Source organism: Microcaecilia unicolor, chromosome 2 (assembly GCF_901765095.1).
Source record: "Microcaecilia unicolor chromosome 2, aMicUni1.1, whole genome shotgun sequence".
Lineage (NCBI taxonomy): Eukaryota > Metazoa > Chordata > Amphibia > Gymnophiona > Siphonopidae > Microcaecilia > Microcaecilia unicolor.
Window position 1 is genome coordinate 572,146,140 of NC_044032.1, and position 1,010,533 is coordinate 573,156,672.

At 43.3% G+C, this 1,010,533-nt stretch overlaps 2 protein-coding genes across 4 annotated transcripts; both read left to right on the plus strand.

Moving 5' to 3' along the window:
* The first annotated feature begins 166,010 nt into the window (after positions 1-166,010).
* SORBS2 (sorbin and SH3 domain containing 2) lies at positions 166,011-776,075 on the plus strand. 2 transcript variants are annotated; one of them, XM_030191487.1, is made up of 23 exons: positions 166,011-166,506; positions 240,418-240,542; positions 443,150-443,199; positions 452,333-452,425; positions 472,305-472,331; positions 477,036-477,163; positions 489,397-489,532; positions 507,180-507,352; positions 542,586-542,652; positions 547,153-547,197; positions 552,327-552,525; positions 579,838-579,952; positions 674,179-674,228; positions 681,761-681,960; positions 690,534-692,102; positions 703,071-703,162; positions 710,109-710,155; positions 714,724-714,838; positions 714,992-715,120; positions 715,491-715,694; positions 748,927-748,976; positions 766,221-766,327; positions 774,045-776,075. In XM_030191487.1, exons 3-23 carry the CDS (start codon positions 443,190-443,192, stop codon positions 774,104-774,106), a joined length of 3,618 nt encoding a protein of 1,205 aa, XP_030047347.1. In that variant the 5' UTR covers positions 166,011-166,506; positions 240,418-240,542; positions 443,150-443,189; the 3' UTR covers positions 774,107-776,075. The 2 variants fall into 2 exon arrangements, with proteins under 2 accessions (XP_030047347.1, XP_030047348.1); XM_030191488.1 differs by lacking the exon at positions 690,534-692,102 and having other exon boundaries at positions 681,782-681,960.
* A 95,263-nt stretch (positions 776,076-871,338) lies between these two features.
* PDLIM3 (PDZ and LIM domain 3) lies at positions 871,339-969,617 on the plus strand. 2 transcript variants are annotated; one of them, XM_030191489.1, is made up of 8 exons: positions 871,339-871,639; positions 918,145-918,296; positions 921,427-921,511; positions 928,038-928,105; positions 938,076-938,342; positions 951,107-951,237; positions 957,458-957,566; positions 968,149-969,617. In XM_030191489.1, exons 1-8 carry the CDS (start codon positions 871,547-871,549, stop codon positions 968,336-968,338), a joined length of 1,095 nt encoding a protein of 364 aa, XP_030047349.1. In that variant the 5' UTR covers positions 871,339-871,546; the 3' UTR covers positions 968,339-969,617. The 2 variants fall into 2 exon arrangements, with proteins under 2 accessions (XP_030047349.1, XP_030047350.1); XM_030191490.1 differs by lacking the exons at positions 928,038-928,105; positions 938,076-938,342 and adding an exon at positions 926,593-926,780.
* The last annotated feature ends 40,916 nt before the right edge of the window (positions 969,618-1,010,533 follow it).

Here is a 1,010,533-nt window from a genome sequence, read left to right on the forward strand (position 1 = left end):
ACTTATTACAAGAAAACATCTTGTTTAGGAAAGTATCCGTTTATCAATAACATATTCAGACCTAATATCAAGAAAAAGAAAAGGTGAAAAAGAAAATTCTTCACATTTTCAAAAGAAAACAATACTCAAGTCCATAAATTCGGATCCAAGATTTCGGAAATCTATGGGAGAAAAACATTACAAAGGAAAAAAAAAAAGATATCACAAGATAATGCAAATTCTACTAAGCGGAGTTAGTTCTTATAATTAGCGCTTTTACACTTTCACTGAGGCTATAAGCGCCGACACGTGGGCAGGTTCTGTAAATACATATTTTTTATCCCTAAACCTTATTATGCACTTGCAGGGGTATATTAAAAAAAAGGTGCCCCCCAAGTGCAGAATTTCAGGTCTAAGGAGCAGAAATTGTTTTCTCCTTCGTCTTGTCTCCTTAGAGACATCCAGAAATAATAGTACTTTAAAACCAAAAAAAGGTTTGTCCTTGTTACGGAAAAACAGGCGAAAGATCCAACTCTTGTCTGGTATTAGTGCGACTGTCGCCACTAATGTGGCTGCAGTCGTTAAGTCGGTGTCCAAGGTCTCCAACAAAAGAGAAACATCTATCAGAGCTTCAGGTTGATTCAGGTCTTTCCCAGGAATATAATAAGCCATAGTCATTGGTGGTATATGTTGTTCAGGAATTAATAATATTTCGCGCATATAGCGCTTCAACATTTCCAAGGGAGCAACATTTTGAAGTTTAGGAAAATTGACAAATCTAAGGTTATGATTTTTAGTATAATTATCAAAAATTTCCATTTTAACCCTTAGGTTCGTCACGTCTTTAATCATAGTAGGTTGTACTGTTTCAAACTTCATAATTCTTTGGTCCATTTAACAACTTTGTCATTTAAATCCTTAATCTGCTCTTCTTTCTTTTATAAGTCATTTTCCGAGGTTTTTAATTTAGGCAGTACCTCATTAGTTTGTTTTAAGAATATTTGTCCAAGGTTAGAAACTAAATCCCACAAAGCTTCTAATGTAACCTCTTTTGGTTTGACCATGAATTCTATGGGAATTTCAAACCTTACAGTCTGCTCACGGGTCGCACTCTGTTCCTCAGGTCCTCTCTCCTCAATCCGCGGCGTTTCCATGGGCGAACTGCCTTCCAGTCCGACCTCTGGTGTAGTAACAGCTTCCATTCAACGCTCTTCTGGGCCCCTACCCTCTTCCGGGGTGGACCCTGTCGAATCCTTGAGGTAGGAACTGGCGCCTAGCGGTTGGGGAGGGGGAGTATGCTCAGCGGGGCTCAAGGTGACGTCGAGGCCAGGGAACGCCGAAATCTCCAGTTCGCCGGCGTCTCCCACTGGCAGCATTCCGCCTTCATGAAGAACTCCCTGCGGCCTCAGATAGCGATCTAAAGGACCAGGTAAGAAGGGAGTTAGCAGGGAAGCTCTAACCGCTAATCTCCCTCTCCATTTAGGCATTTTTTTTGAGCAAGGAGATCGAGACTCGCAGCTACTTAGTGAGTTGCAGCCATCTTGGATCCCTGCTAATCATTTCTATAGCACTACTAGATGTACACAGTGCTGTACACGTTATATGCAGGTATTTTCTCTGTCCCTAGAGGGCTCACAATCTAAGCTTTTTTTTTTAGTACCTTGAGGCTAGAGTAGCAGTCTTGGAGGAACTGAGGGAGACAGAGAGGTATATAGAGGAGACCTACATGGACATTGTAGAGAAATCCCACCTCCATTCTGGCAGTCCCTGTGCTGCCTTGGAAGATGGCGGTCTCCTAAAAGGAGAGCATCACTCTGGTGAAGTAGAAAGTTCTTCTGTAGTCAGGACCTGCTCACCAGGAGATGTACAATCTCTCGCTCATAGGATATGTGTCCAAGAACTTTTGCCCAGGTGGGAAGGGTTAGGATAGCTGTTGTAGTTGGTGATTTGATCATTAGGCATGTAGATAGCTGGGTAGCTGGTGGACGTGAGGATCGCCTGATCACTTGCCTGCCTGGTGCAAAGATGGTGGACTTCCCTTTCACCTAGATAGGATCTTACATAGTACTGGGAAGGAGCCAGCTGTGTTGGTACATGTGAATACCAATGACATAGGAAAATGTGGGAGGGAGGTTCTAGAAGCCAAATTTACGCACCTAGGTAGAAAGCTGAAGTCCAGATCCTCCAGTGTAGCATTTTCAGAAATCCTCCTTGTTCCACGCACAGGACTCAGAGGCATTTGTTAAGAACTGGACAACATTCTGTACTGAAAGAATAGACTCCACCTCAACTGGGATGGAACTAGACTGCTGCAACTAAGTTTTAAAAAGGAGACAGAGCAGCTTTTAAACTAGAATGGGGGGGGGGGGGGCAACAGTTGCCCATCAGCGTATGGTTCAGTATCCCAGTAGAGAGGTTTCAACAATGCTGAAAGAAATCCAGGTGTGTTTAAGAAGAAAGCAGGATAAAGGATGCACATTATCTCCGTCTACTTTTAAGCAGCTTGTAGATGCAAGGAAAACACAGTTTGAAGTGCCTGTATGCAATGCTACAAGCCTAAAAATAAGATTTTTATTTATTTATTTACTGCATTTGTACCCCACATTTTCCAATCAAATTGTCGGTTTGATGTGGCTTACAGATTACATCAATTAAAGCATTTTATATTGTCATCAAAAGTCAAAGTGTGCTTTGTTCAGTTTCTGTTAGTGATTTGAATTTCGTGTTCAGTTTCGCTGTGCGGGATCATCTAGTATAGATTTTCTGAAGAAGTGGGCTTTCAGATGTTTTCGGAAAGTTAGATGGGAGAGTTAGAGGTAGATATAATAGGCATCTCAGAGACTTGGTAGAAAGAGGACAATCAATGGAACTCTGTGTTAACAGGGTATAAATTCTATCGCACTATATGTTTGAGGGAATTGAGTCAAATAAGATAAACATTCTACATAAAACAGTAGCATGGAATCATTATGGATTGAAATTCTATGTGTGAAGGGAAGGAGTATACTTATAGGGCTGTATTACAGTCCGCCGGGACAGAATAAACAGACAGATGAAGAAATGTTTACAGAAATTAGGGAAGTTGGCAAATTGGGCAACACTATAATAATGGGTGATTTCAATTACACCTGCAAAACAATAACTTCTACAATAATATTCTGTATCAGAAGAATTGCCAGAAGACATTCAAAATAAAGTGGAGAAAAAAGACCTTGGTAAAAAAGGAGAAACACCTAATTGTAAGACAAACCTACATTATATAGGTGGTTCACAATAATCAGTCATAAAAAAAACTCCACTTGCGTGTAAATGCTCATTCAACAACTTAAGAGGAAGAAAAATCAGCAAATCCACTTACTGATCCAGAAAAAGGCTGAAAATTATGTCAAAAAGAATTAATTCAGTTGCCACATCAATCATTTCACATCATACTTATCTTGGAAACAAAAGTGTCAGTATGATCCTGGTCACGATCCAGTCTGACCGTTCAAATCCCAACAGGGGTTCCCTGTTTCGTCATTCCAGGCTGCTTCAGGGGAAAGAATATAATTCCAATCTGAATTAGTAATCAAAGATAGCAATCCAAAAAATAGCAATTTACAAACAGCTATTCCAGCATCCGGTGCTATCAATATAGCGGAAAACAGCTAAAGGACGCTGAGATTTAAAAGAGCCAGCGTCCCACTTCAAAAAAATGTCATGACATCACCAAGCTTAGGGGCCCTTTTACTAAGTCGCGTAGGTGCCTACCTGTGCCCAATGCGCGCCAAATTGGAGTTACCACCCGGTTACCACGTGGCCCTTGCGGTAATTTCAATGTTGGTGCGCGTCCATTACACGCATCTGAAAAAGATTTTTTATTTTCTGACGCACAGCAGCTATGCGCATAGACCATTACCGTCCGGTTACTGTGTGAGACATTACCACTAGGTCAATGGCTTGTGGTAGGTCTCAGACCCAAAATGGACGAGCAGCAATTTTCATTTTGCCGCATGTCCATTTTCGGCAAAAATTTTAAAAAGGCATTTTTTGTAGGTGTACTAAAAAATAATTCTGCGCGCGCCCAAAACATGTGTCTACACTACCGTAGGCCATTTTTAAGCACACCTTAGTAAAAGGACCTCTTACTTATCACAAAAACGCTTTCCATTCTATCGCCAAATTTAACCCTTTTGGGGTCAGAGATTGCAGGGAGAAAATCCAGTGCTGTTCACGCAGTCGGAGCCAATGTCTAATGTCTCCACTGCACTCCGTGACATTTAACTGTTCCAACACTACACATTGAATGTCAGCAAATACATGCTGGTTTTCAACAAAATGGCCCACTAAAGATTCATTTATCTTGTGTATGTGAATGCAATGTCTATGTTCGATCAGCCGTGTCTTTAGTTGTCTAGAAGTCTGACCTACATAGTACAAATTGCATGGACATTTAACAGGTACATCACATTACAAGAGGTATAATTGGTCTTAGCATGCAAAGAAAAAATTCTGCCTGTGTGAATATCTACAAATTGGGTAGAATCCCATATCACCCTGCATACAGAACAAGACCCACGTGCCCTTTGATAACCATCATTGTTGCTTACCCTTTTCTCACGATTCCACACTTCTGCCTTGCATAGCATATCATTCAATTTTCTGTTCCTTTGATATGAAAACATTCCTTTCAAGTTTTGAAAACAAGAATGTGCCCTAAGTACAGAAATGTGCTTTTTAACTGCTTTTACCAGTCCCCTAGTATGAACATTATAATGTATAACAAATGTCACTGTTTCATCTCTTCTTGTATCTCGCATCTTTGGCAACAAATCTCCCAATCTCCTTTCCTTTTGCCTATCCTATCTTTGTTTACCTTCCCATATCCAATTCATATATTCTTAAAACCTTACTATTATTATGTTTATTACATAAGTACATAAGTAATGCCACACTGGGAAAAGACCAAGGGTTCATCGAGCCCAGCATCCTGTCCATGACAGCAGCCAATCCAGGCCAAGGGCACCTGGCAAGCTTCCCAAACGTACAAACATTCTATACATATTATTCCCAGAATTGTGGATTTTTCCCAAGTCCATTTAGTAGCAGTTTATGGACTTGTCCTTTAGGAAACCGTCTAACCCCCTTTTAAACTCTGCCAAGCTAACTGCCTTCACCACGTTCTCCGTCAACAAATTCCAGAGTTTAATTATGCATTGGGTGAAGAAAAATTTTCTCCGATTTGTTTTAAATTTACTACACTGTAGTTTCATCGCATGTTTGTAATATTCTCCTTACAAGACTCTGTAATTTTATTTACTATGTAAGCCGCATTGAACCTGCTGTGTGTGGGAAAGCGCGGGGTACAAATGTAATAAATAAATAAATAAACAAAAGCAGCTCTCTATGGTTAAACAGCACTCTTTTACTTGCTTTTCTTACCAACGAGGCAGGACAACCCCTAGAAATAAATTTCTCCGATAACTGAGGCAACCGTTGTATAAACTCATATGTAGTAGAACAAATTTTACAATACCTCAGAAATTGGGGAAAAAGGAATGTTGGATTTGCATGAATGAAGAGGGTGCATGCTGGAATACTGAAGCAAAGTATTGTGATCTGTCCAAAACAAAGGTATGGCAGAAATGCTGCAATGCATATCAAATGTTATCGTGTCATGACACCCATTAAAATATTGAACAAATTGCTGTAGATCATCCTGTGTACCCTTCCACAGCATAAAAATGTCATCTATGTAACACCACCAACAGATAGCGTATTTAAACCAGTCAGCAGTGTAAACCCATTTTATCTCAAACCAAGCCATAAACAAATTTGCAATGGCTGGTGAAAATGCTGCTCCCATGGAAGTCCCTGATTTTTGAACATAAAATTGATGGTTACAAGTAAAATAATTCTGTGAAAGAGCTACTTCTGTTAATGACAGGATAAACTCCGCTGGTACCAAATGAGGACGTTCCCTCTCTTCTAAAGCTAACTTCACTACAGACAACGCCTGAGCTTGTGGGATGCTAGTGTGTAAAGACTGAACGTCTAGAGTGACCATTATGGGAAACTGGAATGCCTCAGTGAAAGAATTCAATAAGTGTAAAAAAATAAGAACTATCTGGTACATAAGATTTCACTTTCTTTAAACAGGGTTGCAAAAACGTATCAATATGTTTTGCAGTACGTTCTAACAGGGAACCTCTGGCAGAAACAATAGGGTGGCCTGGAAGACAATCCATACTTTTATGAATTTTTGGTAAGGTATAAAAAACCCAGAACTTTAAAGAATCTATAATTCAAATTGGTGGGAAAATGTGGGATACAAATGCAACAAATAAATAAAAAAGGAAATTCTGCTTTAGATAAGAAACCCAATTGTCTGCCTTCCATGGTTATAGCTGCAATCATAGAGGCCACCTCTTCAGAGGGATCACTATCAATCTTTAAATATGTCTTGTCATCCAACAATTGACTCTTAAACATCCACATCATTGGCTCTAAAAAAAACCTCCAAAAAAGCATATTATTCATTGCTCACTAACAGATATGAATAATTTAAGAAAATAGTTGTAGTGACATAGTAACATAGTAGATGACGGCAGAAAAAGACCTGCATGGTCCATCCAGTCTGCCCAAGACAAATTCATATGTGTATACCTTACCTTGAATTTGTACCTGTCCTTTTCAGGGCACAGACCATATAAGTCTGCCCAGCAGTATTTCCCGCCTCCCAACCACCAGTCCCGCCTCCCATCACCGGCTCTGGTACAGACCGTATAAGTCTGCCCTCCCCTATCCTCGCCTCCCAACCACCACCCCCTCTTCCCCCCAACTGCTCCGCCACCCAATTTCAGCTAAGCTTCTGAGGATCCATTCCTTCTGCACAGGATTCCTCTATGCATATCCCACGCATGTTTGATCTCCGTTACCGTTTTCATCTCCACCACCTCCCGTGGGAGGGCATTCCAAGCGTCCACCACCCTCTCCGTGAAAAAATACTTCCTGATATCTTTCCTGAGTCTGCCCCCCTTCAATCTCATTTCATGTCCTCTCGTTCTACCACCTTCTCATCTCCGGAAAAGATTTGTTTGCGGATTAATACCTTTAAAATATTTGAACGTCTGTATCATATCACCCCTGTTCCTCCTTTCCTCCAGGGTGTACATGTTCAGGTCAGCAAGCCTCTCTTCATACGTCTTGGAACGTAAATCCCATACCATCCTCGTAGCTTTTCTTTGCACCGCTTCCATTTTTTTAACATCCTTCGCAAGATACGGCCTCCAAAACTGAACACAATACTCCAGGTGGGGCCTCACCAATGTCTTATACAGGGGCATTAAAACCTCCTTTCTTCTGCTGGTCACTCCTCTCTCTATACAGCCTAGCAACCTTCTAGCTACTGCCACCGCCTTGTCGCACTGTTTCGTCGCCTTCAGGTCCTCAGATACTATCACCCCAAGATCCCTCTCCCCGTCCGTGCCTATCAGACTCTCCCCGCCTAACACATACGTCTCCCTTGGATTTCTACTCCCTAAGTGCATCACTTTGCATTTCTTCGCATTGAATTTTAATTGCCAAACGTTAGACCATTCTTCTAGCTTCTTCAGATCTTTTTTCATGTTTTCCACACCCTCCGGGGTGTCCACTCTGTTGGAAATCTTGGTGTCATCCGCAAAAAGGCAAACTTTACCTTGTAACCCTTCGGCAATGTCACTCACAAATATATTGAACAGAATCGGCCCCAGCACCGATCCCTGAGGCACTCCACTACTCACCTTTCCCTCCTCCGAGCGAACTCCATTCACCACCACCCTCTGGCGTCTGTCCGTCAACCAGTTCCTAATCCAGTTCACCACTTCGGGTCCTATCTTCAGGCCATCTAGTGTATTTAAGAGCCTCCTGTGGGGAATTGTGTCGAAAGCCTTGCTGAAATCTAAGTAGATGACGTCCATAGCACAAAAGTAATAGTTCCATAGAATTGTTGCTTCGCAATATATTAGAACTTAATGCGAAATGAGCACTTATCTTTTACGCTAGAGGACTTCAAACACAATTCTTGAGACGCTCCAAGCCAACGGTGGCCAGCGTTTCGAAAAAACTGCTTCAGGACTTAGGTAGCGCTAGTCTTTTGAAAACCGCTCTAGCGATGGTCTCCTATGCTCTTCTAGAACCAACAAGTTACTATTTCCTATAAACTAACCAGTTCAATTTTGACAGGTTAAGAGCGACCAAGTACCGTCTGGTAAAGTTGAGTGAGGATTAACCACCAATAGGCTGAGAACCAAGAAAGCCAGGGTTTAAATCTCACTTCTCCCAATAACAATCCTTGTGATCTTGGGCAAATTAGTTCATCCTCCATTGCCTCAGCAACAAAAGTTCAGGCCCTGTTTACTAAGCAGCATTATAGGCACATTAACATTTTTAACGTGCGTTAACCATATACGTGCCTACAATATCCCTATAGGTGCCTACACGGTTAGCGTAGGCGTGCTAAAAACACTAACACACCTCAGTAAACAGGGCCCTTCATTTGTACGTCCTCTTAGGGCAGATACATACCTATTTCTTTTGAATGCTAATCACCTTGAGTTGGATTTGGAAAGTTCACATGAAGTGAGAGTCTGGCTCAGTCTTTATGTTCTTGCCAATGCAGAACCTAGAGGGGATTGTGGTAGAAAAACAGGAGACAAGGAACCCCCACCCTCATCCATCAAAGAGTCTCTTTCAGTGTTTGTCTTCAATCCTTTCATGTCATCAGTTATGTAATCTGCCTAGGCCCAGATCAGGCCTGAGATCCCTTATGTCTTGGGCCCCGTAATTATAACCTGTAGGATAAAAAGAAATAAAATGTATTTCTGAGAGGGTGAGGGATGGATGCCTGTATTGTTTGGTTACTTTAAAGTTTCTCAGGCAGGTTAGGTCTAGCCAAAGGGGCTGGGAGGCAGATTTTTTGCTTTTTTCTCTCTGTCTCTCTGAACATGTATACCCTGGAGGAAAGGAGAAACATGGTTCATATGATACAGAAGTTCAATCCGCAAACAAACCTTTTCCGGAGATGGGAAGGCGGTAGAACTAGAGGACATGAAATGAGGTTAAAGGGGGGGCAGACTCAAGAAAAATGTCAGGAAGTATTTTTTCATGGAGAGAGTGGTGGATACTTGGAATGCCCTCCCGCAGGAGGTGGTGGAGATGAAAACGGTAACAGAATTCAAAAATGCGTAGGATAAACATAGAGGAATTCTGCTCAGAAGGAATGGATCCTCAGAAGCTTAGTGGAGATTGGGTGGCAGAGCCAGTGGTGGGAGGCGGGGCTAGTGGTTGGGAGGTGGGGCTAGTGCCGGGCAGACTTCTACAGTCTGTGCCCTGAAAATGGCAGATACGAATCAAGGTCAGGTATACACATGAAGTTGCACATATGAGTTTATCTTGATAGGCAGACTGGATGGACTGTACAGGTCTTTCCCTGCCATCATCTACTATGTTAATATGTCTTTCTTTTTGTTGAGGGGTAGAGTAGGGCTCTATGGAGGTTGTTTATTTTCTATTAGGAGGAAGGGGATCAGATTGAGTGGGGGGGGGGGGTGCGGGAGAGGGGTATCAGACTTTCAAGGGGGGGTGGCAGGAATGTGTTTGAGTGTGGGGTGCACTGCCTTGGCATGGCTATATTTACATTTTTATTTATGGAATAGGGCCCTACGTTACCTGCAGTGGCAGATTGGACAGGAGCATGCTATCTGTCACTGCATGAAATGCTGTGCCTTTGTGATAACTATGTGGTAAATGTGGGGAAGATGCAGGGAATGCCCCCTGCATTCACCACGCAAGCATTGCATGTTAAGTTTTGCTGTTATTGTGTGGTAAGTGCAGAACTTACTGCACTTTAGTAAAAGGGCCCCATTGTGTCTTTACAAAATAGACTTAAAATAGGCTTCTATTTTCCTTCACTCATAGGCAATCTGTTATATCATCCATGAGATCATGTTTATAGGCAGATATTGGTAACTGCTACTTCAGAATTCTTCAAGCACTCTCAGCTAATAATGTATTAAACATAAAATTTACCCAGGAGAATAAGTTTATATGACATATGCTGGAGGAAGACTTCCAAGAGAAATCAATTTATGTTCATGTTCTATATTTGCCAAATTATTGTATCATGTTGTCATCACAATCCTTGTGAATTTTACATCAAACATACAGAGAAGTGCTGCACATGAAAACTGGCATGAGAGTGCTGATAACACTGTATTTATCTTCACTTATAAAAGGTGACCTTGTCATCATCCACTCATGGCTTTTGTTATGAATTATGAGGTAAGTTGTGACTCATGGAGATAAATGCAGAATTGCCAGCAATGGCATGCCATATGACCTACGAACTACAATTTCTGTTTATCATTTCCAGAAAGCTTTCCAAATATGAACATTTTTTTTTATTAACATTATCTGGTCTGTTTGACCTTTTAATTATCACAATCAAAGATATTCTGAAAAGCCTGAACCATACAAAAACATGGGCTCACACAAAAAATTTCAGAACCGAAGACCACAATTTATTCACACTTCACTTGAACTGAAAACAAATGTGAAAACATCAAAAGATAATATCAAATAATCTAAATGGATCAGAAAATGTCAATAAAACAACTATTAGTAGCACTGCAGAAATAATAAGTAGTAGTTAGTAGTAGTAGGTAGTAGAAGGGACCTTCAAAAACTTATGCAAAACCCATATGCAATAATGAAATAAATTCTGTGAAGGGCTGCTACCTCCAGACATTTGTGAAATGTGAAATCATGTATTCAATATATCATTATCCCTTTAACATATTTAGGGGTATGTTTACTAAGGCGCAATAGCTAATGCGCCAATACATTCCTATAGGCGTGTTAGCATTTGATGAGCATTAGCATTCAAAGGGCGTTAAAACCGCTAATGTGCCTATAGTGCGCCTTTGTAAACACAGGTGTTAGTTCCAAAGAGTTCTAATATGAAAAATATAAGGGCCCTTTTGCTAAGCCGCGTAGGTGCCTATGTGCGGCCAACACACATCAATTTTGAGTTACCGCTCAGCTACTGCATGGCCCTTGCAGTAATTTTATTTTTGATGTATGTCCGCTACGCGTGCCTGAAAATATTTTTATTTTTTGGCGCACAGGTGGCAATAGGCATTTTACATGTGTAGACCACTACTGCCCAGTTACCACATGAGACCTTACCACTAGGTCAATGGCTGGCGGTAAGGTCTCAGACCCAAAATGGACGCGCAGCATTTTTCATTTTGCCGCATGTCCATTTTCGGCAAAATGTTTTAAAAAGGTATTTTTTTACAGGTGTGCTGAAAATTATTCTGTGCACACCCAAAACACGCATCTACACTACCGCAGGCAATTTTTCAGCGAGCCTTAGTAAAAGGGCCCCATAGCACGGCAGAGCTTCTTCCACCAAATCCATACCAACCAACACTACAGTGCAGCATAAACAATACAAATTATTTTATTTACCTCAAGCAGCCCCAATAATTCATGGCCTTGTACACAACCAACCAAAATCCTTCTGTCAACTAAACCACATGGGTTTCAATATTCTACTTCAGGGATTTGAGTTGAATGCATGACAAAATGGAGTGGAGGAGTGGCCTAGTGGTTAGAACACTGGTCTTGCAATGCAGAGGTGGCCAGTTCAAATCTCACTGCTGCTCCTTGTGGTTTTGGGCAAGTCACTTAATCCTCCATTGCCTCAGGTACAAACTTAGATTGTGAGGCTTCCTGGGACAGAGAAATATCCAGAGTCCCTGAATGTCACTCACCTTGAGCTACTACTGAAAAAGGTGTGAGCAAAATCTAAATAAATGATTAGTTCAATTCCAGACTTGTTAATTTTTGAAATGTAGCATAGTGGTGCTCTGGCACTCCATTTTGCATCCTTTTCTGGTTTTAATGTGATATCATCTGAAACAAATTTATATATATGTCACAATGAGCAGTTCACAGCCCAAACACAAAATTGATTATAGCAGATCAAATTATAGTATCTGACACAACTCTTATTCTTTCGTTCCTGCAAGATGAAATGAATACCATTTAGTCTTGCAGGAACGAAAGAACGAGAATGAAAAATTGAAAATATTTCCTTTCAGATGAGTTTGTTCTCACGATTACCATGCACAGAAAGTGAGAGAATTGATCAATAATCCACCATCTTAAATCTGAAAGACTAGCTGTTAAAGTCCTAGTAGTCAGATGGCTCTTATGCTCCATTAGACATGTCTTCTTCATTGCAGTATGTCCCACATATATCCCGGAACAAAGACTTTGAATAATATAAACTACAAAAGTACACGTACAGGTTGTAGATGACTTAATAGTTTGATATCTGTCAATTATAGGATTATATCATGAAACATGTCTCTGTCAACTCACAAAAACTGCAGTACATACATGCTTGATGTCCCTGAAACTGACTAGTGGACTTATTAGATGTTATAAAATTGGAATGAACCAAATTATCATGCAAACAAGAACTAATCTGAAAATCTAGATGTACTGGCAGCACTTGCCAATGCTCAAAATCCTGGCAAATTGAAGAGTCCAAGTCAAAGTGCAAACAAATATATCCATATCTTCCCTCATCCTATCTTCTAAAAAGAGAAGCCTCTGTGTGAACTGTGCTCTCAGATAAGCATGTTTGATCACTCTAAGAGGGCAACCCCTCAATAAATCATGAAAAAAAAAACCAATTCTGCTTGTTGTTTAAAATAATCTGTAGCAGAATAAATTCTCCAAAGTTGCAAAAATTGTTGTGTGGGCACAGCTGTGCATAATTATCTAGGATGAAGACTGTCAAACAAAAGAAGAGCATTATGCTCAACTGATTTTCTAAAACCTGTAGTACATAATTCAGATCCCTTTTTGTAAACAAAGGCATCAATAAAATACATCCCATAAAAATTACTCATAGTTGTACATTTCAAGTGAGGATTCAAAGAGTTGAGCCAAATCACAAACTCATCCAGGAACTGTTGGGAAGCATCTAAAAAAAATATCAATAAATCATTGCCATATTATTACATGACGAAACCAGAGTGAAAAAGAAGACCATGTTAAAAATAGTAACACATATATTTGCCATGCTGGAGGTCATGGCAGTCCCCATGAACATATAAATAAAACTGATCATTAAACCAAGAATACATTACAGCCCAATACTAAACGTAACAGAGACATAAAAAAAAATCTGCAGTACACAGACCAGTTAGGATCCCAAATCCAATACATGATGAATAATAGTTAATGCTGACATTTGAGAATATGGTCTGCTTATATAGAAAATATGAAAGTGAGGTACTTGAAATGTCTTCTTCCTCATTACGCAGGAAAAATTGTTGGAAGCATTTAGACATGTTCTGTAACTCCTATTTGTTGGATCTGAGATAAACAATTGTACATTCATGATTATTCTGGATTGTTGTATGTTTCTTGTTACTTTGCAGTTTGTTGAAAGTTTAATAAAGATATTGAAAATTAAGAAAAATATACTGACATTTGGGGAATACTGGTTTAGAGTGATTCCAAGTCAAGTGTGACTAACAACATAGCTGAGGAAATCCCCTGAATACCTTGCAATATCCTCAGAAAATGTGCTGTAGTCTTAAGGTAAGATTTAGCTCATGAGACTCAAGGTTGCAAAAGTAAGTGCACAAACTTAGGAATACTTTTAAGATGTGGAGAATATAAGGTTTTATGAACTTTGGGAGTATGAGACTTTTTAATTAAACATTAATTGAGGAGTGGCCTAGTGGTTAGGGTGGTGGACTTTGGTCCTGAGGAACTGAGTTTGATTCCCACTGCACGCACAGGCAGCTCCTTGTGACTCTGGGCAAGTCACTTAACCCTCCATTGCCCCAGGTACAAATAAGTACCTAAGCTGCATTGAGCCTGCCATGAGTGGGAAAGTGCGGGGTACAAAAGTAACAAAATAAATAAATACTTTCAGTATGATTAAGGATCCTATCCACTAACGGTCTGTGTGACAAAAATAAAAGCAGGCATGCTATGCATTAAGGTCCACTGGGAATATCTTCTGATCTTAGCATAGCGTGAACATGTATGTACCTGCATGTAAATAAGGAAATGTTTCATGCAAATTAACCTTTGGAGATCAATTCTATGACTGTGTACCATAGGGCTAGTGCAAATGCTCGCACTTAGTTTTAGGAAATGTGTATCTAACTTACCCCTCCCCTTTTCAAAGCTGTGCTAGTGGTTGCCATGCGGCAATGTCGACATAGCCCATTTTCTTTGAATGGGCTATCAGCAATACTGCACTGGCAGCTACTAGAACAGCTTTGTAAAAGAGGGGGGTAATAGTGTTCTATAAGTTACATGCATAACTTTGTGCCCCATCCACCCTGCCTATGTGTACACCTGCCTTGAAACTACATGTTATGGAGGATATAAATGTAGTTACAGAATAGCACTTAGGTGGCATCCTGACATATATTTATTTATTTTATTTATTTGTAGCTTTTGTATCCCACATTTTCCCACCAATTTGCAGGCTCAATGGAGCTTACATTATGCCGTAATGGCAATCGCCATTTCCGGGTAGAGAATTACAACTGATTTTACATTAAGGTACATACATGGTAAAGTATAGTATAGTATGGTATTGCATAGAGGTTCCTGAGTGATAGAGTAAATTATAGAGTAAGTTAGATAGTCAACTATAGCAAGTTCATTTCTGACATGAGAAATAAAGTGGTAGTGCGTATTGCGGATTTTCATTAGTAGTCATTGGGTTATCAGTCAGGTGTAGGGTATGGTTTGTCTAGTTCATGAAAATTCTGTGGTTAGGATGGAGCGTTGTGGTATGCCTTCTTGAATAGGTCAGTTTTCAGTAGATATATACATGCACATACGCACAAGTAAGCACAACTAGCATGTAAATGTTACCGCTTACTCATCTTATCTTTGACCTGGTTCAGACACATTCACCGTCTTTGGTCTGCCTCACTGAGTCTTGACTTCAACTGGGAGAGGAAGCCTTTCTCTCACAGTGCCTCCCCCCCCCCCCCACCCCAGATTATTCCATAGTTCTGATATGCCATACCTCTAAGAAAGAAAATGGTGTAGCTTTACTGGCCCCCATCTTCTCTCCCCATTGCTGAACTTAGTCCTTCTCTTCTTTCTTATCCTGAAACACTTTTTCTCCATCTCAGCTCTTTCTTGCCTGTCCATATACTTGCGAAGTACTTTTCTTCTGTCTATGTTGCAAAATTGTTTGACTCCCTTTTGCAGATTCTATCAGACATAAGCACTCGCTTTTCTAATCTCATTATCTTAGGACACTTTAATTTTCATGTTAACAGCCCTATCTGATCCCAGAATAAGTCTTTCCAGGAAGCGGTCCTGGACCTAGACCTTTGCCAACTTGTACAGTTTTCCACTCATATCGCCAGTATTATGTTAGATCTTGTTCTTTCTCAACTCTCTGATGCATTCGTCTTTCTGACTTCACTTCTCTTCTGGTCCAATGGACTGACCATTACTTAGTTTCCTTCTCACTCTTCCTCCCAAACCCTCCTCTATCTTTGTCTAACCCCCCACATCCCCACTCCTGTTCTTCATTCAAATCACATACTGCCACCATGCTTCATTTTTTCCTTCTTGCTATACTGATCTGCCTCTACCTGATCAAATTTCTACTTGAATTCCTCTCTTCACACAGCAGTCTCACAAAACTCTTCTTCTTGGCCTTACCCATCTACTTTCTCAAGGCAGCCTTGGTATCAAGGTGATTTATGTCTCCTCCGTTGAGAATTACGCAGAAAGAATCCAGTGTAAATCATAAATTTCCATTAATTTACAATCTTTTTTACTCTTCACTGCTCCTACTGTTCTTCAGTTAAACAACAAAGATGGTGTAGGGATGGAGCTGGCCAGCTCAGCACAGCAGGGTGAGGCTGTTCTCAGTTGCTCCCCCAGCTGAGAGTTTAAAAACAGGAGCTGCAATAGAATCTTCAGTGGACGATTTATTTGGGGTTACTTTGACATCTATTTGGAGGGTGATCACAGATCTGACTAAAACTGAGATACTTTTAAAATATCCAGCAAGTAGGTTTTAAAAAGTTCTCTTTGGTGACAATAAAACTTAGGAAAGTTCAAAAATCTAAGGTTGCAGGCTCTCAGCCTGTTGTCAACTTGCTCCAACTTATATTGAGTATCATGTTCTTAACTAGTTTAACTTGTATCTTTCCTTGTTCTTTAACAACCTTCTCCAAACTCTGAGCACCCTCTGAGGCCTCCCTTCTAGAGGTCTCCCTTCTAGAGGTCTCAGTACCCACGCTGCTACCTCTGCAGTGGATTTTTCCATCTGGTCCATTCTACTACTCAGTTTTAGTCAGATCTGTGATCACCCTCCAAATAGGCATCAAAGTAACCCCAAATAAATCGTCTACTGAAGATTCTATTGCATGTTTCTTTTAATGCACCAATAAATAGTTTGCTGAAAAGCTATGGGGTCAATTTTCAAAAAACTTATTCTGTGGATATGATAACCAGTTATATTCATCCAGACAGTCAGGTAATTAGTTCCACAGAAGATGTGTGTTCTTCCTGACACAGCAAGATTTACCAGTGAAACAAGGCACTCTTGTTGAAGAAGAACAGTCTTGTTGGATAGGCAGTGCGCTGCGGGATACAGAACGAATGAGAAAGCCCTATAAGTGACGTTGGCAGGAAAGCAGCGGGATTCATTTTGGGCAGTGCTGGTGTCTTTGAGATAAGTGTGGGCTGGAATATTCAACATGGCTTGATAATTACGTGTTTTGTTACATCAGATTTCTGTATTATCCTTAGCAGGCAGGTTAGCCTTTTCGATTATATTTAGGTGGGAATGTAGAATCCCTGATTGTATATCATAAAGCATACTGATTCACTCTATGCTAGTGTAGATGATAGAGGGATTTTGTTTTGTACTGGTGGGTTTTTCTCCATTAAGAAGGAGTTTTTTCATACTGGCCCTTTTTTTCCGCTTTAAGGAACCAATGATATGAATGGACTCCCAAGAGTGATAGTGAGTATTAAATTAGTTGCAATTGTTGCAGTTTCCCCTATCGGGAGATTTGAGGTTCCTGAGGTTCCAGTTATTTAAATTTTTATAACACAGCAAAAGTGGTGAAGTTATAGGTTTATTTGATAATTATCAAACTATTTCATTTTGGCATTTGAATGGACCTGCTTTCATAATAATAGTATAAAAATTGTACAAATAAATACTGTTTATTTGAAATAAAATCTATGGTTCAATACTGCAATACTGTGATGTTTTGATTTAGGTCCGGCACACAGGCGCTTTTTAGTGTAATGTGCTGCTTCCATTCAAGTTCAATACTGGCAACATAGAAATGAGCAGAGGGAATGAAATCATCTATTCCTTAATGTCAATGTATGACTAACACTGCATTAATCATGAGGCAGACTGTACGCTGTCTGCGAAATTAATTTAGAATAATATCTAATGCCTGCAATGTACCACCTACAGCGAGACTGTGAGATACTGCAGAAGCATGAGAAAATCCACAGCGGAAACTGTAAGACACAGGTTTTAAGTTAATTTATGAGAATAGTTTTAGCAATTGAAAGCACTATACTGGAATGCAAAATGTCCCAGTCATATTTCTTACTTTAATGCCATCTGGGGGGAAAGTAATGCTCTGATGTTTTTAAACATCTGAAAATATGATCAACTGTACAAAAATAATATTGGATAATATTGGATAAGGTCTTCCATACATCATTTCCATTGCATTCAGTGCAGAATCTACAGCCTGGATATTATTCAATCTAATAGACTTTATTAAAGTTAGATATAAAGGCAGATTTTAGATATTACTTGTAGAGGGTAATTCACACATTCAGGTCAAGACGTCAAGAATTCCTATAGCATTTTACAAGAAGCCCTACTAAACATAGGGCCCCTTTTACCAAGTGGTAAACATATTCATATGGTGTGTAGCCCCGCCCAGCGCATCCCAGGACACACTGGGCAGGGCTGGGCGCTGCCATTTTGCAGCGTCGAAGGAAGAGGAGGGAGGCAGGCTACCTCCCTCCTCCAACCCACAAGGTAGGGGGGTGGGTAGGGGGGTAGGTAGGGAGGACAGGGGTGGATTGATCACTGGACCACCAGGGGGGGGGACCGGAGGTCCAGTGGACCTCCGGCCCCCCCTGTTGCTCAGGGTGGGGGGTTGGTCACCCACTGGGCCACCAGGGACTGTTGAGGGGAGTTAGGGGGGGCTGGAGACCCACCAGATCTCCAGCCCTCCCTGAACCTGGGGGGGGGGATCGTCAGTGGGGCCGGAGGTCCGCCGGACCTCCAGCCCCCATTGCTCGGGGCAGGGGTAGTTAGGGCCTGGTGATCCCATGGACCTCCAGTCCTTGTGTTTGACAGGTTTGGGCTTTTGACAGCCCAGACCTATCAAACAAGTACGGGAAGATTGTGCTGAGCGCATGCTCAGGTACAATTCTCCCGCACTGCTACCCCATGATCAGAGATAATTGCGTGCTTAAATTTGCATGGAATTATCTCTGATCATAGGTCTAATAACGCCCCGCGCTGTTTCAGCGCTATTTTTGGAGCGCTGTTTGGAACAACGTGGGGTTTTGATCATCTGCTTATGTGAGAGAGAGAGTGCCTTCATATGTGTGTAACACATTCCTAATGAGCGAGACTTGACAAGTTTTCAGTGGGTTACTTGACCTTTGGATTTTGCAGTCCAGGTTCCTTGGTTCTCTGTGTTCATGTTTCTGTTAGCTTAGCACCAGGTTTCCCTTACTTGTATACAGTAATCTACTTACTTTGCTTCTCTAGCTTCTAGTAGCTCTGGTTTCTCTTGCTTACTCCCTCGTTGGCAACTCTCTGTTCAGTGGTATCAGGATCTGACTCTGGTAGCTTGTAAGCCATGTTTTTTAACATTCTATCTCTGCACTAGGCCATGATATAGACAGCTGCCTCTAGTATCAAAATGTGATAGGTGCCAGAATGTTGCCATTGTATCTATACCCTTTATCTGGACCTGTCCTTGCCACCACAGTAAGCTAGGAACAGCAGCAGGCAGCAACTGTACAAACTTCCTGTAAGTTTGCTCTGAGGTTTTATATACTTAAAAAACGTATATCCCACTCTATCCACAATTTTGGGTGGCTTTCTTTCTTTTCTTTTTTTATTTCTGTTGAGGCCTTCACATAGGCATACAGTGATTAACAAGTACAATTCACTATACAGGCACTAGTACTGTCCCTAATGGGCTCTCAATCTAAGTATATATTGTACCTGTGACAATGGAAGGCTAAGTGACTTGCCCAGGATCACAAGAAGCTACAGAGGGAATTGAACCAGGTTCCCCAGGATCTCAATCCACTGCCCACCATTAGGCAGCAGCAGGAATCAAACACTGCTCCCAGGTCCTCAACCCACTGCACTTACCATTAAACCACTCCTCTACAACTTAGTTTACAAATAAATATACAAAATTAAAATCACATAAATATATAAAAACAAAAATCTTAACAAAACATTGACCAACAACATTTAACTGTATATATTTGACTGTTACAGGACATGAACAATTCAGACTATTACCATCTGAATAGGCTAGTTATAGGTTTACCAGGTGATATATTAATACATCTATTACAAAATGCCTTCTGAAATAGGTACACTTTTAGCTATTTTCTAAATCTTTTGGTGTGCTCATCTGTTCAATTAATCTTAAACTGTGTTACAGATCCATAATACTGGTCCTCCTGTCCCAAAAAATAGATGAATGGTGATCATCTAATCTAACCTTATGAAACGTAGCAACATCAAATAAACATTTATTCACTGACTGCAGTGTTCTGGGTGACTGTTAAACTTCTTTTTTTCAAATTTTATTGTATTCATTAAAAAAAATAAAACAGTAACACATCATAAATGATGACAACACATGAAAACAACACAGTCTATTATAAACAGTACAACATCAAATTGTTGAGCCAACTATAAGAATATGAAAATTTACATAGCAGATAAATTTAAATATAACTCATACATTTGAATCTACCTTATCTCTATCTAAAAGACCAATATTTTGTAGAATCATACTTCATATATAGGAAAACCCAATCCCACCACATTACAACCGAAAGTTGAAAATTATCCTTCCAATGATTTATTATTAATTTAAAAGCATTAGAAATTACAAAAATCAAATAAGGCTTTGTCTTTTCGGTTAGTGAATTTGTAAGTGCGAAAGATTTCCAAATTAGATGTTTGAAGGCAAGATTTTCATGGATCTGTAAAACTGAGGAAATTTTGCTCCAAATATCAGACCAAAAAACTTGGATATTATTACATTTGAAAATCATATATCCAAGAGTACCTATTTGTTTTTGGCAAGACCAGCAAAGATCGGAAGAGGTTGATCCAGAAGCTTTGGCCTTTCTTGGGGTCCAGTAGGTGATGGTAAGCTTTCAAAGTGGAAGCTATACACAGATGGGCCTCATAAGATCCATGTGCCAATATAAGGGTAGCCAATGTAAAGATTTCAAAATTAAATGTGCAGCTGCATTTTGGGCCACTTGCATTGCCCCTTGAATGGAATAGTTTGCCAGCTGGACTAAAACATGAAAAAGCATAACTTAAAGCGTCATTTCATGTGACTGGCTTTTTTTTTTTCTTTTGCTCCTACTGTGTAAATAGCTTGCTGGTATTTCTGTCGGATGTGGAGGAATGGATAGTAAAATTGTAACTAAATTGGAAAGTTAAGTTTTGCTTCTGTCGTTTTCTACATTTTCCAGTGCTTAGTGTCATATCTATCATTTGTGAACTTTGAAGAGAGATTGAATTAAAGCTCTGGGAGGGAGATTAATCCTCCAGGGGCAAAGGGTCTTGTTTGTACACAGATACCTTTGAGCAAAAAGCATTATTATTTTAAAAGATGGGTTTATTATAGATAGTTATGGGATATCACAAAATTTAATTTTTATTCACTGGAAAAATACTGGGGGGCTTGAGTTTAGAGAGTATTATATGATGCATAGAGCTTAAAAGTGAGCTGCTAGGGTGATTAGACTCATTGAAAGACATGCTCGACTGTAGGTACAGCCTATAATGAACTCTCTCTTTCATGCCCTTATATATTTCAAAAAATAATTTGGAGCTATTTTGTCTAAGGCATCCGATACAATTATTTCAGGATTGACTATTTTTGGATTCTGAAGGGGTATTGTCTCTCCATTGGGGATTTTCATTAGTATGTAATTCAAGCTAGCAGTGACTTCCTGATAGAACTTTTAATCTCTGTTTTCATAGGTGATGTCTTGCATGTGACCCATTTCCTTCAGTCACCGAGAATCCTGCCAGGTTCAGACTTCAGCCCACAGCAGGGGAGTAGCTAGGTGGGGCACGGGGGCATGGGCTCCTGCAGATTTAGCCCTGGCCCCCCTGCTTTCACCCCCCCCACCACTTACCCTCCCCACCACATTCGACCCCCCTCCCGCCGCCACCAACCCTCCCCCACCACCGCCGTCAGGTACGTTTGCTGGCGGGGGTCCCCAAGTCCTCTTCAGCGCCAGTCTCCGAGTCCGGTGCGTTGCTGATCTGGATTCTGTTTCTGACGCGAGTCCTGATGTCCTGCACATATGTGCAGGATGTCAGGACTCATGTCAGAAACAGAATCCAGATCAGCGAATGCGCCGGATTCAGAGACTGGCGCTGAAGGGGACTTCGGCTGGTGGGGGTTTGGGACCCCCGCCAGCAAAGGTACCTGGTGGTGGCGGGGGAGGGTTGGCGTCAGAGGGAGGGGGGTCATAAGGGACGGGGAGGGGGTGGTGGTGCCAGGGGGGGTGGTTAAAATGTGCCCCCTCACTTCGGGCTCTGGACCCCCCCTCCCGCCGAAGTCTGACTACGCCTCTGGCCCACAGCAAATGCTTTGACACTTTTGGTGATTTTCTCAGCCACTAGTCTTATGGGTATTTTATGCACCCTCCCTGGAAAGTAGCATTCCCCATCTTGTTATTGTTTAGCCTATTCCTAAGGAAGGGAATGTTGATAAGGAATGCCTTGGCTCTTATCATCCAGTTTTCTAACTACCATTTATTAGTAAGTTTATCAAAAATGTGTTATCAACAGTTATTAGACTATATTTCATGGTAGTACTATTATTAGGTTTCAATTTACTGTTTTCAAGTTTACCTCATTTAGGGCCCTGTTTACTAAGGTACACTACCTAATTTAGCGTGCACTAAAATTAGCACACACTAATGCTAGAGACACCCATAGAATGTCTCTAGCGTTAGCGCATGCTAAAAATGCTAGCACATCTACAGAGCAGCTTAGTAAATAGGGCCCTTATTATATTTATGTTTATTCTTGGTTATTTTACTAGTGTTATACTGTTAACAAAATTGTAAGTTTTATGTTAAACTGTACTTGCTGTGCACTGTCTTGATTGAACCTCTTCATAAAGGCGGTTAATAAATCCCAATAAATAAATAAATATGTGGAATAATTTGGAGCTTTAAGTGATAAATAACCTGTTTTTTGTAAAAAATCACGGGACTCAACAGTATTAGATTTATTATAGATAGGAAAAATAATGTTTTACTTCTACTTGATCTTACAGTAGCCTTTGATACTTTGATGAAAAGATGAACTGATTTGGGATTCCAGAAAATGCCTGCAGGAACTTTCCCAATGGTTTAGGAAGAATGAGTTGAAACTGAATTTAGAGAAAACACATTCCCCATGTGGTTTTCTAGACAACAAAGACCCCCCCCCCCCCTCTTTATGCTGCCTGTATTTGATATTTGTCCAGCTGATGTACTTACAATTAAAAATTTGGGGGTCTGATCTGATAGGGAACTTAGTTTTTCTTTTTTTGTCTTTCACTTACTTCATAGACTAGGTGCATTCTTAGATTAAAAAGTTCTAGCTGCCCTGATACATGCTTTTGTGATCTTCAGAATAAATTATTGTAATGCCCTATATTGTGGGTTTCCAAAATATAAGTTAAAAAGCCTGTAGCTAATTAAAAAAAACAGGAATTTACTATGACAAATACATGTATGGTAGTTGTCATGACATTCAGCTGTATGAACTCTTTTGCTGAGGGTAGACTTACGCTACAGAAGACTTGCATCTTCTCCAGCTTCAGCCCACCTTCATAGGAGTTCATACTCGGGCTGAGTGCCATGACAGTTACTGTCTTTATCATAGCAAATCCCAGGTGAAGTAGCTGATGAGGTGAGATGTCCTTAGAGTATGTGGTTGCTAAGGGGCTAGGAAGAACTCAGAGCCATTCATTTTGTCCTTGACTCATCCTCCAACCTCCTAATTTATTGGCTCTTCCTTGTGTTGCACTGAAATGAACTGCTTTCCCAGTAGGATCTTTTCATTGCCTGCACAACATGAGTGGTGAGTGGGACTGCAAACTCTGCATAATTTTAGTAAAATCATTGTATTATGTATCAAAGTATGTGTTTGCATCTTTATGTTCACCCACACAAAAGTACTTCGTATTTTACCTAGCTATGCATTTTGCATTTATTTGGCACAAAATAACAAAATTATTTCTTAAATACTTAAACAAATTAAGCACAAATCAGATAAATAATCATAAGGCTTTGCCCAAATAAATAGGTATGAGATATTGGGATGAAACTGGCAAGATTTTAACAGCAGAATAAAAATGACAGTTATGTGGTTTTCAAAATTGCCCCCCCCCCTTATGTGAAATAATAAAAAAAAACCTTAATGCTGCATACATTTGCATCTATAATTGTCAGCTGTCTCCATACAGTGTTAATACGATGCATTTATTAAGGATTGCTTTTCTAAATTTCTCTCACACAGAGTAAAACAGAGAAACTGAAAAATGCTGAAGGGAATTCCCCCTTTGCAAAAATGAAAGAAAATATATGCACATAATTTCAAAGGAAATATAAAGTAAAAAAGGAAATGTAACCTTGCCTTGAAATTTATTTAAGATTTATATTGTAAGAAAAAAGAAAGTGGAAAATAGCCACTTAGTTCAACAGTTCCAAACAGGTTTTATTTAGGTAGAGTTAGCACAGATATCCACAGTTCTGGTTTACCACTGACAGACTTTTCAACATAAGCTAGAATTCAGGGGGAGAGGCAGAATATAATTAGAAATGTCTTATTGGTGTTCTTAAATTATGCATATCCATCGCTATCCATTTAGGAATTCATAGTAGATGTTTCATGTACACCTGATTTTTGTGTGGCCTATTTAGATGTGTAATTTATATGCTTATTGACTGAATATTGCCATTTTCAAGTATGTTTTATTGTTTATGGTTTATTGGATACTTTTAGTATACAATAGAACTAAGTGGTGAACAATCATCTACAATTTAACAGCGATAGAAAGAAGCACCATATTTCAATAAGAATGGAAAGATCACAGCCAAGGACAGGGAGAAGAATATACACAGAAAAAGACCAAGAGAACAGAAGAGTGTCAGGCATAGTTTCTGATCAAATAAACACAGCTACTGTTAACTCATAGATGATTTAGTACATAGATCTGTCTTAAGTGCCACTTCAACCTCCGCTCTTAGATCCTGTGGTAGAGAGTTCCACATATGTGAGGCTAAATAGAAGAATGCTGATTGATGGATGGAATCTAGTCGAGCTCGGTATAACGAAGGCAATCAGAGGAGTAACACATTGGAAGAATGTGAGTGACAAAAAGGCCTTATAAAGGCAAAGAGGAGAAGATAAATAAAGTGGAACTCCTGAGTGAAGTGCTTTGTGGACTAAGATTTAGGATTTTGTATTGAAAATGGTACTGTACAGGGAGCTAGCGGTACTGAAAAAGTGAAGTGGAGACGAATCATTTTGTGTGCTTGACCAAAAATTCTATTTACTGTATTTTGAATTGTTTGTTACCTTTCTACAACTATAGCATTTGTTCATATATCTGGTGCCAACCCAGGAATATCCCAAATCCTACTGCCATTTCAGCCATGCTTGTTGTGGAATATGAGTATATAACACATTAATACCAAGACTAGTTAATATGACTACCTGATCTTCTGCAATAGTTGTTTGATCTAAAATGTTCAACATATGAGATGAGTCTTTCACATAAGACAAAATGTTATACACTTCTGAATGGAAATGGTAGTCCAAATATTGAAAAAATGGCTCCCATAAAGAGCCTCTACCATTCACTATAGGGCATCCTAGTGGAGCCCTAATATCCTTATGCACCTTAGATATAATATATATATATGGCATAGAAGGATATGGTCTATTAAGACATGTATACTCACTTTTAATTATACCTACATGACTAGCTTTCTTTAATAAAATTTGTGTACTTTCCTGATATTCTTGTGTAGGGTCGTTCTCTAATAATAAAAAGAAAGAGTTATCTCCCAACTGTCACTCTACCTCCATTATATTTTATCCTAATCCTATTCCTCCCCCTTTATCAGCATGAGACATCACTATGGACTCATCATTCTGCAGCTCTTTCAACGCTGTACTTAAATGTTTTGACAGATTACCATATACAAACATCCCATCCTGTTCCATCTTTTCCATATCTTTTAACACCCACTGTTGAAATGTATTCAGAACCAAGTCCATGGAACCCGGTGGAACCCAAGTGGAAGGCAAATTATATTCCTGTGCAAAAGAATGCACTGCCTTACTCTCATCTTCCTCTTGGGAATCCTTATCAAAATGCAACCGTAATCTCAATTTTCTAAAAAAACTTTATCGATGCATATCAAACGGGTCATAATACTGTTTAGACATAGAAGATAAGCCCACAGATAACATCTCCTACTGATTCCTTTTCAGAACTTTAGAAGATATATTAAAAATATTCAGGGGTCCTTTTACTAAGGTGTGCTGGAAAAATAGCCTGTGTGTGTATTGGACGTGCAGAAGTCCATTTTTCAGTGTACCTGCAAAAAAGGCCTTTTTTTGTCTGAAAATGGACATGCAGCAAAATAAAAATTGGTTCATGTCCATTTTGAGTCTGAGACCTTACCACTACCCATTGACTTAGCGATAAGATCTCACGCGTTAACCGGGCGGTAATCATCAGTGCACGTACACTGCTGATTAGAGCCCAGTTAGCGCTGCATGCCAAAAAATATATATAGTGGATGCACCTAAAAAATGTAATTACTGCCCGGGCTATGCGGTAGCCAGGTGGTAGTTTTGAATTGGCGTGCATTGGGCGCACATAGGTGCCTACGCAGCTTAATAAAAGGGCCCCTCAATGTTGTTTTCTCATTTGTCTTTTGGGCCTGGTCGCCATCACTTGGGGATTCTCTATGACTCCTTGCACACTGCTGGGTTCCTCCAAAGAAACCTGAGGCATTGACATTGATTGTAATTCAGCTTGCCTCATTATTTTCTGACTATCTTCTTCCCCTGAGGAATCGCTGGAAGAATTAATAACATTGACTTTCTTTGTTTTTCTATTTCTTCTAGATTTTTGATTGTGATCCATTGAGGGGAAGACATACCCATGAGTGTAATCTTGCTTGTCCCTTTTAAATTTAGCTATTTTCTGTCCTTGTATTTCTATTTTGTATTTTTCCATATTCAGCAATTGCTCAGTATACTGTTGTGCAAAGTTATCCTCCAGGCCTCTTTGTTTCATAATCTGTATTTTTTAAATTTAATTTTTCCTGAATGTTCTTAATAATCTTGTTAAGATTGTCTATTATAATTAACATTAAATCTAAGGAGCATTGAGAAATCAGTTCATTCCACTGTTTTACATATTCAATGTCATCTTAAAATCCGGGCTCCTTAAAGAGCTTAAGAACCTAAGAATATGTTTCACATGACAGTATTCATCCAGCATTCTTGAATAATATTCCGTTCTAATTAAATATTTATGTAACTTTTGAATATCTGCCTATTCTAACTGTGGGCCATCCATATTAGCTCCAAATAATCTATTCCCTTCTAACAATTGTGTTATCTGTTTCCCCTTCATGCCAACTCCCATCTCCTTAGTCACTCCAACTGTTTTGCAGCAAACCCAAATTCCCAGCTTCATCTCCAACTCATGTTTCCATAATCACTCCAACTGACACAGTCACCATGTTTCGCCCTAGGCGTCTTCAGGGGTTTAACTCTTATATTTCAAACCTCTATATCGGCTGAATAAATGGAGCGGACCTCAAACTGGTCCAGGTGTAATGGCACCTGCTCACAACCATGCCAGAGGAGGACACGGTCACCATGTTTCGCTCTGCGCGCCTTCAGGAGTTTAACTATCGCATGCAAAATAATATTGAAGAGGAACTGCTCTGGCATGGTTGTGAGCAGGACCGTTTTGAGGAATTTGGTGGTTTTTACGATACCAGGAACAAGACAGATTTTTTTCTACAGATGAAGGACATGTTTTTTGCTGGATATGAATAATATTGATAATAGACTGGTGGTATACACAAAGATATGATTTTTATTATAGGATCTAAATAGGCTTGATTCTTATTAAAAAGATCAAGAGGAGAGTATATGAATAGATGGTGTTTGTTAGCAGTTGAGATTCTTAATATGTTATTGATGTATCATTATTAATGATGTAGAAGTGGATAAATTGGTTCATTAGAGGAAATGCAGCCTTCAACAGGGAAATGAAGATTTTATAGAAAGAATGAGTGGGTATGAGTGGTATGGAAGTTGGGCTTGTAAGAATAATGTTGTGAGGTGAACAAAGATATGCAAAATTTGTATAATGTTCAATGGACATTTCCTTCAGGTTTGGACAGATTCCTGAAGGAAAAGTCCATTGAACATTATTAATTTTTTTTTTTTTTTGGGGGGGGGGGGGGTTGCCGGGTTCTTGAAGCCTGGATTGGCCACTGTCGAAGACAGGATGCTGGGCTTGATGGACCCTTGGTCTTTTCCCAGTATGGTGGTGCTTATGTATTATTTTTAAAGATATTTTTGAAATAAAGGTAATTGAGTTTATTAAATTTGTAGTTACTTGTAATAGGATAGTAGTATGTGTAACTAGATTGAACACAAGATACTCAAAGGAATAAAATGTATATTCATTAGGGATATCCTGAAAATCCAACTAGCCTGTGGACCCCTTCGAGTACTCCTGGTCTAGAACATTTCACCTCATAAACACTGAAAACATGAAACAATATTCACAGGTCTCTTCCAACGTTAGCCTCCTAGCCCTCAAATTGTCAGAATGCGTTGCTGCTATCTCACTACCAGTTTAGAATCTCTGAGGGCAAATCTGGTCTGTGAGGAAGGAAGGGCAAATCTAGGAGTTGGATTATCAGCAAACTATAGGTTTGTTTGCTATTTGTTCATTAAGGGTGTTCAGAACAAACATTTTTGTTTTGTTTAGTTTCCTGTGCCATTTATAGGTCTTTTTTTGTTTTATTCTGGTTTTAATTCATGGCTAGTGTAGTCAATAGTATGTCCCACTGCTCAATATTACACATTGTTCTTCAATAGTGTACCCATTGATAACTAGCGTATACTACTGATTTGTGTTTAGAACATTTTTAAAATGTGCATTGTTTGCTAAGGCATTTATAAATACAACTTAATGGCTTATAAATGATTGAACTTTAATTTCGTCAGTACCAGTAGGAGCATTATTGTTTGTGTTTTATTTATCATGCTGTTTTACATCATTTTTTAAAGTTTTATTGTACCATTGTTTTACTTATGTTGTGCATGTTGTGATCCATTTCCTTTGCCTAAAGCATGTGTATCATCATATGCCTATTACACAAGTTTGCCATGCTGAAGGAAAACAGATACACACAATTATAGAATAAGGCATTGTGGTATTTATCTGCTGTCAATGTAGTCCGCTTTTTTCACTAATGATTCCACATATGGGAGCTTGCATCCAGCTGCTTGGCGCCCCTTCTGATGACCCTGGTAAATGGCATGCATTAACGGCATTAACCCTTGAAAGCTTTAAGAATACACTGGTAATCTGTAACTTTGTATTTCTCCATTTTCATGATATGTGGCTTAATACATACACTAAAAATGATTTATAGCAGCAGTAATAGAACTTTTACATAGCTCAGTAGAACGTTTCAGTTCTGTTTGTTATTTCATTCCTAAATAAATACTTCAGTCCTAAAGAAAAACTTCTCTTCCAATGTAGTCTGTGCAACAATTATCAGTCTAGATTTAATAAGAACTTTTCTCCCATTGCAGGTCCATAGTAAAAAAAAACCCATAAAGAATTCTGATTAGGATCAATACAGCAACACAGGGTATGGTTTACTATCTAGACATCACGTGGTACCTGTAAACAAGAACATAGCATAGTCTTTGAGTGAGTTTTCAAAAAAATTGGAATACGTATGCCAAATATACTAACATAAATATCCTTGAAATTAAAATGAAGTGATTCCAAACAATGTGTTAGTACTGAAAAGTGGAAGGAGACAGTGGCTTGATAAGAACTGCTGCCAAAGCAATGCAACACCTCCAAGCACACATGTTGCTACATGTTTCCTCAAGGGCTGGCATAGAAACAATCCACCAAATGCATTGTATGTCTCCATCAGGTCCATGTAACTTAAAATATAGTTTCTAAGGAGGGCAGGAGTTTTAATGATTTAATATTCAATAAATATCTTCTTACAACTGCAAGAGAATTCATTAAGAGGAAATCTGTTTATGTCTCTTAACTCTAACTCTTTTGCACCAGATGCCTGTTTACGGAATGATTTCCTATCATTTTTTTTAGACAGCTCAACATAATCTGGCTGTTATTGTAGGCTTTTAACTGAATTTTTGTAGGCATTTTTGCTGCATATTCTTTTAGCATATTTTTATCTTGCTGTCTTCTTTGGATTATATACATGTCTTGGTTATATATCTCTGTTGTTCTGCATGAGTTTTGTTGGCACTTTATTGCACTTTATTTCAATCTGATTGCATTCTCAATTTTCATGTTTGAATTCTGTTGCATATTGCTTATTGTTCCCCACCTTGAGCACTTTCCTAAAGCTCAATGAATCTGGTATACTATCTGATGAAGCTGAATTAAATAGTGTCATTTTGCAGATTAGTAACTCTTCCTCTGCACTAGATATGACTCTGTTGGTTATTGTCTTGGGAATAAGCAGGCTGCTTATCCTTTCTTGTTTGTAGATATAGAAGCTTCATTTGATACTATTCGTTCTCAGATCTTATTACAAAGGCTTGCTGATTTACAGAAAGGAGGTGTTCTCTTAAAATGGTTTGTGTCGGGGGGCTTGTCAAGATGGCAGCATAGTCGAATGGTGAGAGAAACGCTCTGGCTCTCCTGGAAAGATTTTCCTAAAAGCTATGCTGTACTCCAAGCAAAAAGGGACAGTGAGAATGGTGCCCCCGCCCGCCTCAACCTCCTCGCCGATCCAGCTGACCTTAGACTGATTTCTCACCATGGCATCTCAAACAATTAGGGAAGCGGATCCCATAGTGGGGATATCCAGAGGAGGGGAATCCTCACGGGGAGAGGAAATCTCCCTTTCACCACCAGCATTGTTGTTTCCTCCATGTCCGTCGTCAACGGCAGCTCTAGAGGTGTCCTAACAGACCGCCGGAAATCCGTCAGAAGGGTCACTGTGCGAGGGACTAGCGCCGCAAAAAAACGCAGAGAGCCGAGATAAGAACCTCGGAGAAAGTACCAAAGATTAATTTAGAGAGAATATGGCTGATGCTGAGTAAAATGGACTTAACATTACAAAAATCATCTGGTGAAATTGCAGCCTTTAAGCTTAAATTTGAAGAATTGAATTCCACAATAAATTCATTAAAACAAGAGTTATCAACTAAAGTTAAAAATCTTCAACAAGAGGTTGATTAATTGCAACAATTTAAAGTTATGAATGTTAAGGATAATTTGGATTTGCGTCGAAAAATTGAACAAATAGAAAACTATAATAGACATTTGAATTTGCGACTCTTGAACTTCCCTAAGCTCTCTGGGATTACTCCAATTGAATTATTTAAAAGATTTCTGAATAAAAACTTGAAATTTCCTCTTGAAGCGATGCCCCCAATAAATAAAGTGTATTATATTTCAAATATCAGGAGAAAGGAAGGAGGATTGGGAGAAGCAATAAAAACAAATACTGACTTGAATAACACTTCACTTTTCCTGGAACAATCTATATATAAGATGCTTTCTTTTACTATGTAAGCCGCACTGGACCTGCTGTATGTGGGAAAGAGTGGGGTACAAATGTAATAAATAAATAGATAATACAACAAAAAGATCAACACTTATTGTTTCATTTGTATTTGAACAGGACCTTAATTTGGTAATGAGAATGTATTTTAAGAATGCTAATGCTCCTTTTGGTGGAGAAAAGGTTTGGATATTCCCAGATGTAACAAAACAAACCCAACAAAAAAGAAAAGTTTTCTTGGCTTTGAAGAAGGAGACAGTGGAGCTGGGAGCCTCCTTTTTTCTAGCCTATCTATGTAAATGCATAGTAAAATTGGGTATGACGAAATATGTTTTTTACTCACCAGAACAGCTAAGATCTTTTCTAGATGCAAAATGACTGAAATAAACATCTTTATAAATAAGTTTGAGATTATGCCGTGAGGTTTACAGAAAATGCTATGTAATAAAACTTCTCTATTCATTTCGCCCCCCTCCCCCCCCCCCCCCCCCCCCCGGGATATAGTGGTCTGAGAACGCGTAATATGTTACCTGGCTTAAATTTAAATAAAAATTTTGTTTTTGTAATTCAAATATGTTTATGATGTTTTGTAAACGTAAGCTTATTTAAAGGAGACATTCTCCTATTCCTTTTCTTTATTTGTAAATTTGGGCTGTATTTCAAACAAGTTGTATTCTTGTTAATAACTTGGAAATAATAAATAAATTATATTAAGAGTAAAATGGTTTGTGTCGTATTCAGGGAGCAGGTGAAAGCTTGGCTCTTCACCCAAGCCTTTAATGGTAGAAGCAACTAACTTGCTAGTCACACACACACACACACACACACAAGGACTAACATCGGTCTGCATATATTGTAGCAGGACTTGCTTATCCAACTTCTGTCCTAGCTGAGATTATATTCATGCAACTTTCTTTAAATTAGCCCCTTGTTTTCTAACTCCTGTTACCTTATTTTATCTGTGTATTCTTCCTTCTCTTACACCCTTTGCAGTCTATTAAGATGATTTATTGCATTGACATTGTAAGTAGCATATTATACCGTACTATTTGAATATTTTTACTGCTGTAATTATCCATTGCTTATGTTTGACTTATTCTTGCTGTACATCACTTTGGGTGAATTTCTTCAAAAAGGTGGTAAATAAACCCTAACTAATACATAAATGAAATAAAATAAAATGTATCAGGTAGACAGCAACAGGTTTAAATTATTGATGTATCTGAATAGTATGAGGTGCATAAAGCTCATCCCTGTGGTGCACCGTTATCTGTTCCTTTGTGTAATAATGACATGATTTCACAATTTGAATAGCATGTTTGATTTATATGCTGATGACACTGTGGAGCCCTTTTACTAAGCCGCGCAGACGCATATGCGTGCCCAACATACGCCAATTCGGAGTTACCACCCAGTTACTGCCTGGCCCGTGCAGTAATTGACGTACATAGGTGATTACCGCACGGTTAAAGCGAGAGACCTTACCGCTAAGTCAGTGGCTGGCGGTAAGGTCTCAGACCCAAAATGGATGCACGGCAATTTTTATTTTGCCGCATGTCCATTTTCAGCAAAAATTGTTAAAAAAAAGGCATTTTTTGCAGGCGCACTGAAAAATGGATCTGCTTGCACCCAAAACCCATGCCTACACTACCGCAGGCCATTTTTCAGCACACTTTAGTAAAAGGACCCCCGTATTTTATTATTTGACCATTCTCTTTGAGTTCTGGTGTACAGTCACTGAGTTTAGTTACACATTTTCAGCACATCCTGGATTGGTGTTCTGAGGATGGTCTTTCCATTAATTAAAAAAAAGGTTGTGGTGTTGAGTATCTCACTGGATAAGACTTTTTTTTTAACGGAATTTGATATACTGCCTTTGTGTGGTACAATCAAAGTGGTTTACATTTATTGTATGCAGGTATTTTCTCTGTCCCTAGTGAGCTTACAATCTAAATATTGTACCTGGGTCAATGGAGGGCTAAGGGGCCCTTTTACTAAGGCACGCAGAAAATAGCCTGCACTGGTGTAGGCACGTGTTTTGGACGCTTACAGGTCCATTTTTCAGCGTGCCTACAAAAAAGGCCTTTTTCTTTTGGACGAAAATGGACATGCAGCAAAATAAAAATTGGTGCATGTCCATTTTGGGCCTGAGACCTTACCTCCACTCATTGACTTAGCAGTAAGGTCTCATGCATTAACTGGGTGGTCTGAAGTTTGCAGTACCTATGTGGTAGCCTTGCACCCTGTTGGGGTACAGTGTGGCAACCAATCGGTACTGTGTATATAGAAGTACCCTTTAGCTATCAAATTTTATTATACTAATCCTCTGAGGAGCAAATGCCAACGACTAAATAGCAAGCAAAATTACTTGACATGCTATTATCTTTAGTGTTAAAATTAATAATAATTGAAAAAAGTTAATATTAAATGTCATAATGTGGTGGAATTATGTTTAAGTATCTCATTATGAGAGACTAGAAGCAGAGTGAAGAGGGTCATTGAAAAGTGGTCTCTAGTAAGAGAATTTGTCTCTCAACAGTGATTAATTATGACAGTGCTTTTTTACACCTGCTTGCTGTTGTTACTGTTCATTGCAAAGTTATTTATAGAAATCAAACAAAATAAAACATGGAAAAGAAAATAAGATGATACCTTTTTTATTGGACATAACTTAATACATTTCTTGATTAGCTTTCGAAGGTTGCCCTTCTTCCTCAGATCGGAAATCTGAAAAGTTATTTAGAAACCTATACAATTATTTGAACTAAAAAAAAAAGGCTAGATAGAGAATAAAGGGGTCCTTTTACTAAGCTGTGGTAAGCACTAATGCATCCTGCAATAGTTTTTGCATGTCAGCGAGCTATGCACGTGCTAAAATATAAGGCCCCTTTTACTAAGCCGCATAAGCATCTACGCATGCCCAACGCGCGCCAAAATGGACTTACCGCCCAACTACCGCATGGCTTTGTGGTAATTTAATTTTTGGCATGTGTGAGCTACGCACGTCTGAAAATATTCTTTATTTTCTGGCGCACATAGCGGACGCACGCCAAGTGGCATCTGATGCACATAGGTCATTACCGCACAAATTCTTTACTGCTAGGTCTATGGCTGGCGGTAAATGGATGTGTGGCAATTTTGATTTTGCCGCACGTCCATTTTTGCAGGCGCACTAAAAAATAATTCTGCACATGCCCAAAACCCATGCCTACACTATCACAGGCCACTTTTTACCACAGCTTAGTAAAAGGACACCATAGTTTTTATTTTTTAGCACTGGGGCGTGTCTGTGAGTGGAGAGTAGGCGTGTTCTGTGCTTATCGGTAGCACAGCTACATTGTCATATGCTAACCGATTAGTGCGTGGTTAGGGAATGAGCTCTTACCACCTATAAAATAAGTGTCGGTAAGTGCTCACATGGTAATGGCCACGTGCTCATGGGAAGCTTTTGGACCAGTTTTTATATTTGATTGCTAAATGATACAACACATTGATGTGGGTTTTGCCTTCACAGAGTCGATATCCCTGATGCAGCTAGGAAGTTTAAGTTCAAGTTCAAACCCTATTGTCATGGGATATGAAGAAGATAAGTAATATTTTTGTGGAATATATACTAAAGAATTGACAACTGTTAATTTTATTAAGGAAATTATAGAAAAAATTAATTATAAACAAGTACATAATAAATATGAACTGAGACTGTTGACCATTAAGGAACTGAAATGAGATAAGATTACACCAAGTTGGTGAAGGTCAAAATACTCATATAATATCTGATGGTCCTATGTATTAAGTAGTTTAAACAGTAGAGAGCAGATACAAACAACATAGAACACAAGAGGCAAAATAGACCCGGAAACATTCTGGCACCAAATGAACAACAATAATTGGACAGCACAAATGGACTCTATATATTACCTCTCAGATTGGGACAAAAGATGCAAAAACATATTAGACTAAATAGCACCGTTACATACAAGAACATCACATAGGCAAAATTCAATACCATGGTACGAAGAACTAAAAAAAACTAAAAACACAATCCAGGAAGCTTGAACGAGCATGGAAAAAATTAAAAGATGAACAATCACTCAACTCGTGAACAAAGTACTAGACACTACGCAACATGCTACCTCAGACCACCACCGACTTCGATAATTTCTTTGAGTGTATGGACCCAATCCCTGGTGAATACCCAGCAGACAGACTCTGGACAACCTTCGCTCCCCTTACTACTGAAACAGTTAACCAAGCGATTAATAGGTTCTCCAAGACTCACTGTAAACTAGATGCCTGCCTCAGTTACTTACTAAAATCCGTTCCCCACCGCTTCATAGTAGACCTCTCATCCCACTTAAATGACAGGCTCCAACATGGTCTCTTCCCAAAGGAAAACGGCAACATCCTACTTACCCCAATACCAAAAGATACCAAGATTAAAAACAGATGATATCACCAACTACCGACCAGTAGCATTGATTCCACTGGTAGTCAAATTGATGGAAAGCTTATTAACCAAACACCTTACTGACTACATAAACAAATTCACCATATTACACGAATCACAATCAGGATTCCACTCCAACCACAGTACTGAAACAGTACTAATCACTCTACTAGCCAAATTCAAACAACAAATAGCAACAGGCAAAAGCATACTTCTCCTACAATTCGACATGTCTAGTGCATTCGACATGGTAAACCACAATATATTACTAAGCATACTAGTATACTTCGAGATTGGTGGAAGTGTACTTTGTTGGATCAAGGGCTTCCTAACAACTAGAACTTATCAAGTGAAATCGAACTCGAATATATCATCACCATGGAAAACAGACTGCAGAGTACCTCAAGGATCACCACTCTCACCGCTCCTTTTCAACTTAATGATGATCCCACTAGCCAAATGCTTATCCAATCAAGGTCTTAACCCCTTCATATATGCAGATGATGTCACACTATACATCCCTTACAAACATGACCTAACAGAAATCACCAAAGAACTCACACTCAGCTTGAACATCATGAACTCATGGGCGAACACATTTCAACTAAAACTAAACACCGAAAAAACACACTGTCTAATCCTCTCATCCCAATATAACACAAACATACCCTCCAACATATCCACCCCAGACTACACCCTCCCTATCTCAGCCTAAAAATACTCGGAGTTATAATCAATCGAAATCTCACACTTGAAAGCCAAGCGAAAGCCACAACAAAGAAAATGTTCCACCCTATGTGGAAACTCAGAAGAGTGAAACCATCAGGGGCGTAGCTATGGGTGGGCCTGGGTGGGCCCAGGCCCACCCAATCACAGCTCAGGCTCACCCAATTTGTCCTGCTCCTTCAATCCGGTGCTGTCTTCTAGGTGCCGGTTAGGCTGCAGTGAGAGTGCTGCACAGCCTTTCAGTTCTGCCCTGTCAGTGGCGTAGGCGGCGTAGCTAGGGGGGATGGAAAAAACGGCGCCTATGCGCATTCATCGCCAGATTAGTTCCTGCAGCGCATGCGGTGCCAGTTGGCTGGATCGGATTCGTGCCTTGCTTTGCTGCAGATGGTTGGCGGCGCCGGCGGCGCCGGCTTGCCGCTTTCAACCCACTCAGCCGCCTGCTGTCCACGCACTCCCAGTCTCCTGTTCCCCCCCCCCCTGTGCTGCCGGTGCCTGCACTGCTTGAAGCCAAGAGAAGGAGCAGAACGTCGTCCAGAGAGCTCAGCCGCAGCCATTGTAGTAGTAAAGTAGCTTACCACACAAGGCCGCTGCGGCTGGGATGAGATCTCTCAATGACGTTCTGCTCCTTCTCTTGGCTTCAAGCAGTGCAGGCACTGGCAGCACGGGTGGGGGCGGGAGGTCCGGTGTATGTTGCAGGCTGCACTCGCTGCTGTAGCCCAGCTGTTCAGCGGCAGCAGCGCTTCACCTTGGTTGGTTGTGGAAAGCTGACTCCTGTGACCTGTTCTTCTTTGACTGCTGGGCTGGCGCCATGGCTGTAGTAGAGGTAAGGTAAGGGACCGTTCCCACAGTACATGTTGTGTGTGCCCTGGCCCGCTGACTTTGTGGGTTGCTGGGTTCCACCTCCGCGGCACTTGTAGGAGCTATCACCCGACCCGTCCCCAACACAGGACAGGACAAGGAGGTTGAAGAAAACAGAAGATGGGGTGTTCCTATCTAGTCCATTATACGGACTTTAGCAAAAGAATTTTCAAAATAAATGTGTAGTCCATCTGTAAAAAGCCTAAAACAGTTCCAGTTGGATAGGCATTGGACAGTGCCTTAAAAGGTGGAGGTGGGATTTTGTTTTCTTTTTTTACTTATTTAACAGCTTTTTAATTTATTTGAAACCTTCCTATATCTAGATTTAAATATAAAATAAAAATTGAACATCAGTAAAACAGCTTAAAAATTATTATAGCTGGTAGAAATAGCAGTGATAATCTTTGTATTTTGTGCTCATTTATCTACAAGTTTCAGTGAGAATATTCTATTTCTTGATCTTAACTGTTCATCTTAATTGTTTCTGTAGTCTGCCTTTGGGAAGCCTGGTGTTATAACATAGTTAATGACGACAGATAAAAACCTGTATGGTCCATCCAGTCTGCCCAGCAAGATAAACTCATTTTACATGGTATGTGATACTTTACTTGTATACCCAAGTTTGATTTCTCCCTTTCTTTCTCAGCCCAGCCCAGTACTGCAGGTAATACAATTTGTAAATGCTTTTTTTTAACATCATAATGGTGGGATGAGAAGGGGGTAGGACAGGGCTGACAATAGGCTACAGGGAGGGGTGGGGGTAGGGTGGGGCTGATGCCAGGTTATAGGGATAGATGGGGGGTAGTGTAGAGAAAGGAAGGGCTGATGCAAGGCTACGGGGATGGATGGATGGGGGGGGGGGGGGTAGGAAAGGAAGGGTAGGGCTAATGCCAGGTTATAGGGATGGATGAGGTGAGTAGGGAAGGGTAGGACTGATGTCGGGCTACAGGGAGGAATGGAGGGGTAGGGAAGGACAGAGCTGATGCTGGGCAATTGATGAGGGTTGGTCTGTGTTCTGCATGTGACCAAAGTGATTCTTCTGGCATGTGGTTTGTGTTGAGATCTATATCAGTCTAAGTAGTCTGACTTTTCCAGTGAGACGCGTATTGCTGTTGTGTATATTCACTGCTGCCTTTTTAAAGGTACTGTTATTAGTATTTGTGTGTTCAGAATTGGTGGTGTTAAAGTTTGCTACATAGGCTTTGAGTATGTTTGTGGTTTATATTGATGCTGGACAGCTGTTGGGCAGACTGTTTATTAGAAATCCTTCATCAAGTGCACTTTAAGGCATTATTTAGAAGTATCTCAAGAAATGCTACTCTCACTTATATATATAGTTATATATGTAATGCCCACCCATATTAGCTCTGGGCCCACCCAAAATGTCAGGTCTGGCTACGCCACTGGAAACCATTCTTCCTGAAACACTTTGCAAATTGGTACAATCAATGGTACTAAGACTCTTATTTTCGAAAGAGAAAGACGCCCATATTTCGACCCAAATCGAGAGATGGGCGTCTTTCTCCCATGGGCGCCCAAATCGGTATAATTGAAAGCCGATTTTGGGTGTCTTCAACTGCAATCTGTCATGGAAACGGGCAAAGTTGATGGGGGCGTGTCGGAGGCGTAGTGAAGGTGGGACTGGGTGTGTTTATCGGCCGAAGAGAAAGGCATTTTTAGCGCGAATTTGGGTCACTTTTTTTGGACCTTTTTTTCACGAATAAGTCCCAAAAAAGTGCCCTAAATGACCAGATGACCACTGGAGGGAATCGGGGATGACCACCCCTGATTCCCCCAGTGATCAATAACTCCCTCCCACCAAAAAACCCCCCAACTTTAACAACTTTTTTCCAGCCTGTATGCCAGCCTCAAATGCCATATCCAGCTCCATCACAGCAGTATGCCGGTCCCTGGAGCAGTTGTTAGTGGGTGCAGTGGACATCAACCAGGTGGACCCAGGCCCATCCCCCCCTACCTGTTACACTTGAGGTGGAAAATGGGAGCCCTCCAAACTGCCCCTAAAACCCACTGTACCCACATCTAGGTGCCCCTCTTCAGCCATAAGTGCTATGGTAATGGTGTAGAGTTGTGGGGAGTGGGTTTTGGGGGGAAGGGAAGGGAGCTATGGACTTGGGAGGTATATTACTTTTTTTTTTTAATTGTTACAAGTGCCCCCTAGGGTGCCCGGTTGGTGTCCTGGCCTGTGAGGGGGACCAGTGCACTACACATCCTGGCCCCTCCCACAACCCAATGCCTTGGATTTGTTCATTTTTGAGCTGGGCGCCTACGGTTTCCATTATCGCTGAAAAACGAAACCGCCCAGCTCAAATCCGCACAAATCCGATGCATTTGCCCGGCACAAACCGTATTATAAAAAAAAAAAGATAGACACCCATTTTTTTTCGAAAATATGGTCTGTCCCACCCCTTCACGTACCCATTCTCGGAGATAGATGCCCATGGAGATGGGCGTTCGAGTTCGATTATGCCCCTCCACACCACCTAGACTACTGCAATGGAATTTATGTGGGATGCAAAGAAACTCCAAACTGCCCAAAACACAGCAGCCAGACTCATATATGGAAAAACAAGATTCGAAAGCGCAAAACCTCTATGAGAAAACTACACTGGCTCCCAATCAAAGAACATATTGCATTCAAAATCTGCGCCCTCGTTTACAAAATCATCAATGCTGAATCCCCGGGATACATGTCAGACCTTATAGACCTCCCAATCAGAAATACAAGATCAACACGAACATACCTAAATCTCCACTACCTAAGCTGCAAAGGACTCAAATACAAATCAACCTACGCATCCGGCTTCTCCTATATAAGCACACAATTATGGAACGCACTACCAAATGCCGTGAAAGCAACATATGACCACATAAACTTCCGGAAACTACTAAAAACTTACCTGTTCAAAAAGGCATACCCGAACAACCCAACTTAAATGCCTCAACTCTGCAACACAGCAAAATTAAAACTTGATTGGTCATAAATGACCTCTTCTCCTTATGATTCCTAAATCTGACTGTCATGCAACTTCATACAACTTCACTGTCATACAACTTCACTTTGTATTTGTTCATACCGTTACTGGCGATCACCTCTATGGTACTATGTAAGCCACATTGAGCCTGCAAGTAGGTGGGAAAATGTGGGGTACAAGTGTTACCAATAAATAAATAAATAAATACTTGTGAATTGATTAATTAGTTCCTAATGATTGAATATTGTGACCAAGGTTTTACTTCATTATGGGGTCCTTTTATTAAGGTGCGTTGAAAAATGGCTTGTGTAGGCGTGGGTTTTGGGTGCACGCCAATCCATTTTCCAGCATGCCTGTAAAAAAGGCCTTTTTAAAATTTTTGCCGAAAATGGATGTGCAGCAAAATCAAAATTGCCGCATGTCCATCTTGGGTCTGGGACCTTACCGCCAGTCATTGACCTAGCAGTAAAGTCTCACGTGGTAACTGGGCAGTAATGACCTATGTGTGCCAAATGCCACTTGGCGTGCGTCCGATATGCGCATCAAAAATAATTATTTTTGGTCGCGCGTATCGGACACACTGCAAAAATGAAATTACAGCAAGAGTAATGTGGTAGCCATGTGGTAACTCCATATTGGTACACATTGGGTGCGTGTAGATGCTTACATGGCTAAGTAAAAGGGCCCCTATAATGGGAAAATTAGCGCATTTCCATTATTGTAGAAATAGCAAAGTGGCCTTAGCGCAAGGGAAAGACCCGTGCTGGGGATGGCAAAGGGCCACTTTAGTGCTGCTTAGTAAAAGGGCATCAGAATCTCTTCTTTTAAGATCTTTAGTTGCACCTCTGTGAATTTCCTGTTCTCTGAGGACTTGAGTATTCACACGATCATCTGACTCTCATAACTACACATGCTAACTATCCGGATATGGTAAGATAGATCAGGATGGGCTGGAGAGGGTTTAGATGACAACTTCAGGAGCTGGGAAGTAGGGCCAATGCAGGGCAGATTTTTTTTATGGTCTGAGCCCAGAAAATGGCAAGGACGGATCAGGAGCAAATATGCATATTTTATACCACACAGGTCAGTGGGGGAGGGGAAAACATCATATAGTGGAATGTTGTAATAATAGTATTGGACTGTTGGTTCAATAATGCTTTGTTATTGACTGTTGGGCAGACTGGATGGATCATGCAGGTCCTTATGTGCACGATTGTTCACAGAATCATTTACGGAGATACCCCGACCTACATGCTAGACCTCGTGGACCTACCACCCAGAAATGCTAAAAGATCTTCCCGTACCTTTCTTAACCTACACTTCCCCAGTTGTAAAGGTCTAAAATACAAACTAACACACGCGACCAGTTTTTCTTATATGAGTACGCAGCTGTGGAATGCACTTCCATCTCTCTTGAAATCAATCAACGAATTAAGTAACTTCCACAAATCTCTGAAAACCTATCTATCTCTTTAACAAAGCCTACCACAAAAACCCATAACCAACTATAATACAACACCTATCCACCTTTATTAAGAATGTATCCTTCTATTACTGCTTGACCAAATCCTCCTGTTTTCCTTGACTTTTTGTAACACCAATTGTATTCTTTACCCTGGTATGGCGATACCATAACAGGTCTTTGTAAGCCACATTGAGCCTGCAAATAGGTGGGAAGATATGGTATACATATATATATATATATATATATATATACAGTGGGGGAAATAAGTATTTGATCCCTTGCTGATTTTGTAAGTTTGCCCACTGACAAAGACATGAGCAGCCCATAATTGAAGGGTAGGTTATTGGTAACAGTGAGAGATAGCACATCACAAATTAAATCCGGAAAATCACATTGTGGAAACTATATGAATTTATTTGCATTCTGCAGAGGGAAATAAGTATTTGATCCCCCACCAACCAGTAAGAGATCTGGCCCCTACAGACCAGGTAGATGCTCCAAATCAACTCGTTACCTGCATGACAGACAGCTGTCGGCAATGGTCACCTGTATGAAAGACACCTGTCCACAGACTCAGTGAATCAGTCAGACTCTAACCTCTACAAAATGGCCAAGAGCAAGGAGCTGTCTAAGGATGTCAGGGACAAGATCATACACCTGCACAAGGCTGGAATGGGCTACAAAACCATCAGTAAGACGCTGGGCGAGAAGGAGACAACTGTTGGTGCCATAGTAAGAAAATGGAAGAAGTACAAAATGACTGTCAATCGACAAAGATCTGGGGCTCCACGCAAAATCTCACCTCGTGGGGTATCCTTGATCATGAGGAAGGTTAGAAATCAGCCTACAACTACAAGGGGGGAACTTGTCAATGATCTCAAGGCAGCTGGGACCACTGTCACCACGAAAACCATTGATAACACATTACGACATAACGGATTGCAATCCTGCAGTGCCCGCAAGGTCCCCCTGCTCCGGAAGGCACATGTGACGGCCCGTCTGAAGTTTGCCAGTGAACACCTGGATGATGCCGAGAGTGATTGGGAGAAGGTGCTGTGGTCAGATGAGACAAAAATTGAGCTCTTTGGCATGAACTCAACTCGCCGTGTTTGGAGGAAGAGAAATGCTGCCTATGACCCAAAGAACACCGTCCCCACTGTCAAGCATGGAGGTGGAAATGTTATGTTTTGGGGGTGTTTCTCTGCTAAGGGCACAGGACTACTTCACCGCATCAATGGGAGAATGGATGGGGCCATGTACCGTACAATTCTGAGTGACAACCTCCTTCCCTCTGCCAGGGCCTTAAAAATGGGTCGTGGCTGGGTCTTCCAAAACGACAATGACCCAAAACATACAGCCAAGGCAACAAAGGAGTGGCTCAGGAAGAAGCACATTAGGGTCATGGAGTGGCCTAGCCAGTCACCAGACCTTAATCCCATTGAAAACTTATGGAGGGAGCTGAAGCTGCGAGTTGCCAAGCGACAGCCCAGAACTCTTAATGATTTAGAGATGATCTGCAAAGAGGAGTGGACCAAAATTCCTCCTGACATGTGTGCAAACCTCATCATCAACTACAGAAGACGTCTGACCGCTGTGCTTGCCAACAAGGGTTTTGCCACCAAGTATTAGGTCTTGTTTGCCAGAGGGATCAAATACTTATTTCCCTCTGCAGAATGCAAATAAATTCATATACTTTCCACAATGTGATTTTCCGGATTTAATTTGTGATGTGCTATCTCTCACTGTTACCAATAACCTACCCTTCAATTATGGGCTGCTCATGTCTTTGTCAGTGGGCAAACTTACAAAATCAGCAAGGGATCAAATACTTATTTCCCCCACTGTATATATATATATATATATATATATATATATATATATGTATGTATATGTATGAATGTATAATAAAACGCACCTCCAACGTTCTGAAGCCGAGAAAGTGAAGCCTTCAAGCCTTGAAGCATTCCTGCAATGTTCCGGAACTACGTATCGTCAATTGAGAAGATGGAGCCTTACAGAGCGCACGAATGCTTCAAGGCTTGAAGGCTTCACTTTCTCGGCTTCAGAACGTTGGAGGTGCGTTTTATTATATAGCATGTGCTCAGTGCTTTTCTGTAGCACATGGGGGGAATTTAATCTATGCTGATTAAACTGGAGGAGTGGCTGCAGGGGGGCAGGGGAGATAGGAGAATTGCTGGGTGGCTGGGGGGGCAAGGGAAAAAGGAGAATCGCTGGGTGTCTGGAGGGGGGCAGGGGAGATAGGACAATCACTGGGTGGTTGGAGGGGGGCAGGGGAGAGAGGAGAATCACTGGGTGGCTGGAGGGGGGGCAGGGAACAGAGGAGACTCGCTGGGTGGCTGGAGGGTGGGCAGGGGAGAGAAGAGCATCGCTGGGTGGCTGGAAGGGGGACAGAGGAGACACACTCGCACCCAGCAGTCTCACTCTCTGTCACACACACACACTTGCACATTCACTCTCTCTCTCTCACACACAGTCAATCTCACACATACTCTCTCAAACATACATACTCCGAGGAAAACCTTGCTAGTGCCTGTTTCATTTGTGTCAGAAACGGGCCTGTTTTACTAGTATATATATATAGGATCCCTTCTACGGGATATAAAATGCAGTACATAGTAAATGACGGCACATAAGGACCTGCATGATCCACTTTAGCCCATCCTGCTCTGTCTTACCATATCCAGGACACAGACCGTAGAAGTCCATCCGGCACTGGCTTCACTTCCCCACTGCTGGAGCTGCCATTTAAGCACCACTCCTGTGCATCATAAATGAACTTATAATTGTTGATGTGCTAAGTGTTCTTTTGATACTATCCTCTTTCTATTTAGGGGAGGCATATTTTCAAAGCACTTAGCCTTCCAAAGTTCCATAGTTACTTAAAATTTTGTGTCTATCCCACACACTTTTGAATTCCTTCACTGTTTTTGTCTCCACCACTTCCACCGGGAGGGCATTCCAGGCATCCACCATCCTCTCTGTGAAAAAAGTATTTCCTGACGTTACTCCTAAGCCTACCACCCCCAAAGCTCAAATTATGTCCACTAGTATTACCACCTCTCTGTCTCTGGAAAAAGATTTGTTTGTAGATTTTTAGCATTCAAGTTTTTAAGTGTTTAATTTGATGTCATGAAGAATGTGGAAAAAAATGAACAGATATTAAGAAGCGAATGCCAAACTATGCAAATAATTTAGTCAGAGCCTTTAAGAGAAATCTAAAAAAAAGTTTACTGGAAATTGAAAATAGCGGATGCATAAATCACATAAAATATGGGAAAGGAATTCATTTACATTTTAAGAACAGAGGCAAGACTGAGGGATGGAGTCAAGAGGATATAAGTTTGACAAATGAAGAGGAAGAGGTGAGTAATGAGGTCAGAGAGGCATGTATGTAAAAGCCAATTCCATGATGGACCCTAGAAAATAGTTGTGGAGTGGGAGCCAAGAAAGTGGCTTGTTAACATCACCATAAGCAGAACTCTGAGTCTGGTCCATTTTTTTTGTGCGTTGCACAGAAGATCCCTATGTAGCAAGAAGATGGAATCCAAGCAAAAAAAAAATTACTTTCACACTTCAAATAAGATATACAGGGCACATAACACCATTTTTGAATACACTTCACTGGCTACCAGTACGATACAGAGCCAAATTTTAAAAAATCTCTGTTTGACCTTCAAAGCCCATAAAGGAAATGACCTAGAGTACTTGAAGAACATGATCTCCTTCTACACGCCTCCGAGGTCACTAAGGTCATCCCAAGGAGTATCCCTAACCACACCTTCTCCAAAGGACATCACACGATGTGATACCCGCAAGCGAGCCTTCTCTGTAGTAGCCCCTATGCTCTGGAATGCACTCACTCAAAGGCTTCACTTAACACAAAACTATCTCTACTTCAGGAAGCAGATGAAAGCTTGGCTCTTCAACAAGGCCTTTATAATGGAAGAAGTAAATGACACTGGCTGCACATATTACAGCAGGACATGTTTATCCACTCCTACCCTAACCAAGATAATGTTCAAGCACCTTTCTGACCTCATTCACAACTCTCTTTAGCTAGTCCCTTATTTTCTTACTCAATCTTAGTTATCTATATGCAGAGTGATGTATTTGAGAAAAAGGAACCCGAACTATAGATACGTAATGCAAGGTTTCACATTAGGAGTCACCGACCAAGAAAGGGCGTCATCATTGGTGATATGTTAAAACCCTCTGTTCAGTGTGCGGCGGCAGCTAAGAAAGCAAACAGAATGTTAGGTATTATTAGGAAAGGAATGGAAAACACAAATGAAGATGTTATAATGCCTGTGTATCACTCCATGGTGCGACCGCACCTCAAATATTGTGTTCAGTTCTGGTCACCGCATCTCAAAAGAGATATAGTGGAATTAGAAAAGGTACAGAGAAATGCGTTGAAAATGATAAAAGGGATGGGACGACTTCCCTATGAGGAAAGGCAAAAGCTAGGGCTCTTCAGCTTGGAGAAAAGATGGCTGAAGGAGATATGATAGAGGTCTATCTAATAATGAGTGGAGTGGAACAGATAGAAGTGAATCGCTTATTTACTCTTTCCAAAAATACTAGGACTAGGGGACATGCAATGAAGCTACAAAGTAGTAAATTTAAAATGAATCAGAGAAAATATTTCTACTTGTTTGGATTTTCAGTGGCATCGTCCAGATAGTGCTGCTGAAAATATGGGTATGGGCCCAGTGAACGTGACTTACTTGGGTAGCACTAGAAGCAGGGGAGACCCAAGACAGTCTGCGAGGAGACGATCTTTCACTCCAGCTCCGCTCCGTCCACAGCTCTGCTCTACTCCGGCCCATCCCACGGCTCCGCTCTGCTCCTCCCTGCCCCGCCCCCTGGCTCTGATCCGCTTCACCCCGCCCCATCCTGAGTCCGTTCTGCCCCCTCCTAGTCTGACATCTCTCTCCTTCCTTCCTTTCTCCCCCCCCCCCCCCCCCCCCCAGTCTGATATCTCCTCTTCCTTCTTTCCCTGAATTTACATTCTTTTCTGGCTTTCCAAAAGTCATGGCAGCAGTGGTTCCCATACGCTGCCCTGCCACCAGTCCCGGCCCCTTCTCTCTACTGCAGCCCACCCCACCTCAGAGGAAACAGGAAGTATGTCAGAGAAGCGGTCTGTAAGAGAGAAGGGGTCGGCGACAGGGCAGCATATGGGAACTTCTGCCACCCTGACTTTTGGAAAGCAAGAAAAGAAGGTAAATTCAGGGAAGGGCAAAGAGAGATACAAGAGGGTGATAGGCGTGGGAGTGGATGCTGCTCCAAAAGAGTGCCGCCTGAGGCCCCCGCCTCAGGTGGCCTAATGGTAGGGCCGCCACTGACTAGAAGCCTTTACCACATGAATAAGTCCATATGTGGATCAATATTCAAAGCAATATAACCAGCCAGGAGGGGCTCCTGACTGGTTAAATCCCTTGTGTAGGGTTATATGCTGATATTGAACGGCACTTAACTGGTTAGTGCCATTAAATTTCAACACTAACCACCAAACTGAAATCTGGCTATTTTATGGGCGGTCCAGGGGCAGAGTTGACACATGCAGTTAAGTGACGATATTTAGCCTACATTAACTGGACAAATCAGTCTGCATTAAACACAGTTCTATCTTTATGCTGAATATCACACTTAGCTGGATAAGAAATAGCCGGCCTGCATACACCGGATATTCAATGCCAGTGTCCAGATATGGCCCAGCATTGAACATCCAGGGATAATGCTGGCAGTGGCCAAAAAAAAAAAATATGCAGAGCCTGTTGGCTGAATATCTACCCCATAGTTTTTAGATGTGACAGCTTTTTATAATTGCTAAAACTGGAATTAGATGCAGGTATTTGTATGGCTAAAAAGAAAGGAACACCCACGTGAGGTGGAGGTACACTCAATCCCTATGCAAGTCAATTAAACAAAGGAAGAGCAGAGGAGGCTGGCTCTTTCCAAACGCGAGGAAGACGTATATGCAATTATAGGTCTTTATTACAAAGCATCAAACGACTTGACACAGCAGCTGTGTTTCGGCGCCTAAACGCCTGCTTCAGGAGTCATGGTGTAATAAATGCTGCTTTGAAGATAAAGTGCAGAGAAAGCAAATGCCGTTGTTTTCTGGTTCTAATACAAAAAACAAAACTAACCGTAATCCAAAGTCACAGGAAATACTTCTAAAGGCCACCGAAGTGGTCCAAGTGAAATGTTGAAAACTTCACACGAATCACTTTAGTTTGGAGAAAAGATGGCTGAGGGGAGATATGATAGAGGTCTATAAAATAATGTGTGGAGTGGAACAGGTAGACGTAAAGCGTTTGTTTACTCTTTCCAAACATACTAGGACTAAGGGGCATGCGATGAAGCTACAAAGTAGTAAATTTAAAAAGAATCAGAGAAATTTTTCTTCACTCAACGTGTAATTAAACTCTGGAATTCATTGCCCTAGGGCGTCTTCTAGGGGAAGGCAATTGGATATTTTCTCGTTGTGACTCAGCAAGCCCAAAGCATTTGGACTATAAGATAAGTGCATGTGAATTTAGCCACAGTGTTATCATCAATATTGGCTATTGGTTATATATTGATATCACCTTAAGCACAGGCGTAGAGGGTGAATTTGTGAAGTGAGAATTAATATCACATGAATCCAAGCACATAAAAAATGTAAAAAGAGTTACCCGATGAACGAAGTGCTGGACCACCAGGCAGTTATATTATTGCCTGCCATATTGAGTGGGAACTCTGAGGGTACACTCAAAAAATTGAAAATACATATATAAAAAAATCTTTGTAGCCAACACTGTGACTTTTTGATTTTGGATTTGGTAACTCTTAGTCCTGGTTTGGATAGCAGTTGGATCCATATCCGGCATCCCCTGCAGGAACACAACAATACATTGCTATCAGCACCTAACAGTATGCAAGACAGAGGCCCTTCACAGCTGTCTAGTGCCACTTTTAAAACAGGTGTCATGTGCATCCCCTTCGGCACCACTGCCACATCTGTTAAAACACAAAAACTCACCAAGTAGCCACCCTTGTCCGAATTCCCCCTCAGCAAATTTCTTCCCCAGCGCACTGTTTGACAAGATTTAAGAGTCATGGCATCTCCCCGGATAATGTGACACAGCATCGAAGATCCTCAGATTTGCATCGCACACCACTTGGACATTCAGCGAGTATCCCATCTTGCGGTTACGGTACTGTATTTCTTGATCCATAGGCGGGGTGAAAGCAACATGTGTGCAGTCAATAGCCCCCAGGCCACTGGGCATGCCAGCAATCTTGTAAAAGTCCTGCTTGATCCTCCTCTACTCCTCTTCTCCTACAGGGTATCTAATGTGCTTGCGAACACATCTTTTCAGGGCGCACAGAACCTGCAATATAGAGCAAAGGGAGTGTGTGTGTGTGTGTGTGGGGGGGGGGGTCATAGTGTATGTGGTGTATTTGGTAATGCACTTTCTAAACTCATCATGGCTCAGGAATGTGAGCAGTCCTAAAATCGTTATATCGCTCCATGGTGCGACCGCACCTTGAGTATTGTGTTCAATTCTGGTCGCCGCATCTCAAGAAAGATATAGTGGAATTGAAAAAGGTGCAGCGAAGGGCAACTAAAATGATAGCGGGGATGGGACAATTTCCCTATGAAGAAAGACTAAGGAGGCTAGGGCTTTTCAACGTGGAGAAGAGACGGCTGAGGGGAGACATGATAGAGGTATATAAAATAATGAGTGGAGTGGAGTGGAACAGGTGGATGTGAAGCGTCTGTTCACGCTTTCCAAAAATACTAGGACTAAGGGGCATGCGATGAAACTACAGTGTAGTAAATTAAAACAAATCCGAGAAAATTTTTCTTCACATAACGCGTAATTAAACTCTGGAATTCGTTGCCGGAGAACGTGGTGAAGGCGGTTAGCTTGGCAGAGTTTAAAAAAGGGTTAGACCGTTTCCTAAAGGACAAGTCCATAAACCGCTACTAACTGGACTTGGGAAAAATCCACAATTCCAGGAATAACATGTATAGAATGTTTGTACGTTTGGGAAGCTTGCCAGGTGCCCTTGGCCTGGATTGGCCGCTGTCGTGGACAGGATGCTGGGCTCGATGGACCCTTGGTCTTTTCCCAGTGTGGCATTACTTATGTACTTATGTACTTAAAATGAATACAAGTGGATAGCGCTGTAAGAAAGATATGAGAAGGAGATGTAACAAAGGGGGAAGAGGGCAGACACCATGGAGGCAAGACGGGGAGGGAAGAGGGTGAAATTCAGAGTAGTACCTGTGTTAGATGTCTTGAAACACTAGACTGGTCCATGCCACTGTTACCCCCTAACACATACTGGAATGTCCCTGTGGCAAGGAACTGCAGAACAATCAGCAGCTTCACCAGCCCAGGTACTGCATGAGATCTTGCACTGGGTGGGTCAATATCAGCTTGTATTTCCTCGTACAGCTCATATATAGCTGGTCGGGACAAGTCATCTACTATTTTCCTGTCTAACATGTCTTCCAATACCACCCGTGGATGGGACACACGTGGGCGGGGGTGAGGGCAAACGTGGGCAGGGGATTGATGAATGGGTCACCTTGGCTCCTGCCCTGGCCTGCCAGCTTCTTGCCTCTCACCAAAAAAGTCCAACTGTGCCAAGAAGAATCCACCATCCATTTCCAGGTTGCAGCAAGGCATGTGTGAGACAAATGTACTGATAGCATGCAGATTTGTGTGTTGCTTGTTATTGACGTACAACATCCGTGATGCTACTTCCACATCATATATATGAACCCACACAGCCAATGGAGACGCGATGACCTGAAAAGTAGAAGCCGATTGGTTTGTCTGTGTTTTCCCTCCTGCTCACCGGAAGTCAGGAAAACCACGTTGCGTCATTTCTGATCACAGGCTGACTTTGAACCCCCCCCACCCCCGGTTTGGATCAACATGTTTCTGTTTTGTTTTTACTACAGTTTGAATCTATTTCTTGCTAATATGTCTGTCTGCTGGCTGTCTTATAAACCTCCCCCCCCCCCCCCCTCCAAACTTTCAACCTTTTGGAAAATAACATCACAAGAAGAGCACACATAATTGTCTTACCAAAAAGAAATTTTATAAGTTTTCAAAGGGAGGGGGTAAAATATAAAAGGGTCATGTGGAAAAATGCAACAAGGGAGGGGATGTATAGTATATACAAGGTGGGGATCAGTACACAGATGGGGGAAATATATAAAACTTTACACAGGGGGGTACATACAGGGATGGAAATAGTTACAATGTATAGGGGATATATATATATATATATATATATATATGGTGGAAAATATTCACACTATATACAGGGAGGAGGTGGAGTATGTGTATGGGGGGTTGAAATATTTAAAAAGGCAATGTGGATAAATGCTGAAAGGGAAGGGGGAGGATTTATTATACATGGGGGAAAATATACAATTTATACCGGGGTTATATAAGGGGGAAATATTCATAATATATACAGGGGCAGGTGGAATATATGTGGGGTTGGATAGGGGGAGAGGAGGGGGAGAGGAGGAGGAGAGGAGGTCATGGATGTGGCACAGCGGGCCATACTTAGGAGGAGAGATACTGGAGCACCTGGGAAAGGCCCTCCAGTGCCGCCCCTCCCATATGCAACAGCTCTGCCACCTTCATGAGCTCCTCTGCAGAGAGGTTCTTATGGGCGAGAGGGATGGGGGACGAAGCGCAGTCAACAAGAATAGGAGTGGGAGGGATCGCGGTCAACAAGGGTAGGAGTGGGAAGGATAGGGGTGGTGGATCTGTCAATAAGGGGGAATGGGGGAGGTACGGTGGTCAACAAGGGTAGCGGGGGGTGAGAGGGTGGGTGAGAGGGGGATGTCCTCCCCTGTGAGGTCTACTGCGGCACCTGCAAGTAAAGACAAAAGAAGGCCTGTTAAAAAGCTTCCTCACAGACACCTTTAACACGCACACACCGGTGTTGGCAGTACCTGTGCAACTCACCATGGACAACTCTCTCCTCGAACCGCTCCAGTAGGGGGGTGACTACCTTAGTGGTGGGGGGGCTGGCAGGATGGGGAAGAGGATGGATGACAGACTGGGGGAGAGGAGGGCTGGTGGGACTGTGTGGCTCTGGGGGGGGGGAGGCAGTGGGGGCTCAACTCTGGGTGGAGAGGAGGAGAGGTTAAAGGGACGTGCCTTGGGGCGGGCAAGTGCATCACTGGGTTTTACAGGATCTTTTGGAGGTGGAGGGGACCAGAAGGGCGGGGAGGAGCAACACCTGCCAGTGACCCCTCATCATCATCATCTTCCTCCTCCCCCTCTGAAGAAGACATTTTTTTTCTAACTTTTGATTTTATTTGATTTTGTAAACTGCTCAGAAATTATCCTAACCAGGCAGTATATCAAGTTTTTAATAAGCATAGAAACATTTCTGTATGTACACACTGGGGGAAAGTCCTTTTTGAGTAAAACCCTAACAGGCTTATTTTCGAAAGAGAAGAGCGCCCATCTTTCGACTCAAATCGGGAGATGGGCGTACTTCTCCCAGGGTAGCCCAAATCGGCATAATCAAAAGCCGATTTTGGGCATCCTCAACTGCTTTCCTTCGTGGGGACAACTAAAGTTCACGGGGACGTGTCGGAAGCATAGCAAAGGCGGGACTGGGGCTTGCCTAACACATGGGTGTCCTCAACCGATAATGGAAAAAAGAAGGGCGTCCCTGACGAGCACTTGGGAGACTTTACTTGGTCCATTTTTTGTTACGACCAAGCCTCAAAAAGGTGCCCAAACTGACCAGATGACCACCGAAGGGAACCGGGGATGACCTCTCCTTACTCCCCCAGTGGTCACCAACCCCCTCCCATACTAAAAAAAACCTTTTTAAATATTTTTTGCCAGCCTCAAATGTCATACCCAGCTCCATGACAGCAGTATGCAGGTCCTTGGAGCAGTTTTAGTGGTGCAGTGCACTTCAGGCATGTGGACCCAGGCCCATTCCCCCCTACCTGTTACACTTGTGGTGGTAAATGTGAGCCCTTCAAAACCCACAAGAAACCCACTGTACCCACATGTAGGTGCCCCCTTCACCCATAAGGACTATGGTAGTGGCTTACAGTTGTGGGGAGTGGGTTTGGGGGGGGGGGTTGGGGGGCTCAGCACACAAGGTAAGGGAGCTATGCACCTGGGAGCAATTTCTGAATTCCACTGCAGTGCCCCCTAGGGTGCCAGGTTGGTGTCCTGGCATGTCAGGGGGACTAGTGCACTACGAATGATGGCTCCTCCCACAACCAAATGGCTTGGATTTGGTCGTTTCTGAGATGGGCGTCCTCAGTTTCCATTATCAGCGAAAATCAGGGACGGCCATCTCTAAGGTCGACCTAAATTTTGTGATTTGGGCGTCCCTGACCATATTATCAAAACGAAAGATGGATGCCCATCTTGTTTCGATAATACGGGTTTCCCCGCCCCTTCGCCGGGACGTCCTGCGAGGACGTCCTCAGGAAAACTTGGGCGTCCCTTTCAATTATGCCCCTCTGTTTATCCCAGACTGTTCTGTCATTTATAGTTGGAGTGACAGATAATTAGGTCTTCTAAACAATAAGCAAACTGGAGTTCTCACAACACCTCTGCTGATCCAAGCTGTGCAAACAGCACCATTTATTTCAAAATAGCATATACACACAGATTTTCTTAAGCTGTTCCATGTCCGATTGATTCCATTAACCAAACCCGCCAACAACGTATTATTTATTTCAATGGAATTAACACATCCTGAACAGAACTTGTAAACCTTCTGTAGAACTAACACTGCTGTCACAGTGTTGTATTTCCAAAATTGTAAAACTGTTACCAAATTATGCCAGTCACTCTCAGCTTAAATTGTTTTGTACTGTTTTGCCTCAAAGATTTAGAGTTCCCTTCATGCTTTCCTACATTCATCCTCAATTGACACAACATCATTGGAGCACTGCCTCCTCAAACAATAGCAAAATGGCATATTGGCATATCAGTTAAATTTTTAAAAGAGCCAAGGGTTCTGGTACAAAGAATCAGGATCATGGTCTTGTTGCTTTAGATGTCTACTGGTTACTGCTGACCATTTGATTTTAGCCATTAACTAAAGCTTGAGACCCCTTGCCTGGACCGCTCTAAAATTAAGATTAAGAGTACTTTCAGGATGCTTTATTGTGGTGCATCATAATTGCTGTTTATTAAAATATTCAGAAGAGTGTAAGCATAATAAGCTACCCAAGCCAATATGTCAACCTTCTTTTCTTGGCCACCTATGTCAGTGACAACTAGGCGACATAATCTAATTGTATAAGTGTCCTGCCTTTTGATGGTTATCTAAGATACTGCTTACATTTGCTACCTCTGACCTTATCCTGAAAGCTGACTTTTCTATGTGAGCAACATGGTAGCTGGCAATGTGAATATTCATCCTATGAACCCACCTTACAAAGCCAGCTAATGTACTTGTAACAGTCTCTGCTGCAGGAGATGCTATGTTGTTTGACTCAACTGCTTCTGCTACATAATGGGGCTCATTTTCAAAACAGCAAAACATCCAAAAAGCAGCACATACGGGCTCATTTTCAAAAGAGGATGTCTATCTTTCGACATAAATCGGAAGATGGACATCCTTCTCCCAGTGATGTCCAACTTGGACGTCCCTTTCGAAAATGCCCCTCCACGTGGCAGAGGGATGTTTTGTTTGCCAAAACATCCAGGCCTACCTGTCTCCCTGGTGGTCCAGCAGGGGTCTTTAGGGGCAGGAGCACAGTTATTTTGAAAGGCAGCCACAAGAGGGCTCTTGCCTCAAAAGACCCCCAGGAAAACAGATAGGCTATGGGGGGCCTACCTAGACATCAGGAGGGGTGGGGGCTCTTTTGGGGAGATAGGAGGAACTTAGGAATCGTAGTGGTGGTGGGTTGAGGTAGGTGAATGGGAGGGGGTATTAGAAAGGCTGGGAAGGGGATCAGGAGGGTTTTACATTTTTTAAAAAAATGAAAGTTATGTGGGTCACGGCCGATATTCAGCCTGGGCCAGCATAACTCTCTTATGTGGGCCTGGCTGAATATCAGCCAGACCTGCCTAAGCTCCAGCCTGCCCGCACTTAATGTTCAGTACCAGTGCCCAGATATGACCCAGCATTGAATACTGGGGGCTAATTCAGCCAGCGATGGTAATCATTTAAAAAAAACTGCTGACCATTGCCAACTGACTATCAGGGAGACTGTACCCACATTTAGGTGACACTTGTAGACATCAGGGCTATTGTAGTGGGGTACAGTAGGTTTTTGGTGGGTTTTGGAGGGTTTTCCATACAATATAAGGGGGTAGCAGTGAGATGTGCACCTGGGACCTTTTATGTGAATTCCACTGCAATGACCCTTAATGAAATATAAGGAAAGAAATTAAAAGAAAAAAAAATAATACTTACCTGGTGGGCTCTGGATCCGGGAGGCTGCTGTCTGGGGCCCATTGTTGGGAGAAGCAAGCGGCGAGGTTTTTTTTTTTAAAAAAAAACAAAAGGAAAAAAAAAAAGAAGAATTCCCGGCGGTGTGGGGCCGTGGGGGACGCTGCTTGAGGCAGGATCGCCATGTTCTTGACGCCCGGGGACGGTTGGGCATGTCCCCGGGTGCAGAAGGAAGCAGCTGGGTTTCTTCGCCCCGTTTCGGGGCCGAATGGGGCCGGTTTTGGCTTTGGCGCTAGGCGCCAAAGCAAAGAGGAGCGCCGAGAAGAAGAAAAAATGTGCGGGCGTGCTCCCATAGGGGGCGCGCTACATGCACGAATCGGGATCGCGAGTTTCCCGGTTAGGCCGAAGCCGGGGCCTAAATTTTGGGCCCGGGCTCGGAAGTTTTTTTATTTTGTTTCCGATTTCGTGAGGAGGACGTCGGCACCGGAGCAGATGGAGGTCTTTGAGAGTGGGAAAAATCTACGTTCAGGTAAGGGGTTTTTTTAATCTAAAATTTTAATTTATTTATTTTTAAATTGTAGAAATAGCGTTTTTTTATTTTTAAAAAATCAGGATTTTTTTAAATTTAAATTCTGTTTTCAGTTTTGGGGTCGGGGGATTTTTTGGGATTTTTTGGGTGATTTAGTTTTTGAATTTTAATATTTTTAGGGGGTCTTTTGGGAAGGGTGCTATTTTATGAGGTTAGGAAAGGGTTAATTTTTAAATTTCGACGTGGTGTGTCCAGGAAGTGGTTTTAGAATTTTTGAGGGTGGTTTTAAATTTTTTGGGAATTTTTCCGGGATTTTAGGAAGTTTTTTTCCGGACGGATATTACATTTTGGGATTTTTAAATTTTAAAGATATAGGTTAATAGAGAATGGGAGGTTTAATTAGCATGGGAAATTTGGGGTAATTTGAGTAAAATTTTCAGGGGTTTTAAATTAATTGAAGTTTTCTCATTGATCCCTATGGGAAATCTTTAATTAAAATGGGGCTTGAGTAGTGCTGCTCAACATTCTGCTGGTCAGCAGAAGGATACGGAATGTTGGGCAGGACTCAGGATTGGCTGGATGGGTTGCGGAACCCCAAGCCAAGGGTCCGTCTCCCAGGTAACGGGCAGGCTGGCAGTTGGCAGAGCATTTCTGGCTGAGGTGAGGAGAGGAAGTGTTTTTGGTGGTTTGGCTGAGATAAAGGTTTGGGAGTGAGTTTGTGGAGATTGGAAGTGGTTGAGGTTTGGATTTGGGTGATAAGCAGTGTGTTGTGAGAGGTTGGAGGTGGGAGAGAGAATTTTTGGAGGTGTGCTGTGATTTTTGGGTGTAAAGTGTATGGTGAAAAGGGGTGTATATATGTTAATGCTCTTTAGTTTAGGGATCATTTAAGTAAGATTAGGGGGTTTTAGTGAGGGTATTGTTATTTTAATTTTGTTAGTTAGTGGTGGCCAGTGTATAAAATTTAAGTTTTGATTAATGTCATTAGTGGGGTGGGGTGATTAATAGGTAGATAGGTTTTTCTTCCTTTTGGTTTGTTTAAGTGTGAGGTGTAGGTGACGGTCACAAGGGATCCTGAAATCATCTGAAAACATTCATCTTGGGCCCCTACGCAAGACAGATCCTGAGGACAACCGGCCGGTGGTGGTACAACCAGTGTGGTGACTATATTTCACAAACATAAATTTGCATACTTACCTGAGTTGATCACGGTGCTGAGCTCCTACAAGAGATAAAAAAATGCACACAAAGTATCATTTTCTTTTAATGACTAAAGATTAAAATTAGAAATTATTAAAGAATTCATTGTATGTTTAGAAAGTAAAAGAAGAAAAGAAAGAATACTTATCTGATCTGTTCCTTTAGTAGTGTTCAGAGTTGGCTTCTGTAATAAAAGAAAGAAAAAGAAATTAGTTCACTGTTAGAAGAATATTCTGTTTAAAATTGTATCTATTGTATATAAAATAAATGTTAATTGCATTGTAACATTTGAATTGAGTTTGGGTAATTTAGGTAGAATCCAATTTTAGTTTTCTTTCCCTGTACACTCTTTGAGGGTATACAGCGGGGTTAGTGAGCTTGTATCACCCCCCTGTGTTCTCAGGTGTAAACCCCTACCTGGCACGACTACATTCAACAGGGTTGGGGTGACACATATCAAACAGAACACAGAGGGGGGATAGTAAGATTTGGCGTAGTCGGCAGGATTCCTTCCTGAATTTTGTGAGAGATAGAGGGAGGAGAGTGAGAGACTGCTTCTTTATTCAACAGATTGTTTCCGGTTGCAGAGGAGTGCTGCCTTAATTAAAAGAAAAGTGTCTTGTGTGTGTCTTTTGTGGGGGTTTCCTTGTTCCTGGGGCAACATCCACTTGAAGATGGAAGGTGAAGCAGCCGGGAGCCGCACTGCTCCGCAAATACTGACCCATACCGTCATTATTCCACAAGATCAGACAATGCCGGATTTTTATGGATTTCCGAGGAGTGCCAAAGATTTGGGAGTTGAGGAATGGGTCGACAAAATGAAAACCAGGATGAGAATAATGCGGGTGCCACAGGAGGATCAGGTGGATGTAGTGCGAGACCACCTTAGGGGAATCGCACTGGACACAGTAAAATACTCTCTGCCCAGGGATTGCTCGGTTGAAGAAATTTTTGATTTACTCCGTCAAGTGTATGGTGACAAAGTTGCCCTGGGACTCAGAATTCAAGAGTTCTATAATCTCAGGCAAGGGGAAAAAGAACAGATTCGTGTCTTCGCTTACAAGCTCCAAGAGAAGCTCGATGCCATCATGAAGAGGGACCGAAGAAGGATGGGCCACCCTGATGACACATTGAAAGAGCAGTTTGTGATCGGTCTAAGGGATGAAGGGTTAAAGCGAGAGGTGATGAGGAGAAATGAAGATAATCCAGCAATGTCATTCGCGGACTTAATGCAGGCTGCGATTCGGTGGGCCGGGGAGGAAAGAGGTTTGGCCCTGGGAGACACTCATCCAAGAAAAATATTACAGAGAAGCAGAGAAGATGCGGGAGACTGTCGTAGGACGAAGGATTCGGTTGCAGAGGTAATGATGCAACAGATGACAAGAATGTTTTCACGGATGTGTGAACGTCAAGAGGAGGAATGGAGAAGACAATGGAGCGAAAGAAGTAGTATGGGACCTTCCAGTTGGGTTATATGGGATTCACCCAACAAAGACTGTCAAGAAATAGTACTGGGGAGATAATATGCTACAGATGTCATGAGCCGGGACATTTCGCCCGGAATTGTTATAGTGAAAGGATCAATCGTTCCTATTCGGGTGGAAATCAGTCAGATGCGGAGAGACCTGGTCCTAGTGGAGTTCCTAGAGGAGAAAGAGCTCGAGAGGAGCCGACTCAGAAAACGGAAACTGAAAAACCAATGGTCAGAATGCAAAAATACTTGGAAGGTGAAAAGGAACGGGAAGAGAAGCTGTTTGGAGAAAAAGCGATTGGAGCAAGCCCATTATTGAAGATCAAAATTGGGGATGTCGAGGTACTGTGTACCGTGGGTACGAGCTCAAATGTCTCAACGATCCTGGCAAGTTTTTTTTACAAGAACTTCCCAAATACTGATCAGCTGAAGGATGCAAGTCAATTAACATTAGTTGCTGTAAATGGGACTGAACTCCCGGTTTTGGGATACATTGAGGCGGATGTACAATGCTTAGGCCAAGTGGTCCCACAAAGGTGCATTTTTATAGTGAAGGACAACTTCCGAGAAGGGCATATCGAAGATAGCCAGGTGCAAGGTATTATTGGAATGAATGTTCTACAGCACCTGGAAGGTTTGTTTAAGGACCTTTCGTGCTTTGTATTAGAACCGGCAGGAATTTCAGGCATTTTAACAAAAATATCCCAGAAGAGAAGTACCAGAATGAGAGATGTGGATGGTCTGGTAAAATTGCAAGGGCGAGTTGGGCAGATAATACCTGCAATGTCGGAACGAATACTGGTGGGAAAATGTCAGCAGATTCGAGGAACTTCTGGAGGGTTGCTGGTGACGGCTTCTAGTAGAATAAACTTACCAGAGAAGATTATGGTGGCGAATACTTTAGTCACACAATCTCGTGGAAATGTTATGGTGAGGATGATTAACACAGGAGTGAAGGATGTAATCATCCCAGGAAGGGCCCAAATTGCAGAGATTCACAAACCTGCACAAATCATTCCGGAGTTGGATGTGGATGAATTGGACGATATGGAGGATGTTTGGGAAGGAAAAATACCTAATGTAAAAGTTGATTGGGACAAGTTATCCTCAGAACAAGCCATTCAGTTGAAAAATCTTCTGTGGAAACACCGGTCTGTATTTTCATCAAGTGATACAGACATAGGCTATTCCAGTTTGGTGACGCACCAGATTAATACCGGGAGTGCCAATCCTATTAAACAACCTTACCGGAGAGTGTCCCCTCATATTTATGAGCAATTTAGGAGTCATGTGAATGACCTGGTCCATCAGGGAATCCTTCGGAAAAGCCAAAGTCCGTGGGCCTCGCCGGCCATAGTTATAAAGAAAAAAGATGGAAGTATTCGGTTCTGCTGCGACTATCGAAAGCTGAATGCTGTAACCATACGAGACGCTTACCCTCTTCCCCGATTTGACGAGTCACTAGATGCCCTGGGAACTGCGAGTTGGTTTTCTTCATTGGACATGACGTCTGGATACTTTCAGATGGGAATGCATCAGAAGGACATGGAAAAAACAGCGGTTACCACTCCTATGGGATTATTCGAGTGGACAAGGATGCCATTCGGTCTGTGTAATGCTCCGGCTAGTTTTCAGCGTTTGATGGAAACAGTCCTGAACGAATACATTTTCGATATTCTCCTACTGTACTTGGATGACATCTTAGTCTTTGCGCCAACCTTCGAGAGGCATTTGGAGAGATTGGAACAAGTCTTTATAAGAATGAAGAAGCATGGATTGAAACTTAAGCCATCAAAATGTAAGATAGTATGCCGGGAAGTAAAATTTTTGGGGTATATTGTATCCAACCGTGGGGTGTCTATGGATCCTGAAAAAGTGAAAACTCTACAGGACTGGAAAATTCCCACCAACAAAACAGAAGTCCGTACTTTTATGGGCTTTGCCAGCTTTTACAGGCGGTTCGTGCAAAACTTTGCCCAAGTAGCCGCGCCACTACATGCCTTAACGGGGAAAAATCTTCAGGAGGGATCCAAGATCATCTGGACAGAGGATTGTCAAGTAGCTTTTGAGATTTTGAAACAGAAGATGATGTCAGCACCTGTATTGTCTTACCCAATCTTCACTGAACCTTTTATCCTAACAACTGATGCCAGCAATAGAGGATTGGGAGCAGTTTTAAGCCAAATGCAGAATGGAGAGGAAAAGGTGATTGCGTTTGCAAGCCATGGCCTAAGGAAATCGGAGAGGAATGCAAATAATTATTCCGCATTCAAATTAGAATTATTGGCGCTTAAGTGGGCGGCCACGGAAAAATTTAGAGAATATCTGATATATCAAAAATTCATTCTGCGAACCGATCATAACCCCCTTAAGTATCTCAATACAGCAAAAGTACAAGCGGTTGAACAGCGCTGGTTAGCCCAGTTAGCTGAGCTGGATTTTTCGGTCGAGTATAGACCTGGAAGATCCAATGTGGTGGCAGATGTGCTTTCCCGCCTGCCTGATTCGGAGGAGCCGGAATTAATCGAAGAAGACTCTGAGAAAGATTTCCTGAGACTGACTTGTGCATTTGTCTCAGTTAAGCAAAATAAAAAGAGAAAGAATTGGAAGGCTGGTAAAGATGCTTGCAGAGGTATCTTTTCGGAGGTGCAGAATTCAGAAATTATAACCGCCCAGAGAGAAGATGAAATGTTAAGAAATGTGATTTCCTGGTTGGAGGAAAATCGTACCCCAGAGTGTGAAGAGCTGGATACCAGTGAGAAGAAGTCTTTATGGAAACATAGAGAAAGATTACTCATGAAAAAGGGAATTTTATTTAGGAAATTTGAAGATTGTCGTACAGGAAGTGATGAACTACAAGTGGTGATTCCAGACATATTAAAGAAACAACTGTTGGAGATATATCATGATCGTATGGGACATTACGCTACAGAAACAACTTTCAAAAATCTAAGAAAGAGTCATTTTTGGGTGAATATGAAGAAGGAAGTGGACGAATGGATAAAGAACTGCCAAAAATGCTGCTAGTCTAAAGACTTGTTCCCAAGGGAAAGGGCGGAAATGGGATGTTTTAATGTAATCAGGCCTCAAGAAGTGTTGGCCATTGATTATACGGTGTTAGACAGGGACAGTGGAGGATATGAAAGTGTATTGGTGATGACGGACATGTTTTCTCGCTTCGCTGTAGCAGTGCCAACACAGAACCAGACGGCGAAGACCACGGCAAAAATGCTGATTAACAAATGGTTTGCAGCATATGGTGTGCCAGAGCGATTACATTCTGACCAGGGGGCAGCTTTCGAGTCTCGGATAATTAAGGAACTGTGCCATTTGTATGGAATAAAGAAGACACGCACCACCCCGTACCATCCTCAAGGGAACGGAAGGTGCGAAAGATATAATAGGACGTTACATCAGATTCTCCGTACTTTTCCCCCTGAGAAGAAGAGATGCTGGTCTAAGTTTTTGCCGGAGGTGAACCAAATATATAACAGTTCAGTTCATCAGGCAACCGGGTACACACCAGCTTTCCTGTTCCTGGGCAGAGAGAATCTTTTACCTCATCCTGTGTTGGTAAATGAAGATGAGGAAGGAATGGAGCAAATTGAAACTTTGGAAGACTGGATAAACATGCATCGTTCAAAGCTGGAGTTTGCACAGGAACTGGCTGTAAAAACATCAGAAATCCAACAGGATAGAATGAAGAGACTATATGATAGAAAATGTGGAGCGGAGCGACTTCAAGAAGGAGAGTGGGTGTTGCTCCGGGAGCGGGGATTCCGCGGGAGACACAAGATACAAGACCTATGGGAGAAACAACCTTATAAAGTGGTGCAAATTTTAGGTGAATCTGGCAATGTTGTAAAAATTCAAAATATGGAACAAGAGGTGAAAATTGTTCACCGCGATGCGGTAAAAAAGTATACTTTGGAGGGGGTGGATTTTGAACTGATGCAACCACAGAGAGAAAAAAGTTTTAGAAAGGTTAAGTCATCAATTCCTGAAAGGGAACCTGCTGGAAATGCTTGTGACTACTTAGTTTATACGGAAGTAATTGTTAATCCTGTTAATGAACTGGGGCGGGAAAGTGGTGAGAAAGTAAGAAGTTCGACTAGGTATAATAAAGGGGTGTGTTCTTCTTATCTGAAGGAGAATTTCATTTTAAAGTAAATAAAAAGTATGACGTAGAGAATGATGAGGGGGAATTTGTTTGAAGAGAGTTCAACTGACATATAAAGACTGTGACCAAAGGAATCTAATGTTAGATATTTAGGCTAAAATTGTTTCATTCAGACGTACAAGTCCTTCTTAATTAGAATAGGGTTTTTTTTTTATTATGTATTTAAATAGTGGGTAGGTCAAAGGTGGGTAGTAAATTGTGTTGGATGTAGTTTTTGATTATGGGGGTTAGTAAGGGGATTGTTATGATAGGCTTGTTTGGGAGGTATTTGAGTTATGAATGTTGGGAGGTATGTGTAGGGAATACTTACCTGGGGGGCTCTGGATCCGGGAGGCTGCTATCTGGGGCCCATTGTTGGGAGAAGCAAGCGGTGAGGTTTTTTAAAAAAAAAAAAAAAACAAAAGGAAAAAAAAAAAGAAGAATTCCCGGCGGTGTGGGGCCGTGGGGGACGCTGCTTGAGGCAGGATCGCCATGTTCTTGACGCCCGGGGACGGTTGGGCACGTCCCCGGGTGCAGAAGGAAGCAGCTGGGTTTCTTCGCCCCGTTTCCGGGCCGAATGGGGCCGGTTTTGGCTTTGGCGCTAGGCGCCAAAGCGAAGAGGAGCGCCGAGAAGAAGAGAAAACGTGCGGGCGCGCTCCCGTAGGGGGCGCGCTACATGCACGAATCGGGATCGCGAGTTTCCCGGTTAGGCCGAAGCCGGGGCCTAAATTTTGGGCCCGGGCTCGGAAGTTTTTTTATTTTGTTTCCGATTTCGTGAGGAGGACATCGGCACCGGAACAGATGGAGGTCTTTGAGAGTGGGAAAAATCTACGTTCAGGTAAGGGGTTTTTTTAATCTAAATTTTTAATTTATTTATTTTTAAATTGTAGAAATAGCGTTTTTTATTTTTAAAAAATCAGGATTTTTTAAAATTTAAATTCTGTTTTCAGTTTTGGGGTCGGGGGATTTTTTGGGATTTTTTGGGTGATTTAGTTTTTTAATTTTAATATTTTTAGGGGGTCTTTTGGGAAGGGTGCTATTTTATGAGGTTAGGAAAGGGTTAATTTTTAAATTTCGACGTGGTGTGTCCGGGAGGTGGTTTTAGAATTTTTGAGGGGGGTTTTAAATTTTTTGGGAATTTTTCCGGGATTTTAGGAAGTTTTTTTCCGGACGGATATTAAATTTTGGGATTTTTAAATTTTAAAGATATAGGTTAATAGAGAATGGGAGGTTTAATTAGCATGGGAAATTTGGGGTAATTTGAGTAAAATTTTCAGGGGTTTTAAATTAATTGAAGTTTTTCTCATTGATCCCTATGGGAAATCTTTAATTAAAATGGGGCTTGAGTAGTGCTGCTCAACATTCCGCTGGTCAGCAGAAGGATACGGAATGTTGGGCAGGACTCAGGATTGGCTGGATGGGTTGCGGAACCCCAAGCCAAGGGTCCGTCTCCCAGGTAACGGGCAGGCTGGCAGTTGGCAGAGCATTTCTGGCTGAGGTGAGTAGAGGAAGTGTTTTTGGTGGTGTGGCTGAGATAAAGGTTTGGGAGTGAGTTTGTGGAGATTGGAAGTGGTTGAGGTTTGGAGTTGGGTGATAAGCAGTGTGTTGTGAGAGGTTGGAGGTGGGAGAGAGAATTTTTGGAGGTGTGCTGTGATTTTTGGGTGTAAAGTGTATGGTGAAAAGGGGTGTATAAGGGTGCCCCACTGCTCTGCTGGGATGTCTGAGTGGCCAGTCTACTAAAAATGCTGCCTCCCCCATACATCCCAATGGCTTGTTTTTATGCGTTTTTCCGCTTGGATGGTTCCCCCCCCCCCCCCCCCAAAAAAAAAAATGGTCCAAAAAAATAGAAGCACTGAGCACCAAAACATCTAGCAAATGACCATTTTCGAAACAAAGAGTTGGAAGTTTTTCTGATTTGAAAATGACCATGTTCACTACTGGATTTTTGGGTGTTTTCAGCAAAACGTCCAAAATTGGATTTAGACATCATATCAAAAATGCCCCTTAATATACTCCAAACACAGACGAAAGATAGCTTTATTCATGTGTATTTCTTTTCAGACTCCTGAGGCAGGCGCTTTAGTGCCGGAATACAGGTACTGTGTCCTGTCTTATTGGTGTTATTTTTAAAATACTTTACATATAGACATCTGGACATCTCCCTTGTGCTTGTTTTGGATGAGCCTATCCACCCTACTCCTTGGTTCACCTCAATATACTCCAACACTTAACATGGGTATGCAAAAAATACAATATATGTGAGCCCAAAAAAAGACTTTCATTATTATATCCTTATTATTTTTTCTCTATTTATAAACCATTGCCAAACAGCATTGTTGCATGACCACAATACAACAATATAACATAATATAACCTACACTAATATTTTTATTTTTTGTTACATTTGTACCCCGCGCTTTCCCACTCATGGCAGGCTCAATGCGGCTTACATGGGGCAATGGAGGGTTAAGTGACTTGCCCAGAGTCACAAGGAGCTGCCTGTGCCGGGAATCGAACTCAGTTCCTCAGTTCCCCAGGACCAAAGTCCACCACCCTAACCACTAGGCCACTCCTCCACTCCTCCACATACATAGTGGTAATTATAGTTAAGATTAAATTTCCACACAGTGGCTCATTTTGTACATTTATACCCATATATAAACCCCTTATATCCTTATTTTTGTTAAACATCACATCAATGTTAGATAGCTTACATGACTGTAAATCTTGTAACTTAACAAGGATGGGCTGGTGTGCAAGTGTAGTCCAGAGTACAACCTAATTTTAAATGGCTGTAACTGAGCATGTGTGTGACTAAGCTATTGCTGTGGACCTACTCTTGACTCATCTTCAAAGCTGCAAATAGTTCTCAGCTCTTGTGGGGATGAGGGATACATAGTTATGAGATGCAAATGCATGCAAAATATTTCATTACTATGTAAATTCTATAACATGGTTTATAGGGAACACCGCAAGCCGTTATAGCTGAAAAAATACAAGTACCGAGAGACTCCTGCTGGGGGGGGGGTCGCAGTGGCCATTTTGAGGTCAGAGCCACAATGGGCAAGAGCAAGTGTGAGCAGATGAGGAAGGTAGGCCTGGGGGCAGGGGGTCCATACAGGGGTTGGGGTTGTGGGGGCTCGGTTTCTAAGTTTATTTATACTTGATATGCTACCTTAGGGAATTCCATCAAGGTGGTTTACAAACACAAAATAATAAGGAGGGCAGAAAGGAACTACAGTTTGAAGAGAAAGTCAGAGGAAGAGTAAAGCAGAAGGCTAGGGAAGGTGGTGGGTTCTCATTCTCTTGGGGGGGGGGGGGATTGGAATCTGAGGAAGAGAAGGGGAAGAGGGGATGAGGGCACCTGCATCACCTTATGTAGGTCCTGCCCGATATTCAGCTGAGGCTAGCATAAGTATCTCATGTGGGTCCTGGCTGAATATCAGCTGGGACCTGCATAAGCTCTGGAGGCCAGCACATATTGGCATAGCCTTGCATATTCAATGCCAGTGCCCGGACATAGCCCGGCATTGAATATCCAGGGCTAATTCTGCCCATGGCGATCATTTAAAAACATGCTGACTGCTGCAGGCTAAATACTGAACGGCAAGTCCCCAATGCTCAGAAGCAAATGCAGGCGCTAGAGGCCATGAGTGCTGGACTAATGCCCACATTTGCTCCCGCTGAGTGCTCGAAGGGCTCTGACGTGGGGAACAACCACCGTGCTAGAGGATACCGCAAGTAGCATTCAAAACATGCAAATCACATTTAAATTATGGTCATTACAAATTCCTCCGGATACCTGAAGAAGAGCGCCATGAACAAGGGCACTGTTACCACTGGGAACCGTTAGGTAACCTGGCAAGCAATGAAGCAACCTGGCAAGCCAGTCCAGCCAGGGAGAAGAGGCTTGTCCTCAAATAATGATCTCTTCTTTGTTAAGCCAAGCATCAAAAGGTCTTTTATTTATTTGTAACAAATAGAAATAAAAAAAAAAAAAAAGGAAAATACTACACTTTTTTAAATTGGACTACACTTGACCAAGCCAGAACCCTTTTCATCAGGTTAGTTTCCAATGCTGCTATTTTTGAAGCACTTGTGGATTGGCTTCTGCACATTTCAATCAATACCTTTTTCCAAAATACCTTTACAAGAAGCACTGTAGCCTGCACATCTTTCTCCTCCTTCCCTCCTCCCCTCTGGCATGAAGAGCTGTGCTTGACACACAATTCTTCTCTGCATGCACTAGGCAGGCACCATCCTCCTGCTTTACTTCCTCATGCTTGAAGCTAATAGCGTGCATATCATTTGCATACTATTAGCGTTGAGCACGAGGAAGTAATTCCTTGGCGCTCTTATGGCGGTAAAACTCTGCCACTGTTTCATACAGTGCTGGAGTTTTGAGCATCTGACTGCAAGTGCAGTAACATATATAAAGGAATGTACAGCTCGTGTTGCTCTCTAAATTAACTACCCATAATAATTAAAGCACTAGAAACAGAGGTACTGCCTACCACTATAATGGTGATGTTAATGAAGTTAAGTGAAAAGCGTATTAATTACCATAACAAAGCATGGAGTACTACTATGAAACTCTGCGGATGTAAGTGTTCATTTTTCACATTATCTCTGATTAAGTGTCAGGAAATAGAATGAAATACCTGTAATTCATTTTCATTTCCCGTTTAAAAGCTAATGGATAGGCTGTAAAATACTGCTGTATGTGCTATAGGAAACCATTAGTGTAGCAATTGATTATCAAGGCGATAATTCTCAGTAGCTGCTTTGGTGCAAAATGTGTGGACACTATCATACCCACAGGTCTTGTAAGCAATTTTCAGCAATTAACTAGCTGTGCACAAGGACACAAGAAGGAGGACGGGAAAGGGCCTGGCTTCTGAGAGATCTTTTTATAAATAATTAAAGAGTCCAGAGGGAAGAAGATGCCTTCAGGAAGGGAGTTAATGTCACAGGATAAGGAGGGATAAAGGGAAGGGGACCACTGCCATTTCCCTTTTTAAATATTTCTACATTTGGGAGGGAGGAGGGATGGCTGTGGGGACGTTTTTGACATTTGCAAATCAGCAGGAAGGGTGATTGGACAAACTGAGGCAGCAACTATATTTTGCAAGCCAAGTTAGGTGGAAATGGCTGAAAATCAATCTTAGCTTATTAATTGTCTCCCCTCAATTTAACCCTGCTCCTGGACCCCAGAATTTGACTAATTAACCCAGTCCAATTTAAAGTCTTTTTTTCTAGTCAGCTATATCCTTACTTCACCCCTGGGCATGCCAGCATGTACTTTTATGCCAGTTAGTATTTTATGATTAAAGTGTCTGAACTGTATCTGGGTCTAGGGCGTCCGCTTGAAGTTATCTGGATACCATCCATATTTGGAATCATTGCACAGATAGTTATTGCCATTGGGGGAAGAAGGATTACCTTTGAAATCTAATCAAAAGATGTATTGTTAGTCCAATAAAAAAGGTATCATATTTTCTTTTCAGTTTTTTTTTTTATTTCTATTTATTACCTTTAAAAGTGGACTAACATGGCTACCACACCACTTTACTAAGTATTTAGTAAAACCAAAAGCTGTAGGGATGGGCAAACAGAATCAACCAAGAGGGTGGTAGACGCTTGGAATGCCCTCCCGCAGGCAGTGGTGGAGATGAAAACGGTAACGGAGTTCAAACATGCGTGGGATATGCATAGAGGAATCCTGTGCAGAAGGAATGGATCCTCAGAAGCTTAGCTGAAATTGGGTGGCAGAGCAGGTGGGGGGAAGAGGGGGTGGTGGTTGGGAGGCGAGGATAGGGGAGGGCAGACTTATACGGTCTGTACCACAGCCGGTGATGGGAGGCGGGACTGGTGGTTGGGAGGCGGGAAATACTGCTGCGCAGACTTATATGGTCTGTGCCCTGAAAAGGACAGGTACAAATTCAAAGTAAGGTATACACATATGAGTTTGTCTTGGGCAGACTGAATGGACCATGCAGGTCTTTTTCTGCCGTCATCGAATATGTAACTATGTATCCATAACACTGTGAGGGGAAGTGAAGGCAGGATGCTGTACAAGCGTTCTACGAGTTAGTCAGAAGCAAATGTTGCTAAGAAACAGGCAAGTTAATATCTTAAGAGATTTAGCTGCTCCTGTTAGTGTTTTAGTCTTCTGAGCTTCCATTTGTATTGAATTTTTATTGTCATTAAAACATTATTATTTTTCTTAAAATTACATCTAAAAAGTTGAGAGTTTTTCTCCATTCCCATAAAGCTTTCAGGATGGAATAAATCCCACCTGATCAATCTGCCAAGATATGTAATTTGCAAGCGCCTTAAGCAAGATTTATTGAATGCAAAAGAACATTAGTTTAACACAGTTTGGGACAGTTTCCTGTTTTTTTTTCTTTTTAAAATGATGTTCACAACATTTAAAAAAAAAAAAAAAAGCTCCCTAAATTATGCACAACTTGTTATTAGATATAAATGATTGTTTAAGTTCAGACTGATTATTGGGAAGAAGTAGACTTTCCTGCTTATGTTTGAAAGAGAAGGGCGCCCATCTTTTGACACAAATCGGGAGATGGCCGCCCTTCTCTCAGGGGTGCCCAAATCAGCATAATGGAAAACCGATTTTGGGCGCACTCAACTGCTTTCCATCGCGGGGACGACCAAAGTTCAAGGGGGCGTGTCGGCAGCGTACCAAAGGTGGGACGGGGGCGTGGTTAAGAGATGGCCATCCTTGGCCGTTAATGGGAAAAAGAAGGGCAAAGCATTTGGCTGACTTTACTTGGTCCCTTTTTGTTCACAACCAAGCCTCAAAAAGGTGCTCGAACTGACCAGATGACCACCGGAAGGAATCGGGGATGACCTCCCCTTACTCCCCCAGTGGTCACCAACCCCATCCCACCCAAAAAACACATTAAAAACATTTTTCCCAGCCTCTATGCCGGCCTCAAATGTCATACCCTTTAAGGGCTATGGTAGTGGTGTACAGTTGTGGGGAGTGGGTTTTGGGGGGCTCAGCACCCAAGGTAAGGGAGCTATGTACCTGGGATCAATTTGTGAAGTCCACTGCAGTGCCCCCTAGGGTGACCGGTTGGTGTCCTGGCATGTGAGAGTGGACCAGTGCACTACAAATGCTGGCTCCTCCCATGACCAAATGGCTTGGATTTGTTCATTTTTGAGATGGCCGTCCTCGGTTTCCATTATTGGCAAAAACCGAGGTCGGCCATCTCCAAAACGTACAATCTGAAATATTCCACAGATTGTAACAGTACTAATGTGGTGTGTGTACTACAATGCCCTTGCCCTAAACTTTATGTAGGGAAGACTTCTAGGGCACTTAAGCATAGACTGTGAGATCATAAGTTTAATATAGTGCACCAAAAGAGACAAGCCCCTCTAGTGGTACATAGTTTAGACAAATTGCACACATTTTCTGATTATAGATGCATAGCTATAGATCAAATTCAGAAATCGACCAGAGGTGGCGACTGTGACCGGGCCTTGATCCAAAGGAAAGAGACCCTTATTCCCAAGGAGTTAAACAGTCGTATAGAATGGAAGGCGTTCCTGTAATTTCTCATTGGCCTGTTTAAGAATTAGAAATAGAGTCCTAGCTCTTTAATTTTTCAGGTCTCTGTTGATTGGTAGTCGACGTTAGCATCCTTTTAAAACCGGGCGCCATGTTGAGTGCTGGCTGTGTTGCTGAAAATACCAGTTAGACACATGAAGGTAGGAAATAATTGTGAAAAAATGTTTTATGTCTGTTTCCACAATATACATTCTCGTGTATATTTAATCATCTACGTTTTAGGGCATCACTGGCGACTGAGGGAATAGCTCCCGATGAAGCATGTGGGAAACAGAAGCTTTATGTCGAGCACACCCTCCAGACGATGCTACAGCCCAGATAGGTGTATTTAAATCCTTTTATAAATCGGGGATAATAGAGTATAAGAAAGAAACTATAAAGAGGAATCTCTAACATGCTTAGAATGGAGGTTTTTTGACTAATGAGGAACCTGTATCGTAGACTCATATATTAAGAATGTTTATGTAATAAGATCTATGACAGCCTGTTATTCACGATATCTACATAGTGAATACAGAGTATCTGAAGTCTTTTCCTCCAGAGATTCAACGTTCAGAGAACTTTATCTTGCCTTATTCTGTATAGTAGTACTCCTCAGTGGCAGGTATCAGCTGTTAGATAAGATAAGAAGCAATCTCCTGTAAGCAGTCAAGCTTATATGATTGACAGCTGAGAGATCACATTTGCACAGAAGGTGATGGTAAAAGCAAAGATAGGTTGTCAGTTGAAACAGAGTAGCGTAAGTTGAGCCAAGTTAGTGGGCCAAAATGGTCCTTGCCTATTGATATTCACTGTTATCAACAAGCTGTTACGCAGATCATTCATCAAAACTTATATCCAATCTTCTTATGACAGAGTTAATCATATACACATATTGCATAATACTTACATACTACAGAGTTCCTAGATTTTGATACCATTTAAAGACTCAATGAAAAATATAACTACAAAATATGGAAATCAACTTTTTTTGAAGTTCCAGAAGAAAGGGGAATGTAGGGATGTGTATTTTTGCTTTGTTCTGTTTTAGTACATGCTAAAATAGCATTGTGCATGCTGATATGGAATGAAGTTGAACAAAGCAAGAAATGAAATTAAAAAAATGAAATGAAAACATTTTCACCCTTCTCTAGGGCAGGGGTTCTCAACCCAGTCCTTGGGACACCAGTTAGGTTTTTAGGATATCCACAATGAGAAAACATTTGCACACAATACCTCCACAGTATGTAAATCTGGGGGGATCCTGAATACATGGTTAGGTGTGTCCCGAGGACTGGGTTGAGAATAACTGCTCTAGGGAAAAAGAATATAAAAGCTGAAATACTTTCAGGGATTGTCCATCCATAATGGGGTAGAGAGCTGGTCAGGTTGCACTGTAACTGCTCTGTGGATAAACAAAGGACACTTTGTTTTCTGTGAAATTATTTCAGTAACTTTTGTGAGCATTGAATTCACTGAAAAAATGTTTAAAATTTTAAATAAGAACAAAATAGCCATACTGGATCAGACCAATGGTCCATCTAGCCCAATATCCTGTTTCCAACAGTGGCCAATCCAGGTCACAAGTACCTGGCAGAAACCCATATAGTAGCAATATTCCATGCTACCAATCCCAGGGCAAGCAATGGCTTTCCCATGTCTGTCTCAATAGCAGATTATGGGGTTTTGCTCCAGAAACTTGTCCAAACCTTTCTAAACTGCTATTACCACATCCTCTGGCAGTGAGTTCTAGAGTTTAACTATTCGTTGAGTGAATCAAACCCACCAAAAACCTACTGTACCCAACTGTACACCACTCTTGTCTACAGGTGTCACTTATATGTGATACAGTAGGTTTTGGTGTGCTTTGGAGGGCTCACACTTTCCACCATAAGTGTAACAGTTAGAGTGGGATATAGGTCTGGGTTCCCTTCTCTATAGTGCATTGCACTGACCACTAGGCTACTCCAGGGACCTGCTTGCTGCTCTAATAGGACTGGCTATACATCTGAAGCTGTCATAGAGGCTGGTATGTACAGTTTCTTTCACATCTTTGGGGGTGGGTTGGAGGGGGGTCAGTGACCACTGGGAGAGGAAAAGGAGAGGGTGGTGGTCATGCCCTAATCCCTCTAGTGGTCAATTAGAGCACGACTTAGTTAGGATCTAAAGAGGTCTAGACCCAAATGTCTAAATTTTGGCCGTGGACATTTTTGATTTGTTCTATTATGGCAAAAAAACTTCCAAGTTTTGGGAATGCCCAAATCCCACTGCAATATGCCCCCCCCCCCCCCCCCGACACCCAAAAATAGTGATTTGCTGCTTTTTGGATGTTTTGATGTTTCGAAAATGAGCCCCTATTTGTGACTTTTATCAAGAGGGGGAAAAGCTGCATAATATAGGGAAGTAAAATACAAAATAATGAGGAGCTGAAGGTAATGAATATCAAACACAGTAATGGCTCAGAAACAAATTAGGAACATACAACTTTGAACAATAGTGTCCTATAATGACATCTGTATAATAATATTGCTTCTTGCCTTGGAATGCCTTCATAAAAGTTTTTAATATTATTCTACAATACAATTGAAATCTTTTATAGTTCATGAAAGAACACATTCCATGCTCGGTAAATTCTTCAGAGGTCGTACTGTGCTTGTCAGAACAGAGCGATGATTGGTACATTTACCCAGAGCAGTCCTGGAACAGGGTAATTGACAAACTTCACTTTATATGAAGCCCCGCTGGGCATCAGGAGTTGACAGAATATCCAGGTCTTGATAAAGTACATATAAGAATTTAACAGCACAAATAATCTTTTTAGGCACTGAACAACTGTGCTGAATAAAGATGATCCTTTACTCAGTGGTCCTTTTGCAAAGGTGCACTGAAAATGGCTTGCGATAGTGTAGGCATGGGTTTTGGGCACACTCAGAATCATTTTTCAGCGCACCTGTAAAAAAGCCCTCTTTTTTTCCCCAAAAATGCAGTGCGTCCATTTTGGGTCTGAAACCTTAGCCATAGACCTAGCGGTAAAGAATTTGGAAGGTAATGACCTACGCACGTCAGATGCCACTTGGTGCATGTCCACTATTGGGCTCATTTTCGAAAAAGGACGTCCATCTTTCAACACAAATTGGAAGATGGATGTCCTTCTCCCAAGGACGTCCAAATTGGTATAATTGAAACCCAACTTAGGACATCTCCAACTGCAGTCCGTCGCAAGGATGGCCAAAGTTCAAGGGGGTGTGTCAGAGGCATAGCAAAGGCGGGACTTTGGCATGCCTAACACTTGGACATCCTTGACTCAATCGAAAAAACAAGGACGTCCCTGATGAACACTTGGACGTTTTCACCCGAACCTGTTTTTATTACGACTAAGGCACAGAAAGGTACCCGAAATGACCAGATGACCACCGGAGATAATCGGGGATGACATCCCGTTACTCCCCCAGTGATCACTAACCCCCTCCCACCTTCAAAAAACATCTTTAAAAATATGTTGTGCCAGCCTCAGATGCCATTCTCAGGTCCGTGATAGTGCATGCAGGTCCCAGGAGCAGTTTTAGTGGGTACTGCAGTGTACTTCAGACAGGCGGACCCAGGCCCATACCCCCCCCCCCCCCACCTGTTACATTTGTGGAGGAAACAGCGAGCCCTCCAGAACTCACCAGGACCAGTGCACTACAAATGCTGCCTCTTCCCACGCCCAAATGGCTTGCATTAGGATGTTTTTGACATGGACGTCTTTGGTTTCGAAAATCGCCGAAAGTCAGAAACATCCATGTCTAGGGACGTCCAAATTTAAGGATTTGGAGTCCCTGACGGTATTTTCAAAACGAAAGATGGACGTCCATCTTGTTTCGAAAATACAGGTTTCCCCACCCCTGGATTTCACTGTTTTGCAAAGACATCCAAATCGCAACTTGGACGTCCCTTTTGAAAATGCCCCTCCACGAATGCCAGAAAATAAATTTTCCAGATGTGCGTAGTTGATGCACACTAAAATTGAAATTACTGCAAGGGCCACTTGGTAACTGAGTGGTAACTCCAATTTGGCGCATGTTGGGCGCATGTAGGCACCTATCCTGCTCATTTTTGAAGGAGATAGCCGGCCATCTTCCGACACAAATCGGTAGATGGCCGGCCATCTCCTAAACCCGGCCAAATCGATATAATCGAAAGCCGATTTTGGCCGACTCCAACTGCTTTCCGTCGCAGGGACGGCCAAAGTTAAAGGGGGCATTTCGGCAGGGTACAGAAGGCGGGACGGGGGCGTGGTTACGAGATGGCCGACTTTGGACGATAATGGAAAAAGGAAGGCCGGCTCTGACAAGCACTTGGCCGGCTTCACTTGGTCCATTTATTTTTAGGAGGAGTGGCCTAGTGGTTAGGGTGGTGGACTTTGGTCCTGGGGAACTGAGGAACTGAGTTCAATTCCCACTTCAGGCACAGGCAGCTCCTTGTGACTCTGGGCAAGTCACTTAACCCTCCATTGCCCCATGTAAGCCGCATTGAGCCTGCCATGAGTGGGAAAGCGCGGGGTACAAATGTAACAAAAAAAAGCCTCCAAAAAATGCCCCAACTGACCAGATGACCACCGAAGGGAATCAGGGATCACCTCCCCTTACTCCCCCAGTGGTCACCAACCCCCTCCCACCCAAAAGAAAATTAAAAATCATCTTTTTGCCAGCCTCTATGCCAGCCTCAAATGTCATACCCTGCTCCATGACAGCAGTATGCAGGTCCCTGGAGCAGTTTTTAGTGGGTGCAGTGCACTTCATGCAGTTCCACCCCCCCCCCCCCAACTGTTACACTTGTGGTGGTAAATGGGAGCCCTCCAACCCCCCCCCAAAACCCACTGTACCCACATGTAGGTGCCCCCTTCATCCCTAAGGGCTATGGTAGTGGTGTACAGTTGTGGGGAGTGGGTTTTGTGGGGGACTTGGGGGGCTCAGCACACAAGGTAAGGGAGGTATGCACCTGGGAGCAATTTTTGAAGTCCACTGCAGTGCCCCCTAGGTTGCCCGGTTGATGTCCTGTCATGTGAGGGGGACCAGTGCACTACAAATGCTGGCTCCTTCCACAACCAAATGCCTTGGATTTGGCCAGGTTTGAGATCGCCGCAATTAGTTTCCATTATCGCTGAAAACCAATGCTGGCCATCTCTAAAGCCGGGCCAAATGTTGAGATTTGGCTGGCTCAGACCATATTATCAAAACGAAACATGGCCGGCCATCTTGTTTCGATAATACTGTCATGACGCCGCTTTACGGGGCCGGCCATATAGATGGCCGGCCCCGTTCGATTATGCCCCTCCACGTGGCTTAGTGAAAGGGGCCCTCAGTCTTTCAAAGCATGTTGATAATCCAGTGTATGAAAATCATAGAGGGGCATATTTACTTAACTACACTGGCTGTAAACACGGCACTTAGTGCTCACTGACAATTAATGCAACACTTTAGCAATTAGTGTATGCTAATTTTCACATTAATAGGGCAAATCTATAACCTAGGCGCTATTATTTATAAACATATTAGACGTGTGTATGGTAAGAATTTATGTTACTTTGTGTGCACTTCAGCACATAAATAGTGGATACTACAAAGATTGGGAATGAAGAAGATAATGCTGATGTTTTACCAGATAGTCTGGACATCTGTAGGTTTTTGGAATCTTTCAGGAGGTAATTACAAAAAGAGCTAAGCTCTTAGGGCCCTGTTTACTAAGATGCGCTAGTGTTTTTAGTTCATGCCTAAAATTAGCATACGCTTAACACTAGAGAAACCCATACATTCCTATGGGTGCCTTTAGTGTTTAGCACATGCTAAAAACATTAGCACAGCTTAGTAAACTGTGTTTTTCAAAGAAATATGAGACGGCTGAGGGGAGACATGATAGAGGTGTATAAAATAACGAGTGGAGTGGAACAGGTGGATGTGAAGCGTCTGTTCACGCTTTCCAAAAATACTAGGACTAGGGGGCATGCGATGAAACTACAGTGTAGTAAATTTAAAACAAATCGGAGAAAATTCTTCTTCACCCAACGCGTAATTAAACTCTGGAATTCGTTGCCAGAGAACGTGGTGAAGGCGGTTAGCTTGTCAGAGTTTAAAAAGGGGTTAGACGGTTTCCTAAAGGACAAGTCCATAAACCGCTACTAAATGGACTTGGGAAAAATCCACAATTCCGGGAATAACATGTATAGAATGTTTGTACATTTGGGAAGCTTGCCAGGTGCCCTTGGCCTGGATTGGCCGCTGTCGTGGACAGGATGCTGGGCTCGATGGACCCTTGGTCTTTTCCCAGTGTGGCATTACTTATGTACTTATGTACTCTTTTGGGCAGACAATAGCTATGTTTCCTGATGTATCTAGGCCAACCCAAAAGAGAAGAAAGTCCTTCCTTCCGCTAAAATCTAAGGTTTTGGCTATGGGAGGTTATATTGCTATGGATTTACAGCCTGTCTCACTGACACAGACTACTCAATAATTACTGTGGATTCTTTTGGATTTGTATTAGGTAAATGAGACCTTTAGTAGAGGCTCTAAAATCTACAATTATTAAGATATATACAATGATTAAATCATCTAACTAAAAGAAAGATATAAGACAGATATATACATATTGTACATACAAGATCACTGATCAGGAATTTCAGGCCCGTATCTCATCAGCCGAGAGGCCCGTTGAAGCGAAAGCCCAAAGTCTCTTTATGACCAGGAACAGTCTTTTCTGCACGATGCATCCACCCACAGATGAGCCTCAGAGCTCTGCTGCAACAAGCCCCCCTTTTTATTAAGCTAAAGCTTATTTTCAGAGCCAAGGAAAATTACGGAATGTTTGAGAATAGGTAAACAAGCCATATTGTGGGAATGTGGTCACATGTTTCCCAGTCCAGGTGGCCAATCTGAACTCGAAAACAAAAGTTCCATCTTTCCCTTCACATAACAAATTAATTAGAGCTGTGTCTTATCTTCTACATTCCAACTTATTTTCACACAATCAAAGTTAAACAATCATTTTTAAACAGAATTACTTCTAATCACGAATACAGACCCCAAGTGCACTTGTTGGTCAAGGCAGATAAAGTTGAAAAGCAATCTCTATAATCCTTTTTATTACAGAGGTACCTGGCTATATGTTTTGGGATTCTTCTCAGCTAGAGGAATTTCTTTCAGGTAAAACTTTATAGGGGTCCTTTAATGTGTGCTTACCGCAGCACAAAGGCCTTACCACAGGGCATGTTCCAGTGTCCCTCAGTAATTTTGTGATCGTACATGCTTTTCATGTGCTAAAAAACAGATTTTATTTTTAGCTCTGGGATGGGTCAGTGGTAGAGAGTAGGCATGTTCTATGATAATCAGTTGGTGCAATACATTGCCATGTGCTAATCTATTAGTGTTGTTACCAGTTCATTCTCCACCAATTAATATGTTAGACTTGCTGCCCACATTCTCCACGAATTAATATGTTACAAGAAATTCTACCCACTTCTCCAGCAAATAATATGTTGGAAGAAATGAGTTATTTTGGGGAAAATAGCTCGAGAGCAACTCGCTACTGTTTATAATTTAAGAGCAAGCGCTGTATTTATAAGTTTTAGGATATTAATTTCTCCACCAATCACCAAAGGTGATAATTGCAATAAATTAAATATATTAAGTATATATATATTCAGAACACAAAGAGACCATATTTTTAGCTTCAAAAAGATTGATTTAATATACAATTGCACACGAGAGGTAGGTATTAAGAGGAATCTTTACAGGTAATCTGTGCATAAAAATAGAACAAAGTAGCAGCTAGATCAACTTACAAGTCCTTGTTACAAGCATGCTGTGGTCCAGCTGATTGATGAGCACATGTTTCAGGAGCAAGGCCTCAGCAGACCCCAAAGAGAGCAACAGTTTCCAAGAGAGGCAGGTTTCCAGAGGAGGCAGGTCCCAAGAGGAGGCAGGTCCCAAGAGGAGCAGGTTCCAAGAGAGCGAGCTGGGCTGTTTCCAGGCCTTTTATAATGTTAGCAGAGAAGCATGGTGTGTGCATGTCTTGGATATTTTGCAAGGCATTATGGTTAATGTAGTCTCATGTCTGCACACGACCCCTGAGTTGGTCTCATGTGTTATGACATCACGAGACTTACAGTCTGGACTTTGCTGGCAAATGTCTTTTGATGTCCTGTTCAGTCTCTGGGGCAGATATACATTACAAGTCCTTCCTTTCTGCACATGTCTGGAAGCTGATGGGAGGGGCAGGTATACCTTTGACAAGCAAATGTCCTGTTTATGCTTCCTCTGAGTATTCAGGTGTCCACCTTAGTCCATCTTTTGTTAGGTGGGAGGGCAGAGGAAGCTCTTTTGTGTTTGTTAAGTGTTTGTAGTTAACTTATTCCTGCTCTCAGAAGCTCCCAGAAAAAGGAATGGAGAGAGAGAGGCTTGAAATGAAACTATTCTCCAAAAGCTGCACAAACATATATCTTCAAAAGATACACAAATATATTGGTGTATATATAGTCCAGCAAACATGCTACATATTTCAGTAATAAACTGATACCATTACAGTGTGTGATTAGTACATGAGCCTTTACTGCCTACAAAATAGGTGGTGATAGAGGCTCACGCGATAAAATGTTTTGTATGCGCAACGGGCATGGATACATGATCTTAATAAAATTTATGAGGACATGTTTGAGGTTCTGGCCAGCTAATAATGAATGTGTGGAGGTGTGTGGAGATACTAGACTTGGGTGGTATATATTTTAAATAGCAGAATTACTGCAGGACACCTGAGCGTGTCCCATGGTACTGCCTTTATAGCACGTGGTAAGCTTTTGTTAGCACTTACTGCCACTTTGTAAAAGGGCCCTTTTGAGTTTTAAAAAATTGGATTTTTACAGAAAACTCTTATGGAAAGTATTGAGTTTGAGAGTGAGGCACCAGAGGACATCCCCTGAAGAAGTGAGGATGAAACGGGTCTCCATTGGGACTGTCCACTAAAGAGATAAGTGCTTCTTCTCTTCCTTGCATTTACATAGATGGTTGAGTTCATTGAGGAATCTTTACAAGCAGATGAAGATTAAGTGATAAACATTGCAGTAAAAAAATAAAAACAAAACATATATACATTTATGAAGAAAAATGTTGGAATGGATAAGAAAGGGCATGTTTCGGAGGTTTTTTGAGCCAATGATTGAAATAAGCTGGAAGGAGTATTCTGTTGTTCACCGCTTTTAAGAAAGAATTTGTCCAGCATTGACTGATTTTCCTCTAATTTATTAAATTCATGAATAACATTAATAAACTGTCCACTATTGTTGGTATTTGATGAGAACTATTTTTAAGTGGATTGAATTCTCCATTTGATTGAATATATTAGCAGCTAGTGCCAACATTCAGTGGCAGTAACCAGTTAAGTGCCACTGAATATCAGTGGATAGCTCCACACAAGCAATTTTACAATGCAGGAGCCTCTCCTGCCTGGTTAAATCACTTTGAATATTAACCCCAACATTTCCAAGCATTCAGTTATCCAAGTGATGACCTTCAGTCAGAGGGGACCAAGTTTCTTTAGAGCTGTAAAACCTTGTATCCTGGGAGCATATGAAAAATATTCCTAAACATTATTGCTCAGAAAAGTGCGCACATATACATCAGATGCATGCTGATAGGCGCACGAAGGGTTTAATTTGCAAAGTTGCAATCTTGTGAACTGTAGCAGCTTTCATGAAGGCTACAGCCTTAGCACATCTTTCATAAGCACTCCATTGTTTTAACAATATGCAAATGAAAATATCAAGATACTGCAGTAGCAAAGGCTGAAGCTCTGACAATTGGCACTGCTACTCACAGGTTTCACATTTCTCTTCATTCATCCCCTTTGTATGCACACTACGCAAGCATGCATTTTTCTATTAGATACCTAGAAATTGTTGTGTTTTCCTGACTAATCCTATAACATTACTTGCCACTCTTCTGGCTGTGCTGGTTCACTCCTAATCCTTAGAAAGCAATTTACAGAGACCAAAAATATCCCCTATCCAAGGGGAACTGTTCCTAATTCACTCAGTGTTAGGGATCCATTGCTCTTTATCCACCTGTCTGTCAATCTGCCTCTCTCTCCTGCTCAGGCTTTCATTTATGCCTCTTTCCTGCCACATTCCATTCCTCTCTCCTTTTTCTCTCTCTTAGAACATTAGACTATAATGTTGCACAGATGGCAGCCTATGTTGTGCTTCTGATTCTCTCTCTCATTCCCAGTCTTCCTCCCCCACACCTCCCACTCACTCCCTTGCCATAATCCTGTATATACACTGCATACTCTGTAGAGCTTGCTTTCCACCTTCTTTAACTGCAGCTGGCTCTAGGTTCCTCCTTCATATCTGCTGTTTCTTTACTATTGGCTACCTACATCTCTCTGAGTCCAGGGTTCTGCAGGGTACATGGCATGTGAGTTCAGTGCATCTTCTTTGCTGTGCTGCATGCCCTGGGTGGCTCCACTGTTGCTCATGATTTTAATTGGCAGAAATTCTGTTACCAAGTCTGTGTGCCAAATCCTCTTGCAACTAACTTGCTTCCAAACAGGTATGCTAATAAATTACACTGGTAACCATTGAACTTTAAAGTTGCTCAAAGTTTACCACCGAGGGCTCTTTCCTTTTTATGTTTGACGGTATATTAATGTAGAAGGAAGATGATGCAAAGAGGGTTGTTTTATAATGAGCATAAGTATTTATATTTTGGATGGAATAGTCTAAACCTCTTTACACTTTATTTCATGAGCACTCACTACCATGTCACTACCTCCCCCCCTTTTTTTTTTAGGTCCTATCAGTCTCTTTTCTCTTGAGACCGTGTTAGATAAATGAGTGGAGTGTGGGGGGGCAGGTAGTATAATGTTACAGCAGTGGGCTGAAAACCAGGCTCAATTCCCAGGTACAAAACTTAGATTGTGAGCCCACTGGGGTCATAGAAAGAATGGGGTTTTTCCCCATAGTTTCTAAAACTTGAACCACAGCATACAGCATTAACAGATAGCCTCTAGAAGGCACAGCAGAGTCTAGTTCAGCTTTTAAATTAAAGGGGAGGGGAGCCAAAGGGTACTATTGAAATAAGACATTTAGGGAATCCCAATAGAGAGGTTTCAATAATGTTGAAAGAAAGCCAGGAGGGTTTAATGGGAGAACAGAGGAAAGGATGCAAATTATCCCTGTCAACTTCAAAACAGCTTGTGGATGCTAGAAAAACAAAAACACAGTTTGAAGTGTCTATATTGGAGAGTGGAGTAGCCTAGTGGTTAGTGCAGTGGATGCGCGTATTGGACACGCACCAAGTGGCATTTGACGCATATAGGTCATTACCGCCCAGTTACCGCATGAGACTTTACCGCTAGGTCGATGGCTGGCAGTAAGGTTGCAGACCCAAAATGGACACAAAGCAATTTTGATTTTGCCGATTGTCCATTTTCGGCAAAAATTTTAAAAAGGCCTTTTTTTATAGGTGTGCTGAAAAATGGATCGGCGTGTGCCCAAAACCCATGCCTACACTACCGCAAGCCATTTTCAGCGCACCTTAGTAAAAGGACCCCTTAGTTCTTTATATGCTTTCAAATTGGCACTCAATGATGTAAATGGCATCATTATGCCGATGAAGAAAACATACCTGATATATTCCTACAATATATTCTTCTGCAATCTAGAAGTAGAGGAAGGGTTCTGAGGCTTTTTCCCCTATGAGTATTTTGTACTCCAATGAATCTGTGATATTTATACATTTTGCAAGCTGTGCTATAGAAAGAGTTTGGTGTAGAAATTAGTATTTTGTCTCTTTCTTCCTCTACTGTGAGAATTAACTCTGAGTTCCTTTAAATCATTGACATGTGATATCTGCAGAATACCTGTTCAGATTCTCAGCTATCCAGTGAGCTGTCATGCCCAAGTAGCTTTTCCTATTAGTGAACCAGATGTCAGCAGTTGTGCATAATGAGGGATCCTTTTACTAAGGTGCGCTAACAAATTTAGGGGTCTTTTACTAAAGATTAGCTTGAGTTATCTGCAGCTGTGCCCATTTTATTCCTATAGGCACTGCTGCAGATAACTTGAGCTAATCTTTAGTAAAAGACCCCCTTAGCATGCACTAAATGATAAGATGCCCATAGGAAACGGGTATCTTATCATTTAGTGTATGCTAATCATTAGCAAGTGCTAAATTTGTTAGTCCACCTTAGAAAAAGGACCCCAGAATGAGCATCTGCTGCTTAAGCTTACTAATCATCCTATATAATAAAACGCACCTCCAACATTCTGAAGCTGACTGCATGGCTGAGGCATTCCTGCTCTCTGTATCCATCTCCTGAATTGACATCATGTACTTCCGGGTTCATCACAAGCAGAATTGACCAACCACACGAGGTTTCTCGGCTTCAGAATGTTGGAGGTGTATTCTACTAAATAGGATTGGTCAGTTCCTTGAAGCACAGCCAGAGCTCAGCGTCCTGCACATTAACGCTCAGACACCAGAGAGAGGTGGGGGCCTGACACCAGAGAGAGGGAAGGAGGGAGGGGCTGACACCAAAGGGGGGGGAGGTATCTCTGTCACACACACACTCTCTTACACACTCATGCACTCAGTCTCACAGAGAGTCTGTGTCTCACACACACACTCTCTCTCGCACACACTGTATCTGTGTGAAACACACACTCTCTCTCTCTTAACCTGTCTCACATACGCACTTGCACACACTCTCATTCTCACATACACACTCTGTCTCTCACAGACACACTCGCACCCAGACTCACTCTCTCTCTCACACACACACACACACTCGCACATTCACTCTCTCTCTCACACACAGTCACTCTCACATACACTCTCTCAAACATACACACTCTGAGGAAAACCTTGCTAGCGCCTGTTTCATTTGTGTCAGAAACGGGCCTTTTTTACTAGTCTACTATAATAATTTTCACCTCCAATGTTCTGAAGCTGACTCCGTGGCAGAATGCAGTGAAGGGTTCGTAACTCTGTAACCATCTCTTTCTGTCCCGCCCTCACATCAAAATGTGATGACATCGAGGGCGGAACAGTGAGAGGGAAGGGAACACTGCAGAGTTGCCAGGCAAAGGAACGCGACGTCACACGCATGAGGGTGTCGTCGTCCCTCCCTTCCTCCCTCCCTTCCAGTTCCAGGCCCCCTCCCTCCGAATTTTAAAAGTCATCTTCACTTACCAAGTCGGGTTTACGGTGGCCAGCAACAACGGTAAAAGGCGTGCAGGCTCGGCCCTTCTCTCTCTATCAGCTCTGGTCCCGCCCTTCTGGAAACAGGAAATGAGGGTAAATGTGATTTCAAATTAAAACAAAAAATCATACAAAATGATTTTAAATCATGATTTCAATTCACTTGATTTGAAATCATACCCAGCTCTGCATATCTGCAGAATTTAGGTGCTCATACACCAACTCTAACTTTGGCATCTAACTTTTAAGCACCCATTTAAGCAGTTATGCTAGTATTCAATAAAGGAAAGGGAGTGCCTATGTTCCTTTATAGAATGGGCTGCTACCAGTTGCCCTCTAGGTGTCAGTTATAGAATTACCCCTTTTGTCCCCTTTAGTACCTTGGAGGTAGTTGGTGTATTGAACATTAACACTTTTATCTCCGTTCCCTGTCCTTTGACCAAAAACATAAAATAGTGGCTAGCACATACTTTTGGAGTCAGTGATGCATGGACAGAGAAGATAGCAAATGGACACGGGTACAGAGGCATAGAATTAAGTGACAGAGATTTTGGTGGAGAGACTGGAGCATGACAGAGGATGTGTGACATTGGTATGAGTAGGACAACTGAAGAATTAGGTACACCACAGCCGGATCAAGATGTGACGATGCTTTTCTAAGATGAATGTTGCTATATCATCTAAGGGGAAGGCCACCAGCAAAGGGTTTTTCCTCCCCATTTTCACCAATGTGAAGTGTCCAATCCCTTGCACAGGATGAGGGAAGTGGCATGAGAAATAGAATAACATGTTGCACCTACTGCTTTCTCACAATGGTGGTTTTGCTGTATTTTGAACTGAATGTTACACACACAATGGAGTGGGGGGGTGAGGTATTTGGAGTACAGGTGAGGGATATCAGACATTTTGGGCAGGGGTGGGGTGTATTTCGTGAGGGTGTTCACCCTGGGAAGGAGGAACCCCTCTTGGGATTTTTGTCTGGAGACCCTGTGCTTGATTTGGGAAGGGCTGAGGGCCTAAGCCTTCTGACCATATGTTAACATGACTCACCTAACAGTGACAAGATAATTATACCTCAAATGCTCTAGTTAATTTTCTAGTATTACATGGACCATATTAACATGCACAAGTATTAACACTGCATAGTGCATGCATTGCTAATTGCAAATGAGGACCTTATAATACTCGTGATTATGATGCCATCATTTGCTCTTACCTTAGCATCAGTGTTCATACACATTGGATTAATACTAATGTCTTCAGGGTTCTAATGCTTACATTAGGGCCTTAGTGAATGGCAGTCACTAATAACACACTAAATCTGGTATAACACACATATTATTAATATACCCATTTATACACTGCCCTCAATGGAGCTGACATTGATATCATGCATTTCTCTCACTGGTTAACAAGAAAGGTCTCCAACAGGGCTTTAAATATTTGAGTGTTAAATAACCCAGTTTCTCAGATGTATCAGAAACAATGGCCATGATGTAGGCTGTGCACATCACATTGATGCCTTCTGGAAGACAGCCAAGCAAGCAGTAAGCACTACACAGTCAGCATCCATCACTTGAAGATCCTTAAACCGATGCTGCAATTCAACAAGGTCTGAAAGAGTCTGTGGTACAGACATGTGTGAAACACTTGACAAATGCTACACGCCTATCAGATCTGGTTTGATTCACTCTACTGCCCCTCCCCCTCTCTCTGAGAGCTGCCATGTGTTAGGCACATTTCTGTGGTCCACATCACTTGCCTTATTAATTATATTGGACCACTTTCTTACCATTAGGTTTGCCTGAGCACAGACAGCAGTTGTGCAATTAGTGTCTCCTGTCTCTCAAATGATTTCTGTTTGGTGCAGATAAAGCTAAAAAGAAATGTTGCAAATCTGAGAAAATAATGTCCTTGCTGTTTTAATCTACTTTAAAGGTTAATAAATAAAAATAAAACGATATTTTTTTTATTGGACTAACTTGGCCAGAATCTTCTAACCAGTGCAAAATACATCACTATTTTTCTTTAGGATCCTTTTACAAAGCGGCGGTACTGATTCCCTTCTTGTCAAATGCGACGAAGCCTACAGTGGCTTTGTAAAAGGAGCCCTTTATGTTTTGTTTCTAATTATTACATCTGAGAAAATAAGCAAAAATCAGATGAGCCTCTATGGTATATGTACAGTCAGGCTGAGGAATCATTCACTTCCCACCATTCCAACATCTCCCACATAAGCCACCCCAAATGCCTTTTTTCAGCATGAGGGAAATGTTCTGGGCCAATTATTTGCAGGTGTTCTGGCATTCAAAAAGCTCTGAAACTGAGAAATAGAAACCTTGGAACTAGATTTAACAATTAGGCATCTGTTTATCTTTATGTAGAATTTTGAATAAAATAACATGGTCATCCTCTTAGTCCACTTCAATATTTATAAATTAAGGTCAGCAAACAAGTTTTAGGTGATGCTGTACCAGATGGCTAGTGTCCAGAGGGCTGTATGAATGAAAAATAAGAAAATCTTCTTCTTCTCAAGGCTCATGTGGAAAGGGGAGAAAAGAGAAAGAGGATTTTCAGGGTCCAATATTCAGTGAATATATTCTCTCTCTTAGCAGTGCCCCTGAGAGGCTTTCAGGGAGAAAAAGGCCATAGCAGAGAGACTGAATGAATTCTTTGCTTTGGTTTTTATGTAAGAAGATGTAAGGGAACTCCTGTACTGGAAATGGTTTTCAAGGGTGACACTGCGGAGGAACAGAAGGAAATCTCAGTGAACCTGGAAGATGTACTGAGCCAAACTGACAAGTTAAAGGGTGATAAATCACCTAGACTGCATGGCATACTCCCCACGGTTCCTCATGAGAGACTCCTGAGAAAATTAGAAAGTCATGGGATAGGAAGTAATATCCTTCTGTGGATTAGGAATTGGTTTTGGACTGAAAACAGAGGGCAGGGTTAAATGGATAACATCACAACACTGAAGCCGGTCCACCCAAGGAGGTTTTCATTTTCCCCAATGAAGCCACCACCATCTTGGTACACCCAAAGCAATGTAATTGATAGGGTGACAAGCTCTGCCTACTGGCTTCAGCCCAGATAATGGGCCAAGCAAGCTCCTGCCTTCTCCTGTTCATCAGGATCATCTCCTGCCCACTTAAGTCATTTTGAAAAATAATGTCAATTCATATTAAAACTGTAGCTCCATCTTCTTCTTTTTTTCTTGAGCACTGAACCTCCTAGGAAGATTCACAAGCATTTACACACCCCTGGTACACATAAATGTATAGAATGCTAGCAGTTACATGTGTAAGTATTGTAAGAAGGAAGAGGCTGTCCTACCCTGGTTAGGCCCCTAGAGGGCGTAGATCCCCTAAAATGTCCAGGGAAAAGGGCTGGGTGAGTTGCTGAAGGGAGCCAGAAAGGGGAGGTATAGCTGGAGGTCGCTAGGACCGGAGCGAGTCCTGGAGGATAGCTGGAGGTCGTTAGGACCGGGGAGAGTCCTGGGGATAGAAACAGGTGCAGCAGGTTATGGGCTGGGTCCTGTTTGGCTATTAACTACTTATACTCCTCCTGAGTTGTGAAGGGAGGAAGGAGAGCTGGCAGCTGGAAAAGAGAGCTGGTAACTAAAGCAAAGAGGAATCCCCATGAGAAGTACTGGCTGTGCCCTTTGGACTGGTGGTAGAACTGTGTGTTCCCAAGAAGGAAGCTGGCTGGGGGAAGAAGGCCCTAGAGTGCCAGGTAGAAGAACTATGGGTTCAAAGAGGTACTGTGTGTCCCAGCTGAAAAGCCTGTGTGTCTAGAACAGTGAAGAGGGACTGTGTGTCCGGGGACTGCGTGTCCGGGGACTGTATGTCCGGGGACTGAGTTAGTACTGAGCCCAAAGGCCTGTGTGAGAGGGCTCAGGGGGAAGAAATCTATGGATATTGAACTGTGCAAGAAGAAATGTTTGAAAGGGAAGATTGCACTGAGTATAAAGAAATGAAATGTTTAAGCTGGAAGAACGGTTTAAGCTTGTGAAAGTGTTTTAAGCTAAAAGAAGTGTGCCCCAGAGGCTGGAATAAAGTTGTGTATGAAAAGAGCCTGATTGGTGAAACCTGACTATGTTTGCTTTTTGAGAAGCAGGTCACCCTGAGCAGAAAAGGGTGGTAGATTAATTTGCATAAATCTGCATACTGAGAACCAGCTCACCCTGAGTGAAAGAGGGACCTGGGAGCCTGAGGTGGGAGCTTCATCATCATCACAGTAGCCTCATCATTTTTCACAGTATACATGTACCAGCGAATGTGTCAGTGGGACGCCTTTGTGTTATTTTCATGTTCTATGTATTTTATTTATTTTGGAAGAATGTGTTCTTTGTGACTTAGTTATTTTCTGTCTTTTATGGATTTCCATTCTGGCTCTTTGAATTATTAGAGATTGTATACTGCTTTGAGCTATAAACTTCTGATCATTGCATCTAAAAAAGATATAGTGGAATTAGAAAAGGTAAAGAGAGGAGCATCAAAAATGATAGAGGATGGGATGACTTCCCTATGAGTCAAGACTAAAGCGGCTAGGGCTCTTCAGTTTGGAGAAGAGACAGCTGAGGGGAGATATGATAGAGGTCTATAAAATTCTGAGTGGAGTGGAACGGGTAGAGGTGAGTCGCTTGTTTACTCTTTCCAAAAATACAAGAACTAGGGGGCACACAATGAAACTACTTAGTGAATTTAAAATGAATTGGAGAAAATATTTTTTCACTCTGAGTAATTTAACTCTGGAATTCATTGCCAGAGAATGTGGTAAAAACAGTTAGCTTAGCAGGGTTTAAAAAAGGTTTGGATACTTTCCTAAGAGAAGTCCATAAGCCATTATTATGATGAACTTGGCAAAATCCACTGCATATTCTAGGATAAGCAACATAAACATTTTTTTACTGTTCTGGGGTCTTGCCAAGTACTTGTGACCTGGATTGTCCACTGTTGGAAACAGGATATTGAGCTTGATGGACCTTCGGTCTGTCTCAGTATGGCAATGCTTATGTTCTTATGTAAAGGTGATATATCAAGTTTTAATTAAACTTAAACCTATTTTGTAAAAGCGTGCATAAGTAGCATAGTCCATAAATGCAACAGGATGTATACATGGTAGAGAATGACAAGGGTATGGGCGGGGCTCCAATTACATGCATAACTTACAGAATACCCTATATTACATGCATCCTTGCCACATTTAAATAGTTGCAGTTATACCAGGTCTGTAGCTGGTTTAACTGCGGGTGCATAAATGTAAGGTGTACCAATCCCAGTTTGTGCTGAAATTCTATAATGAAATCTGGGTGCCCAGATGCCTACTGCATGTTCTCAGGGTGCTTCAATGGAGGTGCTTGACTGTAGAAATATCTCCAGTAGCTAAAGGAAGAAAATTCCCCCAAAGTCTTGCATCAGTAGCAGTAAGAGCCATACAGGCCACATGGCACAAACATTATGGCAAACAGAAGCCCCCGGTGCCCATGCTACATTGCAGCAATTTTACAGTGAGCTTCGGGGCCCTTTTACTAAGGCGCATAGACACCTACGCACGTCCAACACATGTCAAATTGGCACTATCGCCCAGCTACCAGATGCCCTGAGCACCCAAAACATGCATAGAAAATATTTTCTATTTTGTACTGCAGGACACTTACCCACAGTAATCAGCAGTTGGCATGTGCTGGACACTTACCGCCAGTTAGCACGCGAGACCTTACCACTAAGTCAATGGGTGTTGTTAAGGTCTTAGAATGAAAATAGACTCATGCTGGTTTTCATTTTGCCGCACGTCCATTTTCCGGCACAATAAAAAAATCCCTATTTTCCAGGCTCACTTAGGAAATGGACCAACACATGTTCAAAACATGTGCCTACACCAGCACACACCACTTTTGGGCATGCCTTAGTAAAAGGGCCCCTTAGTGACATAACATATTCCAACTGAGCTCATAGACCTCCAAAAATATATAGAAATGTTTATTTGAAAACTCATTAAGAGAGTTTTTCCTCACTGACACTTTGTGTCATTTGAAATTAATATATTCCATCCGAGAGTTATGTTAGAGAACAGACCAACTATATTCTCTTGGCTCTAAAATTTCAAGCCTGATACTTTTCCACTTTGACTTTGTCATTAAGAACTAGCAGAACTAGGGAGCTCTGAACAGCAGCTCTTCTGGTCCAAGAATGATCTGATTCACCGGATTCCTATGTGACCTTCATGTGGCCTCGACTTCATTAGTGAAATTTTGTTCAGCTCTTTGAGCTGTTGACCAGTGACCCATGAGAAATTTTACACATGTTACTTCAATCAACCAGAAGTCTGATAGCTACATTAAGACTCCCCCCCCCCTCAAAAATAAAAACCAGAATCAGAATGTTCTTGGCGTTCTACAATCAGTTTTACAAATAACTCACAGAAGCAGGCTGTGTAGAAATGTCATGTCCTGTTGCTAGCAAAGGGCAATTGTGCATGTATGTGTCTCTATGTTCGCAGTGAAGTGTGTATGTGTGCTCAGCTGAGGGATTGATGCAGACAGCCACGTGGTAGACCTGCACGCTGATGGCTGAACATGCGGCTTCTAACATAAAACTAGCAAGAAAGTATTCCAAAATACTGAGTGGTGTAGAACGAGTAGAAGTAAATCAATTTTTTACTCGTTCCAAAAGTACAAAGACTAGGGGACACTCGGGGAAGTTACATGGAAATACTTTTAAAACAAATAGGAGGAAATATAATGAATAGTTAAGCTCTGGAACTTTGCCAGAAGAGGTGATAACAGCGGTTAGCGTTTCTGGGTTTAAAAAAGGTTTGGACAAATTCCTAGAGGAAAAGTCCATAGTCTGCTATTGAGGCAGACATGGGAAGCAACTGCTTGCCCTGGGATTTATAGTATGGAGTGTTGCCAAAATTTGGGTTTCTGCCAGGTATTTGTGACCTGGCTTGGTCACTGTTTGGAAAACAGGATACTGGGCTAGATGGGCCATTGGTCTGACCCAGTATGGCTACTCTTATGGTCTTATGTAGACGCATGCACACAAAGATAGGGCACCTTCACTACGCACATGTCCAAACGAAATAAAAGTACCAGCACACATCTGCACATGAATCAGAATGTTGTTCTGTGCACAAATTTTACACTTACTAAAATTTCTGGACCATAAAATTTGGTGAGGCAGATATTCATGCCCAAGACAACAGTTTGGTTCATTTGCAGATGTGTGCTGGTACATTCGTTTTCACTGGATAAGCATGCAGAACTGTTACCTCCTATTCTGTCTTTTAAAGTTGCAGGTACTTGCTATGGTTACAGACATTTTAAACATATTTAATGTTTTGGGGGGATTGCCTAGGAAGTTGTGAACTATAGTTCTGGGATGTTGCTAGGAATTTGGGTAGGGGGGGACTAGGAGATATGGGAAGGGATGGGAAGGAAGTTTTAAGGGGGAATGAATGAGCTGGATTACTATATAATTTATATAAGAGCACAGGCCCTTTCAGAGTTTGAGGTGGGGGTGGTTAGTTAAAAGAGGGAATACACAATGGTTTGAGGGAATTGGGAGAAAGATTAGAAGATGGTTATATAGTAAATACAAATTGTTGATGTTATGCTTGATGAGACTGACAGCTGACTATTTTGGAAATTCATTTCAATCATGGTTTGTTGTTTTCGTTCAAAAATACAATATGCACAGAGGGAACAGGGCCAACTACAAAATAATTCAAAATAACCTTCTCAGCTTGCTGGCATTTATGTGACTACTACACAAAAAAACTAATGCAAAAACACACAGCACAAACGTGAGAAAAAGAAAAAGGCAAGGAGTTAAGCCTCAAAGCTAAATGCCCCCTCTAAGACAAAGTCTCAGCAACAGGGACTACAGAAGAAACTATCACAGGCCCACTCTGTCACTAGCACAAAATGTAATACAGGTGGAGAAAAAAGCCAAACGGCATTAAAAAAAAAAAAGTACCACAAACATGTGAACAGTCACAATATGTCAACAGAGTCACTACAAGCCAGTGTGAGTGAGAAACAATGGTACCAGAAGGAATGGTCTGGAACACAAACATCTAATATAATAATTTGCTCCTCCAGCATTCCAATGTGTCTCACTTGGATCGTAAAGACCTGCTGACGTCACTCCTCCAATGTTCTCCGTCCCCCTCCCTCCCATGGGAGACCCTGGAACTGGGAGGGAGGGAAGGAGGGACAGAGGGAGGGGGGACCCTGGAACTCGGAGGGGGGAGGGAGGGGGGCCTGGAACTCGGAGGGAGGTGGAGGGGGCAGGGGAGAGATGCTGCACATGGATGGATGGAGGGGGCAGGACACAGAGGACGTTGCCTGCATATGGATGAATGCAGGGGAGAAAGCATAATGCAGGGGAGAAAGCATAATGCAGGGGAGGGAGAGGACCCTGAAACTTGGAGGGAGGCAGGGAGGGGACGACCCTGGAACTCAGAGGAAGGGAGGGGGACAACAGCCCTGGAACTCGGAGGGAGGGAGGGGGGACGACCCTGGAACTCAGAGGGTGGGAGGGAGGGGGGACCCTGGCACACACTCTCATGCTCACACACACACTCTCTCTCTCTCTCACAGACACACTCGCACCCAGTCTCACTCTCTCTCTCTCTCTCTGTCACACACACACACTCTCACATACACACTCCGAGGAAAACCTTGCTAGCGCCCGTTTCATTTGTGTCAGAAACGGGCCTTTTTTACTAATATCATATACAGCAAACAAATATAACTGAAAAGTCTTCAATGCATGCATGCAGTCCCACTGACACCAGATGAAAAATCCAACAAGGGACCCTTCATTTCACCAAAGCTGCGTCAGGGGCCCCTTGTTGGATTTTTCATCAAGATGTCGATGTCCACTGTAGCCCTGACGAGCATCCTGCTCTTTCCCCTGCCCTTTTGGAACTATCCTCCAGAGAAAAATGTTTCTGTCACGAGGCTCACGCCCTTTGCACATCATGGACCAAATTCTAAAAATCAGAGAAAAATCAGCACCGAAAATATGAGCAGTAAGCATTATTCTATAAATGGCACTCTGAGTTGGGAACTGTTTCTAGATTTGCGCCTCATGCCAGGATCTGTGCCTAACTTTTAGGCATGAGGATTTATACCAACTGAAACATGATATAGATCCTTGCCTAGGTGCAGATCTGCTGTATTCTCTAACACTGCGTGCAAATCCTTGGAACTCCCATGACCCGCCCATGTGCCTTCCATGGCCATGCCCCCTTTTTGGATCCATGCACAAGAATTTACGTGCGCATCTTTATAGAATAGTGCCTTGCAAGATGCACAGATAAATTCTCATTTGTTTTGCCAATTGGTGCCAATAATTGATTATTGGCACCAAATTATTGGTGCTAATTGGTTCATTACTCAATTAAATTGTACGTGCAAATTGAGCACACACCACATATAGAATTCAGGGGCATATGTATTTTGTTTTTCCTATAAATATATTATTAAATATGCTAATACCAGATATGTCTTGTATGAAATAGATTAGTTAAAAGCTCTTCTTGAGAATAAAAAGTTATTCAGTGTTGTGGTATAGGGGGAATGAGTAATTGGAGCATTTAATTGTTTAAGATGTAATAAATGTGTGTCAAGCCTTGTTTTGCTCACTTTTTCTTTACTGTTCTTTCTCCATATTAATTATCTTTATTTCTGGTAATCTGCCTCCCTCTATTGTGAACTAATTTGTGTGGAATGATTCTTATTATTTCCTAATTACGGTTGCTTATTTATTTGAATGGTAAGCTTTCTATGCTTTTGTTTACAAGGCACTCTTAAGTAGTCTTTATTCTACACATTTATAAAAATGAACATTTTGGGCCTCAATAAGGAACAAGAGTTTGTTGCATATGGGAGTTCAAAGCATTTGCTACACACAATTCTGATTAGAATTACACTTAAGTTCAACTAAGCAATTCTATAGAAAGGTACAATCACTGCCCCCAGTTTTGCTTGACAAAGCTAAGGTAAAATTATCTTACCTGATAATTTGCTTTAGTCTTATCAGACCAGTCCAGACTAATGGGTTACTTATGTCCATCCACCAGCAGAAAGAGACAGAAAACAAAATAGTACTTCGCCCTTAAGGGTATTATACAGCCTGGAATGCTCAATATTTCGATTTGCCAAACAATAGTGCCTTCAATATGCAATTCCCACATAACAGGCAGACAATAGATACAACTGAATAGCAGGAAGCAAAACTCAACTGAAACCAGGTGATACCCAGAATCATGAGACGAGGGATGTCCAAGATAGAAGAGAAGCTATATCCATGAAACCTAAAAGAAAACATGAGAGGGAGGGCCACTGGACTGGTCTGGTATGACTAAAGGAAAGAAAATTATCAGGTAAGACAATTTCAACTTCCTTGTCATCAATACTAGACCAGTCCAGACTAATGGGATGTAGCAAAGCAGTGCCCAACGTTGGGTGGGACCAAAAAGAAAGAAAGCAAAGAACAGCAAAGTGGGCTGCATATGGCAGAATGCTCACAGGAGTTCCAAACCCAGGAGCTTAAAGGAAAGGACTTCTAAATGCCACTCAACAGAGTAAATGAAATAAGGCCCGTCAGCTGGGAGCGCCCCCCCCCCCCCCCAAAAGCTCAGGGGCCAAAAACTGATTTTATAAGGTTGCCAAATCAGAATAGAACCCAGGCCACAGAGGAGCAAGAGAACCATGGTACCACCCAAAGAAAGCCAGGCAATGTAGAACAGAGCCCCCACTAGATAATCCAGGAAAACATGAGAACTCAATAGTATGATGACAAGAGTGAACACTGAGTCAAAAGGGGAAAGCCTCAAATGCCCCATAGCAGGGATCAGGAGCAGGTGACCAATGTGCCCTCGGAACGCACTACTGCACCTCGCCAACATTCCCTGTAAGGCACACTGCTGATGAAAATACAGAGTAGGTGAAGGAGCCCAAGGCTGCTGGAGAAATGTATCTGTACCTCTGGCCCATCACCGCAGAGCAAAACAAAAGAAGCTATAACAAGGAGCGCCCGCCAGCAACTGAGGGCACCAAGAGAACCTGAAGCCCCAGGTACTTCCAAAGAGCTCACTTCTTCAACCAGGACTACAGCTAATGCTCCTGACAAAACATTGGTTGCAGCCCCATTGACCTTTGCTCCATAAAAGGGGAACCCCAGACTTGCAGTCAAGGAGTTGAGCCTCGGAGGCTGAAGAGGAGGATGCAGCCCCCAAAGAGCGCTAGGGGTAGATAAAATACCAAAGGAATGGAAACCCCCAAAGGACAACTGCCATACAAGAGAATCCATCCAAAGGAAAATGGATAGACACCCAAAGAGACCCAAAACAACCCCATACACCAAGATGGAGCTATGGAGAATCTCAAAAACTGGGGGCGTGTTGAGAAGCCCCAGATGGAGCCGGGCTGCCTACCCTGAGCCAGAGAGCCAGAGCAGGCGCTATAGCCCAAAGGTGGATCTGTGCCCACAAATGCAGAGATGGAGCATCTGGCCATCCATGCAGAGCCTCTGGGCCCTCGGGCACTGCCCAGCTGCCCGAACGGTCAGCCCACGCCTGGATGGAGCTACTGCCCATGGTACTATAGGCTTAGAGAAATAGACATGTCCTATCCACAAGCAATGTAGAAAGCTCTACCTGCAGAGAAAAGGAAGGTGTACAACGGAGGAGGGTGAACAGTGGAGTACCACAGGGATCTTTACTGGGACCGGTGCTATTTATCATATTTATAAACGACTAGTAAAAAAAAGCCCCGTTTCTGATGCAAATGAAACGGGGGCTAGCAAGGTTTTCTTCTGTGTGCATATGGGAGTGTGCTGTCGGTCCCCTCAGCTCTCTGTCCCCTCCCCCCTCGGAGTCGAGTCCTTCAGTGTTAAGTTTCCTGCTGTGTTTGTGTCACAGAGATAGTGAGGGCTTCTGCCATCTCTCCCCTCCCCCCTCTGAGTCCTTCACTGTTACAGAGAGAGCGATTTGAGATTTGATTTCGTGCTTTGCTGTGTTTTCCTTCACTGTTTGTGTTACAGAGAGAGCGAGGGTGGGGCAGACACTCATGGGGAAACCGGATATCTCTCCCCCTTCACACTTCCGGCTGGAGGCTTCATTTAGAACATTGGTGGTGCCTTTTATATATAGAGATATGGAAATCAGAACGAGTGAGATTATCAAATTTGCAGATGATACAAAACTATTAAAGGTTGTTAAAACACATGCAGACTGAAATATTGCAGGGAGACTTTAGGAAATTGGAAGACTAGGCATCCAAATGGCAGATGAAATTTAATGTGGACAAATGCAAGATGCTGAACATTGGAAAGAATAACCCAAATCATAGTTACCTGATGCTAGGGTCCACTTTGGGGGTCAGCACTCAAGAAAAACATCTGGGTGTCATTGTAGATAATACGCTGAAATCTTCTGTTCAGTGTGTGGTGGCAAACAGGATGCTAGGAATTATTAGGAAATGGGTGGTGAATAAGACCGAAAATACTATAATGCCTTTTTATCACTCCATGGTGCATCCACACCTTGAGTATTGCATTCAGTTCTGGTCGTCGTATCTCAAAAAAGATATAGAAGAATTAGAAAAGGTTCAAAGAAGAGCAACCAAAATGATAAGTACATAAGTAATGCCACACTGGGAAAAGACCAAAGGTCCATCGAGCCCAGTATCCTGTCCACGACAGCGGCCAATCCAGGCCAAGGGCACCTGGCAAGCTTCCCAAACGTACAAACATTCTATACATTTTTCCCAAGTCCATTTAGTAGTGGTTTATGGACTTGTCCTTTAGGAAACCGTCTAACCCCTTTTTAAACTCTGCTAAGCTAACCGCCTTCACCACGTTCTCCGGCAACGAATTCCAGAGTTTAATTATGCGTTGGGTGAAGAAAAATTTTCTCCGATTTGTTTTAAATTTACTACACTGTAGTTTCATCACATGCCCCCTAGTCCTAGTATTTTTGGAAAGCTTGAACAGACGCTTCACGTCCACTTGTTCCACTCCACTCAATATTTTATATACCTCTATCATGTCTCCCCTCAGTCGTCTCTTCTCCAAGCTGAAAATCCCTAGCCTCCTTAGTCTTTCTTCATAGGGAAGTCGTCCCATCCCCGCTATCATTTTAGTCGCCCTTCGCTGCACTTTTTCCAATTCTACTATTGGTGATGTCATCTGTGTAGAGAAATGGGTTGAGGCCTTGTTTGGATAGAGATTTAGCCAGTAGTGTCATCATTAGGTTGAACAATATAGGTGAGACCGGTGATCCTTGATAAAGGGGATGGATCTCCTCTCGTATGAGGAAATGCTAAAAAGGTTAGGGCTGTTCAGCTTGCAAAAGAGATGGATGAGGGGAGAAATGATTGAGGTTTACAAAATCCTGAATGGTGTAGAATGAGTAGAAGTAAACTGATTTTTTTACTCATTGCAAAGACTAGGGGACGCTTGAGGAAGTTACATGGAAATACTTTTAACAAATCGGAGGAAATATTTTTTCACTCAACGGATAGGTAAGCTCTGGAAATCTTTGCCAGAGGAAGTGGTAACAGTGGTTAGTGTATCTGGGTTTAAAAAAAGGTTTGGACAAATTCCTGGAGGAAAAGTGCATAGTCTGCAGTTGAGACAGATATGGGAAGCAACTGCTTGCCCTGTGATTTGTAGTATGGAGTGTTGCCATGATTTGAGTCTCTGCCAGGTACTTGTGACCTGGCTTGGCCACTGTTTGGAAAACAGGATACTGGGCTAGAAGGACCATTGGTCTGATGCAGTATGGCTACTCTTATGTTCTAGACAGGGCCACTGCCTGCTCACCTCAGAAGGCAACATTACCCAGTGGAAACCGCACGCAGGCTGTGCCCCACTGTAAAGAAGGGTGCTAGAAAACAAGAAGGTAGACAATCTGCAAAATCTAATGTGGGAACAAACCAGAGCAGATTAAACAAACTTTATTGATAAGGTAAACACCTCAATAAAAAGTGCCCGTCAGGCTGTGTTTTGCCCAAAAAGGGCTGCGTCAGGGGCTCTAAAACAATAAATAATACAATCATATACTTGAAAATGTATATAAGACCATAAAAAATAATAATTAAAAAGTACCAGGACAACATGACAAATATAGATCAAAACATGTGATAAGCATTTTAAAGTAATACAAAAACAGAGATATAATTAATACAAATAATAACTAATACAATATGTAAAAAATATAAAGAATAGGTATAAATAAATATATATATATATATATATATATATATATATATATATATATATATATTAAAGCAGAGAAAGTGGTATAACATGGAAAAACAACAAATATAAAATATAAATGGCAAAAATAGCATTAACATACAAAATGAGAACTGTTTGGACACATACCTATAAGAGTGTGTACAAACACAACACTAGGGAAATTAAATATCTTAGTTGCCACCAAGCATAACTGCAAAACAAAAAATGGAGAAACACTGACGCCTATGTTTATTAAGGTGCGCTATGGGCGCATTAGCATTTAATACACGTAAATGGTTTATGCGCATTACACGTTAATGTGCCCATAGAAATGTATAGCCGCATTAGCATTAATGTGCCTTAACTTTACAGGTGCGTTAGAAATGCTAAAACACCTTAGTAAACACGGAGGGGCATAATCGAAAGGGACGCCCAAGTTTTGCTGAGGACGTCCACGCAAAACATCCCAATGGAGGGGCGGGGGAAACCCGTATTATTGAAACAAGATGGACGTCCATCTTTCGTTTCGATAATACGGTCGGGGACGCCCAAATCTTGAAATTTTGGTCGTCCTTAGAGATGGTCGTCCCTAGACTTGGTCGCTTCTGATTTTCGGCGATAATGGAAACCAAGGACACCCATCTCAGAAACGACCAAATGCAAGCCCTTTGGCCGTAGAAGGAGCCAGCATTTGCAGTGCACTGGTCTCCCTGACATGCCAGGACACCAACTGGGCATCCTAGGGGGCACTGCAATGGACTTCATAAATTGCTCCCAGGTACATAGCTCCCTTACCTTGTGTGCTGAGCCCCCCCAAAGCCCCCAAAACCCACTACCCACAACTGTACACCACTACCATAGCCCTTAGGGGTGAAGGGGGGCACCTAGATATGGGTACAGTGGGTTTGTGGTGGGGTTTGGAGGGCTCACATTTACCACCACAAGTGCAACAGGTAGGGGAGGGTGGACCTGGATCTACCTGCCTGAAGTGCACTGTACCCACTAAAACTGCTCCAGGGATTTGCATACTGCTGTGATGGACCCGAGTATGACATTTGAGGCTGGCATAAAATATTCTTAAAGATTTTTTTCAGGGTGGAAGGGGGTTAGTGACCACTGGGAGAGTAAGGGGAGGTCATCCCCAATGCTCTCTGGTGGTCATCTGGTCAGTTTGGGCACCTTTTTGTGCCTTGGTCGTAAGAAAAACAGGACCAGGTAAATTCGTCCAAGTGCTCGTCAGGGACGCCCTTTTTTTCCATTATGGGTTGAGGACATCCATGTGTTAGGCATGCCCAAGTCCCGCCTTTTCTACGCCTCTGACACGCCCCTGTGAACTTTGGTCATTTCCGCGACGGAAAGCAGTTGGGGACACCCAAAATCTGCTTTCAATTATACCGATTTGAGTGACCCTGAAAGAAGGACGTCCATCTTACGATTTGTGTTGAAAGATGGGCGTCCTTCTCTTTCAAAAATGAGCCTGATATTGATAAGTATGTGTTCATAAAAAATAAATACCAAAAAGTAAACAAGTAAAAAAAGAAGAATAGATAAGAGAAAAATAACACTTACTAAATGAACAAAAAACTAAGACACAATTGTAGGCAAAAAAAACCTGCATACAGGCAACGTTAGGGACAAAACCTGGATGGCAAAATAAAAAAAGCAATGAGCACTGTGCATCGAGTATAAAAATGGTCAACTGCCTGAACCTGAAAAATAAAAGTAAAACCACGGAAGCAAAGAACTTACCACATTCCAGTAAATGACAGCATATAGCCACTCCATTCAATATCACTGGAAAAAATGATGCTGCTATTATTTAAAGCAGTGCGGGAGTCAAAAGTCAGAAGGTTGCCTCCAAAGGTAAAAGTGAGTACTACATCATATATCCACTGTAAAATGTATAACACTCTTAGCAGAAGTATATAATTCTGAAGCATTATCCCACAACAAGTAATAAAAAAAATAAAAACATAAATTAAATATATAATAAATATATAAACAGATCGCTGTAAAACAATTATTATTTCTTGTTGTGGGATAATCCATGCCGCTCTCAGATCTATGCCCCCCCTAGCAGTTGCATACATGGATTTTGCATGTGCATTTTACAGAATCTCAACTAATGGCAATTACACCTGCAACTGCTGATTAGTGCCAGTTAGCATCAATTAATACCAAATATAACCAATAATTGTCCATGGATTCCAATTAGGAGCTAATTATTATATTAAGTTACATGCAACTTTGAGGCATATTTTCAAAGCACTTAGCCTTCCAAAGTTCCATAGGTTTCTATGGAACTTTGGAAGGCTAAGTGCTTTGAAAATAAGCCTCTTAGTGCGCTAACCCCCTAATTCTATAAAAGTTGCCAAAAATTGCTGTGCAAATTTGGGCACACACCCAATTTGCATGTGCAATTTAATTAAATAAAGAGCTAATTAGCACCAATAATTGACCTTTTAAAAAGTAATTCCATAAGGGCATAAGAACATATGAGTAGCCATACCGGGTCAGACCAATGGTCCATCTAGCCCAGTATCCTGTTTCCAACAGTGGCCAATCCAGGTCACAAGTATCTGGCAGAAACCCAAAAATTATTGGTACTAATTAGATTTCATTGGAATTTAAGTGTGTAAATTTAGGCATGGGATCTGCACCTAAATTTTACACGTGAGTAAAAAAAAAAGGGGGGTGCAGAAATGGGAGGGTCATGAGCGGAACAGGGATGTTCCTAGCATTTATGCGCATTGTTATAGAATACTAGTAAAAAAGCCCCGTTTCTGATGCAAATGAAACGGGGGCTAGCAATGTTTTCTTCTGTGTGCATGTGGGAGTGTGTGTGTCCCTGCCCTCTGGCCTCTCTCCCCTCCCCCCTCTGAGTCCTTCACTGTTACAGAGCCAGCGATTTCGTGCTCTGCTGTTTTCCTTCACTGACTGTGTTACAGAGAGGGCGGGGCAGACACTCATAGGGAAACCGGATATCTCGCCCCCTTCACACTTCCGGCTGGAGGCTTCATAGAACGTTGGTTTTGCCTTTTATATAGAGAGATGTTGTAGATATGTGCCTAATTTAGGCATGTACATTTGCACCATGTTTCAGCTGGTACAAATGGCTGCGCCTAAAGTTAGTCGTGATTCCCAGGCATAAGCGCTGTTCTATAAATCGCACTTAAAATTAAGTGCAGCTTATAGAATAGCGCTTTTTTCTGCACCAATTTTTTTCAGCGATATAGAATTCACCCTCATGTGTAGAACTGTGCATGCAAGTTTATGTAAATCAAATCTCAAAAATGGAAACAAAACACTAGATACTCTTATTTATTCAAAATGTGTTTACCAAGGGCCAGTTGGAGAAAGTTTTAATATCATCAGTATGACCTAATTAAACAAAATGAGCCTCAATTGTCCAGGTTAAGATTATAAACAACAACCCTTAATGGACCTCTCCTCATTGGCTCCCCAGAGTCTGGGAAAAAAGCAGTGTAAAAACTCCAAAAAAAATTGAGAAAACCACTGCTTCAAAAACCGGGTTCTGACATTATCCTGCTTATTTTCGAAGGAGAAGACCATCTCCTAAACCCGGCCAAATCGGTATAATTGAAAGCCGATTTTGGCCGGCTTCAACTGCTTTCCGTCGCAGGGCCAGCCAAAGTTCAAGGGAGCGTGTTGGTAGGGTAAGGAAGGCGGGACGGGGCATGGTTACGAAATAGCCGGCTTCGGCCGATAATGGGAAAAAAGAAGACCAGCTCTGACGAGCACTTGGCTGGCTTTACTTGGACAAAGCCTCAAAAAAGTGCCCCAACTGACCAAATGACCACTGGAGGGAATCAGGGATCACCTCCCCTTACTCCCCCAGTGGTCACCAACCCCCTCGCACCCAAAAAGAGATATTTTTAACATTTTGTGCCAGCCTCTATGCCAGCCTCAAATGTCATACCCAGCTCCATCACAGCACTATGCAGGTCCCTGGAGCAGTTTTTAGTGGGTACTGCGGTGCTCTTCAGACAGGCAGACCCAGGCCCACCCCCCCCCCCCTCTACCTGTTACACTTGTGGTGGTAAATGGGAGCACTTCAAAACCCACTGTACCCACATGTAGGTGACCCCCTTTACCCTTTAAGGGCTATGGTAGTGGTGTACAGTTGTGGGTAGTGGGTTTTGGGAGGGGGTTGGGGGCACAAGGTAAGGGAGCTATGCACCTGGGATCAATTTATGAAGTCCACTGCAGTGCCCCCTAGGGTGCCCGGTTGGTGTCCTGGCATGTGAGGTGGACTAGTGCACTATAAATGCTGGCTCCTCCCATGACCAAAGGGCTTGGATTTGGCTGGGTTTGAGATGGCTGCCATTAGTTTCCATTATCGGCAAAAACCAATGGCGGCCATCTCTAATGCCGGTGATCTCTAACGCCGGCCCAAATGTTGAGATTTGGCCGGCCCCGACCGTATTATCGAAACGAAAGATGGCCGGCCATCTTTTCTCAATAATACGGTCGGGTATGGCGCTTTACGGGGCCGGCCGTAGAGATGGCCACCCATATAGATGGCCGGCCCCGTTCTATTATGCCCCTCTATATTATCAAAACACACAATGAGGCATATTTTCAAAGCACTTAGCCTTCCAAAGTTCCATAGGTTTCTATGGAACTTTGGAAGGCTAAGTACTTTGAAAATATGCCTCAATATGACCCAGCACCAAATTGGATCAAAAATAAAGAACAGAATCAAAAATCCACTTTAATGAGTCCCAGTAACACACGTAGAAAAAGATTTTTAAAAACAGTCAATCCGTATCTGTGCTGTAAACTTTTCCTAGCCAAGCTGTTCTGCAGCTTTGGATTGAAACTCCAGTTCACAGTTCCAATAAATCACAATTTTGACACCAGCAAGGAACTCCAGGAACACTCTCCACCTTAACAAGAGACACGGGCCCTCCTTGTTTCGATACTCTGCTTCAGGAGGAGGAAGGAAACTCATATTTTTTAAACTCTGGCGCCATGTTGAAAATATGAGTTTCCTTCCTCCTCCTGAAGCAGGGTTGTTGATTAATGTTTATAATCTTACCCCAGACAGTTGAGCCTCATTTTGTTTAATTAGTTTTAATATCACCAGTATGACTTTTCTCCAACTGGACCTTGGTAAACACATATTTTGAATAAATAAGGGCATGTAAGTTTATGAAATGTATGCTCCTACAGAATAGCACTCAGTGGCTCTGCTGTCACTTTTGTGGGCGTGACAGCTTTCTGTACATGTATGCGCTCAAGTGACACATAAATGTGGGTATCAAAACAATGAAGGTAAGCAGGTAAACATACAATAACTCAATAGAATGCTTGCTAGCTATCACTAGATAAGTAACCACAATACTCACAAATAACTGCAAAAAGTGGAAGGCAGTGCCTCAGTGCTAAACACTCCAAAGAGGACTAATGTCCAAACACAGCTGCTACAGCAATTTTAATCACTGGCAACCTAACAAAAAACAGTGCAGAAAAAGCACAAGGCAGAAAAAGCTCCACTATCTTGTGAAAAACAAATCCAACGGACAAAAAATGACCAGCACCAAACAATCAAAACACATACAAATGCAGTAATACCTTGGTTTTCGTTGACTTCGGTTATCGTCGGTTTCGGTTTTCGTTGATTTTTTCTGCGAAAAATTTGTCTCGGATTTTGTCGGTTGCCTCGGATTTCATCGGCGTGCCCACGTGACTTTGCTGCTAATTTTGTGAAAACGCGTTCTCCTGCTCAGTGTGGCGTTGTTTCTCGCGTCTAGCCAAACAATTCCATTGCTTTCCAGTGTTTTTGTGCTTTTTTTATTCATATGGAAATAATTGCCTCAGTTTTCGTCGGTTTTGGATTTTGCCGATTGTTTTCGGACGGATTATCGACGAAAACCGAAGTATCACTGTATATCTACACTTCCATGGGAATCCCACAGGAGTCCTGCAGGAACTGCAGGAGTCCTGCTAACCCCATCCCCATGCAGCTCTCTATTTTAGCAGATTTCTGATCAGTCAAATTTCGTCTGGTGCTTGTGCATTGTTTGGAAAGGTGGACAAAAATCCAAATGCTCATTTAGGCAGGTACTACCCTGTGAGTTATTTATAAAATTTATACTCCGCCTGTACACTAAGCGGCTTACAATAAAAACACTCACAAAGTACAAACATCAAACAAAAAACAGTATTCTAGCAAAAACCTTTTTTAAAGAGAAAATGTTTTCCTCAAACAAATCCCATAGGAAAAAATATGTGTTCCTTAGACAAAAATAATAATAATCACAAGTTTCTATAAAACATGAATCAGTCTCAAGGGGAAAAAACAACTGCAGTCACAGATGTAATCAGATTTAGCTTCAAGTACATATAACATAAGAATAGCCATACTGGGTCAGACCAATGGTCCATCTAGCCCAGAATAATGTTTCCAACAGTGGCCAATCCAGGTCATAAGTACCTGTGGCAGAAACCCAAATAGTAACATGTGACCAATCCTAGGGTAATCCCTATTGATGGCTGTTGAAACCTGGGTATCCCCTTGCCCTGACCTCGGCTCTTAGTTTTCAGAGCCCAAGGTGTGTTTGAGGAAATAAACACAACTCAGGTTACAGGTATAAAGCATCAGCTAAAGTCAGCTTTAGGAAAGACTGTCATTCTGGCTGAAGCACATCCTTCTTTGGCTAAGCTTTACTCAGTTTGCTCAGTTTCTTTCATGCCTAGGTTTCAAGGCCTTGCTATTTGGTTCAACAGATAATTATTTGCAGCCAAATATTTACAGCACATATTCTTCAAGGCTACAGTTTTCAGCCTCAGAGAAACTTAAGAATTCTTCTTCATTATATGACTGACACAGGCTTTCCATTTCTCCCCTATCCCCTACTAGACCCCAACTCTCCAGTTCTCCTAGGTCCCTTCCAACACTATCTCAATAGCAGACTATGGACTTTTCCTCCAGGAACTTGTCCAAACCATTTTTTTAAACCCAGATATGCTCACCATTGTTACCATATCCTCTGGCAATGAATTCCAGCGCTTAACTATTCATTGAGTGAAAAAATATTTCCTCCTATTTGTTTTAAAAGTACATGTAAAGTAGACATAGCTCACAGGAAAGCACAGCCAAGCAGAAAATCTGTGTACTTCCAGCTCCTCAAGGTAATTCTTTCTCTCCTAGTGAGGCACATATCTGTCCTCCAGTGCTTTTTATTTGTGTTATTTATTTCTGCTTTCATAAATATTCAAACCTAGCATGGTCAGAAAAAAAACATTGTAACTTGAATATTTAAGTTTCATTTCAATAGAGTTATAGTGAAACTAAATTGGGTGCTTCATGCTTCCAGTGGAACCTGGAGCAATTTTGTTAAGCAAGCAGTTTTAGTTGATTTAAGGATAATTGTGCAGAATCTTGAGCACAATAATACATTTTAAGGCAGTCAGCGAGATACTACTTTTTAACAAGGGGTTTTTGAACTCAAAGTGCCCCTTGAATTGTAACTATAACTATGGTATTTTAAAATGTATATAGAAGGCATCACAGCCACTGACAGCGATCGTGAACAGATTTTCATGTTATAATGTATAAGAAATGTACATTTCAATAACAATGCGTGGGGCTGACCTTTTCAAATAGATTACCAACTGTGTCATTGCAAGCAAGCCTGATTACGGTTTTTTCGAATTGCTCTTTTAATATTACTTGATTGAAGTGTTGCTTTAGAATTGTTGCACTTTATGGAACAAAAACAACTCGATGACCTCGTCAACAAAAGAATGCTGTAGATAAGAGACTCTTCTTTAAATCAACATTCAAGTATTGCAGTAATGGCAGGCAGATATGCTGGCATTGTCTAGACATGAGGTATAGTATTTATATTTAGAAGGTGGCTTTTCAATGGCATAATGATCTCAACCACTATACCTCTATTCAAGATATCTAGACTGCACCAACTTGACATTTCCCCCTTTAGATTGTAAGCTCCTTTGAGCAGGGACTGTCCTTTTTGTTAAATTGTACAGCGCTGCGTAACCCTAGTAGCGCTCTAGAAATGTTAAGTAGTAAAAGAAACATTCTTACTGTAATTTGGGATGGTCAATAAATACACGAGGCACATAAGACTATTGAAGGAAACCTAGTTCCTATTTGGGATACTGTGATAGGTGCCAAGAACATTGCCATTTAAATGGGAGTGAGGAAAGCGGTGGGCAAAAACAGGGGATTAATTTAATTCATAGTGAAATGAATTATGTTGCAGAATGGGCTCTCAACCTAGTTCTCAGGACGAACCCAGCCAGTCAGGCTTTCCACAATTAATATGCACAAGATAAATTTGTGTGAAATACCTCCATTGTATTCAAATCTCTCTCATGTATACTCGTTTGTGGATGTCCTGAACACCTGACTGGGTGTGTCCCAAGGACTGGGTTGAGAACCTCTGTGCTACAGGAATTTCAAGGAGTGAAAAAACTTGGGGTAAAATGGTAACAAATCTATTTATATTGGAGGAGATCAAACCTAAGCTTTCCTTGGAAGCTCAAATGGCAAGACTTTGACTTTCATACTTCAGATACATCATGATAGTGAATTTCTTGGAAGCAAATAAGTTGCAAGATCCATGACAACATGGTTTTATCAAAGAGAAATCATGCCAAATGAATCTCATTGAATTCTTTGACTGGATGACCGGAGAATTAAATCAAGGACATGCTATGGACGTAATCTACTTAGATTTAAGTATAGCTTTTGACACGGTTCCCCACAGGAGGCTCTTGAATAAACTAGATGGGCTGAAGATAGGACCCGAAGTTGTGAACTGGATTAGGAACTGGTTGACGGGCAGACGCCAGAGGGTGGTGGTAAATGGAGTTCGCTCGGAGGAGATAAAGGTGAGTAGTGGAGTGCTACTACTACTACTACTTAACATTTCTAAAGCGCTACTAGGGTTACGCAGCGCTGTACAATTTACATAGAGGGACAGTCCCTGCTCAAAGAGCTTACAATCTAGAAGACAAGTGAACGGTCAGTCCGATAAGGGCAGTCAAATTGGGGCAGTCTGGATTTACTGAATGGTAAGAGTTAGGTGCCGAACGCAGCAATGAAGAGGTGGGTTTTAAGCAAAGACTTGAAGAGTGCCTCAGGGATCGGTGACTCAGGGATAGGTGCTGGGGCCGATTCTATTCAATATATTTGTGAGTGATATTGCCGAAGGCTTACAAGGTAAAGTTTTGCCTTTTTGCGGATGACACCAAGGTTTGCAACAGAGTGGACACTCCGGAAGGAGTGGAAAGCATGAAAAAAGATCTGCAGAAGCTAGAAGAATGGTCTAACATTTGGCAATTAAAATTCAATGCGAAGAAATGCAAAGTGATGCACTTAGGAAGTAGAAATCCACGGGAGACGTATGTGTTAGGCGGTGAGAGTATGATAGGTACAGACGGGGAGAGGGATCTTGGGGGTGATAGTATCTGAGGACCTGAAGGCGACGAAACAGTGTGATAAAGCGGTGGCCATAGCTAGAAGATTGCTAGGCTGTATAGAGAGAGGTGTGACCAGCAGAAGAAAAGAGGTTTTAATACCCCTGTATAAGACGTTGGTGAGGCCCCACCTGGAGTATTGTGTTCAGTTTTGGAGGTCATATCTTGTGAAGGATGTTAAAAAAATGGAAGTGGTGCAAAGCTACAAGAATGGTATGGGATTTGCGTTACAAGACGTATGAGGAGAGACTTGTTGACCTGAACATGTATACCCTGGAGGAAAGGAGGAACAGGGGTGATATGATACAGACGTTCAAATATTTGAAAGGTATGAATCCGCAAACGAACCTTTTCTAGAGATGGGAAGGTGGTAAAACGAGAGGACATGAAATGAGATTGAAGGGGGGCAGAGTCAAGAAAAATGTCAGGAAGTATTTTTTCACGGAGAGAGTGGTGGAAGCTTGGAATGCCCTCCTGCGGGAGGTGGTGGAGAGGAAAACGGTAACGGAATTCAAACATGCGTGGGATAAACATAAAGGAATCCTGCTCAGAAGGAAGGGATCCCCAGAAGCTTAGCCGGTGGTAGGAGGCAGGGCTGGTGGTTGGGAGGTGGGGATAGTGCTGGGCAGACTTATACGGTCTGTGCCATGAAAAAGACAGGTACAAATCAAGGTAAGGTATACACAAAAAATGGCACATGTGAGTTTATCTTGTTGGGCAGACTGGGTGGACTGTGCAGGTCATTTTCTGCCGTCATCTACTATGTTACTATCCAGCTTATTTTCAAAAGTGATAGCCGGCCATCTTCTGACACAAATCGGGAGATGGCCGGCCATCTCCTAAAACCGGCCAAATCGGTATAATCGAAAGCCGATTTTTGGACACACTCGCCGGCATTCCGTTGCGGAGGCGGCTAAACTTCAAGGGGGCGTGTCGGCAGGGTAGTGAAGGCGGGATGTGGGCATGCTTACGAGATGGCCGGCTTCAGCTGATAATGGAAAAAAGAAAACCGGCGATGATGAGCATTTGGCCGGTTTTACTTGGTCTATTTATTTTCACAACCAAGTCTCAAAAAGATGCCCAAACTGACCAGATGACCACCGGAAGGAATCAGGGATGACCTCCCCATACTCCTCCAGTGGTCACCAACCCCCTCCCACCCAAAAAAAAAAAACTTTAAAACATTTCCTTCCTAGGAGGGGAAGCCAGTCGGCCAGCTCGTAAAAAAAAAAAAAAAAAAAGATCTTGCTGATCAGTTATGTTATGACTTACTTGTTCTGGAGTGCTGTATTTTGTGGTACTGTTTTGAGAAATGTTCAAGAAAGACTTCATACAAATGAAAAAAGTCCATGCCGTTCATTTTCCTTTGATGGCCGTCCCTGACGTGCACTTCCCTTAATAGCCGTCTTTCTCTCCGAAAGTGCACTTCTCTTAATGGCCGGCTTTCTCCCCAAACAGGGAAATCAAAACAGTTTTTGCTCACAGTTTTTTTTAAGTAGTAACAGTGGGATTTGAACCAGCCACCTCCGTATTACAAGAGCCATGATGTAACCACTTGGCCACAGCTCCACTTACTTGGCTGCCCCTCCCTTTTGATTATACCCCTTCAGGTCTCTCTTAGCCAATCACAGTGTGTTAAGCTGTCTGTGAGTGGCTGAGAGAGACCTGAAGGGGTATAATCAAAAGGGAGGGACACCCAAGTAAGTGGAGCTGTGGCCAAGTGGTTACATCACGGGTCTTATAATGCTGAGGTGGCTGGTTCAAATCCCAATGTTACTACAAAAAAGCAGTGTGCAAAAGCTTTTGATTTCCCTGTTCAGGGAGAAAGACAATCATTAAGAGAAGTGCACTTTCGGAGAGAAAGACGGCTATTAAGGGAAGTGCACCTCAGGGACAGCCATCAAGGAGAATGAACGGCAGGGACTTTTTTCATTTGTTTGAAGTCTTTCTTGAACATTTCTCAAAACAGTATCACAAAATACAGCACTCCTGAACAAGTAAGTCATAACATAACTGATCAGCAAGATCTAAACATCCAGAAGTACCAGTGCACTACGAATGCTGGCCCCTCCCATGGCCAAATGCCTTGGATCTGGCCGGGTTTGAGATGGCCGGTTCCAGTTTCCATTATCGCTGAAAAACAAAGTCGACCTTCTCAAACCCGGCGATCTGTGGCATTTGGCCGGCCCCAACCATATTATCGAAACAAAAGTTGGCCGGCCATCTTTTTCGATAATACGGTTCCGGCCAGCTGTTGCGGCGGCGCCGCCAAAATAGATCGCCGTTTGATTATGCCCCTCTATGTTACTATGAGAAGAAAGAGGTCATTAGAGAAAGACATCATACTTGGCAAGGTTGAAGGTCAATGCAAAAGAGGAAGATCAGTAATGTGATGGATCAGTACAATAACAAAAGCTATAGATGGCACTCTATCAAATACCGGTTACCTGACTGAAGACCAAATGCAATTCAGGGCAACTGTCCAGAGCAGCAATTCCCGACCCAATCTTCAGAGCACACCTAGTCTCATCAAGTTTTCAGGATATCCACAATGAATATGCATGAGATAGATTTGCGTGCACTTCCTCAGTTGCATGCAAATCTAACTCATGCATATTCATTGTGGATATCCAGAAAACCTGATGGGACTAGGTATGCCCAAGGACTGAGTTTGGAATGGCTGATCCAGAGGGTTGCCATGAGTTGACACTGACTTGATGGCACTGAAACAACAGTTAGCTAAATCAGTCTTCCATCTAAATTGAGAGTGTTTGCAGCCTGTAATTCTGTGTAAATGCAGATGCCATGATAAATACTACTTTTATTGCAACTCACTTATTTTCCATTCATATCCATCCTTCAGATAAGTAAAATTACTTTTCATGGCATAGCAATCTTGTCAAATATTTTACTGACATCTATGCCTGACACATCTTGCATATTTTGAATGCTGGTTAAATCTAAAGGGATCGATATTCAAAGTGATTCATCTAGCCTGGAGAGGCTCCTGGCCAGTTAAATCAAATCACTTGTGTGGGGCTATGAGCTGATATTGAACAGCATTTAACTGGTTAGTGCCGCTGCTAACAAGTTGCAAATAAAGTGTTATGCATCATCTCATCCATATAATAATTTCAATTTGTGAAAGCTGTAAATAGTATTATTGCAGGTTGTATCTAAAAAGTCTTTCAAAGTCTATATCTCTGCTAAGGCCCCTTTGGGCCAGATGATTGTTGTTTTATCAATTTTAATGTTAGGATTGATCCAAATTGGAGTGAGTAAAGTCTTTAATGGTAATGTTAAAGTTTCATCAAATAAATGTATTGTTTTCAATGTTTCCAGTAGTACAGGCCAGTGTTGTAAAAATGTTAGGTACGTCAACCCAATAATTGATGTCAGAGAGTATGGCGAAATTAGGTCTTGTTCTATTGAAAGCCAATATGGAGTACCATCCGTTATCAGGTTCCTGCGTCCACCAGCAGGCAGATCTCAAAATTGCTAATTTAGTATATGAGACAAAATCTGGAAATCCAACACCTCCTGATTCCTTGGGTGTCTTGAGTTTTGCTAAGGATATCCTAGACCATAAATACGCAGTTCGCATCTTATCAAGTAGGTTTAAATTTGATACCTAAATATTTTATTTCAAAATTACACCATTTTAAACCATAAGCTGAGATTGTACCAAACGTGCAGTAAGCATTAAGGGGCATAACCTCTGTCTTATCTCAGTTTACAGAATACCCTGACAGTTGCCCAAAGGCTTTCAAAAGGGATAAAACAGAGGGAATTGACGTTTCAGGATGTGAGTACACCATCACCAAAGGCATTTACTTTAACAACTTTTGGGGCCCTTTTACCAAGCGGTGGTAAAAAGTGGCCCATGGTGGCATCAGCGCATGGGATTTTTGTGTGCCGAGGCCACCTGTTACCGCAGCAGGTAAAAGGGTTTTTCTAAAAAAGGAGTAGTAAATGGCCATGCGGTACACAAAAAATTGTCATGCGGCCATTTACTGCTGGAGCCCGGAGAGGGCTCTGGTGGTTACCCAGCGGTAATCGCTACCCACTCCCCACTCACTGGCACTGGAGAATAAAAAATATTTTCTAGTGCTGGAAATGGCATGCGTTAGACCTGGAACTACTGCTGGGCTCCTAGGAGAGCCCTGCGGTAGGGCCAATTTGCTGCGCCCAAACCTGGCGGTAGTCCTATTGCATCTTTGTTAAAGGGCCCCTTAGTTTTTAATGTAATGCCAAGTATTTTTTTTGTGTTGCCTAATTGTTAGTAATAAAGGTTCTAGAGCTATATTGAAGCGTAAAGGGGACAAGGGGCACCTGAAGAGTAAAGGGGACAAGGGGCACCCTTGACGGCTTCCTCTTGTCAAATTAAAAGATGATACAAATTCCCCCTCTACCCGCAATATAGCCCCAGAGTTAAAATACAAGAATTTCACCATTTTTATAAAAAAAAGAGTCTCCAAGACCCAACCATTGTAAAGTAGTAAATAAATATTTCCAGTCCAGAAAAATCAAATGCCTTTTCTGTATCGAGTGACATTACACACAAAGATTCACTACTATATGCAGTTTTTTGTTGAATATGACAGAATAATCTAGTATTATTTATTTATTTATTTATTTATTTATTTAATTTATTTGTTGCATTTGTATCCCACCTTATCCCACCTCTTTGCAGGCTCAAAATGGCTTACAATACATCATGAGTAGTGGAAGAATGCTAGTAGTTAAACATTTAGTATTAACTATTAGATGTCATCCTCCCTTTTACAAAGCAACTTTGGGCTGGAAGTATGTTGTATGGCATCAATTTGGCAAGTCGATCAGCTAGAATCTTAGAGAAAAATCTTACAGACATAGTTGAGTAAAGAGATGGGTCTATAGTACTTGACTAACAATGGGTGTTTCTTGGAAAAACAGTAATTATTGCCTCCGTAAAGGATCTTCACTTGACTGATTTTCAATAAATGATTTATATAATCATAGTAGTTTAGGTATCAATAAAGATTTCAAAGTGCAGTAAAACTCAATACTGATACCATCTCCAGGGGCCTTATTTAGTTTGAGAGTTTTAATTGCATTTTGTATTTCTAGATAAGTTAGTGGACCATTTAAAAGGTTAAGTTGATTCTGTGTTAACTCTTGAGGATGTAGTGGAGCTAAACTTGTATTTGAGAATATATGGGATGAGCAGGTGTAGAGTTGTTCATAAAATTCTTGAACTTTAGATACAATATCGGAGGGCGTAGTAGATAAATACAGGCAATATGATCTTTAAATCATATAGCCTGTATTTTGGTTGCATTGCTCTTTTTTCTCAAATAATTAGCCAATAGGTGACCCACCTTATTGCGATGTTCATCTAAAATTAACACACCAGCTTGTTCAGCTAATATGGAATTGTATTGAAATTTCAATTTACATAACTGGCATTTAAGAGAGGCATTTGAATTATGAAGTACTTGCTGCTCAATACCTTTAACTGCAGATTCTAATTGAAACAGCTGTCCTTTTCGAACTTTATTCTTTTTAGCGGTATATGCTATAATTCACCACAAATATAGGCTTTAAATGCATCCCATATAAGAGAATACTAGTTCTGTTGTCTCATTAAATACGAAATATTCCTGTATCCATTGCTCAGTGGATTCAATGAATAGTTTGTCATTTAAAAGGGTTGTGTTAAATATCCAAGTATTAACTTTATTCTTTGGTGAGACCAAAATCAGTTCCATAGTAGTTACTTGTACTGTGTAAGATAACGTATTAGATATTAAAAATTTGATTTAGATGTCAACTATCTTTCGAAGATCTCTGAAGACATTCCTCTTCAGCAAAGCCTACAATGAGAACCTACAGCCTCACTAAGTCACCTCGCCAACCCACTCAATTATTAACAACCAACCCCTATATCTACCCTAACCAATCTCTTCCTTCTTCTTTTTCCCTTCTTTAATAGCTACACATTATTAACTGTATCTGATATCCTAAATGACAATATTAACAAATCTATGTAAGCCACATTGAGCCTGCAAATAGGTGGGGGAATGTGGGATACAAATGCAATAAATAAATATCGAAAATGCCCCTCATTGTATGCCTTTGTATCTTGGCTCATCTGTTTCAACAATTACTGTCATATCTGATTTTGTTGCTTTTTTCTGCTTCCATTTCTAGCTGTTAACCACTTTGACTTGCAAGTTCAGAAAGGGCAGGCTATTACAAACTGTTCTTCTCTGTTCTGCCAGGCTACTCTTCTCTTCCTTCCCTTTCCCAGCTCCTCTTGTTCTAGCATCCTGGCGTCCTTCTCTCAGGGTCGCCCAAATCGGCATAATCGAAAGCCGATTTTGGGCACCCTCAACTGCTTTCTGTCGCGGGGACAACCAAAGTTCACGGGGGCCTGTCGGCACCGTAGCAAAGGCGGGACTGGGGCATGCTTAAGAGATGGGTGTCCTCGGCCAATAATGGAAAAAAGAAGGGCGTCCCTGATGAGCACTTGGCCGACTTTACTTGGTCCATTTTTTCTTACGACCAAGCTTCAAAAAGGTGCCTGAACTGACCAGATGACCACCGGAGGGAATCAGGGATGACCTCCCCTTACTCCCCCAGTGGTCACCAACCCCCTCCCACCCTAAAAAAAAGAGTTTAAAAATTTTTATTGCCAGCCTCTAATGTCATACCCAGCTCCTTGACAGCAGTATGCAGGTCCCTGGAGCAGTTTTAGTGGGTGCAGTGCACTTCGGGCAGGCGGACCCAGGCCTATCCCCCCCTACCTGTTACACTTGTTGTGGTAAATGTGAGTCCTTCAAAACCCACCAGAAACCCACTGTACCCCTTAGGGCTATGGTAGTGGTGTACAGTTGTGGGGAGTGGGTTTATTGGGGGGGGGGGGGGTTGGGGGTTTAGTACACAAGGTAAAGGAGCTATGCATCTGGGTGCGATTTGTGAAGTCCACTGCAGAGCCCCCTAGGGTGCCCGGTTGGTGTCCTGGCATGTGAGGGGGACCAGTGCACTACGAATGCTGGCTCCTCCCATGACCAAAGGGCTTGGATTTGGTTGTTTCTGAGATGGGGGTCCTTGGTTTCCAGTATGGCCGAAAACCGGGGACGACCATCTCTAAGGTCGACCTAAATGTTGAGATTTGGGCGTCCCTGACCGTATTATCAAAACGAAAGATGGACGCCCAACTTGTTTCGATAATACTGGTTTCCCTGCCCCTTCACGGAGCCATCCTGTGAGGATGGCCCCAGGAAAACTTGAGCGCCCCTTTCGATTATGCCCCTCCACGTGTCTTCATCAATCCATCATATTTGTTTACTTATTTTTTTCTATTTTTCTTATAATAAATATGCATCAAAGTCCTTTAATCAACTCATATGTTATAACATTTGTACTACCGCTTTTGCATTACTTCAAAGTGTAGTATGTATCTTAATTATATTCCAAGGGGAAAAAAGTGCAGACATCTGAAGCTTTCTCAATGCATCCCCCTTAATTTTTCTGCAGTGTATATCCAGCCTGCTATTCTTTGGAATATAATAAGTACTACTCTTTGAAGTAATGCAAAAGCAGTAGTACAAATATTGCAACATATGAGTTGATTAAAGGATTTTGATGCATATTTATTATAAGTAAAAAAATAAGAAAAATAGAAAAAAATAAGTAAACAAACTGAAGACACAAGGTGAAACACCTACTTCCATATATTCAAAGCTGTTGGCTTAAGTGGAAGGTCACCTCTGAAGATACAATATTTTGAAAATAATGAAGTATTGTGTTTAGACCTAAGATAACAACAGTGGTTAATTATAATATAGAGGGAGTAGAAGAGGATATTTACCTTTTAAGAAAGAGGGCCCAATTAGGAAACCTCTATAGCCCCATTTTAGAAGTAAGGGGAGTGTTTGGAAAAGGTAGGGTTTGGTTCCAACAGCCCCATAAAAGCTGTCCCCAAAAAGCACATTAATTCACATTAATTGGTTTGATTTGCTTACTTTATTTATTTTTTGTCTATTAGATTGTAAGCGCTTTGAGCATGGACTGTCTTTCTTCTATGTTTGTGCAGCGCTGCGTATGCCTTGTAGCGCTATAGAAATGCTAAATAGTAGTAGTAGTAGTAGAGAGAGAAAGAGAGAGAGAGAGAGAGAGAGAGAGAAGAGTCCCTGGGAGAGAAGCTGGGGAGAAGGAAGGAGCCCTACCTGTGGCCAGAAATGGAGGAGACAGGCTGATATTCTCAGAGACTGGACCCTAAAGGAAGAAGGGGGTACCTACCTTAGCAGATTACCGAAGAGAAGTTTTGCAATGTTGTTGAGACTGCAGTGTGAAGTGAACACTGTGTTGTTTTGGAATTAGGACTAACAGCTGGGAGTGGAGGACAGGACCATAAGGTGTTGGTGAAATATTGTCATGTCCAAGGGAGTGGAGACTGTTAGACTGAGTTCCTGGTACTTCAGTGAAAGGGCACAGTTCAACATTGTTACTTGAAAGAGAACTGTATTAAAGGGTGAATCACCCCCACAGTGTTGGTTGGAGGAGGCTACATATGGGCCTGATTTGCATAAGGCCAGGCCTTGAAGAGATCCTAACTTGCATATTGCCTAAAACCTGCTAACCATGTATGTTTTGTCACCCGGGGAAGATTGAATGCTTAAGAAGTACCAAAGCCATAATTGGTCTCTGGAAAGGGCAGGTGCTGGGCAGAATGAATACTTGAACCTTGGTATCTGGAAAAGTCACCCTGAGTGTAAAGAAGCCTAGCAAGGACTACTAGACTTGTAATCCATGCTGCAATTGACTGTCTCTAAGCTCTTTACTTAGAGGCAAATTTCTCAGTGTGCTCTGTAGGATTACTGACTGAGTTCCTGGCCATAACAAGAGGGCCAAGGTCACTGTTGAATATAAAACCTCATTTTTGCTCATGCAAAAAATACAAAGACCAGGGGACACTCAATGAAATGCATAGAAATACTTTGAAAACAAATAGGAGGAAATATTTTTTCACTCAAAGAATAGTTAAGGTCTGGGACTCATTGCTGTAAAATGTGGTAATGGCAGTTAGTGTATCTGGGTTTAAAAAAGGTTTGGACAAGTTCCTAGAGGAAACGTCCATAGTCTATTATTGAGATGGACATGGGGGAAGCCAATGCTTGCTCTGGGATTTGTAGCATAGAAAGGTACTACTAATTGGGTTTCTGCCTGGTACTTGTGACCTGGCTTGGCCACTGTTGGAGACAGGATACTGGGCTAGATGGACCCAGTATGGCTATTCTTATGTTCTTATATTGACCCCACACAGGAGAATTTGTTAAATGCTACTGTTGATTATAATGGCAATCTTATGTGGTAGCTGAAACTAAATGGGGGGGGGGGGGGGGTTCTTTCAGCAAAGAATGTTCTGGTGTCTTATATTGCTAATTTAAAGTGTATGTTTGAGGGAGGGGATGTGGTGAATGATGTGCAGAAGTGTCACTTTGGCTTATCCCCCTGTTGCCACCCCAAATATTTCTGACTAGAGACTCCACTGCTGTACCTCCCCTCCAGGCCCGTCACCTCACAGCAGTACAGCGCTGCGTAACCCTAGTAGCGCTCTAGAAATGTTAAGTAGTAGTAAGTAGCAACCAAAGCACTAAATATGTGCAGGACAGCCTTCCAGCATATATGCTCACAGCTTGTGAAGACCCTGATAGTCCCGCCCCCTGGCAATGGGAAATATGCATCAGAGGGGAGTTGCAGGCCTTTGCAAGCTGTGAGCACATGGGCTAGAACAACATTTCCCAACTTTTTAAAGCCGTTACTCCCCCCCCCCCCGCCAAGTTGAACAAATTTCAACTGAATACCCCTGAGCTCTGAGCAGCAGAGATTTTGAAATAGACATGTTATTGTTAAACAGTTAACTAACTTGGAAACATGTAAAATACATACAGGTCACTGCAGCTGGCATACAGACCAAGACACAGTTGGCATGATCTGTTATTGTTCACTCTCATATACTGTTTGGCCTCTTGACAGGTGGTGTGTTATTCTCACAAACTGTTCTCCACAAATGTTGTCCATAGCAACCAATCCAGTTTCATCTTTTCTCTGGGAAAATGAAAATAGTAATCTAATTAGTCACTGTGGGCAAGTTCTCCACTTTTGTGAAGTCCTTTTTTTGTTTGTTTGTTTTTGTTTTATAAATAGACACCAATGAACAAAGGCACCTTTCTGTGTACACACCAAATGAAAATTAAAAATAAATAGCACATAGTAGAAATGACACAGAAGTGGAAACAGTCTTCAGAAAATACAAGAATTACACCCTCAGCCACTAAAACTGAAAGTGTGGACGGTCTCAAAATGTGGTGAAATATAGGTACACATGTTTCCTTTTATAGTTTTAATGGGAGATCTAGGCTTTTTGGATAAAACAAGCATTCTGAATCTCAGTTTCAGCGAACTGATTTCCACAATCAGGTCACTTTCTGGACACATGTGCGTTCTCATTTTATTTTTGAGAACACCACTAACATTACCCACACTTAATTTACAAACCTAATCCACACCACTAACATTACCCACATCTCAATCCTCCCCCCACATCCTCTTCCTCTTGTCCTACGGTATTCAATTGTGTTATCTCTGTGATACTTTGTAACCCATACATTGTAAGCTGCACTGAACCTGCTATCGAGCGGGAAAGAGCGGGGTATAAATGCTACAAATAAATAAATTAGATGAGAAAAGTGGATTTCATATTGCAGTATTTCAGTGTGCAAAGGAAAGACCATAGAGTGGCTGGAGGCAGTAACAGAATTAAAGTGGATTGAAAAAAGCCTTTGTAGGTGATGTCAGTTCATCCATAAAGGCCTGCAGTCAGTCTGCCTCCTTCTCTCACAAACATCCCACCTGCCCTCAACCAGTCTCACCCCCCCCCCCTCTCTCTCTCTCACACACACACACATCCCACCTGCTCCCAGCCAATCTCCCTTTCTCTTATACACATCCTACCTGCCCTCAGCCAATCTGTGTGTGTGTCTCTCTCTCTTACATACACTCCCACACACATACATCCCACCTGCCCTCAGCCAATCTGCCCCCTCTCTCTCTCTTACATATCCCACCTGTCCTCAGCCAGTCTGCCCCCTTTCTCTCTCTCTCTCACATCCCACCTACCCTCAGCCAGTCTTCCCCCTCTCTCATACACACACACGTCCTACTTGCCCTCAGTCACTCTGCCTCTCTCTCTTTCTCTCTCTCACATCCCGCCTGCCCTTAGCCAGTCTGTCGCTCTCTCTCTCTCTCATATCCTCAGCCGCTCTTCCTCTTCTCTCTACACATCCCACCTGCTCTCAGCCACTCTGCTCCTCTCTCATTCACACTTTCTCTCTCTCTCTCTCTCTTTCACTCATCCTACCTGCCCTCAGCCTGTCTGCCCACTGTCTCTCTCATCCCACCTGTCCTTAGTCTGTTTGCCCCCACCCTCTCTCTCTCTCTCTCAGAGAGCTTGCTGATTTTGCTGTCTCATGAGATTGGGAGTTGCAAGATCAACAGTGGTGCTTGTTGCTTGTCTTGAGTGTGCTCTGCCTATCTGCCATGTCTGGTAGCCTGTTTGTATTCAGTGCCTGGTTCACCTCTGGACTGCGCATCCCCAGAGGACTCGTCTGCTGCAGCCTGGCTGCAGCCCAAGGGCTCACCATCCTGGGTTCTGTGACAATTCTATAAGGGCAATTGCATGCAATAGTCATTATAGAATCATCCGAGCACCCAACTTTAGAAGACCTTTTGAGAATCACCTTCTTACAGTCCAGTGGCTCATTGAAGGTGAAAAACACCATCATTGTATACAGGAGAGATAAGTGGTGGTGTGTTTTTGTCATTTTGAATAAGCCAATTTGAATAACAGTTTTGTTGGAATCTTTTCCAATTTGGGGCACAGGATTTGCATTGAGTAATTTCTCATTGGGACTCTTCTGGTGGCAGACCTGTAATATTTATGCATATACCCCAGGATTCTATATACTGTGCCTTAATTTCCGTGTATTCTATCCGTGCAGAAATTGAAGCGTATTCTATAACAATGCGCATAACTTAATTAGTGAACTAGCTATTCAGCACTGTTAATTGGATGTTAACAAGCAATTATCAGCACTAATTGACATTAATTAAGATTTACATGCACAACTCTCTAAGTGTATTCTGTAATGTGGTGCACCTAAATTCTAAGTTGCATAGTTGAAAAGGGGGCGTGGTCATATGCAGGGCATGGGTTTTTCTAAAATCTATGCACTTTGTTATAGAATGCACCCGCTCTGTGCCTAATTTAGGTGTCAGGATTAACGCCAAGTAAAACACAGGGTAAATGGACATGACTAAATTTGGTCATGTGGAAAGGCGCTCAGCGTATTCTATATACCGCATGGAAATTTAAACCTATTCTATAAAACATAGATGTACTTTATATAATACGCCTAGGTGTATTTTTTTTCCAGGCAGAATTTTCAGGCGCCATATATAGAATCTAGCCATTGGCAACAGAGGTAAGATAAAACTAAGATTTACCTGTGGGGCTCCAGCAGTTCTCAAGTATACATGGACCCCCAAAATCTATATATGGCGCTCAAAACTGTGCATCGAAATTTGGGTGCATGCCCAGTTTGTGCATACAATTTAATCATACAAGTCAATTATCACCAGTAATTCGGTGCTAACAATCAATTATTTGCTCTAACTGACAATAATTAGAATCTTATGCACGCATCTTCCTAGTCAGAATTATGTAAAGATGCAAGTGTAAATTTTTCTGCATGGATCCAAAAAGGGGTCATAGCCATGGGAGGGGTATGAGCATTCCTAGAATTTGCACACAGTGTTATAGAATATGATAGATCCATGCCTAATTTAGGTGTGAGGATTTACACCAGGTTTTAGTTGGTACCTTATGTAATGTGTGTGTAAGTGTATACATAGCAAAAGGATACTGCCAGCGGAGGGCAGTTCCATCAAAGAATAGCGAGATTCAAAGGCACACATTACATAAGGTACCATACACAGAAAGCAGTTGGGGATGCCCAAAATCGGCTTTCGATTATACCGATTTGGACAACCTGTGAGAAGGACGCCCATCTTCCGATTTGTGTCGAAAGATGGGCGTCCTCTTTCGAAGATGAGCTAGAAAGTGTACCTAATTTATAGAATAGTTATGAATGGTGTCAGTGATTGACAGTTATGTACAGAACAGTTGCTCAACCAAGTCTTGTGACCCCTGAGGCAGGTGGCAAGTCCACCAAAACACGGACCCATGTTGGGTCTTACTTTGGTGCCTTAATAAATACTGTTCATCTACTACTCTGGTCTTGAGAGTCTTGAGTCATCCTCTACTTTGTGTTGCATCTTGTGGTCTTCATAGAGGTTTTCTCCTGTTTTCTTTGTGGATGTTGTTATAGTATTCTATCAGTTGCATGAATCGCTTGGTGACATGTCCATGCTCCACCTACATGTATGCTCCCTGACAGTTGTGTGCTATGGAGGAAATTCAATAAACGGCACTGAAACTTAGGCACTGAAAAAATTCAGCTCTAAGCGCTATTCTATAAAGGGCACCGGACTTATACCCCCTGAAACCTGGTGTAAGTGCCAGCACCCAAGTTAGACGTGGTTAGGCAGTATTCTGTAATTTTATGCACAACTTTTTGGAATGATCCTGACATGCCCATGACTATGCCCCCTTTTCAGATATGCACCATGGGAGTTAGGCGCTATATGTCTTATAGATGTGGGCACAAATTTTAATGAGTGTCAATTAACATCATGATAGAGGTCTATAAAATAAAGAGTGGAGTGGAATGGGTAGTCATGAATCGTTTGTTTACTCTTTCCAAAAATACTAGGACTATGGGGCATGCGATGAAGCTACAAAGTAGTAAATTTAATACGAATCTGAGAAAAGTTTTCTTCATTCAACGTGTAATTAAACTCTGGAATTCATTGCCAGAGAATGTGGTGAAGGTGGTTAGCTTAGCGGGGTTTTAAAAAGGTCTGGACGGCTTCCTAAAGGAAAAGTCCATAGACCATTATTAGATTGACTTGGGGAAAATCCACTGCTATTTCTGGGATAAGCAGCATAAATTGTATTGAACGTTTTGGGGGATCTTGCCATGTATTTGTGACCTGGATTGGCCACCGTTGGAAACAGGACACTGTGCTTGATGGACCTTTGATCTGTCCCAGTGTGGCAATACTTATGTACTTATCAACAATTGGTTGTTAGCACCCAATTGTTGATGGCTCAGCACTTATTATCAAATTTATTTACACGTGCATCTCAGAAGTGCACCCAAAGTTGACTGCGCAACTGCGGGAGCCATATAAAAAATCCAGGGGCATGTGAGTTTGGTGCACTGTTTATAGAATATTACCTTGAACTTATGTACATAACTGTCAATCACTGACACCATCCATGACTATTCTATAAATTAGGTACACTTTCTACCTCATTTTCGAAAGCGGAAGATGGGTGTCCTTCACACAGGGTCGTCCAAATCAGTATAATTGAAAGCCGATTTTTGGCATCCTCAACTGCTTTCTGTCGCAGAGATGGCCAAAGTTCAAGGGGGCATATCAGAGGCATAGCGAAGGCGGGACTTGGGCGTGCCTAACACATGGATGTCCTCGACCCATAATGGGAAAAAAGGGCTTCCCTGATGAGCACTTGGACAACTTTACCTGGTCGTGTTTTTCTTATGACCAAGCCACAAAAAGGTGCTCAAACTGACCAGATTACCACCGGAGAGAATCAGGGATGACCTCCCCTTACTCCCCCAGTGGTCACTAACCCCCTCCCACCCTCCTAAAACCCTTTTTAAATATTTTTTGCCAGCCTCTATGCCAGCCTCAAATATAATACCCAGCTCCATGACAGCAGTATGCAGGTCCCTGGAGCAGTTTTAGTGTGTATGGAGTGCACTTCAGGCAGGCGGACCCAGGCCATCCCCCCACCTGTTACACTTGTGATGGTAAGTGTGAGCCCTTCAAAACCCACCAGAAATCCACTGTACCCACATCTAGGTGCCCCCCCTTCACCCATAAGGGCTATGGTAGTGGTGTACAGTTGTGGGTAGTGGGTTTTGGGGGCGGGGGAGTTGAGGGGCTCAGCACACAAGGTAAGGGAGCTTTGTACCTGGGAGCAATTTATTAAGTCCACTGCAGTGCCCCCTAAGATGCCCAGTTGGTGTCCTGGCATGTGAGGGGGACCAGTGCACTACGAATGCTGGCTCCTCCCACGACCAAAGGGCTTGCATTTGGTAGTTTCTGAGATGGGCGTCCTTAGTTTCCATTATCGCCGAAAATCAGAAACGACCAAGTCTAAGGACGACCATCTCTAGGGACGACCTAAATGCCAAGATTTAGGCGTCCCCGACCATATTATCGAAACAAAAGATGGACACCCATCTTGTTTCGATAATACGGGTTTCCCCACCCCTTCACCTGGACGTCCCGCAAGGACGTCCTCAGGAAAACTTGGGCGCCCCTTTCGATTATGCCCCTCAGTATGTTGCTTCTATGGCTAGCCACACCTGTTTTTTTTTAATATAGTGGATTGTATTTAGATGTATGACATTATTGGAATGCATGCGTTTTCCAAGCCCAATTTTAGGTATCTTTTTTAACAAGATTCAGCACTATCCCATGTTTTTCAATTAGTGAGAGCTTTTAATATGTATTTATTTTGAAATTTAAATTGAATGATCATGCTTAGTATTTATAATTTTAAGTTTGGTGATTTTGGAATTGTATCATTGAATGTCCCGCAGGGTGATATTATTGAGCCTGAATTTATGGCATCTTTAGCGGTAAAAAAAAATGTTTAGAGCACATTATTTACAATTTTTGTATGATTCTACTGTTCTACAATGCCCTTTAAACTGTATTTATTTTAATCTTTCTTTTTGTTGATTTGGATTAAATTTCCCATATTAAAATTAAACCAGGAAGTGCTAGATTTATTTGTCCCATCATGCATAGTTCTCAAACGCTGTTGTAGCAAGAGGAGTCAGTGAGAATGATGCTGTCAGCACTGGCAAGTTGGATACTGGCCTGATTGATAGTTTTTTTATTCTCTAAGGAGATCTCTTATGTTATAATTACTATTAATAGAAACAAGTATTGGTTGGGTATACCTGTTTGCTTTTAGAGGATAGTGAGTTTTGACATTTTTTAAATTAATTTTGTTGTCCATTGTGTTTGAAATATGGTTCAATATATTTTTATCTGGCTTTTCCTAGTGTTGTCAAACAATTTTCTTAGCTAAATTTGGTTTTCTTAGCTAAATTGGGATTGTGAGCCCTCTGGCACTCACAATTTGGTATGTAACGGTAATATTTTAAAGCACCTTGTTTGTAGTTTTCACTACACTTTTTTTTTTTACTTATCTTTGGCATGTATCGCACATGTTGCACTGTAGATATCTGTTTTCCTATAATTATGAGTTGCTGGTAAATATTACTTCATTTCATGTGCACAAGTGTATACAATAGTATGTTGATGTTTTGCAGACTTGTCCACCCTCAAAAAATATCTTTCAAAATATTTTTTGCCAGCCTCAGGTGTCATACTCAGGTCCATCACAGCAGTATGCAGGTCCCTGGAGCAGTTTTACTGGGTGCAGTGCACTTCAGACAGGTGGACCAAGGCCCATCCTCCTCCCTACCTGTTACGTTTGTGGAGGAAACAGCGAGCCCTCCAAAACCTACCAGAAACCCACTGTACCCACATCTAGGTGCCCCCTTCACCCATAAGGGTTATGGTAGTAGTGTACAGTTGTGGGGAGTGGGTTTTACGGGGGGGTTTGGGGGGGCTGAGCAGACAAGGTAAGTGAGCTATGTTCCTGGTAGCATTTTATGAAGTGCACTGCAGTGCCCCCTAGGGTGCCCGGTTGGTGTCCTGGCATGTGAGGGGGACCAGTGCAGTACAAATGCTGGCTCCTCTCACGACCAAAGGGCTTGCATTTGGTCGTTTCTGAGATAGACATCCTTGGTTTCTATTATTGCCGAAAGTCAGAAACGACCAAGTCTAGGGACGACCATCTCTAAGGACGACAACATTTCAAGATTTGGGCGTTCCCAACCGTATTATCGAAACAAAAGATGGATGTCCAACTTTTTCGATAATATGGGTTTCCCCGCCCCTCCATCAGGACATTTTGCGAGAATGTCCTCAACAAACCTTGGGCGTCCCTTTCGATTATGCCCCACCATGGTGCCTAAATTTAGATTAAAAAATCAGCAGAGATTACTAAAGGCCAGTGCAAAGCCAAAGCAGTCTCTTAGAAAAACTTTAATTGACAAAGGTTAGCATAAACACACTTGGAGAAGTACACAACCACTACATGCAATCGATTCGGGCCGTATTTTGGCTATAGTGCCTGCATCAGGAGTCCACAGTACATAAGTCTGAACAAGAACAGAAGTTCAAACTAAAATCACAAAGATATCATTATAAAAACATAGGAAAACAATATATAAAAGATTGAAACACATATATAAATATGAGTATAAATATCAATAAAAAAGACATAAAAGACAATTATCCTAATCGGTATTTCTATTAGCCATGGTGTTCTTTTGCACTTCTCCTTTACTTCTATATCCTGCTTCCTTTCATCAAGTTTTTTTATCAGTTGAAACTGGGATGTCCCAAGTGATCTCAAGTTCTTCATTTTTCCATAATTCTCTTAGGGTCATGATTCCAATGTTTTTCTGGTGTAGCAATTATATTGTGCTTACACAGTTTCCAGTGGATGATCCATGTTACTTTACTGTGCCTAACTCTAAACAGGTCTTCTGACATCAGTACATCACATTCAGCAACAAGATATGTCATGTCACTATTTCCAGTTCTGCCTTACTCATGCTACGCTTGTCTGTTTTGCCATTTTTTCTATGCTGAGGTGAACCATCTCGTCTATAGTCCGTTGTCCTTTACTGCAACTAATTTCATCTTGCCTTTTTGATTAGCAATTCAAACTGTATAGGATCATTGGAGATTGTGAGAGAAACCAAAGACATATTTTACACCAGCATTTGCATTAACCTTTCTGTGGTTTCATTCAAAGCAGTTTACATATTTTATCCAGGTACTTTTTTTTTGTACCTGGGGCAATAGAGGGTTAGGGGGGGGTCTTTTACTAAAGCTTAGCTTGACTTACCTGCAGCAGGGCTTATAGGAATAAAATGGGCTCTGCTGCAAAATCACAAGCAGCTGCATTGGGAATTAAACCCAGTTCACCAGGAACCAAGCCTGCTGCACTAACCACTAGACCACTTCTCCAAGCTCACTAACATGGGCCCCATTTTATTCCTTTGTGCCCTACAGCAGATAGTTCTCGCTATTAGTAAATGAACCCCCTTTATATTTTATGTATTTGTCTATTGTACTGTATTATTCATTGTGGGGGTCTTTTACAAAGCAGCGGTATGCCAAACGTGGGCTTACCACATGCTAAAGCTGAACTAGTGCTGGCCCAATGCAGGCACCAGCGGAAGTTCCAGGTCAAGTGCACGCTGCTTCCGGTGCTCTGGAAATTTGTTATTTTTTTTCTAGTGTGGTGGTAGCCCAGTGGTAATTAGGTCACTGTGGGTTACTTCCAGGGCTTTTTTTGAGGGGGTACTCGGGGGTACTGAGTACCGGCACCTTTTCTAGTGTCTTCTAAAATTAACCCATGGACCACAAGTTTTAATGAAAGAGTTCAGGCTCAAGACACCAATTCTGCCTTGTCATAGATTCTGTGACTGGTTGCAGGGGGCTTGGCTATTGTGGAGTGAGTCCCTCAGTGATCACCCCACCCCTGAAGGATGGCCTGGCATTTGAGTACCGGCACCTTTTTTGCTAGAAAAATTGCACTGGTTACTTCAATGGGTGGCAGTAAGTGCTCCCTGCTGCACGGCTATGCGGTAAGACTTATCTTACTGCATGAATATTTTTTTTGGGGGGGGGGGAATTTTACGACTGCGGTAAAAAGGGTCTTGGCACATAGGGAAAATGGCCCCCACTGGCCATTTTTTCCAGTGGCTTAGTAAAAGGACCCCTGAATATGTTTAGCTGCAATCCCCTCCAAACTAGGTATTGTAGGAGGGAACAGAATATATAGTAAGTCTTACTGAAAAACAAATAAATGTATTTTTGCTGCTTGCTTTTCTTTGTTTGCTGATATGATTCCTTAAAGTGTTTTTTTTTCTTGTACTTTGCAAATTCTGTGGCTTGCGTCCCCAAGTGTGCTAGTGAATTCTCACCCATTCCTTCTACTCATCAGAATGCTTATCGCTGTTTAAGCTGGTGATGTTTTAAGTGCATTGATGCTCTTCCCCATTCCCTAAAGAATTGATTTGAATTTTCTCTAAATGTTTTATTTTGATGAACATCTTTCTTGTTTTCCTTGTAGCTCTGTATTTTTGTGCTTCCTCTTTCAGTTTGTTTTTGGAACATACAAAAGTAATATCTTCCGTAAGTGCCATGTTGCAGCTTGATGTTCTGCTTTTTTTTGTCTTTGCTGATCTTGATCCTTTGAGATACTCATTTATCAGTGAAACCTCTGCACAAATTCTTGTTCTTATTGATAGGATTCTCTCAGTAATGATTTTTCCTGACAATAGTTTATTACTTATAATCTGCCTTTTTCCATAACGGAGGACAGAAGAAACATACATAATCATAAAACTATAATACAATAAAAAGACATAATACATAAAACAACGTCATCCAAAACATTACTATACAAATAAAAACACTCAACAGGTCATTTTCACAAATCGTTCACTGCAAACTAAGCCCCATAGGCTAACCAAAATAGATACACGTAACTCTTCAATAGTTTTTTTTAAAACAAAAGTATCTTTTTGGTTTCTAAGTGCTAATGGCAGTTGATTCCATTCTATAGGCCCAGCTACAGAAAAGGTATGTTTTCTTGTTTCATCAAGTATAAAACTGCAGAGATTAAGAACAACCAAACTACATGTCCCTGCAGGTCACAATGCTCTAGCGGGGACACATGGCCGCAGTACTTGCTTCAAATACTGTGATGAAGCATGATGCAACCCCTGATGTATCAACAAAATGTACACTTGGTCAGTACTTATAGGTTGAAAAAAAGACCATTGATCATCAAGAACCAAAAGGCAGTTTAATTCAGCTGGCAATGATTGGCTCTCAAATTGTTGAGAAATGTTAGTTACTTGGTCCGCAAATCCATAAGCAAAATCTTGACTAGACAAAGAAGAACGAGTCACGTTATTGTCCGTGCTGGGATCAGCCATTAAGGGGGGCATTCTATATGGCGCCTAAAAAAATCCACGCGAAAAACATTTCCACCTAAGTGTATTCTATAAGCGACACCTAGATTTAGGCATGGAATATAGAATACACTTAGTTGATATCCCAGTGCCTAAAATTACACATATCCATTTACACCAAAGAAAACATAGCTTAATTCACAGCCCGTAGACGGCACACTGGGCTATAGTCTATAAATACACTTTTGGTTTGGCACCCTCCCATTGGCACGCCTCCCATTGGCACGCCCCCCCCCCCCCCCCCCCCCCACGGCCTACATTTAAAGGCAGTTTTCCCCTCCTGAATACCGACAGCATTTCACCTCAGCCCCTGTGTCTTACCTCTGACATGCCCCTTGTGGAAACAGGAAGTTATATCAAAAGACGGGTCAGGGCATAGGAGAAGGAAGATGCTGGGGCTGATATGGGTAGCATTATGTGAAACGCTGTCTGTGTTTGGGAGGGGAAAACTGCCTTTAAAGATAGATAGAGGGAGGTAGCCTGAGACAGAGAGAGGAAGGGGATTGCCAGCTCTTCTTTTTTCCCTGAACATGCAATGCTATCAGGTAAGCTCTGGGCCAGCTTAACGTATAGGGCCAGTGACATCACAGGCTTAGGCATTTGGCGCCCTTTATCTCTGGTACCTTGGGTCAGAGCCTCACCTGGTCCATAGGCTAAAGCTGGCCCTGCTGAAGAAAGAGGTATTAGCTCCTGTAAGCTATTCAAAAAATGTACTGTTAATCCAATTAAAGTATTTTTGCCTTAATGTTTGCTTTTTGTTTTTATTTATTAACCTTTATTTCCTAGAGACAGTGTCTCTAAGAGGCAAGTCTACTTTTCTTTATAACATACTAGTGTAATCATGCACATTTGCACTTAGTATTTAAGCTGAAGTATTGCAGATAAGTGATTGGGTTATTTTAACTGTTGAAGTGCATGACCAATGTGTCTGAAAGTTGTTATGCTCCACTATATATACATATTTAGAAGGTTGGAGGGTTTTTTATGCCTATGATTGTGCTTATGACAGAGAGGAAATTGTGCCCCTGTCTATTACTGTCATGTAAGTCTGAGGTTTTTTCCTCCACCTTTGAATTGTGATAGTGTAAATAGGCATTGGATGCATTGTGGCTGTATTAAGCCGTAGTGATATAAGCTTTGCAATTAATTTTCAGTATACCATGACAGTAATGAACCTCTCTCCTAAGCTAGGTACATTGGTCAATATCATCATCTTTCAAGTTCACTGCTTGTGTTCATTTTAATACTTGCATTGTATCAAAGAAAGCTTTCTTCTAGAGTTTATAGAATATGTGCACTTGGAAATTCTTTTATGTGGAGACATCAAATGATTTTCATGAAATACTCAAAATACCTCATGCTAAAATCTAAGAATTCATATTTAACAAATTAACCTTATTATGAACACTACAATATCTTGGAGTAAAACCAAAGAAAGACACACATAAAAGGAGTTTTTGCAAATAGAAGATTTAAAACCTGGCATGAATTAAAATAAACAAATAACGAGAGAACATATATAACATCCATATGTCTCATATCTACAAGATTGACAGAGTACAATAAAACAGATGTTTAACTTTTAAATAAAGCTCGACAGAATCAGCTCGGGATCCATACAGCATGTGAAAATCAAAAGAGTAACTTGGCTTCCAAGTGCAGATACAAAGCATCAAGTGGGTCATTGGTTCAACACACCGACTTCGGCCAAGGTTTCGCAAATAATGCTGTGTCAAGGCGTGAGTAACCATAAAAGTTCACAATATGAGCATGTTTCCTAGTTGCTTCCTGCTTACTAGTCCCAAGTGTACATATTCTATGAACTCTAGAAGAAAGCCTTCTTTGATATAATGCAAGCATTAAAATGAACATAAGCAGTGAACTTGAAAGATGATGATATTGCCCAATGTTCCTAGCTTAGGAGAGAGGTTCATTACTGTCATGGTATACTGTATCTGCACTTGGAAGCTAAGTTTCTCTTTTAACTTTTAAATAAAAACATGTCAGGGTTAATGTCTTCTATTTTATTTGTAATAAAACTATGTATATTGTTGGTCTTACTCTGTTTTTACTGTATTGTCTCTTGTCAGACCAAGCTTCTCTTTTTTTGTCACTACTGAAATATCTTATACAATATACCCTCAGTTCCTTGTTCTCTATGTGGTGGGTCTCCTATCATAGGGTGAGTGTAGCCCCAGAGGTATACATAAAACGTGGAGGAAAACTTGACAAAAATAAAACCAAAAAGGTTCCAGTGGACGGGAGAGAAAAATGTCTTCACTGGAATGACATACAGGGTAGGCCTAACTATTAGATAAGATCAAGCAGCTGCCTAGGGAAACAGCTCCTGGTGAGTAAAAAAAAAACAACTTCAGTCCTGACAATAGGTCCTGATAAACAACAGACACACACAGAAAATAAATAAATAAACAACAGGAGGTACTTTTACTAATAGGGATGGAGGAAAAGTTCAAATGAGAATTTCCTAGAGGTCTTAGACTATCTCCATGTGGATGAAAAGACAGCTAGTGTCAGAGCAGGTTGATATTTGGAATACATACTTACCTAAATTGATATTTGGAATACATACTTAGCTACTGACATCGCTCCTGCTCATGCCATTTCCAATTTCAAAATGGTGGCTGTAACCTCTTTTGCAAGAATGACATGGGAAGTCAGAGCTGCCATTTTCAGAATGCAGCCAGCAGGGGCAGGAGCAACTCAGAATGCTCCTTTCCCAAAAGGGCCACTAGACCACCAGGGCCTTTAAAAAGTAGACCCGGGAGGGTTTATGGAGGGGGGGGGGGCAGAGTTGGTTTGTGGCTAGCAGAGGGAAAAGGCTCAGGGGGATGGGCTTGCAGTGGTGGCAGGAGGCAGGGTCTTATTCCGGTTCTGGACGAAACCGAGTGGTGGATTTCAGCCGTGAATTCGGTTTCAGCTGGCACCAAAACCACTGCTTTTGGTTGGCCTCTAGCTCTTATGGCCCTCTCAAAAACAATTACCTTGGTTCTCTTTAGAACTCTGTACCCTTAAGTGCTAAGGATGGAAACTGGAAAGAGATAGCATAAATTTTCCCTGAATGAGGAAAGGCTAAACTGTAAGAAATATATGATAAAACACTGCTGTGCCCTAACAGCCAAAAATCAATATTTCTCTCAATATATTGAACAAGCTGCCAGTTCAACAAAGCACCTATTCAGCATAGTAAGATGCTTACTGTAAGCCCCACAACAGAACCAGCCTGCCTAGTTGGAACTGAACTGCAACAATTTTGCTACATACTTTGCCAACAAAATTAAAAATCTTCATCAGGACCCACAGGCAGTTTCACCCAATCTCCTGTCAGTTAACCAGGAGTTCAAAATCTTTTCCTCTTCTTACAGATATGTGGTATACTTTTAACCAGTAGCAGAGGAGGATTTTGACAAACCACTTGCTCCTTTGACCCCAGTCCATCAAAACAAGCAAGCAGGGGCCTCATAGAAGGAGACCACAAAACACATGAGCGCCTCCCTTTCAAATGGGTAACTACCAATAGCATTTTAAAATGGGTACATAAGTACATAAGTACATAAGTAGTGCCATACTGGAAAAGACCAAAGGTCCATCTAGCCCAGCATCCTGTCACCGACAGTGGCCAATCCAGGTCAAGGGCACCTGGCACGCTCCCCAAACGTAAAAACATTCCAGACAAGTTATACCTAAAAATGCGGAATTTTTCCAAGTCCATTTAATAGCGGTCTATGGACTTGTCCTTTAGGAATCTATCTAACCCCTTTTTAAACTCCGTCAAGCTAACCGCCCGTACCACGTTCTCCGGCAACGAATTCCAGAGTCTAATTACACGTTGGGTGAAGAAAAATTTTCTCCGATTCGTTTTAAATTTACCACACTGTAGCTTCAACTCATGCCCTCTAGTCCTAGTATTTTTGGATAGCGTGAACAGTCGCTTCACATCCACCCGATCCATTCCACTCATTATTTTATACACTTCTATCATATCTCCCCTCAGCCGTCTCTTCTCCAAGCTGAAAAGCCCTAGCCTTCTCAGCCTCTCTTCATAGGAAAGTCGTCCCATCCCCACTATCATTTTCGTCGCCCTTCGCTGTACCTTTTCCAATTCTACTATATCTTTTTTGAGATACGGAGACCAGTACTGAACACAATACTCCAGGTGCGGTCGCACCATGGAGCGATACAACGGCATTATAACATCCGCACACCTGGACTCCATACCCTTCCTAATAACACCCAACATTCTATTCGCTTTCCTAGCCGCAGCAGCACACTGAGCAGAAGGTTTCAGCGTATCATCGACGACGACACCCAGATCCCTTTCTTGATCCGTAACTCCTAACGCGGAACCTTGCAAGACGTAGCTATAATTCAGGTTCCTCTTACCCACATGCATCACTTTGCACTTGTCAACATTGAACTTCATCTGCCACTTGCACGCCCATTCTCCCAGTCTCGCAAGGTCCTCCTGTAATCGTTCACATTCCTCCTGCGACTTGACGACCCTGAATAATTTTGTGTCATCGGCGAATTTAATTACCTCACTAGTTATTCCCATCTCTAGGTCATTTATAAATACATTAAAAAGCAACGGACCCAGCACAGACCCCTGCGGGACCCCACTAACTACCCTCCTCCACTGAGAATACTGGCCACGCAATCCTACTCTCTGCTTCCTATCTTTCAACCAGTTCTTAATCCATAATAATACCCTACGTCCGATTCCATGACTCTGCAATTTCTTCAGGAGTCTTTCGTGCGGCACTTTGTCAAACGCCTTCTGAAAATCCAGATATACAATATCAACCGGCTCCCCATTGTCCACATGTTTGCTTACCCCCTCAAAAAAATGCATTAGATTGGTGAGGCAAGACTTCCCTTCACTAAATCCGTGCTGACTTTGTCTCATCAGTCCATGTTTTTGTATATGCTCTGCAATTTTATTCTTAATAATAGCCTCCACCATCTTGCCCGGCACCGACGTCAGACTCACTGGTCTATAATTTCCCGGATCTCCTCTGGAACCCTTCTTAAAAATCGGAGTAACATTGGCTACCCTCCAGTCTTCCGGTACTACACTCGATTTTAGGGACAGATTGCATATTTCTAACAGTAGCTCCGCAAGTTCATTTTTTAGTTCTATTAATACTCTGGGATGAATACCATCAGGTCCCGGTGATTTACTACTCTTCAGCTTGCTGAACTGACCCATTACATCCTCCAAGGTTACAGAGAATTTGTTTAGTTTCTCCGACTCCCCCGCTTCAAATATTCTTTCCGGCACCGGTGTCCCCCCCAAATCCTCCTCGGGTAGTAGTATGCCTTCTGCTAAAGGATAACAACCTTGACCAGGACAAACTCAAAATTTACCAGTCAGTATCTAACATCCCATTTCTCAGTAAACTTATAGATAACAAGTCTGCATTCAATTCAGTGTTGGCTAGAAAAAAAGAAACTGGCTAGATCCATGCCAATCTGGATTCAGACCTCATTATGGAATGGAAACAGTCCTTGTACACTTATTAGCTGATCTTCACAGAAACAGTAAGAGGGGATTTGCCTCAGTGTTAGTACTGCTGGATTTCTTAGATTCTTTTGACACTGTGGTCCACAATATCATGCTAGCTCGACTGACAGACACAAATATCAGTGGCACAGTACTTGTCTGGTTGAGATCCTATCTATCAGATAGATAAAAGTTCATATTGTTCAGCAGCACCTTATTGCTGCCTTGGGATTGGCCTGTGGGGTACCACAAAGATCCATACTGTTGCCTATTTTGTTTAATATCTACTTCAAGCCTCTAGCCAAACTAATTTAATCATTGATACTCAGTTCTACATCTACACGGATGGTGTGCAGCTTTCTATTGAACCAGACTTACCTACAGCCCTGAAAAAACTGATTACCCGTTTAACAGCAATTCAAGAATGGACTAAAATCAATAAACTTTGCCTAAATCCAAGTAAAACTGAGCTCCTCTGGGTCCCAACACAAGTGGTCACATACCTGACATCAAAATCCTTTTTGAGAACTACAAATCATAAGTCAGGAATGTTAGGATACAGCTGATATAGGCACTTACTTGGATCCTCCAAATCCAAGCAACCTTCAGGAGCTACCTCTATCATCTGTGACTACACTGCTTCTCACCATATATCAAAAGGACAAGTCTTCTCACAGTGGTCCTCACTATGATAACATCAAGGTTGGATTACTGTAATACACTGTACATTGGCCCAGGGCCGCCAAGAGACAGAGCCGGGCCCGGGGCACGGCAGCTACAGCTGCCCCCCCCCCCACCCCACTTGGGCTGCCGCCACTGCCCTCTTACCTTCCTCGGTCTGTCACTCTCCTGCTCCTATGTGCCAAGACCCGGGTTACCTCGTTAACGCAATCACACAGGTCTCAACACAGGAGCAGGAGAGAGACAGACTGAGGGAGCAGAACCTTTTGCATGCCTCCAGAAGCCTAGCTGGCGCTGGGCCTCACTTGCAGGTTGGGCCCAGGGGGAACCTTGCCAACCTTGCCCCCCTGTCGCCCCCCCCCCTCGGTTGCCCTGCATTGGCCTGACTACAAAGGGTTTGCACTAGCTCTAATTGATTCAGAGTGCTGCAGCACAAAGGTCACATCACACCATTCCAAAAACGTCACTATCTACCAGTAGGGCTAAATTTAAAACTCTGTGTCTGATCTTCAAGTCCTTTAAGGAAATGGGACAGAGCGCTTGATCTCCCTCTTTACACACCTTCAATGTCGTTAAGGTCCTCCCAAGGATCATTTCTAATCAATACCCTCTCCAAAGGAAACTGCGATGTGACACCCTCCAATGAACTTTCTTGGGAGTAGCCCTCACACTCTAGAATGCATGCCCAGAAAGGCTTCGCTTAATTGAAGGCTTATTTCTACTTCAAGAATCAGGTGAGAAAGTTTGGCTCTCCTTCCAAACCTTTAATGGAAGGAGCAACTAACTAGCTATTCACATACAAAAGGACTAACAACAGCTGAACATATTGTAGCTGGACTTGCTTATCCACTCTTACTCCAGCTGAGATCATTTTCACACACCTTTTCTGACTCCACATGCCATTTGTTTCTTAAATTAGTTACCTTTAATTTCTAACTCTCTCATTACTCTGTCTTATCTCTCTATATGTTCCACCTCAATTTACACCCTATGTTGACTATTAAGGTGATTTAGGGAGGTAGTTATCAAACTGCTATACCACATGCTATTTGCCCCTTAATGTGTGTTAAAGGGCTCAAACCCAAATTTTGGTGCCATTAACACAGTGCTTTGTAGGTCACCATGGGGTGCATAGTAATAAGATGCAAAGCATACAAATGCATACAAACACTTCATTACTATATAAATTCCTTAACACAGCTTGTGGTGAACTTGTGTTATAGCTGGAAAAATAACCCCAGCAAAAAGCTGAGGTTATTTTACCATCCTAAGAACATCGGGCCGCAAAGCTGCAGCCTGACGCTACTGGATCACATTGTAAAGGGGCCCGGCAAAGGTAAAATATGCTGCAAACCCTCCTCCAGAAGGACAAGTCATGACCTTCCATATGGAAGTTACCCCCATCTGGGAGACCCTTCTGAGGTCAGGCCTCCCCTGGAAAATACCCCTGGTCCTATCTTTCTATTTCCCTGGGGTCTAGTAGGGTTCAGACAGGAGCTATCCTCAGTCTCTGCTGGCTTTTTGGTGCTGGTGACCCCTAACAGTAGTCTTGCGATACTACAGCTAGGGGAGGGGTCAGATTTCCTTATAAGGGCAAAAGGTTTTGTCTTGTGTGAAGACACCCTTGACTCTTTTAGTCTGTGTTCAGTGTGAAGTGAATGTGACAGGTCAGAGGTTTTTATCCACCCCTCTACCTTCTGTTAATTGAGAAGCAGAACAGCATATTGGCCCTTAATCTAATGGGACTAAGACTGAGAAGCCCCACTTTACAGCTGGACTGCAAAGGAGGTACAGTATATGAGATTGTTTCTAATTAGAAGCATCTGTGTGTAGAAGTGGATCCTGGGAAAGAGAGAGAGAGAGAGTGTGTGACGAAGGGGAACAGGTTAACCTCAGACCCAGGGAGACCTTTTACTCTGAAAGACTATATTCTGAATACAGTTGGTTTGCTCCAAAATCCAGAAAGCCAAATATCCTATTAATTGATTAATTTAAAGGGATCAGATACACAGATACAGAGGAAGAGTGAAGCTTACAGTATTACCCAATGCTGTACAACCTAAGGATTGAAAGACTACCTCAGAACTGTAACCGTTTTATACCTAACTTTAGAGTTAGAGCACCCCAACGGCTGTGTCTTTTGGAAGGATGACTGTGCCAGAGCCTTGGGTTCTGGTGAAAAAGAGAGAAAAGTATTCTGACAGCCTAAGATGGCAAGTCTGTTCTGAGGTTGACAGTACTCCACAATGTCTAATGTCTACAAAACTTAGTTTATTTAGCCAAACTAAACATCGTACAAAAACAAGACTCACAGGCTCAATAAAATAGTTTAATTGTGACAACTCTTTCTGGTGCACAGTACAAGTGCAGTACTCACAGTCATATCAAAACATATCAAATCTTATATACCATATTTTACCTAATGGCTTAGAATGGTTTATAACAAAATTAAAAACTACAATATACATAATTCAAATGAAAGAATACAGTATCATATCTAAAATATAATTATGAATAATATAAAACAAAATCATAACCAAAATGCAGTTAAGAGTAACATTAGGGGTACTTTTACTACTACTACTACTACTACTACTACTTAACATTTCTAGAGCGCTACTAGGGTTACGCAGCGCTGTACAATTTAACAAAGAGAGACAGTCCCTGCTCAAAGAGCTTACAATCTAATAGACAAGTGAACGGTTACTAAGGTGCACTAACGATTTAGCACATGCTAAGACACCCATTATATTCCTATGGGTGCTTATCATTTAATTTTTTTTTTTACCCTGTGCTTTCCCACTCATGGCAGGTTCAATGTGGCTTACATGGGGCAATGGAGGGTTAAGTGACTTGCCCAGAGTCACAAGGAGTCGCCTGTGCCTGAAGTAGGAATTGAACTTAGTTCCTGAACTCCCCAGGACCAAAGTCCACCACCCTAACCACTAGGCCACTCTTCCACCTAATGCACCCTAATCTGGAACTCACTAAATTCATTAGCGTGCCTTAGTAAAAGGACCCCTTTTAGAGAGGAACCAGGTTTTAAGTAGTTTCGTAAACTGCAGATCATTTGCTTCAGTTCAAATTTCAATAGGCAAAGCATTCCAAACAGAGACCATGACAAATGAAAATAGTCTCTTAGAAGTAGAAGCTAGTCCAGGATTGAAAAAAGAAGGAAACTGTAACTTGTTAACATGTATAAGCCTAGTAGTACAATTAGAATGTTGGACAGATATTAAGGACGATAGATAGTCTGGACAGAGCCCATTTCTTTTATTTTCTTTAGTTTGAGTTTCTTTATTGAAATTTTTACAATGTAATATGAACAATACAGCAACAAAAAAGAATAACAAGAAAGTTAACCAGATGTAGTGACAGCATGAGTATTACAGTCAACTTATGCAAAGGAGGATATAGGAGCCCATTTAGATGTAAATGCGGGTAAGCGGTTTGTTTTTCTAGCAATGTGTGCCTCATACTTGTATGTAATATGTACAGAATTCAACCAGGCAGTATGGTTAACTTGCATTACAATTTTCCAGGCATTAAGTAGTACTTGGCAATAGCAATTAGAGTATCTAACAAAGCGAGTTCAGGCTGATCTAAAACATCCTTAAAACATATGGATCTAAGAATAACATATTTATATTGAATTTGACATTGGATAGGAAGAAGTTTGCACATGGTGGACCATATGGAGCTCCTGTAATTAGAAGTGAGCCACGCTCTACTCAACAGGACCAACAATTGGGAGACATGATTGTGTTTGATACAGTGCGATTTAGTAGGGGTTCAATAGGTCTTGTGTACTTGGAAGTATAGGGATTGAGTAACATTAGCAGATCTGGAAGAAGAAAATATTATGGACCAAAAAGAGTGTTTTTATTGTCTTGAAAAGTATAGTTTAAATCTTCCTGCCAAACACTACGTAGGCCACGTAGAGGTTTATGTGTATTTGCTTGAGTAATTTGTATAAATTATTTGGAGGGTGACCTAAGGCATGAAATTGTCTACTTAATATTAATAGTGAAGGGGTTATAAATCAGTGGTTACATTGAATATCTGATTCTTAATGGCTCTGGTCAGCTGAAGCCATAGATAGAATTGGGAGTCAGGAATGTTAAATTGTGTTTTCAATTGTGCTTATGTTTTTAGAGAGGAAGGAAAGTTACCTGAGGGAGTTACATTACTGTTTGAGGTGTTAGTGTATGAACAAATATTACTAACATTCCAACTATTATTAGCTTGCCACAAGGGCCAAGAAATCTGATTTTTGTTTATTAATAAGTTGGGATTATTCCATAAAGAGAAGTATTTAGATTGTTTCCAAGTACTGTCAAGCGTGCTGTCTAGTTCTTCAAGGAGAGTGTATGTGTGTTTGGTTATGGGATTACAAACAAGGTTAGGAGGTAGATACATACCTGACAATCTGGGTAAAAAAAAATAGAAGGGTAACAGTGACAATTTTAACTGTAACCATCTCTGAGATAAAAATCACCGATTAACGAAGTTGCACCATACCTAAGGATATATGATTTATGATATAATTTTAAATCTGGGAAGTTAACCCCGCCCATAGATTTAGGGGCTTACAGTTTGTACAACACAATTCTTGGTTTCCTATTTGCCCAGAGAAATCTGACCAGCACCTTATCTATGGCGGTATAAAATGTAGAGGGGAAAAAGAATGGGATCATGCTAAAATCATATCTTTAAGGTATCAAGTCTCCCCCACTATGAAAGGTGAAGGGGAGATCAGGTGGACAGATATTACTTAATTGTTTTAGTGAGTTTTTCTATGTTCAATTTGAGAGATAATTGTAGGTCTGAGGTAAAAATTATACCCAAGTACTTAATAAATGAAGAGTTCCAACTAAGGGGGTACCCTGGTATATAAAAGATGGTACATGCTGAATTTAAGGGTATCAGCTCTGTCTTGTCCCAGTTGACCCTATATTGACTAAAGAGGTGAACAGCGCTGCGTACGTCTAGTAGAGCTATAGAAATGATAAGTAGTAGTAGTAATAGCCATAGTAACTCCAATAATGATGATTGGGGGTTGGACATAAATAGTAAAATGTCATCTGCATATGCTGATGACTTTAAACTCTTAGATGCTAGTGATAAGGGTATTTTGTCTGATTTTTGCAAATAAGGGCTCAAGAACCAAATTGAATAGTAGGGGTGGCATGGGACATCCCTGTCGGGTGCCTCTTTTTAAAATAAATGGATCAAAGAGGTCACCATTATCCATAATCCTGGCTGATGGCTTAGCATACAGCAGTTTGACCATATTAATAAAAAAAGTCATGTAAGCCAAAATGGTGCAGCACACAGAATAGATAGGTTCACTCCACCTGGTCAAAGGCTTTTTCTGCATCTATAGATATAGCAAGCAAGGGGTCAGCCCGTGACTGGGCAGAGTGGATATGGTGACATGATAAAGCCTAGAGCTATCTGATCCATATTGACCTTTCAGGAATCCCACTTGATCAGAATGAATAAGAGTTGATATCACTTTCTCTAATCTAGTGACCATAACTTTGGTGAAGATTTTATAGTCCAAATTCAGGAGAGAAATTTGGTGATAGTTTTTAATCAATTGTGGGTCATGATTAGGTTTGGGTAGTATAATTATGTTTGCCTCTAAGAAGCATCCTGTTAAGTCTGGGTGTTGTAGCAGGTCCTGAAAACAGGAGTTTTAGCTTCGGAGCAAGGAATGAAGACAACATTTTGAAGAATTCTGCTGGGAGACCATCAGGTCCTGGAGCCTTGGATGATGCTAGGGCTTTTATTGCTACCTTAATTTCCTCAGTTGATATATCTTGAGCCAGGAGTTCAGAGGCTGATGAGTTGAGGTTGGGAAGTTGAATAGAAGAGAGGAAGTTTAACGTTTCCTGTTCTGTCCCTTGAAATTCTGAGCTATAAAGATCATCATAAAATGTTTTGAATTCTTGGAGAATGTCTTTTGTGGAAGTAAGAATATTGCCTGACGCATTCTTATTTGCAGCTATTCTCTGTTTAGTTCTTCGTTCTTTTAAGTAGGATTCTAGAAGTTTGCCTGCTTTGTTTGCAGCTTCATAGAACACAGAACTTTGTTTGAAATGATTTGCATTAGCAATCTGGTGAGTATATGGTTGTATTTAAATTTCAAAGATTGCAGTTGAGACAATATAGCATAATCCCAGCGATGAGAAAGTTTTGATTCAAGTGAGTGAATTTCTGCTTCCAAGGCTTGTTTACATTTTTGTTTTGATATACATTGCAGTATTCGACAGATTTTGCAGCATTAGACCTTTTAATAATTTTATATCCTCAGCCATGCTATGGTGCATGTTAGGTATGTCAAGCAGCAGTAGAGTTCTTTCCAGAGTGGATGGATCGTGCTTCAGGCATTTGGAGGTGGATTGCATTGCAAATGCTGATTCATTTTTTAGCTGTTTAGAAGCCATTGTAAATAAATCGCATTAAATGTAAGTATAAAACTTATCAAAGAAAGCTGTAACAATGTTGACAAATGGATTAATATCAACTTGCTGACGGAAGCCGAGTAATCATGCAGCCATTCCTGAGCAAGTCTTGTGATGTTCCCAACAGAGCCCATTTATGATCTTAAAAACTAAACAGAGGGATTTGAAATGAATTCTGGCTTGAACAGGTAACCAATGAATAACTTGAAAGGAGTAACATGAATCATATTTAGTTTTAGAAAAAAGTTAAAGAGTAGCGGTATTCTGAGGTCCTCTTTCCATCTTATCCTCTTTTAGTGGTTTCTTTCCTTATCTGGTCCCTAGAGGAGTCCTTTCCTCCTTCCTTCATCTCAGTCACTTCTCCTACTCCACTCCTAACCTGGGTTTTTGCAAAGTGCCTCTTTTCCATCCTCCAATAGTACCACTCTAAGCAAGTGCAATAGTGATCACAGTGCCCGGTGGCCTTCCCAGAACATCCCCCACCCTTTACACATTTTTCCTAAAACCAATTGCCAGTTAAGCCAAATATGTTCAGTAGAGGGTTCCCTGTAGTGATCCCCTTCGCTAACAATCCAGGACATCGTCCCAAGCCAAAGCCCTATGCCCAAGGATCCGAAAGCTCCAATCCTTCACTCCCCAGCCCTTGTCCCCTTCTCACATGGCCTTTTTTTTTTTTAAGTTCCCTCCAAAACCACAGGGAAATACTTACTCCAAGGGGATAGCTAGCATAGTTCAATCTACCTCATGTCTTAAGAGAAACTTTTCTGAAGCAGTGACCTAGGAGGTTCTTTAATTGGAAAAAAGGAGTATATTCAAGCATCTTGCTATACTTATGTCTTACATATTTCATATTATTCTATTTTGGAATTCACAATTCTCAATTTGCACTCAATGTGACACATTAGAATTTAATATGTCACATTAGCAGTAAAATTAGCTTCATTAAGAATATAATGAATTTGATTAACCATAATACATTTCTATAGCCTCAGTGTAAATCAGTGACCTTTATAAAACCAAGTAGGGTACAATGACAATACATTTTACATTAAAAGCTGTGAGGCATGTGGGACTGCAGAGGCGCCACAGAAATCAATGGCATTAATTGAAATATTTTCAGTTCCTTCAATTAAATATATTAGCCTACTAAGCATGCTTTTTTATTTCATTACATTCATTTTTCATTTATAGAAAAAAAAAGTATTTATATTGGACAGGTGGGGGCTAATTTTATAATTTGCAGTCTATAAAAATATCTAAAAACATACCTATATCAGGCCTATTTTATAAACCTCACAGTTTTTAAGAAAAGAAGTTGATTTGAACCAGGGGCGTAGCCAGACACCCAATTTTGGGTGGGCCTGGGCCCAAGATGGGTGGGCAGAAGAACCTCGCCCCGTCCCACAGGTGATTTGGTCTCTCCTCTTGCCTGCATGCCATATGGTCTCTCAAACATCCCCCCTCTCCCGTATACCTTTTAAATAGTAGATTTTCACCAGCAGCAAGCAGCAACTAATACACACTGCTCATGTTGGCCTCACACCCTTCCCTCTGATGCAGCTTCATGTTTCCGCCTAGGCAGAAATACATCAGAGGGAAGGCTGTGGGGCCGGTGCGAGCAGTATGTATGTCGCTGCTCACTGCAGGCGAAGATCTGCTACTTACAATGTATGCAGGAGGGACACTTGTTGGGAGTTTTCGGCTGGTGGGGCTTGGGAATCCCTGCCAGCCACATCATAGGTATGCTACTGGGTGGGCCTGAACCCAAAGTGGCTGGGCCTGGGCTCACCCAAACCCACCCTTGGCTACGCCACTGATTTGAACTCAGATTAAGTTTGTTGAAAATGCAAGACTATACTGTGGAGCATTTGATCCAGCTCTTTCATTTACCATTCACTGCTTCATTTTTTGGGTCCAGCATTCAACAGATGTAGAAGGGCATTTTCGATATGATGTCTAAATCCAATTTTGGATGTTTTGTGAAAAAGTCCAAAAATCCATTAGTGAACTTAAGAACATAAGAATAGCTATACTGGGTCAGACAAATTGTCCATCTAGCCCAGTATCCTGCTTCTAACAGTGGCCAATCCAGGTCACAAGTACCTGGCAGAAACCCAATTAGTAGCAACATTCCATTCTACCAATCCTGGGGCAAGCAGTGGCTTCTCCCATGTCCATCTCAATAATAGACTGTGGACTTTTCCTCTAGGAACCTGTCCAAACATTTTTAAACCCAGATACAATAACTGCTGTTACCACATCCTCCAGCTGCGAATTCCAGAGTTTATTCTTTGAGTGGTGCGACCTCACCTTGAGCACTGCGTTCAGTTCTGATCACCATATCTCATAAAAGATATAGCAGAATTAGAAAAGGTTCAAAGAAGAGCAAGCAAAATGATAGAGGGGATGGAACTCCTCCCATATGAGGAGAGGCTAAAGAGGTTAGGGCTCTTCAGTATGGAAAAGAGATGGCTGAGGGGGAGGGATATGATTGAGGTCTATAAAATCCTGAGTGGTGTAGAAAGGGAAGAAGTGAATCGATTTTTCACTCTTTCAAAAAGTACAAAGACCAGGGGACAGTCAAAATTATATGAAAATACTTCTAAAACAAGAGGAAAAATTTTTCACTCAAAGAATAGTTAAGCTCTGGAACTCACTACTGGGTCTTCATAAAGACCCAGTATGGTGCCGGTGGCCTACAGAAAGTGCCGTTGACTGCCAGGCTGCTGGAGGAGGACATCTTCGACTGGCAGGGCTTGGGGATCCCCACCAGAGGCTTCAGGCATTTGAGGTTGCAGTGAGGGGGAGGCAGCAAGAACAGCAGGACTAGGTGGAAAGTGGGGGGGAGAGGACATTTTATGTCATCTCACCCCCCCCCCCCCACACACACACATACACACACTTTTGGCTCAGGTCCCTGCAAATTTGACAGTCTGGCTATGCGGCTGGGTGGTGTCAATCGTCTTCCAGGGTAAGACTCCAATGAAAGCTTGAATCAGAGCCAGCCAGAGCCCACACCAACCAACCTTCAGACCATCTAATGACCTAGACTAAACCAAGGCCCTATAAGAAAGTATTGTACCACATGGGCTTGAAGGCCTCACCCCTAGATATCAGTAATTGTCTGAGGCTCAGTTAAGAGGTGTTGCTGAGAAGCAGGAAGCCATTTGCAACAACCTAAAGACCAACCAGCTGGTTTACTCTAAAGCCTTCCATATATGGTATCCTTGTTTCTAAGACCCTATGTTCTAGGCTTATCTGTGTTTTCTTACTCCATTCCCAGGCCTGAAGTTTCAATGTGTAGTCCTCGCATGCCTGGTAGGCATCAGGGTGGGTTACTTTTAGTTATTTTAGTGTTTGTTTCTGGGGTTAGGGCTGGGACTAGTAAGAGCTGTGAGTGAGGCCAAAGGCACAACATTCCACCAACTCAGCATTCTCTATTCATTCAGTAAGTTAGTCCAGGCCAAAAGTCACAGTTCTGAGCCAAAGGGTTTACTTAAACTTGGATGATGTAGGCAAAAAAACTTAAGCAACTTCAGCATAAACTATATGTATAAGCAATATTAGAACAAAGCAATCATCATTCACTTAATGTCTTTAGTTAATTTTCTTAATCCCCTGCCTTAGTAGATGTTCTTGTAAAAGCCCTTTACAGCTGTACTCTCTTTCTTTCTTTCTTTCTTTCTTTCTTTCTTTCTTTCTTTCTTTCTTTCTCTCTCTCTCTGAACCCCAGAAGAGAGCTGCTATGCAAGTCTCTATCCAGTAGGGCTCTCTGAACCTTTTAAGAGCTCCCTCCCAAATGGGCCCATTGCTACTGAGGTTCTCTGTTCTATAACTTCTCCTGGGACCCTCTTTTGTCTCCCTGCTCTTTCTTCAGGCTACCCTTTCTCCCTTTCTTCAGGTTACCCTTTCTCCCTTTGTCCCTTATTAGGATTTCTGGTAAAGGGCTGGTTTCCCATTCCAGCCTTTCTTTATGCAAATTCAGCCGCTTTGTTAGCTCTGTTAAGTGCACCCCACTCCTTATCTTTCCTCTTAGTCAGATGGACAGTTGCTGGGGAGGAAAGAACCAGGCCTCTTCTCTTTGCAGTAAAGGTGCAATGGCTGACAAAGCTGGAGCCACAGACAAGGAAACTCTCACTGGGCTTGGTATTTATATTAATACAATTTCCATTCAAGGGTGTTGCCTCCTAACAATGTCAATCATAGGTAGGCTAGCCAGCCTCTTGTTCCAGAAGCTGTGAGAGTATTCTGAGTTAAGAATCCTCTTGTGACTGGTAGACTCACTAGAGGATTCTGCTGTGCATGTTTAGAAAGCAGAACCTGAATACCTCTACATATGCACTTTCAGTACTATTTCTAGCACTGTTACCTCCTTGCAGACCGTACTTTCAGGCCCACATCCCTGGTTCATATGCGACCCTGATATATGCCCCAGTGCAAGCTCTGATCCCAAGTCCACTACAGCTCTTGTTCCAGATCTGGGTTTCTAAATATTTGACTATAATTCCTGATTTCTGGATGCTCATCAGTCCATTCCTGGCCCAGTATGAGCACTTATGCCTGAAGCGCAGGGCATGGATGGGCCCCATAGATACCTTAGGGGCAATAATCTGTATTGTCAAGGTTTCTACTGTAGCAACTATCCATTCACATATATTTTATATATATATATATATATATATATATATATATGTAGTGTTGTGGTAGTTACTCTTCAAAAGTAATTAAATACAGGTATTGGGATAGTGAATAAGTAGTTAACTACTTTTAATTACAAGAGAGTAATTAACTACAGTAATTAATTACTAATAACTCAATATCACACAACACTATCAGGCTTATTTTTGAAAGAGAAGAGCGCCCATCTTCCGACACAAATCGGGAGATGGGCGTCCTTCTCTCAGGGTTGCCCAAATTGGCATAATCAAAAGCCAATTTTGGGCGCCCTCAACTGCTTTCTGTTGCGGGGACGACCAAAGTTCATGGGGGCATGTCTGCAGCATAGCGAAGGCGGGACTGGGGTGTGCTTAAGAGATGGGTGTCCTCGGCTGATAATGGAAAAAAGAAGGGTGTCCCTGACGAGCACTTGGCTAACTTTACTTGGTCCATTTTTTCTTGCCACCAAGCCTCAAAAAGGTACCTGAACTGACCAGATGACCACCGGAGGGAATCGGGGATGGCCTCCCCTTACTCCCCCAGTGGTCACCAACCCTCTCCCACCCTAAAAAAACCCATAAAAAATGTTTTTTGCCAGTCTCTATGCCAGCCTCAAATGTCATACCCAGCTCCATGACAGCAGTATGCAGGTCCCTGGAGCAGTTTTAGTGGGTGCAGTGCACTTCAGGCAGGTAGACCCAGGCCCATCCCCCCTACTTGTTACACTTGTGGTGGTAGATGTGAGCCCTTCAAAACCCACCAGAATCCCACTGTACCCACATGTAGGTGCCCCCCTTCACCCCTTAGGGCTATGGTAGTAGTGTACAGTTGTGGGGAGTGGGTTTTAGGGGGAGTGGGGGGCTCAGTACACAAGGTAAGGGAGCTATGTTCCTGGGAGCAATTTCTGAAGTCCACTGCAGTGCCCCCTAGGGTGCCCAGTTGGGGTCCTGGCATGTCAGGGGGACCAGTGCACTACGAATGCTGGCTCCTCCCACGACCAAAGGGCTTGGATTTGGTCGTTTCTGAGATGGGTGTCCTCGGTTTCCATTATGGCCGAAAGCCGGGGACGACCATCTCTAAGGATGACCATCTCTAAGGTCGACCTAAATGTTGAGATTTGGGCGTCCCCGACCGTATTATTGAAACAAAAGATGGACGCCCATCTTGTTTCGATAATACGGGTTTCCACGCCCCTTCACAGAGCCTTCCTGTGAGGACAGCCCCAGGAAAACTTGGGCGCCCTGTTTGATTATGCCCCACCACATATATCCATATAATTCATACTACTAATTTTCCTATGTTAAATGTTTCCAGTATGGCACAAAGTCTTAGAGACTTTAGTGATTGCCTATGGAGTTTGAGTAAATTTAAAATGCCACTGCTGGTGTTCAAAGTTAGCTTTGAACTGGGGCCAAAATATTTGGCCAATTATATCCTGCCTTATCATCCACTGCATAGTTTGCGTTCCTCTCAGGATGATTTGCTGCATGCCCTGGCCTTTAGAGAAGTTTACATGTAGAGTTTTAGAAGATGAGCATTATCTGCCATTGCTCCGGTAATTTGGAATAGCTTCCCCTTAGAAATTCAATGTCTGAATTTTGATCTTCCTTCCATAAAGAGGTTAAAGCATGTTTTTTTCACCAGGCTTATGGAGATGGATAGACTAAATAATCATGGAGAACACCTTTTCCGCTTCGTGCTGAACAGTTGTTCTCTAAATGTATAGCTTCTTTAGGGCCCTTTTACTAAGCCACGTAGGCGCCTACGTATGCCCAATGTGTGTCAATTTTGAGTTACCATTCGGCTACCGCATGGCCCCTGCGGTAATTTCATTTTTGATGCGCATCTGATATGCGTGCCGGAAAATATTTTTATTTTCTAGTGCACGGGCGGTAATCGGCATTTTACATAGGTAGACCATTACCGCCTGGTTACCACGTGAGACCTTACCACTAGGTCAATGGCTGGTGGTAAGGTCTCAGATCCGAAATGGACGTGCAGCAATTTTCATTTTGCTGCATGTCCATTTTTGGCAAAAATTTAAAAAGGCATTTTTTACAGGTGCACTGAAAAAATAATTCTGCGCGCACCCAAAACACACATCTACACCACCGCAGGCCATTTTTTAGTGCACTTTAGTAAAAGGGCCCTTCAAAGACTTAGGGGCCCTTTTACCAAGTCATGTTTATTTATTTATTTATTACATTTGTACCCCGCGCTTTCCCACACATGGCAGGCTCAATGCGGCTTACATAGTAACAATATAAAGAATTACAAAGTCGTAAGAAGAATATACAGTTTGTGGTAAGCACAAAATTAATGGGGTTAACGGATAAGTAAGTTGAACATAGGAGGAACTGGGTTCAGAAGGAAATGAGCGTTGGGAGGTAGGTGTAGGAAGATGGAGAGGAATGGATATGGATATGGGGTAGCAAAAAGGATAATGGGAAACATGTTCAATGTATAACTATTGTCAATAAGAATCATGTGGGCAAGTTTTGGTTAGGTTGAATCGTTAGGGTAGGCTATCTTGAAGAGATGGGTCTTCAGTGCTTTTCTGAAGGGCAAAAGGCCGTTAATGATATGGATAGGTCTTGGTAGAGCATTCCAAAGCTGGCTACCTAAAAAGGAAAAATTGGATGCGTAGAAGGATTTGTACTTAATACCTTTGCAGTTGGGGAGGTGTGGATTAAGGTAATGTTAAAAAGTGGCCTGCACTATCTCCCAGCACAGGTCTTTCCTGTGCCCTAAGGCCACTTTTACTGTAGCAGTAAAATGGCCCCATTTTCCATTTTTCCTATTAGTGGCCACATGCTAATTTCCCCATTAGTGTATGGCTATTTGCGTGTAAGCTCTTACTGATTCCTATTTTGTAGGCGGTAAGGGCTCAAACACTATCTCTGTGCTAATCAGTTAGTGTGCGGCGATGTGGCTGTGCTGATTAGCACGGAACATGCCTACTCTCTGCCCCAGCACTAAAAAATAAGTTCTATTTTTTAGCTTGTGGGTAACGCAGCAATCCCAGAACTACCACAAGATGCCTGAGTGCGCCCTGTGGTAGTGCTTTTTAACCTGCAGTAAGCCCATCCCTATTTGTAAATAGCTTTATTATACCCTTAATAAGATTGAAAGGAGGTTTATTGACTGATAAACCAGTCATTTATTTTTTTGTAATGTTAACCAATCATACATATGTTTAGTTCTATAAGCGATGGGGAACGAATTGCAGGATGAGATCATGGGGTTATGTTGCATGTACTCTTCATTGCAGGGGTTGTTAAGCTTTTTTAAAAAGTTGCTGTAAATCATCTTTAGTGGTTTAGCAGAGATGGTCTAATAAGTGAAATTAAATAAGTAATTGCATTGAATCAATATTTTAAGAGTAAACTAGGCCCTGAAAAGCTGACCAATATTCTCCCAATATTATTGAAATTTTACTGACTAAACCATTAGTGTCATTAGTATCTGGAAGCTGTTTGGTGGCATGCATAAAATGAGTTGGTGGCCTTGGCTCCATTTTTAGTGGTGTTGATGTCCATATCATTAAAAGGGGCCTTCATAATTCTTGAGAAAGTCAAAGATTGAACAAGCATGAAAACTGGATTACTTCATCTTTCCTAGAGATAATCCCTCATCAATAAGACATATCAGCCGGTTTGTGTGAAGCTTGTAGTGCCAGTGCTTGTACTGTGCCTTTCCTGTGGATACCCAAAGAATTTTAGTTTTGGTTTCCAATTCAATTCAATCTGGCAAATTCAAATAAAAATGAATAAACACAGTCCCATGATACAGTGTGACTAGGTGCTCTCAGGCCCTTATGAGGACATATCTAATACCAGAGCATGTATATCTTTAAGCCCCTGATCAACAGTCCATGGCAATATACAGGTACTGTGTAAATCCTCTGGAGGGTTTTTGTCTATTGTTCTATATGAATCTACAGCTAAAATCTCAAGGTTCTATATTTAAACACCGCAGTCAGTAGTTCTTTTAAATACTGGCAGCACTGATCAATACTCAGATATCAGCAATGAATATTCGGAAATAGCGATGACCCAGATTCAGCACCATTATTTGGATAACTATCCAGATAATTTATGACAGCTTTTTGACTTTCCTAATCAATGCAAATAATTATCAAAATATTGGCATTAAATATTTCTACTGTCTAGTTAATCTGCTGCTCCACCTAGGCTCTGGCCTGGACCATGCCAGCCCTATCCAGATAGTGCCAGAGTGCATTGTAATGATTTTCACTGGCATTATCTAGAAAATCTAAACACCCATCCAGAACTTATAGAATATCACTTTTATGTCACTTCAACCAGAAAAAAGATATCTATATTATAGTCATAACAGTGGTGTAATGTTCTTTTAAGGAGGAAAAGCCTCAAATAATGATAGGATACTCCATTGTTGATTGCTCTTTCAACATTAGGGAGTTCCCTCTATTCATCATAGACTCAAAAACTTCCCTCCTCCACACAAGGTACCCCGAAAAACTCAATTCTGCTTTCTGCTAATGTTATGGGGTTCACTTATCTCTCCAGCTGTACAGTCTCATATTGCTGTCCACGGCCCAACTTCGGCCCGAGTTTTGAGCCTATGATGAATAGAGGGACCTCCCTAATGTTGAAAGAGCAATCAACAAAGGAGTATTCTATCATTATTTGAGGCTTTTCCCTCCTTAAAAGAACATTACACCACTGTTATGACTATTATATAGATATATTTTTTCTGGTTGAAGTGACATTATCCAGATAATGCCACTGAAAATCACTGACTGGCCCTGGCTAGCAAGTGGAAGAGTAGGCGTATCCTCATGGTTAAAGCAGGGAGTATCAATGAAATCAGGTTAACCAAGGTTCAACTCCCACTGCTGCTCCTTATGATCTTAGACCAGTCATTTAAACCTCTATTGCCTCAGGTACAAACTTCCATAGCAGGCTGCAAAAATGCACTTTCCTATGTAGATGCAGGAAGAACATTCTGGGCTCCTGCTCCAGAAAAGTGCTAATTATGGTCTGTTCCAGGAAAGCATCCCAGTAGAATTGAAGCTGTGGCTTTTAGAGGGAAGTATGAAACTCTGAGTTCAGGAAGGAGCTGGATTTCCTCTTCCACTCTGGAGCTCCACTGAGCCTTGCTTCCTTGCTCTAAGGCAATGGTTCCCAACACTGTCCTGGAGGAATCCAAGCAGTCAGGTTTTCGGGATACCCACACTGAATATTATTGCATGTAAATATAACTTATGAATATTCATAGCAGGAATTCTGAAAACCTGACAGGCTGGGATTCCCCTCAGGACAGCCTTGGGAACCACTGCTCTAAGGGCTAAGGGGAAAGGAAAGGTTGCCAATCTGATCCACAGCTGTTCCCTTGGTGCATACGGAAAGCAGAGAGGCCAGACTAAATAATTGAGGGTTATCAGTGAGATCTATGGCTGTCCCCTAAGGTGCAGAGTACCAAAGAGAAGAGGAGTGATGGATCATTGGGGAGATTAGATCCTGATCCACAGATGACAGAGAAAGAGTAATGCTGCTGCTAGCAAACAGTCCTTATCAGGGAAAGGATTGGACACTGGAGAGTAGTGGAGTTGTTGACTGCTGAGACCCTGAAAGAGAAGGGAGGTAGGGCCTAATCTAAGAGAAAGGGACTACACAGAGCCCCATGAAAAGAGGAGCAGAAAATGCGAGTGAGACATAGAAGGTCTGTTTACATACAAAAGAGAGTGAAAGAAGAGAAGTTCTGGGCTTAACCTATGCCTGTAAGATACTACTACTACTACTACTATTTAGCATTTCTATAGCGCTACAAGGCATACGCAGCGCTGTACAAACATAGAAGAAAGACAGTCCCTGCTCAAAGAGCTTACAAAGATAACAGTGAAAGACTGATAAAGAGAACCACCTTGTATGTGATATACAGCACAATATCTAGTCAGTCAAGAATATGAAAGACTAGTAAAAAAAGGCCCATTTCTGACACAATTGAAACGGGCGCTAGCAAGGTTTTCCTCAGAGTGTGTATGTTTGAGAGAGTGTGTGTGAGAGTGACTGTGTGAGAGAGAAAGAGTGAATCTGCGAATGTGTGTGTGTGACAGAGAGAGTGAGACTGGCTGTGAGTGTGTCTGTGAGATAGAGTGTGTGTGCCTGGGGCCCATCCCTCTCACCCAGTTCCAGTGTCCCCCCTTCCTCCCTCCTCCCCTCTTGTCCCCTCCTCCAAGTTCCAGACCCCCCTCCCTCCCTCCCCAGTTCCAGACCCTCCTCCCTCCCCCCTCCAAATTCCAGACCCCCCCTCCGAGTTCCAGACCCCTCCCGCTCTCCGAGTTCCAGACCTCACCTCCCTCTCTCCGATTTGCAGACCCCCTCCCTCTCTCCGAGTTCCAGACCTCACCTCCCTGCCTCCCTTCCTCCGATTTGCAGACCCCCTTTCCTCAGATTTCCCGACCCCCTCGGAGTTCCTGACCCCTGGACTCCCTGCCGCGACCCTCTCGAGCCCCCTTCCCACCGCCAATCCTCGGGGCTTCTGAGCCCATCTGTGAAGAAAGTTACGGACACAGGCAGGCAGACGCATGGAATGTTGGTGGTGAGAATTATTATTTAGGATGTATGATCTAGAAGGAGCCAACAATGTTCAGAGGAGACCAAGAGTTAAACACCTTTTGAAACTTTTTGATACCTTTTGCAACAATTTTACTTTATTCTTATGGACTAGTTGCCTTATTGTTTTTCTAGTCCTTCTTTTACATTTCTGGAGTGCCCAATGATATTTCAGAACAGTCTCGGTGCAGCGTTTTTCTCTGACTGTATTGTACCCGCCTATTTGATTTCAGGCTCCAGTGGACTTGATTTCTGTATTGCTTTTTGACTGTTTTATGTACTTACAGTATGTTCTTGCTTAGATGTATTTTCATTATGTGTGTTGTTTTGTACTTCGCTCTGGATAAGTGCAGAATATACAGTTTAATAAATGAAAAAAGAAAAAAATGAATACTAATAATAACACCTGCCATTAGGGGATTCTTTCATAGTTTCTACATTGGGAAAGAAGGTTTATGGGAGATTTGATGTGATTTAGACACAGACCTTAACTAACTTGTTTGTGCATTGGCCTCCAGGGTATCCCTCAGCCCCATTATCTGAGAGTTCTGCTTCACTTTGATTATAAGGCCTCATGGGACAGAGAAATACTGTACCTGAATGCAAATTGCCTTGAACTACTACTGAAAAAGCATGAGCTAAATACAATGCCTTTATTTTTCTTCATAGCAGGTGCTGCTACATGGATAAATGCTTTTAAACACTGGGCCATTTGCAAACTCCCATACAACTTGGAAGATTGCAGTTGTCCCACTTTCTTGTAGGATTAAGAATATGATGACTCTGAGCACATAATTCATTATTCCAACCCAAGGTACTAGAAGTGTCAGACCCTGAATGCTGGAAGTTCCTGGCCATTTTGAGAACTTGTATCAAATTCTAGTGCTACCAGTTAGTTCATATAAACAGCAACTTGACAGCTGCCTGAAGTGGACTGGGAAATGCTTACTGTAGGGCCGATGTAATAAGTTGTTCATTTTCAATTTACTCCCGATGTACAGAAAAATCTGCAGCAAAACCCATTGCACTATAGTGTGGTCAGCGTGCAGATTGTGTACAAACCCAACAAACTGGGAATTGCTCCTGATGTAAACAAGTGCACTAAATTTTGGTGCAGTGTTTTGTTTTTTACTTTCCCTTTGGTGCAGAATCTTTACCTCAAAAAGATCAATGTGGGAGTGGCAGGGTCATATGAGATGAAGGTCAACACTTTACCTCAGAGGACTCGACATAGGTTATCTGACCCAGTACACTAATGGCTTAGGAATCCTGGACCCAGGCACCCAGCACAGGGAGGCCTTCGAGCAGAGATCCTCCATGCTACTGGGCCCCCTGGACCAATAATTCTTACCCAGTCTAGGGAGGTGTAAGGCAGCATCTTTCTCATCCCTTCATGATCGTGGAAAACGGGGGCACCTGATCCCTAGTGGTACCTCTGTGTTTTCTGTCAGCGTACACTTTATTACATTATGGTCATTGGCATGCCATTAGTTTAACTGCATTGAGAGCATAAGATGTTTTAGTGATTGTTTTAGAATTCTGTGCACTGAAGCTTAGCTCACAATAATACATGGCTTATTACATTAGCCCTGGAATGAGTCTGTAAAGTTTAAACTGGTTCAGGCAGCTCAGAAAGAAGGAATAATAATTGCTGCTAATCTTATTGTAGTTCAAGAACTATCTACATCTCTGTGTGATTTGCCCATGGATGTGATTGTTGCAATTATTCCCGTCTTGTATGCAAATGGACTTTATTTTGAAACTATGAGTTCTGGAGTGGTTTGGGTTCATTATATCAGTTTTCAGCTCCTTTATATGTAGGAATGAAATGGTACTCTAGAGATGCAGGTACCTCAGAGAAAAATCTTCCTGATTCACAGAGTGGACTGGTCAGCTCAACCAGCAGATTGATTCCCCTCACCAGTCCACTAGAACCTGGGCTGGATCTGCGGCAGGTGGCATCCTGGGAGGGGTTGGTAATGGCACTCCTCAGAGAGCAGGAACACATGATTGCACCTCTACCCCCCCCCCCAAGAGAGAGGTAATTGGTGGTACCTCCCCACCATGGAGACAGGGAATAGGTTATGCTAGTGGAAGAGATGAAAGTGTAGTGAGGTCCAACAAAACAGAGTCCAATAGATGTGAAGTTATTACTTCAATTTGTTCACCAAAAAATCCATATATAGAGGAACGGTCCATGCTTCCAATATACTCTGAAATGAGACTCACAACTGAGGAAACAAGACTCAACATGGTCATGTTTCAGCACAAGGCCCTTCATCAGAAGTGCACACATCTGATGTAACTGAGTAAAAATAGTAAAAATTGGTGAAATTATTAATTTGGTAAAAGTAAAAGTAACAAATGTTAAGGGGGCAGTTCCATAAATGGCATTTCCTTTTAGCCACTCCGATGTTGTGAAGTGAAAGCCTATTCTATAATGGCACCTGAGTGCCCTGATTTCATTATAGAATACTAATGTAACCCAGCATCAGCGCACCTTACATGCACACACCTGCAGTTACACCAGCCATAGACCTGGCATAACTGTGGGTACCTTGATGCGGCAAAGATGCACATAACTTACAGTATTCTGAAAACTGCATGTGTAAATAGCAGTACCTCTCATGCCCCTCCCACGCTCCACCATTATGAATGCCCCCTTGCATTTATATGCTATGACACTTACATACACCATTACAGAATAGCGCTTAGTCGCTTTGCTGCTATTGCACATGTACGGTGTACACTTACCCACGACATTTACACGCATTAGTGGCAAGGATATGTGGACACCCAGTTATAGAATTGCCCTTCATATATACAAGTGCCCTATCTGAGAATTTTCAGCAGCACTATCTCCCAGAGTCTATATATGGTGCCCAAAGTTAGGTTCAGATTTCCGTGTGTGGTTTCCATTTCTACGAATAACTTAATAGGTTTAATGACTCTTAATTGGTGCTAAGGCTCAGTCAATTGACCTCAAGAAGTGCTAATTGGCACCTATTAGTAGTTACATGCAAAAATGTCTTCAACCCTATGCCATAACTCCCATGTCTAATTTCCATTGAATTCAATTCCAAAGTAGGCATGGCCATAGTAGGGGCATGGGTGTGTGCCTGGAAATTAGGTGCAAGGTTATAGAATACCTACTTTTCATGCCTGCCATTAGTTGGGCACAATCCTTTACACCGGCCTCTGGCAGGCATTATTGACTATGCCCACAGTTAAACAACAAAGAAGTAGAGGGTCTGACGGAGCTTCCAACGCTGGTGCAAAGGTCTGTTACATTCAGTATTTAAAGACTGTTCAATGCCGGGACTCACTTTCTCACTACCTCTGGTAGATGTTTTGGCTGCACTCCATACGTTTTGCTGCCAAGGTATGTATCCTTGTCCTCTTTGCACAGATCTCTGTAATATTTTATGACCGCACCGTGTTTAATCACCGTCAGCACTCAAGCCTTTTCAGCACAGCTCATGTGTTTATGCTGTTCCAAAATTGAGCTCACTCCACTTTACCTCATTTAGTCAATTTTCTTCAATTCTTGTGTGTCTCGGTTTTCATTTTCTACATCATTTCCATTTTCTCCATTTTTGGAACCATATTGTTCCTCTTTTTTTACTTCAGCACCACTCACTTCGTTTTAGCTTTTTACAACAGCGTTGTTCACTATCCATTTTTTCTGTGTCACTAACTCTGCCTCTTTAATATTAATATTTTTAGGTTTATACTTATTTTTGTACACATTATTTGTTATTTCGTTTTTTACACATCTTTGCTATTCTGTTTTACAGCACTGTGACCTTGCCTTTTGTTTGAATGTTTTACAGTCATCACAACCCCTGATTTACATTCCCAAGGATAGTCATTTTACTCGCAATTTCCTGTGTCCCTTAATGACCACTTTGCCAAAATCATTTTAGTTTTCCATCAGTTCCTAAGCCACATATGGGATTTTTGTTTCATAACAGCTTTTATGATATACTAGCCCTTAAGCCCGTTAAAACAGGCGAGATTTGTGTTTTGCAAAATGTAATAATTCTCAACTCCATCCATCCATGTCCAGCAAACCTCCTCTCTCCCCTGCCCTCCCCTCCCCCGATCCATGTCCAGCAACCTTGCTCTCTCCCCTGCCCTCCCCCCCCATGTCCAGCAGCCTTCCTGTATTCCCTGGCCTCCCCCCCGTCCACCAACCATCCCCTCTCCCCTGCCCTCCCCCCACATCCAGCAACCCTCCTCTTTCCCTTGGCCTCCCCCCCCCCCCGCCGTTCACCAACCCTGCTCCCTCCCATGCCCTCCCCCCATGTCCAGCAACCCTGCTCTCTCCCCTACCCTCCCCCCATGTCCAGCAGCCCTCCTGTCTCCCCTGGCCTCACCCGTCCACCGACCCTCCCCTCTCCCCTGCCCTCCCCCCAAATCCAGCAACCTTCCTCTTTCCCTTGGCCTCCCCCCCTGCTCTCTCCCCTGCCCTCCCCCCATGTCCAGCAACCCTCCTCTCTGCCCTGCTCTCTCCCCATGTCCAGCAACCTTCCTCTCTCCCCCCTGCCCTCCCCCCATGTCCAGCTACCCTCCTCGCCGCCGCTTCCTCCCCCCTCCGTGCCGGGCCCCCTGCACTGACATGAGAGCACTTCTCACCTCTGTGTGAAAGCGCTGCAGGCAGCAGCAGATCGCTCTGCTGCTACCTGCAGCGCTTCCACACGGAGGTGACAAGCGCTGTCATGTCAGTGCAGGGGGCCCGATACGGAGGAGGGCGGGAGAGGCGGCGGCGACGATGTTGGGGATGGGAGGGAGGTAGAGGTTGGTGCGCCAGCGATGTTGCTTTGTCTCCAGGCTCCAGCGGCAGCAGCAGCGTCTGTTTCCCTCTCTGTTCCGCCCTCTGATGTCATCATGTCTTGACGCGAGGGCGGAACAGAGAGGGAAGTCTTTACTGCACATTTGCAGGTGAGTCGGTCACTTGTCATTTATATGTTTGATGTTGTGTAATGTAATAAGACATATATATTTTTTCCAGATAGTTCTTATCTTTTTAATGTTGTTTTTTACAGTGTGTTATATATTTTATTAAGTCTATCACCTTCTATATAGAGATGTATATTTATCACCTCTTCATGTTTGTAAAACGTCTAAGTGCAGATGTTTACTTTTAATCTGTTGTTGTATTCATGCATTTTATTCTTTACTAGTAAAAAAAGGCCCATTACTGTATGCAATGAAACGGGCGCTAGCAAGGTTATCCCCCCCTCGCTCTCTCCCTCTGTCCCCTCCCACGGCCCCCTTTCCTCCCCTCCAATTTCCATGCCATCCTCCCTCCGCTCTCCCATTCCCCTGCAACTCACCACTTTGTCCATAAGTTTCCAGGTGTTCTGTACGGGCCTGATTGTGTTTTTTTTTTAACAGGTGGTGCATTCCCCTCCCCCTCTGAGTTCCAGACCCCCCTCCCCTCTCCTCTGAGTTCCAGGGCCCCTCTCCCTCTCTCCCTCCCTCTGTCGCTCTCCTTCCCTCTGTCCATCCTCTGAGTTCCAGTCCCCCCTCCCTCCCCCCATCCCCATCCCCCCTCTTTCCATCCCCCCTCCCTCCCTTCCTCCGAGTTCCAGTCCCCCATCCCCCCTCCGAGTTCCAGACCCCCTCCCTTCCCCCTCCGAGTTCCAGACCCCCTCCCTCACTCCCTTCCTTCCCCCTCCGAGTTCCAGACCCCCCTCCCTCCCTTCCCCCTCTGAGTTCCAGACCCCCCTCCCTCCCTTCCCCTCCCTTCCCCCTCTGAGTTCCAGACCCCCCTCCCTCCCTCCCTTCCCCCTCCGAGTTCCAGGCCCCCCCTCCTTCCTTCCCCGAGTTCCAGACCCCCTCTTTCAGTCTCACACACATCCTTGCGATGCCTCCACCCGCACCCCTCCCCGACACTGGCCCCGCCCATCTCCCTACATGTACGTCACCCCCCTCCAAAATCGCCAACCCCCCTCTGCTACTCTCCCCTCCCTCCCTCTTACCGGGGTCCCGGCGGCAGCAGTGAAGAGGGAGCAGGCTCGGCGAGTCTGCTGCCTTCCCTTCTCTTCGCTGTCAACTCTGACTCTGGTCCCGTCCTCATTTCCTGTTTCCGCAAGGGCGGGACCAGAGTCAGAGCTGACAGCGAAGAGAAGGGAAGGCAGCAGACTCGGCGAGCCTGCTCGCCTTTCACTGGTGCCACCAGGACCCCGGTAAGAGGATGAAGGAGAAAGGAGGAGGGGGGTAGGGAGGTTGGCGATTTCGGGAGGGCAGTTTGGGAGGGCGGCAGTCTCGGTAGTCCTTTCTTTTTCTTTTCCATGAAGCTGCCTGGCACAGCCAATCAGAAGCGAGGCACGGTCACAGGCAGCTGCATGGAATGTTCATAGAGCAAATTATTATATAGGATTTTATTTTGTAACCTTTAAAGATACATTACCCTTGTCCTATGATTGAAACTATGTGCCTAATATTGCTGTACATGTAATTTCATAGACTCCTGATGCAGCCAGAAATGCCGAACTATGGCACAATGTCGAGTCAAGTACAGTCAAGCCTTTGTGATTGTTTAGCTACAATAAAAGACTTTTCCATCATCAGCCATGGTTGGAAGCTCCATCAGACCCTCTACTTTTTTCTTGTTTGTTTGTTAGTCGACATAATGGTGTTCTTGTTCCTCCACCTTGTGTGGTTTCTATGGATTTCATGCCCATAGTTAGGCACGAAATGAGCACTAAGCTAATATTCTATAAAGGCTGTTCTGTGTGGAACTGCTGTTATAGAATTCTCACTTAGTGCACATCATCCCGGTGCCTAACTTTGGGCAACCTTTATTGAATTCGCCTCTATCCCCCGGATTCTATATATCACACCCAAAGTTGTGTGTCAAAATTTGGGCATGCTCCCAAGACGCTCACTCAGTTTATTTGCTGCACTTGTATCCCACATTTTCCCACCTATTTGCAGGCTCAATGTGGCTCACAAAATGTTACAGCAACATGTACACATTATAGGATAAGAATTTCAAAATATAGATACAGATGGGTACATAGAATATCAAAGCAATCATAATAACGGAAGAATATTTTTACAGTTATTACAAATAAGAGTGCATTAGAATAGTCTAATGGTTAGTGCAACAGACTGCAATCCTGGGGAACTGGGTTCAATTCCCACTGCAGCTCCCTGTGAGCCTGGGCAAGCCACTTAACCCTCTATCACCCCAGATATAAAAACAAAGCTTAGATTGCAAGCCACTAGCAACAGAGAAAGCACCTGTGTATAATGTGTACAGCATTGTGTACATCTAGTAGTGCTATAGAAATGATTAGTAGTTGTGGTAGGAGCAGCAGCAACTAAATTTGGGGGAAGCCACTGCTTGCCTGGGATTGGTAGCATTGATTGTTGCTACTAATTGGGTTTCTGCCAGGTACTTGTGACCTGGATTGGCCACTGTTGGAAGAAGGATACTGGGCTAGATGGACCATTGGTGACCCAGTATGGCTGTTGTTATCATTAACAAGTCCTTAACTAGCAGTACTTGGGCACTAATAACTAATTATTGCAGTTCATTGGCTTTGATTAAAAGTTGCACATGCATCTAGCTGTCCAACTTTTCTAGCATGTATCTGAAAAGGGGAGTGGCCAGGGGCATGTCAGGGGGGGTTCCAAAACTTTGCACGTGGAATTTCAGAATTTGGCCAGTTTGCCTAACTTGGGTGCCAACATTAGTCCAGCACCCAAACGTTAGGCATGGAATCCGTACCTAAGCATTATTCTATATAAGGTATGCCCCATTTATAGAATAGCATTTAGAGCTGAATTTTTTTCAGCACCCAAGTTTTGGCGCCATTTATAAATTCCACCCCCCCCCCCCCCCATGTGTATAGTAGCACTGGAAAGTCTTGTATTTCATCCTGGTGCTATCTGTATTGTTCCAAGAGTGCAGGGTAAGTGTACAGGTAGTGGCAATTTTCAGCTACTATCCATATAGGTTAGTAGTTTAATTTAGGACATCAAATTAAACATCATAGCCATATGGACAGTGGCCAAAAATGTCATCAATCTACAAACAGCTCAGTGCCAAAACATATATTCAGTGCTGCTGACTATATGTACAGCAGTGCTGAATATATTTGGATGATTTAAACACTGCGACAGGGGTTTTAAAAAATGCAAACGGCGATGTTTAAACATTAACTCAATAGATTACATCCACTAAAGAAGAATACTAACAAAATATAAACACTGAAAACAATCACACTGGATGTGTTCCTACATATCTCTTCACCCACACTTTGAGAATAGCCATGCCTTTAACTTCTGGAAGCCCAGGTAACTTTGCTCCATTCCTATGTCTACAGGCAATCCATTTCACCATACAGGAGCCATCACTGTTCCCTCCTCCAACTGCATTACTGCCCAGTGGTGTAGGAAGGGGGGCAGTGGGGCAGTCCGCCCCGGTTGCACGCCACTGGGGGGGGTGTCACCTCCGCTGGTTCCCTGCTCCCTCTGCCCCGGAACAGGTTACTTCCTGTTCCGGGGCAGAGAGAGCAGGGAACCAGCGGAGCCGACGCAGCACCCAGCGACGTGCACTCGGGGGCGGATCGGCCCTCTTGCCCGCCCCTCGCTTCCTAATTCAAGTAAGAATGTGCTCCAGGGGGGAGGGTACGCTCCGGAGGGGGGCGCCGTGCTGCACCCGGGGGGGGGTGCGCAGCGGCGACCCGCCCCGGGTGTCAGCCGCCCTCGCTACGGCATTGTTGCTGCCAGTGGGGGGAGATGCATCAAAATTGTGTTTTCTATCACTAGGTACAGACAGGCTGTCTGGAGTCCTGCAGAGTTTGCCTGGCCCTCACTATTGAAAATGGGATAGTGAAACAGTATCCCCCACTGGCGGGACTATAGGTGGAGGGCTCCTGCTCAGCTTAGGGGGAACAGTGGCTGAGCCATCACACTCTTGATCAGTGGTTCTCAAGCTAATCTTGGAGCACTCTCTAGCGCTATCTGGTTTTCAGGATATCCACAATGAATATGCATGAGGTAGATTTGCATGCACTGCTTCAGAAAGAATGCCCAGTATCTTGCCCAGCCATGTTTCACAAATGCACAAGAGGGAATTGATAATAACCAGTTTGAGTAGACTTCAATTGGCATCCAGGTATGTACCTATCCGGATTTTGTTGCAAGTACCTTGCCTCCTCACCCTTTAATAGTTGCGTACAGGACAAAGTTTGGTAACAGAAAAGGACCTTGATTTGGGCTTGTCAGAGGTTGTCAGAGGAGAGTGGAAAGAAAAGATGAGGCAGAAGAATCATTTTAATTTGGAATGGATTTGGGAACTACGCCTATTATGAGGGCAATTCTATAACAACACACCTATCTTTAGGTGCCTGGAGGGTGCCTATGAGGTCCCAGTTTTATAAAGGAAAGTAGGTGCCTTCATTCCATTATACAATATCAGCATGACAAGTAAAACATCCTATATAATAATTCTCACCACCAACGTTCTAATGTGGGACTGCCTGTGTCCGTGGCTCCTGGAGTTGCTGAGCTAGGCTCCATAGCCAGGATGACGTCACTAACAGCTGGTTCCCAGGCAGGGGGAGGAGTAGGGAAACAGCGCATCAAAAACCTACAAGCGCGGCACCACAGAACCCCCCCCCCCACCGGCACATCAAACACCCCCCCAGGCACATCAAACATGCCCCTCTCCCACCCGAAGTACATCTACACCCCCCCCCCCCCCCCCCGGTGCATCAAACCCCATCGCCACCCGCAGATGCCAGTAGTAATGCTGTCCGGACGCTGCTGCTTCTCCTGTTGAGCAGCAGTGGCCGCTACAAAAAGAAAAGAAGCGATAAATGTTTTTAAACCCAGCCCAAATCATTCGCAAATGCCCGAGTCTTACAACGCAGTCTCTGCAGCCGCTCCTTCTCTCACCTCCACGTCACTGCCCCACTGATATTATGTATCTATAATTTAGAAGCAAACACTTATACCAGCCATAGTGCTAGTGTAAGTGATCAAACTTAAATTACAGTATTCTATAATTTGCACACATGACTATGCACCCCACCCATGCTCTGTCCAGACTCCGTCCATGTGTATGCGTACCTTCAAACTATGCACCACTACATTTATGTGCCTTTTTATAGAGTAGCACTTAGGTGGATTTTGACATTTGTGTGCAAATGCGTGCATATGTGCATGTGTATGCCAGAGTTCTACTCATTTACACATAAATGTTAGCACCCACTTTATAGAATGGTGTTACAGCTTAAACAAATGTAAAGTATTAACAAATCTATTTTCATTGATTAGTAGTGGAAAGTGCAGGCTCATATATTATTCACAGAAGAATTATTTCATTGAAATGGCTTTATGTTCAACTTCACATTTCATAATTCCACTATATCAGACAAGAAACCAACTTGCTTATTATCATTTATCTATATTTCCCCATGCTGCATTACCTCTCCATCTTTGCATAAACAAACAATATATTTCCAATGAACTTCAAATGTTCAGTTCAGATGGTAATTTGCATAGCATTAGAAAGTGTCTCCATTTTCGAATAATATTCTGCATGTATTCTTGTCTCCTAGAATTGACAAGCTCGAGAGCCTGTCTCAAGGGCAATATTAATGGTAGGCTGGGCCCACTCACCTGGGTTTGTAGGCTAGGCACTGAAGGCTTGATAAGGTAGCGATATGGGCAGCAGGATCAGGAAGGACAGAGGGGAAAGGGGATGAACAATAGGTTAGGCAACACATGGTCTAGGCTATTTGACTAATCAAAGGTATACAGGGCCAACTAGAAGGTGGGACTGGTCAGGCGGGCTGGGCAGTCAGGGGTAGGTGAGGTGAAGAGTCAGACTATTTAAAGCACCTCGGAGGTAACTTTGGCTTCATAATGGATCCAGTGCTGGAGGCAGCAAGTGAGGATATGGAGGAGGTGTGCATCTGTGCTGGGAATTTGATGATGAACAAAGCCTGGTTCAGGTTGGTGATGACTTTCCTCCTCCGCTCATCCCCCAACCCTGTAAAGGCTAATCCAAGGGAGCTGGTTTTGAGATGTTTCAACTTAACCTGGTTATTAGGGTGTGACATGTTCCAAGATCAGTGAACACAATCGTCGATACCTTAACTCATTTGCAGTTCAACTGTTTCTGGGCATTGGGACAAGATGCAGAAAAAGAGAAAACTCAGGTGCTAGTACACCTGTGGAATCTTGGCCAGATCCAATTGAAATGATATTGAAGAATTAGGTGGCGTGATCTACATGGGCTTCTTACCTGTCTGGCTATTCTGCTGTCACTGCATTCTTGCAGGGTAAGGGCTGGAATGGAAGGGCAGTTGGGGATAGGCTTATGACTGAGTATGTGCTTTTTAGTAAGCAACAAGGGGTAAGCTAAAGGTGTGGTGATGCACCAAGGATTTGCATTCTTCAGTAGATGTACTCCAAAAATAGATCCGATTCACAGTTACCTCCGTTCAACAACTAAACACAATGTGAATCACTTATACACACTTACAAACCACTGCGGCTATGCGCATATATCTTATTCAAGAATTGAGAGGAAAAACCTCATACTACTGTGGCTAATCTCGGTTGCATTCACCGGAAAAACTGCCAAAAAAGCTATTAGCTCACAGTGAAAAAGTAATCATTGGCAAAAATCTTTGAGCGATGCAATAAGAATCAAAACCACTTATCTGTGTTCGTGCTGTGCTCTGCTGCTTCGTGAATATTCTTGCAATATTCTTCAGTAGAGCCAAAGGGTGGGGAAACCCAATGTTGTATTTTTTGGGCTGGGAGCACATCCAGCCTATGATCCAGAATATTTGCTGACCGATAACTCATGCTATCTTGGTCTCCTTACTGCGAGCCTTGTCGCAAGTGGTATACTCAGATTATGAGGCTTCCTTATTCAAGGTTGCCTACTCTTTGGCATTTTTCGGAGCCTTGAGGGTGGGTGGGATAGTATCTCAAACTAAGGAAGCTGCCAGGAGTGGAGGCCTGAGGTGTGAGCATGTGGTTTTTGCATGATGCCACTTTGTGAGTGCGCATTGCATGATCTAAGATGGACCACACAGGATGAGGTCAGACAGTGGTGTTGAAAAAGGTAGTAAGCATAGAAACATGCTTGGTATCGCTGGTTGCCCACTATTTGTGAATCTGTCCTCCTGGTGGGACGTTGTTTCTGGTGCATTTGGATGGTTCAGCTTTGACCAATTTTCAGCAGTTCTCAAGAAGGCCCTAGTTGCTATCGGGGAGAGGATTGTGCACTTTGTACAACGAGACTCAAGCCTGAACTAGATAAAACCTAACTCTGTATACTCGACTACCAAGGTCAATCCTACCACGAATGAACTTTAATGCAATACCACTCTATCCCCAACTGCGAATACGATCTCTTTATACTTGACTGCCTAATCTACTACATCAATCATGATCTTTAATGTTATACCACTTGTACCTCTCACTCCAGAAATGGCGATCGCCATGACGGAACAATGTAAGCCACATTGAGCCTGCAAATTGGTGGGAAAATGTGGGATACAAATGCAACAAATAATAATAATAATTTCTTTTATATTGGGATGAATGCTAGTGCTGATGCGGCCGGCCTGGGAGAGGAGGCTGTCAAGCATATAGGGTGATGGTCTTCTAGTGCACACACAGGATACATTTATCAAGAACAGAACTAAAAAAAAAAAAAGGAAACTGGTGTACCTTAGAATCAATGCTGACTTACAGGGTGAGAGTGGTCCTTCATTTTTTGTTTTGTTTTCTATGAGCCTGTTGCTCAATTCCAAGTTGGGTGGCATGTTGGTGTTTGGCTTTCTCTATTTCTTCTATTATGTGATGTCTCCCTGACCTTGGCTAGATCGTCGTTTTGCAGATGTGGCTTGCCAGGTCTTCTCTGTTTGGATAATTGATCACTTTTGGCCATCAAGCTGTTCTCCAACCGGGTGGATTACATCTTGGCTTGGCAGGGAGTGAGGATTTCCTGGCTGGGGGAGCGAGGCATATGTTGGTGCCAACTATTGTCACTTCTATATAATCTCAGTTCCAGACTGTGCCATCCTGACCTCCTATCCTTCACCTTGGTGGGAATGATTTGGATCTCTGGTCTGGCAAGATATTTATTGATACCTTCAAAGATTATTTGAGGCTGGTTCTGGCCTGGTACCCTGCAACCCAGGTGGGTGGTTGGATATTATTCCCAGACCATGGTGCTTGGACATAAAGATATGGACTTGAGGATTGTCCAAGGTGAATAGACAGATTCGTGTTTGGTTGGCAGTGAGGGGTGACCATCAACTGAGGAACAACTGGGTGGATCACAGATGTGCAGGATTATTTGAGCAGGATGGGGTTCACCTACTACTACCTACTACTACTTAACATTTCTAAAGCGCTACTACACCTATCAGATATTGGTTGGGACTTGTTTCTCATTGATCTATAGGATGCCATCGAGCATTGTTTGCTTGTGAGTGTCCCAGGTAGGCCACAGCTTTGAGTTCTTTGTGGGGGTGGGGACAGCAGAAATTGATGTTGGTCCCCGGTGGCAGTCACCCAAGCTACAGGGACTTGTGCTCATAAGAGATGAGCTATGAGATTAACTATTGGGTCTGGTGACCATGGTAAATAGGCATGGAGGTCCATGCCTGCTCCATTGGTTCTTCCTGTCTAGGGCAGGGCTGAGTGCTTCTGTGTGACATCATGGAAGAATTTGGCTGCTCTGCTGACAAGATGAGTGGATTGGGGGAGAGGGGAACAGAGTTGTCAAGAAGATATTATATGTAGCTTGGGTTGACTTGTTTATTGCCATATTTGTATTAATAAATGAAGCTGCGACCTTTTGTTATTCCAAGTTGGTGTGCTGTTCTTTTGTTTAAGACAATAGAGTAATGCGATAGTGTGGGGATAGGCATGGAAGAGAGGGGGAGGGGACCTAGGGTGGAATGGGTTCCAGCTCTCAGTGTTATTGACAAATCTGAGAGCCTGTCTCAAGGTCGATATTAATGGGATTCTGGGCCCACTCACCTCAGGTCTCTAGATTAGGCATTGAAGGTTTGAGAGGGTGGCAGTGCAGGCAGCAGGATCAGAAGGATGGAGGGGGAGGGAGTAAGTAATAGGTTAGGCAACACATGGTCTAGGCTCACGCCCTCCCAATCCTCAGCTGCTGATGCTCTGTGTCCTAGTTGAGTTGTCAGAGACTTTGTAGCACTGGGTGGTCACCTGAGCTACAGGGACTCAAGTTATAAGGGATTAGAAGAATATGGCTGCTCTGCTGAGTGCTGACAAGGCAAGTGGCTGGAGGGGGGTGGGGGACAGAGTTTTCAATAAGTTACTATGTGTAGGTTTTGTTACTCCAAGTTGATGTGATGTTATTTTGTTTAAGACAATAAGGGAGTAGTGCTGTAGTGTGGGGATATGCATAGAAGGGAGGGGGGAGGTTGTTTGGACCTAGGGTAGAGTAGGTCCCAGCTCTGAGTGTTATATTACTATATTGTGTGGTAACATTCATGAAACATTCAGAATTAACACCTGAATCGGTTACTGCCTCTGTAGAACTGAACAACTGAGTGGTTTTATGGACAGAAATTAACATTCTGCCTTGGTGACCTGCACATGGTCAGCCATGCTTGTTGTACATGTCTGTCTGTTGGTTGTTGCCATGGCTACAAAAAGCTAGTGAAACCCAATGAGCTGTCTGCAGTACTGTTGAAAGGACCAGCCATTTTGCTTATGGAAAACAGTGTGACATATTATGCTGGGCTTTCTCTGGAATAAAGAAAAAAAAGTCTATTCAGAAGAAACAGAAGAAGCAGGCATACAAGTGGATAATTATTGGAGCCGGGAATGCCTTTAAGCTTCCATTCTGGCACGCTGGTGACTGCCGTTCTCCCAGGCGCTGAGCTGAGGAGGTGGAATGCAGAGCGATAGGGCTTGTGTATCTGCTATCAGGCGCTGGAGCAGGTTTTTTTTTTTTTTTGTCTGGCAAAGGCAAGGTTTGCCCGCAATGTTATCTCAACAGCTTACTAGCTGCTCACAGTGAAAGTTAGTGACCCAAAAGGAGGGTGTTGCCCTCGGCTGACATTGCTCCTTTGTCCTGCTCTTTTCTTTGAGCAAGCACTGCTGAAGAAGCAGGTGTACGGTTCAGATGAGCTCCGTACAGTAGTAGCCTACAAACCACTGTGGCCAGTCGGCTTGGTGGACTGGATCACAGAACTGGGGTCTCTGTGCATCTCACTTGAACAAAGGTAAGGCAGATAAATAGATATGTATGTCTATTTTTGCAAAGATTTGTCTCCTTCTTGGACTAGTGCCTGATGTAAGTAACGAAGCAAGCCATGCATGTTTTTATGAAACTAAAAGCCTTGTCTATTAAATGGTGGCAACTGTATTAGGTTGTTGGAAATCTTTTTTTTAAATGTATTGTTTAATAGTAGCTTCACTATTTATTTTTTTGTAATGGGTAATAAAAAGAAATACTATTTTGCGCTTATTTGGAACCATGATCACTGCATTCACACAGCAATAGGGATGTATTTTTCTTAAAAGAAAAATGTGCTTCGTTTAATTTGAGCATATCATAACAAATGTATATAACATAATTAGATTCACACTGCTAATGAATTTCACTGTTGCGATCTAGGGATCGCAGAACCACGGAGCCTTTGTGGTGCAGAGCTTGTGGTGAAGGTATATATATATATTAAAAAAAAAAAAAAGGCAGCTCACACCTCCTATGCCAAGCTGTCATACTTACCATACCAGCGCAGCGCACAGCACAACACACCCATTGTGTCTCTCTTCAGTTTGACTCCAGGAACAGAATGGAAGCCAGCCCTCCACATGGAGCACAAACACTGCTTTAGTATAAAGCAGTTAAATTTCAGTTATTGCACAATGCTGCAAGGAATTATACGGGTGGGGGGAGGGGGCAAATAAAAATGCACAGAAAGCAAATGCACTGAAATAGTTCTGCAGGTCAGTGCTTGTTAACTGCTGCATGCAAATGCTGTAGATTTGGCTTTACAAGTCAATTATTCCTATACGATTAATACATCTGCTGATTTATAGTCGTTATGCCAAGTTATGTGGATTTCAGTGGGTGAATAAAACCACAGTCGCTTGGCACAGACAGTAATCAGATAATGTTAAAAATGATGTCAAACGGATAGAATTTCAGCCCTGGACTTCTCGCTACACTCCAGTGCAGAGAGATCTGAGGCTCAGGGTCATTCTGCTAACGTGAGCGGCAGTACAGCTTCTGACTGATCGACTACCAGAAATTCTGAACCTTTTAACAGAAAATCTATGTCACGGATGTTAATAGTGTGGCCCTTGTTGAGTTGCATTGTCATATCGTGTTTGACGTTGAACTCCTCCCAGTTCAGGCATCTTGACAGACAAAGACAATAGACAGTGTTTCAACCTCACCTGAAATACTTATTCTAAGTCATCTGTTGTTTGTACTTGTTACTAAACTGGATGCTAATTACAGGCAGATATTGACTCTGGACTCCTGTACTCACTCTAAATCAACAGATATGAAAGAAAAATGAATAAATGGAGGTGTGGGATATTTTTAGCACAGCTAGTGTTCATAATTTAGTGAAAAAAAAAAAGACGTGTACAATCTATTGCTTGCTTTCTCCACAGTAATAGTGTTCAGTGTTTTTGTCTGGCTTGAGTGTTTCACTTGGGGTTTTTTTTTTTCTACTAATCTTTGCGGTACAGTTATGGAATTTGTCTCCCATCCGATCTCCAGCCCTCCTCCCTCCACATTTAGCCACTCCTGATTGCTGCCTGTTTAGAGGAATTTCTTCATTTCTCCTGTTTGTTTACCAAACCGAATGTTGTTCTCAGAGAAGGATTTAGAAGCAGATACATACTCACTTCTTTTGGCTAAAGGTGATTAGTCAAAGAAAACTGTTCAGCAATTCATTATCCTTAAAACTAGATTAACATTTTTGATCTGCATTACTACAGTGCGTTTATTGAACTATTAGAACCACTCAGGTTTTGTGCAAGAAATACCAACCCATAATAAGAAGTGTTAAGAAAGTGATTTTAGGACCTTTTGTCTAATTCAATTACATTTGGCATATAAGATCCAAAAATAACCTATGATATAAAAGTATAATTGTATTATAAGCCATACCTGGGTGCATAAAACACCCAAACTAAGGGGAACATACAGTAAGCTTGCATTAGAGCTGTGCACTGATGACTTAGCATATGACTTCCTAACAAAAGTATCATGCCAAATTGTTGCTCACTGATGCAGTAAACAAATTATATGCAAATAGGGCCTGCGTTTGTGTGCTAATCAGGGAGAGCACAATAGATGCATTCACATGAGGTTCTGCGCTAAGGCAGTTAGTGCTGTGTGCATGTCTGGGCAGAAAAGCATGCATCGGCGCATATCTGCATATATGCTGAAATGATATACTGCACATAAAATTTTGTAATGTCAATATGTGCAGAACAGCATTCCAGCACATGCACAGATGTGTGCCGATACAGGATTTTTCTGCTCAGATCTGTGCACAGCTTTGGCTGCCCTTGGCATGTATTCTCAGTAGCCTAGCTCTTACAGTAAGATAGTAACATAGTAGATGACTGCAGATAAAGACCTGTATGGTCCATCCAGTCTGCCCAACAAGATAAATTCATTGTATGTGATACTTTATATGTATACTAGTCCTTGATTTATCCTTGCCATTTTCAGGGCACAGACCATAGAAGTCCGCCCAGCACTGGCTTTGCTTCCAAATTTGTTCCGGGGCAGAGGGAGCTGCAGCGAACGAGCGAAGTTAGTGAAGTCGGAGCCCACAGGCGTGCGCCGTGGCACCCCCCCAGCAGCGTGCACCCGGGGGGTGTCATTTCGCCGGGGGAGAAGATGTCATTTGGCAGGCGGGGGGCACTGCACCCGGGGGGGGGGGGCGCATCCGCGATCCGCCCCGGGTGCCATCCAGGCTAGGAACGCCACTGGATTATACCTCTCTCTGTGCAGCCTAGCATCCTTCTGGCCACGACCATTGCCTTGTCACATTGTTTCTTCACTGTCAGATTCTCAGACACCATCACCCCAAGGTCCCTCTCCTGAGTCAAGCTTACCAATCTCTCACCTCCTATCTGGTGTCTCTCTTTTGCGTTTCTGCACCCTGAGCACCTCACTCTGCACTTCTTGGCATTAAATTTTAACTTCCAGACCCTTGACCATTTTTCTAACGCTTCTTCTAATCCTTTCTCATGCTTTCTACTCCCTCCAGGGTATCCACTGTATTGGCTATCTTTGTGTCATAAACAAAAAGGCAAACTTTTCCTTCTAACCCTTCACCAATATCTCTCACAAATATATTAAACAATATCAGCCTCAGCACCGACCCCTGAGACACTCCACTACTCATCTTCATTTCCTCTGGCAGATTCCATTTATCACCACCCTCTGTCGCCTGTCGGTCAACCAGTTTCCTCTCCAGTTCACCACTTTGGGTCCTAAGTTCAGCCCTCTCAGCTTATTCATGAGTCTTCTGTGGGGAACAATATCAAAGACTTTGCTGAAATCCAAGTAGATTACATTTAGTGCATGTCCTTCATCCAGTTCTTTAGTCACCCAGTCAAAGAAGTCAATGAGATTCGTTTGGCAGGATTTTCCTTTGGTAAAGCCATGTTGCCTCAGATCCTGTAATCCGTTGGTTTCTATAAAGTTAACTATCCTTTCTTTCAGCAGTAACCCATTAATTTTCCTACCACCGACGTGAGACTTACCTGCCTGTAGTTTTCCACTTCTTCCCTGTCTCCACTTTTGTGAAGAGGGACTACATTCGCTCATCTCCAATCCTGCAGAACCTCTCCCATTTCTAAAGATCTATTAAAAAAAATCTTGAAGAGGTCCCACCAGTACTTCTCTGAGCTCCCTCAGTTTCCTGGGATGTATCCCATCGGACCTCATAGCTTTGTCTATCTTCAGATTCTCAAACCGTTTGTAAATGTTTTACTCCACGAACAGCGCAATATCCACTCCATTCGCAGATATTCCTTCTCCAGGATTTTCTTCTGTGAACACCAAAGAGAAGTATTTGTTTAGCATGTTCGCTTTATCCTCTTCACTCTCCACATAACCATTCTCAGTATCTTTTAGTCTTGCAGTTCCATTCCTATCATTTCTCCTTTCCCCAATATTTCTGAAAATGGTCTTGTCACCTCTCTTAACATCTTTAGCCATTTTTCTTCCACACATGCTTTCACTAGCTGTATTTCCCTCTTCGTTGCTTACAGCTCCCCATTGTCTTTCTTTTTACCCATTCTCTTCATGGAGGCCACACAAAAAAAGTTGCAGGTCTTGTATCCTCACAGCAAAAACTAAATAGATATTAAATCCTCATAGATGCTACTGCAGGAGAATGAGCTAACCTTTTATGCCTCCTTAGATTTGGTTTTAAAACTCTGGTGTTTTGCTCAGCCTTTAAGTCTTCTGTGTACTTTTCTGCATTTGCACAAAATAGCTAGTATCCTCATTACCATTAATATGCTGTGTGTTGGTGTGTAACGCAAGGCTTTACATCTGTGCATCCACAAAATTGTGCTAGCCCTGCACAATGCCTTGCACACTGTACTGCATCAGCCCCTAAATCATTCCATTAGCCTGGCAGATTCTGACTTTAGCCCTGAATCAGGCCGCCAGTGGCTTTGCTTTTTTTTTTTTTTCTCTGGTCCAATAATCTTAAGAGCTTGGAATATGCATTGATAAAATTGTAAAGTGCATTTGTTTGTTATTTCATCCAGATGTTTTGGCTTTCCTATCATTGATAAACTGCTTCTTCTATCTCCTCAGAGAGATGTAGTTGCTGTGAGGGAATGCCTTTGATAGTTTGGCACATTCTTGCAGGCTCTTGCTTCTGAAGATGGTCATGCTGTATAGAAATCTTCCAGCTCATTCCAAATTTTGACAGAATAATTCTTCACTCATTTAAACCAGTGACTTCTGCTCCGTTAGACCCCCTTCGTAGTTATCCTGTGGGAGTGGGGAATTATCCATGTTTAACTCCCTCCCATCTCATAAGAACATAAGCAAAGCCGTACTGAGCCAGACCGAGATCCATCAAGCCCAGCATCCTGTCTCTGACAGTGCCTAGTCTGGGTTACAAGTATTTGTTGGGATCAAAATAGTAGCCCCCCCCCCCCCATATTCAGCGGTATTTAACTGGCCAGCAATGACTCCTGGCTGGCTGGTTAAATAGCACTTAACCGGCTATCTGTGAATATTCAGCGGGAGATAGCCAGTTATCTGCAGCTGAATATTCGTGGTCAGCACGTAGCGGCTATCTGTTTTTTTTGCACAATATAACTGGCCATCCACGAATATTAAATGTATCGCCAGCTAACTATTCTGCTTATTTTTGAAGGAGAAGGGTGCCCATCTTCCGACACAAATCGGGAGATGGGCATCCTTCTAAGGTCGCCCAAATCGGCATAATCGAAAGCCGATTTTGGGTGTCCTCAACTGTTTTCGTGAATGACCAAAATTCAAGGGGGGGTGTTGGCAGTGTACCGAAGGCGGGATGGGGGTGTGGTTAACAGATGGGCGTTTTCGGCCGATAATGGAAAAAAGAAGGGTGTCCCTCACGAGCATTTGGCTGACTTTCTTGGTCCATTTTTTTTCATGACCAAGCATCAAAAGGTGCCCGAACTGACCAGATGACCACCGGAGGGAATCAGGGATGACCTCCCCTGACTTCCCCAGTGGTCACTAACCACCTCCCACCCTGAAAAAAACAACTTCAAAAACTTTTGTCTTTTTTTTAGAGTATGTCCTTTGCTATGCCTCTTTCCTTTCGATGGCAGTTGAGGATGTCCAAAATGTGGATGTTTTTGTGAGAAGGGCATCCATGCCTTTACTATGCCTCTGACAACCTTTTTATTTGTTTATTTGGATCACAACTAGCAGGAGTGGAATTTGAACTGGCTACCTCTGGATTGCAAGACCAGTGTTCTAACCACTAGGCCAGTCCACCACTCCTCCTCTTTACTCCACACCCTGGTCATTGGGGGGAGGGGGAGGTATGTGTGTGTCCGCGGAGGCATAACAAAGGCATGGACGTCCTTCTTTCATACATTTTGGATGTCTTCAACTGCCCCCCACAGGGATGGCCAAATTTAAGGGAGTGGAGTAGAGTGGCCAAGTGGCTTAGTGGCTAGAGCACTGGTCTTGCAATCTAGAGATGGCTGGTTCAAATCCCATTGCTACTACTTGTGATCCAAAATCCAAATAAATAAAGATGGTGTTGGAGGCATGGATGTTGTTCTCACAGAAACATCCACATTTTGGATGTCCGGAAATCGTGTGCAAATGAGCTAACAGCGAGCAGCTCATTTGCATGCAATTTCCTTCATGCATGCCCGTTACTTTCTGGATCGGTATGGGAAGGGCTTTTTCCATTCAGTTAGTGGGACCAGTGCACTACGAATGCTGGCTACTCCCGTGACCAAATGGCTTGGATTTGGTCATTTCTGAGATGGGCATCCTCGCTTTCCATTATTGCCGAAAACTGGGGACGACCATCTCTAAGGTCGACCTAAATTTCATGATTTGGGTGTCCCCGATAATACGGGTTGCCCCGCCCCTTTACGGGGCCGTCCTTAGAGATGGGCACCCTTAGAGATGGGCCCCCCCCGTTTGATTATCCCCCTCTATGTTGCCCAAATCTGGCCACCCAAATAGCAGGTTTGTCTTTGGCTGCTATAAACTTAAACTGCCAGCACTGAATATTGGCTTGGCTGGTTATGTTTAAATCAGCCAAAAATAAACCGGATGTTCAATGCCGGTCACTGGAAACGACCTGGCATCAAATATCCAGGTTTACCACCAGCAACAGTAGTTAGCCAAGCTGCCTCCTGTGGTCTGACTATCAGCCCCTAGATCTATTTTTTACAGCCCTCAAATATACTTGACTAATAATTTGCTAAGGACCTTTCCTCCAGGAACTTGTCCAAACTTCTAATCCTGCTATGTTAGCTGCCTTGACCACAACCTCCAACAGCAAATTCCACAGTTCAATTATGTGCCTAGCCATCCTGGACACAGTCCTTTGACAGAGAAGCACAGACCATAATCCCCTCTTGCATGCAAATTTATCTTATGCATATTCATTGTGGATATCCCAAAAAACTCAACTAAATGCATGATCCCCAAGAAAGGTTGCCATATTTCAAAAAAGATATAGCAGAAATAGAGAAGGTTCAAAGAAGGGCAACCAAAATGATTAAGGGGATGGAATTCCTCCAATATAAGGAAAGGCTTAAGAGATAGAGCTCTTCAGCTTGGAAAAGAGATGGCTGAGGGAGGTTATTATCGAGGACTACAAAATTCTGAGTGGACTAGAATGGGTAAACATAAATTGATTGTTTATTCTTTCAAAAAGTACAAAGACTGGGGGACATTTCATGAAGTTACATGGTAATGCCTTTAAAACAAATAGGAGGAAACATTTTTTTCACTCAATGAATAGTTAAGCTCTGGAACTCATTGCCAGAGAATGTGGTAACAGCAGCTAGCATATCTGGGTTTTAAAAAGGTTTAGACAAGTTCCTGGCGGAAACTTCCATTATCTGCTATTAAGATAGATATGGGGGAAGCCACTACTTATCCCTGGCATTGGGAGCATGGAATCTTGCTACAGTTTGGGATTCTATATCTCAAGCAAAAAAGTAGTATAAATGTGGCAACAAAAATAGTAAATTACTAATGATTAGTTTTTAAACAAAGTTTATTTTATGTTTAATTCATAAAGAGACAAAGAGGCATCAGATAGTCATAAAAGTGAGCTATCTGATCTCTTATAGTGTACAGCTATTTCAAATCCAAGCTCCTTAAAGATTCATCACTTGCCTCATATGTACAATTTCATATGGATTCTATATATCTCGCTGAGATTTCCTTGTGGAAATCGAAACGTATTCCATAACAATGCGCATAACCAGGGCCGGTGTTAGCAACTGCAGGGCCCTGGGCAGACCAGTTCGGGCCCCCCCCCCCCCCCCCCCCGTCCCACGAGCCCCGTCCCTTGCTGACAAGATATGTTTTAAACATTTTCTTTTATTGCAAATTAAGACAAATCAAGCAAAACTTGTATACAAAAACTAATTCAAACATGAAAAATGCTATACTAGGAAACCTTTGGGTTTAAAAAGCAAAACCATGTGCAAGTAAGGACTAGATAAATGAATTAAAACAAATCCCCTTAATGAGTAATACTTGGTAGCAATAATGAAACAGTGATTGAATATTCAGATAGCAAGCAGCCTGAGCCAACAGATTTATTTTCCACTGAACATAATTAACTTTGTATGAACTTGGCTGCTAATAGTGTGCTGAACTGGACAATGTTGGCACATTTAGCCACACCTGTTTACCAGCCATGGAGCATATAAACAGTAATCATTGAAAATACTACACCAGTACAGGAGAAGAAAAATAACTTGTTTTTTTTTTTTAATTATAAATAATTTCTGTAATCTGTTACAGCTCCAGTATACCCAAAATGACACAAACCAAATTAGCATACAGATTCTGCATGCAGCACAATACCAGAAAAACAGAACATTGCTATACATTGCAAAATAAGACAGCAGATGTAAATTCTCAAATTGGACATATTCCAAACACTAAAATGAAAATAAAATGATTTTTTCTACCTTTGTTGTCCTGTGACTTTGTTTTTCTGATCATGTTGGTCCCAGTCTCTGGTTCTGCTACTCTCTATCTGCTCCCTTAACTCCACTTCCAGGGCTTCCTTTCCATTTATTTCTTTACTTTCCTCCTTTCTTCTTCATTTCTTGCCCTACATCCATAGGAAAAGCTGGGTCCTCCGCTGACTTGATTGGAGGAGGTATAGAGTGGATCCAGCTTTTGCCTATTTTCTCCAGCCATGTGCAGTTTTTCTCCTCTTTACCCTTTCCCTCACCTCCATCAGTATGCATCTCCTTCCTCTCTCTCTTCCCTCTCCTCCATCCATGTCCAGCATTTCTCCTCTCTCTTCTCCCTTCCATCCATGTTCATCTCACTTCATCTCACGTCCTCTCTCTTTCCTACCCTCATCCATATCCAGCATTTCAACTCTCCTGTCTCCTCCATCCGTGTCCAGAACCTCTCCTCTCCCCTCCATCCATGTGCATCTCCTTCCTGTCTTCCCTCACTTCCATCCATATCCAGCATTTCTCCTGCCCTCCCTCCCCTCCATCCATCCATAGCAACTCTCCTCTCTCCCCTGCCCTCCCTACCCATCCATGTCCAGCAATTCTCCTCTGCCCTGCCCTCCCATCTATGTCCAGTGATTCTCCTTTGCCCCCTGTCTTCCCCTCTCATCCACATCCAGTGATTTTCCTCTGTCCACTGCCCTCCCCTCCCATCCATGTCCAGCATTTTTCCCCTCTACCCTCCCCTCCATCCATGTGCATCTCCTTCCTGTCTTCCCTCACCTCCATCCATGTCCAGCATTTCTCCTGCCCTCCCTTCCATCCATCCATGTCCAGCAACTCTCCTCTCTCCCCTGCCCTCCCCACCCATCCATGCCCAGAGATTCTCCTTTGCCCCCTGTCCTCCCCTCTCATCCATATCCAGTGATTCTCCTCTGTCCCCTGCCCTCCCATCCCATCACCAGGTTTTACTTGGCCTAACTGCCTATGACTAAATTTAGTCACGTGGACCGGCACTCAGTGTATTCTATAAACCATGCATAAATCTAGGCTTATTCTATAAAGTATGCCTAAATTAAGGTATACTTTATAGAATGTGCTTAGGCGAATTTCATTTCAGTGCCAAATGTTTGGGCGTGATATATAGAATCTAGTCCTTTATGCCTATATTTCTTTTATTTAGTCTAAAATAAAAATACTAACATACCAAAAAAGCAAAAATGCTATTACAAAATAGTGTTTTTAAAACTACCAAGCAGCAGTCGCTGGGAATAATTAAATATATTGGCAGAGTAACGCTATCACGGCTCAGCCAATATATTTATTTATTCCCAGCGACTGCTCACAATCCCCCAAAGCAGGTCATGAGGACTGAAACGCCATTTGCCCTATATAGATGTCGGGACGTTTTGAATGAGCTGTACAGCACTGTTTTTATACATTCTAATCTAATCTAATCTAATCATGTTCTATTTGGAATGATTGCCCCTGCTTGGTAGTTTTAAAAACACTGTTTTGTAATAGCATTTTTGCTTTTTTTGGTACGTTGGTATTTTTATTTTAGACAAAAGTGGACATATGAGGCAAGTAATTGATGAATGTTTAAGGAGCTTGGATTTGAAATAGCTGTGCACTATAGAAGATCCGATAGCTCAGTTTTACAACCATCTGATGCCTCTTTGTCTCTTTATGAGTTAAACATAAAATCAACTTTAAGAATTAATCATTCATAATTTACAATTTTTGTTGCCATGTTTATACTACTTCTCTTTTGCTTGTGATATCGTTCCTTCTGGAGTGGTTTTCCTCTTTCTCCCTTTTATATTTTGTCTGTGTGGGATTCTATCAGGTATTAGTGATTTGGATTGGTCACTGTTGAAAGCAGGATACTGGGCTAGATGGACCATCAATCTGAGTCAATATGGCAGTGCTTATGTACTTTTGTTCTTAGGTTTAGGAAGCCCTGCTCTAAAATCTGACTTAAATACACCTTTGAGCCAGCTGGTAGCTACTGCCGTTGCATGATAACTGGGGTTCTCTGCCTCACTAAGCTAACCGCCTTTACCACATTCTCTGGCAATGAATTCCAGAATTTAATTACACGTTGAGTGACGAAAAAGTTTCTTCGATTCGTTCTAAATTTACTACATTGTAGCTTCATCGCATGTTCCCTAGTCCTAATATTTTTGGAAAGCGTAAACAGACACTTAACATCTACCCGTTCATCTCCACCCATTATTTTATAGACCTCTATCATATCTTCCCCCAGCTGTTTTTTTTCCAAGCTAAAGAGCCCTAGCTGCTTTAGCCTTTCCTCATAGGGAAGTCGTCCCATCCCCTTTATCATTTTTGTCGCCCTTCTCTGTACCTTTTCTAATTCCACTATTTCTTTTTTGAGATGCGGCGACCAGAATTGAACACAATATTCGAGGTGCAGTCGCACCATGGAGCGATACAAAGACATTATAACATCCTCATTTTTGTTTTCCATTTCTTTCCTAATAATACTTAACATTCTATTTGCTTTCTTAGCTGCAGCAGCACACTGAGCAGAAGGTTTCAATATATCATCAACGACGACACTTAGATCCCTTTCTTGGCCTGTGACTCCTAATGTGGAACCTTGCATGACGTAGCTATAATTCGGGTTTCTCTTTCCCATATGCATCACTTTGCACTTGCTTACATTAAATGTCATCTGCCAATTAGACGCCCAGTCTCGTAAGGTCCTCTTGTAATTTTTCACAATCCTCCCGCGATTTAACGACTTTGAATACTACTACTACTACTTAACATTTCTAAAGCGCTAAGGGTTACGCAGCGCTGTACAATTTCACAAAACTTTCTATCATCAGCAAATTTAATTACCTCACTAGTTATTCCCATCTCTAGGTCATTTATAAATATGTTAAAAAGCAGCAGTCCCAGCACAGACCCCTGGGGAACCCCACTAACTACCCTTCTCCATTGAGAATACTGACCATTTAACCCTACTCTCTGTTTTCTTTTAACCAGTTTTTTTATCCACATTGTACCATCCAGCGGTGGATCCTAGCCTAATAGAGCACACAGCAGTATGTTGCAGACCAAATTAAGCTTCAACAGTGGGCAAATGTAAAGTGATTTGTCACAGGCTAACAGTGGCATGGATGAGGTCAAAACCCGGGACAGTCCCCCTCTTGTACGGAGGCGGTGCCAGTGCCAGAATAACAGAAAAACGGTAGTGCCCACTCAGACTTGGATGGATTGGGGAGGTGGAAAGCATCAAGAAAGAGAGTCAACAGTTAAGAGTCAACGATTACAGGGGCGGCCTGACCATTAGGCCATCTGATGCAGGGGCCTCAGGTGGCATCTTGGGGAGCAGCATTTCCACCACTGTGTTTTACCTAGTCGTGGTTATGTTCTAAGCCTAGCAGTAGCAGCGATTCCCATATGCTGCCCTGCTGCCACCAGCACCCGCCTCTTCTCTTTACTGTGTCTGCCTCTCTGATATAACTTCCTGTTTCGTCAGAGGCTCAGGCAGCCGCAGTAGAGGAAAGAGGTGGGTCCCGGCGGCAGGGCAGTGTATGAGAATCGCTGCCACTGCTAGGTTTGGAACATGATGAGGTAAATGCCAACGGGGAGGGGGGGGGGTGACATCTCGGCCCAAGGGGGGGCAGCATGTTAGCGCTGCCTCAGGTGGCATCTTGCCTTGGACCAGCCCTGAAGGATTAAGTAAGGGGATGTGCTTTTACAGCAACTCCTCATCAAGGAAGTGATGGTAGCGCTTTGGCATTTCTATGGTATATGCCACAAGCGGAGCAGTAAATGTGCTCCGCGGACTAAGACAGAAGTAGTTGGTGCTGTGTGACTCAAGAGGCTAGGCACCCTGCCCCAAAATGCTCTAGTTAGAGTCATGTATTTATTGGTTTGATATTGTAAACTGCATGCTTGAATGTAAATGTACGGTACTGTATATGTATTTAAATATGTAAATTTCAGAATGATGCGACCATGATAAATTCCACACTTCTTCTTCGGATAAGGTGGCATATGTTGATTATTGGAGTGTGTGGTGTGGGATGAAAAGAGAGGGCGAAGGTGCTGCCTGCCCTGTTTGAGTCTCAAAGTACTAGAGTAGTTCTGAGGGACTGATGAAACCTGGGGCTAAATAAGGAGAAAAAACACATACTATGTAGTTCCAAACCTGTCCCGAGGATCCCACAACCAAGCTGGTTTTCAGAATATCCACCATGAATATTCATGGAATATAGCTATGTGCATTGGAGAATTAGTGTATGCAAATTTATTTTATACATATTCACCATGGATGTCCTGAAAATTTAATTGGCTGTGGGATCCCCAGGACATGCTTGGAAAGACTTGCTACACAGCCTAACAAGATGATTGTATGTGAAGCAGGAGTATGTCATGCAGAACTAGAAACATGTCTCTGTGTGGTCAGGAAGTGACAGCTTTGATAGTCTAAACCTCCAGCTATACTGTTTACAGTTTAATGTATTCAGACAGCCAAGCTATTTCCACAACACAAGGTCCTTTTCCTTAAGGGTCAGTTTACAGTTATAGTGCACTCACTGTAACATCCGTGCTAATAAACATTGGAGTCACAATATAGGGTTACACACCTGTCTTTGTAGAATTTTAAGTGGAACTCGATTAATGAAGAATCTACTTATTTGCAGACCTTTCCAGTTTTTGCAGCTTCTAACAAGTAAATTAAATCTGCCAGTTAAATCGGTCAATATTACTTCAAAGGTATTAAGAGTCGTATTAGATTCATCATTAACTTTTGAATCACAAATAATGTGGTTAAGAAATGCTTCTTTAAGATGAAACAATTAAGATCTACCTGTTCTTTTTTTTCATGAAAAACATTTTGCATTGTTAATCCAAGCTACTATCTTAGCTCAACTTGTCTATTGTAACTCCCTATTCGGTGGAATTATGGATCTTGTATTGAAAAAAATTACAACATACAAAATATGGCTGCAAGATTAATGCACTTCATTGGCTTCCCCTCTAGGCAGAAATAGATTTTAAACTGGCCTGTTTCAGTTTTAAAATCTTAAATGATATGGTTCCTGAGGATTTTCTTCTATTAGAAACCATTCCTTGCTGTAGTAAGACTGACAGGCTAAAGGACCGTTGTGCTCTTTTCTTTCCATCTTTTAAATCTGTTTGCTTCAAAAATAATGTTGGAAAAGTCATTTTCCCATACAGCAGTCCAGGTATGGAATGATCTTCCAACTCAAAAAACATTTCTTTATATCCAGGATTTCATAAGCATTTGAAAACTTCACTATTTCAAATGTTTTAATTAAGTCTCAATCTAAGATGTATATTGAAAAGGTTTTCTTTGATCATTTTTGTAAACCAATTTGGGTTCAACTTTGTTCAACTAGAGAATATGAATTGAAGTTGCAGGGGGGGGCGACTCAGTAATAATGTCAGGCAGTAATTTTTTAATGGAGAGGATGGAAGGCCCTCCCACAGGAGGTGGTAGAGATGAAAATGGTAACGGAATTCAAAAACACAAAGGAATCCTGTTTAGAAGGCGTGGAACCAAATAAGCTTAGTGGTGATTAGATGGCAACAACAGTAATTGGGAAGAGAAGCCAGTGCTGGGCAGACCTCTACGTTCTGTGCCCTGATCGTGGCTGGACAGATTCAGCTTCCATAACTGGAGAACAAGGCCAGTGCCAGGCAAACTTCTACAAATCAGGATCAAGTATACAGTACCTCACAATCATACCTGAACTAGCACTACCCAGACTGTAATGGCCTTAAATACAAGTCAATTTACGCCTCCAACTTTACATACATAGGCACTCAACTGTGGAATGCTCTACCTAAATTGGGGCAAAGAGGGTAATTTTGGCAGGATTTCTTGCATGTTGTCCTAGCTGGGATTGGAGCCAGTATAGGCAGGAGCAATTTGCTGATGTCACAGTCTGGATCAGCAAACTTCGCCACACTGACCTGAGGTTGTTTCCCTGATGCTTAAGCATGCTAACCAGTCCTCTTCTACTGAAATACATAAGTACATAAATATTGCCATACTGGGACAGACCGAAGGCCATCAAGCCCAGCATCCTGTTTTCAACAGTGGCCAATCCAGGTCACAAATACCTGGCAAAATCCCAGAACAGTACAATACATTTTATGCTACTTATTCTAGAAATAAGCAGTGGATTTTCCCCAAGTCCATTTTAATAACGGGCTATGGACTTTTCCTTTAGGAAGCCATCCAAACCTTTTTTAGAACCCACAAAGCTAACTTTTACTTTTACTACATTCTCTGACAACAAATTCCAGAGTTTAATTACACGTTGAAGGACAGTTCGTGCAAGGGTATAAGAATCAACTCGGTTCTCTCTTAGGTGAGAACCAGTAGCCCTTGCAGAAAGAATTACAACCTGAGGCAAGGAAGATAGCTGAAGATGTTATTGGAGCTGAAGCTGCTGTTTCTCCTGTTGAGACTTCTATTCCTATGTCAAGCAGTAAAGATCAGTTACTTGGAGTCTCTACTGTGACTAAATTTTCCCCTAAAAGACCTGTACAAATTACGTTGGTCTCAATCTGTCATGTGGTCACTGAACTGGCTCAGGCTATATGCCTACAAATCAAGGCCCTTCAGTGAACAAGATAAGAAGATTAAAAATATTGAGGTAGAATTGGTGACTATGAAAGACTCTTTGGCAGAGATTAAAATTTCTGTCTTAGCAGTACAAGTTAAAGATGAAGCTTTAATTTAAAAAAAATGTTCTAAATTTGAAAGTGGAAGCTTTGGAGAATCAAAAAAGAGCTGTTAGATTAAGACTATTGAATTTTCCTAAACTTCCTATGAGATCACTGAAAGAGGTTTTTTTCAGTGTATGATGGATATCTTGAAAACATCTCTTCAATTATTACCTCCTTTAGTTCAAGCATATTATTTACCACTTGAGAAGATAAAATCTAGTGAGACCATATCTACAAATCAGAATCCTTGGAGTTATCAGATATCTTAGAGACTTCTGATTCTGGTTTAGTGAAACCCAGTGACTCTTTTGGCTATATTTGCATTAAAGTCTGATAGGAATTGGTTACTGTTCCTTTATTTTAAAGATAGAGAGCAAATATTAGGATTTTTCCTGATGTGACAAAAGAAACACAGACGTGCAGGAGAGAATTTCTGTTGTTAACATCAGGGATGCTACAGTTAGGTGCCCCCCCCTTCTTTAAAAAAATTCCCCTGCAAGTGTATTGTTAAATGTAAATCAACAAAATACATCTTCTATCAACCAAAGCAATTAAAATCTTTTTTGGCTGTGCATCAGTCAGTTGTTCCTACAATGTCAGCTGATTTGTGGACAAATATAGAGTAGTGTATCATCATTGCCTCTAAAGTATAATTCAAGATAGGGAAGTCACTTAACTGTTTATTTTTTCCTTGTTTGATTTAAAAAATCATTTTTGTGAATGATACTATTGGATCTCCGCCCCCCCCCCCCCCCATTTTGGGGGACTTTTGTAAGTGATTATAATATTTTCTTTTGTTTATGTTCTTTATTGTAATTTCTAGCCTTCTTACTTTTCTGTACAAGTATTGGCTTGGTTATGTTTATACTTATGTTGCAATTTCTAAAATAAAAATAAAATAATTTTTCTACCCGTGTTGTCTAGCCATTTAAATGTTCTAATTGTGTTGGTCCCAGGCTCTGGTTTCAGCTTTCCTGGTTGGTTTTTTTTTTTTCTTAACTCTCTTTCCAGGGTCTCCTGTCCATTTCTCATTTTTCTCTCTCCTCCTGTCTTCTTCATTTATTCAACTACTTCCCTTTCTGACATTGGTCTTTTCCTTTTAGCTTTCTTCCATTTATTTTCTGCCTCTCTATCCACTCAGATTTCATTCATTCTTACTATCCATTTTTCAATCATTCTCTTTTAACTGCACCTACCTACAGATTTTCATCTTTTTCCCTCATCCAACTCTTCTATTCCCCTTCCTCCTGTACCCTAGTCTTTCACAAACTCTCCTTCTTCCATCCAGCATCTCCTCTCTCTCTCTCTCTCTCTCTCTCTCTCTCTCTCTCTCTCTCTGTCATTGTTCCTCTAGCATCTCCCCCTCTTTATCTCTGCCACATTCCATCCAGCATTTCTTCTACCCTTCCATATAGCACCTCCCCCCTCTCTTTCTTGGTCTGCCTTGTTCCATCCAGTATCTCTTGTCTTTTCTCTCTTCCTCTCTTTCTTTCTTTCTCTCTCTCTCTGTATCATATCACCCCTGTTTCTCCTTTCCTCCAGAGTATACATGTTCAGGTCAAGCCTCTCCTCGTACGCCTTGCTATGCAAACCCCTTACTACTTTTGTTTCTTTTCTTTGAACTTCTTCAAGCCTTTTTACATTCTTAGCAAGATATGGCCTCCAAAACTGAACACAATACTCCAAGTGGGGCATCACCAACAACTAGTACAGAGATATCAACACCTCTTTTCTTCTGCTACTTATACCCCTCTCTATGCAGCCTAGCATCCTTCTGGCCATGGCCACCACCTTCTTATATTGTTTCTTCACTTTGAGATCCTCAGACACCATCACCCCAAGGTCACCAAGTCAAAGAAGTCAATCAGATTTGTTTGACAGGATTTTCCTTTGGTAAAGCCTCTCTCTCTCTCTCTCTCTCTCTCTGCCCCATTCTGTCCAGTATCTCCTCTCCCCTCCATCCATCACCACTCCTCTGTCTCCCTAACTCCTCCATGTGTCCAGCAACAGCCCTCTGTCTCTCTACTTCCCCCCATGTCCAGCACCAACTCTCTGTCTTCCTATCCACCTGTGTCCATTATCTCCCCTCTTTTTCTACTCTCTACCTGTGCCCAACATTGCCACTTTGTCTTCTTATTCCCTTTGTGCCAAACCTTTCACCATATTATGTCCAGCATCTCTCCTGTTGCCATATTTACCCCATCCCCACATCCAACATCTCCCCTTTATGTTCCTAGCCTTTCTTTTCCACCACTGAGCTAGTATATTCCCTCTGCCATCTTACTCTCGCTCCTTTGCCAACACCCACCTAAAGCCACCATATCCCTTTTCTTTCTCCTCTTCCCCAATTCCCACCCCTCAGAATAGGAAGTCTGCATCAGAGGAAGTGAGACAAGCAAAGTCAGTAGTGGTACACATAACTGCCCCACACCTCTTTTCTGTTTTAAGCAGGTGAATGGGGAAGGAAGAAGAAGATGCTGGTTGACTTGGAGTTGTGACCATTGGAGCTGGCAAAGCTTAGCATCCCCAAGCTCTCATACAGAGTATCTATGCCCCTGAGGTAGCCCTCAAGAACCCACTCAGGGATCAGAAAACCCCTGACCCTATCTTAACTTATCAAGAGTTTTCCTGTATCTCATAATCAGATTCTGAATCCCTAAACCAGTGATGGCAAGCCCCAGTCCCACAAAGAGGACTGATTTTCAGGATTTCCATAATGAGTACTCCTGAGATATATTTGCTCTAGGAACTGGGCTGATTTACATAATTTTGCTATTCTTGAAACTAGATGGTTTCAACACTCAAGGCTCAAAGTTCCTCATTCCCAGTTGAAGACATATTTTATTTATTTATTTGGATTTTGCTCACACCTTTTTCAGTAGTAGCTCAAGGTGAGTTACATTCAGGTACACAGGATATTTCTCTGTCCCAAGAGGGCTCACAATCAAAATTTGTACCTGAGGCAATGGAGGGTTAAGTGACTTGCCCAAGATCACAAGGAGCAGTAGTGGGATTTGAACTGGCCACCTCTGGATTACAAGACTGGTGCTCTAACCACTAGGCCACTCTGTATATTATATTACATTATATTACATACTTTATTAATTAGAGCAATGGTTCCTTGCAAGGTCCCTATTACACTGCAGTTCCATGTAATGATATTGAAATATATATTTAATTTATGTTCCAAATGCATTGGAGTAAATGTGTTTGAAACTCACGTGGAATGCATTTAAAAAATTAATCTGTGGATTAGCTAAATGAGGGCAAAAGAGACAAAGATAATTGTATTACATTAATTAATCTTTTTATTATGCACAGTAAGAGGCCTGCAAATGAAAACTGCAGATCCGCTGACAGGTAGCAATCTGCAAAGTAATTAAAGTGCTAGCCACACAGTCCATTCATTATTTGCAATGAAAAGAAATATACAGCATTTTCCATTACCTGATTCAATCAAGCAGCATTTATTTTTTTTTTTTTTAAATGACTGTAAAAATGATCTTCAAACTAATGGCACCTGCTAAAGCCAAAAGTATTAAAATGTGAAAAATAAACAGTTAAGCAGCTAGAATATAAATATTTGTGTGAGGTAGTTAAGTCCTACTGACCCAATGAAAATAACTCTGCCTGTTGTATAATCTCCTGCACAGAGGGGATTTGTGTGCTGCTAAAAACCAGTCAATCTGATAAAGCCAAATCAGATTTAGGTGTGTAAATCCTCTCACTATAGCAGATACATTGTGGGCAGAAGCACTGAAAAATATATAGGGCCCTGTTTACTAAGCTACGTTAAGGGTGTGCTAGCGTTGGAAGCATGCGCTAAATGCTAAAACACCCATATATTCCTATGGGTGTCTCTAGCGTTTAGCATGCACTAAAAATGCTGGCGCACCTTAAACAAAATGTCCAAAGCACAGAACCTTGTTCAAAACAATATTTAAAAAAAAAAAAAAAAAAGATAGGCATTTTTCTCTTTCGAAAATGACCTTCTTTCCTATTTGGATTTTGAATGTTTTGTACAAAACATCCAAAGTCGGACTTAGACGTCATATCGAAAATGCCCCTCAATATTATTATTAAATCAAATTTTATCATGTTATGATCACTGCTATCAAGTGGCCCAGCACTGATACTTCTTGCACCAAATCATGTGTCCACTAAGGACTAGATTTAGAATTGCTCCCTCTCTTGTTGGTTCCTGATCCAGCTGCTCCATGAAGCAGTCATTTATTACAGCTAGGAACTTTACCTCCCTAACAGGCCTAGGTGTTACTTAGTAGATGACGGCAGAAAAAGACCTGCACGGTCCATCCAGTCTGCCCAACAAGATACATTTGTGTAATTGAAATCACCCAGTATCACTGTGTTACCTGATTTGTTTGTTTCCCTAATTTCTAACATTTCAACACCTGTCTGTTCATTCTGACCAGGAAGAAAATGCTATACACCATTACTATTCTTTTCTCCTTAACATATGGAATTTCTATACATACCACCAGCTGATATTCAAAGCAATTTAACTGGGCAGGAGCCTCTCCTGCCCGGTTAAATCGCTTATCACTGACTAAGTGGTGATATTTAGCAGCACTTAAGCGGTCAGTGCTGCTGAATATCACCAAAGACTGCCCAACAAAAAAGTAGGCGGGGCAGGGGCAGCACAGGAGGCGGTTTTAGGGAGGAGCCAGGGGTTATGTGGGTGCCAACAATATTCAGTGTCGGGACCCGCATAACTAAGCTGCTCTGGAATTGAATATCGGCCAGGATACACATAACTAGGTTGTCATTGTGGGAGAGGGATGGAAGGGTCATTTCAGGGAGAAGGTGGGTTTACAGTCTTGTGGACTGTGGGGAGGGGGTAGGAAGGAGGGGACTTTTTCAGGGTCAAGGAGGGGAATCAGGGGGACTTTGAGCTAGAAATCTTAATTATGCGGGTCCTAGCCTATATTCAACCGGGTACAAATAACTATCGTGTGGGCTATGGCTGAATATTAGCTGGGACCCGCATAGGCTTCGGCAGCCATCCCTACCAAATTTAGCCCCCAATATTCAGTGCTGGTACCCAGACATGGCCCGACACGGAATATCTGGGGCTAATCTTGCTGGCAACGATCAGCATTTAAAAAAAACGCTGACTGCCCCTGGCTGAACATTGGCCAGATAGATTCCAAGGTGTATTTTGTTTCCTGAAGAAATGTTATTCTATTTTATTCAAGGCCCTCTTTAACATGCAGTGCTACCCCTCCGCCAATTTGATCCACCCTATCACTGCAATATAATTTGTACCTTGGTATGACAGGGTCCCATTGGTTATCCTCCTTCCACCAGGTCTCAGAGTTGCCTATTGATATAAACAGGATGGAGTCAGTCCAGAGGGTGGCTACAAAGCTGGTCAGTAGTCTTTGCCATAAAGCATATGGGAACAGACTTATAGACCTCAACATGTATACTCTGGAAGTAAGGCGGAAGAGAATGGATAAGATAAAGAAATTTAAATACCTCCGTGACATTAATGTACAGGAAGTGAGCCTTTTTCAAATGAAGGAAAACTATGAGAGGGCATAGGATGAAGTTAAGAGGTTACAGACTCAGGAGTAATCTAAGAAAATACTTTTTCACAGAATGGATGGTGGACATGTAGAATAGCATTCCGGTGGAAGTCGTGGACACAAGGCTTATGTCTGAATTTAATAAAGCATGGGATAGGCATGTGGAATCTCTTAGGAAAAAGGGGAGATAGTAGTTACTGAGGATGGGCAGACTGGACGGACCATTTGGCCCTTAACTGCCATCATGTTTCTATGTTTCTCTGTTTCTACTGTAATGTGGACATCCCAGGACAGAGAGAAACTAGGAAGGTACATAATGAAAACTTCCTCTCTACCTTAAAAAAACAGACCAGCCCAGTTGGTCAGTTCCACCTTTAGGCCTGGGTAGCTATAGGAAATAAGATTTTCCTGGAGGAATTATATCTCCCAGCAGACAGTATTGGGTGGAGCTGTAGTCAAGACAAATGCAGTCATTAACATTGCCCAGCATGAGTTTTAAAAGAGGGAGAAATAGAGCTCTCTGGTGAAAGAAAGTATTTTCCACTAATGATGGAGCTGAGACCCAGAATGCCAACCCACCAAGGAACTGAAATGATGGCCCATACTGCTAGTGATGAGCCTGATGGAGAAGAGAAGGCAACACGTGGACTGATAAGGGGAGATGTAGATGTCCCTGCCAGGCAGATAGAGAAAAGGTTATGTGTACGGGCATAATCGAACGGGGCGCCCAAGTTTTCCTGAGGATGTCTTTGCAGGATGTCCTGCTAAGGGGCAGGGAAACCCATATTATCGAAACAAGATGGGTGTCCATCTTTCATTTTGATAATACGGTCAGGGATGCCCAAATCTCAACATTTAGGTCGACCTTAGAGATGGTTGTCCTTAGAGATGGTTGTCCCCAGTTTTGGGCGATAATGGAAACCGAGGACGCGCATCTCAGAAACAACCAAATCCAAGCCATTTGGTTATGGGAGGAGCCAGCATTCGTAGTGCACTGATCCCCCTGACATGCCAGAACACCAACCGGGCACCTTAGGGTGCATTGCAGTGGACTTCAGAAATTGCTCCCAGCTGTTTAGCTCCCTTACCTTGTGTGTTGAGCCCCCAACCCCCCCCCCAAACCCACTCCCCACAACTGTATACTACTACCATAGCCCTTAGGGATGAAGGGGCACCTAGATGTGGGTACAGTGGGGTTGTGGTGGGTTTTGGAGGGCTCACATTTACCACCACATTTACCCCTCAAGAATGGGGCTGGGTCCGCCTGCTTGAAGTGCACTGCAGTACCCACTAAAACTGCTCCAGGGACCTGCATACTGCTGTTATGGAGCTGGTTATGATATTTGAGGCTGGCATAGAGGCTGGAAAAAATATTTGAAATTTTCTTTTAGGATGGGAGGGTATTCGTTACCACTGGACGAGTAAGCAAAGGCCATCTCTGATTCCCTCCGGTGGTCATCTGATCATTTAGGGCACATTTTTGTGGCTTGGTTGTAAAAAAAAAGGACCAAGTAAAGTCGGCCACGTGCTCGTCAGGGACGCCCTTCTTTTTTCCATTATCGGCTGAGGACGCCCATGTGTTAAGCATGCCCAGTCCCACCTTCGCTATGCTTCCGACACTCCCCTGTGAACTTCGGTCGTCCCTGTGATGGAAAGCAGTTGAGGACGCCCAAATTCGGCTTTTGAATATGCTGATTTGGGTGACCCTGCGAGAAGGACGCCCATCTTCCGATTTGTGTCAAAAGATGGGCGCCCTTCTCTTTTGAAAATAAGCCTGATAAACACCTTGTGTTCTGCATGTTAGATACCGAGAGCTGAGGTATTAAATTAAACTTGAGGGTTTAGCCTCAGAAAGGGGGAAAGGTAAGGAATCAAGCTGCAGAGCTAATTAGCCTGGAGTTCCTAGTTGAGAGGCTGGGGTTAGAGCAGCTTGAACAGGGCCTGGAAAGTCCTGCTGGAGCCAATGCAGGGAAAATGTACCAATCCCTGCTTAAGTGTAAAAGCAGGAGAAAGTGTCAAGGCCACATGGGTTTAAAAGCAGGGGTTAAAGATTTAATACTGTTTCTGTTTAGAAAAACAGGGAGAAAGGGGAGCGGAGCAAGATGGCCGACTGTGAAAACGCACGAGAAAGAGCTTGCTGCTATTTTCTGTTTCTTCAGTGAATATTTCTTTGAAACATAAGGGAAAATAAGGGTCTTTCCCCCCAAGACCACTTGTATCTCATTTCAAGAGCATAAACTCGACTCATTTGTCCTTCCTAAGTGGGATGGATTGGAAGAGGGGAAGAAAGTCCCTGCACTGGGTGAGACGCAGGGAGAGTCTCGTCCATCGGGAGAATTATCTCTTTCCCTTTCAGACCAGATTCCCCCTGCGCTCTGGCAAATGCAAACTACGGTGAGGACAGTGGAGAGGCCGGAAGGAGAAGCGACACCTTCCACAGCCAAAGAGAGCTGCTGTGAGTTCTGCCTTGTCCTGTGAGAGACGCCAGGGTGATACAGAGGGAATCTCCCCTGGAACTGGGAGAGCTGGAACATGAAGCCATCTTTGGAGGGAGCTCTCTGTCTCTCCAGGTATGGAGTCCCCTGTTCTAATGTCTTCCAAACCTTTTACTTTAGATTTGTTGGGAGAAGCTTTGACCCGATTGGAAGCTTCTAGTTCGAAATGTTCTTTAGAACTTTCAGCTTTGGTTCAGTCTGTTTCAATTCTGACTTTGTCACATCAAGGTAGTGTGAAGGAATTTCAGGAAGAAGTTAGTACGATGAAGACAGAGACTGGGAAAATAAAAGAAGTTCAAGTTGCCATAATTAAAGATAAGGAAGTGCTGCAAAGAAGAATGGAAAACTTGGAAAATCAAGTGAGACATCTTAATATATGTTTACTAAATTTTCCAATGATAAGAGCAGTTTCTCCTTTAGAGACTTTAAAGTGATTTTTTGTGGAGGTACTGGACTGTCCTTAGAAGCAATACCACCAATAGGAAAAATGTACTTTGTGCCTAAAAAGAAGGAACTAATGTCTACATGAGAATCTGGGAATGAACTGAATGTTTTATATGATAGCTTGGATACATCTAGAGTTTTGCAAACAGCAACTGCTGCAAGGTGGAGAGAGTTGCTTTGTTAGTTACCCTTGTATTTGAACAAGATCCAGGGCGTTTTTTCAGAGGATACTTGGGGGTACTGAGTACCAGCACCTTTTCCATTGTCTGCTAAAATTGACCCATGGTCCCCAAGTTTTAATGAAAGAGCTCAGGCTCTACACACGAATTCTGGCCTGTCATAGATTCTGTGACTCGTTTCAGGGGGCTTGGGTATTGTGGGATGGGTCCCTCAGTGATCACCCCCACTTCTGAAGGGTGGTCTGGCATTTGAGTACCAGCACCTTTTTTGCTAGAAAAACGCACTGACAAGATCTGAAATCATTGACTTGTTTGTATTTTCAGAAGGCTCCAAATATGTTCGAGGGACAGAAAGTATGGATTTTTCCTGATCTCTCTAGGGCTACCCAAGAGAGGTGAAAATTGTTTTTGGCAATGTGCCAAGAGACATTAGCTCTAAGTATGATGTTTCAGTTAAGATCTCCTTGTATGTGTTTAGTAAAATATAAAAATGTACAGTATGTTTTCTTTATCCCTCAACAGCTTAGATCTTTTCTGAATATTAAGAAATTTGCCTCTGAGGGAATAGCTTCTATACCTCAAGCTTCTGTAATATAGGTTGGAAGATTCTGTGTCTGATAGTAAGTGATGCCTTCTAACAGTTGGATTTCCTTTTCCTTTTTAGCTCCCTGATTACTACGTTCTCTGTGCCCCCCCCCATATCTTGTGGGCTAAATTGTGTTAAGTACTTAGTATTAGCTTTTTGGATAGTAATATTGCTTTATTTTATTTTTTCATATGTCCTTTTTTCACTTTATTTCTTGTACAAGAGTTGTCTTGTAAGCATTTTGAAAAATAATTAAAAACAAAAAAAGAAAAACAGGGAGAAAGTATTATTGCCGTTTCTGTTTAAAAACAGAAAGAAAGTACCACTGCTGTTCTGGTTTAAATGTTAAAGCTGGTTGGGTGTAAAAGCAGGAAGAAAGCATTAATGTTGCCTAGGCTTAAAAGCAGGAGGGAAAGTAGCATAGTAAATGATCACAGATAAAGAACTGCAAGGTCCATCCAGTCTGCCCACGAGGTTGCCAGAGCCACACCCAACACTCAATACAGGTTACACTCCAACATGATTGAATTCTGGCATCACAAATAGAGCAGTGGGCAATTCGCCACTTTGCCGACCACATATAGGCAATTATATATGGTGCAATCTTGGAACACAATACCACAACAACATGCCGATAGTCTGAAGAATGGTTTTATTATTATGGCTGCAGTGTAGTCATATTTATTATTAATACATGATTAAACCAATAAACCAACAATCCAACAATATTGTTACTAATAACATTTTACTTTCAATCTTAAGATGTGTTCCCCTCTTCCATTAAGATAGAAGCATTCACACTCATAGTATATGATATGAATGTGATATCAGATAGACATATTTGATCTATCTGTGCCAGCTTTGGCACACAGACCATAGAAACCTGTTTGGAAATGACCTCAATTGTTGGAGTTGCCGTCTAAGCACTACTCCTGTCCATCATGACACATCAACAGCCATTAGGTCATTTAATTTTTGTTTTGATTCAAACTTCTTTCTATTTAGGCATCTCATTGTTAATCCCACACATTTTTGAATTCTGTCACTGTTTTTGTCTCAGCTACATCCACCGGGAGGGTACTGACGGCATCCACCACCATCTCCATGAAATAGAATTTCCTGATGCTACTCTTAAGTCTATCACCTGCAACCCCAATTCATGAATTTTAGTTGTACTGCTTCCCTATCTCTGGAAAAGATTTGTTTGTATAATACCTTTCAACTATTTAAACATTTATATCATATCTCCCCTATTCCTCTTTCCAGTCTAGGGTACACATATTCAAGTCTTCAAGTCTCTCCTCATACATCTTTTGGTGCAAATCCTATACTATTTTTGTCACCTTGCTCTGAACCGCTTCAAGTCTTTTTACATCCTTAGTGAGAAACGGCCTCCAAAACTGAACACAGTACCCAAGTGGAGCCTCACTGATGACTTGTACAGGTGAATTTACCTGTCCTTTCTTTTTCTGGTTATGCCTCTCTCTAAACATTCTAGCATACTTCTGGCTATGGTCACAGCCTTGTCACATTGTTTCACCACCTTGAGATCCTCAGACACTATCATCCCAAGGTCTCTCTCCTGGTCCATACATGTTAGCCTCTCGCCACCTAGCACATCCAGTTCTTTTGGATTTCTGCTCCCCAAGTGTATTACGCTGCACTTCTTTGCATTAAACTTTAATTGCTGAACATTAGACCATTCTTCTTATCTTTGTAAATCAATTCTCATGTTGTCTACTCCCTCTGGGGTATGCAGCCTGTTACAAATCTTTGTGTTGTCTGCAAAAATGAGTCATCTGCACAAAGACAAACTTTTCCTTCTAACCCTTCAGTAGTGTCACTGACAAATATATCGAACAGAATTCATCCCAGTACTGATCCCTGAGGAACTCGCCTTTCTTTCTCCTGAGCAAATTCCATTTACCACCACCCTCTGTCGTCTGTCAGTCAACCAGTTTCTAATCCAGTTCACCACTTTGGGTCTTAATGTCAGCCTGCTGAGTTTATTTATGAACTTCCTATGAGGAACCATGTCAATGGCTTTACTGAAAGCCAAGTAGACTACATTTAGCATATGCCCTCAATCAAATTCTCTGGCCACCCTGTCAAAGAAATCAATCAGATCCATGTGGCACAATTTTCTTTAGTAAAACCACATTGCCTCTGATCTTGCAACCCACTGCATTCTAGGAAGTCCACTATCCTTTATTTTAGCAGTGTCTTCATGAATTTTCCATCCACTGAAATGAACCTTACAGGCCTATAGTGTCCCACATCTTCTCTATCACAAGTTTTCTAAAGAGGGACCATATCCCTCTTCTCCAGTCCTGCAGAACCTCTCTTGTCTCCAAGATTTTATTAAACAAATCTTTAAGAGGATGTGTCAGAACCTCCCACTGCAGCTGCTTGTGACCCTGGGTAAGTCACTTAACCCTCTATTGCGCCAGGTACTGTCACGTCCCTTACCTGTGCCGCTCTGCCTACTGGGATGCCTCGCTCCACGAGCAGGAGAGAGCGGGGTATCGCCGGCTACGGGCGGCATGGTGGGGGAGTCTCGTCTGCCTCTTGGACGGCTCCGGTCCGCCGCTATGGAGCTGTAGCGGCTGGAGAGCACCGGCACTGCCAAAATGGCCGGCGCTCACTAGCTGGAGAGTCTCTTCCGGGTGCGGGACCCAGGAGCATGAGGAACGCCTCTTCTGGGCTTGGATTGGCTGGTCGCGGCTAGACTCCGCCCGCTCTTTGTGACCAGCCTATCCAGAGCTCTTGGGCTGGTTGTTGGCCACGCCTTCCGGACAGCTGATGTTTGTTTCCCTGATGGAGGGGGCTACTTAAGTCAGACTCTGGCAGAACTCTTTGCTTCGGCTTCTGCTAGTGTGGATTCCTGAGTTCTGTGTTTTTGGATTAAGTACCTGCCTCGAACCCTGACTGGACCTGGACTTCGCTTCTGCTTGCCGCCTGCCTTGAACCTCTGTTTGGACCTGGACTTTGCTTTTGCCTGCCGCCTGCCTTGAACCTCTGTTTGGACCTGGACTTTGCTTTTGCCTGCCGCCTGCCTAGAACCTCTGTTTGGACCTGGACTTTGCTTTTGCCTGCCGCCTGCCTTGAACCTCTGTTTGGACCTGGACTTTGCTTTTGCCTGCCGCCTGCCTAGAACCTCTGTTTGGACCTGGACTTTGCTTTTGCCTGCCGCCTGCCTAGAACCTCTGTTTGGACCTGGACTTTGCTTTTGCCTGCCGCCTGCCTTGAACCTCTGTTTGGACCTGGACTTTGCTTTTGCCTGCCGCCTGCCTTGAACCTCCGTTTGGACCTGGACTTTGCTTTTGCCTACCACCTGCCTTGAACCTCTGTTTGGACCTGGACTTTGCTTTTGCCTGCCGCCCGCCTTGAACCTCTGTTTTTGGACCTGGACTTTGCTACCTGCCGCGAGCCTTTGGTTGGCCCTGGGATTTGCCGGTTGTCATCTGCCTGCTGCACATTCTGCATCCAGCCCTGTCCTCCTTGGAGGTTCCAGTCCTGATTCTTCAGGTAAGATCAGAACTGTCTGGCTGCCAGACGTTGTTTGGCACAGGGGCTCACAGATCGTGGTATAAGCCTGATAGAAAGCCGAAGCCATGAGCTCGCCAGATAAGCCGGATCTGACTGACTTGGCCCAAGCCCTGCAACAACAGCAGGCTCAGCTTAACAGATTGTCTGGGGTACTACAGGACGTATGCTCACAGATGTCAGCGCAGCGAGGACCATCTTCCGGGGCAAGTAGGTCATCTCCCTCTCAACCTGCCTTTCGTCTGCCCGAACCTCCCCGGTTTGACGGGACACCTTCCGCATGCCGCGGATTCTTGAACCAATGTCAAATGCTCTTTGACATGCAACCTGCTTCTTTCCCTACGGACAAATTAAAGATTACCTACATCATCTCGTTACTCTCTGGTCCTGCCCTGGCATGGGCGTCACCACTCTGGGAACAACAGGATCCTCTCCTCTCAGATCTTGGAGAATTCCTGCGCCGGTTCCGCATGGTATTTGATGTTCCGGGACGCCCCTCCTCTGCTGCAGGGGAGCTACTACGGATTCAGCAAGGTAACAGCTCGGTAGGAGCCTACACTATTCGATTCCGCACCTTGGCTGCAGAACTTAAATGGAATCAAGAGGCTCTTACGGCCATTTTCTGGCAAGGCTTGAGTGGGCGTATTAAGGACGAGTTAGCCGGCCGTGAAATTCCTAGTACTCTGGATGCTCTAATCTCTCTATGTATCCGGATTGATGTCCGGTTCCAGGAACGGGCACGAGAACTGGGTGCCTCTCGTCCGTCTCGAAGGATCTCCCCTCAGAGGCAACGTACTGTCTCTCCTCAGGGAGTTGCGGGTCCGGCTGCGGAGGGATCTGAGGAACCTATGGTGATTGGCAGGCACCGACTATCAGCCGTTGAGCGGGCCCACCGGAGGGACAATAAATTATGCATGTATTGTGGCAAACCTGGTCATTTTGTGAAGGGGTGTCCCAACAAGCCGGGAAATGCTTAGACCCTAGCCTTGTGGAGGGGGTGGTTTTGGGTCAGTCAGGAGCCCTTCCGGATAATTTAATGACAGTACCGATTATCTTACTTTGGCGAGAATTCAGAATAAATACCCTAGCCTTGCTGGATTCAGGAGCGGGGGGCAACTTTATTGATGCTAGCTTACTTCAGGGACTAGGAAGGCCGGTTATTCCCTGTAGACCAGCTCTGCAGGTGACTTCCATTCATGGTTCTACTCTTCCCCAGCCGATTACTCATCTCACCCTTCCGCTTCAAATGCAGGTGGGCCTTCTTCATCATGAGGAGATACAGTTTCTTATATTACCTCAAGCCATTCATCCTGTAATTTTAGGTATACCCTGGTTGCGGCTGCATGCTCCCTGCATAGACTGGCCTTTGGGTGAGATCAGTCAATGGAGTACGCGTTGTTTTGAGACCTGTCTGACACCAGTGCACCCTCCTCCTACTAAAGTGCCAGCTCTACCTGGAGTCCTTCATCCCTGTGAGGCCTGTCTTCCGAAGGAGTATGAGGATTTTTCTGATGTCTTTGATGCCCGGGAGGCGGATTCCCTCCCACCCCATCGCCCTTTTGATTGTCCCATTGATTTGTTGCCAGACACGATGCCTCCTAGAGGAAGATTATATGCCCTGTCCCGGGACGAATCGGCAGCCATGCGGGACTACATTCGGGAGAACCTTCGTAAAGGGTTCATTCGACCTTCTTCTTCTCCTGCCGGAGCAGGTTTTTTTTTTGTCTCCAAAAAGGATGGGTCCTTGCGACCCTGCATTGACTATCGAGGGCTTAACAACATCACAGTCAAGAACCGTTACCCTCTTCCGCTTATCCCGGAGCTTTTTGATCGGCTCCAAGGAGCTGTGATTTTTACTAAACTGGATCTCCGAGGGGCCTACAACTTGATTCGTATCCGCCAGGGGGACGAGTGGAAGACTGCGTTCAATACTCATGAAGGCCATTTTGAGTATCGTGTCATGCCTTTTGGTCTGTGTAACGCTCCTGCGGTGTTTCAAGATTTTATCAACTTCATTTTTCGAGATCTCCTTTATGCTTCCGTCATTGTTTACTTGGACGATATTCTGATCTTCTCTGCTTCTCCTCAGGATCATCCCAGACATGTGCGCACAGTCCTTCAACGACTCCGGGATCACCGACTGTTTGCCAAATTGGAAAAATGTGCTTTTCATCAATCCACTATTCCTTTTTTGGGACATATTATCTCTGCTGTTGGATTACAAATGGATCCTGCTAAACTACAGGCTATCCGTGACTGGCCTCGTCCTCAAGGTCTCCGGGCTCTGCAGCGTTTCCTTGGATTTGCTAATTACTACAGACAATTCATTCCCCATTATTCTCTCATCACGGCTCCTTTGACAGCCCTTACTCGGAAGGGTGCGGATGTTCGGCACTGGTCTCCAGCTGCTCTGGAGGCTTTTTCTACCTTGAAGGCGGCTTTCCTGTCTGCTTCTGTACTCCGTAGTCCTGATGTCACGAAGCCTTTCATTGTGGAAGTGGATGCCTCTGCTTTGGGGGTTGGGGCTGTGCTGTCTCAGACGACTCCTTCTGGTAAGAGACATCCGTGTTTTTTTTTTTCTAAGAAGTTTTCTCCGGCAGAGCGTAATTATACCATTGGTGACAGAGAGCTGCTGGCTCTGAAGCTCGCCTTTCAGGAGTGGCGATATCTGCTGGAGGGGGCTGCTCATCCTATTACTGTCATCACTGATCACAAGAACCTGCTTTATTTGGAAGATGCCAAACGCCTGAATCCCCGGCAGGCCCGATGGTCACTGTTTTTTGCTCGTTTTACCTTTCACTTGGTGTTCCGTCCCGCGGAGAAGAATGTTCAGGCGGATGCTCTCTCCCGAGCTTTTGATGTACCAGAGGAGCCTGAGGAGCTCTATCCTATGCTCAATCCTGCTTGCCTTTCCCCTACTGTGGGGGTGTCCGCCTGCCTTAAGACTCCTGTTCCTACCCGGTCTCGTCGCAAGGTTCTTCAGTGGGGTCATTCTGCTGCTTTTTCGGGACATTTTGGGTTTCGTAAGACTTATCATCTGATTTCCCGCTATTTTTGGTGGCCGCACATGGCTCAGGAGATTCGGCAGTTTGTCTCTACATGTCCTACTTGTGCCCGCACCAAGTCTTTGCCAGGCAAGCCGTGGGGTCTTCTTCAACCGTTGCCTGTACCCCAGCTACCTTGGCAGGAGGTCTCCATGGACTTTATAACTGATCTTCCTTGCTCCAAGGGCAACACGATCATCTGGGTGGTGGTGGATCGTTTTTCCCGCATGGCGCACTTCGTCCCCATGCGGTCTCTGCCATCTGCGGCGGCGCTTGCCTCCCAGTTTATCCAGCACATTTTTCGGTTACATGGACTACCGCAACGCATCATCAGTGATAGAGGTTCTCAATTCACCTCTAGATTTTGGAGATCTTTATGCTCAGCCTTTGGGGTTGCCACACATTTTTCTTCAGCTTATCATCCACAGACCAACGGCATGGCAGAACGTACGAACCAGACCCTTAAAGCCTTTCTCAGGGCCTTCACTAATACGCGTCAAGATAATTGGACTGATCTTCTGCCCTGGGCTGAGTTTGCCTACAACAATAGCTTTCATTCTGCTTCTCGGACATCACCCTTCTTTACTGTTTTTGGACGTCATCCTCGTCTTCCGCCTCCGATTCCTGTGACTGAGGTCTCTCCACTGATCCGGTCTACCCTCACCACCATTCATGCCACTTGGAGAGTGGTTCGTCAGCAGTTGGGAAGGGCTGCTGCACGGTATAAACAGTTTGCTGACGTCAGTGCCGGGCAAGATGGTGGAGGCTATTATTAAGAATAAAATTGCAGAGCATATACAAAAACATGGACTGATGAGACAAAGTCAGCACGGATTTAGTGAAGGGAAGTCTTGCCTCACCAATCTAATGCATTTTTTTGAGGGGGTAAGCAAACATGTGGACAATGGGGAGCCGGTTGATATTGTATATCTGGATTTTCAGAAGGCGTTTGACAAAGTGCCGCACGAAAGACTCCTGAAGAAATTGCAGAGTCATGGAATCGGAGGTAGGGTATTATTATGGATTAAGAACTGGTTGAAAGATAGGAAGCAGAGAGTAGGATTGCGTGGCCAGTATTCTCAGTGGAGGAGGGTAGTTAGTGGGGTCCCGCAGGGGTCTGTGCTGGGTCCGTTGCTTTTTAATGTATTTATAAATGACCTAGAGATGGGAATAACTAGTGAGGTAATTAAATTCGCCGATGACACAAAATTATTCAGGGTCGTCAAGTCGCAGGAGGAATGTGAACGATTACAGGAGGACCTTGCGAGACTGGGAGAATGGGCGTGCAAGTGGCAGATGAAGTTCAATGTTGACAAGTGCAAAGTGATGCATGTGGGTAAGAGGAACCCGAATTATAGCTACGTCTTGCAAGGTTCCGCGTTAGGAGTTACGGATCAAGAAAGGGATCTGGGTGTCGTCGTCGATGATACGCTGAAACCTTCTGCTCAGTGTGCTGCTGCGGCTAGGAAAGCGAATAGAATGTTGGGTGTTATTAGGAAGGGTATGGAGTCCAGGTGTGCGGATGTTATAATGCTGTTGTATCGCTCCATGGTGCGACCGCACCTGGAGTATTGTGTTCAGTACTGGTCTCCGTATCTCAAAAAAGATATAGTAGAATTGGAAAAGGTACAGCGAAGGGCGACGAAAATGATAGTGGGGATGGGACGACTTTCCTATGAAGAGAGGCTGAGAAGGCTAGGGCTTTTCAGCTTGGAGAAGAGACGGCTGAGGGGAGATATGATAGAAGTGTATAAAATAATGAGTGGAATGGATCGGGTGGATGTGAAGCGACTGTTCACGCTATCCAAAAATACTAGGACTAGAGGGCATGAGTTGAAGCTACAGTGTGGTAAACTTAAAACGAATCGGAGAAAATGTTTCTTCACCCAACGTGTAATTAGACTCTGGAATTCGTTGCCGGAGAACGTGGTACGGGCGGTTAGCTTGACGGAGTTTAAAAAGGGGTTAGATAGATTCCTAAAGGACAAGTCCATAGACCGCTATTAAATGGACTTGGAAAAATTCCGCATTTTTAGGTATAACTTGTCTGGAATGTTTTTACGTTTGGGGAGCGTGCCAGGTGCCCTTGACCTGGATTGGCCACTGTCGGTGACAGGATGCTGGGCTAGATGGACCTTTGGTCTTTCCCAGTATGGCACTACTTATGTACTTATGTACTTATGACCGGCTTCGATGTGCCGCTCCCGTATTCCAGCCGGGACAGAAAGTATGGCTCAGCACCAAGTATCTCAAACTGCGTCTTCCCTCTCTTAAGTTTGCTCCTCGCTTCATTGGTCCATTTTCTGTGCAATCTAGAGTGGGGACGGTGGTCTATCGTCTTCACTTACCTGGTAATCTTCGCATTCACAATGCTTTCCATGTATCTCTGCTTAAGCCTTTTCGGACTTCCCGCTGGCATCCTGCACCAAAGAAGATTCTGGTTCCAGACTCTGACCCGGACCCTGAGTTTGAGGTAAAGGAGATTCTTGATTCTAGACTCCAGAGAGGACGATTGTTTTACTTGATCTCATGGAAGAACTTTGGTCCTGAGGATAACTCCTGGGAGCCAGTTGGTAATATCCATGCCCCTGAGTTATTGCACGAGTTCCACTCTCGTTACCCTACTAAACCAGGGCCGAGACGGAGGAGGGGGGCTTACGGGGGGGGGTACTGTCACGTCCCTTACCTGTGCCGCTCTGCCTACTGGGATGCCTCGCTCCACGAGCAGGAGAGAGCGGGGTATCGCCGGCTACGGGCGGCATGGTGGGGGAGTCTCGTCTGCCTCTTGGACGGCTCCGGTCCGCCGCTATGGAGCTGTAGCGGCTGGAGAGCGCCGGCGCTGCCAAAATGGCCAGCGCTCACTAGCTGGAGAGTCTCTTCCGGGTGCGGGACCCAGGAGCATGAGGAACGCCTCTTCTGGGCTCGGATTGGCTGGTCGCGGCTAGACTCCGCCCGCTCTTTGTGACCAGCCTATCCAGAGCTCTTGGGCTGGTTGTTGGCCACGCCTTCCGGACAGCTGATGTTTGTTTCCCTGATGGAGGGGGCTACTTAAGTCAGACTCTGGCAGAACTCTTTGCTTCGGCTTCTGCTAGTGTGGATTCCTGAGTTCTGTGTTTTTGGATTAAGTACCTGCCTCGAACCCTGACTGGACCTGGACTTCGCTTCTGCCTGCCGCCTGCCTTGAACCTCTGTTTGGACCTGGACTTTGCTTTTGCCTGCCGCCTGCCTAGAACCTCTGTTTGGACCTGGACTTTGCTTTTGCCTGCCGCCTGCCTTGAACCTCTGTTTGGACCTGGACTTTGCTTTTGCCTGCCGCCTGCCTAGAACCTCTGTTTGGACCTGGACTTTGCTTTTGCCTGCCGCCTGCCTTGAACCTCTGTTTGGACCTGGACTTTGCTTTTGCCTGCCGCCTGCCTTGAACCTCCGTTTGGACCTGGACTTTGCTTTTGCCTACCACCTGCCTTGAACCTCTGTTTGGACCTGGACTTTGCTTTTGCCTGCCGCCCGCCTTGAACCTCTGTTTTTGGACCTGGACTTTGCTACCTGCCGCGAGCCTTTGGTTGGCCCTGGGATTTGCCGGTTGTCATCTGCCTGCTGCACATTCTGCGTCCAGCCCTGTCCTCCTTGGAGGTTCCAGTCCTGATACTTCAGGTAAGATCAGAACTGTCTGGCTGCCAGACGTTGTTTGGCACAGGGGCTCACAGATCGTGGTATAAGCCTGATAGGTACAAAATAAGTACCTACATATAATATGTAAATTGCTTTGAATCTAACCACAGAAAGGTGATATATAAGATCCTATCCTCTTTCCATTTTCCTAAATACTTTCTTCTGTAAATAGTGCAATATCTACTGCACCTTTGAAACTGACCAAGGTCAGGCATAAAGGAATCCTGTGCAGAAGGAATGGATCCACAAAAGCTTAGCTGAAATTGGGTGGCGGGGGGAAGAGGGGTTGGTGGTTGAGAGGCTAGGATGGGGGAGGGCAGACTTATACGGGGTCTGTGCCAGAGCCAGTGATGGGAGGCGGGACTGGTGGTTGGGAGGCGGGAAATACTGCTGCACAGACTTATACGGTCTGTGCCCTGAAAAAGACAGGTACAAATCAAGGTAAGGTATACACATATGAGTTTATCGTGGGCAGACTAGATGGACCGTGCAGGTCTTTTTCTGCCGTCATCTACTATGTGACTATGTTACTTCTCTGGGATTTTCTTCTGTTGAATGTTTTTAGGTTGTATTTATCTCTCCCAATATAGTGGTCCACCCACCAATACCTAGGAAGAAATTAATAACCTAAGGCTGCAAGTTTGCTCTTTATTAGATACCTTATTTCTTATCAAGTATTTCTACAATTAGCAGATCAGTGCTATCTCACTGAGAGTACAGAACATTGCTACACACAATTACTTCTATATCTGAGACTCCAAAGAATATATAAGCAACATGTACAATCAATTGCTTTTGGGAATGCAGTACCACAGCTACACATAGGTGTTCTCTGTGTCTGAGTTTATAATGCTTTATTTTATGTTTTTTTTCCATCCTCACCCCAAATTACCAGCTAAAGCCAATTTACAGATATAAAAGACTCAAGGATACTTATGAGAAAGCAATAGGATTACTTGCCAATTCAGATACAACAGGATTACTTCCCAATTGATTGGTTTCTCATGGGGGAGCAGCCCTGCTTGCACAAAGGTGCTGGCTGTGACTGTCTCACTCCAAAGAAATAGGAAGTACAATCACTTATATAAGCTCATTAACATAACAGGTCATTCTGACAATAATCCCATTTATTGGATATATGCTAATGTAATGGTTAACACTGATTGGCTATGGTAATGAGTTGATTAGTATTTATTGGAAAAGCTTAATAATAGACTAGCTTTCATCTTCCTGAGGAGTTATCTTGTTCTGTTTTTCACCAAAACATCTGTGACCGCCATGTTGCTAAACAATGTTACTCTGTTTTTCCACCTACACCCATTCCTCTTTCTGCTGCATGAATGTCACAACAGATCATGAGTTCTGCAATCACACTTGAAGTTCAGGTTAAAGTCATGGGCCTGTAAGATTGCTTTCTCATTTTAGATCCTGAACCAAAGTCAGCTGTAATGATAATAGACAATGTGAACACCAAAACATTTTGTTAAGCAGTCTGCTTTTACCTCATCACACGCCACATAGCAGTTCTCAGTATCTTTCAATTTTACAATTTCATTCCAAATCTTCCTCCTATCTCTAATGTACCTGAAAACAGTGTTGTCACTTCTATTAAATCTCTAGCCATTTTTTTCTGCCTGTACTTTTCCCAGCTGTATTTCTCTCTTTGCTTATTTGAGTTTTATCCTGTATTCTTTTCTGTGTTCCTCTTCATGCATTCTTCAGTATTTCATGAATGCCACCTCTTTGCCTTAATATTTTCAGCCACTTGTATGGAGAACCATATTGGTTTCCCTTTTCTTTTGTTTACTTTCCTTATATAAAGACCTTTTGCCATTTTTGCAGCTCCTTTCATCTTGGACCACTCTCTTTCCACTTCTCTTATGTCCTCCAATCCTGACAACTCTTTCTGCAGGTACTCCCCCATTTTATTAAAGTCAGCAGATGGGGTGGGGTAGGGACAGAGCCACAGAGAGGAGACACTGGACATTATGGATAGGGATGCAGAGAAAAGGTGGATGTTCGACAGAGAGAGAAAAGAAATAGCAAAAGAACAGGAGACCCTGGGACAAGAGTTAAAAAGGCAGAAAAGAGACACTGGGACCAAAGCAATGCTGAGACAACAAAGGTAGGGAAAAAGAACTTTTTGTTTCTAAAATAAATTGTTGTTCTGCCCCCATACTCATTTAGGCAGGGTATATTGTGATGTATATTTAATGAGTATTATCTGTATTCAATGTCTGTGTACTGGGGCTCTCTCCCCCCCCCCCCCCCCCCATAGTTTACAGTTCCTGTGATTGACTCCTTGTGAGTTTTCCCTATTGGCTGTTAACTCTGAGCTAGGGCTAGCCTTCCCTTTCTGCCCCTGCGAGCTGTGTGAGACAGCCCAGTCTTGCTAGCAAGCTTTGTGATCAGCAGCTGTTCTAAGGCTAATCCCTCATTAGTCTACTGTAATTCCATCAAGATTTTTCACCATCTCCCCAAATCATTACCCTTTTATTTACCCTCAGTTTCTCCCCCTTATTTTCTTTGAGAGCCATAGCTTTTCCTCTCAGCTGGGTTGAGGTTCTGGCCATTTCCTTGTCCCTGGGGTGGCTAGATACAGACTCTATGTGCAGAAGACAACAATTTTCTTCTAAGTAACTGAACTGTATGTTGGATTCTCTGTGTTTGTTATGAATGCTACAATAAAGAAGATTTGCTTAAGAATTGAGAGTCTACTGGTAAAGCTTCTACTTAGGGATGGTTTAAGCTGGTTGTTTAGCTACACTATATTTGCCTACAACAGTACAGTTGTATTATGTCAGTTTTGGGAAATGTGTATCTCTGATATCTTGCACTTAATTTTTTATTTCAATTACCATGACAGATTTTCTAAGTAGGTCTGGAATGTGCTTATTTTTTGAAGGTTTTGTTTACTGGAGCTCTGAAAGGGTGTCTCATCTCACCCCTCACCCCTCTCCTACCCCAAGTCCCCACCACCTTGGATGAGAAGATGTTTTAGGGGGCCCATCTCAGTGTTTCTGCCATGGCTAATTCAGTCCTTGCTACACCACTGATTATCCTCCTTTATCAACCCCCCCTCCCACCACAAACACACACATACGTACACACTTGTCTTGGGTCAACTGGTGGCAAAGGAACAAATGGGTCATGGGCAAGCATCAGGTAAATGTACTACAGCTGGACCCTGTGTCTGTGTGCAATGGGAGGAAGTGCCAGGGTTCCAGTTTCTGCCTCATAAACAAAGATGGTGAGACCTGAGAGAAATGGAGGAGGGCTATTAGCTAGGACTGATATTTATTCTAAAGTGAAGAACCATATTCTGTAATAGCAAGCAGCACTCACAGGGAAACGTAACTGATAATTTTCACACATGACAAAAAGGTTTTGATCACAGTGACCTGGACCTTAGAGAGAACCATGAAGTGAAGGCATCCATTTCAAATTATTCAGGGGTCTCCTTTATGGCCCTGGATACAAAATCAGATGCAACAAAAGGCATATCATGGCCCGCTCAATAATTAACGTCTTTAAGAATTAGCATTATTGGGGTCGATGGTAGAGACAGAAGCTTGTTCTCGAGGTCTTTTGCAGCTTAGGCTATTAAAGAAACAAGCCATTTGGAAGGTATTCTATAACAGTAAATCTATTTTTACATACTGTACCAAGAAAGCTCCTATTTGGAGCCTATTCTATAAAGGAAAATAGGTACCTTCTTTTCTTTATGAAATACTACATAAAAACATCAGTATAGCCAAAGGTCCATCTAGCCCAGTATCCTACTTCCAGCAGTGGCCAGTCTAGGTCACAAGTACCTGGCAGAAACACAAGAGGTCTTTTAATAAAGATTACATAAGTACATAAGTATTGCCATACTGGGAAAGACCAAAGGTCCATCGAGCCCAGCATCCTGTTTCCAACAGTGGCCAATCCAGGCCACAAATACTTGGCAAGATCCCAAAAATGTATAAAACATTTTATACTGCTTATCCCAGAAATAGTGGATTTTCCCCAGTCCATTTAATAACAGTCTATGGACTTTTCCTTTAGGAAGCCGTCCAAACCTTTTTAAAACTCTGTTAAGCTAACCGCCTTTACCACATTCTCTGGCAATGAATTCCAGAGTTTAATTACACGTTGAGTGAAGAAAAAATTTCTCCGATTTGGTTTAGCTTGAGTTATCTGCAACAGGGCCTATAGGAATAAAATGGGCCCTGCTGCAGATAACTTGAACTAGTCTTAAGTAAAAGACCCCCCAACCCCCCAAGTTAGTAGCAGCATTCCATGCTACCAATCCTAGGGCAAACAATGGCTTCCCCTGTGTCCATCTCAATAACAGACTATGAACTTTTCCTCCAGGAACTTGTCCAAACCTTTTTTAAACCCAGTTACGCTAACTGCTGATACCACATCCTCTGGCAACAAGTTTCAGAGCTTAACTATTCTTTAGTGAAAAAATATCTCCTATTTGTTTTAAAAGTATTTCCATGCAATTTCATTGAGTGCCCCCTAGTCTTTCTACTTTTTGAATGAGTGAAAAGTCAATTCACCTCCACCTGCTCCACACTACTCAGGATTTTGTAGACCTTAATCATACCCTCCCTCACCTGTCTCTTTTCCAAGCTGAAGAGCCTGAACCTCTTTAGCCTTTCTTCATATGGGAGCAGTTCCATCCCCTCTATCATTTTGATCGCTCTTCTTTGAACCGTTTCTACCAGGGCAAACAGGTGTATATTTTAGGCCCAGCTACTTACACTAACCATAGTATATGTGTGCATGCATGTGTGTTTAATATTCATTCCTTTCCCCCGCCACAGTCTTCAGCTATTTCTCATCCCACCTACTTCATCATCTCTCTGCAATGTCAGTATCATCCTCCTCAGTGCTTCTGTCCATCAGTCCTACTCTCGGCATCAGTATTCCTTTCATCCTACCAGCAACCCTATTCTTAAGATCAGTACCCTCTTAAGCAACCCTGGCATGAATCTCCTTCCCTTCAAAACCCATCTCCCTGGCATCAGTCTTGACCTCCCCCCCCCCCCTCCCCAGAATGCTATCATGAAGCATTCATTAAGCCACCCACCTAATTTTGTTTGCCATCAGTCACTCACAGTACTTCAGTTCTGCCTCTTTAACCTTCCTGAGCTACACACACAACATACACATGCAAACAAACAAAATACAGATAAACACACAAACATATAGATGCACAAATATACCCACAGACATACATGCTCAAATATAGAAGAGTTGGAAATAATTCCAAGAAGCATCCCTTCCCTACCATACCCTTACCCCTACTTCCAAGCTGCCGTACCTGTATCCTTGCTATGCTGTCTCTTGCCCCCCTGTTTACAAAGCCGCGCTAGCAGCTGCCAGTGCAGTAATGCCAACATAGTGGCTTTGTAACAGGGGGATTAGTGATTCAGATTTGTATTGTCTTTTCTTTATTGTAAATTCAAGTGTTAAACCCAGTGAATCTATAGATTATTTAATAGTTAATATGTATGGTGGCATCTTGTGGCAGTACCATGTAGTTTGCTACAGTTTGCTACACGTACTGTCTACTAGTGGTGGAGAAGCATGACGATTTCTGTTGCCTTGGGGACAGTGCCACCCTGTAGTTAAACTGTAATTACAGCTTTTGAAACTTGTTGACAGTGAAATTGAATTGTTAGAAATATTATACAAATTTTCATTTCTTTATTCGTTCCAAACAATGGAATGCTCCATTCTAACTGCCCTCCTCTTTCCCCACCACATATGCTCCATATGCTTTCTGATTTGCTATTTATGTTATATACTGTATCTTCTTTGGGGGGGGGGGAATCCTCCCTCTGGGATATTCTTAAATTCAACACTGACTAAGAAAGGAAGGAACTGCAGATTTATTGTCTAAAATGTAGCTTGAATGTTCGATGATAGATGTTGGTTAAAAGGTCAAGGCCTTTCTCCTATTCAGTTTGTGGACGTATGACCAAAGACTTGCTGACCTGAACATGTATACCCTGGAGGAAAGGAGGAACAGGGGTGATATGATACAGACGTTCAAATACTTGAAAGGTATTAATCCGCAAAAAAATCTTTTCCTGAGATGGGAAGGCGGTAGAACGAGAGGACATGAAATGAGATTGAAGGGGGGCAGACTCAAAAAAGATGTCAGGAAGTATTTTTTCATGGAGAGAGTGGTGGATGCTTGGAATGCCCTCCCGCGGGAGGTGGTGGAGATGAAAACGGTAACGGAATTCAAACATGCGTGGGATATGCATAAAGGAATCCTGTGCAGCAGGAATGGATCCTCAGAAGCTTAGCTGAAATTGGGTGGCGGAGCAGGTGGGGGGAAGAGGGGTTGGTGGTTGGGAGGCTAGGATAGGGGAGGGCAGACTTATACGGTCTGTACCAGAGCCGGTGATGGGAGACGGGACTGGTGGTTGGGAGGCGGGAAATACTGCTGGGCAGACTTATACGGTCTGTGCCCTGAAAAAGACAGGTACAAATTCAAGATATGAGTTTATCTTGGGCAGACTAGATGGACCATGCAGGTCTTTTTCTGCCGTCATCTACTATGTTACTATGTTAATATTTGTTAAATAAAAGGCTACTAGTAGAAATGCCTAAGAATGTCTCATCACGTCACAGAATTTTAATTTTGCATTTGCAGTTGGCATTAGCATATCCCACAATCTGTTCTGCTTAATCAGTCTTACATACTGAACTGTAGTGATAGTCATCGCCAGCCACCAAACCACAAATAATATACCTTACTCACCCTGTATATATAATACAGCTATTTTAATATTTAAGCATTGTTTACAGAGACTAGAAACAACAAAAGCCTTAGTTGCTTGGTGGGAGTTGTCTTCAAAATGAATGCTTGTTTTAGCCACTTGAGAGAAGGCCAGCTCATCTGAGAAAACTGCATCAGTAGATCACCTCACAAGAATAGAACCTCAAGCTACAATATTCTCAATCACCGCAGCTCTATTAAGTGTGTACTTCAACAGATTTCAAAGGCAGCAGAAAGCTTGACATAATTATGCTGTAAAATACAGCATCAATTTGTGTTGGACCTGCACCAAATAACTCAGTATCTAAAATACAGTATATAGATGACTCCAAGCATATTCCTGCAGTCCAGCTTCCAGACAGGATATTGTTGATTGTCTACAATGGATAGACTTGTGCAGAGTTATATTTTGATCATAGATTTGTTGTGATGTGAGAGTGGCCTTTTTTCAGCTCTTTTCTTCAAAACTGTAGGGCCAGGACTGAACAACTGTAGAAAAAGAGTTGATGGACAGGAATTGCTGTGATAGAAGATTGTGCTTTGTTTCTGTATCAGCTAGATACACCCCAAAGGGTTTGTTGGCTTTTTGTATACAATAGAAGTTGTATTCTATAGAACATTCAGTAAGATTCCAGCAACCTGATCTGAACAAATACATTATCCCCAGAAGTACCCAGTTTCAAATAAAGTACATAACTGCTTGGAATGTTCATGTCATAAATGTGTTTTATGTCTTGCAACTTCAACTTTATGGAGAACTGTGATATTTCCTTACTGGTTTTGTTGTAACGAGCTGCACTGCAGAAATAATTTGGGTGATCTCCAAATATTTCAGCACATCTCATTACACACTCACATCTCACAAGAGTTTAGTTTCGTGCTGTACTGCTACAATACTGTGGGGTAATTCTACAACTGGACACTTCCATTTAAGTGCCCCGAAGATGGGCAGTGGGATCCTATTCTATAATGATAAACCATTGTCATGTTAATGTGTTAGGGACACATGTAACTTACGCATATATACTAATAAACAAACTCCCTTTCTTTTGGAAAGAATGGATTGATAAAGGAATATGGACTCTTTCAGATATAATCCATGATAATAAGTCTTTTTGATCTTTCTCTGAACTAACAGAAAGATTTTCCTTACCATCTTCCGCCTATTTCAAATAGCTACAGTTAACTCATTGTATTGCTGCTGCTCCTGTTTTTTTCCCAGTTGTCACCTCAACAGCCTTCTCTCTACAGCACTGCACAGTCTCTACTTATAGAAGGCCACACTGCATCAAGGATATACAAAATGTTAACAAAATCAAAATCAACATATAGTTTTAATGTGGTGCTCCAAAGCAATTGGCAAACAGATACAGGACAAATTCTCGATGAAGAACAGTGGTCTTATTTTTGGTCGAAGATGTTGAAACCATTGTCCTCTGCATCAATTCTCCAATCTATATATATTTTTGCATCACAGAGTCAATTGGACATCTCACAAATTAGCAAGAGCTAATCTTCTCCCTTCAGATAAATGCTGGCACTGTTCTCAAAAAAGAGGAACTTTACTTCACATGCTATATGAATGTGAGCATGTGCTCACGTTTTGGCAATCAATTTGGTTTATAATACAGAGAATCTTTTCACTGGATTGTGCTTTATCATCTTCGATAGTAATTTTCTAATTGTGCTCACAGCAACTAAATCTCACAACTTCTCAAGCAAAGTTATTGAATATCTTACTTACTGTAGCCCAAATGCATATTCTACTCAATTGGAAATCTGCTCATCTGCTCAATCTTCATTTCTGATGGAATTCAGTTCTACAGTATCAAAAGTTGGAATTTTCTATAGCAGAGAAGCAGCATACAATACTTTCTAAAAAGAAAATATGAGATCCATTGGAACATTATTTACAAACTCTTTAAATCATACGTTGTCCAATAATTGTTGGAAAATATTATTTTCTCATTGAATGATTGAATCACATGATACTGCACATGATACTGCATACTAACAATATTATTCTTCATCTCTTTCTCTCTCTTTTTTGTAATGCATATTTGTGTTATTTTTCTTGTTAAGTGTTTTTCAAAAACTCAATAAAATGTTTTGAAAAAAAAATTTCTTATAGCAATATAATTGCTGTTGTTCTACAGAAAGATCATTCCACATTTTAGGGCCCAATGACCCAAATAATTCCTGAGACATAAGTCCTCTTAATACAATGAGGTAACCTTGTTGAGAGGAACATAGTTGTCCAGATGGTTCATACATTCTTAGAAGTTTCCATAAGTACTTAAAGCCTTCTAAGCATAGTATGTTGAAGACTAGACATAGCCATTTAAAGTAAATTCGATGTTCAGTGGTAACCAGTGTAATTTTCCTATATGATTGGACATTTCCTTCAGTCCAGGATGATAGGTTGTGTTCATCTACCAGCAGATGGAGACAGAGAAAAAAATAGTTCCAAGTAATTCGGCCCTCAGTTGTATCATGCAGCCTGAAATGTGCAGCATTTTTCTGTGTCTCCAAGCAGATAGTAGTGGGTCATGTAGCAACTCTGTGGTGCTGCTCTGGCAGCTCCTGCCCTGGTTCATCCAGGTGTCAGTTGAGCAAGAGGTTATTGCTGATTGGACTGGCTCTATTACTGACTAAACTTGGATGGTACTCAGTGATCCTGAGTCTCTCATCCTCCAGCCTGGGTAACATCCGGTGTTGCTGGTTCCTTTGCACATTTTTTAAGTTCAGCAGTTTTGGAACCCTCTGATGGGCTGTCTCACTGAATGATGTCATTGGAACACATACACATTCCAGGCCAAATTTGAGGCATTTTTCTTGCTTACAAGATTCAGTGCTACAATATGTGGTTTATTTAATGAGGGCTTGTGATATGCAAGTTTTAATGAAAAAATTGTGTTTGGCACATACTTTTTATGGTTGGTGATTTTGGAGCCTTGTAATTGTTTATTTAGATTTATAATCAAACAGTCTACAGAATTCACATACTAAAAAATGGCAAGCACACTCTTATATTGAAGAGAAGGAAAAGCCTCAAAGAGCTCAAAGTCCCATAAAAAGACTTGAAGAGCTAAAAAAAATAAATATGATTATTTCAGTTCATCATTGGCAAAAACCTTCCCATGGTAACTTTCATTATAGTTTAATGTGAATGCATTTATAACGTAATATGACACAAAATGACAAATACACTTATCTTTTATAGCACTACTGTGGTGTGGTGATTCAGAGTCAAAACGCCATCATTAGGACTGTAAACGATGGCCATTGTTTCGTTTAGGCTGCTTCAGGGTCCTGGTGGCTGAGTGTTTTAAACAAGGCACACATTCATGCTTATTTTCAAAAGAGAAGGACGCCCATCTTTCGACACAAATTGCAAGATGGGCGTCCTTCTCACAAGGTCGCCCAAATCGGCATAATGGAAAGCCGATTTTGGGCGTCCTCAACTGCTTTCCGTCACGGGGACGACCAAAGCTCCCAGGGGCATGTCGGAGGCGTAGCGAAGGCGGGACCTGAGTGTGCCTAACACATGGGCGTCCTCGACCCATAATGGAAAAAAAAGGGCATCCCTGACGAACACTTGGACGACTTTACCTGGTCCTTTTTTTCTTATGACCAAGCCACAAAAAGGTGCTCGAACTGACCAGATGACCACCGGAGGGAATCGGGGATGACCTCCCCTTACTCCCCCAGTGGTCACTAACCCCCTCCCACCCTCAAAAAAACTTTTTAAATATTTTTTGCAAGCCTCTATGCCAGCCTCAAATATCATACCCTGCTCCATGACAGCAGTATGCAGGTCCCTGGAGCAGTTTTAGTGGGTGCAGTGCACTTCAGGCAGGTGGACTCAGGCCCATCCCCCCCACCTGTTACACTTGTGGTGGTAAATGTGAGCCCTTCAAAACCCACCAGAAATCCACTGTACCCACATCTAGGTGCTCCCCTTCACCCATAAGTGCTATGGTAGTGGTGTACAGTTGTGGGTAGTGGGTTTTGGGGGGCTCAGCACACAAGGTAAGGGAGCTATGTACCTGGGAGCTTTTTCTGAAGTCCACTGCAGTGCCCCCTAGTTTGCCCAGCTGGTGTCCTGGCATGTGAGTGCACTACGAATGCTGGCTCCTCCCACGACCAAAGGGCTTGCATTTGGTAGTTTCTGAGATGGGCGTCCTTAGTTTCCATTATCGCCGAAAATCAGAAACGACCGTATTATCGAAACGAAAGATGGGCACCCATCTTGTTTCGATATTACGGGTTTCCCCGCCCCTTCACCTGGACGTCCTGCGAGGACGTCCTCAGGAAAACTTGGGCGCCCCTTTCGATTATGCCCCTCAGTATGTCACTTCTATGGCTATCCACACCTGTTTTTTTTTTTTAATATAGTGGATTGTATTTAGATGTATGACATTATTGGAATGCATGCGTTTTCCAAGCCCAATTTTAGGTATCTTTTTTAACCAGATTCAGCACTATCCCATGTTTTTCAATTAGTGAGAGCTTTTAATATGTATTTATTTTGAACTTTAAATTGAATGATCATGCTTAGTATTTATAATTTTAAGTTTGGTGATTTTGGAATTGTATCATTGAATGTCCCGCAGGGTGATATTATTGAGCCTGAATTTATGGCATCTTTAGCGGTTAAAAAAAAAATGTTTAGAGCACATTATTTACAATTTTTGTATGATTCTACTGCTCTACAATGCCCTTTAAACAGTATTTATTTTAATCTTTCTTTTTATTGATTTGGATTAAATTTCCCATATTAAAATTAAACCAGGAAGTGCTAGATTTATTTTTCCCATCATGCATAGTTCTCAAACGCTGTTGTAGCAAGAGGAGTCTGTGAGAATGATGCTGTCAGCACTGGCAAGTTGGATACTGGCCTGATTGATAGTTTTTTATTCTCTAAGAAGGAGATCTCTTATGTTATAATTACTATTAATAGAAACAAGTATTGGTTAGGTATGCCTGTTTGCTTTTAGAGGATAATGAGTTCTGACATTTTTTAAAGTAATTTTGTTATCCATTGTGTTTGAAATCTGGTTCAATATATTTTTATCTGGCTTTTCCTAGTGTTGTCAAACAATTTTCTTAGCTAAATTGGGATTGTGAGCCCTCTGGCACTCCCATTTTTGGTATGTAACAGTAATATTTTAAAGCATCTTGTTTGTAGTTTTCACTACACTTTTTTACTTATCTTTGGCATGTATCGCACATGTTGCACTGTAGATACCTGTTTTCCTATAATTATGAGTTGCTGGTAAATATTACTTCATTTCATGTGCACAAGTGTATACAATAGTATGTTGATGTTTTGCAGACTTGTCCATAATTTTAACTTTAATGATATATTTATTATATTGTTGTGTTATTTATCATGCATGACCACATTTTTGTTATAACTGCAAGTAATTTTTGATTTATATGGTCTTGTTTGTACACATATATTTTCCTGGATCCCTCACATTTTTGTGTTCTCTTTTACATATTATATTGTGTTTTATGGATGTTGTATTGTTTTATTATTGTTTTTAGTATTGTACCCTGAGGCAGTCCATGAGTGAGTGAAACATGGACCTTGTCTGATGACATTTTCTAATGAAGATGTTTGCATTTTAACTACTTCTGGACCCGTTGTGTTGCATCTACTTCTGGTGTGGATCTGAAGAGCCTCATTGTTCTTTGCTATTCTATAACTAGGCACACCATTTATAGATTTAGAGGGATAATGGACTTTTCTCTGACGACAAGCAGGCTGCTTGTTCTCACGACTGGGTGACGTCCACGGCAGCCCCGATCAACGGAAATCTTCCTAGCAACAAAAGTTTGCTAGAGCCTTCAAATGCGTGCGGGCGTGCACGGCCATCAGCTTCACGCCTGTCATTCGAGAGTCCCGTTGGTTCTTTTCTATTTGCGGTTAGGCTCGTGGGAGGAGGAGGAGGATCCCAGATATTTCTCTTCTGAGGAGTCTTGTGGTCTTCCTTCTGATCCCACTCCTTTGCCTGAAAGAAAGCTTTCTCCCCCGGAGTGTCTTTCTTTCTCTTCCTTTGTGCGGGAAATGTCTGTGGCTATTCCCTTCCCTGTGGTATCTGAGGTTGAGCCCAGGGCCGAGATGTTCGAGGTCCTTGACTATCCTTCTCCACCTAAGGAGTCGTCCACTGTTCCTCTGCATAATGTCCTTAAGCAGACATTGCTGAAGAACTGGATGAAACCACTCTCTAATCCCACCATTCCCAAGAAGGTTGAGTCCCAGTATCGAATCCATGGAGAACCTGAGTTGATGAAGTTGCAGTTACCTCACGACTCTATGGTTGGGGATTCCGCTCTCAGGAGAGCCAAAAGTTCTAGAGATTTTGCCTCGGCGCCTCCGGGGTGAGAATCTAGAACTCTGGACTCTTTTGAGAGGAAGGCCTAACAGTTCTTTATGCTCGTGTCCAAAATTCAGTCGTACCAGCTCTACACGAGCATCCACTTGCGGAACAATGTTAAGCAACTGGTGGACTTGGTCGATAAGCTCCCTTCGGAGCAGGCCAGGCCTTTTCAGGAGGTGGTCAGGCAGCTGAAGGCGTGTCATAAATTCCTGTCCAGGGGTGCTTACGACTCTTTTGATGTTGCATCCAGATCCACTGCTCAAGGTATAGTGATGCACAGACTGTCATGGCTGCGTGCCTCTGACCTGGATAATCGTGTCCAGCAGCGGCCTGCAGATGTCCCTTGCCGGGGGGATAATATTTTTGGTGAGAGAGTCGAGCATGTGGTAGAGCAGCTCCACCAGCGTGAAAATGCCCTCGACAAACTCTCCCACCAGGCGCCTTCAGCATCTACCTCATCAGGTAGACGTTTTTTCCGGGGAAGGAGGACTGCTCCCTATGCTTACTATAAGCGTAGGTACAATCCACCTTCCCGACAGCCTTCTCAGGCTCAGCCCCAGCGCATTCGTTCACGTCAACAGCGTGCGCCTAGGCAGGCCCCTGCAGCTTTCCTGCAAAAGCAAGGGACGGGCTTTTGACTGGCTCCAGTTGAGCATAGCTGCTATAAAAGTGTCTGTGCTGGATGATCTGCCGGTTGGAGGGAGGTTAAAATGTTTTCACCAAAGGTGGCCTCTCATAACCTCCGATCGGTGGGTTCTCCAAATAGTCCAGCTAGGATACTCCCTCAATTTGATCTCCAAACGTCCAAATTGCCCACCGGGAGCTCAGTCCTTCAGCTTCCAGCACAAGCAGGTACTTACAGAGGAACTCTCCACCCTTCTCAGGGCCAATGCGGTCGAGCCCATTCCACCGGGGCAAGAAGGGCTGGGATTCTATTCCAGGTACTTCCTTGTGCAAAAGAAAACGGGGGATGCGTGCCATCCTAGACCTAAGGGCCCTGAACAAATATCTGGTCCGAGAGAAGTTCAGGATGCTTTCCCTGGGCACCCTTCTTCCATTGATTCAGAAAAACAATTGGCTATGCTCTCTGGACTTAAAGGATGCTTATACACACATCCCGATACTGCCAGCTCACAGGCAGTATCTTCGATTCCGTCTGGGAGCACAGCACTTTCAGTATTGTGTGCTGCCCTTTGGTCTCGCGTCTGCACCCAGGGTGTTTACAAAATGCCTGGCGGTAGTTGCAGCGTCGCTACGCAGACTGGGGGTGCATGTGTTCCCTTATCTCGACGATTGGCTGGTGAAGAACACTTCAGAGGCAGGAGCTCTACAGTCCATGCAGATGACTATTCAACTCCTGGAGCTACTGGGGTTTGCCATAAATTATCCAAAGTCTCATCTTCTTGCAGTTCAGAAACTAGAATTCATAGGAGCTCTGCTGGATTCACATACGGCTCATGCCTATCTTCCAGATGCGAGGGCGGACAACTTTCTGTTTCTTGTTTCCTTGGCCACAGCATCTCAGCAGATCACAGCTTAGCAGATGTTGAGACTGCTAGGCCATATGGCCTCCACAGTTCATGTGACTCCCATGGCCCGTCTTCACATGAGATCAGCTCAATGGACCCTAGCTTCCCAGTGGTATCAGGCTGCAGGGGATCTAGAGGATGCTATCCAGCTATCCACTGATTTTCACAATTTCCTGCAGTGGTGAATGATTCGATCCAATTTGACCTTGGGATGTCTCTTCCAAATTCCTCAGCCGCAAAAAGTGCTGACAACGGATGCATCTCTCCTGGGGAGGGGAGCACATAGAGATGGGCTTCACACTCAAGGAGCTTGGTCCCTTCAGGAATCAGGTCTTCAGATCAATCTCCTGGAGTTACGAGCAGTCTGGAACGCTCTAAAGGCTTTCAGAGATCAACTGTCCAATCAAATTATTCAAATTCAGACAGACAATCAGGTTGCCATGTACTATGCCAACAAGCAGGGGGGCACCGGATCTCGCCCCCTGTGTCGGGAGGCCATCCAGATGTGGCTATGGGCTCGCACTCATGGCATGCTTCTCCAAGCCACGTATCTGGCAGGTGTAAACAACAGTCTGGCCGACAGGTTGAGCAGGATAATGCAGCTTCACGAGTGGTTGCTCAACTCAGGCGTGGTGCGCAAGCTCTTCCGAGCATGGGGCATCCCCTTGGTGGATGTTTTTGCCACTCAGACCAATCACAAGGTCCCTCAGTTCTGTTCCAGACTTCAGGCCCACGACAGACTAGCATCGGATGCTTTTCTCCTTCATTGGGGGAAGGGTCATCTGTATGTATATCCTCCCATACCTTTGGTGGGGAAGACTTTGTTGAAACTCAAGCAAGACTGCGGAACCATGATTCTGATAGCTCCTTTTTGGCCGCGTCAAATCTGGTTCCCTCTTCTTCTGGAGTTGTCCTCCGAAGAACCGTGGAGATTGGAGTGTTTTCTAACCCTCATTACTCAGAACGAGGGGGCGCTTCTGCATCCCAACCTCCATGCTCTGGCTCTCACAGCCTGGATGTTGAGGGCATAGAGTTCGCTTCCTTGGGTCTTTCTGAGGGTGTCTCCCGAGTCTTGCTTGCTTCCAGTTACTCTTTCAAATGGAGGAGGTTTGCCATCTGGTGTGACAGCAAGGCCCTAGATCCTCGCTCTTGTCCTACATAAACCCTGCTTGAATACCTTCTACATTTATCAGATTCTGGTCTCAAGACCAACTCTGTAAGAATTCAACATGTAGAGGGTAAGCCTATCTCTGGACAGCCTTTAGTTGTTCGCTTCATGAGAGGTTTGCTTTTGTCAAAGCCCCCTGTCAAACCTCCACCAGTGTCATGGGATCTCAACATTGTTCTCACCCAGCTGATGAAGCCTCCTTTTGAGCCACTGAATTCCTGCCATCTGAAGTATTTGGCCTGGAAGGTCATTTTCTTGGTAGCTGTTACTTCAGCTCGTAGAGTCAGTGAGCTTCAAGCCTTGGTAGCCCATGCTCCCTATACTAAATTTCATCATAACAGAGTAGTCCTCCGCACTCACCCTAAGTTCCTGCCGAAGGTGGTGTCGGAGTTCCATCTGAACCAGTCAATTGTCTTTCCAACATTTTTTCCCCATCCTCATACCCGCCCTGCTGAACATCAGTTGCATACATTGGACTGCAAGAGAGCATTGGCCTTCTATGTGGAGCGGACAAGCCCCTTTAGACAGTCTGTCCAAATGTTTGTTTCTTTCGACCCCAACAGAAAGGGAGTTGCTATTGGGAAACGCACCATTTCAAATTGGCTAGCAGATTGCATTTCCTTCATTTACGCCCAAGCTGGACTGACTCTTGAGGGTCATGTCACGGCTCATAGTGTTCGAGCCATGGCAGCGTCAGTGGCCCACTTGAAGTCAGCCACTGTAGAACAGATTTGCAAGGCTGCGATGTGGTCTTCAGTCCACACATTCACATCTCACTACTGCCTTCAGCAGGATACCCGACGCGACAGTCGGTTTGAGCAGTCGGTGCTGCAGAATCAGTTCGGGGTTTAGAATCTGTATCCAACTCCACCCCCCTAGGCCCATTTTTGTTCTGTTCCAGGCTGCACTCTCAGTTAGATGTTTCTTCATAGGTCAATCCTTGTTATGTCCTCGACATTGCGAGGACCAATTGACCTTTCTTTGAGTGAGCCTGGGGGCTAGGGATACCCCATTCGTGAGAACAAGCAGCCTGCTTGTGCTCGGAGAAAATGAAGATACATACCTGTAGCAGGTATTCTCCGAGGACAGCAGGCTGATTGTTCTCACTTACCCGCCCGCCTCCCCTTTGGAGTTGTCTTTTCCTTCTTTGCTTTGTTATCGAACTAACGGGACTCTCGCGCGACGGGTGGGAAGCTGATGGCTGCGAATGTGCGGTGCATGCGCCCCCGTGCGTTTGAAGGCTCTAGCAAACTTTTGTTGCTAGGAAGATTTCCGTTGATTGGGGCTGCCGTGGACCTCAGCCAGTCGTGAGAACAATCAGCCTGCTGTCCTCGGAGAATACCTGCTACAGGTATGTATCTTCATTTTTTCTTCCTTAATGGAACAAAGCAAAGACATCCAGGGCTATAAGTTGGATATTTTGATGTAGACCTGTTTTATTAACAAATAAGCCACAAAAAAGTATCCTAAATGACCACTGTAGAAGTAAAGGAATGACACCTCTTTACTCTTTCAGTGGTCACTACATAAGAACATAAGAGTAGCCATACTAGGTCAGACCTCTTGCTAGTCCATCCATATAGTGATGTTTTGCATTATATATACTGGGCACAATTATTATTTTTCTGAGCATATCTAATTTAAACTTTGACAAGCAAGTGTATTTTTGATTATGATTGAACTTGTTTTTTGCTATTATCTCCTGATTTTGTTGTTTGTAAAGCACATAAATCTCACAGGCACTTCTAATCTGGTCAGCATACCCAACTACGTTAGGGCAAACTTGTTACTCAGAAGCAGTTGGCACATACAATACGTAATGTAACAGGCAGGCAGGTAAGTATCCGCATATTTGGAGACCCTTGAAACCACTCTAATATACCCAAAATATATATCAGCCACTAACTGACAGCAACAGATAAACGCCTCTGAATAGTCAGCAGGCTGTCTTCGTGTCACTGCATATAGTTAGAGCAGAAAAACTGAAACCTGGCTGAACAAACATTGCATTGCCCAACTAAGCAACTGGTTTCGGTTTCTGCAACAAGAATAAGATTCCTATGTATTGTGAAACAATAATCAAAACATTGAACCGACATTGTCAGTTTCATGGAACCTTGAAGCTATAACAGGTGCTGCCAAAAGGTACAGATGCTAAATATTAGCTTTGTTTAGCTGGCAGCACATGACTGTCTGCTCATGAAGTACAAATGAGGTGTGTATCTTGTATAGACCCTTCTAAATATTTTATGAATCTTTGTCTATTCTCTTTTCAAGGTGTCTTCACCTGGGTTGGGCAGCTCCAGTCCATGACAGTGGCAAACAAGTGGGTTTTCAGGATGTTTTCAAATATTCATGCATTGGTCCAAGAACCTTGTAAATTTGCATATTGTGATCCTGAAAACTAGACCCATTTGTGACTCTAAGGACAGTAGTTCCCTACCTCCGAACTGTATATAATATTTATACTAGTCAGGATTGGAGTAAGAAAATGATACACAGGGTCTGTATCTCTTAGGAACCCTATAAACAATTCAAAGTGATTTAGGGGCACATTTTCAAAGCACTTAGACTTACAAAGTTCCACAGGTTACTATGGAGCTCATTTTCAAAAGATAAAAACATTAAAAAAGTGTATAAATCAGCATTTGGATGAAAATCTTCTCAAAACGTGCAAATCAGTATTTTCAAAACCTGTTTTGTAAATGTCTATCTATGTAATTTGTCTGCAGTGCATCCAAATCACAAGGGCATTTGGTGTTTTACAGCCGTAAATGGAGCAAAACAAAAAACATCCAGGGTGAAAATCTAAATGCTTTGATCTAGACCTGTTGTTAAAATCAAAAAGGCACAAAAAGGTGCCCTAAATGACCAGATGACCACTGGAGGGAATCAGGGATGGCCCCCTTACTCCGCCAGTGGTCACTGATCCCCCCCCCCAAAAAAAAAATATCAATAAAAATAGTACTCACCAGCTTCTAAGACAGCCTCAGATGTTATAGCCAGATCTATTAGAGCAGCATGCAGGTCCCTGGAGTAGTCTAGTGGTCGTGCAGTGCCTACGCCCATCCCTCCCCCTACCTGTTACACTTGTAGTGGAAACTGTGAGCCCTCCAAAACTCACCAGAAACCCACTGTACCCACATATAGGTGCCCCCTTCACCTATAAGGTCTATTGTAGTAGTGTACAGTTGAGGGTAAAGGGTTTGGGGTGGGATTTGGATGGGTTTTGGAGGGTTCAGCAGACAAGATAAGGGAGCAACGGTGAGATGAGTACCAGTGAGCATTTATATGAAATCCACAGCAGTGCCCCCTAGAGTGCCCCATTGCTCTCCTGGGATGTCTGGGGGACCAGTATACTAAAAATGCTGGCCCTTCCTACATCCCAGTGGCTTGATTGTCTACATTTTTTTTAATGACCTGAAAGGATAAATGCACAGAGCACAAAACTTGTTACAAGCAGTATTTTTGAAAAAATAAAAAGATAGACATTTTATGGTTTCAAAAATGGTCATGTTTTCTATTTGGATTTGGGATGTTTAGCACAAAAAGTCTGACTTGGACATCATATCGAAAATGCCCCTCCACGTAACTTTGTAATTCTAAGTACTTTGAAAATATGCCTCCACACTAGCCAAGAAATGGCTCCTGACCTGTAAAATCGCTTGTTCAGGATTAACTGGTCATATTTGATGGTACTTAACCGGATAGCGCCGCTGAAAATGTCCAGTTAGCACCCAGTGCAAAACTGGCTATTTTGGGGCATTTCAGGGTGGAGTCAGAACTTGGCTGGTTAATTGTCAATATTCCTCACTTAACTGGCCAAAGTTAGCACATAAATAGGACTTCATAAAAGTCAGTCTTAACCGCACTTAACCTCCTATGTTTTTGCTAGCTCTGCATACCTGAAAATTCAATGCTGGAACCTGGACATGACCTAGTATTGAATTTCTGGGGATAATGCGGTGGCGGTCAGCAAAATGCAAATCATTGCTGGCTGAAAGTCAGACCCAGTGATTATGAAGGATTTTTAAAATTCTTCCTTTGTTTATATCGTATTTTTGATCATATAATAGTATCTGTAAATATAAGATATAAAAATCATTGAAGTAGGCGTGAGCAGCAAAAATAACAGAAACCGACATGGACAGGTGGCAAACGTTTCTATGTACTGGGGTATATTCTATAAGTAGCACCTAAAAATCGGTGATGAAAATTTAACCCGCTTAGGGGTCCTTTTACCAAGCTGCAGTAAGAAGAGCCCTGCAATAGCTGCAGGGGCCGTTTCTCCCGCATACTAGGTCCCTTTTTACTACAATGGGTAAAAGTCCCTAAAAATAAAATGGCCATGTGATAAGATTACTCTTACCGCATGGCCATGTGGTGGGGAGCACTTACCGAGCAAATACCTACAGAAGGTGATCTCTCCACAGGAGAAATGAGAGTCAAATAAACGAACAGTGGATCCAAAAAGAAGTCCTCTCACAAATGGTGTTTCCTAAACAAGGTCTTTATTCAAATCAATAAAAACGACCCGATACGAATTGTGTTTTGGTTGTAGCGGCCTGCTTCAGGGGTCTAGAAGTAAGCATAAACATAATAATCAAAAAAATATAATAATAATAAAAAAAACATACATTGATTTAATTATGTACATATATAAATATATAAAATGATCAGACTTAAAAATTGTAAAAGATACACACACAAATTACATGATCTGTGTATGTTGAAAAGAAACGTACCTATTAATCTTTGATGCAAAAAAACTGGTAAAACAGATGGATCACAATCAATTGTATTCAAACAAAGATATCTACAACAAAAAACATTAGAAATATATAAAATCATATAAAATTATAACCAAAATAAATTTGTTGATTAGTAAAATTATAAATATCAAAATAAAAGGATATCACATATAAAATTTGTAAAGAAAGATATCAAATATTGTAAACATAGATAGAGAATACAAAATGAAATATAAGATGTTCCATATAAAAATTGAATCTGAAAACTTTTTAACATATAAAATCTTTGCACATGTACGTCACATAATTAAGAAATCATAATACTGTATCATTTCGATGACAAATATCAATATCAAATAAAAGCCACTGAGGTGGCGGTAAGGGCACCCGCAGTAAACCAGCAGTAACCGGGCAGATTACTGCTGGGTTAGCACTGCAGTAAAGATAAATATTTTCCAGCAAAATGGCACATTTTTGAGGCAGATCTACCACTGGTGGACACGTTGGACTAGCAGTAGTTCAGGGTTGCCACACAGCAACCCTTTCGTAAAAGGGCCCCTTAGTTTGATTCTATATATTATGCATCCTTTATAGAATCACACAGGCATAAACTGCGAATAACTTTAGGCACTTGCAATTAGGCTATGAGCAGGCTTAAATGCAGACGCCTACAATTAGGCGCAATTTGGCCATATTCTGTATCAATGCACATAACATTTGGGAACACCCTCAGAAATGCCCCTATCCATACCCCCAAATATGTACATGTATTAGGATTTACATGCACATCGTTATAGAATGTAATGCGCATGTAATTTGCCAATTAGTGCTGATAATTGGTTGTCTCCAATTATCAGCACTGATTGGCTTGTTACTTGATTAAGTTCCGCGCATTAAATTGGGTGCATGCCCAATTTAACTTGCATAACCCTTAGCGCCTTATGTAGGATTTGGCCCAATGTGCTGGTGACAAAAGCAGTATAAAAGGTTTTGTCTTGTTTCTTTGCTTGTGTTTCAGTTATTTTGCAGTAGATTTGGAGGAGATCTGGTGTCAATTTGCAATCACCAAAGCAGACACAACTTCTTGGTAGTGTTATTAATCAGTGCTTGACGTTTTAACACAGTGTTTCTCACCTCATTAGGACAAGCATAATATGGCTTTCTGCCAAAGATGTGCAGATGGCATAAGTACGGGAGATAGATTGCTACAGGCTGTCTGTAAAAGTCAGAACTATACAACCATATTGGTTTTTATTAGTTATTTCTTTACAGCCATCAAAATAACTTTCTTAAGTATCTTTGGCCTTTATTTTAGAAATATATCCATGGGTGAATAGTGACATTTGCATATGTAGCTTGTATATGTATGTAAGTGTCGATTTTAGAGAGCCACAATTTACAGATAAAAATCCACCAGGCAGAGATTTCAAGGGGATAAGGGGATGGGGGCTAGGTCATTGCCTGGGCATGATTTGGGTGGTACCAAAATGTACATATTCCTCATTTTACAAAGGGAGAATATGTTTATGGGGGGAACGTTTTCTTGTTGGGTTTACACTAGCTCAGAGGCATACAGAGATTTTTTAAAAGTGCTCATTTAAGGGAGTAATTGTCCTTTATCTCCTGTTGTTTATTTCCTCATCCAAAATGAAGAAAAATAAAGATTGCAGACTCACTACTTAATTGGCAGCACTTATACAAAATAAAATGGGGCAGCTATAAAAAGAAGTGGTGCTACTTACTCATAGAAGTAGCAAAATTGCTGCTTCTACCTGAGAGTGCTGGCATTTCATTGTGGAAGCTGCCGAGTTCATGCCATTCATTTTTTCCAGCATGTATATTTGTAAGATGGCTACTCCCACTGGGTGTGCAACCAAAAACACATGCTCAGCCTTTCCTAAGATACCGCTGGAATTGAGCACATCCTGACCTGAACATTTCAGTTCTGATCTCTGCATCCTATGTGTAAGGACAAACAAAAAACAGAAAGGAAAAAGACCTTTCCACAGTCAGCAGTCAAACAAAAAAAGTGGAAGGCCCTAAGTCAAAGAGGACACCACTCAGTTTTTACTGGCACTCTCGCCTTCTACAAGCCTAATAGTGGTGTACTCTTTGCCCACACTCTCTGTTCTCAGGGCACTGCTTTCAGCAGGACTCTCAAGCCAATTGCACCATTGACAGGACCCCTGATGAAGGCATATTTGCCAAAACACAGCCAGTGTTGGGTGTTTGATGTCAAGTGAATCCTGTATACTGCATTTGAAGACTGTATTTTGCATATGCCTTTTGGATCCTACAAATAAATTAAGCCTTTGGCCTGCCTGGTACTTTGCCTTGGTGCCTTCTATTTTTTTTGGTTGATTTCTATGCATGAAGGGCAAGTGGGCATCTATTTTGGGGTACCCATATGTCTTTATAAAATACCAGCACAAAACTTGCAGAAATCATGGCTAAAATTAAGCCACATCCATTTACTTGTGCTCAGGCGTAGGTGAAAATGTATAAACATTAAGTAAGTGTGTATGCACACATTTTATAAATTACCTATATAAACTTTGATTCAAACTGTGCTCCACTCAAGCTCCATCCCCAAGCACACCTACATCCGATCATGGAAAAGTATGAAACTACTTGCCATCAAGAATACTTTTATATGGGGAAAACCTTATGAGAGGCCTCTCATACATATATACTGGCATTTTACATGTGTAAAACATGTTTTATAAGAGGAAAAGAGCTCATAAAACTATGTGACTGAATACATGTTGTAAGTACACATGTTGACAAGATTGTGTGTGTCTATATGTGCACCATACATAGGCGTTCCTGAGAAAGCTGAGTGGAGCCAGGATGGAGTTGCTATGTACTTATGTACAGTACAATCTCGATTATTCAACCTTCGTTAATCCGATCATCTGGCATATCTGACAGACCCCCCTCGTCATCTTGTCTTTCTGTTTTCCGGTGTATCACAGAGGGAAGTTTCATAGCTTGGGACAATTTGTTTCATACTCAGGACCCTGCTTTTACAGCCTTTATTTATTCATTGTTTGAGGGGTTATCATTGTTTTCCGTATTATCCGACTTTTCACTTATCCGACAACAGTTCGGTCCCGTTTATGTCAGATAATCGAGACTTTACTGTATTTTATAAAATATGTGTGCACATTCTGTTATAAATTTTGTGCATGAGAACTTATTTGTGCACTATTGAGGATGACTTTGGGTACCTATTTTATAAAAGAAACATATGTGTCTAGATGTGGTTGGCATGATGGCAAATTGCCAACCAGTGTTTAAGCATGAATAACTATAACCTGCACAGAATGGCAGGTGCGGCCCTGGCCACATGTTGGGCAGACTGGATGGACCACACATCTGCCATCATTTACTGTGTTACTGTGTTATTGTATGTGCCTTTATAAAACTACCACAGGGAAGGTAGGTACACATTTATACCAGCTCCAAGGTAGGTATAACTGAGGATCTTTCAGCAATATTATAGTTGATTATGGATTTTATAAAGTTTAGGCAATTTTAGAAGTTTATTATTCAGTCATACCACTGTGAATGGTCAATGCTGTACTTATATTTGAAGAAGTATTTTAGTAGAATTTGTATGGTATTACGTTTTGTATGATGCATGTTTACGTGTATTGTGGTATATCGAACCAATAAATGCAATCCAATCCAATCCACAATCTACTTGTCTTTATAAAATAGGCTTAACATAGGCACCTTAAAAGGCACTTTACCCCCTTATAAAATTACCTCCTTTATATTTATTTATTTTATTTATTTGTAGCATTTGTATCCCACATTTTCCCACCAATTTGCAGGCTCAATGTGGCTTACATTTGCCGTAATGGCGATTGCCATTTCCGGGTAACAGAATTACAAATGGTATTGCATTAAGGTACAAATTATAAATGGTATTGCAATCAGGTGCAGACATACATGGTAGAGAAGAATACATTACGGTATTGCATATAGGTTCCTGAGTGATATTGGTGATATTGGTGTGCCAACTTTGTATGTATGTAATCCCCCATGCAATTTTATATGAGCCCACCTGAGTATGTAAATCACTGATCTACACTTTAAAGTCCCTTATAAAATAATCACCAAAATGGTAGAGGAAGAACAACAAAGACCAAGTAAGGCTTGTTGCAGCACAGTAGGCAGGCACAGATGGGCAGGCTGCATGAACCAAGTGCTCCTTATCTGCCAACATCTTCCCTGTTTCTCTTTTAGCCCAACACATGTGTTTTGGTTATTTTTAAGCCTTGTGAATTAGATTTGCCTTTAGGACAGTTGTTCCCAAACCTGGTCCTGGAGGCATCCCAGCCAGTCAGATTTTTAGGATATCCACAAATGAATATTCATGATAGAGATTTGTATGCACTGCCTCCACTGCATTCTAATCTGTCTTATGAATATTCATTGTATATATCCTGAAAACCTGACTGGCTGGAGTGCCTCCAGGACCAGGTTTGGGAACCAGTGCTATAGGTTGACTGACACGCATTTGGCTCTATCAGAAACCAGAGTTGTAGATTACAAAAAAAAAAAAGACAGACAGACAGTCTAAGTGTCCCAAGAATGCTTGTAAACAGTATGACCCTAGAAGGACAACAGTGGTGAAACATTTTTTTTCTGCCTGAGAGAGAGAGAGGGGGGGGGGGTGTATTTGGCTTTTTGTCTACTCCTTTATCCCACCAATCTCTCATCAAAAGGGAGGGAGGGAAAGTCTGTACTGAGGTTTCTTATACTCTGATATAAAAAGAAAGCAAAGTACATGCTGAGCTTATAAAAAAAAGCAGTAGAAAGCAACTCAACACATTATTACTCTAATATATCTCCAGATCTAATTACTAGCAAAACAGCTCCTACGATGCTATGCAGCCTTGGAAAGATAAACAAACTCCTTCCAATTATAATCCACACTAGAAAACAAAAATACATCATGACTGACTGATCCGGATAACAGTATCATGTTAGAAATAATATTCAAGCATAGCGAATTTAGTCCATAACAAGACAAGCTAAAAACAAACCTGCAGGCAGAAGTCCAAATAGCTTGAGTTACCCTATTCCAGGACTTAGAGAATTTTACTTATTTTTGGTAAATAAAAATGATCATATTATGTTGAAAATGCAGTTCAGTTACCATGTATCTTATAAGACAACCAATAAACCTATTAAATGTAGATGAGGGTTTTTTTTTTTTTCTGACTTAGCAGACTCTTTCTGCGCCTTTGGGACTCTAGCTCAAATGGAACAAGGGCTGAGATCAGGCACCGTGAGTCTTCATGCCCAACTAGCCAGGGATTTTTTCCCTTGTTTTATTTCCTTTCCCAATTTATTTGTAGGCCAGTCATTGCATTAACATTCTATGACTGAGGGCTGTGTACCAAGGGATCTTGCTAGAATCTTAAATCTAGACACTACATGAGGCATGCACAATTCTCCCATTATTTATACCTAGAGAGCAAGCCCAAGGGCATCTGATGCCCCAGGGGAACCTTTAGCTCTGTTCCCCACCTCCAGGGTCAGCTCAAGGCCCCTCACTCCTATGTTCAGCATTCCCCCTGCCCTACTCCCTCAGCATTCCCTTTCCCTACCTCTCCATAGTCCAGCATCACCCCTTTCCTTTGCTTCCCTTCCCCACCTCATAGTTGCCAGTATCAACCCTTTCTTACTCCCCTCCACAAGTGTCCAGCATCTCCCCTTCCCTAGACCCACCTACTTTCTAGCATCTTTCCTTCCCTTATCCTCTGTAGTCCAGCATTTCCCCTTCAGTTCACTACCTATTCCCCAGATGTCCAGTAACTCCCCTTCCCTTCTTTCCCCCATCCATGTATCTAGCATTGTCCCATCCCTATTCCCTAGCATCTCCCCTTTCCTTCCCCCATACCAAGTCTTTACGCTTCACTGTTCCTCTCAAGTGTTCAGCACTACCCCTTTGCATCTCTACCCTCCCTCATCCAGTGTCTTGCATCTCCCTTCTTCTGTTCCTACCTATGCCATCACTGCTGCTGGAGCTGTGTTGTTTCTGCCACCACTGTCCTCCATAAAGCAAAGTGAAAACAGCTGTATGGAGGCAGGTGGGATGTGTCAGGCCTTGGGCATGCATCTGCTCAAGGCACTGCACTGGCTGCCCTCACTTTACTTTAGGCCTGTGCTGCCCCCAGATTTGTGCCATCCTGTTCTGTGAAGTGGTAGTGCAGGCCCTGAATATACATGTATTTGCCAGCACATATGGAAGAGCAGTGATTTCACTATCCTACCCATGTACAAAAAGAGCAGCATCACTCAGCATCTTCAACGTATAGATGCTAGAAATTTTGGGGCAGGTTCAATAAAGGGCACCTAAATTTAAGCGGTGGGATACAAGGTGCTCAGCGCAAATTTTATATCGGCAGTTTCATGTGAAACTACAATTATAGAACACCAGCTTAAGTGCCCATTTTTGCTCCCAACTTTAGGTGTGAACGTTGACTGGTGTAAATGCTTGTGCCTAACTACTGGCATTGCAAGTATTCTATAAAACCATACCTAAATGCAAGGCATGCTCCTGACCCACTCATGCCCATCCCTTAGCCCTGCCCCCTTGGAAATGCACACTATAGAAATTAGGCACACTATTTGTAGAATAGGGGCGCAGAACATCACAACTAATTAATGTCAATTAATGTCTGTTAAGGCCAATTACTGACAGTTATCACCAGTTAAGCACCAATTAGTTTATGAGCATAAACAACCCTATTCTGTAACCTTGATCCCAATTGTGCACTTATCTTTGGGCACCATTTATAGAATAGTGACTTATCCCCTTAATTCTATTAAAAAAAACGTTAAAAATTGTGCATGCAAATTTGGGCGCCTACTCAAATTGTGCATGCCAATTTAGTTGAATAATGAGTCAATTAGCACCAATAATTGACTTTTTCACAAGCAATTATTGGCGCTAATTGAAATCAATTAAAATGTACGCACATAAATTTAGGCACGTGATCTGCATCTAAATTTTATGCAGGTCCTGGAAAAGAGGGCACGGAAATGGGAGGGTCATAGGCATTTCAGGGTAGAGCATGGGGTGGATTCCAGTTACACTCACAATTCTAGAATAAGGGGGTTCTGCGCATAAATTTAGACATTGGCATTTGCACCATGTTTTCATTGGTAGAATTCTACGTGCCTAAATTTACATTAGATCCCTGTACTTAAGCATTATTCTATAAACAGTGCCTAGGTGCAGCTTATAGAATAGGGATTAAGTATTTTTTCAGCACCAATTTGTCAGGTGCCATTTATAGAATTCGCCCCTATATGTGGAGGTGCGAATTTTTGACACCTCCAGGCAGAGTGCCAACAACTATAGAGTCTCCATTATAGACAATTTTTTGTATAAGTGCAGCCAATTAAGCAGTGAAGATCCAAAGGTGATTTGTGACAAATTGAAGGCCAAAAAACTGTGGGCTACGCCCAATTGGCTCCTTGAGCACTCATTTCAAGCCTTGTCCATAGGTTTCATCAGGGACCCTGATTAAACCTATGCATGCTGCATAGCTCATGCAAAGTCAACATGGAAATTTTTCAAAATACACTTGTATTCTCATTGTAAAGTGGGAAATACATGTATACATTTTTGGTTTGCCAAACCATATCCACCGCATGCTCTCTTAGTATCTGTTCGTGTTGAGCTTCTGCATGTGGAAGTAGTGGCATTCTGCCAATTTACAGGTTTACATGCCACTATTTCCACATGTAGATGCTTCTAATGGCTCCTCAGTGTCTTTCTATTTCTGTTGTAACATTTGCATATTTTAAGTTCCAGTGTAACCAATTGATTTCAAAAGTACACACCAAATGAACTGACCCTACCGATATTAAACTGTACTGATTCACATAATGCAGAATCAATTCATCAGTGTTTGATGGTTCCCTGTGCTGGCAGTGTACTCTTATGTGGCAGCTTAACTCCTAGCAGAAGTACTGCAAGACTACAGCTAGGGGGAGGGGATCAAACGGTGCTATTTTGAATTCAGCACCAAATGGGGCAGGAGCAACTAAGAATCATTCTTGCAGCAGTAAGTCCTAAGGGGGGTCAGGTGTGTCTTCAGGGGATAAGCTAGTCTTCTGATGGGAGGGGGGGGGGGGGATGGAGAGGGAGTCCTAGCTTAGTTCTGGCATCCAGGAGCTTTGGGCCACATGTTAGGGCCTGATGCTCCTGGGAAGAAGAATAATGCAGTTTATGAGGTAGATTTCAAATTGCGTTATTCTTTTACCATGGGAATTACTAACCTTCAAGTAATAAGTTACCACAGGTTTGGGACTCTTGTGCTAAATTAAGCTGCAGTAAAATATGATATTTTACTACAGCTTAGTAACTTCCCCTCTAAAAAGTGGATGATGTATGTTACCAGGGTCAAAAATTTATGCTGATCAAAAATACCATCCTGGAAGCCCAGGTCAAATATATTCCATGTATTAAAAAAGGATGGAGGAAGACCAAACAACAGCCAGCACGATTTAAAAAAGTGAGGTGAAGGAAGCTATTAGAGCTAAAAGAAAATCCTTCAGAAAATGGAAGAAGGAACTGACTGAAAATAATAAGAAACAGCCTAAGGAATGTCAAGTCAAATGCAAAACCCTGATAAGGAAGGCAAAGAGGGACTTTGAAAAAAAGGTTGTGTTGGAGGCAAAAACATATAGCAAAAATTTTTATAGGCAAGAAGCCGGCAAAAGAATCGGTTGGACTGCAAGATGACTGAGGGATAAAAGGGGCAATCAGGGAAGACGTGCAGAGATGAAATGAATACTTTGCTTCGGTCTTCACCGAGGAAGATTTGGGAGAGATACCAGTGCTAGAAATGGTATTCAAAGCTGGCGAATCAGAGAAACTGAATGAAATCTCTATAAACCTGGAGGATGTAATGGGGCAGTTTCACAAATTGAAACCAACTGAAAGTAACAGGATAGATCATAAGGAATGCCAAGCCAAATGCAAAGCGGAGATAAGGAGGGCAAAAAAGGACTTTGAGAAGAAATTAGCGTTGGAAGCAAAAATACATAGTAAAAACTTTTTTAGATACATTAAAAGCAGGAAACCGGCCAAAGAGTCGGTTGGGCCGCTGGACGAAAATGGTGTTAAAGGGGCGATCAAGGAGGACAAAGCCGTAGCGGAGAAATTAAATGAATTCTTTGCTTCGGTCTTCACCGAGGAGGATTTGGGGGGGACACCGGTGCCGGAAAGAATATTTGAAGCGGGGGAGTCGGAGAAACTAAACAAATTCTCTGTAACCTTGGAGGATGTAATGGGTCAGTTCAGCAAGCTGAAGAGTAGTAAATCACCGGGACCTGATGGTATTCATCCCAGAGTATTAATAGAACTAAAAAATGAACTTGCGGAGCTACTGTTAGAAATATGCAATCTGTCCCTAAAATCGAGTGTAATACCGGAAGACTGGAGGGTAGCCAATGTTACTCCGATTTTTAAGAAAGGTTCCAGAGGAGATCCGGGAAATTATAGACCGGTGAGTCTGACGTCAGTGCCGGGCAAGATGGTGGAGGCTATTATTAAGAATAAAATTGCAGAGCATATACAAAAACATGGACTGATGAGACAAAGTCAGCACGGATTTAGTGAAGGGAAGTCTTGCCTCACCAATCTAATGCATTTTTTTGAGGGGGTAAGCAAACATGTGGACAATGGGGAGCCGGTTGATATTGTATATCTGGATTTTCAGAAGGCGTTTGACAAAGTGCCGCACGAAAGACTCCTGAAGAAATTGCAGAGTCATGGAATCGGAGGTAGGGTATTATTATGGATTAAGAACTGGTTGAAAGATAGGAAGCAGAGAGTAGGATTGCGTGGCCAGTATTCTCAGTGGAGGAGGGTAGTTAGTGGGGTCCCGCAGGGGTCTGTGCTGGGTCCGTTGCTTTTTAATGTATTTATAAATGACCTAGAGATGGGAATAACTAGTGAGGTAATTAAATTCGCCGATGACACAAAATTATTCAGGGTCGTCAAGTCACAGGAGGAATGTGAACGATTACAGGAGGACCTTGCGAGACTGGGAGAATGGGCGTGCAAGTGGCAGATGAAGTTCAATGTTGACAAGTGCAAAGTGATGCATGTGGGTAAGAGGAACCCGAATTATAGCTACGTCTTGCAAGGTTCCGCGTTAGGAGTTACGGATCAAGAAAGGGATCTGGGTGTCGTCGTCGATGATACGCTGAAACCTTCTGCTCAGTGTGCTGCTGCGGCTAGGAAAGCGAATAGAATGTTGGGTGTTATTAAGAAGGGTATGGAGTCCAGGTGTGCGGATGTTATAATGCCGTTGTATCGCTCCATGGTGCGACCGCACCTGGAGTATTGTGTTCAGTACTGGTCTCCGTATCTCAAAAAAGATATAGTAGAATTGGAAAAGGTACAGCGAAGGGCGACGAAAATGATAGTGGGGATGGGACGACTTTCCTATGAAGAGAGGCTGAGAAGGCTAGGGCTTTTCAGCTTGGAGAAGAGACGGCTGAGGGGAGATATGATAGAAGTGTATAAAATAATGAGTGGAATGGATCGGGTGGATGTGAAGCGACTGTTCACGCTATCCAAAAATACTAGGACTAGAGGGCATGAGTTGAAGCTACAGTGTGGTAAATTTAAAACGAATCGGAGAAAATTTTTCTTCACCCAACGTGTAATTAGACTCTGGAATTCATTGCCGGAGAACGTGGTACGGGCGGTTAGCTTGACGGAGTTTAAAAAGGGGTTAGATAGATTCCTAAAGGACAAGTCCATAGACCGCTATTAAATGGACTGGAAAAATTCCTCATTTTTAGGTATAACTTGTCTGGAATGTTTTTACGTTTGGGGAGCGTGCCAGGTGCCCTTGACCTGGATTGGCCACTGTCGGTGACAGGATGCTGGGCTAGATGGACCTTTGGTCTTTCCCAGTATGGCACTACTTATGTACTTATGTACTTATGTAAATCTCCTGGACTGGATGATATTCATCCCAGAGTACTGATAGGATTGAAAAATGAACTTTCAGAACTATTGTTTGCAATATGTAATTCATCTTTAAAATTGAGCATGGTACCGGAAGATTGCAGGGTGGCCAACGTAATGCCGATATTTCAAAATGTTTTCAGAGGGGATCCAGGAAATTATAGACCGGTGAGCCTGACATCGGTGCCAGGCAAAATGGTAGAAACTATTATAAAGAACAAAATTACAAAGCATATTCAAAAGCATGGATTAATGAGACAAAGCCAACATGAATTTAGTGAAGGGAACAAACATGTGGATAAAGGTGAGTCAGCTGATATTGTGTTTCTGGATTTTCAAAAGGCGTTTGACAAAGTACCTCATGAAAGACTCCAGAACAAATTGGAGAGTCATGGGATAGGAGGTAGTGTCCTATTGTGTATTGAAAACTGGTTAAAAGATAGAAAACAGAGTAGGGTTAAATGGTCAGTATTCTCAATGGAGAAGGGTAGTTAGTGGGGTTCCCCAGGGGTCTGTACTGGGACCGCTGCTTTTTAACATATTTATAAATGATCTAGAGATGGGAGTAACTAGTGAGGTAGTTAAATTTGCTGACAACACAAAGTTATTCAAAGTTGTTAAATCACAAGAGGATTGTGAAAAATTACAAGAGGACGTTACCAGATGATGTTTAATGTGAGCAAGTGCAAAGTGATGCATGTGGGAAAGAGGAACCCAAATTATAGCTACGTAATGCAAGGTTCCACGTTAGGAGTCACCGACCAAAAAAGGGATCTTGGCGTCATCATTGATGATATGTTGAAACCCTGTGCTCAGTGTGCTACGGCAGCTAGAAAAGCAAATAGAATGTTAGGTATTATTAGGAAAGGAATGAAAAACAAAGATGAGGACATTATAATGCCTTTGCCGCACCTCGAATATTGTGTTCAATTCTGGTCACTGCATCTCAAAAAAGATATAGTGGAAGTAGAAAGGGTACAGAGAAAGGCGATGAAAATGATAAAGGGGATGGGACGACTTCCCTATGAGGAAAGGCTGAAGTGGCTAGGGCTCTTCAGCTTGGAGAAAAGATGGCTGAGGGGAGATATGATAGAGGTCTATAAAATAATGAGTGGAGTGGAATGGGTAGACGTGAATCATTTGTTTACTGTTTCCAAAAATACTAGGACTATGGGGACATGCGATGAAGCTACAAAGTAGTAAATTTAAAATGAATCAGAGAAAGTTTTTCTTCACTGAACATGTAATTAAACTCTGGAATTCGTTGCCAGAGAATATGGTAAAGACGATTAGCTTAGCGGGGTTTAAAAAAGGTTTGGACGGCTTCCTAAAGGAAAAGTCCATAGACCATTATGACTTGAGGAAAATCCACTGCTTATTTCTGGGATAAGCAGTATAAAATGTAATGAACTCTTTTTTGGGATCTTGCCAGGTATTTGTGACCTGGATTGGCCACTGTTGGTAATAGGATGCTGGGCTTGATGGACTTTTGGTCTGTCTCAGTGTGGCAAAACTTATGTACTTACGTCTCACAAAGGGATTTTGTTTCTATATATTTGGTTTATAGCTAGACTTTCAGAGCTTATTCTCGTTACTACAGATTTGAATTCTTGGCTTTTGATAACTCTGTTAGTTTAGTAAGAATGGCATATCTATGCATATCTAGATTCTTCTTTTTCATTTACATTACCCTGTGCCTAGATACTGATATAGAAATCATTGTGGCATTCTCATTTTACTTCTACATAACTGGATCAGGTAAGAGAGTAGAGGTGAGAAGCTTCTTTTGAATGTGTTAGTGGTTGCTTTGTTGAAATGTGTAAACAGCATATACAGGTACAAATTTTGTAAATATATGTCTAAAGCAATAAATCAGATAGATATCTTGTTTAATATCTATGTTTTATCTGTTAAATTTTCTGTAAGTGTACGGTAACTCCCCCCACCCACCCCAATGACCACCATTTCTTCCTCCATACCCCTCCCCCTACCACCACAGGTACCGACATTTCTTCCTCCGTACCCCTCCATCTCCTCCCCCCCCCCCGCCCCCCATGGTTACCAGCATTTTACTGGCAGTTCCTTCCTACCTTCCTTTGGCTGATGCGGACAAAGTAAGTTAGGCGCAGGGTCAGTGCAGCTAGTTATACGCTGGGCTGGTACAGGGTCAGTCAGGGCCTTAAGCATCTATCTGTGCATGCTCAAGGCCTTGCACCGACTCTGTACCAACCCAGCGCATAACTTACTTTGTCCACGTCAGCCGAAGGAAGGTAGGAAGAAACTGCCAGTAAAATGCTTATAACTGCAGGGTCGGGGGGGGGGGGGGTAGGGGTATAAAGGAACAAATGGCAGGCTCAAATTTAAAACAAGACCCCATTTTGGGGCCTTTTTTTGGCCCAAAAATCTCTGTTATTATTTGAGTTTATATGAAATAAAGTCTGCAATGGACCAGTGTGCCAAAGAACAAGTGTAGTGGCCCTCAGGTAGAACAAGAGGTAGAGACCAAGGTCAGAGAAACCAAGTTTATTGGAGGACCCATGTTTCGGGGTGTTGCCTGCATCAGTCCAGGGGTCAAATGGTGGTCTCACAAATGTAGGGCTTCCAGTAATAGTTCCACAGTGAATGTATTGTAAATAAAATCAGCAAACTCTAGCATTCATTGTGGACCTATTACTGGAAGCCCTACATTTGAGAGACCACCATTTGACCCTTGATGCAGGCAACACGCCGAAACACAGGCCGTGTTGGGTCCTCCAGTAAACTTGGTTTCTCTGATCTTGGACTTTGCCTCTTTTTCCATCTGAGGGCCTTCACTGTTTCTTCGGCACATTCCTTTTGTGTTGTTGATTTCCTTTGGTCTGCTTGTTCTGCAATAGACCAATGACTGTATAATGTAAATATACCACATGCACACAATTGAACCTGTTACTAGAACCAACGACAATTCAACTGAGAAAAACAATAAGTGAAAGCATATATTAAAAGGTACATTGACATTCCTGCTGGGTTTTTTTAACACAATAGGATTGGAAATGTGGAATGGCATTTTAGAAAGGATGTCAAACTCAGAATATGGACGTCCAAGTCAGGATGTCACAAATGGATGGCCGTCTCACATGTATTTTAAAACAGGATACAGCCTGTTCTAAAATACATGAGAGATGGATGTCCATGTACTGGAAACATCCAGCATGAACATCCATTTTACAAACATAAACATCTGAATTATGAACGGGGAGTGTGTGTGTGTTGGGGGGGGGGGGGGGGGGGTATATCTGTGTGGTAGCATAGGAACATCCATCTTATAAAATGGCCATAGAGATGTCCATGCAGAGCAGAGGATTGAGAATCAGGGGACCCAGTTTCAAATCTCCCTTCAGCTGTTTGTGGGTTGTTTTTTTAATTGTGAGCCCTCCAGGAACATAAAATTACCGCCTGTATCTGAATGTACACCACTTCAATAGCCTTCAAGCTTGTGGGTGTCTTATATATTCAGGTACCACAGGTATTTTTCTGTGCCTATCGAGCTCACAATTTAAAAAAAGTTGATCTAAGTCCCTTGGCTCTCGGTCCACTGCACTAACTATTAGGCTGCTCTGTATGCTATGCTGTTAAGAATATCCATAATCCCCTGGTTTCTATATATGGCAGTCAAAATTGTGTTTGCTAATTTAGGTATGAGACTTATTTCTGTGTACAATTTGAGTAACAAGCCAATTAGTGCCAATAATTGAGTACTAACAATCAATTATTGGTAATAATTGGCGACAATTTGGATTTGTGCATGCATCTTGCTAAGCAATATTCTATCAAGATGCACACCCAAATCTTTTAGCATGCAGCTAAAAAGGGGGCATGGCCATGGGAGGGACATGGGTGCACAGGCGGCCCAAGACGATCTGCCACCTAAGGTGAGAAATGAGCTGCCTTCCCGGCTCCTCCTCTGCCACCCACCGCCATGATCTGACATCCGTTCCTTCTCCAACCCCCTTCCCTGAACTTATGTTGTTTTTTTTTAAAGGTTACAACAGAGGCAGCAGCAATTCCCATAGGCTGCCCTGCCACCGGTCCCGGCCCCTTTTCTCTACTGCAGCTCTCCACTCTGAAGTAACTTCCTGTTTCCTTGGAGGTGGGCTGTAGTAGAGGGACAGGCGGCAGGGCAGCCTATGGGAATCACTGCTGCCGCTGTCGCTGCCGCCTTTTAAAAAACAAAAAAAGGTAAGTTCAAGGAAGGGGGTTGGGGAAGGAACAGAAGAGAGGAGATGCCGCCTCAGAAGAGTGCTGCCTGAGGCCCCCGCCTTAGGTGGCCTAATGGTAGGGCCACCACTACATGGGTAGGTCAGGGTATTCACTAAAGATATGTGCAGTATTATAGAATTGAGGGGATCTGTGCCTAATTTACATGTGAGGATTTACACCAGGTTTCAGTAAATCCTGGCACCCAAAGTTGGATGTGGATCCCGGCGCTGCATACTATTCTATAAACAGTGCCCAACTCAGAGCATCATTTATAGAATAGTGCTCAGCGCGCTTTTTTTTCAGCACCGAAATGTGGGCACTATTTACTGAATTTAGTTCAATACCTGAAACTGTCATAGAGCCTGGTTTCCCCTGCCAGTTTCATATTCAGGGGAGAGGGAGAGGGAGAGGAACAGAGACAGCAACCATCGGGTGATTAAGGAAGTGTCCTGTCTTAATCCCTCCAGCTGACAGCTGCTTTCTGTAACCTGGACATGACAAGCTCCAGGTCTAAATAACAGCATCCATCTTTTCAGACATGGATGTCTCTTCCCCTTCTGTGTTCAGAGATGGATGTCCATATGTTGGCCCTCCTTTGTCCCATCTAAAACAAATGCAGACCATGCCCCCTTGCCATATGGACATATTGCAGTGCTAGACATCCATCTCCTACCTTTGTAAAATTGGATTTAGATGTCCATGCAATATGAACATCTAAATGCCAGTTTTTAGACATCCAAAATAAGAATAGAGTATCTAAAATAACCACTGTGGCATTATATGTTATCTCCAATATACCTAGCCTGAGTCATGCACTAGAATTCCTTGTGGAACCCTGCAATCATGGGTCTTCAATCTAGCCACTAGGAATTGAGCAATGGCCATGACTCCTCCCCCTTTCCCTGCCCCTCCCTCTTGGACTTTATTGTCCCAGCTGACTCATGGTAGTGGAAGACTCTGTCGAACTGGGGGGCCTTCTCTATGGTAGTGCTAGTCTTTTAAACTGCAGAAGGTTTGTGGTATAAATGGTTGAAATAGCATTTGAAGTCTTATTGAATCAACTGTCCAGAGTTATTCTAGGTTTATAATCAAAAGGCAAAATGAGCATGCACAATATAAACTGCTATGTTTCTTTCAGTAAAGAGAAAACATTTTCAAATACATTTGAGAATAATTTGGAACTGCAAGGTCCCAGGCTTGGAAATGACCTTTAATCTTTTCGTCTATGATTCAAGTCCATCTTGTGGTTTTAAAGGAAACTAACTTTGCAAAAACACATAATCCCAAGTAAGGTATTCATTAACATCATCTCAGATCAGAGTTAGTGCACTGTGGAGCTGCAGACTAAATCAAAATCCAAAAAAGAACTTAGGGGAGGTCAGTTTCTAATTTTTGAAGCACACTGCTGCTACAATGTCTATCGTTTGAAACAGAACACGAATGAAATAATAACATCATATGAGCCAGATTTCATATTCCAGGGCTATCAAAAGCTTAGTAAAGGCTATGCATTTCTTCCATCAGTGGTACAAGATTAAAAGCTTCCCACTTGTATAACTCAACAATAGTGATTGACTTACAGGTTAGGAAGTTAATGATTACATACTTAGTTAACCATTACCATCACGCCACTTTCCTATTGCAGCAGATGCTCATGGGTAATGTTAGGAGAGTTATGGGCATCGTAAAGCATAAATAATAGGTTTTTTATTTTCCCACCTCAATACTTTCGTGTCTAAGATTTGCAGTGAAGCGTAGCTGGCGATCACATTACTGTGAAAGAGGACAGGTGTAAGCGACTTATTTGCAGTAGGTTTTTTATGTCGCACACTAAATTACTTCGTTGAGATACTACAGCTTTTATTTATGGTCCTTTGACCCAGAAACCATTACCAAAATTCCTTCAAAATGTTCATCTTCCAGAAGAAAGGACCGATGCGAAGCGGCCACTGTCCCATGACAGCCATGATATGCAGAGAAACGCCTTTGAGAAGTGTTACTCTAAATTAGGGAAAACCAAAACTCCATCAAGCCGAATCTCATGCTTTGCTTCAAAGTCATCCCATTCACCGGAACTAACAGAGATGTAAGGGCAGCTTATGTACAATAAAAAAAAAAATTGGCCGGCTACCAGAAGTCACCTCTGCCAGTCACAACTGCTTGGAGAAAGATTTATAGTTGTTACAGCTGAAAATATTTTCTCACATGGCACAAGCTGTGAAAGGTTAAGTGACTACAACTATTTTTCACCGATTTGCATTGGCGCTTGTCATTTTTATTCGCCAAGTACGCGGTATTTGCGTTTCAAAGGTCTACCTTATTTATAACTCACTTTTTCACAGATAATGACCAAAATCAAACATTTAGCTTATACAGACATGCGCATTTTTTTGTAAACAGGTAGTACAGTAACTTCTTAATCTAACTGAATGATCCCTGGTTCAGGCTGACAGTTGAGTAATGTCAACAGCCACAGATGGGCAAAAATAGCGCACCAGATAAAACTGGAAGTAATCTGGAGGCAGTAGCTTTAGGTGGCTTGAGCTGTGGTTGAATACTGGAGTAGCATGATGTGCTCGATTTACTGAGATCGATGCATAAAGGTGGAAGCAGGAGGAGGTATATCGCAAGTGATGAAACACACAAAGCAGTCATGGCACGCAAGTTTCTGAAAGCTGCATGAAAACAAACAGTACTCTATCGTAACTAGCAGAGCAATTGCCCCGGGATATTTATCAAAGAATGATTCTATACACAGGTTATAAAAGAGAGCTCCGTAATCAAATACTCAGGTATGCATTTTCAAAACCGAGGTTGACAGCAGACCAAGCCTACACAAAATATTGCCCCAGACCATTTCTGGAATAACTTGGAACCTCTTCGCTTTTGAAAGCAGGGTGCGCGCTTAACATTTTTGGGATTTTGAAAATAAAAACAGAAATAAGCATTAATAAGCATAACAGCGCTGGTTTAGAATTCTGTAATATCCCAGGTGCAGTCTGTTCTTTAAAAGCCTCAGGACTTGTTTCATAAAATGTTTCCTAAACATCACCAGCAGTTCTTGATTCTTTTTTTTCCCCTTATACTGAGGAGTTGGAAAACGAACAAAGTTTTTTAGTTTCCTGATTTATAAATACAGTATGTATTTGGCGGTGGGGGTGGGGGGGGGGGGGAGAACAGAGACGCGGGGTGGTGTTCAGCCTTGGATTTTTATCTCGATTGTGGGCAAAGCCGTCTGTTGCTGAAAATAGCTCAAATGCTGCTGGAACGGTAGCAGCAGCTGAAATTCTTTCAGTCTCTTATGCTGCCTCTGTCTCCCACTCTCTCTACTGCAGGCACTTGGATTTGGCTTCAGCCTAACATTCTGCAATTTCAACTTTCTTGCAAGGGCTAAGCAAGGAGGATTTGCATGCACCGAGACGAGGACGCCTGAGAAGCCGTGGTGGAACACTTCTGTTTGGTAGGTAGCAGTCTAACTATAAGAGAGTGTGTTTTGCTTTCTGTTGCACTCAGCACCGACAAGCTGTTCTTCAGTCAAAAAGCAAACTTGACAGATGAGCTGAAGGTGTTTGCGATTGAATTGTGCCTGTCGAAAGTATAACGGGTCACATAACTGATTATGTACGGATTCTGTTGTTTCTAAGGCAGAATTCGGATGCTCAGTTTGGCTTTCTATGTCATTCCTGCTTAATAATTCTCATATACTGTTTGCATTTTAAGGAGGATTTTCAGGCTGAAAGATTACCTCTCCCCTACCTAGACAGAGAGTGTGCATGCACAAATGAGGGATATTCACTAGGGGGTCCTTTTACTAAGCCGCTGTAAAACGTGGCCTGTGGAAGTGTAGGCGCGTGTATTGGGCGCGCACCGGGCCAGTTTTTACCGCATCTACAAAAAGTTGTTTTTTTTTAAATGGGACGGGAAAAGGGCCTGTGGTAAAAATGAAACCAGCGCATGCCCAAACCAGCCTAAGCCCTTAACACCACACATTGATCTAGCGGTAAAGGCTCACGCGCTACACGCGTGGTGACCAGTTGGCATGCACCAAGTGATGATTACCACCGCAACTGGTGCAAGTAGGAGTAAATAAATAAATAATTCATCCAGGCATTATGGACGCGTGCAAAATCTGAAATTACCGCCAGGAGGGTGCGCTGGCCGGGTGGTAGTCTCATTTTGGCGCTTCCTGCATACATGTAGAGCCTACCGCAGCTTAGTTAAAGGGCCCCTAGGTTTTCTGGGATATGTTTAAAATGAAATGTAAAAGAAAGCACAAATCCCCCCAAAAAGAAGAGTGAAGTAAATACATACCCTACCAACCCAACAAATGCCTGATCTCTGCAACACAATAACACTAGAATTCAAAATGCACAAAACACAACTCTCCCACTGTTCAACGACCTTATGTGGTTGTCCCACATGAACTTTATCTCATCTCAACATCACTCTGTATTTGTAAACACCAGAGACTGCAAACGTACCTCCGGTACGATGTAAGCCACATTGAGCCTGCAAATAGGTGGGAAAATGTGGGATACAAATGCAACAAATAAATAAATAACCCATACATACAAACTTCACAAATAACTCTTGAAGGCTGTGAGTGCAAATCTTCTTAACCACTGAACTGTATTCAGTTCACTTTTACAGAATATATATATATATATATATATATATATATATATATATATATATATATATATAGTTTTCATACAATTCTCCAAAATTATATATGTTTTCATTACATCGGGAGGAAAAAGCCTCAGGCATTAGGGGCCCTGTTTACAAAGGTGCACTAATGTTGTTAGCACGCGCTAACCATGTAGATACCCATAGTATTCCTATGGGCATCTACATGGTTAGCACGCGCCTTTGTAAACAGGGCCCTGTTTCCTAAGCAGCGTTATAGGTGTGTTAATGTTTCTAATGCAAGTTAACCATGTACATGCCTACAATATCCCTATAGGTGCCTACTTGTTTAGCACGTGTGCTAAGCGTAGGCGCATCTTAGTAAACAGGGCCCTAGGTATCTTGTTTGATTTTACACCTTATATTCATCAATCATAGGCTTTAAAAAAACTCCTAGAAAACTTTAATATATTATTATTATTATTATTATCAGAACAATCAAAATACTTAGCTTTTTTAAAAAGGCTCTGTTCAGGTCACCCTGATGCTGGCCACCGTTTCACTCAGGTTGGAACTGAACTGAAACACTCTTTTTGATAAGGTCTAGACCCCTCGAAGCAGTGGGCGTGGCGCTGCAAAATGGTGGGCAACGTCGGGGTGACCTGAGCAGAGCCTTTTAAAAAAAGCTACATATTTCGATTGTCCTTATAATAATATATTAAAGTTTTCTGGGAGGTTCTTTAAGCCTATGATTAATGAATATAAGGAGTAAAATCAAACAAGACACTATGTTGTCTGAGGTTTTTCCTCCCGATGTGACTAAAACACATATGATTTTGGAAAATGTATGAAAACTCAAAAAAATATATTCTGTAAAACTGAGCTGAATGCAGCTCAGCAGATGAGAAGATTTGCACTCATAGTCTTCAATAGTTATTTGTGAAGCTTTTGTGTGTGGAATGTAAAAAGAAAGCATGCATTTGTTTGAATGCTTGTGTCCATATTCCAGGCCTCTGGAAGCAAAATAGCAAGGACCAGGTATCTGGGATCAGGGATACAGGGAGAATTGCATTTAGCAAATCTCTGAAGACTGCTTAGAGTTTAGTAAAGGTTTGACTAAAAATCTTTTTTTTTTTTCCTATTGAAGCACTAACTTCATTAGGTTTGTTTTAGTATAGAATATAATTTAGTTGGCATGTGAATGATTACATTGACATTTGTGGTTAAAGTTTGATGGGGCTTTTTCTGAAAAAGCCGGTATGAACTTAAATAACTTGTTTGCCTGTACCAGCTGGGATGTATCCCAACATATTTCTTTCATTTTGTAGCATAATATTTTTGAAATTGCCTTCTTACCACCAGCCTTCCCTCCTTTTCTTCTAGTTTAGGAAGACGCTCCACAGGTTTCACGTTTTCCTGAAAAGATTAGGAACAAAGGAGCCCTTTTACTAAGCTGTGGTAAAAAGGGCCCTGCACTAACGGCGGGGCCATTTTTGCTGCGGCCTGAGGCCCTTTTTACTGCAGCAGGTAAAAAGACTGAAAAATGACATGGCCATGGGGTACGATTGCTCTTACTACGTGGCCATGCAGGGGGAAGCACTTACCGTCACCCCTGCATGAAGTGACGGTAAAGGACTCCTGTGCTAACCTGGCAGTAACCAGGTGGCATGTGGCGCTGCCTGATTACTGCCATTTAACTGCCGTACTAGAAAATAGGCAGCTAGTTTCCCTACTGCAGAAAATGGCTCATGCTAGGGCTGGAACTACCTCTGGTGTCCGTGTGGGCCAGCGATAGCTCTAGATTTGCAAATGGTAAGCCCTTACCCCCCCCCCCCCCCAGGGCATACGTAGATGGCCAATTTTGGGTGGGCCAGAGCCCAAGGTGGGTGGGCATGGAATTCACCACCCCTCCCCCCGGTCCTCCTCCGGTTTGCTCCTCTCTCCACCCCTCCCTGCCCCAAAACCCCAAATATTAAATACTTGAGCTGGCGGGGATCCCCAAACCCTGTCAGCTGAAGATTTCCTCCTCCTCGTCAAGCAGCCAGTACTCTTCCAAACGACCAGCCGGCAGCACTTGCCTCAAACTGATGCTGCTGGCAGGCCGTGCATGCTCGGTGCTTTTGCATGTGCGAAAACTGAGCATGTGCAGAAGGGCCAGTCTGTGTCAGCTCAAGGCAAGTGCTGCTGGCTGACATTTGGAAGAGCGCTGGCTGCCCAAGGAGAGAAAATTTTCAGCTGGCAAGGTTTGGGGATCCCCACCAGCCACAGCAAGTATCACAATTTTGGGTGGGCCTGAGTCCAAAGCGGGTGGGCCCTGGCCTGCCTGGACATTGCCTGCCTGGACATAATTTAAAAGTTTCTTTACTACTACTACTACTAATAATAAGCAAGACTATCTATTCAAAGAGGCAGTGTGGTAAAATGAGGACAGGGTCTGTTTTGTGTGGTAAACTGAGAGCCATGTGATCTGCTGAGTTAAGTTGTGCAATTTAGCACCAGATAGGATATTACATTTTGATTGCAGCTGTCACCAGTCCTTGGTGGGGAAACAAAAATGTATCCGTTGCCATAATCACCTCAGGTATAGCCATATGGATTACGAGTTTTCATCGTATGCTCTTTCCTTCATGTGACAGAGAGGTTCTCAACTTCAGCGATAGCACAGGACACCCCCTCTTTTTCTAGACTTAGTTGCCGTTGCAGCATTGATCAGTCCCTTATTGTCCTGTGCAATGACTTTGTAAAGCAGTGAAGTGGGATTAAATGACAGTTTCTAATGTCTACTGACTCTGGACCCGCGAGCTTGCCACAATTGCTATGTTCATCTCCACAAAAGTAAAGCTAGTTTCTCAAACACCAGTGCCAGAGCCGTGAAATGAAGGGTTTGCATGGAACGATTTTCCAGTACTAGGGACCAAACAGTGTAAAGAAAACAGAATTATTTAAAGCACATCTTACATGCTAGAAGGATTCTGCAGTCTAGGATTATGTTTAAAAAATATCTCTGGAGAGTGGTGAGGGAATGTTGGGGGTAAGGGGGAGGAGTGCTTTGGGAAAGTAGCTTTTCAGAGTTTGCCATATTCAGTCAAAGAGAAAGAAGTCTTGGGAGAGTTCTGGAATGCCTTTCTTTGCTTAAATACACCTCTGTGTTCAGCGAACAAGTAACATTCTGTGCAGGTTTTTTCAGTCCAATAGTGTGTCTTTGTTAACCCTCCAAAGGTGGTGTCAAATATATTCCTAAAAGAATAATAAACTTCCAATGTGTTCCTCTCCATGCTGTACCCCCCCCCCCCCCCCGCAAACTCTACCCTTTAACTGATACACTTCCCAGAAACATTGTGAGCCTTGAATATTCTGCCACACTCACATGCCATGGAGCCAGAGAAAAGGAAATCACTCAGAGCCATTACTGAATTACTTTCTGTTCAGTAAGCTGATCTTACCTGTAATCAGCCTCTCCATCAACATTTAAGCAAGGGGAGAGTGATAAACTTTATCTCAGTAATCCTGCAAGCCAGAATTTTAAAAAAGCAACCATAAAATGTTTGGAATTTTCCCCAAACTATAACTATCAGGCAAGAGGAGTTCTTATCTCTTTTTAAGGGACAGCTGAAGGCTTTCAGCAGCTTTTGGCCTCTGAGTTTTGGCTTGTCTTCTTGGCCTGCTGTCTTTGGCACTGTCTGCCAGGATCCCCAGGATCTGCTATATATGTTTATATGTTCATGTTTGGAGGTGAAGAGCAGATCCAAGAAGACAGGAGGAGCCTCCACCGAAAGTCAAAGCAAAACAGCAAAAGTAGAGGCTGACAAATGCGCAAACCAATAGGGAGATAATATCAAAAACCAGTTTATTCTGAATATTCATATCAAGGACCCAACACGGTCCGTGTTTCGGCGCCAAAGGGCCTGCCTCAGAGGTCACAATCAACTTTCTCTGAGAAGAAGCTGATAGGCTTGAATAATTTCTTTATGTATGCAAGTTAATCCACAGAGAGAACAAAAGAACAGCAAACACCAAGTGGCTGTTCTTTTGTTCTCTCTGTGGATTAACTTGCATGCATAAAGGAATTATTCAAGCCTATCAGCGTCTTCTCAGAGAAAGTTGATTGTGACCCTGAGGCAGGTGCTTTGGCGCCGAAACATGGACCGTGATGGGTCCTTGATATGAATATTCAGAATAAACTGGTTTTTGATATTATCTCCCTATTGGTTTGCGCATTTGTCAGCCTCTACTTTTGCTGTTTTGCTTTATATGTTCATGTTTGCATGTATTGTTGTGAGGATGTACCTGCTTTTAACTTTTCTTTCCTATGACTGATTGGCATTCTTTTCTTATTTTATGGATTTTGATTTTAACCACCAAAGTATTTTTGAGCAGTATACTAAGCTTTAGTAAACAAGAAATAAGCCACATTTGCTTCCAGTCCCAAAAGCTGTGCATCAGCTGGCATAATCCCTCTCCTCCTTGTAGGATAAACAGCCTCAAAAGACACAATGATACCTATGTATAGATAGGTAGGATCTGTGTGCAAAGAAAGGGGAACGTCAACTACTCATATGGAAATGGAAAATACTAAAAATAAAAAAGGCAATATGGGGTAATTTCATAAGGAGCCCCCTAGATCTAGACAGCAAGAAGTTGTGTAAATGGTGATAAGTAGCCACTTACATGTGTAAATGACCTCTTACAGAATACCATGAAGTGGAAGTGTCATGATTTGGTACTACATACTTTGGCCAGTGGGTATGCTCATAGTGGAACACACAGGCACATACAGAAATTACAGAATGTGCTTGACTGAGTTTAAAAAGGGGTTAGATAGATTCCTAAAGGACAAGTCCATAGACCGCTATTAAATGGACTTGGAAAAATTCCGCATTTTTAGGTATAACTTGTCTGGAATGTTTTTACGTTTGGGGAGCGTGCCAGGTGCCCTTGACCTGGATTGGCCACTGTCGGCGACAGGATGCTGGGCTAGATGGACCTTTGGTCTTTCCCAGTATGGCACTACTTATGTACTTATGTACTTATGCTGACATTTAGATTGGCAGAGGCTGTTTGGTTCCAGCCAATCACTGCTGTGTTTGTCTAATCAGCTGGTTGCTATTTTAGCCCATGGTTGCTGTGTCTGTCTATCAGCTATTTGCTAACCTGATTGGCTACGGCTGTTTGGTTCCAGCCTATCATTATTATGTTTATCTAATCAGCTGTTTGCTAGATCAGCCAATCACTGCTGTGTCTGTCGCCACCGCTGTCTTCCCTGATACTTAGTATGGAGTGAGAAGAATTGAATGTGAGATGCTGCTGTATATGTTGCTTTGCGACATTAGATGTTGGCATTTGCATCAGCTATAGGGCTGCTGTCAGTGATTGTGCCTTAACGTGTGTGTTTTTTCAGTTATTTGTACTAGTATTCAATAAAGTAAGCACTTATTTTTCTTTATATAATAGTCTTAAAATACATGCCATAGCCAGTACCTAAAATGGGAGCCTTTTTATACAATTACCTGCTCTCTCTCTCTCTATCTATCTATATATATATATATATATATATATATATATAGCACCATAAAAAGCACTATTATATAAGTCATGCTTAAATTTAGGTGCAGTTTGTAGAATAGCGCTTATGCCTGGGAATCACGCCTAACTTTAGGCATGGTCATTTGCACCAACTGAAATGGTGCAACGTCCTCATTCTATAACAACATGCGTAAATGTAAGGATTGCCCCCATTCTGCCCATGGCCCTCCCATTTCCATGCCCCCCTTTTCAGCTCGTGCATTAAGCGCAGATCCCATGCCTAAATTTACAGATGTATATTCCAATTAAATCTAATTTGTGCTAATAATTGCTTGTTAAAAAGTCAATTACTGATCCTGATTAGCTCATTATATAATTAAATTGCACAAATGCAAATTGCACACACACCCAAATTTACAGGCACTATTTTTGGTGACTTTTTTAGAATTAGGGGGTATGCGGACAATTTTATAAAGACATTTTCACATATATGTGACCACAAAAATGTGTAAATGGCATCTTAAAATACTGACTGGCATAAAAGTATGTACTTTTACATAATGGCATGTACTTTGCAGCAAGGCATGTGCAGGATGGAGTTTGGGCGGAGCGCACATGTACATGTCAAATACACAAATATGCATACTTAAAAATTATAGGCACCTGGCCTAGGGCAGGTACAAATGTCTTTGTCTGCAAAGTAGGCACTATTTCTTCCACTTATGCAAGAGTTTTATAAAGACTTGCGGGTGCCTACTCATCTCTATAAAACTGACATAAAATAGGCATCAGAAAATGTGCTTACACTAAACACCTTTTTACAAAATTACCCTCCGTAAGCATGCATGGCTTTAAGACAGGTCAGAGCACTGCAGAGAGACAGAAGCACCCTTGCACAGTATGCAACTTGCTTATCTGTCTTATTTCATTCTCTGCAAGTTAAACATTAAGCCCTGGCAGGTCAGAATCCCTGTAGGGACAGAGCGCAGCCTGCTCTCAATGCTTTTTCCCCACTGATAAATAATACAGAAATGTAAATAACATGTGACTTGCAACAGATTAAGATGACGCGTATTTCCACTGTAGTTCTATGAACTCAACTACTTACTACTAGAATCCAAGAGCTGTATTGCCTAGGGGCTGAGAAGCTGATAAGCACAGACTGAGAGAGGGACCTTGGGATGATAGTGTTGGAGGATCTTAAGGCAGCAAAACAATGTGGCAAGGTGGTGGCATTAGCCGGAAGGATGGTAGGCTGCATAGAGAGGCATATCCAGTAGAAGAAAGAGATGTTAGTTAGAAAATGACACGGGGACAAAGTTGTCCCCGTCCTTACCCCATCCCCGTGGGTTCTGTCTCCGTCCCCACCCCATCCCCGCAAGCTCTGTCTCTGTTCCCGCCCCATCCCCATGGGCTGTGTCCTCATCTGCAGAAGCCTTGAACAATTATGATTTTATATTTAAATCTTTTTATTAAAGTATAAAAAGGAACAATAAGCTGTGCAACTATTGTGTATAAATTACAGCGAGTAGCTATAATTGCCCTCCTCACCGCCACCCTCTAACCCCAACAATAGCTGATGTCTACTACTCCAAGGAATCCAAATCCACCCTATTAAAATGTCCATGGGTACAAAATTCAACCCGTTCTGTATGCCCTAGAGGAGAGAAATATGCCCTATGAAATACTGTTATGATTTTGTAATCTGTGGATGAATAAGAAGTCATCAACAATCTCAGGATTCAGTCTAGCTGTCCTGTCTTCCATAGTCCCTCCTGCAATAGAAGATATCTTCTTAGAAGATGTGCTGGTAGCAGAATGTACAGGATCCTCCATGAAAAGTTTGCTAGTTGTGGCCAGCATGTTTGCTTGTTTTTCTAAAATATCAAAATATCGTTGTCTGCATCACTCAAAAATAAATAACAGTCCAGTTCATTAACAGGCTTCAAAGTAGAAAATGACATGGGACCAAAGTTTGTCCCTGTCCCAGTGGGATCTGTTCCCATCCCCACCCCATCCCCGCAAGCTCTGTCCCCATCCCCGCAGTTACTGCGGGTCCCCATCCCTGTGTCATTCTCTAGTGTTAGTGCCCCTGTAGAAGCCATTGGTGAGATCCCATTTGGAGTGTTGTGTTCAGTTTTGGAGGCCGTATCTTGCAAAGGACATCAAAAGACTGAGGTGATTCAGATAATGATTTGGGGCATGTACAAAAAGACATGAGAAGCAACTTGAAACATGCCTTAGAGAAAAGGAAGGATAGGGAGGATATGATACAGATGTTTATATATTCAAAAAGTATTAATATACAAACCAATCTATTTCAGAGATGGGGAAGCAGTAGAACTAGAGGCCATGAGTTGAGGTTGCAGGATAAGATACTTAGGAACAACATCAGTAAATACTTTTTCACAGAAAGGGTGGTGAATGCCTGGAATGCCCTCCCGGGGGAGGTTGTGAAGACAAAAACAGTGATGGAATTCAAGAATGTGAGGGATAAACACAGAGGATCTCTATATAGAAAATGGATGGAATCCAATCAAAGCAAACCTTAAATGACCTCATAGCTGGAGTGAGCTTTGATGGTAGCTCTTGAGGTTGGAAAGTAAGACCAACACTGGGCAGACTTCTACAGCCTAGGACCCGTAAATGGCAAAGACGAGGACTAAGGCTGGAATGGGCCTCAATGGCAACTCTAGTAGTCGGGAAATAGGATCAGTGCCAGGCAGGCTTCTACAAGCTGTTCCCCAAGAGAGATAGAGATTAGCAGGTGAATTTTCGAAAGAGAAGGGCGCCCAACTTCCGACACAAATCCGGAGATGGGCGTCCTTCTCTCAGGGTTGCCCAAATCGGCATAATCGAAAGCCAATTTTGGGCGTCCTCAACTGCTTTCCGTCGCAGGGACGACCAAAGTTTACAGGGGCGTGTCAGCAGTGTACTGAAGGCAGGACGGGGGCGTGGTTAAGAGATGGGCATCCTAGGCCGATAATGGAAAAAAGAAGGGTGTCCCTGATGAGCAGTTGGCCGATTTTACTTGGTCCCATTTTTTTCATGACCAAGCCTCAAAAAGGTGCCCGAACTCACCAGATGACCACTGGAGGGAATTGGGGATCACCACCCCTTACTCCCCCAGTGGTCACCAACCCCCTCTCACCCCAAAAAAATAAAAAACATTTTTTCCAGCCTCTATGCCAGCCTCAGATGTCATACCCAACTCCATCACAGCAGTATGCAGGTCCCTGGAGCAGTTTTTAGTGGGTACAGTGCACTTCAGGCAGGTGGACCCAGGCCCATTCCCCCCTACCTCTTACACTTGTGGTGGTAAATGTTGAGCCCTCCAACCACCCCCCCCAAAACCCACTGTACCCACATTTAGATGCCCCCCTTCACCCATAAGGGCTATGGTAGTGGTGTACAGTTGTGGGGAGTGGGTTTGGGGGTTTTGTGGGGGGCTCAACACAGAAGGGAAAGGAGCTATGGACTTGGGAGCAATTTAGGAAGTCCATTGCAGTGCCCCCTAGGGTGCCCAGTTGGTGTTCTGACATGTGAGGGGGACCAGTGCACTATGAATGCTGGCTCCTCCCACGACCAGATGCCTTGGATTTGGTCATTTTTGAGATGGGCGTCCTCAGTTTCCATTATCGGCGAAAACCGAGGTCGCCCATCCCTAAGGTCAGCGATCTCAACATTTAGGTCAACCATCTCTAAGGTCGACCTAAATGTTGAGATTTGGGCGTCCCCGACCGTGTAATCGAAATGAAAGATGGACGCCCATCTTTTTTCGATAATACAAGTTTCCCCGCCGCTTCGTGACGACGCCCTTAGAGATGGTTGTCCCCATTTGATTATGCCCCTCCATGTATGCCAGTGTTTAATCATTAAGAGGTGAAACCTATGCAGAGTGACAGATACAACTCTGGCCACATTGTTCGGCTGCTGACATTTACTGTTACTATGTAACTATGATGAAACATAAATCAAAGTCTGCTGACTACCACATTGCTAGGACCTAAAGGTGTTTATCTTTTGCACTCTAGAGGGTGGAAGGGACATTGCCCTTCATAGGCTTGGATGGGACATTGACAATGGCAGCATGTTCATCCAATCTTGAGGGGTCACTCAAGCCCTGGTGCTTCTAACTCAGGCATGTAGATCAGAGTTGGCCTGTATTTCCAAAGTAATGGACTTGGTTGTTTCTGTGTGGTTTTGAGTGATGGCTGTTTTTCTGTGGGTATTGGTGTTGATGTTAACCTTGGGCATTGATTATGTAACCAAGCTATAGCTTGCTGACCCATGACTAATTGGGCTAAAGAAACATAGGACATACTGGTTAAGAAGAGAACTACTTTATTATAACACCACAGGATCCATTACACAAAAGCAATACAGAAGCAATGTAAATTCTTCTCTTGCATCTCAGAAGGCTCTCTGCTTTCTCCTGGAGCCTGAGTGTCATGTGAATGGTATAGTGATGTTACCTTTTGCTTTTGCTATAACAAAATGAACCTACCTGCAACACAAAAGCAGGAGAGAAGAGGCAGTAGGAAATCCTGCTGTTGCAACTTAGAAGAATGAAATAGAGCAAACCAGTGATTAATCTCCTACCCTCCATGCTGTGTTACAGCTGTCTTTTGTTTCAAACTGAATAACACATTTCACTATCAACCCAAGTTCCCCGCAAAACAACATAAAACTGTATGTTGCATAACATTTTACATTAAAAGGACTATCTATATTTGTGCAGCGCTGCATACGCCTTGTAGCGCTATAGAAATGCTAAATAGTAGTAGTAGTAGTAATCTAGAGATACAGAGAAAATGCAAACACTGCTTACCTCTTTACATACGCCTGGAGTATGAGCTCCATTGCAGGAAATGTTCATATTAAAGAGAAAAGAACCATTGAAACTAACTTCCTGTCACCACTATCTGGGAGAAAAAAAAAAATCAGGACCCAATCCCCACTGCCCCGCATGAAGTTCAAGCAGATAATTGCACAGTGCAATCAGTAAAATTTGGTGGAATTGTATTTCACTGTTTTTCTTGATGCACTCACTGGTGAGATACCAGTGGGTCATGGGAGAGAGCTTTCCAGAATTGCTACTTGCTTATAAAAGCCTGCACAGAACTGAGCAAAAACAGAATTGTTGGAAATCTTGGACTCTCTTGATAAGATTACCTTGGGAGTGTTGTTAAGAACAAGGACGTATATTAAACAAGTGCTGTTTGTTAACATGAATTCAATAGTAGCCAAATTGAAATCTAGAGTCTCTAAACAAAATTCTCTGCGAAAACTAGCAAAGAAAGTAGTAGTTTATGAACATTAGGCTGGGTTTTTAGATATTGTGAATGCAGCATTTAATTAAAGATAATATTTTGCTGAGGCCAAAGCCTACAAATGTGGAGAATGCCCTTAAGTTTAAACATTTACAAGCAATGAACTTCCCCAAAAGGGCTAGATTCTATGTAGGGCGCCTAAAATAAGTGGTGTCAACCCCCCCCCCCCCCCCACACACACACACTTAAGTGGTATTCTATAAACTGCCCCTAAAATTCAGCACGGTTTATAGAATTAACGCTTAAGTGGAGAGGTCACGTGTAAATTTAGGTGCTGCTATTTATTTATTTATGTATTTATGTCAGTGGTTCCCAAAGTTTTTCAGTTCATGGCACCCTTCGTGTCCGAGCAATTTTCCACAGCACCCCCCAACCTCCCTCCCCCCCTGGCTACATAGGTCTCTGCTCCCCCCCCCCCCCCCCCGCCCCCGGCCACACAGGTCTCCATCTTTTTATCTGCACAAATATATCGGTGCTAGGGTGTCCCTTTAACCAGCCCCTCCAAATAACACAATGATTACAATTTATAACAAATTACTATTCTACTTATGAAAAGTCATTCCATTATTATACTTCCTCTTTGTACATCTGTATGCTGCACAAACCAACATATTTAAAAATATAAGTGAGATTAAATTTTAAAAATGCTACCAACAAAAAAGAATGACAACTTGGATGCAGCAGCTCATAGGTCTGTGCATCTCTTTCCTGTCTTCCCTTCCCTCCATCCATGTCCAACATTTCTGCCCTCCCCTCCACCCATCCATGTCCAGCAACTCTCCTCTCTCCCCTGCCCTCCCCTCCATCCGTCCATGTCCAACAACTCTTCTCCTGCCCCTGCCCTCCATCCATCCCCAGCAACTCTCCTCTCTCCCCTGCCCTCTCCGCCATCTATCCATGTCCAGCAGCAACTCTCCTCTCCTCCATCCATCCATATCTAGCAATTCTCCCCTCTCCCCTGCCCTCTTCTCCATCCATCCATATCCATCATTCTCCTCTCTCCCCTGCCATCTCCATCCATGTCCAGCAATTCTCCTTTCTCCCCTGCCCTCCCCTCCATGTCTAGTGATTTCTCCTCTCCCCTGCCATCCCCTCCCATCCATGTCCAGTGATTCTCCTTTGCCTGTATCCTCCCCTCCCATCCATGTCCAGCAATTTCTCATCTCTCCCCTGTCCTCCTCTCCCATCCATGTCCAGTGATTATCCTTTGCCCCCCCATCCTTCCCTCCCATCCCATCCATGTCCAGTGACTCACCCTAGCCCTCACCTGACCTGAGTTCCAGTTCAAACCCAAGCCATCACCTGCCCACCGTCTTCTCCCACAACATCCCCCTTTTATTCCTGCCACCCTGCATTTTTAAAATCTTTTATTTTACCTCAAAATCAAAGTGGCGGCAGCAACAAAAGAAACAGGCTCACCTCGAGCCTTCCCTTCCCTCTCAGTGTCCCGCCTTCGTGGAAACAGGAAAGTACGTCAGAGGAAGGCGGGACACTAAGAGGGAAGGGAAGGCTCGAGGCGAGCCTGTTTCTGTCGCTGATGCTGGCACTTTGATTTTGAGGTAAAATAAAAGATTTTAAAAAACGCAGGGTGGCAGGAACGAAAAGAGGGCTATGGGGGAGCTGAAGCCCGGCAGCTGGAGCTGGAACTGTGACGGTGGTAAGCATGGCTTGTGGCATTTCCCTGCCATGCTTACCAGGTTGCGCCAGCACCGATTTGCCACGGCACCCCAGAGAAGTCGCTGCGGCGCACCAAGGTGTCGTGGCGCACAGTTTGGGAAATGCTAATTTATGAGGATTTATTAACATTTGCACCAATGAAAATGTGCAAATTCCTGCACCTAAATTTATGTGCAGAGCACCATTACTCTGTAATTACCTGCATAACTCAAAACCGCGCCCCTGATCTGCCCCAAAATGCACATAACCTTCCTATTTCCATGTCCCTTTTTTCTCTCTGCACACATTTATACATGTGAGTCCCAATTAAATCTAATTAGTGCCAATAATTGCTTGTTAAAAAGCTAATTATTGGCACTAATTGGCTTATTATTCTATTAAATTGCGTGCACTAATCAGGAAGATGCTTAAATTTGCATGTGCAATTTTTGGAGAAAATGTGTTTGGAATTGAACATCCCCGTATTCACTGACACTTAACCGCCATAGGAGCAGCTCCCACTGAATAAGTGCTGCTTACCAAGGCGATACCATGTGTAATGCTACTGAAAATCTTCTCTGGCCACCTTAGCACTATCCAGGTATTGGTGGGGTGGTCTGGGGGCACAACAAACATGCAGCTGAGAGTTATCCAAGTAGGGTCAAAATTTAGTGTTGGTACCGAAATAACTATCCTTGTTAGGAAAGCAAAATAGGAAAATAGCTGTCCTAACTTACCCAGATAGTTGTATGGGTACAGGCACAGAATATTGATGGTACCCAAGTAACTTATACTGCCAGTCTATATCTGGATATTCAATGCTGATATCTGGGTATTGACCAGCACTGAATATCCAGTTATAAACACCATAGTCAGTGCTTGAATCCAGCGCTGACCACAGTGTTTAAATTTGAAGGGTAAGTTTTTATTGACTTTGATATAGATTTTATATAATATTATGTTTTTCTTGTTTTATGTATTGTAATTTTATGTTCTATGTGTTGTGCTGTATTAGATAGGTGACTAATAAGTTAGACAAATAGACAAAAGCATTGGGCTGTGGTTAGGGGAACAAAGGAGCACGATCCCTCTGCCTTCCCAGAAACCACAGCATTTGAGGTACCACAAAGGTGAGTACTATCAGTGCTGTGTGGCTTCTGTGGAGGAGGTAATCCAGAGGTATGAGGTGGACTGTGGGCTGTTCACAAATGATGTAGAGCTATTGGTAACTTTGCATAATGACTGGAAGTTGCATTATGCACTCTTAGTTTGTATCGAAATCCCTTTATAAAGAGGTTTTCAGTGAGACATGGATTGTGTGTGTTAAACAGGCTGGCATTTTTGTTTATGAGATTTCTATGTCAGATTTGATGTGACATGAGGTGTGCGCTGTCAGTGAAATGTATCTTTTCTCATCTCCATAGCAACCTGTGCCTGGGCGTGAAGAGATTCCTAAGGAGAAAGTAAATTCAGAGGGATTTCTTTGCTCAGGGAGAGATCTGTGAAGTCTGTCAGGAGTGAAGGTCACAGATAAGAAATGAGTAGGAACGCTTAAGAGAGTTAAATTTAGAGAAGTGTTTTATTGTAGTTTCCAGGAGAAAGGGGATGGAAATCCTACAGGGCTGATTCAGGGGGCTCCTTCCAGGTCCCATCCTCCCCCTCCCTCCACTATGAATTCAGGGACACTCCTGAGGGGGTATTACACAAACAAGCAGTAGCTGCCTGATTAGAGCAGTAGGAACTCAAGCTTACTCCTGCTAAGACCAATTTACTATGGGTCAGTAAGTGAAAAAAGGTGTTTGACAGTTTCCCTTGTTTTAAAACTGATATGTTATTGTAATATAAGCTTTTCTGTTCTCACTGTGCTCTGCTACAGCAAATATTAATAAACCATATTCAACAGACAGTTAAACCACTCCAACATCCACAGAAGACTCAAACTCTTAGTTATCAACAGTTGTTTAATGCATAAATAAACCATCTAGTGTAGTTGAAACAGAGATGAGTTCTGCCCAAGTGCAGATGAGTCTGTCTGAAACAGTTCAGTTCAACACCCTTAGATCAAAGGGCTGTTGAGATAACTGCTAAACAGTGGCAAATGTTGGATGAGGTGGAAAGGCAATCAAACTGCCAGGGGGATGGAAAGGCAGAAAACCTTGTCTTTTTCCTTCTCTTCAGCAAATGAAGGGAGGAGGGAGCAGGTCTATCTAGAAGGCAGGCAGGCAGAGGCCTGACCAATCAGGAAAAGGCACGTGACAGTGACTAATGAAGGACCCAGACTCTCTGCTGAGGGAGAAGATAGTTACAGGTAAGGGGATGACCAGTCAGAGTAAAGATTACAGCACTAAGCAAGAAGCAATTTACAGTTACATGCTGGAAGGAACTACAATATACTACTACTACTACTACTTGACATTTCTATAGCGCTACTAGGGTTACGCAGCGCTGTACAATTTAACAAAAAGGGGGCAGTCCCTGCTCAAAGGAGCTTACAATCTAAAGGACGAAATGACAAGTTGGGGTAGTCTAGATTTCTTGAATAATGGTTAGGTGCTAAAGGCAACATTGAAGAGATGGGCTTTTAGTAGGGATTTGAAGATGGGCAGGGAAGGGGCCTGGCGTATGGGCTCAGGGAGATTATTCCACGCATGGGGTGAGGCGAGGCAGAAACATAAGCCATTGTACAAATTACTAACTCCTCAAATAAGGGGAACAGGTCTCAGGCAATCCAAAGAAGCAAGCAATTTTACTCCCCCTCCCACTTTCCATGCTCCCAGGACAAAAACACTCAAGAGATCATCATAGCTCTCCCAACCTCCCTCTCCTTCCACCCACCCATTAGAAACAGAACCAATTTTTTACCCCTAACCACACTTTCCTTCTAATCAGCACAGTCAGTCTGCCACACAACATATAGTCTGTGACCACTCCTTTTCCCACATCCTCTTTGAAGATGGTCCTATGCTTGCTTCCATATTCCCGAATCACCTAATAAATCCACTACACCTGCCTTTTAAACATGGAAGATTGCAGCACCACATTCTCCAACTGGTTAGGAGCCCATGAGGGACAATCTATCAATTTAGGATTTGTGGCAATATGCATCAATCGAAAAAATGCAAACAGGAACTCCTCTAAGTCAACCTTTCCCAGAACTTTTCCCAAGAGCAGAACCTTCACCCTGAAAACAGCTGCAAAAAAATCTCCAGTCTTGACCCTTTTGATCCTCTACCAAATAGAGGCTGGCCAAACCTCCCGCACCTCTGGATAATCCAGAATAAGCATTTGGAGCAAAATTCCACCCATTACTTCTCTCTCCAAGCAACTTTTCCCACAGCTTGGAATCTAATCCTAAAGCTATGTTCCCCTCCCCTCTGACCTTTGTCCATGGATAGGGAACTCCCCCATCCAAGCTACCCCATCAATTGCTACCCAATTCTAATTCTACTGAAGAGGAGACCCACTGCACCAGCAAATGGAATGCAGCTGCCACATGTTACCTATGAAAATTGGCAAAGATACCCCATCATCCTTTTTAGACCTCTGCAACATCTTTAGGCAAATCTGTAGCCACTTATTCACCCAGATGAATCGCATCTTGAGCCTGTCCAACTTTCTAAAGTATGTTGCAGGGAGGAGGATAACCAGTGGGACACTGTCATACCGGGGTACAAATTATATCGTAGTGATAGGGTGAATCGGATTGGTGGAGGGGTAGCATTGTATATTAACGAGAGCCTTGAATCAAATAGATTGAAAATTCTGCAGGAAACAAAACACTCCTTGGAATCACTGTGGATTGAAATTCCATGTGCAAAGGGGAAAAGGATAGTGATAGGAGTGTACTACCGTCCGCCTGGCCAGGACGAACAGACGGATGCGGAAATGTTAAAGGAAATCAGGGACGCAAACAAACTGGGCAACACAATAATAATGGGGGATTTCAATTACCCGCATATAGACTGGGTTAATGTAACATCTGTACACGCAAGGGACATAAGATTTCTTGATGAAATCAAGGACAGCTTCATGGAACAGCTAGTTCAGGAGCCGACAAGAGAAGGAAAAATACTAGACTTAGTCCTTAGTGGTGCTCATGATCTAGTGCAGGGGGTAACGATACGAGGGCCGCTTGATAACAGTGATCATAATATGATCGGTTTTGATATTGGCATTGAAGGAAGTGAAACTAGGAAATCAAGTACGCTAGCGTTTAACTATAGAAAAGGTGATTACGACAAAATGAGAAAAATGGTGAAAAAAAGACTGAAAGGACCAGCTCGCAGAGTAAAAAACTTGCATCAGGCGTGGATGCTGTTTAAAAACACCATCCTGGAGGTTCAGGACAAATATATTCCACGTATTAGAAAAAAGGGAAAAAAGACTAAACGTCAGCCGGCGTGGCTAAACAGTAAGATAAAGGAAATCATTAGAGCCAAAAAACAATCCTTCAGAAAGTGGAGAAGAGAACCAACTGAAAGTAACAGGATAGATCATAAGGAATGCCAAGCCAAATGCAAAGCGGAGATAAGGAGGGCAAAAAAGGACTTTGAGAAGAAATTAGCGTTGGAAGCAAAAATACATAGTAAAAACTTTTTTAGATACATTAAAAGCAGGAAACCGGCCAAAGAGTCGGTTGGGCCGCTGGACGAAAATGGTGTTAAAGGGGCGATCAAGGAGGACAAAGCCGTAGCGGAGAAATTAAATGAATTCTTTGGTTCGGTCTTCACCGAGGAGGATTTGGGGGGGACACCGGTGCCGGAAAGAATATTTGAAGCGGGGGAGTCGGAGAAACTAAACAAATTCTCTGTAACCTTGGAGGATGTAATGGGTCAGTTCAGCAAGCTGAAGAGTAGTAAATCACCGGGACCTGATGGTATTCATCCCAGAGTATTAATAGAACTAAAAAATGAACTTGCGGAGCTACTGTTAGAAATATGCAATCTGTCCCTAAAATCGAGTGTAGTACCGGAAGACTGGAGGGTAGCCAATGTTACTCCGATTTTTAAGAAGGGTTCCAGAGGAGATCCGGGAAATTATAGACCGGTGAGTCTGACGTCGGTGCCGGGCAAGATGGTGGAGGCTATTATTAAGAATAAAATTGCAGAGCATATACAAAAACATGGACTGATGAGACAAAGTCAGCACGGATTTAGTGAAGGGAAGTCTTGCCTCACCAATCTAATGCATTTTTTTGAGGGGGTAAGCAAACATGTGGACAATGGGGAGCCGGTTGATATTGTATATCTGGATTTTCAGAAGGCGTTTGACAAAGTGCCGCACGAAAGACTCCTGAAGAAATTGCAGAGTCATGGAATCGGAGGTAGGGTATTATTATGGATTAAGAACTGGTTGAAAGATAGGAAGCAGAGAGTAGGATTGCGTGGCCAGTATTCTCAGTGGAGGAGGGTAGTTAGTGGGGTCCCGCAGGGGTCTGTGCTGGGTCTGTTGCTTTTTAATGTATTTATAAATGACCTAGAGATGGGAATAACTAGTGAGGTAATTAAATTCGCCGATGACACAAAATTATTCAGGGTCGTCAAGTCGCAGGAGGAATGTGAATGATTACAGGAGGACCTTGCGAGACTGGGAGAATGGGCGTGCAAGTGGCAGATGAAGTTCAATGTTGACATGTGCAAAGTGATGCATGTGGGTAAGAGGAACCCAAATTATAGCTACGTCTTGCAAGGTTCCGCGTTAGGAGTTACGGATCAAGAAAGGGATCTGGGTGTCGTCGTCGATGATACGCTGAAACCTTCTGCTCAGTGTGCTGCTGCGGCTAGGAAAGCGAATAGAATGTTGTGTGTTATTAGGAAGGGTATGGAGTCCAGGTGTGCGGATGTTATAATGCCGTTGTATCGCTCCATGGTGCGACCGCACCTGGAGTACTGTGTTCAGTACTGGTCTCCGTATCTCAAAAAAGATATAGTAGAATTGGAAAAGGTACAGCGAAGGGCGACGAAAATGATAGTGGGGATGGGACGACTTTCCTATGAAGAGAGGCTGAGAAGGCTAGGGCTTTTCAGCTTGGAGAAGAGACGGCTGAGGGGAGATATGATAGAAGTGTATAAAATAATGAGTGGAATGGATCGGGTGGATGTGAAGCGACTGTTCACGCTATCCAAAAATACTAGGACTAGAGGGCATGAGTTGAAGCTACAGTGTGGTAAATTTAAAACAAATCGGAGAAAATTTTTCTTCACCCAACGTGTAATTAGACTCTGGAATTCGTTGCCGGAGAACGTGGTACGGGCGGTTAGCTTGACGGAGTTTAAAAAGGGGTTAGATAGATTCCTAAAGGACAAGTCCATAGACCGCTATTAAATGGACTTGGAAAAATTCCGCATTTTTAGGTATAACTTGTCTGGAATGTTGTTACGTTTGGGGAGCGTGCCAGGTGCCCTTGACCTGGATTGGCCACTGTCGGTGACAGGATGCTGGGCTAGATGGACCTTTGGTCTTTCCCAGTATGGCACTACTTATGTACTTATGTACTTTAGGAATAGCACAGATAAAAGACACAAAGCCCAAGGAAACCAATATTCATTCTTATCACATTTGCACCCACCCAACAAACTACCATTCAGTTCACCCCATTTGCTACTCTCCCTCTTAAAAGCCTGCAACAGCGGAAAATAATTTAATCAATACCATTCCCTTGGATTTATTGAGAAATACATCCCCAGATGTTTAATTTGTCATCCATACCCTCTTCAGCCTATCTCTTTGTGAGTGAGGGGCATGATCTTCCATTTATATTTATATTCTGACAACATCCTAAACAGTCTTTGTCTTTAGCAAAAGAGAATAAGATTGTATCTTAATTCAAGAAAGCTTGGGACAAGTTCATTGGATCTCTAAGGGAGAGGAAGGGATAGTAGATGGCAGGGAAGGGCAGATTGGATAGTCCATATGTATTTATCTTCCTTCATTTTTCTCTGTTCTATGTTTGTACTAAACACTTCAACTCACAAATTTTGAGATGTCTGTCCCCTTTCTTAACTTTCCCCTCCATGTTCCATGCCTAATAATCAAATCACCAACTACAACAGCCATCCTAACCCTTCCCTCCTGGGCAATAGGTCCTGGACAATACATCCTCAGTGTGAGAGAATATTGCATCCCCCGGTGTGCTGGTCCTGGTCTTCTGTTTCTCCTATTTGGATTTGATTTGATTTTCCTAACCTCAACTTCATTTCCAGCCCTGCTTGTCGTCAGCTCTAGTCCCAGCCTTACTTGCTCCAGTCCTGCCTGTCTTCATCTCTAGTTTCAGTCCTCCTGCCTCCAGCTCCAGCTTTGCTTGTCTCCAACCCTAGTTCTTCTTGTCTACTGCTCCAGTGTCCCGTTCCCCGGTCCTACCTGGGCTCCCTGCCTATGGACTATAGAGACTTCGCAGATGTGTTTAGTCCAGTGGAGGCGGAGGTTCTACCGCCTCATCGGTCTTTCGACTGTGCCATTAATTTGATGGCAGATACCATGCCACCTCGGGGCCGACTGTATACCCTGTCCCGGGGAGAGTCCAAGGTAATGCAGGAATACATCCGGGAGAATCTGCGGAAAGGGTTCATCCGGCCCTCTACGTCCCCTGCCGGGGCCGGATTCTTTTTTGTTACCAAGAAGGATGGCTCCTTGAGGCCCTGTATTGATTATCGGGGGTTAAATGCCATCACGGTAAAGGATCGCTTTCCTCTACCGCTCATTCCCGAACTCTTTGACAGGCTGCAAGGAGCCCAGATGTTTACTAAGTTGGACTTGCGGGGGGCCTACAATTTAGTTCGAATCCGGCAAGGGGACGAATGGAAGACGGCCTTTAACACTCACGAGGGACATTTCGAGTATCGGGTGATGCCGTTTGGCCTATGTAATGCCCCTGCGGTGTTTCAGCGACTTATCAACTTTGTGCTTGAGGATTTATTGAACTCCACGGTGATTGTATACCTGGACGACATCTTGGTTTTTTCCAAGGACCCCGCTGAGCATGTAAGTCACGTTCACGCAGTGCTGCAACGGTTACGGCAATCCCGCCTATTCGCTAAGCTCAGTAAGTGCGCTTTTCATCAGCGGTCGCTACCTTTTTTGGGACACATTGAGGCTCATTTTCAAAGCACTTAGCCTCCCAAAGTTCCATAGAAACCTATGGAACTTAGCCTCCCAAAGTGCTTTGAAAATATGCCTCATTCTGTTACCCGGGGGGCTGCAGATGGAGCCGGACAAACTCCGCGCGATTCGGGAATGGCCACAACCGCTGGGATTGAAAGCGCTTCAACGTTTTCTGGGATTCGCGAACTATTATCGCCAGTTTATTCCTCAGTATTCCCAACTGACAGCACCGCTGACGGCGCTCACCAAGAAAAACGTGAAAGTCCGGGATTGGCCGCTAGAGGCACAAGCGGCCTTTCGTCAGGTAAAAGAGGCGTTCAATTCAGCGTCCATCTTGTTGGCTCCAGATCCAGAGAAACCCTTTATTGTGGAAGTGGACGCGTCCGCTTTGGGGGCCGGGGCGGTCCTCTCTCAAGTCAACCCCGAAGGCCGGCGTCAACCTTGCTCCTTCTTCTCTCGTAAGTTCTCCCCGGCAGAACGTAACTATACGGTAGGGGATAGAGAACTCTTGGCATTAAAACTAGCCCTGCAGGAATGGAGGCATCTGCTGGAGGGAGCCGAACACCGATTTACGGTGATCACTGATCACAAGAATCTTCTGTATCTTCAAGAGGCCCAACGGTTAAATCCCCGACAGGCCCGATGGTCATTGTTTTTTGCCAGATTTCACTTTCAGTTAGTGTTTCGGGCGGCTACTCAGAATACCCCAGCAGACTCTCTCTCCTGAGCATTTGAGGTTCCAGAGGAGACCAAGGAGGTCCACCCTATGTTGAACCCGGCATGTGTCAGTGCGGCCGCAGGGGGAGTCGCTCCGACAAAGGAGTTAGTGCCGGCCGCCGATCGAGAAAGAGTAATGCAATGGGGACATTCGTCTAGATGGGCCGGGCATTTCGGGTATCAAAAGACCCTCCGGTTCATTGCAAGACAGTATCAGTGGCCTCATATGAGGCGGGACATTCTCCAATTCGTCACTACTTGCCCTGTGTACGCCCGGACTAAGCCAGTAGTTGGGCCTCCCATAGGGGACCTGCAACCGCTGTCCGTACCGACAGCCCCCTGGACGGAGTTATCCATGGATTTCATCACCGACCTCCCCAGCTCCCGGGGTCACACGGTGATTTGGGTGGTGGTGGACCGTTTCTCCAAGATGGCTCATTTTGTTCCATTACCGAGCCTTCCATCGCTGGCCTCTTTAGCCCAGTACTTCATTCAACACATTTTTCGGTTACATGGACTGCCCATTCGGATCATCAGTGACCGAGGACCCCAATTCACCTCACGCTTCTGGAGAGCCTTGTGCACAGCTTTGGGGGTGGAAACCCACTTTTCATCCGCCTACCACCCCCAAACCAATGGCATGGTCGAAAGGATTAACCAAACATTGAAAGGATTCTTGCGGGCATTTGTCAACAAACGTCAAGATAACTGGGCCTCTTTGCTTCCATGGGCCGAGTTTGCATATAATCAGAGTGACCACTCATCCTCAGGAAACTCTCCGTTCTTCTTGGTATATGGACGACATCCTCGGCTTCCAGCACCGTTCCCTACTACAGCTCCAACCCCCGTGGGTAATCAAACTCTGGCAGATCTGCAGAAGGTCTGGGAGATGGCCCGGGAACAATTGCAGAAAACAGCTGCCAAATATAAGGTCTTTGCAGATCGCCGCCGGCGACCCGCTCCAGTATTACAGCCGGGGCAGAAGGTATGGTTAAGCACAAGATACCTAAGACTCCGGGTGCCCTCCCGGAGGTTGGGACCCCGGTACATTGGACCATTTGCAATCCAAGCGCGAATTGGAACAGTGACGTATCGGTTGCGGTTACCGAGGACCCTACGGGTGCACAACGCCTTCCACATTTCCCTGTTGAAGAAGTTTCGTGGGTCCCGATGGCACCCTCAACAACACGAGGATGAAGCTCTCGAGGTCACTCCCGATCCGGAGTATGAAGTGGAGGATGTGCTGGATTCAAAGAAGCGGCGGGGAAGGCTATATTATTTATTATCCTGGAAGCATTTTGGTCCCGAAGACAACTCCTGGGAGCCCCCGGCGAACGTACATGCACCGGATCTGATCAGAGCCTTCCACGCCCGGTTTCCGTCTAAACCCGGCCCCGGGGGAGAGGGGGCATCCGGGGAGGATACTGTCCCGTTCCCCGGTCCTACCTGCGCTCCGGTTGTGGGGGGCGATGGTCGGCGGCCCTCGCGATGCCCGGGGCTGCGAGGGTGGACCTCCGGAGATGCCGACGCTGCCGCGGGTCGGGCAGAGACCGGCGACCCGCTGGAGCGAGCGCCGGCCTCGGAGAGCGGGGCGTTGCGCCGGCCAAGATGGCGGCGCCGGCATCGACGCCTCCCGGGGCGGACCAGCGTGGAGGCTCCGCCCACCTCACGCCGGATTGGCGCGCCGGGCCTAAAACCCCGCCTGGAGGGCGGGCCGGCCAATCCCGAGGCTCCATCGCCTCCTGGGGCCGGGTTGGTTGGTTCCTCTCCCGGGGAGGGGGCGGGACGGCGCGATATTTAAACCCGAGGACAAGGGAAACTCACTGCTTCCGTTTCTATGTATGCTGAAGCCGGCACAGTGGTTTTCCCGGTGCTATTTGCTAGCCGCCCTTGGCAGCCACCGTTCAGAGATTGTGCTACTGGCTAGCCGCCCTTGCTAGCCATCGTTCAGAGACTGTGCTATTTGCTGGCCGCCCTTGGCAGCCACCGTTCAGAGATTGTGCTACTGGCTAGCCGCCCTTGCTAGCCATCGTTCAGAGACTGTGCTATTTGCTGGCCGCCCTTGGCAGCCACCGTTCAGAGATTGTGCTACTGGCTAGCCGCCCTTGCTAGCCATCATTCAGAGACTGTGCTACTTGCTAGCCGTCCTGCTAGCCATCATTCAGAGACTGTGCTATTTGCTGGCCGCCCTTGCCAGCCATCATTCAGAGACTGTGCTATTTGCTGGCCGCCCTTGCCAGCCACCGTTCAGAGATTGTGCTACTGGCTAGCCGCCCTTGCTAGCCATCATTCAGAGACTGTGCTACTTGCTAGCCGTCCTGCTAGCCATCATTCAGAGACTGTGCTGTTTGCTGGCCGCCATTGCTAGCATCATCCAGAGACAGTGCTTCTTACCCTTTCGGAGTGCTAGTCGCCCTCGCTAGCCGCCCTTTAGAGACTGCATTACTGACTACCAGCCAGGTCAGCCGTCACCCCGCGGTTCCAGCAGTCCTGCTGGCCGCCTGCAGCTGGGGGCTCAACCCTTGGTGAACGGCGGCCGCCGCGGGTGAAGATTCGGGGTGCTCGGCTGTCCTCTGAGGCCTTGCGGGGCCTTAGGGAACCTAAGGGCTCACCACTAGAAACAGGACATCCAGCCCTTTCTCGCCTGGTTTCTGCCTTAGTGCTCTGTCTTGCCCTGGGTGGTTTGCCTGCCACTAGCCAGTATCTGGTGGTGGTCCAAGGGCTCACCTTCCCTGAGATTGTAACAGGTGGGGCTTAACCTATGTGCATAACTTATAGAATACTATAAGTTACACACATATCTGCAGCATGTAGGTGCTAATACTTACACTACCTCTATGGCTGATGTAAGTACTTGCACCTAAATGTTAAGTGCCGTTATACACAGTTAGGCTAGAATTCTATAAAGAAAAGTAGGCACCTACTTTCCTGTATAGAATAGGCTCCTACCAGGTGCCCTGTTATACAATTGCCCTTCTGGGTGATCATTTCCAGTGTACTGTCCTCCCACTGTCCTATGCACTTGCTCCACACTTAAGTCCATCTCAGGCACTGCTGGACCCAGTACATCTTTAAGCAAGGTTGTAATGAAAGCACACGTGTAAGTCCTTCTGGTGTATCCATCAGTTCAACAATATACATCTGTTCAACCTGTTTTTCAAGATTGATCACTTTGTTTCTACTGCACTCTCAGCTCCTTTAAAGCAGCCTCAATCTTCCTGGCAAAGTTTGACTTCCAGTCTCAAACATTGGACATGTACTACTCCAGGGCCTCCAGATAGGGAAAAAGAGTGCCAGCTTGCTATTCACCTTCATCATTGTGGTTCAGATCTTAAAGTCCTTGTTCACCTATCCTCACAACAATCATGTCCCGTTCAGCACCAGTTCCAAGCTGCCAGCTGCTTCCTCCTTGCTTTAGCTTTCTGGGCCTTCCACCTGCTTCTCCACCATAGCCACATGGTTTCCAGGCTCCACCAACTTGCAGTAGAAGTCAGTGATCTGTGCCATATTTTTGACCAATGTTTTGGCTTTCTGTGTCAACATTGTACCCTGTCTCTAATTAGGGAGTTCTTCTCAGAATACAGCTGGCCTTGGAAAGCTGATAGAACATGGTATAGGCTTAGTTATGCCCCCTCCCTACAATTTTAGTGTGTACATTAAAATCAGAAGGAATGGTTGTTAGTCTAGGGGTTCATTTAGACTTTTAGTTAACCATCCAGCTTATAATCGAAAGTGATCGCCGGCCATTTCCCGACATAAATCGGGAGATGGCCGGCGATCTCGTAAAAGCGGTGAAATCGGTATAATCGAAAGCTGCGTTTTTGACAGCATCGCCGCTTTCCCGTTGTCTCGCCGGCGAAAGTTCAAAGGGGCATGTCGCTGGCTAAGCGAAGGCGGGACATGGGCGGGCGTGGGCGTGGCTACCAGATGGCCGGCTTTCGCCAATAATGGAAAAAAACCCTGTGATAAGCAGTATTTCGCCGGGTTTACTTGGTCCTTTTATTTTCACGACCAAGCCTCAAAAAGGTGCCCCAACTGACCAGATGACCACCGGAGGGAATGGGAGATGACCTCCCCATACTCTCCCAGTGGTCACCAACCCCCTCCCACACTAAAAAATATAAAATTAAAAACCTTGTTTGCCAGCCTGTATGCCAGCCTCAAATGATGTACCCACCTCCATGACAGCAGAATGTGTTCTTTCCTCCGACAGCCTTTCCCTGGTTGTGATGTGGCTCACATCAGCAATGCATTGTGGTGGGTGTAGGGTACTGGGCTGTACTCCCATGGTGCTTTTCCCCCTGCTAACTGGGTCAGAGTGTGTCCTGTTTTACTTCCGTTAGTCCATGAGATAGTGGCCATGTTTGTAAGTCACTTTTAGATCCCTTTCGTGTGTTAGCCACGTTAGAGAACTTAGTTCTTACCTTGAATGTGGCTGAAAGAGGGCATTGTACAGCATTCTGCCAGCTCTGACCTACTGCTAATCTCAGTACCAGGAAGACTCTTTGCCAGTGGGGCACAACCTCTGATCTGCAGTTAACTGTGAGTAAACGTGCTTATTCAAATAAAGGACGTTTTCAAAGAGATTAGTCTTCAGGTGTCAACTGGTGTGCCAAGCTTATACAGCAGCAACAACTCCTGTCCCTGGAGCACTTTTAGTGGGTACCGCAGTGCACTTAAGGCAGGCGGACCCAGACCCACCCCCACCCCTACCTGTAACACTTGTGCTGGTAATGGGAGCCCTCCAAAACCCACTGTACCCACATATCTAGGGTGTCCAGTTGGTGTCCTGGCATGTCAGGGGGACCAGTGCGCTACAAATGCTGGCTCCTCCCACGACCAAATGGCTTAGATTTCGCTGGGTTGGAGATCGCCGGTATTTTTTTCCATTATCGTTGAAAAACAAACCCAGCCATCTCAAACCTGGCGAAATCCAAGCCATTTGGCCGGGCTAAACCGTATTATAAAAAAAAAATGGCCGGCCATCTTTTTCGATAATATGGTTCCGGCCAGCTGTAGCACCGCCACCACAATAGATCGCCGGTGTCCTATTTGGCCGGCGATGTTCGATTATGCCCCTCCATGGATGCTAAAATAGTCCACGCAGTTAGAACCTTGTTTATGTCCCTACAATAATTTTCTAAGGTGCACACATTTTTGTTGATGGTTGTCCCTACACTTCTGACTATGACAATAGACTACTGTTATTTTCTTATCCAGGGCCTCCCAGCAATAAGACTGAAGTGGCTTCAGTTGCTGAAAAATACAGCTGTATATCTTATAGACATTAAAAATCTCAAACCACATTACTATAGTATTTTTCAGTTTCCTTGTGGAAAAGATGTTCCATTTTAGATTTCCTGAATGTTTTTCAAGTGTCTCTATAGAGCTATTCTGAGGGTTTACCAAATTTGCTGTTGTTATGATCTATAAGCAATCTTCAAGATCATCCCAGAAGTGTTAATAATCTCGTCCTCCTTTCCAAGTGTACCTGGAGTTTAAAAAAATAAGGGAAAAAATTGCTCACCTGGGTGAAGGGCTTTAAGAGCCCCACAGCTGCTGGCAGGCTTCTGGGGTCAGTAGTGCCAATGTTTTGGGAACCTGCAGTTTTGAGCCTCATTGTATTGTGGACAGGGGCTGTGGATCCTAGCTGTCTCTGGAGCTCTCAGGTAGGCAAGCTGAGTTGGTCGCATTTGTGTGCCACTTGAGTGGGCTCGGCCAGGTGCAGGGGAGTCCAGAGCTGTGTTGGGCCTCCAGAGTTGCTTTCCATACATCTGCTAAGATCAGAAAGTCCTGGAACATGCACAAAGACAGCACTGAGGCCATGGCCTGCATGATTTTCAGCGTTGGGTGACCAGGAGAGGAGCCAGGAGAAGAAAAGAAGGCTCAGGGAGGATGACAGAAGTGGGGGCCCAGGAAGTCTCCCCAGTGGTTCTGGAACTATGAAGTCAGTAAATGTGTCCACATGGGAGCAGTGCACACGCTCGAGCCTTGAGGGACACAGGCTGTCGACTCAGGGGGCAGAGCCATGCAGTGGAAAGCAGTGCTAGGAACAGGATGCAGAAAGAGAGGAAAGAGAAAGTAATGGATGGCTGCAGTGGGGTATAGGAGATTTTGGATTGGTTGTGTTCAGTGTTGTGTGTGTGCCACATTTGACTGCAGCTCAGTCTCGTTGTGCCTGTGACAAGTGCTAAGGAGAGAACTTAACAATTCTAAACAGCAGTTCATCAGGTGGGATGGAACTGTGAAGTTGTGAGGATGTGTGTGAGTGTATGAATGAGTTGGTAAAGGAACTATAAGAAAATTTTAGGGAAGATGAATAGAAGCAATTTTGAGTGGGAAAGGGTAATGATTTAAAGGGTTATTGAGCCCTGCGAGTTTTATGGCTCTGATTTTGGTGGAAAATGATGAGTGAACAGGATGTATGAGAATCAGTGAGACTGAGAAATGTTAAAGTCAGGATTTAGACATAAACTATGTGGAAATTTGTGCTGAGGATGTATGTGTGAGAGGTGTTTGTAAGGATCAACTAACTTAAACAGCCCTGCAAGTTTTACTGGCTCAAAGGTGAATTGATTGCTGTGTGGACATTAAGGGTACAGAGCTCAGATACATAGATCAGAGGCTGTCTGACTTCTGATTGGCTACTTCATGTATAAAAGGAGAATACAGTCAGTGCTGCTAACTGAACTGTAGACTGACTGTTGGAAATTGAAGTTTACAGAATCTGAATGAGGAAGAGTGTGGGAGACAATGTGTGAAGGGAAAACATGCAGTTTCAGGTGGGAGACAGGGAAACCTTGCTTTAAAATTTATTTTCTTGGGTTAGTCAGCATTAAAGGTTTATCTTGAGTAGTATACACAGGAATAAAGAAACTTTGTAATTCAGACTGCATAGACACATAAAGAGTTACACACATTGGAAAGATAGGTTTCTTTGAGTTGTTAAAGTCAGGAAAGTAGGTGTGCTGTGAGCATCTGGATGACGCTGGAGGTTCCTGGTCCATCGAAGCAAGAAGAGGGTAGGGACCCAACATAAAAGAAAGCACTTGGAAAAGGAGTAAAGCTAAGGGGTCCTTTTACTAAGAAGCGCTGAAAATTGGCCTGCGGTAGTATAGATGTGTGTTTTGGGTGCACGCAGAATTATTTTTTAGCATACCTACAAAAAATGCCTTTTCTTTCTCGAAAACGGACGTGCAGCAAAATGAAAACTGCCAGGCGTCCATTTTGGGTCTGAGCCATCCACCTAGCAGTAAGGTCTCTTGTGGTAACCGGGCAGTAATGGTCCATGCGCATCAAGTGCCACTTGAAGCACGTAACTGCCACGAGCCAGAAAAAAAAAATTGGCCTGCCTCCTCGGCTCCGGCCCCCCTGCATTTGAAGCAGCAGTCACAGATGGCCTCCCTTCGGGCCTTCCCTCCCTGTGTCTCACCCTCGCAGAATCCGGAAGTTACATTAGAAAAGGGCGGGACACAGGGAGGGAAGGCCAGAAGAGAGGTGATCTGCGACTGCCGCCTTGAATGCAGGGAGCCCGGAGCCGTGGTGGCAGGCAGGTGAGACTGCAGACTGCAGCGGCGGGGGGAGCAATGGGGGGGGGGGGCGACAGGGGGAGCTACGGGAGGCAGCAGCGGTGGGGGGGGGGGGCGGAGGCGGGGTGGCCTTGCCCGGGCCCGGCCTAGTCTCTCGACGGCCCTAGGCACTGCACATTTTGTCCCAGTGCTGTGGACTCTGGTTCATTTTGAGCTTTTACCTTATGTTCCACACTTGAATTGACTCTTTTGATCAGGTTCTGTTGCTGCAATATTTGTTTGTTTTTGTTGTATTGCTTTATTTTATGTCAAATATTTACATGTGACCGTCTTAGAAATTGTATTGGGTGGGCTATATGCCCATTAAATAAATAAGCCATGGTATTAATAGATAGCTAAGAGTAAGGAGTAACTCCTATTTAAAAGTTAGTGATCACTCTAGTTTGGCAGGTAACAATTTAGTAGGATTTGGGGTTTGCTGGGTAAGCCTTTTATGAGACCCAGCATGGAAGGAACCTCAGATTCTCCTTAGCAATGTTTGAGGTACTTTTGCATTCCACTGTGTAGGGTAAGAGAAGAAGGAAATAACCTGTTTCACAGATAGCAGGAGATTCAATTGCCTCCTCATTTGGGGATAGTACCAAACTGGTGTCCCTTAATTTCTAGGATTATGTTCCAGGTAGCTTTCGAATGGGCTATGGAAGACAAGAAGCTGTCAGGGAATCCTATAGTCTGGGGTGGTTTTAGGTCACTCTCTCTGTCTTTCTCCTTACTCTTTCCTGCCCCTGCCCTCCCACAAGTACTTCAGGGTTCAATTGGTGATAGAATCTCCTCTGGCTGAGCTGCCTGATTCTAGCCTTATGTGACCAAGGCCAAAGGTTTTTAAATCCCTTCCTGGTAAACAGAAGGGTACAATTTGGGGCACCTGGGTCCGGGGTGTTCTTATTTTATAACGCCATAATAAGAAGGGAGCTCAGCATTCAGGGACCTCGGTACTACATTATTTTATAGAATATTAGTACAACAGCTGAAATATATGACTATAATTTAGGCATGAACACTTATACCAGCCATAGAGTTGTTGTACATGCTCACACTTAAATGCTACAGATACAAGCATAACTTGTAGTAGTCTATAAGTTATGCTGTGTGCATCACATGCATGCTCTGCCCAACTCTACCTATGTATAGATATCCATCTGTCAAATACATGCTGTGTAAGGGACAGTAGTCAAAATGGTGGCAGTAGCACTCTGTTGACTCCTGAGTTTCCTTACCTTCTCCAATAGTGAAGAGGAAAAGAAAGTTGAGGGTTGTGCTAGGCTGTTGATTGCTATTCTCCGTCGCGGGAACGCATAAAGTTGATGGGGGCGTGTCGGAGGCGTGGTGAAGGCGGGACTGAGGCGTGGTTATCGGCTGAGCAGAGATGTGCGTGCTCGGCCGATAATGGAAAAAAGAAAGGCGTTTTCAGAGAGAATTTAGGTCACTTTTGTTGGACCCGTTTTTTTCACGAACAGGTCCCAAAAAAGTGCCCTAAATGACCAGATGACCACCGGAGGGAACCGGGGATGACCTCCCCTGACTCCCCCAGTGGTCACTAACCCCCTCCCACCAAAAAAAAATGAATGTTAAACACTTTTTTTCCAACTTGTAAGCCAGCCTCAAATGTCATCCCCCAGCTCCATGACAGCAGTATGCAGGTCCCCGAAGTAATTTTAGTTTAGTTAGTGCTGTGCGGGACCCATGCAGAGAGGAAAAATCGGAAGAAAAAAAAAAAAACAAGCAAGTGCAGTCAGGGACGTCTAAATTACCAGGATAGTAAAAGGGGGGAATCGAACCAGCAACCTTCTGATTACAAGCTCAGTGCTGTAGTGAGTGAGCCACATTATTCAGGTGCTTAGATGTCCTTCCCTTTCCATTAAGTCTCTCCAAGTTTCTGTCAGCCAATCACCGCTGTTTAGCTGACACAGATGTCAGCTAAATGAGCTGTGATTGGCTGACAGAAACTTGGAGAGACTTAATGGAAAGGGAAGGATGTCTAATCAGTGGTGCACTGGCTAGAGCACTGAGCTTTTAATTTGGATGTCCCTGACTGCACTTGCTTGCTTGTTTTTTTTTTCTTCCGATTTTTCCTCTCTGCATGGGGCCCGCGCAGCACCAACTAAAGTAAAATTGCTCTGGGGACCTGCATACTACTGTCATGGAGCTAGGTATGATATTTGAGGCTGGCATAGAGGCATCTCAGGGGGACCAGTGCACTACGAATGCTGGCCCCTCCCACAACCAAATGCCTTAGATTTGGTCGTTTTTGAGCTGGGACGCTTCGGTTTCGATTATCGCTAAAAAACAAAAACACCCAGCTCAAAAAACGCCCTAATCCAATGTATTTTCGAAAAAAAAGATGGACGTCCATTTTTTTCGAAAATACAGTTCGGCCCTCCCCTTCATGGACCCGTTCTCGGAGATGGACGTTTTTACAAATGGGCGTTCGCGTTCGATTATGCCCCTCTATATATCTCTCTTTTGTCTTTGTTAAGTGTTCCCAAAAGTTTCTCAGGAAAAGGGAGGGAGAGAGAGTTTGAAAACTCCTTGCAGGCAGTACCTTTTGTCTTTTAAATGTTCCCAAAGGGAGGGGGAGAGGAGCCAGTTTCTGCTGCAGTTTCAATATGTTTTTAAAGCTGTACAAATATATTGGTGTATATATATGTATCTGATCCAACACAACATCATGCTACACATTTAATTCTGATGATTAAACTCATATCACGCTACACTTATAAAAAACTCAGGCTAAGTTAGACAGTGGCGTACCAAGGGGGGCGGTCCGCCCTGGGTGCACGCCACTGGGGGGGTGCCGTGCGCCTGTCGGCTCTTCGTTTTCATGCTCCCTTTGCCCCGGAACAGGTTACTTCCTGTTCCGGGGCAGAGGGAGCATGAAAACAAAGAGCCGGCAGGCGCGCAGGACCCCTCCCCCCCAGCGGCGTGCACCCGGGGGAGGGGGGTTCTTTCACCGGGGGATCGGGGGTTCTTTCACCGGGGGGGGGGGGCGTTGCGCTTTTCCGGGAGGGGGCGCTGCACCCGGGGGGCGGGGCGCATCGGTGAAGTTAGAAAACCAAGAGGAATCTTTATTTCTCACTGCAACAGCACAAGAAATATCATTGGCTCTTGGCATTAGTAGTTTTACAGAACAGAGTCTAACAATAGGAAGGAAAGTTTTATTCCTCACTGTGATACAGAACAGAGAGAAAGAAGAAAGGAAGAAAGATTCTTAGCTATAGAGAATTAGTTTGTATGGGGGGGGGGGGGAGTACCCCCCCTGGAAACAGGCTGTGGCAACATATGAAACTCTCCTGCCATCAGGACTATTTTCAGTCTCTTTAGATGAGCAGTTACTTATATATTCTTCCCATCACAAAGGACCACCTCATATATCACCCAATCAGCAATCCTGCAACTTCATAGGAGATCTGTGATAGGGCCGTAGAGGGGCATAATCGAACGCAAACGCCCATCTCCATGGGCGTCTATCTCCGAGAACGGGTACGTGAAGGGACGGGGCAGACCGTATTTTCGATAATACGGTTTGTGCCTGGCAAATGCACCAGATTTGTGCGGATTTGAGCTGGGCGGTATCGTTTTTCAGCGATAATGGAAACCAAAGGCGCCCAACTCAAAAACGACCAAATCCAAGGCATTGGGTTGTGGGGGGGGGGGGGGCAGGATTCGTAGTGCACTGGTCCCCCCTGACATGCTAGGACACCAACCGAGCACCCTAGGGGGCACTTGTAACAATTAAAAAAACAAAGCAAACTACCTCTGACGTCCAAAGCTCCCTTCCCTTGGGTGCTGAGCCCCCCAAATCCCCCCCAAAACCCACTCCCCACAACTCTACACCATTACCATAGCACTTATGGCTGAAGGGGGGCACCTAGATGTGGGTACAGTGGGTTTTGGGGGCAGTTTGGAGGGCTTTCATTTACCACCACAAGTGTAACAGGTAGGGGGGGATGGGCCTGGGTCCACCTGCCTGAAGTCCACTGCACCCACTAACAACTGCTCCAGGGACCTGCATACTGCTGTGATGGAGCTGGGTATGACATTTGAGGCTAGGATACAAGCTGGAAAAAAAATGTTAATTTGTTTTTTTGGGTGGGAGGGGGTTAGTGACCACTGGGGGAGTCAGGGGTGGTCATCCCCGATTCTCTCTGGTGGTCATCTGGTCATTTAGGGCACTTTTTGGGACTTGTTCTTGAAAAAAAGGGTAAAAAAAAGTGACCCAAATTGGCGCTAAAACACCTTTCATTTTTCAATTATCGGCCGAGGACGCCCATCTCTCCTTGGCCGATAAACATGCCCCAGTCCCGCCTTCACCACACCTCCAATATGCCCCCGTCAACTTTGGCCATTTCCGCGACAGATTGCAGTTGAAGACGCCCAAAATCGGCTTTCGATTATACCGATTTGGACGCCCACGGGAGAAAGACGCCCGTCTCCTGATTTGGGTTGAAATATGGGCGTCTTTCTCTTTCGAAAATAAGCTGGTTAGTGTCCTTGCCACACTGCTGCTCAGTAACGAACAGTTGGGATGTCATGACAATAGGGGGGGGGGGGGCGGATCTTGTTGGTTTGTTTGTAACAAGACAGTTGGTTGGGATGTCATGGCAATGGTCTTGTCAGTTTATGGTCAGCCAGAAATTCCTGCCTTGCCACTATCAGTGGAAACAAACAGAAATAAGCATAGCCAAAAGAAAAGGCCAGAAAATTCCAGAACAGGGTCTACCCCTCTGCTGTGTTGGGCAACTCACTTTGTAAAAATAATATATTAAAGTTGCAGTAAGTAATATATTATAGTTACTAGTTACTTGTTTAATGAAAGTAAAATGAAAAGTTTCTGTGAAAGCAATATGTTACTTTTAGCTACTTTTTAGTTCTTGTATATAAATAGTTGTTTTGACATTATATAAAATGAATTCTAGGTATTGGAAATCCAACCATTATCCATCCAGAAAAACACTCAGGTCCTCAAATATAAGGATCCAATACAGCTAGAGAGATATTTAAATCAAATGGGGGGGGGGGGGGGCAAGAAAATAATTAGCTAAGTGCCTGCATATCTTCTACAACAAAATTCATGATGAGGTCATCAATTTGGGTCTGCAAAATTTGATGTCAGGATTGAATTTGATGTCATGATTTTATTTCTTTGCTAACATTTACTCCACTTAATCAATCTCAGGAATATGACTTACCAAACACAACTTGCACTGAGCATAAATATTGTTATCTTTTTTGCTTAATTATTCAAAACATTTGACATAAACAGAGCACTTAAATGTCAAAGACCCAGACATCTTTGTAATTACCTCTTGCTGCACACTTGAACAATTTCATTCAAAAGGAAGCTTGCCGGAAACCAGAAGCAATAATGGGCCTAGTGATGCAAAGAAAATCAGATTCTTTATATATAACTATATAAAATAACTAGACATTATTCTCAAAATTCTATAAAAAATGTGCACAGAAATCACTGTATCTGGCCCTATGGATAACTTTTTTTCAGCAAGTGGGCTCTGTCAAAGGATGGGGTGATTATGGCTGTGTCAGTGCTGCTGCCAGGTGGCTCAGTATTGGACTTCAGACCCAAGACATCTTTAAGCTTCAATATGTAAAGCCCTCCTCTGCAGCCATTTTGGTGAGCTCACCAGCTAATGAAACTTAGCACGAGGAGCTGCAGTTGGGAGAGGCACAAAGAGCCGATTCTAGTTTAGGAGGTGACTTGGTGGTTTCTCCTCTGGGTCATCTTCAGTGAGTGAGTGAGTTGGAAGAGCTACATTGGGTCTCAGAGTTTTGAAGCAGTCTACTAGAATTGGAAAGACAGTGAGAGAGGTTGGTTCCAATGTTTCTCAGTCTTATTTTGAATTCTCTTTGGAATGCACAGCTACTTTTATACTAGAATTGTTTTGGATGGCTGTTTCTGACTTGGGAAAAGCCTTGACTTTGCAAATTTCTGCAATGAATTCAGTAGATCAAGCAAATGTGGTGTCTATTCAGTGGCTTAACAAGCTAATTCTTGCCAGTTGGCTTTTTAACAAATAATTATTAGCTCTAATTAGATTTAATTGGAATATATGCACATAAATTTAGGCACGGGATCCACATCTAAATTTTACATGTGAGTAAAAGGAAATGGGAGTGAAAATGGAATGGTCATGGACAGAACAGGGGCATTCCTAGCATTTACTTGCATTATTATAGAATAAGGGGGGAGGGATAATGAATACAAATTGTCACTCCTAAAGCTAGGCATGATTCCAGGTCATAAGTGCTATTCTATAAAATGTGCCTAACTTTAAGCGCAGCTTATAGAAAAGAGCTTTTTCAGTACCTATTTTTTATGCCATATATAGAATTCACCCTTATCCCATGGATTCTATGCAGTGTGACATAAGTACATATATAAGTACATAAGTAGTGCCATACTGAGACAGCCCGAAGGTGCATCAAGCCCAGCATCCTGTTTCCAACAGTGGCCAATCTAGGTCACAAGTACCTGGCAAGATCCCCAAAAAAGTACAATACGTTTTATGCTGCTTATTCTAGAAACAAGCAGTGGATTTTTCTCAAGTCCATTTTAATAATGGTTTATGGACTTTTCTTTTAGGAAGCCATCTAAACCTTTTTTTTTCCACAAATAATTTCTTTTATTGGTTTTCAATACAAACATAAGCAAGAGCTCACAACATAACAACAAGCAATATTTTACAAAGTATGGCAACACTGGAACTCACATTTAAGAAGTAGCAATCTATATCTAGAATCAAATTAAGTGAAAACAAGACAGAGGGAGGAAAGAGGAAAAGAAGGGGGAAAGGGGAGGAGGCTAAACTAACTGCTTTTACTACATTCTCTGGCAACAAATTCCAGAGTTTAATTACACATTAAGTGAAGAAATATTTTCTCCAATTTGTTTTAAATGTACTACTTTCTAGCTTCATTATGTGCCCCCTAGTCCTAGTATTTTTAGAAAGAGTAAACAAGTAATTCACATCTACCCGTTCAACTCCACTCATTATTTTATAGACCTCTATCATAGCTCCCCTAAGCCATCTTTTCTCCAAGCCGGAGAGCCCTAGCTGCTTTAGCCTTTCCTCATAGGGAAGTCATCCCATCTCCTTAAGTTGCATGCACAAATCCACTCGCATTCTGTATTTGCACCTGCGACTTAGTTAACAAGGCAATCAGTGCCGATAGTTGCCAATTAATTATTGACACTCATTGGCATTAATTAGAATTTCCACACACAACTGTCTAAGTGTATTCTGTAACATGATGCACATAAATTCTAATTTGCATAGTTGAAAAGGGGTGTGGAATGGGAGAGTAATAGGCATTCCTAAAATCTATGCCGTTTTTATAGAATATACCTGGTCCGTGTCTAATTTAGGTGTCAGCATTTACACCAAGTTTTACTTGGCATAGCTTCCCACGACTAAATATAGTCATACAGATGGGTGCTCAGCGTATTCTATAAACCATGCCAAAATTTAGGCATATTCTATAAAGTACGCATAAACTTAGACATACTTTATAGAATACACCTATGCATATTTTTATGCCGTTTTTTTAGGCATCATATAGAATCTAGTCCTATATGTGTGAAGTTCTTCAAGTTCTAGTTCCTTATCTAAAGTTTATTATTTACTATCAGGAAAGAAGAACTCATCTGGTTCTCGAATGGAAGGGGGCTGCTTAATTATAGATAGTTTGAATATTTCGTCTATATTGGAATCGTCAAATATACAGTTAGATTCACAGTTGATGACTCTGGCTACTTTAATTGTAGTCCTGACTTGCTTGCTAACCATGACTGGTTATTGCGTATGTTTTTTAAGTGGTGTGATATTTCATTTTTGGGCGGTATAATCAGCATATTCTCTGATGTGACTAAGAAAAAAAAGAAAAACTTTCTTTTGTTGAGGCCTGGTGTGCTCCAGTTAGGGGTACTTTTCTTGCTTTGTAAATTGTTGTTAAATATAGAGCAGTTAAATATTTTTTCTTTCAGCCACTTCAATTGTCAGCCTTTATTAACAGCAAGAAATTTATATCTGCTCCCCCCAGTTGAGGCCTTCAGTTGAGAACTTGCAGAAATAGGATTGGTTGCTGATATGAATGCATAATATTTGTCTTGTTATTTATTTATTTATTTTTTGTTGAGAACTGCATTCTCGTGCATTTTCCTTTTGAGCTTCTGATAGATAGATAGATAGATAGATATTGTATGCATTTTCTGTTGTATTTTCAAGAAACATAATAAACATAATTCTTTGGCTATATTTTTATTTATTAGGATTTTATTTGTTTATTAGGAGTTATTTACCGCCTTTTTGAAGGAATTCACCCAAGGCAGTGTACAGCAAGAAAAATTCAAACATAAGCTATAGACAATTACAGCAGTAAAAATATTCAAACAACAATACAAAGCATGGCTTAATATGCTACATTACAATGTCAACACAATACACAATAAAACATTTTAATAGCATAGGGTGTAAGCAAAGTTGAAACATAAGATAGATAAGACTGAGTAACAGGAGTATGAAAATAAGGGACTAATTTAAAGAAAGTTGCAAATGAGGTCAGAAAGGTGCTTGAACATTATCTTAGCTATGGTAAGAGTGGATAAACATGTCCTGCTATAGTATGTGCAGCCGGTATCACTCCTTTTGTTACGTTTTTCAGGGAGTGCATTCCAGAGCATAGGGGCTACTCCGGAGAAGACTTGCTTGTGGGTATCGCATCGTCTGATGTTCTTTGGATAGGGTGTGGATAGGAATACTCCTTGGGAACACCTTAGTGACCTTGGAAGTGTATGTGTTTCCTGCTTGGCTAGTACTTTAAAATTCAATAAAAATTAAATTTAAAAAATGCCCACTACATAAGGTATGCACATATAGGTGTAATTTCAGCATTTATGCACATATGTGCCACAAACATGTGTATATGCCAGTATTCAAAGCATTTAAACATATAATCAGGGTGTAAATGTTTTGCACCTATTTTATAGAATTAGCCACATTGGAGGAGATTCTATATATGGCATCTAAAAAAATGGCGCTGGGGCATGACCAAGATGGAGTCTAGGCTAGATTCACTATGCTGAGCTCTGGAAGATTAGTTTCCTATTTACTTATTATCCTGGTTTCTACGATGCCGAAGAGAAACGGGAAAATTAGGGGAATTCCCTGCTTACCCTCTACGTCCCTAGCTCTTCATCAGGCTCCGATTACAACATATGCAACATCTATTGCACCCCAGGGCGTTCCTTTGACCGACAGAGAGGATTCCTGGTCAGGAAACTGAGAGTTCACTCAGCCCATAAAGTCCAGTACAGCAAGCTCAAGGAGTGGGGAGTATGTCAGGAAGAGCGTTCATCGGGACCTAGTAAGTTGGGGTTTCTGAATCGACCAGGAAGGGGCTTCCTCCTGATACAGCTGTGCTCTAGGATGGGGTTTTCCCTGAAGAGCTGAGCCTTCCAGTTACCCTCGTGGCTGTTGGACTGAATTTGCCAGGAGTAGAGAAGCCATTGGAACTGGCGATGATGGGTGGAGAACAGCCTAATCCTGAACCAGCTCTACCGCAGGTGAGACCTTCAAAGGTAACATTGGAGTCCTTATGGTCGGCTATGGAGTCCTTGCACAAGGTCTGTCTTACTTTTGTTTCCAATTCTAAGACTAATGCTTCATGATTGAAATAGGCCAATCTCGACTAGCCCATCAGGATAAAAAATTTAAAAACTATGAATCATCTTTATCCCAAGTAACAGAGGTAGAATATAAATTGTTACAAGGTGCAAACGTAATACATCGAAAATTGGAAATCTTAGAAAACGGAATTAGATCATTAAATTTGAGACTGTTACAAATGGAGCTAGATCATTAAGGGGCATTACTAAGCTGCGTTAGGCTCTACACGCATGCAGCGCACAACAAAATGAGACTACTGCCAAGCCAGCGTGCCATCCTAGCAGTAATTTCAGATTTTGCACACGCAGATAATGCCTGGATGAATTATTTATTTACTTCCTCCTACATGTGCCGGTTCCAGCACATGGCGCACGCCAACTGGTCACCGCGCATGTAGTGTGAGAGCCTTTACAGCTAGATCAATGGGTGGCTTTAAGGGCTCAGGCTGCTTTTCGGCGTGCACTGGTTTCATTTTTACCGCAGGCCCTTTTCCCATCACATTAAAAAAAAAAACATTTTTTGTAGATGCAGTAAAGACTGGCCTGGCGCACACCCAATGCGCCTACACTACCGCAGGCCACTTTTGTACCGCAGCTTAGTAAAAGGACCCCTAAGGGCACTATTTAATAAGGCGCATTAACATTTTTAATGTGCCTATAATTAGCGCATGTGCTAACCTAGTAGGCGCCTATAGGGATGCAGGCGCATACACGGTTAACCTGCGTACAAGGTTAATGTATTAAAAATGCTAACATGCCTATAATGCGGTTTAGTAAACAGGGCCCTAAATTTGAGTCTCTTAAATTTTCCATTTGTTAAATTTAGCTCATATGTTTCATAAGTTTCTAAAAGAAGTATTCCAATATTCTGAAACAGGGTTTCCACCAGTTCAAAAGCTGTATTATTTGCCTGTACTTTCTAATCAGGAAGTTAGACTAGAATGTCAAGTGGGCGCCAAGTTATCCTTGGACAGCTTGAATGTTTCAGCTCTTTTGGAGAGTTAACAAGAATAGGTGAATTTTCGTGCCACCCTCGTGGTCTCATTCATGTTTCTTCAAGAAAAGGACGCTTTGCTTAGTCTTTATTTGACACAATCTACTTCAGTAACTTTGATGGGAGGAAAGATTCAGATTTTCACTGACATTTCCAGATGGACACAGGAGAGAAGGAAGAAGTTTCTCTCTAAGCTGTGACAAGGCAAGCCCCAGAGACTCTCCAGTAAAGCAGTTGAGCCCCAAACTACGGGTCCCAGAAGTCCTTGCAAGAATGAGTGAGGAGAGTAGCCCTAAAAAGATGGAATGGATTCCCAGTCCCAGCAGGGGGAGCAATGGCTCGAGGCATGGTGAGCCTGTTACTCGAGGGAAGGATGAAGCTCAGTTTCCCTGGCTTCACCATCAGTATATAATTCCCCCCAGCTGTGAGAAGGGGGGAGCAGATTTCCTGGAGGCTGTCGGTCACCAGAGAGGAGGAGAGACAAAGGGAGAGAGAGATTCCATGGAGTATGTGGAGGAAGGAAGTAGCCTGCCACTAGAGCTGCCCAAGGGAGAGGAGCCAGCTACCATGGAGTGGGAGAATTCCTGCCCAGCACATGAAGGCAGTGGAGGAGGCCACACCAGGCGTGGTGCTGAGAGGTGGGAGAAACTGCCAACCCTGCTTCTGACAGGGTTCCCTCTGTGCTGTGTAAAAAAGCAGGTGGTTTAGGGTATTGATTTGATGTGCAAAGACTGGCAACGAAAAGTTTTTCTGAACTATGGTGCCCTATGGGAAGTGGGCCGGACTCTTACTGAACCCTTCCGAAGGGGGGGGGGGGGGGGGGGGAGAAGGAAAACTAAGGCCTAGTAGAGGGCCTGAACTCGTGAGGAGCTGAACATTTGCGGAGGGATTTGGGACCTGGACTGTACCTTTTTCTTTTGAAGATTATCTTATGAGAACTGTACCTTTTTCTTTAAGGATTACCTTATGAGGACTGTACCTTTTTCTTTTGAAGATTATCTCATGAGGACTGTACCTTTTGTTTTGAGGACTATATTATGATTTTTGGTATGAAATTGCCTTGATAATAAAATACTTTGGCCCAAGTCCCAGTATCAGCAGTATTCTGTCCTGAAACCCGGGGAGCCTGCAGGCTTGCCATCTCCACCCAAGAGAAGGAAGCGGACCCTCATTACAATGCGGCAGGAAGCTTTGAATGTGGGAGCTAAATTCCAGTTAAGGTTCCCATGTAAATGTGTATTACAGATTGATAATGTTAATTTTCATTTCTTTGAACCTTCACAGCTTCGTTCCTTTTTGGATGTAAGAACTCCTAAACAAGATCCATAATGGCCACTGGACCTTTTAAGAGTTTAGGTGCAGTTAAAGTAGAATTATGAATAATCTTTTTTCTTTTTTCTATACACCTCCTCTTAGGTTATGGTGTATTGGTCAGGCCCCTCCTTTTGTGGACTAATGCCTGTAATGTTTGTTTAAAAGGGAATTCTCCCTAATTATTTTCTTTTGTAATTCTTGGCAATTTGCTTGACAAAGTTGTCTTTGGTATATTTTGTAATTTCCATAAATAAATAATTGTAAAAAATTGGCGCTGAAATCAGTGCCGACTAAGTGTGTTCTATAATCAGCACCTAGATTTAGTCACCAATTATAGAATATGCTTAGTTGATATTTCAACACCGATATCTATACACATCTATTTGTGCCACCAAAAACCTGGTGTAAACCTCAGCACTGGGCCATATTTTGGTGCACTGGGCCATATTCTATAACTAGGCGCCTAAATTTTGGAACACCCATTTCCCCACCCATAATAATGCCCCTTTATATCTCCATGTGTTAAAAATTCAGCTCACATCGTTACAGAATACATATCGCTGTGCACCTAAATTCTAATCAGAGTCAATTAGTGCTCATTATTGCTTGTTAAGTACTGATATCGATGCTCAACTTACACGTGGTGTTATAGAATCTGCACCAATTTTGGTGCCTAAATCTAAGGCCACTATATACAATCCATTGGATTGGGAGAAATTCTACAATGAGGCACCTTCTATTAGGCAACCGAAGGATGGGCGATAGGGGTCTATTCTATAGGGAATGTACCTACTTTTCTTTATTGAATAGGTGCCACATAGGCATCATCTGGGCGCCTAAATATAAACATACTGTTATATAATTACTCCCTAATTGTGGGTTGGTTAGCTTGAGATTGGACCATGGTGTGGAGGGAGTAGTTGGAGGGTATTTTGGGGAATTGTTACATTGACCTTGGAGAGTATGTTTTCTTGAAATGATATGTATTGTGTGTATTATGACCTGGGGTAAAAAGGAAGGATAGATATTATTTTGCGGAAAGAAAGGGTAATATTATATTTTTATCAATAGAAATTCTATGGATGTAGGGAAAGGGTGCATTGGTTTTTAGAATGTGATACAGATGTATGGAGACCATATACTAAGCGGTGGTAAAAGGAGCCCTGCGGTGGCGTCAGCACAAGGGTTTGCCATGTGCCAAGGCTCCCTTTTACTGCCACCAGTAAAAGGTTTTTAGAAAAAGGAAATGACCATGCTGAAAGTTAAACATGTGCCACATGGCCATTTCCTAGGGGAGCCCTTACTGCCTCATAGGGTCTCCTGCGGTAGCCCAGCAGTAACCGGGTAGAGCCACCACCCAGTGGCGTTCCTAGGCTGGCTGACACCCGGGGCAGATCGCCAATGCGCCCCCCCCCCCGGCGAAATTACCCCCCCGGGTGCATTTTTACCTGCTAGGGTGGGGGGGGGGGGGTGCCACATGCTTGTTGGCTCTGATTCCGCTCGTTCCCTGGCTGCTGCTCCCTCTGCCCTGGAACAGGAAGTAACCTGTTCCGCACAGAGGGCGCAGCAGGGAGGAAATGAGCGGACTCAGAGCCAACAGGTGCACGGCACCCCCCCCCCAGCGGCGTGCACCCGGGGCTGACCACCCCCACCGCCCCCCCTTGGTACGCCACTGCCACCACCGGGCACACTCGCTGTGCTAGAAAATACAAAAGTATTTTCTAGCACCCTAATCGCTGCTCGCCAGAAGCCGGAACTACCGTCAGGCTCTTAAGCGAGCCCGGCAGTAGGAACAATTTGGCACACGGTGGTATAGCTACCATTGCTTAGTAAAAGGGCCCCTAAATTATAATACTGGGACAGATATGCTTTTTCTAATGGAAAGCTTTGCAAGGATTTAATAATTTATTTATTGAGTATGACATTTCTATCCCGCATTTTCCCAAAAAAGCTCAGGCTCAATGCTGCTTACATAACATACATACATAGTAACATAGTAGATGACGGCAGAAAAAGACCTGCACAAAGAATTATTACAATACAATTAATATTAATACAAGAATACAACTATTTAAAAAATATTAATGTTAATGTGAATATGTATTCGAGAAATATATTTGCAGAAAATATGTTCATTTTGTGTGTGCGTGTTTGTGTGTGTGTGCACATGCATGCACGTGTTTGTTTTGCATTATCTTTTTATTTCTTGGTTTGAGAAAGATTGCCTCAAAGAAATCAATAAAGTAAAAAAAAAAAAAGAAAGTGATTACAATGAGGTTTTGTTGTAAGTTGCTTTGAGATCCACCGGTGAGAAGCAGGCTATTAAATGTAAATAATAAATAAAATTCAAAGCTATCAATTTTCACCTGGACTTTAATTTACCTTTTTAAGGGCCTTTTACTAAAGCTTAGCATTCACTAATGGACATTAGTGTGGGCAAAGTGCCATGTGGCTCTAGTGCTTGCTAAGCTTTAATAAAAGGGGAAAGGGAAATGGGACTTGATATACTGCCTTTCTGAGGTTTTTGCAACTACATTCAAAGCGGTTTACATATATTCAGGTATTTATTTTGTACCAGGGGCAATGGAGGGTTAAGTGATGTCAATATTAAGGGCCCTTAATATTGACATCATGTTTTGCAATACTTGATATCTTTGTTTGAGTACCCTGGTACACTTACCAATGAGAAACACATTTGAATCAGCAAGAACATAACAAAACCTTCACTTCCCAAGATGTAAAGGACTGAAGTACAAATCAACATACGTGTCCAGTTTTTCCTACATTTTTTTTGTTACATTTGTACCCCGCGCTTTCCCACTCATGGCAGGCTCAATGTGGCTTACATGGGGCAATGGAGGGTTAAGTGACTTGCCCAGAGTCACAAGGAGCTGCCTGTGCCTGAAATGGAAATCGAACTCAGTAAGCCACATTGAGCCTACAAATAGGTGGGAAAATGTGGGATACAAATGTAACAAGTAAATAAATAAATAAATAAATAAATAAATAAATAAACATATTAATGACTGGGTATCATCTCTGAATATTATGTTGTTATTTTTAAATTGCACTGAATATGTGTATGGAGTGCAGTGTAAGGTCTATGTGTCAAGTCATAAAGTACAAGTCATACAGTAATAATAGAATAAAATAGTATGGTTTCTATGTTAGTCTGGATAGATAGAGGTAAAAGTACATAAGTAATGCCACACTGGGAAAAGACCAAGGGTCCATCGAGCCCAGCATCCTGTCCACGACAGCGGCCAATCCAGGCCAAGGGCACCTGGCAAGCTTCCCAAACGTACAAACATTCTATACATGTTATTCCTAGAATTGTGTATTTTACCCAAGTCCATTTAGTAGCGGTTTATGGACTTGTCCTTTAGGAAACCATCTAGCCCCTTTTTAAACTCTGCTAAGCTAACTGCCTTCATCACGTTCTCCAGCAACGAATTCCAGAGTTTAATTACGCGTTGTGTAAGGTCAATAAATATTTTGTAGTTTATACCTTTTTCTTGGATTAGCAATATATTTGTGACTAGTTTTCCTCTTTCTCCCACTTCTCCACCATTGTCTTCATTTGGGCTTGACGCAGTGGTAAAATGACCTCTGATTTTAGAAGCCTGGCATATACATGTCTAAAATGCAAAAATGTGCATATGGCAAGGGACTGTGGCCTGGGCATGTTTTGGACAGGATTAGCCTAAAAATAACCGTGTATTCTCCCTTTCAGAAAAGGAATGCAAGTCTATGTCCAAACAGATCAATGCACCTAATAGCCGGGATGACTATGGAGCCGATGCACAAAGCTTACCATGCTGTTAATGTTTGCTTTAGATGGATGTAGCCAGTCTAAAGTAAATGTTATGTAGTCAGTAATGTACAAATGGGTTTTCTGTTGCTCTAACCTATGCCGTTAGCAGCCACTGAGAACCTCATGCAAATGTATTGCAATCAGCTCATTAGTATTCTAATGAGCATTCCGAGCAATGCACAGCTCCAAAGAGCCTAGCTTTATTGAGCAAATTTTACAACTGCTCTGGAGCTGTCAAAGAGGAGGGAAGTCAAGCAGGCAACTGCAAATGCTGCCTACTTGTGCTCCCTACCTCTCCCCCCCCCTCCCCAGAAACCCTCCTGAAGCAATTTCCTGGTGGTCCGGTGGACCTCGCACACCTACGCCTCCTGACCACACCCACATCCCCAACATAATTCCCTGGTGGTTCAGTGGACCTCACACCCTCCCGTGCCTCCCAACTACTGCCTCCTGAACCCATCCCCCGAAGCAACCCTGGTGCTGGGCCACTCTCTCCTAAGCAGAGATTTATCCTGATGGTCTAGTGACTCACTGGCCCTCCCCTCCCCTGCTTATACCTTTAAAAAGTTGAAGAAAGGAGGGCAAGTGCAACATCTCCTTACTCCTGCTTTGGGCGTCGCCTCTTCCAAGGTTCCTCTTCCAAATGGCAGTGCCCAGCTCCTGCCCGGTGCATTCTGGGATGCACCGAGCAGGGCTAAGCACCATATAAGTAATTTTTCTACTTATATGGTGCTTAGCCCCACCCAGTGCATCCCAGAATGCAACGGGCAGGGGCTGGATATCAACATTTTGGAAGAGGTGGTGCCCAAGGCAACTTGGAAAAGAGGCAGATGAGGGGAGATATGATTGAGGTCTACAAAATCCTGAATGGTGTAGAATGAGTAGAAGTAAATTGATTTTGTACTCATTCCAAAAGTGCAGAGACTAGGGGATACTCAAGGAAGTTACAGGGAAATACTTTTAAAACAAATAGGAGGAAATATTTTTCATTCAATGAATAGTTAAGCTCTGGAACTCTTTGCCGGAGGATGTAGTAACTGCAGTTAGCATATCTGCGTTTAAAAAAGGTTTGGACAAGTTCCTGGAGGAAAAGTCCATAGTCTGCTGTTGAGACAGACATATGGAAGCTGCCACTTCCACTGGGATTGGTAGCATGGAATGTTGCCACTCTTTGGGTGTCTAACCAAAAAGAACAAAGAAAAGCACTAAGAGCCTCCAAAAACGGAACAAATCCTTTAATTCAACAGCAAAGATCCAAGTAGTATGTCAATCTCCTGTAGCTTTACACTTGCGGAATTTTGGTTTCATTCAGCTTCAGTCACGCAGGGACAAATTCTTCATTAGTGTTGAAGCCAAGCTTTTCAGCTGGTTCATTATTATTAGATACGACTTAACTATCAACCCTTGAGGCAGGCACTGTGCACTGAAACACGGCCCGTGTCGGGTCCATGCTACAGGAGATTGATGTATTACTTGGATCTTTGCTATTGAATTAAAAGATTTGTCCCAATTTTGGAGGCTTTTAGTGCTTTTCTTTGTTCTTTCTGGTTTGTGCCTTGTGCTTTGAACCCTCTCTGTGCTGCTTCGTGGACTCTTTGGGTTTCTGCCAGGTACTTGTGACCTGGCTCAGCCACTGTTGGAAACTGGGCTAGATGGACCATTGGTCTGACCCAGTATAGCTATTCTTATTTTCATATGACATACATAAAGGACTCCACATATACTGCTATTTTCCTAGCTCCATTCCTTGGACCCCTAGTGAAGGCAATAGTCCTGAAATATGGCCCACATCAAGTCCAAACCTTGAATATCTGGAAGCTGTTTTACAATGCAGGATTGTTTTATCTAGATCACCTGCTTCATCCTTTTGGTCATTCCGACTGTGCTTTGTTGTTCTATTTGTGCTTTATGGGATTTGTTTGGCTTTCTTCTAACACAAAGTAGCTGTCTAGTTTTCTTAAAGCCTGTACACCTTAGTAAAGCATTCCTGTCTGACTAGTTTAGTCAGTTTTGAAATGTTTACCATATTTGGCATTTATGCTGTGATGATCTTATTTTATCTCTGTAGTACCATGCAAAGTTATGTCAGGGATCATAATTGCATGCTTGCCATCTGCTGAAAGCAATCAGCTTTCCTGGGATTTTTTAATTAACAGTTATAGTTATGTAGCTCTGTTGTGCAAGTGAAGTTATTATGCCTGTAGAAAAATAAGACATTTACAAATGAATCCCCGTGAGTGATGGAGAGTAACTGGCTTAATGCTATGCATCCCACATGTAGTGAGAACATACTCTCGTGTTTCTGATTTGTACTACAACATGACTGTGACTTCATTAAAATTAGTGAGCACTGATTTTGTGAAAAAAGTGTCTAGTGATATAATTATGTAATACTGTGACTCTTTTACTAAAGTGCAATAAGGTTTGCATGTACTGGTCCCAATTCTATATATAGCACCTAAAATTAGCATGCGCTAGGCAATTACGCCTAAACGTACTCTAAATATTGCGTATCAGTTTAGTTGGAAGTAGCAGATAAATGGAACTAGATTTTTTGAACTACTAGTGTGTATGATATATTTACATACACTTTTGATAGTTTATACCCCTGACGCAGCCTGAGGGCGAAACGTGGCCACGTCGGGTATTGTTCCAATAAATGCATTTGATTCCACATCTCATCTATGATACAGAAATCTATTTTTAACTGCAAGTGAAGTCATTAGTTGTCAATAAGAGTAGCCAACAAGCCTTCCTCAGGGCCTCAGTCCCTTCACCACTGTGCCAAATTTATAACGCGAATGTACCAGCTTCCTTGCGTCCACCCCCTGCCAGAAGGGGTGAGAGCAGCAGAGCCATCTGTGGTATGGTCTAGACCAGGGGTAGGCAACTCCGGTCCTCAAGAGCCGCAGGCAGGTCAGGTTTTCAGGATATCCACAATGAATATGCAGGAGATAGATTTGCAAGCACTGCCTCCTTGTGGATATCCTGAAAACCTGACCTGCCTGTGGCTCTCGAGGGCCCGAGTTACCTATCCCTGGTCTAGACAGCAGCTCTGCTTCAGCTTTTATTTTTTGCTGGAAGCAGCAAAGCTGGCGGGGGTGGAGGCAAGAAACTCAAGGACCAGGGAAAGGGAGGGGAGGGGAAGGAAGGAATATGCTTCACCAGAGTGCAGAGATGTCAAGGGTGGCTCATCAATAACAAAGAGTGAGATGGAAGACCAATGAGTGAGATTTTTCTCATGGTACATTTGAGGTATAAAAGGCTATTTCTGCACACATGAAGCTGTTTTCCATGTGGAAATGCCTTTTCAAATTACCCTCAGTGGGGGTAATTCCATGACAATGGCCCTGATATTCAGACAGTGACAATCATTGTTTTGCTGACCACCGCCAGTTTTGTCCCCAGAAATTCAGTGCTGGGTCATGTCTGGGCTCCGGCATTGAATTTTCAGTTATACAGAGCCAGCTAAGTGCGATATTCAGCACTTAACTGGCTATGGTGAACCACATAAAGATAGGACTGACTTTTATGTGGTCCTATTTATGCAGTTACCTTGGCCGGTTAAGTGCCAAATATTGACACTTAACTAGCAAAGTGCCAAATTCACCCCTGGAAAGCCTCCAAAATAGCCACTTTCGCTTTGGGTGCTAACTAGGCATTCTCAGTGGCACTATCCAGATAAGAGATGTTGACTGTGACTGGTTAGCCCCGAACACGTGATTTAACTGGCCAGTAGCCATTTCTGGCCGGTTAAATTGCTTTGAATATTGACCCCAGTGTGTGTATATTTAGGCGCCTAGAGGACACCTTTATGGCACACATTCTGTAAGGGAAAGTAGGCACCTATTTTCCTTTAGAGAATACTGGCATAACTGGTGAAATATGCATTTGTAATTTAGACATGAGCACTTAGTTAGCCAACAAGTTGGCCTAAAAGCCAGAGATAACACATGTAATTTATAGCATTCTATAAGTTACACATGTAAGTGTGAGTTCCACTCACATTCTGGCTATGTGTACTCCTACCTGTGAGATATGCACTATATAAGAAGTGTGTGTGTTTACTTACAAAGAGCCTGCTAGATTGCTGGACCATATGAATGGAATAAATTGCAATTGGATCTCTGGAAACAGGGAAACTAGAGGGTATTCAAACATCAATTGAAGGACTACCTGTTTCGTTTGGTTTACCATCTGCCTTTATGTAGTTGCGACCTTGGAATTGCTGTTTTTGTGAGATGTTTTTTGTTAGTTTGAATGTTATTGTTGTATACTGGTATTTTTTTTATATGTATACTTTTGTTGTCCACCTTTGATAAAGGCAGATTATAAATTATAATAAATCTAATTTAATCTACCCTATATATATATATATATATGCCTGTATATGCTGTTATTCTAATCATTTACATGTGTAATTGGCATGTAGATGTTAACGCCCACTTTATAGTATTAACCTCATAATGAAGCCAAAGGACAGAAAGAGGAATGAAATAAGTATTTGGATTTAAGGTTTACGCCTTTTCAATAATAACTGACACATTAGGTATTGCATGTATATTAAATAAAAATTGACTCATTTGCTTAAACCCAAGGGGGTTTTAAGCTAAAATGGCTTCTGCTTTCTGCTTTTTTACTGATGAGTTGGAAAATGGTTTTGAAACAGCATAATACTGTAAAATGAACTGTCCTCAGTTACTGTAGAGTGGATTTAAATATGGCCTGAAATATATTGATGGAAAAAGTTAAATGGGAACTATACCGTAAGTATCTCATTTATCATTTATTAGGTCGAAATTCCATTCTCTGGGTCATTACCTCACACACTCTAGGAGAACTGAAACAGTGCAGAAAATGTGGATTTTATATTAGAAGTTATGTTACTAAAAAGGCAATATCAGTAAAAAAAATGCTCTTCCACTTTAAGCTTTATGATGGCAAAGTTTTTTCTCTAATCTTCTGGATTTTATAGTTACTCAAAGCACTGAGTAATTTGCAAAGTCAAGGGTTTGATGTAATCAGATGTTCTCCGAGGACAAGCAGGCTGCTTGTTCTCACGACTGGGTGACGTCCGCGGCAGCCCCCACCAACCGGAAAAAGCTTCGCGGGCGTTCCGCACGCAGGGCACGCCCACCGCGCATGCGCGGCCGTCTTCCCGCCCGTGCGCGACCGTTCCCGCCAGTCTTGTTTTTTCCGCGCTGGAGAGAGTCGTGCGTCGCCGCTCTCTCTTGTCAGCCCCGGAAAACCGTCGCATTTTCGCGAATTTCTTATTTTTTTGTTTGTTTCTGGTTCCCGCGCGTTCCGGACCCTTTTCTTTTCTTGTGTTAAAAAAAAAAAAAAAAGGTGAACGCGCTTGTTTTTCCCTCGTTTTCTAGCGGGGGCATCGCGTTGCGGCCTTGTGGCCGCGCGGTCGATTTATTTTTCGAGGTGTGATTTACCGCCACCATCGACGACTTTAATTTCGCCGACGCGATTTTTCCGTCGATGTCCTCGAAGGTCCCGAGTGGATTTAAGAAGTGTGGTCGGTGCGGCCGGCCTATCTCGCAGACCGACACCCACGCTTGGTGCCTCCAGTGCCTCGGGCCGGAGCACAATATCAAGTCGTGTTCTTTGTGTCTTGGTCTCCGGAAACAGACTCAGGTTGCGAGGCAAGTTCTACGGGACCATCTTTTTGGAACTTGCGCCAGCCCCTCGACGTCGACCTCGACGGCATCGGTATCGACGGCCGGTTCTTCGGTACCGGTATCGATGTCCGCGAAATCGGCACCGATGGCATCGACCCCAGGAGCACAGGTCCCGTCGGGTGAGAGGCCGCGTGGGCAATCGGCCCCGGTCACTCCCTCTGCCCATGGCCCTCGGGACCAAACCCTGTCTGACCCGGTTCATCGGGACCGAGGGGGATCGACCTCCTCCTCCTCCATTCCACCTGGCGCCGATGACGGGCACCGCAAAAAATCAAAGAAGCACCGTCATCGGTCGCCTTCGATACATCCGGCTCTCGGTGCCGGCGAGGAGTCGACGCTGAAGCGTCAGCGTCGAGAGGAGAGGTCCCCTTCGATAGTGGAGGTACCGACGCGTCAGGGTCCCGGCACTTCGGTGCAGTCTCCTGGACCCGACCAGCTTCCGGCACCGACACCTCTACTGGCCCCCCCGTCTTTCCCGACAGCGGGCCTGGACGAGTGCCTCCGAGCCATCCTTCCTGGGATCCTGGAAGGGCTGATGCGCCAGGCTGTGCCGGCACCGGGGGTGCTTGCGCCCTCGGCGCCGTTGACTGTGGCGCCGGCGAGCTCTAGCCCGGTGCTGAGGCCTTCGACACCGCCGCCGCTTGCGGCGCCGGTCTCGACTGCCACGCAGGTGGAGTCCCCGTCGACGTCGATGGAGGGAGCTTCGTCCCCGCCGGCGCGGGAGTCCACCGCTCGACGACACCGAGGCCTCAGTGCCTCGACGTCGAGCCGGGCCCGGTTAAGGACTCAGCTACATGAGCTTATGTCCGATACCGAGGAAGAGGCCTCGTGGGGGGAAGAGGAGGACCCCAGATATTTCTCCTCAGAGGAGTCTGTGGGCCTTCCCTCTGACCCCACGCCTTCACCAGAGAGGAAGCTCTCGCCTCCTGAGAGCCTCTCCTTTGCCTCCTTTCTAAGGGACATGTCCATTTGCATTCCCTTCCCCGTGGTCTCTGTGGATGAGCCGAGGGCTGAGATGCTCGAGGTCCTCGACTATCCATCACCACCTAGAGAGTCCTCCACGGTGCCGTTGCACAATGTCCTCAAAGAGACACTGCTTCGGAACTGGATGAGACCATTATCTAATCCCACCATTCCCAAGAAAGCAGAGTCCCAGTACAGAATCCACTCGGACCCAGAGTTAATGCGGCCCCAATTGCCCCATGACTCGGCGGTCGTGGATTCTGCTCTCAAGAGGGCACGGAGTTCGAGGGATACCGCCTCGGTGCCCCCGGGGCGGGAGTCTCGCACTCTGGACTCGTTTGGGAGGAAGGCCTACCAATCTTCCATGCTCGTGACCCGCATCCAATCTTACCAGCTCTACACGAGCATACACATGCGGAATAATGTGAAGCAACTGGCGCACCTGGTCGACAAGCTCCCCCCGGAGCAGTCCAGGCCTTTTCAGGAGGTGGTCAGGCAGCTGAAGGCGTGCAGAAAGTTCCTGTCCAGGGGTATCTATGACACCTGTGACGTGGCATCTCGTGCTGCGGCCCAAGGTATAGTGATGCGCAGGCTCTCATGGCTGCGTGCCTCTGACCTGGACAACCGCACCCGGCAGAGACTGGCCGACGTCCCTTGCCGGGGGGATAATATTTTTGGCGAGAAGGTCGAGCAGCTGGTGGACCAACTGCATCAGCGGGAAACTGCCCTCGACAAGCTCTCCCACCGGGCGCCTTCAGCATCCACCTCAGCAGGTGGACGTTTTTCCCAGGCCTGGCAGGCTGCGCCCTATGCTTTTGCCAAGCGTAGGTACACCCAGCCGGCCCGAAGGCCTCGACAGGCACAGGGACAGCCCCAGCGCGCTCGTTCTCGTCAACAGCGTGCGCCTAAGCAGCCCCCTGCGCCTCCACAGCAAAAGCCGGGGACGGGCTTTTGACTGGATCCACGGGAACATAGCCGCCCTCAAAGTGTCCGTGCCGGACGATCTGCCGGTCGGAGGGAGGTTAAAATTTTTTCACCAAAGGTGGCCTCTCATAACCTCCGACCAGTGGGTTCTCCAAATAGTGCGGTGCGGATACGCCCTAAATTTGGCCTCCCTTCCACCAAATTGTCCTCCGGGAGCTCAATCCTTCAGCTCCCATCACAAGCAGGTACTTGCAGAGGAACTCTCCGCCCTTCTCAGCGCCAATGCGGTCGAGCCCGTACCACCCGGGCAGGAAGGGCAGGGATTCTATTCCAGGTACTTCCTTGTGGAAAAGAAAACGGGGGATGCGCCCCATCCTAGACCTGAGAGGCCTGAACAAATTCCTGGTCAAAGAAAAGTTCAGGATGCTTTCCTTGGGCACCCTTCTGCCAATGATTCAGAAAAACGATTGGCTATGTTCCCTGGATTTAAAGGACGCATACACTCACATCCCGATACTGCCAGCTCACAGTCAGTATCTCAGATTCCGCCTGGGCGCACGGCACTTTCAGTATTGTGTGCTGCCCTTTGGGCTCGCCTCTGCCCCACGGGTGTTTACAAAGTGCCTCGTGGTGGTGGCGGCGTATCTACGCAAGCTGGGAGTGCACGTGTTCCCATATCTCGACGATTGGCTGGTCAAGAACACCTCGGAGGCAGGAGCCCTCCAGTCCATGCAGTGCACTATTCAACTCCTGGAGCTGCTGGGGTTTGTGATAAATTACCCAAAGTCCCATCTCCAGCCAACCCAGTCTCTGGAATTCATAGGAGCTCTGCTGAATACCCAGACGGCTCAGGCCTTCCTTCCCGAAGTGAGGGCCAGCAACCTCCTGTCCCTGGCTTCGCGGACCAGAGCGTCTCAGCAGATCACAGCTCGGCAGATGTTGAGACTTCTGGGTCATATGGCCTCCACAGTCCATGTGACTCCCATGGCTCGTCTTCACATGAGATCTGCTCAATGGACCCTAGCTTCCCAGTGGTTCCAAGCCACCGAGAATCTAGAGGATGTCATCCGCCTCTCCACCAGTTGCCGCACTTCACTGCTCTGGTGGACCATTCGGACCAATTTGACCCTGGGACGTCCATTCCAAATTCCACAGCCCACGAAAGTGCTGACGACGGATGCATCTCGCCTGGGGTGGGGAGCTCATGTCGATGGGCTTCACACCCAGGGTCTGTGGTCCCTCCAGGAAAAGGATCTGCAGATCAACCTCCTGGAGCTCCGAGCGCTCTGGAACGCACTGAAGGCTTTCAGAGATCGGCTGTCCTGCCAAATTATCCAAATTCGGACAGACAATCAGGTTGCAATGTATTACACCAACAAGCAGGGGGGCACCGGATCTCGCCCCTTGTGTCAGGAAGCCATTGGGATGTGGCGTTGGGCTTGCCGGTTCGGCATGCTCCTCCAAGCCACATACCTGGCAGGTGTAAACAACAGTCTGGCCGACAGGCTGAGCAGAGTCATGCAACCGCACGAGTGGTCGCTTCATTCCAGAGTGGTACGCAAGATCTTCCGAGAGTGGGGCACCCCCTCGGTGGACCTTTTCGCCTCTCAGACCAACCACAAGCTGCCTCTGTTCTGTTCCAGACTTCAGGCACACGGCAGGCTAGCGTCGGACGCCTTTCTCCTGCATTGGGGGACCGGCCTCCTGTATGCTTATCCTCCCATACCTTTGGTGGGGAAGACCTTACTGAAGCTCAAGCAAGACCACGGCACCATGATTCTGATAGCGCCCTTTTGGCCCCGTCAGATCTGGTTCCCTCTTCTTCTGGAGTTGTCCTCCGAAGAATCGTGGAGATTGGAGTGTTTTCCGACTCTCATTTCGCAGAACGACGGAGCGTTGCTGCACCCCAACCTTCAGTCCCTGGCTCTTACGGCCTGGATGTTGAGGGCGTAGACTTCACTGCGTTGGGTCTGTCTGAGGGTGTCTCCCGTGTCTTGCTTGCCTCTAGGAAGGATTCCACTAAAAAGAGTTACTTTTTCAAGTGGAGGAGGTTTGTTATTTGGTGTGAGAGCAAGGCCCTAGAACCTCGTTCTTGCCCTGCACAGAACCTTGTTGAATACCTTCTGCACTTATCAGAGTCTGGCCTCAAGACCAACTCAGTAAGGAATCACCTTAGTGCGATTAGTGCTTACCATTATCGTGTGGAAGGTAAAGCCATCTCTGGAGAGCCTTTAGTCGTTCGATTCATGAGAGGCTTGCTTTTGTCAAAGCCCCCTATCAAGCCTCCTACAGTGTCATGGGATCTCAACGTCGTCCTCACCCAGCTGATGAAACCTCCTTTTGAGCCACTGAATACCTGCCATCTGAAGTACTTGACCTGGAAGGTCATTTTCTTGGTGGCAGTTACTTCAGCTCGTAGGGTCAGTGAGCTTCAGGCCCTGGTAGCTCATGCTCCATATACCAAATTTCATCACAACAGAGTAGTGCTCCGCACCCACCCAAAGTTCCTGCTGAAGGTGGTGTCGGAGTTCCATCTTAACCAGTCAATTGTCTTGCCAACATTCTTCCCCAGGCCTCATACCCGCCCTGCTGAATGTCAGTTGCACACATTGGACTGCAAGAGAGCATTGGCCTTCTATTTGGAGCGGACACAGCCCCACAGACAGTCCGCCCAATTGTTTGTTTCTTTCGACCCTAACAGGCTAGGGGTCGCTGTCGGGAAACGCACCATCTCCAATTGGCTAGCAGATTGCATTTCCTTCACTTACGCCCAGGCTGGGCTGGCTCTTGAGGGTCATGTCACGGCTCATAGTGTTAGAGCCATGGCAGCGTCAGTGGCCCACTTGAAGTCAGCCACTATTGAAGAGATTTGCAAGGCTGCGACGTGGTCATCTGTCCACACATTCACATCACATTACTGCCTCCAGCAGGATACCTGACGCGACAGTCGGTTCGGGCAGTCGGTGCTGCAGAATCTGTTTGGGGTGTAAATCCAACTCCACCCTCCAGGACCCGCTTTGATTCTGGTCAGGCTGCACTCTCAGTTAGTTGTTCTTCATAGGTCAATTTTCTGTTGTATCCTCGCCGTTGCGAGGTTCCATTGACCTGGGTTCTTGTTTTGAGTGAGCCTGAGAGCTAGGGATTCCCCAGTCGTGAGAACAAGCAGCCTGCTTGTCCTCGGAGAAAGTGAATGATACATACCTGTAGCAGGTGTTCTCCGAGGACAGCAGGCTGATTGTTCTCACCTACCCTCCCGCCTCCCCTTTGGAGTTGCGTTTTCATCATTTTTTGCTTGTCATTCAACTGGCGGGAACGGTCGCGCACGGGCGGGAAGACGGCCGCGCATGCGCGGTGGGCGTGCCCTGCGTGCGGACCGCCCGCAAAGCTTTTTCCGGTTAGTGGGGGCTGCCGCGGACGTCACCCAGTCGTGAGAACAATCAGCCTGCTGTCCTCAGAGAACACCTGCTACAGGTATGTATCATTCACTATCATTCCCAATGTAACAATTCATTTAAATGAAAAAGATCGGACACTGTCCCCCTGCTAGTTTTCCTCATTTAAGGCCCCTTTTACTAAGCCGCGTAAGCGTCTACCCACGCCCAATGCACGCCAAAATGGACTTACCGCACGACTACTGCATGGCGGTAAATTCAGTTTTGGTGCACATCTGCCATGTGCGACTGGAAAATATTTTTTATTTTCTGGCGCGTGTAGCGGACACACACCAAGTGGCATCTGACGTGCGTAGGTCATTACTGTCCAAATTCTTTACTGCTAGGTCTGTGGCTGGCAGTAAGGTCTGAGACCCAAAATGGACGCGCGACAATTTTGATTTTGCTGCACGTCCATTTTTTGGGGGAAAAGAGGCTTTTTTACAGGCTGAAAAATAATTCTGCGCACGCCCAAAACCCACACCTACACTACTGGAGGCCACTCTTTACCGCGGCTTAGTAAAAGGACCCCTTACTTAATACACATGGTCCTTACATGCATCAACCCCAGCCCAATACACAAAGAACCTCAATGCCTTGTGTCTCCCCTCCCCATTTAAACCCAGTCTCTCATCTTTACCCCTCATCCTCCACATCTAATATTTCAGGCATGCCCAATGTCTTTCATGTATCACAGATCAAACCCCTACCTCTCGTGTCCCCCACACATAATGTCCATGCCTCTCTTGCCCCTTCATATGGTCCTTTGCCTCTCATGCCCCTAACTTGCTTCTCTGCTCTAGCCATGCCATTCCTCTCCTCTAAACAGCAGTTTCAGTCCCCTCTCTCCCTCACCAGTCATGGCCTATTTTTTCAGTCTCATGTTTCTGTTATTCTATCTCTATTTAAAAATTTCCCTCATGTCCTTTTTCTACACTACCCCTGACGTTTCTCCCTGTCTTCTTTTCCCTTTCCCAATGATTGGATTATTTCCTTCCCCACAGTTTCCAACATTTCGTGTTTGTCCTTCAGCTCTACATGTAAGAATGTCAGCTTTGTCAGTATTTTTAAACTTGGTGGACACAATTACCACAGATTTTATGATGCAAAATTACCTCAGCTCAGCCATCAGATAAAAAAATGCTCACAGAACTTTTACATATAGAGTTAATCAATTAAACTCTGGAATTCATTGCCAGAGAATGTGGTAAAAATGGTTAACAGCGGGGTTTAAAAAAGGTCTGGATGGCTTCCTAAAGGAAAAGCCCATAGACCATTATTAAATTGACTTGTGAGAAATCCACTGCTTATTTCTAGGATAAGCAGCATAAAATGTATTGAACTTTTTTGGGATCTTGCCAGGTATTTGTGAACTGGATTGGCCACTGTTGGAAACAGAATGCTGGGCTTGATGGACCTTTCGTCATTCCCGGTGTGGCAATACTTATGTACTTAGGTAGGCCCTCCTTAGTGCAACTGGGGCAATGTTCTTGCCCGTCATCTCTACTGTCGAGAGTTTTCCACTCTGTTTTTATTTCTCTGTTTCACTGGTTCACAGTCAGGGCTGTTGATGTACAGATTCGTAGCTCAATGTGTAAGCTATGTTGACCCTGTCTCTTTAGTGGCTCTCAGCTGACTCTTACAGAAGCTCTCAGTTCTCTCTGTCATTTATAGAACTCTGTCTTATATAGAGGTTCTCAGTTCTGTCTGTCTCCTATGCAGGTATTCAGTTCAGTCTCGCCTATGGAAGATGTCAGGTCCCTCTATTCCCGGTGGAAATTCTTTGCTGAATCTATCACTTATGGAGGTTCTCAGTTCACTCTTTCATTTATTTATTTGTAGTATTTATACCCCGCTCTTTCCCGCTCGATAGCAGGTTCAGTGCGGCTTACAAAGTATGACACAAGTTATCTCAAGATAATACAAAGTATGGTTATGGCAGTTCGAAGCTGAATCTGTCTCCTACAGAGCTTCTCAATTTGCTCTGATGCCTAGGGAGTTCTCTCTGTCTCCTATAAAGGTTCACAGCTCACTGTCAGCTATGGAGATTCCTTTCTCATCTGCCATCCTAGCTTGTGTGACCTCTCACTTTTCTCTCTACTGTGCAGGTTATTCCTGCCACTGTCAACCTTACCTTCTCTTGGGCAGCAACAGACATTCTCAACTGAACCTTCAACTGTGGAAATTGTCAGCAGTGTCAAACCACTTTGTGTTTTTTCAACTGCACCCGCTATCTGAAGCGTTTCTCAGATGTTTTTTTTCTCAGCTGTGGGGCTTAATGGTGGGCAGTGTCAGCTATGTGCACTATTTCTTCTGAAGCTCTTAGCTATAGACCTTCCATCTGAGGCTGGCAGCTTTGAGGCTTTAATTGACATCTAACTATTAGTTTTCTGAGCTACATTTAATCTTCCTGGAGTTCTGCACTGCTGCTGACGGCTGTAGGTGTTATGACATTGATCTGTCTTCTGAGCCGGAGGTGGCACCTATCAGTTTTTTAGGCTTGGATCTCTTACCTGTAGGTCTTCCAATGCTGGCATTCACCTACACCTATTTGGATCTAAGGCCCTTTGGGCTACCTCCCTTGATGCAGGGGTCTGCTATTTACATCTGGATTTTTATCCAGGGTGGAATGGCTTAGCTCTCTGTTACATGTGAGGTACTGTTTGATTGTCTCAGTGTTGGCAGAATGCTGAACCTCATTGCTGGGGAATCTCTTTTCCCTTATGTGGCTAAAGGGATCATATAATTTCTGGACTAAACAGTCATTTTCAGTGCAGAACTGAGAGCTTCACCTAGTTTTGCAGCCAGGGGTGTGCTGGTAAATTTTTAACAACAGGCTCTTTCTCCGGACGTAGCCAGCTCTGCAGTTGGAAGGGCCACGGGTGGCCGGGTGGGGGGGGGGGGGGAGCAACACTTGCCTCTCTCTCCTCCCTCCCTTTGTGCGAGCACGCTAGGCATACCTTTGCTGGCAGCCACTAAATGGACTGCCACCACTCCCAACGTCTTGCTCTGAGCAGCATGCTGGAACTTCTCTCACATGCTCGAGAAGTCCCAGCCTGCTGCCCAGAGCTGGAAACAAGGAGCGGGGAGCAGCAGTAGTCTATTTACTTGGCTGACAGGGCTCAGCATCCCCACCAGCAAAGTAAAAGATAATTCAGCAGGGGGCCCAAGCCCACATTTTGGGAGCCAGTTGTTAAAGTAGCCATGGAGGGCCCTGCTTTAATAACCAGCTCCCCAAATTCTTAAAAACTTAACAACCGGCTCTTGCGAGCCTGTGCGAGTCTGCTCCAGCACACCACTGTTTGCAGCTGACAATTCATCTTTAGCGCTGAGAGCTTCAGCTCTGTTCCTTAATTGTTCTGGCACATGGTCAGATCAGCTGGTGGCTACATTAGGGCTGGGCATCATCGGGCTGTCAAGGTATTGCAAAACAAAAGAAAAAAGAAATCATGCCCACGGTTCAGTTTTTGACATCTTTGCATTGCTATTGGTCCTACCTTGTTCCAGTAGTGAAGCTCATCCTTGGAAGAGACGAGATGTATGCGCTGGCTATGAGCAACACTAGTCAGGGCAACCCTGTTGCTCATCTCATGGTTCAGCTATGTATCACGGCTATAGCACCCATCTCTATTACAGAGGCACCGGAGTTAGGTTAGTACCTCGCTTGCACCCGACTGTTTCAGCAGAGTAGCTTACTGATTGCACCCATGGACCTGCAGTCCAAGGGTCGGGATATTACTCTGTCTTAGCCTTTCTTCCATAAGTCTGTTCTTGGACAGTACAGTTCGGTGCACTCTAATCAAATCAAATCTGTGGCTTATATACCTCTCTCAAACTAGCGAGAGGTTCTGGGCAGTTTACATTGTGGGATGGGAACACGTGAGCCGTAATGAAGAAGTGGGAACGGGGGAGGGGGGGGGGGATGATTCGCTGTGAAGCATGTAAAAATGATCTTCTAAAGACGTTTTCAGTTTGCACTCTGGGTTAGTCTGTTTAGCATGGTTGCTGTCCCTTGTTTACATGTGTGTGTCACCGGGATGTTCTTAAGGCAACACCCAACTGTGTAGCATGTAAGCGCTAACCAGATGTTCAGCTAGCCTTCTTCAGCAGGCTGTATAGCATAGCTGCAGCAGCTGGCTGTTTCCAGTGGCTGTAGCTGCTAGCTGCATCACAGGGCTAGCAGCCTGCTTCATTTTCAGCTGCAGAGCCTGGCTGTCTTGCTCGACCTCAGTGACTGCCTTTGACCCAGCTCCTTGAGTGTCAAACAGCAGCGGCCACCTGAGAGACATCTCACCTCCACCCCTTGGTTGGCAAACAGCAGTGGCCACCTGAGAGACACATAGACTCAGCTCCTTGGCTGACTAGCAGCAGTAGCATCTGTCTGGGAGTCCTAGGGGCTCAGTTCCTTGGCTGACTAGCAGCAGTAGCATCTGTCTGGGAGTCGTAGGAGCTCAGCTCCTTGGCTGGCATGCAGCACCAGATGCCGGGGAGGCATATCAGTTCAGCTCCTGGCTGACAACCAGCACCTGGGAGACATGGCTCATTATTCAATTACATTGTCCGTGCAAATTTGCACATGCAGTTTTTAGTGCTTTATATAGAATTTGGGGATAGTGAACACATTATTTTATAAAAATGCACTCTCCTTGTGCAAATTGCACACTTTCAACAAAATTAACTTAGGAGCATATATGTAGAGGCTCAGGGATTCATATTCAAAGTGATTTATCCAGTCAGAAACTGATCCTGGCTGGTTAAATCACCTATTGGAGGCTAAGTGCTAATTTTTAGCAGCACTTACCTGGTTAGTGCCACTGAAAATAACCGGTTAGTGCCAAACTAAAAACTGGCGATTTTGGGGGTATTCCAGGGCTGAGTTGCTATTTGGCCGGTTAAGTGCCGATATTCAGGTTAACTGCATAAATAGTTCTGCATACAAGCCAGTCCTATCATTATGTGGTAGCCCATAGCCGATTCAGCTCTGAATATAGCACTAACCAGCTATAAGTTAGTCAACTCCACAAACCAAGGAATTCAATGCCAGTGCCCAGACATGGCCTGGCATTGAATTTTCAGGTTTAACACCTGTGGTGGTCAGCAAAACACTAAGCACCACTGATTGAATATCGAACCCTTAGTTATTTTAAAATATCAGGCACACAGAGTTCTGTGTTTCTAAAAAGGTTCCCCTGACTCTCACGTGGTTGTTACCGAAGCACTTGCACACACACGCACAAATTTTCCTCAGTCCTCTTTCCACTTTCACTTAGTTCATGCACTGTCACCTCTAGGGGCAAATTCTCTGATGGGTGGACGGGACAAAGATAGTGACAGAATTCAAAAAGGAGTGGGATACAGACAGAAGATGTAAAGGAGTGGCCTAGTGGTTAGGGTGGTGGACTTTGGTCCTGGGGAACTGAGGAACTGAGTTTGATTCCCACTTCAGGCACAGGCAGCTCCTTGTGACTCTGGGCAAGTCACTTAACCCTCCATTGCCCCATGTAAGCCACATTGAGCCTGCCATGAGTGGGAAAGCGCAGGGTACAAATGTAACAAAAAAAAAAGCAAGAGGATAAGTTCAAAAGAAAACAAAGCAGTGGCATAGCTACGTGGGGTTACGGGGGCCTGGGCCCACCCAAATTTCCTTTGGGCCCCTGGTTTTGGTGTCGGAGGTCCCCAACCCCACCAACTGAAGCCTTGTCCAGAGCCCGTCTCTGGCGCCGCCGCATTGCCTGCCCTATTCTATCCCCCTCACGTCCTGCATGCTCCTTTTAGTGAAACTGAGCATGCTCTATTTCACTAAAAGGAGCGTGCAGACCATGAGGGGGAAGAGAGAACACTGAGCAGGGCAGGCAACGCAGCAGCACTGGAGACCGGCGCTGGAGAAGACTTCAGCTGACGTGGGTTGGGGACTCCCGCCAGCCATGGTATTTGCTGCAGCAATGGGTGGGGAGTGGCAGGGCAGTGAGGTGGCGGGGAGGCGGCAGACCAAAATGTGTCCCCCAACCTCAGGCTCTGGCCCCCTATCACCGTGAGGTCTGGCAATGCCCCTGAAACAAAGATATGATCGAAAACTTGGTCATTGCCCCTGTGTTTTTCTGTTGCTTGTTTTAATAAAGGGATTTCATGTACCATAAAGTAATAGGTTGGGAGGGTTGGGGAATGGGTGGGGGTGGGGGGAAGAGGTTTTAAAGTTTGTTGACGGACTATATCATTTTGTCTTTACCATGTACACTTTGACAATTGAAACTTTGTATACCCTGATCATTGGATGTATTTATTTTACTTTGTCATCAATAAAATGTTGAACACGTAAACAAACATGGTTTAATGGGACAGAGTCAGCATGGGTTCAGCCGAGGGAAGACTTACCTCACCAATTTGTTTCATTTCTTTGAAGGTGTGAATAAACATGTGGATAAAGGTGAGCTGGTTGATGTAGTGTATCTAGATTTTCAGAAAGTTTTTGATAAAGTTCCTCAAGAGAGACTCCTGAGAGAATTAGAGTCATGGGATAGGAGGCAAGGTTCTGGTGTGGATTAGGAATTGGTTGTTGGATGGAAAACAGAGGGTAGGGCTAAATAGTCATTTCTCTCAAGGGAGGAGGGTGAACAGTGGAGTGCCACAGGGATCTGTACTGGGACCGGTACTATTATTATTATTTGTTACATTTGTATCCCACATTTTCCCACCTTTTGCAGGCTCAATGTGGCTTACATATAACCTTTAATGGCATTAGCCGATTACGGTGTGAACAAATACATGGTATGAATAAATACAAAGTGATATTGTGGTAGAATGAGGTACATGTAAGGTAGGTACAGTTGGGGAAACTTAGAGAGGAAAAAGGGGAAGAAGAGTCAGGTAATGTTCGTTACAGTCTTTGGTTGCAGTGAACAGTCATTTTTATGTTGGGTTGGTGGAGTATGCTCTTCTGAAAAGGTCTGTCTTTAGTGCTTTCCGAAAATTTAGGTGGTCGAGCGTAGTTTTTACTGCTTTTGGCAATGCGTTCCATAGTTGTGTGCTTTGGTAGGAAAAGCTGGTTGCATAGGTGGATTTGTATTTGAGTCCTTTGCTGTTTGGGTAGTGGAGGTTGGGCCGCTGGACGAAAATGGTGTTAAAGGGGCGATCAAGGAGGACAAAGCCGTAGCGGAGAAATTAAATGAATTCTTTGCTTCGGTCTTCACCGAGGAGGATTTGGGGGGGACACCGGTGCCGGAAAGAATATTTGAAGCGGGGGAGTCGGAGAAACTAAACAAATTCTCTGTAACCTTGGAGGATGTAATGGGTCAGTTCAGCAAGCTGAAGAGTAGTAAATCACCGGGACCTGATGGTATTCATCCCAGAGTATTAATAGAACTAAAAATGAACTTGCGGAGCTACTGTTAGAAATATGCAATCTGTCCCTAAAATCGAGTGTAGTACCGGAAGACTGGAGGGTAGCCAATGTTACTCCGATTTTTAAGAAGGGTTCCAGAGGAGATCCGGGAAATTATAGACCGGTGAGTCTGACGTCGGTGCCGGGCAAGATGGTGGAGGCTATTATTAAGAATAAAATTGCAGAGCATATACAAAAACATGGACTGATGAGACAAAGTCAGCACGGATTTAGTGAAGGGAAGTCTTGCCTCACCAATCTAATGCATTTTTTTGAGGGGGTAAGCAAACATGTGGACAATGGGGAGCCGGTTGATATTGTATATCTAGATTTTCAGAAGGCGTTTGACAAAGTGCCGCACGAAAGACTCCTGAAGAAATTGCAGAGTCATGTAATCGGAGGTAGAGTATTATTATGGATTAAGAACTGGTTGAAAGATAGGAAGCAGAGAGTAGGATTGCGTGGCCAGTATTCTCAGTGGAGGAGGGTAGTTAGTGGGGTCCCGCAGGGGTCTGTGCTGGGTCCGTTGCTTTTTAATGTATTTATAAATGACCTAGAGATGGGAATAACTAGTGAGGTAATTAAATTCGCCGATGACACAAAATTATTCAGGGTCGTCAAGTCGCAGGAGGAATGTGAACGATTACAGGAGGACCTTGCGAGACTGGGAGAATGGGCGTGCAAGTGGCAGATGAAGTTCAATGTTGACAAGTGCAAAGTGATGCATGTGGGTAAGAGGAACCCGAATTATAGCTACGTCTTGCAAGGTTCCGCGTTAGGAGTTACGGATCAAGAAAGGGATCTGGGTGTCGTCGTCGATGATACGCTGAAACCTTCTGCTCAGTGTGCTGCTGCGGCTAGGAAAGCGAATAGAATGTTGGGTGTTATTAGGAAGGGTATGGAGTCCAGGTGTGCGGATGTTATAATGCCGTTGTATCGCTCCATGGTGCGACCGCACCTGGAGTATTGTGTTCAGTACTGGTCTCCGTATCTCAAAAAAGATATAGTAGAATTGGAAAAGGTACAGCGAAGGGCGACGAAAATGATAGTGGGGATGGGACGACTTTCCTACGAAGAGAGGCTGAGAAGGCTAGGGCTTTTCAGCTTGGAGAAGAGACGGCTGAGGGGAGATATGATAGAAGTGTATAAAATAATGAGTGGAATGGATCGGGTGGATGTGAAGCGACTGTTCACGCTATCCAAAAATACTAGGACTAGAGGGCATGAGTTGAAGCTACAGTGTGGTAAATTTAAAACGAATCGGAGAAAATGTTTCTTCACCCAACGTGTAATTAGACTCTGGAATTCGTTGCCGGAGAACGTGGTACGGGCGGTTAGCTTGACGGAGTTTAAAAAGGGGTTAGATAGATTCCTAAAGGACAAGTCCATAGACCGCTATTAAATGGACTTGGAAAATTCCGCATTTTTAGGTATAACTTGTCTGGAATGTTTTTACGTTTGGGGAGCGTGCCAGGTGCCCTTGACCTGGATTGGCCACTGTCGGTGACAGGATGCTGGGCTAGATGGACCTTTGATCTTTCCCAGTATGGCACTACTTATGTACTTATGTACTTATGAGGTTTAGGTATGATCATGCAGATTTTGTAGTGTTTCTGGTTGGCAGGTCGATGAGGTCTGTCATGTATCCCGGTGCCTCGATAATTTTATGAACTGTCATGCAGATTTTGAAAGTGATATGTTCTTTGATTGGTAGCCAGTGCAATTTTTCTCTGAGATTTTTGACGCTGTCAAAGCGTGTTTTTCCAAATATAAGCCTGGCTGCTGGGTTTTGGGCGGTCTGAAGTTTCTTTATGATTTGATCCTTGCATCCCGCATAGATTCCATTACAATAATCTGCGTGGCTTAGTACCATGGACTGTACCAGGTTACGAAATATTTCCCTCGGGAAGAATGATTTTATGCGTTTGAGTTTCCACATTAAGAGAAACATTTTCTTTATGGTGGATTTCTCTTGGGGTACGGTCGATTGTTACTCTGAGAATTTTCTGGCTGTCGGAGACAGGGAGGGTGTATCCTGGGGTGTTAATGTTTGTGGGTTTGTAAGTATTGTATTGGGATGAGATGATGAGACAGTGTGTTTTTTTCTGTATTGAGTTTTAGTTGGAATGCATTTGCCCATGAGTTCATGATGTTTAAGCATAGCTTGATTTCGTTGGTGATTTCCGCCAGATCATGTTTGTATGAGATGTATAATGTAACATCATCAGCGTAGATAAATGGGTTGAGGCCTTGGGTGGATAGGGTCTTGGCTAGTGGAGTCATCATGAGGTTGAAAAGTATCGGTGATAGTGGTGATCCATGTGGTACTCCGCAGCCTAGTTTCTACAGTGACGATATGTTTGTTTTTTATTTCACTTGATATGTTCTAGTGATTAGAAAACCCTTAATCCAATTGAGAGTGCAACCACTGATTCCGAAGTATTCTAGGATTCTTAGCAATATGTTATGGTTAACCATGTCGAATGCACTTGACAAGTCAAATTGGAGGAGGAGAATGCTCTTGCCTATTGCTATTTCCTGCTTGAATTTGGTTAGGAGAGTGAGTAGTACTGTTTCAGTGCTGTGTAGGGGTCGAAATCCTGATTGTGACTCTTGTAGTAGAGTGAATTTGTTTATGTAATCATAGAGTTGTTGGTCACCAGTCCTTCCATTAGTTTGACTACTAATGGGATAGATGCTACTGGGCGGTAGTTGGTGATGCCATTTGTTTTTTTTTCTTAGTGTCTTTTGGTATTGAGGTGAGCAGGATGATGCCTTTTTCTTGAGTATAGATACCCTGTTGAAGCATGAAGTTTAAGTGGGATGTGAGATCTATTATGAAGCGGTGTGAGGCAGATTGTATTAGGTGGCTGGGGCAGGTGTCCAGTTGACAATGGCTGTTTGAGTATTTTTTAATCGCCTGAGTAACTGTCAACGCTGAGTAGAGCAAAATTTGACCATATTCGGTCAGCAGGGTATTTATCAGGGCTTGGGTCTAGAACATTAATTAAGTTTTCTGTGCCCATATTGTTCTGAGGTTGGGTTTTGCGTAGGTTTATGATTTTTTCATTGAAATATTTTAGCAAGGTTGTCCGCAGATGGGATGTCAGTGTTGGTTGTGGTGACCAGTGTTGTGTCTAGTGGGTTTATTCACGAGATGGTATAGTTTCTTCGTGTTTTTGTAGTCTGGTCCAATTTTGGTTTTGTAGTACGACCTTTTGGTCTGTCTAATTGCGTATTTGTATCTCCCTTGTAGTTGTTTCCATGCGTTGAGTGTGTGTTCGTCTTTTTTTTTCCAAGCGCGTTCCAGTTTCCTAGATTATGTTTTTAGTTTTTTCAGTTCTTCATTGAACCACGGTGTCGAGTTTAACATATTTATAAATGATCTGGAAATCGGAACGACGAGTGAGGTGATCAAATTTGCAGATGATACAAAACTATTCAAGGTTGTTAAAACATGCGTGGACTGTGAAATATTGCAGGATGACTTTAGGAAATTGGAAAACTTGGTGTCCAAATGGCAGATGAAATTTAATATGGACAAATGCAAGGTGATGCACATTGGGAAGAATAATCTGAATCATAGTTACCCGATACTAGGGTCTCCTTGGAGGTCAGTGCTCAGAAAAAGATCTGGGTGTCATTGTAGATAATACGCAGAAATCTTCTGCTCAGTGTGCAGCAGCAGTCAAAAAACAAATAGGATGCTAGGAATTATTAGGAAAGGGATGGTGAATAAGACCGAAAACACTATAATACCTTTCAATCGTTCCATGGTGCGTCCTCACCTTGAGTATTGCATTCAGTTCTGGTCGCCGTAACTCAAAAAAGATATAACGGAATTAGAAAAGATTCAAAGAAGAGTGACCAAAATGATAGAGGGGATGGAACTCCTCTCGTATTAGGAAAGGCTGAAGAGGTTAGGGCTCTTCTGCTTGGAAAAGAGATGGATGAAGGGAGATATAATTGAGGTCTACAAAATCCTGAGTGATGTAGAAGTAAATCGATTTTTTACTCATTCTAAAAGTACAAAGACTAGGGGACACTCAAGGAAGTTACATGGAAATACTTTTAAAACAAATAGGAGGAAATATTTTTTTCACTCAACGAATAGCTAAGCTTTAGAACTCTTTGCCGGAGAATGTGGTAACAGCGGTTAGAGTATCTAGGTTTAAAAAAGGTTTGGACAAATTCCCAGAGGAAACATCCATAGTCTACTATTGAGGCAGACATGGGAAGCAACTGCTTGCCCTGGGATTTGTAGTATGGAGTGTTGTCACAATTTGGGTTTCTGCCAGGTACTTGTGAACTGGCTTGGCCACTGTTCAAAAAACAGGATACTGGGCTAGATGGACCACTGGTCTGACCCAGTATGTTCTTATGTTCAGGGCAGTGCCTCCCTGGCTGATGCTGGCTCCAATACAGGGAATTGGAGTGAACTTGGGAACGGACACCAGGGCTTCTTTTACAAAGCCACACTACTGATTCTCAGTGTGGCAAATGAGAGAAAGCCCATTCAATTCCTGGGGGCTTCCTCTCATATGCCACACGGGAATCGCTAGCACAGCTTTGTAAAAGAAGCCCTAAATTTAACAGGGTAACTCCTCTATTAAAATCCCTGCATTGGCTCCCTGTTGCTGCTAGGATAGAGTTCAAAATGTTATGTTTAGTTTTTAAAATTGCATGGATGTAGTCATGAGTACTTAGCCTCTTAATTTCCTTTAAGACTGGTTAAGGTTCTCGCAGGTTGACTCACAGGAACAAGCTTTCTGTTCCTGTGCCGTCCTCTCTGAAGCTTAATTCCTTTTTTAAGAAGCTATTTGGCTTTCCAATGGTTGTATTATAGAATTCTATTCTAATGGATCTTAGTTTGGAACAAGATTATCTGAAATTTCATAAACAACTGAAATTTTGGTTGTTTCAGAAGCATTTTAATTCTTAGATTGATTTCTGTTAGCTAGGTTCCTACTTTTTAAATGATATGTAAACCATTTAGAGCTACTGGTGAATACAAAAAAATGTATGCTTTGTATACACATACTTACAGAATAATGCTTAGGTGGAATTTGGCATTTATGTACATATGAACAAATATGCTATTATTCTAATCCTTTATGTACAAAATCATTACATAACTGTTAAAACCTAAAATTACCTCCATGTCTATATCATGCAGTCTTTATTGGATACCATTGTTTAGAGAGTCAAATTCCAATAATGACAATGGTGTACAGAGTTTTAAGAGAAAATACACCACGATATCTTAGAGACATCTTCATTCTTGTTCGTTACGCTCTTTCGGCAAATTTTTGCTTTCTCTTTCTTCATTGGATACAGCATATTTAGTCAAGATGTGTTTTAGGTCTTTTCCCATTACTGCTGTCACAGCTGTAGAGTTTTGACAGAATGCATGCTATCTCATTCCATGAACATTTAAAAACTTTTTATTTTTTGCAAGGTTTTAGAGATGATTAATTCACAATTTGTATTGTTGCTGACTATGTAATTTATTTGTCAAAGTGTTTTCATATTCATTTTGTTTTTTTAATATACAATATCTCATTATTCAAAACAATTTAAGTGGGCAGGAGACATCATGCTGTGCGGGCCGGCCGCTGATATTCAGTGGTACTTCATTGGGCATTGCTGCTTAATATCGAAACTAATTTTTCAAAATATAAATCCCATCTTAAAATCTTGTATTATGAATTGGCTTATAATCAGTCAGGTTGCTGATGGCTGACTGGTGTCCAGGTTGCTTGGGAATTGAGCACTTGCCCTTATTTCTTTTCCCTTCCCATGAGTTTTAGATTGCCAGTGTGAGTGTTTACTCTCCTATTTTTAATGGTGTTCTTTTAATCTCTTTTGGAATGTTAGTTATGTAAACAGTAGTGACCTGGCAACAGAAACTGTGGTATAATAAACGTGTTTTATAAACAATAAATAGACCAAAAAGGGACATTCTGGAGGCGGAGTTGATGAAGAGCTGGCTGCTCTGTGGATACTGGCAATATTCAGTACCGGTGACCAAATAGGATCAAATAAATAGTCCTAACTTTGGTTATTTAGCTATCCTTGTGCTGATATTGAATATTGGCCAATACCCGCATAATTCCCAGGTCCCGGCTTGAAATATGCTGATTCTCCTCCAACCCCTCTTGAACATCCCAATCCCATATTCTGATCCCACCCCTCCAGAAGAATATGAACCCCTTCCTTAGGATCCCTCCTCCTTCTCTCCCACCCCGAAAATATCAAGACCCTCCCCCCAAGGTCCTCTTCCCTCTCTCCCCCCTCCAAAACTTCAAGACCCCCTCCAGGATCACAATTGGCCTGCTTGTCAGATCCCTGGTGATTTAATGGAAAATGGGCAGAAATGATGCCCAGCGTGGCTGCCTCTTTAAAATGGCTGTTTCCGTCTCTAGTAGCTTCCTCATGGTAGTTTGGATCACCAGATATTGGGCAGGTAGGCCCACTGTGATCCTGGGTGTGGGGGATATTGAAGTTCATAGGGAGTGGGAGGGCAAGCCATACTGGGTCAGACCAATGGTCCATCTAGCCCAGTATCCTGCATCTAGCAGTGGTCAAACAAGGTCAAAAATACCTGGCAGAAATCCAATTAGTAGCACCATTCCATACTACCAATCCCAGGGCAAACAGTGACTTTTCCCATGTCCATCCCCATAACACACTACGAACGTTTCCTCAAGGAACTTGTTCAAATGTTTTTTAAACCCAGATACACTAAAACCTGTTACCACATTCTCTGGCAACGAGTTCCATAACTGAACAATTTTTTGAGCGAAAAAATATTTCTTCCTGTTTGTTTTAAAAGTATTCCCATGTATTTTCATTGAATGTCCCCTGGTCTTTGTACTTTTTGAATGAGTGAAAAATCGATTCACCTCCACCCACTCCATACCACTCAGGATTTTGTACACCTCAATCATATCCTCCCTCAGCAATCTCTTTTCCAAGCTAAAAAGCCCTAACTTCCATCCCCTCTATCATTTTGGTCGCTCTTCTTTGAAACCTTTTTCTAATTCCGCTATATATTTTATGAGATACGACAACCATAATTGAACACAATACTCAAGGTGAAGTTCCACCATGGAGCGATACAGAGGCATTATAATATTTTTGGTCTTCTTTTGCATCCCTCATTTAATAATTTCTAGCATCCTGTTTGCTTTTTTGGTCACCGCCAAACACTGGGCAGAAGCAGGGGCGTATCTGAACTTCAACGGTAGGGGGGGCCAGAGCCGAGGTGAGGGGGCACATTTTAGTCCCCCCTGGCGCCGCTGAGCCCCCCCCCCGCTGAAGACGACGACGACACTACCACCCCCCCACCCGCCCGCCAACACCACCACCACCTCCAACTACTTTAAACCCCCCCTCTCGCCAAAGACGACGACACCACCACCCGCCCGCCCAACGATGACACCACCACCTGGCTTCAGCAACTTTGAACCCCCCCTCCCGCCGTCACTCCACCGTCGCGCCTCACCTCTCTTTGCTGGCGGGGGACCCCAACCCCCGCCATCCGAAGTCTCCTTCCTTCCTTCCTTCCTTCCTTCCTTCCTTTGGGTTTGGTTTCTGACGTCCTGCACGCACTTACAACGTGCAGGACGTCAGACTCACAGAAACAGTGTGCGTGCAGGACATCAGAAACCACCAAACCCAAACGAAGGAAGGAAGGAAGGAAGGAGACTTCAGCCCCCTGCAAAGGGAGGTGAGGCGCGACGACGGAGTGACGGCGGGAGGGGGAGTGGTTGAGAGGGTCATCAGTAGGGGGGTCCAGGGGCAAATCTACATGGCCCCATAGCAGATACGCCCCTGGGCAGAAGACTTCAGCATATTGTCTAAAATGAAACCTAGGTCTTTTTCTTGAGTATTGACTCCTAAAATGGATCCCAGCATCATATAACTATGATTCAGATTATTCTTCCCAATGTGCATCACTTTGCATTTGTTTACATTAAATTTCTTCTGCCATTTGGTCGCCCAAATCTTCCAGTTTCCTAAGGTCTTCCTGCAATTTTTTACAATTCGCATGTGTTTTGACAACTTTCCTACTCTTATAGACATTTTGGGATTCATTTTCAAAAGAGAAAAACAATACGGCATAAAGTGGCATTTGGATGTTTTGTCTCTGAAAAACTTTCAAATCGCAATTTATGAAGCTAGGATTTGAGACTTTTTCTCTGCAGTGCATGCAGATCACAAGGGGGCATGTTGGGGACTATATCCTGTCATAATGCAACAAAGCAAAAACATCTAGGGCTGTCACAAAAGGTGCCCTAAAAGACCACTGGAGAGATTAAGGCATGACCCCCCCCCTTACTCTCCCAGTGGTCACTGACCCCCTCCTACCCCCCAAAGATGTGAAAGAAACAACACATACCAGTCTTTATGGCAGTTCCAGATATTATGACCAGTCCTATTAAAGCAGCAAGCAGATCCCTGCAGTAGCCTAGTGGTTGGTGCAGTGCACTGTAGAGAAAGGAACCCAGGCCTATATCCCATTCTAACTGGTACACTTGTGCAAGAATGTGTGAGCCCTCCAAAACACACCAACTGTGGTGATGGTGGGGCTCTATTGTGCAGGATAGGGGCGGCGGTGCAGTGGTGGGGCGGTGGGCAGTGGCCAGGGGGCCCCATTGACCTTCACTGCTCAGGGGCCCCAACCACTGTCAGTCTGCCCCTGGTGTGGTCACACCATGGAGAGATACAGAGGCATTATAATATTCTTTGTCTTATTTTCTATCCCTTTTTCTAATAATTCCTAGTATTCTGTTTGCTTTTTTGGCTGCCGCCACACACTGAGCAGAAGATTTCAGCATATACTACTACTACTACTATTTAGCATTTCTATAGCGCTACAAGGCATACGCAGCGCTGCCTTGATCTTTTTCTTGAGTGCTGACTCCTAAGGTGGATCTTAGTTTCAAGCAGCTATGATTTGGATTATTCTTCCCAATGTGCATCACTTTGCATTTGTCCACATTAAATTTCATCACCTCCTTTTTTCCCTTGGACTTCTTTTTTAATTGTCCTAAATTGTAGACATACTGAGCACAAAAACATCTAGCAAATGACCATTTTTGAAACAAAAAGTTGGACCGTTTTCTGGTTTGAAAACGGTCATGTTCACCACTGGATTTTTTGGACATTTCCCAAAACATCCAAAATCAGGTTTAGACATCATATCAAGAATGCCCCACTTTATCATTTCCTCTACACCTACTCCTGGCTATTGTGTTTGTTCAACTTTAATCCGTTTCTTTCATAGTAATATACTTGTTTTCCCATTGCTTAAACCTGATCTAAAATGGACTAGACTCAAGACAGTGAAAGGGAAGGCTTTAACATTGCACATGAAATAACAAAAAGTCTTCTTTGCCCCTGGAGAATGTTGTGTTTTGTCTTTCTCTCTGTCACTGTGATGTGGTAGTCAGACACAACAAAGCCATTAAGTATAATTAGGATCAAATATTGATTGGGGACTGCTAGCTGAGCTGAATGTGATGCCTTTGATATCAAAATTGTTAGGGGGTAATGTGCGCACTAAAAGGCTATACATGTATAGCCTAATAAAGCAGCATATAATATTTAAAAAAATGTCTCCGGTGGAATGCTTCTCATCTAAGTAGCTTCTTTACTTGTGTAGATACATAAATTCTGTGACAGAGATCAGTAAACTATGGCTTGCGAGTCAAAACTGGACTACAAGACTTTCATCCAGCCCCTCATCTCTTTTAAATGTGCATTCCTACAAGATTGTTGATGCTGGAGCTCAGACAGAAAAATACAAAGGAGGAAGGTGAAAAAAAATTGTGCTGGGTAGGAATAACTGCATATACAGGATAATCTTTTTCTGTTATTCTCTACTATGTTAATTTTAGAGTGGCTAATGCAGGGCACAAATAGTGATGTTTTCATTCAAGACAGTAAAGGGTCCTTTTACCAAGCTGCAGTAGAAGGACCCCTGCGATGGCAGGTTGGCTGCACGTCGAGACCCCCTTTTACTCCAGTGGGTAAGAGGTCTTTTAAAAAAAAAAAAGGAAATGGTCATGCAGTAAGTTAACCACTTATTGTGCGGCCATTTCCCCGGGGGAACCCTTACCACTACCTATTTAGGAGGCAGTAAGGGCGCCCACGCTAACCTCCCCCCCCCCCCAAAAAAAATTCCAATACGACGGAAATGGTACATAGTGGGTCTCCGTTACAAGTGTTTGTGGTTGCACATAGCAGTGCTTGTATGAAAGGTTATATAGTGGAGTTTTTTTTTGTGAAGACATATGATTGCAACGGTTCCCTCATTATACCAAAGGCGTGTCCTTTAAGAACGAGGAGTTTCCGAATTTTCTGAAGTCTTTTTTTCTCCACTTTTTTCATGTGTTGCCTGCCATAGTAGCCCCCAAACAGGATGTATATGAGGTAGAATTTTTGAATGCTGTTGATTTCAATTACCCCAATATAGACTGGGTAAATGTAACATCAGGACATGCTAGGGAGGTAAAATTCCTTGACGAAATCAAGGACTGCTTTATGGAGCAGCTGGTACAGGAGCCGACGAGAGAAGGAAAACTTCTACACCTAGTTCTTAGTGGAGCATATGATCTGGTGCGGGAGGTAATGATGCTGGGGCCGCTTGATAACAGTGATCATAATATGATCGGATTTGATAATAGCTTTGAAGAAAGTATACATAGAAAATCAAATATGTTAGCGTTTAACTTTAAAAACGGAGACTATGATAAAATGAGAAGAACGGTGAAAAAAAAACTTAGAGGAGCGACTGCGAGGGTCAAAAATTTACATCAGGCATGGATGCTGTTCAAAAACACCATCCTGGAAGCCCAGGCCAAATATATTCCACGTATTAAAAAAGGAGGACGGAAGATCAAATGACAGCCAGCATGGTTAAAAAGTGAGGTGAAGGAAGCTATTAGAGCTAAAAGAAAATCCTTCAGAAAATGGAAGAAGTAACTGACTGAAAATATTAAGAAACAGCATAAGGAATGCAAAGTGCTGATAAGGAAGGCTAAGAGGGACTTCAAAAAAAAGATTGCGTTATAGGCAAAAACACATAGTAAAAGTTTTTTTAGGTATATTAAAAGCAGGAAGCCGGCAAAAGAATCAGTTGGACCGCTAGATGACCGAGGGGTAAGAGGGGTGATCAGAGAAGACAAAGCCATAGCAGAGAGATTAAATGAATTCTTTGCTTCGGTCTTCACTGAGGAAAATTTGGGAGAGATACCGGTGCCAGAAATGGTATTTGAAGCTGATGAGTTGGAGAAACTGAATGAATTCTTTATAAAACTGGAGGATGTAATGGGGCAGTTCTACAAATTGAAGAGTAGCAAATCTCCTGGACCGGATGGCATTCATCCCAGAGTACTGATAGAACTGAAAAATGAACTTGCGGAGCTATTGTTAGTAATATGTAATTTATCCTTAAAATCGAGCGTGGTACTGGAAGATTGGAGGGTGGCCAAAGTAATGCCGATTTTTTAAAAAGGTTCCAGAGGAGATCCGGGAAATTGTAGACTGGTGATTCTGACGTCGGTGCTGGGCAAAATGGTAGAGACTATTATAAAGAACAAAATTACAGAGCGTATTCAAAAGCATGGATAATGAGACAAAGAGGGGCATATTTGAAAGAAACGTGGAAGTTGAGATTTGGACGTCTTTCTAAAACTTCCAAATCCGGGGGCAGGGAAAACCGTATTTTTGAAAAAAGATGGGCATCCATTTGTTTCAAAAATACCAAGTACGTCCTTAGAGATGGACGTCCTTAGACATGGACGTCTTTGACTTTTGGCGATTTTCGAAACCAAAGACGTCCATGTCAAAAATGCAAGCCATTTGGACGTGGGAGGAGCCAGCATTTATAGTGCACTGGTCCCCTTGACATGCCAGGACACCAACCAGGCACCCTAGGGGGCACTGCAGTGGACTTCATAAATTGCTCCAAGGTACATAGCTCCCTTACCGTGTGTGCTGAGGCCCCCCAAACCCCCTCAAAACCCACTACTTCCAACTGTACACCACTACCATAGCCCTTACGGGTGAAGGGGGCACCTAGATGTGGGTACAGTGGGTTTGTGGTGGGTTTTGGAGGGCTCACTGTTTCATCCACAAATGTAACAGGTAGGGGGGGTATGGGCCTGAGTCCGCCTGTCTGAAGTGCACTTCACCCACTAAAACTGCTCCAGGGAGCTGCATGCTCTGTCATGGACCTGAGAATGACATCTGAAGCTGGCATAGAGGCTGGTACAAAATATTTTTAAAGATGTTTTTTGAGGGTGGGAGGGGTTAGTGACTTCTGGGGAAATAACGGGAGGTCATCCCCAATTTCCTCCAGTGGTCATCTGGTCATTTTAGGCTCCTTTTTGTGCCTTATTTGTAAAGAAAACACGTCCTTGTGAAAAAGTCCAAGTTTTACTTTAGGACGTCGCTGCTTTTTTCGATTATGGCTCAAAGTCGTCTAAGTGTTAGGCATGCCCAAGTCCCACCTTCACCATGCCTCTGACACACCCCCTTGAAATTTGGATGTCCTTGCAACGGACTGCAGTTGGAGACGTCCAAAGTCGGGTTTCGATTATACCAATTTGGACATCTCTGGGAGATGGACGTCCATGTTCCGATTTTTGTCGAAAGATGGACGTCCATCTCTTTCGAAAATGAGCCTGAAAGTCAACATGGATTTAGTGAAGGGAAATCTTGCCTCACCAATCTATTGCATTTCTTTGAAAGGGTGAACAAACATGTGGATAAAGGTGAGCCGGTTGATATTGTGTATCCGGATTTTCAGAAGGTGTTTGACAAAATACCTCATGAAAGACTCCAGAGGAAATTGGAGAGTCATGGGATAGGAGGTAGTGTTCTATTGTGGATTAAAAACTGTTTAAAAGATAGAAAACAGAGAGTAGGGTTAAATGATCAGTATTCTCAATAGAGAAGGGTAGTTAGTGGGGTTCCCCAGGGGTCTGTGCTGGGATTGCTGCTCTTTAACATATTTATAAATGACGTAGAGATGGGAGTAACTAGTGAGGTAATTAAATTTGCTGACGATACAAAGTTATTCAAAATCATTAAATCGTGGGAGGATTGTGAAAAATTACAAGAGGACCTTACGAGACTGGCGTCTAAATGGCAGATGACATTTAATGTGAGCAAGTGCAAAGTGATGCATGTGAGAAACAGGAACCCAAATTATAGCTACGTCATGCAAGGTTCCACGTTAAGAGTCACAGACCAAGAAAGCGATCTAGGTGTTGTCGTTGATGATATGTTGAAACCTTCTGCTCAATGTGCTGCTGCGGCTAAGAAAGCAAATAGAATGTTAGATATTATTAGGAAAGGAAGGGAAAACAAAAATGAGGATGTTATAATGCCTTTGTATCGCTACATAGTGCGACCGCACCTCGAATATTGTGTTCAATTCTAGTCACCGCTTCTCAAAAAAGATATAGTGGAATTAGAAAAGGTGCAGAGAATGGTGATGAAAATGATAAAGGGGATGGGACGACTTCCCTATGAGGAAAGGCTAAAGTGGCTAGGGCTCTTCAGCTTGGAGAAAAGGCAGCTGAGGGGAGATATGATAGAGTTCTATAAAATAATGAATGGAGTTGAACGGGTAGACGTGAAGCGTCTGTTTACGCTTTCCAAAAATACTAAGAGGCATATTTTCAAAGCACTTAGGGAGGCTAAGTTCCATAGGTTTCTATGGAACTTTGGGAGGCTAAGTGCTTTGAAAATGAGCCTCTAGGTCTAGGGGGCATGCGATGAAGCTACAAAATAGTAAATTTAAAACAAATTGGAGAAAATACTTCTTCACTCAACAAGTAATTAAACTCTGGAATTCGTTGCCAGAGAATGTGGTAAAGGCGGTTATCTTAGCAGAGTTTAAAAAAGGTTTGGACGGCTTCCTAAAGGAAAAGTCCATAGACCATTATTAAAATGACTTGGGGAAAATCCACTATTTCTGGGATAAGCAGTATAAAATGTTTTGTACTTTTTTGGGCTCTTGCCAGGTATTTGTGACCTGGATTGTTCACTGTTGGAAACAGAATGCTGGGCTTGATGGACCTTTGGTCTGTCCCAGTATGGCAATACTTATGTACTTATGCTTCTAGGTGAAGAGAAATGAATGAGTACCTTTAGGAATAACTTGGGGAGTTGGGTTGATAAAGAACTGTAGAAGTTTGTTCTCAGTGTTTTTCTTTAAATCTAAGTACTGTATGTCTTGCCACAAATTGGCAGGGTAAGTGTGGTGCTCTTCCAAGATAACTAGGGTATAAGATGCTTGGTATTTTGAGTGTATGAATCCAGGAACCACAATAACCAAACCATCATGCTAATCTGGGATCATGGTCTTGATCAAAGAATGCTGTACAGATATCCAAGTACAAAATGTATATATAGCTCTATCAAAATATTTTTGTGTTTCTATCCAGAGTCTTCAGTATTAACAGAAGAAGTAAGCTTGTTTTTGTCTTCCAAACTTTGAAGTGCCGTGAAAGTAAATTGTATGTAGAAGGTCATCCACCAAATGTCATTGAATAGAATGTAAATAATCTGTTTATTTTATGAAGTTCATCCTCTGCTTGAGCTTGGAGTTAACGTCCTTGGGAACACAACTCGTATGTTGACACGTTTATAAAGAGAACTTAGGGCCCTGTTTACTAAGCTGTGCTAAAGGCACGTTAGCATTTTTAGCACGCACTAAGCATTAGTGTGCACCAAGCATGCACTAACCGTGTAGATGACAATAATATTCCTATGGGCGTCTACATGGTTAGCGCACTCATTTTTAGCACATTGTGCAACTTGGTAAGCAGGGCCCTTAGAATGTAGTGCTCCCACCAGTAAGGTCCTAGAGTGGAGGAGCATCAGTGGGTTAATAACCAGGGAAGTCAGGGTTCAAATCCTGTGACCCCCAGCAAGTCACTTAGGGCTCCTTTTAAAGAGCCGCAGTAGTGATTCCCAGCCCAGCAAATGCAACAAAGCCCATTCAATTCCTATGAGCTTTGTTGCATTTGCCATATGGGAATCACTACTGCGGCTTTGTTAAAGGAGCCCTTAAACCGCACATTGTCTCTGGGACAAGCTCAAATTTGGAAAAAGGTGTGTAATAAATCTTTTTTTTTAATGTGTTCTGTTGCATCCACGCCTTCTTGAGTAGGTTAATGCTGCATGTAATGAATTCCTCCATAGGACTGACACTGGCCTTTTTTCCTTTTCTTGCTAGTAATCTGAATTGGTTCCTTCACATTTGGGACTTTAGTGGAGAAATATTATTTACTTTTCCTTATTTTTTTGATCATTTCTTATATATATCTTCACTGTACATTGTTCCTTACAAGCAGTATTTGCATGGTTATATAATGTTGAACTTTAAATTTAAAAAAAGGTATGTTCTGTCTCCATTCTCCTAAAGAAAAGAACTCTGCATAGCATATCCTTTGTCCATGAGAGTGAGTGGGATATCTCTATATATAAAACACACCGCGAACATTCTAATGAAGCCTCAACCGGAAACTTGAGGTGGCATAGATATCCGTTTGGCCATGTGTGTCAGCCCCACCCTCACGTCACAACGTGATGATGTTGAGGGCGGAGCACTGACACTCGAGGGCCGAAATGGACAAGGCACAGGCACGGAGGCGGAGCAACAAAAACAAAACCAGCGTCCCTAAAAAAACAGCGTTGCGAAAAAAAAGTTTCATCCGTTTCACGGACAAAGCCAGCCACAACGTGCGAGATAAGGAGGGAGGCAGGCAGGCATGCAGCCAGCCTGAACCTCAGAGGGTGGGAGAGAGGGACACAACTAGCCAGCCAGCCAGCCTCTTGAGTGCCGAAACACACAAGGCACAGGCGCGGAGGCGGAGGCGGACCAACAAACACAGACCGTCCCCACACAAACAAGCGTCGCCAAATACATAACACACGACCCTGGAACAACGTGCGAGGGAGGGAGGGAGGCAGGCAGCCAGACAGCCTCAACATCGGACAGTGGGAGGGAGGGAGACAGGTAGCCAGTGAGCCAGCCAGCCAGCCTGAACATGGCAGCCAGGGAGCCAGCATGAACGACGGTGGGACGGCAGCCTTCCTGACCGTGGCAGTGGGAGGGAGGCAAGGACGGTGGGAACGAACCTGAACGTCGGTGGCAGGGAGGGAGGAAGGAAGGAAGGAAGGTGGGGCACGGCCATGACAGCAGGGAGGGAGGAAGGAAGGAAGGTGGGGCACGGCCATGACAGCTGCAGGTAGGGGAGCCAACCACCCTGAAGCTGGGAGGGGGGGCACCCTCTCAGTCTTTCTCACACACACACTCTCCTTCTCAGACACACACTCTCACTCTCACACACACACACACTCGCACATTCACTCTGTCTCTCACTCTCTCACACACACTCGCACACACACTCTCTCAAACAAACACACTCAGAGGCACCCCTTGCTAGCGCCAGTTTCATTTCTGTCAGAAACAGGCTTTTTTTACTAGTATATTTTATTTTATTTATTTATTTTTTTTAGTTACATTTGTACCCCGCACTTTCCCACTCATGGCAGGCTCAATGCGGCAGGCAATGGAGGGTTAAGCGACTTGCCCAGAGTCACAAGGAGCTGCCTGTGCCGGGAATCGAACTCAGTTCCTCAGTTCCCCAGGACCAAAGTCCACCACCCTAATAACCACTAGGCCACTCCTCCCCTTGCATATATATATATATATATATATATATATTAGGTTAAATTGAAAAACTGGAGTAAAGCAATGTAAGCAGAAGCTTACTGAAAATGTAGTATTGCATTGTTAATATACTGTTTCAAGTCTTTTTTTACACCATCAAGAATATCAAACAGTACCTGGAAAGAAATTTACTCATAAAATGAAGTATAAGATCTCCAGAGAAAAAAATCTAATGAATGAAGAACAACTCATCTAAAGCCTGCATAATTGATGTTCCTCCAAATATAATAAAAGCTAACTCAGATCAGCGCATTTGAGACTCAGCAGCATACCTTGTGTTCTAAGCACTCTAGCAAAACTGCATCTTCCCGTGTGTTGGCCCAAAGCAAAATGATATTATCCAGACATATGTGAGCCTCCTGATAATGCTGAAGGTTAACAGCCACTACATGCTTCAGATTTTTGGATGACAGTTATGGGTCAACAGTTTGTTAACTGGGTGTGTTTAATTATAGCTTTATCACAGTGGGCGATGGGCTATGTACAGTAGAAGAGCACATTCAAGTACACTCAGCAAATGGCTAACATCAGTATATGACACCAGGTCACTTGATGCTATTATAATTTACAACAATTAAACCAAAAGCCTGTCATTTTCTAGAGAAAACAGTTGTGAGAGTAATAATAGCTATATATCCCTTTTTCATGAGGTGCCAGAGGAGTCAACTTTTCAAAATGATTGGGGGTGCGGTGCTAAACCCAATAGAAATTACCTCTCCCTGGACACAGTCAAGGATTTTGCTCAATATTGGGGGTGCTCAAGCATTCACAGAGCTGGCTTCTATGTTAGGGTCATCCACATTGATCAGGCTTAGAATAATGTGGTAGGGAACTTGTCTGCGTGGAAACTGCAAGGGGAATGTTGGACATGCCCAAGAAGTTACAAGATGTCCTTTGCACTACTGCATGTTAATTTTGTCTTTTAACACACAGTAAGTACAAACACCTGCCATACTTAAGTAAACAGGCCCCTGTGAGTTTTATAGGGGTTGTCTTGGATGGCAACACAGAGATGGTTTACCCTGTAGTGACTTGGACATAAGCCTGTGGAAAAGAAAAAAATGTGGTTAAAAGCAAAGTCTTTAACTCTGAAAACAATTAGTAGTTTCCATCAGTGCTGCATGCAGATACCCAAACACTGGAAGCAGTGCCTCTGATTGGATGTTAGCAGAGCAAAGCAGACATTTGCTATCACATGCAAGTCAGATGTTCAGTATCTTCAGTGATAAGAAACAGAATGCAACTGAGGAATGTAGGGGTACCGAGGCTGGCCGAAGATGGTGGTAACACTGTTGTGTCTTCAAGGTCTTCACAAGTCTCATGCACCTACTTCACTGCACATACATAGCAGGAAAACAAAGAACAATGTCTCTTTCATAGTTCATGCTCAGGCAGCTTGGTAGTTTTGTAATGTCACAAGCCCAGATTGCTTTGCTGTACAGAATCCATGATAGTAACGTGGAGGGGCATAATCGAATGGTGCCGGCCATCTATATGGCCAGCTGTTACGTCTGTGCTCACCTCGCTCTCTGGTGGTTAGAACCGGTGGCTGCTATGGACTTTCACCCGTTCCAGACTTTAGCCCAGTCCAGTCCGGATCTTCCAGGCTGCCAGATTTGTCTGTCTTGTTTGACCCTGCACAGCTCCCATAGTGGTCTGGTGATTGCTGCAACTGAGCCTCAGCTGCTGCTGGGCTTATTAGTCAGTTGGAAACTCTCTGCTGTGCCTTTGCATCGCCTAAGGCCCTGGTATGTTGGGGTGCTGTTGCACTTCTGCTCAGTCTGGTTCCTTGCCTTGCTCCTTGTCTGTTTTAGTTAGTCAGTGGGTAGTTAGATTAGGTTGTTTGTTTGCTATTCCTGTCTCTGGGTTAGTCTTGTGTTTAGTCTTTGTCTGTTTGTGTCTAGTGGCTGTTCTGCAGCTTTCAGTCCTGGGTCTTGATTGTTCAGTGTTTTGTTCCCTGTTTTAGTGGCTGCTTGCAGCTCTCAGTCCTCTCCTTTAGCTTATTCCTTCCCTGCCTTGCTGTCCCTGTATATTTCCTTTCCCCTCTGACTCTCAGGGCCAGATGCACTAAACCTAACGAGCCCACAACTTGCGTTTTAAACTGGTTCCAGCCAGTTTAAAACGCAAGTAGTTTACCGGGGGCATGCACTAAGGGCATTTTCCCTGCCACGGTAGCAGGCAACGAAAACGGAATGCAAATTATTCAAAAGCTATTATAATGAGCTGCACTACCGTTGTAGCCCATTATAATGAGATGCACTACAGTTTTTCCGATTCCCTTACTGTAGGAACTCTAACGGGAGGTCTGCACCTCTCGTTAGGGCTCCTGTGAGGGAATCGGAAAGGAAAAGGGCCCCCCAAAAAAGGTAAAAAAGAAAAAAGCAAGGAGCGCATCTGAGGGGCGTCCTTTATGGAAGTACTCTCCCTGCGCTTGTGAGAGACGTCTTTTTCTTTCGCCGTTTTTCACTCTGCCGCTTTTTTCCCCCTTCTATTTTGTCTTCGCAGCGCCACTTACCCCTCCACAGCAAAATCTTTCTATTTTCCTGGTTGCCGGAGAATCAGGATGTCCCTTTCGATTATGCACCTCTTCCTGGTCTCTTCAGCCAATCAGAGCGCGTTTTGCTGACAACAGCCAGCTAAATCCGCTTTGATTGGCTGAAGAGACCAGGAAGAGGTGCATAATCGAAAGGGATGTCCTGATTCTCCGTCTGGCAACCGAGGAAAATAGTGAATGCAACTGAGCTACAACGAGTAGCTCATTTGCATTCCCTATCGTTGATGCATTCCCGTTCCCTACCGATTCGCTATGAAATCGGTAGGGAACGGGAATTACCGACGACTTTAGTGAATCTGGCTCTCAGTCCTGGTTCAGCCTAGTGGGTATCCAGTCCTGCCTTGCCCAGTAAGTCCTGCCGGCCACCTGCAGCCAGGGGCTCAACTCCTGGTGAAAAGCGGCCAAGCGCAGGTGAAGTTTAAGTGTGCCTGCTCTGCTTATTCCTGCTTGTTTGCCTCTGCTGCAACTCCAGTCCGGGGGTCCAGTCTTGTTCTGCCTAATCTCCGGTGTGGGGTGGTTTTGCCTGCCACTGCCGCTATTCGGCAGTGGCCCAGGGGCTCACAAACCTAGTTCCAGCTTTGAAAACCTAACACCGGCGCCGCAAACAGCAGTCCCGGACCGTGTTATCGAAAAAGATGGCCGGCCATAATTTTGTTTCGATAATACGGTTCGGGCCGGCCAAATGTCAGAGATGGCCGGGTTTGAGATGGCCAGCATCGGTTTTCGCCAATAATGGAAACCGATGCTGCCCATCTCAAACCCGGCCAAATCCAAGGCATTTGGTCGTGGGAGGAGCCAGCATTTGTAGTGCACTGTTCCCCCTCACATGCCAGGACACCAACCGGGCACCCTAGGGGGCACTGCAATGAACTTCAGAAATTGCTCCCAGGTGCATACCTCCCTTACCTTGTGTGCTGAGCCCCCCAAATCCCCCCCGAAACCCACTACCCACAACTATACAACACTACCATAGCCCTGAGGGGTGAAGTGGGGCACCTACATGTGGGTACAGTGGGTTTTGGGGGGAGGGGGTTGGAGGGCTCCCATTTACCACCACAAATGTAACAGGTAGGGGGGATGGGCCTGGGTCCACCTGCCTGAAGTGCATTGCACCCACTAAAAACTGCTCCAGGGACCTGCATATTGCTGTCATGGAGCTGGGTATGACATTTCAGGCAGGCATAGAGGCTGGCAAAAAAATGACTTTTAATTTTTTTTTTGGATGGGAGGGGGTTGGTGACCACTGGGGGAGTAAGGGGAGGTGATCCCCGATTCCCTCCGGTGGTCATCTGCTCAGTTGGAGCACTTTTTTGAGGCTTGGTCCTAAAAATAAATGGACCAAGTGAAGCCGGCGAAGCGCTCGTCAGAGCCGGCCTTCTTTTTTCCATTATCGTCCGAAGCCGGCCATCTCATAACTACACCCCCATCTCGCCTTCCATACCCTACGGAAACGCCCCCTTTAACTTTGGCCGGCTCTGCGACGGAAAGCAGTTGGAGCCGGCCAAAATCGGCTTTCGATTATGCCAATTTGGCCGGGTTCAGGAGATGGCCGGCCATCTCCCGATTTGTGTCGGAAGATGGCTGGCGATTTCCTTCGAAAATAAGCAGGATAGTAACATAGTAGATGACGGCAGAGAAAGACCTGCACGGTCCATCCAGTCTGCCCAACAAGATAAACTCATATGTGCTACTTTATGTGTATACCTGACCTTGATTTGTATCTGCCATTTCAGGGTACAGACCGTAGAAGTCTGCCCAGAACTAGCCCCGCCTCCCAACCACTAGCCCCACCTCCCACCACCAGCTCTGCCACCCAATCTCCACTAAGCTTCTGAGGATCCATTCCTTCTGAACAGGATTCCTTTATGTTTATCCCATGCATTTTTTAATTCTGTTACCGTTTTCATCTCCACCACCTCCTGCGGGAGGGCATTCCAAGCATCTACCACGCTCTCCGTGAACAAATACGTCCTGACATTTTTCTTGAGTCTGCCCCCCTTCAATCTCATTTCATGTCCTCTAGTTCTACCGCTTTCCCATCTACGGAAAAGGTTCATTTGCGGATTAAGAAAAGGTTCGTGTGCGGATTAAGTAAATAATAATTTGCAATATGCTGATCAGCCTCAAATATTATGGGATACAGCGAAAGCAGTACTCAGGGGGGCTATCGTAGCATACACTAGTTGGTTCTGGCATCAGATAGACATCCAAAAGTTTGCTCAGGCTGTAGCCCTACAGGGTTCAACCCTTCAGGAGGCATGAGACTCCGTACTGCTGAGCTCTCTGCTTTCTTCTGGGAAGCAGAAAAGAGGCGAAGGACAATGTTCATGCCAAAACCTTTTAATTTATAACTTCAGTGACCCAGTATCTCCTCCACTGGTCATTCTCAATAGGGAAGGTCAGATAGAAAAACCATTCCCATCATTATGCTTCATACAGATGCTAATGAATGTTGTAGCCCTGTATCAAACTTAATCATAGTAGGCCATCAGTTCTGAATTAACATTAAGGCTAATTATATAAAATAGGTGCCAACATTTATGTACCAGTTGTGCATGTAAATGATTACAATAATGGCATATATGTACTGTATGTATGTGTCCACATATATACTAAAATGCCAAAAACCTGCCTAAACCCTTACAAGAACATAAGTGTGACAGAACAGTGTGTTTTAAGCTTAAAGAGTTGCCTTTATTAATTCTTGAAGTGCATTTCTCTAGTTTGGCCAGCAGGTGGTACATGTTATGTTTTAAGCTGTTACAAAGAAACTGACCTTTCCCTTCTTTAGTTAACACAGATAAAGGAAATGCCTGTAGTGATGTAACCAGCTTTTATTAAATATTGTTGTTGACTGGGATCTGATTGGCCCAGGAGCTTTTTTCATTTGAATTGTACTGGCTTTTGCCCCAATTTCAGCCTGGGAGAAGAGAGAGAGAGAGAGAAAGCTCTTTGCTGAAGCCCTGTAAAAGTTATATGTGATAACTGGTGAGCAGCTATATGTCCTGATCTCCCCAGGTACTTTCTAGGAAGTAAACAAATGTTTAGTTAGTGTTATAATTGATCCATATTTCACTTACCTGTTATTGTTTGCTGATTGCACATTTTATGTCCACTGGTCAATATTTTTTATGAGAATAAACACAATTGTTTGTTCTCCATGTTTGTCTGGACTGATAAAGAATCCTGGTGGTTTGTATATTGGGTCTGTGAGTGCTTTCTGGAAACTGTGGAATCACTGGGAGTGTGGCCTTCAGTAACCTAGAAATCACTGGGGATAATTTGAGAGCGGGAGACTTGCCCAGAGGTGGTTGTAAGCCAGTCAATGGGAGGAGGGTGCTAGTGAAGATCACAAGCGTCAGGTGCAGGCGGACCTGAGCTGTGCTGGGGATAGACCCTCTAAGTGGCCACAGGATAACCCCAAGCTGGTGGCTAGGCATTTCATGACAGTAAGAATAGCCATAGTGGTTCAGACCAATGGTCCATCTAGGCCAGTATCCTGTTTCCAACAGAGGTCAATCCAGGACACAATTATCTGGCAGAAACCCAAATAGTAGCAACATTTCCCTATGTCGACATAATACATAAACATCTGTGATGCACATTTCCCAAAGCTAACATATTCCAGTTAATAAATTCCAAATAAAACACTTTTGTCTACATTATGTGTCGGGGCATTTTATTTTTCTATCACATTGGTCCCAGTTTCTCTTTTCTGCTTTCCAATCTCTTTTCCTGAGTCCATCTCTCTCCCCTTCCACCCCCTCCCCATTCATTTCTCCTCCCCCTTCTGTCCCCTTCCCTGAATCTGTCTTTCCCTGAGTCCATCTCTCCCTCCACCCTCCCAGAGTCGATTTCCCCCTCTCCGTCTCTGACCCTCTACCCTTCCCTGAGCCCATCTTTCTCTCCCTCTTCCTCACCCTTCCCATCTCTCCCTGCCCCTTCCACCACCCTCCCAATCTCTCCCTGTCCCCTTCCCACCCCTTCTGCCCTCCCTAAATCCAACCTTCCCTCTCCCTCTTCTGTTCCCACTGTCCCCATCCATCTCTTCCTCTCCCACCCCCTGCCACGAATCTGACATCTCTCCCTCCCTCCCTCCCTCCCTCCCTCCCTCCCTCCCTTCCTTCCCTGAGCCAATCTCTCTCTCCTTCCCTCCCCCATCTGTAATACTGGCATGTGCTCATGTCTAAGTATACACACACATATTTACCTGGCTACACTATTATTCTATAAAGAAATGTAGGTGCTTACTTTCCTTTATAGACTACATATCTAAATATAGGTACACTGTTACAGAACTATCCCCTTTGTGACCTAGGTTTCACTAATAGCAAAGGAGTCCTTTTACTAAGCTGTGGTAAGTGCTAGCGCATGCTTCCCACAGTTTAAAAGGCTTACCACAGGGCATGTTCAGGCGTCCTGTGGTAAATTGAAAATATGCATTTTCTACCTGTGAACTAAAAAAATTAAATTTTATTTTTTGTCGGAAGGAGTATGTCTGGGGGAGGCAAAGAGTAGGCAGTTCTGTGCTAATCAGGATTTTTAGCTAGATTGTATAAGGTAAATATGCAGGATGATCTTTCTGACCCATGGGGCGCAGTGGTGGAGTGCCTTAGGGGTCTTCCCTTTCACCCTCGTTGTTTAACATTCTGATGCAACCCTTAGCAAATTATTTGGGCTCATTTCAGTTGTAGTTTTATATATATACGGATGACATTACAGTGTTGATACCTTTTACCCCAGGTAATTTACTTCAAGAGGCTAATTTGTTGCATTGCTTACAGTTGGTTGATGCTTGATTATGCTCATTTAAATTGAAGTTAAATAAAGAAAAAACTAGCTTCTTTGGATTGGTCCTTTGGCCTTTTTGAAAGATAATTCTATTGTTAAGGTTGGCAATTTTGATTTAAATCTTGATTCAATTTCGAGAGTATTAGGAGTAGAACTGAACAATCAACTTTTCTTTAACATTCAGGTCAATAAAGTGGTCAGTAAATCTTTCTTTTTACTCAAAAAGCTACAGGTCATCTCCAGATACTTTGAACCAGTAATCTTTCATATGGTGGTTAGTCTCTAATACTGTGGTTAGTCTCTAATACTGTCATTATTGGATTACTGTAATTCTATCTACATTGGTTGTTCAAAATCTTTAAAAACAAAGCTGCAGAGAGTTCAATATGCTGCAGTTATAGTTATATTTTCAGCAAATAAATATGATTCTATTTCTCCTCTTATGTCCCAGTTGCACTGGTTACCAGTAGAGGCAGATTATAGTTTTAGGTTCTAGTCTTAGCCTTTAAAGCTTTTCATGGAGACACCCCAGGTTATTTAATTGATCATTTTGTTTTTCTTAATAGGAATCATGGTAGAGTTACTAGAAATCTTTTTATGTTTGGATTTCCTACTGTTCATAAAGTTAACGCTTTACATCCTGTACAATCTTCACTAACACATCAGGCAGCCTCTAGTTGGAATTCCCTTCCTTCTTTTCTCAAATACAACATTATTTCAAGTTTTGGAAGTTGTTAAAGACTTTCCTTTTTAGGAAACAGCTTGCCTGACTTTTATATTTATGTTTCTAAGATTGTGATCATTTTTGTATAATTATCTGGAGTATGCTCCTTCTCTTGATGTTACCCACTTAGAATTTGGTAGCTGTAGTGGACTATAAGACTTTAATGTAATATAACGTAATATTACTACATGCTGATTAGTGTGGGATTAGAACATGAGCCATTACTATTTACAAAATAGGTGTCAGAAAGTGCTCACACACTAATTTTTAATGATGGCCATGTGCTAATGTGGATCCCTAGCACAAAGATAAGTTTGTCCCACTTCTTGATAATTTTTGAATGACACTGAATAATAAAAGAGTGTGCGGGTGGAGGTTTTTCAGCCAGTAATTAAAGTTAATTTACTTAAGCAGCAACAAGTTAGCTCCTGGTGAATGGGAGCAGTAAGTTGCTTGACTGAGTAAATCTCTCAGGCTTTTCCTCCACCCTTTATATTTGTGAGTGAGAAATTATTTCCACAGTTCATATCACCCCTCTCCTCAGGTCACTTCACTGGCTTCCGATCAGATACCACATTCAGTTCAAGCTTCTCCTTCTTACCTACAAATGCACTCGGTCTGCAGCCCCTCACTACCTCTCTACCCTCATCTCCCCTTACGTTCCCACCCGAAACCTCCGCTCTCAGGACAAATCCCTCCTCTCAGTACCCTTCTCCATCACCGCCAATTCCAGACTCCGCCCATTTTGCCTCGCCTCACCCTATGCCTGGAATAGACTTCCTGAGCCCTTGCGCCAAGCCCCCTCCCTACCCATCTTCAAAGCCTTACTCAAAGCCCACCTCTTCAATGTTGCTTTCGACACCTAACCTCTATACCTTTCAAGAAACCTAGACTGCCCCAATTTATTGACCCCTACTTAACTAACTGTACATTTGTCCTTTAGATTGTAAGCTCATTGAGCAGGGACTGTCTTTCTATGTTAAATTGTACAGCGCTGCGTAACCCTAGTAGCGCTTTAGAAATGTTAAATAGTAGTAGTAGACTGAGTAAATCTCTCAGGCTTTTCCTCCACCCTTTATATTTGTGAGTGAGAAATTATTTCCACAGTTTGGACTAGATTCTACATATCACTTTTAAAAATTTAGTGCCAAAATTAAATTTGGTTAAGCATATTCTATAAAGTACACCTTAATTTAGGAGTACTTTATAGAATAAGCCTAAATTTCCACACAGTTTATAGAATACACCGAGTGCTGGTCCAAGTGACTAAATTTAGACATAGCCAATTATGCCAAGTAAAACCTGATGTAAATCCCGACGCCTAAATTAGGCACAGAGCAGGTGTATTCTATAACAACGTGCAAAGATTTTAGATATGCCCATGACCCACCCATTCCACGCCCCTAGTCATGCCCACTTTTGAACTATGCAACAGAATTTATGCATACCACGTTACAGAATACACTTAGCAAGTAGTATGTGTAAATTCTAATTAATGCCAAGTAGTGCTGATAATTGGTTGTTAACACCCAGTTATCAGTGCTGACTAGCTTGTTAACCAATTAGCTTCTGAGTATATAGAATCCCAGGGTTTATGGTTGTGTGAATAACATTAGTGCATGTCCATTAATTCAGAAAATTAAAAATTGGCTATTTTCTGGCTGCAGTAGAAATGGTCTTGGCAAAGAAACACAGCGAAGGAGACAACGAAGATGATGAAAAAACATCCAACGGACTCAAAGAGTTTACATTAGAGGTTTATTACACAAGAAAATTTGTTTGTGTAATAAACCTCTAATGTAAACTCTTTGAGTCCGTTGGATGTTTTTTTCATCATCTTCATTATCTCCTTCACTGTGTTTGTTTGCCTGTTGTTATTGACATGAAGGTTTTTTGTTCTTCTGTGCTTGTTGATGTAGAAATGGCCTTAGCATGCAGGGAAGACCCACATAAGGGCATTCTAAGGCTACTTTCTACCATAGCTTTATAAAAGGACCCCTAAGAGTCTATAAAATACTAGGGGTAAACTAGCAGCTATGGATATTTATGACTGCACATAAACAGCACATAAAGTAGACATGCATAGTTTTTTTTCTCCAAATATTTTATTAATTTTCAAAGAATACAAATAACAGGAAAACAATGATGGAAAAACATAGGAAGCAAGAAACACAACAGGTAGGAAAGGAAAAAAAAAGAGAAAGGAAAGAAGAGAAAAAAAGGAGGGGAAAGCATCCAGGTGTTTAACAAATAAGTCCTTTCTACTGGTTTAAGGTGTGGCCTGAGTAGTTTGGAGATAGTTGTCCAAAATAGACCAAATTTTTTTCTTAGATACTATCATCCGACTTTTCGCAGCCATGGCGAGCTCAAACTTCTGATGCTGCAGGACTGTATTCCACCAGAAATGAATATTCAGCAACTGTGCGTTTTTCCAGTTTTGCAAAATATGCCGTTGAGCAATAGTGAGGAGAATGTCCAATAGTTTTGATTGCGGGGAGGTCAAATCAAAAGTTGCATGAACGGACTTAAAAATTACAATTGAATAAGTCAGGTCATCAGTTATGGGCAAAAGATTTTGTATAATATTCCAAACAGCCTTCCAGAATTGAAAGATTGGAGGACACTCATATAGCATATGAGAGAAAGTACCCACTTGCAGCAAACAGTGCCAACATTTGTCTGATGAGCTCAGGCCAGCAGTAGCAAGTTTTCGAGGAGTCCAATTGGTTTTATGATATAAAAAAAACATAGACTGCAAAACCGCTGCAGAGGAAAGAGGTTTCATAACTTTAGACCAGAAACAGAACCACATATTTTCATCTACCACAGACTCTGTATCAAGCTGCCAATTATGTTGAAGGGCAGTATTGAAGTTGTGTGTTGCGTTAATAAAAATTTTATAAATAGATGAAGCTGTGTGCCCAGCTAATACTAGTGTCTTGGCGTTGGCAAATAAAGAAGGCAGCTGAGATGACAATGATGCCAGCTCAACAGATGCCTTCACACTATGAGTAAGTTGCATCCATTGAAAGAACATGCATATTTTATAAAGAATATATGCACTTCCAAACTCCACCTTGTGCTCCACCTAAACTCTGCACCAGAAAATGCGTTCATGTGTCACAAGAAAATACACTCTGGTTTGTCATCCTTAGAGTAATTTTATAAAAACTATGTGGAGGGTAATTTTATGACAGGTCTGATAAATGAAAGGCAATTAGTGAGGTCCCTCAGGGATCACCACTCTCTCTGGTATTGTTTAATTTATTAATTAGATAATTGGGTATGATATTGGATAAATTTCAATTTTTGCATCACATCTACACAGATGATATATTGTCTTTCTTCTGTGCTCTGCTTTTTGGATGAAATACTGTCTCATATACAACTTTGTATTTCCTTAATTGATTCTTGGATTTCCAACCATCACCTAAAACTGAACAAGGAGAAAACTAAGTTTTTCTGGATAGGTTCAGATCATGATGAAAGATTTACATCTAAGTTTCTAATTGATGGAAATGAGTTTACATTAGACCTTCAGTCTAAAATTTTAAGGGTCAAATTGGATAATTTATTAACAATGCAATCCTATGTCTCAATGATTTTGAGAAAAACTTTTATTATCTTGAGAAAACTCAGATCTATCAAGAGGTATTTTGCAACAGATACCTTCAGGTTGTTCGTATGGGTGTTAGTTTTGACCAGATTTGATTACTGCAATTTGGCTCTAATTGGCTATTCCATTAAATTATTAGACCAACTTCAAGTTGTGCAGGACATGGCAGTTAGATTAATCTATGGCTTAAAATGCTATGACTCAGTGAAGGAATATTATTTGAAACTACATTGGCTACCAATCAAAGAACATATTCATTTCAAAGTGTGTAAAATGATCTTTAAGATCCTGTTGGGAGCAGTTCCTCTGTATATGTTGGATTTAACGAATCTCCTTCACATATCTTAGACATGTATTCAATTCCTTTTACAATTTACCAGCGCCACTGCTTTAAAGTCAATTAGACAGTTTTCTGGTCACTCCATTACCAGATGGCTTCATTAAGGAACTCACTTCCCTCAGGGCCCCTTTTACTAAGCCGCGTAGACACCTACACACGTCCATCGCGTGCCAAATTGGAGTTACTGCCCAGTTACTTCGTGGCCCTTGCGGTAATTTCAATTTTGGTGCACATCCACTTCGCGCATCTGAAAAATATTTTTTTTTCTGGCGCACGTAGCAGACACGCGCCAAGTGGCATCTGACTTGCATAGGTCATTACCACCCAAATTCTTTACCGCTAGGTCTATGGCTGGCGGTAAGGTCTCAGACCCAAAATGGACGTGCGGCAATTTTTATTTTGCCACACGTCCATTTTTGGGGAACAAAATAGGCCTTCTTTAGAAGTGCACTGAAAAATGATTCAGTGCACACCCAAAACTCACGCCTACATTATTGCAAGCTATTTTTCAGCGCGCCTTTGTAAAAGGACCCCTTAGTCTTTTTTATTTTTTTTTTTATTTATAACCACTTAAATTTTTACAAGCGATAAAACAACTTGCCAGAAATACAGAGAAGGTAATATATATGAATTATTTCAATCAGGTAATTCTATTCTCTTCCTTAGACCACTAAATAGGGAGAGTGAAACAAGACAAGGAGATCAATTTAACAATAAACAGGAAAAAAAAACATAGAATTAACCTGTTTTCCCCCAGATATTACTCATCTAATTCATTATTCCACATTGATCATCTGGTTGGCTTCTTCAAGCCCAATACGGTATATAGTCAATTCATTTCATTGAAAACATACTTATTATTTATTTATTTATTTATTGCATTTGTATCCCACATTTTCCCACCTATTTGCAGGCTCAATGTGGCAATATTAGTTAGAAATAATACATATGATTACATTCTCTTTTAAAAAAACAGAAGTTATTTAACAATACATATACTTAAGTCTCTAATTCAGATCCCACTGATTAAAGTAATCCCAGTTTTCACAGGCTTCACTCGTTTTAAAGTAATAATTGAGGAAATATTTCTGAAGAAAACTTTAGGAGTCATACCCGGAATTCTGGGAAAAACAATAATCTCGATATTAATCATCTATAATAATATTCATTTTATTTTTCAAAGTTTCTGGTCTATTATCATTTTCAAGATCATAGCCACTTCTTGCTCGTGTAGAACTTTTGTTATATCAATTTTTCACTCTCAAAGGGTTCAGTTAAATTGTCCATGTAACTCTCTAATAAGATTATATCTGAAACAAAATTATTTACTGCCACCGTTAGTTCCTGAAGGGCCTTCCAGATGATATTCAATGTAACCTCCACGGGAGCCAAAAACTCCAAGCTGATTTCTCTTAGGTGTTTAGGAGTGGTTCCGCCGATTCGGGTTCTGTTGTAAACGTTCTCCGTTTCAGCATATGCCTCTAACTCAGTCCTTTGGACATGGTGGTTGAATAATTTGGGAGCGATGGAGTTGTTTTTTCCAGATCCAAGAGCATCGACACTCCTTCACCAGCGCTAATCAAAGGACTCGCCAACCCTTTCATCTGTGGGCAGTTTGTCGCACAGCGGTCCCGCACTTGCTGCTCAGGGGACAAAGCGCTGGCCATCGGCGACTGACCGTTAGTTGTCCCCTTCCCCTCAGTTAAGGTAACTGCAATTGCAGAGAGGAAATTTACGTAAAGAAGACAAAACTTCAGAGGGCAGCTAGGCCATTGGGCATACGAACTACAGGTTGCCATCTTACCACTCTCCCAGTTCTGGACACTCTTTGTCTGGTTTCTCCTCAGAGGCCTGTCTGATATGGGTAACCTTTCAGCATAGCCCTCTGAGTCATTGAAACACAGAAGCCCCTCCACCACTACAAGGTGGTGTCCCTTCGGAGGGGAGGACCCCTTAGTCTTACAGTGTTGTTCATACTACGCATTGTTTAGAAAGAATTTGAAAACATTTCTGTCTCCACATCTGGAGTCTTAATTTTCTCGTTTAATGGATATTTGATCTAATGCTTGAATGTTTTATTGTAACTCCCAGAATGTTTGTTTCTGGTTTTCTTTGTTTTTGTAACCTGCCTTGAACTGTTAAGGTATATGGCAGGTAAGAAGTCATATTATAATATAACATCTACTAAAATTTCTATTAAAGGCGCCTATTTTAAGCCTATTTTTCTGTATAAAATACTAGCACAAGTGGCCAATAACACACCTTATTTAAGGTGTGATCACATACGCCAGTCCTAGAGATGATGTAAATGCTCGCAGCTACATCTTGCAAATATGCGTGCATTTAAATGATCATGTTTAATGTGTATACTTGCTTGCACCGCCCATGACCTGCCCAAATTCTGCCGATATGCACACCCACAGTAAAAATACACACCATGCAAACAAGACACATACTGTTACACTAATTGACATTTTATAAGAAGTTATTTAATGTGCATATGTGGCCACTCAGTGCATAAATTATTAAAATATCACCATTTATACACAATCTTGGTACCTAAAACTAGGCAGATCCTTATAAAATTGCCCCCTTTATGTACAGAAAAATCTGGAAAATACTTTCATCATGGATAATTTATATGTTCTCTTCATTAGTGACAAAGGCCCTACTGAAGTCCTGCCCAGGGTTTAGCTGGTTTTCAGGCTTACGACCACTTTCCACTCTACTTATGAGAATGGTCTCCATTCCTAACCTTTTTCTTCTCATTTCTCTTCCTTATATTCTTGGGTAGAAGATCAAGAACTTAATGGGGTCCCAGAGGGCAGAAAGCCCACCTCACTGCATGCTACACTTTTCCTCTCTACTGGACCCCGTCTAGGGGAGGAAAGCCCACACTCCTCACAAGACTTTGGGTTTTATACTTCTCTCACAGTCTTTAAGAATCTACTGCTATTGGGCTGACCACCCCTTCATTTGTAGGACTGGCACTAGTCTAGAGAAAGGACCCAGTATGTTCTACCAACCACTTCATAGGAAGGCACATTGTGACATCCTGCTACACTTAGATCCACTCAGGAACAGATGATGGAGATGTCTTCTTTCCATAAAACTTGCAAGATGTTTCAGATCAAGAGCTTTCTCTGTAAGTTTTCCAGTCCTATTGCATGGCCTTCTGAAAAATATCAGAACAGAACTCAAAGGACAATTTAAAAGCCATTTCTGCACGTAAAGCAACATTTTGGGGACAATTCCTATGCACATATGCGCATAAATGCCAAAATTCCACCTAAGCTCTATTCTGTAAGTACACACTTAACTCATAAAACAAGAGGACTTACTATAACATAGTAACATAACATAGTAACATAACATAGTAGATGACGGCAGAAAAAGACCTGCATGGTCCATCCAGTCTGCAAGGGATGCTTCACTCCTACGATTCCTTGTGAAGAAGAATGGGTGAGTCAACTCTAATTTGAACTGGCCTATCTCATAGTCCTCTAACTGTCCAGGCTTAATCGAGGGGTCCTTTTACCAAGCTGCAGTAAAAAAGGCCTTGTGGTAGCGGTGGGGGCCATTTTTGCTGTAAGTCAGGGCCCTTTTTACCACAGCACGTAAATAAAACCCTAAAAAAAAGACATGGCCACGCGGTAAGATTATTCTTACCACATGGACATGCAGTGGGGGGGGGGCACTTATCGCCACCCATTGGGGTAGCGGTAAGGGCTCCCACAGTAACCTGGCGGTAACTGGGCAGCACACGCTGCTACCCAATTTCCGCCGGGTTAGCACCACGCTAGAAATTATGGAATTATTTTCCATAGACCTGGAAATGGCATGCATTCGATGCAGAACTACCACCAGCGGCCTCATTGGGCCAGCTGTAGCTCTGGGTTGCCATGAAGCAAGCCTGTTGCCACACGGCAGCCCTTTAGTAAAAGGGCCAGTGAGTCAACTTGATCCAGATGGAATCCAGAGACCCTCCCTATATCCAGCAAAATTGTGCTGTATAACACATTCCAGTATTTAAAACAGCCCATATCAAAATAGCATACTTCATCCAGCAGACAGGATTCAGAAGCATGGAGGAGTAGCCTAGTGGTGAGAACAATAGGTTGACATCAAGGAAAGCCCAGTTTAAATCATATTGCTCCTTGTGATCTTGGGCAAGTTACTTAACCCTCCATTGCCTCAGGTACAAACTTAGGGGACCTTTTACTAAGCAGCAGTAAAAAGTGGCCTTGGAGCGCCTTATATGGGTTTTTCCTGCAGCTGTTTTTTCTATTAATGGCCATGTGCTAATGTTGCCTTTAGAGCGTGGCCATTAAAAAGAATTACCATGCAAGCAGTTATCGTCAGCTATTTTGTAGGCGGTAAGGGCTCACTGAGTAATCTACACTTAGTGCAAATCGTGCATTTAGTGCATGGTAATGCAGATTTGCACAGTAATGCCTACTTTCTGCCTCCATACATGCCTCACCCAACAAAAAATTTAAAGTATTTTTAGTGTATGTGTAGTGCATGCAGATTTGGAACTTACCGCAGAACATACGAACATAAGCTTGAGCGCGTTCTGCATTAAGAGCCTGCATAGGTGGGAAAATGTGGGATACAAATGCAGCAAATAAATAAATTAAGCCACTTTAAGCAGCGTAGCAGAAAGACCCCTTAGATTATAAACCCTCCAGAGACAGGGAAATACCTAGTGTTCCTGAATGTAACTTGTCTTGAGCTACTGCTGAAAAGGATGTGAGCTAACGGTAAATAAGCAATGCTCTAGGTGCTACCAATAATACATCTTTCTAGTTTGCTTTTTGCTTGACCCTTCAGAAAACCACATGCAGTATCTCATGCAGTTAGCCATTAGACCAGAGCTAGTATTTATTATCTTTGGCATTTTTCAACATTTCTTTTTCATGCACATAAACTGTAAACTGGTAATATTCAGTAGAAAATCATGCATCATGTGATATATATCTCCTGATTTACAGCAGATCATGGTGCATTCAATTTATGCATGAAAATGAACTAAACTGGAGATATTTTTAAGCATGAAAGGTGGCAATCAATATAGCAGCCTGCAGTACATTACATTTTCGCTTACAAGTAATAATCACCTTGCCATACAGTGTGACAAGAGTTACTTATGAGACTTAATCAAACAATATATCTTCCCTGTTGCAAAACTGTTTGCAACAGATTTTTGACATCAATAAAATAAGCTAGATCTCTGCAAAGCACCTTATTGTTTTGAAGATTTTGTCATCTTGTCATTAGAACTCAGTATTTCTTTGACCAAGCACTGACCTTGATATTATTTATTTATTTATTTTTGTTGAGAAGGCAATTTTGTACACGTCATCCGTAGAATATCAAATCTTGTCACTCTCTCTTCTGAATCTTCTGGCTTGTCCCAGTGTGTTACCCCAAAAAAACGACACAGAGCATGAGCTTCACACAACCAGTTTTCTGTAAAAGAAGGTCCCTGTATGATTTCAGTAACATGTGGCTGGAGATGTTTGTCCTGCAAACATTTCAAAATTCTAAAGCATGGAAGGAACTGGCTACAAAAAAGTTGTTCTTATTTTCTTAAAAACAGGGTTATTATTATTACTGGAATCTGACCTTCAAAAACTCCAAAAGCTTTGCATTCTAACATAGTAAATGATAGTAGAAAAAGACCATCTAGTCTGTTCAGTTATTCTGTCCACTTAGCCTTTTTTGTCTTTCTCCTTTCTACTCTATTTTCTTGGATGGAAGAGTGTACACAATCCCCACCTAGTTCCCGCCAACACTCTCCCTCTCCATACCTAACTACAAGACGCTGTAATAATCTATATTGCCAGCAATACCAGTGTAACACCTGGACGCCCCATGTTTTCAAGATAGAGCTAGGACCTTGTGGAAGTATAGCATCAGCTCAGCTCTATTTCTTATCGGTGTGACTGTCTCAGTCTGTCAGCGCTGCAATGGATTGCACTGTGCCCCCTCAATCACATGACTCTCAAGAGCCAAATGGTGTGCATATGGCAGTTGGCCAATAATAAACTGGAGATGACCATGATTTAATATTGCAGTTTCTTTCAGGGTGATTATAGTAAGCTCACTGGTAATTTAAAATGTAGCAGGCCTTGATTTCTGTAAATATATGGCTTATACTGTGTATGCATGATTATATTTTTCAATGGTTAACTTTTATGTTCAGCTCTCTTACTGCTTTCCTAGTTCCTGATCTATCATAGGGTTTTGGTGTGTTCACCAGCTCAGATAAAGGTTTCAGATGCAGTTCTAGAATATTCACTTCTGTTCACAGAGAGTGAACCCATCCCTATAGAGGTCATACTCCTTTGCTCAAATGTATAGCCTGCTTGAGCACCTGCATAGTCTGCCAGACAGACCCAGTTGTGTCAGCATCTGCACTCCTGCAAGGATTTCTAGTTAATGACAGAGCTGCAGAGTGCCAGACCCAGTTGCTAGTCCAATGTTTTTCAATGCAAGGCCCATGGTCCAGTGGCAGCCCCTGTCCTCATTCTATTTTATTTTGTTTTCTTTTTGCTGTGCTCTGCCTCTCTAGCCAAGCTCATGACTGAAAGGGGGAAAGGGACAGAGGAAGAGCTGCATGCTTGAAAGGCATGGCATTTCTCAATAGAAGAGAATTTTTATTTCTTTATTTCTTTATTTATTTTATTTTTTGTTACATTTGTACCCCACGCTTTCCCACTCATGGCAGGCTCAATAGAAGATGCTGCGAACCGCTATGTAGAAAATGATGAAGAAAAGGCAAATTTACTAAATAGATACTTTTCATCCAGCTGCTGCAAGCTCAATTCGGGCCACTGGATTCCTGCCATCTGAAGTATTGGACCTGGAAGGTCGTTTTCCTTAGTGGCTGTTCCTCAACTCGTAAGGTCGGTGAAGGAGATGCACTCTGCTATCCAAGAAGAAATTATGCAGTTTCCGACAGCAACTGGCATTAAAAGAAATAAACAACTGGGCGGACCGTCCGAGGGAGCTCGTCTGCTCCACGCAAAAAGTGCGGAGCTTGCTTTTGCCAGGGTTTGCAAGATGAGGGAGAAAGAATGTTGGCAAGACAACTGACTGGATCAGCTGGTACTCTGATACACTTATTTCTATAGCACTACTAGATGCACGCACCTGGACATGAAGAGACAGTCCTTGCTTGACAGAGCTTACAACCTAACTAGGACAGACAAAAAGGACAAATAAGAGATACGGGAATTACTAAGGTGGGAATGATAAAAATGGGTGCTGAACAAGTGAGGAAGGGTTAGGAGTTAAAAGCAGCATCAAAATGTGGGCTTTTAGCCTAGATTTGAAGACAGCCAGAGATGGAGCTTGATGTACCGGCTCAAGAAGTCTATTCCAGGCATACGGTGCAGCAAGATAACAGGAACGGAGTCTGGAATTAGCAGTGGAGGAGAAGGGTGCAGATAAGAGAGATTTACCCAGTGAATGGAGTTCCCAAGGAGGAGTGTCGGGAGAGACAAGAGTTGAAAAGTACTGATGCTACTACTAAGTGCCCTCAATTAACAATTTGTGAAGACCACTGAGCTAGTCTAGTCCACTATTGCAGTGCTTTAGAAAACCTAGCCAATGAAGCCCAGTGGTATAAAAACAGAGCATTCTTAATAATGGAAAGGGGAGCCTAATGCCAGAGATCAAGTAAGGCCTTTATGTGTTCTCATTTCCCCTGTTTTTATGAGTAAGTGCATGCAAAAGTAAAAAAAATATATAATGATAATGATAATTTCTCTATTTACTGATCAATATTTCTGCCTGAAATATCAGATTTCACAAGAATGTTAATATGTTGAAAGTTCTGTAGACATCAGTTGAAAACATGTCAATTAACAATGGTGAATTTTATAATTATTCTAAAAGTGACTTTATTTCACTTAGACTCATAACGTTATTCTGTAAATAGGTGTCCATTCTGCTGGCTGACTTCTCAATACAGCTCTCACGTGCAAGATCCAGAATCAGTGTTTCACTGGTCTTGGATCAAAATAATATTTTGTCCTTGTGCAAAGTGATTCTAAACCTCAGTCCAATACTAAGGAGCCCTTTCGCGAAAGTACAGTAAAGTTTTGCACTGATCATGTGCTAAAGGGGAATTCTGTACAGGTCGCCCAAAGTTGGATGCTCAATTTAGCAGGCAGATCCAAGAGCCATGTGAAAAGTAATTTGCTTATTGGTGATAACAATTAATAATTGGCATTAACAAGCACTTCATTAGCAGTCATTAGGAGTTATGCACGGATGTGCCCTATGCCCTATTCTGTAACAGGGGTGTGGCCATGGCAAGGGCATGGGCAGGTCGGGGCATTCTCAGAATTTGGGCACAGTGTATAGAATACCTGCACTTGTGCACCTAACTGCCATTAGTTTGGCACAACAATAGAAAAAATCCCCAAGTGTCAGAGTATAATAATTGGCAGCAAGAAACTCTCCAACCGCTGGCTCTACAGAGCTCCATTTCAAAATCTTCCTCAGGAACCCCGGTATCGAAAAGAGACTGCAACTGGAGTCAAATGCCTTCTTTCTCTTCACCATTTTGAAAGACATTTGACTCCAATGCCGGGGTTCCTGAGGAAGATTTTGAAACGGAGCTCTGTAGAGCCAGTGGTTAGAGAGTTTCTTGCTACCAATTATTTGAGCTTCAGATAAGTACTAATTTAAAGTGACTGTGACTTTTTGTTCTGGATATAGCTATTACTTTTTGGAGTCTTTCTTTTTGTTTGGGAACACCATTGCTATTAAGAATTGGATGTATATTATTAATTTTGTTATTGAATTACACTATTCACATATTCACACTGACGGTTTATTCAAGGAAGTATCTGGGCACCAAATGAGAGCTTTAAAGAGACGGCTCATAGATCCTGTTGCCTTATGAAACCTTAGACACGAGAGCGTCACAGCTTACGATAACTGAGAGTACTGTCTTTTCACATATCTATTTTACATATTCAATTTATTTGGGAATAAATATCTCCCTTTCTAGCGAAGTATTACATCATACAATCTTTGACACTCGGCAGTGGCGTAGGAAGGGGGCGGTGGGGCAGTGGGGTTACTTCCTGTCCCGGGGCAGAGAGAGCAGGGAACCAGCGGAGCCGACTCAGCTCCCAGCAACGTGCACACGGGGGCGGATCGGCCCTCCTGCCCGTCCCTCGCTTCTCAATGTAAGTAAAAATACGCTCCGGGGGGGGGGGGGGGGTGCGCAGCGGCGACCCGCCCCGGGTGTCAGCCGCCCTCGCTACGGCACTGACACTCGGGGATTTTTTTCTATTGTTAAAATTTGTCTATTCCCAATTAGTGGCTCTGTTTTTGGATTAGTTTGGCACAAGCATTTACACCAGCCTTTGGCAGGCATAAATACACCCAAAGTTAGACGTGAACACGCGCTAAGGTACTATTCTATAAAGGTCGTTCTGCACAGAACAGCCTTTATAGAATACTAGCTTGGCACAGATCTTCTTGGTGCTTAGCTTTGGGCAGTCTATACATAATTTTCCCCTAAGCGTCCAAGTTACTGTGTGGTAAGTGCAAACCTTGTGCAGTAGCTATTGAAGTGTTCCCAGCTTGTTTCCATATAGTTACTGCATAGAAGAATACTGTACCATGAACTAAAGGGGTAATTCTATAACTAGGCACCTCCTGTTAGGTACCCCTATGCCATGTGGGGAAATCCTGGTCCATTATGGCATAATAACAAAAATGACCCAATGAAACAAAACCAGTAAACACTCAAAAGAACAATGTAAAACAGGCTGGAATCTGTTAAAGTTGCTAATTTTTCAACAAAAAACACCTAAAAAGCACTAAAATGCTTATTTTTGTAATTGCAATAACTTCTGTGTTTCGATAATATCACTGTGTTCCACCAGCATCATCATGCATTCCAACATTGGGGGACATAAATAAACTATATTTTTCTTAAGTTATGCCAGAAATCATAAAAACACACAACTATTAAACACTAACCCTTAGATTCTATATAAGGCGTGGCGAGTGGCGTGCGTTAAACTGGGTGCACGCCCAATTTACACATCCTGCTTAATAGAGTAATAAGCCAATCAGTGATGGTAATTGGCCAATAACAACTAATTATCATCACTAATTTGATATAATTGGAATTTGCATGTGCTTCCTTTTAGGCGTATTCTAAAAAGAGGCACATGTAAATTCTAATGCACGTAGCTGAAAAGGGGGCATGACCATGGGAGGAGTGTGGGCACGTTTGGGGCATTAATCAAATTAATGTGCATTGTTATAGAATCGGGGGAATGTATATATTGAATAGCGTTAAGTTCTTTTTTCAGATTTTAGATGCCATTTACAGAATCTGGCCCAAAGTGCTGTATATCGGCACTTAACCGGCCAACTGCTGACTCCGCCCCCAGAACACCCCCAAATTAGCTGGTTTTCACTTAGGCGCTAATTGCTAATTTTCAGCAACGATAACTGTTTAAGGTCCACTGAAAATTAGAGAATAGCCCAAATAAGTGATTTAACTGGTGGCCATTTCTGGCCAGTTAAATCGTTTGAATATCAACCAGAAAGCTACTTACCTATAGCAAATGTTCTCCAAGAACAGTGGGATAAATATTCTCACATATCCTCCCCCTTCCCAAGGATTTGTATTTTTGTTACACAAGTAGGTAGACTGGTATGGTCCCACATGACAGTGGCAGGCAGGAAAAGTGTGGATGTACAGTTCAGCAGACTCAGAAAGTTCTGTCAGTTCTGGAATAAAGGCCTTGCATGGGGCTCTCTGTTGGAGGACTTATATCCTGCTGTCCTTGAAGAACACCTCCTACAAGTAGTAACTTTGTTTTACATGCATATGTGTCCACATGTGCACAGAAATGACTAGAACACCAGTGTTCGCATCCTGCTGGACAACCCCTTATAGAATTACCCATAACTGTTTTGCACATGTTAGTAAAAGGGCCTCTAAGAATTTAATTTTATTTATTACATATTCCTAAGTAATAAATAGCTGCTTTCTACAATTTCCCCTGTGCCTGAATTCAATCTATGGGCAAGATGATGAACACAGTAGACCTAGAGCTTTGGGTCTGTGCTTTTCATTTTATTAAACCTGACATTTCATTTGCAGGTTCACACGCTGTTATTTTTTAATTCTGGTTTCCGCTGTGCTGACAGCAGAGCCTTCAGCCTACAGTTGTATTTAAAGTACGCTACCAAGAGGGTTCCTTAAAATTAATAGACAGGAGAAATAAGAAATGAATGAATGAATGAACGGAAGAAAGAGAATTGCAGCACTTGTACTTTCAACCAAGTATTTCAGTGAGCAAGACAGATTAGGTTTTCTGCGGATGACAAATGAATGGGGTCCCAGTACATTAACCTTCCAAGAGCATGCTCTGGATAGTATTACTATATAAAGATATGTTCACTTCAAAATGGATGAGTGGCATTTTTGTAAACCGAAATAATTTGTTTATTCTTAGAAAAAAAAAAGAGTATCATCATATGGCTTGATATGGAAAAATATTTAAAAGCGAGCTGACTTTTTGGAATGGCTTATAAAGAAGAAAATAGTTTTCTTGAATTCTTGGCAGAAAGAGAAAGCAGAGAAATATATCATCTAGCTGGGCTGGACAGCTATAGAATTGGGGTGGGGGTGTTGTTTTCCATTATGAACCAGAGTACCATACTACTTACTAGGTTTACAATCTACTGCCATTTGATTATGAAACGTAAGGAACACCACACCATGTGGATAGGAAATGAGATTCAGGGTGCTGACAAGATGATTTAAATGTGACTTTTCAGATGTCAAGAGAAGGGGGCAAATCAGATAACAAGTGAAAGTGTCATTTTATAAGTGGGCACCCTGACTGGAAAAGAAAGAGGGTTTTGGCACCTAAAAGCTAGTAAAAAAGGAGGTAATTCTATAACTGTGTGCATATAAATAGACACCCAGAGGGTGCCTGGTAGGATCCAATTCTGTAAAGGAACATAGGTAGCCACTTTCCTTTAAAATGGTACCAGCAAAACTATGCACCTATAATTTAGGTATGAGCACTCACACTAGCCACAGAGTGGAATAAGTCCTTGCACCTACAGTGGGGGAAATAAGTATTTGATCCCTTGCTGATTTTGTAAGTGTGCCCACTGACAAAGACATGAGCAGCCCATAATTGAAGGGTAGGTTATTGGTAACAGTGAGAGATAGCACATCACAAATTAAATCCGGAAAATCACATTGTGGAAAGTATATGAATTTATTTGCATTCTGCAGAGGGAAATAAGTATTTAATCCCTCTGGCAAACAAGACCTAATACTTGGTGGCAAAACCCTTGTTGGCAAGCACAGCGGTCAGACGTCTTCTGTAGTTGATGATGAGGTTTGCACACATGTCAGGAGGAATTTTGGTCCACTCCTCTTTGCAGATCATCTCTAAATCATTAAGAGTTCTGGGCTGTCGCTTGGCAACTCGCAGCTTCAGCTCCCTCCATAAGTTTTCAATGGGATTAAGGTCTGGTGACTGGCTAGGCCACTCCATGACCCTAATGTGCTTCTTCCTGAGCCACTCCTTTGTTGCCTTGGCTGTATGTTTTGGGTCATTGTCGTGCTGGAAGACCCAGCCACGACCCATTTTTAAGGCCCTGGCGGAGGGAAGGAGGTTGTCACTCAGAATTGTACGGTACATGGCCCCATCCATTCTCCCATTGATGCGGTGAAGTAGTCCTGTGCCCTTAGCAGAGAAACACCCCCAAAACATAACATTTCCACCTCCATGCTTGACAGTGGGGACGGTGTTCTTTGGGTCATAGGCAGCATTTCTCTTCCTCCAAACACGGCGAGTTGAGTTCATGCCAAAGAGCTCAATTTTTGTCTCATCTGACCACAGCACCTTCTCCCAATCACTCTCGGCATCATCCAGGTGTTCACTGGCAAACTTCAGACGGGCCGTCACATGTGCCTTCCGGAGCAGGGGGACCTTGCGGGCACTGCAGGATTGCAATCCGTTATGTCGTAATGTGTTACCAATGGTTTTCGTGGTGACAGTGGTCCCAGCTGCCTTGAGATCATTGACAAGTTCCCCCCTTGTAGTTGTAGGCTGATTTCTAACCTTCCTCATGATCAAGGATACCCCACGAGGTGAGATTTTGCGTGGAGCCCCAGATCTTTGTCGATTGACAGTCATTTTGTACTTCTTCCATTTTCTTACTATGGCACCAACAGTTGTCTCCTTCTCGCCCAGCGTCTTACTGATGGTTTTGTAGCCCATTCCAGCCTTGTGCAGGTGTATGATCTTGTCCCTGACATCCTTAGACAGCTCCTTGCTCTTGGCCATTTTGTAGAGGTTAGAGTCTGACTGATTCACTGAGTCTGTGGACAGGTGTCTTTCATACAGGTGACCATTGCCGACAGCTGTCTGTCATGCAGGTAACGAGTTGATTTGGAGCATCTACCTGGTCTGTAGGGGCCAGATCTCTTACTGGTTGGTGGGGGATCAAATACTTATTTCCCTCTGCAGAATGCAAATAAATTCATATACTTTCCACAATGTGATTTTCCGGATTTAATTTGTGATGTGCTATCTCTCACTGTTACCAATAACCTACCCTTCAATTATGGGCTGCTCATGTCTTTGTCAGTGGGCACACTTACAAAATCAGCAAGGGATCAAATACTTATTTCCCCCACTGTAAATGCTGGAGATACACACGCAACCTATAGTACTTCTAAATGTTACATATGTTGCATACATACCCCTCGATATTTAAAACCATTTACTAGCCAGGAACAGCACTTGGCTGGTTAAATGGCACTTAACCGGCTATCCAGCGATATTCAACAGGTGATAACAAGGTATCCCCTGCGGAATATTCCCAGTTAGCGGTTAGGAGATAATCGGCTATATCGCACGATATAGCCGGCTATCCCCAAATATTCAGCGCATAGTCGGCTATTGTAAATGGCCACATCGGGTTGTGTAAATAGTTGAATATCTTTGGGTGGTTTAAATTTAACTAGCTATCTCAGAATATTAACTAAGGGGCCCTTTTACTAAGCCAGGTAAGCGTCTGCATGCGCCTAATGTGCACAAAAATGGAGTTACCACGTGGCTCTTGCAGTAATTTTATTTTTGATTTGCATCTGATACGTGCATCCGAAAACTAATTTTTATTTACGGATGCTCTTTACTGCTTGAAACTTTACCACTAGGTCAATGGCTGGCGGTCTCAGACCCAAAATGGACACGTGCCAATTTTGATTTTGCCGCACGTCCATTTTCGGCAAAAATTTTAAAAAGGCATTTTTTTTGCAGGCGCGCTGAAAAATAGATCTGTGTGTGCCCAAAACACGCACCTACACTACCACAAGCCATTTTTCAGCACACCTTAATAAAAGGACCCTTAAGCTGGTTAAGTTTAAACCACCCAAAAATAAACCGGATATTCAAGGCCCGGCATCGAATATCAGGGCTGACTGCCAACCGCAGCAGTTCACCAGGCTCCCTCCCATGTTCTGAATGTCAGCCCCATAGAGTTTTGCTCAGACTATGTCCATGTGTATGTCTTCCTGTAAAATAGCACTTTGGTGGAATTTTGGCATTCACATGCAAATTTTTTGCAATGGTTAGCATGCGCACATTTGGCACTTTCCACAGGATGCCTCAGTGCATCCTGCGGTATGCTATTTTAAGTTGCATTAGGTGCATGTTATGTCCAATGCAGCTTAATAAAAGGGCACCATTGTTGGTATATGCACACTTGCATGTCTATCTGGTGGTTTTTTGGCATTGAACACCACATCTGATTCTGCTGTCGATTGGGTAAGTTGAGTAACAAGCACATGCTAAAAAGAAAAAAGAGATTTTGTGGCAGAGAATAGCAGCACAATTAATACGGATGGGTTTTCTTCCAATTTGTTTCTATGGGAAAATGCTTAGTGCATCTGGCTCATAGGGTTCTTAATCGGAAAGCACATTTTCCCATTCTGTGTCTGAGGAACAAATTTTTATTGAAAGGCCCATAGAAGGAAGTAGTGAAGAGGTGGCTTAGAGCACACTAGGGAATCAAAGCAGATTACATATTTTTCATGTTTGCATAGTTTGGTTGGGGGGAGGGGTGGCCTTAGACCGGAATAGCACCAATGTCATGGAACAGGGTTGAGGTGCTTTTGGCAGAAATATTAAACTGGATAGGACAGCCCAAGGTACACCATGCATGACTTATTTCAGTGTTATTGCAAGTTTCCTTTTATGGTTACCAATTCAACAATTTCGGCAGAAAAATAGCTAAAATATAAATGCCACAGACTCTATTTGAGGGATATAGTCATATTCAAATGAGGAATTGAAATCACCATCATTGTTTAAAAGTTTAGTTTATTTTAATTAGAAATTTATACTATGCATTCATTAGATCATCAAATATGCCTTCATTCAACAGACTGGCTTGTCCTACTCCTCTTTCTATATGGTTCGGTATATAAAAAGAGAATTCTCTAGCATACTGGATAAAGAGACCTTTGTGGAACTCGAAGAGCTGTCATTGATATAAAAAATAATAAATGGCTTATTTGCAACCACAGGACATTTAGTTCAAATACCAATGAGTTTCTAAATCTTGTAATTTCATATGTTTTTACCTGAATATTTTGTTGCTAAATTTGCCCTTAATTGTCTGAAATGGTGCAGATGATTGAGATGTGGGAAATAAAAGACGTATGTGCACTTGACCTGATAACTTGCCTCAGACATAGTCAAATTTTCATAAATATCATGTTAGTGATTCTCAGATTGACCAGCGCAATATACTCTAAACATGAATGTATACAGATACAGCCGGTAATTGGAAACAAAATGGGAGCTGGGCAGACTTGTACTGGGCAGCCCTGATCGTGACTGAATAGATAGGGATGGACTGGAGTGTAAATTTTAAGGGGCTTCGATGTTAGCTTCAGAACTTAGTACAAGAACAGTACTGGGCAGACTTTTACGGTCTGTGCCCTGAGAAAGGCAAGGACAAATCAAACAAAGGTATACATATAAAGTATCACATACCATGTAAAATGAGTTTATCTTGTTGGGCAGACTGGATCTTGTTGGGTAGACTGGATGGACCGTACAGGGCTTTATCTGCTGTCATTTACTATGTTACTATCCAGCTCATTTTCGAAAGAGATCCCCAGCCATCTTCCGACACAAATCGGGAGATGGCCGGTGATCTTCTGAAACCGGTCAAATCGGTATAATCGAAAACCGATTTTGGCCGGGTTCAACTGCTTTCCGTTGCGGAGCCGGCGAAATTTCAAGGGGGCGTGTCGGTAGGGTAGTGAAGGCAGGATGGGGGTGGGATGGGGGCGTGCCCACGAGATGGCCGGCTTCGCCCGATAATGGAAAAAAATGGATGGACTGGAGTGTAAATTTTAAGGGGCTTCGATGTTAGCTTCAGAACTTAGTACAAGAACAGTACTGGGCAGACTTTTACGGTCTGTGCCCTGAGAAAGGCAAGGACAAATCAAACAAAGGTATACATATAAAGTATCACATACCATGTAAAATGAGTTTATCTTGTTGGGCAGACTGGATCTTGTTGGGTAGACTGGATGGACCGTACAGGGCTTTATCTGCTGTCATTTACTATGTTACTATCCAGCTCATTTTCGAAAGAGATCCCCAGCCATCTTCCGACACAAATCGGGAGATGGCCGGTGATCTTCTGAAACCGGTCAAATCGGTATAATCGAAAACCGATTTTGGCCGGGTTCAACTGCTTTCCGTTGCGGAGCCGGCGAAATTTCAAGGGGGCGTGTCGGTAGGGTAGTGAAGGCAGGATGGGGGCGGGATGGGGGCGTGCCCACAAGATGGCCGGCTTCGCCCGATAATGGAAAAAAAAAGCCAGGCTTGACGACCATTTCGCCGGCTTTACTTGGTCCCTTTTTTTCATAACCAAATTTCAAAAAGGAGCCCCAACTGACCAAATGACCACCGGAGGGAATCGGAGATCACCTCCCCTTACTCCCCCAGTGGTCACCAACCCCCTCCCACCCAAAAAAAACCCTTTTTTGCCAGCCTGAAATGTCATACCCAGCTCACTGACAGCAGTATGCAGGTCCCTGGAGCAGTTTTTAGTGGATGCAGTGCACTTCAGGCAGGTGGACCCAGGCCCACCCCCCCACCTGTTCCACTTGTGGTGGTAAATGGGAGCCCCCCCAAAACCCACTGTACCCACATGTAGGTGCCCCCTTCATCCCTAAGGGCTAAGGTAGTGGTGTAGAGTTGTGGGGAGTGGGTTTTGGGGGGGATTTGGGGGGCTCAGTACCCAAGGTAAAGGAGCTATGCACCTGGGAGCTACTTTTATTTATTTTTTTTATTTCTAGAAGTGCCCCCTAGGGTGCCCAGTTGGTGTCCTGACATCTGAGGGGGGCCAGTGCACTACAAATGCTGGCTCCTCCCATGACCAAATGCCTTGCATTTCACCGGGTTTGAGATGGCCAGGCCCGGTTTCCATTATGGCTGAAAAACGAAGCCGGCCATCTCCTTTACACCCGGCAATCGATTTAGCCGGCCCCAACCGTATTTTGAAAATATGGTTGGCTCCGCCCCCTTGCAGAGCCAGCCCCGAAGATGGCCGGCCATCTATTTGGCCGGCACCGTTCGATTATGCCCCTCTATGTTAATACACTTTGTAAGAGCTTTCAGAACAGTAATGCATTGGGGGGGGGGGGGGGGGAGGGCGTAGTCACTAATGTGCAGTAAGGGAAAAACACATGATATTTGCCACTTAACATGTTAAATGGCAAAATTTGCATTATTTTAGTATAACCGAGCTCACTGCAATGCATGCTACATAATAATGAAATGCAAAGCATTTAAATACATGCAAAGCACCTCTTAATCATACAGATTGAATAATGCAGCATTTGTTAAATTTTGCAAGTTGCATTATTACTGTACATCGCCTTGAGTTTGAGTGAATTCCTTCAAAAAGGTGGTAAATAAATCCTAATAAATAAATAATAAATAATTTTGTGGAAAAATAACGCTAGCTTTGATCTGACATTATTTTTTCCTTCCTGGGAACCTCACACTACTAATGTATGGCTCAATGCTTCTGGGGGGAGAGAAGTGCCAACGTAAAGGATCAGCACATAAAATAAGATCTCCCACTCCTTTATCCCCCAGGACACTGACACTCCCCCCAAAACAACCCCCAGTTCTCCAGCAAAGACCCTCCAATTACCCCATATGCATCCACAGTACTATCTCTACAATTCCTGTGTCTAGCCTTAGGGAGTAGAAGCAATTTGCAGTAGGTCCTGCCCCTTAGGCTGACAAGTCCAGAATGGCACTGGTTAACACCTAGTGATAGTCTCACGGTACAAGCTGCCAAACACAGTATGGAGCATAATGTAATTTCTTGCATACTTTAATTTGCAACAACCAGAACTGCTCCCCAGGGCAGATTTGAGCGGGCTTTGGACTTATACTCTGCATACTGTGGGGTTTTCAAAAGTATATATTTACATTTTCTGAAAAATGTTACTAGCTTATACTTTGACAAATGGAAGCAGCACTTCTGCATCTCTGATGAGGGGGTTGGCCATGTTAAAATGCCCTCTGTCAGTGTACCATATTGTCATACAGTTAACTTGGGAGCTGGCAATACTGAAATTCTACTGCAAGCCCCCAATCACAGGTTAACATGATTAGCATCTAGCAAGGCATGCTACAATGTCTACCATAGAAAGAATTTGAAACTACTTTTACCTCATTTTTCCTTCTTTAATTGAAACAATCTCTTTTTTTTCCTGAAGTCTAAATGATATGTTCCCATCAGAATGGATTCAGAGCTTTTCAATAAAAGTGGCTCCAGACTGTAATCAGGTCTAATAGCTTTCTAACATCCTTAACTATTAGGATTTGTACAAGGGTCTTGATGTACATTCTTAAATTAGAGCATCTCCTGAACTCAATTTGATTTTATTTGTTGCCATAGTAAAAGATTGTGTTCTATTATCTTTTTTTTTTCATTTTTTTCTTCCTCTATCAGTGGGTTGAAGAATATTAGCACTGTTAATTCAAACAAGCTTCCACTAATTAGAAGGACCCTCTGCCAACAATACAGCAAAAAGCTAATTACAAATTGTATTCTATCTTATAGTGCATGCATTTGCGTTTGGAAGTCATTTCCTCTCTTGTGAATCATTAACACTTCATGCTAGGTCTAACACCTATTTGATTAGCTTTGGTTCTGTTCACATGATCACTGAAAGATTATTACAGATGCATGAGCATTCTAGTATAAAATGTGCTGCTTTCCAGGGTAGACTAGAGAGGTGTGGTAGCCGTGTTAGTCCACTTTTAAAGGTAATCAATAGAAATAAAACATGGAAAAGAAAATAAGATGATACCTTTTTTATTGGACATAACTTAATACATTTCTTGATTAGCTTTCGAAGGTTGCCCTTCTTCGTCAGATCGGAAATAAGCAAATGTTGGTAGGTGACAGTATATATAAGTGAAACATCAAAGCATTTCAGTGACAGTCTAACAGGATGGGGATGGATAGGTGAGAGACAGGAAGAGTCTGTGGATGAGGGATAGGGAGATATGCATGGAGATAGGAGGTTGACAAAGCAGTACAATTTTATGGTTTATAATGGGCTAGAAAATCCAGATCTTTGTTAAGTCCTGTCTGGTAGGTATCAAAATATTTAATCATTCTGACTTCAAAGGTCTTATGTTCCTGTATTGTTTTAAAGTTCCCTTTCAGGATTCTTACCATGAAATCACTGAAAACAGTGTTCTGGTTTTGTAAAGTGCTGCCCACAGAGGTGACATCCTGATTGGTACTAGCATTTTTCATATGGTGTCTATGTAAATTAAATCTCTTCTTTAGCATCTGACTTTTTTCTCCAATGTAGCAGCCTTCGTTGCATTTTTTTTACATTGAATGATATATACCACATTGGAAGATGAGCACGTGAAAGATTCCTTAATGTTGAATAATTTTCCTTTGTGAATGACCGTGGGGTCCTGTGAAATGTTTTGGCATAGTTTGCCGCTGGATATATTGCAAGGATGTGTGCCATTCTTTTCTTTTTGAGTTTTGAGTCTGTGTTGGGAGCTTACTTCTAATTAGCTTGTGTTTTAGGTTGGGTGGCTGTCGGAAGGCCAGCACTGGTGGGGTTGGGAATGGCCTCCCGGTGGAGGTGGTGGAGTCCAGGACTGTTCCAGAATTTTAAAAGGCATGGGATACGCATGTGGGATCGCTTTGGAACAGGTAGAATTGGGGATTACAGAGGATGGGCAGACTGGATGGGTCATATGGCATTTATCTACCGTCATGTTTCTATCTCTTTCAGTAATTCATCCTCCTGGAGTAGAGGCTGTAGATCTTTTATGATTTTTCTTAATTTTTCTAGCTCTGGGTTGTATGCAGTGGTGTGCTGGAGCCGGCTTGCACGAGCCGGTTGTTAAATTTTACTGATTTTTGAGAGCCGGTTGTTGGAGTCAGGCAGCGAGCACACAAGCATCTGGGGTTTTTTTCTCCTCCTCTCTCCCTCCTCCCCCAGCATACCTCATCATGTCGTCCCTCACCCTGGCAGTGGAGGGGGGGGGGGTTCATCATCCCCCCTCACCACTGCCTGACCAACCCGGAGCCTTTTCTCTGCCAGATCCCACCCACAGGAAGTTGCATCAGCGGGGCTGTACACTACTTGGCAGAGACAAGGCTTCGGGTGGACCAGGCAGCTGCTGGAAGAGTAAGGTTTTGAAGAATGGCCAGAGAGGGAATGGAAGCTGAGAGAGGTAGGACTCACAGAGGAGCAGGAGGGAGATGATGCTGGGTTTGGATGAGGGTGGAGACAGCATGAAATAAAGAAATTGAAGCTATTTAGGTTAGTCTGTTTCCCCTTCCCGCGCTGCCGTTAAACCCAAAACAAAATCAAGCAAACTTATGAGCTGCTGCATCTACATTGTCGTTCTTTATTGTTGGTAGCATTTTAATTCAATCTCTCTTATATTTTCAAACATGGCAGCTTGTGCAGCATACGGATGAACATAGAGGTAGTAGTAATTTGTTATAAATCATACTCGGTGTATCATTTGGAGGGGCAGGTTATAGGGACACCCTCTTGTATGTACTATATTTGTGCAGAGATTTTTTTCTCTTGGTAAAGGGCCACTAAAACAGATATCATGTTATAAGAATCAGGTGCTGCATCCATGTTGTCGTTCTTTATTGTTGGTAGCATTTTAATTCAATCTCGCTTATATTTTCAAACATGCCAGCTTTGGCAGCATACAGATGTACACAGAGGTCAGAGAAATATAGTAATGGAATATATTTTCATAGAGTAGTAATTTGTTATAAATCATAATCAGTGTGTCATTTAGAGGGGCTGGTTATAGGGACCCCCTAGCATGCATTATATTTATGCAGAGATCTTTTTTCTCCTGGTAAAGGGCCATTAAAACAGATGTCATATTATAAGGATCAGGTGCTCAACATTCAGAGTTTCTATCTATCTATCTATTTATTTATTTATTTATTTATTTATTTACTTACTTATTTACTTACTTATTTATGACATTTAACCCTGTTATTGGTGCACAGATTGGTAATGGGCTTCTAAAACAGACATTATGTTATGGGAATCAGGTTCTCAATGTTCAGAGTTTCTATCTATTTATTTACTTATTTATGGCATTTTATCCCACGTTAAACTTGAATTAGATTGGAACCTGGAAGCATTAAAAAAAAATTTCCCGGAGAGAGTAATGCATGACCCCCCCCCCCCCCCCGGCTCTCTCCCTGGGTATAGCCAGCTCTGCAATGGTTTTTTTGTGGGGGGAGGGGCCCCGAGGTGGACGGGGGGGGGGGGGGGGCACAGAGTTGGACTGGGGAGAGAGCCTGTTGTTAAAAATTTACCACCACACTGTGGCTTTTTTTCTTTGTACTGTAGCAATCTGGAACATGTCTCTCATATGCTTATCCTATGCTGTCTTGATTTCCTTTTATCTCTTACACCTTCACAGCCAGCCTGTTCCATATATCCACTACTCTTTCAGTGAAGAGATATTTCTTTACCTTATGCCACACAGGGGTGTAGCTACCATTGAGCAAGCCTGGCAAAATGCCCAGGGTTACCCAATGGTAGAGGCCGCCTGAAACTGGAGCCCCCTTCCCCCCTATGCCTGGGTCCAGCATCTCCCCTCCCCCTGTGCACCTTTGCGGGTCTGGCATCTGCCTACCTCCATTTCTCCCCCCATCTCAAAATGCTAGCAGGTTGTGGCAGATGCAGCGCTAAAGGCTGCTCTGTGTCCAGCGGGGCCTTTCCTCTGCCACACAGGAAATTGCAGCAGAGAGACAGGACACAGCAGAGGAAAGGCCCTGCCAGACAAAGAGCAGCTTTCAGCGCTGCCTCTGCTGCGACCCACCATGTTTGAAGGATCAGGGGGAGGGGAATGGAGGTAGGCAGATACCGGAACCACACAGGCGCATGGGGAGGGGGGATTCAAGACCCTGGTGCATGGGTAGGGGGAGTGGAGAGAACCTGGTCAAAGGAGAAGGGACAGAGAGGGAAAGAGATGCTGGACCTGGGGTTGGGGGGGGGGGGCTGAAGGAAGTGAGAAAGAGACCTGTTACAAAAGGAAGAGGGAAGAGAGAGGGCAGATGCTGGACTGGGGGGAGCAGAGGAAAGAGACAGGTAGAGACTAGACTGGGAGAGAGACACTGGCCCAATTGGAGGGAGGGAGAGAGAGAGAGAGATGCCAGACTACAGAAGGTGGGTGGGGAAATCGGGTGGGGGTCAAAAGGTGCAGGAGGAAGGGAAGAGAAAGGAGAGAAGCTGAACTTGAGGAGGAACAGGGACATAAGAGAGATGCTGGCTCTGGAGGGTGCATAGGAACAGGGGCACAGAGAGAGGAGATGCTGGACAAGATGGAAAGAGATACCTTACTTCTTACTCTCTTACCTATCTATATGTTACATCTTTGTTTTACTCTTCATTATCAATTAAAATGTTCTATTACGTATTGTGTTGACATTGTAAGTAGTATACCATGCCATACTTTGTATTGTTATTTGAGTATTTTTACTGCTGTAATTGCCCATTGCTCGTGTTTGATCTGTTCTTACTGTACACCGCCTTGAGTGAATTCCTTCAAAAAGGCGATAAATAAATTCTAATAAATAAGTAAAGATGGATGGTGGACAGGAGACCCTGGAGAAAGTTAAGCAAAATACAGAAGAGAGACACTAGGACCAAAACAATGCTCAGACAACAAAGGTAGAAAAAAAGGTATTTTTTCTGAATTTATTAATTATAATATGTCAGCTTTAGGAAATGCTATTCAAAAGTCCAAAATCTTATATCCTGCGGGGGTAGTGCAACAAGCTCAAAACCACAACCCTGCGCTTCTTAACTTCTCCAGTTGACTTTAAATCTGTGGGTGATTAAAGTTATGAAGGAGCCTCAGCAGCAACTCATTTCATACAGGAATAAACCCTGTGGCTTGCCTGCATCTTGACTGGCTTCTCTTACAAAAAGCATTTAGGCTTATAAATCTTTATATTTCCATAAGTCAAAACAGTATAAACTTTAAAACTTATCTTTTCAATTTCAATATAGTATATTCGGACCTGCGCTAACATGGGCCATGTTTCACCACGTTGCGTCAGGGCTATAGGTCCTATATCAAGACACCGTTAGTTCTCTGCATCTCTTCAACTTGCCCTGGGATAGGTAACATGGAATGTTGTACTATTTGGGTTTCTGCCAGGTACTTGTAACCTGGATTGGCCACTGTTGGAAGCAGGATACTGGTCTAGATGGACCATTGGTCTGACCCAGTATGGCTATTCTTAGGTTCTTAAATTAGTTGCATCAGCATTACCAGATAATGCTGAGGAAGGTTTGAGACATACTGAAAATACAAGATGCGGTACCTGCTCTGTTTACAAGCATTCGCTTAGTTTGACACAATTCACATACCCAGTTTCTAAGAGGAATATTAAGCTCAATCAATCCATGAATTGCAATTCTACAATGGTCATATATGCTATCATCTATCCTTGCAATCTTTGGTATATAGGTAAAACAAATAGAATGATAAAGATGAGGTTGACTGAACACATAAGTTGTATCTCTAGGAACATCAAATGTGAGTCTCTTGTTTCACTTAGGTATGAACTAGGACACTCCGTTGTTGATCTTCAATTTTTTGTTTTAAAACAGTAACAGCCCAGACGGCGGGGTGGTGATACAGATTTATTGTTACTGTGAGAGGAACAGAGATATATTTTCAAGTTCAATACCGTTACACCTTTTGGTTTGAATTTGGAGTTGGATCTCAGACCATTCCTCAAATCTTTACTTGTGGATCCTTTGTGTTATTTTGGGATGAACGTTCCTGGTTCTGACCCCCCCCCCCCTCTTATTCTATTCTTCTGCATTTTGTCTCCTCACTTTCCTTCCTTTCCCCTTTTCCCCCTTCTCTTTTTATCCCTCTTATTCTATCCTTCTGCAATTTGTCTCTTTACCTCCCTTGTCTTTCGTTTTTCCTTTCTTTCCTGCCCCTTTCCCCTTCTTTTCCCTTCCTTTCCCCTGTTTCCTCCCTCCTTTCTTTCCCCCTCTTTTTCTTTTCCTCCTCTTTCTCCCTCCTTCCCCCACCTTATTCTGTCCTTCTGCTAGTTGTAGTTTTTTCCTTTTTCTTTTCTTTCATTCCCCCTTTTTTTCCATCCTTTCCCGTTTCCTTCCTCCTCTCTTCCCCCCTCTTTTGCTTTCCCTCCTTCTCCCTCCCTTCTCTTTTCCCCCTTTCCTCTACCTTCCTTCTTTCCACTTTCCCCCACCTCTCCAGCTCCTTCCCCTTATTTTTCTTATAACTCTTGTTACTTATATAGGTTTATCATTTATTGATTTCATATACCGCCTACATTGCAGACAAATAGAAGCAGTTTACATTTATTAAAAATTTATGAAATAGGAAAGGAACTCCAAATTATAAAATAGAAAAGAACAAGCACACAAAGTTCACACACCACCACTACAGTATTCTAAATTACTACTACTATTAGTCCTTTCATACCAAGTATACAAGCCATAGGAGTCAAATCAGTCAAACCTAAAGGTAATTCCCACTACAGGAACTAACTGCAGTCAAGTCTCAAAAGTAAGTTGGAAAAAAATACATCTTCAAGGGGCCCTTTTACTAAGGTGCACCGAAAAATGGACTGCGCTAGTGTAGACACGTGTTTTGGGTGCGTGCAGATCCATTTTTCAGCACGTTTGTAAAAAAGGCCTTTTTAAAATTTTTGCCAAAAATGGACATGCGGCAAAATAAAAATTGACATGCATCCATTTTGGGTCTGAGACCTTACCACCAGCCATTGACTTAGCGGTTAAGGTCTCATGCCTTAACCGTACAGTTTTCACCTACGCATGTAGAATGATTATTATCACCCGGTTTCTGCCACGTGCCATAAAATAAAAATTATTTTCCGGCGAGCGTAGCAGATGCGCATCAAAAATGAAATTACTGTAAGGGTCATGCGGTAGCCGGGCAGTAACTCCAAATTGATGCACGCTGGGCGTGCATAGGCGCCTACATGTCTTAGTAAAAGGGTTCCCAAGTCTCTACAAAAAGAGGGGTAGGAGGTGTCCAGCCAAAGGTATTGTGAAAGTGAATTCCATAATGCAAATGCAAGAAAGAAGAAGGCACTCGCTCTTGTAGATTCCCACCTGGCTCTAGCAGGATTAGGAATAGCCAGTCTATTATCTCTTACAGACATAAGATGCATGAAGGGGTATAAGGTATTATCAGAGATGCTAAATATGCAGAGGTGTTAGTATACAAAACATTATTTGTTATAGGAAGAATTTTGAATTTGATATGGTACTCAAATGGTAACTAATGTAGAGGGTGGAGAAGTGGTAAAGCATTGTCATAATGGTCTGCCTTGCAGACGAGACACACTGCTATATTCTGCAAGGTTCTGAGTCTTTTCAGATTTGATTTGGTAATACCAGCATATACAATAATCATAGCTGGAATGCACATAGGCATATAGAAGAGTGCAAAGAGATTCAAAGTCGAACAAAGGTCGAATTGATCTCAGAGTCTGGGCAGAAAGAAAAAACTCCGTCTTGACTAGGCTCAGTCTCCAGTTATATACTTACATAAGAACATAAGCACATAAGAATAGCCATACTGGATCAGACCAATGGTCCATCTAGCCCAGTATTTTGCTTCCAACAGTGACCAATCCAGGCACAAGTACCTGGCAGAAACCCAATTAAAAGCAACAATCCATGCTACCAGTCCTGGGGCAAGCAGTGGCTTTCCCTATTTCCATCTCAATAACAGACTATGGACTTTTTCTCCAGGAACTTGTCCAAACCTTTTTAAAATCAAGATATGCTAACTGCTGTTACCACATTTTCTGGCAACAAGTTTCAAAGATTAACTATTCTTTGAGTGAAAAAGTATTTGCTTCTATTTGTTTTAAAAGTATGTTCATATAATTTTATTAAATGCTCCCTGGTCTTTGTACTTTTTGAAAGAGTGAAAGATTGATTCACTTTTACCCGTTCTACACCACTCAGGATTTTGTAGTCCTCAATCATATCCTCCCTCGGCGGTCTCTTTTCCAAGCTGAAGAGCCCTAACCTCTTTAGCCTTTCATATGGGAGGAGTTCCATCCCTTTATCATTGTTGTCACTCTTCTTTGAACCTTTTCTAATTCCGCTATACCTTTTATTGAGATATGGCGACGAGAATTGAACACAATTCTCAAGGTGAAGTTGCATTGTGGAGCAATACAGAAGCATTATAATATTCTTTGCCTTATTCTGCATCCCTTTCCTAATAATTCCTGGCATCCTGTTTGCTTTTTAGGCCACCGCCACACACTGGGCAGAAGATTTCAGCGTATTGTCTACAATGACATCTAGATCTTCTTCGTGAGTGCTGACTCCTAAAGTGGACCCTAGCATCAGGTAACTTGATTCGGATTATTATTCCCAATGTGCATCACTTGCATTTGTCCACATGAAATTTTACCTTCCATTGGGATGCCCAGTCTTCCAGTTTCCTAAGGTCTTCCTGTAATTTTTCACAGTCCACATGAGTTTCGACAACTTTGAATAGTTTTGTGTCATCTCCAAATTTAATCTGCTCACTTGTTCTGATTTCCAGATCATTTATAAATATGTTAAATAGCACTAGTCCCAGTACAGATCCCTGTGGCACTCCACTATTCACACTCCTCCATTGAGAAAAATGACTATTTAATCCTATCTTCTCTTTTCTTTCCAATAACCAATTCCTAATCCACAAAAGGGCATTGCCTCCTATCCTTTGACTTTTTAATTTTCTCAGGAGTCTTTCATGAGGAACTTTGTCAAAAGCGTTCTGAAAATCTAGATACACTACATCAACCAGCTCACCTTTATCCACATGTTTATTCATGCCTTCAAAGAAATGAAGCAAATTAGTGAAGCAAAACTTCCCTTGGCTGAACCCATGCTGACTTTATGACTCTATCCCATTAAACCATGTTTTGTCTGGCTGTTCCATAATTTTATTCTTTATAATAGTTTCCACTATTTGCACAGCACTGAAGTCAGGCTTACTGGTCTTTAATTTCCCAGTTCACCCCTGGAACCCTTTTTAAAAATTAGGTTACGTTAGCCACTCTCCAATCTTCAGGTACTACAGGCGATTTTAATTATTTAAGTATATTCAATTAATTTATTAGTTGTTAGTACTTACAAATAATCTTGACCGCGATCTTTTTGGACAAATGTGTATTCCCGTTCTGACATGGGGAACACATGTTTGTTTTTGAGGCTCATTCCTATGCTGCCTCAAAGATGTTTAAGTCCTTTGTTTTGCTCCATTCATAGTTTGGACATTTCAGTTTGTAAAGTGGATGTTCATTCTGGATGTAGCTAGACTTGGACATCCATTTCTTATGTATTTTAGAACAGGCTGTATATCAGCAGATCCTGTGCTAAAATACATGAGATATGGACGTCCATATCTGACATACAGATTTGGACATCCATATTCTGAGTTGGACATCCTTTCTAAATGAATTAGGGCTTTATACTGAGGGCTGCCTGTAATATGAAACACTAGATATCCTGTTGGAAATGCAGCAAACCAAGATGCTGGGTCTGCCTTCCAGGCTGCAATTAAAGTAATTCCTGGAAATCCTAGGAGAAATACAAGCACTCACTTAGGTAGATTTGTTTGGCAGGCTACACAGAGAACCTAGAAGGCTGGATGTTCAGGCATGGGAAGGGAAGTGTGCTGCGCATGAACTAGGTGGTGTGTTTATCAGGCTAAGAATATAAAGAACAAATGAGGAAGATGACATAAACTGTCCTGGAAAAAGGATATATCTTACAAGAGGTCATGTTGTACCTCTGCCAGCTGGCGTACATGCTTAGAATGGACTGGAATAGCTGAAACCTGGACAGACTGGTTGAGCTGATAGGTCTTTTTCTGCCATCATCTGTTATGTTACTTTGTTACTGTGACCTCCTCCCTATATAGATGCTTCATCCCCACCACTGTGCAAGCTGCTGTCTTCTCCTGTCCTCTTATTGCTCCTCCAAACATCTCTTTCACAGTTGCTGTTATTCTTCCTGGCAGAGCTAGTCGTCTGATAATAGTGTTACAGTACATCAGGGGGTGGAGGAAACAATTGCTACTACCCTATTGCAGGCTTCATTTGATTTTGTCTTGCAATGCTTGGTATGAAAGATGAATGTAAATGACACTCTCAAGCCATAATGCTTCAACATAAAACTAGTGCAATCATAATAATCTCTTTTCCTGTCGCCACAGCAAGAATTACCATTCAAGAAATGCCTTGTGTAATAAACAAGAGTTTCCAAGGCAAAAATGTCTTTCACAGTGGTGTCAAAAGAACTTTGGAACTACATTTTCATGTTTTGTTTTTAAATGTGTTGACTTATTAGAGCAATAATGACCTGTATGTTGGGCATTTCCTTGTTTGATAAAGGCCAGCTGTGTTAAGGGCCTAATGTGCTCAGCCCTGACCACAGCTCATTAAGTACCAGGAAATGCCCCACGCACTGATCTTTATTCTTTGTTCCCTAAAGGCTGGTTGCATGGCTGAGAATGTAAGATCTCATGTGTTTACTTCACAAACATGGTTTAGCAAAAGGTGAAAGACAGTTTTCCAAATGAGCTGCTTTTCTCATATCTTTCACGTCCGACCACTTATCCTGTCACTCCGGTCAGAGCTCCTCTGGGGTTGAAGTCTTTGTGGATAATTTAGTATGCATTTGTACTGCTTCACACAATGAAGGAAATATCATGTTAATGTGTGAGGCTATTTCAGGCTGTCTTACATGTGATAAACAAGCAAAAATACATTCCAGTTATACCTTTTGAGATCTGCACGTTGGGCCAGCTTAACCATTAGATAGGATAAATGATTGCCTAGGGTGGCAGCTTTTGGGATGGGGGTGGTGATGGGGAGACGGCAAAGGGTGACTTCACTAACAGCAAAACAATAGGTCCTGATAGCCAAAACATCGGCGCATACTTCCAGGGCACCGGCATGTATACCAGGTTTCAGCAGGCCTAAGTCTGGCACCCAAAGTTAGGGCCCAGGAATTAGTGCTAAGCACAATTCTATAAAGGGTGCATGTCTTTTATAGAATTGTGCTTAGCATGTACCTTTTTCTGCACCTGTTTTTGAGCATCATTTATGGAATCTTGATATTAGAAAAATAGGTTATTAATTACATCAACAATAATGAAGAAAATGCATTAAACAAAGCATAAAACTAAAACAGTAGAACTTTATATCCCAAAATGGTTGGGGAGAGAAAGATAAATAAGGAAAGATGTGGAATAAATTACTCATACAAAAGCCTTTAACTGTAACTTGTATCTTATTTACAAAGAGCTTTATTACCCACTACTATTTATAGTTGTATTAATACTTACACTTTTACTTATACCAAAATGTCTAACCCCACTGGAAAGCTTCTTAAAGTACATAAGTACATAAGTAGTGCCATACTGGGAAAGACCAAAGGTCCATCTAGCCCAGCATCCTGTCACCGACAGTGGCCAATCCAGGTCAAGGGCACCTGGCACGCTCCCCAAACGTAAAAACATTCCAGACAAGTTATACCTAAAAATGCGGAATTTTTCCAAGTCCATTTAATAGCGGTCTATGGACTTGTCCTTTAGGAATCTATCTAACCCCTTTTTAAACTCCGTCAAGCTAACCGCCCGTACCACGTTCTCCGGCAACGAATTCCAGAGTCTAATTACACGTTGGGTGAAGAAAAATTTTCTCCGATTCGTTTTAAATTTACCACACTGTAGCTTCAACTCATGCCCTCTAGTCCTAGTATTTTTGGATAGCGTGAACAGTCGCTTCACATCCACCCGATCCATTCCACTCATTATTTTATACACTTCTATCATATCTCCCCTCAGCCGTCTCTTCTCCAAGCTGAAAAGCCCTAGCCTTCTCAGCCTCTCTTCATAGGAAAGTCGTCCCATCCCCACTATCATTTTCGTCGCCCTTCGCTGTACCTTTTCCAATTCTACTATATCTTTTTTGAGATACGGAGACCAGTACTGAACACAATACTCCAGGTGCGGTCGCACCATGGAGCGATACAACGGCATTATAACATCCGCACACCTGGACTCCATACCCTTCCTAATAACACCCAACATTCTATTCGCTTTCCTAGCCGCAGCAGCACACTGAGCAGAAGGTTTCAGTGTATCATCGACGACGACACCCAGATCCCTTTCTTGATCCTTAACTCCTAACGCGGAACCTTGCAAGACGTAGCTATAATTCGGGTTCCTCTTACCCACATGCATCACTTTGCACTTGTCAACATTGAACTTCATCTGCCACTTGCACGCCCATTCTCCCAGTCTCGCAAGGTCCTCCTGTAATCGTTCACATTCCTCCTGCGACTTGACGACCCTGAATAATTTTGTGTCATCGGCGAATTTAATTACCTCACTAGTTATTCCCATCTCTAGGTCATTTATAAATACATTAAAAAGCAACGGACCCAGCACAGACCCCTGCGGGACCCCACTAACTACCCTCCTCCACTGAGAATACTGGCCACGCAATCCTACTCTCTGCTTCCTATCTTTCAACCAGTTCTTAATCCATAATAATACCCTACCTCCGATTCCATGGCTCTGCAATTTCTTCAGGAGTCTTTCGTGCGGCACTTTGTCAAACGCCTTCTGAAAATCCAGATATACAATATCAACCGGCTCCCCATTGTCCACATGTTTGCTTACCCCCTCAAAAAAATGCATTAGATTGGTGAGGCAAGACTTCCCTTCACTAAATCCGTGCTGACTTTGTCTCATCAGTCCATGTTTTTGTATATGCTCTGCAATTTTATTCTTAATAATAGCCTCCACCATCTTGCCCGGCACAATAAACACGTAATTACTCTGGGGAAAAGAAAACATAGCTTAAACCAGTAAATTGAATTAGCCATCTACATGAATATCTAAGAAAAAGGGTTCCATAATCAGTATCTCTCTAACTTCTCGTTGACTAGCCAGAAAGTCTTATCACCTTTCTTGAGTGGTGTTTACCAAATCTGGAAATATCTATACCCTTTTTCCCCCTCATAAATAGCACCTGTATGTCCCAAAAGTATAGACACATAATCAGATTCAAGTCCTGTTCAAACACTAATGAAACAAGTAGAGTGGCCTGCTCCCCCATCACCAAGTTGGAATACTCTAACATAACATCAACAGACATATATGGGGCTAAATCTTCTCCACTCCTACCCCATTTCAATGATTTTTTTCAGGGCTTGAAGAACAATTTGTTCACTCATGGTGCAAACTCTGAGGAATCTTAAATCTAGGGACTAGCTAAAGGAGACATGAACACATTGAAAAGTATGGGAGCCAGCAACGACATTACAGGATAGGAGGAAAGTGGAACAATTTTCTTAAATCTAGGGACTAGCTAAAGGAGACATGAAGACATTGAAAAGTATGGGAGCCAGCAACGACATTACAGGATAGGAGGAAAGTGGAACAATTGGAAAACTGCCAATCTGAGATGTCTCTGTCAAATAAACTTTCCAAGTGCAGTAGGTGCATCTTCCAGAGAGTTATTATATTGGAAATTTTACCAGGGACACAATTCAGCACACTAACCCTAATATTTCCTACTCTGGGCCACCTTGCATACATTCCCCAACTCATCTTCCAATTCCTGAGGCAGACATAGTTTCACTCAATCTTCCTGAATTTCTCTCTGGGGTGATAGCAAGGTCTGCCTTTCCTCCAACATCCAGGATCCCTTAGATAATGTCGTTGCTGGTTTCCAAACTTTTCAATGTGTTCATGTCTCCTTTAGCTAGTCTCTAGATTTAACAACACCCCCCCCCCCCCACACACACACACACCATCTATGCAGATAACATTCAGATTTTGTCCATTATTGATCCATTGAAACCACAAAACTTTCTGACAATAAGTAGGTTACCACTATTACTCTCTCCAGGGCAGTCACACCTGTTAATACCCAGATTCCTTTCACTACCTCAATAAAATTACTCTGGATCCTAGTTTGAACTTTCATCTTCATGTTTCCCTACAACAACAACAAAAAAAACTGTCCCACAAAAATCAACGTAGATAAACAAAAGGGTGGGAATGACCAAAAGCAATGAGCCAATGGAAGGAAGCAAAATTTTATTAAAATTACAGCGTTTGCATGAAGTCAGCAGCATATCAATAAAAACAGCAGGATTCACTGAAGGGTGGATTTAACACAGGTCCTTGCCTTCCTCAGGAGTCCAAACCTAAAGAAAATTAGACAATGTGCAGTAAAAAAGAGCAACAAAGCAAGAGACTTGACCTCTCTACCCTCATCTCCCCTTATGTCCCTGCCCGTAACCTCCGCTCTCAAGACAAATCCCTCCTTTCAGTACCCTTCTCCACCACCGCCAACTCTAGGCTCCGCCCTTTCTGCCTCGCCTCACCCCATGCTTGGAACAAACTCCCTGAGCCCATACGCCAGGCCCCCACCCTACCCATCTTCAAATCATTGCTCAAAGCCCACCTCTTCAATGTCGCTTTCGGCACCTAATCACAACACCTCTACTCAGGAAATCTAGACTACCCCAACTTGACATTTTGTCCTTTAGATTGTAAGCTCTTCTGAGCAGGGACCGTCCTTAGTTATTAATTTGTACAGCGCTGCGTAACCCTAGTAGCGCTCTAGAAATGTTAAGTAGTAGTAGTAGTAGATCTTAAGCAGCGCATTCCATCCAAATTAGTACCAGTAACTGAAGATGATTCATTCCATTCAAACATTTCTGGGCTGGAAAGCTCTACTTACTTTAGTATATGCTCTGTCTAGATTGAGTAATTTAAATTACTGCTTACTGCAATGCCTTGTTTCAAAGACTCTATACTTCTGATTGTAGATGCTTTAGGTTTATCAGGATGGACACAATGGGGGCAATTCTGAAAAGGTCACCAAAATGTAGGCACTAATATGCTGCTTGCTAAGCATGAATTCTATATCGGTAATTATGTGTGTAATTTCCAATATAGAATACTAGCATAAATGGACATTTATGCAACAACTTTTAGGGACGTCCTGTTACACCATCTCAATGGCTGGTATAAATGATTGCAACTAACTGTTGCAAATGTATACATAACTGTCAATATTCTTGAATCTTAGTGGATAAGTGCTGAGCAAACCCTTGACTACCCATTCCCCTCCCATGTCCATGTCCCCTTGCAGTCATATACTATAGATTTACCCTGCTGTTTCTAGTATAGCGACTAAGTGCAACTATGCGCATAACTGCAAATAAGTGCAAATTAACATGCAATTGTCAGTGATTATTGGTTATAAGTGCCAATTAGTGGCTAATTTGCCAATTAACGTATGCACGTAACTGGAACTATTCTATAACTTGTGTGCATAATTTTGTGCACTAAGAGGGAAAATGTGCACTTGAGATTATAGAAGGAGGGAGAATATGTCATTCCAGATGTAGTATTACTGGACCCATGCTCTAGATTCTAGAACAAACTCACAGTGACTTTAAGGTTGGAAACTCCCTATCAGAGATTTAAGATCAGCCTTAAAACTTTTTTCTCTTATTTATTTATTTATTTATTATGATTTATTTACCGCCTTTTTGAAGGAATTCACTCAAGGTGGTGTGCAGCAAGAATAAGTCAAACATAAGCAATAGACAATTACAGCAGTAAAATATTCAAACAACAATACAAAGTATGGCATGGAGGGGTATAGCCCAAGTTTTCCTGAGGGCGTCCTCGCAGGATGTCCCTGCGAAGGGGCGGGGAAACCCGTATTATTGAAACAAGATGGGTGTCCATCTTTCGTTTTGATAATACGGTCGGGGACACCCAAATCTCAACATTTAGGTCGACCTTAGAGATGGTTGACATAAATGTTGAGATGGTCGACCTTAGAGATGGTTGTCCCCGGTTTTTGGCGATAATGGAAACCGAGGATGCCCATCTCAAAAACGACCAAATCCAACTCATTAGGTCATGGGAGGAGCCAGCATTCATAGTGCACTGGTCCCCCTGACATGCGAGGACACCAACCGGGCACCCTAGGGGCACTGCAGTGGACTAACTGATGCACTAACTGAACGGAAAAAGCCCTTCCTTTACCGATCCCTTAGCGATTCGGAAAAGAACGCGCATGCATGAAGGAAATCGCATGCAAATGAGCTGCTTGCTGTTAGCTCATTTGCACGTGATTTCCTTCCTACGGAGGGGAAGCCAGTGCAGAGTAGCTAAGCATTATGCGTGGCTGCTCTGCGCATGCCAAAGACGGCTTCATACATACAGACAAGCTGTGTGTATAATAGCTGTCTACAACCTTAAAAAAATATAAGTCCATGTGAAGATGTCCAAGTGCTGGTCAGGGATGTCTTTTTTTCTATTATGGGTCAAGGATGTCAAAGTGTTAGGCACCTTTGCTAGGCCTCTGTCCCTGTGACGGCAGTTGAAGATGTCCAAGATGTGGATGTTTCTGTGAGAAGGATGTCCATACCTTTGCTATGCCTCTAACATCCCCTTTATTTATTTGGATTTTGGATCACAAGTAGCAGCGGTGGGATTTGAACCGGCCATCTCTGAATTGCAAGACCAGTGCTCTAACCACTAGACCACTCCTCCACTCCATGCCACTCCCTTAAAATTTGACTGTCCCTGTGGGGGAGGGGGGCAGTTCAGGATGTCCAAAATGTTTGAAAGAAGGATGTCCATGCCTTCGCTATGCCTCCGCTGATACACACACCCCTCTCCCCTCCCAGGGACCTGCATATTGCTGCGATGGTTGAGGCTGACAAAAAAAGTTTTTAAAGTTGTTTTTTTTCAGGGTGAGAGGGGGATAGTCACCACTGGGGGAGTCAGGGGAGGTCATCCCTGAATCCCTCTGGTGGTCATCTGGTCAGTTTGGGCAGCTTTTTGAGGCTTGGTCGTAAGAAAAAATGGACCAAGTAAAGTTGGCCAAGTGCTCATCAGGGACACCCTTCTTTTTTCCATTATCGCTCGAGGACGTCCATCTGTTAGGCACGCCCCAGTCCCACCTTCGCTAGGCCTCCGACACACACCCCGGTAATTTTGGTCGTACCCGCGACGGGAAGCAGTTGGGGATGCCCAAAATCGGCTTTCGATTATGCCGATTTGGGTGACCCTGCGAGAAGGACGCCCATCTCCCGATTTGTGTCGAAAGATGGGCGCCCTTATATTTCGAAAATAAGCCTGATAGTATGCTATATTACAATGCCATGCCAACAACAAAATACAATAAAACATTTTAATAGACAGCGTAGGGTGTAAGCAAAGATGGAACATATAGACAGATAAGATAAGAGTAACAGGAGTAAGAAAATAAAGGACTAGTTAAAGAGAGTTGCAAGTGAGGTCAGAAAGGTGCTTGAACATTATCTTGGCTAGGGTAGGGGTGGATAAACATGTCCTGCTATAATATGTGCAACCGGTGTCATTTTGTAAGGTTTTGATCCTTAAGCTTAAGTAGACTATTTAGTGAGGGGCCTGGACAGGGAAGATGCCTGGGACCTGGAATCTTCAGTAGCCGAGCTACCATTACTACTCTTTTCTTTCCTATTGATGATTGTAATTTTTTCTCTTTTATTCCTTTGTAGGTATTATGTATTGGAATTATTTAAATTTTATGTAAACTGCTTAGCTAGTTCTGTAATAGGTAGTAAATCAAATAAATTTGAAACTTAAAACTAATGTTATCACCACACCAAGGAAGTCTGTGATTCCAGGATACTAATCCCTCTCAGCAGTGGTAAAAAGGAATTCGGAGGGGCTTAGAGATGACTCTTAACCCAGAACATGAAGCCCACCCTGTCTGTCATTATTGTGGAAGCCAACATGCCAAACCTCTCCAGCAGACCAAGAGAATGCAAGGTGATGCATATTGGAAAGAATAATCTGAATCATAGTTATCTGATGTTAGGGCCCACCTTGTGGTCAGTACTCAAGAAAAAGATCTAGATGTCATTGTAGATAATACGCTGAAATCCTGCTCAGTGTGTGGCGGTGGCCAAAAAAGCAAACAGGATGCTAGGAATTATTAGGAAAGGGATGGTGAATAAGACCAAAAATTCTATAATGCCTTTGTATCACTCCATGGTGCGACCGCATCTTGATTATCACATTCAGTTCTGGTTGCTGTATCTCAAAAAAGATATAGCGGAATTAGAAAAGGTTCAAAGAAGAGTGACCAAAATGATAAAGGGGATAGAACTCATCTCATATGAGGAAAGACTAAAGAGGTTAGGACTCTTCAGCTTGGAAAAGAGATGGATGAGAAGAGATATGACTGAGGTCTACAAAATCCTGAGTGATGTAGAACAACAAGTAGAAGTAAATCGATTTTTCACTCGTTCCTAAAGTACAAAGACCAGGAGACACTCAAGGAAATTACATACATGGAAATACTTTTAAAACAAATAGGAAGAAATCTTTTTTCACTCAATGAATAGTTAAGCTCTGGAACTCTTTGTCGGAGGATGTAGTAACAATGGTTAGAGTATCTGGGTTTAAAAACGGTTTGGACAAGTTCCTGGAGGAAAAGTCTATAGTTTGCTATTGAGACAGACAATGGGGAAGCAAGTGCTTGCCCTGGGATTGGTAGCACGGAGTGTTGCCACGATTTGGGTTTCTGCCAGGTACTTGAGACCTGGCTTGGCCACTGTTGGAAACAGGATACTGGGCTAGATGGACCATTGGTCTGACCCAGTATGGCTACTCTTATGTTCTTATGTCTTTGATTTTCCTCTGACAGGCTGAAATAGCACTAGGGTAAGATCTCACTTTCCCTTGTGTTTCAGCAACATTTTACATGAGAAATGCAAAAAGAAATCAAGAGGAAAATAATGTCAGGGGAACTTTGGATCTGCTGTCACTCACAGCACCATCCTGATTCAATCCCCTCACCCTGTTTGTACATTTGTGTATTTTACTTGTCAGCTTGGTAGTTTGAGGCTAAAGTGTTACATACATAAGGTATAATACACTGGTTGCCTAAGAAACATCCCTTTCTTTTTGAAATATGTAACATTTGTGCATCTGTTGCTCCATAGTTTGGACAAAGAACATAGCAAAGAAACAAATCTAAGGAAGCTGAAAAAAAATACTTAATTTCACATCCTTACCCTCCATCCTTACCCTTACATTCCACACCACTTGCCCTCTGTCTTCATTCTGACTTTATAGTCCCTCCCTACCCACCCCTCTAGTACCCACCCCTGGTTAACTCTCCCTATATAAGCAACTCATGAGCCAAGTATCTTCAGTAAACCCAATATTAGTCAATCCTACTCATTTACGTCCCTTAACCCAGTTCATCTTTTCACCTTTTCACAATTGTGAAACACATCAACTTGACCTTCATTCAATGCAATACATGTTGTGCTTTAGTCCTAAGGCAATGGGAGACTGATCAGGCATTTCAAATACAGACAAAGAGGCACCCAAAATGTGAATAAAACTTTTATTGATGACTCTTAATGATGACTCAATAAGGTACCATGTTTCAGCATAAACGTTCCTGCCTCAGGAGTCATATGAATACAAACAATCAAAACAACATAATTGCAAATAAAGGGGTGCTTTTACAGAGTGATGGTAAGTCCAACGCGGGCTTAGCGCTTGTTCTTTTGGGACTGCCGCAGGCGGTAGTCCTGCCCCAAATATGCGCCATTTCCGGGGGATCTGAAGGCGGTGAAACAGTGTGATAAGGCCGTGGCCATAGCCAGAAGGATGCTAGGCTGTATAGAGAGAGGTGTAACCAGTAGCAGAAAGGAGGCCCCACTTGGAGTATTGTGTTCAGTTTTGAAGGCTGTATCTTGCTAATGATGAAAAAAGACTTTAAGGCAGATGATCAAAAGCAAACGCTGGCGCTAGAGGCTGTTAGCACCATAGTAGCGCCGGCGTTTGCTACCGCCCCATGATTAGAGCCCTTGAGCGTGTGAAACAATGTGCTCAAGGGCTCTTTGCGCAAGTAGCATGCAAATGCATGCTAAACAGGGCTCAGCGAATTCATCGCCAATAATCAGTGGCCAACGCGCCAAATTTTGGGTCGCTGGCTGCGGCAAACCCTACGCCAGCTCCGAGCTGGCGTTAGGGTTTGCAGATCATTGGGGAGGAAGGTTAGCCCTGTTCAGCATGCAGTTGCATGTTGGTAGGCCCCCGTTCCTCCCCAAAGCAAACCTGCCAAGTGCCAACAGGGGGCTGGAGGTCCGGCGGACCTCCGGTCTCCCTGACGATCCCACTCCCCCCCCCCATGTTCAGGGAGGGCCGGAGATCTGGTGGGTCTCCAGCCCCCCAATACCCCCAGAAAATGGTCCCTGGTGGTCTAGTGGCTGCCAGCCAAACACTCTCCCACCCAGCGAGCGAAGGGGGGGGGCTGGAGGTCCGGCGAACCTCCAGCCCACCCATCACCCCCAGCATTGTCTGACGATCCCTGGTGGTCCAGCGTAAAAGACAACCCCCTCTCGGCCCCCCTCCTTAGTTGGATGCACTGGGCGGTGCTGGGTACCGCCATTTTGCGGCATCGTCAACCCAAGGAAGAGGAGGGAGGCAGGCTACCTCCCTCCTCCAACTGAGGTAGGGGGGCCAGGAGGGGGTTCTCTTTTTAGCTGGACCACCAGGGATTGTCAGACAACGCTGGGGGTGAGAGGTGGGCTGGAGGTCCGCTGGAACTCCACCCCCCCATCACTTGCTGGGTGGGAGAGTGGGAGTGGGTTTGGCTGGCGGCCACTAGACCACCAGGGACCATTTTCTGGGGGTTTTGGGGGGCTGGAGACCCACCGGATCTCCAGCCCTCTCTGAACCTGGGGGGTGGGATCGTCGGGGGGACCGGAGGTCCGCCGGGGCCAGACCTCCAGCCCCCGTTGCTCGGGGCAGGGGTAGTCGGGGCCTGGTGGTCCCATGGACCTCCAGCCCCTGGGTTTGACAGGTTTGGGCTTTTGACAGCCCAGACCTGTCAAACAAGTGCGGGAGGATTGTGCTGAGCGCATGCTCAGGCACAATTCACCTGCACTTCTACCCCATGATCAGAGATAATTGCGCTGCTTAAATTTGCATGCATTATCTCTGATCATCGGTGCGGTAAAGCCCCGCACTTTTCCAACGCTAGTTTAGAGCGCTGTTTGGAACAGCGCAGGGCTTTTGATCATCTGCCTGTTGAAGCGGTGCAGAGGAAGACAACAAAATGGTATGGCGCTTGTGCTAAAAGACGTATCAGAAGAGACTGGAAGACCTGAATATGTGGACAGGAGGGTCAGAGGAGATATGATATAGACATTTAACTACTTGAAAGGTATTAATATGGAAACAAATATTTTCCAGAAAAGGGAAAACAGTAAAACTAGAGAACATGAATTAAGGTTGCGGGGTGGTAGACTTAGGAGTAATGTCAGGAAATTCTTTTTCACGGAGAGGGTGGTTGATGCCTGGAATGTCTTCCCGTAGGCGGTGGTGGAGAAAAAAAACGTTATGCAATTCAAAAAAGCGTGGGATGAACACAGAGAATCTCTAATTTGAAAATGAATGGTATAAAAAAATAAAACTTAAATGGTTGCAGGTGTGTTTGCATGTCAAGTGGCACTCTAGATGGTGACTCTGGTTGTGAAGAACTAAGGCCGGTGCTGGGCAGGCTTGTATGGTCTGAGTCCCGTGTATGGCAATCCAGTTTAGGATGGGCTGGAGAGGGCTTCAACGGAAACTCCAGTAATTTGGAACATGAGGACATTGCCAGGCAGACTTTTACAGTCTGAGTCCCACAATTGACAAGACAGATTTGGATAGGCTGGAGTGGGCTTCGATGGCAGCTTCAGGAGTTGGAAACTAAGGACAAGGCTGGGTGGACTTCAACAGTTTATGTTCCAGAGTTGCCAAAGAAAGAAAATGATCAAGTATTTTATATCACATTTATTGCTGGTTTTAATCATGACTAGATAATGAGTGTGACTTGGGCAGACTGGATGGACTGTTCAGGTACGTGTTGCTGTCATTTACTATGTTACTATAAATAAGCATATGTATAAGAAAAGTCAGCAATGAAGTTCTGGTATTTCATCACCAGCCTTGTTTCTATAGCTAAAATCTGATAAAGTCTATTAATACACAACTCCTTACATACATCAAGTTTATGACCACTGAAACCAAACGCATTCTGGGAGCTCAGCATCCACTGGAAATGCTAAACAATATGTGGCAGCTCTGTTACACCCATGGCTATTTCCTGCACTCAACCTTCAAGGAAACGTGAATTTCAAATTTGCAACTGTGACTTGGGGGAATTTTGAGCAGCCGCCAGCCAGCAGAATCTGCAAACATTACAACCCATCACACTTAAGGCAGATGGACGTCACATATGAGTCATGCAAACAAAACAGCGTGAAATCAAATCCTTGCTAAACATACCCAGACAACCAGCTCTAAGACCACAAATCAATATACTTCAGTCTGCATCCCTTGGGCAAATCCTTCCCATTCTCAGAAGACGGCGACTGGTTTCCTCTCCTTTTCCTCTGCCTTTTTTTTTTTTGGCAACTGCAGTTCAGCTTTGATTATGATGACCTGAACCACTATGAAACCCAGAAAAAACCCCACAACTTTCTGTAGCAACGCCGGATCACAGTTGGAATATTGACACGGTTTTTGCTTGCATAAGTTTCCTCATAACTTGCAAACACACCAGTAAGTATTCTGGCTTACATTTCTACAATATTTAAGAATATTGTATTTGTTTTATAGACTTACTATATAATCATTTAGATGCAGACTGTCCAGAGCTATGACCCATTGGAGCCCACTTTTAAAAATTATTGGGGGTCTAAATCCAATGCAAATGGCATCTTCCTGGGCATAGTCAATGAGTTTTTTCAATATTGGGGGTGCTCAAGCACCCACATCACCCACAGAGCTGGCTCCTATGGCTATGACTGCAGTATACATAGTGTAGATACAGAGTTGTGGGATATTCTAAAGATTAGAGAGGTTGTTTTTTCCTTTTGCTGAATCATTTTTTATTTGCTCACTCAGAGCCTGGGAGCGGTTGAATCTCACAGTGCATATTTCATATAAATAGCCTGCTCTATAAATCTCTCCCGATTTAGTGGTGTGTAATGTTTTAGGTTCTGGCAGCTATTACTTGAAAAGAGAAGGAACAAAAAGGTTAATAGGTGTATTTTGGCAGAAATGTTTTTTGAATTCATGAGTGGGTCACTGTCTGAGCTAAGCAGAGGCAGAGTTTGTCTGTGTTATTTCAGGTGTTAGTTTTACAGACATTTCTGAGTGTGTAGAGTTGAATAGACATAACCTGCCTGGATAGAAATAAATCACAACTGTGTCCAATCTCTGGCACATTATTTCACATTTAATTTTTAAAATATGTATGTTATGACCCTCTAGAAACAGAATACTTATTTATGTCTCTAGATGTGAACATTCAGTGTTTTTTCCCCTTGTATTTACTTAAGTAACAAACACAGGCCGTTCATTTTCATTAGCCAATGACAGACCAGTGTACAATGAACAGTTGTCAAATCAATTAAGGAGGAAGTACCATTAAAGCTTTGGCTAACTGGGGTAACAACTGTATCAGCAGGGTTATTTTCACCATAATGTCATGTTAAAATGCTGGGGGCTATACTTAGAAACTGGCCGCAGTAGGGTGCTTCATCTTTGATTTTCGCACCAGTCCAAATGCATGAGCTTCTCTTTGGTACACTACACAGTCTTGGACTTTGTGAGCTGGTTGGCAGGGCCGGTCAAACCTAGTAAGCGGGGTAAGCACTGCAGGGGGGCGCCTGCCTTCAAGGGCGCCACTGCACCACCATACCGCACCGCCCTTGGTGCTTTAAATCTTTAATTTACCTCAGTTCCAGCAGTCGCATCATTTGAAAGCCCTGCCCCGTCTCTAGCCTTCCCTCCCTTCATGAGTTTGTTCCGCAGTCCCGCCTTCTGACGTCATTTCCTCGAGGGTGGGACTGCAGAACGAACTCACGAAGGGAGGGAAGGCTAGAGAATGGGCAAGGCTTTCAAATGAGGCGGCTGCTGGAACGGAGGTAAATTAAAGATTTAAAGCACCAAGGGCAGCGGAGGATGGGGGCGAAGGAGAATCGCTGGACAGGGGCAGGGTGGGAGAAGAGAGAAAGGAGATGCTGGGGGGGGGGGGGGGTGCATGGGTGCCGGAGGGGGGGCGCGGGCGCCAACTCATTGTCTGCAGGGGGGCGCCAGAGACCCTAGGACCGGCCCTGCTGGTTGGCCATTAATATGCTGAAGTCTTTTAAGCTATAGAAGTAAAGAAGTAGAGTGAAGGGGACATCCAATGGTTAGAGCGGTGGCTAAGAGCCAGAGATACTAGTATTCAGATCCTACTGCTGCTTTATATGATCTTAGGCAAATCACTTCAGCTTTCATTTCTTCTGGTGCTAACTTAGGGGGTTGTTTACTAAAACTTAGCTCGAGTTATCTGCAGCAGGGCCCATAGGAATAAAATGGGCCCTGCTGCAGGTAACTCGAGCTAAGCTTTAGTAAACAACCCCCTTAGGTTGTAAGTCCTTCAGGGACAGAAAAATGCTTACTGTACCTGAATATAACTTATCTTGAGCTACTTAAAAATGTGTGAGCTAAATCTGAAACCCCTTCCCTATATTCCAAAATCAAACCGTTCTAGCCGCCACATACACTGTACAACAGAGAAGAGTTTGGGAGGCTTGTTGGTCTTTTACTGTTTCTGCCAGCCACATAAAAACATTATAAAATCTGTCAGCAGATGAGACCCAGGAATGACTTTGGAACCTGTGAATAGTGTGCATTTGTGCCTCACTGCTTTTCTCAAGTTCGCAAACAGAATGCAGAAAGCAATGTGCACATCCTGAGCCAGCTTTCTTGGGGCATATCCACAGCGAATCATCACAGCTGGTCTGTCGCCTCTTGTCTGCCACACTGTAATGTAATAGTGTGAGCTATGCTTCAGTTAATACCACACACGCTGGTTTGCCCAAAGATTCAGGGAGCATAGTAGGTACCCACAGTTGACCTAAGGACAGATGCTTGTTTTCTTTTACTAGGACCACATTTAAGTCGAAATAAAGCCAAAAAAAGAGGTGCAAAAAGTCTATTTCCTTCACTGTTTATAAACTGTGGTAGCAAAAGCTTGTATATATAACTGATAATGAACTTTTACCTAGAAAGACAAAGGGCTATATTTATCAGGGGTATGCAGCTCAAATGTTTTTATTTTGTTTCGTTTCCAGTGTCATTCATGGGGATTGTCATTTTTTGTTCAGTTTTTTTATTATTATTGTTTGGGGTTTTTTTTGTTTCAGACGTAAATGTGTGCAGCTTTTTTTAGCTGCCGTTTCTTCATGTTTGAATCATTAATTTTATAAAGAAACACGGAGGGTGATTCTGTACAGGGATGCCAGTTTAGAGCCTGCTCTGTAAATGAAAGTAGCCACTTTCCATATGATTTTTAAAACCATTTCTGGCAATACTCAGCAGGAGACATTATTTATTTATTTATTTATTTATGTATTCATTTATTAGGATTTATTTACCGCCTTTTTCAAGGAATTCACTCAAGACAGTATACAAAATCAAACATGAGCAATAGGCATTTACAGCAGTAAAAATATTCAAATAACAATACAAAATATGGCGTGAATATACTACTTACAATGTCAACACAATACATAATAGAACATTTTAGTTGACAGTGAAAAGTATAAGCAAAGATGGAGAATATAGATAGGTAAGAGAGTAAGAAGAGTTAGAAAGTAAGGCTACTAACTTAAAGAAAGTTACACATGAGGTCAGAGAGATGGTTAACATATAGGTAGGTAAGAGAGTAGGAGGAGTTAGAAAATAAGGTGACTAATTTAAAGAAAGGTGCACATGAAGTCAGAGAGATGGTTAAATATTATATCAATGGATAAGAAAGTGAGGACTGTGCAAAAAGTCTTCCGTTTACTTCATTGATGTCCAGTGCTTTTTATTATGCCTGTACGCGCCGGCACAGCGTACCGGCACCTTTTTTCACCTGCCGACCCTCAGCTCACCAACTTTCCGTTCTGCCCCTGCAAATTTAATATTTACTGAAGTCACAGCGTGAACCGGCGGCAATGAAAACTGCAAGCAGGCAGGCTCGCCTCCTCGTTGCTTCCCTGCCCACTATCAGCACAGCATCCACCTTCATCGCTTCCCTGCCCTCTCAGCTGATGTAATTTCCTTTCTGCGAGGGCAGGGAAGGGAATGGGACTTATTTACCGCCTTTCTGTGGTTTTGCCAACTACATTCAAAGCGGTTTACAGGTACTTATTTGTACCTGGGACAATGGAGGGTTAAGTGCAGTGGTGTGCTGGAGCCGGCTCTGTCCGGCTCGCAAGAGCCACTTGTTAAATTTTGACAGCTCTTGCGAGCCGGTTGTTGTTGGGGGCTAGCCGGCTCCATTAGGGGAGGTAAGCAAGGCAGGAGGGCGCCATCACAGGCCATGCTTACCTCCCCTGCCGCTCCAAAACATGTCAAATGATGTCCTTCGCCCCCACCCTCCGCTCCCGCTCCCATCTGACATTTTAAATTACCTCCGTCGAAGCCCGCGCTATTTAAAGCCCTGCTGCGTGCAGGCCGTCTCTCCAGGCTTCACCTGCTTGCTTCGGTGACGTTCGCGCCCTTAGTCCCATCTTCTGACGTCATTCTGACGTCATTTCCTTTTTCCGCGAAGGCGGGACTAAGGGCACGAACATCACCGAAGCAAGCAGGGGAAGCCTGGAGAGACGGCCTGCACGCAGCAGGGCTTTAAATTGCGCGGGCTTCGACGGAGGTAATTAAAAAAGACAGATTGGAGTGGGAGGGGAGGTTGGGGGCGAAGGACATCGTTCGCTGGACATGTTTGGGAGCGGGAGGGAAGGACAGGGGAGGGAGGAGAATCACTGGGTATGGATGGGGAGAGGGGTGCAGGGGAGAGATTTGCTGGGCATGGATGGTTAGAGGGGGGCAGGGGAGAGACTTGCTGGGCATGGATGGGGAGAGGGGGCAGGGGAGAGAGGAGAGTTTCAGGACATGGATGGAGGGGAGATCAAGAGAAATTCTGGACATGGATGGAGGGGAGGGAAGGGAAGGGAGAGAGAAGAAATGCTGGACATGGAGGGAAGATAGAGGAAGGAGATTAGATGAGGGAAAAGGAATTGAGGAGAGAAACAGCACATGGATGGAGAAAATAGGAAGAAGCTAGATCCACTGGACAGTCAAGTCTGCGGAGGACCAAAAATGAAGAAGAAAGGAGGAAAGAAAAGAAATAAATGGAAAGGAAGCCCTGGAAACGGAGTCAAGGGAACAGATAGAGAGCAACAGAATCAGATACTGGACCAGCATGTTCAGAGAAACAAAGTCACCAGACAACAAAGGTAGAAAAAAATAATTTTATTTTCATTATAGTGTTTGGAATATGTCCACTTTGAGAATCAGGTGCTGAACGATAAAAGTTTATATTTACTTACTTATTTTTGGCATTTTATCCCATATTAAACATGAATTAGATTGGAACCTAGGATCATTTAATTTTTTTTCCTGGAGAGTGTAATGCATTGCCCCCTCCCTCCGGCTATGGCCAGCTTTGCAATTTTGGGGGGGGCGCAGCGGTGGATGGGGGGGCGCCGAGGTGGACCGGGGAGAGAGCCTGTTGTTAAAAATTTACCAGCACACCACTGGTTAAGTGACTTGCCCAGAGTCACAAGGAGCTGCAGTAGGAATTGAACCCAGTTCCCCAGGATCAGAATCCACTGCACTAACCACTAGGCTACTCCTCCAGTACATAAGTATTGCTATACTGGGACAGACCAATGGTCCATCAAGCCCAGCATCCTGTTCCCAACAGTGGCCAATCCAGGTCACAAATACCTGGCAAGATCCCAAAAAAGTACAAAACATTTTATATTGCTTATCCCAGAAATAGTGGATTTTCCCCAAGTCCATTTAATAATGGTCTATGGACGTTTCCTTTAGGAAGCCTTCCAAACCTTTTTTAAACTCCACTAAGCTAACTGCCCCTACCACATTCTCTGGCAACGAATTCCAGAGTTTAATTACTACTACTACTTATCATTTCTATAGTGCTACTAGACGTACACAGAGCTGTACACTCAGGGCCGGTCTTAGCAAGTGCGGGGCCCTATGCAGACCAATTTGGTGGGGCCCCACAGTAGCCCCGCCCCACCCAAGCTCCGCCCCCACCCTAGCTCCGCCCCATTGATAAGATTATTCCATTTTTAGAAAATTATGATTAAGTTTCATTCCTATCTTGGTACGTACAAAACAAATCCATTTGGATACATTACCCCAACAAGGAATTTGAAAGTTGAGTTATTTTAAGTGTGACTGATGAAGTGACAGGGGAATCCCAAGTAAATGCTCTACCTCTACTAAGTGCTTCAAGAAGTAATTTACAGTAACATATAAAAGGCGCAAACTGTTTGCCATCAAACAGAAGACTGTGAAGCATCAAAATACAGATACAATTGCATATAATCCTTTCTAGACTCCAAGAAATGGAGCAGCACTTGTCACATTAAGCTAAAAAACCATCATGCACAAGCTTTGATCTTCTAATAGATTCCTTACAACTAATACTGGGAAAAGCACTGCACGGCAGCATTGCATAGTTCTGTTACAGAGAAAGGTGTAGAGCACATGATGCAAACTTTGTGCCCAAAAATCTGGGTATGTAGTCATTACAAGGCAATTGAGGGTGATTAGCAAGCAATTATTGGCACTAATTAGATTTAATTGGGGATTACATGCATTAATACCACGCCTAAAATTTACGCTTGGCCCAAAAAGGGGGCATGGAACTGGGAGGGTCATGGGTGTTTCGGGGCAGATCAAGGGTGGTTTTGATTTACTTGTGTAATTATAGAATAACAGTGCTCTGCGTGTAAATTTAAGCATGGACATTTGCACTATGTTTTTGTTGGTGCAAATGGTGGTGCCTAAATCTATGCATGATCTGTCCGCTTAAGCATTTATTCTATAAACCGTGCCAAACTTTAGGCACGGCTTATAGAAAACTGCTGAAGTGGGGGTTTTTGGCGCTGATTTTTTAGGCGCTATATATAGAATCTAGCCCTCAGTGTATACCATCACATAAATTGATTTTTTAATCTTAATTAGCACCAATAAATTATCTACCCCAATATGCCAGTATTTGCCAGAATTTGCAGTATTTTTATTGGGAAAAATGTTAAAATTAAAATAAAAAATTCTGATAAATTTAGGAATGAGAGGGTCTATATACTGAGAGAGAAGTACCAACCAGAATAAACACCAAGGAAAAATATTAAGCAGGGAAGAAGAAGGAGAAGGATGGTAAAGGAGAAGAAAAGGCAATCTGTGGGGCAAAGTCCAGGGAATTGAAAGGTCTGAGGCTCACCCTAGCCAACCAGACCTTCCTAAAACTACAAAAATGGAAACAGAGGCAGCAAGAAGGAAGGGATGAGTCCTGAGGATGAGTATATTTATGTGAAGAAAGCCAGAGCATAGCCAAGACTCGGCAGCCAAGGATCTCAAGATAAAAATGAGGACAAGACTGAGTATGTGCAATTGTGCATAGAGATACAGCATGCAGGCAATGGAAGGGAGCATGGGTTTCAACCAGAGGCATCAAGAGTGCAGTAGGGGACTGAAGATCTGAGCCTGTAGGGTAGTGGCAAAGTCAATCGTTTGTCCTACCTGATGAAGCAAGCAAGCAGCAGCAGTCAGCAGAAATCAACTTTCTTTATTTTTTTAAATCGCAGCGTCTGGCAGCACTGTCTTGGCTTGGCTCACCGTCCTCCGACCATGCTGCAGCTCTCCTTTTCCCTTCCCGCTCAATGGCTCCCGCCTGCCCTGAAACAGGAAATACTTCATCAGAAGGAGGCGGGACATTAAGCGGGAAGGCGGAAGGGGTGAGCCGCCCATCATCATCGTCATGCCTGCCAACTGTCTTTCGGGTCATGCTGCAGTCGTTGTCCTGTCCTGGAGTGGAGGCTGGGAGTGGGACTGGGAGGCGCCGGGAGCTGACGGGCGGGCTCAGTGGGGGGCGGGGCGAGGTGAGCGATCATGATGGCGCGGTCTGGAGCGAGCGCGGCGGCGGATGATCATGATGCTGCGGTCCGAGGCGCGAGTGGGGTCAGTTGCCAGACAGGCAGAGTTGAGGCGCGCCGCGCGGGGCCCTATGCGGCCGCCTCTGCCTAAGACCGGCCCTGTGTACACTTGAACATGAAGAGACAGTCCCTGCTCGACAGAGCTTACAATCTAATTAGGACAGACAAACAGGATAAACAAGAGATAAGGGAATATTAAAGTGAGGATGATAAAATAAGGGTTCTGAACAAGTGAACAAGGGTTAGGAGTTAAAAGCAGCATCAAAAAGGTGGGCTTTTAGCTTAGATTTGAAGACGGTCAGAGATGGAGCTTGACGTACCGGCTCAGGAAGTCTATTCCAGGCATATGGTGCTGCAAGATAAAAGGAACGGAGTCTGGAGTTAGCAGTGGAGGAGAAGGGTGCAGATAAGAGAGATTTACCCAGTGAACGGAGTTCCCGGGGAGGAATGTAGGGAGAGATGAGAGTGGAGAGGTACTGAGGAGCTGCAGAGTGAATGCACTTATAGGTCAATAAGAGGAGTTTGAACTGTATGCGGAAACGGAGAGGAAGCCAGTGAAGTGACTTGAGGAGAGGGCTAATATGAGCATAACGACCCTGGCAGAATATTAGTCGTGCAGCAGAATTTTGAACAGATTGAAGAGGAGAGAGATGGCTAAGTGGGAGACCTGTGAGAAGCAAGTTGCAATAGACTAAGCGAGAGGTGATAAGAGCATGGATGAAGGTTCTGGTAGTGTGCTCAGAAAGGAAAGGGCAAATTTTGCTGATATTATAGAGAAAGAAACGACAGGTTTTGGCAGTCTGTTGAATATGTGCAGAGAAGGAGAGGGAGGAGTCGAAGATGACCCCAAGGTTACGAACTGATGAGACAGGAAGGATGAGAGTGTTATCCACAGAAATAGAGAATGGGGGAGGAGGAGAGGTTGGTTTAGGGGAAAAGATAAGAAGCTCAGTCTTGGTCATGTTTAGTTTCAGATGGCGCTGAGACATCCAAACAGCAATTTCAGACAGGCAGGCTGATACTTTGGCCTGGATTTCGGCTGAGATTTCTGGTGTGGAGAGGTAGATCTGGCAGTCATCAGCGTAAAGATGATACTGAAAACCATGGGATGAGATCAGAGTACCAAGGGAAGAAGTATAGATGGAGAAGAGAAGAGGTCCCAGGACAGACTCCTGAGGTACACCAACTGACAGTGGGATAGAAGTAGAAGAGGATCCACTAGAGTATACACTAAAGGTACGCTGGGAGAGATAAGAAGAAAACCAGGAAAGAACAGAGCCCTGAAATCCAAGTGAGGATAGCGTATCAAGGAGTACACGTTGAGTGAAGAAAAATTTTCTCCGATTCATTTTAAATTCACTACATTGTAGCTTCATCGCATGCCCCCTAGTCCTAGTATTTTTGGAAAGCGTAAACAGACGCTTTACATCTACCCTTTCAATTCCACTCATTATTTTATAGACCTCTATCATATCTCCCCTCAGCCACCTTTTCTCCAAGCTGAAGAGCCCTAGCCACTTTAGCCTTTCCTCATAGGGAAGTCATCCCATCCCCTTTATCATTTTCGTCGCCCTTCTCTAATTCCACTATACCTTTTTTGAGATGCGGCGACCAGAATTGAACACAGAATTCAAGGTGTGGTCGCACCATGGAGCGATACAAAGGCATTATGACATCCTCATTTTTGTTTTCTATTCCTTTCCTAATAATACCTAACATTCTATTTGCTTTCTTAGCCGCAGCAGCACACTGAGCAGAAGGTTTCAACGTATCATCAACGACGACACCAAGATCCCTTTCTTGGTCTGTGACTCCTAAGGTGGAATCTTGCATGACGTAGCTATAATTCGGGTTCCTCTTTCCCAAATTCATCACTTTGCATTTGCTCACATTAAACGTCATCTGCTATTTAGATGCCCAGTCTCCCAGGCTCTTAAGGTCCTCTTGTAATTTTTCACAATCCTCCTAACTTTCTTTATGTTCTCAGCTGTAAATTTTATAGTGAGAAAGTCTTAGACCACACCTTATGAAGCAGCCCTGGGCTTAGCACGTTTTAACGCAAGACTTTCCCGAGTGCTAAGCCCATTTCTAACATGTTCTTAAAATAGAGCTTTTTTTTCCCGCAGGTCGTGTGTTAATTTTTCCATTAGCATGTGAGACCTGCATAAATATTAATGCAGGAGCACTTACTGCCTCCTATTTAGGAGTTGCTAAATGCCTCCATAACATAGTAACATAGTAGATGACGGCAGAAAAAGACGTGCATGGTCCATCCAGTCTGCCCAAGATAAACTCATATGTGTATACCTTACCTTGAATTTGTACCTTACCTTGAATTTGTACCTGTCTTTTTCAGGGCACAGACCGTATAAGTCTGCCCAGCAGTATTTCTCGCCTCCCAACCACCAGTCCCGCCTCCCATCACCGGCTCTGGTACAGACCGTATAAGTCTGCCCTCCCCTATCCTAGCCTCCCAACCACTAACCCCTCTTCCCCCCACCTGCTCCGCCACCCAATTTCAGCTAAGCTTCTGAGGATCCATTCCTTCTGCACAGGATTCCTTTATGCATATCCCACACATGTTTGAATTCCGTTACCGTTTTCGTCTCCACCACCTCCCGCGGGAGGGCATTCCAAGCGTCCACCACCCTCTCTGTGAAAAAATACTTCCTGACATCTTTCCTGAGTCTGCCCCCCTTCAATCTCATTTCATGTCCTCTCGTTCTACCGCCTTCCCATCTCCGGAAAAGATTAGTTTGCAGATTAATACCTTTCAAATATTTGAACGTCTGTATCATATCACCCCTGTTCCTCCTTTCCTCCAGGGTATACATGTTCAGGTCCGCAAGTCTCTCTTTATACGTCTTGGAACGCAAATCCCATACCATCCTCGTAGCTTTTCTTTGCACCGCTTCCATTTTTTTAACATCCTTCGCAAGGTATGGCCTCCAAAACTGAACACAATACTCCAGGTGGGGCCTCACCAACGTCTTATACAGGGGCATTAAAACCTCCTTTCTTCTGCTGGTCACTCCTCTCTCTATACAGCCTAGCAATCTTCTAGCTACGGCCACCGCCTTGTCGCACTGTTTCATCGCCTTCAGGTCCTCAGATACTATCACCCCAAGATCCCTCTCCCCGTCCGTGCCTATCAGACTCTCCCCGCCTAACACATATGTCTCCCTTGGATTTCTACTCCCTAAGTGCATCACTTTGCATTTCTTCACATTGAATTTTAATTGCCAAACGTTAGACCATTCTTCTAGCTTCTTCAGATCTTTTTTCATGTTTTCCACTCCCTCCGGGGTGTCCACTCTGTTGCAAATCTTGGTGTCATCTGCAAAAAGGCAAACTTTACCTTGTAACCCTTCGGCAATGTCACTCACAAATATATTGAACAGAATCGGCCCCAGCACCGATCCCTGAGGCACTCCACTACTCACCTTTCCCTCCTCCGAGCGAACTCCATTCACCACCACCCTCTGGCGTCTGCCCGTCAACCAGTTCCTTATCCAGTTTACCACTTCGGGTCCTATCTTCAGCCCGTCTAGTTTATTTAAGAGCCTCCTGTGGGGAACCGTGTCAAAAGCCTTGCTGAAATCTAAGTAGATTACGTCCATAGCACGTCCTTAATTTAATTCTCCTGTCACCCAGTCAAAGAATTCAATGAGATTCGTTTGGCACGATTTCCCTTTGGTGAAACCATGTTGTCTCGGATCTTGCAACTTATTGGCTTCCAGGAAATTCACTATCCTTTCCTTCAGCATCGCTTCCAATACTTTTCCAATAACCGAAGTGAGGCTTACCGGCCTGTAGTTTCCAGCTTCTTCCCTATCACCACTTTTGTGAAGAGGGACCACCTCCCCCGTTCTCCAATCCCTCGGAACCTCTCCCGTCTCCAAGGATTTATTAAACAAATCTTTAAGAGGACCCGCCAGAACCTCTCTGAGCTCCCTCAGAATTCTGGGGTGGATCCCGTCTGGTCCCATGGCTTTGTCCACCTTTAGCTTTCCAAGTTTTTGATACACACTCTCTTCCGTGAACGGTGCTCTGTCCACTTCATTCTCAGGTGTACTTTTGCCAGTCCCTCTTGGTCCTTCCCCAGGATTAAACGTCATCTGCTATTTAGATGCCCATAAGAATCCTGCATTATCCAGTTAGCGTGCACTAATGTGAAAGTGCTAGTTGGATAATGCTTACATGGCCATTCTTCACCCATGATATGCCCCTACCCAATTAAATAAATAAATAAATAGCGCAGCTATTTTGCTGTCCAAATTTTATGCATTGAGGGGCCCTTTTACAAAGGCACGCCAAAAAGTGACCTGCAGTAGCGTGGGCGCGTGTATTGGATGTGCGCGGGAACATTTCTCCAGCATGTCTGGCAAAAAAAGGGGGGGGGGGGGGAGTTGGGTCGGGAAATGAATGTGTTGCAAAATGAAAACCACCGCACATCTATTTACAGCCTGAGCCCTTAATGCCACCCATTGACTTAGTGGTAAGGGCTCATGCATTATCCATGAGGAAACTGTCCAGTGCACACCAACTGCTGATTACCACAAGGAACGCCCCCGCAGTAGAAAATTATTTTCTACCGTTTGTTTTCGGTGCGCGCCAAACTCGGAATTGTGGCCAGCCGCACACGCTAGCCGGGCGGTAATGCTGATTTGACGCATGCTGCATGTGCGTAGGCCCTTACGCGCCTTTGTAAAAGGGCCCCATAGCCAGTCAGCAGACTGAATATCACCAATATCTGGCTAAGTTGCTGCTGTGCCCTAACTCTACCCCTGGCATGTTCCTAATCTGGATGGTTAGTGGTGATATTTAGTAGTATTATCAGGTTAAATGCAACTGAACATCAGCAGCTGGCTACCTCAGTGAGGTTTAACTGGCTAGGAGCATCTCTTGCTTAGCTAAACCTTTTGAAAAATGGCCTCTATGTATGTTTGCATGCAAACAGTTACCCTTCCTCCTGAGCAGGTATAAATGTCCACAGCTTCAGTGTAAGTGCAATTTCTACCATATTAGCCCTAGTATTTTATAAAGACACATACCACCTGATATTTAAAACCAATTAACCAGCCAGGAACGGACCCTAGCTGGTTAAATGACACTTAACCGGCTATCTGGCAATATTCAACAGCAGATAGCCGGTTATCTCCCACCAAATATTAACGGTTAGTGCTTTCGCGGATAGCAACAGTGATATAACTGGCTAGCTACTGATATTCAGCGCATTTCCAGCCAAGTTTGTTGGCCAAATTTGGCCGTCAAAAGAGCAGGTGTAAATTTGACCGGTTTAAACTTAATCAGCCAGTGCTGAGTATCGGCTTGAATGCTTAAATTTAAACCAGTCAAAATACACCCGGATACGCAATGCCTGTCACTGGAAATGGCCTGGCATTGACTATCCAGGCTCAGCGCCAACTGCGGGAGGCAGCCCAGCTACCTCCCACAGTCTAAATATCGGGCCCATAGATGCCTATGTGCCTTTTTAAAATAAACTAACATAGTAAATGACGACAGATAAGACCTGTACAGTCCACCCAGTCAGCCCAACAAGATAAACTCATTTTACATGGTATGTGATACTTTATATGTTTACCCAAGTTTGATTTGTCCTTGCCATTCTCAGGGCACAGACCGTAGAAGTCTGCCCAGCACTCTTCTTGTACTAAGTTCTGAAGCTAACTTCAATGCCCCTTAAAATTTACATTCAAGCCCATCTATATCTTATTCAGTCATGATCAGGGCATAGACCATAGAAGTCTGCCCAGCACCGGTTGTGCTTCCCAATTACTGACTAGAAATATGTACCAACTTGGCGTTAACATAGGTGGCCTGTTATAAAAATGACCGATGCAGTAGGTTAGGAGCCTACAGGAATGAGAAATCTAAAGGTATGTTTATTTATTTGTTTTATTTGTGTCCCGCCTTTACCCAAACTGGGTAAGAAAATAACATACATACAATTAATAAAAGCACTAAAACATAGCAATCAACAATAACATAGTAACGTGGAGGGGCATAATCGAACGTCGCCGGCCAAATAGATTGCCAGTGATCTATTTTGGCAGTGGCGCAACAGCTGGCCGGAACCGTATTATCAAAAAGCTGGCCGGCCATCTTTTTTTTTTTTTCTATAATACGGTTTAGACCGGCCAAATGCCTTGGATGTCGCTGGGTTTGAGATGGCTGGTTTTGTTTTTCAGCATTAATGGAAAAAAAATGTCGGCCATCTCCAACCCGGCGACATCCAAGGCATTTGGTCGTGGGAGGAGCCAGCATTTGTAGTGCACTTAGATGCCAGGACACCAACTGGGCACCCTAGGGGTCAGTGTGGTGGACTTCAGAAACAGCTCCCGCATGCATAGCTCCCTTACTGTGGGTGCTGAGCCCCCCCCAAACCCCCTACCCACAAATGTGCACCCACTAAAAGTGCTCCAGGGATCTGCACACACTCAGGCCTCTTGGATTTGTTGCTGCTGTATAACCTTGGCACAGCAGTTGACACCTGAAGACTAATGTCTTTGAAAAAGTGCTTTATTTGAATAAGCACCTTTACTCACAGTTAACTGCAGATCAGAGGTTGTGCCCCACTGGCAAATAGTCTCCCTGATACTGAGATTAGCAGTAGGTCCGAGCTGGCAGAATGCTGTACAATGCCCTCTTTCAGCAACATTCAAGGTAATAGCGTTTTCTAACGTGGGTAACACATGAAAGGAATCTAAAACTGGCTTACAAAAATGGCCACTACCTCATGGACTACCAGAAACAAAACAGGGCACACTCTGACCCAGTTAGCAGGGGGGGGAAGCACCATGGGAGTATAGCCCAGTACCCTACACCCACCACAATGCATTGCTGATGTGACTCTGCTGGGCACCTAACAGAAAAGGTGTCACACTCACCCGAGATCCACATCGCAACCACGGAAAGGCTGTCAGACGATACAACACATTCTGCTGTCATGGAGGTGGGTACGGGATTTGAGGCTGGCATACAGGCTGGCAAAAAAGGTTTTCATTTTAACTTTTGTAGTATGGGAGGGGGTTGGTGACCACTGTAGGAGTAAGGGGAGGTCATCCCCCATTCCGTCCGGTGGTCATCTGGTCAGTTGAGGCACCTTTTTGAGACTTAGTCGTGAAAATAAAAGGACCAAGTAAACCCGGCCAAATACCGCTTAACGCTGCTTTTGTTTTCCATTATCACTGAAGGCTGGCCATTTGGTAGCCACGCCCATGCCCGTCCATGCCCCGCCATCGCTTTGCCGGCGGCACACCCCCTTGAACTTTCACCAGTGAGGCGACGGGAAAGCGGCGATGCTGTTAAAAAGCCAGCTTTCGATTATACGCTTTTAGCCGCTATTGTGAAATCGCCGGCAATCTCCCGATTTGTGTCAGAAGATTGCTGGCGAAATGTTTCGATTATAAGCTGGATAGTAACATAGTAGATGATGGCAGAAAAATACCTGCACGGTCCATCCAGTCTGCCCAACAAGATGAACTCATGTGTATACCTTACCTTGATTTGCACCTGTCTTTTTCAGGGCACAGACCACATAAGTCTGCTCAGCACTATCCCATCCTCCCAACCACCAGCCCCGCCTCCCACCACCGGCTGTGGCACAGACCGTATACGTCTGCCCAGCACTATTCCCCGCCTCCCAACCACCAGTCCCGCCTCCCACCACTGGCTCTGGCACAGACCGTATAAGTCTGCCCACCACTATCTTCGCCTCCCAACTACCAACCCCTCTTCCCCCCACCGGCTCCTCCACCCAATTTCGGCTAAGCTTCTGAGGATCCATTCCTTCTGCACAGGATTCCTTTATGTATATCCCATGCATGTTTGAATTCTGTTACCGTTATCATCTCCACCACCTCCCGCGGGAGGGCATTCCAAGCATCCACCACGCTCTCTGTGAAAAAATACTTCCTGATGTCTTTTTTGAGTCTGCCCCCCTTCAATCTCATTTCATGTCCTCTCGTTCTACCGTCTTCCCATCTCCGGAAAAGATTTGTTTGCGGATTAATACCTTTCAAATATTTGAACGTCTGTATCATATCACCCCTGTTCCTCCTTTCCTCCAGGGTATACATGTTCAGGTCAGCAAGTCTCTCCTCATACGTCTTGGAACGCAAATCCCATTCCATTCTCATAGCTTGTCAACAACAATTAATACATCAACCCAATTAACTGAAAAGTGGCCTAGTGGTTAGGGTGGTGGACTTTGGTCCTGAGGAACTGAGTTCAATTCCCACTTCAGGCACAGGCAGCTCCTTGTGAGTCTGGGCAAGTCACTTAACCCTCCATTGCCCCATGTAAGCCGCATTGAGCCTGCCATGAGTGGGAAAGCGCGGGGTACAAATGTAACAAAAAAAATAGTTACCTCAGTACACTTCATTCTTAAAGCAACTTTGATAAAGAAAATTCACAATGTTGACTGTGTTCTAAGAAAGTAGTGCTCAGTGAGATGCCATACCAAAAGTATTTTGTTCATTTATGATGAACAGAGAAATCAGTAAAATTACATTACATTATTACTTATATTCCGCGAGTTGCCCCAAATGGAATTCACTGCAGATAGCAGATTTGAAAAGCAGCCAGACCCTGCGAGCTAAAACACAATATCAGATATGAAATCATTATTATACCGTTGCATACAGAAAATCTGCAAACCATTTAAAAGAGACATTTCTTTAAAAGAAATGTTTTCAAAGCTTTTCAAAAGACAGCATAATTTTGTATATTTCTCAACTGAAGAGGAATTGAGTTCCAGATACCGGTGTTTGGTATAAAATAAAACTAGCAGAGAATATAGACTTATGTGTCATCTCTCTATATCCAGGGCTAATTTAGCCAGTCACAGTAGGCATTAAAAAAAAAACGCTGACTGCAGCTGTCTGAGTATCGGCCTGCTATTCTTTAGGAAAAAAGCAATTATTTGGAAATCCCAAATCATCTCAGTTTTATAAGTATATCATATGTTTATAGATTTCCAATAGAAGAAGATAGAGTTTCATTTTTTCCCAAGGTCATGCTATAGTGCAGTTGGAGGTGATATATCAAGATAAGAACCATGTGGGAGGGGCAAATGGCTGATCACTTAGCATGTCATTTTTATTTTTAATTTCTTATATACCATCTGCAAGTCTGAGAGCTATCAAAGTGATGCACATTCAGGTGCAGTTGGTATTTTTATGTCCCTGAAGGACTCACAATCCAGGCTTGTACCTGAGGCAGTACAGGATTAAGTGACTGGCCCAAGGTCACTGAATAATACATTCATTGTTGTTCTGTGTGTATGCTTTTGTCTGATTTAAAATGTTTTATGTATTATATTTTTAACTTTATTGTAAACAGTCTTACTCAGGCCTTCTTTGGTTCCCAGGGATGCAGATTATAAAGTATTAAATGAAATTAAATTAGATTTTACTAGATTATTCTGAAACTTTTGTAAACTGAGTTCTCCTGGAGTTTCCTGTTTCAAAGCTTTGACAACTTTTGAGCTATGCAGACTCAAATCAGTAAAGTTATAGCAGACACATGGAGGGGCATAATCAAAAGGGACGCCCAAGTTTTCCTGGGGACATCCTCACAGGATGGCTCCAGCAAGGGGCGGGGAAACCCATATTATCAAAACAAGATGGGCGTCCACAGTGCTTTTTTTGTAGAAAAAAAGGTGCCGGTACTCATTATGGGCGGGGTCACCACATATGGCTCCACCCCTATGATAGCCACACCCACATTAACCACACCCCCTATACCAGCCATGGCGCATATAAACAGACATCACTGAAAATATTATAGTACTATAGGAGAAAAAAATAACGTGATTTTTTTCATTATAAATAATCTCTGTAAGCTCTTACAGCTCCAGTATACCCAGTGCAAAATAAGACAGCCAATGTAAATTCTCAAATTGGACATATTACAAACACTAAAATGAAAATAAAATGATTTTTTTTCTACCTTTGTTGTCTGGTGACTGTTTTTCTTTCCATATTGGTCCCAGTCTGTGATTCTGCTTTCCTTTGTTTTCGCTTAACTCTTCTGTGCCATTTTTGTCTCCTTTTTCTTTGCTTTCTTCAATATTTTTCAGGCTCTCTCTCTGTCCAGATTTAATTCATTCTTATTATCCATTCTTTAATTTCCTTCATCTACCTGTAGCTTTTCATCTTTTCCTCACCCTTGTTCTCCCCATGCCCCTTCCTCTTATTCTCCAGTCTTTCTCTATTCCCCTTTTCCATCCAGCAGCTCTGCTTTCTCTCCCCATCCTTCCAGTGTCTCCCCTATTCTTTCTGCATTCTTCCATCCAGCGTCTTCCCTCTTTCTCTCCCCATCTTTCCGTTTTCCCTCTCTCCCCCATCCTTCCATCTGTTTTTCCCCCTCTCTCTCTCCCCATCTTTCCATCTGTTTTCCCTCTCTCTTTCCCCATCCTTCCATCTGTTTTTTCCCTCTCTCCCCAATCCTTCCATCTGTGTTTTTCCCTCTCTCTCCCCATCCTTCCATCTGTTTTTCCTCTCTCCCCAATCCTTCCATCTGTTTTCCCTCTCTCTTTCCCCATCCTTCCATCTGTTTTTCCCTCTCTCCCTAATCCTTCTATCTGTTTTTCCCTCTCTCTCCCACCTTCCATCTGTTTTTCCCTCTCTCCCCAATCCTTCCATCTGTGTTTTTCCTTCTCTCTCCCCATCCTTCCATCTGTTTTTCCCCTCTCTCCCCAATCCTTCCATCTGTTTTCCCTCTCTCTTTCCCCATCCTTCCATCTGTTTTTCCCTCTCTCCCCAATCCTTCCATCTGTGTTTATCCCTCTCTCTCCCCATCCTTCCATCTGTTTTCCCCTCTCTCCCCAATCCTTCCATCTGTTTTTCCCTCTCTCTCCCCATCCTTCCATCTGTTTTTCCCTCTCTCTCCCCATCCTTCCATCTGTTTTCCCTCTCTCCCCAATCCTTCCCTCTGTTGTTTTCCCTCTCTCCCCAATCCTTCCCTCTGTTGTTTTCCCTCTCTCTCCCCAATCCTTCCCTCTGTTGTTTTCCCTCTTTCTCTCTCCCCAATCCTTCCCTCTGTTGGTTTCCCTCTCTCTCTCTCTCTCTCTCTCTCTCTCTCTCCTCTCTCTCTCTCTTTCTCTCTCTCTCTCTCTCCCCAATCCTTCCCTCTGTTGTTTTCCCTCTTTCTCTCTCCCCAATCCTTCCCTCTGTTGGTTTCCCTCTTTCTCTCTCTCCCCAATCCTTCCCTCTGTTGGTTTCCCTCTTTCTCTCTCTCCCCAATCCTTCCCTCTGTTGGTTTCCCTCTTTCTCTCTCTCCCCAATCCTTCCCTGTGTTGGTTTCCCTCTTTCTCTCTCTCTACCCAATCCTTCCCTCTGTTGGTTTCCCTCTTTCTCTCTCTCCCCAATCCTTCCCTCTGTTGGTTTCCCTCTTTCTCTCTCCCCAATCCTTCCCTCTGTTGGTTTCCCTCTTTCTCTCTCTCCCCAATCCTTCCCTCTGTTGGTTTCCCTCTTTCTCTCTCTCCCCAATCCTTCCCTCTGTTGGTTTCCCTCTTTCTCTCTCTCTACCCAATCCTTCCCTCTGTTGGTTTCCCTCTTTCTCTCTCTCCCCAATCCTTCCCTCTGTTGGTTTCCCTCTTTCTCTCTCTCCCCAATCCTTCCCTCTGTTGGTTTCCCTCTTTCTCTCTCTCCCCAATCCTTCCCTCTGTTGGTTTCCCTCTTTCTCTCTCTCTACCCAATCCTTCCCTCTGTTGGTTTCCCTCTTTCTCTCTCTCTACCCAATCCTTCCCTCTGTTGGTTTCCCTCTTTCTCTCTCTCCCCAATCCTTCCCTCTATTGTTTTCCCTCTTTCTCTCTCTTCCCAATCCTTCCCGCTATTGTTTTCCCTCTTTCTCTCTCTCCCCAATCCTTCCCTCTGTTGGTTTCCCTCTTTCTCTCTCTCCCCAATCCTTCCCTCTGTTGGTTTCCCTCTTTCTCTCTCTCCCCAATCCTTCCCTCTGTTGGTTTCCCTCTCCCTGCCAAGTTTCCCGCGAACGGCGCGAAGTCGCGACGCACGCGGCACCAGCCCCTATTTCCGGCCGCTGCTGCTTCTCCTGTTGAGCAGCAGCGGCCGCTACACAAAGAAAAAGAAGATTTTAAAAAAAATTGAAACCTGGCTGAAACGCGGCACCCCGGCACTGTAGACAGCCATTAGGCATTGGCTGTTGCCCCGCAGCCGCTCCTCCTCTTGCCTTTACGTCACTGCCCCTGGAGGAAAACCTCGGAGGAGCGCAGTGACGTAGTGGCAAGAGGAGGAGCCGCTGCAGGGCAACAGCCAATGCCTAATGGCTGTCTGCAATGCTGGGGTGCCGCGTTTCAGCCAGGTTTGAATTTTTTTTTTTTAAATCTTTTTCTTTGTGTAGTGGCCGCTGCTGCTCAACAAGAGAAGCAGCAGCGGCCGGAAATGGGGGCTGGCACTGCGTGCGGGACATGGACTCACTGGGCGGGGGGAGCAAAAAAAAAAGGTGCCGGTACACCGTACCGTTGCGTACCGGCACAAAAAAAAGCACTGGGCGTCCATCTTTTGTTTCAATAATACGGTCGGGGACACCCAAATCAGCAAATTCAGGTCGACCTTAGAGATGGTCGTCCCCAGGACTTGGTCATTTCTGATTTTCAGTGATAATGGAAAGCGAGGACGCACATCTCAGAAACGACCAAATCCAAGCCATTTGGTCATGGGAGGAGCCAGCATTCATAGTGCACTGGTCCCCCTGACATGCCAGGACACCAAGCGGGCACCCTAATGGGCACTGCAGTGGACTTCAGAAATTGCTCCCAGGTACATAACTCCTTTACCTTCAGCCAGATGCACTAACTGAATGGAAAAAGCCCTTCCTTTACCGATCCCTTAGTGATTCAGAAAGGAACAGGCATGCATGAAGGAAATCGCATGCAAATGAGCTGCTCGCTGTTAGCTCATTTGCACACGATTTCCTTCCTAAGGAGGGGAAGCCAGTGCAGAGCAGCCAAGCATTATGCGTGGCTGCGCTGCGCATGCCAAAGACGGCTTCATACATGCAGACAAGCTGCGTGTATAATAGTTGTCTACAACCTTAAATAAATTGTCGTCTACAACCTTAGAAAAACACAAGTACAGGTGAAAACGTCCAAGTGCTTGTCATGGACATCTTTTTTTTTTTTTTTAGAGTATGGGTGAAGGACATTCTTCGCTATGCCTCCGTCCCTGCGATAGCAGTTGAGGATGTCCAAAATGTGGATGTTTCTGTGAGAAGGATGTCCATGCTTTTGCTATGCCTCTGACATCCTGTTTATTTATTTGGGTTTTGGATCACAAGTAGCAGTAGTGGGATTTGAACTGGCTGCCTCTGGATTATAAAATCAGTGTTCTAACCACTCGGCCACTCCTCCACTCCACTCCCTTGAAATTTGGCCGTCCCTGTGGGGGGGGGGGCAGTTCAGGATGTCCAAAAATGTTTGGAAGAAGGACGTCCATGCCTTCGCTATTCTTCCGCTGACACATACATACCTCCCCCCCCAGGGACCTGCATACTGCTGCGATGGACCTGAGTATGACATTTCAGGCTGGCAAAAAGTTTTTAAAGTTTTTTTCAGGGTGGGAGGAGGTTAGTGACCACTGAGGGAGTCAGAGGAGGTCATCTCCGATTCCCTCCGGTGGTCATCTGTTCAGTTCCGGCACCTTTTTGAGGCTTGGTCGTAAGAAAAAATGGACCAAGTAAAGTCGGCTAAGTGCTCCTCAGGGACATCCTTCTTTTTTCCATTATCGCTCGAGGACGCCCATCTGTTAGGCACGCACCAGTCCCGCCTTCGCTACACCTCTGACACGACCCAGGAAACTTTGGTCATCCCTGTGACGGGAAGCAGTTGGGGACGCCCAAAATCGGCTTTCGATTATGTTGATTTGGGCGACCCTGAGAGAAGGACCCCCATCTCCTGATTTGTGTCGAAAGATGGGCCCCCTTCTCTTTCGAAAATAAGACTAATAAATGCATGAAGATAAATTAGTATGCCATACATTTTGTAGGTTTCCAATTAAATTATGTGTAAAACCGAATAAATTATTATTTTTCTTGATCTTCATGAATGTAGCCACAATTACATTTAAGCTTTAAGAAACACCAAAGTGAAATACGGTATGTGGAAATAAAATCTTGAATGAAGTAGCTTTTAAGAGAAATCATTCTTGCTGGTACCTATACTGTGCTATACGTACTGGATAGCGGGTGCAAATTAACTTTGTTACTCTGGTGATTGCTTGATTATACTCGCTCTTGTATCTTAATGCCAAGTTTAGATATCATGGTATCTGCAGTGCTACAGTCTATATCCATATAGTTGCTCTAGATGCTCATGGTAATTAGTATCTATCCACCCCTTACCCATGGTGTTGTTAAAATGCTGTGGATTAAATGGCAACTACGTTTACAGTCAGGGCGATCACATAGGAGGCTACCAGAGATGAGGTCATTACTTTTTTAAAGTACTTAAGTAAAAGAGTAAAAGTAGAAAGTCTTATCCAAAAGATATTCAAGTAGAAGTAATAAAGTACAGTCTCTTAAACAACTTTTTTTATTGCAAAGTAAAAGGTAATCTTAACAAGTTGGACAACAGAATCTAGTATGTTTACAAGCAGTACTGTATTGTGAATATATACATATCAACTTGAGATCTGTCTAGATCTCTGAGAATACAATGGAACAGAAACTTAATAAATGAAATTACAAGTTTAATATCTTTTTAAGAAGCTGGCCAAAAATCTGTCATTCCCCCCTTCCCCTTCCCCTGCCTCTTACCTCAACAAGTTGGACATGTAATAATTTTAGTCTTTCTTATTTGAGGTTTATCAAATGCTTAGGTAAGGACCAACTATAGTTGGTGTTCAAAATTGTCATCAGTTATTTTACCTCATTTTGGACTAAACAACGGTCCGGCAACAGTAAACAGCACTGACTGGTAAAGCAGTGTTTAGTTCAGAAAAGATGTCTTTGAGAATTGGATATCCAACAAGTTCTGACACAGAGTATACAGTGTTCATGTAGGCAGACAGAATAGCGTTGCCACTTGTGGTGTTGGTGTCTGCTGTGTTGAAAGTGAAGAAATCATCATCCACATCCAATTGTGTCTGCGCCGCTGTGGCATCTGCAGTAGCGTTAACTGTGACTGAAACCTTGGCTTGGGTTTTTTTTCAACAGCAAATCCATTCATAGCAATTTCTGCCTAGGGTCCTTGATCCATGCAGTCTTGAACTTTGGATGTAATATTGCAGCTGCTGTAAGTTCCTCATCCATTAACTGCTCTTCAAAGTGCTTCTCTATGCCACTAGCAGGCTTATTTTTGAAAGAGAATGGTGCCCATCTTTCGACACAAATCGGGAGATGGGCATCCTTCTCTCAGGGTCGCCCAAATCGGCATAATCGAAAGCCGATTTTGGGCATCCCCAACTGCTTCCCATCGCGGGGACAACCAAAGTTCCCCAGGGGCATGTCGGAGGCATAGCGAAGGCGGGATTGGGGCGTGCATAACAGATGGACATTCTTGAGCGATAATGGAAAAAAGAAGGGCATCCCTGACGAGCCCTTGGCCGACTTTACTTGGTCCATTTTTTCTTATGACCAAGCCTCAAAAAGGTGCCCGATCTGGCCAGATGACCACCGGAGGGAATCGGGGATGACCTCCCCTGACTCCCCCAGTGGTGACTAACCCCCTCCCACCCTGAAAAAAATAACTTTAAAAACTTTTTTTGCCAGCCTCAAATATCATACTCAGGTCCATCGCAGTAGTATGCAGGTCCCTGGGGGGGAGGTGTGTGTGTCAGCGGAGGCATAGCGAAGGCGTTGACGTCCTTCTTTCAAACGTTTTGGACGTCCTGAACTGCCCCCCCCCACAAGGACGGCCAAATTTCAAGGGAGTGGAGTGGAGGAGTGGCCTAGTGGTTAGAACACTGGTCTTGCAATCCAGAGGTGGCCAGCTCAAATCCCACTGCTGCTACTTGTGATCCAAAATCCAAATAAAAATAAATAAATGGGGTGTCAGAGGCATAGCAAAGGCACAGATGTCCTTCTCACAGAAACATCCTCAACTGCCTGTCGGAGGGACAGAGGCATAGCAAAGGCACTTAACACTTGGAAGTCCTTCACCCATACTAAAAAAAAAAAAAAAAGACATCCCTGACAGGCACTTGGACATTTTCACCTGGACTTGTGCTTTTTTTAAGGTTGTAGACAGCAATTTATTTAAGGTTCTAGACAGCTATTATACACGCAGCTTGTCTGCATGTATGAAGCTGTCTTTGGCATGCACAGCATAGCCATGCATAACGCTTTCCGAATCGCTAAGGGATTGGTAAGGGAAGGGCTTTTTCCATTCAGTTAGTGCACTGCAGTGCTCCCTAGGGTGCCCGGTGGTGTCCTGGCATGTCAGGGGGACCAGTGCACTACGAATGCTGGCTCCTCCTATGACCAAATGGCTTGGATTTGGTCGTTTCTGAGATGGGCATCCTCGGTTTCCATTATCGCCGAAAACCGGGGACGACCATCTCTAAGGTCGACCATCTCAACGTTTATGTCGACCATCTCTAAGGTTGACCTAAATGTGGAGATTTGGGCGTCCCCGACCACATTATCGAAGCGAAAGATGGCCGGCCATCTTGTTTCGATAATACAGGTTTCCCCACCCCTTCACGTTGACGTCCTGCGAGGACGCCCTCAGGAAAACTTGGGTGCCCCGTTCGATTATGCCCCTCCACGTAATCCTCTTACTAATGGCTGACAAGTCTGAAGTGTGTGCCAATTTTGTGCACAATTGCTATTACAGAATTGGCTCTTAGTGCCCACAATTTTCACATCTAATTTTTGTCACACTTTCTTGAATCTACCTTATAGTCTCCTTTTCTGCAGTATATGGAATCTGATAATAAACAATGAAGGAAGGCTTCTTTTGTTACGCTTGGGAAACTGGATAGACCTTTGGGCTTAGAATAGGAAGGTGTGATATAATCCTGACTTGTCTTTACTCTCTCATTCTTCAAGTAGTAACTCTTTGTGAGTGAGGGGGGATAGTTACTAAACCTTGGTAAAATACCACATTTTACTGCAACTTTTAATTAAAACAGGAATCACTAAACTGCAGTACTGCAATTTAGTAATTCCTGTGGAATATGAACAGTGCAATTTGCGATCAACTTCACAAACTGCATTCATTGGATAAGAGGAGGACTTGGCTGGAAAAAGGGGCCCCACACAGCACTTTTTCACTATTGGCCCCTTTAAGATTGGAATTCTCTGAGCAAAGTTGGTCAGAAATATGTATTCTGTTTGTGTGATGCTGTTTCCAGTGTATACTTGTACTGATACTTACCTTTTGTGCTAAGCATTTAAGGGCCTCTTGTCAAGCCACGCTAGCAGTTCCCATGTGCCAATGCCGATGAGGCCCATTCAAGGTGAATGGACTTTGTCAGCATTGCCACCACAAGGACCAGTAATGCAGTTTGTTAAAAGAGGCCCTAAGAAAAGCTTAAGTTACAAAAAAAAAAAAGGTCCTACAGACTGGCAATGTTCCCATAATAGTAGCTCCTAGAAGGATTGCATAATTATTTCTAATTTGTTCTGTGAGATATTTTATTATCCATTATCCACAATGAATTAACGGATTAAAATCTGTTTTTCTATTAGAAAGTATGAAAGATGGCAACTGCTCAATTAGAAAGATCCCCCCCCCCCCCCCCCCCATTTGATTTTATTTGTGGCAGGGCAGGTCTTCTGAGGATTGCTGACAGCTCTCTTGATTTGACTTTTAGTCTCCAGGCATTATGTTTAAACAAGATTATCTTAAAGGATCCAATTCCCAGGAGTGCCATATCCTCGCTCCTTCACTTTAAATTCTCCTTTTCCTAACCTCAGCCCTTTCCTCCCAAATGTAGTTATAGACATAGGGGTCCTTTTACTAAGCTGCGGAAGGAAGTGGCCTGCAGTAGTGTAAATGCGTGGAATTGCCGCATGCCAAGGCCACTTACTACCTGCAGCAGTAAAACACCTATTTTTTATATGGAGGCCATAATTGGCCATGCACTAATTAAAAAATTGGTGTGTAGCCATTTAGTAGACGATAAGGGTTCATACACTAACCTGGCGCTAATTGGACAGTGTTTGGCACTGCCCGATTACTGCCATGCACGCCTACACCTCAACCCCCATGCTAGAAAATACTAAATTATTTTCTAGCATGGGAAACGGCATACGACAAAAACAAAACTTTTGACAGGCGCACCCAGCGGTAGCCCTCCTGCCTTTTAGTCTGATTCCACCTAGCTTGAAACTTATTCTATCAAGTTATTTATTTATTTGTTATTAGGATTTATTTACTGCCTTTTTGAAGGAATTCACTCAAGGCGGTGTACAGTAAGAATACATCAAACTTGAGCAATAGGCAATTACAGCAGTAAAAATATTCAAGTAACAATACAAAGTATGACATGGAGGGGCATAATCGAACGCGAACGCCCATCTCAATGGGCGTCTATGTCCGAAAACGGGTATGTGAAGAGGCGGGACAGACCGTATTATCAAAAAAGATGGGCATCCATCTTTCGTTTTGAAAATACAGTTTGGACGGGTCAAATGCCATGGATCTGGTCCCTTCTGAGATGGGCATTTTTTTTGTTTATTTGCAATAATGGAAACTAAAAACGCCCTCAGAAACGTCCCAATCCAAGCCATTTGGTCATGGGAGGGACAAATGTACAACACTACCATAGCTCTTAGGGGTGAAGGGGGCAACTACATGTGGGTACAGTGGGTTTTAGAGGCCTCCCATTTACCACCACAAGTGTTACGGGTGGGGGGGGGGATGGGCCTGGGTCTGCCTGCCTGAAGTGCACTGCAGTACCCACTAAGAGTACTCCAGGGACAGGACTTGTTGCTGGTGTATAACCTTGGCACAGTAGTTCACACCTGAAGACTAATCTCGCTGAAAACATCCTTTATTTGAATAAGCACCTTTACTCACAGTTAACTGCAGATTAGAGGTTGTGCCCCACTGGCAACGAGTCTCACTGGTACTGAGATTAGCAGTAGGTCCGAGCTGGCAGAATGGTGTACAATGTCCTCTTTCAGCAACATTCAAGGTAAGAACTAAGTGCTGTAACATGGCTAACACATGAAAGGGATCTAAAAGTGTCTTTCTCAAATGGCCACTACCTCATGGACTACTGGAAACAAAACAGGGCACACTCTGACCCAGTAAGCAGAGGGAAAAGCACCATGGGAGTACAGCCTACCAACTACCAACATTGTGAGCATTTAACACAAGCTAGTGGAATCACGGAGCCCAATACCCTACACCCACCACAATGCATTGCTGGTGTGACTCTGCAGTGCCCTTAACAGAAAAGGTGTCACACTCACCCGAGACCCACATCAGAACCAGGGAAAGGCTGACATTCTGCTGTCATGGAGGTGGGTACGGCTTTTGAGGCTGGAATACAGGCTGGGAAAAAAAGTTTTTCAAGTGGGTTTTATTTGGTGGGAGGGGGTTAGTGACCACTGGGGGAGTCAGGGGAGGTCATCCCCAATTCTCTCCGGTGGTCATCTGGTCAGTTGGGGCACTTTTTCAGGACTTGGACCTGGAAAAAAAGGGTCCAAATAAAGCGGACCAATTCTCGTCAAAAACGCCCTTCTTGTTTCGATTATCAGCTAAGGACGCCCATCTCTCCTCGGCCGATAACCACGCCCCAGTCCCACCTTTGCAACGCCTCCGACACGCCCCCGTGATCTTTGTTCGTCTCCGTGACGGACTGCAGTTGAGGACGCCCAAAATCGGGTTTCAATTATACTGATTTGGGCGCCCACGGGAAACGGACGCCCATCTCCGATTTGGGTCGAAATATGGGCGTCTTTAACTTTCGATTATGAGGTGGATGGTATACTACCCGCAATGACCACACAATACGCAATAGAACACTACAATTGGCAGTGAAGGGTAAGGCAAAGTTGTAACACATAGATGAGCAAGAAAGCAGGAAGAATTAGAAAGTAATGTGACTGATTTGAAGAAAGTTGCACATGAGGTCAGAGAGATGGTTAAATATCATCTCAGCTAGGGTAGGAGTGGATAAACATGTCCCACTGCAGTATGTGCAGCCCGAATCAATTCTTGTTTATGTAAGTTAGACTAACAAGTTAGTTACTTCTTCCATTAAAGGCTTGGTTGAAGAGCCAAGCTTTCACCTGCTTCCTGAAGTACAGACAGTCTTGTGTTAAGCGGAGCCTTTCAGGCAATGCATTCCAGAGTGTGAGGGCTACTCCCGAGAAGGCTCGCTTGTGGGTATCACATTGTGTAATGTCTTTTGGAGAGGGTGTACTACTACTGCTCAACATTTCTAAAGTGCTACCAGACTTACGCAGCGCTGTACAGTCAAACATGAAGAGAGACAGTCCCTGCTCAAAAGAGTTTACAATCTAAAGGGCATAACAGAGACAATCAAATTAGGACAGCATAGTACATCTGATTACACAATAGTTCATAGGGACAGACTAATAGATCTAAACAGCAAAAGACAATTAAGGTATGCAAATGCATAATACAGACAGATTGGTAGTGGTATTGAATAGAGGAGTAAAGATTAGGTTAAGTGCCAAAAGCAGAGTCGAAAAGATGGGCTTTGAGCAAGAATTTGAAGATGGGTAGGGATGGGGCCTGACGTATCAGTTCAGGAAATCTATTCCAGGCAAAGGATGAAGTGAGGCAGAAAGGGCGGAGTCTGGAGTTAGGGGAGGTGGAGAAGGGAGCAGAAAGGAGGGATTTGTCCAGTGAGCGGAGGTTCCGGGTAGGAATGTAGGGGGAGATGAGGGTGGAGAGGTAAGGAGGGGCAGCAGAGTGAGAGCATTTGTAGGTTAGTAGGAGAAGCTTGAATTGTATGCGTAACGGATCAGAAGCCAGTGAAGTGACTTCAGGAGAGGGCTGATGTGAGCATATCAGCTCTGGCGGAAAATGAGACGTGCCACGGAATTCTGAACAGATTAAAGGGGGGATAGATTGCTAAGTGGGAGGCCAGTGAGGAGCAGGTTGCAGTAATCTAGGCGAGAGGTAATAAGAGTGTGGATGAGGGTGCATGTGGTGTGCTCAGAGAGGAAAGGGCGAATTTTGTTGATGTTAAAGAGAAAGAAGCGACAGGTTTTGGTCATCTGCTGGATATGAGCAGAGAAGGAGAGGGAGGAATCAAAGATGACTCCTAGGTTGCGAGCAGATGAGACAGGGAGGATGAGGGTGCCATCTACTGAAATAGAGAATGGGGGGAGAGGCAAGGTGGGTTTGGGGGGAAAGACAATAAGCTCAGTTTTGGCCATGTTCAGTTTCAGGTGGCGGTGTGACATCCAGGCAGCTATGTCGGTCAAGCAGACTGAAACGTTGGCTTGGGTTTCAGCAGTAATGTCAGGTGTGGAGAGGAAGAGCTGGATGTCGTCAGCATAAAGATGGTATTGGAAACCATGAGATGAGATCAGAGAACCCAGGGAAGAAGTGTAAATGGAAAAAAGAAGGAGTCCAAGGACAGATCCCTGAGGTACTCCAACTGAGAGTGAGACAGGGGTGGAGGATGATCCACCAGAATATACTCTGAAGGGTGTAGTTGGTGAAAGTCCTTGGGAGGTGTGTGGAGGATCATCCTATTCTTCAGATACTCGGGGCCATTTCCTTTCAGGGCCTTCAAGATCAGACATAGAGTTTTAAATTTAGCCCTGTATTGTACTGGTAGCCAATGAAGTTTTTGCAAAAATGGTATGATGTGGTCACGTCGCTTGCAACCTTCTTGCTGCTGCATTCTGAATCAACTGGAGCTGGTGCAGGCCCTTTGTAGTCAGACCATTGTAAAGTGCATTGTAGTAATCCAGTTTTGATGTTACCCTGGCATGTACAACTGTGATAAGATTTACCTTTTCAATGTAAGGAGAGAGGCAGCGAACTGTCGCAAATAGTAGAAGCAGCTCTTAAAGGTTGCTTGGATTTGGGGAATTAGAGTAAGTGTTGAATCTAACTGTATTCCAAGGTTCCTGACTTGTGATTTGAGGGGGAGTTCATACTTCCCAAAAGGGATTTTGATGTCAGGTATGTATCCACTTGTGTTAGGGACCCAGAGAAGCTCGGTTTTACTTGGGTTCAGGCAAAGTTTGTTGTGTTTAGCCCGTTCTTGAATAGATGTTAGACAAGTAATCAGTTTATTCAAGGCTGTAGGTAAGTCAGGTTCAATGGGTATGAGTACCTGCACATCATCCACATAGATGTAGAACTGAGTGTCCATTGACTGAATCAGCTCTAAAGTTGTACTTTATAGCTGTGACACAGAGCTGATCCATGTATATTGCACTTCACCTCGTCTCAGACTATTTCTGCATGTAAAAAGCTTTCTATAAATGGAAAAAGCTTCGTACAAATTACCCCTCAGATGGTTAATAATGGTTTATGGACTTTTCCACCAGGAACATGTGTATTTTTTTAAACCCAGTTATGCCAATTGTCTTGACTAGGCAAAAAGAGGAAAATGGTGAAGATAGCTAAAGCAAATTGCAATAAAAACTCCATTAACAACATATATATATATTTAATGTAATAATGGACTATATATTCTGGATCACAACAAATAAAACATTTGACCAAAAATGACTACAACAGTTTCACAATTGACAACACTTCATTTGCCATTGACAGTAATCTGAAAATTCTAGATATAATTACAGACAAACATTTAACATTTGATAATCAAGTTTCCTCAGTAATCACAAAATCTTTCAGGTCTCTTTGGAAACTAAAAAGGATCAGACCCTATTTCTCATCAGAAACATTCAGACTATTGGTACAATCATTAACATTATCCCAATTTGATTATTGTAATGCCCTATATGCTGGCTGTAAATTGTACCTGTTGAAAAAACTCCAAACAGCTCAAAACACTGCATCCAGGTTCATATACAAAAATCTCTCATTTTGAAAGTGCCTCCCCTTTACTAATCAAATTACACTGGCTTCATACTAAAGTGAGAATCATCTTCATATTATGTACCTTCATCTTTCAAATCCTAAATGGCACAACTCCAGACTATATGGTACCATTAATAAACTTACCTCAAAGAAACGCTAAATATGAGGCGACAAACTATCTCAGACTACACCTCCCAAATTGCAAAAAAGTGATCTACAAAACTGTCCACTCAGTAAACTTCACTTACCTAGGAACCAAATGGTGGAACTCCTTACCACACAAAATATAGAAGAATATACTAGATTCTGCAAAATCCTCAAATCATTCCTATTCAAACAAACTCTCACAAAGAACAACCATATCTCAAACAATTAATTATTATCTGAATTGGTTATTACTCTATTTACCATTAACTTTCTTTTTGCTTCATGTACAATTTCTCATTCATAATAGATTTTCTAAATGTTAAACATTCATAGCTATCCCAGTATATTTATGATACTATATTGTAAAATTGGATTCTCACAACAAATTACTTTCTTATGCATTATTCTTTGTTATGTATCCTATACTGTTTATTGTAAGCCACATTGAACTCAAACTTGTTTGGGATAATGTAGGATATAAATGTCACAAATAAATAAACCATCATAACACCTATAAAATACATAAAATAATACATCTCAACTAAAACTTCTCCAATACTAATACATCATACGTGACTGTAATACTCTTCAGGCAATTCTATTATGAGCCCTAGGCTGCTATTTGTGAAAAATAACCATGTTTTAAGTGCTTTTGGAAATAATCCATAGTTGATTTCTACTTGAAAACTGGGTGGCATCCAGTTATAGCAATAAGGTATTTTACCAAGCAAGATATGCTCCCTGATTACTGTGAAATGACAGATGGTATGACTAATGATATATTGAACTCAGTTAACAGTGCTCTTGGTACACACAGGTGTATGTAGGCATTCAGATCCTCTAGTGCCATACCCCGTATGTTCTGCCCCCACTGCTTCTGTATGCCTGCTTACTTTTTGTTTTGTATTGTAATAACAGCATGTAAGCTAAAGCAAGCAGCAGCTACCTGCTAAATTCCCATAATATCTGTTCTTATAGCTTAAAGTGGTTATTTTAGAAGATCTATTCATGCACACAGCTGGTGCGTAAATATCTGTTCCAGCATGTATTTTAGAAATGGCTTTACATCAGCAAATACTGAGTGTTGGAGTAGCCTAGTGGTTAGTGCAGCGGACTTTGATCCTGGGGAACTGGGTTCAATTCTCACTGCAGCTCCTTATGACTGTGGGCAAGTCACTTAATCCTCAATTGCCCCAGGTACAAAATAAGTACCTGTATATATGTAAACCACTTTGAATGTAGTTGTAAAATACCACAGAAAGGTGCTATATCAAGTCCCATTTCCCTTCCCCTTTTAAAATATTAGTAGAAATTGATGCATCCCAACCAAATAGGGTTTCACATGTTGCATGAGACCCATTCCTTCCAGTCTCCTTGAGACTCACCTGGCCTCAGCCCAAGGTACAATTTCAGAGCCACTAGTCCTTATGGCTGTTCTTTTGCACCTCTCGCTCTAGTGCAAAAATCTCCATCATGGGCTCAGAAAAAAAAGGCATTCCACAGTCTCTCTCTCCCTCTTCACTCTTGGAATTCATATCATTTTTGAACCAGTTAATTCAACATCCATTCCATTAGTCATTCAGCATCCACTTATTCAGTTAATTCAACGTCCTTCTAATCATTCATTCAACATCCATCTCGTCAGGGGTTTAAAAAAGGTTTGGATGGCTTCCTAAAGGAAAAGTCCATAGACCATTATTAAAATAGACTTGGGGAAAATCCACTGCTTATTTCTAGGATAAGCAGCATAAAATGTATTGTACTTTCGGGGATCTCGCCAGGTACTTGTGACCTGAATTGGCCACTGGTGGAAACAGGCTTGATGGACCTTTGGTCTGTCCCAGTATGGCAATACTTATGTACATATGTAGATAATTTAGCATCGTCATAGTCAGTCGATTGAACAGCATTCATTTGTCCATTCTCTAGAAACCAGGTTCAATGCCGTACTCTTGGTTTCAACTGCTTGCAATAAATTTCTTGTTTACACTTTGGCAATAAACAGTTGGAAATTAAGGACTCCTAAGGTATGCTAACAGATTTAGCTCATGCTAGTGATTAGTGTGTGCTAAATACTGACCAGCTGCAAACCAGCTACAAACTATTAGAAACTTTACAACTGAGTTTGCTGGCCTGTTTCTCCATAATTAACTCTGGGGTCCTTTTACTAAAACTTAGCCTGCACTAACAGAATTAGTGTGTGCTAAATGCTAAGAAGCCCATATGTTTAAAATGGGCTTCTTAGCATTTAGCATACGCTAAGCTTTAGTAAAAAGGCCCCTCAGTGTCCAAACCATACCCAGACTTTTTAATATTAACAACAACAAATGTCTTTTATTCAAACTTAGCTTCAACTAATTTGCCTGCATTCAACACTTTGGGCGACTTTAGCGTTTAGCACATACTAATCATTAGCGCACGCTAAAAATGGACCCTTTATAATAGAAAAGCAACTGACTAGTCTTTCAAATGTCTTCTTCCATATATACTCAAGAGGAATAATCTGTATAGGACTGAATTCTATAAATGGTCCCTAAAAACTCAGCGCTGAAAAAAGCACAGCGCTATTGTGATTTGAAAGATTCATACATGGAGATTTAGCAAGAAAAATCCTCATAAATGTATTAGTTTTATGAGTATTGAACATTAAACAGTGCATGGAGGTTTTTCTGATTGATGACTGTAGCAGTAGTGGCTTGCAGGCTGTATGAAAACACTCTGAGATCATTTCCCTTGTTTTCAACTTTGTTGGCTCATTGTGTTCACAAACTTTTTAAGTTGCTGGGATTTTGATTGCTATTTTCTTTATCTAATCTAATCTAATCTAATCTAATATTGTCATTTTTATTCTTCTTAACCAAACTCTATGAATCAAGGCACATCACAACCTTAAAAGAAGTGGGCAAACATCCCAGAAATACATTAAAAATTTAAAATCTCTAATATTCAGAATAGATTATTCCCTTGAAAAATAATAATCAAACAGATATTTTCAAAGAGCGTCTAAAAGCATAGGGCCCAAGCATAGTCAGTTGGTGGTGGACAGTGCTTTTGCTGTCCCCTCGAGTGTTAAACCTGAATATTCAGTGCCAGACTGTTTCCTGTGACCAGCATTGAATATCTGGGGGGTTTTAACTGCTAAAGAGTTAGCCAGTTAAGACGATATTCAGAGGTAATCAGTTAACGTTTTAGAGGTTAAAGATAGGCCTGCTATTTATGTGGCCTATTTAAACCACTGAATATAGCCCCTAACCAGCTATCCCCTGAATATCCGTGGTTAAAACAAAAGTACATAAGAACATAAGAGTAGCCATACTGGGTCAGACCAATGGTCCATCTAGCCCAGTATCCTGTTTCCAAACAGTGACCAAGCCAGGTCACCAGTACCTGGCAGAAACCCAGTTATTAGCAACATGCCATGCTATCAATCCCAGGGAAAGCAGTTGCTTCCCCATGTCTGTCTCAATAGCAAACTATGGACTTTTCCTCCAGGAACTTGTCCAAACCTTTTTTTAAACCCAGATACGCTAACTGCTATTACCACATCCTCCGGCAAAGAGTTCCAGAGCTTAACTATTTGTTGAGTGAAAGAATATTTCCTCCTATTTGTTTTAAAAGTATTTTCAAGTAACTTCCTTGAGTGCCCACTACTCTTTGTACTTTTGGAATGAATACAAAATCGATTTACTTCTACTTGTTCTACAGCACTCAAGATTTTGTAGACCTCAATCATATCTCCCCTCATCCATCTCTTTTCAAAGCTGAAGAGCCCTAACATATTTAGCCTTTCCTCCTACAAGAGGAGTTCCATCCCCTTTATCATTTTTGTCTCTCTTCTTTGAACCTGTTCTAATTCCAATATATATTTTTTGAGATACGGTGACCAGAACTGAACGCAGTACTCAAGGTGTAGTCGCACCATGGAGCGATTCAGAGGCATTGAAGTATTTTAAGTCTTGTTCACCATCCCTTTCCTAATAATTCCTAGCATCCTGTTTGCTTTTTTTTTGCCTGCTGCCACACACTGAGCAGAAGATTTCAGAGTATTATATTCTTCCTCCACTCTCTATCTCAGTTGATGGCACCCTCATCCTCCCCGTCTCATCTGCCCGCAACCTCGGAGTCATCTTCGACTCCTCCCTCTCCTTCTCTGCGCATATCCAGCAGATAGCCAAGCCCTGTCGCTTCTTTCTCTTTAACATCAGCAAAATTCGCCCTTTCCTCTCTGAGCACACCACCCTTACTCTTGTCCATGCTCTCATTACCTCTCACCTTGACTACTGCAACCTACTCCTCACTGGCCTCCCACTTAGCCATCTATCCCCCTTTCAATCCGTTCAGAACTCTGCTGCACGTCTTATATTCCGCCTGAACCGATATACTCATATCACCCCTCTTCTCAGGTCACTTCACTGGCTTCCAATCAGATACCGCATACAGTACAAGCTTCTCCTTCTTACCTACAAATGCACTCAGTCTGCAGCCCCTCATTACCTCTCTACCCTCATTTCCCCTTACGTTCCCGCCCGTAACCTCCACTCACAGGACAAATCCCTCCTCTCAGTACCCTTCTCCACCACCGCCAACTCCAGGCTCCGCTCATTCTGCCTCACCTCACCCTATGCTTGGAATAAACTTCCTGAGCCCTTACGCCAAGCCCCCTCCCTACCCATCTTCAAATCTTTGCTCAAAGCCCACCTCTTCAATGTTGCTTTCGGCACCTAACCTTTATACCTTTCAGGAAATCTAGACTGCCCCAATTTGACTGCCCCTATTTGACTGACTGTACATTTGTCCTTTAGATTGTAAGCTCCTTGAGCAGGGACTGTCCTTCTATGTTAAATTGTACAGCGCTGCGCAACTCTAGTAGCGCTTTAGAAATGTCAAGTAGTAGTAGTAGTAGTAGAGTATTATCTACAAGGACACCTAAATGTTTTTCTTGAGTTCTTACCCCCAAGGTGGATCCTAGCATCAGGTAACCATGATTCAGATTATTTTTTCCAATGTGTCTCACCTTGCACTTGACCACATTAAATTTCATCTGCCATTTGGATGCCCAATCTTCCAATTTCCTAAGGTCTTCCTGTAATATTTCACAGTCCACATGTGTTTTAACAACCTTTGAATAGTTTTGTATCATCTGTAAATTTAATCACCTCACTCATCGTTCTGATTTCCATTTCATTTATAAATATGTTAAATAGCACCAGTCCTAGTATATATCCCTATGGCATGACACTGTTCACCCTCCTCCATTGAGAGAAATGACCATTTAACCCTACCCTCTGTTTTCTGTCCAATAATTAATTCCTAATCCACATCAGAACCTTGCCTCCTATCCCATGACTCTTTAATTTTCTCAGGAGTTTCTCATGAGGAACTTTATCAAAAGCTTTCTGAAAATCTAGATACACTACATCAACCGGCTCACCTTTATCCACATGTTTATTCACGCCTTCAAAGAAATGAAGCAAATTGGTGAAGCAAGACTTCCCTCGGCTGAACCCATGTTGACTCTGTTCCATTAAACCATATTTGTCTACATATTCTCTAATTTTATTCTTTATGATAGTTTCCAATATTATGCCCAGCACTCACGTCAGGCTTACCGTCTGTAATTTCCTGGATCACCCCTGGAACCCTTTTTAAAAATTGGCATCACATTGGCCACCCTCCATTCTTCAGATACTAAAGGTGATTTTAATACAGTTTACATATTACTAACAGCAGATCAGAAATTTCATGCTTGAGTTCTTTGAGTACCCTTGGATGTATGCCATCCAGTCCAGGTGATTTATTACTCTTTAATTTGTCAGTTTGGCTCAGTACATCTTCCAGGTTCTCCGAGATTTGTTTTGGTTCCTCTGCATCATCACCTTTGAAAACCATTTCTGGTACAAACAGATCTCTTACATCTTCTTTCATAATGACATAAGCAAAGAATTTATTCAGTTTCTCCACTATGGCCTTGTCCTCACTGAGCGCCCCTTTTGCTCCTTCATGATCTAACAGTCCCACAGATTCCCTTACAGGCTTTCTGCTTCTGGTGTACCTGAAAAAGTTATTATGGTAAGTTTTAGCCTGTGGCAAGTTTCTCTTCATATTCTCTTTTAACCTTCTTTATTAGTGCTTTGCATCTGACTTGCCAGCGCTTACGTTGCTTCTTATTTTGTTCATTTGGGTCCTTTTTCCATTCTTTTAAGGTCAGTCTTTTGGACTAATTGTCACAACTGTCAGGAATGGAGAGCCCTTGGTCCAAAGCCGGAGCTTTGGCAGACAAATCACTGGGGCTGGCACAGGCAGGAATCAGAACAGACTGGATTAGGATAAACTAACAGACTCAACTAGGCAGGACAGAGGTAACTAAACACAATGGACAACACAAGAACTGGATCCAGATGAGGCAAGGAAAAGAAGGCAAAGGGCCAGAAGTGGGACCCAGACAGGATAAGGCAAGATTCGGAACTGGATTAAAACTGGGACTGGAACCCAGAAATGCAAGACAAGGTAAAGCAAAACACGGAAGTAGATTAAAACTGGGTCCAGAAAAGGGCAAGACAAGGACAAGGCAAGGACTGGATCCGGACAGGACAAGAGTGAAAGAGACAAGACAAAGCACAACTAGACAGGCAAGACAGGGTAGGAGCTAGGCAACAAGAATAACAGAAGCATGACAATAAACAAGGCAGGGACAAGATTCAGGATTCTCAAACAGGATTCAGGATTCTCAAACAGGCTTGGCTGGAACAGGATACAGGATTCTCAAACAGGATTCATGATTCTCAAATAGGCTTGGCTGGAACAGGATTCAGGAACCGGTTTCAGGAACGGGCTTGGCTTGGCTGGAACAGGATTCTGGAATGGACTTGGCTGCAACAGGATTCTGGAACAGGCCTGGCTTGGCTTGACTGAAACAGGATTCTGGAACAGGCTTGGCTTGGCTTGACTGGAACAGGATTCTGGAACAGCCTTGGCTTGGTTTGACTGGAATAGGATTCTGAAACTGGTTTGGCTTGACTGGAACAGGATACTGAAAGGGACTTGGCTTGACAGGGAACATGAACAGAATTAGGTCAAACACAGAGCAGGGGCAGAACCTGGCTCAGACACAGAACAGGAACAGAACTTGGCAGAAACAGAGTTCAAGAGCCAGGAAGCAAGCATAGCAGGCAAAGGATTAAGAAGACTAAGGGAAGACAAACAAACAAAGAAGCAATGTGCTTACCAGCACCCACAGCTCGAAAGGGAAAGGCCAGGCAGACTGAGAGGCAGCAGACACAGCTGCATAGCAGATAAATAATCAGGGATGATGCTGGCTTTTATAGACTCTCAGAATAAACAGACAAGAACCACAAACACAGGAAACAGAACAGGGAATACAGAAACAGAGCTTGATAAAAGGCAGAGGTTGGCTTAAACACAGAGATTAACTAGAGCATGAGTCAAAAGCAGGGCTACACTAAAAGCAGGAGCCAAGGGTAGAGTCAAACAGATACAGACACCAAGGGCAGGGTGTGGCTGTAGAGCCAGACTTTCAGGATCAAGGTTCAAAAGCAAAGACACAGAAACAAAGCAAAGCATTGAAACACAAGACTCAAAGAAACACAGAACAGACCTTCAGGAGCCAGATTCTCAGGAACAAAGCCAAGCAGGAAAATGATCTAAACAGGTAACACAAGATTAAGAGACCTCTTGCAAAGGCAACGTAGGAAAGCTCCCTTCTTACCTACAAATGGACTCAGTCTGCTGCCCCTCACTATCTTTCTACCCTCATCTCCCCTTATGTTCCCGCCCGTAACCTCCGTTCACAGGATAAATCCCTCCTCTCAGTACCCTTCTCCACCACCGCCAACTCCAGGCTCCGCTCATTCTGCCTCGCCTCACCCTATGCTTGGAACAACCTTCCTGAGCCCTTACGCCAAGCCCCCTCCCTGCCCGTCTTCAAGTCTTTGCTTAAAGCCCACCTCTTCAATGCTGCGTTCGGCACCTAACCCTTACCGTTCAGTGAATCCAGACTGCCCCAATTTGACTGCCCCTAACGGACCAACCGTTCACTTGTCTATTAGATTGTAAGCTCTTTGAGCAGGGACTGTCTCTCTTTGTTAAATTGTACAGCGCTGCGTAACCCTAGTAGCGCTCTAGAAATGTTAAGTAGTAGTAGTAGGGTCCTTATAAAGGAGTAGGCTGATGATGTCACAAGTAGGAAATGAAGCAGAAGCAGGGAGACCAAAGCGAGGCTTGGCTTCAGGGACACCAAAGCGAGGCTTGGCTAACAGGAAGAACAACAACAGGAAATGAAGCAGAAGCAGGGAGACCAAAGTGAGGCTTGGCTTACAGGAAGAACAACAACAGGAAATGAAGCAGAAGCAGGGAGACCAAAGCAAGGCTTGGCTTACAGGAAGAACAACAATAGGAAAAAGGCAGACTGGAGAGGTCACAAAGAAACAGTAGGTCTGAACATAAGGGCACAGCCACAACCGTGACACTAATAGCCTCCTTTAATTCACGTTTTAACCATGCTGGCTGTCATTTTCTCTTCTTTCCACCTTTGCAAATACGTGGAATGCATCTGGACTAGGCTTCCAAGATGGTATTTTTAAATAACATCCACGCCTGATTTAGTGTCCTAACCTGAGCAGCCAATCCTTTAAGTTTCTTTTTAACCATTTTCCTCATTTTATTATAGTCACCCTTTCGAAAATTAAATGCAGCTACTGTAGATTTCCTTTGCGGGTTCATCCCAGATAGTAGCTCAAACTTGATCATGTTATGATCACTATTTCCCAGGGGACCCAACACCGCCACCTCTCGCACTATGCCCTGCACACCACTAAGGACCAGATCCAAAATGGATCCCCCCCCCCCTCTTCTCAGTTCCTGGACCAGTTGCTCCAAGAAGCAGTCATTTATTACATCTAGAAATTTTATCTTCCTGGCATTATTATCGCATTGCCCAGTTTGCCAGCTTTCCTTATCGCTGTATACATTTCTTCATCCGTCTGTTTGTTCTGTCCCAGCGGACAGTAATACAGCCCTACAAGAATACTCCTTCCCTTCACATATGGAATTTCTATCCATAATGATTCCACGCTGCTATCTGTGTCATATGGAATGTTTATTTTATTTGACTCAATTCCCTCTTTAACATATAGCACAAATCCTTACTCCAATTTGATCCTTTCTATCATTGCAAGTCGTGTCGGGTCTTCTTTGCTGTAGTTTTTTTTTTGAAGAATCAATAAAGGGAATCTGGACACCATCTACAAGAGGTTCCTTCTTTTTAGTCTCCTCTACTGTTTGTACTTACTTATTTATTTATCTGAATTTAGGTACCACAATGGAGCGCACTGAGTGCCAGTTTCATAACAAAATCTGGACATCCCTAAACTGCTCTAGAGTAGTAGCATAAAACTGCTTTGGGAAGCTGAACTTTAGGCACAACCACTTACACCAGGTCATTGGCTGGCATACGTTGGCATGCCTAGGTGCGTCATGCATTGCTTGTACTGATAGTAGTCTATAAGTTGTGTGCTTTGCTTGCTGACACACCTGTGGTGTACCAATGCTCCACCAATGTGTGTGCCTCCTTGTGGTTGTGTGCTATAGCACTTTCACACCACCTTATAGAATACTGCATCATGCACTTGCATGTCCATAACTGCATGCGCCTAGTTATAGAATTGTCCTGCCCCTGTATATCTCTATACACATTACGGCAGAATAAGAAACTGGGCCAATATATTACATTTATAATATGAATGTATAATATAGGCTGTATTTTTAATTAAAGTGAAATAATATAGAATATTTACTTCTTGTTTCTCTGTGACCTTACTACTGCTCAATGCACTGACACAGCAGACTTTAGTCAGAGGCAGGCAGGCAGCCTGCTATTGAAGAATCTCTAATTGGATTTTGCTACAAGACAGATAGGCAGGGTTGGACAGGAAGCTCTAGAGTTATGACATAAAAAGTAAATAAATGTGATGTAGTGTTCAAAATTAAACCATTTTTGCCATGAACAGCAATTTGTAATCAATAAAAATATGGATTATGATGCTATGGGGCTCATTTTTGAAAGAGAAAAACATCTAATAAGTGGCATAAAGCAACATTTGGTTGTTTTTCTCACAAAAACGTCCAAATCAGAATTTTCAAAACCTATTTTTCAGATGTTTTGCTATGCTGTTCTTCTGCAGTGTGTCTCAAGATGGAGTGTCGGGGCGTGTTAAGGGCGGGACTTGAGTGTTCCTAAGTCTTGGACATTTTTCAGCCATAATGGAACAAAACAAAACCATCCAGGACTAAAACCAAGACGCTTTGAGCTAGACCTGTCCTTAGGCACAAAAAGGTGTCCTAAATGACCACTGAGAATCAGGGGTGACCCCCCCCCCCCACAGTACCTCCCCAGTGGTCACTGACCCCCTCTCACCTCCAAAAATGTGACTAAAAATATGACTTACTTACCTCCTGTCTGGTCATTTCATTTTTTTTATCATGCTGGTCCCAGTCTCTGGTATCTGCTTTCCTCTTTCTTTTCTTAACTGTTTTGCCAGAGTCTCTTTATCCATTTGGCACTTCTTTTCTCTTCATGTCCAACATCCATCTTCTCTCTGCATATCTAACCCAGCATCAGCCCTGTCTTTCCCATGTTGAGCATCTTCCATCTCTGCATCCCTATTCTTGTTCTACATAAGTACATAAGTATTGCAACACTGGAACAGACCAAAGGTCCATCAAGCCCAGCATCCGGTTTCCAACAGTGGCCAATCCAGGTAACAAATACCTGGCAAGATCCCGAGAAAGTTCAATACATTTTATGCTGCTTATCTCAGAAATAGCAATGGATTTTCCCCAAGTCAATTTAATAATGGTCTATGGATTTGTCCTTTAGGAAGCCATCCAAACCTTTTTTTAAAATCCTGCTAAGCTAACTGCCTTTACCACATTCTCTGGGAACGAATTCCAGAGTTTAATTACACGTTGAGTGAAGAAATATTTTCTCCAATTCGTATTAAATTTACTACTTTGTAGCTTCATTGCATGCCCCCTAGTCCTAGTATTTTTGGAAAGAGTAAACAAACGATTCATGTCTACCCGATCCACTCCACTCATTATTTTATAGACCTCTATCATATCTCCCCTCAGTCATATCTCCCCTCAGTCCCCTTTTTCTCCAAGCTGAAGAGCCCTAGATGCTTCAGCCTTTCCTCATAGGGAAGTCGCCCCATCCCCTTTATCATTTTCATCGCCCTTCTCTGTACCTTTTCTAATTCCGATATATATTTTTTTAGATGTGGCTATCAGAATTAAACACAATATTTGAGGTGCAGTCACACCATGGACTGATACAAAGGCATTATAACGCCCTCACTTTTGTTTTCCATTCCTTTCCTAATAATACCTAACATTCTATTTGCTTTCTTAGCTGCAGCAAATAGGTATTATTAGGAAACATAACTGTCCCTCTTTCTTCCCTCCCTCTGCCCCCCCCCCCCCCCAGGGGTCCAACAAGTGTTCCTCTCTCTTCTCTCACTCCTGTTCTGTCTCCCCTTTGCAGGACCAGCACTTCGCCATCTTCCTTCTTTCACCACAGGTCCTGGCAGCTCTCTCCTTTATTATCCTTCCTCCCCCCACCAAGTCCAGCACCACTTTCCCTCTCTGTACCCCCTTGCTTCCTCATTCCCCTCATTGGATCTGTCTCTTCCTTACCTGATCTCTATGTCTAGCACCTCTCTTCCTCCTTGCTCCCCTCCTGATGCAGCACTTCTCTCCCTCCTTGCTGCCCCCCTCATGATACAGTACCAGTCTCCCTCGTTGCCCCCCATGATGCAACTGTCTCCCTCATTGCTCCCCCATGATGCAGTACCTGTCTCCCTTGTTGCCCTTCCCATGATGCAGCAGCTCTCTTTGTCCTCCCTTCCCCACCCCCACACACACTGCAATCCGTTACTTAAGAAGTTGCCACAAAAGGGGCAGGATGCAGCTGAAGGAAGGCCCCCAGGATTGGTGGCTGAAGCAGCCAGCTATTGCTGACAGTGCCGGCACCAGATTGTGGTGATGTCGGGGGCAGGACAAAGAGAGAGAGAGGTGACGCACTAGAGGGGGGCAGTGGGGAGAGATGCCCGGCCCAGAGGAGGGGAGGGGTGGGGAGGATGCCAGAGCATAAGATTGGGCCCTTACGCATGTGAGCTGGAGAAGGGGCCCGATTGTGTATGTCACATGCCGCTTGCATGTGACTTGGCATGTCTGCTTCCCCCCCACCCCTCTCTTTTGCTTCTCCTCCTCTTGGGTAGGTCCTGATCGGCTCCCAGGTGGGAAACCCTCCACCTTTTGATTCCCGGTGTGAAGGAAAAGAAAATTTCTTTTCCTTATTTCTACTAGACTCCCTCTAGAGGGAGGAAGACAATATGCCCCTCCCTAAACTCCTGATTTATCCTTCTTCCAATTTTTGAAGATCTGCTGCTATTGGGCTGTTGTTCTGGAATAGACCTCCCCTTCATTAGTTTGACTGGCGCTTTTCTAGAGCAGTGGCCCAGAATGCCCCTTCTGCCACTGTACAGGAAAGCACACTGCTGCTACAGTTGGTATTCTATACTCTCTTTCTCTCCACGAAGGAAGAGGGCATTATCGGGGCTAATCTAGTAATACATGATTAAAAGCCCAGTATTCAATTATTGCTGTTGTTGTTAAATTCAGAGCTTTGTACATTTGCTTTGAAATTTTCTCTCTTTCAATGTATGGCTTAAAGTTAAATGAAACAACTTGCAAAAGTTACATCAATAGGGCTGTCTGATAAAGCTATTCATCAGTCTGAAAGAATGTGATTCATTGTTCTTTTTCACATAGATATGAAGCAATCTGCCCTAAGATTGTGATTCATGACATGAGTAGGGGAGGGGGTTTGGGACTGTTTTTCTAATCACGATCTGAATTTTGGCTCATTTTCATGATGTGTAGATTGTAATGAGCAACGCTTGTAAGTTTTCACTTGAAATTTTATCTTTCAAAACAAAAAACTACTTTACTACTTTAACCAATTTTTATAATGTTTTGTGTTTTCCAACAAATTAACAGGTTTATGTTAGATGAAGCCAACAGCAGAACTCAGCTTACGTTTCAACTGTTTGTCTAAACACAATAACAAAACATCTAAAAATAAGTGTATTGTCAATTTATTGGCTTCTAATCCTGGCAGTAGATTGACCATGAAGCTTGGTAAAGTCCATGCAGTGCATTTCCTAGTGTATAGAATCATTGAGTGCCTCTCTCATAAATTCATTTTGTTTATCTGAGGACTTTGGGTTATGCATTTTTTTTTCTCTTGGACGACAAAGATGTCTTCCTTATCCTGGTGGGTTTTTTATAGTCTCTCATTATCATTGCTATATAGGACACTACAAAGAGCAATCTGTGTTTTCTTCCATGCAGAAGTGAAACAGATGGTAGCAGAATTTAAACATAAATGTAAGCCAGAGCCCACTCTGCATGCCCTGTAGCTGATTATACCCTGCAGGAAACAGGCCCCTTACAGCTTCAGGCTTCTGGAGTTTGTTCTTGGACTGAGCTCTCCAGTGTCTGGAGCTAGAGTTCTGGGACTTGAGACTGCTAAAGTATTGATGGCTGGTAACGAAACAGACAGTGGCTCCCTGTGTCTTGTGATGAACCTCCCTTGCACCCCAGAATTATGGATGGGTACCCAGAAAATTTTCATTTTGTGTCATTTTCCATGTCCTTTAGGATAATTTTCATTTTATTCAGGGGTCCCCCCCCTCCCCTTTGTCATCATGGGAGACAATACAAACCGAAAATGTCCTGGGCCTCCTTCCCACATCTCTGCACCATCGATACCAGGCCTCCTTCCTATGACCTCCCCTTCAGGAGCAGACACCCCCCCCCCCCCAATTTATTTGTGGCCCCTTTCCCCTTAGGTCCCTCTGGATTACCTGAATCCATGGTGGTCTAGCAAGAGTTCATTGGGGCAGAAGTGACACCCATTCAATCCTGCCCATGGCCTTGACTAGGGTAAAAGGTCACAGCTGCCATATTGATAACCCACTGGACCACCAAGGATTCAGGTAGGCCTGGAAGACATATTTAGAGTGGGGAGGGCACAGCTAGAAAGAGGGACTGTGGATCACAAGGGGGGGGGGGTGCTGTTGTTACCAAACCTTTCATTGGCAAATGAAACTCTGCCCACTTTCTTTGACAAATGACAGAAAATGACAGAGGAAATGTCATTGCCATTCCCTCTGTTGTTAACAACAATTTACCAGATACGTTTGAACAACAGTTAGATTTACTAGAATATACTTGTTAACAGTATGGTACAAGCAGTATGTAATAGGGTTTGTATTTTTCATTAATTTATTTTTGTAAATAACATCTGGTTAAACATTAAGCAGACATTAATATAAAGCACTCAGTGTAGTTTCAGACATAGGAAAACCTTGGCCTTGTTATGTTGGGATAAGAATGCAGTTACAGTCCCAGGTCAAATTTACCCCAAAATAAAAGAACAGTCAGCCAAAAAAAACAGAATTGTTGAAAAACAGAAAAGAAACCTACATTGAAAGGTGTGTACACAGTCCAGGTGGTGGCCACTGTGAAAACAGGAGAATTTTAGTTCTCCTAGACAGTTCCCTTGAGTGCTCTAATGTTGGATAAGTCTTTAACTTGGGGTGAGAAACTTCTCAAACATGTGGTCTCTATATTCTCTGTACTGGAAACCACCCTTTCTGAGCACTACTTGGCCTGTACCCCTTCCTCAGCAGACTGGTCCCAGACATTGAGTTCACTCCTTTCTCAGAGTGGGCCTGAACAGATTATCTCTGGTAGGGAGTTGTGTCTTTTCTGGCTTTCAGGTCCCAGAGGAGCCTTTGCCTGCAAGGCAGGCAAATAACTTTCTTTTCTGTTGAAGATCTGTGGCAGTCCCACTCTTTTTTTCCATTCTGGAATTTCTCCTACTTTCTTGGGTCCCAGGGAATCAGGGTTTCCCTCCTGCTATTGCTGAGGCCTAGCTTCTTCACATCTCTGGTTTACAAGCAGGTTGTCTCCCCCCACCCCCAACTCACTAGCTGCATCAGAGGCAACCCAGAGTTCTAGCAGCATCTACTACTACTACTACTATTTAGCATTTCTATAGCGCTACAAGGCGTACGCAGTGCTGCACAAACATAGAAGAAAGACAGTCCCTGCTCAAAGAGCTTACAATCTAATAGACAAAAAATAAATAAAGTAAGCAAATCAAATCAATTAATGTGAACGGGAAGGAAGAGAGGAGGGTAGGTGGAGGCGAGTGGTTACAAGTGGTTACGAGTCAAAAGCAATGTTAAAGAGGTGGGCTTTCAGTCTAGATTTAAAGGTGGCCAAGGATGGGGCAAGACGTAGGGGGCATCTGGAAGTTAAAACTGTCACTACTGGCAGAGGTGGAATGACCACTGACATGGTCTAAATGAATCCAATCCAGGTTTTGCCATTAGCTGCCTGCAAATATTTGCTTCTCTAGTCAGGGAAAGAAAACTCCAGGGTAAGGTTATTACTCAGTTTTTACAGCTCAAGGGGCAAAGAGCTCACATAAATACAATCAAGGACCATCAAGTACAAGATTATTGAGGTATCATGGACCTTTCTATGTTTTTAGCACTATATTTGATAGGCTTGGCTGACTGGACCCCCTTCTGGATTATTTTTAAATGGACAGAAAAAAGTATCTGATTTTATTGAAATGTTCCGCCCTATATTGAAAGCAATTTAGCTAGCTGCTGACCAATTAAATCATTTAGTCGGGGCTAGCTGCTAATTTTCAGCAGCACTTAATCAGCTAAGTGCTGCTGAAATTCTCAGCACCTAACTGAAAATTGGCTATGTTGGGGGCATTCTGGGGGTGGAATCAGCATTTGGCCGATTAAGTGATGGTATTCAGCTCTTAAATGGAAAGGTTTAGCACATAAATGGGACCACATAAAAGTCTTTCCTACCTTTTGGGGGTCTTTTACAAAGGCGCGGTATTGTTCTTAGAGTGTGCTAATGATTAGCATGTGCTAAACGCAAGAGGCGCCCATAGGAATATATGGGCATCTCTAGCATTTAGAGTATGCTTATTTTTAGTGTGCGCTAAAAACGCTACTGCGCTTTTGTAAAAGGCGCACTTTATGCACTAACCTATGGCCACTTAAGTGCTGAGTATCAACTTAAGCGACTATCCACCTTATAATTGAAAGAGAAAAACGCCTAGATTTCGACCCAAATCTGGAGATAGACGTTTATCTCAAAAAATGAATAAATCGGTATAATGGAAAGCCGATTTTGGACGTTTTCAACTGCACTCCATCGCGGAAGCGTACAAAGTTGAAGGGGGCGTGTCGGAGGCGTGGCGAAGGTGGAACTGGGGCGTGGTTATCGGCCGAGGAGAGATGGACGCCTTTCGCTGATAATGGAAAAAAAGTATGCGTTTGTAGCTAGAATTTAGGGCACTTTTCCTGGACCCTGTTTTTTCCACGAATAAGGCCCCAAAAAGTGCCCTAAATGACCAGATTACCCCCAGAGGGAATCGGGGATGACCTCCCCTGACTCCCCCAGTGGTCACTAACCCCCTCCCACCACAAAAAATGATGTTTCACAACTTTTTATTTTCACCCTCAAATGTCATACCCACCTCCCTGGCAGCAGTATGCAGGTCCCTGGAGCAGTTGTTAGGGGGTGCAGTGGACTTCAGGCAGGTGGACCCAGGCCCATCCCCCCCTACCTGTTACAATTGTGCTGCTTAATGCTTAGTCGTCCAACCCCCCCAAACCCACTGTACCCACATGTAGGTGCCCCCCTTCACCCCTTAGGGCTATAGTAATGGTGTAGACTTGTGGGCAGTGGGTTTTGAGGGGGATTTGGGGGGGCTCAACACACAAGGGAAGGGTGCTATGCACCTGGGAGCTCTTTTACCTTTTTTTTTGTTTTTGTAAAAGTGCCCCCTAGGGTGCCCGGTTGGTGTCCTGGCATGTGACGGGGACCAGTGCACTACGAATCCTGGCCCCTCCCACGAACAAATGCCTTGGATTTATTCGTTTTTGAGCTGGGCGCTTTCATTTTCCATTATCACTGAAAAACAAAAACACCCAGCTCACAAATTGTCGAATAAAACATGGACGTCTATTTTTTTCGAAAATACGGTTCGGTCCGCCCCTTCACGGACCCATTCTCGGAGATAAACGCCCATGGAGATAGACGTTTTCGTTCAGTTATGCCCCTCTATGTGTTGTTAGCCAGCTCACAAATAATTGTATATTCAAAGCCGAAGCCCGGACAAAGCCCAGCTTTGAATATCTGAGAATAACTCTATTGGCGATGAGCAAAATGCTACCGTCTGAATATCAGGCCTTATAGATATCAGCAGATAAGTACCACTTAGCCCAGTGGTCTGCCCATATTTGCCATTATATAAATGAATGACATTAATTTCTGTTTCATTTATTGAGCCCCTTCGAAGTGCTGCATCATGGATGTGGAACCCTTTAGTTATTTATTTGGATTTAGTTCACACTTTTTTCAGTTGTAGCTTAAAGTGAATTACAATCAGGTATAGTAGGTATTTCCCTGACACAACATGGGCCATGTTTCAGTGTAACACCACCTGCCTCAGATAAGGTGGTTTTAAAGGCCCTGACCCCTGAGGTAGGCTTTGTTACGCCAAAACATGGCCCGTGTTGGGTCTTGATGAATAAAGGACTCTGAATTGTTTCCATTCTTGAAGGCCCTTTTGTACTTCTTTTCTTTTGCTACTTGTGTTTGTGTACTTTTGAACCCTCTCTTCTGGAAAATCAGCCATTTTACTTCCGCACTAAAAGTGGCTTCAGCACGCAGGAAAGACCTGCTCTGGGGATGGCACTTGCCTGGTTTTAGAGCAGCTTAATAAAAGGGTCCCTTGGCTTGTACCTGAGGAAATGGAGGATTAAGTGGCTTGCCCAAAGTCACAAGGAGTCGCAGTGGGATTCGAACTGGGCACCTTTCTCTGCTGCCAAATTGCAGTTTTGAAATTTCCTAGTTTACCTAATAGACTTTGTTTTATTCGCCATTGTACAAATAGATTAACACTAGTAAAAAAGGCCCATTTCTGACACAAATGAAACGGGCGCTAGCAAGGTTTTCCTTGGAGTGTGTATGTTTGAGAGAGTGTGTGTGAGAGAGAGTGAATGTGCAAGTGTGTGACACAGAGAGAGAGAGTTGTGTGTCACAGAGAGAGAGTCTGGGTGCGAGTGTATCTGTGAGAGAGACAGTTGTGTGTGAGAATGAGAGTGTGTGCAAGTGCGTATGTGAGTCACAGTGAGTGTGAGAGAGTTTGTGCTTAACACAGATACAGTGTGTGTGAGAGAGTGTGTGTGAGACAGAGAGAGTGTGGGAGAGTATGTGTGCGATACACAGACTCTCTGTGAGACTGAGAGAGCGTGTGAGAGTGGCTGAGGCCCCCCTCTCTCTCTGGTCTGAGGACCCCCTGGCCCCTTCCTGGCACATAACAGCTGAACGGTGTGAGAGTCCCCTTTGACAAAGCGATGCGAAACAGGCACCTGTTGGGACATACAGGCACACCAGTTACAAAGGAACGCATTAGCCCGTTAAGCTAAGTGTCTTATGAGTACAATATAGTATGATAACTTTATTGTAGATTAAGAATAACATAGGATGGAGGAGGTATGAGTCGATGATTAGACTTTGATACACGAGCATAGATTCACCACAGGAGTGATGTGAATAGTAGCCGTGTGTAATGATTTGAGACCCTACCTCATTTATAACATATAAAGTGTTTCTTAAGATATCCCCCCATATATTTTTGCTAGTTGGAAGAAGAGTGAAGGAGGTAATACAAGCCATATATTTTTTGACAACTATTAGTAAGTTGGGCAGAATAATAAAGAGAAGCCATTTGTTTGTGCTACTGAGATTCTGATAGAAGACATGGGAAAAGTATATTTTAACAAGGCACAAAATTCTTCTCTCTGTATTATGCCTTCATCATTCCCTTAACGGGAATTAATGGATATGCAGTGAGATGTAGTTAAGTGTAGTTACAAAAATACAATAGATATACTTAGACACATCAAAGGACTCCACACTGTAGCAGACTATAATTAAAAAATTATAATTAGATTCATGAGATCGACATGTGCTGTGTGGGTCTTCTGCTTATTGTGTCCAATAAAAAAAGATCATATGCCATTACAAAAAATAAAAAAATTAAAAAAACCCATAAAATAACCAATTTCCTAGGAGTTATAATGATATACCCTCAGGGTCACTTGTTCTAAGAGTGATTAGCAAATGAAAACATTTTTTTAGCAGCTGCCTGATTTTTTTTCCTCTTTCACCCTTTACTGTCCTGTCTGCAGCATGTATTGTAGCTGGGCAATGATGGTAATGCAACTGTTCTTCAAATTGTCTTGTAGCAGATGCCAGCTAAAGCTTTAGCACCCTGTAAATTAGTCTAGCAACAGTGAAATACAAAGCTGGCAGGCCCGAACACTTATGCCTGGACTGAGAGATAAAAAAAAAAACAGAACTCCTGGTACATTCAGATAAGTTTGGTGTCCTTGAAATGAAATTTCTCTGCCAATTCTAATCGTTTTATTGAAGCTATGCAATTTAGAGAAACTACTAAAAAGTACAAAAGAAAGGATTTACTTTTAACAAAATACTAAAAGAGACAGACAGACAGTGTGTGTGTGTGTGTGTGTGTGTGTGTGCGCGCGTGCGCGCACTATGCAAAACAAAGGCTAAATTAAAATTTATGGAACTAAGGGCTATGCTGACCTGTGACAGCTACTGCTAATATCAATGGTCTAACCTTACAACACAATTTTGTTTTTTTCAGTATCTTATGAAACCATCTCAAATGCTTGACAGTCACAACCAAAATTACAATGTAATACTGCACAGCAAAGAACCGTTAGCCTATACATGATTCCAACACAACTAGGGCTGCAAAAGTACATCTGGGCATTATGAACCCAGAAGAGATGTGCACAACAGGCATAAAGTTCCTCAGTTATTGTAAAGGGGCTGTCAAGTCTTATTATACAGTCCTAGTTACACAGTGCTGACAGCAGTGCATTTCATAATCTGCTAAAACAGTCATATATTCAGCTCAGGATTAATTATGCTTAGATAAATGTTCTTTTGTCTTTGTAATATCTAACTCCCTTCTACAAGTCTTCAGATGAATTAGTAGTCATTTCTGGTAATGCGCTGTATAATACACTCAAGCATCTTTACTAACTTCAGTCACCTAAAATTTATTTGTGATCTTTATTAGACAGCAGCTTGGAGGAAAGAATTAGAACCTCCAAGAGGAAACTCTAAATAGCAAGCTAAGAGAGGAAGTAAACATTTCTTAACTGTTCACAAAATGTGCTGCTATTCAGATAAAAAAATACTTTAGAAGAATCAAGCCAGATGGAAATTGAACGAACAGGCTGTAGCAGGTCTGCATGCCATTTCAGGGTTACCAATGTGGGGTATACTCCTAGCGCCCCCTGCCAAATCATCATTTGAAGTGTTAATGCATCGTCCTTTCATGTACATTGCCTAATGGTGCAAAACTGGCAGTGGTAAATCTGTTATGCTGAATTACCACCTCGGGATGATTTCTTCAATAGCACACACTCTAGGATGGCCTGAGAAGAGAGCTAAGCATAAATGGAATTTTAATGACTGCAGTAAATATGACATGACCGATAAAGTTGACATGCAGTTCAATCTGCTGTTTTGCTGCTTTCAGACTTACAGAAAATCTGTTCCACCAGACAGCCAGACACTCCAAAGAATAGCAGGCTACTGTGTCCTTGACCTTGAGGGTCTGGAATGCTAAACAAGAACATTGTGACGCATTCCCTAAATATCTTTGCCACACTAGTAAGTGCTTGATTTACAAAAACAATGGTGATAAGCACGCATTTCAACAAGAATACAGGCCTGCTGGCAATGGGCATTCATCTATCTGGCTTTGTATCTGTTACATGCTTTGCCTGCCAAGTTCAAAGGAACTACATGCATACCTGTATTTTAGATGTATTTGTGTAATAGATTGGGGAAGTACTTTTTAGTTTGTTCTACCCAATTATGTATTTTAACAATAATATGTTCATGAATAATCAGTATTAGGATGAAAGTAGTTGACTACTCCATAGTTAACTTGGGGAAAGTATAATTAGTACTGGAATCCATAGTTCTTGCAATTAGGGCTGTACCGAATATTCAAATTTGATTCGGTTCAGCCCTGAATACTTTATTCGTATTCAGCCAAATAGTGATTTCAATTTTAATACGAATAATTCAGGGCTCTACGGTGCTAAATCCTACTGGAATAACACTTGATCTCTGATTTCATACTGTTTCTTTTATGTTAAAGATCAACGGCCATTATTCATATTCGATATTCGTATTCAGCCGAATAATATTTAATATTCGTATTTGGCCGAATAGTAAAATATGCTATTTGGTGCAGCTCTACTTGCAATATAAATATGTCCCTACAACAGTATAATATTGGTATTCAGAAACTGATACATTTATACTTCACCATTACTTAAAACAAGAAAATCCTTCCATTCAGTTCCCTGGCATTGAGGTCTGATATCAAAAGTATCACTCTAAGGAGTGAAATATTAAGGGTATATATTCAAATCAATTTAAACAACTGATAAGGTTTCATGGCCCCCTTCCAATCTCCATCCCCCTCTGTAATTTTAGAATTCTCCCTTAAGATGCCCCCGAAGAAAATCTAAGCCAGCCCCAGCCCCCCACCCCCATAAGCCTTTTCTGGGCCTACCTTTGTGCGTCCCTAGTGGTCTAGGAGAAAACGGGCAGAGATGAGCATCGCTCCCAATATAGCCTACTCTTCAAAATGGCTGCCATGACCTCTAGCAGCAACATCACAGTACTTCAAAAACATTGACCACTGTGGGCTGAATATTGGCCGGTAAGTGTTCTTGTATTGTAGTATAAGGTTAGAGAACACATCTGTGAACCTAAAGGTGCAATGGTTCCTTTCCCCTAATCACTAGGTTATCAATAGAAATCAAACAAAATAAAACATGGAAAAGAAAATAAGATGATACCTTTTTTATTGGACATAACTTAATACATTTCTTGATTAGCTTTCGAAGGTTGCCCTTCTTCATCAGGTCACGGCTACCACACTCCTCTACTTCCCTAATCACTAGAAATGTAGGGCCCTATTTACTAAGCATTTTCCCCATAGACACATGCAGGGCAATTCTATACAGTATATGCTAAGTTATGTGCCAATTGCACATGCAGTTCATTAGATTAATGGCATATATATGCATATACATTTGAAAATGCCAAATTTTCACTTAAATATGCACATATTTATTTATTTATTTGTTGCATTTGTACCCCACATTTTCCCACCTATTTGCAGGCTCAATGTGGCTTACATAGTACCGTCAAAAGCGTTTGCCGAGTTGGTGGATAACAAATACAAAGTTGTATAGTGATAGTATGAGGTATAAGTGGAGGGTTCGAATGGATGCCCCATATAAGCCGCATTGAGCCTGCCATCAGTGGGAAAGCGCGGGGTACAAATGTAACAAAAAAAAAACAAAAAAGATTGCCTGTTGTCCTGTTCGATCATAGTCATGCTGTGTTGGTAGGTGAAGAGGGTTACGTGGGGTTGTTGGAGTAGGCCTTTTTGAAGAGGTAGGTTTTTAGTGATTTCCTGAAGTTCAAGTGGTCGTGGATTGTTTTCACAGCTTTTGGGAGCCCATTCCATAGTTGTGCACTTATGTAGGAGAAGCCGGATGTGTAAGTTGTTTTGTATTTCAGTCCTTTGCAATTTGGGTAGTGCAGGCTTAGGTAGGATCTTTACGATCTGACTTTGTTTCTTATTGGTAAGTCTATAAGGTCTGTCATGTACAGTATCTTGGGACTACGCTGTACATGATTTTGTGGACAAAGGTGCAGATTTTGAAGATGATCCGTTCTTTGATTGGGAGCCAATGCAACTTTTCTCTGAGAGGTTTGGCACTTTCGAAACGTGTTTTGCTGAATATCAGCCTGGCTGCTGTATTTTGGGTGGTCTGGAGTTTTTTTTAGGAGTTGTTCATTGCAGCCCGCGTAGATTCCTTTGCAATAATCTGCATGGCTTAGGACCATTGATTGTATTAGGTATCGAAAAGTTGCTCTTGGGAAGAAAGGTTTTAATCATTTGAGCTTCCACATTGAATAGAACATTTTCTTTGTTACAGAGTTTACTTGGCTATCGAGGGTAAGGTTGCGATCGAGTGTGACACTGAGTATTTTCAAACTGTCCAAGGTAGGGAGGGTATGTCCTGGAGTATTTATGGCTGTGGGTTTGTATTTTTTATATGGAGAGGAGAGGATGAGGCAATGTGTTTTTTCGGTGTTCAGTTTCAGTTGGAATGAGTTTGCCCAGGAGTAAATGAATGGGTTAAGGCCTCGGTTGGATAAGGACTGTGCCAGTGGAATCATCATCAAGTTGAAGAGTATTGGTGATAATGGTGATCCTTGAGGTACTTCGCAGACTGTTTTCCACGGTGGTGATATGTTTGACTTTGATTTTACTTGATGAGTTCTGGTGGTTAGAAAGCCTTTGATCCAGTTAAGTACGTTTCCTTTAATCCTGAAGTGGCCTAGTATTCTTAGTAGTATGTTGTGGTTTACCATGTTGAATGCTCTCGACATGTCGAACTGGAGGAGGAGTATGCTTTTGCCTGTGGCAATCTCCTGCTTGAATTTGGCCAGGAGGGTGACTAGGACAGTTTCGGTGCTATGGTGGGATCGTAATCCTGATTGTGAATTATGTAGTATTGAGAACTTGTCCAAGTATTCTGTAAGCTGTTTAGTCACGAAGCTCTCCATCATTTTTACTACTAATGGGACAGATGCAACTGGGCGGTAATTTGTGATATCGTTTGTGCTTTTCTTGGCGTCTTTTAGTATTGGGGTGAGTAGGATGTTGCCATGTTCCTCAGGGAAGAGACCTTGTTGTAACATGAAGTTTAGATGGGATGTAAGGTCTGCTATGAAGCAGTCTGGGGCAGACTCGAGTAGATGACTGGGACATGTATCCAGTTTGCAGTGGGTCTTGGCGAAACTGTGAGTCGCTTGTGTAACTGATTCGGTGCTGAGATTAAATGTTGTCCAAATGCGGTCAGCTGGGTATCCTTCGGAGGATGGGTCCAGATATTTGAAGAAGATTTTGATGTTGGTATTGTGATGAGGAAGTGTGCTGCGTAGTTTTATTATTTTTTCGTTAAAGTAGTTAGCAAGTTTGTCTGCGGGTGGAATGTCTGTGTTGGTTGTGATGATAGGGGTGGTATCTAGTAACTTGTTTACGAGTTGGAATAGTTTCTTCATATCTTTGTAGTCCGGTCCTAATTTGGTTTTGTAGTAGGACCTTTTGGTTTGTTTTATTGCGTATTTGTATTTTCTATGTATTTGTTTCCATGCGTTGAGTGTGTGTTCATCTTTTGTCTTTCTCTATACTCATTCAAGTTTTCTAGATTGTGTTTTGAGTTTTTTTAGTTCGTCATTGAACCAAGGTATAGTGTTTTGTCTTTTTGATATTTTTGCCATCCCAGTGGTTGAGATAAAGTATGGAATCAGTGCGTACATATAGGGCCAGATTCTATATATGGCACCGAAAGTGAAGTGCCAGGATGATCTGCATGAATCCCGTGTTCTATAAAGGGCCCCTTTGGCTGGCGTGGAGGGGCATAATTGAACAAAAACGTCTATCTCCATGGGCGTTTATCTCCAAGAACGGGTCCGTGAAGGGGCGGACCGAACCATATTTTGGAAAAAAATTGACGTCCATGTTTTATTCGACAATTTGTGAGCTGGGCGTTTTTGTTTTTCAGTGATAATGGAAAATGAAAGCGCCCAGCTCAAAAACGAATAAATCCAAGGCATTTGTTTGTGGGAGGGGCCAGGAGTCGTAGTGCACTGGTCCCCCTCACATGCCAGGACACCAACCGGGCACCCTAGGGGGCACTTTTACAAAAAAAAAAAAAAAAAGGTAAAAGAGCTCCCAGGTGCATAGCACCCTTCCCTTTGGTGTTGAGCCCCCCAAATCCCCCTCAAAACCCACCGCCCACAAGTCTACACCATTACTATAGCCCTAATGGGTGAAGGGGGGCACCTACATGTGGGTACAGTGGGTTTGGTGGGCGGTTTGGAGGGCTCCCATTTACCAGCACAAGTGTAACAGGTGGGGGGGGGAATGGGCCTGGGTCCACCTGCCTGAAGTCCACTGCACCCCCTAATAACTGCTCCAGTGACCTGCATACTGCTGCCAGGGAGGTGGGTATGACATTTGAGGGTGAAAATAAAAAGTTGTGAAACGGCATATTTTGTAGTGGGAGGGGGTTTGTGACCACTGGGGGAGTCAGGGGAGGTCATCCCTGATTCCCTCCAGTGGTCATCTGGTCATTTAGGGCACTTTTTGGGGCCTTATTCGTGGAAAAACAGGGTCCAGGAAAAGTGCCCTAAATTCTCGCTAAAAATGCATATTTTTCTTCCATTATCGGCGAAAGGCGCCCATCTCTGATCGCCCGGTAACCACGCCCCAGTTCCGCCTTCACCACGCCTTCGACACGCCCCCATCAACGTTGTCCGCATCTGTGACGGAGTGCAGTTGAAAACGTCCAAATTCGGCTTTCGATTATATCGCTTTATTCGTTTTTGTGAGATAAACGTCTATCTCCCGATTTGGGTCGCAATATAGGCGTTTTTCTTTTTCAATTATAAGCTGGATAGAATAATAGCTGAATGCGCAGATTGCACCTATCTTTGGCACCGGAGTTATGCTTGGTTCTATCAGGCATAAATCCAGCACCCAACGTTAGGCAAGAATAGATATTATTCTGTAACATGGCACCTAACTTTTGGGACTGCTCATGACCCACCCATGGCCATGCTTCCTTTTGGGTTGCATGCAGGAAAAGTTAAGCGCCATGCTATAGAAATCACACAGAGAAAATCCACATGGAACTCCAATGAAGTGCTTGTTAACACTAATTAAATGCCTAATTGGTGCTTATCACCCATTAATAAATTGAGTTGTAAACTTTGGGCAACCTATATAGAACCCAGGGGACATTGCATAGTGAGTATTTTAAAGGTGGGGGTCTGAGCAGAGTGTGGGTGAGACTCACTGTTATGTGTGCAGTTTACAGCAGTGGCAGCCCTACCATTAAGCCAGCTGAGGCGGGGGCCTCAGGCGGCACTCTCCAGGAGCAGCAGTCTCCCCTTCCCTCCTCCACCCTCTTCCCCACGTTTACCTTATTTTTTCCCAAAAGGTGGCAGTGGCAGCAATTCCCATAGACTGCCCTGCCACCAGCACTGGCCTCTTCTCCCACTGCGGCCCACCTCTTGAAGTAATTTCCTGTTTTCTCAGAGGTGGGATGCTGTAGAACTAAGAGGCCGGTGCCAGCGGCACCACAGCAGGACAGCCTATGAGAATTACTGCCACTGCTGCCTTTTGGAAAATAAAAGATAAACGCGGGGAAGAGGGTTGAGGAGGGAAGGGGGAGATTCTAGACTGGGCGGGGGCAGGGGTGGCATCTCATCCCTGCCTCAGGCTGCAGACTTCCTTGGGCCAACCTTGGTTTGCAATGTGCATGTGTCTGGCATGTAGGCACACACACACAGTTTTATGGCTGGCATATGTGCTCACACCTAACAAGGCACATATTTTCACTGTTATGCTAATATTCTACAAAGGAAAATAGGCACATGTTCCTTTATAGAATAGGCTCCTTCCAGACACCTAGTTCTAGAGTTTCCCCCAAAATGTGAGACAACCTTTGGTAACGTGCAAGTCCTTATGGATCATATATTATTATTAGCTCCAGGTGGTACCTAGTATCTCTGCTAATTCAGTTTTCCTCATAAGAACATAAATGTTGCCTTACTAAGACAGACCGAAGATCCATCAAGCCCAGCATCCTGTTTCCAACACAGGTTACAAGTACCTGGCAAGATCCCAAAACAGTATAATACATTTTATTCTGCTTATCCTAGAAATAAGCAGTGGATTTTCCCCAAGTCCGTCTTAATAATGGTGTATGGATTTTTCTTTTAGTAAGTTATCCAAACCTTTTTAAACCCCACTAAGCTAACTAATTTTACTATTTTCTCTGGCAATGAATTCCGGAGTTTAATTACATGTTCAGTGAAGAAATACTTTCTCTGATCTGTTTTAAGTTTAGTACTTACCTTCACTGTGTGACCCCTAGTCCTAATATTGTTGGAAAGAATAAACAAGTGATTCACGTCTACCCGTTTCACTCCACTCATTATTTTATAGACCTCTATCTTATCTCCTCTCAGCTGTCTTTTTTCCAAGCTGAAGAGCCCTAGCCGCTTTAGCCTTTCCTCATAAGGAAGTCGTCCCATCCCTTTTATCATTTTTGTCGCCCTTCTCTGTACCTTTTCTAATTCCACTATTTCTTTTTTGAGATGAGGTGACCAGAATTGCACACAGTATTTGAGGTGTGGTCGCACCATGGAGCAATACAAAGGCATTATAACTTCCTCATTTTTGTTTTCCATTCCTTTCCTAATAATACCTAACATTCTATTTGCTTTCTTTGCCGCTGCCGCACACTGAGCAAAGGATTTCAACGTATAATCAATCATGACAGATCCCTTTCCTGGTCGGTGACTCCTAATGTGGAACCTTGCACCATGTAACTGTAGTTCGGGTTCCTCTTTCCCACATGCATCACTTTGCAGTTGCTCACATGAAACGTCATCTTCCATTTGGATGCCCAGTCTCGTAAAGTCCTCTTTTAATGTTTCACAATCTTCTTGTGATTTAACACCTTTGAATAACTTTGTGTTGTCAGCAAATGTAATTATCTCACTAGTTACTCAGGAGGACGTAATGGGGCAGTTCAGCAAACTGAAGAGTAGCAAATCTCCTGGACCGGATGGTATTCATCCTAGAGTACTGATAGAACTGAAAAATGAGCTTGCGGAGCTACTGCTAGTGATATGCAACTTATCCTTAAACTCGAGATTGGAGGGTGGCCAATGTAACGCCGATTTTTACAAAAGGCTCCAGGGGAGATCCGGGGAATTATAGACCGGTGAGTCTGACGTCAGTGCCGGGGAAAATGGTAGAGGCTATTATTAAAAATAAAATTACAGAGCACATCCGAGGACATGGATTACTGAGACCAAGTCAGCACGGCTTTTGTGTGGGGAAATCTTGCCTGACCAATTTACTTCAATTCTTTGAAGGAGTAAACAAACATGTGGACAAAGGGGAACCGGTTGATGTTGTGTATCTGGATTTTCAAAAGGCGTTTGACAAGGTACCTCATGAAAGGCTACAGAGGAAATTGGAGGGTCATGGAATAGGAGGAAATGTCCTATTGTGGATTAAAAACTGGTTGAAGGATTAGGAAACAGAGAGTGGGATTAAATGGGCAGTATTCACAATGGAGAAGGGTAGTTAGTGGGGTTCCTCAGGGGTCTGTGCTAGGACCACTGCTTTTTAGTATATTTATAAATGATTTAGAGATGGGAGTAACTAGCGAGGTAATTAAATTTGCTGATGACACAAAGTTATTCAAAGTTGTTAAATTGCGACAGGATTGTGAAAAATTACAAGAGGACCTTACAAGACTGGGAGACTGGGCGGCTAAATGGCAGATGACGTTCAATGTGAGCAAGTGCAAGGTGATGCATGTGGGAAAAAAGAATCCGAATTATAGCTACGTCATGCAAAGTTCCACGTTAGGAGTTATGGACCAAGAAAGGGATCTGGGTGTCGTCGTTGATAATACACTGAAACCTTCTGCTCAGTGTGCTGCTGCAGCTAGGAAAGCGAATAGAATGTTGGGTATTATTAGGAAAGGTATGGAAAACAGGTGTGAGGATGTTATAATGCCGTTATCGCTCCATGGTGCGACCGCACCTTGAGCATTGTGTTCAATTCTGGTCACCGCATCTCAAGAAAGATATAGTAGAATTGGAAAAGGTGCAGCGAAGGGCAACTAAAATGATAGCGGGGATGGGACGACTTCCCTATGAAGAAAGATTAAGGAGGCTAGGGCTATTCAGCTTGGAGAAGAGACGGCTGAGGGGAGACATGATAGAGGTATATAAAATAATGAGTGGAGTGGAACAGGTGGATGTGAAGCGTCTGTCACGCTTTCCGAAAATACTAGGACTAGGGGGCATGCGATGAAACTACAGTGTAGTAAATTTAAAACAAATCGGAGAAAAAGTTTCTTCACCCAGCGTATAATTAAACTCTGGAATTTGTTGCCGGAGAAAGTGGTGAAGGCGGTTAGCTTAGCAGAGTTTAAAAAGGGATTGGACGGTTTCCTAAAGGACAAGTCCATAAACTGCTACTGAATGGACTTGGGAAAAGTCCACAATTCCAGGAATAACATGTATAGAGTGTTTGTGTGTTTGGGGGGGCTTGCCAGGTGCCCTTGGCCTGGATTGGCCGCTGTCTTGGACAGGATGCTGGTCTTTTCCCAGTATGACATTACTTATGTACTTATGTAAAAAGATGCCCTGATTGAGCAACTGACCACTGGAGAGATTAAGACACCTCCTTAACCCCTAGTGGCAGCTGTTTCCCTCCCTCCCCCCTGAAAGTGAAACTGAAATGGAATATCAGGATCTATGACAGCCTCAGGTACTATGGGAATTGTTAGCAAATCAGGAAACTAATCTGAGGCAGAGCCTAGTATTTAGTGCAGTTGACTTTAAACCAAAGGATCCATTCTTTTTTTTTCTTTTTTTTAATATAAAAGCCACTTGCAAGCCTGAAAGCTATTGAAGTGGTGTTCATTCAGGTACAGTATGTATTTTTATGTTCCTTCAGGGTTCACTATTACAAATTAACCCTCCTGTTTACAAAGCCGAGCTGGTGGCTGATGGTGTGATAATGTCGACACAGCTCATTCTTTGAATGGTCTGTGTCGTCAATGCCACTGGGCTTTGTAAACAGGGGGGGAGGGTAAGAGTTAAAGTGGGATTTCAACTTGGATACTTTCGTTTAAAGTCCACTGCACTAATCACTAGGTTGCCCCCCTGCTTTGCAGGGATATCTGTGGCCGTTCTTCTAAGAATGCTGCCAGACAGACGTCCTTGTCTCTGCTTTTTTGCCGTTCATATGTTGGACATTTCAGTGTATAAAATGGCTGTTCATGCTGGACGTCTTCAGCACACGAATGTCCATCTTATGTATTTTTGAACAGCAAATCCTGATGTATTTTCTGTTGGAAAATATATGTGAGATTTGGATTTTATGAACTACACGCCTTCATTCTGACTTGGACATCCTTTCAAAAATGCCCTTGTAACTGATGCAAGGGTGGAATTGGAACTGCTAAATTCTGCTCCTCATCTAATATTTGGTCAGCTAAAAACAGCTTTAGGGAGTTATACCATGATGTGTCTGGTTTGCTTCAGCCTCTTCCATAGTACTTGAATAGTCTCCAGTCAGGAAACGTTTGCAACAAAATTGCAGTCTATTTTTTTTTTAATGAATAAAATAGTTCAAATATTCAGACCTTTGGAACCACTCAGCTGGAACCTACTCTTGCCCTTTGGAACCCTTCCTGTCATAGTTGGTGAAGTCAGCGGGATGGAGAGTTGTTAGATTGGCTTTTATGTATGGTAAATGCATCTTTGAAAAAGGAAGTAATGTCAACTTTTTTAAAGAGCACTGAGCTTTACCAGATCTTAATGAAACTTTCTTTAGATCTGGAAGCACCCAAGAATTTTCAATTATTTCAAACCACTATTTCCTTGGTAAATTATTAATGGGTGGTCACTGGCATAGTATGTGAACAACCATTTACCAGCAGCCTGTCAAAAACGTAGACAATGTCCCCTATCTTGGCAGCATTATGTCCAGTGATGGCAATATTGAGAGGGATGTCAATTATAGGCTTTGCAAAGTGGCATCAGTATTTCAGCAGATGCATCAAATATGGGCAACAACAATTGAACGAACCCCAAAAAAAGTATAGGTACAGCATATATGCGTGTATATGTATACATATAAGTGTAGTCCAGCTAAGCACTAGTGAAAAAATGGTGCCTTAATACGAAGGTGTGTAGTTTGAAGGTGTGAATGGAAGGAGTCTGGATGGAGCTTGGGCAGGATGTACAGTTGCAAGCATAAATTATAGAATACTACATTTATATGCATTTTTAACAATCTAGGACTTTCCCAAACCTGGTCCTGGAGGCACCCCAGCCAGTCAGGTTTTTGGGGTATCCACAATGAATATTAATGAGAGAGATTTGCATGCAGTGGAGGTAGTGCATGCGAATCTCCCTTATGAATATTCATTGTGGGTATCCTAGCTGGGGTGCCTTCAGAACCAGGTTTGGGAACCACTGATCTAGGCATAAGCATTTACACTAGCTCTCTGGCAGGCATAAGTGGTCATGCCTAAATTTTACATATGTGTATATTTGGTTACTCTAGTATTTTATGAAGCTTAGTGGGCACCTGCTTTCCTTTATAGAATAGGCTCCACTTAGACACCCCTTTAAGGAATTGCCTCCACACATCTGGATTGGTATAGCATTGTTCCTGGACTTTCATGTTTCGTGAGTTATAAGAATGTTTTGGTTTGTTTGTTTTTTGTTTGTTTTATTGGTGAGTGTTCCATCAGTTACAATTGTATTTAAAATTGACAGATCTAATGACACTGATTATTTCAAGGCGTGCCTATTGGAATCCCATTTCTCTAGGTCTGCCTTAATTTTTGATTTGAAGATTGCAGCTGATTCAGAACACAGTGGCTAGGATTATAGGCTATTCAAAAGGAAAAGATTTTATGTTGCTGTTACTGAAGAGTGTTCCCTGGCTTCCAGATGATTAAGTGACTGGACATGTGTTGAGGCCTTTGTAGAGACCCCTACAGACCTACTGTGATATTTTTATATGTCTAAAAGGGAACTTTTGCAGGAGTGAGGTAGCTGTAGAAAGAACCTACTTACAGAGCAACTCTGCTCTGGAGGAGGGATCCAGAGATCACAAAACTCCAAAGGAGAGCTGCTCTGTAAGTATGTTAGGTAGTAGGCCTCTGTGAGCATTCAGTTATAAAGTCCTTGTAGGCGATCCCTTCCCCATTGGGCATGTAGCTACTGGAGTTCTCTGTCCTGTTTCTTCAGTCTTTCTTCCCTTACTTCTATACAGGGAAGGGTGTTGAGCTGGTTCCCTTTTCCAGCTCTTATTTTGTGCAAATGCAGATGCTGTGTTGGCTCTGGTAAATATGTGTCCTTCCTACTCTCTCCAGGTTTAGTGGCCATGATAGCCTGAGACCCTCTTCCTCTTAGTCAGATGTGGAGGATGGAGTCAAGCCTCTTCCTCTTGCAGCAATGGTACAGTGGCCGGGGAAACTAGAGCCAAAGACAAGGCTAGTCCCACCACACTTGGTATTTATACCAACACAGTTTTCCTCTAAAGTAGTGGTTGTCAACCCAGTGCTCAGAATTCACCAAGACAGTCAGGTTTTCAGAATATCCACGATGAATATGCATGAGATATATTTGCATATAATGAGGGTACTGCATGCAAATTTATCTCTTGTATATTCATCATGGATATCCTGAAAACTTCACTGGCTGGGTGTAACCCAAGGACTGGGTTGAGAACCCTTGATCTAAAGGGTATCTCCTCCTATAACTGTCCGTCACAGGTGGGATAACCCACCTTCTGTTCTAGAAGCTCTGAAAGTATTCTAAGTCAAAATGTCAACACCCCTATAATCTGGTAGAAAGCAGAACCCAGGGGCCTCTACACAATCAAAGGTCCTGTGGCCAAACAGTGAGGAGTTTGAGCGACTCTGAAGGTTATATGGCCTGGTCGTAGGAAGGATGCTGCCCTGGTTTGGCTGACACTGAAGGTAAAGTATCTAGACTAGAGGTGAGTGCTCTTGAGGAAGAGGTCATTGAACTAAGGGGTCTGCAGTCACATTCATTTATACAGACATCCCCCCCTTCCACTAATATGGGTACTTAGCTCGTATATAGAGAAATGAGCCTGTGTCATGCTTTTATACATGCTCGTTCAAACTTTTTTTATTATCACAGTCAACAGAATAAATGAAACAGGGTTTTAACCAGAGAAGGAGCTCCCAGTTTCTTAAAAGGTTGGCATGTACTAGCAAATATTATGCAGACAAGTTTAAGCTCTAAGAACCCTTTTCCATCTGCTAGAAATCATTTTGACATGCTGGCCTGCAAGGGTTCTCTGCTCAATGACTCCTTGCTGGGATCTGAAGCAGTGCAGAGTCTCACAGCCCTTTTTTAAATTCATGGTAGCATTGCTGATTACGTTCCAACACTACAAAGAACACTTCAAGTGCTGTCTCCTCTAGTAGCGAGCAAACACGCTAGGAATCTGATGCTTTCAGGAATAATTTGTGGCTTTTATGTGGGCCTAAAGTTACAAGCCTGGACACTTTATCAAAACCAAACAAAGTACATTGGACTTACTTTTGGTGTTAAATAGTCTGAAGAGAATTCCTCAGGGCAGCGCTGCTTGTAGCTTTGGTATTAATGGTTTATCATGAAGTTTTATTGGTGGCCCGAGAACACTGGCACAGTTTCAGAGCTGTCTCATTTTTTAACATATGTTATAGAATGTATAAAATTAGCTTGCAATAATAGCTTTTAAAAATGTCTTCTCATTTAAATGATGAGGTATTCCGCTCATCCCACATACAAGACAATGGTACATTTGGAACCGGTAGAAAGTACATGTCTTGAGAGAACGTTGTAAAAAGTTGACATAGCAAGCAAACGGAGGGTGGCTACTAAAATGGTCAATGGTCTTTGCCATAAAATATATGGGGAACAGACTTAAAGATCTCAATATGTATACTTTGGAAGAAAGGCAAGAGAGGAGAGATACAATAGAGACATGTAAATACCTCAGTTGAAAGAAAACTGGGACAAGAGGGCATAGGTTGAAAGGAGAAGGGGGTAGACTCAGAAGTAATCCAAGGATACAGTTTTTTATGGAAAGGATGGTGGATGTGTGGAACAGCTATCTGAATTCAGGAAAACATGGGACAAGTACAGTGGATATCTGAGAGACAGGAAGGGACGGACTGTAGAGCTTAGTAGCTGGTGTGGATGGGACATCTGGATAGATAATATACTACCTGATATTCAAAGCAATTTAAATGGGTAGGAGAGGCTCCTGCCTGCTTCAATCTCTTGTGGCTGCCAAACAACCGATATTCAGCGGCACTGAATATTGGCTCTGAACGGCCATTTCCAAAGTTGTCAGGTCAGGGTGGAATGGGGTGGAGCTGGGGGTCAGGAATGGTGAAGTGGTTGCTGGCAATATTCAGTGTCAGCACCTGCATAGCGAATCAGGTGAATTTAGGACTGCTCAAAAGCTGTCCTAAATTTAGCCAGTTAGCTGTGCATGTGCTAGCACTGAATATCGGCCAGAACCTGCACAAGGATTAAAGTGCTCCTCTGCCCCTCTGATCTACTTCTAACCTCTCCTTCCCTCAAAGCAGCCCCTCTCCTTCTGATCCCCCTCGCACTCCCCAAAGTAGCCTTCCACCTTCTAATCCCTCTCCCACCCCACAATGAGGGCCATACCCCCTCCCATCCCTCCCTGAGTCAACCCCATCCGTACCCTGCTCCCCCTGCCACTCAGAATCCCCCTCAGGCCTACTTGATGGCCATGATGATCCAGCAGGGGTAGTGGGGGGCAGGAGTGAAGCCCATTCGCTCTTGCCCTTAGTGGTATGTTTCCAAAATGGCTGCCTTGCTCTCTAGCCAGAAGAATTGAAACCTATGCCATTTTTTTATGGCTTTAGAAGGGCTCTAAGATGTTATTTTCTAATATGGTATGATGTGCTGTTTTAGTAATGCTTCAGTGTTTACACAGCTGCCAAAGAGCCCCAATTTTTGAGAGGAAGATTTTAGTACATGCCCCAAGACCCGCCCTACTGTGCTTTGGCTCCACCCACTCTACATGACTCCGCCCCAGCACACCTCAAACCCATGGCCATTTCAGAAAATATTTTATTTAATAGCCTAATACCCTTTTCAATTAGCTTTCAGAGGCCAAAACCTCCTGCCTCAGGTAAGTATAATGCTGTTATGGTATCCTCTCCTGACCTGAGGAAGGAAGTGGTGGTCTCTGAATGCTAATAAAAAATGTTTTAAAATCAGTGAAGATATCACCTTATTTTCTATTTTGTGTTTTATTTGCATTTATTAAACTTTATTAACACAGCTACCACATTACTTTATTCTACATTAAAATAAAATTTTCTTTACCTTTGTTGCCTGGCCATTTACTTTTTCTAATTGTGTTGCTCCTAGTCTCTTGATTCTGCGTTCCTTTGTCTTCTCTTAACTATCTTGCCAGGGTTTCCTGTCCATTTGTCATTTTCTCTCCTTTTTCTTTGTTTTCTTCAATATTTTTCTGCCTCTCTCTCTGAACAGATTTAATTCATTCTTTCTATCCATTCTTTAATTTCCTTCTTTTTATTTCATCTACCTATGGCTTTTTATCTTTTCCTCACCCTTGTTCACCCCATGCCCCTTCCTCTTATTCTCCAGTCTTTCACTACTCTGCCCTCTCCCCCCTTTTATCCAGCAGCTCCCCTCTTTCTCTCCCCATCCTTCCAGTGTTTCCCCTCTTTCTTTCTGCATCCTTACATCCAGCATCCTCTCTTTTTCTCCCTACCCTTCCATCCAGCATCTTCCCTCTTTCTCTGCCCATCCTTCCACTCATTTACCCTCTCTCCTGATCCTTCCATCTAGTGTCTCTCTCCCCCTCCTTTTATCCAGTGTCTTTCTATCTCTCTACCCTTTTTCTGTTCAGTGTCCCCTCTCTCCACATCCTTCCAGTCTCTCCCCTTTCTCTCTGCATCCTTTCATCCATCTCCCCTCTTTCTCTCCCTATCCTTCTACCCATCTTCCCTCTTTCTTTCCCTATCCTTCCCTCCAGCATCTTTCTCTCCCCATCCTTCCATCTGTTTTCCCTCTCTCTCCCTATTCTTCTATCCACCTTCCCTCTTTCCCCAACCTTCCGTCCATCTTCCCTCTTTCTCTCCTTATCCTTCTATCCATCTACCCCCTCTCCCAATCCTTCCATCCAGTGTCTCTCTGTCTCTCTATCCCCTTTTTTCCATCCAGTGTCTCCCTCTCTACCCTTTTCCATTCATCATGCCCCCCCTCTCTCCCCATCCTTCAGTGTCTCTCCTGTTTCTCTCCCTACCCTTCTTCCAGCGTCTTCCCTCTTTCTGCTCTCAGCCAGGATCCCCCCTTTCTCCCTATCCTTATCTCCAGCAACTTCTCTCTTTCTCCAGCCCTTCTCCATGTCTCGTCCTTCTCTCCATTCTACCTTCTGCCTCCCACTCCTCCTTCCACCCGATATTTGTTTCCTGGCCACTGCTGCTTCTCCTGTTGAGCAGCAGCGGCCGACAAAAAAAAAAAGAGCTAACAAACAAAAATATTTAAAAAGCAAGTGTGGCACCGCAGTTGCCTTCAGGCATGGGCTGTATGCTCTGCAGCCGGTCTTCTCTCTGTCCCTGGAGCGGAGCAGGAAGTCGATGTCAACTTCCTGCTACAGTCCAGGGGCAGAGACAGAGAGAGGAGAGAGGAGCGGCAGAGCTGACAGCGCATGCCTGAAGGCTACTGCGGCCCCATGCTTTCTTTTTTTATTTTTCTTTTGATTGCGGCCAATGCTGCTCAACAGGAGAAGCAGCAGTGGCCAGGAAATGAATACCGGGTGGAAGGGGGAACTACCACCGTGGTGTCTCAGCAGGAGACTTTTCTGTTTGGCGGGAATGCGGGAGATGACCCACCAAAGCGGGAGTCTCCCGCTGAATGCGGGAGACTTGGCAGGTCTGTGTTTATTTTGACTGTCTTTAGTGTGTTTTGTAAACCATCTGGAATGACTCTGCCAAGAAGAGGGTATATAAAGTTTGATAAATAGATAACTTGTTGTAGTCTATGTTACATGTATAATTGTATGCCCTGCCCATGCTCCATCCAGAGTCTGCACATGTGGATGCCCACATGTAAAACATGTGCTATCATAGCGCATTTTTACACAATAGTACATAGACACATATCCAGCATGTACATGTGAATGTGCACACATAACACATACATACATACATGTTAGTATTCTAAACATTTACATGCATAACTGGCTTGTAAATGTTTAGCATCTACTTTATAGAATTACCCCAATTATGGTGTTTTGTTACTAAGCCATGCTGTAGGCGCTAGTGTTTTTAGTGCATGCTAAAAATTAATGCACGCTAATGCTAGAGACACCCATATATTCCTATGGGTGTCTGTAGCATTAGCGCACGCTAAAAATGCTAGCACACCTTAGTAAACAGGGCCCTTTGCAGAATGCTTAATTGCTTGCCTTAAAGAAGTGCTCTCTTATACCCAGTTATCCACACAGGCACTACAAGTATTTCTATGGGGAAGATATGCAGTTCTAACCTGGTGAGAACTACTTGCACAACTACAATTGTAACATTGGTTCAGCTGTACTTCTTTCCAATGTCCATAAATAACATGTCTTCTCACATATACATTACCATAGTATTTTGACACAGGTTCATGAATTCTTTTCTTTTCTGCAGGGAAACTGAAGACATCTAAACGTAACCACCCAGCATCAACATGAACACAGGTATGCTGCTCAACTACTGTCCTGCGAGGTTTTAAATAATTTAGCACAGTAATTTAGTAAACAAACCGTGCAGAGACAAATGATCCAAACCATGCTGGAATTGCAACAACAGTCTAGTTTATGAATTGTGTTTGTTTTCAGGACAGCATGTGCATGTGTGTGTAGAGTGTAAATCTGTTGACAGTTCTTTGACCCTTGCCAGTAACACAGTAACATAGTAAGTGACGGCAGATAAAGACCCGAATGGTCCATCCAGTCTGTCCAATAGTCACATTCATTATAAATTCTCTATCATATCCCCTCTCTCCTGCTTTTCTTCCAAAGTATCTGTATTGAGAGCCTTAAGTCTGTCCCCATACACTTTATGAAAGAGGCTAGTGACCAATTTTATAGCCGCCCTCTGGACCGAGTCCATCCTGTTTATATCTTTTTGTAGGTTCAGTCTCCAGAATTGCACACAGTATTCTAAATGGGGCCTCACCAGATACTTATATAAGGGCACTATCACTTCTTTTTTTCTGCTGCCTATTCCTCTCCCTTTGTACCCGAGCATCCTTCTGGCTTTGACTGTTGCCTTTTCTACCTGTTTGGCCACTGTGAGATCATCAGACACTATCACCCCCAAGTCTTGCTCTTCCTTCATACACAGAAGTACTTCACCCCCTATACTATACCTTTCCCACAAGTTATACATACAAGTTAGCAGTTCACATATGTATGCCTTTCATTTTTGAAACCTATATATACACAGTTTTTGGAAAAAACAGGACCCTAACATTTTTCCAAATAACCCAAAAACATCCTACTGCAGCAGAAACTTCTGCCTGAAATTGTAGTACTTTATTTTTCAACTGGATGGCAATCCAGCGCATCAAGCTCACAAAACAGTTGAGCTCTTAATTAATGAAAGGGAAAGGGGAAAGGTAATGACCTAGTGGTTAGAGGACTGGTCTTGAAGTCCAGAGTGGTTGGTTCAAATCCTACTGCTGCTCCTTGTGATGTTGGGCAAGTCACTTAACCCTCCATTGCCTCAAGTACAAACTTAGATTGTGAGCCCTCCTGGGACAGAGAAATATCCAGTGTACCTGAATGTAACTCACCTTGAGCTACTACTGAAAAGGTGTGAGCAAAATCTAAATAAATAAATAATGAGACTTAATATACTGCTTTCTGTGGTTTTTGCAACTACATTCAAAGCGGTGTACATAGTATATACAGGTACTTATTTGTATCAGGGTCAATGGAAGGTTAAATTACTTGCCCAGACTCACAAGGAGCCAGGGGCATAGCCAGACAACAGATTTTGGGTGGACCTAGGCAAGAAGTGGGTGGGCACCAAGTGTTCTCCCTCCCCCCGCCCCCACCCCCAACAAAATATCTCAGCTGGCAGGAAAACTCTTCTTTCCACTTTGGCAGTCTGTAGCAGGCATGTGCTGAAAACTGAGCATGCGTCTATCAGGGGAAAGTCTTCAGCTGGTGGAGCTTGGGATCCCCACCAACTACACTAAACATGTGCTACTGTTGGGTGGGCCCTGGCCCACCTGTGGCTATGCCACTGCAAGGAGCTGCAGTGGGAATTGAACCCACTTTCTCAGGATCAAAGTCCACTGCACTAACCACTAGGCTACTCCTCCCAGAATTCATTGAATCAATAGCTCAGTGGTGTCAAAGGCTTTGTTAATGTGTCAAAGTTGAAGGAGGACACTTTGAACACAAATTATGAATTATCTAAGAACAATTTAAACAATTGCAAAGTATTTTGAAACTATGTAATGGGTCCCATTTTTTCCAGACACCATGTATACATGCCACAGTAACAACAGGCCACAATAAAGGCTCTGAGCTGATACTATTTTTTAAACCTTTATGGCAACTAATCCAATATCATTATATTGACTCAAGACCTTAGTGATGACTTGTTTCACATAAGTTTCTCTAACTCATGACTCACTAATGTCATCATCTGTCTATATCTCACTTTTATTTGTCCAAGAACAACTTTGGAAGATCTTACCTCAACAAGCACCCAAGAATGCAGAGAATTCCTACAATTATTTTATTTTTTGTTACATTTGTACCCCGCGCTTTCCCACTCATGGCAGGCTCAATGTGGCTTAATTGGGGGTCTTCACGTACCAAACGCACAACCAACACACACTAAAGGACACACACTAGACATTATCACATATAAATTTGATCCAGACTTAAACCTTATACTAGCAGATACAAAATGGATACCCACACTGTGGTCAGACCACTACAAAGCATACATCTCCCTCCAATGGCGAACGAAAACCACAATTAAAAAACAAGAACGAACAACCTACACCACGAGAGGAAAAATAGACCCGGTAATATTCTGGCAACAAATCTACTATAACGGATGGACAACAAATGCAGACACAACCCAATTCCTCCTACATGGGACGATAGATGCAGAACAATATTAGACAACATTGCCCCAATTCAAACCAGAACCTCGCACAGAAAGAACTCAATACCATGGTTCAATGAGGAACTGAAAAAACTCAAAACACAAGTTAGGAAATTAGAGCGTGCGTGGAATAAAAAGAAAGACAATCCCACACTTAACGCCTGGAAACAACTCCGAAGAAAATATAAATACACCATAAGACAAACCAAAAGACTATACTACAAAACTGAAATTGGACCAAACTACAAGGACATACACAAACTCTTCCAACTCGTGAACAAACTACTAGACACCACACCAGTCACGAACAACAGCAAAGGCACACCAGGAGCTGACAACCTTGCAAAGTACTTCAAAGAGAAAATCATACAACTGCGACTTAAAATACCTGTCAGCCCCATCAAATACGCTACACTCCTAGATTGTCTAGACCTAAAAGAAATTTCCAATGAAATCAACCAAAGTCTACATATCATGCACTCCTGGGCAGATGCATTTCACTTAAAACTTAATGCAGAAAAAAAACAATGCCTAATACTCACCTCTCAACACAATACGAACAAATTTACCACCATCAACACACCAAAACTAAATCTACCAATTTCGGAAACCCTAAAAATTCTTGGAGTTACCATTGATCGGCAACCAAAAAGATGTTCCACTCAATGTGGAAATTAAAAAGATTAAGATCATTCTTCCCAAGGACCGTCTTCCGGAATCTGGTACAATCATTAGTACTCAGTCATCTAGACTACTGCAACTCACTCTACGCTGGCTGCAAAGAGCAAATACTCAAAAAAACTCCAAACAGCCCAGAACATGGCAGCCAGACTCATATTCGGAAAATCAAAATACGAAAGTGCAAAACCCCTCTGAGAGAAGCTACACTGCTCCCACTCAAAAAACGCATCACGTTCAAAGTATGTACCCTTGTTCACAAAATCATCCATGGCGATGCCCCAGCCTACAAGTCAGACCTGATAGACCTACCACCCAGGAATGCTAAAAAATCATCTCGCACATTCCTTAATCTTCATTTCCCCAATTGCAAAGTTCTAAAATACAAACTAATGCACGCAGCATCCTTTTCTTGTATGAGCAAGCAATTCTGGAACGCGCTGCCACGCAACCTAAAAGCGATCTATGAACTGACCAACTTCCGCAAACTACTGAAGACCCATCTCTTTGACAAGATACACCACAAAGATCAACACATGTGAAACTCCCCACATATATCCAGAAATGTTTAATAATGCCTTCTGTTATATTACTATCATGTATTCCATTACCATGCAACCCAAAATCTTTCTGTAATACCAAATATCTTTTCTCTTCTTATTTCCACTATCCATGATGTATTGTAAGCCACATTGAGCCTGCAAAGAGGTGGGATAATGTGGGATACAAATGCAATAAATAAATAAATCATTTATATGTGAGTATTTCACCTATAGTCTGGCCTCGCTGATAAACAACCACTGGCCATTCCTAAAAACAATCATAGACAGTTAATATATCCCAATACTTGAACATCAAGGAAGTTATTGAGGAGGCATGAGGTAACATAACATAATATTACATAACACAATATCTTATAGTCCGCTATCTACCTTTTAGTTCTGTGTGGATTACAAAAGATAAATCTGGAAATTACCAGAGATTAACAATGTTATAACATATAAAATTCCCTTTAAAATTTACAATAAAAACAATGACAAGGTAATAAATGACCGATAATCGTTAATATATAGAACTTAACACAAATTTCCTAAACAGTTATGTTTTAATTATGTGCCTAAAATGCCTGCAGTCTAAGAGGCAGATGCACTAAACGTTTTTCATCGTTAAATGAGCCCTCGGGGAAGAATTTCCGATCCTTTCCATGCACTTAAGCCTATTTTCCGACGACAGTAGCAGCTAACGAAAACGGAATGGAGATGAGCAATTAGTGTGAAAACCCCATTGAAACGACATGCACTAACCTTTTCCGATTGCCTTTACGCAGGAAAAAGGCAGGAAAACTAACGAGAGGTCTGGACCTCTCGTTAGGACAGCTCTGTGCCAGGAAAAAGTGTTAAGTGAAAAAATAAACAAACTTTGAGCCAATCCCAGCGCATTAGCAGAGCTAAAAGCGCTGTGATTGGTCCAAAGGACCTCAGAAAACACATAAAAAAATAAAACTAAAAAAAGGATCGGGAGGGGGCAAGGGCGCTCATCAGGAGCGTCCCGTACGGACGGCCTTGCCCCCCCCCCCCCGCCGCTGCTCCCCACTTTCCGCCGCTCCCCCCACCCCGAAAAAGCAAAATTGTAGCAGCCCCTGCCCCCCTCCCTTCCTCACTACTCTCAGCTCCGCCTCCCGACATCCTCCGTCTGTGCCCCGCCCCCTTTGGGGGTCGTCGCCGCCATTCCCCTTCTCCATCGGGCCCCCCTCCCTCTTACCGGGCCCGTGCAGCGCCTCTCTCCTCTGTCCGAAGGCGCTGCACGGGCAAGAAGAACGCTGAATCAGCTGATGCCTGCCTTCGCGATGGCGCGTCTTTCTCCTGCTGCGCCCGCCCCTGTCTGACGTCAGTGTTACTGACGTCAGACAGGGGCGGGCCCAGGAGGAGAAAGACGCTCTATCGCGAAGGCAGGCATCAGCTGATTCAGCGTTCTTCTTGCCCGTGCAGCGCCTTCGGACAGAGGAGAGAGGCGCTGCACGGGCCCGGTAAGAGGGAGGGGGGCCCGATGGAGAAGGGGAATGGCGGCGACGACCCCCAAAGGGGGCGGGGCACAGACGGAGGATGTCGGGAGGCGGAGCTGAGAGTAGTGAGGAAGGGAGGGGGGCAGGGGCTGCTACAATTTTGCTTTTTCGGGGTGGGGGGAGCGGCGGAAAGTGGGGAGCAGCGGCGGGGGGGGGGGCAAGGCCGTCCGTACAGGACGCTCCTGATGAGCGCCCTTGCCCCCTCCCGATCCTTTTTTTAGTTTTATTTTTTTATGTGTCAATTCAATTTGCCATGTGCTTGTGATTTGACTGTTTGTGGCATGCGCAGAGCAGCTAACATAACGCTTGGCTGCTCTGCGCATGATTTGGGGGCCGATTAACGATGTGTATTGTGATTCTTTGATACATTGTACGTTTCAATACCGATTCCAGCATGTGTGACTTTTTTTTTTGGTGCATTTTTCGTTATTTTAAAATCGTTAGGGACTTTAACGATTTAGATTTTTTTACGTTTGGTTGCTGCATCTGCCTCTAAAGCAGAAAGCACTGCTGTAATTCTATCTCGTAATTTTTGATTAGTATACTGAAACAATAAGTCTCTCTGGGCAAATTTTGCTCTCAAGCAACCTTTTTTAACCACCCAGTGTGGGTAGCCACGATCAAGGAATCTGGAAAATAATTCTTGTGCTTGCTGTTCAAATTCTTCCGACATCAAACAAATCCATCAAATACGGAGATATTGGCTCACAGACAAACTCACTTTCAAATTATAAGTGTGAAAACTTGAGTAATGTAAAAAAGAATTTCTAGCCACAGTCCAATGTAACTTAATTTGAATAGTAGTTCCTTCCTGATATAAATACAAATTTTGAAAGTCAATATACTTCTCTGTGGCTAGTGCTTGTAAACTGTAAAGCTGAAGACAAAGAATGGAGCCAGGTGACAAATTCCCTTAATTGTTCAGCTGACCCTTCACAATGAAAAAATATACCCCTGTATTCTTTATAGCGTGACTTAAGCTGCACACACAAATCCAGTCATATTCTGAATTTGCACATGCAGCTTAATTACTTAACAAGCCAATCAGTGCCGATAATTGCCAATTAACAAGCAATTATTGATACTAATTGGCATTAATTAGAATTTACATGCAGAACTGTCTAAGTGTATTCTATGAACACTGAAACCAGCAACCAGGGAGTAAATCCACTAAAAAAACTCAATGTAATATCCAAGAACAATGTGGATTACTACAACACTACAAGTTCTAAACACAATCACTAACAAGGAGAGGAAAAGGCCTCAGAAGTGTATGGTTCGCAATTAGCATACAGCACCCTGCAGACAAGCTTCAGTCACTGGCAGAAAAACCTCTCCCTCCCTCCCTACCTTAACTTAATTTTATTTCACAACAATTATTTCATTTTCACTATTTTTAAAGTATTTTTATAGTCATTTCTAAAAATGCCACTGTTTCTAGTTATAACAGTGCTTAAATCATTACAGCGCACTTATTTTATTCAGCAGTATTTTGCACATCCCCATTCAATAACATGATACGTGTAAATTCTAAGTCGCATAATGGAAAAGAGGACATGGCCATGGGCATAGAATGGATGGATCGTGGGCATTTCTAAAATTTATGTGTATTGCTATAGAATACACCCGGTCAGCATTTAAATTTAGTCACGAGGACTGGCACTCGGCATATTTTGTAAACTGCATAGAAATTTAGGCTTATTCTATAAAGTATGCCTAAATTGAGTTGTACTTTATAGAATACGTCTAGGTGTATTTTGTTTTGGTGCCAATTTTTTAGGCGTGATGTACAAAATTCTAGTCTATATTGTCCAAAAACCGACCCACACTCTAATATAAGATAAGCTTTTGCATTTTTTCTGTGTTGATATATTAAAAAATAAAGATATTGATGGACTTTTTATATATTAAAAATTGGACACAAGGATCAAAAATTGGATACAGATGGCACTTTCTGGTGTACAGTAACTACACAGTATAAGTGGAAAACCCCTATGTTGATTGTCCTCCATCCTTTAAAAAAAACATAATCTATATAGTATTTGTATTCTAATGCTTTGTTTTTTTGTATATTTGTTCACCTTTTGTTTTGGGAGGGGGAGGCATACAATTATTGGATATATTATAAAGGCAGCAGAGGCTCCTAAAATAACCCCCCTTGCATAAATTTATACCTGCATAACATTGAGAAAGGTATAAATGTGTACTTGTAATTTATGGGTATATGTATGTATGTATTTTATAAAATGTGTGTGTACATTGCAATGCTACCTCTGCTCTGCCCAAACTCTGTTGTTCACAGTGCCTACATGCAGGTCACATAAAACTTTGCTTGCTTTTGTTGGCACATGTATTTGTACACAAGCATATACCCACATGATTGTATAAGAGCCTTGTCCCACATGTAAATAAACCACGCTTTATATATGGAACATGTTCTATGAACGCCAAAATCCCACGTGACAACAACAGTGGAAGGAAAATGGGAAGTGGACCGATGACTCAAGAGACCAAGACTATTATGCAGGATGGTTTATTGTAGACTTGACATAGATCTGTATTTTGGCCACAGGCCTGCCTCACGAGTCTTTGTTGTCTGCATGAATAAGTAAAACTCCAGAAGAGAATTAAGTGATTCACTGATTGTCTTGAGAAAGACCTTTTGTAAAGAGTCCGCAAAGACAGCTGAAAAAAGGTATATCTTGCTTTTAAAAAAGCTTATTGTAATGCCAGAGAGTGCAGGGTTGAATAATGAATGCACCAGTCGCACACACAGTATATGGTATTTCTTTATTTATTTGTTACATTTGTACCCCACATTTTCCCACCTATTTGCAGGCTCAATGTGGCTTACATAGTACCGTCAAGGCGTTCGCCAAGTCGGTTGATAACAAATACAAGGTTATATTGTATACCTAATTGTAGCGCTGACTGCCAGCGTTGTATCAGGGTATCCTGATTGCTACAATTAGGTAGACCATACACTGTGTGCTCAGCTGGTGCATTCATTATTCAGTCCTGTAAGAACAAACTAATCAAGTGAAATCGTTGGTATTGACTCCTGAGTCAGGCCCTTTGTAGCCGAAACACGGCACGTCAAGTCATCAGTACATGTCATTAATTTTTCTACCACACCATTCATTTTCTGGACTTTTGTGTCACCTTTGCTGTTTGTGCTTCTGCTTCTTCTATAAAATTAACCCCTTCTTGACTAGCTTTTAGGAGTTAATTTTCCTGAAAACACAAAAGAGGCCATTTATGGAAATTTACTCAGGAAAGGGACATTTTGTAGGAGACCTTTTACTAATGGCCATTGAAAGCCATAATTCGCATTTAGTGCATGAAAAAAAGGCTTACAGCAAAACGTTGTGTGGTAATTTGCCAGTGTGCGCATGCTAATCGCACTTTAAATAAATTTTAAAAAAATATTTGGGGGATAAGGCGTGTCATGGGGGGAATGAGTGTGAAAGTATCTAACTAGTGCATTCACATTAGTGCATGCTAACTGGATAACGGAGACTTAACACAGGAAGGAGGTGGTAAGTGTTCCACATTAATATAGGTGTTAATGGAAAAATTAGTGCAGAACCTGCAAAGAAATATTTTAAAAGCCCTAAATATCAACACATTTAATCTGGCCTTAGCATGCAGGAAACTCCCTTGTTAAAACGTGTTAAACCCAGATTTTAACGCATTTTAGTAAAAGGGTGCCTTAGTTTCCTAATTATGGAATTATGCATCTGCTGATAGCCAACTGAGGCCTGTGCAAATCTGATGAGTATTTGTCTGTCTCTGGGATTGCAAATGCTTGGATACCTACAGCACCCTCTAACTGCATGTCCTTTTGTCTTTTTCTTTTTATGTTTCTATGTGGTTGGCATATCTCCTTGAACCATGCTGTTGCATGTGCTTGCCCCCCTTTGTCCTGGGCCTGTGTCCTTATCTTGTGCTGCCTCCAGATAGCGGTGGGTGTGCTGACAAATGCGCCACAATGTCTGTCACATTAACAGCTGTGAAGAGAGTTCAGAGTTCTCCAAACCTATTGGCTGCAGGTATAAATAACTACTAACCAACAGAACACAAAACTTGAATGGCTTTGTTTAACTGCACATTTCTGCAATTGAATCCTTTCAAAACACTTTTCCTCTTTCCCCTAAGAAATGTATGGTCTAATGTGCTAATTGTCCCTGCTTGTCCCAGCCTCACCTTATAGTTTTCTGAAGAGGATATGTTACCTTGTAAGAAAGCAGTTTAAATATTAGTATTGCAGAAAGACTCATGGTACAATCGCATATAGATGTCTGACTATGTGACTTCTATTGCAAGTGTAATACCGTGTCATGTAGAAAGATAATATATGCAGATTTTATGCACAAAAATCTGCAGCTTTTGGGGGGGGGGAGGGGGAAGAACATGCCAGACACACATGCACAAAAGTTTCACATTAACTGCAGCTTTTGTGCACATGTTTGCACAAAACCGAAAGTGTGGGCAACAATATCATATTTAGGTAGAGCAGAACAGGCACTGATGTGTGCTTTCACTTTCCAATTTGTTGGAACACACGAACATGTCTGTTACTCCCGCTTGCCTTTGAAACTTGCAGGCACTTTCTCCTGGTCGCAAAAGAAGACACAACTGGTAGTTAGATCTCAAAAACTGCCAACAAATCCTCTCCTCTAAGCCTTCTATGCAGACACAGACCTGGAGATACATTTTTTGCATTCTGCATGCAGTGAATGCCATTGCTTCTTTCTTGGCATTACTGTGGAATACTTAAATGCTTCATTGCCATACATTTTAATGCCATATGCAGCCATGTATTCCTCACAAGTTAGCTCAATCCCACTCTCTATTACTTGCCACGTAAAAGCTGTGGTAACCCCACATTAGCTTTTTGTTGAGAGTTGAGGGAGTTGAAGAGTTGAGGTAGTAGTTATTAAGGTGCAGAAAAAGTTGGGCTTTTACAGCGCCTTATTTTCCCCCTGGGAGTGACTAACCTGTGGGGCCTCTTGCATGTGGCAAAATTAAAATTTGTTGCTAGTAGGTGGCCAGCATTGGCAATCATACAAAGAATAGGCCAGGTGCTTTTTCTTTTTTTCTGAAGGAGCCCAGTTTAAAAACAAACTCACTTCATCATGCCATTCAGCACAGCTCTATGTTTCACTGTATTACTGCCATTCCATGTCAGAGGCAGATGCAGTGAACCATAAATGAACGCATCCCATTTCAGATTGTCAGAACATAACAAAAGTAGTCACTAAATGAAACGGACAGCAATCAATCACACTTCCCAGCCCCAAACAGAAAGAAAGCAGCTGTAGTTCAATTAAAGAGGGATTGTGACACTTGCTGCAACCTTGTTTATCCATTTGTTAATTGTTAATGAATTACTCTATTAAAACTGATTCACTGAGGTAGATTGTTAACAAGGGAGAACCTGTGATTGCTGGATACTTACAATCAAATATGTTAATGCCTGAATTTATTGTAGGATTCAAACAAGCAAAGCATTTTTTCTGGAGTCAGCTTATAAAATCATGGCATGGCAGCAGAAAGCTCCTTTAAAGGACACTTATACAACTACAACAACATATTTCTGCATAAAAAAAGGGTTTTGTTAGTTGTGTGATGCAGCAGCAGCAACAGAGTTAATTGTAAAACACCAATTCCTAAGTAATTCCTATACATTGTGGCTGTAGCAAGACTTTTGGGGATCTTACAATGTAACCTTGCGATAGGATTCAGTGTCTAGCTGTTTATAATCTTATATTAATGTTTCAGTTTCCATAGGTTGTCAAAATGCAACTATTTACACAGAGCCACGATTAGAATTATTACCAAATTGGAGTTCCAGTTTTATTAATGTGGCATATTAGTTTCATAATAATAATTATAATTGTTATTAATAGACTTCTAGCATATTGGAGTTGATATTCAAAGTGATTTATTTTGTATGTATTTATTTTATTTAAAAATGTATAATCCACGCTATGTTGCAATTCTAGGCAGATAACACTAAAAACATACATAATAAAATTAACAAACGTAACATAAGATAAAATAAATGACATTTAACATACAACAAATTTACATAAAGCTCACTACAGAGTAACCAATTCCTTAAGGAGACTTAGGGGCCCTTTTACTAAAAGACGGTAGGAGCGTGCGTCAAAACAACATTATTGGCAGGCAGGTGCACTGCAGTATTTGTGCTCTTGCCGCACGCTGTTTCCCGTGGTAGAAAATAAAAATTATTTTCTAGCGTGGAGGCAGGGAGTAGGCATACCCGGCAGTAATCGGTGTTGGAAAGGGCTCAGGCAGTAATGGCTGCATGCTAATTGTGAAATTAGCACACGGCCATTTAGGACGCCAATTGAAAAAAGGCTTTTTACAGCTGCGGTAAAAAGTGGCCCTGGCGCCTGGCAATCCCACATGCCAACACTACCGCAGGCCACGTTTTACCATGGCTCTGTAAAATGATCCTTTAGTAAAATGAAGCTTACACAGCAAGAAGATTAAACTACCATATACATAAACTACTCCATATAATACCTCATGGAATGGGATAAAAGATGCAAATGCATACTAGACGAAATAGCACCCTAAACTCGAACGAGCATGGAAAAAATCAAAAGATGAACACACGCTCAACACATGGAAACAATTTATTTATTTATTTATTTGTAACATTTGTATCACACATTTTCCCAACCATTAGCAGGCTCAATGTGGCTTACATTATACCGTAAAGGCGATCACCAGGTCCGGTAGATGTTAAACAAATACAGTTTAAAATAAGAAAGTAGAAATACACTATAAGACAGACCAAAAGATTATACTATAAAACTAAAATAGGGACAGATTACAAAGACACAAAGAAATTATACCAACTCGTGAGCAAACTCCTAGACACCAACCTGGTCACCACATCAAACACAGACATCCCGTCTGCAGATAAACTTGCTAAGTATTTCAATGAAAAAATTGTAAACCTACGCAACACGCTACCTCAGGACAACACTGACATCGAAAACTTCCTTAATGAGTTGGACACAACCACTAGAGAATACCCGGCTGACCGAACCTGATTAAATTTTGCCCTCCTCACCGTCGATACAGTTGCACGGGCGATCAGCAGGTTCTCCAACACTCACTGTAAACTAGATACCTGCCCCAACTACCTAATGAAATCCGCCCCTGACCACTTCATAGTAGACCTAACATCCCACCTAAATTACATGCTACAGCAAGGTCTCTTCCCTAAGGAAAATGGCAATATCCTACTCACCCCAATACCAAAAGACACCAAGAAAAAAAACAAACGAAATCACCAACTACCGTCCAGTGGCATCCATGCTGTTGTCAGTCAAATTGATGGAAAGCATGGTAGCCAAACAACTTACAGATTATAAAAACAAATTCTCAATATTACACGATTCACAGTCAGGTTCTCGCCCCCTCCACGGCACAGAAACAGTACTACTCACTCTCCTAGCCAAATTCAAGCAGGAAATAGCAATAGGCAAAAACATCCTCCTCCTCCAATTCGACATGTCTAGTGCATTCAACATGGTAAACCACAATATATTAATAAGATTACTAGATAAGTTCAGGATTGGTGGAAACATACTTAGCTGGATCAAGGGCTTCCTAACCACAAGAACATATCAAGTGAAATCAAACTCAAATATATCATCACCATGGAAAGCAGACTGCGGAGTACCACAAGGATCACCACTATCACCGATCCTCTTCAACCTAATGATGACCCTACTAGCCAAGTCCTTATCTAGCCAAGGCCTTAACCCCTTCATCTATGCAGACAATGTCACAATATACATTCTTTACAAATCTAAACTGACAGAAATCACCAATGAAATCAAGATCAGCTTGAACATCATGGACTCTTGGGCAAATGCATTTCAACTAAAACTCAACAAAGAAAAAACACACTGTCTTATCCTCTCATCCCAACACAGTGCGGATAACCCCACAATTATCTACACCCCAGATTACACCCTCCCTATCTGAGACAACCTGAAAATCATTGGCGTTACATTGGACTGCAACCTAACAGTAGAGAGCCAAGTGAAATCCACAACAAAGAAAATGTTCCACTCAATGTGGAAACTCAAACGCGTGAAACAATTCTTCCCGAGGAAAACATTTCGCAACCTGATACAATCAATGGTGCTAAGCCATGTAGACTACTGCAATGGAATTTATGCGGGATGCAAAGAACAAACATTAAAGAAACTTCAGACCGCTCAAAACATTGCAGCTAGACTTACATAAGTACATAAGTAATGCCATACTGGGAAAAGACCAAGGGTCCATCGAGCCCAGCATCCTGTCCACGACAGCAGCCAATCCAGGCCAAGGGCACCTGGCAAGCTTCCCAAACGTACAAACATTCTATACATGTTATTCCTGGAATTTTGGAGTTTTCCAAGTCCGTTTAGTAGCGGTTTATGGACTTGTCCTTTAGGAAACCGTCCAACCCCTTTTTAAACTCTGCTAAGCTAACCGCCTTCACCACTTTCTCCGGCAACGAATTCCAGAGTTTAATTACACGTTGGGTGAAGAAAAATTTTCTCTGATTTGTTTTAAATTTACTACACTGTAGTTTCATCGCATGCTTATCTTTGGAAAAATGCGATTTGAAAGTGCAAAACTCCTCCGCGAAAAACTATACTGGCTCCCAATCAAAGAACGCATTGCTTTCAAAATCTGCACTCTGGTTCACAAAATTATCTACGGTGAAGCCCCGGGATACATGACAGACTTGATCGACCTACCAACTAGAAACACATCCGAATTAACACAGACATACCTAAATCTGCAATACCCAAGCTGCAAAGGACTCAAATACAAATCAATTTACGCATTCGCTTCTCCTACATAAGCACACAACTGTGTAACGCATTACCAAAAGCCTTGAAAACTACTTACGACCACCTAAACTTCCGGAAAAAAACTAAAAACTAATCTGTTTAAAAAGGCATACCCTACCAATCCAACATAAATGCCTGATCTCTGCAACACAACAAAACTAAAGTACGTAAAGGACATAACAGAACTCTTCGGTTGTATGATTCCCTAATGTGGCTATAGCACATGAACTTTATCTTACCACAACATCACTTTGTATTTGTTTACACCGGAATCTGCAAACGCCTCTCCGGTACTATGTAAGCCACATTAAGCCTACAAATAGGTGGGAAAATGTGGGATACAAATGTAACAAATAAATAATAAAAATAAATAAACTGCAGAAAAGACCTGAGCAAACAGATGTGCTTTCAGACATTTCCTGAATTAAGTTATTGAAGCAATTTTGCACAGCTCAAATAGAAGAGCATTCCAAAGAGTCACTCCTTCCTCACATGGTAGGGAAGCCCTGCCCAGCACATCCCAGGATGCGCTGGGCAGGGCAGGGTTTTACCATTTTGGAGGCGGCACTGGAAGGAGGAGGGCCCGTGCCTCTCCCTTCTCCATACTACAAAGTACAGGGGGGGGGGCTCGAGGGACGCTAGACTACCAAGGTGGGTGTGGGGGGTGAAGGGGGTAGGGTAGCCCACTGGACCACCAAGGAATTTTTTTTTGATGTCGGGGGGATTAGGGGGCTAAAGGTCTAATGGATCTCCAGCCCCTCCCTCCCTGTCCAGGGGTGGGGTAGGAGAAGGCCACTGGGCCACCAGGGAAATTTTACTTGTTCTGGGGGGTTAGGGGGGCTGGAGGACCTCTAGCCACTTGCATGCAGGGGGTGTGCGGGGGCCTGCAAGAATGCAGTTGGTAACTGAACATACGATATTTTAGAAGAGAGGAGGCTTTTTTTTGGCATCGCCATATGATATTCTAGAAGAGAGGAGACCAAAGAAGTCTTCTTTTAAGTAAAATTTCACCAGTGTATGTTCATACACTAGATCATCCGAGATTGTTCAAGACCCCTGAGGCAGGCCTTATGGCCGAAACACGGCCGTGTCGGGTTGTTTTTTTAATACAGTAAAGTGTTTTTTGGTATCATCACTTGTTTTTTTTCCTCACTTTTTTTATTTCATATCTGCTGGACAGGGCTCCCCATTCCTCCCCAATTCTTGGCAAACCCTAACACTGCCCAGTGAGTATTGGAGAGGAATAGCAAATGCCCTGTTTAGCATGCATTTGCATACTACTTGCAGTCAGAGTCCATGGGCACTAGTATAATGCTAATAGCCTCTAGCACCCGTGTTTGCTTCTGATCATTGGCCCCTAAGTGCTAACTCGTGCTTAATACAGCAAAAAATAGCCTAGTGTGGGATGTGCTAAAGTGTTCTCTGTTAGTTTTGACATCTGTGTGCAACAGTGTAATTTTTTTTTGAGGAAGCGTGTCAGGGGCATGGAATGAACATGGATGTGCTAATCTGCTAGTGAATGCACATTACCACCACACTGGTTAACCCTTGATGCCTCCTAAATAGGAGGTGATAAGTGTTCCCACAGTAATTTTTTTTTTTTAATGGCTGTGTGCTAATGCTAACATTAATGCACGGCCATTAATGAAACAAATAGAAAAAAGCCCATTTTGATGGCCATGCTAGAAATGGCTTAGTGCACCAGAAAGGAATGCATAAGGACACTGTAAGCCCATTTCTTAACACAAGTTTAGTAAAAGAACCCTTAATTCATGTGTTAAAATTTTAACCAGTTATTGCATATTAACTTGTGTTAATGCACTTTAACTCAGATTATTTAACATAAGCCCCATTATTGTCAAAGGGGTCTATTTAGCAATAATGGACTAGATTCTATATATCATGCCGAAAAAATTGTTGCTGAAAAAAATATGCCTAAATTTAGGTGTACTTTATAGAATATGCCTAAATTTCTGCACGGTTTATAGAATATGCCATGCGCCCATCCGCATGACTAAATTTAGTCATGGGCAGTTACACCAAATAAAACTTGATGTAAATTTCAATACCTAAATTAGGCACAGACCAGCTGTATTCTATAACAACAGGCATAGATTTTAGAAATACCCACAACCTGCCCATTCCACGCCCATGTCCACACCCCCTTTCAACCATTACATTACAGAATACACTTAGACAGTTGTGTGCATAAATTCTAATTAATACTGTGACGAACGCCTAGCCACCCACCTGAGGTTGCCCAGCGGCCACTTAGAGGATCTATCCCCAGCACAGCTTAGGTCTGCCTGCACCTGCCGCTTGTGCTCTACACTAGCACCCTCCTCCTTCCATCAATTAGAAAACTAACTAAAGTAAGCTCCTTGAGCAGGGACTGTCCTTCCATGTTAAATTGTACAGCGCTGCGTAACCCTAGTAGCGCCTTAGAAATGTTAAGTAGTAGTAGTAGTATATACTGCCTAAACAGAACCTGGGAAGATCCTTAGCAAAAAAGATCTGTCTCTTTCTTCTTCCAGGCTAAGACTAACAGTCAGCACTACTGGGTAATTTTTTCAAACTCCAGGCCAATCAGAGCCCAGAACAGTGAAGTTTCAAATAAAAAAAACTGGTTACATTATTACAGACACTTCCTATTATCTGTGTGCCAAATAAAGAAAGAAAAGTCAGTTCTCTGTAACAGCTTTAAGCATAAACATGCACTATCTGCTGGCCAAACAGGAGAAGTACACTTCAAAACATAATGCAGGAAAATATCCAATACATTTTACATGCAGAAAACACACTGTTTCTTCACAAATACCAATTAGTGTCAATAATTGCTTGTTAATTGGCAATTATGGGCGCTGATTGGTCTGTTAACAAATTAAGTTGTCTGCAAATCAAGAATATGACTGGATTTGCACGCACAACTTAAGTCACAATATATAGAATCCAGGGGAATATGCATTAAAACACGTTAGGGAAGGGAAATGATATACTGACTTTCTGAGGTTTTTGCAACTACATTCAAAGCAGTTTACATATATTCAGGTACTTACTTTGTACCAGGGACAATGGAGGGTTAAGTGACTTGCCCAGAGTCACAAGTAGGTGCAGTGGGAATTGAACTCAGTTCCCCAGAATCAAAGCCCACTGCACTAACCACTAGGCTACTCCTCCACATGTAGCCCTAAATTTGAGAACAAGGAGTAGAAGCAACTTAAAGCAACGGTATCTGCAGCTGTGCCTTTTTGAACTGGTAGTTTTCCTTCTGCTCCTTTGGTCTTTTAACTCTGTTGGAACTGGTCTCTTCTGGACCACTGCATCAAGAGCCTTAATTTACAGAGTTTTTCTTGTTATTTTATATCCCATTCCAACTCCACCCAGTCATTACAAATGCAGCCCCCCCCCCCCCCCCCCATTTTGTATTCTATTCTAACTCACTTAACCAGTCATCACAAATCCAGGCCCTCCACATGGCAGCCCATAACACTGCCATTAAGCCACTAGGCTAGCACAAGCAAAAATACTTTTTATTCTTGACAGTCAAAACATGCCAAATAATGATGCATCCATTTTTCTGTGCTGCTTTTTTGCTGCATGTATGAAAGTAAATGTTTGTTACTTTTTCTGAAAAATGTCCTACATACCAGTACCTATATGCATTTTGACTATATATCATGATGAATGCAGTTAAGCAGCATTCTGATAATGTTTACCTTGGCCAGGCGTAAGCATGAATACAGCATATGCTGCTCAAGAAGGAATTCAGAGAAACATAGTTTTAAAGGTGTGGCTGTGACTATAGTCTATGCTCATGCTGTTAATTCCAAGAAAAGTGAAAAAAAAAAATGAAAGATAAGATCTGGGCATAAGATCTAGAAAAATGCTCTGTCTAGCAGTTATGCCAGCTGATGTTTTAAGACTTCCCAGTCTTCTACAGTAACCCTGGTATATTCAGTATTTGTTCCAAATATTGTCTATCTAATAAGAGAATCTTAAAATTTTCTACATTTCTGCTGATACTTTTTGCTTTTGAATTAGCAGTTCTTTGGGCCTCCTCTATCTGTCTCATTTTTCCATTCTAGTGTTATTTTGACCATCACATGGTCTGAAAGTATTATAGGAATTATCCATAGCTTTGTGTTCCATACCTTCTTTCACTAGTCTCTTACGCCTTTGTCTCCAAGTTTATTCTTATCTATTTAATTATTTTGTTGACTTATTAATCATCCATCCCTCAGAAGGCCCAAATTGATATTAAAAGGCAAAATATAAGTACAATACATATAATCAAACAATACAAGACTCATACAAATTAACAATAGAAATCACATGGCCAGAGCATTCATGAGATAGGTTCATGTTAATTACAGAATAAGGTAATGTGGCTTATAGCCTAAGAATTAAGTACATCATTCAGGATGTTATATTAATTTTTATACTGCCTTCCTTCAGCACGGTCCAACCCATAAATAGCAATGAAGTACAACATTCTAACCAGATCTGATAAAAGTGCTTTTCCATTTAAAACATTTTCATGTTTGTAAGTATACTTGTATATGCTTTGTATATTTGCATTACTTCAATAAAAGTTAAAAGGTTAAAAAAATGTCTCCTGAAGAATTAGCGTAGATCATCTTAGATGATCTATGCTAATTCTTCAGGAGACATTTTTTAACCTTTTAACTTTTATTGAAGTAATGCAAATATACAAAGCATTGCACATAACAACATTATAAACAAGATTCCAACTCCCCCCTCATATCCCCCTCCCCCATGACAACAGTGGCTACTACAGAGTATGTCTGAAGTCCAGCATTAGTAAGCAAAGATGCTATCCCTCATGAACAGGGAGTTCCTCCTGAACCTGTCTTCCATTGTTCATAAACTTGCCAAATGTCATAAAATTTAGTGAGTTGTCCTTGTTGCAAAGCTGTAAGCTTTGGTAATTGGAAAATACAAGCCAGCTTCTGTAGGGTGTGAGATAAAGGAGGTAGGACAGCCTGTTTGCATGCTTGTGCTATAACTAACTTACTAGCCGTGAAAAGCAGCATGGCTAGTTTGTGTTGGGGGACAGTAACTATAGTTAACTTATGATCAGTGGCGTAGCCACAGGTGGGCCTGAGTGGGCTGGGGCCCACCCACTTAGGGCTCAGGCCCACCCAACAGTAGCACACATTTAGCGGTAGCTGGTGGGGATCCCAAGCTCTGCCAGCTGAAGACTTCCCCCTGATGGTAACAAAAACGCTACTCTCCGTGATACTGGCACAGGCTAAGCTTTCAGCGCAAGGTGGAAAGAAGCATTTTCCTGGTGGTGGTGGTGGGGGGAGAACACTTGGCGCCCACCCACTTCTTCCCTAGGCCCACCCAAAATCTGTTTTCTGGCTACGCCTCTGCTTATGATGCAGCAAACAATAAGCTGCCTGTAGTGGGTAAATATTCCCCAATATTTCCTGCAGAGTGTCTATTACCATAGCCCAGTGAGTTTTCACAATTGGGCACATACACCACATGTAGAGGAAAGTCCCCCGCTCTCCACAGCCTCTCCAACACAAATCCGAGGTTCCTGGAAACATTTTCTTAAGTTTCACTGGTATATAATACCATCGATAGAAAATCTTAAAGCCATTTTCAATCAGATTACTAGTAATAGATATTTAAATGACCTTTCCCATTCTTCCCCAGTGAAGGATGAATCCAGGTCTTGCTCCCATTGACTAGTGTAACAATGCAGCGGAGTCTTGTATAGCAACAGAGCAGAATATAGGCAAGTAATCCCGTAGCTCCCCCTCCCACAGAGGGCTTGTTCTAATAAGGTTTCCTGTAAGCTGTTCCTCACGTGCTTTGCGTTGAATAAAATCCCTAATTTGTCCGCATTGAAAATCGTCCCTTGAAAATAAACTATATTCATCCTTCAAGTCTGCAAAAGGGACATACTCCCCCTCCTCCTATATCTGTCCTAGGGAGCGTAAGCCATTACAGGCCCATCTCCTATAAGCCGTGTTCTGAAGCCCTAGATCAAAGGAGGAAGCATATTGTATAGCTGTAGAGACATGATATTTCCCATCTGGAAAGAACTTCCCATGAACCTTATACCATGTTTGTAAGGGATAGCTAACTACTAATGGAGATATCTGGGCCAAATGAAGAAGGTCCTTCCTCGGGAGCCAGGGAACTGCCCACAAAGGAACAGTACCAACCAAATGCTGTTCCAAGGTATCCATTTTTTTCATGCTGCCCTGCATCCAGTCAGCCAAAATACACAATTGCGCTGCTTTAAAATAGAGCTCAAATGAGGCACTCCCATACCCCCCTTGAGTTTGGCCTGGTATAGCATAGATCTCCATACCCTAGACGAATGCTTCTTCCAAATGTAAGCAAAATTTCTCCAGTTCAATCGGCAGAAAAAATTGTGTGGAATGGGAAGGGGAAGCACCATGAATAAGTAGAGCAATTTAAGTAACGACATCATCTTAACTGCCTGGATCGTAAGCTCATTGAGCAGGGACTGTCTTTCTATGTTAAATTGTACAGTGCTGCGTAACCCTAGTAGCGCTTTAGAAATGTTAAATAGTAGTAGTAGTAGTAGTAGTCCCCATCCAGATAAGAGCCAGGCCCTCCCATTGATCCAGCTCAATCAACAATTGAGTGAGCTTGGCCAGAAAATTAGCATTGTACAATCTCCCCAATTGAGCTGTCACAGAAATTCCCAAGTATTTAATATGTTTCCTGGCCCAGTGGAAGAGGAAGTGTTGCTGAAGATGTAGGGTCCTAGATGCTTCCAAACTAAGGTTCAAAATTTCTGATTTTGTCATGTTTACTTTAAAACCAGAAACCTCCGCATAGCGGGTCAATAGCTGGGATATCCTCAATAGTGAATCTTCCGGTTCAGTCAATGTCAACAAAACATTATTAGCAAATAGCATAATTTTAATTCTTCAGTAGACATTTTGAAATATGCTTTGTACCTCGTTCAATCATTAAGGGGCTCATTTTCAAAAGAGAAAACATCTAAAAAGTGACATAAAGTAGCATTTGGATCTTTTTCTCACCAAGACATCCAAATTGGTATTTTTAAACCTCATTTTCTAGATGTTTTTCTATGCAGTTCATCTGAAGCATGTCCAGATCTCAAGGGGGCATGTCAGGGGTGTGTTAAGGGCAAGGTTAGGCATTACTAAAACCTGGATATTTTTCAGCCATAATAGAACAAAACAAAAACATCCAGGACTAAAATAGATGTTTTGAGCTAGACCTGTTTTACTAATGACTAAGCCACAAAAAAGTGCCCTAAATGGCCAGATGACCACTGGAGGAATAAAGGAATTACCCCCCTTACTCCCCCAGTGGTCACTGATCCCCTCTCACCCCCCACCCACCCCAAAATGTAAAAGAAACAGTATGTACCAGCCTGTATAACAGCTTCAGATGTTACAGCCAGTCCTATTAGAGCAGCAAGCAGTTCCCTGGAGTAGCATAGTAGTTGCTGCAGTGCACTATGGAGAAGGGGACCCAGGCCCATAATCCACTTTAACTGTTACACTTGTGGTGGAAAGTTTGAGCCCTCCAAAACCCATCAAAAAGCTACTGTACCCACATATAGGTGACACTTGCAGCCATAAAGGCTATTGTAGTGGTAGGGTATGATACATACCTGTAGCAGTTGTTCTCCGAGGACAGCAGGCTGATTGTTCTCACGACTGGGTGACGTCCGCGGCAGCCCCCACCAACCGGAAATAAGCTTCGCGGGACGGTCAGCACGCAGGGCACGCCCACCGCGCATGCGCGGCCGTCTTCCCGCCCGTGCGCGACCGCTCCCGCCAGTTGAATGACTAGCAAAAGATGAAACACACAACTCCAAAGGGGAGGAGGGAGGGTAGGTGAGAACAATCAGCCTGCTGTCCTCGGAGAACAACTGCTACAGGTATGTATCATACCCTTTCTCCGAGGACAAGCAGGCTGCTTGTTCTCACGACTGGGGTATCCCTAGCTCTCAGGCTCACTCAAAACAAGAACCCAGGTCAATTGAACCTCGCAACGGCGAGGGTATAACAGAAATTGACCTACGAAGAACAACTAACTGAGAGTGCAGCCTGACCAGAATAAATTCGGGTCCTGGAGGGTGGAGTTGGATTTACACCCCAAACAGATTCTGCAGCACCGACTGCCCGAACCGACTGTCGCGTCGGGTATCCTGCTGGAGGCAGTAATGAGATGTGAATGTGTGGACAGATGACCACGTCGCAGCCTTGCAGATCTCTTCAATAGTGGCTGACTTCAAGTGGGCCACTGACGCTGCCATGGCTCTGACACTATGAGCCGTGACATGACCCTCAAGAGTCAGCCCAGCCTGGGCGTAAGTGAAGGAAATGCAATCTGCTAGCCAATTAGAGATGGTGCGTTTCCCGACAGCGACCCCTAGCCTGTTAGGGTCGAAAGAAACAAACAATTGGGCGGACTGTCTGTTGGGCTGTGTCCGCTCCAAGTAGAAGGCCAATGCTCTCTTGCAGTCCAATGTGTGCAACTGACGTTCAGCAGGGCGGGTATGCGGCCTGGGGAAGAATGTTGGCAAGACAATTGACTGGTTAAGATGGAACTCCGACACCACCTTCGGCAGGAACTTTGGGTGGGTGCGGAGCACTACTCTGTTGTGATGAAATTTGGTATATGGAGCATGAGCTACTAGGGCTTGAAGCTCACTGACCCTACGAGCTGAAGTAACTGCCACCAAGAAAATGACCTTCCAGGTCAAGTACTTCAGATGGCAGGTATTCAGTGGCTCAAAAGGAGGTTTCATCAGCTGGGTGAGGACGACGTTGAGATCCCATGACACAACAGGAGGCTTGATAGGGGGCTTTGACAAAAGCAAGCCTCTCATGAATCGAACGACTAAAGGCTCTCCAGAGATGGCTTTTCCTTCCACACGATAATGGTAAGCACTAATCGCACTAAGGTGATTCCTTACTGAGTTGGTCTTGAGGCCAGACTCTGATAAGTGCAGAAGGTATTCAAGCAGGTTCTGTGCAGGGCAAGAACGAGGTTCTAGGGCCATGCTCTCACACCACACGACAAACCTCCTCCACTTGAAAAAGTAACTCTTTTTAGTGGAATCCTTCCTAGAGGCAAGCAAGACCCGGGAGACACCCTCAGACAGACCCAACGCAGCGAAGTCTACGCCCTCAACATCCAGGCCGTGAGAGCCAGGGATTGAAGGTTGGGGTGCAGCAACGCTCCGTCGTTCTGCGAAATGAGAGTCGGAAAACACTCCAATCTCCACGGTTCTTCGGAGGACAACTCCAGAAGAAGAGGGAACCAGATCTGACGGGGCCAAAAGGGCGCGATCAGAATCATGGTGCCGCGGTCTTGCTTGAGCTTCAGTAAGGTCTTCCCCACCAAAGGTATGGGAGGATAAGCATACAGGAGGCCGGTCCCCCAATGGAGGAGAAAGGCATCCGACGCTAGCCTGCCGTGTGCCTGAAGTCTGGAACAGAACAGAGGCAGCTTGTGGTTGGTCTGAGAGGCGAAAAGGTCCACCGAGGGGGTGCCCCACGCTCGGAAGATCTTGCGTACCACTCTGGCATGGAGCGACCACTCGTGCGGTTGCATGACTCTGCTCAGTCTGTCGGCCAGACTGTTGTTTACGCCTGCCAGGTACGTGGCTTGGAGGAGCATGCCGAACCGACACGCCCAACGCCACATCCCGACGGCCTCCTGGCACAGGGGGCGAGATCCGGTGCCCCCCTGCTTGTTGACGTAATACATTGCAACCTGATTGTCTGTCCGAATTTGGATAATTTGACAGGACAGCCGATCTCTGAAAGCCTTCAGTGCGTTCCAGATCGCCCGGAGCTCCAGGAGGTTGATCTGCAGATCCTTTTCCTGGAGGGACCACAGACCCTGAGTGTGGAGCCCATCGACATGGGCTCCCCACCCCAGGCGAGATGCATCCGTCGTCAGCACTTTCGTGGGCTGCGGAATTTGGAATGGGCGTCCCAGGATCAAATTGGTCCGGATGGTCCACCAGAGCAGTGAAGTGCGGCAACTGGTGGAGAGGCGGATGACATCTTCTAGATTCCCGGTGGCCTGGAACCACTGGGAAGCTAGGGTCCATTGAGCAGATCTCATGTGAAGACGAGCCATGGGAGTCACATGAACTGTGGAGGCCATATGACCCAGAAGTCTCAACATCTGCCGAGCTGTGATCTGCTGAGACGCTCTGGTCTGCGAAGCCAGGGTCAAGAGATTGGTGGCCCTCGCTTCGGGAAGGTAGGCCTGAGCTGTCTGGGAATTCAGCAGCGCTCCTATGAATTCCAGAGACTGAGTTGGCTGGAGATGGGACTTTGGGTAATTTATCACAAACCCCAGCAGCTCCAGAAGTTGGATAGTGCACTGCATGGACCGGAGGGCTCCTGCCTCCGAGGTGTTCTTGACCAGCCAATCGTCGAGATATGGGAACACGTGCACTCCCAGCTTGCGTAGATAGGCCGCTACCACCACGAGGCACTTGGTAAACACTCGTGGGGCAGAGGCGAGCCCAAAGGGCAGCACACAATACTGAAAGTGCCGTGCGCCCAGTCGGAATCTGAGATACTGCCTGTGAGCTGGCAGTATCGGGATGTGAGTGTATGCGTCCTTTAAATCCAGGGAACATAGCCAATCGTTTTTCTGAATCATTGGCAGAAGGGTGCCCAAGGAAAGCATCCTGAACTTTTCTTTGACCAGGAATTTGTTCAGGCCTCTCAGGTCTAGGATGGGACGCATCCCCCCTGTTTTCTTTTCCACAAGGAAGTACCTGGAATAGAATCCCTGCCCTTCCTGCCCGGGTGGTACGGGCTCGACCGCATTGGCGCTGAGAAGGGCGGAGAGTTCCTCTGCAAGTACCTGCTTGTGATGGGAGCTGAAAGACTGAGCTCCCGGAGGACAATTTGGAGGCAGGGATGCCAAATTCAGGGCGTATCCGCACCGCACTATTTGGAGAACCCACTGGTCGGAGGTTATGAGAGGCCACCTTTGGTGAAAAAATTTTAACCTCCCTCCGACCGGCAGATCGTCCGGTACGGACACTTGTAGGGCGGCTATGTTCCCGTGGATCCAGTCAAAAGCCCGTCCCCGGCTTTTGCTGTGGAGGCGCAGGGGGCTGCTTAGGCGCACGCTGTTGACGAGAACGAGCGCGCTGGGGCTGTCCCTGTGCCTGACGAGGCCTTCGGGCCGGCTGGTTGTACCTACGCTTTGCAAAAGAATAGGGCGCAGCCTGCCGTGCCCGGGAAAAACGCCCACCCGTGGGGGCGGGTGCTGAAGGCGCCCGGTGGGAGAGCTTGTCGAGAGCGGTTTCCCGCTGATGCAGTTGGTCCACCATCTGCTCGACCTTCTCACCGAAAATGTTATCCCCCCGGCAAGGGACGTCAGCCAGTCTCTGCTGGGTGCGGTTGTCCAGGTCAGAGGCACGCAGCCATGAGAGCCTGCGCATCACTATACCTTGGGCCGCAGCACGAGATGCCACGTCACAGGTGTCAAAAATCCCCCTGGACAGGAACTTTCTGCACGCCTTCAGCTGCCTGACCACCTCCTGATAAGGCCTGGACTGCTCCGGCGGGAGCTTATCGACCAGGTCCGCCAGCTGTTGCACATTGGTCCGCATGTGGATGCTCATATAGAGCAGGTAAGATTGGATGCGGGTCACGAGCATGGAGGATTGGTAGGCCTTCCTCCCAAATGAGTCCAGAGTGCGAGACTCCCGCCCCGGGGGCGCCGAGGCGGTATCCCTCGAACTCCGTGCCCTCTTGAGAGCAGAATCCACGACCGCTGAGTCATGGGGCAACTGGGGCCGCATGAGCTCTGGGTCAGAGTGGATCCTGTACTGGGACTCTGCTTTCTTGGAATGGTGGGATTAGTTAGTGGTCGCACCCAGTTCCGGAGCAGCGTCTCCTTCAGGACATTGTGCAGCGGTACCGTGGAGGACTCTCTAGGTGGTGATGGATAGTCGAGGACCTCGAGCATCTCGGCCCTCGGCTCTTCCACAGAGACCACGGGAAAGGGAATGCTTATAGACATATCCCGCACAAAGGAGGCAAAGGAGAGACTCTCAGGAGGTGAGAGCTTCCTCTCCGGTGACGGCGTGGGGTCCGAGGGAAGGCCTGTAGACTCCTCGGAGGAGAAATATCTCGGGTCCTCCTCTTCCCCCCACGAGTCCTCGTCCTCGGTATCGGACATTAGCTCATGTAGCTGAGTCCGGTACCGGGCCCGGCTCGACGTCGAGGCACCAAGGTCTCGGTGTCGTCGAGCGGTGGACTCCCGCGCCGGCGGGGACGGAGCTCCCTCCATCGACGTCGACGGGGACTCCACCTGCGTGGCTGTCGAGACCGGCACCGCAAGCGGCGGCGGTGTCGACTGCCCCGGCGCCGGGCTAGAGCTCGCCGGCGCCACAGTCATCGGCGCCGAGGGCGCAAGCACCCCCGGCGCCGGCACAGCCTGGCGCATCAGCCCTTCCAGGATCCCCGGAAGGATGGCTCTGAGGCACTCGTCCAGGCCCGCTGCCGGGAAAGGCGGTGGGGCCGGTAAGGGTGTCGGTGCCGGAAGCTGCTGGGGGCCAGGAGATGGCACCGAGGTGCCGGAACCCCGACGCGTCGGTACCTCCACCACCGACGGAGATCTCTCCTCTCTGCGATGACGCTTCGGCGTCGACTCCTCTTCAGGGTGCACCGAGGGCTCCCGGTGACGGCGCTTCTTGTCTTTTTTCCGGTGCACGTCACCGGTGCCGGAGGGCATGGAGGAGGAGGAGGTCGATCCCCCTCGGTCTCGGGGTACCGGGTCCGACAGGGTTCGGTCCCGTGGCTCACGAGTTGAGGGAGTGACCGGGGCCGACTGCCCACGCGGTCTCTCTACCCCACTCTCGCCGGCGGACCGGCGGGCCGACGGGACCTGTTCTCCTGGGGTCGCTGCCATCGGTGCCGATGTCTCGGGCATCGATACCGGTACCGAAGAACCGGTCTTCGATACCGATGCCGTCGAGGTCGACGTCGAGGGGCCGGCGCAAGTTCCAAAAAGACGGTCCCGCAGAACTTGCCTCGCAACCTGAGTCCGTTTCCGGAGACCGAGACACAAAACGCACGACTTGAGATTGTGCTCCGGCCCGAGGCACTGGAGGCACCAAGCGTGGGTGTCGGTCTGCGAGATCGGCCGGCCGCAGCGACCACACTTTTTAAATCCACTCGGGACCTTCGAGGACATCGACGGAAAAATCGCGTCGGCGAAGTCAAAGTCGGCAATGGTGGCTAAAATCACACCACGAAAATTGTAACCGACCGAGCGGCCACTAGGCCGCAACGAGGCGTCCCCGCTAGAAAGCGAGGGAAAAGAAGGAGCGCGTGCTCCACACGCGCAAAATTTTTTTTTTTTTTTTTTTTTTATAAAAGAGAAAGAAGAAAAAGAAGAGGCCGAACAGGCCAAAAGCGACGATCCGCGTAAACGCGGTCGAAAAAATCCGGCGGCTGAAACGAGAGAGAGGGGAAAACACAACTCTCTCAGTCGCGGAAAAAAAGTAACTGGCGGGAGCGGTCGCGCACGGGCGGGAAGACGGCCGCGCATGCGCGGTGGGCGTGCCCTGCGTGCTGACCGTCCCGCGAAGCTTATTTCCGGTTGGTGGGGGCTGCCGCGGACGTCACCCAGTCGTGAGAACAAGCAGCCTGCTTGTCCTCGGAGAAAGTTGGGTACAGTAGATTTTTGGTGGATTTTGGAGAGCTCACTATACAATATAAGGGAGCAATGGTGAGATGTGTACCTGGGAGCTTTTAGGTGATGTGGACAGCAGTGCCCCCTTGGTTGCCTCACTGCTCTGCTGGAATGTCTGTGTGGCCAGTCTACTAAGAATAATGGCTCCTCCTACATCCCAATGGCTTGATTTTGTGTGTTTTTCACTTGGACATTTTTTATTCAAAAATGGACCAAAAAGATAAACGCACAGAGCACAAAAACATCTAGCAAGTGGACATTTTTGAAAAAAAAAAAAGATAGACGTTTTGCTGTTTTGAAAATGGCTATAGTTGCTATTTGGATTCTGGACGTTTTGAGCAAAACGTCCAGTCAGACTTAAATGTCATATCAAAAATGAGACATCATATCGAAGATGTCCCTCCTCAACTCTCTAGACCTAGCAACGTATTGAAACAAAGAGGAAAAAAGCATACAAATGCAGAAACAGTTCCCATTTTGCTTCCATTTATTTAGTTTGTCACAACATTCCGTTGTATGAGATACAACAGAAGCCCAACGTCTTGAACTTTCTCCTACATATCTGTCAAAAAAATGTATGCAGAGCTCTATAGTCCCTATTCCCATCACTTTTCAACAGCGAGATGCTCCTCTTTGGGAGGTAAAAAGAAGTAGTTTTCTTTCCCCAGGTCAAAAAATAAGATCTGCTGCCTGGTTAAGCCCACAAGTATAGTAATTAACTGAGAGGTCATCTACCATAGGAATGAAACCTGCTGTTACACCATCAGCACAGCTTCAATAGTTGGGCTCCAATGAGATACAGATCTGGATACAAAGTGGAGAACATTGTTCATGATCTAATCATAAATCAAATCAATTCTTGTATACCGCTAATATCCCCTTTTCCAGGGTTCAGTGCGGTTTACATTCTAGGTGAGACAAAAGTTGATAATGATGCAGCAGTGCTCTGTGTTTATAATATCCCCAGTATTCCTCATAATTGAAAAAATACTACACCTTTCTGGTCATTCACATGGAAGCATAGGATGGCAGCATGATGGGCAGCATGACTTGTGCAGGTCAAAAAGGAAGATCCACCTCCTCCCTATGAGCCTCATGACAACATTATGAAAGTCCACACGCTTTGTTTAAAATAGAACTGCAGCCTTTCTGCTCACTATAATGTTAAATCATTTAATCTCTGAAAAATTCCAAGCTTTATAATAACCGTACCTACTAATACCTGGTTTTTAAAAATTCTGTTTATATATTCCTCAGGTTATGCATATCATTAAAATAATTCTACATGTTTTCATTTCTTCTTTAGGGCATGATTCTTATTCACCAGACTCAGGTAATTAAAATGTATTGTTTTAATTACTTCTTGCAAATAAGTCTTCCTGTTTTTGTGTTTGTTATTTTTTTATATTTGTGAATCTTTAGTTTTGTTAATAAGTATATATGTTTACAATATTTTAAATGGACAGCCCTTTCACACGTTTAAGGGATAATTTTATAAGGGCCCCTTTTACTAAGGCATGCTGAAAAATGGCCTGTGGTAGTGTAGAAATGTGTTTTGACCGCGTGTGCAGAATCATTTTTCAGCACACCTGTAAAAACTGCCTTTTTCAAATTTTTGCCAAAAATGGACATGCGGCAAAATGAAAATTGCCGTGCGTCCATTATGGGTCTGAGACCTTTCCACCAGCCATTGACCTAGCGGTAAGGTCTTACACAGTAACTGGGCGGTAATGGTCTATGTGTGTAGAATGCCGATTACCACCCAATTACCGCCTGCGCACCAGAAAATATTTTCCAGTATTTGGCATGCGTAAAAAATGAAATTACCGCATGGGCCACGCGTTAGTTGGGCATTAACTTGGAATTGCCACACGGGTGCATGTAGGCACTTACGTAGCTTAAGAAAAGGGCTCCTAAATCTTTTTTGCAAATAAAATGCTGATTTATGCAAGTACTACTACTACTACTTACTACTACTTATCATTTCTATAGCGCTACTAGACGTACGCAGGGCTGTACACTTGAACATGAAGAGACAGTCCCTGCTCGACAGAGCTTACAATCTAATTAGGACAAACAAACAGGATAAACAAGAGATAAGGGAATATTAAGGTGAGGATGATAAAATAAGGGTTCTGAACAAGTGAATAAGGGTTAGGAGTTAAAAGCAGCATCAAAAAGGTGGGCTTTTAGCTGAGATTTGAAGACGGCCAGAGATGGAGCTTTACGTACTGGCTCAGGAAGTCTATTCCAGGCAAAAGTAAAAGGATGCTTATAAAATTAGGTCACACCTAGATGTATGCACAGTGCAAGTAGGCATGTACTTATAAAGTAGGTGTGTTCAGGGGAGGAGTTTGAGTGGAGCATGGACAGAGTTGCATTTAAGCCGCTATTTTACATACTAACTTTTAAGCCTGCTCCTAAGGAGGTTAGATTGAGAACAGGAAATGGCATGACATCAAAAAGCTGAAACTGTCCCCCCTCCCATCTCCCCCATGCTGTTGCCATTTTAATACACCCAAACCAAAGCAATCAAACCTATCAGCTGCTACATCCATGCTGTTGTTCTTTATTGTTAATAGCATTTTTATTTGATCTCACTTATATTTCCAAACATGCCAGCTTGTGCAGCATAAGGGTGTATACAGAGGAGCTATCGGTTTCATTGGTTAGAGCAGTAATTAGTTCTAAATTCTAATCATTGTATCATTCAGAGGGGCACGTCATAGGGATTCCCTGTTTTCATGCAGAGATGTTTTCACCTAGTAAAGGGCCACCAAAACAGACATCATGTTATGAGAATCAGATGTTCAGCATTCAGGGTTTTCTATGTATAAGTACAATGAGGTTGTTGTTTTTTTTTAAACATTAATCAGGTTGAAACCTGGGAGCATTTAACATCTTTTTTTTCCTGTGGGTACATCAAAAGAAAAAGATGGTAGGTGGGAACTTGCTGCTTTTGTTTTCTGGAATGCAGTGGTATATTATAAAAAAATGCGTGATTTTTTTAAAATTACTACTATTTAAAAAACATTGACTAATGAGGGAAGGTTTTCCTTCATGTAGAAGTTCTGTCCAGAATCGGGAACTTCTTTTACTAAACTGCACTAATGATTCCCACGTAGCAAATGTGATGCAGCCCATTAAAAATTAATGGACTGAGGTGCATTTGCCATGCCAGGGATCGTTAGTACAGTTTAGGAAAGAGGTTGTAAATGTGCCAACATTGTCCAGTTCTGTTGTATATATTTATTTCTTCCTCAAGTCTGTTTGGTTGTAAAAGTCTCTTTTTTGTTTGTCTGTTTTGGAATCTTTGACTCCCAGCTGTGTGTTTGTATATAGATGAGTGTGATTTTATTAGGCAGACAAACAAAACACCACCAAAATACAGTAGCAAGCAGCTCACTATTACCTGCAAGTTCATGCACAGTTAATTATGTTCAATGGAAAATAAATCTGTTGGCAGCCTGCTATGTGAATATTCCATCACTGTTTCAATATTGCTACCAAGTATTACATATTATGGGCATTTGCTTTAAAACTTTGATTGTTGCAATTTGTTTATCTAGACCTTACATGCATATGGTATTGTTTGTTAAATCCAAAGGTGAAACCTAAGGGTGGTTAAACATTTTGGTATAAACTGTGTTAAGATGTAGAAGTTATTTTCGCAATGTGTGTTTGAATGCCTGTTTATTTATTTATTTATTTATTGTATTTGTATCCCACATTTTCCCACCTATTTGCGGGCTCAGTGTGCATGTAATAAGTTTGAATAACTGTCTATACTTATGGCTATGATTTCTGAACATGCTGCATCATTAAAAGACAGACTTTTAAATGCTCAGTTGGGTATATATGTTAATCTCAACTTTGTAAAAATGTTTCAGACATATCCATCAACTTGCTCCCACGATATTACTGAATTAGATTAGTCTGCCTCACTGTATTTCCAAATGTCAGCCATATTAAACCTGAGTTTGCTTGGGATCCTTTATTCTCCATCTTTAAGGCACTGCCTATCCAAATGGATGGTGATGGCACAAGGAAAGCAAGTTAGTGAAGACTAACTCAAAATAACCTGTTCCTAGCTCTAGCATTACCATATTGAACATGTGACCATACCATGCCTTTGTGGTTATATTCTACTAATATGTTAAACGATTAACTGGCTTTCTTGAAAGGATTATTTAACCTTTGGATGCATGACTAGGAACAAAAACACACACTTATTTATGCAGTATCACAATTCCTCATGTACAGCCACAAAAGGGTGGATAGTGTTCACAATAAGCTCCTTTTAGTATTGACCAGAAAGAAGAGATAAGAGTTTTCAGTTTTGGCATAGCATAAGTCATCACAAGAACAAAATATAAGAAAACCAATGGACTGCATTAGGGGCTTAAAGCCCATTTTGTTATGTTTAAACAAATGAGAAATCTGTTTGAATTTTGTAAATTGCTTAGATTTGGCTTTGCCATGAGTTGGCAATTAAAATCCAAATAAACATAAACATGAAACAAAATATTTATTTTTATTATTTTGACTTATAAAACAATTTTTCCCTGAAACATGCTCAAAACAGAATAATCCATTTGTGTATCTAAAATGTAAACTTCTACAAAAGAAATGAAGTGAAGATGTGATTCCATGTGCTCCAATGAAAGAAGAGTTTAATTTTTCTTCCATTTAATTTCAATATATTCCATCTTTATAACACCAGGCTTCCCAAGACATTACAACAATAGTTACAGGATATCCTCACTTAAATTTGGCCATATACTACTGTATTCTATAGAACAGTGTAGAAAAGTGAGCACAAAATGCAGAGTTTATTACTGATGTTTCTATTAGCTACGATAATTTTAGGCAGTTTCCTATAGGAAAAGTCCATAGACTTTTGGTATAATTAGTGTCACCTCCTATATAATTGTTGAAGAATTTCATTTTGCTTCACTAATTTTCCTCTTGCATCCATTCTTTGGTGTTTTTTTCCATAGTATTTTGTCAGCATCACAGTTTGTTTTTGACACTTTATCTTTCATCTTCTACATTTTCTTTTTAGAGCTAGTATAGTCTCATCAAACCAAGGGGATGATTTTTGCTTAGATCTAATTTTGGTTTTGGTAGGGGCAATTTCGTCTACTATGGATTTGCTTAGAATAGGTACCTTACAAGGCACTTTAGGTGAGTCCTTATAAAATTACTTACAAAGAGGGTAATTGTATTATTCTAAGACTATTTTATAAAGACACATAGGAAAACCTACCCCTACAAAAAAAAGTCCAAGACAAAGGAAAAAGGGTTCCCTGCATGGTGCATGCTCAATAAAGACTTACATTACACTAAGCTTCTGCTGAAAGCCATTTGGTCTACATTTTCCTTTGTCCCATATAAAGACATATAGAACAGCATTTAAAAAAGACACACAAGCCTGATTAGAGACATCCAAGTTGGGGCATCTACAGTTAAGTATTTTAGAAAAGATCCCTTCTTAAAATACATGATAGAATGGGTGTCACAGCGGCGGCGACTTCCAGTGGGAAAACCCTCTTCAGAAAGGCAGATGGAGAGAAAATAGAAACAGACCAGCCCACCAGATAGATATGTCAGGTTTGGCAGTACCCCATCTATTTATGTATTTATTTTATTTATTTCTTCCTGATCCCACACCCCAATTGCATTAATTAGACATCACCACCCCACCCCCAATCATATCATCCTGTCTGTTCTGTTGGGTCCATTTCATCCTTAAATGAAAAGGGAGAATAAGGGTTCCAGTTATTTTGTAATATAATGTCTTAACATCCTCTTCTGAAATTTGATTCCATTACGCTGACAGGAAAGTTGACCTGTTTGCATTATAGGAGTACTATTCAAGACATGTTCTGTTGTATTTCTCTGCTCATTGTGTCACATAAATCGTTGTTGCCATGCTCTTATGCTATTGCGGTTCATGTCATAGTTCTAATGTAGGTAAAGTGGCAATGTTGCACACATATAAATGTAACAAATGTGTTATGATTTTTCTCTCTAGAGGTTTGGAGATCTTACAATGATTCACCCAAAGAGGCCATGAACGGAGATAGTACTGGTTCGTCTCTTGCTGCAAAAGGCTTTAGAAGTGTTAAACCAAACCTCCAAGATCAGAAATCACCAACTCAGGTAAACACACACACACATACTCACATAGTTTTTCATTTTCTTCTCTCTTGATTCAGTGAATTAAGTTTTATTGTCAGGGTGTATTATATAAGAAACCTGTCTTTTCCTCTTTATGGAAAAAGGCATCCAACACCAACATACATGTTTTCAAATAGCACATGGCTTTGACATAAGTACAGAACACAGTATGTAGTGCTGCTGAACAAAAGGTCTATGCTGTAGCCAAGCACTCATAAAGCTTTTTTGACGACTGTAGAGTTCATGCACGAGGAGGCCAAGCTGAATAATTAATTTTCAAAGCATATAGTGTGTAACTTTGTAAGTCTATGTGCTTTGAAAATGAGCACCCCATATACTAAACTAAACTCAAGTATACTATACAAAGCAGTTGGTCTTGATAAGCATGGCAATTTTCAGGAGGAAATGATAGTGATTATTGAAGCATCATATTTTGATCACTGCACAAGTCATTTCACTATCAAGCAGAATATCTCTATTTTTAGCAAATGAGCCTGAAGGCTCAGAGTAACAGCATCATATGCAGGGTGATTTTGAATACCGGCCTGCATAAATTGCAGTGGATTTTGTATTTCAGTCATGTAAAGATTTATTTTTTTTCCTCAACAACTCTGTGGATGCCAAGTAAAACCACACTGAACCATACTGATGAATTCAGAGATCAGTATTGACTATACTTCCTGCGCGTTTTAGCATATGTGGTCTCTTATGAGTCAACAAGAGTTGAGTATTAGAAATATATTTACTGAACATTATGCATGTATGTGTGGGAACTGAGTCATTTAAGAACTCAGTTATAATGGAGTTCAGTTACTAAAGATTTTTTTTATATATTTTTTTTAAATTATGTATTTATATATATATTTTTTAGAGAGCCATACAGCGGGCGAGAGCCATATTAAGAAGTCAGACCTATAAGGCAGTGTGCTCTGTTTTGCTTTCTACTATATATCTATGTAATGTACTGTTTTTCTGCTGACATTGCTTTCTTTTGTTTTTCCCCTTCATGCTCTTTTGCTGTGTGGATGCTTTTGGCAAACAAGGCTCCCCTGCCACCCCCTAGAAAAGAGAGCTTTCACAGATCAGAAATAACTAATAATCAGAAAGGAGAAATCAATAACCAGTCCACAGCAGCAGAGCAAATCTCCCCAAATGTTCTGTACTTTACTAACCAGGAGGCCGTCCAGTGCACGGCGGTACACAGCAAAGCAGTGTTCCATTCACAAAAAGACACTAATCCACTGATCCTAGTCTCTGGTGCAGGCACACAAGTGACACCTAATAGTAGCAGCACTGACCTCCGACAGGGCCAAAGGCAGGATTCCCACGAACGCAGAGTTTCTTCCATGAAATTAACCCTCAGAGATCATCCAACAAGCAGCAGTACAGAGAATCCACAGTCCCAGCCCAAGCTCACTACAGTACCTGTATTCCCAGCGAATTCCCCTTCACCTGCTTGCAACCCTCTCCCTGGAATACACACAGCCTCTCTCTCCATTCAGATAGCATCCCGCCCTGACCCTACAGCAGCTTCTAAGCCCAGAAGCCAAGAACATCCACCTGGGCTTTCTCCAGACACTTCCAAGATGCCACCTAAGGATGCTGGACAAAATGCTACAGTTCCTTCCTCGGCACGGTCCACAGAGTGCAATGTGGTATATCAAACTTTATAGCCTTTCCTGTTACACCTTTAGTACAATGGCTAGAATAATTAATGTACTCACATATCCACCCATAGAGGTTGTATTTATCTTTGTCATCCAGGAGAGAGTGGCTTTGAGCAAACTAAGCCCCCTGACTACTAAGCCAGACTAGCGGCTGCCATACGGCAATGCCGACACAGCCCATTCAAAGAATGGGCAATGTCAGGATTACCTCAGTGCCAGCCACTAGCCCGGCTTAGTAGACAGGAGGGTAAGTATTAAGGGGGCTGTTCTATAACTGGGCATCTGGTAGGAGCCTGTTCTATAAAGGAGAATAGGTGCCTGTGTTTCTTTATGGAATACTAGCGGAACAGCAAAAATACAGGCCTATAAGTTAGGTGTGAGCAGTTATACCAGCTGTAGAACTGGTCGTGTGTGTGCCTAAGTGCTAGAGATATGCACATACCCCCGGATTCTATATATGGCAACTAAATTTGTGCACACAAATCAGCGCTCATTGATCATTCGTGAATGCAAATTAATTGATTAATGACCCAATCAGCACCAATAATTGACTACTAACAACCAATTATTGGTGTCAATTGGCCTTAATTGGGATTTACACATGCATCTTATTCTATAACAGTGCAGGCGGAAATCCTATGGTCCGTAAATTCAAGGGGGCATGGCCAGGGGCGTCCCCAGAATTTACTTGCGTTGTCACAAAATAGACCTGATCGGTGCCTAACTTAGACACCAGCATTTACACCTGTTTTCAGCAGGCATAAGTGCTGGCGCCTTAAGTTAGGCGAAGAACAACAAAGAAAGTCCAATTCTTCCGCAAAAACACACAAGGAAACAACAAGTCAAGCAGAAGATATTCAGAAGGACCAGACTGAAGTCACAGATGTTAACAGTCAAAAATGATGATTTATTAAGACCCTACACGGTCTTAAGTTAGGCACCATTTATGTGCTTAGTCACTAATCTATAAAGGATGCGGATCCTTTATAGAATAGTGCTCAGTGCTTAAATTTTTCCATTTACAGAATCTAGTCCATAATTTATGTTATTGTGTATGTTAATGTGCCTAAGTTTGAGTTTTGCCAATGTGCCAACCATACTCTACCTATGAGTACACCCACCTGGAAAATACAGACTATAAGATATATGCACATTTACACAATAGTGGTTGGGTGGAATTTTAGAATTTATACTTTTATGTCCACATATGCACATGAATATGCCATTATTGCAATAACTTACACATGTCACTGGTGCATAACTGGTAGTGCATACTTTATAGAATTATCCTGTACATGTCATAAACTGTTCTTCACCAGTTCAGTGCTAAAAACAAATCTCTTCTTTAGCTTTTCCTACAATTTAGTAAGCTTGATTTCCAGATGTCATTAAGAGCAGAGTACTACTAGCTTTATTGATTTTTTTTTATGCTTTATCATCAGTCTTACATGGGAAATTAATTTCTACAAGAGTGAAAGTGTCTAGAGAGCTTTTTGCACATTGAGTCAGGCAGTTGAGCTGCCGAAACACTAGCATCAGGTTTTTTGTCAGGGGGGATCTGCAGAGAATGAAGTGCTCCACAGTTTTTCATATTAGATCAGGTTTACCTAAGATGATATTTGATTTTCTCAGATAAATTTAAAAACATGTTTGCTTGCTCAGAATGGAACATAAAAGAAGACTTTATTGAGTAATAACTCCTTTTATGTGTCAACATTTTTTATTGATGATTTGAGTAATAATTCTTTTTATATACCATACCATATACAATTAAAAAAAAACTTGAACAGCAGGGCCACGCCAGGAATTAACCCCCTCATTCTGTAACAAGTTGCCTAACATTAGGCACCAAACCCCGGATTCTGTATAGTGCGCTTAGATTTAGGCGCCGAAATCAGTGCAGATTCTATAACCGCACATAACTTAATTGGGTTAACCAGTTAATGAGCACTGATAACAGCACTTAACAAGCAATAATGAGCACTAATTGGCACTGATTAGAATTTAGGCGCACAACTTGCTAAGTGTATTCTGTAATGATGTGCGCCAAACTTCTTACACACAGAGGTAAAAAGGGACATGGTTTTGGGTGGGGAAATAGGCATTTCATGGGCATTCCAAAATGTAGGCACCTATAGAATATGGCCCAGTGCGCCTAAATCTATGTGCTGAGATTTACACCAGGTTTTTGTTGGCGTAAATGTATGCGTGCAGATATAGGCACTGAAATATCAACTAAGCATATTCTACCGATTATAGAATATGCTTAGCACTGATTTCAGTACTGATTTTTTAGGCGCTGTATATAGAATCTCCTCTCAAGGGGGGGAATTCTATAAATCATGCAGAAACAAAAATTTGGTCCTAAGCGCTATTATATATAGAGCACACACCATATATTGAATAGCGCTTAGACACGGATTCCATGTCTAATGTTTGAGCGCTGCACTTACGCCTGCTGAAACAAGGTGTAAATACCGGCACCCAACGTAGGTGCACTTAGGCCCCTGATGGCGAACCTATGACACGCGTGTCAGTACTGACACGCGTAGCCATTTTCGATGACACGCGGCCGCATGTGGCCGCATACAGAGAAGCAGCGGCGTTCCTTGCTGACACCCAGGCGGATCGCCGATGCGCCCCCCCCAAGGTGCAGCGCGACCTCCCCCCCCCCCCCCCCGGTGCATGTTTACCCGTGTGCGCTCCTATTGGCTCCCTCCGAGTCCTCCGCTCGTTCCCTCCCTGCTGCTCCCTCTGCCCCGGCTCCTGCACGGCTGTTTGACTTCACTTCCGGCCGGCGGAGCAGAGAGCAGTGGAATGCCGTGGGGGACGCATCTCTGAGGGCCCTGTGATCGCCATTACCAGCAACCACATAACCACAGCAACCATCATCCAATCTACTGTTCTGGGGTGTCGTGGATTTCTAATTGACCATCATTAATGAGATAGGTGAGGGGGAGGCTGGGAGAGGCAAGGGCATGTGCTATGGGTGCCGTTTCCCGCCATTAGAAATAGCGGCAGCCATCTTAATTTACATAAGGTGGTCAGTTAGGCTAGTTAACCCCTAATTGCCTGCAGGACTAACAGGCTATCTATAATTCTATCTTCTGTCACTGCCCCCCTGATGGAGAACCCAAAAAATAAAAAAACAAGGTTAAGTAAAGGAAGTGGTAGTAGCAGTTGCCGACCCTTTCAAGAGACATGGACCGAGATGTATGGCATTATAGAAAAAAATGGCAGATCATTTTGCGTTCTATGTACTGAAACGGTAGTAAGCAGAACGTGGAATATAAATAGACATTTTGAAACTAATCATTCCCAGCTCCTGAAAAAAAGTGAGGATGAAAGGAAGGAATACATTTCCAGGCAGCTACACTTTTATAAGAGCCAATCTAATTCCATCCTTACATTTGTAAAAGGTTCTACAAATTTAACATCTGCAAGTTTGAGCATTGCTCACTCCATAGCTCAGCATGGAAAAGCACTCAGTGAGGGAGGATTTATTAAAGAAACTCTCCTAAGATGTGCACCAGTTCTATTTCACGATATGCAGAATAAAGATGCAATTATTAAGAGAATATCTGAGTTACCAGGAAATTTGGAGTGCCTGGATCCGATTACCAGACACTTTTAGCACCCTGAAAAATATAGCAATGGCTTTACTCACAATTTTTCCCTCTACGTACTTTTGTGAAACCTTATTCTCAGTGTTAAATAATATCAAAACCAACAAAAGAAACAGATTGAAAGATGAAGTTAGTAGCGCATGCTTGGGCTTGAAGTGTACAAAATACCAACCTTCAATTGAAGATTTAGCCAATGAAATTCAGCAACAAAAAAGTCACTAATAGGCAGATTAGTTAAAGAATTCCCCCTCCCCCTCACTTATCTTAGTTCATGGCACCCCACACAAGTTAAATAATACCAAGACCAACAAAAGAAACCGATTGACAGATGAACAAAGAAGTCACTAAGCAGGTAAGTTAAATAATTAGTTTTTGGTTTATTAAATACAGTTATATATTACAATTATACATTTTTGTTATTTAAACTATAAGTATCGTGAAATTATGGTTTTTTTAATCGAAGTGACACACCACCCGAGTTATGCTCGGTTTTTTGGTGAATTTTGACACACCAAGCTCAAAAGGTTGCCCATCACTGACTTAGGCCAAATTCCGTAATTCCGCATGCAACCCTGACATGCCTCTGGCCACACCTCTTTTTCAGATATGCACTAGAAAAGTCGGGTGCCGTACCTTTTAGAATATCACGCAGTCAGAAATGTTTGCAACTTCTAATCAAAGCCAGTTAGCTGCAGTAATTGGTTGTTAGCATCCAATTGTTGCTAGTTATGGGCTCATTAATCAATTAAGTTGCACACTTATCTTGGGCACATGCCCAAATTTTGGCTTGCAACTTTGGGCACAATATATAGAATCCATGGGGCAAGTTCACACATAAGTTATGTGTAAGGGCTAGTTGGGTGCTAAGCGGCATTCTGTAACTTTTTACGCACAACTAGCTTAGCAGGTAAATGTAAGGGGGCATGCACAAGGGGAGATTCATGGGTGGGACCAACATTTATGCATTACAGAAGTCCCACATTTAGAAGCATGCATATATGTCTGCTACTGACATGGCATAAGGGGGCACCCTTAAATGTTGGCATGTAAATGCTGACTTATGCTAGTATTCTATAATGGAATCTGACCAGTCAATATTCAGCACCATTTAATCAGCCAAGTTGCTCCTGGATGGTTAAATAGCACTAAGCTGGCTAAGCACTAATATTCAGCATGAGATAGCCGGTTAGCTCCGCTGAATATTAGCATTTAACGCATAGAGGCTAACCGGCTATATTGCGCGATATAAGTGGCTAGCTGCGAATATTCAGCGCTTGGCTAGCTACATTTGGCGGCTAAATCGAGCCACTTAAATAGCGGGCCTATCTTTGGCTACTGTAAACTTAACCGGCCAACGCTGAATATTGACTTGGTCAGTTAACTTTAAGCAGGCCGGAAAAAAATGGATATTCAATGCTGTTCACCAAAAACAGGCTGGCATTGAATATCCGGGCTCAGCGTCGATCGCAAGTCTCAGCCGGCCTGCCTCCTGCGAGCTGAATATTGGCCGGTAAGTGCCCAGATGCCATTATAGAATTAGCACTTGTTGTATCTTGGCTCTAATGTGTGGGGACTTTTATAGAATTGCCTTCTAACTGGGCAAAAGCTTTTATCAGCAGATTTATAGGATATTTTCTTTACAAATTTTATTTAGTGTTCTTTTCAATGAAATGCATTTTGTTATGTTTGGCCACATCTTTTTTGTTGTTTTGAGATTAGGAGTTTATAGTGATTTATTTTATTTATTTATTTATTTATTTTGTTAGTTTTGGATCCCTCCATCTACCTGCACTATTCCTAGGGTGATTCTGTTACATGGCGCATGATCGGTACAGTTATCAAAAGGAGTTATACATTTATTGGCAGCTGGGGCTTAGCTACAGGTGGGCTTGGATGGGCCCAGGCCCACCCATTCTTACTGCAGGCCCACCCATTCTCAGTCTGATCACCAATCAGGTTCCTAGGCGTCACTTAGCCTGCACAGCTGCTGCTCATTAGCTCAGCTTCAACCAGGTGCAACAGGAAGTGCCTCATCAGAGAGCCTGTTGTAGCAGTAGCTTCAGTGATTTTTGTTTGTTTGTTTTACTTACCTGGTAAGCAATTAAGCAGCAGCCCTCCTGTCTTGCCTGCCTCATTTGCTGCTGCTGCTGCTGCTGCTTGGGCATGGGGGGGGGGGGGGCTGTGCTAGGGTAGGCTATTTTTCCTATGCTCTGTTCTCACTGCCTGCCCCCGCAAATCATTCTGGCACATCTTGGGTCTCTACTATTAGTGATCCTCCAGGACACAGAGAAATCTGCAGCAAAGTCCAGAGCCTCGGTTTCTGCCTTTAAATAAGTGGGACTCGTCCCATGCAGCTGGGGGAAATCTGTGCACTCATCCAGCCTCAGACCAACACTAGGAGTCAGCAGCAGCCACAGCATTAGGCTGTCTCTCCAGCCCTGCACCACGTGGACATTGATTAGGGTCTCATCCAGGACAGTAAACTTCTGGAATAAACTTTTTTGCCATGCCCAGGAGACACAGACTTCAGGTAAAGAAAAAGAAAAAGATTTATTTTATACTGGTCGGCGTCTGGGTGGGTGTGAGTTCTGCAGTGTCCAGGTTAAAAACAAACATAGAAAAAAACCACAGTCTGCTATTTCATGCTGTTGGGAGGGTGTGGGCTCTGCAGTACCAAGGTTAAATGTTTTTTTTGTTATGTTCTGGGCTTCTGGGTGGGGTGGGAGATTGGGAAGGCCAGGGAAGCAGTGGTGTAGCCACAGGTGGGCCTGGGTGGGCCAGGGCCCACCCACTTAGGGTTCAGGCCCACCCAACTTCACAGTTTTGTGGTAGCTGGTGGGGATCCCCGGCTCCACCAGCTGAAGACCTCCCCCTGATGGTAATGAAAACACTACTGTCACCTGCACATGCTCAGTCTTCAGCACATGCCTGCTGCAGACTGTTAAGGTGGAAAGAAGCGTTTTCTCGCCAGCTGAGATATTTTTTTTGGGTGGTGGTGTGGGGGTGGGGGAGAACACTTGGTGCCCACCCACTTCTTGCCTAGGACCACCCAAAATCTGTTGTCTGGCAACGCCCCTGCAGGGAAGGGCAGGACTGATGCTAGACTATGGGGGATGGGAGGTAGGGCAGGGCTATGCTGTGAAACAGGATGATTTCAGAGATTGCAGGTTACCCAATTCCAGGCTGGATATTTTGGGACAGTCCTAGATTTCTGACCATCCCATCTTGGTGCATTATGGGATTTGCAACAGTGATTTCAATGGGTAGGATCAGGCACTGCAAATCCTACACTGCTATAGGTTATAAAGTCTAAACCAGGACTGTCCCAAAATCTCCAGCCTGGAACTGTGTAACCTGACATCTCTATAACTTCTAATTTTTGGTCCTTTATTCTACAATTGGTAAAGGGTGGTCTGTGTTCTGTGTGTGACCAAGTTGGGAGATTCTGTGTGCATGTAGTTCATATGGGGATGTATATGAGTTTGACTTGTCTGGCTTTTCCAATGGGAACGTCAGTCTCAGAAGGGAGAGAAAGCAGTAGAGCCAGAGGAAAGAAAGAGACTTCAAAGCTATTTACCTGTTTTATAAATACAGCTTAATCAGTTATTTGCATTTGTTGCAAAGCAATGTTTGAAGGATATGTGCCATTTGCTTGTTATTATTTTTCAGGACACTGTAATGTGTGTTGAGATGTTTGCCTTATAGTAGACATATGTGGTCAAGTTTAAGTTATGGGATAATATAATTATATTTTAAAAATGCCTGTGTTCCATTAAGTATGTAGTTTATGTTGATGCAGGACAGCTGTTGGGCAGACTGTTTACTTAGAAATCCATCATCAAGTGCATTCTTAAGGCATTATTTAGTAGATCTCAAGAAACACCTATATACATAGTGCCCACCCATATCAGCTCTTGGCCCACCCAAAATGTCAGGTCTGGATACGCCACTGCTGCATACTGCTGTCATGGAGCTGGGTATGATATTTAAGGCTGGCATCGAGGCTGGAAAAATATTTTAAAACATTTTTTTTTAGGGTGGGAGGGGGTTAGTGACCACTGGGGGAGTAAGGGGAGGTCATCCCCGATTCCCTCCGGTGATCATCTGGTCATTTAGGGCACATTTTTGTGACTTGGTCGCAAGAAAAAAAGGACCAGGTAAAGTGTTCCAGGTATTTGTCAGGGACGCCCTTCTTTTTTCCATTATCGGTCGAGGACGCCCATGTGTTAAACCAACAGAATTCATAGTCCGTTCAGACAAGCAGAGACAATAAACTAAAAATGTTTATTGTATCAAGAATACCTATCGAATGCTACTACTACTACTTAACATTTCTAGAGCGCTACTAGGGTTACACAGCGCTGTACAGTTTAACAAAGAAGGACAGTCCCTGCTCAAAGGAGCTTACAATCTAAAGGACGAAATGTCAAGTTAGGGCAGTCTAGATTTCCTGAATAGAGGTATGGTGGTTAGGTGCTGAAGGCGACATTGAAGAGGTGGGCTTTGAGTAAGGATTTGAAGATGGGCAGGGAGGGGGCCTGGCAAATGGTCTCAGGGAGTTTATTCCAAACATGGGGTGAGGCGAGGCAAAAAGGGCGGAGCCTGGAGTTGGCGGTGTTGGAGAAGGGTACTGAAAGGAGGGATTTGTCTTGAGAGTGGAGGTTACGGGTAGGAACGTAGGGGGACATGAGGGTAGAGAGGTAGGGAGGGGCTGCAGATCGAGTACAATTGTAGGTTAGTAGGAGAAGCTTGAACTGTATGCGGTACCTAATCGGAAGCCAGTGAAGTGACTTGAGGAGAGGGGTGATATGAGTATATCGGTCCAGGCGGAAGATAAGACGTGCAGCAGAGTTCTGAACGGACTGAAGGGGGGATAGATGGCTAAGTGGGAGGCCATTGAGGAGTAGGTTGCAGTAGTCAAGGCGAGAGGTAATGAGAGAGTGGATGAGAGTTCGGGTGGTGTGCTCAGAGAGGAAATGGTGAATTTTGCTAATGTTATAGAGGAAGAAGCGACAGGTCTTAGCTATCTACTGGATATGCACAGAGAAGGAGAGGGAGGAGTCAAAGATGACTCTGAGGTTGCGGGCAGATGAGATGGGGAGGATGTGAACATTGAGAAAAGAAAGCAGAGAGTGATGAACCATGTCAAAAGCAGATGAGAGATTGAGTAAAACAACTACCACAGAGCGATGATGGTCAAGTGCTGTATGAATAGTGTCATATAAGGAAAGAAGAAGAGTGTGAGGGGGGTTTATAGAACACTGCCCCTCATCCTTAAGAAAAGTCCCTCTAATAGCCTGGGCCAACTTAAGAGGAAGTGAGCCGGGAGGGGCAGAGCCAGTACTGAGGAGTTTAAAAGACAGGACCAGGCTTAGGTTAAGGGAGCTCAGGCGGGGAATACTTGAATCCCCAGCATATGACACTGAAGCTCCTGTTCCATAATCACAACCTGACTGAGGCTTCAAATGATCTTAAAACAGTTTATTAGTGAAGACTCGACACAGCGCCGTGTTTCAGCAGTCAGCCTGCTTCAGGAGTCTTTGTATAGCATATGTGACACCATCAGATGTTAAATGAACATTGATTCAAGAAGATTGCAAAGTTTTTGTGATAAAGGTCTTTTTCAAAACCATACTTCTTCATCTGCTTGTATCAATGTTCATTTAACATCTGATGGTTTCACATATTTTATATAAGGACTCCTGAAGCAGGCTGACTGCCAAAACACGGCGCTGTGTCGAGTCTTCACTACTAAACTGTTTACCATCATTTGGAGTCTCCCCGTTTATCCCTGGTTAGCTATTTCCCATCCCATTATTTTGGGTATAAACAAGAGTGGGAAGACAGCACAGATTTTGACATTATATTTTTGTGGATGACAAACTCATAGAAAGATAATCATGCTCCTAACTACATCATTTACCTCTATATACCTTAGTGGCATCTCCCCCTTAAGGATCTCTTCCCTCTGTCATCCATCTGAGAGGGGCAGTTATCAATGTGGGCTGCTATTAAGATGTGTTATTTTACTGCTAACCTGGGTAATTAGTAATTACGTCTCATTGCATAAAATGGGACTTGTGCTAAAATAGCACTGGTGGTAAAATAACATGTCTTAACAGTAGCCCATATTGATAACTATGCCCCTAAATAGACTTAAAAGGCATTGAAACATTCAAATATTTTAAAGGTACAAATAATGCACCCAAAACAAACCTTCATCAGAGGAAAGGAAATTCTACAATAAAAAGTCATGATGTGAAACTTAAAGGTGATAGTTTCTAAAATTATACCTCAATCTGTTTCTGCACTAATGTGCTGGGGGAAACATATAACAGACTTCTTGTGGAAGTGAGATATTCGAAAAGGAATGAGATAAGCAAAGAGAATCCTTAATTGCAAAGGGGTGCAGAAGATGCCAGGGATTAGCTGGAGTTTGTGCTACTGCAAAAGATTAAAATTTGACAGACTAGATGGGCTTAATGGTTCTTATCTGCCATCGAATTCCATGTTTCCTATCATCCTCTTAGAAATATCTCACTCATGAATGGTCGAATAGCTGGCAAGATATGATTTGTGTGCCTTAGAATACTAGCTAATGAAATGCTCTAATTGACTGAGGGACATGTCCTTACCGACCAATAAAAACTAACTATGAGTCTTGGGGGAGAATCTGTGGGATTTCTGCAACTAGTAGCCACAAAAAAAGTGTATTTTTCAGGACGAATTTAATGATGATTTAAAAACACAGATTGCATTTCTCAGGTCACAAAGTCAGTGTTTGGGGTGATTCAGCAATGATCCACTCTTTTGTGTGTGGATTTTATTTTATTGCACTAAATACTGGTTATTGTTATTGGCTTGGTACAGAAGGCTTTCTATATGTACGCTGTTCATTGGAATATTGTTCTTTTTCTCTCAGACCCCGATAACAATCAATGGAAGCACTGGCAGTCCTGCCAGTCCAATGAGCTTCTTTCAAAGACCATTTTCTCCTTCCTCAATGTACACACCACCAGTTTCACTCAGTTCCATCATGCAGCACAGCAGACTGATGGGTAAGCTCCTCATCTCATATTTGCTTTGTGTACTGTATAACATACTCTGCATTTTATTGTGCTGTCAAAAGAGAATTTTAGAACTTTTGGCCCAAATAAAAATAAAAGGCCTGATATTCAGCAGCAGCAGTGGTGCACTGTGTGGGTAATTTTGTGAAGTAATTTTCTCATGTGTGTGCCACATAAGTGCATAAGTGGCCTCTTACAAATACTTGACTTTGTAACCAGGGACCTCTCTAGGCGCAGCCAAGGATAGAACAATCTCCTCCAGCCACAGGCTCCAGGTACAGTCAAGAAATAAATGTCTACCAGCAACTTCAATCTTAAGGACTTTATTCCATGCAGGTTTCTAGTAGACCAGATACACAGTTCCAACAGCAGCATTCACCTTCAATCTTAAGCACATGTAAGCCACCTGAAAGTGTGTGGCAAATAGTCCCCTTTAAGCAGTAGGCTATCAGCACATCCCAGGATTCAATATAGGCTCACAGTCAGCTCCAGTCTGGGCTCTTTATCCAGGGCACAGTAGTTCAATTCCAAATAAAAGCAGTTCATTCAGTTCATCATCACAGTTAAATCACCAAGCAGAAGTTTCTACCTTCTACTCTGTTTACCTTCATGATGGGTTCAATATTTTAGGGATTTCTCATACCCAAGGGATTCCACCCTGCATCTGCTTCACTCTACCCTCTTCTCCCCTTCCCCTGAGACTCCTTCCCACCTGCCTAATCAATCCCTGGCTTCTGCTCTCACAACCAATCATTCTCCTTCCATTAGCTGCCCCCACACCCATACCAGCTGAGTTAAGCATTAGACTAATGATGAGCTCCTGCACACAGGGTTTCCTATCTCTCTTTCCCCCTAGTGGCAGCCAATCTACACGTCCTGCCAGCTTACACCCATGTCTTCCCCTGTTGCAGCCAGGAGTATTGCAGCTAGGAGTCCAGTCCAGGTTCTTCATCTCACCCCCTGGCTCCTTGCCTGCAATGCCTTCTGGGACTTGTATTTCAGACTGAAACTGCCTTAACCCAACTATCCTGGATGTGACTCTATCACAACTTGTATAAAAGTACATACGATGACCTGATGATACATACTTTGCCAGTAGGTATATACAGGGGTGGAGTTTGGGTGGAGATTATACAATATGATGATCTACACATATATTTAAAACATTCTAGGCAGGTGTACATTTTCACCTCAGCAATACAGATGAAATGTCTGCAACTTAATGCTCATATTTTATAAAGACATGCAGGCTCCTACTTGTTTTTATAGAATTGACTTAAAATTGGTGCCTGAAAATCTTGCAAACAACCATTAAATTTGAAAGGAAACTAGGGTAATGAGGGTGGAGGGTGCGGGAGTGTTCTCACAAAACAAAACTGGGATCATGCGTTATCCAGCTTTTTCTGTATGATGTTTTCACATATTATTCTGTTCTGTTTGATTGCTGTCCTGTAATCAATTAATGCTTTTGAATAGATTTGTTGTTTAGTTATTGAGTTTCTTTGATCCTGAATAAAAATCGTTAAACCTTAAAAAAAAATTGGTGCCTGAAAATGGGCTTTCACTAGATATGTGGACTTTTTTTTATTGCCCTAAATACTGGTTATTGTTACATGGATGGCAGTCTTAAATCACCTTTTGCTTGGATTGGGGTCTAGAAGGCTTTGTATGTGGGATATTATTCTCTTTCTCTCAGACTCTGATAAAAATAAATGGAAGCAAACATTGTGACAAGCTAGCTGGTTTGCCAGCAATTTGTCAAGTGATAAAACGCTAGAACTAATGTCTGCCAGTGAGCAGTATAAGCATTTGTGGACTGAGTTCCTCCCACTGTATTAATTATTGTCAAAAGATATACACATATGCTGCTATTAGTAGTTTACCAACAGAATCGTATAATCACAATATATCCATATACTTCTGGTAAAAATATCCAAAATAACTCATCAGAACTAGAGACTAGTCGCCTATAATTGATGTAATTATTCGTGATCCTCTTATTTAAAGAGCACCCTCAGATATTCCCACTAGATTTAACACACAGAGTATTCTGTGACTTAGTGGTGTAGCACCTCATTCATCAGGTTGCTCTAATGCTTTTATTTTATTAAATTGAAAATGTCCACTAAAAGTGCTATCAGACTGGTATGATTATTTTTTATAAAAATATTTTTTCAATAACAATTTTTTTATATACCCAACCAGTCATATATGCATAATCACTGCCTTTAATTATAACTTATATCTCAATCTGTATGTAATAATATTAGGCAGCTACCATTAAAGCTTAAAGAATCACTTATCTGAAGCATGCGTCTAAAGCTTCTTATCCTGACTGCATAATTGCTCCATAAGTTGCTCCATATAATTGAAAATCGCATACACTCCTTCGCCTTCCCCTGAACACGCCCGACGCCGCGGGTTTCACTTATCTTTCTTCAGGGACTAGGGTTAAGGCGGCCTTCTGCTCCTCATTGTTTCAATGAGTCCCTGGGCGTTTGTTTTTTTTAGCGATAATGGAAACTAAAAACGCCCAGCTCAAAAACGTCCTAATCCAAGCCATTTGGTCGTGGGAGGGGCCACGATTTGTAGTACACTCATCCCCCTGACATGCCAGGACACCAACTGGGCACCCTAGAGGTCAGTGCGGTGGACTTCAGACAATGCTCCCACATGCATAGCTCCCTTACCACGGGTGCTGAGCCCCCAACCCCCCTCCCCCAAAACCCACTACCCACAAATGTACAACACTACCATAGCTCTTAGGGGTGAAGGGGGCACCTACATGTGGGTACAGTGGGTTTTGCAGGCCTCCCATTTACCAGCACAAGTGCTACAGGTGGGGGGGGATGGGCCTGGGTCCGCATGGCTGAAGTGCACTGCGGTACCCACTAAAAGTGCTCCAGGGACCTGCATACACGCAGGCCTCTAGGACTGGTTGCTGTTATATAACATTGGCACAGCAGTTGACACCTGAAGACTAATCTCTCCGAAAACGTCCTTTATTGGAATAAGCACGCTTACTCACAGTTAACTGCAGATCAGAGGTTGTGCCCCACTGACAACGAGTCTCCCTGGTACTGAGATGAGCAGTAGGTCAGAGCTGGCAGAATGGTATACAATGCCCTCTTTCAGCCACATTCAAGGGAAGAACTAAGTTCTGTAACGTGGCTAACATGTGAAAGGGATCTAAAACTGGCTTACAAAAATGGCCACTACCTCATGGACTACCGGAAACAAAACAGGGCACACTCTGACCCAGTAAGCAGGGGGAAAAGCACCATGGGAGTAGAGCCTACCAACTACCAACATCGTGAGCATTTGCCACAAGCTAGTGGAATCACGGAGCCCAATACCCTACACCCACCACAATGCATTGCTGATGGACTCTGCAGTGCGCATAACAGAAAAGGTGTCACACTCACCCGAGAGCCACATCAGAACCAGGGAAAGGCTATCACAGGATAGAACACATTCTGCAGTCATAGAGGTGGGTACTGTATTTGAGGCTGGCATAGAGGCTGGAAAAAAAGTTTTTCAAGTGGGTTTTTTTTGGTGGGAAGGGGTTAGTGACCACTGCAGGAGTCCGGGGAGGTGATCCCCGATTCCCTCCAGTGGTCATCTGGTCAGTTGGGGCACTTTTGGGGACCTGTTCGTGAAAAAAAAGGGTCCAAAAAAAGTGACCCAAAATCGCGGTAAAAACGCCTTTTTTTTCCGATTATCAGCTAAAGACGCCCATCTCTCCTCGGCCGATAACCACGCCCCAGTTCCGCCTTCACCACGCCTCCAACATGCCCCCATCAACTTTACCCGTTTCCACGACGGATTGCAGTTGGAAACGCCCCAAATCAGCTTTCGATTATACCGATTTGGGCGCCCACGGGAGAAAGACGCCCATCTCCCGATTTGGGTCGCAATATAGGCGTTTTTCTCTTTCGATTATAAGCTGGTCTGTGTGTTAAATCTAGTGGGAATATCTGAGGGTGCTCTTTAAATAAGAGGATCACGAATAATTACATCAATTATAGGCGACTAGTCTCTGGTTCTGATGAGCTATTAGTAGTTTAACATTTATTGAAGAGATTTTTTTACTGATTGGTGATTGGTTGACTTTCCCTCTCTTTACAAAACATTCTAGGGGTCTTTTACTAAAGATTAGCTCGAGTTATCTGCAGCAGGGTCCATTTTATTCCTATGGACCCTACTGCAGCTAACTCAAGCTAACCTTTAGTGAAAGACCCCCTCTATTTGTTAGCCCAGTAGCTGGAGAAGAGCAAAATTCAGCTGCTCTCCACATAACTTCAATACATCAGTTAGAACAGTAAAAAAGCAGACCTATTGAAATTCTGATGCGATTGCTGCATTTCCATTGTTGCTACATACACATATGGGCTGGGGTTGGGGTCAGGGAGTAATTTTATAAGAGAATACCAACTAAGGGCAGTTAACTGCATAATTGCAAATTAGTGCCAAGTAATACCACCGATTAACAGTAAATCAAGAGCAAAATAGTGTGTGCAGATTTATAGAATTAGGGGGTAAATGGGAGACATGCCATGTCCCTCTCATGCTCCACCCATGTGAATGCCCCCTTGCAATTTCCCACTACACCATGTACATACACCCAGGTCATTTTTCGGTGCAACTTAGTAAAAGGGCCCCTGAGATTTTATAGGTAATTTTCCATACAATCACAGAAAAAAATTTTTTTCAACATTTCCTTTTTAGGTTTTTGCATTTGTAATAATGACGATTTCATAGATCAACAAATCTTAATAGATAATTTCCTACTTTCTCTCTTGAAATTCTGGAATGATGTGAAATCTTTTTTCTTAAATGTTCCAGAATATTTTACTCCTTTAGTTCTTTACTGTAGGCATTGCTACCAGTTCATCTCAATTACTCAACTATGGCAGTTGTCATGGGATTTAACTCTGGTCGTGTAATTGCAGGAAGCTGCTTTCCCACCCTCACTCCAGATCTCCCTCTCTACCAACCACTGGAGCTGACCCAGCAGGAACAGCTTTCCTCATCACCACTTCCACAGCGGTGGTGACCTCTTTCCCTCTTTATCAGGTGGACTAGTTCAACAAGGTCTTCTCTTCCTTCTGGTTACTCTTGACTCTGTGGACAGCCCATTGAGGGCTTCTCTCCCCTCCTGTGCCGCTGCTGTTTGGGCTAGTCATTGACAGCCTCTTTCTCTTCCACTGCTGCTTGTACTCAGATTGGGCCTAGGGCCTAGAGGAGCCATTATGGTTAAGGTCTGTTACAGGCATCCAGGCCACAAAGATATAAAGTTCCCATCTTAGCTACTTGTTTTTCATTTTCTTCATTTGACTTGTGTTACCCTTGCATCTCCCATGTCTCTGCTTTCCTCTTTTTTTTCTGTTTGCTTTTCACTAACTCTACCTCATTCCTTTGCACAAGAGTGGAAGTAAGGAGGAGGTTGGGAATTACAGACCTGTCAGTCTGACCTCGGTGGTGAGTAAGCTAATGGAAACGCTTCTAAAGAGGAGGATTGTGAGATTTCTTGAACTAAATGGAATGCGGGACCCAAGGCAGCATGGCTTCACTAGTGGCAGGTCGTGTCAGATGAATCTGACTGCCTTCTTCAGCTGGGTGACCAAACAGATGTGGGGGGGGGGGGGGTGCGCTTGATGTGGTATAATTGAATTTCAGCAAAGCCTTTGACACGGTTTGGACAGGCAACTGATAAATAAATTGAGTGCCCTCGGTATGGGACCTAGAGTAACTGATTGGGTTAAAAATTGGTTGAAGGTAGTGGTAAATGGAGCTTGCTCTGAAAAAAAGGATGTCGTCAGTGGAGTACCGCAGGGATCGGTCCTAGGGCCGGCTCTTTCTAACTTCTTTGTGAGAGATATTGCGGAAGGGCTATCTGGTAAGGTTTGTCTCTTTGCGGATGATACTAAACTCTGCAACAGGGTGGACACCCTGGAGGGTGTAAATGACATGAGGAAGGACCTAGCAAAGCTGGAGGAATGGACCGTTATTTGGCAACTAAGGTTTAATCCCCAAAAATGCAGGCTTATGCACTTGGGTCGCAAGAATCCGAGGGAACGATACAGTATAGGGGGTGAAGTGCTTCAGTGTACGAAGGAAGAGCGGGACTTGGGGATGATTGTGTCTGATGACCTTAAAGCTTCCAAACAGGTAGAAAAAGCAACGGTCAAAGCCAGAAGGATGCTTGGGTGCATAAAGAGAGGCATGACCAGCAGGAAAAAGGAGGTGATAGTGCCGTTGTATAAGTCTCTGGTGAGCCCCATTTGGAGTATGGCGTGCAGTTCTGGAGACCACACCTATGGAAAGATATAAACAGGATGGAGTCGGTCCAGAGGATGGCTACAAAATTAGTAAGCGGTCATGAACGCAAAAATTATAGGGACAGGCTTATGAACCTCAACATGTATACGCTGGAAGACAGGAGGGAGAGAGGAGACATGATAGAGATGTTTAAATATCTCAAGGGCATTTATGTACAGGAAGAGAGCCTTTTTCAAATGAAGGAGCGCTCTGGAATGAGGGGACATATGACAAAGTTAATAGAGAATAGGCTTAGGAATATTCTGAGGAAGTACTATTTCACCGAAAGGGTGGTAGAGGTGTGGAATGGCCTCCCGGTGGAGGTGGTGGAGTCTAGGACTGTTCCAGAATTTAAAAAGACATGGGATAAGCATGTGGGATTGCTTAGGAACAGGAAAAATTAGGGGTTACTGAGGATGGGCAGACTGGATGGGTCATATGGCCTTTATCTGCTGTCATGTTTCTATTTTATTTTCCCATCTCCATTTTTTCACTAATCTCCGTAGTACCTGAAGATTGGAAGGTGGCCAATGTAATGCAGATTTTTAAAAAGGGTTCCAGGAGTGATCCGGGAAATTACAGATTGGTAAGCCTGACTTCAGTGCCTGGCAAAATAGTGGAAACTATTGTAAGTAATAAAGTTACGGAACAAATAGACAAACATGGTTTAATGGGAAAGAGTCAGCATGGGTTCAGCCAAGGGAAGTCTTGCCTCTTCAATTTGCTTAATTTCTTTGAAGGTGTGAATAAACCTGTAGATAAAGGTGAGCCGGTTGATGAAGTGTATCTAGATTTTCAGAAAGCTTTTGACAAAGTACCTCATGAGAGACTCCTAAGAAAATGTAAAAACCCATGGGATAGGGGGCGGTGTCCTTTTGAGGATTAAGAATTGGTTATTGGACATGAAACAGAGGGTATGGTTAAATGGCCATTTGCCTCAATGAAGGAGGGTGAATAGTGGAGTGCTGAAGGGATCTGTACTGGGAACGGTGTTATTTAACATATTTACAAATTATCTGAAATCTGAATGATGAGTGAGGTGATTAAATTTGCAGATGATACAAAACTATTCAAAATTGTCAAAACACATGCAGACTATGAAAAATTGCAGGAAGACCTTAGGAAACTGGAAGACTGGGCATCCAAATGGCAGATGAAATTTAATGCACATTGGGAAGAATAATCCAAATCATAGTTCATTGTAGACAATATGCTAAAATCTTCTGCCCAGTGTGTGACGGGAGTCAAAAAAGCAAACAGGAATTATTAGGAAAGAGATGGTAAATAAAACCAAGAAAATGATCATGCCTCTGGTCGCTCCATGGTGCAGCCTCACCTTGAGTACTGCGTTCAGTCCTGGTTGCTGTATCTCAAAAAAGATATAGCAAATTTAGAAAAGGTTCAAAAAAGAGCTACCAAAAGGAAAAAGGGGATGAAACTCCTCTCATATAAGGAAAGCCTAAAGAGGTTAGGGCTTTTCAGCTTGGGGTGATATGATTCAGGTCTGCAAAATCCTGAGTGGTGTAAAAAGGGTAAAAATTAATCGATATTTCACTCTTTCAAAAAGTACAAAGACCAGGGGTCACTCGATGAAATTAGATGGAAATACTTTTAAAACAAATAGGAGGAAATATTTTTTCACTCAAAAAAATAGTGGAAAATAGCTCTGAAACTTGTTGCCAGGAGATGTAGTAACAGTAGTTACTGTATCTGGGTTTAAAAAAGGTTTGTACAAGTTCCTGGAGGAAAAGTCCATAGTCTGCTATTGAGATACACATGGGGGAAGACACTGTTTGCCCTGGGATTGATAGCATGGAATGTTGCTACTCTTTGGGTTTCTGTCAGATATTTGTGACCTGGATTGGCCACTGCTGGAAGCAGGATATTGGGCTATGGACTATTGGTCTGATCCAGTATAGCTATTCTTATGTTTTGTATGAGTTTTATGGAGATATGACCCCACTAAAGATACCATGAGCACAGAATATTTTGTGTATTTCCATCTGTAACAGCATTCCAAATGCTGAAATGCCAACAGCTTGTGTGCAGAATATCCATATTTGGGAGGTGGGGTTATTTTTGAACACATTCAACAAATACTTAAACCTTCACAAGTAGGAATATTTTGCTTCCCTAATGACCGTTTTACTCATACCCACTCTCTATCAATGCCGTGATGCAAGACTTTACAGCTCCAGTGGATTTGACTAGAACTGTGTGGGTAGTATTGTACCAGCTATTGCAAACCACACAGAGATAATGAGAATTGTTTATCGAGTTCTGCTGCTTGAAAAGGAAAAGAAGAAAATCCATATGTATTTGCCACTTGGCTATCTTGATTGCAAAGTTATATCTGATAATAAATGCCATGTAGCATTGCACTGTTAACTTGATGCACTGCATTCATAGTTTGCTAGCTTTGTATGTAATAGTGGATAGTGGTGGAGGGGGTAAGAGATAGGGAACTCAGATTTGTAGGAAACTTTCTCCCCTCCCCTCAGATGGGTATTGATCAGATTTCTCTCTGCCTCCCCAATAAGTATGCTCTTTTCTACCTGTGCTCTCTCTCTCTCTCTCTCTCTCTCTCTCTCTCTCATTCTCTTAGCCCCCTCTCCTCCTCCCAGGCCTGTTGCCAGCAGCTTCAGCCTTCCCACCTATTTAGTTATACTGGCAGCAAAGTGACACAGTAAAATATTTTCATACCTTTGTATTTCTCTATGTCTTTTTTTATTCTTTTATTTAGATCCATTCACATTCTGTCCTCTCTGATTTCTAAGTTTCTTTTTTTTTCTGTTACCCGTTTTATGCTATCAGCATTTCCTCTAGATGTTCCCATCCTGTTGTCATTTTCTTTTTGCTTAAGTTATAGGTTCTTTTTCTTTTATTTACACTTTTTCCTTGTGTCACACCTGTTGGCTCCTGTCCTCCTCATACACATTCTCTCTTTTGACTCACTCACCTTTCCTAACCCCTTCATAATTCCCTCATCTGTCACCTTTTCCCCTTCTCTTCATCCACAATTCCCTGCTTGCTTCTCTCTCCTCCATACCATCTATCCTTCTTTCCACTTCTGCCCCTTCCCACTCACCTCTCCCTTCCACCCTTCTCTCAGCTTTTCCCTCTCTCATCTCTCTCTTTTCCTCTTTTCCTCCTTCTCCTGTTCCTTCTTTCCATTTCTCTTCCCTTCACCTATTCTCTCTTCTTTATGTCTCCCTTCCCACCTCTTTTCTTCCTTCTCCTTCATCGCAATTCTCCCTTCTTATCTCTCGCATCTCTCACCTTCTCCACTCTTTTTCTATTTCCTTTCCCTTCCTCCTCCTGGGACAATCTTTTCCTTCCTTCCATCCTTTCCAGTGGTGTTCCTAGGTCGACTGCCACCCAGGGCGGATCGCTGCTGCACTCCCCCCCCCCCCCCCCCAGGTGCCAGAATTGTCTCCCCTCCTGGATGCAGCATCGTTCCCCACCACAGGGCATCACCTCCAAGCCCCCCCTCCCCGGATGCATTGTTCTTACCTCCTAGGGTGCTGGGAGCAGCTGCATGGCTGTTGGCTCCGCCGGTTCCCTGCTTCCTCTGCCCTGGAACAGGAAGTAACAGAGTGAGCAGGAAACTGGCGGAGCCAATAGCTGCGGGGCTGCTCCCTACACCCCTCCTGCAGAGTGCAACCGGGGCGGACCACCCCTACCGCCCTGCCCTCAATACACCGCTGATCCTTTCCTCTTTCTGTCTCACCCAACAGCACCTCCTGGATTCTCCCCTCTGGGCAATCTCTCCCTCACTTCCTGTCCCTTCCTGGCATCCTCTCTCCCTCCCCCATATATCCCTAGTACATTCTCTATCTCTTTGCACTTCCAGACAATATGGACTGAAATATATAAATGGCGCTGAAAAAATAATGCTTATTACTATTCTATAAATGGTGCTCAATTTTAGGCAACATTTAAATTTTGTGCCAATTAGCAGCATAATTAATTGATAGGGCCCAATTGTCAGCGCTAATTGGTTTATTATTCAATTAAAGTACAAGTGCAGATTGAGCACACACCCAAATTTGTGCACACAAGTTTTGGCACCATTTATAGAATTTGGGGGTACGTGAAGTAACACAAAAGCCTGTATATGGACACTTAGAGGGACACTTTCAATAAGACATCTAAGTCTGATTTTGGACATTTTGCACAAAATGTCCAAAATCCGAATAGGAAAGAAGGTCATTTTCAAAAAAGTAAAACATCTTTTTTTTCTGAAAATAATGTTTTGAACAAGGTTTTATGCTTTGAACGTTTTGTTTTTTGGTCCATTTTTTGAAGGAAAATAAAACCAAATTGGAGAATAGAATGTTAAGGTTCCGTGTGAAGCTGGTTAAAAAAAGAACAAAACCTCTAGGTTCTGTATGTGCCCTGATTGGTGGGTATTGGTCAGATGACCAAGCTTAGCCAGATTTCTATAGGAATGTCTCTTTTTCTCAAGAGTTCTGGACGGCAGTGGACGCTAAAGGAAGCAGATGTGTGTAGAGGTGTCTACTCCCTCAGCGTGTGTGTGTGAGACCTAGTGCTGTGCCTGAGTAGTGTGACACAGTGGTTGCTGCAGCTCAATAGTGAAAGAAAACCGGTCTCAATAATTGGGAGATAGCAAAGGGAGGAGGGATCTGGTAGCTGAAGATAATGAATGTGTGAAGGGGTGTCTGCTCCTTTAGCGTGGGGGTGAAGCCTAGCACAGTGTTTGCAGGGTGAGAAGCTGCTGCAACTATTGTCAGATACTGTAAAATAAAAAACCTGGTCTTCTTTACTACAAAAGAGATAGATAACAGATTTCAGCAGAATACGTGTGATTATCACAAGGAGGGTTCTGGTATGCTTGGTCTGTTATGTGTGATCTCACAGAGTGTGAGAGAGCATATATTTAAAGGCTCTCCCTCCACTAGTCCGTTCCCCTCTCTCTCCTTCCCCTCATTCCCTTTCCTCCTTTCCTGAAGTTACTATTGAGGAAACTACACTTCTCCTTTCTTCCTCAAAATGTACCACCTGTTCCTCTGATCCCATTCCCACCCACCTTCTTAATGCCATCTCTCCTACTCTTATTCCTTTTATCTGTCACATTCTCAACCTCTCACTTTCCACTGCGACTGTCCCTGCTTCCTTTAAACATGCTGTGGTCACACCTCTCCTTAAGAAGCCTTCACTTGACCCTACTTGTCCCTCTAATTACCGACCCATCTCCCTCCTTCCTTTTCTCTCCAAATTACTTGAGCGTGCTGTTCACCGCCGCTGCCTTGATTTTCTCTCCTCACATGCTATTCTTGACCCATTACAATCTGGTTTTCGCCCTCTCCACTCAACTGAAACTGCGCTTACTAAAGTCTCCAATGACCTATTACTGGCTAAATCCAGAGGTCAATATTCCATCCTCATTCTTCTTGATCTTTCCGCTGCTTTTGACACTGTCGATCACAGCATACTTCTCGATACCCTGTCCTCACTTGGATTCCAGGGCTCTGTCCTTTCCTGGTTCTCTTCCTACCTCTCCCTCCGCACCTTTAGTGTTCACTCTGGTGGATCCTCTTCTACTTCTATCCCTCTGCCTGTCGGTGTACCTCAGGGTTCTGTTCTCGGTCCCCTCCTCTTTTCTATCTACACTTCTTCCCTTGGTTCATTAATCTCATCCCATGGCTTTTCCTACCACCTCTATGCTGATGACTCCCAAATCTACCTTTCTACCCCTGATATCTCACCTTGCATCCAAACCAAAGTTTCAGCGTGCTTGTCTGACATTGCTGCCTGGATGTCTCAACGCCACCTGAAATTAAATATGACCAAAACCGAGCTTATCATTTTCCCCCCCAAACCCACCTCCCCGCTCCCCCCGTTTTCTATTTCTGTTGATGGCTCTCTCATTCTCCCTGTCTCCTCAGCTCGAAACCTTGGGGTCATCTTTGACTCTTCTCTCTCCTTCTCTGCTCATATCCAGCAGACCGCCAAGACCTGTCGTTTCTTTCTTTACAACATCCGTAAAATCCGCCCCTTTCTTTCCGAGCACTCTACCAAAACCCTCATCCACACCCTTGTCACCTCTCGTTTAGACTACTGCAATCTGCTTCTTGCTGGCCTCCCACTTAGTCACCTCTCCCCTCTCCAGTCGGTTCAAAACTCTGCTGCCCGTCTCATCTTCCGCCAGGGTCGCTTTACTCATACTACCCCTCTCCTCAAGACCCTTCACTGGCTCCCTATCCGTTTTCGCATCCTGTTCAAACTTCTTCTACTAACCTATAAATGTATTCACTCTGCTGCTCCCCAGTATCTCTCCACACTCGTCCTTCCCTACACCCCTTCCCGTGCACTCCGCTCCATGGATAAATCCTTCTTATCTGTTCCCTTCTCCACTACTGCCAACTCCAGACTTCGCGCCTTCTATCTCGCTGCACCCTACGCCTGGAATAAACTTCCTGAGCCCCTACGTCTTGCCCCATCCTTGGCCACCTTTAAATCTAGACTGAAAACCCACCTCTTTAACATTGCTTTTGACTCGTAACCACTTGTAACCACTCGCCTCCACCTACCCTCCTCTCTTCCTTCCCGTTCACATTAATTGATTTGATTTGCTTACTTTATTTATTTTTTGTCTATTAGATTGTAAGCTCTTTGAGCAGGGACTGTCTTTCTTCTATGTTTGTACAGCGCTGCGTATGCCTTGTAGCGCTATAGAAATGCTAAATAGTAGTAGTAGTAGTAGTAAAGGCTTAATCAAACCAGAGGCTTTTTAGTGACTGTTGTGGGCTAAAAGAAATAAAGATTTGAATGAAAGCGTGTATGCAATGTGTGCACATAGAACACTACAGAGAGTGAGTGGCTTCCTAAGAAGCCAAAGAAGAAAACTTCTCTAACTCTTCTCAGTGTTAGGGAAAAGTGTTCTGTGAATAGGTCTTGGAAGTATAAGAAAATAAAAGTAAATTATCTTTTGGTTTTGTCCTTAGTTATTCTGGCCCAGTCATTTTAAATGAAGTGACACAAAAAGGTATCCTGCTTGTTAGGGAAGTCAGGTTTTACTTCCTTTTGAGTTGTTAAAGATAGGTGAGACCTGATAACCAGCGAAACTGCACCTAAGAAGGGGTTTGTCGATACTGAGCACAGTCATCGCTACAGTCTATAAACTCCAATGTTCAAAAAAGACCAAAGAAACCAGTCAAGACAGATCCAGCTAAGTGGACTTTGCACCTACACACATACATCAGGAACAGAGTTAATATAGATTAAGGGTCAACAAAAGGTTTCACTGACCTGCTGCCAAGTGGGGATCAGGGGCATAGCTAGGGGCAGGCCTGGGCCATCCAATCTCGGCTCAGGCCCGCCCACCCAGTTTTAAGCGCGGTTGAATTAAAGTGCAAAGTCAAAGCAGCAGCCTTTCACTAATTCATTTCTACCCCTCAAACCTCTTTTATTCCTGTTGTGGCTATAAGTGTCAGTGTAACCAAAGTCTCACCCGGGTTAACTCCAGACCCAGGACACAGAGGAACACTTGCATGCTTCTTCAGTTTCACAGCTTCTGTTCACTCTTGTGCACACCCAACTTTCTCTCTTACAGACAAGCAAGATGGGGTACTGGTCCAGAATGATAGCTAGGGTGCTTTGGTAGACATTGATCCAATACCGGGTTCCCTGAAGCTGCTCAGTCCAGGAACCACGCAACACTTCAGGAGGTTTAAGGTTAACCTGAACTTTATTAAAACTTCATCAGATAACAGCACTGCTTCAATTATCTTTTCAACACAGTCAGTAAAGTAATTACTCATAAAACTCCAGGTCACCTTCAGTCATCAGTGGGCATTTTACCCCTTACACAAACTAGGAGTTTGCAATGAGATGTCCCTCCTCCCAGTAACTCTTTATCATCACCAGGTGTGGACCACTATGTAGTTGTCTACCATTCGTGGGTATCACCTTATGGGTAATACCTGACCATGGGCAGAGCGTGTCCTAGGTTATGGCCCAAGGTTCTGGTTTCTGTACCGTCTTCTATGAATTTTACTGCAACTGTCTCTTTTAGAGTCAGCCAAACCAGAGTTGGCACTTTAGGATCTCCCTTAAACATCTTGGGGTCACTTGGTAGGGGGCATGTAGACAGTTTAAGACCTAGGCAACCAAGGATATTTTCCCACTAATTCTCCCCTTTTATTACCTACCACGCTCCGCCCAATTGGTAGCTCTGCAAATCAGAGCACTCTTTTACTGCAATGATTCCATAACCCTCCCTGGGCTGGGCTCCCTCCCACCCAGGACCTCTTCAGCAGTAAAATGAAAGAGAATTCAATAGAGCCTAACACTCAAGCACTCTGCAAAGCTATCCCAGCCCTGCCCCCATAGCAGCAAGAAGAGGGGAGGGGACTGGCAGAGCCTCACAGAGTGCTTGAGTAGGATGCTCTATTGTCCATGTTCTTTCATTTTACTGCAAGCATTTGCAGGAAGAAAGGTGGTTTGAGGCAAGGAGATAGACCGAGGGGGAGGAGGGACTAGAGGAAGGTGGAGGACCACAGCAGGGGAAAGCAAAAAGGGAAGAAGCTGTGGGGGGAGCAGAGGGGGGAGAGAGAGAGAGAGAAATTCTGGACCCTGGTGAGTGGCGAGGGGGGAAGGAGGCACACTGCTCCATTCCTATATCCCTTGTTTTTCAGATCAGATACTTGTTCTGAATTTGACTATTGAATAACTAATCAACAAGTTGTTGTGTTGAAACACCTGCTAGGAAGTAAATGCATATCCTATACTGGAAAACAAATAGGTTTTACAAATTACAAAGTTATTTACAGGTCCATTTTTTAAATCAGAGACAATATCCAACCATGATATACTGTATAGTAAGTGGGGTGGCATAGCTGTCGCACAGCTCATGTTTTCCATTAGCATTATTAGGCAGAGAACTGGGGTAATGTTACACCAAAACCTGCACCTACACTACTGCAGGCCATTTTTCAGCGCACCTTTGTAAAAGGACACCACTGTTTCTTCACAGGATCTTACCCAGGTCAGGGTCCAATGCGGCCGTGTGGCATCTCTGCGCTGCTGTAGCCCCCAAGCAGCAAAGCTCTTAGCTGTCCAATGTGGCCATGTTGTTTCTCCACACCGCTGATGCTCCTATTAAGGAAAGTGCTCCAGCTGTCTCTTCAATGCGTGCTAGGAAGGGGTAAACAGCACCTGAGAGTTTGCTGCTGGTTCGCACGCCACCCATGCCTGGCAGAGAAAAGGAGCATGCCTCATGGTCGCAGTATATAAGCATGACTACTCCCTCTTGGCATCGCCCGATAGTGACGCTTTGCTTCTGTGCAGCTCCTGCAATGCTTGGGGAGCCGCGCATGTTGTGGCTGGCAGGGCTAGGGGCACGGCACCAGGTTATCCCTGTCTGCCTGGCACCCTGGCCTGTGGCCTCCTCAATGTGGCTCAGTACATCTTCCAAATTCACTGAAATTTCTTTAAATTCCTCTGCACTGTCACCCTTGAAAACCGTTTCCAGTACAGGTAAATATCTTACATCTCCTTCCGTAAAAACCGAAGCAAAGAATTAATTCAATCTCTCCGCTATGGCCTTGTCTTCTCTGAGCGCTCCTTTTACTCCGTCCTGATCTAATAGTCCCACAGATTCCCTCGCAGGCTTCCTGCTTCTGATATACCTGAAAAATTGTTACTATGAGTTTTCATCTCCGCGGCAAGTTTTTCTTCATATTCTCTTTTAGCCTTCTTTATCAGTGCTTTGTATCTGGCTTGACAGTGCTTATGTTGTTTCTTATTTTCTATGCTTGCCATAGACCTGGTGTAAGTGTGCCTGCCTATACAGGTTTACACTAGTATTCTAGAACAGAACCTCGGTGCCCAGATGCCATTATAGAATAGACGCTCCCTATTCTGCATTGGGGTGCGTATATCTAAGCATCCATTTATAGAATTGCCCCCAAAGTGTTTTTTTTTTCCATTAGAAATTTGAGTACCTGTAAGAGGTGATTCCATAAGGAGCTGCCTAGTTTTAGGCAGCAAAAGCATATGTCTCCGTTGACACACACATACCTCCCCCACCCCCCACCCCCACCCCCAGGGACCTGCATACTGCTGTGATGGACCTGAGTATGACATTTCAGACTGGCAAAAAAAGTTTTTAAAGTTTTTTGTTCGGGGTGGGAGGTGGTTAGTGACCACTGGGGGAGTCAGGGGAGGTCATCCCCGATTCCCTCCGGTGGTCATCTGGTCAGTTCGGGCACCTTTTTGAGGCTTGGTCGTAACAAAAAATGGACCAAGTAAAGCCGCCCATGTGCTTGTCAGGGACGCCCTTCTTTTTTCCATTATCACTCGACGCCCATCTGTTAGGCACACCCCAATCCTGCCTTCACTACGCCTCCGACACGCCCCCGGGAACTTTGGTCAGCCCCGTGATGGAAAGCAGTTGGGGATGCCCAAAATCGGCTTTCGATTATGCAGATTTGGGTGACCCTGAGAGAAGGACGCCCATCTCCCAATTTGTGTTGAAAGTTGGGCGCCCTTCTCTTTCGAAAATAAGCCTGCAAGTGTCATAAAATGTAGTCAATTGTCCTTGTCGCAGAGCTGTAAGCTTCAATAATTGAAAAATACAATCCAGCTTCTGCAGAATTTGAGATAGAGAAGGTAAGGAAGCTTGTTTCCGCACTTGTGTAATAACCAATTTACTAGCCGTAAAAAGCAGTGTAGCGAGTTTGTGTTGTGGGACAGTAATTGTAGTTGGTTTATGATGTAACAAACAATACGCTGGTTGCAATGGGTACATCTTCCCCAATATTTCCTGCAGATTATCAGTTATCAAAACCCATTGGGTCTTTATGACTGGACAGGATCACCACATGTGAAGGAAGCGCCCCCCCCCCCCCCCCCCCCCCCCCACTCTCCACAGCCTCTCCAGCCAATATCCAAAGTTCCTAGAAACATTTTCTTAAATTTCACTGGTGTATAATACCGATAGAAAATCTTAAAGCCATTTCAATCAGATTACTGGCAACAGATACTTTAAACAAATATTTAAATGATCTTGCCCATTGTTCCCCTGTGAAAGATGTAATTCCAGATGAATTTTTAAGAATGCTATGGTGAGAAAACCTATGAGCAAACCAATTCAACAAGCAGGGAAGTTGTTAAATGCTTTGGGATGACAGTTGGGAATAGGAGTTTGTCAAGCCACTCCATTCCCACCCCCTTACAATATTTCTGCCACATGGAACAGCATTTGTATAATAGATGTACAGATGTGTGTGGCATAGTGCCTGAAACAGATAAATCAGATCATGCTGCCTTAAATGTCATGTTTTCTCTGCAGAATCTACTGACTCATATTTGCAGCATGCTCAGTCTCTTGGCAACAGCAGCAGTGGTACAGTGCCCATCTACAGATCCTCATCAGAAGAAAAGAAAGTCACAGTTATTAAAGCACCGCATTATTCAGGAATCGGTCCCGTTGATGAATCTGGAATCCCAACAGCAATTAGAACGGTAGGAAATATCTCCTTATTTTTTTTACAGAAGGATTGCTATCCAGTGTGATGGATTGATTTCAAAGATTTACAAAAATATATATATTCTTCTGCTCGGATATTGTATATACTTATGGAATGAGTAGTCTGAGTCTTCAAAAAAGAAATGCACTGTACTGTTGGAAGAAAGGGCTGTTGTTAAGAAGCAGTTCAATAAATTCATGTTCTCCATTTTAACTGGAAACATTTAGAGCCAGACTGTTTTTACTTTTTCTAAAAAATGGTCTTCAGTTAAATACCTCTGGTCTAAATATGTTAAGACTGTTCTGAATTAGTAATGCAATGAAGATCTGGTTTTATCCTAAAAAATTGTTACTTTTGCTAGCACTTTTAAAAGTACTCTAGGTCCTTACAATGATGTGTTGATGTTAATAGAATGGAAACTTTGGAGAACATGTTAGAAGAAATAGCACTGTACTAATTTGAGGAATCCAAGAGATTTTTTTTGTCAGTATACACCTATATCCAGACATGTGGTGGCTAATTTTATAAAATGGCTCCTTATAAGACATAAGGCAATTAAGGACTGGTTTTGATTGAGTTTTATTGTGTAGACTGTATTTTGATTTTGCATACATTTATCACCTTTTTATTTATTTATTTAGCTATTTATTTATAGTGATTTTACAAAACTTTGTACAAGCCATACACTTGTCATACAGAAACACAGTAGAAGCCAAAGCAAATAGAAGAAACCTCTTATATCAAAATAAAGTCAACTTTCTTAGACCACCATCACTTGGGAGGCATGGCTAGATCATAGAAGATTATACATAAGTAATACAAAATATAGACATAAAGGCTACGTGTGATTACCTAACCTATATTACTATTTCCAACATTATTTTAACTTTTTTAAATCTAGTAAAGCTTTTATATCACCTTTTTATGTTGGAATTCTGAGCAGAGTTACACATTAGAATGTTTCACTTTAAGGACTGGACCAGTGATTATAATAGTTAATGTGTTGATCTCCATAAATTTGCACAATTAATGACATGATTTTGAAACGTTATAAAAAATATGAACAAACCAACCACAACTTCGCCTGCTAACTATCATTAGATAACAAGAAACCACAACATTCACAACTAACTATAAAAGTGGAAGGGAATGCCTCAGGGGTCCTTTTACTAAGCTTCAGGAAAAAGGGCACTGTGGTACTTGCGGAAGCCATTTTTCTCGTGCATCACGACGCTTTTTACCTCAGCTGCTAAAATACCTCACAAAAAAATGGCCACGCGTGTAGCACCTACCAACACCCATTGAGATGGTGGTACGAACTCCTGCGGTAACCCAGCAGTACCTGGGCAGCGTTCGCCGATACCCGATACTGCCGGTTAGCACCGTGCTAGAGAAAAAGTTTTCCTGGAGTAACGGAAATGGTTGCGCTCCTGCCGGAACAACTGGTAGTAGTTCCATTTTAGCATGCCAACGTTGGGCTTACCGCTGCTTTGTAAAAGACCCCCTCAGTGCCAAACTTAGGGGTTACAGCAATTACAATCACTGGCAACCTAACCACCAAAACAAAAACACAGTAGAGAAAGAAACACAAGGCACAAAAAAATCCATTCAATATATGGTATGTGCTGGCTCTATCTAATGAAATATAAGTCCAACTGACAAAAAATGCCCAGCAACTTGATACAATCAATGGTACTAAGCCATGCAGACTACTGCAATGGAATCTATGCGGGATGCAAAGAACAAATCATAAAGAAACTTGAAACTGCTCAAAACACGGCAGCCAGACTTATATTTGGGAAAACGCGATTCGAAAGCGCCAAACCCCTATGAGAAAAACTGCACTGGCTCCCAATCAAAGAACGTATTGCATTCAAAATCTGTACCATGGTTCATAAAATTATCTACGGCGAAGCCCCAGGATACATGACAGACCTCATAGGCCTACCAACCAGAAACATAACAGGATCAACATGAACATACCTAAATCTCCACTACCCAAGCTGCAAAGGACTCAAATACAAATCAACTTATGCATCCAGCTTTTCCTATTTAAGCACACAACTATGGAATGCATTACCAAACGCCGTGAAAACAACGTATGACCACCTAAACTTCCGGAAATCACTAAAAACTAACCTGTTCAAAAAGGCATTCCCTACCGACCCAACTTAAATGCCTGAATCCTGCAACACAATGAAACCAAAGATTGTACTGGACATAACTCTTCCTCCCTACGATTCCCTAATTTATTTATTTATTTATTTATTTATCACATTTATACCCCACAATTTTCCTACATGTTTGCAGGTTCAATGTGGCTTACAATAAACCGAAAAGGCTATCGCCAATCCGGTAGTTATACATGATCTTTATTCTACCACAACATCACATTGTATTTGTTCATACCGGAATTGGCGATCGCCATTACGGTACTATGTAAGCCACATTGAGCCTGCAAATAGGTGGGAAAATGTGGGATACAAATGTAACAAATAAATAAATTGAATAAATAAAAAATGAATCAAAACCCTGTAGAAATACATCTTCAAATATTTCAAAACGTATTCTTAGAAGATTGCTGATCAGTCTAATTTCATCTGATGCTGAGGCATTACTTTCCACATTTATAGCTATTTGTGAGTGCTATAGCTTCTTATTATCTAATGATAGCAGGCGATGTATTGAGTTATTGAATGTATACCTGCTTACCTCTGTTGTTTTGATATCTGCTTGATAAACCAGCTGTACCAATTTGATCTTTGATCATTTGTTAACTTGATTTTGGGATCTGATTGCATTTTACTTTATAACAGCAACACATATGCCTATTTGCCTTTATAAAATAGGCTCCCAGAATCAGCCCCAGTAGCAGACACCCGTGTGAGTGCCAGCAATATTCAGTGCCAGTGCTCACATAGCTAAGGGGTCCTTTTACTAAGCTGTGATAAAAGGGGGCCTACGCTGGCGTCAGCATATGTTTTTGACACACGCTGAGGCCCTCTTTTACAACAGCAGGTAAAAGGCTGTCTTTTTGTCTGCAAAAGACATGGCCGAGAGGTAAGTGAACCACTTGCCGTGCAGCCATTTTGAGGGGGAGCACTTACAGCCACCTGTTGAGGTGGCGGTGCTTACCACCTTGTAAACACTAGCGCTACAAAAATAGAAACTATTATTGTAGCGCCAGAAATGGCACATACTGGGAGTGGGAACTACCACCTGGCTCCTGCAGTAGTTCCGGATTGGCTTGCGGCAAGCATTTTGCTGCACACCAACCCTTTAGTAAAAGAGACCCTAAGTGACCAAATAGGATCACAGAAATAGCAGTATGTGGGCGCTGGCACTGAATATTGATCAGCACTAGCATAGCTTCTGGGTAGTGCCCAGAGTTGTTGGATGCAATCCCCTTCTTCTGCCCCCCCTGTCCCCAACCTGGTCCAACCCATTTTCCATTCCCTCCTCCCCATGATCAGACTTCCCCATCCCAAACCCCATATGGAAGGCTGACCTCTAGCAGAAGAACCATGAGAGTACCGCTTGAGCTCACAGCAGCCATTTTAGCCCATGGAGCCACTAGGGGCAGGAGTAAGTGTGGATCACTCTTGCCCAGGATAGCCCCAATGGATCATCAGGACTGTAAGTTAGGCCTGGGAGAGCTGATCTTGGGAGTAAGGCTCGGGAGGGGGATCTGATCATGGGAAGGATTTGGGAGGGGTCTTAATTGGGGAGGGGAAGGAGAAACTGATAGAAACACTTATGTACGTGATACAAATTACACATGTACCTTTATTCGACCACACTATCACCTTGTATTTGTTTCTCTACCGGACTAGGCGAAAGCCTTTACGGTACTATGTAAGCCGCATTGAGCCTGCAAATAGGTGGGAAAATGTGGGATACAAATGCAACAAATAAATAAAAATAAATGTGGGTCCTGACTAAATATTGTCTGGGGCCCACTTAAGTTTGGACAGCCAGCAGCAGTCCAGTCAGACCTGGATATTCAACTCCGGTGCCCAGATATAGCCAGGCATTGAATATCCAGATCGAACTTAGCTGGCAACAGTCAGAGTTTAAAACACTTTGTCACTGGCTGCATATTGGTCAGATAGGTGTCTTTGTGCCTTTATAAAATAAGCTGAAGGAGAAAGACAAGGCCATCTTATTATATTATGATACAATAATTAATTCTTCTGGGATTACAGCCTCGAGATTGCTACCAATATTGGCAATTATGGCATTATGTACACAACTTTCGAACGGGGACGCCCATCTCCATGGCCGGCCATCTCCAGGGCCGGCGCTGCAAAGGGGCAGAGCCAACCATATTTTCGAAAAAGATGGCCGGCCATCTTTTTTTTTTTAATAATACGGTTGGGGCCGCCCAAATGTCGGAGATGGCCGGGTTTGAGATGGCCGGCCTCGGTTTTTGCCCATAATGGAAACCAAAGCTGGCCATCTCAAACCTGGGCAAATCCAAGGCATTTGGTCATGGGAGGGGCCAGGAATCGTAGTGCACTGGTCCCCCTCACATGCCAGGACACCAACCGGGCACCGTAGGGGGCACTTCTAAAAAGTAACAAAAAAATAAATAAATAAAACAGCTCCCAGGTGCATAGCTCCCTTACCTTAGGTGCTGAGCCCCCCAACCCCCCAAACCCACTCCCCACAATTATACACCACTACCATAGCCCTAAGGGGTGAAGGGGGGCACCTACATGTGGGTACAGTGGGTTTCGGGTGGGTTTTGAAGGGCTCCCATTTTCCATTTCAAGTGTAACAGGTGGGGGGGGGGGATGGGCCTGGGTCCGCCTGCCTGAAGTCCACTGCACCCACTAAAACTGCTCCAGGGACCTGTATACTGCTGCGATGGACCTGAGTATGACATTTGAGGCTGGCAAAAAAAGTTGTTAAAGTTGTTTTTTTTAGGGTGGGAGGGGGTTGGTGACCACTGGGGGAGTCAGGGGAGGTGATCCCCAATTCACTCCGGTGGTCATCTGGTCAGTTCGGGCACTTTTTTGGGAATTGGACCTGAAATAAAAGAGACCAAGTGAAGCCGGCGAAATGCTCGTCAAGGCCGGCTTTCTTTTTTCAATTATCGGGCGAAGCCGGCCATCTCAACACACGCCCCCGTCCCGCCCCCGTCCTGCCTTCGCCCCCTTAAAGTTTCGCCAGCCCCGCGATGGAACGCAGTTGAAGCTGGACAAAATTGGCTTTCGATTATACCGATTTGGCTGGCTTCAGGATATCGCCGGCCATCTCCCGATTTGTGTCGGAAGATGGCCGGCGATCTCCTTCGAAAATAAGCTGGTTAGTGTCCCAAAATAGAATAAGCTTGGAAGACTCCATTTTGAAGAGAATTGGCCTCTCTCTGTTGTCAGGAAGGGTTTAATGGGCAAATATTATGTATAGTTCAAGAAGACTATTAATGGCATTCACTGCCAATGGGTTGCAGAGAAGTAGAGGAAAGACTTCAGAGATTATACTTCAAAAGATCTCCAAAAGAGATTATTAGATATGATAAGTAGTAGTAATAGTAGTAGTAGTAGTAGTAGATGGAATGACTCTGGTAGAGAGTAGTCAGTTTAGAGAGCTCCATTTTAAGTTTAATTGCCACCTATATATCCACCTGTCCTGGGCACACAAAATAGGGTTATCAACAGATGAGAGTTGTCTTAAGAGTGGAAATACAGAAGGTACATTTAAACACTGTGTGTGGTATTGCCTGGGAATATGTGACTTTTGGCAGACTGGGTGCATTTGGGATAGATGTATAATCAGCACCTCACTGTGACCCCACAGAGAAGCAGTGGCGTAGCCAGAAGGCAATTTTTGGGTGGGTCAACAGGTTGGATGGGTGGGCACTACAACTTTTTTGAAAGACAAAAAACAGCAACCTGATGCACCCATGCTCTGTCCCTACCATGCTCCCCATAACTTCAATGAGGGTAGCAGTGCAGGCTTCAGTGGCTGCAGGCCAATTGAGAGCTAAGGGCAGTACAAAAGGCTGCATGTCAGCCCCATTGAGCCATGGTCCTCTAACACACATATGGTATTGAAGCCAAACACATTCTGTATCCAGAGAACCTCCTCGCCCTCCACCAACAATGGATACAGAGCACAGGAAGGCCATTTCCACATAACACTCATCATACATAGAAATTTTGGTTTCTAGTGTAATCTCAATTACAGTCATATTATAAATTAAATTTTTTTAAAATCTATAAAACAAAAGTCACTCAACCCACAGCAAATCTACAATGCCAACACTAACTTCCAAAAACAAAGATCCTACCTATGAAAATTAAGTGCCTTAAATATTATAGTGGGGCCCTAAAATACAAATACATTTATCAGGAAAGCTGAACAAGCCACCTTACTACAGAATGCTACATTGAAACTTCATGCTAACAGAATATCTCACTCACACACAGAGAACACAAATGTCAAATACAGAATAAGTGACCACAAACTCTAGAAATATAAATTAAACAGAAACCTCAAGAAACCAGACCTTGCATGTAGTACAACACCAGAGAAACATGAAAGAAAGGCATTTCCTCCTGTGCAAAATATAAAGACAGCACATGCCAGGGATGGTGTTAGGGGTTGCAACTAGAGCAATTGTGCCTGGTTCCCTGGCCAGAGAAAGCCCGCCTGCTGGAAGCTGAAGGCGCAGCCTGGTAATGGACTTTGGGGTCCTTTCCTAGATTTCTGGCCTTGACCCCAGCTATGTTTAAAATCAACTCTGGCAAGATATACATTCCAAATCCAACATATTATATTCACAACATTAAAAATAAAATAAATTTTTGTACCTTTTGTTGTCTGGTCATTTTATTTTTCAAATCATATTGGTCCAGGTGTCTGATTTCTGCTTCCCTCTGTCTTCTCTTAACTCACTTGCCAGGGTCTCCTGTCCATTTGGCATTTCTTCTTTATCCATGTCCATCATCCATCTCCCATCTCTGTTTTCCTATATTTCCTTGTCCAGTATCTCCCCTGTGTTCATATCCCTTCATCCATCATCATTCCTCTGTGCACCTATGCACCCGTGTTCCTATTCCCCCCCCTTGTCTGGTATCTCTCCCCTCTTTCTTTGTCCATATACCCCCCTCTCCAGTGTCCAGCATTGTATTCTATTCCATATCCCCCTCCCCCCCCTTGGCAGGCATTGCCCCTCTGTGCCCATATGCCATTGCCATCCCCATACAGTATCTCACATTTGTGTGCCTTTCTCCATGCTCCCACCTAATGCCCATCATCTCCTTTCTGTATCTGTACACCTCCCTATATCCCCTTTCACACCAATGTGTCCCTCTCCTCTCTGATCCCACCCCAACCATCTTCTCTTCCTCTCTCTTTCCTTCTCCTTATGCTTCTGGCTCTTTCTCCCACTGTGGGTTCAGCATTTGACTCCCTCTTCCTTTATCCCCTTGTCCAGCATCTCTGTCCCTTCCCTCTAACCCCTTCTATAGGTCTAGCACCTTTCTCTCTTTGCTCCAGCCCTCTTTGCAGGTCCACATCTCTCTCTCCTTTCCCTCAGCCATCCCCTGCATATCCAGCACCTCTCTTCCAGCCCCCCCTACATGTCCAGCACCTCTCTCCCTTTCATCCAACCCCCCATTACATGTTCAGCACCTCTCTCTCTTTCATCCAGCCCCACTACATGTCCAGCACCTCTCCCCTTCATGTCAACGCTTTGCATATCCAGCACATCTCCCCTTTTCCTCCAACCCCCCCCCCCCCCCGCATATCCAGCTCCTCTCCACTTCCCTCCAACCCCCCCTGCAAATTTAATCCAGCACCTCTCCCCTTCCCTCCAACCTTCTACCTGCAAATGCAGCACCTCCCCCCTCCCTCCAACCTTCCCCCTACAAGTCTAGCACCTCTCCCTTCCCTTCAGCCCACTCCCCTTGCAGGGCCAGCACCCCCCCACAAGTCCAGCACCCTTCTATTCAGCCTACTCCCCTTGCAGGGCCAGCACCCCATTGTCTTCCTCACCCCACCCCACAAGTCTAGCACCCTTCCCTTCAGCCCACTCCCCTTGCAGGGCCAGCACCCCATTGTCTTCCTCACTCCCCCAACACACATCCAGAACCTGTCCCTTCCCTTCAGCCCCCTCCCTTTGCAGAGCCAGCAGAGACCACTGTAGTCTTCACTCTCTCCCCCCCCCCCCCCCGCCACAATGCTTGTATTCAACGCTATCAGTGCTACCTCCTCCTGCACCTCACAGTCTCCCACCCCCGCAGCAGAGCTTGCAATTTGCTACCGGCGCTGCCTGATCAACTCACAGACAAGGCGCCGACGACCTGCTCTGGGATCTTCCCTCTGCCATGTGCATTCCGCCCTGCATAAACAGGAAGTTGAATCAGCACAGCAGAGGGAAGGCCCTGGAGCAGGACGTCGAGCCGCGTCTGCCAGCTGTCAGGCAGCGCCGAGCAAACTACAAGCGCTACCGCAGGGTTGGGAGGCAGAGACTGTGTACAGGAAGAGGCAGCACAGATAGAATTAAATGTAGGGGCTACGGCGGGGATGGTAGAGGGCGAGCCGGCAAGGAGACAGGCGAGGGACTCTGGATGGGCCTGAGACAAAAGTGGGCCGGCCTGGGCCCATCCAGGCTCACCTGTAGCTACGCCCCTGACCGAGGCTCTAGATTTTGCTGCAGAATTCTCTGTGTCCTGGAGGATCACTAATAGTAAAGACCCAACATGTGCCAGAATGATTTGCGGGGGCAGGCAGTGAGAGCAGAGCATAGGAAAAACAGCCTACCCTAGCAGAGTAAAGCAGAGGCCCCCCCCCCCCCCCCCCCCATGCCCAAGCAGCAGCAAATGAGGCAGGCAAGACATGAGGGCTGCTGCTTAATTGCTTACCAGGTACCTAAAACAAACAAACAAAAATCACTGAAGCTACTGCTGCAACAGGCTCTCAGATGAGGCACTTCCTGTTGCACCTGGTTGAAGCTGAGCTAATGAGCAGCAGCTGTGCAGGCTAACTGACACCTAGGAACCTGACTGGTGATCAGACTGAGAATGGGTGGGCCTGAGGTACATAAGTACATAAGTAATGCCACACTGGGAAAAGACCAAGGGTCCATCGAGCCCAGCATCCTGTTCACGACAGCGGCCAATCCAGGTCAAGGGCACCTGGCAAGCTTCCCAAACGTACAAACATTCTATATCAAACATGCGTGGGATAAACATAAAGGAATTCTGCTTAGAAGGAATGGATCCTAAGGAGCTTAGACGAGATTGAGTGGCAAAGCCGGTGGCAGGAGACGGAGATGGTGCTGGGCAGACTTATACGGTTTGTGCCAGAACCGGTGGTGGTAGGCGGGGCTGGTGGTTGGGAGGCGGGGATAGTGCTGGGCAGACTTATATGGTCTGTGCCCGGAAAAGGACAGGTACAAATCAAGGTAAGGTATACACAAAAAGTAGCACATGTGAGTTTATCTTGTTGGGCAGACTGGATGGACCGCGCAGGTCTTTTTCTGCCGTCATCTACTATGTTACTATATGTTATTCCTGGAATTGTGGATTTTTCCCAAGTCCATTTAGTAGCGGTTTATGGACTTGTCCTTTAGGAAACCGTCTAACCCTTTTTTAAACTCTGCCAAGCTAACCGCCTTCACCACGTTCTCCGGCAACGAATTCCAGAGTTTAATTACGCGTTGGATGAAGAAACATTTTCTCCGATTTGTTTTAAATTTACTACACTGTAGTTTCATCGCATGCCCCCTAGTCCTAGTATTTTTGGAAAGCATGAACAGGCGCTTCACATCCACCTGTTCCACTCCACTCATTATTTTATATACCTCTATCATGTCTCCTCTCAGCCGTCTCTTCTCCAAGCTGAAAAGCCCTAGCCTCCTTAGTCTTTCTTCATAGGGAAGTTGTCCCATCCCCGCTATCATTTTAGTCGCCCTTCGCTGCACCTTTTCCAATTCCACTATATCTTTCTTGAGATGCGGCTACTAGAATTGAACAGAATACTCAAGGTGCGGTCGCACCATGGAGCGATATAACGGCATTATAACATCCTCAAACCTGTTTTCCATACCTTTCCTAATAATACCCAACATTCTATTCGCTTTCCGAGCCGCAGCAGCACACTGAGCAGAAGGTTTCAGCGTATTATCAACGACACCCAGATCCCTTTCTCGGTCCGTAACTCCTAACGTGGAACCTTGCATGCCGTAGCTATAATTCGGGTTCTTTTTTCCCACATGCATCACCTTGCACTTGCTCACATTAAACATCATCTGGAATTTAGCCGCCCAGTCTCCCAGTCTCGAAAGGTCCTTCTGTAATTTTTCACAATCCTGTAGCGAGTTAACGACTTTGAATAACGTTGTGTCATCAGCAAATTTAATTACCTCGCTAGTTACTCCCATCTCTAAATCATTTATAAATATATTAAAAAGCAGCGGTCCTAGCACAGACCTCTGAGGAAGCCGACTAACTACCTTTCTCAATTGTGAATACTGCCCATTTAACCCTACTCTCTGTTTCCTATCCTTCAACCAGTTTTTAATCCACAATAGGACTTTTCCTCCTATCCCATGACCCTCCAATTTCCTCTGTAGTCTTTCATGAAGTAAGAATGGGTGGGCCTGGGCCCATCCAGGCCCACCTGTAGCTACGCCCCTTGCTATTGTGTAATGGGTATTAATAAAGGGGATCTCTGTGAGCAGTCTCACTATCCTGTCACGCATGGAGATACAGCTGCAGTGATTTTTCTGGGAGCCTTTGTTCCTCCCCTTCTACCTTTCAGGCAACGTTTCCCTAAAACCTTTAGGACATCATTAGGTGACCAGTCCTCACACATGGTTCACACTTGTGAATTCTACACTTCATAAACTTTTCCCCATAACTTCAAAATTGTCCCTCAGGTGATTGCGACACCATTGAGGGTGGCTACCACTCTGCTGCCACCCTACTTTACATGTTGAATTAAATAAAGTTTAATAATTTTGCTTTTTCTTTGAAAAGGAAGTCTTTATCTTTGAAATAATGTTTGTATCTGAAATATTTATGTGGATCTTGGATGCTGTTTTTTTTTTTGTTGTTGTTGTTGTTGTAATTTTCTAGGAGGGCCCCTTAGGGAGATTTCTGGCACCAATACCTTTGGATCCCTATAGGTAGGAGAGGACACCCAAATTATTTCTATAGATCCCTATCCTGCTTATAATCGAACGAGAAATACGCCCAAGTTCCGACCTAAATCGGGAGATGGACGTTTATCTCACAAGAACGAATAACATGGTATAATCGAAAGCCGAACTTGGACGTTTTCAACTGCACTCCATTGCGGAAGCGTACAAAGTTGACGGGGGCGTGTCGGAGGCATGGTGAAGGCGGGACTGGGGCATGGTTATCACCCGAACAGAGATGGGCGCCTTTCGCCGATAATGGAAAAAAAGTATGCGTTTGTAGCTAGAATTTAGGGCACTTTTCCTGGACCCTGTTTTTTCACGAATAAGGCCCCAAAAAGTGCCCTAAATGACCAGATTACCACCGGAGGGAATCGGGGATGACCTCCCTTGACTCCCCCAGTGGTCACTAACCCCCTCCCTCCACAAAAAAATGATGTTTCACAACTTTTTATTTTCACCCTCAAATGTCATACCCACCTCCCTGGCAGCAGTATGCAGGTCCCTGGAGCAGTTGTTAGGGGGTGCAGTGGACTTCAGGCAGGTGGACCGAGGCCCATCCCCCCACCTGTTACAATTGTGCTGCTTAATGCTTAGTCGTCCAACCCCCCCAAACCCACTGTACCCACATGTAGGTGCCCCCCTTCACCCCTTAGGGCTATAGTAATGGTGTAGACTTGTGGGCAGTGGGTTTTGAGGGGGATTTGGGGGGCTCAACACACAAGGGAAGGGTGCTATGCACCTGGGAGCTCTTTAACTTTTTTTTTTTTTTGTAAAAGTGCCCCCTAGGGTGCCCGGTTGGTGTCCTGGCATGTGAGGGGTCCAGTGCACTACGAATCCTGGCCCCTCCCACGAACAAATGCCTTGGATTTATTCGTTTTTGAGCTAGGCGCTTTCATTTTCCATTATCGCTGATAAACAAAAACGCCCAGCTCACAAATTGTCGAATAAAACATGGAAGTCTATTTTTTCGAAAATACGGTTCGGTCCGCCCTTTCAAGGACCCGTTCTCGGAGATAAACGCCCATGGAGATAGACGTTTTCGTTCGATTATGCCCCTCCACATGTCTCCATGCATATCTTCCTGTCTCTCACCTATCCACCCCCATCCTGTTAGACTGTCACTGGAATGCTTTGAGGTTTCACTTATATATACTGTCATCTACCAACATTTGCTTATTTCCGATCTGACGAAGAAGGGCAACCTTCAAAAGCTAATCAAGAAATGTATTAAGTTATGTCCAATAAAAAAGGTATCATCTTATTTTCTTTTCCATGTTTTATTTTGTTTTATTTCTATTGATTATCTTTAAAAGTGGACTAACACGACTACCACACCTCTCTACTATATATAGATCCCTAGGAAACCCTTTCTTCCTGGGAGGGGTGAAGGTGTAAAACATCATGAGAATTTCAACAGCAGTTTGTGCATGCTGTGCACAGTTCATCAGTTCATTATATTAGTGCTTCCATTACAGGCCTATGGCAGCCCTGATGGCCAATAGGTTGAAGCTGCCTGCATTTTTTTTCCAGCTCTCATCTCTAGGCTTCTGTCTCTGATTAGATAGACAGTTTGGAGCCGATTTCTATTGTGGCCTTTCTCTGAACCTGTTGTTTTTTCCTGTTCTAGCACCTGCCAGGAAATCACATGTTCACACTAGACATTACCAGAGAAGATAGAGGCCTCTGGAAACTGAACAAATGGTAGAAAATTCTATAATAATTTGGGAAAGGGTCTGGTGGCAGCAGTTACCTCCTCCTATGTATTATAAGTTCCCTTTTTGTCTTCCAAGTTTGTCTTGGATTCCATCTCCTGCCTTTAACCCATGCCAAAAAGAAGTTCCCTCCTGTCCAGCGTGATGCTGTGATCTGAGTGCAGAATCAGCCTGTGACATCCCCAGAAGTTGGCACTACAAGGCACATGCCACAAACGCAAAGATTCAATAAGCAAGGGAAAAGTAACGGACCCAAAACCTGGTTGCTGGCATGTTTTAATGGGGAGTTATGGGGAACCTTCCCACCCCTAAGTAGTCCAGGGAAGAAGGAGAAAGGATTAATTCAGGCAGTGGCATTCCTAGCCTGTTTGCCACCCAGAGTCGGTCGCTGCTGCGCCCCCCACAGCACATCATCCCCCCGTCCGAAGCTCATCACCTGACCTTTCCTTCTAGCAAGGGGTACGTGGAGCAGACGCGCAGCTGTTGGCTCGGCCAGTCCCCTGCCCCAGCACAGGAAGTAACGTTAGAGGGGGCAGGGGACCGCCAAAGCCAACAGCCATGCACCTGCTCTGTGCACCCTCTTGCTGCCTGCACCTGAGGTGGACCGTCGCCACTGCCCCGCCCTTGGTATGCTATTGCATTCAGGGTTCCTGTGGTGACATCCAGGCATCCTGCAACTTCTAACATAGCAGGCAGGAGGAGCAAAGAACTATTTACCATCTGATAATATCATCAGTGTGTTGCAGGAATTGAGATAGGAATTTGTGATACTTCAGGAGTCAGACAGCACACACCAGAATGAGAGAGTAATCTTCTTTATTTGCCAGCAAACAAAGCAGGACATCAGTTCTAGCTCTCTTCTCCTCTCTCTCAGCTCTCTGTGTCTTTGTCTCAGCTCTCTGTGTCTTTGTCTCAGCTCTCTGTGTCTTCTCCTTCTTCTGTCTGTTCCTTCTGTCCTTCTCTTTCTTCTGAGCTCCTTCCTTTCTTCTTTCTGACGTAAACTGCTTCTGCTCCTACTTAAATAGGGTCCTAAGCCCTCCTCCTAGCCTAGCCTAGCCCAGCCCCCTTTACTCCCAATTGGTTAAGACATTGATTGGCTACCTTGCCTCAACCAATCATTACTTTTGAAATATCAGTTACATAGGTTCCAGACATCCTAAACTGACCTGTGACCTGGGGCCCCTCAAGCCAGACATTTGGTCTCCAGAACTCTTACATTTCTCATTATGATTGATGTCTCATCTATGGCTTAGACTGGATTCCCTTAGAGACTAAGAGGCCCCATCTAACATTGGTTATTCTCATATTCCTAGTCTGGTTCATACTAACTGCTAACTAAACTCTGGCATTCATTAAAGAGGTCAAAAGCCAATCTTAATTAATAGCATACATATCAGGTTATTACTTCCAAGACCATTCCTGCATTTTACCTATAATTAATCAAGGAGAAGAGAGCTGACTAGTTCTGACCTTTTTCACCTCTCAGCTCCATACACAGAACTAGCTAAGACCATAGTTAATTCAAAACACATGTTGGCCCCCCTTCACTGTAGCCCTACTCAGAACGTCAGACAGAAAGTTGAACAAACATTCCACACAGAATTATTAATTTACACAGAATACAACATATTCTAAAATAAGCATTCTTATAAGACATATCTAAACATCAGGAATATCTAGAATTATTTAGAATCTAACTATTTCCTTATAACAAAATCTACATATCAAGAACTTCTGAAATAGTATTTCAGCCTTTTAAACTTCAGCATGTCTGGCTTTGTTCATTCATAATAGTTTACAGCTGTGCCAGCTAGCATTGGCAATTCACAAGGGACAGAGTTTCATTTCTCACTGACCTTTCCTAACCTTAGCTCGGCCAAACTAGACATTGAAATAATATGAACCATCTGGCAGGACTTCACTTTAGTTGCAAAGTAAAAAGTTAGAATCCAAATTTCAAGCTTTTAACAGAATTAACCCTTCATATGATTTCTTATATATATTATGCCTATGGCTGCCTCATTCCCCCCTTTGAGACTAAAATCAGCTTATGCAGAAATAAGTCTCACAACTCTGGAGAGTATAGTGATCCTAACTGGGAATAGACTTGTGAATCACCATTACCCTACTTGTTAAGGTCCGACGGCATACTGCCGAAGCACATGAGGCCAAGAAACAAAACAACAACCCTGCTAAAACTAAGACTATTAGGGAAATAAACAAGGGACGTATCCAGGAGGTCAATGACCACCACCAGGAGGTAAGATCTAACCCTCCTCGGTAATCCTCCACATTAAGGCTAGCCAACTGTAGGACTTTATCCATAGCATGCCTAACTACATGCGTCCTATTTATGACAATAGTACAGCACTCTGAAGAATTTAGCACTGTGCAGAGGCCACCCTGGGCTGCAAAGAGATAGTCGAGACCCATACGGTTATACCGAGAAACTATACTTAATTCATTAATTTGATCCTGCAATGCATTGACTACTACGTTCAGCTCATGAACTAGAACATGGAGTAGAGACTGAAGTCTCCGAGTAGCCATACCTAGTTCAGTAATACCCGCTACCGGGCCCCCAATTGGAATCCAGGCCGTGGCAGAAAGGGCTACAAGTCTCTTTTTAGTCAGAGGATAAGTAGAATTAATATACTGGAGGGCTAATTCAATCGCCTCATCCTCTGTGGCAACGGAGGAAGGTAAGGACAAAGCCTCTCGCTTAGAGCGGTGCGGGGATAGCGGCTTAAGAGGAATAACTTTAGGAAAATAATTCAAGGTTACCAATACACAAAAATCATATGTGGAGGGAAGAATCATGTGGAGGACATTATCACAGAGCCAGTAATGACCAAGGAGAGGGTGAGGAAAGTTACCAATAAATGTTGGCTCAGGCTGGACAGGGTACTTAGGGTGCCCATAATGCGAGCCCCTATCCCAGGGGGAACGAAGACGAAATGGAGACTTTGCACACCATAGGCGCCAATCCCCAATTGTGACAGGCTGCTCATTTGTTAGTAACTCTTCATACCCCGGGGACTTATGAAAGTAGAAAATAAGCTTGGACACTATAGTCTTCTCAGTGGTACGCTTAGGAGCCAGATAATCACCTGGGTCATAATCTGCAGGTATGGTAGCAGGGCACATAGGAGTACCTGGAGAAACTACCCACACAGATTCTCCTTTTTCTGGGAGAACATTAGTATAATTACAGGGAATGGGAAGAACAGTTGAGATGCTTCTTGTTAAACAAAACACTCCAGAGGCTGGATAGGGAGACGTAAAAACTGGCCTTAGAGAAGATTCAGAGGGGGAAGTAGCATTATAAAAGGACCACCAAGTATAATCCTGGCTCCAAGGACCTGAACTCGAAAAGTAGGGAGGTATAAGAGCTGGGAGTTGCACAGGGACAGGTACAGCTGGGACATCTGTGGTATAAGGAGAAAATCGGGAACACACAATACAAGGGGAAGTAATCTTGGCCTGGCTAATTAGTTCCTGGACTGAGTGTAACCAAAGGTTGGAGCGAGTTGGGGTATTAGAAACAAGGAGGCAAGGAGTAGAAAACAACAAAAGCATCCAAACTACTAACATTTTCTTTCTTCCTAATCTAAAACAAATACAGCAAACTAATTAAGCAATAATATTTCAACAGTCTGTGCTAATCACAGATTACTCTCATATAGTGTTCTCAGTCTTTGAGTTCTTATACCAGTTGGGATAGACCCTCAACTGACAAGGATCAAGCTTTCAAATTCCAAGAAAGCCAGAATCAGGCAAGAAAGAGTCTCAGTGTGAAGCCGAAGTTCAGCCGCTCCTGCAGTATGCAGTTGACCCTTCTTTTCAGCTAGTAGATTCTTTGGTTCGGGTCAAGCGCAACTTCAATGGCTCCGCTGGATCACTTTCTGCTCTCCACTGTCTAGGCTCCGTCTGATCCGTGCTGGGCTCAGTCTGATCAGCAGACTTAATTCGAGACCAATGGACCCATGGAGTAATCCCTGCGACCTTCACAGCTGTAGGGGTAGAAAGCAAAACAGTAAAAGGTCCTTTCCATCGGGGCCCCAAAGGCTGAAGCCTCCAGTCTTTCACCCAAACTCTATCCCCTGGCAGGAAGGAATGTACCTGAGCCTGGAAGGGGACAGGGTTTATTTCTCTCACATAAGACTGAAGCTCAGAAATTATCTTACCCAAGAGGGCTACCTGTTCCTGCACCTGGGCAGACCCTAAAATCCCTATGTCTCCCTTAATTCCCTGTAAAATGGCTGGGGGCTTCCCATACACAATTTCAAAGGGAGAGAGGGCTGTTCCTTTAGTTGGGGTACATCGGAGGCGGAAGAGGGCTAGTGGCAGTGCCTGTGGCCATTTCAGTTGGGTTTCCTGACAAATCTTTGCTAGGCTATTTTTCAAGGTTCTGTTTGCTCGCTCAACCTGCCCTGAACTCTGGGGACGATAGGCACAATGCAATTTCCAGGTAATGCGCAATGCGCGGGACAGGGCCTGAAGTGTAGCTTCAACAAAGGCGGGACCATTATCTGAACCTATGGCAAGGGGCAGTCCATACCTGGGGATGACATCCCTAAGGAGGGCTCGAGCTACTTCTGTGGCTTTCTCAGTGACTGTAGGATATGCTTCCACCCACCCAGAAAAGGTACAGACCATAACTAAGAGATATCGGAGCCTACCAGCTCCTGGGCATTTCTGTGAAGTCTATAACTAGGGACTCAAAGGGTGTTAGATCCTCTAGACTGAACTCCTGGTGGAATACGGGGTCCCTGACGGGCATTATTCTGGGCACAGAGAGTACATCGGGCAGAGGCAGTGGCAACCAGACTATCCAATCCTTCCAGCACCACTACTCGACTTGAGTAGGCGGGCTAGTGCTGTTTTCCCTAAGTGTGATAGGTCATGAGCTTGAGACACTACAGGCCAAGCTAGGTGGCGTGGCACCAGAACTCTGGTATCAGGGAGATGTAACCAGCCATCAGGTCTCCTTACTGCACCTTCTTCTTGAGCCCATTTCTCTTCCATTTGGGTATACATAGGTGTCCATTCTTGCAATCGGATTTGGAACAGGGGGAGTCACAGTACTTGCTGGGGGTCCTCGAGCAGCTTCCTTGGCCACCCGATCAGCATGGCGGATTCCCTCGGGCCACTGGAGTATCTATTCTTTGGTGTCCCCTGCAATGAATGACAGCTACCTTCTTAGGGGCCCACACAGCCTCTAGCAGCTGAAGTATTTCAGGGTCCATACTTAACAGGTTGGCCTGCAGCATTTATGAGTCCCTTTTCCTTATACAAAGCTCCATGAGCATGTAGAGTTGTGAAGGCATACTTGGAATCAGTATAAATGTTGGTCACCAGTCCTGCTGCTAGCTCCAGAGCTCGTATGAGGGCCACAAGTTCTGCTTTCTGGGCTGAAGTTCCTTGGGGCAGGGCTCTTGCTTCTATCACCTTGTCTTCTGTCACCACAGCATAGCCTGCCAATCGCTTGGAGTTCTCCACATAACTGCTTCCATCTGTGAAATAAATTACATCTGGGTCCCTCCACGGAACATCTTTAAGATCTGGTCGACTGGAATACACTTCATCCATAGTTTGGATACAGTCATGATCTGGTGGTCCCTCAGATGCTGGCAAAAGGGTGGCAGGATTAAATGTAGCCACTGTTTCCAGGTGTATCCGTGGATTCTCACACAAACTAGCTTGGTACTTAACCATGCGGTTATTTGTAAACCAGTGATTGCCCTTATACTCCATGAGGGTGAGAACTGCATGGGGGACTTTAACAACCAGTTCTTGCCCCAAGGTCAACTTATCAGCTTCCTGGACCAGTAAGGCTGTTGCTGCAATGGCCCTCATGCAGGCTGGCCATCCTTTAGCCACTCCATCCAGCTGTTTAGACAGGTATGCAACAGGCCTCTGCCAGGATCCCATCATCTGGGTCAGCACACCCAGAGCAACCCCCTGTCGCTCATGGACATACAGTGAGAAAGGTTTCTCCACATCAGGAAGGCCTAACGCAGGGGCTTGGAGTAGGGCTTTCTTTATGGCAATGAAGGATTGTTGAGCAGTAGGTCCCCATTCAAATGGTTCCTTTTCACCCCCCTTTGTGGCTTGGTAAAGGGGTTTCGCCATCAATGCAAAATTTGGAATCCAAATTCTGCAAAATCCGGCTGCTCCCAGAAATTCCCTAACTTCTCTTCTGGACTTGGGTTGGGGAATTGCAGCTACCGCTTGCTTCCTACTAGCATCCAGTCTCCTACTTCCCTGGGAAATACAGAAGCCCAAATACTTCACTTCTGACTGACAGAGTTGGGCCTTTGAGCGTGAGACCTTATAGCCTGCATCCAAGAGTAGCTCCAGCAATTCTCTAGTAGCCTCAAAACACTCTTCCTGGGTCACTGCTGCAATCAGGAGGTCATCTACATACTGGAGTAAAACTCGCCTGGAAGGCTCAGATTTAAAAGTCTTAAGGTCTTGTCCTAGGGCTGTCCCAAAAATGGTGGGGGAATTCTTGAACCCCTGTGGCAGGCGGGTCCATGTATACTGAAGCTTCCTTCCTGTTACTGGGTTTTCCCATTGAAAGGCAAAAAGCAATTGACTGGCTGGGGCCACCCGAATACAAAAGAAGGCATCTTTTAGATCTAGTGTTGTGAAATGGGTAGCTCCAGAAGGTATCAATCCTAACAGGACATATGGATTAGGCACTACAGGATGTAATGAGATAGTGGATTTGTTGACCACTCGTAAGTCTTGGACTGGCCGGTAGTCCTCAGTCCCTGGCTTCTGAACTGGCAATAGTGGCGTATTCCATGGAGACTGGCAAGGACGAATAATTCCATGGGATAACAGACGATTCAAATGTGCTTGAATCCCTTCCAGAGCCTTTCTGGGAATTGGGTATTGGCGAAGATGGATTGGCCGGGCACTTGGAAGTAAGTCTACATGTACAGGAGGAATATTTCGGGCCAACCCTGGGGGATTATCTTCTGCCCATACCCCACTGACCTGAAAGCTGTCTGCCAGGGGTAGGTCAACTTGGCCATGCGACTGATGCAGCCGCCATTCTTCTTCAAGAGGGCAGCAGAAACTCAATATACCCTTAGGGCTGGATGTTGGGGGCCGAAAGGAGACTGAAGTCTGGCCATCAGAGTCAAAAGAAATTTGGGCCCTAAGCTTGGACAGCAGGTCTCGACCTAACAAAGGGATTGGACAGTCTGGCATATACAAGAATTCATGAGTGACTATGTGTGAGCCTAATTGGCATCTACGGGTTGTCAGGAAAGGCCTCCGGTTCTGCACCCCCGTGGCTCCCACCACTCGGACAGTTTTTCCAGACACAGGCGCTAATCGCTCTGTCACAACAGAATGTTCAGCTCCTGTATCAATCATGAATGGAATTGAGCGGCTCCCTATAGTTAGCTTGACCATAGGTTCCTGGGAGCCCAGTTTGTAGGAACCCGGTCTGTCCTATTCGTCCCATTCTGCCATCTCGGCTATCCCGATGATGTCAGATTCAGGAGGCTCATATCTTCCCTCTCGAACTCGGCCTCGGCTTCCTCGATCTCCTGGTCCCCTTCTCAGTCCCTGGCGCCTCTGGGGGCATTCATCTTTCCAGTGCCCTCTTTCCTTACAATAAGCACACTGGTCCCTCTCCAATCTTGGTCTGGGATTCTCCCCCCTTGGCCGGGATTGATTGAAGGAATCTCGGGGCCTGGCTGGTGGTCCGGGGTCCCACTTTGGCTTTCCATTAGCTAGAGGTCGACCTCGGTTAAGGGTGGAATTAGTAATGGCTGCCGCTAAAAGGTCGGCCTTCTTCTGCATCTTCCGGTCAGCCTCTCGGCGCACCTCCTGATCTCTATTAATGAAAACCTTGGTTGCGATCTCAATTAGCTGGGTGGTATTCATCCCTGCGAATCCCTCCTGACGCTGCAACTTCTTCCGGATATCTGGCATACTCTGGGCCACCAATGCACTATTCACCATTCTCTGGTTTTCTTGGGCTTCAGGGTCAAATGGGGTGTATGTTCTGTAGGCTTCAATTAGTCGCTCTAAAAAGGCCCCAGGGGATTCAGTTGCCCCTTGGAGAATTTCAGAGACCTTTGCCAGATTAATGGGCCTCTTTATGCCTTTCCTCATACCTTCCAGTAAGTCCCGGCAATAGCCAGACAACAGTTCATAGTGCTGCCCATCATTTGGATCCCAAGCTGGAGCTGCGCGAGGAAACCGAGCTCTAACCCATCCCTCTGGATCCTGTGTCCCGTCGGGAACACGCTCTCGCGTGATGGCCTCAGCATTTTGCAAAATCTTCCGCCTCTCCTCAGTTGTGAAGAGGGTCAGGAGAAGTTGTTGACAATCAGTCCAGGTTGGGTTATGGGTGGCCATAATGCTAGTCACTAGGTCCACCACTGCCTGAGGCTTTTCAGTATAAGAGGGGTAATGCGTCTTCCAATTCAGGAGATCAGTGGTTGTGAAGGGTACATACTGATAGGCCTGTGCCTGTATAACCTGACCCTGATTATTAGGATCCGGTCGAGTGGTAGTTACCTGTCGGAGTGGCAGAACCCTCGAGGAGGTGGGAATGGAACCTGAGGTAGAGCTAGGAGCTACCCTCCTATCATGCTCAAAGGTAATTGCAGCGGGTCTAACCCATTCAGTGGAGGTAGGTTGAAATCCTGAGGGATGGGGAGGGGTACTCATAGACTGAGAGGTGGTCACAGGTGATTCAGTCCATTGAAAGGGATGCCGGGCCCCTAATGAGTGGGTAGGGGTGCTAGAGGGAGAGGCTGGGCTGTCAGGAGTTGAGGAGTCAGGGAGTGGAGCCCAAAGTGGGTCTACAGAGGTTAACAGGAGAGGATTTGGCACAGAAGGGTAGAGGCCAGGTGAAAAGTCCAACCTAGGATGTGGTGGGGTTCGCACAGGAGGGGAAGAACTATCCGGAGAAGCCTGTACTGGAGAGGCTTGAGCTGGGCGGCGTGGATCTCTAGGGGCGGCACGGAACCCCAACAATGGGCCATAAGGTGGTGGCTCAAGGTCTGAGGGGTCATCAGAGAGTATGGGTTTCTCGGACAGGGTAGGGGCGGAAGCCACCGATTGGGTGGTAAGCTTCCTGGGGCTCTTTCCCTCTTCTAGTTTAGATTTTCTAATCTTTCTTTGAACACGGCCTAACATGAATTTTACTGGGGATCCCATATAAGTTTTCAACCACGAGGGAGGGTCAGTCACAAGGCTGTCCCAGGAATCTATATAAGGGAGTTGTTCAGAATATTCTGGTTCTCCTACAACTATGCTGTAGACCTTCCGGATTACTTCAATATCTAAGCTGCCACTAGGGGGCCACCCCACTCCCATAGATGGCCACTCAACTTCACACAAGGTTCTTAAAGTACCTGAGCTTAAAGTCTGTCCATAGTCATTAATTAAAAAACCTTTTTTAAAATTTCTAAGCATACAGTCTAGGGGGGTAACAATTTGTCTAGATGATGTCCCACCCATAATGCTTACAATTACAACACACAAAAGGGAGGGAGTTTTTGAAAGTGCAGTAAGGGGTCTGCACTCTCGAGACACTAGGTAGACAGACAGCAATCGCTTCCTTCCGTTGCTGACCAATTGAACTCGCGTTAATTGGAAATGCAGCTATAAGAAGTCCGCACTCATTTAGCATTCACTCATCACACATTCCATACAGAAAATCCCACCCAACAATTTCAGATTTCTCAAATACAGATAAGCTCAAGCGTTTTCGCTTCTAGTCCCCGCGACTAGAAGGTACTAGGGCCTTTGCTGAGAATTGATCAGATTCTCCTTCCCTCCTTCTTGAGGGGCTGGTTTACAATTTTCTAGCTAGAATTACAATACAAAATACAAAATACATACCCGGCGAATGTTCTCCAGTCAGTTGGGTGCTGGGATTAATGCAGGATTCAGGATCCCACCGCTGCCACCAAGAATTGTTGCAGGAATTGAGATAGGAATTTGTGATACTTCAGGAGTCAGACAGCACACACCAGAATGAGGGAGAAATCTTCTTTATTTGCCAGCAAACAAAGCAGGACATCAGTTCTAGCTCTCTTCTCCTCTCTCTCAGCTCTCTGTGTCTTTGTCTCAGCTCTCTGTGTCTTTGTCTCAGCTCTCTGTGTCTTCTCCTTCTTCTGTCTGTTCCTTCTGTCCTTCTCTTTCTTCTGAGCTCCTTCCTTTCTTCTTTCTGACGTAAACTGCTTCTGCTCCTACTTAAATAGGGTCCTAAGCCCTCCTCCTAGCCTAGCCTAGCCCAGCCCCCTTTACTCCCAATTGGTTAAGACATTGATTGGCTACCTTGCCTCAACCAATCATTACTTTTGAAATATCAGTTACATAGGTTCCAGACATCCTAAACTGACCTGTGACCTGGGGCCCCTCAAGCCAGACATTTGGTCTCCAGAACTCTTACATTTCTCATTATGATTGATGTCTCATCTATGGCTTAGACTGGATTCCCTTAGAGACTAAGAGGCCCCATCTAACATTGGTTATTCTCATATTCCTAGTCTGGTTCATACTAACTGCTAACTAAACTCTGGCATTCATTAAAGAGGTCAAAAGCCAATCTTAATTAATAGCATACATATCAGGTTATTACTTCCAAGACCATTCCTGCATTTTACCTATAATTAATCAAGGAGAAGAGAGCTGACTAGTTCTGACCTTTTTCACCTCTCAGCTCCATACACAGAACTAGCTAAGACCATAGTTAATTCAAAACACATGTTGGCCCCCCTTCACTGTAGCCCTACTCAGAACGTCAGACAGAAAGTTGAACAAACATTCCACACAGAATTATTAATTTACACAGAATACAACATATTCTAAAATAAGCATTCTTATAAGACATATCTAAACATCAGGAATATCTAGAATTATTTAGAATCTAACTATTTCCTTATAACAAAATCTACATATCAAGAACTTCTGAAATAGTATTTCAGCCTTTTAAACTTCAGCATGTCTGGCTTTGTTCATTCATAATAGTTTACAGCTGTGCCAGCTAGCATTGGCAATTCACAAGGGACAGAGTTTCATTTCTCACTGACCTTTCCTAACCTTAGCTCGGCCAAACTAGACATTGAAATAATATGAACCATCTGGCAGGACTTCACTTTAGTTGCAAAGTAAAAAATTAGAATCCAAATTTCAAGCTTTTAACAGAATTAACCCTTCATATGATTTCTTATATATATTATGCCTATGGCTGCCTCAAGTGCAGCAGGGGCGTAGCTACAGATGGGCCCGGATGGGCCCAGGCCCACCCATTCTTACTTCAGGCCCAGCCATTCTCAGTCTGATCACCAGTCAGGTTCCTAGGTGTCAGTTAGCCTGCACAGCTGCTGCTCATTAGCTCAGCTTCAACCAGGTGCAACAGGAAGTGCCTCATCTGAGAGCCTGTTGCAGCAGTAGCTTCAGTGATTTTTGTTTGTTTGTTTTAGGAGGCTGGTAAGTAATTAAGCAGCAGCCTGTGTCATTTGCTGCTGCTGCTGCTTGGGCATTGGGGGGGGGGGGGGGGGGGGCTCTGCTTTGCTCTTTCTAGGGTAGGCTGTTTTTCCTATGCTCTGCTCTCACTGCCTGCCCCCCCTCCCCCGCAAATCATTCTGGCACATCTTGGGTCTGTACTACCCTGTTTCCCCGAAAGTAAGACATCCCCTGAAAATAAGACCTAGTAGAGGTTTTCCTGAATTGGTAGATATAAGGCCTCCTCCGAAAGTAAGACCTAGCAAATTTTTGTTTGAAAGCAGGGCTGCTGAGAGCCGGACAAGGCCGCCCCTGGGCCGCCCCCCCACCCGAGGTCGCCGGGCCCCCCCCTCCACCCACCCTCCGTCGCTCCCGGAACTAACCTTAAACGCCTCCTTTCACCTTCGCAGCAAGCAGCAGCAGGGCAGACCTCTCCTTCCTCCCGTGCTCCGCCCTCGTGGACGTTACATCAGGCGAGGGCGGGACACGGAAGGAAGGAGTGGCCTGCCCTGCTGCTGCTTGTTGTGAAGGTGAAAGGAGGCGTTTAAGGTTAGTTCCGGGAGCGACGGAGGGCGGGCAGGCCAACCCCGATCCAACCCCGATGTTTCCCCGAAAAATAAGACAGCCCCTGAAAATAAGACCTAGCGCATTTTGGGTGGCAAAAATTAATATAAGACAGTGTCTTATTTTCGAGGAAACACAGTATTAGTGATCCTCCAGGACACAGAGAAACCTGCAACAAAGTCCAGAGCCTCAGTGTTCCTTTAAATAAGTGGGACTCCTCCCATGCAGCTGGGGGAAATCTGTGCACTCATCCAGCCTCAGACCAACACTAGGAGTCAGCAGCTGCCACAGCATTAGGCTGTCTCTCTAGCCCTGCACCACATGGACATTGATTAGTGTCTCATCCAGGACAGTAAACTTCTGGAATAAACTTTTTTGCCATGCCCAGGAGACACAGACTTCAGGTAAAGAAAAAGATTTATACTGGTCGGCGTTTGGGTGGGGGTGAGTTATACAGTGGCCAGGTTAAAAACAAACATAGAAAAAAACCACATTCTGCTATTTAATGCTGTTGGGAGGGTGTGGGCTCAGCAGTACCAAGGTTAAATATTTTTTGGTATATTCTGGGCTTCTGGGTGGGGTGGGAGATTGGGAAGGCCAGGGAAGGGCTAGACTGATGCCAGACTATGGGTGAAGGGGAGGGAAGGGCAGGATTGATGCCAAACTATGGGGGATGGGAGGTAGGGCAGGGCTATGCTGTGAAACAGGATGATTTCAGAGATTGCAGGTTACCCAATTCCAGGCTGGATATTTTGGGACAGTCCTAGATTTCTGACCATCCCATCTTGGTGCATTATGGGATTTGTAACAGTGATTTCAATGGGTAGGATCAGGCACTGCAAATCCTACACTGCTGTAGGTTTTAAAGTCTAAACCAGGACTGTCCCAAAATCTCCAGCCTGGAACTGCGTAACCTGACATCTCTATAACTTCTACTACTACTACTACTACTATTTAGCATTTCTATAGCGCTACAAGGCATATGCAGCGCACAAACATAGAAGAAAGACAGTCCCTGCTCAAACAGCTTACAATCTAATAGACAAAAAATAAATAAAGTAAGCAAATCAAATCAATTAATGTGAACGGGAAGGAAGAGAGGAGGGTAGGTGGAGGCGAGTGGTTACGAGTCAAAAGCAATGTTAAAGAGATGGGTTTTCAGTCTAGATTTAAAGGTGGCCAAGGATGGGGCAAGACGTAGGGGCTCAGGAAGTTTATTCCAGGCGTAGGGTGCAGCGAGACAGAAGGCGCGAAGTCTGGAGTTGGCAGTAGTGGAGAAGGGAACAGATAAGAAGGATTTATCCATGGAGCGGAGTGCACGGGAAGGGGTGTAGGGAAGGACGAGTGTGGAGAGATACTGGGGAGCAGCAGAGTGAATACATTTATAGGTTAGTAGAAGAAGTTTGAACAGGATGCGAAAACGGATAGGGAGCCAGTGAAGGGTCTTGAGGAGAGGGGTAGTATGAGTAAAGCGACCCTGGCGGAAGATGAGATTTTTGGTCCTTTATTCTACAATTGGTAAAGGGTGGTCTGTGTTCAGTATGTGACCAAGTTGAGAGATTCTGTGTGCATGTAGTTCATGTGAGGATCTATATGAGTTTGACTTGTCTGGCTTTTCTAATGGGAACGTTAGTCTCAGAAGGAAAGGAAAGCAGTAGAGCCAGAGGAAAGAAAGCGACTTCAAAGCTATTTACCTGTTTTATAAATACAGCTTAATCAGTTATTTGCATTTGTTGCAAAGCAATGTTTGAAGGATATGTGCCATTTGCTTGTTATTATTTTTCAGGACACTGTAATGTGTGTTGAGATGTTTGCCTTATAGTAGACATATGTGGTCAAGTTTAAGTTATGGGATAATATAACTATATTTTAAAAATGCCAGTGTTCCATTAAGTATGTAGTTTATGTTGATGCAGGACAGCTGTTGGGCAGACTGTTTACTTAGAAATCCATCATCAAGTGCATTCTTAAGGCATTATTTAGTAGATCTCAAGAAACACCTATATACATAGTGCCCACCCATATCAGCTCTTGGCCCACCCAAAATGGCAGGTCTGGCTACACCACTGTCAGAGCCACAGGGGCTGATCTTGCCAGGTACTTGTGACCTGGATTGGCCACGGATGGAGAAACAGGATAATGTGTTTGATGGACCTTTGGTCTGCCCAGTATGATAATGCTTATATTCTTAGGTAATATTATTTGGATAATTATCCAGTTAGGGGACTGAATATCCCTTCTAACCAGGTAACTTCCATCATACTGGTGCCACAAGAAACCGTTGTATACCTTTTTTAACTTTTTTTTAATAATGCTCTTACAGTGAAATTATACATAAAGATTTTGTTCTTATTAATATGACAGTGCTCAGTAATCACATATTACATCGACTAGGCTTTCAAACATCATAGCACTGCAGCCCTCCCTACCTCCTTTCATTATTACTTTGTTCTTTTTTTCTTTTTGTTTTATATATGGTTACACTAGTAACTTTTCTTTTATTCCATCTTAATGACTTGTTCACTTATCTTAGGGCTGTCAGTCCTTCGGGCTGCTGCTGATGTAGTTGTGCCTCCGGTGTAACTAGTGTGTGTAGTTTTGTGCCCGTGATCACTCTAGATAAAACGTCTCTTCACTTAGTTCTCATCCGTTCACTCGATTCCCACTCGGTGTGATTACTGAGCACTGTCATATTAATAAGAAAAAAACCTTTATGTATAATTTCACTGTAAGTGCATTATAAAAAAAGGTATACGACGGTTTATTTTGGAGCTAGTATGATAGTAAACGTGAAACCAGCAATATCAGTTACCCCAGAAAAAGAAAAGTGTTAAAACTATCTAGATGGAGGTGGTCTGTAAGGACATTCACTATTGATGAATATCCTGGTCAGCGGCATTTATGCATATCACAGGTGCTGATAATTAGATAATTGCTTTGAATATTGATTCACCTCTGCTTTGGTCATGTGTCTGTGTTATTAGATTGTAAGCTTTAAGAAGTAGGAACTATATATTATGTGTATCTGTAAAGCACTATGTACACCTGGTGAAATGAGGATGCTAATAATCATAAATTTCCAGGAAAAATCAAATCCCAGAATGAAGAGCCTTGCACAAAAGCACTAGGCCATTTGCTTTTCTGTAATTAGGAGACTCGGCACAAAGCACTGTTTGATTATGGGTTGTCTCACAGATGGGCCAGAATGCAGGGCAGAACAGAAAGGGTGCCATTGTGTTAAATAACCATCCTCTGTAACTACAAACGTTCCATGCTATTGTTCTGTGTCTGCGCAAGCTCACTGAGCCTCGCCAGGACCAATTCCATTCCATTCTTCTTGCTCCACTACTATCAGTCTGATTATTCATTGAGATGTAATAACCAAGTCTCACTATTTAATTGCAGTCAGAGAAGTAAAACTGGAGAATTACTAACTGGCATGACTGTACTTAACCCATGATCTAATTGAGGGCTTGCTGAACTAATTACAATAAATTGAGGGAAAGAAGAGTTTTAACACTCAACTTGGCTGAATATTTATCATGGAACTAAGCATAGCTGTGTTACATATTTTAATATTCTGAGCAAACACAGGGCATTAAAATAAAGATGTTGATGCCTTTATTTGGGGGTGGGGAGATTCAATGTTAAAAGCTGTATCATTGGATTGTAGTAATATAGCATGATGTTATAACTTTGATGAGCTTAAATTTATTTTTGTGTGTTGGTGAAAGGATTATGCTTATTATTATGTTTTTCACATGTTTGTGTAATGCTGTCATTTTATCCATTCAGTGCTGTATCAGGATGGGAAAATAAAATATACCCCCTGATATGCAAAGGCATTTAACCAGAAGGGATCGGCACCTGGCTGGATAAATGCCACATAGCCAGCGGTGCGGCCATATTTGGTTGCGTGCAAGGCAGACCGATCTTTGGCCAGTTTGACTGTGACCAGCCAGCTCTGAATATCGGCTTGGCTGGTCAAAGTCAAAGCAGCCCAAAGTAAACCGGATATTCAGTGCTGTTCACCAGAAATGGCCCGGACTTCAATATCCAGTTTTAGAGCCAACCACAGGAGTTAGCCCAGCTAACTCTCATGGTCTGAATATCAGCCTCATAGGGGTCAACATTCAAAGGGATTTAACTAGTGATTTTTTTTGTAGGAAAAAAGGTACCAGCCCTCATACAGGACAACCTTAGGGGTAGGGGCACTATGGCTCGGCCCCTACAGTAGCCACACCCATAGTAGTCCCACCCCCTTTACTAGCCATGGAGCATATAAAAAGGCATCATCATTGAAAATATTATACAGTATAGGAGACAAAAAATAATTTGTGATTTTATCAATCATTTCTGTAAACTGTTGCAGCTATCTGTTCTGTTAACTCCATTTCCAAGGCCTCTTGTCCATTTATTTCTTTACTCTCCTCCTTTCTTCTCTACTTCCTGTCCAATGTCCATAAGCAAAAGCTGGGTCCTCTGCGAACTTGACTGATGGACATGTAGAGTGTATCTAGCTTTTGCCTATTTTCTCAGTCCATGTGCATTTTTTTCCTCTCTTCCCTTTACCTCCTCTCCATCCATGTGCATCTACACCCTCTTTTTCCGTCCATTCCCTTCCATCCATATGCATCTCCTTCCTCTCTCTCCCCTCCCCAGAATCCGTGTCATCATTTCTCCTCTCTCCTCTCCCCTCCATCTATGTCCAACATTTCTCCTCCCTCCCCTCACGTCCCCTCCCCTCCTTTCCTTCCATGTCCAGCATTTCTCCTCTTTGTGCACCCGTCCCCTCCCTTCCATGTTCAGCATTTCTTCTCTCTCCTGCCCTCCATGTCCTATCTCTCTCCCCTCCTCTCATGTTCAGCATTTCTCTTCTCTTCCCTCTCCTCCCCTCCTCTCCCTCATGTCCAGCATTTTTTCTCTGTTCTCTCCTCTCCAATCCATCCATGTCCAGCATTTCTCCTCTCTCCCCTCCCTTCCATATCAGCATTTCTCTGCTCTCCCCATTCCTCCCCTCCTCTCCACATCCAGCATTTCTTCTCTCTTCCCTCCCACCTACCTAGCCAACCTCACCCACTTTCTCTATTTCCTGCCTTCCCTTGGTCCAGTATAGCCACCCCCCCCCCCCCGGGTCCAATATTTCTCCTCAAGCTTTCTTTCCTCTCCCGCTGCCTTCCTCTGAGGGTCCTGACCCCCAGCAGTAATCAGACAGTACCAGGCCCAGCACCAACACTAACTTCAGCAGTGAGGAGCCTTCACACCCACATGTTTGTGAAAGCCCTGTTGGTTCTGCCCTCTCTGACATGTATGCCTCAGAGGGGCACAGTGAGGGTTTGATGGGGGAAGGAGGCGTGGTATGGAGCAAGAGACAGGTGTGGCTGAGGGCTGGCAGGTGTGGCAAGGACTTGAGGAGCTGAGACACAGAGGAGGCAAGGCAGGAAAGGTGAGGATCCAGACCATTCAGCAATTCTCCACTCTTTTTCACAAACCAACAATTCCACCTCTCCACTCTCTAAAGTTTGGTTTTGATCTAGTCACTTTTAAAGAAGGTCTAATTCACAACCTTTTTCTTTCTGGCACAAAGAAATCATTTTGCTATCTGTTATAGCAAAAAAATGTGCATCACAAAAGACCATCCATCTTACACCCACAAAATATCCCCAAAATACCCACTCTCAAAACCTTTTTCTATCAGCGAATATCTGATTTAAACATTTTTTTTTCGTTTGATTATATATGGTTTAAATGTTTTTTTGTGTTAGAAGCATGTCCCTTGTGCCACTTTTTGCACATTATTATTTTTTTTTTAATGAACCCCTGTAGCACGTGATGCCTGGCTACCTTCTTTTGTAAATAATCTCGTGACCTCAGCTTGGTATATTGATGGTGCTGTATCAGTCACTTCAGTTGTCCAGTGTTTTATAAGTGTTCCGCATTTCTACTGAAATCAAGTGGCATCAAACACCCATGGCTAAAGGACACTGAGGCCGAATTTCAGACTGTGAGAGTTAGACTGTCTTAACTCCTGCAGTCTGTGCTGAGATTCGATATTCAATGCCAGGCCGTTTCCAGTGACTGGCATTGAATATCCGGTTTATCTTTGGCTGGTCAGAATTTAACTGGCCAAACTGATATTCAGCCCTGCCCGGTTAAATTCAAACCAGACAAAGATATTCTAGGGCTGCATGCAGCCAAATATGGCCGCCAAACTTGGCCGATCACATTTTAAAAATCGGCGGATAGCCGATTATATCGCCTGATATAACCCCTATCTGCTATCCAGTAACCAACAATATTCAGTATTACATGGCCAGCCATATACCACTGAATATCTATCGGCAGACAGCCAGTTTTCTGGCATTTATCCAACCAAGTGCTGATCCTGGCCAGTCAGATCCCACTGAATATCAGGGGGATTGAGTTTCGGAAATTGAGGTGCTGGAAATAATCTCATGGTAGAGGCTTCTATCGCTTCAGTAAAAAGCTAACAGATTTACATTTCATCACTGTTATACACCAAGGACCCTGTTTACTAAGGTGCAGTAATGTTTTTAGCGCGTGCTAAAAATGCTAGCACACCTACAGCACGGCTTAGTAAACAGAGCCCCAACCCTTTGATGAATACATCCTTAATTATTAAACTGAGTATTTGCTAAAATCATGTACTAGTACCAAAAAATACATGGGTCAATATTTAGTCCCAGTGGTAAGCATTTCTTTTAAATACTGGCCATGGTGCTGAATATATATGAAACACTGATTACTTGCAATTTTATATATACTCCCTCGTTCTATAAATGGTGCCAAAGATAGGCATGCAATTGGGTGCTTGGGTTTAAATAGGGTCGTTTATGCATACAAATTAATTGGCTCAATTGGCACTTGCTTGGTGATAACTCTCAGTTGGCTTTAACAAGTGTTAATTTGCACATATACACATAACTGTTCTATCCCACTATTCTACAATGTCTGTTTTCTATAGGGGGCCCTTTTACTAAGCCGTGTAGGTGCCAACACGCACCCAATGTGCGCCAGTTTGGAGTTACCACCCGGCTACTGCGTGGCCTTTGTGGTAATTTCATTTTTGACGCGCGTCTGAAAAATAATTTTTATTTTCTGACATGTCAGCTATGCATATCAAGTGGCATTCTAGATGCGTAGGTCATTACCACCAGTTACCGTGTGAGACCATACTGCTAAGTCAATGGCTGGCGGTAAGGTCTCAGACCCAAAATGAATGCACCCCAATTTTTATCAGACCCAAAATGGACGCGCCCCAATTTTTATTTTACATGTCCATTTTCGGCCAAAATATTTTAAAGGCCTTTTTTACAGGTGCGCTAAAAAATGGATTTGCGTACGTCCATAACGCATGCCTACACTACCGCAGCCCATTTTTCAGTGCACCTTTGTAAAAGGACCCCATAGTGTGGCTAAATGCAAGCCTTGGGATAGCGTAAATGCTCAAGTTAGGCGTGAAAATCCAGACTTAAGCTAGTATTCCACATGGAACTGTCATTATAAAATTTGCACTTAACTTTAGGAGCCCTTTACTGAATGAACCCCAAACTGACAATATTCAGCTGCTATACTGTAGCTATGAGGTTATTTGCGTCCTGAAGAGGAGTGGCCTAGTGGTTAGGGTGGTGGACTTTGGTCCTGGGGAACTGAGGAACTGAGTTCAATTCCCACTTCAGGCACAGGCAGCTCCTTGTGACTCTGGGCAAGTCACTTACTCCTCCATTGCCCCATGTATGCCGCATTGAGCCTGCCGTGAGTGGGAAAGCGAGGGGTACAAATGTAACAAAAAAAATATATTGCCAGAGTGTGGGCAGTCCTACAACTATATGCCTCTATTTAGATGCCCTGGGTATGCACAGTAGGATCCTATTCTATAACTAGATCCGGGCACCCAGATTCCAATACTAGCGTAACCCAGGATCGGTGCACCTAAAATTTACACAGCTGCAGTTAAATCAGTCGAACACCTGGTGTAACTGCAGCCACGCAAATGCAGTAGGGATGCATATAACTGACAGTATTCTATAAATTATCCCCTTAATTCTATAAAAGTCACTCAAAATTGCATGCGCAAATTTGGGTGTGTGCTCACTTTGTGTGCAATGTCATTGAATAGCGAGCTAGTTAGCGCTAATAGGCTTTTTAACAAGCAATTGTTGGCACTAATTGGATTTAATTGGAAATTATGTATGTAAATTCCTGCGCCTAAATTTTACATGTGAGCTTAAAAAAAGAGATGCAGAAATGGGAGAGTCATGGGCTGAATGTTAGTGCTAGCAGCCTGGCTCCATTCCAATTACCGTGGAGTATGTACTTTCAGAATAGGTTCGCTCTTCCCCAGAATGTTGTCCAGTTCCTAACAAATCTAAATCCCTCCTCCCTGCACCATCGTCTCAATCACGCATTGAGATTTTGTAGCTCTGCATGTCTCTTGGGTCCTGTGCCTCCTAAGCTCACTTAAAAGTGAAAAAGGAGCTCAGTATAATAATTCACCCATGCCAAACCACCTGCAATTTATCAGTGGTCAGTTCAGGTAATATTTATTTTTTTAATCACTGTGAACCATGTGCACCTATTTATTTATATTATCCAGTGTTCTGGGATATTGTCCAGTGTTTTGGGATTGTGTATTATTGATTTTATATTACAAAGCAATCTTCTTATTTTTTTTGTCATAGGCATTAAAAGCTTTTCCTTTCAAAAATCTCTAGTTCAGAAAATTGTTTAAATAATGTTGGCTTAATTTGTGTATTACAATTGTAATTTTATAGTAAATTTCCAGTTATTTGCTGATCTCTTTTTCTGTAATCCACCTTGGACTATTTTGGGATAATTCAGGCTACAGATGTTGATTAGATTAGATGTTGCAAAATATATTCACAAGCAAAATGGTATAAGAATCACAGGGGTCCTTTTACTAAGCCGCGGTAAAAAGTGACCTTTGGTAGAGTAGGTACATGTATTGGGCGCACACCGGGCCAGTTTTTATTGCATCTACAAAAAATGGTTTTTTTTTAAAATGGGACGGAAAAAGGGCCTGAGGTAAAAATTAAATCAGTGCACTCCCCAAACTGACCTGAGCCCTTAACACCACCCATTGATCTAGCAGTCTCACACGTTACACGCACAGCATAGGAGCCAACTTTTCAAAATGATTGGGAGTACTGCAATTTTTTTTTACAGGTGGTGCATTCCCCCCTCCGAGTTCCGCGCCGGCCCCCCTCCCTCCATCCCCCTCCCTCCGAGTGCCAGTCCCAACCCCAGCCCTACCTTTTCTCCCACAACAGTCCTCCACCGGCCTGCCCTCGCCTTCCTGCGTGCTGCCCAGAATTTTAAAAGTCATCTTACGAGCAGACTCGACACTTCAGCCTTCCCTTCTCTCGTCTCTGCTCTGGTCCTGCCAGAGCTGAGACAAGAGAAGGGAAGGCTGAAGCGCCAAACCTGCTCGCCTTTCACTGCTGCTGCCAGGACCCTGAGGTAAGATGACTTTTAAAATTCTGGGCGGCACTCAGGAAGGTGAGGGCGGACCGGCGGAGGACTGTTGAGGGAGAAGAGGGCGGGCACCGGGCAGGTTGGGCTGGCGAAGGGAACTTCCGGTTCTGATGGGTGAAAATATTGGGGGCGCTCGAGCACCCACGGAGTTGGCGCCTATGACACACAGTGACCGGTTGTCGCACGCCAAAAGACAATTACCCACGTAGGAGGAAATAAATAATTAATTCAGGCAGTATGGGCGCGTTCCAAATCTGAAGTTACCACCAGGAGTGCCCGCTGGCCTGGTGGTAGTCTTATTTTGGTGCAAGCTGCATGCGCATGGAGCCTACCACTGCTTAGTAAAAGGGCTCCCCAATGACTTACTACTCTGCCTTTTCATGAAATGCTTTTATAAAAGTTTGCAAAATGGAAGAAAAAATGAATGGAATACCAGCGTACTGTTGCACAAGGAGACTACAAGAGAGAAAGAAGCAGAAATAAAGAGAAGGCAAAAAGATCATGGAAGAGATCAAGCTAAAGTAGAAAATGCATGGAAAAACAAAATCATGGTGAAAGCAGCTAGGGAGAGAGAAAAAAGAGAATATTTGAAATTAAGTGGGTCAGTGGACAGAAGCTTCAGAGGCAGTAATAGACAATCATGCAGCTATGGCATGGCATTAGTTTTACCACCAATGCTGCAGTTGAAAATCAGTAAACATAGGGGGAGAAGGAGTGCAGATTAGGAACAAAATGATATGCCTATATTGTTGATCCTTTTTCCTCCATCTTACTTTGAATTGTATTTTATTCAGACAGTTGACCGGCCCAAGGATTGGTATAAGACAATGTTCAAGCAGATTCATATGGTTCATAAACCTGGTATGTATGCATTTATCTAATACTTTGTTATTTTGTGTGGAATTGTATTAGGCAAAACATTTAAACAATAGCCTGAGAGCTTAATATAGTAAAAATTATGAATATGTAAGTATATAAAGCATGTCTTAATACATTTGTCCATTTTGGGTCAATATTCCCAATGTTCTTAGGTGTTCTATAGGCAGTGGCGTACCAAGGGGGGGCGGTGGGGGCGGTCCGCCCCGGGTGCATGCCACTGGGGGGGTGCCGCGCGCCAGTCAGCGAAGTAACCTGTTCCGGGGCAGTGGGAGCATGGAAACGAACGACGCTGACCAGCGCGTGGCACCCCCCCCCCCCCAGCGGCGTGCACCCGGGGGGGGGGTTCTTTTGCTGGGGTGGGGGTGTCCTTTCGCCGGGGGGGGGCGCTGCACCCGGGGAGGCAGGGCGCATCGGCGATCCACCCCAGGTGTCAGCCCCTCTAGGAACGCCACTGTCTATAGGACTGCTGTACTTCTCTTTTTTTGTGTATTTACATTTGTAAAATGGAATGGAAACAGGTAAAATTAGAGGACTAGCATGTTGTCTCCATACCAGCAGCAGCCTGGGAGAAGAGGACATACTGTTCCCCACACCGGGAGCAGCTCTATTAGTAGAAACAGAGCATATGGTTAATGGTTAAATTTATTTATATTCTGATAAAAGGACTTAAAGGCCTTTTTAGTTTTGTTGTCATAAAGGAGAGGACTATATGAAAGGAGACGAGCAGTATGTGTCAACTGAGCTGAGGGTCTTTGGGAGCCAACTTTAGCCAAAAAAGTATTAATTCTACTAAATCATCACACTACTTTCCAGATTCCAAAATGCCCTTGTGGGGGCTAATTTCATAATAGGGTGCCTATATCAGAAGTGTAAAAAGACACCTGCTATATATACCTTCATAAATTGGATACTGTACTGCTCCCCTATACTGCACAAATACAGGAAGCTAGTAAAAGAATTATTTGGACTGCTAGATGACCAAAAGGTGAAAGGAGCATTCAGAAGACAAGGCTTCAGCGGAGATACTAACCCCCAAATTTTATATATGGCGCCTTAGACTGTACGCGTTAATTTGTCCACATGGCCAAATTGCATTTACAAATTAATTGATTAACAGGCCAGTCAGCGCCGATAATTGATACTTAACCAATTAGCAGTACTAATTGACTTTAATTAGAATTAACATACACAACTTTCTAGGTATATTCTATAATGCGGTGTGTGTAGATTCTAATACGTCACTTTAGGCATAGTTTATAGTATCATGCTAACCATGTGGTTTTACAGTGCTGATTTTTAAGGCACCATATATAGAATTACCCCAAAAATGAATTCTTTGCTTTGGTCTTCAGCAAAGAAGATGTAGGAAAAATACCAGTCAAGAAAGGGGAGTAGGGGAAGATGGCTCTTTTCAAACAACGAAGGACACGTGTGGATGAATTAAAAGCTTTATTGCAAAAACATCAAATTCGACTCGACACAGCAGCCGTATTTCTCATCTACATTGACATTATAATTGACATCATAAGACTCCTGAAGCAGGTGCTCAGGCGCCAAAACATGACTGCTGTGTCGAGTCAAATTTGATGTTTTTGCAATAAAGCTTTTAGGATTCAACATTTTTATTGATTACAATTCAAAGGAAACACATTCCACAGTCTAATTTTTACAGAAGCTCAATTATGAAAATGTACTCAGTAAGATCAAATTACTACAGTCCGTCCTCAAAACTTTTAACATTTTATCCCCACCCCACCTCTCTATTTTATGTTCAACGTTTTATGTTTAGATTTCAGCAATTTGAATTGATGATGCATCCCATAAAACGACTACCACTTCCAATATGCCATACTCCGATATTTGGAACAACCCCATCTATGTGCAAGTCATCAATAGTTGGATCATCAAATGTTTCCAATCATTAACCCCCCTCCTTCCCCCGCCCCTCCCTCACATCTATGCGGTAACAGTTTTTAACAGCATTTAACAATATTTATAGTGTGACTGTTATCATAGGCCTCCTATCCCATGTAACTTCCTCCCCAAACAAAACAACTCCCTGAACAATCTCATGGTCCTCTGAGGCCTCCCTATCCCTCAATTATTCCCCTTATCCCGTGTTACTCCTTTCCCACTCTACTATCCCCTCAAGAGAAGAGAAGAAAAGAAATAAAATAAAAAAGGGAGGAGGTAAACAAGTAAGAGGGGAGGTCCACCAGCCAACTTTCCGAATCAAGATCCCTGCCTAATTCCCCCCCTGTAACTGCCGCGGAGCATCCCCACCCTGCCCCTTCAACCTTCAACCGGAGTTCAGCAACAAACTCCTAGCTCATACACGCCCCACACTGCTTGGAATATCTTTCACCTTTTCGGTTTATGTCTAGCATATTGAAACTCTATTCCTCCATGCCCAGAATGACGGTGCTTCTTCTCCAACCCAAACTCCTAATATCACTTTCTTCCCCAGTATCCCCGCCTTCCTAGCAAGCAGGGTATGTGATTTATTGTTTAAAATGAGGAAATTATAATGCTTTGTATTGCTCCATGTACTTCGAATACTGTATGCAATTCTGGTCAACGCATCTCAAAAAAGATATAGTGGAATTAGAAAAGGTACAGAGAAGGGTGACGAAAATGATAAAGAGGATGGGACAACTTCCCTATGAGGAAAGGCTAAAGTGACTAGGTCTCTTCAGCTTGGAGAAAAGACAGCTGAGGGGAGATATGATAGAGGTGTATAAAATAATGAGCGGAGTAGAACAGGTAGAGACGTGAATCACTTGTTTACTCTTTCCTATAATACTAGGCCTAGGGGGCACGTAATTAAGCAACGAAGTACTAAATTTAAAACAAGTTGGAGAAAATAGTTCTTCACTCAACATGTAATTAAACTCTGGAATTCATTGCCAAAGAATGTGGTAAAAGCAGTTAGCTTAGCAGGGTTTAAAAAAGGTTTGGATAGCTTCCTAAAAGAAAAGTCCATAAGCTATTATTAAGATGGACTTGGGGAAAATCCACTTCTTATTTCTAGGCTAAGCAGCATAAAAAGTGTTGTACTGTTTTGGGGTCTTGCCAGGTAGTTGTATCCTGGATTGACCACTGTTGGAAACAGGATGCTGAGCTTGATGGACATTCAGTCTGTCCCATTATGGCAACACTTATGTACTTTTAAGCACACATGCCTAAATTATAGGTCTGTATTTTACCTATACCACTAGTATTGTATAAAAGGAAAAAAGGCACCTACCTTCCTTTATAGAATAGCCTTCTATAGATTGTACTCATAATTTAGGAGCATAAATTATGTTCATAAGTTTAGAAGCATAAATGTTAAGAATACCGCCCAGAATACCGCCTCCAGACTCATATTTGGAAAAACAAAATATAAAAGTGCAAGACCTTTAAGAGAGAAACTCCACTGGCTCCCACTTAACGAACGTACCGCATTCAAGATCTGCACGATTCTACACAAAATCATTCATGGCGATGCCCCGACCTACATGCTAAACCTCGTGGACCTGCCTCCCAGAAATGCCAAAAGATCATCCCGCAAACTTCTTAATCTTCACTTCCCCAGCTGTAAAGGTCTAAAATACAAGCTAATACATGCGACTACCTTCTCTTACATAAGCACGCAGTTGTGGAATGCACTACCAACTGCCCTGAAAACAATCAACGACATATATAACTTTCGTAAATCTCTGAAGACGTATCTCTTCAACAAGGTCTACAAATAAAATCCATAACTTAACTATACCACCTCGCTAATCAACCCCAGCTCTGAAAGTCATCTTTCTATGCCTATCTGCTCAGATCTTTTTCCCATCCCAAATCTCTTTTGCATCACCAATTGTATCTGATATCCTGGAATGGCGATGCCATAACAGGTCTCTGTAAGCCACATTGAGCCTGCAAATAGGTGGAAAAATGTGGGATACAAATACAATAAATAAATAAATAAATAAGAACATAAATTTAGGAGCATAACCTTTGTAGAATGAGGCCTTAAATGTTTCCATGCCAGATGTGAAAAATTGTTTCTTAAAGATAGTTAAGTGCCTGGGTGGTAGGCTTATGTAACAATAAAGTGATTTAACAGTTTGGGAGGACAATGAAAGTAGTGTCATTGTACCTCAGAAAAGAAACATTCCATATATGTGCTTCCATAATTAGTATTATGAGGAGAGAAGTGGAATAATCATTACCTGTAACATGCTATAAGAGAGATCCTTGCATTAAATCAGTGCATCATAGACTGGGCCATTTCTGATTCTGTTTTTTTTTTTCTGTCTAAATGGTGGAAGCCGGTTAAATTTTATGATGCAGGGGGTCTTTATGACCTCTGAACAGAATTAGGCCATAGAGTGTGCTCTGCACATGAGGGACTGTGTACTTCTCTCCACTCCGTTTGTGTTTCTGAAGATAATGTTGAGGCTGCCATCTTCTGATAATCTAACATGTTACTGTGTGTTCTTTTCACAGATGATGACTTGGACTCGTCCAACACTGCCTATGCATATAACACTGGTATGATTTTTGTTGTTGTTTATACATTTATATCTTAAATTATCCAAATGTCTAAGTGGGTTACAAATAACATACGCAATCAAATTACACAAAACACATATCATATAGTAATAAAAACTAAAATCATTATAAAATCAATATAAATTAAAACTTTTATGACCATACCCCAACTATATACAGAATCTGTTCATTATTAACTTAGGGGTCCTTTTACAAAGGTGCGCTAGCGTTTTTAGCTCATGCTAAAAATATGCATGCACTGAACGCTAGAGACACCCATATATTCCTATGGATGTCTCTAGCATGTACATAGTAACGTGGAGGGGCATAATCGAACTGGGTGTCCATCTTTAAGGGCATCCATCTTTACGGGCGCCCCGGCGAAGGGGCGGGGCATCCCGTAGTGTCGAAACAAGATGGGCGTCCATCTTTCGTTTCGATAATACAGTCGGGGCTGGCCAAATCTCAACATTTAGGTCGACCGAAATGTTGAGATCGCTGACCTTAGAGATGGGCGGCCTCGGTTTTCGCCTATAATGCAAACCGAGGATGCCCATCTCAAAAACGACCAAATTCAAGGCTTTTGCTCATGGGAGGAGCCAGCATTTGTAGGGCACTGGTGCCCCTCAATTGCCAGGACACCAACCGGGCACCCTAGGGGGCACTGCAGTGGACATCACAAATGGCTCCCAGCTGCAGCCCCCAAAACCCACTACCCACAACTCTACACCACTATCATAGCCCTTGGGGATGAAGGGGGGCACCTACATGTGGGTACACTGGGTTTCAGGTGGGTTTTGGAGGGCTCACATTTACCACCACAAGTGTAACAGGTGGGCGGGGGGGGGGGGATGGGCCTGGGTCCGCCTGTCTGAAGTGCACTGCACCCGCTAAAAACTGCTCCAGGGACCTGAATACTGCTGTCATGGAGCTAGGTATGACATTGAGGCTGGCATAGAGGCTGGCAAAAAATGTTTTTTACATTGTTTTTTTGGGTGGGAGGGGGTTGGTGACCCCTGGGGGAGTAAGGGGAGGTCGTCCCCGATTCCCTCTGGTGGTCATCTGGTCAGTTTGGGCACCTTTTCGAGGCTTGGTTGTGAAACAAAAGGGACCAAGTAAAGTTGGCCAAATGCTCGTCAGGGACGCCCTTCTTTTTTCAATTATCAGCTGAGGACATCCATCTCTTAACCACGCCCCATCCTGCCTTCGGTACACTGGCGACACGCCCCCTTGAACTTTGGGCGTCCCCGCGACGGAAAGCAGTTGAGGGCAGCCAAAATTGGCTTTTGATTATGCCGATTTGGCCAGCCCTGACAGAAGGACGCCCATCTCCCGATTTGTGTCGGAAGATGGGCGCCCTTTTCTTTCGAAAATGAGCTGGATAGTAACATAGTAAATGACAGCAGATAAAGACCTGTATGGTCCATCCAGTCTACCCAATGAGATAAACTAATTTTACATGGTATGTGATACTTTAAATGTATACCCGAGTTTGATTTGTTCTTGTCATTCTCAGGGCACAGACCATAGAAGTCTGCCCAGCACTGTTCTTGTACTAAGTTCTGAAGCTAACGTTGAAGCCCCTTAAAATTTACACTCCAGCCCTCAATCAGGGCGTAGACCGTAGAAGTCTGCCCAGCACCGGTTTTACTTCCCAATTACCGGTGTCGCCACCTAATCTCCGCTAAGATTCCGTGGATCTATTCCTTCTAAACAGGATTCCTTTGTGTTTATCCCACGCATGTTTGAATTCAATTACTGTTTTCATCTCCATCACCTCCCGCGGGAGGGCATTCCACATACCCACCACCCTCTCTGTGAAAACTTACTTCCTGACATTACTCCTGAGACTGCCCCCCTTCAACCTCAATTCATATCCTCTAGTTCTACCATCTTCCCATCTCTGGAAAAGGTTGGTTTGCGGATTAATACCTTTCAAATATAGGAACATCTGTATCATGTCACTCCTGTTTCTCCTTTCCTCCAAGGTATACATGTTCAGGTCAGCAAGTCACTCCTCGTACAGTTTGCAATGCAGATTCCATACCATTTTCGTAGCTTTTCTTTGCACCGCTTCTAGTCTTTTTACATCTTTAGCAAGATACGGCCTCCAAAACTGAACACAATACTCCAAGTGGGGCCTCACCAACAGTTTGTAGAGGGGCATCAACACTTCCTTTCTACTGCTGGTTATATCCCTCTCTATGTAGCCTAGCATCCTTCTGGCCACAGCCATAGCCTTGTCGCATTGTTTCTTCACCTTTAGGTCCTCAGCCACCAACACCCCAATGTCTCTTTCCTGAGTCAAGCTGGCTAATCTCTCCCCTCCTATCCGGTATTTCTCTTTTGGGTTTCTGCACCCCAAGTGCATCACTCTACACTTCTTGGCATTAAATTTTAACTATTTAAATAAAAGGGGATATATTACTGAACACCGGAGCACTCCTATATAAATCATTAAATTTTAACTGCCAGACCCTCGACCATTTTTCTAGCATTCGGAGATCTCTTCTCATTGTTTCTACTCCCTCCAGGGTATCCACTCTTTTGGCTATTTTCGTGTCATCCGCAAAAAGGCAAACCTTTCCTTCCAACCCTTCAGCAATATCTCCCACAAACATATTAAACAGAATAGGCCCCAGCACCGACCCCTGAGGAACTCCACTGCTCACCTTCCTTTCCTCTGAGCAGATTCCATTTACCACCACCCTCTGCCACCTGTCAGTCAACCAGTTTCCTATCCAGTTCACCACTTTCGGTCCTAAGTTCAACCCTTTTAGTTTATTCATGTGTCTTCTGTGGCGGACCATATCAAAGGCTTTGCTGAAATCCAAGTAGATTACATCTAGCACACTTCCTTCATCCAGTTCTTTGGTCACCCAGTCAAAGAAGTCAATAAGATTCATTTGGCAGGATTTTCCTTTGGTAAAGCCATGTTGTCTCGGGTCCTGTAACCTGTTGGCTTCTAGAAAGTTAACTATCCTTTCTTTCAGCAGCGACTCCATTATTTTTCCTACCACCGACATGAGACTTACCGGTCTGTAGTTTCCCACTTCTTCCCTGTCTCCACTTTTGTGAAGAGGGACCACATCCGCTCATCTCCAATCTCATGGAACCTCTCCCCTCTCTAAAGATCTATTAAATAAATCTTTAAGAGGTCCCGCCCAGACCTCTCTGAGCTCCCTCAGTATCCTTGGATGTATCCCATCTGGCCCCATAGCTTTGTCCACCTTCAGATTCTTAAGCTGTTTATAAACTCTTTCTTCTGTAAACAACGCAGTATCCACTCCATTCCCAGATGTTCCCTCGGCAGCCGACCATGGTCATAATTAGTGTGCTCTAAAAACACTACCGCACCTTTATAAAAGGATCTCTTATATGGAAAACGCCTGCCTAAAAAGATACACTGTGAAGAAACAGTGTGTTTTAAGCCTGTAAAATGTATTGGATATTTTCCTGGCGAAGGTGACAAAAAAAGGAACAGCAGGCAATGTCCAAAAACACTTGGCTTTATTATAGCATCCGAGACTCGACACGAGTCGTGTTTCAGCCTAAAAAGGCCTTCTTCAGGAGTTTTCGATTGGAAGTGTGGCGATGTTAAGCTAGCCTTAGCGAAATGCATGTGGTCTCTAATGCCTTACTGATTCCTAATGGTAAAAAAGTAAATGACAAAATGCTTGGACTCTACGGAGTGCAAACATCCAATAGAAGACTCCTGAAGAAGGCCTTTTTAAGGCTGAAACACGACTCATGTCAAGTCTCGGATGCTATAATAAAGCCAAGTGTTTTTGGATATCGTCTGCTGCTCCTTCTTTTGTCACCCTCGCTGTGATTGACTTGTTTGTGTGACTGCAAGGGTTCTTCTATTTGAGAATTCATTCACAGCTTGTCAAGAAAGAGGGAGATAAGAGCACCCCTTCATTTCTTCTGTAATTCACTCATAACAGTAACAGTCCTCATCTCCTACCCAAACCCAGTCTACATGTACCCTGATTTGTCCCTGTTGTGTGGGGTCTAAGATTCCCTCCCCTCAGGACCTCTGCAATATCTCCAGGTCCAGTTAGTACAAGAAGTGGAAGCCCTGCTCAGAAACTGGACCTCCGCCCCATGTGTGCCTAGGAGCCATCCAGTGAATCTCTTATGTGACAGTGGACTGTGCCTATGAACACTGTTCTGATCACATCCAGTACCATCCCCCTTAAGCTCTCATGCAATAGATGTACAAGAAATGTTGACATCCTAAAGCGTGCTGCGATCCAGTTAGGGTAGATGTATAACAATACACATATTATGAAAATGTTTAATACTTGTTTCTGTGATGGTCCATCAATCAATCATTCATTCATTCATATTTATCAGCCCTCATGGGAACTTCATTCATCTCAACAATTTTTCCATCAGATTCCAGGACTTCTATGTTTGTGCAGCGCTGCGTACGCCTTGTAGCGCTATAGAAATGCTAAATAGTAGTAGTAGTAGTAATAGTAGTAGGTTAAGTTGTAGTCCATGCATTTGCATGGTCTTTCAATGTGTGGTCCCATTTTAGAATGTTTTAACAATTTACCTTTTTTTTTTTTTTTTTTTAAGAAGGAGCTAAAAGTTTGCTTTGATTCTAAAGCTTTTCATTGAGTTGGAGGATTTTTGGTATTTAGAATTATTATTACATACCTTCTTGGCAAACAAATTGCTATTCAAGATGTTGAACAATACAATGAAATAATAAAAGTACATAAATAAAACATACACAAAAAAATGTAAGAGCTGGGAAACAAGTTTTCAGTGCCTTCCTAAAGGCCAGCTATGATGGACTTAGGTGAGAGGGATCGTTTTTAATGTGCATGTAATTTTCTCTTTATTTCTGGTTGAGAGGGAAGTAATTTTGGGTGGTTAGGGAGGTTTTCAATGAATTGCCACATTTTAAGCTTTCTATTGGTGAAGCACGTTATCAAATATTAACATAGTAACATAGTAAGTGACAGCAGATAAAGACCTCAATGGTCCATCCAGTTTGTCCAACACTCACATTCATTATCAATTCAAGATTAAATCAACAATGAACGTGATATGATATACATACTTATGTATTGTAAATGTAAGTATAAATTCTGAATGTTGTTTTTTTTCACTAGGTAAACGCAGCCCGCTCTCCTCTGCTCAAGCGCACCCAGCTGCAAAGACACAGACATACAGACCATTGTGTAAAAGTATCTCTGACAATGGCACTGATATTTTTAAAGCCTCCTCCCCTTTACCCCCGCCACCTATACCTGTGCTTCCTGCAGTACCACCTCTTCGGCCAGCAACACCAGGAAGGACTTCAACAGAAAAGTAAGCATGACCAGTGTTTCATGGTTAACTGTTCGGAGTGAACTGTTTGAGCCCAAACAATCAAGAAGCATCAGCCATAAGAAAAGCTTTTTGTCAAATATTAATTACAGGAATGCCAGCAGGCTTATTTATTCTTACAAGTGGGTGACACTGACCTGCGTCACCCAGTCTGGGACTTATAACAAGTATAAGTAGAGCTTTGTAGAGCATGAGACATGCTCCACTGTACATGCGTGTGTGCCTTCCCACTCGCCACGAGAACGCGGTCTCCTTAGTTTTTTTTCTACCGCGGTGAGGAGAGGGTGTGTTTCTTTACCGTCTCCTCACAACGCTTGGTCCTAAAGAGCTTTTTCATGCCTTTTGGTGATTTTTTTAAAATCTAAAATTGTGTTCCCCTTTTTAACCTTTCCTATATATTTTTAGTTTGTTTTGCCCGGTTTTAAATTTCCTTTCTTTTTCGTCGTCATTCAGTGGCTTTTAGACCTTTACTTTGGCCGGGAACTTTCCCTTCATTTTTTGCACCATCGCTTCATTTAATTTAGCCAAGGAAGTTTTTCCTTCCATGTCCACGAAGGCTCCCAGTGGCTTTAAGCGCTGTACCCGGTGCAGTTGTATGATCTCTGGGAAGAACACCCATTCTTGGTGTCTTCAGTGTCTTGGCACGACCATAGCCCCACTAACTGTGTTCTCTGTCTTCTCATGAAGAAGAGGACCCAGATTTCCAGAGAGGCTGAACATGAGAAGGCTTTTGGAGCCAAGTCCGGTTCCTTGACGTCGAGTGTTGCACTGGCATTGGGAGCGTCGGTAACCATGGCTGCTGCTAGACCCTTAGACGCTGGGAGCAGTAGAGCATTGAGTGGGTCTCCATCTGCCTCAAGGTCACCTGCTGAGCAGGTGCCCCGGGACTGTCCATTGTCGGACCCGACCCTGAGGTGACGTGTGGATTTCGACATCGTTCTTGTTGGCACCAACGAGCCTCAGTGACACACTTTGGGTGAAGGCCAAGAAGCATCGTCATCGGTCGGCTTCGACACATGGTGCTGGGAGCTCCGGGGCGTCGAAGGATTTGGCACCCGAGTGTCGCTCCTTGATGAGCGCATTGGGGCCTTGCTCCCTGAGCTGCTGGATGTGCAACACCAGAAGTGCTTGTGCCTACCCTGCCTTCTGTTGCAGCCCCACTTGGCCCTCAGCCTGTGGTGCAGCCTCCAACACCAATGCCACATGCGGCTCTGGTGTCAATTGCCACCCAAACCGGTACTCCCTTGACGTCGGTGGAAGAAACTTCACCAGAGTCGAGGCAGGAATCGACTTCACAACGCCATTCTCAAGGACATGGTTCCTCCACCTCAAGACAGGTTCAGTCTCAACAATCCCATCAGGAGATATTGTCTGACACTGAAGAAGAGCGTTCATGGGATTCAGAGGAGGATCCAAGGTACTTTTCCTTGGATGAGTCCCATGGAATTCCCTCTAAACGCTCCCCTCCACCTGAAAGGAGAAAGTCTCCGGAGAGCCTTTCATTCCCTTCTTCCATATCATCAAGCTGATCAATCCATAGACTGGTGGGTTGTGTCCATCTACCAGCAGGTGGAGATAGAGAGCAAACTTTTGCCTCCCTATATGTGGTCATGTGCTGCCGGAAACTCCCCAGTATGTTCTCTATCTCAGCAGGTGGTGGTCACACACAGCAGCAGCTCTGGCTAGGCCTCCAAGCCTAATTTTTAGGTTTTGTTGAGTGCCTGGGGTTGAGGGCTCTTTGAGCAAGTGCAAACCTGGTGGTGCCAGGTCCCTCCTTTTCTCCCCCCTCCCGCTGGCTCCGTTAAAAAAAAAAAAAAAAAAATTTTAAACGTCCTTAAAGGCGTTTATTTCGACGTTTATTTAAACGTTCATTGCAGCTACTCACTGGGACACCAGTTCGTTACAGCTCGGAGCGGACAGCAGGTAATTTTTACCTTTTTATAGCGGGCAGGGGGTTCCCCGATTCTTCTCCTCGTGGCATATGGCGTCGGAGGGCGAGGGCGCAAAGGGTCGCTCCCCGGATCGCTTGAGCGCTTCTAGAGGGGATGCGGGGGTCTTACAGCCTGATTCGCCCTTGTTGGGTGACAGTTTCGTGACCGATGAATGTCCCGGTCCTTCCTCCGGCGTGGCGGTTTTTCCCGCCATAAACGCCCATCCCCCGCTCCTCGCCTCCGCCATCTTGGCCGGCCACGCAGCTCGGACGGCTTCTTCGTGGGCCGCCCTTGAGGTTGGAGACATTAATGCCATGAACGCCCTTAATTTGGGCGACGGCACAAAAGCGGCTAAAGTTAAGCGCCATTCTTCCCGCGCGGCTCCTTCGCGGAGTGTCGCGCCGGACGCCATTTTGGATGCGCAGCATGTCTCTCCCCCGCTCTTGCGAGCGCCGGTTGAGGGTGCGTCTAGGGCTGTTGCCCAGGCTGCGGAAGTGCACAGTCTGGGGGGTTTCTCCCCCGAGTTTGTTTTGCTGCTGCATCAGGCTTTCCTCATGCAAAACGCTGCCCCTGCTCCCTCGTCTGGTAAAGAGGTTGAGGTTCCCAGAGGTAAACGCCCTCGGGTTGATTCCCAGGCCTTGGAGGAATTTGTCTCCTCCGATGTAGATGAGGGCAGCGTGTCTGAGATCTCCCAACGGTCCTTTGCAGATTCCTTGGAGGAGACGGATCCCCGCTCGGATGGAGCGGATGACCCCTCTGCAGCGCGGCTTTTTAGCCCAGAGGATTTGCCCAACCTGTTGTTACAGGCCATGGACACTTTGAAGATTTCCTCTCCGGAGGACGTCTCTCCCTCAGCCCCTGTTGGCTCTGCCATTATGCTGGGGACGAAGCGCCCGCCTAGAACCTTCCACGTGCATGATGCCATGCACACCCTAATTTCGGCTCAATGGGATGTCCCAGAAGCGAGCCTTAAAGTGGCTAGGGCTATGTCCCGCCTCTATCCTTTGGCTGTGAGTGAACGTGAGGCCTATCTGTGGCCTACCGTGGATTCTTTAATCACTGCGGTGACTAAGAAAACGGCGTTGCCGGTGAAAGGTGGCACGGCCCTAAAGGACGCCCAAAACAGAAGATTGGAGGCGGCCTTAAGGTCGTCCTTTGAGGCGGCTGCTTCAAGTTTGCAGGCCTCAGTTTGCGGCTCCTATGTGGCCAGGGCGTGCCTGACTATGGTGCAGCGGGCTTCCCCCTCGGATCATTCCTTGAGGGCTGATTGGCCGGCCCTGGAACGGGCTTAGCCTATTTGGCAGACTTGCTGTATGATGTCTTGAGGGCCTCAGCGAAAGGCATGGCTCAGACAATCTCTGCGCGGCGGTGGCTTTGGCTGAAACATTGGTCTGCTGACCACGCCTCTAAATCCCGCCTGGCTAGGTTGCCTTTTAAAGGCAAGCTGCTCTTTGGGGTCGAGCTGGACAAAATCGTGACCGATCTCGGCACGTCTAAGGGCAAGAAATTACCAGAGGTCAGGGCTCGGGCTAGTACTCGTCCTGGTACCTCCAGAGGACGGTTGCAGGAAGCCCGTCGGTACCGCCCGGGCAAGTCGGGTTCCTCTGCCCCCTCTTCCTTCAAGAGGAATTTCTCCCCCAAGCAGCATTCCTTTCGCAGAGACCGCCGTCCCGGAGGTGCTCCCTCCGGTCCTCCCCCAGGGTCTCGTACCCAATGACGGGGTCTTGGTCCACGCCCCAGTGCAGATTGGAGGACGGCTGTCCTCGTTTCTGGGCGAGTGGACCACAATAACTTCAGACGCGTGGGTGCTGGAAGTCATCAGAGACGGCTACAAACTAGAGTTCTGCCGACCCTTAAAAGACGGGTTTGTACTCTCTCCCTGCAAGTCTCCGGTCAAAGCTGTGGCAGTGCAGCAGACCTTGGACAATCTGATCCGCCTGGGCGCGGTCGTTCCGGTGCCAGAAAGTCAGCTTGGCAAGGGATGTTACTCCATTTACTTTGTGGTACCAAAGAAAGGAGGTTCTGTCCGGCCTATCCTCGACCTCAAAGGGGTCAATCGGGCCTTGAAAGTGCGGCACTTTCGCATGGAGACTCTCCGCTCTGTTATAGCGGCAGTGAAGGCAGGAGAGTTCCTGGCATCCTTGGACATCAAGGAAGCGTACCTGCATATTCCCATCTGGCCTCCTCATCAACGCTTTCTGCGTTTTGCAGTCCTGGGACGACACTTCCAGTTCAGAGCCCTCCCTTTCGGGTTGGCTACTGCTCCGCGGACCTTTTCCAAAGTAATGGTGGTCATCGCGGCCTTCCTACGAAAGGAAGGGGTACAAGTCCATCCTTATCTGGACGACTGGTTGATCCGAGCCCCCTCTTATGCAGAGTGCGGCAAAGCTGTGGACTGGGTAGTTGCTCTTTTGAGCTCCCTGGGATGGATCATCAACTGGGAGAAGAGCCAGCTGCGCCCGACTCAGTCCCTGGAGTACCTGGGAGTTCGATTCGACACCCAAGTGGGCAGAGTGTTCCTGCCAGACAATCGGATTGTCAAACTTCAGGCTCAGGTGGACCAGTTCCTAGTAGCCTCTCTCCTTCGGGCTTGGGACTATGTGCAGCTGTTGGGCTCTATGACGGCCACGATGGAAGTTGTGCCCTGGGCCAGGGCTCATATGAGACCACTTCAACACTCTTTACTGCAGCGCTGGACTCCGATGTCGGAGGATTATGCTGTGCGCCTTCCCTTGGACCCAGCAGTGCGCAAGGCGCTGAGCTGGTGGATGCAGACAGACAAGTTGTCTGCGGGAATGCCTCTGGTGACCCCAGAGTGGATTGTCGTCACGACGGACGCCTCGTTGTCGGGCTGGGGAGCCCACTGCTTGGGAAGGACAGCGCAGGGGCTCTGGTCTCCTGCAGAGGCAAAGTGGTCTATCAACCTCCTGGAACTCAGAGCCATTCGGTTGGCGCTTTTGGAGTTCATCCCGGTACTGGTGTTGAAGCCTGTACGGGTCCTGTCGGACAATGCCACGGCTGTGGCCTATGTCAACCGCCAGGGAGGTACCAAGAGCGCCCCTCTAGCCAAGGAGGCTATGAATCTTTGCCAGTGGGCGGAAGCGAACCTGGAGCAGCTTTCAGCGGCCCACATTGCCGGAGTCATGAATGTCAAGGCGGACTTTCTCAGTCGCCATACCTTGGAGCCCGGAGAGTGGCAGCTATCTGCTCAGGCGTTCTTGGACATCACGAAGCGCTGGGGCCAGCCGAGCCTAGATCTGATGGCGTCATCGGCCAATTGCCAAGTGCCGCGCTTTTTCAGCAGAGGACGGGACCCTCGATCCCTGGGAGTAGATGATCTTCTCCAACAGTGGCCGACACAAGAGCTTCTCTATGTGTTCCCGCCCTGGCCCATGTTGGGCAGGGTGCTAGACCGGGTGGCAAAGCATCCCGGCAGGGTAATCCTGGTGAGTCCGGATTGGCCCAGGCGTCCCTGGTATGCGGACTTGATCAGGCTCTCAGTCGACGATCCTCTGCGGCTGCCAGTGGAGCAGGGCCTGTTACATCAGGGTCCCGTGGTGATGGAGGATCCCTCCCCCTTTGGTCTTACGGCCTGGCTATTGAGCGGCAGCGTCTGAGGAAGAAGGGCTTCTCAGACAAGGCCATCGCCACTATGCTGAGAGCGAGGAAGCGCTCTACTTCTACTGCTTACGCCAGGGTTTGGCGTATCTTTGCAGCGTGGTGTGAAGCAGGCTCACTTTCTCCCTTCACTGCTCCAATTTCTTCAGTGTTGGCGTTCCTGCAAGAAGGTCTGGAGAAAGGCCTGTCGCTCAGTTCCCTTAAAGTCCAGGTAGCGGCTCTGGCTTGCTTCAGGGGCCGCCTGAAGGGTGCTTCCCTGGCTTCGCAGCCAGATGTGGTGCGCTTTCTCAAGGGAGTTAATCACCTGCGCCCTCCTCTGCACTCAGTGGTGCCTGCGTGGAATCTCAACCTGGTACTAAGAGCATTGCAGAAGCCGCCTTTTGAACCCTTGTCGAGGGCATCTCTGAAAGACCTGACGTTGAAAGCAGTCTTTTTGGTGGCTATCACTTCAGCCAGAAGAGTTTCCGAGCTCCAGGCGCTCTCATGTCGAGAGCCTTTTCTGCAGTTCACTGAGGCAGGAGTGACTATTCGCACAGTGCCTTCCTTCCTGCCCAAGATTGTTTCTCGCTTCCATGTGAATCAGCAGCTCTGTCTCCCTTCCTTTCGTAGGGAGGACTACCCAGAGGAGTACTCTGCTCTTAAATATCTGGATGTGAGACGAGTCATCATCAGATACTTGGAAGTGACCAATGATTTCCGGAAATCGGATCATCTGTTTGTCCTGTTTGCAGGTCCTCGTAAGGGTCTGCAGGCTGCTAAGCCTACAGTGGCAAGATGGGTCAAGGAAGCCATTGCAGCGGCTTATGTGGCCGCGGGGAAGGTGCCGCCTATCCAGCTGAAGGCTCACTCCATGAGAGCTCAGGCGGCCTCGATGGCAGAGGCCGGATCCGTCTCCTTGGAAGAGATATGCAAGGCGGCAACTTGGGCTTCGGCTCATACATTCTCCAAGCATTACCGTTTGACTGTGGCTGCACGGGCGGAGGCCCGGTTTGGAGCTTCAGTGTTGAGGTCAGGGATTTCAATGTCCCGCCCTGGGTGAGTACTGCTTCGGTACATCCCACCAGTCTATGGATTGATCAGCTTGATGATATGGAAGGTAAAATTATGTATAATCATACCTGATAATTTTCTTTCCATTAATCATAGCTGATCAATCCATAGCCCCTCCCAGATATCTGTACTGTTTTTATTCTGGTTGCATTTCAGGTTCAAGTTTAGTCTTCAGTTACTTCAGAAAGACTTCGTGTTCAAGTTTTTTCACTTGGATTCTTCAAGAGTTAAGACGAGTTTGTGTTACAGTGAGCTGCTGCATTCCTCTCCCCTCCGTTTTACGGGGCTGGATTGAGACTTAAAATTCTGCCGGCACTCCCTCCCGCTTCGTGCGGCTGTAGGGCAGCTTTGTACCCCTCCCGCTTCGGCGGTGTTAGGGTCAGTCAGCTCCTCCCGCGGTTGCGGTTGCAGGATAAGCCAGATCCCCCCGCATCGGCGGGTGTGGTGTCCCTCCCCCGCTCCGCGGGGATGAGCTGGACGGATTCCCCTCCCCCACTTGTGTGGGGATGAGCTGGGTTAATTCCCCTCCCCCGTTTCGGCGGTGGTGAGCTGGGCAGAGTGTCCCTTCGTGGGTGTAATTCTCTAAGTGCTGAGTCCTGCGGATGGAGCTTTGATATCGACATACTGAGGAGTTTCCGGCAGCACATGACCACATATAGGGAGGCAAAAGTTTGCTCTCTATCTCCACCTGCTGGTAGATGGACACAACCCACCAGTCTATGGATTGATCAGCTATGATTAATGGAAAGAAAATTATCAGGTATGATTATACATAATTTTACCTTTTGTTAAGGAAATGACTGATGATATTCCTTTTCCTTTGGAAGTGGATGATGAGTCCAGGGCCAAGATGCTCAAGGTCCTGTATGACACATCTCCTCCTAGGGTGGCTGTGACTGTCCCTCTCCAAGAGGTACTCCAGGAAGGACTATGCCTTGGTGCTCCCAGGTAGAGAAGCTAGAACCATGGATTCTTTTGGGAGGAAGATGTACCAGGCATCAATGCTCATCTCTCGAATAAAATCATACCAGCTCTTCACAAGCATCCACGTGTGAAACTCTGTGCGCAAGTTGTCAGACCTGGATGAGACACTCACTCTGGATCAGGCCGAGTCACTTTGCCAGTTGGTCAAGCAGGAGAAGGCGTGTCAAAAGTACTTGGCCAGGGGCACTTATGACACTTTTCATGTGGTATCTAGGATCTCTGCTCAGAGTATAACAATGTGCAGACTCTCATGGCTGCGTGTTTCTGACCTGGAACATTCTGTTCAGCAGAGGTTGGCAGATGCCCCATGCTGGGGGGATAACCTTTTTGGACAGAAGGTTGAGAAGGTCATTGACCAAATAAAAAAACATACTGATACCATCTCTTCTCTCTCTCCCACTGGTCGCCTTCTGCTTCTACCTCCTCAGCTAGAAGGACTTTTGGCAAACTAAGGAGGAGTACCTATCACTATCAGAGGCATAGGTAGAACCCCTCAGCTCAGCCCCAGCCCCAGCATGCTCGTTCAGATCAACAGCGTGCACCTAAGGCCCCTGCTGCTCCCCAGTCAAAGTAAGGGACGAGCTTTTGACTGGCTCCAGCAGAGCATAGCCACATTAAAAGTGTCCGTCCCAGATGACTTGCCAGTCGTGGGGAGGCTGAAGTTTTTCCATGAAAGGTGGCCCCTTATAACCTTCAACCGGTGGGTTCTTCAAATAGTGCATCTCGGATACGCACTGAATTGGTTTCAAAAACCTCCAAATCGCCCACCGAGAGCTCATTCATTCGGCTCTCATCACAGGCAGGTACTTGCAGGGGAACACTCACCCTTCTGAAGGCTCATGTGCTCAAGACCGTTCCACCAGGGGAGGAAGGGCGGGGATTCTATTTCAGGTACTGCCTTTTGCAGAATGAAAACAAGGGGGATGTGTGTCCCATCATAGACCTAAGGTCCCTAAACAGATTCCTAGTTTGAGAAAAGTTCAGGATGGTTTCTGTGGGCACCCTTCTCCCAATGATTCAGAAAAACAATTGGCTATGTTATCTGGACTTAAAAGATGCATATACTTACATCCCGATACTTCCAACCCACCGGAATTATCTTCTTTTTCGGATGGGAGTACATCACTTTCAGTACCGCGTGTTGCCTTTTGGCTTCGAATCAGCTCCCAGGGTTTTCACCAAATGTCTAGCAGCAGTTGCAGCATCACTATGCAGATTGGGAGTCCATGGGTTCCCATATCTCGATGATTGGCTGGTAAAGCGCACCTCTCCAGACGGTGCTCAGGAGTCCATGCAGATGACTATTCGGGTGCCCGAGCTACTAGGGTTCGTTTTAAACTACCCCAAGTCCCATCTTCGCCCTGTCCAGTGATAAGAAATCATAGGATCCCTGCTTGATACACAGAAGGTTCGAGCTTACCTTCCAGAGATGAGAGCGGACTCTGTTGTCGCACTCACTGCCAAGATTTGAGCCTGTCAGCAGGTCACAGTTCAACAGATGTTGAGATTGTTGGGCCACATGGCTTCTATAGTGTATGTTACACCCGTGACACATCTTCACATGAGATCAGCTCAATGTACCCTGGCTTCTCAGTGGTATCAAGCCACGGGGAGCTTGGAAGATGTCATCCAAGTGTCCCCAGAGCTTGTACGCTCTCTTCAGTGGTGGACCATTCGATCCAATTTGACTCTGGGTCTTCCATTCCAAATTCCTCAGCCACAAAAAGTGCTGAGGATGGATGCATCTCTCTTGAGATGGGAGTCTCATGTAGATGGGCTTCATGCCCAAGGTGTTTGGTCCACCCAGGAAATGATTCTTCAGATCAATCTCCTGGATCTCTGGGCGATCTGAAACACTCTAAAGGCTTTCGGAGATCGGCTATCTTATCAAATTCTTACCAAATTGTACTCATTCAAACAGATAATCAGGTTGCAATGTATTACAGCAACATGCAGGGGGGCACTGGATCATGCCCTCTGTGTCAAGAGACTGTCTGGATGTGGCATTGGGCTCGCCAACATGGCATATTCCTTCAAACTATTTATCTGGCGGGCAAAACAATACCCTGGCTAACAGACTGAGCAGGATTATGCAACCACATGAGTGGTCTCTCAATATGGCCATAGCCCGCAAAATCTTCCAAGCGTGGGGCACCCCCTCAATGAATCTTTTTGCCACTTAGATCAACCACAAAGTCCCTCAGTTCTGTTCCAGGTTTCAGGCCCACGACAGTCTAGCATCGGAATCCTTCCTCCTCAGTTGGGGGACAGGACTTCTGTATGTGTATCCTCCCATACCTCTAGTGGGGAAAACTGTGTTGAAATTCAAGCAAGACTATGGAACCATGATTCTGATCGCGTTGTACTGGCCACTGCAGATCCTGTTCACTCTTCTTCTGGAGTTATCCTCCAAAGAACCGTGGAGATTGGAGTATTTTCTGACCCTCATCACTCAGAACGAGGGGTCTCTTCTACATCCCAATCTCTAGTCTCTGGCTCTCACAGCTTGGTTGTTGAGAGCCTAGAATTCGCTTCCTTGGGTCTTTCAGAGGGTGTCTCTCGGGTCTTGCTGGCTTCCATGAAAACTCCACTGAGGTGCTATTCTTTCAAATGGAGGAGGTTTGCCATCTGGTGTGAGAGCAAGGCCCTAGATCTCCTTGCTTGCCCTGCTTGAATACCTTCTACACCTATCAGAGTCTGCTCTCAAGACCAACTCCGTAAGGGTTCACCTTAGTGCAATTAGTGCTTATCATCAGCGTGTAGAAGTTAATCCCATCTCTGGACAGCCTCTACTTGTTCACTTCATGAGAGATTTGCTTTTGTCAAAGCCCCCTGTCAAACCTCCACCCGTGTCATGGGATCTAAACATCATTCTCACCCAGCTGATGAAAGTTCCTTTCGATCCACTGTATTCCAGTATTTGACCTGGAAGGTCGTTTTCTTGGTGACTGTTACTTCAGCTCATAGAGTCAGTGAGCTTCAGGCCGTAGAGGTGGATGCACCTTATACTAAATTTCATCACAACAGAGTAGTCCTCTGGACTCACCCTAAGTTCCTGCCAAAGGTGGTGTCGGAATTCCATCTGAACCAGTCGATTCTCTTGCCAACATTCTTTCCCTGGTCTCATGCCTATCCTGACCTAAAGCAGCTTGCACACCTTGGATTGCAAGAGAGCATTGGCCTACCATATACAGTGGACCAGACCCCCCAACATTTTGTTTCTTTTGATCCCAACAGGATGGGGGTCACCATCGGAAAACACACCATTTCTAATTGGCTAGCAGATTGCATTTCCTTCACATATGCCCAGGCTGGGCTGGCCCTAGAGGGTCATGTCACGGCTCATAATGTCAGAGCCATGGCTGTGTCGGTAGCCTACTTGAGGTCAGCCTCCACTGAAGAAATTTGCAAGGCTGCAACGTGGTCTTCAGTTAAATTATATTTGGAAGTTGCTAATTTTGTCTGGTGGTTCACCCATTTTGTTATTTATTATCTTGACTACTGTAAGGGAATTTATTGTGGTCTTTCCCATAAATGTATTTGTAATTTACAGTGTGTGCAAAATGTGGCCGTTCGTTTAATATGTGGCCTTGGAAAATAAAACCACAATTCTTCATATGCCATGAAGGGTCAATTGGTTATCAGTTGCTGAGTATTGTAAGATTTAAAATCTTGACGTTGACCTTTATTGAATTTATTTGTTTATTAGGATGTATTTACTGCCATTTTCAAGAAATTAATCCAAGGCAGTGTACAGCAAGAATAACTCAGACATAGGCAATAGATAATTACAGCAGTAAATATATTCAAATAACAGTATATGTTAATGACATACCCCCTCTGTATACAAAGCCGTGCGGCAATGCTGATGCAGCCCATTCACTTTGTTTGGGTTGTGTCAGCATTAGCGCACTGGCAGCTGCTAGTGTAGCTTAGTAAACGGAGGTGGGGGGAGGGATAATATTTTAGGGCTTGTTATGGGATTGCCCTCATCTACTTTAAAAAGGCAGTTCAGAGTTATATTCCAAAACAAACCTTAGGATCAGAGGCACAAGGGTTTCTTTTGCTAAAGTTGAAACTAGATCATGTGCTTTTCTTTGTGCAGCCCCTGCTCTTTGAATTGTCTTGCCACAGGAGTTGAGACCTTAGAAAGACTACCTAAAATTTCAGAAATTGATTAAGGCCTGTTTGTTCAAATGGGCCTATGAACCTGCATATTGAGGGGTCTTTTTAAGAAGCTGTGGCAAAGGGGGCCTGCGCTGGTGTCAGTGTGTGTTTTTGACATGCGCCGAAGTCCCCTTTTACTGCAGTGGGTAAAAGGCAGGTCTTTTTTATTTTTTTTTTCAAGAAATGGCCCTATGGCATTTGAAGCACTCCAAGCGCACACCGGTACTACAAAAATTGAATTATTTTTCCATATCATCAAGCTGATCAATCCATAGACTGGTGGGTTGTGTCCATCTACCAGCAGGTGGAGATAGAGAGCAAACTTTTGCCTCCCTATATGTGGTCATGTGCTGCCGGAAACTCCTCAGTATGTTCTCTATCTCAGCAGGTGGTGGTCACACACAGCAGCAGCTCTGGCTAGGCCTCCAAGCCTAATTTTTAGGTTTTGTTGAGTGCCTGGGGTTGAGGGCTCTTTTGAGCAAGTGCAAACCTGGTGGTGCCAGGTCCCTCCTTTTCTCCCCCCCCCCCCCCCCCGCTGGCTCCGTTAAAAAAAAAAAAAAAAAAATTTTGAACGTCCTTAAAGGCGTTTATTTCGACGTTTATTTAAACGTTTATTGCAGCTACTCACTGGGACACCAGGTCGTTACAGCTCGGAGCGGACAGCAGGTAATTTTTACCTTTTTATAGCGGGCAGGGGGTTCCCCGATTTATCTCCATTTGGCATATGGCATCGGAGGGCGAGGGCGTAAAGAGTCGCTCCCTGGATCGCTTGGGCGCTTCTAGAGGGGATGCGGGGGTCTTAAAGCCTGATTCGCCCTTGTTGGGTGACAGTTTCGTGGCCGATGAATGTCCCGGTCCTTCCTCCGGCGTGGCGATTTTTCCCGCCATAAACGCCCATCCCCCGCTCCTCGCCTCCGCCATCTTGGCCGGCCACGCGGCTCGGACGGCTTCTTCTTGGGCCGCCCTTGAGGTTGGAGACATTAATGCCATGAACGCCCTTAATTTGGGCGACGGCACAAAAGCGGCTAAAGTTAAGCGCCGTTCTTCCCGCGCGGCTCCTTCGCGGAGTGTCGCGCCGGACGCCATTTTGGATGCGCAGCATGTCTCTCCCCCGCTCTTGCGAGCGCCGGTTGAGGGTGCATCTAGGGCTGTTGCCCAGGCTGCGGAAGTACACAGTCTGGGGGGTTTCTCCCCCGAGTTTGTTTTGCTGCTGCATCAGGCCTTCCTTATGCAAAACGCTGCCCCTGCTCCCTCGTCTGGTAAAGAGGTTGAGGTTCCCAGAGGTAAACGCCCTCGGGTTGATTCCCAGGCCTTGGAGGACTTTGTCTCCTCCGATGTAGATGAGGGCAGCGTATCTGAGGTCTCCCAACGGTCCTTTGCGGATTCCTTGGAGGAGACGGATCCCCGCTCGGATGGAGCGGATGACCCCTCTGCAGCGCGGCTTTTTAGCTCAGAGGATTTGTCCAACCTGTTGGTACAGGCCATGGACACTTTGAAGATTTCCTCTCCGGAGGACGTCTCTCCCTCAGCCCCTGTTGGCTCTGCCATTATGCTGGGGACGAAGCGCCCGCCTAGAACCTTCCACGTGCATGATGCCATGCACACCTTAATTGCGGCTCAATGGGATGTCCCGGAAGCGAGCCTTAAAGTGGCTAGGGCTATGTCCCGCCTCTATCCTTTGACTGAAAGGGAACGTGAGGCCTATCTGTGGCCTACCATGGATTCTTTAATCACTGCGGTGACTAAGAAAACGGCGTTGCCGGTGGAAGGTGGCACGGCCCTAAAGGACGCCCAAGACAGAAGATTGGAGGCGGCCTTAAGGTCGTCCTTTGAGGCAGCTGCTTTAAGTTTGCAGGCCTCAATTTGCGGCTCCTATGTGGCCAGGGCGTGCCTGACTATGGTGTAGCGGGCTTTCCCCTCGGATCTTTCCTTGAGGGCTGATTGGCCGGCCCTGGAATCGGGCTTAGCCTATTTGGCAGACTTGCTGTATGATGTCTTGAGGGCCTCAGCGAAAGGCATGGCTCAGACAATCTCTGCGCGGCGGTGGCTTTGGCTGAAACATTGGTCTGCTGACCACGCCTCTAAATCCCGCCTGGCTAGATTGCCTTTTAAAGGCAAGCTGCTCTTTGGGGTCGAGCTGGACAAAATCGTGACCGATCTCGGCACGTCTAAGGGCAAGAAGTTACCAGAGGTCAGGGTTCGGGCTAGTACTCGCCCTGGTACCTCCAGAGGACGGTTTCAGGAAGCCCGTCGGTACCGCCCGGGCAGGTCGGGCTCCTCTGCCCCCTCTTCCTTCAAGAGGAACTTCTCCCCCAAGCAGCATTCCTTTCGCAGAGACCGCCGTCCCGGAGGTGCTCCCTCCGGTCCTCCCCCAGGGTCTCGTACCCAATGACGGGGCCTTGGTCCACGCCCCAGTGCAGATTGGAGGACGGCTGTCCTCGTTTATGGGCGAGTGGACCACAATAACTTCAGACGCTTGGGTGCTGGAAGTCATCAGAGACGGCTACAAGCTAGAGTTCTGCCGACCCTTAAAAGACGGGTTTGTACTCTCTCCCTGCAAGTCTCCGGTCAAAGCTGTGGTAGTGCAGCAGACCTTGAACAATCTGATCCGCCTGGGGGCGGTCGTTCCGGTGCCAGAAAATCAGCTTGGCAAGGGATGTTACTCCTTTTTCTTTGTGATACCAAAGAAAGGAGGTTCTGTACGGCCTATCCTCGACCTCAAAGGGGTCAATTGGGCCTTGAAAGTTCGGCACTTTCGCATGGAGACCCTCCGCTCTGTTATAGCGGCAGTGAAGGCAGGAGAGTTCCTGGCATCCTTGGACATCAAGGAAGCGTACTTGCATATTCCCATCTGGCCTCCTCATCAACGCTTTCTGCGTTTTGCAGTACTGGGCCGACACTTCCAGTTCAGAGCCCTCCCGTTCGGGTTGGCTACTGCTCCGCGGACCTTCTCCAAAGTAATGGTGGTCATCGCGGCCTTCCTGAGGAAGGAAGGAGTTCAAGTCCATCCTTATCTGGACGACTGGTTGATCCAAGCCCCCTCTTATGCAGAGCGCGGCAAAGCTGTGAACCGGGTGGTTGCTCTTTTGAGCTCCCTGGGGTGGATCATCAACTGGGAGTAAAGCCAGCTGCGCCCGACTCAGTCCCTGGAGTATCTGGGAGTTCGATTCGACACCCAAGTGGGCAGAGTGTTCCTGCCAGACAATCGGATTGTCAAGTTTCAGGCTCAGGTGGACTAGTTCCTAGTAGCCTCTCCTATTCGGGCTTGGGACTACGTGCAGCTGTTGGGCTCTATGTCGGCCACGATGGAAGTAGTGCCCTGGGCCAGGGCTCATATGAGACCACTACAACAATCTCTGCGGCTGCGCTGGACTCCGATGTCGGAGGATTATGCTGTGCACCTTCCCTTGGACCCAGCAGTGCACAAGGCGCTGAGCTGGTGGACGCAGACAGACAAGTTGTCTGCAGGAATGCCTCTGGTGACCCCGGAGTGGATTGTCGTCACGACAGACGCCTCTTTGATGGGCTGGGGAGCCCACTGCTTGGGAAGGACAGCGCAGGGGCTCTGGTCTCCTGCAGAGGCAAGTGGTCTATCAACCTCCTGGAACTCAGAGCCATTCGGTTGGTGTTGTTGGAGTTCATCCCGGTACTGGTGTTGAAGCCTGTACGGGTCCTGTTGGACAATGCCACGGCTGTGGCCTATGTCAACCGCCGGGGAGGTACCAAGAGCGCCCCTCTAGCCAAGGAGGCCATGAATCTATGCCAGTGGGCGGAAGCGAACCTGGAACAGCTGTCAGCGACCCACATTGCCGGAGTCATGAATGTCAAGGCGGACTTTCTCAGTCGCCATACCTTGGAGCCTGGAGAGTGGCAGCTATCTGCTGAGGCGTTCTTGGGCATCACGAAGCGCTGGGGCCAGCCGAGCCTAGATCTGATGGCGTCATCGGCCAATTGCCAAGTGCCGCGCTTTTTCAGCAGAGGACGGGACCCTCGATCCCTGGGAGTAGATGCTCTTCTCCAACAGTGGCCGACACAAGAGCTTCTCTATGTGTTCCCGCCCTGGCCCATGTTGGGCAGGGTGCTAGACCGGGTGGCAAAGCATCCCGGCAGGGTAATCCTGGTGGGTCCGGATTGGCCCAGACGTCCCTGGCATGCGGACTTGATCAGGCTCTCAGTCGGCGATCCTCTGCGGCTGCCAGTGGAGCAGGGCCTGTTACATCAGGGTCCCGTGGTGATGGAGGATCCCTCCCCCTTTGGTCTTACGGCCTGGCTATTGAGCGACAGCGTCTGAGAAAGAAGGGCTTCTCAGACAAGGTCATCGCCACTATGCTGAGAGCGAGGAAGCGCTCTACTTCTACTGCTTACGCCAGGGTTTGGCGTATCTTTGCAGCGTGGTGTGAAGCAGGCTCACTTTCTCCCTTCACTGCTCCAATTTCTTCAGTGTTGGCGTTCCTGCAAGAAGGTCTGGACAAAGGCCTGTCGCTCAGTTCCCTGAAAGTTCAGGTAGCGGCTCTGGCTTGCTTCAGGGGCCGCCTGAAGGGTGCTTCCCTGGCTTCGCAGCCAGATGTGGTGCGCTTTCTCAAGGGAGTTAATCACCTGCGCCCTCCTCTGCACTCAGTGGTGCCTGCGTGGAATCTCAACCTGGTGCTAAGAGCATTGCAGAAGCCGCCTTTTGAACCCTTGTCGAGGGCATCTCTGAAAGACCTGGCGTTGAAAGCAGTCTTTTTGGTGGCTATCACTTCAGCCAGAAGAGTTTCCGAGCTCCAGGCACTCTCATGTCGAGAGTTTTTTCTGCAGTTCACTGAGGCAGGAGTGACTATTCGCACAGTGCCTTCCTTCCTGCCCAAGATTGTTTTTCGCTTCCATGTGATTCAGCAGCTCTGTCTCCCTTCCTTTCGTAGGGAGGTCTACCCAGAGGAATACTCTGCTCTCAATTTCTGGATGTGAGACGAGTCATCATCAGATACTTGGAAGTGACCAATGATTTCCGGAAATCGGATAATCTGTTTGTCCTGTTTACAGGTCCTCGTAAGGGTCTGCAGGCTTCTAAGCCTACAGTGGCAAGATGGGCAAGGAAGCCATTGCAGCGGCTTAGGTGGCCGCGGGGAAGGCCCATACCTTTGCCAGGCATTACCGCTTGACTGTGGCTGCTCGGGCGGAGGCCCGGTTTGGAGCTTCAGTGTTGCGGTCAGGGATTTCTATGTCCCGCCCTGGGTGAGTACTGCTTCGGTACATCCCACCAGTCTATGGATTGATCAGCTTGATGATATGGAAGGTAAAATTATGTATCATACCTGATAATTTTCTTTCCATTAATCATAGCTGATCAATCCATAGCCCCTCCCAGATATCTGTACTGTTTATATTCTGGTTGAATTTTAGCTTCAAGTTTAGCCTTCAGTTACTTCAGGAGGACTTCGTGTTCAAGTTCTTCTTTCACTTGGATTCTTCAAGAGTTGAGACGAGTTTGTGTTACAGTGAGCTGCTGCATTCCTCTCCCCTCCGTTTTACGGGGCTGGATTGAGATTTAAATTCTGCCGGCACTCCCTCCCGCTTCGTGCGGCTGTAGGGCAGCTTTGTACCCCTCCCGCTTCGGCGGTGTTAGGGTCAGTAGGCTCCTCCCGCGGTTGCGGTTGCAGGATAAGCCAGATCCCCCCGCATCGGCGGGTGTGGTGTCCCTCCCCCGCTCCGCGGGGATGAGCTGGACGGATTCCCCTCCCCCACTTGTGTGGGGATGAGCTGGGTTAATTCCCCTCCCCCGTTTCGGCGGTGGTGAGCTGGGCAGAGTGTCCCTTCGTGGGTGTAATTCTCTAAGTGCTGAGTCCTGCGGATGGAGCTTTGATATCGACATACTGAGGAGTTTCCGGCAGCACATGACCACATATAGGGAGGCAAAAGTTTGCTCTCTATCTCCACCTGCTGGTAGATGGACACAACCCACCAGTCTATGGATTGATCAGCTATGATTAATGGAAAGAAAATTATCAGGTATGATACATAATTTTACCTTGCTGCGCCAGAAATGGTGTGCACGCTGGGGGAGGGAACTACTGCCGGGATCCTGCAGTAGCCTGGTGGTACTTCCCTGTTAACGAGTGGTAAGCCCACATTGAACTTACCACTGCTTCATAAAAGGGCCCCTGACTTTGCTTACTTGGGGCTCCTTTTACTAAGATGCACTAATGGATTTAGTGCACACTAATGATTAATGTGCACTAAATGTTAAGAAGCCCATTTTATACTTATGGGCTTCTTAGCACGACGTACGACCACCTAAACTTCTGGAAATCACTAAAAACCAATCTGTTTAAAAAGGCATACCCTACTGATCCAACTTAAATGCCTAATCTCTGTAACACAACCAAACTAAAGCACGTAATGGACATAACACAACTCTTCCGTACTCCGATTCCCTAATGTGGCTGTGCCACATGAACTTGATCTTACCACAACATCACCCTGTATTTGTTCACACCAGAGCCTGCAAAGGCCTCTCCGGTACTATGTAAGCCACATTGAGCCTACAAATACGTGGGAAAATGTGGGATACAAATGTAACAAATAAATAAATTTAGCATGCACTAATGATTAGCGGGCACTTAATCCGTTAGCGCACCTTAGTAAAAGGATCCCTTGATAGTAAAAGGATCCCTTGATGTGTTTGTTTGGTTTGTCCTGTTATTATTTCTTATGTTTGCTGCACACCACATTGGGGTATGATATGTGGCCTGTAAATGCTTTTAAGGGCCCAATATTCAGCCAGCAGCAGGCAGTGCATTTGCTGTCTACAGCTTTAAACCTGGATATTCAATTCTGGGCTGTTTCCAAACACCGGTATTGAATATCTGGGTTTATTTTAGCCGCCAAAAAGTTAATCGGCTATGCCGATATTCAGTGCTAAGCTGTTAGCTTTTTAGTGGTCAAAGGATAGGCCTGCTATTTAAGTGGCCTATTTTGACCGCTCAACATAGCCGGTTTGGAGCTGAATATCCGTGCCTTACTGGCTATGTCATGCGATATAGCCGGTTAGTGGGCAGCTGCTAATCAGGATATTCAGTGGGAGATAACCAGTTATCTCCAGCTGAATATCCATGGTTAGGCACTTAAATGCTATTTAAACAGCCAGGAGTCGTTCCTGGCCGATTAAATAGTTTTAAATATCGGGTGGTCAATAAATAAACAACTGCTGGAAAGCTAGAACTAAAGCAGCAGGGAATATTTGAATTTTTTTGATTAATTCATTCCCCCAGTAGCAATGATTGAATTAATTAAATTAAATGGATTAAGAATGAAAAATAAGATGATAGCTGCACCCCAAAATTTTACCTCTGTAGTTACAAAGGGGGTAGATATTCAGCTGGTGATATTCAATACCAGGCAATGTCTGGGCACTGGCATTGAATATCTGGGTTTATGCAGCCAGTTATCTCTTATGTGGTTTTATTTATGTATTTGAATTTTGCTCACACCTTTTTCATTAGCAGCTCAAGGTGAGTTACATTCAGGTACTTCCCTAGAGGGCTCACAATCTAAGCTTTTACCTGAAGCAACAGAGGGTTAAGGGGTTCTTTTACTATGAGGAGGCAAAAAGTGGCCTGCGGTAGTGTGGGTGCATGTTTGTGGTACACGCCGGGCCAGTTTTTACCACATCTGGGGGAAAAGGGCTTTTTTCAATGGGCCGGGTAAAGGGCCTGCTGTAAAATTGAAACCAGTGCACGCCTATTTACGGCCTGAGCCCTTAACACTACCCATTGATCTAGTGGTAAGGGCTTACATGCTACGCTCGCGGTGACCGGTTGGCGCGCATCAACTACTGATTAATGCTGGAAACGCCGCATGCGGCAGGAAATAAAAAAATAATTTGTCCCAGCGTTCATGCCAAATCCGAAATTACCTCCAGGGGAGCGTGCTAGCCTGGCGGTAGTCTCATTTTGGCATGCGCTGCACAGTCATAGAGCATAGAGAATAAATCCTACCACACCTTTGTAAAAGGGCCCCTTAGTTAAATGGCCAAATCGGACTACATAAAATACTGAAGGAGTATTATGATCCATCCCTCTCTGACTCGCTATAGGGATCCTCCACATGTAGTAGATCCACTTTCTTTAATTCTCATCCGGAATCCTTTCCCACCCTTCACTAACCCTCTCCTCTGGTTCTTTTTTGAAAATTTGGCTCAAGTTTCCTTTTCCTTTCTTTGGGCTCATTTGGATCCAGGACTGGAATCAGGAGCCAGGAGCCTTCATTTATAACCATGTCCCCACCCCCAATAATTTTACATACTGCAGGCCTCAGCTAAGTCACAGTGCCATATGCCAGTGCTCCTTCCATCACCTTGCAATCAGGGATCCTAAATTCACTTACCAAGTGTTGCCTTTGTATGGTGTAATATTGAATGGAACCTCCACATAGGGTTTCCAAGTTATCCAGTTCCTATTTTATAAAAGTCTGCTCCACCTGATGTCAAAACCTGGCTATGCCTCTGGCCCTTTTACAAAGGCACAGTAGGTTCTGCAATCAGAGTTGGATGTTCATCTTTTGGCCTCTTCTTAGTCCCACCCAAAATACACCCAAACCACACCCCAGGGGCAGCCCAAGGCAATCTGCTGCCTGAGGCGAAGGTTGAGATGGTGCCACCCACCGCCCCTAGCTCCTCTTCAAAACTATAATCAGGGAGTAAAGGGGTTGGGAGTCATAGAAAGCAATTAAGCAATGCATGGCGGTATTGGAAAATCGGGTCATGCAATGCAGGCCTTAGTAAATCCTTATGGAGCAAGGATTGTGTGGAGGAATCTGAATCTAAAGGCGCCTAGTTTGGAGAAGTATAAATAGTTCATATAAGGTTGTTTTTGTTTGATGGATACGAAGGAAAATAAGGGGGATCAAAGGGGAAGGGAGAAGGGGAAAAGGGGGTGGGGAGAAAAGGAAACGTACTGTGGATGATATTGTTCTGTTCTTAATATTGCAAGTACTTGAATATATCTTCTTGTTGTTTTTTGATAACCAACAGATGGGAACATAAAAAGGGAGGGTGGGGTGGGGATTAATTGAAAAAAAAAAGTTGATGACGGACTGTAGTAATCTGGATAACCATAGTGCATTTTCAAATATGAGTTCTGTATGTTCAGAAAGTGAATGTGTATCTTATGTGGTGTCATCAATAAAAAATGTTGAACCATAAAAAAAAACATGAAAATGCATATGTAAGTCATAGATTTATATATTATATGCATGTAAAGCCAAATAATAATAATAGTAGTAATAATAATAATAATAGACTGCAAACTAGAAACAAATATGTAGACATAAAATGAAATACAAAGAAACCCAGAGTGGATGCAGCAGAACCCCAAGGAAGGAGAAATGGAGATGCATTTGCTGTCGGTCCAGGGCCCATGTGCCCCCCCCCCCAACCCATCCACCCATTATGAATGAATACAAAACCTTAAGAAAATTCAAACTCAATATACATTTAGCAAACAAGTCATACAACAGTAGCATCAGTGCTGTGATACAAACTGCAAGAACTGTACTTATTACTCCTGGGAGAATTCAGCGCAAACTGATAATTTCTGCATAAAACATTTTGGGAAATTCTCCCCCCTGTTTACTAAGCTATGCGGCAATGCTGACAGCCCATTCAAAGTGAATGGGCTGTGTCGGCGTTAGCACACCGCCAGCTCTAGCACAGTGTAGTAAACAGGGGGGTCTGTGTGCAATATTTAAAAATTCTGCATTATTTGTAATTTTTTGTACAGAATTTCCCCAGTCATAAGGTCCGACCACTCCCCCAGTTTCTTCCTTTCCCTGTAATAATCACTGTCCAGGCTCTACCCTCTCTATTTCTTTCTCAGCCTGACTTAGCTTGAACCCCTTCCATTCCCTCAGCTTCCTAGTTCTTTCTCTCCTCTTAGCCTCCAACACCTACCTTTCTCTATTCCTTGTCTCCTTGCCCTACCCCCACCTTACCATGTCTTTCTCCTGGATCAAATGGTGTAAGAAGAAGCAAGCAGCTACATGTCAGACCATTTCCTCTTCCTCTACCAGCCTAGGCCCACTGCTTATTTGAACCACTCAGATCCATACAGTCACACAGTTCAAATAAACAGTTGAACTTAGGCCAGCAGAGGAGGAGGAACTGGTCTGGTGCAGTTGCTTGTTTCTTCCATATGCCACATAATCCGGGAGGGCAGCACTACAAATATTACACTGGACCCTAAAACACCAAAACATCTATTCAAGTAAAACAGAACAACACTGAAGAAACAAATACATTTCCTTTTGTACTGAACACAGTACATAAACATCTGTGATGCACATTTCCCAACGCAAACATATTCCAGTTAATAAATTCAAAAAATAAAATATATTTTTATGTATTTATTTATTTATTAGTTGCATTTGTATCCCACATTTTCCCACCTATTTGCAGGCTCAAGGTGGCTTTCATTATGCCGTAGTGGCAATTGCCATATCCGGGATGAGAAATACAATGTGATATTGCTTTAGAGTTCATAAGTGACAAGAGTAGAATAAGCATTCAAGTATAAAGAGTTCAATACTGGAATGAGAAATAAAGTGGAATTGTGTTAAAGTCCCTTGGTGTCAGAGTAAGGAAGCAGTCAAGCGTAGAGAGTTCGGTTTAGTCCAGTTCCAGTGTAGTTTCGTTGTCTGGTATTTAGGTAGGGTCATTGTGGTATGTCTTTTTGAACAGGTTGGTTTTTAGTGATTTTCGGAAGTTTGTTAGGTCGTGTATTGTTTTTATTGCGTTTGGTAGTGTATTCCATAGTTGGGTGCTTATGTATGAGAAGCTGGATGCATATGTTGATTTATATTTTAGTCCTTTGCAGCTGGGGTAGTGGAGATTCAACATTGTGCGTGCTGATCTTTTTGTGTTCCTGGTTGGTAGGTCTATGACATCTGACATATAGGCTGGGGCCTCGCCATGAATAATTTTATGAACCAAGGTGCAAATTGTGAACGCAATACGTTCTTTAAGTGGGAGCCAGTGTAGTTTTTCCCTTAGGGGTTTGGCACTTTCATATTTCGTTTTTCCAAATATGAGTCTGGCCGCTGTGTTTTGAGCAGTTTGGAGTTTCTTCATGATTTGTGCTTTGCATCCGGCATAGATTGCATTGCAATAATCTAGGTGGCTTAATGCCATTGATTGTACCAGGCTGCAGAATATTTCCCTTGGGAAGAAAGGTTTTACTCTTTTGTTTCCACATTGAATGGAACATTTTCTTTGTGGTATTTTTCGCATTGCTTTCTAGTATGAGATTTCGGTCGATTGTGACTCCAAGAATTTTCAGGCTATCTGAGACAGGAAGGGTGTAGTCTGGGGTGTTTATAGTGGTGGGTTTATACGTGTTATATTGTGATGAGAGGATGAGACATTGTGTATTTTCTGCATTGAGTTTTAATTGAAATGCATCCGCCCATGAATTCATGATTTGGAGGCTATGTTTGATTTCATTTGTGATTTCTGTTCATGTTTGAACGGGATATAGATCGTGACATCGTCTGCGTAGATGTAAGGATTAAGGCCTTGGTTGGATAGCGATTTGGCTAGAGGAGTCATCATTAGGTTGAAAAGGGTCGGTGAAAGCGGTGAACCTTGGGGTACTCCACATTCTGGTTTCCATGGTGATCATGTGTTTGAATTTGATATTACTTGGTATGTTCTTGCGGTTAGGAAGCCCTTTATCCAACTAAGTACGTGTCCACCAATCCCGAAGTATTCTAGGATGTTTAGTAGTATTTTATGGTTAACCATGTCGAATGCGCTGGACATGTCGAATTGTAGGAGAAGTATACTATTGCCAGTTGCAATTGCTTGTTTGAATTTGGTTAGGAGAGTGATTAGTACTGTTTCGGTGCTGTGGTTGGATCGAAATCCTGATTGCGATTCATGTAGTATTGAGAAATTGTTTAAGTAGTTGGTAAGCTGTTTGGTTACCATACTTTCCATTAGTTTAACTACCAGAGGAATGGATGCTACCAGGTGGTAATTGATTGTCGTGTGCTTTTTTTCTTTGAGTCTTTAGGTATTGGGGTGAGTAGTATGTTTCCTTTATCCTTAGGGAAGAATCCATGTTGTAGCATGTAGTTTAGGTATGACTTGAGGTCTGCTATGAAGCATTGAGGGGCAGATTTTATTAGGTTGTTGGGACATGTGTCCAATTTGCAGTGGGATTTGGCAAACCTTTTGATCGCTTGGGTAATGGTTTCATCGGTAAGTAGAGCGAAGTTAGTCCAGATTCGGTCTGCTGGGTCCATTTACCAAGCTGCGGTAAAAAGTGTCCGGTAGTGTGAGCACGTGTTTTGGGCGTGCACTGGGCCATTTGTTACTGCAGCTAGGAAAAAGGGCTTTTTAATGTGCCAGGCAATGGGCGTGCGCTGAAATAAAAACTAGTGCACACCTATTTATGGCCTGAGCCCTTACTGCCACCCATTGACCTAGTGGTAAAGGCTCACACACTACCCACGCGGTAACCATGCATTGCACACCAACTGCTGATTACCACCTGGAACGCCCCCCCCCCCCCCCCCCCCCCCCACGGGGTTTGTCGCACACCAAACTCAGAATTACCACTGGTGCGTATGCTAGCCCAGCGGTAGTGCCAATTTGGCATGCGCTACCCGCACGTTAGCCCTCCCACACCTTATTAAAAGGGCCCCTTAGTGTTCTTTGGCCTCTTATGAGACTTTAATCTTATGTTTTTCTATTTATTCTATCTTGTGCCAATTTCTCCTTTGTGTGACCTTGCTTATGAGGTTGGTTTGTTTTGATTATGTGTTATGCTTAGCTTAGATTTTGGTGCACCAATATTTTTATATTATTTATCTCCTATTTATCTTAGATGTGTTGCATATTTTCTGTTTTTAATGCATCCTGGATAGAGTGGCATATAACAATAGAAAGAAGAAGAAATGACAGATTGACCACTATAGCACCCTCTGATGGACTTCTCAGAAAAAATAGACCCAGCAAGAGGCTGGATTATTACTGAGGAGGGTTTAGCAGACCCTTTTGTTAGCAAATCCTAACTTACAGAGAGAAAAATGGCTTAGCAAAACTTATACTAAAAAGTTATTTACTCCTCCTAAGGGTTACAATGCTGTTCTTCAGCTCTTTACTCCCCTAGGGAGCCTTTCAGCCTGGCAAACATTTGAGCTGCCTGAAATGAAATACTACTTTAATTCAGAATGTTCTTGTTTAATGGACTCTTAAAGGAGACTTTCTATCTAGTCCTACTATAATTTTATGTGTAGCTTTATGCAATCAAATTGCATTGATTTTCTATATTCAAAGTGGTATTCCATATTTTATTATCCCATTTTTCTCTTCACCATTTTTGCATGTATATATGTCATAATTTTGAAAAATAGTTTATAAAATTGAAACATATAATTTAAGTTGAAAACCATCTTTATTGAACAGCACAATAGAACTCAGCAAGTCTTCAAATGTTGTGAAGGGATATGTCCTTGTTTTTGTAAAAAGGTATCCTGGATTTGAATTGTTTAAATTAAAAAATGTATATAGGCATGGAAGAGTACCCTAATGGTTAGAGCAGCAGGCAAAGAACCAGCAGAGCCTTGTTCAAATCTCATTGCAGCAACTTGTGATCTTAGGCATGTATCCTAACCCTTCATTGCCCCAGAGATAAGAAAAATGCCTATGGTACCCAAATGTACACTCTCCAAACAAAGATAGGCAACAAAACAGAAGAAACAATGATACAAGTGTACACCAGCTGAGACTTTCAGGTGACACATAAGAATGAAATAACAATTTATTATAAAATCACATACCGTATTTTGATACAGTTTATTCTTCTCCTCCTCTCTGCTCCCCCTAAAATCCTCCCTTCTCCCCATCTTCTTTATTCAACTCACTATAGTTTCTCAGGCATCCCTCCACCACCCTCTCATCACTTTCCTAAAATAATTAAATATAAATAGTATAGATCTGTCATTGAAAGTCATTTCCTTGATGACTTAGAGGCCCTTTTACAAAGTGGCAGTAGGCCCAATTCGTCTTGCCACATGCTAAGCTGGAGCTACCGCCTGCCCAACACAGGCAACGGTGGTAGTTCCAGCCCCAGCGCGTGCCATTTCTCGTGCTAGGGACAATCAGACTGTAATTTTTAACATGCTGCTAACCTGCTTAGCGCGGGAGCCCTTTCTGCCACCTCAATGGGTATCAGTAAGTGCTTCCCCCCCACATGGCCATGTGATAAGAGCAATCTTACTACATGGCCATGGCAATTTACAGCCTTTTTTACCCACTGCGGTAAAAAGGGCCACAGTGTGCGGCAAAAACGGCCCACCACCACTAGTGTAGGGCTCTTCTTACAGCAGCTTGGTAAAAGGACCCTTTAGATTGGGTCTTGTTTCATGGTAAGCATATTGACTTTTCCATTCTTGGATGTATTTCACAGTTCACATTTATCTTTATTTGTTATACCACATATGGTTTAAAATATCTAAGCAGTTTACAATCTAAATAAATGGGGGAAATACAAAGAGTGGGAATAGAAACATAAGGAAATCTAAATTCCAAATTATAAGGGAAGGGGGGGATATTTTGGAAAAATACTCAACTCCATCTAAGACACAAGAGGAGGTGTGCGGGAGGTCAGGAGGCAGGATTGGGATTCATCGGGGAGTCTGGGGTCCACCAGACTACCAGGGAACTTTGTCAGGGGTGTCAGCAGGGGGAGAGAGGTAAGGAGCACAAGCAGGCAGCCTTTGCATTAGAGCTAGGTACTCTGGAGATGTACATTGCCCGGAATGCTTATTAAAATACTATTGAGCTCATTTGCATGGGGTTCTTGGTGGCTTCTAATGGCACACATTAGAGCCACGGAAACCCCCTTTGTGCATTGCTCGCTAAATAACATTTGCTTTAGACTGGCTAGAACCAGTCTAAAGCAAACGTTAACAGCACAGTAAGCTCTGTGCATCAGGCCCTCAGATCAGTGAACCTGAAATGATCTATTATTTAAGTAGGAGTAAAACCAGGATAAAACAGACCCAGAAATACCTAAATCTTGAAGATGACATAAGAGAGTGGAATGGTGGATAAGGTCAAAAGCTGCAGTGAGGTCTGATCTCATTTCCTTCTCTTTTCCAACTCTAGTAAATCTATTTCCATTGGTTAGGAATTATTTTATATTATGATAATCTATATACCCTTCATATTTTTCTACAATCTGTTTGATTCTGAATCTCTAATTCATTTTTAATTTTTCTATACTGTATGCTTAAAAAATATATCCAGCTCCTCACTTGATGGTAGTTTCTTTCACAACTTACAGTTCCAGCTAGAGTAGAAGTCTGTTTTCCTTCAATATTATTTCATTATGGTTTTATATTTCATACAGCTTTACCATGATTTGATTTACTCTGAGTAACACTGCAATTGGTTGTAGATGGTAAACTGAGATTTCTCTGATTTTCATTAAATAATTGCATTCTGAAGAACTGTACATGATGGAATAAATCCAGTCAAACATCCTTATATTTCTCATTTTAGAAATGAATGGGAGCCTCCTGACCGAAAAGTAGACACACGCAAATTCCGTTCTGAACCAAGGAGCATTTTTGAATATGAGCCAGGAAAGTCATCCATCCTTGAACATGAAAGACCGGTAAGAGAACATATTTCTCCATGCAGAGAGATAAGAATTAGTAGCTGTAATAAACCACAACATCTGCTTATGTTTGAAACATTTTTACTTATAGTGAAACTATCTACCATCCCAAAATCTAAGTTCAAGTCTTTGATTTTACTTAATACTGTGATACCTCGGTTTTCGTCGATAATCCGTCCAAAAACAGTCGGCGAAATCGGAAACCGACGAAAAACAAGGCAATTATTTCCATATGAATCAATGAGCCGGAGAACACGTGGGTCGCCCTTTGTTTTTGCAAAATTAGCAGCGAGGTCACGTGGGCATGCCGACGAAATCCGAGACAAATTTTTCGCGGAACAAATCGACGAAAACCGAAACCGATGATAATCGAAGTCAACGAAATCCGAGGTATTACTGTACTCAAAATTAGTGGTTCTCAGCTTTGCTTATACCGAGACCCCCCAATAGTGGGCATAGAGATCATTATGGCCCTTCCACTTCCAGTCTTAATACTTAAAATTCATGAACCCACATTTAAGGTATGCAGTTTTCTCCCAGCAATATTATTTAAAAGAGAACCATTTCGTGTTTCTCTCTGAATATGTATCAGTCCTTTGTGACACAGTTCAGTCATATTTGATTTTGAAAACAAAACTAAGGGTCTTGTTTACTAAGCTACACTGTAGGCGCACTAACTTTTTAGCGCACTAATGCTAGAGACACCCATAGGAATATATGGGTGTCTCTAGCATTTGCGCATGCTAAAACGTTAGCACGCCTACATTATGGCTTAGTAAACAGGGCCCTAAAATTGTACCAGAACAGCTCCAACAACCCGTCCAACATGCATACGCAAACACACAATCTCTCTCTCTTTCTCTCATGTGTTGATGATGTTAGAACTTATTTTTAGTAGAAAATCTCATGTTGTTCAGTGACGTAGGGGCCCTTTTACTAAGCCACAGTAAAAAGTGGCCTGCGGTACTGTAGGCGCGTGTATTGGATGCGTGCCAGGCCAGTTTTTACCGCATCTACAAAAAAGGGCTTTTTTTAATGGGATGGGAAAAGGGCCTACGGTAAAAATGAAACCAGCGCACACCCAATAATGGCCTGAGCCCTTAATGCCATCCATTGATCTAGCAGTAAAGGTTCACATGCTACACGCGCAGTGACAGGTTGGTGCGTGCCAAGTGCCACACTTAGGAGGAAATAAATAAATAACTTGTCCACGTGTTTTATGGGCACATGCCAAATCTGAAACTAGCGCCAGGAAGGTACGCTGGCCTGGCGGTAGTGTCATTTGGGTGTGTGTTTAGTAAAAGGGCCCCTTACTAATTTTTTCTACAAGCTGTGGGAACTCCCCTACATTTTGGGAACTTCAGAGACCCATATCAATGTGCAGCTTTAACATATCACAAGGAGCGTATTCCCATGTACATATCATGCCCTTGCAAGCTTTTCTCCTGAATTCTGATATTTGACTTGAATAAATATCAGGAAAAAATGCAAAAGAAGTAAAAGAACCTGTGTGTGCATTTTTCCACTTATATGTTTTAAAGAAAATGATTTCAAAAATATTAATCACTTATTCTAGTGATATTAAATTTAAAAAATAAAAATAGTTTAAAATACATTACAAAATAGAAAATAATGTGGAATCAAAAATTAATTTACTTCACTACCCCAGTAATATATATGCATTACATGAAAGAAGAATGAGTAGTGAAGGTTCTATTAACAGAAAACTACCAAGTATTATGCCATCGCTTTGGGAATACACTTTAGGGGATTCATACAAGAAAAGACTTCAAAAGAATTCAGCTGAGTTCAGGAGCAGAAAACGTTTTAAAAGAGTCATGTTGAACATGTACATTGCATCCTTATTCCTACAAGTACTGCTCAATTTGTACTCTTTTGTTTAAAAAAGGATCCCCTGCTGGGTAGCTTAATTGTTTAAAGATCAAAACTGGAAAAGCAAACTGTAATTCATAATTCAAGCAACAACGGTTTGTTCCATAACACTAATGATTCCTTTAATCAATAAACATTGTATTTCAATACAAACTGAGTAAGTTGTGATATACCAGTCATGGCCAAGGCCCATGAATGACCATGACCAAGTATGACATTGTCTGTTCTTTTCTTTTATAATGTCCTTTTCTTCTTTAAAATCCCATTTGAAATAACTGGAGAACAAACAAAGAATAATTGAGAGATATACCACAACAATTACACAGTAATACAAAGGAATAAAATGAATCACAAAGGAGTACAGGCTGGATTGTAAAAATGTTAATAAGAAAATATATTTCAACGATTCTTATTTGTTACTAGCAGTCCTTCAACATAAGATTCCCAACATGTTTCAACATGACGCCTGCATCAAGGACTAAGAACAAGTTGTATAATGCAACACCAGGACAGCAAAACAAACACAGTTTTGGCAAGGGGACCCTAGGGAAAAAAGCAAAGGAAACTATTTATTCTACTTAATTTTATTTTAGTTTTTAAAATATATTTGCTTATTAAAGGGGGATTTTATTTGAAGATTTAGAGGGCTTCCAGGATCCTGCCAAAGGCAAAAAGTTATGACTTAGGGGCCCTTTTTCCAAAGGGCAGTAGGGCTACCGCTGGCTTGGCATGCGGCAAATTGGCCCTACTGCCAGCCTCATCCAGGAGCCCGGCAGTAGTTCCAGTTTTACATATACCATTTCCGGCAGTAGGAAATCCCTTTATTTTCTAGCACCAGGGGGTATTCCCAGTGGTAATCAACCAAATCTTGAGGATGAATCATATCTGGTTATGAGGGAGCCCAAAGCATTGTCAGAAATATTTGGCTTTATGGGAGGACTATTATCTCCAAGGGTAAGAAGTAGATTTGTATATAGGCGGGATGCAAAAACGTTTTAAAGTAAATAAAATAAATAAGTAGCATCTTAAATTATCAATATTTGAGAAGGGATCAGGGGTGTCAGACCCGCTGATGGTTTTAGCTGGAGGGAGGAGAAAGTATATACATGGTACTGGTGGTGGTGGGGGGGAGTGTTAGAGGAAGGAAGAGGGGATGGTTGGCATATCAGTGTAGTTCCTTCTCCTGATGCAGCTCATGGTGAAACAAGTGGCCCTTGTCGGGGTTTTGGAGTACTGTGCTGACTGATATGTACATTTCATATTGGACACATTGGAACTGATTCTACAGTCATTGAAGCTAAGTAGATTGGTTTACTTTTTATTTTTTCTGTGCTTTTTGTTAGGAACAGACTTTTGTTACATTGTTAGCTGAATGTGGCTTTGATGGTGGTTAGTTGTAGTGGGTTTTTTTTTTTTTTTTTTTAGCATTAGGTTTCCTCCATTGAGAGTTTTTTTCCTCTGCTCTTTTTTCCAGGTGCTTATTGAGACCAGTGATAATAATGAACTCCTGTTTGGGGCTATGAAATTTGCCTTAGGGTGCCCTATGGAGAGTTGAGGCCTCTTTTTTTGTTTCGTATTTTGAGTCTTCACATTTGCTAACCGTAATCCCACTCAGTTTGCTTAGTAGCAAAAATGGTTGTTTTTTGACTATAGCCTGAATTTAAGCACCATTTGAGAGTTTAAATTTATAGAATAATACTAGCACTCAGCACTACTCTATAAATGATGCATGTAACTCACATAGGGGCTCTTTTACTTAAGGGTTGCCACGTGGCAACCAGAACTACCACCGGCCCAACGTGGATGGCAGCGGTAATTCCACCCCTAGCATGCGCCATTTCCAGTGCTACAGAAAATCAGACTTGATTTTCTAGCGCAGGGGATACTTGGGCTAATCGCCCAGTTATCGCCGGGTTAGCATGGGAGCCCTTATGGCCACCTCAGTGGGTGGCAGGAAGTGCTCCCCCCGAAATGACCGCACAGGAAGTGCGAACTTACCACATGGTCATTTAATCTTTTGGCCTTTTTACCCACTGTGGTAAAAGGAGCCCTGGCAAGCGGCAAAAGCAGCCCCCGCCGCTAGCACTGGGCCCCTTTTACCAGAGCTTCATAAAAGGGACCCTTAGCACTTAAATACAAGGAGACGTTCACAGAGGAGAAGCATGGGTGAGACATGAGTAAGACCAGCATTTACTTGCATAACTTACAGAATACCACAGTTAGGTATGCACACATATACCTGCTGTTGGCATGACATAAGTGGCACACCTAGATGTAGGCTGAATGATGCTGATTTATGCTAGTAATCTTAGCCACAACAAAAAAGGAGGTGAAAACCCTCACGGTACCGTGAGTTATCTTAAACAGAATCTCAGTGCCAAGATGCCATTATAGAATTAGCACTCAGCATGCTTCACCTAGGTACCTAAATTGTGAAGTCCTGTTATAAAATTGTCACCAATACCATTTTTTTTTTCAATTTGCCCTGAATTCTTAAGATCCTGCATTTGATATCTGTGTTGAATATGTCAAGATAATTTTTTTTGTCCTGTAGTAAAACCAGAAATGAGTGCACCTTTACTGTGTTGTGGTGCCCTTTGATACCTGGCTCATTTTGACCTGCCTCCCAATCCCAAACCCCACTCCACTCCAAAAGGTGAACAGAAAAAAACAACTAGGATACCAATGCATTCTTTGTCTTGCTTGCCTGCTATTAAAAACCATTGTATATTGGTAAAAGTTCTGAAAGCAGCAATTTCAGGCACAATGTAAAGTTTTGCTTCTTTTGCAGACTGTAATTTCTTTTAATTGGACCTACACAACGAATTTCCAAAGATGCTATTCGAAAGTAGCTTTAAAGTCCACATCAGTCCAGCTGTAACCATTGGGTCTTGTGTTCTTGTTAGAAGACCTAGAGAACAATTCATTTGGTTAATTCCTATGTAGATTCAATAAGAGGTTTCAGAACTTGCAAAATACCCAGTTTTCCACATGATCAACGTTTACCAGAACAAACCATAGGCCACAATGTTTAATGTTTCCAAGACACTGTTCTGCAAACTACTGTCTTTTTGATCTTGATCTATATTAAACTGACTCTTGACAAGCAAATCTGTTATTTAAACTGCTGCAGAAATAAAATCCAATCTATCTGTAAAAATATAAAATGTGAACGTGGCAGTTTCAGCCATAGCTCACCACTGATGAAATGTAGATGAAGGGCTCTGCCTTCAGGCTTGTGTCTTAATACAGATGTCTGGCATGTGGCTGAGGTCAGTTGCTTTCATGCTTTACGTTCCCCAACTTTTCCCAATGAATATGTGACTGCTTCATGAGTATTATCTAACAGATCTTCTCATGTGATTGTAGACAGCATGTGTTCCACCTCCTGGCGCTCTACAGAAACCTGACAGATGAAGTGTGACTAATGTTACTCAGTGCATGGCAGTGTGTCACCAGCTGTGAAGTTCTTTACATGCACGTAAAACAACATGTGCAGTGATAACTTATGATGTAATCACTAACTTGAGTCTGTTGTAGGCAATGGACCATCCCAATGTTCACAATGTCCCATCTTTTCAGGAAATGAAAGAGCTTAGGTTTACAGACTGAAAAGTGATCTTGTATTCAAAGGTAGTTAAGTACATCAACAGAAAATGTAACTAACATTAGCAGCTGCTTTCATAGACAGCTCTCCAGCCACATCTCCCCCAAGGCACATACCAGTTTGTTTCTCCTGCTTTTATCCAGGGACATGACTGTCACTCTCTCAGAGAATAAGTACATATAAGTACATAAGTATTGCCATACTGGGAAAGACCAAAGGTCCATCAAGCCCAGCATCCTGTTTCCAACAGTGGCCAATCTAGGGCACAAATACCTGACAAGATCCCAAAAAAGTACAAAACTTTTTATACTGCTTATCCCAGAAATAGTGGATTTTCCCCAAGTCCATTTAATAATGGTCTATGGACTTTTTTCCTTTAGGAAGCCGTCCAAACCTTTTTAAAATTCCACTAAGCTAACTGCCTTTACCACATTCTTTGGCAACGAATTCTAGAGTTTAATTACACATTGAGTGAAGAAACCTTTTCTCCGATTCATTTTAAATTTACTACATTGTAGTTTCATCGCATGCCCCCTAGTCCTAATATTTTTGGAAAGCGTAAACAGACGCTTCACATCTACCCATTCAACTCCACTCATTATTTTATAGACCTCTATCATATCTCCCCTCAGCAACCTTTTCTCCAAGCTGAAGAGCCCTAGCCACTTTAGCCTTTCCTCATAGGGAAGTCGTCTCATCCCTTTTATCATTTTTGTTGCCCTTCTCTGCACCTTTTCTAATTCCACTATCAGGCTTTCAACACAATTCGCAAGATGGGCATCCTTCTCACAGGGTTGCCCAAATCGGCATAATTGAAAGCCGATTTTGGCCATCCTCAACTGCTTTCCGTCGCGGGGATGACCAAAGTTCACGGGGGGGGGGGGGTGTCGGAGGCGTAGTGAAGGTGGGACTGGGGCGTGCCTAACACATGGGCGTACTCGACCGATAATGGAAAAAAGAACGGGCGTCCCTGAAGAACACTTGGACGACTTTACCTGGCCCTTTTTTTCTTATGACCAAGCCACAAAAATGTGCCCTAAATGACTAGATGACCACCGGAGGGAATCAGGGATGACCTCCCCTTTCTCCCCCAGTGGTCACTAACCCCCCTCCCACCCTCAAAAAAAAAAAATATATATTTTTTTGCCAGCCTAATGTCATATGTCATATCCAGCTCCATGACAGCAGTTTGTAGGTCCCTGGAGCAGTTTTAGTGGGTGCAGTGCACTTGAGACAGGCGGACCCAGGCCCATCCCCCCCACCTGGTACACTTGTGGTGGTAAATCTGAGCCCTCCAAAACCCACCCGAAACCCACTGTACCCACATGTAGGTGCTCCCTTTCATTCCTTAGGGCTACGGTAGTGGTGTACAGTTGTGGGGAGTGGGTTTTGGGGGGGCTCAGCACCCAAAGTAAGGGAGCTATGCACCTGGGAGCAATTTGTGAAGTCCATTGCAGTGCCCGCTAAGGTGCCCGGTTGGTGTCCTGGCATGTCAGGGGGACCAGTGCACTATGAATTCTGGTTCCGCTGATGACCAAAAGGCTTTCATTTGGTCGTTTTTCAGATGGACATCCTCGGTTTCCATTGTGGCCGAAAACCGGGGACGACCATCTCTAAGGTCGACCATCCGAGATTTGGGCGTTCCCGACTGTATTATCGAAACGAAAGATGGACGCCCATCTTGTTTCGATAATACAGGTTTCCCCGCCCCTTCGTGGGGCCAGTCCTGCAAGGATGCCCTCATGAAAACTTGGGCGCCCTGTTCGATTATGCTCCTCCACAGCAACTAGTTAATGATGCTTGCTTTTCTCTCTCTCTCTCGCTCTCGCTCTCTCTCTCTCTCGCTCTTTTTAATTCCCTCCTTAATACTAAAGTAGGTCCTGCTTGCTTTTCCCTCTCTCTTTTTATTCCCCCTTAATACTAAATTAGATCCTGCAGTGCCTGCTAGATTTTGTTAATGCTGTGGTACAAAGTTATTAAAACTAAGTGGAAAAGACTATGGAGATTAGTTGATAAATTTTGCTTTTTGTATTTTTATTTTGCCTAACGCTAACCTACAATTCCTCCTTTAAATCCCAATCTTTTAAGTTCCCAAAGCACAAAGCAAAGCAAAATAGCTTTCACTTACCAGAGAAATGTCCTCTTCTCTCGGAACTTCTCAGAAAGAAAGTTCAGTGGGACCTTTCCTCTTTATATAGTTTTGAATCCTTTGGGGCCTTTTTTAAACAGGCTCTTTGAAGCTGACTCAGCTAAACATGCTAAAAGTACCTATTATACACAAAAAATCTCAATGTTTGGCACAGACATGAAGAAACAATTCCAACTTATAAAAAAACCTCTTAAACACAGATCCAGTGACATCATCACCTTTAAATCGTCTTTCTGCAGATCAATTGGCAAAATACTTCAGAGAAAAAGTGACTAATCTTCGTAACTCAATCTCTAAAGATAACTCCACTACTGACATCTTCCTTGACGTGCTGGACCCTGGAACTGTTGAAACACCTGTTGACCGTTACTGGACTAATTTTACCCCCCTTACTACTGAAGAAGTCATCATAACCATATCAAAACTCTCTAGATCACAATGCCACCTTGACCCCTGCCCCAACTACCTTCTGAAAAGCGCCCCTTCATGCTTTATCTCCGATCTCACCTCCCACTTAAACTTTTTACTTCAAAAAGGCTCTTTCCCCACCAAGCACAGAAACATATTACTAACACCTATCCCAAAGAATACAAAGAAACCTGTGAATGACGTTACCAACTACCGTCCAATTGCATCCATACCTCAATCACCAAATTATTGGAAAACAGAGTGACCTCACAACTTAATGAATATATTCAGAAATTCTTCATCCTCCACAAGTCCCATTCGGGCTTCTGACCTGCCCACAGCACTGAAACGGTTCTTCTAACCTTAATATCTAAATTCAGACTTGAAATAGCAAACGGATACAACATCATCCTCTTACTATTTGACTTATCCAGCGCTTTTGACATGGTTGACCATTCAATCCTTACCAAACTCTTGGACAAACTTGGGATCGGTGGAAACATTATCAACTGGATTAATAACTTCATTACTACCAGATCCTATCAAGTCAAAGGAACTACAAATCTATCATCCCCATGGTCATCAGAATGTGGAGTACCTCAGGGATCTCCACTCTCCCCGATACTTTTCAACCTTATGATGATCCCCTTGGCCAGAATACTTACCAAACATGGTCTAAATCCTTTCATTTACGCCGATGACATCACCATATATATCCCCTTTAAATTCAATCTATCTGAAATCCACAACAAAATCAATACTGCCATTACCACTCTAACCTCCTGGGCTAATGCTTTTAAAATGAAATTAAATAAAGAAAAAACACAGTGCCTGGTTCTCTCTTCCCAATATTCCCCTTATCTCCCGACTACTCTCAACACCCCTGATGTCAAACTTCCCATATCTGACAACTTAAAGATACTGGGAGTAATTATAGACAGCCATTTATCTTTTGATAACCACGCTAAGCTCACCACGAAGAAAATGTTTAATATGATGTGGATATTGAAACGAGTGAAGCCTTATCTAACGCTTTCCGGAACCTGATACAGTCTCCTGTTGTTACCCACGCCGACTACTGCAACAGTGTCTTTTTAGGATGCAAAACCCAAATACTGAAGAGACTCCAAACTGCCCAAAACACGGCTGCCAGACTTATTTTTGGCAAATCAAAATTCAAAAGTGCATCACCTCTTCGAGCAAAGCTTCACTGGCTCCCCATCAAAGAGAGAATAAATTTTAAGATCAACACAATGACCCACAAGATCATCCACGGCGAATCCCCTGGCTACATGAATGAATTGATCGACCTCCCTGCTAGAAACAGATCTATTTCTTCATGAACTTATCTTAACCTGCACCTTCCCAATTGTAGAGGAATTAAATACAAGACCTACTACGCATCTAGTTTCTCCTTTTTGGACAGCCAACTTTGGAACGCTATACCCAGACCAATCCGATTAATAAACGACTTCTTGCCCTTTAGAAAAATGCTGAAAGCTCATCTCTTTAAGCAAGCCTACCCAAATGCCCCAACCTAATCTCGCCAACTTCCATCCCCAATTCTGTTCTGACTTAAATACCAACCTCCCATCCTTCTCTTTCCATCTTTCCTTAATTTTATCCCTCTTTACCCTTTCTCCCAAATTACACTATCCTATCCTGTCTACCCTCTTTTATCCTAGTCATATATTATGTAGCTCAACTTATCATACACCACCAAGCCCAACTTCACATTGTTTTTTACTGTTTTATTAAAATTCTATTAACTTTGTATTTCAAATTACCATGTAAGCCACATTGAGCCTGCATTATGTGGGAAAGCGCGGGGTACAAATGTAATAATAATAATAACCTATGCAAGTATTCTACTTCCCCACACCTTAATCTCTTATTCAGTCCTTCATATAGGAATTTGAAACTCGTAAGGTCCTTCTGTACTTTTCACAATCCTGTCGCGAGTTAACGACTTTGAATAACTGCATTCAGCATTAGCACCAGCATCAGCACAAGCAGAGCTGCTATTCAGAGAATTTTCAGGATCCAGAAGATCTTTCATGATCCATTGCAGCTTATCTTTCATTTTGTTTTCACTACAGAATTGTTGACTCCTGAGGCAGGCATCTCTATGCCGAAATGCAAATCTGTGACGCGTCTATCCTTATGTGGTTTCTATTTTTAAAGGACATTACAATAAATTTATTTCATTTACCACTGTGTTGGAATTGAATTGGTCCTCCCCCACTCCGTTTGTTTTTTTGTTTGTTTGTTTGTTTGTTTTTATTTTTAATTTTACTGCATAGTTATTATTGTTTTTGCTGCTTTTAACAGGTTGAAAATAAATTTTGAACAGTGAATATGGCAAGTACAAAAGTTTGGACACCCTTCCGTTGATTCACTGCTACTTTTAAAGTTGCTAATAAGGACCAAAATACTTGGGGGATATTTTACTAAAGGTTTGCACAAATTATCTGCTACAGGACCTATTATATTCCTATGGACCCTGCTGCAGATAACATGTACTAATTTTAGTAAAATATCCCTTTGGTGACTCATTATACCTTCAGTTAGTTAGGTGAAGATTATTCCTCAGTTGAATAAATACTCTGATGCTTTTGGCCTCTCAGTTTGTGATTTTGCTTTGTCTACTTTCAACAGCTATGGGCTTCTCTAAATAGCTGTCTGATCATTTGGCAATGAAGATAATTCACTCTTACGAAGCAGGGAAAGACTACTAAAATATCTCTATATGCTGACAGTTGGCAATTTCAACTTTCATAGTAACATAGTAGATGACGGCAGAAAAAGACCTGCATGGTCCATCCAGTCTGCCCAACAAGATAAACTCATATGTGCTACTTTTTGTGTATACCCTACCTTGATTTGTACCTGTCCTCTTCAGGGCACAGACCGTATAAGTCTGCCCAGCACTATCCCCGCCTCCCAACCACCAGCTCTGGCACAGACCGTATAAGTCTGCCCCGCCTCCCACCACCGGCTCTGGCACAGACCATATAAGTCTGCCCCGCCTCCCACCACCGGCTCTGCCACCCAATCTTGGCTAAGCAGATTGTTAAGAAATGAATTTCTTAAAATTGTAAATAAATCCTAATAAATAAATGCTGCATACAGTTATAGCCCAGCGCTGAATATCCAGGGCTAATTTAGCTGGAGATGGTCAGCATTAAAAAAAAATACTGACCCTCACCAGCTGAATATTGGCCAGTGAGTGTTTTGCTTGTGTTGTGCTGGGGGTTAACATTTTCTTAACAATGGATGCTTAGTTGGAGTTTTTCAGAAATGGCAAGGAATAACTGGAAGACTGTACTGCTCTGATTTCATTTTCTTGGAGGAAGGATGACAGAAGTATGCTTTTTGACCATTTTTCTTTGATGTCAATTTCATTAAAAATAGGATTTTTTTTTCTTGATGAACATATTTCCCCTAATTCTGTAAAAGTTGCCAAAAATTGTGTGTGCAAATTTGGTCATGCATCCAATTTGCATGTGCAAGCTAATTGAATAACAAGCCAATTAGCACCAATATTTGGCTTTTTAGCTAACAAATTATCGGTACTAAACATAGTATCATAGTAGATGACGGCACAGAAAGACCTGTGCGGTCCATCAAGTCTGCCCAACAAGATAAACTCATATGTGCTACTTTGTGTATACCTGACCTTGATTTGTATTTGCCATTTTCAGGGCATAGACCATAGAAGTCTGCCCAGCACTAGCCCCGCCTCCCATCACCGTCTCTGCCATCCAGTCTCCGCTAAGCTGCTGAGGATCCATTCCTTCTGAACAGGATTCCTTTATGTTTATCCCACGCATTTTTGAATTCTGTTACCGTTTTCATCTCCACCACCTCCCGCGGGAGGTCATTCCAAGTATCCACCACTCTCTCCGTGAAAAAATACTTCTTTGCATTTTCCTTGAGTCTGCCCCCCTTCAATCTCATTTCATGTCCTGTAGTTCTACTGCCTTCCCATCTCAGGAAAAGGTTTATTTGCGGATTGATAACTTTCAAATATTTGAACGTCTGTATCATATCACCCCTGTTTCTCCTTTCCTCCAGGGTATACATGTTCAGGTCAGCAAGTCTCTCCTCATACATCTTGTAACGCAAATCCCATACCATTTTTGTAGCTTTTCTTTGCACCGCTTCAATTCTTTTTACATCCTTAGCAAGATACGGCCTCCAAAACTGAGCACAATACTCCAGGTGGGGCCTCACCAACGACTTATACAGGGGCATCAACACCTTCTTTCTTCTGCTGGTCACACCTCTCTCTATACAGCCTAGCAACCTTCCAGCTACGGTCACCGCCTTGTCACACTGTTTCATCGCCTTCAGATCCTCAGATACTATCACCCCAAGATCCCTTTCCTCGTCTGTACATATCAGACTCTCACCACCTAACACATACGTCTCCTGTGAATTTCTGCTCCCTATGTGCATCACTTTGCATTTCTTCGCATTGAATTTTAATTGCCGAACCTTAGACCATTTTTCTAGCTTCTGCAGATCCTTCTTCATGTTTTCCACTCCCTCCAGGGTGTCCACTCTGTTACAAATCTTAGTATCATCCGCAAAAATGCAAACTTTGCCTTCTAACCCTTCAGCATTGTCACTCACAAATATATTGAACAGAATCGGCCCCAACACTGATCCCTGAGGCACTCCACTACTCACCTTTCCCTCATCCGAGTGAATTCCATTAACCACCACTCTCTGGCGTCTGTCCGTCAACCAGTTCCTAATCCAGTCAATTAATTAAAGTTAATTGAACTTTACGTGCATAAATTTAGGCATGGGATCTGTGCCTAAAATTTATGTGCAGTTTTAAAAAGGGAGTGTGGAAATGAGCAGAACAGGGTGGGGGGTTCTTAAATTTACATGCATTGTTATAGAATAACAGGGATACATACCTAATGTAAGTGCATACATTTCCACCACGTTTCAGTTGGTGCAACTGGCTGCACCTAAAGTTAGGCATGATTTCTGGGCATAAGCGCTATTCTATAAACCACAAGTAACTTTATAGAATAGTGCTATTTTTTAGCACCAATGTTTTGGGCACCATGTATAGAATGTAGCCCATAGCACTTTGAGTTAGTGAGATATATATTTATTCATTATTTATTTACTCGCAATTTACTTGCGTTTGATGTACTGCTAATTGAGAAGAGTTATTGCAGGGTGGTGTATAATACACAAACAAAAAAAGAAAAAATATATACATTAAAAAAATGTGTGTATATATATATATATATATATAAGAGACAAAGAAAAGTTGAAAGGGGAGAAAAAATGAGAAGAAGAAGGCGGAAGATTTGATTAAGGAAACTGAGGAAGGAGGTCAGAGGGGTGGGTAAGGGGACAGAAGCTGTAGGTCTGCTGGAAGAGCTGTCTTGATTAGTTTTCTGGCCTGATAGAGAGCTAGGAGTAAGGAATTCTATACTTTGGAACTGATATAGCAGAATGTGGAGGCACATGACATATCAAGCCTGAAACAAGAAGGAGATGGTATGGAGAGGAGAGCTTACTGAGAAGAGCGAAGAGATTGCATAGGTAGATAGGTCATCAGGAGGTTATTAACATGGGGCAATGGATGATTCAAAATAAATCAGCAAGAAATGAAGTACAATATTGATAATTGAGATTATAAAGCAGATGACAGTATCTTTTAGAGAGTGTACTCATATAAGGAAAACTAATGCCAGTGCTGGTTTTAGGCTCCTTGCATTTCAAAAGTTTACAAATGTGATGGGATTAAAGCTGTTACAAGAAATTATTTATTTTGGGGGAAATAGCTCTAGAGAGCACTCGCTACTGTTTATAATTTAAGAGCAGGTGCTGTATTTATAAGTTTTAGGATATTAATTTCTCCACCAATCACCAAAGGTGATAATTGCAATAAATTAAATAAATTAAGTATATATAAAAGATACCATATACTCAGAACACAAGGAGACCGTATTTTTAGCTTCAAAAAGGTTGATTTAATATACAATTGCGCACGAGAGGTAGGTTTTAAGAGATCTTTACAGATAATCTGTGCTTAAGTAAGGCAAAGTAGAGTAGCAGGTCTAGATCAAAAGTTATAACTTACAAAGCAGTCTGTTGCAAAAGCATTTTGTGGTCCATTGAAGAGCCATGAGGCAGGTGAACTGCAGATCAGGAGCAAGGCATCTGGATTGGTGCTGAAGAGAGAATCTCCTGGAGGGAGAGTCTTGAAGAGAGAGAGCTTCTGCAGTGAGTGGATCTGAGTTGCTTGCAGTTGAAGAGACTCTGACTCTTGGGAAACAGCTTGTCCTTTTATACCTTGCAAGCTGCAGGAGGATATGCCATGTGGATCTTTGTCCTGGTTTCCACACGACCCTTGGGCATTTGCAAAGCATTGTGGTATCTTGGTCTCATGTCTGCACACGACCCCTGAGTCTTGGTCTCATGTCTTATGACATCATGAGACTTGCTGTCTGGATTTTGCTGGCAAATGGTCTTTTGATGTGAAAAGGCTTCCTGCTCAATCTCTGGAGCAGATACACATTACAAGTCCTTCCTTTCTGCACATGTCTGAAAGCTGATGGGAGGGGCAGGTATACCTTTGACAAGCAAATGTCCTGTTTATGCTTTTCCTCTGAGTTCTTTGTTTTCAATGGGGTATTCAGGTGCCCACCTTAGTCAAGCCCCTGTTAGGTGGGAGGGCAGAGGAAGCTCTTTTGTCTTTGTTAAGTGTTTGTAATTGACTATCCCTGCTCTCAGAAGTTCCCAGAAAAAGGGATGAGGATAGAGGGGCTTGAAATGAAACTATTCTCTCTGCTGCAGTGTCAAATATATAAAAGCTGCACAAATATATTGGTGTATATATAATCCAGCAAAATATCATGCTACACATTTAATTCTGATGATTGGCTTATACCATAACAAAGCCAGGACTATCACTTTTGACTTGGGCTGTATGGTCTTATAAATGATCAAACCTGTCCTTTTGATGCCATGGAGGAGCATAATCGAACTGGGCTCCCATCTTTATGGGCGCCCCGGCGAAGGGGCGGGGCATCCCGTATTATCGAAACAAGATGGGCGTCCATCCTTTGTTTCGATAATATGGTCGAGCCGGCCAAATCTCAACACTTAGGTCGACCGAAATGTTGAGATCGCCGACCTTAGAGATGGGCGGCCTCACCCTATGCCTGGAACAATCTTCCTCAACCCCTACGCCAAGCCCCCTCCCTACCCATCTTCAAATCTCTGCTTAAAACTCACCTCTTCAATGCTGCTTTCGGCACCTAATCTTTCGAGAAATATAGTATGCCCTATCAGATTGACTGTACACTTGTCTTTTAGATTGTACACTTGTCTTTAGATTGTACACCTGTCTTTTAGATTGTAAGCTCCTTGAGCAGGGACTGTCCTTCCATGTTAAATTGTACAGCGCTGCGTAACCCTAGTAGCGCTTTAGAAATGTTAAGTAGTAGTAGTAGTAGTTTTCGCCTATAATGTAAACCAAGGACGCCCATCTCAAAAACGACCAAATTCAAGGATTTTGGTTATGGGAGGAGCCAGCATTCGTAGGGCACTGGTCCCCCTCACAAGCCAGGACACCAACCGGGCACCCTAGGGGGCACTGAAGTGGACATCACAAATTGCTCCCAGCTGCATAGCTCCCTTACCTTGTGTGCTGAACCCCCCCAAAACCCACTACCCACAACTCAACACTACTACCATAGCCCTTAGGGATGAAAGGGGGCACCTACATGTGGGTACACTGGGTTTCTGGTGGGTTTTGGAGGGCTCACATTTACCACCACAAGTGTAACAGGTAGGGGGGGGATCGGCCTGAGTCCACCTGTCTGAAGTGCAATGCACCCACTAAAAACTGTTCCAGGGACCTGCATACTGCTGTCATGGAGCTGGGTATGACATTTGAGGCTGGCAAAAAATGTTTTTTAAGTTGTTTTTCTTGCATGGGAGGGGGTTGGTGACCACTGGGGGAGTAAGGGGAGGTCATCCCCGATTCCCTCCGTTGGTCATCTGGTCAGTTCGGGCACCTTTTCGAGGCTTGGTCGTGAAACAAAAGGGACCAAGTAAAGTCGGCCAAATGCTCATCAGGGACGCCCTTCTTTTTTCCATTATCGACCGAGGATGGCCATCTCTTAACCACGCCCCTGTCCCTCCTTCAGTACACTGGCGACATGCCCCCTTGAACTTTGGCCGTCCCCGCGACGGAAGGCAGTTGAGGGCGGCCAAAATTGGCTTTCGATTATGCCAATTTGGCTGGCCCTGAGAGAAGGACGCCCATCTCCCGATTTGTGTCGGAAGATGGGCACCCTTCTCTTTCGAAAATGAGCTGGATGGTCAGTTGGCCTTTCACAATATCCACAATGAAGATGTGTTAGGTAAATGAAGATACATGTAGTAGGGTCTCTGGCGGACATCCTGAAAATCTGACTAGCTGTGGAAGGACAGGTTTCTAACCAATGTCTTTCATGCACGGATCTTAGATGAGAGTCTTGTAATGAAAGAGTTAAACTGAGCTGATCACTCATTCTAATATTGCTATAGTTCATCAGGAAATCCCTGTTTACTGAGGTATGTGTTTTTAGCGTATGCTAATGATAAGAGACACCCATATATTCCTGTGGGTGTCTGTAGTGTTAGTATGTGCTAAAAATGTTGGTGCGCCTACAGCACAGCTTAGTAAACAGGGCCCTAGTTTAAGAGATTTTGAAATCTGTCCCTTGCGGTTTCCTCAAATGCAATTAGATGTGATATGCAATGTGCTTTTCTTCTGCCACTGTGGTAGGAATTAAAATCATTTGACAAACAGCTCATTTGAAATCATTTGTGATTACTATGCAAGGATAATAAAGAGCAACATCAACAGAAAAACCACATTACCGAAAATGATGTGGTTGCCTTAATCCCAGGCAGGAATCCTTCCTTCAATACAATAGTAATAACTTGAGAATGAGCTAATAAATAGAGTTAATCACATATTCTGCCTCATTAACAAAAGAGCTAGGAAATAACTAATCCCTTATTTAGATAGAGGTAAACTAGAATCTTAGAAGCTTTTATTGGACCAACATGACAATAAGCAAAAGATGAGATACAAAGGTTTCAAACCCACAGGTCCTTTCTTCAGGTCTTTAATTATTCTTATTTTGGCACAATCCAGTGTTTAGATTTTTCCAGGATCAGTACTGCTGCTAGAACTCTATAGTACACAGTGAGTTTAAGTAAAAACGTGGAGGGGCAATTTTGATATGACGTCCAAATCTGATTTTGGACATTTTGCAGAAAACGTCCAAAAATCCAGTGCCAAACATGGCCATTTTGAAACCTGAAAAATATCTATCTTTTTGGTTTGAAAATCATCCTATTTTAGATGTTTTTGTGCTCAGTGCGTCTTTCTTTAAGGGTCATTTTCAAACAAAAAATATTCTGGTCAGTCTTCCAGGAATAGCAGAAAAATGTACTGTACCCAACTGTGCATCATTACAGTAGTCCTTATGCCTGCAGGCATCGCCTATATGTGGGTTCAGTAGGTATTTTGTGTTTTTTGGGGGCGCTCACACTTTCCATCACAAGTGTACCAGTTAGAATGGGATATAGGCCTGGGTCCCCTTCTCTACAGTCCACAGCATCAACCACTAGACTACTCTAGGGACCTGCTTGCTGTTCTAAGAGGAATGGCCATTATGGGTCTGATTCAGTCAGCTGCGGGCAGCACGTTTGCTTTTCTCCACTGGCATTAAAGCTGGATATTCAATGCCGGACCATGTCCAGCGACTGGCATTGAATATCCATGTTTATTTTGGCCGCTAAAAAGTTAACCAATGCCAGTATTCAGTGCTAACCAGTTAACATTTTAGCGGTCAAAGATATGCTTGCTATTTAAGCGGCCTATTTTGACCGCTCAACATAGCTGCTTTGGCGTTGAATATCCGTGCCTAATCGGTTATGTCATGCAATATAGCCAGTTAGTGGCTAGCCTCTAGATATTCAATGGGAGATAACCAGTTTTCTCCTGCTGAATGTCTGCGGTTAGGTGATTAAATGCTATTTAACTGGCCAGGAGCCATTATTGACTGGTTAAATAGCTTTGAATATTGAGGAGTATATCTGCAGCTGTCATAAAGCCTGGTATGTACAGTCACTTTCACCTCTTAGGGAGATGGTTGGGGGTCAGTGGCCACTGGGGGATTAAGAGGGGTCATGCTTTTATCCCTCCAGTGGTCATCTGGTCAGTTTGGGCACCTTTTTGACACTTGATCATTGTTGAAACAGGTCTATCTAAAAACATGGTAATTTTTGCCCTGGACATTTTACAGTGCTCCATTATCGCAGAAAAACATACAAATCATAAGCCCACCTACAACACGTTTCCAACATGCCTCCTTGAGATTTAGACGAACTGCATAGAAAAAATCTTAAAAATTAGTTTTGAAAATAACGATTTGTACATTTTTGTGACAAAACATCCATCTGCTTCTTTGTGCCATTTTTTGGACGTTTTTCTGTTTAAAAAATTAGCTCCATACTGTATTTGCTGATTTAAGAATGTCTTATTTACAAATCAAGGCTTAGACTTTTCCAAGTTATTTTGAGGTTTTATATTTTGGTTTTCAAGTTCCTAGTTTTCATTTTTTTATATAGACTTTCCTTGTGAGTGATCTTTTCATGGTGGCCTTGGAGATGCTGTGTATATATGCAAACAGTTGCCCTATGATCAGGAGAGAGACAGAGCTGGAGCTTTTTAAATGTGCGGTGTTGTTTATTTGGATTTGATATGCTGCTCTTAACTGGCTATGCAGGTCAGAGTGGTGTACAATATAACATTGTTATTCACAAAGCCAGGTAGCCCATAGAGGGACATTTGCTTTCAGTCACACAAGGCATATCTACTCTTTTGGAATCTTAACCAGTATTTGTGACCTGGATTGGCCACTGTTGGAAACAGGATACTGGGCTTGATGGATCTTTAATCTGTTCTGTACTGCAATGCTTATGTTCACTACCATAATCCAACTCTGCTGTTCAAAAGGATTCCAAGTGGGGGGAAGGAGGGAGGGACTGGGAGCAGAATTGTAAAAGACATTTGATGACCTTGCCTGGGTACATTTTGAATAGTTTCTGAATCAATTAATTCCATGCCAAGCCATTAACATACCAGAGCCACTCAGGAGTTGTAAACATCTCTGGTGAAGGACAACTCCTTCTGATTGCCTTGGGACATGTTTCTTATCTGTTTGCAATTACAGAATTTCAATTCCAGCAGCATCTAGGCTCATTTCTCAGACTACCAAGCCTTTCTGTTAGAAATGTAGAATGCAAGGACAGATAGAGTTGCAAGACCCATCTAATCTTCCCATCTCTGGTGCAGTACCACAGAACCAATTATCAAAGCTAAGAATCCTCTGTGCAGCACCACATAAACTTCCAGACAGATTAATTTCTCTCTGCATATGATTTTTTGTAACTGTTAGTAGCTATGGTATAAAGAAATACAAAAATGCTAGGATATAACAAATATTACAGTTCACCATATTAAATTGGCACTAAATATCAGTAGATTAATGTTTTCTGTCATATAGCTGTGAGATTCAGCAAATAGATATACAGTGCAATTGCTTATATTTCAAAGAGCAGAACGAATACTTATACCGTGGGTAAATCTCTTCATAAAGGTGGTTAATAAATCCCAAGAAATAAATAAACTATTTTAAAATCTAATACTATTGAAAATCCAAAGTTAGCTATTGATTCCAAAAGATATTTGAGTAGGTAAAGGTATGATTAGAACTGAGATAAAGTGGTCCAGTCATTAAAAATTGTACACACTAGTATCCTAAGGCAGTGGTTCTCAACCCACTCCTCAGGGCACACCCAGCCAGCCAGGTTTTCAGGGTTCCCACAATGAATAAGCATGAACTATTGAATGGGCTTTGCCACTACTAGTTCTGTTTTGAAGCTTGAGGTTGGTGGTTACCTTGATTACTAGCCAAGATCTGGTGCAGGGAGAGAAGTGGGGCACCAGCACATGCCTGTTCTTCTTCATAGTTCAGAGGATCAAGTGGGAAGCTATTGATTTATTTAAAACATTTCTAAACCACACTATCCAGTTGTCCTAGGAGGTGTACATCTGGAACATACACTTGGTAAGAAAAATCAGAAAGTCCTATAGAATCTATAGCTTTCTTTTTCTTATCCTGTCTGAAGTAGAGAGGTGTGGTAGCCGTGTTAGTCCACTCTTAAAGGTTATCAATAGAAATAAAAAAAAATAAAACATGGAAAAGAAAATAAGATGATACCTTTTTTATTGGACATAACTTAATACATTTCTGTCAGACTGTCAAAGTAATGCTTTGATGTTTCTCTTATATATACTATCTGCTACCACATTTGCTTATTTCCGATCTGACGAAGAAGGGCAACCTTCGAAAGCTAATCAAGAAATGTATTAAGTTATGTCCAATAAAAAAGGTATCATCTTATTTTCTTTTCCATGTTTTATTTTGTTTGATTTCTATTGATAATCTCATCCTGACTGCAATCTGTTGCTTGCTTGCTCTCCCTCTAGAAACGGAAAGTAATCTCTCTAGCCCAGGGGTTCTCAACCCTGTCCTCTGCACACACCTAGCCAGTCAGGTTTTCAGGATATCCAAAAAGAATATGCATGAAATAAATTGGCATGCACTTTCTCTATTGTATGCAAATATATGTCATGCATATTCATTGTGGGTATCCTGAAACCCTGACTGGATGGGTGTGTCCCGAGACCTGTGTTGAGAACCCCTGCTCTAGCCTGATGCAGTTTCCCCTTGACTCCCAAGTCCCTCTGTGATTGTCTATTTATTTATTTATTTTCCTTTATTTAATTGGTTGGTTGGTTGCAAAGTCAAACAGAACACAACTACAGGTAGATAATTGCAATCTGTTTTTATTCTAGTCTGTTGCTGTGGACTGTCTGTTGGTGCCTGGCTACGCTCCTGCCCACAAGGAGTGGGGTACGGAGACTAGAAACTTAGGGCCAGATTCAGTAATTAGCACTCAAAAATGAGTGCCAAAAAAAAAAACAAGCGCTAAGCCCAATTTTATAAAGAGCATGCGCCCTTTATAGAATAGCACATAGCACCAATTCCCGTGCCTCACTTGGGGAGCTAGACTTACACTTGCTGAAACCTGTTGTAAAAGTGGGCCCCCAAGTTAGGCACAATGAGGCAGTATTCTATAACTATGCGCATGCCCCTGACATGCCCATGGCCTGTCCCCCTTTTGAGTTGTATGTTAATGCAATGCCTTCTAGAAGAGCATGCAGCCAGGTGTGTGTGCAAATTTTAATGACTGCCAATTAAAATCGGTAATTGGTTATTATCACTCTATTATTGATGGTTAAGAGCTCGTTAACTAATTTGTGCAAATATCTCAGCAGCATTCCAAAATTTGGGTGCCATATATAGAATCCGGGGGTTAGAGACTGAGCAGGAATTTTATGGACAGTATGGATTTGTCATTTGGGTTTGGGACATAACTGTGAGTGTGTTAATTGAGCTGGAAATATGAATTCAGAATGTGGGTGAAATGAGAGGCAGGTGAAAGGTCTGCTCCGCTGGTTGGAGGATTGTTTGCATGTGGATCTAAGCCTCTGTTGTCCGTGCTGCCATTTATGCATGCCATTACACAATAGTGCCTAGCTGCCCTGCTGGCATTTTTAGGGGTATGTGTGCACTTACCCGCTTAAGTACTGGTATCCTATTCATTTATGCATGCATGGGGTATGTAAATAGGCGTCTAATTCTAGAGGCCAGTTAGAGCAATTTTCAGCTGATACTGAATATCAGCAGATATATGATTTATTAATTTAGCAGCCACTAGTATACATATAAATCCTTTTGAAAATTGGCCTATTTATTTTCAGTTTGGGGCCCTTTTACTAAAGGGAGTTTATTTATTTATTTTAATTTTGTTACATTTGTACCCTGCACTTTCCCACTCATGGCAGGCTCAATGCGGCAGGCAATGGAGGGTTAAGTGACTTGCCCAGAGTCACAAGGAGCGGCCTGTGCCGGGAATCGAACTCAGTTCCCCAGGACCAAAGTCCACCACCCTAACCACTAGGCCACTCCTCCACTCCTTAAGCCCTACAGCATGGTTAGTGCATGAGGAAAGGCTTACCACAAACCACATTAAAGCTTAGGTAATGTTTGTCTCATATATCTTTATATTTTGCTCAGTAAAATGTAGGGACCTATAGGAGTTTGCACAAAAAATGTACATAGAAAAAAAAATCCCTCAGGTTCCACCAATGGTATTACACCTGGAAACTTCAACTGGAACCAGAACTGGAAGTGTTCCATTATTATTTGAAGATTAAAGAGATCCCCAAAAGTCCTCAAGTAGTAAGGATTTGGCCTCTTCTAATTCCATCGCAGGTTAAGAGGATGGGGTTTGATCACCCGAAGATAGTGAGGCTTCCAAAGGATTTAGAGGTTCCAAAATAGAAGAAACAGATTGTTGCAATGGAGCTACATATTGGTCCATAGGACCCAAACCCCTAGTTGGGCCTACTCTGCCAGATGATATTCTGGCAATCTTGCTCTTACATTTAAACATAGTTCAACAAACTGAAAGAATCCTCTGGCTCCCAGCTCCTCACTGACTCTGAAGGGACTCCAAAGGGGCAGGACCTTCCCCGTTGGTCACTTACCAACGGCTGTTCTGTGGCAGGGCAAGGACTATATCCCCAGGGGGTCCTCATATGGAAAGAATGGTCCTGTCCCAGTAGGTGCCTATCAGCAGACTGTAGCTGTTCCAGAACTGCTCTCACCAGCTCTGTGGGAGGGCAAGGACTAAGAATATAGTCAGATGGAAAGAATGCTCCTGTCCCAGTAGGTGCCTATCAGCAGACTATAGCTGTTCCAGTACAGCTCTCACCAGCTCCATGGCAGGCCAAGAACTATATCTCCAGGGGGGTCCTCAGATGGAAAGAATGCTCTTGTCCCAGTAGATGCCTGTCAGTAGACTGTAGCTGTTCTGGTACTGTTTTCGAGTATTATTTTTTCATTGGTAGAAATGTTGCTGTTTGAATCTGTCAATTAGTGCTGTTATGGTGCGGTAAATTTGCTTTATAGGTTCTCATCATGCTTTTGCAAAGTTGTATATTGATTCACAATGTGCCTGACACCAAAGGGAGACTGTATTGCTGTTACTAAGGTGATACTAAAATTTTACTTGTGGTTTGCGCAGTTATGTGTTTTTACAGGTTTGTTGGTGGTCCACCTTTACAGAGTAAAAGTGGACAGAAATTAATCAAGATTAAGTTTGATTATCAAAATCTTTGGTGGAGGAGTAGGTAGAAGGTTTATAGGCCAGAGTCCAGGTTCCTTTTTTTTTTTTTTAATTTTTTTATTTATCATTTTACTTAATTACATTCACATTTATCACGTAAATGTAAGGAAAAACAGAAATTAATATAAAGAAAAAGAAAAAGCATTTTCTCTCAACAATATATATAATTGTCCACAATTGGGGGATCCAAGATCAGGAAAACAATCTCAAAGAAAATAAAAATAACACCAAGTGGTTAATCTTACAAATTCATATTTTCTGAGGGAAGAAGGTTAATCGGTAATTGCAGCCGGTACAGTGGTAACTAAAGGAAGTTGCTGCAGAGGGTTCTTCATCTGTTCTTTTAACTCCACAAACTCTTGTACTTTCTTGAAATTTTTCAAAACATTGTTCCTATCTAAATCAAAGGCAAAAGTCACTAGTAATATAACTCTCTATATAGGGTATTTTAGGAAGATTTATCATTCGCAAGTTATTTTTCCTTAATTGGTTCTCCAGAAGTTCCACTTTTTTTTACAGGAAACATGACTGTCCTTCATTACCAGATTAACTGATTTTCGTAGAGAAAGCATTTCTGTAATCAGTCTCTATTTTTATATCTTGGACTTCCACTTTGTTAGATAAGTATTGATATAATCACATATTTATTCCTGAAAAATTTTTGACATCTGAAGAAGAGAATTATTCACACTCTGCAGCACTTCCCATAGTGCGTCCATTATGACATTTTTTGGCTTCACCAGGTCCAATTTCTCCACAGAAACCGCTCCAGATATCTTCGGGGGGAAGAGCTCACTCTCCAATCCCCCAGTTGATTTATTATCCGGAGTCAATGCTGCACCAGGACCTCCTCGGATCGCGTGAGAATCCTAACCCACTTTGGGCGTTTCCACTGTCGACCTCCATAGCGAAGCATTACTGTTTCCGGGTCTTGGAGAGGTCATGCCAACAGGGGGACTCAAAGTCACTTCCTCTCCTCTGAGATTCGGCGATAAAGCCTTGCTGTTCCCCGAAGCAGGAACCGATATCCCCGATGTTATGACCCCGAATCTCTCCAAAGTAGACTGAGAATTGGTGGGAACCCCAGCCATGTTCGAGGAGGACAACACCATGGCTTTGCCTTTTTTCTTCCCCATTCTCTGGGGAGCGCGCCTACTTCTTCAGGTATTCTGGTGTAAAATGGGAGCTCAACTAACGTACGTCCTCCCTCGACGCCATTTTGGATCCTCCAGTTTGGGACACTCTTTGTCTGGTTTCTCCTCAGAGGCCTGTCTGATATGGGTAACCCTTCAGCATAGCCCTCTAAGTCATTGAAACACGGAAACCCCTCCACCACTTACAAGGTGGTGTCCCTTCGGAGGGGGAGTCCAGGTTCCTTTAATTACCTAGCAACTTAAGTTATCAAAGCCCATCCTACCATTCATTCTTTCCCCCAAACCCAGTTCATACCCATCAATCTCTCCTTTGGCCTAAACCACTTCAGCCTATCCATACCATATTCTTCCTCTCCTCTCCAGCCCATCTATACCACACTTTCTTTCCCTCCAGCATGCTATCATCAGTCTCTGAAACCCCCTGTTCTCTCACATTCTCCTAATCTCTGCTTCCCCCTCTCTCCGTCATATCCTCTTTTCTCCCTCTCTTCTGTTGCATCTCCTTGTGAACATCTCTGGGTCTGAAGCTGGTCTGGCTGGATTCCCGCTTGTGCAGGCTCCATCAGTCTTCTCCACATTCTCTTTCCACACTGTACCATAAGTCTCATCCATATTACAACTGGACCTGATGTTTGTTGAAGGTCCTGAGAATATCTCTAGAGCCAGGCCTGTCCTGCTGCTCTGCTGTCTGATCCCACTGCTGCCAGACCTCCCTCTCACCTGGAGGGATCACTGCTCCATCACTGCTGGGCCTCCTTCCTGCCTGAAGGGGTGCCACTCAGCCGCAGGACCCCCGCAAGCTTTGCTACTACACAGCCCCTCCATCTGATCTGTCTTCTCCAGGCACCTCTCTGCTGTTCCTCAAGATGCAGCAGAGCCTTTCTTCTTGTGAGGGGTTTCCATTAGTATGGGTTTTATTCCTGCTAGGTCCAATTCAATACCTCTAGATCTTTGTGAATTATGCTCTTCTAAGTTCTAGTTCTTTATGCTTCCATTTCATGTAGCCCCCTCCCCTCTCTGCCAAAGTGCCAAGAGCCAAGCAGAAATTAGAGACATATGTACACTATTTCATCTCCTTTGCTTTCCTCTCTCCTGTAAACAGCTCTGAAGCCAGGCACTGGGGCAAAATCCTATCCTTTCAGGTTGGGGGAAGATTCTGCCTTTCCTATAAATACATTCCATCCACCTTCTTATGTATCATATCATATCTATGTTATTTGAAGTTTCATCTATACTGTCTACTATGGTATCATTTGTATTATACTGACATTATCATATTTCTGTTATATGATTGTTCTACAGTGTTGTTAAATGTGTATATTTCTGATACTGTATCATGTTAGCCCTTTTACTAGGTTTTTTTCCAAGTTTACCTCATTGACTGTATTCGTCAATGAGGCAAAACCACTGACTGTTCATTAGTATGTGGGAAAAAGAACCTCAGAAAGTACCCGGTGTTGTATAAGCCTTCGTGCCTAATGGTTTATTGGCTTATTGTGGCTTTTTGAATCACTTTCAGGTAATCAATCAATCATTGGTTCAGAAAAACCCCACAAAACTTTAATTTTCACAAAATATGTTTTCGATATCTTATTTCTTTTTCTTTTTTTTGTAAGTTCTTTGTAATTTTTATATACCGTATTTTTCGGACTATTAAGACGCACTTTTTTCCCCCCAAATTTGGGAGGAAAATGGGGGGGTGCGTCTTATAGTCCGAAGGTAGAGATTTCCCTCCCTCCGAGTTCGGGATCGCCTGCCTGCCTGCCAGCCCGCCCTCCCTCCCTCCGAGTTCGGGATCGCCCTCCCCCCCAGCCCTGTCACCACTTCTCCCTACTCACGCGATCTTCCCTGGTGGTCTAGTGACGTCGGGGCAGGAAAGAGCCCCCTCTTTCCTGCCCAGCGCGCTGCTCTCCATCCTCCTGTATGCAGCCTGACGGTCTCTGCGAGATTCAAAATGGCCGCCGAGACTTCAATTCTCGGCGGCCATTTTGAATCTCGCCGAGACCGTCAGGCAGCATACAGGAGGACGGAGAGCAGCGTGCTGGGCAGGAAAGAGGAGGCTCTTTCCTGCCCCGACGCCACTAGACCACCAGGGAAGATCACGTGACGTGAGTAGGGAGAAGTGGTGACAGGGCCGGGGGGAGGGCGATCCCGAACTCGGAGGGAGGGATTCGGACAAGACGCACCGGAGCACCTAGGTTTTAGAGGAGGTGCATCTTATGGTCCGGTGCGTCTTATAGTCCGAAAAATACGGCAAAACAATCCAAAACAATTCAGAGGATCGAACTCTGTTCACTTATCTGTTGGCAGAGATCCTAACAGGCACCTGTTTCACAGAATCTGCTTTCTCAGATGATCTTTAATTCTAGAACAGAAAAGTTTTAATTGTTAGTCAACCTCCACAAACTGATGTGGAATTGCTTCCATTTAAACCTTGGCATTTAACTTACTAAGAAGCTTCCACTGAACGCAATATCATGCCGGTACTTACAGAAAAATATGGCACTCAGACTTTAAAAGGACACCCTCCATATATGAGCCAATGAAATGCTCCGAAACCGTCTCTTTATCCCTATTGGTTAAGAACAGCTGGTGATATTAAGTGGCTAAAAAAGCTATCCATTCATTTCATAAAAGAAACAGCTCCTGCGCTAAAAAATACTTTCTATTTTTTTATGCAGGAGGCGTGTCTATGGGCAGAGAGTAGGCATGCCCTGTGCTAAATGGGTAACACTGCCCAATTAGTGTGGGACTAGCGTGGGAGCCCTTACCACCTAGTAAATAGATGGTAGTAAGGGCTCTGACAGTAATGGCCATACTTTAATTAGGAAATTAGTGTGTGGCCATTACAGGAAAATATACAAATGCAGCCATTTTACTGCCATGCTAAAAGTGGCCGCAGTGCGTGGTAAACCCATGCTCCGCAAACAGCACCGGCCACTTTTGAGCACAGTTTTGTAAAAGGGCCCCTAAATTATATGATTTTTCATAGAGCACTGTCTACTTCTATTTCGATCTGTACCAACAATAAATCATTGAGGGGCCCTTTTACTAAGCTGCGTAAGGGCCTACGCGCATACAGCATGCGCCAAATCAGCACTACCGTCTGGCTAGCTCGTGAGCCAGGCGGTAATTCCAAATTTTGTGCATAATGAATCCTGCGTAGGAAATAATTTTCTGTTTCTACCGCGGGCCACTTACCCGATGGTAAACAGCAGTTGACGTGCACTGCATGCTTACTGCGTGGGTAGCGAGTGAGATCTTACCAGTAGGTCAGTGGGTAGCGGTAAGGTCTTGGGCCAAAAACGGCTGTGCACTGGTTTCAATTTTAGCGCACATCCATTTTCCAGCCCCTTAAAAAAAAAGACCCTTTCTCCTAGATGCGGTAGAAAATGGCCCAGCGAGCGCTCAAAAGATGCGCAGGTCACTTTTTACCGTGGCTTAGTAAAAGGACCCCTGAAATTGCAAAGGATGATCTTCACCTAACCACAAAAACTTGGTTTTATCCAGGTTTAATTTAAGCTATGAGATGAAATCCAATTTTCAATTAAATTGAGACAGTTTTATATATCTTTTAAGAGTAGCAGACACAGTCCTCAGAGATAGGAAGTAAAACTGATATACCATCAGCATAAGTAAAAAATTGTACATTAGCTTGTTCCAGAACAACTCCCAGTGGGTGAATCTCTTCATAAAGGCAGGTAATAAATCCCAATAAATAAACAAATGCATCATAGGATTTGTCCCCAGTTCAAGTTTGCAATAGTATAATACTGAGGCCAGAATGCCAAATAAAATCAAAACTTTTTAAAGTCAATAAAGCATAAAAATATTTTCCACCAGCCATGTTGTTTACATGCTTGATATCCAGTGCCTTAAGGTAAAGATGTGGTCAATGTTTCAGTACTTGGGGAAGAACCTGATCTGACTTCTATGCAGATTTTTCCTGTTCGTTGGGAATTTTAGTATACTTTTGCTGAGGCCAATATAGAAAAAATTATTAATATTTCTGTTAATATGTATAATTGTTTGGGTGACTGGAATCCCAATGCTTATATAGATTGGTATAGTAAACCCTCTGATCATGTCATGAAAGTAGCTAGAAGATAGAATCAGATTAAATAATTTCACCAGTACTTCCCCGATTTGTACACAGCTGTATTTTGTTTTCCTGACCTGTCAGGGTCACATGCATTTCTGGGCTTAAGTGTCTAGAAGCATTCTTTGATATTTTAAACTGTTACAGGAGTATCTAATAGTGTTTCTTGATATTTGATTATGTTTTCTGATAGATTTCCTTTTCTTGTGTGACATCTTCAGGTTTGATCTCTCTACAGGTACAATAGGTATTTCCTTGTGCTGGAGGGATTACTATCTAAGGAGTCTTTTTACTAAGCAGTGACGAAAAGTGGCCTTAGGGGGTCTTTTACTAAGCTGTGGTAGCATTTTAAACTCGCAGTAGAAATTAGCTGGCGGTAAATGCAAAGACACCCATAAGAATATAATGGGTGTCTCAGCATTTACCGCCAGCTGATTTCTATCGCAAGCTAAAAATGCTATCGTGGATTAGTAAAAGACCTTCTTAGCACGTCCTTATGCAGATCTTTCCTGCATTCTAAGGTCATTTTTACCTCAGCCATAATATAACTGATTTTCTATTTTTTTGTATTGATGGCCATGTGCTAATGTTTCTCAAATACAAACGCCAATCTCTTCTCTCCACGCCCCAGGCTGACAATGGCCAGCATTTCGTTCTGCTGCGTCAGGGTCCTGAAATCAGACGTGCTGTTGACACCAAGCAGTCCTGCCAACCAGGACCCTGAAGCAGAAGAACGAAATGCTGGCCATCATCGGCCTGGGGCATGGAGAGAAGAGATTGGTGCAGCACAAGTCTTGGAAGTGCCTTGCGGAGATAAGTGCTTTATTTTTGCATTTCTCACTGCTTTTTGACAAGTATTAAGATGTGGACTTTGTCAACCTGTGGTAGCTTGATACTGAATTTATTGTTAAACTGAATTTTGGATCAACAGCATATACTTATTGAGACATCTAGAGCATATATATAAAGGGAAGGTTTTTTTTGGATGATGATGAAGAGAGGATTTTTTTGATCTGTTTATAGCTCTGTAAATCGTCGTGATTCTTGAGCTCTTTGAGGCTTTTTCCTTCCTTTAACTAATTGATAAATTTTTGAACCTTTTTTTTGCTTTGGTCTAGCGATTTAGCATATCCACAACCCAAAACATTTTTTGTCATTGTAGTGCATTTTAAAAAATTAACATGTGAGCACTTTCTGACACCTATTTTGTAGGTGGTAAGGGCTCACATGGTATTCCTGTGCTAACCAGTTAGTGTGCACTAATGAAGATGCACTGGTTAGCGCAGGAATGTGCATTCTCCGCCCATGATGTCCCCTCAAAAAAAATTTAGAAACTTTGTTTAGAATGTAGCTTGTGCATATTTATGGCTGTGTTAGGTATGCGTTAGCGCCTAACGCAACTTAGTGAAACGGCCCCTAAATTTGTACCTGAGGCAATGGAGGATGACATGCCCAGTTCGAGCTTTACAATTCTGGGTTTTCATATTGAGGGGTCCTTTTACTAAGCTGTGTGAAAAAGGTCCCTATGTTAGCAGCAGGGGCTGTTATTCCCACGTGACAGGGCCTTTTTTACCACCCCTAAAAAAATGGCCATGCGGTAAGAATACGCTTACCACATGGCTATGTTGGGTGGATCATTTACCACCACCCATTGAGGTGGAGACTCCTGCGGTAACCAGGCAGCGTGAGGTGATGCCCAATTTCCACAGGGTTAGCGCCACGCTATTAAATAAAATATTTCCCAGTGCGCTAGAACTGGTGCACGCTTGAGCTGGAACTACCGCTGGTGGCCACATTGAGCCGGTTGTAGTTCCAAGGCAGCATTCGATAAGCCCGCGTTTGGCTTACTGATGCTTTGTAAAAGGGCCCCTGAGTTTGGTTTGGGTTTAAATCCATTCGCACATCTCAAAAAGGAAATGCTTTTTTTATGGCCTTTTAATAGTACTTTTCATTACTGGTATTTCATAATGAAGGTAATGATAGGACAGTTTCACACATCATTTGATGAGTAATGTAGCCCAAAACGGAACCATTTGAGGATTCCCGGTGAAATGAATGAAAGTAAATTCAGATCCAGCCTCCCACTTGTAGTAATGAGGTTAAGCTGTAGTATGACTATGTTGCAAAAGGGGGTTTGGTCAGATGAAAAGTCATGTCATTTTTAGAGCTCCAAAGTGGCCCATCTTCAGAAGAGAAAACTTAGACCAGCCCTGGCTTTTCACACATTCCCTCATGATTGATTTTGATACCCATAATATTGATTAACATGGAATATAAATTCCAGACTATGGTGGGATGTAAGTTCAAAGAACAGGAATGGCCATTCTGCAGGAATGGAAACAACAGGCCAGTCAGACTTTTAAATATGGCATTTGATGCTGACCTGCCTTCAGCTGGAAAGGGAATTAATATGTCAAAGAAGTTAAAAGGAAACAGCTGGCAGGCATCTCTCAATTATGCAATATAAATAAAAGCTGATCCCTGGTACATTAAGTCTGTGCAAAACAAACCCCCGTCCAGTTTTAGTACACTTCAAGCCAGCATCCTGTTGACCATCTCTACTTACACAAGAAGTCTTGTCTATTTCGCTAATCCAAATATTGTATGGCCTTAGGGCACCATGTAACTTTACTAAACTACTAAATAAAATCAAGCAAGATTCAATGGGCCACATGATTTTCTGCATAATCAGAAAACTGATCTGAGAATGACTAGATAAATCCTGTCTTTAACGTCCAGTTCATAAAAATCCTAAATAATTTCAAAACATCTTGAACTAGTAAAATATGCAGTCTGCTCAGGAAGAAAAATATAAATAGATGTAGTAAAAGAAAACAAAACAAATTTAAAAAAATCATGGTACTTGGCCTCAGGAATTTGTTTGGAATGTCCTAAACAAATTAAGTATGCCACAGGCATAACATTTGCCTTTAAAGGAAGCTTATAGGCAAAAATAAACATTAATCTTTCTACCAGCAGGTAGAACAAGCAAAATCATTAATGGGCCCTTTTGCAAAGCGATGATAGGGCTACCGCAAATGTACCATGTGCCAAATCAACACTACTGCCTGGTTAGTGCACCCACCCAGCGGTAATGTCGAAGTTGGCTCACGCTGTTTCCTGCTATAGAAAATATTTTTCTATTTTCTTCTGCGGGGGGGGGGGGGCATTCCCGGTGGTATTCGGCAGTACAGACACATTGGTATATGCTGTGGGCCCCTTTTACCAAGCTGCGGCAAAAGGGGACCGGCGCTGGTATCGGCACATGTTTGATACGCTCACCGAGGCCCCCTTTTACCACAGCGGATAAAAGGGAAATTTCGCTTTCCTACAGGAAATGGCTGGGCGGCAAGTAAAGCACTTGCCACGTGAAAAAGGTGTGAGCAAAATCCAAATAAATAATAAATAATGGCCATTTCGGGGCGGAGCCCTTACCACCACCCATTGAGGTTGCAGTAAGTGTTCCCACCTTGCGGGCAGTGGGTGGCATTGTCTGATTACTGCCGGGTATACTCCAGCGCTCAAAAATAAATAAACTTTTGTAGCGCTGCAAATGACAGGGCGCTAGGGGTGGGAAGTGCCACCAGGCTGCTGTGGTAACCCAGCGGTACTTCCTCGGTACTTCCTGTATAGCGAGTGGTAAGCCCGCATTGGACTTATTGCCACTTAGTAAAAAGAGCCCTGCATGAATACCACACATGTAGAGTGTGAACCCTTACCGCTAGGTGAGTGGGTGGCAGTAAGGGCTCAGGTAGTAAATAGCTGCATGATACTTTGAATTCTAGTGCACGGCCATTTACTGCCCCCATTGAAAAAAGCCTTTTTTCCTAGCCATAGTAAAAAAAATGGCCCAGCATGCACCAAAATCATGCACCCACACTACTGCAGGCCACTTTTTACTTCGGCTTAGTAAAAGGACCCCTAAGATTCCATCTTTTCCTCATTTTTATTGCAGTCCTGAAAAAAAAATAGGTATCTGAAATATTTCCTATTTTATTTATTTACATTGTAAACAATAGTCAAATGAACAAATATCAGTGTAAACCAAACAAAGAAGAAGGACTTGATACTGCAATGAAGAATGCAACACAGAGAGGAAATGTGTGGGCCTCAGGAATCTGTGTGAAGAGCAGTCTTTTATTAGGAGACCCAACATGGGCCGTGTTTGGGCAAATACCTGCTTCACGGCAGAAGCGGAGCCAGGTTGAAGGCGCAGGGGGAGCGAGAGCGGTGCAAGAGCGGACTTCCACCGGCACCGGCGTGTGTTTTAAATGCAACACATTGAGTAAAAAATAGGCGCCGGCGGAAGTCCATTTGGGGGAGCGGCGCCTCCCTAGCTACGCCACTGCTTCACGGTTCTATAAAATGAACAACAAAACATGTAAACAATATAAAAATATTTAAAGAAATGGATATATAAATATGTTGAGTTGCAACTTAATAAAACTGACAAACCAGGAGATAGTGTGCAACAGAGTACAAATGTAAGATCAGAGATCGAAACATCAAAGAAATTGTAGCACCGCCTGCCCTACCTGCTCCAGTACATTGGGGCATCATCCATGCAACTCTTGCTCAGTCTGCCCTTCTTCTCTGTCCTGAATTTGCTTTTTTTGTTTTGTTTTGTTTTTTTAGCCGATGATGAAGCAGTCCTGCTCCACAAGGTTTTAAGCTAGGAGCTTCTTGAGGCTTTTTCCACTGTCTATTTTTTATGCTTGTGTTTATATTTGAGAACCTGTGTTTTAATATTGTGTTGCTGAGGGCCTCTTTTACAAAGCGTCGGTAAACCAAGGAAGTACCCCCGGATTACCACAGCAGCCTGGGTGTAGTTCCCACCCCCAGTGCACGTCATATCCGATTCTATAAAAATATTTTAATTTTTGTAGTGCCAGTATGTACCAGGCGGTAATCAGGCAGTGTTGCGCACTGCCCAGTTACTACCGGGTTAGCAAGGGAGCCCTTACCGCCATCTCAGTGGGTGACGGTAAAGGCTCCCTCCAAAATGGCCGCACGGCAAGTGCTTCACTTGCCACATGGCCATTTCCTGAAAAAAAGAAAGAGCTACCTTTTACCTGCTGCAGTAAAAGGGGCCTCAGCGTGCGTCAAAAACAGATGCTGATGCCAACGCAAGCCCCTTTTTGCCACAGTGTGGTAAAAGGAGCCCTGAATTTGTACATTCATGTATTAACAAGATTTACCCACTCAGGCATTCTTCCAATTGTGACACCAGAAATGTGATATAAATTATTGTCTGCCCTTGTACCCTCCTATACGTTGGAAAAACCACAAGGGAAGTCAAAACTCACATGATTGAACACAGGAGTAGCATACAAAATAAAGATTGCTCTTCACACCGATTTCTGAGACCCATGTTCTTTCTCTTTGTGTTGCAAGTATCAGTGGAAATTACAAGTTAGAACAGTTAGGCACACTTATAGACAGACAAATTAAAAATCCTAGTAATAACAATAATACAGTGTTGGTAATGTACACATAAAATAGCACAGCATAATATTCATAGAACAGAAAAATGATACAATATCAGCAAAATACAAATGAAACATCTTAATAGGAACAACAGTAGATCATTCTTATTACGTAGTACTCACAATATCAGCCTAATACAATTAAATTTGTTAATAGGCAGCAGAGAAGACAAATGCAGCTGGGGCATAAAGACAGAGAAGATGGTTAAGTCAAAGACATTGGGATAAATAAAAGTGGATGACTAGAGAGAGCAATAGACCAAAAAAAATATTTTATACATGTAGGAGTATAAATGCTGAACACATATTTGAACACATCATAGTTCTACAGCTTTCACCAATGGGAGTGGGGTATGTAGAAAGATAAAATATGATGGCAAACCAGTACTTTAAGGGATCTCAATTTACTCCAGTGGCGTAGCCAGACTACCATATTTGGATGGGCCTGAACCTAAAGTGGGTGGGCACAAAAGTTTCTCTCTACACCCCCTTCCCCAGCAAAATTTAGTCACACTAATCAGATGCATTTGTCACACAGGGGTAAAGTGCTGCTTTTCAGTGCATCAGGTTTCAGAAAATAATTTATTTAATAGCCTAACACCCTTTTCAATGAGCTTTCAGAGGCCAAAACCTCCTGCCTTAGGTCATTATAATGCTGTTATGGTATCCTCTCCTGACCTAAGGAAGGAAGTATTGGTCTCTGAAACTTTATTAACACAGGTACCATATTACTTTATCCTAAATTAAAATAAAATTATTTTCTTTACCTTTGTTGTATGGCCATTTACTTTTTCTCATTGTGTTGCTCCCAGTCTCTAGATTCTGCTTTCCTTCGTCTTTTTCTTGCCAGGGTTTCCTGTCCATTCATCACCTATGGCTTTTCATCTTTTCCTCACCCTTGTTCGCCACATGCCCCTTCCTCTTATTCTCCAGTCTTTCCCTACTCTGTCCTCTCCCTCTTTCCATCCAGCAGCTCCCCTCTTTCTCTCCCCATCCTTCCAGTGTCTCCCCTCTTTCTTTTGCATCCAGCGTCTCCTTTTTCTCCCTACCCTTCCATCCAGTGTCTTCCCTCTTTCTCTCCTTATCCTTCCACTCATCTACCCTCTCTCCTGATCCTTCCATCTAGTGTCTCTATCTCCCCTCTCCTTCTATCCAGTGTCTATCTCTCTACCCTTTTCTGTTCAGTCTCCTCCCTCTCTCCACATCCTTCTAGTTTCTCCCCTTTCTCTCTGCATCCTTTCATCCATCTCCCCTCTTTTTCTCCCTATTCTCCCATGTCCAGCAGCTCTCTCCCCTCTATCCCTTCATCCTTTTCCTTCCTTGTCCAGCAGCTCTCCAGCCCCTTCCTCCTCTCCCTCCCATGTCCAGCAGCTTTCTCTCTCCCTTCCATCCAATCCCATCCTCCTCTCCATCCCATGTCCAGCAGCTCTCTCCCTTCCCTCTAGTCCCTTCTTCCTCTTCCTCCCTTGTCCAGCAGCTCTCCAGCCCCTTCCTCCTCTCCCTCCCATGTCCAGTAGCTCTCTCCCTTCCCACCAGTCCCTCCCATGTCCCAGCAGCTCTCCCTTCCCGTCAGTCCCTTCTTCCTCTCCCTCCTATGTCCCAGACGCTCTCTTCCTTTCCTCCAGTCCCTTCTTCCTCTCCCTCCCATGTCCCAGCAGCTCTCTCCCTTCCCTCCAGTCCCTTTTTCCTCTCCCTCCCATGTCCAGTAGCTTTCTCCCATCCAATCCCCTCCTCCTCTCCATCCCATGTACAGCAGCTCTCTCCCTTCCCTCTAGTCCCTTCTTCCTCTCCTTCCCAAGTCCCAGCAGCTCTCTCCCTTCCCTCCAGTCCCTTCTCCCTCTCCCTCCCATGTCCAGTAGCTCTCTCCCTTCCCTCAAGTCCCTTCCTCCTCTCCCTCCCATGTCCCAGTAACTCTCTCCCTTCCCTCAAGTCTCTTCCTCCTCTCTCCCTCCCATGTCCCAGCAGCTCAGCCATTTTCCCTCCAGGCCCGTCCATCCACAACCTTTGCGCGCTGTCGCTGCCCTTTTGTCCCGCGGAGGCAGCATTCAGTGTTTCCTTCCTGCCCTGTCTTCTCCCCAGGCTCCGCTGCATCGTCCCTGCAAGTGGAATCCTTCTCCTTTTCGGCCGTCGCGCTGCGCTGCCATACACACAGGCAGCTTCGCTCTCCCCCACCGCGTTCATCCAGCCCTAACAGGAAGTGCATCAGAGAGGGCCAGAATGGCAAACTGAAGAGTAGCAAATCTCCTGGACCGGATGGTATTCATCCTAGAGTACTGAAAAACGAGCTTGCGGAGCTACTGCTAGTGGTATGCAACTTATCCTTAAAATCGAGCGTGGTACCGGAAGATTGGAGGGTGGCCAATGTAACGCCCATTTTTAAAAAAGGCTCCAGGGGAGATCCGGGAAATTATAGACCGGTGAGTCTGACGTCGGTGCCTGGGAAAATGGTAGAGGCTATTATTAAAAACAAAATTACAGAGCACATCCGAGGACATGGATTACTGAGACCAAGTCAGCATGGCTTTTGTGTGGGGAAATCTTGCCTGACCAATTTACTTCAATTCTTTGAAGGAGTGAACAAACATGTGGACAAAGGGGAGTCGGTTGATATTGTGTATCTGGATTTTCAAAAGGCGTTTGACAAGGTACCTCATGAAAGGCTACAGAGGAAATTGGAGGGTCATGGGATAGGAGGAAATGTCCTATTGTGGATTAAAAACTGGTTGAAGGATAGGAAACAGAGAGTGGGGTTAAATGGGCAGTATTCACAATGGAGAAGGGTAGTTAGTGGGGTTCCTCAAGGGTCCGTGCTAGGATCGCTGCTTTTTAATATATTTATAAATGATTTAGAGATGGGAGTAACTATCGAGGTAATTAAATTTGCTGATGACACAAAGTTATTCAAAGTCGTTAAATCACGACAGGATTGTGAAAAATTACAAGAGGACCTTACAAGACTGGGAGACTGGGCGGCTAAATGGCAGATGATGTTTAATGTGAGCAAGTGCAAGGTGATGCATGTGGGAAAAAAGAACCCGAATTATAGCTACGTCATGCAAGGTTCCACGTTAGGAGTTACGGACCAAGAAAGGGATCTGGGTGTCGTCGTCGATAACACACTGAAACCTTCTGCTCAGTGTGCTGCTGCGGCTAAGAAAGCGAATAGAATGTTGGGTATTATTAGGAAAGGTATGGAAAACAGGTGTGAGGATGTTATAATGCCGTTGTATCGCTCCATGGTGCGACCGCACCTTGAGTATTGTGTTCAATTCTGGTCGCCGCATCTCAAGAAGGATATAGTAGAATTGGAAAAGGTGCAGCGAAGGGCGACTAAAATGATAGCGGGGATGGGACGACTTCCCTATGAAGAAAGACGGCTGAGGGGAGACATGATAGAGGTATATAAAATAATGAGTGGAGTGGAACAGGTGGATGTGAAGCTTCTGTTCATGCTTTCCAAAAATACTAGGACTAGGGGGCATGCGATGAAACTACAGTGTAGTAAATTTAAAACAAATCGGAGAAAATTTTTCTTCACCCAACGTGTAATTAAACTCTGGAATTCATTGCCGGAGAAAGTGGTGAAGGCGGTTAGCTTAGCAGAGTTTAAAAAGGGGTTGGACGGTTTCCTAAAGGACAAGTCCATAAACCGCTACTAAACGGACTTGGAAAAATCCACAATTCCAGGAATAACATGTATAGAATGTTTGTACGTTTGGGAAGCTTGCCAGGTGCCCTTGGCCTGGATTGGCCGCTGTCGTGGACAGGATGCTGGGCTCGATGGACCCTTGGTCTTTTCCCAGTATGGCATTACTTATGTACTTATGTACATGGGGCAATGGAGTATTAGGTCAATATTTGGCCAAGGGATATCTGAAAGATTGCTAAGTAAATTTATCTTTCACTGTATTTAGAAAGATGACTGGTTAAGACTTGCTGTTTAAAGTACCTAGTTGACGTTAACAGAATCACTTGATCTGGTTTAGCTTTAGTGCAGGTATGTTTAGACCATATTTAATTGGTTAAAGTTAACCAGACAGCACTGAACTTTGAAATTATCTGGTTAACTTTAAGCCACACTCCTGAAACACCCCTCATTTACCCAACCAGTTAAATCTCAAAATGGCAAATTGTTCAATGTCCCAGGAAATGTAAATGCTACAAAGATCATTCCCAACAGCTGGAAAATATGATCATAATCACACTAAAGGGAAAGTTATCACGCTGCAATAATCTGCTTTATTTGCCCCTTAATACAATTTAAAGGGCACTAATACAGGTTGTTTTGCCCTAATGCAGTGTTATTTGGGTCAATGCAGGGTACATAACGATAAGATTCAAAACACACAAATGCATGTAAAGCAGCTCATTACTATTTAAAACTATACCGTAGCTTGCGGTGTGCACTGTTGAACACAACACAAGTTGAGCACTGATTATAAACATATCAGGAGGGCATAAGAAGTATGAGTCAGGGTGGCCATTTATGATTTGTGTCCTCTTTGGATATGATGGCCCTAAAAAAATATTTTCTGAAAAAATTATTTTTTGCAGAAAATGTAAAATTAACAGTTTGTCTGTTTAACCCCCAAAAGTTAACTGGATAAATTATCTGTCTACTTCCAGGTATCTAGGCAGATGTTGCCAGCTGGTATCTTAGACAACTAGGGGCCCCTTTACTAAGCCCCTAGTTGTCTAAGATACTATGCCAAAATGGAGTTACCGCCCAGCTACCACGTGTCTCTTGTGGTAATTTCATTTTTGGCGCACGTCAAAAAAATAATATTTTGGACGCGCGTATCAGACGCATGACAAGTGGCATTTGGCGCTCATATGTCATTGCTGCCTGGTTACCATGTGAGTCTACTGCTAGGTCAATGGTTGGCGGTAAGGTCGCAGACCCAAAATGGGCACGCGGCAATTTTGATTTTGCTGCATGTCTATTTACAGCAAACATTTTTTAAAAGGCTTTTTTTACAGGTGCGCTGAAAAATGGATTGACGCAAGTCCAAAACCCGCGCCTATACTACCACAAGCCATTTTTCAGCACACCTTAGTAAAAGGACCCCTCCATCTATTCTCAGCTTTGATGCATTAATCATTGCCATTATTTTAAAAATAAAGTAATTCAGGATACTCATGAGATCAGCAGAAATATTGTGTGGCACTATCCTGATGCAAGACCAGCATCTGAAGAATGACCTCAGGAAGAGAGGATTCCTAAAAATAGGGTAAATAGTGGGGTTCCCCAGGGATATGTGCTGGGACCACTGATTGTCCCCCTACATCAGTCCAAAAACCTGGAATTTTCTGCCGAAACAACTAAAACAGCTGGTCGACCATCAACTGTTCAAGAAGTCCTTAAAAACATACTTATTCGATAAGGCTTATTCCACTGGCACTTCCACTATTTAACATCCCTCTCCTGTAGACTGAATAGGTTATTCGCCGGTTGCTTCACCCCCTGTCATTCACCCCGTGTTATCCCATGTTCCTTCCCCTCCTGTCACATTCTGTATCTGAGCCATCTATATATTGTATTGTATCCTCTTGAATTCATGTAAGCCACATTGCGGCTGCTCTTGTGGGAAAATGTGGGGTACTAATGCACCAAATAAATAAATAAATAAAATATTTATAAATGATCTAGAAATGGGAATAATGAATGAGATGATTAAAAGGTTCTTTTAGTAAGTGGTGGTACGCACTAGGATTTATGCCATGTTTTTGTTGGTGTAAATGGAGGCACGTGATATCAATGCACTTAGGTGGAACTGTTTTCCGCGCAAGGATTTTCTACATGCTATATATGAAATCTGGACCTTAGGGCCTTATTCTATAAAGGTTATGCTTCTAAATTTACACTCTTATATTTATGCTCCTAAATTATGAGCATAATCTATACTTCTAAATTTGTGCTCCTAATTTAGGGCCTATTACACTCATAGATTTAGCATACATTTAGGAGCATAAATTATGCTCATAAATTTAGGAGTGTAAATTTAGAAATGTAAATTTAGAAGCATAACCTTTATAGAATAAGGCTCTTATGTGAGCAAGTGCAAAGTGATGCATGTAGGAGAGAGGAAACCAAACTAAAGCTATATGATGCAAGGTTCCACCCAGGGAAGGGATTTAGGTGTCATCATTGATAATATGTTGAAACCCTCTGCTCAGTGTGCAGTAGTGGCTAAAAAAGAAAATAGAATGATAGGAATTATTAAGAAAGCAATGGAAAACAAAACTGAGAATATTATGCCTTTGTATGGCTCCATGGTGAGACTACATCTTAAATATTATGTGCAATTTTGGTTGCCGCATCTCAAAAAAGATATAGCAAAATTAGAAAAGATACAGAGAAAGGTGATGAAAATGATAAAGGGGGTGGGATGACTTCCCTATGAGGAAAGGCTAAAGAGGCTAGGGTTCTTCATCTTGGAGAAGAGATGGCTGAGGGGACATATAATAGAGGTCTATAAAATTCTGAGTGGAGTGGAATGGGTAGGCGTGAATCGCTTTTTTTCTCTTTCCAACAATACAAGGAATATGGCACACAATGAAGCTACTAAGTAGTAAATTTAGAACAAATTTGAGAAAATATTTCTTCACTCAACATGTAATTAAACTCTGGAATTCATTGCCAAAGAATGTGGTAAAAGCAGTTAGCCTAGCAAGGTTTAAAAAAAAGGTTTGGACACATTCCTAGAAGAAAAGTCCCTAAGCCATTATTAAGATGAACTTGGGAAAATCCACTGCTTATTCCTGGCATAAGCACATAGAATGTGTCTTTACTCTCTTGGGATCTTGCCAGGTACTTGTGACCTGAATTGGTCACTGTTGGAAACAGGATACTGGCTTGATGGATGCTCATATTTTTATGTTCTTATGAGCTGTAACCATAACAGAGAAGGGACCTACCTTCTATTCCAGGAATATATACAAACATACTTTTAAAATACACATGAATAAAACAAAAGCTATTTAGGAATGAGACCCAAGAATGGAAAAAATAGAGTGAAGGTATTACCATGCTAATAGAGTGAAATTATAATGCGGAGGCTATACTTGTTTTAATGGTAAGCTGTAAAGAACCACTTCTGTTCTCCCACACTGGCTATTACTCTCCATTTTTGTCCCCTGCGTCCTCATGGACCAGGTAACATGTAGGCCGAGGCACAAAGCTACACTTTTCTTCTATAGCAGGAGTGTCAAGCTCATTTCAATGTCAGGCTACACTGGAAATATAATTATTTTAAGCAGGATAAACAGAAAGGTACAGGGGGTAGGAGGATTTGCATAATTTTCTTATTTTTATTATGTTTCTCATTAATTTTACGTAATTTAAAGGAAAATGAAAGAAACAATACAAACAAGAAAAATTCCGTAATGCAGGAAAAAATAGAAATCACAAAGTCCACATCATGGGAACATATCATTATTACATGTCGGGAAAAAAACAACCTTATCCAGGGGCCCTTTTACAAAGCAGCGGTAAACCCAATGCGGGCTTACCACTTGCTGAAAGGGAAGTACCACCAGGCTACCGAAGCAGCCTGTCGGTAGTCCCCTCTCCCAGTGCATGCCATTTTCAGCGCTGCAAGAATATTTCAGTTTTTGTAGCGCCAGTGTGAGCCCAGTGGTAATCGGGCAGTGTCGCGCACTGCCTGGTTACTGTCGGGTTAGCATGGGAGCCCTTACCGCCACCTAAATGGGTGTCGGTAAGTGCTCCCCCCAAAATAGCCGCGCGGCAAGTGCTTCACTTGCCGCACAGCCATTTCTTGAAAAAAACATAGACTTGCCTTTTACCCGCTGTGGTAAAAGGGGGCCTCGGCGTATGTCAGAAGCACACGTGGATGCCAGCACAGGCTCACTTTTGCCACAGCTTAGTAAAAGGACCCCCCAATGAGTAAATTGACACATTTCTCACAACTAATAGTTAGCATTAGTGCGCAGCCCTTTTTAAAAATTACCACATGAGCCCTTATTGCAGTAAGGGCTCCTGTGGTATCCGTGTGCTAATCACTGAGGAGTCCTTTTACCAAGCTGCAGTAAAAAGGGCCCTGTGGTAGCAGCGTGGGCCATTTTTGCCACGCACCAGGGACCTTTTTACCGCAGTGGGTAAAAAAGCCAATAATCAACATGGCCATGTGGTGAAATTGCATTTACTGCGTGGCCGTGGTGGGGGGGGGGGGGGGTAATGGCTCCTGTGGTAAATTGGTGATAACTGGGTAGTGCACGGCACTGCTCAGTTACCGCCGGGTTAGTGCCACGCTAATAATTACAGAAAATTTTCCATAGCACTGGAAATGGTGCACGCTCGAGGCGACAGTAGTTCCAGTTTGCCACACGGCAACTCTTTAGTAAAAGAGCCCCTTACAGTGTGATAATGTAAATGTGCTAACTGGTTAGCGCAGGAACACCTACTCTCTGCCCTGATAGATTCCCTCAAAAAATATTAGAAAAATTGTTTTGCGCATGCAGATTTCTAAGTTACTGCAGAACACCTGAGCACATCCCACCATACTCCATCCTTTGCTGCATTAGGCATTCGTTAGCACCTAGCACAGGTTAGTAAAAATACCCTTCGCCCCCGGATTCTATATATGACGTCTGAAAATCCACATGGAAACCGAAGCATATTCTATAACAATGAGCATAATTTAATTGGTTAACATGGTGTGCCTAAATTCTAAGTTGCATAGTTGAAAAGGGGGCATGGCATTTCTAAAATCTATGCGCATTATTATAGAATACACCCAATCTGTGCCTAATTTAGTCATTGGGATTTATACCAAGTAAAACTTGACCTAAATGGACATGAGCAAATTTAGCCACGTGGCGAGCTGCTCGGTGTATTCTATATCAGTGTTTCCCAAGTCCGGTCCTGGAGTACCCCTTGCCTGTCAGGTTTTCAGGATATCCACAATGGATATGCATGACAGAGATTTGCGTATAATGGAGGCAATTTATTCAAATCAAGTTCACTGTTCTATATATTAAATTTAAGTCTATTCTATAAAGTTTAGGCATACTTTAGAGAGTACACCTAGGCGTAATTCTTTTCTGTGCAGATTTTTCAGGCGCCATATACAGAATCTAGCCCTAAATGAGTAGGATCTATAAATACATATATATTATTTTCATAATTGACCAGACATAAGGAAATCTGATGGAAAAATGTACCTCCCACAGCCAAAACCTCAACTTCCTTGTCATCAAGCAGATGAAGCCATTACTTATGGGTTGTGTCCATCAACCAGCAGGGGGAGATAGAGAGCACTCAACTTTTCACAATGTCTCATGGCCAGCTAGCTCCACTGCCTCTTCAGTATTCTCTATCTCCCCAAGCAGGGTGGCTGCAGCTTCTTCGAGCTCCATCAAAAATCTGCCTGGGGGTGGCTCCTGGCTTGCCAGTTGTTAGCCGGGGTGTTAGAGGCTATAGCAGCTTCACTTTGAAGGCACATAGGTCAGCCCTTTCCCTGCCTTACCCATACTCCCGTGGATGTGGACATATTAGCTTGCTTTTCCCTGTCCTTTCCCACTCAGTGGATGCAGGCACATTGGTTCGCCTTTCCCTGCCTTTCCCACTTATCTGAGCCTCCGGAGTGATTTTATTTACCTCTTTTGCCTCTGATTTCCTCACAGCATTAAAAAATAAATAATAAATAAAGTCGTGTCGCGCTTTAGCGCAGCGATCTTGGAAAAGAGTTTTTTTTTCTTGAGATTCTTCTGCAGGACTGGAGCTGTGATACTCGGTCTAGTGAGGTAAGAGTGTTTTCTGACTCCTCCGGGGTGGGCCCGCGATCGGGATGTTTTTGGCGCGAACCACCATTTTTGAATTTTACCGCCGTTTTCGGCGATGGCTGCGGAGACTGTAAAGCGCTGTTCTAAATGTGGCAAGCGCAAATCAGCAGCGGGGCTCTGTAATTCGGGCTGTACAGACGGTAGAGCTGGCCCGAGCATTGCAAGTGACGATCTTTTGCGCTCTGATCTGGCAGCGGACGCCATTTTGGATTTTCCACCTGGCACGGCCTCCGTTGCGACGGAGAGCCCTGAATCCGGGAGGGGGGGTCGTCTGAGTGAGGCTAATAATAGAGCTGATAGCCCTGGGCAGGATCCGGGCAGTCAGGGAGCGGTTTTCTCCCCTGATTTTGTTTTAATGCTGCATAGGGTGTACATGCTTAAAAGAGCTCTTCTACAGGGATCTTCGGACCCTCTGCCTGCCCCACCCCCCTGGTGGATCCTGGCCTTTTGGAGTTGGCTTTGCCTGTTTCTTATCCTCCTGATAAACGCAGAAGGGCTAATTCCCCTTCTGAGTGTGGCGCACCCCCCTTTTCCCCCCCGTGGTCGGGCTATGAGGATTCTGAGGGGTCTGGCAGAACTTCTTGGGCTGAGGAGCCAGAGTCGGGTGCAGAATTGCCACAGGAGCTTGATCCGTCTGCGGTGAGGATTTTCCACCGCGAGGAGCTGCCAGCGCTTATTTCAGATGCCTTACAAGCCCTCTCGATTGAAAATCCTGGGAGTGGCACAGCCTCCTCTGTTAATCCAAGGATGGCTAGTACCAGAAAGCCTGCTTGAGCCTTTCCTTTGCATGATTCCATCCAAGAGCTTATTTCGGCTCAGTGGGCTGACCCTGAGGGACCTTTGAAGGTTGCCAGGGCTATGAGGCAATTATACCCTCTGAGTGAGGAACATTTGGCTCGCTTTGCAATGCCTAAAGTGGATGCCCTGGTCATGGCTGTGACAAAAAGAACTACCCTCCCTGTTGAAGGAGGTGTTGCCCTGAAGGATATTCAAGACCGCAGGCTTGATTCAGCTCTGAAGCGGTCGTTTGATTTGGCAGGTCTCACTGTTCGGGCGTCTGCATGCAGTTGTTATGCTGCTAGAGCCTGCCTGGCTTGGTTACAGCAGGCAGTGGAACAGCCCGGTGATGGAGCGGAGACCTTATCTGAAGTGGCTCCGCGGATGGAGTCGGCCTTGTCCTTTTTGGCTGATGCCCTTTATGATATGGTCAGAGCTTCGGCTAAACAAATGGCTGTAGCAGTGGCGGCTTCCCGCACTCTTTGGCTACGACATTGGGCGGCGGACATGGCCTCTAAGCAAAGGTTGGTGAAGTTGCCCTTTCAAGGCCTTCTCCTGTTTGGTGAGGAGCTGGAAAACATTGTTAAAGGCCTGGGGGATTCCAAACCTCAGCGCTTGCCCGAAGATAGGCCGAAGCCTTCCTCTAAGGGTCAGGCGGTCCGCTCCTCTTCCAGACCTCGCTTCCGTGAAGCTAGAAGGTACCGCCCGGGGCGTGCTGCTGGGTTCACTTCGCATGCCCGCTTTCAGCAGAGAAACTCCTTTCGCTCGGACAAATATTCCGCAGCTGCCGGTTCAAGGCCTGGAGTTCAGGGGCGATCCTCTCAATGATGGTGCGCCGGCCCCCTCCTCGTTTCCTGTCATCGGAGGAAGACTTTCCCTCTTTTTCGAGGAGTGGGCCAAAATCTCCGCAGATCAGTGGGTCTTGGACCTGATCAGAGACGGATACTGAATAGAATTCGATGCCCCGGTGAGAGACGTGTTTGTGGAGTCCCGATGCGGTTCTGCCGCCAAACGGGCAGCGGTAGAGGAGACTTTGCACAGTCTGTGCCGGATAGGGGCTGTGACCGCGGTGCCTCCCGCTGAACAAGGTCTAGGCCGCTACTCCATTTACTTTGTGGTGCCACGAAAAGGCGGGTCTTTTCACCCGATCCTGGACTTAAAAGAGCTAAACAAGTCCTTAAGAGTGCGGCATTTCTACATGGAAACCCTGCGCTCCATCATTACGGCGGTACAGCCAGGAGAGTTTCTCACGTCTCTGGACCTGAAAGAAGCTTACTTGCACATACCAATTTGGCCCCCGCACCAGAAGTTTCTGCGGTTTGCGGTGTTGGGAAAACATTTCCAGTTTCGGGCCTTGCCTTTTGGCCTCGCCACAGTTCCCTGAACCTTCTCCAAGGTAATGGTGGTAGTAGCTGCCTTTCTCAGGCGAGAGGGTATCCGGGTTCACCCTTACCTAGACGACTGGCTCATCCGAGCAGACTCAGAAAAAGAGTCATCTAGCTACAGCCAGAGTGGTTCCAGTCCTTCAATCTCTGGGCTGGGTCGTCAATATGGCCAAAAGTTACCTGACCCCCTCGCAATCTCTAGAATATTTGGGGGCCAGGTTCGACACAGCCTCGGGCTATGTGTTTCTTCCCGAGCAAAGGCAGTGCAAGCTTCAGAATCAGGTCCGTCTGCTCCTGAGGATGCCCCACCCGCGAGCTTGGGACATTGTCCAGCTGTTGGGATCGATGACGGCCACCTTGGAAGTGGTGCCATGGGCGAGAGCGCACCTGAGCCCTCTACAGTATTCTCTACTTCAACGATGGTCTCCAGTATCTCAGGATTATCAGTGCAGACTTTCTTGGCTCCCTGCGGCCCGCCTCAGTATGGAGTGGTGGCTCTTGGACAGCATGTTGCGGCGGGGAATGCCGCTGGCGCTCCCCGATTGGTGCCTAGTGGTGACAGATGCCAGCCTGAAGGGCTGGGGCGCACATTGCCCGGGAAAGCATGCCCAGGGTCTGTGGACGCCCGACGAGTCGGAGTGGTCTATCAACCGCCTGGAGTTGAAAGCGGTGTTTCTGGCTCTTCTGGCCTTTCAAGTGACCCTGGAAGGATTGGCTGTCCGAGTGATGTCGGACAACACGACAGCAGTGGCCTACATAAATCAACAAGGCGGCACTCAGTGCAGAGCTCTAGCCGCGCAGGCCGAACAAATTTGCCACTGAGCCGAGCTGCATCTACAGTCCCTGTCAGCAGCTCACATTGCAGGTCAGAGCAACGTGCAAGCCGACTATCTAAGCAGGCATCCGATCGATCCAGCGGAGTGGGAACTAGCAGACGATGTATTTCTGCAGATATGTGCCAAATGGGGCAAGCCAGTGATGTATCTTATGGCGACCAGTTCCAATGCCAAAGTCCCGTGCTTCTTCAGCAGACGGAGGGATCCTCGCTGTGCCGGGTTGGATGCCTTTGCTCAACCCTGGCCCCTGGGCTTGCTGTATGTCTTCCCTCTGTGGCCCTTGATAGGGCGAGTGCTCCTGCGGATTCGGCTGCATCCAGGAGAAGTGGTGCTCATAGCCCCGGATTGGCCCAGGAGGCCTTGGTATGCGGACCTCTGACAGATGCTGTTGGAAGCTCCCTTTCCGTTACCTCTGGTTCCGCACCTGTTGTCACAGGGTCCGGTGACCATGAAGGACGCCTGCCGCTTTGGTCTTATGGCATGGCGATTGAGAGGGCGCAATTTAGAGATAAAGGCTACTCAAATAAGGTAATTTCCATTCTCCTGCAGGCCCGTAAGCGCTCCACTTCCGTGGCTTATGCCAGGAATTGGCGCCAGTTTGAAGTCTGGTGTGTTTCAAGAGCGCTTTCTCCGTTGCGGGCTCCTGTCTCGCCGATTCTGGACTTTTTGCAGGATGGTGTACACAAAGGCTTGGTCTATAATTCCCTGCGGGTGCAAGTGGCAGCATTGGCCTCCCTGCGTGGCAAGGTTGAAGGCGTGTCTTTAGCTGCTCATCCAGATGTGGCACGGTTTCTTAGAGGGGTACTTCGGCTCCGTCCTCCCGTGCGAGCACCTTGTCCAGCTTGGAACCTGGGGTTAGTATTGAAGGCCCTTCAGGGGGCTCCCTTTGAACTGCTTCGGCGCGCTTCAGAGAAAGATTTGACACTGAAGGCCGTCTTTTTAGTGGCCATTACCTCGGCGAGACGGGTGTCAGAGCTCCAGGCGCTGTCCTGTAGAGACCCTTTTCTGCAATTCTCAGAGTCAGGGGTCACGGTTCGGACCGTGCCTTCCTTCATGCCTAAGGTGGTTTCAGCGTTTCACCTAAACCAGCCAGTTTTTCTTCCCTCCTTTGTTGAGGAGGAGTTTCCAGATTCATTTGGGCAGTTGCACCTTTTGGATGTGCGCAGGACTTTGTTGCAGTATCTGTGAATTATAAATTCTTTCATGACCTCTGATCATCTATTTGTGCTGTTTGCAGGTCCTCGCAGAGGGTCTTCAGCGTCTAAAGCCACTATTGCCCATTGGCTCAAAGAAGCTATTTTTTCAGCATATCTGCTGTCTGGCCGGGCTCCGCCTGAAGCCTTTAAGGCACATTCCACAAGAGCGATTTCCTCTTCCTGGGCGGAAACTGGAGCACTATCTCTTCATGAGATTTGCAGTGCTGCAACATGGGCTTCTAAGCTCTCTTTCGCCCGACATTACAGGCTGGATGTGGCTGCCAGGAGGGATGCGCGTTTTGGAGCACATGTGCTAGCGCGTGGTGTGGCTTGTTCCCACCCTATTTAGGGATTGCTTTGTTACATCCCATACGTAATGGCTTCATCTGCTTGATGACAAGGAAGGGAAAATTAGGTTCTTACCATGGTAATTTTCTTTCCTTTAGTCATAGCAGATGAAGCCATGAGCCCTCCCCGTATGATTGTCTGTATTGCAGTGATTCTGATTTTAGGTGCTGTTCTTGTTTCCTGAAGTTATATTCCTTCCTTGGGGAGTCGGAAAACAGTATTCAGGATTCTTGTTACAGTTATAGGAGGATGAGTTCATTCCCTCCAGTTCATGTTTTGGGAGGATGAGTTTATTCCCTTCAGGAGGATGCAAGTATTCCCTCCGTTTATACAAAGTGGAGGACGAGTTTATTCCCTCCAGGAGGATGAGTTCATTCCCTCCTTTTTTGGAGTTTATGCCCTTGTTAAGGGGCCATCGTTCGCTGTGAGGAAAGTTCATGTTATTCCCATTGCGGTTTGCCATACTGCTTTGGAAGCTTCAAATACTGAAGAGGCAGTGGAGCTAGCTGGCCATGAGGCACTGTGAAAAATTGAGTGCTCTCTATCTCTCCCTGCTGGTTGATGGACACAACCCATACGAAATGGCTTCATCTGCTATGACTAAAGGAAAGAAAATTATCATGGTAAGAACCTAATTTTCCCATGTGGGGGCAACACGCATCAAATCAGCATTAGTGCCCGGCTAGCGCGTGTGCCTGATGGTAATTTCGAGTTTGTTGCGCCCCTGAAAACACGTGGTAGAAAATAATTTTCTATTTTCTACCACAGGGGGGTTCCCGGTAGTAATCAGCAGTTGGCATGTGCTGGACGGTCAATGCATGAGCCCTTACCGCTAAGTCAATGGCTGGCATTAAGGGCTCAGACTGTAAATAGACGTGCACTGGTTTTCATTTTGCCGTATTTCCCGCCCCCCCCCCCCCCCAAAAAAAACCCCTTTTTTCTAGACACGCTGGAGAAATGATCCAGCACATGTCCAATACACGTGCCCACACTACCGCAGGCCACTTTTTGGCGCATTGTATTTCTCATTCAGAAAATGGCGATCGCCATTACGGCATAATGTAAGCCACATTGAGCCTGCAAAAAGGTGGGAAAATATGGGATACAAATGCAACAAATAAATCTTTGTAAAAGGGCCCCTTAACTCTCCATTACCCAAGTACAAGTACCTGTATATAATATACAAACCGGTTTTGACTGTAACCACATAAAGGCAGTATATCAATTTCCAGTCCCTTTCCTTTAAAAAAAAAATACTACGCAACGGCCTTAAATGATTTTGTGGTGATTTGCCTGTTACCACATGTAAACAATTTGGGTTTCTGCCAGGTACTTGTGACATGACTTGGCCACTGTTTGGAAAACAGGATACTGGGCTAGATGGACCACTGGTCTGACCCAGTATGGCTACTCTTATGTTATGTTCTTATGTTCATTACTGAATTTTTCAGAATTTTTCTTTCAGGGAGCATGGTATGGGCAGAGGAGTGGGTATGGAAGCATTAGCCAACTAGTGTGTTATACTTACTGTGCACTGAACTTACCATTCACTAACTGGCTATCACAGTTAATGCGAGATCACTTAGCGCCTCCTAAATAGGAGACAATAAGTGCTTCCCCGTTAACTGTGGCCACACACTCATTGATTCTTTAACACTGTATTTTCTCAGAGCTTGAAGCAGAGAAAGAATTTATACTGATTATTTCCTTTCAAAGATTACTTAACTCCCAATCACAGTCACTTGTGTTTTAAATCATTCAGATCATTGTTGACTCCTGATGCAGGTGCTTTGTGCCGAAACACGGAACTGTGTCGAGTCTAAGTCTATCTTCTAAATTTCCACTATCTTTTTGGGATTTGTGTTATGTAGACCTACGGTCTTTTTTATCATAATAAACTTTGGGCCCTGTTTACTAAGCTGCGATAGAGGCGTGTTAGTGTTTTTAACGCGCGCTAACCATTAGCATGTGCTGTGTAGGTGCCAACAATATTCCTATGGGCGCCTACACAGTTAGAGCTGTGGACTACCCAGTGCTAATTTTGTGCGCGCACTAAAAACGCTAACGCACCTTAGTAAACAGGGCCCTTTATGTTTTATCAGAATATTGCAGTTTGCCTAAAGCAGCAGCAGAGGGCAGCAAGCTGCAGAGACTGATGTCCATCACTCACTGGTTTTAACCCACTACTGTCAAGTTTTTACTGTAGCATTCGAGCAAGCAATGAATTAATTTGCTAGGCATTGAGCAGTGACATTTAGCAGATGACTTTAAAAGTAACATAAAGACTAATTTTATTTAAAATGTGCCTAGATCGAGAAGGCAAAAAGGTGCCTGTTTGCAGTCTATTTCAGTGGTGTAGCTACAGGGAGGACACAGGGGCCTGGGCTCCCCAAATTGGCTCTGGAGCACCTGGTTTTGTTGGCGGGGGTCCCCAACCTCCACCAGCTGAAGCATTTCTCCAGGGCTGGTCCGTCTCTCTGCCACATTGCCTGCCTTGCTCTTCCCCTCATGTCGCGTGCATGCTTATTTTAGTGAAACTGAGCCTTCCACGAAGTATCATGCAGTCTCAGTTTCACTAAAACGAGCAGGCACGCAATGTGATGGAAAAAGCAGGGCAGGCAATGCAGCAGAGACCAGCGCTGGACAAATGCTTCAGCTGGCAGGGGTTGGGGATCCCTGACAGCCAAGGTATGTGAGGCGGCAGTGGTGGCAGCGGTGGTGGCGGACCAAAATGTCCCCCCCCCCCCCCCCCCCCCCCACTTTGAGCTGTAGGACCCCCCCCCCCCCACACACACACACACATTGAGGTCTGGCTACGCCACTGGTCTGTTTTAGAGAGAGAAACAGGTGCCTACATATCTATAATATAGTAGCACGAATCCTGCATAAAGCAGAGGTAAAACATACCTATGTATTGTACATTTACACCTGTTCATGAGTCTCGCATTTAAAAAAAATAAAGTATGTACATAAAGGACTGACAGCCAGATGCACTAAAGTCGTCGTTAGAGCCGTTCCCTACCGAATTCCATAGCGAATCGGTAGGGAATGGCAATGCATCAAAAAGAGGGAATGCAAATGAGCTGCTCGTTGCAGCTCACTTGCATTCTCTAATCCCTCGTAAAACGGTCGGAGAATCGGCTGGTAGAGCATGCCTACATATCTATAAAATAGTAGCACAAATCCTGCATAAAGCACAGGTAAAACATATCTATGTATTGTACATTTACACCTGTTCATGAGTCTCGCATTTAAAAAAAAATAAAGTATGCACATAAAGGACTGAAAACCAGATACACTAAAGTCGTTGTTAGAGCCGTTCCCTACCGAATTCCATAGCGAATCGGTAGGGAACGGCAATGCATCAAAAAAAGGGAATGCAAATGAGCTGCTCGTTGCAGCTCACTTGCATTCTCTAATCCCTCATAAAACGGTTGGAGAATCGGCAGGTAGAGCAAGCGCAAAGCAGCCAAGCATTATGCTGGCTGCTCTGCGCATACCAAGGACGTCAAAAATAAAACAAACAAACAAAAAACGACGTGCCTATGGATGTCCTTATGGACGTCCTTTATAGACGGTGTTCCCCCCCCCCCCCTCAGGTCGCCGCCGCCGCTCACCCCTCCCCCTGCATTGAAAGAGCTTTCCGCAGCCCTCCCTGAGGTCGCCGCCACCGCTCCCCCCTCTCTTGAAATGACAGCTTCCCCGCCATCCTCTGCACCCCCGTGGCCCCGCCCCTACCGCCCCCCCCTGAGGTCACCGCCACTCCACCCGCCACCCACCGTCTGCCACCGGGCCCTCACAGCACCTCTCACCCCCGTGTGAAGGCGCTGTACCGGCCGTAACAGCAACAGCTGATCACTTGGCTTCGGGACTTCCCTTCTTTCCTCCTTGGCCTGCCCTCGTCTGACGTAAGTAACTTACGTAGGTAACTTACATCAGATGAGGGCGGGGAGGGGGGGTGTCGGAAGGGAAAAAAGAAAGCAGTGCTCGTCAGGGACGTCCTTGAAGGACGTCAATGTTAAGCACAGACACGCAGCTTGTTTTTTTTTTTTCCTTTCCCACAGCAGCCCCTGCCTAACGAGAGGTGCAGACCTCACGTTAAGGTTTCCACCGTAAGAGGAATCGGTAAACGTTAGTACATATCATTATAATAGTCTTGCAATGGTACTGCAGCTCATTATAATGATTTGCATTCCATTTTCGTTAGCTGCTACTGTGATCAGGAAATGCCGTTTAGTGCATGCCAGGGTTTACTACTTGCTCGTTAAGGGCTCATTAAGTTTAGTGCATCTGGCCCTGAATTCTAAAAATGGTGCCCAAATTTGGGCGCCGATAAAAATTAGCGCTAATGCTATCTTATAAACGGTGCTCAGAGTTACAATTCTTAGCCCATAGAGCTAATGTTTTGCAGGTGCAACTTTACATTGACTTCCAACCACTAGATCAGAGATGTTTGTTTTCGGCAATTACCAGCACTGCTGCCAAGCTGGCAAAGCTTGAAAATTGGAGTTGGTTTTCCTGGAAGCAAAAGGCTCAATAGAGGAGTTCTTAAACTGAACTGCACTGGGAGGTGCAGATTGGCAGTTTCAAGGAAGGAGGAGGTGTGAACTGCAGCCCAGTGGAAACCATCCTGCTGGTACTACTACTACTACTACTTAACATTTCTAAAGCGCTACTAGGGTTACGCAGCGCTGTACAATTTAACATGGAAGGACAGTCCCTGCTCGAAGAGCTTACAATCTAAAAAGACAAATGTACAGTTACAGTACTAAAGAAACCTGCGACTTTCTCACACTTTGCAACCTGTTGCTAAGGTGTTGAAGTGCTTAGGGTGGAAGGTGGGGGGGCTGTCTTTTTTTTCTCTTTTTGAGAAATCTATGTATTCATGTCTAGACATGCCAAATTATTCTTATGCCATAAGCATAACTAGCACTGCTGAATATACCAGTACCAGCATGCCGCAGTGGCCAAAAAAGCAAACAGGATGCTAGAAATTATTAGGAAAAGGATGCACCTTGAGTATTGCATTCAATTCTGGTTGCCGTATCTCAAAAAAGATATAGCAGAATTAGAAAAGGTTCAAAGAAGAACAACCAAAATGATAAAGGGGATGGAACTCCTCCCATATGAGAAAAGGCTAAAGAGGTTAGGGCTCTTCAGCTTGGAAAAGAGACGGCTGAGGGGGGATATAATTGAGATCTATAAAATCCTGAGTGTTGTAGAGTGGATAAAAGTGAATTGACTTTTCACTCTTTCAAAAAATACAAAGACTAAGGGACACTCAATGAAATTACATGAAAATACTTTTAAAACAAATAGCAGGAAATATTTTTTTCACTCAGAGAATAGTTAAGCTCTGGAACTCACAGCTGAAACATGTGGTAACAGTATTTTTTTTTTTGCCAAGATTTTTTTTTTATTGATTTTAGTACAATGTAATTTTGAAATCCTGTTCTCCAGAATTCACATTCTCTCCCAATAATTACAAATTGTTTGACATATTAGAAACATGTGGTAACAGTAGTTAGCATATCTGGGTTTAAAAAAACATTTGGTCAAGTTCCTGGAGGAAAATTCTATAGTCTGTTATTGAGATGGACATGGGGGAAGCAACTGCTTGCCCTGGGATTGTTAGCATAGATTGTTGCCACGATTTGGGTTTCTGCCAAGTACTTGTGACCTGGCTTGGCCACTGTTGGAAACAGGATACTGTGCTAGATTGACCATTAGTCTGACCCAATATGCCTACTCTTACATTCTTATGACCTACCCTGGCCCCTCCCATGGCCATGCCCTCTTTTCATATTCATATGGAAACACTTAGGCAGTATTCTTTAAATGAGCGCCTAAGATTTGCCATTTCTGCCCCATTTCAGTGCATTGCATCCATTAGAATGCTTTTTTCACGCCAAAAATTAGCCATGGAAGTAGTGCCTAATGCTCGGTGCCATATATAGAATTTCCCCCATAACATATGGAGATCATTTTTGAAAGCTTGCATGCTGTTTACACATAAAAAATGACCAATGCATGTAAATAGTTGTATAAGAAGCTGCTATGTACACATTTAGATTATTATTTATTTATTTGTTGCATTTGTATCCCACATTTTCCCACCTCTTTGCAGGCTCAATGTGGCTTACATGGTACCGTAATCGGCGTTAACTGATTTCGGTATGAACAGATACAAGTTGCAAGTAATATCAAGGTGATATTATGGTAGAGTGAGATACATGTATGGTAAAGACAATTGGGGAGAACTTAGTGAGGGAAAGGAAGAGTTAGGATATGTCCGTTACGATCTTTGGTTACGTTGTGTTGCAAATGTCCAGGTTTTTTATGTTGGGTCGGTGGAGTTGGGTCGGTGGGCCCTTCTGTTTTTAGTGCTTTCCGGAAATTCATGTGGTCGAGTGTGGTTTTTACTGCTTTTGGTAGTGCATTCCACATTTGTGCACTCAGGTAGGAAAAGCTGGAAGCATAGTTGGATTTGTATTTGAGTCCTTTGCTGCTTGGGTAATGGAGGTTTAGGTATGATCGTGCTGATCTTATGGTGTTTCTGAGTGGTAGGTCGATGAGGTCTTTCATGTAACACGGTGCCTTGCCGTAGATGATTTTGTGAGCTGTCAAGCAGATTTTGAATGTGATACGTTCCTTAATTGGAAGCCAGTGTAGTTTTTCTCGGAGTGGTTTGGCACTGTCAAAACGCGTTTTTCCATATATCAGCCGTGCTATTGTGTTTTGGGAGGTTTGAAGTTTCTTTATGATTTGTTCTTTGCATACCGCATAGATTCCCTTACAATAGTGTGTGTTGCTTAGTACCATTGACTATACCAGGTTGCAAAATATTTCCCTCGGGAAAAATGGTTTCACACATTTTAGTTTCCACATTGAGAGAAACATTTTCTTTATGGTGAGTTTAACTTGGGACTGTAGTTGGAGGTTTCGGTCTATTGTTACTCCGAGAATTTTCAGACTGTCTGAGATAGGGAGGGTGTATCCTGGGGTGTTAATGTTTGTGGGTTTGTATGTGTTGTATTGGGATGAGATGATGAGACAGTGTGTTTTTTCTGTGTTGAGTTTTAGTTGGAATGCGTTTGCCCATGAGTTGCTGAGCTTGATTTTAGTGATGATTTCTGCTAAATCATGCTTGTAGGGGATGTATAGTGTGATTTCATCAGCATAAATGAATGGATTAAGGCCTTGTGTGGATAAGGCTTTGACTACTGGGACCATCATGAGGTTGAAATGGATCGGTGATAGTGGTGATCCTTGTGGTACTCCGCAGTCTGGTTTCCAGGGTGACGATATGTTGGTGCTTGATTTCACTTGGTATGTGTTGGTGGTTAGAAAGCCCTTAATCCAGTTGAGAGTATTACCACCAATTTTGAAATAGTCTAGGAGTCTTAATGGTTAACCATGTCGAACGCACTGGACATGTCAAATTGAAGGAGGAGAATGCTTTTGCCGATTGCTGTCTCCTGTTTGAATTTGGATAGGAGAGTGAGTAGTACTGTTTCGGTGCTATGTTGGGGTTGGAATCCTGATTGTGACTCATGTAGTATAGTGAATTTGTTTATGTAGTCATTGAGTTGTTTGGTTACCAGTCCTTCCGTAAGTTTGACTACTAGTGGGATAGATGCTACCGGGCGGTAGTTGGTGATGTCATTTGTTTTTTTTCTTGGTGTCTTTTGGTATTGGGGTGAGCAGGATGTTGCCTTTTTCTTTAGGGAAAATACCCCGCTGAAGCATGAAATTTAGATGGGATGTGAGATCTGTTATGAAGTGGTGGGGGGCAGATTGTATTAGGTAGCTGGGACAGATGTCCAATTGACAGTGGCTTTTGGAGTATTTTTTGATCACCTGAGTAACTATGTCGGCACTGAGGAGAGTGAAGTTTGTCCATAATCAGTCCACTGGGTATTCACCAGGGGTTGGGTCCAGCCCATTTATGAAGTTTTCTATATCCGTGTTGTCCAGAGGTAGGGTTTTGCGTAGATTAATAATTTTTTCGTTGAAATATTTAGCAAGGTTGTCTACAGATGGGATGTCGGTATTGGTTGTGATGACCGGTGTTGTGTCTAGTAATTTATTCACGAGATGGTATAGTTTCTTCGTATTGTTGTAGTCCAGCCCGATTTTGGTTTTGTAAAATGACCTTTTGGTCTGCCTTATTGCATATTTGTATTTCCTTTGTATCTGTTTCCATGTACGTGTTCGTCTTTTATTTTTTTCATTGTGCATTCTAGTCTCCTTGATTGTGTTTTTAATTTTTTCAATTCTTCGTTGAACCATGGTATCGAGTTGTGTCTGCATGAGGTTCTTGTTTGTAGGGGTGCTATTGTGTCTAGTATATGTCTGCATCACACACGCCCAGAGTTATGTGTCAAATGCTGCAGACTTTTTAAAAATATATTTCTACTGTTGATATTGCTGCAGACCACAAAAATTATTTCGGCCTTTAGCTCTCTCCTTCTTGTTTTATAACAAGACACATACATTTATATTTCTTGGGGGAAATTCTATATAAGGTGCCAAAAAAATCAGTGCTGGAAAAAAATGTGCTTAGCGCTATTCTATAAACCTTGCCTAGATTTAGGCAGAGTTTATAGAATACACATACGCCCAATCATGGAGCATCTGTTTACGCTTTCCAAAAATACTAGGACAAGGGGGCATGCGATGAAGCTGCAGTGTGGCAAATTTAAAACGAATTGGAGGAAATGTTTCTTCACCCAATGCGTAGTTAAACTCTGGAATTCGCTGCCGGAAAAGGTGGTTAAGGCGGTTAACTTAGCGGACTTCAAAAAAGGGTTGGACGGCTTCCTGGAGGAAAAAGCCATAGAATGTTATTGAATGAATGAGGGAATAATACAGTATTTCTAGGATGGGCGGGACAAATTGCTTGTTCTTTTGGCCGCTGTCGGTGAAGGTGCTGGGCTCGATGGAACCTTGGTCTGACCCAGCATGGCATGCTTATGTACTTATGTACTTAATGTAATTTTTTAGGAACGCCCATGCCCCTCCATGGCCACATCTCCTTCTGAGATTTGCACTTTAGAATTTATGTACATCACTTTACAGAATACGCTGCGCAAGTTCTAATTAGTTCCAATTAGTGCTTATAATTTCTCGTTATTGCCCATTTATCAGGACCGATTCGTTTGTTAATCAATTAAGTTGTGTGCGCAATTTGGCTGCACTGCCAAATTTGCAAAGAATCCCCCCCTTTTGTGTGCTTAAGTTTATAAAATGCTGCCCTCCACACGGGTAAGTGTGCACTTACGTGTGTACACGGCAGTAGTGCACCTAAGCTCTATTCTACAATTAGGTGTTTAAATGGCATAGCAGGGAAGGGGCATAGGAGGGCATAGACAAGGCTGACATCACATAGACAACATGCAGAATACTATAGTGGTGCCCGATTATAGAATTGCTTCCTATATCTTTATTTTTACACTAGCAAAAGGTTATGATGATAAGTGACCCAACAAATGGGGATCACAGTGTCAGGAAGAGAATATTAATATCTAGCTCCCTTTCATTTTTCAGCCACAGTAGAAACTGGAAACCCTGTGCACAAAACCCAATCCAATCCATATCTTGTATACCGCTCTATCCCAGCAGGAGGTTCCAGGTGGTTTACGTTAAAGAGGCTCAGCCAAAAAGAGGAATTACAAAATTACAGTCAATTATGCAATAAAACAAAATATTAACCATCATATTTATCAAATAAAAAAGTTTTCAACCTCTTACGCAAATGCATATCATTCTGATCTAGTCGTATCATACCTGGTAAGTTATTCCAGATAGCAACTGCTTGAAAAGAAAACATAGAGCCAAACTGATGTTTAAACCAAATGTTTTTGGATGCAGAATATTTCCGTTGCAAACTATCACTCATAATACAACTTCAATGTTCAGTATCATTAGTGGGAGGCGGGGATAGTGCTAGGCAGACTTATACGGTCTGTGCCAGAGCCGGTGGTGGGAGGCGGGGCTGGTGGTTAGGAGGCAGGGATAGTGCTGGGCAGACTTATACGGTCTGGGCCAGAGCTGGTGGTGGGAGGCTTGGTTGGGGGGGCGGGGATAGTGCTGGGCAGACTTTTACGGTCTGTGCCCTGAAAAAGACAGGTACAAATCAAGGTAAGGTATACACAAAAAGTGGCACATATGAGTTTATTTTGTTGGGCAGACTGGATGGACCGTGCAGGTCTTTTTCTGCCGTCATCTACTATGTTACTATCCTGCTTATAATCGAAAGAGAAAAACGCCTATAATGCGACCCAAATCGGGAGATGGGCGTCTTTCTCCCGTGGGTTCCCAAATCGGTATAATCGAAAGCAGATTTTGGGCGTTTCCAACTGGAATCCGTCACGGAAATGGGTGAAGTTGACGGGGGCGTGTCGGAGGCATGGTGAAGGCGGAACTGGTGTGTGGTTATCGGCCGAGGAGAGATGGGCGTCTTTAGCTGATAATCGAAAAAAAAGGCTTTTTTACCGCGATTTTGGGTCACTTTTTTGGACCCTTTTTTTTTTTTCATGAACAGGTCCCAAAAAAGTGCCTCAACTGACCAGATGACCACTGGAGGGAATCGGGGATGACCTCCCTGGACTCCCCCAGTGGTCACTAACCCCCTCCCACCAAAAAAAACCCCACTTTAAAAACTTTTTTTCCAGCCTCTATGCCAGCCTCAAATGCCGTACCCACCTCCATGACAGCAGAATGTGTTCTATCCTGTGACAGCCTTTCCCTGGTTCTGATGTGGCTCTCGGGTGAGTGTGACACCTTTTCTGTTATGCGCACTGCAGAGTCACATCAGCAATGCATTGTGGTGGGTGTAGGGTATTGGGCTCCGTGATTCCACTAGCTTGTGGCAAATGCTCACGATGTTGGTAGTTGGTAGGCTCTACTCCCATGGTGCTTTTCCCCCTGCTTACTGGGTCAGAGTGTGCCCTGTTTTGTTTCCGGTAGTCCATGAGGTGGTGGCCATTTTTGTAAGCCAGTTTTAGATCCCTTTCACGTGTTAGCCATGTTACAGAACTTAGTTCTTACCTTGAATGTGGCTGAAAGAGGGCATTGTACAGCATTCTGCCAGCTCTGACCTACTGCTAATCTCAGTACCAGCTAGACTCGTTGCCAGTGGGGCACAACCTCTGATCTGCAGTTAACTGTGAGTAAGCGTGCTTATTCCAATAAAGGACGTTTTCGGAGAGATTAGTCTTCAGGTGTCAACTGGTGTGCCAATGTTATATAGCAGCGACAAGTCCTAGAGGACTGCATGTATGCAGGTCCCTGGAGCACTTTTAGTGGGTACCGCAGTGCAGTTCAGCCAGGTGGACCCAGGCCCATCCCCCCTACCTGTAACACTTTTGCTGGTAAATGGGAGCCCTCCAAAACCCACTGTACCCACATATAGGTGTCCCCTTCACCCCTAAAAGCTATGGTAGTGTTGTACATTTGTGGGTAGTGGGTTTTGGGGGAGGGGGGTTGGGTGCTCAGCACCCGTGGTAAGGGAGCTATGCATGTGGGAGCATTGTCTGAAGTCCACTGCACTGACCTCTAGGGTGCCCAGTTGGTGTCCTGGCATGTGTACTACGAATCGTGGCCCCTCCCATGACCAAATGGCTCGGATTAGGATGTTTTTGACCTGGGCGTTTTTAGTTTCCATTATCGCTAAAAAAACAAACGCCCAGCTGAAAAACGTCCATTTTTTCGAAAATACAGTCTGTCCTGCCTCTTCACATACCCTTTTCGGACATAGACGCCCATGGAGATAGGCGTTGGCGTTCGATTATACCCCTCCATGTTATTCAGAACCGTGGGAGGGGGAATTATTAAAACGAAGAAGGAGACACACTGAAGGTGAATTGTGTGTTTGAATACTGGGGCTAATGCTCAACACTACCGTCAGCATTAACATGGAGCTAGCAAGTTTGTGCGCACCTTCTTGTGCACTGAATATGCAGACCACATTTAAATGCATGTTAATGCAGTCATTACCGACTCAGCAGTCATGCTAAAAAAAAAAATATTCCCACACAGGTTTAGAAACTCCCTTATATGGAGAATAGCCCTCCCCCCCCCCCCCCCCCCCCCAGTGCATAGTTCCTGCCTTGTACAAATAGGGGGCTGGGCTTCTGCTAGACCACTAGGGCATTTTGTTTGTGATTGGAGGGAGGGGGGAACCAGGGGACTACACCAGAACATTTTATTAGACCCAGGGAAGAGGCACTCGACCACCAGGGCATTTTTTTTTTTATTTGGAGAAGGGGGGTCAGCCAAGGCATTCAGAGGGAACTTTCAATAGCACTATTCCGTTAGGCCACTGAATTATTCCACTGTCTAGCACTTATTCGCTTAGCAGCAGCTGCTAACCAGATAGCTGTCTTTGAATATTAGTTGGCTAGAATATGACAGCACATAAAGACAGCAAGGCTCACCTAGTCTGCCATATTTCCTTTCTCATGCAGTGCCATAGACACCAGTTAATGTCTGGCTTTCACTTCACTCCTTTCCAGCTAATTGTCTTGATTAGCAAAAACAGAATAAGATTGCAATTACACCTACTGATCCAGATTATAGTCCTACAGTGCCGGATTTGCCAGGGGGACTATGTGTGACCATTTTTAAAGCCCCGGCATTCAAAAATATGATTTCAAGTGGCCATTTGCTGCAGATGAATGAGGGTAAACTAATTTGGAGGAGAGCATAAGAATAATGCACAGGAATGAATCTTCACAGGATAAAGCCAACTATCACATATGCTTCAGAGGATGGCAAAAAATGTTTCACCAGTCAAATATCTCGCAGGAGTTTTGCATATGTAAGACTATAGTGTATGGTACTGCAAGAAGAGGAATCATCTGTTGAGTCCAGCATGTCATGTACCCTGTCAAGTATTAGTGTTATATTAATTTTTATTGTATGCAGCAGTAGGCTATACAGAGACAGAGCTGTCTGAAATCTGAGCTATACAGAGACAAAGTCGGGGATGAGGGTACCTTACTCAGGATAAGGGTGTAGATGGAGACTCTCACTTTCAGAAAATGGAACTCATAAAAGCAAAGCAAAGGCTTCTCCCAGCAGATACAAATCTCCTGTTGCCTTGGATGTGTTGCCAGCAGCACTATTTAATTGTTTAATCTCAGCCAGAAGATTACATCCTTGAAATGAAATCACTTTTTTATCATGACAAGTATTGATTCTTCATTAATTGCATACTATCTGGCAGCTCCAAACAACCTTTGCTATATTCTTTCTGTGCCTTTTAGGTCAGAATTTTGTGCATTTAAACTGACCTTTCAAAGAATTATGGAACAAAAAAGGAGAATAAAATTCCACCGAAATCTGAGCTAGGCTTGTTTTCCATCTTCTCTTTTGCTGTACTGTTTCCTAACCTGAGGTGTTGGTAAAGCTGTCTGCTTACTCAGATGGGAATGCTGCAGGAATAAATACGTGACCACAGGCATGTGTGCATGCATGATGCTTGCTGTGTGATGTTAGAATGCGTGTGTGTCCCAGATGGTCTGGTTCTACATTCCATCTGTTAAAACATGATGGCAAGGTTGAAAAACAGAACTGCTGAAAATGGACTTCTGTGGCCCTGTGTTCTTGATATGGTGCTGCTTACACATCTAAATAGAAAAGAGGAAGATGAATGCACTGCACGCTTCTGTCCTTAACCAAGAATTTCCATCTAACATCTTTCTCTCTGCCTGATACATACTTACACTGTATCGTAAAACAGAGACGGTGAAAAAGACCATCTCCATCATTTCTATTGTAATTATGCTTTTCTGATTTTGGTAAGAAGGAAAGGCATAGTTCTTACAAGTGATGATCTCTATTTGTACATTATTTTCAGAAAGACCTGTTTCTAGTCGGTTTAGTTTATATGGCCATAGTGGCTTCAGGTGTCTGAAAAGCCCAAATCATCCAATCAGATTGACCAGCTCAAACATTCTGAGCTGTTGCATTAATTTCTTCCTTTGAAGGTCACTGTAGACCAGGAAGGTTCCACTGAAGTTCCCAAAGTATAAATGTTTCTTACCTAGTGTAGAACCTTTCTGCGAGCATCGAGAATGTGGAAAAAAATTCTGTGCAAGAAAAGTACAATAACTCTTAAGGAAAATAAGCATGTTCCATGGGAAATTCCTCTTCACTCACTGTATATTTTGTTCCTTGTTTCTCCCTCCCCCCCCCCTTTAGTTCTCTGCATGCGCATTATTGTTAATGTAACATGCTATTTTCACTCTGCTCAGTGTGCCTTTTCCTTCCCTCTCCCTTCACATCTGCTCTAGACTGACTGCAGAACTCCAGATGACATAGATTTAGAAAATGAACCATGGTATAAATTCTTTTCAGAGCTGGAGTTTGGACGCCCGGTAAGTGAGGCTGGAACATTAACATTCAAGCGGCAAGAAACAATGCACAGAGCATCACACATGTACAGCATGGATGATCTCTGACAGCTTCTGTACGTCAGTGTTGTTTGTCTTCATTGCGTTTTGTTCACTTATGCTTGCTTCAGGCTAAGCTGCATTCCACCCTTTGCTCACTGGATTTCAAACCATTTGTGCATTACTGATTTTACTAACAACGCATACGGCCTTATTTTTGAAAGCGATGGGTGCCCATATTTCGACCCAAATCGAGAGATGGGCGCCCAAATTGGTATAATCGAAAGCTGATTTTGGGCGTCTTCAACTACAGTCTGTCGCGGGAATGAACAAAGTTGACGGGCGTGTCGGAGGCGTGCTGAAGGCGGGACTGGGTCTTGTTTATCAGCCTCGGAGAGATGGGCGCCTTTGGCCGATAATCAAAAAAAAAGGGCGGCAGAAGCGAGAATCTGAGTCGCTTTTGCTGGACCCTTTTTTTTCACGACCCAAGTCCCAAAAAAGTGCCCCAACTGGCCAGATGACCACCAGAGGTTATCGGGGATGACCTCCCCTGACTCCCCCAGTGGTCACTAACCCCCTCCCACCACAAAAAAGAACTTTAAAAACTTTTTTTGACAGCCTGTATGTGAGCCTCAAATGTCATACCCAGCTCCCTGACAGCAGTATGCAGGTCCCTTGGAGCAGTTGTTAGTGGGTGCAGTGGACGTCAGGCAGGCGGACCCAGGCCCATCACCCCCCTACCTGTTCCACTTGTGCTGGTTAATGTTGAGCCATCCAAAAAAAAACCAAAACCCACTGTACCCACATGTAGGTCCCCCCCTGCACCCCTTAGGGCTATGGTAATCGTGTAGACTTGTGGGCAGTGGGTTTGGGGGGGATTTGGGGGGCTCAGCACACAAGGGAAGGGTGCTATGCACCTGGGAGCTATTTTAATTTTTTTTTAGTTTGTAAAAGTGCCCCCTAGGGTGCCCAGTTGGTGTCCTGGCATGTGAGAGGGACCAGTGCACTATGAATCCTGGCCCCTCCCACGACCCAATGCCTTGGATTTGTTCGTTTTTGAGCTGGACGCCTTCGGTTTCCATTATCGCTGAAAACCAATAGCGCCCAGCTCAAAAACGCCCAAATCCTAGGCATTTGCCCCGCACAACCCATATTATCGAAAAAAAGATAGGCGCCCATCTTTTTTTGAAAATACGGTTTGTCCCGCCCCTTCGCATGGCCGCCCATGGAGATGGGCACCCACTTTCGATTATGCCCCTCATAGTCATCCAGTTCCCATCTCAAATATGTCTAAAAATATTTAAGAAACTCAAGCGTTTGACTTTCATGTGTAGAAAATCTGTTGATTTCATAAATGTGCATCCAGACTTCAAAGAATCACGCTTGCGTTCCAAAGATTTACCCATTGACATCACTAACAATTTATTTGAAATTAATTGTTTCAAAGTGAGCATCTTTTCCTTCCATTCTCTTCTACCTATGTCACTCTTTTATTATCCAGTGTTGTCAGCACTCAGTTTCTAATTGTGTCACCTTCTCCACATGCTTCATTCCTTGCTGCCATAATTGATTCTCCTCCACTTCATCTCTGCGTTTCTGCCTTTTGTGATGTGTCTGCCACCAGCCTCCTAAAAAGCTTTTGGATTACATGCAAGAAAGTTCCACTGCTGTTTCCAATGAGGTAAATGAATCGTTTTATTTTCACATGGTTCCCAGGGAAAGGGGATGGTGTGGAGAAAGAGGACTATTCGAATAATTGTACTTTGATAATATTTTCTAAGAATTTCGTGATAATTGCCTGGGAGTCATGTGATAAGTCTTTTTAAATTAACTTAGTGCTTAGATATGTTAGGGCTGCAGCACAGCTCTGATAGTTCACAGAGATGGTGCGATTAGCCCGCCCTTCCACCCCTTTCACTCTTCCATTGCCTCCTTTCACCTTTCCTCTCTCTTTCTCACCCATTGCATCCTCTCACTGATCCTTCTCCCGCCCCCCTCCCATTTCCTTCATTATTTTTCAACCCCTTTATCTGCCTTCCCCTCCCCTCTTGTCTTTCCAGAATGCCAGTGACTGTCTTTTCACCCTTCCCCATGTTGAAACACTTGACTCAATCACAGGTTAGGCTACTCATTAAATGAAACTTGTGATTGGTCCATGCGGCCCTCTTGCACTTCACAACTAAATAATGCATTGCAGGTTTTACAGTTTAAAAGTCAACTTCTTTAATACTGGAAGCACAATACATCTAGGCAGTGCACCTATATCTTTATGACCATACATGTTGTGAAAGGTGTGCAGTCATTCCCAATTGCTACCTGTCCTCATCAGTCTGTGCCAGTGGTCTGGAGGCTTGCGCTTGGTTCACTTGAAAAGAATGGAAGATGAACCTTGTTTGGTAGCTGTAAAGCACTGTAAACTGAGGAGATACATGGGATCCATTCAGTAATATGTCATTCTAATAGGATTCTAGTAGACACAATTGGAGCCGAGACAGTTGGGAACAGAGCTGATATATGTGCTACATTTAGTTGATGAAGAGTCGAGAGTTTGCAGTTGTCTCTTGTTGTATGGACTTGGACCCAGTGGCTGTGAATTTGTGAGCTCATACTCATGTACTTAGTAAGTGAGTGCTCAGAAGCTGATGGGCCCAGACAGTACTTGGACCTGGTTGTACAGCTGAGCTCAAGGGATATTGTACTGAATGCAGGCCACAGGTCATAGAGGAGATAAAGAAGCCACTGTGGAGTTGACAGCTGGTAAAGTTAAAGAGTTGGCAAGACAGTTCTGGTCACATGTTCTCTCCTAGTCTGTTAATAAATCATTCTACTCTCTTAATTGTAAGCCTGTATCCAGCATTTTCTTTTGTCTCCATCTAGCCTCATAAACAAGATTAATGAACCTTCAGGAGGCATGAGGCCATTAATTAAGAAAAAAATGGTACAGAAAATATGTGGATTGATTAGAAACCATATGATAGCACTGTCCCTATCATAATACCGCATACTCTACATGACCCTTGGCTTCAGGGCCGTGCCAACACAGTAAGCGAGGTAAGCATGGCAGGGGGGCGCTTCCCTCTGGGGGGCGCCGCCGCACCATGCTCACCTCGCTCGCCCTCCCGCTCCCATTGTTCAACTTCCCGCCCTCTTCTCCCCCCCCCCCCCCCCAACATCCCTTTTCTTTTTTTTTTTCTTTTTAAATTTACCTCCGTGGCAGCGCAGCGTCAGTGAAGGAGGTGGCGCTCCCGACGTCTCTAGCCTTCCCTTCGCTGTGTTCCGCCTTCTTCTGACGTCAAGGAAATGACGTCAGAAGAAGGCGGAACACAGCAAAGGGAAGGCTAGAGACGTCGGGAGCGCCGCCTCCTTCACTGACGCTGCACTGCCACGGAGGTAAATTTAAAAAGAAAAAAAAAAGAAAAGGGATGTGGGGGGGGGGGGGGAAGAGGGGGGGAAGTTGAACAATGGAAGCGGGAGAGCAGGGGAGAGATGAGAGCATGGATGCGAAGGGGGAGGGGAGAAGAGGCCAGGCCAACTGGGACATGATGGGACATGGGAGCGAGAGGAGAGAGAGGAGCATGGATGCGAGGGGGGGGGGGGGGTCATGGAAGGGAGAGAGGTTGATTGCTGGATAGAGATTAATGGAGGGTGACAGAGGAGCATGGATGGGAGGGGCAGGGCTCAGGGAGCGAGGGGAATTGCTGGAAAAGGATGAATGGAGGGGACAGAGGAGCATGGATGGGCATGGATTGGGATGGCAGGGCTCAGGGAGAGAGGGGAATTGCTGGAAAGGGATGAATGGAGGGGGCAGGGGACAGAGGAGCATGGATTGGGAGGGCAGGGCTCAGGGTGAGAGGGGAATTGCTGGATAGGGATGAATGGAGGGGACAGATGGGCATGGATGGATATGGATTGCAGGGCAGGGCTCAGGGAGAGAGGGGAATTGCTGGATAGGGATGAATGGAGGGGGCAGGGGACAGAGGAGCATGGATGGGAGGGCAGGGCTCAGGGAGAGAGGAGAAATTGCTGGACATAGAGGGGAGGGAAGAGAGATGAAGGCGATGAAATGAGGGAAAAGGAAGAGAGGAGAAAAACTGCACATGGATGAAGAAAATAGGCAGAAGCTGAGGACCAGAAATGAAGAAGAAAGGAGGAAAGGAAAGAAATAAATGGAAAGGAAGCCCTGGAAACGGAGTTAAGAGGACAGATAGCAGCAGAATCAGATACTGGGCCAGCATGATCAGAAAAAGAAAATCACCAGACAACAAAGGTAGAAAAAAATCATTTTATTTTCATTTTAGTGTTTGGAATATGTCCACTTTGAGAATTTACATCTGCTATCTTATTTTGCAATGAATAGCAATTTGTTTCTAAGAATATTGCTGACAATTCCTGTCAGTGTGGCAAGTGGTGAGCGATCATTTTCACGGGGGGGGGGGGGGGGGGGGGCGCCGCCAACTGATAGTCTGCAGGGGGGGTGCCAACTGATAGTCTGCAGGGGGGCGCCAGAGACCCTAGGCACGGCCCTGCTTGGCTTCATTCTTCCTTCCACCAGAGATCTCCTATGCTTCTCTTTTGTTTTCTTGACTTCCAGATTGGTTTTACCTGTACTACCTCCACTGGAAAGCTGCTCTGTATTTAAAACCCTTTTTTAGAAAAATAATTCCATACATTATTTCTAAAAAGACAATTCTATAAACTGGATCCTAGTTTATAGATGAACAGCTCTTACGCTTGTGATTGGTGAAAATAATTGTCAGTTACACACATAAATGTTGGACATTGTTCTGTAAACAGTACATTTAAATTGCTTAGCGTGCAACTGCCGGGGGGGGGGGGGGGGGGGGCGGCATACATGTGGTCATAGCAAGGGTGTGTCATAGACTTCTCACCAAGTGATACGCACAACTTATAAAATGCTATCAGTTCCATGAATTGCATGGCACACTTAGGTGCATCCACATACACCAGCCATTGGCCCGCCGTAAGCAGGCATGCCTAACTTTTGGCATACCAATGCAACATTGTGCTAATAGTCCCACCTATTTTATTACCCTTTCCAATAGGCATGGAGGAGTAGCCTGTTGGTTATTGCAGGGGGAACCAGGTTCAATTTCCACTATAGCTCCTTGTGACTGGGCAAGTCATTTAACCCTCCATTGCCCAGGTACAAAATAAGTACCTGTATATAATATGTAAACCACTTTGACTGTAGCTACTACTACTACTACTACTATTTAGCATTTCTATAGCACTACAGGCGTATGCAGCGCTGTAACTACAGAAAAATGGTATATCAAGTCCCTTCCCTTTTCCATTCTATAATGTCTTAGGTATGCCCTTAAGCCATCATATAATTGATGTTAAACACACCACTTTGTGGCACCTAAAATGAGGTACACCAAAAACAGCGAAGGTGACAGACAAAAAGTAGGACAACATCAAGTTGTAGCGAAGATTTTATTAGTTGGCAAAAGACAAAACTTGACATGAATTGTGTTTCGGCTGCAAGGCCTTCATCAGGAGTCTAAAATAAAACAATATAAAAATATTACATAGATAAACATATTTAAATAAATTAAATAAACAGATCTCAATTAAAAACAAAATATAATCATACTAAATATCCAAAAGAGATTAAATGCAAACCTATAAGCTGGAACAATAAATAATATATATGACATCAAATATCAGAATATCAAAATCCATAATGTACCGACAATTAATGTCAAAGGAATCTAAAAGCAGAAGCCATAAAAAGGATATTGAAACACATATATAAAACCTTTATATGTCATTATCAATTAATATATGTTTAGAAATGGAGTTTGCACATTTCATATCACTGGGGATCCATAAAATATTCATAGACTAAAAATTAAACTATAAGATACAACTGCAACGGTAAAAAATATAAACAATATTTAAAAAATCATATAGAAAGATATTAGAACAGATATCAAAAGAGGATTAAAAGTGCATTCTTACCTGCTAGGAGCAGCTACGTGGCTGTCAGTTCCGCTAGTTCCCTGCTCCCTCTGTCCTGGAACAGGAAGTAACCTGTTCCGGGGCAGAGGGAGCAGAGAACCAGCGGAGCCAACAGCCATGCTGCTGCTTTCTGCACCCCTCCAGCGGCATGCACCCGGGGTGGACTGCCCTCGGTACGCCACTGGGTGTGTGTGTTATAAGGCACTTTTACACTTTATACAGCTCCAGTCCATGCCTATCCCCAAAGATAGAGGGGCATTTTCGAAAGAAACGTCCAAGTTGCAATTTGGACGTCCTTGCAAAATGGCAAAATCCATGGTCGGGGAAACCCGTATTTTCGAAACAAGATGGACGTCCATCTTTCGTTTCAAAAATACCATCAGAGACGTCCAAATCCTTAAATTTGGACATCCCTAGATTTGGACATTTCTGACTTTCAGCAATTTTCGAAACCAAAGATGTCCATGTCAAAACATCCAAATGCAAGCCATTTGGGTGTGGGAGGAGCCAGCATTTGTAGTGCACAGGTTCCCCTGACATGCCAGGACACCAACTGGGCAGCCTAGGGGGCACTGCAGTGGACTTCATAAAATGCTCCCAGGAACATAGCTCCCTTACCTTGTGTGCTGAGCCTCCCCAACCCCCCCCCCCCCAAATCCACTACCCACAATTGTACACCACTATCATAGCCCTTACACATGAAGGGGGAGCACCTATATGTGGGTACAGTGGGTTTGTGGTGGGTTTTGGAGAGCTTGCTGTTTCCTCCACAAATGTAACAGGTAGGGGGGTATGGGCCTGGGTCTGCCTGTCCGAAGTGCACTGTGGTACCCACTAAAACTGCTCCAGGGACCTGCATGCGCTGCCATGGACCTGAGTATGACATCTGAGGCTGGCACGACAAATTTTTAAATATGTTTTTTGAGGGTGGGAGGGGGTTAGTGACCACTGGGGGAGTAACGGGAGGTCATCCTCAATTCTCTCCGGTGGTCATGTGGTCATTTCGGACACCTTTTTGTGCCTTATTCGTAATAAAAACACGTCCGGGTGAAAACGTCCAAATGTTTGTCAGGGACGTCCTTGTTTTTTCGATTATGGGTCAAAGACGTCCAAGTGTTAGGCATGCCCAAGTCCCGCCTTTGCTACGCTTCCAACACGCCCCCTTGAACAACTTTGCACATCCTTGCGACGGACTGTAGTTGGAGACGTCCAAAATCAGGTTTCGATTATCCCGATTTGGACGTCCCTGGGAGAAGGAAGTCCATCTTCTGATTTATGTCGAAAGATGGACATCCTTCTCTTTCGAAAATGAGCCCAGTAGTGTTCCAAAGGCTGTGTGCCTCTCTATGCTTCAGGTTCAGACCCTCCTGGTCTAACCTCCCTCCAAGGTGACCTTTGTGTAGGCTCATCCTGGCTATGGGATGAGCACTCCTTGGCTCCAATCTCGCATTCCCAGGCTGGGTCACCCAGAGCTGTCCTTCACACTTACTTTTCTCCTAAGAGCAACTCACCTTTTCTTTAGCCAATGGATTCACTTCTTTTCAGTGGGATTCCTCTTCTCCTTCTTTGGGTCACTTGGCAGGGGCTTGCAGGCAACCAAAGACCCCTCAGCAGCAAACAGAAAACAAAAACCCCAAACAAAGAGGAACCAAAAACAAGCCACCCCTACAATGCAAACTATCACCTTTTATCTCCTCCTAATCTCTAAAACCCCCCCCCCCCCCCCCCCCCCGAGGTCAATCTTCCTCTCTCAGCACTGTCTCTCTGCATTTTATTTCAGAAACACTCCCCTTGGGCTGGGCTTCCTTCCACCTGGGGACCTCCCAGTCACTCCCCACAGTGACTCTCTATGGGGACTTACTCTCTTAGTGCTGAGCAGACTTATACGGTCTGTGCCAGAGCCGGTGGTGGGAGACGGGGCTGGTGGTTGGGAGACGGGGATATTGCTGGGCAGACTTATACGGTCTGTGCCAGAGCCGGTGGTGGGAGGCAGGGCTGGTGGTTGGGAGGCGGGATAGTGCTGGGCAGACTTATACGGTCTGTGCCAGAGCCAGTGGTGGGAGGCGGGGCTGGTGGTTGGGAGGCGGGGATAGTGCTGGGCAGACTTATATGATCTGTGCCCTGAAGAGGACAGGTACAAATCAAAGTAGGGTATACACAAAAAGTAGCACATATGAGTTTAACTTGTTGGGCAGACTGGATGGACCGTGCAGGTCTTTTTCTGCCGTCATCTACTATGTTACCACATAGTAAACAGGGGATTACATAAATTTGATAGTTCACTTCTGAATTGCTTTAGCTACAGTATGGATTTTACATAAGATGTGCCATGCTATGTGAGAGCCATGGTCCATTGAACGCAGGTAAATGGAAGTGCAGTTAGGTCCGATTATCTTGTCACTCTACTGATAACTCTTTGGCATTATTGCTGTTTACTACTAGCTTTTGTTGCCTATCACTCAGTCAATTTTTGATTCTGTTTACACCTGAAGAACTGCCTCTAAGCTGCTCAGCTTGTCAGCCTCCTACACAGATTAAAAAAAAGAGCGAGTCAATGCTCACACACAAAACGCAGGAGCAAAAAAGAGAAGCAAGGCAACAGAACTCTCATTTGTAGCAAGTCAACAAATAAAGGTCACAAATGTTACTAAAGAGTACATATGTGACCATCTCTGGGAAAAGGTAATACAACAGTCAAAATCCCATCCTTTTATGCAAAAAATAAAAAAGGTTACAGAAGTTCAAACATGTAACTTTTTCAGACTGCTTATAGACCTATGGCATGAAAAATCAGCCATTCACAACATTTTGGATCTAAGTCTTAGATCCAAAATGTTATGAATGGCTGATTTTTCATGCCATAGGTCTATAAGCAGTCTGAAAAAGTTACATGTTTGAACTTCTGTAACCTTTTTTATTTTTTGCATAAAAGGATGGGATTTTGACTGTTGTATTACAAATTGTTTGCACTAACAGAATGTATTAAAACCTCATTTTTTTTGTTAAAGTCACCTTTTCCCGGAGATGGTCACACATATTAAAATACAACTTGGCCATGATGATGATGAAAGCCTGCTTCAGGGATATGCATATAAAAAGACAATTATAAAATTAAGTGTTGAAGACATTCAGAGCCACCAGGTGAGCAGCCAGAGTGGTACCCTGTGCTTTTCACCATGCAGTCTCTTCTCTTACAAGGCTGCCCCTAGGGAGCATGTTCTGGATTGGTGGGAAGCACTCATTGAGAGGCCCTTTTACTAAGCCGCGTAAGCATCTACGCGTGCCCAACTCACGGCAAAATGGAGTTACCGCCAGACTACCATGTGGCTCTTGCAGTAATTTCATTTTTGGCGCACATCGCGCGTCTGAAAAATTTTGGGGGGGGGGGGCGCGCGTAATGGACGTGTGCCAAGTGGCATTTGGCACACGTAGGTCATGACCGCCCGGTTACCTCATGAGTCTTTACCGCCAGGTCAATGGCTGGTGGTAAGATCTCAGACCCAAAATGGATGCACGGCAATTTTCATTTTGCTGCACGTCTATTTTCGGCAAAAAAGACCTTTTTTACAGGCGCACTAAAAAATGGATCGGCACGTGCCTTAGTAAAAGGACTCCTGATTTCTTCTCCACTGTGCTCTCATTGCCACAGCTTTGTCCTCCTCTCTCCCCTCCCTAGCAGGTAATTGGAATGCAGGAGGGGACCAGGATGCCTGCTTGATGGGATGGCGGTGATGTAATTGTGGTGGCGCTGCCTCTCACCTGTTTCCTTCAGGGGCCCTCAACACAGGATGCAGCCCATGGAGGCAGTGACAATGGCCAGGCCTAGAGAGCTTGATGCTGATAGCAGGCACTGCTGCTGCTGCTCTTGTGAGTGCTGGAGGCACAAGATCATCATTTGAGAGTAGCACCAGGGCATTTTGAATGTGCTCATACTGTGGGACCAGATTTGAGATAGAGAAGCCTAAATAGTAGAGAATGAATGGCTTCACTCCTCCAGCTTAGTTAACATGAGGAAATGGGTTAAAGGCAGGGGAGGTTATCAATAGAAATCAAACAAAATAAAACATGGAAAAGAAAATAAGATGATACCTTTTTTATTGGACATAACTTAATACATTTCTTGATTAGCTTTCAAAGGTTGCCCTTCTTCGTCAGATCGGAAATAAGCAAATGTGCTAGCTGACAGTGTATATAAGTGAAAACATTCAAGCATTACTATGACAGTCTGACAGGGTGGGAGGATGGGGGTGGGTAGGAGGTATGCATGGGGACATCAAAGCATATCATTGATATTCTAACAGAATGGGTGTGGATAGGTGAGGGGTGGGGTGATCAACAGAGACATACAGCTTTATGGTTTATAATGGGCTAGGAATCCCAGATCCTTGTTAAGTCCTTTCTGTTGGGTGTTAAAATATTCAATCATTCTGACTTCAAAGGTCTTACATTCTTGTATGGTTTTAAAGTTACCTTTCAGGATTCTCACTGTGAAGTCACTGGTACAGTGTCCTGGTCTTGTAAAATGACCAACAGGTGTGGGGCAGGGGAGGGAATGAGTGACAGAGAAGGAGTCAGAACTGATGAGGAATGAGAGGATGAGGATGAGAGCTGGGGGGGGGGGGTGAGTTCAATAAATAGATATGAGGGACTTGAGCATGAGTGAAGGAGGGGGAACAGACTGGGGAAGAAGTGAAAGGCAGAGAGAGAATGGAAGAACTGAAAGTATGAAATGAAAAGCTGCTAGTGAGTTGAGAAGTGAAAAGAGGAAGATTGAAGACTGCAGGATGAGAGAAGGGAAGAGAGGATAGACAGGCAGACTAGAGAAATGAAGAAAAATTAAAGGGAAATACTGTTAGAAAGAGATGTAAAAGAAGACAGGGAGAGAAAAGAAATAGAAAAAAAAGACCCCGGGAAAGGATATAGAGAAAAAGACCAACAAGGGTACAGAAAAATAAACCAGAAAAATAAAAATGACCAGAAAACAAAGATATAAAAGAAGTACTGTATTTTATTTTGAGTTTTTAGTTAATTGGAATATCTGTGCTATCAGTTTGTATATTTCTTATAGCTTTGTATTTTGCTCTTAGCAGGAGGAAAGTCATTATTTATTATATTACAGATATGCCTTCTAGGGAATAGAATGCTGATATTGATGTTTATACGTCAGCAGAATTTGTTGTCTTTTCAGAATGCCATGTGGTGTTTATCCAGAATGGCTTGAGTTTCCTGCTGAGTTTCCATATGTTTGTTTTCTTGCTGTTTCCTATGCTTCTACTCCCAGATAGTCAGTTTATCTAAAAGATCCTTTTCTCTGTTTATATAGAAGCAGCAATATTAAAACTGAGCTGATAGCTTCATAACCCACCCCCCCCCCCAATCTTTGTAGCCTGTAACTTGTAAAACTACTACTACTACTTATCACTACTATTACAACATCAAAATGTTAAAAGATTTGAAATAGTGCCCTACCTCTTCACAAGTACAAACAGGTTTGAATTCTTTGGCAAACTGAGGTTTCAGAAGAATTCCCCACTTAGCCTGTGTTGGATGATCTGCAACCATCTGATAACACAAGATTCTTGTACACTTAGGGGCTCATTTTTAAAAGAGAAAAACATCCAACAAGTGTCGTAAAGCACCATTTGGATGATTTTCTTCTCAAAATGTCCAACTTGGCATTTTCAAAAACTATTTTGCAGATGTTTATCTATGCAATTAATTTGCAGTGCATCCAAGTCACAAGGGGACATGTCAGGGGTGTTTCAAAGGTGGGATTAGTGTATGCCTAACAGTTGGACTTTTCACAGCCATAATGGAACAAAACCAAAACGTCCAGTGCTAAAACTAAGACGTTTTGGTCTAGATCTGTTTTCAGAACGAATAAGGCACAAGAAGATACCCTAAATGACCACATGACCACTGGAGGGAATCAAGGGTGACCCCCTCATTACTCCCCTCCAGTGGTCATTGAACCTCTCCTACTCCCCCCCCTAAACATGTGAATAAAAATATGACTTACCAGCCTCTATGACAGCCTCAGATGTTAAAGTCAGGTCTGTTAGAGCATCATGCAGGTCCCTGGAGCAGTGTAGTGGTCAGTGAAGTGCACTATGGAGTGAGAGACTCAGGTCTCTATCTCCCTCTACCTATCACACTTGTGTTGGAAACTGCGACCCCTTCCAAAGTTACCAAAACCCTACTGTACCCTCATATAAGTGCTCCCTTCAACCATAACGGCTATTGTAGTGGTGTACAGTGGGTTATGGGTGGATTTTGGAGGGCTCAGGGGACAACATAAGGGAGAAAAGGTGAGATGTGCACCTGGAAGCATTTTCTTGAAGTGCACAAACGTGCCCTCTAGGGTGCCCCATTGCTCTCCTGGGATGTCTGGGGGACCAGCCTACTAAAAATGCTGGCTCCTCCTATATCCCAATGTCATGAACATAACATAGTAACATAGTAGATGACGGCAGAAAAAGACCTGCGCGGTCCATCCAGTCTGCCCAACAAGATAAACTCACATGTGCTACTTTTTGTGTATACCTTACCTTGATTTGTACCTGTCCTTTTCCGGGCACAGACCGTATAAGTCTGCCCAGCACTATCCTCGCCTCCCAACCACCAGCCCCGCCTCCCACCACCGGTTCTGGCACAGACCGTATAAGTCTGCCCAGCACTATCCCCGCCTCCAAACCACCAGTACCTGCCTCCCACCATCGGTTCTGGCACAGACCGTATAAGTCTGCCCAGCACCATCTCCGTCTCCCGCCACCGGCTTTGCCATCCAATCTCGTCTAAGCTCCTTAGGATCCATTCCTTCTGAGCAGAATTCCTTTATGTTTATCCCACGCATGTTTGAATTCCGTTACCGTTTTCGTTTCCACCACCTCCCACAGGAGGGCATTCCAAGCATCCACCCCTCTCTCCGTGAAAAAATACTTCCTGACATTTTTCTTGAGTCTGCCCCCCTTCAATCTCATTTCATGTCCTCTCGTTCTACTGCCTTCGCATCTCCGGAAAAGGTTCATTTGTAGATTAATACCTTTCAAATATTTGAACGTCTGTATCATATCACCCCTGTTTCTCCTTTCCTCCAGAGTGTACATGTTCAGGTCCGCAAGTCTCTCCTCATACGTCTTGTAACGCAAATCCTATACCATCCTCGTAGCTTCTCTTTGCACCGCTTCAATTCTTTTTACATCCTTAACAAGATACGGCCTCCAGAATTGAGCACAATACTCCAGTCATGAACATAAGAACAGAAGAGTAGCCATACTGGGTCAGACCAATGGTCCATCTATTACAGTATCCTGTTTCCAACAGTGGCCAAGCCAGGTCACAAGTACCTGGCAGAAACCCAAATTGTGGCAACATTCCATGCTACAAATCCCAGGACAAGCAGTTGCTTCCCTATCCAGCTTATTTTCGAAAGAGAAAAACGCCTATAGTGCGACCTAAATCAGGAGATAGACGTTTGTCTCGCAAAGGCGCCCAAATCGGTATAATCGAAAGCCGATTTTGGGCGTTTCCAACTGCACTCCATCGCAGAAACGAATAAAGTTGACGGGGGCGTGTCGGAGGCGTGGTGGAAGTGGAACTGGGGCGTGGTTATCAGCCGAGGAGAGATGGGCGTCTTTAGCTGATAATCGAAAAAAAGGCATTTTTTACCGCGATTTTGGGTCACTTTTTTGGACCCTTTTTTTTTTTTACGAACAAGTCCCAAAAACGTGCTCCAACTGCCCGGATGACAACTGGAGGGAATCGGGGATGACCTCCCCGGACTCCCCCAGTGGTCACTAACCCCCTCCCACCAAAAAAACCCCACTTTAAAAACTTTTTTTCCAGCCTCTATGCCAGCCTCAAATGCCGTACCCACCTCCATGACAGCAGAATGTGTTCTATCCTGTGACAGCCTTTCCCTGGTTCTGATGTGGCTCTCGGGTGAGTGTGACACCTTTTCTGTTATGCGCACTGCAGAGTCACATCAGCAATGCATTGTGGTGGGTGTAGGGTATTGGGCTCCGTGATTTCATTAGCTTGTGTTACAGTCTCACGATGTTGGTAGTTGGTAGGCTCTTCTCCCATGGTGCTTTTCCCCCTGCCTACTGGGTCAGAGTGTGCCCTGTTGTGTTTCCTGTTGTAGTCCATGCGGTAGTGGCCATTTTTGTAAGCCAGTTTTAGTTCCCTTTCCTGTGTTAGCCACATTAGACAACTTAGTTCTTCCCTTGAATGTGGCTGAAAGAGGGCATTGTACAGCATTCTGCCAGCTCTGACCTACTGCTCATCTCAGTACCAGGGAGACTCGTTGCCAGTGGGGCACAACCTCTGATCTGCAGTTAACTGTGAGTAAACGCGTTTATTCCAATAAAGGGCATTTTCGGAGAGATTAGTCTTCAGGTGTCAACTGGTGTGCCAATGTTATATAGCAGCAACCAGTCCTAGAGGCCTGCGTGTATGCAGGTCCCTGGAGCACTTTTAGTGGGTACCGCAGTGCAGTTCAGCCAGGTGGCCCCAGGCCCATCCCCCCCACCTGTAAACTTGTGCTGGTAAATGGGAGGCCTCCAAAACCCACTGTACCCACATGTAGGTGCCCCCTTCACCCCTAAGAGCTATGGTAGTGTTGTACATTTGTGGGTAGTGGTTTTTGGGGGAGGGGGGTTGGGAGCTCAACACCCGTGGTAAGGGAGCTATGCATGTGGGAGCTTTTTCTGAAGTCTACCGCACTGACCTAGGGTGCCCAGTTGGTGTCCTGGCATATCAGGGAGGCCAGTGTACTACCAATCCTGGCCCCTCCCACGACCAAATGGCTCGGATTAGGACGTTTTTGAGCTGGGCGTTTGTTTTTTTTTTAGCGATAATGGAAACTAAAAACACCCAGCTCAAAAACGTCCATTTTTTCGAAAATACGGTTCGGCCCGCCCCTTCACAGACCCATTCTCGGAGATAAACGCCCATGGAGATAGGCGTTTCCGTTCAATTATGCCCCTCCACGTCTGTCTTGATAGCAGACTATGGACTTTTCCTCCAGGAACTTGGCCAAACCTTTTTTAAACCCAGATACTCTAACCGCTGTTACTACATCCTCTGGCAAAGAGTTCCAGAGCTTAACTATTCATTGAGTGAAAAAATATTTCCTCCTATTTGTTTTAACAGTATTTCCATGCAACTTCCTTGAGTGTTCCCTAGTCTTTGTACTTTTGGAACAAGTAAAAAATTGATTTACTTCTACTCATTCTACACCACCCAGAATATTCTAGACCGCAATCATATCTCCCCTCATCCATCTCTTTTCCAAGCTGAAGAGTTATAACCTCTTTAGCCTTTCCTCATATGAGAGGAATTCCATCCCTTTTATCATTTTGATCGCTCGTTGAACCTTTTCTAATTCTACTATATCTTTTTTGAGATACGGTGACCAGAACTGAACGCAGTACTCAAAGTGAAGTCACACCATGGAGCGACACAGAGGCATTATAGTATTTTTGTTCTTATTCAACATCCCTTTCATAATAATTCCTAGCATCCTGTTTGCCTTTTTTCGCCTCCACCACATACTGAACAGAAGATTTTAGCATATTGTCTACAACGACACCTAGAATTGTTTCTTGGTTGCTGTCCCCAAGGTGGACCTTAGCACCCTATGATTTGGATTATTTTTTCCAATGTGCATCACCTTGCATTTGTCCACACTAAATTTCATCTGCCATTTGGATGCCCAGCCTTCCAGTTTCCTAAGGTCCATAAGTACATAAGTATTGCCATACTGGGAAAGACCAAAGGTCCATCATGCCCAGCATCCTGTTTCCAACAGTGGCCAATCCAGGTCACAAATACCTGGCAAGATCCCAAAAAGTACAAAACATTCTATACTGCTAATCCCAGAAATAGTGGATTGTCCCCAAGTCCATTTAATAATGGTCTATGGACTTTTTCTTTAGGAAGCCATCCAAACCTTTTTTAAACTCCGCTAAGCTAACCGCCTTTATCACATCCTCTGGCAACAAATTCCAGAGTTTAATTACACGTTGAGTGAAGAAATATTTTCTCTGATTCGTTTTAAATTTACTACGTTGTAGCTTCATCGCATGCCTCCTAGTCCTAGTATTTTTGGAAAGCGTAAACAGACACTTCACATCTACTCCACTCATTATTTTATAGACCTCTAGCATATCTCCCCTCAGCCGCCTTTTCTCCAAGCTGAAGAGCCCTAGCCACTTTAGCCTTTCCTCATAGGGACGTCGTCCCATCCCTTTTATCATTTTCATCGCTCTTCTCTGCACCTTTTCTAATTCCAATATATCTTTTTTGAGATACAGCGCCCAGAATTGAACACAATATTCGAGGTGTGGTCGCACCATGTTGCAATACAAAGGCGTTATACCGTCCTCATTTTTGTTTTCCATTCCTTTCCTAATAATACCTAACATTCTATTTGCTTTCTTAGCCGCAGCAGCACACTGAGCAGAAGGTTTCAACATATCATCAACAATGACACCTAGATCCCTTTCTTGGTCCGTGACTCCTAACATGGAACCTTGCATGATGTAGCTATAATTCAGATTCCTCTTTCTTACATGCATCACTTTGCACTTGCTCACATTAAACATCATTTGCCATTTAGACGTCCAGTCTCCCAGTCTTGTAGGTCCTCTTGTAATTTTTCACAATCCTCCCACGATTTAATGACTTTGAATAACTTTATGTCATCAGCAAATTTAATTACCTCACTAGTTACTCCCATCTCTAGGTCATTTGTAAATATGTTAAAAAGCAGCAGTCCCAGCACAGATCCCTGGGGAACCCCACTAACTACCCTTCTCCATTGAGAATACTGACCCTGTACACCACCTTGAGTGAATTCCTTCAAAAAGGTGGTAAATAAATCTTAATAAATAAATAAGTAAAATAAAAATGTCCAAATCACAAAACCTTGTCTGAAACAGTATTTTTGAAAAAAAAAAAAAAAGATAGACATTTTTTTCTTTTTCGAAAACTACCTTCTTTCTTATTCAAATTTTGGACGTTCTGTGCAAAATGTCCTAAGTCGTACTTAGACGTCATATCGAAAATGCCCCTCCAGAAATTCTCCAAAGGAATGCAGGTAGTCTGCAGACTGAAGAATATTTCTTCTTACCTTACTGGAGGCTTCTCTCACCTGGTCTAAAAAAAACCCTGATGGCCTTTCTATTAGAAGAATGTGTTCACCAGGAAGCAGGTGATTTCAGACCTAGCCCAGCACTATAATGTTGTGTTTTTTTCTATGCTATATTTGAATTAAATTACTTGCAAGGTTAATTTTCAAAACAAATTGCCATTGGAGCATTTAGCTTGGGTCACTGGTTATTAGATTTCTGACACTTCTTGTTATCCTGCGATGTGTCATGCTGAGGGCTGTGCAGTGGGCTGGGGTTGTGAAATCAATGGACTAGCATTACTAATGTCTGAGCTGTTTTTAATTCTGTTTCAAGGTGTTTTCCAAATCCAGGATCACACCTCAGAGTGTGGACTGTTACCAAAATATAACTGGATAATTTGTGCTAGAAATTTTGTATCCTTAAATGTCACTAGTAAATTACTGCACCAGCAAGCCACTAGTGTGGCTTTGTATACAGGGGCCCAAATTAGGGACCGTTCCAGAATTCTTAGTGTCTAACAAAAAGATCCAGTGGATCAAATTGAAATCTAAAAATGACCAATAAGCTTTCTATGAACAAAATCCTTAATCCTGTGCTCTTTGTTATACCTGAAAAAGGTATCAAATATAAATGTTATCAAGTGATATATGCATCCACATGTCCAAAGTTATAAGCCACTATTAGGGTCCTGTTTACTAAGCCACATTGTAGGCGTGCTTTTTAGTGTGCACTAAAAATTAGCACACACTAACAATATAGACACCCATTATATTCCTATGAGTGCCTCTTGCACGTACTGAAAAGTTTGCATGCCTACAGCGCAGTGTAGTAAACAGGTCCCTTAATACGGAGAAAACACTTGTGTGCAAATAATAGCAAAAGTGAAAAACAATAAAGAACCAAGTTTATAACAAACAGTTGGTTAACTATATCCAAAAAAAAAAAGAAAATCAAGGAAAATAGACCTCAGATGCCTCTTTGACACAAAACTGAGGGGTCCTTTTACCAAGGTGCGCTGAAAAATGGCTTGCGGTAGTGTAGACTAAGGTTTTGGGTGCACACCAATCCATTTTTCAGCATGCCTGTAAAAAAGCCCTTTTTAAAATTTTTGCCAAAAATGGACGTGAGGCAAAATCAAAATAGCCACACGTCCATTTTGAGTCTGAGACCTTACCACCAGCCATTGACCTAGCAGTAAAGTCTCAGGTGGTAATCAGGCCGTAATGACCTGCATTCGTGTAGCTGACGTGCGCCAGAAGAAAGTTTTGGCCGTGCGTAGCGAGCGCATGCCAAAAATGAAATTACCGCAAGGGCCATTCAGTTGCCGTGCGTTAACTCTATTTTGGCACGTGTTGGGCATGTGTAGATGCTTACACAGCTTAGTAAAAGGGCCCCCCGAATAGTGTAATTATAATTGGCTACCAATATCTTTCGTAGATCAAAAACTCCTTTTTCATATTTTTCTCAATATTATATTTTCAGTGTTAGTGTCAATAGTGTCCATAAAAATGTTTTGTGGATTTAGTACTGCAACTCAACCAATATAATCTCAGAAAAGTAAAACACTTATCTTAACCTGTGTTGCTTATAGCGCGGCTTAGAAAACAGGATCCATTTCACTTAAATGGCTTCCTCAGTTCTTTATTGTCTTCTACATTAGCGTTGCAGTCAAATTAGCCTGTAGTTTTCAGGCTATCAAAACCATCCTTGATTTTAAGGGAAATACCATAAAAAATTTAATTCAATTGTTAACCATCAACTTTTTTTTATTTAAAAAAACATAGCTTACTGCTTACTTCTTTGTAACCGTAGACTGATACTTTCTGCAGCCCATTACTATATTATGTTCAAAATGGTGCTCGTATTTAACTAAAATGCTGTTATACTCTCAACCAATGAAGGGGCCCTTTTACTAAACTACGTAGGCGACTACGTTTGCCCAACATGTGTACCGCCCGGCTACCGTGTGGCCCTTTTATTAATATCATTTTTGACGTGCGTCCACTATGTGCACTGGAAAATAATTTTTATTTTCTTGCGTGTGGCAGAAACTGGGCGGTAATCGTCATTCTACGCACATAGATGATTACCGCATGGTTAACACGTGAGACCTTACTGCTAAGTCAATGGCTGATGGTAAGGTCTCAGACCCAAAATAGATGCAGGGCAATTTATATTTTGCCGCACGTCCATTTTTGGCAAAAATTTTAAAAAGGCCTTTTTTACAGGTGCGTTGAAAAATGGATCTGCGTGCACCCAAAATATGCGCCTACACTAGCACAGCCCATTTTTTGACACACCTTAGTAAAAGGACCCCTAAAAGACCCAAATTATGAATCACATTTAAATGTCTCATATTGATTAATACAAAGTCTTTAATATATTAATTGATGTAAAGTCTTCAATGGAAAGCCTTCCATTTAATGCTGTTAGTACAGTAAGTCCCATCAATTCCAAAGTTTTTTGGGTGGATGTATTATATTCGTTGAGTTGCAGCACTATATAGCCTCTCACGACCATTTAAATCATTTTGAATATCTGGCCATTATTTGGTACTCTGATACCAGTGCAAGTTTTGGCTGTGGATTGGCTAGAAAGGAGTTTGTTAAATCTGCCATTTGCTCTTTTCTACACTGAAGTATTTGCTGACCCCTGATGAAGGCATAGAGGGGCATAATCGAAGGAGACGCCCAAGTTTTGCTAAGGACGTCCTCTCCAAACGTCCCTGTGGAGGGGCGGGGAAACCCGTATTTTCGAAACAAGATGGACGTCCATCTTTTGTTTCGATAATATGGTCGGGATGCCCAAGTCTTGACATTTAGGTCGTCCTTAGAGATGGTCGTCCCTAGACTTGTTCGTTTCTGATTTTCGGCAATAATGGAAGCTAAGGATGTCCATCTCAGAAACGACCAAATGCAAGCCCTTTGTTCATGGGAGGAGCCAGCATTTGTACTGCACTGGTCCCCCTGACATGCCAGGACACCAGCCGGGCACACTAGGGGGCACTGCAGTGGACTTCACAAATTGATTCCAGGAACATAGTTCTCTTACCTTGTGTGCTGAGCCCTCCAAACCCCCCCCCCCAACCCACTACCCACCACTGTACACCACTACATTAGCCCTTACGGGTGAAGGGGGGCACCTAGATGTGGGTACAGTGGGTTTGTGGTGGGTTTTGGAGGGCTCACATTTACCACCACAAGTGTAACAAGTAGAGGGGGATGGGCCTGGATCCGCCTGCCTGAAGTGCACTGCAAACACTAAAACTGCTCCAGGGACCTGCATACTGCTGTGATGGACCTGAGTATGACATCTAAGGCTGGCATAGAGGCTGGCACAAAAGATTTTTAAAGAGTTTTTTTGAGGGTGGGAGAGGGTTGCTGACCACTGGGGGAGTAAGGGGAGGTGATCTCCGATTCTCTCCGGTGGTCATCTGGTCAGTTCGGGCAACGTTTTGTGGCTTGGTCGTAAGAGAAACAGGACCAGGTAAAGTCATCCAAGTGCTCATCAGGGACGCCTTTTTTTCCCATTATGGGTCGAGGATGCCCATGTGTTAGGCACGTCCAAGTCCTGCCTTCGCTACGCCTCCAACACGTCCCTGTGAACTTTGGTCATCCCCGCGACGGAAAGCAGTTGGGGACGCCCAAAATCGGCTTTCGATTATGCCGATTTGGGCGACCCTATGAGAAGGACACCTATCTTCCGACTTGTGTCGAAAGATGGGCATCTTTCTCTTTCGAAAATAAGCCTGATAGTGTCAAAACTTGGCCAAGTCGGGCCATTGCACAATAAAATTGCATGCAGCAAATCAATGATTATCTTCTCCTTCTGTAGACCACCTCTGCTGTTTGTTGCTGTCTATTTTGGTACTGCAGAGAGTTTTCTCCTGTTTTGTTGCTTAGTCATTATTAAAACAGGTTTAGCTCAAAACGTCTTAGTTTTAGTCCTGGACGTTTTTGTTTTGTTCCATTATGGCAGAAAAATGTCCAAGTGTTAGGAACACCCAAATGCCACCCTTAAACCCCCCCCCCCCCCCCAACATGCCCCCTTGTGATGTGAACGCACTGCGGAGAAACAGCATAGAAAAACGTTTAGAAAATGTGTTTCAAAAATGTTTTTCTCTTTCAAAAATGAGCCCCGTATAGCAACATATGTAAGTTAAGTCTATGTGCTTTGAAAATGAGCCTCATCCCATCTTCTTAGTTAACATCTATATACAAACAGAATGCTGGGTGCTTGCCAGACTGGGTGTAAATTACAAGATATACCCTGATGACCTGTAATTTTTTGTACCTATCTGTTAATGAGACTATGCAATTTGTTTCTCTTTGCTTAAAGACAGTTGAGACATGTCTGCTAACAAATCATGTTTGAACATCCAAAAGACTGAGATCATAGTTCTATATATCTCATCCATATCTCATTTCCTTCTTCTTGTGCAGTTAATGACCTTAGTACTGCCAGTTGCTGCACCCCTTAGAAATCTGAGATCGATTTGGATCCTCATTTATCAATGAAAGTTAATATTGCTTATATGGTGGAAACTATATTGTTCAATTTATGATTGTTGTGGTGATTGAAACCTTTTTTGTCCTCTGATAATTTATATACAGTTTCTGAAGCATTGGTTATTTCACATCTTGATTTTTGTAATGGCCTGTTGTTAGGGCTTCTGGATACTGTTCTATGACCATTACAAATAGCACAAAATGCTGCCATTCATATTTTACACAGGACATCTTGTTACACTTCAGTGTTGCTTTTTACTGAAATCCTTACAGCGGTTGCCAGTTGCATTCAATATTTTTTTTTATTTTTGTTACATTTGTACCCCGTGCTTTCCCACACATGGCAGGCTCAATGCGGCTTACATATTGTATACAGGTACTTATTTGTACCTGGGGCAATGGAGGGTTAAGTGACTTGCCCACAGTCACAAGGAGCTGCCTGTGCCTGAAGTGGGAATTGAACTCAGTTCCCCAGGACCAAAGTCCACCACCCTAACCACTAGGCCACTGGCTCATAAAATGTTATCTAATAAAACCCTACTGCTATTGCTGGACTATTGAATTTGTATTGTCCACCAAGCCGATCTGAGAACAAATATAAGCTGGATGTTCCATCATCCTGGTTGGTGAGACTATCGTAAGACTCATGAGCAAGTGATTTCCAGTTGCAACATCCACATTATGGAATTCATTATTTGTTGAACTGTGTTTATTAACTGACACAGTTATTTCTAGAAAACATTTTAAATCATAACTTTTTCAACAATTTTTTTCATCTGTTGAAGGGTAGGGAAACCATAGTAACTGCTTACTATGATGTAAACTGTGGAATAGTTTCTTGCTGGGTGATGAGGTAATCCAACTTGTATACTCTTGTAAGTGTATTAGTATTGCTTGGTTAATGAGCAGTTTATTTTATTACACATTGTTTTATCATGTTGTTGTTATATTTTAAATTGATTATACATTTGGTCTTTGTAATTATTCTGATTATATGTGTTTATCACTGTAAGCTGCTTTGAACATTGGAAACAGTAGGTTATTAATTTTTAAAAAATAAAATAAATTACATATACCTGAAAACCAGTAGAGGGCTGGGGAACACTGACCCAGATTATATGTAACTTAGAGGGGCATAATCGAACTGGGCGCCCATCTTTAAGGGCACCCCGGCGAAGGGGTGGGGCATCCCGTATTATCAAAACAAGATGGGCGGCCATCTTTCGTTTCAATAATATGGTTGGGGACGCCCAAATCTCAACATTTAGGTTGACCTTAGAACTGGCTGACTTCGGTTTTTGGCCATCTCAAAAACGTCCAAATCCAAGCCATTTGGTCGTGGGAAGAGCCAGCATTCATAGTGCACTGGTCCCCTCTCACATGCCAGGACACCAGCCGGGCACCCTAGGGGGCACTGCAGTGGACTTCACAAATTGCTCCCAGGTGCATAGCTCCCTTACCTTAGGTGCTGAGCCCCCCAAAACCCACTACCCACAACTGTACAACACTACCATAGCCCTTAAAGGGTAACGGGGTGCACCTAGATGTGGGTACAGTTGATTTCGGGTGGGTTTTTGAGCGCTCCCATTTACCACCACAAGTGTAGCAGGTAGGGGGGGATGGGCCTGGGTCCGCCTGCCTGAAGTGCACTGCAGCACCCACTAAAAACTGCTCCAGCGACCTGCATACTGCTGTGATGGAGCTGGGTATGAAATTTGAGGCTGGCATCGAGACTGGAAAAAAATGTTTTTTAATTAGTTTGTTAGGGTGGGAGGGGGTTGGTGACCACTGGGGGAGTAAGGGGAGGTGATCCCCGGTTCCCTTCGGTGGTCATCTGGTCAGTTCGGGCACCTTTTCGAGGCTTGGTTGTGAACAAAAAGGGACCAAGTAAAGTCGACCAAATGCTCGTCAGGGACGCCCTTCTTTTTTCCATTATCCACCATGGACGCCCATCTGTTAACCACGCCCCCGTCCCGCCTTTGGTACACTTCCGACACCGCCCCCTTGAACTTTGGCCATCCCTGCGACGGAAAGTAGTTGAGGGTGGCCAAAATCGGCTTTCGATTATACCGATTTGGGCGACCCTGAGAGAAGGACGGCCATCTCCCGATTTGTGTCGGAAGATGGGCGCCCTTCTCTTTCGAAAATGAGCTGGATAGTTGATGATGGCAGATAAAGACCTAAATGGTCCATCCAATCTGCCCAACAGTCACGCTTATTATCAATTCATAATTAAGCCAACAATGAATGTAATATAAAATACTTGATCTTGATGTTTCTTTGATATTTCTAGGACATACCCCACTGTTTACTAAGTCACACTAGTGACTGCTGTGCGCTAATGCCAACACAGCCCATTCAGTAGGGCTGTGTCGGCATTGCCACTCGACAGCTGCTAGCGTGGCTTAGTAAATAGGGAGGATAGACTGTAGAAGTCCGCCCAGCGCTGTCCTCACATTCCAGCCACCGGCCTCAGTTCTTCACAGCCAGAGTCACCATCTAAGCACCAGCTGACACATACATTCAGTCATTTACGTTTTGTTTTTTTGTACCAGCCATTTTCTAATTAAAGATGTTCTGTGTTCATCCCACACCTTTTTGAATCTGTCACCGTGTTTTTTCTCTACCACCTCCCTCAGAGCACATTCCAGGCATCAGCTACCCCCTTCTAAGTCTACCACCCTGCAACCTCAATTCATGTCCTTTAATTTTACTGTTGCCCCATCTCTGGAAAAGATATGTTTCTATATTAATACCTTTCAAGTATTTAAACATCTGTATCATATCTCCCCTATCCCTCCTTTCCTCTAAGGTATACATATTCAGGACTCCCAGTCTCTTATCACACATCTTTTGGCTCAAGCCCCATACCATTTTTGTCACCTTCCTTTGGACTGTTTCAAGTCTTTTCACATTCTTAGCAAGATTACAGCCTCCAAAACTGAATACAATAATCCAGGTGGAGCCTCACCAATGACTTGTACAGGGGCATCAATACTTCCTTTCCTCTACTGGTTATGCCTCTCTTTATGCAGCCTAGCATCCTTCTGGCTACAGCTATGGCCTTGTCACACTGTTTTATGCTCATAACTTTTCAGATAGCTCTCCTTGTCTTGCTGTCCCCTTTTATATCCTCATTCCTGATTTTCTTATCCCTTTTGCTTACAGAAAGCCTTTTGACAGCCACAATTGCTGTTTTTCTCTTTAATTTTGTTAGTTTCTTGAGTCTGACAGCCCTATTCAATCATCTTCTATCTAGCACCCTGTTATCTGGGTTAAACTCCTGTTAGCATATGACCTGAATCACCTAGGGTGCCCTCAGACAGAAGTAAGTGATCTCTATATTATAGACCTTTATTTTTATGTATACTACCATAGCTTCTGATAAATCCAAATCACATCTTTATTCTAGCTCTTTAGCCACACACTGAAGATACCAGTATAAAGTATCCTATCTTACTGTAACCCTGAGGGGTTAAAAATGAAAATTACTGTTACCTGTTCCCTGTGGCTGGGTTCGTGTTTCAGAAGCACCGGGGAGATGTGCTGGGTCTGGCATCGGCTGCTTTGTGATGGTTCGGGAGTCGGGTTCAGCGACCTAGAATGGGAGAAGTTGCAGTGGTATTGAGTTGAAGTCAGCAACGTTAATAGAGCCACGGAAGCCGGGCAGTTGCAGTTTCATTTTGGTGTTAGGGAAGCCCCAAAATGTGTGCACTGCGCTGGAGTCTGATGTCATTAGGGGACATCAGAGAGCCGGCACATGTGCAGAAGTGCTTCAGGCCGGATGTTTTAGTAAAGAAGCGCTGGAGAGATTTGGGCTTTGCTTGCCTGCACTGAAGAGCCGGGGAAAGAGAGAAAATGGCTCAGAATAGTGCAGGTAGGCAGGAGTTGTTTCAGGAAAGGAGTTGGAGTGATGATGAGGTTCAAGATCGGGGCTACTGGACTCACATGCGCCAGAGGAGAGCTGAATGGGAGAAGAGAGCATGAGTCTGAAGTGCCGGCTCTGGGGCAGAGCTGTGCAGCATGTGTTTGCTGAAAATAAGAGAGAGAAAAAATAAAGCCACAGACAAGAGAAGGAAAAGGTATGGAAAAGAAAAGAAACATATAAAAGGCTGCTAAATATTTTAAATGCCCAAACTCCCCACCTGGTGGTCTAGTGCCCCCTGTATGCTGGAGAAGGGAGTACCACACTCCCACCTCTTCAGTGCTGCCTTCAAAATGGTGGTGCCCAGCCCTGCCCAGTGCATCCTGCCCCAATTTGATTGTGCAGACTGCCCCAATTTGATTGTCAATCGTTGATGGATAAAAATGATTTTAATAATAAATTAAAATACGCATACAATGGGCTATTGTATGCGTATTTTAATTTATTATTAAAATCATTTTTATCCATCAACGATCTGCTTTGTATATTTTCCATCTTGGAGTTTGCAGATCGTCTGCCTCTTTGTTTCCTTGGACCCCCCCCCCCCCCCCCCCAATTTGATTGTCTGCACATGTTGTCTATTAGATTGTAAGCTCCTTTGAGCAGGGACTGTCCTTCTTTGTTAAACTGTACAGCGCTGCGTAACCCTAGTAGCGCTTTAGAAGTGTTTAGTAGTAGTAGTGCAATCAGTTGACTGGTTACAATTGGAGCGGAAAAGACATGAGAATGTCAGCAAAAAATAGGAATAGAACTGATGACTGATACTGAGATGGTGGTTATGAGGAACTACATCGGCATCATGAACCCATTGTCAGCTACAACTGATATTCTGCAAACTGAAAATGATTGCTATATTAGACATGTAATCCCCATGATAATGGGAATTTAGTCAAAATTACAGGGATTGGTAGATGATATCAATTTGAATAAGACAATGTAGCCACCAATCACAGCTCTGACCAAAGGAATTTCTTCAAGATTTGGTCCGGTATTTGAAGATGATGACTACAATATTGCAATGATGCTTGTTCCGTAGTTCAAGTTGAGAACTCCACCAGACTAAAAACGGTATGAGAAGACTCAGCTTCTCTTTTGTGCTGTGGCTGCAACAGAGATTGAAGTCAGAGCTAGAAGCATAGTTCCACTTTCATTTGCACAGGACTTACAGTCAGCCTCCAAGACTGCTACTGGAGGTGAAGACTTTGATTTTCTGTCCACTGCAAAGAACAACTTTCCAGCAGCTAAATCTGGAACAAAGGAAGAGATTGAGCATTACCTGGAATTTTCAGACACTTCCACAAACAGCTTGCTTGCATTTCCAAAAGTGGCAAAAGCTTTTATCAAGTTCAATGCTGAACTTCCCAGCAGTTCAACAATAGAACTGTTATTTATTTATTTTTGTTATATTTGTACCCCGCGCTTTCCCACTCATGGCAGGCTCAAAAGTTGCTTGTCATGATGATTACTTTGAGAAACCGTTTTTTATGCGGTATAAACTGAAGTAACATTGAGAATTCTGAGACTTTAAACATAAAACAGAGTAATCATAAAGTATTTAGCATTAGTTAATTAGTGATTTGTTGAGAATTTATCAACTCTTAAACATTAAGAGGCCCTTTTACTAAAGTACGGCAAACCTACTGCAAGCTTGCTGCCTGGCAATTCAGAACTGTGCGCCATTTCCTGCTGGAAACATTTTTTGGGGGGGGTTGCGAGGTGGGGGTGTGCCTGGCAGTAATCAGACAGCACTGTGTGCTGCCCGGTTACCACTGACCTACCGCAGGAGCCCTTACCGCCTCCTGAATAAATAGGAGGCGGTAAGGGCTCCCCCAGGAAATGGCCACACGGTTCAGCTTAGTGCTCTGCCATTTCCTATTTAAAAAGGGAAAAAAAAAACTTTATCTGGTGGGGTTAAAAGGGCACCTTGGCACATAGTAAACCCACACACCGACACCACTGCAGGGCCCTTTTTTACCTCTGCTTGGTAAAACAGGCCCTAAACACATTTCTTCCTAAGTACAATGGTTGTGCAATTGATTTTGAAGGCAAATTAAAATGCCTCATTTAGTTAAACTACTACAAGAAAAATGTAGTTAACTAGATAGTTAAACTACTTTTTTAGTAAAACAGTTATAGTTCATAGACTGGTTCTTCCTTCTCCAAGCAATCCTTTTGGTCTTTTAAGTAAAAGCTCAAGACCCATCTTTTCGCTATGACTTTTAATATGTGTTAGTTCTGGTGAACTTTTCAGCAACAACAGTTAGTTACAGTTTTTGTTTGTTAAGTTTTCATCACCTCTGCTTTCCTCTGTAGCTTTCTAAAGTTAGTTTTGGATGTGTCTATTTTCTGGTGTACCTGGGATCTGTCCTGTCACTTAATGGCTTTCTGTTTTCTTTTCTTTCTATATATTTGTGAAATTTTGTAAATCGCTTAGATATGGGATTTTCCCAGGATTTGGTGATTCTTCAAATCATTAATAAACATAAACATAGTTAAACTACTTTTTAAGTAGTTGGCACCCAGCAGTGAATATCAGTGGTACCCAAATAACTTCTGGCTTAACTCTACCCCAGCACTACCCAGATAATGGTGAGGCTGTCAGACATGATATGTAGTGGCATTATCCAGATAATGACACTGAATATTATCGCCTAGGTCTGGTATGTGCTAGTTATCCAGGGAGAGGGTGCTGTTGCCTGGATAAGTAATTTAATTTTAGTTTAATTTCATTCATTCTTTTATAGCTCACCACTTGCAACCAAAAGGATGTACAGAGTGGATTGCAATTAATAGTTTAAAACAGTAATACAATCATGCACCAATTTATACCCTCCCCTTCTTCCCCTCACTAAAATAAAAACACACAATAATAATCTATTTAAAAAAATTCATGAAGTCAATATTCAGCCAGCAGCAGTGAGTGTTGTGCTGGTTAAGTCGATATTCAGCACGTAACCAGCCATAGGCTGTCGCATAATAATTGACCCCTGGCTAGTTAAGGGGTCCTTTTACTGCAGTAGTGTGGGCGTGTGTGTTTGGCACACACTGGGCCAATTTTTACCATGTTTGGGGAAAAAAGCCTGTGGTAAAATTGAAATCAGCGCAAGCCAATTTACGGCCTGAGCCCTTAATGCCACCCATTGATCTAGTGGTAGGGGCTCATGCACTGCATGCGTGGTGACCGGTTAATGCCAGAAACCCTGTGCACAGTACGAAATAAAAAAATAATTTGTCCCAGCAGTATGGGAGCATGCCAAATCCAAAATTACTGCCAGGGTGCCATGCTAGCCTGGCGGTAGTCTCGTAGCGCACACTGCATGCCTGTAGAACCTCCCGTGCCTTTGTAAAAGGGCTCCCAAGTGCTGAATATCAGCCCTTAAGTAGCCAAGTGCTGACTCTGTGCTGGAACGCCCCCACAATAGCTGGCATAGGCGCTAACAATTTTCAGTAGCAATAACCAGTTAAGTGCCACTGAAAATTAGCAGATAGCCCCAAAACAAGCAATTTAACTGGTCTTCAGGGCAGTGGAGGAGTGGCCTAGTGGTTAGAGTGGTGGACTTTGGTCCTGGGGAACTGGGTTCAATTTCCACTGCAGGCACAGGCAGCTCCTTGTGACTCTGGGCAAGGCACTTAACCCTCCATTGCCCCAGGTACAAACAAGTACCTAAGCCGCATTGAGCCTGCCATGAGTGGGAAAGCACAGGGTACAAATAAAAAAATTTAAATCATTTTAAATATTGACCAGCAGGTTTTCAATTGCTTTCGAAAAGCCCCATAATCTTTCAAACTTTTCAATGCCATTGGAAACTTATTCCAAAGAACAGGAACTGCATCTTCGAAACACTGATCCTGTATTGTTTTCCATCTAAATTCCTTAACAGGAGGAAATTCCAAACTATGAATACATTGAGAATGCAACTTTCTTGTAGATGTACAAACATTCAAATGGTTCTTCATATAAATGGGTCCAATCCCAGGTAACACCTTAAATACCAAACACAATACCTTTAAAAAAATCACAGATTCTACAGGTAACCAATATAAACTTAAAACAAACAAACAAAGGTAACCACTCGCCTCCACCTACCCTCCTCTCCTCTTTCCTGTACATACTAATTGATTTGATTTGCTTACTTTATTTTTGTCTATTCGATTGTAAGCTCTTTGAGCAGGGACTGTTTTTCTTCTATGTTTGTGCAGCGCTGCGAACGCCTTGTAGCGCTATAGAAATGCTAAATAGTAGTAGTAGTGCTTTAGCCCACATTTTCATATAGGTGATTATACAAGCTGCTGTATTCTGAATTCTATTGACTCCAAAGATAATAAATCCATAGTATGAGCCAGATGTATTTAGTATTTTCCTCCATAGACACACAACTTTCCTAAGAGTCAATCTTGCAATCTAGGCCTCAAGGAATCATATTTAAGAATTAAAAACTTGTCTAAAATGGACACACCATTAAAATGCACCATATGAAACATATGACTCCTCTTCAAAGGCACCAAACTGCCCTACAGTGCTAATTCTGGCTGCAGCCTTGAAAACAAATTAAGTGATTGCTTTAAAGGTAGTGGTCACTTAGAGCTGAAGCTATGTTGACAAGTTAAAAATATTTCACAGTAGCACTGCATTCCAGCCTCCAGAGATCATAGCCAGTTTTAAAGAGGAGACAAGCAGTCAGGCCTGCACATGATAAGAACAGTCCTTAACATGGATTTAACAAGGCCAACAAGTGACCTCAGGAAGCAGTTCTATTTCAGCTGGCTTTATAAAGAATTTCCTGCTTTGATTGATATTGAAGTGTTGGTAAGTAAATATGGAGCATCTCTTCAGCTGTTGGTGACAGATGAGCGATAATTTCCTGGTAGGTTTTGTCATTCTCTATTTCTGCCATTGACTTCAACATAAAATAAAATAATCTAGAGGTGTTCAGTTTTCTGGACAGCCATACCCTTCTACAGAAATGGCTTTAGTTGGAATATAATGTATGATGTTTTCTACAGAAAGAGCACAGGTTCCTTATGCAATAGCTTGCAGTCATTGCGACCACACCGCGAATACTGTGTGCAATTCTGGTCATCGCATCTCAAACAAGATATAGTGGAATTAGAAAAGGTACAGAGAAGGGTGACGAAAATGATAAAAAGGATGGGACGACTTCTTTATGAGGAAAATCTAAAGCAGCCATAGCTCTTAAGCTTGGAGAAGAGACTGCTGAGGGGAGATATGATAGAGGTCTATAAAATAATGAGTGGAATGAAATGAGTGGACATGAATTGCTTGTTTACTCTTTCCAAAAATACTAGGACTAGGAGGCATTCAATGAAGCTATTAAGTAGTATATTTAAAAACAAATAAGAGAAAATATTTCTTTACTCAACGTGTAATTAAACTCTGGAATTCATTGCCAGAGAATGTGGTAAAAGCAGTTAGCTTAGCAGGGTTTTACAACAGGTTTGGATAACTTTCTAAAAGAAAGGTCCATAAGCCATTATTAAGATGGACATTGGGAAAATCTACTGCTTATTTCTAGGATAAGCAGCATAAAATCTGTTTTACTGTTTTGGGATCTTGCTGGGTACTTGCGACCTGTATTAGCCACTGTTGGAAACAGGATACTGGGCTTGATGGGCCTTCGATCTGTCCCAGTATGGCAACACTTATGTTCTCATATTCTCCTTGATACCAGTTAGCATTCCAATGGTCATGAAATGGAATTAGATTTTCTTTCTCAGACATTAATAGCTTCTTTTTGTTTGTTTTCACAGACCTCATTGTATCATGTGTCACCAGAAAAAGGCTTAGAAAGGCCTTCCAGGTAAGAAATGAAGTGGTTACCAGGTACACAGTGGTAGTTATTGCATTTAGAGAACAGACTACTATCTACCAGTGTGATATATTTATATAATAATAGGTGTTTGGAGGAGGGGGGAGTTATTTGTTATTTAGATTCCTAGTTATGTTATACCTGATATGTTTGAGAGTAATGGAAGCTCCCGCCCATCTATGATTAGGCTCATACATAATTTTTTTAATTAATTTAATAAGCTTAATCGGCATTCATGCTAAGATAAAATCAAAAGCCCACATCAAGGAAGAGACAGGAGCACATAAATAGAGAACATTTTAAGGATATGAAGATAATACATTCATATGACCTGGTTTAACTACAAGGCAATCTAATAATCGCCCCCACCTAGAAACCTATTATTTCAATTCTTTATCTAACAACATCCTTTCTAACTGTTCTGGTTAAAAAAATATATATTTAATTAGCATCAGGAAATGTACTAAGATATTTTGAGGGAAATTTCAGGAAAAAAAGTCCCACCTAGGGTCATAGTCCTTGCCTTTAATTAAAGGAATTGCTTACACCTTATTTGAGTGACCTTAAGACATAAGAACATTTTTGAATTTTACTCCCATAAAATAAAATCTTTCTTTTCAAAATAAGATCTTAACACAATTGTTTTATCCTTCTCAGACGAGAAGGTGACAAGGAGAATAGCACATGATGATATTCCGTCCTGATTGGTTTCCAAAAACTTAGTTAAATTGATAGATTCATTGGGCCTGATATTCAAAAAAACTGAGCTCCTAAATGTATGCTCCTAAGTTAGCCTCCTTTGTGCCCTATTTTCAGCCAAACTTAGCATAACTTCTCAGCTGAAAATTCATCTTAATTTAGAAGTTTAAAAATTATGCTCAAATTTAGGCCTGCCATTCATTTGGGTCCCATTGGGAGGAATGAATTGCCACTGAGGCTTCATCTATTACAGAGTCTTGAATTTTTTTAAAACAGTTAAAAGCATTGTTATTTGTGCAAGCATATTTTGGGATATAGATACTATCTGTAGGTGAGCTGATCTGGTTATCCACCGTTTTAGAAAGCCTTGCTAGCAGCTGTCGCTGCGCTAATGCCAACACAGCCCATTCTTTTTGAATGGGCTGTGTCGGTATTGTTGCGTGGCAGCCTCTAACGTGACTTTGTAAGCAGGGAGGTATATGTTTTTAGGAGGGTAAAGAAATAATGTTTTGAATTATATACGATTGTATATGTATGTGAATTGTTTTAATGGTTGTGTATATATATTTTTAACTTGCCTAGTTAATAGGCAGGCTATAAATGTTTAAATAAATAAATTTATGAGTTCAATATATGAGATTATTTCTGAAAATCAGTGCTAAGCTCCTAACTTCTTTTCTCCACTCTAAATCTATCCCTGTTGCCACCCACGTTTTATGCTCCTAAATTTAAGAGTTTAGTGAAATGTTGAGTATAAATTTATGCATGCAGCCCTAGTAAATTTTAACAGAGGCCAATTTATGAGCATAACTCTAAATTAGGTGCCTAAATCTTTTGAATATGTAGCCCTAAACTCCTACATGTAAGAAAATAAAAAATGAGTGGCAACAGGGGCGGATTTAGGGTGGGAAAGAAAGGTTATGAGCTTACCACTGATTTTCAGTGCTAGGATCATAAATCAGGCCCATATATATAGTAACATAGTAAGTGACGGCAGATAAAAACCTGAACGGTCCATCTAGTCTGCCCAACAGTCACATTCACTCTCAATTTTAGATTAAATCAACAATGAGTGTGATATTATATACTTGATCATGGTCTTTCTTTGTTGTTTCTGGGACATAGACTGTAGAAGCCCGCCCGACTCTGTCCTTGTGTTTCAACTACTGGAGTTGCCGTCAAAGCTTATCCGAATCCATCTTGTCTGGTTAAGTGCCACTGCATATATCTAGGCAAATGATTGGCAGACCTAAATTTATAAGCATAGGGAGCAATATTCAGCCAGCAGTGGTCAGTGATTTTTTGGCCACCACTGGCAGTATCCATGGATATTCAATGCCAAGCCATGTCTGGACACCAGCATCAAATATTCGGTTATACAAAACAGAAAAACACTTATCCGGTTATGTGCAATATTCAGAACTTAGGTCTCCTTTTACTAAGCATCAGTAAGTCCAACGCGGGCTTACTGATGCTTGAATTGGTTCAAGGGGTTCCTAACCCTGCGCTCGTATCAAGTCACATCAAATTCAACCACGTCCAAGGCATGGATACCTGAATGTGGAGTCCCACAGGGATCACCTCTCTCTCCAACTATATTCAACCTAATGATGATCCCTTTAGCAAAACTCCTATCAAACCATAACCTCAACCCGTACATATACGCCGATGATGTGACAATATACATCCCATTCAAACAAGACATCAAAGAAATCTCCAGCGAAATCAATAAAAGTCTACACATCATGAACACATGGGCAGATACATTCCGCCTGAAACTGAACGCAGAAAAAACCCAATGCCTGATACTCACCTCCCAATACAACACAACAGAATTCAACGTGATAAACACACCAAACCTAAAACTTCCAATCTCAGAAACACTAAAAATCCTTGGAGTGACTATCGACCGCCACCTAACACTCGAAACTCACGCAAACAACATAACCAAGAAGATGTTCTTCAGCATGTGGAAATTGAAAAGAATTAGACCATTCTTCCCAAGATTCGTCTTCCGCAGCCTAGTGCAATCCCTCGTCCTTAGCCACTTGGATTACTGCAACTCATTATACGCTGGCTGCAAAGAGCAAATACTAAGGAAACTTCAAACAGCCCAGAACACAGCAGCCAGGCTCATCTTCGGAAAACCTAAATATGAAAGGGCAAAACCACTACGAGAGAAACTACATTGGCTTCCACTCAAGGACCGCGTTACTTTTAAAACTTGCACACTAGTCCATAAGATCATTTACGGTGAAGCCCCAGCGTACATGTCTGATTTAATAAACCTACCACCTAGAAACGCCAAAAGATCATCCCGAACTCACCTCAACCTTCATTACCCAACCTGCAGGGGCTTGAAGTACAAGACGATACACGCGTCAACCTTTTCCTACAAGAGCACGAAGTCTTGGAATACATTACCACGCAACCTAAGAATGATCAACGAACAAGCCTCCTTCCGTAAACTACTGAAGACACACCTGTTCGAACAAATTTATGGAAAGAGCCAATACACATAGAGACCACTCACTGTCCACAATGCAATACACATCCACATCTGATCCATCATCCCTTTATCCAGTCAACCATACATTCGTCCACGGAACTATGTACACTATATGTCTAGGCGCCTAATAATGCCCTTTTTTCCCATTGTCTCTTTCTAATGTCTCTGTGTTTTGTCCCATTGTTATACTACCAACGATATTCGAATGCCTCGCACAACTCTGTTCAATGTAATCCATAACTTAGTTGTAACAAATGTATTTCTATTATTCAAGTCTTATTGTAAGCCACACTGAGCCCGCAAATAGGTGGGAAAATGTGGGATACAAATGCAACAAATAAATAAATAAATAAATAAATATACAGGAAGTGCCACCGGTACCGCAGCAACCTGGCGGTACTTCACACCCCTAGCACGCTGTCATTTCCGGTGCATTTAAAATGTATTTATTTTGTAGCGCAAGGTTCCACGTTAGGAGTCACGGACCAAGAAAGGGATCTAGGTGTCGTCGTCGATGATACGTTGAAACCTTCTGCTCAGTGTGCTGCTGCAGCTAAGAAAGCAAATAGAATGTTAGGTATTATTAGGAAAGGAATGGAAAACAAAAATGAGGATGTTATAATGCCTTTGTATCGCTCCATGGTGCGACCGCACCTCGAATATTGTGTTCAATTCTGGTCACCACATCTCAAAAAGATATAGTGGAATTAGAAAAGGTGAAGAGAAGGGCGACGAAAATGATAAAGGGGATGGGACGCCTTCCCTATGAGGAAAGGCTAAAGTGGCTAGGGCTCTTCAGCTTGGAGAAAAGGCAGCTGAGGGGAGATATGATAGAAGTCTATAAAATAATGAGTGGAGTTGAAGGGGTAGATGTGAAGCGTCTGTTTACGCTTTCCAAAAATACTAGGACTAGGGGGCATGCGATGAAGCTACAATGTAGTAAATTTAAAATGAATTGGAGAAAATTTTTCTTCACTCAACGTGTAATTAAACTCTGGAATTCGTTGCCAGAGAATGTGGTAAAGGCACTTAACTTGGCGGAGTTTAAAAAAGTTTTGGACAGCTTCCTAAAGGAAAAGTCCATAGACCATTATTAAATTGACTTGGGGAAAATCCACTATTTCTGGGGTAAGCAGTATAAAATGTTTTGTACTTTTTTGGGATCTTGCTAGATATTTGTGACCTGGATTGACCCCTGTTGGAAACAGGATGCTGGGCTTGATGGACCTTTGGTCTTTCCCAGTATGGCAATTCTTATGTACTTAGAGTGTACATGGTGGTAATTGGGCAGTGTTGCGTGCTGACCGGTTACCGCCGGGTTAACGTGGGAGCCCTAATCGCCACCTCAATGGGTGACGGTAAGGACTCACCCCTAAAATGGCTATGTGGCAAGTGCTTTACTTGCCTGGCCATTTCCTATAGGAAAGTGAGACTTCCCTTTTACCAACTGCGTTAATAGGGGGCCTCGACGTGCATGTAAAACATGCACCAACACCAGTGCTAGCCACCCTTTTGCCGCAGCCTGGTAAAAGGGGCCCTTAATCGGATAAAGTAATCCAGATAAAGATAGGACTGGGTTTTATGTGGTCCTTTTAACCAGTTCACTTATCCAGTTAAGTGCTGACACCACCCCAGACCACCCACAAAATAGCCAGTTATGGTTTAAGCGGCACTGTCTAGTTAAGTGCTGCTGCATATACCCAAGTAGCCTCAGAGGAGTGGCCTAATGGTTAGTGCAGCAGGCTTTGAGCCTGGCAATCTGGGTTTAATTCCCACTACATCTACCCATGACCTTGGCCAAGTCATTTAACCCTCCATTGCCCCAGGTACAAAAACTTAGATTGTGAGCTCTCTAAGGACAGAGAAAGTACCTGCATATAATGTGTACAGCACTGCAAACATCTAGTAGCACTATAGAAATAATCAGTAGCAGTAGTACAAGCAATTTGAACAGGCAGGTGCCTCTCTTGGCCATTTAAATTGTTTTGAATATTGACACCATAATTTATAAGCTCCTAAATTAAAGATGAATTTCAGCCAGAATCTTAGGCTTATAAGTACCACTGAAAATTGGGCACAAATTTAGGAGCCTAACTTAGGTACACAGCTTTTTTTTAAATATTGGGCCTACTGAGTTTAGTTGACAATGCATCCACAGCTGCCTCACCCTGGCCTTTATTCAAAAATCTCATGGGCAAATAATAACAGAAAAATAATTGAGTCAGCACAATATCACCTCCTTAAAGTATTTCCTCAGCAGTATCTCTGCAGAAAGTAATGAACACACAGGAAAATTCAGAAGTCTCAAATTGGAAGCTCTAATCTGTTCTCCAGTAACTCCAGCTGCCTATGTAGGATAAGACTATCCTTATTCCAGATGTTCCCACAGCCTGCAGTGTCCCAGTCTGAGATTACATCCTCTTTAAATGATTCTCATGTTGACTCAATGTAGTATCCACTCCATCTAATTGTGAGACCACCTGCTGTGAAAACTTAGAGTTGTTGCATTGGGGAGGACCAGGCACAACTGCTGAAACAGGCAATAGGTCAAAGCCAGAAAGAGGTGCGGGGGGGGGGGGGGGGGGGTACAAAGTATTCCCCTTCCCAACAGCCAGCCAAAGCACTCTTTGGTGTTCATGTTTCCAGAATTAAACTCAGAGGCAAAAAGGATAGCTACATCCCTACCAATAGAGATCAGATGTTTCTGTATTGGGACCAAAACTGGAGGTGTTCTTACAGTTGAAGGCTTCTCTTTAGCTTTACATTTCCCCATAACAACAACAAAGTAAAGGTACCTGTAGGAGAGGAGGTATTCCAAGATCTCCAACCAGATATTCCAAGCCCACCAATGTTCCACAAGGGGACTGGAATATCTGGTTGGAAGAAACCACTAGACCACCAGGGTACCTTGAGGTATGTGCCAGGAGGGCACCCTGCGGCTTGGGGGAGAAAAGGCCCTTCCTCGGGGATCCCACAGGACCCAGGTCCGTCTTGTGGGATTCCCATGTTCTTGGGACTATTCCCATGGGCTCCCCGCAGACCTGGAGGGGATCCCCATGGGATTCCCGCTATCCTTCTCCCGTGCATCTGTCTATTCCACAGCACTCCCCTGTTCAGCATCTTTTCTTCCATACCATACTATTTCCATTAAAATGATCTATAATTAGAAACATAAATAAATAAAACCTTGTTTCCCACCTTTGGGGTATATTTTTTTGTTACATTTGTACCCCGTGCTTTCCCTCTCATGGCAGGCTCAATGTGGCTTACATGGGGCAATGGAGGGTTAAGTGACTTGCCTAGAGTCACAAGGAGCTGGCTGTGCCTGAAGTGGGAATTGAACTCAGTTCCTCAGGACCAAAGTCCACCACCCTAACCACTAGGCCACTCCTCCACTCTATTCTATTGACTCAAGTGATTGAGTCAATAGAATATATGTCCAGTCCCAGAATGCACAGGTTATCCTGTTTGTATCTTCCTTATGGCCCAAGAGGTTTTTGTGAGTACTTTTGTTGAAGTTAGTAGCTTATTTTTTGTGTTTTCTTAGTAAGACCAAAAGAACATATTGTCCTTGTGTGATCCTTCTCGTACGGTACCCACAAGGCGCACAGGTGGCATTTGTAGTCTTTGGGGCTACCCATGGTCAGTGGTGAGGCTGGATATTCAGTGCCGGGCCATTTCCAGTTAATGGATTTGAATATCTGGTTTATTTTTGGCCGGTTTAAACTTAACTGGCTAAGCCAATATTCAGTGCTGGCCAGTTAAGTTTAAACTGGCCAAGATAGGCCTTCTTTTTCAGCGGACCAATTTTGCCAGCAACGTGTTGAATATTTGCAGATAGCCAGTTATATCATGCGATATAACTGGCTATCTGGCTAAATGGGTCCTGCAAATATTCAGCAGGAGATAACCAGCTATCTGCTGCTGAATATTCATGGACAGCTGGTTAAGTATTTTTTAACCGGCCAGGAGCCATTCCTGGCTGGTTAAATAGTGCTGAATATCAGGAGCCTTGTGTCCTTGCTTAATATCAGAGAAAAGTATGGGGCTGATATTCGAAGGCACTTACCCAATTAGCAGCTGCTGATAACCAGATAAGTGCCAGCCAGTGGAATGTTCAGCAGTACCAGCCGGATAGTACTGCTGAATATTTCCTCTGTTTACCTCTGCAAGATCCAGATAGTGCTGGGGTGGTCCAGGGCTTGGGCAGAGCTGGAGGTTATCCGGCTAGAGATGATGTTCAGCCTGCTAACCAGACAGCTATCTAGATAACAAGAGGTGATGAGCTAAAGGTTCCCAGTGTCACTGATGTTAGTTGTTTCCTCATTTCTCCAAGTTCTGCAGGTGACTACAGAAAAAGGAGGAAGTCAGAGCCCACTGTTATTCATCAGAAATCGCCCAGTGACCAAACCATGACCAGAAGCAGCCCAGGCCGTGTGGACATGCAGGGTACACATTCTGTACTTAGAAACACTTTCGTTAACTCTTCCCCATCTTCACCATCTCGAGCCAAAGGTAAGCAGCATGCAGGGTCACAAAAGCAGGGCAAGCAGCCTGACCAGGAATACTGATTTCCTTTTCCACTGTATATGTTCCGTGTCATTTATGTAATTTTTAATTTTATTTAGGTTTTTAAACATTTTTCTTGGTTGCAGAGGTGATGTCATCATCAGTAATGCACACGACGGCTCAATAGTTCACCTACTGATAATCAGTGCATATTATTGGGCAATTTTATGCAGCAGCAATAGCCATAGCCCCCAGATTCTAAATATGGCACCCAAATTTGCGCATGTGCCCGAGATGCGCATTCAAATTAATTGAATAACGAGTTCTGAACCATCAATAATTTGGTGCTAACAACCAATTATTGATGTTGATTGGCACCCATTAAAATTTGCATGCGCATCTGGCTGTTCACTATTTTATAAGGCGAGATGCCCAATCCCATAATTCATATTTCAAAAGGGGGAGTGGCTTTGGGAAGGAGACGGCTGTGTCAGGGGTATTCCAAATACGTAGTTATGGAATACTGGGTAAGTGTGCCCAACATGGACGCCAGCACTTACACTAGCTTTCAGCAGACATAAGTCTGGCTCCCAGAGCTAGGACAAGGGAATCGGCACTAAGCGCTAGTCTATAAAGGGCATGCATCCTTTATAAAATAACACTTAGGCCCCGATATTCACACTGTGGGAGATAGCTGGGTCTCCCGAGGTCCCCACTAAACCCGTGTATTCAATGCCGGTCTGTTTCCGGTGACCAGCATTGAATGTACAGTTTAACTTTGGCTGGTCCGATTTTAACCGGCCACACTGATATTCAGTGCTGGCTGCTTAAAGTGAGAGCAGTCAAAGTTATTCCACCTATTGTGATGGCCAAATATGGCTGCCAAACTTGGCTGCTCTCACTTTAAAAATCTGCAGATAGCCAGTTACATTGCACGATATAACCGGCTATCTGTAAGCCACTAACTGGCGATATTCCGTGCCAGATATCTGGTTATCTGACACTGAATATCGTCGGACAGCCACTTAAGTGTTTCCACAGATACAGCCTTCTTTCAATATAAAATTAAAACTTGTACAAAATTCACAGAACAGCAAATGCAATTAGGAGCCAGGGCTCAGTATTCTTAGTAATACATACTTGTTTTGTGCACAGCTTTTAAGACAAAAGGCAATGTTAAGCAGGTTGAGTACTGCATTGCCTGGCGATGCAGGGACAAACTATGGGGGATGTGGATGATCATGGGGCCTCATTTGCATAAGTTTGAAGGGGCTGAAAAGTAGGGCCATGAATGAAAAACACAATCACTCAGTGGTAGGACCGGCCCTATGGGAACTTTTGACTTTGAAACGATCATGCCTAACAGTTCTGTTGTGGCTAACATGTTTCTTCTTCAGAATCTGTCCTGGGAAAAAACTCCCTGTATTGAATGTAGAAAAAAATAATCATGGCATCAATATTCAAAGCTAGTTATCTTGTTAGCAGCACCTGATATTCATTTAACTAGGGCTCACTGGACCCAATTAATCATACTCGGTGGCAAAGATGGACTGACAATGATCTGGGTCCCCAGACAATAAGGGTCATGGGCCCCTAACTACCTATCAAAAGCAATTAAACTAAATAGAAGCTGGGGAAGAGCTTACTACTGTGGGCCCTTGGGCACTGCCCTATTATCCCAAAGATCAGTCTGCCTCTGCTCAGTGTGGTCCAGGAACAAAGCTAAGATGGAGCTGGAAGATATTTGGGTACTACTGCCATTACCTGCGTAACTATCTGTGCAAGTTAGGACAGAAGAGTAACTGTTCTAACTTGCCCAGGTAGTTTTCTGGGTATATCCACTCAATAGCAGTGGTACCTGTATAACTTCCAGCAGCTGCCAAATCCAAGGATATTCAGTGCTGGTATCCTGGTATGGCCTGGCGCTGAATTATCTCGGTATAAAAAAAAAGTGCTCTGGAAAAGGTTTGAAAAAACATCGACAGCGATGGGCTTAATATTACCCCTCATGTTTTCACCTGTTTCTGCTCTCACTTGGCTATATTCAATTGGCAGCAGTCAGCAGTTTTTTTAAACACTGACTGCCATGGGCAGAATTAGGCCCCACTATTTAACACCAGGATGTGTCCAAGCACTGGCACTGAATATCAGTGGCTGACTGGAGTGTGTCAGGTCTTTGTGCAGATCCCAGGACCTGCACAAGCCCTGTGTCCATGTCCTGTTCACTCTCCTATCCCCACCCCCCCCAGACAAGTAATGACCCTCCTCCTATCCACTCCTGACAACTAAAGGTCCCCCTTCCAACAAGTAAAGACCTCGCTCTGCCACCCTCTGACAAATAACACCCCTTCCCACTCCCCAACAATTAAAGACTCCCTCCTGCCACTCCCAATCAAATAGGTGCCCCCCAGGCCTACGTGAACTACCTGGGGGTCCGGCAGGGCAATGGGGGCAAGAATGAACCCCACTCACTCCTGTCCTCGGTGGCTCCATGGTAAAAATAGCTGCCACAGCCTCTAACAGTATGCTAGAGGTATTAAAAGTAGTAAAACTAACAGTAGAACCACAAGACTACTACTAGAGGACGTGGAAGGACATCGAATCATTTACCAGCCAGTATTGGCAGTTATGCGGGTGCTGGCCGATATTCAGTGCTGGCACCCGCATAGCTAACCAGGCAAAGTTAGGATCACTTTGTATGCAGTCCTATATGCTCAGTTAACTATGCAGCAGCCAGCACTGAACATTGCCAGCTCTCACATAACTCCCATCTCCACCCCCTGTAATGCCCCTGGTCTGTCCACTTAGGACATGGCCAGTGAGTGCCAGTATTCAGCGTCTGGTTAAGTGCCACTGATTATTGGTGGCTGGCGACAGTAGTGTGCTGGGAAATTTTTAACAGGCTCTCTCTCTGGGCATAGCCAGCTTGCAATTTGGGGGGGGGGGGGGCCGAGGTAGATTAAGGGAGCAACACATTCCTGTCTCTCTTCCCTCTCCCAATGCGGGCATGCTAGACATACCTTTGCTGGCAGGGATGCTGAGCCTCACCAGCCAAATAAGTGGACTATCGCCACTCCCCACTGCTTGTTTCTGGCTCTGAGCAGCAGGAATTCTCATGCATACTTGCAAAAGATGTCCTGCCCTGCTGCTCAGAGCCAGAAACAAGCAATGGGGAGTAGCAGCAGTCCATTTATTTGTCTGGCGGGGCTCAGTATCTCTTCCAGCAAAGGTAAAGGAGTTCAGAGATGCCAAGGGGTCAGCACTCAAGAAATAGATCTGAGTGTCGTTGTAGATAATACATTGAAATTTTCTGCTCAGTGTGTGGCGGCGGCCAAGAAAGCAAACAGGATGCTAGGAATTATTATGAATGGGATGGCGAATAAGACCGAAAATACTATAATGTCTCTGTATCACTCCATGGTGCGTCCGCACCTTGACTATTGTGTTCAGTTCTGGTCACCATATCTCAAAAAAGATATAGCGGAATTAGAAAAGGTTCAAAGAGAGTGACTAAAATGATAAAAGGGATGGAACTCCTCTCATATGAGGAAAGGCTAAAGAGGTTAGGGCTCTTCAGCTTGGAAAAGAGACGGATGAGGGGAGATATGATTGAGGTCTACAAAATCCTGAGTGGAGTAGAACAAGTAGCAGTAAATTGATTTTTTACTCGTTCCAGAAGTACAAAGACTAGGGGACACTCGAGGAAGTTACATGAAAATACTTTTAAAACAAATGGGAGGAAATATTTTTTCACTCATTGAGTAGTTAAGCTCTGGAACTCTTTGCCGGAGGAGGTGGTAACAGCAGTTAACGTACCTGGGTTTAAAATAGGTTTGGAAAACTTCCTGGAGGAAAGTCCATAGTCTGCTATTGAGACAGACGTGGGCAGCAACTGCTTGCCCTGGGATTTGTAGTATGGAGTGCTGCCACTATTTGGGTTTCTGCCAGATACTTGTGACCTGGCTTGGCCACTGTTTGGAAAACAGGATACTGGGCTAGATGGACCATTAGTCTGACCCAGTATGGCTACACTTATGTTCTTATGTTCTAAGGGTGGCCCATCCCAAAGCTGGAGATTTACCACTGCTATTCTGGAGATTGAAGGCCAATGAGTGAGGTTTTTCTTGTGGACTCCAGCCATGTCTAAGACCAGTTCTGACAGATGCACATTCAGAAACTGACATATGCATAATACATCCAAAACTTAATTATTATCTTCTCATTTCCATCTTTCAAAATTCCAGACAGCAGCTGTACAGAACAGCAGAATCCAAAGCAGTCAAAAGCAAGTAAAGTCAGAAACACAGTTTACACCTAATTATTCAACCACACTTAGCATTCTCCTTTGGATTTAAAAAGCAAAACCATGTGCATGTAAGGACTGGATAAATGAATTAAACAAAGTTTAAAGCAAATGCCCTTAATATGTAATTATTGGTAGCAATAATGAAACAATGATAGAATATTCACATAGCAAGCAGCCTGAGCCAACAGATTTATTTTCCATTCAACATAATTAATAATTAATCTGTACATTTAGTACAAAATGAAAACATACAGTAACGTTACATTCCGTTTTGTGGTAGAGTGGAGAAGTAGCTGAATGGTTAGAGCAACAGGTTGGGAGCTAGAAGGCCCAGGTTCAGATGCCACCATGGTTCCTTGTGGCCTTGAGCGTGGCCAGGGGTGGCACTGGCAATGTCACCCTGCTTAGGGCCTGCCTTGGAAACCATCACACTTGTGTAGGTCCGCAGAGCCATTCATGGCCTGGTACCTGTGCACAGCAGAAAGGGAGAATTTTGATTTAGGATTCTTTAAACTGATGCCTCCATCAGAATTACCAGTTTTTCATTATGACTCACAGCATTTCATTCACTACAAATTTTGCTCCATTGAAAATGTATACTGTAAAGATGTTCAGCAAATGAAGAAATTCACTATAGCAGAATTCACATTATTAGGGCTCCCTCATGTGGATATATGTGTATCTCTCTTCTCTCACAAACATGCATAATAACACAAACTCACTCATTCCACCCTTTCTATCGTTCTTATTATAAGACCACACAAGCATATCAAATAATAAGAACCCCCTCCCCCCCACACACACATTTAACAAAATAAAGCAACTTGTTTAGGGAGCTTGTGGGATCATGAGCAAACCATTTTACATGAGCTTGTTGGTGTTTTAAAATATGTCACACATGCTGACAATCATCCTCTTCAGGGCCAGCCCTGTTCTTGAATAGACTAGCCATCTGCTTAGTGTGGCAGAATTTGGGTGGTGGTGGTGCGGCACCTGGCAGCAGGACAGCAGCACTCTAAAGTTGCTCTCAGCATGGCACAGGGGCGGGCCAGCCAGAAGAGGCCTGACCTCAAGTGCTGCATATGTCCCTCTTCCAGCATAAGGTAGCAAGTCTGGAGCATGGGCCTCTTTTCAAGGCCTTAGGCCATTCTGACTTTGATTGTTCAGCAACAGAGAATGGAAGTAGGGTGATGGCCTTGTCGCATTGTTTTTTCCACCTTGAGATCCTCAGACACTGTTACTCCAAAGTCGTCCTCCTCATCCGTGCATATTAGTCTCTTCTTATTGCAGAAATAGAGGGGCCCTTTTACCAAGCTGTGGCAAAAGGGGGCCAGTGTTGGCGTCGGCGCGTGTTTTACATTTTTGTAGCGCCAGAAATGACAGCAGAGTTGGGGTGGGAAGTACCGCCAGGCTGCTGCGGTAGCCTGGAGGTACTTCCATTATAGCGAGCGGTAAGCCGTGTTGGGCTTACCGCCACTTAGTAAAAGGAGCCCAGAGTCTGAGGATCACACAGTGCTGAAACAATAGTAGTGTCCAAAACCAGAAGGATGCTAGCTTGCATAGAGAGGAACATAATCATTAGAAAAGGCGAAAATGCCCCTACGCAAATTATTGGTGAGGCCCACATGGAGTACTGTATTCAATTTTGGAGGCTGTATCTCACTAAGAATATAAAAGGACTTGAAGTGGTTCAGAGAAAAGTAACAAAAATGGCAAGCACAGACAAATTCTAAAAAGTATATCCATGACTAAAGAACATTAAGCAGTTAGCTGCACTGTTCATGCTATAGATGGTATAAAATCGTGTCTTATATTGGTCCTTCAACAAAATACATAACAGCCCAGCACACACATGACGTTTTTGAACATCTTTATTAATCACAAGTTCTCATAATAAACAGACCTGTTGGTCTTTGCCATGCCATAAAACCTCAGTACCTATGTCCTACGAGTCAGTCAAGTGAATATGAAGTCTGAAAAAAATTACTGAATTCCACCAAACCTCATGTTTTCCTTTTTCACTAAATCAGATGATGACTAAGGGGGGGCGTTATCAACGTTGGCTACCATTAAGATGGGTAATTTTACCACAAGTCGTGCTATTCGCAAGTTGTACTGTTTTAACACAGGATTCCATTTTATGCAATGAGACCCTGTGCTTAAACAGCTTGACTTGTGGTAAAATAACCCATCTAATTGGTAGCTCACATTTGTCCCCTCTAAATGAAAATGAGTGGTTTTTGTATACAGCCAGCATTCCTCCAACTCCAAGGACCGTATACCGGTCTTTTTTTTTTTTTTTTTAGGGTAACCAAGGTCTGCAGAAATATCTGCTGAAAATTCCATGTTGATATCCTAAAAATCAGACTTCACTACGAATTCCTTGGTATAAGAGTATATATTTTAAAGAGTAGTTCCTTTGGAAGGGGCATTTATTGGCAGTCAATAACTTCTCTGGAAGAGCTGAAACCATGGTGAAGCAAAAGTCTTTTCACTCAGTAAGCCATAGACTGATAGTAAATGCACTGTGCTAAAGGCAATATTTGTTTAGGCGGTAGTGTGTGGTATGAGGAAGATGTGCTATATATTTAAAAGGAAATAGAAGACACTGAAGTTGAGCTATGCTTGCAATTTAGTCCATTTTCCAAGCAATCATTTAGGGGCCCTTTTACTAAGCAGTGCTAAAAAGTGGCCTACGCTATTTTGCCACATGCTCAGGCCACTTTTATTTCTGCAGCAAAATGGCTGCAATTTCTATTTTCCCATTAATGTCCACACATTAATTTCCCAATTAATGTATGGCCATTAGTGCATGAGCCCTTACCGCCACCCAGAGACGTAGCCAGACCTCAATTTGGGAGGGACATGAGTCCAAAGTAGGGGAGGGGCACATTTTGCCCTGCCGTCTCACCGCTGTTGAACTCCTCTGTAACCCCACGTACCTGGGCTGGCAGAGGTTCCCAAAACACGGCAGCAGAAGCTTTTCTGCGGTGATATTCGCCACCACGCTGCCCGTCCTGCTTTCCCGCCCTGGCACGCATGCTTGTTTATAGTGAACTTGAGCATGCGCGAAGCTTGCACATGCTCAATTTCACTAAAAACCAGCATATGCATGGGGGAAGTGGAAAGCAGGACGGACAACGCGGCAGCAAATATCGTCGCAAGAAAGCTTCTGCTGGTTGGGCTTGGAGACCCCCGCCAGCCAAATCAGCAGACCTTGGGGGACCCCAAACCCAAATTGGAGGGCCCAGGACCCCAAGGCCCCCCATTGTTATGCCACTCCGGCCACCTATTTGCTAGACGGTGAGAGCTCCTGCTCTAACCCCGTTCTAATTGGGCAGCGCAGGGTGATTTACCCACGCAACCTGATTACTGCAAGGCACACCTACTCTCTGTCTCCAATTGCACCCCCTGTGCTAAAAATTATTTTATATTTTTTAATGCAGGATTGGCGTGTGCTGATGCCAGAACTACTGCGGGATGCCTGAGCATGTCCCGTGGTAGTGCCTTTTTAGTGTGTGGTAAGCTCATTTTAGTGCTTACCGCTGCTTTGTAAAGGAGCCCCTTAATTTAGTTTAGTCCTTTATAGGTCACCTTTCCAGATCAACTGGGATCACAGTCCATTCACCTTGTAGGGCAGACTGGATGGATCGTGTGGGTCTTTATCTGCCGTCATTTACTGTGTTCATTGTGCTACCATAGCAGTGCACAACCAAAAAAAAAAATTCAGAAACAAAAGTTTATATTGCTGTGAAGACAATTCAAAATATGCTTTGGCCATTGCAATATTTTTTTTTATTTTTATTTTTTAATCTTAGTAATACCTTTCTACAGACATTTGCTGTAAAACTACACATTCAAGTTATACCATTTTGGCCTTTAGGTTCTCTATAGTCCTTTCTTCTTTAGATCCTCTTTCAAGACAAGATATGCATTGTCTACCTTCAGCATTGATAACTAAATAAGTTTTGCTTCATAGAGAGATGATGCAACTAGCTGCCATTTCTATTTCAAATATGCAGATTTTCTGTGTTATTTCGTTTTTCATGCTCCAGGAAAAATGGTTGTAAATTTAAACCATTCTTATATTACTGTGTTATATCTGTTCTTGAGCAACAAGTTTAATGTCTTTATCTGCTGCACTAACTACTTTCTCTTTTTTCGAGGGGGGAGGAGGTGGGGTATTACTTTTACTGTTGTTTTACTGCTTTTTGAACCTGTTAATTTCTGGCAATATTTCTTTTTCCACCATGCTGCGCTCTGGATTATAAAGGTGGGGATATTAGCAGAATGTGTCCACCCCTTTTCAGTTATACAGTCCACAACCACAGCACCTCCAATGAATTAGATTACTGTAACAACTACACTCAGCATTTGGCTGTCCCGAATGACATAAAGAGGTCCATGAACTGCAAAAATGGCTGGCACATGGTGCGTCAGAATGCTGAGGTTTGGAGCAGCACAGAGGAAACAGCATCACCCAAACTAAAGTCCCGGAGTTGTGATGATCTGCTAAAAGATGAGCATGATAGCTTTCCAGGCACACGTACCAAGTCTGAAAGCTTGGGATCCCTTATGGAGGAAGAGGAGTCCAAAGAAAGTTGTTCCATGTCTTGGGACTCACCATACACACCTCAGGCACATATTTCCAGTAGATCAAGGATTCGGCATAGATCTGCCCATGATGCGCCAGGGTTCCTCAAATTGTATAAAAAAATGCATCGTATAAACCGCAAGGACTTGATGAGTTCCGAGGTGATCTGTTCTGTGAAATCCAGGGTATTGCAGTATGAACAGGATCAGAACAAAGGTCTGCTGTTGGGCTGGAGACAGTCTTCTGATGAGGTGCCCAGGGATGTGGTGCCAACCAGGATATCCGAATTTGAAAAGCTTATTCAGAAATCAAAATCAATGCCCAACCTTGGTGATGGAATGTTATCAGCAGTATCCTTAGAACCTTCTCCAAGTGATTCATGTCCACAGCGTCGTTTTTCTATTGAGTCGTTACTGGAAGAGGATAATCAGGGTAACCATACTACTCAGGTAAAATGCAATGGGAAGCCTAAAAGGCTGGTGCCAATTCACATTGAAGTGACTGGTGACCAAGTACCAAGGTCCAATCTGGAATTTTCAGACAGTGACCAAGATGGTGTAGTTTCTGACCTCAGTGACTTTATCCAGATTGAGGGCTCTTCCTTTTGTAGTGAAAGTGATTTTGATCATTTTTCCTTCACATCTTCTGAAAGCTTTTATGGATCAGGTCACCATCATCACCACCATCACCACCACCATCATCACCACAGGCATCTCATCGGTTCCTGCAAAGGTCGATGCCCAGCATCCTACACAAGGTTTACCACCATGTTAAAGCATGAAAGGGCTAAGCAGGAAAAAAGTGAATCGTCAAGGAAGCAAGAATCAGAATCAGGTCTTTCTAAGATCGCATTCCTAGTCAGTCCAGTGCCTTTTCGGAGGAAAAAAAGTAGCACCCCCAAAAAACAGAATGAAAAGACCAAATGCAAATCATCAGTCTTTGAAGCTCTGGACTCTGCTCTCAAAGATATCTGTGACCAAATTAAAGCAGAAAAGAGGCGAGGAAGTTTACCTGACAATAGTATTTTACACAGACTCATAACTGAACTGCTTCCCGATATCCCAGAAAGAAACTCCTCACTTAAGGCTCTTAGAAAGTGTTCTGTCCATCCGCCTTTCCATCACCTGCCTCAAGATGGTGCTCACGATTTCCCATTTTACCAGAATGATTGTGAGAGATTCCCTCTCAGTGCCTCTTATGAAGATATGGACTTGGCCAACAACAATTCCCAAGACAATAGTACATTATGTTTCCCAGGTGCATGACCTCCTTTTCTTATATGTTTCTTACCCACACTCGATTCCTTTCATTTCCACCCATTCCTTTTTCCTATTCATTCCAAGTATACAGTGAATCATAGGATAAGCCTGCCCAAGTTTAGGACTTTGATGCATTTTTAGGTAGTGAATAGCAGGTTATGTAGCACAAAAGCTTTGGTCTAGTCACAAATTAAAAGTCTTCTTTAAAAAATGGTAGCTTTATATGATGGAGCTTTTAGCAGTGTTAAACTTTACAATTAGTGAAACCATAATAATGTCCTGTAATATTATTGTTAAAAGAAAAGACCCCCCTCAGTTTTGGTAACTGAACAGTCAAATGTCCCTAAAGGCTGGTGACATTTTACAGCAAATGTAATATACTTATTACTCTTAAAAAGCTGTCCTACTTTTTACTTTCCATGTGTTTTGGAACTGCACAATTTAATTCTGTGCAGGGCCAGAATCACATCAATCTTCAGCTGGGAAATCTGTATTTTATTTTGCCTAATGATTAATTCAGCACTGCTGGATAAATACTATTCTGTTGGAATAATGTTTTGTGAGTAGAACTCTAGGTGGTTTCATGTTTGCTTCTCATATTTCACAGTTTTCTGTGTATTCATTCCAGAGATGGCCTCTGGGGATGTGCATAGAGCAAAAATGTTGGGGGGGAGGGGGGGTTCTTCTCATGTGGGCCTTTTTTCCCAGTTTCTAGATGTTTATTTGGTTCATTTCATGCATTAGTTTTATTTAATAAGGCATTTTAAATGCACATTAATTTGATTTAGCATGCACTGGTGGCCCAATATTCAGAACTTATCTGGATAACAGCACCTACTACTCTGATAAATACTGCTGGCTGGGGACCATCAGTGATTTTCAGCAGCATTATCCAGATAATACTGCTGAAATTATTATAGACTGCCGTGGCACAATCCAAATATCGGCAATATTCAGCACCGCCGTCTGGATAAATATCCGGACAGTTTAGGACAGAAAAATTACCATCTTAAGTTTGGATAATTTTCTGGATAGTGGTGCTGAATGTTGATGTTATCCAGGTAAGTTCAGGAGTCAGCAGCACAACTGGATATCAGCGCCAATATCTGGAGTATGTTTAAATGGAACAGTTGCCATTTAAAAGAAATGCCAATCAGAGAGTTTAAAAATGTAAGGTATGTGAATGAAGCGAATGCATGCTAACGAATGCACATCCCTCGTGGCCTCTATGCCACCATTGAAGAGATGCACTATCCCTTTAGTATGGCAAATGGAAAGTTTCTGGAAGGAACTGATCTTGACGCAAGTTCATAGTTCTTCTGTTGGAGCTTTGGGTGATTTCTGATTTGCTTAAATCAGGGGTTCTCAACCCAGTCCTTGGGACACACCCAGCTGGTCTGGTTGTATGTAAATCTATCTTATGCATATTCATTATGGGTATCCTGAAAACCTGATTGGCTGTGTCCTGAAGACTGGATTAAGAACCACTCACTGAAATCCAGCGTCCCATTATTTTAATTGTGCTGCATGAATCCAAGGATGGAAGAAGAACACTTAAAAAGGATCTTTAAAAAAAAAATGTGTACAATAACATTGATTGTAATTTCAAAGGATGTGATTGGGTTTTAAGATCTTTCCTTAATTGCTTTATACCTGAAACATCACAGATATAACCATATAACATTCAATAGCAATCCCTGTTTCTTTTACTTGAAAAGAAGCTTGTATGGGGCTGGAGAGGAGCAAGCAGTATCCCCCCCCCCCCCCCCCCACCCCAACCAGATTGAATTAATTGGAAGCAAGCAATCTGTGCAGACATAGAAACAGAAAATACAATGGCAAATAAGAAACATAATTCCTATCTGCTCAGTTTCTTCCTTCTGCATTACCCTAGGCCCTAGTTGATCTCCATCTTCCTTTTCTCTCTTTTTTAACTTTTTGTGTAACTCCTTTCTCGGGAGAATGAGAGTTTTCCCCACAGGGTACACAAAAATACTGGGGAAAAACAAAATAAAGGGGTTATGATGGAAGAGGAGAGGCAGATACTCCAAGGCCTTCACTAGTTGACTTAAACCCCCCACTCCCAGCACTATATCTTGACAGTTCCAAATGAAAGCTCAGTCCACAACAGGGGAATATTTTAATAAAACACTTTTATTAGGTGAAATCCCTGAAATCAAGTATTTTCAGGGTAGCGAAAGGAAAAAAAAAGTAAAAATCAGAAGATAATTTAGCAAAGTCTCAGTTTCTTACAGATTGGATCAATTCACCTGGGATCCTGAATGGACAGCCCCTCTGCTTCTATTCTCCAGGGCCCCAAACTGGTTACCCCAACCAAAAAAGAAGAAGGGGTAGAACAGTGGTTCTTCTTCTTTTTTAGTTGTGTGTTGTGCTTTTTCAAATAGGGTGTTATTTTCCCTTTCCTTTGGACTATATCCCAGACTGTTCAGCATCTCTTGCAACCACTGCACAGAAAGCACCTTCCAAAATTCAAAATTCCTTCCTCATTCCTTTAAATGAGTATTTGGACCTTCAATAAGAAAATGCCTAAATTACACCTTAAACTACATCCCTTGGGAAGATACAAAAACAGGGAAAATTTACTTCTCCTCTAAAAAGACGGAATTACCAATAGTCTCTTAAAACACTTCTTCTGAAAGTACAAAGCACTTCAAGCGGGGATGGGCAACCACAGCCTCAAGGGCCAAAACCAGGTCATGTTTTCAAGATTTCCGCAATGAATATGCATGAGATCTATTGCATACAATGGAAGCAGTACATGAAAATCAATCTCTTGCATACTCATTGTGGAAATCTTGAAAACCTGACTGGTTTGTGGCACTCAAAGACCATAGCTGACCTCCTCTGCCCTAGAGTTTGGTTCCCCATAGACAGGCTGGACTTTCTTTTTTTTTCCACATATCTTTTATTAATATTGATGCTAAAATACAACATATCCAAAAACATTGCGCCAATACATATAGCTTACTTCCCCAGTCAATACAATCTATTCAATACAAAGAATCCACCTCATAAACCTTATCTAATATATCCCCCAACTAGATAACCCTCCCCCCTAATGGTGATGCTGGCTCCTTCTTTTTCCACTGTTCATAAAGCTGCCACATTTTGTTAAAGTTCTCCATTCTGCTGCTCCGTAATGTAATGCTGTTAGCTTTGACATTTGGTATAGATAGTCCACTCTTTGATATATCACTGACATCTCCGGAAGCACCCTTTGTTCCAGGCTCTAGCTAGCGCTAATTTCGCTGCTGCCAGATAGTGTGTTGCTAGCCTGTGATGGCATGCCTTCAGTGATCAGAGCTTAAAATGGAGGAGGCAATGTTTTATCTTACATAGGTATGCACATTGCAATATTAGATTTATCTGCATGATTACTGCCTTCCAATATTCCTGCAACTTTGGACACTCCCACCAGATGTGCATAAATGTGCCTCTCCCCCCACACGCACGCCAGCACTCAGCCAATGCTCCAGTGAACATACGTTGGATTCTATCTGGCATATAATACCACCAATAGAATATTTTGTATCCATTCTCTATCGTGGGTTGAGCCAGGGATGGCTTAAATAAATACCTATAGCCTCTTCCCCTTGCCTCCCTAGTGTGTGTGTAGTTTACCACTTCCTCCCATCTTTTGATATAAAATGATTGAGGATCTTCCCATTGCAGTAGTGCCAAGTACAAACGAGATATACTACCCCTTCCTCCTCCCTTCTTCAATGTTTTTTCTATCGTGGTCTCTGTCAGCTCCAACTCCTCCCGAACCCGGGTGTGAATATAGTGCCGTACACAACAATAGAATACCTGATCTCTGATGGGTAACCCATAATCCTCCTGTAGTTTTTCAAAGCTCACCACCCTACCATCTTCTCATAATTGACCTAATGTGTATAACCCTGCTCGTGCCCAGTCCCGACATATCTTCTCAGTGGCCCCCAGCGAAAATCCCTGGGCTCTGCATATGGCTGTCTGCAAAAAGTACTTTCATTCTGGAAACAACCCCTTCTTATTTGGTACCATGTGGCTAGCAAGTGACTCATTCCCACTGGGACCCTCCGCCTTTCCGCTAATAATTCCCTCCCTGGAAGCCATAACACATCTCCCAATGACCGCATTCCCATCCAAGCTCTTTCCCAATGCAGCTATTTTTTGTTAGTATATGGATTCCACTCAGCCAATACCCTTAGCTGGGCTGCCTGGTAATATAAGAAAAAATTTGGGACTCCCATACCTCCCCTATTATGGGGTTGAAACATTATTTTGCGTCGTACCCGTGGTGGACGCTTCCTCCAAATGTAGGCGAATAGCTTTCGATTAAGCTGTGCAAAAAAGCTATGGGGTATTGTCACAGGAAGTGCCATAAAGAGGTAGAGCATTTTAGGGAGCAGCATCATTTTAATTGCGTGTATAAAGTTGGACTTTCTATGGCTTAAGATGAGTTGCACTGTGTTGATCATACTCACCTTTTAAGAAATACTGAAAAAAATATATCAGTACATACAGAAAATATTTGAACACTTCACACAGTCATATACAATTTTGAAGCCAAAATACTAAAACTAAGGGTTCAAAAATGGATGTGCAGCAAAATAAAAATTGGCGTGTGTCCATTTTGGGCCTGAGACCTTACCGCCACCAATTAACTTAGCAGTAAGGTCTCACGTGTTAACCGAGCAGTAATGGTCTACGCATGTAGAATGACAATTACCGCCCGGTTTCCGCCGCGCACCGGAAAATAAAATTTATTTTCAGGCGTGTGTAGTGGACATGCATAAAAATCGAAATTACCATCTGGGCCACATGGTAGCCGGGCGATAACTCCAAATTGACATGCATTGGGCGTGCATAGGTGCCTACGTGGCTTACTAAAAGGGCACCTAATACATCCATAAAGCCTCCTCCTGTCAACCTTACATATAACCAAACATACCCCCCCCCCCAAACGTATAGCCCCCAAATGAATGTGTGTTGTTTATGTTAGCGTTTACACATGATAAAAGTGAGACTAATAAATGAAATTGATACAGTGCACATTAAGGAGGCAATTCTATAACAGAGCGCCAACATTTAGGCGTGATATTACCACAAGTAGTGAACCTACTCTTATAGGCTCTTATACATGTACAAACCCACGTCAATGCACTAAAATTTAGCCGCAAACATTTAAGACAGATCTATGGCTCGTTGACAGAGAATGTGGTAAAGGCAGTTAGCTTAGCGGGGTTTAAAACGGGTCTAGATGGCTTCCTAAAGGAAAAGTCCATAGACCATTATTAAATTGACTTGGGGAAAAATCCACTACTTATTTCTGGGATAAGCAGCATAAAATGTATTGAGCTTGCCAGGTATTTGTGACCTGGATTGGCCACTGTTGGAAACAGGATACTGGGCTTGATGGACCTTTGGTCTGTCCCAGTGTGGCAATACTTATGTAAATGTTAGCACCTAAATCTAACATTTATACACATCCCCCCCGGATTCTATATAGCGTGAACTAAGTTGCACGTGCAAATCCAGTCATATTCTGGATATGTGTGCACAGCTTAATTAGTTAACAAGCCAATCAGCATTGATAATTGCCAATTAACAAGCAATTCTTTTCACTAATTGGCATTAATTAGAATGTACGCGCACAACTGTCTTAAACATATTCTATATCATGGTGCACATAAATTCTAAGTCGCATAGTTGAAAAGGGGGCATTGCCATTGACGTGGAGTGGACATGTCGTGGACGTTTCTAAAATCTATATGAACATAAGAACATAAGAATAGCCATACTGGGTCAGACCAATGATCCATCTAGCCCAGTGTCCTGCTTCCAACAGTGGCCAATCCAGGTCACAAGTACCTGGCAGAAACCCAAATAGTGGCAACATTCCATGCTACCAATCCCAAGGCAAGCAGGTGCTTCCCCACGTCTGTCTCAATAGCAGACTATGGACTTTTCCTCCAGGAACTTGTCCAAACCTTTGTTAAACCCAGATACGCTAACTGCTGTTACCACATCCTCTGGCAAAGTGTTCCAGAGCTTAACTATTTGTTGAGTAGCTTGACTATTCGTTATAGAATACACCTGGTCCGTGCCTAACTTGTAGACTTGCTGCTTGAAAACAACATATGCATTTCCCATAAAACACAAAATCCCTTGCTCCATAGAAGCAGCAACACCTGATTTAGTCTTGTCCAAGACAGACTGTGCCTGCTAATAGTAGCCACACGAGGTCCTCAGCATAAAACTTAATTCAGCAATAGCACATTACAAATGGGCATAGGGTCCTTTTCTTTTCCAATAATCAGCATGCACATTTTACAATATTTTTAAATTAGACACTGCATTCTACCCAGTGACATTTGAAAAGAGTGATATTTGTAATGAGAAAACAAAGATCTATCTTGATATCCGAATAAAATGGATTAGGTAAAAGATTAAGGAGGTAATGTTCAGTCATCATTTCTCTAAATAGTGGCCACCACTGGTCAGCTCCTATCTGAGCACCTGCACTGAATATCCGTATCTGGTGCAGCTGCCAGATATTGCCTGGGTGCTGCCAATATTGAGCCAGATAGCTACTCATTTAACTTAGGACCCCTGTAAGTTGAATGGGAGTCCTCCACCTACAGTCCTGCCAGTGGAGGGTGCTGTTTCCTTATCGCATTTTTAATAGTGACGGACAGGCAAACTCTGCAAGACTCCAGGTGAACCTGCTGGTCCATAGCAATTGAAAACACAATATTGAAGCAACCCCCCCCCCCCCCCCCCCCATTGGCAGCAGTGCAGTTAGAGGACTCTCAGCTTAGAGGGAACAGTGCTTAGGACAGTTTTTTTTTTGGCTGCCCTAAGTTAACTGGATATTTATTTGGGTACTGCTGCTGAAAATGTGGAGGAGTGGCCTAGTGGTTAGGGTGGTGGACTTTGGTCCTGAGGAACTGAGTTCAATTCCTACTTCAGGCACATGCTCCTTGTGACTCTGGGCAAGTCACTTAACCCTCCATTGCCCCATGTAAGCCGCATTGAGCCTGCCATGAGTGGGAAAGTGCAGGGTACAAATGTAACAAAAAAAAAAAAATCAGTGGCACCTAAGTAACTTCCAGCTCCATCTTGAGTCCACCCTGTGGTGGTCAGAGGATATTCAGCTTCATTAACCCTTTATGTCCTGCTAAATATCCTGTCAGGCCCTGGTCAGCACTAGTTAAGAGTAGGAACTTCTCCTTGCCGGTCAACTAGCACTAAATATTGCCCCCTAAGACTTTTGTGTGAAAAGAGAAAGTGAAGCAATAGCGCAGTGGCGAAATCAGATGATGTGACAAGTCTAAAGAGAGGAGTTGGCAGCTTTCAAAGAGGTCTGTTTCCTGTTGCCTGACAGAGAGCTTGTGCAAATCTGAGCATTTGTGCTTTAATTCTTCCTAATTCAGCCATAACTAATACTCCCCAATTCCATCTGACTGCCGTGAACCCACAGAATATTTTATTCAGAACTTTTGCACAAGTTTCCCTTACAACCATTCCTTTCACTTATGGGGTTCTCACCTTTTCGGAAGCTTGGATTCAGACTTCATTTTATCTGGTATTCCAAAGACGAACCATTTAAAGTAAATCAAAGAGAGGTTTACTGCACCTCTATGGCACTTGGCAGAGCACTGCAATCTTTGAGTAAGGGAATGTGCAGCAGGTCCTGTTGATCAACTGCTATCAACAGGATTACAGAGAACCCAGATTCAATAGCAGGGAAGCAGCTTGCTCATCACAAATACCTTCATGTCATCATGCAGCATAGATGATACAGAGTAATTTAAAGAATATGGGGAGATCACTCTTCATTCTGTTAAAAAATGGCTGTATATTTTTGGGAACTAACAGTTTTCTCCATATATTTATACTTCTAGCTCAGTTAGAATCCCAATCTACCATCAGTCATTACGTATCTCTACCCACATTTCCCCTCCCCACAACTTTACACAGCTACTTAGTGCACCCATTGCAACAGTCCATGGCCAAGGGCCACAAACCACAGTGACCTCCAAATCCAAACATGTCTGGCCACTTGGTTTCACCATTGAGTGACAGCTACAAATCTCTCTATCTCAGGGGCTGTACACACTGCTTCCAGTCCAGACCATCGCCAGCCCTAGCTGCCTTGGAGAATAGAAGACCTGTCTTGAAAATCAAACCTAGATCCTTAGCATGGCAGCGTGCAGCACTGCCACAGAGCCACTGACCACACTCAATGCCTGTGCATTTTAATAAATTAGAACTTATTGTTTCATCTTCATCTTTATAAAAGTAAGGATCCAAGTTAAAAGCAGACTTTTATTCATGGTTTTCCAATTCCAATAAATATTTTTGACAACATGTACATACATATACATTATTAGAATGAACCAATGAAATCCACAATCAAGACGCCTTTATGCGCCCGCATTTAAGTTTCAAGTTTAATAATTATTTGTTAGCTCGCCCATTAAGGAACCAGCTGTACAGTGAGAGGCGAGGTAAAGATGAAAGAATTAATAGCAATTCTTCATATGGAAGACTAGATAAACAGGCTGAAAAAAGAAACTACCCCTTGCAGCACAAACGTACAGAATACTAAAACTTATATACATAAGTGTGCATTTACCCACAAAAGTGCCAGCAGAATGCCTAAGCAGGGCTAGCTGAAAGGATAGTGGTGCCCAGAGCCAACTTGGTTTGGCAGCACCCCCCCCCCCAATTGAATTTCTTCTGGTGCCTCCTCCCTCCTCCCCCCCTGCAAGTTTGGCATCTCTCCCTCCCTTGGGCTGGTATCTCTCCCCCTTCCCCAGTGCAGTCTCTCTTTCCCCTCCTATATCTACCTTCTCGCAGGTCCGCCACTACTCCCTCACCTCTCTCACTCCCCCGTGACCCTGTAAAGTTTGTATCAGTCACCGGCTGTAGTTTCAGCAACATGATAGGCTACCTTCAGCCAGACCTACAGCTTCCCTCTGCTGTGTCCCGCCCACAGGAAATTGCATCAGAGGAAGCAGGACTTGGCAGAGGGAAGACCCAGGGGCTGGCTGAAGGTAGCCTGTCATGCTCCTGCTGTCGTTGGCGACCGATGTAAATTTTCCAGAAACACAGGGAGTGAGAGAGGTGAGGGAGCAGTGCCTAGGGTTACCATGTGGCTCCAGTAAAAGGAAAAGCAATGGAAGTAAAACCCAGACTGGCTCAATCTGTCCTCCTTTTTCTGGAGCCATATGGTAACCCTAGCAGTGCCAGACCCAGGGGGCAAGGGAAGAGAAAAAAGGAGACTGGACCGGGGCGAGAAGAGGCTTAACCTGTAGACCAGGTCAGTTCAGATGCTAAGTATTTTTGTGCCCTTAATCGCCAATGCCCTGGGTAAGAGCCTCACTTGGTCCAGTGGTTAAGCTGGCCCTGACCTAACTGCTATTCTGTAAAGGTGCGCCTAACTTACTTAGGACTAGATTTAGTAAATGGTGCTCAAATTTGGGTGCTAAAGAAATGTGTTATAGAATAACATTTAGCATGGGAATCCATGCCCAATTTTGGGCATGATGATTTACACCAACTAAAAACTAGTGTAAATCCTTGCGCCTAAATTAGGCAGGATCTCCCATGTTCTATAATACTGTGTGCATCTTTAGTAAAAGCCCGTGACTCACCCATGCCCCTCCTTTGGCCATACCGCTTTTCAGTTGCACACTGAAAAATATATGCACACATCTTTATAGAATAGCGCCTAGCAAGATGTGCGCATAAATTCAAATTGTTGCTAATTAGCACCAATAACTGATTGCTAGCACCCAATTTTTGGCACTAATTGGCTTGTTAGTCAATTAACTTGCATGCACAACTTGGGCACTTGCCCAAATTTGGGCACGCAGTTTTGAGCACCATTTATAGAATTTGTGGGATAGTGTGTAAATGCAAGAAGGTGTGCACAGGGGCAGAACAAGGGCAGGGGTGCCACTGCAATTTATGTGCATCCCTGCCGCCCATAGGCATCCACATTTATGCCAAGTCTATTGCTGGTATAACTTTGGGCATCTAAATGTTAAGCACGCCAATGCTAGTTTACTCTAATATTCTAAAACAGAACCTAGACGTGCAAGTACAATTATACAGTAGGTTCCTACCTTGCATCCTCAGGTCATCTTAATGGAGGTGCCCATTTGTAGAATTGCCTCCTCAACGCCTAGCCTGGAAAGCGAAAGCTTACACTGGCCTTCTAAAACTCCAGTTATTTGACAATTCTCATTTTTAAGGCTTCATTAAAGTCTCAGCTTAAAAGGATAGTGCATCTTAAATACTCCATGTACACAAACATTCCAGTGTGTATTATCATACATTCCTTGTGTTGGCATGCTGTGTTTGTGACCTTCTCCTACATGCAAGAAAACCTGGAGCTGGCGCAGTTCACTGAAGCCTGAAGAATTACAGCCTTGTCTTCCCATTTTCCTGTTAATAACATCTCATTACATTTCTCCAAGATTTTGGCATGCTGTATGTCTGAACTGAATTTGTAAGAGTAACTAGCAAAGTTTATTTCTTTAGCGTAGGGTTAGGATTAGATGCTTTATTTCTTTTAATGTATTATACAGTTCTTGCCTCGCTAGCCTGCGTAGTTTTAAACTGTGGTTGCTGTGAAGCTACGCATTGTATCTAGTGATAGTTCAAGTTAGGTGTAATTTTGCCATCCAAAGCCACTGCTTTATTGCAGGTCTGCAAACATTTATTCTGTTCTCTAAAGAGAGCACAATTTTAAAATTCACTTTTCTCCTTTTATTTGCATCTTGTACTATCTGAGCATTAAAAACTAGTCTCATGTTTATTTTATATTTCGAAGCTTCATTTCCTTCTAAAATACCCTATGATATGTTGCAAGTAGGTTTAGAATAGAGTAGCTTTTCTTTTGAATAAACAGATATTGACTTCTTGGCCTTTCACGTTTCAGCTGACCAGGAATCCCCTAGGAACTATTCATCTGCCTTCATTGATGTGAGTCGATCTACTCCAAGAGCGAAAAGAGGGACACAGGACAAAGAGGTATTTAAATGCCACTGAATACGTCAGAAGCAATCCACTGGTGATTTTCTGACAGGTTATGCCAGATTGCTGACTTAGCTCTTACCTCCTGCACCTGGAACCTTTTTTGAACTTGCTTCCTCTTCTGCAGTTCTGATAGCAGGTGGAACCCTCACTGGTCCCAAACTGGCACATTATTTTTTTTCTTTTCTTTTTAGATTATCACAGATATGTGTGAATGTCCAGGAGACACATTTTCAATAGAAAATAAAGTAGAGAATAAATATATTGAAAGCAATGATTACCAATCATGTTCTCATTTCACATAAAAAATGATTGGAGACCAGTCAGATTTCCAAGGGATTAGTGCTCCACATGGCAGGATAGCACATTGGTTTGGATTATTTTATTTTTATATGATATCCTGCCTTTCTTTGCTTTGTTGTTTAGGCCCAGCAGGCCAGGCGGCCTGGGGTTAGCACTTGTGAATGGCAGTTCCATAAACTAGATGCCTGCGTTTACATGCCCTACTCTTATTCTTCCCCCCCCCCCCCCCCCCCCCACCAAAGTGGAAGCAGGATGCCTAAGTGCTATTCTGTAAAGGCATGTGTAAGTGGCATACTGAGGAACAGTACAAATGGTGCTGAAAGTTAGGCACTAACTGCCAGATTCTATATAGCATGCCTAGAGATCAGCACCTAAATCCAGGCGTATTCTGTAACAATGAACGTAACTTAATTGGCTTAACAAGCCAATCAGCGTTTTTAACAGCACTTAACAACCAGTAATGAGCACTAATTGTCAGTAATTAGAATTTACATGCACAACTCGCTAAGCGTATTCTGTAATGTACTGCGCCTAAATTCTAAAGCGAACTGTTCAAAAGGGGCATGGCTATAGGTGGGGACATGGGCATTTCATGGGCATTCCAAAATTTATGTGCTTAGTTATAGAATACAGCCCAGTGCACGTAAATTGTATGTGCAGGGATTTACACCACATTTTCATTGGTGTAAATGGATGCACGTAGGTTTAGGCGCTGGGATATCAACTAAATAATTTCTATACACCGCGCCTAAATCTAGGCACCGCTTATAGAATACGCTTAGGTGGAAATATTTACTGCTTGGATTTTTTAGGTGCCATATAGAATCTGGTCCTAATTCTGTGCCTATCTTTTGGGTGGAAATGTATTCTAATGGATGAAAGGGGCCGAAATGGGGCTAAAATGGCAGATTGGCATGGAAATACTTACTTGCCCAACTGTAGGATAGTGCCTAAGTGCATCTGTGTGCAACTGCAAAGGGGGTGTTTCCATGGGAAGGGTATGGGCAGGTCAGGAGTGTTCCAGAAAATTGCACACAGTATTATAGAATACTGTGGATGTGTGTCCAACTTGTGTATGAGGATTTACACCTGGTGTAAGTCCTCGCGCCCAAAGTTGGGTGTAGAATTCAGTATCCAACACTATTCTATAAAGAGCGCTCATCTTGGAGCACCCTTTATAGAATAGCACTGAGTGCGGATTTTTTCAGCTCCCATATTTGGACGCCATTTATTGAATCCGGCCTACAGTGTGTAAAGGGGGGAAAGGGAAATGAGACTTGATATACCGCCTTTCTGAGGTTTTTGCAACTACATTCAAAGCGGTTTACATATATTCAGGTACTTATTTTGTACCAGGGGCAATGGAGGGTTAAGTGACTTGCCCAGAGTCACATGGAGCTGCAGTGGGAATCGAACTCAGTTCCCCAGGATCAAAGTCCAAGGGGGAGGGGTATATACATGAGCAGAGCAATGTATATTGAATGCAGGGCTTTTTTTTGAGGGGGTTCTTGGGGGGTACTGAGTACCAGCACCTTTTCCATTGTCTGCTAAAATTGACCCATGGACCCCAAGTTTTAATGAAAGAGCTCAGGCTCTACACATCTATTCTGCCTTGTCATAGATTCTGTGACTGGTTGCAGGGGGCCTGGCTATTGTGGGTTGGGTCCTTTAGTGATCACCCCACCCCTGAAGGGTGGCCTGGCATTTGAGTACCGGCACCTTTTTTGCTAGAAAAAATGCATTGATTGAATGAATAAGGCCCCCATGTAGGCACATAACTTACAGAATAGTATAAGCTATATGCATCCCTTACTACAGTTATGCCAGGGCTACGGATGGTGTAGCTGCAGTTGTAAAAATATAAGGCACACCAATACCAGGTTACACTAGTAATCAATAAAAGAATCTGGGACCCCCAGATGCCATTGTAAAACAAGCTCTCACTACGTGTCCTTGGGGCGTCTAAATTGAGATACCCAGTTATGGAATTGCCCCCATAATGACTGGTGGCAAGATTGATTCAGATTTTGTTATTATGATGATACCTTGTGCATGCAGAGCTGCCAAAGGAGCCCAGTGTTTTTGAGAGGGAGATTTTAGTACACGCCCCAACTCTGGCCTCTCTGCCTTGGTCCAACCCACTGTACCTCATAGCTCTGCCCCCTACCATGCTGTTTGAGCCATGTGGAAGTCGATGATGCTGGCATTCCAGGACATGCTCAGTTCAGGCACTTAGAAATGGAATATAAGATGATACCTTTCTATTGGAATAGCCAAATACATTTTTTATTAGCTTTCAGAGGCCAAAACCTCCTGCTTCAGGTCAGGTCAAGACATTATACTGCTGTTATGGTATCCTTTCCTGACCTGAGGAAGGAAGTGTTATCAAAAATATATTAAAATTAGTTCAATATAAAAGTATCACCTTATTTTACATTTTGTGTTTTATTTGTATTTATCAGCTTTTGTTAACACAGATACCACATTACTTTATCCTAAATTAAAAATACATTTTTTTCTACATTTCATTTCTAGCAATTTCTGTTGCTGGTTTCTGCTTTTCTTCATCTTTTCTTAACTCTCTTGCCAGGGTTCCCTGTCCATTTGTCATGTTTCTCTCCTCTTGCTTTCTTCAAGTTTTCTTCAATTTGTTTGTCTTCTTATCTGTCCAGATTTAATTCATTCTTATTATCCAGTCTTTAATTTCACTCATTTTACTTCATCTACATACAGCCTTTCATCTCTCCCTCATCCTTGTTCTTCCCTATGTCCCTTCCTCTTATTCTACAGTCTTGCACTAACTGTATCCTCTCCCCCCTTTCCATCCTGCATGTCCCCTCTTTCTCTCCCTACCTTTCCATCCTCCAGCATCTCCCTTTTCTATCCCCACCTCTCCATCCAGCATCTCCCTCTTTCATCCTCATCTTTCCATTCAGCATCTACCCTCTCTCCCAATTCTTCAGTACAGTGTCTGTACCCCCTCTCTCCCCATCCTTCCACCTAGCATCTTCTCTCTCTCTCTCTACCCTTTTCCGCTGCTACTTCTCCCAGTGAGTAGTGGCAGTGTCAAAACAAAAAAAATCAGGCATGGGGCCGCAGTCTTCAGGCATGTTCTATCAGCTCTGCCAGTCCCCTGCCCCAGAACAGGAAGTTGACGTCAGAGGGAACCAGCAGAGCCGACAACGCATGCCTGAAGACTGCGGTCCCACACCTGCTTTTTATTGTTTTGCCGCTGCTGCTGCTCTTTGGGTGAAGTTGCGGCAGCGGCAGGTTCGGTGGTGACAGTGGCTCAGCAGGGAAGTTGTTCCGAGGACTATTGTTTGCTTCATATTTCTGCAGGAAGTTGCTGCAATATGTGGCCACAATTGGTGACTATGAGAAGGCAGAATAGTTCTCTCAAGAGGTTTGATAGGAATTAACCAAGCAAGGTGCTGCATTGGGGAAGACATATTTTAAACATTTTCATCATTGTCCCTTTTCAATCATTGTAGTGTCCCTCATGCAGAGCTGATATGTAATAATAAATGTCAAATTTTAAAGAAACTAGCCTCTGGCAGGTCTGAAAATGGCTTCCTCTTTTACAGTAGGTTAATGATGTCTGCATTCTGGCCTCAGATTAAGACATGGAGATGCTAAATATGGTATAAACTCTTATGGTGTCCACATAGATGCTCTCTTACTTTTTATGCTTGGATAAGGAGTTTAGACTGTGATTTGTGTGTGTGTAAGAGGGAGGGTCCCATTGTTAACTTAAATTTATGAAGGGCTAAAAAATTAAACTCTATAGTTATTCAATATTCAATGCTATTTAAATGTTCAGGAACAGGTCCTGGCCAGTTAAATAGCGCTTAACCAGCTATCTGTGAATATTCAGCGGGAAGTTGTCTGTTATCTCCCACTGAATATTCACAGTCAGCGTTTAGTGGATAATATCATGCAATATAGCTGGCTATCTGGTAATATTCAGCGCATCTCCAGTTAACTTTGGCGGCCAAAGAGGGCCGCTGAAATAGTAAGCCTATCGTTAGCTGGTTTCAACTTAATTGGCCAGTGCTGAATATTGACTTATTTATTTATTTAAAATTTTCTGTTCCACCTACAAGTAAGTAGAGCACACAAAGAAACATAGATAATAAAATCACAAACAGACAGAAAACTACTCTTAACAAGTCCGTGACCGAGGTATCAACCCCATGCCTTGAAAAACAAATGTATTTTCAAACCCTTATGAAACTGTTCCATACTTCTGCACGTCAAAAATCTAGGCAAGTCATTCCAAATTCATAGACCAGCATTTGAAAATGCTGCTGCTCGAGTGGAAGCATATTTCACAGTGCTTACTTTTTCATTTGCAAGTAACATTGAAGATTCTGAACACAAAGCACTCAGCAGGTGATGGACAACAAGCACCTGTTTAAAATACTGTGGAACAGATGTTGAATATAATACTTGATGAATCAACTGTGCAATCTTAAATTGCACACAAGATGCCCTTGGTAACCAGTGCAGTGATCAAAGGACTGGCAAAACATGCTCAAACTGAGGTATTCCAGCCAGTAATCTGGCTGCAGCATTCTGGATAGTCTGCAATGCTTGCATCCTATATGTTGCAATTCCCAGATACAGCACAATTAAGTTGAAACCACCCCAAAATTAACTACATATTCAATGCCGGTCACTGGAAACAGCCTGGCATTGAATATCCGGGCTCACGATGGCAGCGGAAGTCAGCCCGGTTAACTCCCGTGGTCTGAATATTGGCCCCATGTTGCCTATCATTTTGCATTAAAAAGTGAAGGTATAATAGTCCAGTCCAGTGGCTCTCTGGTCTTATTTTGTGCTTGCTGTGGAGAACACTTACTAGCCAATATTCAAAGTGATTTAACTGGCCAGAAACAACCACCAACTGGCTAAATCACTTGTTCACAGCTGGCTATCCAGTCATTTTCAGTGACACTCGACTAGTTATCTCTGCTGAAAATGACCGGTTAGTGCTGAATTCAAAAGTGGCTATCATGGGCATTCCAGCGGCAGAGTTGGGTAAAGTGCCAATATTCAGCCCCTCACCGCATATGTAAACCAGGGGCTTAACCAGACCTCCATGATTGGGGGGTCCGGAGCCCAAAGTAGAGAGGGTACAGTTTGGCCCTCCTTCCTGCCGCAACCCATGCCCCGTTGCAACTACACATACCTTGGCTGGTGGAGGTCCCCAATCTCCACCAGCTGAAGCCTTTTTTTTTGTTACATTTGTACCCCGCACTTTCCCACTCATGGCAGGCTCAGTGCGGCTTACATGGGGCAATGGAGGGTTAAGTGACTTGCCCAGAGTCACAAGGAGCTGCCTGTTCCTGAAGTGGGAATCGAACTCAGTTCCTCAGGACCAAAGTCCACCACCCTAACCTCTAGGCCACTCCTCGACTCAGTTTTAAAACTGAGCATGCACACGACGTGAGGGGAAGCAGGGCAGCCAATGCGCAGAGAACAGTGCCTGAAAAAGCTTCAGCTGGTGAGGGTTGGAGATGCCAGCCAAACCAGGGGCCCCGGATCCAATTTTGAGGGGACCCAGGCCCACAAGGACCCCCCGTAGCTACGCCATTGACGCAAACTACTTAAATCGGGCTATATAAATGGCAGTCCTATCTTTAAGTGGTTTGGCTTATGCAGTCAAGGGCTGAATATTCACTTAATTGGCTATGTGTTAGCCGGCTCAAAAAAATGGATATTCAGTACCAAAGCCCGGACAAGGGCCGGGATTCAATATCCAGGAACAACAACAGTAGCAGGCAGCAAAACACTCACCACTGCCGGCTGAATACTGGGGAGCCAGTTTTCAATTCTCTCTTGGGTTTTTACTCCCTGGAAAAGCTGGAGCTAAGGACGGTACACAAATAACATTTATAACCTTTTGAGGAAAGGAGTCCCAAACATTGCACAGAGTGGTACCAGCTGACCAGTCTTAGAGTCCACAATTGTAGAGCTCAAGCCAGAGTTCTGATACATGGAGGTGTATTTTCAAAGCACTTAGACTTACAAAATTCTGTAGTAAGCTATGGAACTTTGTAAGTCTAATTGCTTTGAAAATGAGACCCCACCCCCTAGTCCAAGGACTGTTGCGGTAATAACTGGGTCGAGTGAGTTGTCAGGAGATAAAAGAGAAGAGCTTTTGGTATCTGTGAATGAAGCTCATGGATCTATAGCCCAGTGGATTGCCAATTCCAATGCAGTTGGAAGCCCAAAAGTGCAAAAGGAAACTGGTGGGCCAGTAAGAAGAAAATACAGTTTTCCAGTTTGTCAGGGGTGAAGACAGAATGGCCCCGATATTCAGACCACAGGAGATAGCAGGGCTGTCTTCTGTAGTCCATGCTGAACCCAGATTTTCAATGCTGGGCTGTTTCTGGTTACTGGCATTGAATATCCGTTTTTTTCCCCCCAGCCGGTTTGAAGGTAACCTATGTCAATATTCAGAACCTAAGATGCAATAAAAACTAGACAGAAATATCACTGTTAAGTATGTTTAGCTGAATGCTATGATGACCCAGTTCTATTTCATGTCTCCCATATTGATCAGTAGTCACATTATAGGTTACATTGGTGCCATGAACAGAGTACCAATAAATGTAAATCACTCTTTTCTTTTCAGAGGCAGACAGCAAGAGCAGTGTATGATTTTAAGGCTCAAACATCCAAGTAAGTGACCTCCCTGAATGTTAGAGATTAATACTGAATGCACAAATCTACTGCATTTCTTTCACAATGCATACATTTGCAAGATTCAAATCTTATGACAAGAATGTAGTGCTATTGCTACTATTAATCATAGCTAGGGAAAATTTTCCTTTAGCTTTTCCAGGAAGCTACTGGATATGGCCATTGTGGCTTCCTGAAGAACTATGTAAAAATGGTATCCAGCCAGTATCCTAGATGATTTCTGGTTGGGTTATGGCGTGTGGAGGGGCATTTTCAAAAAGATGTCCAAGTCAGAATAGGGATGCCCACATCAGAAAGTCCCAAACAGACATCCAACTTACATGTATTTTTGAACAGGAAGTCAGGGGCGTAGCTATGGGTGGCCCTGGGTGCCCACCCAATCTCAGCTCAGGCCCACCCTGTCTCAGCCTGTGCACCAATCAGGACTTTGTTTTTCGGGCTGCCGTAGAGTCGGGCTTCAGGGGGAGGACCTCCTACAAGCTTACCTTTGCAGCCAAGTTTCCTCGGAGTGGATGCTGCTGCTCTATTGCCAGCAGCACTTCTAGCAAAATTGGTCCGGGAAGTTGTTTATTTGGAGCTCCGGGGTTACTTTTTTTTTTTTAACTTGGCTGCTGCCCCCTCCCCCCTGCTGTGCTGTGCTCCTGGAGAAATCTGGTGGTCTGCAGCAAAATCGGCCTGGGAAGTTGTTTATTTGGACTGGAGCTCCGAGCTGGCACTGCTTTTTAAAACTTAGCTGCTGCACCCCTCTCTCCCAGTGCTGTGTCATGCCACTGAAGAAATATGGGTACTCATCAGCCCCAGATGTCGGCCCAACATCCGGGGCTGATGAGTGTCCACATTTCTCCAGCGGCACAGGGAGGGGGGTTGCAGCTAAGTTAAAAATAAGTAGCGCCGGAGCTCCAATAAACAACTTCCTGGGCCGATTTTGCTGCAGAGCGGGAGCGATGCTGTACCCGGTGCATCGGAGCAGAGGCTAGAAGTGCTGGTAGTGGCACACGGATTCCGGGCCTCATCGAGGCAGTGCAGTAGGCTTCTGCAGGGGAGCCCTGCCCAGGTAAAAAAAAAACCCCTTTTCTGTGTAATATTAGATTACTCGGGGGGGGGGGGGGAGTTGAGTGGGGTTAGGTTAGGCACTGGTTAGGTTTTATGTATAATGCTGATGGACTCTGCACTGCCCAGATTAAAAAAAAAAAAAGTTTTATAATTTCATGTTGGGCTTCTGGATGGGGGGTAGGCTCTGCAGCAGTGTCCAGGTAAAAAAAAAAGTTTTATATTTCATGCTGATGTGTTTCTGTGTGGGGGATTGGGCAGAGCTGATGCCAGACTATGGAGGATGGGTAGGGCAGAGCTGATGCTGCACTACAGGGAGTGGTCGGGGGTAGGGAAGGGAAGGGCTTATGCCGGGCTACAGCGAGGGATAGGGGTAGGGTTGTCAACTGGATCCAGATTCATCCGACAGGGTTGATCCAGTCCTGGGCTTGACCAGATGCATGCAGGGACTTGTAGCCTTGCTTTCTTTAGTGAATTCAATGGAGAAATCATAACCACAAGTCCCTACATGCAGTGGGGTAAGCCCAGGACTGGATCAACCCTGTCGGGTGAATCTGGACCTAGTTGACCACCCTAGATGGGGGAGTAGGGTAGGGTAGGGCAGTGTTCATGTTGGGTTATAGGGAGGGATGGGGGAGGTAGGGAAGGGAAGGCCACTGTTTATGCCAGGCTACAGGACAACCTCTAATTTTTGGTCATTTATTCTGTACCTGGTGGGGGTTGTCTGTGTTCTTCATTTTACCAAGGTGAGAGATTCTTCTGGCATGTGGTTTTTGTGGGGATCTATATCAGTCTGAATTGTCTGGATTTTCTAGTGGGATGCGTATTGCTTTAGCAAAATATTCATTGTGTGTTCGAATTGATGGTGTTAAGGTTTGCAGCATAGGCTCTGAGAAGCTTCTTCGCAGGATTTAGTGTAACTTCACATAGCGGATCTTTTACTAATGAATTACTCATGCTTTCTGCTTCAGGGCCCATAGGAATAAATTCAGTTCTATGGCAATAACACAAGCTAATTGTTAGTAAAAGACCTCCAAAATATCTGGCAATGAAGGGATATTATTGAGGTGCTACCAGATTTGAATACATTTTTTCTGTGGAAAGCTGTACTATGTTCAGTATCCTGCAGATTCCACAGCAGGCGGGAAAAAAATCTTGATGTTGATGGTGTGATGTAGTTTATGTCGATTCAGAAAAAAACAAAACAATAAAAGCCAAAGTAACCCTTCCTCAAACCCAAATAGAGAAGAACGACAAAACAAAGGGAACAACCAAGGAAGTTCCAACCAAGGGATATTTATTAAAAATATCAAAAACAAAAGTCAATTAAAATGGCATGCAGTCCATAGGTATCTATAAAAATGGTATCAAGAGTCAGGTCCTTTGGTTTTTGTTGCCAAAACAAATTGTTCAGGTTGTTCATCAGTTGTAGCTGTTGCCATTTTGCCATCACAGCCCAATAGTGTGGGTGGCTGATTGTGTTGTGTTCATAACTCTCCTATAACATTACAATGGACATACAAGTCCAACTGAAGTTGAGACTTCTGAGGCAGGTGCCCTGTGCGCCCAAACACAGGACTGCGTCGAGTCTTGATACCTTTTTTTTTATAGATCCCTTTAGACTGTATGTCATTTTAGTTGACCTTCATTTTTGATATTTTTAATAAATATCCCTTTGTTGGCACTTGGTGTTTGTTCTTCTCTATTTATGTTGATGCAGGACAGCTGTTGAGCAGACTGTTTATTTAGAAATCCATCATCAAGTGTATTCTAAGGCATTTTTTAGAAGTATCCCAAGAAACACTACTCACACCTATATACATACCCCCGATACTCAGCGCTATTTAACCGGTCAGCAATGGCCACTGACCTCTTAAATAGCCTGATCTAGCCAGTTAGTGTTGATGGTCAATGCTGAGTTAAGCAGTTAAATAGTACTGCATAAATAGCAGCCTATCTTTAACCGCTAGGAACTTAACCAGTTAGCGCTGAATATCTGTTAACTGGTTTAAGTTCCAGTGGCCAAAAATGAAACCAGAAATTCAATGCCGATCACTGGATACGGTACAGCATTGAATTTCCAGGTTCAGCACTGGCAGCGGGCTTTAACTGCGCAGCCTGCCAGTGGCTGAATATCGACCCCATGGTGCCCACCCATATTAGCTCTGAGCCCACCCAAAATATCATGTCTGGCTACGCCACTGCAGGAAGTATGTTGAGATTTCCTGTTCGAAAATACATGAGATGGACATCCATGTGCTGGCAATATCCAGCATAAACAGCCATTTTACAAACTAGAACATCCAAATTATGAACAGAGAAAACAATGGACATGGATGAATGCATGTCAGCATTCTTAGAGAATGGCCACACAGACATCCATGCAGAGCAGAGAGGCAGCCTAGAAGTTAGTGCAGTGGACTGTAAACCAAGGGAGCCAGGTTCAAATCCCACTTTAACTCTTTTATTTTATAATTGTGAGCCCTGCAGGAACAGAAGAATTCCTACTGTACCTGAATGTACATCACTTCAGTACCCATCGGGTATTTTTCTGTTCCTGGAGGGCTCACAATTAAAAAAAAAAAAAAGCTAAAGTGGGATTTGAAAATGGATTCTTTGGTTTAGTTTACTGTACTAACCACTAGGCTATTCCTCAGATCTGCATGATGCACTATTCAGAATGCCTATAATACCTGAAGTTGTTACAGAGCCTGGTGTTCCTTTCCATCAGGAGAGACAGAGGGGAACAGCAACTGCTAGGGATTAAGGAGGTGTCATGCCTTTAGTTCCTCCAGTGGCCAGTTGCTCAACCAGAGCACTTTTCTGAACCCTACACTTTATTGAAACAGGTCTAACTAAGGACTTCCTTCTTTTCAAACTTGAACATTTCCTTCGCTTGGATATTAACACTTTGCACATAGCAGCTAACCAGCGATATCGCGCGATATAACCAGCTAGCCATGAATATTCAACACTTCACTAGCTAAGTTTAATGGCCAAATCGAACTTCATAAATAGCGGTCCTATCTTTGTCCACTATAGACTTAACTGGCCAGCACTAAATATTAACTTGGGCAGTTAAGTTTAAGCCGGCCACAAAAAAACTGGATATTCAATGCAAGTCACTGGAAATGGCGGAGCATTGAATACCTGGGCTCAGCGCCGATCGTGACACTTAGCCAGCCTGCCTCCAACGGGTGGAATATCAGCCAGAGAGTTATGCAATATACAATATATATTAACTATATATACCCTCGTAATATATTCACTGACTACTACTACCCCTCCAAACTTGTGCTCTAGGTGAATGCTTCGTCTGCCTAGTGGTCAGGCTGGCCCGTGTAAAATGTTACAGACTTGTAGCAAGCTTCTCTGCAACTCAAGTGGACTCAAAAGAAGACATAAGACATTCAGTGTGTGAACATACATTTTATTTTGCTGTTTAAAAATTCTGTTATAATAGCATTTCTAAGCTAATTGTTAAAACTATGTTTCAGGGAGCTGTCTTTTAAGAAAGGAGATACTGTCTATATCCTCCGGCAAATTGATCAAAACTGGTATGAAGGAGAGCACCATGGCAGAGTTGGAATTTTTCCAATTTCATATGTAGAGGTTGGTGTGAGGATTTTTTTGTTTTGAAGGTTGGTTATTGTACTCTAAGGTGTGCTAGCTTTTGTAGCACACGCTAATGCTAGAGACTGCTTGTAATGCAGCATGCAGCTCTTTTCCTAGCTTAATGGCAAAACAACTCATCTGTTTTAACAGAAACTTAGTCCTGCAGAAAAAGCGCAGCCGACGAGGCCTCCACCCCCAGCCCAGGTTCGAGAGATTGGAGAAGCTATAGCGAAATATCATTTCACAGCAGACACAAATGTTGAGCTGTCCCTGAGAAAGGTAAGACTTATTATGATCATCCTTCAAAATCATTTACAAGTAATGCTTGATACTTGGGTTTTTGGACAGTGTTGCTGATTAATTCTAAATAAGAAGCATAAATATTCTTGTTGAGCGTTAAGGAGTTACTTCTATAACCAGTTACCCACATTTAGTGCTGCTTGCACTTATAAATATATATAATACCTTACTAGCTAGGGTGCCTCCAGGAACAGGTTTAGGAACCATTGGCTTAAAGTATATATGTGCTTACACAGAGCAAGTCAGATGGTTCTAAGTACTTTCTCCCAAACAAAAATCCCTAACCCATAAAAATCATAAATTTAAATGGTGCACCGCCTACAAATAATCTCACCAAAATTCTTTACAGGGAGACAGAGTAATGCTTCTTAAGCGAGTTGATCAAAATTGGTATGAAGGTAAAATACCAGGAACCAACAGGCAAGGAATCTTCCCCGTCTCCTATGTGGAGGTCATCAAAAAGAGCCCATCAAAAATTGCTGCTGATTACCCTGATCCTCCGATCCCCCAAAGTTATTCAAGTGAAAGGATACAGAACTTAAGCTCCACTGCGGTAAGGAATTTTATTGTTTTCAGTCACAGATATGATACAATAGATCTTGTTGGAACTGGTACTTTCACCATACAGGATGGAATAAGATCAGTACTGAAACATTAAGCCTGCTAGAGATGTTCTCAAAATTTAAATCAAAGTATTCCCTTAGAACCAAACTGAAAAATAAATACATTCAGCCATCTTTTCCGGGCTGCTTTATATTGGAGAAAGCAGATATATCACTTTTGAAGGATGTGACTGCTGCTCCTTGTAATATAATATTTTGTGTACTGCAGAGATGGAAATAGTAGAAAGGGTGAGTCACTAGTTTGTCATTGTTACATGAGACTTACTCCTGTCTCACCAGAAAGACCCTTCAATCAATATTAGGCAATGGAACTAAAAATATATTGGGCTGTCCTCATGTAACAAACACGCTTTGTGTTTTTTTTTTTTTATAACATTACCATCCTCCAGCAAATTAACCTGGACTTTGAATATTCATTGTGTATAATATTAATGTAGCTGTAGGTTTACAGAATGACTTCACATTCAAGACATTTGAAATAAATGTGAAAAATGTTCTGATAAAAATATGTGCTTATGTTAATTATAAGAAGTTTGTTTTGGTTGAATGGCAAAATGATAATAGTAGCAAAACAGAAGATTGTTCAGTAATTACACCGATTTATTTTATCATTTAATCTTATAATTTGCTGCTTTGGTAAAAGACACATTTATTTCCCCTGTTCATTTTCCTGATTGCTATTTTAAAAGGCTGAGTGAATAGTTCAGCTCCTGGCAGATCAAATTTAGTCTCCTGTCATGAGCTTGGTAATTCAAAACTATCTTAATGTTTGTCATTTAAGCCTCTGCCTAAGAACCTGATCATTTCACTTTTCAAGTATTTTTTTCTGCTGCTCTGCTTCATGTACTATTGATTTCTGGCATTTCTACTCAGTGAGGTAACTATCCTGTAACTTACAAGCATGGCACATAGGAGTTGTTTATCTCTTTAATAATCCCTCTTGAGTTTTGGTCCAATGTTGTCTTTTTCTGTAATTTTACTGTTATATTTTTCTTAACTTTTTCCTTATTTCTAAAGTTGGCTTCCGGTAAAAGGCTTAGTACACCATCCCCAACTCATGGGCCTGGCTCCTCACCATGTCCAGATCCTAGTAAAGGGAATCTCCAACCTCTCACTTCTGAATGGTTGTGGCTGACTGTTGGCTTTTCACCTTCAAGCACACCTGCCCCAACTCCACCACCTTTTCCTCACCACTTTCTTCCTGACTTAGAGGAACTTAGTTCTTTGGCACTAACAGCTGCCCATCTTGAACCGGTGTCCTCGAGTGATATCACTTCCCAAGTTACGGATGATCATTTTGTTCCAATAACATCATCAAAGCCTCTCAGCTCTCCTGTTCCCTCACCACAACCCTTTCCTTCCTCTACCTCTGTATCACCTCCTACTACCCAGCCTCATGACATACCACATAACCCCACAAATAACAACACAATAAGACAGACTGAAAGAAAAGCAAATGACTTGAAAGGACCATCCACCGACAAAAGAACAACAAGCTGTCCAGATCCTGAAGAAACACCTGAGATTATGGGCACTCACATGGCTGTTCCAGAGCCTACAACAGAGGCATCACCACCCAAACTGCTAATGGCAGGTGATGAACAGGAAGAGGAAATTTGTGAGGAACTGATGTCAATCATCCAAGGGAGTCAATTGCAGTATCAAGATCCAGGTTTTTATAGATGTGCTCCTGATATAACCGAACAGCTACCAAGACTGTATATAGAGGAAGACGGGGGACACAACCGCTTAAATTCTACAGTAGAAATTAATGCAAAGCCTATTGTATCTATTGAAGAACACAAGTCAACCAGTACCAATACAGAGGTATTTTAACTAATTAAGATTGCGTTATTTCATCTGTACAGCTTATTTCCAAGACAAGATAGTTTGGTTCATGTAAGTCACAAGAATCAGATTGTTGACTGCCACCCATGCATCACCTTATGTGCAAACACATACATACAGTTCTTTGGCCTTTTGCAGTAGGAAGACATGCATGCTTTCATTTCTTGCTGTTATTCTGGATTATGTTTGTGGTAGGGCTGTGCCAATACTTTCTGATAAATAAGGCAAATTTAGTAAGTTTTTGCTAGTCAAAACTGCTTGCAAGCAACGTTTAAGAGATTGATGTCACTACGTTTCATATCACATCTCTGTTTTAACATTGAGTGCAATGCACTTACATTCATCTAAACTCAGTAATGTTTATTCTGGTTAGAATTTGATAAGCATTCTCAAAGTAATGATGGATATATTTGCACAGTCCTATGTTTCATCACCTTTTATTTCTGTTCTCCTCCAATTTGTCACATTTTGCCACCATTTCTCTCTGTTCTGCCTTTGCTTCCATCAGAATATCTCTGATCAGAAGGCTAACAAGTATGGTGTCTTTGCTGGCTGCCATAGTGAAACCTCTTGGCTCACCCAGCAAAGAAAGATAAAGGACCACAAAGGTTTTGTTGCTTCTGGTAGGCTTCTCAATAGCAACATAAATTATTGCCTTAGTGAGCCTAGTCTGAAGTGACCCAGGGACATGTTACTAGGTCAATTGCACTACAGGAAGGGAATCTAAAGGTTACTGTCCATAAACCAAGTAAACGATTTGCTCATTTGGTGGGTGAATACAAATTTATTCAGAGAATGATGCTTATACAAATGAGAACAGCTGTCCTAGATCTAGACAAGAGATCATCACACAGGTCTATTTATTAAGATCTGTTTACTAAGCCATATTATGGCAACAGTACACATTAAATAGTAACTAATGCATATTAAAACCTCATAATGCGTGCCTTATTTAAATATTATAAGCCACATTGAGCCTCTCAGCGGTGGGAAATTGTGGGATATAAGCGCTGTAAAATAAATAATAAATAAATAAAATCTGATCTAAGGCACATTAAAAATGAATGAGATACTTTGCATGCAAATGCATGCAAAGCTGCTCATTATTATGCAAAATGGATAACACAGCTTCTGATAAACTTCACAAGCTGCATTATTCATGGTAAGATAACACCTCCACAAATGTTGTTAACTTTCCTTCCCAGGAATATTGGAAGGAATGTCATGTGGCCAGATGCTTTCAAGGAGCAAATTAAAGGAGCCAGTGCTTAGTAATAAATACATTTCCTCCTCCAATCCATTTTCAAACACCCCACTGCCATTCTAATACCTTTTCAAATATCCTTGGAACCCACCATCTCACCCAGATCCCTTTTCTTCCTCACAGGATATCACCCACACCAGGGGTAGGCAACTCCGGTCCTCGAGAGCCGCAGGCAGGTCAGGTTTTCAGGATATCCACAATGAATATGCAGGAGATAGATTTGCATACCATGGAGGCAGTGCTTGCAAATCTATCTCCTGCATATTCATTGTGGATATCCTGAAAACCTGACCTGCCTGCGGCTCTCGAGGACCGGAGTTGCCTATCCCTGACCCACACCCTGCAGTCCTCTGGCACCTATCAGGGATCTCCCAGGAGGAAAGTGGGAAGCTGGAGTGATCCCCAGGCACCTCTGCTCTCATGGCTACCTGACTCAAAATAGCAGCCCCAGCACCCTAGTGGTAGTTTTATGGTAGTACCACTAGGGGTCAGACTGCCAAATAAGAACGCTTATGAATTTTACAATTTCTTCCTGCTTCTTTGGGCATCCAAATCAGTTGGAAGCAGTCTTTTTCAAGGCTAGGGTTCCCCAGGCCTTAGGGGGTCTTCTACTAAAGCTTAGCTCGAGTTATCTGCAGCAGGGCCCATAGGAATAAAATGGGCCCTGCTGGTGTTAACTCAAGCTAAGCTTTACTAAAAGACCCCCCCCCTAGTGCACTAAAAGCTGTGCATCCAACTTGCTGGTCACGTTGTAAACCTTCTAGCAGGATTTTGATGAAATGTTATTTATGTAACTGATTGTTATCCCTCTGAACCACTAATGCTCCTGGCAGGGTACAACAATATTAAGCACTATATTCATAAAACATAAATAATATTTAATATAACATAAATCAAGCCAATACACCATTCCACCTCCAAGGCTCGATGGACCCTTGGTCTTTTCCCAGTATGGCATTACTTATGTACTTATGTCTGCTTTAGCCACCTTAGATCTCCAGATAATGACATAAAAATAGCACAATATTAAATACATTATTAAAAAGTCACATTTTTACTATCTTGTGAAATATCAGGTATTCTCTACATGGTCTGGCTTCACTTGGAAGCTGGTTCCACAATCTGGGGATACACAAACAAATATTCTTGCCAAAGTCTCAGTAAAAAAAAAAAAAAGCCATTTTCAATGGAGGGCATAGTAAAGCTGCTTGGAACTAATGTAGCTGATGGCTCCAACCAGTTTTTCAGGTAACTCAGACCCAAGCATCTTACCTAGGGCATCCTCCGGTGTGAACTACAGGAAATAACACTGAGTAATTTTCTCCATAGATTTCTCTCTTTTTTTTTTTTTTTTTGCTTTGGCAGTTTATTTTGGGGTTCAAGGAGTTAAAATGAATAATGTGAAAAGCAATTCTATAACTGTGCACATGTAGTAATTCATGTCAAAGATGCATAAAGTGCCAAGATATTCTATAAAATAGCTCCTACAAGGGGAGGCATACAATTGGGGGCCCTTTTGCTAAACCACGGTAGGGCTAATGTACGGGTAGCAGGCACTAAATTGACACTACCGCTGGGGTAGAGCTGACACCTGGTGGTAATTCTGAAGTTGCTGCCCGCTGTTTCCCACGATAGAAAATAATTTTCTACTGCGGGGGGCATTCCTGGCGGTATTCGACAGCGCGGCTAGCCCTTTCTGCCAAGTAAATAGGTGGCATTAAGGTCTCAGACACTGATTTTCATATTAGTGCATGGCCATTTACTGCCCCATTAAAAAAAAGGCCTTTTTCCCAACTGCAGTAAAACAGGCCCAGCCTGTGCCAATTTCACGTGTCCAAACTAGTGCAGGCCATATTTTATCGCAGCTTAGTAAAAGGGCCCCTTGAATGGAACATGGGAGGGGCACAGATGTATCTATACCATGCACACATAATTTTTTGATTACTGTTAAGTGCATATCATGGAAAACTTAGGCGCAGTCATTTACACCTGCCATTGACCTAACTTTAGGTGCATCAATGCAGACTTATGCTGGCATTCTTTAATGGCATCTAGGCACCCAGGTGCTCAGCGCATGGCATCGCCACACCTAACTCGAGGTGCTCAGTTATAGAATTGCCCCCTAAGATTTATCGATGATGTAATTACTGCAGAACCATGTTTCTAATAGACATTATCCCCCAAATTCTATAAAAGTCGCTAAAAATTGTGCATGCAATTTAATTGAATACTGAGCTAATTGGCAGCGATAATTGGCATATTCATTGGAATACATGTGTGTAAATTACCGCGCCTAAATTTTACACACAAGTTCAAAAAGGGTTCACAGAAATGGGAGGGTCATGGGCAGAATGGGGGCGTTCTTAAAATTATCACGTGTAGTTATAGAATAAAGGGGAAACGCGCCTAATTTAGGCGCAAAGATTTGCACCTCGTTTCAGTTGGTGCAAATGACCATGCCTAAAGTTAGGCATGATTCCCGGGCATAAGCGCTGTTCTATAAATCACACCTAACTTTAACCACAGCTTATAGAATACGATTTTTTCAGCCCCGATTTCTTTGATGCCATATGTAGAATTCACCCCTATAAGACTTAAATATGGAATATCTTAGAATATTGTCATGAAGTTATTGAATTTACTTAACAGTAAGATTTAAGTTTTGGGCAAAAATAAGACAGTCAAATTGGCTTGCTTGCTCAGCTTTGAAATAATGCAACTTTTACCCAAGGATTTTAATCTTAGGACTTCTAGAAGGGAGAACAGAAAAAAAATATTGTGCAAAACTTAGGGGTCCTTTTACTAAGGTGCACCGAAAAGTGGCCTGCACTGGTGTAGACGCGTGTATTGGACGATCGCTGGTCCATTTTTCAGCGCACCTGCAAAAAAGGCCTTTTTGGGGGGGCCGAAAATGGATGTGCAGCAAAATGAGATCTCATGTGTTAACCAAGCTGTAATCGTCAGCGCAAGTACAATGCCAATTACTGCCCTGTTAGCGTTGCTTGCCGGAAAATAAAATATATTTTCCAGCATGCGTAGTGGACGCGCATAAAAAGTGAAATTACTGCCTGGGCAATGCGGTAGCTGGGTGGTAGTTCTGAATTGGTGCACATTAGACGTGCATAGGCGTCTACGCGGCTTAGTAAAAGGGCCCCCTAGTGCTGTAAAAGGGCCTCCGAATATTAAAGCTGCCATGTTTTGCAGATACTTTTGTGCACATAGGGGACCCTTTTACTAAAGTGCAATAAGCAGGTAATTCGTGCTAATTCACATGTTAACTGCATACAGGCCCCATTGCTCAAAAGTAAACACAGGCGCTAGAGGCCATTAGTGCCATACTAGCACCCTCATCCACTCCCGCAGAATGTTCAGATGCCTGGAGCGCGGGCACAAACGAGCTCACAGACGAACAACTCATGCTAATGTAGTCAACCTCATGTTAATGAGGTCATTTTGTATTCCTCCTCAATGCTCAGAAAAGAGTGCCTGAAACAAAACTGCTTTACTGCTGCAAAAAGTAGCGCCAGGTCGGAGCAGGCGTTAGGCTGTTGGAAGAGAAAATTTCTCTTGAGTCTCATGCTTCTCTCATGATTCTTTCTGCAAAATCTGCCAATTTCGATTGCTTTTGGAAGCACAAGGAAGCCCGTGCAAGCCCTTAAGCGCTGGTTGTGAGAAACAGCAGACCCAAGCGAAAGCACACATTGGTGTCTGTTTCCTGTGTCTAACTTTAAATTGTCCATACTTAAAAAAAAATGCCCAAACTGAAAACACACATTAGCTTCTGTTTCCTGGGTCTAGGTGGAGGAGTGGCCTAGTGGTTAGGGTGGTGGACTTTGGTCCTGAGGAACTGAGTTCAATTCCTGGCACAGGCAGCTCCTTGTGACTCTGGGCAAGTCACTTAACCCTCTATTGCCCCATGTAAGCCACATTGAGCCTGCCATGAGTGGGAAAGCACAGGGTACAAATGTAACAATAGCGTCCAAATTTTTTAAAAAATGTGAACGCTTATATTTAGGCCACAAAAAACAGATGCCAAGTGTGCTTCACATTTGGGTTTTACCAGGCTCATGTGCACAGGAGCTGAGCTTACAGTGGAACTGTTCTGCACATGCGCTAAGCACAACCCTCCCACGCCAAAACACAATCCTCCCTAATGCTCAACGCTATGAGCGCCACCTATATTTGCATTTCATTAGCGTTGATCATTAGTGTGTTGTTCTTCTGCACTGTTATGGTGGTATTTTTATGGCACTATTCGGAACAGCGCTGGAGTTTTGAGCATCAGGGCCTCTATTAGGGGGAGAGACCTAGAAGGGTTATGGGCGGAGAATGGATGTGGACTGTACACTGCAGTTTGTGAAAGGAACTTACCACGTGTCTCAAGAAGAGGGGATAAATGCAACTGCACTGATTGCAAACCATCTTAATGCACAGTAAAGGATATTTCAGTGCAGTAACTGCAGAGAAAATGTCAGGCATATCCCCAACAATTACAGCACAGCCTTTGCACTCACCACACGTTAATTTTTGCTGTTAACATATGGCAAGTACAAGAACGTAACACACTTCAATAAAATGGACCCATAGAATTTAATGGGTCTTTGTGTCTAGGAGGGACAGGAGGATAAGAAATTCCAGTACTAGTTGGACAATTCATTATGTTCTTGAATTAGGCCGCAAGGCTAATTGGTTTATGAACCTCAAGCATACTGGGCCAATATTTAAAGTGATTAAAGCCAGCTGCTGACCAGTTAAATTGCATGGTTGGGGCTAGCTGCTCATACTCAGTGGCACTTAACCGGCTAAGTACTACTGAATACTGCGGTTAGCGCTAAATTCAAAACTGGCTATGCTGGGGGCGTTCCAGGGGTGGAATGAGCACTTGGTCATTTAAGTGCTGATATTCAGCCCTTAAGAGTGAGATTCTATATATGGCGCCTAAAAAATTGACACTGAAATCGGTGCCGACTAAACATATTCTATAATCAATTATGGAATACTCTTAGTTGATATTTCAGCGCCTAAATCTACACACATCTATTTACACCAACAAAAACATGCCGTAATTCCCAGTGCATAGATTTAGGCACACTGGGCCATATTCTATTTGGAACGCCCACAAGATGCCCATTTCCCCGCTCATAACCACACCCATTTTTGCCTGCCTGCGTTAAATGTTCGGCGCACCTCGTTACAGAATACGCTTAGCGACTTCTGTGCTTAAATTCTAATCAGTGCCAATTACTGCTCATTATTGCTTGTTAAGTGCTGTTATCAGCACTCATTAGCTTGTTAATCCACTGCTTATCAGTTTACACCCAATTTCCCTAACAGTGGAAGAATTTATATATTGATCAGGTAATCGATAGAAATAAAATAAAATATAAGTTGATACCTTTTTTTATCGGAAATAAGCAAATGTTGGTAGATGATAGTATATATATAAGTGAAACATCAAAGCAGGGGGAAGAAACTCTGAAACAATTTTACAATTCCTTCAATACATACCATCCTACAATCAGATTCAAAATTGACTACTCCCCAAAAAAAGTCAATTTTTTGGACACCACAGTCTCAATCAGCGATGGATATACACAAACATCCATATACAAGAAACCCACAAACAAATGCAGCTACCTCCACAACTCCAGCTTCCATCCTTCACATACAAAAAGATCCATTATTTACAGCCAAGCCACAAGGTACCACTGTATCTGCTCTGACCCAGGGGACAGAGACAGACACCTTGAAATCCTGACTGCATCCTTCGAACAGAAAGGCTACAACCCCAAAATAATCTCCAAGAATATTGCCTCCTCCCTCAAAACACCCATGGAAAATCTGCTACAGTACAACGAAAAAAAAGCCACAGACAGAATCCCCCTTATAGTGACATACAACCCAGAGCTGGAAAAATTAAGTAAAATCATAAAAGATCTACAGCCTCTACTCCAGGAGAATGAATTACTGAAAGAGATATTCCCATCCCCACCAGTGCTGGCCTTCCGACAGCCAAAAAACTTAAAACACAAGCTAATTAGAAGTAAGCTCCCAACACAGACTCAAAAAGAAGAGAATGGCACACATCCTTGCAATATATCCAGCTGATACTTTCGTGCTCACTATAATTGATAATAATAAAAGTATTCTCTGCACGTAAATCGTGTCTACACAGTCTTATTTCTCTTTTAATTATTTAATCTTTTAGACTTCAGATTTCACCGGTGTGTTTATTACATATCGTAAACTACACCTCACCGCTGTGTTTAAATATAAACTGCGGGAATCCTCATTAGTCTTAAATGTTCTTAATTTTTTACTTCTTTTTTTATTTATATGTTTGATAACCCTTAAACATAGCACTTATCTTGTTTTCCGGTTTTTTTCTACTGGTTACTAAGACGCTCTACAGTGCGCTTCTGTTTCGTCAATCCTTCATCTGGAGCGATCACTTTAGTGTGCCAGTTCTTATGTTAGTTAGGTATTCAAGCTGCTTAGTTTTTCGGTCTTTTTTACTAAATTGATCAGGAATCTCCACCTTCAGAGGAAAAAGGCCCCAGAAACTGCTAGAAATATCTCTTACGGAACAGTCACTTCACTTTGTTCCTTCCAGTGCCTATGACAGTCCCTGCTCAAAGAGCTTACAATCTAGTAGAAGGTGGAGATTCCTGATCGATATATAAATTCTTCCACTATTAAGGAAATTGAGTATACATCACTGGTATGAGCATATTTAGGATTAGATTTACTAAAAGGTGCTACAGTGCCAGTACACACTAATTAATGTACTTATTTAGTATAGGCACCATTTTATGCATTGGGGCCTATTTACAAATAAAGGGTCCTGTTTACTAAGATGCACTAGCATTTTTAGCACACGCCTAAAATTAGTGCGCGCTAAACACTAGAGACATCCTATGGCTGTCTTTAACGTTTAGTGTGCGCTAAAAATGCTAGTGCACCCTTAGCGCTGCCTAGTAAACATGGCCCACAGTGTGTTAACAGTGTTGGCACATATGAAAATGGTAGCACATTTTAGTAAATCTACATTTCCCCCTCTCTCTCCCCCCCCCCCCCCCCCATCCCTGATATTTAAACACCAGGGTTAGCACTGAATTGAAACAGCAGCTGTGGTGTTTAAATCTGTATCCCAATATTCTGCAACATCCAATACCCAGGTATTAGCGCTGACTATCCGGACGTATTGGTGATAGTTATCAGGGTACTGGTGCTAAATATTGCCAGTACATGGATATTTCTGGTTGTACCTTGGCTCAGACCACTCCAGAAGTACCTGGATAGTGCTCGGGCAGTGAGAGATGCTTTCTAGCAGCATAATCCAGATGATGCTACTGAAAATCTAAGTATAACCCCAGCGTGCAGCACTTATACAGATCAGAGTAGCTGTTACCCACCCAGATAAGTGCCACTAAATATCAGGCCCCTGGACTGGAGATTGCTGCACCATACAGCCAGAAAAGAATCATAGGGGTCCTTCTACAAAAGTACGGTAAAAAGCGCCCTGCTGTAGTGTGGGCGTGTCTTTTAGGCACCTGCTGGGCCATTTTTTACCGAGCTGGGAAAAAGGCTATTTTTTTAATGGGCCGGGAAATGGGCCTGCGCTGATATTAAAACTAGGGCATGCCTATTTATGACCTGAGCCCTTACCACTACCCATTGACTTAGTGGTAAGGGCTCACTTGCATACCCACACGGTAACCATGCAGCATGCTCTAAATGTGGGCACGCTGCCAGTTAATGCCAGGAATGCCCCCCGGTTTAGAAAATTGAAAATTATTTTCTACCGCGTCATTCAGCATGCACCAAACTCAGAATTACCACTGGATGCACGTGCTATTCTGGCGGTAGTGCTGATTGGGTGTGCGCTACCTGCGCGTTAGCCCTCCCACGCCTTTGTAAATGGGCCCTATAATGAAAATATTTTTGTGTCAATACAAATCATGTTACCAGTTTGATGTCTTTATTCTTTGTGTGCTATTTCTTTCTTTTAAAATGAGGGCTGTGCAGTATGATCACTCATTGTTTCTTTTTTGAAAGTTTAAACAAGCCTCAGTTTCCTTTGGAACACATGGGCCTCCTCCTGCCTCATCTTCCTCCCACCTTTCTTCTAGTCCTCCATACCATCCTGCCAAGGCTTCATCCTCTGAATATCACTCTGTGCTCTCCCCATTGGCTGTTTCCCAATCACCTCCTCCTCTTCTTACCAAACTTTCATCCAGACAGGAGACACGGTCTCCGAGGCCAAAGGTAACTCACTGTGTGTGACTGTGTATCTGCATGTTTGCAAGCACACTTACCAGACCAGGGGGGGCCACAAAGCATTCTTCAAGCCCTTAGGAAGTCATTCATTACCCACTTTAATGATTTGTTACGATTTATTAACCACCTTTATGAATGGCTTTTGACATAAACAGCTTGCATTGTAGTAACAGCACAGCAATAGTAAAATGACCAAATTTCAGCATAAGGCACAGCAAACAGGAAAAACCTATGCATAGACAGCGCATACCCAACTAGAGGCTGACCAAAGGATGATCCAACATAGGAGATAATGCTTGAAAGATGCTTTATTTGCTGCTTGGACAGAGGGACACAACATGGTCCGTGTTTCGGCATACTGAACACGCCTATCTCAGACTCCTTCAGGTTACACTGTACGTTCAGTATTTTTGCTGCGGATGCCTACAGGATGCTTTGTTGGTTCAGTGTTCTTTGTTGAATCATTGTGACCCCTGGGGCAGGCATGTTCAGTACTCCGAAACACGGACCATGTCAGGTCCCTCTATCCAACCAGCAAATAAAGCATCTTTCAAACATTATCTCCTGTGCTGGATCGACCTTTGGCCAGCCTCTACTTTTTTGTGGTTGTTCAAATTTTTAGCATAATACACAGATTAGAACAGTGAGAGAAACTTAGAGATAGGCAACTTTAAATCCTAATAATAGTGTCAGTAATGTGCACTTTGATACAGCACAGTAGAACATTCATATAACATAAATATTATAAATGTCAGCAGAATACAAAAATGGTAGACCATAAAGGGCAGCACAATAGAACATTTATGTGGCATAGATATAATACTTACAATGGCAGCAGAATACAATGAAACAGTCTCATTCCAAACCTCAAGGAAATAGATCATGCTGATTTCCTTGAATAGGAAGGCAAAGTCAGTGAAAAGTAATGACCTGGAGTATGCCTTAGAAATGGATAATGGAGAGAATAGTTGATGGCCAGATGGTCATCGTCGTATTTTTTGCTAATATATACATAACTTTGTCTGATAACCCTCTTACATACTTATAAAATCTTATTTGTTTTAAAAAGTATTAAAACTTTCTGAACAAACCCCATTTCCTTAAGAAAAAGAGCAACAAGTACTCTTCCCTGCTGACAAGTTGGGCTTTGATTTCAAACGCGAGCAACAGGAATGCTTGAGCAGTTGGCCAAGTGGTACATTTAGTGCAGCCATATGTCCATTTAATTTGGACATAAGCAGTAATCTAATTGCATATATAATAATAAATGAAATTAAAAAAACAAAACAAAAGGCATGTAGATGTTTTAAGAAAAAGTGCCAAATGCATGAGTATTTGTTTTGATCATTTTTTTTAAACGGACCCATTATTGTCTGCTTTGATGACTACAAACCAATGAAGAAAACAAAGCGCAGTGTTATTAACTCTGGATCTATGCTCATAAAAGTGCAAAGTCCGTGGGTACAGTTTATTCATGAAATTTGAGTATGTGCATTCTTTTGAAAATCCAAAAGTATGTGCATAATTGTGAGCCCCTCCCCAACTCCACCCCTAGGACAGTTCCCCTCACTGCAGGGAAAATGTCACGTGTAGTGACACTACATCTATAATTTGAACAAGTAGGGTGAGCAGTTTTCACATGTTTGAGAACTGCTTTCCGTAATCCCAAGGACCTCAGTCACTAAACTGCTTTTGCACTTGGGTTCAAAGTGGAAGAACATATTCAGTGAATGAATCCCTAAAAAAAGCATTAAAGTCCCCAGGACCTTGACCAAAGCAGATATTTATCTTGATTTGTGTGCATCAATTAAAAATAAATTCATAGATAGTTGTAGCATAGTATAGCATGGGGCCCTTTTACTAAGCTATGGTAAACAAACAACAAAAATAAATATGCTTACCATGGGACACGTTCAGTCACCCTGCAGTAATTTTGCACTCTGCATGCGCGTCCCACACAGTACAAAATAAACTTCATTTTTTTAGCATTGGAAGTGGGTCAGGAGGCGGAGAGTATAATGCAGTTTCATAAATTGTTGAAGACACACCTCTTTGTAAAAGCGTGGGGATGATTTTGTTTTTGTTTTTTTTGATTGATGTAAGATGACTTTGTTTTGTATGATTTTATTGTGAGCCGCTTAGTTGTAGGCGGCATAGAAATTTTTAAAAATAAATAAATAATTGGTTAGCGCAGCCACATTGCTGAGCACTAACCGATTAATGTGGGGTTAGCGCATGAGCCCTTGTGGAAGGACCCTTGTAAGTGTGCGCTAATGTCTCCTTTTGCTGCAGTGTGATAAAAGGGCCCCATAGTGTACATATGTACATAAAATAAACCTAATAACAAATATAAGAAACTAATGCCACTGTAGATTACACATATATTAAAAGTTTGTTTAATGGCCATAATTACACCATTCTGATAGCTTTAACCACATGGTCACATGAAGTAATTAAAGATCATTTAATTTAAATGGATGGTCAAAACAATCAATCGTGATTTTTTTTCAGCCCTGCAAATGATGCAGATAATGAAATATGTGCAAAAATATGAAAATTACTGAGAACTGTTTCCCCAAGAAAAACATCAAGGGACCCTTTTACTAAGCTGTGCCAAAAGAGGGCCACTGCCTAGAACTGTGGATAGTGCAATTAGAGGTTTTTTTTTACCAAGCTGCGGTAAAAAGGGCCAGTGGTAGTGGCAGGGGCTATTTTTCCCATGCGCCAGGGCCCATTTTCTTGCAGTGAGTAAAAAGCCCCTAAAAAATGGCCATGCAGTAAGATTACACTTACCGTGTGGCCATGTGGCGGGGAGCACTTACTGCCACCCATTGAGGAGGTGGTAAGGGCCACCACGGTAACCGGGCGGTAACTAGGCAGCGATTACTGCCAGGTTAGCGCCGCAGTAAAAATTACAAAAATATTTTTCATTGCGCCGGAAATGACGCATGCTTGAGGTGGAACTACCGCCAGAGGCCATGTTGAGCCAGCGGTAGTTCTGGGTTGCCACATGGCAACCCCTTAATAAAGGGCCGTTTAATAAATATTTTTAATAAATAAATTAGTGTGGGGGGTTCCCCACATGCTGAGGTCACTTTTAGCACAGCTGTAAAATGGTCACATTTCCATTTTTTCCATTAACGGCCAGGCGCTAATTTCCCAATTAGCACCTGGCTATTAGCACATGAGCCCTTACTAACACCTATTTAGTAAATGCAAAGGGCTCACGTACTAATCATGCGCTAATTGGTTTGCATGCGGCAGTGTAGCTGCACTAACCAATTAGCACTGGGTACAACTACTGTGCGCCTCATGGTAGTCCATTTTTGCACATGGGAGGCACGCACTGGTGCCTACTGCCACTTATTAAAATGACCCCCAAGTGACATATTTTGTCTTATAGAAAGCATTAATAAAATGTAGCTGCAAATCATGCATGTTGCTGACGTTACAAACGTGAAGCATGTTTTAATGTATGTACTATGATCTAAGTAGCATGATGTCTCCAAAGCGCCATCCAGATAACCTTAAAGTGTGTCCTGATGTCATCGAGACATTTGATCAAGTTAAATGAGGCTGTTCCAGGAAGAAGAAACAACACAGCATTAGTTTCTAAAACACGCTACCAGCTTGTGGAGCCAAGAGTGAAACTAGTTTGTCTTTGCTTGTTTAGTGCTTATGCTTCAGGGGCGAGGGATGGGGGAGATTGCATGTTATAAACATTCAGAGATTTGCTTCTCTATGTTCCTGTATTGCTCAAGTCGAGATGGGCCAGATCTAAGTTTCAAGTAAAAAAAGCAAAAAAAATGCAACAAGCCTGTAAGTCAGTTTCCTTGTACAGTTTTGAAACCATCTTTTGTTTAGCGTTTAATTTCCAGTGTCTTCATGTAGGAAAAACAAATATCCAGAAAAAAAATATCTAGTGAGCAGAATCCTGCTGAGAAAGCACTGCCAAATGTTTAATAGTTTCAAGTAAAATGCCCCCAGCATTTTATGAAGAATTTTTGCTTCTATAGGTTCTCTGGTGTGGAAAATATTGCCCTGTTGAGCAAATTATTTTTCTCGTGCAGTTCTATTCGTAACATAAGACTTCTAAAACTGGTCTTTCACTTAAGACCTTTATTCCACATCTTCCCATCTGTTCTTTATCTTGTATTCCAGTCAGTTAGAAGTAAGTGCTGACTCTCCAATCTTCTAGTACTTGGTTTCCCTCTGTTGCCTTTCCCCATCCCTCCCATCTAACCACAATCTTCCCATGCCCTTCCTGCTCCCTGACAACAGTGAATATGTCTCTTAGGAGGCATGAATAATTTTGATCTTCGCATAAAATTACGTGAGATCATTTATTTAAAAATGTAGCCAATACGTCAGAACCTTTGTCCTTACTTATTGTATACCTTTGTCTATTATTGGAATTTGTTCACTTTCAAGTATGTCTCAGGGTCATTTGAACAATAAGGGGTCTTTTTCCTAAAGGGCGTTAGAATCTGTAGTTAGTGTGTATTAACATGCATCGCCATGCACTAAGGCTCGATTCAACACATCCCTTTTAAAAAAAACTTTTTCTATTTTTTTCTCAGGCCTGCACTAATATTGCCATTAACGAGTGGTACCTGCATAAAGTTAATGCAAGAGTACTTACCACCTCCTATTTTGAACTCTTTAAGGGGCCCTTTTACAAAGGCCTGCACGTGCAACGTGTGTGAAATCGGCATTACCGCCTGGCTAGCGCGTGCACCTGCCAGTATTTCCGAGTTTGGCACACACCGAAAACCCACAGTAGAAAATAATTTTCTATTTTCTACCATGAGGGCGTTCCCATCGGTAATCGCCAGTTGGTGCGCTGCACAGTTTTGTTTATTTATTACATTTGTATCCCACATTTTCCCACCTATTTGCAGGCTGAATGTGGCTTACATAGTACTGGAGAGGCATTTGCCGACACCGGTGTGAACAAATACAAAATGATGTTGTTGAGGTAAAGTTCGTGTGGCACCATGCGAGTAGCATGTGAGCCCTTACCGCTAAGTTAATGAGTGGCGTTAAGGGCTCAGGCCGTAAATAGACACGCGCTGGTTTTAATTTTGCTGCACATCCATTTCCTGACTCAAACCCCCCCCCTTTTTTTTTCCAAACGCAGTGGAGAAATGGCCCCTAAGTGCTCCTTCATTAAGGAACTCTTTTACAAAGCCATGCTACCGATTCTTGGTTCGGCAAATGAGAGCAGGGGCGTATCTGAACTGCGGCGGTAGGGGGGGCCAGGGCCAGAGAGGGGGGGCACATTATAGCCCCCCCCCCCCGCCGCCGCCGCCGCCGCCGCCATTGCCGATCCCCCTCCCCCCAGCCGCTGCCATTGCTAACCCTCCCCCTCCGTTGCTCGCCTACCTTCGCTGGCGGGGGACCCCAACCCCCGCCAGCCGAGGTCCGCGTCCTCCTGCCGCTGCCGGCTGCCTTTGGTCCTTTCATTCTTCCATTGAAGCTGGCGCCGACGAAAAAGTTTCTTTTGAATCTGACGTCGCTGCACGTTGCACGTTGTACGTGCAGGACGTCAGACTCAGAAACAATTTCTGAGTCTGACGTCCTGCACGTACAACGTGCAGCGACGTCAGACTCAAAAGAAACTTTCGTCGGCGCCAGCTTCAATGGAAGAATTAAAGGACCAAAGGCAGCCGGCAGCGGCAGGAGGACGCGGACCTCGGCTGGCGGGGGTTGGGGTCCCCCGCCAGCGAAGGTAGGCGAGCAACGGAGGGGGAGGGTTGGCAGCGGTAGGGGGGTCCAGGGCGAAATCTGCGGGGGCCCAGGCCCCTGAGGCCCCACGCAGATACGCCCCTGAATGAGAGGAAGCCCTTTCAATTCCTATGGGTTTCCTCTCGTTTGCCATGCGGGAATCGTTAGTGCGGCTTTGTAGAAGAAGCCCTAAGTCTGTGTAATCCAGTTAGAGTGCGGTAATCAGAACGCGCTAGCTGAATGATACTTTCGCTCCCATTCCCCACCCATGACACACCCCTCCCAAAAATACTTTCCAAAAATAAATGAAACACAGCGCATGGAAGAGGGGAAGTTACCGCAAAATTATTTAATGCATTATGCGGTCAGCGGTTTCTCATGTGTTAAGTGTGCGTTAGGGCTGAACGCCTTTTAGCAAAAGGGCCTCTATTTATCCACAGGCCATTCACATACATCTTTTTGTTTATTCCATTGTATGAAGTTCTATAAATTGAACATTCAAATTGGGGGATCCTTTTACTAAGGTGCGTTGAAAAATGGCCTACGGTAGTGTAGATGCATGTTTTGGGCTCACCTACCAAAAATGCCCTTTTAAAATGTTTGGCCAAAATGGACGTGCGGCAAAATGAAAATTTGTGCACGTCCATTTTGGGTCCGAGACCTAGCAGTAAGGTCTCACACAGTAACTGGGCGGTAATGATCTATGCCACTTGACGTGCATAGCTGCCGCGCACCAGAACATAAAAAATGTCTTGCGGACACTCGTAGCGGACACTCGCCAAAATTGAAATTACCACAAGGTCCAAGCGGTAACCGGGCGGTGTCTCCAATTTGGCGCATGTTGGACATGCGTAGGTACCTACGTGGCTTAGCAAAAGGGGCCCCCAGGTTTGCAAACCCATTTTAAAAATATCTATCCCATAGCATAACCAGAGTGAAACAATCTTAGAAAGATCGTGAACCTTCTCATCTCCATAGCCACCAAGGGCATCCCCCTCTTCAATGTTATTGTAGCAAAAAAGGTGCCGGTACTCAATTGCTAAGCCATTCTTCAGGGTTAAGGTGATCACGGAGGGACCCACTCCACAATAGTCAGGCCCCCTACAACCAGCCACAGAATCTATGGAAAGACAGGGCCTGGGCTCTTTTATTAGTACTCTGGAACCATGGGTCAATTTTAGCAGGCAATGGAAAAGGTGTTGGTACTCAGTACCCCCAAGTACCCTGTGAAAAAAAGCCCTGATTGTAGCCATTGATGTTCACAATCACTTCCCGTCATGGCTCAACTGATTGTTATCAGTGACTATCTCACATCCAAATAATGAAGTTCATTTCTATAGAATGCTGTCTCTAGAGAATAAAAATACTATTGGAAAAATGTAATTTAATTCATCTGCAGTCTCTTTAACATTGTGCTGAGGCTGCTGTTCTCACACAATGACACAATGACTACTTATCAGTAAAATTAGTTGTCACAGTGGACCATGTTCTAAGGGAGTCTAGGGTGAAGTAAAAAAATAATTAGTGAACAATCAAAGCTATAGTGTTTCTATTCGTAGATGAAATATCTAGAGTGTGACAAGTTCTACTTTCTGATTGAAGGAAACTGCTGTTGCAAAATCAGAGCTATATTGACCAAGAATTTAGTTCAAAATCTATGAAATCATTTTTCCTATATTTAATTAATAGAATTTTTTTCTCTGTCCATCAGCACTTGAACTGCTTTAAGGCTCTGTGTGCTCCAAAACCCTTTATCATATGTAGAAGATTAACAGTGATCCTTTCATTTCCCCCTCTTTCACCACTATCTTTGTATAGACAGTAGAGGACAGGGTCAGGCGTGTGCCATGCATTTTGTCTGGTAGTGTGCTTTCTGTCTTGTGCTTTTAGAGCTGCCCACAGCATTGAGGTGCCTCAGCATGCATACCATTAGAGAGCGCATGACCCCCAAAATGTGCTGTGAGCAATCTTAATTAAATTGTTATAATGGCAGTTCTTTTTCCAAACCAGTAATTCTTCCCAGGAGGAAATTAGTCCCAATACACGGAGCAGTTCTTAGCCCAGCCAGTCAACTGGTTCTATCTGTCTTAAGCAATAAGACATGACTGTAAGTAACTTTATCAAGGCATATTGCATGGCGTTAAATGCTAAAAAGGTAAAATAATCCTCCAGAGGTAAAAAGTCTTGATGCTATTATGACATGACAATTTTATATAATAAAAAGGTTCTCGCCTTCTTTTTTTCGTTTCCCGTTCTATCCTTATCAGGAACTACTGACCTGTGGAAAACACTGACAGTACATGGAACACTCCATGAATCTGAATCCAGATCTGAGTCATGTTGTAATTTAATTCATTGCACTTTTTAGATGAAACTGAGTGTGCTGTGTTTGCATGTACTATACGATGTAAGCACTGGGATGCCCTGTGAATAAATTTGCTGCTAAGGTAGAAACTGATGCTCTTTATGTGGTTTTCTAGGCTGGGTTTAAGTTAGATTTATTTGTTCCTGGTAAGCCTCCTCGTAGTCCTGTGATGTCTAAGAGACCGTGCAGTTCACCTGTCAAAGGCCACAGCTATTCAAACAGGGTAGAGTATGGAATGGCCAGTGTGTGACTTCAGAGTATGTGTGCAAGTTAAAAGTGCCCTGTGTGTACTAGTGACAGTATGCTAGGAGTATAACATTGCAGCTGAAGAATAGTATACTACTATTACTATTTATCATTTCTATAGCGCTACAAGGCATACACAGCGCTGTACACCATACACAAAAAAGACAGTCCCTGCTCAAAGAGCTTACAGTCTAGATATACCGTTTAAGGATTAGCACCAAGTCAAAACCAAAGGGCAAGAGTCTGGATAGAATGACTGAATCCACCTAAATATGGTTGTGTACTTTCCCAACATATGTGCTTGAAATGGTCGGGAAAAAGAGGCATTCTGGAGGGAGATGGCTAAATTGAGCAGATGAGAAAATTCTGGGCATAGGTTAAAATTTCAAATATGTACCATGTTTTCAGATGCATACATACTCTATCTATATAACCAGGTTCACAATTATAATGTAAAACTTATAGTCCGCTATATCAATTGATCATGACAAGTTACAACAAAATATATATAATCAAATATAAACATTCAAAGTAAAAATAACTCTAAAATCATCAAATAATTCTCATTACTTCAATAGATCAGTATCTATTAATTAATATCTTCCTTTTCCCTGATATGGAATGCTGGCCTCCAGTGGTAGTACCGCAATACTACTGCTAGAGCTCACAGCAGCCAGTTCTACTGGGAGCCACTAGGGGCAGGAGCAAGTGGAGTTCACTCCTGCCTGACCAACCCCACTGAAGAACCAGGGAGCTAGGGGTAGGCCTTGGGTGGGGGGCCTATAGGTAGGTGGGTGGGTGAAGGGGGTCAGGCATTATGCACTATTGTTGGAAGGTGCCTGAAGGGGGAGTCTGGCATCAAGATGGAGTTCAGTGGACAGGATTGGAATTGGGGGGGGGGGGGGGGGGGGGGGGGAACTGATCACTCTTATGCAGGCCCCAGGCAATATTCAGCCAGGACTCAAATAACTATATTATGCAGGTCCTGGCTTAACATTGACTGAGACTCATATAGATTTCATTGGCGATTTCGTGTCCATTGAGAGCTGGATATTCAATGCTGGTGCCCGAACATGCCCTGGCATTGAATATCCAGTCTTATTTAGCAGCAACAGTCAGCGTTTAAAACAAAAACACTGATCGCCACTGGCTGAATATTGACCGGGATATATCTATCATCATATATAATCAAAGCTTTCAATAGGTAATCAATTTTGAAATATTCTGGAATACTGAACAGCATAGTCCTTCCTACTTTCATTCATTTTCAGATAGTCAAATTGCGCCAGACTTCTACCGTGCAGGGTCATGGTCACTTCTAATCAGGCTTATACTAGTGACAATTACAAATCAAATCACAAGGAAAGATGGTGAGCAGTTACATAAGAAATGATATGTGATAGAACCTCTAGTGATTGCAGTTGCTCTTTTTTCATGTAAATAACAGTACAGGTAACCAATATGCACTCTAATTTTTGCGACCCATGTGCACATGAAAAACATTTTGTGCACAGATTTTCAGTCTCGACTCGATGTGTGTGGCATAACCAATGTTCACAATAAAGAAAGGCAGCAAAAATGTTGAGTGTGCAGTTGTAATCATGTGCGCTCCCTTTCTGACCCATGCACGTTCACGCACGCACACAACTTAGAGGGAATACTGCCAGTAACTAAGGAGCCACTAACATTCCAATCCTCCCAGCTAAAGACCATTGCTCCCAATTGCCAGATGTTAAATTTCATGGCAGTCGGTACAGAAATGATTGTGATAACAGTGATGATATACTGAAGTCTCCCATTTATTTTTTATGAGGAAATTTCTTAATTTGCCTTTTTCTGAGCTCTCTTCCAAGAAGTTCCCCAAGAAAATTTTTGATGCCAAAATATGGTTCAGACCAAAATATACACAGGAAAAAGTGTATTTCTGCATAAACTGTCAGTATCCAAGGACCAATTGAAATTTTATTCTGACCAACTAAAGTGTTTTATCCTTTATTGCCAGATATCTAATTTCTTGAGAATTTGCTCAGCGGCACTTGAGATATGATAAATTGAATTTTCCCCTCCCCTCATGCCCCTTCCTCTCTAGCCCTGTCCCCTAATATCTTTTGAACTTTGAAATCAAAAGTCCTTATAAAGGCCTATTTCCAAACGAAAGAGCATATTTACTAAAGCGCGGTAAGCAGTTAACACATGAATTGATGTGCAGTAAACACTTACTGTCTACTAACTCGCCTGGTAGCTACTTGCCATGGAAGGGGGCAGGAAAGGGGTGGAGACTGGACAGGTTATGGTCATGGACAGCGTCCTGCACTTAGAGGGCAAATCTACATCTGGGTGCTTCAAATTAGGCAGTTAGTTGGTCAGGCACCAACTTGCATTTACTGAACACTAGTGTAACTCTGGCTATCACGTTGCCTAACACTCAGCCACTCACACTCATGCCAACCATAAAGCTGATGTAAGTGCAAGCACCTAAATGTGGCAGGTACCTGCTTAACTTACAGTATTCTGTAAGTGACACATGTAAGTCCTGTTTAGAAGGATGGGATCCAAAGAGACTTAGTGAAGATTAGGTAGGAAAGCCAGTGCTGGGCAGACTTCTATGCTCTGTGCCCTGATCAAGGCTGAATAGATTTGGATGGGCTGGAGTGGAGCTTTTCAGGGACTCTGACAACAGCTTCAGAAATTTTAGAACAAGCCCAGTCTATGCTCTAAAAGTGGCAAAGATAAATCAAGATCAGGTACATATGCCATTATGCCATATGTAATGCGTTTATCTTGTTGAGAAGACTGAATGGTCCATACTGGTCTTTATCTGCCATCATCTACTATGTTACTATGTAAATGGGAATCCTGCCTATGTCCGTCCAAACCAGAGTAGCACTTATGTACATAGGTATGAATATGCACACTCAAATGCTAGTATTCTAAACATTTATGCATATATCTGGCATGTAAATTTTAGCAAAACAGTAAAAGTAGAGGCTGACAAATGCGCAAACCAATAGGGAGATAATCTCAAAAAACAGTTTATTCAGAATATTCATATCAATATCAAGGACCCGACACGGTCTGTGTTTCGGCGCCAAAGCGCCTGCCTCAGGGGTCACAATCAACTTTCTACAAAAAAACAGGACAAATTAAAAACATAATATTAAGAGATTTCAAATAAAATATATCCGCCTTAATAAAATATGTAGCCAAACATATACTGATAAATTATGTAAAAAAATGTTAATATATTATAATTATGTGAGCAGATATTGTGGACATAGAAACACCAAACAATGAAAAGTGATAACTATCAAATAAATGAACTGATAAATGAAAGGCATAGGTCAGGCTGATGAAACATCAACATATCTACATATATATTTATCCTGATCTAATAGTAAAAAATACATTCATACAACTTGAAAAAGTAAAATACTTCAAGACATCATGATCTGACACCATTTAAAACTACATTACATTTACATATTAATTATAAATATAATTCAATGAAATAATGTCAAACCTCTGAGAAGAAGCTGATAGACTTGAATTCCTTTATGTATGCAAGTTAATCCACTGTAAAAGGATAAAAGCATTTTTAAAAATACTACAGAGGGATAAAATTCCTGTTATTTCATAAAAATGTAAATAAGTTAAAATGGGCCAATCTATATATATGTATATAGACCATCATCTTTATGCAAAACATAAGTGTAAAGCGTGTATTTATGTCTAAACAGGCAAATGTGTAAGTAAACTATTGGAATGTGTTGTGCACTGTAATACCTAAAATTGCTGAATATGTATCATTCGCATTTCCTTTCCCACGCTTCCTGAGAATGCCTCTTTTTAACTCTGCTAAAACTACATACCCTCTGGAAGTAGGAGGGCAACTTTCATTGGGCAGTTTAGCTAGGTAAATCACAATGGACCCGATATTTAAAAAAACTATTTAACCGGACAAGAATGGCTCCTGGCCATTCAAAAAACATTTTAGTGGCTAACTGTGAATATGCAGTGGGAACTAACTGGTTATCCTGGTTATAGCTGGTTAGGCATGGATATTCACCATCAAACCAGCTACGTTTAGCCATTAAAATAGGCTGCATAAATAGCAGACCTATCTTTAACCTGTCAAGCACTTAACCGTTTAATTCTGAATATCACCCTAACCGATTAAGTAGCCACGGTCAAAAATGAAACCGGATATTTAATGCCAGTCGCCAGAAACGATCCAGCATTGAATATTTGGGGTAGCGCTGGGAGCGGACAGCAAAAGCACTGTCTGCTTCCAGCTGAATGTCAGGGGTAATGTGTTCTGGTAAATGGTTTGAAAATTGTCCTCATAATAACAAAGCAGTGAAAAATATTCACTACTAAACAGAGCTTCTGTCAATTGTAGCAAAGTTAATTTGAGTTCAATAGTTTATTTAAAATTTAAGGAACAACAACAAATAACACATAATAACATAAGGATCCAATTACTAAGGTGCGCTAACAGATTTATCGTGCGCTAAATGCCATAAAGTCCATTATATTGCTATGGGCTGCATGGCATTTAGCACACACTAATGATTAGTACGCACTAAATATGTTAGTGCACCTTAGTAAAAGGACCCCGTGGAGGGACATAATCGAACGGGGCGCACAAGTTTTCCGGAGGACGTCCTCACAGGACATCCCCGCGAAAGGGCGGGGAAACCCGTATTATGGAAATAAGATGGGCGTCCATCTTTCATTTCGATAATACGGTCGGGGACGCCCAAATCTCAACTTTTAGGTCAACCCTAGAGATGGTCGTCCCCGATTTTCAGCGATAATGGAAACCGAGGACGCCCATGTCAGAAACGACCAAATCCAAGCCATTTGGTCGTAGGAGGAGCCTGCATTCGTAGTGCACTGGTCCCCCTGACATACCAAAACACCAACCTGGCACCCTAGGGGGGCACTGCAGTGGACTTCAGAAATTGCTCCCAGGTGCATAGCTCCCTTACCTGTGTGCTGAGGATCCCAAATCCTACTCCCTACAACTGTACGCCACTACCATAGCCCTTAGGGATGAATGGGGAACCTAGATGTGGGTACAGAAGTGTGACAGGTGGGGGGGGGGGGGGGGGGGATGGGCCTGTGTCCGCCTGCCTGAAGTGCACTGCAGTACCCACTAAAACTGCTCCAGGGACCTGCATATTGCTGTGATGGAGCTGGCTATGATATTTGAGGGGAAAATATTTTTAAAAAATTGTTTTATAGGGTGGGAGGGGGTTAGTGACCACTGGGTCATCTGATCATTTAGGGCACATTTTTGTGGCTTGGTCGTAAAAAAAAAAGAAGGATCAAGTAAAGTCGTCCAAGTGTTCGTCAGAGACGCCCTTCTTTTTTCCATTATCAGCCGAGGACACCCATGTGTTAAGCACGCCCAAGTCCCATCTTCGTTATGCTTCCGACACGCCCCCGTAAACTTTGGTCGTCCCTGCAACGGAAAGCAGTTGGGGATGCCCAAAATCGGCTTTCAGTTATGCCAATTTGGGCGACCCTCTGAGAAGGACGCCCATCTTCCGATTTGTGTCGAAAGATGGGCGCCCTTCTCTTTCGAAAATGAGCCTGATAGTGTCCACAGAAATTGTGAATTAACATTACAAGTGAAATGCAGGCAGTTTCAAATAACTCTCAAGGGTTCCCACATCTTGCAATAGGATTGAATACGATTGAGACACTCAGCAGCTACATCTTCACATTAGCAGTTTGACAAACCATTTTCTACAAAGTTAATTTGAACAGCAATCCTTGCTAGATCCTTTAAGGAATTGTCTTGCCGGTGTATTTTGGGGTTGTTTTTGTTTTCTTTTTACTGTACTGCTTCCAATTTGTATCTTATTTCTAGGTCTCTTGTCCTTTTTTATTGTAACATATTTTAAAATATATTTTCCACACTTTTTTGACATAAAATATGTCCCTTTTATTACGACCAGGGCTGCTGTTTTTATAAAACTCCTTCACTGTGTGCATTCTTCAGCTGTTTTTGTTGTTTTCCTGATTTGCATGTGTTGGTGTGATGCCCGTTGTGGGTTCCCAGATAAGGAACAAAGTAGTCATCCCTAAGGGGGTAATTTTATAAGGATCTGCATAAGTGGCTACTTGGATGCGTAAATGATATGTTATAGAATACCAACCACCGGAAAAGTGCACACTGTGATTTGAGCATGGGTGAAGTATGGGCAGGACATGGGTAGGACACACAGGTGCTCGCATAAATTATAGATTTTTATAAGTTACATATGTTCTAGCACACAACTAGACGTGGGTTTCTATATCAGCTATATGACTGGCATAAATACTTGTGCCGTAAATGTAAGCATGTTTTTGACTATTTGCAGTAGTATTCTAAAAAGAAAAATAGGTATCTGCTTTTTATTTATAAAACAGGCTTGAAATAGATGCCATAACCTGTACCTTTGGTAGGTGCCCTGTTATAGATTACCCGCTCTCTCTCTCTCACACACACACACACACACACACACACACACACACTGAGGATGATGTAAGGATAATGGACAGACAATGGTGAACAGTCCAAATAAGTTAAGTTATTAGTATCCAAGACTTGACACATGCCATGTTTCTGCCTAATAGGCCTGCATCAGGCATCTTCAAAGGATAAATCCGAAACTGATCCATCTGTCACTGGAAGTGTAAGTAAAAAATAATTAATGTATATTGAAATGCCTTTATAGTTCAATACAGTCCTGGGAGTCTGCTGGAGCCCGCCTCACATCTAATGATGTTAGTCCGGTATTTGCAATAAAACTTTGGAAAGGAAACTAAGAACAAGTAACCTTGTCTATCTTCAGTTGCACAAATGCCAGCCACAGATGTAAACAAAAACTTTGGAAAAGAAACTAAGACAAGTAACCTTTTCTATATTCAGCTGCGCAAACGCTAGCTACAGCTGTTAAATTAAAAGCCGTGGCTAGCATTTGTGTGATTGAAAAACCAGGTTACTTGTTCTTAGTTTCTTTTCCAATGTTTTATTGCAAATTCTGGACCAACATCATTAGAGGTGAGGTGGGCTCTTGCAAACTACCGGGACCGTATTTTATTTTAATTAATTAATTATTTATTTGTTACATTTGTATCCCACATTTTCCCACCTATTTGCAGGCTCAACGTGGCTTGCATAGTACCGTAAAGGCGATCACCAAGTCCGGTATGGAAACAAATGCAATTTGATGTTAGGTTGGGTAGGTTGGTAAATTCAGGTACATAGGGATCAAGGGTAGGAAGGAATATGTGAGTGTCCAGTACAGTCTGAGGTTTTTCTGTGTTGCAGAGTTGATGCATCTAATTTATGTAGGTGGGGAATGCTTTTCTGAATAAGTAGGTCTTTAATGATCTCCTGAGGTTTAGATGGTCGTAGATTGTTTTCACAGACTTTGGCAGTGCATTCCTCAATTGTGTGCCTATGTAGGAGAAGTTGGATGAGTTAGTTTGTATCTGAGTCCTTTGCAGCTTGGGTAGTGGAGATTCAATTAGGTACGTGATGCTTTGGTTCTGTTTCTGGTTGGGAGCTATAAAGGCACTTCAATGTACATTAATAATTTTTTAGGATCAGTTTCGGATTTATCCTTTGAAGACTCCTGTTGGAGGCGTATTAGGCCATAATAAGGCCGTGTCAAGTCTTGGATACTAATCATTTGGACTGTTCGCCATGGTCTGTTCATTATCCTTACATCGCCCTCGCTGTGTGTGTGTGTATGTCTGTTCGACTGCGTGGCTCTGTTCCTCTGCTTCTACATAGAATTACCCTCCACGAGTTAGATTTGTCATTGTTAATAGCTTTCAAACAAGCAAAACACTAGAATCTCATCAAGGGTGATGTTAGATCAGTTCAAACTAGGCAATTGTGATGACTGTGCGTGTTCTCATGGCCTGCTGTATTATCTAAAAATGCTTGGAATTTGTCTGCTAATACTGCTGCTTTAAAGACTGAAGATGAATCTAAAAAAATTCTGTGGAGCATGGTATTACTAAACTTGTAATAAGTGTGTCTTGTAATGTCCCCTGCGTGCTCCTCTTCTGAAAATAATTTCTTGCTATAGCGATGCAGTTTGTCTTCCCTTGGTAGCCTTTTTTTCCTGATAGCTTTCTTTCTGTAAGACCGCAGCCCACTCCAGGTACATTAGTTTCTATGCTTTTTGTTAGTGCTCATATGTTGGATCTATCCTGTCCTGTGATTGCTGGCTTTTTGCTTGATAACGAACGTACCTTTCCCAGTTCAAAGTATTCAGAAGATTTTCTGATGGTTTTGAGCAGTCTATAATCCTAAAGTCTTCACATTTAAAGACAGCAATCAGGAAACCATATGTAGGATCCCTGAATCGGATTCAAAGGTTGCCAGACTCCTAGGCTGGGTCCCATGACTGAGGGCACAGCACCACAGCATGGAGTCTGGGCTCCCCTTGGTCTTCTTAGAGTGTTACCAGTGGCTTCTCTTTGTGATTTCAACCTCTTCTGCATGGCGAGGCACAGCAAAGATACTATTCCTCTATGATGTCACTATTTACAAACCTGTGATGTTTCCCCAGAGGTAGGGGTAAGGGGCTGGTGCTGAAAGAAAAGGGTTAGTTGCAAAACAGCAGGGTTTCCCAGAAAAGAGAATGAATAAGCAAGCAGGTTAAATAGAATAATTTGAGAAATGTTATTGAAACTTGGAAAGAGAAATTGGGGCAAAATGGGGGAGAACCTGCTTACCGGGGGTGGGGGGGCAGAGGGAGGGGACACAAGAGAATGTTGGCACAGTGCAACCAATTCCAAGAAATCAGATTATTCAGTCTTGACAATATCACAGACTACAGCATCCACTACAGTATATATTGTACATGCCTCAGACCAGGCTAGGTCTCCCTTCCTAGCTAACCAGTAAATAACTTTTTCTGTGTAGCCTCAGTGAATGCCATCAAGCCCATCAATCATATCTCCCCTCAGCAGTCTCTTTTCCAAGCTGAAGAGCCCTAGCTTCTTTAGCCTTTCCTCATACAGGAGCAGTTCTATCCCCTTTATCATTTTGGTCTCTCTTCTTTGAACCATTTCTAATTCCTCTGTATCTTATCGAGATATGGTGACCAGAACTGGGGAGGTCTCTTACTAAGTGGTGGTAAGCCCAATGTGGGCATACCACTCGCTAAACTGGAAGTGCCACTGGGCTACCACAGCAGCCCAGCGGTAGTTCCCACCCCCAGCGCGCACAATTTCCGGTGCTACAAATAATTTTTATTTTTGTAGCATCGGTGTTTATCCAGCTGTAATCTTTTAGTGCCATACGCTGCCTGGTTACCACCGAGTTAGCGTGGAAGCCCATACTGCTACCTCAATGGGTGACGGTAAGTGCTACCTCCTGAAATGGCTGTGCGGCAAGTACTTCACTTGCTGCATGGCCATTTCTTTAAAAAAAACAGCCTTTTACCCGCTGCGGTAAAAGGGGGCCTCAGCAAGAATAGCATCCTGTTTGCTTTTTTGGCCGCCGCCACACACTGGGCAGAAGATTTCAGCGTATTGTCTACGACAACACCTAGATCTTTTCTTGGGTGCTGATCTAGCAGGTAACTATGATTTGAATTGTTCTTCCCAATGCGAATCACTTTTCATTTGTCCACATTAAATTTCATCTGCCAATTGGAAGCCCAGACTTCCAGTTTCGTAAGGTCTTCCTGCAATTTTTCACAGTTTGCATTTGTTTTGAAAAACTTTGAATAATTTTGTGTCATGTGCAAATTTAAGGTTCAAAGAAGAGCAACCAAAATTATAAAGGCTATGGAATGTCTCATATTAGAAAAGGCTAAATAGGTTAGGGCTCTTTAGCTTGGAAAAGAGATGACTGAGGGGGCATATGATTGAGGTCTAAAAATATTGAGTGGTGTAGAACGACTCTTCCAAAAGTACAAAGACTAAGGGACACTCAAAGAATTTACATGACAATACTTTTACAAAAATAGGAGGAAATATTTTTTCATTCAATGAATAGTTCTTCAACTCATTGCCAGAGAATGTGGTAACAGTGGTTAGTGTGTCTAGGTTTGGTCAAGTTCCTGGAGGAAAAATCCATTGTCTTCTATTCAGATAAACATGGAGAAGCCGCTGTGTGGGAACGTTGCTACTATTTGGGTTTCTGGACTGGCCACTTTTGGAAACAGGATACAGGACTAGATGGGCCATTGGTCTGACTCAGTTTGGCTACTCTTATGTTCAGATAATGCAGACATAATGAGGGAGCACCTAGCATCTCCTAAATAGAAAGTGGTAAGTGCTGCCATATAAATTTTTTCAGGTCTTGCACACTAATGTAAAAAAAAAGTCTAAAAAAGTGCATTAAATCTGGGATTAATGAGCAGAAAAGTCACGTTAGAATGTGCTAAGCCCAGATTTCAGTGCACTTTAGTAAAATGGCCCCTAAGTTAGACTCCTAGTGTGGAAAATATTTACTAGATGCTTAATTTTTCCTTAACTCCTCCCTATTATAACTACAGAACTTTAGGTATCAAATTAGATTGTGAGCCCTCCAGGGACAGTAAAATATCTACTATACCTGAATGTAGCTCACCTTGAGCTACTACTGAAATAGGTATGAACAAAATCCAAATAAATAAATAGTTGTACGTGGCAGCAAGGTGTGTAAATGGCTACTTACAGTACACATATAAATGACCTCTTATAGAATACTGAGTAGTAGAAAAGTGTAAAGTGTGCACCATGACTGGATACCATGTACTTTGGTGGTGATCATTCACATGGGTAGAGCATGAGCAGAACACCCAGGTCCATATGAGATAATAAATTGACTCCTGCTCTGAAAAGATATAAATTAATGTATTACGCTACATATCTATATAAATAAAATCCCCCCTCAGACGTTCTGAAGCTCACTCCATCTGTCCTGAACTCCTGTCCTCCTGGTAGGCTAGGCTATTCGGACTACTCACCCTCAGTCTCAGCCACGCCCATCTGGGCCGTAGGCCACGCCCCATCTGCACATAAAAAGCACCCTCAACGTTCTAAAGCACACTCTGAGGCTTCAACAGTTTGTATGTTCGAAGCTCTGTAACCATTTTTAAGCACACTACATCTCTGCCCCGCCCTGACCTATCAGAGAAGGGAGGAGTGTCACAGCTGCACCGCTCTGACCTATCAAAGGGAACTGAAACAGGAAAAGGGAGGAGCGTCACACCGAATGACGGACCTATCAGAGGGAAGTCAAATAGAAGAAGGGAGGAGTGTCAGAGGCCAAGGGGACGGCCGTATCTACGTCTCATAGGTTCCTTGCTTTCTTTCAGTGTATTGCAGCTGCAGCCACTTAGGTAAGTCTAGCAAGCCTGTCAGCTACTGAATACAGAAAGCAAAAGATAGCATGTGGGAACTTGCTCCATTGTGTTCTCTGGAATGCAGTGATTATTATACAAATGGTCTTGCTTTCATTATTTTGGTAGGGGCTGCCTTCATGACTGTCCACAGTCCCCCCAGTCCTGACACCTGACAGGGGGAACAGGGAAGGACACTCACTGTCTCACATAAGCACTCGCACACACTCATTCTCACATACACACACGCTCTCTCACAGACACACTTACACCCACTCTCTGTCACACACACACACTTGCACAATCTCACTATCACACAGTTACTCTCACAGACACTCTCTCAAACATACACACTCCGCGCAAAACCTTGCTAGCGCCCGTTTCATTTCAGCCAGAAACGGGCCTTTTTTACTAGTATTATATAAAATACATGCATAGATTGCAGTAAAAGTAGGCACACATCTACTTTTTCACAAATATGCAGCTTTAGATAATCCCTTTCCTGCATATAAGACAAGCTTTACATGTGGAAAAAGCTTTAAGAAATTACCTCTTAAATATCTGCATTGCACAGTGATTGCTCCTCCCTCCCTTCAGGGACTATGGATGCCTCTGTAGCATCTCCAGTCCTGACTGACCCAGATTCTCTATTGAGCCATTCCACTAGCCCCCTTCTCTGTGTGTTTATTCAGGGTCAAAAGAACCACAGGGAAGCAGGTAGGCTTTTAATTTATAAAACAAAATTTGATAGAACAGTAGCTGTGAAAATAGAAGCTGCTTTAAAAAAAAGGTCTCTTTAATGAACAGTATTTTGGCAAAAATGACAGCTGGCAGAAACCTGTGTTTGTTTATTTAGCCAAGCCTCTGGAGACTTGCCTTTGCTTAACAGTATCCAAGGGCAGGTTTCGGCTGGATATACAAAGATAATATCTGTGCTGGGTGATTTAAAGCAGATTAAAACAAATACCTTTACATATAAAAATGAAAAAAAAATGTAGAAAGCTTGGAATTCTCTTCTTTTCTGGGGACTCCTTTCAGCTTGCAAATGAGGGCTCTTCCTGCTCCAGATGCTGGAATCCTACTCTTCCTTTCTTCAGGTTCATCATCACTCTGCTTTCCTGCTCTCTTATATCCAGGACTTCACATGACTGGTCTGCAAGACACCTGAAAGCACTTCCTTACGCTGGTTCCTTCTTCATCACTTTCAGGACGTTTTGAATCCAAGGGGATATCTGAAGAATAGATACCCTCCCGACTGTTCCTCCTTGAGCTATGGAGGACATATTTCCGTGGAATCTGCTACATAATTACTTACTTCCACATACTATGCATATTATAACTACCAGGGCTGTTGGTACCCATGCAACACACCGTCAGACACGGCCACCAGACATTGAGTCAAAGACTGCAGTACATAATAGTCAATCACTGGGGCATTTTGTGACCTAGATCATATTTTTATCATTGTCATCTCACTGATTTCACTGTGTCTAAAGTCCTTTGCACAGTATTCCCATGTATCCTGCATGTACCGTGGCTCCTGCTTTGAAGTAGAGTGTGAGCATTGGGCATAGCATGTATGCTGACCAATAGATATTCTTAGGCTAATGGTGCCTGTGAGAGGAGAATCAGAATTGTAACCTTGTGACAGTGCTATGGGCTTTCTGTTTTCTTACGCTCCTGGAAAAATGAAGTTTTTAACAATCAAGCCTATTCTTAGCAGATACCATGTAAGTCGGAGTTTTACCTACCTGTTGAAAAACACCCGCCTATTAAAAAAAACTATGTGTGCAAGCTTTGTAGCTCTTGCTACAATATGATTAACCACTTGGAAAAAAAATCAAAAGCTGTGGTATAACTTTTAAGCATGAAAACGCTACAGTATGTGTATGTTAAGAGCTTGGTGTTTGATGTTTATTCTCATGTCCTGAAATGTTGTGGCTTTTCCTGCAACTTGCCCTTGACCATCTGTGTTTGCAAAATATCTGGTCACAAAGGACACCTTAATTGTCCAGAAAGCATTCTGAAGTCTGTTTAATACATAAATGTTATAAACATTGATTATAGCTATGATTGTTTCATTACAGCCACAGCGACTCATGTTTGGCCATGAAAATATACACAGAACAGGGGAACCGTAAGTAGCTCTCATGTCATGGGATATTCATCAAATTGTTTAGTTGGCTAGAGGCATATCATATTTAAAATGCCCTTATTAGAGGAAAAAATGAAAAGGGGGGATATGGTAGAAACCTTCAAATTGTGATGTATTTCAATAAAGAACAGGAAAGTGAACATTCTCTATAGAAAAAGAGATTGATGAACAAAGTATCATGATCTGATGTTGCAGGGTAGGCGGTTCAGAAAAAAACATGAGAAAATGTTTCTTTACTGAGAAGGTGAAAGATACAAGCAGAGGTGGTAGAAATGCAAGGACCGTTATAGAGGACAGTGGTAGGAACAATGTAAAGAGATTGCAGTATTACAAACATCCCACCCTTCACTCCCTTAAAAACACAGACAAGGGATAAGGTGATCAGGAGAGAACAAGACACACACAAAGAAAGCATGAGTTAGTAACACTGTAGGCAATGATATAACTGGATGGACACTAACAGGCTGCAACTTCCCGGAAGTAGCTGGTGGCCATCTGAAGAAAGATATAGTGGAATTGGAAAAGGTGCAGCGAAGGGCGACTAAAATGATAGCAGGGATGGGACGACTTCCCTATGAAGAAAGACTAAGGAGGCTAGGGCTTGGAGAAGAGACGGCTGAGGAGAGACATGATAGAGGTATATAAAATAATGAGTGGAGTGGAACAGGTGGATGTGAAGCGTCTGTTCACACTTTCCAAAAATACTAGGACTAGGGGGCATGTGATGAAACTACAGTGTAGTAAATTTAAAACAAATCTGAGAAAATTTTTCTTCACCCAACGCGTAATTAAACTCTGGAATTTGTTGCCGGAGAACGTGGTGAAGGCAGTTAGCTTGGCAGAGTTTTAAAAAGGGTTAGACGGTTTCCTAAAGGACAAGTCCATAAACCGCTACTAAATGGACTTGGGAAAAATCCACAATTCCAGGAATAACATGTATAGAATGTTTGTACGTTTGGGAGCTTGCCAGGTGCCCTTGGCCTGGATTGGCCGCTGTCATGGACAGGATGCTGGGCTTGATGGACCCTTGGTCTTTTCCCAGTGTGGCATTACTTATGTACTTATGTACTATTCAGCAAGGTCACAGGATCATTGGCACCCAGATGGTTGGGAAAATTTCTTCACTAGTTTTGGTAGTTGTTTAGACTCTTGGAAAGCTTTGTGGTAAGTAATGAATGATTGGAGGACACAGGTGACGAATTAAGTATAGGGCCTGTATATGCTCATCTACCCTACATGAGAAAACACCAAAAGTGACTTGGATAAGGAGAAATATCCTACAAACAGTTAAGTTTCTACAACTGGCAGCTGAGATATATCTGTAGCAAATAAAACAGAGCAAAATAACTGGGCAGCCTGAGTAGGCTAATTGGTCTTTATCTGCCATTGTCTATTATGTTCATAAACCTCATATGGTGACAGTAAAACTGTTTCACTTCAAGCTATGGCAAAACTTTTCCTTCTGACATTTTTTTTTATGATAAGGTGGGAAGAATGCACAGCATATGCTCTGTTTGTAGGGAAGATGGTGTGGAGGGTTCTTTGTTTATTTTAGAAACATAGAAAATGATGGCAGATAAAGACCATAAAGCCTATCCAATCTGCCGATCCATACCAATTAATAAGCTCTAGAATCCTTTCCTCACCCTTAGAGATCATCTGTGCTCATCCTATGCTTTCTTGGATTCAGATACAATCCTCATCTCCACCACCTACTACTACTACTACTACTATTTAGCATTTCTATAGCGCTACAAGGCATACGCAGCGCTGCACAAACATAGAAGAAAGATAGGCCCTGCTCAAAGAGCTTACAATCTAATAGACAAAAAATAAAGTAAGCAAATCAAATCAATTAATGTGTACGGGAAGAAAGAGAGGAGGTAGGTGGAGGCGAGTGGTTACAGGAGGCGAGTGGTTACAAGTGGTTACGAGTCAAAAGCAATGTTAAAGAGGTGGGCTTTCAGTCTAGATTTAAAGGTGGCCAAGGATGGGGCAAGACGTAGGGGCTCAGGAAGTTTATTCCAGGCGTAGGGTGCAGCGAGACAGAAGGTGCGAAGTCTGGAGTTGGCAGTAGTGGAGAAGGGAACAGATAAGAAGGATTTATCCATGGAGCGGAGTGCACGGGAAGGGGTGTAGGGAAGGACGAGTGTGGAGAGATACTGGGGAGCAGCAGAGTGAGTACATTTATAGGTTAGTAGAAGAAGTTTGAACAGGATACGAAAACGGATAGGGAGCCAGTGAAGGGTCTTGAGGAGAGGGGTAGTATGAGTAAAGCGACCCTGGCAGAAGATGAGACGGGCAGCAGAGTTTTGAACCGACTGGAGAGGGGAGAGGTGACTAAGTGGGAGGCCAGCAAGAAGCAGATTGCAGTAGTCTAAACGAGAGGTGACAAGGGGTGTGGATGAGGGTTTTGGTAGAGTGCTCGGAAAGAAAGGGGCGGATTTTACGGATGTTGTAAAGAAAGAAACGACAGGTCTTGGCAATTTGCTGGATATGAGCAGAGAAGGAGAGAGAGAAGAGTCAAAGATGACCCCAAGGTTTTGAGCTGAGGAGACAGGGAGAATGAGAGAGCCATCAACAGAAATAGAAAACGGGGGGAGCGGGGGAGGTGGGTTTGGGGGGGAATGAGAAGCTCGGTTTTGGTCATATTTAATTTCAGGTGGCGTTGAGACATCCAGACAGCAATGTCAGACAAGCACGCTGAAACTTTGGTTTGGATGCAAGGTGAGATATCAGGGGTAGAAAGGTAGATTTGGGAGTCATCAGCATAGAGATGGTAGGAAAAGCCATGGGATGAGATTAATGAACCAAGGAAAGAAGTGTAGATAGAAAAGAGGAGGGGACCAAGAACAGACCCTGAGGTACGCCGACAGGCAGAGGGATAGAAGTAGAAGAGGATCCACCAGAGTGAACACTAAAGGTGCGGAGGGAGAGGTAGGAAGAGAACCAGGAAAGGACAGAGCCCTGGAATCCAAGTGAGGACAGGGTATCGAGAAGTATGCTGTGATCGACAGTGTCAAAAGCAGCGGAAAGATCAAGAAGAATGAGGATGGAATATTGACCTCTGGATTTAGCCAGTAATAGGTCATTGGAGACTTTAGTAAGCGCAGTTTCGGTTGAGTGGAGAGGGCGAAAACCAGATTGTAGTGGGTCAAGAATAGCATGTGAGGACAGAAAATCAAGGCAGCGGCGGTGAACAGCATGCTCAAGTAATTTGGAGAGAAAAGGAAGGAGGGAGATGGGTCGGTAATTAGAGGGACAAGTAGGGTCGAGTGAAGGCTTCTTAAGGAGAGGTGTGACCACAGCATGTTTAAAGGCAGCAGGGACAGTCGCAGTGGAAAGTGAGAGGTTGAGAATGTGACAGATAAAAGGAATAAGAGCAGGAGAGATGGCATTAAGAAGGTGGGTGGGAATGGGATCAGAGGAACAGGTGGTACATTTTGAGGAAGAAAGGAGAAGTGTAGTTTCCTCAATAGTAACTTCAGGAAAGGAGGAAAGGGACTGGGGAGTGGCCTAGTGGTTAGGGTGGTGGACTTTGTTCCTGAGGAACTGAGTTCGATTCCTGGCACAGGCAGCTCCTTTTGACTCTGGGCAAGTCACTTAACCCTCCATTGCCTGCCGCATAGAGCCTGCCATGAGTGGGAAAGCACGGGGTACAAATGTAACAAAAAAGAACAAAAAAAAGGGGAAGGAGAGAGAGGAGAACGGACTAGTGGAGGGAGAGGTGGCGAGGTAGAGAATGCAAGGTTTATCTTTTGAACCTTGCCGTGAAAGAATTCAGCAAGGGTCTGAGGAGATAATGAACGGGGAGTTGGGGGGAGGGGGGCACCTTGAGGAGAGAGTTCAATGTGGTGAAGAGAAGTCGAGGGTTAGAGCCAAGAGAGTTGGTCAGTTGGATATAATAATCCTGTTTGGCACATAAAAGAGCAGTTCCATATCATCAAGCTGATCAATCCATAGACTGGTGGGTTGTGTCCTTCTACCAGCAGGTGGAGATAGAGAGCAAACTTTTGCCTCCCTATATGTGGTCATGTGCTGCCGGAAACTCCTCAGTATGTTCTCTATCTCAGCAGGTGGTGGTCACACACAGCAGCAGCTCTGGCTAGGCCTCCAAGCCTAATTTTTAGGTTTTGTTGAGTGCCTGGGGTTGAGGGCTCTTTTGAGCAAGTGCAAACCTGGTGGTGCCAGGTCCCTCCTTTTCTCCCCCCTCCCGCTGGCTCCGTTAAAAAAAAAAAAAAAAATTTTGAACGTCCTTAAAGGCGTTTATTTCGACGTTTATTTAAGCGTCTATTGCAGCTACTCACTGGGACACCAGGTCGTTACAGCTCGGAGCGGACAGCAGGTAATTTTTACCTTTTTATAGCGGGCAGGGGGTTCCCCGATTCTTCTTCTCGTGGCATATGGCGTCGGAGGGCGAGGGCGCAAAGGGTCGCTCCCCGGATCGCTGGAGCGCTTCTAGAGGGGATGCGGGGGTCTTCAAGCCTGATTCGCCCTTGTTGGGTGACAGTTTCGTGACCGATGTATGTCCCGGTCCTTCCTCCGGCGTGGCGGTTTTTCCCGCCATAAACGCCCATCCCCCGCTCCTCGCCTCCGCCATCTTGGCCGGCCACGCGGCTCGGACGGCTTCTTCTTGGGCCGCCCTTGAGGTTGGAGACATTAATGCCATGAACGCCCTTAATTTGGGCGACGGCACAAAAGCGGCTAAAGTTAAGAGCCGTTCTTCCCGCGCGGCTCCTTCGCGGAGTGTCGCGCCGGACGCCATCTTGGACGCGCAGCATGTCTCTCCCCCGCTCTTGCGAGCGCCGGTTGAGGGTGCGTCTAGGGCTGTTGCCCAGGCTGCGGAAGTGCACAGTCTGGGGGGTTTCTCCCCCGAGTTTGTTTTGCTGCTGCATCAGGCCTTCCTCATGCACAACGCTGCCCCTGCTCCCTCGTCTGGTAAAGAGGTTGAGGTTCCCAGAGGTAAACGCCCTCGGGTTGATTCCCAGGCCTTGGAGGAATTTGTCTCCTCCGATGTAGATGAGGGCAGCGTGTCTGAGGTCTCCCAACGGTCCTTTGCGGATTCCTTGGAGGAGACGGATCCCGCTCGGTTGGAGCGGATGACCCCTCTGCAGCGCGGCTTTTTAGCCCAGAGGATTTGCCCAACCTGTTGCTACAGGCCATGGACACTTTGAAGATTTCCTCTCCGGAGGATGTCTCTCCCTCAGCCCCTGTTGGCTCTGCCATTATGCTGGGGACGAAGCGCCCGCCTAGAACCTTCCACGTGCATGATGCTATGCACACCTTAATTTCGGCTCAATGGGATGTCCCAGAAGCGAGCCTTAAAGTGGCTAGGGCTATGTCCCGCCTCTATCCTTTGGCTGTGAGTGAACGTGAGGCCTATCTGTGGCCTACCGTGGATTCTTTAATCACTGCGGTGACTAAGAAAACGGCGTTGCCGGTGGAAGGTGGCACGGCCCTAAAGGACGCCCAAGACAGAAGATTGGAGGCGGCTTTAAGGTCGTCCTACGAGGCTACTGCTTTAAATTTGCAGGCCTCAGTTTGCGGTTCCTATGTGGCCAGGGCGTGCCTGACTATGGTGCGGCGGGCTTCCCCCTCGGATTCTTCCTTGAGGGATGATTGGCCGGCCCTGGAATCGGGCTTGGCCTATTTGGCAGACTTGCTGTATGATGTCTTGAGAGCCTCAGCTAAAGGCATGGCTCAGACAATCTCTGCGCGGCGGTGGCTTTGGCTGAAGCATTGGTCTGCTGACCACGCCTCTAAATCCCGCCTGGCTAGATTGCCTTTTAAAGGCAAGCTGCTCTTTGGGGTCGAGCTGGACAAAATCGTGACCGATCTCGGCACGTCTAAGGGCAAGAAGTTACCAGAGGTCAGGGCTCGAGCTAGTGCTCGCCCCGGTACCTCCAGAGGACGGTTTCAGGAAGCCCGTCGGTACCGCCCGGGCAAGTCGGGCTCTTCTGCCTCCTCTTCCTTTAAGAGGACCTTCTCCCCCAAGCAGCGTTCCTTTCGCAGAGACCGCCGTCCCGGAGGTGCTCCCTCCGGTCCTCCCCCAGGGTCTCGTACCCAATGACGGGGTCTTGGTCCACGCCCCAGTGCAGATTGGAGGACGGCTGTCCTCGTTTCTGGGCGAGTGGACCACAATAACTTCAGACGCTTGGGTGCTGGAAGTCATCAGAGACGGCTACAAGCTAGAGTTCTGCCGACCCTTAAGAGACGGGTTTGTACTCTCTCCCTGCAAGTCTCCGGTCAAAGCTGTGGCAGTGCAGCAGACCTTGGACAATCTCATCCGCCTGGGGGCGGTCGTTCCGGTGCCAGAAAATCAGCTTGGCAAGGGACGTTACTCCATTTACTTTGTGGTACCAAAGAAAGGAGGTTCTGTCCGGCCTATCCTCGACCTCAAGGGGGTCAATCGGGCCTTGAAAGTTCGGCACTTTCGCATGGAGACTCTCCGCTCTGTTATAGCGGCAGTGAAGGCAGGGGAGTACCTGGCATCCTTGGACATCAAGGAAGCGTACTTGCATATTCCCATCTGGCCTCCTCATCAACGCTTCCTGCGTTTTGCAGTACTGGGCCGACACTTCCAGTTCAGAGCCCTCCCGTTCGGGTTGGCTACTGCTCCGCGGACCTTCTCCAAAGTAATGGTGGTCATCGCGGCCTTCCTGAGGAAGGAAGGAGTACAAGTCCATCCTTATCTGGACGACTGGTTGATCCGAGCCCCCTCTTATGCAGAGTGCGGCAAAGCTGTGAACCGGGTGGTTGCTCTTTTGAGCTCCCTGGGATGGATCATCAACTGGGAGAAAAGCCAGCTGCGCCCCACTCAGTCCCTGGAGTATCTGGGAGTTCGATTCGACACCCAAGTGGGCAGAGTGTTCCTGCCAGACAATCGGATTGTCAAGCTTCAGGCTCAGGTGAACCAGTTCCTAGTAGCCTCTCCTCTTCGGGCTTGGGACTATGTGCAGCTGTTGGGCTCTATGACGGCCACGATGGAAGTAGTGCCCTGGGCCAGGGCTCATATGAGACCACTTCAACACTCTCTGCTGCAGCGCTGGACTCCGGTGTCGGAGGATTATGCTGTGCGCCTTCCCTTGGGCCCAGCAGTGCGCAAGGCGCTGAGCTGGTGGACGCAGATGGACAAGTTGTCTGCAGGAATGCCTCTGGTGACCCCAGAGTGGATTGTCGTCACGACGGACACTTCCTTGTCGGGCTGGGGAGCCCACTGTTTGGGAAGGACAGCGCAGGGACTCTGGTCTCCTGCAGAGGCAAAGTGGTCTATCAACCTCCTGGAACTCAGAGCCATTCGGTTGGCGCTTTTGGAGTTCATCCCGGTACTGGCGTTGAAACCGGTACGGGTTCTGTCGGACAATGCCACGGCTGTGGCCTATGTCAACCGCCAGGGAGGTACCAAGAGCGCCCCTCTAGCCAAGGAGGCTATGAATCTATGCCAGTGGGCGGAAGCGAACCTGGAGCAGCTTTCAGCGGCCCACATTGCCGGAGTCATGAATGTCAAGGCGGACTTTCTCAGTCGCCATACCTTGGAGCCCGGAGAGTGGCAGCTATCTGCTCAGGCGTTCTTGGACATCACGAAGCGCTGGGGCCAGCCGAGCCTAGATCTGATGGCGTCATCGGCCAATTGCCAAGTGCCGCGCTTCTTCAGCAGAGGACGGGACCCTCGATCCCTGGGAGTAGATGCTCTTCTCCAACAGTGGCCGACACAAGAGCTTCTCTATGTGTTCCACCAGTCTATGGATTGATCAGCTATGATTAATGGAAAGAAAATTATCAGGTATGATTATACATAATTTTACCTTATAGCAGCAGCTTCAGAGAGCATTTTCCATCTCACAGATAGGCTGCAGAGAATACCTTCTCCTGCTTTAGACTTAGCCTGGCCTCAGAATGACATCCTATAGTATATCTCCTATCACCTTCTCCCACTACTCCAACCAGAGTTACACCTAATCACACTGACCACCCTTCAACATCTTCTGTCCTTCTGTGACTGTTCTCTTGTGCTTGACTGCTAAATATTTTAAATTTAAATGCTTTACTTTTTGTCTATTAGATTGTAAGCTCTTTGAGCAGGGACTGTCTTTCTTCTGTGTTTGTACAGCGCTGCGTACACTTTGTAGCGCTCTAGAAATGTTAAATAGTAGTAGTAGTGTTCCCGCCCTGGCCCATGTTGGGCAGGGTGCTAGACCGGGTGGCAAAGCATCCCGGCAGGGTAATCCTGGTGGGTCCGGATTGGCCCAGACGTCCCTGGTATGCGGACTTGATCAGGCTCTCAGTCGACGATCCTCTGCGACTGCCAGTGGAGCAGGGCCTGTTGCATCAGGGTCCCGTGGTGATGGAGGATCCCTCCCCCTTTGGTCTTACGGCCTGGCTATTGAGCGGCAGCGTCTGAGGAAGAAGGGCTTCTCAGACAAGGTCATCGCCACTATGCTGAGAGCGAGGAAGCGCTCTACTTCTACTGCTTACGCCAGGGTTTGGCGTATCTTTGCAGCGTGGTGTGAAGCAGGCTCACTTTCTCCCTTCACTGCTCCAATTTCTTCAGTGTTGGCGTTCCTGCAAGAAGGTCTAGAGAAAGGCCTGTCGCTCAGTTCCCTTAAAGTCCAGGTAGCGGCTCTGGCTTGCTTCAGGGGCCGCCTGAAGGGTGTTTCCCTGGCTTCGCAGCCAGATGTGGTGCGCTTTCTCAAGGGAGTTAATCACCTGCGCCCTCCTCTGCACTCAGTGGTGCCTGCGTGGAATCTCAACCTGGTGCTAAGAGCATTGCAGAAGCCGCCTTTTGAACCCTTGTTGAGGGCATCTCTGAAAGACCTGACGTTGAAAGCAGTCTTTTTGGTGGCTATCACTTCAGCCAGAAGAGTTTCCGAGCTCCAGGCGCTCTCTTGTCGAGAGCCTTTTCTGCAGTTCACTGAGGCAGGAGTGACTATTCGCACAGTGCCTTCCTTCCTGCCCAAGATTGTTTCTCGATTCCATGTGAATCAGCAGCTCTGTCTCCCTTCCTTTCGTAGGGAGGACTACCCAGAGGAGTACTCTGCTCTTAAATATCTGGATGTGAGACGAGTCATCATCAGATACTTGGAAGTGACCAATGATTTCCGGAAGTCAGATCATCTGTTTGTCCTGTGTGCAGGTCCTCGTAAGGGTCTGCAGGCTGCTAAGCCTACAGTGGCAAGATGGGTCAAGGAAGCCATTGCAGCGGCTTATGTGGCCGCGGGGAAGGTGCCGCCTATCCAGCTGAAGGCTCACTCCACAAGAGCTCAGGCGGCCTCGATGGCAGAGGCCGGATCCGTCTCCTTGGAAGAGATATGCAAGGCGGCAACTTGGGCTTCGGCTCATACATTCTCCAAGCATTACCGTTTGACTGTGGCTGCACGGGCGGAGGCCCGGTTTGGAGCTTCAGTGTTGAGGTCAGGGATTTCAATGTCCCGCCCTGGGTGAGTACTGCTTCGGTACATCCCACCAGTCTATGGATTGATCAGCTTGATGATATGGAAGGTAAAATTATGTATAATCATACCTGATAATTTTCTTTCCATTAATCATAGCTGATCAATCCATAGCCCCTCCCAGATATCTGTACTGTTTTTATTCTGGTTGCATTTCAGGTTCAGGTTTAGTCTTCAGTTACTTCAGAAAGACTTCGTGTTCAAGTTTTTTCACTTGGATTCTTCAAGAGTTAAGACGAGTTTGTGTTACAGTGAGCTGCTGCATTCCTCTCCCCTCCGTTTTACGGGGCTGGATTGAGACTTAAAATTCTGCCGGCACTCCCTCCCGCTTCGTGCGGCTGTAGGGCAGCTTTGTACCCTTCCCGCTTCGGCGGTGTTAGGGTCAGTCAGCTCCTCCCGCGGTTGCGGTTGCAGGATAAGCCAGATCCCCCCGCATCGGCGGGTGTGGTGTCCCTCCCCCGCTCCGCGGGGATGAGCTGGACGGATTCCCCTCCCCCACTTGTGTGGGGATGAGCTGGGTTAATTCCCCTCCCCCGTTTCGGCGGTGGTGAGCTGGGCAGAGTGTCCCTTCGTGGGTGTAATTCTCTAAGTGCTGAGTCCTGCGGATGGAGCTTTGATATCGACATACTGAGGAGTTTCCGGCAGCACATGACCACATATAGGGAGGCAAAAGTTTGCTCTCTATCTCCACCTGCTGGTAGATGGACACAACCCACCAGTCTATGGATTGATCAGCTATGATTAATGGAAAGAAAATTATCAGGTATGATTATACATAATTTTACCATTGGAAGGAGGTCAGCATGAACTTAAAGTGTAAGAAATCAGCAAGGGCCCGAGATTTCCACCAGAGGCGTTCAGCGGAGCGGGTACAGGAACGTAGGTAGCGGATATTAGAAGTCAGCCAAGGTTGGGGTTTTGTACGCCTTATAGGGCGGGTCATCAAAGGTGCAAGAGTGTCTAAGGCAGAGGATAGAGTATTGTTGTAAGAAGAAACAGCCTCATTGACAGACGTGGATGGTGCCACAGTAGAGAGGATGTTTGAAACATGGGAGGATAGAGATGAAGGGTCAATATCGTGGGAGGCTGTTTTCATGCCTTGAATCTGTCTGTTTTCACCTTCACCCTGTGCTCCCTTGTTCCAGAGCTTCATTTCAATTGAAAGAGACACGCCAACTGTGCATTTATGCTATGGAGGCAGAGACATTTAAATATCATATCTCCCCTCTCCTACCTTCTTCCAAATCATACATATTGACATCTTTAAGTCTGTCCCGATACACTTTATGATAAAGACCACTGACCATTTTAGTTGCCGCTGTCTGGACCAACTCCATCCTATTTATATCTTTTTGAGGGTGTGGTCTCTAGAATTGCACACAGTACTCTAAATGGATCTCACCAGAGACTTATACAGAGGCATTATCACCTCCTTGTACCTACTGCCCATGCACCCAAGCATCCTTCTGGCTGTTACTGTTGCCTTTTCACCTATTTGTCCACTTTAAGATCAGATACAATCACCCCCAGGCATCATCCACAAATAGCAAACCTTACAGAACTGCACCAAGGACCAATCCCTCAGGCACACCACTAGTAATGCCCTTATCCTCAGAGTGAATGCCATTTACCATTCCTCTTTGTTGCCTTCCACTTAACTCATTTCTAATTCAGTCACTTTAGGGCTTGTACCAATTTAATTATAAGTTGCCTATATGGAATTGTGTCAAAGGCTTTGCTGAAATCTAAGTGCACCACATCCTGCACTTTCCCTCAATCCAACTCTCTAGCCATCCATTAGATTCCAGAAAGTATACTATCCAGCTTATAATCGAAAGAGAAAAACGCCTATATTGCGACCCAAATCGGGAGATGAGCGTCTTTCTCCCGTGGGCGCCCAAATCGGTATAATTGAAAGCCGATTTTGGGCGTTTCCAACTGCAATCCGTCGCAGAAACGGGTAAAGTTGACGGGGGCGTGTCGGAGGCGTGGTGAAGGCGGGACTGAGGTGTGGTTATCGGCCGAGGAGAGATGGGCGTCTTTAGCTGATAATCGAAAAAAAAGGCGTTTTTACCACGATTTTGTGTCACTTTTTTGGACCCTTTTTTTTCACGAACAAGTCCCAAAAAAGTGCCCCAACTGACCAGATGACCACTGGAGGGAATCGGGGATGACCTCCCCGGACTCCCCCAGTGGTCACTAACGCCCTCCCACCAAAAAAACCCCACTTTACAAACTTTTTTTCCAGCCTCTATGCCAGCCTCAAATGCCGTACTCACCCCCATGACAGCAGAATGTGTTCTATCCTCTGACAGCCTTTCCCTGGTTCTGATGTGGCTCTCAGGTGAGTGTGACACCTTTTCTGTTAAGGGCACTGCAGAGTCACATCAGCAATGCATTGTGGTGGGTGTAGGGTATTGGGCTCCGTGATTCCACTAGCTTGTGCCACATGCTTACGATGTTGGTAGTTGGTAGGCTCTACTCCCATGGTGCTTTTTCTTTTGCTGGGTCAGAGTGTGCCCTGTTTTGTTTCCGGTAGTCCATGAGGTAGTGGCCATTTTTGTAAGCCAGTTTTAGATCCCTTTCACGTGTTAGCCACATTACAGAACTTTGTTCTTACCTTGAATGTGGCTGAAAGAGGGCATTGTACACCATTCTGCCAGCTCTGACCTACTGCTCATCTCAGTACCATGGAGACTCGTTGCCAGTGGGGCACAACCTCTGATCTGCAGTTAACTGTGAGAAAGCATGCTTATTCCAATAAAGGACGTTTTCGGAGAGATTAGTCTTCAGGTGTCAACTGGTGTGCCAATGTTATATAGCAGCAACAAGTCCTAAAGGCCTGCGTGTATGCAGGTCCCTGGAGCACTTTTAGTGGGTACCGCAGTGCACTTCAGCCAGGCGGACCCAGGCCCATCCCCCCCTACCTGTAACACTTGTGCTGGTAAATGGGAGGCCTGCAAAACCCACTGTACCCACATGTAGGTGCCCCCTTCACCCCTAAGAGCTATGGTAGTGTTGTACATTTGTGGGTAGTGGGTTTTGGGGGAGGGGGGTTGGGGCTCAGCACCCGTAGTAAGGGAACTATGCATGTGGGAGCGTTGTCTGAAGTCCACCGCACTGACCTCTAGGGTGCCCAGTTGGTGTCCCAGCATGTCAGGGGGGTGAGTGTACTACGAATCGTGGCCCCTCCCACGACCAAATGGCTCGGATTAGGACGTTTTTGAGCTGGGCGTTTTTAGTTTCCTTTATCACAAAAAAAAACACGCCCAGCTGAAAAACATCCATTTTTTCGAAAATACGGTCTGTCCCGCCTCTTCACGTACCCGTTTTCGAACATAGACGCCCCTGGAGATAGGCGTTCGCGTTCAATTATGCCCCTCCACGATAGCAGCATTTCAATTGGTTTACTCATTAATTATATAGCCTGAGATCCATCTCTTCACATGACGTAAAGACATATCTGGGAACAGAAGGGCCATCAGGATTCCTTGGTTCTTTTCACCAGGCGAGGAAAACAAGTAACCCTAATCTGTGGCAGACAAGCCCCATGGCCACAATAGTTGGGCGTGTTCAAAAAATGAAGTTTATTGTTTATTTGTTTATTTAATACATTTATAAACTGCCTATCCAAACATCTAGGCGAGGTACAATGAAACATTGCTGAAGGGTAAATGATTTGACAATGTGTGTAGTTCACTCAAATGATATCCATCCAAAAACAAAAGGGTTGTTGTTCAGTGTGGTTTAAGGGCTCCTTCCCTTAAACTACTGAGTGGGCCATCCCCAGATATTCAGCGGCACTTAATTTCACAGTGCCGCTAAAAAGCCAGTGTGACAGCCACGGCACTCTCCGATTAGTGCTAGGGCTGTCCAGGGTTGGAAGCGATGCAGAACTGGAAGATATGCAGTCACCTGTGATATTTAGTGCCAGTGGCCACATACCTAATCAAATAGATAGGACAGCATGAAATGCAGTCTTACTTTTCCTGGTTAGATGTGCAGGTAGTAGGACTGAATAAGCTGTGTAGCTGCTGGGTCCACCAAAGACTTGGATATTAAATGCTGGTGCCTGGAAATGGCCCAGTATGAAACATCCAGGTCTAATTGTACCTGCAGCTGTCAGCAATTTTCAAAACCACTGACTGGCATGGGCTGAGTATCTCCTGGAATATTTCCAAACATTCATGTAATCTTTGGCAGCAAAAGAGCAATTCTATAAACTTGGTGCCTGCATTTACAAGCACGTTACATGTGTAAATGTTTAGCATGGTAGTACTTACACATATATGTGCACATATACCCACATATACCCACATAAGTGCTAGGAGGGGCACCTAGGCACTATTCTGCAAATATCTGCATAACTTACATGAAGGGCAATTCTAGAACACGCCACTTGTGCGCTTAAATGTACAGAATACCAGCACTTTCATAGGTACATGTACACTTACATCAGGCATGTCCAACCATTTTTATATCAGTGGCCATACAATATTTCATAAGATCCAGAGGGCTAAGACATACATGCACGCACATACTCATGTTCTCGCTCCCATGCCCCCTCCCAGCCTTTCTCTCTTTCATGTACCCCCCCCCCCCCAGCCTTCACCCAGTTCTCTCTCATGTACTCCCCCTGGCTTTCACTCAGTATTTCTCTCCTGTACCCCCCGGCCTTCACCCAGACTCTCTCTCATGTAGCCCCGCATTCTTCACACATTCTCTCATATATCCCTCCAGTCTTCACATGTAAGGTGCACCAATGCCAGATTACCCTAGTATTCTGTAACAGAATCTCAGTGCCCAGGTGACATTATCAAATAGGCTATCACCACACAACATCAGGACACCTAAATGAACAATTGTCTCCATAGCAAGGCGGCATACACAGAGGTGGGTATGGGCAGGACATAGGTGGGGCTCACACTTATGTACCCACATAGGCGGATACAAAATTCTGTAAATCTCCCTCCTGCTTTTAGCTGCCAGGGCATCTAAATGTTATGCATGGGGATACTGCGTTATGCTAGTAATAAATAACGGAACCTAGACACCTACCATGCAGCCTAAGGGCACCTAAATGGAGGCACCCAGTTTTAGAATTCCCTCACTGAATTTACAACATGGGGTGCTGCATTTTTTTTAATCTTCCACACTCCTAAAAGTAGAGATATTCACAGCTGTTGGACTCACCCTTTATTGGTACAGTTGCTGATTCTCTTTCCCAAGCAGGAACTTGACACTTCTCCTGTTGGCCAATGCTCAGAACTCTGGTGCTCTAGGGAACAATGCCGGAAAATACTGCAGAATCAGCGTACAAACATAACTTCCCAATACTCAACATTAACAGCATGCAAATGATATGCGTGATGTGCAAGGGGGAGGAACGTGCCTGGTGCATGCGCACAACAGTTTTGCAGTAAGTAAAGCTCTTGTGCTCCTGCCCATTCAAACCCTGCAGTGCATGCATACATCAGTGCTGTTCTTCTGCACCTTAAATATAAGGTTTTCAAATTTATTTTCACTTGAAAAGCTTATATTTAAGCACAGAAAAATGTGCCAATCTTCGCTTCCACTTTCAGTTTTGCTCGGACTCCCACACATTTGTTCCTGACCACCAGCACTCAGAATCTTGCATGGCCTTCTTTCCTCTTTCAAATGAATACAAACCAGCAGGTTTTATAAGGAAATTCATGAGAAATTCTCTCTTCTAACCCCTCAATGCAACCTCGGAGCTGGCGGTAATTTCTGGCGTTCAAGCAGGGATTTTTTGTGCACTATTTCTCTGAGCATTGGAATAGCTAATAACCTCATTTACATCCGCTTGCCTACATTTAAATACACTTTGCACTAATCTTTAGTGTGAATGTTGTTTCCTGCACTAGAGCCTTCTGAGCATTCTTCCACATTAGTGCCAGCATTAGTCTAGTGCTAATTGCTTCTAGCGCCGGCATTAGGTTTTGAGCATTGGCCCATTGGTTTGAAATCTCTTAGCTTTTGAGAGTTCCTCCTCTGAGAATCCTCTTTGACACACACACAGAGGCAGCTTCTACTGCCATTCCTTGGTGCAGTAATGCCTGTGGCAAATTAACACACCTAGCAGGATCACTCTGCTGTAGGCTAAAAATTTACCTCATAAGTGGGAGCCTTGCCAGTGTATATGCTTCCCTTGTATTTACACACTAAGGGCCCCTTTTACAAAGGCATGCTAACATTTTTAGGGTGCGCTAAAATTAAGCTTGTGCTAAACGCTAGAGATGCCCATGTATTTTTATGTAACATTCTAATATCTGGAGAGCATCAGATCTAACTGCCTCACACAACCATCAGAACAAACAATGTTTAAAAAAAAAGCAAAATGAGAATGAAACAAATAGTTGTAAAATAATGAGGAGAGCTCATGAGGATTTGCACCACACCATTTCGCTTATTGCGATGGAACAATGTTTGTTCTGATGGTTGTGTGAGGCAGTTAGATCTGATGCTCTCCAGATATTAGAATGTTACTTATTATGACCTGTGCTCCATATTGATGTCTGGGACATGTTTATGTATATTATTTAATAGTCCCCACATCTTCTCTTTTGGTGGTTTTTTGTGAATAACATGTATTTCTATGGGCATCTCTAGCATTTAGCGTGCGCTAATCATTAGCAACGCTAGCGTGCCTTTATAAAAGGCCCCCTAAGGCTAACTTGATAACACGGTCTTAATACAGAAGCTCTTGGTGCCTCCTAAATAGGAGGTGGTAAGTGCTCCCATGTTATTTTTGATGCAAGTCCAGCACGCTAATTTTTCAACTGGCACAGGACCTGAAAAACAAAAAATAGAAAATGTCCTATATTATCCCTACAGTAAAAATGGGCTTAGCGTGGGGAAAGTCCTGCATTAGGACACGCTAAGCCCATTTTTTACTGCAGCTTAGTAAAAAGGCCCCTAGTAATTCAACAATTTAATGAATATACTATATATCACCATGACCCAAGTCAAAGCAGTTCAACAAAGTCAATTTTCAGTTTGATAATGCTGAAATATTGTTTTATGTACATTATAGGTTCTTCTTTCAAAGCGTTTCTTCCTATCTATGTTTCTTTTTAAGGCTGATGGATTGATGTAAGCATTTAGGGCCAGATTCAGTGCTCAAAAATCGTCACCGGAAAAAGTCGGTGCTCAGTGCTATTCTATAAAGGACATTCCTGGCTGAGCACCCTTTATAGAATAGCCGATTCCCACACCCAACTGTGGGTGTAAAGACTTACACCTGCTGAAACCAGATGTAAATCTTGACAAGCAAGTTGGGTGTGTATCCCCAGTATTCTATACCATTGCACCCAAATTTTTGGACTGCCCCTGACCTGGCCATGCCCCTCCCATGGCTGTGCCCCCTTTTGGGTTACGTGCAATGGGATTTGGGTGCCCAGTGTTATAGATGTGTACTCAATTCCTAGTTGGTGCCAATTTACATCAATAATCAATTGTTAGCGTCCAGTTATTGCTTGTTCATGGCTCGTTAACCAATTAAGTTGCACACGCATCTCAGGATCATGCCCAAATTCGGGTGAGCTTTGTAGAATCCGAGGGTAATTTTGAATTTGTGGGACACACAGCTCAACAAAACGTTTGATGGACTTAAATAAGGACATGAGATCTAATGTCTTACTTGCTAATGAAAGATTTCAAATAGCTAATCAAGATATTTGATATTAATAGTACTACTCTTACAATCTACTAGATTGAGATATTGTTTTGGCATAATCATTTTTTTTTTTTTCTCAAGGTTTCAGGCTCTCTATAATTACACTCCTCGAAATGAAGATGAGCTTGAGTTGAGAGAGGGAGATGTCATTGATGTCATGGAAAAGTGTGATGATGGGTGGTTTGTAGGTATGTTTATCACAAGTGGCATGCTGTGGTTTTCTAGTAGAGGACGTCACAATATTCACTATAAAAGTTTGTAGGATATTGAACCAGTTGTTCATTATCAGTCAAGCAAGGATATGAGAGGGTTTGAAACTCTAAAGGGAATAAGATGGCCCTGAAGATATAGAGTACATTTTTGCTATGACAAAGCTCCCAATTATCTGTTTAATTAAAATGTCTTTAAAGACAATATATTAATTGAAAATGATATCTGGTAAGCACTGTTAGTGTATTGTGTCCTAGCAGGTAATCATCAATGAATAAACCTTGGGATCGATATTCAAAGCAATTTAAATGGGCAGGAGAGCTTGTGCCTGCCCAGATGCCGATGTTCAGCAGGGCTGCCAAGAGACAAAGCTGGGTCTGGGAATGGGGGCTGCTTTCTTGTCAGGGGGTGGGGGACTTGGACACAGCACTTCAGCGATCCCGGCTGATATTACGCGGGTCCCAGTTGAATATTGGCCAGGACCCGCATAAAGCCCAGTGGCCTGACACAATCCAGTTAGAGACCGATATTCAATGCTGATGCCCAGACATGGTCCAGTATTAAATACCGGGGCCTAGTTCTATCCATGGCTGTGGGCATTTAAAAAACTGCTGACCACTGAGGGATTGAATATGAACCGGCCTATTTATGTATCAATCAGAATGCAGATTTGCTACCTGTATACATAGAAAACAGGTAACCAGTTTGTTATGTGGTCTGAGATCATCCTGTCACTTGTTGCTGCTATGTTAACAGTTGACTGTATTAGAGGGCATTACTGCCTATTATGTCAGATTCAGTAAATGGCACTCAAACTTTGGCACCGGAAAAAAAATTGGTGCTTAACACTATTCTATAAAAGACGCTTTGGGCTGAGCACCCTTTGTAAAATACCTCGTATAGCCAATTTCCACTCCCATTCTTTTGGCACTAGGACTTACATCCAGTGGCGTAGCTTACGTGGGGCCACGGGGGCCTGGGCCTCCGTAGATTTGGCCCTGGACCCCCCTGCTGACGACCCTCTCGACCCCCCCCCCCCCCCCGCTGTCGCCTACCTTTGCTAGTGGGGGACCCCAGCCCCCACCAGCCGAGGTCCTCTTCTTCCAGCGCAAGGCTTCGTTCTGTTCTGAGTCTGACGTCCTGCACATACAACATGCAGGACGCCAGACTCAGAAACAGAATGAAGCCTTGCACCGGAAGAAGAGGACCTTGGCTGGCGGTGGTTGGGGTCCCCCTCCAGCGAAGGTAGACGACGGCGGGTTGGCGGCTGGAGGGGGGGTCGAGAGGGTCGTCGGCAGGGGGGGTCAAAGTTGGTGGTGGTGGCGGTGGGGAGGGGGGGTCGGCAATGGCGGGAGGCAGCGGCGCTGGGGGGGGGAACTAAATGTGCCCCCTCACCTTGGGCTCTGGACCCCCTCCCGCCGAAGTCTGGCTACGCCCCTGCTTACATCTGCTGAAAACCGGCATAAATACTAACACCCAAGTTTGGCACACATTCCAAGTATTCTATACCACTGCACCAAAATGTTCGGTAAGCCCCTGACCTACCCATGCCCCTCTCATGGCCATGCCCCCTTTGGGGTTGAGCACTATGGGATTAGGTGCCCAGTGTTCTAGAATATCATGCAGACAGATGCATGCACAAATCTCAATTAGTACCAATTAACATCAATAATTGTTATCCAATTATTGATTGTTAATGGTTTATTACTAATTTGCACACATATGTCAGGATCATACCCAATGTGGGCAATTTTATAGAATCTGGGGCATTATGCTGAATCACACAATTTTAGTAATCCATTTTGGGGGTAATTTTATAACGGATTTGTCATGCACAAACCTTGTTAGTTGTACCATAGAAAGACAGTATATCAAATGCATCACCCTACTCCTTACCCCCTTCTGTGTACATAAAAAGGCATCTTACAAAATCACCCCATTCATAAAAGTACACAACAGTGACAAGAAGGTGCATACTTTTATGCAATCCAAGGATAGGCTTGTCCAGGGGAGGAGTTTGGGTAGAGCATAAGCGGAGTCACAAAGTAGAACCCTATACAGTACTCACTTAGGCATGTACTCCAGGCATGTGCATTTACCCCGGCTTCAAATGTATGCAGCTGCATTTCAGCCACAATTTCAGCTGCTTTGCTATTTTATAAAGACACAAACTGTAAGGGCTAGATTCTATAAATGGCACCTAAAAATCAGCACCCAAAAAAATCCCGCTTAAGTGGTATTCTATAAGCTGCGCCTAAAGTTTGGCATGATCTATAGAATAATGCTTAAGTGGAGATGGTCGCGCATAAATTTAGACACCGCCATTTGCACCAATGAAAATGTGATGCAAATGCCCACACCTAAATTATGTACGGAGCATCCATATTCTATAATTATGCACATAACTCAAAACCACGCCCCCTTTTTCCAGGCGGCACGTAAATTTAGGCACAGATCTTTCCATGTAACTTCAATGAGTGTCCCCTGCTTTTTGCACTTTCTCCTACTTACACTTTTAAACAAATAGGAGAAATATTTTTTTCACTCAAATAATAGTTAAGCTCTGGAACTTGCTGCTGGAGGATGTGGTAACAGTGGTTAGCATATCTGGGCTTTAAAAAGGTTTGGATAAGTTCCTGGAGGAAAAGTCCATCGTCTGTTATTGAAATGGACAATGAGGGAAGCCACTGCTTGCCATGGAATCGGTAGCATGGAATGTTGCTACTAATTGTGTTTCTGCCAGGTACTTATGACCTGGATTGGCCACTGCTGAAAGTGGGATACTGGACTAGATGGACCATCGGTCTGGCCCAGTATTGTGATGCTTATGTTCTTATGTTTTAGAAAGACCAGTAGGCGCCTACTTGTCTTTATAAAAACGCTCTACAATAGATACCTGACAATTCTCTTACAGTAGGGCCTAATACAAGCAAAAATGACGGATGATGTCTCCAGGAATAAAAGACCTTCTTTGAAGGTCATGTATTTTATTGCATGATTTATGTCAACTTACTTAGTAAAGGTTTTAGAAATAATCTCAACTACACCTGGCCATTGGGTCATCTCTGCTGTCAGTTGCTGCTTACAGTGGATGCCCCTTTTCAAAATTCCTTCTACATGTAAAAATTTGGATTTAGCTCATTCCTTTGTATTGCTAGCCAAAAGGAAGTCATTCAGGCCATAGGTATTTCCTGTCTGCAGAGGTCTTGTGTTCTAAGTGGGGGTGTAAATATACATCTACCAGTACATTGCAAATACAAATTGATGCGTGGAAAAGCATTTAACCTTTAGGAAGGGCATATTGACTGTCAGCAGATTTAACCCCCCCCCCCCCCTGTTACTAAGCCACGCTAGCAGCTGCTGCGCAGCAGATGCCCGACACAACCCTTCAAAGGAATGGATGTGTTAGCATCAGCGGCATGGTAGCCACTAACGCAGCTTCGTAAACAAGGGGTTAAGTTTCCTAATGCTGGAGGCTGAGGGAACTATTTCCTCTGAAGATTTTTATTCTTTCTCAAAGGTGCCAGCATTTTTTAATTGTAAGGCAACAGTCTATACAATATGGCTTTAGGAAAATATACTGTAAATCATGTCAAACTGCCACCCACTAGAGAACCAATAGTCCACTTTCTTTCTGACATTTCCTAACTGCATATATACTGTATTACAGTAGAGGTCCCTTAAAACATCACGGAATCTGCAGCAGCTTGCAGATATTTATGATGAATTGCACATTTCACTGTTACAGTGCATTCTAATCTGAATTGACTATCCAGCTTTATTTTCGAAAGAGAAAGACGCCCATATTTCGAACCAAATTGGGAGATAGGCGTCTTTCTCCCATGAGTGCCCAAATCGGTATAATCGAAAGCCGATTTTGGGCGGCTTCAACTGCAATCTGTTGCGGAACGACCAAGTTGTCGGAGGCGTGGTGAAGGCGGGACTGTGGCATGGTTATCGGATGAGGAGAGTTGGGTGTCCTCGGCCGATAATCAAAAAAGAAAGGCGTTTTTAGCACGAATTTGGGTCACTTTTTTTGGACCCTGTTTTTTCACGAACAAGTCCCAAACAAATGGCCCAACTGCCCAGATGACCACCAGAGGGAATCGGGGATGACGTCCCCGGACTCCCCCAGTGGTCACTAACCCCCTCCCACCAAAAAAACCCACTTGAAAAACCTTTTTTGCCAGCCTCTATGCCAGCCTCAAATGCCGTACCCACCTCCATGACAGCAGAATGTGTTGTATCCTGTGACAGCCTTTCCTTGGTTCTGATGTGGGTCTCGGGTGAGTGTGACACCTTTTCTGTTATGTGCACTGCAGAGTCACATCAGCAATGCATTGTGGTGGATGTAGGGTATTGGGCTCCGTGATTCCTCTAGCTTGTGTTAAATGCTCACGATGTTGGTAGGTGGTAGGCTCTACTCCCATGGTGCTTTTCCCCCTGCCTACTGGGTCAGAGTGTGCCCTGTTTTGTTTCCGGTATTCCATGAGGTAGTGGCCATTTTTGTAAGCCAGTTTTAGATTCCTTTCATGTCTTAGCCACGTTACAGAACCTAGTTCTTACCTTGAATGTTGCTGAAAGAGGGCATTGTACAGCATTCTGCCAGCTCTGACCTACTGCTAATCTCAGTACCAGGGAGACTCGTTGCCAGTGAGGCACAACCTCTGATCTGCAGTTAACTAAACGTGCTTATTCCAATAAAGGATGTTTTCGGAGCGATTAGTCTTCAGGTGTCAACTGGTGTGCCAAGGTTATACAGCAACAAGTCCTAGAGGCCTACATGTATGCAGGTCCTTGGAGCACTTTTAGTGGGTGCCGCAGTGCACTTCAGGCAGCGGACCCAGGCTCATCCCCCTCCCACCTGTAACACTTGTGCTGGTAAAATGGGAGCCCTCCAAAACCCACTGACCCACAGGTAGGTGCCCCCTTCACCCCTAAGAGCTACGGTAGTGTTGTACATTTGTGGGTAGTGGGTTTTGGGGGAGGGGGGTTGGGGGTTCTGCACCCGTGGTAAGGGAGCTATGCATGTGGGAGCAGTTTCTGAAGTCCACCGCACTGACCTCTAGGGTGCCCAGTTGGTGTCCTGCCATGTCAGGGGGGCCAGTGTATTATGAATCCTGGCCACTCCCACAACCAAATGGCTTGGATTAGGACGTTTGTGAGCTGGGCGTTTTTAGTTTCCATTATCGCTAAAAAAAAACAAACGCCCAGCTCACAAACGACTGAATCCATGGCACATTTGGTCCGTACAAACCGTATTTTCGAACTGAAAGATGGACGCCCATTTTTTTCCAAAATACGGTCTGGTCCGCCCCTTCATGTACTCATTTTCGGAAATAGTCGCCCATGGAGATGGGCGTTCGCATTCATTATGCCCCTCCACATCTTGTCACAAACTAATGAGTGCAATTTTATGACAGGGCACTGAGGTTGGGATGCCAAGCAGGGCACCTGTTTTATAAAAATAGATAGGTTCCTATGGCCCTTATCTGAGAAGCTCTGTTCATGTTTTGGACATCTGAAAATCAGCATTTAGACATCCATATTGCATGGACGTCCAAATCCTGATTTTATAGAGCCAGGATATGAATATCTAAACTGCAGTACCTCCTTATGGCAAGGGGTGTGTGGTCTAGGTGTGTTTGGGCGGGACTAAGGAGGGCCAAAATTTGAATGTCCAACTCTGATTTCAGAAGGAGGAGGGATGCCTACGTCCAAAAAAATGGATGTTGTTATTTGTACCTGGTACTTGGCATGTCCAGGTTAGAGAAAGACGCTCCGATTCAGCAGTTCTTCACTGAAGGGAGTAAAAGAAGTCACAATAGGTACTCTTTGTGTCCCTGGAGAGCTCACAATTAAAAAAAAAAATAAAGAAAATTATAAAGGGTTGCAGTGGGATTTGAACTATCATCCAGCTGATCTAACCATTAGGCTACTTTTCCACATTGATGTCTGTGGTCATTTTATAACATGTATGCTCCTTTACTGCCACAAAGACGTCCATGTCCCTTGTTTTTTCCTCATTCATAGTTGGGCGTTTCATTTTGTCAATGGATATTCATGCTGGATGTCGCCAGCACATGGACGTCCATTTCTCATGTATTTTAGAGCAGGCTGTACAGTATGTTGGCAGATGCTGGTCTATACTGCGTGAAAAACAGATGCCCATACGTGACATACAGACTTGGACGTCCTTATTCTGAGTTGGCCATCCTTTCTAAATCTGCCTCCACGTGTCTTTACAAAATTGCCCCTCAAAAGCCGATGAAATTGTGGCTATAGTGAGCACACAGCATTTGCACCAGCTTGGGAGCCGGTGTAAATCTACATGCGAAGGTGTGTACTTTAAAAAGAATGCATAATAACATACATAGTAACATAGTAGATGATGGCAGAAAAAGACCTGCACGGTCCATCCAGTCTGCCCAACAAATATGTGCTACTTTTGTGTATACCCTACTTTGATTTGTACCTGTCCTCTTCAGGGCACAGACCGTGTAAGTCTAACCAGCACTAACCCCGCCTCCCCAACCACCAGCTCCGCCTCCCACCACCGGCTCTGGCACAGACCGTATAATTCTGTCCAGCACTATCCCCGCCTCCCAACCACCAGTCCCGCCTCCCACCACTGGCTCTGGCACAGACCGTATAAGTCTGCCCAGTACTATCCCCGCCTCCCAACCACCAGTCCCGCCTCCCACCACTGGCTCTGGCACAGACCATATAAGTCTGCCCAGCACTTAATAACAACTCCAACCATACGTCACCTAACTCTGCCACTGAACATCCCTCTACCAGAGTCACATAAAAGTACACACTTTTTTGCCATCACACATGCTTTCAAAAGGGGGTGATTTGTATGTAGCAGTTTATGTGCAAATATTACCATACATACAGTGCAAAACCAAGAGAAAATTATCCCCAGTATGCACAAATTGACTGCAGGATTCCTGCAGCTTTAAAATGCTGACTGCATGAATATCTGTATATTTATATCTGTGCATCTATATCTACAGAGTGTCTGGAAAAAATGGGACCCCTTACATAGTTTCAAAATTCTTTGCAATTGTTTAAAAATGTGGCCCTGTTTACTAAGCTGTGCTAGCGTTTTTAGCGTTCGCTAACTCTAGAGACACCCATACAGGTGTCTCTAGCATTAGCGTGCGCTAATTTTAGCATGGGCTAAAAATGTTAGTGTGCCTATAGCACAGTTTAGTAAACAGGGCCCTTAGTAGGATCTTTGAAAACACATTAGTCCAACTTTTATCAGGAAGTTCTCTTAGCAATCACTTTATGCCTTATTTTCTCGCAAAAATGTAATGGCAACTTTAATCTTCTTCGCTAAACGCCATCATTCTAAAATGGATCTTAGTAGTCACTTCCTGAATGATGTTATTTTGAAAACAGCGATCATCCAGTTTTACAGCATCTTGCAATAACACCTCTCAATAATTTTTTTAGTAATAGTACATTTGTTTTGGGGTTATTTGGAAAAATGTTAGGGTCCTGTTTTTTCTGGACACCATGTATATTTATATCTATTTTATACATAACAGAGATAGATAGATAGATAGATGAGTACTTATGTTTATGTGTTTATGGTATATGCATAGATAGATATCTATTTTAAATAACCACCACATCTCATTGTCCTCACTATCATCATCTTTCTTCATTTGCCCTCCTTTTCAGGAACTTCCCGACGAAACCGATTCTTTGGTACTTTCCCTGGAAACTATGTCAAAAAAGTGTGACTTTTCTGCTTATTTATGCCACCTCTCTGAAGCACGTCCACCTAAAGTTGCTAAGAAATACACTTCTGTTTTCTTGCTTTATGGTTTCAAATAGCAGTCATTATCTAGTTGCAATCACTGTTTGCCAAAATGTCCCAGCAGTATACAGCAAAGAATACAGCGTGGATAAGTAGTGTTTTACAAAGCCAGGGGATTGTTCCACTGTGAAGGCATTTCTCCTGCGTTCTTTCTTGGACCATTTTCTCTCTGGGACACACTACCATGAAGACCTCAACTAGCCTTATACAGAGGACAAACTGTGAAGGAAAAAAATCTTATCTTTGAGGCTTTTTTTTTTTTGGTACTGTTTGGAAACTCTATGGAAGCATGACCATCATGTATTATGTAGTGGAGAGAAGGTGGTTGGGTTGGGGGAAGTTTTGGGCTTTTATGTTTGAAAAAATAACAGTGTGGAATTTTCACATGTTTACTTTTAATGGTATTTGTTGTGTTCACCTTTACCATCCTATATTCACTCTATCTGGCGGTTTGCAAAAGAGCAAGAGTTATGTAGGATGTCTGCACAGTGCACACTGAGGGTCTAGTTGTAAGTGAGAAGAACACTGATGACTTCACAGAGAATTGTGACAGAGGCAAGTGTGAAAGTGTTGATGGATTCTCAACTAAAGCTCGGATGCTTTTCCTAAAAAAAAAAAAAAGTGTAAAAGGTTCAAATATGAAGATGATTTTTCATAGCAGTGAGGGCACAAGACATGGCAAAAAAAAAAACCTTTATGGTATAAAATTGAATTACCATTCTTTATCCATATTCACTAGTGCATTGGAATTATGACAGCAGCAGTGAGGAATTTCTTCTTTAACAACTAAGCTCAAGAGACAGTGTTAATTTAACATTTTAGACTAATGTGGTCACAGGGTAAGATATCCACAGATAGTATCTTTTTCTGAGTAGTACACAGTAGCCTATATTTCACCACATTATTACCTAGATGTTTAAGTGAAAGGTCAGCGGTGCCATAACTTGCAAGTGCTTGTTTTAGACATGTAGCAGTGCGAGAAAGGAAACACAAGTGATAAGTATTAAGCCTGTTACACTGTTGTTATATTTTGTGATTGTAGTAGACTATTATTTAAACCATTCATTTATCTTCCCAATAGTAAGCTTCGGAGACAGGAAGAGGATGAATATTATGGACCTGGTTTATCAGATCTGTTGGAAGCAAGTCCTTGTTAGGTCAAGCCCAATGACATGATGAGAATAGTATACATTTGGCTTCTTTGGCACCTTATCAGACAATAAAAGTTATTATTGTATTTCTTCTCTGGTAAATAACACCTTGTATGTAGTCTGTAGCATTTTGTATATATGTAAGCCTTTTTTTTGTATAGAACCATGAATCGGTTAAGTTAAAAAAAACTAAATTCTTTATTTGGTTGTTGTCCTTCAGACAGACAGCACTAAAACTAAAAAACATTTTTTTTAAGTATTTTCCATTCACCCAGCATACTGCCCACAGTGATACTTGGATAGTGTAATGCTATAAAATAGCATTTTATGCAAATATTTTCTGAATTTGAAAAAAAAATTACACGTTTACCAGCCAAATCAAACTGTATATATGTCTTTATTACTGAAACAAGGTAAGCATCTGCTTTGCAGTGCACCTTTCTGCTGCACATTTCATGAGGAAAAGAAAGCTTATACGTCTGAGGCTTGACTTTTGAATTAGGCCAAGTGCATGCAGCTTTGCTGTGAACTGAATACTTATATTTGATGCTGTTTATGAGGGAAGATTTCGGTATCTGTTGCCTGTAATATTTAAACATGTACTGTTTCTACTCTTTATGCGATTAGGAAGGAAAACTTTTTCAGACCTGAATTTCAGGTAACTGACTTTGAATTCTTACAAGCAAAGGGTGTTTGTGGTTTTTTTTCTTGAATAGACTTCTAATAAATTTTGCCTGACGTATACAATACTTTTTCCCAGCATGTTTTGTCTTGTGGTTACTATTTGCTGTGCATATTAGTCCTGACAACAACAGCTTCTGATCTGAAATCGCATTGCATCACCTTTGCCAAGGACGTCTCTTCTGATACCTGAGATGCATGCCTCTGGAAAAAAAGAGGTAGGGCTCTCAGGAAAGGACTAAAGAGATGAGAATGACAAGGAAAGAAAATAATGCAGAGAAAGGAGAAGTATGAGACTGAATGAAGGGATGAGAGGAGGGAGAGAGCAAGGGAAAACAACCTAATGGCAGAGAGAGAGAGGAAGATGGAGAAAACAAAAGAGCATAAAATTTACAGACAGACAATCCCAACAGGAGGGTAGGAGTAGTGAAAGAAAATTTTAAAAGAAGCACAAAGAAAAAAACTTGGAGAGGAATTAATATAAAATTCCAAAACAAACAAGGCTATGTTTTATATACAGTAAGAAAATATTCTTTCAAAAAGTGACAGAAGATGGCAATAAAGATTTTAAAAACAGATTTTCTCTTATTACTTACATAAAAATAGAGAATCTTGTGGCAGATACATAGGACCCTGTTTTCTAAGGTATGCTAGCATTTTTAGCATGCGCTAAACGCTACAGACACCCATATATTCCTAAGGGCGCCTCTAGCATTAGCATGCACTAATTTTTAGCATGGCTTAGTAAACATGGATCTGCTCCATTTTCTGCCAGAGGCATTGCCATAGACCCCAGTTGAACTCTTGATTTTCATTCATTTCTACACACCAATGTATCCTTGCTTTCTGAATTCTACTACTGTTTCTGTTTCACACCACCTCCACTGGGAGGTTATTCTACTTGCCCATCACCCTTTCTGTGAATACATTGAATACATTTTCTCCTATTGTTCTGATTCTCCCTCTTTGACAAAAAAAACTATTATTTTCCTGCTTCCTTAGCATGTGAAAAATTGATGGGAAGGAATTCTGTCTGGTCAAAAGTAAAATACATCTATGTTGTTGTTGTGTTCAACAGGAAAAATAGGGTCCCTACATTTGAACTGTATCATTAAGAATTTCTGCCTTGGAAGCCTGCTTTAGGAATGAAACATTTTAGAGGCTTATTTTATTTGTTATACAAAATAAACTTTATTTTAACATGTACATTTTCACACAACAGTCAGATGTGTGGATCTTACAATAATCCCATTTCAAATATATTTCTGAATACAGTAAGGATTTCAAATATATTTCATTCTGTTATCTATTTGGATTAGCTCATGCCTTTTCAGTAGTAGCTGAAAATTACGTTAGATATTTTCTTGTCCCTAGACAACTTATACTCAACATCTGTACCTAAGGCAAAGGATGGTTATGTGATTTGCTCTACTAGACTATTCCTCCTTAGCATTTAAATTATATTGCATGGAGTAATCAACATTCAGTTATATTCTGTTTAAGGTACAACTTTAAGCAAATAAAATACATTGCATGCGTTTATCAATCCTAGGTGCCACAAGGCTTTCTCCATCATGCCAGACAGACCAGTTTAGTTTGTGAAGTGGTGTAGTCTCTTGATACTGGTTCAGCTATTCCCTGCCAACATGCCAGTCACACCCACTTGATTTCACAGTGTTCTAGCCTACTGGTATTGACCTGGCTATCCTGTGACTTGCAGTGTCTCTGACTTCTGAAGGTAGTTTAGTCCTCTTTTTGCTTCCTCCCTGTCTGACATAACATAGTAACATAGCAAATGGCAGCAGATAAGACCTGAATGGTTCATCCAGTCTGCCCAATAGTCACAGTCATTATCAATTCAAGATTAAATCAACAATGAATGTGATATTTACTTGATCATGGTCTTTCTTTGGTGTTTCTGGGACATAGACCATAGAAGTGCACCCGGCTCTGTCCTTATGTTCCAACCACTAGAGTTGCAGTCAAAGCCCATTCCAGCCTATCCAAATCCGTCTTTTCATTTGAAGGACAAAGACCGTAAAAGCCTGCCCGACACTGTCCTCATGTTCCTAACCACTGGAATTTCTACTGAAGCTCTCTCCATCCTAAAGCGGATTGCCTTATGCTGGACTCGCAACCCAACGTTTATGTTCTTATAACCCCAACCCCTGTTTGAAAATCTTTGTCTTTTGTTCCAGTTTCCCTGGCTATTATACCACACAGCAAAGGGAAAAGATTCTTTGGCTTGTCCAGTCATTGTACATGGAAAAGTATGGGATGGAAAGCAGTACCAGAAATGTTTGAACTGCTGTCCTAGTATTGGGAGTTTGTTGGAATGGGTAGCCAGCCCACCACCACATCCTTCAGAGGAAAAGAAATGGGAAAATAACCTAAAATTCAAACCTAAGAAGCGAGAGGGGGACCAGGAAGCTGTCACTGAGAGCCTAAGAGATAAAGAGCGTACAGAGGAACTCCTATCTGGAGAAGGACCCACCAGATAAGGACACCATAACTAAGGACTATCTTAGAGTCTCCAGAACACTGAGAGTCCTAAAGAAGCTGATAAGAGACTGTAAGTGTTGGAAACTAGTTTTGCTTTGACTCTGCCTGAATATAGTTGTCCCTATTACTTAAAACTCCCAAGTTTTAGTAAACCATCCTGCTTCAGAACACTACTACTACTAGTACTACTATTTGACATTTCTAAAGCGCTACTATGGTTACGCAGCGCTGTACAATTTAACATAGAAGGACAGTCCCTGCTCAAAGAGCTTACAATCTAAAGGACAAATGTACAAACAGTCAGTAGGGGTCGTCAGATTGGGGCAGTCTAGATTTCCTGAAAGGTATAAAGGTTAGGTGCCGAAAGCAACATTGAAGAGGTGAGCTTTGAGTAAGGATTTGAAGATGGGTAGGGAGGGGGCTTGGCGTAAGGGCTTGGGAAGTTTATTCCAAGCATAGGGTGAGGCGAGACAGAATGGGCGGAGCCTGGAGTTGGCGGTGGTGGAGAAGGGTACTGAGAGGAGGGATTTGTCCTGTGAGTGGAGGTTTCGGGCGGGAACGTAAGGGGAGATGAGGGTAGAGAGGTAATGAGGGGCTGTAGACTGAGTGCATATTGTATGCCAGAGACATGCAGAGTGACCAGAAGCTCATATGCCAATTCCTCCCAATGAAAGCTGCTACTGGCCTTGACATCCCTACAAGCCTTCATATTTTACTAAAGTAATCTGACTGATGCTTACTGAAAAAGAGTTGCAATTACATCTAGTTTTCTGGCATCACAATTTCTTTTATCGGAGGGTATGTTCAATGTTATCACAATGACTTCATTCTCTGGAATTCTGTCAAGGCTGTGTTCCTAGCATCTCTCTGGTACCATGATGTTATGATGTTTATACAGTCTTCAGTAGATAAGCCAGGCTACCTTAAAGTGCCTTTCCATACAGAGGCATTTGGATATCAGAACATTGCACTCCGTTTTGAACAGGGAAACTTTCTCTGCTACAGTTTTTCCACTACTACTAATCATTTCTATTGTGCTACTAGATGTATGCAGCACTGTACACATTATATACAGGTACTTTCTCTGTCCCTGGAGGGCTTGCAATCTAAGTTTTGGTATCTGGGGCAATGGAGGGTTAAGTGACTTGCCCAGTGTCACAAGGAGCTGCAGTGGGAATTGAACCCAGTTCCCCAGGAACAAAGTCCGCAGCACTAACCACTAGGCTACTCCTCTGCTCTGTGTTCTGTGGTTCTGTTAATTATGCAGTCTAATCCATTGTCCTAAATTGCAATTATCAATCAGTGCAGCACCCTGGGAACCTGAGGAACGGGGTTTGATTCCCACTGCAGCACCTTGTGAGATTGGGAAAGTCACTTAACCCTCCATTGCCCCAGATACAAAATAAGTTTATATATGTAACCCAGGTCTCACAGTCCCTGCTAGCTCAGGTCCCACCCAGGCTGCAAAGCTCAGTTTTACTTTTTACCACCTGGTGTGTCGGGACCACACAGACGACACTCACAGTTCCAGTTCACCTGCATTTGAGCTTGGGAGTGGGTCAATGGCCTGGAATAGCAATCTGGGGTATTGGGACCTTAAGGTTCTCAATAGCACTGCTTCACTCTCAGGGCCAGATGTACTAAACGAGCCAGCGACGTGGTTTTTAAACTGGTTCTAGCCAGTTTAACTCGCAAGTAGTAAACTGGGACATGCACAAAAGGGTTCTCCAAGCCATTTTCCTGTCACAGTAGCAGCTAACGAAAACGGAATGCAAATGAGCAAATTAGTGACCACTGCATGCCTTTTTCCATTCAGTTAGTGCATCAGTTAGTCCACTGCAGTGCCCGGTTGGTGTCCTGGCATGTCAGGGGGACCAGTGCACTATGAATGCTGGCTCCTTCCACGACCAAATGACTTGGATTTGGTTATTTTTGAGATGGGCGTCCTCGGTTTCCATTATCGCCAAAAACTGGGGATGACCATCTCTAAGGTCGACCTAAATGTTGAGATTTGGGTGTCCCCGACCGTATTATCAAAACGAAAGATGGACACCCATCTTGTTTCGATAATACGGGTTTCCCCGCCCCTTCACTGGGATGTTCTTAGAGATGGTCGTCCCCGTTCGGTTATGCCCCTCCACGTGTCATCAGCAAATTTAATTACCTCACTAGTTACTCCCATCTCTAGATCATTTATAAATATGTTAAAAAGCAGTGGTCCCAGAACAGACCCCTGGTAAATCCCACTATCTACCCTTCTCGATTGAGAATACTGACCATTTGACCCTACTCTCTGTTTTTATCTTTTAACCAGTTTTTAATCCACAGTAGGACATTACCTCCTATCCCATGACTCTCCAATTTCCTCTGGAGTCTTTCATGTGGTACTTTGTCAAACGCCTTTTGAAAATCCAGATACAGCCTTTTGAAAATCCAGATACACAATATCAACCGGCTCACCTTTATCCACTTGTTTGTTCACCCCTTCAAAGAAATGTAATAGATTGGTGAGGCAAGATTTCCCTTCACTAAATCCATGTTCATTAATCCATGCTTTTGAATATGCTCTGTAATTTTGTTTTTATGATAGTCTCTACCATTTTGCCCAGCACCAGCATCAGGCTCACCAGTCTATAATTTCCCGGATGTTCTCGGGAACATTTTTTTTAAAAATCGGTGTTACATTGGCCACCCTTCAATCTTCCTGTACCATGCTCGATTTTAAAGCATGCAAAGCCTGGTGCACATTCCACCTTATAATTGAAAGAGAAAAACGCCTAGATTTCGACCCAAATCGGGAGATAGACGTTTATCTCAAAAAAACCGAATAAATCGGTATAATGGAAAGCCGATTTTGGACGTTTTCAACTGCACTCCATCGTGGAAGCGTGCAAAGTTGACGGGGGCGTGTCGGAGGCGTGGTGAAGGTGGAACTAGGGCATGGTTATCGGTCGAGGAGAGATGGGCGCCTTTCGCTGATAATGGAAAAAAAGTATGCGTTTGTAGCTAGAATTTAGGGCACTTTTCCTGGACCCTGTTTTTTCACGAATAAGGCCCCAAAAAGTGCCCTAAATGACCAGATTACCACCAGAGGGAATCGGGGAAAACCTCCCCTGACTCCCCCAGTGGTCACTAACCCCCTCCCACCACAAAAAATGATGTTTCACAACTTTTTATTTTCACCCTCAAATGTCATACCCACCTCCCTGGCAGCAGTATGCAGGTCCCTGGAGCAGTCGTTAGGGGGTGCAGTGGACTTCAGGCGGGTGGACCAGGCCCATCCCCCCTACCTGTTACAATTGTGCTGCTTAATGCTTAGTCGTCCAACCCCCCCCCAAACCCACTGTACCCACATGTAGGTGCCCCCCTTCACCCCTTACGGCTATAGTAATGGTGTAGACTTGTGGGCAGTGGGTTTTGAGGGGGATTTGGGGGGCTCAACACACAAGGGAAGGGTGCTATGCACCTGGGAGCTCTTTTAACCTTTTTTTTTGTTTTTGTAAAAGTGCCCCCTAGGGTGCCCGGTTGGTGTCCTGGCATGTGAGGGGGACCAGTGCACTACGAATCTGGCCCCTCCCATGAACAAATGCCTTGGATTTATTCGTTTTTGAGCTGGACGCTTTCATTTTCCATTATCACTGAAAAACAAAAATGCCCAGCTCACAAATTGTCGAATAAAATATGGACGTCTATTTTTTTTTTTTTCGAAAATACGGTTCGGATCCGCCCCTTCATGGACCCGTTCTCGGAGATAAACGTCCATGGAGATAGATGTTTTCGTTCAATTATGCCCCTCTTTGTATGCTTACTCTTATTGGCATTTTGACCTTGACCACCATTTAAATTGTTTTGCTGGCTTAGAAGAACCCCTGATGAAGGCTTTGCATGTCAAAACATGGCCTGTGTTGGATTTGATGTGTCAGCACATCCTTTTTGAAGAATAACTTTTGTCTTCTTGGACAGTGAGGTGGGCTCATTCCACTTCTCTGTAGTTGGTGCAGTTTCTTGTGGAAGATTTGCGTTCTCTGTTTTTGCCATTTTGCCATTATTCTATAACATTGCACTTAAATCCTGGGAACGCCCCTCAGCTGCCCATTCCCCTCCTATGGCCATGCTCCCTTTGGAGTTCTGTATCAAAATTTAGGCACATGTTATAGAATAGGGCATAGGGCTGATATGCGTGTACTCCTAATGAGTACCAATGAAAAACAATTAGTGATTGTTAATGCTTAATTAACTAATTAGTGTGCACACCCAAACGTTGGGTGACCTATACAGAATCTGGGGGTTAGGGAGGATTTATTTAAAGTTGGGGAGATAGGCAGTATCATTAAGAGGCAAAGGCTTGATGAATAGCTGCACCTAGGGATCTTTTAGCACTCCTGTGTCTTCTGCTTCTCTCTCTTTGCCAGAGACTTCATGGGACATACCAGGCACTGAGCTAAAAACAGAACCTCATTAGAATGTAGGCACAAATAATTCTGGCTAGAATTAGAAGCATATACAGTGACAGAATTAACAAATACACAATACATCTGGGTTTATTCATTCATGATACACATAGTAGTTACCTAAATTGTTTCAGAGTCTGGGAATGTGAAAAAAATGGCATAATGGGTTATTATCCTATAATGTAATGAGAGTTTTACACTTATTTGAATTTCATTCTTCTCTGAAGAAATACCTGTTTAAGAAAGATGAGATTAGTTTTCACTGGTGTGGTTGTGGGTGGGGGTGAGGAGGTAATTAAGAATGTTGACTAAAAGTCCTAGCTGGTGACCTTAGGCTCATTTTCAGCCATGACCTTATCAGTGACGTCTGACATATTTTTCCCTTGATCAATTTGAAACAAAAAACAGAGAGGCAGGAGCTGTTCAAATGCCAAAAAAGGGGAAAACATAGCACCAAAGAAATTATATCAAAAAGTTAACAACATCAAAAAGATAAATCACATGAAACTCAATATGGTCAGGTTGCCTAGTGTTATATAGTAATAAAGTAAATGTAACTAGTTACTGAACTTAAGTAAATGTTTTGTTACTTTTACTTGTAAAGAAGTACAAGAAAAATTTGTAACTTTTACTGAAGTAATAATTTTACCAATTTTACTACTTTTACCTAATTGCTTCTGATGCTTGCAGTTAAAAGTAAAAAGTAAAAGTGTCAGAGACCTAAAGTATGATTCCTCATTAAACCAAATGAAACAGCAAAACCTTGAGCAAGATTTTGCTATTGCAAACCTCGTCACACAAACAGTGGATCATCTTACCTTAAATTTTGGTGTTCAGGTAATACAACCTATGAGTTGCCTGTGCATGCTGAACAGATTACTAGTCTCCAGTCCAAACAGAACAATGATTGAGTTTGCTCAATTTGAAGTGGAGATGAAGCTGAAGCTGGTTGCAATTCTTGGTGAACAGACATATGTCTCTACCTCAACAAGCTGCTGGATATCCCATGGAAAATTTTACATTGGCGTGACTGTCCACTGGATTAATAGTCTGCTTGTCTGGCCTTAAGACTGAAGAGTTTCCATAGCCAGGACGAACAGACGGATGCGGAAATGTTAAAGGAAATCAGGGACGCAAACAAACTGGGCAACACAATAATAATGGGGGATTTCAATTACCCGCATATAGACTGGGTTAATGTAACATCTGTACACGCAAGGGACATAGGATTTCTTGATGAAATCAAGGACAGCTTCATGGAACAGCTAGTTCAGGAGCCGACAAGAGAAGGAAAAATACTAGACTTAGTCCTTAGTGGTGCTCATGATCTAGTGCAGGGGGTAACGATACGAGGGCCGCTTGATAACAGTGATCATAATATGATCGGTTTTGATATTGGCATTGAAGGAAGTGAAACTAGGAAATCAAGTACGCTAGCGTTTAACTATAGAAAAGGTGATTACGACAAAATGAGAAAAATGGTGAAAAAAAGACTGAAAGGAGCAGCTCGCAGAGTAAAAAACTTGCATCAAGCGTGGATGCTGTTTAAAAACACCATCCTGGAGGTTCAGGACAAATATATTCCACGTATTAGAAAAAAGGGAAAAAAGACTAAACGTCAGCCGGCGTGGCTAAACAGTAAGATAAAGGAAATCATAAGAGCCAAAAAACAATCCTTCAGAAAGTGGAGAAGAGAACCAACTGAAAGTACAGGATAGATCATAAGGAATGCCAAGCCAAATGCAAAGCGGAGATAAGGAGGCAAAAAAGGACTTTGAGAAGAATTAGCGTTGGAAGCAAAAATACATAGTAAAAATTTTTTTTAGATACATTAAAAGCAGGAAACCGGCCAAAGAGTCGGTTGGGCCGCTGGACGAAAATGGTGTTAAAGGGGCGATCAAGGAGGACAAAAGCCGTAGCGGAGAAATTAAATGAATTCTTTGCTTCGGTCTTCACCGAGGAGGATTTGGGGGGGACACCGGTGCCGGAAAGAATATTTGAAGCGGGGGAGTCGGAGAAACTAAACAAATTCTCTGTAACCTTGGAGGATGTAATGGGTCAGTTCAGCAAGCTGAAGAGTAGTAAATCACCGGGACCTGATGGTATTCATCCCAGAGTATTAATAGAACTAAAAAATGAACTTGCGGAGCTACTGTTAGAAATATGCAATCTGTCCCTAAAAATCGAGTGTAGGTACCGGAAGACTGGAGGGTAGCCAATGTTACTTCCGATTTTTAAGAAGGGTTCCAGAGGAGATCCGGGAAATTATAGACCGGTGAGTCTGACGTCGGTGCCAGGGCAAGATGGTGAGGCTATTATTAAGAATAAAATTGCAGAGCATATACAAAAACATGGACTGATGAGACAAAGTCAGCACGGATTTAGTGAAGGGAAGTCTTGCCTCACCAATCTAATGCATTTTTTTGAGGGGGTAAGCAAACATGTGGACAATGGGGAGCCGGTTGATATTGTATATCTGGATTTTCAGAAGGCGTTTGACAAAGTGCCGCACGAAAGACTCCTGAAGACATTGCAGAGTCATGGAATCGGAGGTAGGGTATTATTATGGATTAAGAACTGGTTGAAAGATAGGAAAGCAGAGAGTAGATTGCGTGGCCAGTATTCTCAGTGGAGGAGGGTAGTTAGTGGGGTCCCGCAGGGGTCTGTGCTGGGTCCGTTGCTTTTAATGTATTTATAAATGACCTAGAGATGGGAATAACTAGTGAGGTAATTAAATTCGCCGATGACACAAAATTATTCAGGGGTCGTCAAGTCGCAGGAGGAATGTGAACGATTACAGGAGGACCTTGCGAGACTGGGAGAATGGGCGTGCAAGTGGCAGATGAAGTTCAATGTTGACAAGTGCAAAGTGATGCATGTGGGTAAGAGGAACCCGAATTATAGCTACGTCTTGCAAGGTTCCGCGTTAGGAGTTACGGATCAAGAAAGGGATCTGGGTGTCGTCGTCGATGATACGCTGAAACCTTCTGCTCAGTGTGCTGCTGCGGCTAGGAAAGCGAATAGAATGTTGGGTGTTATTAGGAAGGGTATGGAGTCCAGGTGCGCGGATGTTATAATGCCGTTGTAATCGCTCCATGGTGCGACCGCACCTGGAATATTGTGTTCAATACTGGTCTCCGTATCTCAAAAAAGATATAGTAGAATTGGAAAAGGTACAGCGAAGGGCGACGAAAATGATAGTGGGGATGGGACGACTTTCCTATGAAGAGAGGCTGAGAAGGCTAGGGCTTTTCAGCTTGGAGAAGAGACGGCTGAGGGGAGATATGATAGAAGTGTATAAAATAATGAGTGGAATGGATCGGGTGGATGTGAAGCGACTGTTCACGCTATCCAAAAATACTAGGTCTAGAGGGCATGAGTTGAAGCTACAGTGTGGTAAATTTAAAACGAATCGGAGAAAATTTTTCTTCACCAACGTGTAATTAGACTCTGGAATTCGTTGCCGGAGAACGTGGTACGGGCGGTTAGCTTGACGGAGTTTAAAAAGGGGTTAGATAGATTCCTAAAGGACAAGTCCATAGACCGCTATTAAATGGACTTGGAAAAATTCCGCATTTTTAGGTATAACTTGTCTGGAATGTTTTTACGTTTGGGGAGCGTGCCAGGTGCCCTTGACCTGGATTGGCCACTGTCGGTGACAGGATGCTGGGCTAGATGGACCTTTGGTCTTTCCCAGTATGGCACTACTTATGTACTTATGTTATGACATTCGTGCATCAGTTCTTGAAGATATTCAAACAGAGTTTGCCATCAGAAGAAAAATTGTTAGGACAACACAGACAATGATTTCAACTTTGTAAAAGCCTTCTCTGGAACTGGATAGCATGACAATGATAACGAAAATGAAGATGCCAGTGATGAATTAGCACTACTACTAATGCAGATGATAACGACAACGATGACGATAAAGTGTTCTTTGCTATAAGGAAATCAAGTTTTTCAGACAAAGATTCCCCTGATCAGCAAAAGGCATCAGTAATATGCGGCCTGTCCTGATTTGAAGGAACTTTTATCAGACTGAACAATCCACTTCCTGATAGTGCAGTGTTGAACATTTTTAACTGAGGTGGATTATGACTCACAAGCACACTCATATGAGTGAAAGTCATTTTCAAAATTTAAAATTTTAATAAAAGTGAAGTAGATTGAATTGTAGAGCAATAAAATTGTTGGGATGAAAATGTTAACAATAGTTGCATTCAATGTAGTCACGGTATTTTACTTTTTACTCAAAAGTAGTACATTAGGCAGTAACTTTTAACTTTCACTTTAAGTAAATTTTTTAATGTGTTCTTCATTGTACTTTTACTTAAGTATTAAAAATACACATTATTTTTACTTTTACTTAAGTATTTTGACCTAGTACTTTGACCAACACTGCCTATACATTTTACATCTTACGAACCCAGAGGGAAGATCTCTTTGGTACAATGCAGTTCGATGGTGAGTGCTAGCATTACATTTGAGAGACAGAGATCATACTCCATATGACCTGTCTTAGGAGTGAGGTTCATTCCTGTCATAGTATGTGCAAAACTAACTCATTTGGAGACATTTCCCCTGAGAGAAACCATATTTTGTCCTTAAGCTGCATCAGGGGTAGAATAGTTGCTTCATAAACTGAAACAAAGCAAAAAAATGTATTACATTAATTACTGTTATTATAGCCACACCTTGCAAGTAAAATGTCTCTATGATTTCTTCCAACTACGAGGGAAAAACTTCAGATACTCGGTACACACTGATATATCTTACACAGTGGACCGCTCTGCTCGGCTGTTTACTTTAGAGATTTGCTTTTCCTCTTATAGAATAGCGCCGGCGAGCATCCTCATAAGTCGAAACCCCCGTTATTTATTTTTCTAATTTTTTTCTAATTTTTATCTAACATGTTTCATCTTATATAATGAAGACTAAACTGGCACTTAGCTGCTGTTGCTCTGGAATTAATGGGTACGCCTGACAGCGAGCTCCTGTTTCGCTGGTGCTTCCTAAGGAGCTGCACCCTTAGCTTTCTACAATGCCCTGCAAACAAATGAACAGTTGTAGTTTTAAAACTTTCTTGAGAGATTAGAGAGTTCTTGGCATTGATCAATTGTCTGACAATTCTAACTTGATTGTTTTGCTCACGACTTAGTTTTCATTCATGCCAACGGTCTTTCTAAAGACCATCACAATTGATCGACGCTATTCCCGTGCTCTCAGTTTTGTAACAAGTACACAGACTCCTGATGCAGGCCTTCTGTGAAACACAACGTTGTGTCAAGTCATTTCTATATATATATATATTTTTTTTTTTTAATAAATATTGCTTTACTTAAGAACCTCTGTGGTCCTGTTTTCGGATAGCCTGGTTATCTTTCCCACTTCCCTTGTTCACTTTAGTTTTTCCGCGAGATCTTTTGAGTTCTCCATGCTTTGTGGATTTTCTTTGGACTTTCTACTCATACTAACCAATATCCAATCGCACAGCAAAAAGAAAAACAGCGCTTAGCTTGAACGTGCTCTATCTTTGACCCGATCCCCGAAATTAAAAGACTACTGGGAGGTTTTTGCCGTTGATTGGGTTGAGTCAATAGGCAGCTGTGGTTCTCATGTCGGAGTGACTGAGTGGAATGTACAATGCCTAGTTTCCACAGTATGAACCTATGACTGCTGAGGCTTTTTTCCTCCCTTTTGGAAAAATATTAGTAGACTAGGCCATACTTAGGGTAGGGAAAGCAAGGTTGTTACCTGAGGCACTATGTGTCAAGAAATCATTGCTGGGAATCTATAACTGGGTCTAGTGACAGGGAAAAAGGAGTGTGAACTGAAAAAGAAATGAAAAATCCAAATGCAGCGCAGAGAGCATGTATGTTTGAGAAAACTAAATACTTCAGAGATGAGTCATTATTTTGCAAAAACTGAAACTCAACAGTGAACACTGTACCTTGTGTGACCATCCTCGGTGCTACTTATCTGTTTAATAAACAAATGTAGGAGAGACTAGATATTCCAGTAATATGTTCACCACCACTTTATTTGAATAATATGCATATTTCAATATTACGATTGTGTGAATCGGTAAAGAACTGGTATTTTTATCTACAAAAATACTGCTGATGGATTAATTGCACTAAGAAGAGCTATGCAATTTGGTGTTGATGGGAATAGAAAATATTCTTATTTATGATTGTATTGTTTTGTAATACTCCAACCTAAACTGTCCTCTGCCTTCCCCCAGTCCAAGAACAGATGGGAAGCTGGCTCCTCCTCGTCTCATTGTCCTTGATTCAGTTCATAATTCACTAGTAATAAGAGCCAGAAGAAAAATAACCTATTAATCTATTTAGCACTCTTTTTTCCTATCATCAAAGGCCTTGCTCAGACTCTAACCAAGAAACAAGTATGTTTTCTATAGAGAGAACTCAGACAGACAAATTGAATTGGCTAACCTGATTGGCTAATGTTTTTTAGCTCTCCTTTTCATTTGGGGGATATTTATCAATTAGAGCATTGAAAATAATGATGTACAAAAACTATATAAACTTTTGATACTTTGCTAATTGATTTAAGTACAGTATCTACGTGTTTCAATGAGTACTCATTCAAGCCACATATATAAAAGATTAGGACTAGTGGGCTCAAGATGTAATTAAAGGATTGTTCACTTCTCTGCTCAATAGCAATCTTAACATTTCATCATTGCACACATAGCTTTTTACATGAAATATATCCATAAGCTTTATGTGGTTCCAAAAATTAATAAATCAACCACCAAACCCCCAGATTGCCCTATAGTGGCAGGCATACGATTCATTTTGGAAACTATATCATTTATCAGGATCAATTTTTGCAATCCAATAGTATTCATGGTAAATCTTATAGTAAAGATTCAATGTCATTGATTATAGGATATCAACTGTTCATAGAGTGCAATCTTCATGGGAATTGGTAAACAATGGTTATTACATCATTATACCCCAATGTACCTCATGGAGCAGGCCTTGTTTTAAATCACTCTTTTAATTGTGGTGTTGACACTGAATCACTTCATACTTGACTTGAAATTATTTCAACAAATTCATAGTATGGCAATATAGTAGATGCCTCTAAATACAATATAGGGTGGTAGTGGAAGTAGCGATTTAATCACATATACTGGCATCACAACTCCCACTGCTTTGTAAAAGGGATGGTATGTACTCTCACAGTATAATCAAGCTTATATGTCACTTGTGACTAGTGGGGGGGGGGGGGGGGGGGCCTCACGGTGCCTGGATCACAATGATCTCACAAGCAACAATTGATCCTGTTGACCAATCACTTGGTCTTAAGAGGATCTGCTCCTCATCATGGGCAAAAAAACCACCTCAAAGTCTCAATGAAAAACAAAGTAGGAAAAGTACAGGGAAACTCCCTCATTAGTCCTCAATATAGGTTGCTGCTACGTGCCTACCAACTCTTCACTTAAACAATTCAAAAAAAGATGAATGGCGAACCACTTAGCTCTTTGACAGTCTTTCATATACACAGTTGCCACAGCTTCCTCATCTCCGAGGCAACTATGTATATGTAATTTATCCAGTTGCAAACTATGCCAAAATATTTCACAGGACCCCACAGTTACCCACAAAGGAAAGATATTCAACATAAAGGGATCTTTCACTTGCTCATCTTCCAATGTGGTATATATCATTCAGTGTAAAAAATGTAACAAAGGATGCTATATTGGAGAAACAGGCCAGATGCTTAAGACAAGATTCAATTTACATAGACATCACATGAACAATACAGCCAGTAGGACCCCCACCCCAGTGGGACAGCACTTCACAGAACCAGGACACTGTACCAGTGATTTCACAGTGAGAATACTGAAAGGTAACTTTAAAACCATACAAGAACGTAAGACCTTTGAAGTCAGAATGATTGAATATTTTAACACCCAACAGAAAGGACTTAACAAGGACCTGGGGTTCCTAGCCCATTATAAACCATAAAAGCTGTATGTCTCTGTTGATCACCCCACCCCTCACCTATCCACACCCATCCTGTTAGAATATCAATGATATGCTTTGATGTCCCCATGCATACCTCCGACTCACCCCCATCCTCCCACCCTGTCAGACTGTCATAGTAATGCTTGAATGTTTTCACTTATACACACTGTCAGCTAGCACATTTGCTTATTTCCGATCTGACGAAGAAGGGCAACCTTCGAAAGCTCAAGAAATGTATTAAGTTATGTCCAATAAAAAAGGTATCATCTTATTTTCTTTTCCATGTTTTATTTTGTTTGATTTCTATTGATAACCTTAAGAGTGGACTAACACGGCTACCACACTCCTCTACTGTAGTATTTTGCAACTACATTCAAGAGGTTTACATATATACAGGTACTTATTTTGTACCTGGGGAAATGGAGGGTTAAGTGTGGCTTGTGAGATCATTGTGATCCAGGCACCTTGAGGCTTTCCCCCTCACTAGTCACAAGTGACATATAATGTTTAATTATACTGTGAGAGTACATACCATCCCTTTTACAAAGCAGTGGGAGTTGTGATTGCTAGTATATGTGAATATAGTAGGTGCTACAGTTGTTCTATCAGTTCCATATATTTACCTAAAATTTTTTGAAGAAACATCTGAATATTGCAATATATAAAATTATGAGTATGCTTTATTAATTACATATGTATGTATGAGTAGGTTCTGGTGAACTATTGGATGAATTTTTATGGTACATTAACTTACAAGATATAAATGTGCAGTTTATATCACAGATAGGAGCTGATACCATAGTAATTATTAAGAAAGACAGTGAATTTCATACTTCCATCGATAGGAAAGAGAAAGATAAAAGCATTTTATTTCATTATAGGAGCATCCATCTAAAGGATAATATTTTCACAGGACAATTCTTGCACCCAAGACGATTATGTACTACTAAGGAAGAGTGTATTCATAGGTCTTTGTTTCTGAAGAAATGTTTTTGGGACAAAGGATATCCTGTTACAATCGTTAAGAAAGCTTATAAATGTGTGGAATATGCAAATTGGGAATTGCTGTTATCTTGCTGAAGCAGAACAACAGCCCCAGTATGTGTGTTACCTTATTAAAGTTGAGCACTTGCCATCAAAAATATTTTTCAGAAACAATGGCTTGTATTAAAGGTACATGAGGTGTTTAAGGATTCCCCATGTTTTTGCATTCCAAATGCAAAAAAAAAAAAACTTAGCAGACTTCTTGGCAAGATTAAGCCTTTCTCCATGTACAAGTGTGTGTACTGTAACTGCGGTGGACATCATAGGTGAGGTAATTGTGTGCCTTATAAAAAGATGTAGACATAAGAATTGCCATACTGGATCACATAAAAGATTCAACTAGCCCAGTGTCCTGAAGGCGACGAAACAGTGTGACAAGGCGGTGGCCGTAGCAAGAAGGTTGCTAGGCTGTAAAGAGAGAGGTGTGACCAGCAGAAGAAAGGAAGTGTTGATGCCCCTGTACAAGTCGTTGGTGAGGCCCCACCTGGAGTATTGTGTTCAGTTTTGGAGGCCGTACCTTGCTAAGGATGTAAAAAAAATTGAAGCGGTGCAAAGAAAAGCTACGAAAATGGTATGGGATTTGTATTCCAAGACGTATGAGGAGAGACTTGCTGACCTGAACTTGTATACCCTGGAGGAAAGGAGAAACAGGGGTGATATGATACAGACGTTCAAATATTTGAAAGGTATTAATCTGCAAACAAATCTTTTCCGGAGATGGGAAGGCGGTAGAATGAGAGGACATTAAATGAGATTGAAGGGGGGCAGACTCAAAAAAAAATGTCAGGAAGTATTTTTTCACAGAGAGGGTGGTGGATGCTTGGAATGCCCTCCCGCGGGAGGTGGTGGAGATGAAAACGGTAATGGAATTCAAACATGCGTGGGATATACATAAAGGAATCGTGTGCTGATGAAATGGATCCTCAGAAGCTTAGCCGAAATTGGGTGGCGGAGCCGGTGGGGGGAAGAGGGGTTGGAGGTTGGGAGGCGAAGATAGTGGTGAGCAGACTTATACGGTCTGTGCCAGATCCGGTGGTGGGAGGGGGGACTGGTGGTTGGGAGGTGGGGAATTAGTGCTGGGCAGACTTATACGGTCTGTGCCAGAGCCGGTGGTGGGAGGCAGGGCTGGTGGTTGGGAGGAGGGGATAGTGCTGGGCAGACTTATACGGTCTGTGCCCTGAAAAAGACAGGTACAAATCAAGGTAAGGTATACACATGAGTTCATCTTGTTGGGCAGACTGGATGGACCATGCAGGTCTTTTTCTGCCGTTATCTACTATGTTACTATGTCCTACTTCTAACAATGGCCGAGCCAGGTCACGAGTATCTGCACAATCCCCCAAAGTAGCAAGACTCCATGCAACCTACCTCCGGGGTAAGCAGGTCTACCTTAATAACAGTTATGGACTTCACATTCAAGAATTTGTTTAAACCTTTTTAAAACCTAGCTATGCTTACAACAAACTCTGGCAACAAATTCCAGAGCTTAATTATACAGAGTGAAAAACATTTTCATCAATTTGTTTTAAATGATCCCTTAGGAAAGGAAGAGTTAGTGGTTACTGAGGATGGGCAGACTGGATGGGCCATTTGGCCCTTATCTGCCGTCATGTTCTATGTTTCTCTGTTTTGTCTTTGTACTTTTTGAAAGATTAAATAGATTTGCTCCTTCAGCCATCCCTTCTCCAAGATGAAGAACCTTGACCTCTTTAGTCTATCCTTATATGAGAGTTGTTCTGTCCTCTTGATATTTTTGGTTGCTCTTCTCTGTACCTTTTCTAATTCTGTTATCTTTTCTTGAGATGCAGTGATCAGAATTGAACACAATACTCATGCAGTGGCATCATGGGGCAATACAGAGGCATTATGATATTATTTGTATTATTCTCTATTCCTTTCCTAATAATTCCTAGGATTCTGTTTGCTTTTTTGACTGCCACCACTGACTGAGCAGAATATTTCAACATATTGTCCACAATGACACGTAGAATGTTTTCCTGGGTGGTGACTCCTAATGTGGAACATAGCATCATATAGTTATAATTTGGGCTGTGTGAAGAAGTATTTTCTCTGATTTGTTTTAAATTTACTACTTAGTAGCTTCATTTTTGGACTTCTCCACCCTTCATACTCTTAACCATGCTTTTGTCATTTTCTGAATTTATTATTGTAATCCTATTTACTGTACAATCTCCTCCTATCTTATTGCAGCCAAACTTTGCATAATTGAGCTGTGAGATTTTTGTGTAAGGAAAGCATTGGGATCACATCATTACTTTTCCTTCATCACGCCCAGCATCCTGTCTCTTCAAGAACCCGGCAAACCCCACCCCACCCCACCCCCAAAAAATGTAATAATGTTCAATGGACTTTTCCCTCAGGAATCTGTCCAAACCACCTTTAAATTCCGTAAGGCCAGCTGCTGTCACTACATTTTCCGGCAACGAGTTCCAGAGTCTAACTACACGCTGAGTAAAGAAAGATTTTCTCCTATTTATTTTAAATCTACCATATTCTATCTTCATCTTGTGTCCCCTGGTTTTGTTGTTGTTTGAAAGTGTAAACAAATGCTTCACATCTGTCTGCTCTACTCCGCTCATTATCTTGTAGACTTCTATCATATCACCCCTCAGCCGCCTTTTCTCCAAGCTGAAGAGCCCTAACCTTCTCAGCCTTTCCTCATAGGGAAGTCATTCCATTCCCTTTATCATTTTCGTCGCCCTTCTATGTACCTTCTCTAATTCCTTTATATCTTTTTTGAGATGCGGCGACCAGAATTGGACACAATACTCGAGGTGCGGTCGCACCATGGAGCGATACAACGGCATTATAACATCCTCGTGTTTATTTTCCATCCCTTTCCTAATAATACTCAACATTCTGTGCACTTTCTTAGCCGCCGCAGCACACTGAGCAGAAGTTTTTAACGTCTTATCAACGATGACTCCCAGATCCCTTTTTAGGTCCATGACTCCTAACGCAGAAACTTGCATGACATAGCTGTAATTCGGGTTCCTCTTATCCACATGCATCACTTTGCACTTGTCAACATTGATCATCTGCCCCTTGGACACCCAATCCCCCAGTCTTGCGAGGTCCTCCTGTAATCTTTCACACTCCTCCTGCGACTTGACGACCCTGAATAGCTTTGTGTCATCTGCGAATTTAATTACCTCACTAGTTACTCCCATCTCTAGGTCCATGACAGCAGTATGCAGGTCCCTAGGGCAGTTTTAGTGGGTGCAGTGCAGTGCACTTCAGACAGGTGGACCCAGCCCCCCCCCCCACACCTGTTACCTTTGTGGAGGAAACAGCGAGCCCTCCCAAACCCACCAGAAACCCACTGTACCCACATCTAGGTGCCCCCCTTCACCCGTAAGGGCTATGGTAGTGGTGTACAGTTGGGGGTAGTGGGTTTGGGGTTTTTTGAGGGGGCTCAGCACACAATGTAAGGGAGCTATGTTCCTGGGAGCAATTTATGAAGTCCACTGCAATGCCCCCTAGGGTGCCTGATTACTTTCCTGGCATGTCAGGGGGACCAGTGCACTACAAATGCTGGCTCCTCCCATGACCAAATGGCTTGCATTTGGTCATTTTTGACATGGACGTCTTTGGTTTCGAAAATTGCTGAAAATCAGAAACGTCCATGTCTAGGGATGCCCAAATGTAGGGGCGGCAAAATTTAAGGATTTGGACGTCCCTGACGGTATTTTCGAAATGAAAGATGGACGTCCATCTTGTTTAGAAAATACGGGGTTTTTTTATGGGCTGTTTTTGATATACCATTATGGGGGGACTTTTTATATAACACAATAACACAAAAACCAAAAGCCTGTGATTTGCTAAAGACATGTGTATGTCTACATTTGATATTGAGATAAAAAAGAAAAAGGGGCTGAGGTTCATGACTGTGCTGAAACTTGTACCAGCAAAACGGTAAGATGAGGAAGGCTTGCTGTTATTTTTGGATGTTTGTGAGGGATCTTGACATTAGCTCTGAGTAACTCAGCTGCTGGATGGAAATCAGTAATTCTCTGTCCACCTCTGGGAAGGATCTGTTTCTGAACCTGAGTCCTCCATATGCATAGCCTTAAGTGCAATGAACAGACTGCTCAGAATAGCTGCAAATCCTCCACAGTCTAACCTTTAGCTCTAGTAGGATTCTGTAGCGTTCATATTATATGGTGCCAATTTAATTAATTCTTGTTTCTGTCCAGTTTGAAGCCACGTTTCCCCTTATAGAAAAGATCAAAGAGAGCCCAGGCACAATTTAGAAATTTGTTACTGTATATAATCTATTTTGATTTGCTTTCAGCATTTTTAAGCCTATGGTCTTTAAACACTTCCTTGTGTTGCGAGTAGAGAGCTGCACAGGAATGGGGTTACCAGGAATCCCGCGGTTCCTGTAGGACTCCCACAGAGATTCCCTACAGGTCCACGGGACTTCCGCAGGGATGGATGCAGGTCCTGAGGGGAACCCGCGGGGATGGACACAGGTCCTGTGGGATTCCTGTGGAAGTATAATGGTAGGCCAGCCTACCTATCCTTTCCTTGATATAACAGCACTTAAAAAAAAGTAATGGATATGGTTGATAGCATTAAAAACCTCATTAGCATTGAGAGGGGAAGTTATCAACATGGGCTACTGTTGAATTATTTTACCACAAGCTGGGTTATTTTAGCACAGAAGGCAAGTAGGGATGGAGGAGGTTAGTTGCGGGGACAGTCAGGGATGGAGGAGATTCCAGTGGGGACAGGTGCGGATGGGTTAGATTCCAGCCAGGGATGGTTGAAACTTCTGTCCCCATGCAACTCTTTAGTTGCCAGAAGCTGATTCTTCAAAAAGTGAAAATGAATTGTTAAGGTGGACTTTCTAAATTCAGTTGCCATTGTCTTTCTACTGAACCACAAAAGAGAAAATTGGCATATAACTCCAGAAAGTTAATTCTGACCTAGATACCAGGTATCCATCAATGGATGCTAAATGTGAAAGAAGCAATTTTCAAAATCAGGCAGTTTGAAGGTCTCTGTGTGCATTTGGACCTGTGCCTCTTCAAGCTAATTTTCAAAGAACTAAGTACCTGAGTAGTTTTTCTTTGAAAACTGTCTTCAGCCAAGTCCACAGGAAGTATCTGAGAATTTGTCTCTTCTTTACCTGTGGGCAGAGTCCACAGGGGCAAATCCACTGGGGCATTTTCAAATCACCATCCACTCAATATTTAAAACCATTTAACAGTCCAGGAACAGCTCCTGACTGGTTAAATGGCACTTAACCAGCTATCTCGCAATATTCAGTAGGAGATCACTGGTTATCTTCCACTGAATATTGCCAGTTAGTGCTTAACGGACAACCAGTTATATCACGCAATATAACCAGCTAACTGCTAATACTCAGTGCATCACCGGCTAAGTTTGGTGGCCAAATTGGGCCTCCGAAATAGCAGGTATATCTTTGGCCAACTTAAACTTAACCAGCCAGTGCTGAATATCAGCTTGTCCGATTATGTTTAATTCAGCCAAAAATAAACCAGATGTTCAAAGCCGGTCACCAGAAATTGCCTAGCTAACTCCTGCAGTCTGCATATCAAGCCCCATATGTACATTCTCCCCCAAAATGCTTCCTTTTTCAGCAGCTACCTCAGGGAGATGTTCTACTCTGTTCCATTTGGGTATTTATAATCCGCCTTTAAACCCAATGGTGCAAAACAGAGTACATAACAAGAGACTTCCAATCAGAAGGAATTTACATAAGTACTTTCAATTAGACTGTTAACAACAAAAAATATTAAAATCTCATCATTAATTAATTCAAGACTCTTGTCTAGTGAAGAAATATGTCTTAAGGGCCTTACAAAAAAAGAGAAATAGGGAGTTATAGTTCATATTTCAACTTGAATACTATTCCAAATCCTGGCCACTTGAAATCCAAATGATCATTCCCAACATATTTTAGAGATCATTCCATTTTATCCTATTTTTGAGATGATTTCTATTATTTGTAAATTGGTGGATCCCTCCTACTGATTTTGAGTTCAGCCCATGAAAACCTTTAAATACTAAACAAGCAATTTTGAATTGAATCCTGGATTCAAATTTGAGCCAGTGCAACTTGTTCAAAAGAGGAGTGACTACATGAAATGTTCCTAAATTAAATATTAGCCTCACTGATGTATTTAACAATAATTGAAGCTGTTTCCTTAATTGCATATTAATACAGTAATACAAAGAGTTGCAATATGAAATGGAATAAATGTTTCTCTCTCTCAGGTAACCTCCTAAGTGTCTCATACGTAGAAACATAGAAACATTACGGCAGATATAGGCCATATGACCCATCCAGTCTGCCCATCCTCTGTAATCCCTAATTCTTCCTGTTCCTAAGCGATCCCACATGCTTATCCCATGCCTTTTTAAATTCTGGAACAGCCCTCAACTCCACCAGCTCCACCCGGAGGTCATTCCACGCCTTCACTACCCTTTCTGTGAAATAATACTTCCTTAGGTTACTCCTAAGCCTATTCCCTCTTATCTTTGTCATATGCCCCCTCATTCCAGAGCTCTCCTTCATTTGAAAAAGGCTGTCTTCCTGTACATAAATGCCCTTGAGATATTTAAACGTCTCTATCATGTCTCCTCTCTCCTTCCTCTCTTCCAGCGTATACATGTTGAGGTTCATAAGCCTGTCCCTATAATTTTTGCATTCAAGACTGCTTACATTATATACATACATTAAACTGAGGAGAAAAAGAAGAACCCTGAGGGAGCCACAATTTGACCACCAGTATTCTATAAACTACACCTAACTTTAGGCATAGTTTATAGAATCACGCTAACTACATGGTATTACGGTGCTGATTTTTAAGGCGCCATGTATAGAATTTCCCCTTATGTGCCTATGTATAGGTGAAGGCTTTAGAATTAACCCCAAATAAACAGACCGTGGAGTTCATGAATACATAAATTATTTACAAATAACCCCACCGCCCAGCTTTTACTAAGTCATGCTAGCAGCTGCCGGTACAGTAATGCTGAAAACACACAAAATCTCCCCACAAAAAATGCTCTTTGGTAGACGCAAACAATTAAACTACCAAACCAAAGATATGAACTCAATGCCTGCAAATAGCAATACCTTTAACTTTTCTCTTTACACATTGTTTTTATATATATACATATTCATAGTGTGATTTGTTCTTTATTTTATATAAGAGAACCCTCGGAAAATACCACTTGTAAAGACAATGTCATTGGTTATTTTGCCTAGTGGCATAGCATCTCTTCATTGGGCTATCCCTTAGTTATAATTTTTTATATAAGTGCTATTGCAAACACATAGGAGTGCTCAAACTAAATGTGCTCAAAATAATAATAAACGTATCTTATCTTTAAGCCATGTCCATGTCTCTTAATTCTGTAATCCACATGGGCTTCCCCTGGTTACGCCCGACACCGCGGGTTTCAATGCTTTCCTCAGGGACTTGGGTTAATTGCCCTCAACAGGTCCACAATGATCTGTGAGCTGAGACATCGACGCTGAATGCTTGTGCTGACATAGCTCATACATTTATTACCGTGTGGCTCTGTAAAAAGGGAGGGGGGGGGGTTCCCACATATTAATTGCTGTCTGTTCTCCCTTGATCTGTCTTTCTACAGGAGAAAGAGTGGGTTAAAATAAGGAGACATGCTTCAAGAAAGATTCCTAGACCATAAAGTGGACAGTTTTCAAAGTAATTTACATGGATGAAAAGCACCTTCCCTGCATTAATTGACTCTTTGAAAGTTTCCCCTTCAAAGATGCTAAAATAGGGTGCAGTTTTTACAGTCACATGCATTTTTAGTCACACCGAGAAAAGGCATTCAAGGAGGCATGTTTAGGTTGGGAGAGGGGATAAAAACACATACAGATTGCATTTTCCAATCTAACTTGCACAATTTTCCATTAAAAATATATCTGCACAAAAAGCAGATATAGATTTTATTATTTATTTGGATTTTGCTCACACCTTTTTCAGGAGAAGCTCAAGGTGAGTTACATTCAGGTACACTGAATATTTCTCTGTCCCAGGTGGGCTCACAATCTAAGTTTGAACCTGAGGCAATGGAGGGTTAGGTGACTTGCCCAAGATCACAAGGATTTGAACCAGCCACCTCTGGAGTTCAAGACTGGTGCTCTAGCCACTAGGCCACTCCTCCACTCCAAATGTCCATTGGTGCTCTGTACCTTAAGCAAGACTCAAAGCAAAAGTAATTTTTATTTTCCCTGTGAAAACTGGTGCAATCTGCAGGTGAGAAAATCTTGTCCCAAGGCAGTTTCAAAATTGCCATCAAAAAAGTTGAAAAGTGCTTTCAGATTCCAGCAGCCCACACACACAGTAGCAGTGTTTCCTTCAATTCTTTGCTGCTTGAAAGATTAGTTAATCTTTGGATCAGAGAGAAAGTATTGGTTTGGTTTTCTTCCTTCCTTATGGAAAGAAAACAATGAATTAAGGTAGGATCATTTCTGCCTGATTGCTGGGTAGCAAGGTGTGGAGTTCCTCAGGGCTCCATGCTATTCCTTGTACTTTAAAAAGATCTTTTTACATCCAATAAGGATAATCAGCACAAAAAGTCCCTGCATGGAGTTGGGGAAAGTCAGGACTGAAGCAACCTGTCCCAAACATCTGGAGCCAGTTGGCAAATTTAGCCAGTTGGAGTAATATGTTTGGGGGGAGGGGAGAGATACAGAGAGGTTAGGCAATCTGAGACATCTCTAAATACTACAAAATACTGCCTTTAGATTACTTTAGAGGCATATTTTCAAAGCACTTAGCCTTCCAAAGTTCCATAGGTTTCTATGGAACTTTGGAAGGCTAAGTGCTTTGAAAATAAGCCTCTTTGTCATGCTTGTAGGTTCAGTTCAGTAACACCTTTATTCATGCGGTTTCACTGGATCCCAGTTCAACATAGAATTAAATTCAAGATTTGAATCTTGGTCCAATAAACACCTTACGCTCAAACTCCCTCATATCTGTGGATCATAATTTCATTATATAGACCTTCTAGAATACTCCATTCTTTATATGAACACTAGTAAAAAAAAGGTCAGTTTCCGAAACCAATGAAACGGGTGCTAGCATGTGGCTTTTTTTTTGTGTGTGTATGTGTCACAGAGTTTTCGTGTGTGAGGGTGGGGTGTGTGTGCAGGTTGTTGATGTGTGGCTTTTTTTTTTATTTGTTTTTTGGGTGGGGGGTTGGGGGATGTGCTGTGCTGGCAAAGTGGGATGGATTGATGTGTGGCTTTGAGGGTGTGTTTCTGTTGTATTGTGTGTGTGGTTTTGTCTGTCAAGGAGGTTTGTGGAGGGGGGTCTTTCTGTTGGTGAAATGTAAATGTGGTTGTAGGGGGGGTCAGCCTTTGCTAAGTGGTGGATTGTTTTGCGGTTGTTTCGTTAGTTTTGCAGTCTCCAGCGATTCCTAGGCAGGGAAGGAGTAGGGAAATTTGCTGCTGGCTGGGTCGCGGGTAATCCTTCCAGCTGGGCCACAGCTTGTCCTGTTCGCCCACGTCCCAGATGGTGAGGGGCACACTGTTCTCCGGCTCCACCGACTCCACGTCTAGCGAACCCAAATATAGTCTGTGCTATAGGCCCACCGGCACTCTTCAGTACCGGCATTAGGCATTTAAAAATTTCTTCCCCCCCCCCCCCCCCCCCCTTCCGGTCTATTTTTGCACATACCCACAACAGGAATATTCTTCTCTCGTTCAAGCGGTGGTTCTGTGCTCTCTATGCTGCACAGATAATATGCCATTCTGCTGGTGAATGCTCTTCCCTTATTGCCACGTAGTTTCCTCTGATAGGTCCGTCTTACGTTGCCTAGCGTTGCCTGGGAACGGTTTTGTGATGGTCCTTTGTGTTTCAGAACATTGAGTGTGTTTTTTCTGATTGGTCCGTCATGCGTGGGCGGGGCTGAGAGACATGGTCAGTGTTGTGGCTTCACCACCATGAATCCATGAACCCTTCAGGGAGTGACTGAGTGACTTCAGAACGTTGTCTTCAGAACGTTGAGGGTGAGTTTTATTATAGTAGATTGTCTTTTTCTGTCATCCCCACCAAGGTAAATGATCCTAGGTCCAGTGCTTTCTTTTTTATTTTGCTCCTTCTCTATGGAATGCTCTTCCCAAGCAAATTCTAGCAGAACGAACCGGACCATACGAAGTTTAGGGTTCTACTAAAGACCCAATGTTTAGCCTAAGGCTTTTGAAACTGTGAACTCTGAGCAGAAAGGATATCATGACCTGGCTGATTTAATGAATGTACAGTACTTTTGTTTGTTTGAAAGTAACAAACGGGTTGTGTACGTGACTGTTAAGATACTATGGTACTTATTTTCGAAGCTCTATTCATGTTTTGGACTTCTGAAAACTGCCATTCAGACATTCTTATTGCAGGGACATCCAAATCCCAATTTTGCAAAGGCAAGATTATAGACATCCTATACTGCAGAACATTCACATAGCAAGGGTGCGTGTTCTGGGCTTGTTTTGGGCGGGACTAGGGAGGGCCAGAAATCTGAACATCCAACAGCGATTACTGAAGAGGAAGAAACATCCATGTCTAAAAAGAAGGATGTTGTTAGACCTGGTTCAAGCATGTCCAGGTTACAGAAAGGTGCTCTAATTGAGTAGCTGTCCACTAGAGGGATTAGGGCATGAGATGACACCTCCTTAATCCCCCAGTGCTTGCTGTCCCCCTCCTTCTCGCCTAAATGTGAAACCAGAAAGACACCAGGCTCTATGATATCTTCAGGTATTATGGGTATTCTTAACAGAACATTAAACAAGTCTAAGTAGTAGCTTAGTAGTTAGTGTGGTGAGCTATAATCCAAGGGACATAGGTTCAAGTCTCATTTCAGCCTTTTTTTAAAATTATGAGCCCTCCAGAAAATATAATACGTACTATACATAAATATATGACACCTTCAACACTGAAGTCTATTGAAGTCTACTCAGCGTGTAGTTAGACTCGGGAACTCGTTGCCGGAAAATGTAGTGACAGCAGCTGGCCTTACGGAATTTAAAGGGGGTTTGGACAGATTCCTGAGGGAAAAGTCCATTGAACATTATTAAGAATTGTTTTTTTTTTTGGGGGGGGGGGGGGTGGTTGCCGGGTTCTTGAAGCTTGGATTAGCCACTGTCGGAGATAGGATGCTGGGTTTGATGGACCCTTGGTCTTTTCCCAGTATGGCAGTGCTTATGTACTTATGTACATTCAGGTACAGTAGGTACTGGGGGCTCAAAATTTAAATCAAACAAAAAAAAAGAGGTGAGGTGGAATTGAACCTGGGTCCCTTCAGTTACCGTCCAGTACACTAACCAGTAAACTGCTCCTGTGCTCTACATGGAAGTCTGAGTAGCCATTATCTAAGAATGCAGCTATTCAGATGTCCATGTCCCTTGTTTTGTCCTGTTCATAATTTGGCTGTTTTAGTCTGCAAAATGGATTTTCATGCTGGGCATTTCCAGCACATCGATGTCCATTTCAATAATTTTCAAACAGGCTGTCCTGTTTGAAAATACATGTGAGATGGAGGTTCATTTATGACATTCTGAGTTGGATGTCCCTATTCTAATTGGACATCCTTTCAGAAATGCCCCTCTAGATGTACCTGTATTTGACTTTTGAATGTGTGAGTTGGGTCTTTCGCTACATTTATTGAAGTTCTTTTCTCTCTGTTTTTATTTATATTGTAAATAGTTTTGACATTTTGTATTAAGAGCGGTCTATCAAATCTTAATAAACTATAATTATTCTTTTGCTGATTGAGCAGGCAAGGTCCTGGACCAGACACAATTTCCTTTTATTTTTCCATTTTCCCTTTTGTGTGTGTTTAATTTTGAATACATGAAACCTAAGAAAATATATGTTACAAAATATTAGCAGAATGCCCCTCTAAGCCTCAACTGATTCAGGTCCTGAATGTGAAGATAGGGCCTAGAGTACAAAATCATCCTGTTCAAACAAGTTACCTTCTTCAAAGTACTCAATGCATGTAACTTATGAGATTCATGACCCTGCAGATGCTGCTGGAAGTCTAGATAGAGTGGCACAAATGCTAACAGAGGACAGCACTGAGGAATCAGACAGTAGTTGTCTACATTCTAGAGTAGCTGTAATGAGCAACTGTGATTTCCAGTCATGTTTGAGTCACTGTGGACCCCCATGTCTAGAAGGCTTCTATAGGACACCTTTTTATTCTGTAAGTCAGCCTAAGGCATAGCTACCAATTAGCCACTTCTAGTAGGGACATTTCAGGTCAATTCTGGATTTCTGACAACCCTTTCCTGATGCATCATGGGACTGGAAGTCCCAATTTCAGTGGATAGAATCAGGGACTACAAATGCATTAGAGATATAAGTTGAAAACCAGACTAGCTTAAATCATCCTTACTGGAGCTAAGGGAGAAAGGTATCAATGCAGGCTACTGTTAAGAAGGTTTATTTTACTACAACTTATGCTATTTTAGTATAAGTCCAATTTTATGCAATGAGGCCTAGTTACTAATAACCCCGGCTAACACAGAATTTCATGTTAGGAGGTAGGGAAAGGGTAGGAATTGCCCCTTGCAGATACTGTTAACATGCATTAGCTGCTAACACAGCAGATAACATGGAATAACTAACTACACCATCAAAGGTACAACATAGTTAAGTGCTTTCCATGGTAGTGGTCATGCTGTAAATTAATGATACTGACAATTACTCCATGTTACTGCATAGCTGCCTTAACCCAAGTGCCAGGAATGCCCCTATAATTACTGCAGAGGTTTTGATGCCTCCAGGTACTAACTTTGGCAGTTACTGCATGTAGACCACAAAACATTAATGCAACTTAGTACACAGGGAACTTAAAGGAGTAGTTATCTACATGGGCTACCATCAAGATGGGTTATTTTACCACAAGTCATGCTATTTTAGTATAGGTCCCATTTTATACAATGAGGCCTAGTTACTAATAACCCAGGCTAACAGTAAAATAACCCATCTTAGCGGTAGCCCACATTGATAGGTTCCCCCTAAGTTGGCAGCCCCACTGAGTACTCAGAGGATGAAGCTGGATTCCTTTGTTTGTTTTAGCAGAGAACAGCAAGTCTCTCAGCGCAACTCAGATTATAATGCTTCCTCCTGGCTTACACAACATCACTGCAGTGGATACCAAACGGACCCTTGTTTCCTGCTCTGCTTTGATTCAATGCCAGTATTATTAGGCTTGGCTCAAACTGCCTAGGCAAAGCAATTTACTTTTATGCATGCATTTGATTTGATGTGTGGACCATCGTTCCAAAGAAGACTGTTTAAGAATAACAAACAGAGAACATAAAATACAGTGTTTTCCAAATAATCTACACAAAGATATAAAACTGATTATATAACAGATTAAAAAGCTACAGTTCATTACACCTACAAATAAGCACAGAAACTAAAACAATCATGAGATTAAAAACAAGGAGGTTCATTTTCAAAAGGAGTTAAACTAGTGGCAATTTTCAAAGGAACTATATAGGCAGTGCATGTGAAAATTACTCTAACGCTGTGGTTTTCAACTAGTGTGTCCCCAAAACGTGGGAGGTGTGTCACAAAACCTTTGGTGTAGACAGCTGTCCTATGTTTCCTTTATAACCATCACTGCCTGCAAGCTGGGAAGACCAGCAATCTTGAGAGTCAATTCTTGAAATCCCTGTAATTGGTCCCTATTTCTGCTTCTCCACTACCTCCAATAATAACTGCTACCTCCAGCCCCAACTGGATGTGTTGTAGGTCTGCTGTTCATAGGATTTCTTTACTATAGTTTCTGAGTAGCACATTTGCAGGTTTTTGTGTTACTTCTGGCAACGAAGGGATTTTGTATTGCTATTACTGAGATGATCACAGCAGAATTTATTTGTTTTGTTGTCTGACAAATAACAAATCTGGGACTGATGTGTTGAATACAGCTTTTTGATATGGGGTGAGCAAATTCATACTAAACTTATATTTAAACAACGAAATATTTAGGCATGCTTTGTTCAACTGTGAATTTTAGTGTTCGGTGTGTCACATACATTGTCTGTCAGGTGTATCACAAAGAAAGAAAGGTTGAGAACCCCAGCTCTTTGAAACAGGGCCGCAGAGAACGGGAGATGGGGAGGGGGGAAAAGATTCCCCGAGCCTGGCCTCCAAGAAGGGCCCAGCGCCAGGGTTTGTCTGTCTCCTCCTCCTGTGTGTTGGGACCCAGGTGATTGCATTAATGTGACAACAAGGGTCCAGGCACACAGGAGGAGGAGAATGACAGACCGAGGGAGAAGCAGGCACAGGAAGGTAAGGGAGGTGGTGGACGGCGGGCAACGGAGGCCCGATTGGAGGGTGGGGGTGGTGGCAACCCTACCCTGGGTCCGACTCTGCCTTTCAGTGGCCCTGCTTTGGCACTGTCCTTGTAGATGGTATTTCTATTACAGTTTGCCTCTATAGATTGGTGCATATTCTATATAGGAAAGTAGACGCCTACTTTACTTTATAGAATACTAGCTTAACAGGGTATATACACGCAAATGCACTTAGCCATAAGCCCTTAAGCTAGCTACACAGCTGGTATAAATGCTTGCACCTACATTCTGGTGATATGTGCATAACTTACTATATTCTGTAAGTTAATTATATTAATTGGCATCCTGCTCATTCTCTGCCCAGATGCCATCCATAAGTACTCCCACTTGAAATCTACATGTTATCACAGATACGCACGTGGTTACAGAATAGTGTGTTGGCCTACACCATATAGGAGTCCACGAGGAGGTCACATAGATCTGCAACAGAGCAGATGCAAAAAGAAAGCAGATCCAAATCCAATATATAAAATGATGTTTTTATTTTAAAAAACCCAACGTGATCCATGTTTCACTCAGGCATGGGCTGCATCAGGGTTTACAATACACCAGGGAGGATTGCCTGGGAAGCACACTCCCAATCTAAATGTATTAGCGCTCAGCACAATATATTCAACCACAACTAAGCACAGGCTGTTTCCTTCACAGCTACAGCAGTACACATACTAATTTCTGTTCTACCACTGCTCACACAGAACCAAATGCACAAAGGTCCCGTTAAGGATCCGTCTGCATTTCCAAATCGGTAAAAATTTACCAATTTAGAAACACAGAGGGATTCACAAAGAAAATCACATGCAAATGAGCTGCTCGTTGCTTCTGCGACCCAGCTCATTTGCATGCGATATGGGAAAAGCAAGTCGGTGAGCTGAGCATGCGCAGAACAGTCGATCGCTATGCGTGGCTGCTCTGCGCATGCTACAGATGGCTCTAACAGTAGATTTAACCTTTTTTTTTTTCTTGCAAGCACAAAAACACTTTTTTTTGGATGGGCATACCTGTATTGCAGCTCCCTGCCTCCAGCTGCTGGGAAAGTGAGAAAAACCTCTCTGCTGCTCTCCGCTCTTCTGTGAGGAATCAGCAGCATCAGGGCTTGGTTCCACCCCCAGCTGTTCCTACTGCTTCCTTCCATTGGCTGGCTAACATCCTAGAACACCCATCTCCCTGAAGATGGACTCTCATTGGCTGGCTGCTCTCCCAACTCCTCCTCCCTGCAAGACTTCCCTGATGACATCACTTTAGAGCTGTGAACTGATTGTATCCGGAACTTCCTGGTGTCCCCCTCCAGTAATGAGTGGGCGGGACATCCCAGGCTGATGCTGTCCAATTGGTTTAGCCCCTCTCTGTGGAGGGGACACAAGGAAGTTCAGATCCAATCAGGTTCACAAATCTAAAGTGAAGTCATCAGGGCCTTTTTACTGGAACCCCCAAAACCCGCACCTACACTACCGCAAGCCATTTTTCAGCGGACTTTAGTAAAAGGACCCCATTTTGTGCAACAAAGTAGAACAGATAAATATATTAAATGGACTCAAATTACTGGATATAGAAGTGTTATTCTTCAAATATTAGGTGACATTAGATAAGTTCTTCCACTTCTTTGGTACATTGGTACTCCGTTTTTTTTTTTTATATTTAGGTTTTATTTACCAGTAGTTTTGAGGAATTTTTTCCATATATTTGATCTAGGTTTAGGGCACTGTATAGTTGAACTGTGTGTCTCTTCTGTTTCTCCCTCTTTCCTATCTTACAATATGGAGTTCTTATCTATTTCGTATAACTTTTAGCAATGGAAACCGCCTCACTTTGGGCACAAAGTAGGTGGTATATAAAATTAATCAACAATAAATCATGCTATGGCTGGTATTTGAAAAAATACAGTGATTACCAAGTTTGAATGTTGACCATTATCTAAAGATAGAGTTGTGTCACGGATTAATTAGTAAGAAAATATTATTTCCCAGTGTAATAATTGTTAAAGTCAATTAATTACAGGGACTTGCTTCAAGAATTCCCTTGGAGATGGTTTGCTGACACATGCATCAGGGATGGGGGCAGTCTTGGCATTTCTTGGCTCAGGAGTGGGTATCATGGTAACTACATTGAGCTTCCAAGACAGTGAAGCCCCGGTATGAAGCTGTCAAATCTAGTAGTGGGTTACATTCAAACATGAATCTTGTCCTCCTGACAAATACATGTAATTTATCCATATAGGATATATAATTATTGATGGTAATTCAGTCCACAATTCTTAATCTAAACAAAGACACAAGACTGAAGAAAAATGGCTAACAAATGGCCCCTCGAGTGGAATGACCCTCGAAACGTTATCTTTTCATTCTATATGTAAGGACTGCCCTTTCAATCACTTGTTGTCCTGTAGTGAATCAGTCATAAAGGATGTGTACATTTTTTCTTCTTTCATTTAAGCTTATATGTCAATATTTACCAGGTGCAGCAAGCTGTTTTTAAAAAAAATGTTACACTAGTATTTTATAAAGGAAAGTAGGTGCCTAATTTCCTTTACCGAATACTTTAGGTTACTGATAGGTGCCTATAGACAACTGCCCACTTAGAAGAAAATTCCATAAATGGCGCCTAAAAAACTCAGCACCAGAAAAAAACGCTTAAGCAGTATTCTATAAGTCGTGCCTAAAGTTCGGCATGGGTTATAGAATATGCACTTAAGCAGAAAGTTGTGCATAAATTTAGGCACGGCCATTAGCACCAACGAAAATGTGGTGCAAATTCCAATGCCTAAATTTACACATGGAGCACCATTATTCTTTAATTGCACGAGTAACTCAAAGCCATGCCCCCGTTCTGCCCCAAAACACCCATGACCCTCTCATGTCCGTGCCCCCCTTTTTGAACTGCGAGTAAATTTTAGGCGTGGATCCCACACCCAAATTTATGCACATTGGTCCCAATTAAATCTTAGTGCCAATAACTGCTTATTAAACAGCCAATTATTAGTACTAATTGGCTTCCAATTCAATTAAATTATGCACGCAAATTGGGAACATGCCTAAATTTATGTGCATAATTTTTGGAGACCTTTACAGAATCAGGGGGTTAGTCACTTCCCCTAAACATATAAACACTTTTGAATATCTGGTCCTCTATTTTTCATAAAAACAAATTTGTCAGGTGCTTCTTAGGACAAAGAAACCTGACAGGGGATAGGCCCTCTAATGAAGATTTTAGTTGTGAGTTGAACTTGGCCAACATTTCATCTTCTTTGCTCTTCGTGTCATTTGGGTGTCAGTTTCCCACTGCTGCGGCCACCCAGCCCATGCCTATGAGAGGTACCTGTACAGTGACATACCAACCAGATGAACAGCAGATGCAGGCGATCTGACCCAGCTGGGAAGGCTTTACTTTAGCCAGGGAGTTTAAAAATAGCTTCACTTTGATATGAGACCATACCTCTCAACTGATCCACACTTCTAGAATGACATGCACATAGAAAAGTAACTATCCACATTATTCACCCTCATGCACATCACTGGTATCACTCTCCTAAATAGCAGCATTCCTCCATGTGAATGACTACACATGAAAAAAACATTTCACTTACTGGGGATTCAGAAGTCAAGAGGGGTTTGGATCTGTTGTTTTTATGCATTTAATCATAGAAATGATAATTTGAGAACAATAATTCAGATTTGTTATATGCACTAATTACCCTGATTGTACTAATTGAAATGTTCCCTCCAATATCCAGTGAATGGAAGGCAGCACAGTTAATTGCCACTGCCAGCACTGACCCTAAATAATCAATGCCAGGCCATTTCCAGTGACTGGCATTGAATATCTAGGGGGGGGGGGGGGGTGGTGTTTGGCTGGCTCTAACTTAACTAGCTATGTGAATATTCAGCGCTGTCCGGTTAAGTTAATAGTGGACAAAGATAGGACTGCTATTTATGTGATCCGATTTGCCCTCTAAACTTCACCAGCCAGCGCTTGAATATTCATGGATAGCTGACTATATTGCGTGATATAGCTGGTTAGCCGCTATCTCCAGGATTCTATATATGGCTCCTGAATTTCTGTGTGGAAATTGAAGCGTATTCTATAATAATACACATAACTTAATTGGTTAACTAGCTAATCAGTGCTGTTAATTGGATGTTAACAAGCAATTATCGACAGTAATTGGCATTGAGATATACGCACACAACTCACTAAGTGTATTCTATAACGTGGTGCGTCTAAATTCTAAGTCACATAGTTTAAAAGGGGCATGGCCATGGGTGGGGTGTGGGTGTTTCTAAAATCTATGCACATTGTTATAGAATACACTCGATCTGCGCCTAATTTAGGTGTCGGGATATACACCAAGTAAAATGTGGCCTAAATAGATGCAACCAAATTTGGTCATGTATAGAGCAGCTTGGCGTATTCTATATACTGCGTGGATATTTAAGCCTATTCTATCAAATGTAGTCGTATTTTACAGAATACTCCTAGGTGTGCTTTTTTTCCATGCTATGCGCTAATATTCATTGGAGACAACTGGCTATCTCACACTGAATATTAGCGTTTAGCTGGCCAAGCACTATTTAACCAGCCAGGAGCCATTCCTGGCTCGTTAAACAGCACTGAATATTGGGCCCATTATTTTTAAGATGACTAGTTTTCCATTTTTTTTAATTAGTTTTTTTATAATTTTGGAAAAGGCTATCTCAGCAAGAGTAACAAACTATGCAGAACACTCTGGTCTCTGGCAGACTTGGGGGGGGGGGGGGGGGGTGCAGCATGTGCATGCTGGAACCTGTCCATCCCCTATAATATTCCTGCTGTGGGTGTTCCTAGCATCTAACTACAGAAAAAACTCTTCCTCCCCCCCAAAAAACCAAGATTGTTGATAGATAGATAGATAGATAGATAGATAGATAGATAGATAGATAGATAGATAGATAGATAGATAGATAGACAGACACAAATTCTGTCCAATTTAAGCATATAGCTAGGACAATCACAAAATCAAGACCATACTTACATAGTGTAGTGTATGTATCATTTATTCTGTATTTGAAGAAACAGGCTTTTCTCTCTTTTTTGGGGGGGGGGAGGGGTCAAGGATATCTGTTCAAGTCTCTTATGTGAATTTTCAATGTACAATTAAAAGTATTTTGTATTCTGTACCTTCACCATCTGAATTTAGGGGGAAAGATAAGAAGCTCAGTCTTGGCCATGTATATTTTCAGATGGAAGTGAGAAATCCAAGCAGCATTGTCAGACAGGTAGGCTAAGAATTTCTGGTATGGAGAGGTAGATCTGAGATTCGTCAGCAAAAGATGATATGGAAAGCCATGGGAGGCACACCAAGGGAAAACATTTAGATGGAGAAAAGAAGAGGTCCCAAGACAGAGCCCTGAGATACACCAACTGATAGTGGGATAACAGTGGGGGAGGATCCACCAGAGCATACACTAAAAGTGTGATGAGAGAGATAAATAGAAAGCCAAGAAAGAACAGAGTCCTGAAATCCAAGTAAGAGCAACGTATCAAGGAGTAGTTGGTGATCAACAGTGTCAAAAGCAGCAGGTTGAGAAGGATGAGGATAGAATAGAGGCCTTTGAATCTGGCTATGAACAGATCATTAGAGACTTTAGCAAGGGCTATTTCAGTTGAATGTAGAGGGCGAAAGCTGGATTGAAGTGGATCAAGAATAGCTCGAGAAGAAAGAAATTCAAGACAACAGCGGTGACACAACACATTCAAGTAGCTTAGATAAGAAAGGGAGGAGTGAGATGGGGTGATAATTGGAAGGGCAAGTAGGGTCCAATGAACATTTTTTTGAGGAGTGGTGTAACTACCGCACGTTTGAAGGAATCAGGAACAGTTGCAGTGGAAAGTGAAAGACTGAAGATATAACAGCTGGAAAGGATGACAGTAGAAGAGATTGTGCTGAGTAGATGGGTGGGAATAGAATCAGAGGAACAGGTAGTGAGTTTGGAGGAGGAGGAAAGAAAATGTATAGTTGCCTCTTCAGTGATTTCAGAAAAGGTGGAAGGTTGAAGGAAAGTTGACAGAATGGACAGGGGGAAGGAGAAGTGGAGGTGACTTGATTGAGATCTCAAGGTTAATCTTGTGAACTTTGTTATGGAAGTACTCAGGCATAGTCTGGGGAGAAAGTGAAGGGGGTGTTGGAGGTGAAGGCACTTTGAGTAGAGAGTTCAGTGTGGCAAAGAGATGGCAAGGGTTGGAGCCAAGAGATTTTGTCAAATGGATGTGGTACTCTTGTTTGGCAAGTGGAAGAGCAGACTGGAAGGAGGTCAGCAAGAATTTGAAATGTATGAAAACAGCATGAGCATGGGATTTCAGCCAAAGGTGTTCAGCAGATTGGGCACAGGAATGTAGGCAGCAGATTACAATTAAGGTAAAAAAATTTAGTAGAATCACTAGGGGGCTCTGCTATCCTCCGTGCAGCAGAAACTCTGCTTTCTATGCATTATTGATGCTTCCCATAGTTCCTCTTCGTTTCATGACCTTCCCTTTTATGCACGTACACTAAGCATAGCCAGCTACCACCCTCTTGCCAGCAGCAAAATTGAAGAATATAGCCCAATCCCCCAATCTCCCTCCCCCCAGTATCTAATAGTGCAAATTACCCACAAGAAATAAACATAGAAACACAGAAAAAAGTCAGCAGATAATGACCATATGGCCTATCCAATCTGCCCATCTATGTCATCTATTCTCCCTATCACTCTATTAGAGATCCTATGTACTTGTCCCAAGTTCTCTTGAATTCAGATACTGTTTTCGTCTCCACCACTTCCACCGGGAGGCCATTCTATGAATTCACCACCTTTTCTATGAACAAGTATTTCCTCAGGTTACCTCTGAGTCTGTCTCCTTTCACCTTCGTACTATGCTCCCTGATTCCAGAGCTTCCTTTCAATTGAAAGAGACTTGCCTCCTGTGCATTTATGCTGCATAAGTATTTAAATGTCTTTCATATCTCCCCTCTCCCGTCTTTCTTCCAAAGTATACATATTGAAATCTTTAAATCTGTCCCCTTACGCTTTATGATGAAGACCACTGACTTAGTAGTCTCCCTCTGGACCGACTCCATCCTGTTTATATCTTTTTGAAGGTGAGATTTCCAGAAGCATTGTAGCCTAGTGCCCACTCACAGCATTTTTAGCTACCACAGAGTCATCGATATAGCATTATTAATGCATGCCTGAGAAGTGTTACATGTGCACAGCAATTGCAAAGAAGAATAACGAGGCAGAAATTCAGATAAGACGTTTATAAAATTAACCCAAAGTTTATCTCATGTATGTTTGAACTCTGACATTGTTTTGGAGCTTATAACCTGTTCTGGAAATCTGTTCCAGGTGCCAACCATCCTCTCAGTAAAAAAAATATTTTCTCACAGTATATCAGTGTTTCCATACTACAAATCTGGGACTGCTTCTCTCAGAGAAATGCATTTGATCATTTTTGGGAAGAGCTTATTTCTGTAGAACCCCCAATCCAATCTGGCCCATTTCAAACCCCAGACAGAGAGCCGGTTGTTTTAATCACTATGCACTAATCACGGGTGCTCTGGAGGCACTGCAGACCGAGCACTCAGGGACAAACAGCTAAGATAAGTGTCATCAGTATTACATCTTTGTTTTCCCGGTAGGGAGTGCTTAATGCTGTGAGAATTGGAAGGCAGGGAGGGCGTGTGCTATGATTTGAGACAGCTGCAGTTCCAATCCAGAGACATTTGGTTTAAAGGACACTACAGCACTACTGAGCACTGCAATTTAAAAACAACAAAAAAAGTTCTTTAGTTGGTTTATATTTTTAGTCTGGTGGAATTGTTGGAAATTGTTGAATTGCCCACACCAGGTTTATTTTATTGAAACCCTTACATTTCTACTGAGTATTTTTTACCCATGCCAAATTTAGTCCTGTTCTGTTACACTTCTCACTGTCATTTGCCCCAAGATATACAGACATTCATAATCCCTTACATGTAATTTATTTTTAACTTCCATTGGAAAGAATTGGGGGATGTTTAAACTCTGTGGTCAGCATCTGTGTTTTTTTAAATGCCAGCTGCGATGTTTAAACAAATTATGGATATTCAGTGCCAGTGGCGTTCCTAGGGGAGCGGACACCCGGGGCGGCGCCCCGCCCCTCCGGGTGCAGCACTCCCCCCCGATGCAGCATGGACCTCCCCCGGATGCAGCACCCCCCCCGATGCAGCGCGGACCCCCCCCCAGGTGCACGCCGCTGGGGAGGGGTGCCGCAGCGCGCGCCTGCTCAGAGTTCCCTGACTTCGCGCGTTCGCTGCAGCTCCCTCTGACCCGGAACAGGAAGTAACCTGTTCCAGGGCAGAGGGAGCAGCGAACGCGCGAAGTCAGGAAACTCTGAGCAGGCACGTGCCACGGCACCCCCCAGCAGCGTGCACCCGGGGCAGACCGCCCCCACCTTGGTACACCACTGTTCAGTGCTGCTATCCAGATAGTGAGTTCCGCTAAATATCCAGATACAGTGGGGGAAATAAGTATTTGATCCCTTGCTGATTTTGTAAGTTTGCCCACTGACAAAGACATGAGCAGCCCATAATTGAAGGGTAGGTTATTGGTAACAGTGAGAGATAGCACATCACAAATTAAATCCGGAAAATCACATTGTGGAAAGTATATGAATTTATTTGCATTCTGCAGAGGGAAATAAGTATTTAATCCCTCTGGCAAACAAGACCTAATACTTGGTGGCAAAACCCTTGTTGGCAAGCACAGCGGTCAGACGTCTTCTGTAGTTGATGATGAGGTTTGCACACATGTCAGGAGGAATTTTGGTCCACTCCTCTTTGCAGATCATCTCTAAATCATTAAGAGTTCTGGGCTGTCGCTTGGCAACTCGCAGCTTCAGCTCCCTCCATAAGTTTTCAATGGGATTAAGGTCTGGTGACTGGCTAGGCCACTCCATGACCCTAATGTGCTTCTTCCTGAGCCACTCCTTTGTTGCCTTGGCTGTATGTTTTGGGTCATTGTCGTGCTGGAAGACCCAGCCACGACCCATTTTTAAGGCCCTGGCGGAGGGAAGGAGGTTGTCACTCAGAATTGTACGGTACATGGCCCCATCCATTCTCCCATTGATGCGGTGAAGTAGTCCTGTGCCCTTAGCAGAGAAACACCCCCAAAACATAACATTTCCACCTCCATGCTTGACAGTGGGGACGGTGTTCTTTGGGTCATAGGCAGCATTTCTCTTCCTCCAAACACGGCGAGTTGAGTTCATGCCAAAGAGCTCAATTTTTGTCTCATCTGACCACAGCACCTTCTCCCAATCACTCTCGGCATCATCTAGGTGTTCACTGGCAAACTTCAGACGGGCCGTCACATGTGCCTTCCGGAGCAGGGGGACCTTGCGGGCACTGCAGGATTGCAATCCGTTATGTCGTAATGTGTTACCAATGGTTTTCGTGGTGACAGTGGTCCCAGCTGCCTTGAGATCATTGACAAGTTCCCCCCTTGTAGTTGTAGGCTGATTTCTAACCTTCCTCATGATCAAGGATACCCCACGAGGTGAGATTTTGCGTGGAGCCCCAGATCTTTGTCGATTGACAGTCATTTTGTACTTCTTCCATTTTCTTACTATGACACCAACAGTTGTCTCCTTCTCGCCCAGCGTCTTACTGATGGTTTTGTAGCCCATTCCAGCCTTGTGCAGGTGTATGATCTTGTCCCTGACATCCTTAGACAGCTCCTTGCTCTTGGCCATTTTGTAGAGGTTAGAGTCTGACTGATTCACTGAGTCTGTGGACAGGTGTCTTTCATACAGGTGACCATTGCCGACAGCTGTCTGTCATGCAGGTAACGAGTTGATTTGGAGCATCTACCTGGTCTGTAGGGGCCAGATCTCTTACTGGTTGGTGGGGGATCAAATACTTATTTCCCTCTGCAGAATGCAAATAAATTCATATACTTTCCACAATGTGATTTTCCGGATTTAATTTGTGATGTGCTATCTCTCACTGTTACCAATAACCTACCCTTCAATTATGGGCTGCTCATGTCTTTGTCAGTGGGCAAACTTACAAAATCAGCAAGGGATCAAATACTTATTTCCCCCACTGTAGATCAGATATTTGGATCAGCATCTGGATAGTGATGATATTCAGGCTGCTACTATCAAAGCAGTCTGTAAGGATATTCAACAGCAATATCTGTATAGTGCCGCCGAATCCATGGATAGTGGTAGCTAGTGCTAATATCCATATAGCAACTGCTACTATACAGCTATTTGGCTTTGAATACTGACTCAAATAAAAACATCACTAACCTAATATTGCTTAAGTAAATCCACATTCATGAAATTCTGTAACTGTGCATCCACAATTACAAGCAGAGTTACAGATTTACACATTTACACGCAGATTTAAAGAATATACAGTAGATTGCAGTTAATTGGGACACAACAGGACTCCAGTACTTTGTCCCAATTAAGCGGCTGCCCCAAATAAACAATGTTGTCAGAGTCTTCAGGGTACTGTGAAGAAAAGAGTACAGTACAAGCACCAGATAAAAGTAAACATTTTTTGTTTATTCTGGCGCAGAAGAGTTGAATAAAACAAAATAAAAGTTGCAAAGCACTGATAAATACACATTAAAACAGTACAGTATTAATGTTGAAGGTACCAATCGAGCGTTTCTTGACTAGTTCTCTCACTGAACAAAATTGGTCTCTAGAGAAGTTACAGGACTGCCTTCATTGCCTTCCTGCATGAAATAAAGTTTTAATCCAGAAATAAATCTCCTGGCATGCTGATTTGTCACTAGTTCATGCTCAGTAGTGGCATTCTCTTTGGTTTCCTGACTTCCTGACGTCTTCAGATGTTTGGCTGAAATTTGCTCAACGATTGCTTCCTCACAACCTTCTTTTTCATTATTGCACTGAAGATTATTGTTGATGCATGAAAACTCTTTATAGTTTTCAACGTGGTGTGCTTCCAAAACATTTTCATTTTCAGCCATATCCTGTGTATCCAAGTCAGGGTGTTTAAACCCACAGTGAGCAAAATAATGCTAAATGGTTGCGATGCTAACATTTTGCCAGCTATCGGCAAAAACTGCACTGCTTGTGAAAGATCAGTCTTTGCACTGGACTCCTTTGCTGTTGAAGATGATGTGAGTAGATTTTCTTCAATAGTTTCAAAGATGTAATTTACCAGCTTTGCGCGGTATAAGGGCTTCAATTTTTTATGATTCCCATGTCCATCGGTTGCACCAGAGATGTGGTGCTGGGAGACAGAAATTCCACCTGGATATTTTTCAAAGTGTCAACGTGTAGGAATGCTGCACAGTTATCAAGGACTAGCAAAATCCTCCTGGACATCCTTTGTAATTCAATACCCCAACTCAGTAACCAGTTCCTAAAAACTTCAGATGTCTTCCATGCATTTTTCTTAGCATGATACAGAACAGGTAAACTTTCCATATTGATCCCTTTAAAACACAGAGGCTTTGCACTTTATCCAATAACCAGTAGCTTATGTTTATCAGTTCCTGACATGTTGGAACAGCATAGCACTGTGACATGATCCATCGCGTTCTTTGACCCCTATAGAGTTGTGTGTTTATAGGTCAGGGAACCATCCGGTGTGGCACAAAATAACCCTGTGTCATCGGCATTAAAGATGTTATCTGGAGTCCGGATCAAGATGGCGACGTGAACGGTTGTGAGGCTTAGTAGCTCCCGAGAATCAACATTGCTTCTGTGAGAGGATCACTTACCCGACTTTGCGATGGGTAAGAGAAAGGGGAAGACGGCGGTTCCCTCCTCCGCGGTTCCGCCTCCGTTACCCACCTCTCGTCAGATGACTATGGAGAACTTTGGTGTTCGAGCCCTTGGAGAGCGGGCGCCCACTTCGGCGGACTCGGCCATTTTGGGCCTTGAGTGCAGCATAGAAGGAGCGTCGTTGAGCCCTCCTTCCCACACTGCTCCTCCGCGACCCGGAGACGATTTGCTGATCATGGGGTCACAGCTACCCGAGAATGAAAACCCGGAGCTGGCTGCGGAAGGAGGACCTATGGGCACCTCGACCCCGGGAAAAGAAACATCTATGTTGGATATTGTTCCACCAACCCGGGAGATCGTGGCAGTGAGTACCGGAGGAATTGTAAGACCTTCAGTGGTGTCGCTAGACACACTATGGGACACCATACAAGGTGTGAATAGTACTTTATTATTAATGAATGCCTCGGTTAAAGGTGAAATACTTGAGATAAAAAAGTCTAATAAGGATTTATCTGAGCAAACTCAAGAACAGAACGTGAAAATTATTAAAATGTCAGGAGAAATTGAAGAACTAAAAAATTTAACCACGACTTTGATTAAAGATAGAGAAATCCAAGAAAGAAAATTGGAATATCTGGAAAATAATGGACGCAGGAACAATTTAAGGTTCCTAAATTTCCCTAAGTCACCTCTTATTTCCTCTCTGGACATGCTTAAGAAATATTTTTCTGATGTACTGGGAATACCCGTTGAGGGATACCCCCCCATAACGAGGGCCCAGTACATAACTGGGATAATTAAGGTGCCTAAAGAACAAGCTCAGCCTGCTCCTAATTCTGATTTAAATTTGACAGAATTCTTGGAGAGTTCTCTTGAACTAATAACCGAAAGAACAACATTACTAGTCACCTTTGCTCTTGAACCTGATAGAAACAATATTCTTCGCTCATACTTTCGCCATATTAATGATTCTTTCTTGGGACAAAAGATACAGGTTTTTCCTGATATGGCACGAAACACACAAAAAAGGAGAAAAGAATTCTTGATGTATAAATCAAGAGTTCTTAAACTAGGTGGAACTTTTATTTTAAAATTTCCTTGTAAATGCTATGTCTCCTTTGCAAAAGTGAATTTTGTGTTTTTTACACCCAAGAAATTATTGGAGTTAATTGAATTAAAAGAAAAAGATGTTTCACCTGTAGAAACTCCCATAGTTAATGCTGTATAAGCCGGCTGTGATCATCCGTTTTTCCCTTCCGTTCGTAATAGTTATACTATGTTATTGTATTACTCAGTAGAAATTTCTTAGTATCTTGATCTATTTCTTCTTATTGTGGACAAATTATAATGTTTATGTCAAGATTATATCAGTTTGATATAATGTACTATACTGCTATTATAATTTCTGATATTTCCAATACATTTATGTTGGTGGATATAAATGTAAAAAGTTAATAAATAAAAAAATTTAAAAGATGTTATCTGCAAAAAAATATACAAAGCAAACATGGAAGTTTTGTGCCTTTCCATTGTTCAGCATTTTTAGTATCAGTACTTTCATTCTCACCATGTGGTCTCTTCAACTTTATCCCGAACCTGCATTTCCACAGTGACAACCAACCATCTGTTGCTTTAAAATCATTGTGACCAAGTTTTCCTGCTAACTTCTCCAACTTGCTTTCTACTATTGCTCCATTCATATGATCACCTTGTCCAGTTACAACTGGAAACCATTAATTGAGGGCTTCTTCAACATCAGGATCCTTATCTTCACTCTTCTGCTTTTGGGAAACTCCCTGTTTTCTCTCATGTAATGTCCATTCATTTCTCAGTTTCTCTTGTTCTACAAAGCGTGTTATTGTAGATTTTGGCACTCCAGTAATCTCTGCCAATGGGCACTGACTGGTATTTGGTGGTTGTTTTTTCAATTGTTCATGCAAGCCAATTTTGTCTGCAAGTGTTAGATATTTCCTAGGCATTTTAAATACACACGCTACAGGTGGAACGTGGCACCTGTGGCTGTGGCAAAGCATGGGTCCAGCCAAGGGAAATCTTGCCTTATCTATTTGCTTCATTTCTTTGAAGGTATAGATAAAAGTAAGCTGGTTGATGTAGTGTATCTAGATTTTCAGAAAACTTTTGACAAAGTTCCTCATGAGAAACTCCTGAGAAAATTAAAAAGTCATGGGATAGGAGACAATGTCCTTCTGTGGATTAGGAATTGGTTATTGGACAGAAAACAGAGGGTAGGGTTAAATGGCCATTTTTCTCAATGGAGGAGAGTGAATAGTGGAGTGCCACAGGGATCTGTACTGAAACTGGTGCTAGTTAACATATTTATAAATGATCTGGAAATTGGAACGCTGAGTGAGGTGATTAAATTTGCAGATGGCACAAAAATATTCAAAGTTGTCAAAACACATGCAGATTGTGAAAAATTGCAGGAAGACCTTAAGGAACTGGAAGACTGGGCATCCAAATGGCAGATGAAATGCAAAGTGATGCACATTGGGAAGAATAATTTGAATCATAGTTACCTGATGCTGGGGTTCATCTTAGGAGTCAGCACTCAAGAAAAAGATCTAGGAGTCACTGTAGACAATATGCTGAAATCTTCTGCCCAGTGTGTGGTGGCGGCCAAAAAAGCAAACAGAATGCTAGGAATTATTAGGAAAGGGATGATGAATAAGACCGAAAATACTATAATGCCACTGTATCGCTCCATGGTGCGACCTCACACATTGAGTACTGCGTTCAATTCTGGTCATATATCTCAAAAAATATATAGCGGAATTAGAAAAGGTTCAAAGAAGAGTGACCAAAATGATAAAAGGGATGGAACTCAGGCTAAAGAAGTAAGGGCTCTTTAGCTTGGAAAAGAGATGGCTAAGGGAAAATATGACTGAGTTCTCCAAAATTCTGAGTAGTGTAGAAGGGGTAAAAATTCATCAATTTTTCACTCTTTCAAAAAATACAAACACCAGGGGACACTCAATGAAATTACATGGAAATACTTTAAAAACAAATAGGAAGAAATATTTTTTCACGCAAAGAATAGTTAAGCTTTGAAACTTGTTGCCGATGGATGTGGTAACAGCAGTTAGCGTATCTGGGTTTAAAAAACGGTTTGGACAAGTTCCTGGAGGAAAAGCCCTTAGTCTGCTATTGAGATGGACATGAGGGAAGTCACTGCTTGCACTGGGATTGGTAGCATGGGGGTTTTTGCCAGTTACTTGTCACCTAGATTGGCCACTGTGGAAACAGGATACTGGGCTAGATGGACCATTGGTCGGAACCAGTATGGTTATTCTTATGTTCTTATGACCCCCCCCCCCCCCCCCACAGTAGCACATGTTTGCAAATGCAGCTGCCCATTTATACTCAATGGGAGAGTGACACATCAATGATGTTCTGTGGACACTATTGACTCAATTAAACTGTGTGGTGTCCCAACTAAGTGAAACTTTTCCCCCTTATAATTGTGCTTTTTTTTTAATTCTCCTGGGTTTGTACCCAATAAATGGCTGCCCCAATTAACCACTGTCCTGGTTATCTGGTATGTACTATATTACCACTTCCACGTGTAAGTTCTAGCAGAGCACCAAAGCGCTATTCTCTAAGGGTGTGCACAAGCAGCATAGCACGTATTTATTTTACTAATTTATATTGCACCTAAAATCTAAGCAGAGTGTCCTTATCTTCCCCAGATGGAAGCTCATCTGTAAATTTCTCTCTCTCTATAGATTCCAAAGACTTCTTCTTTGTCCCTTCCTGCCTCTGCAAGGGGCTATATACATGGGTGAAGCATGAGCGGGGCTCTTGCTTATGCATGTAACTTACACCATACAGTGAATTACACATGTCTCTGCTGCGTTTATGGACAGATGATCGAAAGCCCTGTGCTGTTCCAAACAGCGCTCTAAATATAGCGCTGGAACAGCAGGGGGCTTCACCGCCCCTATGATCAGAGATAATAGCATGCAAACTTAAGCGCACTATTCTCTCTGATCAAAGGATAAAAGTGCGGGAGGATTGCGCCTGAGCATGCGCTAGGGAACAATCCTCCAGTACTTGTTTGACAGGTCTAGGCTGTCAAAAGCCCAGACCTGTCAAACACAGGGGCTGGAGGTACATGGGACCACCAGACCCCAAGTACCCCCACCCCAAGTCAAGTGACACAGGGGGCTGAAGGTCCGGCAGACCTCCAGTCCCCCTGACCCACACCCAACACAAGTTTGGGGGGGGGCTGGAGATCTGGTGGGTCTCCGGCCCCCCTTACCCCCCTAGCATCCCCTCAAATAAAGCCCTGGTGGTTCAGTAGGCCCAGTCAACCTCCCCCCCCCCCCGGTTCTCCCAACCCCCAGGAGGCCTGGCGAATGGGCTCAGGGAGTTTATTCCAAGCATGGGGTGAGGCGAGGCAGAGAGGGCAGAGCCTGGAGTTGGCGGTGGTGGAAAAGGGTCCTACACCCCCCCGGCATCCCGTCACACGAGTGGAGCCCTGGTGGCCCAGTGGGCTGTGAGTCAATCCCCACCCCTCCGGTGGTCTTAGCGGCCCTTCCCCACCCCCTACCTTCAGTGGAGAAGGGAGGTGGCCTCACTCCTCTTTCAACGGTGCTGCCTCAAAAATGACGGTACCCAGCCCTGCCCAGTGCATCCTGGGATGCTCTGAGCAGGGCTTCACACCATATAAGGGAGCCGATGGAAGAGGAGGGAGGCCACCTCCCTCCTCCTCCAAAGGTAGGGGTGGGAAAGGGCCGCTAAGACCACCGGGGGGGGGGGGGTTGACTTGCAGCCCACTGGGTCACCAGGGCTCCATTCATGTGAGGGGATGCCGGGGAGTCTCCAGCCCACCTAACCCCCCCCCCCCCCTCACCCCATGCTTGGAATAAACTCCCTGAGCCCATTCGCCAGGCCTCCTCCCTGCCCATCTTCAAATCCTTGCTCAAAGCCCACCTCTTCGATGTCGCCTTCAGCACCTAATCACCATACCATACCATATTCAGGAAATCTATACTGCCCACCTTGACATTTCGTCCTTTACACTGTAAGCTCCTTTGAGCAGGGACTGTCCTTCTTTGTTAAACTGTACAGCACTGCGTAACCCTAGTAGCACTCTAGAAATGTTAAGTAGTAGTAGTAGGACGGCTGGAGACCCACTGGATCTCTAGCCCCCCCTGAACCTGTGTTGGGGGCGTCGGGGGAACTGGAGGTCCACCAGTCCCCATGTTACTAGGGAGGTGTCGGGCCAGGGTTTCTGCTCCTGTGGGGGGGGGGGGGGGGCTGCTGCAATGGGGGAAATGGGGGCCTGCTAGCATGCAAATGCATGCTGGACAGGGCTCACCATTCCCCCCCAATGGTCTGCAAACCCTAACGCCAGCTCTAAGCTGGCATAGGATTTGCAGCGGCCAGCACTCCAATGTTTGGCACGCTGGTCGATGATCATTGGGGAGGAATAGGTTTAGCATGCATTTGCATGCTACTTGTGCTAAGATCCTTGTTTTGCATGCATTTGCATGCTAGCTGCGTTCAGAGCTGGCAAGCACGTTGTTTCACGCGCTCGGGGGCTCTGATCATGGTGCGGTAGCAAACGCAGGCACTAGTATGGCACTAACAGCCTCTGGCACCTGCGTTTGCTTCTGATCATCAGCCCATTAGGTACTGAAACTGTAAGCATATACATGTAAGGCATGCTGATATTGGGTTAAATACAGTACTATTCTATAATAAAGGTGCCTTTAGAAAATAGACTCTCACTGTGCATCTTTAGAGCACCTAGAGGCCCCCACTTATAGAACTGCCCCCATAATGACAACAAAAGTATTGACCGTCTACTCTAAATAACTACTAAAATGCTACCCAGACTCTTTCCCATACAGGCAACACTAAAAACAGATTAAGGTCTTACACAGCACCAGAAATCTGAGCCAAAAGCACGTGTGATCTTGCGCATTTTCCTCACAATAAGAGGAGAAAGATAAACATTATTATAATCCCCCTAATTCTATAAAAGGTGCCAAAAATTGCACGCACAAATTTGGGCATGCAGCCAATTTGCGCATGTAATTTAATTGAATAATGAGCTAATTGGTGCCAACTGATTTTTAACAAGCAATTATTGGCACTAATTAGATCTAATTGGCATTTATGCACGTAAATGTAGGCACAGGATCCACGCCTAAAATTTACGCACAATCTGAAAAAGTGGGCACAGAAATGCTAAGGTCATGGGCGTAACATGGGTGTTCCACAAATTAATGTTTGTTGTTATAGAATAACGGCGACATATGCCTTAATGCAGGCCCATATATTTGCACCATGTTTCAGTTGGTGCAAATGGCCGCACCTAAAGTTAGGCGCGATTCCCAGGTGTAAGCACTATTCTATAAACTGCACCTAACTTTAAGCACGGCTTACAGAATAGTGCTTTTTCAGTGCCAATTGTTTGGCGCCATATATAGAATCCAGTCCAATGTGTCCTTATTGAAAAGGAAACATGAGTTAATATTGGAATTTAACACAACAGAGTTAAATGTATACAATTTTGAAACATGAGAAATCAGTTACCATAAAGGAAGGATTATTTGTTATGCAGTAATGAAAGTGATAAATGTTCCACGAAGAGTGGCAATTACACAAAACATACTCAGGCCTTTTGCTGCCTTGGCACAACCTTGTGTGGAAAACTTCCAAATTAACTTCTCTGGAATGAGCTGTGCTCAGTCTGCACTGCTACAATGGACTTTAGTTTTAAACCAAATAAGGAAACAGCTTGCCAAACCTGGAGATGACGTTTGATTGTAGCTATTAGCATGGAGCAGAGCCACTGGCGAGCAGAGGAGCGGCTGTTCACGCCCAGGGTTACAGACTATCTCGTTTCCTGGAATGTATGTAGGATAGAACAAAGGCAAACCACATTTGTGGAGCTTCAGCTGGGGAATCCTGATTAACCAGCAATTTATAGCACAGGCTTTATTCTCTCATTAGAAGGGAGCCTTCCTATTGATTAAAACATAGGCTTGTTCTCTAAGAATGTTATATAAACAGAAAACAACAAAAAAAGGGATTTTCCAGGATCCATTGTATGCATTGTTTTACACAGTGCCTGTTTTCTAGCAAAAAAGGTGCTGGTACTCAGATGCCAGACCACCCTTCAGGGGTGGGGTGATCACTGAGGGACCCACCCCTCGATAGCCAAGCTCCCTGCAACCAGTCACAGAATCTATGAAAAGGCAGAATTGGTGTGTAGAGCCTGAGCTCTTTTACTATAACTTGGGGACCAGGAGTCAATTTTAGCAGACAATGAAAAAGGTGCCGGTACTCAGTACCCCCAAGTACCCCCTCAAAAAAAGCCCTGGTTTTACAAAAAGTGTGCATCCCTCACATGAGAAACACAGAAACAGAGGGGTCGATATATTCACATTAATTTAACCGGGCAGGTAGAGGCTCCTGGCTGGTTAAATCACTTGTTCGGGGATGTCCACTGATAATCAGTGGCATTTACTTAACCAGATCACATCCACTTTTAACTGAGTCATTTTCCTGCCTACAGAAATGCTAACTTTTGTGAATGCTAAGAATAAAATGACTACTTGAGGGATACAAACATTAAAGATAAGAGTTAGACTTTCTTAGTGGATGTACAGAAAGAGAAAATACATATTTCATGTTAGAGGTACCCATCAAAGTAAATGTGACATCAGAACATTCATATTTAATTAGATATACTTGTTCTGTCACAATTTACATAGTAACATAGTAGATGACGGCAGAAAAAGACCTGCACGGTCCATCTAGTCTGCCCAACAAAATAAACTCACATGTGCCATTTTTTGTGTGTACCTTACCTTGATTTGTACCTGTCTTTTTCAGGGCACAGACCGTATAAGTCTGCCCAGTACTATCCCAGCCCGCCCGCCAACCACCCGCCCCGCCTCTCACCACCGGCTCTGGCACAGACCGTATAAGTCTGCCCAGCACTATCCCCACCTCCCAACCACCAGCCCTGCCTCCCACCACCAGCTAAGCTTCTGGGGATCCCTTCCTTCTGAGCAGGATTCCTTTATGTTTATCCCACGCACGTTTGAATTCCGTTATCGTTTTCCTCTCCACCACCTCCCACGGGAGGGCATTCCAAGCATCCACCACTCTCTCCGTGAAAAAATACTTCCTGACATTTTTCTTGAGTCTGCCCCCCTTCAATCTCATTTCATGTCCTCTAGTTCTACCACCTTCCCCTCTCCGGAAAAGGTTCGTTAGTGATCTATGTGAAAACTGGGGTGCCTTATACCAAAGAAAATGTCTTTATTGAAGAACAGGGGAGGTGCATAGCGGTTAGGGGCCGTCTTTACAATCAGCCTGTAACCTTTATTAATCTTTATGCTCCCAATGTGGGGCAGGGGAAATTTTTTAGTTCTTTACGTGTGGCTCTCTCTCATTTTGTCACTGGGCAAGTAATTATGGGATGAGATTTTAACACAATTTTTTCAGACCTAGACCACTCAAAAGGAAGGAAAGGTGGGCATATGGCTCACAGAGATAAGCTTTTACATCTGGTTAGGGATTTGGATCTACTGGATGTGTGGAGGTTGCAGCATCCTGGACAGCGATCTTACTCCTTTTACTTACATGCACAGCAGACTTATACTAGAATTGATGCACTCTGGTGCAGTTACTCTTTATGGGGGCAGGTGAGCAATAGAGAAATAGAGAACATACATGCTTCTGACCATGCCCCCCACATGGATTCGCTTGCAGGGCTTGGGGGGTGAGAAGCATTGTACTTTCTGAAGACTTAACGAATCAATATTAAGTGATAGGAAGGTATGTCAGGAAGCGCGAGGAGTTATTAAGAATTATTTAGAAGTTAATGATAATGGAGAGGTTTAGGATGGCATATTATGGGAAGCCCTCAAGACAGTGGTAACCGGACACCTAGTGAAGTGGGGGGCCATATGTAAGAGGGAGCGCTGTGCTAGGGAGCTGGAGCTTCACAAGAAGCTGGCTCACCTAGAGGCTTTCTTTACAAACCTTTCATATTTGGCACCAGCTGGTGAGCTAATTAAAGAATATTAAAACTCAACAAGAGAGCAACCACTGGTGTTCAGTAACATTACAAAATCAAAACATTTCTTTAGGTGTGGTCTTCATCTATTGTCTGCTAAAGTAGCACCATTACTGAAATCATCAGGCCCTGAATACCAAACTCCCTAGCTCCCTGCCTGAAACTAAGACAAAACATTCCCTGTAATGAGCGCATGAAATCACCATGGAAGAAAATTTTAAAAGATATAACAGGACATATAATAATAATAATAATACTCATTTTACCCAATGGTCTTCTGGAAGACAACACATCTGTATGTGTTACCTTTTTTGAAGTTCTAGTGAAGCCTTTAGCGGAATATTTATTTATTTATTTAACACATTTATACCCCACATTTTCCCACTAGTTGTAGGCTCAATGTGGCTTACACATAACTGTAGGTAGGCTACAGTTCAAAAAAGTACAATTAAACAATGTAATAGTAAGATAGTAATCAAATAGGTATCATATAAAACAGCAAAAATAATAAGATAATACAAGATAAAAGGGTCAATGAATTTTGTTGATACCAAGAAGAGGTCATTTAGGTTGAGCCTGGAAGGTAAGCCTTCTTGAACAAGGTGGTCTTCAATAATTTTCTGAAATTTCTAATGAAATATCTAATGAAATAAATAAATAATCATTTCATCCACAACAATCAGATTCCATTCCCAAATATTACTAACCATATGCACATCAGTATCTCCTTTGTCTTCTGTTATTCCTTTCCAGAATGAAATGAATATTTCTATATTAGGATTCTCTACATTCCTAGAATACACTTCTTCCGCTGTTCATTCCTACTTGCAGTAAGGATTCAGTTACTGGAAAGATGACATCTGAATTGCTTGTAGGTTTTTGCCTGCAAAACACAATGGAAGGGGGGAAAACAGCTGTGATATCTTGTGAGGAAACAAGCAGCATAACTTGGACTGAGTGCAAAAGTTTTCTTTTATAAACACAGCACATAATAAAGTAAAATGACATTGATGTGTAATAGCCCTTTCTTGGTGGGCTGAGGGTTTGCCCCAGAAGCTGCAGAACAACAGTAAAAACACAAATTAAGAGTTTCTGGTAGAAAAGGGGGAGGTAGATGTCGCAAGGCCCTCTCTGTTTAGCTCAAAAGCTCCAAAAGAAAACTCAGGCGCCAATGCACAAAAGCCCCCGTTAAAAAAACCCCATTGCTTTTAGAACCCTGGTAAAAGTTAACGAGTTTGAAATAACAAGCGATGCTCAAAGAAAATCTCATTCAAATTAGCTGCTCACAATTACAGCAAGCAGCTCAGTAGGGAAAGCGCCAGCGCATGTGTAGAATAGCCACCCGCTAAGCAGCGACTACGTAGGACAGTTACTCGCTAAGTGTCGATGCTATGAGCATGCCCAGAACAGTGTGTGCTATGGATGTGCCTCCACAGCGTTCCACTGCTACAGATAGCTTTCATACACCCATATCTATATATATAAAAGGCACCTCCAACGTTCCATTGAAGCCTCAAGCCGGAAACTTGAGGCGCCCGAGATATCCGGTTTGGCCTGCAGGCTGCAGTCACTGTAGCTCCGCCCTGGCGTCAAAACGCGATGACGTTGAGAGCGGGGCGGGCCTGCAGTCAGTGTACCTACGCCCTGGCGTCAACACGTGATGACGCAGAGGGCGGGGCGGCGAAGACACAACAGACGACTTCCACACATTCTCTGAGAGCTGCTGGGAGAGCGCACCGAACTTTGCAAACTCGCAACCACGTCACTCAGGGACGGAGGGAGGGAGAGGAGAGGTGTGGAACTCGGAAGGGAGGCACGGAGGGGGTGTCTGGAACTCGGGAGGGAAGGACAGAGGGAGGATGGTGGGGGGGATTACCCTGCTAGCGCCCGTTTCATTTTTTCCCGAAACGGGCATTTCTTACTAGTAAGCAATAAACCACCCGGGCCATGAAAGTTTCTTTTTATGGGGTTCCATGTCAACTTTCACTCCTTGGGGGGGGGGGGGGGGCGGTTATTGTTTACATGTGTGTATATGGAAGCCATGTGTAGCTTTTTTTCAAAACTATATTGTGCTTCCACAATGTGTTTTTTTGTTCCATGACAACTTCTTCACAGTGCTGTTACATGCGGGACACACACACACATGCAAATACTATGTAACTATGACAGCAGACTGCTCCGCCAAGAAGCCACCATCAGGGTACGACAGCTCCTGATCGCCATAAAAATTTCCTTGTTAAAGGTAGGCGTTCCTTTCTGTCCATCATTCAGAAATGGCTGTACGTTGCTCCAAGATACTTGAACGCGCCATTCTTAGCTGTTGCCTTGATTTTCTCTCCTCTCATGCCATCCTCGATCCGCTTCAATCCGGCTTTCGCCCCCTACACTCGACAGAAACGGCACTATCTAAAGTCTGCAATGACCTGTTCCTTGCCAAATCCAAAGGCCACTACTCCATCCTCATCCTCCTCGACCTATCCGCCGCTTTTGACACTGTCAATCACAACTTACTTCTTGCCACACTGTCCTCATTTGGGTTCCAGGGCTCTGTCCTCTCCTGGTTCTCCTCTTATCTCTCCCACCGCACCTTCAGAGTACATTCTCATGGCTCTTCCTCCACCCCTATCCTGCTCTCTGTTGGAGTTCCTAAGGGATCTGTCCTTGGACCCCTTCTTTTTTCAATTTATACCTCTTCCCTGGGCTCCCTGATCTCATCTCATGGTTTCCAATACCATCTTTATGCCGACGACACCTAGGTTTATCTCTCCACACCAGACATCACTGCGGAAACCCAGGCCAAGGTATCGGCCTGCTTATCCGACATTGCAGCCTGGATGTCCAACCGCCACCTGAAACTGAACATGGCCAAGACCGAGCTTATTGTCTTCCCACCCAAACCCACTTCTCCTCTCCCTCCACTCTCTATCTCAGTTGATAACACTTTCATCCTCCCCGTCTCATCTGCCCGCAACCTCGGAGTCATCTTTGACTCCTCCCTCTCCTTCTCTGCACATATCCAGCAGATAGCCAAGACCTGTCGCTTCTTCCTCTATAACATTAGCAAAATTCGCCCTTTCCTCTCTGAGCACACCACCCGAACTCTCATCCACTCTCTCATTACCTCTCGCCTTGACTACTGCAACCTACTCCTCACTGGCCTCCCACTTAGCCATCTATCCCCCCTTCAGTCCGTTCAGAACTCTGCTGCGCGTCTTATCTTCCGCCTGGACTGATATACTCATATCACCCCTCTCCTCAAGTCACTTCACTGGCTTCCGATTAGGTACCGCATACAGTTCAAGCTTCTCCTACTAACCTACAAATGCACTTGATCTGCAGCCCCTCCCTACCTCTCTACCCTCATCTCCCCCTACGTTCCTACCCGTAACCTCCGCTCTCAAGACAAATCCCTCCTTTCAGTACCCTTCTCCACCACCGCCAACTCCAGGCTCCGCCCTTTCTGCCTCGCCTCACCCCATGCCTGGAATAAACTCCCTGTGATAGCTTATTACAGCATTCAGTAATGGAAGGCAAAGTAATCTTGATCTTCATGAAGTCTCAGTAGCGAGAAGCAGCAGATACTGTATATGTCAGTTACAGCAACTAGTCAATGCAAAGAATTGCCCTGATTGTGACCCATTTAGAGAGGCTTCCTGAAAGTGTCCCGAGAGGGAGAACTGCCTTTCTATATTTTGGAGCATGTGAAACAGAGTTCAGGAGTCCCCCGGAGAGTTACCTGTGTCTTACAGAATTGAAAAGAAATTGTTTCCAACAGGGAAAAACTGAGAGTTTGCCAATCCAATGAATAGAGTGAGAGATCTAGAGAGTGACCATGGAGCTCAAGATATTTATTTATTTACAAAAATTTATAATCCGCCCATCCAAAAATCTGGGCAGAGTACAATAAAACATACATAATCAAATCACATAAAACACCATCAATACCCTCAATAAACATAGACAGAACCTTAATCTTGATCTGGGAGCTCAAACCCCCCACCAACTATGCTTCAAAGAATGCTCTCTGAAACAGCAAGGCCTTTATCTGTTTCTTAAATTTATTTATTCTTTATTGTAAATAAATAAATAGATGTGCTCATTTAGAATCAACTCGTCAGTGTACATTTTATTATGCTGTACCCTCACTCTGGAATTCCATGCCTTTGGCCTTGTGTACAGAATCCTAAATTCAAAGTGCCTTTGAAAACCATCTGTTTCAACAGGTCTATAAAGCTTAGTGACAGCTAAAGTAGATAGCCAGGCCCCCTCCCTGCCCATCTTCAAATCCTTACTCAAAGCCATACCTCTATTCAGGAAATCTAGACTGCCCTAACTTGACATTTCATCCTTTAGATTGTAAGCTCCTTTGAGCTGGGACTGTCCTTCATTGTTAAACTGTACAGCGCTGCGTAACCCTAGTAGTGCTCTAGAAATGTTAAGTAGTAGTAGTAGTAGTAGAATGCACATTTAAATACTAATCAATTTGTTTAATACCTTTGCATACGATTCTCATTAGCTGCTACCGCAAACGGTAGCTAATCATGAAGGGACCTATGAACTAAAGTGTGTTAATGTGTACGGTTTAACATGCAGCATTGTTGAAATTTCACATAAAGGTTTCAGCATGCTTTACTGCAGAATATTTTATGTAAAATGGTTATATATAGATAATTCAAGAAACTGTTCTGAAACCATTTTGATATGATGTTTAACAGTATATGTTAAATTTCACAGGTTAAAATAACGTGAAAATATTTTGCATGATTGTCTTATGAAGTATTTCGCGTTTCTTGTCATGGCTCCACAAAATGGCTGCCAAGCATGCTCTCTTCTTCTCTCCACCCCTTATATCCTGCCTATTTCCTGCCACATAAAACCACCCCTCTGCCAGTGCTGTGAGGCAGCTGGATTAAGGTGTGATGCTTAGATTTACAGATTTGAGAGAGGAGAAGCTTATTTCAAATTGTGCTTGCCTGTGTATTTCTCTATATCCCCTGTCTAGTGTCTGCCCTTTCCACTTTTTTCTGTGAAGTTTGTGGGTGAAGTGTTTGAGAATGTTTGTGATGTGTGAGCTTGCCAATTCAGATCATGGATAGTAAGAATGATGCATTTGAGCTGCAAAGGAGCGTAACTGGGGTGAATGTTCATAGGCGAGGGACAGATGAGGAAGATGATTTAAGGAATAGAGTTAGAAAGAGAGCAGTTGGGGGAACAGTAATGGACAGCAAATGGAAAGAACTGTATAGGTACAATAGTCCCAGAATCAAACCACTAATTTCAGTACAGTTTATCACTAAATACTTGAAGAAATTGTATGCTGTTCCGCTAAAGATGGGAACAACCACTCGCCTCCACCTACCTTCCTCTCCTCCTTCCTGTACACATTAATTGATTTGATTTGCTTACTTTATTTTTTGTCTATTAGATTGTAAGCTCTTTGAGCAGGGACTGTCTTTCTGCTATGTTTGTGCAGCGCTGCGTACGCCTTGTAGCACTATAGAAATGCTAAATAGTAGTAGTAGTAGCATACATCCAGATCAGATCTAAATCCAGCTATTGGGTACTTTGCCAGCTAGAATTTTATAGCTAGACATGTAGTGGTTATGGTTATGGCTTATTTGACTTAATAAACTGCACTCCTTGAGAACATAACAGAACAATAAAATAATAGAAAGAAAAAAAAATGCAATTTCAACTAAAGAACAGGGGAAAATATAAGCAAAGACAGATGGCAGTATCAGTCTGCAGCAAGTCTATCTACTTTAGCTGTCACTAAGCTTTATAGACCTGTTGAAACAGATGGTTTTCAAAGGCACTTTGAATTTAGGATTCTGTACACAAGGCCAAAGGCATGGAATTCCAGAGTGAGGGTACAGCATAATAAAATGTACACTGACGAGTTGATTCTAAATGAGCACATCTATTTATTTATTTACAATAAAGAATAAATAAATTTAAGAAACAGATAAAGGCCTTGCTGTTTCAGAGAGCATTCTTTGAAGCATAGTTGGTGGGGGGGTTTGAGCTCCCAGATCAAGATTAAGGTTCTGTCTATGTTTATTGAGTGTATTGATGGTGTTTTATGTGATTTGATTATGTATGTTTTATTGTACTCTGCCCAGATTTTTGGATGGGCGGATTATAAATTTTTGTAAATAAATAAATATCTTGAGCTCCATGGTCACTCTCTAGATCTCTCACTCTATTCACTGGATTGGCAAACTCTTCAGTTTTTCCCTGTTGGAAACAATTTCTTTTCAATTCTGTAAGACACAGGTAACTCTCCGGGGGACTCCTGAACTCTGTTTCACACGCTCCAAAATATAGAAAGGCAATTCTCCCTCTCGGGACACTTTCAGGAAGCCTCTCTAAATGGGTCACAATCAGGGCAATTCTTTGCATTGACTAGTTGCTGTAACTGACATATACAGTATCTGCTGCTTCTCGCTACTGAGACTTCATGAAGATCAAGATTACTTTGCCTTCCATTACTGAATGCTGTAATAAGCTATCAACACTGCTGGACAGAAGATGCAAGCTGTAATCTGATAATTCAGTGGATAGGTAGGGAATTGTTGTATCCAAGTCACTGGTGGAGGGGAGGGCATGCAAATTGTTGGTTTCACTGTTGGGAAAAGAATCACAAACCAATATTATTTGCACACATAAGTAATGGAAACTTTCAAGGCTGAAGGGTAGGAATGTATGCACTGAAGTAGACGTGTTATACAGGGATGGCAGGAATATGTTCAGCAGAGCAAGCAATAGGTCAATGCATCAAGGGTCACCCTATGGATGAGACTTGGGACAAGGTGAGAAAGAAGAAATGTGAAGGACAACAAGTGAGGGGGATATGAGGCCGATATTATTATTCCTTATTTAGTTAGTAATGTTGGGTTGGGTAAGTAACACAATTCACTTGCAACATTAACAGAGGTGCTACAGGACTGAATTCAAAAAGAGATGCCTGCTGTTCTTTATAATAGGTGTGTTTCATACAGTTCAATGTTGTCACGATTTCACTGTGTTACTAGATAAGTTGTGCGAATTGAGTACACTTTTAAATATTTTTAGCCAGCTTTGTTCCCAGTCATGCTGGTTTTAGATTTCTACTGAGGGGAAGGTAGTCAAGGATTGGAGATTGAGCCCTTGGGCCACCAGAGAGTCCTCGACCCAAGGACCAGGAGGCTCATGCCAAAGGCAGACAAGTCATGGGAGAGGCTGCTGATCAGAAGCAAAAGACCCCCAGTACTGGCCCAAGGCGAACTTATCTGGAACTGGAACAGGAACAGCTGGAACTGCAGCTGAAACCAAGGCGGACTTGGCTAGACCTGGAACAACAGGAATTGTGACTGGAACCAAGGTGGACTTGGCTGGAACTGGAAAAGGAACAGCAGAAACTGTTGCTGGAACCAAGGGGAACTTGGCTGAAACTGGAACAGCAGGAACTGTGGATGAAGCCAAGGCAGACTTGGCTGGAACAGGAACAGCAGGAACTGTCACTTGTATCTCTGGGTAGACTGAATTAGGAGTTGTTATGTCATCTTCCATATCTGGGAGAGAGAGGTGATCATCTCCTTGACTGCAGGAACCTCTGGGTTAAGAGGCACTGGCATAAGAACTAGGGTGTTGACCAAACACCATCCACAAGGGAGAGGCTCTGGTAGACTTGCTGATGTGGTTAGTGTAACAGAATTCTGTCCAAGTTAGTAGTCGTGACCAGTCATCATGTAAGGTGGAAACATATGCATGCAGGAAAGCTTTCAACATCTGACTGACTCTTTTGGTTTGACCATTAGTCCGTGGATGGTATCCAGATGAAAAGTTTACAGAATTGAAAGGTATTAATCTGCAAACAAACCCTTTCCGGAGACGGGAAGCTGATAGAACTAGAGGACATGAATTGAGGTTGAAGGGGGGCAGACTCAGGAATAATGTCAGGAAGTATTTTTTCACGGAAAGGGTGGTAGATACGTGGAATGCCCTCCCGCGGGAGGTGGTGGAGATGAAAACAGTAATGGAATTCAAACATGCGTGGGATAAACACAAAGGAATCCTGTTTAGAAGGAATGGATCGATGGAATCTTAGCAGAGATTGGGTGGCAACATCGGTAATTGGGAAGCAAAACTGGTGCTGGGCAGACTTCTACAGTCTACGCCCTGATCGTAACTGGATATGGAAAGTTCAAGAACAGTGCTGGGCAGACTTTTATGGCCTGTGCCGTGAGAAAGGCAAGGAAAAATCAAACTCGGGTATACATATAAAGTATCACATACCATGTAAAATGAGTTTATCTTGTTGGGCAGACTGGATGGACCGTACAGGTCTTTATCGGCCATCATTTACTATGTTACTATGTAACCTTTAGTGCACTATTGAGTCTCCACCAGAATTTAGAAGTAAACTGGGCCCCCCGATTGGAGAAGCGGAAGATCTCCCTTAGAGGCCGATGGTAATCCGGGGAGAGGCACAAAGTGAGCTATCTTTGAAAAATGGTCTACCACCACCCAGATGGTAGAGAAGCAGTCAGAGAAAGGGAGGTCCATGATAAAGTCCATTGCAAGATGTGTTTAAGGTTTCTTGGGTGCTGGGAGTGGTTGCAGAAGTCCTCATGAATGGGCATGGGATGGTTTCTGGCGAGAGCAAACAGGACAGGCCATGAAAAAGGGAGGGAAATCTTAGCCACTAACACCCTTATTCCTCATGTGGAAGCATCAGGTGCTACATATTCCTTATCAAGGGCTTCAGACCCAAGCATTTTTGGAAGGCTGTTTTTCTCCTCTTCTCTGGTGGGAATATCTCCATGAGCTTTACTTGCATCTCAAATCACGGCAGTCATTTTTCTCCCCCATTTGGGTATGGTCTTCTGGAATCATTTGGGCACTATGGTTTTTCTGTACAAACAAAAATTTTCAGACATTCTTCAAAACATTAACTTTCATAAACATTGTTGCTAAATGCTACTGCTGTTTAAAAATTCACCTCAGGTTCCACTTTGGTCACTTTCCCCTGGATTCTTTATAGTGTGACTTAAGTTACATGTGCAATTCTAGTCATATTTTGGATTTGCGCAAGCAACTTAATCAGTTAACAAGCTAATCAGCGCCAATAACTGCCACTTAACAAGCAAGTGACACTAATTGGTATTAATTTGAATTTATGCGCAGAACTGTCTAAGCGTATTCTAAATTCTAAGTCACGTTGAAAAGGGGGCGTGGCCATGGGAATGGAATGGGCAGGTCATGGGCATTTCTAAAATCTATGTGCATTGTTATGCAATACACCCAGTCTGAGTCTAATTTAGGCATCAGCATTTACATCAAATTTTACTTGGCACATCTGCCAATGACTACATTTAGTCACACAGATGGGCGCTCAACATATTCTATAAACTGCACAGAAATTTAGGTTTATTCTATAAAGTACACCTACAATTAGGCATACTTTATAGAATATGCCTTGGTGTATTTTGTTCTGGTGCTGATTTTGTAGGCGTGATATATAGAATCTAGTCCTTTATGGGTTGCCCATTGTTAACGGCGGGTTCTAATGCCATCCTTGGCTATTGGGGTTATTTATAATGTGACCAAGCAGATGGGATACTATATAGGGCTTACAGGTGATATTCTTTACTAGACATGGAAACCAACCCCTCTGTGACACTGGCAAGAACACTATTAGTAAACTGGTTCCTTAAGAAAATGACAAGACTCCATAGATTGACACAAGTGGTCCTTCATGAATTTATTTTACCTCACTTCTGCCCAAACACTGGTACCTAAGCTCAGTCCACATTTCCTGTGTTAGGTTCAAACATGGGAATTTATCCAGCACAAAAATATGAGTGTTTAGCAACTCCAACACCACAGGATTCATAAAAAAAAGTTTGGACAGAAGTAGCAAGGTAATACCATACCACATCACATTAAGTTCTTCAACAAAAGGAATTCATCTTCTGGCAAAATCTATACATTTCAGTAACAACAAACAACCCACCTGCTTAATTCATAAGATTCAAATAAAGGATGAGACTTCAAAGATACTGTCACTTTTCCTTTCTTGTGTCCCTATGATCCCCCTCCCCCCAGCTCCTCTGACCTAACCTTTGGCCTAGGAATACATAAGTAGTGGCATACTGACACAGACCGAAGGTCCATCAAGCCCAGCATCCTGTTTCTAACAGTGGCCAATCCAGGTCACAAGTACCTGGCAAGATCCCAAAAAAGTACAATACATTTTATGCTGCTTATCCTAGAAATAAGCAGTGGATTTTCCCCAAGTCCATTTTAATAATGGTCTATGGATTTTTCCTTTAGGAAGCCATCTAAACCTTATTTAAACCCCGCTAAGCTAACTGATTTACTGATTCTTTGGAACAAATATGAACAGAACTGCAACAGTACTCACAGCTACTGCAAAAAAACCCCCAAAAGCAATGGTAATGACTCATGGAAGTCTCATTCTTTGTACCCTTGATAGGTCACTAATAGCATTACCAGGGCCTAAATGTCCAAACCCTTATGTAACTTCACAGTCAGAACACATAGAAGCTATGGTTCTCTATGAGTAGAGATTTAGTAGAGCTATAGGTTAAGGCAAGTCTTCCCAAACCTGTGCTGGGGACTCTACATCCAGTTACAGTTTCAGGATAGATCTGATAAATTAACTTTATGCATATTCATATTTAGGTTACTCATGCATATTCATTCTGAGTAACCTAAAAACATGACAGACTGTGGGGTTCCTGGGACAAGTTTGAGAAGCCCTGGGTTAAAGTCCTTTTTAAACACCAACCTCAACCTAAGGTTATATTTTTTGGGAGGGGGGCAAGAGTCTCATGTATATATGATAGATAGATAGATAGATAGATAGATAGATAGATAGATAGATAGATAGATAGATAGATAGATAGATAGATAGATAGATAGATAGATTTACATCCAAAGCCCTATGAAGTGAAAATTATGGGCTTGAATATATATATCATAGAAGAGACGAGACTTGAAAGAGACAAACAACAAAGATATGTGAAAGATGTACACCAGAAAACAATCTGTGCATTGGGTCCTGAAGAATGCTCTGCTTTTCAGGCATAGATGTCTGCTCTACATGGGAGACACACATAAAGTTAGAGCATGAAATAGAATTGTAATGAATTAGGCCTGAGTGACTCTATAAATGTTTTAAATGACAGTATTTATTCTAAAGGAAATCAGACCCTAATCCTTTCAGCAATGCACGAAATGTAAACTGTTATTTTATGAGACAACATGAACATAAAAAATCATGATTCTGTTTAGGAAGAACAAAGTCTGTTTATTTGAAGTTCTGGTTAGACTTGTTACAGTATTTTTACAAAGTGTAATGTGATTTTATTTAAAATACTAGTACAAAGAGAAGAACACATATTTCATTCTGTTTGCTTCAGATATGTCTTGGTCATTCTCTTTTCTCATTCTCTCCTGGCAAGGCATCTTTGCAGCCCAGACACTAGAGTAACGTGAAGGGGCATAATCGAACGGGGACGACCATCTCTAAGGACGTCCTGATGAAGGGGCGGGGAAACCCGTATTATCGAAACAAGATGGGCGTCCATCTTTCATTTCGATAATACGGTCGGGGACGCCCAAATCTCAACATTTAGGTCGGCCATAATGGAAACCGAGGACACCCATCTCAAAAACGACCAAATCCAAGCCCTTTGGTCATGGGAGGAGCCAGAATTCGTAGTGCACTGGTTCCCCTGACATGCCAGGACACCAACCGGGCACCCTAGGTGGCACTGCAGTGGACTTCAGAAATTGCTCCCAGGTGCATAGCTCCCTTACCTTGGGTGCTGAGCCCCCCCAACCCCACTCCCCACAACTGTACACCACTACCATAGCCCTAAGGGGTGAAGGGGGGCACCTACATATGGGTACAGTGGGTTTTGGGTGGGTTTGGAGGGCTCACATTTACCACCACAAGTGTAACAGGTAGGGGGGGATGGGCCTGGGTCCGCCTGGCTAAAGTGCACTGCACCCACTAAAACTGCTCCTGGAACCTGCATACTGCTGTCATGGAGCTGGGTATGACATTTGAGGCTGGCATAGAGGCTGGCAAAAAAAAAAAAATTTAAGTTGTGTTTTTAGGGTGGGAGGGGGTTGCTGACCACTGGGGGAGTAAGGGGTGGTCATCCTCGATTCCCTCCGGTGGTCATCTGGTCAGTTCGGGCACCTTTTCATGGCTTGGTCGCAAGAAAAAATGGACCAAGTAAAGTCAGCCAAGTGCTCGTCAGGGATGCCCTTCTTTTTTCCGTTATCGGTCGAGGACGCCCATCTCCTAATCACGCCCCAGTCCCGCCTTCGCTACGGTGACAATAAGCCCCCGCGAACTTTGGTTGTCCCCGCGTGCCGATTTGGGCGACCCTGAGAGAAGGATGCCCATCTCCCGATTTGTGTCGGAAGATGGGCGCCCTTCTCTTTCGAAAATAAGCTTGATAGTAATATAGTAGATGACGGCAGATAAAGACTTGTATGATCCATCCAGTCTGCCCAAAAAGATAAACTCATACCATAAATATACCAAATCACACTCTCCCCGTTGCGGACACCCTGAAACTCCTAGGAGTCACAATTGACCGTAACCTTACTTTAGATAGTCATGCGAAAAATGTAACAAAGAAGATGTTTCATGCAATGTGAAAGTTAAAGAGTGAAACCTTTCTTCCCAAGGGAGGTATTCTGTAACTTAGTGCAATCACTTGTATTGAGTCATTTGGACTATTGTAACTCCATCTATGCCGGATGTAAAGTCCAAATTATTAAGAGATTTCAGACAGCCCAAATACTGCAGCCAGACTCATATTTGGAAAGGCGAAATACGAAAGTGCTAAACCCTTTAGGAAAAAATTACATTGGCTTCCATTAACAGACCGAATTACATTCAAAATTTGCACCTTGGCTCATAAAATCATCCATGGAGAGGCCTCGACTTATATGTCAGACCTTATAGACCTACCAGCAAGAAATATAAAAAGTTCTTCACGTACTTTCTTAAACCTCCATTACCCTACCTGTAAGGACTCAAATACAAATAATTATATGCATCCAGCTTCTCCTACATCTGCGCGCAACGTTGGAATGCACTGCCGAATACCTTGAAAATAACACACGATCTAACAACTTTCAGGAGGTCACTGAAAACAAACTTATTCAACAAGACCTATAATAAGAATTCTTCATAAAAGACTCATTTCACGTCTGTATTAGAACTAATTAACACTGAATTCCTTAAATTGGGTACTTCAATCATACTGTTATTATACTCTTTGCGTATCTGTAATGTATTAATTATTTCTTTATTTCTAATTTTCATGAAATCTTATGCACCTTAATTGAAATAATACTTTGTTCTTCTCATTCCGCTAATGGCAATTGTCATGGTGGCATAATGTAAGCCACATTCAGCCTGCAAAGAGGTGGGAAAACGTGGGATACAAATGCAGCAAATAAATAAATAAGGTATAATGTGATACTACAAATGTATACTTGTCCTTGATTTGTCTTTGCCATTTTCAGGGCACAGACCATAGAAGTCTGCCCAGCACTGACTTTGCTTCCCAATCATAGCTGTTGCCATCTAATCACTGCTAAGCTTTTTTGGTTCCATGCCTTCTATATAAGATTCCTTTGTGTTTATCCCATGCATTTTTGAATTCCGTTATTGTTTTCATCTCCACCACCTCCCGTGCGAGGGCATTCCAGATATCTACCACCCTCTCTGAGAAAAAGTACTTCCTGACATTTTTGCCTAGTCGGCCACCCTGCTACCTCAATTCATGTCCTCTTGTGCTACCACTTCCTACCTCCGGAAAAGGGCTGTTTGTAGATTAATACCTTTTAAATATTTCAAAAATTATAGAACCAAATATTTACATGGATGCAAACCCAGTGGCTCAGTGCCAGTACTGTACACTGCCATGTGGAGGAACCTGAAATAGATTCACAGCTCAGGTCTTCTACTCTCTAGGTCAGTGGTTCTCAACCTCTTTTCAGTCGTAACATACCTGACGGGCAATGCTCACATATGTGACATATTTCATACATGACCCTCATGCACTTTTAGTCTGATACAGTATGGCAGTTCATAGGAATGAAATGTAAACATGCCCTGCATCCACCCCCCCCCCCCCCCCCACACACACACACACAGCAACAGATGTAGATCATAGGTAACACATTTTATCCATAGAAGTTATCATACAAAAAATTATATATTTTCTGATTCTCATACTATCTGAATAATAGCTATATAAATATCTCCACTGTTGAATTTACACTGTTTCAATGATTTTCAGGCTTGCAGATGGTATATAAATACTATTACTACTACCTGGCACACTGTAAAATAATACAAAACCTGATAAAAATCCTAACTCAACATACATGTAGTAAACCTACTATATAACAGTAGCATTAATTCCTATGATTCAAAAACATGAACTCCACCTATAAATAGGCAGCACTACAATATTGCACAGGGCTCTAGAACACCAATACACCTACTACTAGTAAAACAGAACAAGTGGGACTGCTACAGAGTTCTAAACAGAAACTATGACGCCGGTTATTCAATGCCAGGCCGTTTCCAGTGACCGGCATTGAATATCCGGTTTATTTTTGGTCAATTTGAACTTAAGTGGCCAAGCTGATATTAGACACTGGACGGTTATGTTTAAACCAGCCAAAGATATTCCAGAGTTTCATGCCACCAAATATGGCCGCCAAACTCACACTGAAAATCAACGGATAGCCAATTATATCAGGTAATATAACTAGCTAGCCGCTAACCGGCAATGTTCAGTGGGAGACAGTCAGCTATCTCCTGCTGAATATCACCAGATAGCCAGCTAAATACCATTTAACCAGAAAGGTGCTGTTCCTTGCTGGATAAATGGTTTTGAATATTGGGACGATTTTTTTTTTTTTTCTTAGGAGAGGCAATAGGTATGTCTGCAGGATTTGTTTGTTTTTTCTTTAAATAATACTCATGCTTTTGTTAATAGTCAGACCATTATAAAATCACTAGTGGAAAAGCCCATCAAGACTGATGGGTAGACCAGTTCCTGGGGAAAGTGTTGAGCAGGGTATTTGTAGGTGGTTGGGCTGGCGAGACCTAGATGTATTGCCTTCTATGCCACATAGATCCCCAGCTAGGGCGGCTTTGGCACCACATCACTCAATGGTCAGCTATGCAACTGCTCTTTAGTAGAAGGACTTTGGTGAGGTAAGCACAAGCCTAGTCCTCTAAGAGTATCCAGGTGCAATGACTGAAGCCTGGAACCAAAGACAAAGCTCACCCCCAGCCCCCTCCCCTTTTCAAGGCTTGATATTTTATACAAGGCCAATTTCCCCTCCAAGAGCTGGATCAAGGAAAGCACAGCCCATGTTCTGGAAGTAGTTGTGATAGAGTGCTGAAGGTTCTGGTACTGCTCCACAGGCAGAACTACATATCTAGTCTCCTTCTTAACCCCTCAGTCTCCCCTCTGGGTTTATACTTTTGTTCACTTATTTGACATTCTCTACATCTTCTACTCACAGTTTTACATACTCTTTCAGCTGTTGATGTTGCACTCATGCTCTATGTTTAAGTTTATTCCAAGCATGATATACCATCGTTCCTGTCACGTAGATCATAGCAGTACATAATTCAAAAATAAAATAGGTATATAATAAACAGAAAGGAGCTTCATCAGATGAAAGGACAGATATCAGATATTAACAACTCATTGTTCAGCCACACATGTCCATTAGACAGATCATCCTTTCTCAGTTTAAGAACCCTAATCCCCTTTTCTGGTTATCATCCTGTATATGGAACCTTGATTTCTAAAATATGATGGTTGCCACTGTTTGTCATGAAGTAGTTCCTGAAGCAGGCATTGAAATGCTGAAATGGAATCCATTGTTGAGTTTCTAGATTTCCCAACAGTTTTCCAGTCTTACTGCTAGGTCCCATGGATGTTTTAATCTTTGCCGTTGGGAATATTTGTTAACGGAGTTTTTCACTGTAAGAATCCTTGGACTGTACGTAAGAACATTTATTGTCAACTAAAAGACCCATGCAAATTTAGGTGCTTTACTTTGAAATTATCAGCAGCAAAAGTACACCAAAAAAGACAGACTATGGTAGATGATTAAAACTGGAAAATGAAACATATGCTATTGTACTGTTCAGTTAAAATGAATTGCAAAATAGATATTGTGTAAAAATAATGTATATAGCTGTTTGCTTATACCTCATTTTTACAGATGTTTTTCCATTGTTTTTTTCTGTATTTTTTCCCTTCCTAATACTGCAGGAAATTAAATCCTTGGCAAAAGATGTGATAGTGGAACATTGCGTAAGCACACTGACTTAGAAATGTTTTGGGCTTTTTGGCCCAGAACTTTAATCTGACCTTCAAAAGCTAGAGCAATTCTAAGAATGATAGTGCTATATTTAGGACTCTAACTTAAATGATTTCGTCCTCATGCAGTCCAAAGGATGAAATTAAACAAGTTTTGAAATTTGCAGAGTTAAGAGGATGAGCACCAGGGCAGGGTCAGTGGCAATTTATGATTCTTGCTATACTTCATGTGAATTTTAGCTTTTTGCTTCAGTTCTCAGAAAAACATCCCCATTATTAGTGTTTTTAAAAATGGGCTTCTTTCCCAGCCCCTTTCCACTCCTACCTCTTTCCTTCCCTAGACAATCAACTCTATCTCAAACCTGTTTAGGTGCTGCCATTTAAACTTCCCCAGGGCACTCCTTAAGACAGAACTTCCTAAATCTGTTCTGGGGACCACGTAGCCAGTTAGCTTTTCAGGATATCTGTTTGGCCCGCTCACTGGGGTGACTGGCATGCAGTTTAAACCAGAGTACAGAACATCACCATGAGAAGACTCACAACTCTTGACCCAAAATCTTATTTAATGCAGTTATCAAACAAGGAAAAATAACTTACAGTTCAGAAGTGCTGGACAGGAGATTTTGTCTTGCAGGCTGGAAGTCTGTTCTCCACCAGTTCTCTCTTTCTCAAGCAAAAGGGAAACTGGGAGTAATTCAACAACATGCTGAGAGTAATGCTGTGTATTCTTTTACACTGCTAAATTCTTGATAGCATCACAGTAGCTCGAAGAGGGTCGTACAGCAAAATACAGCATAGGCAGTTTTAGTTCACAGATGAGATATGCTGCAGACTAACTCTTACAGACCTGATAAGGAGAGAAGGGGAGGGGTAACTAGCCCAGCATGCAGAGAGAACAAGGCAAGCCCATAGAAAGAGTCTTACAAGACATAGGGAGCTGGACATGTGCTCTGAAAGAGCCTATCACAGGCAACTACAGGATTACAGGGATTTGTAGTTCAAGGGCATGACCCAATTCCCTGCCTCCATGGGGGGGGGGGGGGGGGGGGGGGACACAAAACAATACCCACAATGAACATGCAACAAATCTATTTGATGTACTAGGCCTCCAATCTATGCACGCTGATCTCATGCATATTCATTGTATGTATCCTGACTACAGGGTCCCCAGGACAGGTTTGATAGCCTGAAAGCTTTTCAATAGTGTAGGTAAGAAAAAAAAGAGAAAAAGGTGGGGGCACTAGACATACAGGTTTTAGTGCTTCTGTAACATTTGCCATACATCATGGGTGATATTTTAAATCAAAGCCCCCAGATAAGTATAAGCCCTCAGGTATGTGAAGCATTAAATACTTCTACACAAATGGGAAAAAGGAGAAATGTCTGGAAAGTAGTATATATTAATGCTCATAGAATGGGAAATAAGGTTCAGGATCTAGAGGCTGTGATGAAATATTTGCTGATTTGGATTTACTGGCAGTTACGGAGATATGATTCACAAAGAACCATGACTAGGATATAAATATATCTAAACCCAGGGACTTTACAATTCTAAACTAGAGTCAATAGGTAAGCCCTGAAAATACAAAACTCTAGTACTCCAATAATTATTTTATTTTTGTAACAATACTAAGTTTCCTAATCACTACTTTCATTCATCCTCATTCATACCTCTACAAACAAATACATATGTGCAGTAAATATAAGTAAATAATTATTACATAAATATTAACTAAATGATCTTATTACAATCATCAAATACTTGAAAACTTTAAAAGATGATAAATTGTCCACAGTTCTCTTCAAATCAATCATCAACAGATCTTATAATGTCTATACTGAAATCCAAACACACAATGTATTATCCAAGATCATAGTTTCTCCCATAAATTTCAGATGCCTCACATAAGTGTACTTTCTTTTCTCTCAAAGTCTTCTCACATTGAAGAATTAAATCCCTGTAATGCTCTGTTCTGCTCCCCTATGCGGGACTGCACTTCGCAAACTGCTTCTTCGGGAGGCGCAACCACATGCCTTAACCAATACAAACAAACCCTCAATGCTCTGTAAATCTCTGCTGAAACTTTTTCTATATCTAAATAAATATACAATGAACACAACATATTATAAAGTTGTCTACAGCAGCTTACCAGAGGGACTGACATCCAAACTTGTCTCAGCCAAAATGCTGAACTAAACTTTCCATTTGAATACTACTGGATGTGAAATACACCCTCCCTTTATCCACAGGCTACTTAAATTCTCTCAGTTGTATCTAATTGTTTCACCATTCCACCTCCAAATTCAACCCCGCTGGAACTACTGTGTTCCATTGAAAGATCAAACTCTGCTCCTTGTTAATCAATATATCTGACACATTACCTCCCCTCTCCAAGAGGACTTGTAAAAGAGCTGCTGATCTTAAATCCTTCATGGTATGTCCTGCCGTTATCCAATGAGATACTAAGGCCAGAGTAGCAGACTCAGAGGAGCTGAGGGAGACAGAGGGGTACATAGAGGAGACCTACAGGGATATTGAAGAAAAGTCATACCTCCAGTCTGGCAGCCCCTGTGCTCCCTTGGAGGAGGGAGGTCTCCTAGAAGGAGAGCATCACCCTGGTAAAGTAGGAAGTACTCCTGTACTTATAGTGCAAACTCGCTCGGATCCACTTCACAGGTCCTAAGAGACTACTCAAAATTCAAACGTGAAGGCTCAACAACACTCTCTGATTAAAGGAGGAAAAGGGATCTCATCATACGGTGGCAAGAAAAACACAAAGTTCTTCATCTCATGACTCAAAGGCACACAGTGAAAAAGTAATCACTGATCTCTAAAAAAAAAAACGTTTTTTAAATGTTTACTTGCAAATCAATTCTATAGTATTAATAGTGAATTCTCTCTTTACATATTCGCTCAGAAGCCCATCTAGTGTAATCCTGCACCAAAAATTCAAAAAATATTCGGAACTTATCTGGGTATGTGCTGTGCTGTGATATCGTGTAGCAGTCATGATATCACAGCACAGAACAGTGTAGTCCCGACGGGCCCATTTGGCAGTAGCTTCTTCATGAAACCCACTAGTAATGGCTGTACTGCTGAAAGGAAAAGAAAAGAGGGGCTTGAACAGAACCCTACAAACAGCATTACTAGTGGGCATAGGAGCCAACTTTTCAAAATAATTGGGGGTGCTGAATTTTTTTTACAGGTAGTGCGTTCCCCCCCCCCCCCCCCCCCCATACCTTTAAATTCTGTCTACTGCAGTCTTCACCTAGGCAGTGGCAGCACCGCTCATAGGCTGCCTGCAACCTGCACCAGGACTTCTTCCCTGAACAGTCCCACCCCTCAGTCCCCCTATACTGTGCAAATATAAAGAGATGCAAATTTCAAAAACTGACATATTTCAATCACTATACTATAGGTTAACAAATACAAATACAACAAAAAATGGAAAATATATCATTTTAGTGGACTAAATACATTTTTCAATTAGCTTTCAAAGGCCAAAACCTCTTTCCTCAGGTCAGGACAGTTAGAGGGGTGGAGGATACAGGGCCGTGCAAAAGTCTTCACACCCTTGTAAATATTTTACTGTTGTCTAAAAAAAACATATTTAATTCAAAATGCATTAAACTATCAGCTTGTTTTAACTGATTTATGTGACATCAAAATATGAAATCAAAAAGCGTTGACTAGTTAAAACTAATTTTACCCGAGTGAACGGCAGTGAAACAAGAAGAGTACAGCTGGCTCCGTCTTCAGCTTCTCCTTCCCTCTCAGCTCAGCTGTGGTCCCGCCCTCATTTCCTGTTTATGCAAGGGCGGGACGCTGAGAGGGAAGGAGAAGCTGAAGAGAGAGCCAGCTGTACGCTTCTTGTTTCACTGCCATTCATAGGCGGTCGGTGGCCCAACTGTTTGGGGAGGCTAAAGGGGGCGGGGTTAGGGGTGGGGCCAGGGGTGGAGCTTAAATCCATAATTGTCTGATCACACACAGAAAAAAAAAATAAATAAATGTCACAATTAATACCTTTTATTAAATTTAGATATTAGCTATGTATCATATGTCAAAGAATAAAGTGGTTGCTCAAAGCATATACTAACCACAATCGCTCAACTGCAAAACACTATGCACAACTTTATGCAAAAACACACTCTGAACCTTACTGTACCATAAATATTACACTGGGCAGAACCTAATACACCAATATACCACCCATACGGAAAATGTAGACCGTCAACAATATTGAAACAAGGGATCATAATATCACAATTCTCATGTAGAGCCACAAAACATCCTAATTCATGTTTAATGTGGGATAAAATGTCATAAATAAGTAAATAAACTTTTAATGTTGAACACCTAATTCTCAAAGTGGACATATTCCAAACACTATAATGAAAATAAAATGATCTTTTCTACCTTTGTTGTCTGGTGACTTTGTTTTTCTGATTGTGCTGGCCCAGTATCCGATTCTGCTGCTATCTGTCCTCTTAACTCCGTTTCCAGGGCTTCCTTTCCATTTATTTGTTTACTTTCCGCCTTTCTTCTTCATTTCTTGTCCTACATCCGTAAGTAAAAGCTGGGTCCTCCGCAAACTTGACTGTCCAGTGGATCCAGCTTTTGCCTATTTTCTTCATCCATGTGCAGTTTTTCTACTCTCTTCCTTTTCTGTTATCTCATCTCCTTCCTCACTCCTCCCTCCCCCTCCATGTCCAGCAACCCTCCTCTCCCCCCCTACCCTCCCCTCCATCTACCCATATCCAGCAACTCTCCTCTCCCCTGCCCTCTCCTCTCCCCTTCTTCCACCATGTCCAGCAACCCTCCTCTCCCCTTCCCTCCATCCAGCAACCCTCCTCTCCCCTTCTTCCACCATGTCCAGCAACCCTCCTCTCCCCTTCCCTCCATCCAGCAACCCTCCTCTCCCCTTCTTCCACCATGTCCAGCAACCCTCCTCTCCCCTTCCCTCCATCCAGCAACCTTCCTCTCCCCTTCTTCCACCATGTCCAGCAACCCTCCTCTCCCCTTCCCTCCATCCAGCAACCCTACTCTCCCCTTCTTCCACCATGTCCAGCAACCCTCCTCTCCCCTTCCCTCCATCCAGCAAACCTCCTCGCCCCTTCTTCCACCATGTCCAGCAACCCTCCTCTCCCCTTCCCTCCATCCAGCAACCCTCCTCTCCCCTTCTTCCACCATGTCCAGCAACCCTCCTCTCCCCTTCCCTCCATCCAGCAACCCTCCTCTCCCTTTCCCTCCATCCAGCAACCCTCCTCTCCCCTTCTTCCACCATGTCCAGCAACCCTCCTCTCCCCTTCTCTCCATCCAGCAACCCTCCTCTCCCCTTCCCTCCATCCAGCAACCCTCCTCTCCCCTTCTTCCACCATGTGCAGCAACCCTCCTCTCCTCTCCCGTCTGCCCTGTTTCCTTCCTGCCCCCCCCCCCCCCGCTGTACCTTTAAATATTATAGTTTTGCTGGAGTCGCGGGCAGCCGGCATTGAAGACATCGGCAGGCTTACGCCGGTTCCAGCAGCCTTCCCTTCCCTCGTTGCAAGTCGGATGATGGCTCCACCCTCTTCTGACGTATTTCCTGTTTCTACGAGGGCGGAGCCATCATCCGACTTGCAACGAGGGAAGGGAAGGCTGCTGGAACCGGCGTAAGCCTGCCGATTTCTTCAATGCCGGCTGCCCGCGACTCCAGCAAAACTATAATATTTAAAGGTACGGCGGGTCAGTGGCGGGCTAGGGCAGGTTTCAAAATATTGGGGGTGCTCAAGCACCCACAGCACCCACGGAGTCGGCGCCTATGCTAGTGGGTTTCTTGAAGAAGCTACAGCGAAACGGGTCCGTCGGGACCCCACTGTTCTATGCTGTGAAGCTACAAAGTAGTAAATTTAAAACGAATCAGAGAAAATATTTCTTCACTCAACGTGTAATTAAACTCTGGAATTTGTTCCCAGAGAATGTTGTAAAAGCTGTTAGCTTAGTGGGGTTTAAAAAGGTTTGGATGGATTCCTAGAGGAAAAGTCCATACAACATTATTAAAATGGACATGGGGAAAATCCACTGCTTATTTTTAGAATAAGCAGCATAAAATGTATTGTACTGTTTTGGGATCTTGCCAGTTACTTGTGACCTAGATTGGCCACTGTTGGAAACAAGATGCTGGGCTTGATGGACCTTCAGTCTGTCCCAGTATAGCAATACTTATGTACTTATGCACTTACCAATGCTAATCCACATACAGACATATATAAACAATTCAGTTATATTTAAATATGCCTCAAGAGGGGATATCCCCTAACTTAATTTAACCTTGACCAACCAGACACAAGTCTGTTATATAGACAAACATATCAACAAAATACTATGCAAAATGTTCTAAAACCCCATCTGAGTATATGGCAAACTACCATAATTTAGTATATATGCTTCAATTTTGCTTTATGACAAATTACTTATTCATCTATATTAATACACAGACCTTTTCAGGTGATTTTGAACATTTGAGAGGTAAGCAGAATATCCTCTCCAAGTTCAGTCCAAATGAGAAGCTATCCGACATTCACACATGACTCAAAGCAGTCTCGATGCCCATGTGGAAATTTTCCCAGGCCTATGTGTAAACAAAGAAAATGAAAACAGATAAAGACCATATGGCCTATCCAGACTTCCCACCGACAGCAACTGTCTACTAGCTCCATAGTCCCTTCCTCTCCCTCAGAGATCCTCTGTGCTTATGCCATGATTTTGTAGATTTAGAAACAGTCCTCATCTCCATCACCTTTACTGTGAGGCTGTATCACACATCCACTATCCTTTTTGCAAAGCAATATTTCCTTAGATTACTCCTGAGTAAATCCCCTTTCACCATCACCACCATGTTTATGTTTACTGGATATTTGCTTTCTCAGCTAAAACACCAAAGCAATTTACAAAATAACATTGTAAAGGTAGAAAAGCAGAGGTACTCCATCAAATAAAGAAACAGAAGAGCAAATAGTGAGGTGAAGACAAGTGCAGAGAGGATATAGTATGCCTGTTCTACCTGCCATTGCCAGTCATAAAAATTGTCTTCCAACTTTTATGGGGACCTCCAAGCAATCTGAGCTGGGGCAGACTGGCAGGTGACCAGCAGGAATTCTCTAAGATTGTAAATCCCATAGAAGAGGTAGCCATGGCTGGAAGAGCTGCACCAGGCCACTAGACCCTTCACATCAGGCAGGACCCCAAGCAACAGTGCTGGGAGAAGAACTACCACCGGAGGCCATGTTAGGCCTGCGACAGTTCTGATTTCCCACGCAGCAACCCTTTAGTAAAAGGGCCCCTTTGGGACATGGTGAGAGACTGATTGTTCTTTATATGGCAAGTTGACCCCTAGCAGTAGCACTGCAAGACTACCACTGTGTGTCATAGACGTAATTATGAACCTGGATTAGTCAAAGGGCAGGATCAGAGTGGGATCACTCCACCCTGTTCCACTATACTACCAGGGCAACCTTCTGTGGATGTTTGTGTATGATGTTAGGGAGCTGATTGTTTTTTTGGGGGGTGCAGCAGATTTGAGGGGGTATAATTGGGGAAGGGGGGGTTGATCAGAAAGATGCTGTTAGAGGAAGTTGCAGAAACAACTTTTTCTTTTTTTTTTTGCACCATGGCCTGCATTCAATACCTTCCAGCTAGTGCTGAGGCAAGAAACATGAGCCTGTGTGGTGTCATCACTGTGTGGTAAATGCGGGGCTGATACTGGGCCCAACCCTGCATTTACCATACTTTATATTTTGCACCTAAGGTGTGGTAAGTGCAAGAATTACCACACTTTCACAAACATGCCCTTTACTAGATTTTAGATGAATTTTTACCTGTCCTTTTAAAAATATTCATTAGCTTATTTTGATTTTGTTTCTTTTTATACTCCTGTGAATTCATTTTATTTTACTCTTCAACTATAATTTTAATATTTTGAAATATTTTAAAAATATTTTTCAGGTCTTTATTTTGGGCCAGATATACTAAACCACACTACCAGATTAGCATATGCTAAAGTCATTAACGCACATTGGGGTCCTTGCACTAAGGTTAAAAAGCACTACTGTGAGGCACACTCAAACATTCCACGGTAGTTTTGGCATCTGCACGCACTTCCTATGCACTAAAAAGTATAATTTTATTTCTTTGGGGGCGTGTCTGGGGGGGGGTGGAAAACAGGCGAGTTCTGTGCTAATCGGTTAGCAAAACTACATCACTGTGCGCGAACCAATTAGCACATGTTTAGCACATGAGCCCTTACTACCTACAAAATAGGTGACTGTAAAGGGAAAAATAGCACGTGGCCATTAATAGGATAAATGGAAATGGGGCCATTTTACCTCCGCACCAAATGAGGCCTCAGCACGTGGGGAAGACCCATGTTGGGGATAGCAGAGGCCACTTTTCAGTGCGGTTTGATAAGAGGGCCCTATTATTTGTAAGTAAGTCCCTGTATAAAATGGATCCTCTAGTAAACAATGCACATTAATGCATGTTAGCGCGTTTTAGTAAATCTAGTCCTTCATACAGTACATAGTACATATTCACATTTCATTTCCAGTAGTATCTTTTATCCGTAGAATCCTAGTTATTAAACTGCATTAACTACTTAAAATGGGAATTAGTCTGCTCTATTAAAGCCCCTTTTATATTTTTATCCCACATTATCCCAAACAAGTTTGAGTTCAATGTGGCTTACAATGAACAGTATAGGATATATAACAAAGAATAGTGCATAAGAAAGTAATTTGTTGTAAGAATCCAATTTTACGAGCGGTATCATAAACATACCGGGATAGCTATGGATGTTTAACATTTAGAAAGTCTATTATGAATGAGAAATTCTACATGAAGCAAAGAGAAAGTTAATGGAACGACTAATAACCAATTCAGGTAATAATTCATTGTTTGAGATATACAAAGGTATGCTAGAGTTTTTAGCACACGCTGTGTAGACATCCATAGGAATATTATAGCCATCTACACAGTTAGCGTGTGCTAAAAACACTAGTGCGCCTTTGTAAAAGACCCCGTTAGTACGGGAGGCCACAGAAAAGTAACACTGTGCACTGTTAGGGGTCCTTGTACTAAGCTGCAGTAAGCACTAGGGCGTGATTACTGCAGCAAAAGAGGCCTTATTGTGAGGTGCGCTCAGGCATCCTGCTGTAATTTTGTGATTGATGCACACTTCCCACATGCTAAAAAATAGGCTTTATTTTTTAATGCTAGAGGCAGGTCTGGGGCAGAGAGTAGGCATGTTCTGGGTTAACTGATTAGCGCAGCTACATTACTGCGCACTAACCGATTAGTGTGTGATTAGCGCAAGAGCCCTTTCCATCTACAAAATAGGTGGCAGTGAGAGCTCATGCTCTAATGGCCATGTGCTAATGGGAAAATTAGGGACCCTTTTAGTAAAGGGTTGGCACGCAACAATGGACTTGTTGCGTTGCAAATCCAGAACTACCGCAGGAGCCCAGTGGTAGTTCCCACCTTATTTTTGTAGCGCCAGTGCTTACCCGGCAGTAATCAGGCAGCGCCACTGTCTGGTTACCACTGGGTTAGCACAGGAGCCCTTACTGACACCTCAGTGGGTGGCGGTAAGTGCTCCCCCCTCTCCAAAAAGGCCTTGTGGTAAGTGGTTCACTTACTGCTTGGCCATTTCTTTTCAGAAAAAAAGAGACAGCCTTTTACCCGCTGTGGTAAAACCGTCGGTTTTGAGCCCCAGTCCGAACAGATCTAAGATAAGTGTGTTTAAAATGTTAAAATAAAAGATAAAAGCTGGTGAAGAAGCTAGTGCTGTTTTGAATTGCCATAAAATCATTATTTGGCAATTTAACACTTCTGAGGCAAGAAGAAAATCGTTTGAATTATATGTGAAAGTTACGAAGTAAATGTACAGTGGGAGGGGAGAACAAGTATTAGTATTCAGCCATTAAAAAAAAAATTACAGCATGAGCACTTACCACCATCCATTTTGTAGGCAGCAAGGGCTCACAAGGTAATCTTGCGCTAACTAGTTAGAGTGTGTTAATGTGGATGCTCTATTTAGTGCAGGAATGTACACTCCCCACTCCCTGACATGCCCCTTCCAAAAAAATGCAAATATTTTTAGCGTCCAGATTAACGCAATTAATTTGGCAGTTACCACAGGATGCCTTAGTGTGTCCCGTAGAACACTATATTAAGCTATGTTAGTAGAGGGGCCTCTTAGGTTGTAACCCCTCAGGGACTGGGAAATGCCTACTGTGTCTGAATGTAACTCACCTTGAACTACTATTCTCAATGGAGAAGGGTAAATAGTGGGGTTCCCCAGGGGGTCTGTGCTGGGACCGCTGCTTTTAAACATACTTATAAATGATCTAGAGATGGGAGTAACTAGTGAAGTAATTAAATTTGCTGACAACACAAAGTTATTCAAAGTTGTTAAATCGCAAGAGGATTGTGAAAAATTAGAAAAGGACCTTAAGAGACTGGGCATCCAAATGGCAGATGACATTTAATGTGACCAAGTGCAAAGTGATGCATGTGGGAAAAAGGAACCCGAACTACAGCTATGTAATGCAAGATTCTACGTTAGGAGTCACTGACCAGGAAAGGGATGTAGGCTTCATCGTTGATGATACATTGAAACCTTCTGCTCAGTGTGCGGCGGCAGCTAAGAAAGCAAATAGAATGTTAGCTATTATTAGGAAAGGAATGGAAAACAAAAATGAGGACATTATAATGCCTTTGTATTGCTCCATAGTGTGACCACACCTCGAATATTGTGTGCAATTCTGGTCACCGCAGCTCAAAAAAGATATAGTGCAATTAGAAAAAGTACAGAGAAGGGCGACGAAAATGATAAAGGGGATGGGATGACTTCCCTATGAGGAAAGGTTAATGTGGCTAGGGCTCTTCAGCTTGGAGAAAAGACAGCTGGGGGGGGGGGGGGTGGCTATGTTATAGGTCTATAAAATAATGAGTGGAGTGGAACAGGTAGATATGAATCACTTGATTACTCTTTCCAAAAATACTAGAATCGACCGCTTATTTCTAGGATAAGCAGCATAAAATGTACTGTTTTAGGATCTTGCCAGATACTTGTAACCTGGATTGGCCTGGATTGGAAACAGGATGCTGGGCTTGATGAACCTTCAGTCTGTCCCAGTATGGCAATACTTATGTACTTATGTGCTATTAAAAAGGTGTGATCTATCAGTAAATTCAAATAAATAGTGATTTCTAAAAACAACAGCTCAGGACTGTAGTAATAATTTAAAGGGATAAATAAAAAACAAAAATTAGCATGTTTTTTTACATTGAAAGAAATTCCCTCGTCTTCTGATTAGCATGTATTTGCATGCCTAGAACACTACTGTTTAGTGTAGTGATTTTACTATGGATTTTTCCCTGCTAAAAACTTTGCCATATCATGTAACAATATTAGCATGGATAAACCCTGAGTAAATCACTGTGCTAAAGGATCCAGACCCAGTAGTGCCCTCAAATCAGACTTGACTCCAGGCGACCAAACAATAAGGACCACCCCCTCCCCCCCCCCCCCCCCCCCCAGAATTTTCTACATTGTGCAACATTCTGCAGCCTGTGTGGTATGTGGGGCAGTAAGTTTGAACGTGTCTCCCTTTGTTGTTTTCTTTGAACTGGTTTCCAATTGTTTGGCAAGTTAAATTTAAAGGTTTTTTTATTAATGCAAAGCTTAATTATTGACCCGTTCAACCACTTAGATCAGAAGGATGCAATTTTTTAGATGTTCCTTTGGTTTTGTCATCTACAGTTCACCAAAATCCAATCACATGTTTTCGGTTGTAAGATCTGTATTGTGGAATGCTTTGCCTGCTGAACTTAGATCTATTAGTCATGTTCTGACATTTAATAAGCTATTAAGGGCTAGATTCTATATATGGCACCTACAAAATCGGTGCCAAAAACCCCTGCTTAGGTGGTATACTATAAGCTGTACCTAAAGTTCAACATGGTTTATAGAATTAATATTTAAGTGGAGAGGTCATGTGTAAATTTAGGCACCGCCATTTGCACCAATGATAACATTATTTTACAATTATGCATGTAGCTCAAAACCAAACCCCTGATCTGCCCCAAAATGCCCATGAACCTCCCATTTCTGCCCCCCCCCTTTTTGGGCCGTGCATAAATTTTAGGCGCAGATCCTACGCCTAACTTTACTCAGGTACATCCCAATTAAATCTAATTAGAGCCAATAATTGCTTGTTAAAAAGTAAATTAGTGGCACTAATTGGCTCGTTATTCTATTACATTGCACATGCAAATCGGGGACACTCCTACATTTGCATGTGCAATTTTTGGCAACTTTTATAGAATCGGATTAAAGGCATATATTAATTTAGTTTAGCTTCCCTTCTCTTCTATTTTGATATCAACTACACCATCCTGATAAGGTGGATGATGTAGAGAAAGATGGAGGATGAGCCAGAAATTGAATATTATTGTATTACTAATAAAACAGGCCCGTTTCTGACACAAATGAAACAGGCGCTAGCAAGGTTTTCCTCGGAGTGTGTATGTTTGAGAGAGAGAGAATGTGTGTGTGAGAGATGGAGTGTGTGTGTGAGTGAGAGACAAAGTGTGAGTGTATGTTTGAGAGAGAGAGAGAGAGTGTGTGTGCGAGAGATGGAGTGTGTGTGTGAGTGAGAGACAAAGTGTGAGTGTGTGTTTGTGTCAGAGAGAGTGTGTGAGAGACACAGTGTATGTGTGTTTGAGAGTGAGTGTGTGTGAGAGAGAGATAGAGTGTGTGTGAGAGAGTGTATGTGAGAGACAGAGAGTGAGTGTGTGTGTGTGTGGAGCTCTGCGTTCCATGACCCCCTCCTTCCCTCCCTCTCCTCCCCTCCGAGTTCCAGGCCCCCCTTCTGTCCGAGGTGCAGGCATAAGCCTTGTAGCACTATAGAAATGCTAAATAGTAGTAGTAGTAGGCCCCCTCCCTCCCCCCTCTCCTCTCCTCTCCCTCTCTCTCCTCCCCTCCGAGTTCATGGTCCCCCCTTCCCTCCGAGATCCATTCCCCCCTCCCTCTCCTCCCCAGCATGTTCCATGCCCCCCTTTTCTTGGAGTGTGTATGTTTGAGAGAGAGTGTGTGGGTGAGAGATGGAGTGTGTATATGAGAGAGAATGAGTGAGAGACAGAGTGTGTGTGTGTGAGTCTGTGTGTGAGTGAGAGAGAGAGTGTGTGAGAGAAAGTGTATGTGAGAGACAGAGAGTGAGTGTGTGTGTGTGTGTGTGTGTGAGAAAGTGAAGCCTTCAAGCCTTGAAGCATTCGTGCGCTCTGTAAGGCTCCATCTCCTCAATTGACGACACGTAGTTCCGGAACATTGCAGGAATGCTTCAAGGCTTGAAGGTTTCACTTTCTCGGCTTCAGAATGTTAGAGGTGTATTTTATTATATAGGATTTGTATTGATTTTATGATAATGAGAATAAATATACTTTTAATAACAATACATAAAGGGTGGTACAGGGGTATTAGAGCCCTAGAAGAGCTTTCAGCCTTGTGCCCCCATTTTAGTTAACTTTCAGATCCCTACCCGCCTCCTTGAGATTTCACTAATCCCACAACACCCCTCCCAGAATGATCCTATAAAAGCATAACTTGACCTCATACTTTAAAATATGTTTTGTTTTATAAACTTATACATAAGGGCAATTTCCAAAAGCCATTTAGGGGTGTAATTATTAATGTGGACAACTATTAAGATGTCTTATTTTACCACTAACTCATGCTATTTTAGCACAGGTCCATTTTATGCAGAGGCTTAGTCACTAAAAACTGGGGTTAACAGTAAAATAGCACGTCTTGACAGTAGCCCACGTTAATAACTTCCCTCTTAGCTGGGTAAATGGCTATTTGAGCAAGATCGCTGCAATGATATTGGCAATCCTAGACAAACATTCAACTTTACACCCCCTAAATTAACTTTTAGGTTCCACTGCAACAGATTTGGCAACCATTTTGAAATCCGTCACTGTGGAGGATACAGCGTGTTCCAGTCATCTCCTGAAGCAGCAATAGCGAAACAAGAGTTCCCCTGTCAGGAAGATATACAGTGGTGGAAATAAGTATTTGATCCCTTGCTGATTTTGTAAGTTTGCCCACTGACAAAGACATGAGCAGCCCATAATTGAAGGGTAGGTTATTGGTAACAGTGAGAGATAGCACATCACAAATTAAATCCGGAAAATCACATTGTGGAAAGTATATGAATTTATTTGCATTCTGCAGAGGGAAATAAGTATTTGATCCCCCACCAACCAGTAAGAGATCTGGCCCCTACAGACCAGGTAGATGCTCCAAATCAACTCGTTACCTGCATGACAGACAGCTGTCGGCAATGGTCACCTGTATGAAAGACACCTGTCCACAGACTCAGTGAATCAGTCAGACTCTAACCTCTACAAAATGGCCAAGAGCAAGGAGCTGTCTAAGGATGTCAGGGACAAGATCATACACCTGCACAAGGCTGGAATGGGCTACAAAACCATCAGTAAGACGCTGGGCGAGAAGGAGACAACTGTTGGTGCCATAGTAAGAAAATGGAAGAAGTACAAAATGACTGTCAATCGACAAAGATCTGGGGCTCCACGCAAAATCTCACCTCGTGGGGTATCCTTGATCATGAGGAAGGTTAGAAATCAGCCTACAACTACAAGGGGGGAACTTGTCAATGATCTCAAGGCAGCTGGGACCACTGTCACCACGAAAACCATTGGTAACACATTACGACATAACGGATTGCAATCCTGCAGTGCCGCAAGGTCCCCCTGCTCCGGAAGGCACATGTGATGGCCCGTCTGAAGTTTGCCAGTGAACACCTGGATGATGCCGAGAGTGATTGGGAGAAGGTGCTGTGGTCAGATGAGACAAAAATTGAGCTCTTTGGCATGAACTCAACTCGCCGTGTTTGGAGGAAGAGAAATGCTGCCTATGACCCAAAGAACACCGTCCCCACTGTCAAGCATGGAGGTGGAAATGTTATGTTTTGGGGGTGTTTCTCTGCTAAGGGCACAGGACTACTTCACCGCATCAATGGGAGAATGGATGGGGCCATGTACCGTACAATTCTGAGTGACAACCTCCTTCCCTCCGCCAGGGCCTTAAAAATGGGTCGTGGCTGGGTCTTCCAGCACGACAATGACCCAAAACATACAGCCAAGGCAACAAAGGAGTGGCTCAGGAAGAAGCACATTAGGGTCATGGAGTGGCCTAGCCAGTCACCAGACCTTAATCCTATTGAAAACTTATGGAGGGAGCTGAAGCTGCGAGTTGCCAAGCGACAGCCCAGAACTCTTAATGATTTAGAGATGATCTGCAAAGAGGAGTGGACCAAAATTCCTCCTGACATGTGTGCAAACCTCATCATCAACTACAGAAGACGTCTGACCGCTGTGCTTGCCAACAAGGGTTTTGCCACCAAGTATTAGGTCTTGTTTGCCAGAGGGATTAAATACTTATTTCCCTCTGCAGAATGCAAATAAATTCATATACTTTCCACAATGTGATTTTCCGGATTTAATTTGTGATGTGCTATCTCTCACTGTTACCAATAACCTACCCTTCAATTATGGGCTGCTCATGTCTTTGTCAGTGGGCAAACTTACAAAATCAGCAAGGGATCAAATACTTATTTCCACCACTGTAAAGAGGATGGACAGTTGTATTTGGTGTTTTTTTCTGTATGCTGACAGCGTTCTATGAGCGAGTAAACCAGAGGCATTGTATCTCGACTGTGTCTGGTTACACATTTCTTGGAAAGTCAAAAATCAAGTTTTTCTGACCCCTGAAGCAGGCGCTTGTGCGCCGAAACACGGCCCGTGTCGGGTCAAGTTCACAATAAAGGAGAACATTGATTATCCCAATCTTGAAGGCTCAGTGTTGTTTCTTTTTGTTGCTCAATTGTATTTTTGGACAGATAAGTACTTTCATCACAAACTATGGAAATATTTAATTGCACATTTTAAGACTTGGCTGGTGACACTAAGACATTGTATGAAATTGTTGTGGACAAGTTATTTATACAAAGTGTTGAACTGAGTGGCACTTGACTGTTCTAATGACTTTATACCTACTTGTTTTTGATTAGTGGAGTTTTTTTTTTTTTTACCAATGATGATTGTGAGCTGGCCACATTGCAGTATTCTATGTGTGGACCAGGCTCCTTTTAGTTGAGATCTTTTTTCTCCACATTTTTGTTTAAGATTTAAGTGTGGTCCAGTGCCTCATTCACCACTTGATGTTGATGGCATTTTGACAGGCCACTAGAGAGGTTTGTAAATTCTGATTAGTTATCTGAGATTTATGCTCAGTTAATCGGATCTTAATAGGACTACTCCTTTCAACATACACCAGAGTGCACGGGTAAACAGTGACAAACTACATTCCTTGTCCCGCAATCTGTGTCATGTTAGATCTTAAACACCACCCGGTTTGAGGATCAGTCCAACATGAAACGTCCATGGTCATGCTACACCATTGGCATCGTCCGCAAGATCTATGAGTAAATATCCCTCTTATGGCCCCAGGCTCATAATAACAATTTCTTCCCCAAAACTCACCACTGTTTTACCATGCCTGTAGGCAATGGTTGGAAACTCCTTGAAATAAGGATATACCTGCATAATGTGCCAATCAATTTTAATCCATGCCAATCCAGATTCAGACCTGGTTATGGTACAGAAACGGTCCTTGATTCGCCTCGATGTTAGTATTGCTTGATTTCTCTGCAGCTTTTGACACAGTGGATAATGATATCATGCTAGCACGACTGACAGAAACAGGTATCAGTGGAACAGTACTTGCCTGGTTCAGATCCTACCTATCAGACAGGCAACAATCCATAATGTTTGGCAGCAACTCATCACCACCATGGACACTGACCTGCGGGGTACTACAAGGATCGATACTGTCACCTATTCTGTTCAATATCTACCTCAAACCACTAGCTGAGCTGATTCGGTCAATGGACACTTAGCTCTACATCTATGCGGATGATGTGCAGCTACTTATACCCATTGAACCTGACTTACCTACAGCCTTGAATAAACTGATTACCTGTCTAACATCAATTCAAGAATGGGCTAAACACAACAAACTTTGCCTGAACCCAAGTAAAACCGAGCTTCTCTGGGTCCCTAACACAAGTGGCCACATACCTGACATCAAAATCCCTTTTGGGAAGCATGAACTCCCCCTCAAATCACAAGTCAGAAACCTTGGAATACAGTTAGATTCAACACTTACACTGATTCCCCAAATCCAAGCAACCTTCAAGAGCTGCTTCTACTATTTGCTGCCTCTCTCCTTACATCGAGAAGGTAAATCTTATCCCAGTTGTACATGCCATGATAACATCAAAACTGGATTACTGCAATGCTCTATACAATGGTCTGACTACAAAGGGCCTGCACCAGCTCCAGTTGATTTAGAATGCAGCAGCAAGACTCATAGAAGGTTGCAAGCGATGTGACCATATCACACCATTTTTACAAAAACCTCATTGGCTACCAGTACAATACAGGGCTAAATTTATGTCTGATCTTCAAGGCCCTGAAAGGAAATAGCCCTGAGTATCTGAAAAATAGGATGATCCTCCACACACCGCAAAGGACACTAAGGTCCTCCCAAGGGCTTTCACTAACCACACCCTCTCCAAAAGACATTATATGATGTGATACCCGCAAGCGAGCCTTCTCCGGATTAGCCCCCACACTCTGGAATGCACTGCCTGAAAGGCTGCACTTAACACAGGACTATCTCTACTTTAGGAAGCAGGTGAAAGCTTGGCTCTTCAACCAGGCCTTTACTGGAAGAAGTAACCAGCTCATTAGTCTCACTCACACACACAAGGAATACTCGGGCTGCACATACTGCAGCAGGACATGTTTATCCACTCCTACCCTAGCGAAGATAACATTTAACCATTTCTCTGACCTCATGTACAACTTTCTTTAAATCAATCACCTTACTTTCTACCACTTCCTACTTTCGTACTCTTCTATATGTTACATTTTTGCTTTACCCTTCGCTATCACCTATAATGTTCTATTACATATTGTGTTGACAATGTAAATAGTATACTGTGCCATACTTTGTATTGTTTTTGAATATTTTTACTGTTGTAATTGTCTATTGCTCATGTTTGATCTATTTTTACTGTACACCGCCTTGAGTGAATTCCTTCAAAAAGGTGGTAAATAAATCCTAATAAATAAATTTAAAAAAAAAAGTATCTGACTAATTCTTGTATAAGGGAGAACACAAGTGAAGGTCTCCTCCTTATCCTCCTTATGTTCCTGCAATAACAATGGACACTGAGCAAAACGAGCCCTCAGATAAGCTTTCCTGACTGCAGATTTTGGATACACCCTATTTAAAAATCTCTTTTCCAACAATATTGATTGACTTTTGAAATCATCCAAAGAGGCGCACACCCTCCGCAACTAAAGGAAGTAGCTCACTGGGAGGTTATATTGCAACGTATATGGGTGAAAGCTCCCAAATTGTAACAATGTATTTCGTTCGACTGGTTTTCTATAGAGTGTAGTGGATAACCGACCCTCTTTCTTGACAATCCGCAAGTCTAAAAAAGCAATAGGTGTCAAACTAGAAGACTTTGTAAACTGGATGTTGTTATCCAAAGTATTCAACCACTTATCAAAATCATTCAAAACTTGTTCAGTATCAGTCCATAAAAAGATGTCATTTAAAAAGCGCCTCCAAAAGCGTACTGCTTGAAACTTATCAGAAGTATATAGATCCACTGAGATTCCAAATGGGCAATATATAATGTGGCCACTGATGGAGCTAGCATAGCCCCCATCGCCACACCCTGTATTTGTTGATAATATTGATCTTGATACCAAAAATAATTCGGGTATAGCATCAGTCTCTACTAGATGCCATTCACTGTAAGAATTTGAGTCATATTCCTGTTTATAATCGAAATAGAAAAACGCCTATATTGTGACCCAAATCGGGAGATAGACGTTTATCTCACAAAAACGAATAAAGCGGTATAATCGAAAGCCGAATTTGGACGTTTTCAACTGCACTCCGTCGCGGATGCGGACAAAGTTGATGGGGGCGTGTCGAAGGCGTGGTGAAGGCGGAACTGGGGCGTGGTTATTTGCCGATCAGAGATAGGCGCCTTTCGCCGATAATGGAAAAAAAATATGTGTTTTTAGCGAGAATTTAGGGCACTTTTCCTGGACCCTGTTTTTCCACGAATAAGGCCCCAAAAAGTGCCCTAAATGACCAGATGACCACTGGAGGGAATCGGGGATGACCTCCCCTGACTCCCCCAATGGTCACAAACCCCCTCCCACCACAAAATATGCCGTTTCACAACTGTTTATTTTCACCCTCAAATGTCATACCCACCTCCCTGGCAGCAGTATGCAGGTCACTGGAGCAGTTATTAGGGGGTGCAGTGGACTTCAAGCAGGTGGACCCAGGCCCATCCCCCCCCACCTGTTACACTTGTGCTGGTAAATGGGAGCCCTCCAAACCGCCCCCCAAACCCACTGTACCCACATGTAGGTGCCCCCCTTCACCCCTTAGGGCTATAGTAATGGTGTAGACTTGTGGGCAGTGAGTTTTGAGGGGGATTTGGGGGGTTCAACACACAAGGGAAGGGTGCTATGCACCTGGGAGCTGTTTTACCTTTTTTTTTTGTAAAAGTGCCCCCTAGGGTGCCCGGTTGGTGTCCTGGCATGTGAGGGGGACCAGTGCACTACGAATCCTGGCCCCTCCCACGAATAAATGTCTTGGAGTTATTCGTTTTTGAGCTGGGCGCTTTCATTTTCCATTATCGCTGAAAAACAAAAACACCCAGCTTAAAAAAAGATAAACGTCCATGTTTTTCAAAAATACGGTTCGGTCCGCCCCTTCACGGACCCGTTCTCGGAGATAAACGCCCATGGAGATAGAAGTTTCCGTTCGATTATACCCCTTATTGGCAATATTCTGAATAGCTTTTTTGCACTTTTCATCTTTAGACACACCCCCTCCACAAAATATTTCCAAAAAAATCAGTATCATGCGGGTTAGCATGCTCAAACAGGCAACGGCCTGTTAGCGTGTTCTAACTGCGCCTTAAGGGCTTAACGCCCTTTAGTTAAAGGACCCCTATGTTTTTGACACAAATTCATATTTATGTTTATGGTAACTATTTTCAATGTAAGTTTTCTTTCAATTACACATCTTGAAAAGACGTTTCTTGTCCTTGAACCAAGGCATCTAGCAAAAGCTTTTCATTTTCTTTGACTAGCATTGTATTATGCAATGTGAGACGGAAGCTCTCACTCACAATGACGTGAATGTGCAAAGGACAAGAACTTTCTTGGCATGATGCCTTGAATGGAGAAGGCTTGTTGCAGGCTGAGGCAAAGAAGTCTTCCCCTTACCGCTCCCAATGACCCTCTGCTCTTTCTTTCCATTTCTCGGAACCCTAAGCTCTTTCTTCTCCTCTTGTTCTGCCCCTGGCAGCCTTATACTATTTTTTTTATGTATATTGTAGCTCTAAAATGTGTTTAATGCTATTCTTCTTAGGATTTTAGTGCTGCAGTTACTTCCTGTCACGATATGTGAGCAATGCATTCTGTGTAATGTAGTCCCATATGTACTGCAGCCACCCCTGCTTAGTGTATAAGCTTTACTCTTAGTGGTTTTTCTCCTGCAAAGACCTCCTCTTTCTCTCTCCTCTCTCTCAACTGCGCTTGAGTCCTTTGTTTACCTGCTATCATTTCCTGATTGTCTTTACTATCTTTGCTCTGATGGGTTAGCCATTCTCTGTGACCTGGTCTCAGGCTCTGATTCTATTGGTCCCTTCGCCTTGTTGGTATTCTTCTTCCTCCCTTCTGATCCTGCAAGCTAGTCGCGTCCATCTTGCCTTTGGAGCATGTGTTCCCCTAAAGTGAACGCTTCATTTTACCTACTACTACTACTACTACTACTACATAACTCAGCATCTCACCTCTGAAATTGCTTCCTTCTACCTGCCCATTCTCCCACCTCTGCCATAAAGCCTTTTCTATTCAGAACTCCACCTTCTTCTCCAGCTACAGCCTTCAAAATGTGAAGTCTCTTGCAATAGGGCACCAAGCTTCTATGAATCCACAAACTATGAGTAAATTAGCTACATTTATTTAATAAAGTAACTTTTATAAAAAGAACAGTGACTTCTTGTGTGTGCTGATATTCAAGGTCATACTGCCTGGAAATCAGAGCAAATGTATATTCTCAGAGCGCCAGGAACACCTCTGATCCCTTGCTTTTTCTACCTTCTGTTCCCCTATTCCCAAATCAAAGAATTTAAGTAACTTTACATCTTATCTACTACGACAGTTATGGGCCCTTCTACTAAAGGGCGTTAAGCACTTAGGGTCTCTTTCACTAAATGGCGCTAGCAATTCCCAGCACGGCAAATGTGACGAAGCCCATTCAATTCCTGCCGGAGTTTGGGCAGTATTAATAGGAGGGTGAAGTCAGTTTCCACAGCGCATGTGCCGGCGGTTTTTCGCTAGGAGGGTGCGTTTGTGGAAGGTGGAATACCTCACTGTCTTGTATCCATGAGTGGTTTATAACTACTAATTGTGAGTATAATGTAAAGTGATGTGTAGTAGATATTGAATGTGGTTAAACTGAACAATATTGATGATCACCATACGTGTTGATTTAAGCAGAACTCGACTCCTGATGACGCTGTTGCGAAACGCAGACTGTGTTGAGTCTGGGGTGTATTTATCGAATGGATGTGGATTGAAGCACAGTAGCTGAGGACTCAATGATTTGAATATGCTACTCGTTTAAATATCTGGTGACCATTAAGGAGTGATGCAGTGTTGATCACCATTAAGCAGTGTGGCATGGATTGCAGGATTACAAAAGGATTACATCGCCTAACTAACTGGTGCCCGTAGGAGCGCAACATCATTTGAAACCATAAAGAACTATTCCCAAGAGGAGATGAAAGTGGATTTTGATGGTGGACTTTGTTGGTCTACGGATATAGCGAATAGTTAGAACAGACTTGTATTAGTGAGTTCTTTGCTCAATGTGTGTAGTAGTGTGGTTAAGGGTAAGTATGGTGAGTGAGTATGCACGTGGAAATTAAGTCATATGGTAAGAATTGAGATATTATATTTTGTATTCAGGAAGCAAATAATAAAAGTGTTTCAAGCATATTAAGCATAACTGATTGTGTGTTACATATTAATCATAAGAAAGATACAGTGATATTAAAAAAGGTACAGAGAAGGGCAATGAAAATGATAAAGAGGATGAGACAACTTCCCTATAAGGAAAGACTAAAGTGGCTAGGGTTGTTCAGCCTGGAGAAAAGATGGCTGAGGGGAAATGAAAGAGGTCTATAAAATAATGAGTGTCGAGGAACGGGTAGACTTGAATCACTTGTTTACTCTTTCCAAAAGTACTAGGACGAAGGGGCACACAATGAAGCTTCAAAATAGTACATTTAAAACAAATCGGAGAAAACATTTCTTCACTCAACGTGTAATTAAACTCTGGAATTCGTTGCCAGAGAATGTGGTAAACGCAGTTAGCTTAGCAGGGTTTTAAAAATGTTTGCCTAACTTCCTAAAAGAAAAGTCCATAAGCCATTATTGAGATGGGCTTGGGGAAAATCCACTGCTTATTTCTAGGATAAACAGCATAAAATGTATTGTACTGTTTTGGGATCTTGTCAGGTACTTGTAACCTGGATTGGCCACTGTTGAAAACAGGATGTTGGTCTTGATGGACCTTCAGTCTGACCCAGTTTGACAATGCTTATGGCTTGATTTTGTGCGTTTTTAACTTGTGCTCTTTTTTTTCATAAATTGCCTAAAAAGATAAATGCACAAAACCATATTTGAAATGGTATTTCTGAAAAAAATAAGCATTTTTCTTTTTTCCTATATTTCCTAACCGGATTTAGTATGTTTAGTGCAAAATATCCAAAGTCCGACTTAGATACACTATCAAAAATGCCCCTCCATGTAACTTTGTAAGTCTAAGTGCTTTGAAAATACACCTCTGCATAACCTTTGGATGTATGACTAGGAACACAAACATACACTTGTTCAATATCACAATTACTCACATACAGCTGCAAAACAACTTTTTAAGGTGGATAGTGTTCACAATGAGCTCCTTTATTATCAACCAGATAGAAGAGATAAGTGTTTAGAGTTTTAATACAGTATAAGTCAGCACAAGAACAAAATATAAGAAAACAATAGACTGTATTAGGGGCTTATAGCCCATTTAGTTATGTTTAAACAAATGAGAGCTCTGCATGAAACAAAATATTTAATTTTATTATTTTGACTTATAAACCATTAGTCCCTGAAACATGCTCAAGACAGAATAATCCATTTGCATATCTAAAATGTAAACGTCTACAAAACAGATGAGGTGAAGATGTGATTCCATATGCCCCAATGAAAGGAGAGTTTAATTTTACTTCCATTTAATTACAATATATTCTATCTTTATCATATTTGCCTTCCCAACTCATGGGCCAATGCATTCCAATTAAAACTCAACACTGGAAAAAAACACTGTCTCATCATCTCATCCCAATACAACACATACAAACCCACAAACATTAACACCCCAGGATACACCCTCCCTATCTCAGACAGTCTGAAAATTCTTGGAGTAACAATCGAACGTAACCTATCACTAGAGACCCAAGCGAATTCCACCTTAAAGAAAATGTTTTTCTCAATGTGGAAACTCAAACGCGTGAAACCATTCTTCCCGAGGGAAATATTTCGTAACATGGTACAGTCAATGGTACTAAGCCACGCACATTACTGTAATGGAATCTATGCGGGATGCAAGGATCAAATCATAAAGAAACTCCAGACCGCCCAAAACACAGCAGCCAGACTTGTACTTGGAAAAACACGTTTTGACAGCGCCAAACCACTCCGAGAAAAACTGCATTGGCTGCCAATCAAAGACCGCATCACTTTCAAAATCTGCACAACTGTCCATAAATCATCTACGGCAAGGCACCGGGATACATGACAGACCTTATCGACCTGCCAACCAGAAACACCACAAAATATGTACGATCATACCTAAACCTCCACTACCCAAACAGCAAAGGTCTCAAATACAAATCCACCTATGCATCCAGCTTTTCCTACCTAAGTGCACAACTATGGAATGCATTACCAAAAGCAGTAAAAATTACGCCCGACCACCTAAATTTTCGGAAAGCACTAAAGACAGACCTGTTCAGAAGAGCATACCCCACCGACCCAATATAATAATACCTGGACACCTGCAACAAAATGTAACCAAAGACCATAACGGACATTACTGGACTCTTCTTCCCCCTTTCCCTCCCTAAGTTCCCCCCAATTGTACCTACCATACATGTACCTCACTTTGTATTCATTCAGACCGGAATCGGCTAACACTGTTAACGGTTATATGTAAGCCACATTGAGCCTGCAAAAAGGTGGGAAAATGTGGGATACAAATGTAACAAATAATAATAAAGAATAATAATAATATTTCAACAACAGTTAAGATGAACCTATCAAGAAAAAGGCTATCCTCACTTAAATTTGCTGTATTCTATAGAATAGTGTAGAAAAATGAGCCCAAAATACAGAGGGTTGTTTACTAAAGCTTCTTAGTGTGAGTTATCTGCAGCAGGGCCCATAGGAATAAAATGGGCCCTGCTGCAGATAAATCGAGCTAAGCATTAGTAAACAGGAGAGACAGAGTTTATTGCAATAATTCTTAAGCTGTTCTGATGATACTGAATTTTATTTCATGATATATATCTAGATATGGGAAGATCTTTTCTTTTATTTATATAATAATTCTCACCTTCAACATTCTAATGTGCCTGGGACCGTGGCTCCCTCGGAGGTGGTCTGCTAGGCAGTTTAGAATGCACTGACATCAGTGATGTCACTGACAGCTGATTCCAAGGCGTGTTTCCCTACTCCTCCCCCTGCCTGGGAAACACAACAACCCCTCGGCGCACCAACCAAGCCCCTGCCCTGCAAAACCGCAAGCCAGGCAGGGGGAGGAGTAGGGAAACACGTGGAGTGTGTTTCCCTACTCCTCCCCCTGCCTACGAATCAGCTCTCAGTGCCCCCCCTCGGCGCAACAACCAAGCACCGGCGCAACATCAAAACCCCTACCTCCCCTCGACGCATCACCCAAGACCCTCCCCCCAGCACTTTACCAAAGCCCCTACCTCCCCCCTAGCGGGCACATCAACCCCCTCGCCACCCGCAGCCGCCAATACTAACGCTGTCCGGCTGCTGCTGCTTCTCCTGTGGAGCAGCAGCAGCCGGTACAAAAAGAAAAAAGCCCCCCAAAAAATTTTAAACCTGAAACGTGGCTCCGTAGACAGCCATCTGGCATTGGCTGTCGTCTCTGCAGCCACTCCTCCTCTCCCCTCCACGTCACTGCCCCTGCAGGAAGACCCCGGAGGAGCGCAGCGACGTCAGAGGGGAGAGGAGGAGCGGCTGCAGAGACGACAGCCAATGCCAGATGGCTGTCTACGGAGCCGTGTTTCAGGTTTAAAATCTTTTTTTGGCTTTTTTCTTTTTGTACTGGCCGCTGCTACTCAACAGGAGACGCAGAAGCGGCCAGACAGCATTAGTATTGGCAGCTGCGGGTGGCGAGGGGGTTGATGTGCCCGGGGGGGGGGGGGGTAGAGGCTTGGGTGATGTGCCGGGGCGGAGAGGCTTGGGTGATGCGCCGAGGGGGGAGGGGAGGGTCACTGGACATGGGTGGCTGCAGGGAGGGCAGGGAAGATGGAGGTGGGGAGGGGGTCCTGAGACCAGATAGGTGGCTGCAGGGGAGAGCAGGGGAGACAGAAAGGACGCTGCGGGGGGCAGGGGGAGAGGAGGGTCGCTGGACATGGGTGGCTGCAGGGGGAGAGGAGGGTTGGTGGGGAGGGGGTCCTGAGACCAGATGGGTGGCTGCAGGGGGAGCAGGAGGGACGCTGCGGGGGGGATTACCTTGCTAGCGCCCGTTTCATTGCCTACCGAAACAGGCCTTTTATACTAGTTTTAAATAAAGAAAGAAAGAAAACTGTCAAATAAGTAAAAAAAAAACAAAACAAAACTTTTATCCTCCACCTTTTGAGGCACTGTCTATCCAACTGGGGCAGCTTTAGACTTTTTACAGATGGACCAAGCATAAGCAGTCCCTTATTTCTAATAATATTTTGCTATTGTGGTTTCAGCCCAGATAATGGGCTAGATAGGCTCATACCGTCTATTGTCTCAATCTAACCTCCTTGGACTGGCAGAGAGAAGATCCCGCGTCCAAATTGTGCTTTCATAACTGATGAGCTAGGGAACCCTTAGCTGCTCTGCTTTTGTTTCTGTTTGTGTATATTATTGAGGAACAATATCTTTTTGGCTGTGTGTTTTTCAATATCTTTGACTTTAATGGACCTGATGCAGGCGTATACATGCCGAAACACGGCCCGTGTCAGGTCAATTTATTAAAGGCCTCTTGATTGTTCCATTCTTGAAGGCTCTTTTGTGCTTCTCTGTTGCTGTTCTTGTTTCTGTACTCTTGGACTCTCTCTTCTGCTACCTGGTCTTTATCTGTCATCATTTACTGTATTACCATTCTTTAGTATCCTAATGGCTGGGCCTGAGGAAACAGGGGAAGAAAGAAGGAAGAGCTGCTGGGCCTAAATGGGGTTATCTGGGGCTGAGGGCAAAGGGAGCGCAGGCCAGGGATGTGGGCAAGAGGCTGAGGGGTGGCTGGGACTAAGATGGGGGGGAAGAGAAAAGGGCTGCTGAGGCTGGAGGGGGATGCTGGGGCTGGGAGCAGAAAGAGAGGATGCTGCTGCTGTGTGGAGATGAGCAGAGAGAAGGATTCTAGGTACTAACCCTTATTCACTTGTTCAGAATCCTTATTTTATCATCCTCACTTTAATATTCCCTTATCTCTTGTTTGTCCTGTTTGTCTGTCCTAATTAGATTGTAAGCTCTGTCCAGCAGGCACTGTCTCTTCATGTTCAAGTGTACAGCGCTGCGTACGTCTAGTAGCGCTATAGAAATGATAAGTAGACAAGTAGTAGTAGCACTGGGCAGGGAAGGGAGGGAGACATTGGGCAGATGTGAGAGGTGACAGCATGAATTTTGCCACCCCAAAAAGTGAATAGCTAAAGATTGGCCTGAGGCATCAAATATCTGTGGGCCTGCCCTGTTTATTTGCTGCGTCTGTTCTCCCCAGGATTATACTGAGTTTTTCCTGCTCAATCTTGTGTAGTAAACAGAAATAAAAGCAAAACAAAAGAAAGGAAAATAAGTTGATACCTATATTAGTCCAAAAGGGTATCACCTTCTTTTTCTTTTTGTCTTATTTCTATTATTACTTTTACTGTGGACAGTGGACTAACAAGGCACCCGCAACATTTTGTCGTCTCTTGTCAGTTCTGAAAATGTACGTCTCTGATATGTTAGTATTTTTTTACACAGTGTAGGGAGAAACGCATTTCAATTTCTTCACTATTGCAATGCACAAATCTCTCCCCCCCTTCCTCGAATCCCTACAATCCCCTGCTCTCTCTGCTCTTCCAGTACCTCTGAGCTCTTATCTCTCTCTGCTTTCTCCTCCCCTCCTCGCTCACACCCTCTCTCTGCTTCTCTGTCCTGTAGCTCCCCTGTGTCCTCCCTTCCTCTCTCGGGCTTCCTGTAGCAGCGGGGCTGACTTCTGACGTCAGGCCGAGCCGCTGGGATCCAGAGGAGATATAAAGGCATGGAAGGGACAGGCTGCTGCTGCTAGTGCACCGACCGCAGAAAGAAGGCAAACTGCATGCGGGACGGTGTCGGTCTCCAAAGAAAAACTCGCGACACCCGGAACTTAAGGACATCTGCAGAAGAACATGCCGCAAAATGTGGTTCTCCAGGGACCTGCTCCCTGGGGCTTCAGACTCACGGGAGGGATAGATTTCAATCAGCCTCTGATCATATCACGGGTAGGTGTAATATTTAACACGCAACTTTTAGTCGCTCTATGCTTGCTACTACGGTCCCCGGTGCCGCCACCTCTGGTGCGCTCGCAGTTCTGCAGAGAAGACGTTTTTGCCTGTTCGGATGGGGGTACGTTTGCGTTGTGTTGGCAAATCTATGCTGTGCCATCCTGGGATCTGGGTGTGTGTGTGCTTGTGTGACAGGCGTTTTTCCTTTTTAACAGCAGACACTGACATACCTTGAGGCATGGGTAAGGGATTTTGCGGGGCGTTGACTCGGTTTGCAAGGTTTTGCAGTTAGTAGCTTCGCGATCAGAGCGGCTGCTTTTGTGGTGACGCAAATAGGAGTTGGACGGATTCAGAAACGGGCAAAGGTCAGTCCGACGTTTTCTTTTCTTCAACTGAAGGAGTTCATGCGAACAGCAAGAAAAACTTCCAAACGGCTTTGGTGCATGGAGTTGTGCAATGCACGTGTTAGTATATATACCCGTGAGGAAAACTTCGCAGGTCACTGGTGTGGTCTCTGAAAAACAGCAGAGGCGCTTTCCTCGAAATGTCGACCGGTCTGCTGTTTGCCTATATGACACCATCTAGCCCTCTCCCAGTTTTATTTTAACGTCATCTGTTTTATTGCAGATATATTTCAAGTTTATTATAGGCACTCCCTCCCGCTGGCTGAGCTATTGCTTTTTGCTCCTGTCTTGTGTGTATTGGTGTGATACCTGCCCAAGGTTTTCGGTAAGGATCAGTAACTTCCAATTGTATTACTGCTTGACTAGATCCTCTTTTTTTCCTTGACTTCTATGTAAAACCAATTGTATTCTTTACCCTGATATGGCGATGCCATAACAGGTCTTTGTAAGCCACATTGAGCCTGCAAATAGGTGGGAAAATGTGGGATACAAGTGCAATAAATAAATAAATAGAGCTGATGATGCCCTGAGATACTTTAGATTTATGACAGGTAGAAGGAAGTAAAACTAATTAAAGAAGAGCCTTTAATAACTCCAAAACAGTCCTGTTTCCTCAGGCTCAGAATGAAAAAGATATGGGGTAACTTTATAAGGTTTGTCGACTACATATATTTTAACAAACATTTATACAAGTATGGCACTCTGTGTTGGAGACCCTGAACTCAGAATTGACGTATTTCCACCAGTATACCTTGTTGGGAATGTATGAGCTAAATAATGGATAGTTAAGGACTACAAATACCACAGTGCTCTGGTGTGTAAGGTCAAAACCAGTACTGGTCTAAGGCTGTCTCCTGGAACTGGGTAACTTTGGTAGCCCTGCTTGCTTGTCTGGGGTTAGGATGCTGTACCAGTCCCAGGAAAAGGTGAATATAGAGCTTTCAAGTTACCCAGCTCCTGGAGGGGCGATTTTAGGCAAGCCTTATATATCTGCCAAACTTAGCATGGGACCTGCAGCACTAATTTCAGTGGGTAGAATTGAGGATTATAAATGCCGTGTCGATTGTGGGGGTGCGAGTTCAAATCCAGGATTGGTCAAAAAAAACATCCTGGAACTGGGAACTTGGCAGTTTGGTGCTTGCTGTGAAGGTTGTGGTACTTTTTTCTTAAGCTAAGTACAGTACAGGCTTGATTACCCAACCTTTGCTGATCTGACAGACCTCGGTAACATCACACAGCTTCTCTTTCCATTTTCTGAACCCTGGGCCCTACGTTTACCACAAAACAAGCACCATTGTGAGCCAGGTTCCTGCTTTTACTGCCTTTGTTTCTGCATTGTTTGAAGGGTTAAAAAAGAAACCCAAAAAGAGTGGACAGAACACAAAGGTCCCACGAAGTAGACTTTGAGGCATATTTTCAAAGCACTTTGGGAGGCTAAGTTCCATAGGTTTCTATGGAACTTTGGGAGGCTAAGTGCTTTGAAAATGAGCCTGAAAGTCAAACAAGGAGTGGGAACTGGATCAGGCTCTTCAAAAACAGACTCAGGACTCGAAAGTGAAATTATAGGTGTTTATTTAAGCTGACTCGACATGGAACCATGTTTCGGCAAATACGTGTCTGCCTCAGGAGTCTTGATGTGTATTTTTGATAGTCACACATATCTTTGGTGAGTGCATCTGGTAAAACAAACGTGAACTGGTCTTTAAAAAGACCGTTGGTTAAGGAAAAAGTTCAATAGGTTGTGAAATGCATCTGAACCAACGGTCTTTTTAAAGACCAGTTCACGTTTGTTTTACCAGACGCATTCGCCAAGGATATATGCGACTTTCAACTATACACATAGACTCCTGAGGCAGGCACATATGTGCCGAAACATGGTACCATGTCTAGCCAGCTTAAATAAACACCTATAATGTATAATTTCACTTTGGAGTCCTGAATCTGTTTTCGAAGAGCCTGATCCAGTTCCCACTCCTTGTTTGACTTTATTTGAGGGGTTACCATTGTTCTCCATGTTATCTGACTTTTCATTTATCCAGCAATGGGTTGGCCCCTTTTAGGTCGGATAATCCAGACTACTTTATAAGAAATTATACAATATTGATTTTATATACCTCAGGATCTCCTAGCACACCTGACGAAAGAACCTAAGAAACCCCTTATAAGCTAATGTACCATTACAAAACAGATCACTGCCTCTAGTACACCAGCCTGAGATGATTATGTGCATGGAGAATGATTTATCTGATGTTTAAATACTTAAAAGGTATTAATGTGCAAACTAATCTTTTTCAGAGACAGGAAACGGTAGAACTAGAGGTCATGAGTTGCGGTTCCAGGGTGGGAGACTTAAGAGCAATGTCAGGAAATTACTTTTTCACAGAAAGAGTGATGGATGCCTGGTATGCCTCCCGCAGGAGATTGTGAGGACAAAACCAGTGACGGAATTCAAGAATGTGTGGGATAAACAGAGGATCACTATATATAGAAAAACGAAGGAATCCAATTAAAGCTAAACTTAAATGATCTCATAACTGGAGTGAACTTTGACGGCGGCTTCAGAGGCTGGGAAGTTAGACCAGTGCTGGGCAGACTTCTATAGTATGGGTCCTGTAAATGGCATAAAACAGATCAGGATCAAGGCTGCGGTGGGCTTCGATGCCAACTCCAATAGTTAGGAAGTAGGTTCAGGGTCAGGCAAATTTCTACGGTCTTGCCCCAAAATTGGCAGAGAGAGCTAAAGCATACCAGTGTTTAATCATAATGAAATGGCACCTGTGCAGAGTGCCAGATTTAACTCTGGTCACCTTGGGCAGACTGCAAGGACTGTGCAGGTCTTTATCTGCTGATTATTTATTATGTTATGACCACTATATGACAGTAATCGTAGTTCATACTTAAGCAGACTGAAAATTTCAGGTTGTGTGAGGATGTTCCAAGTGACTTCTTACATGTTACTGATAGGCAGATGCGCAAAACTCCGGCGCAGTTCCGAACCGCACTGTAAAAATACCGCTAGAATAGTGCAGAAAACTCCCTAATGCTCAACGCTAATGAGATGCAAGTAGAAGTACGCTCATAGTGTTGAGTTCGGTGGGAGGACTGGTCTTGGTGCATGCGCAGAGAAGTCCCGCAGTAAGCTTGGCTCCTGTGCACATGAGCCTGGCAAAACCCAAAAGTGAAAGCACACATTGGCATCTGTTTTCTGTGGCCTAAATATAAGCATCTTTTTAAAAAAAAAATTTTTATTTTAGCTTGGACGCTTATATTTGAACGCAGGAAACTGACACCAGTGTGTACTTTCACTTTTGGGTCTGCTGTGACTTGTGCATATTTGTTTCTTATGACCAACATTTAAGGGATTGTATGGGCTGCTTCCAAAAGCAATCAAAACCTGCAGATTTTGAGGAGAGAATCAAGAGAAATCCTCTCTTCAAACACCCTAACTCCAGCTCCAACCTGGCTTTATTTTTTGCAGTTTTGTTTCGGGTGCTGTTTTGAGCATTGGAGAGGAATATAAAATGGCCTTGATTACATGAGCTTGACGACATTAGCATTCTACTTGTGCTGTTCGTCTGCGCGCTCATTCATTCCCGCGCTGCGGGCCTCTGAACATTCTGCACAGGTAAATGTGGGTGCTAGTCTGGCGCTAATGGCCTCTAGCGCCTGCATTTTCTTTTGAGCATTGAGGCCTGAATGATTAATGTTCACGTTACAGGCTTGTTGGAACAAACAAAAGATTCATTAGTGCTATTGGGAGTTTTATCTACATATGACTTCAGGCCATAATGTAACTGTGTTGCATACTGAAATCATGAGGTAATTTGTAGTTAAAACAAGTAGGCACCTGAAGAAAGTCTTAGAATTGTTAAACATCTTTAGATTTGATAAACTGGCCTTAAGTGACTGTATGAAACATAAAATAGCAGATACATTGGCAAGAAGTTCATTTGGCCCTGTCAGTAGTCCCTGTCTACATGAATTTACATAGGGATTTGTCTCAGCTGCCAGTCATACAAGCTTGATTGCACTGATGTAGCTGAAGCCATCTTCCTTCCTCACTGAGGTGAATCTGGAGCCAATAGGCAATGCTATATTTATAGCTTATTGTAGGGGTTAAACTGTAACCTTTAGGTGTTTTCCAGCTAATTAACTGTTTTTGGAGAGTCCTAAAAATAAGTATTGGTGTTCTTGCATTGCGAGAAAAATAACTTTAGGTGCTTTTTTTTGAGTCTATTCCATTTTATAAACAAAAAGTCAGTCTAGGACAAAGTAAAAGTAGAGGGAAGACAGCTCGAGATGGTGTATGCACTGGAGAATTTCAAGGTTCTTCCCCTCCTGCGCCTGCTCCTCTGTCCAAATCCTTACATTTCCTCTCAGCACTTCAGTGCTGCTTCCAGAGCTGACAGGGCATGAGGCTCATTGCCAGTCCTGCTTCTCCAGTAGTGCTTAGTGCTTCTACGGTGTCTGGAGGGTATCATCAGACCTCCAATAACAAGCCTATTTTCAGAGCCTTTTGGTCCCTCTGAAAGTCAGAAGCCCTGAGTGTGTACTGCTGGTAGTTTGGTGTGGGGTGCCCTTGCGACCTATTCCTAGGAGGTTGGTGCCACTGTTCTGTGCAAGTTGGCAGGTGCCTTCTAACCTTGGTAGCCTTCAGCTAGAAGATAATATAACCACAGTTGGATTTATGAGTTTTGTGGCCCCCAAGCTGCTAACATTTAAGAGGCCCCTCTCAAGTAGGAAGTAAATTTTAGGTTTAATGGTTTTCTTTGCTAGTGAAGCATGAGGCCCTAAGCCGTATTAGTTATGACTGAGCATATAGACTTTCATAACCAGTCCAGTTATGGGTCTTTTGTCTCCCATTTCTTTCACTTCTTCCCCGTCTGCTCTTAATACACTTTGTCTGCCCCAAGAATGCTTAAATTCTGTCAGTTTTGGTTATTTCAGTTTGCAGGTAGGAATTTCCGTCTTCTGTGAAGTGTTTCCCTATATGCTCTGAGCCTTAACTACCTCCAGCTCTGTCCTTTTAATCTTTTTTTTAAATATGGAAAAAGCTACTTTATAGAAGCCTGCTATATGCTGGAATATTTCTGTCATCTACTCTCTATTTTCCTCTAGGAGTAGATTTTGTTTTGCATTGTTTAGGCCTCCAAGTGGGGTTTATTTTGAAGGTCCTGTACTCTTTTGGGTTGCCATCCTCTGAACTTATTCCATTTTTTTATTTTTATCACATTGTGGCTTCCAGAATCGAGCACAGTACTTGAGCTGCAGTCTCATCACTGGCTTTAACAAGGGCAATTCAGTATTATCTCGTCTTCCTTGTAGACGTGCCTAATCATGTTGGTTTTCTCTGCTTTTTCAGTGACTATCAATCTTCAGGTCATCCAAGATTGCTCATAGCTCTCTCACTGTGGCAGTTGTCAAGTCTTTGCTTCCTAAGTGCCCAAGGGAGTTTTGTGGCCAACATCATGATTTTGCACTCTTTTGCAGGAAAGTTCAGCTTCCAAGCTCTTGACTATTCAAGCCCCCCTACCCCCACCCTTTACTCTTTTCTACTTTTTCAGGTTCATGCATCCTGTTATAATGGAAAAAATGATACAAAAACCTATACATTTTCCCTCGAGTCCTTCTGCAGTGTTGCTGGTAAAGATATGGAAAAGAACGTACCCAGCATCCATACTCTGAAATACATGGCCCTCATTAATCTTCACCAGAATGGACTGTATTAGACTGACACACTCTGGAGTTCTGTAGTTTAACCAGTTTGTCACCCAATTAACAACTTTCTGCCTAGTGTCCTTTCTGGCTTGTTTAGCAAACTTCCAGTGGAACAGTGTGAAAAATCTTGCTGAACTCCAGATAGATTGCATCCACTACTCCTTCCTAATCGCTGCTTTGGGTATGGTTTAATTTCTCACTGTTCTTAAACAGTGCTCAAGCAATTTACAGGTCAGATACAGCAAGTGGATACCTGTCCAAGAGGGCTTACTATCCTAAGCTGGCACCTGAGACACAAGAGGACAAAGTGCCTTGGCCAAAATTAGAACAGGCATCAGTGGGAGAAGTAGAACTTGAACCTGGGCTTCTGGAGTTCTTAGCATACCACTGTAACAACTAGGCTGCTCAATTCCACATTTTGTCACCTCATGGACACAAAGGCATTTGGAAAGTTATGGTTGTGGAGATGATTATAGACCTTAGATGATGTGGGTACACAGTCTAGTTGCTTTAGTGACCTGCACTGTTCAGTTTTACCCAAACCCAGGGGTTCTCAACCCAATCCTTGCAACACATCTAGCCAGTCAAGTCTTCAGGATACTCTCCATAAGCATGTATGAAATAAATTTGTATGCACTACCTCCACTATGCAAACCTCTCTCATACTTATTCATTATGAATATTGTGAAAACCTGATTAGCTGGGTGACCAGGTTGAGAACCTCTGCCCAATACTGGTCAGATAGATGGGTTTGTAGTTAACTGCCTCCCTCTTTTTTTCCTTTTTAAGCAGTACTAAATCCTCCCCCACTCCCCAAATCCCTTTAAACTTCTCCTGTCTCCAGGAGTATCCTGAAGTGTACTCCATTGGATACTGTTGCTGATCTTGTACAAGTGCTTCAAATACTTCCGGAAATTCAGAAAACCTCCTTAAGGGAGCCGAGTGAAAACTGTCACAGTGCCTTGGGAACCCTTTCATGTACTAATGAGGAGGAAATATTTTCCATTAGCTGTAGCTACAAATATGTTACTTAGGGTCTGGTTTGTATTTCCCCCATGTGTTTAGAGTAAGAGACTGAAGCTCAAATAGTTTGGTATTGAGAAATAAATTGCACTTTTAGCCACATCTTGAGGGCAAGATCAGACCTATAAAAAAGGTTATTGGTAAGCATATGGTTTTCTGGTTGTTAACAAGAATTAGTGATTAATTTATACTATGTTTATGATGAGCAGAAACTGTACCATAAAACAATAAGATGCCATTTCTGGGACAAACTGAAGGTCCATCAAGTCAAGTATCCTGTTTCCAGCAGTGGCCAATCCAGGTCGCAAGTACCTGGGAAGATCCCAAAAGAGTTTTATCTCTGGTATAAACAGTGAATTTTCCCAAGTTCTCTTATAGTTTATGGGCTTTTCTTTTAGGAGCTTGTCTGAACCTTGCTACGCTAACTGCTTTTACCACATTCTCTGGTAATGAATTCAAAGTTTAATTCCATGTTGAGTGAAGAAATATTTTCTCCAACTTGTTTTAAATTTACTACTTAGTAGCTTTTTTTGTGTGCCCCCTAGTCCTCGTATTTTTGGAAAGTTAACAAGCGATTTATGTCTGTCTGTTAAACTCCATCCAGTACTTTATAGGCTCCCATCTGCTGTTTCTTCTCCATGCTGAAAAGCGCTAGACTCTTTTGCCTCTCACAGGGAAGTCATCCCATCCCCTTTATCATTTTCGTTGCCCTTCTCTTTACCTTTTCTAATTCCACTATTGGGCTCACTATCGGACAACCACAACAGAAGGGAAATAAAGGTCCTAACAAACTCACCTTAACAAAGAAACAACAACTAATAAAAGTCCACACAACACCAAACACAATGACCCATACCAAATAATCCAAGTGGGCTACATCAACGCCAGATCCGCTGTAAACAAAACAGCAATATTAACAGACTGGATTATGTCAGAAAACCTTGACCTACTTTTCATCAATGAAACCTGGATCCATGACCAAAAGGACCCTATAATCCTAGACCTGTGCCCTCCAGACTACAAAATCACACATTGGACCAGAAAGGAAAAGAGGAGGAGGCATAGCACTAATCTATCGATCCCACTTTACCACTGAAACCACTGCCGAGTCCATAATGTCTCAACTTGAAATTGCCTCAATCAGAATCCACAACAAAACCCTATGCAACCATTTGAACTGTCTTGTTTTACAGACCTCCAGGCAATTGGAACGAAGGCCAGACTAACTTCATGGACTTCATTTCCAACACATGTGTAACCAACTCCAATATATTAGTACTAGGTGACATCAACCTTCACTTAGAAGACTCAAACTCTATCAACGCATGAGAATGTAAGGAATTCCTCCACTTATGGGATCTCAAATGGCCACAAATGCAAGCAACCCACGTCAAAGGGCACACACTCGATCTCATCTCACACAAACTTTCAACAAACCAAAACGTAATAATAACAGATATTAAATGGACAAACACCCTGGACCGATCACTACAAACTAAACTTATCCCTACACTGGCGGAAGAAGGGTTTACATCAAATACAAGAACACACATCCTACAGCACAGGAGGCCAAGTAGACATGAAAACATTCTGGGAACTGATATACAATAACGAATGGAGAGCACAAACGGACTCCATATACTACCTTATAGAATGGGATACAAGATGCAAAAGCATACTAGATGAAATAGCACCATTACAAACTAGAACCTTACGCAAGCATAACTCGACGGTTCAATGCTGAACTGAAAAAGCTAAAAACACAAGCCAGGAAACACGAACGAACATGGAGAGAGATAAAAGATGAGTATACACTCAACGCATGGCAACAAATACAAAGGAAATACAAATATGCAATAAGACAGACCAAAAGATCATACTATAAAACTAAAATAGGGACAGATTACAAAGGCACGAAGAAATTATACCAACTCGTGAACAAACTACTAGACACCAACCTGGTCACTACAACGAATACAGACATCCCATCTGCAGATAAACTTGCTAAGTGTTTCAATGAAAACATTGTAAACCTACGCAACACGCTACCTCAGGACAATACTGATATCGAAAACTTCCTTAATGAGCTGGACCCAACCTTTGGAGAATATCCGGCTGACCGAACCTGGTCAAATTTCGCCCTCCTCACCGTTGAAACAGTTACCCAAGCAATTAACAGGTTCTCCAACACTCACTGTAAACTAGATACCTGTCCCAGCTACCTAATGAAATCTGCCCCTGACCGCTTCATAGCAGACCTCGCATCCCACCTAAATTAAATGCTTCAGCATGGTCTCTTCCCCAAGGAAAATGGCAATATCCTACTCACCCCGATACCAAAAGATACCAAGAAAAATACAAACGAAATCACTAACTACAGTCCAGTAGCATCTATCCCATCGGTAGTCAAACTGATGGAAAGCATGATAACCAAAACAACTTACAGATTATATAAACACATTCTCAACATTACACGAATCACAGTCAGGATTTCGCTGCCTCCACAGCACTGAAACAGTACTACTCACTCTCCTAGCCAAATTCAAGCAGGAAATAGCAATAGGCAAAAACATCCTTCTCCTCCAATTTGACATGTCTAGTGCATTTGACATGGTAAACCACAATATATTAATAAGACTATTAGATAAGTTCGGGATAGGTGGAAACATACTCAGCTGGATCAAGGGTTTCCTAACCACAAGAACATATCAAGTAAAATCAAATTCAAACATATCATTACCGTGGATAGCAGACTGTGGAGTACCACAAGGATCACCGCTATCTCCGATCCTCTTCAACCTAATGATGATCCCACTAGCCAAGTCCTTATCCAACCAAGGCCTTAACCCTTTCATCTATGCAGACGATGTCACAATATACATTCCTTACAAAAATAAACTGACAAATTACCAACGAAATCAAGTTCAGTTTGAACATCATGGACTCATGGGCAAATGCATTTCAACTAAAACTCAAGAAAAAGACACACTGTCTCATCCTCTCATCCCAACACAGCACGGACAACCCCACAAGTATCAACACCCCAGATTACACCCTCCCTATCTCAGAAAGCCTGAAAATCCTCAGCGTTACATTGGACCGCAACTTAACACTAGAGAGCCAAGTGAAATCCACAACAAAATGTTCCACTCAATGTGGAAACTCAAACGCCTGAAACCATTCTTCCCGAGGAAAACATTTTGCAACCTGATACAATCAATGGTACTAAGCCACGTCAACTACTGCAATGGTATTTATGTGGGATGCAAAGAACAAACTTAAAGAAACTTCAGACCGCCCAAAACATGGTAGCTAGACTTATATTTGGGCAAACGTGATTTGAAAGCGCAAAACCTCTCCGCGAAAAACTACACTGACTCCCAATCAACGCATTGCTTTCAAAATCAGCACCCTGGTTCACAAAATTATCTACGGTGAAGCCCCGGGATACATGACACTTGAGCGACCTACCAATGAGAAACACATCAGAATCAACATGAACATATCTATATCTGCACTACTCAAGCTGCAAAGGACTTAAATATAAATCAACTTATGCATCCAGTTTTTCCTACATAAGCACACAACTGTGGAACGCATTACCAAAAGCCTTGAAAACGACATACGACCACCTAAACTTCCGGAAAACACTAAAAACTAACCTGTTTAAAAAGGCATACCCTACCGATCCAACTTAAATGCCTGATCTCTGCAACACAACAAATCTAAAAGTACGTAATTGATATAACACAACTCTTCCGCTGTAGGATTCCCTAATGTGGCTGTGCCACATGAACTTTACCTACCACAACATCACTTTGTATTTGTTCACACCGGAGTCCGGTACTATGCAAGCCACATTGAGCCTACAAATAGGTGGGAAAATATGGGATACAAATGTAACAAATAAACATCAATAGGTTTCGAAAATACTGATTTGGACGTTTTTGTGAGAAAACATCCAAATGCTGCTTTATGCCACTTTTTAGATGTTGTTCTGTTTTATTTATTTATTTATTGTTATATTTGTACCCCGCGCTTTCCCACTCATGGCAGGCTCAATGCGGCTTACATATTATATACAGGTACTTATTTGTACTTGGGGCAATGGCGGGTTAAGTGACTTGCCCAGAGTCACAAGGAGCTGCCTGTGCCTGAAGTGGGAATCAAACTCAGTTCCCCAGGACCAAAGTCCACCACCCTAATCACTAGGCCACTCCTCCACACAAAATGTCCAAATCAGAAAACCTTGTTTAAAACAGTATTTTCGAAAAAAAAAAAATGTGACCAACAATCTATTAAAGAAGGTCTTTGGTGTAAAGGCTTGAATGACTCTAGAGAGAGATTATAATGAGGGCCAATTACTGATCCCATGTCTTGGGTAGCCCCCCCTGATCTGATGTTTCTCTTACTGCTTACAGCAGGGAAAAATAATTCATTTGTAAATATGGCCTTTCATTTATAGGGTTAAAAACCTCAACATCATCCTACATAGATCTTCCAACTATTTACACAAGAATCAATGACTACTGAAGAACATTCTAATAAAGTTCCCATGCTCTGTTAATCATCTTTCCACTAATTTCATGAAACTGTGATGCAGATGCATCTAGAGCTGAGTATGGTAATATTTAAGCAGAAAACTTTAGCTGTGATTTGGGAAAAGGAAGATGACACTTGATGCCTTGCAGCTCACCAGCCACCTGTCTCTAGAACAGGTGTCAACTAATAGCCCTCTTGTGATTACTCCTTCCAAACTGTGTAAGACAACACCAATGAGTACTTGAGCAAAAGTAATGCCAGAGGGCATAAAAAAAGCTAGGAAGAGCTATGTATAGAGGCTAACTGAACAGAGCTGTTATGTGTGACCTGGTGATGTTTGTTACTCTGTTGCCTTGTGTCTTTTTAGAGGACTAACATTCTGAACGTCTAGGGAGTTGAGCCATCCTCTGTCATTTGTGTGGGCTAGAGAGGAGGAATGTTTCAAAACATGCTTCATAAATATTTGTGAGATCCCTGCTGCAGAACAAATTCTGGTTGGATATGCCATATAAATATAGAAACAGAGAATGATAGCAGATATAGACCTTATGGTCCAGCTAATCTTTCCAACTCCATTCCTGCTGCGGTGCCAAAGACCACAGTCAGTCTTTGCTTTCATTTCACATTTTCACAATTGCTTATTCTAGGTTTTCTTCTACCTCTCCTGGACAGTCATTCCAGATGGCCCAGTCCCCCTTCCCCCACAACCGAGCATTCGGTGCACAAAAATGTGTGTTAACCTGTTGCTAACTCCCTTTTAGTGCCAGCGTTAGCTTTGAGCATTGGCCCTCGGTCATCAGTCATCTCTGCTGGCTGTTGCACTTCAGCCTTTGCCTGCTGTCTTCACCGTCTGCCCCCCACCCCAGGTGTACTGCTCCCTTAGTTTTCTGCACCTTAAGTGCATGACTGCTGTCTTAAATTATACTTCAGAGACGATATCAGTTACATAGCTTTCCAGTATACTGTTGTATCAGAGAATGTCTCAAAGAAAAGCTACAAGAAATTATTATTTTTTTTTTTATTCACGTGTCACCAGTTCTGGTCTCAGCTCTTTCACATGGCTGAGAACGAATAGGGACTGCAGCCACACCTTGTGTCAGCATGCTCAGTATCTACATTAAAATCTTCTCAACCTTTTGAACCCTTTGGCCTCATGGGAGGAGATCATTTCTGCAGATAGAGTAAAGTGATTCAGTTGATGTGTTAGTGTTAGATATGTGGAAATAAGTAAGGAGTACTGAGCAAGAGTAAAGTGACTGGCAGAACTCAGCTGAGAGTGCTGAATTTTTAACTCCACAGGGGACGTCAACATCTAGTTGATTTAAGTCAGGAAGTTAAAAAAAAAATCAGCTTGAGATGCCCAAGTACCCCCTGGAGGACCCCCTGGAGAATGGATTCCTAGGTTGGGAATCCATTGGCCTCTCCTAACCCAAGACTCCTGCAGTATCCTAGGACCTGAGAGCTCCCAACCCAGGCACCATCCCCAGAGCCCCCCCCCCCCCCCCCCCACCCTGCCCCATCCTCCTCAGCATCTGCTCCTGTTGGCCAAACAGCACTATTTTAAAAACCAGGGTCTCAACTAAAAATAATGGGCCTCATGTTCAAATAAGATTGATCTCCTAAATTTTTGCCCTGTTTTCAGCCAAATTTAAGAGCCTGTTCTTAGCTGAAAATTCATCTTAATTTAAGGTCACGAAAGCTATGCTTATAAACTTAGGTCTGCCATTCATCTGCATAGTTTTGAGTCTGGTGCTGAAAATCAGTGCTAAGCTCCTAATTTTTTCCCCACCCTGTTGCCATCTACTTTTTATGCTCCTAAATTTAGGAGTTTAGAGAAATTCTGAGTATTAAGTTATGCGTTCAACCTAGTAAATGTTCAGAGAGGCCAAGTTAGGCACACAAATCCTTTGACTATTAGGCCCTTTGAGTGGTTAGCATAAATCCTTTGAATATCAGAAGGTATGAACTACAGCTTCTTTCTTCACCATTACATTTTTCTTTTTGGCATTGACACTTGCAGGTGGCAGTTCTTTATTATATTAATAAAGTGAGTCGTCATTGATTTCCTCAAGTGCAATTATTCTAAAGAGAAACAGCCACACTTAAATGTTCAGATAAGCCACTTAAAATGTCCAAATGATTTGTCACTGGTCAAAGTCCAGACATATTAAGTGAGGAGCAAAAGACATGAAATTAAATTAAATTCATCTTGTTCAGAATATATGAGCAGGGCTGGTGAAAGGATACCAGGTACCCTAAGCACAGCTTTGACTGAGCTCTTCCCCACCCCCCTCCAAAAAAAAAAAACAACCTTCAGGCACCTAGGCTTTTGGGGGGGGGGGGGCTCAGGTTTTAGGGTTTTAATAATTTAACTCAACCATCATGGTCATTCTAGCGGCACAAAATAATCCTGTAAAATTCTATATAGTGCGACCTACGTTTTGTGTGCAAATCTTGAATTCTGTTTTGCATGCACAACTTTGTTTAACAAGGCAATTGGCACTGATAATTGCCACTTAAGCAATTATTGCCACTAATTGGGTTTAATTAGAATTTACACGCACAACTTTCTAAGCATTTCTATAAAGTGATGTGCATAAATTCTGATACGCAGATCTGAAAAGGGGGTGTGGGCAAGGGAAGGTCATGGGTGTTCCTAGAACGTATGCGCAGTTATAGAATATGCCTGTTCCATGCAAAACATAGGCGTTTGCATTTACACCAGGTTTTAGTTGGCGTAAATGGCTGCGACAAAACGGGTGCTGGGTGTATTCTATAAACTACTTAAATATAGACTAATTCTATAAACCATACCTAACTTTAGGCATGGTTTATAGAATAGGCCTAGGCATATTTTTTTCAGCGCCAATTTTTTATGCATCATAAATAGAATGTAGCTCCATAGGGGTAATAGTGTAAAGTTGGTGCTAACATTTATGCAACTTTACATACAAAGGTTTGGAATATTAGCATATACACACGTATGTGCTCAAATAACACCAGTATGCTACCTAAATTCTATTCTGTAACTAAGTGCATATGATGATGAGCATTTTCTATAGGTAGACTCTTAAGTGGGACTCACACGTGTAACACAGAATATAAGTTATGTGCATATCTCCTTTATTTTAGACATGAGCATTTAAAACAAGCCTTTATGCTAGTCACAGCTGTGTGACTAGTAAAAGGGCTTGCCCCCAAATTATAAGCTAGGCTGGCCTTAACAATTTCGGGGCACTGTGCAGACTAGTTTGGTGGCCCCCTTCAAAACGCAAAAACAGTGGGCGAGGGGGATGAGATGTAAAGGCTGGCCTGCAGTGCGATGGAAGGAGTATATAACATCGGTGCTGAAGAGTACAATTACTGAGGGGGAGGGAGAGAGAAACAGATTGGGTAGCAGATTTGTGCTTAGTGCAAAGCATGCAGGCCGTAGCTAAATTAGAGGCGTTTGGTAAAACAGATGTGAAAGTTGTTTGCACATGCCCCTTTTCACCCTTCCTGAGCTCCTACATTACATCATTTGAACTTTAGCGCATTACTGCTTTAACTGTTATTTCGATTGTCATCTCTTTATACCTGATGCTTTATTCCATTATGTTACCCATATTCTTATGCTTGCTTTATTTTTGTCTATTAGATTGTAAGCTCTTTGAGCAGGGACTGTCTTTCTTCTATGTTTGTGCAGCGCTGCGTACGCTTTGTAGCGCTACAGAAATGCTAAATAGTAGTAGTAGTAGATGGAATTGGAAAAGAAGCTCTAACTTTTGATCAGCCGCCAGTAGCAAAACTGACTTAAGTGTGGGGCCCTGTGCTGTTGCACTTGTTGATCCTGCTTAAGGTCATTTTTTTTTTTTACCTGTTATGCTAGTATTTAATTTGTAACAAAGTTTATTTGGAAGTATAGGGGTGGGGGACACCCCAGTGTGCCTTCCTATGCAGTGGCGGAAGGAAGGTTCTGGGTTCCTCCCCCAGAGTCTTGCTAGTCAGACTAACGAAGAGGAGGTCTGTTCTGGGCAGTGTTGTGTGATATTGAGTTACTAGTAATTAGTCACTGTAATTACTTTATTGATTACTGCAGGAAAGTAATTAAACTAATTCATTATCCCAGTAACTGTAATTCATTTTTAGGAGTAACAAAGCACAACATGACAGGATGTGGTTGGCATGACTTGGCCAAACCTCCTTGAAATAAGCATCAAGAGATGAAGTTATGCAGTATTCACACTGGAGTTGTGTATAAGATGGATATTTTATCTCCATATACCTTAAGGCTTTTACCATAAGTATTCTTGGATGTGGTATCAGTAAAGGAAAAGCAATTAGTTACTCTAAGCAGGTAAATATAATTGGTAATCAATTGCTTTCATAAATGAGTGATTTAATTACTGTAATTACTTTAAGCTGAGAAGTAACTAATTACTTTTGAAGAGTAACTAGTGCAGCACTGATTCTGGGGAAGTAGCCAATAGCAGTAGATCCTCAAGACCTGGAGGGAAGTATAAAAACAGTCTGAGGAGGAGCCTTTGTCTTCCTCCCTCTGACTTGCAGCCATCCTCTGCCCCACTACATTTGTTCCTTTGAAAATAAAATGTCCTCATGGCACTAAAACACTGTAGTTGTGTTTTAGCTCTTTATAAGGCTGTGGTAATGCAAAACAGTGGGAGGAGGCATTCCCAAATACACCAACTGTCCTGAGAAGCTTCTTGAGATATTTGCAGTTGGGGAGCAGTTATAGGAATATTAAAACAGAAAGGAGTCTTAAGAGCTGCTACAGATTTTTGAACACTTTCTTCTCCAGTGACTTAAACTAACAGAGGGACGAGAAGAGAGCCTGTGAATTAGCAGCTGTAAATTTTCTCTGTTCCCTTTCCAAAGGAATTCAACCTTACCCTTCTAACCCCAGGGAAAAACCAGAGGTGAAAAGTACCAGCTCAGTGTCCTGTGGAGGACACTGAGCTGGTATGTTATCCAAGTCTGTGGAGGAGTGGCTTAGTGGTTAGAGCACCGGTCTTGCAATCCAGGGGTAGCCGGTTCAAATCCCACTGCTGCTCCTTGTGATCTTGGGCAAGTCACTTTACCCTCCATTGCCTCAGGTACAAACTTAGATCGTGAGCCCTCCTGGGACAGAGAAATATCCAGTGTACCTGAATGTAACTCACCTTGAGCTACTACTGAAAAAGGTGTGAGCAAAATCTAATAATAATAAGAGGCTGTCTCTTCCTATAATACTATTCTCTCCTCTGCTCTGGATACTCTCACTCCTCCCATTCCCCGTTCTGTAAAACATACCAAACCCCAGCCTTGGCTGACCTCTAGAATCCACTACCTACGTTCCTGTGCCTGCTCTGCCGAACGCCTTTGGCTGAAATCCCGTGCCCATGCTGACTTCATATATTTCAAATTCTTGCTGACTTCCTTCCAGTCTGCTCTTTTACTTGCCAAACAGGACTATTACATCCAGTTGACAAATTCTCTTTGCTCAAACCCTCAACATCTCTTTGCCACACTGAACTCTCTCAAAGTGCCTTCACCTCCAACTCCCACTTTCACTTTTTCCCCAGACTCTGAGTACTTTCATGATAAGGTTCACAAGATTAAACTTGAATTCTGAACCAGGTCACCTCCATCTCTCCTTCCCTTAGCCCATTCTGTCAACCCTCCAACCCCTGCCTCCTTTTCTTCCTTTTCTGAAATCACTGAAGAGGAAACTACACATCAGCTTTCCTCCTCGAAACTAACTACCTGTTCCTCTGATCCTATTCCCACCCATCTACTTAACACTATCTCTCCTACTGTCATCCCTTTTATCTGTCATATCCTCAATCTTTCACTTTCCACTGCGACTGTTCCTGATGCCTTCAAACTTGCCGTAGTCACACCACTCCTTAAAAAAAACCTTCATTGGACCCTACCTGTCCTTCCAACTATCGCCCCATCTTACTCCTCCCTTTCCTATCCAAGATACTTGAACGTACTGTTCACCGTCGTTGCCTTGACTTTCTTTCATCTCAAGCTATTCTTGATCCACTTCAATCTGGCTTTCGCCCCCTTCATTCAACTGAAACAGCTCTTGCTAAAGTCTCCAATGACCTGTTCCTGGCCAGATCCCAAAGGGCTCTATTCTATCCTCATCCTTCTTGATCTTTCTGCTGCTTTTGACACTGTTGATCACAGCCTACTCCTTGATACGCTGTCCTCACTTGGATTTCAGGACTCTGTTCTTTCCTGGTTTTCTTCTTCTCTCCCAGCGTACTTTTTAGTATATACTTTGGTGGATCCTCCTCCTGCCTCTATCCCACTGTCAGTTGGTGTACCTCAGGGATCTGTCCTGGGACCTCTTTTCTCCATCTATACTTCTTCCCTTGGTGCACTAATCTCATCCCATGGTTTTCAGTATCATCTTTACACTGATGACTCCCAGATATACCTCTCCACACCAGAAATCTCAACAGGAATCCAGGCCAAAGTATCAGCCTGCCTGTCTGACATTGCTGCCTGGATGTCTCACTGCCATCTGAAACTAAACATCACCAAGACTGAGCTTCTTATCTTTCCACCTAAACCAACCTCTGTCTTCCCTCATTCTCTATTTCTTGTGGATAACACTCTCATCCTTCCTGTCTCATCAGCTCGTAACCTTGGGATCATCTTCAACTCCTCCCTCTCCTTCTCTGCACATATTCAGCAGACTGCTAAATCCTATCATTTTTTTTCTCTATAATATCACCAAAATTCGCCCCTTCCTTTCTGAGCACAGTACCAGAACCCTCATCCACACTCTTATCTCTCGCTTAGACTATTGTAACTTGCTTCTCATAGGTCTCCCACTTAGCCATCTATCTCCTCTTCAATCTGTTCAAAATTCTGCTGCACGACTAATATTCCGCCAGTGTCGCCACGGAGAGGGTGGTGGATGCTTGGAATGCCCTCCTGCGGGAGGTGGTGGAGATGAAAACGGTAACGGAATTCAAACATGCGTGGGATATGCATAAAGGAATCCTGTGCAGTAGGAATGGATCCTCAGAAGCTTAGCCGAAATTGGGTGGCGGAGCAGGTGGGGGAAGAGAGGTTGGTGGTTGGGAGGCGAGGATAGTGGAGGGCAGACTTATACGGTCTGTTCCAGAGCCAGTGATGGGAGGCGGGACTGGTAGTTGGGAGGCGGGAAATACTGCTGGGCAGACTTGTAAGGTCTGTGCCCTGAAAAATGCAGGTACAAATCAAGGTAAGGTATACACATATGAGTTTATCTTGTTGGGCAGACTGGATGGACCATGCAGGTCTTTTTCTGCCGTCATCTACTATGTTACTATATGTAGCCCTCTCCTCAAGTCACTTCACTGGCTCCCTATCCATTTCCACATACAGTTCAAACTCCTCTTCTTGACTTCTCATTCACTGCAGCTCCTCAGTACCTCTCCACTCTTATCTCTCCCTACACTCCTCCCTGGGAACTTCGTTCACTGGGTAAATCTCTCTTATTTGCACCCTTCTCCTCCACCGCTAACTCCAGACTCCGTTCCTTTTATCTTGCTGCACCATATGCCTGGAATAGACTTACTGAGCTGGTACATCAAGCGCCATCTCTGGCCGTCTTCAAATCTTAGCTAAAAGCCCACCTTTTTGATGCTGCTTTTAACTCCTAACCCTTATTCACTTGTTGAGAACCCTTATTTTATCATCCTCCCTTATCTCTTATTTGTCCTGTTTGTCTGTCCTAATTAGATTGTAAGCTCTGTCGAGCAGGGACTGTCTCTTCATGTTCAAGTGTACAGCGCTGAGTACGTCTAGTAGCGCTATAGAAATAAGTAGTAGTAGATGTTGCCTCAAAGCTAGGCAAACCAAGTATAACCCCGGGTCTCACCTCCATCTCTGCTCCCCCCGGGGTTTTGCTCTACCTCACCCAGGACCGGGGTCACACACACATCTTCTGCCACACACACAGCTCCCACTGGCTGGATCACTCGAGCTGGGTGCAGGCCGGGGCCGGAATAACTCTGATAAGCCGAGGGTACGCTTTCTCTGGGTGCTGTCACTCAGATTAGTCAGCAGTCTCTGTGATGAACTTCAGCATGCTTTACTAACAGTAACTCGAAAAAAACAGTTCATAATCAACTTGGTCTGTACAATTCAGGATGTTTTTCTCCAGATGGTCAGCACAGCGCAAAATGGTTTCCATATGATATCAGGTCTTTCAAACTCACTATTCAGTTCTATCTTAAATCTCCTCTGTTTGCAGCCAGAACAAAGTACTTATCAAACTCCTCTATATGCAAGGAGGGTATCAGCATGTGGTAATCTCTGCACTGTTCCCTATTGGTCCTCAATCATCTCCACATAATCGCTTCAATTGCTGTCTGTCCTATCCTGGAACAGAGGTCATTCACACATGCAATGAAAGTCCTTCCAGAAGTGAGGCACGCCTGCTCCCACCTCTCCTACCTGGGGTGCATTGTCCCCCCAAGTATTCCTTCTTGTTCCCAGTTTGGGAACTCCCTGTAGGCACCCACTGCTGTGTAGCAGAGGCTTCCAGTCACCACACACTGCAAATTGCCCCCTTGGTGCTACAGGTCTGAGCAGGGTGGGCTACCAAAGACCAGAATTTTCTCCATGCAGTGCCTTTTATTACTTCTTGGCCCTTCCCACCAGACTGGGCAGCCCCTGTTGTCTTAGTGACTTCCCTGAAAATCCTCCCACCTTCTGCCTGCAGCAGAGGCAATATTTTTTTTTGGGGGGGGAGGGGGGGCTGTTAAAAAAAAAAAAAAAAAACCATAAAAGCTTAAAGCAGGAAATAATGCCATGGTGACAAGCAGTACTTGGTGTTTCACAGAGAGATGTGAAACCAATTCATCTTAAAACAATGACGCTTTTTGTGTGTGGCTGTCAGATTGTATTGTGCTGCTCTTGTCACACCAGCCCACAGTTTGTGGTCCTGTCCAAACACACACATTGCATTGCTCTTTAAAGGATAAAGGGATAAAGGATTTGATGATACTGCCTTTCTGTGATATAACCAAAGTGGTTTTAGTTATGTGCAAGTATTTTCTCTGTCCCTAGTGGACTCATAATCTAATACTTCTAGAGCAGAGTTGGACAGATACATAAGATTGTAAAGGCCATAGAGCATGGACTGTCTATTTAGTTGGGACTCACAAACAAGATAATTTCTAGTAATTTCACCCCTGGTTGAGCTGGTCCCGCCAGTTTACTGTACTGCACCGAACGTTCATTTGCTTAGTGGGAGTTGGCTCTGAAAATCAAATCTCTAGCAGTAGTGCGCTCAGATGATATCCTGTTTAGGTCGGCCATCCAGTAGCTTTCCCATGGTTAGCATTCTGTCCCTTTCCTCTATAACTTATGTTCCAGAGTTTCTTGTTTTCATAATGAGACAAACTTGGCACAGGTTATCAAATGGAAAAAGGCAATTAGGACACATTTTTCGCTAAATTAGTTCACCCAGTTGTTTGCTTTTTGGAAAGGAAACTGGGACCATTTAGATGTCAGACCAAAGGAAAGCAGACCACTAAAACAGAATATGCTATAAATAAAAACTGGACCTGTTTTATAATGTATAGCATTTGAGAAGCACCCCAGTCACAAGCTATTATTTTTGACCCTATTCACACCTTCAGGAGTGTCCATAATAATACGATACAGACAAAAAAAGCAACACTGGGCCTTCAAGACTGGGACAACAGGAGTGATTTATTGATAAGTGACCCGACATGGGCCGTGTTTCGGTGTGAAACAACGCCTGCCTCAGGGGTCAGGGTTAGGTTGTGAGTGGTTTCTAATGTGTACCTGTCCAATATCTCCATAGAAAGACAGGTAAAATCTCTAAGACCAAGCTTGCCTGTCTCAAAGGACAGCCACGATGTAGGAGTTAAAAAGCTCCTGTAGTGAAAAAGCAAAATATAAAATAGGATTTTATATTTTGCTTTTATATAGGATTTTATATTTTGCTTTTATATAACGACAAGATCACTACAGGAGCTTTTTAACTCTACATCGTGGCTGTCCTTTGAGACAATAAATCACTCCTGTTGTCTCAGTCTTGAAGGCCCAGTGTTGCTTTTTTTGTCTGTATACTTTCTATGTATGCTGTTTACCCTCTCTGTTCGGTCTGTCCATAATAATAGAATCAAATTTCCTTCCATGCATTGGAATCGATTTGCACAAACTATGAGGCCCTTTTATAGTGCTGTAGTAGGGTTACCGGGGCAATAGCGTATGGTGATCTGGCTCTGCCCGGCAGTAGTTCCAGCCCCACTGCACGCCATTTCCTGCCTGCACATATTTTTTAGCACGAGCAGCGGTGTTGTGGCCGACGGTAATCCAGGCAGCACACACTGCAGGAGCCCTCACCACCTTCTAAATAGGAGGCGGTAAGGCTCCACCAGGAAATGGCCGCTCAGGAAGTGTTTCACATACCACACAGCCTTTTCTGTCCCCTGCCTGGAAATTATTACCAGATGGCAATAAAAGGGGGCCTCAGCAGAAGGCATAGACGCCATCGCAGGGGTCCTTTTACCGCAACATGTGAACCAGTCGGATACTAAGGTCATGATAGAATCGGGGATTCTGTCTCTATTCTATTCTTGTGATTTATAGTCCGCACTAATCTCGCCAATAGATTCTAGGCAGATAACAACAAAACATAGACAATCTAACCAGATAACAGACATTTACACAACAATCGTAGATTAGTTTAGGCTGCTGCATCATAATACAATTTAAAAAATAAGGGCCTTGTTTACTGAGCAGCGCTAAGGGCACGCTAGCGTTTTTAGCATGTGCTAATGATTAGCATGTGCCAAATGCTAAAGTCAGCGCACCTTAGTAAACATGGCCCCTAGTTTTAAACACTTTTCAAAAAGAAAAGAAGGTGAAGTTCTTCTTAAATCCACAGAGAGATTATTCCACTGTTTAGTTCCCTGATATTTATTTTTATTTTATTTATTTTGCACATATATAGACCATTTAAATCAAAGCAGTTTATAAAAGAAAAACATAACAAAATTAAAATATAAGTAACACTGACAATACAATCGGACAAAACATCATATCCAAAGAATTATCAATTAGCAATTATAAATGAACAAGTTTCAACACAAATTGGCACTGGGAATTTGTATGGTTAATTGGAAATGAGAGACCAAACCTTCTGGACACATACCATGTAAAGTTTTATATACTGATGTTACCAATTTCAAGTCAGCTCTCTCCTTAAAAGGTACCCAGTTCAACTATCGCAAAAACAGAGTAACCCGATCATATATTTTTAGCTGCAAAAACTAGACAAGCTGCTGCATTTTGGAGCAGCTGCAGTCTTGCTCGCCCTCTCAAACATGGCAGCACTTAAAAGCACAAGGGAATATAAAGGACTAGTAAAAAAAAGCCCCGTTTCTGATGCAAATGAAACGGGGGCTAGCAAGGTTTTCTTCTGTGTGCATGTGGGAGTGTGTCTGTCCCCTCTGCTCTCTGTCCCCTCCCCCCTGGGAGTCGAGTCCTTCAGTGTTAAGTTTCCTGCTGTGCTGTGTTTGTGTTACAGAGATAGTGAGGGCTTCTGCCCTCTCCCCTCCCCCCTCTGAGTCCTTCACTGTTACAGAGAGAGCGATTTGATTTCATGCTTTGCTGTGTTTTCCTTCACTGTTTGTGTTACAGAGAGTACAGAGAGAGCGAGGGCGGGGCAGACACTCATGGGGAAACCAGATATCTCTCCCCCTTCACACTTCCGGCTGGAGGCTTCATTTAGATCATTGGTGGTTCCTTTTATATATAGAGATATGGTAATCTTTATTTGTTACAGGTATAACCATATATTGGGGGTAATCACCATACACAGGCACTTGGGTTCTTAAAATTGTCATGGCTGAGCAGATAGCATATTTGACTAGCACAATACTGATCAGAATAACCATACGCCACCATAAGCAAAAACTCTACTCCTTTTCTGTTTCAACAGATGTCATCTTATCAATGTAGAAGACACCATGCAGAATTATGTCTGCTGTGCATAGTAGATCACACAGGCAGAAAGGACATCCTGTTTGACATCTGCAGGGTAGAAGGGAACCTTTAAGAACTGATCTATGGTATGGAGTACAGGCATGTGCCAGAGGGATGCCCAAAGGTGAACACCCCTTTGTATCACCGGTGGAACACTGGCAGAGTTGCAAAGAGCACTGGTGGAAGAGTGGCCCAATGATTAGTTCAGTGAGCTGAGAATCTAGGGATATTGTGACTGTTCTGCCCTTTCACAGAGGTTAATGGCATGCAGTTTAAATCGGAGTATAGAACATCACTGAGAAGACTCGGAACTCATGAACTAAAATCTTCTTTAATACAGTAATCAAACAAGGAAAAATAACTTAGTTCAGATGTGCTGAACAAGTTTTTGCAATTTGGGAGTCCGTTCTCCACCAGCTCTCTCTCAAACAAAACAGAATCTGGGAGTAATTTAACAACATGTTGAGTAATGCTGTTTATACTTTAACACTGCTAAAATCTCGATAGTGTCACAATAGCTTGAAGGGGGTAATACAGCATAGGCAGTTTAGTTCACAGAGGAGATATGCTGCAGACTAACTCTTACAGACCAAATGGGGAGAGAAGGGAGGGGTGTAAGTTGCCCAGCATGCACAGAGAACAAAGCAAGCCGACAGGTGCTTGGGAAGATCCTATCAAGGGGAACTACAGGATTACAAGGATTTGTAGTTCAAGGGCATGACCCAATTCCCTGCTTCCATTCAGATCTAACTATCTACTTATCATTTCTATAGCGCTACAAGTACTTGCATATATATATATATATATATATATATATATAAATGTATTAGGACTTATTTACTATTTTTTTTTTTTTTAGAAATTCACTCAAGGCAATGCACATCAAACATAAGTCAAACACAGGCAATACAGTTACAACAGTAAAAGTATAAGGTATTGCATAGTATCATGAGCACATCCAGATACAGCCCTTTTGGGGTGTTGTTGCAGTATCTGACACTTAGCCTAAATTCCAACAGAAATAGGTCTCTGGTGATATCAGCCTTAGTGAGTGAAGTGTTAGAAGTGAATATGTTCCCTCTTATCCTTACATCCAAGCTCACTGCACCCTCAACAATAGAACTAACTCCATACCAAGGGTATTAATTTTATTTACAATAGCAGCAAAGATAACGTGCAAAGAAAACAAAATAAAGACAAGAGAGAAACAGCTTAGAGTAAATGCCCATAAACCCCTAACTAGACTCCTAAGTAAAAGTCACTCTGAACCCCTAGCATGCCTACAAAGGTACATGGGAAGCATACAACTTGATGCAGACCTCCAGATGACAGCATGTTCATGCTGATGGTCAGGTCCAACAGTGGTCTGCTCCTTGAATGGAATGTAAACACAGTAGCCCTTGCATCATATGAGCCTCATTTTATACAGAAATCATAGGCTGCAGCTGTGCTGATGACGCACAGATAACTTTATTCTTCCCAAATATTGTGGCTTCAAGGGCCAACTGATTTGTCTCACTAGCACCACACTGAAGGCGTCACCTTGACAAGAAGCTGGGGTTTCATAAACAATGTGTGATTTGCCAGCCACAGCGTCTTTCCAGCTGCAAGGGTAATTCCAAGAGTCCTTGGCTGTTCTGGCCATGATGTCGATGCTGATGACAAACTTGTTCTAGCACATCGGGACCCTTGTCAGCCGTCTTCGTTCTGTGTGTATGGTCGCGGCTTCATCAAACAATAGAGAGATGGAATAAGCCTAGGTCTGCATTTCTAAAGTCAGGTTATTAATGCTGGATAGTGTCGGGCACCATGATTCCCATATTCCTTTGCTATATAGAAACACATAGAGTGCTTCATAGTTCTTGTTTTGCTCCTACACATGCTACATTACATTGTCAACACAACTCACAATAAAACATTTTAAAAGCATAGAATGTAAGCAAAGATGGAACATATAGGTAAGAGTAACAGGAGTTAGAAAATTGCATATGAAGTTGGAAAGGTGCACGAATATAATCTCAGCTGGGGTAACAGTGGATAAACAAGTGTTAGTCGTTGTGTATGTGACTAGCAAGTTAGCTTTGGATGTACCACAAAAAGGCGGTATACGAAATCCATGACCCTTTACTCTTTGTGTCTTGGTGTTGACCTTCTGGTATGCATCCACATTTGAGTAAGAGGAAACCCATATCTAATGGTTAAAGGCCCAGAGGATAAAACACTTGACAAATAAGGATTCTCGGAATCAAGTACGTAGTTCTCATTCTCTCTTCTCTCTGAATGGGGTTTCGAACTCCACCAAACATACCCAACTGCTTTCAGATCTTATTAATGTCTGTCCCCTGCTGGATTGATGGTAGGTGGCTCTCTATAAGTTCTGCTTTCCCTTCTGGGGTTAAGTTGCCAGAAGAAGTTTTTCTTTTCTTCTGTCATGGATATATTGCCTGGGGTGTAACACAATAATCATGATTTTCTAGTAAGTAGTAACTAGAACAGAAGGACTTCTCCAAGGGACTACCTAAGCTGTGTAATTTTATAAGTGAAATGGTTGCTAAACTTGGATTTGGATAGTTCTGTCATCTCCCTGGATAAGCAGGTTTCAAGTATAGAACTATAAGTCAAATTCATTGCTTGTAATTAGAGGTCTGCAGTTTAGAGGGGAAATTAATAATGTGGGTGTGAGGGAGTGGATGGTATAGTAAGGAGCACTCCCTCACTAGTGCTTACAGCAGGTGGTGCTAATATGCTAGGGCTGAGTCAGAGGGGTGGGGCTCAGACTAGGCTGAAGTTAAATGCCCCGAGGCTGAACAGATTAGGAAGGTCCCGAGTGCAGAGGACTCCCAGGGCATTCCTGTTGGCTGCAGTGCCTGGGGAAGAGGATCGGCCCTTAGCAGAGATTGTTACACTGTAATTTCCAGACGCAGAGGCTTCAGTAAGGTAAAGTTCTCTCTCGAGTGAATGTTGACTAACCCTGTGGAGCTGTGTCGGAGAAACTACAAGAGCCTGTGTTAAAGTGACTCTGTATTTATCCTATGTTATTTTACTGTCAACCACAGTTAATAGTAACTAGGTCTCATTGAATAAATGGAACCGGTCCTAAATTAGCCCGTTAGTGGTTATCTATCTTAACGGCAGTCCATGTTGATGTCTATGCCCCTGAGTAGTCTTGATATGTATCATAATGTTGAGACTCTCGAGAATTTGGAGAGAATGAAGAACATTCCAAATAGTTTGTCTACTGAAATTTTGTTGTGGAAATGTTAAATTTCTTTCTTCAGAATAAATTGTTTTGAAAATTTTATTATATACCTGATAACATCTGGTTAGGGGTATAAGTGAGGAGGATTTTGGTGCTCAAGTTCTACAGACAGTGTTAAAATTTTGAAGCTGTTGCTTGTATTGGAATTCTTAAAATTACTAAAAATGTTAGCAATTTTAAGAACTTTTGGAGGTTTCTTAAGACTATTTCAACCACAGCTTCTCGGTTAACTTTCTACAAATAAGGTGCCCTGTTTACTAAGCCGTGCTAGAGGCACGTTAGCGGTTTTAGCATGCGCTAACTGTGTAGACGCCCATATATTCCTATGGGCATCACGGTTAGAGCGTGCAAATTTTTAGCATGCACTAAAAACGCCAGCGCACCTTAGTAAACTGGGCCCAGGATTTGTTATGAAATAGTATTTAAAAAAAAAAAAAAGCTTTTTGCAGACAAGTTCACATTTTTCCTGGCGTTTCACATATTTAGGTATGACCAAAGCTTTTTTCTTTCCTTGAAATCTGACTCTTTGGGAGTAAGTTTATTTTCTAGGACCCTGCACAGCTTGGGAAATTTTTTTTAGTTGAAAAAGAATGAATTGCCTTTTTAATTGCAGGACGGTGGATGATTAGGAATAGAAACAGAGCACTCTACCAGAACCCTTATCCACACTCCACCTCTCGTCTTGATTATTGTAACCTGCTTCTCACCGGCCTCCCTCTTAGCCATCTCTCTCCTCTTCAATCAGTCCAAAACTCTGGTGCGCGACTCATTTTCCGCCAAAGTCGCTATGCTCACATTAGCCCTCTCCTTAACTCACTTCACTGGCTCCCTATCCATTTCAGCATTCAATTCAAACTTCTCTTATTGACCTATAAGTGCATTCGCTCTGCCACTCCCCAGTACCTCTCCACTCTTGTCTCTCCCTGCGCCCCCTCTCAGGTACGCCGTTCTGTAGATAAATCTCTCTTATCTGTCCCCTTCTCCTCTACTGCTAATTCCAGTCTCCGTTCCTTTTATCTTGCTGCACCTAACGCCTGGTATAGACTACCCGAGCCTGTACGTCTAGCCCCATCTTTGGCCGTTTTCAATTCCAAACTTAAAGCCCACCTCTTTACTACTGCTTTTGACTTCTGACCACTACTACCTTGCCCTGTCCTTTTATCCTCACCTCTTTATTCCCTTACCCTTATTGTTCTGTCTGTTTACCTGTCTTATCTAGATTGTAAGCTCTTTGAGCAGGGACTGTCGTTTGTGTATGGTGTACAGCGCTGCGTATGCCTTGTAGCGCTATAGAAATAAGTAGTAGTAGTAGAAACATGACGGCAGATAAAGACCATATGACCAATCCAGTCTGCCCATCCTCTGTAACCCCTAATTCTTCCTGTTCCTAAGCAATCGCACATGCTTATCCCATGCCTTTTTAAATTCTGGAACAGTCCTCGACTCCACCACCTTCACCGGGAGGCCGTTCCACGCCTCCACCACCCTTTCTGTGAAATAATACTTCCTTAGGTTACTCCTAAGCCTATTCCCTCTTATCTTTGTCATATGCCCCCTCATTCCAGAGCTCTCCTTCATTTGAAAAAGGCTCTCTTCCTGTACATAAATGCCCTTATTTTATTTAAACGTCTCTATCATGTCTCCTCTCTCCCTCCTCTCTTCCAGCATATACATGTTGAGGTTCATAAGCCTGTCCCTATAATTTTTGCATTCAAGACCATTTATTAATTGCGTAGCCGCCCTCTGGACCGACTCCATCCTGTTTATATCTTTCCGTAGGTGCGGTCTCCAGAACTGCACGCAGTACTCCAAATGAGGCCTCACCAGAGACTTATACAACGGCACTATCGCCTCCTTTTTCCTGCTGGTCATGCCTCTCTTAATGCACCCAAGCATCCTTCTGGCTTCGGCCGTCGCTTTTTCTACCTGTTTGAAAGTTTTTAGGTCGTCGGACACAATCGCCCCTAAGTCCCGCTGTTCCTTCGCACACTGAAACACTACACCCCCATACTCTACCGTTCCCTCGGATTTTTGCGACCCAAGTGAATGACCCTGCATTTTTTTGGATTAAACCTCAGTTGCCAAATATCGGTCCATTCCTCCAGCTTTGCTAGGTCCTTCCTCATGTCATTCACACCCTCCAGGGTGTCCACCCTGTTGCAGAGTTTAGTATCATCCGCAAAGAGACAAACCTTAACAGACAGCCCTTCCGCAATATCGCTCACAAAGACGTGAAAACCTTTTAATTGGTCCATAAAATGGGAAGGGGGATCACCTCATATTTTCTTCTTTTGTGTATGTGTAATCTTTACTGCTTTTGATGTGGAGTGCATTTGTTAATATCTGGAAAGGATTTATATTTTTCATTTTTTTTTTTGCTGTGCTAATATGCTAATGTAAGACTGGCAGACTTTCATTGTTTGTTTTACTTGGAAAGGATTATATTTTTCAAATAGAAAAGAAAACAATTTGAGAACAGGCATAATGAGCTCAGAGTAATTCAAAAGTTTGTTTCCAAAACAAATGTATTTGCAAGAGTCCCATCCACAGATAAATCATGTATTTCTTGAGCTACAGTAAGAGTAGCAAATACACATTACTACTTATTTCTATAGCGCTACTAGACGTACGGCAGCGCTGTATACTTGAACATGAAGAGACAGTCCCTGCTTGACAGAGCTCACAAACTAATTAGGACAGACAGGAGATAAGGGAATATTAAAGTGAGGATGTGACAATTTGAGGACAACATGAAAGTTGAAAGTACCCAGGAGGTGGTTGTTCAAAGCATTCTTTATTTGTATGACAAATTTAGGGCTCCTCTTACTGAGCTGCAGTAAACACTAGCGCTGGCTTACCACAGTTTAAAAGGGCTTACTGCGGGACATGCTGAGGCATCCCGCAGTAAATTCCGAATGTGCATGCAAACCACAAGCTAAAAACTATTTTAAAAATTTTCTGGGAGGGGTGTGTGTAGGGGTGGAGAGTGGGCGTTTCTGCATTAATCAGCGCGTCTACATCACCGCACACTGATGGGCACATGAGCCCTTACCGCCTACAAAATAGTAGCAAGGGCTCACTTGCTAATTTATGGTAATGGCCGTGCACTAATGACAGCATTAGCATGCGGCTATTAATTTAGAAAATAGAATTGGCTGTTTTCTGGCAGCGGTAAAAATGACTTTGTGGTGCTTGGGGAAAAACCTACATAAAGGTGTGCTAAGGCCACTTTTTTCAACTTTATATAAGGACCCCTAAGAGAATTCATAAAATGTATTAACAAGGTGCAGTGTGTTGCATTAATTTTCTGTGTATCAAGGTGATATCTCCTCCAGAGAGACATTTTAAGGTTCTTCCTGGTTCAATCCCTCTGATTTTTAGAGCTTATTTACTCCCATTTTGACTATTTGTCCAAGCCTTAGTCAGAGTTGGCAGTAGTCTTGAACTTTGTAACGTTTGCACTAGATCTTAACTGGGACCGGCTTGTGATGCTTTATTTATGGGAATGATTTGTGGTTTTTGTAATGTGGCTAAGGCCACACAGGAAGAAAAATGGAAGCAATTTAATAATGAAATGCAAAGTTCTGCAACTGGGGATCTCGCTTTTTTGAAATTTCTTGTACATGTATGAATGTTAAGGGTTCTAACACAAGTTTGTCATAATACAAGGTTCTTAGGTTATCATGGGGTTCATTGTAATGAGATGCAAAGCATGCAAATGCATGCAGAACACCTCATTTGTAAATTCCATAACATGACTTGCAGTGAACACTGATAGATGTTTAACATCTGTCAATATGCACAGCAGATATCCTAAATTGTGCTTGAAGATCCTCACCAACCTGGTGAGGAGGTTTAACCATCTAAGAGAATTAATGTAACCATTAATTGTATTTTCACTTTGTCTGAAGAGAGAAGGAAAGAACTGTAAATAGTTACTACTTGATCAGTGAGGATAAAGTGTACTGTGCCCAAATCATTTAAAGGACAGTAAACTTTGTTTCAGACAAAGACTGTGTAGAGTGAATTATGGAGTAAGTCTGGTGCAGCTTGGGGGCTCCCCGGATAAACCTGGGTCCTGCCCTGTTCCCAAAATAAACTTGATGTGTGTCCCTTCCACCCAGCTTTCGGGGCTTATACCAGGCAGCCGCCTAGGTGTGCAGATGGGGGGGGTTGCATGCTGAATCTGACATACTTCAAAGTGAGCTCACTAGAACTGCGGGGACCTTTTATGTTATGCACTGCTTATATTCCGCAGATACCTCAGATGGTTCATTGCGGATCACAATAAAAAGAACCAATATAGGTCCTATTACAAATCAACATGCACTAATGTAATTAACAATTTCAGATTCCATAAATAAAAATGTGTAAAAGCTTTCCTAAAAACATAATTGCGCAAAATCTGAAGCTGTAATGGTAACGTCGGAAGACTTAGGCTGGTCTGCTTTCAATTAAAAATGTTTAATTCTCTTAAATTGACAAAGAACTTAAAGCAAAGCCAGATGTCCTCGACTGCTTTGCATTACTGAAGGGGTAAAAGGAAGGGAACTTTAAAAGAGGGATGTTTTACCTTTAAAATCTGAACACACGCCTGATATTTTCAACCATTCTGAAAGTCTGCATGCTGCCCCATGATTACTCAACTTTGCAGCAATGGCTCCTGTGGAATTTCAAGCATGCAAACTCTGCCCAAAACAGACAGTAAGGAAACTTTAAAAAAAAAATAGCTAATATTAGAAAATCTACCAAAAAAGGACACAGAGGGGAGAGGTGAAAGGATAGTGAAGAATGCAGTCTGTTAGCTATCAAGAAGCAAGTTAAGAGTGAAACTTTAGCAGCAGAAATTACATGAATTCCTTGCATTATTCCAATTGTGCCTAGAAAATGAGGCTGAAAGTTGGCATGCTTGTCGCTATTCCACCTATTCATGAGGGCCAGCTGCTGTCCTGTTAACTCAAGAAACCAGTTCTATAGTTTTTTTGTTTGTTTGGCTGGGAGGAAGCAGGGATTAGTACTTACATCACAGCCTGCTAGAAGAGCTGAAAAATGTGCGGAGAGGCAAATCCATTCCAGTAGGCCAGACCCTACTATTCTTGCCTGACTCTAATTTTCACATGGCACAGAAAAAGGTTACTCCAGCAATCCTGCACAACTCCAGTGTATAAATAAGAGTTTTACAGCTGTCAACATAGACATGTTATAAAAAGGACTATTCCAAGGCACTAAAATGCAAAAGTACAATCCATCCAAACTAGTCTTTAAACTGAGGTGCGCTAGGAGAGGAGGAAAAAAAAGACAAAAGTTGCAAACTGTTTACTGAAAGAAGAAAAAAACAACCTCTGATCCACGTTACAATATGTAAATCACAAATGAAATTGGTGGCCTGATGAAACTGAAAATAACCTCAGATGCTGCATTTCAAAAGGGGATCCATTTAATTTTCTAAGATAATCAGCTTGCTTCCCAACATTTAGTAGGATATTTGCACTGCCCATATACAGTTTTCTTATTCTACTCTGTAAAATTGCAATGGACCAAATAGCACTGAAAAATCGGTGCCAAAAAAAGAACGTGCTAAGGGCTAGGTTTTATATATCGCGCCTAAAATAAATCAGTGCTGAAAAAAGTCTAAATTTTGGCACAGTTTATAGAATACACCGAGCGCCCGTCCATGCGACTAGTCGCAAGCAGTTGTCGATGCCTAAGATTTCAGCCTTGATGTAAATCCTCATGTCTAAATTGGGCGTGGATCCCCCTTATTCTAGAACGGCATGCATAAATTCTAGGAACACTCCTGATCTGTCCATGACCCTCCCATGGATCCACGGGACTATATGTGCACATGTAAATTTCAATTAAGGCCAATTAGTACCAATAATTGATTAGCACCCAATTAGCACTAATCAGCTTGTTAAATTACATGTGCAAATTGGGTGCATTCCTAAATTTGCACGTGCCATTGATAGAAATTTGGGGAATATACTGCACTTTCTGAGAGAAATTATAGACCTATTCAAAAAGTAATTAATAAACCAGGAAGTCTTGATTGCTTAAGTTTTCACACTTTATGTCATAGCAAACCCTATTTGACTCTGGTTCCAAAAATTGTCTCAAAAAGACCCATAAGTTTTTTTTTAAATAGAGCCCACCTGTGGCCAGTCGCAGTTGTTGAGCTGATACGAATACTCTTGCATGAATAATCAAACTATTCCTGTTTTTTGAAGTTAATTTGAAGTAAGTCTAAAAACACTAAACAGAGCTACTGAAAGAACTCTGAGGCACAGATTCAGCGATGAGAATTTCAGTATGTGCTTGAATATTCCTTGGTGTGCTGTCATTTTGGCATCACTAAGACACTCCTTTGATCAGGCCATCCCTCCAAAGTTGGTATCAGTTTTGGCCTCTGAAAACTAATGGAAAATTGTATTGTTAGTCCAACAAAAGGTATTATCTTATTTTCTATCTTTTGTTTTATTTTTACTAATTTGTAATGTAGTAATTGGAATAAAGGTGGGGTTTTTTTTGTTTTTTAAATTTTCTAAATAGTTCTCATTTCCTTTTCTCTTAAGTAGGAATTGTAAACACCTTTGATACATTTGTCACTTGTGGTATATCAAATGAAGTAAACATGTCTACAAAAATCAAACTGAACCACCAAGAAGCCAGACTACATACAGGGCAGCACCAGAGAAGGAGAACCAATGATGTATGCCCCCTGCACCGTGTAAAATACAAAGGTAGCAAATATCCGTGGGTAAGGGAAAAGGCTAAGGAAGGTCACTGAGGCCTAATATTACTTTAGAAGAACTACAGAGGTCTCTGATGTGGGAAAAGTGACTGGTCAGTAATTTCAAGATTATCCCACAAATATGGCCTGAATGGGAATCAGGCAAGAAGGAAATCACCACTAAAGAAAAGCTTGTGCTACAGTGTTTACATATAGGAGTCCTTTTACTAAGGTGCGCTGAAAAATGTCCTGAGCTGGTGTAGACGTGTGTATTGGACACGTGCAGGTCCATTTTTCAGCGCACCTGCAAAAAAGGCCTTTTTTTTTTTTTTTTTTGGCCGAAAATGGACGTTTGGCTAAATAAAAATTGGGGCGTGTCCACTTTAGGTCTGAGACCTTACCGCCAGCCATGAACTTAGCAGTAAGGTCTCTTGTGCTAACCGTGTGGTAGTCGCCTACGAGTGTCAAGTCGGAGTTACCGCCCGATTTTTTGCTGTGCACCAAAAAATAAAATATATTTTCTGGCGCACGTCAAAAATGAAATTACTGCATGGGCCACGTGGTAGCCGGGTGTTAACTTCAAATTGACGCGCTTAGGCGCCTACGTGGCTTAGTAAAAGGGCCTCATAAACACTTGAGGGGCATTGCACACATGTGCAAGAAGGTTTTGTGGTCTGAAACCAAAATCACTTTTTGTTTTCACGCTACTTGGCATCCTACTAACACATCTGTATGGAAAAGCATGGTGGTAGCAGCATTGTTATGGGGATACTTTGCAGCAGAAGGGACAGAGGCTTCTGAACATGGAGGGAAAGGTGGATGTTAAATAGTCAGATCCTGGAGCTCAGTTTGCTGTAGATCAGGGACTAGGAAGGTCACATTTCACCTGCACAGTAATCCTAAGCAAAAAACAAAAGCAACAGGAGAATAGTTCAGTAGGAAGGAAGTGAATGTCCTTAAGTGGCCTGGTTAAAAACCAGACCTGACTCATTGGTAAGGCTTGAAGACTGTGGGCCACAGACAAATCCCAGCCAATTTGAGAATTTGAACTAGTCTGCTAAGTAGGAGCAAGAACTGTACTCTCCCACTGATCAAGGTTGGTAGACACTTAACCTAAAACATTCATGGCTGCTATTGATGCAACAAGGTCTTCTCTGATTTCACCAGTAAAGAAGACCCAGAAATTATAAGCTGGTTGATGTCCATAGATAGGCTGTCCACTGGACATGGAACCCATGGGCCCATGAATGGTCAAGCATGGTCTTTATATTACAAGCAAGGAAAAATGAACGGAAGGAGCCAACCTCCACAGTGTTGGGTCATCTGTATATTTTGGAGCACCTATTCTACACTACTTTTGTTGCTTATATTGAAGATTGGGTTCTATACCCTGAAGATTATCTGCTAATAAATTGAGCCTGTTTGACATCCAGACTTGCGGAGTTTGGTTCCTTCCATTCCTTTTTCCTTTTGCTTGTTTGACTTTATATATGTGGGATACAAATGTAATCTACTACTACTATATAGCAGCCACCTTCCCTTCAGGTTGGCTTCTCCAGTGTGAGAAGCACCAGTTTTTGGCTGCACAAAACCCAGAGCCCATTGTGGAGTACCAGATACTAGGAGAACCCGACAAAAAGACTGGGAGCATGAGCATACAGGTATTCACTGAGATGATTCACACAGAAGCTAGGCTAGATCCTAACAAGGGGCTGACATTGGACCAAAGAGGTTTCCACAAAGTAGAATCTGGAATGGGAATTCAAATAATGGGAATGGGAACATAAATAAATAAAATGACATGAGGAATCCAAAACTCAAAGCAACGCTTTAGATGTTGTAGCAGCTTATGTAAAATAGGCCCTTACAGCCAGCCATACAAACTCAAAACCATCAGCACATTTTACCAATAGGAAAAACATGGAACAAAAGACATAGAACCATACAATCTATCCAATCTGCCTGTTGACACCAATTAGCTCTACAATTCCTTCCTCTTCCTCTGAGATCCTCTGTGCTTGTCCTCCATGCATTCTTGAATTCAAATACCGGGCTCATCTCCAACTTCATTGGGAGGCAGTACCATTCATTCACAACCCTTTCTGTAAAGAAATATTTCCTTAGATTACTCTTGAATCTGCCCCCTCTAATCCCTCAATATCCATGTTTGCATTGAGGCATTTCTCTTTGCATTTATACCATGGAGGTATTACATTTCTCCAGCCTTTCCTCCAGAATATACATATACATACATTTTTGTCTGTGCTTAATTGTCTTATGATGACCATTGACCATTTTAGTAGCTTCCCTCTGGACCAGCTCCTTCTGGTTTATACCCTTTTATAGATGTCTCCAGAATTGCATACAGTACTCCCAAATTTAGGTTTTATCAGACTGTAAAAGAGGCAATATCACCTTTTCCCCTCACCCACATGGCTATTTCTCTCCCTTTGCACCCAAGTATACTTCTGGCTCTTGCTGTCAAGTTTTATATGCTTGTTTGGTACAATCACCCCTACTTGAGAACACGGTAACTTTTATAGGTGCTGAGTGACAATTGTAGTGTTTTGTATTACTTCACAGTATGTCTGGTACTAGATTTGGGGTTTGGATTTAGCTCACACCTTTCTCAGTAGTAGCTGAAGACAAGTTACATTCAAGTACGGTAGGTATTTTTTTTTGTCTCAAGGCCTTACCATCCAAGTTTGTATCTGGAGCAGTAAAGGGTTAAGTGACTTGTCCAAGATCTCAAGGAGTATAATGGGATTTGAAGCCTGGCTTCCCTGGTTCTCAATCTACTGCTTTCTCCATTTAAGTACAGCTAATATAGATTATATAGTACAAACCTCTACGGTAACTCAGCAGTAAACTAACGTTATTATATCGGAAACCTAGTGGCCATTTGGCAACATACAAAAACTGATAGGCAAATCATTTTGTTTGCCACTAACCACAGGATTTCTGTTATAGTGCTGCTTGAACACACACTGTTCATAGTTAACAGGACAATGCTGGACTGGGGAGGCTGATTGGGAGCCAAGTACCTGCATACATTTTCAGAGTATTGCTAATACTATTATTTAATATATTGTATTTTGGTATGCATGATTTAGATTTTTTTTTTTTTTTGGTCCCATAACTCCCTGGAGTGTATTCAGTGTGCATAATACCATTGGTAACAGAAGTACTAGGGGGAGGCAGCTGGTGCATTTACATGCAGAACGCTGCTGGTTTTTCCCGCAGTCACAATGCTGTGTCTCCTCTCATTTTCTGCCACCAAGTGTTGGCTGTTTCAAATACATTCATATACATACAAGACCATACCTCACCAACAGTTATGTTTACTAAGGTGCATTAGAGTTTTTAATGCACCCTTTAAAGTTAAGGCGTGTTAAACGCTAACGCGCCTATACAGTTCTATGGGCGCATTAGCATTTAATGCACATCAACCATTAATGCGCATTAAAAACGCTAACACGCCTGTAGCGCACCTTTAGTAAACATACCCCCAAATATGCCACAGATGTTTTGACCCCTGATGCAGGTGCACATGCCAAAACACAGCTATGTTCGGGCTTTCATATGTTGGACTTGCTGACCAGATTAATGGTTCAATATTGACGCCTTGGAATCCTTGTCCTTTATTTACCTCACTTTCCTTGTTTTGCTGTTGTACATCTGTGAGGTTTGGATTTTCTCTCTTGTGACCCCGGCAACTGCAACAGAGATGCAGTGAATGGGGCCCTTCCCTGCTGTGTTCAAAAGTGCCCCTATTGTCCCTTTACTGCTCATATGCTTCACCCACTATGCTGTAATGGGGTTTTGCAGCATGATTTTACATCCCTCCTCATGTTATCTTCTAGATGTCTAGCTTGTTACAGATTTTGCTGTCTCCAAAAAGGTAACAGCCTTTCCACAATATCCGTAACAAAAATAACCTTGGAACTAGACCAAGAACCAGTCCTATGTTTCACTACTGGTAATCCTCTTTCCTCAAAATGAACTACATAAGAATAGCCATACTGAGTCAGACCAATGGTCCTTCTAACCCAGTATCCTATTTTCCAACAGTGACCACCTGACAGAAATCCAATTAGTAGCACCATTCCATACTACATTCAATCCCTGGGCAAACAGCGGCTTTCCCCATGTCCATCTCAACACCAGACTATGGGCTTTTCCTCCAGGAACTTGTCCAAACCTTTTTTAAACCCAGATACACTAACTGCTGTTACCATATTCTCTGACAATGAGTTCCAGAGCTTAACTATTCATTGAGTGAAAAAAGTATTTCCATATAACTTCATTGAGTGGCCCCTAGTCTCGTGTACTTTTTGAAACAGTAAAAAAATCGATTTACTTCTACTTATTCTACACCATTCAGGATTTTGTAGATCTCCATTTACCATTATCCTTTGTTTCCTCCACTCATCTAGTTTAGGCCAGTCACTTTTGGGCACATACCCAGGGCGCTCAGTTTGTCATTATGTGGAACCATGTTAAAAGGCCTTGCTGATGCTGAAAAAGTATTGAGAAGATTTGTTAGTAGAGTTGCCAGAATTTCCATAAGTTCCTTTCATTCCCTCAGATGTATCCTGCCCAACCCCATTACGTTTTCTAATTTTAGTTTAGCTGGCTGCTTGTGAGCAGTCCTCTGAAATAGAGAATGACACGGGGACAAAGTTTGGCCCTAAGTCTCCATCCCTGCCTTGTTTCTGTCTCCACCCCCCACCCCATCTCCACAGAAGCCTCAAACACTTATGATTTCATATTTAAATCTTTATTGAAGTATAAAAAGGAACAGTATTCTGTGCAACTGTTTATAAATCACAAATAGAAAACAACAACGAGCAACTATAATTACCCTCCCCACTGGTCTACCCTTCCAACCCAAACAATAGCTGACTCTTTAAATCTGTGGCATTATAATGTCATCAACAATCTCAGGATTCAGTCTAGCTCTCTTGTCTTCCAGAGTCCTTCCTGTGATAGAAAACTATCTTCTGAGAAAGATGTTTGTTTTATTTTATTTTATTACATTTGTACCCCGCGCTTTCCCACTCATGGCAGGCTCAATGCGGCTTACATGGGGCAATGGAGGGTTAAGTGACTTGCCCAGAGTCACAAGGAGCTGCCTGTGCTGGGAATCGAACTCAGTTCCTCAGTTCACCAGGACCAAAGTCCACCACCCTAACCACTAGGCCACTCCTCCATTGGTGGCAGGAATACATAAGGTCCCCCGTGCAAATTTTGTCAGTTTTGGCCAGCACCTTTGCTTGTTTTTCCCAAAAAAATGAAAACATTGCCGTCTACATCACTCAAACAAAAATAACTGTTCAATTCATTTACATCATCCTCTTCAGCTTTGAGTCTGACAATGCCAGTTTGGCATGTCTCCTGTCACTAGCATATCTAAAGTATTGTTCTTCTCCCCCATTTTAGAGTGTTAACTATTGTTCTTCTCCCCCATTTTAGAGTGTTAACTATTTATCTTCTACTTCCATCTTTTTCTCTTCAGTATTTTCTCAACTTCTTTATTGGAGATTGCCTGTCTTACATTTTCTGTACCCTCTTTTAATTTTATAAATGCTAACCTTGTTGTCCTCCTTTTAGCTATCCACAGGGAAGGTGGGCAGTTCTTAAATAGCTTAGGGCGCGCCAAAAACACACGGTATTTTCTACCACGTGGCACTTACCTGGCAGTAAATGGCAGTGGACACGTGCTGTATGCCTACCACCCAGGTAGCACATGAGTCCTTACTGCCAAGTCAATGGGTGAAGGTAAGGTCTCAGGCCGATGGATGTGTACTGGTTTTTATTTTGCCGCACATCCATTTTCTGGCCCCTTAAAAAAAAAAAGGCCCTTTTTCCAGGATGCGACAAAAACTGGCCCGGTGCGCACCCAAAAGATGTACTCACACTGCCGCAGGCCACTTTTTGCCATGGTTTAGTGAAAGGGCCCCTTATTTACCTGAGTGGCTTTTGAAAATTGTCTTCGTTATGGGCCAGATTCTGTAAATGGCATCTAAAAAATAGGCATGTCCAAAAATAGCACTTAGCGCTACTCTATAAACCATGCCTAAAGTAAGGTGTGGTTTACAGAATAGCGCATAGGACCAGGAATCATACCTAAATGTAGGTGCGCTACCCTGAATTCTATAACCAACCATGCATGTAAATTTTGAGGAACACCTCTGACACACCCACACTCCTCCCATGTCCTCGCCGTCTTTTCAGCTACACGTGTTAGAATTTACATATGCCTCTCTTTAGAATACACCTCGTTAGATGCCCGCGTAAATTCCAATTATTGCCAGTTAGTGCTGATAATTGGTTATCGGCCAATTATGATTACTGGCTTATTACTCAATTAAGGTGTATGCGTAAATTCTGCTTCCTTGTCATCAAGCAGATGAAGCCATTACGTATGGGTTATGTCCATCAACCAGCAGGGGAGATAGAGAGCACTCAAACTTTCTCAGTGCCCTCTTGGCCAGCTAGCTCCACTGCCTCTTCAGTATTCTCTATCTCCCCTAGCAGGGTGGCTGCAGCTTCTCGAGCTCCAGAAAAATCTGCCGGGAGGTGGTTCCTGGCTTGCCAGTTGTTAACCGGGGTGTTGGAGGCTATAGCAGCTTCACTTTAAAGGCACATAGGTTAGCCCTTTCCCTGCCTTACCCATACCTCCGTGGATGTGGACATATTGCATTGCTTTCCCTGTCCTTACCCACCAACAGTGGATGCAGGCATATAGGTTCGCCCTTTCCCTGCCTTTCCCACTCATCTGAGCCTCCGGAGTCTTCAATACCTCTGCATTCCTCACAGCGTTAAAAAAAAAAAAAAGGCGCGTCGCGTTTTTAAACGCAGAGACGCTGGAACAGAGGTTTTTGACCTGATTTTCAGCAGGATCGTAGTTGTACGCTAGATCCTTTGAGGTAAGAGTGTTTTCCAACTCCTCCGGGGTGGGCCCGCGACGGGGCGATTTTGGCGCGAAACCGCCATTTTGGATTGTACCGCCGTTTTTCGGCGATGGCTGCGGACAATGTAAAGCGCTGTTCCACGTGTGGCAAGCGCAAATCAGCAGCAGGGCTATGTAAATCGTGCTGTACAGGCGTAGGAGCCGGCCCGAGCATGGCGAGCGATGTTTCTTCCCGCTCTGAGCTGGCAGCAGGCGCCATTTTGCTTACACCGCATGGCGCGGTCTCCGTGGACACGGAGAGACCTGAGCCGGGTGGGGCACCTCGAGATGAGGTTATTTCAGGAGTGGCTAGCACCGGACAGGATTTGGGTGCCCAGGGTGAGATTTTCTTCCCGGATTTTGTGCTTTTGCTGCATAAAGCATACATGATGAAAAGAGCCCTCCCTCAAGGGTCGCCTGAGGCCCCTTTGATGGCCCCCCCGATGGATTCTGGCCTGGGACTGCCCAGTGAGGTTTTCCCGGATGATTGGCCCAAAGATAAGCGCAGAAGGGATAATTCCCCTTCAGATTGTGGTGCACCTTTCCCCCCCCCCCCCCCCCCCCCCCCCGTGGTCGGGGTGTGAGGATTCGGAGAACTCTGACAGACGTTCTTGGTCTGAGGAACCGGAGTCAGGTGCAGATTTACCACAGGATCTGGATGATCCCTCCGCGGTGAGGATTTTCCACCGTGATGAGCTGCCAGCGCTTATTTCAGATACCCTGCAGGCCCTCTCGATTGAAGATCCTGACAGTGGCATGGCCTCCTCGGGTAATCCCAGGATGGCTAGTACCAAGATAGCTGCTCGGGCCTTCCCTTTGCATGACTCCATCCTAGAGCTTGTGTCGGCTCAGTGGGCTGACCCCGAGGGACCTTTGAGAGTTTCCAGGGCTATGGGGCAGTTATACCCTCTGCGTGAGGGGCATATGGCTCGTTTTCAAATGCCTACAGTGGATGCCCTAGTCACTGCGGTGACAAAGAGAACTACCCTCCCTGTTGAAGGAGGTGTTGCCCTGAAGGATGTTCAAGACCGTAGGCTGGAAACAGCATTGAAACGGTCCTTTGAAATTGCAGGTCTCACTGTTCGGGCGTCTGCATGCAGCTGTTTTGCTGTTAGAGCCTGCCTAGCTTGGCTGCAACAGGCAGTGGCACAGCCCGGAGATGGAGCGGAGCCCTTCTTGGATGTGGCTCCGCGGATGGAGGTGGCCTTGTCCTTTCTGGCTGATGCCCTTTATGACCTTGTCAGAGCTTCGGCTAAACAAATGGCAGTAGCAGTGGCGGCTCGCCGTAGTCTGTGGCTACGGCACTGGGCAGCAGACATGGCCTCTAAGCAAAGGTTGGTGAAGTTGCCTTTTCAAGGACTTCTCCTATTTGGTGAGGAGTTGGAGAAAATTGTGAAAGGCTTGGGTGATCCAAAACCCCAGTGCTTGCCCGAAGATAGGCAGAGGCCTTCCTCTAAGGGCCAGGCTGTCCACTCCTCGTACAGACCTCGCTTCCATGAAGCTAGAAGGTACCGCCCGGGGCGTTCGGCTGGGTTCACTTCACGTGCCCGTGGTCAGCAGAGGAACTCCTTTCGCTCGGACAAGCGTTCCGCAGCTGGTGGCTCAAGGCCAGGAGTTCAGGGGCGACCCTCTCAATGATGGTGCGCCGGCCCTCTCCTCGATGCCTGTCATCGGAGGATGACTTTCCCTCTTTGCCGAGGAGTGGGCCAAGATTTCCTCAGATCAGTGGGTTCTGGACCTGATCGGAGATGGATACAGAATAGAATTCAACGCCCCAGTAAGAGACGTGTTTGTGGAGTCCCGATGCGGTTCTGCCGTCAAATGGGCGGCGGTGGAGGAGACTTTACAAGGTCTGATTCAGTTAGGGGCGGTGACCCCGGTGCCTCCCGCCGAGCAAGGCCACGGCCGATACTCCATCTACTTTGTGGTGCCGCGAAAAGGTGGGTCCTTTCGCCCTATTCTGGACTTAAAAGAAGTGAACAAGTCCCTGAGAGTGCGGCATTTCCACATGGAATCCCTGCGCTCCGTCATTGCGGCGGTTCAGCCAGGAGAGTTTCTCACGTCTCTAGACCTGAAAGAAGCTTACTTGCACATACCGATTTGGCCCCCGCACCAGAAGTTTCTGAGGTTTGCGGTGTTGGGAAAACATTTCCAGTTCAGGGCCTTGCCTTTTGGCCTCGCCACAGCTCCCCGAACCTTTTCGAAGGTAATGGTGGTAGTAGCTGCTTTTCTCAGGCGAGAAGGTATCAGGGTTCACCCGTACCTAGACGACTGGCTCATCAGAGCAGACTCTGCAACAGAGAGCTTACAAGCTACAGCCAGAGTGGTCTCAGTACTGCAATCTCTAGGCTGGGTCGTCAATATGGCCAAAAGTCACCTGACCCCTTCACAATCTCTAGAATTTTTGGGGGCCAGGTTCGACACAGTCTCGGGTTATGTGTTCCTACCCGAGCTAAGGCGGTGCAAGCTTCAGAATCAGGTCCGTCTGCTCCTGAGGATGCCCCGCCCGCGAGCTTGGGACATTGTCCAGCTGCTGGGATCGATGACAGCCACGATGGAAGTGGTACCCTGGGCGAGAGCGCACCTGAGACCGCTACAGTATTCCCTACTCCAGAGGTGGTCTCCAATTTCTCAGGATTACCACTGCAGACTCACTTGGCTCCCTGCGGCCTGACTCAGCATGGAGTGGTGGCTCTCGGACAGCATGCTGCGGCGAGGAATGCCGCTGACGCTCCCCATTTGGTGCCTGGTGGTAACGGATGCCAGCCTGAAGGGCTGGGGCGCACATTGCAAGGGGAAGCATGCCCAGGGTCTATGGACACCCGAGTCGGAGTGGTCCATCAATTGCCTACAGTTGAAAGCGGTGTTTCAGGCGCTTCTGGCTTTTCAAGTGACCCTGGAAGGATTGGCTGTCAGAGTGATGTCGGACAACACGACAACAGTGGCCTATATAAATCGACAAGGCGGAACAAGGTGCAGAGCACTAGCCGCGCAGGCCGAACTGATTTGCCACTGGGCCGAGCTGCATCTTCAGTGTCTGTCGGCAGTTCATATTGCAGGTCAGAGCAATGTGCAGGCCGATTATCTGAGCAGGCATCAGATCAATCCAGCAGAATGGAATCTGGCAGACGAAGTATTCCTGCAGATCTGTGCCAAATGGGGCAAGCCCGTGATGGATCTCATGGCGACAAGTTCCAATGCCAAAGTCCCGTGCTTCTTCAGCAGACGGAGAGATCCTCGCTCGGCGGGGTTGGATGCTTTGGCTCAAGCCTGGCCTCCGGGTCTTCTTTATGTGTTTCCCCCATGGCCCTTGATAGGGCGCCTGCTCTTGCGGATTCGGCTGCACCCAGGAGAAGTGGTCCTCATCGCCCCGGATTGGCCAAGGAGACCTTGGTATGCAGACCTCCGACAGATGCTTCTGGAGGCTCCTCTGCCGTTACCTCTGGTACCGAACCTGTTGACTCAGGGTCCGGTAGCCATGGAGGACGCCTGCCGCTTTGGTCTTACGGCATGGCTATTGAGAGGGCGCAATTGAGGGATAAAGGTTATTCCAATAAAGTGATTACCACTCTCCTGCAAGCCCGCAAGCGGTCCACTTCCGTAGCTTATGCTAGGATTTGGTGCCTGTTTGAGTCTTGGTGTGCTTCCAGAGCCATTGCACCAATGCGGGCTCCTGTCTCGCCGATTCTGGACTTTTTGCAGGAAGGTGTACAAAAAGGCTTGGCCTATAATTCCCTGCGGGTGCAAGTGGCAGCGTTGGCCTCCCTTCGTGGTAAGGTGGGAGGCGTGTCTTTGGCTGCTCACCCAGATGTGGCACGGTTTCTTAGAGGGGTGCTTCAGCTCCGACCTCCCGTGCGAGCACCCTGTCCAGCTTGGAACCTGGGGCTAGTTTTGAAAGCCCTGCAGGCATCTCCTTTTGAGCCGCTTCGGCGAGTATCGGAGAAGGATTTGACACTGAAGGCCGTTTTTCTGGTGGCCATTGCCTCGGCGAGATGGGTGTCAGAGCTCCAGGCGCTGTCCTGTAGAGACACATTTCTGCAATTTTCAGAGTCAGGAGTCACGGTTCGGACTGTGCCTTCCTTTATGCCTAAGGTGGTTTCAGCGTTTCACCTAAACCAGCCTATTTTCTTGCCCTCTTTTTCAGAGGAAGAGTTTCCAGAATCTTTTGGGCAGCTGCACCTTTTGGATGTGCGCAGGACTCTGCTGCAGTATCTGCGAGTTACTAACTCTTTCAGGACTTCTGATCATCTGTTTGTTTTACTATCAGGTTCTCGCAGAGGGTCTCCAGCGTCTAAGGCCACTATTGCCCGCTGGCTCAAAGAGACTATCTTTTCAGCTTATCTGCTGGCCGGCCGGGTGCTGCCTGTAGCCTTTAAGGCACATTCTACTAGAGCGATTTCTTCCTCTTGGGCTGAAACTGGAGCACTCTCTCTTCAAGAGATATGCAGTGCAGCAACATGGGCTTCTAAGCTCTCCTTTGCCAGACATTACAGGCTGGATGTGGCTGCCAGGAAGGATGCGCGTTTTGGAGCACAAGTGCTAGAGCGTGGTGTGGCTTGTTACCACCCTATCTAGGGATTGCTTTGTTACATCCCATACGTAATGGCTTCATCTGCTTGATGACAAGGAAGGGAAAATTAGGTTCTTACCATGATAATTTTCTTTCCTTTAGTCATAGCAGATGAAGCCATGAGCCCTCCCTGTTGGATTGTCAGTATGCTGTAAATTGGGTTTTTTCAGGTTCTGTTCTAATTTCCTGAAGTTCCTTCCTTGGAAGAAAATTGGAAAACAATCTTCAGGATTCATGTTCAGTTTAACTTTAGGAGGATGAGTTCATTCCCTCCAGTGTGTTGGGAGGATGTGTGATTCCCTCCAGGAGGTGCGTGTGTTCCCCTCCACTTCTACAATAAGGAGGATGAGTTTATTCCCTCCAGGAGGATGTGCATTCCCTCCTTTATGAGTTCATGCCCTTGTGATGGGCCATCGTTCGCTGTGAGGAAAGCTCTTGTGATTCCCATTGCGGTTGGCCATACTGCTTTGGAAGCTTCAAATACTGAAGAGGCAGTGAAGCTAGCTGGCCAAGAGGGCACTGTGAAAGTTTGAGTGCTCTCTATCTCCCCTGCTGGTTGATGGACATAACCCATACGTAATGGCTTCATCTGCTATGACTAAAGGAAAGAAAATTATCATGGTAAGAACCTAATTTTCCCATGTGCCCAATTTAACGCATACAATTCACCATGCCTTATGTAGAATCCAGGGGTATGTGTCTATGTATATTGAATCCTGTAACAATGCGTAACTGGACAGAACACTTATCATGTTAGATCATGATTTTAATTATCAAAATCTTGGTAGCCCCTAAGGACCTGAAAGTTAATTGGGAGAGGGAGTACAAGAGTTTTGCCTAAAGCACCCGATACCCTTGCATTGGCCCTGCAACTCGGCCGCATAATTTAGAATTGTCTATGAAAATGCCTTTCCAAAGAAAGGGCTCAGAAGTGTGGAGCTGGAAGCAGAGCACACTCGACGCTTTTCTTCACAGAAAGGCTGGTAGGTGGATTCAGTGCACTTCAAGTGAATGAGGCGGGAAGGATGAAGCCACTGAAATTTAGCACAGAGGATCCTTGGCAGTGGGGAAAAAGTTGAGAAAGCTAGACAGCAGGGAGGAAATGCCATAATATAACCAATTACATGTCTTAACAGTTCAATCCATTAACCTCTGCTTAATTTATGATCATTGAGCTGATATGGAAAGAAATCAAATTGAGGCTTTGCTTTCATAGATCTTGAATCTTGTGTTACTGGTCCCTCTTCTCTCAGAATAATGCTGTTCAATCAAAATCCTATTTCTTTTCTTTTCAGATTACACCAGGAAGCAAGTCCTCTGCAGCCAATCTGTGTCCCGGTGATGTCATTGTGGCAATTGATGGCTATAGCACAGAAAACATGACCCATGCAGAAGCCCAGGACAGAATTAAAGCAGCAGCTAATCAGCTTGCACTCAAAATAGAAAGGTATTTAGCCAGAGGGGACGAGGGTGGGAGTGAGGAGCCCGTGTATCATTTAGAGGGAAAGTTATTAATGTGGGCTATTGTTAACCTAACTTGTGGTAAATCACCTTATTTTAGCACAGGATCCCATCTTATGCAATGAGACCCTGTGCTAAAATAACCTGACTTAAAAGTAGTCCACATTGCTAACTCCACCCAACCCCACCCCCCTTAGACAGTAAGGGCCCTGTTTACTAAGCCGTGCTAACGCTAGAGACACTCAAAGGAATATATGGGTATCTTTAATGTTAGCGTGAGCCCTTGGTTATTTAGGTCATCTAAGCAAGAGAGGCACACAAGTACATAAGTTGTGCCTGTTTTATTAGGGTATGCAGTATTGTCACAAAGGTGCAAGCCAAAATCAGAACACCTAAACTCCTCAAATAGCAAATGGAAAATATTTTTATTTAATTTATATCCCACTTTAAACCAAAGTGGGTTACAATCAAACATTCATAATTGATATAATGTATTTGTTTTGTTTTGAACACTCCTTCAATAATTCGCAAAACTAATTTGAATTACACTCAAAATAACTACTATATATATATATGTATATATATATACACTGTGTTTTCACCAAAGAACCAGATAGTGGCAAATTTCAGGATGATATACCTCAATTTTATTGAAATTTGGTCAAGGTTTTGGCAAAGTTATGAATTTTTTTTTTTTTTTTTTTTGAAACAGTGTATATATGAATCTTACTGGAGCCGGTGGGGGGAAGAGGGGTTGGTGGTTGGGAGGCGAAGATAGTGGTGGGCAGACTTATACGGTCTGTGCCAGATCCGGTGGTGGGAGGTGAGACTGGTGGTTGGGAGGTGGGGAAGAGTGCTGGGCAGACTTATACGGTCTGTGCCAGAGCCGGAGGTGGGACTGGTGGTTGGGAGGAGGAGATAGTGCTGGGCAGACTTTTATATGGTTTGAGCCCTGAAAAAGACAGGTACAAATCAAGGTACATCTTGTTGGGCAGACTGGATGGACCGTGCAGGTCTTTTTCTGCCATCATCTACTATGTTACTATGTATTTGGTGAAAAACAGTTGGGTCCTTTTACTAAGGTGCGCTGAAAAATCCCCTCCACTTGGTGTATACGCATGTATTGGATGTGCGCAGGTCCATTTTTTTCAGTGCATCTGAAAAAAAGGTTGAGGAAGCAAAATGGCCACCATTGCAGATGCATAAATACCTGCTAGCTCTCTGTTTTCCTCAATTTTGAGATGCAAAGAGAAGGGGCCGTTCTGCCTCCACTGCTCCTCAGCGGCAGTCTCAAACTGCACCAGGAATTCAGTCATATTTCAGAGAGGAATGATTCCAGTAACGCCGGAGGGAAGCCTGTTGGTTTGCCCTGGAGTGAATGGAGCCTCCGATGCGTCCCCAGGACTAGAGCTTTCGCTAAGCCCCGACGCAAGAGCTCCTTCTCCACAACCTGCCTGTAGTAGCTCTCCTCTATCGGCGTCTCTAACCCCAGTTTCCTTGATCGGTTCGGATGTAGAAGGATGGGAGGTGGAACCATCAGCAGAGAATTCTTGGATGGTTGGAGAACAAAGTGCTCGGGAGGGCCCTTCGACAATTTTAACAACTGCAAAGGAGAATGAGGCTGGAGAAATGGCATAGCTTAAAACTACGGCAGAGACTGAGGTACTGTCTACACAGTTTTTTACAATGATTAACAAACCTAAAGAAGGTGACCCTGGATAGCCTATGGACACTTATTGTGGACTTGGGGAAAGTAATGTGTCCACAAATACAAAAACTGACTAAGATATGATTGAGTTAGAGCAGAAAACAAAAGGAATAGATTCGAAAGTGGAGTCTTTGCAGCAGCAAAATATTATCTATGAAAAAGAAATTCAAAAAATACAATTGTATCAAAATATGATTAAAGACTTAACATCTTTACGGAGGAAAATGGAATTCCTTGAAAATACAGTCAGGAGTAATAACGCTCCGATTTTTTAACTTTCCAAAATAATTTGCCATTCCTCTGAGAGATATGTTGAGATATGTGAAGGAAATACTTGGAGTAGAAGAAGAGGCCATTCCACCATTTTCACAGATTTATTATCTTCCAGTTAAACAACAAAATCCAGAAATTCAAGAGTTAAATGTTTCGAATCTTCGAGTAATGATAGTTATACCATCAACATTTAATTGCTACGGTTGCTCTAACTCCGGACAAAAATTGGTTACTGACTTTTTTTTTTTTTTTTTTTTAAATAGAGGAAAATTTATTTTTGGGACAGAGAATCCAAATATTCCCAGATGTTTCCAAAAATACACAGAGAAGAAGACAACAGTTTCTTCTTTTGAAACCGGAGTCTTACAATTAGGGGCTTCTTTCTTTTTGAGATTTCTGTGTAAATGTGTGGTTCAATATCAATCAACAAAGTATGTTTGTTTGTTTTTTTTGAGCCAGCCCAGTTAACAACTTTTCTATCAGCTAAAATTCTCTTGTTTATATAAATGTATGAACCAATAGGGTATTCATCAAGCAGATTTCTTAAGCAAATTTCTCTTTTTGAATGATTATCTCTATTTTGAAACATCTAGCTCTCTATTGTGTGGACTTGAGTAAAATTGGTAAATGTTTCCTTTTTCATTTGGTGGTGGAAAAATGTTAAGCCAAATTTCTTTTCTGCTCAAGTGTTTTTACTTGATTGTATTTGAAAATTCCCTCCCCCCACCCCGCAAAAAAGGCATTCCAAGAGCTGTGGATCGGATTAGGAGAGAGGCCTATGTTATCCATAGATATAGAAGGAGTTAGATGAGAGAATTTCTCTTTGAACTATATCGGGATAGTTTCTCCTTGAAGATGTACTTATAAATCTACAGGGGTAGAAGGTATCCATTTATCTTGTCATTGAATGGCTTATTGAAAATTAATTTCCTTATCTGTATTTTGTTTATTTTGTATTAAATAGGAAATGGTAAATGCTAATATTTACTCTTTATCCGTGTGAAAACTAACATGCACCACTAGGTATAGGCAGGTTATAAATGTGATAAACAAATGTCACCTGACAATAAGATGTCCACTTCTAAACATACTTAGAAAAAATGCTTCAGTTTTCTTTCCTGTTCTGGTTTTATAGGTCAGAAACTAAGCTATGGTCTCCTCAAGTATCTGAAGAAGGCAAAGCGCACCCTTTTAAAATCAACTTGGAAGCAGAACAACAGGTATGAACTTGGCCCACCAAGATTTAAGATTTATTGTCAAATAGTGGTCTAAACCTGACACAGAGTAACTGCAGGATTAAAAGCCTCACTTCTAAAGGAGCACTTTGCATGCTGCCTGTTGAGACATGCATCTCGACAGCATGATGTACAGTTCACATGCTGTCCAGCAATTAGTGTGACTCAGCTGCTGAGAACTCTGGATAGGAGTTTAGAGGTTAATCAAAATCAGCTTATCAATACAATACTTAAGCAATAGTGCTTACTTAGGGGGTATTCTGTCAAGTAATGCCCCAGAAGGAGGCATGTGTTCTAAATAGCCAGTTGCAAACTGTAAGCAGCTGGCTCCGTTTCTCTGCTGTAGTGGGCTTCGGTCCTTCCCCATGGCCTCCAAATCCTAGTGCACAGCTCCTATTCTGTTGCTTTACTGTGACTTATTTATTTATATATATATATATAATTTTTTTTAGAGAACAAACAGGCGAACTTGGCACTGTTTAGAGCCAAAATGTTCAGGAGGGGCTGTCTCAGATGTGTAATAGGCAGATTTGGTTGCTAGCAGAAGATGAGGCCAGAGCCACTGCTTCCCTCATAGAAATCTATCTGTCCTCCTTCCTTCTCCCCTGCATCTGCATTGGCCTCTGGTCAGCAGGAGGCGTAGGTGAGCTGTGCTTCATACCAGCTGCTTCCTCCTGTCCCAGTGTTGCTCTGTAGTCAAACCTGCAGGGCCTCATTTGTGGGAGTTTTAAAATGTATTTAAATTAATGATGGGGGAATGCTCCGTAAGATGAGCTTATTGGCCAGGAAATGTATCTTACAGTACTGGACAGTCAAGGATCCTCCGGCATACTGGCACTGGAGAAACCAGTTACATCAGCTGGTGTCTTGGGAGGCTGGAGAATCTAGGTTCTCACAGAAAGAGTCACATTTTTGGCTGTCTGGGGCCCTTATTTGCAAAGTCTAAGCCATAGAGGTCGTAGTTTACTTTTAAATACAGGGTAAACTCCACGGGCTGTTATTGAATGGTTTTCCAGGTATGGGGTAAAGGGGGGGTTAATGAAGGGAATAGGAGAGGGCGGGAGAGGATAGGTACAATGATGGGGTAATAAATGTTGGCATAAAACTCACAAATGCTGTATGTTAGTTAGCAATTGTTGTATATTTAGATTGAGGTTGGATGGACGTTATATGCAGAGCCTGTATGACAATGTTTGTGTTGCTGCAATGTCAATAAAAAACGTTTAAATATATAAATTAATGATGGGGGGAGAGGGGGCACAATGTAATGTGCTTGTTTGTTTAGGGCCCATCAAAGTGTTAATCCTGCCTTCCTTTCTAGGTTGTTTTACAGTTATCAGCAACAGTTAAACTGCTCAAAATATCAGTGTACCACTTTTAGTTCTACTGTTTCCACTTTAAATGTTCATCAAAGGGTTTCTTTAAAAAAAAATCATTAAAGTACTTTTTTAAGTATAATATCCTCAGTTTCTCCTTCCCCAAATTTGATATTCAATTATCCATGCCCTCTATCTTTATATTTAGCAGTGTAATAGCTGCATAATGTTTAGCTGAGAAACATCCCTGAATTTAAAATAGTTGGCATAACCAAGTAGGAATTCTAGAAAAGTTAAATATTTTTAATATCAGGATCCCGTTGTTGTTCTCCTTCCCTTCCCCAAAGAAAATCAAAAAGCCTTTGGATTAGGTGGCAGCTACCAGTGGTTTGCCTGTGTCACTGAATCATTCAAGATAGCTTTTGACATTGAATCACTGAGTCATTCTAAAATTAAGCAATAGCATTAACTCATGTTAAAATGCATTCAAGATCTCACAGCAATGTAGAAATGAAAGAAAGCAATGAAAATAAAACAACTGAAAAATGCTGCAACTCCCTGTGTCTCCCATTCCTACCCATCCTGTCCATGCCTTCTTATTTCTCCCGTTTTCACAGTGCCACCCTTGGACCTCCTTTAAAGCACCTACTGAATGTAATTTAATGCTTCTGTTTAATGTCAGGTGACTTCACTAAACAGATCAATTTTTGGTATTCAAGTGATCTAGAAAACAGCAAGAGTGTCATGGTTTCAGCAATAAGTGCGTGACTATTTTCTTCTTCCCATTCTGAATTCAGAGCTCATTCAGTTTCTGGAACAATGCAACACATTCCCCCCCCCCCCCCCCCCCTTAGCTGGAAAACACAAGAACTGGCTGTTGCTTCTGCTGAATGTGCTCTCAAACATATAAACACAGCAGATATAGCAGCCCATCTATCCCGCCCTTCCCAATACCCACCATATGCTATTCTGTTAACATCACATTTAAAAGGGGAAGAATCGGCTGATACCATTTTTGATTCAGCTCCTGTGTGATACACATACAAGCCCCTTCATTACATCAATTTGAACTGTATCATCAAAATATGTTACATCACAATTCAGCTCTTTTTGCTGAGTAACCTGTAATTGCTCCACAGTGACCTACAGAATTGAACACAATGCATTCTTTTCATGCTGCTCAGAAGTTGGAGGCTGAGAGTGACTAGTTCTGTGTTAGCTTGCTGCTCTGCTGATGTTGTCCCTCTTAATTTATCCTTGCCTTGCAAGTTTTTAATTTCTAGCTTCACTGCTTTTCTTGTCATGTCTCTTGTGCTTTTCAAAAAAAATCTTTAGATTGGTGTATCTCTAAATTATGCAGCATGGAATTTCTCATCCTTTGTTTGCAGAATTTTAAGGCATAGACCATTCTACTTTAATAAATCTTAAATTTTAGCCTTTTTGTCCCTGGAGGAAAAAATTTAAATCAGCTTGACATTCAAAGTGCCTTATCTGGTTAATACGTGCTGCTGCCTGGATAAATATGGCTATACTCGGATTTTCAGTGGCATTGTCTAGACTGTCCTGCACTATCTGGATAGTGTCGGGGCACTCTGGGGCGAAATCTGGGTGGAGTCAAGAGTTCTGGAGACCGAGATTCAGCACCATTATCTGCATAACTATCCGGACTACTTAGAACAGCAACAGTTTCCTACCCAGTCACCACAAATTTGTTAAACACCTGATGCTGCCCATTTGTTCTTGGATGTTCAGTGACCATGAATACTTGGATATTGATGCTGGATATCCAGGTACAACTTGACTATACTGGCCAGTATTTAAATCACTCTAGCCCCAATGATCAATTTCCCCATAGCCGCCGAGAGGGGGGACAAAATTCCCGGGGCCCGGGCCTCCAAGGGGGGCCCGGCACCGCAGTCCCACCCGCCCTCCGTCGTCGACCATCTGCCCCCAGCATTGAAATCGCAGCGCTTCTCACCTCCGTGAAAAAAGCAGTGCTGCAGGCAGCAGGGCAGCAGATCACCTCCCTATGGGCCTCCTTCCCTCCCTGTGTCCCGCCCTCGTCTGACGTAACTTCCGCGAGGGCGGGACACAAGGAGGGAAGGAGGGCCGAAGGGAGGCATTCTGCCGCCTGCAGCGCTGCTTTCATGGAGGTGAGAGGTGCTGCGATTTTAATGCAGGGGGCCCGGCCTGGTGGCGGACGGAGGGGGGGAGCAGCGGGGGGTGGGGGGAGCGGTGGCTGCAGCGACCTAGGGTGGGGTGGGGTGGCAGGGGCAGGGCCCCAGGGGCGGCCTTGCCCCGGGCCTGGCCCAGTCTCTCAGCGGCCCTGAATTTCCCCATGCTGTTCCAAAACAGCGCTGTAAAATTAGCGCCAGAACAGCGCAGGGAAATAATGCCCCTAGATCGAAGTTAATAGCATGCAAATTTATGGATACTACTAGCTACGATCATGGGGAACTTCTGTGGGACGATTGTGCCTGGGCATATGCCCAAGGCACAATCCTCCTGCAGACGTTTTTGACAGGTCCAGGCTGCAAAAAACAAAACAAAAAAACAGCCCGGACCTGTCAAACATTACCAATGCAAGGGGCTGGAGGTCCAGTGAACCTCCAGACCCCCCCCCCCCCCACACAGACAGAGGGCTACAGATCTGGTGGACCTACAGCCCTCCACCCTGGTGGTCTAGCATCCCCCAAACCCTGACCTGACCCTCCCCCTGTACCTTGAAATGACTGAGGAGGGGTTAGTACACTCTCCTCCTTCCAGCGCCACCTCCAAAATGGAGAAACTCCCATATATGGTAGAGAAGCCCTGCCTAGCTCATCCCAGAATGCAATGGGCAGGGCGCTGCCATTTTGGAGGCGGCACTGGAAGGAATGCCACTCCCTCCTCCGTCACATCAAGGTATGGGTGGGTTTCAGGAGGCGCTAGACCACTGGAGGAGGCTGGAGGTCCACCGGGACCTCTAGCCCTCTCTTCTGTTGGGAGGAGGGCAGGGTCAGGTCTTTCTGTCTTGGGGGGGATGACGATGCCTGCTAGCATGCAGATGCATGCTGGACAAGGTTCTTCATTGCTACCCAATGCTCTGCAAACCCTAAAGCCAGCTCCAAGCTAGTATAGGGTTTGCCACTGTAGTTGTGCCCCTGTTTGGAGCGCTGCCCGCTGTGCATTGGGGAGGAATAGTTAGTGCCCTGTTTAGCATGCATTTGCATGCTACTTGTGGTCGGAGTCAGTGAGCATGTTTCATGCACTCGCTGGCTCTGATCATGGGGCAGGAGCAAACATGGGCACTAGTCTGGCACTAATAACCTCTAGCACCTGCGTTTGTTTCTGATCATCAGCCCCTCTGACTGCAGCAGCTTAATATTGGGCTAAGATTTAGCCTTGCTTTCTCTGGGCTATTAAAAGCATTTATGCAATTTTACACCTAAGAGTTTGTTGCATCCATATTTGATTTAATCTAGTGACCCATCTGCTTTAGACATCCTTAGGCACTCTCACTTTGGGTCTCAATCCCGGCTGGCTAGCCTGTAGCTAGCCTCAACTGGACTGGCCAGGATGGATACCCAAAGTGGGTGAAGGTCTGCTCTTGTGGCCCCCTATTAACTCCATTTATTCTAACAAAATTGAAAGAAGAAACTTCCTAGGACGTACCCACATTAACAAGTGCTGTGTTGTCAGTTTTGCTTATTACTACCTGCAGCAGTGAGCATTGTCGCTTTGTGTGTTTTGTCTGCCCATTGTGTACAGGAATTCAAGCCCATTGGTACAACTCACAACAGAAAGGCCCAGCCTTTTGTTGCAGCTGCAGACATTGATGGCAAAAAGCAGGTAGTGAGTTCTTCCTATAACACCCCCATTGGGCTTTATTCATCTGGCAATATTCAGGATGCACTCCATGGACAGATGCGGGGTCTAGCTGTTAATGCAGACCAAAAGTAAGTACCTGATTTTCATTTACACTTTTTACTGTTCTGATCACCTGTCCATTGTCTGTTTGTATCAAAAGTCCAGCTCTTGCTGTTTTCTCTTGTCACTCATTAAAAAAAATTGGGCATTTCTTCAAAAGGCTCAACAAACGAGGCAGTGAGTTTCCTAATGTAGAAGGGTGCTCTTTGTGGAAGGAAACATGTGAAAAGTCTATCCCCCCTGCCCCCCCCCCACTACCACCAGGATTTAGTGTTTACAGGGAGCTCTGGACCAAGGTTGTGTTGGGTAAGTGAGTAGAACAACTTATCACCTGGAACCCATGGACACTATTTGCATAATGACTTTTCATTCTACCAGTTCTCCCCTCTGTCATTTTCTCCTTAATACCATGTTCTCTACATTCCTCTCCTTAGACCCTCTAATTCCATTACTTTACAGTATTGTTCCCTTTTTCTAGTTTGCTATTCTTTTATCACATTCTATATTTGATGGTACATATAGCATAAGTTTGTACTGCTGACTTCAGAAGGACTAGGATACTGCATACGGAAAAAAAAATTGCTCTTTTCAATGTCTTCACTGCCCTCCATCTTCCCCCTCATCAAACCTTCCCAATTTGTATTTCCATCTCTCCACTCAATCCACACTAGTTTCTCCTTTTCTCTCATTCTTTCTGTTAAGCCCCTCACTTTCTTACCATGGCTCTCTCCCTTTGGGCAGCGGCAGTGCAGGGACAGTAAGAGCAGATTCTCATCTCCACAGCTGTGCCTCCTCCCCTTTTCTTGGCTGGTGCTGCCAGTTTAGAAAGGAGATGCATTGTAACGAGGAAAACCAAGGAAATGGCAGCTGTGGACTCTCGGTGATACTCTCTCACTGTCTCTGCACCAGCATCAATTATTTTTAACATTTTGGGGCCAGTAGGTTACTGGTGCTTTTCCACGGTGACTGTGACTTCTGTTGGATTTGTGGCACTGTCACATAGCCGAGATCCTCATGAGGAGTTGGAGACATGGAGAGGGCAGAAGCCAGAGAGGCAGCCTAGCTCACGCACTGTCTCTAGCTGCTAAAATGGTAATGCCACACATTTACGTATCTTGCTGCGGGCTATGTTAATGCTGTAATCTGTACAGCAGGTTGATAATACTAAACACAAATGGATTACAATACACCATGTAATGTGCAGTGGGGAGATCAAGTGTTAACCATACCATCCAGGCTTTTGTAGTGTTGCAGGAACCTATCACTCTGATCCTTTTTCTTTACAGGACGTGGATTACTTTGAACACAAGCATAATATTCGGCCTAAACCTTTCGTGCTCCCAGGCCGAAGCAGGTTATATATTTTAACTGTGTATTGGCACTATGTGCATGCTTCTTTGTAGTGCGTTTCACATGATTTGTAACAAGTCCTAGCTATATTTCCAGATTTGCTTTGCTAAATGTCCCAAAGTACATCAAAGAGCATTAGTTAGCATATGAGATCTATTATAGAATAACTGAGCAAGGGCTCTGACTCAAGAGGGGTGTCCTCACTTTAACTCTGCTTATTTATCAGTTTTAGTGTGGGGAAACTTCTGAAGTGAACGCCAAGTGCCAGCAATATATGGGGACTGATTGGATAGGGGAGGTGCCACTACATAGAAATTTGAACTGGTTACCTGTAAACCATCCCTGTGACCTACACACCTTAAACTGTAGTTTGTCAGTGACAATGGTTGTTTTCAGTCCCTAATTGAAACTGTAGAACAGGGTTTCTCAACCCAGACCTTGGGGAACCCCAAGCCCGTCTAGTGTTAAGGACATCCATAATGAATATGCATGAGATATATCTTGAAAACCAAACTGGCTTGGGGTTCCACAAGGACTGAGTTGAGAAACCCTGATCCAGAAAGTTTCCTTCCAAACCAGTATTCATGTGTAACTTTGTATAGCCTTATTGTGAAAATCACTGCAACTCTGTCCACTGTCTTTAAAAAGGAGAAAGTCAAACAAGTGGGCTAGGAAACACCTCAAAATTCTAAGCTGAAACGCTTTTGACACATCTATACTGTACCTCCCTACTGGGAATTTATAGCATATGAGGAGGGCCCCAGAATGTCACAGAGAAGAAGTCACTAGTGCAGGGGTTCAGCCCTCTGGTTTTGCATAAAGACCAGGTTTTCAGGATATCCGTAATGGATATGCATGAGAGAGATTTGCTTACGTTGGAGAGTCAACTCATGCATATTGATTAGGTATCCTGAAAACCTGGCCTCTTCGCAGCATTTGAGACCTGCATCCCTGCACTAGCTCTTGTCTTTTTCTTTCAGGTGGTATGTAATTCAGTTGCTGGCAGAGAGCAGGGAATTCTGAAGAATCCTTTTTTTTTTTTTTTTTTTTAAACATATACAAGTATTCTTAAATTGTTCTTTGGTAGGACTGTCCTTAGCCAGAAGCAAATTATTGGAATTTGCCCTTGTCCTCTTAACACTATGGTAGCCCTGTTTTTGTCTGACATGGCCAGGACTCCCCAATCTAACTGCAGTGGCCCGTGGCGATTTCAGCAATGAGCTGGAAGTTAGCCCTCTCTTTCCCCCCCCCCTCCCATTCTTCAATCAGTTGTGGGTTGCTGTAACTGAATTGCCCCAGGCCCCTCCCTGGGATCAACCTTGCTCCTTAACCACTTCTTTCTTATAAAGTAGAGAGGGAAGCTTTGGGGGACTCTAGTATTTGTTAAGGTACATAGCAGCTGAACTACTTGTGTTCACAGAGACAAGTTAAGGTGGGTCTGCCTCTCTGTCATTCTGTGATATGTATGGCTCTCCCTTTTTTTTTTTTTTAGAAATCAGTTGCATTTCCCTACAAAATGGGAGCAAAACCATAATTGGCTCAGCCTCTCCCTCCTGATTCAAAGCCACATGCAGCTCTAGGTAGTCATAGTATAGCCAACAGCAGCCCACTTTAGCTCAGTTGTAAGCAGCGTAGAAAAGGTCACTCTTCTAATTCCACTAAATGATTTAGATTAATCAGCATATGCATGCATTGTATCATCCAACCTGGCTCTTCTTACACTGCTTCATTTTGGTCTTTTTTTTTTTTTTGCCCTAAAAAGTTTCTAACTAAGATTCAGCAGTGTTGCACAGGCCCTGTGCTTTGTTGCTGAAAATTCAGTTTTGAGTGTCTAGCCCACCAGGGCTGTTAATACAGAATTGAAGCACTGCTGCTGGAGAGTGCTCCCAATCCCTACAGAAACTAATGCGAGTCTTAAGGAGACATTTCTGAAGCACCTGGCCACCTAGGAATTTGTCCATGTAAGTTACGCACGATGACGGCAGGCAGCCACATACATTACATTTGGCTCTAGAGTACAGATCCCAGTGTCCCGGCTCTGTGGCTTGTAAGTCTGAGTTGCTGCCCCCATGCCTGGCTTGCCAGCACAATGCTTCTAAGTGTGGCAATATTTCTATAGCTTAATTACTCTGAAAATGCTTTTCCTGTGAAGCCTGTGTTTTGCAGAGAATGTATTTGTTTTCACAGTACTGAATTTGGTCCTTCACAAATCGCATACAATCCATGTAATCTTTCTATATAAAATTCTCCATAACCAGGACGAGTACAGGGGAAGCACAGAACAGAATCTTATAGAGGTTCTCAACCCAGTGCTCAGGCCACACCTTGCCAGTCAGGTTTTTAGGATATCTATAATAAATATGTATGAGATAAATTTGCATGCAGTACCTCCAAACTATTTAAATCTATCCTATGCATATTCATTGTGGACATCCTTAGAGTGGCTAGGTGTGTCCTGAGGGCTGGGTTGAGAACCCCTACCTTAAGATAAAAGTACCTTTCTTTATTAATGTTGTAAAATTTAACTTAGAATCAAGCCGGTCAAGAAGCAAACTAAATGTGCACAAAAGTGGCACCTTCCTCCTTAGCCTGTGAGTTACCTCACATCTTTGGTATGAATTGAGCCTGTTTTTACTGCAGCCCCAGCACTGCAACCATGTTTAATGATGAACACATCTCATAACAAATTTCAGTTGCTAGGGGAGCCTTTGTTACCACATGCCCAGCCCATTTTTGTTCTGCACATTGGACTTGTAGTATGTCAGGGTTGGTAGACATTCATTATGAAACGAATGTTTCAGTAATGTGACATTTTAACAAAGGAAACCTGAGGAGTCTATTTAGACCAGGGGGTTCTCAACCTAGTTTTTGAGACACACCAAGCCAGTCTGGTTTTCTAGATAAAAATGTGCATGCAGCAACGCTATGTATATGCAAATCTCTCTCATGCATATTCATTGTGGGTATGGCCCCAGGACTTCTCATAAGGGCCTCGGTTCTACTAAGTTCAGTGTTACAGTACTTTATTCTCATGCATTATAAAGAGCTTCACAATAAGTCAATGGACATTCAGCTCTGCTCTCCTGTGTCTGTTTTATTTTAACACCTCTCTATTCTGCAGATTAGAAGTCAATGTGAGCAACAAGTGAGGCAGCCAAATGGTGGTTGTGTGGGTTGCTCATATGTAGGAAAAAATAAAGCAGCTCTTTGAAGAGTTTTGCTTAGCTGAGAGACCAGGAATCTCCTTAAATTAAGGCTGACCTGGTGCAACATGGAGGACCCAGGTTTGACTCCCAGATTAGGTCTTCCACCCTGGGGCAGCCAGGGCTGAACTCCGGGTGGGTTGCAGGGAACGAAGAGGAAGCTAATCGTCATGCAATGACAGTATCTAGTGGCTAGATTAGAGCCCATGATTGCAAAGGTTCTGGAAGCAGTTCTGATGCATGCCCCCAAATTGAGGACTTTATTGGGAAGAGATATAAAATAAAGGCAAATACCCGGTAGAAAATGCCCTGGTTCTGATTGAGACAGAAGTACCAGTAACCTAAAAGGGGTAATTCTATAAATTGAAGCCTCCTTTTGGGTGTCCCAGTCAGGGTCGGTCCTAGGCAGGGATGACAGGGGCAGTCAGACAGGGCCTCGCTCTCCTAGGCGCCCCACATCTCTGACACAGCTGTCCTCCTAGCTTGGAACACCTCCCTGCTTCGTACCTTAATGTGCATCCACATTGCAGTAGAGAGCAGCAGGCAGCAACAGTGATTTTCATATCCTGTCAGCGACCGAGCCCAGAACTTCCTTGTTGCTGCGTCCTGCCCCCTTTTGATGTCACTTCCTGCTTCCGTAAGGTGGGATGCAGCAGCGAGGAGGATCTGGGCTCAGCACCTGAAGGCATATGAAAATTGCTGTCTTTCTGCTGCTCTCTACTGAAACGTGGTGGATGCATATCAAGGTATGGGGTGAGGTGGGGTTCCGACAGCTCTAAACCTCCTTTTAAACTGATAAATAATGTTTTATGGTGGTGTGATGCAGGCAGCTGCGGGCAGGGGGGCCTACTGAACTGGTCTGCAGAGGGTCCCACAATTACTAAGACTGGCCCTAGTCCCAGTGCAGCTTGGGGAGCACAACATCCAGATTTTGGTATAGAATACTAGCAAAAACCTGCATCAGCACAGCCAAAAGGAAGGCTTGCCTGTTTATGCCAGGCATAAGTGGGCTCGCCTGCATCTTATTCTGTAAGATGTGTGCATTGATGGTGGACATGCCCATGGACCACCCTTGCCCCAAACACTGGTACAGCCCCTTTCCCAGTGTGTACTGAGGCACTTTGGGTGGATTCTATAAATGGTGTTCAAAATGGGTACCATTTAAGTGCTATTCTATAAGGGGTGTGTGCTCTTTATAGAATTAGTGCTTAACACTAATTCCCACGCCCTAACTTTGAGTACCAAGTTCAAGTTTCTTGATATACCGCTGCACGGAGTGTCCCATCGTAGTGGTTTATACAATTTGCAGTCAGGAGAAGCATAGTAATGAAAGGAACTACAATTTGGATAGAAAGCAGAAATAAATCTGAAAATTATCTACCTGCAAGTAAGCAACTAAAATCTAAAGCAGCAGACCTAGCAGTCTCTGTGCACCAAGCAGAGGTCCCCTGAAAAAGCAGGGGTGACAGAAAGGGATCAGACAAATTCAGGAGGCAGTCTCAAATACTTGCCTAAATAAGTAGGTATTTAGCCAAGAGGAAGAGCATTCCAAAAGATGATTAAACATGGATTTTCAAAGAGCATGCAAAAAAAAAAAAAAAATCGCATGAATGGAAGGAAGGGACAGAAAATATTGTGAAGATTGAAGAGGACAGCTAAAGGAGTAGGGAATCAAATAGCCTGCAAGGCTTGGAGGTTGACTTGTATTAAGGATTTTTATGGACAAACATGAAGAGTTTATAACTAACTAGTAAAAAAAGGCCCGTTTCTGGAGCCAATGAAACGGGTGCTAGCAAGGCTTTTCTGTGCCCCCCCCCCCCCCCCCCCACCCGTCATCGATGTTGGTGAATTGCTCTGCCTCCGCCCTCAACGTCATAACGTTTGACGTGAGGGCGGGGCCCAGAGACTGTGATTTTTGAGGCTTCAGAGCTTCGAACATACAAACCTTGGCTTCAGTGAGGTCAGCAGCCAATAGAACGTTGAGGGTGAGTTTTATATATATAGATTTGTGCATCAATGGGCAGCCAATGCTTCTGCCTAAGAAGAGGTAATGTGGTTGTATTTACAGCTGCCAGTAATCAACTTGACAGCAACATTCTGTACAAGTTTCAGATGCCATTGTGAAATACCATTACATGAATACATTGCATTAGTCGATAGAGGAAAGCAGCAAGGCATGAACCAAAATACATAGAGCTCCACATTCTAGAAAGACTGAGAAAATTATGCCCTCTGAACCCTGTGTAAATGCTGGCACCTGTGTTGGGCGTGCTGACCCAGTATTCCATCATTAAGTGCATAATTTTTTTGGAACGGTCATGGCCCTCCCATAGCCACATCCCCGTCCCAGCACTTATAGCTGCTAATATAGGCACCCCCTTGTGCATGCAAACCTGCTACATGCCATTTCTAGAAGTGTCTTTTAAATGGCTTCTCTGATGCTTCAGTTGACCTTTTTCTCCCTCTGTTCTTACGACGCCCGCACTGGTTGACTCCATACTCGTTGACTAGCTGAAGTGAACTGTCAGCAATAGTCAGCTGTCTTAGGGCCAGATGCACTAAACTTAATGAGCCAGCAACATGGTTTTTAAACTGGTTCTAGCCAGTTTAGCACGCAAGTAGTAAACTGGGACATGCACAAAAGTGTTCTCCAAGCCATTTTCCTGTCACAGTAGCAGCTAACAAAAATGGAATGCAAATGAGCTAATTACTATTATAATGTGACTGCGATGCACTACCGTTTCCGACCCCATGCACAAAAGCAGTCCCTACCTTTACCATGGAAATTTTAACGGGAGGTGTGGACCTGCTGGTTCTTCGTTATCGCAAGTAGAAGGGGAGAAACAAGCAGGGAAGATGGAGCTCAAAAAAAAGTATACCAGCTTGCACGCAGCTTCTTTGCGTGTATGAAAGCTATGCCATATGTTTCTTTTTCAAATTACATTTTACTGGCAAGAAATTGGGGGAGGGGACAGTACCAAAATGTAAAGCATAAAAGTAATGGTGACCTACCAAAAATGCAAGGAAGAAAAGGGTCCATCAAAGAAACAGCGTCTGTGGGAAAACGGGCTTGGTTCCAACCCCAGCTGTTCCTGCTGCTTCTTTCTATTGGCCAGCTGACATCCTAGAATGCCCATCTCCCTGAAGATGGACTCTCATTGGCTGGCTGCTGTCCCAACTCCTCCTCCCTGCAGGGCTTTCCTGATGACATCACAGAGCTGTGATCCGGACTTCCTGGTGTCCCCCTCCAGAGAGGGGCTAAACCAATTGGACAGCATCAGCCTGGGATGTCCTGCTCACTCATTACTGGAGGGGGACACCAGAAAGTCCAGATCCAATCAGTTCACAGCTCTAATGTGATGTCATCAGGGAAGTCCTACAGGGAGGAGGAGTTGGGACAGCAGCCAGCCAATGAGAGTCCACCTTCAGGGAGATGGGCATTCTAGGATGTCAGCCAGCCAATAGAAAGCAGCAGGAACAGCTGGGGGTTGTTATTAATTACCCCTCTCTAGACCCCCGCAGGACCCTTGCCCACAGAGGTGGAGAGAGGGTTTCAGAAGGCTCATAAGTCTCTTAAATATGACCTCTGGTTTCTGGCTCCTAATTTCTAAGGACATCCTAGGGCATCTATTCTCCCATATAATGTACTGGAGTTTAAAAGATAATCTACTTGTGTGAACACCACTTGTATAAGAGTGTTAAAGGAAACAGAAAAGTTGACACAGAGACTAGAGAATGTTGTGATAGAAATAGTCTTTTATTCTCACCAATTGAAACTTCAAGCTGGTACACACATCTTCTGCGCCTCAACCACGATCGATGAAAGAGAATTCAGAACCAACTTGAGATTTACTGTTGCTGTTTATGGACATAGATTCATATTTTGTTTTTATTTTCCTATTATTTCCTTTATTGTTCTTATTGTTTTTCTAAGAGTTTCCCCGTTATTTCTGTTTATGTAATTCAAATTGATATTACTTCAATCAGGATAACACCAAATCCTATAATACTATGATATAACAGAGTAGATATTTATAGACTCAGTTGCATATCGTTCTGTAGGTTTGGCTAAGCTCCAAGTGAGGTAAGGGATATATGAAATGCTTCCCAGGTTCCCACGTTATTATGCATATGTCAAGATCCATGTATGGCCCTTCTTAGTATACATTTTCCTAGGTTCTCTGCCCATACAGTTTCATACTCATTCCAACCAGCTTAGGGATTCTGGATACCTGCAACCTAAGACGACCTACAAGCAGAGTACCAGTCGTATGTTAGTTGAGTCCATAACAATGCTCAATCGAAACTGCAATTCCTTCTCAACACCACTGAGACAGAGCAAGTCTCAAGAGGGATGACATCATGATTAAGGCTAAGAGGGTAATGAAGAAATATAATTGTGTAACCAATACAAATGTATAATCAGCATCTAATTAGTACTTTACCTATGTATTAATCAGCTTGATACTCTTTAGCAATATATGCATATACTGTTAGAAAAGAATATAATCAAACCTGCATGTTAATAGGTTAAAAGATGTTGCCTTTGTAATTGTAGTTTGTTGCTTACTCGCAGATATGGGTTAGCCCCAAGAGGGGTTAGAATAACACAGAGATGGTGTCTATGTTGTGACCTGGATTCCAAAATCTTTGCCATACCAGCTTTCAATCAGACTCTCTAATTAGATAGTTTAACAGGATACCTTCTGGAATGGATGGTACCATGATAAGATAACCCTGGTGTCACCCTATGAGATAGGGTGAAGAGGGGAATGTTAATATGTGTCCCAGCTTGAGACCCATCCACTGGAATAGTGGTGGGCCGAGTTACATAGCTTAAACTGCTGAAAAGCACTGGCTAGGCCTGAAAATCTGATGATGGCCTTGTAGCTGAGCGCCAGCGAAAGCAGGGTCACTTGGTAAGCCTTATAAAAAAATTGTGTGATAGTCAAATACAGTGTAAGTGCTAAGATGGAGGAATTAATGGCAAGGATTGTAAGAAGTTTGGTTCATAAGATGGAGTCTGTCTTTGTAAAGATGGCACCCAGAATCACAAGATATAAAACTGATCTCTCCATATTAGGAAAGATGTTTACAAGACAGGAAACTGTCGTTATTAAGAAATATTATAGAGGGAGGGGGAAGAGGGAGCAGGTGGGCACCTGACCTGTGGTTAAGTATGATTCACAGATGAAAAAAAAAAAGAAAAAAAGTGTATGGGCAGCAAATACTATATAAGAAATGTAAATCTGAGATAAATTTGGAGTCCTTCCTCAATGCCAGTCAGACGGCGAAGCTACGGTCGGTTGAACTAAGAATCTGACTGATGTGTGTACCAGCTTGAAGTTTCAATTGGTGAGAATAAAAGACTATTTCTATCACAACATTCTCTAGTCTCTGTGTCAACTTTTCTGTTTCCTTTAACACTCTTATACAAGTGGTGTTTACACAAGTAGATTATCTTTTAAACTCCAGTACATTATGTGGGAGAATAGATGCCCTAGGACATCCTTAGAAATTAGGAGCCAGAAACCAGAGGTCATTTAAGAGACTTATTATGAGCCTTCTGAAACCCTCTCTCCACCTCCGTGGGCAAGGGTCCTTCAGGGGTCTAGAGAGGGGTAATTAATAACAGGGTGGAACCAAACCCTGATGCTGCTGATTCCTCACAGAAGAGCCGAGCGCAGCAGAGAGGTTTTTCCCAGCAGCAGGAGCCAGGGAGTTGCAATACAGGTATGCCCATCCCAAAACAGCGCTTTTGTGCTTGCAAAAAAAAAAAAAAAAGGTTAAATCTAGCTTTCATACACGCAGCTTGTCTGCGTGTAGGAGAGCCATCTGTAGCATGCGCAGAGCAGCCACACATAGCGATTGACTGTTCTGTGCATGCTCAACTCACCGATTTGTTTCTCCCATATCACATGCAAATGAGCAGGGTCGCAAAAGTAACGAGCAGCTCATTTGCATGCGATTTTCTTTGTGAATCCCTCTGTGTTTCTAAATTGGTAAATTTTTACCGATTTGGAAACACAGACGGATCCTTAATAGGACCTTTGTGTATCCCCGTCTTAGTGCATTAGTCATGACATTCCAGGCTGGCTAATTCTGATGGTAGCACACTACACTGCCATCAAAGCACGAGGATGCCTAGCTGAGATGTAGTTCTGCGCTGAACTAGAACATATGTTTTGCAGCTGTATGAGGAGAAGATGGATGTGTACTTCAAACTTTTCTTTCTCGGCTGGTATGTTGACATAGCAAAAATCAATCATTGTATTTGTAAAAAAAAAAAACATTTAGATTTGTAAGATGACTTAACTAAACTACCTTTGTTAGCACAGGGATCACCATTAAAATACAGATCTTTTATTAGTAATAATAGTCAAAATACTGACCAGATACAAAGCTGGAGCCACTTTTTTTTTTTTTTTTTAAATCCTTTTCCTTATAAATTCTCCAAAGAAACAGGGTGGTGCATGCACACACTAAAGCTACTAATAAAAATACTAAAAAAAAAAACCAAAAAAAACTCCAGTTCCACAGCATAGCAAACTGCACAATGAAAATAAAAAACAGTATTTTTACTATTCTCTGCAAAACGAAAACAGTCAGCTGACTTCCTGTGTTCACGTAGTTCCTTTCACCTGTTTCTCTAATCTTGTTAACATTTCTGCACTTTGTTCTCTCTCTTTTTTTTTTTCTTCCCCTTCTTCTTTGAGAAACTCTCCATCTTTTCCACTCTTACCTGCCTGTGCCACCTGGCTATTAACACAGTGGATGCAGCACACCTTCCGGCACTGACGCACCTGGCAGTGGCCGCAGCACTCCCTCCACAGTTAGTACTGTTGGTACTATTGATCCTACCGAGCTGAAAATTGCTTCTAAGATTGCCCCTAATGTTCCCTTGGAAATGGAGCTTCCTGGTGTCAAGATTGTACATGCTCAGTTTAACACACCTATGCAGCTGTACTCTGATGACAATATTATGGAAACATTGCAAGGCCAGGTTTCTACAATCCTGGGAGAAACACCTCCAGTGAGGTAATTGCAGTTTGCATGTGTGCAATGAGTGAACCTGCTGCCAGCATGACCAGCTTCTAGAAAATGCCATGGAAATAAACTGCATGTTTGGGGAAGGGAGAGGGGGTCCAATGAAGGAAGCATATAGAAACGTGCAAGCTTTATTTATTTTTTTTTTTGCTTAAAACTTGCTGACTTCTAAGAAATGGTTTTGTTAATTGATGTCAAGGATAGTCCTGTTTAATTTCCCACCACTAAAAATAGTGTTGACAAAACAAATCACAGGATCCGTACAGAAGAAAAATTAAACAGAATGGGCTTACACAAACTTCAGTTGGCAGCACTGAAAGGTACTGTAAGTTTTCTACACAAGTTACTGAATGGTAGGGTATCTTGAACTGCAGGCAGTAAGCCTGGATGAAAAAAATGACTTTATAATAAAGGAAGCCTTCTGAAAGAACTTACTCAAGTTGGAAGAAATGGAGACATGTAAGACTTATAAGGATGGGAACAGCTGTAGTTTTATGTCACAGAAGAGTTTTATAGTGACTATTGGAATGATTATCAGAGGTTGTGGTTCTTTAGTCAGGACTTGATACTGAAGAAAAAGGGGGTGGGGGAGGTCTGATACTGCAAGGGTGAGTTTCAGAAGGAAAGACAGATGGAAGGTGTGGGTGAACGTGATGCCAGTGGCTAAGCACATAGGGTACAGAATGTGAACTGAGGGCTGGGATTTATGGAGACCCAGCAGAGTTCAGGCCTAATCTACCACGTATGGACCTCTCCCAACATGAACACCAATCTCCCCACAACACACACATCCCACTCATAACTCACCAGACCAAAAGAACACCAACCAACTAAAAGGAAAAATAAATACATATGGAAATAACACAAAGGGAAAAAGACAACAAAACCAAATACCAACAAAACAGGCAACTAATAAAAATTAACACAGCTAGGTCACAAACTGAACCTTACCATTCAATCCGAATGGGGTACATAAACGCCAGATCAGTAGTAAATAAAACAAACTATAACAGACTGGATCACTACAGACAAACTGGACCTACTATTCTTAACCGAAACCTGGATCCACGACCTTAAAGACCCCATAATCTTAGATCTATGCCCACCTGAATACAAAATCACCCACTGGATAAGAAATGGAAAAAGAGGAGGAGGACTAGCCATAATATACAAATCCGAGTTCACCATCACAACCACAGCTGAATCCATTTTGCCACAACTTGAAATCGCCTCGTAAGAATCAATCACTCAAATTTGCAGGAACACCTTAACGCAGTCCTACTCTACAGACCACCAGGCAACTGGCAAGACTCCCAAACGCACTTTATGGACTTTATCTTGAACATCTGCGTTTCCACCACAAACCTTATCATAATAGGAGATATCAACCTGCACCTCGAAGATCTTACCATAACAAGCACCCAAGAATGCAGAGTTCCTACAACTGTGGGATCTTCACGGATCAACCATGCAACCAACCCACACTAAAGGACACACACTAGACATTATTACACACAAATTTGATCCCAATGCAAATTTTATACTAACAGATACAAAATGGACACCCACACCGTGGTCAGACCACTATAAAGCATACATCTCCCTCCAATGGCAAGCGAAAAACTCACTTAACAAACAAGAACAAAAAACCTACACCACGAGAGGAAAAATAGACCCGGTAATATTCTGGCAAGAGATCTACCACAATGAATGGACAACAAAGGCAAACACAAACCAATTCCTCCTAGAATGGGATGATAGATGCAAATTAATATTAGACAAGATAGCCCCAATTCAAACCAGAACCTCACGCAGAAAAAACTCAATACCATGGTTCAATGAAGAACTGAAAAAACTCAAAACACAAGTTAGAAGACTAGAACGAGTGTGGAATAAAAAGAACGACGACTCCACACTTAATGCCTGGAAACAACTCCAAAGAAAATATAAATATACCAAAAGACGAACCAAAAGATTAGTTTACAAAACTGAAATTGGACCTAACTAGAAGGACACACATAAACTCTTCCAACTTGTGAACAAACTACTAGACATCACACCAATCACAACCAACAGTAAAGACACACCAGGAGCAGACACTCTCGCGAGATACTTCAATGAGAAAATTGTACAATTACGACTAAAAATACCTGCCAGTACCATTGAATACGCCATACTCCTTGATTGCCTAGATCCAGACCCTGGTGTATACCCAGCAGACAGAACCTGGGCCAACTTTGAGATATTAACGGAAGATCTCATTTCCCAAACGCTCAAAAGATTTGCCAAATCTCATTGCAAATTAGACATATGTCCAAACAACCTTATGGCAACTGCCCCTCAACAATTTATAACAGACCTAACGAATCACTTGAACTTTATACTACAAAATGGACTCTTCCCGAAGGAAAAAGGAAATATCCTACTCACCCCCATACCCAAAGACGCAAAGAAAAGTGCTAGCGAATTATCCAACTACAGACCAGTAGCATCCATCCCCCTAATAACCAAACTAACGGAAGGGATGGTGACCAAACAACTCACAAACTATTTAAACAAATTCTCAATACTACATGACTCCCAATCAGGATTCCGATCTAACCACAGTACTGAAACAGTACTAGTAATTCTCATGACTAAATGCAAACAAACGAAAGCCACTGGCAAGAACATACTACTTCTGCAATTTGACATGTCTAGTGCCTTCGATATGGTCGATCATGGAATTCTACTACACATCCTCGAGTACTTCGGAATAGGAGGTAACTTTCTTAACTGGTTCAAGGGGTTCCTAACCACACGCTCATATCAAGTGATATCTAACTCGATCACATCAGCCACACGGGACACCTGAATGCGGAGTTCCACAGGGATCCCCCCTCTCACCAACATTATTCAACTTAATGATGATACCATTGGCCAAACTACTATCAAATCAAAACCTTAACCCATACATATACGCAGACGACGTAACGATCTACATCCCATTCAAACAAGATCTAAATGAAATTTCAAATGACATCAACCAAAGTCTACATATCATGCACTCATGGGCGGATGCATTTTGTCCTGTTTCTAGTGGTGAGCCCTTAGGTTCCCTAAGGCCCCGCAAGACCTCAGAGGACAGCCGTGCACCCCGAATCTTCACCCGCGGCGGCCGCCGTTCACCAGGGGTTGAGCCCCCAGCTGCAGGCGGCCAGCAGGACTGCTGGAACCGCGGGGTGATGGCTGACCTGGCTGGTAGTCAGTAACGCAGTCTCTGAATGGTAGCTAGCAAGGGCGGCTAGCACTCCGAGAGGACAAGTAGCACAGTCTCTGAATGGTAGCTAGCAAGGGCGGCTAGCACTCCGAGAGGACAAGTAGCACAGTCTCTGAATGGTAGCTAGCAAGGGCGGCTAGCACTCCGAGAGGACGAGTAGCACAGTCTCTGAATGATAGTTAGCAAGGGCGGCTAGCACTCCGAGAGGACAAGTAGCACAGTCTCTGAATGGTAGCTAGCAAGGGCGGCTAGCACTCCGAGAGGACGAGTAGCACAGTCTCTGAATGGTAGCTAGCAAGGGCGGCTAGCACTCCGAGAGGACGAGTAGCACAGTCTCTGAATGATAGCTAGCAAGGGCGGCTAGCACTCCGAGAGGACAAGTAGCACAGTCTCTGAATGGTAGCTAGCAAGGGCGGCTAGCACTCCGAGAGGACAAGTAGCACAGTCTCTGAATGATAGCTAGCAAGGGCGGCTAGCACTCCGAGAGGACAAGTAGCACAGTCTCTGAATGGTAGCTAGCAAGGGCGGCTAGCACTCCGTACAAACCCACTGTGCCGGCTTCTGCATACACGAAAACGGAAGCAGTTGAGTCCCCTTGTCTTCCTGTTTAAATATCGCGCCGCCCCGCCCCCTCCCCGGGAGAGGAACCAACCCACTCAACCCCGGAAGACGATGGAGCCTCTGGATTGGCCGGGCCGCCCTCCAGGCGGAGTCTTCGCCCCGGCGCGCCAATCCGGGGTGATGTAGGTGGAGCCTCCGCGCCGGTCTGCCCCGGGCACGGGAGGCGCCGGTGCCGCCATCTTGACCGGCGTAATGCTCCACTCTCCGAGGCCGGCACTCGCTCCAGCGGGTCGCCGGTCTCGGCCCGACCCGCGGCAGCGCCGGCTTCTCCGGAGGTCCACCCCCGCAGCCCTGGACGCCGCGAGGGCCGCCGACCATCGTTCCCCACAACGGGAGCGCAGGTTTGAACGTGGAACGGGACACATTTCAGTTGAAACTCAACGCAGAAAAAACCCAATGCCTAATACTCACATCTCAACATAACATGAACAAATTCACCACCATTAACACACCAAAACTGAACCTCCCAATTTAGGACACCCTAAAAATTCTTGGAGTTGCTATTGATCGACACCTAACACTCGAGAGTCACGCGAAAAACACAACCAAAAAGATGTTCTACTCAATGTGGAAATTAAAAAGAGTAAGACCTTACTTCCCAAGGACCGTTTTTGCAACCTGGTACATCAATGGTTCTCAGTCATCTAGACTACAGCAATGCAATCTACGCTGGCTGCAAAGAGTATATAATCAAGAAACTTCATACAGCCCAGAACACTGCAGCTAGACTCATATTCGGTAAAACAAAATATGAAAGCGCCAAACCCCTACGAGAAAAGTTACATTGGCTCCCATTCAAAGAACACATCACGTTCAAAATATGCACTCTAGTTCACAAAATCATCCACGGTGACACTCCAGCCTAAATGACAGATCTGATAGACCTACCACCCAGGAATGCTAAAAAATCATCCCGCACATTCCTTAATCTTCACTTCCCTAATTGCAAAGGTCTAAAATACAAACTAATACATGCGTAAACCTTTTCCTACTTGAGCACACAATTCTGGAACGCATTACCACGCAACTTAAAAACGGTCTATGAACTGACTAACTTCCGCAAACTACTGAAGACCCACCTCTTTGACAGAACATACCACAATGATTAACACGTGAACTCTTCCACATGGAACCAGAACTGTCCTACTCTATTACTTGCTAAGATATTATCATGTTTTATTATTATCACCTTACCCTTAGATCCTTTTGCTATACTAAATGTATTTTTTCAGACAGATTTCCACAACTCATGATGTATTGTAAGCTACATTGAGCCTGCAAAAAGGTGGGAAAATGTGGGATACAAATGCAATAAATAAATAAAATAAATAAGGACAGATGGAAGGTGTGGGTGAACGTGATGCCAGTGGCTAAGCACATAGGGTACAGAATGAGAACTGAGGGCTGGGATTTATGGAGACCCAGCAGAGTTCAGGCCTAGAGAGACCAGGAGAAGCTGAAAAGCAGTATATCAACCTACATTGTGGGCCTTGAGAGGAATGAAAGGCCCAAGAGCTTGTCTCGACGGGCCCAGTTAAACGAGGGCTGGGCCCGTTCGAGAAGGCTCTGAGGGCAGTGGGGTGAAGAGCATGTGGTTATGGGGGGGGGGGGGGTGGGGGGTTGTGTTCGGCTGGTGAGCACGTGGGCAGCTGGGATTGGTCAGATCAACAGAAGCTGACAGCACAGAAGCAACACAGGCAGCTAATTGGAGGATAGGTTGCTGGGGGGCGGGGCTGTGGGAAGGGAAGAGGGGCTCTGCTTCCTCCAAGGCTCAGGGCGTTGTCTGATCCTCGGAGGCAGTTTTCCCTCCCTCCCACCCTCTCATGTACTGGATGTGAGGAGGCTTATCTCTGTGGTGTTGTAGATGTTGTTTTTCAGGAGTGGCATCGGAGTTTGTCGCAGCAGCAAAAAAACCCGAGCTACAGAAGCAATGGCTCATGGGGGGGCTGAGCCAGGTCATTAAGATGGGTCAGGTGACCCGGAATAATGTGTGGAGGTCCACACGGGCCAGGCCTCTTGCTGTGAAGGCGGAGTCGAAAGGGTGAAGAGTTGCGGTGACAGCCGGAAGTGGAAGTTGCTGCTTTGCTATCATGGCGAGCGGCGGAGGGGGCAATTGTGGGTGCTTTTGTTATGACAACTGTAGCTCGGGGGTGGGGGTTATCCTATACGGATGTTAATTGGAAGTTTAAATGTTAATAAATCAAGCTGCGGCCTATGGTTATTCCACAATTGTGTGCAGAGAGTTATTGAGTGAAAGCGTACGGGGGGGGGGGGGGGGGGGGGATGTGGGGACATGCCTGGTAGAACGGGTCCCAGCTCCAAGGTTTAAAAATGGGATGGGTATAGGCAGGGGAGGGAGGGAGAATAACTGAAAATACAATATTCAGTGCAAAGAGGCATACACTTAATTGTGCTCTAAATTCTCCAGTACCGTTTTGAGTATTGTTGTTTGATTCATAACGGTCAGCTGATTTGATTGGTTCTTTGAAATGTATTTTTTTCTCAATACCGATTGTTGTTGGTGTCTACTGTTGACAAATTTAAGATCGTCTCCAAATGGCGCTGTGTTTTATACTTGTTTTGTATGTGATTCAGTTAATAAATTTTTTAAATTAAAATAAAATAATATATGAGCAGATGTCCAAGTAGAGGGACTCCAAAGGGAAGATGTAAAGATAGATTTGTGTGCCAAATACATTATGCATATCAAAAGAAGATCACCCATTATACTACTCCTAGAATCCCTGTCACAGTTGGTTTACTGTCTCCTAGATTACGGATATGCATTTTTTTTTCTGTTTATTAAATGACATGTGAAAGACATGGCCACAGCAAATGGAGTTGTTTGTCCTATTTAGCCCTAGATCAACCTTTTTGTTTCCCTCCACCCCCCCCCCCCCAGCCCTTTTTAGGAAGAAATCTTTACATGGTGCCATCTATTTATTTTTCTTTGTTTTTTAATGTTCAAGCTATCTTTCCATACAAGTGTGTTACTCCACTGAGGTCACAAACTAGATGGGACCACACCTTATAGTTCTTTGCATTCCTTGTGTGTGGTAAGCAAACATTCCCACTCAGACACCCAGGGAATGTAAATCATACTTTTATTAGCAGCAGATGGGAATTCCAGCAGACCGATACTCGGGTAGAGCTAATTATTCAGAATTCAGGTAGTACACAGCTGTTTTTGCAGGTAATCACAGCAGGTGACGGCACAATTAGAAGGTAACAATCATCAGGTATATCACAATGATTAGCAGGAGTTACAGAAGGTGGGCACAGAGAAGGGCTCATCCAATTCTTTGTCCTGCTCCTGGGAAATTCTGAAGCAATAAAACAAAGTAGAGGAGACAAGAGTAGCAGCTTAGGGAGTATACGTGAAAAAAATCCCACACAGGTAATTGTCCAGGAGAAAACCTTTATTTGCACCAGTGGCCATCCACCAAGGGCAGCACACTTGTGGGGTGGCACAGGTGCAGCAGTTAGTGTCATTAATCCAGAGTCAGCCTGGCTGGCACAAGGTCTTGCGCATCCATGAGGTTCAGTATGGACAAGTACCTGTGTGGGATTTTTTTCGCATATACTCCCAGAGCTGCTACTCTTGTTGTCTCCTGTACTTTGTTTTATTGCCTTTGTGTTCCCATAGAAGTGGTTTCCTGTTCTCCTTGCTTCGAATTCTGGAGCAAGACATGGCACAGATAGCAATTCTGTAGTACTGAGGCTGTGCACATGCTCTTGATGCTGATGTCAGAAAAATCTAGGTCCCTGCAGATTTTATTGCAGGCAGCCGATGACAGGGTTGTTAGAGTGAAGCCTCAATGGAGAGACCCAAAAAAACACTCACGGTACAGATTGTACTTAGCTTCCCTGGAGGTGGGTGGCGTCTAGACAGTCAGAAAAATGCAGAAATCTAGAAAAATATGAGAAAAAAAAAACATGTTTATGATGTTCAGGCATCTATGGGAAAGCAGAAATGTTCCACATTGTTACGTCTTACAGTGCAGGGGCTCAGCATGTATTACTAGCTTGGAAACTATGCATGGAGGGCCTCCCTGTAACAAAATGCAATAAATTCTCATATCTAGAGCAAAGAAATATGGAGTCTTATGTGAATTACAGACAGTGCTTCTCACAATTAGATAGACCTTGGAAACCTGAATAGCGCTCCACAATATGGCAGGAAGTTTCTAGTATGCCACAAGTGTTCAAAGTGAAGAACAAACAGTAACAGCATCATAAATTATGTTTTATGATTTTAAAATAGCAAAGGTAAAACAAAGCTAAATAAAATCAAGCCAGAATAGCTTAAGACAACTTGTCTTTCCCCTCCTTGCCCGTCACCACTGGCTACCAGTTCTAACTGGCATACAGCTCAAGTTCTTGACTCTAGTTCACAAGTCACTGTACACATAGGGCCCAGTCTTCCCTTATTTCCCTATATACCCTGTCTAGGTCCTTAGATTCGGCCCTCTCCTATCATCTCTCCCTCCCCCTTACCAGCTGCTCTCATTTGGACTCTACCCACCATTCAGCTTTTTTTTATGTGGCCCCCTTCCCTCTGGAATTCTCTTCCACTTGACCTCCATCCAGAACAATCTCACCTCTGCTTTCAGGCCCTCCTCAAGGTGCACCTGTTTGCAGTAGTTTTTCCCTCCCTAGCAACTGTGCAGTAGCGCCCAGCCTTTTGCCCCGGGATGCTTCTCTCTTATTTCTTCTTTTCTCGGATTCAATGGAGTTCTTTTCCACTCTGATTTATTGTTTGTAAACTGCTCTTATATTTATTTATAAAATTTAATATCCTGCCTAAACCTAAGCAGGTAACAATGTAACATTCACAAATTCACATATAACACAAACAATGACAATACCCATTATTTCCCAACCAACCAGAAACTTTAAAAAAAGTCTTGTCACAAGATATTAAAAAGCCTAAACAGATAAGTGAGTCTTCAGAAACTTCGTAAAATGGCCTGCATTATATTTTATTTACGTTCTAAAGGATGGTATATCAAATCCCTAATAATAAAATTAAGAGAGGAAGCCAATTGAAACGACAGTTATCAAACTAAATACCTGTTAAGTTATATGGATGCTGTCGTGAAACACCTAGCCACCCACCTGGCGTTACCACATGGCCACTTAGAGGGTCTACCCACAGCACAGTTCCGCCTGCACTTGCCACTTGTGCTCTACAATAGTACCCTCTCCCACCAACTGGGTCACAACTGCCTCTGGGCAAGTCTCCTGCTCTCAAAGTATCCCCAGTGATAAACTCTCAGTGGTCTCACAGTTCCTAGGAAGCACTCGCAGACCCAACACACAAACCACCAGGATTATTTCAGTCCAGACAGGCAGAGGCAATAAACATTTATTGTCTTAAAAATTGACCAATTAACAAAAATGTGCAATCAGCAAACAACAGATAACTGAAATATAGATCAACTATAACATTAACTAAACATTTGTTACTTCCTAAAAAGTACTTGGGGAGATCAGGATATATAATTCACCGAGCCTCAGCAAAGAGATCTGTCTCTTTTCTCCTGGGCTAAGACTGAAGCAACAGCCAGCAACAACAACAACTTCTGGGTAATTTCAAACTCCAGGCCAATCAGATCCCAGTCAACAAGTATACTTCTTACAGTACTGTAGATTAACTTCTTCACTAAGTGAAACTAAGAGGGCATGCACTTTTCTATAACAGGTTTAACATAAAACATGTACCACCTCCTGGCCAAAGTAGAGCCATACACTTCAAAAGTTAATAAAGTCAATTTTACAGGTTTAAAGCGCACTGTTCTTTCACAGATGCTTTTTAGAAAAGACTTCCACTAATATGGAAGGCCCTTTATATCCCATTTAATTTGCTTCAGATGGAACTATAGAATGTAGGTGGACTTCTGAGCCACAGTATCAGCCTGACCAATAGGCAAAGTAGCTATCCGCCAAAGGCAGCACACTTATGGGGTGGCACAGGTGCAGCAGTTGGTGTCATTAATCCAGAATCAGCCTGGCTGGCACAAGGTCTTGAGCACTCATGAGGTTCAGACGTGCTATATCCCGCTCCTTTGAAACAGGAAATTCAGAGGGGGCAGTATACAGAAGGCCTTGAGCATATGAGAATACTTCAGGCCCCAAGCTGGCTATGCTGACTCTGGTTTAGACTATGGTCTTGGGTGGACTTGGAAGGGTGGTGCAACATTGAAAGCAAGTACTATAACAAGCGAGGTAGGTCTAGCACGAGGAAGGAAGGGGGAAGTGCTAGACATATGGGGGACAGGAGGAGAGAAGGAAAGAAGCTGGACACAAAGTATAAAGGCTTTGTCTTGGGGGGGGGGGGGGAGGGTGCATGGCTAAAAAGTTTCACTTGGGGTAGCAGATATCCTTGGGCTGGCCCTGATGAGCTAATCTCTGCTCAGAGTATATTTCAAAATCCTGTTAACACCATAAAAAAGCATCAATTAAAATTATCTATGGAAGTGGACCAGTACCAATGAAGATTCATAAGACGATGTAATATGAACACTGTATTTGATACATTTTTTATGTGCTTTCTTTATAAGTCACCTACTCTTCATAAGAACTAAAGGCAACATACAAAATTCTAGAAGTTGGGGGTAAAAGTGGAGGAAAAGAAAGAGGAATAAACTAAATTAGGTGTCAGGGAGGTGAACAGAGTGCCAAAATGCAATGTTAAAGACATTGTGGGGGGGGGGGGGGGGGGGGGGGGGGGGAGGGGAGAAGGGAGAATTGAATCCATGTGACAACTTTTAAGATGAGCGGCAGGGAAATATCTCCAAATGTCCGCTGCCTGTGGAGAGATGATGAAATCTCCCACAATCCTGATGGCAAGCTTCTTTCTCTCTCAAACCATTTAACAGTCTTTCTGTTCTCTGATATGTGCTATACAGCATGTTGGTAAATTCTTTTCAGTATGAACTGCTCTTACATGCGCTAAATAAGTGACAACCCAGTTCATTCTAGTTGTGGAGATGCAGTAGAACACTTTTCCTGCTTAACAGTACCAATACAAATCTTTAGGTAGTGCTTACATTTGAACCAATGAATCAGCTGTCAGTGGCAACCCCATGCTGATCTAGTTTTAGTTTGAGCAACCATTTCAGATCACTCCATCTCTGCTACCTCATCACAAATACTCAATTTCTCTAGTAAAACACATGCATTTTTTTTTCTTCATTTTATGTGATGACTGGATTGGGAACTAAGATGAATTTCAGTTTCATGTAGTCTAAGATTATTGAATTTTTTTTTCTTAGCTGGTAGTAAATACCTTTTTCAGGTTTTGATAGAAAGACAAATCATGCTTTTTCAGATGTTTCACTACACAGTTGTTGGAGGGAGAGCACCCTCAAAGTTACTACTGTTTTGGTCTGATTTGGGAAATTCATATTTTATTTGAGAATGAAGACACTGGCTTAAAGAAGACAAATATGCCTCTCTCTTTAAAAATGTGAATTTTCATGTCCCCATTTTAAAGCAGTCATGTCTTCTACTCTTTGCAAAACATAGGAGAGAAGCCTGTAGTACACTAAAGGAGCAGTCATTCAGGTAACATGGTTCTAAAACTCAGGTTTGGTGACTACCAGGGCAGCCAGCAGTGTCTTGAAGGAGCTCTACTCTTTGCTCTTATCTCCTTTGATCTGTATGTGGAAGGAATACCTCATCAAAGACTGGCCTCACCAGATCATTATATGAGCTCACCTTCATGGGCAGGGACACTTGGGGAAGTGAGCATTGCTTGTTTCGCTGAGGCAGGTTGAAAGGGAGTAGCTGTTGCAGCAGAGAGGTTTCTGTGCCTCTCATATAGCCTGTTCCCAACACCAGTGATGGTTCAAGTTGGTGACATTTGCAAGCTGGATCCATGGGGAACCGCAGTGGAGCCTAAGCAGCAGAGACTGATTCCTTGGAGATGGAAAGGAGGGAAGTATATATACCAAACTGTGGCCCAGGAGCAAGTTATCTGAGCCTGCTTACTTTTCTGTCTCACAGATCATTCTGCTTTCCTACTGCTTAAAATATTTGTTTAGAATTGTGTGAAGTGGTATTTGAGAATAAGAAGTAAAATTACTTTGTAATTGGGAGGTTTTTGGCCAATGATTGGTTTAAGTCACAGGCGCTGCGGTTTTTTGAATTAGTGAATGTATGAACCATAACTACAGCATAAACTGTTGATTGTTGCATAAAAAGGGAGGGGAAAAGGCCTCAACAATTATGGAAAAGTAATTAAAAAGTTAGGAAAAATTTATTTTTAAAATGTGCTGGTAGTTTTTACGTGAAGCGAAACTGAACTAATTAATCAAGTTGATTTGAGTGGACATTTTCTCACACTGTTTTGTTACTTAGCTGGAATATTAATGCGTGGCCATTAATTTGGAAAATAGAAAATCAGCTATCTTCCAGCTGTGGGGAAATCCTGCGTAAGGGTACACTAAGGCCACTTTCTACTGCAGCTTTGTAAAAGGACACCTTAGTTCTTTGGTCCTGGGAAATTTTTGGTCAGAGCTCTTGTTGAGAGCTTAACTGTATCGGAGATATGTACTTCTCTCTTTAGATAGATATGGTGTGTATTTATATCTATCTTTATATATAGAAGCTTGATCAAAATTCTTAGTTTAATATGTTTTACTATGAGCTTTTTCGCACATGGTGTTTAATATATTTCAGTTAAGGCAGAGGGTTTCTCCCATATTTCTATGGTCAGACAGGTATTAATGTTAGTGTATGTATAATATCATTTCATACTGTATTACCTCAGGATGCTGCTAAGTTAAATTGCACAATTTAGATAAGGAAAGTATTACAAACACTACCACTTATGTGCAGCACTCACTTTTCTCTTTCTTGCATATTGCAGCGAACCAGCTTCTTCCGCAGTGCCCCAGTCTGATGTGTACAAAATGCTTCACAGTACGCCAGAACAAGCAAGTCAGCCTCGTCAGTCGGGTTCCTTCCGAGTTCTCCAGGACATGGTTGACAATGAATCTGGTTAGAGAACATTTATCCAAATCTCTGCTGAGTTTGACAGTTGTATACAAATTGCTGCAAGTTGGAAGACATTATATGTGACCCTTTGTTACATTTGGGGCCGGATTAAAGTGAACTGATGCCCTAAGCACAGCCCAACAATGGTGCCCCTTGGCCCTTCCATTGCTTAACTGACAAGACATTAAGACTCTAAGGGCCCTGTTTACTAAGCCGTGTTATAGGCACATTGGCATTCTTAACGCGCATTAACCATGTACGCGCCTATGATATCCCTATAGGCGCCTACACGGTTAGCGCATGCTAAGTGTAGGTGCATTAAAAATGCTAACGCACCTTAGTAAACAGGGCCCTAAGTGCTAAGAAATAAATATCATTATTATAGGAAAAAATGCTGAAATTAATGTTGGATAATGGGTGTTCAGCCCTTTCAGTGGCTGTGATAGATTGCAGCTTAAACCAGAGTATAGAACATCACTGTGAAGCAGGGGCGTAGCCAGCCTTCCGTGGGAGAGGGGTCCAGAGCCCGGGGGGAGGGGGCACATTTTAGCCCTCCCCCCGGCGCCGCCCCCCCCACCGCCGACATTGCCGCCCCCCCCCCCTCCCACCGCGAACCCGCCACTGCCGCCTACCTTTACTTTTGCTGGCGGGGGATCCCACTCCCCGCCAGCCGACGTCTTCTTCTTAGTCGCTTCCTGTTCTTCAATTTGTTTGCTGACGTCCTGCACGTTGTACGTGCAGGACGTCAGACTCAGAGAACAGAACTGTTCTCTGAGTCTGACGTCCTGCACGTACAATTACGTGCAGGACGTCAGCAAACAAATTGAAGAGCAGGAAGGACTGAGAAGACGTCGGCTGGCGGGGAGTGGGATCCCCCGCCAGCAAAAGTAAAGGTAGGCGGCGGCGGGGGCCCCGGCCCCCTCAGGCCCCACGTAGCTACGCCACTGCTGTGAAGACTCAGAACTCTTGAACCAAAATCTTCTTTAATGCAAATTTAAACAAAAAAAATGACTTAGATGTGCTGGACAAAAGTCTCTGCCTTGCAGAACTGGGAGGAGCTGGGAGATCTCACCAGCAAGCTGAGAGAGTAGATGCTGTAAATACTTTTAAACTGGTAAAAACTTGGTGATATTACAGTAGCCTGAAGGGGGAGCATGCAACAAGGTACTGCTAGTCAGCTTACAGTTCTTGGAGAAAGCATGCATGCAGACAGATTACCTCCACTCCACTGGAGAAATAAGTGGGCCAGCTACTACCCAACATACACAGGGACAAGGGCAAGACAATAGGAAAAGTTTCATAAGGCATAGGGAACAGGGACATGTGCAATGCAGGAAGACTAAGATTTGTAGTGCAAATGCACTTCCTGCCTTTCTTAAGGGCACAAGCACTGTAAATTGTTACAGGCAATGCAATCTGATATAAACAGTGTCCAACAAATACATATAAACAACAGGCAACCTGCCTCCATGCAAATGGCCAAAATTATTCCCATACACAACTCGCATATCTTACTTTGCAAAACATATCATTTGATAATATGGATCTTCAGATATAACAACACGGGTACTGCAGAATCAACTTATCTTAAGCAGCCGAGTGTGAATCGTCATTCATCCAAAATAATTTTTCAGAATTTTTTGTTTGAATAACATTGCAGGAGAAAATAAAGCTACTTAGCTTCAAATTTCAAAAACAGTCAGAACCTCTGCCGCCATGGCCAGGTTTCATTTTTCTTCTTCAGGGAAGAGGTTCCCTAAAAAAGAAAACATAATATTAATGTCCATCTTCATAAAGAATGTCGCAGAGCAAAATATACAGCAGCAACTCACATTCAGTTCTTCTCACTCCATAGTAAACATCGGGGAAGATAGCGGCAGCAGCGTCTTTTTTGCCACTGCTAAAATAAACAGCTTATTAGACAGACACAGCAGTGATTGGCTGAACTAGCAAACAGCTGATTAGATAAACACAATAATGATTGGCTGGAACCAGACAGCCTTAGCCAATCACGTTACCAAATAGCTGATTAAACAGACACAGCAACCATAGGCTGAAACAGCAAACAGCTGATTTGACATGTCCCTGCACTAGAGAATGACACGGGGACAAAGTTTGTAACTACCCCGTCCCTATGTGTTCTGTCTCTGTCCCCACCCCATTGGCCCTGTCTCCCCGCAGGCCCTGTTTCTGTCCCCGCAGGTTCTGGCCTTGTCTGCAGAAGCCTCAAACAATTATGATTTTATATTTAAATCTTTTTATTAAAGTATAAAAAGGAATACGCTGTTCAACTATCCTATATAATAATTCTCACCTCCAACGTTCTAATGTGCCTGGTACTGTGGCTCCCTCGGAGGTGGTCTGCTAGGCAGTTTAGAATGCACTGATTCCAAGGCAAGGGGAGGAGTAGGGAAACACGTGGAGCATGTTTCCCTATTCCTCCCCCTGCCTGGGAAACAGCTGTCAGTGCCCCCCCCTTGGCGCAACACCCAAGCCCCTGCCCTGCAAAACTGCGAGCCAGGCAGGGGGAGGAGTATACTCCTCCCCCTGCCTACCAATCAGCTCTCAGTGCCCCCCCTCGGCACAACACCCAAGCCCCCCCCCCCCCCCCCCCCTCGATGCATCACCCAAGACCTTCCCCCCCGGCGCATATCCAAAGCCCCTACCCCCTCTCTCAGGCACATCAACCCCCTTGCCACCCGCAGCCGCCAATACTAACACTGTCTGGCCGCTGCTGCTTCTCCTGTGGAGCAGCAGCAGCCGGTACAAAAAGAAAAAAAGCCAAAAAAAGATTAACATGAAATGCGGCTCCATAGACAGCCATCTGGCATTGGCTGTCATCTCTGCAGCCGCTCCTCCTCTCCCTTCAACATCACTGCCCCTGCAGGAAGACCCCGGAGGAGCGCAGCAACGTCAGCGGGGAGAGGAGGAGCGACTGCAGAGATGACAGCCAATGCCAGATGGCTGTCTACGGAGCCCTGTTTCAGGTTTAAAATCTTTTTTTGGCTTTTGCAGCGGCCGGACAGCGTTAATATTGGCGGCTGCGGGTGGCAAGGGGGTAGGGGCTTGGGTGATGCGCCGAGAGGGAAGGGGAGGGTCGCTGGACATGGGTGGCTGCAGGGGAGAGGAGGGTCGCTGGACATGGATGGCTGCAGGGGGGGCAGGGAAGAGGAAGGTGGGGAGGGTGGTCCTGAGACCAGATGGGTGGCTGCAGGGGAGACAGAAGGGATGCTGCAGGGGGGTCAGGGGGAGAGAAGGGTTGCTGGACAAGGGTAGCTGCAGGGGGAGAGGAGGGTTGCTGGACATGGGTGGCTGCATGGGGGGCAGGGGAGAGAGGAGGGCCGCTGGACATGGGTGGCTACAGGGGGGGGGAAGGAGAGGAGGGTCGTTGGACATGGGTGGCTGCAGGGGGGCAGGGGAGAGGAGGGTCGATGGACATGGGTAGCTGCAGGGGGGCAGGGGAGAGAGGAGGGTCGCTGGACATGCGTGGCTGCAGGGGCAGAGGAGGGTTGGTGGGGAGGGGGTCCTGAGACCAGATGGGTGGCTGCAGGGGGGGGGGATTACCTTGCTAGCACCCGTTTCATTGCCTACCGAAACGGGCCTTTTATACTAGTTGTGTATAAATTACAAATAGAAAACAATAATAACAGCAAACAGCTACAATAACCCTCCTCACCACCACCCTCTACCCTTCCAACCCCAACAATAGCTGATTTCTACTACCCCAAGGAATCCTAATCCACCCTGTTAAAATGTCCAGGGGTACAAAATACAACCTGTTCTGTATGCCCTAGAGGGGAGAAATATGCCCTATGAAGCACTGTTATGATTTTAATCTGTGGATGAATAAGAAGTCATCAACAATCTCAGGATTCAGTCTAGCTCTCCTGTCTTCCACAGTCTTTCCTGCAATAGATGTCTTATTAGAAGATGTGCTGGTAGCAGGATGTACAGGAATCCCCCATCTAAATTTTGCTAGTTGCGGCCAGCATGTTTGCTTGTTTTTCCAAAAAATCAAAATATCATTGTCTGCATCACTCAAACATAAATAACAGTTCAATTCATTAACAGACTTCAAAGTAGAGAATGACACAGGGACAAAGTTTGTCTCCGTCCTCGTGGGCTCTGTTCCCATCCCTGCTCTGTCCCAATCCCCATGGTTACTGCAGGTCCCCGTGTCATTCTCTACCCTGCACATCAAGTTTTTGTCCTATCCGTTCAAATGGAGCAGAACAATGGGCATGGCAAACGGCAGTGAAAGAGTTAAGTGCATGATGGCTAAGGAGGAAAAACTCTGTGGTACCCTCTCCACTTGGTGCACTAAGCACATGCTTATTTTGCTTAATGGTTAATCTAGGGCTGGTTACATTGTATGCAGTCTTATTTAGAAAAAATAAGGTATATAAATCTAGTACATATTTGTTTTACATTTAGGCTCATCAATGACTAAGCTAGCACCTCTCCCCAAGTGCAGCTGATACTTTGATTTTAATAAGGCTTTGCACATCTAGAGTAAAAGGTTTAATAAATGTTTTAAAGGAGCACAACTGTAAGCTAGCATGGTATAGTCTACTAGATTCTTCGATTAGAAATTTATGAAAATCCAAAAAAATGATTCATCAAACAGCAGACACTGAACAAAGCGAGACTATGCTTGTAGCCAAAACACTAATCCCTTAAATCTCAGTCCATATACAAACAAAGCACTGAATGTCTGTGCATGAGTTCATATTTAATCAGGAATATTCTGTCTGTATTACTTATTTTAGGTTTTTGAATATATATTGTTTAAGTAAATCTACCTATTTTGCCATCATTTCTGGATGTTGACAGGCAAATATGACCTCTCTAACTGGCTGTGACCTTTTCATGGCCAAGTACTGTAGAGTTGCCATTATGCTCTGTATCTCCCAGCAATCTCTCTACCCTGATGGTCTCTCCAGACACTAGCCACACATCTGAAATGTTACAAATTCTGATTCTCGCAGGCCAAATGTTGCTGGGATTATTGGTGAAAAATGGTGGCAGTCTGTATTCAACAGGGTGTTTGCTAGATAAAGATAAAGAGATGACTTAGACTTATCCACCTACCATTATGCCAGAGTCTTTCTGCCAGCCATATAATTTGGACCTCTGAATATGCAGTCCTAAACTTTTCAGTATTCTGTAAACTAACCCCTAACTCTATAAAAGTTGCCAAAATTGTGCGCACGTCCGGTTTGGGTGTGTAGTTTAATTGAATAATGAGCTAATTGGCAGCAGTTAAATTTTTAACAAATTATTGGCACTAATTAGATTTAGTTGGAATTCACACACGTAAATTTAGGCGTGAGTAAAAAAAAAATGGGGGCACGGAAATGGGAGGATCATGGGTGGAACAGGGGCATTCCTAGCACTTATGCACATTGTTATAGAATAAGAGAGGGATATGCAGATTATTTAAGCACATACATTTGAACCATGTTTCAGTTGGTGCAAATGGCTGTGCCTAAAGTTAGGCATGATTCACGGGTGTAAGCGCTATTCTATAACTCGCATTTAACTTTAAGCACGGTTTATAGAATAGCACTTTTTTTTTTTGCACCGATTTTATTTTTCAGAGTCATATAAAGAATTCACCCCTAAATGTGTAAAAGTTGGCTTGACCTATGCCCCTCCCATGTGAACACCCCCGTGCATTTTACATGCTAAGCTATTTGTGTGCTAAGTGTATGGATGCTATTTATACACATGGATGGCAGCATTCTATACATTTAACTGCACAAATAGTGGTTAATGTTAGGCAACCTATTAGAATGAAAGGGATAGTGCTGAGAATCAACTTATTATCATAACTTTTTGATACTGTCCCCTCGGAATGCCTCTTGATCCTCCGCCTCCTAAACACACAACTTCTGCGCAGACATAGAGGCACCCTGCAAAAAGTTATGCACTCTCTGGCCCTGAATTTGTCAAAAACAAATTGTGCAATTAACTCCAAACTTAAATGCATTTTGTAAATCAACCTTGGTATAATATTCATATATCTATATCACTATTTAAAAGTAGAAGCAAGCATTCTAAACATAAGAGGACTGCAGCCACTATGGGCCTGATCCAACTTGAATGGAAAAGAACCCTTTGTGAATCGAGCCACTTGGTCTGCCTTCACTGCAAAATAGGGACTAGATCATTATCTGTGTTTTGACATTGCTGTCGATATGAATTTGCTTTTATTTTCTAGATCGCCCTGCTGGCACACGAAGCGTAAGAGCGCCTGTTTCAAGAGGCCCTGGGGCAGGGGCAGGAGTGCAGAAGCTGCCGATGTGTGATAAATGCGGAAATGGGATTGTGTAAGTTTTTTTTATTGCTTTTTGTTTTTTAATAGTAGAACTCTATAAATAAATCTTGCTGCAGATTTTTTTTTCAGCTGCTAGAATGACTTCCAATAGATTAAGGATTAGAGGCCGACCAAATTTTAGTTTTGGTTTTGGTGCTGATACCAGCCTGAAATTTGTGACCTTGTTTCATTTTAGGCCAAAATGCCAGTGCATTTTTAGCTGAAACTGTGCTGCACAATCCCCACTCCTCCCTCCTCCATCCCATCCCATCCCAGATCTACAGGTTAGGGCCGGAAGCAGTCCCCCTCCTCCCAGTCCTAAGGTTGTGTAGGTGGCTAGTGGGGAAGGAGTGATCCCTACTCACTCCTGTCCATGCCAGCTCCTACAGAGGTAATTTTGATGCAGAAGCCAGCAGGAGCAAGGGGATTGCTCCTGCCACCAATGGGTGGGTCCAGGACAGGGACTCTATCTGGTTGGGAGGAGGGAGTGGAATCAATTTCAGCCGCAGATTTGGCTCTAGTCAGGCTGTAGTAAAGATTATAGTACACAAAAAAAGAAAATCCAGTGCTAATCCAAAAGTAAACAGCTGCACTAATAGTGCTATTAACATGGAAATACATGCTGATGAGCTGCATAAAGAATAACTTTCAAAGCCGCAAACAATTAGCACTGTTTACTTGCCCATTAATATTGAAACTTTACTTCACCTCCGGAGCTGAAGTTACATTCCCACTGCTTTCAATTAAAGTTCAGCAGGAAGTTAAAAATGGAAAATAAGGTGATACCTTTTTATTGGAATAATTTAATATGAAGGGCAATTGTATAACTGGACATGCTCTATGTACCCCTTGCTTGCATAACTTTATAGAATACTGGCACTTATGATGATGGATACATATTGCCTGCCACTGTGCCAAAAATAGGTTTAGATTGGGTTAACAGCAAATCATATTATCCAAGATTACAATTAAACACACTTTAAATTACCGATACTTTCAAGACAAATATTCATGAAACAAGTCTGACTTCATAGTTCCAGCTCAGTGCCTGTAATAATGCATATAAATGGCATACCCCTAAATTCTATACAGGGTGGCCAAAGTTAGGTGTGCAGGTTTGGATTCAGATCAGATACACAAAGTAATGGCTAAATTGGTGATAAGTCAATAATTGGCCTTGAGTATTATTTGACACTAATTACTGGTATCTGCTCTGCACCCCTAATTTATCTTGTGCGCAACTCCAAAGGGGGTGTGGCCAAGAGAGGATTTAGGCATGGAGTTATAGAATACTTCCATTAGACACAACAATGACTTAAGATGGTATTCTATAAAGACAGTTCTGTGCTGTGTAGAACTGTCTTTATAGAATTTGCTTGTAGCACCCATCATCCTGGCACCTAACTGTGGGCACTATTTACTGAAGGCAGGCAAACACAGTGAAGGAGACAACGAAGATGATGGAAAAAACATCTAGTGAATTCAGAGGTCAGATCAGAAGTTTTATTTCATACAAAGTACTGGACTCGACACGAATCGTGTTTCAGCCGCAGAGGCCTGCTTCAGGAGTTCCTGTGGTTTGCAAGTGTTGAAATATCTGAGAGTTGTAAAGCATCTGTGAATGGTGAACCAATGAGAAATGTAAGACAGAAGCATACGAATGCAAGGAAACATTCCTCAGACGGACAAAGCAAAACTGCTATTTACTGAATCCAACCCATAGCATGAAAATGCAAAGGGGAGAGTACACATGGGTGGAGCATGGCTGAAGCACACAGCAAGAGTCAAGGATGCCACAAAACACAACCAGCCAGTAGGATGAAATCAGAGTCCTTTATTCAAAGCACCAGTAACTGGACCGGACACGGTCTGTGTTTTGTCAATAAAACCACCTGCTTCAGGGGTCATAATGCAACTTTCCAAGCAAATGTAAAAAAAAACAGGGACATCTGGAGCAAAACACTAGCACAGTCAAGTAAATCCATCTAGTGTCAGAGGAACGCAGAAGCGCCTGACAAACAAACAGCAGTCCAATATGGAGCATGGCTGAGACATGAGCAGGACTCCCATTTACTTATGTAGCTTACAGAATAGCCTGTTATGTGCATCCTTGTCGCATTTATGAGGCAGCAATTACACTAGGTCTATGGCTGGTAACTGTGCGTTTGTAAACATAAGGCATGCCGATGCCAGGTTACACTGGTATTCTATAGTGGAATCTGGGCTCCTACCCCCAAATTCTACAATGGCATACTAAAATTAGGTGACCCATTGGGCGCGCAGTAATAGAATACAGTCAGTTATGCATGTAATTTACCTCCCTGATTAGTGAGCTGTGTGGCAATGCTGACACAGCCCATTCAAAGTGAATGGGCTGTGTAGGAATTAGTACACGGCAGCCGCTAGCACAGCTTAGTAAATGGGTTTAATTTGCTAATTACTGCTAAATTGGCACTTAATTGTCCTTAAGTAGTAATGGGCAATAATTTGTAGTTATGTGCATAACTGATTTAGCCCTGTATTCTATAAACTAAGTGCCTTATTTTGTATGGTGCATGGACCTGGGAGGGGCATGGTCGGAGCAGGGGTGTGCCAAGCAGTTAGGCACAGTGTTTAGAATACTGTCATTTATGTGCTTAGCTGCCAGTACTTAGGCATGAGCATTGGCTGGCGTAAATACAGACTGGTTAATGTGCATCATGCGGCGCCTACATTTCGGTGACATTTCTTGAATTTACCTCTTACCGTGCAGCATCAGGACACCAAAATGGAAACACCCACTTACAAAACTACTCACTTTTTCACTGATTTTCAGAAACCAAAACCTCCTTTTTATCCTAACCTGAGGAAGGAGGTTTGGCGTCTGAAAGCTAGTCAAAAATTTTTACTCTTATTTATTAATCTGTAAAATGGCTACCACACTACTTCATCCTAAATTTAAAAATAAAGTGGCTGATATTTAGCATGGTTTAAACAAGCAGGAGCCTCTCCTGGTCTCTGATATTCAGCGGCATTTAACTGGGCAGTGCTGCTGAATATCCACGCTGACCACCGTGGCACTGCCCAGTTAGTTCCAGGGCAGACTGCGGGTGAACTCGGGGAGCAGCCAGCGGTTATAGCCATCTTCAGTGCCGGTTCCCAGATTCCGTGAACAAATAGCCAGTGGTGTTCCTGGGTCGGTTGCCACCTGGGGCGGATCGCCACTGTGCCCCCACCGCGAATCACAACACCCCTCCTGGTGCATCACCTCCACCCCCAAGCGTGTCACTCTTACCTCCTGGGGGTGCAGTCCCGTGGCTTTCTGCTCCGCCGGTTTCCTGCCCTGGAACAGGAAGTAACATCAGAGGGAGCAGGGCACTAGCAGAGCCGACAGCTGTGCGGCTGCTCCCTGCACCCCCTTGCAGCATGCACCTGGGGCAGACTGCCCCACCCTTGGTTTGTCACTGCAAATAGGCCTGCTTTTTCTACTGTCCTGTCTTTGTCCACTGAGCTACATTGGTGCTAGCATACATCCTGATCAGTGGTTCTGAATATTGAGCCTGCCGATTAAATCAGTAAACTGAGCAGTTGCATAGTCAAGTCACATGTTCATGTCCTTTTTTTTCATGGTAATTGGTAGACTTGCATCTCCACCATTGGTAATACAGATTGCTCAAAACATCAGTTCACTTGCTTCTTGCCTCTATTTCCTCCTTTGTAGCTTATACTTAGGTTTCTACATATTTCTTAGATATCTTTTCATGGTTTTTGTAATAAGAGTTTTAGCATGGTGGCATCCTCTTCCTTTAAATATCCCCACATTGAGGCTCAGCCCAATACTACCTTCTACAACTTAGATTTATTAGGGAAGGAGGTGTCAGAAGGAGCTTTCAAACAACGATGATCATTTTTTTTTTTCAGAAAGTGTCTGTGAAGGCTAAAAGCCTCTTCATGGTTACGTGAGAACAGTTCCTGAAGGCAGGAGCTCCTTAACTGCTAGAATGTTCTAAATGTATAAAAATTAGAAACAGTTGTGCTACTAAAGAGTTTGTGAACCTACTAGGATGGTCTATATTTTACCATATTTTATACTAAGGATATGATTGGATTTTTTTCACACCAGGCTATTTCTTACTGAATAAATATGGGATCCCAGCCTCTAATGTACCCTGTATCGTGATCTCCCTCAGCTCTGACACTGAGAGCTTCTTGCAATAGCTTGCTTCAGGTCTTGCCAACACTTAAAATTGCCAGTCCAAAACATGAAATCTCCAAAATATTTGGGTCATGGAGCAAGCCAGCAAACCTACTTTTAGCTCTGCTTCAGCTCAGATGTATGACATAATGTTTTTGATGTGAAGGAAAAACGAAGATACTTACCTGTATCAGGTATTCTCCGAGGACAGCCGGCTGATTGTTCTCACACTTGGGTCGACGTGTAGTCCAAAAGCAAGAGAAGAACAATGAACAACTCCAAAGGTGAGGAGGGTGGGTTTGCCAGAACAATCAGCCTGCTGTCCTCGGAGAATACCTGCTTACAGGTAAGTATCTTCGCTTTCAGAGGACAAGCAGGCTGCTTGTTTTTACACTTGGGGTATCCTTAGCTGCCGTGCTCACTCAAAACAATGAACATTGGTCAGTTGGGCCTCGTAACAGCAAGGATATAACAGAGATTGACCTGAAAAGAAACACAACTAAGTCAGAGTGCAGCCTGGAACAGAAATGAGCCTAGGAGGGTGGAGTTGGATTCTAAACCCCGAACAGATTCTGCAGCACCGACTGCCCAAACCGACTGTTGCGTCGGGTATCCTGCTGAAGGCAGTAGTGAGATGTGAATGTGTGGACTGATGACCACGTTGCAGCCTTGCAAATCTTCAAGTGAGCCACTGACGCAGCCATGGCTCTGACATTATGAGCCGTGACATGGCCCTCTACTGTCAGCCCAGCTTGGGCATAAATAAAGGATATGCAATCCGCTAGCCAATTACAGATTTGTGCGTTTTCTGATGGCGACTCCCCTCCTGTTGGGATCAAAAGAAACAAACAACTGGGCGGACTGTCTATAGGGCTTTGTCCGCTCCACGTAAAAGGCCAATGCTCTCTTACAGTCCAAGGTTACAACTTGTCTTCACCAGGGTGGGTATGTGGATGGGGAAAAAATGTTGGCAAGACAATTGACTGGTTAAGATGTAACTCCGACACCACCTTCGGCAAGAACTTAGGGTGAGTCTGGAGGACTACTCTGTTATGATGACACTCGATATAAGGTGCATGCGCTACCAGGGCTTGGGAGCTCAGTGACTCTACGAGCTGAAGTAACGGCCACCAAGAAAATGACCTTACAGGTCAAGTACTTCAGATGGCAGGAATTCAGTGGCTCAAAAGGAGTTTTCATTAGCTGGGTGAGAATTTTATTTATTTATTGCATTTGTATTCCACATTATCCCACCCATTTGCAGGCTCAATGTGGCTTACATAGTTTTGTATTGACATTGTCATTCCAGAATATCAGATACAGTTAGTAGTGTGTAGAGATTAAGTAGGGAAGAAAGAGGAAGTGATTGGGCGGGTGATAGTAGAAGTGGATTTTCCTAGCTGGTTGGGAAAGTGAATTAGTGAAGTTGTTGGTTCTCGTTGTAGGCCTTGTTGAAGAAGTATGTCTTCAGAGATTTGCAAAAGTTATTTGTTTCGATAACTGATTTCAGGTCTGTGGGTAGAGCATTCCATATTTGCGTGCTCGTGTAGGAGAAAGTAGTGGCATGCATCAGCTTGTATTTTAGCCCTTTACAGCTGGGGAAGTTCAAATTGAGAAATTTGCGGGATGTTCTTGTGGCGTTTCTGGGAGGTAGGTCCACTAGGTTCAGCATGTAGATCGGGGCGTCTGCGTTGATAATTTTGTGTACAATCGTACATATCTTGAACGCAATGCGTTCTTTAAGTGGGAGCCAGTGCAGTTTCTTTCTTAGGGGTTTTGCATTTTCATATTTAGTTTTTCCAAATATGAGTCTGGCGGCAGTATTCTGGGCTGTTTGGAGTTCTTTGATAGTCTGTTCTTTGCAGCCTGCATATAGTGCGTTGCAGTAATCCAGATGGCTTATTACCATTGACTGTACCAGGGTGCAGAAGACGTATCTCAGGAAGAATGGTTTTACTCTTTTGAGTTTCCACATGGTGTGGAACATCTTTTTCGTCGTGTTCTTCACGTGGGTATCGAGAGTGAGGTTTCGATCAATAGTAACTCCAAGAATTTTCAGGTTTTGTGAGACTGGAAGAGAGCAGTATGGTGTGGTTATGGTACAGAAGTTTTGTGTGTTATGTTGGTAGAGAAGTTGAGATCCCATGACACTGGTGGAGGTTTGATAGGGGGCTTTGACAAAAGCAAACCTCTCATGAAGTGAACAACTAAAGGCTGTTCAGAAATAGTGCTTATCATCAACTTAGATGAAAAGCACTAATTGCACTAAGGTGAACTCTTACGGAGTTGGTCTTGAGACCAGACTCTGATAAGTGTAGAAGGTATTCAAGCAGGGTCCGTGTAGGACAAGAAAAAGGATCTAGGGCCTTGCTGTCACACCAGACGGCAACCCTCCTCCATTTGAAAGAATAACACTTTTTTGTGGAATCTTTCCTGGAAGCAAGCAAGACTCGGGAGACACCCTCTGAAAGACCAAAAGAGGCAACTTCTAAGCTCTCAACATCCAGGCCGTGAGCGCTCAAAAGCGAATGGTTCGGGATAAGGTATCTTGCAAGGATACCTCACAAACAGGGAAGATAGGGTTTCTGGATAGTGAGGTTGCACAACAGACCATGGTAGGCCAGGTGCCCTTAAATACAACTAAAGATCTGACAAAAGATGACAAATCAATAGTGTCAAGTACTAAGCATCATGCAAATAGGAACAACAAACATACTCTGAAATGTCTATATGCAAATGCTAGGAGTCTAAGAAATAAGATGGGAGAGTTGGAATATATTGCACTAAATGAAAAATTGGATATAATAGGCATTACTGAGACCTGGTGGAAGGAGGATAACCAGTGGGACACTGTCATACCGGGGTATAAAGTATATCGTAGTGATAGGGTGGACCGGACTGGTGGAGGGGTAGCATTGTATATTAATGAGAGCCTCGACTCAGATTACAAATTCAGGAGAACACAAATCACACCTTTGAATCAATGTGGGTTGAATTTCCATGTATAAAAGGGAAAAGGACGGTGATAGGCATGTACTACCGTCCGCCTCGCCAGGGTGAGCAGGTAGACGCAGAAATGATAAAAGAAATCAGAGACGCAAACAAAATGGGCAATGTGATAATAACGGGTGACTTCAATTATCCAAATATAGACTAGGTAAATGTAACATCGGGACATGCTAGAGAGGTACAATTCCTTGATGAAATCAAGGACAGCTTTGTGGAGCAGCTGGTGCAGGAGCCGACGAGAGAAGGAAAAATTCTAGACTTGGTCCTTAGTGGAGCCCATAATCTGGTGAGGGGCGTTATGGTACTGGGGCCTCTTGATAACAGTGATCATAATATGATAAGTTTTGATATCAACCATGAAGTAACTATACATAGAAAGTCAAATACATTAGCGTTTAACTTTAAAAAAAAACTTAGGGGAGCAACTGAGAGGGTAAAAACTGTACAACAGGCATGGACGCTGTTCAAAAATACCATCCTGTAGGCCCAGGCCAAACATATTTCGCGAATTTGAAAAGAAAGACGGAAGTCCCAAAGACAACCGGCGTGGTTGAAAAGTGAGGTGAAGGAAGCTATTAGGGCTAAAAGAAACGCCTTCAGAAAATGGAAGAAGGAACCGTCTGAAAATAACAAGAAACAGCATAAGGAGTGTCAAAGCAAATGCAAGGCGCAGATAAAGAAGGCCAAGAGGGATTACGAAAAAAAAGATAGCATTAGAGGCAAAAAAAAAAATGGTACAAATTTTTTTTTTGGTATATTAAAAGCAGGAAGCCAGCAAAAGAATCGGTTGGGCTGCTGGATGACCAAGGGGTAAAAGGGGCGATCAAGGAAGACAAAGACGTAGCGCAGAGATTGAATGAATTCTTTGCTTCGGTCTTCACCGAGGAAGATTTGGGTGGGATACCGGTGTCGGAAATGGTGTTTCAAGCGGACGAGTTGGAGAAATTTACTGACTTTACGGTAAACCTGGAGGACATAATGGGGCAGTTCAGCAAACTGAAGAGTAGCAAATCTACTGGACTGGATGGTATTCATCCTAGAGTACTGCTAGAACTGAAAAATGAGCTTGCGGAGCTACTGTTAGTGATATGCAATTTATCCTTAAAATCGAGCATGGTACCGGAAGATTGGAGGGTGGCCAATGTAACACCGATTTTTAAAAAAAGGTTCCAGGGAAGATCTGGGAAATTATAGACTGGTGAGTCTGACGTCAGTGCCGAGAAAAATGGTAGAGGCTATTATTAAAAACAAAATTACAGAGCACATCCGAGGACATGGATTACTGAGACCAAGACAGCACGGCTTTAGGGTGGGGAAATCTTGCCTGACCAATTTACATCAATTCTTTGAAGGAGTAAACAAACATGTGGACAAAGGGGAGCCAGTTGATATTGTGTATCTGGATTTTCAAAAGGCGTTTGACAAGTTACCTCATGAAACGCTACAGAGTGCTGGGAGACTTGAAAAGACCTACAGCTATCACCCTTGAAGCTTTATGGGAAGCGATACAAGGCCTAAATTCCAACGTACAACAGATTGCCCGAATACTAACGGGAGAACTGGCAGAGGTAAAGCAAACTCAAATAGATATCTCTCTTAAAGTTGCAGAGCATACAACTAAAATGAATGTTTTGGACAATGACTTTAAAGCTGTGAAATCCTCAACAGAAATGTTGATGAAAAGTTCTAATTTTCAGCAGCATAAAATAGATTTCCTTGAAAACCAAATTCGTATTAATAACTTACGTTTTCTTAACTTTCCAAAATCTCCACTCATCCCAGCACTGGAAATGTTGAGGAAATATGTGCATGAGATATTGGGAGTCCCCTCTGAGGGATTCCCACCTATTATTAGAGTACAATATATTTCTGGTGCAAGAAGGGGTGATATTCCTCAAAACCCTCAAGCTGCTACAAACTTAACTGACTTCCTAGAAAGTTCTATGGAGGTCATAACAGAGAACCACATTGCTTGTTACATTTGCTCTGCAAACAGATCGTAATAATATTCTGAGACTTTATTTTTGCCATATGAACTCCACTTTTCTTGGGTCAAAAATACAGATTTTTCCAGACTTTTCCAAGGACACCCAGAGAAGAAGAAAAGTTTTCCTGTTGTTAAAAGAAAGAGTTCTCCGTTTAGGTGGAACCTTTCAATTGAGGTTTCCCTGTAAATGTCTTATTACTATTAATTCTATTTCATATATTTTCTTTGACCCAGAAAAATTACAAGAATTTATTTCCTCTAAAGAATAATGTTGTAATAGGCACTGTATTAGGCGCTATTCGGCTGCGATTTACCGTCACCTCTCTCTGTTCACTTAAATTGACTGTTCTTTGATTTCACAGTTATTTTCCTAGATCTTGGATCATAATTTGTGGTCGATATAATGTTGGATAATTTCCGCTTTGAACTGAATTTTCTTTATTTTAGTCTTGATCGATTTATGTTGTATTGCATAAATGTAAATATGAATAAAGCATAAATAAAAATTAAAAAAAAAAAAAAAAAAATGTTTCTTCACCCAACGCATAATTAAACTCTGGAATTCGTTGCCGGAGAACGTGGTGAAGGCAGTTAGCTTGGCAGAGATTAAAAAGGGGTTAGACAGCTTCCTAAAGGACAAGTCCATAAACCACTACTAAATGCCATTACTCCATGCCACAGTCAACCATCACCCTCCTAGAAAGACAGCCAGGGGAGGTAGGAGAGGGGAGGGGAACCAGGGTCACTGGATATCACCCCAGCTGGCAGATGAGGAACTCTGGACCACTGAGTATCATCTAAAACTAACCCCAACACCACTACCAGCACACCCCTGGCTCCACTGTCACCAGAAGAATCTGGGACAGGAGCTAATAGCCAGCAATCCAGAGCAGCTGCACGATGTGTCCACCATCCGCTAGGAGACAGAGAAAATACTGAACATTCCAGGCTGCATGATACCCTTAAGGGGCAGTTTACTTGGAACTATTTTCTCTGTCTCTTTCCGCTGGTGGATGGACACAACCCATTAGTCGGGACTGGTCTGGTATAGATGACAAGGAATGGCTCATTACTCATTTTGTGCACAATTTTGAGCACTGTATATAGAACCCAGCACAATATCTACATCTAGACATAAATGTATTTTAAGATAGCTGTAATATAATCAAATTTATCTCAGAAAGAGCCTGGTGCAGACCTTCATTTTGTCAACAAAATACTGCTTCGGCAGCTGAAAGTGCACATTCTATTATAGTGATTCCACTCTCTCTCTCAAGGATTAGTTTCTTTATTTCTTCAGTTTACCTCTTCTATAGTTTTGGAAATTGGTGCTTTACATTTTGATAAAGTTATGCTTTACCACAGCCATTCTTGACCTAACGCATTTGTTAACAAATCTCTTTTCATGGTTTGTTTTGCACACAGTGGCGCAGTGGTGAAGGCCCGTGACAAGTACCGCCACCCAGAGTGCTTCGTGTGCGCAGACTGCGATATGAACCTGAAGCAGAAGGGCTACTTCGCTGTGGAGGGACAGTTGTATTGTGAAACCCATGCAAGGGCCCGCATGAAGCCTCCTGAGGGATACGACACTGTCACTGTTTATCCAAAGGCCTAAATGTCTTACCATGCTACTTGTGCCTGTTCCAACACAAGCACATACATGCCCGTCTTTAAAAAAATTGTCATGGAGTGTGTACAAGTTTTAATTTAACTTGTCAAACAAAAGTTATTGCTTATTCTTCTCTGGGCTCGACAGGAGGGAGCAGCAGTCCCGTTCCTCCCCATGTCCTCCAAATGCCAGCAAAGGTGTATACTTGGTTACATTATTGCAAAAATATTACAGTTACCATGTTCCAGTTGATGTACTTTACATATGCTGAAGGTTTTATAGATTACTCTGTAACACTAGGAAGATCTAAGTGTTATAAGAACAGACTGTTATAGCTTAGTTGCATTTTGCTTCTTTTTCATTACTTATAGTGTGAGACTTAGATGAAATTTGGTTTTCAGGGAAAACTTGACTAGCTTGCTACAATATATATACTCTACACTCTGCTTGCATATGTCAGCACTATGCCATAGAAAGTGGCAGTACCGTCATATACTTTTTGCACATTCAGATTTAGGCATAAGCCACCTAAAAGCAAGATGTTTTCCACATCGGACTGCATTCATGATGAAAGCCGATATTCAAAACCCAAACATGTATGTAAAGCTGCCATCTCAGCATACTTCAGAGTGTAAAGATAGTTTTACATTCACCTGCTCACATTAAACTTTGGTAAAAGAAAGTAATTAGTAGGAGTAAGCATGTTCTCTGGGCTTATGAATGTGGCTAAGGCTAAGGAAGTATGTTTGTAGTTTCAAAAACTTTCATTTTAAGAAAGGCGGTCACTTAAGGTTTTATCCATCCCCCAACACCACTTTGATTTCTATATACTGCAGAAAAAAAAATTCATCTTCTACCTACACTTTAGAAGCTAGGTAATAACCCTAAGAACAATTTGCAGAAGTATTTCTGTATATAAAACAGGGGTTATATGTACACAATGGGCAATTTTGAAAATTAGCCACTGTGTATGGGGGAGTTGTTCTTGGAATTGGGATAGGTCTGCGAGTGCGCTTATATGCATGCTTTTTGATCTCCCAACATAGTAGATTTAAAAAAAAGCATCTATATGCAAAGGTGTAAATTCTATAAGTGGCGCCTAAAAATTGTCACTGAAAATTTTATGTGCTATTCTATAAAGGGTATGTATGTGTCCTTTTATATAATAGCACTTAGGGCATAAACCACGCTTAACTTTAGGTGCCAGCAATTAGTGCCTATATTAGGCATGGTTCCGCTGAATTCCATATTTAAGTGTAAAATTTTGGAACCCCCCCCCCCCCCCCAAAAAAAAAAAACCAATTTACGCACAGATTGTTATAGAATGCAATTTGTCTGTACATCCTAGTTAAGGCCAACTAATGCCAGTAATTGGTTGTTAGTGCCAATTATTGGTACCAATTGGCTTGTTAAGTAATTAAGTTGCACGGGCAAATCAGCTAGGCAACTTTAGATGCCATTTATAGAATCCAGAGGCTAGTGCCGATTGGTTTGCTCACATTTTCCAGGTCAATTTCAAAGGGCGAATTTTCTGCTTTGAAACTTGATGTGAAGTCTGTGGATAAAAGTACCCATAGACTTTACACATACGTGCTTTGAAAAGTGCCCTATATGAATGGGTCTTAATCAAAAACATAATATCTGGTCCTCTTAAAATCAGGTTTGCTGGAGACAAAAATATGAACAGAAACCTTTACCCACCATATGAAATACAGGAAGCTTATATAGTTGTTTACTTGTTTTTAGGATTTGATTTCTGCATTTTTGAATACATTTAGTCAAGGTGATATACACCAAGAACAGGCCACAGCCAATTCAAATAACACAACGCACAATGTGGCATAGTACACTACCTAAACTGTTGATACAATACACATGAAAACATCTTTAATACACACTGTATGGTATCATCTGAAGTGGTTCAGTTTGATGCAGAATATGAAGTCTAAGAAGCCATGCAACTGAAGTGGAACACAGAGCCAGCTAAGGTAATGGGAGTTAGACAGAAAAAAAAGGGATCACTAACTTGAGAAAATTGCAGATGACATCAGACAAGGTGCAGGAAAATTATTTCAGTTAAGGTAGGAGTGGTTAAGTACTGCCTCTGAGGAAAGAAACCCTTCATTATAAATAAACTGTTACTCTGATCCAGTTCAATATTGGGCAACAGGTGCTTTTCGCTTGGGGGTCATTCAATATCCAAAGCTCTACTGCATGAAGTGGGCTAGCAAATTTGCCCATGCTTCTAAGAGTAAATTCAATAAATGGTGTTGAATCTTGACCATTCCAAAGGCTGGTGTAAGTGCTCATGCCTAATTGTTGGCCGTTAGGGGGGAGGATTCTATATATGGTGCCCAGAAAATTTCTGTGGAAAACATTTCTGCCTAAGTGTATTCTATAAGCAGTGCCTAAGTTTAGGTGTGGTATATGGAATATGCTTAGTTAGCACTCTAGTGCCTAAATCTGTGCACCTCCATTTACACCAACAAAAACATGGCATTAATCCCAGCGCATAGCTTTAGGCGCAGAGGGCCATATTCTGTAACAGTTCATGTAAATTTTGGAACGCCCACAAAATGCCCAATTTCCCCGCCTGTAACCGCCCCTTTTTGCCTGCGTACATTAAAATTTAGGCACTGTGAATTACAGAATACACTTGGCGATTTATGTGCATAAATTTTAATTATTGCCAATTAGTGCTCATTATTGCTTGTTAAGTGCTGTTAAAGCTAATTATGCATATTGTTATAGAATACGCTTAGATTTTGGTGTGGAATGCTAGGCGCACTATGTAGAATCTGGGGTAGGTGTGTAACTCCTAGTATTCCATAGCCTGCGCACATAACTCATAGCCATGCCCATGACCACACCCCCTAGAAGTTGTGTACAATGAGACTAAGGTCAGTTGCACATGCAATCACCAATTTAAGACTGTAACTGGATGTTAATTCCAGAAGAAAAATAGGGCTGTTGCTTCACCATATCAGAACGCTTATGTGAGAAATGCAGAACGGTTAGGCCTGTTTTACAAAGGCAACATCGGTGTTCCTGTGCCTTCATGAAATAGGCTCCCAGATCTAGCCCCAATACTGCAAAAATGCTGACACAAATTACTGTCTACTTTGGGTAAGGTGTAAATTTGTGCATATACTCGCCAAATTCTATAAATGGCACCAAAAACCCACGTGGTTAGCATGATTCTATAGACTACACCTAAAGTTAGGCATAGTTTATAGAATATGCCTATGTGCTGTTCTTGCAATTAAAATTTAGGCGCACCCATTTAGGCTACCTAAAACTAGGCCTAAATACCTACGCCCGTTAGGCACAGATTGGGTGTATTCCATAATAGTGCACATACTTGTTTTTTTTTTTTTTTTTTTAAAGTCTACAACTACCCCTTTTCAATTTCATGCATTAGAATTTATGTGCACCCTGTTGTAGGATATGCCTAGAAAGTTGTGCATGTAATTTCTAATTAAAGCCAATTAGTGCCACTAATTGGTTAAGTACCAATTATCTGTGCTGATCGGCTTGTTAAGTTATGTGCGCAATTTGGCCATACAACTAAATTAGCGCACATAACTTAAGGTGCCCTATATAGAATTTGGGGGTATGCGTGTACATGTGTATTCTATAAGATGTGCACACACATTGCAATTCTACCTTCACTCTACCCAGTCCACAGCCCCAGGAACATGTACATCTAATTTGCATAAAAATAGGTGCATACTTCTCTTGTGTATACTTTCTATGCACTAGTGGTCATGCAATTTTATTATTGCCCCATGGAAAAGCTATGTAAAATCATTCCCACTATTGGAGGGGCTGACTGGGAACGGTAGACTGCATCAGCATCACTCATACAGCACCTGCAAAAGAGGAGTTTTTGTTTTTACTTCCAATCCTGTTAATTGAGCACATTTTTGCAGGAACTAAATACAATAGAGCACCTCTTTTCCTGAATGGGTGGGACATAGTAACATAGTAGATGACGGCAGAAAAAGACCTGCACGGTCCATCCAGTCTGCCCAACAAGATAACTCATAATCGCTACTTTTTGTGTATACCCTACTTTGATTTGTACCTGTGCTTTTCAGGGCACAGATTGTATAAGTCTGCCCAGCACTATCCCCGCCTCCCAACCACCTGCCCCTCCTCCCAACCACCGGCTCTGGCACAGACCGTATAAGTTTGCCCAGCACTATCCTCGCCTCCCAACCACCAGCCCTGGCACAGACCATACAAGTTTGCCCAGCACTATCCTCGCCTCCCAATCACCAGCCCTGCCTCCCAACCACCGGCTCTGGCACAGACCGTACAAGTCTGCCCAGCACTATCCCTGCCTCCCAACCACCAGTCCTGCTTCCCACCACCGGCTCTGGCACAGACCATATAAGTCTGCCCAGCACTATCCCCGCCTCCCAATCTCGACTAAGCTCCTGAGGATCCATTCCTTCGGCACAGGATTCCTTTATGCTTATCCCACGCATGTTTGAATTCCGTTACCGTTTTCATTTCCACCACCTCCCGCGGGAGGGCATTCCAAGCATCCACTACTCTCTCCGTGAAAAAATACTTCCTGACATTTTTCTTGAGTTTGCCCCCTTCAATCTCATTTCATGTCCTCTCGTTCTACCATCTTCCCATCTCCGGAAAAGGTTCGTTTGCGGATTAATACCTTTCAAATATTTGAACGTCTGTATCATATCACCCCTGTTTCTCCTTTCCTCCAGAGTATACATGTTTAGTTCAGCAAGTCTCTCCTCATACGTCTTGTAACGCAAATCCCATACCATTCTCGTAGCATTTCTTTGCACCGCTTCAATTCTTTTTACATCCTTAAGATACGGCCTCCAAAACTGAACACAATACTCCAGGTGGGGCCTCCCCAACAACTTATACAGGGGCATCAACACCCCCTTTCTTCTGCTGGTCACACCTCTCTATACAGCCTAACAACCTTCTAGCTACGGCCACTGCCTTGTCACACTGTTTCGTCGCCTTCAAATCCTCAGATACTATCACCCCAAGATCCCTCTCTCCGCCTGTACCTATCAGACTCTCCCCGCCTAACACATACATCTCCCGTGGATTTCTATTCCCTAATTGACAACTGGATAATGGATTTTTCCAGACAGTGGGAGTTTGAAAAACAGAACATATGGAGCCAGTACATTTTTCAAAATAAAATTTTGCTGGATAATGGAATGCAGGCCTGAAACCCATGATGTGTGTATATGATTTGTTTTTTCTAAATATAACTCAGGTAAAGAAAAGTGCTCTGTTGTATACTTATGATCCTATTCATATGCCTTGGCTATCTGGTATAATTTGTAGCCACTCGAATGACAAATTAGAAAATTGAAAATGATGGACTTGTTGGCTGCTTGAACAACCTGGATTAGCTAATCAGACTTGTCAATTCTGGCTTTAGGCAACAGGGTAAATAGGGCCTGTGTTCTGCAAAAGGAAGTGCATTGTGAACAAATGAATATAGGAAAGAAACTATGAAGACTTCTATTGAAACATCATGTAAATATTAAATATAAAGAACAATTGATAAAAACAAAGGTCCCTGTTTGCTACAGCGCGCTAGTGTTTTTAGCATGCACTAAAAACAATAGTGCACGTAGGAAACAGGGCCAAAATGTTTAATATAAGCATATGTTAAGACCATTCAAGAAACAATACACAAATTTAGCAAAGTATTTGGGGCATAGGCGGTCGGTGGCCCAACTGTTTGTGGAGGCTAAAGGGGGTGGGGTTAGGGGTGGTGCTTACATCCATAATTGTCTGACAACACTGAGAAAAAAAATAAGTAAAAGTAAAATAGTCACAAGTAATACCTGTTACTAAATTTAGATACGTATCATATGTCAAAGAATAGTTGCTCAAATTGTCCGAGAGCTTGGTGGCAGAACAGTATAGTTGGAAGGAAAGTACATTTCTACAGAATAGGCAGCCAGAACTTTTAGATGACACAAAAGCACCAGTGCCAAGGTCCAATTTCCATTGAGGGACCTATATTACCAGCAAAAGACATAAGCATATATTAAACAATGTATGCTATCAAAAATGTTATAAATTATTAAACACTGCTATTTCTATCCATGGAAAATCCCAAAATGAAATGGTCACATTTGTGAAGTAACAGCCGGCGACTAGACTTCGCATCATAGGTGTCAATTATCTTCTTAGGGTTAATATCTCCAATAAGATCACGTTCAATGTTCAGTAAACATAAAGCTGTCAGTCTTTCCTGACCCATGGTGGATCTCAGAAAGCACAAAGGCAGACGGCCTGCAAACTCCAAGATGGAAAATAAACGGAGCAGATCATTAACAACAGGCCTGCTTCAGGGGCTACACAACAGTCCTTCACTTATCTCTGAAAGTGCAGAGATAAGAGACTGTTGGACTGACACCAAGTCAGCATTCTATGTTTTGGCATCTCTGATCCAGCTGTTTTTTTCAAATCAAGGTGATCTTTATATTCAATTGCAGGACATTTTATATGTGTTCATTACACTGGACAGTGAAGGACTGTCGTGTAGCCCCTGAAGCAGCCCTGTTGGGCGAAACACGGCCTGTGTCAGGCTATTTGTGTGTGTGTATATTCCATTGGTTTTTATTAATAAATTACGTTTTGTTTTGTTAACGATCTGCTCCGTTTATTTTCCACCATTGTGGATCTCAGCCACTTTCGTACATATCGCATGGCAGAAAAGGATCTCTCACAGGTAGCTGTGCCAACAAGAAGAGTAAGTGCCAGTTTCAAAAGGTGTGTAAAATTTGGATAAAAAGGTGAAGCAGCTGCCTTAAAAGATGGAGGACAAAATAAATATTTTTTGTACATATTTGACAGTTTGAAGCACTTACATACACATCTATGGAACAATTCAACATCAGATCCTCCAAAATATTCTAAAACCAAGTCTGATGTTATGACAAACTAAAATTAAAGTGTTGATGTCACCTCTGTAAGGCCAACAAACAATCCCTCAACTGCAAAACACTATGCACAAACTTGTACAAAAACACACTCAGAACCTTACTGTACCATAACAGCACTAACTCCGAGGACTCAAAGAGCAACAACATTATGCATGAAAAGGCAGCACTGTAAATATTACACTGGGCAGACCCTAATACACCAATATACCACCCATATAGAAAACAATGACCATCAACAATATGATGGTACCGCCACAAAACAACTTTTTAGGATGGATAGTGTTCACAATGAGCCCCATTTATTAACAACCAGATAGAGAGTTTTCAATTTTGGCACAGTATAAGTCATCACAAGAAGAAAATGTAAGAAAACCAATGGGCTACATTAGGGGCTGATAGCCCATTTAGTTATGTTTAGACAAAAGAGATCTGCATGAAACAAAATATCTATTTTTATTTTTACTTATAGAACCACTTACCAGGATCTCCTCTTTCTCTCCCTCCCACCCCCCTGCATGACAGGATCTCCTGTCCTTCTCTACCTGCCATGCATTTTTTTGTCCTTATTTGACAGTTCATTTATTTGAAAGCTTCCCATATATAGATATAAATATCATGAAATAAAAATTGAATATCACTAAAACAGCTTTTAAAATATTGTAGCTGGTAGAGACAGCAGTTATAAACTCTTTTGTGCTCATTTTTCTATACAATAGAGATGACCAAATTCAGTGAGGGTATCCTTTTTCCTGATGGGTTCATCTTAACAACTGTTGTAATGTGCCTTAGGAAGTCTGGTGTTATAAAATAAGATGGACTGTATTGAAATTAAATGGAAGTAAAATGAAACACCTTTCATTAGGCACATGAAATCACATCTTTACAGGTCTCCTGTTCTCAATCTAATCTCCTTGGGCTCTCCCACCTCCCATGGCCTGCCCCTGGTTTCAAAACCGCAGCTCCATCTCCAGCGGTTCTGAGCACTGAAAAAAAAATTGTATCTTCCTCTCCCCACCGGTGCCCACCCCCCGCTCACTTCTTTTCTTACCTGGCCACCTGCCTGACTCGCTACCTCCCTAAGGCTCCTTCCACAGTGGTTCTGAGCACTGGAAAAAAAAAAGAGGTGCCAGTAAGAGCCGCTTGCTACAACACTCACAGGTTTACAGTCACAGCCAGGCTCTGCTGGAATGGCAGCAGGAAGTGTGTAACAGTGGGAGGTTCAGGCAAAGCTTGGCTATTAGCCTGTGAGCAAGTGTTGCAGCACGCAGCTCTATACCAGCAGCTCTTTTTTTTTTCAGTGCTCAGAACCGCTGGCTAATGTTGGAACATTCAGTGTTGTGGTGACCTATTAAATCAAGATAAGTTCGCTCCTGTTTCTCATTCCAGTGCTTTTGTTTTTGCTTTTGCTACATGCAAGAAACTACATAGCAGGAGTTCAGATAGGCTTTTCTTTGGATTATAGAGTCCTTTTTGTATACTACCTATTTAATATTACTTGAATTATTTTATAAAAGGAATTTGAGTTATGGATAAAATAAAAAATTGGATTTAATATATAAATTATGGGGTATAACTTTAGAGAGTAACCAGAGCTTGTAAGTGAGCCGCTTTGCGGTTAGCCTCACTGAAACTTAAGCTCGGCTGAAGGTTCAGCATATACTGAACTCTCTTTGTTCCCCCATTGAGATAAAGTATTAGATTAGTAGATTTTCTTTAGGCATCCAATATGCATTTTTGTTTCGGGATTGACTTCTCTTTTGTTAGGTTACTTCTGGCATTCACTTCAGTTCTTCACCTTTTATCTACTATCTTGATGCAAATGCAGGGGCGGACTGACCGTTCGGGCAACCGGGCAGAGCCCGAGGGCCCAGAGGCTCTGACCGGATGCCCGCTGTTCTCCCCCATTCCCCCAAACTGAGGTTTAAATCTTTTATTTACCTCTGTCGCAGCGGCCACGTCATTGAAAGCCCTGCCCTTCTCTAGCCTTCCCTTCATGAGTTCATTCCCTCAGAGTCTCGCCTTCTGACGTCATTTCCTCTTTCCGCAAGGGCGGGACTCTGAGGGAACGAACTCACGAAGGGAAGGCTAGAGATGGGCAGGGCTTTCAATGACGCGGCCGCTTCGACGGAGGTAATAAGGTAAAATTAGGTCTTACCTGATAATTTTCTTTCCTTTAGGAACAGCAGATGAATCCAGGAACTGGTGGGTTGTGTCCATCTACCAGCAGGTGGAGATAGAGATAACAGAACTCTTGGGAGTAAAGCAGACGGCCAGCCCCTCTATCAGTTAGTATATGTCTTTCGAAAGCAGTAGAAGTAGGCCAATCAACTCAATAACTTTAACGTAAAACCCATCCTCACTATAATAAAAGAGAACCAACTAGAAAACTGTAACTATGGAACCAAAGCTGCAACAATGTCTCCTTTTTATTTATTTATTTTTCATATCTGACTGAATCTGCATTAGAGAAAAAAAAAAAAAAAAAAAAAAAAAAAAAGAGTACAGCAGTGGAAAATATAGTCGGCTAACGGGAGGGATCGTGGATTCATCTGCTGTTGCTAAAGGAAAGAAAATGATCAGGTAAGACCTAATAATTTTACCTTCTTTGTCACAAACAGCAGATGAATCCAGGAACTGGTGGGATGTACCAAAGCCTACTCTAAGAAGGGCGGGAAGCCGACATCCCCCGCGCCAAGGCCTGAGCCCCGAAACGCACATCTTCCGTGGAGGCGACATCCAAGCGATAGTGTTTGACAAAAGTATGCCAAGATGCCCAAGTAGCTGCTCAACAAATTTCATCCACATGAAGAGTAGAGGTCTCCACCCAAGACTTCGCCTGTGCTCGAGTAAAATGAGCTCGTAGAGCCAAAGGTGGCCCTCAACCTTGTGACAGATACACTGACGCAATGGCCTCCTTAATCCAACACACTATAGAGGCCTGCCTCATCTTTCCGTGTCCCCGAAAGGACAAAGAGGTGGTCTGATCTCCGAAATTCATTGGTGACCTGAAGGTAATGCAAAAGCACCCTTCGGACATCCAATAGCTGAAGGGATGGAAACTCCCCTGGAAAATCCTCTTTCCTAAACCATGGGAAAAACAGAATCTGATTGAGATGGAATTCTGAAACTACCTTCGGAAGAAAGGAAGGAACCGTCCAAATCGAGACCCCTGAATCTGAAAACTGCAAATAGGGATCTCTACAAGACAAGGCCTGCAGTTCGGAAATGTGCCGAGCTGAGGAAATCGCCACAAAAAGACAGCTTTACGCATAAGGTCCTTATCCGTTGCCTTTTGTAAAGGTTCAAAGGGAGGCGCCTGCAAAGCACTGAGCACCAGGTTTAGCCACCAAGAAGGACAAGGCTGCCGAAGAGGCAGACGTAGATGAAGGACTCCTCGTAAAAAAACAAGTCACATCCAGGTGAGCTGCTAAGGAGAATCCAGATACTCAACCTCGAAAGCAAGCTAGAGCTGCTATTTGCACTCTCAGAGAGTTATACGCGAGACCCTTAGAAAGGCCTTCCTGGAGCAAACCCAATATCACTGAAATCGAAGCCAGAAAGGGAGAACCGGTCTTCTGCTCACACCACGAAGAAAAGATTTTCCATACCTGGGCATAAGCATACGAAGTGGACCATTTCCGTGCTTGTAGAAGCGTGGTAATCACAGATTCCAAAAACCATTTATTTCTCAATCGGCTCCTTTCAATAGCCAGGCCGTAAGACCAAAGCGGGAGGGATTTTCCATCTGAACAGGACCCTGGCACAGTAGATCCAGAGTTACCAGAAGTCACAGTGGAGTGTCATGCAGTAAGCGAACAAGGTCTGCGTACCACGGTCTTCGGGCCCAGTCTGGAGCTACCAGGACGAGCCCGCGATGACGACTGATGTGATGAAGAGCTCTTCCTATCAGAGGCCAAGAAGGAAACACATAGAGTAGTCCCTGCTTTGGCAACAGCTGCAGTAGGACATCGATTCCTGCGGACTCGGGCTGTCTTTTCCGGGAAAAGAATCTGGGCACCTTGGCATTCTGAACCGTGGCCATGAGGTCCATCACCGGAGTTCCCCAATGACGAGAAAGTCTGAATGCCGCCGCCGAAAGCATCCACTCCGCCGCATCCAACAGAGTTCAACTGAGGAAATCCGCCTGGACATTGGACTGGCCCGCAATGTGAGCCGCTGATAGGCAAAGAACAAATCTCTGCCCACTCCAGGAGACGAGATGCCTCCACCACTAGAGACATGCTGAGAGTCCCTCCTTGCTGATTGATGTAAGCTACCATCGTCGAATTGTCCAACAACACCCGAATAGGTCTTCCTAGCACGAGATCCTGAAATCGGCCAAGGCATTCACCACTGCTGTCAACTCCAAACAATTTATGGACCACGCCGCCTCGAGAGGGGTCCAAGTCCCCTGTGTAGACAATGAGCTCCCCAACCGGCCAGACTGGCATCCGTCACGACCACCACCCAATTCAGAGAGGCTAACGGCATGCCCTTCTGCAACGTGGTCAGGCAGATATACCAAGACATGCTGCCCCTGGCCGCATTCGTCCAGGGCAGGCGGTGTTGATAGTCCAGAGACATTGGAGACCATCTGCTCAGTAGAAACAATTGCAGAGGCCGCATGTGAGCCCTCGCCCATGGCACCACTTCTAGGGTAGTCGCCATAGACCCCAGGACTTGGACATAGTCTCAAACCCAAGGGCAAGGCATCTGTAGCAAGGCGTGCACCTGTGCCACCAGTTTTACTCTCCGACCATTGGGCAGGAAGACCTTCCCTACCTTAGTGTCGAAAAGCACCCCCAGGTATTCCAAGGTCTGAGTTAGACACAGTTGACTCTTGTACAAGTTAATAATCCATCCCAACGACTGAAGAAGAGAGGTGATCCTGGTGGTGGCAGTCCGACTCTCCTGCGGAGAGGAGACCCGCATCAACCAATCGTCGAGGTAAGGATGAATCCGAATTCCCTCCTTCCGCAAGAAGGCCGCCACCACCACCATGACCTTTGAAAATGTGCATGGCGCTGTGGCCAGATGAAACGGAAGAGCTCAAAACTGGAAGTGATGACCTAAAATCGCAAACCTGAGGAACCTCTGATGCGGTTGCCAAATTGGAATGTGCAGGTAAGTTTCTTTGAGGTCTAGCACCATTAAGAACTCTCCTGGCTGAACCGCTGCAATAACGGCTTGCAATGTCTCCATGCGAAAATAAAACTCACAGAAACTTTTGTACGACCCTTCAATCGAGAACCGGGCAAAAGGTACCGCCTTTCTTTGGTACTACAAAGTAAATGAAATAGTGATCTTTGCACAATTCGGGAGGAGAGACGGGCACTATGGCTCTTAGCCTTAGAAGTTCTCACAATGTGGCTAGAACTGCTACCTGCTTTGACTGCGTTCCACATCGAGACTCCAGAAAAAATTCTGTGACGGGTGCACTGAATTCCAGTTTGTATCCATCCCTCACCACGTCTATTACCCATTGGTCTGAAGTTATCTTGACCCACTCTGGGAGAAACAGAGAAAGGCATCCCCCCTATCTGCTGTGACCCAGACTGGGTCAGCGCCCCATCATTTTGCGGTGCGAGGAGCGGCTCCCTGTCTACCGGGGGCTCCCGCAGCTCGCTTTTCATTATGAAAGGAAGATCTTTGCTGGAAACGTGGACGCTGGAAGGAGCCAGAAGTTCGACAAGAGTGAACTGAAGCCTATCAGCAGAGACCACGGGGTGAAGCAGGGACCTTGCAGTAAGGTATGCCTCTAAAGCTGACACCTTCAGTCAGACACCCCCTCCCAGCTCAACTGGCCAGCAGCCCAGGAGCACTCTCAGTGGCCTTGAATCCAGGACATGGAGAGAAGCCGTCCATCCACCTGCTGGAGATAGAGATATACTAACTGATAGAGGGGCTGGCCATCTGCTTTACTCCCAAGAGTTCTGTTATCTCTATCTCCATCTGCTGGTAGATGGACACAACCCACCAGTTCCTGGATTCATCTGCTGTTTGTGACAAGGAAAAAAAGATTTAAACCACGCAGGGTGGCACTGTGGCAGGAAGAAAAAGGGGGACATTGAGGGGAGAAGAGGGCGGGCAGGTGGATATGAATGGGAGGGGAGGATGGGGGTGAAGGAGAATCGCTGGACATGGATGGGAGCGGAAGGGGAAGGGAGAGAGGAAAATCGCTGGGTATGGATGTATGGATGGAGGGAGCAGGGGAGAGAAGAGAATTTCTGGATATGGATGGATGGATGGATGGAGGGGGGATGAGAGTTGCTGGACATAGGTGGATGGAGGGGAGGGCAGGGGAAAGGAGAGTTGCTGGACATAGGTGGAGGGAGGGCGGGGGGAGGAGAGTTGCTGGACACAGGTGGATGGAGGGGGGAGGAGAGTTGCTAGACACGGGTGGGTGGATGGAGGGGAGATGAGAGTTGCTAGACACGGGTGGATGGAGAGGAGGGCAGGAGAGGAAGGTTGCTGGACATGGGTGGATGGAAGGGAGGGCAGGGGAGAAAGGAGGGTTGCTGGACATGCACATGGATGGAGGGGAGAGAGAGAAGAAATTCTGGACATGGATGGAGGGGAGAGAAGGCAGAGGAAGGAGATGCACATGGATGGAGGAGAAGGGAAAGAGAAGAAATGCTGGACATGGATGGAGGGGAGGGAAGAGAGAGATGAGATGAGTGAAAAGGAATCGAGGAGAAAAACTGCACATGGATGGAGAAAATAGGCAGAAGCTGGATCCACTGGACAGTCGTCTGCGGAGGACCCAGCTTTTACTTACGGAGGTAGGGCAAGAAATGAAGAAGAAAGGAGGAAAGTAAAGAAATAAATGGAAAGGAAGCCCTAGAAACGGAGTTAAGAGGACTGATAGCAGCAGAATCAGATACTGGGCCAGCATGATCAAAAAAACAGTCACCAGACAACAAAGGTAGAAAAAATAATTTTATTTTCATTATAGTGTTTGGAATATCTCCACTTTGAGAATCAGGTGCTCAACGTTAAAAGTTTATATTTACTTATTTATGGAATTTTAACCCATATTAAACATGAATGAGATTGGAACCTGGGATCATTTAATTTTTTTTTCATGGAGAGAGTAATGCATTGCCCCCCTCCCCCCCAAAGGCTCTCTCTGGCTATAGCCAGCTCTGCAGTTTTTTTTTTTTGGGGGGGGGGGGGGCGCAGAGGTGGACCGGGGAGAGAGCCTGTTAAACATTTACCAGCACACCACTGCACACTATCTTCCTGCTGTGGCCAACACTGCTGCTGTTACAGCAGTGGCAGCAGAAACAGAAATAAAGATCACAATGCAGAGCCGCACTGTTCCTCCTGTTCGCGGCTGCCAGTCCCGCCTTCCTCTAACAATTTCCTGTTCCGGGGCAGAGCCGGTCAGCTGCGAGCGGGAAGGGAACAACGGTGCAGCCCCACAATCTTTTTTTCCTATTTTTGCCACCACTGCTGAAACAGCAGCAGTGGTGGCCGCGGCAGGGGGGTATTGGGTGGGAGTGGGGATAGTCTGGTCCTGGTGTCCAGTGTGGGAGGGGAAGACTACTACTACTACTACTAAACATTTCTAGAGCGCTACTAGGGTTACTCAGCGCTGTACAATTTAACAAAGAGAGACCGTCTCTGCTCAAAGAGCTTACAATCTAATAGACAAGTGAACGGTCGGTCCGATAGGGGCAGTCAAATTGGGGCAGTCTGGATTCACTGAACGGTAAGGGTTAGGTGCTGAACGCAGCATTGAAGAGGTGGGCTTTAAGCAAAGACTTGAAGATGGGCAGGGAGGGGGCTTGGCGCAAGGGCTCAGGAAGGTTGTTCCAAGCATAGGGTGAGGCGAGGCAGAATGAGCGGAGCCTGGAGTTGGCGGTGGTGGAGAAGGGTACTGAGAGGAGGGATTTATCCTGTGAACGGAGGTTACGGGTGGGAACGTAAGGGGAGATGAGGGTAGAAAGATAGCGACGGGCAGCAGACTGAGTGCATTTGTAGGTAAGAAGGAGAAGCTTGAATTGAATGCGGTATCTGATCGGAAGCCAGTGAAGTGACCTGAGGAGAGGGGTGATATGAGTATATCGGTTCTGGCGGAATATGAGACGTGCAGCAGAGTTCTGAACAGATTGAAGGGGGGATAGATGGCTAAGTGGGAGGCCGGTGAGGAGTAAGTTGCAGTAGTCCAGGCGAGAGGTAATGAGAGCGTGGAGGAGAGTTCGGGTGGTGTGTTCAGAGAGGAAAGGGCAAATTTTGCTGATGTTAAAGAGGAAGAAGCGACAGGTCTTGGCTATCTGCTGGATATGCACAGAGAAGGAGAGAGAGGAGTCAAAGATGAAGGTTTGGGTGTTGGGTGGGGCTGAAAAAAAGACTAACACTGGATGGAAAGGGGAGGGTGTGATTGTAAGTGAGGGTAGGGTGGAAAAGTGGGGATATGGGGATTAGGTGGGGTGATATTTACATACACTGCCTTGTTTTTAAGGAAAGGGCGTGGAGGAGTGACCTAGTAGTTATGGCACCAGTCTTGCAATCCAGAGGTGGCCAGTTTAAATCCCACTGCTGCTCCTTGTAACCTTGAGCTACTACTGAAAAAGGTGTGAGCAAAATCTAAAATAAATAAATTCGGTAAATCATAAAATTCTACTATCTTACCATCCATCCCTCTCTTCTTCTCCCCACCTCCCACCTTTTATCTTTCAGTCTATCCTCAAAATGCTTTTATGATTCACTTATATATTATCATCCTTTGCTTATACTGTACTGACCCAAAGAAGGAAGTCTTAACCCCAAAGGGTAGTCAAAATATATTTTATTTATTTGTTGCATTTATACCCCAACCCTTTCCCGCTCGATAGCAGGTTCAGTGCGGCTTACAAAAGTATCACAGAAAATAACACAGTTGTAGAATAGTAGAGTCATGGTGTGGTTGTATAGAGTATGATAAGAGGAAGCGATGTGGGGGGGGGGGGGGGGGTTGAGGTATATTAGTGGTGTGGATTTAGTCCAATTCAGTCCAATAAAAAGATATCACTTTTTTGTGTGTGTTTAGCAGTGGTAAATTGCCTTAGCTAAAAAGCACTGTGATGCAGTACCTTAGATAGTCAAAGACAGAAATCTGCCATTGGACTATAGTATTGACACAATTCAGATTTTCTTCCCTTTTCAGCGGGGAATTCTAAATAATGGAAAATTCTGAATTTTAGAAAATGTCACCTCTTTTACCCGATAGAGCCACCAGGGGTCTCTCCATAACTAATGATTTAAGGGCCAGCTGTTCACTGATAAATCTGCAGCCCACCCAGCATTCCGTCCCGTTTATAGACTAGCAACCTTAGGAATGTATTCCATTTTAAAACGAATCTATTTGTTCTTAAATGTATTTAAGGGACTCAGAATTGTCCAAACTATCTTTTTTTTTCCAAACCTTTTAGAAAGGGTTTTTTTTTTTTTAAAACTAGTCTTCACAACAGTTTACAGTTTGTCTGTAAAGGCATTGGTACACTGAGCGAGAGAGATGTGTGTGAGCTGTGAAATTTAGCAACTCTTTCACGCAGCACAGCCTTCACTCAAGCTACAGTAATGTTTTGCGGCTGCTCGGTGTTAACTTTACTGCACACATTCATCTACCTTCTCCCTTAACAGTTATTTCCTGACGTGATACACAATCACTCTCATGCACACCAGTAATCTTTCCAAAATGACAGAACCTTTTGTAAGTGTTTAATGCATGAAAATCTATTCTACATAGATAGACACCAGCTGTTTTTTTAAGTAGGTGTAAACACTATTTTTCTTGAACCTTTTCTTCTCAAAACACAACACCCTTTGATGCACTTTTGTCTGTCCCAAAGATCCCCCTCGGTGTGTATAACTGCCTGCTACAACTGTCGCTTCAGCCCTCTGCCCCAAGACTGCTTTCAAACTCCAGCCAATCAGCTGATGATATTTGCCTCGAGACAGAGTTCTTCTGACGGAGGTTGGTTCTCCACTGCGGCCTGACCACTGCCTCCTGCAAGGCCCCAACCTCCGTAGTGCCTCTCGCTCGCTCGCTCACCCACCACTACAGCCATTTCCACCATCTCTGACCTCGCGCTGTGAAACTTCATATGCAGTGCAACACCTCAGCCTGGCCGTTTTCTCCTCAGCCTCTCTCTCAGCAACGTGGGACTCGACTTTCTTAGCCCCAACAAAACCACCACCACAGCTCTTGGACACTGCTTTTCTGCAGCCCCTCATCAAGACCCCCTGCCACACTGACCACCAATGTGAGTGAAATATTAGTTTTTTTCCTACCCCTTTACCGACCGTTCGTGAGTGTAGGTGGCACTAGCAGCAATTCCCAGGCAGAGAAGCTGAAAACGGAGGATTTAACAGAGAGTGGGCGGGGTCCGGGGACTAACTCAGGGGATGAGGGTAGAGGTTGATTGGTTGGGGGCGTGGCAGAGTTGCCAGCCGGTGAAAAGTTTTCCAGCCCGAAGTCATTTGCAAAACTAGCAGAAAAATAGCTATTTGGGGAGGGGGCAACGACGACCCTCCCCACGTACCAAAGCATGACATCACTTTACAGTAACAAACTTTTCCTTGAAATTTTATTTACATTTGACATGAATGCTGCGATGCAAGCATTTCAAAGCAGCAGCTCAGAGCCTCAGACGCAAAACCAGTGAAAATGAACATGCTAAAAAGTCTCTCACAACAAAAATAACTACACCTCTGAAAGTGTTTTGTTCTCCTTCATTCCCAAAATGTTAGCCCCCCCCTAGCAACTCCCCCCCCCAGCCCCAATACAAGGCTTAATTTGATTAGGGTAGTGGTTGCCACCCTTCTACTGAAGGCACACCTAGCCATTTGGGTTTTCAGCCTTACCACAATGAATCTGCATATACTGGAAAGCCATGGTAGGCAAATCTATCTTATGCATATTCATTGCAGAACTCCTGAAACCCCACTAGGTAAGTATGCCTCCAGCAGAAGGTTGAGAACTGCTAGTCTAGTGGACCCCAACCTCCCCAGCCCCTGCTTGGAGCATTAATGGTTATAGTAACCCCTGAAAATTCCCAGTCCCACCCTTGCCATTAAGTAAACTGCGGACCTGTGCTGCACTCCTTCATCTGCCCCTCCAATGAACAACTCACTTGAGGGGGCTGGGCAACCTTGCAGGAAGGTGCCATCCTCACTTGCTCCTGCTCTGCTGGCTACTGTTGTTCTAGTGGTAGTACTTTGAGACTACTGAGATGAGGTAATATCACAGCAGCCATCAGGGCAGGAGCAATAGGGATCACTCCTGCCCCCCCCCCAAAGTTCCTGGACCCCTCAGATGAATTGGGATGCAAGGGGAGGGTGGAAGGTATGCTGCTGGTCCTCAGTGTAGTTTTTGGCAATCTGCAAGTCAGTTGGATAAAATGTGTTTACCAATGACTGCCCCCATCCTAGTTGGGTCAAAAGAAACAAAAATCTGGATAGATTGTCTGTGGTCTTTAGTCCGCTCCAGATAGAAGGCTAAGGCTCACTTGCAGTCCAAGGTGCGCAGTATACTTTCACATGGATAGGCATGAGGTTTTGGGGAAAATGTTGGCAGAACAATTGACTGATTAAGGTGGAACTCCAACATCACTTTAAGAAGGAACTTAAGATGCGTGTGAAGAATCACTGTGTTGTGATGAAACTTCATGTAAGGTAGATCAGCAACTAGGTTCAGAAGCTCACTGACTTTAGGTACTGAAGTGACCGCCACCAGGAATGCAGTTCTGGTCGCCGTATCTCAAAAAGGTTATAGTGGAATTAGGAAAGGTTCAAAGAAGAGCAACCAAAATAATAAAGGGGATGGAACTTCTCCCATATGAGAGACAGCTGAGGGGATTATGATTGAGGTCTACAAAATCCTGAATGGAGTACGCATATAGATTTAGGTGCAGGATCCACATCTAAATTTTATACACAAGTTCAAAAAATAGGTGCAGAAATGGGAGGGTCATGGGCAGAATAGGAGCATTCCTAAAATTTACACAGGTAGTTCTAAACTAATGTGCATATGTGCCTAATGTAGATGCAAAGATTTGCACCACATTTTAGTTGGTGCAAATGTTCATGCCTAAAATTAGCTGTGATTCCCAGGCATAAGCACTCTTCTGTAAACTGTGCCTAACTTTAAGCATGGTATATAGAATAGCGTTTTTTTGGCACCAAGTTTTTGGGCATCATATATAGAATTCACCCCATGTCAATATTTTGCTGCTATCCCCTAGTTCTATATAGCGCACTGAAATTTCTACATGGAAACGAAGGCATACCATCCTACATAATAATTTGCACCTCCAATGTTCCATCATTGTCTGGCTGCCTGGGTTCGTAACATCTCATGACGTCAGCCAGCCTCCAGCATTCCATTCCCCCTCACTGTCCCGCCCTCGCGTCAATGATGTCAGAGGGCGGAACAGTGAGAGGGAAGGGAACACTGGAGGCGAGCTGATGTCAGGATGTTACCAACGGAAGAGAAGCCAGTCAGAAAACAATGAGGTACAAAGGAAGAGAGAATCGCAGCACATCGAGGGGAGGGCAGGACAGAGCAGAGCAGAATCGATGGACATGGATGGGATGGGATGGGAGGAGAGGACAGGGGAGAAGAGAATCGCGGGACACAGATGGGAGGGCAGGGGAGGGAAGAATCACTGGACATGGAGGGGAGGGGACGGCAGGGCAGGGGAGAGACAAAAAATCACTTACAAGAGAGCCTTTCTAAGGCCCGTTTCATTGTTGAGGAAGCGGGCTATGTTCCACTAGTTTCATATAATGTGCATAACCTAACTGGTTAACTAGCCAATCAGCACTGCTAATTGCATGTTAACAAGTAATTAGCCATACTAATTGGCACAAATTAAAATTTATGTGCACTACTTGCTAAGTGTATTCCATAATGTAGTACATGTTCAAGCCTCTCAGGACTTGTTTGACTACAAAGTCTTAATATCTTGAAAGTATAACCTTGGCACACCAGTACACACCTGAAGTCTCTATTATTTTCTGAAGTTTCTTTTATTGCATAAATCACAGATAATTTACTCACAGTCAGATGTTCAGAAGTGTGGCCCCAGGGCACAGAGACTCCATAATTCTGAGAGCTATTTCAGTGGTTGGATGTAGAAATCTGAAGAGAGGTAGCTTTATTGCAGAGGAGGTGAGAAATAGTTGAGCAGGTAGAAGTATCTCAGAGCTGAGTGACTGGAGAGTGTGATATCTCATTAGGGAGGAGAAATTCAAAGTAAAAAACCAAGCTCATTGCAGAGAGTTCAGCAGGACAGGTGCTGTCTGAAGCAAGATGGTGAATGCCTCATGGCGAAAGGGACAAGGAGGTCAAGAAGCCTCACACAGGCCCAGGGAGGAGGAGGTAAGGACCAATAGGGACAGAGCCTACCACCGGGTGGCAAGGGAGGTGCTAGAGGACGGCCCTCGATTAGAGGGAAAGGTCATACCTGGCTGACCTCTCAGGACGGAGATAGTAAGAATGACCAGGAAATGATAGCAGGTAGACAAAGGAGCCAAGCTTGGCTGAGAGAAAGAGAAGGTCTGGGCAGCCTCACAACCAGTGGTAACCGCTCTTATACAGACAGACCAGTATGGTTGCATTGCCTGTGAACTACATTACACACAATGCCTTGCTCACGTATCTTTGCAGTGAGAACTGCAGCCATGATAGTCCTTAGAAATGAGAATAACAGTAAAGGCATTAAACACATTTTAGGATCACATATTATAAACTAGTGCGAGGCTGTCAGAGGACAGAACAGTCCATATAAATCCTACTGCGCACATCTTGCTCTGCATGGAAATTTGGACGCAAGCATTTACACCAAGTTTTCCTTGGTGTAAATGGCCATGTCTTCTGGAACGGCACGCATCTCAGCTTTAAGCGTATTCTATTTATGATGCCTTGGACTTAGACTTTTTTTGGAGCAGACTACCTTTGCTATGGAGTAATCAGTTTCTGTAGCTTGGGCTTTTGTCATATGAATCTCATGGCCAAACACGCTTTTTACTTCCTCAGAAAGAACTCTCCAACATACACATCTGTCTCGGTTATTGGGAAGAGCTGGGTGTTGCCCTCGTTTTGGTGGGGGGGGGGGGGCAGGTTACAGCTGGCCAGACAATTCCTACTCTGCTGTCTCCTCACTAAGACACTTAAAAGCAGTCTCTGCAGTGTGGTCTAATGGCTTGTACACTGGTCTCTAATGCTATAGCGTTGGGTTTAACTCCCACTGTAGCAGCTGGTCAGCAGACTCGCGTTAACCAAGTCTGCTGGCTCAAGTCATGGAGAGAAAGATTTTGCTGGGGAGAACAGACCCATCCAGGGGTGGACTGACAGTGAGCTTGGCCCTTCACCACCTACCAAAAAGAGAATGGAAGCTAGGGGAAAGTGGGTCCCCTACTGCTGTGGACCCTCCGGTACTGCCCTATTGTCTCAATGGTAAGACTTCCTGTGGAGTAATGTGTGTTTTGGAAATGTCAGACTGGTTACTGTGTTTCCTGAGTACCCATTCCCAGAGGGAAACTTTTGGGTCAGACCAGAATTTCTCCCAACCTCAGCCTGGTACATTATTGGGCTTATTTTCAAAGTGATCGCCGGCCATCTTCCGACATAAATCAGGAGATGGCCAGCGATCTCTCAAAAGTGGCGAAATCGGTATAATCGAAAGCCGCTTTTTTGACACCATCGCTGCTTTCCCGTCGCCGAGCCGGCGAACGTTCAAGGGGGCGGGTCGGCGGCGTAGCAAAGGCAGGACATGGGCGGGCATGGGCGTGGCTACCAGATGGCTGGCTTTTGCAGATAATGGGAAAAAAGCGGCGTTAATCAATATTTTGCCGGGTTTACTTGGTCTTTTTATTTTTACGACCAAGCCTGAAAAAGGTGCCCCAACTCACCAGATGACCACCGGAGGGAATGGGGGATGACCTCCCCATACTCCCCCAGTAGTCACCAACCCCCTCCCACACTAAAAAAATAAAAATAAAAACCTATTTTGCCAGCCTCAAATGTCATAACCAGCTCCTTGACAACAGTATGCAGGTCCCTGGAACAGTTTTTGTTGGTTGCAGTGGACTTCAGGCAGGCGGACCCAGGCCTATCCCCCCCTACCTGTTACACTTGTGGTGGTAAGTGTTGAGCCCTCTAAACCCCCCCCAAAACCCACTCTACCCACATGTAGGTGCCCCCCTTCACCCATAAGGACTATTGTAGTGGTGTAGAGTTGTGGGGAGTGGGTTGGGGGGGGGATTTGGGGGGCTGAGCACCCAAGGTAAGGGAGCTATGCACCTGGGAGGTATGTGTATATTTGTAAAAAAGTTTTAGAAGTGCCCCCTAGGGTGCCCAGTTGGTGTCCTGGCATGTCAGGGGGACCAGTGCACTACAAATGCTGGCTCCTCCAATGACCAAATGCCTTGGATTTTGCCGGGTTTGAGATCACCGGCATTTTTTTCCATTATCACAGAAAAACAAAACCGGCCATCTCAAACCCAGCGAACTCTGGCATTTGGCCGGGCCAAACCGTATTATTGAAAGAAAAGATGGCCGGCCATCTTTTTCGATAATACGGTTCGGCCAGCTGTTTGCGGCGCCACCAAAATAGATCGCCGGCAATCTATTTCGCCGGCACCGTTCAGTTATTCCCCTCTATGGGACCTGCAGCACTGATTGCAATGGAGAAAATCAGGGACTAAAGATACTACACTGCTTTGGGATGTTAGTTCAATACCAGAACCAGACAAAACTACTACTACTACTACTTAACATTTCTAAAGCGCTACTAGACGTACTCTCCCTCCTGGAATAGGTGATGTAGCAGCTCTGTTTTCGTCATAATTATAAGCGTGTGTGTCTAAACCAGGAATGTCTATGCCACAAAAGATGAGGACATGTGGTTGCGAGAGCCATGTCCAGTACTCACCCCCTTCCTGCAACTAAGACCAAGTTGGCAGTAAGCCACTGAAAATAGACAACAATAAGAAGGGGGACAGGCTCTGTAGAGGGCCCCTCATATAAGTATGATGCTCCACCCTATAGCTTTGGGGAACCTCCCCCAGTTCTAGAACCTTCCACTGGCTGGTCTGACAAGATATGGCTTCCCAATGCAGATGAACCTTACAGCATAAGTGACCCTGTTCAACAGGAACATAGATCAAGAGAAAATAGCCTCAAGATCATTACTTTAGCCAGAGCAATCAGATTCAGTGCTGGAAAAATAAAAAAAACACAGGTACCACCTCAGTAGCTGAGGTGATATAGAAGTTAGAACAGTTGCCTTGTCATTCAGAGGTTGCAGGTTCAAATTCCACAACAGGTACCTTCTCTTGGTCCTGATTGCAGGCTCTGTGTGGTGAACATAATGGCCCTTAATTATTGTTCTGATCCCCATAGGTGCTATTAGTGCTGAAATGGGTGCCATTTTGTCTTTAGGACTCCAGAGAGTGTCGGCATGCTCATCTGTGATTTTGGTGTTCCTTGGTAATTTTGCCATGTGCCATTTCATCTCCAGCTTCTTCCCTTCTCACCTATACCTGCTCCACTTCTGTCCATTCCTCCCTTCCCACTACCTTCTCTCCCTATCCCTTCCTCCACCCCCATCCTGTATACCATCCCTGTATGCAACTTGGTGTGTTTGTGTGTGGGTGTAACATATTGGTGTGTGCTTTAGTGTGTGCAATAGTATTTGGCTCCTTCCTCATTCTCATCATCTTCATCCTCCTCCTCCTCCTCAGTATCTCCCATCCTTCTTCTCTTCTTCCCTCATGGCTGGTGAGGGTGGCCCTGTGACAGCACTGGGTTCAGTGGGTGGGACAGCTGGTGGCTGAGCTACAAAAGTGGGAAACAGAGACATTGGTTACAATCACGCTGTCCATCACCTGCACAATTGAAGTGGCCATTGAAGTTAAGAGTTGAGCATAGGGGTTATGGATCAACCTTTGCCTATTGGTTAGACATTGGCACCTAGTGGATACCATCAAGATGAGCAAGAAGTAGAGAGGATCATTGGATACTACAGTGTTACTTGCCATGGCACATAGCTCGGCATGCACCCCCTGGAGGAAATCTGGGTTGTGCTGCTGCAGGTATCAGCCCTTCTTGCAGAGGTCCTCCATCTATATGGAGACAAGGGGTGGAGTGGGAAGGGAGAGGGAGAGGAAGGTTGGGTGGCATATATCTGACAGATTTTGCGTATAGCTGTTTCATATGACATACCTGCTCCTGCCTCCACCTCCATCTCACAGTGTAGCATACCTCGTCAATGTCTGTATATATGTGTCCTGACATACCTGGTTTGATTGTCAATCCCCATTGAACATCATAGTCCTTGTAGAGTATATAACACCCCCAACCTGTATTTATTTTGCTCATCCCTCCTCATGCCTTTCCCATAGTCAGAGGGGTCACTCCTCAAGAAAGGAGATGGCAAAGTGGATATAACACTTACCTTATTCTTCTGGGGTTGGGAGTTCAAATCCCATCACTGGTGCCTGCCCCCCACCTACACCCTGCTCCCCAGCCGTACAGTAGTAGTCCACTCCTCATTGGTTCTGATATTTTTATTGAACATTTTATTAGAAACTTTGGTTTCAGACCTAAATTTTTAAACATGCTTTTTAACTTTTGCAATAAGATTTAAATGGCTGCTCTCCAGACCAGACCTTCTGCCAACATGGCTAGGACTTGTGCTCTTCATCAGGGTAGCAGTCCAAATAACACAACCATAGCCTGAAACCCTGCTATGTTGGCAGAAGATCCGGTTTTAATAACAGCCATTTAAATCTTACTGCAGAAGAAGTATTGCACAAGCATGCTTAAGAATTAAGGCCTGAAAACAAGGTTTCTAATCAAATATTCAATAAAAATATGTAGATCAATGAGGACTAGGTTACTACTGTACTAAAAAGAATTTTTGTGCCTTAAATATGCCATACATTCTGAGGATATATGATAATAAGAATATGAAACATTTCTAGACACACTTCAGTTGGTGTTGCAGAATATATTTTGCTGGGATGAATACATCATGCCTAGTAGGCATCCCTAAGCTGGGGAGGAAGGAAACCACTACAATCATAAACATAACTTGGGTACAGTACTTAGTAAACGTATATCCCTGGGGATTGAGGCTTGGGAGTTGTATGCTACTGTGAGTCTCTCCCAGGCCCTTCTATACCTTAGGTACGATCTTCTGTGGCCTGGGAGGACAGAGTAGCATTTCTCCTTGTGGAGAAACAGCCTGGCCAGTATTTTGGAGTCTGCATAACCAATGTTTGCATAACCAATGTTTGGCATTCTCATGTGTGAAGCCATAACTGTAAAATGTCCCTGCGGATATGATGTCATAACAATTTTATGAGTTGACATCAAATCAGCACTGATCAATTTCTATATATTTATTTATTGCATTTGTACCCCACATTATCCCACCTTTTTGCAGGCTCAATGTGGCTTACAGAGTAAGGTTATGATAAAGTCAGTACATGATTTAAATACAGTTGATCATAAGCTGCGGTAAAAGAGGATTTAGATGGGCGGATGTTGGATAGGTTGTGTGAGAAGTGTTTTAGGTGTGCTTGGGTGGTTTGGGGGATGATTTGTATCATTGAGGGTGACTTTTGTAAGCTTTGTTAAGGAGGTGTGTTTTCAGAGCTTTGCGGAAGCTGGTTAGATTGTTCATGGTTTTCAGGGCCTTGGGTAACGCATTCCAAAACTGTGTGCTTTTGTATGCAAAGGTCATAGCATAAGCCTGTTTGTATTTCACTCCTTTGCAGCTGGGGAAATTCAGATTGAGGAATTTGCGGGCTGATCTTTTGGCGTTTCTGGGCGGTAGGTCCACTAGGTTTAGCATATAGAGTGGGGCGTCTGTGTGAATGATCTTGTGCACGGTTGTGCAGATCTTTAACTCAATACGTTCCTTGAGCGGAAGCCAGTGTAGGTTCTTTCTTGGGGGCTTCACACTTTCATATTTAGGTTTTCCAAAGATGAGTCTGGCTGCCGTGTTTTGGGTTGTTTGGAGTTTTTTAATGGTCTGTTCTTTACAGCCTGCATACAGATCATTGCAGTAGTCCAAGTGGCTTATTACTAGTGACTGTACCAGGGTACGAAAGACGTTTCTTGGGAAAAAAGGTTTAATTCTTTTGAGTTTCCACATCGATTGGAACATTTTTTTCATTGTGTTCTTCACGTGGGTATTGAGTGTGAGGTTCGATCAATGGTGACTCCAAGAATTTTCAGGTTTTCTGAGATAGGAAGTGTGCAGTAAGGTGTGGTTATAGTGGAGTAGTTGTTTGTGTTGTATTGGGAGGTGAGAACTAGGCATTGGGTATTTTCTGTGTTGAGCTTTAGCCGGAATGAGTCCGCCCATGAGTGCATGATCTGGAAGCTCTGGTTGATCTTGTTGGTTATTTCGTTTAAGTCACTCTTAAACGGCATGTAGATTGTGACGTCATCGGCATATATGTAGGGGTTAAGGTTTTGATTGGCCAAGAGTTTGGCTAGTGGTATCATCATTAGGTTAAAGATTGTAGGTGAAAGAGGGGATCCTTGAGGGACTCCACATTCCGGTGTCCAAAGCGGTGATCTGGCAGTATTCGTTATAACTTGGTAGGATCTAGTGGTGAGGAATCCTTTGAACCATTTGAGAACTGGGCCTCCGATTCCGAAGTATTCTAGTATGTGTAATAGTATTCCATGATCCGACATGTCGAATTGTAATATGAGTATGTTCTTGCCGGTTGCAATTGTTTTTTTGAAGGAGTTCATTGCAAATACTAGTACGGTTTCGGTGCTATGATTTGATCGGAATCCTGACTGTGACTCGTGTAGAATTGAGGGTTTGGTCAGATAATCCGTGAGCTGCTTCGTCACTATGCCTTCCATCAACTTTGTAGTGAGTGGGATAGAGGCGACTGGTCGGTAGTTGGTTAAGTCCATTGTGCTTTTCTTGGCATCTTTTGGCAACGGAGTGAGTAGTATGTTTCCATTTTCCGTGGGGAAGAGACCATGTAGGAGTCTATAGTTTACTTGGTTCGTGAGGTCTTTATTAAATTGTTTGGGTGCAGCTCTTATTAGGCTGGTAGGGCAAATGTCGAGTTTGCACTGAGATTTGGCATATTTATTGAGCCAGTGTGTGAGTTCATCTATTGAAATTAAGTCAAAGTTGGTCCATGATCAATCAGCTGGGTATTCCCCGGGTATTGGGTCTAAGCATTCAAGGATGCTTGAATATTCAATGGTGTTACTTGGTATCATGCGTCGGAGCTTTGTGATTTTTTCATTGAAATACTTCGCTAGGTTGGCTGCCGATGGGGTGTCTGTGTTGTTCGAGGTGACCCGTTTGGTATTTAGGAGATTGTTTACGAGTGAAAAGAGTTTGTGTGTATCCTTGTAATCTGGTCCTATTATGGTTTTGTAATACGTTCTTTTGGTATGTCTGATACTGTATTTGTATTTTCTTTGTAACTGTTTCCATTCTTTAAGTGTGTGTTCATCTTTTTTTTTCATCCATGCTCTTTCTAGTCTTCTGACCTGTGTTTTTAGTTCTTTCAGTTCTTTGTTGAACCATGGGATTGAGCTAATCCTATGCGAGGTACACGGAGTTCCAGGTGTATATTATATACTGCTTGGAACGGGGCAGGCATAGAATTTTAGGTGCATAGGTAGGAAGTCATTCACTGTGCATAGATTTAGTTGCAGGGATGACGCCTAGGTGTATTCTATAAACTGCGCCTAACTTTTATAGCATACACTTAGGTGAGATTTCCTTCCATGCGGAATTTTCAGATGCCATAAAAGAATCTAGTCCTATATGGATAAGTTATACATTCAACTGGTAAATGCAGAAATGGCAGGAATAACTTTATATATACAGATATTATTTGAATAAAGTTATGCTGGCATTTTTAAGTCATGTGGAGGGGCATAATCGGATAAGGCGCCCAAGTTTTCATGAGGGCGTCCTCGCAGGACGGCCCCATAAAGGGGCGGGGCAACCCATATTATCGAAACAAGATGGGCGTCCATCTTTCGTTTCGATAATACGGTCGAGGACGCACCAAATCATGAAATTTAGGTCGACCTTAGAGATGGTCATCCTTAGGTTGTTTTTGAGATGGTCGTCCCCGGTTTTTGGCGATAATGGAAACTGAGGACGCCCATCTCAAAAACGACCAAATCCAAGCTATTTGGTCATGGGAGGAGCCAGCATTCGTAGTGCACTGGTCCCCATGACATGCCAGGACACCAACCGGGCACCCTAGGGGGCACTGCAGTGGACTTCAGAAAAAGGTCCCAGGTGCATAGCTCCCTTACTTTGAATGCTGAGCCCCCCCACCCCCCCCCCCCCCAAACCTCAAAACCCACAACTGTACACCACTACCATAGCCCTTAGGGATGAAGGGGGGCACCTACATGTGGGTACAGTGGGTTTCTGGTGGGTTTTGGAGTGCTCACATTTACCACCACAAGTGTAACAGGTAGGGGGGGGGGTGGGCTGGCGTCCGCCTGCCTGAAGTACACTGCACCCATTACAACTGGTTCAGGTACCTGCATACTGCTGCGATGGACCTGAGTATGGCATTAGATGCTGGCATAGAGGCTGGCAAAAAAGTATTTTTAAAGATTTTTTTTGAGGGTGGGAGGGGGTTAGTGACCACTGGGGCAGTAAGGGGAGGTCATCCCCGATTCCCTCCGTTGGTCATCTGGTCAGTTCTGGCACCTTTTTGATGTGTGGTTGTGGAAAAAAAATGGACCAAGTAAAGTCGCCCAAGTGTTCGTCAGGGACGCCCTTCTTTTTTGCCATTATCGGCCGAGGACGCCCAGTTGAGGGCACCCAAAATCGGATTTCGATTATGCCGATTTGGGCAACTTTGCGAGAAGGACGCCCACCTCCCGATTTGTGTCGGAAGATAGGCACCCTTCTCTTTCGAAAATTCACCTGCTAGTCAAAAAATTTGAGATTTGCCTGACAAAACCCATTTCTAGTAAAACCATATTGCCTCAGTTCTTGCAATCATTTTTAAATATGTCTTCAATATGTCCACATCTATGATGTAGTTATAGAGGAAATGTGGTCTGTCACCCTACAACAAATACAAATTAAATGCAGAATAGGTATGGAATTTGTAATCCAGGCTAATATATACATATAGGAATCCAGAACAGGATTACATGTATTTAGATTATCATCTGCATAAAAATACGTGATTAGTGAGATTTAATAGTCAAGATTGGGAGGTAGATCAAATTCATTATGTTCTATAAAATTACTATTGTATTTTTGCAGAAAAAAAGAGACTTTTAAGTACACTGGGACTCTAATGTTTAGTTTCTTATAGCAACATAATTTTGAACAATTACCTTTCTTTTGTTGCATGATCTCAGCTCCAGTTTTTCATTTTTAGGATAAAGAACATTCAGAAACTACACTCTCAGTTCTTTATGTTGCTCAGCAAGGTGAAAAGCAAACTGCAAATATGTCTGCAGAAGAACATGCTAATGTAGACACTGGAAGTTTCAACATACATAATTGTTCTCCAGCTTCATCGAAAACCAGAGTAAGTGGAAATATAGAATCTCCACCCAAACCAACAGGAAGGCACGGTGTTCTTTTTTTGCATAAAACAAATGAAATACAGGACCATGGAAACTGCTGCTTATGTCTTCCATGTACTAGTTTGAACTCTAAACCTATGCCACCAGTAACAAAAGTTATTTCAGAGGAAGTTAAAGATTCTTTGCACTTAACTGAGAACGATGATAAAATTTGGACTATCTTAGAAAAAATTGGCAGCTCAACCAGTCTAATGAAACAAGAACTTATAAAGTCCCAACAAAGGGAACAAGCACTTGCATTAGAACTTCAATACCTGGGGCGTGTTAATGGTGATCAAAGTGATGGATCAGGAAATGTACTGGAAAAGAACTCAGAGCAAGTCATTTCTAGCACAGCTACAAGTTTGAAAAAGATAGAAAATAAAACCAACAAAAATAAGGAACCAAGGATAATTTTTGAACTAGAGGCACTGGAAGATAAACTACAAGCTGTCATATTTTCTCTCCAGGAGGAAAATCTCAGCTCTGTTCAACAAATGACTCTAGGAAGTGACTGTTGGTGCTTGCTGAGGAGTGGTCATACAGGCAAACCAAAACCAGCAGATAGAGAAGAAAACAAAGATGGGTGTGTCTGTCAATGGCATTTAAAAGTAATTTCCAGATTGATTAAGGCTAAATTGGTTTTGCTTGATCATCTGCAGCAACTTCAGAAAGAAAAAGAAGAGCAAATACAGATGATGAATCAACAACTAAAAAGTTTAAAAGATCAAAATGTGTATAAAGGAATTACTGAAGATAAAAAATATGCTACGAAAAGTCAACAGTTACAGAACTATCTTCAGAGTTTCCACCATTCAAAGGTCATGGAACAGGAGCTTCAAAAAGAAACCACAGAACTCAAGACAGAAATTAAACAGCTTAGCATTACAGTGCAGTCTCTGACAGATGACAATTCAAAGTATAAAGAAATAATTAATACTCTCACTAAAGAGAAAAATATCATGCAGACTCAATTAATTAAAAATGATGAAGAGAGCAAACGATATGTGCATGAGCTGAAAACATTGCTGAAGAAATTTGAAGATCTGGCAAACCAAAAGAGAGATCTCCAACAAGAGAGAAGTCATATCTGTAGTCAGAACCAGCATATGACACAGGCCTTGTCTGACTTAAGAAGTGAGAATCAGAAAGTGCAAAAAGAAATGTGGGCTCTTACCATAGAGAGAGATAGGCTGAAGCAAATAGTAGAATCCATCCAAAAACATTTTTCACAGTTAGAAAAGAAACTCAGAATCTACAGTTAAAAATAAATGAGCTTTACAAGGAAAAGAGCTCACTCAAGGATCAACTTGAAGAATATAAACTGCAAATTCAGCAACTAAAAGGAAAAGGAGCGGATTTGAAATCTGAACAGAAGGCTTTCCTAGTGCTCACTGGAGGGGCTAGGAACAATAAGGTGAAACTTGAAACTGTGTTCCAAGAATCTGATAATGCTAAAACAACCTTGGAGAAAAACCTTCAGCAAATCAGATCAAATAGCTCATTTTCTAAGGAAAAACTACACTGTGAGCTGAAAGATGCAAAAGCTAAAAATGAGATTTTAGAGACTGGCTTGCTAGATATGATCCACGAATGCCAGATATTGTCAACAATGGCATCAGACCTCAGAGGAGAAAATAAAATTTTGAAAGCAGAACTGCAGAAGTATCTAGAAGAGAATTTAAAAACAAACTTACATATGAAGAAGCTAAATGAAGAGCATAAAGAATTTGAAACCTATCTTCGAACTGTGGAAAATGAAAGGGATGTGTTGCAGTCTGAAGTAGAACAACTTCAAAGAGACTATACTAAACTTGCAGACCAAATTGCTGTTCAGCTTGGTAAATCATATAAAAGTAATTGGTTTTATAGTGATCAAACAACTACTTCTGGTCCTTCTTTTGAGAAAAAGTATCACTGTGGAAAACCCACTGAGAATTCTAAGGGCACATCTTATTGCAGACATAACGCCATAGCATGTTCATCTGAAGGTATGTCATTTTATAGTAACTCACCTAATTTATGCATTGAATAAGTGCATAATTTACACTATATTAAAAAGATAAAATATAAATTTATTTATCCTACCAAAACACTAATTTGTGCATAGAGGATTTTAGAGTAAATATACATTCCTACCTCATAAAATTGAAGCACTTGCACATAAGTTCTAATTGCAGACTTCTCCTCAGAACATTTTTATGTTATGAATGTAAAATTGTGCACATACATGTTTTATGCATATAAACTTATGAATTAGAACATAAGAACATACAAATTGCCATATTGGGTCAGACCCACCCCTTGGGTGGGTTTTCAGGATACCCACAATGAATATGCATGAGATAGAGTTTTGTAGAATGGAGGTAGTGCATGCAAATTTATCTCAAACATATTCATTGTGGATATCCTGAAAATTTAACTGGCTATAAGAACCCCTTGTGTCAGACCAAGGGTTTATCTATCCCAGTATCTTGTTTCTAACAGTGGCTAGTCCAGGTCACAAGTACCTGGTAGCAGAGGCGTAGTTACCACTGACTGCAGTTCAGCTCTCCCCTCCTCCTCAAGTCCAGCGTCCCCCATGCAAGTCCAGCAACTCTCAAACCCCCCTCCTATGTGCCAGTTCTTCAATCATACAGTGATCTCCAGCCAACCCCACCGGGTCCTTTCCTCTGCCATGTCCATCTGACAGGAAGTTGCATGGGACACGGCAGAGGAAGGATACTGGTGGGGCTGGCCAGAGGCAGTCTGTTTTCAGCGCTGTCTTTGTTGGTCATTTATGGTTAATAATGGTTAAGTCCTTTATGGTTTATAATGGGCTAGGAACCCAACAGAAAGGACTTAACAAGGATCTGGGGTTCCTAGCCCATTATAAACCATAAAGCTGTATGTCTCTGTTGATCACCCCACCCCTCACCTATCCACACCCATCCTGTTAGAATATCAATGATATGCTTTGATGTCCTCATGCATACCTCCTACCCACCCCCATCCTCCCACCCTGTCAGACTGTCATAGTAATGCTTGAATGTTTTCACTTATATACACTATCAGCTAGCACATTTGCTTATTTCCGATCTGACGAAGAAGGGCAACCTTCGAAAGCTAATCAAGAAATGCATTAAGTTATGTCCAATAAAAAAGGTATCATCTTATTTTCTTTTCCATGTTTTATTTTGTTTGATTTCTATTGATAACCTTAAGAGTGGACTAACATGGCTACTACACTCCTCTATATAACTCTGGAATGTGTTTACTTTTTGTAGGGTTTGTTGATTGGAGCACGAAAAGATTTCTCCCAACCCCACCCACCTGTCTCCACTACCTTTGGAAGGATGTTATCCAGGGCCCACTATCTGGTAGAATCCTCCAAAATAGCAAGAGTCCATTCTACTTAATCCTAGGGATAAGCAGTGGCTTTCCCCAGGTGTACCTTAATAACAGTTTGTGAACTTTTCCTCCAGGAATTTGTCCAAAACCTTTTTTGTAACCCAGCTACATTAACTCAAAGTAACACTTTTTTCAGGTATATCAGAAACAGGAAGCCTGTGAGGGAATCTTTGGAACTGTTTGATCAGAAAGGAGCAAAAGGAACACTCAAGGAGCACAAGGCCATAGTGAAGAGATTGAATGAATTCTTTGTTTCAGTCTTTACAGAAGGAGATGTAAGAGATCTACTTGTACCAGAAATGGTTTTCAGGGGAGATGATGCGGAGAAACTGAAAGAAATCTCGGTTAAATTGGAAGATGTACTGAGCCAAATTGACTTGTTAAAGAGTGATAAATCACCTGGACCAGATGGTACACACCCCAGGGTATTGAAAGAACTCAGACATGAAATTGCTGATCTGCTACTAGTGATCTGTAACCTGTCATTAAGATCATCCGTAGTACCTGAAGATGAAGGTGCCTAATGTAATGCCGATTTTTAAGAAGGGTTCCAGGGGTGATTAGGGAAATTACTGACTGGTAAGCCTGATTTCAGTACCGGGCAAAATACTATTACTACTACTACTTATCATTTCTATAGCGCTACTAGACGTATGCAGCACTGTACACTTGAACATGAAGAGACAGTCCCTGCTCGACAAAGCTTACAATCTAATTAGGACAGACAAACAGGACAAACAAGAGATAAGGGAATATTAAAGTGAGGATGATAAAATAAGGGTTCTGAACAAGTAAACAAGGGTTAGGAGTTAAAAGCAGCATCAAAAAGGTGGGCTTTTAGCTTAGATTTGAAGACAGTCAGAGATGGAGCTTGACGTACCGGCTCAGGAAGTCTATTCCAGGCATATGGTTCAGCAAGATAAAAGGAGTGGAGTCTGGAGTTAGCAGTGGAGGAGAAGGGAACAGATAAGAGAGATTTACCTGGTGAATGGAGTTCCCTGGGAGGAATGTAGGGAGAGATGATAGTGGAGAGGTACTGAGGAGCTGCAGAGTGAATGCACTTATAGGTCAATAAGAGGAGTTTGAACTGTATGCGGAAATGGATAGGAAGCCAGTAAAAACTATTATAAAGAATAAAATTACAGAACACATAGACAAATCTGGTTTAATGGGACAGAGTCAACATGGATTCAGCAAAGGGAGGTCTTGCCTTACTAATTTGCTTCATTCTTTCAAGGCGTGAATAAACATGTTGATAAAGATGAAACAGTTGTCTAGATTTTAAGAAAGCTTTTGACAAAGTTCTTCAAGAGAGACTCCTGAGAAAATTAAGGAATCATGGAATTGGAGGCAATGTCCTATGGATTAAGAATTGGTTATTGAGAGGGCAGGGTTAAATGGCCATTTTTCTCAATGGAGCAAGGTGAATACTGGAGTGTCGCAGGGATCTGTACTGGGACTGATGCTATTTAACATATTTATAAATGATCTGGAAATCGGAACGATGAGTGAGGTGATTAAATTTACAAATAACACAAAACTATTCAAAGTTGTCAAAACACCAGCAGATTGTGAAAAATTGCAAGAAGAACTTAGGAAACTGGAAGACTGGGCATCCAAATGGCAGATTAAACTTAATGTGGACAAATGCAAAGTAATGTACATTGGGAAGAATAATCTGAATCTTAGTTATCCAATGCTAGGGTCCATGTTAGGAGTCAGCGCTCAAGAAAAAGATCTAGGTGTCATTGTAGAAAATACACTGAAATCTTCTGCCCAGTGTGCTGTGGCAGCCAAAAAAAGCAAACAGGGTGCTAGGAATTATTAGGAAAGGGATGGTGAATAAGACCAAGAATACTATAATACCTCTGTATCATTCCATGATGCAACCTCACCTTGAGTATTGCATTCAGTTCTAGTCACCATATCTCAAAAAAGATATAGTGGAATTAGAAAAGGTTAAAAGAAGAGCGGCCAAAATGACAAAGGGGGTGAAACTCCTCTTATATAAGGAAAGACTAAAGAAGTTAGGGCTCTTCAGTTTGGAAAAGAGATGGCTGAGGGAAGATATGATTGAGATCTACAAAATCCTGAGTGATGTAGAACAAGTAAAAGTGAATCGAATTTTTACTCTTTCAAAAAGTGCAAAGACTAGGGGTTACTCAATGAAGTTACATGGAAATGTTTTTAAAACAAATAGGATAAACCTTTTTTCATTCAATGAATAGTTACATTCTGGAACTCTTTGCTGAGGATGTAGTAACAGCGGTTAGTGTATCTGGGTTTAAAACAGGGTTGGACAAATTCCTGGAGGAAAAGTCCATAGTCTGCTGTTGAGACAGACATGGGGAAGCCGTTGCTTGCCCTGGGATTGGTAGCATGGAATGTTGCTACTATTTGGGTTTCTGCCAGGTACTTGTGACCTGGATTGGCCACTGTGGAAACAGGATACTGGGCTAGATGGACCATTGGTCTGGCCCAGTATGGCTATTCTTATGTTCTTATGTTTTATAACAGCATGTGCACATTTTTGGAATGCCCCTTCTCTAGGACAGTGGTTCTCAAACCTGGTCCTGGAGGCACCCCAGCCAGTCATGTTTTCTGAATAATGTGGTAAAGTCACATCCAGGATAGTTGGGTTAAGGCAGTGTCAGTTTGAAATACAAGTCCCAGAAGGCATTGCAGGCAAGGAGCCAGAGGGTGAGATGAGGAACCCAGACTGGACTCCTAGCTGCAATGAGGGAAGACATGGGTGTAAGCTGGCAGGACGTGTAGATGTGCTGCCACTAGGGGGGAAAGAGAGGTAGGAAACCCTGTGTGCAGGAGCTCATCATTAGTCTAATGCTTAACTCAGCTGGTAAGGGTGTGGGGGAAGCTAATGGAAGGAGAATGATTGGTTGTGAGAGCAGAAGCCAGGGATTGATTAGGCAGGTGGGAAGGAGTCCCAGAGGAGAGAAGCAGTTGCAGGCTGAAAACCCTTGGGTAAGAGAGGTCCCTAAAGTACTGCAGCAGGCTGAAATCCCTTGGGTGTGAGGAAATCCCAAAAGTATTTGCAGGCTGAAAATCCTTGGGTAAGGGAGGTCCCTAAAGTATTGAATTTACCAGTGAAGCTGATGCAGGGTGAAATCCCTTGGGTATGAGGAGTCCCTAAAGTATTGAACTCTCCTGAAGGTAAGGAGAGTAGAAGGTAGAAACTGCTGCTTTGTGATTTAAATGTGATGAGGAACTGAAGGAACTGCTTCTATTTGGAATTGAGCTACTGTTTATTGTGTACTGGATAAAGAGCCCAGACTGGAGCTGACTGTGAGCCTGCATTGAATCCTGGTATGTGCTGATAGCCTACTGCTTAAAGGGGACTATTTGCCACACACTTTCAGGTGGCTTATATGTGCTTAAGATTGAAGGTGAATGCTGCTGTTGGAACTGTGTATCAGGTCTACTAGAAATCTGCATGGAATAAAGTCCTTAAGATTGAAGTTGCTGGTGGACATTTATTTCTTGACTGTACCGGGAGCCTGTGGCTGGAGGAGATTGTTCTATCCTTGGCTGCACCTAGAGGTACCTGGTTACAATATCCACATTGAATATTCATGAGATATTTGCATGTACTACTTACACTGCATGCAAATCTCTCTCATGCATATTCATTGTGGATATCCTGAAAAGCTGACTGGCTGGGGTGCCTCCAGGACCAAGTTTGGGAACCACTGCACTAGGAGATTTAGGCACGTGGGGGTATAGAATAGCACACAGGAAGATGCACTTGCAAAATCTAATTAATGCCAAATTAACTGCAATAATTGAATGTTTACATTAATTTATTGATATTTAATGGCTTGTTAGCTAATTTATTTGCATGTGCATCTTCAATATGTGATCAAATTTTGGCACCTATATATAGAATCTGGAGGCCTAAGAGCATAAATAACATTTAAAATTACTCAATGGTGGTAATTTTATAAGGGATTTGAGCCCTCATAGATGTAATTTTATCGCTTGAGACCCAGACTGTCAGGGTGCATAGGCACATATGTTTTATTTATTATTTGTCGCATTTGTATCCCACATTTTCCCACCTCTTTGCAGGCTCAATATGGCTTACATAGTACCATAAATGGCCTTAACCGATTCCGGTGTGAACAAATACAAGGTGTGAACAATATCAAGGTGATATTATAGTAGAATGAGGTACATGTATGGTAAAGACAATTGGGGAGAGCTTAGAGAGGGCGAGGAAGAGTTAGGATATGTCCATTATGGTCTTTGGTTATGTTGTGTCGCAAGAAAGAGGATCTAGGGCCTTGCTGTCACACCAGACGGCAAACCTCCTCCAGTTAAAAGAGTAACACCTCTTTGTGGAATCTTTTCTGGAAGCAAGCAAAACTCGGGCGACACTCTCTGAAAGACCCAAGGAGGCGAATTCTAAACGCTCAACATCCAGGCCGTGAGAGCCAGAGACTGGATGTTTGGATGTAATTCATCCTCTATATATTTTAAAGATTTTCCAGTCCTACTTGAAGAGGTGAAGTGCTGCTGCTTTGAATTGAAAGTGCTGTTCTTTACAAGAAGTTTAGTAGCTGTGAGTATCCTTCTAAACCATAATACTATCCATATGGCTTTTTGATCACAACACTACTATTGTATTTTATGCTGCTCAGTCAATTAGGTTTTTTACACTCATTTTTTAGACTGTTTTGGATACACAGTTGCTAGCAAGGGGAAAGTTTGTCCTATTTCCCCTTTTAGGTGTGTGTCCTTTTTGGTGCTAATTCTGTTCCTCTGTATCTAAAATGGCTCTGTCTTTAAATATTATAACGATGATGGTTTCCTAATTTATTGGTATCACCCTTGCCTGCTGCTTTTTTTCCACTTTGAGTCAGTTGGATTTGTGAAGCACTTTTTACACACTTATTAATGTGGTTTGTTCTTTTGCTTTCATGCATGTTCATGTTGTTACCTTTTATTGTACTATTATATCGTATTAATTTCTGTTTGACTATTTTTAAAGATGTTATTTTTGAAATAGTTTACTTGCATGTCTTAAATGAAATCAGTTTGTTTTAATAAATTGTCTACTTCTATGCTAGTTGGTCTTCTTGTTGTTTGCCGCTCTACCTGCTTGCAGATCATCATCTCTGTTGTGTGTATGCGATGTTTATTTTCACACTCAGCCCAGTGTGCTAAGCAATGTGTAAGCCACTCACACTCGTAGGCTGAACTACCCTGGATATTCAATGCCAGATGATGCTCAGCTCCTAGCATTGAATATCTGGGTATGTGAGTTGGCTCAGAAGTAAACTAGGCACTGACCAATATTTAGGCCAGTGCCCAATTAATTCGGTGCATAAAGTTAGGACAGTCTTTTTGCTGTCCTAACTTTATGAGCTTATTTAGACTGGTTAGCAGACCGTCCCATAACTTAGCTGGTTAGGGAATAGCTAGTTAGTGGAGATATTCAGCACACTATCCGTTATGTGCCAGCCAACTCAGTGGGGTTTAACCTGCAGGAGCCTCTATTGCCCAGTTAAACCCCTTTGAATATTGGGTCCGTTATAGTTTTCAAGCCATGCCACACCAAAAGCATGATGCTTCATAGCACATTTACACATTTATCTCTAACATTAGACCATTTGTCCTTCAGACAAATTAATAATTAGACAGATTGATGACTTGGACCTATTGTCCATGAGCTGAAATGTATCATTGGACTAATTACCATTAGACCAATTGTCCCCTAGACAAACTGATTAAACAAATTGTACCAAACACCATACTGCAGTGTCACAATCGCTGGGGATGAAATAGCTAAGGAATATTGGAAGAACTCAAAATGACAAGGGTGAGCCTTTCTTACACTTTGATCTTTTGGAGCAGTCACTGCCAAGGGTAGAATTTAAAAATTAATAGAAAATCAATAAAATATAGTTTAAAAAAATGAACATGAAAGAATGTTTGTTTGTTTGTTTTTCCACATTTTTTATTCATTAGAAAAGTCAAAGATTGATGAAATACGAAAGAAGGTAGAAGAGGAAGAGTTACAAATGGAGCAGAAGCACAAGGATGCAGTGGAGCATTATCGTACTGTTTCAGTCAGCTGTACCACATCTGTAATCAAGGAGTCGAGGAACAACTCAAGCATACAAACAATGAGGGAAGAGCACATTGCACAGGTTGCTGTAGTTCCTCATAATTAGCTGTCTGCAGTGCATAGTACTGACAATGCAGATAACAGCAAAACAAGAGCGATATTCCCTGATAGTATTTCCTTTAAAGCAAACACTCAAATATCAGACTCTCATTGCATCACTAATACCAATTTTACAATAAAAGATGCAAAAATATGATTTAGAGATGAAGATAAACTAAGAACAAGATGAAAATATGACACAATATAAATCATAATTTTTAAAAGATGTCTGATTTATTCTTTTAACTATTATGAATAGATTGATGTTACATCTGAATTGTAAGCAAAATATGATGCACATTTAGGGACCTATGCAATAATGGATATTAGCTAATGCTTATGTGCTAAGCTAATCAATTTGTGCTATATGCATAGCTAATATGCATGCAACTACCCAAAGTAACACCATAAATGTCAAATACTTAGCTGAATATTAATGTTAAATGTACTACTGAATGGAATGCATTGAAAGAATAGCGTGAAGTCCAATTCTATAACATTCACCCACATTTAATATGGCCTTTGCTCGCATAAATGTATAGAATACTGTCATGTGCCAAGGTATACACTTACCCACAAAAGTGACAGCAGGGCAACTAAGTACTAAGTGCTATTCTGTAATGGTGCAATCTACTGAAAAGACCAATTTTAATAAAGATCTATATGTGGGGACAGCTTTAACCAAGGTCATATGCAATGTCCCAAACATCAAAAATTCATCCACATTTCATTCTGTAATACACTGGACAAACCAGTAGAGAATTATTATATTTTTTCAGGGGATCATCAGATGTATTAGCAACTCACACCATAGGGAACAATCTGTTCCTTTCTTAAGTATTTCAAAGAAAATGGGTGGTCCTAGGCAAGAAGTGGGTGGGCACCAAGTGTTCTCTCCCCTCCTCCCCCACCACCAAAATAAATATCTCAGCTGGTGGGATAACACTTCTTTCCACCTTGGCAGTCTGTAGCAAGCATGCGCTAAAAACTGAGAATGTGCAGAAGCCAGTATCATGGAGAGTAGTGTTTTTGTTACCATCAGGGGGAAGTGTTCAGTAGGCGGAGCTTGGGATCCCCACCAGCTACCACTAAACATGTGCTACTGTTGGGTGGGCCTGAGCCCTAAGTGGGTGGGCCTTGGCCCACCCAGGCCCACCTGTGGCTACGCCACTGCTAACAATTACTGGCACTAATTGGCAACAATTTGGATTTACATGCAAATCTTGCTAAGCGCTATTCTATAAAGATGTGTACATAAATCCTTTAGCGTGCAATTGAAAAGGGGGTGTGACCATAGGAGGGGCATGGGCAAGTCAGGGATGTTCACTTAAGATGCGTGCACTGTTATAGAATTTGGGGGATCTGGGCACAGGGATTTATGCCAGGGTTCAGTTTGTATAAATCCTTGTGCCTAAAGGTTAAGCATGGATCCTGGCACTACGCACTATTCTGTAAACGGTGCCCAACTTGGAGCACTATTTATAGAATAGCGCTCAGCTTGCATTTTTTTCTGCACCCAAATTTGGGCACCATATACTGAATTTAGTCCATAATTCCACCTAGGCGTATTCTGTAAGCCACGCCTAGATTTAGGTGCAGTTTATAGAATACATCTAGAGGCCATGTACACCAAGTAAAACGGTGTAAATACTGGTGCCTAAGTTGAGCATGGAGCAGGTGTAGTATATAACTGTACCCGTAGATGTTCAGGACACCCACGGTCCGCCCATGGCCACGCCTCCTTTTTGGCAGTGCACATTAGAATTTACACGCACCACTTTACCAGAATGCGCTTAGCAAGTTGTGCACATAAATTCTCATTAATACCAATTAGTATCAATAATTGCTTGTTAAGTGGAAATTTTCAGCACTGATTGGCTTGTTATTAATTAAATTGTGAGAATAAATCCAGAATATGAATGGATTTGCATGCTCAATTTTGGTCATACTATATAGAATCCGGGGAAATGTGTAAATACAAGGGGTTTTTTAAGTGGGCGGAATATAGGCAGGACATAGGCATTTTTCCCACTAATGTGCATAGTTTACAGAACAATGTCAGTTACACATGTCCCTGCTACATTTACATGATTGCAGTTCCGCCAAGTCTACTATGGCTGGCGTAACTGCAGTTATGTAAGTGTAAGGCACGCTAGTACTGGGTTATGCAAGTATTCTGCACCCAGATACCGTCATAGAATAGGTTCTCACCATACAGTTTTGGGGTCCCTAAAGTGAGGCACCCACTTATTGGAGCCAGAATTCAAATCCCATGTCTGTCTCTGACACTCTCTAACCATGGGCAACTCACTATACCCTCTATTGCTAAAGGTAAAACATAGATTGTGAGCCCATGTGGACAGGGAAATAACTCATGTACCTGAATGTAACTCACCTTGAGCTCAGATTTGGAAAAAGTGAGTAATAAATCTAAAGTCCAATTCCTGTTCAGCGTTAATACTTACAAGGCTGGTATGTTGATATCAGAAAAGTTAACTATAGCTGAGAAGATAGAATTAAATTTAGCTACCTTAGTAGAACATGCTAACTGGGCCTTCAAATATACTGCCCTACCCCCGCCACTCCCCAAAGTACAATTAGAGGGTAATTTTATAACAGTACATCTAGTTAATAGGGCAGGAAGGCATCTATTTTACAAAGATACATACATTCCTATAAAATGCTAGCACAAATCCTGCAGAAATCATGCCTAGATTGAAGGCAGAGACATTATGATTGCTCCAGAGCAGGTATAAATGTTATTGCTTGCATTTCCCACCAAAATGTATATTTTTGTAAAACACACATCTAAATCACAACTTCACCCATGCTTTGCCCTAATTCTGCTATTGAGAATACTTGCTGTACAAGTACTTGCTGGCTTGCAGCATGCATGCTTGTAGGCTTGACCTAATTTTATTAGAGCCCATTTACATGCATAAATAAGTATTTTACAAGCAAAAATGTTTTTTTTTTTAATTTACCCTTCACCTGACCATAATCCTTCCCACCAAGCTAATATCAGGTTTTTGGGTTCACTCTCTTCACATCCAAAATAGAAATTAAGCCCCTAA

Coding starts and splice junctions, on each gene's coding strand:
- PDLIM3 (XM_030191489.1), top strand. CDS start 871,547: ATGCCGCAAAATGTGGTTCTCCAGGGACCTGCTCCCTGGGGCTTCAGA. Junction 921,512..928,037: donor ACTTGGAAGCAGAACAACAG/GTATGAACTTGG, acceptor TTTTCTTTACAG/GACGTGGATTACTTTGAACA. Junction 957,567..968,148: donor AAATGCGGAAATGGGATTGT/GTAAGTTTTTTT, acceptor TTTTGCACACAG/TGGCGCAGTGGTGAAGGCCC.
- SORBS2 (XM_030191487.1), top strand. Junction 472,332..477,035: donor TTCTTATTCACCAGACTCAG/GTAATTAAAATG, acceptor TTTTCTCTCTAG/AGGTTTGGAGATCTTACAAT. Junction 710,156..714,723: donor TTTAAGGCTCAAACATCCAA/GTAAGTGACCTC, acceptor ACTATGTTTCAG/GGAGCTGTCTTTTAAGAAAG.